The 1,058,244-nt window shown below is 41.0% G+C and overlaps 17 protein-coding genes, 4 long non-coding RNA genes and 1 pseudogene across 54 annotated transcripts; 9 read left to right on the top strand and 13 right to left on the bottom strand.

The window, feature by feature from the left end:
- Window positions 1-29,906: 29,906 nt before the first annotated feature.
- Window positions 29,907-57,829, bottom strand: LOC110074044 (uncharacterized). 2 transcript variants are annotated; one of them, XM_072994170.2, is made up of 9 exons: window positions 57,644-57,829; window positions 52,489-52,616; window positions 50,094-50,246; window positions 48,509-48,664; window positions 47,463-47,609; window positions 37,621-37,662; window positions 35,519-35,665; window positions 33,302-33,451; window positions 29,907-32,773 (listed from the first exon to the last, which is right to left on the bottom strand). In XM_072994170.2, the coding sequence occupies exons 2-9, from the start codon at window positions 52,568-52,570 to the stop codon at window positions 32,766-32,768; spliced, it is 885 nt and encodes a 294-aa protein (XP_072850271.2). In that variant the 5' UTR covers window positions 52,571-52,616; window positions 57,644-57,829; the 3' UTR covers window positions 29,907-32,765. The 2 variants fall into 2 exon arrangements, with proteins under 2 accessions (XP_072850271.2, XP_072850272.2); XM_072994171.2 differs by lacking the exons at window positions 29,907-32,773; window positions 33,302-33,451; window positions 35,519-35,665; window positions 37,621-37,662 and adding an exon at window positions 46,206-46,559 and having other exon boundaries at window positions 57,644-57,827.
- Window positions 57,830-75,069: 17,240 nt separating this feature from the next.
- On the bottom strand, window positions 75,070-102,502 carry TMPRSS3 (transmembrane serine protease 3). Its single transcript, XM_072993248.2, has 12 exons — window positions 102,485-102,502; window positions 100,264-100,420; window positions 98,976-99,083; window positions 96,136-96,252; window positions 93,708-93,831; window positions 92,396-92,521; window positions 90,567-90,610; window positions 89,530-89,695; window positions 87,552-87,721; window positions 85,172-85,267; window positions 83,777-83,919; window positions 75,070-76,618 (listed from the first exon to the last, which is right to left on the bottom strand). The coding sequence occupies exons 1-12, from the start codon at window positions 102,500-102,502 to the stop codon at window positions 76,364-76,366; spliced, it is 1,524 nt and encodes a 507-aa protein (XP_072849349.2). The 3' UTR covers window positions 75,070-76,363.
- A 2,167-nt stretch (window positions 102,503-104,669) lies between these two features.
- Window positions 104,670-127,071, top strand: UBASH3A (ubiquitin associated and SH3 domain containing A). The gene is made up of 14 exons (XM_020783968.3): window positions 104,670-106,163; window positions 109,944-109,997; window positions 112,397-112,583; window positions 113,313-113,511; window positions 114,793-114,962; window positions 115,160-115,368; window positions 116,539-116,656; window positions 119,487-119,592; window positions 120,277-120,399; window positions 121,341-121,433; window positions 122,859-123,003; window positions 124,577-124,683; window positions 124,868-124,974; window positions 126,450-127,071. Exons 1-14 carry the CDS (start codon window positions 106,051-106,053, stop codon window positions 126,585-126,587), a joined length of 1,869 nt encoding a protein of 622 aa, XP_020639627.3. The 5' UTR covers window positions 104,670-106,050; the 3' UTR covers window positions 126,588-127,071.
- A 4,679-nt stretch (window positions 127,072-131,750) lies between these two features.
- RSPH1 (radial spoke head component 1) lies at window positions 131,751-147,116 on the bottom strand. Its single transcript, XM_020783857.3, has 9 exons — window positions 147,012-147,116; window positions 143,567-143,680; window positions 142,912-143,017; window positions 142,420-142,510; window positions 139,402-139,537; window positions 138,369-138,434; window positions 135,500-135,680; window positions 134,038-134,163; window positions 131,751-132,235 (listed from the first exon to the last, which is right to left on the bottom strand). The coding sequence occupies exons 1-9, from the start codon at window positions 147,063-147,065 to the stop codon at window positions 132,177-132,179; spliced, it is 933 nt and encodes a 310-aa protein (XP_020639516.2). The 5' UTR covers window positions 147,066-147,116; the 3' UTR covers window positions 131,751-132,176.
- A 9,768-nt stretch (window positions 147,117-156,884) lies between these two features.
- SLC37A1 (solute carrier family 37 member 1) lies at window positions 156,885-195,383 on the top strand. Its single transcript, XM_078390526.1, has 21 exons — window positions 156,885-157,295; window positions 157,444-157,595; window positions 160,573-160,779; window positions 162,106-162,187; window positions 165,203-165,317; window positions 166,541-166,619; window positions 168,692-168,827; window positions 172,697-172,773; window positions 174,112-174,278; window positions 174,975-175,015; window positions 177,551-177,634; window positions 181,105-181,236; window positions 181,566-181,656; window positions 183,630-183,692; window positions 185,218-185,303; window positions 186,443-186,491; window positions 187,963-188,036; window positions 189,372-189,450; window positions 190,373-190,470; window positions 192,424-192,476; window positions 194,146-195,383. Exons 3-21 carry the CDS (start codon window positions 160,724-160,726, stop codon window positions 194,159-194,161), a joined length of 1,578 nt encoding a protein of 525 aa, XP_078246652.1. The 5' UTR covers window positions 156,885-157,295; window positions 157,444-157,595; window positions 160,573-160,723; the 3' UTR covers window positions 194,162-195,383.
- Window positions 195,384-209,638: 14,255 nt separating this feature from the next.
- On the top strand, window positions 209,639-308,881 carry PDE9A (phosphodiesterase 9A). 5 transcript variants are annotated; one of them, XM_020783937.3, is made up of 19 exons: window positions 209,639-210,254; window positions 229,944-230,014; window positions 234,999-235,076; window positions 235,689-235,732; window positions 263,896-263,950; window positions 264,789-264,859; window positions 273,071-273,155; window positions 282,079-282,160; window positions 283,668-283,742; window positions 285,318-285,404; window positions 287,591-287,695; window positions 289,577-289,659; window positions 292,328-292,484; window positions 292,742-292,855; window positions 294,264-294,368; window positions 298,884-299,012; window positions 299,954-300,052; window positions 303,452-303,526; window positions 304,967-308,881. In XM_020783937.3, exons 1-18 carry the CDS (start codon window positions 210,186-210,188, stop codon window positions 303,500-303,502), a joined length of 1,560 nt encoding a protein of 519 aa, XP_020639596.3. In that variant the 5' UTR covers window positions 209,639-210,185; the 3' UTR covers window positions 303,503-303,526; window positions 304,967-308,881. The 5 variants fall into 5 exon arrangements, with proteins under 5 accessions (XP_020639596.3, XP_020639597.3, XP_020639600.3 ...); XM_020783938.3 differs by having other exon boundaries at window positions 289,577-289,663; window positions 292,335-292,484; XM_020783940.3 differs by lacking the exons at window positions 209,639-210,254; window positions 229,944-230,014; window positions 234,999-235,076; window positions 235,689-235,732 and adding an exon at window positions 252,821-252,987.
- A 9,676-nt stretch (window positions 308,882-318,557) lies between these two features.
- On the bottom strand, window positions 318,558-327,315 carry LOC144588198 (uncharacterized). Its single transcript, XR_013543607.1, has 2 exons — window positions 327,221-327,315; window positions 318,558-319,074 (listed from the first exon to the last, which is right to left on the bottom strand). It is a non-coding gene; the product is annotated as an uncharacterized LOC144588198 (long non-coding RNA).
- A 1,405-nt stretch (window positions 327,316-328,720) lies between these two features.
- WDR4 (WDR4 tRNA N7-guanosine methyltransferase non-catalytic subunit) lies at window positions 328,721-348,752 on the bottom strand. Its single transcript, XM_072994177.2, has 11 exons — window positions 348,528-348,752; window positions 347,351-347,410; window positions 346,554-346,700; window positions 344,430-344,586; window positions 342,125-342,237; window positions 338,366-338,426; window positions 337,697-337,795; window positions 336,442-336,506; window positions 335,159-335,342; window positions 333,169-333,238; window positions 328,721-329,347 (listed from the first exon to the last, which is right to left on the bottom strand). The coding sequence occupies exons 1-11, from the start codon at window positions 348,686-348,688 to the stop codon at window positions 329,169-329,171; spliced, it is 1,296 nt and encodes a 431-aa protein (XP_072850278.2). The 5' UTR covers window positions 348,689-348,752; the 3' UTR covers window positions 328,721-329,168.
- Window positions 348,753-351,918: 3,166 nt separating this feature from the next.
- NDUFV3 (NADH:ubiquinone oxidoreductase subunit V3) lies at window positions 351,919-364,207 on the top strand. Its single transcript, XM_020783944.3, has 4 exons — window positions 351,919-352,092; window positions 354,530-354,623; window positions 359,829-360,674; window positions 363,963-364,207. Exons 1-4 carry the CDS (start codon window positions 352,045-352,047, stop codon window positions 364,127-364,129), a joined length of 1,155 nt encoding a protein of 384 aa, XP_020639603.3. The 5' UTR covers window positions 351,919-352,044; the 3' UTR covers window positions 364,130-364,207.
- Window positions 364,208-382,716: 18,509 nt separating this feature from the next.
- Window positions 382,717-428,172, top strand: PKNOX1 (PBX/knotted 1 homeobox 1). 16 transcript variants are annotated; one of them, XM_020783932.3, is made up of 13 exons: window positions 382,749-382,842; window positions 388,833-388,930; window positions 394,939-395,041; window positions 403,016-403,143; window positions 415,116-415,287; window positions 416,167-416,337; window positions 416,650-416,727; window positions 418,416-418,515; window positions 419,631-419,728; window positions 421,333-421,461; window positions 423,805-423,881; window positions 425,851-426,023; window positions 426,740-428,172. In XM_020783932.3, exons 3-13 carry the CDS (start codon window positions 394,991-394,993, stop codon window positions 426,949-426,951), a joined length of 1,389 nt encoding a protein of 462 aa, XP_020639591.2. In that variant the 5' UTR covers window positions 382,749-382,842; window positions 388,833-388,930; window positions 394,939-394,990; the 3' UTR covers window positions 426,952-428,172. The 16 variants fall into 16 exon arrangements, with proteins under 16 accessions (XP_072850282.1, XP_020639589.2, XP_078246647.1 ...); XM_020783933.3 differs by having other exon boundaries at window positions 403,013-403,143; window positions 426,746-428,172; XM_020783929.3 differs by having other exon boundaries at window positions 403,013-403,143.
- A 6,303-nt stretch (window positions 428,173-434,475) lies between these two features.
- LOC140705676 (uncharacterized) lies at window positions 434,476-438,991 on the bottom strand. Its single transcript, XR_012085138.2, has 2 exons — window positions 438,825-438,991; window positions 434,476-437,027 (listed from the first exon to the last, which is right to left on the bottom strand). It is a non-coding gene; the product is annotated as an uncharacterized LOC140705676 (long non-coding RNA).
- A 14,105-nt stretch (window positions 438,992-453,096) lies between these two features.
- On the bottom strand, window positions 453,097-485,517 carry LOC110074034 (cystathionine beta-synthase). Its single transcript, XM_072994182.2, has 16 exons — window positions 485,429-485,517; window positions 477,881-478,062; window positions 475,278-475,384; window positions 473,174-473,308; window positions 469,968-470,047; window positions 468,336-468,467; window positions 466,994-467,063; window positions 465,836-465,927; window positions 465,384-465,515; window positions 464,151-464,235; window positions 462,328-462,433; window positions 460,183-460,254; window positions 456,251-456,385; window positions 455,847-455,955; window positions 454,484-454,568; window positions 453,097-453,638 (listed from the first exon to the last, which is right to left on the bottom strand). Exons 2-16 carry the CDS (start codon window positions 478,054-478,056, stop codon window positions 453,466-453,468), a joined length of 1,689 nt encoding a protein of 562 aa, XP_072850283.2. The 5' UTR covers window positions 478,057-478,062; window positions 485,429-485,517; the 3' UTR covers window positions 453,097-453,465.
- Window positions 485,518-495,889: 10,372 nt separating this feature from the next.
- Window positions 495,890-537,025, bottom strand: LOC110074069 (cystathionine beta-synthase-like protein). 2 transcript variants are annotated; one of them, XM_020783926.3, is made up of 16 exons: window positions 536,917-537,025; window positions 517,781-518,008; window positions 517,498-517,604; window positions 516,276-516,410; window positions 515,501-515,580; window positions 514,483-514,617; window positions 513,788-513,857; window positions 509,754-509,845; window positions 508,919-509,044; window positions 508,013-508,097; window positions 505,913-506,018; window positions 504,841-504,918; window positions 502,334-502,468; window positions 499,694-499,802; window positions 499,067-499,151; window positions 495,890-497,800 (listed from the first exon to the last, which is right to left on the bottom strand). In XM_020783926.3, exons 2-16 carry the CDS (start codon window positions 518,005-518,007, stop codon window positions 497,691-497,693), a joined length of 1,680 nt encoding a protein of 559 aa, XP_020639585.2. In that variant the 5' UTR covers window position 518,008; window positions 536,917-537,025; the 3' UTR covers window positions 495,890-497,690. The 2 variants fall into 2 exon arrangements, with proteins under 2 accessions (XP_020639585.2, XP_020639584.2); XM_020783925.3 differs by having other exon boundaries at window positions 517,781-518,013; window positions 536,917-537,022.
- Window positions 537,026-541,010: 3,985 nt separating this feature from the next.
- U2AF1 (U2 small nuclear RNA auxiliary factor 1) lies at window positions 541,011-566,948 on the bottom strand. Of its 6 annotated transcripts, XM_078390513.1 has the most exons (10): window positions 566,751-566,948; window positions 561,595-561,682; window positions 555,792-555,822; window positions 555,156-555,222; window positions 554,353-554,419; window positions 551,799-551,848; window positions 550,185-550,283; window positions 543,564-543,697; window positions 543,354-543,446; window positions 541,011-541,659 (listed from the first exon to the last, which is right to left on the bottom strand). In XM_078390513.1, exons 6-10 carry the CDS (start codon window positions 551,826-551,828, stop codon window positions 541,506-541,508), a joined length of 510 nt encoding a protein of 169 aa, XP_078246639.1. In that variant the 5' UTR covers window positions 551,829-551,848; window positions 554,353-554,419; window positions 555,156-555,222; window positions 555,792-555,822; window positions 561,595-561,682; window positions 566,751-566,948; the 3' UTR covers window positions 541,011-541,505. The 6 variants fall into 6 exon arrangements, with proteins under 6 accessions (XP_078246639.1, XP_020639583.2, XP_078246640.1 ...); XM_020783924.3 differs by lacking the exon at window positions 554,353-554,419 and having other exon boundaries at window positions 566,751-566,890; XM_078390514.1 differs by lacking the exon at window positions 555,792-555,822 and having other exon boundaries at window positions 566,751-566,866.
- LOC144588196 (uncharacterized) lies at window positions 549,123-932,363 on the top strand. 2 transcript variants are annotated; one of them, XR_013543603.1, is made up of 2 exons: window positions 549,123-549,136; window positions 932,311-932,363. It is a non-coding gene; the product is annotated as an uncharacterized LOC144588196 (long non-coding RNA). The 2 variants fall into 2 exon arrangements; XR_013543604.1 differs by lacking the exon at window positions 549,123-549,136 and adding an exon at window positions 574,257-574,281.
- CRYAA (crystallin alpha A) lies at window positions 583,833-591,703 on the top strand. 2 transcript variants are annotated; one of them, XM_072994185.2, is made up of 4 exons: window positions 583,833-584,393; window positions 585,883-586,005; window positions 587,370-587,405; window positions 590,964-591,703. In XM_072994185.2, exons 1-4 carry the CDS (start codon window positions 584,205-584,207, stop codon window positions 591,171-591,173), a joined length of 558 nt encoding a protein of 185 aa, XP_072850286.1. In that variant the 5' UTR covers window positions 583,833-584,204; the 3' UTR covers window positions 591,174-591,703. The 2 variants fall into 2 exon arrangements, with proteins under 2 accessions (XP_072850286.1, XP_020639619.1); XM_020783960.3 differs by lacking the exon at window positions 587,370-587,405.
- Window positions 744,778-760,023, bottom strand: SIK1 (salt inducible kinase 1). Of its 2 annotated transcripts, XM_072994186.2 has the most exons (14): window positions 759,886-760,023; window positions 758,926-759,159; window positions 757,904-758,020; window positions 755,708-755,771; window positions 754,582-754,743; window positions 754,120-754,244; window positions 753,869-753,992; window positions 752,967-753,196; window positions 751,858-752,007; window positions 751,151-751,273; window positions 750,615-750,837; window positions 749,055-749,330; window positions 748,141-748,405; window positions 744,778-747,639 (listed from the first exon to the last, which is right to left on the bottom strand). In XM_072994186.2, the coding sequence occupies exons 2-14, from the start codon at window positions 759,076-759,078 to the stop codon at window positions 747,231-747,233; spliced, it is 2,421 nt and encodes an 806-aa protein (XP_072850287.2). In that variant the 5' UTR covers window positions 759,079-759,159; window positions 759,886-760,023; the 3' UTR covers window positions 744,778-747,230. The 2 variants fall into 2 exon arrangements, with proteins under 2 accessions (XP_072850287.2, XP_078246633.1); XM_078390507.1 differs by lacking the exon at window positions 751,151-751,273.
- On the bottom strand, window positions 799,822-802,712 carry LOC140705419 (uncharacterized). The gene is made up of 4 exons (XR_012084801.2): window positions 802,575-802,712; window positions 801,458-801,479; window positions 800,496-800,589; window positions 799,822-799,934 (listed from the first exon to the last, which is right to left on the bottom strand). It is a non-coding gene; the product is annotated as an uncharacterized LOC140705419 (long non-coding RNA).
- Window positions 872,084-896,704, bottom strand: HSF2BP (heat shock transcription factor 2 binding protein). 3 transcript variants are annotated; one of them, XM_072994188.2, is made up of 8 exons: window positions 896,596-896,704; window positions 892,276-892,426; window positions 891,716-891,819; window positions 890,411-890,560; window positions 889,667-889,805; window positions 886,425-886,542; window positions 875,703-875,806; window positions 872,084-872,784 (listed from the first exon to the last, which is right to left on the bottom strand). In XM_072994188.2, the coding sequence occupies exons 1-8, from the start codon at window positions 896,647-896,649 to the stop codon at window positions 872,576-872,578; spliced, it is 1,029 nt and encodes a 342-aa protein (XP_072850289.2). In that variant the 5' UTR covers window positions 896,650-896,704; the 3' UTR covers window positions 872,084-872,575. The 3 variants fall into 3 exon arrangements, with proteins under 3 accessions (XP_072850289.2, XP_078246635.1, XP_072850292.2); XM_078390509.1 differs by lacking the exon at window positions 896,596-896,704 and adding an exon at window positions 896,224-896,289; XM_072994191.2 differs by lacking the exon at window positions 896,596-896,704 and adding an exon at window positions 892,952-893,225.
- On the top strand, window positions 898,944-928,021 carry RRP1B (ribosomal RNA processing 1B). 2 transcript variants are annotated; one of them, XM_072994187.2, is made up of 16 exons: window positions 898,944-899,159; window positions 899,502-899,584; window positions 902,045-902,102; window positions 902,836-902,921; window positions 903,744-903,805; window positions 908,948-909,077; window positions 913,877-913,941; window positions 914,415-914,575; window positions 916,619-916,710; window positions 917,381-917,478; window positions 917,672-917,691; window positions 917,955-918,080; window positions 918,697-919,406; window positions 921,446-921,580; window positions 923,753-923,819; window positions 925,389-928,021. In XM_072994187.2, exons 1-16 carry the CDS (start codon window positions 899,021-899,023, stop codon window positions 925,568-925,570), a joined length of 2,214 nt encoding a protein of 737 aa, XP_072850288.2. In that variant the 5' UTR covers window positions 898,944-899,020; the 3' UTR covers window positions 925,571-928,021. The 2 variants fall into 2 exon arrangements, with proteins under 2 accessions (XP_072850288.2, XP_078246632.1); XM_078390506.1 differs by lacking the exon at window positions 902,836-902,921 and having other exon boundaries at window positions 899,056-899,159.
- A 12,176-nt stretch (window positions 932,364-944,539) lies between the features above and the next one.
- Window positions 944,540-1,016,927, top strand: PDXK (pyridoxal kinase). Its single transcript, XM_072994192.2, has 11 exons — window positions 944,540-944,772; window positions 983,178-983,232; window positions 993,221-993,325; window positions 998,503-998,586; window positions 1,003,794-1,003,840; window positions 1,004,724-1,004,809; window positions 1,005,839-1,005,884; window positions 1,007,077-1,007,188; window positions 1,010,027-1,010,163; window positions 1,011,251-1,011,317; window positions 1,014,236-1,016,927. Exons 1-11 carry the CDS (start codon window positions 944,680-944,682, stop codon window positions 1,014,346-1,014,348), a joined length of 945 nt encoding a protein of 314 aa, XP_072850293.1. The 5' UTR covers window positions 944,540-944,679; the 3' UTR covers window positions 1,014,349-1,016,927.
- A 4,858-nt stretch (window positions 1,016,928-1,021,785) lies between these two features.
- LOC144588128 (leucine-rich repeat and coiled-coil domain-containing protein 1 pseudogene) lies at window positions 1,021,786-1,028,600 on the bottom strand (annotated as a pseudogene). The gene is made up of 3 exons (XR_013543470.1): window positions 1,027,377-1,028,600; window positions 1,023,699-1,023,900; window positions 1,021,786-1,021,789 (listed from the first exon to the last, which is right to left on the bottom strand). The product of XR_013543470.1 is annotated as a leucine-rich repeat and coiled-coil domain-containing protein 1 pseudogene (transcript).
- Between the last annotated feature and the right edge of the window lie 29,644 nt (window positions 1,028,601-1,058,244).

Below are 1,058,244 nucleotides of genomic sequence, written 5' to 3'. Positions count from 1 at the left end.
AGTTCTTTCTTTCTTTCTTTCTTTCTTTCTTTCTTTCTTTCTTTCTTTCTTTCTTTCTTTCTTTCTTTCTTTCTTTCTTTCTTTCTTTCTTTCTTTCTTTCTTTCTTTCTTCCTTCCTTCCTTCCTTCCTTCCTTCCTTCCTTCCTTCCTTCCTTCCTTCCTTCCTTCCTTCCTTCCTTCCTTCCTTCCTTCCTTCCTTCCTTCCTTCCTTATTTTTCCCCTTTCCCCCTCTCTTCTTTCCCAATTAAAATTAATTTGCTGCTTAAGGTGATTGAAAAATTACGTGCAGCTCCAAACTTTCATTCATTGTCATAAGTGATTCCAGTAGACTGAATCCCCTGATGCATTTTCTATTTCAAATAGCAACCCTTTTCTTTTTGTTCATTTCCTCCCACAATTTCTTGGAACATAGCCAATGCCTCTTCACTAGAAGGTGCTGGGAGATTTTGTAGATTAAGTGATATGAAAATGAATTCTCTCTCAAATTATATTTGACTATCAAGGTTTCCTTTTATATATTCTATGCCCGCAGTTCTTTATGTTCTAGACCTGTTTATTTGTATGCACAACTATTAAGCCATGTTTTGTAACACTTTCTATCAATTTCTTTATATAACTCAGTTTAGTGTGGAGTCTGTTATTGTTATGTGCTTTCAAGTCATAAACAACTTATAGAGACCCCAATAGGGCTTTCTAGGTAAGTAAGATATTTAAGGAGTTCTTTTACCAGTTTCACACCCCCAATGAGTTTCCATGCCTGAGTGGGGATTCAAACCCAAGCTTCCTAAGTCCCAGTCTGTCACTCTGTCCACTACATCACATGGGTATCCAAGTGTGTTATGTTTGCCACCAAAGTGAAATACAGTGGTGCCTCACAAGACAAATGTCTTGCAGGACAAAAAACTCACAAGACAAATGGTTTTGGCAATGGGGTTGATGACTTGCAAGACAAATGTTCCTATGGCCGTGTTTCACAAGAAACACGGCCATAGGAACATTTGGCCGGGCAACTCCAGGCGCTGCTGGATGAAACGGATTTTCTGGATCCATTTCAATCGGGTTTCAGGCCGGGTTTTGGTATGGAGACTGCCTTGGTCGCCCTGTATGATGACCTTTGCTGGGAGAGAGACAGGGGGAGTGTGACCCTGTTGATACTCCCGGACCTCTCAGCGGCTTTCAACACCATCGACCATGGTGTCCTTCTGCATAGGCTGGCTGGGTTGGGAGTTGGGGGCACCGCTTTACGGTGGTTCCGCTCCTTCCTGGCTGATCGTGTCCAGAGGGTGGTGCTGGGGGACAGTTGCTCTGCCCCATGGCATTTATGTCATGGGGTTCCTCAGTGCTCAGTACTGTCCCCCATGCTGTTTAACATCTACATGAAACCGCTGGGAGAGGTCATCAGGAGGTTTGGGCTGAGGAGTCAGCAATATGCTGACGATACTCAGCTCTACCTCTCGTTTTCCACCAATCCAGGTGAGGCGGTTTCTGTGCTGAACTCGTGTCTGGACCTGATAATGGACTGGATGAGGGTTAATAAATTGAAACTCAATCCAGACAAGACGGAAGTGCTGTTAGTGGGTGCTTCACCGGACAGGCTGGAGGGCCATTTCTCTGCCCTGAATGGGGTTACACTCCCCCTAAGGAACAGGGTCCACAGCTTGGGGGTGCTCCTGGACCCCAGTCTAACACTGGAAGCCCAGGTGGACTCGGTGGCCAGGGGGGCCTTACTTCAGCTGCGGAAATTATACCAGCTACGGCCCTACCTGGACGAGCGGAGTCTCATGACAGTCACACATGCACTGGTAACATTCCGCATAGATTACTGCAATGCGCTTTATGTGGGGCTGCCTTTGAAGACGGTCCGGTGACTGCAACTGGTCCAGAATCGAGCTGCGCGGCTGGTGAGTGGTGCAGCCACCAGGGAACATATCAAGCTGATTCTGTATAAGTTACATTGGCTACCAGTTGCTGCCCAGGCCCAATTCAAAGTGCTTGCTTTGACATATAAAGCCCTAAACGGCTTGGGCCCTGGATACCTGAAGGACCGCCTCCTTCCATATGAACCTACCCGGCAGTTAAGATCTAGCCAGGGGGCCCTTTTGAAAGAGCTGCCCCTTAAGGAGGTAAGGGGGACGGCTTGTAGACAAAGGGCCTTTTCAGCAGCTGCCCCCAGACTATGAAATGCCCTCCCGACTGAGATTCGTCTGGCGCCGACGCTGATGACATTTCGGCACCAGGTCAAAACCTTCCTGTTCCAGAAGGCTTTTAATTGAAATAATATTAGCTGTGGGTCCGATGGCAATTTTAATTGTATTTTAATTGTATTTTAATTGTATTTTAATCATTTTATCTATTACTGTATTGAATTTTAATTGTTGTAAGCCGCCCAGAGACCTCTGGGTAGTGTAGGCGGCATATAAAATAAATAACTAAATAAATAACTAAATAATAATAATAATAATAATAATAATAATAATAATAATAATAATAATAATAATAATAATAATAATAATAATAATAATAATAATAATGTTTTCCATTTTTTTATTCCTGCCTCATGTTTGCTGATTTTTAAATGTTTTTCTATGATAGGTTTTTTGATTGAAATTTTTGAAATCATCTGCACAATATGTATGGCTTTAAAGAGCACTTAATAAACCCTTTATAAATCAAATTTGACTTGTTCGACTTTTTTTGCCCATAGGAACGCATTAATTAGATTTCAATGCATTCCTATGGGAAAACGCATTTTGCAAGATGAATTTTTCACAAGACAACATTCACCATGGAATGAATTAAATTTGTCTTGCGAGGCACCACTGTAGTGCTGGATTTTAGTGCCGACAATTACAAGTGCAGAAATAGCCAAGGCCTAACTGGGGATCTTGAGAAATAAGACCAGCGTACACATATAGGAAAGAGAAAAGGAATTCACCAGTGTAGTCAATCCAGCCACCCGGCCTTACAAATTTATAGACTGAAGGAAGCATAATAATATTTCTGTATGCTGTTTTTATTTTTTGGAGTGTTGTAGAATGTGCAAATCACATCTCGGTGAAAACCAAGTACATTTTTGCCAATAGAAGAGCATCTATGGGAGAACAGTTTTACAAACAGCTTTATTTTTGTTCTTGAAGCATCTTGGAGATATGGTGTCTGAATCATTTGTATTGGATAATGTATTCTGAAAATAAACACATCATTTATATTAGTAGCGTAACTTAAAAACACTTTGAGACTGCAATCATTCTTTATATGTGTTCCATGGCAACACCTATTGGTTTCACTGTGTTTTTTTTTTTTACTAAATAAATTTATATCATATTGTGTTGCTATTTGAAATCAGTTTATTCTACAGCAGCTAAAGTCTAGTCAATCACACTAGGATAGAACCCTTCAATCAGTGGTGACTTTGTGAGCCAATTCCACCATAATTCCCTTTGATTAAAATGAGTCTACATCACATTAAGTCACACGTACTACATTAAGCCCATATGATACTTCCAAGTACTTATTACGCTGTTTCTAAACTCAGATGTTATCTGAGTAAATTGAGGATTAAAACCTAAGACTGCATTCCCATAGCAAGTTGCCTAAGACGAAGCCCTTCATAACTGAAATAGGACACAATTCTAAGTAAACATGGATAGGAAGGAGTCTGATGTTAGCAACTGATATGAAATGATAGCTTCTCTTCATTGGGGCATTTGCTGAACAAGAGTATTCAGGTCTTTGTAAGAACCAGTGGTGTCATCATTACACACCCACTAATAAGGTAAAGGTAAAGGTTCCCCTTGACAATTTTTTGTCCAGTCGTGTTTGACTCTAGGGGGGTGGTGCTCGTCCCCGCTTCCAAACCATAGAGCCAGCGTTTTGTCCAAAGACAATCTTCCGTGTTCACATGGCCAGTGCGACTTAGACACGGAACGCTGTTACCTTCCCACCAAAGTGGTCCCTATTTATCTACTTGCATTTGCATGCTTTCGAACTGCTAGGTTGGCAGGAGCTGGGACAAGTGACGGGCGCTCACTCCATCGCGTGGATTCGATCTTACGACTGCTGGTCTTCTGACCTTGCAGCACAGAGGCTTCTGCGGTTTAGCCTGCAGCGCCACCACGTCCCACACACCCACTAATAGCTAATTGAATTGCCAGCACTTCTGAAGTCATAGAATTGTAGAGTTGGAAGGGGGCTATAAGGCCATTGAGTCCACCCCTTGCTCAATGCAGGAATCCAAGATAATCCAAATTAAAATGTATCTGACAGATAGCTTTCTTACTTTTTCTTGAATGCCACCAGTGTTGGAATGCTCACCACCTCCTGAGTTGGTACTTGGTTGCATTGTAATACTGCTCTAACAGTTTTTCCTGACATTCAGCTAAAATTTGGCTTCATGTAACTTGAGCCCAGTATTGCATGTCCTGCACCTGGGAATGAATGAGAACAGATCCTGCCCCTCCTCTGAATTACAACCTTTCAAGCATTTGAAGAGTGCTATCATATGTCCCCTCAGTCTTTTCTCAGGGCTAAACATGCTCAGATCTTTTGGTCATTCCTCACAGGGATCGGTTTTCAGTCCTTGTTACCCTCCTCAGAACCTCTTTCAATTTATCTGCATTCTTGAGTACACCTGGACACAGTACTCCAGATTAGTCCTAGCTACAGATGGGCGCAAATTGCAAAAACAGTGATTTATGATGGTTCATGATTTGTTGCTAATCACAATTCACAAACTTTGACCTTCCACAGACTTTTTAATTAATAATTCTATGGTTTGTGTGATTTGGGTACTTCCAGGAGCAGTAGAATGGCCCCTTTGTGAGTTAGAGACACCAAACTCTCACTGAGTCTTCACCTTCAAGTTTAGTGAAGATTGGATTTGGGATACCTGAGCTATAAACCCCCCAAAGCAGATCTCCCCAGGAAAGTGTTCTTTAGCAATACCAGTAGACTATAGTTCAGATTTTCCGAATCTAATCTTTGCCAAACATGGACTGGCTCTTCTCTCCACCTCCCAAAGTTGGTAAAGATTGGATTTGAGATGTCCATTCTGTTGTTTTCAGACCTGTTTTCAAACCTATCAAGAGATTTTTCAGTTCTGTTTCTGTGTCATCTACAAATTTGATAAGCATTCCCTGGTACTCTGCTTGTTACCTCTTCCTGGTCTGAGAGAGAGCCATTGATAAACAATGATCAGCTTCTCTCTGATTCTGAAACCAGCTGTGTAGATTAATAGTTGTCCTCCATTGCTCCCTGTCAGATTTCTTTCTTCGTCTCCTCTCCTCAGGCAGCCTCTACTTTTTTCTCTTCGGATTTTCCTTCCCCATCAAAACTATCCTCCCTTTGCATCTCATAGATTGATATCCCCCTCAAACTCACACTGCTTTCCTCTTTTTCCTCTTGTCTTGCATTGCACTCCATCCAAGGTAGCAGAAGCTGGTTTGTTCTGTCACTTGCCCATCTGCCTAATTAGAATGACTTGGATATGGCTTAGCTTTCCGCACCACAATCTTTGTCTGCATGTGCATGCAAGGTGCCACTTAAAACCCAAAAAAGGAGCCACCGTGCAACTTGCTCAACATGTTGCTTAGAAAACTTCGCTTCTCTCTTCCTCCACACCCAACTCTCTCTCTCTCTCTCTCTCTCTCTCTCTGTATGTGTGTGTGTGTGTGTGTGTGTGTGTGTGTGTGTGTGTGTGTGTGTGTGTGTGTGTGTGTGTGTGTGTGTGTGTGTGTGTGTGTGTGTGTGTGTGTGTTTGAATGACCTTTTGCTGAGCCTGAGAGAGGGAGGTAGGAAGTGTAGAAGTGTGGAGAGGGGGAGTTGCTGCCACCTTTCACAAGCTGTGCAAGAAGAAGAGGGTGCCAGTCTCTGGATAGCAGCTTCTCCCTTCCCTCCTGCTGGATTCATGCCTCTCCACTAATAGTAACTGCAGCTGAGTCAAAATCTGTCAGTGTCTGTGTGCACATGCTCAGGAAAGAGAAGGAGAAAGAGAAGGAGAGGGAGAAATGACACTACTGTTTTCCAGGGCGCAGGAATGTAGGCCCTCATCACCTCAATTTAGGTAACAGGATTTCCTGTTTATGTGTGCAGGTGGGTAGAAGGAGCATATATCAGGAATCTTTGGCAGATGCACATTTTGGAATATGTTTGTATTGTGACAGGTATTTTTTTAAAAAATACATTTTTTATTTTGTTTCCAATTCTGAAATTCTTAGCTGCAAAGAACCAAGAAAAGTGTTACATCTGTACCTGAAAGATCATGGAAGATACTGCTTTGTAATCCATGATAATGGTTTATGCACCATCTTCCTTGACCAGGCCTGTGAGTGAAAGGGGAAAAAAGTCAAAGCAACATGAAATAAACTTTGGAAGGCATACAGTCTCACTGTCTTTGTCCCACATGAGGCAGGCCCTGCCATTGGACAAAGTACAATGGCTATCTGAAATATCAGCAAATTACATCACTCTCTCTACTGGAAGGCTCTCTCATCACAATTTCTCTGCTAGTCCAGCTCCCAGCTTTAATGCCCACCCTTCCCTCCCTCCTGATACTACTCTTCCTTCCTTGCAGCAGCTTCTTCTCTTTATTATTGGTACAGTACTAGCAGAGGCAATAGCTTCTCCAAAAGGCTGACATCTTTTTTGAAATATTTTGAGGTTGGTGCTTCCCCTGATAACTCTACCTGAAAGCACACTAGCTGCTTTGACTGAGAGAACAGCTAGCAATAACAGCAGCGAAGAACAGCTGCAGAAGGCAAAAAAAGGAGAGCATGGTGACAGGGCCTATCAGGCACTCTCAAAAGATGGTATAGGTAGGTAGGTACAGTCATGGCCAAAAATATTGGCACCCTTGCAAGTCTGTCAGAAAATGCAACCCTTCTCTCAGAAAATATTTGCAGTTGCAAATGTTTTGGTACTCACATGTTCATTTTTTTGGTTTGTGTTTGAACAACACACACACACACACACACACAAAACCAGAGAAGAAACATCAAATCTGATACAATCCCACACAGAAACCCAAAAATGCACTGGCTAAAATTATTGGCACTCTTAACTTAATATTTGGTAGCACCCCCTTTGGAAAAAATAACTGAAATCAATCACTTCCTGTAACTGTGGATGAGTTTCTTACACCTCTCTATTGGAATTTTGGACCACTCTTCTTCGGCAAACTGCTCCAGGGCCTTCAGATTTGAAGGATGCCTTCTCCCAGCTGCTGTTTTGAGATCTCTCCACAGGTGTTCTATGGATTCAGATCTGGACTCACTGCTGGTCATTTCAGAACTCTCTAGCGCTGTGTTTGTAACTATTTCTGAGTGCTTTTTGAAGTGTGTTTCGGGTCATTGTCTTGCTGGAAGACCCATGACCTCTGACACTGGCCACTATGTTGTGCCCCAAAATTATTTGGTAATCATCAGATTTCATGATACCGGTCACACAGTCAAGGCATCCAGTGCCAGAAGCAACAAAGCAACCCCAAAACATCTTTGAACCTCCACCATGTTTGACCGTAGGGACTGTGTTCTTTTCTTTGAATGTCTCATTTCCCTCCCTATAAACAGTGTCATGATGTCCTTTACCAAAAAGCTCTACTTTTGTCTCATCTGTCCAGAGTATGTTCTCCCAGAAGGATTGTCATTTTGTCACCTAAATTTTGGCATACTCCAGTCTTGCTTTTTTATGCCTTTGTGTCAGCAGTGGTGTCCTCCTGGGTCTCCTTCCATAGCGTTCCTTTTCATTCAGACGGCGAAGGATAGTGTGAGCTGACACTGTTGTACCCTGTGTCTGCAGATCAGCTTGAATTTGTTCGGAAGTTAATCTGGGTTCTGTATCCACCATTCGAACAACCCTTTGTTGTAATTTTTCAGTAATTTTGCTCTTCAGTCCACATCCAGGGAGGTTAGCTACAGTGTCATGGGCTGTAAACCTCTTGATGATATTGTGCACAGTGGACACAGGAACATTAAGATCTCTGGAGATGGACTTGTATCCTTGAAATTGTCAATGTTTTTCCACAATTTTTTCTCTCAAATCCACAGACAACTCTTTACACTTCATTCTTTTCTCCATGCTCAGTGTCACACAGAACACAAAGGTTGAGTCAACCATCTTAACTAGCTGCAAGTGTGATTACTATATTGCCCACACCGCTTGCTTACGACAGGTGTGTCTAAATACAAATTAAAGTAGCATCACATGCTTGAAAAGCAATTATTTTTACAATTTAGACAGGGTGCCAATAATTTTGGCCAGTGCAGTTTTGGGTTTCTGTGTGGGATTGTATCAGACTTGACTTTTCTTCTCTGTTTTTTTTTTGGGGGGGGGGTTGTTCTAATGCAAACCAAAGAAATGAACATGTGAGTACCAAAACATTTGCAACTGCAACAATTTTCTGAGAGAAGAGTTGCATTTTCTGACAGAATTGCAAGGTGCCAATATTTTTGACTATGACTGTAGGTAGGCAGGCAGGCAAGCAGGTAGGTAGGTACCTTTTGTATCTTCAGGGAAGAAGCACCAGATGACTCCAGCAATAGATGAATTAAAGCAACATCCTCTATTAGCACATTCCTGAGCACTGATGTATGGGTACCCGCAATTCACTCTGGCTTTGGGCTCCACTGCACATTTTTTTGAAGCTGTTAAAGACAAAGTTCACGTTAATCTCCACTATTAACTTCCCTGTGCCATGATGTAGTCTTATTTTGAAATTCTGTGTTCAGTCTGGTATCTTGGAACACCACATAATGTAACAGGAAATACTATGTAATAGGGATATATAAAACTCGTGCCTCTGATGCATGTTAACAGCAAATGATTGTGGAAGACACTTTTATTATTACATAGGAACTGATTACAGCAGATTTTGCCACAATACATATTTATGTAGCATTGGGTATTTCTTATTTCAGTTCACAGACCATGACATCACACTGTACTGAATTATAGCCAGTTCAGGCATTATTAAATACACTTAGAAGGGATTGCCTAGACCACTGGTTCTTAACCTTGGGTTACTCAGGAGTTTTGGACTGCAACTCCCAGAAGCCTTCACCACCAACTGTGCTGGCTGGGGTTTCTGGGAGTTGCAGTTCAAAAACATCCGAGTAACAAAGGTTAAGAACCACTGGCCTAGACCTTTCTCCCTCATGGTGTACTCTTCACACTTTTAGCCCTCAGTCTGGAGAGAAGTTCCTGCTCATGTGTAAACTGTACGAGTCAGTAAGACCCCCAGAAAAATCTATGTTCTCTGTCAAGTGCAGCACCTCCACATGATGTGTCCCTGAAAATATAAAGAAGGTGACAAGGGAGGGTGGGTGGGCATGCCTCTCTAGACAAGTTTCACAAAAACAGTTTTCACAATGCATTGATAAGACAAATGCAGATCAGAATGGGCATTGTGCTTTAGTCATCTGGCCTGATTGTCAAGCAGTCATATTTCTAAGAACTACTTCAAGCAGGTTCACAACAGCAGAGTTCACATGCCATATGTGCTTTAGAGAGACAACCAAGATCCTCGATACACAGTCACACTTTAGTCACAAACCCTTTGGATTTCTGTTAGTCATGATTATTTTTTCCTGTTAATTTCTTTGGACTTGCCTCATGTGGAGTTATGTTTCTGTTTTATTCTTTAAGGGACAATTTAAAATTTGTGAATAATCTACACTGGAGTCTTTATTCGTATCGGCTTAAAATCATGGATGTAATTCATGGTTTAATTGTTTTATGAATAATTTTATTGTGAGCTACCCTGAATCAAATAAATAAATAAATAAATAAATAAATAAATAAATAAATAAATAAATAAATAAATAAATGCAGGTAAAATTAAAACAAATTAAAATATTAAGTTAATTAGACTGTTCTTGACTAGAAGTGGGTTACTTCAATAGCATTATCTTGACCACTTGCTAGATCTTCTTTTGTACATGTGATGAGGCATAGATTACATGAACATGAGTGCTACACTGACAGAATCTCTCCACAGTTATGGAAAATTTGAGCAGTATCCAAATAGCCCCATTTTACTTGATTATTCTTCGATCATCCTACTTCACTCCAAAGTAACTTCTAGATGGTCTAGCTAGAGTCTTGGGAGAGACTCTTTAGCATTAATCTATTCAGCAAGATGTGTTGTTTTTATTCTCTCTAGATTTAGCCTAGCCTCTTCTGGTTTAATTTTGAGAACTTGTGTTCAGAAAACACATGCTCAAGTGGGCAAGTGTGATTCATCAGATATTGTTTAGCTGCAATGGCCAACGTCTGTCACCACTGGCTATACTGACTACAGCTGGTGGGAACTGCTGTCCAACAATCTCTAGAGACATGCAATTTGCTCACTTTTCTGGCCTACATACATGAACCAATTCCCCTGCCATCAACCAATGTGCTGGTCTCACTTCTGAAGGCATATTTGTAAACTAGTGTGTCCATTTGGCTCATTGCTATAAAAAGAGAGCTTTCCTTCTTTAGATCTGGGATTCCACTTTAGCACCCTTACTTTGGAATAGCAGGACCTACTATAACTGAAATATGAGAGGGGCTTTACCCTTATATTCCTCTTTAAAAGACATAGCTGAGTGTTTAATTTAAGCTCAGGGTTTGATGCCTTCTTGGACTAGCAATGAATAAATGAATCTGTTATGTTGTAGCACACTGCAATTTGGACATGCTTTGATCACAGAGACATTTGCTAGAAAGCCCAGATGGGTGGTAAAGAGTTTGACCTAGTCAGCTAATCTTCCAACTCTCTGGCCTTCCCAATTACAGGAACATGCAAAATGATTGTAGCATGTAACTAGAGACCCAGGAAAGAGGCAAAGATACATATACATTCTACCCTATATTGCCACATGTCCTTGAGTGAACCCCTCTCTATGTATTTCTAATACTGTACAAAGGAATATTGATTCTAGCAGATAAATTCCTTGTAGAAGCCTGCCTCCATGCACAGATCTATCTTGATGGATGTGAGCTGTTTATACTCAGTTTATATCAAACCTATGCTTGGAAGTTATTGCAGTGATTCTATGCAACAGTGGGAGAAAGTGGCTGGCTAGAATTATACCAGCTATAATAATGCCATCATGTTAATTCTGTTTTTAATCAGGCAACTTATTGCTGGCCCAGTATATCTACTTTATAAATTATATTCACAGCTTCTTTAGTTGTTGAAAAGACTAAGTTATTTCAGTTGTATGTGCATTTTGTGCCATCAAATCGGAACTAACTAATGGTAAATCTAATAGACATTCAAGTTCAGTGAGATATTTTAGGAGGCGCTTTTAACACGTAGTTCCACTCCTCTAAAGAGTTTCCATGGCTGTGTAGGGATTCAAACCCTTTTCTCCTAGTCCATCACTTTATCCACTACAGCACACTGGGAATGTGTGCCGGCTTTTTAAAAAAAATCCTGCTATTTAATATAGTGTTATATCTGATAGCAGGAATTTTTTTAAAAAAAAATAGTGGATGGGGCATTCACATAACTGGAATTGATTCTAATGAATCAGTTCCACATCTGCTCCAAAATAAACAGACCTCTGGCAGAAGAGCAGAAAAATATGTTCCCCTGCTGCAGTGCTCCATATGTTCATGTACCCTGTGTGTACACTAAAATGTAAGTTTTCAAAGAGGAACCTGGTTCTATTGTTATTGTTCTATTGTCAGAGGGAACAAGCCTTAAGTTTTAATAACACACATAACTTCCACAGCTGGAAGCTTCCATTTATGCATTTATCACTAGGTGGAAAACTGTATATGCAAACACATGGTAATACCCTGCTTTATTCACCACCCTGAATTCTGACTGGTTTTGCAGAGATGTTAGAGATTAGGAAACTCTCAAGAGTTGGGGATGGGGGTGGTGGTTAAACATGGCAGCCCTGAGGCTGCACCACAATCATGCCTGAATACACAGGGATTCAAAGCTGAGGCTCATAAGAGCTAAGCACTCAGGGGTCGAAGCCTGTATGGACAAATCTGTTTCAATTTCTTCAACTTTCTTTGCCTCCTTTAATTCTGTTGGGAATACAAAGGAATGTGCAAATGTCCATATATTCCTGTCAAGAACACGGATGGGAAATTTTCATCCACCTCTGTTGACATCTGACCACTGTTACTCACAAGGCTCTAGACAAGTTAGCAACATCAGACCAAGGCCATAAAAATATCAAAAGCAGATGTGCATCCCCACACCCTCAGAAATGTGTATCAGACACTCTCATGAAAGCTGGGAGCTGGTTGTAGCTCCTCAACAAACATCCTCTGGCTGTTTAGAGATCTATACCTTCTCTTTATACATCAGGAAACAAAGGGGTAGCCTGGATGCATCAACAACTCTCATGAATTGCTGGATAGCTCAGTAGTTTAGGCCTCTGGCTGTGGAGCCAGAGGATTGTGAGTTTGATTCCCCACTGTGCCTCCTTGACAGGGGCTGGACTTGATGATCCATAGGGTCCCTTCCAGCTCTGCAGTTCTAAGGTTATAATTATCATTTAAGTTGCATTAACACCACCCATCAAAGACCAAACAGTTCCACTCACATGTTTTAAGGGCAAATCCATCCACCAAGCTGCTGAGTCCTAACAGAAGGATGATGGCCGTTAACAAGAATGTCTTGTGCTCCATGGCAGCTTGCAGTGCTTCCCTCTTTCTGGAAAGTTCAGGTCTTCCTAAAAACCAATGTAAAATTAAGGCAAAAGATTTGGACAAAATAATTTTTATACTAACCTGTTTGTTTAGCCTTAGCACATAATTGTTATCTTGGGAGGTATATTTCTAAACCATCATAACCCCGCCTGTGTTTCGATACTGATTGCAACTACATACACATAGATACACCAGATACATTATCAAGGAGGAGAAATGATGGCACGATGGTTAAACATAGTGGGAGGATTCTATGGCAAGGAACAGTCATTCTTGAATTCCTTCCTCATTAATCATTTCTAACATATTTAAATTAATCCATATTAATACAGATTATCTGTACAATAGCTATCAATTGATTAAGAAGGGAATGAGAAATGTCAGGTAGAGACAGGACGTAAACACTCTTCTATCGTGTTGTACTATCCATTTCTGCAATCTGGCAATACCTTTTAAAATGTTGACTTTGGACAAGTCTTATCTGCGCAGATATTTTGGACAAGGTTCAGAGAACTCCATTCTACTGACCAGGATGACTCCTCTTCCATCAGGGCTGGTCATACATACCACAAGGCTGAGTAACCACACCAGTAGGCAGATGTGGGAGGGAATGGAGCAAGGGAAAAGAGTTGGAGGAAGTGATCTGCCCTACATCTCCTAAACTAAACTGCTGCCCTCTTATGCAACAGGGGGCATTGGCCTTCCACCACTGTTGAAGTACGATACAGCAGCCAGCCTTGTTTGCTTCTGTATGTCAAACAGAGGACAGGTAGTAACATGCCTCAGCATGACTCTGTCTTCCATCATTTATGTGCCACATGCCCTTCAGTCATGATGATATGTTCATAAATGCATGTATACATACAGGTGTACATCTTAGGTATGGAGCAGGGAGTCATCATGGTCTCAGTTTCAGTTGAGATAGTCTGGAAGGCAGCCTTTCAAGAATTCTCCAGCCTGCTGCTAAAGTTCTCATCTTCAGTGTGACAGTGAGACAAGCTTCTCCCACCCCTTGCTTTTTGTCCATGATGCATGGAATGGCTCAGCATAAAACTAGCTCCTTTTCAGTAGGGATGTCCACTAGCACCAAAATTTGGAATTCAGATTCGGAATTGCAGCCCTTTGGACTTGGAATTTTGAAAATTTGTAATTTCCAGATATCTGGAAAATACTATATAGTATAGTTATTTTATACTATAGTTAGTATAGTATATTTTTCCCTCAAAAATAACATAAACAGGCAAACAAATTTTAAAGGATTTTGCTGTATCCTCTCACACCTTCCCAGTGACTGTGCTAAGCAAAAAGAGTCAGATGTGCCTAGGTTATTAGGAAATGACTGTAATGGGTATACTGATTGAACCCTGAACAGTGGCAGTAGTAGCAGGAAATGCCAGCATCATTATGGGAAACAGAGGTCAGGCTACACTCAGGAGTGGGCAAATACCCTGGGCAGCCCTGGCAGACCCAGTGAAGCAACTGATTGCCTGTGGGCACACTAGTTGGTGGGTGAGATAGCAATCCCACTGTCATCTTATCCAGACCTCTCCAGACAGACTCCTTCTCAGTTAAGTGGGGAAAGAGATGTGTCTTTTTTGGCTTGCAGTGCTCCTGCATATACACTTCTACCTTTGCCATGTTCTTCCTCTGGGGTGGTATCTTTGGAAGACATGCTTGTCAAGACACGGCCCCAGAAAGCTTGCCCTTTTGTTGCAGGGGTCAGGCACTTGGTCTCTAGAATACAGTTGCTGGAATTGCTGTTCAGGGCGACACGAACTTTGCTAGTTTCTTCCTGCTCTGTGTGACCCTTTAGTGCTAGCTGGACCTTTTTCACTAACTGCTGCTGCATGTGGTGGAAAGTTGTTGGGCATTTCCCCATCCTTTTGCTGCTGCTTAAAATGAGTTTGCCTTCAAGGGTCCAAATGGGTTGCTAGAATGTACTCCTCCTCCTTCCACAAGGAGGCAAACATGCAATGGAGAATGTTCTTTAGCTTGCTGGCCAGGGCCAACACTTCAGGCTAGAAAAAAAATGCTCTATGGAATCACCCATCCTCTTAGACTGTCCATTATGCCCTCCATCATACCTACAAAGCCCTGGAACATTGGGATCCCTTGGCTAAGGATGGCTGTTTCCCCACTAAGGACCTGTACGTATTTCAGTCTCAAAGCTTCGGAGGGCATAGACCACTTGACCCATAATGTCCCAGTCTTCTCTGCCCAGAAGAGCAGTCACACCAAAGAAAGTCTCCAGCACCAAATCATGGAGTGCCCTTTGATGCTCCAGCGCTCTTTCAAACATGCAGAAAATGGGGTTCCGTTGAGTTGCCACTTCCTGGATTAGGGGATGCAGTGCAATCCTCATTTTTTTTGCCTCTGCTGCAGCAGTTCACTGCCCCAGACTCTGTGGTGAAAATGTCCCTTTCTGGACTGCTCAATTATATTAAGTGCATATGTGTTCTCCATACCCTGCAAAGCATCACAAACTACTAGGCTTGTTGTGGTCTCTTATCTATATGCCCACAGAGTTCTACATTTTCTTTTTATGCTAATTTTCAGTTGCAGATGTTCTCTGTCAGTTATATTTTATTTTACCTTCATGATTACACAATCATCTCTATCAGGATCATGCCTATGTAGAAAATCTCTGGGTCTCTCCCATTTCACTTGTTATAGATGAAAACAAAAATGTGTACTCTGAGTAATACATTGACCAAAGGTGTAGCTGATGAAAACTGGTTACTATGATTAAGAGCACCAGCAGCACGCCACAAAGGCACTAACCTTCTGATAAGTCTGTGGAATCAGTTTCTATAGATAAGCAAGAACTGTGTTTCTTCAGCTGTACTGTGGGGATCCTCCATAATTTGACACTGAGACTCTCCAATAATGTCAAAAGCAGTGTATTTTGTGTACCACTCCTGTTCTTCTGAGAGCAGGTTACTGAGAGCATGCAGAATTTGGATCTGTGGGGGCTCTGACTTTCTGAACCACACCAAGGAAACACGCTGATGAAACTAAAAATGGAAATATGGTTGGGTATCATGATTCATCACAACCAAAGCAATACATTAAGTGAAGGCAAGGCAGTGGACGAAAAGACTACAAGTAAAACACAAGTAAAACTACGGAATAAAATAATCCCTTTACAATTTCCCTTTGATCAACCAGTCATTTAAAGGAAAGCCTGCCTGAAGAGAAAAGTCCTTTGTCTGCTTGTGGAAGGACAGCAAAGATGGGGCCAGCCTTTAGGATTTTAAAATAAGAAACTAAAAAAACAGTGTAGCCTAGTGGGTGGAGTGTCAGACTATGATTTAATAGACCAGTGTTCAAATCCGCAGACACAAAGGTCATGAGGGGAAGGAGTGACAACAGTAAGCCACTCCTTGAACATCCCACATAGTTTGCCGATCTGTATTAGGATTGCCATAATGTGGAAATGACTTGACAGCACAAAAGAACTGGATAAATAGCTAAATAATATTATGCGTTTATTTGAAGTGTACATCCTTTTTTCCCACTAGAGGGTGATCATGTTACATGCATAAGATTTTCTTTACATTAGCATCACTCCCCAGATTATTAAAATCAGAAAAAGAGTGAAAGCAAAGTTGCTGAGAAAGAAGAAAGTAGAATCCATATATTCAGAAGTTTGCAGAAATATTCCTCCCAAAACTGTACCCCCCCCATAAGAGCAAAAGAAGTTAAAAACAAATCCCAAAAGGTTCCAACTAGAAATGTGCTAGTTGTAGAGTGTTTATGCAAGGTACAAAACAGCGGGAGAAGGCTATTCTCCCTGTTTCGAGGGAACGGCTGCCTAAGAACTTGAACAGCAACCCTTCTTTTATGAGGCTGTAACATTTTGTTGCAGGTAACCAGATATATTGATGATGTGGCAAAGGTGTTCTGACCCTGCTCACATGCATGAAAATGACACTGGAGAGTGTGTTCTTCAGTTGAAACATGTCTAAGATTGCATCACTGGCCCAAATAATTGGCTGAATGAGGGTGAGCAAGCTGAGGAAAAATCCAGAGAAAAACAGGGGCTGCACAATGTATGATATGTAACATTTCCTTGCTTGAATTGTTCTGTTGGCACAAAAGTTCCTTGTGAAAACATCCCACTTCTAAACCTTCATTCTAACATTTACAATAGGAAAAAAGAAAAGAAGAGATTTTCATTCTTATTCTGGACATTAGAGCAGTGTAACATAACATGCTTCCAGAAAGAAAGTACAATGACAACAGTGTATTACTGAATTATTTGCATTCACCTTTGGTTTATTTTATTTGGTGCTGAGTGAAAATGGATGGTCTGTTTCTGCTATGCACATCCTCCACATGGTGTTAGAACAGCGGTACGAAAACTCCAATAGAGTACAGAGGTGTGGCATATAGGAATAAAACTTATATCCCAAACATACTACTAAAAAAAGATTGAGATTAGCTTGTTTTACATCAATTTAAATTTGGCTTTTTACACAAGATATGCGCAGACGTGGAATAATGTGATAGGGGAGTGAGTTTTTCTGCTCCTCTGCCAGAGGTCTGTTTATTTTGAGGTGGATGCTGACCAGCCCAATGCACACTCCTCTTTTGGGGAAAATTATTTCCCATTTCTGCGTTGCCATGCTAGTCCTCCATATGTGTGTGCTGGGTCTCTCCTCTGGAGAGGTGGGAGGAGAGGTGGGTAGGAGGAAGGTCCTTTGTCTGCCAGCTGCTGGGGCTTCAGCTTGGCAGAGATATTAGTCTGGGGTTGTGAGAGGGGAGGGGAGAAGGAAGAGGAGAAGGGGATGGGGGAAGGACAAGAAGAAAGGTGATTTCATGGTTTCATATGATTTTTATATGGGATCCTCACCAAACCACCATCAAATCATAGATCCTATCTACGCCCACATACTACCAATCCAAGGCACAACTGGGACCCATGTTTTTGTGGTTTGGGTTGATCCGACATATAAAAGTCATGGGGATCCATGGAGAGAGTTTCCCCTGGAATTGGAGCCCAAAAAGAAATGTTCTCCCTCTTCTGGCTCACTCTCTAGATGGAAGGTTTGGGTTTCCTGTTTCCCAGGGAGGGAAAAACCACCCTTGCATGTCCCTTTCTATAGCTCTAAATCTCTGTGTCCTCCTCTCCATGTGTCCATGTGTATGTATGTGTGTGCACATTTGTGTGTGCGCATACACATCTACTTGATCCTCGCCCCCCCGTGTATGTGTGCGTTTTTTTCCCCTCTCTGCTTAAAAAGCAACACAGAAAAAGTGCAATTCATTCCTGCAAGTGAAAGGAAACAGTGAATTAAATATCACATGATTGCAGATTGATTCAAGACCCATTTCAATCAAACTGTGACATAATCCAGTTCTTCTTGTCAGTAAGTCCAGACCCTTATATTGGCAGTGGTGGAACTCAAGATCCTGGTTGTCTTGAGTATTTTAGGAAGCATATCATTTAAAGCAAAGCATACTCAGACATTAGCTTTGTTTGTTATGGCACTATATACAGAAAACATATATGTCTGTAGTTTTTCTAAGCTGGTTGTACATCAGATATGTGCACCTACCCTGTGTGTACTGCATAATGCTGCAGATCTGTTGCACCTTAGAAGTATACCAGTGGTCATCTAGTTACTGAAACCTCCGCAAAAAACAAATCTGATTGTTGCTATGTTTGCCAGTATCACCATGCTGTCAGAGGTGATTCTTACGTATTTCTTGCTATTCCCGTATCACACATTTCCTGATTTCAAGAGTGTGTTGCACACATTGTCTTTCCCACATCCTGCAGTATTTGAGCTGCAGCTCTGTGATGGTGCAACCTGAAAATGAGGGGTTTGGGAAAACGGAACTGTGTCCCTTGAGTTCTTGAAAGTAGCCAGTGGTTTATTTCTGAAACAAACTCAACTGTAGGTTGCCTTTACATTTTTTTTCTTCTTCCTGTAAAGTTCTTGAACTGTCAGATTGAGAAAAGCTCCCACTTCTTCAACCTTCTGGTCCAATCTAAAATATGTTTACAGGGAAATGGTGCATCAATTGGAAGAAAATTAAAATGGAGTTATGACAGTCATTTCATATGGAATACCTAAAACAATGTGTCTTTCACTAGCATAAAGCCACGGGCCAGAAACAGGGGGTTGATAAAAGAAAGCTTTATGCCACAGATTTGTGCCTCATTCACACCATAAGCACAAACAACAAAGCAGAATATACAGAGTTGACTTGAAAAGGCATTTGCCTCCAGGCAATATATTGATGTGAGGTACTTGTGTTTAAGTCACATAAATCACAAAGAACAGGACTATAATACAGTAACTTCAATAGCATAGATGTTGTAGGACTGCAATGACTGTTACAACTGAAAGGAACATCATTAACTGGAAAACAAGTGGCAGCATGTGCTCTAGTACCAAAATGATGGACAGTGAGAAAATCTGCTTGTTCTACCATTTCCTCTTAGGTCATGAAAGGAGCATCATGGAGAACCATTGTCCTCAAAACAGTGATCTCTCCACTCATATTCTTTAGCAGAATGTCTGAATGTCTACAGTTTTCGCCAATGTTCACCCCTGTAGTTGAGATATGTAAAGAGTAGTTTTATCAGTTCCACCTCCAAGTGAGCTTCTGTGAGCAAGTAGGGATTCAAACATAAGTCTCCTGTGTCGTCCTTTTCTTTATCCACTGTGCCATTATAGATATTCTTGGTGTTAACATCGGTGAAATTTCCAAAGGAAGCAGCTATTTTCTGTGTTGCAAAAAAAATCTGTGAGATTTCTACTTCACAAGGAGCACCAACTATTTTTCTACTGTTTTGAAACATTTGGATCTGGTTCTTGGAAAACAGGAGGCTAGCTCAGGGTCTGTGACCAACTGGGGCACTGATAGACATGTCCCTTCTGTGATAGGGCATCCTCTTTGCATCAGTATTTATATTTATGGTTCTACAATAAGCAAGGGATCTGGAGTTTATTTGGAAGTCAGCAAATCGGATGCAGAATGAGAGATGCCTCGGTGGGAAAAGTGATGATAAGTAAAACACCTTTATTGGACTTCAGTTGACTGTAGCAGGAAAAATAATGCTTCTCTCAGTGTGACAGTCAGGCAGCTGTAATGTTTTTCAACTTCAGCTGCAAGTTCGTCGCTAGCATTCTAAATATTATCTGTGTGCCTGAAGAAGAAATATTGGTCTTCTGTTCAGTAATATCATACCATAGGGGTGCTGCATACAAGCTGCCCTACAGTATCATGATTTCCATGATGTTCCCCCTCTTTGATCAGTGCACTGCATCCTAAAACTGAAATGAGAGAGACTAGCTAGATCTCTTTCTTGAGCCATAGCTTACCTCATAGGTTAAAAAAGAATAACAATTTCAATCAAGAAAAATATTTCTTTTTATATCATAATTAATATTTGTATAAAATAGTCAGATAAGTTTCAAATTGTACTCCACCTCAGGTATCACTCTTCATTTGATTAGAAAATTTAACAATGTTTTCCCTACATGTGAGGTGGTGATATCTGGTTAATAAATGCAAAGAGAAGTGATAAACTTTGACCCATCACTATTTTTATTTTACTTGCATTAGGTCATTAGCCAGCATTTCAAACATTAGAGCTGCTTCATGTAGGCATTTTGGATAGCAAAAAAAGACTTGAACGATACATAAGGTTGGTCCAGACACCTACTGCTGCATCAGGATCACATCATTACAAATGCTGATGCTGTCAAGTCCTTAAAATACTTATCATCTCTGTGAGGAGTGGGAGCAAGCGTCAGCCTGCCAGCTCTACCTTCCCACCATTGTCACTCTCCATTTGTAGAAACCCACGGATTGCTGTAGAGCAGGGGTCCCCAACCTCAGGCCTCCACATGTTCTTGCACTACAACTCCCAGAAACTTTCACTACCACCTCTGCTGGCCAGGATTTCTGGGAGCTGAAGTCCAAAAATATCTGGAGGCCCAAGGTTGGAGACCCCTGCTGTAGAGGCTTTCTTCTCACTATGGAATCAAAATAGGCACAAAGCGAACCATGAACTAGGGGGAAAAAAAACCCAAATTTGGCTGGTTCGTGGTTTAGTTCACAACCCAATTTAAGGATTCTGTTTTGCCAAAATGTAGCAAAGCACTGAACATTTTCCCCTTTGGTGCTTCATTTTGCTTCTGCAAAAACAGATACCCACCCATCCCCTTCCCACTGCCTCCCTCAGTTCCCTGTCTGGGGCTGCCACCTCCATTGCCACTTCCACCTCTGCCACTGCCATCACCATCAGAGACAGTGGGCCAGCTTCTCTTCCAGGTACCCGCAGTGCAGCTGATCAGGACAATCAGCTGGGGGAGACAGTTGCTTACACATAGACAGTGCCTGGACTCATGGAAGAGAAGCCGGTTGCTGCCTCCTGCGCATGCCCACATCCCCCAGCTGAGCAGGGTGACCAGCTTGGGGTTGAGTGCCTGCAGAGAGGCAGTGCCCAGGCTCCTCATTGTCACGTCACTATGCAGTAGCAGCAACAATGTGTGGCGGGGTGTTCAACAGTGGCGGGGCAGTGGTGGCAGCTGCAGTGGCACAATAAGAGCAGGTAGCCCCCTCCCCAGCCAGGCATGAAGCAAAAAACAAACTGCGAACTGGTTTGGTTTTTCTGATTGGTTTGTGGTGGTTCATCATTCATGGCCAACCACACACCATTATGAACCACCGTTTTTCAAGTTTCTGCCCATTTCTGCTGTGGAGTCTCTCTGTGCATTCTGACAAAATCAGAATGAGGAGGGTGGGGTAAACATAGCAAAATCTTCCCTGGTCACCTTCCTTTTATGAAGAGGTTGGAGACATTTGAATGTTTGAAGGAGGCTGCCAAATGTATAAGTTACTTGAATATTTAGGTGGTGGCAGACAGCAGTGCCAGTTATATAAAGCAGCCAGTGCAACTTTTCACAGAGCTGGCTGAGCCCAGAGGCCTGGTTCTCAAAAACTCTTCCTCAGATCCAGACATCTTGGCCACAATGTTTGGCTTCTAGGACTACTCGGATTGGGGCCTGGCTGAAAGCAGCGTTTTGGCCATTTCATCCAGCGAATTCTCTGGAGCAGCCAGCAGAGAGGAATCTTGCTTCCCCCCCCTCCTCCAAATGTAGTCCCCGCCTCTGTTGTTCATCCAGAGTCACAGCATCACACATGACTTAATGAAGGAAGGAGCATTGAGACCTGTCCAGTCCTTAGAAATGGGACAGTGGATATATTAGAAAGGACCTGAGCATGAAAAGGCAAAAGGTAAACAAAGGAACTCGCATCCCAAGGAGTTTTTCAGGAAAAGTGGAAGCTGTCCTATATCAAGGTGCAGTCACACAGAGGTGAATGTATACTTAATTCTGCTGTGATCTACAGATTTTCAAAGCAATTCTCCACTGGTTTCCATGGGTGAAATTGCCATAGATTTAGTACCATTAGTATTAACTACAATACTAGTATTAACCTATTAATCTTACTGTATCAAGAAGTTAGAAGCAAGGTTCAGGCGGAAGCCTCTCCCAATCCCACTTGGAACCTGGAATACTGTACTTAGATATTCAAGACAAACCCCACCGCTGAGCTACAGCCCTTCACTACTTATGGACTGGGAAGTCCATCTGGATTTCAAAGAGCAGATATTGGGAGTTCAATTGCCTGTTGTCCCTCCTGTGCATAGAGCCAGCCTGGGAGGCCTTGCACAAGCTGTATAGTTTCAGAATGTCCCAGGAGAAGGGAACAGTAAATCACTTTTGAGTACTCTCTACCTAGAAAACTCTATAAAGGGTGACCATTAGTCAGAATGTGATAGGACATGATGATGATGATGATTAGAAACTGGATTACAGCTTAAAATGAGAAAAGTGTCAGGAGTATGAAAAACAGAAATAAAACACACAATGTTATTGTGATGCTTTGCCTTTAATGCAACTGTAATGCAAAAAGCATGGCCATAAATATAATACAGCCAAGGGGAGAGGAAGAAAATAAACTTCTGCTTTCCAAACAGCAGCAACAGCTAACCATGTACTATAGTTGCGAAGTTGAGATTCAGAGGTAGATTTAAAGCTTCTGTTTTTTAAGAATTCTACTGCAAGAGCTTCCAGGATGCTGTCACCATTTCATTTCAATCATCTGAAAGACAGAAAAAACAGACGTAATTTTAAAAGGTAAAGGTAAAGGTTCCCCTTGACAATTTTTGTCCAGTCGTGTCCGACCCTAGGGGCGGCGCTCATCCCGCTCTTCAAGCCATAGAGCCAGCGTTTGTCCGAAGACAATCTTTCCGTGGTCACATGGCCAGTGTGATTTAGACATGCAACGTCATTTTACTAGGTAGAATTTCTTGTACCAAGTTCAAAGGATTTCAGTGCAATTCCATTGGAAAAAAATGTGGGCAGAACAATGGCTTTAATTAATGATAGTTAATAATGATAGTTAATGATAGTTAATTAATGATAGCCTTCGCGAATACAATGATAGTTTTAGTTAATGCACAACTGATGCCATTCTTTGAGCATATTGACAATCTTGTAATTAACTCAAATAATGTCACACTGGAGGCAGACCAATATCCTGCAACTAACTAATGTTCTTCAGCCAAATATTTTGTTATGTCTCATTGTTAATGGGAAAAAGTCAAAGTCTCATGTTTCGTAGTGAATAGAACTTCCATACAAATACATTACTCACCCATGATAGTAACACCACTTGGCATTTTGGATCCTGCCGCTAAAGCAGCACCCTTTACTTTCACATGTTCGTTTACTGATCCCTGGATAACCACAGTCCCGTCTATTCCTTGGAGCCACGTTGCAACTTTTTCTTCCTACATTAGAATAAAAATACTGAATCCAGGTTCAAAAGAGAGTTAGCTTGCCATGGTAATTAGAACTCTTGTAAGAGGTTGGGTGGTTGTTTATCTGAGGATTTGATCCTGCTGACTATAAAACCCGCTGTTGTACTGGATCCTGCTAAAGAGAGATATATATTTATGTTATATATATACATAAATGTAAATATATATTTACATTTTAGTATACACATGAGGTATGTGCATGTGCAGAGTACTATGCCAGGGGAGCGACATTTTCTGTTTATTTGGGGGCAGATGTGGAATCGATTCCAATGAATTGATTCATTGGAATTGATTCTGCATATGTGAATGCCCCATCTGCTGTTTTTAAATAATTTCTGCTATCTGATATAGTGCTATACAAGATAACGGGGGGGGGGGGAGAATGAAAGCAATGTGTTTGCTGAAAAAGGCAGCACCCACCTGCTCGCTCACTCCTTCACCGACCCGGTCCCTCCCCTTGCTCACTTGCCTGCCCACCTCCATCTCTCCATGTAACTTTAGCACGAATCCCCAAACCCCCAATACCTCGGCCAGTTTATTCTGGCAGTGGAGACAGGCCATTAGCATTCTTTTCCAGGTCTGCAAGATGCTATTTGGGACCCTTGTGTGTGTATGTGATTGGTCTTCCAAAAGTAAGACCTCTTTCCATGCCAGCTTCTCTAGATTTTGAGATGTTGTCTGACCAGAGTTTTTGAGTTACCTGGGCAGCCTGCAAACTTTGAAATATACATAGGAACTTTCCTTGCCACAGAGATTAATGTGGGAGTGTGGATGGTCTGTCCAGGAGGGGCTGTACTGCCTGGGGTGGAACATGTTAGCAACATAACGGTGCAAATTAAGTGCAAATTAAGTTGAAAAAGGCTGCAAGTGTCATTATTCTTATTCGTTTTATTTATTTATTATTAAAATAAAATAAAACTAATAATAAATAAACAAAACGAATAAGAATGATGACACTTGCAGCCTTTTTCAACTTAATTTGCACTGTCACTGGAGCAGGGCAAGAAAGAAGCTGCAATTAACTTTAAATCTATAGTCAGCAACTAGGGTGAGCTAAACATTGAGGTGACAGGCATCTCCCTGTGCAAGGGTAGATCCCTCTCATGGATACAGTTGCCAGGTTTCAGGGTGGTGACTGGAATGTCAAAAAATGGCTGAACTTCCTTGGGTCTCCATGTGTTGAAAACAACCTCGGGGCAAGTGATGCTGAAGGAGGGGAAGGTTTTATTTTTGTATGTGAGTTTTCTTGTTGCGCAAGTCCTGGCAGAAGCAGTGGTGGTGGCAGCAGCACAAGGACTGGAAGACAACTAATGGTCAGCTGGCAGTGAACTTTCCAAAAGCCCCAAAACAGCACTGGGCCTGGAAAAACTCCCATGTGCTGTATGTATTGCACGTAAGACTGAGTGGGATGGGAGACCTAGTGGGAATGGTGACAGCTCTTGGCTGAATGTGAATTTTTGGTGAAAAATCTCTAGTTACACAGCAGATATTGCAGGGACCTACAAATCTTCCCAGAGGAGACCACCCCTTTTTGGTTGTCTCATCAACTGACACAGTCTCAACAACTCACTCTGAGACCTTGGTAAGAGAAAGAATAAAATGTTCCAATTACATATAGTTCTAAACAGATCAAAAAAGCATGCTGTACTGCCTTAAAATGAGGGATTTGTACAAACAGACTTTAACTAATAACCTGTTTTTAGCAGACTCCTGCAGAATACATTTTAAACTGCACAAACTGGATATCACTGACTACATAACTGCAGACTGACTACATAAGACAAATGGACAGTGAAAAGGAGAGGAAAAGATCCTTTAAACAGAGAGGTGTGGCTCTCTTCAAAATCAGAGGCTGGGAGGGAACAATTGGTTGCTGCTGCACTGACTGATGGACACCTCAGCTCAGGAAGGTCTCTCTGAATGCATACCTCTTGAATGCAGCATACAAACATTGCTAAAACTCCAACAACAGCTACTATGGTGGCTGCATACACTTTGGTGCTTGGGCAACAATTTTTTAAAAAAATGAGGTTTATTTATTTCTTTGTTTCCTAATTTATATCCCATCAAAGTGACTTACGAGAAATTTAAAACAAATCCAAGATTAGAACAATTAAAAGTATAATACATTGCAATATTAACAAATGTATTAATCATCAAAAGTACTCAATAAAATCACTTTAAAATGATTTTCAAACACATTTCCAAAAAGATAAAAAGAGAACTCTCCAATTCAAATACTTCCCTGATCAGCAATGTACTTTTAAAAGTTTCTCTGAAAAGAAAGGTTTTTGCTCCCTGGCAGAACTACATCATGAAGAAATCAAGACAGGTCTTCCATGACAAGGAGTTCTATAGCCTGGGAGCAGCCCCCTCTCGTGTCTGCACCAAGCATGCTTTTGAAGGCAACGGGACTGAGAGAAAGCTTTCCCTTGAAGATCACAAAACACAGGAAGGCTTATATGGGAAGATATGGACCCTCAGATAGCTGAGCCCAAGGTGTCTAGGACTTTCCCCCTGGCTCTTGCTTGCCATGTTATTTGGTTAGCCATTTTGTTTTTTTCTGAATTCTGGGCTTATTTCACCAATTTCTGTTGATGTAATTGATCTAATCATGTATGTAATCAGTTGGTCTGGAAAGAATTCTGGTCACTTTCTCATGTTTGCTTGCCCGGCCTCTGTGACATCACTGGACCTTCCCCCAGGCTGGGATTTCAGGCTTAATTTCTCACAAAGTGAGATGCTGCTGATCTGGCAACCCCACCCACAGAAGCTCAAGCTGTGATGCACAGCTGCAGAATGAATTTTTTTTTGATCAATTTACTTTTAAAAACAGCTATATAAATATTTCAAATCCATCTGCTTACTTGGTGGTCTACGTGGTGGTGGCCTTATCCTTCTAGCATCTGCCAGACTGCTGAATCCTAAAATTAGAACAATGGCCATGAGCCAAAGCCATTTACAGTTCATGTTTGATTAGGACCTTCAGCCGTCCAAGTCAATGAAAATTATGTAAAGATTTGATTAGTTTCCTGTGAAGGGAAGACAAAGAAATTACAACTTCTTGCAACATTGGAAGGAATGAAGGATCTTAGTGGCATCTTTTTAAATTAATATTATTTTTAAATTCTTAATTTCGAAATTTTAAATAATTTATTTATAAACCAAAATACATATAACACTAACACATGAAACTTACTTATTACATAAACACAAAATACTACTGCACCCCTCCCCAAAGGACCATTATACAGTGGTGCCTTGCTAGACAATGATAATCCGTTCCACTGAAATCATTGTTTAGCGAAATCATTGTCTAGTGAAAAACATTTCCCCATTGGAATGCATTGAAACCTGTTTAATGCGTTCCAATGGGGAAGAATCGTCATCGTCTAGCGAAGATCGGCCATAGGAAAGCCGCTTTGCGAACCGCCGATCAGCTGTTTAAATGGCTGTCTTGCAAAGCTTAGGTCCCGAAAACACCCGTTTTGCAAGCGCGGAAGAAGCTGTCAAAATCGTCATCTAGCAAAAATCGGTTTGCGAAGCAGGGACCAAACCTTGTCCCGCGAAATTCCCCCATAGGAATCACTGTTTTGCAAATCGCTATAGTGATCGCAAAAAGTCAATGTCTAGCGAAAAAACTGTCATGCGGGGTAACTGTCTAACGAGGCACCACTGTATCTTACAAGTTTTTGCTTGTAATCACCATCTTCCTTTTCCTTTATCCACCCCCAAAATCCTTCCAAAAATATAATCTTTGTGGCATCTTAAAGACTGATAACATTTCATTTAAAAATGAGTGAATTTGTATTAATAAATTGCATTTAAAATAAAGAAAAGTCTATTTAAAAGTTTGTGGATTGCAAGCCACTTTTTCTAATGCTTTTCATTCCTCCGTATTCTGGAGCATGAAGATTCCATTCATAGACAAGAATATACACACAGTGAATAGAGTGTGCTTGGGAAATTCACTGCTAGGATCTTTCCTCATCTGCATATTTCATCTGACTTCCCCATTCTTCCCATACCCACAGACTCTCCTCTTTTTGCACTTTTCATCTTTTTCCTCATTGCTCCCATCTCTAACACATGTTTTACATCCTGGAAGCTATGGCTCATTCCATTACCTATAACACTTAATCATGTAAATGTCTAAGGCATGGGAAGAACCAGAATCCATTCTGATCCAGGGATTCATATTACATGATAAACAGACATGTAATATGAAAATAAGAAGAGGCCTATCAAAAATAATGATTTTAAGAAAATACAGAGTGTATTCTTGGAATATGTATTTCGGAGAGGGAAGGGGTATACACCGAGGGAAGAAACAATGAAATTTGGGAGAGAAACTGGACTGAATGAAATTTAAAATGTTATTAATCCTAGCCCTGAAGGTAATGGTGGCACTTATTTATTGTGCCATCATTGTATAACAATTATAACAATTATTGTGTAATTGTTTTTTATTGTAGTGTTAGGTTTATGTTGTTTAGGTTGGATGTATGTTTAATAAAAAATTTAAAAAATAAAAATAAAAGGAATTAGATCCAGGGAATGGGAGGAATGTGTAGCTCTTTCTTAGATTGTTCTTAATTCCATAAATTTCTATCTATTCCTAGACTGACTCCATTTAAAGCTTATTCCTTCTTCTATGAGCCCTCTAGGACTGTGCAGCTTGCCGAAGGCTGCACAGGCTGGCTCTTTTCCTGGGAGACAGAGGGGGGGGGGAATTGAATTTTCAACCTCGGACTCTGTAACTCACTGAACTCAGCAGCCAGCATTGCAGCCTAGCATAAAAGAAACATGTTTCACAGCATTTCTAGGGCTAAAATATTTATTTAAGCACTGGCTTTCATGGTGTCAAATCCACTCCCTCTGAGGAAGTTGATTGTAATCTGTGAACACCAATGTTACCATAAATAGGTTACCCTTGAAGGTGCAACAAGATGTTTCTTTTTTAATGATGCTTTAAATTGCAGTGTTTTAAAGGAAGAATAAACCTATATACATATGATTAAAACAGAATAAGAAACAGGTGGAAGCATTTGGACAATAGTGTCTTTAGCACTATTATTGCACTATAATAAATAGTGTCTGCAAAAATCTCATTGCATGGCTAACATACGTATAATGCTGCTTTCTTACTCTAAGGAAGCTCCAATTTGGGTAAAAGATTATTCTCCTGCATTATGCCTCAGTCCCAATTCAGTTGAGAGCTAGCCTATGAAAATAAAAAGGCTTGAAAAATGTCCACTTAATTACTTATTGCTGGCTTATGGACTTAACATTATAGCAGAGCAGAAAGATGCAACTTACCCAACTGGGAGCAGCCACCTCTCAATTTACCGAATGAGCAGATCACCAGAAGTAAGAAGAACAGGACCACTTATAAGATACAAGAAGCCATCCTTCTTCCTGTCCCCCCCTCCCCAGTGTAGAAACTTCTGTCATTAATTGGTCAATAAGTAATCATTATTGGCAATAACTGGGTGCTGGTAGACTGGAGTAATAATGTATGTGTAAATAGATTACTGTGACAATCATGTTGCTGCTACTTTTGACTTCCTCGGGCTTACAAATAAAACCAACCAGGCAAAACACCCACATGTTCAGTGGTCAGAAGAGAAGAAACCGCTGAACTGTGGCTTTGTCTGTCCTTAAGCAAGTGAGCCTTACTACACATTAACGGACTCCCTTTATCTGAAATATCACTGTGCAGTGAAGAATCCAACATTTCCAGATGCATTGCCCAACTCCCTTCTTTCCCAACACACCATGTGATAACTGTAAAAGGCAATGATCTCACAAAATCAATATTTCAATCCCCACTTCTGATAATTTTGATAGCTTTAAGATAAATATATTTTTTAGACTTGACGTTATATCAGACAGAGATTTACTGTACCTATGGAATAAGTACTTTTGATTGAATACAATTAGAAAACAAGAAAAAAAAAACAGTGAGGTCGTTGTACACAGTCCAAAGGCAAAAGGGTATGATACCGTTATTAGACCAATAAAGAAAAAAAAAAGTCACAGAAGTTAGATCCACACAGTTCTTCATTGGTCTGGGCTGTTGCAGAGTTTTGAATTTCTGGTAAAATTCCCCTTTGCTACGCAGTAACAGTACTGAGACTCACAGAAGAGATTAGCTACAAAGTTCCCCAGAAACCACCCCTTTCTCATTAATTGGCACTTAAAATCTCAATAACTCACTCTGAGACATTTGTAGGAGAAAGAATTTTTTAAAAAACACATATTTATACATGCTTGAAAATACAGACTTTTGCATGCTGCTTTCTTTACTCCACATATACTTAGCAACCAACTGGACAGATTAACAGCAAACAAACAACTGCCACCAACAGATTTAAGAGAAGTGGGAAAGCACACAGCTGAGGGGCAGAGCTCTCTTTGAAATCCAAGGCTGGAAGAAATGATTGGATAGACATACAATCACCTCAGAAAAGTCCCTACAAGACACAATAAGCCATAGACAACATGCATGACTGCAAAAAAAAAAAAAAACTCTTAACATGGGCACCATAGAACTGGGAGTGATGCAGAATAAACAGAAATGTTCCAAAAAAATCATGGCTGGACGTGAAGGGCCAGGTTTCTCTGCTTTAAGTAGGTTTCAGAAAGGGGGCTGCTGACTCATGTTAGAGGTGCAGCATTTGGATTTAATCACTGGTGGTGTGGAGTGGAATGTCTCACCTAATGTTGTTGGAGAAAGGCTTGCTGGTCATTCTGCATCCCACTCACCCACCCAACACATTGTTTCTTTTTGCCTGGAATGGAGGCTTCTTTTCTTTTTTGTTGGATGATGGAAGATAGCCTGAATTGTCAACTAGAGCCAAAAAAAGGACACTTAACAACACCCAAACTTTAAGCAACATTTCCCTCTAACTAAAAGGTAATACTAAATTTCATCCCAGCTTCTCTGATATGGGGTTTGTTGTGTTTTTGTATGACTTTCAAAAACATGGAAAGACTGCCTCAGTTGTCTCCCTGCAACATTAACGTATTTTTGGCTATAGTTAAAGGCTATTTCTAACATCTGTTTCTAATCTAAGAGAACAGTGTAAAAGAGCTGATGGGATGAATTGGCCATTTATGCCCAAAAACCTAAATGGAGAGGTAACTCCCTGGAAAGGACACTCCCTGAACCCGCAATGGATTTTTTCATGATTATTTTTTGCTGCCACAGGGAGTCAAAGTCTGAACCCCAGGAATGTAAAATAGCTTGCATGCACGTACATGAATTGCAGGTTTCCACCCCAAAATAGAGTATCAATGTGAAGTTACTGGAGGAGAGGGTAGGGGAACTAATATCAGAGAAGTCCTCTTCAAGTGCATTTTGAACTGGGTAAGAGCTGTGGTTTCAACAAGCCATCTTCATAGACTATTGCCCTAATCTAGCATTACAGTTGTGAGGAGGGAGCCAAGAACATGCATGACAACCTGTCTCTTCCACTTCTAACCCCCGCCCCCAATTTTACCAGAAAAGGTCTGAAGAGAAGCTCTAATCATATTCACCTGAATGAGAACCTCCAGGCAATCCAAAGCCCTGTGAAGGAGGACCGCTTGAGCAAACATCCCTCTCTCCTTCTCCACAATTACAGACTATAACACTCAAATAGGGCTTATGGCAAGCTTGTCACTGCATTCATTCTTCCTCCCGCATGAGTACAATTCCTTGGGCAGCTCTTGCTCACCATCCTTTGCTCTCCTAGAGGGACTGACTGAATGACTGCCAAGAGGACAGATGATTTTTAAAAAAAGATCCAGCACTCTAGCTGGTAAACATCTGTGTTGTCTTTCCAACCCTGTGGTTCTTAGTTAGAGAACAAGGCTTCAGTTATAGGATTTGTAGAGCAGCGGCCAGGAGACTTCAAGCAGTTTTTAAGGGCTTTTCATTTATTATTATTTTTCTTGTTGAGAGTCTCTTTTGCTTACTGTGATTTGATTCCACTGATAACAGTTTAGTCATAGGCCATGTTTTTGCTGAATAACTACTAGAGGTGGATATAATAATACTGGTATCCAACCAATGGAATTTGCCATTCCAGTAAAATGAATAAGTAAAGTCTTATGCTGTATTATCCATTGGTAGAAGTCAATTCTGCCAGAAGAAATGTCCTCTGCCATCAGATCTCCCACAAGTCGTCAAGGAGAATTTCTCCTTCCATCTCCCCCCCCCCACCCCCCAGTCCTTTCCATTACGTGAAGCTGTGAACCCAAGTCTATGGCCTGTTCTGTCCCAACCTTCCTGGGCAAACATTGAGAGTTTGCATGAGCTTTACAAGGAGAGGAAAAACCTCTTCTCAAATCAGGGACAACACTGCTTCCATCAGCTGATAGACATGGTTGCATCCTGGCTCATCTGCACAATTGAAAGTGCTGGGCCTAAGCTTTGGGAGCCCAAAATTCTTAGGATCAGGAGAATTGGGGAAGCACCTTTTCCCACACCAAAGGGACAGTGCCTGGATCATCCTCAATGGTAATTGTTTGAATCCCACCAGTTTTGGAAGAGGCGTGCCTAGATAGTGGCCTAAGATGAAGTGACCTTTCCCTAGTACCTGTGCTATGTTGTTGTGCCTCAAGAGAGATGCAAAGGAGTTGTCCATGGAGTCAAGGATCACGATGGCCAAGTCAGCTGTCCCACAAGACATGCCAGCATGCACAACAGGATAAGGTGCTGATTCAGCACAGGCAAAGCCCTAACTGAGCTGCTTCAAGCTGACTCCAGTCTTCCACTTCTTCCCAATCTGTCAATATGGTCCTGATTCTGAGTGGCTGAAAAGCCAGGCTTCCCGTAATAGTCTGAGTTGCAACTAGTTAAGTTTCTTATCTCCAGCAACATCTTCAATGGATGCTAGAGTTGACTGCTGTATATGACTACCGCAGAATGACTACCGCATCGCAAATAGGATTATTAAAACAGAATAATAATTTTATTGTTTTTGAATAGTGAACAAGCAGTGAGTTAGTGGAAAGAACAAAACTGGTGTTTTACAAGGCAATCATATATGTAGCTACTCAAAAGGAAACATATTTGAGCTCAAGAGCATTTACTCTTACATAGCTGGGCGTAAGATTTTGGCCTGAGTCAGTGTAAGGAGGTATGAACGTAAAGCAAATAGACATGATAATCAAATCTGTTACAGCACAATGTATGGCATAATGCTTTGTTGCTTGAATGATTCTATTGACAGAGACATTCCTTGTGAAAATCTTCATCTTCCAAAGGTTCATTCTAGCACTCTGAAATGTAGAGAGAAACAAAAAGGCATATGAGAAACAAGGTCTTTCTCTCCTACTTCATTCACATAAAAAGGTTAACTAAAAACTACCCCAAAGGAAGACCAATTGCACACGTGTATTGTTAAATTCTTCAGCACAGCAGTCTCTTGCTTTGCATCCTCATGTTGGTTTGGGTCAATGTAGTTTAAGGTGGTGTATATTAGAGGCTCATTTCACACACTAGCAAGGTTATGCTCAAAATCCTCTTTACATTTTGGCAGATGAGCTACTGGTTGATAGCTAGTAGCCACGAGTCAGAAGCTTGAAACCAGTTTTTTAAAAAAAGCTTTTATATAATAGAGCAAATACCTGTACCTCACTTCCTAAGCCACTCAATAAACACGGAAGAGAAGCACACACAAACAGCATTTGACATCAACTAATATAAATGACATAATAAGAATAAGAAATGAATAATAGCATGTGTTCTAGTACCACAAGGGGGGGTTGTATTTATCCAACAGAAGAAAAATACGTTTGTTGGGTTACCTTCTTCTACATAGGTATGAAAGAAACACCATGGAACAGCAGGTGGTTTGGACTCAAAACAACATCCTCTCTTCTCACATTCATCAGCAGAGATTCCAGGGAAGCCACAGTTCTGTCTGACTTTGACTTCTGAAGGACATACCTTTTTATCTATTGCGGGGGGGGGGGAGGAAAGAGGGAATCTTAAGATGAATAGAACTAGTCACAATTTCAAAATTTGGTCACTGATTTGAAAAATGGCTGCTGATGAGAGAAGTCACATTCAGGCATTACAAGGTAAAGGCTGCAGCTATGGTGGGGACAAGAACATGCATGCATGGACATCCTACCACAACACCCCCTCTCTCCAATATCCATCAGGTTCTTGCATGTTCAACATAAAGTTCTGAAGCAGCCCTTGCAAATGCATTCAGCTGCATGTGCTCATCGCCCTTCTACAATCTGCAGCCCTGCCTTATCAGGACTGTTGATTGTGGAAATGCTATCAACCAATTCACTAGACATTGACATTGGGTGGGAAAGACCTTGGAGGATTATGTATACCCCACAACCCCACCATGATCAGAGCTATAATGGCTGAATAAATCTAGACAGGAAAGCAGGGGGAGAGGAGGGGTGAGAGGGAGAGAAGTGTTTGAATATGTACATATTTATATATTTCTGTTTCTGTGTATCTACACAAAGCAAATCCATAATCCCTGATTAATCTGTTTTATATAAATGATTCTCTCTCTTAGAAATATATGCCTTTTCAGACAACCATCTCAGCAATGAACTGTCCATGTAGATTATTAAATATAATTTGGGTTATATTCTGTGGATGTGACTATGCAGTAACAGAACCTCGGTGCTGCATTTGACATCCATATATGTCCTCTTTCCATGTCTGTCACTGATGGAGGAAAGAATATCTTACATGACCTCTGACAGCAATGTTCCAGAATTTCCTCAAGGGTCTTGAGGCCACCAATGTAGTTGTGTGTAAATGTGTTTGCAAAAGCCTAGCTGATCATCTTAATAACATCTATAGCCTGAGCTTGTAGATTTGTATCATTGATAAGGGACTGAAACAGCCATGGAGCCTTAGAACTAGATCAGTTCTGCGCGGACCATTTCAGTAATACTTCTGTTGCATCACTGAAATTGCTCATGCCTCAACCCACATTTCACACAACTGAAATACTATTTGTACTTTCTGGACTGGAGCAATAAACTGAAATTTCTGGGTTTCATATTGGACACCACATCCTGAAGCTGTGGTATGAAATGGCCATTTGACTTCTGCAAACGTAGACTTTGCATCCATTTGTTTTTGCTCGATAGTGCTTCATAGGTGTTTATTATGAACCAAAATGAATTCATTCTCTCAGGAACTGGCATAAATATAGACAAGTCATTAATTATATTGGGCATGAGTCCAGTGACTAAGAAACAGTCATCTGGTCTAAGTTGGAAAAAGTTACTTTTTGGAGTTTAGCTATATCACGCTAGAGTGTATATGATGTAATCCAAAAACTGGGTCTTCCCCTCAACCCAAGTTCTGGTTCTATCAGGCTTTGCTTTCTTGTGCAGTTATTTTTTTTACATTCATTGGGCAGCAATACCTACCATACCTGTGAGAAGCCTATTAATAAGGATTTTACCATTTGAGGTTGTTGGGTGTGTTTTTTTCCCCTTTGACTCCAACTGCCTGAATTCTCCAAGAATACTCGAAGCAGAATTTATAGGGGTTCTAACCCAAAGATCCACACCTAAAAACATCTACCTTTCACTCACCTGAAAAAGGGCCTAGTTCAGAGGTTGGATGGTCTAGTCCAGACTCCGTTCCTGTTGTGAATGTCCAAAAAAGGAAGCTGCTAGAGTGTTTCCTGGGAGTGGTGGATCTTCAGGAAGCACAATCCATAGCGCCTAAAAGGCAGCAAGACGAACAACAGGAAGGAAGGCCTGAGACAGCCATGGAATCTCAGAGGTGGGACCTTCTTCAGGAGAATGAAATATAGGTGTCTGTAGATTAGGACTGTGAGCTGGAACCCCCAGAATCCTGCCTGAGGAATTCTTGGGAAGTTCTGGGAATTAGAGAACAAAAACAAAACAGAACAAATGGCACATCCTTGCCTATTAAATAATTTATTTCTAGAAGGGGAATGTATTCATCTGTCTAACCTTCAGTTCCTCTGTTTTGGGGAAAAATTAGGGATGTTTCATAAAATACATTACATTGTGGAGGAGATGGAGTAAAACACCAGGGCACTCCTGGGACTTCTGAACTGAAGCAGCATCCGTTGTTTCTGCATTGCTCAGCATTGATTCCAGGAGGTCCACAGTTTGTCCTTGCTTTGGGATCTACATGGCATCTACACTCCGCTGTTGAGAACAGAAATCATGGTTAGCTCTTCTTACATTCTCTTAAAATACCATGTTGGCAAATCATTCTAAGGCTGATACATACCATGCTCTTTCCATCTATTTCTGTGCCACTTGAGGCTCTCCCCCCCCCCCCCAATACCTGTGCTGTGCTTAACAGTGGCTATCTCACCCAGCCCGAGATATTTTGTTTCCTGAGATAGTGGACAAAATAACCCCATTCCACAGAAACAAACTGAACTAGCAGCTGAAAGAACAGTGGCAAAGAGATAGTATCTTCTACTACCACCACCTACCAGAGAGAAGCAAGCTACTTTAGGAAGTGCACTGCAGATACTGCAGGATGGCCAGGAGATTCAGGAGGCATTGTTATGAGCCAGCTGTGGCAATTGCCTTCCTCTGCCTAATGGTAGAGCTGGCCGTGGTAGCTCTTCTCAGTGCATTACCACCCTCAAGCATATCTCATTAGATTAGCATTATTTTCTGACATTGCTATGTCCTCAGTCATCCATTCACCTTCATGCTGCACGGCTGAAGCAGTTCCTCAATGCCGAATTAGTTTAGCAGCCTTTGTCCCTCATACTTCACTGTTGGCACAGTAATCCACAGAGCAGGGATATTAAGAGCTTCACTGCTTTACCATAAGCCTCCTAGGGTTCAGCTATCCAGCATAATCTAAGGTCGCACAACCTCTAAGACAGGGGTCTCAAACTCAATTTACCTGGGGGCCACTGGAGGCAGAGTCTGGGTGAGATTTTCCGCCAAGTGGAGCAAGAGCCCGAGGAAGCTCCCCAGGAGTTTCCTTACCCCGGCTGGGCCTCTGAGGAGGAGGAGGAGAAAGAGGGGCGTGCAAGCCCTTGTCGCCAGCCACGACCCCCTCCAGCTCCTTCTTCACTACCAACACCAGCAGCAGGACGAAGAAGCGGAGAAGGGAGGCAGTGCTGGCAACCGCCTAGCGGGGTGGAGGCACGACATTTTTTTTAAAAGCCTCACAGAATCGCCTTGCCAAAGGAGAAAAGCCCCCATCGGTACCCGTGAAATTAAACAACAGGGTGGGCCCCCACAGACACACACAGAGACACACACACACACACAGAGAGAGAGATAGGTTCAGCAACCTTCCTCTTAGGGGCCCCTTCAAAAAAAAAGCACACTCGGGCAGGCAGGCGGGCAGGCTCCTGTTCCAGATGGAGGGTGCAAGAGGCGCTGTCTTGGGAGGCAGCTGGCGAGCGAGGAGAGGCTTTTTTTGACTCTTGACAGCAGAGGATGGTGGGCGCTTCGGGGGGGCAGGCAAGGTGGGGGCCACAAACTATCATCTGGCAGGCCGCAAATGGCCCCTGGGCCACATGTTTGAGACCCCTGCTCTAAGAGCACATAAGCTTCCAACCTGATCTAAGAGCACACGATGTGCCGTGTCTCACAGGCTGATCTTTGGAAGGTCTCTGCTGAGCCTGCACAATCAATGTTCAACTCCCAATATCAGTCCAGAGAAGACAGCTGATTCCTGTGCATCAGCACTGAGACTCAGGATTGATCGCATGATCACTACAGATGAAGCCATGACTTCATTTGGAGGATAAAACTCCTGGGCAGCAGGATGTATGCAGTCCTTGGAGTGCCAGATTGCTGATGGACCCCCTTGCCTTTTGCTAATGGTCCCTTAGCAACCATGATGTGAAATCTACAAGGAGTGGTACTTTCCAATTAAAACTGGGAAGAGCTAGGTATGGAACTTCTGGATTTTATTATGGGCTTCCCATCTTTCCTTACATTTCACAACAGCATGGTCCTCCTTCTGCAGACCCCTGCGTACAAGGTCTGCCTTCAAAACATAATGTTTTCACTTGAGCTGCAAATGTTCCTGCTTGTAATACTGTAGTACTGCAAATACCTAAAGCTTTTCCCTGAGATTATGCTGCTAGAAAGAACTGAAGGTCAAGGGTATCAGTACTTACGTGGTGCTGTCTTCGCTTCTATTATTGTGCTGAGTCCTAAAACTAAAATGAACGAGAGTAACCAGATCCCTTTCTGATCCATGGTTGCTTCCAATCCTTGGAAAGAAAGGCTCTAAATTGAGAATAGTATCACATACCAATTTATACCTTAATTATTGTTTGCCTACATCATTCAGGTATTGATTTAGAGATTCACTCCACCTTAAGTATCACTCTTAATTTGCATAGAAAATATTATAAAGTTTCCCCCATGTCTGGATTGGTGATATCTGGGAGGTAAGTGCAAAGAGGAAGTGATAAACAGTGTTTGTCCACCACTCTGATAACCTTGGTTGGGACATGAGCCAGCATTCTAGATCTCTAAGCGGCTTTGTGCAGTAGACATCTCAGAAAGCAAAAAGAACATAAGGGAATTTCCTTGGAAAATCTCTACTTCTCATTTGTATCACATCTCAACTCTACATTATACATGGCAACAGGGCAAATTCATCCAATTCACCTTTCAAGGCAACGTTTCCTAACTTTCCTAGCTTGTTATTTTAATATTCTATCTTGTGGTGTTTTTAATTGTAACTATTGTGTTGTTTTAAATGCCTGTGAGCCATCTTGAGTGCCCTATGGGGACAAATACAGCATGATAGATAGATAGATAGATAGATAGATAGATAGATAGATAGATAGATAGATAGATAGATAGATAGATAGATAGATAGATAGATAGATAGATTGATTGATTGATTGATTGATTGATTGATTGATTGATTGATTGATTGATTTTGGTGACACTCCAGCCCTGGGTCTTGCCTGGATCCCTGACAGAATTTATGTATTTCCAGATTTCCAGTAATGGAGAAATTCAAATCTTTAAATACTTGAGGGAAGGTGTAATTTAAGTTCTCCCCACATGTACCATTCTGGCAATGCTGCAAAGGCCAGCAGATAGTGAAGTTTGCACCAGTATACCAGCAAATAAAATGAAGAGGAATGAAGGGGGAGAGCAAGACAAGCGGAGGGGAAGACAGAGCCCACTACATTAATCCTGACTCAGCCATTCAAAGCTGGCACAAAAAGAATGCAAGCACGCGTCCACAATCACACTGTCACACATTCTAGCAGTGTAAAGTTTAGTAAACTAAGCTGGAGAAGAAAAGAAAAATAGAAAGTTCTAGAGCTGGAATCTGAGCTGTCAAATTCAAGTGTTTCACTATACCCTACACTTGCCTGGCATGGCTAGAGAAGCACCTGCCAGAGAATATTTATTTATTTTCTCTTTCTCTTTTTTTCTTCTGTTTTATCCCCTGTACATATAGAGATCTATTCAGCTGTAGTCACTTTTTATATATTTATTGAAAGCTAATAAAAATGTTTTTTTAGAAAATACCCTTGATTCAGTCCCTTATCATACACTTGTCTGAAGACCATGCATATCCTGGTAGGAGTTGTACTGTCATGTTTTTTCCTGTGGATTCTAGCCCTCTCCTTAACCTTCTACTTACATTCTGATTTCCTCTGCTTCAATTCCACCTTTTCTCTTATTTCTCAGAATTAACTTCTTCTCTCTTTCCACTACATACTTTTTATATGTTTCTGTATAGGTAAAATATAGAGAGGGGACAGTCCAAGCTAAATTGATCTGTGTAACCAACCTTTTCTTCTGTATCAAAGTTGTATATTTCACAGCCTTACATAGTTCATAATAAAGCAACACTTCTGCTATTCAAATCATAGGTAAAGGTAAAGGTTCCCCTTGACATTTAGTTCAGTCGTGTCTGACTCTAGGGTGCAGTGCTCATCCCCATTTCCAAGCCATAGAGCCAGCGTTTCTAGTTTCCGTGGTCACGTGGCCAGCATGACTAGACACAAAATGCCATTGCCTTCCCTCTGACATGGTACCTATTTATCTACTTGCATTTTTACATGCTTTCGAACTGCTAGGTTGACAGGAGCTGGGACAAGTAACGGGAGCTCACTCCATCATGGATTCTACCTTATGACTGCTGGTCTTCTGACCTTGCAGCATAGAGGCTTCTGCGGTTAACCCGCAGTGCCAACACGTCCCCTATGATTCAAATCATAGTCTTGTATTAAATGCTGTAAGCATAATGTGCGACCTCCCTATGGTGTACTTCATCTTGAGGTCCAGAATCGATATTCATATGGATCGAGTAAGTACTTGTATACACTGGATCATTGGGCATAAGTGTGATCAGGGACTCGGTCAACATAACAGCACAGTTCAAGGGGGGGGGGAAGGGGGAACCTTGGATAATCCCTATCACCAGTTCAAAAATGCGACCAGGCAACTCTGAATATGAAAATCCCAAAAGGAATTCTGAACCCAGAAGTCCAAGGAAGACCAAACCTATCACTGCATTTGCTTTACTCATACATTTTTTCTTGTGTTCCCCAATTAAGACCTTGAGCTTTTCTGAACTTAGTAATACAGTAACTTGTAATTAACCCTTTTAATAAAATGTCGCATTACCATTGTGATAACTTTGTTTGGTCTATGGTGTAACGTTTGGGTTACTTTTATTGTTAGAGGAGCAATTAATTAATTAATTAATTAATTAATTAATTAACAAGGTAAGTAAAAGGTAACTCATTTGGGGTTTAAAAACTAAAACTGTTAATTAATTGTTTTTTAAAAAAATAATTTCCCTATTAATATCAGTCTGTGTGATACAGGATCATGGCATACCAAAAGTGACAGGGAAAAAAAGCCATTAAAAACATGAATGAAAAAAATATATTAAAAATTGCATATATTTTTTTTAAATTGAAAAGTGAAATTCTTTGTTTTATGGATGGCAGCCAAGGGTGGAGAAGGTCTGTGATATGTGTCATAGCTTTACAGCTCATTCATAGAGATCATTTATCTAGACAATTGTAAAATACTTTATTCTTCTTATCAGTGAATTATCACTTTCTAGGTGTGTACATGTTCTTTACTATGTTGACATCTCTATGACTGAAGTCAATGGAATATGTAAATATAGGACGGTATCTCCAACATGCAGTTTAATCTGACTAGCCTGTTTACCTTTTGAAAACACAGAATAGCTAACCTTTTTCAATATTGATTAGCTTTGGTTTTAGTTTGTGAGGGTCAGCTTGTCTATATCATCTCAAGTTAAGGTTAGAGAACCTCATTACAAGGCTTAAATGTCACCCACAAGAGCAGGAGTTCATTCACTTACTTCTTTTCCAGACTGATACACAGTTTTCCGAAAGCAGCACCCTCCTGCCTTCCACATAGGGCAAACTGTACCGTTTTAGTGCAAAAGCTACTGTGTTTCCCCGAAAATAAGACAGTCTTATATTAATTTTTGTTCCAAAAAACTCATTAGGGCTTATTTTTAGGGCATCTTTCATTTATTACATGTACAACAATCTACATTTACTGTATTCAAATACAGTCATGTCATCATCTTCTGGTTGCTGCACAATGGTGGAGGGCGGGGTTTCCACTTATTTTTGGGGTAGGGCTTAAGAGGACCCTGAAAAATCATACTAGGGCTTATTTTCAGGTTAGGTCTTATTTTCAGGGAAACAGAGTAGTACAAACAAATGTGACGTCAAAATTAGCCATATAATTTTTTTAAAAAAAATTAAAGTGAAAGAACACACACTTTAGCCTCCCATCAGACCCCACAGGAGCTGTTGTGATGCTAGATAACAAAACCTTAAAAGGACACAAGGGACAGGAAAGGAGAGAGACGGATGCATTACAATTCATTAAGAAGTTCTAGATGTATCAGAAGCTGTTTGAAAAGGGACAATAGATTCTTATCTCATCGCTTACATAAACTGGCTTTGATAGTGTCAGGATGTTTGTTTTCTCAGCTGCAGTCTTGTAAATGGCCAGTGAGAATGATGTGGTTGAAGGTCTGAAGAAGTGGACTTGTCCATGAAAGCTCACATTAAAGTATAACAGTCTTTTTGGGTTTTTCTTCATTTTTGTTTTGTTTTTGCCTGACAATGTGAATGTACTGTCAGTATCTTAGGCATTTAATTTTCCTTTGACCTCTTATATATATCTCCAGCCCAGGGTGGTGTAGGAGACAGAGTGATGGACGCCTAGGTTTGAATGTATGCTCAACCACAGAGGCTCACTGGGGGCATGGAACTGAAAGACACTACTCCTTAAATACCCCACTTCTCTTGAGAGCACTATTAGAGTTGCTATAGGTTGGTTCTGACTTAATAGCACATAACAGCAGCAACTATACAACTCCAACCAAACTGTGTGCATCTTATGCACTGAAGTATATAACTGAAGTTCTGGCTAATAGAACATCATTGAGTTATAGGTGCGTGTGTGCGTTTGTGCCTGTATAGACAGATACACACAGACACAGACACCCCCCATAACTCACTGATGTATTTATATATTTATTGATTTATATATATACAGTGGTGCCTCGCATAACGTTTGCTTCGTTTAACGTTTTTTTCGCTTAACGTTTATTTTTTCAGAGTCAGATTGTGCTTCGTATAACGTTTTTCCCTATGGGCGATTTTCGCATAGCGTTTTTGGGACCATGCTTCGCTTAACGTTTTTTGTTTTAGGTCCCCTGCTTCACTTAACGATGTTTTTGTTTTCAATTTAAAAAGTGTCTTAGAAGGGTCCAAAACGGTTCTAAATGCTTGGATTCGTTAGAGGACCCCTTAAGTCATGTGCAAACCTGATTTGGCTTTGATCTGACGTTTCGTTAATTTTTTGTGAATTTTTGTTTTTTGGCCCATAGGAACCAATGGACCTGTCAAAATCTGACAGCTCCATGCTTTCCTATGGGGGAGAAAACAATTTACAAAAAATTAACGAAAGTTCAGATCAAAGCCAAATCAGGTTTGCACACAACTTAGGGGGTCCTCTAACAAACCCAAGAATTTAGAACAGTTGCTGAGTCTTCATTAATTTTTTGTGAATTTTTTCTTCCCCCATAGGAAATAATGGAGCTGTCAGATTTTGACAGCTGTCAAAAGTTGGGGGGAAAAAATTCACCATTAATTAACGAAAAGTCAGATCAAAGCCAAATTAACTTTTGCATCCGTTTTAGAGGGTGCAGAAGCTAATCCAAGCATTTAAAACCATTTTTGACCCTTTTATGACACACTTAATTTTGCAAAAATTGACTTCGCAAAGCCATTGAAACGTATTGAGTCAGCTACAATACATTCCAATGGAGGATACATTGTATCGTATAACGATGTTTCCTATGGGTTTTTTCGCTTAAGGACGGCAATCCGTGCCTATTGGAACGGATTAACCGGTTTCCAATGCATCTCTATGGGAAATGGTGTTTCGCATAACGATGTTTCGCATAACGTTTTTTTTTTGGAACCAATTAAAAACGTTATGCGAGGCACCACTGTATATATAAATTAATAAATATATAAAAATTTACATATATATATATATATATATATATATATATATATATATATATATATATATATATATATATATATATATATATATATATATATATATATATATGTATGTATGTATATGTATATGTATATGTATATGTATATGTATATGTATATGTATATGTATGTATATATGTATATGTATATGTATATGTATGTATATATGTATGTATATGTATATATAATTTATTAATTTAATTTATATAAATTTTCTATACATATACAAATAGATAAATAGATATAGATAGAGATATATAGAGAGAGATCGAGAGATATCGATATATAGATATAAATATATATATCTATATATATCTATATATATAGATATCTATATCTATCTATATATGTATATAAAATGTATATATAATGTATATAAATATATATAAATGTATATATTATATATATATTTGTATATGAAGATACTGACAGTATATACATTATATATATGTAATGTTTTTAAATGGATTGTTGTATGTATGTATGTATGTATGTATGTATGTATGTATGTATGTATGTATGTATGTATGTATGTATGTATGTATGTATGTATATGAACATACTGACAGTATACAGTGGTGCCTCGCATAGCGAGGTTAATCCATTCCGGATTAACCCTCGCTATGGGAAACATTGCTCAACGGAACGAAAAAACCCATTGAAACGCATTAAACTTGGTTTAATGCGTTCCAATGGGCCCCAAAACTCACAGTTGAGCGAAGCTCCTCCATAGGGGTGGCCATTTTCGCACCCTCAGTAAGTGAGGGCACGGCGCGAAAAGTTCCGGCGGCCATTTTGGAACCGCCAATCAGCTGTTCCACGCGGCTTCACTATGCGAAAATCGTTAAGTGAACCGCTTAACGATCATCGCACAGCGAAAAAACCCCATAGGGGCCATCGCTGAGCGAATGCTCCAGCAATGGCCCGGACCCCCTCGCTATGCGAATTCATCGCTCAACGGAGCAATCGCTAAGCAAGACACCACTGTATACATTATATATATATATATATATATGTAACGTTTTTAAATGGATTATTGCATCTTGTTGCATTGAATGTGTTTTGGTGTTGCTTATGTTCTTTGGTATTGTATTCAGTAATCCTTTTAGTATTGTATACTCATTGTTACTAATCTTAAATGCTGTCTTGTAATTGTTGTAAGCCATTTTGGGTCCATTTTAAGGAGAAAGCCAGGTTATAAATAAATAAATAAATAAATAAATAAATAAATAAATAAATAAATAAATAAATAAATAAATAAATAAATAATGGGAGGCTCAAATGTTAAGGGTCTCAAGATCTGCTTATCACAGGGCTTGCCCCTGACACTTCAGCTTCTTGCATCTGCAAAGCCTGAGTAAAATCCCCCCTTCCTTGAGCTAGTGCTGGCTTGAATGACATAATTCACTGACAATACAACTGCATGTTGTTTTGTTGGTACTACAGAATATATAAGTTATACTCTTTTTAAAACTCAGTTGTTATTAATTATGGGGCTAAAGCCTTATAAAACAAATGACACCACTGTTTCCCTTCTCTTCTTGCTTATTATTAAACAAACTGTTTAAAGTGACATTCATCCTTTTCTCCTTTTACACTATTCTGTAAAACCTTCTATTGCACAATAAATTATTAATCTCATTTAATGCAGGTTTCTACATCTTTTTATATCTCTTTGTTAATTAAAAATATAGGTGAAACACAACACAAGCAGCACTCCTTTTTTAAACTGTTCCTTCTGTTTTGCATAGTGTAAGGGTTTGGGTGTTTACAGTGTCTATTATTTATTTTTTCTCACAAAAACTGGCACAAAACTGAATGAGCTGCTTCTGCCTTGTTATCTTATCAGTTCTGTGTTCCGAAAACGTATAAGTATTTTAGTTTTGTAATATAAACTATCTTCACAGAGTACTTTTCCGATTGTACTTTCACTTTTAAGACATCTCTCTGAGCATCTTTTAAAAGAACTTTTCATTTTTAGGGCAACACCTCTACACTCGATTTTTTGAACTTTAATAAGGGTACAGAACTGAAATCTGGTTCCTGGACATTTGGCCTCATCCATTGTGCTTTCCTTTACCACTCCCAAGAAGATCATCATTCATTCTCTAAAGTCAGCTTGCTGCTTCATATTTGCATCCTACTAAACTTCAATCCACATTTTAACAATGTAAAATGTGCAGTATTAGTTATTGTATTTTTCCGAGTATAAAACAACACTTTTCCCTAAAATCATTAGAGGAAAAATTGAGGGTCGTTTTATACATGGAAGGAGGCGGAGGCAAAGGAGCAGCTACGCCCGGCTGCCCATTGACTGCTGCTGCCAGATCGCCTCCTCCAGTGCCACTCGCAGGCAGGGGACAAGGCGGTGATGTGATCTGGAGGTGAGCCCTGGCAGGAGGAGGAGGCGACTGGATGGTGGCGGCAGCAGTCAATGGGCAGCCACCAGAGGCGGCCGAGTGCAGCTGCTCCTTTGCCTCTGTCTCTGCCTCCTGCTGCTGCTGTTGCTGCCTCCGCCGCCAGATTGCCTCCTCCAGCGCCACTCGCGGGCTCCCTTCCAAGAGGGGACAAGGCAGCGACATGATCGGGCGATGGAGACAGCAGCAGCAGGAGACGGAGGCGGAGCTGCCTGCCCCTCATGGCTGCCCATTGACTGCTCCTCCAAGGGACAAAATTAGGTGGTCGTCGTATTCATTGGAGGCTTGTATATACAGAAAAATACGGTACTTTAATACTCCACCTTTTTTAGGTATGTTGAAGGCAGGATAAATGACTTTCTTTCTCCTCATCTTATTTGCACAACAACCCCGCGAGGCAGGTTATGTTAAGAGAAAGAGAATGGCCCAAAGTCATTGAAGGAATATGATAGTACAATGGAGAGTTGAATATAGATCTACATCTGGAGCTCCACACATGTCAATATAGTGATCAGGAAATTGGCTGAAACACACTAAATCCGTCATAGATTAACTTGCTCCACATTCTAACTGCACAGATGCAGGATCTCACCTTTAAGGCTAGTCACTGATGCTGGACTTATTTTAGCTGTGTGAAAATATGCTTCAAATGTCCAGCCAGTCTCTTGCTATGACTAGGTCTGAGGCAAAAGTTGTTCTTACAGAAGAAATGTGAAGTGAAGTCGGACAATTAAAGAATGTTAAAATGCCAGATAATTTAATTGAATACACAGTAGATGAGCATCAATCAATCATGCTGATTAAACATATGAGAATCAGAACACCTGGAGGAAAAGACATCAGGAGGAAAAAACGTCGCCCTTCATTCTGTGAAGCATCTTCCTCAGTTAGTCCAACAGTCTTCCTGATTGGTTTTTCACAGTGAAAAATTGCCTTTCTGTGCTGAAGGTTCAAAGCACCACGGAACATTTTTGGCATACTGGTAATGTTCATAGCAGCATCCTCTCCTCAAGCAATCATCAGTAGAGATGCCAGGATACCCACATGGCACTCTTTTTTTGGGAGCCATTCCACACATCTTGGCAAGTCCTTAAACATTAAGAGAGTTTATAAAGGGCTGTGATGTGTTGCAACTTAAAAAAAATATCAGTGGGTAACCAGTAAAACAGCATCTACCCCACTATGTAAGCAAAATGAGAGAGACTGACAACATTAAGGCAAAATAGTCAGAAAAGAGATCAGTCATACTTGTTATGTTATTCACTATTAGTTGGTTTATCACAGTAGTTCCTATCCCTGGGTAGCCCAGGTGTTCTTGGGCTGCAGTTCCCAGAAGCCTTCACCACCAGTTGTGCTGGCTGGGCTTTCTGGGAATTGCAGACTACTGGTTTATCATAAACTAACTAAAGCTGGGTGGAAAGACAGGGGAAGTAATCCCTCACCCTGCTGTCTTTACAAAGGCAGCAGGAGGGGGGAATCGCTTCAGTCAGGCTTGCCCAAAGGGAAGCCCTCCCCACTGGTCTTTGCAAAAGCTAGGCTACCATAACAGAAAACGTGGTTCCGGCAGTCTAGCTTCTGTTTCAGCAAAGGCAGGAGCAGAGCAGGAGGAGGCAGCAGGACAAGGTAAGCAGAAGTGAGAAGGGGTTGGGGGCAGGCTTTGGGGGCAGGGGGCTCAGCTTTTTTTAAAGTCAGCCCCACGGGCTGTCTTTAAAAAAAAAGACCCAACAAGGAAATTCATAGGTTGTGGGTCGTCAACACTAACAACCCACAAACCAAGATGGACTGCCATTTTGGTGGTTTGTCCCCATCTCTAATCACAACAGGCAAAGGATGTACTACAGCTCCTTGCAGTACCTTGTATTGTCATCCCTGTTGAGTGAAAATGTGACAGGAATAGGTGATCATGTCTTCATATTGCTCTCTCTGCACTTTGCCCCTGTTCTACTTAAGATACATCTTTTCTCACAAACAAATACTGTAATGTATTGTTACCTGGGTCAGAAAGAGGGTGAAAGCACCACCGAGTACTAACAACATATGAATTGAAACAACATCCTTTTGCTTGGCATTCTTCAGCAGTGATGCTTGGGTATCCACAGTCTTCCCTTGCACTCCTGTCCATTACACACTGTCGGGAAACTGTTCAGAAAAGTAAGCCATTATGAGTCCTATTTTTCCTTTATTTTCACTAAATCCATCTCTGTCTTTCTCTGTACCTCTCTCTCTCTTCCTTCCTTCCTTCCTTCCTTCCTTCCTTCCTTCCTTCCTTCCTTCCTTCCTTCCTTCCTTCCTTCCTTCCTTCCTTCCTTCCTTCCTTCCTTCCTTCCTTCCTTCCTTCCTTCCTTCCTTCCTTCCTTCCTTAGGGATAAGCATAGGATGTGTGTGTCCCTTTAGAAGAAATGTTATATAGAATTCTTTGTCTCTCCAAATGTTTTAGACATAATAATATAATAATATTAGAAGTGCAGTACTTGAAGGGACCCTATGGGTCATCAAGTCCAACACGCACAGAGGGATATAGAACTAACAAACTCTTCTACCTAAACCACTGAGCAGCATTTCACTTCAAGTCCTAGAAGCCCCAGCCAGCATGTGCCATGATAAGTATCAAATATCTAGAGAGCTAAAGGTTCCCCATTTAAGCTTGACTAGAAAGATATAACCATTCATCATGCAATTCTCATATATTCTTCTCATCAAGGTGATAGGAATCTTCATTTGGATTCACTAAAATACTGTACAGAAAAAGTAGGAATGATTCCTACCCAGAGGTAATCTGAAAAGTTAATAGTGCAGTCTAGGCTTCGTTTGCCATTAAGGGGATACAGGGAGGGGATAAGCCCCCTTCTCCATCAGCTTGGTCTTAGGCATAATGTCTGCATTTTTAATGATGATATTGATTTTCTGACAGTAGCTGCTTTTCTAATATTACCATACCGTTATGAAACTAATATGTGCATGAATTAAACCATGATTTATTTGTTTATGTATTTTTTGGTCCTTAGAAAAATCATAGAACATTTTTTAAAAGACATTACCGTTGTTTACTGGTGGATGGAAACATACTGGTGCACCAGAAGCTGTGGGATCAAAGCAGCATCCAATTCTTTGGCACCGTTTACGAGTAATCCCTTGGTAGCCGCAGTCCAGCCTTGCTTCTGGTTCGATCGTTTTCTTTGCATAATGAAGAGAAGCTATCAAAAACATTGCCCAGGTCACTTTGCGTATCTGCCTTTCAGTTTGTAATCAAAGCTAAGATCAAAATAGATTGAATTTTTGTCAGAGAGTAGACCATGGTCAGTAAACATCTCCAGATGTTATATTGCAACTCCCTGGTCAGCACAGCCAGCGAAGAAGCTGAAGTCTGACAATGCATTTTGCCCACCCTTTGATTAGCTCTGTTGAAAACAAAAGGGCTGAAGTATGACTAAATCTGGATCTTATTCAATGCTGCTTTCTAGCTAGGATGAGGAGTAATCCACTGGTCAAATTATATCAACTGTAAACCAGATATATCACAGACATTGGCTTGGGTCCAAGCTATCTCAAGGACTTTATAAGCCTGCTCCAGTTTTAAGATAATCAGGAAAGACCTTTCTCTCAGTTCCAGTACCTTCATAGATGTGTTTAGTGGTGACACAGGAAAGGGCCTTCTCTGTCACTGCTCCCAGACTCTGGAACTCTCTCCCACGGTAGGCCAGATTGGCCCCATCTTTGCTGTCCTTCCACAAGCAAAGACCTTTTTCTCTTCAGACAGCTTTTCCCTTACTGACTGACTGTCTGAGAGGATTTTTTTAAAAATAGATTGCTGTGCCTTGTTGCTTTTAAATATGTTGTTAGGATTGATTTTATTTACTGTTTTTAAAAAAATTCTAATTCTTTTAAAATATTTGTATACATACTGTTTTAGCTATTAAATATTCTCTTTTTAATGATGTAAGCCACCTTGGGTTCTTTTTTAAGGAGAAGGGTGGGGTAAAACAATTTAAGAAAAACAAAAAAGTAAATAAAAATAAAATATTTGAGGCTGATTTTAAAATAATACAGATGAACTGGCTCCCATTATGTGAATACCATGCTTCTTCCTGACAAGGGGTCCATGCAACTGTTGTAAAGCTCTTCCCATGGAACAGGTCAGCCATACTGAATGTCACTGCAGCAGTATCTTATTTTCTAGGTGTTGGAATGAAAACTGTCTGCAGAACAGAATATTGGACTATTAGCTTGCATTGATAAAACAAGTGAAAACCATGTCATGACCTCTTTATAGCAAAGTTACCCTTTTCTACACATTTCACCAATTGCTTAGCAATGAAATATATCATGTGGGGTTCGTATGAATATAGTGCTGGAAATTAAATGTTGTCTCTTAAAATCATCTGGAAAAGACCTTTGAATCCTTTTTATCTCAGTTGGAAAGGAACATTTGGCTGGGAAGATCTTCTTTACTTCCCTACAGCTGTGAATGTGGTGGAGTCAAATTTCTGCAGGAATGTTCAATTTTCCCCCCAAAAGATTTTTAAGCACCTTGAAAGCATAATTCATACTTGGCAGGCTTGGGCCATGTAGTCCACCTAGTAGTGATGGTACTTCCTATCTCTGCCCACCTCTCATTTTTATTACCTCTTTGTCCAGAAGGTACAAAACACCATGGGACATCAGGGACCGTTGCATCAAAGCAACATCCATTTGCCGTGCATTCCTCTGCAGTGATGCCTACAGAAGCATAATTACAGTTCCTTCGGTCTTTGGGATCCATGAGACATTGACATGCATCTGTTTGGAAGACAGAAAACGTGAGCTGTAGCCTGCAGCCTCTGCTGGGAATTACTTCTGTGAGCTCAGCTGCAATAATGTCTGTGTTGTGAAGCATTTTTCAGTTCTCTCTTGCTTTACAGTAATTTGTTCTATTTCGGGGTGGGATATACTAGCATGAAAAATAACAGTTGCCAGTGATTTCATACTTGGGGCAAGCAATATTTAACTTATTAATATCAAGGTTGCATTCACCATATTTTACTACAGCAGAAATTTCTGAGGGGTAGTCTGTTAATTATGCCATGGGCTGAGTATATGGTAAAATGTGGACGGGAAACCTCTCCAGATGTTGTTGCTCTTTAATACAAACACACCCCAAAAGCCCCAGTCATTGATAAGGGATGATGTACTTAGATCGGCAACACCATGAAAGTCAGATTTTCTGCTGCACTATAGTGAAAGCCAGAGAGTTCCAGGAAAACATCTGTTTCTGCTTCATTGACTGTGCTGGAGCACAGCAAACTATGGCAAATTCTTAAAGAAATGGGAGTGCCTGACCACCTAATCTATCTTCTGGGAAATCTATATGCGGGACAAGAAGCAACAGTTAGAACTGGATATGGAACAACTGATTGGTTCAAAATTTGGAAAGGAGTACAACACGGCTGTATATTGTCTCCCTGCTTATTTAACTTATATGCAGAATACACCATGTGAAATGCTGGACTGAATGAATCCCAAACCAGAATTAAGATTGCTGGAAGAAATATCAGCAACCTCCAATATTCAGATGATACCACTCTGATGGCAGAAAGTGAGGACGACTTAAAGAACCTCTTAATGAGGGTGAAAGAGGAGAGTGCAAAAAATGGTCTGAAGCTCAACATAAAAAAAAAACCAAGATCATAGCCACTGGGCCTAAGAGGAGGATATGGAGGCAGTGACAGATTTTACCTTCTTGGGCTCCATTATCACTGCAGATGGTGAGAGCAGTCACAAAATTAAAAGACAACTGCTTCTTGGGAGGAAAGCAATGATAAACCTAGACAACATCTTAAAAAGCAGCAACATCACCTTGCCAACAAAGGTCCACATAGTCAAAGCTATGGTTTTTCAGTAGCAATGTATGGAAGTGAGAGCTGGACCATAAAGAAGGCCAACTGCTGAAGAATTGATGCTTTTGAATTGTGGTGCTGGAGGAGGCTCTTGAGAGTCTCCTGGACTGCAAGGAGATCAAACCTATCCATTCTGAAGGAAATCAACCCCGAGTGCTCACTGGAAGGACAGATCCTGAAGCTGAGGCTCCAGTACTTTGGCCATCTCATGAGAAGAGAAGACTGTTGGGAAAGTGTGACGGCAAGAGGAGAAGGGGAGAACAGAGGATGAGGTGGCTGGACAGTGTCATCAAAGCTACCAACATGAATTTGACTCAACTCTGGGAGGTAGTGGAAGACAGGAGGGCCTGGCATGCTCTGGTCCATGGGGTCACAAAGAGTCAGACGCGACTTGACAACTAAACAACAACATAGTGAAACAATCAGTAATCACATAATTTCTTTGCTTAGTTTTAGAATCTAGTTCTGTGAATAGTCCTTTTATCCATTTCTAACTAGTTGAGCTTTATAATGAGAGTGAGAATAAGCAAATCCAGTCTGTAAATAACTGGAGCTTCACATCCTGCAAAGTAAGGCTAGATATTATGTACACCATCTGTGTTTCAAACAGACCAACAGAGACTCTTGGCCAAAATCCTGTTGTTTAGAATACTAAATTACACTCAAGTAGTCCAAGTGAATCAGTGGGGATTAAGTACTGTAAGTGATTTTCTGCAGACGTTCCTTTGATTCAAATGGGCCTGCACTCACTGTAACTTACTGTGCTAAAGTCAGTCACAGACAGAGCAGGCCAATTTGAATCTATGAAAAGTTGACTTGTCAAATCTTCAACAGATTCAATGGGCCTATTCTAGTGCAATTTACTATTCTAAGCAGCAGAATTTTGACCCTTGTCTTCCAACACTAAGGTTTTGCACATGTCAAATTCTGTCCAGAAGAACTGGGCTGTTCATCAACCGTGATAGTGATGGGAATTATCTACATGGACATACATAATATGCTGAAAAGGGAGAAAAATGAAGATTGCTTGCATTTTTATTTTTTAGTAACATTTTGACTGTTTCTTATATGAACAGTTAATGCATTCTTTCTTGTTGTTAATTTGCCTTGCTTTATTTATTAAATAATAAACTATATATACTTACAAGGTGGACGTCCTTCACTTTGGGGGCAGATATATCCTAAACACAGGGCAGTAGCCAACAACATGTATTTCTTGTATTCCATGCCTATATCCAGCTTGTGCACTTTAATTCTCTTCAAGAATACAACTCTGTAGGTAAATTAAACACATATATTAAATATGTCAAAATTTCACTCTGATTATAAGGTAAAAGGTAAAGGTTCCCCTTGACAATTTTTGTCCAGTCGTGTTCGACTCTAGGGGATGGTGCTCATCCCCGTTTCCAAGCCACAGAACCAGCGTTTTGTCCGAAGACAATCTTCCGTGGTCACATGGCCAGTGCGACTTAGACACGGAACGCTGTTACCTTCCAACCGGGGTGGTCCCTATTTATCTACTTGCATTTGCATGCTTTTGAACCGCTAGGTTGGTGGAAGCTGGGACAAGCAACCGGCACTCACTCCGTCGCGTGGATTCGATCTTACGACTGCTTGGTCTTCTGACCCTGCAGCACAGGCTTCTGCGGTTTAGCTCGCAGCACCACCACGTCCCTGATTATAAAGTTAATATTAAATCAACTAATTACTTTTATGATTTCTCTTATGACCTTGGCACTGAACTGAAAATGTAGCTCCTTTTGTCTCTACAGGACCAAACATTATCCTATGGTCGGGAGCCTAGCTACTTTCTTACATGATGCTGCAACAGGTACCATGCTGTAAAGATCAAGATTCTGAAAGTGGCCAGTGTATGTCCCAGAATAAACACATTCACCATATTTCAAAGCTTCCAAAGAGTGGAGTCATGGAGTCACACCCTGACACCCTTAGCCTATCTATTGAACCAGATAGGACCTTTTAGTGAATGGGCCATTTTGGACAGACAGTACAAACAGTCCCTTTCCTGCCCACATAACATAATTTCATTCCCTCTTTGCAATTTCATGAATCATGAAAGAAAAATATTTGCTTTACTTATAAAAATATTTTTTCAACATCTTCAAAACTGCAATATGGCCCACATTTGTCCTTTACTACCAACTCCCAAAAGATAGTTTTTTGCCATTTGAGGTTTGTGACCTGTGTAGGTTATACAAAGGCTTTAATGTTTAATTTTGTGTTTTTAACTGTTCAACTTTAAATTCCTTTAAGCATCTATTGTTTTAAAAAAATATACCGCTCTGTAATTCACCCTGAGATCCTGTGATATAAAGTGGGCTATAAACATTTTTAAATAAAATAAAATAATAAATATTTTTGTTTAATTTCCCAAAATCTTTCAACAATCGTCCATAAATGAAATGAAAAGGAAGTGAGATTTAACAGAGTTGAATTTGGAAGAAACAAAATCTAATGTTTTCCTCATAGGCTTGTGAATGCTTTGCTCTTAACATCTGGATTTGAATCTCTGTGAGGTCAACCGTCTTTATGGTATTAAAATAGTCTTTTTAAAATAGGACCCATCCTCATGTCTAACTGCTACACAGCAGAAGGTAGAACATAGTCCTCTGCGTACAGATAATAGCTTTATCTGTTGGATTTGGCCACTGCACATGGATAATAATTACAGGTATATCAATTCAATTCTGTAAGAACTCATTAACATTTGCAATGTTCCTCATATTGTTGACAGAAAGAGGTTGTGATTCTAAGAAAAAATGAGATGTGGGAGTGTCATGAGACCACTCTGAGCTTCAGCAGTGGATTCCACAGAGACCAGAGCATTCCCTGAAGACAGGGGAATTTCCTGAGAAGCAGCTACAATCTGAATCTCCACTAGGCTCCAGAGAAAGTTTACCATTTTCAAACAAAAAGCTGCCACCATCCCCTTCACAAAAAGGAGCAGAGCATTGAGTTTACACTTTACTAGAGCCCAAGGATCTCTTAACATGCTGTCAAAACTCATACAGTAGTTGTTGTCATTTGGCTAGTCATGAGATTTAGAAGCTGAGTTCCTATAATAGCAAGTTCCAGACCAAAGCTCTTTTTAAGGTTTATTTTAAAAGAAATAAAAGAATAAAAACAAATTAAAGATTATTCTTAGCTGAAAACCAGAAAGCAAGTCTTGCAAGCTTAGGGAAACAGTCACAAAATCAAAAGAACAGACTTGGAAAAAATAATCAACAGCCTTGAGCACTGCAAAGAAAGAACAGGCTTTGAACATTGGCAAAAGAAATTACACGCAAGAAAAACACAATCCTGCCTTGCGGCTAAGATCCTCCGTCTCTGCCCTCCACCTCTGCTTCTTCACAGTCCCAGGGCTGCTAATCTATCTTCAAGTTCCATCCTAAAATCCTTGAGTTCAAACAACAGACATGGCTGAAAGCCTTCCAGCTAAGCTGTTTCTTAGCCCATCTCTCTCTCTCCTTTCACTCTTCATCTCCCCCTCACTAAGGTTCCTCTCCACTAAATCCCTTTACTTTGTACTTCAAAGCTCAAGAGTGTAAAATCCTGCAGACACAAGTTCTGGAATGTATCTGTGAAGATTCTCAGTCATCCAGGCATGGTTATTTGGAAGTTAAGCCATGGCAACTGGACTTCTTTCTTGTTAGGCTGAAATGTTTCGCTACTTGGAGGAGCAGTGAAACGTTTCAACCTAACAAGAAAGAAGTCCAGTTGCCATGACTCTACTTCCAGTTAAAGTCCAGAATGGTAACTTTGATCTAATCCTTAAACCATTGTTTCTTTTCAGCTCTCAGTGGCTTTCTTGCCATTCAGGTGTGTTAATTATTCCTCAATTGTGTATATCAAGGCTTGCTCCCAGCCATCTGGCTTGCTTTAGAGATCAGAGGGACACACACATTTGCAGCCTGCTTGGTTTCTCTCTCTTGATATCGATGTCCCTACGATTGCCACTCTTCTTGTGAGAACTTCTGCTGAGGTAGGCCCTATCTATATATAGAAGTGAAGGGTAGCTGCATAGTCCACACAAAATAAAAAAAAATGCATTTGGACCTTTATATAGGGAATCAGAAATCATATCATTATACCAATGTGAGCGAGAGTCACGAAGTGTGCCGTCCTCCCAGAAGAATCAGCCAAAAGAGTACGAAGGATGTGCTGTGGGAGAACTTATTAAGATTGATGATGGAGAAATAGGGCGGAATAAAGCAGTTGAGGTGTTCTTAGCTGAGGGAAGACAGAAACAGAAGTAGGCGGAGCTGGATCTGATGAAATGGGATGAGATAAAAGAGGAGGAGGAGAAAGAGGAGGGACAGAAAGGGAAAGATGACAAGAGTGTGCAGACTGAAGGAACAGGAGAAACAAGGTACAGATTCATAAACTTAGTAAAAGAATTCCCCAATTTAAGAACAGGAGGGGGTCTGCTGCCAGACCCTCCCAGGGAGATAAAGAAAGACAGACGGAGGCAAGGAGCAGGATGGAATACAGGAGTGGTTTATCCTACAATGGATTTGGGGAAGAAGGAGATCCATTCTGGTGTCAGCAACTATCTCCCCCGGCTGGAAGGAAATTATGTGAAACATCCCTGTTGCGGGACAATGTGTGCGGTGTTGAGCGTCCCGGCACAGAGCAGAGTTTCTCCAAACATCCTTGGGATGAAGAGGGAATAAGGAAGCGAAGAAATACTGAGTTTGAGAAAGTTAAAAGTTATAAGAAGTTGCAGGAGGTGAACGAGTTGGATCCTTTTGGTTTAGGTGTTTTGGATGTTAAAATGAATAAAGAACTGTTGTTTGTACCGGATGCCTCTGCTCCTTCTGTTCTTCCCGCCGAAACCCCGGACCCACACTTACGAAAGAACCCAATCACAACCAATCTCTCTACAGGGATAAAGTACAATTAATATAGTCATGCACTTCCAAAAACTGGAATACATAACTGCAAAGCCCCTTGCAGCTTCCTGCATTTAGTGAGAAACTTAGACAAAATTTAAAAAAAAACACCCTTTTTTTCTCCTCAGAGCAAGATTTTTCTGTAGGAGATTTTCCTTTTCTCTCTCTTTGCTTCTTTTTCGACAAATTGCATGAGATTTCTTGGGTTCCATGTTATTCCCCCCCCCAAAAAAAAGAAACCTGCACAGAATTACCACTCCTGCACAAAATTCTCCAGAAAGGGCACTGATTTGCACAGAACGTTGCAATTTCCTGTGGAAAATAATATATGAAAATGAAGAAAGAAAGGGGGGGAATCCCTAAATAAACAAGAAAAATAAGACTGGAATAACATTTTTACAAGCAGCTAAGAAATCTTAGTGCAATGAAAAGTCCCAGTGAAAAATTTCAGCCTGAGGAGACTTGGAAAATTCCAGAGAATTAGATCCCACCCCAAAAATGTTCACAACCTTATTATTTACTATTAGTGAACTCATTCTTTTCATCCTGGTTCTTATATAGCCAAAACAGCAGCATTTGTGAATAACTGGAAGATTTGTAGAGTTACCCTCCTCCTCCCCAAATTCAAGGCTAAAAACCAAAAACAGACCCAGGAAGACTAACTAACCAAGCTTTCCTGGGCTTCTTTTTCTGGCTAAATGTTATATTACACTTCAGCCTGTTAGAAGTATCCCTGTTCTTTGGGACAATCTTTTACTCTCTGCTATCATGTGAATGCCTTTTGGATATTTAAGGTTGCTAGGCCTCGGAAGCCTTGCTGGATTTTCAAGGAATTTCTGTTTCCTCACTTTTTGCAGTAAAGAGACAAATATCAAGGAGAGCAGAGGTTGTGGAGGAGAGACTTTTATTTGATGTGCAAGGCAACTTTAAACCCTGAGTGGCCTTCTTTGTGCATTTCTATCTGGCCCAAGGATGTTCTGGCTGACTGTGTAGAAGTTTCTATGTAACAGTGCAGAGCAGTTACTCATCAAGTCGATGTACTGAATCCATCCTCTCTGCTATCCTTTATCATCTGATGTTTCGTGAATATATTTACAGAGTCTTTTGTTTATAGAAGCATGCAAGCCACACAGTTATGTGCAAGAATCCATGCAATGAACACTCATTATTATAACATTTTGATCTTGAGAGTCAATAACTGTAAAAAAATATACATGTTCAGGAAATTATTTTTCCTGTGGACATTTCAGAACAATGTAAAAAAATTATGAGACATATAATTTATAAAATGTGAGGCATATTTTAAGCATCATTTGAAATTGTATGGCATTTGACATAAAGACCACACAGAAAAAGTCAAAGAAACATGTAGAAGTTTTTCTCTTACTTGAATTGTTGAGATGTTAGAAATAAGTGGCTCAGTTCTGGTGCCTTCAGTCACAGATGATTAGGTAACACAGGACTTCCTGTTGTCTTCTATCCCAAAGATTATTTTATACATAATGGCTCTTCGTTTTCAGATCAGAATCTAATGGTTGGGATCTTACATCATGCTGGAGCTGAGCATACAAGCTTAATTTTTAACAGAACAAATGACAAAGGGCTTGTTTATACATGATAGTTCAGACCTTGGCAGAAGACCAAGCCTCCCAAATTATTTTTGAGCTGCTTAGCCAGTTCAGAATAAAGTCCTATAAACTGCTGAATTAACATATCAGTGACTTGGGTGGCACACAATGTCTCATATCTGGGTGCTGTGTGAACACCAGCATTCCACTGACATCGCGAGCTTGCTTTAGTCATTTTTCTGGCATAATGTCCAGGCAATAACCCTTCCCTATTAGATAGTAAAAATTAGGCATTGAGTTATTGCCTGCCAGCATATGACTTGGACAGGACATGATGGCTCATGTTCACAGCTTCCTGAAAGCCACTTCTAGCTGAACTATAGCAATTTTGCATTTTTTATAATAAGAACAAAACTTTTAAAATGGGATTGTAGCTGAAAGGCATTGTAGCTAGACAGACTGGACCTACTTGTTCACAATAGCCTGTTATAGTTATGATATGGGAGAACAGCATAAGTCACTCCATACATAGGAAGTACCTTTTAATTAAATGAGGATGATGTGCTTGGATTGCTTGGACTGATGCTGTACACTATCTTGTGCTATAAATGCTGACCTACACCGGATGAGCTCCATGAAGGAAGGAACAAACTAAGATCAAGTATGTATAAGAGAGAAGGAAACTTGTCCCTGAAGAATCAAAATCTATTAGCCAAGACTCTATTAGCTGCTAGGGAAAAAGGTTTGAATCTCAATGAAAGATACCCTTAACAGGTCATTGTCTCTCAGGTGCACTGAACTCCAGGTGCACTGAACTCTTTGAAAAAGGCAGGATACAAACTCATTCATAAGAGAAACTCCAAGGATTAGTAAGTATGAGCTAGGACATCAGAAGTAATAGTATCTGGTTCTCTTTTGCTGGAACAGATATTTGTTTCACATTTCACCTAGACACCACTCATGCCTTAGGTAGGCAGCCATAGGCTCCACAGAATTAATCCCAGCCTACATACATGAAGTGTGAATGCTAGTGACCTACCCTTACCAACCCTGTGTCTAAACATGCTCTCTTGTCCTGCAAGACCAGTACTAAGGGCTATGATTAGTAGTTGTGTTTGGATTTCCTCACTATCCCTAAGATGAGAGTCTAGCAGGTCATTAATCCATGGGCCATCCACCCCTTCACGTTCCTCCAAGATGAACCTTATGCGTTTATTGCAGACATTTACACTCAGCCTTTCCTCCAAGGAGATTCCCTATCTGCTTATCTTCATAACTACACTAGAAAGTGAGCTAAATTCACAGTTAGTGACTTTACCCCATTGGCTTTTTACCCCATATGCATTTAGCTGAACAGGATGTGAACTGGGGTCTTCCAAGTACTTGGGTGCTCGCAAGAGCAAATGTTATATGTATTAACTCCATAGTATGCAACAATCCTCCAGGGTTGTTGCTCGATGGCTTTGTTTTGTTCTTGATTTTTGTTTTACAGTATTCTGAATGAATTGTACTCTTATTTGGAATAACGATTTGTGAGATGGAAAGATTTAATCCCTTCCTTTATTGGAATCCTCAATTTCCCAGGTGCTTCTTTTCAGAGATGGGGGGGTATTACAAGCATTTTTATTATTGGTAATTGTATAAAGATCCACAGACGTTAGAAAAACGAAGCCTGCATACTGCATATATTTACCTCTCATCTTAGTTGCAATAATAACTCCTTGTTCCTCATTTAAAGTCTGACGGAATGTCTTGCTTTCTGGAGGGAAAGGGAAGAAGCAGCAGCAGAAGAGCAACGAGAGAAATTAAACACACCACCCATTTTGCTTTGCTTTATTGTTTCAGGAAGGTGTCCAAATGCTGAGCAATATAAAAGAGATTCAGGAGCAATAATCTGCATCCATAGTTTAAAGCATTTTAATTAGCTGCAGGATTTGCAGGATTTCAGCAGTGACAATATCAAACAAACATGGAATTATGATGGAATGACTCTGGAGCAGCTTCTTCATATGTGGAAAGTTGTTTCTTCCTAAGATTACTAAACAAATGCCTTCCTGTTACACGGGTGTCCACCTTCTGGAGAATATTTTACAACACACACTCTGTGTGAAGAAAAGGGAAATGAAGACAAGAACAATGTTAGTGCTAACCACAAATACATTACAATGTTGATTTCAAACATATTGATGCACCATCTTAAGATTTTCCAAATGACACCTGTGCATATATTTCTTATTTCTTTGCTATGTCTTAACCCCACATTCCCCCCATAAGCTGGAAATGGCTTACATTGGTGCCTCGCTAGACAGTTACCCTGCATGACAGTTTTTTAGCTAGACATTGGCTTTTTGCGATCGTTATAGCGATTCGCAAAACAGTGATTCCTATGGGGGAATTTTGCTGGACAATGTTTGGTCCCTGCTTCGCAAACTGATTTTTGCTAGACGATGATTTTGACAGCTCCCTCCGTGCTCGCAAACAGGTGTTTTCAGGACATAAGGTTCGCAAGACAGCGATTTAAACAGCTGATCGGCAGTTTGCAAAGTGGCTTTCCTGTGGCCGATCTTCGCTAGACAACGACGATTCTTCCCCATTGGAAAGCCTTAAACAGGTTTCAAAGCAATCCAATGGGGAAGTGCTTTTCGCTAGACAATGATTTTGCTAAACAGCGATTTCAGTCGAATGGATTATCATCGTCTAGCGAGGCACCACTGTACATGGCTCTCCTCCTTTCCCCCATTTTAGCTTATGAAGTAGATCAGGCTATATTCAGAAAGACTATATCTGTCCCAAGGACTCTCAGTAAGTTGCATATCTGAGTGAGGATTTGAACCCAAGTCTCCCAAAGCTTAGTCCAGCACTCTAACCGCTATGTCACACTGGCAGACAAAACAGCTGAAGATGCATTCTGCCTTTGCTGTTTCCATAATTTTTCAATTTGGGTAAAAGTAATGGTGGCAGTGGGCAGCTACACAGTAGGCAGAAGAGTAACATTTAGGACTCACTCTCCTTTTCCTAGCTTTTCATCTAGAGTTCGAGGGGTGAGGGAGTGTTGATTAGTTTGTCTTATTAACAACAAGCAGAGATTGAAGATTCCCTCAATCTCCTCTATAGCATTATTACAAGGGTGCAAGAGTGCTGCTTAAAGATTGGTTTGAGAGTGGAACAGGCTGAATTGGGAAGGAGGCCCCACTGTATAATATGATTTATCGCATTGGGGTCTGATGTGGTACTGAGCTGACAATTTCATCCCTGAAACCCTTCTTCTCTCTGTCTTGGCAAAGAGACTTTTGCCTTCCATGCAGCCTATATTGCACATGTTAAGCGAAGCGGTGTCCCTCGGATGTGATAGAGGCCACTGCTCCATTGACAATGCTGATGGTCAAAATTCATCTCCTAGTCTGTGGCAAATGGGAACTGGGTGGCAGTTTGCCTTGTGCCTTAGACATGCAGGAATAAGAGCAGGAGCGGTGCATATAACTCTGTAGCAAATGCAGTGCCGAGCATTTTGTTTGCAAGCAGAGAGATCCACAGACCCATGATAGCCTACAGAGGTTTTCTTTTAATATTCCAAGAGAATTGTGTAACACAGAAACCTGTGATTTCTAAAGCAGACTAATAAGGCACGTAGCTGTTTTGGAGCTCAAGCCCCACAAAGCTTCGAGGTTATATTTATGTACAGTTCGTAGATTCTTTTAATTTCTTGCAACAATCTCTTGAAAGTGGACCTCTACGTGTGTTGTGAAATGATGCAGCCCAGCAACGGGTTACAGGTGAGGATACTAACCAGTTATTGGAACAGGTTTGAAACACCAGGGGGCATTCATCACGTTGGAATCAAAGCAGCATTGCATTGCGCTGCACTCCATTTCACTGATGCCCGGCCAGCCACAATTTTCTCTCGATTGCGCCCGAACATTGCATTCTCCCATAGCTATTTGAAACAAAACACAAGACGATTTCTGTGTGAGAGAGCATAACCTATCTGTTGAATCAATGGATTTCGCTGCTACAGCTCATTCATCTTTTCATAATCATCCCACTAATTATAATCCTATTTGCAGAAAAAGGACACTAAAATAATTTTAGTTCATTGCTGAACTGATGTTGGCATTTTCATCTTATATTTATTTATTTATTTATTTATTTATTTTATTTCTATCCCGCCTATCTGGTCATACTAGACCACTCTAGGCGGCTTACAATTGTTTGAATAGGTATCGCAAGGTACCTTTAACATCCGTTACAATTAAATTGAGTGGCCCGTTACCAGAGCCATATAAGTCTAACTGAAGCCCAATATACAAAGACACTGAAATCAGCAGGTGTCAGTTTTCTGGCACACATTCACTGTGCCGTATATTTTCATTTCACCATTTCATGTCTGTTACAGGGAGTAGGTATATTTGTTGATGTTCCTGAAAATACGGTAATACCGCATTAAGCAGAAGATCCAGTAACTTCTACAAAATCCCAGCTTTCATTTCTTTAAGGGAGCTTCTTTATGCCCATACTGATCATGCTGAACACATGGTTCTGGAAGGAGCAGAAAAATATGCAGGCAATGTTGGTTAGAAGCTGAAAAGCCCAAGTCAGCATGCTAACATGACTGCAGACATGTCTGGAAAAATGTGCACCTTTACAAGCGTGCACTTAGAAAATGTGGCAATTTTTCAAAGTTGCACAAGACGCTGGATAAACAAGCTTTGGTCAATGGGTGACACACTCAAGGGAAATGGGCCATGTCGTTTAAAACAAAATCATGTGCATTTCTGCAAAACTAAGCAATGGGTTCTAAGGTACTGAAAAAAATGATGGAGACATGAATCAATAGGAAGTAGGAAATAGAGGAATCTGAAGATATGGATTTAACAGATGTTTACATCCATATATTTCTTTAAAAAGATGTTCACATCCTGAAGCCTCTCTTTACCATATCTACTTTCTTCTGCATATCTTTGATTTCTACTTAACCTTCCAATTCAATCTGGTTCCATATCCCATGTGTCACATCCTTTCTTTTCTTTTTCTATTAGAAACTGCACAAAGAAAGTACAGACATACAATCTTCAAATTTGAAAATCCTAGAAATGAAACAAACCATGTTGCCTCAGATCTACAGACAATTTCATTCATCGGGAGCATGCTTTCTGATACAGTATTAGAACACGAGGCACAGAATTCAAAATATTTTAAATTAAATATACGAACACTTTGTTTAGCAGAAACACATAAAAATATATTTTAGGCCTACATATGATTGCACTGTTATTTTATTTTTGTCTCATTCTGCTTGGTATTCAGAAAAAATTAAAGTCATTAAAAAGATATTGAAAGTGGGTTCACTTACGCAACAAGGCACTGCTGAGCCCTATGAATAGAGAAATGGTCAAAACCAAGAACAGCTTGTTTTCCATTGTAGCAGCTGTTTGTGACTTCTGTGGAAGGAAGATGGTGAATCTATGGATGAAAATGCCTCAAGAGGGATTTATGTTATATACAGTTCTAAAATCTCATTCTATTTGTTCAAATGGCTTCAGAGAATATTTGCCTAAGGTGTTCTGTTGGGGGGAGGGGGTTGGCAGCTCTTTGCCTTAATTACTTTCTGACTAAAATTAAGTCACTGCCCCTTTTACCAGTTTGAATGACTGGTCATTTTTGATAGCCTTTTAAAAAATAAAAGGGTTTGTGCAGAGATATTAAAATTTGCTAAAGGTTAGCTCAACAAAAGAGATTTTGTGTTCTGTTTGCACTAAGGCCAGATCTACACCTTGGTGTGGCATGGGAGTGAGCTGCTGGATCAGATACACACCTTGCTGCACACAGAATTCTCTGCGGTGAATCACAATCAACAAAGTGCACAAGAACAGCTTTTCAGCCACATAAGTAGTTTTGTTTGTGCCACAAAAAGGTGAGGGGCTAAGAGCAGATTAAGGGTAAAATCATATTTTACAGAGAGGATGTCATTAGAAGATGAAAGCAGCCCATTTACTTCCTCAAACCCAATCACAATTTGTGAAGTGTGAAAAGCTTATTCTGTGACAATCAATGACTTTCAGCATTTAAGGAATTTCCTTTACAGTGCCATGATATCTATAATGTATACTTTGACCCCAACAGTGAGGGGAGGAAAACAAGCAAGGGCTGCATGAGAGCAAAGGAGAAAGAACAAAGGGGTTTATGGATGACAAGTAGGTGGGGCAAGGAGATGGATTACTAGTTCTTTCTAATTAATTCTTTTCCCTAATAATTAGGACATAACTGTATTACATTTCAATTACCTGTATAAGCTAACATTTAAATCATTCGTTCAGTAATGTAACTGCAACTCCTTAATAATTCTATGATTACAGGGAATGGACTCTCTAAATGATAAAGAAGGAATATTTGTGCAAATTCTCACATCGAGAATATATAATTTACAATATGTTTCTGCTGCTTTGGTTGGACTGCAACTCAAAATCATTCTTCACTGTTGACTGTGCTGGCTAGGACTGAAAGAGTTTGCAGGCCGCAAGTTGCTCACCTACTCTAGTTAGATTATTTCTTTGTGCTGCTGTTTGAGCTTACTATATGTACAGTATTTGTGTTTAATTTGCAACCCCTTTGAAGTCATTTAGCTGTGAACGCTGCCTAAGAACTGAAACAAGTTAGAGCAGAATTAGCCATTATGAAAATGAACCATTGCTTTGTCAAACTATAGGGTTTTGTCTTGTTCTTCCCCTCTCTTCATGAAGCTACAGGATTTTAAATCAGTGTTTAAACCTTCATTCTGGGTGTGTCTTTTCAGCCAATGTCAAGTAGATAGTCACAATGTAGATACTGGGCCTGTTTTTTTTACCTTCCTGAAACCTTCCCTCAAGTTAAATAAAAGATTTGATAAGCAAGCTACCAGCAGAAGAAATTCCTTAGATTTCGGTCACAGGAAAGTGAGATAATTAGCTACTTGTTATCTGTTTGCTCATTGTTCCTTTGGAAAATCCTTTTGACTGCAAAGATACAGTATACCAAGAACAGAAGGTAGAGTTAACTGTTTTGGACTATGGGAAAAACCTGTCCCTCCTATGCCATATGCAGAAGCACGCAGAAAAAGTGGGATCGACTTACATTGTTGTGTGCACTAGCTCCCTGTAGACGGTCCAACAGTAAGTCTTATATTACCTGGAACATATTTGAAACAGGTGTCAAAGGGTGAAGTTGATTCAGAATGGGAGAAGAGGATTATGGGTGGGTGACATTGGGATTGATGCTTCATAAATATTGATTTAGAAAGTTTTTCATACCCAGGCTGTCCATAAGTATGGGAAGATGGAATATAAATCTGCCCAATAGCAACAAATGAACACAAACCATAATTAACTGATTGAATACCTCAACATAGCAAGCCCTTTTTCTAGAGCCAGGATGGGCAACCTGTGGCTCTTCAGATGCTCTTGGACTGTTACCCCTAGTAGTCATAGCCAGATTTCTTGTCAGTGGAGAGGGGAATCATAGAATCACAGACCTGTAGAGCTGGCTTACCACCTACTAACTCAGGCTCATTGGAGTTGCAGTCCAAAGATACAAGTTACCCATCCATCTCTGAGAGGATTTGGATGTTTTACAAGGAATAAATGGAGGGAAAGATGATAATATTGTACCACAATCTATCAGCAGATTAACACACAATATACATGTGTTTTGCTTTTTATGAGGTTCCAAAACAGCCTCCACTAGCCTGCTGTTTTCCAAATATGTTGCATGACAATTCCTGACAGCCTCAGTCTGCACAGTCATGTGCACTGTAGTTTACCATATAAAGAGAGTACAGTGCCCCGCTTGACGACGATAATCCATTCTGTTAAAATCGCTGTTAAGCGATATCATCGTTAAGCGAAAGAAAAACCCATTGAAATGCATTGAAAACCGGTTCAATGCATTCCAATGGTGAAATACCTCATCGTCTAGTGAAGATCCTCCGTAGGGGAAGCCATTTTCGGTCGCTGTCTTCCGGAAATAGGTCCAGAAAACAATGGGCAGCCATTTTGAAACCCGACGATCAGCTGTTTTTGATCGTTGTAATGCGAAGAATCAGTTCCCGAAGCAGGGAGCCGATTGTCTTAAGATGGATTTTCCCCTTTGAATCATCGTTTTGAGATTGCAATAGCGATTGCAAAAACCTCATCGTGAAGCGATTTAGTCGTGGAGCGGGGTAATCGTCAAGCAGGGCACCACTGTACCAGCTTGGGAAAGGCTGCTCTGAAATAAAGCAGTTTATTAGAATGTCTGCTAATTAACAGACTGCCTGCTCCTATTTTCAAGGCCTGATCATTTAGACTCACTTCACATCCAGTGTGATTGCTTTGTCATCATCTCCTAGAAGTCCACCCCCCAGTGAGCTTCTGACCTCTTTTCTAGCAGTCACAAGTATTCTTTTAAAAAAATTATTAGAACAGTTTTTATTATGGAATCTAAGAGAGGATTCATCAGTGAGGCAAAGGCAGCCCTTATCTAGATACTATCTCTGATTTATACCAGGGAGGGCAAGGTTGCATATAAACCCCCTATATTTACCTCAGTGCAACCTTTCCTTAAATCTGTGAAGATTCTCAGTCATCCAGGTGAGGTTATCTGGAAGTTTAGTCATGGCAACTGGACTTATTTCTTATTAGGTTGAAACGTTTCATTACTCATCCAAGTAGCTTCTTCAGTCTGAGGAGAGCTGGTAGGAGACCCCTGATATATCCTCCACATTGGTTTCTCTGTGATCTGAATAGGCTGGTTAGATGGACAAAGGACTGAGGGCGGGGGAGTGAAAATCTCACCTCTGCAGTCTTTCTCCACCCGTTATCATGGGTTGTTAACAGTCATAAACAGCGGACTTTCTAGTGGGTGTGGTCCTGATCTTTTTGGGGACGGATGAAAGAGCAGCATGATAAATAGGAGACAGATTGTATCTAAGACCCCCACCCCTGTTGAGTGAGGGATATTCTATATGCACATGTATGGCCTCCCTGACCCCTCTCTCAAACCACCTATCTTCTTGATCCAAAATGAGTACATCTTGGTCATCAAATCAGTGTCCTTTGTCCTTCAGATGAAGGAACACTGCTCATTGTGGTTCTGAGCTGTTGCCCCTCCTGTGCTGGGCCATTCTTCTGTTTAGTGGCTATTTGGTTTCTCCCTTATAGAGCTCCGAACACTCCTCTTTACATTGGACCACATATGCTATATTGCTCCTGTTGTCTTTTGGTGCCCAGTCTTTTGGGTGGACGAGTCTCTGCCTTAGTGTTTTTATGAGTTTGGAGTGCACAGATATGTGATGTTTACCAAAAATGCTTTTGAGCTTCCCAGACACACCCACCATGTGAGGAATTACCAGGTCTTCTGTTGGCTCTGGGTCTCAAACTCTTCGATTGTCCTGTCCTTGTTAAAGACTCATTTTGGATAGCCACAGGCATTAAAGGCTGTCTTCAGATGTCCGTCATCCTTCATCTTGGCTTCTGTGGGGGTGGTTTAGTGGTTTAGTCTCCTCTCCAGTTTGTGTTCCAATGAGTGATGAGAGTCAAATAGAAGACATTGATCAGTGTGTGCTGGTTCCAGATGACCTCCCCTTAAAATATGGCTAAAATATCTGTTTCTGCTCTCAGTGTGCAAATGAAAGTCTGAAATGGTTCTCAAGACACATCATGGACTGTTAGCATTTAAAAACCCACTACCGCCACCACCTATCACACCACTCCTTGTGAAATGTGGCCATCTAGCTGAGACACAGGCATTATCTCCTGTTTCTAAATGTTTCTGGTGGCAATACAGTTACTTCACACTGTGGTTTCAGCCGGCAGTTCTTAAGTTGTCACATAATCAGCTTGTTTAATAATAAAACAGAACTATACACCCTTATCCTAACCTTGAAATTTCTAATGGTTGCAAGACCTTTGATGCACATATTGCTCTTCTACCCACAAGAACTTGTTTTTTCCTCCTCTTCCACAGGAAAAAAACAGGTCTAATTTCCAGAGTCCCTGTACAGAAGGTTCCTCCTGAAAGTTACAGCTGAAAATTTGTACTTCATGATCCTTGTACTTCATGAAATACAGGAGTAACCTGGTACTAGCTGCTGAACAAGGATGTACAGATGTCTGAACAGTTGACTCTAAAGAGTTTGAGCCTCTCGAGGAAGGTGGGCAACTTTGATGGGTCCAGGGACCAATTCTCTTCCCTCAACTGCACTAAATTTGCTGGTTAACATTTGCTATATGGTAACAAGCCCAGCCCATGGAACTTTCACTATGCAAGTTTTCCCTTTTAAAACAAGATGCAACTCCCAGCAACCGCTGGGGGGGCAGCTTCTTTCCCTAACAGGGAACTAGGCTGGAGCTCTGCCTCACTTGGACCATGAGGCCTTCTAGCCCAGCTTTCCTCAAAGGGAGCACCATTTAGGTATCTGGCGGACAGGTGAAACTGACAGAATGGAGAATTCTGTGGTTTGGGGTCCAAACAAAAACAAAAACAAATGTGCACTGCTAACATCGTATTTTAAGAGAGAAAAACCTCACACATACTTAGGAGCCTCGTGGCGCAGTGGTTAAAACGCTGTACTGCAGCTAAAAACTGTGCTCACGACCTGGGGTTCAAATCCCAGGTAGCCGGCTCAAGGTTGACTCAGCCTTCCATCCTTCCGAAGTCGGTAAAATGAGTACCCAGCTTGCTGGGGGGGCAATGTGTAGCCTGTATAATTAAAAATTGTAAACCGCCCGGAGAGTGCTTGTAGCGCTATGGGCGGTATATAAGTCCAATAAATAAATAAATAAATAAATAAATAAATAAATAAATAAATAAATAAATAAATAAATAAATAAATAAATAAATAAATAAAACAAAAACAGTCCTGCCATCTTTGATGCACATTTTTCTTCAGAAGTGTGATTTTAATTTGAGGCTAATGGAAAAAGGAATTATAGACCTAGACCTGCGAACAGAGACTCAACGGAGGGGAAAAAAATCAAATAAATGACAGTGGTTGAGGGGGGAGAGGGGAGGGGTGGCAAACAGGGGAGGGAAGGAGTGTACAGACTACTAGCAGGAAAAAGGGGATGTCCCTGTACCACCCAATACTGTGCTGTATATGTAAAAACCAGAACAGAAATTAATTGGTCTGGGTGCCATTTTGAACCGCAGTGGAGCTTGACATTGCGTAATATGACAGGAGTCACTGTGGATTCTATCCGATTTTTCAGGTGTAATTTTGGCCCAGGACAGTGTGTGAAACTGGAGGTGGAGAGCAGAAGGAGAGAACATGGAAGTAGTGGCCGTGCCCCCATCATCACTACCTTTCTTTCATTACCAGAGGAATGAAAGATGCTGTGCTTGCCACAAAAGTCAGCAGGCAACCTGTGTAGAGCCAGAAGATAAGGAAGAGAGGCAATGGCAATCGGGTGTTGTTGCACATGCATAGTGCTGTTTTGATGAGGTAATCTACCGTACTCCATACAGAGATAAAACCTGAAGGTTTTTTTTTTTGCTTGTGTGTGCCTCTCCAGTACAGCAAGGGTGGTGGAAGAGTAGTGCCTAAACTGATGGCAGTAGGCCACCAGAAGTGGCGATTTCATTTTATGTCATAATAGGGCTTACCCTGATGAAGTGGCTAGAAGTGTAGTTCTAGTTATAAAAATTTTTGATGTATTAAAGAGTGTGACAGTGTGTGGCCTATTTAAATGGTGAAGCACCACTCCTGGTAGATTTCACAAGCTACAACTCACCCTTTTTTCTCCCTCTGGGGAAAATGCACACTGGAAGAGAACTGTAGGATGTAAAAACAGCCTTCGGAACTTTTCCTATAACAGGGATTGTGTTTGTTCACTCCTACTATAGACACTTGCCAAGGAATAAGACCCTCTGAACTCAAGGGGACTTGCTTCTCAATTGGTACTGTATGTACCACTTTGCAATCTGCATCATGGCAGAGGTTACTAAAACTTAATCAGACACATATCCACAGTAATGAATCTCTCTTTCTTCTAACCTGCTCTCTGCAGGTGTAGAACTAGTTTCCCTGGCTATTCTACTCAAGAGCAGTTAACAAATTCTTACAATAAAGCCTTCAAGATTCAATTGATTTTGTCACAAAGCAGCTGTAACTGCAAAGTTGCAATTTTTAGATAAGAGGATCAATGGCTATGGAATGTGGGGGTTAACAGGTGCTTTTATTCTGCAGGATGAGGCTGTCCTGCAGCTTCTTGGTGTGTTTCCCCCCCTATAATGATGTTCTACACATGAATGAATGAATGAATGAATGAATGAATGAATGAATGAATGAATGAATGAATGAATGAATGAATGAATGAATGAATGAATGAATGAATGAATGAATGTTCAGTAACATCTGCTGCTGCTGTTTCTTCTTCCCATCTTTGCCCAAGGCAGCATCAGCCTGAAGCTGCTTTTCATTTTAAACACACATGCACCTGTCATGGCTTCATTTCATGTGTTTTCATATGACAAAGAGTTTGCCCTAAGCAGATCTCTGATATTCGTATAACCTGCAAAGAATTTGGACACAACGCAGGAGAACCTACCCCTTGTGGTCTCTTGTCTGTGAAAATGGATGACAACTTTACCACAAAATACAATTATTACATAGCAGGAATGGGAATCATACCCCCACTTCTCACTCTTGTTTTTTGAAAGACAAATGTGTTAACTTCTTATAATTACACACAAAGAGTTGGAAACAATGAAGCACAAGGTCCTTTTGCAATCTTTGTGCAACCATCCACTAATTATTTATGTTTCAGAACATATTGAATTGTGGTGGTGGAAGAGACCTTTGAGAGTCCCCTGGACTGCAAAGAGAACAAACCTATCACCTATCACAGCCCTAACACTGTGCATTCTGAAGGAAATCAACCCTGAATGCTCACTGGAAGGACAGATCCTGAAGCTGAGGCTCCAATGCTTCTCATGAGAAGAGAGGACTCCCTGGAAAAGACCCTGATGTTAGGAAAGTGTGAAGGCAAGAGGAGAAGGGGACAACAGAGGATGAGATGGTTGGACTGTGTCATCGAAGCTACCAACATGAATTTCACCCAACTCCAGGAGGCAGTGGAAGACAGGAGGGCCTGGCGTGCTCTGGTGCGTGTGGTCATGAAGAGTCGGACACAACTAAATGACTAAACAGCCACAGAACAGCAACATTTTTCTCCTCATGATTGACTCCTAGAAGTATTCTCTAATTAGTGTCTGCATTTTGTAGCTTTAGAATGTATTTTCCTATTCCAGTTTTCCTGGAATATGAATGTATTTTCCTATTCCTTGAAGCCTCATGATAGGCCAGTTTAGTCAGCACCCTGCTCTTCAACATTTCCAGGTCTCCCACTTGTCCTCCTACCTCCCTGGACGTTTGCAGGCTGACCCCTTTTAAACACTCTCTTTTTTTTTTCTTTTGTCTAGTTTTGTTAGTAAAGCAGGGTTTTTTTTTAAAAAAATGAGTTGTACTTTCTAAACTATCTGTTTTTGATGGTTATTTTCTTCCTCTCTTCTTCCTTTGTCTCTCAGAGTAGTTTCCCCACTTTCTTTTAACTTATTTGTACAGAGTCATGTACATCAACAAATCTATAAAAACAAATGAAAGGAGCATTAATAATAATAGGCTTTCTATAATATTTCTGCAAAATGTATCCTACAGCTGTTCAGTAAACCTGAAACACTATCTGCCCCCCACAAGGGGAGGTAGAGTGAGATTGGGGGTGCGCGTGTGTGTGTCCCCCAATGCCCAGTTGCAGTCCTGGCTCAAGGACTTTGTTGGACCTCAGACACAGCACCCAAAGTGACCCCCCCCCTAACCTGGAAGAGGCAGGACATGCAAGCTGAGATCATCCTAAATATCTAATGCAAAGAGGGAATGGTGATCCAATGGCAGTCCCAGGAAAATGCCCAATATTTCCACCCTCTGGAGCCAAACCTGCCCAACTAAAGAAAAGATCTTCAATCATGATGTAAAGGCTCTTTTATCAGAGGGCTGAGGGCACAACCAGATGGGGGAAGTTGGAGTGATCCAGTTCATACTTAAAAGGTTCTTATCTTTGATGTGATCTATTTTATCTCGCACTTGAGCAACCCTTCCTTTCACAAGAGAGACATTTCTTCTTCCATGAGAAGAATCCAGACAGCTCTTCGGATCGTTACTGTTGGTTCTTCTTTTATGGATGCCCCCATCCCTGCCCTTGCCCCTGCCATTACATGAGTCATGGCAATGTCCCCCTTTTATGTTAAATAAAAGTGACAAAGTGCTATAGCAATGCATCAATCTAGCATGGCGTGCATGTTAAAAATATTGTACTGAAAAATGTATTAGAATTGTGCTGTGCTAGTTATGGAAATATTTAAAAGAAGAAGATGAAAACAGAGGAAGAGGTTTCTCCGTCCTCCCTTCTAATACTGCAACCCACTGAATATGTCACAGGGTTGTCACTTCAGATAACACTGCCCGCAGATGGGGGTGAATTAGCCAACCACACGGGCTACAGAATGGAATAATCTGGAGCACTCCAAATCACACCAAATACATTGCAGCCCTAACACTGTGCCAGAAAGGACAGCTTGTAAAAAGGGCAGGATGGATCGCTCTTATTGAAAACACATTTGGTCACTGGAAAATACGACAAACCAAACTGCACCAAACCCAAACCAAATAGCAAACTATATGCCCATCGGATTTCCCTCTGAGATTAAAAAATAAGTACTGTTAAACATTGTAAAAAATTTATTTACAGCATGCTCCGTGTCTATTAAGCACCATATATCACTTTGAAATCTTGGAAAAACTGTGCAAAAGGGCAAAACTGTTTATTCATGGATTTCCTTCAGCTGAATTTTGCATGAAAGGCCTCTTTAAAGCTCTGTAATCAATCAGCTCCTTCATTTCCACCCACTTGACTTAGAAGGAACCAATCTGCTTAAAGATATGTAGCAAGGGCGGGGGGGGGGACAAAAGGAGCCTTGTGTTTAATCAGTGTGGGAGGGAAATAACAGTGCAGTTGTGATCTCTGAGGCAGGAAATATGACAAAAATTAATCACAGAGCGCTAGCTGACAACGTGATTTGTATGTGTTCTCTGCTCTTGTTTGCAAGTGCCACCAAAGTCAAACTGTATTTAACAAACTCAGGCCCCAGCCAGCATCCAAAGGCATTTCTGCCAGTTTCACCAGTTGAAGCACAGAGGCTCTCTCTCTCTCTCTCTCTCTCTCTCTCTCTCCTCTTTTGTTCTGATATTTTCTGTTTTTCTGAGGAACCAAGTAATCTCCATATCTTCCACTTCTCTAGCCAGATCATGTTACGCCTTCTTTTTCTGCATCAATGAAGCAAGAATGGGTAAAGCTGAGAAGGATCCTTGATGTAAAGGCAGATGTGCATTTTAAGGCTGAGTGAAGTTATAGAAGGAAGAGAAATATTCTTCATTATGACACAGGGTACAATTTTTCAGGATGCATTAAGGTGCTTCTCTGTTAACAGATGCAAAAACCACGCACGATGAAATGCTGGCTCTTTATAAAACTTTTTGTAGGGCTTTTGGTAATGATGCTAGCCTCCTCTCTCCCATTCTTCTCTCTGCAAATAAAAACCAAGCATATATATTTTGAGATAACAGTGATGTTGCATCTCAGGAAGAAAATAGATTGATTAGCTGTGAAAATGATTTCGTATTCTGTTCTTTGGAATGAGTTATTTCCAGAGTTGAAAAATTGGTATTTAAATGTTCAGGTTTGTAGAGTTTGTAAAGTCTCCATTTGATGGATTCCCATTGTGGTGTAATGGACAGAGTGAATGACTAGGACTCTGGAGAACAGGTAAAACCACTCCTTAAATTTCTCACTTACCTGGAAAACCCTATTAGGGTTGCTATTAGAGATGGGGGTATTTGTATCCAAATATGAATTATCCCCATGCAGCTGGAGTTAATGAGGATCTGGCCCCTGGGGCCGGACCATCCACCCACACATCTTCCACCGGCTGCTGGCCTTTCTCATCCTTCCTGGCAGGCAAATCTTCCTGCAAGGCTGCTGAATGGCTAGCCGAGCAGCCCTCCGGAGCAATTGGAAGGAAGACAGAGGCCGCTGCCGTATGTGTGAGTGGACGGGCTGGCCCCAGGGGCTGGACCCTCATTAACTGCAGCTGTGCAGGGATATTTGTATTTGTGTATGAATAGGAATATCCCCATCTCCAGTTGTTATAAGTTAGTTCTAGCTTGACAGCACATCACAAACATATTTGAGAAAAGGTAGAAGAAATATGCATGTGATCTCCTATTAAGCTTCCTAACACCTGGAACTGCTTTGTGGACAACAGCTGGAACCAAGATCATATGGTGAGATTACATGTCACTTGCTGGTTCCATATAGTTCATCTATGAAGTGAACCTCCAATTCCTGCAATGGCCGCAGAACTCTTCTGAGTGCCCACCATTATGGAACTTCCAATACCTGGGATTGTGGTGATTCAGGAAGGAGTTGCATAGAAGTCAGAGTTCTCATATATAGATAAGTAACTGAGAGCTATTTGTTCACATTATCAGGACCTTGGAATGAGCCCAGGAGTTTTCCAAGGTGTTCATTTGACGGCCACTGCACACTGAACCTCCCTTGAGGTCTTCATTACAATTATTACATACTTGCAGGCAAACATTGGGAACAATGTAACTAATAATACGTCACAGTGACAAGACAGGAAATGGGATTATACGGGAGGAAAATAGGTATGGCTGCTGAGTAAGGAATCTTTAGAAACAGGTGATACAGTAGATGATTTTTCCTAGCTAACCAAAGTTCTTATTAATTTTCAGGTGGTGACAACAGGACAGTCCCGCAATATTTTGTTGGCAGAGGAAAGGGGTTGTTATCTATTCCCACCCCCCATTTCAGCTACAGAAGCTGACTAGAATAGCAGCTGACTAGTATTTCACTAGTGAAAGTGGGACAGAGTCCTCCATCACACATGAGGATGGAAGACTGGTTTAGGAAGTACAAGACAGGCTGTGTGACATACACAATCATGAGGGGCCAGACTTGTAACTGAAAAAGCACACTTAGACAGCTGCTACTGTTCTTCCCCAGTGTATGCCACTTCAGCTAGTTGCCTCACTGTACCTAATGGTAGGGCCAGCTTGGCAGACAGAAGTTAACAGGGTATAACACTATGCTCACACAATTTTTACATATTATTCTTCCTTTAGTATAATGGAAGATTCCTTTCAAATTGAAGATTTTCTTTTTCTTCTTCTTCTTCATATGAGCCCCTCACTACATAGTTTGGAAAGTGACAATGGGTGGCCTTGGCCCTATGAGGTAGGCATCAGGCATTTCTTCAGAATGGTTCTCCATAGAAGTTCTTTGTAGGCCTTAGAAATGTGAAATGCCCCAGGGAAGAGGGTGCGATCTTTGTAAATGTCCAAGGGAAGAGCTGCTGCCAGCTTTGCAATCTATGCTCTCTGTGCTCCAGAAGGCATCGCCCGTAGTCAGCTACGCAAAACCAAGCAGGAAATGCTTAAAATACAGCCCTGACAATCTTACCTCATGTTCTAACATCTTATCTATGGTTAAACAGAAGAACGTTGGGGTGTGGCCAGAGTATCACCCAGATTATACTTAGGTTTGGTGCTAACATAGAGTTTGCTATAATTGAGCCTCGCCTTCCTTTACTCCTACTGGAGATAATCACTCAGGAAATTCACTTTTCCCTTGCTTTAATTAAAAATATATTTAAACAGTTGATGCTAGGGCAAATGTAATGATCTACAAGACATGATTGTTGCTTAGAATCCCTCCACTTCATATATGTATGGAAAGGAGGGAAAGGAGGCGGTGAAACAAATGTGTATGAAGACTTCACTTTCTCCCACATTTTGATCTTTAAAAAAATCTCAACTTCTTCCGAAATATAAAAAGTCACTTGTGAATTTTAGTACTCTCTTTTAAAAATAAAAATTTAATGAAACTTTCTTCCATCTGCTGTGGCCAAGTTTTGTACAGCTGTTTCCAGACTGAATAAGGCTATGTGGTAGATCTGACTGAAAATGACTTTATTAAAGTTGTTGAGCATGTCAGGAATTTAGCAATAATGATAGCAATAATTATGTGTCATCAAGTCAATTCAGAGTTATGGAGACCTTTTCAGGCTTTTCTAATTGTGGCGACTCAAAAGTGGTTTATCAGGTCTGTCTTCTAGGGGCACTCTGGGATGTTACAGCTTGCCCAAGGATACACAGGCTGGTTCTTCTCATGGGAGGCACAGTGGGAATTGAACTTTCAACCTCTGGCTCTGTATCCAATTACCCAACTCATTGAGCTATCCAGCCATCAGTTCAACACTAACATGGCTGAATAAAAAGGGATTTAATTTCAGGTTTTAAAGAGCTAAGTTCTCAAAATGTTCAGACTAGATGGACATAGCTATCAATTTTATTTTTTTCAACATCTGAAATTTTCTTCATCTCAGATTATTTCTGTCCTTAATATGTAGAGTTCTTACCAAAAGTTAACTGAGACAAAAATGCTCACCCACCCCTAGTTACAACTTCCCCATTGGAGGAGGAGACACAACCATTTCCTTCTGTACTTTAAGCAACAAAAGTAGACAAGGAATAATAAAATTATAAGAAAATAGACCTCCATCTGTTCATGTATCCAATCCAAAAATGAAGTGATCCGACTGTAGACCCCTGGTTTATTTTCTTCGGCGCAGCCCACCCCAAAGCTGGTAGTTCCCACCAGCTTCCAAGTATTCAGGTCTTCACATACCAATGGTCCTCCACTATCTCCCTGAAAAAGGCAAAACAAAGCTTTATCTTTGTTAAAGGCTGTGACTGCCTAGTGAGAAAAATGTGAATTGGCCCACTGTGAAGTCACACGTGAAATATTGGGCTTCTCTAGATAAATTTGCATTAACTGATTGCATAGGGAGATAGAAGGAAATTGACAAACAGCCTTGTTTGCAGCTTGCAACTTTGCTGTCCTATAGCCCTCCTGATTTCCATAGGCTGCAAACAACAAGCAAATGGCAATTTCCTCCTCTCACTCTCTATTTCCCTTGTTCTATTTGGATTTTTGTAGTGTCTAGGTGTTCTAGCACAGCGGTCCCCAACCTTTTTGGGACCGCAGACTGGCTGAGCCTCTGAGGAAGGTGGGGTACCCCCTGGGCATGTGCGCTCTCTCGGGCACATGCGTGAAGCAGTGGGGGAGTGTGCACCCACCCACCAGCACCAGTGTGAGTGCTCCCCCACCGCTTCACACATGTGCAGGAGCACCTGCACGCTCACACACATGCACACCCACCCCTTCGTGTGGGTGCTCGGGCACATGCGTGAAGGGGTGGGGGAGCACTCAGGCCGGTGCTGGCACGCGTGCATGTGCACAAAGCAGCTGTGGAGAGTGGAGTGCATACAGGAGGATGGTGGGAGGTCTGTCTCCGCGGCCCAGTCTGACTCAGGCCATGGACTGGCACCAGGCCGCGGACCGGGAGTAGACTACCTCTGCTCTAGCACAACCACTTTTTAAAAAAGTCATTATTTGCAAAGATCTTGTTCTCCCAGTGTTTTAGTAGCCACCAGCCACTGCACCCTTGCCCCAACCATCAATACTCCTTCACACACTTTCCTGCATCAATTCAAATGACCACATCCCCTGATTCAATGCAAATGGATCTGCTGTCAAAAAAAGGAAAAGCTCCTGTGGTAGAGGGAAAACTATGGAATGCAGACTCATTCACCTTGCTTTTACATCATGTGGTCAATGGGAAAAATGTGAATCAGACTGTCCCAGTCCCATAGCTTTTCCCACATTGTATGTTAATACAGTCATACCATCAGAAAGAAACAATAGGAAATATTTGTATAACAAAAACAAAGTGTTGTGGCAACTTCAAGAATAACAGACATGAGCAATGCTTTCACTTTTGTGATACATGGTGGGACAGACTAAAATGGCTTCCATTTTGAAAACTGTTAGCAGAAAATTTTGTTCATAATATTTGATCAACATGTGTTAACACACAATTGTTTGGAAAACATATTGATACAGTAAAGGAAAACAAAAAGAGTACTCCATTTGACCAAATTGTGCTTTCAGAGGACCACCTAGCAACAATATAACCATTTATAAAAGAAGCACATTATTTAATTAGCATTACTTAGAAGCCATAAATGAACAATCATCCCCCTTTTTGTCAGGAGACGCAACAACACGATGCTGAGGCCAAAAGAATAAGGTTAAGAAGATGTCCTTTCAGCAAGTCAAGCCATTGGCCCATTTAGTATTGCTGTCATTTACTCTGACCACAAATTGTTCTGCAGGGACTCAGGTAAGAGCCTTTCCCAACATCTGCCATCTGATCTTTTTCATTGTAGATGCCCAGAATTCAGCTTGAGAATTTCTCCATTCACAGCATGTACTGTACCAATAAATTATAGCCCTTTTCCATTTGGCTGATCCCTTTGCTGCTTTTCTGTACATTCTGTTACATACAGCACTGATGGTACCTGTCTGTCATGGGTTTGGAGGGAAAGTTCCATCCTATGGGGAGTGGAAGGCGGGACATCAGGGGGGAGGTGCTGTACTGTATATATATTTGGAGCTTGTGTGGAGAGTGAGGAGTTGGAGTCTGTGTGTCAGACTGAGTACAACTGTGTGTCAGTTTGTACATACCTGATAGGTTCAGGTTTCTATCTGGGTAGCCAGAACTGATAGGTTCAGGGTCTGTGCTTTACTTTAAAGTGTTCTGTGTGAACCAAACTGTTATATGTATATGTTTGAGACTAAGCCACGTTACAGTATCTTATTTACTTGATCTTTTTATTTACCCTGTTTGTTATTTAAATAAACCTTGTTCTTTTGTTTGTTAAAAATCCATTCCTGGTCTGTGTGATTCCTTATAGGGAATGGTTGGTGGCAGCTTAGTTAAAGTGTGGCACACTCCAGTAGGTCTGGGGTTGTCACATTGATTGGTGTCCAGCGTGTGGGATACGACTGGTCCAGTTGTCCAGTGGTCCAGCAAAGCCTTGGCAAGTGTGCCCAGAGCAAGGGGGGTATAGTCAGGGACAATCTGAGGGCGCGTAGGTAATCTTCTAGGCTTACCTCACGGGGAGGTACGCTAGTGGAAGAACGTGCCACCTCAGATTGGGGACTAGATTAGGGAGCTCTGAGGCAACCCGTTTTGGCGGGAAAGGGCTGAGGCAAAGCTGTGTGAAGTAACAGTGATCTAGCCTGTCTGCTGAGAGGCCTAGCAGAGGGGGTGGATTCTGCCTGGCAACAGTTGCAAGTTAGTGCTGAAGGAACAGCAGCAATCTATAGAAGGCTGTTCCTGAGGCAAAAGGAAAAAAGTCATCGCTTTATTTTGAGGCTTGACTTTTGAAGGCAGCCTGTTCTGGGGGGGGATTATGCCCTTGACTCGAAGCCAAATGGCAGAAATGGGGGAAGTAAGAGATCCAGAGGTAGACCAAGGTTCTGAGGAGGAATTTGGCTCAGTGCAGGAGGAGAACACAGGAGAACAGACCTCAGAACTCAGAAAAATGCGCCTAGCCCAACAGCATGAACTGAGGGTGAGGGAAATGGAGGAAAGATTAGAGAGAGAAAGAATGGCGTTGGAGAGAGAGAGGATGGCGTATGAGTTAAGAAAATTGGAAATGATGAACCAGAACAATAATAACAATAGAGATTCTGAGGTGGGCCAATTGTCTAAAACTGACCTGAAGAAATTCCCTGTGTACCACAAGGGAGATTGCCCTGAGGTGTTCTTTTCCCTCGTGGAAAGAGCGTTTGTGGACTTCTCAGTAAGGGAAACTGAGAAGATGACCATTATGCGATCTTTAATCAGTGGCAGCCTGGCAGAAGTCTATGCAGAGATGCCAGTGGAACTGATGAAAGATTTCGCTGAGTTTAAAAAACTGGTGTTTGCCAGACATGGGATAAATGCGGAACAGCTGAGGCAAAGATTCAGGTCACTCACCAAGAAACCAGAGCAGACTTTTACCCAAGTGGGGGCCCAACTGGTGAGGCTGCTAGAGAAATGGCTGTCTCAGGAGGGGACAGAGACCTTCCAGCAGCTCAAAGACCTGATAGCACTGGAACAGTTTTATTCAGTCCTGCATGGGGAACTGAAGTTCCAGGTGAGGGAGAGGAAACCGAAATCTGTGACAGAGGCGGCAGAGATCGCAGATTTTATTTACCAAATAAGAAAGCCCTTAGGTGCTGAGGGGAAATCGATAGGTAAACCCAAAGAAACCTACAGCAAGTACTCTCAGGGACCAGGGAAAAACCAGCAAGGGGGAGGGGCCCATGTTGAAGGGAAGTCCTCAGACATGAAACAACAAAGACCTCAGATTTTGGAGGGAAAACCCAAACCAGATGAGAAAGACTCCAAGTACAGCAGAAAATGTTATTTCTGTCAAGGAAAGGGCCATCTAATCTCAGAGTGTGAGATATTCAAGCAACTAAAGGGAAATTTGCCTCATGATGTGAGTGGAACCAAGCCAAAAGCTGTGTTCTGTGTCCAGACAGAGCAAAGCTCCTTGCCATTGAGGGAGCCTGTTGCCATGGCTACTCAATCTGGAACAGTTACATCTGCTGATCAGGCTGGGGAAAATGGTCCCCTGGTAGAGGTCAAGCGCTGCTTGCTAGTGAGGACAGATTCACAATTGTTTGAGACCGCAGGGGTGGACGTAGGAATACTTGACCATCAGTATAGGGGGCTGAGGGATACTTGTTCCCAGGTGACCCTGTGCCATCCAGACATTATTCCTAGGGAGTATATAATCCCAAATGAGAGCCTAAAGGTGGCAGGGATTGAGGGGCAGGTGATCTCACTGCCAGTAGCTGAGGTACCTGTGAGCTTTCAAGGCTGGAGGGGAGTTTGGCGGCTAGCGATTTCATCGACTCTGCCAGCAGCCGTGCTCGTGGGAAATGACCTGGCTGAACATGTGAAACGGGTGCTAGTGATTACACGCTCACAAGCTACCACGGAGACAGTTCAGGGGGGTACTGACGAGCCCGAGGCGGAAGCAGATGAGGGTAGTTCCGAAGCTGTGGTGGAAACCTTAACCACAGACAGCAAATTTGGCCAAGAGCAAAAGGCAGACGCCACTCTCCGAAAGTGTTTTGAACAGGTGACAGACACCCAGCTAACACCTGAAACCACAGCGAGATTTCGTGAGAAAAAGGGAATTTTATATAGAGAGACCCTGATGAATATCTCAAAAGGGGGAGATGGGATCAGAAGTCAGCTAGTGGTACCTGAAAAGTATCGCCCCATGATCTTACAAAGGGGGCACTCTGACATGTTTGCCGCGCACTTAGGGGTGAACAAAACACAGCAGAGAATCACACAGAATTTTTACTGGCCTGAAATAGGGAAGCAGATCAAGGAGTTCTGTAAACAATGTGATGTGTGTCAGAGGCAGGGGAATAACCGTGACAGGACCAAAGCGAAGTTGTGCCCTTTGCCTGTGGTTGACACCCCGTTTAAATGTATAGGAGTGGATATTGTGGGACCTTTGCCCAAGGCCACAAAGAGGGGGAACCGGTTCATTCTCACCATTGTGGACCATGCCACGAGGTACCCCGAAGCCATTCCCTTGACTAACATTGAAACTAACACAGTGGCAGATGCCTTGGTGGGGTATATGTCCAGGATGGGATTTGCCTCAGAAATAATCACAGATTTGGGCACATTGTTTACATCAAAGCTCATGAAACGGTTATGGCAAATCTGTGGAATTAAACACAAGGAAACCACTGCCTATCACCCCGAAAGTAATGGGTTAACGGAGAAGTTCAATGGGACTCTGATGCGCATGATTAGGGCTTACTTGGCAGAGAATCCAAACAATTGGGACCAGAAGCTGCAATCCCTTTTGTTTGCTTATCGATCAGTGCCACAAGCCAGTACCGGGTTCAGTCCATTTGAACTTTTGTTTGGGAGAAGGGTGAAAGGGCCACTTGATTTAATCAAACAAAATTGGGAGCAGATCACCCAGGATGACCCACAAGATGTTGTGACATATATAGACTCTTTAATGAATGACCTAAAGAGAAACCTAGAGCTAGCAGCAGAGAACCTGCAAGCTCAGAAGGTTAGACAGAAAACCTGGTATGACCAGAAAGCCAGGGAGAGGCACTTTAACCCAGGGGAGGAAGTGCTTTGGCCTAGGCCCTGCAAAGAGAACAAACTGCAGCTGGGTAGCCCAGAAATAAAATACTTGGGTCACATAGTAGGGGGAGGAGTGATCAAACCCCTAGAGGCCAAGATAGAAGCTGTTCGTGATTGGCCCAGACCCAACACCAAGAAAAAGGTCAAGTCATTTCTTGGGTTGGTGGGCTACTACAGGAAGTTCATCCCGAGGTTTAGCGAGATTGCGGCTCCGCTGACCGATCTGACGCGGAAGAAGACTGATGACCGCATCCCGTGGACCAGCGACTGTGAGGAGGCGTTCCAGAGGTTGAAGGAGGCGCTCATCAATTATCCAGTGCTGCGTGCTCCAGACTTCGACCGGGAGTTCATCATCTACACCGATGCGTCTAACAGCGGGGTAGGAGCAGTTCTTTGCCAGGAGGATGAAAATGGTGACCAGCATCCAGTGTCCTACCTGAGTAGGAAACTCCAGAAAGGTGAGAGACACCTGGCAACCGTGGAAAAGGAGTGCCTGGCCATAGTATACGCGATCCAGAAGGCCAAACCTTACATCTGGGGAAGACATTTTGTTCTGTGCACTGACCACTCACCACTGCAGTGGTTAAAGACAATGAAAACCCACAATAGTAAACTTATGAGGTGGGCTTTAAACCTGCAAGAGTATGACTTTGAAGTGAAGGTGGTCAGAGGGTCAATGAACTGTGTTGCTGACGCATTGTCAAGAAGACCCGAAGAGTGAAGACGGCGAAAGAAACTATGGACTATGTATATTTTGGTGACTAAAAGTTAAATGTACTTGTTTTTATTAAACATGCTTGGTTTGTATTAATAAAGGTAACTTAATGTATTTTAAATATGAATGTTTAAATGCCTAAGTGATATGTTTAACCTAGAGTGTAAGTATGGGATTGTGTTATTGTATAACTGTTTTATGTGTTTTAATCCTGGTTGTTTTTTTGGAGAAAAGCACTTTAGCTTTTCCCCTGCAAAACAACTTATAAAGAGGGGAGGTGTTACATACAGCACTGATGGTACCTGTCTGTCATGGGTTTGGAGGGAAAGTTCCATCCTATGGGGAGTGGAAGGCGGGACATCAGGGGGGAGGTGCTGTACTGTATATATATTTGGAGCTTGTGTGGAGAGTGAGGAGTTGGAGTCTGTGTGTCAGACTGAGTACAACTGTGTGTCAGTTTGTACATACCTGATAGGTTCAGGTTTCTATCTGGGTAGCCAGAACTGATAGGTTCAGGGTCTGTGCTTTACTTTAAAGTGTTCTGTGTGAACCAAACTGTTATATGTATATGTTTGAGACTAAGCCACGTTACAGTATCTTATTTACTTGATCTTTTTATTTACCCTGTTTGTTATTTAAATAAACCTTGTTCTTTTGTTTGTTAAAAATCCATTCCTGGTCTGTGTGACTCCTTATAGGGAATGGTTGGTGGCAGCTTAGTTAAAGTGTGGCACACTCCAGTAGGTCTGGGGTTGTCACACATTCCTTCTTTCTCACAATGATTAAACTCCTTTCTTCATAATATTTCCAGTAGCGTCCCCCTACAAAGTATCTGTATCTCTGTGTCCCTATACAGTTGTCTCATACACCCAACAAATTGACAAACAAAAAATTGCTAAATTTTTTGTTGATTTGTATTCATCAGGGGCATTTTTTTTCCCATAGGTGACAAAACATGAGTTTCTATAGATTTTCAAAATAATGCTGTGTATATGTGTGTCTTCCGAATTTACCTTGAATGGATCATGCATTCCAGAGAGTCACTATTAAGAAATGTTCTTACCTGGCATGTATCTATGCCTCCCTTTAAATATCCTGCACAGAGCATTGATGAAGCTACAATTCCTCCATAGACCTCCCTGTGGTTGCAGACTTTGTTAGAAATCAAAGGAACACCAGCATAATTCATGGTCTCTGAAGTGTCACCTATTTTCAAAACAGAAGTTAAATTCTGTTCTCCAATGGAAACAAGGGTATAATTTTAGAAAAACACTATCAATGATTTTAAAGACTGTGTCCTAAGCAACATTCCACTTTAGTCCACTCTGAATAATTTTGCAGGTAAAATCACTCAAATCCACTCTGACTTAGATGCCATAGTTGACACAGGTCCTATGAATGTAACTATGCCCCCGCTTGACGGTGCAGACAGGAGCCTTGAAGAAGTGACGACTGTCACATGGCTGTTGAACCCTTGCTCTTCCTTGGTTATAAAAGCTCCCAGAGAGGAACTGGCTGATTCTGTAGGAGGTCATGAATGCCTCCTTGCAGCAGGGTATCATCCCAGCATGCTTAAAGGAGACAAAAGTAAGGCCATTGCTTTAAGAAAAAAGTGCTCTCCTTGGATTCCACAGTATTGTCCAGTCCCTAATGTTCCATTACTGGGCACGGTGTTGGAACAGATTGCAGGTTATCCACTCCTGGATGAGATGGTTTATCTAGATCCATTCCAATCTGGTTTCGGGCCTGGTTATGGGACAGAGACTGCTTTGATCGCCTTGCTGAATGACCTACTGTATGCTGGGAACTGGACAATGGGAATGTGTCAGCAGCCATCTATGCCATCGGCCATGGTATCCTGGGCCATCTCTCTTGGATTGGATTTTGAGGCACTGTTGTATGATGCTTCTAGTCTTTCCTAGGTGGAAATCCCTTTTTAGAGAGAGCTGAACCATTTGTTCCATCTTATGCACTGAAATCAATGTACCCATGCTTGTTATGGGACCCAAGTAGACACCCAGGACACCACCACCACCACCACCACTTGAGTGCTGTAAGGAGATATTCATGTAAAGGAGCTGGTAATACACATGCATCAGCAATTCCTTCTTACTTTCTTGTTAGCCTGGAACTGCAGTTTGGCAGTTCATGCTCGTTTGTTTACCAGACAAACAGGTGCTTGGCGCTTCCAAGCACCGCTACCTCTGGAGGGCACCCACTCAGAGGCAATGCCCAGAGGAAGTGCAGCAGGGAAGCCAGAGTGCTGCCTCTGAGTATATGCCTGCCAGAGGTGGCAGGACTTGAAAGCAGCAAACATCTGTTTGGCCAATAAACAAAGTGGTGGTTTGTGCCCATCTCTAGTCTGGAATGTTTAAATGTTTTATGGCTGTCTTTGCTGAGTTAAATGTTCATAACACAGCAAATAGGAAGTATTAATTTCACATGTTTAAATACTTACCTCCTTCTTCCATTGCTCCCCATCCTGATATCCAACACATTTTCCCTTCTGGAAAATGTTCTCCAAAATTAGGAAGACAAATTGGCTCTATGAGACCTGTGTGAAAAGAAACATCTGCTCTTCAAGTTGGTAGAATCATACAATTCATTGCTTTGATAATAATACAAGGGCAAATGTTAGTGTTTCATTTATTTGTTACGCATAAACATATTTCATCTCTCATAGACCCTCCCTGATCAGTTTAAATGACATGCCCATGTGATCTCCTAGACGTTCCTGCACATTTGGGAAAACATGAATGGAAATACCAGCGATTTTGATCTCTGCAGGCCTTTGACACAAGGCCTGTTGTGGTTTAAAATGATTCACATTTTTTAAAACCACACCTGTGCTTCTGTCACTGACTGATGCTCAGAATCTTCCCAGTTACTGAGAGTGCTGGGGTCGGGACAGCTGTCTTCACCCACTCCCCCCCCCCACAAGAACAGCATCATAACCAGTGCTGGAAGGTTTCCCTGCTGTCTCAACACTGGTTGACGAGTGATGTTTTTGTTACAGGTGCTGCTCCTCCAGTAGCTCCTTTTTCACTACATGTTGAGTGGTTGAGTTGCTGCACTGACCCTGCCACTGTCTGTAGCAGTGGCAAGTCTCCCAGCACTGGCTGGATGGCGGCTGCTTCATGTCCTGTTAATGTCAGGAATCACATTAAAACTGGATGTGTGAAATAAGTGGTTTTGTGTCTGTATCCAGAGAACCTGCAATAAAAAGCTTACTGTGGGTATATTCGCAAAGGCTTTCACAGCCGGGATCTAATGGTTGTTCTGGGTTTTTCGGGCTCTTTGGCCGTGTTCTGAAGGTTGTTCTTCCTAACGTTTCGCCAGTCTCTGTGGCCGGCATCTTCAGAGGACAGCACTCTTGAGAGAGCACAGAGTGTTGTCCTCTGAAGATGCCGGCCACAGAGACTGGCAAAACGTTAGGAAGAACAACCTTCAGAACATGGCCAAAGAGCCCGAAAAACCCACAACAACCATTACTGTGGGTAGTCCCTTTCCTAATTTAAATAACCTCATAAGTGCAGACAAATTTTAGCTGCATAATGTGCCTTGGCCTACATTATCTATATATTAATTAATCTGCGGCAGCAAAACATGTCATACTTCTTGCCTACAGTGGTATGGATGGCTAAGGAAATTCAGTTACTCAAGGAACACGAATGTGAGCAGTCAGGTTTCTGTGAGGGAAGGGAAAGTGTTAATTTGGCTTGGGTTAGATCACACGGGAGAAAGCTGAGAACTACAAAGATATTCCTGAAGTTTGGGAAGCTGAACAAGATAAGGAAAGGAGGCTTAAAGAATAGTGCTTGGTAGGCAATGGCTTCAGGTTATAAAAAATGAAAGAAAAGTGGAGAACTATGTTTGAAGAGAATGTCGAATAGCAGAGAACTGTGGGGGGAAAGTTATTAGCAGAGGGGTCTCTGAAGAAACTTCATGGCACAATCAACAGAGACAATATTTTTCTGGGGAAAGGTATAGTTGAGTTGCTTGACCAGCTAACCAAGCAAGAGATTGGCCAAAAAGAAGGCGAAGCAAAGCTGACCATATTCTAAGTAGGGCAGAATGGAGGAAACCATGAATAATGGAATTGTTTTGGTTGTAGGGGAAAGGGGAGAGAGCCAAAGAGAAAGAAGCGCTTAAGCTCTTCACTATTGGCAGGAAAGACGCAAGCAGAGAACTTCTTTTCATTACATGTAAAATGTTGGGTAAAAGTTTGAGCACACCTATAAATATTTCTGAGTGCATCTCTATGAATGTCATAATAGTTGATTTGAAAATTAGATACGGTTTGGAAACCATCAATTCAGCAACCATTTAGAGAATCTGGCACTTTTTTTGTTTACAACTAAAGTCCACCATCCACATGCAGAGCCTTTAGTGTGGTGATCCCACATCTGTATAGTGATGGCAAGTTGATTTCAAGATTAACACAGACCTTGCAGCCTTTATGATTTTGGTGATAAGAGGATCACCTTCAAGAAACAAGCACTCATTTTTCAAATGGCTGCTGATGTATCAGATCAAGAGAAAGGCAATTTCAATGTGAACTTGTGAATATTGTTGTATCGTGAATTGCTGCTATATACAACCCTGTGGTTTGGTATCTGGTTCAGATACTGAACATCATAGGTCTAGTTTCAAAATTGTAGCCATTTTAGTCTGTGCAAGGATATCCGCAACAATTTGCTTTTGTTTTGTTTTGTGTTTTGTGTGTATATCATAAATCTAGACCTATTATTATTAGTGACAGCAATCATTCCAAGTATCAACATAAAATAAATTCTCAAAAATAAATGAGAAATAAATTGTAAGAGATACAGAATTACCATTTAGAACAAGTGGATTGGCCAGCTTAATCAACGCGATGTCATTCTTCATTGTTTTAGGCTTATAATTTTTATGGTATATTATTTTGTCCACTACATATGAATTAAGAGAATTTTCTTCCAGCATTACAAAACCCACATGCACACTCCAAGCGGGAGGCAAATACAGACTGAAACAAAGATGTTAGAAAGAGAATATTAGCAACATTCAGCCTTTATGCCACAAGGCATTATTTCCAAGAATAATGAGGCTATACTAAAAGACGCATATTCTGGAAATAATGCAGAAATGTAATAGCGTCTTGTCAAGTGCTTAGCTATGATTCCTTTCACAATTAGAACTGATGTTTGATACTGTAGAATCAAATTAGTAATTAAAAAGTTCTGCTTTGAATTTCTAGCTTGTCTGTTAAAAGAACCAAGAAAAGATTGTATCCTGTAAATTTTACCTTTTTCTTATAGTCAAATTATCTCTTACTATATGATCTATTCCTCTGAATTGTTTCTGTTGCTGCTGCTCCTGCTCCTGTTAAGCATCCACTTCTTGTTCAAGGTATTGAACATTTCCCCTAGGTAAAGGTAAAGGTTCCCCTTGACAATTTTTGTCCAGTCGTGTTCGACTCTAGGGGGCGGTGCTCATCCCCGTTTCCAAGCCATAGAGCCAGCATTTTGTCCGAAGACAATCTTCCGTGGTCACATGGCCAGTGCGACTTAGACACGGAACGCTGTTACCTTCCCACCGAGGTGGTCCCTATTTATCTACTTACATTTGCATGCTTTCGAACCGCTAGGTTGGCGGGAGCTGGGACAAGCGACGGGCACTCACTCCATCGTGTGGATTCGATCTTACGACTGCTGGTCTTCTGACCCTGCAGCACAGGCTTCTGCGGTTTAGCCCGCAGCTCCAACATGTCCCATGAACATTTCCCCTAACCAGTGTCAATAGAAGGCTTAAACTGCTCCTTACACTCACCATTACACAACTTCTCCACCTTCATTAAATATATTTTTAAGAATGTTGATTTAAATCTATGTACAGCCTGTCCAGACTGACAGAGTTTCTTACAGAAGCTCTTATGAGAAACTCATAATCTCAGGGCTATGTGAAGAAAGTATAACCACTGGTGGATCATCGTCCATGAAGTTTTTCAATAAAATCATTCAGCTCCATTCTGTGTTTTGACACCCTACATAGCTCATAGCCCTGCCTGTCCTGTATAACTGATATGTTTCAATTTGTGCAGCTTCAGAATAGGAGTTGATCACAGGGTGTGATATATTTAAAAGAAACTGTACGAGAGTGAATGAAATGAATTCTAATAGAGACTTGACACACGTGCTCCTGGTCCATTAAAGGGATTTGACCTCAAGTTTGCAGTTTGAGTGCACTCGTGGATTCAGCTCTGGATCTGGATGCTCACATTTCAGTAATAGCCAAGAGTATGCTTGTTAAATCCAGCATACCAACTGCACCCATTTCTGGAAGTGTCAAATCCGACCACAATGACATATGCACGGCTACCCTGTGTTTAGATTCTTGGGACATGCCCTGTGATCTGCCAAAGAATTGACATGAATGGCTCTGTGGTGCAATGAGTTCATATGTTGCAGCAGCACCTTGGGAAGTGCTCACAAAAATGCACCTCCTGTACCACTGCTGTAACATGAAAGGCATTAAAAGTTTACAGGATGCCTACGATGCCTAGATGCTTCTGTGTCAAATTAAAGCATTGTTGAAGGTTGGGATTTTTTTAAAGTCTCAAGTATACAAGTTGCAGAGGGAGGCAAACACGTATATAGGCTAATCCCAGAAAGATCAGTGACAAGTTTGTGAGGGGCAAAAACAGAGATGTGGAAGGACAAGAGAGTTCTAGATGCACTCAGAACCTGTCTGTTCTTTGATTATGAGTACACTCTGAGTGAAAACCATGGGATCCGATATACGTAGGCAGGCGTGTTTAAAACATGGCAAACTTACTCATAGACACAGTGAGCTGCTGTCAGAATCCACCAGGAGGTGATGATGGATCCACCACATAAATGGTAGCCTTGAAACTGAAGGCTAGCTTGCCATGGCCATTGCTGGGGCAATGAGGCATTTCCTCCAACAATGCGCGAAGAATACCTGGACCGACTGCCACATGCTATTGGAACAGAAAAGGAGAACAATTAGGGTCAGGCTGTCACAATTTGTAAACTCTTAGATGAGTGAGGTACTCATGCCTTTCAAAGTAATATATAAGTCAGAGAGGTACAAAGATGTGAATTGCTGGACTGAACTCAGAGGAGCAGGTAATACCTTTATTAGACCACTACAAAAAATCAAGCAAACAACAGGCAGCTAGCTTTCAATGATAATTCATCTTATTCAGGCTGTGCACCAAGTTTTTGTGGGCAGTTCAGAAAATTACATATATACTTTTATTAAAGTCCCAAAGGTCATATAATGAAAGTCCATAATTTTCTGAACTGCCCACAAGAACTTGGTGCACAACCTGAATAAGATGAATCATCATCCAAAGCTGTCTGTCTGTTGTTTGCTTGACTTTTCAGTGGTCTAATAAAGGTATCGCTACCAACATGAATTTGACCCAACTCCAGGAAGCAGTGGAAGACAGGAGGGCCTGGTGTGCTCTGGTCCATGGAGTCACAAAGAGTTGGACACGACTAAACAACAACAAATAAAGGTATCAACTGCTCCTGCATTTGCATTGCTTGGAAACCACATGGCCCTCTTCTGATTTTTGCAGAAAATATTCTGTCCTTGAATCTATATGTATCCAGAAGATAAGAAAAGTTACCTGTTAAGACTACAGTTCTAGAAAATTCCAGCCAGCACAGTCAGTAGACATGTTTTCTGACATGGAGCACTGAAATACTTGCACAGCTCCTCTTTCTTTTTACACGGTCTTCTAAGTACACCACAGTATCTTCAGACTTTAGCTGTCATTATTCTGCCCCAACATTTAGGGCTGAATTGAGGTCAGAATCTGCTCTGTTCCCCAAAGCACTTACCCAAACATTTTAAGACTATTACATTCCCGGAGGCACACTCTTCTCTGAAATGAAAAAAAGTAATAGATTTTAAAGCATGTTTCTTCACATTCCCCACCATTCAACAACCTAAAAATGGTATTAACATTCAATCTACAGTATGCATCTAAACAACTGATTATTATGCTGTTAACAAAATCTGTAATCCCTGCTACCATAATTTTCATTACTATCAATATGAGACAGTGGTCAAATGGCTTACGTTTTAGTGAGTGTACTAATTCAGCACTAGCCATCACTTCTGAGGTACATGGGGACCCTGTTATGCCCATTCTTCCATTCTACCATCTTGTCTCTTCCCTTCCCTTCTTTTCAATTGGGCATGAATAGTTCTGAGAGCTGCAAAATATGCCTGGCCATTACTCCCACTAGAAAAACTTTCTCTACTAGGGATTAATGAATCTGTCAGTTTTGCTTTGAAGTGTGTGTAAGAGAAAGAGGAAGGAGAGAGAGGAGGAGGGAAGGAGAGAGAAATCTCAAGTTCTTTCTGTATAAATTTTAACAAGTTTTTTTTAAGTACTGAAGGAAAAATCGCGAACATCTGCACTGATCCTAATTCAGCAGCACAAACATGGCTAAATAAATATTAATTCATGCTCTGTTTCTGAAGATCTAAAGACTGCTCAATAATCATTACTAGTTTCTCTCATATTCAGTTCTTCAATTGTGGTCACGTGATATATATATATCAGTATGAATGCCCCAAGCACATTGAGTGGCAGCCATCTATTTCCTTCTATTTGAATGGATATGGCTGGCTACACAATGCTGCCAGTTTATTTTCTCTCTATCCTCAGTGGCCCATTTATCCCCTCAATTAAAATAAACAACAGAATTATTCTCTTTATCAATATATAGATATAAGTCAAAGGGGTCTTCTGTTTTGAGAAGTGTACTCCATTACTCTGGTTGATCCTGCAGAAACACAATGCACACAGTGGACACTGGACTACCATATGTCACTGTATATCCACTGGATATTGGAACAGAGAAGTCAAGCCACACAGGTATCATCTATCTAAAAACCTAGGCATAAGTTCACCCAGTTATCAATTACAGGGCCACGAATACAAAGAAGGCAGACTCTTGGCAGTGAGGACAGCAGGCTCCACCTACACATGTGAACACACAGGCAGTTAGGAAGGGGTGACTGTAAAGCTTTTTTCTTTCTTGCGGCCATAATGATGACCACCCTCGGCTCAATGTATCATTGATATGGGGTTTTTTTAATAAAAAATCTCAGCTGTAATGTACTTTTAGCAACATATTGATGTATCAGACAGGATGGGGGGAAAATAATAATATGCAAGTGACAGTAATGGCAGCAGTCTTTCAACCTTTGTCTCAGAAAAGAAACAGGGTGGGTCATGCGCACAGGCAAACCTGAGAAGGAATGCACTGATACAATAGAAGCACAAAATAACACAAGCCTCTCAGGGAGTGGAAAATAAACCACAGTTACATCATTGGCAGGGAAAATGTTTTGATTGTGACTGTGCATCATGTGACCAGAAAAAACAACAACAACATAACTGGTGGATAACTAAAGAACATTTCCCTCATGTGACCATGGCCTTAGATCAATTTTCTAATGTTCTTTCCAATGGAGGAACAGTAAGGATATAGTGAACAGCTTGAAATTATGTCTGGTGTGCATCCAGCTACATAATGTTAGATTCCACAGTTCCTCAAGAACATTCCACAAGAACATTTTCTTCTACTGGTTTCCATTTGGGTTTTCTGTCCAGTATATTTGTATATCTTTCTGTAATGAAACACTCAAACCATACCGTAGGTAGGTAGCATTCTGTGGAGATGTCAGCTGATCAGCTGATAACCATTGATTTGCTGTAACAAAATACTTCTGAAACTCATCTTCAACGGCAGCCACAGGAAAGTCAGCTGAACTCAAAAAACTGCAAATGATAAGCATTATTCAGCAAATCCCAATTATTCTCATAAAGGATTTTCCCTCAGTCATTTCCATCCTATATGATTTGGAGAAGTTAAATGGTTTACAATAAAATTATAAAGTGGTCATTAAAACATTACATATGTGTTTAAATAGACCAGATATTAGTAAAGCAGGCAATGAACAAAACAAAATATATCCTATAAAAACAGAAAGGCATTGTGGCTTCCACCTGAACATTCCTTTCTTAGGCAGACTGATCACTGGTTTGAATGAGCCCAAAATGACTCTAAACCAGAAGCCAGCTGGAAATCCATTCCTGTTTCTAAATGAAACAAAGAAATACCCTCCCCTACACCACAAAGCTTTGATTGAAAGTGCACATATGTGTGTGCCCAGTACATTTATAAGAACAACAACAAAAAGATACCCTAAGGGCTAAATACAACTTCAGTTCCAAGAGTGGGTAGAATTCAGTGAGTTGGAGAATTTGACTACAGAGCGAGGAATCAAGAGAGGGAAACCTATTGTGTTCTTTAAGGAGAGGATCTAGCCAGGATCACCCAGAGCATATGTAGCTGACAGATGTACCTATGTGCCCTGCCATGGGGTAGGGTGGGGCTTAGACAAGCTAAATGGTCCTAGAACACCATCAAACAGGGCAACTGATTAACTTCTTCTGAGTACTTTATGCCCAGAAAACTCAAGAAGGATTACCATAAGTAGAATCTGACTTCACTGTACATAATTACTACTTACACTATGGTAACCAAGGGAGCTTATATAAATGTTCATTAATAAATTCCTTAGTCTCCAGTGTAATACTATGTCAAAATAAACACACATCCACACACCTGTACTGATTACTACGACAATAACTGTCTTTTAATAATATAAGCCACCGTGAGTCCTTCTTAAGGAGAAAGGCAGGATAAAATATTTTGAATAAATAAATAAAAATAACAATCAAATCTGGTCACTTTGTTGTCAAAGTTATGTTAAGATCAGTAAGCACTTTACTAACTAACCATTCAGTAACTAGTTTTAAATTTTTTCATTGTGTTTCAGGAAGTCAGATCTAATAGGAGGGCCTTCCCTTTAAAACAAGATTCTGATTTTGCAAAGCCTTCTTTTAAAGTGTGGAGGCTTTTCAATTTCTCTTCTCAGTTAGTGATATTTCTAAGCAGTACCTGGAGAAGCCTAAGTACTTGCATGTAACACTGCCATAGCCAGCCTTCCAGTCATCTGAACACATAGTCCTCCAAGTTCCAAAACTGAACACCTGCAGCACAGCCTCCTTGCCACTCAGTCTGACTGCAGGAAAGAGAAAGTCAGCAGATGTAGGTCACTATGATGACTTCGATGAAATCTGACTGTTACAGCTAATAAACAGTATCCTGTTGCTCATTAACAGTATATAGCATCATTCTGCACACAGATCCTCTTTCACTGCTACTTGTACAAGGGGAAGTCCCCAAAGCTTTCAACCTGTGGATCTCCAGTTTGTGTACATAGTGTACTGGAGCTTACAAACATAGAGTGCTCCAGCTGAAAAGCCCCTACAGCTCATCTTGGCCAACAGGATTCTGGCATGTATCTTCCCCTTGATGTTTCCATTTAGGCATTGTCTTTCACATACTTGTTCCTGTTTTCATGTTAAAAACTGTTGAACTATATTCACAGAGCTATAATTAGCTATTTTGCTGTCCAGGCCAAACAATGCAAACTGTGCCCCCAAAACAACTTTGTAATTGATGATGTGAAAGTAATTACAGTGTAATTACATTGCTGAACACTATGCCAGCATCTCCCCTCCTCCACAAGGGATCAGCAGCACTGTCAGAGCTGCAAGAACAAAAACAAATCAGAAGTGTGTTTAATATAATATAATGTAATGTAATATAATGTAAAGCTGCCTTATCAGTGGCAGCTGGCCTTTTATGTCAAGGAGACAAGAGCAATTACTTTGTTACCTCCCATGGAAATGGACATCCCCTGTTGTTTGGAGAAGGACTGCCAAGGAGACCAGGTTCACAGAAGGACAGAAGGACAAGGCAAGAGAATTGGGGTGAGGTTGTTCTAGAAACAATGCCCATGGAAGGAGCTCATTCATAAGAGTGGAGTAAACCTCTCTTTTGGATTAATACACCTTTTGGGGAACTGCAGGATGGAAGACAAATTGGGCAAGCAAGTTCATTTGAAGTTGAACTACTGCTTACAATAATAAAAGTTATAATAAAAGTTCCTTTTGAATTGCACCTTGTTTGTGACCTCTGCCTCTGACCCAGTAGGACCCTTTCATGCTTGCCACCAATGGATGACCAGGGGGCTGTACAATATATATCTATATGTATACTATACAGCTTGCTGTGTGGTCCAGGCTACTGAACTCTAGGTAGAGCAGATCTCCATCCAACTGCCTTTGCCTCTTGTTCTTCCAGAGCTGGACCTGGGCCTGGTCTCCTGAGCCTCAGGTTGACCTGCCATCTGATGGGGAAAGCTTAATTTACAACAGCCATGTAGATGGGCCCTCTGCTTCCTCGGCACAGTTTTATACACTGACCATCTTTCCTCTGCAATCCTTAGCAGTCTGCCAAAACAATAGACCAGGCCACTAAGGCAGTCCCTGGTGTGGAATGCTTTCCCTGCAGGTGGCTGTGAAATTGGCATGCCCTCTGAACTTGGAGCTCTGGGACAAAGCCCACATTGCTCTGCTCTAGTTAGAGCCCTGTATATTTATAATTGCACATGGGTCTTTGGATAAGATCTGCCACAACTTATTAAGGTAAGTTTTGGATCTAGAGCTGTGGAAAAACAGGGATGTAATTTTAAAAAATCCATGAAACTAGCCCAGTTATGCCTCCTCCCTTACTTACTTACTTACTTACTTACTTACTTACTTACTTACTTACTTACTTACTTACTTACTTACTTACTTACTTACTTACTTACTTACTCCAAATTTTCTTCCTTACACTACACCTGTGGAGTGAATGCCCATTCTATAGCATGTGTACCTTTCTGTACACATTTAACAGCTTCCAGAACTAACATTTTTGCGAGGCAATGTTAAACAACTGCCTCTAGCAGTAGATACGATGAGGGGAAAAGAGCAATGAGGTAATTGCAGGCAGTTTTGTGCTTCCTGTGGTCAGTCCTGCAGTAAGCTTACTAGTCTGTTTTCCTCAAGTACAGCTGACAATGTTATCTTTCTGCCACTGCTAACATTAGGACTTAGCTTCCAGTCAGGTTGGTCTTCAATACATGGAGCATTGAAGGGAAAGCCTCATTTTCTCCTTCCTTTCAGGCAGCAGAATGTCTTGGACTGCTGCTATGCTTTCCACTGTTAGAGTACTTTCTATCATTTGTAAGATTCATAGGCACCTTCTGTAGCTCTGCTGGTAAACATTTCTAGACCAGGTGATTGGTCTTAATAGTCCACCATGTTGCCAAGTAATATTGTTAACTTATATACATGATCAAGCACTGTTTGTGTGCAGAGGTATTGAACAGAATTTCCAAATACTGTACCATTTGAGTATACTTTTAAGGAGAAAGGCCTACACTGAGTTTTGAGGTGGGATAGCATGTTTAATTCATAATAAAAATCCAGGTTACCACATCTGTATTCATCCTCTCCATCTTTACAGTTGAAGACGCCATCACACCTTGCAGTTTGAGCAATACATTTAAAAGATGATGTGCACCGAAATCTCCCACTGCAGTTGAAGTAAGCTGGCAGAATGGAAGAAACCACATCACATTAGCACAACAGAACTTAGCTTTGTACCATTGCAGCCATAATGAACAATATCTAGCCCATGGACCACACATAGCCTTTGAAGGTGTTTTTTTTAAATGACTCTTAGTTCCTCTTATTGCTGCTGAGCCTTTGAAGGTTTTTTAATGACTCTTAGTTCCTCTTATTGCTGCTGAGTCAGCCACTGTGGTTTGACTTGTTTCCAACCTATATTTTCCTGGAGAGGATCTACCAGACTTTTAGGTTATCTAATCATCTGATAAGCCTGCAAGATGCTCTGCTCTTGGTTCCATGGGACCCTATGGAGCAAAAAAATGTTCTAACACCCTCCTGCACAATACAACCATCACTGGCATTTAGTTGCAGCTGTGAGGATGGTGGTCATCACAATGGGGAGTATCCATCCCTCAAATGGGTCAAGGTGGCTAATGTGGCTGTTCATCCCTGTTAGTGAGACAAACTGTACATTTACCTCTGGCGAGGATTCAAATTTCCATTTGCCCACTCCCTGCTTTTAAGTGATGGAGGGAGAGACTGAAAACAATGCCCGGTGAATGAAGGAGTAAAATGGAATATTTGAAAGGCCTTCTCTGAATTGTCACACAATGCTGACAAACCTATTTACTAGAAATATGATTTATAATTATAAACTATAATTTAGAAATGTGCTTCAGATTCAGAATTTATACCACCACCAAAGTGAAGAGGGGGAATTTGTTTCCAAACCAATCCAAAGCAAAGCAAGGAAGTCTGAAGTGATGTTTGGATTGAATCAGGGCTCACTGAAGTATTGAATTTTGCTTTGACACATCAGAGGTTAAAATTCAGGGCACCTTTTGTTTCAGGCAACAGGGGCTAATTAATATAGGACAGATTAATGAAAAGGCAGGAGCTGGGCAAGGGGTAAATTACATAGTTGCCCACAGGAAGGAAGAAAATTGGTGGGTTCTTAACGTGCATGCTGGAGATTAAACAGTGTTTATTATCCCCATTTTCATGTATGTTTCCCAATACAGTATTTGGACAACTACAAATATGTACAGTACTTTAAAATATTTGCATACAAGTTGAATTGGACAGAGCACGTTGCAGACTGGCTCAAAGACTGGCTGTGATAAAGCAAATAATTTGGACCAAATCAAAGCAGATGGTATTTGCTCACTCCTAATCCAGTGATAGTTCAAGGTTTAGCTCCCCCTTAGAAGTGATAAAAGTTATGTTCTCCTGAAAAAGACCCTCCCACTTCCACTCCTTATTCCTAAGGATACTTAGTCCTTAGTCCTTCTGTCTTAAGAATAGAAGTACAGCCAGTGGACTAAACTAATAGGCCATCTAGTCCATCATTGTGTATAATAGTGGTCCCCAACCTTGGGCCTCCAGATGTTCTTGGATTTCAACTCCTAGGAATCCTGGCCAGTAGAGATGGTGGTGAAGGTTTCTGGGAGCTTTAGACCAAGAACATCTGGAGGCCCAAGGTTGGGGACCACTGGTGTATATAACACAGTAGTCAGTGTGTGTGCATTCCAGATTCCAAATTCCTCCCTATTGCAAGACTCATGTCAACTAGCAATCCTGTCTGTTCTTTCTATTCCCTGCTCAGTGCACTGCTTATAAGGATTAGTAAATGAAATGCTTACAGATACTACATTGTGATTGCTGTCATTACCACCAGAATCACCGGTATCTGGGACTCAAAGATATTTCCACTAACAAACAAGAATGTTAAGAGGTGGAATATGAGTGTGCGTAAATATCAGGCACAACAATCCCTTTACCATCCCCTATGATTCAGACTACACCCGTACATCCCATGCCATCTTAAAGTGACTGACACATGATCGAGAAATGGTATAATTAGTTGGATTTGAGTTGTGCCACATGCTATATTTAGCATAGATCTGTTGCTCAGTTCATGCTCTTAATGCACCACTTAGGCTCCTTCATTTTGGTTATCCCAGGAATACAAATCTGACAAGGAGCATCCTATAAAAACACGGTTTGCATTTCGCACCCTCAGGTACATGCTTTTGAAGGGTGGCTTTCTGCACATTTGGGGTGGAAAGGACCTGAATATAGAAGAAACCAAAAAAAGGGGGGGGCAGATTTCATTAACACAAGTCCAAGGTTTTTCAGTGTTGAATTATTAAAAGCCTGAGTTTGAAGCCCTATTTATTGAAGCATGTTGATGCTGAATTAGAGCTAACATTTTTGTGACCCATTTCTCTTATGGCAGGCAATTCTTGCCATGCAGCAGACAGCTGTACCTGTTGAACTAGGCCAGTGAAAATGGGGAGAATTTTGTTACAGTTCTTTTCTGAAAAATTTTCCAAACTTGGCAGGTTGCTTATGTAGGATGAAAAGAAATCAAAACATTTGGGTGAATGTGGGGAAAAAAAACAGATTGATTTTTCTTATCTGTACCTGAAACTCCATGTAAATACACTCAAAGTAGACATCAAGGCAGGGCCAAACAAAGGTGTTTGAATGGGGTTTATTCAAATGAAATGATCTGAGTAAATATCTGCTCTGGTGTAGAGATCTCATAATGAGAGTGACTTTTAAAAAACCAAGCAGCAACAAAAATTGAATATGCAACCTTTGGTAGCAAGTTAATCCTGTTCTCAGTAGGAGACTCATGAAAAATGCAGATTCTTCAATAGCTAATTGAGAACCTAATAAATAAGTTATTTCTACTCACCACCCAGGCCAATTGCAACTGCCATGATCGCTGTGACCAATAAGGCAAGGAGAAGGGGAAGCAGTCTTAGTGGGATGAAAACATGGCACTGAGGTGTTGGGATGTCCTCTGGAAGTCAAACAGAAAAGTGAGAAACAACAGCCTCTGGAAGATACATTCAGTGTTAGATACTGCATTACATATGTTTAATTTAAGTAGGACCAGCAGTGTTCATTCTTACCCCAGAGTCATATCAGGGATGTACATGGGGAACATGTACTCCCTGCAGATGTCTCTGAATTACAAATCCCATCATTCCTAGGTAGCAGTCTATGGTGAGAAATAATGGGCCTTGCAATCCAGCAGTATCTAGGTGTCTGAGATATACATCTATAAGGCATCTATTTCCTTAGTATATCGTCCCTGTGTTCCCCAATGCTTTTTTTCATGGGTCAAGTAGAACACATCTTTTCAGTTCTACTTTTAAAAGTGTTTGTAGAGTGCAAATTATGGGGCTTGAAGTGATGGCAACTGCACAATATATACACCAAGTGTCAAACAATGCCCGACAGATTTCTCAGATGTAGAACAATAGATTTAGTAATAACATGCTGCTCATATTTAAGTTTACAGTGTCCATAGGATTCTCCATATCGTAATTCTGACAGGATACTTTATTGAAGCATAGAGAGCAAAGAGGGCCAAACTCCTTAAAGTAGTGTTTCCCAACCTGGGGGAGGGGGGTCATGAACCACCCAAGGGGGGTCACAAAGTATTTTCTGGGGCGTTACAAGTCACCTTATATGTGTTGTAGCCCTTGTTGAATAATTTCTTCCTTGACCTTTTGGAGTGGAATATTAAGAGTGTGTATGTGTATGTATGAGAAACAGAAAGAAGCCTCTACTTTCTGAGAAGAGATGACTTTACCCCATTGCCTTTTTGTACAAACATGGTAGAAGGTTGCATGTTACTTAGCTATTATAAAAGGGGGTCACAATTCAAAAAAAGATTGGGAACCGCTGCCCAAAAAGGATTAAGGATAATTTTGGGGATATAGTTTTGAAACTCTCCTCAGGTTTCATATGAAACACTAGCATCATATTTTCCATTGTTTTTTCTCTCTCTCCATTTCTAAAGCAGAGCCAACCCAAAGCATATCAGAATCTCAGAACCTGGAAAGAACTTCTGGTGATAGAGCAGAGTAGGAAAAATGCATCACATTGCTGTGTATAAAGAATATTTAAGGTACAGAATATTTCCTTTGCAACAAAGTGGTCAAAGGGAGAATTTAGAAAAATAAAGACCATGCTGCCCATCTTACCATTTCCATTTTTACTAGGATCTACTTTTCCTTCCTGTATGCAGAAAATCCTTGTGAAGAATGAGCAGAGCTCAGAACTTGGCAGCTCATCTTCTCTTGCAGAAACAATTTCAATGGCTCCAGGACTGGAATCTGCTTCTTGGACCTGAACCAACAGAGAATATGGACGGACGGACGTACAGTCAGACAGACAGACAGACAGACAGACAGACAGACAGACAGACACACACACACACACACACACACACACACACACACAGATTGCAAGGCCAGTCCAAATGTGTGATTTCCTTCTTCAGAACTGTGCTTTGCAAAGTCTGCCTGCCACCTCAGTTAAATACAGAACATTGTGTGTCAGATGCTCAGTGACCTCTCAGACGTTGCTCCAGCTGAAATTAACGAAAGTGGTCTGCTGAGCACGAATTGAGTGGCTGTTATGCATTAGTTGCAGCATGCTGAGAGTCAAACAAGGTTTCTCCAAGCACAACCGAGGAATTAGTTTTCAGTGCCAATGCTAGAGCTTTTACACATATGAACACTTGCACCCACCCAGCCTTGCATAGTGCACTAGGAACCATCACTACAAGAAGAGCACATACATTGTAAATGCAGATTTTGTAGCTGAATCTGGGCCTGACCAGATGTCAGGGTCAATAGAGGGCTGATGTACAGTAGGTCACAGCACCCCAAATATGTGGGTGACAGGGACTGTGGCATAGATGAAGGGGCCTTGACTGTCCAGACGTTCTGGCTAATGATCTGAAGAAATCTTACTGAATTTATTATCTGTATAAATTCAGACAGGCAAAGAATTTGCTGTCCTCTGTGATATTTCTTAGCGCTAGCATGAGAACAAATAACTTGTTCTTTCTGGGGATTAGATTTGATGCATTTTTCTTTTCAAAATGTTTGCAAAAAATAATGTATTTTATCTTTGTGCAAGCAAGCACAGAAGGGCTGGCTGATTGATCCAAAAGACACAAGCAACCCATTCAATAACATTATTTTTAAAAAAAAAAACTCTGTGCAACCAAGCAGCTACTAAAGTTCAACTATGTAGTTTTCAGAATGTATACCCTTTATGCCCTTTATGCAATTTATGCAATTTGTATAAGATTATTCTCACAAATACAAGAACTGTCGACACACAGTATTCTGACAAATCTAGAGAAACTTTTTTTGTTCTTTCTTGTTTTCATGCAAATTCTTATTCTAATTTTCACCTTTAATTCACCTCAATTCCACCTATCTTGGCCAATGGTAAGGATTCATTTGAACTATGGACCAAACTATATGGAGGACCAAGAGTTTCCCAGGCCTGCAGGTTTTGAAGCTGCCAGGTAGAAGCAATTGTATAGCAGTGACTCCCCACCCCACATGCATTCTCAAATGCCATTGTAAATTGCCCATTTTAATTAGAATAGCATACAGTGTCCATCCATGTGACCCACAGTGCCAAAGAAAATGTTGCAAAAATAACGGGAAAACATTGCTTGAGTGAAATAGTATTTGGTTGATTCTGAAGTAGTGTTCTTCTTCCACTGGAAATATTTGGAATTATTTCAGAGAGATGTATATTTTTTAAAAAAAAATCCTTGTGACAAAATGGAAAGTTCTTTGACCCTTCAAGCATGTTTCATGAGCATGCTAGCATGGAATGCCCAGTGAACACAAGAGTCAGAGATCTAGATAAAACTTTGTTCAGAATCCTGCTGGGGGGAGAAGTGTGTGGCAGTTAATTGTGTCAATAGTTTGCGCTCTTTGTTGAGTGAGTGTTGTCTTGTTATGTCCAAAGTACAATAGGTAGAAACAGCTCAATGTAGTCATTTTAAACATAAAGCTTTCACACGGGTACCACAGAATTGGAAAGCATGAAGCACACTGGCTTTTGCATGTTGGAATTTTGCCTTTTGTCGATAAGCAACTCATGATCAGAGTTGGGAGGGCATCCCCACATCAAAATGGAGGAAGTGAGGCACCTTCTTTGCGCACTCCACAAGTCACACCTGCTTCTATACCTACTGAATTATTGTCCAGTTAAGATAAAGGAAAACATGACTCTCCTGTAGCAGCTATATCTCTGGGGAGGTACAGTATGCCTCCCTCCTCAAGAATCAACAAAGAAACAGCTTTCTAAAATGTGGCAGGGGATGCAGTATCAAAAGACCAATGTTTTGCCATCACCACCAATACCCCTTGGTCCACTTACCTCTTCCAGTGAAGCCATTCTCAGAAACCAAACAGCTTTCTCCTTGCATGATAAAATTAGTCAGCTAAAAACCGTGCCATCTGTTCTGCAAGTATTTTCATTGAGCCATCCGGAGTTGTCAGCTGAATCATTGTAGTGGATGACATTATGACCGGTGTCAGTGTAATTCAACCCGTCGAGAGAGCTATCGGGTGGCCTAGAAGAACATTCTTCCAATGATCGAGAAGGTAAAAAGGCAGCAATCCTTTTAATCAATTGTAATCAGAACAAGTTTTGTCGATGAATTTCAAACATATTCAAGAATATTTCTGGGAACTGCACTAGCTAGATCTCTGTTTTTTCCCTGTTATGCATAAACAATGAAAATAATGGTTTTTGACAAGCTGACTTCATTAAAAGGCCCTGGCAGGGATGTAGCAAACAGTATCAGCCACATTAGATAAAATAACATATCAGTGACACAGGTGTGCCTCCAGAGTATTGAAGGGATGGCAGCAGGTCATTATGTCATGTGTAATAAATGTGCAGGTTAAAAAACTTTTCACAAGAGGCTTCTTGACATTTGAGACAAAAAGGGGTGATTTCCAGGGAGGATGCCTCTCAGAGATGCAAAGCATTCATATTATTTATTCAGCTTATACAACAGAAACGTTTGGCCTTTCAGGTACTTTGCATAATGACTCCCACAATTCCTTAGTCATGAAGACTAGGACTTCTGGGAGATGAAGTCCAACCCTTGAAGGGCCAGATGTTCCCTATCCCTGTTATACCATCATATAAACCATCATATAAATTATTGCTACTTTTACAGCATTCATTATGTCATTTTTTCTGCAAACAGGTGTCCTTCTGCTATGGTGGATTATGTATTTTGAAGGTATGTGTGAGTCAGCCAAAGATCAGATGAACTGAGTTCTGTTAATACAGGAAAAATTGAAACATTGGAGATTTGCATGTGCACCATTCTAAGGGCTCCTGAAGTCAATCTACAGGGCAGTTCCTGCCATGAGGCAGAGTGCCTTGGACAACTGCCTCAGACAGATGATTTTGGATATAAAGAAATGGATGAAAATAGTAACCTTACTGTTGTGGATAAATGCCTCCACTTAAATGCCAAAAGAACTTGGCTAGAAATGGGTACTAACATTCATCGTTCCGGCTCAGGAAGCAAAATGATCAGCATCTGATGGGAGATAAGAGTTTTCTCCGATGAGAACAAGAAAAGAGTCAATTTCTTGGCAGAAGCTCTTATCTCCATTCAGCTGCTGATAACAAATGAGAGCTTTACCCTCCGAGGAAAAGGTGCAGGTCTTGAGGAAGAGTTTAGTCCTGCTTGAGTCTTGCCTTCTGAAGGCTCATCCTGCTTACTTCGACATGCAAAGGCTTTCCCTGCTTACTTGGCAAGTATATAAACATATAGAGGTTTGGTATTTGGAATATTATTTGAAAGTGCTTCTGAGTGTTTTGTGATCACTTCTAAGTAGGCAAACAGAAGTTTGTCCCACTTACTTCTAAGCAGTTTACAACCAATACACATCACCCTTCCCCTATGCCCCTGCCTATAGGAGGATCTCAGCCCAATAACTTTTCCAGATTGTAATTAGGCCTTTACATTGAAAAGGGTTCATGACACTTCATTTGTAGGTAGTCAAACTCTATCACATTAAAACATATACTCATCATCTGCAAAATCTTGGCCCACAACTCATCAACAGAGATGCAATAGTATTTCACTTTCTCTCATTCAGATCTGGGAAAGCAGGAGACAGCAGCATTCAGATGGATGACTGGTCTGTCTGGATCATGGGCTGTGCAGGACAGATGGACAGCGTATTAATACGTGGTAGACTATACATACAATATTTGAGTCTCCATTGTTTTTGTTGTTTGGCTGTGACAGAGCTGGTGATTCTCTGTCGAAGAAGAGATGGTGGCCAGGTGTTTAGTGCTGTGGTTACTTCATATATTAATTGTACATCATGAATCACAGAGCCAGTTTGGGGAAGCATTTGGTGATGCTTGCCCAGGAGCAAAAAATACTAGTTGTACCTCTGTCCAGTCAGCATGGTCATCACTCAGGGATGAGGAAGGTTGTGACCCAGAATATTTTGAGGCTGGCTGTTTGCAAACTATTCTGATACAGTATAGTATTTTATAAATGAACAACAAAAAGTTAGAGGGACTGTTTATAGTAGCATTTAGATTGATATATAGATCACTGTTGATAACCGTTTGGTTCAAACCAAAGACACACATGTTTCTATTTTAAAAAAATCCATCCTGCCCCTTCAGGAGTTGATGCACACTTTTCTGGTCCATGGCTAGGGTATGTATTATTAAAAAAAATTTTGTACAATTCAACGAGATCCTAATGAGTTTGTTGTGCAGCCTGTGTGGACAGTTACCTCACACCCAAACGGAGTTGTGGGCAGTGTTATCTGAGGGGATAACCCTATAATGTAATAGGTGTGTTCTGACATTAAATAGGAGGACAGAGAAACACCCTCCTCTATTTTCATCTCTTTTTTAATATTTCCCTAACAAACACCACATAATTCTAATACCATGGTAGGTGAATGCATTCCTGTGTCAACATACCACTTATTTTAATTGACAACAAATAGAAACAAAAGCCACTACAGCTCCCTAAGTGAGATCTTAGAGAAAAAAAAGATAGGGAAGGGGGCTATGGTGACTTGCTCTGTCCCCACAAGGCAGCACAGCTCCAGCAGAGCCCAGGCTGAGGAGATAGGTGGGGAAAATGACAGAGTTACACATCCCTTCTGTCTCCCCAACCTTCACCCCAGTATTCTCCGCTTCCAATAGTACTGCCGGGGCAAGCTTGCCCCAGCCTGCCTCAAACTCCTTAGTCATGAGTAAACCAAGTAAGCTTACTGGCAAACCAAAGACTTGTGTGGACCCTCCTCACCGGAGAATAGATATCTCAAGTGTGAATGGAAGAATTGCTCAAGTGAGCGTTAAAATAGATTACAGAGAAGAACCTTTTAATGGAAACCAGACTACTCCAAAATCCCCTATCTGGACAGGCCCTCATCTGGCACAAGCTTTCACAAGTTGCAGCTGATCAATGGAATATAGTGATTAGAAGTTTCTGTCAAATGAAACTTGGTAGTGTTTCAGGTACTACAACACTCTTTGTTATTGTTACTGTAACAGATTAATACAGTTGCACTGCCACCTTCTGAAAATGTCCTTCACACTAAGCAACACCGGTGCTAGGGAAATTAAGTTACAACTCAGGAAACACTGATATAATTAGCTGAAATGTGTAGCAATAAGGTACATGGGCAATTCATCTGCAATTTGTGCTGTATCTATTATATACATGAAACATTGTACACCTCTCCCTCCCACCCACAAGTTGCCCTTCCAGTCTGCATACAGTAATAATTCTAAGAATCATAACACACTGCAAAAACAGGATATCATCATTTGTCAAAAAAGATCGAAGGAGGTTTTGAGGTTTTGAGGGTTGTGTTTTCAGACTCTGCCTCCACACTCTTTCTCTTTCTGGCTACATATGTTCACAGACAAGAAGGGAAGAGATGGCAGTGGCTGACGTGCACCTCTACACAAAGGTCTTGAGCAAGTACAAAAACAGAAGTACCCAGTCCCTACTGGAGCCTCTCATGGCCACAGGGTTCCCTGTACATACAGCGTAAGTACCTCTGCTACCCCATTGTCCGACATAATTACTTTCTTCTCTGTTTTATAAAAAGCTCACAACCTAAAGACGATATGAGGCTCAGCATCTTTTTTGGTACAGCAAGTTCAGCTCTTGCACAACACAGAAAGCATGGGTATGCTATGTTTTCCTGTCATGCCTGTTTGGAGAAATTGCTTGGTGTTATTTGGAAGATATTGCTGATGGAAGCAGAAGTCCGAGATGAGATCAAAATTGCAATGGCATATCATCTCAGATTTCCCACAAATAAAAACCTGAAGAGACGAGAACCATGAGGGAGCACGTGCAGTGACAGCCTTAACGTCCCTCTCATTATCTGTTGATCTTGTTTTCTAAGCCAGCTCAGAAAGGGGTCTGTGCTATGCTGCTCAGTAGGAATGAACTGTAGCCACACACTGCTATGCCTCATGAGTTACAGATGGTACATCTGGGTACCCTGGGAACTCTTGATTAAAGGTTACAGGAAGGGAGAGACAAGAAGCCAATGGTCTGAACTAGTGTGATACCACATCTTGTCACCTGTGAAATGAGATGTCCTTGCCTGCTTGGACTACAGCTCAGCACTGACCAGGAGTAATTTCTTAAAAGTACATTTGAAAATGGAACTCATGAAGTTAGGAAATGGGTAGTCTCTACATGAAAGGCCTCAAGCAAAGATGTGCAGTATTTATTGGGGACGGTATAGCTCTGGATTTCCTGAATTGAGCAGGGCTGTAGAATGGACAGCCAGAACTCTCAAACTCTCTATGATTCTAAGGCAATTTGTTCTTTTATTTGTATTTTCACCATTTTTGAGTAAGGCTTTCTGGTTGCTTCCCAACGTGTGGTAAAAGTAAATTGTTTTTTTGCTATGGTTTTAAATTCAAAAGCTTTGGGAACTAGAACTGAAAAAAAAGAGATCACAGTTCAGCATGGCTAAAGAGGGCGGGAGGTGTATAATTTCTGGACATTGATGAGGCATTACTGAGAAAAAGTCGATGTTGGCCAGAAAGGGGCAATTACCACTGACATTTTGTGAGGAATATTAAAGACAATTGAACTCTTCTGATGATGGCACCCACTCATTAATGCCAAAATGAGATCTGTGTCAAATTAATCAGATAGTTTCCCTTAAATGCCAGGTTTGCCTGTTGACCTTTTTAGATGACCCCTGATCCTAGTGGATGAGCAACTCATCCCAGAATATTAGAATAGGGGTGACACCTTCTGAAATCACAGCCTGCTCTCACGTGCTTTCATAGTTCATTGTTTTAGGCAACTTCCTCTAATTTAAAAACACATATTTTTTTAAAAAAGAAAAAATTATGGGAGAAAGAGGAAAATAAATCAATTCAGTTAACAGTATTTCTGTATTTTATGAATTCAGTATTTCCTTTCATTGTCTCTCATATCTGTAACTGGTGCTTTGTCCAAAGGCTCAGTTAGCATTGTGTCTGATGACCTGCAGGCAAGCAAAGAGTTTTTTAAAGATAGGCCTTGAGTCTATGGATACCTAGTGTAGTGTAGTGGTAGTGGATAGGGTAATGGACGGACTCGGGAGGCCTGGGTTTGAATCCTCACTCGGCCATGGAAAGTCAATGGGAATGTGGAACTGATAAAACCATTCCTTAAATAACTCACTCCCTTTGAAAGCCCTGTTAGGGTCCCTCAAACTCAGTTCCTGCTTGAAGGCGTATCACAACAACTTTAGGCCTATAAGCTGACTGCAATATGCCATACTTGTGTTGAACTGGACATTATTACTGTTGTTGCTTCGGGTGCCTTTTTAATGCCTTATTGCTGTGTTACTGTATTGCGTTTCTACTGTTGCTATTAGCTACCTCAAATCTCATTTGAATACAAATTAAACAAATATTACTTATTATTTGTTTATTTATTATACTTGTGTACCACCCGATTAGTGCTGGGCAGTTTACGAATGTTAAAGTATTATGTAACATTTACTCGACAGTGCTGCAACATTTAGAGGATTTATAGTTGTTGAGTCTCAGGGAGTTGGATGCCATCATAGGGAATTGTTCTAGTAGGAGCAGACCAACTCCCAGGGTAAATGATGCTAGGGGAGGAGAAAGTTTGGTTTTAATGTGTATGGTAGTTTTACTACAAAGGGTGGGCTATTTCTTCCCTTCCTCAATTGGTGCCAAGGATCACTGGGGCTGACCAAAAACTTACTAGTATATCTGCTGGGCATATTAATCCTGTTTGGGAGGTAGTGCAGGAGATTCACCTTGTCTGTCTCATTCTCTTTCACACACATAAACATGAATACATACTATTTTGTAGTTGTTGTTACATAAAGGCCCATGCTCAGTGCCATCACAAGTGGATACCCCCTAAGACATCACAAGAACCCTAACCTTGGCCTCAGATGTTGGTTCTGAATCCTTGGAGAATGGGAGGCTGTTGTTCTGGATGAATCGGTTGGATTAATTGTCATGAATTAGGAGTCCTATAAGAGAATGGACAAACTTTCTGTAAAACCAAAGGGAGCGTGCCTCTTTCTTCAGAATTATTGTTGATTCATTGGCCAATATATGCATATTTAAATGGCTGCCATTTAAAAAGGCCTTCATCCTGAGTCTTCCAACTGCCAAGGTCTCATATTACATATAACTTGTATGGGTCCAACTACACCATGTGTTTATTGTGTTTGTAAAAGAGGCATTCCCTCACGTGGTGAAAGATATCCATTTGCAATAGCACATGTTTTTCCTTACCTGTGTATCATGCAGTTGGCCTGCTGTGTTTTGTGCTGGGCCATTTGGCAATACATATTGGTTTAATTTGCAAGTTTGATTGCTGAAATGGGATATTCTCAGGCATATCTGAGAATATCCCATTATAAGAGGGAACGTCATATAGTTAATCATGTTGTTTACCCTTTTGTCTCATTCAAAGTAGAACAGATCCACAGATAGTTTCTCTGTAGACAAAGGTCATGCAGACTTGACCTCATTGTTCATGTCATAAGTTTTTATTCATCATGGATGATTTCAGTGATTTATAGGAGTCATTGATTCTTCATGGCTGGACGAACACAATTGATTAACAAGACTGAAATGATCATCAGTCCAGGTGCAATTCTATGCACCTTAGTTCATAGACTATTGCAGACCTATTGCATGATGACAGAGGCAGTTTCACCCACTGAATAGCATTCCCAGGCTAGCAGCATCCCGTTCCCCAAGGCTTCAGGGTCTTGTGATATAATTGCATGGGGGTGGACCTAGATGGAGTCACAAGAGCAGGACCTCCAGCAACAACTGCAAAATGGTATGTGGGAGAGAAACATTGGGAATGTGGAGACTGCATTTCACCAGCAAGTGAAATTTAGTAGCAGCTCCAGAGCATGCGAGACCAATTAAAAAAAATAAGAGTGTATCTGCATAGTGTCTATGTGGCATGTTCTGAAACGATAAGAATAGACCTCAAAATGTAGGATTGCCAAATGGTAGCATTCCATTCCATGAAGTTTTAGGTGTAAAGCCTGAGACCTGGAGAATGGACTCCCAGAACCTGCATCTCAAGGTCAAAACCTGCAACCTGATAATTATATTCCTTGGTGGCAGGAATGGTCACTGTCAAGTGACCAACATCAGATCCATAGGATGCTAACCCTCCTTGTCCCCCTTAACGAAAACAGAACAAAACCAGGTGCAGTAAATTCATGCCTGTTTCAATGTGATTATCTCTTCTTTTATATGCGGTTGTAGCTTTTCTTTCTTGAAATTTACTTTACTGTACTTTCCTTAGGCTAAAAGCATTGGCAGCTACCGGACAAAAGTCAGTAGAAGATGCGACAAAATGGTGAGTGTGCCTAAGTGGTCGTTCTCATCAAAATGAATTAGAAGACATTGCCCTGGTTTATGTGTTTTCTGCTACTGAATCAACACACCTACTGCTGCAGGATCAGTAGTAAATCTGGATATATATTCAAACAATGAAAAAGATGCCACTTGATTATATATTAGATTGACTAATAAATGACAAGCCAGTTAATATTGCTTGCGTACAAAATGCTACAGTGTAGTTGTAGCTTTGGAAGTATATGTGCTCACCATGACTGTCCCCATAGTGACCACCTTCCAGAAGGATAGTCCATAAATGTAGTCAATTGGACCAGCCCATTAAAAAAAGGAGCAGAAATTCAGTACCAAACCATATTCAAATACTCTGCATTGTAAGCAGGATAATGTAGAGCTATATATAGCTTCTGGGAAATCTATTTGTTTCTCAGCTACTGTGAGGATTGCAATTAACCTTGAAGAAGCAGGGGAGCCTAACTGAGTGAGGGATGATGGTATAGTCCCTGATACCCAGATAATCCAGGGGCTTTGACCTTGTGAAACCTTGTGCCATGCACCACTGGTAGAATGATCAATTTCTGCAAGACTTCTTTATTACTGGAATTCCAGAAGAGAAACAGTTATAAACAAATGGAACCAAGGTGGTAGGCATGAGCCAAGAAAATGCTATTGATTGTTGCTCTCTATTACATGTTTAATTAATGCATTTATCTATTAAGCTGTAGCCTACATGGCATTGTGATAACTCAGCCACATTCAAACAGCATAATCTTTGGAAACAAATTGCTTTAAGTTAGGAAGTCAACATAGACATTATCTGTTGTGTACCGAGTCACATGACCAGGTATGTAACTGATAAATAACATCTGCACCAATTATATAACTTGAAGCAACTGACCTCCCCAAGTTATGCTATGGATGTAACTGACAGGATCTCAGGCAATGTCGCGTACTTTTGAAAAGTAATGAGCTTCTTCAGTGGTTTACTCACTTCTTTAAGAGCCTTTGCACATGATGGTTAAAAGGTACTTTAATTGGATACCTAGTCAATTTTTAAAATCTTTTCCATTTGTGTTGGAAAAACTCCATGTAAGTGGGTTGGGGTGGATGGGAAGAACCTCCCTACTGAAAGCAATGGAGGGTTTGTCATGACAACTACAAGTTAGTGCAGCTGAGAGGCCTGATCCAGGTCCCTTTTGAGGAAACAGGAGGACCTTCAAACCGGCAGATCTAAAGGAAGTGTGGCGCCAACTCAGAACACCCCATGTCAAGGGCTGGCTGGGATAGCTCAGTGGTTTAGGTATCTGACTGTCGAGCCAGAGGTTGGAGCTCAGTTCCCCAAGTGTGCCTCCTGTGAGTGGAGACAGCCTGTGTCCTGGGGCAGAGATGGATTTTTGTGTGTGTGTGAATTATAAGCCCTAAAATCAAGCAGATTTAAGAACTATCCCTCACAGAAGTAGCATCTTCTATCTTTGTCTAACCATACCCAAAGCACTGCCTGTTGGCCATCCAAGAGGGTCAGGATTGCTGTGCCATATCTACTGATGGCTTTGTTGTATTTATTGCTGATGGTTTTTAAATGCTGTTATTGTTTTTACTTATATTATCAGAGGGAGCAGATCCCAAAATACGCTAGCAAGAATAGGAGTTGTAGCCCAGAAAAGTATCTTGGTTGTGGGGTTATGTGCAGGCTTTGTCTGGCTTGCAAAAGCTCCCCCTTGGGTGAGTTCTGCAGATCTTCTGAAACTGTTCCAAAGAAGGAGAAGGAAAACCTATAAATCTCCACATTCTCCTCAGACAACTGGCGCAAACAAATAATTGCTGGTTTGTTAATACTTTCAGACTGGAAACAGTTAAGTGGTTATTAATAGACATGGGGGATTCATGTTCATATCTCATGGGATACAAATATGAAGCTCAGCACCAGAGGTGCCATGGTGGTCCATTCCCGCCTGCCGGAACCATTCTGGTCCGCTCACTGGGCTCCTTGCAGCACACTTATCCAGTGGCAGCGATATTGCGCCAATTGCAGATGTAGTCCTCCCGGCACTGCCACACCTCTCCCCTCAAGGTGACCACTCAGCAGCTGAGCATGGAGACTCATCTTCCCACCTCCTCGCTGGAGCAGTGTCTGTGGGGGGAGGTGAGGCAGTGCCAGTGAGACTAGGCCCATGATTGGTGCAAATGTCACTGCTGTGAGATGCACGCACTGCGAGGAGTATGGTGAATGGACTACGCTGGTTCTGGGGGGTGGGAAAGGACCTCCATGACAGAGTTTTGTATTCGGGATATGAATATGAAGGTCCCATGTCTATTTATGAAACAAGAGTTGCATCACAGAATGACAGGAGATCGCTGATAACATTTTATATCTTCATGTGCCCTCTCTATTGCTTGTAGGTTGCATTCCCACTGCAATGATCCTTCTTTGGAAGATCCAATACCTCAGGAATATGCCCTCTATCTGTGCCCAACAGGCCCCTTGAACAATGTGCTGATGGACTTTTGGAGAGAAAGCAAACTTCAGTGTGGGAAAAATAAAGCCCACAACATTTTCCCACATATCACACTTTCTGAATTCTTTACGGTGAGCCAAATATGTACTGTATTGTGTAACCATAACAAGGGATGCCATGGCTAGTTTTGCATCCTGGTCTCTTTGTGCTGCAGTTGGCTTACTTTGATGTATAAAACACACACTGTGCTCAATTTGAGCCAATAGTGTTCCAGGGTCTGTGTTTACTGTTTTTCATTTGGTTTTTGAAAGAATTCCTGTTGTGTCAAGACTGGACCTCTTTGCTCCTGAGTCTTCTGATACATTGGCCTGTATGTGGTTTTACTGTCCATTTATCATTAGGTGAAAAGAAAATTGATCCACTTCACTCTGAAACTCCTTCCAGACCATTCTGGAGAGTTTTAACTTTTAATAAATAAGGGAGGGCATAATATAAAAATTAAGCAGACAACTGTGATTTTTTTTTTTAATTTAGCCTGGAAAGCCAGGCCAAATATGATAGCAAAAAAATGTGCCTTTTGTTGTTATTATGTGACTATAACATCAGTGGCTTTATCGTTCATATGACTAAATATTAATTTGTAGCTCCTTTGCCTAGTTATTCCTTCTTCTGTAAATACTAAATGGTCTACAGACAAAATAAACACATGCCATACTATTTTTATTTTTGATCTAGCTGAGAGTTTATTTGTCCTGTTTGAGCAATTTTAAGAGTTAAAGTATGTAATTTGTACTGGCTACCAATTGACCTGGAGCTACAGAATTCTTGAAAAGAATAGCAGGTTGTGTGTTTTCTTCCAGTGTGAAGACCAAAAAGTTGAAGGTCTATATGAAGCCTTAAAGAGAGCAGGGGACCGGTTTTCCAGCTGCTTCCCAGCCATCATCTCTCTGTCACTACATTCCTCCAGCACGTACATTGGCTTATTTGTGAGTGATGGCCCTGCAAACATCATCAAATCATTTGCTGCAGCTTTTGCAACAGAGGCTATGGTCTTAGCAGGTAACAGCACTGAAAAACTGAAAGCCATTATCACTTTTCCCAGTTTCAAAGTTCAAAGAAATATGACAGTGAGCTGATTAAGATGCTTCTCCAGCCACTACATGTCACATTAAATGTACTGGGTGGAGTCAAAGGTTGTTATATTTTGTTTTTGTTTTTTTAAAAACTCTCTAGAAACTCTCTAGGGCCCTGATCCAGATTAGGTATATCATATTCTGATTGTGTTGTTACATGCCTTCAAGTTGCTTCTGACTTATGACAACTCTATGAATGAATTACTTCCAGTAGGTCCTGTCATTAACAGCCCTGTTCAGGTACTGCAAACTAAAGGCCATGTCTTCCTTTACTGAATGAAATTTTCATATGTTAAGACTTCCCCTTTTCCTAATACTTTCAATTTTTTCTCATGCTGTTAGCTTTTCCAGTGACTTTTCCTGAGAATCTTCTCATGACTATGCAGTGGTAGGAAAAGTATAAACTTTTAATGTCTCTCATGCATAATAGCAGTTATAGATCCCCCCTTCTTTTTTAGTCTCTGCATGGTGAGTAAGATGGCATGTTGATTTTGAGGGGGGAAGGGCCAGATCCACATAGTCTCCCCTACCTGCACATAGACTATTCTAGATTACCCTTCCAGGCTTTCTTGCAAGCAAAATGACATCTCTCCTGTTAGTATACACTTAATCTACCAAGTAGCCTAATACGCATCAATTTCAGGAAGTTGCCTGCATACATTTCTCCACTGCACAGACAAATCTCTTCTTGCATCAAACTTAAGATGTGGTTAGGACGTCACAAGATAATTACCTCTCTTAAGTGGTAAAAGATTCCATTGATCCTAGGCCAAGCTTTCCTCACTTCCACAATTTGCAACAGAGCTTGCTTTTGTTTTAGGATTGGTTATCAGAAGGTAAACATGGACTTCATTTGCACGTTTGCTCATTAAGCCACAGAGTTTTCAAAGAGACGTGTTTCTGACTGGAAAGCATGCAGTCCACTAATGGTAAAGTTGGTGTCACCTCTAGATTGAGCTGGAGTCAGAGACATGGTTCTAGTGTGCAGTTATTTAAGCACATTGAGACTGACGTGTGTGAACGAGAAGCACCGAAGTTGCAATCCTATGTAACAGTTTCTTCAGAGTTAGTCTGACTGAATATAGTAGTAATGGTGAATGACTATCATCAGTCGGTGCTGCCATACAAAATATTGCAGAATACAAGTTTCAGAAACAATCTAATTATCAATGCCATCTAACAATATTGTTTGCAATTTTATCTATAGATTGTCACATAAAACCCTCAACAAAACAACTCCACCTTACACTGGCGAACAAATTCTCCCCTCACCACCAAAGGACTCTGGAACAACTAGCCAAATCAATCAATGCAAAGCAAAGCTGCCAGTGGATGGCAGCTCTGTATTCCAGGGATATGCGCTTTGTGCACTACCCGGTATGTGTATTACCAGATAGCATTGATTTTTTTATGATAACGCTCTCTTTCTGGAATTAATTCTCTCTCCATGGCTTGAGCAATACTCAGATCAATGTACCAAACAAAGTGTGAACTGTTAATTTGGTGTTTCCATTCATTGCTAGTTTTGGCAAAACATTTCAATTCTCCTCTCATCTTTTCCTGGTTTTAATTAGGTTTTGAGGGCCTTGTTCCAGTATAAGCCTCAGAATATTGATGAGCTGATGCTGAATCCTGGGGATCTGCTATACCTCGATCGGGCAGAACCGGCAGACATTTGCAATGGATGGGTGATTGGAATCTCCCATCGAACTGGATGCCGGGGGTTTCTTCCAGAGAATTACACAGAAAAAGCCAATGAATCAGATACTTGGGTCAAACACAGGTTAGGATTACTTGGCTTGAAACCTAATTGCAGAAGAGATAAACAGTTTTAATTTAATGTTTCATGATTATTATTTCTTTTTAAATCAATTGGCCTGATAAGAGGAAAGGAGATCTTCACTTTTAATGAGGCAAGCAAGCCTTTGCTTAAACTTCCTTTGTATTCTCTGTCTGGAAAACCCTGAAAAGGGTCATCATAAATCAGGACTGACTTATCAACACATAACAATTATTATTACTAGATATCACATTATTTCAATGCTGACTTGTGTTGTTCCCTTGTGCTCTTTTGTGAATGTTGAGATGACAATGAGGTGCTCAGAAGTATGTGTTTGTCCCATAGATGCCTTGTAATAATTAGAATTTTAAAAAACATAACAAAAACTAAGATCAATACATTTGTCTATCTTCTTGTATTTTAAATGAAATTTTACAGTAATTAAAATAGCTTTAGTTACTTTAAAACTTTAGTTATTTTAAAAGTCTCAACTAAAATACAAGACAATTACATTTTAGAAAATGTAACATTAATGATGGCTAATTAATTCTTTTGGCCTCATACGTATAGCAGTAACTAATTTTTTTAAGTTACTTTCGAAGCTCCAATTATTCCACCATTCTGTGTAAGTTCAAAAAAGACACATCATTTGGAACTAGATGCAGAATTCACCATTCCAAGGATTTTAGTTTTATATTTTTTAAAAAGAAATATTTGTCTCTCTTATGCCAGAGAAGATAGGATTAAGCATGCTGGCATGATATATTGTTTGTGACTGAACAGTGACTAAGTCCATGGCTTCTGTATATGAAACAGCTATTCTCATGATCAGCAGAAACAAAATAAATGGGAAGAAAATCTAACTTGTTAAATGCATGAATTATGTTCAGATTTCATATCAAATGCAGAGCATAAGCAAAATATGCCCCCTAGTTCTATTTATATGGCCATGAGAGAAGGCTAGCTCATAATGGCTTCAGTCCACTTCAGTCTGTGCCATCTCAATCCTGGGTGTACATGTTGAACTTGTCATTGACCACTGTTAGCTCTGCCGAAAGGTGAGTTGGAAGAAATGTGCCACAAGTAGTCATATGACAGTACAAATGTTTGTTCTGATCTTTACATTTCCTCACCATTTTCTGTTCTTTTTCCACTCTGCCAATGTATCTGCAGAGAATATATTTTCACTCTAGGTTCAGGACAACCTTCCAAGAATCAACCTGAACTTGGCATGCAGCTGCGAAACCCAAATCCATTGCCTAGAAATGTAGCCAAAACACCTGCTCTCCAGGTAAAAGTATTTTAAATATCCTGTTCTATGATGTATGTATTAAAACATGTTGGAAGTGAAGTCATTGTCCAAAGCAAGCTTATGTATAACTACAGTTCTACATAGTGTAGACTAGAAGTGGGCACAAATTGAAAAACAAATTGCAAAATTCATCAAAAATCACAAATGTGTCTATTTGTATTTGTATGAATCAGTGCTCTGACAAATACAAGTCAATGCATTTTAGTGATTTTTTAATTCATTGCACTGTCAAATGCCCCCCCCCCAGGCACCTAGAGACACAAAAAATGCAGAGAGACTTGATGCTTATGTGCTATCCCTCCAAGCTTGGTGAAGATTGGGTTTTAGGTGTCCATGGTATACACTCACAAAGAGGACTCCCCCAGGAAAGTTCCCCCAGGCACCAAAATCATAGAAAAGCTTCCCATGATTCTCCTCTGCAATATCTCCCAGTTTGATGATGAGTGGGTTTTCCCAAGCCAGCTGTTAAAGGGCAATTTCTTGGGGGAACCACTTTGAGGGTGTATAACCTGGATGTCTGAAACCCAATCTTCACCAAATTTGGAAGAGGAGAGCCAGGAAAAGCTTCCCTGTGATTTGGCGTGTCTGGGGGGAGCTTTCCTGGGGATCCCTCTTTGAGGGTGTATAACTTGGTTGTCTGAAACCAACACTTTACCCAACTTGCAGGGCTTGTAGAGGAGAGTCAGCCGAAGCTGCTCTGTGATTTTGGTGGCTGTAGGATGCTTTCAGGAGGTGTTTTATGTAATGTTTTAAAGGCAAAAATGAATTCACAAATCATCAATTTGTCAGAAAACATAAGTTTGTTATTCGTGATTCATTGACCTTGATGAATCGCCAATTAAAATTAACCACCATTTTTCTGATTTGTGCCCATCTCTACTCATGCCTTGTAGATGGAAGGGTCACATTGTTAGAGAACTGCCAAAGGACAAGAAAGTTTAAGAAGTAAACCAGTTTTCAAAGCCTTTGGAGCTCTTTATATGATATCTTTGGATCTCCTCTGTACTTCTTGCAATCAAATCAAGAAAACTAGTTAATAGACTTTTTTTAGTCCTAGTCTTTGTCCTATGTTAGTGAATTATTATAAAAGTTAGCAAACCAAAGTCTAGAATGTGAGCAAGGAGGCAAGTTGGCGATGCTTCTCATCAGAGCAGCATCCATTCCAGCAGAGAAAAGGCAAAGGAACAGAGGAGCAGAGATGGCCGTACCAAGAGGGACAGCCTGTATAGGTTCCCATAAAGGGGTCATGAAAGAGGAAACCAACCAGGACCTAGGAGAAGTGGAAAGGCTGGGGGAACAGTTTTAAAAAGAGGAATAGAGGAGGGAAGTTAGACCATTCAGGAGAAGAGAAGGAGAAAGTTGGCAGGAAAGGAAATATAAGAAAGTGGGAAGTCACAACGTCTAGTTTAGTAGAGACAGGAGAAAATGAGAGCAAGAAGACAAGAGAGTATCCCTACCACCCAGATGGGAATGGATCTGGTTAGAGAATCCCCGGACACGCAAGTGGGAGAGATTGATGATACCTGGGGAAGAAGCTGAGTGAAGAAGGAGAGCAGTTGCTTCTCAGAAACCTTTTTACTGGGGAGAGAAGGAAGTGGGGAGGGTGTAGGCTGAGAGGAGAGAACAAGGGTAGAACAAGGAGAGAGAGAGCACAAGAAATGATGGAGAGGAGGGACCTGGGAATTCTTTAAATTAGGCAATCGATTGAGATGGGATGAGTACCTGGGAGAAACCTCCATGCTGCCATTATCATTAGGTGCAACATTTAGAGACTGGGGCCAGATAAACCAGAAGAGAAACCCTTTTCTGCCTCATTGGCAAGAGAGGAGATGGACAATGTTCAGCTTGATGTAAATAGTTTTCTTTAAGTTCCTACCATAAATGGTAATGCGTTAGAACTTGAACCTGCATCCACATCTGAAGAGGTTAATCCTGAAGTTGAAGGTACACTAAGTGATTTAAAACCTAAAGCCTCACAGCAAATGAAGGCATTTTGGTACATAACAAATATTACACATAATAAGTAAATGATCAATATTTAGATGACATGTATAATCAATTATTAGATGCTGGAACCAAATGATGATATAGGTGTGGGCAATTTGGCCCTTCAGATGTTGTTGGATTGCAGTTCCCATCAGCACTGGCCAGAATTGCCATGGTGAGGCATGATGTGTTAAACAGTTTTGAATTTCTAGTAAAATGTTCTTTCTGCTACATAACAGAACTACAGAGATCCACAGAGGAGAATAGTTTTCAGAGTTTTCCAGAGCCCACCTCTTTCTCATTAACTGGCACCTGAAGTCTCAGTAACTCCCTCTGAGACATTTGTACAGGAAAGAATAAAAAAAAAAGTTTCCTTACTTACAGTTGCTTGAAATTACAGACTTATATATACTGCTTTCTTTACTGCATGCATATTGGCAAGCAGCCAAACAGATCAAAAGCAACAAACAACCTACCAGCAACTGATGAATGTGAGATGGTGGTGCGGTTTCTCTTTGAGCTTCAAAAGCTGGAAGGAACAATTGGTTAGTACTAGTTAAATAGACAATCATCCCAGCCCAGAAAAGTTCCTTCCAGTCACTCAAACTACAGATAGCATGTGTGGTTGCAGATAAAACTCCAACATGATGGGAGCTGCAATGTAGCAATATGTGGAGGGCCGCCCATTTTACGATCATCATATTGCAACCTTCGGTGAGCACCTTAGAGAGGTGTAGCCAACTTCTGAAGTAGAATGGCCCTGTCTTAGTGTTACATTAACTAAAGTTGTAATTAACTATAGTTGTGCTGCAATTTATTCCAGCTTTCTTGGAGAACAGCACCAAGAGGCCTTTTGGTGATACGTCATGGGGAAAGTGTAGATCAAGTATTTGGGAAGTCTTGGCTTCAGCAGTGTTTCGGTGCGGATGGTAAGCAGAACTTCAGGGGTCTGACACAACGGGCTTGATTTAATGCAGTTTACCATGCCAGGATGTTGGCAAGTCTTTGGTACCGTGTCCCAAATCCAAGTCTTTGATATCAAGTTGCAAGTCCCAAGCCCCATGTCCAAGTCCCAATTAAAAACAAGCTTTTTTTCCCAGAAAGAAGGGAGGTGATGGGTGGATTCTGAGTTGTGAGTTGACTCTGAGTCATTGAAAAAGAAGCCACAGTCGAGTCTGAGTCAAGTCACTGATATGACTTAAGTCCAACTTGACAGTGGGTAACACAACTCGAGTCTCCTTCCCTGGTATTATGTGAACTGTATTCGCCAAAACAAAGAAGGCTGAGCCACTTGTTCCTTGCCAAATCCATTGACCATGGAAATGATCTCTCCATAAATTCTCAAGTTTGCTATAAATCTGCAATGGTATTATTATTAATGAATAAAGCATCAATTTGGGGGGCATATACATATCAGTCATGAATGGCACAGAAGCTAATGTGGAAGAAAATATGAATTTTGAAATGGATTTTGAAATGGATCGAGGCGTTTATAAAAGCAACAGCAGTAGCATTGTGGGCTAACCTAACTGAACTGTAATCAAAATTAAAAGAAATAGGATGAGACTGGCTATAAATATTTTGCCATATTAAAGCATTTTGTTTTGTTTCAGGAAAATATTATCGAGCAGATCTAAATTTCCCCTCCAGTCTACCAAATCGAAAAAACGGCATCAAGGACTTTGAATGTGATCCTCCTATATCATCCTGTGGTATCTTCCAAGCTAGGCTGATTGGTAAGCTATTTAGGATGCTAATCAAAGCTTGGAGAAACCAAATGAAGGGTTTGGAATTACTTGAGAATACCTCTTGTGCCCTTCCCTTTGTGATATACATACAGTGTTGGCACCTGTTTCTCGAGATCCAAGATGAAGGACAAAATTATCCCCCTGCATGAAAGCCACTCAGACTGGCAATTAAATTTTACTTCAACCCTCACATGGTATGGGATCTTACATCACACTTCAGGGCAACAAAGCAGTTTGGGGGAGCTGGGGTACACTTCCTGATACCTGCTCCTTAGCATCTGCTGCTGGAGGCAGCTGCCTCACTTTACTAAACAGTAGGACCAGCTCTGACTAAAATCTAAAGTTCTTCCCACATTGTGGCAGTTTGGTTAGAACACATTTCTCCACTTCTCAGTTATTCTCCAAATGCTACCTTGGTACTTTTTGTTTCCTAGTTTTCAGACAGGGTGATAGTCTAGGGATGATGGTGGAGTGTTGCATGTGGTAAAGCTAACAGCTCTTTGAGGAATTGTGAGTAAAATGGAAGGTTCTGAGCACTCGCACCTAATAGTAATGCTAACTGTGGGATTCTGTGAATCATAGTCTAAAAAATAGCTTTTCAATGTCCTGTTGCACTTTTTGGCCACATTTTCTCAGACATTTTCAGGCTTTATCGAGGCATTTGTTATTGAGATGAATATATTCCAACTGAGCTGCCATGAAAACTGGTAGCTACTCCTTGTTGTGCATTCCTTCTGAAAGCATTTCTTTTGAACCCACCTACCGAGGTTCTGTAATGTAACTGTTCTGACGGAAACAAATGTGCCCTCAAGCCAGTGCATGAAGAAATCTAAACTTGATATGTTTGAGAATATGTTTTGCACCCATCTCTTCTTTTTTGTGGAGTATCATCTCTGGACCATTCCCCCCTCCCCTGCTCTCACTACTAGGAGAAGCCTTGCTAGAACAGCAAGTGATGGTTAGCTGTGTTTACTCTTCTCCGGCATTGCGCTGTATCCAAACTGCACAGCATATATTGGAAGGTAAGTATGACACAGCTCCTTCTATCACAGCTGATCACTGACTGGTATTTGCCCTCTATAGATTTTTCTTTCTTTCTTTCTTTCTTTCTTTCTTTCTTTCTTTCTTTCTTTCTTTCTTTCTTTCTTTCTTTCTTTCTTTCTTTCTTTCTTTCTTTCTTTCTTTCTTTCTTTCTTTCTTTCTTTCTTTCTTTCTTTCTTTCTTTCTTTCTTTCTTTCTTTCTTTCTTTCTTTCTTTCTTTCTTTCTTTCTTTCTTTCTTTCTTTCTTTCTTTCTTTCTTTCTTTCTTTCTTTCTTTCTTTCTTTCTTTCTTTCTTTCTTTCTTTCTTTCTTTCTTTCTTCCTGCCTTCCTGCCTGCCTGCCTGCCTGCCTGCCTGCCTGCCATTTTATTTTATTTTATTTTATTTTATTTTATTTTATTTTATTTTATTTTATTTTATTTTATTTTATTTATCTGGCTGAATACCTTGGTGAGTCTGGTATCTGGTTATGCACCCAGAGGTTGGGAGTTCCCCACTGGGACTCCAGGAAGAACAGTCTTGAGCCAACTGAACAGTCGCAGGGCACCCCCAGAAGAAGGGAATGGTAAACTGCTCCTGAGTTCTGTTTACCTAGACAGTCCTGAAAAGGGTTGTCATAAGTCAGAACTGATTTGATGGCATGCAATTGTTATTATTAGATTTTTATTTAAACCAGGAGACGACAGTTTTAGGGTGCTAGTTGCTACTCTTTTGCTCATTATGTAAAGAGTGCCTTATGGCATTTAATGAATGGGATCTATGCAGAACTTGGTAGAAGATTTTTTTTTCTCTCTTCCTCTCTCTCTTTCTTGGATTTATTACTTTCAAAAATAAATGCATTTCAGCATCTTAAAAACTTGCAGATTTATTTCAGTGTGTGGTTTCATGGGCTACAATCCCTCTTTTCAAACAGTAAACATTGTTCCAGTTCTGGACCATTCACATATGTCTTGAAGTGGAGCGCTCCTGTTCAGGAACCTAAACATAGTCGTCTTTCCCAATTCCTCTAAACTATTTTACTCCCTGCCTGTCAGACACCATTCTATGCCCTATAAGCACATCTGCTCTCAATGTTCAGAAATGTTACTCTTCTGGATGACGACTTCCAGAGTCCGCCAGCCAGTATGGCTAAAAATATACCTTTATTTCATTTTTTTCAGATTCAGTGGTATTGGGATTCTGAGACTTATCATTTTTTAAAAAGTAATTGTTCTGAGCATTTCTAAGCCCTCTGGAATATTTCCCCACTGAAATGTGCATTCTGTTTCACTTTGGATTGCTTTCTTATGGTGAATTGAAGCTTTGAGATTTAAGATTTTTTAAGATGTTAATTGAATGTAAGAATCTGAGCTCAGTAAGGAGTACTGAATGGCTTCCTTTGTCAAAATATCTGCTTTGATTCTCACAGGGCTTCAGCTAGAGCAAAAAGCTAAGGTCTATATTGAACCAGGGCTCTTTGAATGGACTAAATGGGAGACAAGCACTGCAATTCCTCCTTTTATGACACGAAGAGAACTGTCTGACATCAGTTACAGTGTGGATACCACCTACAAGTAAGTGCTCCTATTACATTATTTTTAAAATAGTGCCTACAGTATATGCTATAGTGACAACCAAAGGCTCTATTGTGGTAGTCTCTAGTACTGGTATGCCCTCTGCATTTAGGGGCAGAGATCCTCTAGTAAAAGTACAAGATTCTCAAAAGAAACACTTGGAAGAAGCAACAGATTTGGGGGGAAATCAAGAATTCCATTGTGGGGTGAGAGAAATGAAAAGATCAGACCATACCTGCTCCAATGTTTCATGCACAATGCATTTTTAGAAGATTATTTATTTCCAATGTAACATGATACTCAGAGGCATAAAGTGTTTGTATGTTCTGCATAGAAGTGATTACTATTGCACTCAGTTACCCGTATTTAGGTTTGCTTCTTTGCTTCTTTCTTTTCCTTCCATGGCAATGCAGTCCTGTATTTCAATGCAGTTTCTAAATGTCTGCAAAACCACAAACGGAATAGGAAACAGTGACAGAAGCGAGCCTCGCTCTTGGAGTCCTTCCTGTTGTAGCCTATCTGCAGTGCATGCTCCAGCTCTGGCAATTTTTCAGTTGACTGAAGGGGTTTGAATTGAGCAGAGCTTACCAATATTATCGCTCTCTTTTTGCACTGCAGTTTTCATAGTGCCCCCAGCTGGATCTGTGGAATTACCCATATATGTTATGGGAGGTAAAATCCTTATAAATGTATGGTATTCCTTACTACAGGACAAAGTTTTCAGGCTATTTGAGTTCTAAAACAAGCCTGGCCAACAAAATAGCTTCTAAATCACCAAACATGCCCTTCTGGGGACATAACTAACTCTTTTAGGCTGTTCCTAGGTCCCCATATAGAGATCTCTGAGGGACACACAGACTGCACAATTTTCACTCCAGTACTAGTTGCAGGAAAGTGCTGAATACTTTCTATTGATCTTTTAAGCTTCGAAGTACTCTGAAGTGCTTTTCCCTCACAAATTGGTTCAATATCACAGTATACTGCTCTAGTTACACCTGCAGCATGGAAGAACAGATATTTCAAATCACCCAATTTTTTTGATAATTTGGGAGTGTTAGTGCCCAAATGAAGCTTCCTCACATTCAGAGGCCCAACAATCACTCATTTCAGTAGATGGAACTGTTGTACACAAACTAACATGTGTAAGAAATACTACCTCTTTCACTGAATCTCCCTGGAATAAGAGCTCCATGCATGTGCATCATGAACCATATGACACTCTAAATGAGTTCTATGGAACTGCAATTCTTTTTAAAAGGTTGCAACCTGCCTCATACTATTTAATGACAAACAAACAAAATACCCATTTTTCAAAACCCACTTACAGTTTTATTCTTTTCATTACTTTATTTCTTTATTTTGCCTGCTTGCTGGTCCACACAGCCCCAGAGGCTTCCACAGGCAGGTTAGCAACTCCTTCTCCAGCCACAGTTGCCCATCCTTGCTCTAAATTATGGGAAATAAGCTCACAAGTTACTGGAGAGTTTTAGTGATCAAGCAAGGATGGATGTTCAAACGATCATGTTTCCTGTAACCCAACCAGTATTAATGAAATGGATGGTTTCATTTACAGATGCAGTTTTCCTCTTTCTTCTTTGATGCCATCTGAAAGTTTTGAGGACTATGTTAATAGATGCTCTGAGACGATAAAACACATCATTGGCTCTTGTGCAACTAAAGGTAACATGAAACTGAGTCTTCATTTCATTGCCTTGTATCTTCAGTGACAAATTTCCAAACAAAAAAAATATGCCATATGGCTCTCTCTGACAAGCTTAGAGTACATGGTGGTCTGAATGAACTCAAATATCATGCACCCCATATGTTAATATGGCATTCTAAGGAATATGATTTCTTACAATAGGCACCATCCTGATCGTTGGCCATGGCTCATCTCTGGATTCCTTCACTCGGCCATTGTTGGGTCTCCCTGCTAGAGATGGCAATGACTTTGCCCAACTTGTTCGAAAGGTGAGAGACATTGTACATTTCCCCACCACCACCACCACAGTATGAATTAATTCCTCTATTCATACTGTCTATGTTTCACTCTTAGGAATACAGAAAGCCTAATTACACAAGATCAGACTGAGATTATTTCCATCACCTCTTATTTGACCCGATGCAATGGGAGATGCAAGGAATCAAACCTGACACTCGTTTCACCCAAACCATATATTCTGTAACTAAGCTCTGGTAATAGCCAGCGTCAAAGCCAATGGGAGGTGGATAGGATGGCAATGGTAAAACCACTCCTTATATACCTGGGAAACCCTGGTTTTGGCTGCTAGAGGTCAGATGTTACTTGACAGCATATAACAGACACCAGCTACAGTAGTGGTGGCTCAGGGGTGGGGGTTACTTTATCATTTTACTGTGGGACACATATACATACCTCAGTATGAACTACCTATGACTGTTCACCTTCTGTTCTGAAAGCATTTGAAACAGAAGAATATGGCTGGCAAGATTTTTAGCACTGTTGTTAAAGCTTCTGAAGCAAAGGACTGTCAGGCAACATTCAGATCGCATAGTCAAATTTATGCTGCTGACATAAGGCATAGTTTCCTCATCACAAGAAACTTATGGCTGAGCAGTGCATTGGTGCAAGCTTTATGTTGACTTTCACACTTCACTCCTCTTGCAAGCAAGAGTGACGTTACAAAAAGCATGGCCCTTGTGTTTGCGATTTGTTTATCATAAAGTCTGAATCAGAAACAATTATATGGCCCTCTCTGAAAAAGTCAGATTCATGAGCTTTGATGCATTTGCAGTGTCTGACTCTGGCTTTTTTGGGGACAGATTAGCATTCTTTCTTAGAACAAAACTTGACAAAAGCAAAGCAAAGTGTGCTGATTATATACTGCTTAAAGATCTCTCAGGGCAGTTTACAATTTAATTATTCAGGCTAAACATTGCCTGCCACCACCACCCCTAGCAAGCTGGGTACTCCGTTTACTGACTTAAGAAGGATGGAAGACTGAGTCAACCTTGAGCCAACTACCTGAGTCCAGGATCAAACTTAGATCATGGACATCATCTTTACTGTAGTACTGCAGTTCAACCTCTCTAATGGAGGGAAAGCCCCATGTTTCTTTAACTTGTGGGAAGAGGGAACTGGGAGTGATTGGGCAGTGTGCACTAATAGCTTGGACATAAATTCAGGATTCTCTGCACCTCTGACTTATTATGCCATTAAAATGCATCCATAGTCTTCTCTCATAAGCCTGTTTTTCAAACACTAGCAGTCCATGAGTTGTTTCCTTGTGAGGTCTCAGGGATCTTGTCTCTATCTTTGTTAGGTAATAAACCTTATTTGACTATATCATGGTGTTGGCCTATAAGAATGTGCCTGCTTTGCAATAAGAACATCTTTAGTAGGAAGATGAAGTGATATCTTGAATAGCATTAACAAAATGCTTTGTGAATTATCTTTGCTTCACTAGATACCTTCACTGGGCATGTGTTTCTGTGAAGAACTTGAAGAGGAGAAAAAATGGCAAATGATTAATCCACCAATCAAAATGTTAACCCATGGAGCAAATGCGGCATTTAATTGGAAACACATCCTTCTGGACAGCTAACCAGTAATCATAGACTAATTATGGATTTATATTGTTCTCATTCAACAAAATATTAGGCTAAACTCAACACCTGCCCTGCAATTGGTTTCTGGACTATAGCCAAATAATGGAATTCAAGAACTGTCCATGACATATATATATATATAGAGAGAGAGAAGAAAACTTCTTTCCATGAAATGTTTAAAGTTGTTGTTTTAATCTTCCAGGGCAAAGAAAGAAATATAGCTAAGTAGTATAATTTGTACCTTTCACTTTTAATTGCCCATACCAGCTTCCACTGAGTAACTGTAATAGTAAAACAAGATACAGACATTATTAAATGATCTGTGATGCATTCCAAGAAATAACAACAAATTCACTGTATTCCGGTTGCAAAAATAGTGTGTTGTGGTAAGATTAAGCTCACATTTTAGCTCTGTATCTGCTGGAGATTTCCCATAATGGCATTCAAATGATTAAACTACATGGAACAGTTACTTTACAATTTGTCTTCATGCAATTCTATGATAAAGACACCAGATAATAATACTTGCTTTCTCACAAACAGTATTTTGCACATACAGAGCAAGCTTCTTCTGGTCTTCTTTTCCTGTACTGTCACAACTGAAGATGGAAGGTGTTCAGGACAGCCTTCATGAATATATTGTTCAGGACAGCTTCAGCTAGTGGATTAGATGAAGTATATAGGCTCCCATAGAGGGAGCAAGGGCCCTATGCATTTGAAAGTGTCTAATAATAATAATAATAATAATAATAATAATAATAATAATAATAATAATAATAATAATAATAATAATAATAATAATAATAATAATAATAATAATAATAATAATAATAATAATAATAATAATAATAAATCAAATTGATTCTGACTTATGGTGGCCCTTTCTAGGTAGACAGTAGTCAGAGATAGTTTACCATTCCCTTCTTTTGGGATTGCAGCTTGCCCAAGGCCGCCATACAGGCTGGCTCTTCTCTCAGCAGGCACAGGGGAAATCGAACTCCCAACCTCTGGCTCTGCAGTCAGATACCTAAACCAACATATAATTACCATGAATGGACACACATTCCTTTCTTAAATTCTTCCTTCCTAAGAGGTTCACAGTGAAATGCCTTCACTATGAAAGAAGCATGCTAATGAAAACAAGCTTTCAGCCATAGTGATAAAACTGATGGACTAGCACCAGCGGGAAAATGAAGACAGTCAACCTGATCCATAGTCCTTGAGCTCACTGAAAGCTGGCAAGTGCTTTGGTTGGCTTTGAAATCCTTAAGCTAAGGGACTTTCCTGACGGAAAGTTCTTACAACTGTTAATCAAAAGGCATTAAGCAACTTTTTCTTCTTCTTCTATTTTTAATATGTCTTTATTGTAAGCAAGATATTTTAAAAATGGAAGAGGGAAAGAAAAATATAGCTACATAATAAATCACTTTTGTGTATTCTCCACCTAGAAAAACCTTAAAATGGTCACCATAAGTTAGAATTGACTTTATAGCAGGCAATTGTTGTTATTATGGTTGTAAACAGAAAGACAGAAAGGGATGTTGGCAAATATCAGAGAATTAGAAAAGAGAAGGGAATGTTGTCTGGATTCTCCTGTTTAAAAAAAAAAATCAATTTTTGAGGTAGAGGGATTGAACCATGAAAGCCTCCCTGAGGCATCCCCATGAGAACTATAGGTTTGAGAATCTGTCCCTAGTTTCCAATGTAAAAATGCTTGTACTGTACAACAATCTAGGGTGACATCTAGTGGTGTGAACTAAAAATGAACCACCAAGCCTCTATTTTGAAAATCTTATTTTGAACAAACATTTTGAACAAACAACATAAATACAGCCACAAAACATGAACCTCTCCATATTGTTGTTGCTGCAACAGCTAGAGGTACAGTTCCACAATACCATGCAATATGGTAATAAATTTGGAAATGGCAGTCTACACAGTCACTACTACCCCCTACGTAGAGTCGAAAAATGCAGGCAGCTGGATCAGTCCATATAAATAAACAAGGAGCAGGTCTTTATGAAATTGAATGGCTCTTCATTGCCCACTGAAGACCAGACCACCCTCAAATACTTGGAGCAATACCCTGTTTTATGGGAAATCCATTTCTCCTACAGTTTCTGTGAGAACTGTAGTTAAGCTCAGAAGGAACAGGGAAGTCTGGGAAGGAGATGGCAGGTGATGTCAAGGTCCCTACTACACAGAAAATCCCATGGCTTTGATTTGGTGAACCCTGGTTCTCATCTAATTTCAGAAGCTAAGCTGGGTTCATCCTGGTTGGTACTTGGATGGAGACTATCGGGGACTCTCCAAGCATGGCTAGGAAAGAACACTACCTGAAAGTCTGGAAAGCTGCAGCCAATGAAAGCTGACAACATGGATGGATCAACAGTGTGATTTAATATAAGGTAGCTTCCTTTGCTGCTATTAGGAACGCCTGCTATGTCCACTATATCCAAGAAGTTCTAAAATATATATTTAGCTATTTACTAATTGGATGTCTTCTAATAGAGGGCACAAAGACACAGTAGGAAAATACAAATAGAGTTGCTGTGGTGTCACATTTAAGAAGTCGGGTTTCCTTGTGGTAATTCACTTCAGCCAAGCACAGCAGAGAAAAGACAGGAAATCAGCCTTATTTGCAGCTTGTTAACCATTTGTATCCTGTCCTCCCGACATCTGGTGCCTGGGTCTGCTTTGTTCATTCATTCGTTAGTCCTAGGACAGGTACATGATGAAAGGGGCGGGAAGCAAGAAATGGGCAGAGAGAGAGAGGTTTTCACTTCTCATCTTATTATGGAAAAAAGTGAGGTTAGAGAGAAAGGGGGAAGTTTTAAGGCAGCTCTGCTCTGACTATCCAGATCTGCAGGAGGCACAGTTAGAATAGAGCTACCTTAAAGCTTCCTCCTCTATGCCAAGTGTTCGCTCCTTTTTTGGCCCCCTTTGGTTACCTAACTGCCCTCGTTCGAAGGAAGGGGAGACAAGAGGAGGGAAGGGCAGGGGCAAAATCACCCAGACACCATGTTGAGGAAGAGAGGATTCAAATGGCAGCTGGTTTCCCCGTAAAAGAGGCCCATTGTGAAACAGCCCCCCTGTGTATTGATTGTGTCACAGCTCTCCTCGAGATTAAGGTTTCAAAAATAATTTGTAACACAGAACAGGGAGTGTACAGACTTAGCCATGGCATTCTTTGGCACCTGGCTTTTATTTGTTAGGTTCCAAAGTCTGAACTAAAATAACAGACATGAGGTGTTTTAATCCAGATGGCTATGTGCCACCCTGCATTGAGAAGAGTCATACAAATATGTCAAAGCAATGTGGGCTGCTTATATACTGTCCCATAGTGCTTAAAACTCTCTCTGGGCAGTTTGCAATTTAATTATGCAGGCTACACATTACCCCTCCCCCAGTGAGCTGGCTACTTAATTTACCGACCTTGGAAGGTTGAGTCAATACTCAGCCAATTATCTGAGGTCGGGATTGAATTCAAGTCATGAACAGAGTCTTCACTACAGCACTTCAGTTTAACCAGTGTGCCACGAGTCAATTTATCCCACGTTTTTAGAACCTCAAGTTCTTTTCCTCACATTTATTGGTATACATTCATATAGAAAAACAAACCAAATGAAATTCTCATATATTCTGACGACTGGAGAGGTAGACAGTTCTGAGAGCACTGATAAGCAACAAAGTTAACATTCCTTTCCAAAAGAACAAAACAAAGCCAGAACAGATGCTTGTTTGTGTCAACACTGTCACATTTGTCAATGTCATTTATCTCTTTGTGTTTTAGCTGCACACTATCATTTGCCTCCAGCTCTGCAAGAGGTCTTTCTACTTTTAAGAGGGAAGACGGTAGATGTGCATACAATTTATTTTTGCTGGCTTGTAGAAATATTTGTACTGACTTTTAGAATTGGTAAAGGAAAAATACAGTTGAGAGACAACCGTGTAATGTGCAAAATAGGGGCATCTATGTGCCTTTGCCACAGCTAGAAAAAGTTAGTTTTTTTGAATAACTAGTCCCAAAACATCCTACTTGGCATATTCATTGACTATCCAGACTGGGAGATGATGGGACTTAGAATCCAAAAAAGTAACTTTGCCAAGAGTGACATTTATTTTCATCTTTATTGACTGTTTACATCTTAAGTGTATATGAGTGGACCTTTAGAGGGATAAATAATAGTCTTCTCAGCTTTAGAAATGTGGTCACAACCACCGCCAGATAGGTTTCCATATAGGCCATGTGCTCCCACCCCCAAAGGTTTTCTCTTGTTTTAGATCACTGCAACCAGCTTAAATGGTCAAAGAGCAAAAAATATTTTCAAAGGAATATCCTTTGAAAAGATCCTCCTGTCTTTTATTGATGACTGAGTTTAAGGAAAATATGTAGGCTACATACTCCTTCTCAACTTGAAACCTCAGATGAGCATAAACTTGTGAACAAGAGAATTTGTTTGTGTGCGTGTTTGTGTGTGTAAAAACAATATCAATGGGTTCTGGTTATAACAAAAGAAATTTACACTAAGCAGTAGGAGGAATGTCCTGACAGTAAAAGTTGTTTAACAGTGCAACGCATGACCTTCTAAAGCAGGCAGTGTCGTTCGCTGCAAGTTTTTAAACAGAAGTAGGATGAGTAGCTATTGGAGATGCTTTAAATAGATTTCCTGCATTGGCAGAGGACTGGCCTTGGTGCCACTTGTGGACCGAAGAAGCCTCCAGGTGGCGTCTGTGCCCTGCTATTGCCACATGTAGTAACATGAACAAGATTTTCTATTTGAATATATAAGACTTTGTTTTAGATTAACACATTTAGTCCAGATTTTTCTCTCTCTTTTAAATACTCTTAATTATCCTTGGATATTGTTGAAGAATGAACTAGGAAGTTTACATTCCCCTATGCTGCACAGGTAACAAAAAAATCTACTGTTTCTTCACCCATGTTGGGTAACAGGGACACCCCTAAAGCTTCTTTTGCATCATTCAGATGCAGTAAGCTTGCTTGCTTTCTTGGATTTCAAAATTCTTCTAAATGAGAAGTTAAATCTTTTATGAAGAATTCTCTGAAAGCTACCTAACTAGGGCTGGCTACATTATGTACGACTGAAAAGGGAACAAGAGAAAAATGCACAAAAAAGACAGACTGATAATCAGACTTAGAGTAGCAAAAAAAGTCTTTATTCAAAATAGCTTGACAGACATTTGAATTCAAAAGGAACATTCATATCCCATGCAGAACTAAATTTAGGTCCAACTCATTATGTTGGGCCATGTAAAGCACCAAAAGAGACAAGGAAGGAGTTATGACAGGTAGGGGCTGTCTTTGCCTCTAATCTCTGACAACCACGAGCTAAGGCTGATCCCATGGAATATGAATAAAGGAGTCCAGATAATATTCTTTTAAAAAAGGAAACAGGAGCATGAGACCTCCTCAAAGTCAACTACTTGTAATTTCTACTAAGTTCAGAGAGAGAGTTAAATATGTGCTTAACCGTTTAGTTAAAAATTAAAGGAACCTAAAAATATTTAACCATGATTGGCTTGTGCCTCTTGCCTTGTTATTGTTTTCATTTTTTTTCTCCCTAGTCTTGTGGCTCAGCATCTTTTGCTTCTTCCTCCTTTTCTTCTGTGATGGCTGGGGCTGCAAATAATTTTTGAAAAAAAGATTTTTTAAAAAATATATATATATTTTAAACAAATATTTTAAAAACCTTTGTCTCTTGCCTCAGATAACAGTGAGTGAAGGTGTCCTTCAAAATATGAAGGCAAGTGCTCCAGAAAGAGAAAGAGCACTCTCTGATTTTCAAACAGAAGCTGAGACCTAAGACGTTTCCATTTGTTCTGGCCCCGCACCTCATAGCAGCCATCCAACAGAAAGCAAGCAAGCAAGCATGTATGAGGGACTGAAGCACAACTTCCACAGGCCATGCAGCACACACAAGCACCCTTTGGAGTTATTTGGCCCAGAAGCATTTTAACTCCAGCAATGCACTGTGGTGATGCCAGACCCTGTGGGTTTGTACCTGAATTAATGAACCTATCTCATACTGGAAGGCTGCACGCAATCACATGGAAATTCTATATCCTTACACTCTTCCCCTTTTCAGAAGAGTGGCTAGCTCTAACTCTCAGTTCACTTCGGACTGCAGAGTTGAAAAGATCCGTACTCTGGCCCTGCTCACTGGCCAGGAGAGAAAGAGCTAGTAGATAATTCTGAATTTGTGGATTTACAGTGGTGCCTCGCACAACGGGTGCCTCACACAACGATGAATTCACACAACGATGCCTTTTTCTGTTAAATTTTCCGCCTCACACAGCGATGTTTCATATGGGGGATTTTCACACAATGATGTCTCTTTTTCGTTCCTGTAAAAGTGTCTTACAATGTTTGGAAGCCATTTTAAATGGTTGCAATGGTTAGCCCACCTCCTGAAACCTATGCAAACTGATTTTGGTGTTGTTCTGACACTTCGTTAATTTATGGTAATTTTTTGTTTTTCCCCCTCATTGAAATGCATGGAGTTCGATGAGGGGGGGAAAACAAAAAATTACCATAAATTAACGAAGTGTCAGAACAACACCAAAATCAGTTTGCATAGGTTTCAGGAGGTGGGCTAACCATTGCAACCATTTAAAACGGCTTCCAAACATTGTAAGACACTTTTACAGGAGCGGAAAGGGAGATCGGGAAGAGCTTTAAAAGGCAAATGGAGATCAAAGAGCCCTTTCCCGATCTCCCTTTTCGTTCCTGTAAAAGTGTCTTACAATGTTTGGAAGCTGTTTTAAATGGTTGCAATGGTTAGCCCACCTCCTGAAACCTATGCAAACTGATTTTGGTGTTGTTCTGACACTTCGTTAATTTATGGTAATTTTTTTGTTTTCCCCCCTCATTGAACTCCATGCATTTCAATGAGGGGGGAAAACAAAAAATTACCATAAATTAACGAAGTGTCAGGACAACACCAAAATCAGTTTGCATAGGTTTCAGGAGGTGGGCTAACCATTGCAACCATTTAAAACGGCTTCCAAACATTGTAAGACACTTTTACAGGAGCGAAAAAGGACTTCACAAAGCCATTGAAATGTATTGAGTCGGCTTCAATACATTCCAATGGAGGAAACATTGTTTCACACAGTGATGTTTCCTATGGGGATTTTCACTCAGCGATGGCAATCCGTTCCAATTGGAACGGATTAACCGGTTTTCAATGCATTCCTATGGGAAATGGTGTTTCACAGAACGATGTTTCACACAACGTTGATTTTTTTGGAACCAATTAACATCGTTGTGTGAGGCACCACTGTATATCATTACTATCTGATATCATTACCATCTGATCCAAAGGAGGGATAGGATATCTTAGTAAATTGCTTTCAAGGGATCACCTCAATCACCCATGGCATACTTCCTTTCCCTCTACCTCCCTCCCCCAGCCCCCTCACCTGGTTCTCCCTGGTCTTCTTTAGCTGCCTCTTCCTCTTCCTCCGTGTCTCTAGGTGAAGCTGTTATTTCAACGGGCTCAGGTGTCTCTGCGTGTGCCTCTGTACTTTCAGCAGCCTCACTACCAGCTGAAATGAGGATGAAGAATGAAAGCATTACTACCTTGCTTACATGCATGAAATGTATTTCCCTTAATAACCATCTTGGGTAAAATCCTAATCTTGTTTGTTATCAAACTGCTTTGCTATTCCTATCAAGCATTTTCAAATAAGTATGGTTACTAATAATCTTAGGCACATCTACTCAGAAGTATGTTCCAATGACTTTGATGCAGATAAGTACTGTATGTACATATTGCAGTCAAATTTTTCTTTTAGTAGTAATATGACTTAATTAAAATAGAGAATCATTTTAGGAAGAGGGACGAAGTAATTTATTCTCCACTATTTCTAAATTCCTGTCAACTTATGCCAGTCCATGAAGGAGCTGGAAGGCCGGATCTCCCTACTTTTTTTTCTTGCATTTTAAAAGACCTTCTTCCTCTGAAACCAATGAAGATCACACCAGTGATAGGTTAGTATAGCTGAGGGACCTCATCCAGCAAAGCCAAAGTTGACTCCAGTCTGCCTCAAAATATTGTATTTCAGGGCCTATCACTGGTAGAAATACTACTGGAAGCAAATTTGTGCTTAAAGAAGTTTCTGCGGCTATGAGACCTCTGTGGAAAAGATTCGACCTACCCCTTGGTGGAGCTCTGCTTTTCCAGAAGAGTGATATATTGCCCTCATCCTAAACCCTATGAATAAAAGAACTTGGATTGATCTGCCCAAAATTATTTTTAAAAAATCACAATTGTTTTCTTTTTTAAAAACTGTACTGTAATTAGTCTATGGACAAACGCTGGCTCTACAGCTTGGAAAGGGGGATGAGCATTGCCCTCTAGAGATGGACACGACTGGACTAAATGTCAAGGGGAACCTTTACCTTTACCTAAGCTTCAATGAACATAGTAGATTTTCTTGCTAGGAATTTTCCAGATAACCTTATAAAGAATACTGAGTCATAACTAGAACTGGACAGTCAGCGTTACTCTGAAGGCTCTGTTACAGTTCTCAGTTTTAATTCTATGTTTCTCAGTAGCTGGATGTCCTTAAAATGACAGAGGATATTAGTGACTATCTTTATGCCTGAAAATTCTAAGGACCTATGGGGGTCAAACAAGATTTCTCCCTCTATATGTACCATTCTGTAGTTTCCAGCTTGAATTATGACCATATTCCTCCATGCAACTGGGTTTAGATTCACTGAGAAAATCTTATATTGTGTCAGTGCAAAATGCATGGATACAATGGCAATATAATATAAAATCTTGGTCTCCCAAATAATGAATCCTTTTGAAATGAATTTAGATGTATTGCACTAGTCAGTGCTTGAACGTTGGCTCCCACATTCCAGAGTACAAACCTGTAGCTGCTAGTTCCTCGGCTTCAGATGGTGGAGCCTCTGTAGTTGCTGCAGGAGGTGCTTCTGGAACAGGAGGTGGTTCTTCGGGTGCCCAGAGTGTAAGACCAGTAATTTTCATTGCTTTCCATTTGGGGATCATGGGTGCCAAGAATTCCTCCTCTTCCTCTTCTTCTGCTTTTTCCTAAAGATGACATGCATGGAAGATGGAAGTTACCAGGCCCATTTGGTGATTACAGCCTTTCCCCGCTGCTTTGGTGTCAGTTACATGTATATGTATACCCTCACATTGTATCTCGGGATTTCCTGCAACTTTCAGCTATCCCAGAAAGATGCACCATATCCTTGCTAAGCACTTGTTTGAATCACTGCCACATACTTTATGAGGGGCTGCCTCTGAAGTTCCTTATTGGTCCCAAATATTGCAGCCAAATGATTGACCAATCACTGTCACAGCAAGCATATAACTACTAATCTACCTTGGGTTCAATGTCTGGCAAAAACTACTGCTAATGACATGTACATCCCTAAATAGGTCAACGCCAAGCTTCCTGAGGAAGCCCACAGGAGCCTGCTTGGGTAATGAAATCCTCTGGAAGGGCCCTTCACTTTATATCACCAATATCCAAAAATTGGGTTTTTTAAAACTTCTTTCACAATTTTCTTCTGGCAACAGGCAGACCTCTTTTTATTTAAGCAAGTATTTTGCTTATTGAGATACTTTGCTTTGAACTACTCTCCTATTTTGTATTTTAATTGTATTTCTGGCAGTTTGACTATAGAATATTCTGCCCAAAGACAGCGGCTGTTGGTGTAAGAGTGCTTGTTGGGTCTTTCTTATTTCTTCTGTCAGTCTGGGAAAAGTACGTTGGTACAATTAAATTTTATACAATAAAGGAGTAAATAGCACTGTAAGCTTCCACACATATGAAACCATGAGGATGATTTAACTTCTTCTAACAAAGTTAACAGAAATGTCAGCTCCTCAGTGAGGAATGTAACAAATAACTGTGACCAATTGAACAGCAAATATGCAGTTGTTCATCCTGCTTGTCTTTCCTCCCAGAAAATATACCCTTTGTCATGCTGTCCCTGGATTCCACTCTTCCCTAGGATCCCCGGCTATTATGTGGGAACTTTAACACCTGTATTGTAAAATAGTTGATTTTAATTTAAACTTGACACTAACATACTCCAACTGTTGTGGAGAATTACTCAACTACCATGTATCATTGTTCCAAAGGAATTCATTTCTCCCTAAATTTCCTTTCCCAACTTATGTTGCACACAAGAGAGAATGGTTTGGTTTTCTACAACATGCAGACAAATCATGCAGAAACACTCCACGTCAAAGCCAGAGAGCACCTCTGTTGTACTAGGTTCCGTGTAGATAAAAGCTTCAATGATGGGCTGCTTCTCATAGTTCTGGACAGAAGGCAGTTCTTTGCTGCCCCTTCTCTTGGTTTTAGTTTGCATGAGCTAAGTGAATTGTAAAAAGGAATCAAAGTGAACTATGAATTGCACCACACATATGGGGAGAAAAAAAAATGAAAAAAGATGAATTTGTTGGAAAGATGGAATGTGTTGAAAATGGAGAGTTGCAGTATAACATTCCCATTATGGCTGAAAGTATGCATTTCTGGAAAATTTTACAATGGTTTGTAATATGTTTTGGTGATGGCTGATTGCTGCCTGTAACTCCAAAGGAAAGGCATTTTTTTTGCTACCTCTTCTGGAGGGCAGGGAGATATTGAGATTATGGGGAAGATGTTTTCAACAAATTTGCAGGTTTGAATGGAAAACATTAAGGTTGTAGATTTGAAAGACATTCTTTTAAACTGCAACATCCTTTCCTTGACAGGAAAATCTGTGCCACCCACCAGAAAAAGACACTTTGCAGGTTTTATCAGCAGATTCTCATCTTGGAAAATCAGCATTCATAGTATGTACTGAACGACAGGCTCGGCCGTACAAGCATTTACCTCAGATCAGTCCTATGCTGTTACTAATCTGTTACTCATCTTAGAGTCCATCCATGCTCACCATGTTCAGTGTTCCTTGCTCCCATTATACCTGAATTGCATCCTGGTGCCCACACAATGGAGGACTGGAGCTAGAATCAGTAGAGTCAAAGCAGGACAGAAAACCAACCAACAAACAAACCCCAGGCTTTCCTGTTGTTTTCTGGCCGATCAGTGATGTATTTCTGTTCTGCTTTGCTCTGATTTGCTGCAGTCATGATCTGCTTGGATGACCTTTAGCACTGTGGTACTCTGTGCTGATCTGCACAATTTGTGGGTGGGTGTCATTTAATGAAATTTCATTATGGGCATTTTCTACTGGTCAATCATCCCTCCATACCCTATAGATGGCTAAAACAAGGACAGAAAGGAAGAACATGTGAATCAGGCAGGAGTGAATGGAAGAGGTAAGCAAATTGGGAGGGCCATCCATGTTGGGACAGGCAGTATAAGAATGACCCAGTGCACTGAGCAACAAATACCCTCCCCATATGTGGATGCAAATACCAAGATAATCTGTTCATATGTGCAATAAATAATACCCAAACAACTCTGCACAGCCCCAGAATGATCCGAGTTCAAAACTACTGTGTGAATGAGTCCTAAGACAGAACCCACAACAGTTCTTATGAATGGAAGATAAATGACAGAACCGTTATTACCATTGTTTGGAACTATAATGTTTCCTCTTGCACTTTAATGTAGAGGACGTTATATATTTCTTCAAAAAAATTATTTCTTCAAACTTATTTTAACCTCAAGGCACATACATAATGAACCAGGTGATTAATAATAATGGCTAAACTACTAAGCTTTCTGGTATTCACATTATTTTATGCTACTGTATTTACCTCATGAAAGTATTCACCATGTTGTTCACATCCAATATCAAATATATATTTCCCGGGGCCCATTGGCTATACGGGAAAAGAAATGAAAATGAATATTCTGACAACACTATATCCTAAAACAATATACCTATGAATTACAAAATACTGTAGTTCAACAGGAATGTGCTAGTAATGACCTTCTGTTTTTTTTCTGGGGGAAAAATCAGTCTCTATGAAGGGGCGGGGAAGGACACAAGTCTGTAATAGTAAAGAACAACATTCAGAAACCTATGGAAGAATATTTGTATTCCAAGATACACTTGCCACTTTAATGTTGTCACAGACTGTATTTGTATTGTTTACCGTTTACATTTTTCCTTCTATTTTCTTGACAAATGTAGGGAACAGAGGTCTAAAAATTTTTTGCCAAAGAGTTTATGCTTCTGGAACCCCAAGAATCCTAGGTCCCGCCACCTTTGCTAGGGGAAAATGAAGTGGGAGAGTAAGAAGAATGGTGCTGCTGGAATCTGCCAGAAACCTGATCCTGCTCTAAAGCAAAGTACGTAGCCTTAAAGACAAAAACTAGGAAGCAAACCTCAAGCCACTCACTTTTTTTTCCCAAAGGGGGAAAGTCATCTTTGTGATAGTAAACGTCCTAAATGATAAAAATTGGCTCTGGACTTGCCCAGTTTTCACAGCCTCATTTTAAGGTATTACAGGATTAATTGATCTTGCTGTACTAGTCACAACACTTATATTCCATTTACCAAAATACTTCAAAACATCTTTAAAAGCTCCATGTGGACAATGGAATTGCTGTTGCACTAAAGTAAGTGAAAAGCACTGTCTACCTGAGGCTATGATTGAATGTTAGAGATCCTCTATATACAAGGAACTACTGGATATTAAGACTATAACTTAGGGGTTAATGGGGAGATTTTGTATTTAAACTACAAAGTAAACTGAAGAGATAGTTCTGTATGCTCAAAGAAGAACATGCAGATTGAAACCTTGCAAAATGCTCCCAGCATACAACCACTTCTTATACACTTACATTTTTATTCACAAACTTCCCCTGATATCTATGGTTTAGATGAACAAGTTCAGCAGCTCCTTCTTGTTGTCCATTTGCCCAGGTGCCAATATATTTGGAACCAGTTAATGCATAGAAGTAAGTACCTTGTCCATGCCTATGAAGAGATAAAAAGCATCTTCACATGAAACCTTAATCTTGGGCATCAAAGCAATCTTTCTGACACAGCCAAAGGACGGAATTGTTTATATTAAGGCAACTTAAGACATTTTAGATTATTATTAAATCAATTTCACAAGGCCTAATCTAACATCGAGTCAACAGTCACAAAGGAATTCTCTTCTCATCCCCTTCTAGTCCTCCATGGCAGATTCTGCTGGAAGGCAGACACTGTTGTCCAATCGGAAATACAACAAAATCCTGGACTCTTCCTTTTATTATATATATGTGCAACTCTCACTTCTTCCTGGAGAACAAGTGGAAAAGATTTAAAGATACCAGGGGCTGAGCAGGCTGTGTAGCTCCATACATTAATCAATGAGCAAGAAGAGATGAGACTGCCAGAATGCGATGGTGAAATGTAACGGAGATGGGGAAATGGTCCATTCAGGTCCCTAAGCTTAGAATTATTACTGGGAGAAGGGTGGGTGGGAATTATGGTTCAATGTTTGCATGACAATGACAAATAGGTTTAAAAACATCCTTTCCTGTACTATACAGTGGACCCTTGACTTACAGAATTAATCCATATTGGAATGGTGGCTGCAGGTCAAAAAGTCTGTAGGTCAAGTCTCCATTGACCTACAGTGCATTGAAAACCGATTAATCCCGTAACAGGCCGTTTTTGTTCCATTTTGGTTTTTTTCTGGTCTGTAAGTCAATTCTCAGGCTGCAAGTCAAACCTAAATTTTGCCGCCAGAGAAGTCTGTAACTCAAAAAGTCTGTAAGTCAAGCCGTCTGTAAGTCAAGGGTCCACTGTACAGTCATGTGGGGGGGAGTCTCCCTGATTATTATTATTATTTCTGAATAAACAAATGTAGCACTGAGACATTGCACTGATACACTAGTTTAGCACTGGATCACCTCTGCATGGAGTGGGGAAGCATTTGTTATGAAATAGAAACAGCTCTGGAAAAATACAGAATACTACATACAGTAATGTGAAATAAAAAGTATACTCTTTGAATTTTTGTATTGAATGGTTTTACATATCAGGACATGATAAAAATCATCTGGTCCTTAGCAGGTCTGAAGATTAGGTAAATACAGATTAAACAATACTTAGATGAACAACAACACATAACATATTGCACCATGCCATGATTTATTTTACAAAAATAAAGCCAAAATGGAAAAGCCATGTGTGGAAAATTAAGTACTGTAGTGTACACCATTACTGCTTTCATAGGAATTCGGAAGCTAAGTAGCAGCCAAGTGCTGCTAACCAAATGCCCTTGAGTCACATATCATCTGCAAGTGTGACCACCTCTATAAAATCTGAAGTTTTTGCAGTCTGCTGGTTTGGAACATTCAGGTGTGTGTTAAGACAGTGCCATGGAAGAAACACATTAGCAATTATTGTGGAGAAGCAATTGTTGCTGCCCATCCATCTGGGAAGGGTTATAAGGCCATTTCCAAGCAATTTAAAGTCCATCTTCTACACTGACTAAGATTATTCAGAAGTGGAAAACATTGAAGACATTCTTCCCAGGCATCCATGTCCAAGCAAGTTCACCCCAAGGTCAGATTGTGCAATGATCAGAGAAATTATGAAAAGGCCACGAGTTACATCTCAGACCCTACAGGCCTCAGTTAGCATGTTAAATGTTAAAGTTCATGACAGTACAGTTAGAAAAAGACTGAACAAGTATGGTTTGGAAGTGTTGCCAGGAGACAACCTCTTCTCTCTAAAACATAGCAGCATGGCAAGTTGCATCTGGACAATCCACAAGACTTGTGGAACAACATCCTTTGGACAGATGAGACCAAAGTGGAGATAATGCACAGTGCCACATTTGGCGAAAACTGAACACAGCATATCAGCACAAACACCTCATACTGTCAAGCATGGTGGTGAAGGGGTGATGATTTGGGCTTCTTTTGCCGTTACAGGACCTGAGTACCTTGCAGTCATTGAGTCAACTATGAACTCCTGTGTATACCAAAGTACTCTAGAGTCAAATGTGAGGTCATCTATCTGACAGCTAGTTTGGCCAAAATTGGATCATGCAACAGGACAGTGATCACAAGTACACCAGCACATCTACAAAAGAATGGCTGAAAAAGAAAAGAATCAAAGTGCTGCAATAGCCCAGTCAAAGTCCAGACCTCAACATGATTGAAATGCTGTGGCAGGACTTTAAGAGAGCTGTGCATAAACAAATGCCTGCATAACTCAATGGACTGAAACAAAATTCCACCACAATGATGTGAGAGACTGATAAAGTCATACAGAAAATGATTACTTCAAGTTATTGATGCTAAAGGTGATTATACACACTATTGAATCAGAAGATCTACTTCGTTTTTCACATCTGGCTTCTCCACTTTGGCTTTAGTTTTATTAAATAAAACATGACATGGTGTTGTTCATCTGAGGTTGTATTTACCCAATTTTCAGACCTGCTAAGGACCAGATGATTTTATTATGTTGTGATATGTAAACCCATAGAATTCAAAGACAGTATACTTTCTATCTCACATGACTGTATGAGCACATTTCAAGAGGAAGCAAAGGGGAAAAGGTAAGTTTTCTCTTTCCCACTCTCAAGAACCACTACTGAAATTCAATAGCAGTAAAATGGTCAAAGTCAGAATTGAGCCAGCTCCTATATAGTACAGTATAGCATAGGACAGCCTCAGCATAGTGGAGAACAAAGTGCTTTCTTCTTCTGATACAAAGCAGCCTAAACAGCATTAGCAGGTTTTTATTCTATCGAGGAGGAGAGGGTAAGAGCACACTGCAAAGTTTTGTTGCAGGTATCATTTAAGATTCACCAATTATAAAAGAAGAGTTAAGCAAACTTCAGAAAAGCAAACCTGACATGATTGAACCATTCGCCTGTGTATGTATCTCCATTCACATAGTAGTAAACACCATGTCCGTGTCTTTGGTCCTCCACCCAGTCTCCTGCAATAAGCATTAATGAAAAGTGTACTGACCATAATGGCGAGATCAACAGCAAACTAAACTACAATGAATTCTGTGTAAATAGGAAAAAGGAGATGAAAATGGAGTTGCTGATAGTGTGAACACACTTTCTCTCTAACAGGAATATGGCAACAGAAATAGCAGATAAGGAGACATCTTTACAGATTATTTTGCTTTTCTTATAAAAGTGTAGCCTTAGTAACTGTTTCATTTGCTGAATTTGTAGCTCCACCCACTGCCCTCTACCACTGTATTCTTTCATTGGGTATAGACACAATTTCAGAACCCAACAGAATCCTCACAAATAAAGGGGAAATAATAAAATACCTTTTATTATTACCTTTGGATAGATTCACTATGAACAGGACAATAAAATTTACCTTCATATTTTGATCCGTCTGGATAAATAAAGACACCAGGGCCATGTTTTTTATTGTCAGAGTATTCTCCTATGTAACGTGCACCATTTCTAAATCTGTAGAATCCCTGAAAAATATACATCATAGAGAGGTCAATTTTCCAGTGTGGACAGCCACACTGCTGTTCTGGTTTCCAGTGTCTCCATTCTATTCTCCTCTCCTGGTTTCCTAATCCAGACATCCTTTCTACAGAGAGAGTCTGCCAGCAAGCATCTAATACGATCCCCCTTCCCCTGTCTACCTCAAGAGGTGTCTTCCTCCCATTTTTTTTGGTGCTTCCATAAATCATGAGATTTCTCCAGGCCTGTTGGTGCCTTTTATGGATACTATTTCAGCCACAAAGGAATTAGCCCTCAGAGAAATCTCAGTTACATTTATATCTCACATTTTCTCCAGTGAATTCAAGGTAGGATATATGATTCACTCCTTTCCCCTCTATCCATACACAAGTCTATGTCCTGGGCTGGCTGAGTGTCAGTCAGCAATTGGTCTAAGATCACCTAGTGCTTTCCATGGCCGAAAGAAGATTAGAGCCTTGATCTCCCAAGTCCTAAATCAATACCCTATGCTCTATTACTGTGCAGGATGAGCAAATTATTTACAAAATAAATCTTACCTGTCCATTTCTTTTACCATTTTCATATTGTCCTTCATAGGTATCACCATTTGGTAATCTGGCCTTCCCATGTCCATGCCTTTCACCAGCTTCATTGCGTTCACCTTCATATTCCTACTTAAATTTGAATTGAATAGTTATTGAATAGTTATCACATAGCTTCAGAACAAAGGTACATACCTTTAAGCAAGTCCGAGCACAAATTCATCTACTTCAACACAGATGGTACAATTTTGTGAAGAAGAAGAAAACACTGCATTCAAAATATCACCAGGAAGGCCACACACATAGAAATCCCTGCAGGTGGGTACTGAGAACAACTTGTAAGGAACCAAACAAATTATATTTTTGTTAATCAGAGATATCAAACCATTGTTCGGTCAGTGAAAATATACCATGGAGGTTACGAAAGTTCAAATCATTCTCCTGCCATTATTGTAGGTGCCTCAAATTAAAGGAAATATTAGAAAGTAAAAGCAAAATAAGCATGGCAGTCAGACAACTGAGTGGTCTAAACTGTTCACCCATAAAAACCGTTGTTAAAAGGAGATCCTTAAGGACATCACATATTCAGTTAACATCACATACTCAAATAGCTTAGATATAAGTGCTATTTGCATTAAGCTGACAAAGCTGCAAGAAGATGTGAGTACTAACAACCTCAGTAGTAGAAATATTAAGGGGAAATTGGTCAACAGAACAAGCATTAGACCTAAGGGAAACAGATGAACATTTTTAAAAATTTAAGATTTTTATCAAATATAATTGCAAAATTTTTTTTAGAAAAGACAAAAAAATAGCATTCCAAACAATGCAAAGAAATAGAAAAAGTAGTGAAAATTCACAACTCCTTTAATGTGCATAAAATATTAAAGAGAGAAAAATAACAATGCTCATCATTGATGGATTTGTATCATGAAGAACAAAATAAGCAACCAACAGGATCTATTGCACTAGGTGGTCCAGAAAACTTTGATCCAAAATGCAATATGGTTAATATAATAAGCAATGCCCCTGGACTCAGATGTTTTTTTTCCAAAATTAATTAAAAATGATAATTTAGATATTTCAGCAAACCTTTCCAGTCAAATCTGCAGAGTAGGAATCATTCCTGAAATTTGGCCAATAAGTATCTTTAATACATTGTTGAAAAAGAAAAATGGCAACATTTGTAGCACATACATATAGAGAAACAAGCTTAACGAACCATCTCTAAAGATAATACTTGCCAAATTTACAGAAAGTATGGAGAAGGGGCATGAGCCATGTAATTTGGATTCGGGGAGGATTTAGTACTAGGGGTAGATGCTATGCCATGAATGTGGATACATATCTTTACTTTATTGACTAGGAGAAAGTCTTTGACAAAGCCACCAGCAGCTCCAGGTCTTGTTTTTGGTGATTGTATAGAGGTTCTCCATCATTGGCTGCAGAGAATACAGTATCGTTTTCGTTTAGTCGTTCAGTCGTGCCCGACTCTTCGTGACCCCATGGACCAGAGCACGCCCGGCCCTTCTATCTTCCACTGCCTCCCGGAGTTGTGTCAGATTCATGTTGGTTGCCTCGATGACACTGTCCAACCATCTCGTCCTCGGTCATCCCCTTCTCCTCTTGCCTTCACATTTTCCCAACATCAAGGTCTTTTCCAGGGAGTCCTCTCTTCTCATGAGATGGCCAAAGTATTGGAGCCTCAGCTTCAGGATCTGTGAATACAGTATAATCAATCTGATTTTGGTATTGCCCATCTAGTGATGTCCATGTGTAGAGTCGCCTCTTGTGTTGCTGGAAAAGAGTGTTTGTGATGACCAGTTTGTTCTCTTGACAAAACTCTATCAGCCTTTGCCCTGCTTTGTTTTGAATTCCAAGGCCATACTTACCTGTTGTTCCTTTTCTCTCTTGACTCCCTACTTTAGCATTCCAGTCCCCTATAATGAAAAGAACATCTTTCTCTGGTGTCAGTTCTAGAAGGTGTTGTAAGGCTTCATAGAATTGGCTAATTTCAGACTTTTCAGTATGGGTGGTTGGTGCATAAACCTGGATTACTGTGATGTTGAAAGGTCTGCCTTGGATTCGTATTGAAATCATTCTATCATTTTTAAGATTATATCCCAGTACAGCTTTTCCCACTCTTTTGTTGACTAGGAGGGCTACTCCATTTCTTCTATGGGATTCTTGCCCACAATAGCAGATATGATAATCATTCCTCTGAATTAAATTTGCCCATTCCCATCCATTTTAGTTCACTGATGTCCAGATGTCAATGTTTTTTCTTGCCATCTCCTGTTTGACTCCCATCCAGCTTACCGTGGTTCATAGATCTTACATTCCAGGTTCCTATGCAGTATTTTTCTTTGCAGCATCAGACTTTTCTTTCCCTTCCAGGCACATCCGCAGCTGAGCGTTCTTTTGGCTTTGGCCCAACCACTTCTTTAGCTCTGGAGCTACTTGTACTTGTCCTCCGCTCTTCCTTAGTACCATGTTAGACACCTTCTGACCTGAGGGTTCCATCTTCCAGCGTCATATCTTTTAGCCTTTTGTTTCTGATCATGGGGTTTTCTTAGCAAAGATACTGGAGTGGCTTGCTAGTTGCTGCTCCAGGTGGATTGAGTTTACTCAGAACCCTCCACTATGACCTGTCCGTCTTGGGTGTCCCTGCATGGCATAGCCCATAGCTTCTCTGAATTACTGAAGCCCCTTCACCATGACAAGGCAGCAATCCATGAAGGGGTGTGAAGAATATAGTATGAAACAAAACTTAAAATTTGTTTTGACAGTATGTATTGTATAGTGCTGTATATTCTCAGCTCTACTGTAAAGTGCAAAATCATGGATTTTACAATAGACAACTATTTAAAAAAACCAGAAGCATCTGAAATGCAGATTTATTTTTTTATTTTCTTTTTTGAGGATGCTGAAAATTCCTTGGATCAAGAGGGTGACCAGTGAGAAAATACTAAGTGAATATAGGCTATGAAATCAGAGAACCCATACCAAGCACAAAGCTGGAATACCATGGCCACATTAGGAAAAAATGAAAAGGAAAGATCGTTACAGTTAGTCATTAAAGACATGACGGGGGGAAATGTGCAGGAGAATGTAAAACTTACTGACTGAGGCACAACAACATTGCTGTCAATGTCGAAACTGTCAGGACGATGCCCGGGTTCCAGCACAAGAGGACCAACAGGAAGCACTCCACCTGTTTCTTCTGCACAGTAGCTACTGTTTCCTCGCGAGGTGTTTATCTAGTCTATGCAATCACGCTTACTCAGAAGTAATCCCTAAAATCTTTTGGGCTTACTTAACAGCAAGTGATTTGGGGGTTTCTGATGGAGTTTGCGCCCTAAACCGATCCCGATCCCTTCCATTTCCTTGGCACCTTCCTCCTCCTCCTCCTCCTCCGTCACCGCCGCCCCTCATTGTGCAAAACCGAACCAACACTGACCCCCAAATCGTTCTCTGCCTCCTCTTCGATCTCTTCCGAGCCCAGGTCCGACATGACTCAAGCGGGGGCCGTCACCATGGAAACCGCGTCCTCCCAGAATCTCGCCCAGGAGGCGGTGCTCCAGGAGCGTCATTACGCCCGCGGCCGGATTTTGCGTGGCGGCATCCATCTTGTCCGGGAGACATATGTACCTTCCTTCTGCGGGTTGTTGCTGGCCGCGGCTGGTTCGCCAGCGACCATTTGGGCAGTGCGTGTGAGAAGCAGGGAAGGAAATCTTTACTGTGACCGGCGTTGGCTTTGTGTGTGTTTCCTTGTAAACAGTTTCCTTTGTGGCTAGGCTGCCTTATAAAACTGAATATATATTTAAGTGCAGCCCCACCCCCGCCTCGCATTTCTCAGTTGTATGCCATAGTTAAAGGACACTCGGGAGCCTTGCCTCGGAGGTGGTTTGGGAAACAGTAGAATTTTTGACATATTTTTTAACAACTGGAATATATAGGGGTAAACCACAGTAGTGCCCTGTAGGTCGGATGGGAGGGGAAAGAAGCCTCATTCTGACATCATTCTGTCATATCTGCAAGTGATGGCTTTGAAATATCAGAATGCAACCTGTTCATTTTGCATACATATACTTTGACAGGTTAAAGAGGATGTCATTAGTGCCCTGCCCCAGGCAGCAAAATGTGTTGTGTTGAATCAAAATAAATCCCACTAGATTTTTTTTAAAATTTACTCCTACCTAAGAAAGTGGGAGGATTGAAACCTTTGCCATTAATGCCTGAACAACTCGCTTCTTAGCTGTGTATGTCTACATATTCTATTTTCTTTTTCTTTTTTTCAAGGTAGAAAGTTAGGTGGGCTGTCTATAAATATGGTAGGGGTGAAGATAGAGAATGGATAAGCTAAATGCTGAAGTTTCGTGTATTCGTTTAATTTGAATTAAAAGTCTTTTTAGAGAGGAAGCAGGCAATTTTCCATGATGGATATAGGAAGGACCTTACATTGATGATGATCGGGGAACTGACAGTTTGGGCATGCAGTTAGGGATTTGGAATTATTTCCTTACTTTGATATCTCAAGTGTGTTATCAGTCAAACTTCCTTTATATTCCTGAGTGTAAAATTATTCAATTTTGTTCTCAAGTACTCAGTGTAATGTCTGAACTTTCAGAGAGGAACTCCCGTGTTTGGAACAATGTGACCTCATTACAGGATTTTAGTATAAAAGAAAATATCTAGTAGATGGGCATTTTGTATAGAACACACGCAGTTGGGAAATTGGATTATTAATGCAACCAATCTTTCCATTTCAGACTTGTTAGTGTTTGGGCATTTTATAGCCTTAAATATTTGTTGTTGTTTTTCTCAAATCCTGCTTCTTCCTGTTCATCTGCACTAGTGCAGAATTAAATGGGACTAAATGGGTATGTATATACATTGTTGGGAGTAAGGAAAGCTAAACATATATCAGGGAAATGAATAAAATATAACATGAGGATGTAATTTGTTGCAAGGTTGCTGGAGGAATTCACTTGCTTAATATGGAGCAACACTGAAACTACAGTATTTGAGTATATGAGGTTACACACACACACACACACACACACACACACACACGTATACACACATCTCTATATATATGTGTGTGTGTGTGTGTGTGTGTGTGTGTATACGTACATATGTATATATATAATGTATATATATAATGAAATAATGACTTGACATATAACCGGAGCTCAGATTTCCTTTAAGTCTTTCCATTGCATTGTTCTTACTTACTGTTCATTCTCACATCTAGAGGCTTGCAGGATTCCCCTGTTCTTGCTTTCACAGGAAGTGTATTTGTTGATACTACCGTTTCTGGTGAGATTTTGTCAGAAACTGCCACCCATTAACAACAAATACTTGAGGTTTTTTTTTTTTTTTTGCTGCTCATACTATTATGAATATAGTCAGTGCAATGTCATTTCACAGTGGATAATCATCATCTATTTTTGGAAACAGGTGTATACACCCTTTTCTTTGTGGAGACGTCAGTTCTGATATTGGAATGTATCATGGTCAAGGAAATATTCATTGCATGTAAAAATCAAGAGAACTCTGTACTGTATTTCCTGAATATGTGTTATGGTGTAAACCCCTTCAGACTATAACTCACAAAACTATATATTGTTTTTACTGCAACAAAATAGCATTGTTATCCTTCTCCAATTTGTCATTTTTTTAAAAGGGAAAGAAAATGAATTGACAGTAAAATAATAAGATTGAATTGTCTTGACTGCAGAAATCTTCCTGTACCACATTCAGAGAAGCTTAGATCAACGTGTTATCTATTTTTTGTTTTTAAGATTTGAGCGGCATCCCTCTGGAAACTTTTTTGTGTATGGCCATGTTTTTAAAAGATCAGTTTTCCATGAGAATTAACCTATTCAAATCCACAAGTACTTCAGAATTGTTTAAAAACTTATTTTTATGTCAAAATATGTTACAGTATATAGAATCCATGGGGATCAATTCTGAATTATCAGAAGCATGCCAGTATTTCACTTGGACCTATACATTTCTGGTCTTTTCTGAACGTGAGTTTCAAGCTTAAAACAAGTTATGAAATGGATGTGCATCTGAAAGTTTATGAGTGACACTGGCATAGACAGTAAAACTGGTGTCATGGTGATAAAAAGGAATCTCTAACTGGTAGAACTGTTCTTAAAACCATAGTAAGTACAGAGAGGAATCAATTATTTTAAAACAATATCTTGTAATGTTGGTATCTTCCCCTTTTTTCATCATTGTACTCATAACCCTATACAAGTTGCACTGTAGTCACAGGATAATACCAGTGTAGAAGTGATGTTAGAGAGGAATCTCACAGTATACGCCAGAAGCCAACAAAACTGTTTGCAAACATATTAATATGCTTTCATAGCTAGAAGTTTCATGGGATTGATGTAGAAGCAATCCATATTTTTAAACTCAAAGCAGTTTCCTTTCTATGTAGTACAGGAACAGTGTTGGTAGAAATGTCTGGTTGCATAAGAAGACTTTTGTTAGTTAATTTGTTTGTTTGTTTAGTCGTTTAGTCATGTCCGACTCTTCGTGACCCCATGGACCAGAGCACGCCAGGCCGTCCTGTCTTCCACTGCCTCCCGGAGCTGCCTCCCAGAGCTGTCCAACCATCTCGTTCTCTGTCATCCATTTCTCCTCTTGCCCTCACACTTTCCTAACATCAGGGTCTTTTCCAGGGAGTCCTCTCTTCTCATGAGATGGCCAAAGTATTGGAGCCTCAGCTTCAGGATCCGGCCTTCCAGTGAGCACTCAGGCTTGATTTCCTTTAGAATGGATTGGTTTGTTCTCCTTGCAGTCCAGGGGACTCTCAAGAGTCTCCTCCAGCACCACAATTCAAAAGCATCAATTCTTCGGCGGTCAGCTTTCTTTATGGTCCAGCTCTCACTTCCGTACATCACTACAGGAAAAACCATAGCTTTGACTATTCTGACTTTTGTTGGCAAGGTGATGTCTCTGCTTTTTAAGATGCTGTCAAGGTTTGTCATCGCTTTCCTCCCAAGAAGAAGGCATCTTTTAATTTCGGGGCTGCTGTCACCATCTGCAGTGATCATGGAGCCCAAGAAAGTAAAATCTGTCACTACCTCCATATCTTCCCCTTCTATTTGCCAGAAGGTGATGGGACCAGTGGCCATGATCTTGGTTTTTTTGATGTTGAGCTTAAGACCATTTTTTGCACTCTCCTCTTTCATCCTCATTACAAGGTTCCTTAATGCCTCCTCACTTTCTGCCATCAGAGTGGTATCATCTGCATATCTGAGGTTGTTGATATTTCTTCCGGCAATCTTAATTCCAGTTTGGGATTCCTACAGTCTGGCCTTTCGCATGATGTATTCTGCATATAAGTTAAATAAACAGGGAGACAATATACAGCCTTGTCGTACTCCTTTCCCAATTTTGAACCAATCAATGTTTCCGTATCCAGTTCTAACTGTTGCTTCCTGTCCCACGTATAGATTTCTCAGGAGATAGATAAGGTGGTCAGGCACTCCCATTTCTTTAAGGACTTGCCATAGTTTGCTGTGGTCCACACAGTCAAAGGCTTTTGCATAGTCAATGAAACAGAAGTAGATGTTTTTCTGGAATTCTCTGGCTTTCTCCATTATCCAGCGCATGTTAGCAATTTGGTCTCGAGTTCCTCTGCCCCTTCAATATCCGGCTTGCACTTCTGGGAGTTCTCGGTCCACATACTGCTGAAGCCTACCATGGAGGATTTTGAGCATAACCTTGCTAGCGTGGGAAATGAGTGCAATTGTTCAGTAATTGGAGCATTCTTTGGCACTGCTCTTCTTTGGGATTGGTATCTAGACTGATCTTTTCCAGTCCTCTGGCCACTGTTGAGTTAGTTAATACATATCCTTTATTAATTACTATCTGTAGGTGCAATTAATTTTTGGCAGCCACAGTTTAATAAAACCATACAAGCACCTATGTGAATGCGAGGACTCCTTGATATTTCTATAGTATATGGAACTATATGGAAGGCTTTATTATTTTAGAAATATACTTTTAGCTGCCAAGGGGATAAGGGGGAGACATTGGAAAGCTGGCCTTCCATTGGTTAGAACTTTTCTTAATTCTTACATTCTTAAATGTTGAAACATTTAAGCATGTGAGGTTTACTTGTGTGTAAAGATGCCTCCAGCTCCCGCCAACCTAGTGGTTCGAAAGCATGCAAATGCAAGTAGATAAATAGGGACCACCTCGGTGGGAAGGTAACAACGTTCCGTGTCTAAGTCGCACTGGCCATGTGACCACGGAAGATTGTCTTCGGACCAAACGCTGGCTCTATGGCTTGGAAACGGGGATGAGCACCGCCCCCTAGAGTCGAACACGACTGGACAAAAATTGTCAAGGGGAACCTTTACCTTCAAGATGCCTGGCCTCAGATTGCAAAGCTGCTTTGCTGCTTCTCTGCACCTTGAACTCTGCAGCTCTTGGAATAAGTTGCCCTGGAATTGAGAACCCATGGAGAATCTACAGAGAGTGGATGAACCTAAATGGAAACAATTGTTCTTGAGCAAAAGTAAAGTTGTATGTCTTGGAGAAAGGTTCCAAGAGAAACATATATGGACAATAACATACATTTGTGTGTCCACTGGCCAACACAGTCTAATCAGAATTATAGATATCAGATAAATGACTGGTGTTGAAAAGAAACTAGACCAGAAGAGGCAAGTAGGCATATTGCCAAATGAACATGTGATTGTTAGATCCTGACATAAACTTGGCTCCCCTCACTTTTCAGTGTAGTAGTTTCCAGAACACATTTATACTAACTACACGCTGTGCATTTAAAATTCATGTGTGTGGTTTGTGGGAACCTGTGACTCAGTGCTGGGAGGGCAACTGTTTTACTGAGAAGGAAAGTGGATGGTGCTTCTGTTCTATTGATTTATATGTCTTTATTTTATTTTTATTTATGATTGATTGATATACTGCTCACTTGGCAGCCAAAACCACTCTGGGTGGTTTACAACAAGTAACATAAAACAACAAAGTCGCAAAATAGCAAATAACATCAATGCATAGGGGCCCAAATCAAAAGTCATAAAGTGCAGTGGGGATAAAATTACAATACAATAAATACAAGTACAGTAAACATGTAGAAAAATGCCTCATATAATCAGTTGTGTATGTCAGAGTTTTTCCCACTTGTAAATCTTAAGCCCATTTATTATGTTTCTTCTTAGAATGTATGTAAGTTTGTCTTGGGTTGTGAGGAAAAATATCAAAAGCCTAACTTTTTCTGTATGAAGTCTCAATACTACCAGCCATAGGCAAACTATTCATAGTTTTTTTTAAATGAGGTTATATTTTCCTCTGTGGTTGTCCTGTAGCCACTGTGTGAAATGCAGAAAATATAAACCTCTAAGAATTTGCTAACCCATCTTTCCCCACCTTCAAACATAAGCAGATATCAGGTGGCTATTTATCTGGCCTGAGGAACATGTTTCCCTAACCTGCTTGTCAGCATACTTTAGTTGATCTGGAGAGGAAATACCGTGAACCAAATGAGATGAAGCAGCAGTTGCCACCCTGAAGCAAGGAAAATATTTCAGTTATGAGCCTCGTTGTCCTGCTTAGCCAAAACAGCACCATTCATACACAAGGGAAAAAACCATCTTAGGGAAACCCCAAGATTTGCAGGAATAGATACACATGCAGAGAGTGCTATCTATGAGGAAAACTGTGGGGGAACCCCAGACAGCTCATTTAAAAGTTGTTATAAAATGCTGGGCGGCTGTTTGTGAGAGATGAAAGCGTGGGGAAAAAAGTATCCTGGATAATGGAAGGGCTGGTTAGCCGCAACCCTCAACATAATTACTCCACAAGGTTTGACAAAAAATGTTTGTAGACATCAGTTATGGATACTCTGTGAACCCCAGTCTTACCTTTGTTAAAGCTAAAATTCTGCATGTACATTTAATTGTATGTTATCAAATACATTGCAACCTATTGCAATCATTTCCAGGGTTGTTTAGGTGTAAAGTACTCAGAAGTGGTTTGCCAGTTGCACCTTCTGGTGGTGCTTTAGCAACATGCAACTTACACAGAGTTGCACTCGTAGCAGGGTATGTAAGCCCATCAAGCCACATATGCTCCAGATGATCCTGGCTGCTGTTCTCCTAGGAGGTACAGTAGGGATTCAGTCTCCCAGTCTGTGCAGCAAGGTGCTCAATCCCTATATGTGCACTTTGTGTATACATTCTCCTGAATAAATATGCATGGGATTAGTCTGTATAAACTTTGGCTTAATGCTGGGTATATTTGTGCAATAGCAAATCCCCCAAACCAAGGTGCATAGAATTGCAGCCTTAAACAATCATGAGCCTCAGCTACTGTAGTATGTTTAGATCATTTGCTTGTCTGTGGGTTTATTCTTAAGAACATTATTCAAAAGCAAGTCCCACCATAACTAATGAGACTATCTTCTGATAAGTGTGTATAGGATTAGAGGCATGAATGCCATTTACTACATGCTAGGGAACAAGTTGCACACTAGGGAACAAGTCCCATGGAATGGAATAAAAATGCATAGAACAGTTCTCCCACAATATGCTGCTTAATTTTTTGTTATTCTTCCTTCTATTTTTACCTATGCATCTGATGACAGCACTATACAGTATAAGTAAAAACAACCAAAATTTTTAACACGTGATATAAATGGAGGCCTGGGAGAAGAACCCTCGGGGCTTCAATATTTATGCATTCAGTACTCAGTTTAGACAGTAAAGGAATTCCTTGAGAGATACATTTGGATTGACTGTTCTTAAGGGTGATTTTTTATTATTACACTCTCATTGCTTAGGAAAGCTATGCCTGTTGAATTTCCGCCTGCCAGCAACCGCTCTTCAGTGGAAATAGCTTCTAGTAGTTCTATGAACGTGCCAACTGATATCATTTATAATGAACTCTGTTCCAATCTACTGTAAAAAAAGAGGAGACAATAATGAAAAAGAGCTGCTGGATAGGTCTGGGGTTTAGGCATCTGGCTGTGGAGCCAGACGTTGGGCATTCAGTTCCCCACTGTGCCTCCCTGACAGGGGCTGTCGATAAATCAATTGGGTCCCTCTGCAGTTCTAAGATTATTATTATTATATGGCTCCTTTATTACGATCAACAGATCAGATAAGGTTATATAAATCTCCGGCCTTCGGCACACCCCGACTCTTGACGGAAATGTGGACATTTGCCGCCTCGAGCCATGCCTCGTCGCTCCCTTTTCGTTGTTGTTTCCTCATCAGAGCGAAAGCGGGGAGGCCCCGGCCGGCCGGAGCAGGTTCTCTCCGTACTGAAGGACCGGCAGGGCTTGAATGAAACGCCGCCGCGCTTCAAGCAGGAAGTGGCCGCTCAAGCTGGGCGGCCAGGAAACGGCGCCTCCTCCCAGCGCCGAGAAGTGAGGCGCTGCCGCCGGCGGACGGCCGCCGCTGTCGTCGTCCTTGATCGTCGGGAGCAGCGGCAGCAGCAGCAGCAGCAGCAGCATCATCCCTTCAGGTAGGACTCGATCCGGGCTTCTCCTCTGCTCCCGAGAGCTCGGCTTTTCCAAGCAGGAGCAGGCGGGCGAGGCCGGAGGCAGCGGCGGGAACTTCGGGAAGGCTTCCCGGCGATGGGCAGAGAGTTCGGTTCGGCGGGAGCGTCGTCCTCCTCCCCGGGCCAAGCCTGCGCTCTGCCTCTTCTCGCCTGCCTCCCGCCGCGCACCTGCTGCACCGCGGGGCAGCCTGGCAACAACGGTCTGAACCGATGGCGCCTGGGCAGAACGAGCGGGAGTCCCGCCGCTGCTGCTATTGCTGCTGCTTCGCATATAAAGCGAGGGATGGGGAAGGCTTGCATCCTTCCTGCGGGGGCGATTTGGATGCGTTCGTTTTGCTTCGTTTCTCTCTTACCGACCCAGATACATGGGCTCTGGATGCTCTGGATTTCGGCTCCCAGCATCCCGGCCCTTGGCCATCCTGGCTGGTGTTCCTGGGTGAGGGTGACACCCAGCTGCATCTGGGGACCCGAGGTTGACAACCACTCTTTTAGGGCACATCTTAACATATTTCATCTTCTAACCCTACAATCCTTAACCTGGGAACAAGCCCCTCTTGGCTGAACCTGGCTGGATTTTGAGTTAGGTCCCTATTATCAGATTGTTTTATAGACATGGTTGCTTGGTTTTGTCTGTTGGGTCATTCAAAAGAAAGCCTTTTTAAAACTCTGTGTGTTATTATGCAGGTATGTTAATTCCATCTTTGTGAAATTACACCTCAACAGGCGAACTCATCTGGTACCTTCACTGCTGCCATATTAGTGACAGGCGAAAGATTTTTATTTTCCCATGCCTTTAAAACTTTGTTTCCTTTTACATTACCCTAGTGAAGTCCTGGGTTGAATGAGGAAAGCTGTTTTTTTTTAGATATGTTTCACTGATGTTGATAGTCCAAATCAACACCTGGGCTAAGTAGTAATAAATGCGACAAGTTACGGTAAGCTGAAGGTAGAAGTTGAGAGGCTGTATACACACACATCCTGTTTGTAGATTACTAATCTGCCAGTTCACACAGCTGCTCTGTATGTACACTACCTTTAGGAAGAACTGTTATTTGTGCTTGAGATTTAGGGGTGTGCAGTTCTTTCTCTTTTTAAGGACTTGATAAAGAGGTGTTTGTGCCACTTTGCTTCCAAATCAATAAGAACTGTAGAGTACATTTTCATACAAGGTATGGAAAAGTTGGGGGCAGCGGTGGTGGTGGGGAAGGCCAACTATGAGATGGATTGGGTCAATGACTGAAATCCAGCAGTAAGTCACAACCAGAGTAGGCCAGTTGAATCAGTGGGGTTTTCGTGAATCAGTTCCTTGGTAAGTTCCATTGATTCAGTGGACTTACTCTAGTTGTGACTTACTACAAGATTTCAGCTAAGGCTGTATTATCCATAAGGCTAACTAGGCTGAAGCCTAAGGGCCCTGCAGGGACTGGGGGGGGGGGGAAATCATGTTTCTTTTTTACCTTGATTGCATGTGCTCAAATGCTCCTATGTTAATAGAGTTCTTCAAGATGCCCTCAAAATGGATATAGGGCTATGTACTGCAGTTCTGGTACCTATTGTACCATGGCCAGGCTATCAGCTGTAGTGGGGTAAAAGGCTGAAGTGGGCCTAGACGTGAGTTAATACATCTCTGATTTCAGCTACTACAGCAGTAGTTCCCAACTTTTGTTCTCCAGATGTTCTTGGACTACAAGTCCCAGAAATCCTGGCCAGGACAGTTAGTGGTGAAGGCTTCTGAGAGTTTTAGTCCAGGAACATCTGGGGACCCAAAGTTGGAACTGCTGAACTACAGGAAACCATGGCTTTGAGTTTACAAGACTTTTAAGAGCTTTTTGAGGTAACTTATTCATTGTGTTGCTATCAGCTGGAAGCAGTTTGGCAGCAAAGAACAACACAACATCTCTTTTTCAGGTGGTAGAGTGTATACTGATGTATTTATGCTAAAATTAAATGTTGGTTTTAACACTAGTTTTCCCCCTTAATTTCTCCTTCCTCTGATAAATGGATTTGGAGATCTCAGCATCAGCACAACTACTGTATTCTAGAATATGTTTCCCACATCCTACAGTCCCACTGCTTCATTTGTTATCTTTCTTCAGTTGCATGTTTTTATCATGTCAGGTTTTAACAAGAAAGGTGCAAGTTTTGAGACCAAACTTGAAATTACATCATAACTTAATCTTATTTAGAAGTGAGTCCATACTTTCTGTAGATTTATTTCCAATTCAGAAATAAATCATCACTAGTTAAGTCTCAAATATTGGAAATATTTGCAGGCGTCATTAGAATTATTAGATTTTTCTGATTCTGATTATTTTTCTGATTCTGATACTGTGTAGTTTCTGCACACTGAAAAGAATAGAAGAGTTTTCCAGAATTTCATCTAAACTTACACCCTAGCCTACAACAAAGTTCCTGTGCTGAAAACCAGAAAAAGAAATCAAACACAGTTACAAGAGGAGGGATATTTGGCTAAGCAATATTACAAACGGTAAGGATTTTGGAATTGTTGTAGATCACAAGCTGAATAAGAGAAATTTAGACAACCATCTGGCAGATAGCCTTTCATTTGTATCCTTGCATTGAGCAGGGGGTTGGACTTTCAGCCTCATTATTCTATGATCTGTGATTCTATGGATACCTTTTAATTTGTCTCTAAGAAACTCAATTTAGTTAACAACTACATATTGGTTTTTCAAAACTTTGGTCAGAGATCCAAGGGCAAAGTTGGTTCCTAATTTTTCTGCTGAACAACGATGTAAAGGAACCAGGAATCAACTTGCTTTGTACATGAAACATATGAAATTCATAGTATACTATCTTATCATGATCGCTGCTGATGGTGACAGCAGCCACGAAATTAAAAGACGCCTGCTTCTTGGGAGGAAAGCGATGAGAAACTTCAACAGCATCTTAAAAAGCAGAGACATTACCTTGCCGACAAAGGTCCGCATAGTCAAAGCTATGGTTTTTCCTGTAGTGATGTATGGAAATGAGAGGTGGACCATAAAGAAGGCTGACCGCCAAAGAATTGATGCTTTCGAATTGTGGTACTGGAAGAGACTCTTGAGAGTCCCCTGGACTGCAAGGAGAACAAACCTATCTATTCTAAAGGAAATCAACCCTGAGCACTCACTGGAAGGACAGATCCTGAAGCTGAGGCTCCAATACTTTGGCCATCTCATGAGAAGAGAAGACTCCCTAGAAAAGACTCTGAGGTTGGGAAAGTGTGAGGGCAAGAGGAGAAGGAGACAACAGAGGATGAGATGGTTGGATAGTGTCATCAAAGCTACCAGAATAAATTTGACCCAGCTCCAGGAGGCAGTGGAAGACAGGAGGGCCTGGTGTGCTCTGGTCCATGGGGTCACGAAGAGTCGGACACGACTAAACAACAACATCTTATCATAAAAGGTCAAAAATTGGTTGGGTGGAAGATGGATTTTCTGATAAATTGTAGCTTCTCTGTTACCTGCTCTTCTGATTATTGTAAAGGAAATTGTCCAGTCCTGTGGCCTGCTTCTGGGGAAGAATTAACTTTTAAAGTCAATCAAATTACTTGGTCTTTCACTGGCTTGTTCTTCCTGTGTTGTTCAGTTTTTCTATTATTGTTTTACAAGCTGCAAATAATGTTATTAAATGAAGAAAGAAGCACACAGTAGGCACTGAAGTGGATTTTTGTAGTAAAGCCATTTTGTTCTGGGGTCACCACCTCTTTTTTGGACAAGGTTCCCTTATCTGTACTGGCTACAGATGGGGAAACATGTAGCAGAGGAAACGTCTCTAATCACCCACTGCCTTGCTGGGAAATTTAAACTTGTTGAATTTCTGCCAGCTTCTCAGCTATTAGGGGCACAGGTCGAAGAGTGGCTGATCCACCGCGAGCCCCCATCTCTAGTTAGGACCCTGGAGAACAGGGTTTGAATCTCCAAACAATCATGGAAACTCACTGGGATAAGAGAACTGATAAAACCACTCCTTAAATATCTCACTTACCTTGAAACCCCTATTAGGGTCACTATAAGTCAGTCCTGACTTGATGCATATAACAACAGCAATATCATGCCAAGACAGGTGTTTTCTTTAATGGCATGCTGTCAAATTGCATCCATGTTATAGGGATCTTATTTATTTTATTATATTTTTATCCCTCCTTTCTCCTTACAAAAGGACCCAAGGCAATTCACAACATTAAAAGACAGTTTGTAAAGCTAACAACGGTGAGTATGCAGTACTGAAAGGATCATCAACACATACCACACTAAAAATGGTTTAAAAAAGCAACACCGAAACACATTCAAAGCAGTAAAGTAGAACACTCACTTAATAGGGTTTTCAAGATATGAGACATATTTAGGAGGTTGTTAAACCATTGCCACCCCTTGTGAAATTCAATGGCCAAACAGGGATTTGAACCTATGTTTGCTGTATCCTACTCTGTCTAGTATATCACAGAGTCTCAAGAAGTATAACAGAAACCTACTGTTGTGTCTTTTCCCCAATTACCATTTCCATGTTATGATGTACAGTCAATCAAGGGTTAATGTACTAGCTGAAAATGAACAAATAAAAAAAAAATACCAACTTGAAAAAAGCATGTCTTGGCATTTCTGCCACCAAATCAACACTGTGATATTTTGTTTTTAATTTAGAGTATTTTGGAACAATGTATATTTTGCAAATGTATATAGTTGACATTTCTGGAGAACAACAACAGGTTTATAGCCCACAGCTATTGCTTCAAAGGCAGTTTGGTGGACTCACTATTAAGCCTGAGGATGCTGTGTTTTGGTGGACTATATACTAAAGGAAAAACTGGAAATATCTTCATTACCTACAAACAACATTTCACTGTCTAGGAATTTGTATCTTTGTATTAAAATTATTGTGTCATATTTTATTTCTGTAGGACATGTTCTCACAAAGTTACTACAGCTGGCTGGATAGCTCAGTGGTTTAGGTATCTGGCTATGAAGCCAGAGGTTGAGAATTCAGTTCCTCTCTGTGACTCCTGGGAGAAGAGCCAGCCTATGTAGCCTGGAATAAGCTGGACAGTCCCAGAGTGCCAACAGAAGGAGGGAATGGTAACCACATCTGTGTATTCTTTGTCTAGAAAACCATGGAAAGGGTCACCATAAGTCAGAATTGACTTGACAACATGAAGTTATTGGTTGTCTGGATAGCTCAGTGGAGTAGGTATCAGGCTGTAGAGCCGGAGTTTGGGAGTTTGATTCCCCACTGTGCCTCCTGTAGGTAGAACTAGCCTGTGTGTCCTTTCCTTAGGCAAGCTGCACAGTCTCAGGGCGCACATGGAAGAAGGGAATGGTGAACCATTTCTGTTTTCTACCAGGAAAACCCTGAAAAAGTTCACCATCAGTCAGAATTGACTTGACAGCTTATGATTATTATAATTACTAGACAAATGTCTCTAAATGATGAGTAACTTTTACACACTCTTTCTGTGCACGCAGGAGAAGAATTAGCCACTCGAAGCAATGGTTGATAACATCAAGGAAGAAACATAAAGAACTGTGGTCAATGTGACACTTCGTTGTACTGAAAATTGGGAACAAGTGTCTGAAACCCCTGAATAACCAAACCGTCAACCTGGTAGTTGAGTAAATGGCTAACCTTCCACCTGGGATTCATCTCCTCACTTCATTTACTAGAGACCAGTGGTAAGTTACATTCTATCAACAGGTGAGAAATGCGTAGCCACCTCAGGATTGCAGCTAGGCTGCATAGCACAATGGGTATTGTAATCCAACAGCATTTGGTGGGCCACCCACACATTTGCCCCCCTTAGTCTTTTATGAATTTGATCTGATCTGATTTGGACTTCCTCTTAATCAAATATGCATTTAGATATGAACTAGGTTTCTGTTCAGAGTGGTGTCTGTCATACAGCTTTTGAGGTGGAACACAGTTATTCTTGAAGCTTGCAAGTGCTTAGTTGTTTTGTTTTAGGGATAGAATCAAGTTGGCAGGTTTGAACATTGGTCCCTACATAAGGGTAAATATCCTTCTTTATTGTATCTTTTAGACATGATAACAAAGTTACCCTGTTTCCCTGAAAATAAGACCTAACCTAAAAATACAGTGGTGTTCCGCATGACGATGATAATACATCCATCCCATTGAAATAGCTGTTTAGCGAAATCGTCATGCGAAAACCATTTCCCCATTGGAATACATTAAAACCCATTTAATGTGTTCCAATGGGGAAAATACATCATTGTCCTGTGAAGATTGCCCATAGGGAAGCCATTTTGTGAGTGCCGATCAGCTGTTAAAATGGCTGTCCTGCGAAGCATGGGTCCCAAAAACACAGGGAAGCCATTTTGTGAAGCTGCCGATCAGCTGTAAAAATCGTCGTCTTGTAAAAAATACGGTCCACGAAGTACGGACCAAATTGTCCAGCGAAAATCCCCCATTGGAATCACTGTTTTGCGAATCGCTATAGTGATCGCAAAACCTCATCGTCATGCAGATTCATCATTTTACGAGGTCATTGTCTAGTGAGGTACCACTGTAAGCCCTAATACGATTTTTCAGGATGCTTGTAATATAAGCCCTACCCCCCCAATAAGCCCGACTTAAGTGAAAGCCCGCCCTCAACCCTTGTGCAGCAACCAGAAGAAGATGACATGACTGTATTTGAGTAAACATAGATTGTTGTACATGAACAAAATAAAACATCCCCCTAATGCGTTTTTTGGAGTAAAACTTAATATAAGACCCTGTGGGATTTTTGGGGAAACGTGGTATTTCCATATAGCAATTAATTTCAATGGCCTTTTTATTGGCAGAACATTTGTAAAGGATTGTGCAATACAGGATCTAGTTTATTTAATCTTACACTCTTGTTTGAGTAGTCTTAACATCACGTAGAATGCAGATAAGTGAGAAAAGTGACGTAACAATTGAACAGATCTAAAATGATTGGAAAAATACTTCTGGCACATAAAAGAGCTGCAAAACATGGAATGTTTGTTCTGTTACAGGTACAGGGCTTTCACCTTTGTCTTGACTTTTACACTGTATGTTAGTTTCCACTTGTCACGGAAGCCCATCAGTATCGTTAAGGTAAGTAACAAGGAAATGACTTCCTGGCATCCTGTTGAGCTCAAACAAGGAAGTACATTTTTATGTTTTATAAAAGTTTTATTGTTATATACAATGGAATGTAATAACACCATACCTGCCGTGCAGTAATAAAAGTACAGAAGCCTACCCTGTTTTCCCCGAAAATAAGTCCTACCCTGAAAATAAGCCCTAAAATGATTTTCAGGATGCTTGTCAAAAAAGCCCCACCCCCAAAATATGCCCCACTTAAGTGAAACTCCACCCTCCATTATTGTGCAGCATTGTGCATCAACCAGAAGAAGATGACATGGTTGTTTTTGAATAAATGTAGATTGTTGTACATTAAAAAAATTAAAACATCCCCTGAAAATAAGCCCTAATGTGTTTTTGGAGCAAAGATTAATGTAAGACCCTGTCTTATTTTTGGGAAAACACAGTATATATTATGGACTGATATATGACTGAAGTTCTACTGGACCTTCAATTTGTATGAATGTCTACATGTTTCATTGCCAGTATATACACAATTATAAAAACGTCCATATAAAGACTTATGTATGCAAAGGCAAGGAAAAAGATGCAATGTTTTTGGTTCCAGTTAAGACACACTTCCAATTTTACTTACCAGTCTAATTATGTCCAGCTACCACTAAGACTGCAATGGTATGTTGTGGCTAGAATTTCAGCCAGGGGTGAACAACTCCACATCTCATGAAATCGAATTCCTGTCCTATCCCCTTTATCAGTCACTCACTTCCTCTGTTCTATTATTTATATAAACACCCCTCTCATCCTTTAAGGAGCTCAGCATGAGATTACATAGTTCATTCTTCCACCCTTTCCACAGTGTTTATGTAGAAGGCTGGTTTTAAGAAATCAGCTACTGTACATCTTCCTGGCTGGGTAAGGTCAAGGACTCCTTACTTCTAGTCCAACCTTCTAACCAGTTTTGCTCCCCATATTTGTTGGGACTATAATTCTTGTCGTTCCTGGCCACTTGTCATGCTGGTGATGATGGACGTTGTAGCACAATAACTTTTGAGGGCCCAAAAGTCTGTTTCTAATGACTGTACCAGGTAGTGTAGGTTTCTGCAGTTTTTCTTCATTCATTAAACAAAAGTAACAAAATGTTACCTGTTTACTACATATTAAAGGAAGAGATGAAAGAAAAGTCTATGGTTTTCTTCATTGTATTTTTAACTGTTTCAACTGTGTTTTTTTTTAAACATTATGATATGCTGGGTCCCTCTATTGGGAGAAAAGAAAGGTATTTAATAAATTAATGTCTCCTGAATTACCAGTTCTATGGAGTAGTTTTAGTACCAACAATCAATGCTACAGAGGAACAAACACACACCAAAATATCCAGTGTTAAGGTCCTGGACAATAATATACATCCATTTTACCAATGCAATACAGTGGTGCCTCGCTCAGCGATGTTAATCCGTGCAGGGAAAAACGTTGCTAAGCGATTTCATTGCTAAACGGAATTAAAAAGCCCATAGAAACGCATTGAAACACCTTTAATGTGTTCCTATGAGCTTCAAAACTAACCTTAAGCGAAAATCCTCCATACGGCGGCCATTTTCTCTGCCTCTTAAGCGAGGAATCTGCCATTTTGTTTACCCAGCGGCCATTTTGGAACCGCAGATCAGCTGGCCATAAATGGGGGCTTTGCGATGATCGCTTCCCTGCGATCATCACAAAGTGAATTTTCTCCATAGGGAACATCGCAAAGCGATCGCTTTTGTGATCACAAAAACAGCGTTGCAAAGCGATTTCTTCGTTAAACGGAGCGATCGCTATGTGAGGCACCACTGTACTGTATTTCTGTACCACTTGTCTTAAGCATATTGGTCACTCAATGCGTTCAGTTCAATGTCAGTCAGTCAACTTAGGAAACAGAAATATCAGGATTACTATGACCACGGTAAAAATAAGACTCGCTTGTGGAAACATAAAACACTATAAATGCTACCCAATACTCTAGCCCCAGTCCATCTTTAGAAAATGCACTTAGTTGCCATCAAAGTCAAATGCATAAGCTGATTGCAAATCATCTTGATTTCTGTGAGAGTTAACAATTACTCCTATTTGGATTACTGTGGAAGAGAAGGGAGTAATAATGGGTTCAGCCCACATTTCTTTCCTTTCGACAAGAAAAAAAAGTTTTTTTTTAAAAAAAGCCTAGTGTGCTGCTTATATACTGCTCCATAGCACTTAAAACACTCTTTGGAAGGTTTACAGTTTTTAATTATGCAGGTGACTCACTGCCCCACCCCCACAAGGATAAAAAGTTGGGTCAGCCTCAAATGGCTACCTGAACCCATCAGGACTGAGCGGCAGTCCTGAACTGCAGTTTAACCAACTGCACCACAACTGCTGATTTCCTATGAAACGGGGGTATCTTATTTGCTGTGGGCACAGGTATTACCTATAAGTGGATCACTCATATCTGACACTCCTCATTTGAAAATTCTTCTAGGAATAGGCAACGTAGGAAGGTCTGAGTTTTGCACACCTGGGTCCTCACTTGTTCTCTCACTGACAGTAGCAAAATTCAGTGGCATGATGGCAACCAGGAGTGGGAAAGCCTCACTCTTTGGTTCTCAGACAAGGCGGTCCCAGAACAAGGACCGATTTTAAGAGAAAACTGTGCTGCCAGAAAACTGTGGGTTATCCAGTTGACTTCTAAAAGAAGATGTCTTCTCTTAGCCTGCCTTTTATAAAGTACAAAAATGCACACCTTCTGTATCATACCACTGTAGTTTGCAGTCTGTTAAAAAAAGTATGTATTTGAGGTTTTTTTTAAGTACATGCCAGAGTGTCTTATATATTCAGACTGTTCAAAATGTTACATAGCTGTCAAAGAGGCACAGTGTGAAATCGAACTCCCAACCTCTGGCTCTGCAGCCAAAGACCTAAACCACTGAGCTATCCAGCAGTATTATTAAAATCAGTAAAAAAACCTGTACCAGTCATACAGTAATAATTAGATTTTGAAATCTAATTTAGGGAGAACTGCATAAACACTGTACTACCTCACACGTTATTGACAAAGAACATGCCATCCAGATTCAGCCTATTAAGAGGTTATCTAATGAGTCACACTGCGGCTGGGAGCCATTTGGTGAGTAGCAGATATTTTTTTTTCTCCTTGCAGTTTGGACGAGATGAAGTGAATTATGCTGTAGGAAAACGTTATTTGTTCTTGTTCTGCAGCTCCATTTGAAATGCCTGAAAATCGTACTTTGACTGGTTAATTATTGATAAGAGTAGGAAAATACATCCAGGAACAGGCATTAGGAATATTTAACAGAGGTTTTCAAATATGGGACTTAAATTATAATTTGTTGAAATTTCTTTGTGATGTGGCTGTGTAGCATACATTAGCCTCATTGTTCTTAATTGAATTGTGTTAGCTGCCTTGGACTCTTCTGAAGAAATGCATCTTATAAAGTTAATTCCACATTCTGTTTCTCTTTTCTATTTTACCTTATGTGAGTAACGTTAATCATGACACAAATAGTAACTTTCCCAGGACATACTCATGTTCAGTGCCTAAATGCATGGTGAAAGAATGTGATCATGCCCACTGATCACATCTACCTCTGTACATTCAGGTTTACACAGAGCTTACATGTGTATCTATACTCAAACTAGGCCCTGGATTTTTCAAAGCATCAGACTGTACAGACAGAATTTATGTATCTGGCTCCCTCACTGGGTTATGATAGTATTTAAAGAAGCCAAAATGGGATTCTTGCCCCCATTCTTCCCACGTCTGCACTTCCAGGCATGTACTGAAGCCAAACGCATCATATAGGTTAGTGTGAAGCTCAAGAGCATTGGTGAATATTACATGCAAATACAAATGTTACATATAGGCTTCATACATTTCTGTTCCAAAAGGTCTAGGATGTTGTAGTGTACCTTATGTCGATTCTTACTAATGACAAGGCACGTGAAATATCTAAGAGGTGTTTTACTAGTAACGCCTTTCAGTGAGTTTCCATGGCTGAACGGGGATTTTAACCCCGATCTCCTGAGTCCTAGTCCAGCATTATTACACTACCCTACACTACATTGATGACTTTGTAGTATTATTTTTATCCATTATGTCAGATTGTAAACTTTACCCATAAAAGTTACTAGTGTAGCATTCCAGTTTTCAGTACAGTTTTCTCAGGGAGCCAACTATTTTTGTTTTACTTGCCGAAAGTCCTTTTTGAAGTTATGCAAAGAAAGAATATGTCTCATATATCAAATAGTTAATTACTATTAATTATTGCTGTTTTCAAACATTATCTGAGATGCAAAGTCAATCTTATGAACCATTACATGTTTCTGTAGATAAGAGTAACTACAAGCAGTTACTGGGAGCCCTGGACTATTCATTCTTATGTGCTTATGCCGTTGGAATGTACCTGAGGTAAAATAAACCATTACTCTTTCTTTTTCCCCCTCTTTTTTAAAAAACAGCTGCATTGTAGTTTCAAATGGTTGGGAGTACTTAGGACTGCTTAACCTTTTCATTGCTATGCTTGCTTCCGGTGTGTCTTGAAAACACTGGAGAGACTAGTTTTAAAAACAGACAAAAGTTGAGAAATGTGTACGTGTTGCAACCTTGGATCAGGAATCTAAAGTATTCCATGTCATAATAACACAACAAAGCTAAAGTTGATCCAAGAGCTAAAATCCTGTCTTTATTGCTAACATGAACTGATTGATTTCATTTAAGTGCCACCTCGTTCGTGTGTGTGTGTGTGTGTGTGTGTGTGTGTGTGTGTGTGTGTGTTTGTTTGTTTGTTTGTTTGTTTGTTTGTTTGTTTGTTTGTTTAGCTTATATGCCGCCCACTCTACCCAAAGGTCTCTGGGCGGCTTACAACAATCAAAATTCAATAAAATACAATAAAAGATAAAATGATTAAAATACAATTAAAATTGCCATCAGGACCCACAGTTGATGTTATTTCAAATTAAAAGCCTTCTGGAACAGGAAGGTTTTGACCTGGCACCGAAATGTCATCAATGTATTTGCCCTTATTCTTCTTACCAAGCAACAAGTGAAAGGATTTGCTCTGAGATACAAACGAAGAGGGGAAGTTTTTAAGAAAACAGGAATTTGTGAACACCCCACTCTTAGTTTAGATATACTGTTAAGCCCAGTGCTAGCTGTCCCACCATCTTAATTTCTCTGGGACTGCGTGGGATGCTGTATGACCCCAGGTAAACCACTGCTTGTTAAAACACAGGCAGGAAGGACTATGGAGGATGATGGGAATGACACAAGGGACTGGGACCACAGGGAAAGAGGAAGAATAGCACAGAGTACGGCATGGGGGTTGGATATTACTGGAGAACTTGGAGATGCAGCAGAAGTTTGGAGAGCAATTGGGCAGGAAGGCAATTGGGAATAACAAGAGGGTTGGGGAAGGGTAGAAGAGAGAGTTGTAGATGTGCACGCACACACACTCACAGATGAGCATGTGCAGTAGGACATGAAAAAGGAAAGGAACATTGTGTGAGGATAAATAGTTCATTATTTGAGGTGGAGAAGAGATTGGAGGGCTGAGCTAACTAGGAGAGGGGGAAAGTTGTTGAAGAGTTAATTAGAAAAATTGGATTTAGGTATTGAACAGGGGAAAAATAATTTAATGGTCATCCTATAAATTTAAGGAGATTATCTGTATAGGGATTTGGTTTAGGAGGTCAAAGATGCAGTTTTATATACTTGCTTTTAACTCAGCCTCTATGGAGCCCCTCAGTTTTTTGTGTGCTGCTCAACCTCTTAACAACTCTTTTCTGACACTTTCTTAGATTGTGAAGAGATTGGGATTGATTATCCAATGGCAGGACATTTTCACCAGTTTGTATTAGAAACAACTGGATCCTATTTGTGCTCCTTAAGACACCCAGATCAGCTATTGGAAGAAATGAGATTAGATAGTGCAACAAAATATTTGCGTGTTCTTTTGTCCACTTGCTGCTCGAGCTTGACTTTCAGTGACAAATGCATCTGGCCAGGATGATGCTGCATTGCATTTCCACTGAGAGAACTGCCTCCATCAGCAGAAGTGAGCAGGGCATGATCCCGGTCTGCACATGAGACCTCCCATGTCCCTTCAAAACCTATTCCTGAAGTCTAGTTTTGGGAAGATACAGAGGGCTGGAGGGTGAAAAGGGAAACATCCATTTTGCTGTCAGACATCAATTAGTGCAGCATTAGATACAGTGATGTGTCTGTGCTCAGTGATGGAGGAACTTGCACTCTGGTGTCACTTAAAAAAAAAAACCAAAGAAATTTTTAAAAGCACCACTATTCTTGAAATGGAGTTTTGTAGCAATGCTACTGTTTTGTCAGTGACACCATTATACTGTGGATTTTGATTATAACTCATCAAATAAATTCTCATGTAAAACCTTAAAACTTATAGGATTCTATCAGAAAGAGTTTGTTTAATATGGATTAAAAATAAATCTCTCTCTTGCCTTATTCCAAAGTGGCGTAATAGGAGAGCGTTTGCCTATCCGATATTATCTCACAGGAGGAATGTTTGCCAGTGGACTCTTCACTGCAATGTTTGGGTTTGGCTATTTCTACAACATACACAGTCTATGGTTCTACATTGTGGCTCAGGTAGGCCCACCTGTGTTTATTTTTCTCTTATCTCCATTAAAATTCCCATTATAGCGCAAGGATATAAGAAACTGCCTTCCTTCAACTAAAGTCAATTTAATCGCACTTTCTGAAAATTAGAAGTGATTTACTGGATCACACCAAAGGCCCATCTAGTCCACCATTTTGTTCCCCTACTAGCCAACCAGATGCCTTTGTGAAGCCCATAAGCAAAACATAAATCCAGTACTATTGTTCAATTTGTATTCCACTTCCATAGAACAGCATTCTGTCTTTTGATAGAGGAGGTAGTACAGACGTCTTCAGCAATAATACCTCTCCATAAATTTGTCTAAGGCCTTTTACCAACTAACTAGCTTGGTGGCCACCCATAACAATCTCATGAGTTCTTTTCTGGCTAGATTAAGTCATTCAGCACATATATAAAATTTGAATCTCCACCACCCACAATATGCATTACTTTAAACTGCAGTTTCAAAATTTTAAGTAGACCATGACTTCTGGGTCATCCTATCTACATTGTTCTTGTTTTATTTTAGGAACTTGGAGAGGTTAGTGAGAGAGGACATAGCTTCTCACAACTTACATTGATTCATCTTCTGCAGGGCATGTCTTTGTTTGTATTTCTTGATTGTTTATTTTCAATAATACTGTCCACCTAGACAAGGCATAAAACTTTGGTTGGTTCTGCAAATACCTGTCTGTTTTTTTAATTAAAATCATATTGTCAACTTTACAATCACCCATTTCTATTAGAACACCAACAGTTTCACATCTGAGTTCCGTAAAAACTCTCATTTGGTTATATGTAGCAGGTGATTGTTTTCAGTTTGTCTAGAAGGTCTAGAACTTCAACTTTGACCACTGTTCAGTTCACTTTCTTGAACCCTCTTTTCTGAAAATGTTAATTCAAAGACAGATATTTGCCCCTACAGCTTATAAAATAAAGAGTTGAATTGTCTTCTCCTGTGATCTTTATTATCCTTGATGCTCTTGACTACTTCTTTTGATTTCCTTATTTTTAATAATGTTCTTCTGCTGAAGTCAAATGTGGCTCTGATGGACGGCCTTAACAAGTTTTAGTTTACATATACATCCCGATGGTACCGTTGTCATTGTTTTCAGCACAAAAAAACCTGGTGTACCTTGTGAGATCTAATGGTAGGTCTAAAAGAGATGCATGTTAAGAAGCGTTCCAGGGTTTCATGTGACTAGCCTATGTGTTTAATGAGATTAAACTTGAGGAAAACATGTGGTTCCGAAAGAATCTAGCATTAGTGAAGTTTCTGCATAGCAACAGCATTGCTTGCTCAGGTGTAAAGATCAATTCAGAAAATTTAATCTGTCAAGTTTATAAACACCTGGTCTGTATTGATTATTTGTTTGCAGCAAGTCAGAGCTGGGCAATGCTGACAGGACTGTCCGTGATATAATATTCTTTGCCTTTAGGTAATTTAGCATTTACAAGTGTACTTTTAAAGTTTCTCAGTTGTTTTCAAGTTGTACATTAGTGTTCTGAACTCAATAATTTTGTTGAACAACCAACGGAGCTGATTTATATTTGTAGTTACCTGGCATTGTTTAGGTCAGTCCCTGAAGGTTAAATTACATATTAGATCACTTATCAGTGGAAGCTGATATTATGTTTGCAGAGATGTGATTCCAGCAGACCTTTGTGTGTGAGCAAATAGTTGCAAATGAAGCCAAGTTTACTTCCTCATAAACACAGATTTATAAATCATCAAACAAAGCAAGCTAATTTGCAAACTGTAGGAGGTCTGAAGAGCCCAGGATGTGATCAAAAGTGTTTCGGCACTCTAGGGATCCCCTGTTTTAATGACATGCTATTAACTGTACGTAGGAGGACCTTTCATTTTCTACCTTCAGATAGATCCTTTTTATAGTTCAGAAATTATAAGCAGTTACAATGTATCTCTATCCCCACAACTGTTAATGGCAATTTCACATTAATGGCAAAACCACAAGGCTTTGTTGCCCTCTAAGCATTTGGGATTGTATCATTTGCTCCTGGGAAATATTTTAGTATTCTCCTGTTAAATTTGGTGTTTTGTTTTGTTTTGTTTTGTTTTTTGTTTTGTTTTTTACTGTGTAAGTAGATAAAAGGGTTCAGTTTCAGAGGCAAGTTAGAGTACAATAAATAGTGCTGTTTTTTCAGAAATAGTATTACTTGAAACTCGGATTGTAAAGGAAAATATTTTTAATCCAGATTAATGAAAAGGCAGCCTTCATCTTGTATTGGGATAAAATCCTCTCCTGTAAATCACATGGCATGAGGCTGATGAGTCTTATGCCATGATGATGAGTCATAAATGAGATTTCATCCATAGTGTGTGTATACTTTAATTACCTAGGATCTAGGAGCTAATTCCCAGAACTAGATACAGATTAAAGAGCTGAAGGGTGAAATCACATGTTTCTAGTCAGGGGTGCCTACAAGGCACATACCCCACTGCAGTAATGGGCTGGTTTGCTCCTAAAGCCAGTGATCAGGCGATGTCTTTGTTGGAGTGAACCAGCCTGCCCCCAAGAGTGTTCCTACCAGCACCTTCCCTATCAGCTGTCTTTACTTGTTTGGTGCAGGTAGAATTGCTCTGTTTTGGTTCATTTCTAGCATGTGCAATCACTGGAAATGAGGTGCCTGGCAAGATGATGATTCCCCCCCCCTTTAAAAAAAAAGCTTTTTCTGTCCCTGGCAAAGCAAGTTGGCTTCCTGAAGTATAAAAAAAGAAAAAGAAAAAGAAAAGAAACAAATTCCCTAGTTTGTCTCTTCTTGTTTCCTCCTGCTTTTAGGAGGAGGCCTTTTAAAAAAAAATCTCTAAAAGATACAATGGACCAAATTGGGTTGCTGTGCCATGAGAATGCGAAGATCTCACCACATGGGCTGTGGGATTGCCACCCAACTCTGAGTGACCCTGTTTAGCCTGCACTAGTTTGCTGCAGCCAAGCCACCAAGCCAAGCCCTTGGAAAAGAAAAGGATCAAATCCCCCTGACAGCTGATGATGTCTTACATAGACAGCCTCCTGGATAACGTCACTTGCACCCTTCAATAAGGAAAGGCCCTCAGGACTAGAGAAAGGATTGCCACCTTTTGTCCCTAATGATATGGACCAGTACAAGTCACAGAGAGTTTGAGGAGTAATCTGACTAATCAGGCAGATGTGTTCTTTGGTAATTGGGATATAGATCCTAAATCATAGATGCCTGATGACTGGGGCAGAGCAGGGCCCCTGACCCCATCTTGAGGCTGCCTTTACTGCAAATGTAAGGGTCACCTGAAAGATGGAACAAGTTACTGTGATTCCATCATCTGTTGGCTACAGCAATCATGTAAGTTCCTGCTTACCACTCCCAAATTTAATTTTTTAGCCATCAGTCTGACATAATTCTGCTCTGTTCAGTCCTAAATCATGCATAATGTGATGTCTTCCTTAATTTGCATTGCTCTGAACATTTTGCATTGCAACCTCTGCCAAGTCTTACTTCTTAGGGAGCCAGAAAATGAATGCAATGCAAGGTTGCAAGTAATCAGTCCTTTCTTTGAATGGGAAACATCTATGCCTCTGAGCCTTCCAAAAGGTTCAGGGGGATCTGAATCTGGCAAGGAAGAATAGTCTCTTGAGGAATACAGGGCTGAAACAGAGGGAGGCTAGGAAAATGATCAGCAAAGCTGAAGACTGCCTGCTATCGTGTACTTGTAAATAATGTAATAGAATCTTTGTTTTTAAAAGCCAAACCATGAATTTTGTTGTTAAGTTCAATCAATTTTGAAAGCTGTGCTTAGTGATGATTTGTTGGATTGTGAAGTGCTTGCTTCAGAATAATGATTACTCATTTTTTAATTTTTCAGATAGCTAACGGTTTTGTGCAAACCACTGGCTGGCCGAGTGTGGTTACCTGCATTGGCAACTGGTTTGGGAAAGGAAGGTAAGCCTTCTATAATCTGTTTGTTTGGGGCAGATGTGGGGCTATTTGGTCAGACATTACTCACTCTGAACAATCAAGTCTGACTTGCCAGTAACTCAAGTGCCCACCTGCCTGCAAGAGTAGTCGTAAATCATAAATGCTATGTTCTTCTGTAAAATAGTGCTATTAAATATTATTTCTTTGATAGGTAATAAAGAAAATGGTATTTAAGAGATTTAAAGTTTAAAGTGGGGAAACAGTAATGTAATATATTGTTGCAGGGAAGTTTACACATAGGCATAATGGCACATTCCAGGCATGCTCTCCTGAAACACATCCTGAGAAAAGAGCTCCTTTGATTTAGCCAACCATACATATTGCACTGTTCATTCAGATGACCTATCAGTTCCCATCTGCTGTTTCACTGTGTACAGAACCAATGCACATGGAGAGACCCTGTATTTCTGGACTGCAGGGACTAGTACCAGGGCTGGCCTCTGGTAGCTACTACTTCTTACACTTGCACAAACTGGTCACTATCCTGTTTGCGCCAATGTAACACAACGCTATGCCAGCATAAATGGGCCAGGCATTACACCCAGCAACAAGGAATCTTGCATGCCCCTCACAACACTGATTGTGCAGTTAATTGGTGGAAGTGCTTTGGGGTTTGCACTTCCACCTCAGCACTAGTGCATCTACTGCAGGTGCAACCTCAAGTTGCGTGTACACAGTTGCACAATAGGATTTTAGTCACTGTTTGGGTTGGTTCTGGCCTTATCACCAGTCTTTGTCCTCCTAAACTGACATGCCAGTAGTTCTTGGCAGTCTAGGTTGGCTGGCTGGATCACCTATTTGTCTCCCTGCAACATTTCACAAGCACACAGTGCTATTAGGAAAGACTTTCGACCAAGCACCAGGTCATGCCCTCCAGCAGGCATTATGTTGCTGCTACTGCATTACAGCAATTGTTGGAGCAGGTGCCAAATACAACAGTAGCCAAGTGGGCTGAGGTGCTGGAAGACCAAAGTGTGTTTGCTGTGCAGTCTTTCTCCTTCCCATAAACAAGCCTGCAGTATTGTCAGGTGCAGTGGATAATATTGTACCATCATCCATGTTGAGCCAAAATTCAGCCACTAGTCTGGTTGACTTTTGTAAATGAAGCAGGGGGAATAGGAATGTTATCTTTCATCTCAGGCGGCTGCTGAGAATTACATAGAACCCAGCACTGCATTTGCCTAGATGGTACCCCAAAGAAGAATTTGAAGGAATTGGGATTTAAATGCACTAATGATTCTGTGTTTTACCATTAGTGTTGATGAGGTTAACAAAGATTTTTTTCCCTTTTGTTTGATTTAGGAGAGGACTGATAATGGGATTGTGGAACTCTCATACTTCAGTAGGGAATATTTTGGGATCTTTAATAGCTGGCTACTGGGTGTCTACTTGCTGGGGTCTGTCATTCATTGTGCCTGGCATTATAATATCTCTAATGGGGATCGTCTGTTTCCTGTTTCTTATTGAACGTAAGTGCCTATATTGAAATTAATGTATGCAAAATATGTTCTCAGCTGGAATAATATGATTTATCAACTCTTTTTCTTCATAACACAGAACCCCCCCCTTCTGTCTGTAAAACAACAACTCCAGCATAAATTTCAGAATGTGCAAAAATAAAACAAAGGGGTTGAGGTGAAAAGTAAGTGAGGAAATGGGGCAAAAATGTGTATGTAATTCTCAAATTTCACTCTCATCAGTTGTGGTTGCAAGTCTAAATTAATTTTATGGATTACTTCTATTTCATATAGTCCAAATACTATAACACTGTATTACATGCAGACAGAAGCATATCCATTTAATAGTAATAAGCATTTTTCATTATTGGCTGAAATCCTATTCTTGCAGTAACATAAAATTACACTTGCAGAAATTCACAGTGTTACGCCTAGGCATCCACATGCCCGATTTTTCCATTAACTGCTCAACTGACCGTGTAACTCACCATACATTGGTTGTGCAACTGATCACACAATTGATTCTGGGAACTTCTTCCTTAATAGGACTTCCACCCTGATACAAATTTTGCAATATTGTAGTTTGCAGAACTTCTAGTTAAACAAATGTAGCGATGTAACAGGACTTCAACCAATGTGTCTCAGTGGCATTTTGGAGAATAATAATATGCACTTCCATAAATCATATTATCTTCTGCTTTATTTCAGATCCTAAGGATGTGAACTGTGCAAGTACATTGTCATCCAGTGTAAGTAAAGCATTCAAAGAATATAAGTGATTGCATTTTTCCATGTTCTGTTTCATAATAGTAGTTTACAACCAAGATGTTCAGGGACAGAGAAGAAATAACAATGATTCAAAGTGAAAGTAAGAACAGACAAAAGAAAATATTTCTTTACCCAGTGTGTTGTTAGTCTGTGGAATTCCTTGGCACAGGATGTGGGGATATGGTGATGGCATCTGGCCTAGATGCCTTTAAAAGGGGATTGGACATATTCCTGAAGGAAAAGTCCATCACAGGTTAGAAGCCATGATGGGCATGTATAATCTCCAGGCTTAAAAGGAAGGTACCTCAAAATGCCAGATGCAGGGGAAAGGTATCAGGAAATTGATATCTAATTGTCTCATCTGCTCCCGGAGGCCACTGTGAGATACAGAAAGCTAGACTAGATGGGCCCTTGGCCTGATCCAGCAGGGCTCTTTTTATATTGTTATGGGCTTTCCCAAGCACTAAATTGTGCGTTGGAGATTCAAAATCCAGAACAACAGCTTTGTTTCAGAGGATTCAGGGGTGACTGACCTCAGGGAGCAACAGTAGCCAGCTAACTCAGGATAGACTCAAAGAAGGACTGGAGGTTGGCAAGGGGTAAATTGCACAGCTCTTAGAGGTAAGAGGAAAGAAACTGGGGGAAGCTTTACCTGCACACTAGAAGCGGAGCACTAATTGATAGCACTGAGTTTCACTCACCACACCAGGCCAGAGCCCTTCCTCATCTCTTTTTCATGTGTTTCTACACTGTTCAGACAAATACAAATGTGGACTAATACATTTAAAACCACAGATTATCTTACCAGTTGGGTGTGATCTATAAGATGAATGATTCGGATGACAACAAAGCAGATTTTTTTTTTTTGCATGCCTCTGGCATAGTCCTTACTGTGGCGTTCACCCTCGTGCCCCTTGCTTGACCATCAAGACTCAGAGCACACAAAGTCAAACAATCCCCTCTTTTACACTGCTGCCACCAGGTGATCACTAAATCACCATTACTTCAGGAAGATGAAGATTCAGGTCCACACGTCAAAGTCTTTCAAATAGAACTTTTGTTTATTGATTACAGAAATTGATAGTGATTAATGAATATCTTCTTTAGATAACTTTATTATTAACAACAATCATATATTTGATAATACACTCCTAAATTTGATCACACCCCAGAATTTCCCAAACTCCACACTCTATCTACTTCTCTCTCTCTCAAACTCTCTTCCTCACACTCTCATACTTCCTCTCTCTCCGACTCAGGCTCCACCTCTTATAAGATCTTGCTCGGCTCCGCCTCTCAGCAACATGAATATATGTGACCAATTACATAATAAAACATGAACCATTGACATAATAAAGGGGAACGCTACACTTACTTTTCCTCATCCCTTGCTTTAAGAGGCTCACCTTGCTTCTCTGAAGGGATTGATTGATTGATTGTTTGTTTTTTGCCCCACCTGTATGAAGAATAGTGATTTATCTCCATCTGTTGAGAAGAGATGGAAATTTTTTATTTTATTTTATTTTATTTTAAATATTTTAGCCCATCTTTCTCCTTAAAAAGGATCCAAGGCAGCTTACATCATTAAAAGATAATATTTAAAACTAAAAATAGTAAGTATAAATGTACTAGAAAATGTTAAGCAAGCACCACAATAAAAAACAGTAAGCAAAAGCAGCACGAAAAAACACATTCAAAGGGGTAAGGAACAGCAATCCATTAAAAAATGTGTTCAGGCAGCCAGTCACTGTGGGAAACCTTGCCTGAAGAAAAAGGTCTTTGCCTGCTTACGGAAGGGCAACAAAGATGGAGCCTTCATGAGGGAGGAAGTTCCAGTCTAGGAACAGCAACAGAAAAAGCCCTCTCCCATGTCCCCACCAAATGCACTTCTGAAGGTCATAGGACTGAGAGAAAAGCCTCCCCTGATAATCTGAACACTCAGACAAGCTCATGAAAGGAAACACAGTCCTTAAGATAGCTTGGACCCAAACAGTTTAGGGCTTTAGAGGTTAGAATCAGCACTTTGACTTGTGCCCGGAAATGGATCGGAAGCCAATGGAGCTGCTGTAACAGAGGGATTATGTGATCCCTGTGACTAGCCCCAGTTACCAATGTGGCTCTACATATTCCAAGTTGGAAAACAAGTGGGCAGATAAGGTATTGTGGTATCTAAAGACCACCAGATTTCTTTCCATGTGAGCACCTACACAAGTGGAATCTGATCCAAGGAAAACTCACATGGAAGCAAATCTGTTAGCTGTAAAGGTGCCACAATATCTTATTCTCTTTTTCTCACTTTTTTGTCAATATGCTGAAACAGAATTAAGAGAGATGTGTCTTTAGAAATAGCATGTTTAATGACGTTTTCTGTTGGCACTGCAGAAAAAATTAAAAGGCCTTAAGTTTAACCTTTATAATGTTTATATTGGAACATCCAGTTAATATAAATGAAACTTGCTACTAGACAGGACTTGTCATTTCAGTGTTCTTAATAATGCTTCTAAAATATTTTTCAGGATTCAAAAAGTTATTTGAATGGGTCAAATAGATTCATCGTTCTGAAACCAAAATTAATAACTATGAAAACAAGCACATATGAGGTAAAAGAAAAATGCTTTCATAGTTAGTGTTTTGAGAGCTACAGTATAAAAATGGGGCTGTTTGGTATTCTTAATCACATTTGCTTAAACACAATTGTTCTAGCTGTCTTTGTTTGGAAAAGGCCATATCACAAGTTTATTTCTTGTGTTCCTGAGGAATCCTTGGCTGAAACAGTTACAGAAATGATATACCCTGTTTCTCCAAAAATAATACCTAACCTGAAAATAAGCCCTAGTATGATTTTTCAGGATGCTCATAATATAAGCCCAACCCCAAAAATAAGCCTCCACCATTGTGCAGGCACCAGAAGAAGAAGATGGCATGACCGTATTTGAATAAATGTAGATTGTTGTGCATCAGAAAATTAAATCACCTGAAAATAAGCCCGAATGCATTTTTGGAGCAAAAATTAATTTAAGACCCTGTCTTATTTTCGAGGAAGCATGGTAGTTATAGAGGTGAATTGTTGTAAGTTAAGAAATCTCTATAGACCTTATCTGGTGCATAGAAATGAAGATTTCTCAACTGACAGCGGTATGTTTCCAAAAGTTACCCCTTTTGTTTTCCACACAACAGGATTTCAGCCATTGCATATTTTGGCCTTTGTTTTGTTTTGCCTTTATAGAATGGGAGCCTCCTTTTTTTAAAAAAAACTTTCTTACTATATGTATATGAACAAAATCTTCTCTTACATCCCCTTGTATATGTTTATTATTAGGATAAAGAGGATAAATATGGCTCAACATGTCTGAGTACTGGTTATTAGAACTCTGTATTAAATATTCGTTCTGTTAAATGTTCTAAAGTTTTAACGCACTATATTGTTGCAGTTAGTTTGCTTATAGAGATGTTTCAGAAGCCTGTACATAGTGCAAAATAAATGAATGCAACAGAGAGCTTCTAACTACAGCTTACAACAATGTTCACTAGTGGAACATAAACTAGAAATGTTTGTATGAACAGAAGTGTCCCTGTTTTCCTTTGTGAGGTGTCAAAAGTCTTTAAATACATAATTATTTATTTGATGTTGAATGCAAATTGTGCTAATGCTACATTTTATTTTATTTTTTGCAAAGTTCACTGTACTCTATCTTATTCAATACTTTATTGGATGTAAAGTTAACCGTACTGTCATAACAAGCATAACAGTTCAAGGCCCTTGTATGCAGTGAACAAAATATGCTGGCTGCATGTACAAAACCCAGTTAAAAATATTTCTAACATGCAAACAAGGAGAAAATAGAGGGGGCCATGTTGTTCTTCACTCCGTATTTAATACTGATCTTCTGCGCATATTTATTACTGTTTCTACATGAAGATAACTTTGCATGCTCTCTTTACATTAAAAAAATTTCAAGCTACTTTACTTTTAAATGTTCAGAACTAATGAGACTTATTTGCTGACAGCAGAAAGTTTAATGCAGAGTTATATGGAACATTACAGTAGAGAATTCTGAAGTGTGCTCTGGTGTTTGGTATTTCATTATTTTGAAATGCAATCTGTATAGCACATGAATGGGAAAAGCATCATTGTCTGAAAAATGTTTCTCTAAAAATCTATTTCTCTAGCTGATATCCTTATTATTAGGCTCAGCCAGAGTATCATAGAATAATGGAATTGGAATCCAATAATGGAGGAAAAATGGAGGAATCTAAGTTGAAATATATCTGACAGACGGCTGTCTTAATTTTCTCTTGAATGCCTCCAGTGTCTGAGAGTTCAACACCTCCCAGAGTCATTGGTTCCATTGTTGTACTTCACCAACAGAAAGTTTTTCGTGATATTCAACCAAATCTGGCTTCTTGTATCTTGAGGCGATTATTACATGTCCTGCACACTGGTGTATGTGACAATCTTTCCAGTATTTCAAGACTGGTATTTTTAAATAAGTGCCAATGCAAGAAAACTTTAAGACAGAGCAGCTGATATCCCAAGAAAACTTAACAAAAGCTAACAGGTAGAAGTGCCGCTAGGTGTAGCTTGACCGGCAGAAACACACCAATAAGGATACATAATCTAATGATACAGACTCTCAAAAGTGCACAGATTAGCCCAAAACAATGCAGCACTAGGGTCCACATGAGTAGAGCATGCTCTGGAGCAAAGCGGGGGGCGGGGAATCACCACTGTCTAATGATGTTAAAAAACTGGAAAGAAAATGTTTTGTCCTGCTTTGACTCTGTTGACATCCGTTTCGGCTGTGTATCGTGTGGACACAGCTGGAAATGTACTGATATCATGGGTACAAGGAAAGCTGAAGAAATGCTTAGTGTCGATGAACTCTATATTACTTGTAATTTGTTACTTCCAAGCTCTGAGGCAGATTTTGGCCAGGGCAAGGGAGAGTCCCCAACATTTGAGACTGAAATGCTGCCCCCCACAGCCTAGTGCTTCAGCCACACCTCCTATTGATAGAGTATCTATACAAAAAGATCTGTTTTCTTCTGTATTGGTATTCTTACATAATTTGGGGAATTAATCTTCCCAATATGCAAAGGTTGTTGAATGAAGAAATTTGTTCAACAAGTTAGATTTAGTAGCTAGTTTACACATTTGAAGTAGTTATTAATAATTGCAAAGACAATTATTTTGAAATCTTGAGTGTGTTAATACATTTTCTTTGACAATACTGAGGCATTTAACTGTTTTTTCCTTTAACTCCAGAAGCAAATCTGCTTGTTCAGTTATAGTGTGGCTTGTTTCTGAAGAATATACTTTTTTTTTTGGATTAGGGATTATGCTGTCTGTCTCCTGAGCAAAGACCCAGAAGAAGGTGTCCTCACCTGGGTGGGCAAAGTTTCTTGTCAAGAGGTTTGTCCTCTTGGTACCAGCTAATAGTTGAAATCGTATTGCTCTGCTATGCAGGCAGAAAGTGTAAGATCCACTCATTTCTAGCCAGCAATTAAAGAGTCACTGCCACAGTTCTTCAGAATGCACACATATGCTAGTTTAGCGCCCACTCAAAATTCCCAACTATCTGAAGAAGTGGATTGTTCATGAAAGCTCACATTAAAATATAGCAAGTAGTGTTCAAGGTGCCACAATGTTTTTATCTTTATTTTTTCATTTTTGTTTTGTTTTTGCCTGACAACAGGGACTTGTTAACTGGCAACTGAAACTGAGTGAATGTCATGCCTTTTGCCTTCCACTTGCATAGCAAAGCAACAGGATTTCAGCCAATAAGATAATATTTCAATGTCTGAGTTGATTAATATGGCATGTAGCCAATCATTTTGCCAAACATCATTAGAAAATTGGTTCTCTCTACAGATACTGTATGGTTCTAAAACCAGATGCACATGGGCTCACTAATGTTTTGAAAACACAAATAGTATATGTTTTCCAATTAACATTTTAAAGATCCAACTTTTTTGCTATTTGTAATTCATTAAAGTTTTAAAATTATTTGGTTCATAAAGAAGATATGAGTCTCATTACCTTCACTGAGTTTGATTGGGTCTGTTGTAGGATCCAGAGATGCACTGCCTGCTACCTGACAATGAGAACTGCACAAAACCACTTCATCATAACAATGAAATATTGGAGGGACTTGAAAAAGGAAAGTCTGCTATAAGTTTCGGTGGAGCTTTGCGAATACCTGTAAGTCTGTCAACATTATCTAATTGAAATTATGACTTGCTCTTCTACCAGAGAAAGCACAAACATCAGAGACACTTGCTGTGTCCTGTACTAAAGCCGAATCTTAGTACAGTACTGAAATAAAGGAACAAAAGTTGTCCCTTTGCCTCCTTCTAGGCTTTTTGTACCAATCCTGTAAGTTGTAGTCTCCACATTAGATATTTCAGAAAGACGCTTCACTTGTATTGAAATGATCCTAATGTAAGCAAACTGCACAATATGCTTAATCTGCGTTTTTTCATTTTGTTTCATTTTTTAAAAAAATAACTTCTGTCTTTCATTCTCTGTAGGGAGTGGTAGAATTCTCTCTCTGCCTGCTATTTGCTAAACTGGTCAGCTATACATTTCTTTTTTGGCTTCCACTATACATCACAAACGTAGGTGAGTACTTGTGTAGGCTTGGTGGTCATAGAAGAAGCTTGTTCCTATGCTTAACAAAAGAGAGAGAAAGAGAGAGAGAGAGAGAGAGAGAGAGAGAAAACGATGCAGCAATCTCTGTTGAGAAATGAGATGTTGTATTTCATACACCGTTACTAAAATAGAAATGTAGCCACACAATGTTTAAATTATGCCTCAATCCAAGAAATATGTAAAAATAGGACAGCACTTGTTTCCCCTCTGGTGCTACATACCAATCTCCTCATTAAAACCTGAACTTAAACATAGGCTCTATTATAAAACCAACCCATCTGTTATGCAGGCCCATAAAATATTTCCAGTTTGCATCATATGACTAAGCCATTGCTGTAACTGGGATGGTAGAAGAATAAATATTGCTGAGCACTGTCAGCTGTGGACTGCACAGTAGAGCTGTGAGTCTTCTTTGTGGCTCATCAGTTTTGGAGTGTTCCTCTGCTCTTGCAAACCATAGGCAGAGGACTTTGCAAACACATTGCAGACAGAGACAGTCTTGTGGCACCACAAAGTCCCTTGCACGTTACAGCATAAAATTCCTGGTCTAGAGCCTATTTACAAACCCTAATTTTCCCTGTACCCATGTGTCTATGTAATGGAAGATTTCAATGGAAGATTTCATGTCTCTGATGAAATGGGCTGTAGTCACAAATGGGCTCATACGCCACATAATGTTTGTTAGTCTTTAAAAAGACATAAGGATTTGTTGTTTTTGTAGAGTGCTAGTATTGGCGTGTGCAGGAAACTGTCTCTTTCTTCCCTGTCCCATCCCACAGAGCTAATACAAATTTTGGAAGTGGGGCGGAATACCTTGGAAAAATTATATTTCCAGTAAACTAACTTATCCAGTCTCCAAAGAAATCCCATGGGTTTGCTAATCCTCAGAAGAAAAGCAGCAGGAGAACCCAATCATTTTCAGGAGATCCAAATAATCACACAATATATAGCTTGGTCCTGAATAGCCTGGAATTATTTCATTGTGAATGCATTTGTAATATGTACTCCTAAACCTTTGATGTGTCTACTTTGCTTGTTACGTATGTATTCTGCATTTTAAATACTTTGAAGCTTCAGTGCAGTGTATTTGAATTCCAAGACCATCTCTGTTCCAGGTGCTGACGACTAGCCACAGACCTGCTTAGCTTTAAAAGTATGGTTTTCTCCTGTATCTGCAGACCATCTTCTGTAATAGGAGTAGATTTAAGGATGAAACTCTTAGTGCGGTTACAGGAAGCTTTGTGTAGAAGAGAAAAGGTGCTGTGAGCTTTCTCATAATTTCATTAAGCCCTTAAGAAAGCTAATGTTTAATGTGCTATGTTAGGGTTCCCACTTTCTTTTCTCTGCCTAAGGGCAAATTAGGTTTCATTTATATTTTAGAAGAACTGTGTAGGAACTGTTTCACAAGAAGAGACAGTCCATTTCTGTTTTAATGAGGCACATGTGCAAAGCATTAAATGTATACTCTGTTCTTTTGTGTCTTTTATTCAGACCTGGCAGAACACTGCTCAGTTAGGAATGAGAAGCAAGAAATGTATTCAAATATCAAAAACTAAATAGGATCCAATGCAGAGTCTCTCTCTCTCTCTCTCTCTCTCTCTCTCTCTCTCTGTGTGTGTGTGTGTGTGTGTGTGTGTGTGTGTGTGTATTCGTAGATCAACCTTATTATGTTGAATTTTCTTTGGCCACCTCTCAGTTTTAATATTGGGTATGTGGTACAAAGACATTTGTACAAGAGTTTATTATAATTCCAAATTGATCACTGGCATACAGTAACTTAATTCCTTCTTATCTGAAGGAATAGGATTATGGGAAGGCAATTTGCACCATTGTTGAAATAGTTGTTCTCTTGGTCTTGTTCAATGCAATCTGAAAAATGAACACACTGTTTCATGAATGAATGAATGACTATTTCTAGATTATTTTTTTATTTTTCACCACAGAGCATCTTGATGCCAAGAAAGCAGGTGATCTTTCCACACTATTTGATGTTGGAGGAATCTTTGGTGAGTCTGCAACTATGTGTTTCTTTATTACTTTAAAATGTACAGAAAACATATATTTTTAAATGGATATTGTTAAACATTTGGGGCCAAACAAACTATACAAATTGCTTGGCTCACCATTTAGAAATGGAGTTCTTAAAGAGACCAAAAAAAAAGCCTGTCTCTTAGAACAATTTTTTTCCCCAGCAATTAATCTTGAAAAACACATTTCATGTTGTTATTTTTTTCAGTTACTGGGAGGTGCAAATTTGACTAGTCACTAGCAGGTGCAAATGGGCATGACTGCTCTTATGTGTGTGGTTCTCCCCTGTTTGTTTGTTTGTTTGTTTGTTTGATTGATTGATTGATTGATTGATTGATTGATTGATTGATTGATTGATTGATTGATTGATTGATTGATTGATTGATTGATTGATTGATTGATTTCTATCCCACCGATCTAGACCAAAGGTCTACCCTGGGCGGTTTACGAATAGGATTTTGCCCTTAATGTGCATTTCTGAAGTCTGGTGTGGCGTTCATGCTGATATCACTGAACCAGGAGACCTGTTATAAACTACATTGTCTGCCTGTAATAGAGTAACCATCAAACTTTATCCATCATTCAGAATTAAAAATAAACTGCAGTTTCAATTTTAAATTCTGTCTCAATGCCCATTTATACCAGTCATGGGGTAAGCAATTTAGAGGAACTCTACTAGATATTAAACGTTATCACCTCTGGTTTGAATATTGCACTTATGTGCCATCAAGTCACCTTCAACTTATGCCAGTCCTATGAATGAGTTACCTCCAAAATATTATACATTAACAGCCCTGCTCAGCTCTTGCTACCTCAGTGTCATGGCTTCCTTCATGGAATCAGTCCATCTCATATCTAGTCTTCCTCTTTTCCTGCTGGAGTCAAATTTTCCTAGCATTTTTGTCTTTACTCTTGATGAACCCAAAGCAAAACAGCCTCAGTGTGTTTTTGATTATTATTTCTAGGGAGAGTTCAGGCTTTAGTTGGTCTAGGATCCACTTATTGGTTTTTCTGGTAATGCTGGTCTTGATATTGCACTACTGACAATGTAAAATGCTGTTACTTAACACTTAAAACACAGAGAGTGTTTCAGTCATGTTCGCAATGCCCCATTTTCAGAGAGAAAATATCATGGAGACATGAGAGATACATTGGAATAAATAAATAAATAAATAAATAAATAAATAAATAAATAAATAAATAAATAAATAAATAAATAAATAAATAAATAAATAAATAAATAAATAAATAAAATATTTTCATCCTTCTCTGTCAAAGGTTGAGGTATAAAGATGGAAAAGGGTGGAAGTTTATTTGCATTATCTATCCCAGTCTAATCAGTTTTTAGTGAAGTAATTACCAGGAATAGCATTAAAATTAATTTTGTGGCTCTGCCATTTAAAGAGAACTAATTATTTTGTATTAAGGAAACTATTCCTTTTAAGGCGGCATTTAGGCAATTGTAAGTTTCTAAAGAATGCTATTACATCCTCTTTTTTGCAGGTGGAATTTTGGCAGGTATAATTTCAGATCGACTGAAAAAGAGGGCTACAACATGTGGCATGATGCTATTGATTGCTGCCCCCACAGTAAGACCATAATAATAAAACTGTAAATAGCTTTTTATGTTGTGCATGTATTGGTTAAGATATGTGATAGTACTTTTACATTCGATGTGACTGTTAAGATAAACTTTTCCCCTCCCCTTTCTACAACCTTGGGTAAGCAGAAGTGAAAGCAGCATTAGCTAATCTGATACACTTCTAGAAGCAGCTCTTCACAAAACTGGATTTCCAGAAGGCTGAGAGTAGCTTTTCCCACATTGGCAAAATATGGGGAATGCTATGGGATTGAGATGGACTGATTCACTCCCCACCCCTGACTGCATTATGTAAAAGCCAATGTGAATCAGCCCTGAGTTCCCAACACCAATCTGCAGTTTTTGCTGCTGTCGCTTTTTCCCCTTATTTTTATTTAAATAGATTAGTGCCAATGCTGTTATGCTAGGGCACGAAGGAAGGAAGGAAGGAAGGAAATTGCCACTCCCCCCATCTTTACAGCGTATTAAGTAGTTCCTCTGCAGCTGCAACTCCTGCTGGCCTACAGGAGAGCTACATTAACAAGCTACAAACAAGGCTTTTAATTCAATTTCTTCCACTCCCTGTGTAGCCAGGTAATTCAAACAGATCCAGGGAAACCCAAATTCCCAGTGCAACTTTGCAGTGAGTGAGTTTGCACTTCTCTTGCTGTGTAGTTGCATCCTAAGACTGCTGGTGGAAGAGGAAACATTCTTGTGCTCTCCAAGCAGAAAAGAAAGGGCACTAGTTTTCCTGTCTCTTCATCAAATGCTGCCCCCTGGCTGAGATATCCAGGAACTGATTGGTAAAGCCAAGGGAAATATCCCAGGAACCAGTTTCAGCTGCACTGCAGGGACATACCACATGACTGGAGCTCAGAGAAATTTTCTTTGTTTGACTCCCTGTCTCTGCTGGTCCGGGACCTATGCTTCTTAAAGCTGCACCGAAACAGAGCCCCTGCTATCTACACACCAGAGAAATGCAGCACGGATCTCATACATTCCTATCATCAGTACCTATAGATCCCCAAGTTGAAAATGTTTATAACACATTCATATCTTTCTAAGACAGGTTGTCTTTTTCTTTGAAATATACTGTATTAGCTTATTTATTGGTTTGAATTAATTATTTTATCATTTATGCCCACTTAGCTGTATGTGTTCTCTGCAATCAGTAAGATGGGCTTTGAAGCCACCATAGGTGAGTTCTCAGCTTTTTCGCACTTCAAAAATATCTTATTTGTCATTATTTAAATATAATGATAAGATTTGTTGTCTGGATGATCCCTTTGAGATACTCTGATTCTGGTTTCTAGCATTTCTGTAATTAGAGCATTTAGTGTAGGTTGCGCTATGATAAGACCGCTTTAGACCCAACAGAAGATGGGTCCATGCTCTTTTCATCAAAAGGCATTGGATAGTTATTATGTATTTTTTCTGCCTTAATGGATTTGGATGGAAAGCAAAAACAGATTAAAAAACGGCAAGAAATCACAACAGGATTACATACAGAAGGTAATGGCATTTCTGCCTTCCCCGTCCGAACATTTTCTATGAGGCAGGACAACTGCAGGATAAAAGCCTCACTTGGAAGCACCCGAGACACCCGTGGCAAGCCGTAGGTGGCCACTGATGATCAGGACTTGATGTACTTTGAGATGCAGAACAACAGCAGGCAGCTTGCATGAAGTGTTCTTTCGCTGGAATTTATATACACTTAGTCATTGAGCTCAGTGGGATTTGCTTCTAGGTAGACTATACGATCATACCATCTCCCTCTTACTCTTTTGCCATTAAAGGGCTGCTACTTCTATTAAGGGATTCCCAGCATGGAGTAGTAGGTAAAGTGATGGACTAGGACTCTGGAGAACCGGGTTCAAATCCCCGTTCAGCCATGGAAACTCACTAGGGGAGTGGGACTGGTCGAATCACTCCTTAAGTATCTCACTTACATTGTAAAATCCAAAGAAAGAACAAAAAAGACAGAAACGTGCAACACCTTAAACCCTATTCAGGTTGCTATAAGTCAGTTCCAACTTGACAGCACAGAGTGCAAATACACACCTCTGTTAAGATACTAAGTGAACAATGGTAGGAAGGTACTGGACCCTGCCCTGGACTCTTATTTTAAGGACGGCTGATTGCCATTACTTGCTTTCGACCTGGTAGTCTGTTTTAGACATCAGCAATCACTAAGGGTGACAGAAGGAAAGAAGGGGGTAAAGATCAGATCTGATGGCAGGATCGTGCAAAAGTGTCTGTCTCCGTGTTCACCCCCCAATTTGCTTGTCTATTTCAGTCATCACTGCTGAATTGTATTGAACCTGAGTCCCCTTAGTCTACATGGGCAAGACTGTAGTAAGCTAATTGTCTGTCCATATCAGTCTACTTCTTTGTAGGCCAAATGAGGCTAATAATGCCAGTCCTTTGCTGGATAACCTCTTCCATGCATATGTCTCAAATATAGGCCAGGAACAATCTACCAGAACAATCCAATGATTTTTTTTTACCTTATTAGGTATTTTAGTAAACAGCCTTTCAACTGTTTATAAATCTCATGGCTATTCTGTTTTTTATAACTATGTCTTGAATAAACAGTGTTACATACACTTTATTGTTGGAATCCTCATAAATTCTGAACATCTGAGATTCCCCCCCCATCTTTTTTCAAGTTATGCTGCTCATCTGTGGAGCTCTTGTAAATGGCCCTTATGCATTGATCACAACAGCTGTCTCGGCTGACTTGGTGAGTATTTTTCTGTTCTGTGTGTAGAGATTAATTCCTACAATACATTGATCACTTCCCTGTAAAAAGAATGTGGGCAGAAAGTTCTTGAGGGGGCATTCAGAAGGACCCAGTGGAAGAAATGTAGGTGGCTCCAATAACCCTGCCATCCGAACCTCATTTGGGAAAGCAGGGTTTTTTTTGGGGGGGGGGGAGTGCTGTTTTGTCCTAAGGATAGTTCCTGTGTGAGACTTACCTGTAAAGCAGGTTGCTGATGTGTGACTGGTTGAACTACCAGGATGGGTGCGCCTCACCCCTTTGTGGGAGGAAGAGGATGCATAGCCACTCTTTGCACGGCAGGCCTCTAGTCCCCCAAGGCACATCAGAAGTGATGTCTGTATTCAAAAGGTTTGAGAGAAACTATAGTAGTGTGTGATTGATTTATATAACTTAAACACCTACAGTCCATATATTAGGCAGAACTAGTTACTAGAGGTATGAGAAGAGAAGACTACTTAGAAAAGACCCTGATGTTGGGAAAGAGTGAAGGCAAGTGGAGAAGGGAACGACATAGGATGAGATGGTTGGACAGCGTCATCAAAGCTACCAACATGAATTTGACCCAGCTCCAGGAAGGCAGTGGAAGACAGGAGGGTCTGGTGTGCTCTGGTCCATGGGGTCATGAAGAATCGGACACAACTTAACGACTAAACAACAACAAGTTACTAGAGGTAATGCTTTAGGTCCATGGTTCCTAACCTTGGGTAACCCTGGTGTTCTTGGGCTACAATTCTCAGAGGTCTTAACCACCAGTTGTGCTAGCCGGGGGTTCTGAGAGCTGCAGTCCAAGAACGCCTGGGTTACCCAAAGTTGGGGAGCACTGCTTTAGGTGCATGTGATAGCACCTTTTTTTCTTAACATTTTCATAAAAATCAACCTGGAAATAATGTTAAAATCTAGTACATACAGACTTTCAGAATCCATAGAACTTTGGAAACCACATTTCACTGCAGATATTTTTATTTCACTGAGAATACTGTACTATAGATCACTGGTTCTTAACTTTGGGTTACTCAGGAGTTTTGGACTGCAACTCCCAGAAGCCTTCACCACCAGCTGTCCTGACTGGGGTTTCTGGGAGTTGCAGTTCAAAAGCATCCAAGTAACAAAGGTTAAGAACCACTGCTATAGATCACTTACCTGGAGGTATATAGCTAAATCTAGTTAGTGGTATTTTTTTTCTCTTATGTGCTTTCAAGCAGACAAAGAAAGAGGCACAGTATAGAGAATGATATATTGTTTATAGTCCCATTCTGTATCTTAAATGGTAAAAGACTGGATTATGTGTCTTTTAAGGGTACCCATAAAAGCCTTAAGGGAAATGCAAGAGCCCTATCTACTGTTACAGCCATCATAGATGGAACAGGTTCTGTTGGTAAGTTGTCACTTACATTATATGTACTGAGAAGATCAACAGAAGCTCTAGATTTTTTGAGCAGATAAAGAGCATTTGCCTTATCTTTCCTTAGCTACTTGTTAGCGGGTTGTAAGGGTCAACAAGAAGATGAAAGCCCACTGCACATGTCATAACCAGATGGTGTCTGAGACCAGAATCTTTTCTCAGGGACCTTCCATCAGCTACCCATGTGTGGTTATTTGGAGATGATCACCAGGGTTATATAACTATCCCCCTTCATAATCAATGTCATGCATATTCACCTATGAAGTCCTTGAAGAATTATTATAATTGTTATTCTTGTCTTTTTCCAACTCTTTGTACCCTCTGGCCAGCTAATGGTGTCTGTAAGATGCTTCTTCATAATGTAAGAGCCAGTGTGATACCCTGTGCATTTTGACCCCTTGGTCAGATCATCCTTAAATGGGTCACTATGAGGTGTGATACATCATTTGGAACAATCCTTGCATCCACATGCAAGGGTCATATGGTTTCTGGACAAAAAACTACATTGCACCTCAAGTTGCCCTATTTAGCCCATTCTTTTTTTAAAAGAGAAAAAAAAGATGTCCCTGCTTGTCTCCTCTTCCCTCTATGGGGAAGTGGGAGGAAGCTTTCAATTTAAAATATATATATTTCCAAGTGGAATAGTGCTGAACTGGCTTGCTGAGTGACCATTTCTGCACTGGATAACAAGGGCGGTTGTTGTTTTTTTTTTTAAAGCTTTTCATCTTCTTCAGCCTCTAGTGGGAGGAATCTTTCAATTTCATGAAGCATTGCTGACATACGTACTGACTTTTTTCAGAAATGTTATCTATACGTAGTGACATTTCAGTGGAGAATCAAATGTTGTGCTGTCTGTCAGATGAACTGATTGTTTTGCATGTTCATTATTTTTTAGGTGCTGCTCTGGGGCCTTTGTTGGCAGGTCTTCTCTCCCCCTCTGGGTGGAATAATGTCTTTTATATGCTGATGATAGCAGATGCCTGTGCCTTATTAGTAAGTTAAAGTATGCTGTATTACCATATTTCTGTGCCCCACTGGCTAATTCAACATTCAAAATGTTGGCTTCCATTTAACGAGTTGTCCATGTCAATTTGAAATCATAGCATTCCACAGTGTGGGCACTGCAGTCAAATGGAACATTCTGAAACAAGCCAAGGTAATTGCACTTTAACTTCTGCACAATGTGTGCTCCTTGGATGGATTTTTAACAAGCGTGCTGGATGGGGGGGGGAGCACATCTATCCAAACAGACTTCACTGTTAGCAACCGTAGAAGTTTTGCTGTGCCAGCCAGCAGTAACACTGAGAGAAGAGATCAGTAAGAAGAACCAAAAAATTTAATCATTTTGTACTCAAAAAATGTAATCATCTTCTTTGTCCACTCAACAGTGTCATGTATACTCTTACTGGGAAACTAAAGTCCTGCACCCTAATATTCTACAAGCTAATTTTCCAAATGGTCTTAAAAAATGCTTCAGCATGGGGTGCTATTTAGGGAGCGCACTCAGAACATGATATTACAGAAAAGGATTCATTACAGTGATTCATATCATGGTGATTGCATGTTCTGTGTTGTCAAATGCATTTCCTGATTGTGTTCATAATGATTTTACTGAAATAAGTGTGATCCTCCTGAGAGGACTTGTTCTACCTTTCCTTCTCTCTGGAGAGGGCGAGTGTTCTAATTTCTAAAATGCATTAAAAACAGGAGAATGAACCTCTTCAGTGTGAACGGAAGGATTGCTCCAGTGAGAAGGAAAATAAATCGCACTGGAGATAAGAATCTTTTAAATGCAAACTAGACCACTCTAAAAGTCCCCTGTCTGGAATCCCTCTGCTGAGGCTCTTCAGCAATCTGCAGCTATGGATTTCATCCTGTGTTTTATAATACTTGGCATCAGATTTATTACTATGTGTGCTTCATTACATGACATAAAACTTGGTTGGTGGATTCCTATGCTGGCTGGAGGTCAGGCATTTGATTCCCTCCTGGCATGAGAAGCAGACTGTGTAGCCTTGGGCCAGCTTCATAGTCCCAGATAGCCTCCAAAATACAGTGGTGCCTCGCTTAATGAGCGCACCGTTTAACGACGAATTCGCATAGCGACCTGTTTTTTGCAATCGCTAATGCAAAAATGCATTGCAATGTTTAGATAGGCGAAACATCGCATTGCGATGATCGGTAAGCATTTCGCTTACCGAACTTCGCATTGCGATGCTTAGAAAACAGCTGATTAGCGGTTCCAAAATGGCCGCCCGCAGCGTTTTCGCGCCCTGCCCTCGCTTACCGGGTAGCAAAAATGGCGGCCGGATGGGGGAATCTTTGCTTACTGGTGAGTTTTTCCCCAATAGGAATGCATTAAACAGAGTTTAATGCGTTCCTATGGGGTTCCCCCCCCGCATAGCGACAAATCCGGATAGCGACGTTAATCCTGGAACGTATTAACGTCGCTATGCGGGGCACCACTGTAATGGCAAAACCATTGCTAACTGCTCTGTATCTAGAACACCACGCAAAGGGTCAGCATAAGTTGGAATTGACCTCACATCATGTAATTAATTATTGTACAGATTTTAAAACCTGTTTAATTAAACCTATTTTAAACAACCTGCTGTCTAAAATTCAATATATGTCCAGTGTTCATAGTGCACAGTAATTTACTTATAGGCACACAAGTCTTTTCTTTGCCAAGTTCTACATGTAACCCATTAAGCCCAGTGTTAACCATGCCTGCCCGGCCCAGATGGTGACCTGGACTTTTCCTACATGATACTTCTTTCAGTTTCTTTACTTGAACTGTTTTGCCTAAATGTTGATTTTTGAAAGTTCATAGGTTCTCATGTTAGGTGTTCTAGTCCCTCACTTTCAGGTATCAAATAAAGAACTGATGTCAATGGATATGCTTGCTCTTAATATCTGGCTTACAACTAATTTTTCTTTTTTCAGTTTTTGCTTCGCCTTATACGAAAAGAACTTCAGTGCAGCCTGGATCAGACACTGTAAGTTGTTTTTTTTTTAAGCTCACTGTATGGTGAGTCAATTTTCACACTTGATCCTTCATTTTTAGTCAGCCATTGCTTGGCATTTCCCCCCTGGTCTTTGTCTAGATTTTTGCACTATTGGACAGTTTCTAAAGTAACGCGTGTTACAAAAATTCTTAGAAAAACTTAAGGGCTTGGATTCATTTGGTAGTTTCAGATAGAGTAGGCCAGTGGGTTTTACATAATTATTGACTCTGCATTCTCAGGTCATTAGCAGTTTGTCCTTTTTAAAAAAAAGTAAATTGGATTTTCACAGAAATCAAATACATTTTACCTTTTACTACTTTCACCTTTAGCCTTATTTATTCTGTACAATACATAACATCATCCTTCTAAATGCCACATTTTATTTCATTTGTTGCTTTTTAAGCAAAAGTAGCTACACTGTATATAATGGCACAGATCTACTAATTTTTAAATCTAGGTTTGTGTGCCTCTTTGGCAGCAGGAACTCCTTCAGCTAACAACACTTCCTTCCATGTGCCTATGCATAGCTTCCTTGAACCACTGCTTCAAGCTTATACACAACTTCGAGGTTGGAATAGTTGTAACTTGCAGGCACGTGAAATTAGAATTGAATTGGACCATGTCTGTGTCTGAGGCTGCAGTTAGTGCAAAGGCTGCTAGAGTGATTCCTGATGGGAGTGTGCCATTGGAGGTACATTAAACCAGCAGTCTATTGCCCTCAGTTCCTGTTGGCTTTCAACTTATTTTGAGGTGTTCCTTGTTATCAATTATACCTTTCAACAATTTTGGCCATAGATACTTTAGGATGTAAGGGACGTGGTGGCACTGCGTGTTAAACCGCAGAAGCCTCTGTGCTGTAAAGTCTGTAGATCTTCAGCTATAAGATCGAATCCACGCGACGGAGTGAGCTCCCGTCGCTTGTCCCAGCTCCCACCAACCTAGCGGTTTGAAAGCATGCAAATGCAAGTAGATAAATAGGGACCACCTCAGTGGGAAGGTAACAGTGTTCCGTGTCTAAGTCGCACTGGCCATGTGACCATGGAAGATTGTCTTCGAACAAAACGCTGGCTCTATGGCTTGGAAATGGGGATGAGCACCGCCCCCTAGAGTCGAACACGACTGGACAAAAATTGTCAAGGGGAACCTTTGCCTTTTTACTTTAGGATGTATAGAGATGCTCAGTTTTGAAGACCAATGGAAATGACTTCCCTCTTAGTGCTACTGTGGGCCCTATCCAGTGTGCTAGTGTGATAAGAAACAATTCCCAGAAGATATTATATATTGCTTTTTAGTTATCCAGCTTTTTAATGACCAGGGATGGGTATAAAATTGTACAAGCTATTTAAACTCTGTAATTTTTTTATATATGCATTTTAAAATATATAATTATAATTTAATTTAATGTGATTAATGAATAATTAATACATATGTATTTATATATTATTCATATTAATTATATATATTGTTCATATAACTAAATAATAATTTATTAAATTATGTGAAACTGAAAGAACTGTTTCCTTCTTGGAACTACTGTGGGGTTGTCAGCCTTCAAAACTCAAAAGCAAGTGGAGGTGTATTACTTTGAAATTAGTGAGTACTCTATTTTGCTATATGTCAACATGCTCCATGTTTGCTAAGATTCTCCAATCTTTTGTAGGTTTAAAGAACACTGAATATCTGGCAAGGAGTAAAGACTGTGGTTATGAGATCTGAAATAATTAAAGACGTCGCCTGTGGTCCAGAAAGCCTATTCCCTCCCATTGCTTAACAATAAAGTTAGCAGTGGGAGTGGGAGACTCATATTGCACATGTTTCTCTGGATCCTTGTCTTTGTGAAAATACCTGCCTGCGTTTGAATTAAAGTTCCTGAAATGCCTTGCCCAGTTATGCGAAGAAGGCTTAGAAATTCAACACTCTCTTAGCTCATTTTATTTTGCACATGAACTGTTATCTCAGGAAGGTGAATGTCCTCAAAGAAAGAAGCTGCTAGCTATTTTATGGCAGAAATTGAGCCAAAGATATTGTGCCTTTGTATTCAGATTTTCTTAAGCAAATTTATGCCACATAGTTCATTTTATTTTTTTAATAGAATGCAAACAGATCAGAAGCCAAAAGGAGGTAAGAAAAGTAATTTACTTTGGATCTTTGTTCATAGTAGGTTATGAAGAACTGATAAAATGCTGAGCAAAGTGTCTTTCACATTATGTCTACTTTTGCCAGAATCTACTGTGATAGAAGTATGTGCTACTGATTTTGTTAAAAGAAAGCACGTTGTCCCTGTTATTGCTGCTAGTAACTCAATTTTCACACTGTACAGCTGCGATGTCCTCTGCTAGTTCAAAAGCCATCAGTTGCACACTCACAAAGCCATCCTGTTGCTTTCTCTCTCTCTTTTTCCCACCTAAATATTTTTCCCATGCTGGCTATCTCTTTTTTCCTCCCCCCATACGGTGCTTTTCCTCCCCCCATACGGTGCAGTACACACCCCAGCACTTGGCCTAGAACTCATTAGATACTTAAATATTTTATTTAGATGAATAGTCCCAGAATCCTCCAGCAAACATGGCTGGTCCAAATACAACCGATCCAGTGATTTACATTGGGATAGAAATAGCAAGAGAAATTTAGACAGCCACCTGGCAGATCTGCTTTGCTTTGTATTCCTGCATTGAGCAGGGGGTTGGACTCGATGGCCTTATAGGCCCCTTCCAACTTCATGATTTTATGATAAGCATCCATGCAAAAATGATGTTTCTAGCTTGCACTGTTTTGATAAGAGGATGACAAAGATGTTCCATAAAACGTTTTTACGAGACATATTTTATGTGCAGAGGCTTTAGTAGCATTCAGTATGCATATTGCTAATGTGTATTTATTAAACGTAATTATCTTACATCTTCTGACTGTACGTTTGTTATTTAAAACAGTATACTGTACCACGAAGCAGATCTTTACATAACCGCACAACTCTAATTACCAGTTAGGGCAGCCAGAACTGGCAGATGTTCTTAAAGTCTTACATTTTTCTTTCTCATTGTGGGTACGTTCCAGTTTGGAATCACTAATTTGTATATTTGAATAACCAGAAAAATTCTTGGGCATTATGGATTCATTATTGGCATTCGTGCTGTTAATCTTCATTGCCTTTCTTTACCGGGTTAAATTAGTCGACCACTGGTCAAAGGTCAAACTGTACAGAAATGCATGCTGGCAACAGTTAAGGGGGAAAAGGCGGCGAGGGAGGAAAATATAGCCTTCAAAGGCTAACAGATCTATTTCAATGTGATCAAAATCATCTTTAGACGCTCAAAGAAGGGTTTTGATCCACTGAAGCCTCTACTGAAATTAAGGTTCATCTTTAAAGTCCTGAGCTTCTCCTGCCCGACACGCTTTTCCTTTTCCCCTTTCTTGTTACTGGCATGCTGAGATAGACTAATAGGGCCATTTCATTGGAAAGAAAATGCATGAGCAATCTTCTACCATGCTATTTTCATTTGCTGAAAAGCAGCAATGAAACGCTGCCACTTTGTCTGAAGGAATGCTGTGGAGAGGGACTGCTCTACTCTTTTCCATCCCGCTGTTTTATGTTTTCTAAAAATTTCACATTCAGAACTGCTGAAGAAAAGGCAGAGCAGCCCTATTTGCATGGGGGGAAAGTATCTGAATGGTGGTGGGTGATTTTAGCTGGGAAAATGACAAAACACCCTCCCATACACACATATATCATCCAGCACATCCCTCTTAGACTATCAGTACCTTCCTGTAATCCTTCTTTTCAGCTTTCTTGGTTTCTAAAAAAATCTACTTTGTCCCTGATGTTTTTAGTAATATTTTAAAGGAACACATAGATCCAAGTTTTTTTTTTTTTTGAAAGAGAAACAACCCAGATGAAATAATAGATGTTCCTGTGGTGTGTGGTATTTCTGTACATGTTAAGAACAACTATGGAACAATGCCACCTTTCCCGGAACACCAGACAACCCTTTCAAAACCAAACTGTTTGACAGCGAATGATAAAGGGATCAGCAGAGGCAGTATAAGAGGAAAGAAGGGGGAGGCTGTGGGCTGAACAGAGATGGAGCCAAACTGGAAAACCAGTGTTTCTTGATGGTTCAGGGCTTGTGACTAACCATGAACTACCACAAACCCCTGGAAAAACAAACCAGTTTGTGACTCCTTTTTCCAGTTCATGTCTTGGGGGAGGCTACAAGTTGTCACTTCTACTGGCGCAGGATCAGAGGCAGCCACAGGCTCCTTGCAGCAGGGAAGCTGGGCACGGCCTCTGAGGATGGCACCCATGCAGCTGCGGAGGCGACAGGAGCCAGATAGGCAGAACATACCCGGTTTCCCCCCAAAATAAGACCTAACCTGAAAATAAGCCCTAGTGTGATTTTTCAGATGCTCGTAATATGAGCCTTACCCCAAAAATAAGGCCCAGTGAAGTGAAACCCCGCCCTCCACCATTGTGCAGCAACCAGAAGAAGATAACATGACTTTATTTGAATAAATGTAGATTGTTATACATGAAAAAATAAAAGATCCCCTGAAAATAAGCCCTAATGCATTTTTTGGAGCAAAAATTAATTTAAGACCCTGTCTTATTTTCAGGGAAACATGGTAACACGGGCAGTAGGTAGGGGGCAGGCAGGCATCCCCTTGTGTTGAAGCAATCAAAATGCCAAGCGGGGGGCGGGGCGGGCGGTGAATGGTATTTCATTTTCCTTCAGCAATATGGGATCCCCAAACTGGATTGTGAAACAAACCACAAAATCAGACTGGTTTGTTGGGCTTTTTTGGTTTGTGGTTTGTTTCGTGCCCATTTCTACTCTTGAATCAATCCCGAGCTCCTGTGTGACCACTGACTGAATTCTACAGTAATACAGGCTGCGAATCAGAACGATTCGGCTTGCCAATGTAGTCACAGCTTTTAATTATGAAGCAAAGAGGAAGTTTCCGGAATTACCAGCTACAATTGAAAAGAAACCAATCATGCCATCAACATGTTTCATTTCTGAATACAACACATGCCTAATACACATGTCTAACTTGTGACACACATATCTAATATACTTTTAAAATTTCCCACTTCTTCAGGACGACCATGGAGCAAAGGGAGGATTTAATTTGCTGATATTAATTAAGCCACTTCACAGTGGCAAATTGACAGAGTGCTAGTGAGGTCCAAATATGGTCATGTGAGGTCTGTATGCCATTTGGATGCAAAGATCACACCAAATAGCATTCTGAACCTCCTAGTGACCCTGTTTAGCCTACTCCAACCCAGACATGTTGACAATCTCACATGCTCTTTCCCTGCAAATTTTGGTGGGCTTGTTTTGACAGTCACTATGTACTGAAGAAACGAGGCTGGAATCTCACAGATAGACGGGCTGTATATATTTTGCCTAAAAGTGCATTCCTGTGCTCTCTTCCTCTTTCTCCACTACAATGCATATTGCAGTGTAGCTTGTGTCCAGTTGTGTTTTTCCTGGTTTTTCCTCTGTGCCCGATTCCCATAACTGGCTGAGAGCAAAGATGATGAGAAATGCTTAGCTCTGTGATGTCAGTAGGACACAGGATACCTTGTACAAGGCATCTCTTGTTTTGTCCTAAAATAGATCCATAATATGGCTGTCCATAACATCTTGCTCTGACTTAAATTAGGGACGCTGAAAGGTCCGTACTGGGTGTGGGCCACACGTATCTGTGCGACCCCAGCCAACATGCAGCTTTTAGTGCAGATACATCTACACTCTTACTACACACATTCATTCCAGTGTTCCCATCTTCCCAAATAAATTATTGTTTACCCATCACTATTAGCAGTGATTAAATGGAAATCTTGGAGGACAGGGAATAGAAGGTATCCCCCCACACACACACATTCACATACACAAGTTCATCAGCTGGGCTGCAGGGAAACATGGCTGGGGGCCCATCTGCTTTAGGAGCTACACAGGGAGCAGCCAAGAGCTACTAGCTGTGTACTTTTGCCTTAAGGTAGTCCAGATTTTTTTTTTCCACCAAGGATAATTAAATTTTTATCCAATAATGTATTCTTCTCCTGGACCATATTCCATAGAAGTGAATTGACCATTTCAATCTTTAAAATGTTTAAACAATTTTCTAGATCTTTCCATTCAGCTGACTGTATCTGGGATAGAGTAATAATAAAAAATTATTGTAGTTCTATGTATCACTGAAGCTTAAATATAGGACTCCTGGACTCTATTTGATTATGAAAGCAGAAATTTCCTTTTTAAAGCATACGGGAATTTTAAAAGCAACTCACTGTCAGAAAGACTGGCAACCACTGGGAAAGAAAGAACACCATAATTCTGAAATGTTACTTTACATTTAGATATAAAAATGGCCCCATTGTCCTGAAGCAGAAAAGAAAATACATGATTCTGTTTCTTAAAAAACCATATGCTCAGCTTTTGCCTATTTTGAGGCATAAATTGTCACAATCAATTCTAGATTTTCTAACAAGCAGGATCAATCAACTTTGGTTAATGAAGGCAATTGTTTCTCCATTTCTTAACTGTCATCACTGAGTGATCCAACAGCATGGTTCACTTGGGAGTTTGCCTTTCAGCAGCCTGCAAATGATTCCAGTTGTCTGTTAAGCCATCCACTGCCTGCATATAAGAAGGCCAGACAATCTTTATAGTTGGGGTTTCCCAGAAATCCAAGACTAGCATGCCAAAATCTTGACCATGTTCAAGCTGTCATTTCTTCTTCTTTCTTTTTTTAAAAATACATCTGATACGTTTTGCAAAAAGAGCACACAGGAGCTATAACTGTATCCTGCTGATTCAACTGGTGTCTGCCCTCTCTCGGGTTTAGCCTATCACAATACTCACAGCACTCCAAAAGAGGGTACAAGCATGAAGGAGCTGTTAGAGAGCAAGGAAGACTAGGGAGTTGAGGGTGGGCTAAAGTTGAAGGGATCAGTCGGGAGAGTCCAGGAAAAGGTTGCAAGAGATGCAACTGTAGCAGAAACTGAATGTTTGACAACCAACCAATTGTGTTCAAAATTTGAAAATAAACTTCAGTGTTTTAATCACTATCTGAGTCTATTTGCTTGGGAGAACTGTTGAATTCCAGCCATACACCTATAGAGCATAGAAAACACAGTGTTGTCCTTGGGTGGATCTCCTTTATTTCCTTTAGAAGCCCCAGGGTTTGTTTTGGGAAAAGATAAGTAAATTGAAGGAGAGGAACTCCAGGAAAAAAAGAAGTGACTACCAAAGATACATGCAGGCACATCATATACTATTGATTCAATATAATGTCACAGCACATTGACATGGGACTGTGCACACTGCAATATTCAACTTTCCCACTATAGTTGCTCACTGGTCCAGCTAGTAATTTTTGAAGTGGGAATTCCCTAAATGCTGGAAGACATCGAATTGTTATAGGAAGACTATGTTGCCAACCTTTCATTTAGCCAGAGGGTGGGAATGAGAAACAATGGAAGTAATAGGCATGCTTATTCAAATAAAGCAAGGAGCGAAAACCAGATTGACAGGGAACCAAAAGAACCAATGAAGGCTGAAAAAGAAAAAGAAAACAGGGATGAAGCCAGGCTAGACCAGAAGACTTTATTCCTCAGCCCATCTACACTGCTGAAGGGAAAAGCAAGTGTGTGTGCCTTGGCTGCCTGCTCCACACATTACAGACCCATGAGAGGACATCAGGATATGGCATTTGATTCCTATGTGGGGACAAACAGAGCCACAAAGTTTTGGGCAACATGCTCTGGATTTGAGGTACAGAGATTGTGTCCAGAAGTCCCCTCTCTGCATGGAGGTGCGGACATAGGCCAAGCATGTCAGGTAGGCAGGAAATCCAGCATGTTCTCGCTCCAAGATCGGGGAAGAGGTGCTGTCCATTCTGCTCCACATACAACAGCTCCAGGAGTGATTACTGCATGGCGTTCTTCAGTGAAATATGAGGCACAGAATTATTAATAATAATTACTTCCCATCAAATTGATTCTGAGTTTCTGACTTATGGTGACCCTTCTCAGGCCTCCCTAGATACAGAATATTCAGAGGAACTCTGGGACTATGTGGGTTGCCCAAGGCCACACAGTCTGCTTATTCTCCTGCAAGGCTCAGTAAGGGGGCTTGAACTCTTGACCTGCTGTGAGGGGTTGCAGAGGCACATCTGTAGTGAGCTGTCTGGTCCCAACCCACTGGTAGCAAGCAGCAAGGGTGAGTTGCCTCAGGATCAGGTCAACTGGAGAGTGCTGCAGAAGAGAGAGTGCCGTGATGAGAGGTTGCTGGGGGAGGCAGGGTCAAAGGGGAATAAAAGTAGGACTGGGAAAGGGTGGCCCCCTATCTTAGAAGAAGAGGCTGTTTGGGAGGATGGCAGAGGTTGTTGTCCCTCTCCAGGTTTATTGGCTTGCAACAGGAGCCAGGAACCGGAGACTCCAGTCATGTGCTTGGACGAGACTATGTTAGCCTGGGTACTGCTGCAGCTCTGGAGAGGTAAGTAAGGGAAGGGACTGGGAGAGAGAAGTGGCAGAGACTGAGTTCTTGAGCTCATTTGTACAAGTCTTCTCTAAAAGGGCTGTGTCCCGGACCTAAGTTCTTTCCTCCTTTCTGCCTTCCAAAACATGGACTCTGGGGGAATTCCAGTGAAACTAGCCAAGCTCCAAGCTGAAAAGTCATCTAAAGACAGCAACTTGACCCTATGGGACTGGAGGGGAAAAGACAGAAGGAACGGCTGCTGTGACTCAAATAAAAACTGATATGAGTCCAGAAGCTGAGATGGAGCCCGTGGAGTTATTAACAGGGAACCCCGGCTCTGCTGGTGAGGGGACTGGCAGGGTGTGCACTTGCTCACTAAGCTATCCCATCAGCTACAGAATTATTGCAAAAAATCCAAAAGAGGATTAACTGTTCCACCAAAGATGGAGGCAACAGTCTGCCTGTGGCAGGCTTAATTACCAGCAGATGGTGTTATTGATCCAGGAGGGATACAGTATGTGTTAAAGAAATTCACCAAAGAAAAAAAATGAAATCAAATTTGATTAAGAAGTACCTGTACCTACATTTGTAAAAGATGGTTTCTGAAGACTAGGCTAAGCACTCAGTTATCTTTTTTTTTTAATGGAAAGAGCAAGCAAAAAGTATCTTAGTGGTCTCTTTCTACAGCCTCAGACAAAACTGTCAATAGTTTGTGTGTCTTCAATTTCAGCTGAAAGAGAAAGAAAAATGGAGGCAAACTGAAGCATTTATTAAGGAAAAGCTGAGGTAGCAGCAAACGCTAAACTAGTAAGAAAAAGGCTGGAGGGAAGATTGGTTAAAGAAACAAGAGAAAGCAGTAGAGCGTGGAAAGGAAACTGTGAGGGACAGAGGAAGTGGCATGAGAAACAAAGATGCCATTCAGGAAGTGGAGAAATTGATTTGATTTATACATAATTTAAGGTTTACTTTGACCAATGGGTGGATCTAAATTGTGACACATCCATGCTACCTAGAGGCTTTGACAAAAGGATGCAATGTCCTTCAGTTTTCTGAAGTTAAATATGTTCTGTCCTGTATTTGGCATTGTTGGAACCTGTAGCTCCTGTATAGACTTGAAAAACACAGTGAGCTTAACACTTCTTCATCTCTGCCAAGGACTCCAGTTGACTTCACTTAAAACACTCCAAAGACATGCTGCTTTGAGAAGGAAAATGCAATAAATCATAATCCAGAAGCCAAGAGTTCTTTAATGCATTTCACAGCTGATATGCAGCTGTTCAGTGGAGAAAAAGAGTATTGAACATCTCCGAGGCCTTCCAATACTCAAGAAGATGATAAAATTGGGGTCAGCCAACTGCAGAGACACATTTCCATTTGTAGAGAAAAATTATTCTGTTAACTGAAACTCTTTCTGGTTTGTCCGCTGGTTTAATTAGTAAAAGAAAAGAAAGGTTCCCTGAATCAGAACCGGGATGGCTCTCAGCAATATGTTGAACTATCTCCAACAAAGTAAAATACACATTAAAGAATCGCATTCCATGTATCCAACTCTATCTCCCAAACACAATTGCTACAAACCTCAAACTCCTAATCAACCAAACGTATGAGGGGATAAGAGGCAGGCAGGCAGAGATAAACAATACATTCTTCCCCACCTCAGATTTTAATCTGAGATAGAGATGAATTGGGGGTGACAGGAGTTTATAAACCTTCCACCTTTCCTGAGACAAAGCTTTATCAGCTCCTTAAACTCGGCAAGCTTCAGCAGCATCTTGATTTTTTTTCCAGATTGACCTTTTAGATTGCGCTGCTTGGAATTCTCCAAACAGCAGGGCTTCTTTCGATAGGTTTTATCCTCAAATAATCCAAAATATGTGATCCAGAAAGCTGCTAATATGTATGCATGAAAAAATAAAGCAGACTTCTTTATGTTTCTGCATCTGTGTATCAACAGATCCATCAATTAGGGATGTGCACAAGTTTAATCTTGCTTGTGTCTATTTCACGTGTTTATCACTAGATCCATTGTGCTCCCACATGGACTTTACACAGAATGGTCCTTTAAAATTTGCTGAAATTTAGTAATTAGAGAAAATATGTGTATATAAAGTACTTGCAAGATGGTGGGAAGACTCTCATGTTTTTCTTCTAAATACTTGCCACTAGCAGTGGTTAACACAGAGGGATGATGCTATGAGGGTAGCACAGCTAGTGCCCTCCTAACAAGGAGCTTACCTCCTCCACTTCATTCCCTATTTCTGTACTCCAGTTATTAATCAAAGGAAATGTATTTTTCACATATCAATAGCAAAATATGGTACAGTTTTAGAAGAGGTAAACATGTTAGTTGTGCAAGCATATGAGGCAAAAGAAAAAAGAAGAAAAAAGCATTGTGGCACTTTAAAGACTTATTATATTTTAATGTAAGCTTTTGTACACTTTCGTACCTCACTTCTTCATACATATGAAGTGGAAAACAGAGATTAACACCATAAAACATTCATGCTGGACTCTTAAAGAGTCAGTGGTGTCTGTTTGCATTTCATATGTGCCATAATTTATGACTTCTGTTTGGTATTTAGTTCTGTAAACATTCCAGCAAGAGACACAAAACCAGGCAAAAACAGAGAGAGAGAAAGAAAAGAAATTTAAAGGCCAACTGTAAGTAGTAACATGATTAAAGTAAACAACATGAACAATGTATATTGAGATGACAGAGTATACCTTTGAGTCTTGTTCTAAAATTTGGATCTGGTAGTTGCGAAGGAAAAAACAGTAGAAAACAGCATAATTTAGTAATGACTAAAGTAACTTTGACTGATATTCAATCTATTTATATGGGTATCCATCATGTGAATAAATTTTATCTCAGCTTTTCTCTCTGTTTTCTTGTTCTGTAGCGATTCTTTTCCAATATTGTAACTTCCATATCTTGAGAAGAGTGTTCTGGTAGACAGAAGTGGTTTGAGGCAGGTTTCTGTATATTGCAATTTCGTATGTCTGATTTATGTTGATTCATTCTTTTGCATAGCGATTGTCCTGTTTCTCCTATGTAGAGTGCAGAAGGGTGCAGCTGGCAAAAGATGGCATAGATCATATTAGCTAAGGAACAAGTAAAGGTGCCCTTGATTTTCTATGTGACAATGGTAGGCCTTGTAAATGTGTTGCCAGAATAAATTTGAGGGCAGAGTTGGCATCTCAGTTTGTAGCAGGGTTTTGTCCCCATGTCTGTGTCAGTGTTTGGACTGTTGTGTGTTAGTAGCTGCTTGAGATTCAGGGATTGTCTGTTAGCAATTCAGACAAAATTTGCTTAGGCTGACAATTTTAGCAAGAATTATTTTCTTTTTTTCCTTAACAAGCAGAACACAACTTGATTAATAATTACCCTTATATCAACTACAACTTACGTTAACCCTTTCCAGGGTTTTCTAGGTATAAAGTACTCAAAATTGGTCTACCACTTCCTTCTTCTGGGGACGCACCACCTGAAATTGAAGCAGAGACACTTTAATTAATGGCAGTCTGCCACTGCTGGTGGTGTTAATCCCCATTTTGCTGAAGGAGTGACAGAAACAGATACTGACAACTGAAATAATTTTTCTAGTCTTAAAGATGTCAAAGCGTTTTGATTTTTGATTTTCTTCTTTCTGCTGAAACAGACAAATGTGGCTACCCCTCTGAAAGCTGTCTGACGATAGTAACTCTTTCCTGGCTGCGTACCAAAATATAGCATCCAGGCCTAGTACCTTTTAGTCAATGGTGCCACATATTGTCAGAGCTAAATCCATTAGCCTCCAATTTTAACAGCCTACCAATATTTTTCTGGCAATGCCACTCCTAATGCATGTGGCTGTTACTGCAGGTATTGTGAATGCTGCTACAGCTTGACATCGGAGACATGACACTTACCCTTAGTCTCAGAAGATTATATGGGGACATTACATTCTTTCCCCTCAAACAATCCTCTCCACAACCATTGAGTACCACTGACCACTGAGTACTATGGCTGCCTCAGGTATAATCCCCAAAAGCAGTAAAGTGAAGATAGTGCAATAACTTCTCTTAGAATATATCTATGGTCCTCCACGAAGCACCAGGACTGAGTGTGACAATGCATTCCCTGGTTGGAAATTAAAAGAATCGTTAAGCATGCTTTCTCCACTGCCTCCCCTTACCTGCCATCATTTTTCCATTTAGAGAAAGCTTGGGAATGCTTGTGGAAAGTTCGGCATTAAATTTAAGCAGCTAGAAAACAAGGAACTAACAAAAATTCTTTTCTCCATTCTGAGACTGCTCCAAAGCCTCAGAACCAGCCAGTTTTGCCTCAAGCTGCTTCAGATTTACCATGTAACTAGAGGTGAACTGAAGTCTTCCACAACGTGGACATTTGCTTCTAGTCCCAAGACTTTTGTAAATTGTGTACATGTGCCTCTTGCACATACCTTTATATATTCACAATTCATGTAACATTGTTTTACTTATAAATGTCCTTTTTCTGTAAGATTAGAAGTACAACATTCAATTGTTCCAAATCAAATCCTTACGACAGGCTTCTGTCTATTGTGGCATAAAATCTCTGAAGACCTCCATTGATCTTTGTGATGCTACTGCAAAACTGGTATACTTTCAATGCTTTAGCACAGTGGTTCTTAACCTTTGTTACTCAGGTGTTTTTGAACTGCAACTCCCAGAAACCTCAGCCAGCAGAACTGATGGTGAAGGCTTCTGGGAGTTGCAGTCCAAAAACATTTGAGTCATTTCGTTTAGTCGTTTAGTCGTGTCCGACTCTTTGTGACCCCATCGACCAGAGCACGCCGGGCCCTCCTATCTTCCACTGCCTCCCGGAGTTGTGTCAAATTCATGTTGGTTGCTCCGCAGACACTGTCCAGCCATCTCATCCTCGGTCGTCCCCTTCTCCTCTTGCCATCACACTTTCCCAACATCAAGGTTTTTTTCCAAGGAGTCTTCTCTTCTCATGAGATGGCCAAAGTACTGGAGCCTCAGCTTCAGGATCTGTCCTTCCAGTGAGCACTCAGGGTTGATTTCCTTTAGAATTGATAAGTTTGTTCTCCTTGCAGTCCAGGGGATTCTCAAGAGCCTCCTCCAGCACCACAATTCAAAGGCATCAATTCTTCGGCGGTCTGCTTTCTTTATGATTCAGCTCTCACTTCCATACATCACAACAGGAAAAACCATAGCTTTGACTATTCGGACTTTCGTTGGCAATGTGATGTTTCTGCTTTTTAAGATCTGTCAAGATTTGTCATCACTTTCCTCCCAAGAAGCAGGCGTCTTTTAATTTCATGGCTGCTGTCTCCATCTGCAGTTATCATGGAGCCCAGGAAGATAAAATCTGCCACTGCCTCCATATCTTCCCCTTCTATTTCCCAGGAGGTGGTGGGACCAGTGGCCATGATCTTAGTTTTTTTGATGTTGAGTTTCAGACCGTTTTTTGCACTCTCCTCTTTCACCCTCATTACAAGGTTCTTTAATTTCTCCTCACTTTCTGCCATCAGAGTGGTATCATCTGCATATCAGAGGTTGTTGATATTTCCTCCGGCAATCTTAATTCTGGCTTGGGATTCCTCCAGTCCAGCCTTCCGCATGATGTATTCTGCATATAAGTTAAATAAGCAGGGAGACAATATACAGCCTTGTCGTACTCCTTTCCCAATTTTGAACCAATCAGTTGTTCCATATCCAGTTCTAACTGTTGCTTCCTGTCCCACATATAGGTTTCTCAGGAGATAAATAAGGTGGTCAGGCACTCCCATTTCTTTAAGAACTTGCCATAGTTTGCTGTGGTCGACACAGTCAAAGGCTTTTGCATAATCAATGAAGCAGAAGTAGATATATTTCTGGAACTCTCTGGCTTTCTCCATAATCCAGCGCAGGTTAGCAATTTGGTCTCTAGTTCCTCTGCCTCTTCGGAATCCAGCTTGTACTTCTGGGAGTTCTCGGTCCACATATTGCTGAAGCCTACCTTGTAGGATTTTGAGCATAACCTTGCTAGCATGTGAAATGAGTGCAATTGTACAATAGTTGGAGCATTCTTTGGCACTGCCATTCTTTGGGATTGGGATGTAGACTGATCTTTTCCAATCCTCTGGCTACTGTTGGGTTTTCCAAACTTGCTGGCATATTGAATGTAGCACCTTAATAGCATCATCTTTCAAGATTTTAAATAGTTCAACTGGAATGCCATCACCTCCACTGGCCTTGTTGTTAGCCAGGCTTTCTAAGGCCCACTTGACTTCACTCTCCAGGATGTCTGGCTCAAGGTCAGCAACTACATTGTAACTTTCCCTATCTCCCTTGCATTTTGCTTCCCTTCTCTCTGCTATTTCTAAGGCCTCATTGGCCAGCCACTTTGCTTTCTTACATTTCCTTTTCTTTGGGATGGTTTTTGTTGCTGCCTCCTGGACAATGTTACGAGCTTTTGTCCAAAGTTCTTCAGGCACTCTGTCCACCAAATCTAGTTCCTTAAATCTGTTCTTTACTTCCACTGTGTATTCATAAGGGATTTGGTTTAGGTTATACCTGAGTGGCCCAGTGGTTTTTCCTACTCTCTTCAGTCTAAGCTTGAATTTTGCTATGAGAAGCTGGTGATCAGAGCCGCAGTCAGCTCCAGGTCTTGTTTTTGCTGACTGCATAGAGCTTCTCCATCTTTGGCTGCAGAGAATTTAATCAATCTGATTTCGATATTGCCCATCTGGTGATTTCCATGTATAGAGTCGCCTCTTGTGTTGTTGGAAAAGAGTATTTGTGATCACCAGCTTATTCTCTTGACAAAACTCTATTAGCCTTTTTCCTGCTTCATTCTGAACTCCAAGGCCAAACTTCCCTGTTGTTCCTTTTATCTCTTGGCTCCCTACTTTAGCATTCCAGTCCCCTAGAATGAGCAGAACATCTTTCTTTGGTGTCAGTTCTAGAAGGTGTTGTAAATCTTCATAAAATTGTTCAATTTCAGTCTCCTCCGCAATGCTGGTTGGTGCATAAACTTGGATTATTGTGATGTTGAAAGGTCTGCCTTGGATTCGTATTGACATCATTCTATCATTTTAGAGATTGTATCCCATTACAGCTTTTCCCAGTCTTTTGTTGACTATGAGGGCCACTCCATTCCTTCTACGGGATTCTTGCCCACAATAGTAGATATGATAATAATCTGAGTTGAACTCACCCATTCCTGTCCATTTTAGTTCACTGATGCCCAGGATGTCGATGTTTATTCTTGCCATCTCCTGTTTGAACACCTCCACCTTCCCAAGGTTCATAGATCTTACATTCCAGGTTCCTATGCAGTATTTTTCTTTGCAGCATTGGACTTTCCTTTCACTTCTAGGCACATCCACAGCTGAGCGTCCTTTCGGCTTTGGCCCAACCACTTCATTAGCTCTGGAGTTACTTGTACTTGTCCTCTGCTCTTCCTCAGTAGCATGTTGGACGCCTTCCGACCTGAGGAGCCCATCTTCCAGCGTCGTATCTTTTAGCCTTTTGTTTCTGATCATGGGGCGTTCTTGGCAAAGATACTGGAGTGGCTTGCCATTTCCTACTCCAGGTGGATTGTTTTTAGTCGGAACCCTCCACTATGTCCTGTCCATCTTGGGTGTCCCTGCACGGCATAGCCCATAGCTTCTCTGAGTTACTCAAGCCCCTTCGCCACGACAAGGCAGCAATCCATGAAGGGGGAGTTGCAGTCCAAAAACATTTGAGTAACAAAGGTTAAGAACCAGTGCTTTAGCACTTTATTTTCTATCTCTCAAAGCTCTGAATTTTAAAGATTTGTGTTTCTTTCATTAATTAATTCATTCATTTGGTTTGAAGGCCAGTTTTGGGGGGACAGCACAACATAAAACTAAATTCTTATAAAGCAATATATGTTTTTTTACATTTCGACATTTCCAATTCGAAAGTAGCTTGTGTTCAATCACATATCCAAGGTTAAATAGTATTAAGGGATTGTGGTAGATGAGAATGGAAATAAGCTGCATAGGTCACAGAATTGGGCCCTCAGTGTAACTATGCACTTAGGGCCAGAGTATATGCTGAATTCTCACTGTTAACAGGCTAATTCCACTTACAGCAACAACAGAATTCCCTGCTGCTATTTAAGCCAGTAATATCCTGAAGTAAGTGGATGTATGAGGTCCTTCTCTCAAGCTGTCCTGTCCCTTTAGGAGTCAGGGAAGCCAGCCTGCATTTTGCCTTACAGCTACCTGAACATCTTACAGCCCAAAGCACTTTAATGTAGTGATGTTTTTGTCTGACATGACATTGAACAGAAGACATTAGGAATTCATATACAGTGTGTGTGAGGGAGGAAGTACTTGAAGCATGCCACCCAACTTCTCCCCTATGATGTTTTCCTTTCCTTTCTCGTTTCCCTTCAGTAAGCTATATGGTTTTAGGATCCAGAACTACAACAATAGAACACTACTGTGTTTTCTTAAAATACTTTTTTTTAAGACTGGGGGTGCATATTTTATTACCATAAACTTTTCTCCCCCTCTTTTTAAGGAAGGGGGGTTTAACCTTTGAAGTGAAAGTATGGATAAAAGAAACAGATTTCATTTTAGTGAAGACACTTCTTACTCTTGCTATGGTGTTCTTCCCCCCTTCCTCCCACCTCCGCCTTTTAATGTCACTTCAGCAGCTAGTGCAGCTGGATGTTCATCATGCATTTAAAACTGCACAGATCAAAAGATGGCTGTGAAGATTTCACAATAAAAATTACTGGTGCGAACTGTGGGATGAATGTAGATAATTTTCCCACAGTACTAAATGGCATTTTGTCTTCTCTGTCGAAAGCCGTTAATCAAAGCGTACTTTGCTGTACAGCAGTGCACATTGATTGCCCAGAGGCTTCTGGCTCTCAAGCGAAAGAGAGTTGCTATGGGAATCAAGAGGGCACTTGGAGACAGGATCCAGCACTTGGCGCTCTCCCTTCCGTGGCTGGTAGAGTCACAGGAATGAAAGTGTGTGTATGGGGGGGGGGGAGGAAGGAATGGAAAGGAGGTGGCAGAGAGGCAGGGAAATGCATGCATGCTAGAAGAGGAAGGGTTGTAGCAGCAAACTGTAGAATGGAGACAAGCAAAGACGTGGATGCACTAAGCAACAGTGGCTCTGCTGAGGTTGGCCGGGCTGCCTTCCTGCTGTAGAGTTAACCTAACAAAACTACTGCTAAGTTTGATCATAACAGATCTTCAGAAAGATGGGATCCAACTCATCAACGTATCGGCCCAAGTGTGTTTATTTGAATATTGATGGAAGAATTCAGAAGGTACTTTTAAAATATATATATTTTATTGTAGCTACTGTCTTTATTTCCTTACATTTCATTCACTGTTTAGCTTTTTCCTCCTATCTGGTATTGTGAGCTGTCATTGCATCCTCTCTGAACTACAACTGTTTCTGCTGTTTGCGAATGCAAAGTTCCTAAGGAGTTTGGTGATTCTATGCCAGTTCTTCTGTCAGCAGACCATAGTTTCACTGCAAATGTTACATATATAAACACACACACACACACACACACACACACACACACACACATACATACACACACACACACATATATATAATATATACACACACATATACATATACATATACATATATATACATATACATATACATACATATATATACACACACACACACACACACACACACACACACACACATATATATATACATATACATATACATATACATATACATATACATACATACATATGTGTATGTGTGTGGTGTGTGTGTGTATATGTGTGTGCCTTAGAAAGACAGATTTTTAAGTAGTCTGGGAACATAAAAGGAATTCCTAATTACAGTATGTTGCATTACTTTCTGATAATGTGTGTTATTACTATTTTCAAGGTGGTTTCTATATGTAAAGATGAGAGAGAGAGAGAGAGAATTCAACTTCTACTGTTAACTTTCATTATCATTTGTAGTAGAAGTATAGTCTTGGTACAGTATAAAAGTTATCAAACAGAAAAATTGAATCTGTCACCTAGGTAGGCAAAATTACAGGTATTCAATTTATGCACATATGAGCTCTCCAGCTTTTGATCTCCATCCATCTGCAATGGAGGATAATTCATGGAAATGTGGCTTGAATTTTCTAAATAAAAGCTGTATTTTCTAAGCCATGGTATCACCCATGCCCTTTTCGCTGCTACAGAAAGAAGAAACAGTTCATTCGCCTGATGTGTATCTTGTTCTCTTGATGTTTTGATAATCTAATGTTACAAACCTATACACCCCTAGCCATGAGTAAACACCACAGAACTCGTTAGGACTTACTTTCGAGGAGATATACATTGGGTTCTGCTGTAATAGGCTTCCCAGGTGCACTTTTTGTTTGTGAACACTCAAGATGTAATAGCATCACTGGTGTTATAATTATTCTGCTTTGTAAAGGAATATGTGAGTGATAGGCTTGCTTTCCAGAGATAACCTGGACTGGAATGTGGAAAACAGCAGGCACACAAAGTTGCATGCTATTGTTAGGGACTCACAACAACAGCAAAAATAACAAATTGAAAATAAATGCCTTGTCATTTAAAATACTGAGATGAGGGAGGAGGAACATTTAAAAATGTTGTCATACCTTGCAAAAAGAGAGGGTATGTGTTTATCCCAAATTACTATTGAAGGCTAATTTAGAGGTAAATGGAAAACATGCAATTCCCCTCTTCCCATATGGGACAAAAGAAAATGGGTGATATCATGGCTTGGAATATACAGATGAAAAAAAATCACACCACTTAAGTCAGAGTTCGATCAATGATCTTCCATTGCTTGTGGAGGCAATGATTAATAGTTCTCATGCAATTCATATCTAATTGGTTGCCATGATGTCATGCATTCCATATATATGGCAGTAGAACAACCATTACTATCCACAAAGCAAGCTGATTTACATCTTCCCTGGTAAAGAAGCTTCTGAAGTGGCACTGGGACTCTTTTATTAGTAAAAGATTTTCCCTCTCAAATCATGGTCTATCTTTAACTTCCCTTTTTGCTCTTTCCTTTTTGCTGATTTTCATTGGCTTCCAGTTTGTTTCCAAGAACAGCAAGTGTTGCCATCACTTTCAAAGCACTAAGCAATGTGGGACCGGAATATTTACAGGGCTGCTTTTCCCTGCATGATCATGCCTACTTACTGTAGTCATCAGCATAGGCTTCTGTTCCTTGTACCATCAAATATTCAGCTGGTGGCAAGGCAACTGCTATGGAGGCCAGATCCGGCCTTTCCATATCTGGCATCCATACTGTGGAACTTAATTTCTCATGGAACCCCTACTGGCCCACTTTTGCTTGGCACCTGGACATCTTGTTAGGCTATTTTCCATATTCTGACTTTGGTTTGGTTTCAAGGTTTTTTTCTCCCCACTTCTGCCCAGTTTCATGATGTTTGCAGATGTGATTTGTAGTTGTTGTTTACTGAATGTTGGTTGGTTTTATTCTTCCTGATTTTTTTAATTGTTCTTTTGCTTTGAAATTATGTTTTGTAAGCCTCGCTGAGAAGATGGCAAGGCCAAAAGGCAAGATAGAATTGTTTTCATTCACAAAAAGGAACATGAATTTTCCAAATAGTAGTAATTACAATTCAGGAAACTGTATTTTCCCAGAACTCAGCATCATTGTTGACAGGAAAGATTCAGCTTCTAAAGAATAGTGATGTTATCTTAAGGGGTAGTATTTTGAATTCTCGTATCGTATTTCCCTGAAAATAAGACAGGGTCTTATATTACTTTTTGCTCCAAAAAGGCATTAGGGCTTATTTTCAGGGGATGTTTTATTTTACAGTCATGTCATCTTCTTCTGGTTGCTGCACAATGCTGCACAATGGTGGAGGGCGGTGTTTCACTTAACTAGGGCTTGTTTTTGGGGTAGGGCTTATATTACGAGCATCCTGAAAAACCATACTAGGGCTTATTTTCAGGTTAGGTCTTATTTTCGGGAAAACAGGGTAGGATGTGTTGAGCATTGCATTTCTTAAACAAAGCTAAGAAGAAAGACTACCTTAATGTCCTTTGACCACATGGTCACATACTGTGAATGGTTAGTAGCTTATTCTTACTGCCAGAGTCTAGACACATGCTTAAAGCAATGATAACGTAATATAGTTATGTCTCCACTTTTTGTTAGTTTCTTGCTATGATTGCTTGAGACCTGCAGAAGTTATAAGATGAATCGCATTGGAAGCAGCCAAAGGTTCTCATTTAGGGTGTGATCACACCAGGCAAATGACATACGTTTATGTACATTTTGACATATTGAACATTCCCCCAATTTTTTTTTTAGGCAGCCACACAGCAATAATGGTGGCCACCTGCCCCAGTGACTTGGCTTTGGAAATGAAGCAATAGGGTCGTGCATACATGTCATACTGCTAAGGAATAAATCAATACATCATTGGAACAAAACAACAGAAGCCTCCCGGTGAGGGAAAATGTTCCGCAGTTACACAGCTGGCTGGGAAAATGATTCGTTAATATCCGTGCATCATGAGACCACAAATTTATGCAACGATCTAACAGGGTTATAACTAGGGAACACTAGCCTGGTGTGACTGTGGCCTTAGATGGGAAATAGCTGGCAGCCACACAGAGAACTTGGACTGCCTGGTGAGAGTAGGGATGGGTCTTTAGTATTTAAATGAAGACCTCAAACATGAAAGAGGCTATCTTAGATATAATTCATGTTCTTCTGGCAATTGCCAAAAGCAAGAGCCTCTAAACAAGAATGATTCATACTTATGAAAGAGAATTACACAAAGTTTCATGTTCCGTATTCTCTCTTTTGTGTTAACTTTTGGTGCCATGTTACGCTTTGTTTGCAATTTTTTGCCTCTATTTACTTGCTTGCTTTTCTCTGTTTTTGGAAGAGGGGGCTGTATGTATGTGTGGTGCTTTCCCTGTTTGATTATTTTTTGAAAGTTATTTGGTTACTCTACTGTGTTTTATTCTGTTTCAGGTGTAAATTTGGAGGAGATGGAAGGGATGTTTTGTTTGCTTCTGAGGGGGTATGTGAGCCAGGCTGGTGGGCTTTGTAACTGTGCTAGTGTGACATTAGGCACTGTGGGTGGTTGTTTTCATTGGTTAGGCACAGCTTGGGGCATTTCTCTCTTGCTGTCCTTGGTGCTGTGTTGTTTTTGACTGCTTTGGTGAGTTGGTACCTCTTTATGCCAGACACCCAGTGTTGCTCCTTTGCCTTTCATCCTATTGTTCTGCCCACGCCCAACACTCCTGTACTGAGTGTTGGTAATGAACTCATACTGTTTTCTCTTTCCTACATTTTCAGTGCTTTACCGCTTTTTAAATTGCTTGGTGAATGAGTGATATATTTTTATAGGTCTGGTGATAACAACTTTTCTTTCTCGAGCATTGTTGCCTGCTTTTGGAGTAAATTAATTCTGCGTTGCATTTTACCTCTCTGATCTTTTGGAGTAGTTCTTAAGGGTTCTGTAGGACTTAATTTGGACTAACAGCAGGGAACGGGGATGATGAGACCTGAAGCAAAAGAACATTAAAGAGGTTGTTCTCTTCGTGCAAAACAAAAGGAGCAGCACAATAACAATATGAAAACTAAACAGGCATACCCACCCCTGACACAACCCAAAATGACAAAAGTACAAACATTTTCACCATGCACATTGCTAGTTGATAGGGCAACGGCAAAGAGTAGAATTCAGATTAAAGACATTGCTGGGCATACTTTGTAGGACCATGGATAGTTCCAAAGCAGGCTAAAGACTCAGCAACAGCAGACCTGACTTAATATTTTACCCCAGTGGTTCTCAAACTTGGGTCCTGAGATGTCCTTGGACTGCAACTCCCAGAAATCCTGTCCAAGACAATAAATGGTGAAGGCTTCTGGAAATTGCAATCCAAGAATATCTGGGGAACCCAGTTTGAGAGCCACTGCCTCTACACCAAGGGTATAAAGGTCTTCCAGATATTTGGGAGGTTGTCTACAATATCCATCAACTGTAGCCTACATAGCCAATGATGAGAGAACATGGAATCTGCTATTCAGAAATAGTCCATCCCTGCCTTATACACTGCTAGAATCCTTGATATCTGAATGAAGTTCCACTGCTCCTTGGTGAAGAGTCCTTGGTGGCTCTTCTCTGACATAGAGCACATACTTCTCCAGTGTTCTACAGTTTCTTGGCAGGACCTCATATCACAGACAAGGAGAAATCACTGAATACGATGTTTTGAACAGTTGCTAAGAATGGAACTCCAGCCCCGTGACTGAGCTGTCTGGCCTGCTGCCCAGTTGGTGTATGTCTTAGAGACCTTCTTCTTTCCTTGTGGAGCAGTGCTTCAACTGTGGCACTACAGTCAAAGATTCTCCTCATGGCCTGTCTTCGATCCTGATGGGCTCAGGTAGCTGGCTCAGACTTCCATCCTTCTGAGGTTGGTAAGTTGAGTGCCCAGATTGCTGGGAGGGAGGGCAATGCGCAGCCTGCACAATTAAACTGTAAACTGCCCAGAAAGTGCTTTAGGTGTTATGGGATGGTATATAAGCAGCACACTTTGTTTTTTGCTTTGATTCCTCATCACATCCTGCTTAGACGGTTCATCTAGGGCCAGACCCATCAAGCGTTAACAACATTGCTTGTTCTGTCAACACCTGTATCAATAAATAATTTCTATTTGGTTCTTTTAAAATGAGAAAAAAAAGGTACTTTTAAATTATTTGTCATGCTGCCTGGGGACAGGGAAGCAGTAGATAATTTTCCAAGCTATTTCTACACTACAGAGGCACTCTGATACCGTATCTTCCAGGATGGCAAATGTGTCTTTGCTGGGGACTGAAGACAACATTGCTCCTTATTCTACACAGGTTTCTGACTCACTAATAAGCCACTTACCAATTTTACAAGTTCCTTGAATCAATTCAAAGTAGTTTAAAACAATGCAAACCTGCAACGTCTGCTCATGGAACACAAACACACTTGTTTCAAGACAGGTGTTGAAGTGGACAAGTACAAATAGTGGTCAGGTGATTTGGCCCTAGCTGCTCTTTGGTCATCCATGAACTTTAAGCATGCCCACAAACCTTCCTATGGGAGCCATTGAGCTGGTGCCAATGTAACATGGATGAGCAACACGATGTTGTCTGGCATGTGCAAGTCCTTGCCAATTCTAGAGGAAGACACAGGCATCCTTTCAGAATCACTTCAGTGAAAGTGACTTCTACATTTGCAGTCACATCATCCTCTATTTTTTGCTTGCATAAGATCTGCCAAGCCCAGGGTAAGGTACCAAGACATCTCTGCCTTCCTAAAAGGTGATCAGGAGGAGAAACTGAGGCAATATATTTGTGAAGACTTTCATGGCCGGGATCTAATGGTTGTTGTGGGTTTTTCGGGCTCTTTGGCCGTGTTCTGAAGGTTGTTCTTCCTGACGTTTCGCCAGTCTCTGTGGCCAGCATCTTCAGAGGACTGGAATAGGAACTCTGTCCATGCTCTGTGGAGATCCTACTCCAGTCCTCTGAAGATGCCAGCCACAGAGACTGGCGAAATGTCAGGAAGAACAACTTTCAGAACACGGCCAAATAGCCTGAAAAACCCACAATAACCAAACAGGCAATCCTGCCTGTATGTTGTCCTTCCCCTGTACTCTGGACCTGAAAAGGCACCAGAGGAGGGATGATATAGGTGGACCTTCCAACTGTTTTTAAACCTTCCAATAAGGCTGACCCTACCATAAGGTCATGAAATAAAGTTACCTTAGGCAGGAGATCTAGGAGGTCAAGAAACTGTTATTTAATTTATTATATTATTATTTTTACTTCCAAGCAAGTGAGTTGTTAGAGTTTCAACCTCAGATGACACAATAACCCAATTAACTTCATTGTACCTTGAACTGGAACAGTAAATGCTGTTTGCTGATGTGTGTCAAGCAATAAAATACCAAGTTAGCTTTGCTCCAGTTTTGGCACTTGCAATGCATTTAACTATCTTATTATATTTGAAGGGGCTTTCTAAAGAGTAACACATCAAAACCACTCTAGCTGCTGGTCCTTCGACTGATGAATAATTACAAATAATTTAAATAAAGAAATAAACGTTATAATATCCCTGTGCTTTTATCACCAGCGAAAGGAGTTGTCTGAATTCTGTTAAAAACAAACTATTCTGGATAACTAAATAGATATATAGAAAACCTTTCCAGAATCTTGACTCCATGATTCCTAACATGTAGGAAAGTATTTTGGAGAGTCTTCGCACAAGGCCTTCCAGAGTGACTCCTCCTAAATGTCTCTGAATCTGATAGGGTGAAAAGTAGACGTGGGGTTTTCAGTTTTTTTTTTCACTACTAATACCATAATTCTCAATTCTGTTTGTTTGTTTGTTTGTTTGTTTGTTTTAAACCTGCCTTTTTCCTTCCAAAATCTCCAAGGTGGCTTACAACAATTAAAATAAACTAATAGTGAGTAGAGATAGGCATTAATTAAAAGATGGTGATTTGTTTGGTCAAGGCTGATGAATCTAGAATATCAAATTCATGATTTTTCCCCCTGAGGAATCAATACATTGGTTTATTAATTTGATTTTGCCTTTAAGACCCCATACAATGCCCCCATAGAGAACCCAAAATCACAGAAAAGTGTCCCATGACACTCCTCTACAAGCCCTACAAGTTTGGTAAAGTTGCAATTTTGGATGTCCAAGTTACACCCCACAAATACCCCCCCCCCAGGAATTGTACCCCAGGCACTTAGTGTCACCAAAATTGAAGAGAAGATACACCCAAGAAAGCTCCCTTTAGCACCAAACCCTTCTTCACCAAACTGAAAAAGATTGTAGAAGAGAGTCATGGGAAGCTTCCCTGCAATTCTGGTGTCTCTGGGTGCCTGGGGGAACTCTACTGGGAGGGGGGCTGTGTGTGAGTATATAACTTGAATGTCTGAAACCCAATCTTCAACAAATATGGAGCAATTGTAGAGGAGAGCCAGAGGAAGCTTCTCTGCAATTTTAGTGATTCTAGCTGCTTTGGAGCCATTTTACAGCCAAATGAATTGACAAATCAAAAATTGTTAAAATTTATTGATTTATATTCTTCAGGGGCATTGATTCCTATGACTACAAATCAACAAATTAGCAGTTTTTGATTAACTTTGCTATTCATTTTTCAGTTTGTACCCATCTCTAACAATGAGTATATTCACATATAATAAGGAGTAAAGGATCAATAAATACACCAGAAAACATAAACAATACCAATACACGTTCAATGCAGTAATGTACAACAATCCATTTTTAAAAACCTCACTCAGCAGCCATTTACTCAGGGAAAGTTTGCGTGAAGAGAAAGGTCTTCACCTGCTTACAGAAGCACAGTAAAGATGGGACCAGTCTTGCCTCCTGTGGGAGGGAGTTCCAGAGTCTAGGAGCAGCAATTGAGAGCGCCCTCTCCCGTATCCCTACCAAAAACACCTGTGAAGGTGGCAGGACTGAAAGGAAGGTACCACCTCATCATCATAACACTCAAGGAGGCTCATAAAGGGGTATGCGGTCCTTGAGATAGCTTAGGCCCAAGGAGCATTCTTTTAGAGTAGGAGGCTTTCTTTCTTTCTTTCTTTCTTTCTTTCTTTCTTTCTTTCTTTCTTTCTTTCTTTCTTTCTTTCTTTCTTATTTATTTATTTATTTATTTATTTATTTATTTATTTATTTATTTATTTATTTGATTTATATCCCGCCCATCTCATATATTGTACCACTCTGGGTGGCTTGGGTGGAGCTCAGCCTAGCTAAGCCTCAGAGCTTTCTAATTTAAGCCTTTCTCTCAGATATAAACAATAAGTTGTTTGTTGGGTATCTCTAAGGTAGATAGAACTCATGATCGCTCTCTAAAGAGCATTTTGCATTGCTGAACCAAGGAGAAAACCCACTGCCAGAAAAGACACTATAACATCTAATACAGAGGCTTCCTGCACAGACATTATTCATTTCATTTGTCAGTAATGAAATTCTTTCTGTGTGGTGCTTGCAGGGCGGTAGGGAAAGTCTGGGAAATGGGGAATAGAAAATGGAATCAATATCATTTAATCAGAGTTGAGTTCAGGGTAATGCAGGAAATTATTTTCCCCTATACATATTACGTAAAGATATAATTAGAAGAACACGAGCCTTCATTTTCCAAAGAACACGGTTTCTGGAGAGATCTCATTAAGGGAATGTGAGGCTATCCCTCGACTCAACCCTGCAGTGAGGTAAAACCCTCATTATACCATTATCCTATGAATCTGAAAGGATTCTGTTTCAAACCACAAGCCCCACTAGCTTGATGCATCGCAACAGACTCAGACATACATTGGGACATGTGCACAGTTTACAAATGAATAATGAAGATAAAATGAGAGGACATTAATAGAGTATGAATCCAATTAGAAGACAGCTCACTGACCAGCTGCATTAGCTAGTCCAATTGACTCTTAAATGAAAATGGTTAAACGACAAGTTACTTGTTTAAAGATATGTTTAGAGCTAGCAAACAAGCCTTGTGGAGCAGATTTATAAAGGGATTGTGTCTTTCCAATGCTCTCTTCAGGAGCCCTAATGCAGTTCCCACACACACCTCCATGACACCTCCTTGCCATGCACCACCCCCAAACAAGTACTTTTCAATAATCTCTGTGGCTGAAGGTAGCAGTTGGGAGTTTGATTCCCCATTGTGCCTCCTTGAGAGGGACTGGACTTGATGATTCATAGGGTCCCTTCCAGCTCTGGAGTTCTAAGATTATTATTTTAAAAAAAATCACTCCAGAACTCTCTCACAACTCTAGGGAGCATAAGAAGAACTCATCAGTCCCCTTTCCCATGAGCTGTTCTAGTTCTGGGGAGCCTTTTTTGTTTGTTTTCAAATTTTATAGTGATTTCTGATTTTGAATCACTATATGATTTTGAATCACTGGTTTTGGTTTTGAAAAAAAATGCTTCTCCTTATAATATCTCAAAGATATGGGTGAAAGACTGGCAAAATTGTGCCTTACTAGCTCACTAGAAGGAGTGAGGGGTTTTCCTTTTTCAGTTTTGAAATTAAAATGGCAGTGGTGATGTGGGGATCTAAACTGGACCTTTGAACATCACCCATTCCTTCTTCAGTAGGAGCAAGGACTACTGTGTCATTTTCTCCCACCAGAATGGGCCATAAACCAGACCCTAAAAGTCTAATTCAGTATTTTAAACACCACACTTTGTAACAAAAACACAGTCAAGTGGGAAATTTGGGAACCATATTTAGCTAGCTGAAGAAATCAGTCTTTGGAAAGTGATCATTAAGAGTATTCAATTCTTAAAAAAAAAAAAAAACTCGGGTTTGTCAATGTGGGATATTGTGTTTATGTATCCATAATTGAAAATACTGTATCAGGAAATTGCTCAATATTGCTGCACAATATTGTGCCCATGCTGTCATCAGGAAAAAAAAGGATGCCAAGCTTTACGTAGCAAAGGGCAGCCTGAATGTTGACAGCACAAATGGCAGCAGCCAAGATGGTCTATAGGAGTGGTCCCCAACCTTGGGCTTCCAGATATTCTTGGACTTCAACTCCCAGAAATCCTGGCCAGCAGAGGTAGTGGTGAAGGGTTCTGGGAGTTGTAGTCCAAGAACATCTGGAGGCCCAAAGTTGGGGACCACTGGTGTATAGGATACCCTCTTGTGCTCACTACCATTTGCAAATGTTGAAAAACAGCTAAGACTATTTTTTTTATTTATTTATTTATTTATTTATTTATTTATTTATTTATTTATTTATTTATTTATTTATCGTATTTATACCCCACCTATCTAGTCATTTCGACCACTCTAGGCAGCTATTGCTTTGTGTTTGGATGAGTTGTTTTTTCAGTCAGCTTCTCGGATTTTCCTTTGCTTCGTGTCACTTTGTGAACGGTGTTGATCCAAAGTCCAGTTTCAAAGTTACAATTTTTTGTTTGAGGTGTCCCTATTTTTAGAATTCCCTTGTAGAATCTTGATTTGACTTGCCAGAACAAGCTCATTGCTGCACTCTCATGCAGCAATAATGCGGATGTTTGTGTGTTGGTTGACTGTTGAAGGATTTGATTTCTTCTTCTCAAGTGATGCATCTTTAAGAATTCCCCAGAATAACAGTGCCTGTCTCCTACTAATATATAGGCCCCAAATCCAGAGCAAGACAACTATTTTGGTTCTTCCCAATGCATGATGTTTATGGATCATGCAGTGGGGAGGAAAGGTTCCAAACATGTGTGGCTTCATTCTTGTGTATTACCACTCACCTGTGTCTCTCCACCCAGACACATGGAGAAGCACATCAGCATTAATGGTCTTCCAAAATACATACTCAGACATAAGCATGGCAATCTGAATCCTAAATTATTAAAAGACTATAGCCAAATGGTTAATAGGTACTCAAAAACTAGGGTTATTGGTTGGACAGTAAACAGTTCCCAATGACCACTTCTTGAAGTAAAATGTAGTTGATTTAAGTGAAATTTGAACTGCAGACATCTGCTCACTGAATGGTTTCCTAAAATAGTAGCTCAGGGGATTGATGTCTTCAAATCTGTGAGAAATGAGCTATGTTTCTAGAAGGTGAGCAACATGGTTTTTGAAGTCAGCCATTTAGGGATGATTGGTGGAATCAAAAGTAAGGCATTCAGTATTTATATGCAATAACGACAAGTAAATAATAGCATGGTAAGACTTTAGTGTAAAAATGTAGGGTAGTAGCATAGCCTGGGTTCACATGTGTAACATGTAGAATTACCAGGTCAATATCTTTCCATTCCCTGAGGCTCCAGAACTAAAATGTGTGGTGAAGGGTTCGGCCCTTCTGATGTCACAGGAGGTGGCGCCTTGTGTTGTGGCTACAACATAACATACTAGTACATGCATGCATAAAATGGATTCCCTGCACAACTTCCCTTCACCAATGCCACACATGCCAAAAACAAACAAGATCCTTCAAATTTAGCCAGGGAGCCCTGACACCAATTGTGGGAGAGATGAGTGCCTACCTATTAGAGCTACCCCACACAATAAAATGAAAATTTCTTCTTGTGAATTACTACTCACCTGTGTCTCTCCACCCAGACACATGGAGAAGCACAACAGGTCCTTGAGACATTGACTGAGATCTGCAGACACAGATAACATGTGAAGGGGGTTGCTATCTATGGGGCTTATAGTTCCCAAGGTTTATGGACCTGCATGTACATTCAAGGTGAAAGTTTGCTACGAACAAGGACTATTTAAGCATATCCCTTGCTGACTGCAGCTTTCAAGTTTGAATGAGTCATTGCAGGTGGAATGCTACTTGAAACACCAAGCTATTCAATGGAGTCAGTTCCCATACTAAGCTGTCATCATCAAGTGTACAATACAGTATAGTACAGATGCAGGTGTGTGAGACAACTGTTCCTTTGCATAATTTTTTCCATACTATTTTAAGTGGCATGGGAATAGTAGTTTCATGAAAGTGTGACAAAATCCAAACTTGGAAAGCTACATTTTGTGCTACAATTCCTTGAATCCAACAATCGGCATGAGAAGTGTAGTTCAAAAAAGTAACTTTTGTGAAGTACACCTTGTGGGGAAAAAAACACCTGTTAATGATCCTTAGGGACCTTTTCCTTGGAGAAATGAAATTCGTGTGACCCTTGGTGAATGGGAATTACCATTAAACCAATCCAAGTCTGAGTATTCTGCACTTGAATTTAATGAATATATGAGAGGGGAGACTGAAGATGAGCCTGTGAGTTTCACTTCACTTACATTGCTGGGTTTTTAAATCAGAATTCAGACATAACATGTTGCCAACTAACACTTCAGTGGCATTTGTTCCCTGCCAAAGAAATGGATAAAATGTCATTACTTTCCAGAAAGAACAAGGATGACATGTCATTTCTTGCTTGTTTAAAGAATAATAGTTTCTTGCCATTATCAGTGTCTTCTGGGGGTGGAAGGAAGGAATCTGCGATATAAAGATCACAGTGCAGGACAGAAAGAGGAAAGGTAATACATCGGTGTAGGGGGATGTCCTACGTGTAGGCGAGCTAGCTCCAGGGGCAACACCTGCACTGAGCAGGGCACCTATAGAAACACACAGAGACCTACTTTTTATTTTTATTTATTTATTAGATTTCTATCCCGCCCTTTTAGACAAAGTCTACTCCGGGCAGGTTCCATTAAACATTGTAAACTAATACAATTCAAAACAGTAGTGATTAGTAATGCTTAGTAATGCTCAAGATGGGAAAACCGAAAATTATAATAAAAATAAAGTCAGGTATTGACAGGAGGGAAGAGCCAAGTTTTTAATTGGCTCTTGAAAATGCTCAGCGAGGGAGCCAGGCGGATCACTGATGGGAGGCTATTCCAGAGCCGAGGGGCCACTGGGGAGAAGGCCCGGATTCTTGTTCTTTCTCTCTGGGCCTCTCTTGACATTAGGCCCCTCAACCGTCCCTCCGGCTATGGCGAGTGATTCAGGTAGATCTAGGTGGAAGAAGGCGATCGAGGCCTTTATATGTCATCATCAACACTTTGAAGTCAATGAGGAAGCGAATGGACAGCCAGTGCAAGACAGCCAGAGTGGGAGAGATATGCTGGTACTTTCTCACCCCACTAAGGAGTCTGGCCGGCGCATTCTGCACCATTTGAAGCTTCCGCATCAATTTCAAAGGTAGCCCCATGTAGAGCACATTACAGTGGTCTAATCTTGAGATGTCAAGTGCATGAACCAGAGTGGTGAGGGCCCCGCCATCAAGACAGGATTGCAGCTGGGCAATCCGCCACAGATGGAAATAGGCAGAGCGGGCCATTGATGCCACCTGGGTTTCCATGGTAAGCGCCAGGTCCAGATGTATCCCCAAGCTGCGCACCACACTCTTTGCAGTGAGAGTCATCCCCCCCCAAAGAGAGGGAGTTTCCCAAGCCACCAAATGGAGGGGCTGCCTACCCTCAAGACCTCCGTCTTGTCCGGGTTCAACCTCAATCCATTCAGCTGCATCCATTGCAGCACAGCCTCCAGACTGCGCTGAAGGGACAGAACGGCATCCACTGAGGTAGGTGAAAAGGAGATGTAGAGCTGGGTGTCATCAGCATACTGATGGCACCAAATACAGGCTCACCAATTAAGTAAGCCTAGTGGAAAGAGATAATCAAGCCAACAGTTCAAAACTCAAGCTAAGCCATTAGCATCAGAAACAAAATTGAGAGTTGAAGAAGGACCCAAAAATTTTCATTGAAAGTATTTTCCAGTATTATTGTTTTAATTACATAGGAGTCCCATTAACATGTTAAGAATGTGTAATGTGATAAGTTGTTTTGGTGGGCTGAGTAACGCTAACAACAGTGACCTAGCTAGTGTCTTAAACACTGACTGAAATCCTGCTAGTGTAAGTTCTGTGGTGTAAAGCTGGTGATGCCATCAGCCGAGGCAATTTTTTTGAAAATTAAACACTGCCTCTCACCAGCTGAAATTTTCTGTAATTAAAAACTCTCCTCTCCTGTCCTACAGCCCCCACGGGGTTCTTCGTAATGAAGGGGAATCAAGGGATTAGCAGGACTGGGGGGTGCCAGGAGATGGGAGAATCAATTTCCTCGGGTACAAAGAACCATGAAGACTATTTTCCAGGTGGAATTGAAAAGACTCATTAGAGCGTGTTGTTATTGACTTTCAAAAGCGAACTCTTCCATTCATATCCTGAGATGAATATCAAAATGCAGTGAGTGTTTTATGAATCACAGTGTTTACATAGGCTACTTGCAAAGCCCCAATTTTAGAGAAAACTAACAAACTGTTATTAAACCACAATACAGTATCAACATTTGTAGAATAATAAAGTTATATGTGGCTTGGTTTTACTTAGTTATCATCCCTTATTGCTTGGGAAAAAGGAAACATCTGCTAAATACATGATGTATCCCAGTTTTGGTCTTAATTAACTAGGCTAACTATCTGACTTCCATTTGTTCCCAATTAAATTGCCATATCGTACTTATCTTGCATTCATTTTGTTGGATGATAATTGATTTCAAGGCTCAATGGCCCAGCACATTTTAGAAGTTCAGTTGAAGTGCAACAGCAATAACATCAGATCCCCACTGATTGCATTCACCGGCATTAGCCAATTAGTAACATTCTGTCAGCCTGTCTTTTTGATTTGACAGTTCCTCGCACTACTGTTCACTGCAATTTGTTTGTTTGTTTGCTAAGATTTCAGGCAGGTCTGAACCTAGTTTATCTAGCCAACAATAAAATATGGTTCCTCATATTTTTATTGTAGTTGAATTCTATTTGCCTCTGTCATTAACAGAGGACAACCCCATATTTTTAAAATGGTCTTCATATTGAAAGGTTATATTGCAAAGCAAAGCATGCTGCTTATATACCGCCCCATAGTGCTTCAGCACTCTCTGGGCGCTTTACAAGTTAATTATGCAGGCTACACATTGCCTCCCCAGCAAGCTGGGTACTCATTTTACCGACCTCGGAAGGACAGAAGGCTGAGTTAACCTTGAGCAGGCTACCTGGGCTTGAACCCCAGGTCGTGAACACAGTTTTGGCTGCAGTACAGCGGTTTAACCACTGCGCCACAAGGCTTTCAGAAGATTCCAGAAAAGGACTCTTCTGAAAAGTGACAATACATTGATTAAAAATGGAGCTCAAGTCGAAAACTGTATTTGTATACCAGAAATTCTATAAAAATATGAACAAAATATCTGACAAGTATCATTCCATAGTTTAGACGGTAGGTTTGCAGGTGTTTCCTGTTGCTGTTTTGTTAAGTTAGGCCAAGATGTTTCTGCCTCACTTCCTGACTTCTATGTCCCAGCGAGAGCTCAGAGCAATGAGGCATTCACACCCCCAGAGGGACTGTGGGTTATCCATACTCTAACCTATAACCCTTCTGCAACCTGCAAGAAGACATTTAGTACCAGCAATCAAAAAGAAAGTAACCTAGAAGATGTAAGGTCACCAAAAAGGATGGCAGTCTTCACAAGAAAGGAGAACAAAACAGGGCACTGATTTGCATAAATGCATGTGCTTATTTATATGTAAGGATGCCAAATTGGAAATGAATTTTATAATTTAAACAGCATCTCATTCAAGTGGAGAAGACTATGGCCAGGTTGCCCTGTATATCTCCAGAGAATTCCACAGTTTACGGTAGATGCTAGCAGTGGGTTAGCAGTTTCAAGACTGCTGATCTCCCCCCTTGTGGCTCTATCTTTATATCTGATTTAGGGTGGTGAACCCTTCAAAAAGAGGAGTGTCCTCAGGGCACCCTTCAAGTGGAGGACTGTCTTCCCTAAAAAAAGATATATGGCCTCCTAAGGAGAGCAAAGGAAACACCATCAGAAAAAAAAAACATATGCTGAATTTAACTATGACAACAACCTCAGACTTTAGGTTTGAGTGTTTTCTCTTTCATTTCCTTTCCTATCTGCTATTCCATAATAAATAAACCAACCAACGGACCGTTTCCTCTTTCATTCCATTTTAACTCCAGCATGATTTCAGATAGATATATACTTCAAATGTGTTGGGAATGGCACTTGGAAAATGGCACAGTGTAGTGCCATGACTTCTGATGCTAATTTTCATGCAGTGGCCCTTTTGTTTTACACAAAAAGAAACACCAGTTTGGGGTCATTTCATTTCATTTTCCCCATTCGTATTTTCTGGCATTAATCCAAAAACAGCTCTAAGAACCTGCAATCACAATCTTAAAAAAGAAGGGCCAAGACAACATACTGTAGAATCAATCTTCTCCCAAACCAGACACAACTGTACCTGAGAAAGAAAAGAAAGAAGAAAATCATCTGAGCAACAAGAGAGATATGCTGCAAAGTGTGCCCAAACAATCAGAGCAACTGCCCAGTGGCACACTAGTACAGTCACAAATTCCACTCCCTGCCCCACACTCCCCAAAACACAACAACAACAACAAAACAGTCCCCCCAAAACACAAAATATAAGCTTTAACAGAATATATGCACAGTAGATTAACCAAATAACAATGTTAAAAAATAGCCAAACTGGGAAAGCAGCAAAACATACACACACAGGGAAAGAGCAAAATAAAAAGCACCAAAATAAGAAACACAAAAAAGTAAGCAAGCTTTTTTGTAGTATTTATTTAAGGACAGGGCAGGGTATACAAAAAGTAAGGGGGAATAGGGGAAAGGGAGAAAGGGTTAGGGGGATAGAAGAACACAGAGTATACAATCATCCGATCAATTCATATTACAATAACAAATCAAGTTTTTGCTTTTTCACAGTTTGATTACTCTCCTGCTTCCATCTTATAATTTAATTTAATTTTAGTTTAATTCTATGTTACTCCAACACTATCTGATAACTGCAGCCATTTATACAATACATCCCATTGTTCAGTTTCCTTTTGAATTGAACAGTCTTTCAGTCCATCTGACAGGATATCCATTTTTGTCACTTCCCATATTTTCACAGTAAGTTTCTCTTGTTTCAGTATCTCTGCTTTCTTAAGATTTTTAACATAATGCTTTTTAATTTTGGAAGCTGCATAGGTCACTGGATAACTCTTTATCCCATCTATGTTACCTGGTGTCATGCCCAATAAAGACATTTCTAAAGTTTGTGCAACTTCATTTAACTGTTGTTTGGCATCTAATGTCCCCTCTTTCATCACTTTCATCAGATCTTCTATTTTGCTAAGACCTTCATTCACTTGCTGAAACCCTGTTATTATTGTCTTTTGCATAGTAATCTGCCATTCCTTTTCTATTTCTTGTACAACTAGTCCAAAACTTTGAGATTGAACAGACCAAGTCTACATTTGATGTCATAAATTTTTGGAGGCCATCTCAGGCTTTCCAATGAGTGGGGTTTGTATACATGATACTGTGTCCTTAACCACAATGATCGCCCCTTAAATATCCTTCAACAGTTTCTACAATTTTATCAACAATCCAAACCCATAATCATAAACCTCCCCTTAGATCTCCCTCCAATCTTTATCCAAATATTATAATATAAAAATCAACTTTTAACCCAGCAAATTCAAATAGAACCATGGCACAATTATTATTTCTTCTTCTTCTGAGTCTAGCAAGCTACTATTATCAGACTCAGACGCAGTCTGACAAACCAAACAACAGTCACAGAGTCTCAGACTGTCCAGTAGTTGTCCTTGAAGCCCGTCTTATGATCTTTCCATTAACCTGTTGATACTCCTCAGTCCAGTCGACCATGTCAGCTCCTTTTTTCTTCTCCAGAAACCACCAGATTCTATTATCAAAAGTTCACAGAGTCCAGGAAAGGGAAAAGAAAAATACATCCAAGCCAAACTGCATTCACAAAACTCAAGTCTCTTGAAGCCTGGCCGGTGGTATTACCATCTGGGATTTTTTTCCAGAAACACAAGATTTATTTTTCCGTCTCTCTCTCTTGGCTTTGAAATCAGCCTGCTGTATTAAGAGTTAGTTTCGCTTTTTAAGCAGTCTGATAAGATAGGTTCGCCGCTGCTTTTCTTCTTTCAGCCAAATATTTTCATTCTTATTTTCAGCTTAATGGGGCTGTTTCATAAATCAAACGCTTCAGCTTACTTAGTTGTTATATATTTTAACATTATATTGGTTGTTCTCTTCTCTTCCGGTAAAGGGTTACTCACGGCTCAGTGCCAATATGGCTCCCCGCCTCCGATCCATGCTCAGTGATTTCTTCAGAGGGAAGAAGTCCGGGTTTGCATCCCTTTCTTCTTCTGCTGCTCACCAACTGCTTCAGAGAGAATTCTCCTAGACACTCCTTTGATCCTCATTTCAAAAAGGGGATCCCAGACTGGACGGTTCCAGTTTTTCCAGAGAGCTTTTCTCTGCAGCTACTGGCAGCGTCACAACAATGCCAAGCCTACTTCAAAAAGTAAGCAAGCTTATAACGGCAAAAGAAAAAAGAAAAAAACAAACAAACAAAACAACCAAAGCCCTCTCCACACAAACCAAATTCACTGGAATGTGTAGAAATTTCTCTACCCCATCACGTGATGACTTCTCTTCTCTTTGAGTCCAGCATGTAGGCAGGCAAAAATAATCCAGGAAAGGAAGGAATCAAAGGGCAAAGGGGAATCCTCAAAGAAATTGGGAGGAAAAAAACGGAAAATAATCCCAGGGAGACATGCTGGCACAGGCAGATTGGCCTGGCAATAGCAACAAAAATAATCTGAAGAAATGTGAAGGAAACCGCTCCATAAAAATCAAGAGAAAAAGGCAAAAAAAGAGAGAGAGAAAGGATCCAAGTTGGAAGCACTAAAACAAACAGCTAGGCAGGCAGCACGGTAAAAAATGGAGGATTTCAGGAGCGCTCTCTCTCTCTCTCTCTCATACACACAAGGAACAACTAAAGCAAAAAAAGAGCACTTCTCATGGGATTCTAAACCATGACATTCAATAAAATCAAAATTTCCACTCACCCCAGACATTCTGATTGGCTGCTGACAGCAGACCTTGCAATGGTATTAGAAGAAAAAATTTCTAAGCAGTTTTGTAGATAAAAGGTGAAAGGTTAAATGAAAACAGGGAAACACATAACTTTCCTGTATGTCTTTAATAATATGAACCATTTGTGTTTAAGCAGCTCTTTTGGTTTTGTGTTCTTTTTTCTTTTGTTAAAACCCAGAAGTCCCTGTTTATGAACATGTTATTACCTTTATTCTCCTCTGAATGTGATTTTTCTGAAATGTTTAGCTCAGATTCTTAAATCCCCCCTTTCTTATTTGTCCTTTTCCTAAGCAGAACATACAATAAAAGAATCAAAATGGTTTGAAGAGTACAGGAATATTGAGTATTATGAAAAATCAGGCATATTTATTAGCAAAAAAATGATCCTATAAATTAGTACCCTATTTGAAAGATATAATTAAAAACTGCCACTAGAAGATCTTTCTTCTTTGTTTTATGTTCATTGCTTCTATTTCCTTTGGAAGGTGGCCTTCAACAAGTACTGTAACTCAAGAGATATTATGGATTTGTTCTGCGTTGCAACTGGTTTACCAAGGTAAATATATTTGTTTTCTATGGAATCTGTTTTTAAAATATGTGCTATAGATATTGCATTTCCAAATGCTATGATCATAATTTTTGGACTACAATTCCTAAAATACTACAACAAAATAGAACTATTGCAATTGGGGTGAAAATGTTCTATAAGCATACCATGTTTGCTTTAATTTTTTTTTAAAAAAAACCCTCTGAGTGTCTCTTTTCCATCTCCAAGATGCAGGCACAAAGGCAAGTAGTTAGACAAGCAGCACAATCCAAGATGGAGGGTATAAGGAGTTCTCTCTCATATACACATAAGAAATAACTGAAGTGAAAAAAGGAGCACTCCTCACTATAGTAGTTTCCAAACAATCCATCTCAAAAATGGCCAAACAAAGCAGCTGAGTAAGAACCCACAGCAAAATAACATGAAAACCTATTAAACATGGCAACAGTATATACCCCAGTGATATTTTTTCATAAAAAATAAGACCCAAATTCCAGACAGTGTTTCACCAGCACTATTCTCTTCTAATCTTTAAGACAACCTATAAGACAAGTCAATACAGTGATACCTCAACTTACGAACTTAATCCATATTGGAATGGCGTTCATACGTCAAAAAGTTCATAAGTCAAGGCAAACTTTTCCATAGGAATGCATTGAAAACCATTTAATCCGTACCTGCTGTTTTTCATTTGTATGTCAAGGTGCTGTTCGTAGGTAGAGGCATTAGTTCCCATAGGAACTAATGCAAAGCTGGTAAATCTGTACTGTACCAGTGGGGGGGGGGATTTTTTTAAAAATATGATCTTCTTATGACCTAAGATGAACTTAGGCCAAAAAAAGGGCAGGAAAGGGTTTTTTCTTTTCTTTTCTTTTCTTTTCTTTTCTTTTCTTTTCTTTCTTTCTTTCTTTCTTTTTGGTTCATAAGTCGAGGCTCCATTTGCAAGTTGAAGCAACTTTTTGCAAACGGAGCCGTTTGTAACTTGAATCATTTGCAAGTGGAGACATTCATAAGTTGAGGTATCACTGTATTATTATCTCCCATTTTTCAGATATTGGGACTGAAGTTGAGAAGGATTGACTTGCTTCAGGCCACCCAATTAGTTCATTGCAGAGTTAAAATCTGCAAATCCTGGGGTTAAGAAATACTGAACTCAGTACTTCCTAACCCCAGATCAGTGTTTGAGCCATTATATTATACCTGTTTGCTAAAGATGGAACACAGAACTGATTATTTCTAGTGGGGAGCCAATTATTATGGGAACAGAGATAGGAAAAGTTATTTTTTTGAACTATAGGACCCAAGACACCTCAGTCAGCATAGCCATTGGCCATGACTGTTGCAAGATTCTGGGAAATGTAGTATAACATTAAAACAACACACACACACACAAACACACAAACACACAAACACACACACACACACACACACACACACACACACACATCTCTGATGGTTCTTCAGGGATCTGGGACGTAAGTTGTTTGGGACTTTAAAGAACATAACCAACAGTTTGTAATAGAAATTAAGTATGTACTTAATAAATATCTGTAGTATAATAACACTATGATACTGTGTTTTTGAAATCTTGTTGGAAACTACAAAATTATTATTTTTATCTTGTGGAATGAGAACACAGCCAGGTACAAGGAGCTGTTTGTCCGAGTATGGATATAATAGGCATGCCGCAAGTATGGGAAGTTTAGCATGGCATATATTGGGTCTCAGATATCTCAGAATCTTCCCAACAGTTGTGCACATAATTAAAACATAGTGCTGTAATCCATTCCTTTTAACACTGATGGCATTGGCTTCCTTCAAATGTGAAAGGCATCACCACTCATAAGTATGCACTGCATTGAAAGCTCATGGGAAAATGATGTGATTGGTGTAATTATCTCATTCCACAGACTGTATAGTTCCAGTCCAATCCCTGTATCACTGGAGTGGCAGAAGCTTTATTGACCTGAGCAGAACTTTCAGTGATGAAATAATCTGAAGATTGAATCACTGAGTCATACTTGATCTTAAAGATTGATTTATTGCCATTATATAAGACACTAATAAATTATTTGCTGTTTTATAACTGACTTGATAGCTTTGGGGCAGAATCTACTGAATGGCTGGATTAGTGTTGTTCTTCCAACGTCCTTTAAAAACAGTAAGCCATGTGCTGTTTACGTATATAAACCGGAAGTGATCTTATATTAACAGTTTTCAAAATTGCCCTCACACTAAAAGGCATGGCCCAGAAAACTCTGCCAGTAGGTAGTATGATCAAGTTGAGGCGCTTTCCTGTAGACACTGGCATTGGTCTGTTTCCCTTCCATTAATGTAGGTCAAATAGCCTCACTAGCCTGTTCTACTGAACCTTTCAACTCTGTTGCTGCAGACTTTTATTTAACAATCTGAGCCATTCACAAACCGCTGAAAGAAATCCACTTTTCTCACAAGGATCCAATGTGGATTCAGTCTGCTATTGTTTAATTGGTCAACTAATCAGAGGTGTCAGGCTTAACCTGCCTAAAAACTATGAATATTGACCCAGAAAATATTTCCTCTCAGCCTAGATATGTGTGTCTGTGTGCACTGGCTGCAATAGAGAAAGATGCCTAACATATGCTAAAGACATTCCTCTTCAGAGATCTTCTCTGTGTAAAGGGAAATAATTATAATGCCATTTATCTCCAGCAGAAAAACAGTACACAGTACAGTGGTAGCCCCATTGTTCTAGTTGAGACTTGGTTTATATATAATATAATATAATATATATGCATATATTTTGGAATATACTGGAAAGCATACTAGGAGGAAAACCTGGGAGAATTACTTTTTAAAGTGTATTGGTTACACAGGTCTTTTCTAATATAGTTATATATATTTTTACTGTCTGTTAAAAGTAGCGAAAACAGTTGCCTTCTGTTACTTTCAATAATAATATCTGAATGCTACATCCTGATGGCCCATAGCAGTGGTCTCCAACCTTGGGCCTCCAGATGTTCTTGGACTGCAACTCCCAGAAGCCTTCACCACCACCACCACTGTCCAGGATTTCTGGGAGTCGAAGTCCAAGAACATCTGGAGGCCCAAGGTTGGGGACCACTGGCCTATAGAATAAAGCACCTCCATCTACTATCCATCTTCTTATTCTGTACTCCAACAGCTGAGTGTGAAGCAGCCATGCAAGCCAGCTTTTGGATTATATGACATGCTTACTCCATCATGTATTGAAGCAACACCATCATGTAGAGTATGCAATAAAATGGGATAAAATTATTCCTTGCAAAATTAAAAATCTAATCCTTCAAAATTATGCAGTGAGATTCCTGTATCTGCCAGGGATTGGTCCCAATCCACTGTGGATGCCAGAAGCAGTGGATAATAATGAACCACATGCAGTACATAATATGGTCTCTCCCTCCCTCTAGTGGCCAGTTCTGGTAACTACATAGCAGAAATAAATATTTCTAGTTGGGGTTTGTTTTTTTTCAGATATGGGGGTCGTACTATAGTCAGGATTGGAAATTTGAATTATTTATGAATAATTGGTTATTTGTAATTAGTTGCATCCAAACTATATATAGAAGGGATCTGAAAATTAATCTCTTTTTTTCAATTAGGAAGAAGTAAAGCAAAAGAGCTGGTGTCAGCCTTGATGTTACGAATGCTTTGTTAGATGCACTAGCAATGTATTTTTCACTTCCTCCTCTGCAAGCAAGTTTAATGCAGAAGAATGGCTTTTTTGACAGGGCCACAGGAGATTCTGGGGGTTGTAGCACAAAGAAGCAGGTTTTCCAAGCTGTATTAAGACAAACACAAAGCAGAACAATAAGCGAAGGTCCTGGGCTTTCCTCAAGGCTACCTGGGAAGACCATGAGCCAGACCGAACCCTGGTATTGTTAGTTGCCCTTTGCTAAAACACAAGTGATCTCTCTTAGCTCTGAAAGTAAGACTACTGAGCAGTTTTATAAGAACAGCTTTAAACAATCCTTAGAGCATAAGGGCACAACCACACCGCGTGCAGCTTGGCAATTAGAATTTGCAATCGATAACATGTATTTCCTCCAAGTTGCACTACTTCAGAAATCTCATGCCTGAGCAATCCACCTGCAAATGAAGCTGGTATTTTTTTCCCTGATGATCGAGCACCAGAAGCAAACCAATAGACAACTAGTGCAGAGCTGAGAAAAGTCACTCTTCTATATATAATAATTGTGTGCCATCAAATCAGTTCTGACTCATGGTGGCCCTTTTCAGGGTTTTCTAGGTAAGAGAGTACTCAGAAGTGGTTTGCTATTCCCTCCTTCTGGGGGCATCTTGGGACTATGGAGCTGGCCCAAGGCCACACAGGTAGCCTGGTTTCCCATGAGGCATAGTGGGGAACTGATTTCCCAGTCTTTGGCTCCACAGCCAGATGCCCAATTCACTAAGCTATCCAAAGAGCTACTATACAGTACACACACATTTAATTTCTTAGGGGACTTCTGCTTCTAACAACATGCTGTGTATCAATTGATTTGACCCTCTGTGTCTGTGATGTATTAAACTGAACTGCTAAGGGACAGGAATGGTAGACTGGAATTGCACTCATGTCTTCCTTGTGAACCTCCCAGGGGTTTCTGGAAATTGAGCACTAGACTAGACAGGTTTTGGGTCTGATCCAAGAGGACTTTTCTTGTCCTCTTGTTTTCAAAGAAGCAATAAAACAAGAGGTGCAAGTTCACTTTAAATATTCCCATAACGTGCAGGAATTAGAAACATAACTGCATTCAATAATACACAATTCTTGTTTTGTATTATGTATTGAGTGTTGAAGAATCTGATTCAGATTTTTATACCACAAACATTCTACCAAAAAAACTTTCTAGACAGGCATAATCTGATTGATAGTAAGGTGATGTAGTTGTTAAGTGTCAGAACATAAATAGATTCTAAATTCTCAGAATGTGATGATCTGGTTAAATAAACAAAGCTTTAAACTCTTGTGTTCCAGGAATACAACCATTTCACTTTTCACTGCGGATGACTGCATGGTATCTATTGATCCAACCATGCCAGCAAACTCAGAAAGGCAAGTGTATTTTCTCATAACTGATTCAAATGCAGAAAAATTGTTATATTTAATAAGCAACCATTGTTGTAGCTGCTGCTGCTGTTCTCCATGCCTGGCATAAGAAGCTATGCAATGGAAGGCAGAAAAAGGCAGAGGTTGGGAATTTGATTCTTTTCCTCCTTGACAGGGGCTGGACTCCATGATCTTCTAGCTCTGCAATTTGATGGTGATGATGATGATGAAAACCCTTCTTAATTTTCCCAGGCTTCTTACTGATCTGGCCTGGTCTTGTATTTTTTTTCCCACCCACCACAGCTGTTTTTGATGCAATTCATATGCTTTCCTCCAATTTTTCTTCCTAGTCTAATCCTTAGGGTCCCAAAACTGGGAAAGAGACTCCCATCCTCAATTGAGGAGTGCAAGATTGCTGTATGTCTTCAGCCCTGTTTGAACATAGCCAAGAAGACTCACCGACTGTCAGCAGGAAGTATGTGTGCTGAAAATATGTGTTCTTTTCCCTGGATAACTTTTGAGCACAACAAGTTCAGCCCAGAAATCTGTCTTCCCATGTTTCATGATGTTTAACATCCTCTAAGAATATCATCCTTTTTTTTTTTTTGTCATTTGTAGGACTCCTTACAAAGTAATACCAGTGGCCACAGAACAACAAACAGGTAAATGCTGTTTTAGCCAGAACTGAGTTCAGCAAATTCTCACGTTTGTAAATTTGTAATTAAACAGGTGATTGAATGTCATTTTACCTTTAGGGAATTAATACCCAGGATAAGGTAGAAGACTTTAAATTAATGAGGTAGAAGATTTTTTTGTGTGTGCCCCAATTATTTTAGTGACATTGACATAACTTGTTAGATATTGTGTTTGCCTTGTGGGATCTACATTTCCACAAGGTTATTCTGCAAGGCACCACCAATGAACAGCTGTAATGTTTAAAGTGAAAGCTGTTCATTGGTGGTACAGTCAAGACTCCTACAGTTGGCTCCACCCACCTGTTTTCAAGATTGCAGCAGCAACAGCGTGGCATGAATCTCGAGTAAAACAGGTTCCACAACACTGATGCAGCTTCAAGACACTTCACACTCTTCCTAAACCTGAACAAAAAAAAATTATGCTCACAACTAATAGCAACTAACAGTTACCAGTAGAAATCAAGTGCTGAGTGTAGTGTAGTGAACAGAGTGACAGACTAGGAAAATCTCCCATGTTTGAAAACCCTGTTAGGGCCACTATAGTTTGGATGTGACTTGACAGCACATAACACAAACAGAGAAATCAAATGCAACCAATTTACTTTTGATTGTAGCCATTAATGTAGCTATTAATGGGTTGCATCCCATAGTGGAAGAGCATCCAACAGCAAAAGGGTAAGAAACATGCAGCCCTCAAGTCATGTTTGACTGCAACTCCCATCAGTCAGCATACCAATGGCGAGGAATGATTGGGAATTGCAGTTTGACAACATCTGGAACAGACCCTGGAAATACTAATTACTTGGACTGCAATTACCAGAATCTCCCAACCAAGCATGGCCAATGGCCATAATACCTGGAAGACGTCACCCAGGCAAATAATTTTACCAAGCCCTGATCTGGAGGGACACCCATTCCCCATTCCTGCACCAATGGGATGAGTTCCTCTTCTGTGCCTTCCACCCAATCTGTTCCAGAAAAGGGGGTTTTCAGGTTTTGCAGGATGGCAGCAAGAGAGAAGAGGGGAGGGGAGGTCTTGTCGCATGAGCACAGGTTCACTTAACATTAATTGTCTCCCTGTCTGTTGAAGTTAGGTGCAAAAATATGAAAGCTTCAGTGGCAAACAAGACATGCAAAACTGTAGATAACGGACACATATGTAAATGACTGGGTTTCCCACACAATAAACACAGTCATGTGACCTGATCTTTTTCTGGTAGCCAAATGTCTGCTTTATTGCATCAAAACCCACATGTTTTCATGGTCCTGGGACATTCTTGCTGGATAGCTCTAGGGTTTAGGCATCTGGTTGGGAGTTCAGTTCTTCATTGTGCCTTCTTGACAGGGATTGGACATGATCCATAGGGTCCCTTCCTGCTCTGCAGTTCTAAGATAATGATGATTCACAATACATGGCACCACAAACATATTTTGCTACTATAAATATGAATACTGTTTGTATGTGAGTTCAAGTCATTAGGCAGTCCTAGCTGACACATTTTAAGAAACTGAAGAACGGACTTCCATGGGTGTAAGAAAATATTCCCCCAAAGAGGAGAAAAGAGAGGGAGAAAGAAATATACACAATGCTTGCCAATGCAAAAGGTTATGGGAGGACATCTGGAAATCATGAAAGTAAATGAAATCATTCGAAAGACTGCTTGCTTAAGAAAAATCATGCTTTACATTACATTTTCCTGAATCTAAAAAATGTTGGTAGCACTGAAATTCAATTGAAATCAATGGGAGAAGGACAGCTAACTTTCTGTGGATCATAGTCACTCCTGAAGATTGTTTGTTGAATTTCAAGGAAAGTACAGTCATTGGAGAAATCAAAGGAATCGTCTCCTACAGCATATTATCCTGGCATCATTACTTTTTAACATTATTTCGGAACATTGTTGCACCCCAAAGTATTTGCATGTTACTCTGGATTGAGCCCTTACCTACAAAAATCATTTTCTAGACACCAAACAGAAATTTGCCACCAAAATTAAGATATTTAGGAAACTGGGTCAGACTGAGGTACACACCCACAAACCATAAGAATAACACCTTTGTCCCTGTTCTGCTCTACAGCAGAATAGGTTAGTGCCATGTGTTACAAGGCAGTACATGTCAGACAAGTAGATGTAGCTCATAATGAATCATGCAGGATTATTACTGGCTGGTTGAAACCTACCCACATTGGAAAAGAATCTTATTTGACTGGCATTGCCTCTCCAGAGGTATGTCAAGAAGTGCTAACAAATAATGAACAAAATAAAGTAATAAAACACCAAACGGATCCACTTCCCAAAAACAGCCATTCTCAGCGGGAGCTATACAGCCCTCTGGGGGGCCCTGGAACATTTGAAGGGGGCCACAGGCCAGAAACGAGTCTTCACACACCCCTTCTAAGGCTCATTATATGACTTAGACAATTCTGATTCGGCCTCTATTTCTTTCATATTGTATTTATGGCTGTGGCCAAAAAAGGTTGAGCATGGCTGACCTAGACAACAGCTAAAATTGAGGGGAAAGTTTTCTACACACATCTCAAGCTCTAAATATTAAACCAGGCTAGGTGAAACCGACGGAGAACAAAAACAACACACTTAGCCTAATGGGTGAATGTCAAAGAATGTCCCCCACCAAGGCAAGACTCTAGCTGGAGCATCTGGCAGTCACTTGATAGACTTTGAAGCAAAGTAGGAAAATCAAAGAATAATCAAGTAAAATGGGGCTACTTGGATACAGGGCAATGTTTCTGTGACTGTGAAGAAATTCAATCAATGCAGCACTCACTACATTTCATATATGCCCACAATTTTAAATTGTGCAATGCTCTGATACAAATAACAAAGACTTTTGCATCAGCTGAATATGTAGCACGGCCCCCTCATCCTTTCAAACTTAAGGGCTGAAAACATCATTTCAAGAGAAAGCTGGGAAGGAGAAAACGACTTATACTCCCAGGATTCATAACATAATCATGAAAGTTGGAAGGCATGAAATGAGCTAAGATAGAAAACAGATGGAAAAAGGAGAAGACAATAGAGGTGGTGTTGCACCGACACAACGGTCTCTTCAGAGAGGGTTAAGCTGCATACTTGTTTTCTGCAGAACTGAAAAAAAAAATCCAAGGGGAAAAGACTACGTGCTTAATTAAAATGTAGGGACAATGCTAAAGTGCTTGTGAGCTGCTTTGTTTAAAATGCCAAATAACAGCAATGCCATTTTCTATAGCAAGAACCTCCTGTCCTTTAGTTGTACTCCTAGTGCTATATGGCCTAAACCCCGGGTGGAAAATAAGTCTCTCTCCCTTTCTCTCTCTCTCTCACACACACACACATACACACACCTATTCCTATATTTATTTTAATTATGTTACACTACAAGCCACAATGATTGGTGGGGAGAAGGTTTCCCTGCTAGAATGGGATTTTCTGGGAGATGCATGCCTCTGCAATTAGACTTGCAAATTAAGACGGTATTTAACCTTCCAATAACCTGTCACAAAACAAAGCTTATGAAATGCAAACTAGGTAGCAGAGCAAAATCATGTGCTACAAGAGAAACAGATATCTTTTATCACTTGAGGGAGCACCTCCTCTAAAACTATGTTAAGAGTCTTGTCCAATTTGCTCTTCAGAGGAGGAGCTTTTGATCCATCTTGTTAAACATCCGTGTCCCCTCAGTTGTGAAATCTTACACTGCAAAAGACTGGAAGCAGTATCAGTCCAGGAGTAAAAGGCTGACATATTGTACATTTAGTACATTGGTTTGGAGGGGTGAGACTTGTATTTTGGAGAAGTGAGCTTCCATCACAGGTTGGTACAGCTCAACTTTGCCCCATCATGGGTGTTTGTTTTACCACATCTTCCCTCTTGGTCCAAATTCTCAGTTGAATTTTCTCTTATAGTTAAAACATTTGTCTTCTATGGTGGAATTGAGGCTAACAGATTTAAGCACTGGTCGTGGCTTTTCTGCAGAGCACAGGTTTCCTACAACCTTGCTAAGTCATTTTACAGCCCCTGTTGTCAAGAGATCAACAAAAAACAAACAGGACAGCAATTGATCTCCGGGGACATGATAGGGAATGTTCAATGAACAGATTTATGTCCCTGGGCTGGCAGGATGTGCTTCCTGATAGATGTACCAGTTCATTGTGTTGATGGTAAATGGGACTTCAAAGAAACCCCACAGAATTTGTTAATAATTAAATATATGTCCTGTCACTCCAGTGCCCGTTCTGCTATTTGCCACCAAGAAAAAAAAGACTCATGATGTCAAGGCTTGACACATTTGAATTAAGGAGTATTTTGCTGACAGAGCATCTCTTGGCAAGAACAGATTTCCATGTATCTCTCCCTGAAAGGCTTCTGCTTTCTCAGAGCTAGGCTAGAAAAATACAGACAAAAAGCATTTTCACTGGCCTTTTTCCTGATTGCACATTTGGTCTCAGCACAGTTAAGTGAACAAGCTGTAGACAGTAGTGAAAATGGAGAGCCAGAAGGTAATGGTGAGACATTAGCAGTATGAGATGTAGCCTTATTTGAAATTGCCTGCAACATTTAATCTGTTGTCTTTTTTATTTTAGAGTATTGTGTTCTTATCTAAAAGAAAGATGGTGTCTTGGTGATCTCACCAAGTAAATTTATAATAATCTTGCTCAGAAATTGAAATAGTCCAATGAGGAATGATAAGCCATACTGCAATTACAAATCAAGCAGTGTTTCCCCATAAAGTTATTCTCTGGCTTGAAATGCAAAATACAATTTACTCCATGCATGGGCTGACCAGCCAAGCTAAGTGCATGAGCTGCCATTCTTTAATTTTAGGTTCTTAATATTAGTGAACCTGGTCTGTTAATATTAAATGGACAATAGAAATGGACTATATATATTACTGATGTAACTTCAAAGTTATATATGGGATGATATAAGTCATTGTATTATATTTTGCTGTATTACAACTTAACTGGTTCTCAAAGGAATGTCAATAAAGAAAAAATAGTATTAATTACTGTAAAACATAGGCTCAAATTGGAGGCTTGTGTGAATCACATGGGAACATGTGTGTACTTGCTGCTATTATAATATTTCCCCTCCAGACACGCAATCTCTTCAAAGCTCCATGCCTGAGCAATGGGACATGCAAAAGAGCTTTTATCTCCCAAATATCAGTCAGCAAAAGTGTCAGCGAATGCAACCAAATTTGCCACAGATGGAATGAAGCAAGGTAGTGTTCAGATAAACAGGCCTTTTACTTTCCAAAGAAGCACTGTTTCCAGTGTTGTGCTAATTGTTTTGTCTAGTTTGACTTTTAGTGACTACAAATCCTACAGTTTTGTAATCAGGCACATAGTTATTTTTTTTAATGTGGACTCAAGCTTGAAAAAAAGTATTCACTGATTATTGCAAGGAGTGTGGGCAGTCCATCTTACCACATATGCTTTTGTTAAATTATTAATGTCGCTGTTTTGAATTGTTCTCCCAGTTGTTTCTTAAACATATTTTATACCATCCCTTCCTCCTTATCAAGATTCTTCCTCCCATGTGTTTTTGGTGAGAGGATGGATGGTTCATTCATGCATTTCCAAGTGTTTCTCTGCAATGGCTGGGGTTAGAATTTATAATCCCAAGAGGCTGTCTGCATATGTGTGTAATATGGATGTATGCAGCACTGTCAGAGTTGGCCCAACGTTATAAGCTGGAAAGAGCTCTTGGGAGACAAATGAGATTCTGCCGCCGCCATCCCCCCAAAGCATTCCCTGAAGAAGCACATAGATTCTGAGCTAATTCCAAATCAAGACAAAGGATTTCTCCCAGTATGGCTTCAGAGGGATTTTGACTCTTCTTATGCATAGTCTAGTTCTGTGAATAATGGGAGGTTTGGAGGGTTTCAGTGTCTGCCGAACTTGGATTCCTTTGGAATGAAGTTCTCAGAGGCCTGTAGCCAGTAGTAAAGTAAGGCCAGAAATGATGGAATCAGAGTTCTCTTTTCACCTACTCACGCCATGCTTCTCTGCTTCCTCTGAATTTAGCTGCAATCCTCATAATGTATTGTTTTGAACTATTCCCTGTTAGAGCACAAACTGCTGGGGTCTTGATGTGCCCTTGAGCAGACAATTAAATCCGATTAGCTTTACAAAAGACCTGCTCTTGCAGGACATGAAAATTGCTTGAAGGGATTTCAATATATCTGTCAGCAATTTGGGATTCTCCTTCAGGATGTGGTTTGGATGACTGTAGTAATGCGCACACATGCACAACAATATTTACCACTGTATTAATGTGTGTGACATTTTGTAATATTCATATTTCATTCAATATGTGCAGGGATGAAAATGGACAGAAGCACTCCACATCTTCTAGTATTTAAACTTCACTCTCTCATCTGCCTCTCCTTCCATGTCTCAGCTTTCAAAGCTACACACTGTTTTCATGTGCACCAACACAGCTGGATGATGTGATCTCAGAGAAGGGAGGGGAAAGAAGGAAGAGAAAGATAAATAAAGCTGTTAACTATTTCGCTGGCCTTTTGTTAAAGTTAATCTTTTAAAAGGGAGATCCAACAGAAAGTAGCTGGCTGACTAGATCACTAAGGGTGTGACTACACTGGCAATGCAAATCAGTTCGATTTGGCTTTGCTGCAGCTTAATTCACTGTCTCTTTATGGTTATATTTGATTTAGCAGATAACACAAAGACTGCAGATTGTTTCAGTGCCAGTGTCCAAATCCGACGCGATTTGATATGAGCTCACAGCCCATGGCCCCTTCCTTTAATACCATCCCAGCTCTCCTTATCTTTTTTTTCTGTGCAGAGGTAATCTAGTGCTAACAAATGCATCAAGGCAGTGACAAGGCGATCTATCGCTAGACTTGATAATCTGTCTTTTAAAAAAAAACCTTTGAGATGACTAGGGAGAAAGATCACAGGATGAGTGTTCCTGCTGCTCCAAAACATCATACCCCACCTTAATATCTCATGTTAACACCCAAATTCACACCCCCAATCTTTCTGCAGAATGATATGAACACTCACACAGGGAAAACACAGTTCAGATCATTCCAACTTGAGAAAGAAGTGTCCAGTGGCAAAAATGTTTGGTATGATTCACTTTGGCCTCTGCATTGTGTGATCATTGAAAAATAGTTTGAATTCACCCGTGCCAATTATGGAGCAAGTACTGTCAATGTAGACAGAGTCTACCCAGAATCACAGTGTGGATTTCGAGCTAATAGATCCACCACTGATAAGGTATTCTCCCTCAGACAGTTGCAGGGGAAATGTAGGGAACAACAACAGCCACTCTATGTGGCCTTCATAGATCTCACAAAGGCCTTTGATTTGGTTAGCAGGGACGGCCTTTTTAAATACTTCCCAAGACTGGATGTCCACCTCGACTCCTCAACATCATCAGGTCCTTTCATGAGGAAATGAAGGGCACTGTAGTTTTTGATGGCTCAACATCACATCCCTTTGACATCCAAAGCGGAGTGAAACAGGGCTGTGTCCTCATGCCAACTCTGTTTGGGATCTTTTTTGCTGTCATGCTGAAGCACACCTTTCGGACTGCAACAGAAGGTGTCTATCTCTGGACTAGATCAGATGGAAAGCTCTTTAATCTCTCTAGATTGAGAGCAAAGACCAAAGTCCAAATGAAATGCATGCGGGACTTCCTCTTCATTGATGATGCAGCTATTGTTGCCCACTCTGCTGAAGACCTCCAACAACTCATGAATCATTTCAGCAAGGCCTGCCAAGACTTTGGACTAACAATCAGCCTGAAGAAAACACAAGTCATGGGCCAGGGTGTGGACTCACCTCCCTCTATTACCATCTCCACACAAGAATTGGAGGTTGTTCATGAATTTGTGTATCTTGGCTCAACGATCTCTGACACTCTCTCCCTAGATGTCGAGCTGGATAAACGCATTGGCAAAGCAGCTACCATGTTCTCTAGACCAGTGGTTCTTAACGTGGGGGATAATGCCCCCCAGGGGGCGATTTCATTTTTCAGGGGGGCGGTAGAACGAAAAGGGGCGGCGTGGGGGTGCTGGAGCAGAAGGGGGCGGTAGGGGGGCTCTGGAGCAAGCCAAACCTGTGAAAATGGCTGCAGCCTTTTTACAATGTGCATGAATATATATTTTCCTCCAGTCTTAATTTAGTTTCAGAGTTTTCGTCTTGAAATTTTTAGTTCCTGCATTGCAGTTTGTTTTTATGCCCTTTTTATATTTCTTTTTGCGTCTTAAAATTCACTTGCAACTAAATCATTAAATGTTACTTTTGGGGGGGCATTTCATTTTCTTGGAATTGAATTTTGTTTTCAGGGGTCATTGGATTTAAGTGTCTTAAATAAATAAATAAATAAATAGATAAATAAATAAATAAATAAATAAATAAATAAATAAATAAATAAATAAATAAATAAATAAATAAATAAATAAATAAATAAATAATAAAAAGATATCATCACCGCGGGGAGGGGGGGCCGATGATAAATTCCTCAAAGGCTCAAGGGGGCGTTTCTTTCAAAAAGGTTAAGAACCACTGCTCTAGACTCACAAAGAGAGTATGGCTTAATAAGCTGACAGCATATACCAAGATCGAGGTCTATAGAGCCTGTGTCCTGAGTACACTCCTGTACTGCAGTGAGTCCTGGACCCTTCATGCATGGCAGGAGAGAAAGCTGAACACGTTCCATATGCGCTGCCTCCAACGCATTTTTGGTATCACCTGGCAGGACAAAGTTCCAAATAGAGTAGTCCTAGATCGAGCTGGAATTTTTAGCATGTATACATTACTGAAACAGCGGTGTCTACATTGGCTTGGGCATGTCATGAGAATGGTTGATGGTCGGATTCCAAAAGATCTCCTGTATGGGGAATTAGTGCAGGGAAATTGCCCCAGAGGGAGACCACAGCTGCAATACAAAGATATCTGCAATCAGGTCTGAAGGCCTTAGGAATGGACCTCAACAGATGGGAAGCCTTGACATCTGAGCATTCAGCCTGAAGGCAGGCGGTGCATCACAGCTTCTTCCATTTTGAAGAGACCCTTGTCCACCAGGCCAAGGCAAAGAGGAAGTCACAAAAGCAGCAAAATCAGGGAGCTGGACAGGGGACAGATTGGATTTGTCTTCAGTGTGGAAGGGATTGTCACTCTCGAATTGGCCTTCTCAGCCACACTAGATGCTGTTCCAAGTCCTCCATACAGAGCATGTTACCATAGTCTCTTGAGACTGAAGGATGCCTAATCTAACTGTCAATGTACTTGCACCCTAAGAGGGGTACCTGATTGCAGATTAAATTCCCAACTGTGCCTCCCAGGACAAGAGCTAGAACAGAACAGTAAACTACTTCTGAGCACTCTATAACAGAAAACCCTGGAAAGGTTGCTATGAGTCAGAATTGACTTGATAGCACATTACTACTACTACTACTACTACTACTAGTAGTAGTAGTAGTAGTAGTAGTAGTACTGCTACTGCTACTACTACTACTACTAGTAGCAGCAGCAGCAGCAGTAGTAGTAGTAGTAGTAGAGTGATGCTATTGCTACTACTACTGACATTGTTATTACATGAGAAAGTACCTGACCACACTTCCAGTTGCATTTAGATAATCTCTAGCAGCTGTAGTGATTCAGTGAGTTTGGTGTGAGTTTGGTGGATACTGCTTTTAAAAGCTAGGATCTCAGAGCTAGAAGGAAATGTAGCCCAGCTCTAATCCCATCACATTATTTTTCCTTTTCTGGCTGAGATCTTTTGAAGCCATTCCATAATGAGATCCTTATGGAAATACTTCATTTTAAAGCCATGGGTGTTAAGAAACTGCTCTGCTGGGAGGGAGGGATGGGGTGGATGAAAAGATAAATACATAGACAGGCAGACTGACAGATATGGACGTATCTTCCATTGTCTGTGGAACATGCTGAAACATGTTGTTTCTAACTGTGAAGATTCTCAGTCATCCAGGTGAGGTTATCTGGAAGTTGAGTCATGGCAACTGGACTTCTTTCTTATTAGGTTGAAGCATTTTGCTACTCATTCAACTATCTTCTTCAGTCTGAGGAGAGTTGGTAGGAGACCCCTGATATATCCTCCACCTTGGTTTCATTTCCTCCTGGTCTGAATAGGCTCATTAGATGGACAATGGATGGGGGTGTGAGTGAAAATCCCACTTCTGCAGTCCTTCTCCACCGATTGTCATGGTTCGTTATGGTGGTCTTTCTGGTGTGTGTGGTCCTGATCTTTTTGGAGAAGGATGAAAGACCACCATGGTAAATAGGAGACAATGGGCAGTGAAGGATTGCAGAAGTGGGATTTTCACTCTCCCACACCCTGTCCTTTGTCCATCTAACAAGCCTATTCAGACCAGGAGGAAGAGAAACCAACTCCTACCAACTCTCCTCAGACTGAAGAAGCTACTTGGATGAGCAGCGAAATGTTTCAACTCAACTTCCAGATACATGTGTTTCTAAAAGCAACAAAGGCTACTACAGTTTGGCTATGTGAGAAGAGGTCATCTAATCCGCTCTGTTCCCACACCGCAGGTGTTGCGTCTCCTAGCATGAGCCTCTGTTGAATCCCATGCACTTTTCTGGGAAGAGTTCCCATTGACGTCAGACTGAAGGCCTTGCTGAGAGCGCTACATACAAAATAAAGAGTGTCTGTGCAACAGGCAGCCACAGGGAAAAAACTGGGGTTTACACTGCAGCTGTAACCTATTAGTGGGCAGTCTTGTAAAGCATATGCATGTTTTTTTCAAGAAGATTGAAGGGTAAGGTTCTTCCCCTACCCGTCAAAACTTTCGATGCATTTTTTTAAAAAAGTCCTTGAAAATACCCTATATAAATATATATATTGAAAAACATTTGAAGGAACAAAACTGTACATTTGTGCCCCTCCCCTCCAAAGGGATTGAAGTAAAAATTTTAGGTGTACTGTCCAAGTGAGCAGATATAAGGATAAATTCTGGCTGCCAATCAAAGGTCTTTTGTCAGCGTTCTTCTCTTTTCAAGACAGCTCATGGGAGTGCCTGTCAGATCTCCATTTGGCACTGGGCCTCTCATTTTCTGTCCGTTGTCTATGTACAGGGCAGGGGATCACCCAATAATAACACACTACTTGCTCTTCAGAGCAATGCTTTATGCACAGTCTTTGTTGGTCATAAATCTTTACCAAAATCTAGGGCTACATAGACATCAATCTTCTGACTGACTGGGTTACAGATTGTGATGATACTGGCTGCTCAGACTAGTTTCTGGAAAATTACTGCTTGCTGTCAGTAGATTGTTCCACTGTGAACTATCACCTACTGTGGCAAAGGACAATTAATAAGTTTTCCAGAAATATTTCCGTTGTTATATAGGATATCTTTGGGGAATATGTGGCTCTTGAGCTACTATTCATCCTCTGCAGAGCTTCCTTTCACATCTAGAAATTTCCACGAGTTCACAATGCAGCAAGTGGTTTTCCAGGAGCTCATAACTCCTCTTTTGCAGGGGCCTTGCTGGCTTCTGGTTTATTTCCAGGCTGAGCAGGAACCCTATTTAGCCATTCAAACGGTATGTGAACACTAATTGGAGATGTTACTTTTTGGGCTCCAGATTCCAGAATCTCACATGGAGAGCCTCCACAAGTAGGAGAGCTTGTCTGAATCAAACATTTGCTCTTAAAATGGCAAGCATGATGAGAAGGGGAAAGAGCCAGTGCACTCATACTTGTCTCTTTCTTCAAATGTTGTTAGAAAATAGTACTGCCTCGATAGGGCTTGAAATGAGTGGTTATAACCTTTAAAAACCTGGATACTCACAGATCTACATCCTGTCTTTGATTGCGTGGATCCTAATTGTATATAGATTGCAGAGCAACCAAGGAAGATTCTTTTAGATATGTCACAGGTCAATTTGGTATGGATGGATGATGGGCAACAACCAGTGGCCCAAGGATTATATTTCCTCTTAGAGACCTCAGAGGATTGCTCTTCTCACCCCCTCATGACCAGCTTCAGGCAATTCCTAGATGTCTCTGACTTCAGTTGTTAATAGGTCAGGAGCAGAACTTTGAACGCAGCAGTTCCATAGCCAGTTGGTGACTTCCATTGAGAAATGTTTTACAGATGTATCCTATTCATGGTCTGCAGGACTTTTTGCATATTTTTGTGGTTTTCCATCATTGGGAAGAAACTACAAACAGGAAGGCATTGTTGTGAAGTTGCTGTTGTTTTGTCCTTTCAAATTGCATAGAAATTGTTATTATGTGCTGTCATGTCACCACTGACTTGGGTGGTGACATGACAGCACATGGTCATAAATGAGCAATCTCCAAAATGTCCTGTCTTCAGCAGCCTTGGTCAGTTCTTGGAAACTCAAGCTTCTGGCTTTAGGGAGTCAATCAATCTCAGATTTGGTCATCTTTGTTTCTGTTGCCTTCCAACCCAAGCAATTATTGTCTTTTCCAGAGAATCCTGCCTTCTCATTAGGTGCCCAAAGTTTGACAGCCTCAGTTTCATCATTGTTGCCTCTAGATATAGTTCAGGCTTGATTTGATCTACTTATTTGTCTTTCTGGTAGTCCAATGTATCCACAAAGTTCTCTTCCAGTAGTAGTCGTAGTAGTCGTAGTAGTCGTAGTAGTCGTAGTAGTTGTAGTAGTTCTAGTAGTGGAGGAGGAGGAGGAGGAGGAGGAGGAGGAGGAGGAGGTGGTGGTGGTGGTTCTTCAGGCTGCTTGGCCATGTTCTAGAGGGTTTTTTTCCTAACGTTTCACCAGTCTCTGTGACCAGCATCTTCAGAGGACAGGAGTTAGAATACAGACACAGTTCTAACTCCTGTCCTCTGAAGATGCTGGCCATAGAGACTGGTGAAACGTTAGGAAGAAAAACTCCAGAACATGGCCAAAAAGCCCAAAAAAACCTACAACAACCATCAGATCCTGGCCACAAAAGCCTTCGAGAAAACAAATCATTTTTTACCTGTCAGCTTTCATAACTGTACAGCTTTGACACCCATACGGGGTGATTAGAAATACAAGAGTGTGGATTATCTTGGTCTTAGTTTCTAGTGACACAACCTTGCAATTGATGATGTTTTCTAACTTCTTCCTTGCTGCCCTTCCAAGTCTTAGTCTTCTTCTAATTTCTTGGATGCACTTTTTATTTGGATTGATGATTGAACCAAGGCATACACAATCTATTTCAGTTTCTTCATTGTTAACATTAAAGTTGTGGAGTTCTTCTGTAGTGATGATTTTAGACTTCTTAATGTTTTACTGCAATCCTGATTTCACACTTTCTTCTTTCATTTTCAATAAAAGTCATTTCCAGTGATTTTTGCTTTCTGCCAGTCAGATGGTGTCATCTGCATATCTTAAACATTTCTTCCACCAATTTTCACTCCGCCTTCATCTGAATTTAGTCTGGCTTTTCATATGATATGTTCTGCATACAGATTGAACAGGTAAGGAGATAAAATGCACCCTTGTCTGACGCCTTTGCCCATGGAAAACTATTCTATCTTTCCATATTTTGTCCTATAGCTTCTTTTTCACAAGTTACACATCAGGACAATCAAGTGCTAAGACACACCAATTTCTTTCAGAACACTGCCCAGTTTCTCAGGGTCACCTAGTCAAAGGCTTGGCTGTAGTCTACTATAGACTGATCTTCTGAAATTCTTTGATTCCCTCCAGTAGCCAATGGATATTGATCTTGAGCGCCTCTTCCTTTTAGGAATCCAGCTTGAACATCAGGGAGTTCTCACTCCAGTGACACCTTGAGCTACTGCTGCTGCCCAGTAGTTGCCCTGAAGAGGGTGGATGTGTCTTAGTCTGGTGTCTCAGCTGGGACCATTCCACCTTGTGTGAACCTCTTAGAGGTCCAGTCTCATAATGGAATCTAATCTTCTGAAGCTCTCAGCTTCACTGACACACTCAAATCTCTTCATCATGTTAAGGAGTGCATCCAAGAAGAGATATATAGAAATGCATATGCATTAAACAAATATGTATCTTTGAAAAATATATATACTTTATATAGTGGTGCCTCGCTTGCCGATGTTAATTCATTCCAGCGAAATCGCTGTAGAGCGAAAACATCGTCAAACGAAACGTAATCCCATTGAAACACATTGAAAACCCATTCAGTGTGTTCCAATGAGCTGAAAAACTCACCGTCCAGCGAAGATCCTCCATATGGCAGCCATTTTCAGTGCCTGTAAAGTGAGGAATCTGTCCTAGAAAAGAGCGGGGGGCCCATTTTGAAAGCCAGTGGCCATTTTGAAACCCAACGATCAGCTGTTTGCTGATTGTCGTAAAGCGAAAAATCAGTTCCCGAAGCAGGGAACCGATCATCGCTAAGTAAAATTCCCCCATTTAAACCATTGTTTTGTGATCATTTTTGCAATCACAAAAACGTCAGTATAATGCAGATTTGTCATAGAGTGGGGTAATCATCCAGCAGGGCACTACTGTACACACGTTAGTCTGTTGGGAGAATGAATAAAAATGCATATGTTGGGAAAATGTTTTTAAAAACAGATTTCATAGAGAAAGTAGATACCAAAATACGCACATATAAAATTAATGTAATGTATTTCTGCTTGTAATCCACATAAAAAAATGTGTGCATGCACGCATTGTTAGGTTATCAGATGCCTCTGTGTGTTGGGCTGTTTTCTCTATTCAAGCTGTATCTTTGGCTTACAATATTGTGTGTGTCACTGAAGGCTTCCTTTCAAATGTGGCAGAGTTATACCTGCCTTGTGCAAACCAGACTTGCCTTTACTTGTTCCCTTTTAAGAGCCTCAACCTCTGGCACTTCTGTTAACCTTCCTCAGAGGTTGCTTAGTAGTGGTAACTGGATATTAAGGCAACTGGATCTTATCTGTATCTTTGAATCTTGTTGCAATCAGCCTTGAGTCTCAGTTTTGGAAGAAAATGTGTGATATAAATTAATTATCTATAAATAAAAATAAATAAATGCCAGCTGTCTCTTAAGCTGCTGCTATCATTGTGGTGCATTTACAGTGGTCCTTTTCATCATAATGTCAGAGTTGGATGTCCTTTTACAGTATATTTGTTCTTTTCATTGTAAATGTCATGGGTAATTAACATGAAGAAGGAAGAGACAGGAAAGACCACATCTGGTGCTTCCTGCTAGTAACGTCCGTCCACATTCACTAGAACTTTTGCAACAGTAACTCAGTAACACAACTGAGACGGTGGTCAGATGGGGATTTGCCCCGCTGGTTCGTCTGCTGTGGGGATGAGTTGGTTCATTCTTTTTTCCAGTGATCAAATGGGATAATTGCTGGAGTGAATCAAACCATCCCCAGAGCATCTCTTCCCACACCTTTCTGAGCCCCTGTCAAGGGCTACTACTTTTTTGGTGTCGGTAGGATTGGTCCGATTTGGTCTGTTTCCAGAACGTGTGATTGCTGGGAAAGGACCAAAAGTAAACTTTCCCATTGTCAAGGCTCTTTCCGTTTTCAGTTTCCGATATCAAAAAGTGGCTTAATAAGCGGGCAGTTTCTTGACCAGTCTTTTAAGACGTAGCAATTTTTTTTAAAAAAAATCTTTGTGACACAGTACATCAATGCATGATATATGAAAGTCAAAACTGAAGGACCTAGATGAAATAGGATCAACTGAGGTCCAATATGTCATCTGGATTGCACCAAATGGCATATAGCACCCCTACTCAACCCTAAGCAATCCTATTTAGCCTGCATTAGCTCGCTCCAGAATGAGCATCCATATATTGGACATATCCTATTACGATCAGGGCTTGTAAGTGACCTGCAGCAAAGCTTCTCAAACTTTTTTGACTTACTTCCCCTGACTTACTGGCCACTGTTCCCCCAATATGATACTTTGGGTAAGGGAGGGAGAAGGGAGGAGGGAAGTCCAGCCTGAGTAGTACTTCCACAGCTTTTGTGGAAGTACAGTCCTTCCAAGTATTCCATGGTGCCTCTGGTTGCCTCTTGTTGGGTTTGGCGGTGCCCCAGGGCACCATGGCTCACAATTTGGAAACCGCTGATATACAAGAAAAAGGCAAAATACAGTGGTACCTCAACTTAAGAACATAATCCGTATTGGGACTGCGTTCTTAAGTCAAAACATTCTTGAGTCGAAGCACCATTTCCCATAGGAATGCATTGAAAACAATTTAACCCCTATCTGCTGTTTTTTGTTCTTAAGTCGAGGTGCTGTTCTTAAGTCGAAGCATTAGTTCCCATAGGAACTAATGCAAAGCCGGTTAATCCGTATCTACCATGAGGGGGCAAAAATTTTTTTGTTTCTTCTTTTGACCTAAAGTGAACTTAGGTCAAACAAAGGGCAGGAAATGTGGTGGTTGTTGTTTTGGTTCTTAAGTCGAGGCTCTGTTCTCAAGTCGAAGCAACTTTTTGCAAACGAAGCCGTTCTTAACTTGAATCGTTCATATGTAGGGACGTTCTCAAGTCAAGGTACCACTGTATGTACAAAATGACTAATATTTCTGGATTCAAGTCTTTCTTCTGCCATTCTACATTTGTAGACAAGAGGCCTTCTCATAGACTGGAGCCTCTAACCAGTCTATGAGAAGAATCAATAGTTCAGCTGGCAAAGCTTTCCTTAATTTGTATACTATACAATAGTTGAAGGCCACACACGTTCCTTTCCAGGTTAAAGAAAAGGAAAACTAGCAATTGCTTTACCCTCTCAGACAGTATGTAAAAGAGATCCACCACAATTGTATAGCATTTTGTATAGCATTTTGTATGTTAAAGGGACAAGTAGCTGCATTACTTTTAAAAAACCTGTTCTCATTTAGCAGATCGTGGTAGGAGATCCTGGAATTCAGTAAACAGTTAAGATAAATTCAGGGGTAAAGGACCTTTGTCTCTTTAAGACAAGAGGAACTGCTAGTCATATATCTTTACTGTGCAGTGGGGTTATAAAAACATGTCCTCTGTTCTTTTATTACATCTATAAACATCAGACTGTAGTTGACTGTTCCCTGGATTAGAATGTCCTAGTACTTTAAGTGGGTTTTGACAGTGAGAGGGAGGGAAAGTAGAACATCTATGGGTGGTTCCCCCCCTCCTTCTTTACAGGGTTGCTTTTATAAGACCTTGTCCCTTTTGTAAGCTTCAGCCACTGCCAAAGTTCTGAGAGGCAATGAATCTGGGATATATGCAGGATTCAGAGTTTATTCTTACTCCAGCCTTGTGAAATATTCTGTGGCTTGTATAAGGTAAGCAGAAACACATCTTGCATGCTATTTTTAATTAGAAGGATGACTTGTTTGGGTTCAGCTTTCTGAGTTCCTGAAGTTGGGGGCTGCTGTTTTGTTTCGCTTTGAAGAAAAGCGAAAGCTGTTTTGCGTGACTAGACCTAATCTTTTTGCTTACTGTTTTACTTGCTGCAGTTCAGAGGCGCTTAACAATGAAACAAAGTGGGTAAACAGTGACCTTATATTAGATGGAGCTTTCTTTGTGTGCTTTCGAAGCCCTGGGCGATTGTTTCACACGTAGCTTCATAATAGTGAAAGGCAAACCTTTGCAAAAATAAAAAATAAAAAATAGAACCATAGTAATTCATCTTGTTTTATACATATCAGGAATACTAGGTTGGGTACAATGAAATGTATGCTGTGAACAGAGTCACATTCATCAAAAATGTATTTTAGATACAGTACTTGGAAGAGACTCATTCCTCAGACGTAATGGATATTGTGTATTAATCTTATCAATATCTGCTTAGTATTGTTCTTGTATTAAGACTAGACAGGATCAAGATATTTTAAAATATGAGTTGTTAAAAATATCAGCGCAGCACATATTTAAACTTTAGTTTATTACAGAAAAAGTATGATATTCATCATGTGGTGTGCATGTGAGCAAGAGAGAGTTACTGATTTATAATCCAGTTAAACTGAAGCTACCAGACAGGCTTTTGTGTGTGTGTGTGTGTGTGTGTGTGTGTGTGTGTGTGTGTGTGTGTGTGTGTGTGTGTGTGTGCTTTAAACAGTCAAATGTGCTGTTTAAAGAAATAGTCGCAATAATGTGTAGTCTGTTGACACCATTAAGAATCCATATACAGTACCTCTATCAGTTTATGGGGGATATGATTGTCTCTTTCTTGCTTTACCTGTGAGTTTTCGAGAGCCTTTGGTTGGCCACCATTGGAAACAGATTACATACATCTATGACGTGATTCACTGTGGGCATTTCCTGTTTTAATGTACTTGTCATCTATGTGTGCCTTGTCAAACATTAATGGTGGAGAGCCAGAAAAAAATATTTTAAAGTGTTTGCTGGGACATTTTTTCAAAGTATATCTAAAGTATAAATTCAACCTGCATTGCCTCCAATGCACTAAGAATAACGTAAATTAGTGCTGTGGTGGAAAGGCAGCTTAGTACACCTCTTTCTTAAACCCTGGAATTGTTCTTGAACCACTCGAGAATCTGGTGCCATTTTATTGAATTAATGCATTCTTTGGAAAGCACTGTATCACAACAAATGCTTTGCATATTTGTTTCCGAGAAGAAGTCCTTTGCGATCTCTGTCAAAATACTGACTCCACTCCAAAGTATTAATTCTGAGCAGGTTGCCTAGTTAAGGCATTCTGAGAAAACATGTGCACCTGTGTGCACCTGGAGGAGTGATTCCAAAAGCCATCCTATAGAAACACAAGGTTTAATGGAAGTAGGCTGTTCCTTGCAAACTGTAGCACTGTAAACTGTCAAAATGTTTGATGATAATGCATTGTCTGTGGATTATGGGACCTTTATTGAATGAGAAGACACTTCAGTGGGTTTGGATGCCAATTTCTACCTTGGAACCCCCGGGAGCCATATGGATTGTCCAAAATGCCAAAAAGCAAAAACAAGAAAGCCAGTAATCAGAGAAAAATCCTCTTTTGGTTTTGAAAAATTCGTATTTGATGTGTTAAATGATGCGGAGGAGAGAGCTTGCAACCAATTTTAAAAGTGAATTTATACTTCTGAAAACTAGACCCTTCCTCCTCCACCACCTGTTCTTCATCATCATCATCATCCTCATTTGGCAACAAGGAAGTTTTCTTTCTCTGAAAACTCAGAGAACATAGAGAATAATCTAGTTGGATGAAGAACTGGAAAGCTTGCATATAAATTTGTAATGTGAATTTATAGTTGATTCTAATAAAGGTTTGACTCAATAAAGGAAGCCACATCCTTGATGAGTTTGCAAGATCTGAGTTGGACTGTTAACTTTTATAGGTCAGTAATTTGTGAGGTCACTATAAATTGGAAACAGCTTAACAGCAGACAGCAACAGCAATAAAGGTCCATTGTTCATCTGTGAAATTTGGACTTTGTGTTTCTTTTCTAACGGATCACCATAGTTGCTTTCTTTCTCTTTTTAAAATTCTTTTTTTATATTTATTACTTTATCAAATAACATTGCAAACCAGAAAAATAAATTAATCCCTGTCCAAAGGAGATTATATTCAAGATATCGGCATGCAAAAAAAAAAAAAAGAAAAGAAAAAGCAAGGAACAGGGCAACTATAATAGAGATTATGAACAATATTTATTATGTATAAAAGATTTGGAAATCTGGAAAATCACTGAGTTAAAAAAGAACAAATTCTACATTCGGAACTTATATTAGTGAGCCCTGTGATGCAGTGGTTAAAGAGCAGTACTGCATCCGAAGACTCTGCTCACAACCTGAGTTCCATCCCAACAGGTTCAGGTAGCTGGCTCAAGATTGACTCAGCCTTCCATCCTTTCAAGGTTGGTGAAATGAGTGTCCAGCTTGGGGTGGAGGGAGAGAAAGTGATCTTTGTCTAATTATGTTGTAAACCTCTCAGATAGTGCTAGAGCATTATGAAGCAATATATAAGTTGAAACAACAAGTTGCAATTGAAAATTTAATGGACCAGCTCTTACATTATGGCTATTTAGAAGAGATCCATAGATATGAAAGGGATTTGTGACAATTAACTTCATTCACTTTAATTTCAGAGGGTCAACCCTAAGCAGCATGTGTTTCATGTTCTTTTGTTGATTCCTAAAATGAAGTCTCTAAAACATGAATTTTTATTAACAAAAGAGTTTAAACATGAAAGTTTAGTGTTCTTTTATGTTTTCCTCTTTCATTTAATCTTTCCGTCACCCTTTGACAGTCACATCACCCAATGCATTTTTCATCCAATACTGGCACAAGGGCTTCTGTCAGCTACCAATTAGAGTGTCCAAATATGGGGGAGTGAGAATTTTGAATCTGTATAAGGACCTGAATTGGTTGGAACCCAGTGAGGAGGTGTGCTAACATGGGACTCACTTTTACTATCTTTCTCATCTCTGTATGAGATTTATCCAAGTGGAAAACCAGTACAGTGTGGCATTATACACATCTCCAGGTTTTCCAAAGATAGTGATGAAATGGAGTGAGAATAAACTTTTGAAGTTTCAATGAAAAAAAATGCTTTAAATCAAAAGAACACAAGCCTCTTTATTTTAATTTTTTAAAAAATAGCACAGGAAAGGTTTTAATTACTAACAGACAATATGAAACAGACTCTGGAAAATGAATGCCTATACAATAGGTTCCCAGCAAAACTAGGAATGCACAAACTGGACACTTTGAGAAAGAATGAGGCTTTGTTTCCTACCCTCCCGTGGTAGACACAAAGAAATACTCCAGCTGAATGTTGTGATCAGAGGTGGGCACAAACCAGAAAAAATGGTGATTAATTTCAATTCGTGATTCATCAAGGTCAATGAATCACAAATAACGAATTTATGATTTTTTTGACAAATTGATGCATCAATTAATTGTTGCCTTTAAAACCCCATAAAGCAGGCCCTCAAGCACCTAGAGACACAAACATTACAGGGAAGCTTCCCCTGATCTCCCTCTGTAATCTCTCCAGGATTGATGAAGACTTGGTTTCAGACATCGGAGTTATACACCGACAAAGTGGGTCCGTCCAGGAAAGTGCCCTTTAGCAGTTTGTTTGCAGAAACCCAATCTTCACCTAACTTGGAGAGATTGTAGAGTAATGGGAAGCTTTTCTGTGATTTTGGTGTCTCTAAGTGCCTGGGAGGGAAACATTCCTGGGGGGCTTCTTTGTGGGTGTTTAACTTGGACACCCAAAACCCATTCTTCACCAAACCTGCAAGGCTTGTAGAGGGGAGTCACAGGAATCTTCTCTGAAATTTTGATGTATCTAGGTGCATGGGGAGCGGTTTTATAGCCCAATGAAATTAAGAATCAACAATCACTAAAAATTTATTGATTTCTATTCATCGAGGGCATTGATTTATACGAATACTAATTGATGACTTAGCAATTTTTCAATGACTTTAGTGGTTCATTTTTTAAAATTTGTGCCCATCCCTAGTTTTCATTACTCTAAGTTGTTGTGGTCAGGGTTATCTATAAGCCTAATGGCTTCCAACAGAAGACACAGACAGGGTGTTTTGCTTGACCCCACCCTAAAGCTTGGAGACATTACTTCATTTACTATCAGACTATACCATGGATCACTGCCTTGTTGTGGTGAAGGGGCTTGAGTAATTCAGAGAAGCTATGGGCTATGCCATGCACGGACTCCCAAGACGGACAGGTTATAGTGGAGAGTTCTGACTAAACGTAATCCACCTGGAGCAGTAACTGGCAAGCCACTCCAGTATTTTTGACAAGAAAACCACATGAACAGAAACAAAATGCTAAAAGTCATGACACTGGAAGATGAGCCCCTCAGGTCAGAAGGCATCCAACATGCTGCTAAGGAGGAGCAGAGGACTAGTACAAGTAGCTCCAGAGCTAATGAAGTGGTTGGGCCAAAGCCGAAAGGATGCTCAGCTGCGGATGCACCTGGAAGTGAAAGGAAACTCTGATGCTGCACAGAAAAATACTGCATAGGAACCTGGAATGTAAGATCTATGAACCTTGGGAAGCTGGAGGTGGTCAAACAAAAGATGGTAAGAACATTGACATCCTGGGCGTCAGTAAAGTAAAATGGACGGGAATGGGCAAATTCAATTCAGACGATTATCATAGCTACTATTATGGGTAGGAATCTCGTAAAAGAAATGGAGTAGCCCTCATAGTCAACAAAAGAGTGGGAAAAGCTGTACTGGGATATAATCTCAAAAATGATAGGATGATTTCAATACAAATCCAAGGCAGACCTTTCAATATCACAGTAATCCAAGTTAATGCAGCAACCTCTGATGCTGAAGAGGCTGAAATTGACCAATTCTATGAAGACTTACAACACCTTTTAGAACTGACACCAAAGAAAGATGTTCTTCTCATTTTAGGGGATTGGAATGCTAAAGTAGGGAGTCAAGAGATAAAAGGAACAACAGGGAAGTTTGGCCTTGGAGTTCAAAACGAAGAAGGGCAAAGGCTAATAGAGTTTTGTCAAGAGAACAAGCTGGTCATCACAAACACTCTTTTCCAAAAACACAAGAGGCGACTCTACACATGGAAATCACCAGATGGGCAATACCAAAATCAGATTGATTATATTTTCTGCAGCCAAAGATGGAGGAGCTCTATACAGTCAGCAATAACAAGATCTGGAGCTGATGGTGGCTCTGATCATCAGCTTCTCATAGCAAAATTCAAGCTTAAACTGAAGAAAGTAGGAAAAACCACTGGGCTAGTCAGGTATAGTCTAAAACAAATCCCTCTTCACAGTGGAAGTGAAGAACAGAAAAACTAGGCACCTGTGTAGTGTGCCACTGTAAAGAATGCAGTCCAGCTGCCACCATCAAGAAGTCCTTTTCTTGGCAATCACTTGCCAGCTGGCTCTTGGCTGTGGGCAGGTTCTCAACCTGACCTTTAAGACAAGTCAAAAGAAAAAAAAAATGCCCTCATTGCCCCCTCCTATCTTCTCTTGGTTCTGGGAAGAAGTTTTTCAATTAGTTTAGATTTTTTATAAGTGATGCAGAACATCTCTACTGCCCTAATATAGTCTTTAAAAACACTTTCTCTTCTTTCTTAGAAAATGATGAAATATTGATAACGAAGCAGTTCTCCAACAGGTTTCTCTTTATTTTAGGTTACAACTCAGAAAGGCACAAAGAACGTTGAGATTCAGAAAGTTCGTAATTGTAAAGATAAAAGGCATACAAGAACAGTCAGATTGTATAGTTTAATTCTTCTTAATCTATTACTGAACTTTTCCTTAAGTGGTTACACTCAGTGGTGTCTCTACTCTGATACTGTCCTTGCATCTATAACAGGTTCCTCTTTCTGTTCCTGACAAGGTTGAGGATCATCCTTGCTCAAGTGTAACTGACAAAACTTCAAAGGTCACAACCAAGCATAATTGTATTTAATATCAAGCACAATAAATTTGTTGGTCATCGATGAATATACGATTGATTATATATTTGTTCTCAAAGCCCCTCATCTTTGTAATACTGTACAATACTGTATATTGAAATTAGAGATGGGCACAAAAAGGAAAACCGGTGGTTTGTGATGAACCACCACACACACACACACACACACACACACACACACACACACACACACACACACACACACACACACACACACACACACACACACACACACACACACACACACACACACACACACACACACACACACACACACACACACACACAAATGAATTGGTTCACAGTTTGTTTTTCTGGTCCATGCCTAGAGGGGGGGCTATCTGCTCCCTGCTCCTTCCGCCGTGGATGCATGCTCAGAGGCAGTGGCAACCTCCCAGCAGGGAACCTGGATCCACTGCCTCTGAGAGTGGCATGCACAGTGGCAACAACAGCAGCAGAGGAGGTGGCAGTGGAGGCAGCAGGAACAGGTAGGCGGAGGCGATGGGGGCAGTGGGAAGGGGTGGGTCGGCATCCCCTTTTGCTGAAGCAAATGGAATGCCAAAGGGCATTCAGCAGAGTAGGATTTCCCTAACTGAGTTGTGAAACAAACCACAAAACAGCCCAGTTTGTTGCATATTTTGGTCCATCGTTCATTTTGTGCCCATCTCCAATTGCAATTATAAACCACAAATTCTGTTTGGAAACCTGTGAGTTCTGTCTTCACTTTACTACCCACAGATCCCAGCTCACAATTTAATACCTAAGCTAACCTGTCCTAAGTTAACTTGTGCTAATATATTAAACGATTCTCCATGCATGGTTAAGAAAAGCATACTACAGTACTTCATTTCAAAAAACTCTTCTTAACTTCAAGAAAGTCAAGAAAAGTTCAGTTACTTGAACTTATGCATCGTATAGTGGAATGTTATTAAACAAAATAATGTAGCAAACTGAATATATATTATGAAAAAGAGTGTAGATTACTTAAAGTAATTCTTATTCTTCTGTCTCTTCAGTTACAGTGTCCTGTGACTGAATCTTTCTTTTCTTGGGTTTGTTGTGTATTGGTTGGGGTTTATACAAAGGCTGTGATTTGCACAACTGTTTCTTTTTCAGTCTTTTCCTTGCTATATCAAAGGTTATTTCATGCACCTCTTGCTCTTTTTTCTGTATATGCTTTTATTAAGTAATACGCATTTAATGTTTGATCACTCCTATCCTTCCTCTTCAGATCTTCCATTTCTACATGTTGCATTGTAATGTTCTTTTATGTAACAGTATGTTACATAAAAGAAGGCATTTCAGAGTGACTATCATCATTCTCTGCAAATTGTACATCTAGCACAATCTTAGGCTTTTCTTTTAATGAATCAGGCGATTCTTCTGATTTTCTTAAAATCATTCAAATAACACACTGGCTAACTTTGAAAAATAAGAAAATACCCAATAAAATTAGAATGGTGCAAAATAGTTTCTCCTATATTGGTTAACCAAGAAGAGAGCTGACCACTTAGGTTTCCAAATGAAAGTATTAATTGGCTTTGTGCATTTGTATGCATCATATGACCATAATAAACTTTGTCATCATTATACTTTTCCAGATGACTCAGGATGATAGGCACAGTGTCATTTCTGCCAAATTTATAAGTTTTTACAAACCTCTTTGATCACTTGACCTATGAAATGTGAGTTTTTATCTGATCACAAAGAGACCTGTATTCTAAAGTACGGAACAAATTCCTTAAGGATTTTCTAGGCAACAGGCACTGAATCCACTTTGATACATGTATGGGCTCTGTCCATTCAGAATATGTGCAAAATAACACTAAAACATATTCAGAAGATCAAGACTTTGGCTTTTGAATGAAGTCCATTTGTATGTGAACAAAAGATTTTCACAAAGGATGACAAGATACCTGTTGGGTTGGCAACAATTTATGTTAAACCTCTGACATGTAGCACAAATTGAACACAAATGCTGGACCAAAGAATGAAGTCATGGATCAAACCATTCCTTATGAACCACTGATATGATTCCTTTCTGTCCAACATGGGAAACACCATGTAGGATGTAAACAAGATACAGCAAAAAGGAGCAAAGAGATACAATGCTGTTTGCTCCTCCAAACAGAGTCTCTATAAAATCCAGCCTTACGCCAGGTTTCTTCTTGCTCATAGGAGCTGAAGACTGGATCTGAATCAGGTCATCCACAGAATAAAACAAATGTTCAGTATAGCCCGGAGATGAGGAAAGGGCTACAGATTGGCAAAAGCATCTGCCAAGGCATTTCCTTTAGCAACATCATCATTTGTTGACTGGTGAGCGTAATATTTAATACAGTACATGCAAGACTTTTGGGGAGCCGGAATTCTTCTAAAAAGGCTACAGCAAAAGGATCATTTTTGATATGAGTTCCTTGAGCAATAAGGAATACAGTCATGGGCAACACTAAAAGCATGTTGACTATCAGTATACATTTTTACAGTGCGCCCTGTAGCTAAGTGACAGGCACTAATAAGTGCCACAAGCTCAGCAATTGGTACAGAGCAAATGCCTGGAAGGGCACCACTTTCAATAACTTTAAAATGCAAGCAGACAGCATACCTGGAACGAAATTTTCCTACAGAATTTTGAAGGCAAGAACCATCCTCATAAAATATCAAATCAGGATTTGGAGCAAGTATATCTGTGAGATCCACCCATAGCTTCAACAACATAGTGCAAAAGAGTTCACCATCATGTGGATCTCTGTTAAAGAGTGGAACAGGATTCAAAACTGGACAGAGCTTCAGAGTGACTTTGTGGGAGGAAAGAAAGATTGTGTCATGCTTGGTCAGCTGAGCACCAGTGCAGCAACTGCATGGGGGCACTGCTACAATCAAAGAAGTTGCCCAAGGTTCCACCAGATGGGCAGCCCCAACTACTGCCTTAAGGCAAGGTGGGAATCTGGCTGCAACAGGATCAAAGGCTATGGAGTAATAAGCTGCTGGTAATTGGGACTGAATCAAAACAATATTTCGCATGGCAAAACAAAGTGAAAGGTTTTGTGCAGTCAGGTAAACCAAGAGCTGGTTTATTTATTTAAAAAAGTTCTTACCTCGCCTTTCTCCATGAAAGGATTCAAGGCAGCTTACATCATTAAATGGACAATAACAAAAGCTAAAAACAGTAAGTGTGCAAATATTTAAAAAGAATTAAACAAGCATCATATTAAAATGGTAAATAAAATCAATGCTAAAAACACATTTAAAAGCAACAGAGCACAAAAGCCCTCTCAGTCACTGAGGAAAAGACCGTCTGAAGAGAAAGGTCTGTGCTTGCCTGTGGAAGGACAGGGAAGTGGAGCCAGCCTGGATAAGACTTGCTTCAAAGCAGCCTCATTTTGAATCGGGGGCATGGTACAAAAAAAATGAGAAAATTATGAAGTATAGATTAATAAAGAAGTTCTCCAACAGGTTTCTTTTTGTTTTAGGTTGCAACTCAGAAAGGCACAAAAAACGTTGAGATTCGGAAAGTTCTTCATTGTAAAGATAAAAGGCATACAAGAACAGACAGACTGTATAGTTTAATTTTTCTTAATGTATTACTGAACGTCTCCTTAAGTTTGCAGTGTCTCTACTCCGACACTGTCCTTGGACATCTGTAACAGATTCCTCTTTCTATTCCTGAGAAGATCGTCCTTGCTGAAGTGTGACTGACAAAACCACACTTTCGCAAGCTTAAAGGTCGCCACTAGAGATGGGCACATGTCGTCAGTTCAGCGGTTTGTGCAGATTTCTCCTTTGGATGAACAGGTGTTCAGTGCTTCCCAGCCCTGCCTTCTTTAGTGGGCACCCACTCAGAGATAACACCTAGAGGAGGCAGGGCAGGGAAGCCTGGCACTGCTTCTGCATGGGCGACTGCCAGAGGAGGCAAGGTTGGGAAGGATGAACTGGTGGTTTGTGCCCATCTCTAGTAACAACCAAGCAGATTAACATAATTGCATTTAATATCAAGCACACTATATTGATTAGTTATTGATGAATATATGATTGATGGTTACATATATTTTTCTTACAGCAAAGGAAGTGTTTAATTTGCAGATATCCTGAAGTTGTTGTATGGGAAATTCAAAGAGGAAGGAGACAGACCAACCCCCACCCCACCCCCCAATTATTTGCATTTCCTTATTCAAGGGTGTATAATGGGGTGGGGTGGGGAAATGCTGAGATATTAGCACAGACATGTATGGATCAGATTTGTACTCCCAAAATGGCACACATTAATTAATAAGGGTACAAATTGTGTTCACTTGTTTCAACACAGGTCAGATCAGGAGGCCCTGTTTCAAACGAATTGATTATGTTTGGGATGAAAAAAATGTGTAGTTGTTTTTTCTTTGAAAGAACATATTTTACGTTCAATAATGAAAGCAAAGTATTCCAAACATGCTATAATTTTGAGGTTAATAAGGTGACACCTGCAGAGTTTTACTTTAGACAACATCTTTAAAAAAAGAATATCAGCTTTTTTTATTTTTTAGAACATTCATCTCTGTGTATTTGCATGTGTATGTTGATTTCTGCAGCATGGTTTTAATTACAGTTAAACCATAGTTGAGAATGAAAGACTAGATTAAAAATTCTCAATGGAGCTATTGTATTTTCAAATATTGATTGAAGATGGTCAGTTTTATTGTCTTTCAAGTACGATGTTATTTTTCCAGACAGCTATTATTAGTGTGTAATTTGAATCTTGTGCTCTGTGGTCCCCATGCAATAATCGTTCTCTCTTGATTTCCCATTATGTTATTTTACATTTTTTAACAGAAAAAGAGGAATTGTTCCAGAATTTGCTGTTACAAGTAGTTGAGCAGTTCTCAAGGTAAAATCTTGATACAGTATTTTTCAGCATTCAAGGTGGCGGTGGTTTCTTTGTAGACATTTGTAGAGTAGTCCTCAAAACAAATTATCTGAAGTAATGTTTGTTGTAGGTTTTTTGGGCTGTTTGGCCATGTTCTGGAGGTTTTTCTTCCTAACATTTTGCCAGTCTCTGTGGCCGGCATCTTCAGAGGACAGGAGTTAGAACTCTGTCTGTGTTCTGATGTAGTGTGTGGGATAGTTGAGTATTTGTAGTTGTGGGATCAGCTTTTTGTCCTTTTTAGGAGATTGGGTGATTATGGTGATCAGGGTGTTTTTTGTTATGGGTGTATTGTTGTGATAAGGGGGGGAGATGATCTGTCACTGTGATTGATGGATGTCATTAGCTAGTCTTTTGTGTGCAGTGATCACTGGTCCTTGTGGCTGGATAGAATCTATTGACCATTTTGCAGGCTGTATTTTTCAGTGCTGGGAGCCAGGCTTTGTTGAGTTTTAGACTTCCTTCTTTTTTTTGTTGAAGCTGTGCTGATGTTTGTGGATTTCAATGGCTCCCCTGTATAGTCTAAGATTATGATTGCTGGTGTTGTCCAGTACTTCTGTATTTTGAAGAGGATTTCATGTCCAGCTTGTTTCAGGGCATGTTCATCCAGTTTATCTGCCAGGTGGTTGTCTAAGTTTCTCTTAATTGATTCCATTGCCATACTGCATGACATTTAGGAAGTTCATTTTGTACACTCAATTTTTTCCTCACTGATGGAAATCAGATTTCTCATAAAATTATGTAATTTGTACAGTTAAAAGTATGTACAAGTATTCTTGTCTAAATACTTTTCTCCTTGCAGGGTATTTAAAATTGATGAACTGAGAACTGAAGTAAGAAATCAGTTGGCAATGCTGGAGAAGAGAGTTGAATGTGAGTTACTTATGAAACTTGATTTTTTTTTGCATCTGCTTAAAAAGATCTGAGAGAGACATGACTCTCTCAGATCTTTTTAAATAGATATGTATATATATGTTTGTGTGTGTTTGTGAAAAGACATATATATACCATGTTTCCCTGAAAATAAGTCAGGGTCTTATATTAATTTTTGCTCCAAAAATGCATTAGGGCTTATTTTCAGGTGATGTTTTGTTTTACAGTCATGTCATCTTCTGGTTGCTGCACAATGCTACACAATGGTGGAGGGCGGGGTTGTACTTAACTAGGGCTTATTTTGGGGGTAGGGCTTATATTACTGGCATCATGAAAATTATACTAGAACTTATTTTCAGGTTAGGTCTTATTTTCGGGGAAACAGGGTACATGTATGACTTTTCATATACACACACAAACATACACACAGTTGGTCATTATTGTTACATATTATTTTTCCATTCCTCACCCCCCAATCCTTTGAAAAAGCAATGTGTAGGTGTGGAGCTTTCCCTCATTGCAACCCTGAAATACAGCCATATGTATTAAGATTTGGTAATTATATAAAGATAGCCAGTGTAATGTCCTCAAGGAATTGTGGGAAGACCACTATATACAGTCGTGCCCCGCATAGCGACGTTAATCCGTTCCAGATTAATTGTCGCTATCTGGAAACATTGCAATGAGGGGGGAAAACCCCACAGAAACGCATTAAACTTCATTTAATGCGTTCCTATGGGGCAAAAACTCACCGTTATGCAAAGATCCTCCATAGCGCCACCATTTTCACCACCTCGGTAAGTGAGGAAATCATGCGAAAATGGTTGCGGCAGCCATTTTGGGCACCCGGTGGCCATTTTGGAACCGCGGATCAGCTGTTCTGCAAACATCGCAATGCGAAGATCGGTAAGTGAAACGCTTACCAATAATCGCAATGCAATGTTTAGGCTATTAAAACATCGCAATGCGATCGCATTAGCGATCCCAAAAAATAGATTGCTATGCGGATTCGTCGTTAAACGGTGCGCTCGTTATGCGAGGCACTACTGTACTGAAAGTTCTCCACACAGGTCACATAATTACATATAACTTTCAAGTTCTGGTAAAAATCTGTAATAGATCTATATTTATGTTTATATAGATCTGTAGGAAGAGAACAAGATCTCTAAACATTATATGTCTATAAATCAAAGATTGGAAAAGTGAATGTGGTGACTGGAATAGTATGGAAGTCCTAGTCCAAAAGGTAATTTTTCCTGTTTCTGATTTAATTATTTTATTACAGATAAAATACAGTATCTATAATTATATATTGCCAAATAACAAATTGGCCAAAAACCTATAGCTTAGAGCCTCATGGCGCAGTGGTTAAACTGCTGTACTGCAGCTAAAACTGTGCTCACGACCTGGAGCTCAATCCCAGGTAGCCTGCTCAAGGTTGACTCAGCCTTCTGTCCTTCCAAGGTCGGTAAAATAAGTACCCAGCTCGCTGGGGGGGGCAATGTGTAGCCTGCATAATTAAATTGTAAACCACCCAGAGAGTGCTTGAAGCACTATGGGGCGATATATAAGCAGCACGTTTTGCTTTTTTGCTTTTAGCATAATAAATCACACTAAAGTAGGCCTACTACAATGGGCTGGTTGAATCAATGGGGATTTGGTGAGTCAATTCCTCTGTAAATTCTACTGATTCACATGGCTTACTCTAACTGAGGCATAATTTAGCATAGTAAGGGATTGAGCCCACTGACCATAAAATCCACTGTTGTATCAGATTTTGTTTTTAAAACATGAGTTAAATGTTAGCGTACACACAAGGTACATGCACACATGGAGTACTGTGCCAGGCGAGTGGGTTTTTCTGTTTTCCTCCCTGAAGTCCATTTATTTTGGTGCTGATGTGGAATTGAGTCATTGGAATCAGTTCTGCATATGTGAATGCCCCGTGTGTTTTTTAAAAATCCTGCTATCTGATACAGCAGTATACCAGATAGCAGGATTTTTTAAAAAAATAAAAGCACCACCGTTGGTAACAGACACATCAGACAGTATATAACAAACAGATGGATAACATTAAATGCTGCATTGAGATATTTCTCCATGTATAAACTAGCTGTTCCTAGATTTTTTGCACTTTTCAGTACAACCATTCAACCTACCTTTTTTGTTGTTTTGTGTTGGCATAGGGAAAGTTGCAAAAACTGTATGGGACCTATTTACACAAATGTCCTCAAGCAAAGGGGTGTGGTCTACATAAAATACATATGGTATGTGAGTTGGCATAACAAACTTGGATGAAACTCATGTTATAAACACTGGACACCCACCCACACTTCTGTTCTGTCTCCTCACAGTGGAATACAACTCTACACAGATGTTCCTGTTCTTCTTATAGGTTCAAAAGTAAAATGGCAGTAAAATGGTTGTTAATAATTACTGTTATAAATAGGACAGAGTTAAAAAATGTCTTGTTCAAATGGCATCAGAGCAGTCCTAGGGGGGTGAGGAAAGGCCTCCCAGTTTACACTACATAGGATGAAGGGAGGGTTGGAAGTTACAGGGCACATACACAACTGTTCTTTTTAAATATATATATTTCCCATCCGTTAATACTAATTGAAGCAGTGGAGAGGTGTTTCACTTAGAAGGATGAGGAATCTTTTTTCATAGTTGTCAGGAGCATGTTGGGGTTCTGGAGGGCTTTGGATCTTTTGAATCAAAGGCATCACCCACCTTTGACATCAATTGCACACCATTGTAGGACAAATTATATTTAAAAGGAAATATATGTTTCTTGCCATTATAGTGTTTTCTCTCCAGGTCCTTCCAAAATCAAACTATGACTACACAGTCAAATACCATGGGATTTACTCCACTTATGAAATGGGGGAATTCAAAGTATGGACTAGAATACAAATCACATTGCATCAACTATGAATGGTGAACTTCCAAATCAGTCTGCATCCCCCATGTGAGCACTGACTGCAATTTCTAATGTAATACAGGCTTCAAATCAAATCACAGCAAAGCCAAATTGCTCTGATTCAGCTTTCCAGTATAGTTGTACCCTCAGTCTGGCTTGAAAATGAAGTCTATGTCTTTTTCCCAAAGAGAAATAAAAAAACAAGCTAATCCGCAAAACATAGATAATCAGATTTTTTTAAATCAGTCTAGGAAGATCCACTTCTAAATACAGAGCTCACAATTACCTGGGCCCTCATCTCTGTGCTGAGACTTTCCAGGTTGTAGAAAGTTAGAGGGTCAGGTAAGATGGTGGCTGTAACAGGCTCAACAGGAGCTATTTGCCTATGCAGCCTTCAGCTGGGGATCTTTCCTAGATTCTTCACTGGCAGCCAGGCTGGTAGAGGCAGTTCCTGAAGCTTCCCTCTGGTCTGTCAGCTTAGCATGTAAACAGGCAAGACAGTGGCATTTCTCTTTGGACAGCCTTCCCTGCCTGCCCATCAACCCCAGGGTACCTGCGTGGGGAAGGTGCATATTGGTATTGTCGTAGGTGGTTCTGTTTGAATTTCTGTTCATTATTTCTAGTAACAACTTTACAGAGGAGGCAGTTGTGGGCCCTGGGATGGACCTAGGGTCCAGGTGTCTACCCAACTCTCCCAGGATTGATTAATCCTTCTAAGGGAGTCTGGGACATGACCACTAGACATGGGATATTTGTATTAATCTCCCAATGGAGACAAATACGTATATTGCCACCACAGGTTGCTGGTCTGATTGGACCCTCCCCCCGAGAACCTGGCAGTTGCAACGCATGCGGCCACTATTGTTTGTGCCACGCCAATCACAGAAGTATCTCAGCCAGGGCTTCCCCACCTTCCTGAGCTGCTGACCACTCAGCAGTTGAGCGGGGAGACTCATCATCCTGCCTTCTCACTGGATTGGTCAGCAGCACTGGGAGGCAGGGATTGGTGCATAATTCTGCAATTGGTGCATTGCAAACAATGACGGCTGCATGTGCCATGCCATAAGCAGTAAGTGGACAGCCAAGTTCTAGGGGGAGAGTCCAATCAGCCTGGCTATCTGTGGTGGTGATATTTGTATTTGTCTCCCACGGGAGACAAATATAAATATCCCATCTCTAATTATCACACTTAATTTGGGAGGCAGAGGCCCAGACTGACTTTTGGGTAATGAGCTATGTAGTGGCATACCCACTGTGATTGCATTGTTGTTCTAGATCACTGGTTCTTAACCTTGGGTCACTCAGGTGTTTTTGGACTGCAGCTCCCAGAAGCCTTCAGCACCAGATGTCCTGGCTGGGGTTTCTGGGAGTTGCAGTTCAAAAGCATCCGAGTAACAAAGGTTAAGAACCACTGTTCTAGATTAAGCAGTTCCTTCTTTTTAATCAGAGTTATCACAGGAGATGTGTTCATATTAACCAAATGTTTAATCTCTTTCCTCTCTTAACTTTTAGTCTCTCCTTTATGAGGAAAGGAGAACACATAGGGTTCTTCCTCTTCCTTTGACCGTAATCCTTCTTCCCCTCTAGCTCTGGATTCCTCCACTCCTCCGAGCCTCAGCTCTTCTTTCTTTCTCCTCCATCTTCCATGTCCCTTACTCTCCCCTCCTCGTCTGTCATTAAGAAGCCCTCAACTATTGGCTGTTCTTTTCCTGCCTTTTTCTTCCCATCTCCCTCTGCTATCTGACCTTGCCCTAGGTCCAGGTTCTGAACCGTAGAAGATAGTGCAGTTAAGATGGTGTTGACTCCTTCCACCCTAGACAATTGAGGGGACAGCTCACTTCTAGGTTTAACCATTCTGATTGGTTCCTCTTCACATACACACATCCCAACAAGTGTGCTGTCCTCTCTTCAATAGTTTCAGAGCATTGAGCAGATCTCCCAATGCTCTGAATCCAGCCTTAGTGCTGGCCAAGGATACTGCTGCTGTAACCATTAAAGTTGTGGCCTTATTGTATTTCTCCTCACAGTGTCTGTTCAGCCAGGGATTAGTTAAAATCTAGAAGCACAATGACATGCCAACTGTATTGTGTAGTTTGGGCACAAAGAGTCACACTTTCTCTCCTATCACCTTTAATGCTCGAATGATGCAGGACAGATGATGGCAGAGTTTTTCCCACTGTAGCAGAGAGGTTTCCAGTGGCTATTGTTCCCTACATGGAGGGACAGACTGGCAATATTATCAGAGTTCATAAATGTGACACAGTTATAACAGTACAATAACATTTTAATTTATCATTGCTCCATCCTGCAGAATATAGAGTAAGTGGATCATAGGACATATGTCTATAGAAAATTCTAAAGACCTCACCAAGCTACAGATCCTAGGTTTCCATAGGATTGGAGTCACAGCAGTTAAAATGGTATTGAACGGCTTCTTTATGCAGGGTTCAAACTTTGACTCCTAAGGACCATAGGATTTCAGCCTTAGCCTTTCAAAAATACTGTGTAACATAAAAATTTAAGTAATATAGATGTTGAATTTCATCTGAAAAGAAAGAATATATATGGTTCAGATATATGCTGTTTTCTGGAAGGACAAGTTATATAAAGAAAGATGACAAAATCATGTACGTTCATGTCTCACTTTGGCTACAAACCAAATGTACAGTATGTCACCACAATACAAAAATTATTAAAATTGTTGTGTATAGCAAGGACTGAAAGAGTCTAAACAAGTGGAAATAACTTATTAAATTCAGAGTTAAAAATTAAAATTAATTATGATTAATGAGTTTGTTTCACCTTTATAATCTACAGTATAATTCCTTTAAAAACTGTACCTGTACTTGGAAACACACACACACTCTCACTCTCTCTCTGTGCGTGTGCGTGTGTGTGCGTGCAGACAGAAGGGTGAGCTACTACCACATTAGAATTAATTTTTAAAAAAGGTTTCCAGGAAAGTAATTGAGGCGTCTCAGAGACACACTAGGATGTTGCCTCACTTTCTTTTAAAAGAAAAATAAAACATTTTATGAGAAACATCCATTTTGATCTAAAATAATGTGGGATTCAAGAAAGAGGGTGGAGTTTGGAGCTTATCAAATTTATCTTCCTAACTTGCCACAGACTATTAAGTTTCACCAATGTATAGTGATCCCAAATGCTACAAAATGTCTGCACTCTCTACTTCTTGGGTTTGTTTTTTCAACAATATACTTGTGAAGTTACTAGCAACCAATATTCCTCTTTTAAGCTCTTATGAAACAACTGCTTTAAAAAAAAACAGTTGCCAAAGCCATGCTGCTATTTCAAAGCATTTCACATACTGTAATTTCATGAGTACTCTGGAGAGATGCAACATCTTGGCTTTATGATACGTATGCCCAAGAAGCCAATGAAAAGGCAGGCTGCTCCATATGTAGACAGTGGCATCTAAAAAAATATTCAAAATATACAAAACCAACAGTTCAGCAATAACTTATTAAAACCAAGCAAAATGCCACAAAAGTGGAAAAACTGCCAAGTTCTCTACAATTCTCCTGGTCATGTTGGCTAGGAGGTTTTGGGAGTTGTCGTCCTAAAAGGAGATACTCAGTGTGGTGTAGTGCACTGGTTCTTAACCTTGGGTTACTCAGGAGTTTTGGACTACAACTCCCAGAAGCCTTCACCACTAGCTGTCCTGACTGGGGTTTCTGGGAGTTGCAGTTCAAAAGCATCCGAGTAACAAAGGTTAAGAACCACTGGTGTAGTGGATAGACTGACGAACTAGGACTCTGGAGACCAAGGCTGAAATTAGAGGCAGTGCTCAGAGTAGGCAGGGCAGGGCAGGGAAGCTGGGGCACTGCCCTTGGGTGGGTGCCCAACGGAGGAGGTGGGCCTGGGAAGCGCCAAACACCTGTTCAGCTGATAAACAAACTGGCCGTTTGTGCCCATCTCTAGTTGAAATCCCTGCCCAGCCATGGAAACTCCCTGGGGGTGGGGAACTGGGAAAACCACTCCTTAAATATCTCACTTACCTTGAAAGCCCAGTTAAGTCCATTATAAGTCAGTTCCGACCTGACAGCACATAACAACATTCCTAAAAGATCCTTTTTCAAGCTCCGTTCTTTAAGGAGGTAGTAACTCCAGAAAACAGAGTTTTATGAAAAATCCGTACTTAAATGCTGACAGCAAACTGGCCTTGATATCACTCTGTCTTTCAATCAAACGTGAGTCATGAAACACATATCTTCATTCCAAAACTGCTGCTTTTTCTTGAGTTCATTTACTTAGCCACAGAAACCCAGCATCTGCAGCTGTACCTCTTCTTTCCGTCCTCATATCAATGACTAATACAGCCTCAAGAGCAGTTCTCCTTCATTTGCATACTACATCATATGGGAGAAGGACGATATTGGCGAGTACATTAAAAACAGATGAATACTAATTAAACAATCACGAGTTCCCTTGAGTTTCCTTAGCATCAGCCTGTCCGTGCAAATAATGAGCACAGAAAAAAAAGAGTAAGCTGTGAAATTATTTTACTGAGAGTAGTATATAAGTAAAAAGTAGTTCTGTATTAAGTCCTCCAGAAATGTGAGAGAAAGGCACTCACATCTTTGAATTGCATGATGTTCCCAAGGCTTCGTGATTTGGTTGGGTTGGGTTTTGGGTGTGGTTTTGGATTTTGCACAATCTAAAAAACAGAGAGCAAATGAATGCTTGTTTCAAGTAGACATGTGTTTTGAGTACTTGACATACAAAGAACTATATCACATTTTAAAGGTATTAACAAGAGCTAGAATTGCTTCCTACCCCCTAGCTTGTGTTTTCTTTGCGTCTACAGGATGGTTCTTAAGCTTCCTGATCCCTATGAAGGTGCTTTCATGCCATCTTTTCATTTTAATAGGATATTTTAAGCCCAGCTGAGTAAACTTTGTCAGTGGACAACATAGAGTGCTTTGTAGTAACCTGTCATTGGAATGGATATGTCTGTTGCAGTCATCAATTTATGTCCCCGGGGATGGCCTCAAAAACAGCAGAGTGGCTAGCTATTGTGGAGTGCTGCCCACAGGGAGGCATTGCAATTGTTTTTGTGATCTCCTAAATTCTTGCTTCTTTTAGTGATTTATTATGTTGGCAGCACCTGTCTGGAAAGGAACAAGTTTCAGATATATTTAAATATTCTGCAGTTGCCACCAGCAAACTCCTTGGTTCCACATCTTTTGAAATTCTGCACAATTACTGAAACAAAATCTTTGTGGTTTTTCCATGGTAACTCCCCTGTTGTTTCACTTTGTTGATAGTGGAAGGGTTGAAAGTAGCAGAGATTGAAAAGTGCAAGAGTGACATTAAAAAGATGAGGGATGAAATGGCAGCAAGGAACAACAGGTAAGTTCTTCTTTTTTTATTGTCGTTAAGGAAAGTAGCCTTCTGAGAAAGATCTCTGCTTTACAGCAGAAATTATTTACTTGACAATAAATCCCATTGAATTCAGAAACTTACCTTACTCCCTAGATAGGTTCCACTCAATAAACTAATCATATGGGAGTTCTAACTGCAATATGGTAATAATATGACTGGTTACAGATTTCCAAGTTATTGCCTTCACAGAAGCTGTTGGTGGACACTGTGATTCCCCCACTCCCTGTTTTGGCAACCTTTTAATTGCAATTAATATTTATTGATGCTGTAGTTCTGTCCTTTAGTTCTGACACTGTTTGAAAACCTGGAATCTCTGTATGTGCCTTTTTACCCAAATTGATAATTTAGAATGGCAATTATGGAATGAATTTTTTTTTTCTAACCATCCCTCCCCTTTGGTAGGACTAATGTCTGATCCTGACATGTGTTACCTGAGGGGAAACTGAGCAAGAAACCAACTGTCTTCTTCTCTCCGTCTCTTTCTCTTTGGGGAATCTCCCTCTGTTAAAAATGCTATAAAATCTTTTATTGTTTCTGACCGAAGGCCTTTACAATATATAAAAAAGGGGAAAGAATGTTTTCCAATTTAAAAACTCAGCTTCTTGGCTGCCAGCGCAAATTGAGTTACAGCATATGTGATAAATAACTGATTATCAGTGAGCAGACATAATGCCCGTTCCTCAGAAGCGCAGTTGACAAATGACCGGATAATACTGTAGGTGACGGTTCTTTTTCTTCTAGGAGCCATATAAAGGGTACATGAGGACATGATGATACACAGTGAACTGTATCTTCAGTCTGATTAAAGCCAAAAACACATAATTATTCTGAAACTGGGGTTCCTCAGTGCCACCCTTCAAGATATGTGGAAGGCATCTGTTGGGATCTAAGTTCTGTAAAATCTCTACAGAGCTGTGGGGAGGATAATGTCTCAAAGGGATATGGCCTTGCATGATTAACTTGAAGTTGAGGATACCAGATAGTAAATTGTGACCCCACAATGGCAGTCCTATACTGTATTAGGGAAATCAAAGAGTGCACTTTACCTCTTTTAGTTATTTGGGGTAGATGTGAAGGGTGTATTAATATGCCTGTGTTTTTATTGAAAATGGGTGCTTATCTGTGGTATGAGTTTCCTTACTTTTGAGGTACAAATTGAGCCATAATATTTCCCTCGAAACTTAAGGTTTTTGTTTTGCTTTGTTTTGGTGTTCTTTTTATCTTTTGAGAAAGCATTTGTAGTTCATGACGGGTTTTGGTGTAATGCTAGCAAACTATAAAGCCAGACAATTTGCTAATGTTAGTCTCAAGACAAGATACACTAGTTTAGTATTTGGGAATCCTGTATGTGGCACTTTAATAGTTAAAACAACTTATTCCAGATGACTGAAAAAATAACTCCCAGAGAGATTAACATCTTGATTTTGCTGTGTTTACCCATCCGGTAATAAAGAATTCTGGCCCTATTTTATGCACAGAACAAAAAAAATCTTCTGCCAAGAAAAACATTTGTTTGGTAAAAGACTCTCTCATTTTAAATGGACCTGCTCAGATATGAAACGTAATCTGAGAAAATATCTCAGTATACACATAGCAACTCCTCCTGTTATGCCCTTATATTAACAGAGAATGTCCATGAGATATTCTAACAAAAAATGAGGTATTTCCTTTTTAGCTGAAGAAGCCAGTCTGCTAATCTGATATCTTACCAAGTTTGGAGCTGTTAATTAAAACAACAGTCAAAGGAATCATTGCTTGTTATGGTAAACTGCATCAGCTGGAACGTCATACTTTCCCTGTAGCTGAGATTCCTCATTAGGACATCAGCAGCTCAGGCGTGTTACTGAAAAAGAGGAGGAAGATAATTTGGGAGCTTGGTCTGGGCAAAGGTTGGTCTACAACCCCAACCTGAACTGGATTAAATTGCCATGACTTCCTTGTGGCATACTTGGAATTACAGGGCTGCAATTCAAGTTTTCGGACACTTGCATTTTAGCTTAATATTGTGACACCAGGGTATCCAATGTGGTGAAGTGGACAGAGTAATGGTATAGGACTCAGGAGACATGGGGTCAGTTCCCCAACTCTGTCATGGAAACTCACTGGGGGAATGGAACTGGTTTTAAAAAAAAACACTCCTTAAATACTTCACTTACCTTGAAAACCCTATCACAATTATTACCGTATAAATTCTGATTTAACAGCATATTAAAGCAACAACAATGTAACACCTTGGTCAGATGGGCAGTTGACAATAATCTCCCCCAAAAAAGCTTAAGAACAGTGGGGGTTTTTTGGGGGGGAGGGAGATGTAACTCCAGCAATCTCTTAGCCAGCATCATGGAAGGCTGTGTTTGCTGTGGGGTTTTAAGAGTTGGGCTCCAAGGCAGTATTGCTTCCAAGCTCTCCTCTCCAACATGTTCTCCTGACAAGACTTCTTCAACTCTATTCTTGTTTCCCTCAAACACTTTGAGCACTCCCTCAATCTGACTATTATTTCCATTTCGTACTAAGCCAAAGGTGTCCTAGTCTAGACTGAGAACAGATCTTTCCTTTCAGCTAGAGTGGCTCTAAGGTTGTAGAGCCTGTTTTACAGCAGTTTTCCCCACCTTTGATTTCTGTTTCGGATTTCAAGCCACTTCTCTTCTCCTTTTCCTCCAGTGGACTGAGGAGCCTATTTTCTACCCCATCCCCATTTTCCTCCACCTTCCTTTCCCTTCCCATATTTGGAAATATGTTCAAATTGTTAGCAGAGCCTGCAAGCAGCTGTTAACTTCTTGATTAGGTAGCCTATCCTGGATAACTTTGGCATCAGGTCCCATAAGATGAAAATGAGTGGTCAGTCAGTGGGAAAACAACAACCATCCAGGACTTGATCCTGGATGAATGTGCTGTCCTGTATTAGAGAGGCCCAGATGGACGCAGCTGGAGGAGTAATTTCCACAACAGCAACAAAGATCTCAGGGGTAAGGAGGTGAGATTACAGTGGCCTGTCCTGGTTCCTAGTGATGTATGGAAGTGAGAGCTGGACCATAAAGAAGGCTGACTGCTGAAGAATTGATGCTTTTGAATTGTGGTGCTGGAGAAGACTCTTGAGAGTCCCCTGGACTGCAAGGAGAACAAACCTATCAATTCTAAAGGAAATCAACCCTGAGTGCTCACTGGAAGGACAGATCCTGAAGCTGAGGCTCCAGTACTTTGGCCATCTCATGAGAAGAGAAGACTCCTTGGAAAAGACCTTGATGTTAGGAAAGTGTGAAGGCAAGAGGAGAAGGGGATGACAGAGGACAAGATGGTTGGACAATGTCACTGAAGCTACCAACATGAATTTGATCCACCTCTGGTAGGCAGTGGAGGACAGGATGGCCTGGCGTGCTCTGGTTTATGGGGTCACGAAGAGTCGGACACAACTTAATGACTAAACAACAACAAAATCCTGGTTCCATGCTCAGCATCAGATGCCCTTTCTCGCAATCTTCTGGGACTGACTGTGTGCAATTGAAGGTGGGTGCCCAAGATTCTATTAGTCTACCTCTGCCCTGTGGTTCTGGAGAGCTCAACATCCATACCAAAATGACTTGTCAGGAATGGTCTAGGGCTTCATGTTTTCCAGGACAACCAAACATCTGCCCTCACATGTGCTGCAGATACATTCTGGACTTCGTTTGTTTGTTTGTTTGTTTTGTTTTGTTTTTTGTTTTGGTAGGCAGGATAAGGGTGATCTGATTACTTAATAATTCTGAAAATGGATACTCCATGATTCTGTCTGTAAATTTATTTGTGCCCTCTACACCTCTTTCTTCAGTTCCTCAGGATTTTCAGAGGCTCAGGTTCATGCATGAAAATTTAACATTTATTGAAAACTTATATTGCAATTACTAACTATTAACATTAGTACCAGAAGAAGAGGGGGCACAAAATGAGATGTGGTAAGAACAAGATTGTGTCAGAATAAGGCAGACCTCAAATTCATGAGCTATACTGTGTTTTGCCTTTTTTACTAGAACTCTTAAATCTGTCAACCAGACTTAGGGCTTAACAAGATGGCTCATTCGAAGCAGGATGGTGCAGGCTAAACAGGGGCACGTAAGAATGGATAGAGGTCCTGTTTGCCATGTGGTGTGATCATTGCACCCACATGGCAAACACAGCTCCGTCAACCCTATTTGGCTTTCCTCTTTAAGAAAGGAAAAGAAGAGAAGCGAAAAGAAACTCCTCCCTTCTGTCTCTGCCTGCTTCCAGGAGGAAACTTAATTTTTTCCTAAAAGGTACAATGCATCAGTTCTGCCCCAATTGGCTTTAAAAAACACTTTGCTTCCTCCTTTGTTCTTTTATGCAGAAGCAGAGGAAGTTTTAATTTCTCAATTTCACAATTAAATGGCTAAGCTGTCTGATTAAGTCACTAATGATATTGGGAAATTGAAACAGCCTGTGAAATTAAAGCAGGAAGCTCTGCTTTGGTTTGATCCTAGTGATCACACATACTGGAAACAAACCAAAATGGAGTGATCCTACTTGCACCTAGAAAAAAAAAGTGTAGCCCCTGACAGGGACCCAGAAAGGTGTGGATAGTAATGCTCAAGTGTTGGGCTGATTCACTCTAGCAGTTATGTTTTCTGATTATTGGCAAAAGGAGGGTCCCAACCTGTTCCCACAACAGACCAAATGGCAGGTCAAATGCCCATGTAATCACCTGTTTAGTTGTATCAAAAATGTCTAAGCCCAAGAATTTGTTCCAAATAGTAGAAATTAATAGGGCTTCCAGCTATTTCACACAGAAATCCACTTTCACTCTTTCCTTCTACAATTCTGTTTCATCAGGATAGAGGAGGTGTTTAGTGATGTTAAACAATAGGAAGTAATATATTCTAGCCGATCTGCTTCATGTGGGGAGAAATGTGTGATCATATTTGTACAACTTACTGTGTGATTCCAGGGTGCAACAGAGGCAAGAGGTGGGTAGTTAGGGCTTGCTTGTGTGTTTCTTTCTCTTGTCTCCTTTGTTGCTTCCTCCTCTATAGACTGGTGCTGTAAAATCCTCCTCTGTGTCAACCTTCACATTTAAAGACAAAAACCAGAAAAACTATTCTTCTGTTTCTGCTCCTCAGAGTCATCTTTGTACTCCTGAGAATAGAATAAGAATTATTATTTTTTGAACAAATTAAGCACATTTGTGCAAAAATGTCTTTTATGGAAGATAAAGCTTTAACATAGCTTTTGCCAAATGCCAGCATTTGCTGCTTTGTTGCATGATCTTCTAAGGATTAGATAGCTCAGAAGAGTTGTTTGCAGTCGGCTGTTTTGCCGTTATGGTGTGTTTGTGTGCCAAAAGTCAAGACATTGTCCAGAGTTTTGTTAATCCAATCTGTGAAATGTTTCAAGATACGACATCAGAGTAGGCATTTGCTGTTGCGTAAAAGCCACATAACTTGGCATACAGCGGTAAATGTATACACTGTCTTAACTTGCAGCAGTTCAGAACTGTTATTTATACCCATCAATTGCATTCTGCCTGCCTGCTTTGTGCAGACACAGCATGCCCAGATTATAGAGATCAATGAGAGAGAGAAATTGTTTCGGTTATGCTAGCCCAGTGGTTCTTAACCTTTGTTACTCAGATGCTTTTGAACTGCAACTCCCAGAAACCCCAGCCAGCACAGCAGGTGGTGAAGGCTTCTGGGAGTTGCAGTCCAAAACTCCTGAGTAACCCAAGGTTAAGAACCACTGCGCTAGCCAATGAGGAATCAATTGGACTTGAAAATTTATTATTAACATGTTCTTCTCAAGCAAGGATGAGATGAGAACAATGCATTTCATCACTGTTCTTTACATGCCTATAAACTGATAGTCTGAGACTTGACTTCACATTTTCGCATATATCTCTTCTCTCTCTTTTGGAGCCCCATGATCAAATGTCATCATCTTTCTTATATCTCAAATAATTCCCAAGTAGTTCTCTAATAAATGTTCTTTTCAATAAAATGGACCTTTGTTGATTATTCCGAACACCAGCTTTCAAATAGCCTAACAGTTCAAACCATGTAGAGACCAACCTCTTAGTTCCAATATACCTTCTGACCACCTCAAACACTGTGCATTTACTGAGGCCATGACCCCAGTAAGGAGCTTTTTGCCAACCCCTAACTACCTGCTTTCTTTGACTTTGGAAATGATGAGATGAGAAAAAGAAGCACCAACCTCAATCTGGGTTGCTTCACCTTCTTTTGGGGCCATATATTGGTTGGCTTCAAAGAAAGAGGACAAAGGACGTGATCATCAGGGAGGAGACCACTAGGAGCATCTTACTCAAGGGCCACCCCACCATCCAAGATCTGGAGACCGAACCAAAAAAGAATGCTAGTATGCACTCATACGTTCCACACATATTTGAAGGAAAATATAGAGATTGCAAAAGTAAATGGGATCCAGACTGAGCATAAGGAATAATCATAGGAGAGGAGGAAACAGGTTGTACAGAAGGAACAAATAAGGAGGGGTTTTCCCCTTTGCATTGAACACTAACTCAAAAGGCAGATGCTTGGCATTTGGTCCCAGTGGCACTCATATTCAATGTAGCTGGTAAGAAGCTAGAAAAATCCTTTCCTTTCAAAGATATAGAAGCTGGAGCATATGTTCCTTCAGCCCTAATTATAACCTGCCAAGATGTTCATTGGAGTTTTATTTTGGTTCAGATCCTGCTGGTTTAATGTTCACCATCTTGAAAATCTATTATTACTCCTTAAAGGATGAATAAGCCTCTACACACAAAGATCCATGCTAGAGCATTTTCATTGTTTCAGTTTAAAAGACATATAAATATCTATATTTTTAGTGGGCAGATTCTCCATCTCCATTAAACTCCCAACAAAAGAATCCTGTGGTACCTTAAAAACTAACAAATGTATTAAAGCATAAATTATTTTTAGCATTCAAGGTATAATAGGACTCTGTGGGATTTTTCTGCCTATACTTACTATCAAGGACACCTGAGCCTCTGAAATTCATTCAAATGCTGTTGCAGCGACCAAAGTTATTTCTACTTTCACTGTCCATCATTTAAACTGGGCATTGTGGTATCCAGTTGGAAACTTCCCAGAGGTCCTTGTCTGATGATGTATAGAAGTGTCTCTACAGCCTTTGGTCCTCCAGATTTTGAGGACTTAACTTGCAGAAGCTCCAACTAGCATGACTAGTTGGGGTTTGGTTCTGGATGCCAAGGTCCAAAATCACAGGAAGACCAAATGCTGAAAACCAGTGACATCTAACACATAAGGTTTCCTCAAATTGTAGGCACCTTAAAATGCCTTTGTATGCACTAAGGTAAAGGTAAATGTTCCCCTTGACAATTTTTGTCCAGTCGTGTTCGACTCTAGGGGCTGGTGCTCATCCCTGTTTCCAAGCCATAGAGCCAGCGTTTTGTCCGAAGACAATCTTCCATGGTCACATGGCCAGTGCGACTTAGACACGGAATGCTGTTACCTTCCCACCAAAGTGGTCCCTATTTATCTACTTGCATTCACATGCTTTCGAACCGCTAGGTTGGCGGGAGCTGGAAAAAGTGATGGGCGCTCACTCCGTCGCGTGGATTCGATCTTATGACTGCTTGGTCTTCTGACCCTGCAGCACAGGCTTCTGCGGTTTATCCCACAGCACCACCACATCCCTTTAAAATGCACATGAATAATATTTTACATGACAATAGTTGTGCTATATTTGTTTTGTGATTGAAATATTGCTTTTGATTCGTTTCCTGGGAAACTGCTGAAACCTATTTTTCTCAACACAGTTGTCTTCACCAGCTTTACACTTGTACACAGTCCATTTCCCCCCCTCTATTCCACAAACATCAATGTAAAACATCAACTTTCTTCTTGCCCCTTGGTTCAAGGAAAGATCATTTATCTTATAAAACTTGTGTAATGTTCCAGCAACTGCCATCTCTGCCATAAACAGATGGCTTTTGCTTCAGCTCCTGAGCCTCAGACTTTCACAATGAACATTTTTGATTGCTATGAATCACCCATTTAGTCTCTAACATGAAAAGGAAATGAAATCAGTGTGCATCTGAATGTGTGTATAACACCTTTGTCTTAAAGAAAACCCTTCACAGAATCAACTTAGTAACATTATAGGTATCTCTGGGTTTCCCAGGCAACATGGATGGGCAGTTTGCTGCAATGGTATAAGCCAGTGTTGACTTGTTTAATCCTTTAGCCACTGAACAAACATCTACGAAGAGGTAGACTGAAAGACATCCAAGGCACTAGCTAGATCTTTGCTAGATTATCAGCTGTTTTGGGTTCCCTCTTTCCCAAATTCCTTCAACAAAGTCAGCAAACTCTTGTAGGCCACCCATTCCTTCCGGAGAAAACAGGTACTTTTACGTAGTAATTTAAGCTTAAGTGGAAGCAAATTGAATGCCATTTACCTAATTCTCATTATAACTTCCTGGTTGGTGGTCAACAGCTGAATGCTGGTGGTCAACATAATTCATTAGACTGGACAGATAAAAGCAGTTTTCTGTCAGAATCCAGAACTTCAGCATTCCACATGTCGGGATGGGCATTTTCAGCATCATATCTTTATAACAATGAAAGGTATTGTCATGTCTAAAAGTACCTGGCTTGACAGCAATTGCTGTCAAGTGCATCTTTATTTGCAAAAGCATGGGCCAGAATTCATTTGAGAAAAACCTTGTGTATAACGGGCAATCACACTGTAGTTTTTCTCCTGTGGTAAGCTTTCTTTTGCACAAGCAGTCACATGAAGAAGAGCCTGCCTGGAGGGTGGCAAGCTTGTGTGATTGCTGCACACATTCACATAGGTGAATAGGATTCTGGCTATAATGTTTTATATGGAGGCTGAGGACTGAATTTTACTTTTCATGCAGGAGCAATTGTCCCTGTAAATACAGCTTTCTGGATGAGAACAAGAAGCTGATGCCTCGAAGAGATGTGCCATCCTATCCCAAGGTACAGTGAGATGCATACAAGTTTAAAACATAATTTAATAACAGTGGTTCCCAACCTTGGGCAATTCCCAGAAATCTTCACTACTAGCTTTGCTGGCCAAGCCGTTGCAGTCCAAAAACACCTGAGCTACCCAGGTTATCACTGATTTAATAGAATAGATCAACATAGTGTGTATTATACCTTCTCCCTACTTTGTTATCATTGTGACAAGACATGCTGGATGTTACCAGAGTCTCACCAGTCCAGCATTCTGTTTCCACACTGGCCAACAAGAAGTTTATGGGAAACCCACTAGAAGACATGAAAGGAATGGACCTTATTCTTGGGTGTTCAAGCAACTGGTTTTCAGAGGCATTCTAGCTCTCCATTTTGGTGCCATCACTGCATCATAACTGTTCACTATGAAGTATTTCCTTTCACGTTTTTTGGATCTTCCACCATTCGGCTTCATCATATAAGCGTAAGCAATTTTTCCATATCATGCACACCTTCAGAGGTTGGGTATTTACACGTTATCAAAACAGAGGACAAAATGTGATGGTGATAAGCATAACATTGCATATGCTAATTCATATGCACAAATACAAAATTAGAGATGATTTGTTAATTTAAGCAAAATTTCCTAACAGTAGAGTGAATTGTTGACTTTCAAGCATTGTACATTGGATCTTTAGGTTATTTGGTTTTATTTATGTTACTTTATGCACTTTCTATTCTAGAAGATACATACCATAGTATAGATAATCTTTCATGGTCAATCGATGAGAGAGATTACTGGTGTGAACACAAGTGTAAAAGAGTATGGAGGTCTTTGCCTTATATTAAACAGTTGGTGGTTTCTTTTAAGCCCTGTGATGCAGTTATCATCAATGCACACTTAAGTATACTTAATTTGTCTCTGAGGAGAGTTTTCCTTGAGCTAAGACACATATGTACTACACTAAACCCTTTAAAACCTATTGTCAATTTAATTGTCATGGCCTTTACTTTAAAAAAATCTGAAAATGGGAGTTTTTGTATGGAGTTTCTGTAAATGCTACACAGAAACTACAGACCATAGAATTCCATAAACCAGTTTCAAACAGCTTTGCTCTTTTTATCATGTAAACACACCTTTAGAATTACCAGGGAACTTATGGTAGGCATGAGTATGAAGAATGATATAATTTTATTCAGTGCAATGTTTTATGTCATGAACTATTCACACTTACCACCTCCCAGCACATTGACACATATGGTTACACATTACTCTTTATCGTTACTATTTTACTCCCAGTCTTAAATCTTAAACCCATCAGCTCATCTGTCTCTTGCATAATCTCCTCCTCCTCTTCATCTGGGGTTAGTAACAGACATTTGCAAGTAAGAAGCATAGCTACACTCTTAGTTCTGACACCAATAAAGTCCTAGATAGAGGAGAACCTGAGTCATTGAAAGAGAAGGTCTAACTCGAAAGCTGAGCTTGCTAATGACAGTAATCCATAACAATGGCTTGTTTTCTCTGCAGTATATGCTTTCTCAGGAGACAATAGAAGCTCTTAGGAAGCCAACCTTTGATGTCTGGCTGTGGGAGCCAAATGAGGTAATGATACTATGTGGAAACAAATTCCTGACCTCCCATCCTGTTGATGATGTTGTTCTGTCAGGAACCTTGATATGGACGTCACAGGAGCTGTTTTGAAAATGCACAGATGAATTCAAGGTCTTTGTCAAAGAAAGAAAAAGCCATCCTGCTATAGAGAAATCAAAAGCAGAGGCTACAGGGAAAGGGGCTGGCTGAAACCTGAGACCTCATGCTGGGCAAACAGCATTGCCTCGCATTTGAACAAATGATTACACCCTTTGATTACTTTTAGAGCTTGTTAGGTGAACAGGAAGAACACCTTGGTAAGGAGAAAGCAACCAGTGAAATAGTACCAAGAAAAATGAATGAGGGCGAAGTTGTTGTAAGTTTCATAATTAGTTACATAAACTAGCATGAACACTGTGTCACACGGCAGTGCCTGAGGTTTATAGTAGTGTTTCAGTTATGTACTACTTGCTCAGTTTGTGTTGTAGGTTTTGATTGGGAGTGTGAATCACAGCCTTGTTTCATCATTTCAGTGCAAAGTAATCATGTAAAAGCATTTTTTCAAGTGTTTCAACAATTAGCATGTTTTGCTCCTTCTCCCTCCAACTCCCATAATATAGCATTCGAAATGGCAAAGTAATAATTAATAACGGTTGTTGTGGGTTTTTCAGGCTTTTTGGCCGTGTTCTGAAGGTTGTTCTTCCTGACGTTTCGCCAGTCTCTGTGTCCGGCATCTTCAGAGGACAGCACTCTGTGCTCTGGTGTAGTATGCTTGGGAGTTGAGTATTTATGGCTGTGAGATAGGCTTTCGTCCTTTTCAGGAGATGGGTGATTAGTGTGTCTTGAGGAGAGATTATCCGTCACTGTGATTGATGGGTGTCATTAGCTGGTCTTTTGTGTGTAGTGATCCCTGGTCCTTGTGGCTGGGTAGGGTTAGTTGACTTTTTGCACACTGTATTTTTCAGAGCTGGGAGCCAAGTTTAATAGCATAATTAATAGCATTACCCATCATGAGTCATAGCTATACTTTCAGCAGCTAAAATCTTCAGCATCTAGCATTGGGCAGGAGAAATATGTGGCCTATAGGTATTATGTTATTCTTCCACTGTGTTTCATCTGTTAAGAAGGGCTGTCCGTCCTTTGTTGTAAAGATAGAAATGGGAAGGAGAACCATACTGTGCCTCCTTGAACTCTCTGTAGGACAGAAAAGGCATGGTTTGGCATGTGCTGGCTTGCAGTGCTGTCCTTCTGCCTTACTTAGAACATAGTTCACAGGTTGGACAGAATTTGGGATTCTTAGCACAGGCAGTGCAGTGATTTCTTTATTTTGTTTTTAAATGAGAGCTTTACTTGGTGTGAGCAGAGTTTGTGGTAGAAGTCTGGACAGATGCTTCATCTCTGTTAAAAACCAAAGGACAAAATCATGAATGACAAAAGCAATTTAACTGCCATAGGAAACTTCAAATTGACCCACATCAACCTGGGAACAGCCACCCTGTCTAATCTAATATTAGACCGTACAATGTATTTTGAATTTGTAGAGTAGTGCGCATAATATAAAAATAACCTGATTTTTTCATATTGTAGATGCTGAGTTGCTTAGAACACATGTATCATGATTTAGGATTAGTGAAAGACTTCAACATCAACCCTATCACACTGAAAAGATGGCTGGTAAGATATAACAATGCATTTTATATGAAAGTTTATGATTTTTTTTAAAAAAATAAATGTATATATCTTCAACATATGTGTGCTTATAGTCATACACTAAATGTTAAGACAGATGAAATGTTGAATATAAACTGAATATAAACTATTCCCTAAAATAATTATAGTGGTGCCTCACAAGATGAATGCCTTGTGGGACGAAAAACCCGCAAGACAATTGGTTTCTTCTATGGCCGTGCTTCGCAAGATGGGTTGGGGGTTTTTTTTTCGAGACCAATGCCTCGCAAGACAAAAAAATTTCATTCATCTTGCGAGGTTCCCATAGGAATGCATTGCAATGCATTCCTATGGGAAACCGCTTTTCGCAAGCCGATTTTTTTGCAAGACAGTGCTTCTCGCAGAACGAAATACATTTGTCTTGCAAGGCACCACTGTATAATGCAAAGCATAAGACATACACCTTTCTTCCAATATAAAAACTACTATGCTGGCTTCATCTAGTATTAATATCATTTTGGTTTCATCTTTAAATCAAAAATCTAAATAAGCTACGTTTCAAAAAATCAAGGCTCTTTTACTTGAGTTGCCTTACAAGCCATCTCATGCCTTATCAATTTACATCATTTTTACTTTGAGGTGTTTCCATCTTCCACAGCATCATCCAAATGAGCTGAAAATCATGCCTCAGCAGTATTCAGTACTGAACTGTTTAAAATTTACATAATAAACATTTGTATCTTTCTTTCTTCTGAAACCTCTTTCTCCTGAAATCCTGTCTTTGAAAGATGGAATTCCTCATGTTCATTTTTCTGAGATGTTTTCGCAGCATGAGTTTTTCCTATTCATAATAATAATGATGTGCCATCAAGTTAATTCTGACTTATAATGACCCTTTATAGGATTTTCTAGGTAGGGAATACTCAGAATTGGTTTACTATTCCCTTCTTCTGGGGGCATCCTGGGACTGTGCACCTTGCCAAACGTCACACAGGCTGGCTCTACTTGCAAAAGGCACAGAGGGGAATCAAATTCCCAATGCTCAGCAGCTCGATACCTAAACTACTGAAGCTATCCAGCCAGCTTTTCTTATCTCATAATATTTGCAAATTAGTTTGTTTTTGTAAACAAAAACAGGCCATAAGCATGTTCCTTTGTTGATTTCTCAGATACAAAAGATTGCATAAGGACTTCCCCAATACCATTTTTGAACACTATAGCTAGATAGAGATTTGGTCTTGAACGTTAACACATACTCAGAGCTCCAAGTAGTTGCTCTTTGAACTTCAGCTTCTAGAGTCCCCATTAGCAGGAAATATCAAGAATTTCAAAAAGTAACTTTCCAGAGCTATACGTAGACTTTCATATTAAGTTCTTTAGAATTACGATTTTAAAAGTGTGCTGCATGTATACCAGCATTTGTCAGTGCTGAAAAAGGTGGTTTGCAATTTAATTATCCAGGCTACACATTGCCCCTCTCCCTCCAGTGAGCTGGGTACTCAATTTACTGACCCCAAAAAGATGGAAACTTGAGTCAGCCTTGAGCCAGCTACCTGAATCCAGGATCAAACTCAGATCATGAGAAGTCTTGAGTGCAGTACTGCAGTTTAACCACTGCACCAAGAGGCTGTATGTGTCCTATAAACAATTTTTTAAAGCAAAAGGGCAATTGCCCATCCTTGACATATGTAGAAAACAATACTGGTTCTAGGATATCTTCAGGGCAAACGTCCAAGCTGTCTTATCAGTTGTCACCTCAGCATCCCTCATTGCTGGTTGGTTGCTTTCTGGATGGCTTCATGTATTTAGAGACAGCCTGAAAAATGGCTTTATGGCTGACTTTTTGCACTTTCTGGTGCTATGCAAAGGTGACATTCACAAAGCAGGACATTAGCCTTTGCCCTTCTCACAATTGTGCCAACCATGTTTTGTGTCCTCTCAAAACTTGTAAAGCAGCTCTCAGCCCAATGCTCCTGGTCACACTGCCAATAAGCAATGCAAATAGGAAATGGTCACAGCTGGCAGCATAAATAAAAGGAAGCATAAATAATAGGCAAACACCTATGTGAGAAAAAGTTTGTCATCCATCTTTTCTCTGTGGTTCAGGCTGTAGGACCTCAAACTCATGGCTATTAGGATTTAGTGCCAAATCCTTGGTTTCCTTATCAATTTCTCCTTCTTTGTTTTTATAGCTGTGCATTCATGACAATTACAGAAACAATCCATTCCATAATTTTCGACATTGCTTCTGTGTTACCCAGATGATGTACAGCATGATCTCACTCTGCAGTCTTCAGGTGTGTCTTCCCTTGGCTACTTTAATAGCTCATTGCATATAGAGAAGGAGGGGGCCTGCATTCATAAGCATCATGAAATCCATGGCATCTGGTCCGCAGTAACATTCTTTCCAGCACAGTGGTAAATAAATTTAGTACCGAAAGACATAATGTGGAGCATGTCTTCCTTCATTAATGAAGTTACGCCAAGAAAAACTACTCCAGAAGTCAGTTTGCTTACATTTGAGAGGGAATCAAAGAGAACTAAAAGTTGAGCAACAACCTTGGCAGGTTCAGGAGCTACCGATCATGTCATCTAGAAATAAGCCATGAGAAGTAGCAGGCATGATTTTGTCTGGATGCTTTGACACCTTTAATGGTACTCTTGTCAGGTTTGAAACAGAGGGCCAAAAGTGATGATTCATTTCATACATAATCGCATCATTCCATATATGAAGTGTGCAGCTTTAAATGGGTTTTAAAAAGTAACTCTGAGGGGGCCCCCATCTGGATTGGAAGTATGGCATGGAAGAGGTGGAATTAACCTTCCTGGTGTCATTTTTCCCAATGAAAATACATCCCAGCCCCAAATGGCCAGTGTGCCCATTGCAGTGGCCCTTTCAAGAGAAAACCCATCATCAGCAAGGAGGAAAAGCTTAATTCTCCCAACCGCTGATACCAGGATCAGCAACAGCTGCCGTGTCCATGTGAATCAAGGGCCTCTTTGCAGATCTATTGAAAACAAAAACAAAAGTTACACAAAAGCGGGGATGTATTTTATATATATTTCTAGTTTGTCCCACAGAGGAGAGCATGTGGATGAAAATGTGCTGGCTTTTTCTTCCAGCCAGTTGTAATGGGGACACAACGTGCCACAACGTTCCTCTTGCACATTCTATCATATTGTGCAGTTAGATGTAGCGTAAGGGCAGAAGGGAAAGGAGGCACTTCGGCTATTGCCAAAGCTGATGGGGGAAAGGCAGGGCATTTGTCCTCTGCATCCTCCTTCCTTGTACAGCCAGACTGATGCCAGGCCAATGACGATCCAGTCCTGAACAGCTTGCTCAGAATGGTCTTCCTCCATAATTCTCCACTGCACATCATCCGAAGAAACTGGCCTTGCTTATGCAAGAAATAGCAGGGTTGTTTGCTCTGGTAGGTGGAGCTCATAGTTTGACCAGGAAATGCACCCTTTGGCCAAATGGACCACTGGGCTGGAATTCCTTGGTCAGGCCAGGATTGTTGCTTAAGAAAACAACAGACAGCCCTATTAAACCCCAAGTTGCACTTCTTCCCATTTGCCTTTTGGGTCCCGAAAGAAAATGAAACATAGCCTGTTCTACCATTAGACAAAGTGAGGGAGCTGTTTTGAGGCTTATGGCAGTCAGTAGGAAGTCCAGGAGTTGGAGAACAGCAATGTGTGTCCCCTTCCAACTACTCCCTTCAACTTTTTAATTTCATTGCCTGCCTTCTACCATCTGCTACTTTATGTTATTGTGGACGATGCTGCTACATTGTCAGTGCTGGAATGGGCTGAATTGCCAAGTGGAGTTGGTTTCTGCCTAGAGAATGGATATGGCTTAGGCAGCAGCATGCCATGGATTAACCAGGTCATGAAATGCTGGTCAAATGAATTAGTTTTCTTCCTTAATACAAAACCTAACTTAATGTCTTACAAGCTGAGAAGTCTTTGCCTTTAAATAAGGCCTATCTAGTGTCTTAGGATACCAAACCTCCCTTTTCCATCGCTGTTGTTAATTATACATCAGAGACAGAGCTGAATAATTTGCTACTGAAAAGGAATCTTCAGTCTTGCCTGCAATAAATGTAGCCATTAAACATCTGTATTACAAGAGTTATAATAAAATTATATGGCTGTTTTTTGTTTAATTTCCTGTTTAGGTAAAGCTTTCCCAAATGGATATTTTAGTGCTAATGACTGCATCAGTGTGTCATGATCTGGATCACCCAGGATATAACAACACGTATGTATCCTTTTTAGAGAAGATGGTTAGGAAATGCAGTGTTTATCTGGAAAGCTGCAAACCGTCATTGTGAACAGAATCCAAAATCCCTCACATTAATCACGTCGAAGAGTGCATGAGTATGCATGTTTACTCAAAAGTTGCCTCGGTTCCCTTTTAAGGAGAAGGGCAGGATAGAAATATTTCCCAGTCCTCATTAGGGCTTGCTCCCAAATAAACGTCCACTGGATTGCAAATTTAATTCTACTGAAATTGGTGGGTCTTGACAGCAGTTAAACATTTCTGGGGTGATCGCTTCATACTTAGTACAAATTACTTACATTGCCAAATGAACAAAATGTATCATCAAAATAGAAGAGAAAGATGTGCATAGATAGATGGAGAGATAGATGGAGAGATGAACATTTTAAATACAGTACTGCTGTAATTTAATACTGCTGCAACTTAAACAGAAATGCAGCGCTTCTCAACATAGTACAAAAGAGTGTGACCAGGTGTGATGTGTGCTTCTCTGTTTCTTCAGGTGTGGACTGCTGAAGGGCACTTTTAGGTCTCTGCCCTTTCTTCTTCGTATACTTTAAACTAGATGTGGACTGGGCAACCCTCCAAACAGATTCTGCCCTTCATGTAGATGGCTGTCTGTGAAGTCAGCCATATACTTCAACCCCAATGCAAATAAATTAAAGTAGATACATTCTACTTTTCATATTGTATGCACTGGGTTATGCAGATTTATTTCATTGTGTGTATGCTGCTGAGAAGTCATAATTACTTATTTGTGTGAACTTTGTGAGAAGTGACCCAAAACTACTTCCCTCAGGTAGTAAATAGCTGGTATTCTGGGATGAATGAAGTGTCTCTAAGATCGGAGAATAAGGACTAATGGTTGTTGTGGGTTTTTCAGGCTCTTTGGCCGTGTTCTGAAAGTTATTCCTCCTAACGTTTCGCCAGCACTCTGTGCTCTGGTGTAGTTGGCTTCGGAGTGCTATTTTGGCACTCCCAAGCCAACTACACCAGAGTGCTGTCCTCTGAAGATGCCGGCCACAGAGACTGGCGAAACGTTAGGAAGAACAACCTTCAGAACACGGCCAAAGAGCCTGAAAAACCCACAACAACCATTAGATCCCGGCCATGAAAGCCTTCGTGAATACACAGAATAAGGACTCTTGACAGATAGAAGCAAGCTCCTTATACAAGGGGAAGAGTTAGTTTGCAGTAGCAGACCAAAAGTGCAGGCAAGGATATATGGGGAAATGTTGTACATGGAAACAAATTGGTATTTAAACTGGTGTAGAGGAGTACTGAAATGCAAAGAGGTACTGAAGCTCTGAAAAAAAGAGAGTGCAGAAATGTTAACATAACCCAGAGGAAATGACTGAAAGTGTCTGAAAATGTGAGGTAAACTTTTTAGTTCTCCTGTCTGTTGGCTTAGCATCAGGGCTGAAATGGGGAAGATGGGGCAAGGTGCCATTTGCATAAGAATCCAGCCATCTGAGGCCACAAAGGAAGTATACCAGATGGTAAGAATTAGGAAGTGGAGAGCGCCCAACCTCTGTTTGCTATACATCCTTTTGACAGCCTTAGCTGGTGAAAAACATTGGCTGCTTAGGACATCCCTGCTATTCCTTGGAATTTTGCATAATTTACTTTAGAAAATAGCAGTCTTTTTTTTTTCATTTCTCTCTCTTCACTCACTCACTTTAAAAAATATGTTTCATTTTAAAAGAAAATATGGGTCAGACAGCTTTTGAGCAGAATGTCTGCTATAGCTGGCCAGCAGACTTGAGTTTCTTTCTTTTTTCTGTATTATCTCTAGAGCAACATACTGTAAATAATATATTATTTATATTTTATGGGAAGAAATTAACATGAAGAATGAGAAAACCTCTAAGAGATATACACCATGAGACCTGTAAACAATAAACAAGTAAATGAAATGGATCTGTGATTTTTGTCTCTCTTCTTCTTTTTTAAAGGAAATTTAACATGGAGTTGGGAGGGGAATTTCATACCAAGACATTTACTGCTCAGAGCTTAAAAAGTTACATTTTAAACTATTTTTTGAAATATATTACACCTCCAGCCCCATAACTTTTGACAGTGGGAATGACAACAGTAGTTGGTAAAGGTTAAGAGGGGAAATTTTTATAATTCATTGTGTTACTTGACACTCCTAATTTTTTTATGGGGGAAATAGTTACGAAAAGTAAAGAAATGGCTAAAAGTTTTAAACAATGCCCTACAACTGATTTCTTTTTTAAAAAAATAGTTCCCATAAAATAGTAAGTAAATGTTACTCATTACATGAAAATAAAAAATGATGTTACCAGTAGGTTGAAATGTTGTTTCTTAGCATAGTAAGTCATACTGGATTGAAACAATGTGGATTTGGTGAGTCAACTCCTCTATAAATTCCATTGATTCAAATGGAAGTCTAGTTGTGACTTCCTAAGCTAAGCGACAGGATTTCAGCCACTATGTATTGCAAAATATCATTATTATATTCTTGTTATTCCCCAAGTAATATGTTGGCAGGCAGCTTAGTTATTTGTGAAGTATAACAGCCAATCTCTGCCCCCTAGAAAATTGGATTGCCATCACAACAGAGATCAGCACAACCCTTTAGAACCACTGCTGCATTTCTTTTTATGTCTTTCCTTCACATTAGGTATCAGATCAATGCACGTACAGAGCTTGCTGTGCGCTACAATGACATTTCCCCGCTAGAGAACCATCATTGTGCAGTGGCTTTCCAGATCCTTGCCCAACCAGAGTGCAACATTTTCTCCAATGTTGATAAAGAACAATTCAAACGGATAAGGCAGGTATGTATTAGATGGCAGTCACAAAGTTCACTTCTGTGCACACTATGTGCCAACATAGAACTGTAACTGAATATAGATTTCTTGATTTTAGGAAGGAGAAGGTATATCTCCAGAGGTTTTGCATGGTCCCTTCTATCAATCCTAGCTAGTTGTGGGGGATTGTGAACATGTTGTAAGAGGAATGGATGGCGCTAGTGAAGTAGCAGTGTTTTTATTTTTAAAAAGAATTGGTGTCTTACAATGTTTATTTTGCATAGGGGATAATTACATTAATCCTGGCAACAGACATGGCAAGGCATGCTGAAATCTTGGACTCTTTCAAAGAAATATTGGACAGCTTTGACTATGCAAATGAGGAACATGTGACCCGGGTAAGAAAATGTCTTTGTTTTCCCAATTCAAACCTCATGCGAAGAAGCTGCAGGATAGGGGTGGTCTTCTTAAACCCTTTCATTCTCTTTAGCAGTCACTGGAAATTGTGGAATACATTCAAGTGTGAGGCCTGCCTCTTTTTGAAAGGTATTAAGTACAACTGAGTGCAAGCTTCATTCCACTGAGATCAATTGCAGAGATCTCACTTTATTTCATTTTAACTGATCCTGAAGTGAATCATTACTACATTTGTTGCTAACATCCTACAGTAAAACAGAGGAGACAATGCCTAGTACAAGATACAGATAAGCACTATAGATCTGATACTCCTCTCCCTCCCCCCTTCTTCTTAATCTGCCATCGAGTCAGTTCCAATTCCCAGCAACTCTTATAGGATTTTCTAATGACCAAATGCTCTGCATCGTTTACAAGTCCCACCTTCTGATGGCAGTCTGGGATTGTATGGCTTGATGAAGGATGCACAAGCAGCAATGATCCAGCCGCTGGAGGGTCCCTGGACCTTGAGCAGCGAAGCTGGCTTTGCCTTCCACCCGGGATATCGCGAGACGGGCCTCACATGATCCCCAGGTGGGAGGGGAAAGCCCAGGTATTTAAAGGGCCTTCCCCTCCGGAAACGCCCTCTTCTTTTCGGGCACCCACCCGCCCTCCCCAATTCTAGTGTGAGTTATTCTGGTTGCCGTTACGGGGCCGGATAGGAATTTTGGCCCTCATCCTGATTGGCTTGTGGATGGGGGAGGTTTTGCCTATCCCACACTAGAAGAGGTTTGTGGCAAGTCGGTGGAATTAGCTCCGGTCACACTGGCAGGTAGTGCGGAAAAAATAGGCATTTACGGTGGGTCCTGCAGTAATTTCAAGTAAGCCAACAGTACATCCTACCGCCTGGCACTGCGGATCGTGCGATTACAGTGCCTGTGGCGGGAAGATGCGCTGGGCCACTTCCAGACTGACAACCCTCAAATAAAGGGGGATCAAGGTCTGGGGGTGTTTGTTAGCGGCCAGCCAGGTTCCTGCTATCCTTAAGGTCGCTGGAGCCTGGGGCCAGGGACTCGCCCTTTCATTGGCCTAGGAGTATTTAGATACTCACACCATTGGACTGTTTCCGCACTACGGCAGGCCCCTCCTTGTGAATGAAAAGTTTGGAATATTGATATATATTAATAAAGTGTGGCCCATATTTTTAACCCATATCAGTGTCTCGCGTTTTATTCCGGGGTTGGGAGGGCAATGCACACAGCCTCATCAACTATGTATACTCCAGGATGTCTCCTAAGATTCCCTATGGGGGGGTGGGTTTAAACTCCTGTTTCAACCCCTAACCGCTATTTGTTATTTCCAACGAGTATAAGACATCTCTTACCATGTTGTCTAATGCTTCTCTCCATTCAGTTGAAGATGGTACTGATCAAATGCTGTGATATCTCCAATGAAGTTCGCCCACTGGAAGTGGCAGAGCCATGGGTAGATTGTTTACTAGAGGAATATTTTATGCAGGTAAGATTAAATCAAAATGTACTGCTGTCATAACTCATGTTTCAAAAGAACCACTAAAAGATGTCTAGAGATCATGCTTGGGATCCACCAAAATGAAATGACTTTCTCAGTGCGCCAAAAAAAAAAAATCTTCTGGACAATTGCTGGAAATAAAAATAATGCTGATTTATTGTTTATTTATATTTATAACCCACCTTTCCTCCTGTGAATTCAAGGCTGTCATAGCTCTTTTCCTCCCCAGCATGTCCTCACAACATTACCACGAGACAGGCTGAGATAGTGTTAACCAGACTGTGATCATCCAGTCAGTTTCATGGCTGAGTCCAGATCTGCAGCCAGTCTCCCCAGGTCAGCACTTCAACCATGACACAACACTGGCTATAAATTGTAACAAAAGCAAATTATAAACTAGGAATAAATTTGTTTATGAATTACTGCTTGCATTCTTCAAAAAGGCTGTTTTGCCAACACCAACAACAACTTAAGTACAGTATTACTACCAGACATAATAGTAATAGAATAAAGAAATGCCCAGATCATTGACATTGCAATTCCAAGGGATGCCAGAGTTTAAAATAAAGAACTGGAGGAACTAACAAAATAGTTGCCAAAATAATGGCAATCGAAACATCTTAGGTTTTTGGCTAAAGCCTGTATGTTATAAAACACCAGTCAATGTTTTTTTATAATTTTGATGAACTGTGCCTGGTGTTTTTAACAACAAAACAACAACAAACAACAGATCTGCAAAGCTGGAAGGGACCATATGGATTGTTACCGGCCAAACCTGGGTTCTAAATTTTCCAACAAGGAATCGGGCACAGACACAGCCAGCTGAACCAAAGGCCCAATTTTATTGAATAGCAAAGAGAAAAAGGTCAGCTGGGACTTCTCTTAAAAGCAGAGAAGACTCCGAAAATACAGTGTACATATGTTTTATAATGATACAAAGAACCATAAAGTACTAAAATTCTATTGGTCATTTGTACCCAAAGTTTGGATCCAGTCACCTATTGGGTAGTGATGCCAGTTATATTAATCTATTGGTTACCTATAATATGCATATTGTGTGCTCCATCTTCCCTTGACCCATGCCCAGGATGCACCTAAATTTTTTGGGGGGGAAAGAGTATCTGTTTCCCTTATCTTTTGGTATGTTTATGTGTTTCTTTCCTGGGCCCTGATATATGGCCTTCATTCTCCGGCTCCCATGCTGTGATTTTTCCAGCTATCATCATTGGTTTCCTCCTGCCTGCATTCCAATGTTGGGCCATCTGCCAGATTAAAGGTGGATGGGCAAAGCGTAAAAGTTACAATGAAATTCTATATTATCTGTGAACGTTCCTTGATTTCGCTAAACTTTGTGCAAATGTTCTGGGTCTAATCTCTCTAAAGCCTGTACTTCTCTTTTGATGGCTATACCTAAAACCTAGTTTGAGTAGGATCCAGTATCAAATTGTCAAGTCCAGCTCCTCTCAAGGAGGCGCTGCAGAGAATCGAACTCCCAGTCTCTGCCTAAACCACTGAGCTATCCATCCCACCATGCAAATCATTTGGGAGCCACCCTGGGTCCCTATGCTGGGAGAAACCAGCATGAAAATAGAAAAGAAGTCATTCATTAAATCAATAAGTTTTGAAAACCAAAAAGGGAGAAGTTTGTGATTGCAAAAAAAGTTGGCAAAACAATCAGCCTTAAGTGGGACAGTTTTGTCTGTGTGAACAGACTTTGCAATGTTCGTGTCTAAGCTCATCACCACTAGGAGAGAAACAGAGAGAAGGGGGGGGAAATAAAGGGGAGCTCCCCAGTCATTTCAAAAATAAAAAGGGGATAATATTGAAAAAGGCACCTTAGTATACTCTACTTTCATTTTTGACTGGATTTCCTTTGGAAATGGTTGTAGGAAGCAAGAAAAGGAATCAAAATTCACAGCCATCTGGCCAGCCCATATGCTAACAAAAGGATGTGTACAGAAGCTGTGACAGACAGTTGGGTCTTCACCAAGTAAAAGCCTGCTCGTGATAGGAAGCATCAAAACAAAAGTTATGTTGTTTCTTAATGAAATCTGTTCCCAGTATTGGAAAAAAATCACATTGACCAACAACAATATGCGCTTTTTCAAAAGTGTCAGCTAAATGCATTTGCAAACAAGTCAAAAGAAGCAGCCCGTGAGAAAGTGCTGGGGTGGCCTGTCATTCATTTATTTTCCACAGTCCTGTTTCTTGGGGCCAAACTATGTATGATATCATTCTCACTAGGGGTGCAGGGAGCTTGCTTTAATTGGCCAGTTTTCTTTAAACTAAGGCACTGATCTGGAACTGGTCCCTGAAATGAAGGAAAGTCAGCATCAATCTCCTGCTAAAAGCTTACACACTCACCCTCCACTGCCTATCAGCTGCTCTTTGCCCAGCAAGATACTTTTGCCAATAAATAGCACTATCTGGGACAAATAGCAGAGAGAGTGGGAAAGAGATTTCAAGTGGGGAAACAGCATGAGAGGAAAGAGTTAACAACCTTCTTCCCCCCACCCTCCGTCCCCCAATGCAATGGTTCTAGCCTAGGAAAGAGCCCCTCAAAAATGTTTTTGAGGAATAGAAGAAATAGGGGAAGATATGGAGGCAATAACAGATTTCACTTTCTTGGGCTCCATGATCACTGCAGATGGTGACAGCAGCCCCGAAATTAAAAGACACCTGCTTCTTGGGAGGAAAGGGATGACAAACCTCGATAGCATCTTAAAAAGCAGAGACATCACTTGCCAACAAAAGTCCGAATAGTCAAAGCTGTGGTTTTCCCTGTAGTGATGTACGGAAGTGAGAGCTGGACCATAAAGAAAGCTGACTGCCGAATAATTGATGCTTTTGAATTGTGGTGCTGGAGGAGGCTTTTGAGAGTCCCCTGGACTGCAAGGAGAACAAACCTATCCATTTTAAAGGAAATCAACCCTGAGTGCTCACTAGAAGGACAGATCCTGAAGCTGAGGCTCCAGTACTTTGGCCATCTCATGAGAAGAGAAGACTCCCTGGAAAAGATGCTGATGTTGGGAAAGTGTGAAAGCAAGAGGAGAAGGGGACGACAGAGGATGAGATGGTTGGACAGTGTCATTGAAGCAACCAACATGAATTTGACCCAACTCCAGGAGGCAGTGGAAGACAGGAGGGCCTGGCATGCTCTGGTCCATGGGGTCACGAAGAGTCGGACACGACTAAATGACTAAACAACAACAAAAATAGTGCAAGAAGCCAAGGGAGTTGGATTTGCTTGTAAATGGTCAAGGGCTAGAAAGGGGCTGCATGTGTTGGCAGCCATTTTTATTATTATTATTTATTTGTTAGCTGCAATTATATCTCCCCTCCCCTCCTAAGAGGAGTTCCCATTGGTGTCCCTGGCTCTTCCCTCCCATCTTTTATCTTGACAAACACCCCTGTGAGGTAGGTTAGGATGAGAAAATGTCACTAGGCCAGGGTCACCCTGTGAGTTTTGTGCTGCTGCAAGTCAGCTGCTAAAGAATAACACCTGTCCAGGAAATGTTTTCTTTTGACAATGCCACATTTTCCCAAAAGGAAGCTGGGGCTTTTTTTTTTTTTTTATGGAAAGTGGAAGAAATAGGAGGTGACCCAGGGCAGGGTAGATAGCCAGTGTGATGGACCTAGGACTCAGGAGGCCTGGGTTCATGAAAACCTGTGAAAGCTTGCCATGAAAACTCACTGGGGATGTGGAATATCTCACTTAACCTTGAAAACCCTGTTAGGATCCCTGTAAATCGGTTCCAACTAGATGGCAAATAACAACTGGAGAATGTGAGGATACTGTATGAAGGTAGATCATGAGGGGGTCAAGGTAATTTTTGGATTTAAGATTAATAAGCAGAAAGAGAAGGTGCAGCATTTAATTTCAGAAAAATGACAGTGAAGCTCAGGAAAAGGCAGGATCTAGAAATCATTCCGTTGTGATTCTGAAGCAGACAGGCATATTTTGGAAGAGAAAAACTGAGCTCTCCTGTTCTGTTGTTAGCTGAAGCAGATTGCATAAAACAGGCAAACTTGTACAATGTGGGCTACAAAATTTAGCGTTCCTTGTTATTGCTAGAGCAAAATTATGTTGCACTGCCAAAATCCTTGCCTGTACTTTGTGGTCTTTGGAGTATAACATGTGTTATGCCATCACTTTTAACTGTTTTTAATGTGGGATTCATTTTGAAGTTTTAGTGTTAGGTTAATGGGTTTCATTGTTTATAATTCCTTTATATATATTCTCTCTCTCTCTCTCTCTCTCTCTCTCTCTCTGTGTGTGTGTGTGTGTGTGTGTGTGTGTGTGTGTGTGTGTGTGTGTGAGAGAGAGAGAGAGAGAGAGAGAGAGAGCACCATCTTGTAGGCATTGTTTTAGGCCAAAGAGTAGTTTATAAAAATTATAATAAATACATTATGTATATTTGATAATAAATAGAACTATAGAACTCATGAATTAATTAACTAACTCATTTAAAATGTTGTGACACACCATTGTATCTTTCCTAGAGTGATCGGGAAAAGTCTGAAGGCCTTCCAGTGGCACCTTTTATGGACCGAGACAAAGTGACCAAACCTACAGCACAAATCGGCTTCCTGAAATTTGTTCTTATTCCCATGTTTCAGATTGTAACAAAGGTAATGTTAGATCAGTTACTTGGGCCCTGATATGATGACACCTTGATCACACCTTTTGATCAAACAGAAAGTTGCCTGCCACTGACTGGACAGCACATATTTTTTTAAAAAAATTAATTATTCTTAGCATAAGAAATTATAAAATGGAGATGGCACACACTACCCATCTTATTCTGCAAACAGGAGTGAATACCTGCTCTAAGATGGTCCATGCAATAATCAGTAAACACAGCTAGATCAACCTGTGAAATAAATAAGGCTTGGTAACCCAACACCGAAGCAACCAACATGAATCTGACCCAACTCCAGGAGGCAGTGGAAGATAGTAGGGCCTGGCGTGCTCTGGTCCATGGGGTCACGAAGAGTCGGACATGACTAAACGACTAAACGAACAAACGAACCCAACACTATTGTAAATCCTATTGATTTACCGAGCAGAATCTTATACCTTCCTTCTGCTTCTCCGACATTCAGTTGCACAAGTGATGGACAGTTTCTGAGCTTGGGCAAGGAGGCATCCAATAATACCACCATACGAAAGTTTGGAAACCATCCAGCTGCTCATTCAAGGGACCATTACTTGAGCAGAAGGAATGAAAAGGCTTTTGACCAATGGGTCTACTCTAGCTGGGGCTACCAGTTGGTTTTAGCCCCCAAAATGTTTTTTTTCTTCCAGAACCATGGCTGAACTTAACACAGGCATTGATATTGTTTAATTGACTGAATAAAATTCAAGCAGTTTTTTGGCACCTGAAAGCAGCAGCCTTAATAAGTTACTAGCATTCCAAAATGTCAGCTAGAATTTTGGGCACAAATACTCTTTCTTAGTTTAGTGAACACACCCCCATACACTCCAAAAAGCTCCCACCATAATGAATTTTCAAATTATTGACAGATAGCTTTTTGATGAAGTTCTATTGATCTTTCTTGCATTATTTTAGCTTTTTCCAGAAGTTGAAGAAGTCATGCTCCAACCGCTTTGGGAATCCAGGGACCGCTATGAGGAGCTGAAGCAAATAGAGGATGCTATGATAAAAGAGGTAAGATGGCTTCCTTTCTGCATCTCCTTGTCTGGTTTTCATGAAATCTGTCATGGTCTTCTGTGGGGCCTTCCAGGTTGCCTTGCACTTCACGAACTGAGCCAAAATTTCTCAGAATGTCAGGAAAAAGTTTTCTGAGAAATGTTTTGATTTAGATTTATCTTGTTACCTCTCCACACATGCACACACAAAAAAACACCCAAGAAAAAAGACACTGCAAAATTTCCCTCAAATTGTGCTATGGTAGCTACCATCCCACCCACTCCTCAAAATCCCCTGAAACAGTGCTGAATTTGGGGCATTGTGAGAAATTTGAAAATGGTGGCCAGGCTGTCACATTGTTGCTATTGTTGCTGCTGCCACTGCTACTTGTAGCAGCAGGAGCCACACACGCGTACATGCACACTGACCCCAGAGATGGAAAATGTTGCTTTTTTTAAATTATAGTTTGTATAAGCTGTAGTGTAAATGAGTTTTCTGTAAACAAGAAAACCCTGTTTTCCAGGCTCTGGATTGCTACTGAGAAAAATGTGGATGTCTGATATTTGGACATAAATGATGTAATTTAATCACACCAAGATATGCCAAAAGAATTATTTTTGTTGCTGTGTACTGACATGTGTGGGAAACCGTAGTTAATGTCAACAAGGTCTCTGGCCTTTTCACCCTTGGGGATATATTAAATGATAAATTATGGTTCCTGAGAACTGTGTTTCATGCTGTGAAATAAGAAAGAAGAGAAACCTTAGAGGAATATGCTCACCACCCCTCCCTGTAGATTAAAAACCATTATAAGTGGCTGTTGATGCTTCATTGTAAGTTTCAGGCTGAAGTAACATAAAGCCAAGAAAGCTTATTAAAAACCTGAGATTCTCTGATGACCAATGAGGCTGCAGGCATGTTTTTATTCAAATATAAGTTGTAGTGTGTTCTGTGGGATTTATTTCCAAATAGACATGCATAAAAATGCAGCCGTAAATTATAAGTGCAAAGAAGATTTTGGAACGATCATGCTGGGGAGACTTTGGCCTAAATTCCCATCATCCCCAGGCATTATTATCAGTGGTAAAGGGTCGTGGGAGTTGTAAGCTACATTTAGAGAGCCAAAGTCTCCACACGACTGATCTAGTGCAATGGCCTTGCTGCTAAGTAGAGTGTATAGCTAGTTTTGTTTTTGAATGCATTAGAAAAAAGGGGAGTGGATTTACATCTGAGTCATATAAAACTTAACCTTCTATTTTAACTACCCACCTGGTCACTGTACACAATAAGGCAGTCCATGCAAACAAGTGTAATGGCATTTCCATTTGGGTGAATACATGGGGTAGTAGAGAAAGAGAGTAGAGGAACAGCCTTGTGTTTCTGTGACGACGGAAGAGGAACAGCTCCCTTCCTCTGCAGCCAGCACAGAAACCAAGCAAATGGGTGGAGGAGAGAGAACAGGCCTTTCTTCCCTACAAGCCAGCTGCATTTCCTTATTAGCTACAGAGAAAGGCCAGTCTTTTCCTCCACATCCACTGCAGAAAGTGCGTGGGCGGGAAGATACAGAACACAATGGTCCAAACCTTCCCTGGCAGCACACTTAAAAGAAGGCAGAAATGTTTTTTATTAGCCTGCTGCAGACCAATGGAAATTGTTGCTGCTTTTACATACATACATACATACATACATACATACATACATACATACATACATACATACATACATACATACATACACGCACACACGCACACACGCACGAAGCTATGAGAATAGTGCATATAATCACAGCTGTGCTTGAGGAAACAGGCTTCATGATTTCTCTACTAGGAAAATGATTCTGAAGTCATGTTCATGTAACACTGCAATGCTTTTTGGAGGGATACAGGGAATGTGAAAAACACATAGATTCCATTTTGTTGCACAGTATTTCCTCAAATTCTACTTCATATTCATCCGGACCTTTGTTCACACCAGGTGGTGAAACGTTTACATTCCACATGAAAATTTGTGTCCTAAACATCACAACCAATGAAGGATCTATTGTTCTGTCTTCAGCTCTCTAAAATGTACAAGCATAGGTACATGCATGCACATATATAGGTAAAGGTAAAAGCCTCCCCTTGACATTTAGTCCAGTCATGTCCGACTCTAGGGTGCGGTGCTCATCCCTGTCTCCAAGCCATAGAGCCAGCGTTTGTCCGCAGACAGTTTCCGTGGTCACGTGGCCAGTGCAACTAGACACGGAATGCCGTTACCTTCCCACCATAGTGGTACCTATTTATCCACTAACATTTTTACATGCTTTTGAACTGCTAGGTTGGCAGGAGCTGGGACAAGTGATGGGAGCTCACTCCATCACGTGGATTCGATCTTATGACTGTTGGTCTTCTGACCTTGCAGCACAGAGGCTTCTGCGGTTTAACCTGCAGCGCCACCACGTCCTGATGACCAGCAGTTGTAAGATTGAATCCACGTGACGGAGTGAGGTCCTGTTGCTTGTCCCAGCTCACATATACTAGTTATCCAATAATATACCAGAGACACTGTAACAAATGCTTTTTTTCCATCCTGAATTGTGAGATCATTGGGTTATACAAAATAGTAGTAAAGGAACACTAAGCATCGGTATACTTGTTTGGTGTATTTTCTATCACCATCCCATAATTATGGATATTCTTACAGGAATAGCTGTTAGTCCGTAGTAGCAAACATAATGGAATTTGAAGAAATAACTAGAGATGGAGCCAAACAGTTGTTTCCCAGCCAAACAGTTGATTCAGTGTTCAGCACCTTGCCTCCTCCAGCAGGCGCTCACTTGGTGGCAGTCTCCTGCCCTGCCTCCTCTGGGTGCCCACTGGAGGAGGTGAGGCATCAAACTGTGGATCAGCTGTTTGGCCAGAAAATTAACCACTCTGAACCACCGATCCAGCAATTTGTGCCTATCTGTACAAATAAGCTACAATCCACAGAAGCTTTTGTCAGATAAAGCATGTTAGTTTTTACTTATGGAGAGAAATATACTGTAATGGCTGTAGTCTAGCAAGCACTGGGGCTACATACTCAATTGGAGTGAATGGATCTCATGAAATGTTCATTTTTAGTGGGTTGTGGCCAGTGGTGGGATTCAGCAGGTTCGCACCAGTTCTACAGAACCGGTAGCTAATGTATTATTGGTTCTGCAGAACCGTTTGTTGGCCTGCTGAATCCCACCACTGATGCTGGCCAGTGGTGGGATTCAGCAGGTTCGCACCAGTTCTACAGAACCGGTAGCTAATGTATTATTGATTCTGCAGAACCGTTTGTTGGCCTGCTGAATCCCACCACTGGTTGTGGCCCATGTTCAGTGGCTGCCATGTTGATAAATCAGATGGCACACATCTGTCAGGCAATCATTTGTTCCATTCCACTCTCAATTAGTTACAGAAGAAGAAGAATGAAAGTTTAACAAATGGAAATAAGGAGAAATGAACAGAAAATACAAGACACATCAAGGTAAGTTACATTTCATTTTTAAGGGATCACAGGACATTTCTGAAACCACGGGAAATTGTCTGAAGAAGAGATATTTTGCACTCAGATATTTAAAATATTAAAGATATAAATTTACTTTATTGCACATGATATGTTAAATATACCAAGTGTCACAGAAAAGATAACATCCAACTGATTTCATTGCAATGCATTCAGTAATATGTCAAAAATGCTACAGAACTATTTTTTTAGTATACCATCAATTATGAATACTTGTCTGAAATATTCTGTAATAAAAGCCACAATTCAGTGACATTCAGACATTCTGAAGTTTTATGGTAATCCGTGGGGCTGTAGTCAGAATCCAGTGGTGTGTACTTCAGGTGGATTCTGCTGCTTCTCCAGCATCAGAGATCCCCGTTTGCTCCTGTAGCCTCTGCACTGAAGGACTAGGAAACCCTCTGCAGTATATTCTGGGTGCTGCAAAACAGTAACAGCAGGAACAGGAAGCCCCTAACTCTGCTTACATTAAATACTGAGCTACACTGCTGAATTCTGGCCTGAGCATTTAGTGATTTATTTCAAAGGCTCTTGAGCATGACTCTCTTTGGCTTAAACTCAGTATTCCTCATGAGACATCCAGTAAAATAACTCTCTTTAAAAGTTCCAAATCTCAGCAAGCCCACTTCCAGAGGCAACATCTCCTGATCAGAAACTGGAGTTACTTTTTTAGTCATCTCCCAGAGTCCCTCGGGCAGCATAGGCAAAAATGTAACTTTTCCAAGCTTCGGTCCTCATGGTGAGTGGTATCCATTAAATTCAATCAGTGAGGCTTTTGCCAGTGAGCTCATGCAGAATTCAAAGCTCCACAGAATGCTTTTCATGAGATGGAAGGCAAGCCTAACCTCACCTGATAAAATGGTTCACCTTCCATCCTCTGCAGCGTTGTTGTGTACAGGAGGAATTTCCCTGCATAGTGCTTCATAGATACATCAGCAGCGCTTTGAACAGCATATGCAAAGACAAGGGACAACATGTTACACTATAATATGGAGTGCATTCAGCTGTGTTTGTACCTGCCCCAGTTTCACAGATTTTCTGGTTTGTTGTGTTGATTTATACAGGGATTAGCACATTTGCTGTCAGGGGAGGCGGCTTACAGGCCTGCTGAATTAGCACATTGAACCTTTGCCAAAAATCTCTGGGTGCATGAAACCTTATTCTCTGGGTCTAATGACCTGTTTCCTATGTTGCATTTCCCCCCCCCCTTTCTCTAAGTTTAATTGATTCATATACAGTATGTCTATTTTCATGTTCATATTATTGTGATGTTTATGTGTGTGTTATGTTGGCTTTAGTGCTTTATTTTGTTGTAGATCACCCAGAGTGGCCTTGGCAGCCAGATGGGCAGTATATAAATTAAATGAATGAATGAATGAATATTTTGCATTTTAATTCCAGCATTACAACAGACACAAAGATACTTTTGAGATTTGCCAAATCTGGTGGGATTGCACAGCACTGACAAAAGATGAGGCTGAACAGCTGACACCATGACAAGCGCTTTTCAGATTCCTTGTCTAAAGACTGGTGTTTACTTCTGGACTGAAATGACAAGGAACCACTACTGTTGTACTATATTTTATTTTTATTTTTAAAGTTATCTTCTAAATAATATATTCTTATACCAAAAAATGACTGCTGTAATTATTCTCTTTTGTAGATTTTTATATGTGGAGGTGTGTTTTTTTAACTGTTTCCTGTCACCCTATGGAGACCTCTGGGGGGAAATTTGTACTTTTTAAGCAAGTTGTTGTCGAAATATTTGTATGTAGTGTGAGTTACCATCAAAGTAACAACAATTGATTTTCATTAGTCCTATTCAGATTTTTTATGTCTGAAATGAATCTGTGTAGGTCTAAATAGGTAATATGGATGTGGCCCAACTCCATACCTCCCTACCCCACTTGGAAGTCAGCACAAACACCTCGTAAAGAATCTGCAAGCAAATTCCCCAAATGCACGTACAGTAATTCCATAACCACATGACCTAAGAAGGCAGGGCTTCCCATCACACGATCAGGATTATGGCCTCCTTTGCAGATTCATGTGCTAAAACCTGCAAAGGGGTGAGAGATTCCCAAACAGGGTAGGGATGTAAAGGCAAGGCTTACATGTGCATACCAATCCCCACATCGACTTCACCCTACACTAATTCAAGTATAATACATATACCTACATATTTAGGAGCCACATTGCGCTCTCATTTATGCCTTCTGTCATCTTACTGAGGCATTTGATAAAAGCTAGGAGCAGGCTATCTAACAAGGAAAGTAATTTTATGTTTTCCAGTCAGCAACTCTTTGCCAATGAAATACTGTTGAAAAAGCAGTAGGAAGTGACTGACCAAACCATCAAGTTCACCCCACACTGTCATCCTGCTGCCCGTCTCATCTCCATAGATGTTACTCTTCTACCCACTTATGTGGAGATAACAGATGTTTCTTCAAAGCCTTTGAAACTTCGGAGTTCCTAGACACCTTCCCCTTAAATGATGAGTGAATTTTCAAACCAAGTATAGTCTGAACAAACATGAAGGAATTTTGCTTTCACAATTAAGTCAGTCTAGACAGACATGCCACAGAAGCTAATAACATCTTTGGCCAGCCACAGCAGGCACTACTGAGCTGAATAAACTTAGTATGGAAGTGGTTTTCATAAGTTCAGTACGTTGTTCTGTATAGCTTTTTATGTTCACAGTGGTAACTTAGACAAAATCTATAACTGTCCTTTAGCATTTATGGTAATTGACAAGGACCGTATCAAGGAATGAACATTTGGAACAATGCAGCCAGTTGAAATCACATGTGCCTTTGTTCCTAAGATGCGGACAGAAAACTCAGGCATAGAGATATTGGTTGGGATTTGGGATTTACATGGCCAGGTTTTGGCCCATAGAGAGATTGTTGCACACAAAATAGATATGAAAATGCCCATTTCTTAATTTTCACCTTTGTACATACAGTAATTCTTAGTAGAATTTTTCTCCTTGTACATAATTCTTAAGGATAATATGTCACCACTCAAGGATAATTCAACAGCCATATGCACTGGTGCAACTGTTGGCCTTCTGCAACATCCAGTTAAATTTGCAGATGGATGTAGGATGACCTAGATGAGACCTGGGATGTGATATGGAGTTGGGGGAAGACAGAGGTGGTATCTAGTTGGCTTCAGGAGTGTGGGGGGAGATGGTTGCACAGGGCTTTTGTATGTACACAGAAGCTCTGTTGGCAGCAAGGTAATTGAATAGAGGGAAATAAAGTGTCTGAGGAAAAGAATGTTCTGGGAGATGCAGTTGTAAAACTGCAGCGAAGGGTGCTGTAATTAGACTCTGGCTATGGCTTAGCAGATGAGTCAGGGCAGGCTAAGAGAATGAAGGACGCATCCATGAAAAAAAAAAGCTGGTTGACAACGTAGAATTCCTGACAATTCCAAGATAATTGTGGACATTGGTCTTAGGTGTTTGTTAAGCATTTGTTAAAAGGTATTAATCCAGTTATCACCCAACTAGAGTAGATCGATTGAATGAATGGGACTTGATCTATCATAAGATATGTAAGGCTGTGGTCTCACTGACAATATGAACTGTATTTATCAATTTAGATTTTTATTGTTCACATGACACAAGGGAGACATTGATTTATATGGGCTGCAAAGTGATTTTTTTTCAACTGGCCAGCAGGGACTTTTACCTTGCTTCTAAAGTCCATTCAGTTCAATGCAGTTTTATGGATGTGAACACTTCTGTTGTTTTAATTTGTGCCTTAGTAGATTTGGGTGGCATGGACAGCACTGTTTTTTCTTTTTAAATATTTTAAAATTCTTTCTTAAAATATTTATTACTGCATCCCTTCAGCAATATTTTTGGCATTACAACCACATACCCTATTCTCTCCATTTGACCAATAATGGAGCCAGCGGAGCAGCAGAAAACCAGTGGGTGCAAAATGGGTGCACCTGGACATGGAGGACGCACCAGGAGCATGGCCCACAGAGGAAACCTTCCCCCCTTCTCATTTTTTTATTATTAATTGGCTGGGGTCACCTCTCCAGTGTTTCCCTTGTGGTTTCTAGTGCCTATTATGATACCAGGTAGCATCTCCTAGACACTAAATTTATCACTTATAATTAAAAAAAATCAAAACCTTTAAGAACAGCACGCTCCTAAAAAAAAAAGAAAGCAAATGTGTCAATTTCAGCAAATGGACACCAAAACCAGTATAAATAACCAGAAATAAATTGATTTCCACTCAGTGCATGTGAACATGGCCACTAATGTGACTCGGAGCTGCTTTAAAACAAGTTGGAATACAAATTGATTTCAATTGCCAGTGTGCTCACAGCCTAAGTCCCACGAATTAATGGACTATGGGCTCCGAAAAGGTATATAAAGTACAAGACGGAAGGAAATCTCTTTCAAATGTCATCAGCAGTTCTCAGGAACATGTGCATGATTTGTACAGTGCCTTGGATTTGAAGTGGTTGATCTGGAAGAAATAAATACCTCCTTCACCATATAGCCACTCTATGCGTCAATCACATATGTTTTAAATTGAAAATGCACTGCAATTCCTACGTGGGCTTTTCTTAGGTTATTCTTTAAGTGGTTTATAAATACAGAGCAGCACCCAAGGAAGACACTGTGCCGCAGAAAAGCTCATGTCTCTCTTTGAAGGGCACATGTACCCAAGCCATATGCTTGCAAGCTGTAGAACTGCTTGCTGTATCTTATCTCTCAGTTTCTAAAAAGAACACAAGGGTATGGATGCTCAGCCATTTCTGTCGTGGAGCACAGGAGATCTCTAGCTAAGCTCAGGCTTCCCTTACCACAGAACCTCAGTGGCTAACACTCAGCTCCCTAGCACTGAACAACAAACTCATCACTTAAACAGAACAAGAGATTGTTTGTTTATATATTTGCCTGCAGATGTTGACATGTATGCTTTCCTTGGAGACAGTTTTCCAATATGTACATTGGTAGACAATTTTAAAATCATTTTCTAGCCATCAGTTTCTGTTGATGAAAATACTGTTCAATATACTCTGATGTCCATATGTCAGACTATATTGTAGTCATAGTTCAGTATGACTTTTCCAAGCATTACTCCCGATTTGCACTTGTAAGGGAGCAGGCTGCAAACAATACATTTACTGTACTATATACTGTTCAAAAGCACTTGTTCATGAACTGAACCATTCTTGAACTGAACCATTCTTGAACTGAACCATTCATGAACTGAACTATTCTTCCAAATGGTTGTGATTTCTTTCTTTTTGAAAATGGAACTAGAATAAAGGAAATACTGCCTTTAACTTTACTGTATTCCTAGCATTTATGACATATCAGGGCCAGAACCCATCAATGTTGCCTCTGTAAACACCAGTGCAGTTAACACCTGCACATAGCTCCTTCAGGCATGGCCATTATATCAGATCAATTTCCATTTGATCTGGGGAAGAGTTGATGTTTTACAAGCAAACATCTCAGATTGAGCCCCTGGCATTTTTCAAGTAGGGTTGTTAAAGGGTCCTGTATGAAACCCAGAAGGACATTTATGGGTCCATACCAGTGCTTCCCAACCTTGGGTCCCCAGATGTTCTTGGAATATAACTCCCAAAATCCAGGCAAGCACAGCTAATGGTGTACTAAAACTTCTGAGAGTTTTAGTACAAGAACATCTGGGGGTCCAAGGTTGGGAACTGCTGATTATAGACAATATTGAGCTAGACGGACCAAGGATCTGACCCTGTGAAAGAAACTTCCCATCTTAACTAGAATAAGGGTGTCTATTCCTTGGCTTTTTCCTGGGAAAATCCTAAGAAATTTAAGAAAGTCCAATAGATCTTCAGCAGAATATGTTTTGCATAGTGTATGTATGTATGTATGTATGTATGTATGTATGTATGTATGTATGTATGTATGTATGTATGTATGTATGTATGTATGTATGTATACGTACGTACATACGTACGTACTTATTTGCCATCTTTCTCCTAAAGGATCTAAAGCAGCTTACAGTATTAAATGAACAAAGTTAAATGCCAAATAATATTACATCATTTAAAAAGCATTAAATAAATATATTAAAAGTATTCTCAAAGGCTTTCACAGCAGGGATCCGATAGTTGTTGTAAGGTTTTTGGGGCTGCTTGGCCATGTTCTTGAGGTTTTTCTTCCTAACATTTCACCAATCTCTTTGGCCAGCATCTTCAGAGGACAGGACTCAGAGCACAGAGTTCTAACTCGTGTCCTCTGAAGATGCCGGCCACAGAGACTGTCAAAATGTTAGGAAGAAAAATCTCAGGAACACGGCCAGGCAGCCCGAAAAACCTACAACAACCAAATATATTAAAAGTCATTATAAGAATAATATTAAAAACAGAAATAAAACACAGAATAAAATGTTCCCTTTATAAAATAGAAAATATGTTCATTATAGAAAGTATGTCTGCACACAGAACAATAACATTAAGATACTAAAAGAAATCCATGTTCTAAAATGCAAATCTTGATGTGGGAATTAAGAACTGCATCTACAGTGTCATAATGAAGATTCTGCTTTTTGTGGCTGTAAAATGTGGAAATAAAAAGTAAAGGAGAATATAAGTTTCAAAGGTAAACATAAATAAAATGGTTTTAGGAATGTCAGAATATTTGAGGACAGGTTTCTGGTCCAACAAGAGTGCAGGTATCCGGAGATGCAATAAAATAAAATTAAGACACCACCAAAAGGCATGATCCATAGCATTATAACCATAGCTCCACACAGTGTGTGTCTTGGCAACAAAAAGGAACAGCTTAGCCCCTTGACAGGCACAGGCATATCGAAGCCCCATTAAGATTGCTGCTGGTGATGCAGCATCCTCTTATTCTTTAGAAAAAACAAGTTATAGTCCAGGTGCCGCTGGATAGGCATATACACCGTTACAGATTCTCATTATGTTTGCTTCTCTACAGCACAATGCTTAGAAAATCTATCCTTTTAAACAAGATTAGCAAATTGTTGGGGGATGGGTGGGTTGTTAAGATATCAGAAATGTAGACGCCGCATGGGGGAGCAAGGGGCAAGCAGAGCTATAAGTTGCATCCTTCACCACTGACACCACCAGCTGTCTAAACTCACCCTTCCTCACACCTGGATAAGATAATCAAGTCCACAATCTAAGGTGAAATCATGTTTCCTGCAATTATAACATTTTCCCTCTAACCACACAGTTCCTTCAAAGCTTCATGGCTGAGCAAACTTGCAAATGAAGCCTGTGGTTACTTTCCAGTCATAAAACAAAAGCAAACTAATTTGCTATAGATAGGAGTGAGACAAGTAGACATATTTTGCTTAAGGTTGCTCTGTATCTAAGGATACGCCAACTGCACCATATTGTTACATCCCAGAAATATCTAGTAGCAACACTTCTCATCAGCAGGACATCAAGGTTACTGCATAATCACAACTAGCTTGAAACAACCTCATCGAAGACTTTTAATGCATGTACAGCAAAACACTATATTTTTCTGACCAAAGAGGAAATAAAATCAGAGGCTAAACTCTTGTTGTGCAGCATGTGCAGTGGTGATGATGTCGTCATCATCACAAATGACTGCTGATTAAAGAATTCTTTTGGTAGTTTTGGAGTACATGTAACTTTGTAAAATTTTTACAAGTTGTGTGCACCCTGAAATTGCCTTTAATTTGCAGCAATTTGCTACTGATGATGATATCAACTCTGTTGTGTTGTACAGCTGTACAATCAAAAGATATGTACTGTACAGGAGGGAACAACAGGAACCTGTTACAAGTGGCCTTGTCAACTGCAGGTCCCAGCCTTTAGCATGGCCCCCGGGATGCAACTGACCTTCTCCTTAATGGAGAAACATTAGAATGTGCCAAGTGAAGAGCGGTGACAACTGATGGCTGTATAAATGGCTTAATTGAAATCCCCCCATTAATCCTCTTTGACACAGAAATGTCAGCTAGTTATCATTTTAGAGTGTATGTAAAATACATTAAAATAATTCAAAATGCCACAGCATGAAGACTCCATTAACACTTTCTCCTTTCTGAACCCTCTACACTTCTTGCTGTTGTTGCTGTTGTTTAGGCATAATAATGAAGTTCTTGTACTATAAGAAGTACAATTTGCATCCCAAATGAGTGAGCTGATGATGTAAGGGTTCAACGTCTGGCTCCTCTCTTTGTTCAAATAAATCAGCCGATTTATATACCGGTAACTTTGAAACAGGTGTAACATTTATTGGTGTATTTAACAAATAACCAGTGTCTGCAAACGGAGTCCAAAGTTTATCTCCTTCCAACAATGGGTCAGCAAGGGGCTTCCTGTCTTCATTCATAAACGGGTTTCCTTCACGGTCCCGGAGAGTCCAAAGATAGGTGCGGGTTTAGCATCGATCCTGCCTCGCCCTCCAACAGGGGGACAGTGTTGTCATCCCGGTGGTCCACCCACAAGGGGTTCCGGATGGGTGTGAACGTCTGCCAGGGTCCCCCTGGTATCCCCTCATCCTCATTTCTCTCACCCTCCATTAGAGCCTTTCTCTTCTTTCTCTTTCTACTTTCTCCTTCTCCTCTCTCAACCTCCTTCTCCACTCCCGAGATGCAGCCTCTCCCCAATACGAGGGTTGTGGTGGTATTTCCCTCCTCCCCTGGTAGTCTGCCTCCTCCCTGGGGACCCTTAGTCTTTCCCACCCTCCGGTCCAGGGGTCCTCCATCCAGACTCACTCTCTCTTCCTTATATCTGCTGCTACCACCTCTATCTCCGCTCTATTCCCGCCATTTCTTCCCCGGTTTTTCTAACTGCCAACTTTTGTATTCCCCTCTCTACTTTTCCCGGGTCTGTCTCCGGCTGCTCCGTTTCCTTAGGAGAGACAGCCATGGTTTGAATCTCCTTTTCCACGGTGAGGGATGGCACTCCTGCAAGAGGCGTACTGCCCTCGCCTCCAGTCTCACAGATGAATCTTAAGCTGCATCCCAAGGTGGACTGAGAAAAGAATCTATCACCTTGTTATCAGTTGCTCCTAACCTTCACTGCTGAAAAGCTAAAGATCCCTGATAAGACCTACTTCAAAATGCCTCTCTGGTGAAATGCTTCAGGCTGCAAGGCTAGCGAAGCATGTGAAAAGTTAAAACAATGGGTAGCAATGATTGAAAGGTGTTTTCCCCATAAGTTAAGTCAGTTACAGACTGACAGGGGTGGTGAATTACTGGGTCAAGATTTTCAGCAGTGGCTGAAGAGAAGGGGCATAATTCACAGAAAGACCAACACTTATTCTCGAAGGCTTTCGTGGCCGGGATCTGATGGTTGTTGTGGGTTTTTCGAGCTCTTCTGAAGGAAACATTTCGCCAGTCTCTGTGGCCAGCATCTTCAGAGGACAGGAGTCAGTTCTGAGGGTGATATTTTCTTAAACCAGAGAAGGAAAATAGAACATTTGGTAACAAAATTTGGATTAACAGATGCAAAAATAACTAAGACACCTATGTCACGAGAATTCCTAAAAAACTGCATGTGGTGAATGTTTCAAAATGTGGAATTGTGTCAGTCTGGAATTGGAAATTTGTTATATTTCATGCTATGGACATGTCCAGACATTGCATTTGCAGTAGGTTATTTAAGCAGGAAAGTTGCTAAACCTACACAGAATGATTGCCAAGGTTTAAAAGGGGTTCTAAGAAGCTTAAAAGGATCTATGGACTATTTTTTAAAATTGCCAAAAAGATAGACCAGAAACATCTGTTATGTATGTAGATAGTTCATTTGCAGAAGAGACTGATAGAAAGTCTGTAAAAGAGTATGTGATCCAATATGCAAATGCAGTAATAGGCTAGAGAACCAGAAAACAAACAACAGTCGTGGTATCTACAACAGAAGCAGAATTTGTTGCATTATCTGAAGGATGTAATGAGGTAATATGGTTCAAGCAATTACTCAAAGATGTACAGATAAAATGTGAAATGTCAATTACTGTTTCTGAAGATTCACAGTCCTGTATTGCAATGGCTAATTCAGAAAGTGTAAAAGCCAGGACTAAATATGTGGATGTAAAATACCAAAACGTGAAAAATGTAATACAAACAGGAGTAATTGAATTAAGATTTGTGAAACAGAAAAAGCATGCTGCTTATATCTGCCCCATAGCGCTTCAAGCACTCTCTGGGTGGTTTACAAGTTAATTATGCAGGCTACACATTGCCCCCCCCCAGCGAGCTGGGTACTCATTTTACCGACCTCGGAAGGATAGAAGGCTGAGTCAACCTCGAGCCGGCTACCTGGGATTGAACCCCAGGTTGTGAGCACAGTTTCAGCTGCAGTACAGCGGTTTAACCACTGCGCCACAAGGCTCAGTGGCAGAAAAGAACCTGATATGTTTACAAAGCCTTTAAGTATACAAAAACATGAACATATGGTAAACAGGTTGGAAATGCAAAAATACACAGGGTAAAAAGTATATATGAACCAGTATGAATAGGTAAATATGTAAAACCTCTTGTAATAACTATCCACGAGACATGTCTGGGGGGGTGTTTCAGAGTATTGATCTAAATACTAGAGAATATTGTCTCTTTAAGAAAAGGTATTAGATGATAGACACGTGCAGTGGATCTCTGCTGAGTCACTGTACATCTGATGCAATCCAGGTAGCAAGACTGCATCAGCAAGATGGATATAAAAGTAACCAAGTTGGTACCATGCTTCTGTGGGTGGAGTTTGATGTTCTGCATGTAATGCTGTTGGTTTGCTGTCTGGAGTGCTGTAAATAGCTGCTGTAAATATTTTCCTGAAACTACAAGCCTTCACTGAGAAAGACAACAAACTGTGTTATATTGTTCTAATCTCTCAGAGCAAAACTTTCGCTGTATCTTATCTTTTACTGCTGTCCGGAGAAAAGAAAGCATATTTTTCCCCTGGGATTCTGCTAACCACTTAAAAGTGATTTATTTCACACACATCCTGACAAATTTGGCATGCATGATTGTTTTCAAATCAGTTTAATTCTCTATGTACGTAATTTGGTTGAGATCACTTAAATTGCTGGTTGATTTTGTTTGCCCTTTCTGTTGCGAATCACACAGAAGCCTTCTCTATGTGCAGTGCAAAGATATACCCTGAAAATATTCCTTCTATAATTCCCATCAAAGAGCAAAATGAGCTGGGACAAGTGATGCAACAAGCTGATATAAAATGATGGGGCATAGGGTTTCTTAAGTACCTCACTCTATAGTTGAGGGGGTCCACATCAGAGCTTGGGAACACAACTATTTTGGTCTCTAGCTCGCAGAATTGTCCAGCCCACATGACTGCTGTCCTCTAGATAAAATACTCTCTAGTGGTCTCTTTGCTCAATGGACCATGAAGGTTTTCTTGACCACAGCTGCACTTCTGGGCAGCCATAGCTATTTTGCTATGTGCTGTCACGTCTGGAGAGATTATGTGTGAGAGAAGAGCAAGCATATTGGGGGTTCCATGGAGGGGTGAGCAAAGTGTGCCCCTTGGGCTGCATGTGCACATGCACACACACACACACACTCACACACAGAAGCTTTTGCCGCTCCAAGCCCCATCAGATTTCCCCTGCAAGAAAAGACATTTCCTCTGTCATAGAAAGGTGAGATCACACTCCTTGAAACTTCCAGTAATTCACCTTTTAAAGGCAATGAAAATCCCCTTGCAGTGTTTAACACAAAAAATCCATTTTTTAAAGAACTGTGCCTCCCTGACAGGGGCTGGACTTGATGATCCAAAGGGTCCCTTCCAGCTCTGCTCTTCTGAGTCTATTATTAAATTGTGGGAGATGGGCAAGGGAAAGCTTCTCTGCCCCCTTCCTGGGCAATATTCACTTCCCTACCCCCATGGATCTGAATGACTACAGATAAAAGAAAGCTTGACACCTCTGTACAATATCTGATACAATAAAAGGAGACTAGACTTTGGATAATCAGAGTAATCGGCACACAAATCTGACCTAGCTGGTCATTTTTAATATTTCTGGTCTCATTGCTATTTTCTGTCCTGTATTACACCACAATCCCAAAGAAGGGCAGTGCCAAAGAATGCTCCAACTACCGTACAATTGTACTCATTTCACACGCTAGCAAGGTTATGCTCAAAATCCTACAAGGTAGGCTTCAGCGGTATGTGGACCGAGAACTCCCAGAAGTACAAACTGGATTTCGAAGAGGCAGAGGAAATAGAGACCAAATTGCTAACATGCACTGGATTATGGAGAAAGCTAGAGTTCCAGAAAAACATCTACTTCTGCTTCCTTGACTAGGCAAAAGCCTTTGACTATGTGGACCACAGCAAACTATGGCAGGTTCTTAAAGAAATGGGAGTGCCTGACCACCTTATCTACCTCCTGAGAAATCTATATGTGGGACAGGAAGCAACAGTTCGAACTGGATATGGAACAACTGATTGGTTAGGGTTAGGAAAAGGCTGTATATTGTCCCCCTGCTTATTTAACTTATATGCAGAATAATATCATGCAAAAGGCTGGACTGGATGAATCCGAAGCCGGAATTAAGATTGCCAGAAGAAATAATAACCTCAGATATGCAGACGATACCACTCTGATGACAGAAAGTGAGGAAGAATTAAAGAACCTCGTAATGAGGGTGAAAGAGGAGAGCGCCAAAAATGGTCTGAAGCTCAACATCAAAAAAGAAAAAAAAAAAACCTAAGACCATGGCCACAGCCCTATCACCTCCTGGCAAATAGAAGGGAAAGATATGGAGGTAGTGACAGATTTTACTTTCTTGGGCTCCATGATCACTGCAGATGGTGGCAGCAGCCACAAAATTAAGACGCCTGCTTCTTGGAAGGAAAGCAATGACAAACTTAGACAGCATTTTAAAAAGCAGAGAGATCACCTTGCCGACAAAGGTCTGCATAGTCAAAGCTATGGTTTTTCCAGCAGCAACGTATGGAAGTGAGAGCTAGACCATAAAGAAGGCTGACCACAGAAGAATTGAAGCTTTTGACCTGTGGTGCTGGAGGAGACTCTTGAGAGTCCCCTGGACTGCAAGGAGATCAAACCTATCCGTTCTGAAGGAAATTAACCCTGAGTGCTCACTGGAAGGACAGATCCTAAAGCTGAGGCTCCAATACGTTGGCCATCTCATGAGAAGACTCCCTGGAAAAGACCCTGATGTTGGGAAAGTATGACGGCAAGAAAGGGGACGACAGAGGACGAGATGGTTGGACAGTGTCATCGAAGCTACCAACATGAATTTGACCAACCTCTGGGAGGCAGTGGAAGACAGGAGGGCCTGGCATGCTCTGGTCCATGGGGTCACAAAGAATCGGACATGACTTTAAAACTAAACAACAAATTATCATGGGGGAAAAAACTTTGTCAGAGCTGGTTCTAACATCAGGCAGTGCGAGGCAGTGGCCCCAGGGGACAGATGCTGGGGACAGCAGTAACAGATTCCCAGGTATTAATCCCAAACCTCATAGCTGTTCTTCTTTGCTTCATAACTTGTAATGGGCTCCCAAATTCAGTCTGATACCTTAAATATCAGAGAAACCTCTCCAATCACTGGTGTAGAAGTTAAAACTAAACTGCCATTCTGAACCATTTTTGTGTGTGAAATATGCTGGAGTATCATCAGGTGGCAAAATGTTTTGATCTGCCTTGGGGCTTGTAATCTGAGGAAAAAAATCATAATTATAAGAAAACAATGTATTTAAATTAAAATATTTTAATAAATATGCTGGAAGGAAGAAACAACCTATGTTCATAGTCTAATCATGAAATTTCAGCTTCATAGCGCTCTTCCTTTAGCTAGTAAACTTCACCCTGTAATCACATCTTAACTCAGGGCGATTAAAAACCTGCTACGATCAAGAATTTCCTACAGTGTGGAATTTGTTCTCTCTAAAGGTCTTTCTCAAGATGCATTTTAAAAAATTTGTCTTGCCAACTTTTCTGGTGCTATTGCTATTATGGAAGCCATCTACTGATAAGAACCACCTTATTATACATGGATTTTTGCCTATCTGCTATTAATTTTTTTTTAATGGGGACACTTTATTTACATGTTATAGTACGACCCTCATATCCACAGGGGATCACTTCCAAACCCCTCTCCGCAGATGTTGAAAAACGTGGATTATATCTGACGCTATTATAATAGTGAATGCTACACATTGCATGGTGTTTGGCCCCCTCTACTCAACAGTTCTGGTAACATCATCATTAGAAATATATATTGAGGGATTTTTCTTTCGATATTTTCAGAGAGTGGATAAGTGAATCGGGATACTGATCCTGCATATAGAGGGGTTGCACTGTGTGTTTATTTGAAACATTCAAAAGTATCACTTATGTGAATAACTTACATGAATTTCCTCCTGGCTGCAATCATATGCACGCTTCTGGAGAATAAATCATACTGAACCCAATGATACTTACTTTTGAGTATGCATGTACACACAGCACCATCACTGTTTTGTGTGTGCCCTAATGAAAGTGTCCAACAATGCTTTTCATCTTACATCTGATTTTAGGTTTTCCCAAGGCTCTCAGAGTATAAGGTACACATCCAACTCTAAGGTCAGGGAAGCAACTGAAGCGACAGAAGGAGAATGAGCTAGCATCAATTAGTTCTGTGTAAAAAAACAAGAACTACTAGCTGCTGTTTGTTGTGATTGAAACTCTGCACCATTCAATTACTGTACAGTGTGCAGTTTTGCACCTGCTATTAATTGTAGATATTTATCTTTTTAGCTATGTGTTAAACTGCAGCTGCAGAACCGTGAATAGTACTGAAGTGTTTTTGAAAATCAGACTAATATATTTTTCCTCTGAATAAGTACACCAACGTTAATGCTGTGCTTCACAGGTTGTTAAAAAGCTATTATAATGCAATTAATATCAAATAAATATCAAATTTATTTCAACTGTCATTATGCATCAGAATAGTCCCAGGAGTTTTTCTGTCACATAAACAATCAGCAACAGCCATATCAGGAATTCTCTTTCAGATCAAACCAAACTTTTATTCAACACACACTCATGTATCTGAGAGATTAATAGCAGAAAGAATTTTTTAAAAAATATTTACTTACAGCAGTGAACAGATCAAGCAGCAAACTGACAAACATGACTGCCTTCAACAACAGACCTCAACAGACTCTAGAGAAGGAAAAAGCTCTTTGAAATCAGAGGCAGGGAAGAAACACTTGGTTAGTGCTGGATAGATTGACAGTCAACCCAGCCCAGAAAGATCCCTCCTGGCCAAACCTACTAAAGGCAGAATGCAGGGTTGCAAAAACTCCAAAAGTTTCAAGATGGAGCCTCATCCTCAGAAGGCATGTCTCCTCAATTTCACTTTTGTTACTTCAACACTCTGAAGTTTTGAAGTCTTCCCTAGGCTAGAGAAGTACATCAGTGACAGTGTCACCTGAACACCAGTGATTCGGTTGCATCAATGTCTTTTCTATTTCCAGTCCCTGATCTTCTGAGTGGGAACAAATTATAGCAGAGACACCTGCTGGGCACAAACAGAACAATACTGACAAACTGCCTTATTATCAGTGGGGAAAAAATATCTCTGTTTTTACTTGCTCAACAGGGAGCACAATAAATGAGCAGTTGCTACTCCATCAGCTTTTCCTTTCAAGGCACTGCTTTGAAAGGTAACTTGCATGATGGGCACTGTGCTGTTGTGAGGAAAAAGCTATCCTCCAAATCACCTGGTGGAAACTGCACTCTCTCTTAATGTTGATCAGATGACAATAAACACCATTTTCTGTATATCTAACACATACCAGTCAGAATTCAGTTGGTTGTTTATGTCAGCGTTACATGCACTGGTGTAAAATGCAGGGACAATTTGCCACTTGCTCAGGAGTTGCCACTTGTATTCCTCACTGCATGTCACTTTGACACCAATAGGATTCTGGCCATCTTTTCTGACACACTTAATTCCACAAGTGAGGAAGTAATTTGGGTTGGATGTTCCCCCTGCAGCTTCTGTTGGCTGGCATGTGGAGCCTAGTCCTGATTTCTGTGGTTCTAGCAGTTTACTCTTATGATAATGATACAAAACAGAAGGCTCAATTCTCTGGCCATACCTGTATTTTTATGCCTCTGCCAGCGCTGTCTAGAGCTTAGAAAGGTTTTTTTGGGGGTGTGTGTGGAGATTTTTATTTTTCTTTATAACTCTCACAATGCCCCAGCCAATACGGCAGCTTTCCCACCCACTGCCATCTTCATTCACAAACTGGGAGAAATATTTGTAAAGGGGAGCCTGCCTTGTAAAGTTTAGCCACGGCACAAAAGGGATCTGAAATCCCAAACAGAAATTACAGTGTTTTAGTGATATGCTAAGTATGTCAACAATACCAGCAGCTTCAGAGAGAGCCTAGCCAACTTGAAACCCCAGAGTCTGAAGTAGCACTTCTTCGCATATCAGGCTGCCATTGCCTCAAAATCTCCCGCCAAGGCATTCTTCCAAGTCCTCATTAGCTGTGCTGCTATGATGATGCGAAGATTACTTTTTGTAGCAATGGCTCTACAAAGGCTCACCAGCTCTAGAAGGCTCACCTCTAAGGAAGCAGGCTTGGCATATATGATACCAGGTTAGTTGTCCCAATGAAGAAATAAAAACATACATAATATATGTGATTTGGGATTGTATTGTAATCTTTTTTTTTCAATACTGGTATTTCTATTATATTGTATGTACATATTACAGTATATACCACTCTAGAGAACCACAGTAAAGAAAGGTTTTTAGCCTATGGATGAAATACCTTGCATGCTGTTACATACAGCACTGATGTTACCTGTCTGTCATGGGTTTGGATGGAAAGTTCCATCCTATGGGGAGTGGAAGGCGGGACATCAGGAGGAGGGGCTGTACTGTATATATATGTGATGCGTGTGTGGAGAAGAGGAGACGCTGGGATGTGAAGAAGCAGCAGCTGGGAAGAAGAAGCTGGTGTGGGAGTCTGTGTGTCAGACAGGGTACTACTGTGTGTCAGAGTACCAACCTGATAGGTTCAGGTGTCTGTTGGTTAGCCAGAACTGATAGGTTCAGGGTCTGTGCTTCAAGTTAAGGGTTCTGTGTGAACCAAACTGTATGCATGTATGAATGAGAATAAGCCACGTTACTTTATCTTATTCACCTGATTATTTTATTTTCCCTGTGTGTTGTATTTAAATAAACCTTATTCTTTTATTTGTTTAAAAATCCATCCCTGGTCTGTGTGACTTCTTATAGGGAATGGTTGGTGGCAGCTTAGTTAACGTGTGGCAGATCCCAGTAGGTCTGGGTTTGTCACATTGATTGGTGTCCAGCGTGTGGGATACGACTGGTCCAGTTGTCCAGCGGTCCAGCAAAGCCTTGGCAAGTGTGCCCAGAGCAAGGGGGGTCTAGTCAGGGACAATCTGAGGCGCGTAGGTAATCTTCTAGGTGTACCTCACGGGGAGGTGCGCTAGTGGAAGAACGTGCCAACTGGGGAAACTAGATTAGGGTGCTCTGAGGCAGCCTGTTTTGGCGGGAAAAAAGCTGAGGCAAAACTGTGTAGTAACAGTGATTTAGCCTGCCTGCTGAGAGGCCCAGCAGAGGGGGGTAGACTCAAACTCGCTACTGTTGCAAGTTAAGTGCTGAAGAACAGCAGCAATCTATAGAAAGCTGGTTCTGAGGCAAAAGAGGAAAAAAAAAAGTGGTCGTTTTATTTTGAGGCTTGACTTTTTAAAGCAGCCTGTTCTGAGGGGGGATTATGCCCTTGACTCGAAGCCAAGTGGCAGAAATGGGTGAAGTGAAAGACCCCCAGGTTGACCAAGGTTCTGAGGATGAATTTGGCTCAGTGCAGGGTGACAGCACAGGAGAGCAGAACCCAGAACTCAGAAAATTGCTCCTAGCCCAACAGCATGAACTGAGGGTGAGGGAAATGGAGGAAAGGTTAGAGAGAGAAAGAATGGAGGAAAGGGAGAAACAACGGCAATTTGAACTAGAGAGAGAGAGAGAGAAAATTGCTCTGGAAAAAGAAAGGATGGCGTTTGAATTAAGAAAACTGGAAATGATGAACCAGAACAATAATAACAATAGGGATTCTGAGGGAGGCCAATTGTCTAAAGCTGACCTGAAGAAATTCCCTGTGTACCACAAGGGAGATTGTCCTGAGGTGTTCTTTTCCTTAGTGGAAAGAGCGTTTGTGGACTTCTCAGTGAGGGAAACTGAGAAGATGACCATCATGCGATCTTTAATCAGTGGTAGCCTGGCTGAGGTCTATGCCAAGATGCCTGAGGAACTGATGAAAGATTTTGCAGAGTTTAAAAAACTGGTGTTTGCAAGACATGGGATAAATGCGGAACAGCTGAGGCAAAGATTTAGGTCAATCACCAAAAAGCCAGAGCAGACTTTTACCCAAGTGGGGGCCCAATTGGTGAGGCTGCTTGAGAAATGGCTATCTCAGGAGGGGACAGAGACCTTTCAACAGCTTAAAGATTTGATAGCGCTGGAACAGTTCTATTCAGTCCTGCATGGGGAATTGAAATTCCAGGTGAGGGAAAGGAAACCAAAATCTGTGGCAGAAGCCGCCGAGATTGCAGATTTTATTCACCAGATAAGAAAGCCCTTAGGTGAGGAGAAATCTGTAGGTAAACCCAAAGAAACCTACAGCAAGTACTCTCAGGGACCAGGGAAAAGCCAGCAAGGGGGAGGGGCCCATGGTGAAGGGAAGCCCTCAGACATGAAACCAAGACCTCAGATTTTGGAGGGAAAACCAAAACAGGATGAGAAAGACTCAAAATACGCCAGAAAATGTTATTTCTGTCAGGGAAAGGGCCATCTAATCTCAGAGTGTGAGAAATTAAAGCAGCTAAAAGGAATTGTGCCTCAGGATTCTAGTGGAACCAAGCCAAAAGCTGTGTTCTGTGTCCAGAAAGAGCAAGGCTCATTGTCACTGAGGGAGCCTGTTGCCATGGCGACTCAATCTGGAACAGCTACATCTGCTGATCAGGCTGAGGAAAATGGTCCTCTTGTAGAGGTCAGGCGCTGCCTGTTGGTGAGGACAGATTCCCAGTTGTTTGAAACAGCAGGGGTGGACGTAGGAATACTTGACCATCAGTATAGGGGGCTGCGGGACACTTGTTCTCAGGTGACCCTGTGCCATCCAGATATTATTCCTAGGGAGTATGTAATCCCAAATGAGAGCATGAAGGTGGCAGGGATTGAGGGGCAGATAATCTCACTGCCAGTCGCGGAGGTACCTGTCAACTTTCAAGGCTGGAGGGGAGTTTGGCGGCTAGCGATTTCATCGACTCTGCCAGCAGCCGTGCTCGTGGGAAATGACCTGGCTGAACATGTGAAACGGGTGCTAGTGATTACACGTTCACAAGCCACCACGGGGACAGTTCAGGGGGGTAATGATGAGCCAGAGACGGAAGCAGGTGGGGGGAGTTCAGAAGCTGTGGTGGAAACCTTAACCACAGACAGCAGATTTGGACAAGAGCAAAAGGCAGACGCCACTCTCCAAAAGTGTTTTGAACAGGTGACTGACGCCCAGCTAACACCTGAAACCCCAGTGAGATTTCTGGAGAAAAGGGGGATTTTGTATAGAGAGACCCTGAGGAATATCTCAAAAGGGGGAGAGGGAATCAGAAGTCAGCTAGTGGTACCTGAAAAGTATCGCCCCATGATCTTACAAAGGGGGCACTCTGACATGTTTGCTGCACACTTAGGGGTGAACAAAACACAGCAGAGAATCACACAGAATTTCTACTGGTCTGACATAGGGAAGCAGATCAGGGAGTTCTGTAAACAATGTGATGTGTGTCAAAGGCAGGGGAATAGCCGCGACAGGACCAAAGCAAAGTTGTGCCCTTTGCCTGTGATTGACACTCCGTTCAAATGCATAGGGGTGGATATTGTGGGACCTTTGCCCAAGGCCACAAAGAGGGGGAACAGGTTCATTCTCACAATTGTGGACCATGCCACGAGGTACCCTGAAGCCATACCCTTGACTAACATTGAAACTAACACAGTGGCAGATGCCTTGGTGGGGTATATGTCCAGGATGGGATTTGCCTCAGAAATAATCACAGATTTGGGCGCATCGTTCACATCAAGGCTCATGAAACGCTTATGGCAAATCTGTGGAATTAAGCACAAGGAAACCACTGCCTATCATCCTGAAAGTAATGGGTTAACTGAGAAGTTCAATGGGACTCTAATGCGCATGATTAGGGCTTACTTGGCAGAGAATCCAAACAATTGGGACCAGAAGCTGCAATCCCTTTTGTTTGCTTATCGATCAGTGCCACAAGCCAGTACCGGGTTCAGTCCATTTGAACTTTTATTTGGGAGAAGGGTGAAAGGGCCCCTTGATTTGATCAAACAAAATTGGGAGCAGATCACCCAGGATGACCCACAAAACGTTGTGACATACATAGACTCTTTAAGGAAAGACCTAAAGAGAAACCTAGAGCTAGCAACAGAGACCCTGCAAGCTCAAAAGGTCAGAAAGAAAGCTTGGGATGACCAGGAAGGCAGGGAGAGGCGCTTTGACCCAGGGGAGGAAGTGCTTTGGCCTAGGCTCTGCAAAGAAAACAAACTGCAGCTGGGTAGCCCAAAAATAAAATACTTGGGTCACATGGTAGGGGGAGGAGTGATAAAACCCCTGGAGGCCAAAATAGAAGCTGTTCGTGATTGGCCCAGACCCAACACCAAGAAAAAAGTCAAATCATTTCTTGGGTTGGTGGGCTACTACAGAAAGTTCATCCCGAGGTTTGGCGAGATTGCGGCTCCGCTGACCGATCTGACGAGGAAGAAGGCTGATGACCGCATCCCGTGGACCAGCGACTGTGAGGAGGCGTTCCAGAGGTTGAAGCAGGCGCTCATCAACTATCCAGTGCTGCGGGCTCCAGACTTCGACCAGGAGTTCATCATCTACACCGATGCGTCTAACAGCGGGGTAGGAGCAGTTCTGTGCCAGGAGGATGAGAATGGTGACCAGCATCCAGTGTCCTACCTGAGTAGGAAACTTCAAAAAGGTGAGAGACATTTGGCAACCGTGGAGAAGGAGTGTTTGGCCATAGTCTACGCGATCCAGAAGGCCAAGCCTTACATCTGGGGAAGACATTTTGTTCTGTGCACTGACCATTCACCACTGCAATGGTTAAAGACAATGAAAACCCACAATAGCAAACTTATGAGGTGGGCTTTAAACCTGCAGGACTATGACTTTGAAGTGAAGGTGGTCAGAGGGTCAGTGAACTGTGTTGCTGACGCCTTGTCAAGAAGACCTGAAGATTGAAGACGGCGAAAGAACATGGACTATGTATATATTTTGGTGAACAAAAAGTTAAATGTACCTGTTTTTTGAACTTGGTTTGTATGAATAAAGGTAAATTGATGTAATGTATATGGTAAATGTTTAAATGCCTAATTGCTATGGTTAACTTAGAATGTAAGTCTAAGTAAGTATGATATGGTATGTATAACTGTTGTTGTGTGTTTTATCCAGGTTGTTTTTTTGGGAAAAAGCACGTTAGCTTTCCCCCTACAAAACAACTTATAAAGAGGGGAGGTGTTACATACAGCACTGATGTTACCTGTCTGTCATGGGTTTGGAGGGAAAGTTCCATCCTATGGGGAGTGGAAGGCGGGACATCAGGAGGAGGGGCTGTACTGTATATATATGTGATGCGTGTGTGGAGAAGAGGAGACGCTGGGATGTGAAGAAGCAGCAGCTGGGAAGAAGAAGCTGGTGTGGGAGTCTGTGTGTCAGACAGGGTACTACTGTGTGTCAGAGTACCAACCTGATAGGTTCAGGTGTCTGTTGGTTAGCCAGAACTGATAGGTTCAGGGTCTGTGCTTCAAGTTAAGGGTTCTGTGTGAACCAAACTGTATGCATGTATGAATGAGAATAAGCCACGTTACTTTATCTTATTCACCTGATTATTTTATTTTCCCTGTGTGTTGTATTTAAATAAACCTTATTCTTTTATTTGTTTAAAAATCCATCCCTGGTCTGTGTGACTTCTTATAGGGAATGGTTGGTGGCAGCTTAGTTAACGTGTGGCAGATCCCAGTAGGTCTGGGTTTGTCACACATGCAAGTTGCTATTTGATACGGAATTTAATACATTTTTTTCTCCACAAAGGACAGTAACCATGCCCTTAGACTGAAATATCAGCTATTTCCAGTGTCAGGCCTGGAGCTTTCTTTCTTGACACCACTGTCACACTGGCATTGTAAAAACTGGATTTTATTATGTCCACAATAAGTCAGACATATACAATTTTATTATTGCTTATTTTCCCTTAAGGTCCACACTAAACAGGGACCTAACAACAAAAAAAGAGAGAACAAAATGTTGCTTCCTTTCTTCTTCCTAACAAAGAATCTGGTTATTTGCTACAAATGACGTGGGTGTGTAACTAAGCAAAGGGTACATCACTGGGAAGTGCCAGTACCAGCAACCATCAGAGTGAGAGTGAGAGCACAAGAGCCAGTGAACAGGGGCAATACCAAAACAAAATCAGAGTTTTTAAAATTTTAATTTGAAGGCTTGTTACAGCACAGCCTATAATCAAAATTCAATTCTTCAAAAAAAGCGGCTAGTTTATGAATGTGGTGTATTGTGCTTCTACAATTCAAAATACCAGGAAATGGTCCCATATTGCTGCACAATATCATACCCACGTTGGCAGCAGGAAAAAAGATGCCAAGCTTTATATAGCAAAGGGCAGCCTGAATGTTGACAACACCAATGGAAGCAGTCAAGGTGGTCTACAAGATAGCATCTTCTACTCACTACCATTCACACTTGTCGAAAAACAGCCTTGACAATCGCTTTGTGTTTGGGTAAGAAGGGGTGAACTGATCAAATTTTCCCTTGTTTAGTGTCATTTTGTGAATGGTAGTGAGCACAAAGCAGCCCCTGTATAATGATTTAACCTGTTTTTACCTCCAAGCAGCCAAGTGTCAACATTACACTGATGTTGTTTTATACAGTGGTGCCTTGACTTACGACCATCCTGGCATATGACCATTTCGAGTTGCGACCAGCTCTGGCCACAAAATTTTGCTTCGACTTGTGGCCAGAGCTTTGAGTTGCGATCAAAAGAGGCAGTGAAAAAAGGCGGGGAATTCAAGTTAGAGGATTAACCATTGGTCAGTGAAGAGCTTCTTTGTAGCTCTTTTGCCCCAACAGTTAGAGTGTGTGTGTCGGAGGAGGCTTCGGACTGCCTGGTGCTGCTCCTGAGTAAGTACGTTTACTTTGTTTTGCAGGGTGGGTTTGGGGGGTTTATGTTTCTGTGCTGTGGGGGGGGGGCGGTGTTTGTGTGTTTTTTCCATCCCCATCGCATTCCGATGGGGCTGACTGTGATGTGTCTGTTTTTTGCTTGCCTGCGTAGTGTGTGTGTGTATGTGTGTGTATTTGCTTTGTTTTTCAGCCCCACCGCATTCCAATGGGGCTGGCTGTGGAGTTTTTGTGTGTGTGTGTGATTTTTTTTCCTGCTAGAATGGGTTAATCCCATTCCAATGCATTCCTATGGGAAATGGTGCTTCAACTTACAACCATTTCGAGTTACATCGATCTTCTGGAATGGATTATGGTCGTTAGGTCGAGGCACCACTGTACTTTATTCTTTCTCAGTGTCACAAATGACAGATTACCCACCTGTAATTGTAGTTCTTTGAGTGGACCTCTGTGATTCACACCCTGGGTGATTCGCGCCTGTGCAGAGGCTCATCAGAAGATTCTAGAGCTTCTGTGGTAGCAATAAACACATTAGAATATGCTCTATTTGCTTTTTATCTCCAGCGTACCCAACCTTTTAGACAGTCATCTCGTCTCTCCATAAGCCATCAGCTACCTACAAAAGGCTGTCAGGTGACTTCCCAATCTATCCCCAGATCGGTCACTTCTACCATTCATTTGGCTTATCAACTTGCTCAACAACCAACCCCTAGAGTGGTTTGCCCTCACTCCACCAGGGCAGTGGCCTCTACAGCCTTTATCCACAGTGTACCTCTTCCAGACGTCTGCGGTTCTGCCACTTCGGCACAGCCGTCTACATTTATCTGTCATTATAGACTCAACCTCCGTCAGAAGTCTGATGCAGCATTTGGATGTGCTGTTCTAGCTTCTGCCTCCTTCTACCGGGTAAGACAGCTTATTAGTCACCCATGGTGTGATTCACAGAGGCCACGAAGAAGAACCCACCTGTAATTGTAGTTCTTCGAGTGGACCTCGCCCGTCCTCCCCTCTGTCACACCATTGTTTGCTATTAAGCAGCAGTTGGCACAACTGAAAGGGGACACTTGGTGCCAAGGTACTTATACGGGTGGGGAGGGACATATTCTAATGTGTTTCTTGCTACTGCAGAAGCTCTAGACTCTTCCGATGAGGCTCCGCGTAAGCGTGAATCACCCAAGGTGTGATTCACAGAGGCCACAAAGAAGAACTACTTTTACAGATTGAGGAAATACAAATTTTATGGAACTAGCTTCACTATTCTTTGGCTCTTGCTCCACATTTATTGCACTGTTTCAACGTATTATACTTTGATAGCCAAAAAAAGGAAAGAGATGTGTGGTTAAGGCGTAGCTGCAGGCTGCCTATAAGACTCTTATGGCTGTTTTGGCCCATCTGCCCCAAGCAGTGTTCAGGATTAGGGGACATGTCCTCCAAAACATCTGGAGGCATCAGGCTGCTTATCTATAATATTTTGAATACAGCCTCAGTAGTACCCCAATAACTAAATTCAAAAGCAGCAGGTTTGACTACTACCTGTAATCATCTGACCCTTAGTAAACAAAATCTTCAATACAGTGGACCCTCTACTTACAGAATTAATCCGCATTGGAATGGTGGCTGCAAGTCGAAAAGTCTGTAGGTCGAATCTCCATTAACCTACAATGCATTGAAAACCGATTAATCCCATAACTGGCAGTTTTTATTCTATTTGTGTTCCATTTTGGTTTTTTTCTGGTCTGTAAGTCGATTCTCCGGCTGCAAGTCGAATCTAAATTTTGCGGCCAGAAAAGTCTGTAACTCGAAAAGTCTGTAAGTCGAGCCGTCTGTAAGTCGAGGGTCCACTGTACAGCTGAGGTTTAGATATTCTACAAGACAGGCCAGTTGTGCTGCAGTTGCTTTCACATAAAAGCATGACACAACTTGGTTGACAAGTTTCCTTATTTATTGCCTTCTCATGGAGCAGATTCAAGTTGTAGAACAGAATTCATGCCATCAAATCCCTTAGTTTTGCACTGTAAATATTAAAATGTTCAAGCTAAGTGTTGCAGATGAAAGAATTTCAGAAGTAATTCTTATAACATGTCTTCTATTATACGAGTCAGCTTCATCTCTTCCAATCAGACCCTTTTTCTGAGAAAGTTGTCCCACCGTGAAGGCGCCACTCCAGAAATGAAACTGGTTGGCTTGTCCAATAGGCAATTTCATTTGAATAAATCATTGTTTGCCAAATGAACGTAATGCAGTTGTACCTGTTGAGATGCACCTCCACAATGTTCTCAGAAGAGGATTCACTTCTCTAGGCAATTTCTTTCAGTGCCTTACAAGCCACAATGCTTTTTTGTTGTTGTTGGTTTTGGTCTAATGAGCATCATAAGGATGGTGCTCCTTTTCGGATCTTCTTCATCTCTCCATTTGATTCAGGCTGCAAGTCCTTTCTCTTATTTTTCTGCTGCTCAAGTCTCTCTTCTTTCTTTTGAAGGTAAACAGCCATGTTATCAAAAGAAGCCTTGTAGAGATTTTGATAGCCGCTTTCTCTGCCAACACAGCCTATAAAATGGGACACAGGACAGGGTGCAGAGAGAATTGGAAGCGCAGGTAAGAGAGTTTTTCACTAATCCCCTGACATGCAAATTCTACTTTCTACTGAAGGAGAACCTTCCACACGGTATGAACTAAGGAAAGTTTAAGTCCTATAAATATATTTTTTAAAAAAACACCATCATTCTATCAGCCAACATGAGTATGAAGAAGGTATTGGAGGCTTTGGAAAGCAGAACACTTACCATTATGAAAAAGGTAAGAAGGTACAAATTGCCTTGCTATGTCAGATCAAGAGTCCAACATTCTGTCTACAACAGAGACCAATTAGATACCTCGAGAAGAGCACAGGTAAGACATGATGTAGTGTTTAGGTGCACTCCATCGCAAAACTCGGCTGAGAGATCAGCATTCTCAACCGATACAAACCAGAAGCCTCCTTATCAGGCTAACACAATCAGTTCCCATCTCAGCTTCCTGCTCTAAGGGCTGCTGCCTGAATTTGCTTTCTTCCACCCCCCTCCCCATTGCCTTTCTTTATGTGTTGTGTCTTTTATGCTGTTAGCATGAGGACAAAGGCTATTTTATTATTAAATGATCTCTTATCTACATGGGGAGCCCATCTTGAGGAAGAGTGAGAAAAGGCTTTGCAGGAAGAGAATAAATGCTTCTTTAATTAGGAACAGGAATACAGTTAATCACGCTGTTGGGTTTAATAAGCAAAATTATGACATTATTGCCTGAAAAATTGTTTCCAGGCAATATCAGCACATCTAATATAGGCATAGCAAAAAAAAAAAGGCAAAACAAAATTGGGGAAAAATGGAAAGGGGTGTGTGTGTGTGTGTGTGTGTGTGTGCACGCACGCAGACACACACACACACACACGGACCAATATTCACATGTTTGGCTTATTTCTGATATTTATAAGAACATCAAACAAAATGGACTTTCAAACAGCAAGGCAAAAAATTCTCTAAAAACTTGTTATGCAGCTTAGAAGGTATTTCTAAGTCAATCATTTACAACAAGCATCATTTCAGCTCAGGTACAGTAATGCAGATAGGCCTTCTGTTTACCGGTCGGCTGCCAAACTGTTTTACTCTTCCAGTGTCATCAAATGATATGCTCAAAGACCAAGAATGTGTGAATTAGTACAATTGCAATTAATCATTCTTCTTGCTTACAGTAGTAGTCCCCACTAAACAGCCATGCCATAGCATGTCTTTCTATTTGCTGCAATGTGCTCTCTCTACTGTGAATGCGACACCATGGAGATGGGTTCTTCAAGCTACTGCCTACACTGGCAGAAACCACTTTGTTAACAATCCAGGCTAGAAGCAGGGAGGAATGAAAAATTAAGAAAACAGGAAGTCTGATACAGAAAGGATATTAAAATTTTATTTCTAAGGATGGTTGGAATTCTATTAGAGTATGGACTATGTAACTTGCTAGTACTAATTGTGGCTGTCAATGTGGCAGGATATATCCCGGTTGCACAGGTCTGTGTGTAGTGCATGTACATCCAGGTGTATAACCAAACACATAACCAAGACACACAATGGCATCTCATCAGTTAGTCACACTTAGCATGGCAAGTTATGCAAACCTGTCACAAGCATGACTAGATTCTGGCTCTTGTTCTTCAAAAACAATGTCTGAAACACTGCTGGCATAAATTTATACCACACAATGTATTTATTTATTTATTTATTTATTTTGTGTTTTTTGTTTGTTTGTTTGTTTGTTTGTTTATTATGCCGCCCACTCTACTCAAAGGTCTCTGGGCGGCATATAAATTAAATAAATAAATAAATTAGATGTCCAGTGATGAATATCTTTAATTTAACTAAATTGAAATGGAAGTCTTAAATTAATTGATAATACTGATGATTTTGCAATATTAAAGGACTTCTTCCTGAGCCCCCCAAAGGCTTTTCAAGGGCAGAAGGGGACCCCCTAAGGAGCCTTGGAACCAGAAATGGGAGAACACAAAGCTTTTAATTTATTTATTTATTTAAATTAAAGAGATCCATCGCTGGGTGATGTCATGTCACCCAGCATAGGTGGTGTAAATTTATTTCAGCCAATGCATAATTTTTTAAAAAGTATAAGTTTATTTGAAAACCAAGCACTACAGGTGCTTTCTTTTTATCACAGGGAATTGAGACAAATAAGAATATTCAGAAGAGGAACACAAGAGCATTCTATAACCATTTTATAACTCGGTTCCCATCTTTCCTGCCTAGACTGCTCAATTAATTTTCAGTTTGCTTGGGGCTTTTTTCCCCTTGCAATTTTTTCACAAACAATGCACCTATCATTTTAACAGGCTCCTTGAACCATGAAAATAGATAAATTAGGACGTATAGTAGACATCACAATACAAACTTATCTCACAAGACTAATTTTGTTTTAAAAGTGTCATTAATTGGTACTTTGCTCAAATGCTGTCACTAGAAACAAGAAATGAACGTGCTTCTGTAAAGAAGATAGTGCCTATCTATTAGTCTTTCTCCTCAAATGGACAACATTAAAGATAGATTGGATGTTCTATACAGTGACAACTTAATCAAAAGAGTTAAACATTCATCGCCACCGCCACTCCCTCACATCTTCAACATGTCGTGATGGAAAATGTATTGTGATCATTTGATGAAGGACTATTAAAATTCGGTTGTGGGAAAGAAAGAAGAGCCATTTAAATTTGACAATAAAAAGATGTGGATAAGTACCTTTTCTGTAGGGGGAAAGACACTAATTAAGCATCTGGAATAGGACTCATCATCTAAGCTCCCCTGTGTTAATTAGCTGCAGTCATCACCATAATCTTAATAAGCCCACTTTCCCCAGCTGCTGATAACACTTAGAATCTGCACGCAGCATCCTAATGCATCATCTAGGAAAACCATTCCATTACGTTCTCAAGTTATTCAAGTGTTCTTGTATGAATTAGCTGGATGTTTAGCCACCTAAGCCAAATGTCTCAGGAAAGTTGGTAACTGAAGTAATCAAAAGGTCATATCCCCCACAATACAGCCTCATCTCAAGCAACAGTTACCAAACACTTGATCACCATAGAACAATAGCATCTGCTAAGCAATCTTAGCATTACCTGCAAATGATTCTGGGACGCAATCTAGAAGGGGAGGAGCAATCCAACAAACTCCCAAGGCTGTAAACTGCAAATGGCAGTATCATTAGACAATTTTGGAAGCTCGTTCACAGTAGCTGATTTTTTTTCTATTGGGGAAAGTCACGTTCCGGTTTTGAAAGATGGGTAACTCCTGGGGTTCAACCCTGTTTGGGAGATCTGAACTCCTTTTAGTGGCAAATTGCTGTTCAATTCACCTTTCTTTCTTGAGGAAAGCCCGCTTCTTCAGCAGCAGGCCTAATGGGGGCAGAAGGCCCCAAAAGCAACCTTGGGGGGCATATGTGGTTCCTGGAGTGTATTTTGCCCACGCAGCTGAACAAGGTGTATATATACTGAAACCTTGAACATTGCACTTTCTGGATTTGAGCAGTGATCCCCAACTTTTTCCCAACTGCAGACTGGTTTTGGGGGTTATGGCACGCTCACGCACGGGGCGTGGCACACTTGCAGGGGGAGCAGGAGATCTGTGCCCGCAGCCCAGTCCTGCCTATGCCATGGACCACTGCCGGGTCGCAGACTGGGGGTTGGGGATCCCTGGATTTGAGGAAGCATATTGTAATCAACAAAACTCAAGCTAAGATAAATGTATTCATGCTAAGGGTATCACAAATCACTATTTTCCCTCTTTGTTAAGATTAAAAGAGTGTTTTCTTGACCAATGAACCTACTTTCTTACCTTCAAAAATTGTCCAGTTGTCATATATATATTTCGACATTTTCCTCAAAGCTTTCTCCTCAGTATCAGGCTAAAAGGGGAAAAAAGGACATATCCTGAGGGGGGGGGGAGAAACCCTGAAAAGCATATGACACATAACCATCTTATTCTGAGAATAGTGCCCCCATTTTTTGTGCATTTGCCTTGAGCCGTTTGAGGCATTCTCTCTTTCTACAGAAGGAAGCAACAATGAAAAATTGAATAGGCATTCCATGCTTTCTTTCAAAGAGAAAGAAGCAAAGTTAGTCACACATGTCTGTTTTCTTCACCTGGACTGCTCCTATCACGTTAAGCTTCACCCATGCCAGGAAGAGACACACTGAAAGCTATAAATGCTGCTCTCACATTTAGTCGGGTGTGGAAGACAACTGTCTAAAGTGACTCTAATCTGGCATCATTTCTGCCTACCCAGACTTCCTGGAAGTTGCTGCTACCCAACTGACAATCAGCTGCTCCCTATTTGACAATGGGAATGGCTTACTGGAATGAATTTCAGTAGATGAACAGCAGCTCCATAGTGGGAAACCGACCGACCTTCATGATACAGTGGTCAGCACTAGCAGCCTGCCAATGTTACAAGCGCATATTGACCCACATAAGGAAAGAAAAAAAAGTGCTTTGTTTCCAAATGTTAAAGGAAGAGCCTTAGCAATCCAAAAAGAGGCACAGGTCACTATGTCGAAGCAGAAAGACAATACAGGACTGATTTAAGCTTGGTATCACGGACTATGGATACAAAACCTTGCTCATCTTAGCCTTGCATGCAAGGATAAGGAGCTGCGAGATCATTCACCTCGTCCCATGAGAAAGTGAAACATTTTGTGATGCTTTCAACAAGAAAACAAGAATGGTTTGTTTTGCACAAATTAAGCAAGGGTGGCAATGCCAATTGCACAATATGACCATGGCTAACATCCTGTTGCATTTGCCACCTATGTAACGCAAGCCGTGTAACTTTCTAAAAGTGAGCTACTGAAAGTTAGACGTCAGAGTAGGTACTTCCTACCACCCATGAGCTCATGTGACTGGTGGGTGACAGGAAACGCCTAAGCTGACCTCTCGGCAGTGGCCCCTCGCCTTTGAAACAACTTGCCAGTGGAGATCCGCCTGGCTCCCTCTCTGGGTGTTTTCAGGAATAAACTTAAAACCTGGCTACTTGGGCAGGCTCTCCCTCCTGCCGTATCTTAATTTCTTACACTTTCGCCACCTTGGATTTATAATATGTGCTTATTGGTTTTAAATTTGTAAACCACTCAGAGTAGACCTTTGGTCTTGATGGGCGGGATAGAAATCCAATAAATAAATAAATAACAAATAAATACATTAGTTTGAAACTATTTGCTACTGAAAATTACATTGTTGGCATTACTCTGGCGGGCATAACTAATAGGGTGTTGGAAAAGGCTGCTGCTTTGTTGCACAGACAACTGAGAATCAGAAGCATCTTTCTGGACAAGCAGCCAGTTGTGCTTGCTCTCCTTGTGTGCATGTACATGCTTGGCTTCCCCCAAAGGGAAAGGAGGGTGGTTTGGTGCCGGTTACAGCAACCTTGATGCAAGGAGTGCTCCTCGCCTTGTTCTTGCTTGCCTTTGCTCTTGTGTACAACAGCAGCTCATGACAAATTTGGCTGCAGTGTTCCTGAGGGGAAGAAGAGAAAATCTGAGCTGATATGCCCAATTCAAATAGTGATTTGCTGTATTAACGAGCAGCCTAGGAGTGCACCAAGATATTATACTCCAATGTGAGGGAAAAATTCTGCCCTACCCGTTACTAGGGATGCATCAAGGCTAGGAAAGGACTTCAGTGAATCGCCTGAATGTTAATGTAGACTCCTCACTGAATTCAAAAACAGAGCTGTGAATTACAGTATTCCATTACTATCTCAAAGATCTTTGCTAGGCACCACAGTGGAGGAAACATGCAGAAGCTGTACCTGATCAAGTCCTCTCACCTGCCACTGCCCATCTAAATGCTGGTAGAAGAGCAGAGGTGTTTGCATGCTCTCCTGCAGAACCCAGAGTCCACCTGTTTCTTCAAAGGCAACATCCCAGCCTTTGTGATTCAAGGAGATGTGTTGTTGGCATCTGAGGTTCTGAGCACCAGCATCCAGCTGGAAGATAGATACTGTGGGAATACTTTTGAGAAACAAGCATCATGATTAGGAGAGTCTGAGTAATAATGGCTCGTGCTTTCCACTTAAAATTACTTACAGACTGAAAACAGTGGTGCATCAAGCAAAATATCTAGTGCGCTCCTATACATATCCACTCAGAAGTAACCAGTGAGTTAAGTGGGATTTACTCCTAAAATAAGTAGGTATTGGACTGCAGCCTTAGACAGCCTGTAGAAGAAAATATCTGATTTTTCCTGAATTTTAAGCAGAAGTGCTCCATTATTAACTGCTGCATGTAATAGGAGCACTTGTTAGAGGCAGCTACAAAATAAGCCACCCACATCCTATCAGAGCATACAGAAAACTGTTCATGGTTCAAGAAGCAATTTCTATACCTGCCCTAGATATATTTTCAGTAGAGATGATATAACAATATAAGCATTAGCCAGAATCAACTGTAAGAATTTATTGCAATGTATTAACTCAATACAGTGGTGCCTCGCTTAACAACATTAATTCATTCCAGCGAAATTGCTGTAGAATGAAAACTTCGTAAAGCGAAAATAAAAAACCCATTGAAACGCATTAAAACCCAGTTAATGCGTTCCAATGGGCTAAAAACTCACTGTCCAGCGAAGATCCTCCATACGGCAGCCATTTTCAGTGCCTGTATAGCGAGGAATCCGTCCCTAAGCACAGCAGGGAGCCATTTTGAGCACTCGGTGGCCATTTTGAAAACCCGACGATCAGCTGTTTTGATCATCGTAATGCGAAGGATCGGTTCCTGAAACAGGGAACCGATCATCACGCAGCGAAATTCCCCCATTTAAAACATCGTTTTGCGATCGCAATTGTGATCACAAAAACATCATCGTGAAGCGGATTCGTTGTAATGCAGGGTAATCGTTAAGCGGGGCACGACTGTACTATATATTTCAGTTTCATGCTGTTCATGCAAAACACAATTACTATGCACTACAAAAGTTTTAAGGAATCATTACAGCAAAGTTTTCACATCATTATAGACTGGCAGAAAGTTGACATATCCAGTCATGAAATGACATTCACTCTCTGCTGCCTCTTCAGAAATTGCAAATAGCTCTCTTTTTTTTTCTCCTTACCAGTCATACAAAACAGCGATGTAGCTTCCTTCAGAGTAATAAGATATCTTTGAAACTGTGTACTTCTGAGGAAGGAAAAGGAAGATGCAATCAGAATTTAAAACAGCTAGAAATCTATGCAGAGCAGGGTGATGGTAGGGGGAAGAAAAAGGGGTAGCTAAGAGCAATTCTTTATCTGGGATTCAACGAGTGTGTTCAGACATCGCCATGCCTTGGGCAAAGCCAGCCTTGCTGGTGCTCATACTCCTGATTGCTGAAGGAGCAGTGGAACAAACTTTGGACCTTAGGTCCATGGTCTGAAGCTGGCACAAGTTGCCGCTCTGACTTGTTACTCCTGCAAGAAGCCTGAAGAATGCATGATTTGTTCTTGGGTTGTTTCCCTGTTTTATTGGAGAAACCAAAAAGAGCACACACTCCTGACACACTTGGACATGACACAAATCAAACCATGGATCTGCAGTTTACTTAGCTGCTCCAAAAGGAAATGAGAGCATGTACTGTGGTGCTGCTGGTGAACAAGAAGCCCCAGTCCCCTGGTTTGCATAACACAAGATCAAGGTCAAAGTCTTCCTCTATAGTACAAGTGAAGTCCAAGAACAACACACCCTTCCCTGACTCTCATTCTAAACGAAAGATAGGCAGATGAAACAGAGAACATTTAACATTGTAGACATTCTATGGATCCAAAGCATGCATGAATGTAAATAAACAAACACATGGCAGATGTCCCTGCTTCCTAGAATCAGCACATCAGAGTATGGGAACAATATGTATTATCTTCCCAGTTCCAGAGACTGGATATTTTGAGATATCATGAAAAATAGATAGAAAAAAAGTTAAATGTAAACACTACATAAAAATGCTTTCCAAATAACTTCATTGTGGTGAATCTAAGCACCATTCATACAACAATATTTAAGCACTCTTTACTGCATGTTAACCATACAATGAAGGAAAAAGATTCTGAAATGTGGTTTTAACAAGTGACAAAGTCTTAACATTGCACATTACAGGACAACTACTTTCTATAACAGGAAAATGGCTATGGACAAAAGTTTGCGCAAAAGATGATTGTAATCTTTGCTTTAGTTTTACACATCATTTTATAGAGCAGCTGAAAGTCCTATTGACTATACTAGAATTAGACTTAGAAGTAAATGAACCAACAAACAACCAGTTTGAAAGGAAGTTTCAGCTGAAAGGTACAGGCCTACAGTGGAGAAGAACTCTCATGTCCATATATGTATCATATTACCTTATCATTTTTTGTGGCTTCATGTGTGTACAAAGTACTCAGATTATAGCAATAAACTTCCTTCCCACTTTTATACTCCCAGAGCCTCAGTGTACAGTCCTAGGAAGTTAAGAAAAGAAGGGCAAATTAACTCTATTTCTGGTAAAGACAAAGTGGTGTTGTGCATAACTGAACCAACACACACTGGAAATTTTCTACGTAATACTTGCTGTCATTACTTCTTATACTCTTTTATTTTATGAGACAAAAACAAAAGAAAAATATCAAATAAAGGAGAGAAAAATTGTGACTTCTTAAAGATTAACTGCTATATTTTAATGTGAGCTTTCATGCACAAGACAACTTCCTCACACAGAAGAGTAGGACTGCATGGCAAATAGTGATATGTTTATATATGGCCCCGAAACAACGAGACTGTTTGTTTGCTGGGCACAAGTTGTTGTCTTTCGTTTTAAAACTCCTAAGGAGTAGCCAAATGTGGGCCAAAACACCTGGAAGAAGTGGCAACTTCCTTCTGCCCTCCTTAAATGGTGCTCCTACTTCAGACATTCCAAAAAAACAGGAAGCATGGGGAAATGGAATTTTCTACTTCCTGCAAAGGTTAAAATACATTTTCATAAGCAGCTCTGTAAAATTCCAGATCCAAACATCCTCAAAATAGACACATACCCCAGAAGCTGATAAGAGGAGATCCGGGTAGTTTGGTATTACAAATATTCTGCTGACAAATCTAAGAGGAAAGATGTATGACATTTGTAAAGTCAAGCAAAAGTGAGACATCACTTTACACATTACCGTAGCAACACAGGAGGCTCTGCACTGGGGTGGGCCTGTATCTTATCCTGTTTGTCAGGAAAAAATGAATAATTACTGTGCTAACACTTTTCTGGCTTCTGACTTGCCAAGGCACAGAAAGAGCCATTCAAGCATACAGTACATAATTATAGCTGGAATTGTCTTATCTACAGTTTCTATCATGCTTATTTTTTTCGCAAAACAAAAAACCCTAACAACTCTGATATGTAATCTAACATTCATTGGGACACTTGTCTCCGTTAAACAAATTACCTCAAATACCAGCATAATGGCCACATGAAAAAAAAAAAAAAGAGGCAGAACGGTAGACACAATCTCTATAGCATTGCTCCGGTTAACACAGAAACAGCATTATGAATGCTGTAAATGCAGCTCATTCTCCTTTCAGAGCCTTACCCAACCTCAGTGTTCAGAGGAAATTCTGGAAGCTAAGCCAGCAAGAATCTAAGGCAGGCTTGGAGGACATGTGGCTCTTTCCAGATGATTCTGAGCTGCTGGTCCCATGACCTCTCCTTGCTACCTATGTGGGCTACAGCTGATGAGAACTGGCATGCTAGAAATGGTCTAAGGCTGCAACACATGTTCAGGCTGCCATAGGAAGTCTGTCATCAAACTATGAGCCATTCTCTTGCAGACTGAGGATAGGGAAACTGTCTACTGCACATCTATCTTTTAAACAATGGTCATTTTTAATCAAAACAGTATAGTGATGTAAAATGTGTGCACACACACACGCACACACACACGTTTTAAAAGATGTTTGTATGAAAGAATAATCTAAGGATCCAATATTGCACGTATAGTGTATCACCAAAGTGTGTACACCACCTCACATTTCATAAATATTTTATGAGTGCATTCATGTGACAACACTGAAGAAATGACACTTGGCTACAATGTAAAGCAGTGAGTATACAGCTTGTATAACAATGCAAATGTGCTGTTCCCTCAAAATAATGCAACACACAGCCATTAATGTTTAAACCGCTGGCACCAAAAGTGAGTACACCCCTAATTGACAATGTCCAAGTTGGGCACAAAGTGTCAATATTTTGTGTGGCCACCATTATTTTCCAGCAATGCCTTAACCCTCTTGGGCATAGAGTTCACCAGAGCTTCGCAGGTTGCCACTGGAGTCCTCTTCCGCTCCTCCATGACAACATCACAGAGCTGGTGGATGTTAGAGACCTTGTGCACCTCCACATTCCACTTCAGGATGCCCCATAGATGCTCAATAGGGTTTTCGTCTGGATACTTGCTTGGCCAGTCCATCATCTTTACCCTCAGCTGCTTTAGCAAGGCAGTGGTCGTTTTGGAGGTGTGTTTGGGATCATTACCGTGTTGGAATACTGCCCTGCAGCCCAGTCTCCGAAGGGAGGGGATTATGCTCTGCTTCAGTATGTCACAGTACATGTTGGCATTCATGGTTCCCTCAATGAACTGTAGCACCCCAATGCCGGCAGCACTCATGCAGCTCCAGACCATGACACTCCCACCACGCTTGACTGTAGGCATGACACACTTGTCTTTGTTGCCGCCACACACACATTATACCATCTGAACCAAATAAGTTTTATCTTGGTCTCACTAGACCACAGGACACAGTTCCAAAAATCCATGTCCTTAGTCTTCTTGTCTCCAGCAAACCGCATGCAGACTTTCTTGTGCATCATCTTTAGAAGAGGCTTCCTTCTGAGACAGCCCCGGAGACCAATTTGATGCTGTGTGTGGCGTATGGTCTGTGCACTGACAGGCTGACCCCCCCCTCTTCGACCTCTGCAGCAATGCTGGCAGCACTCATATGTCTATTTCCCAAAGCCAACCTCTGGATATGACGCTGAGCACGGGCACTCAGCTTCTTTGGTTGATGATGGCAAGGTCTGTTCTGAGTGGAACCTGTCCTGTTAAACCGCTGTATGGCCTTGGCCACCATGCTGCAGCTCAGTTTCAGGGTTTTGACAATCTTCTTACAGCCTAGGCCATCTTTATATAGAGCAACAATTCATTTTTTCAGATCCTCAGATAGTTCATTACCATGAGGTGCCATGTGGAACTTCCAGTGACCAATCTGAGAGAGTGAGAGTGATAACACCTGCTCCCCCTTCAACACCTATACCAGGGAGGGAAAATGGCTACAATTTGGACATTGTCACTTACAGGTGTACTCACCCAGCAGTTTAGACATTAATGGCTGTGTGCTGCATTATTTTGAGGGGACAGCACATTTACATTGTTATACAGTCTGTATACTCACTGCTTTACATTGTAGCCAAGTGTCATTTATTCAGTGTTGTCACATGAAAAGATATACTAAAATATTTATGAAATGTTACGGGGCATACTCACTTCTGTGATATACTGTATACTGTTCAACCAAAGCCAGAGAGAGGAACATCATGTAACAGCAAACTGAATAGCAATCTCATTTTATTTCACAATTATATTTGAACACTGCACTTCAAGTATCATCTCAGTGTAGATCAGTGAATGCTTGGATGTAACAGCCAGTTACCACTTACTGAAGTGTTTCTTTTGAACACCACAAGTGCCTCTTAACAATCACTATCCTTTCTTACAAAACAGATTAGAAGGATCAGAATCCAAACAACGTAGTACTACCAAAATCTACTGGCGTCTCAAAGCAATGCATGAGATGTTTTAAAAAATAAAAATTAAAAGGCAAGAGTTAACACAAAACACCACCCCAGTAGAGAGAAGAAGGGGTTCACATCCTGTAATTCTATGTCTGAAGTCATTTATCCACAGATCAGTATACAGCAAAGAATAGATGTGTGTGAAACAGGGAGACTATAGACACACAAAGCAGAAAAGCCTAGAAGCTTTATTTGAAGAGCAGGATACAGACCAGAGGTGGGAATCTGTGGGCATCTTAAATGTTTTGGTTACAAAGCCTGCAATTCTTTACCATTGGCCATGTTAGATAAGGATAATGGGAGTTGTAGGCAAAAAAGATGAGGGAAGCGAGGAATTCCTCATCTCTGAAATGGGCACTGAACTGGATTCTTGCTCAGCTGGCTACTTTTTAGAGTTAACAGGTCTGAGTGATGCTCTCTTGGACCCAACTCTGGAGCTGGGGCACAAAGTTGGGGGTAGGGTGGGAAAAGAAGAAAACATAAGAAGCGTTTTATTTGCTCCCTGATATTTTGCACTTCTATGTGCAGAAGCTTTTTTTATGTTAGGGAATGTTCTAACACGGGATCCCACATCTCCATTCTGAAATAATCTAAGGGAGCATCACTCCAATTGTTAAAGTGTTGGGGAAAGGAGACGGCCACCAGACTTTCCTCTTTCACCAGTCTGATGTATCGCCACCAGACATTCCTCTTTCCTTTGGCCCTAAAGAGGAAATCCTGAAGAGCTTTAATAGATGCTCATCTACCTCAGCTGGGAATGGTTGGGGACCGGGCCGGGGGGTGGGGGGAGGAATTCCATTATCTTCTTATGCAGGTTGTCACAATGCAAATGTTGACTCAACAGGGTTGTAAGATAGCCTGTTATGAAGTACCAACCTTAAATATGCTTTACTACCTCTTCTCCCCTCACATCACCCACAATAAAAATATGTAGAAAATTTTCTAAAGCTTTACTTACTCTCGGTGTCCCAGGCAAAAGGAGACAATGTTATGTGGGGCTCTAGTCAAACTAACACGTATCTTCTCATCGCGGTCAGCAGTAAGGATATACTGATCATCAGGACTCAAAGCCTAATAATACAACATAGGTTACCATGAAATAGCCTATCATTCCAGCAGGCTAGTGAACTCAGACTTGTCATTATCCTACATAACAAAGATATAACTTACTGGTAATTTAACTTACAAGTTAAGTCAGTGACAACAAAGGGTGGAACTTCAGGAAAAAGCTAGCTCGTGATGATATTGTTGGTTACTATATATATCACACTGCCCACAGTCATGGGGTGGACCTTGAGAAGCCCTTTAGGTATCCAGCCTGTCTAGTCACATGAGAGACTTATCCTCCTTTTTCAAGTGCTCTTTGACTGACAACACCTTTTGTTCCTTGCATGTGGTTTCTATTGCTAAGTTAAAGTCCAGGGTGAGAGTTGCATTCAAATTATATATAGAATATGCTCTTGGAATTGTGATTTAACCTTTGGATTTTTATTTAATACATTTAACCACCTTTTGACAATCTTCTTTTAATGTTGGATCCAATTATTTTTGCAAGGCAGGGGTTTGGAAAGTTTCTGCTAGCTCCCCACCCCACCCACTTCAAAGATAAGAATCAGAAATGATTCATGAGATGAGACTTTGGGGCACAAACATATATACCGGATATAATATCTAACACACAATCTGTTGAAAAGTTTCTGTTCTTTGACACTGAAAATAACTTTAAAAATCACAAACTTACAATAAATTTGCAAGCATGTATATTCACACTGACTGCATTATAAATGTTTAACACAGTGATGAGCAAAAAAAAATCTTCCCAGGTACAGCTCCTCGACTCAGACAGGACAGCAAATAGCTGTTAATTATTCTTCCATACAAACATTAAAAAACAAAAGAGAAATTTGTAGTCCTTCAGACATGACCACACTGCAACTCCTATCATCCCTTACCACTGGTTATGCTGGCCAAGGCTGATGGGAGTTGCAGTCCAACAATTTCTGGCGGAACACACATTCCTTACCTCTAAAACATGGTGGAACTAACAACACAAACAGCAAAAGACCTAGTTATGGATTCTAAAATGGCTGTTGGTGGTATTACTGTTATATGCTGTCAAGTTGGAGCCAACGTATAGCAATCCTGTAACAGAGCTTTCAAGGTGAGCTATATAAGAAGTGGTTTTACCAATTCTAAGCCCCAGTGAGTTTCCTTCCATGGCTGAGCAAAGATTTCAACCTATGCCTTCTCGGTCCTAGTCCATCACTCTATCTACTACAGCACTCTGGGTATCTCTAAAATGTCAGTCAGGATTAACAGCAAAATTTGTAAAATAGCTTTTAAAAAGAAGTAACTGAAACCTAATGAAATAGGCTTACAGCCTGATCCAGTATTCACTTTGAAGTTTGTTCCACCGAGTTCAGAGTAGATACACAGGCCCAATGAATGCTTAGGAGTGCATCGTATCATGCTTAAGGAGGCAATTCAACAACATCTGGAAGGTTGCATGTTGCCCACCCCATCTCTGCAGTCCTCTGTAGGCATCACAAGTCTCATTTATTAGTGTGACTTAGACAGGATATGGATACAGCCAATAGCAGATGGAAGCAACTTAGAAAACTAACGTCTTATTTTTTTCCCCCAGCCACCAGCATCACCAGAATGGCTGCTCACTGCAAAGACACTGATTTATTTTCATATTCCTCTGTATGGTCAAGAAACAGCCAGGGACAACTGTGTGGATATATAGACTGGAGTGGGATACAACGGCTGGACTGCATGTGCAAACTGGTGCCTGGAGTGGGTTCAGATATCATGCGATGAGAAGCTCTCTACCTGTCCTTCAGGGGGAAAGCATAAAGGTTGAGCTGTTTTCTAGCACTACACAAATCAGACACTAAGAAAGTTTTCATTCAGCAGAATTGTGTTAACAGCCTCAACTTAAATGCCTTAGATGAAGATACTTCTCTATGATTTCAATAGGTCTTAGCACCACATACCATGTTTTGAATTAAAATTTTAGAGCAATAAGAGAGATCTATTTTAAAAAAATTAGAATTGCTGTGCCCGTTTACGTATTTATACAGAAGCAGAGAATCATCTGTTTTGATTGTTTCCTTATTTGCAACACCCAATTTGGTCGCTTAACAAGAAATGTGCTCTCTCTCATAAAAGACTGAGTTCTAGTACCACTGGCTAAAGACTCCTGATGACAAGTCTGAAAAGTAATAAAGATGACACAGAAACAGAAGCTGCATACGCACCACATCCAACAGAAGAGACAAGTGCCCAAGTTCAATGGTTCCTGACTTTTCTGGATCTGTGATTGAGTAAGAATAGACATCACCAGATTTGTCAGCAACCAGAATCTTATCTTCTGCTGCTGTTATAATGAGGGACGTACATCTTCTGAGAACAGACCTGGAAAGAATAATTGATACAAATAAGAGTCCCAAATTTCCTCTTTGGAAAGCTGAGCTTTAAAATTGGGACACCTTTGCACGTCTTAACTGGCTACTAAATTTGAAGTGGGGAAGGCATTATCTCAAGGACATTAAACTAGGCATGGCAAGATCTTCAGGAACAGAATTCAAACAAGCCATGTCCTCAACCTGAACCAAGAGACAAATATCGAAGTGGAACAGGATTGCACGACCTGGAATCCTCTAAATGTGTTTGAGTGACAATTTCCATCATGCTGGCTGAAATGATGGAAGTTGAAATCTGATATACCCAATGAGTCAGAATGGGGAAGGCCAGAGGGGAATAAATCTTCTGTCAGCAAGAAGAATTGTGATTCTTATGAGCAGGGGGGGAGCAGGGATCCTTTTGATCTACATCACTGGTTCTTAACCTTGGGTTACTCAGGAGTTTTGGACTGCAACTCCCAGAAACCTTCACCACCAACTGTGCTGGCTGGGGTTTCTGGGAGTTGCAGTTCAAAAACATCCGAGTAACAAAGGTTAAGAACCACTGATCTACATTACAGAATGCATATGATGTACAGTAACTAGGCCCCAGGATCACTGTCCTGAGGGCTCCCCAGCTGCAAGTAAAGTCTTGCATACACTGAGCTGAGAATTCTGTGATAATTCAGCAATTTTGAAGTCATCTGTATGTCAAAAGCACTTTGCAATGCAGTGCAAAGAACGTAACGACTTAAATTTCTAGGCAACTTCTTAGTCACTGCTCCCGTAGCAGCTCATAGGCAAAAACATGAAACATAATAATGTCAACAAACATAGAGCAAAGAGCTAAAATCAGTGTGGAAGGGAATCAGCCAGTCAGTTTTTTTCTTCATTTCATTATGCATCATGAAAAACAACACTCTTAAACACTTGCTTAATTTAAAGTCTTCTGAGTCTATACATTGAAATAGGAATTATGTGTGAGATAATGATAGATTTGATACATGAAGAGTGACATGGATAGTCATGGTTTTAACCTATCCTGCTTCACAGGATGGTTCAAAAACCCCAAACTCCCAGGGGCATGATGATCTTGAAAACAAAGTTGAGTACAGAAATATAATAGATTATATGCACATTTTATGCCCATCAGCAGCAAGACCTGCTTTCAACATCAAGAGCACTTTCAACCTTGGCTAAGCAGTTCAACACAGGATAAAAGATATAGGTACTAGAGTGAGAAAAGAGGTCTAATTTGCTTAATCACATTCTAGATCAGACTCCCTCAATGTGGTGCTCTCCAAATACTGAATTACAAGGGCCATCATCACCAGCCAGTGCCAAGGAAGACACAAGTTGTTGTTGTTCAGAATATCTGAACACTACAACTTACGGGAAAGCACTACTGATAACCAGTAAAAAGGTAAAGGTTCCCCTTAACAGTCGTGTCTGACCCTAGAGCGCAGTGCTCATCCCCATCTCCAAGTCATAGAGCCAGCATTTGTCCATAGACAGTTTCCATGGTCATGTGGCCAGCATGACTAGACATGGAATGCAGTTACCTCCTCACCATGGTGGTACCTATTTATCTCCTTGCATTTACATGCTTTCCAACTGCTAGGTTGGCAGGAGATAACCAGTACCAGAGACCAATAAAAAAAATAAATTTTAAAAAAGGAGAAAAGGGAACCAGAAGTTCTCCCCCTTCCCCCCCCCCCAGAAGTATATGGGGACAGTGAGACTGACAAATCTTTCTTTGGGCACAAATATGGTAATAAAGTGAACACAGAAACAAATAAATCACAACAAGCATCTCTGTTACATGTGCTCCCAACAAACAAAGAGACTGGATTGTCGTGTGTGTACTGGATCCTCAAACATGCCCAATCCAGTACAACAAATCACAACAAAACAAAAAAAAGCCTATTTTGATTACTTATTTAGTTCCCAGTATTTCTCCAAGTATTTTCCTCCCCGTACCTTATACTGAGACATTCCCAAGAAGGCTTTGTACGAAAAAGAATGAGTTGTTTGCTGTCATTAGTCAGAGCGAAGTATGTTCCAGATACAGAAAATGCACAAGCTAGAATATCGTGAGTTGTTTTACCCGGTGATTTTCCAATTTCTCTAAAAATAAACAGAAGAAGAGAATGAGAGAGAAGTAGCTGATTGAAGTCTTAATCATCTAATGCACAGTGGCTTCAACATGCCAACAGTACACTGATATTTAGTAGGCTTTATCAACACAGCACACTTTTTTTTTTTGGACTTATATACCGCCCCATAGCGCTTCAAGCACTCTCTGGGCGGTTTACAATTTAATTATGCAGGCTACACATTGCCCCCCCAGCAAGCTGGGTACTCATTTTACCGACCTCGGAAGGATGGAAGGCTGAGTCAGCCTTGAGCCGGCTACCTGGGATTTGAACCCCAGGTCGTGAGCAGTTTTAGCTGCAGTACAGCGTTTTAACCACTGCGCCACGAGGCTCTTTTAGTACAAAAGTTGCATCATTCGTTCGTCAATAAAGTTTGGATATTCTCTACCATTTTCAAGGACACTCCTTCCACTAAGACACAGAATTTTTAAAATATCTTTGCATGCCTCCTTTTTTTTACTTTATCAAAAGATAATAAAGAGAAAGGAACACAGAAACCTAGCAAAAATATTATCCACCACCAACCAAACATTCCTCTAGGAGAGAGATACATATCACTGAATTAATCAGATTGTTGGGGACTTCCTGTTGCACATAATGGAGAAAATGAGAACATCTCACCCTTGATTCTCTTGAGGCTTCTTGCTTGCTGTAGTGCAGTTATAGATGAAAAGGTCATCACTATTTTTAAAAATTAAAGATAAATAGATGTCACACCAATACTTTCTGAAGAGCAATCAATTCTGTTGTTTTGCACTTTGTTGTTGTTTTTTAGTCATTAAGTCATGTCTGATTCTTTATGTCCCCATGAATCAGAGCATGCCAGGCCCTCCTGGTGTTGCACCTTAGCACCTTTTATATCTCCATGCCTTTTTAACCAATAATATAAACTATGTGCTTCTGTCTTTTATTACATCAGAAAAAAAACAGAACTTGGAAAATACCAGCACAGAAAACACCCCCTAAGTGATTTTTTAAAAACCCTGTTTCATATATTTTTAAACTTTTTGCTATAGAACCACCACCATTAGAACCCTGAATCTAAACACTGCAGTAAACAAAAGTGTTTCTACATTCCATTCAGAGCTACAATAAGTAGGTAAAAAATCTGTGAAAACTGAAAACAATATTCTGACTGCATTAGTACCAAACATCTACATGGCTTGAGAGACACTCCCCACCCATGTCAATCTAACAAAGTAGTAAGTCACTTGTGCAGCTGGGCAGTCCCATTCCTCAACAAATGTTCTTCAGGCTAAACATAAATCAGCATTAGAGGTAAGTAAGAGTTGACAGGACTCAAGGGTGAGAACCTTTGGCCCCTCAGGTACTTTGATTTATAATTCCCACCAGATCCACCCAGCAAAAGCTACCATAAGGGGCTGTGACAGCTAGTTAAAAATTCATGTGAAGAACTAATGGTTTCACTGGACTGCCCTGCACGCTGATCATCCACAAAGCGATTCTGCATACTCCCATTTAAGCGACACACCACTAGGAACTACTCCTTGATCGCTAACCTGAGAATCGTAGTGAGAAGTGACTCTTCTTGAGCCTGACTGTGTAACCAGAAAACTTGTTAAAGTACTGTCACGGAATAACTGATCGTAATTTAAAGAGACACCTTTGCGTCCTTTCTACACCATCACTAGGAAGCACAGCTGCCGTCTTTGCTCAAACACAAACAGATGACCGGAGAATGCTTTAATAATCTCTACCTGGTTTTTCACAAATGAATTCTCGGATCTCTTCCCCAAACAGGAACCAAATCGGAGCCCTTCGAGGTCTTTTCACTCACCTCGCTTCTTTGGAACGCACCGCCAAGAGGTTAGTCCCGCCGGTAACGACCACAAGGTCTCCACGGACGGCCAGGGTCGGCGTGGGACTCGCACGTTTTGCAGCTGCCATGCCTGCAGCCGGACCCACGTGGGCGCCACCGTCGTCGCCGGGCGATGACATCCCCCGCACGGCCTGCCTGAGATGACGTCAGCAGTTACTCCCCTGCTCTGGAGAGGAGGCTGTCGCGAAATCGGAAACCTCCGGCACCAATCGAAATAGGTCTTCGGAAACAAAACACACGCCCAGTGGCATCGCAGATTGTTTCCAAAATAAATTGCGCCTTTCTGAGAAAGAACAACACACTCTGTCGCCGTCCTTACGGGGACTTCCGGCTTATGACGGCGCTCGTTGTCTTCTCCAATTTCCACAGCAAAGTATAGGGTGGGCCGCCCGTAGAAGGGCACAAGGCCGTCGAGAAGGGGGGGGGGGAAAGAGATGCAACTTCGGTTTTTCCGAATCTCACAAACTGGTTTCTCTATCTCTCACAAGAGATTTCTGAAGTAGAGGAGGAGTCTGTGATTGGAAGATACTTAAAACTGCTATCTTACATTTATGTACCTCGAAGTAAACCTCATTGGATACAATTGGACTTATTTCTCCATAGACTACTAGACATTTTCTAAATTATAGAAACAAAAGTCTGTTATGTACATTGTTGCAGTATGTTCTGGTATAACTCTCCTGACCTTGTCAAGTCCTCATAATTCATGAAAGTTACAAATGTATATGCACTTACCTTGGAGTGATCCTTGTGTTATTTATTTATTTATTTATTTATTTTATTTATATGCCACCCACTCTACCCAAAGGTCTAATTTACTGGAACATACTGTATTTCTGAGCAGACATGTGAAGGCTGTGCTCTAAGGCAGTGGTCCCCAACCTTGGGCCCCCAGATGTTCTTGGACTTCAACTCCCAGAAATCCTGGCCAGCAGAGGTGGTGGTGAAGTCTTCTGGGAGTCGTCCAAGAACATCTGGAGGCCCAAAGTTGAGGACCACTGCTCTAACAGACTGCAGTCCACACTTCATCCATAAGAATGCAATTCGAAAATTGAAAGACTTCACCACTACCACTTTTTAGTCACCTGGATATGAGCACAACAATTGCTAAAAACACATCTGTACATATCCCATCCTCAAACAGAAAAAAGGCAACATTTCTACAGAAAAAGAATCAAAATCTCCCAAGCCCTGCCTATGTTCACAGGCTATGGGATCAAACAGAAAATCTGAGAAAGAGAGGTGCTGCCCAGAGAGATCACAGAAATCATTGTGTGGTAATCAACAGCCTGAGAAAAAGTTCAAAAGGGGAATCTCAAAGCAGCTCAGAAGCACTTCTTTACCACCTTATCTTTCCAACATGGCCTGCACCCCTGAACAAAATGTCAAACCCCATAGGCCCAGTCTAGTGACATATTCTGAGTGATTTGTTTCACTTACTCAATGATTTCCTCTGTGTATCAATGGCAGGCCCAGAGCTAGAACATATGTGGCTTCCTCCTCTTTGCCAACTTTTTCTCTAGAAGGTAAATTGTTAAGAAAAGGGAAGGAGGATTAGGGAAGGGAGTCTATCCACAATCTTTACTTCTCACACTCTGCTTCCAACAGCAGCAGCATGAGATGGGTTGGACTGGACAGCCAGTGTACAATGCAGCAAGGGAAACTTTGCAACCATCGGTGCAGCTGCTCAGATTTTTCCTTTAATGTAATAAGATGATAAACCAATTTTAATTCCAGCTTAATCAATTTAAGTTCCAATGTTTCTCTAATAGTTAATGAGCAGTTTCAATTGAATATAACCTTATTCTCTTCTTGCCCTAAACACTAATGCAGCTGGCCAATTCTGTGTATTTCTAACGTAAAAGGAAAAAAAAACACCACATAGTCCCTGTAAACAATTGGATGGCAAAGGATGGGTGATAACTTTATTAGACCACTTAAAAAAAACACACCACAAACACAGGCTAGCTAGATGAAGATCTGCGTGCAAATCTCTCTTACTTTCATTATTTTTTTAGTTGTGTAATAAAGATATAACCTATGCTTCCCTTCCGATTATTTCTAACTGTTGCTGTTAATTTTTCTCACTTCTCTGCCAAGCCATCAAGGAAGTAACAACTATGATAAGTTAGATATGGTTGTCCACAATTCTGTCAGCACAATTGTGCTTATTCACATTTTGACTAGTGACTGCACTGCCACCAAGTCATTTCAACTAACTTATCTAGTCTGGAGATAGACAGAATGTAGTACGTAATGTGGGGATACTGTCCAGCACTACAAAATTCAAGCAAAAACCCAGAGCCATCGTTCCTCATCTTACCCCACCCGAACCAGAGGGCCAGCAACCCTTCCAGAGCAAATCTGAATCTATTTGCAGATCTCTGATAATCTAAAATAGAGTGGCAAAGATTTCCAAATCTGAACAAGAGTAAAATGACACTTGTTTCTTGTTTTATTACCCACCGTCTTGGGTCCTTTTAAAGAGAAAGATGAGGTAATTTTTAAAAATAAATTGGAAAGCTTACAATAATATCAGGTACCAGGCCAAAACAAATACTAAAAACTAAAGAAAAGAAAAATGTTGTGGCACTTTAAAAACTAATTGCTATATTTTAATGTGAGCTTTAGTGGACAAGTGCACTTCCTTAGACCATGTAGTCTTTTATGTCTGAAGAAATGGACTTGTCTACAAAAGTTCACATCAAAATATAGCTGTCAGTCTGTAAGGTGCCACAATGATTTTGACTTATTTATGTCTTATTTTTCTTTTGTTTTAGCCTGTTATTTCATATTTGTAGCTTTTAAAAATATTAGCCATGCTAGGCTGTGCAAGGGTATTAGATAAAAGCTCACATTAAAATATAGCATATCAGAGTACAGCATACAGAATACAGTCTTTAAGGCGCCACAGACTTTTTGGCTCTTTGTTTTTTTTCTTTTATATATGATTTCTTTACATTCTGCCTAACTTTGAACAACAGTTGCATAAAGTTCAAAAACTGACAGAAGTTTTGGAAACATTGAAGTTGTTCATTACCACATATTGGCTTTTAAAAAAACAATTACCAATACTTGTTTTGGAGAAACGCAGGAAGACAAGTGATACCTTTCACAGTCTGGAGATGCAGTTATCAAAGAGTAAAAAAAAAGAAAAAGACGATATAATAGAGGAAGAAGAGATATAATGGTATGGATTTGGATTTCCCCGTGAATTCCACATCTGTCCACTACAAACTGTAGAAATCGCGAAACTAACGTGGAGATGATTGAAAGAAAAGCTACTGTACTTCACCTCCCAGTAAACTTTTAAAGGCCACAGGAAATGTGGGCGGAATTTCTCTATTAAGACCCCGCGCATGTGCGCAGAATACTTGTTTCATTCAGAAGGGCATCAGATGCTGGAAGGGCGGGCGGAACCTTCGTTTTGGCGACAAAGGTTGTGGGGAGGGGACAGATTTTGGTGGACGCCAAGATGGCGGCCTCTATTTTAACCAGCTGTGGTCGTGTCGCAGCGTTCAAGGTAACCAAGAGAGATTGTGCTTTTTTTTCTCTCCAGTCCTGTGGAGCTTTATTTTGTTGTCAACGGTAGTGGGCCGTGCGTCTTCTCTCTATATCGTTTATGAGAATTACTGGGGGCTGGGGAAAGTCAGAATTTAACTTTAAGGTCCAGGGTTGCACATCATGATTCAGTGCATGTTTTATTAACAGTAAGTTTCACTGATTTTGACGGGGCTTACTGACGTCCACAGGATCGAACCCTCGCTCTCATTCTGCAGGTTTCCAAGCGAATTTTTACCGTAGAGGTCAGAATTAAGGGGCGGGATACCTTGTATTTTGCTTCAGGTATTCCAAAGAATAATCCTAATCTGTGTCTTCTACTTTCACTGTGATTGCTTGTTCTCTGGGCCTGTGCAAAATAGTTGGAGAAAAAAATACGTGGAAAATAATAAAGAACAAAATAGAACACCACAAAGTAAAATGGGGGGAATAGTCAAAATTATAATTAATTAAAATTACTGGAAGTTTTGAATTTTTGCTGTAGTATTTCCAAAAGATAAATATTGTTTTGCTTGCTGCCTGAATGATAATCATGATACCAGCCAACTCTCCCTCAGGCATTCAGAAAGCAAAATATTATCTCCATTCTTCTCAAGGATGTTAGCAGATCACTGTGTTTTAGATACTCCTTTAGGACTTGGATGTTGGACACCTGATAAACAAAATTCTTCACAGTAACAGTTAATATTGTGTTTAAATCTGAACCATGTTATGTCTTCAACTAACCATTAATAAATGTTATGGTAGCACAAGCTGCCTAGTGTTTATTGAAGGAAAAGTGGGATGGAAATGTAACTAATAAATAAAATGTAATGGCCAGAACCCTGCTGCGAAATAGCACACGTGCAAGGGAAATTACAGTGTTTTTTTCTGACCATGTGTCTCACATCCAGATGTGCAACTGTGTGCAAGGTGGGTATGTCTCAGCACATGAAAGACAGCTGGGATAATTGCTCACACTAGTTATACAGTTGTGGCCATGGGTTTACATTGTGGAAACCAGTAGGATTCTGGCTATTGTAGCTTGTGCACTTTTTGCTGTGAAAGTGATTGTTATAGTAGATGGTTGTGTAAAGGTTTTGATCCCTTTAGTAACAGTGATGATTTAACTGTTGTGGTATTCCTGCTGATTACTTGCTCTCTGTTAAAATAATAATTAATTTAACAGTCAAAATAAAAGATATATGGCTTTATTAGGTGTTACTCTACATTCACTTAAACTCCTACTACTGTATGAGGCAGTAGGGAGTTGTTCTGTTCTTTCCTAGTTCTACCTAATTTATACACTTCTCTTTCATAACCACAGGCATATATAGAAAAAACATATTTCTAAATTTGCTCACCAACTAGAGTTAGGTGGTGGCAGAGGCATAGGGAAAGCTAAGTGCTAATGTAATATTTTAGTGTCACATTTGGTGCCCTGACAACTGCAATTGAATTGAATTGATTACAGTCGGGTGACCAGTTCATAAAACATATTATATAGCTAAAATATACAAAATGCAATTTAAAAAGTGTACAACCAGTTTATAAAACATATTATATTGCTAAAATATACAAAATGCTATTTAAAAAGTGTACAACAGATAATTGTGTACTACTGTAGTTGTAATATATAGGGAGAATCGGTTACAGCATTTTTATAGCTATCCTTTGAACCAGTGGATCATCTAGGGCAAACTGGTTTGGACAGGGTCTTTGGGGTATAGGGAGTCCTTTGTACATATTTGTAAACATTTTTAAACATTTTGTCCCTTTGGTTGGGACCACAAAATTTCTCTATAGCTGCAGTTCTTTTCAACAGAGATAAAAGGATGGTGATAGTTAGAAATACATTTGTATCTGGTATTTAAGAGAAGAGTCAAGGAATCATAGAATAATGGAATTGGAAGGGGGCTTTAAGGCCATCAAAGTCCACTAGATTGCTTAATGCAAGGAATCCAAATCAAAGTATATCTAACAGTTTTCTCTTGAAAATTCATCCCTGTGTTAATTACCCTGGTTATTAAAACACAAACAGTGACTCCTAGCAACTATTGTGGGTTGTGTTTGAAATATAATAATAGAGACTTCAAAGAACAAAGACTCTCTGGTATAATCATAATACAAATACAGCTGGAGAATTGAGATTTTGTATTTTGCCTAGGCTCCCAAAAGGAAGTGGAGGATACAAATGAAATATACATAATCTATACAATTTTAATATAAGTGCAATCCAGTGACTCTCTTCGAGTTATTGTAACAGTGAAAATAGTACCTGTTTCATTTGTCCAGTGCTGTAGTGAAATGTAAGATCCACTCACTTGCACTAAATGTGATTGATTCCATTTAAGGGGAGCTGAAAAAGTTATAGTTAATCAGTTGTTTCATTAGTCATTTGTCTTTCCTAATTCTTACAGACTACTGTACTCCAAGTGTGGGGGCTTCGGAGTCTGCCTTCTGCTGTCTTTTTGTGCACCAAACCAGGCAACTCTAAAAAAGGCTCTAACAAAAGTAAGATACCTTTCCTTTTTGTTAATTGTTGCCTGCATCTAGCCCAGTGACCTTCACCCTTTCATGTCTGATATAACTTTGGTTGTTCTATGAAAGACCCTGAGTTCATCCATGATAGAATTTTTTTTTTCAAAAATTACATCTGTATGCAGGCTGTACATTTCTCATCTTTGGTAAGTTGATGGGCAGTTGTTGATTTGGCACTAAGTTGATTTGGTAAGTTGATAGACACGAGGAACAAAGACTTAGTTTTAAAAAAAAAGTTCCAAAGTTATTACCAATATGCTAGAAGATCACAGATAGATAATCCATGATAAGTAGAGTCACTGGGAGATGAAATGTCACACTTGCAGCAGGGCATCAGGACTGAGAGAGAGAGTGAGGTCCTAGCAATTGCTAGGAAAATCTTGATTCCCACAAATACACTTCGATATTCCAGTGGTGATGGTACAGGTACTACTTACTGAGAACCACTGGTGTCACAAACAAGTTGATGGTCCCTCACTCCGTCTATAAGACTTGAATGGCTAAAATCCTCTTGTGTAGCTCAGGGTGTACTGTCGGAATGACATCAGTAGCAGTGGCAAGTCTACATTGATTAAAAGCTTCACAATTTCATGGTGCATATGACTTTATTGGATTGTGACACTCCTGTATAAAAACAGGGATGCAAAATGTGTATGTATAAACCTTATGTATTCTGTTGGTGATTTTCTGCTTCGGGAGTCTCTGATATTTTTAACATGGTCCAGGTTGCACAGCATAGTAAGAAAGACCTTGGGTGAATCCTGGCTTGCACCTTTGATGCATGGTTTCTTTAGTATGATGTCCAACATGGCAGCATTGGCATTCTGACTTGTTTCCTCCCAGCAAGAATGAGAAACAAAAGTGGATTCTACCATCCTACCCCACTTTTTTTGAAGGAGAAATAATTCAGTGCAGTAGCTGCTAGGTTTGCCTATCATACTAAAGAACCTAAGGACTGAAGCTTTATTCACCTTTCTCTGACTTTACTGGGATTCTGAGTGGGCCTTATGTGAAACAGTGGAAACTTGATTTCTTGTACACTACAAACAGACTGCTCCATTATAAATGACAGAGTATCTACGCAACACTGGCCTTCAGTTGCTTTTTAAGTAGCTATGCATAACCACATTATGTTTGCTGTAAAAACATGAAGCTGCCTTGCTATTCATTCTAATAATGTCATTTTCTGTTTATAACTTTTCACATGACCTGTTCTAACAGCCTAAATGTCAGTTGGCAAGAGAAGAAAAATTACAACATTAGGATTTCAAAACTGTGTGATATACATAGGACAGATAGCCTTTCATGCTGAATCTAGTAGTTCTTGAAGGCTTTGAGAATTTATCATAACTATTAATTTGGCATTAGTGTTTATAATGACTTTATACACAAAATATAATATTTAGTGGCTGAAATTGTGATGTTTAGCATAGTAAATTGCAATTAGAGTAAATCCATTGAAACCATGGAATTTATGGAGATGGCTCACAAATCTCCACTGATTCAATGGCCCACTCAGTGAAGTGACTTACTTCACTGAGCAATATGATTTCAACCAATAGTTGGAAAATGTGCCAATAATCTAAAAAATGCATTTAAAAATTCCATAGTTTCAACCCATTCATTATTATTATTATTTTACACTTAGCATAACCTGGGTATAAAAATGTGCTCTGGACTCAGGTCTTGGCTACTTATTGTCTAAAGTTGGGGCAAGGTAATTAGAAAAAAAAAATAGAGCCTAATTCCAGTGTGGGAACGGGCTCTGGATGCAGGTTTAGCAGTCACCAAAACTAAGGGCACAGAGTGGGCTGGCTGTAGTAGAATTGTTGGCAGCAGATGTAATTCTTATTAATGTACCTGACACAGGCTGCAGACAAGAGCTCTTTAGAATGTAATATGTTTTTGTGTTGTTCATATCCTCTTATCTTCAGGATAGCCACAAAAGAAGATTGTTCCTACAGGGGGAATTCCCACAAACAAGAAATTTCCCATTCTTGCTGTAAAACATGGACGTGAAATGTATCGTCTTTTACATGGATATGAACTAATTCTCAGCATTTCTACACAAAATAGCCAATTATTTTTGTTGTTGATGACGGAATACATTTGCCATGAGGCTTGTTAATGGAAAATGAAAATGGAGTGCTTAGATGTTACTTTTCTAATGCTACTGGAACGGAAACAGATATTGCTGGTTCACCAGTTTATTCTACCAGAAGTCTAGTACCTTTGCTATTCTTATATACCAGTACAGTCAACTGTTGTAGCAGTTCTTCAACCAGAACTAATTTAGTAGCATTTACAGAAGTGGGAGGGAAGGTAAAGTGGAGAGAACTAATCAAGCCATTGACTTTCAACATACAGTTTCTGTTCTGTTCCTAATTAACTTTTGCAACTGTAACTTATTACTACTAATGAATAATTTTGCTAACATGCTTTTAAATATGGTTGTCCTTTTTCATCTTCTCTAACACTGACCTGCACTTATACTCCATGTTGACAGTTTCGACCTGTTTTTAGCTGTCTGAACTTCACACCATTCACACAGTGGTATCTTGGTTCCATGCCAACTTGTTCAGTTTGTCCTTTTAAGTCTTTCTGGTAAAAGTACTGCTAAGTGCCCTCAGAAGTTTATTAATCTCAACCACACCATTTTCCATCCTCTGTTTCAATTTTGTTTGCAGTTTTCATAGCTTTTAAGTGACACCAAAATGCAGACAGTCATGAATTGTTGGCACTAAAAACACAACAAATGAAACATATGTGTCCAGCATGTGGTTCTTAAGATGAATCAAAGGCAAGAAGAGATACTGATCAAGTCAAACCTAGAATAATTTGGGCATTAGGTTCTTAACCTGTGATTTGTGGACCCCCAGGGTGCAATGTCCTCATGGAGTCCACGAAGGCTTGAAGAAGTACAGTATTATAATCTTTTGCAATTAAAATAGAAAGAATGAATGAAAGAAAGCAAGAAAGAAAAGGAAACATAGAACAAAATCTTAATTTCCCTTGCTTGTTTGTATAAAACTTGCCGTTACTGCAAGAAATATTTGTTGATGAGACCCTACATGAGAATCTTTAAATAAATATTTGATGCACTTTAGGGTTTTAAATCTTGAGTTAAGTCTTGGTGGTCTGTGGCAACAAAATATATTTAAAGGGGGTCTGTGGTAAAGGTTAAAAACCACTAATTTAGTGGGACAAGGCATGAACTGGACAAAACAACTAATAGCCATAAGGCTGTCTTTAGCCAGAACAATTAAGCCTTGACTTTTCAATTATGCCACCTCTTCCAGCCAAAGTTGAGCAAGGGCCTAATTTTCACAAATGGCAGACATAAGCCTTGGCTGGATCACCACAAGGAAGCTTTATATATCAAGTGATAAGAGGTTCAGAAAACTAGCATACTGGAGGGAAAGCTACCCTGAAACATTTCTTTCTGAATCCAGAATTGTATATGCAAGGACTCTGTAAAATATAGGCCAGAGTAACAAGAATTAATCTGACTGAATGTGAGCAGCAGTTGGACATCTGACTTCAATTTAGTGCCAGCCCCTAATGGCTTTGTTGGAGTGAGCCCCACTTTTTGCAATGTTCTTTGCAAAAAGAAGCCACATCGATTAACAAATTATAAATAAAAACAATTTAATAGTTAATATGAGGAAAGCATTGTTCTGTCTTTTGAAACACATTTGTGGTGTCTGTTCCACTTTGCTGTTGAAATTCTCTTCTTAAAAACAAAAACACCTTGTCTCATTTTTTTAAAGTTCATGTACAGAAAACTAACATGGTTAGTCAAAGGGCAGAGAGACATTTGTAATAAAAATGCCTTTGCTACAGAACATGACTAGATTGAAGCTCCCTGTATGTGTTACAGGTGAAAATCCTTTTTTAGACTTTGCTGATGTGGCCCAACTGCACAAGCAACTCAGGTAGTGTGCATTATTGATGCAACATGTGTTGCTCTCCCAACATCCAAGGAATTCTCAAGGCACTATATTATGTAATCAACAAAAATGTCTTATACCCTTGCAGATGCCAATTAAGCAGAGCAAGGGTATAAACACAGTATATTTCTGTTGCTATATACATCTGAGTGCGTCTCATTAAAACCTAGTTGGATTTTTTTAAAAGAACTAGATAAATTCTTGGAGCATTAGTGGTTATTGGGAAAAAAAACGATATAAAAGTGGCATGCCATTCAATATGTAATGTGATAAATGGGAAATGAACTTTTATGCTTCATTTCTGTACCCTGCTTGTATGTATCTGGCATACTTTTACATAAAATTTCTGGATTAGATAGTCCATACAATAGAACATTTCCCAGATTCAGAGAAGGGCTAAGCTTTATGGCAGCCATACATCAAATATGTCTGTGTTTCAAAGGGTTAATTTGGTGTATGTAAGTAAAAGGAAGGCACTAAAATTTCCCTATAGCCTGAACTAGAAGAGCAAGGAACAGATTGAAGGCAACCAAATAGCAGTAGGAGGCAGCCATCAAAAGACAAATGACATGTTTTATGTAAGAGATGCATATGTACAGCTACATTTTGTCAAAAAGCAAATGATTTGTGATTTGTCGATATCACAAATGGCCATGCATTGGAAATATTGAAAGAGTTAGTTCAAAAAGTTACTTTGGCAAAGTCTGGTTGTTTTCCAATTCTTGAAAGCTATGACAAAGGTAAAGTACTTGGTTGAAATTAATTTCTCACAAAATATTTAATTTAGTTGAAGTACTTGGATACTACAGTGTCAAAGAGTCTTCAAAATGTATTTGAGAAGATAGTGTTTTCATCCTTAGGTCACAGGTTGAAACGGCATTTTAAGTTTCACATGTAACCTGACACAACAAGTGGGTAATATGTTATTAATGTTCCTTCAAATAGCATTTGTAACTAAAGGAAACAACTAACGGTGTTTATTTATTCATATGGAAAATGCTAAAATTGAGAAGTTAGTGAAAGCTAAATTTAAGGTGTTTTTTATACCAGCTCACTTCACAAATTTCAGCTAGAATTCCATATTAATGGGTGAATTTTAAAATGTTCAGAAATGTTTCCTCTCGGCCATTTCCTAGAGATAATTTGCTAGAGAATTTCACCAAGCTTCAAAACAGAAGTTGAATTTTCTTTATAAGCTGTCTCCTACCTTTTTCCCTACCATTTACAGATGAAGGTGAAATTATAAATAACACTAAAGCAGATGCAAATGTAAAGTTAGCAGATGAAGATCTGAGGAAATTTTTGGCAAGAAAAACATTGGTGACATTTCCTCAGAGAGCAAAGCTTTCTCCTCTTGAAGGAGAGCCTGCTTTCTCCTCAAAAGAAGGCTTGACTAAGAAGTTGGCAGAAGAAGAGTCATCCACCTCCTCAAGTTCTGATTCAGATTCCAGTTCTGATTCTGAAGAAGATGTTTTCAAAGAACCTATAAAAACCAAGGTGTCTTTTCCAAAGCAAGATCACATCTCTTCTAAGGACCAAATAACCAAGATAAATAAAGTAAGTCAAAAGGACTTCCCAAAAGAACAAGTCAAGGGCAAAAAATCTGAGAAGCTCCCTTACAGTCCCAGAATCACAGAGATGCCAATTAAACAAAAGCAGTTGCATAAGACAACTGCTGATGACAAGCTGTTAAAATCAAATCTGACAGATGACACAGACCAAAAATCAAGAGAAAGGCACTTAAAGAGTTCAGAATTTGGGACCAAAATTATCAAGAGCCAAAGGCCCAAAGAAGTTGCACGTAAGCAGCTGGAGGTATCTGTTGTGGAAACAGCTTCAAATACGTTTTCTAGAACTCAGACTGTGCCTCAGCAAGGTGTAGTACAAAATTTGACTTTGCTAAAAAAGAAAGAAGGCATGGCAAAAAAAGCACAAAAAACTGAAGAGCATGGAGGAGCTGCTGCTGTGCTACAGGAAGAGATTTTGAGCAGCAGAATGCCAGTGGCAGACCCTACTGTGAAAGAAGAGATGGTCCTGGATGTTGAAGTTCAGACTGAACAGAGCACTATACAGGGTATTGTTTTATCTTCTGCTTTGGTCCTGTGAGGGCTGAGGGGTTTACATAAGCAGATAGTTGTATTCTCATTATTTGAAAACATGCTGGACTCTCTTAAGCCTCTTTCCTCATGCATTTATTTCAGTGGGCCTCTTCACTTTGCTGCTGATGCTTCTTACATCTTACATTTATGAGTATTTGCACTTACAGTTTTCATTTCTTTTTCTTCTTTTCAATATAGCTCTTCAAGTTATTAGTGGGACATGGTGTTTCTTTTACAGCATTCTGCTCAGTTCTTCTACACTGATATTCATCCTTTTTGTAATATCAAATTGCTAATGGAAGTGAAAATGGGCTGTCTTAACAAAATCAACATTTTCTTTAAATCTTGCTGAAGGTATAATTGACTGACCCATTTTGTGGTGTTTTTTTGCTCCTGCTACTCAGGGCTTGCCTTTAGTGTAACTGTTGTTTTTCTTCTGGAACTGACAGTGCTCATCCAGGACTCTCCACTCTTTTTTACTTTTGCAGTGTTCTGAGAGCTGTAGAAGTTGGCTTCATTGCATGCACGGGCACATACGGAACAAAATTTACTTTGGCACCAGAGCAGGGACAAGGAAGGTGTCCCTTGAGGCTAACTAAGATGTTGTTTCATACCCCAACTTTAATAGTCAGGACAAAGTAGACATAGTAAATGTTTCCTAATGTTATTCACTAGTTAACTTATCTCTCTCACTCTTCTTTCATGTTGTAACACTTCTATGATGGAACAATTTTTTTGTTTCACAAAAACCATCCAAACCATGCTATTTATTGTAACCTGTTTTTTTTTTAAATGTGATGTCATTTTTTCTCAGAATCAGTCATTGCTAAGCTATTCTCCCCATACCAATTTTCTGTCTAGAAGACAGAGAAAATAATGTCAGCTGCAAGATGAAACTTGAAACTGAGAATGAAATCGACAGAGATATACAGTACCTTCAGGAAGTTTATTGTAAAATCAAAATAGAAGTGTTATCCAAATTGTTTGACTCTGTGTGTCCAGAGGAGGGTGCCAGTGACTTGCAAAATACTGTTAAAATCTTTCTTGCGGATTGAAAACAGTATTGACATTGGCTTATATTTCAGCCTGGTTGTGGCCTAAATAAATGTGAAATAACTATGTTTATCATCCTCATCTTAGAATTAATTGGTGGTTTCATCAGGAAGAAAGTGAAATATAAACATCTGGACAGTACTTATATGCTTGAGGTGTAATTCAAAAAAGGATAGTAGAACTGCCAGTGACAATGTATTTGAAAGCTGAATCCAAGATTTTACTTGCCTTTTTTTATTTTATTAGCCATTCTGCTTACCAAATAAAAATGTGACCCTCTAACTCAATTTTTTGTCCTATAGTGAAGCTCTGATTGCCAAAATGGAACCCTAGTAGCCATCTTCTGAAAATGCTACCTGCAAAGTAACCTTTACAAATCTAGCTTTCAGTTTTGCGAGGGCACAATCCAGTTCTGTTTATTTCTGTTGCAGAAGTATGAGCACTTGCTTAATTCTGCCCCTGAAATCACTGAGGTGCAAAAAGGTTGCATGCTGACCAACAACTCTTGCCCTCTGGAATAGCGTTTAAAATTTTTGGCTGACTGTGCTGGTCTCTCCCATCTTTCTGCATTTTCTGTATCTACTGCTGGACCACTTGTCAAGGCATCTGTAGAATATAGAGTTGGTTTAATAAGTCTTTCAAATCTTCATCCTTTTAATTTATTGAACCAGCAAGGAAGAACAAGGAAGAACAGGAATAAAATGCTGAGTGAAACCTTTGGCTGTACATAATTGGCTGGAAAAAAAATCTGTTGCTTCGTGTAGTAAGTCACAGTTAGAGTAGGCCCATTCAATCAGTGGGGTTTTGGTGAGTTAACACTTATATTGGTTCTACTGATTTAGTGGTCTACTCTATTTCAACTTATAATAATAATATGCTGTCACGTTAGTTCAGATTTATGGCGACTCTTTTCAGGGTTTTCTAGGTTTACCATTCCCTTCTTCTGCGGGCATCCTGAGACTGCATCTTGCCCAAGGCTAAATAAGCTGGCTCTATTCACAGGAGGCAGTAGGGAATCTGCAGCCAGACACCTAACTCACTGAGCTATCAAACCAGGTGGTTTCAACTTAATGATAGTAAATAAAATATTAATGTTTTCATGTTTCTCAAACAAGAGATGCTTTCATAGAAATTCATGTGGTACAAGGAAAAGAACACTAATCAACACTTTTTGTCATCCTTAGATTTCTCATCACATGGCTTCATTGTCTTATATTCTAACAGTCTAGTGAAGGATTGACTTTTTGTGGCTTTTGTGAAGTTAAAAAATTAAGGAGCTCTCCATGGGGTCATGAAGAGTCGGACACGACTAAACAACAACAACAAAAATGTTAGAAGGAGGCTCTCAAAGAGGACGTACCAAATATAGCTGTGGTCCATGGATCCAAAAGCAGTGTGGAGCAGACCTCTGTGCCTTGTTGAATCTGCGCTTTCTTATTTCCACAGCAGCCCTTCCTGCTGCAAGTAGAACAAGCTAGCATGTTTCAAAAAAAGAGAAGCCTCTTGTGTCTCTGGCCCTAATGTGATAACAAAAAGTAAATCTCCAGTTTCACATATGGAGATGTCTAAAAGAGCTTGGAAATGATATCCTAAAAAGTAGTGCACTCTTCATTTGCTAATAATTTCTTAAATTAGTAACAATTTACTTGTTATTCATGAGTAACAAATAACACAGTGCATTCTTTGTGTTTATTGGCAATATTATTATTTTTTAATTTTAAAAACAAAACAATTAAAATGGTGGCTCCATATGTTTTGCTGTAACAGGTGAACTTGTTATGCAAAATGAATAAATAAAATTTATGCTACAGTGCTACAAGGTTAGCAACACTGGCCCTTATTGCTCAGAAACAAATGTGTTATGAGTAACATTAGTAACATTATTTCCAAGCTCTGAGGTGTGTTGTGCACATGCTCCTTCCTCCTCTCACCCTGGCACAACAGTATTCCTTATTAGGAATCTTGAGGGTACAAGTACTTTAATTTATTTGCAATTTATTTCAACTTGATTTATATATTTACAGGTAACATGTTACAATTTTATATGTTCAAATTTAAATTCATTTACTATTTTGCTATCTTCTTGATTTCTTATAAGGTACTGGTAGTCAGCAACCATCTTTAGCAGAAAACTGAGTGAGAAACCTCTATTTTCATGAAATCTGACTGAGCCTAGAATGTTCACATACGTATGTATTTTTCTTTCATAGAGACCAAGCCACCAGTTGACACTGTACAAGAAACATATGACATTTCTACCTACAAGAACCTGCAGCATCACGAATATACACCATACACCTTTGTAGATTTTGATGTTTTGCTATCCAAAATGCGGCTCCCTCAGCCATCATCTGGGAGATTATCTTCTAGACACTAAATCGGAAGTGGAAACAGAAACAATTTAATTCTGTCAGTAACTTGATATCTGTGTTATAATTAAAGTAGTTTAAATGACGTTGTTGGTGTCTCATTTTAACAAATGGATTTTCTTGTTGATGATATGAACTCTCAAAAGATATCACAAAATGATTGTAGCTGTCAGTTGTTTAGTCAATGAGTTCTAAAATTTAATTATAAATATTGTATCCCCACTTTATTTATTTATTTATTTATTTATTTATTTATTTATTTATTTATTTATTTATTTATTTATTTAACTTATATGCCGCCCACACTACCCGAAGGTCTCTGGGTGGCTTACAGCATTTAAAATACAATAAAAAGGCAAAATAAAAGGGCAAAATAATTAAAATGCAATTAAAATATATATTCTAAAAATTGCCATCAGACCCACATTTGATATTTCAGTTAAAAGCCATTTGGAACAGGAAGGTTTTGACCTGGCGCCGAAATGTCATCAGCGTCGGCGCCAGACGAATCTCAGTCGGGAGGGCATTCCATAGTCTAGGGGCAGCTGCCGAAAAGGCCCTTTCTCTACAAGCCCTCCCTCTTATCTCCTTAAGGGATTACTCTTTCAAAAGGGCCCCCTGGCTAGATCTTAACTGCCGGGTAGGTTCATATGGAAGGAGGCAGTCCTTCAGGTATCCAGGGCCCAAGCCGTTTAGGGCTTTATATGTCAAAACAAGCACTTTGAATTGGGCCCAGGCAGCAACTGGTAACCAATGTAAATTAAACAGAATCGGCTTGATGTGATCTCTAGCAGCTCCACCACTCACCAGCTGCGCAGCTCGATTCTGGACCAGTTGCAGTCACCGGACTGTCTTCAAAGGCAGCCCCACGTAGAGCGCATTGCAATAATCAATACGAGATGTTACCAGTGCGTGTGTAACTGTCATGAGACTCCGCTCGTCCAGGTAGGGCCGCAGCTGGTATAATTTCTGCAGCTGGCGGAAGGCGCCTCTGGCCACCGAGTCCACCTGGGCTTCCAAAGTTAGACTGGGGTCCAGGAGCACCCCCAAGCTGCGGACCCTGTCCCTTAGGGGGAGTGTAACCCCATTCAGGGTAGGGAAATGGCCCTCTAACCTGTCTGGTGAAGCACCCACTAACAGCACTTCCGTCTTGTCTGGATTAAGTTTCAATTTATTAACCCTCATCCAGTCCATTATCAAGTCCAGACACGAGTTCAGCACAGAAACCGCCTCACCTGGATTGGTGGAAAACGAGAGGTAGAGCTGAGTATCGTCAGCATATTGCTGACTCCTCAGCCCAAACCTCCTGATGACCTCTCCCAGCAGTTTCATGTAGATGTTAAACAGCTTGGGTGACAGTATCGAGCCCTGAGGAACCCCATGACATAAATGCCATGGGGCAGAGCAACTGTCCCCCAGCACCACCCTCTGGACATGGTCAGTCAGGAAGGAGTGGAACCACCGTAAAACAGTGCCCCCAACCCAGCCAGCCTATCCAGAAGGACACCATGGTCGATGGTGTCGAAAGCCGCTGAGAGGTCCAGGAGTATCAACAGGGTCACCCTCCCCGTCTCTCTCCATGCAAAGGTCATCATACAGGGCGACCAAGGCAGTCTCTGTACCAAAACCAGGCCTGAAACCCGATTGAAATGGATCCAGAAAATCCGTTCCATCCAGCAGCGCCTGGAGTTAGTTGCCCAGCTCCAACCCGCTCCAACACTTTGCCCAAATAAGGGAGGTCCGCTACTGGTCGGTAGTTAACCACCAGCCTTGGGTCCAGGTTAGGCTTTTTAAGGAGTGGGTGAATTACCGCCTCTTTCAAGGTGGTAGGGACCACTCCTCTCAAAGAGGCGTTCATGGCCTCCTGGACCCAGGTGCGAACCCCCCTGGCAGATCTTTCAATTAGCCAGGATGGGCAAGGGTCAAGTGGAGTGGTAGTAGGACGGACAGATCCAAGCACCCTGTCCACATCCTCAGGTCTCAACAACTGAAACTCATCCATTAATACTTGACCTAAGCACGGTACACTGGACACATCCTCTGATTCTGCCGTAACTGTGGAGTCCAACCCACTACGAATCTGAGCGATTTTTCTCTCAAAATGGATGGCAAACTCATCACAGCGAGCTGATGAGCAGTCCGGGACCTCCACCGGATTTCCCGGTTGAAGAAGATCCCGGACCACCCGAAAGAGCTCTGCTGGATGACATTATGAGGAAGCGATACGGCTGGAAAAATATTGCCGTTTCGCCAGCCTTATTGCCACAAAATAGGCCCGATAATGGGCTCTAAGTCGTGCTCGATTGGACTCCCAGTGAGATTTCCTCCACCTGCGCTCCAGTCGTCTCCCCTCTCGCTTCATCGCCCGCAGTTCAGAAGTATACCAGGGAGCTGTCTGGGCTCTGCGTGCAGGGAGAGGGCACTTAGGCGCAATCATGTCAACTGCCCAGGTCATCTCCCTATTCCATAGGGAGACCTGAGCTTCGACAGGAGCGCCAACCATATCAGATGGATAATCCCCCAGAGCATTCAGGAATCCATCTGGATCCATTAGTCTCCAAGGGCGGATCATCTTAATGGATCCACCACCCTTGCAGAGGGGAGAAGAAGCCAATAGACTAAACGTGACCAGGAAGTGGTCTGACCATGACAATGGGGTCACAACCAGCCCCTCCACATCCAGACCACCATCTTCCAGTCCCGTTGAGAAAAGCAGGTCCAAGGTATGGCCCTTCTCATGTGTCGGGCCGATGACACATTGAGACAGTCCCATGGTTGTCATGGCAGCCATGAAGTCCTGAGTCGTCCCAGTCAAGGCAGACTCAGCATGAATGTTGAGGTCCCCCAGCACCAACAGCCTGGGAGTCCTCAACACCAGGTCCGAGACGACCTCTGTCAGCTCAGGCAGCGATACTGTTGGCACACAGCAAGGTGGGCGGTACACCAACAGAATCCCTAACCTGTCTCGCGAGCCCAACACACAATACAGGCCCTCAAGACCTCCTCTCAAAGGGATAGGAAGCCTGGTCAAGGAGATAGAACTCCTATAGACCATAGCAACTCCCCCTCCCCGACCCTCCGAGCGACATTGGTGCTGGACCGAGTACCCAGGCGGGCACAGCTGGAGAGGGGAACACCACCCTCCTCTCCTACCCAGGTCTCAGTAATGCACGCCAGGTCAGCACTATATGCTGCTGTATATTTTCAGTATCATTCACTTGCTCTTTAGTACCTTGTTTCCCTTAAAATAAGACTTAACCTGAAAATAAGCCCTAGCATGATTTTTCAGGATGCTCGTAATATGAGCCCTATCCCCCCAAAAAGCCTCAGTTAAGTGAAACCCTGTCCTCCACCATTGTGCAGCAACCAGAAGACGATGACATGACTGTAGTTGAATAAATGTAGATTGTTGTAGGTGAAAAAAAATAAGACATCCCCTGAAAATAAGCTGTAATGCGTGTTTTTTTGTTTTTTGTTTTTTTGGAGCAAAAAATAATATAAGACCCTTTCTTATTTTCAGGGAAACAGGGTACTAGCTTCAAAATTTCCAGAAACTTTCCAGTCTCCAGGTGAATTTTAACTGACAGGCAAGGTATTTTTGATCATATATTTTGTTTTCAGTATGACCTTTGGTATAGGTGTATTTCCAGGGTTTCAGAGCTGCGTGTTTAACATAAATAGGCTTTTAGCTTGAAGTTATGTGTATTTTCTGTCATAGGTATTAAAGCACAGACTAATGCCATAGTTAATATTAGGGATGTGGTTTAGGTTTGGAAATTATTCAGAATCTGGAGTAAATCAGTCTTCAAGCCAATCCGAAGTGAAATGAAAAAGCCCAAACAAAAGTTCATATCTAACCAAGTCTCCGAAGCTACACATATTAGCACTTCAAAGGTTTAAATGGTTGATTTTTTAAAAAAAGGTAAAGCTATTGTAATCCACCAGTTCTGGAGGGCACCAGGTTGGAGAAGACTCCTGTACAAGGTTCAGTCATGGCATTGCAGTACCTTGAATAACTATGAAACGAGACCGAAAATGCAGTCACATGAGATATAGTTGCATTCATGAATTACTTAAAAGACAGAGGTGAGCTATCAAATGATATTGATTTTGGGATTTGGTTGATCCCGCTTAACTAATAAACCAAAGGTGAGATTTTATGTATCAGAACTTGAAATAATGCAACCGTGCTATTTTTTGAGCAATGGACTGTTGTTTTTTTAATGTTCAAACAAGAATGATATAAATGTAAATTTTGCATTGCAAGTAACATTTATAGCGGGCAAGTACTTTTGTCTTACTTGTAGACATTTTTCTTTCAGATAACGTAGTAAAATGTGGATGTTTGCTTGATTAAATAATTTTATGGGTGTGTGAAGGAGAGATAGATCAAAAAGGGAAGGAATAGAGTGAGCCGTCCCCTCGAATAGAGACGTCGGAGCGTGCAAGAGAGAAATAAAAGAAAGGAAGATAATAGAGAGTGGGGAATTGACTATAGAAGAAGGGGAAGGAAAGGAATCAAAGGGGAGAGAAGAAAAGATTGAAATCTGTTTGGTAGAGGAGGGAGAAGGAAAAGAGAGGAGTTAATTATGCCAGTGTGAGAAGAGAATATAAAACATCAAAGTGGGAGGAGAGTTTTTAGTTCACAGAGGAGAAAGAAAAAGGATGAATGCGGATATGACAAAAGATTATTAGATTTCCCTAACCTGAAGGTAGGGGGATTACTGCCCGACCGGGAGCTGGAAAAGGAAAAGTCGGAGGAGACATTAGAATGGACAGTTGTGGTCTTTCCAGGAGGGCAAGGTCACTGGAGGAAGGTGATCTGACCAGATCAGTCCTTCAGCCAATTACCACCGGAGAGAGATTGTGCTTGCTGTGGAATGATATGCACGGTGCGGAGTGCTCCATTGAGGAAACCTACAGGACAGGAACGGTTTGGACCAGTCCCTCAATGAACCTTCCCAGTTTGCAAAGTCTCCCATTGAAATCAGCAAGAAGTAAAAATGAACAGGAATGATCAGAGAAGACTAATTTAAGTGTGAAACAATTGCCACGCTAATAAATGGAAAACAAAACTCAGGTGGGGCTGGTGGTTAGATGGGCCTCAAGAATGACAATACAGTGGTGCCCCGTATAGCGAGGTTAATCCGTTCCGGATTAACCCTCGCTATACGGAATCATCGCTAAACGGGTAGGGGAAAGGTATTGGAACGCATTAAACTTCGTTTAATGCGTTCCAATACCTTCGTTACTTACCCGTTCAGCGAGGATTCCAGGTGCTGGCAGCCATTTTCGCGCCTTCGCTAAGCGAGGGCAGGGCGCGAAAACGGCTGCCGGCAGCCATTTCCGGGCTTCCGGCGGCCATTTTGGAACCACCGATCAGCTGTTCGGCGGCTCCAAAATGGCCGCCGCAATACCCGATCTTCGCAATGCGGGTTTTCCCCATTGCGAAGATCGGGTATGTTTCCGTATAGCGATCCCGAAAAAGGGATCGCTATACGGAAACATCGCTATATGGTGCACTCGTTAAGCGAGGCACCACTGTAAATGCTTTTTCATGTACATTACTGACATGCACATTTTGTTAATGCTTGTATTTCTTGTAAAAGCACCTCTGCCAATGTTTAGTCCTTTTAAGTCAAACACCATCCTATTCGTTTATCATAAGAAATGTCTCTGCATCGTAACTTTGTTCATATGATCTTGACTATATTATATATGCTGACCTTTGTACTGAACCCATAGTACTTACTTTCAGTTTGTAAAAATTCCAAGCACTGAGCAGCAGTTACTCACATTTTGCAAGAGGCATTAGGCACCTAAAATGCGAATATAGAATACAGATGTTTCAAAAATTCAGTTTCTTTTCACAAAAAGGCAGTGCTATTGGAAGAAATTCAACACCAAGGTAGCAACATAACAATGACATTCAAAAAAGCAGTGTGATGCATCCAATTACAAGCAATCTGAAATATCTGTCCAACCCAATCCACAGTCCATTGCAAAACATTCTTGATAGCTGTACATCTTGATTATCTTAGTATCAGCATCACTGTGTTAATTGTGCAGGGGACTGGCCTTGGACATATCACTGCGAAAGCTTTGGCTTCTCAAGAAAATCCAAAACATTTATTCTTAAATTTTGTGCAGTTTGATTTTGATAGACTAGATTCTGATTTCACTGAGGAAACACTTCAGACTTGTTTTTTTCAGTTACGTAACACAGTTTCTAAATAGATGCATTCGTGTAAAGTCCTACATTGAGAGCTTTCTCTTTGCTGTAATAAGCCATTCATAAGGCTAATGTAATTTTTCTTTGTGTACATATACACTTTGTCATTATTTGGGGGATTATAAAAACAGACATACACTCTGGTTTTATACCACACTAAGGAAAACAAATTGCCAGGAAAGAATGGCACTAAATGCACACAGGAAGCTCAGTGTGAAGGAAAACAATTTCCCAGGCTGACTTTTCCAATTGCAAGCAGCTTTTAATTGCCTTCTGTAGAAGTAGACCTGAAAATATCTTGTAATATGGTAGTACCAGCTGATTGAATAACGTATGCAAATGCTCTTTTAAATGATTCACAAAACATTATTGAAATTCAATCATCCAAGATAAAATCTTAAGAACTTCCTATTTTCTAAATTTTAAAGTGCAGCTTAGAAACAATACTTAAAAGTTTGTCAAATAGAAGAATTTGGAGGTGATGATGCAGCTGTTAACATTACTGTCTGGTTTTCTACCCTGTTTTCTCTCCATCTGTTATCTCTTACCACACCGACTGAATAAAAGTTCTTTCATCTTTTGGTCCCAATGTGAGAAATCTTGGAAGATAAAATGAGGCTTGTACTTACACTATAGACTTAAGATGATTTAACAGCTACTGCTTAGAACCCTAGGAACCAGTGTTTAAGGACTTAATGTGCTATTGTGGAGGATTCTTTGCAATAAAGCTATAATAGTTACAAATGCAAGCACAGGTGCTTTTTTGTTTTTTGCTTTATTTTCATAATGGTCTAATAAAGTTCCTGCGTTTGTATTGTTTTATAAAGACCACGGTTAGGACCCCAGAAAGAGCTTTCTCTGTGATGCTGCTAGATTCTGGAGCTCTCTGATGAGGGTCTAGGCTGGCTCTTCTCAGTTTTCTTGCAGGCAACGAAAGGCATTTTTATTTCAACAGGACTTTGGTATCTAGAAGGATTAATTGAAGGGGACTATACCGCATTTCTGATCTGTGATTTTTTTTAACCTGTTTTGCATGTAAGTGGTCTTTATTTTTCATTTTAGTAATCACTTTGGCTGCCAGTTTTTATTTTATGGACAGAATACTGTATACATTTAGTAACAGAATAAAAGAGCAAGCCAAGCAATGTTTGTACAGTACTGAAACATCACATTTGCATTCATGCACTGACTGCTTTTTCAGGCAGGAAGGTAAAGTTTCTGGTGATCCATAAGTGAGATTAATATAAACTGGACATTACACCAGTATGGATGGCTAGATGTCACAGTTGGGGGTGGAAAACAACAAACCAGGCTGAACCTTTCTCCTTCTGCTTTTATTCCTCAGACCTTTCCCTGTCAGGTATTTGTTTGTTTTGGAAAGGGGCATTGGAACCCTGCTTGTAGAAAACTAGCACACAGCAAGAGGGAAAATATGAATTAAGAAATGTGTTTCTGTATAATTACTTGGCCTCCTTTTTTAAATGACTTCCAACACTACCAGTCTTTACCATAAACAGCCAAACTGCATTGTAACATTCAAGGCCAATTAAAAGGTTAGTGTATTGTCTAGACTAGAGAAAATAAAAGTAAAGGTAAAGGTTCCCCTTGACAATTTTTGTCCAGTCGTGTTTGACTCTAGGGGGTGGTGCTTATCCCCATTTCCAAGCCATAGAGCCAGCGTTTTGTCCAAAGACAATCTTCCGTGGTCACGTGGCCACATCTGATCTGTGATTTTTTTTAACCTGTTTTGCATATAAGTGGTCTATTTTTCATTTTAGTAATCACTTTGGCTGCCAGTTTTTATTTTATGGACAGAATACTGTATACATTTAGTAACAGAATAAAAGAGCAGGCCCTATTGATCTACTTGCATTTGCATGCTTTCGAACCGCTAGGTTGGCGGGAGCTGGGACAAGCGATGGGAGCTCACTCCGTCGTGTGGATTCGATCTTACGACTGCTGGTCTTCTGACCCAGCAGCGCAGGCTTCTGCGGTTTAGCCCACAGCGCCGCCACATCCCTTTTAGAGAAAATAAAAGGGCCAGTACTAAAGAATGGCAATGTTTGAGGGCCCACTACTCTACATTGCCACAAAGCATAGATGAAGGGTTCGTTACATGGAAGACTGCAGGAACCATGTACACGCATGGCTGTACAATGAATGCCAGAAGATTTGGCTTTCATTTGTTCATTTAGCCTTCTGTCAAACTCAGTTGAGTTAAATCTGCACTGTTTTATCATCTTTGGGAATCGAATGTGATACAAGGGGGACTAAAATGGGGAAGTGGTAAAAGCTTGTCATGGAATAGGATTCATGGATAATTCTCGCAGGAAAAGGCATTTATGTTGCTGAGGCTCTTTCTAGAAAATCTGTGAGCTGCTTTTATACTAATTAAACTTTAAATATTTCCCAAATGCCTGTGCAGCAGCTAAAATCTTATCCGTGGGCTATTGTGAACGGAAGCTATCTGAGGATGTGCTGACAGATGGCTGTGAAAGGTATTGCTCAATTGCATATAAATTAAATCAGAAAGTGAGAGGAGCCTATTTGTATGGTCATCTGAATACTACTAGCGGCAATATACTAATATATAAGGTAGAATTCTGTGTAATGGATAGTTTCTATCCTATTTCCAAATGACTTGCAGATGTATTACTGCTGCAGCTGTTGCAGATGTTGTAAAACTATTAGGCTTTGCCTCAGTTATTTGGTGCCAATGAATTCTGGCAGTGTAGCATGTTTTGATATTCCCAAAGAGGGAGGCACAGTCCAGGAGGAGGGAAGAAAGCAGAACAAGAAATAATAAGGAAACTTGAATCCAATTGTGAATGACAGTTAAATTTTAAAATGGGGATGCAGGACTTACTATGATTTTTTTTAAAAAAATTTTTTTTAAATGACCCATATATTTATTTTCAGCATTTATTTATGACTATATGAAAAATGATGCATTTATCACCTTAATAACCAGCTTCATATGTTTGCTGTATAACACTATAAAGCTGGCTGAATATGTTTACCATATGTTGTCTCAAATAAATGACAGTTTCTGATTATGAAGGTATCCTGGAACTGGACTCTTATCTATTTATTGTTATTAATTTTTTAAAAAAGAAACATCCCGAACTGTTGTTCACTGAGTTACTGACTTCTGAAGAAAAAACTTCCACGCCGATACACTGTAAATAGTACTGGGCTTTCTGACAGACTTTGGTGAAAAATCGCCAAAAGTACTACCTCAAGTATAGTATTTGTTCTTTCAAACAAAATAAAATGAAATAAAACCCTCAAAACTAAATAAAACCCTCAAAACTTAACATCCCATGCCTAAACAAAAAGACAGGGAAAGCTCATCAGTAAGAAATGTTGAACATTCAGCATTTGTGAATGGGCTTGTTTCAATCTTCTCATATATAAAGTGCATCAGGAAGCAGAAACACATTTACTTTTATGACCAGAGACATTCCAGTTACAAGGAGCAATGTACAAAAAAAGAGAGTTTAACTGTTTTCACTTACATTGCTCATAAAGTTGGATAATGTGAAATAAACCCTAGAGACAGAAGCAGTGTAACAGAACTCTGAATCCTCTACTGTGTGCCACATGAGGCAGCCCATGCAGACTGTGTATTTTATTACTGTAACTCCAGATATTTTGGAATATTTATGGAATGCATTGGTTACAGTTGACAAAATGAACCACATTTACAGCTGCTCAGATAATTTGTGCTATCTATGCAGCCATTACAAAATCCTATGAATAAGTAAGGCTTTCTGGCATTTCCCCCAGTATTCTTGCAGTAGCATTTTATCTGCATCTACGCCACATATAAGTGCTTAGTATGTTAATGTATTGATTTTTTTTTTTACAAAACAAAGATGTTTATATACCAGCTTTACGTATTCAAAGGGCTTTTTGTTGTCTCATAGGAATTCCCATGTTTTAAATTAAAGTTTTAAACGCTTGCCAAGCCAGCACCCGAAGGACTGTACTATTTCTGTTGTTGCTATTACATGGTGCCAAATTGCTTCCAAGTTCTGGTGACCCTAACATGGCTTTCAAAGTATGTGAGATGTTTAAGGCGTGATTTTCTCGTCACTGCCACCCTTCCACAGTAAGTTTTCACAGCAGACATGAACCCAGGTCTCCTCAGACCTATTCCAGCATTCTGTTCACTACACCACACTGTCCCATACCACCCACTTATTCTTTCAAATCTGTGTTTGACTTACTGATTTCAAATCCATTTTTGACATGAGCCCCAAAGCAACTCACAACATTCATATGACTGGATTCAGATTTCAGTGCGCAACCAGGCTGAAATCTTCCAGAAGCAAAACGACCTACCCCCTTAATAGCCCCTCCAGGTCCTAGAGAATGCTATGGAAGATACAGGATGTTCTAATAAACTGAACTGACTGGGGAGAGAGGGGTCCTTGAAAACAAGGCAAAACTGAACTCAAAAGTGTTTCTGCCTGGTTTGGGAAAAAGATGTTCCACCCTTGTCCCAAACATATGCACCATCCCCATTTAGTGTGGCTCCTAACTTTCTATACCATTTTCAGTGGGCTAGCAGAGCTGGTGTGGGAAGAGGATTTGATGCTAGCAAAGTCTGGTTCCTTCCATCAGGCCAGTTACACATGCTGAAATGGGAACTACTGATGGGCACAAAATACTTCATGCCCTTTATCATAAGTCTGCTGCTGCATGTTCCTTTCCCCCACGCCCTTCGCCTGTACCTTCACTCACCAGCCAACATGTGCTGCTCTATCCCTCTCCATTATCTCCTTTCTCCGCCTCCTCCAGCAGCTAGTCACTTGCATGACAAGGTGGGGCAGGGATTCCTGCAATGCTGCCTTTGACCCTTAAAAAGGGAATACTGTACTGTCCCTTTTTTAAAAAAGCAAGAACATACATGTTTTTGTCTGCCATCCTTTCTCTTTTGTTTCCGTCTCATATGGTAAATGGCAGGAAATGGTTCCATAAGATCAAGACCAAGTGCATGGTGGTCTCTTTGGCCAAAATTAAACTCTAGAAAAACTTAAATCCATAGCAACTCCTCTTGCCAAACCTAATCTGTTCTTTTCTGCTCAGGTTTATTTTCTTCTTTAGCTTCAGGCAGTGCATGACTACCCTTTTTCCCAACCAATGTGTCTGCTCACACACCCCCTTACTCCTCCCTCTAGTGCCCTATATGTCAGTTCCGGCCATTATATCCTTGCGTTTTTCTGCACCTTTGTGCTTCTGTTAAGAATTCTGGGTGTGTGATTCCTTTTTAAAAAACCACCTAAAATTAAAATCATCTGAAAATTCAGGACCATGTAAGAAGAGATCTCTTTCAGGGGCCATGATGCTTTGTGGCAGAGTTGGTGGATCTCTTGGAGATTTGCATGTTATAAGCAGGGGATCACATCTGTTTGCAGGTGAACTGCAGTAAATGCACTTTCCCCAATTTACTGCAATAGTGTGGTTGTCTGCTCTATTCACTTTCTTGCTTTTTCCATGAAACTGTAAGTCTTGCCCAGGTGCTATAGATGAGGGAATTCCTCCATTGTTTCAAGAACGAAGACATAACAGAACTCTGTCCTCATAAGATTTCTCACACCATATCTATACAACTGAAACCAGGCAGGAGAACCTAGGAGAATGTCTTGAAGTTGTCATACTATGGGCCCACAGCTAACCTCCAATACTGTACTGTATTGTCAACATTTGACTACCAACAGCTCTGACAACAAATTATGCATCCTATGTTAGAAGAGTCATGTTGCAACCGTGTCCTGTTTATAGACTTCCATAGGTAACTGCTTGGCAGATATATGAACAGTGGAGGCCTGTGATCTTACCCAGAAGGGTGTTTTGTATGTTCTGACACGCATGTTTCTTGGAATCTGCACAATTCCACATGAGATTATTGAGCCGTGCCCCCTCATCTGACATACCTGTGCTTAATGAACTCTCTCCCTTTTCAGACATTGTGTATTGTGTTGAGATGTTTTTCTAGTAAAACTTATGTTTCTGTGAATAACTCCTGTTTCATTATCAGAATTTAAAATGCAGTCTATGTATGCAGGTATCAGATATTTTGAAGATCCCTCCGTGCAAGATTTTTTTGTCCTATCCAGAAACTGTATTTAGCATTTGTACACCTTGTATGCTGATCAAAGGATATCTTGTGCATTATCTCAATGACCTTTACAACTATCATATAGGTGCCATCCCCTGGTTACATATGAGCAGCTGTGCTGAAAGAATGCCTTTCCTTAAGAAGATGCTGTAAAGCTAGAGCTAAAAATGTTAATTCTTCCAGCTTGAGCTTTTATCCATTAAAGTGCAAGCAACCAATTCTGCATGTAATTCTTTGGGTTCATTTATTAAGGCCCATCATAATTTCTGTTCAACCAAATAAGCAACATTTTTCATTGATACACAGGGAAGGTTAAGAATATTTATGCTAACAACATCTTTTACATGTAAAGGATTTAAAAGAAAACATCAAAAGTACTTTATATGTTATAAAGCATTCTCTTCCCATCAAAAGTAACAGAGCTTCTCATTGAATATTTCCATATATTCTCATGTAGAAAAGAGGAAATATTTAGAGTCCAAAGGCAGGACTCCCATCAGCATTATGTGGCTATTAAATTCTCAAGTAACCATTACATTCTACTTTCAAAATATTTTACTGTTTTATTACTATCATCTTATTACAGCCCATCCTTGTTAGTTTCTTGGACAGTGTCCTTGGGTGTGTCCATGGCAGAAACAAATCACTGAATTTGCATTTATTAGCCATGATAAATGTGAAGATAGTCATTTATATTTTGTCATCTACCGTACAGAAGATGACAAGTAGGTTGCAGCTTCTTTCACTCCAGGAAATGATATTCAAGCTTTTTTATTTATAATGTAGTTAAAACAAAGACCACTGTCCATCTGGAAGTACTCGCTGCCCTCTTGAAAATCAAAATAACAGGAATAAATGATCTTAGTATAGGAGAAAATTCCCTTGTAACCAAAAGCCTATAAAAAAGAGATTAACCCAGTGCCCCTCTATTTGAACATTTTAAAGATTAGAGCACAAGCAACCTGCACTGCCAGAATTAAAGAATTAGCCGTAAAATCGACTTCATTTTAACAAACATTTTTCAGTAGTATTTTGACTGGTGCAACTGTGGTAGCAGAAGCAGGAAGGAGCCAGGAACAAGAATAATGCTCCTTTATTTAGATTCAGTGCTCCATTATACTTTTTTACTGCAAAGAAAAGGGAAGAGGACATTCAGTTTATTTCTAACCCAGAACTTCTACCAGCCATTATTTGGCCCAATTTAAGAAGTGAATCTTGAACCCCCTTGCATTGTATTGATTCAATGGCAGCACAAAGCTTAAAAGACCAAACAGTAGTTTCCCCTTTCCCTGACAACTGGCAACATCTCTCATTGAACATTAGCTCTCAGTAATATAATCAGTCTGTTGCATGTAGAGACTCTAATAGGAAAGATCTGAATCCAAAGAAGTGGAAGGAAAACAGCCAGTACTACTGTTATACAGAAATGTTCTAACAGAGCCATAATGGGCAGGTTCCATAGGTATTCTTGTGCTTCTGCTTGTTCACAAGGTTACACAAAGCCTGGTGCAAATGAAAAATAAATTTTTATGTAGTTAAGTGCCTCTGTGAAACAATACTGCTGTAAACGAGTAAACACTCATTCTTCTACGACTGGTATCCTTCTGGAGCAGAAAGAGGCATCCGTGAATCCAGTCCTTCATCACTAGACATGAATGTTACAATCAAGATGGCACTGCCGAACTGCAGCTGGTAGCACCATCTATTACACAAAGCTATAAAACTTTACAAACATGGGGGTTCTAATTTTTGATTAAAACCAAACATGGGATTGCTTAAAAGACTGAAACAAAGCAGGACTGTGTAACTTAAGGCCATTTACTTGTTTATTTTTATACAAACTCTTCGTCTCACAGGTTCTGGGAGGACTGCATAAGTTTCGAACGCCACTTTACTACTTCGTCTAATCATGGGGAATTTTACAACTGCTAAGCTAAATGGAAACAATATTTATCTCTCTTATTTTCTCTGCTCTTCATTTTGACGATTAGAATTACTGAGGAACCGTATTGCAGTACCAGCTTTACAAAACCTATGAAGGTCAAGGGCTCCTGGAGAGTTAATCACAGCAACTGTCTCTGATCTCCTTTCCTCTGGAGATTTGCCAGAGCCCAAGCATTTTCCAGGGGCAATGCCAGCCCTTTTTTTTATTTGGACTGACATTTGATGTTTGGGAGTTCAGCCAATAATGAGTTATTTTAAAATGGGTTCTGCCTTTCTTTTATGTCCTTATTTTTAAATCTGCATTGTAAACATGCTACCTGATCCAATACTTTAGATAGGTAGAGACAGGTACAGGTGTCACATGCAGAAGAATTATGGAGTTGTTCTTTCCCTACATCATCACAATACTCAAAAAGAATTTAAAAAATATTGTGGACTGAAATGTCTACGTATTTAATTCAAAGGCCTGGCTACTAGCTGCAATACTGAATTTTCTCTACCGTGTCCAAAGAACCGTACTGTACAAAATATAACAGTAATTGAGTAACAGTTCTCCACGCATTCCTACCCATTTAAAGTAATTTTCAATCAAGACAAGCAAATACAAGCACCTTCTGGGGAAAAGGGGGCAGCAAAGGAGGGAGGGAACACCTTTTAAAAATCCAAAAATAAAAAATAAAAAAAGCCAAAAAATAAAAATACAGTCTGTACAGCACTGTACCAGGCAATACCAGGCAGTTGGAAGACTGTCTCCAAATCCACTCTCAAAATGCTGGGAAGAGAGGAATCAGACAGGCACCCTCTTCACTGCCCAACGGTTAACTGAAAGTTCAAATTTTGCACTTTCCCCACCTCCCTTCTGTTTTTTTCGGTTCATAACACAAATCTAAGTTTGCAAGTCAAGTCAATATTTTTCTATCAGAGCAGTTTGTAAGTCGAAATGTTTCTAACTAGGGCAGTTTGTAAGTCGAGGGTTGACTGTAGTCAAGGAATACCTTACCACCTTGAACGAGTTCAAATCTCCAGGGCCAGATGAACGGCATCCAAGAGTACTGAAGGAACTGGCTGAAGAACTCTCAGAACCACTATCCATGTTTTTCTTGAAATCATGGGAAACGGGTGAGGTGCCAGAGGATTGGAGGAGAGCTAATGTTGTCCCTATCTTCAAAAAGGGCAAAAAAGGAGGAACCTGGGAACTACATCAATTCCAGGCAAAATTCTGGAACAGATCATAAAGTGGTCATTGTGCAAGCACCTATAAAAAAACAATGCAGAAAACAATCAAGAACAAATCCTTCCAAACTAATTTGATCTTCTTCTTTTTTGATCCCCCTGAAAGACAGAGGGAATGCTGTAAATGTAGTATATCTTGACTTCAGCAAAGCTTTTGACAAAGTGCCCCATGATTCTCTGACTAGCAAGCTACTAGGTGTGGGCTGGATAGATCAAGTGTCAGGTGGATAAACAATTGGCTACAGAATTGTACTCAGATGATGATTAATAGCTCCTTCTCTAACTGGGAGGAGGTAACAAGTGGAGTACCCCAAGGCTCAGTCCTGGGCCCGGTGCTCTTCAATATTTTAATTAATTAGTTGGATGAGGGAGTGCAGGGAATGCTCATCAGATTTGTAGATGATACAAAATTGGGTGGAATAGATAATACCCTAGAAGACAAAAACAAAATTCAAAATGACCTTGATAAGCTTGAGCACTGGGCTGAAAGCAACAGAATGAAATTCAACAGGGATAAGTGCAAAGTACTGCACCTAGGAAAAAGAAACCAATTGCAGTGTTACAAGATGAGGGATACCTGGCTCAGCAAAACTACAAGCTAGAGAGATCTAGGAATTGTTGTACATCAAAAACTAAATATGAGTCAACAGTGTGATGTGGTTACAAAAAAGGCAAATGCTATTTTAGGCTGCATTAATAGAAGTATAGTTTCCAAATCCAACAAGGTGCTAGTCCCTCTCTATTCAGCACTGGTTAGGCCTCACCTTGAGTATTGTGTCCAGTTCTGGACACCACACTTCAGGAAGGATGTGAAGAAATTAGAACAAGTTCAGAGGAGGGCGACAAGGATGATCAGGGGGCTGGAAATCAAACCTTAGGTGGAAAGGCTGAAAGAAGTGGACGTGTTTAGCCTTGAAAAAAGAAGACTGAGGGGTGATATGATAGCACTTTTCAAATATTTGAAAGGCTGTCATACAGAGGAGGGGCAAGATCTGTTCTTGATTATCCCAGAGCGCAGGACACGCAACAATGGGCTCAAGTTAAAGGAAGCCAGATTTTGGTTGAATATCGAGAAAAACCTCCTGTTAGAGCAGTATGACAGTGGAACCAGCTACTTCAGGAGTTGGTGAGTGCTCCCAACACTGGAGGAATTCAAGAAAAACTGAGATAATCACCTGACAGATATGCTTTGATTGTATTCCTGCACTGAGCAGGGGGTTGGACTTGATAGCTTGTAGGCCCCTTCCAATTTCACTTTTCTGTGATTCTATGAAAATGTTTTTATAGGAAACAGCCTACTGATCTGATTCACCCAGATTAGGTAAGTAGACACTGGGTTCTAGTTTAAAGGAAAATAAAATTTTACCAAGAACTGAAAAGCACAAGATTACACAATTCAACACAACATTCTTCATTTTTTGTTCTTTTTTTTGGTCTCATCTTTTCCCATATTTCAGGGCCTGAGGAGAGGATTCTGAAAGCTGTTTCCAACATCATTTTCTTAAGGATAGATGCAAGTATATTAAATATTTACATAGGAATATTCCAATTAACTGTAGAATTCTCACTGTTCTGTCCAACTGTCCCAAACTGATCATAGTCTTAATGAGCCAGTCATTAAGTGCAAAAACATTAAGCTGATTGACAAGCGCTTGGTAGTTCTGAGTTATGTCAGACTATTCAATACCATCAAGTCACTTCAGATTTATGATACCCTTATGAATTAGTGACCTCCGAAATGTTGTATGGTCAACAGCCCTGCTCAGCTCTTGCAAACTCAAAGCCTTTATTGATTCAGTGGCTGGAATCTTGAGTCCCCTTATGGGGAGAAAGACAGCCTATAAATGAAACAAACAAATCTTGTTGCTTTGCCTCGCAAGCCCCAACTAGAGTAGGCTCATTGAATCAGTCAGGACTTGGTGAGCCAACTCCATTTCACTGATTCAGTAGGCCTACTCTAGTTGTAACGTACTACACAGGACTTCAGCCATTATATTATAGGCTAATAACCCATATTACTCTATTTTATATTTGGAGTTTCTCTTTTGAATATTCTGATAATCAGTATAGATTACAGAAGCGCCATTACAAGGTTTGTAGATTCTGTGTGAGTATATACCTATTTTTGTTCAGTTTGTGCATCATTCAAAAGACTTTCGAGTACGCTGTTTTGCCATTATTTATACATTCGTACACCTGAAAAAAAGTATCAATTTCCTTCCAATGATTAGAAGACGAAATAATGTTCATAAACAGGCACCAGAATTGAGTGGGTTGACTTTCCAACTAACATAAAAAAGATCGAAAAGAAGGGCAAAGGACACGACTGAGGTGATGCCACAGAAGCCCACGTTGCAGATGGTTACCGGAGAACGGCTTTCTTTCCATCACTTGAACCCAAAATTTAAAACTATTAAGGAAGAGGAAAATAATTCGAGATGTCTGTCTCTTTTCGCTTATCTTTTTTTTTACTCAAAGGAAAGGATGCGGGCATGTCTCATTCAGTGTTTACGGAGTCCAAGTGAGGAGATAAAAAGGGATAAGGCACTACTGGCAGCTAAGATTTTTTTTCCCAGTTATTAAACATTGAAATAATAACAACACTAAAGTGCTCGGTAACCGCTTCATCCGCGGTTAAAGGCTACGTTACAACCCCTGCCTTTCGGGAGCCACCCGGCCATCTCCTGTGGAACGAAAAAGCAGCTGCAAACCATCAGATAACTGCATGACGTCACAGGTGGGGGGTCGGCCGGGCTGAGGGACTCCGAGGGCCGCCGCGGCCGCCCCCGCGTGCCGCAGGCGAGCCGCTCTCCCACCTTCTCGTCCCTTCACACCTTGCTTAAGGCAGGTGGGAAAGGTCGCCTGACATAAGTGCGTGACGCTCCCCCGCCCACCTTATGCGTATTCATAAGCCTGGCACGGTCGCGCGCCCAGCCTCGAAGGGGCGGTGCCTGCCGCCGCTCCACCCCTCCACCAAGGCGTGCGTCGCGGTGGGCGTATCTACCACGACGACGCGCCCCGCTCCCTCGCTGAATATTGATGAGACGTCTCGCGGAGCGTGTTGTCGTGAAGCGTGGCGCGCCGCCGGATTGGACAAGGCTGTGTGTGCGTCGTGACGCGCGTCGCGGCGGTGCGGGTCCCGATTGCTGCAGCCGCTTGTCAGTGTGACGAAGATTGGCACCCAGGTAAGCGCTGTCACTCAAACCTGCTCCTAGCCAGCCAGCCATCCATCACGGCGCGCCCGCCGCCGCTGTCGGCCGTCTTGGCTCAGGCGCGGAAACAGACCCGGGGATGTGGGGCAGAGTTTGGGGGAGGCGAGCCCGCCACACGGAATAGCGGGGCGGGGGCGTCCACACCGTAACCTACCCGGAGGGGGGTTAGGGGCGTCGGCAGGCAGACGCGAGGAAGGAAGGGAGGGGGAGTGAGGAAATTTCTGGAACAGCCGCCGACTGGCCGTTGCTTTTGTGGGAGGGGGAGGAGGCGGCGGCGGCGGCGGCGCGCACCGTGGAAGGGGAGGTGTCGCGCGCCTCAGGGGGTGGAGAAGGGGAGGGAGGAGAGGAAAGGGCAACAGCTGTTTTTTTGGCGGGAGGCGAAGCGGGGGTCAGGAGAGCGACATTTAAAGGGGCCATTTTCAGGGACATTCCGACAGTCCTGAAGAAGGAGCGCAGGCGGAGTTTCCACTGCTGCTGCTTCTAGCGGATCCTCCGCCTTTGCTGGTTTCCTCGAGTGCGCCTTGGGCTTCGGTGCCTTTTGCCCTCGGCCAGCAGGGAAGCGAAGCTCGGGCCTGTTCTCTTCCCCTCGAAGCAGTTGCCTCTATTGTTGAAGATGATCAACCCTTTCGCAATGAAAGTGTCGCGGGGGAACCCCGACGTTGTGATTCCGAAGCTCCTGGTCGTTATGTAATGAGATTGTTGACAATAAACGTGGAGCGTTTCGCCTGTCTTTGGTTTCGTAGCCGAGTTGTTAGTCTGTTGCCTTGCCTTCCGTAATCCATAGAAAGGGCAGGACATTTGCCTGTGAAGGTGGAATCATAGAATGGGCTTGAACGTGAAGGAAGGAGAACATGGTCCACCAAAAATTATGGGCTCCCTGAATACTGTACTTTTTTTGGCTTGAGAGTGAATTACAGCATGTATATATTTGGCATACAAGCTGGTATCCTACAGTATAAGGTAGTGCCCCCGTCTGACAGAGGCGGGGAAGTATGTTGGCAAATATTCTGTGCAATCACTGTGCTCATCTAGTTTGTTGTGGGATGTAGATACTATCTTTTACTCTAGTCCAGTACTCGGATATGGTTAAGAAGCCTTGTAATAGAATGAAAAAAAATTTTAAAGCATAGTTTTAATCATTACACTAAATAGAACTTGTGTTTTACAATGTTCTTGTCCAATTCATTTTGAGAAATTGAGCAGCACCAGCACTATTTTAAATGCTGGCTTTTGGAAGGCATAAGGTTGAATTTACATTTATAATGTAAATATGCAATGCAGAAATGATGGTAAAGAACTGCTTGATAGTTCTAGGATTTAGGCATCTGGCTGAAGAGCAGAGGTTGGGAGGTCAGGTCCCCATTGTGACTCCCTGTCATGAGCTGAACTCAGTCCATTGCATCCCTTCCAGCTCTGCAATTCTAAAATTAAGATTACAAAACCTTCAGGAGAATATTGCTTGCTGAGTTGATACCTGCAGTTTATTGTAGGTATAGCCATAGCCTTCGTTTGCAGTTACGTTTGAAAATGTGTTACTGTAAGACCAAAATAGCCTGAGTTGGGTGTCTTAATTCTGGCAAAAAAATTTAAAAGGACGAACACTCAAAGAGATGACTTATACAGAAGTAGCCAATTTGCACAGACTTGCTAATTCTACATAATTCTGTTTTAGTTAAGCATAGTGGAGAATAGCCGCACAGGGTTTTGAAGTCAAAACCTGGCTCCAGAAATGTTGCTAACTTTTCCCCTATCGTTGTAGGTTTTTAGGGCTGTTTGGCTGTATTCTGGAACACAGCCAAACAGCCCGAAAAACCTACAATAACCATCGGATCCCAGCCGTGAAAGCCTTCACGAATACATTGTTCCCCTGTTGTTTATGAGACCTCAGAATTATTATCTAGACATGGGATTTTTGGAACTCAAGGATTCCTAGTCCCATAATTTAGCGGGAACCCACCAGGCAGAATTATGGGACTGGAATCCATCAAAGCAGCAGGAGGTGGAACGGCCTCTTCAGTTTCAGGCTGTTCCTCCATGGCTTCTTTGAAATATTAGAAAAGTGCCCTGATGTACAGTGGTAGTTGTAAAGATTCTTTGTTACTTGCAGAGGTGCATAGGGGGATGATTTCTAATGGAGGTTACCTCTGTATAGAGTTAGAGGATTCCTGATTGCATAATTCGGCATATGTGTAAGGTCCTGCTGAATTATGTGAGTCCTTGAATTCCAAAAATCCCATCCCTGTTAGCAACACACTATGAAGCCTGTCTGAATCCAGCAAATATAGTGACTAGATTCTTGGGTACTGAATTATTGAGGGGTTGTTTAGGTAAAAGTAAAGGTTCCCCTTGACATTTAGCCCAGTTGTGTCTGACTCTAGGAGGGCAGTGCGCATCCCTGTTTCCAAGCTGTAGAGCCATTGTTTGTCCATATACAGTTTCTGTGGTCACGTGGCCAGTGCGACTAGACACAGAACACCATTACCTTCCCACCATGGTGGTACCTATTTACTCACATTTTACATGCTTTCGAACTGCTGGGTTGGGAGGAGCTGGGACAAGTGATGGGAGCTCACTCTGACGCATGAATTCGATCTTATGACTGCTGGTCTTCCGACCTTGCAGCACAGAGGCTTCTGCAGTTTAAACTGCAGTGCCACCACATCCCTATGTAGACAACCCCTCTATGTAGAGGGGTTGTCTGTATAGGTTCATTTGGATTGGGCAATGTGCTCTGTAGCGTTGCTTGGGACTGAATAGAGGTCCAGTATGATACTTGGTGCAGTCTTTGTGTCAAAATGGCATATGCACCTCAAACAACCCTATTTGGTCTGGCTCCTTTAAGAAAGCTAAAAGTGGGGAATGGAGAGAGAATCTCCATCCTTAACTCCTGCTTCAGGGATGAACATTTTAACTTTTTTTCCTGAGGTTATATAGTACATTAGTTCCGTCATAGTACAGTTTTTTAAAAGTTTAGTTCCTCTGCCCCTCTATGGAGCAGAGGAAGAGTTAAATTTCCCAGTATCATGAAGTGAACAAAGCTGTCTTGTTAAGCTGCTAAACAGTACTGGCAAATTGACAGTGAAAGGGAACTTGACAGCCACAAGCTCACTTTGGTTTGCTTCCAGTGATCACACATGCTAGAAATGAACCAAAATTGAGTGATCCTACCCGCACCAAAAGAAAGTAGTGGCTCCTGACAGGAAATCAGAAAGATGCAGGTAGGAACTCTGTAGGGATAGGCTGTTTGGTCCATCAGTTATGTCAAGAGATTGCTGGAAAAAAGAATGAAGTAGACCATTATCACAGCAGACGAATGCCCATTTGATGGTGCCTTCAATTTTTTTCAAAGTGTAATTTATGGAATCATAACCAAAGGCTTATAAAGCAAGCATTTTAATTTGGTAACAAATAATGATAAATGGAGCCTTTATTTTCAGGGATTCTAGACAGAAGGATTGATGTGCAAATTAAACTGAAAGAGTTCATTGCCCTGATGTTCTTGTTCAAGGGAATGAGTCCTGTGGTGCTGTTGTAGATGTATGCATAGCCCTAACAAGCCAAGAGATATCACTGTATTATTTTGCCACAGGCCTAGAAATAGTGTCACAGAGTTGTTTTCAATGTAAGGCTAGCAGTGCAGCAACTGAATGGAAATGCCAGTGCTTGTCTGATTGCCCAGTAGAAATTATTTTTAGATTTTAGAGAGCAAGTAAAATGAGTGCATAATAATTCCTTTAATCTCAAATGCAGGTTTGGAAATTAAGTCCTAAAAAAAGAGACGGTGGGTTTTTAAAATTACTTTACACGCACGCGCGTGCGCACACACACACATTTGCTTTATTTGTTGCTATACTGTGGGTATTATACTTTCATTACAGGCCTGGAAGTGATGGTTTGCCAATCTCTCTGTTGGCATAGTACAGCCATTTTAGAGAGACCTATAAGATTAAGTTGCATTGTAACAGGAATAGGGTCAAATCAAGGGTAGACAACTCTCCAGAGGCTACATTAAACCTTCTGTATTCCCATCCCAAGTGTTGGAATCTCTCAGGCAACAACTCTAGGAACTTTGAATATCAATTTAAACGTGGTGAACAGAAGATTTCTCTAATGGAATTGCAACTATTATCATTCAATTTTATAGAAGACAAATTCCCTTTGAAAAGAATTTCAATGGAGGAGAAATTTTGGAGACATTTTCAAGGGCAATATGCAGGATTTTTCCTACCTTACTTATAAGGTAGCTGAGAAATGTGTCTCTGTCTTACTGTATAGTCATCTCTATGGCAACTGTTTCCCCGAAAATAAGACCTAACCTGAAAATAGCCCTAGTATGATTTTTCAGGATGCCCTATCCTGAAAATAAGCCCTAGTTAAGTGAAACCCCGCCCTCCACTAGCCACCAGAAGAAGGTGACATGACTATATTTGAATAAATGTAGATTGTTGTACATGGAAAAAATAAAACATCCCCTGAAAATAAACCCTACTACATTTTTGGAGCAAAAATTAATATAAGACCCTGTCTTACTTTCGGGGAAACATGGTAGCTGTCCCCTCCCAATTCCCTCACTTTGGTTAAACCCCACTGGAAGTTATCATAAGGTAACTCCTTTCACAGAGCTTTTTTTGTATGAGAAAATGCGAACAGACTAATGGTACAGAAAATAAAAACAAGCAGCACTGTCAATTTTATGGTAAGCTCAAAAATATAACCAAAGGACATTCTAAAAAAAACACACCTAAGAATGAAACAAAAACAACAAAAAAGGAAGGTGTTCTCATTTGAGGATTTTAAAAAAGTACTTGAGAAATTCGAGGAAAAATATTACAGTACTGCTGCAACCTTCTTCCTGAAGCTGGGCACAGCAGTGCCTACCTTTGTACATGCCAGAAGGATGATAAAAAAAAGATGTATCATAATAAGTATGTTTGCTGTGAAAATGAAAAATGTAAGAAGAACAAAGTTGGACTACAATTGCAAGGACACTTGACTTGTTCACAGCTATCATTCAAACTTAGTTTTTCATGTTTGTGTACATAAGTGTGTCGTTTTGTTTTCTTTCATTTATTGTGTCCTCTAGTGTATTTTTAATCATTTATTGTTAGAATCAGTAATGTCATAGTAAAAGTTTGTAAAACGGTTGACAATTTCACCTGTTTTATTCTAAACAAATTTACTGTTAACAGTGGCTTGTAAAATCTGTATTGACTTGGAGTATAGTAATTTTAAATTGTCTCCTGAAAATGCAGTTACTCTAAGTCATATTTGTCACACTCATTACTATAGGGCTGTACTTTCAAAATATTGTCACCAGAAAATTAATTGAAATTATTCACCACTTGAAACTATTGGAAAATCTTATGGAGCCACATAACAAAGCAAAGCAAAGTGTGCTGCTTATATACTGCCCCATAGCATTTCAAGCACTCTCTTGGCGGTTTACAAGTTAATTATGCAGGCTACACATTCCCCCCCCCCCCCCAGTGAGCTGGGTACTCATTTTACCGACGTCAGAAGGATAGAAGGTCGAGTCAACCTTGAGCCAGCTACCTGGGATTGAACCCCAGGTTGTGAGCACAGTTTTGGCTGCAGTACAGTGGTTTAACCACTGCACTACGAGCCTACTATACTATTGCTGTCATGTCTATCTGAATGGGCAAACTAGTATTCTAGTTTTCTTTCCGTTTCATTTTTTCCTATTTCTTGAATAGAATCACTAAATTTCTTTGAAACCTGTCATTTTTATTTTAATATAGTTTTTTCTCTGAAGTATAGACAAGCATTTGTATGATAAATATCTCCGGTATGATTCAAATATATCAATTATACAGCTTCCCTGTAGCAGACCTGTGCCTGAGAGACAGCTATGCGTGTATCTGCAAATGAGCTGATTGTTACATTGTGGAAGCAGGACCTTATTTTAATCATGTTTGCTTGGATGTAAGTTGTCTTCCTTTCAGTCTTAGAATTCCAGTCCATGAGACCAGCAAGACCTCTCAGACAATGCAAAGGAGTTGAAAAATCAGAAACCAGGGAGCACTCCAAAGAGCTGGAATAGGTGAATGAACATAATTGGCATAAATCCGAAGAACATATTTATTCTGTGAAGTTGATCTTTTGATACTATTTTTCATTTTATGCAGAGTTGTAATCACAAAAGTTGATGTAGAATTTGAATCTCAAAATCTACTATATTTTGCCATTAAGTCAGTAAAGGTTGAAAAATATAAAATTATAAATATTTTTTAAAAGTTATAAAGTGTACCCAGTGTTATGTAGTGTGTAGAGTGGCAGTAAACCTTGGTTTGAATTCGTGCTGAACCACTCCTTGGGTAGGGGAGTAGAAAGCACTCCTTAAATATCTCATTGCTCTTGAAAGCCCTGTAAGTGTCACTATAAGTCAATTCTGCACATAACACACATATTTCATATGCTTTCATTATTTTCTATGCTGTACAATACAGATTTAACAAATGAAATGGCTTCATGGAATCTATTCAGATAAAAGAAGAGAGAAGAGATAATTTACTGGTACATCTCTTTTCTCGTATCAAGTCTTATGCAGTGGGCTATGTTCCCCATTTAGGGAAAATATGTATGTTCTTTTTGGGAGCCATCAGATGGGAGGGAGGACACCATTACAGTGCTTTCTTCCATTGTAATTTTAAATTGTAATGATAATTTTGCACTTCTTCTCTTCCTGCCTTCAGAAGGAAATTTTAAAAGAACAGTATAACTATTAGTGGAAAAAGTTGTGGAGATACCTTGCCAAAGTGTGGACAAATTGAACCTTCAGAAGAAAGAAAAATAACTGGTTAGCAGCTGATATTTTGTGTCTGATGAGAGCCTTGACCAAAGATGTACTCAGGTCAAAACTTCCCTGACCAGCTTGTGTGAGCAAATTTAAAAAAAAAAAACCTCCATCAGTGAGGAAATTTTAGCTGGGACTAAGCAAGGCCTTCTGAGAACTCATGAGATCACAAAATTGTCTAAGCTAATTTGTGAAAAGGAATACTAAGAATTGCTATGAGGTTTTGAATATTCTTTTCCACTGGTATCTTTCAGAGGAGAACAATAAAAGTAGCTCCTAATGTAATTCCCTTTAGGAATTCTCATTGTTTTATATCTCAATTATACTTTAATCTGTAATGAGGTATGAAAAATGTTTTCTAGATTGAAAATTTGGGTGTACAGTGGTGCCTCGCAAGACGATTGCCTCAAGGGGCAAAAAACCCGCAAGATGATTGGTTTTCGTGATCCCTATAGTGCTTCGCAAGACGGTACACTTTTTTTTTCAAGACCCATGCTTCGCAAGACAAATAAATTTCATTCTTCTTGCGAGGTTCCCATAGGGAACCTCACAAGAGGTTTTTTTTCACAAGACGACGATTTTCGCGGAATGAATTAAAATCGTCTTGCGAGGCACCACTGTATTTCCCTTTAAACAATGTCTTGTACTTTCTACACAAGCTTGTCTGAAGTAACATTTCCACAACAAAAAGGATAGTGCATTAGGTTCATATAAACAATGTTTTGGGTGATGGGCTACAATAATAAAGACTTTAGATAGTTGGGTGTGCTCCATGATAGACAACTTGAGAATTTCCAAACCATGTTCAGTCATCAAATAGAAAACAATGTAACATAAAGCGACTGAGGAATGTTAGAGATCTTATTAATTTCAAAGGGATATGAGGGGGTGCTGATAAGTATTGAGCCTTTCCCAGAAGAAATTGACTTAGGAAGCTGTAACTGCCACACTATTCTACATATTCCCCCAGGAAGTCAATGCACTAGTGACATCTGTCCTGCAGCTTCTTAAGTCCCTGCAAATAAAATTCTTTCGGCTGCTGGTGTAACCGCTAATTTGAAGCATTAGTTGCCTCCAGAGCACTCCCAAATCGTCCCTTTAGGTGTTTTTTTTTTGAGTTTGGGGAACAGATAATAGAAGGAGCCAGATCGGGAGAATACGGTGGATGGGGCATCACTTGAAAGCCTAAGGACATCGGCTTTGCCTTTATTTCACCTGCAGGGTGTGACAAGGTGTTGTCATCAACAGGATGACACCTTTGGAGAGCTTTCCTTGACATTTTTCCTTGATGTTTTGCATCAACTTCGTCAATAAAGCACAGTAATAATTTGCATTGATGGTTGACCCCTGTTGGAGGTAGTCCACCAGCAGAACTCCCTTCTTATCCCAAAAAACTGTTGCCATTTGCTTCTGCACTGACCTTTGCACTTGGAACTTCTTTGGCCTGGAGGAACCACTGTGCCTCCATTCCTTAGACTGTTCCTTTGTGTCAGGATCATAACAGTAGATCCATGTCTCATCACCAGTTACCAGTTTGCCCAGGAAATCTGACTAATTTCTTGCAAAATGTTCCAAAACAGCCACCGATGACTCCACACGTTTCCTCTTTTGTTCGGTTGTCAAAAGTTTGGGGATGCACTTTGCTGCCAGCTTTCTCATTTCCAAGTCTTTGTGGATAATGGCACCAACTCTCTCATGTGATATTCTCAGATATATAGCAGTACTTTTGGCTGATATTCGACGGTCCTCCATGATCATGTCATGGATGGCTTTCACATTTGCAGGCACAGAAACAGGCCTTCCACTGGGTTTCTCACTTTCAACACTGAAATGGCCAGTTTTAAAATTGACAACCCAGCGTTTAACTGTTGCATATGAAGGGCCACTGTCATCCATAGTTTGTGACATTTCATCATGGATCTGCTTTGCACCTTTCCCTTGGAGAAACAGGAACTTGATTATGGTCCTATGCTCTTCCACATTGAACTTTTCTGGAGGTGTTCACTTGGTAGCTGAAAATGAAAGATAAGTTAAATCATAGTTGATTTTTGCACCGTTGAATACAGATAAATTGGCCAATACACCCTGCAATTTATAGCATCCTAGCTCAATTTTTTCTGGGAAAGGCTCAGTACTTATCAGCACCCCCTCGTACATAGGAAAGCCCCTGATGTTCCTGCCTGATAATTCAGTGTGGGGCTCTGACTAGATAAATGCTCAATTGTAAACATAGTTGTTTGTGACTAGAACTTTATGCAGATTTCCTTTACATTTTCATATAAACTAATCTATAGGTGCTTCTAATTTGACAACATTTGGTTTTTGTGTAGTCTTATTTTCATTGAGGCTGGCTGTACAGTGGTGCCTCGCAAGACGAAAATAATTCATTCCGCGAGACGTGTCATCTTTTGAGTTTTTCATCTTGCGAAGCGCAGTTTCCCATAGGAATGCATTGAAATTTAATTAATGTGTTCCTATGGGCGAAAAAAGTCAAAACACCAGGTAGGCTGAGCACTGCTCCTCATGGTGCCTTGGTAGCCTCGGAGACCAAGGAGTGTCTGTAACAACGGCCCGGAACTCCGGCAGCGGCAGTGTGGGGATGCGCACTAAGGAGGAGGAAGTCACCGCCATCTTGCAAGCACTGTCAAGCCAGTCCTGGCTGCACAGCAGCACCGGCGGCTGCAGGGAGGGAGCAGCAGGACAAGGGTCACCCGGAGACAGCTGCTGAGTGAGGGCTCCTGTTGCCCTTCCTAGCAGGAGGAGCCACCAGCTCGCCTGCTAGCTCACCTGTTTTTCCTTGGAGCTGCTCCAGGCGAGTGCCGCCGGGCTCCGCGGGGACCCGCCCAGGGGATTGTCATGTTAGGGGAGGAGGAGGAGGAGGGGTCCCCTGCGGTAGATCGGGCCCTTTGGCTTGGCCAAGCCACCACTGCCACAATGGTGGCTTGCAGGCTGTGCACCTCCTGCCTGCGGGGAGCCCTCAAGGAGGCGAAAGCCAGCCCGGACCATCCCCAGCCGGGAAAGGAGCAATGCCCCAGCGCAGAGGTGAGTCACTCGCTCTGCCGGCCGGACTCAAACATCTGGGGGAGAAGACCCGCCTGCACCAAAGAGGCAGAGGCAGATGAATGTGGTGGGTGGAGGGGGCTGTTCCGGACTCAAACATCCGTTGTTACAGACATTACCAAGGTACCGTGAGGAGCAGTGCTTGGCCTATCTGGTAAATGACTTTTTCTGACTTTTTTCACCCATAGGAATGCATTAATTAAATTTCAATGCATTCCTATGGGAAACTGCACTTCACAAGATGAAAAACCCGCAACAAGACATGTCTAGAGAGTCACTAAAAACATTGCAAAACACTTTCATCTTGTGAGTTTTTCATTGTGCGAGGCATTCGTCTTGCGAGGTACCACTGTATAGCTCAATACAGTGGGGTCTCTACTTAAGAACGTCCCTACTTAAGAACAATCCAACTTAAGAACAGCTCCATTTGCTAAATTTTGCTTCTACTTGAGAACAGAAATCCAAGATAAGAACAGGAAAAAAAAACCTTTCCTGCTCTTTTTTTAACCTTAGGTCATCTTAGGTTAAAAAAAAATTCTCCCCATAGTGGTAGAGTACGTATTAACCAGCTTTGGTTAATGTACGAACGCACCTCTACATAACAAAAAAACAGCCAGAACGGATTAATTGGTTTTCAGTCCATTCCTATGGGAAATTTTGCTTCAACTTAAGAACATTTCAACTTAAGAACACCATTCCAAAACGGATTAAGTTCTTAAGTAGAGGTTCCACTGTAGTTTCTATGGACGGAAAAGAGCAGATACGAATTAAATGGTTTTCAATGCATTCCTATGGGAAATGCAGATTCAACATAAGAACTTTTCAACTTGAGAACCACCTTCCAATACGGATTAAGTTCTTAAGTAGAGACCCCAGTGTAGTTTAGGTATCTTGCTGCAGAGCCAAAGGTTGGGAGTTCAATTCCCCACAGTGCCTCCAGGGAGAAGATCCAGCCTTTGTGGCCTTGGACAAACTGCACACTCCCAGAAGTAGGGAATAGTAAACCACTTCTGAATATTATGTACCTGGAGAAGCCTGAGAAAGGTCACCATAAGTCATAACAGATTTATGCACACAATTACTATTGCTATATGTATTGAATGTATTGAATTTTTAAAGGAGCACATTTAGTTTTCAGAGGAATGTCTCTTTATCTATGAACTTCTGCTTTTGTAAGGAAAAAATTCAGAGATGTATCTACTTACATTTTTAAAAAGTGCATGAGTGAGGACTGATAAACATTAGAACTCTTGCTTAACTGGGGCCGTGTGTGTGTGTTTGAACACGCACATATTTCCTTCATGTATGCTCACAGCTTGTGTATGTCTACATCTATGAACCAATTTGCACATATGAACTAGCATCCATGGAATCTTTCTGCATGAACCCGGAGGTACACAGACACAGGCTGTAGTAGGTGAAAGAGCACCTATGTGAAAGTCGGAATGGCTGCTGCCACGCTACATATGTGTACACACACCAGGTTGCACTGAGGGTGTTTGCGCCACATAGGCAGAAAATACGCAGGCTGCTTGCATGTTGATCAGTGCTTAAGAGGAGACAAAGGGAACATACATATGCTTCATATAAAAAGTGTGCAAGGCTAGATGTATATGTGGAAGGCAAGGAGAATGAAAGAACACATATGAACTTGAAGAGAAGACTTCTATGTGAAAGACACTGAATTTGTTAATTATTGTAACCAATGAACAATTTTTAAAATTAACTTTCTTAATATCTAAATGTAGAAAAGCATATCGTTCCAAGACACAGTCATGAGTGAACAATGTTAACTATTCTTCTGTAGATAATATTCTGAAAAACTGGCTTCTGGTCTGCAGAAAGATTTGTCTTAGCTTTGTATTTTATCCTGTGACTTGTAGTTTGAATGCCTTTTGGAGTCTTTATTTAGCAACTGATAATCAATTATGGTACACACTTTGTTATATGTTTTGTTGGCAATTTCTGCAGCTTTTTGTTAAGAGCGTAAATATGCTTAAAACAATTATCTTGTCTGCATTTGTTGAAAGCTTTCGTGAGAAGACTATTGCAATCATACAGGTTGATGAAAAAATACATATATGTGTGATTTTTTTATGAGAAAATAAATTGGTAAAATACACATAGCTTTCAGTCTCTTTTATTTCTGTAACATTCCTTTTAAAACACTAATGTTTTTTGGGTTTTTCCCCTAGAAATTTTGAACTAAGATATGATGGTTTGACTTTCTGAGAACTCTCAGTAACCATGATGGCAACGCAGACATTAAGTATAGACAACTATCAAGATGGACAACAAGTAAGAATGTTTTCCAAGTACAGAGCATTGTAGCAGGTTAAAATAACATTTCCAATAATTATGGTACACAACACCTTCAGTTTGACTTATACAATCTACTAATAGCCATTACTGTTGATGCAACGCACAGTCCATACCACTAGTATACATTGCCCATTTCATTTCTAATGGTCCTTGTATAAAGCTGCTGTGTAAGGAACTGAGTTTTAGGAGGCAAGCATCCCTTGAAAGACGATTGAGTTGCAACATAGGAGTTATGTCACTGAGCTATGCTTTCCTAAGCTTGCTGAATTAAATTTATGTGTCTGGTGTTTTTGTTCGTTCCTGTGCTGTTTTGAAGCAAAAGGATAGCTTTGATTTCAATATGTTTTAATGTCTTTCAATGATGCACTTTTCTTTACACCTGAGGTTAACTTTGGCCGTGTTCACAAACCCAGGATGTTTGCTAGGGAGCAACCTCGTTCTCCATTGCTATGAAGTTTTAATTTTACAATTTGTTGACTAGCCTAGTACCTCTTCAGTTGTATTTTATGCATATCATCTGTCTTTACAGTTAGGAGTTCTGTTCCATTATGGGTTTGAAAAACTTTTCCAGATTTAATTTTCATTTAAAAAGTACTATCCTTTTTATGTCTTTATCAAAATAGTTTCATGATCTTTTGTACAGTATCTGTTTAACTACTGAGCAAACAATGTGTTGTGCCTTTCTCATTGGCATTTTGTCCCAAATTCATTCTGAGATGTTACGTTGAACGAATCATGTTCCTTCTCATGGTCTCCATACATCTCCAACATAGGTTCAGTCCTGCAAAACCTTTGTTTGGTATTTTCGGAGCTAAAACACCTTTATTATACTCAAAATGATCCGTATGGCTATTCTAACAACCATCCTTCCCTGTCTTTAGAGTGACTAGTTCTTGATTGTCAATCTTAGAGGTGGCTGGAGGGATTTTGGGAGCTGTAGGCCCCAAAAAATAACATTTCCAAGTGGCTATTTTCTCAGGCCTCTGAGGATCCAGTTTTTTGTCCTGGCAACCTGTCTGTCCCAGTTCCACATGTCTTTATTGTGGCTAGGACAACCTCACATTTTTGCAAAATGTGTGGCTGTTCTGGTGATGCATCCTAGGCACAAAAGGCATAATTTTTTACTATATATCAGTGTTAGGCCTCTAGTGACCCTGTGTGATTTAACTTTAACAGTGCATCTCCAAAAAACCGTTGACGTTATGGATAGTCTTGTATCTGTATGAACTGGGAGAAATTACAATTGAAATGCACTCAGGTTATACAATACACAAGTGCATTCACTGTCACTATCTCAGCCATGGGCTTTGTTCATCTCAGCAAGTGTGGATGACTGCATACCATGCAGCTGTGCTAACACAATATTCACTGTGCAGGTTGGTCTCATTGCAACCTGTGTTGGAACTTAGTATCAACGAGATTGCTTAGAGCCTTAATTGATATCAGCGTTAAGACCCTGCCATTTTGATTTACTCGAGGCTCTTCTGATCAAGCCAACACATAGAGGCTATTCCTGGTTGGTAGATGAATCTTTGCAACTTCACTGGGGGGATGCTTTTCCTACTGCCTCAGTCATCATAGATGTTGAGTACATTCACATATGATTCAGAGAGCCCACTGTTCAACATTTGCTTTCTAACAGCACATGGTATGCTCATCAGTGTGCTCCAGTGCATGAGAATGTTAAGGTTTGCAGCCCGTCATCTCTTGCAGAGCAGGGCAAAAATAATCTCAGATGATGCTACTGTGAGATAACTTCGTCTTACTGCACAATATATAGTTTGAGCCTTGGCATTTTATGGGCGATCCCAGTTGCTATCTATTCTAGACAAAGTGATTGTTGAAACATGCGACAATAAGGTGACTGCATAGTATTTATACTCCAGTGGCCTTGGTAGTCATGGTTTCCAGTGCTGCTCAAGCTAGCTGGCTCCTCTCCCTACTGGACCTCTTCCAGTGCAAAGGGAAAGTATCACTCCTGTTTCTACTAGCTGAAATTGACAACACTGAGTATTTGATTCTTTAAGCATCTCTAATGAGATCCGATGGTTGTTGTAGGTTTTTCGGGCTGTTTGGCTGTGTTCCGAAGGTTTTTCTTCCTAATGTTTCGCCAGTCTCTGTGGCTGGCATCTTCAGAAGACATGAGTTAGAACTCTGTGTTCTGGTGTAGGATAATTGAGTATTTGTAGCTGTGGGATCAGCTTTTTGTTCTTTTCAGGAGATTGGGTGATTAGGGGTGATTAGGGTGATCAGGGTGTTTTTTGTTATGGGTATGCAGGCTGTATTTTTCAGTGCTGGGAGCCAGGATTTGTTGTATTTTTCACTACACACTTTCTTAGGAAGTGTTGCAGCCAAACATAAACAAAAGTACTGTAGCCAAACATAAACAAAGTACTTCTTTAATACAACTGGGTCCAAAAGTATCCCCAAGCTGTGAATCGGGTCATTCAGAGGGGGTGTAATCCCATCCAGAATTGGCTATATTGTGATAGCTGATTCTAAAACTGTTTGATCAGGTAGGAGTTTTTAATCTTTGACTTTGTTCCCCAATATGGCATTTGTGATAGCACTTATGGCACCCTACAGAGCTAATGAATTGTACCTTCATGGTGTATGATTCATACATGTCCATTGTTTGATCAGTTGCTCACCTTGTCTGGATGTTTTTGCTTTGAGATAGTTGCATTGCTCCACATCAAAAGCTTTAGACCCACTCTAATACTGATAAGCATCCCCTGCTCATCAGTCAAAATGCTTTTTTGAATTCCCATAGATTTCTTTGCAGATGGTACAGATGTTTTTAAAGCTTGCTCACTCTCATGTTGCTGCTGTCTACTTTTCTTACACAGTGGTTTTAAAAAGAAAACATCAGTGTGAATGATCTTTCTGTACAGCTTTGTGGTTGCTTCTGTTTAATTTGAAACATGCCATTAATTTGTGTTCTGGCATTTTACTGTAATAATCACAGAAGCCAGTTTTCGAGTAAATAGATGTCATGTCTAAACCCTTGATGGATTTTACTCCCTCTTTTCTTGTGTGCTAGATGTATTATTTGACTTCAGAAGAAAAATATTTAGAGATCTACCATATGAGATGTCAATACTATTGTCTTTTGTGCATTAAAAAAAAGAAGAGAATAGTGGTCTCCCAGATAAAGAAAGCAGTTTTTAAAATCTGGAAGCACAAATGTCTTTTCCTTGTATCTGAGATCTGTTGAAAACATGCTGATGTAATAGATCAAATATTTAGAACTGAATACTTAAGTTGATTTAAGGCACTCAACTTTCTAAGAATAGAAGTGACTTCATGTTATTTCTTGATATTTGAATCTTAGCTTCTTTTCCCTGCAGTGAATCCTGTTGTGTCCATCCCACATTATTAAGAGGGACTCTTACAAGAAAAAGAAAACCATGGAAATATTTCCTTCCATGAACTTCCTTACTTGAACGTGTAGGATTTAAGCTATAGTTACCATGTAAACTGCTATACCCCCAATTTAACACAAAGTAGATAATGGCCTTTGAAAATGCTCTTTGCAAATTGTGAGTGTAAACTGATCGTTCAGGCGGTGAAGGCAACAGTTGTTCAAGCTATCCAAGATCTTCAGTAGTAGCATAGAAAACTTGGTACAGATCCATCAGATCTACTGGTATACCCTCAGGCTGCACAAAGGAGATAAAATACCCACATGATAGCCTTACAGTTATGTTGTCATCATCCTGGCTTTGCTCAGATGTATCTTATCAAAAGCTCTTTATCATATGTAAGAAAGCCGCCCCGAGTAGACGTTCTCTAGAGGGGTGGGGTAAAAATCGAATAAATAAATAAATAAAATAAAATAAATAAAGTCATTCGTAGTAAGGAGCAAAATATGTGGAAAACTTTGGATATTTTTTTTTTAATGTGCTATATGCTATCTGTAGAAAAATTGCTTATCTATTACGTGTGCTATTTTTGAAGAGATGTGTATACTTTTTTCATCTCAGATACTAATTTTAACACTGTTACATAGAAGTAAGTCACACTGAGTTTTCCAAGTATGTTTGTGGTGTACAGAATTATGTGTAATGATCATTTGACTCTGTAAGATTTGTACAGTTTGAGTGTTTTAAACTGCTGCTTTAAAATGGTTAAGCAGTTTCAGAATACTAAATACAATCATGTGGCTTATAAAACTAAATATATTGAGAAAAATATATTTAATGTTTTAATGTTCACTCATACACAAATTTGGTATGTATGTATGTATGTATGTATGTATGTATGTATGTATGTATTTATGTATGTATGTATGTATGTATGTATGTATTTTATTTTATTTTATTTTATTTTATTTTATTTTATTTTATTTTATTTTTCCTACCCAACTAGTAGTAGAGCCACTACACTGGGCACCTAACAGAGGAGCATTCAAATAACACAATAATAGAAATAATAACAACAAAAAGAAATTCAAAAAAGTGAGACAAATCTGGAAAAGGGATCATGATGAATATGGCCCCTAAAAGTATAATAATATTATGATATTTGTTGGGTATTTTTTTAAAAATTGCTTTCTTTATCTGGGAGACCATTATCCCCTTCTTTTTTAATGTTAGCACAATCCCAATTCAGGAATAAATTCCTTTTGACCCAATTCACAAAACACAATGTACCAGGGAGCCATGAGAAGTCCGATTTGTTAGTTGCATGGAGTGTACATTGGTGCCTCGCAAGACGATTTTAATTCGTCCCGCAAAAACCGTCGTCTTGTGAAAAAATCGTCTTGCGAGGTTCCCTATGCATCGCTCACAAAAAAGTCTTGCAAAGCATCAGTCTTTTTTTAAAAAGTATTGCGAAGCATGGCCATAGAAAAAAAGTCTTGTGAGGCACCATATCGTCTTGCGGGTTTTTTGTCCCACGAGGCAATCGTCTAGCAAGGCACCACTGTACTGTTATATGCTACCATATTGCTGTCCTTTCCAGCAGGGACAACACATTGAAGCGTGGAACTTTGTTCTGGGGTTTGCTACTGTTTCAAGGATGCTGTTCCCCTTCATGTTTTTCTCCCAAAAGACCAGAAACAGAATCCACAAACAAGCAAGAAACAAACTATAGATTCTGTTTCTCATTGGTTGGGTGTGAAACTCTTTTTTTAAAAATCTGCTTATTGCAGATGTACCGATTGTGCATAGAGTAGCAGCATACTATGTATCCATGGGAAACCTGCAGAACCCTAGTTTAACACGTTGCATGACCTTGAGCCTACTGAATGTGTTTCAGACTGCATACTGTTTTGCAAATTGGATCTTAATACTTGATCACAGAATCTTAGAAATGTAGAGGAAATGATGAAAGGGACCCTAAGGGTAGTGGAGTCCAACCCCCTACCAAAGCAGACTGTCCAGAATTAAAACATCCTTGACAGGGCGCCATTTAACCTCTGTTTAAAAATCTCCAAGAAAGGAGATTCCAGCATCCTCTGAGGCCGTCCATTCCACTGTTGAGCAGCTCTTACTGTCAAAAAACTCTTCCTAATGTTTAGGTGAAATTTCCTTTCTCATATTTGACTCCATTACTTCGGGCCCCACTGTTTGCATCTGGAAAAAACCAAGTTTGCTCCATCTTCCATGTGACATTCCTTCAAATATTTGAAGATGCTCTCCAGGCTGAACATACCTAGATTCCTCAGCCATTCTTCATAGCCTTGGTTTCTAGACCTTCTACCATACTGGTCATCCTTCTCTAGACATGTTACAGCTTGTCAATATTCTTCTTTAGCTGTGTTGCCTAAGACAGCACACAGTATTCCAAGTGAGGTCTGACTAGATTGGTACTGTTATCTCCCTTGATCTGGGTACTATGCTTCCATTGATACAACTGAGTATTGGACTGGGGGGGGGGGGAATGCTGCATCTGCATCACACTGTTGAATTGTGTTAAGATAGTGGTCTCCCAGATCCCTTTCACACATGCTGTAAGGCCCCCATATCCATGAGGGATCAGTTCCAAGCCCCCCACCAGCAAATGCTTGGAAACCACAGGCAATGGGAAACTTATACATTAGTACCTTGGTTTATGAATGCTTCGGGTTACATAATTTTCGGTTGATGAATGGGAATCCATTGAAAATAATGGCTTGGTTTACGTTTTTTCCCCCAGTTCTTTTCGGTTTGCGAAGAAAGTTTCCCCAGGATGCATTGTGCCAGGAGGTTTGTAGCGCCGCCTCCATAGCAATCCACATTTCGGTGTACAAATTTTTCACATTATGTAACGTTCCGGAGAATGTATTAATTTTGTAAACTGAGGTATTACTGTAGACAGCATGGTCTCTGGCTCCCTCTAGTTGCCAGTTCTGGTAATTACTTTGTGAAAATACATATTCCTGGGTTTTTTCTTTTAATATTTTTAACATTTTCAGACTGCATAAGTGAAACCATGGATACCAATCCTGTAGATACAGGGTCCTCCTGTACAACCATCAGACCAGCTGTCACCCATATTATATTTGTGCATCTGTTTTCATACTACCTCTTTGTCAGCCTTGGACAGCAGCTCCCTCACTTTCTCCTTATCTGTATTCAGTTGAACACTGATTTCTTTTTTAGGAGAAGACGAGGCAAAGTAGTTGTTCCGCAGTTATGCCTTCTCTGTGTATTGTTTCTTTGCTTCCCTGTTGCTGTGGACCTACTATTTCCTTTTTCTCCCTCTTGTTTTTAGCATAATTCAAAAACCTCTTTTTGCTGTTTTTAACCTCTCATGCAAGACCATCCTCATTCTGTCTATAATTATTACACATTTGTACACTTCCTTCCATTCCTTATACATGCCTCCTGTAAATCTTAGCCTATCTGGAAGCGCCTTATGCAGCCATTGTGGTTTCTTTAATAATACCGTATTTTTTGCTCCATAAGACACACTTTTCCCCCAAAAAAGTGGGGGGGGGAGTCTGTGCGTCTTATGGAGTGAAGGCCGCAATTTTGCCCATACTGGCCCCATGGGAGGGAGCGTTGCAAGGGTCCGAGTGAGCCTTCCAGGACCCTTGTGATGCTCCCTCACCCCCCACGGGCCCAGCGGGGCAAAATCGTGGCCTTCCAGGACCTTTTGTGAGGCTAGGACCCTTTAAAGACTCACCCTGCCCCCCCGGGGGTCAGAGGGGGTGAAATCGCCACCTTCTGGGACTCTTCGGAAGCTTCCCAAGCCTCAAAAGAGTCCCAGAAGGTGGCAATTTCGCCTCCTCTGGCCCGGCGGGGGGGGCAGAGTGAGTCTCTAAAGGGTCCTGGAACAGCAAATACTATTGATATGTATTTTCCCCATATATGCATAGTACATCCTAAGTTTAAAGTCACTCTGCCACTCTAAAAGCAAAGTATGTGTTAGTCTAATTTGAGAGATGAGCTTGTGGAGTAGTGCCAGAAAATGGGGAAAGAGAAGTTGTATGAAAAGCGTTCAAAATTTTTTCTGAATTATATTTCTTTAACAGAGGTATTAGAATCTCAATCAGTGAATACTTCAGAGAGCTAATTTTATATCCACATGATTTTTAAAGCAATTATAGAAAATGATTTTTGGAGTGTTTTCTCTGGAGTCTCATAATACGAGTGAAGGAGAAAAGGCAGCAGATGTTTTCAAGGTTTGCTTTCTCTGACTGATTCTTGGAGCAATGTATGCATAGCCTTATCCAAAAATAGCTAGTTCCAAAATACAGCATTCTGTATTAGATAATTTACTAAAAGAATCTACTAATAAGAATCAGACTTGTAGTGATCTTTCCACTGTCTCCCTGCCTCCAAGCATTGCAAGAATTAAATGAGTTTTTTGTTAAATGCCTATACTTTTTTGTATCATTGCCAAGTCATACCAATTTTCTGGCAAGTCACTAGGCCTTTGCCTTTCTTTTTACTTAGAAAACAATCTTTTCGTAGTGAATCTATGCAGTTGGCAATATAAAGCATCCTTCTTTTCCAGCAGATGCAAGTAGTACCAGAGTTGAAAACTGAGCAGGATCCAAACTGCTTGGAAGCAGATGCGGGAGGATTGAGTCCTTCACCAGTAGAGACCCAAACACCGATGGATGCGGACAAGCAGGCCATTTACAGGTAGCACTGTTGACAACATGAACTGTTCAAGTACTTTAAACAATGTTATCTTTAGTAGGTATAGTGGCTGTTCTCAGAACACAAGGAACTACTAAAGGAGGCACACAGAACACTAGGAGAAGAGGGCATACCAGGTACTAGAAGGGATAAATTCTTTCACCCTTCACAAATCCTATCATGGTGAGATTAATGCCTTTGGAAATATTTTCCACGTTGCTTGTTCATTGTATTACCAGAACATGACTCGGGGAAAAGCCACTGCTTTGTTCTTATGATGCTTTCAGGATTGGGGAGTCAGGCATGTTAGTAACTAATTCACACACTGCATAGGTAGCAGCTGCTTCATGCACATTGCAGTGCATAAGGATTTCTATGCTTTCTGTTGTGGGATAGATGGTTGGTGCTTAGTTAGAGGCACTCAGAAAATAGAATACATTTAATAGAGGAACTTTACATTTGATAAATGCTGAGGTAGAGTAAAGCTAAACAATATATCTTGTAATTTACCTGGAAGCATACGTGTTTTGGGTTCTGCATCTCCCTTGAAGTAGATGGTACATATTTTCAACATTTTCATTTCATTTTTAAGACAGCAGTTCTTTACTGACTTGCAAGATAGTAAGCCATATTGAAGACAGTAGGACTTACCTGTGAATGAATATGTATAGGATTCTACCTTGGGTACTGTTAGTTTCAGCAGGCTAGGATGGTAAGTTGTAAATTCTGTCTGAGAACTAAGGCTTTTTAGAGACTTCATACTAAATTCCTTAAAGACATTAAAATTTCTTCGTGTTGAAACAGCATACCCTGTTTTCCCGAAAATAAGACCTAACCTGAAAATAAGCCCTAGTATGATTTCAGGATGCTTGTAATATAATTAGATTAGGCATCCTTCATTCATGAGAGACTATGGTAACATGCTCTGTATGGAGGACTTGGAACAAAGTCTAGTGTGGCTGAGGAGGCCAATTCGACAGTGACAGTCCCTTCCACACTGAAAACAAATCCAATCTGTCCCCTGTCCAGCTCCCTGATTTTGCTGGTTTCAGGTCTGCCTCTTTGTCTCGGCCTGCTGGACAAGGGTCTCTTCAAATTGGGAGAGGCTGTGATGCACCACCTGCCTTCAGGCTGAACGCTCAGATGTCAAGGTTTCCCATCTGTTTAGGTCCGTTCCTAAGGCCTTCAGATCCCGCTTGCAGATATCCTTGTATCGCAGCTGTGGTTTCCCTCTGGGGTGATTTCCCTCCACTAATTTTCCATACAGGAGATCTTTTGGAATCCAACCATCAGCCATTGTCACAACATGCCCAAGCCAACATAGACGTCGCTGTTTCAATAATGTATACATGCTAAAAATTCCAGCTCATTCTAGGACTACTCTGTTTGGAACTTTGTCCTGCCAGGTGATACCAAAAATGCATCGGAAACAATGCATGTGGAACATGTTCAGCTCCTCTCCTGCCATGCACAAAGGTTCCAGGATTCACTGCAGTACAGGAGTGTGGTCAGGACACAGGCTTTATAGATCTGGATCTTGGTATATGCCGTCAGCTTTTTATTAAGCCATACTCTCTTTGTGAGTCTAGAAAACACGGTAGCTGCTTTGCCAAAGCGTTTATCCAGCTCGAAATCTAGGGAGAGAGTGTCAGAGATGGTTGAGCCAAGGTACACAAAGTCATGAACAACCTCCAATTCTTGCGTGGAGATGGTAATAGAGGGAGGTGAGTCCATGCCCTGGCCCATGACTTGTATTTTTTTCAGGCTGATTGTTAGTCCAAAGTCTTGGCAGGCCTTGCTAAAATGATTCATGAGTTGTTGGATGTCTTCAGCAGAGTGGGCAACAATGGATTCATCATCGTCGAAGAGGAAGTCCCGCATGCATTTCAGTTGGACTTTGGTCTTTGCTCTCAGTCTCAAGAGATTAAAGAGCTTTCCATCTGATCTAGTCTGGAGATAGACACCTTCTGTTGCAGTTCCAAAGGCATGTTTCAGCATGACAGCAAAAAAGATCCCAAACAGGGTTTGCATGAGGACACAGCCAAAGGGATCTGATGTTGAGCTATGAAAAACTAGAGTGCCCTTCATTTCCTCATGAAAGGACCTGATGATGTTAAGGAGTCGGGGTGGACATCCAATCTTGGGAAGTATTTTAAAAAGGCCGTCACTGCTAACCAAATCAAAGGCCTTTGTGAGATCTATGAAGGCCACAAAGAGTGGCTGTTGTTGTTCCCTACATTTCTCCTGCAACTGTCTGAAGTAAAATACCATGTCAGTGGTGGATCTATTAGCTCGAAATCCACACTGTGATTCTGGATAGACTCTGTCTGCAAGCACCTGGAGTCTCTTCAGCACAACACGGGCAAGCAGCTTCCCTACGGCGCTGAGAAGAGAGATGCCACAGTAGTTATTGCAGTTCCCCTGTCTCCTTTGTTCTTATACAATGTGATGATGTTTGCATCCTTCATGTCCTGTGGTGCTCCACCTTCCCTCCAGCAAAGACAAAAGATTTCATACAGCTCGGTGGTGATGATCTCTTTATAGCACTTCAGCAGGGATGTTGTACTTCCCAGGTGCCTTGCCAGAGGTGAGGGAATCCAAGGCCACTTTTATTTCTGCTAAAGTTGGTTCACTGTCCAATTCTTCCAAGACAGGCACCTCACCAAATGAAATGTCCTCCCAAGCACAGCTCACCTCCTGCCTCAGCTTCCTCTTCAGGAAAAGGGCTTAGAGCTACTGCTCACACTCATTTAAAGCTAAACCCCCATCCCTTCAGACCATGTGGTCAGGGGGAAAAAGGTCAGCCTAGAAAAAAAACTTAACCAAATGACATGTCCTCCCAAGCGCAGCTCTCCTTCTGCCTCAGCATCCTCTTCATGAAAAGGGCTTAGAGCTACGCTACTACTCAAACTCACTTAAAGCTAAATCCCTGTCCCCTCATACCATGCTGTCAGGGAGAGCAAAGGTCAGCCTGGGGAAAGAAAAACCTCATCAAATGAAATGTCCTCCCAAGCACAGCTCACTTCTGCCTCAGCTTCCTCTTCAGGAAAAGCCCCCACAAATAAGCCCTAGTTAAGTGAAACCCCACCCGCCACTATTGTGCAGTAAGCAGAAGATGACATAACTGTATTTGAATAAATGCAGATTGTTGTCCATGAAAAAATACAACATCCCCTGAAAATAATCCCTAATGTGTTTTTTGGAGCAAAAATTAATATAAGACCCTGTCTTATATTCGGGGAAACACTGTAGTTCTTATTGAAGAAAACAGTCAACTCTAGTGGGATTGTTATCTCCCGCATCTGAACTGTGGGTGATGAAGCGAGAGGAGAGACGTCTGGAGCACAGGTGGAGGAAATCCTGTTGGGAGTCTGATCGAACACGACTGGCAGAATGCCCAATTCAAGCCTTTCTGTCATACAGAGCTGTAGAACTAGGAGCCTATGGCAGGACAGGGGGACCGAGCCAAGTGAACAATTGGAGACTGAGGAGAGTTAGAGAAGGGTTTTGAAGGGTTAAGACAGAGATTGGAAAGTTGGCATGTGTTAGAGAATAGATAAGAGATAAAGTAATAGAAAATAGGTAGACAGTCATAAGATATTGTTACAGTGGTTAATGTGAATGAATACAAACAAGCAACTGTGTAATGATATCCAAGTTTAATGTCTGAACAATCAAAGAACATCTATGATTTTACTTCTGTGATTTACCAATCAAACAATAAATAAACCTATTATATTTGGCAGCCCGGGTCTAAGAAACATATTTAGTACAGAGTGGATAAAGATCCACTGGTGGCAGTGTGTAAAGGGAGAAAAGAGTACATTGTGTCTGTAGGTGGACCTGTGTTTGAGGGAAAACAAACAGGGGACACTGGGGGAATGCTACAATGTGGTGGCAAAGCGGTGGGATGCGAAGAGAATAAATTCCAATGAGCCAAAAAAAGAGAGAATTTTTCTGAGTCTGAGGGACCTGTTAGTTGAGGGCTGAGGAGAAGGAGTGGAAACCCTAGAGCTTTAGTGAATAGCTTGGAAGGGACTCCTGATCGCAGACCTTGTGGAAAGACTAAGACAGGAAAAAGACTCTGAGGAGAATTATTCTGTGTTTAAAGTTCTGTGTTCATGCTTAGAGTGAAAGACCAAGGGGCTAACTTTAGAACTCAAGCTCTGAGAAAGGAGCACTGAAGGGACAAAGGTGGAAGCCAAGGTCAAAGATATAGCTGAGGTGACTAAAACTAACAGGATTGAAAAAAAATTATGAAAAAAAGGTTGATGTCTGGAGGTAGTAAGAAACAGTGTATCAGACCCAGGAACAGCGAGGGTGGGTGCCTGAAGAAATATAGTACCAATCTGTAGCTGCCAGCAGAGAGCTACAGAGTATCTCCCTCTCTCTAACACAGAAAAGGGAAAAAGTGTTTTTAAACTTAGGCTTGGCTGTCTGCCTCAGTAAAATCAGCTAGCTTGTCCAAAGAAACACAAATAAACATGCTTTCTAAGTGAGGGGAAAAGGTAGCAATGGTGGTAGCAGATGTTCAAAGTTTACCTAATGAAGAGGAGAGCCCTCTTGAAATAGCTGAGCAAGACAAGGCTCAGGAGGATGATGCCTCAAGGGGAGAAACTGGGTTAACCTTCCTAGAGTTGGAAAAGTGGAAATTGGAAAAGGAATTTCACTTGAAGGAATTAGAAGTTAAAGCTAGGGCGGAAGCAGAAGCCAGACAGCTGGAAATGAGAGCAAAAGAGATGGAGTATCAATTACAAATGAAACAATTAGAATTAACAGCCCAGAGCAATAACAATAATAATTCAAATAATGAGGGGAATTTATCAAAAGTGGGCTTAAAGAAATTTTCTCAATTTAGAAAGGGTGATTGCCCAGAAGCATTCCTTATTGCTTTCGAGCGTGTGTATTGGGATTTTAACATAAAAGCAGAAGGTATGGTTATGCTGAGGTCCCAGATAAGTGGAGAGTTAGCTGAGATTTATTCTCAGATGCCACTGGATCAGGCAAGAGACTATGAGGCATTCAGAAAATTGGTTTTTTTGAGGTTTGGGATCAATGCTGAGCACCTCAGACGGAAATTTAGAGCATTGACTAAAGAGCCTGAGGAGTCATATTCTCAATTGGGAGCAAATCTGGTCAGATACTTGGAGAAGTGGCTAGAACAGGCAAATGTAGAATCATTAGAAGATATGAAAAATATTATTGAGCTAGAACAATTCTATTCAGTTCTACTTGGAGAACTGAGGTATTTGGTCAGGGACAAAAAACCCAAAATTGTACAGCAGGCAAGTGAAGCTGCTGACTGTATATCAGAAATAAAGAGCACAAAACTTGGCGGTAAAAGCTGGGAAGAAAGAAAGAGCCCAGAGATTACCACAGAAACAATCAGGCTAATGGAGGCCATTTTAGAGGCAAGCCCTCAGAGCAGAATCAACAGAGGTATAAAAGCTTTGAGTCCCCATATTTTGAACAAAAAGCCCCTAAAACCTGCTAGGGATGTGGAGAAAAGGGGCATTTCATTTCTCAGTGTCAGACCTCAAAGAATAAAGAGGTTGATCAACAGAAAGGAGAGAGAAATCTGCCCAAGAAAGTGTACTGTGTACAACAACAGAGAAAGACCACTGAGGCAGTTAGAAATGGTGCAGTAGCTGCGAGAGCAGAGGGCCAGGAACAACAACAACAATCACTTCCTTTGACCAAAGTTCTCCGATGTTATTTTATTGAGAGTAACCAGGAGCTACTTCGTTGTTCTGGTGAAAACATAAATGATACTAAATATCTAGCTTTGAGATACTCAAGCTCTCAGGTAACTTTGTGTCATCCTGATATAATCCCTCAAGGAGATATCACGAGAAATGAATACATAACCATAAAAGGGACTGGAACTGACTTAATTACTTTACCCATGGCAAAAGTACAAATGAAATGTCAAGGGTGGAATGGAGTATGGAAACTAGCCATCACAAATCAGTTTCCTGCTCCATGCTTGATTGGGCTGGATCTATCTGAGCATGTTAAGAGTGTTTTGGTAACTACTCGCTCCCAGATAGAAAAAAAAGGAAACACCTGAGGAAAAATGTGAGATCCCTGATGAAATTATAGGAGGAAATGAAGGAATCCTCATGAAAACGCTTTTAGTCAGGAACAAAGACAGGATTCCATGTTACAACAATGCTTTAAGTTAGCCAGAGAAGGAAAGCTAACTCCTGAACACCATGAAAAATTCTGTGTGGAGAAAGACCTGTTATATAGAGAGGTCTTAATAAATCCTAAGAGGGGAGGGGAAAGCATTCACAAACAACTAGTAATCCCTTTTAAATACAGGGAAAAGATTATAGGAAAAGGTCATAAAGACACCCTTGCTGCTCATTTGGGAATCACATTCACTAAGCAGAGAATAGCTCAGAATTTTTACTGGTCTAGGATGGGGAAGCAAATAAAATCATACTGTCTAAGCTGTGACATACGTCAAAGGCAGGGTACTGGCAATGATAAAACTAAAGCTAAGTTGTGCCCTTTACCAGTAATTTCAACCCCATTTCAACGCATAGGCTTAGACATTGTGGGACCCTTACCTAAAGTAACCAGAAGGAGAAATCCATTCATTTTAACGATAATAGATTATGCCACCAGATAGCCAGAAGCCATTCCCTTGTGAAATATAGAGTCAGAAACTGTGGCAGATGCCTTATTGCTGTGGTCCCCAACCTTGGGCCTCCAGATGTTCTTGGACTTCAACTCCCAGAAATCCTAGCCAGCAGAGCTGGTGGTGAAGGCTTCTGGGAGTTGCAGTCCAAGAACATCTGGAGGCCCAAGGTTGAGGACCACTGCCTTATTGAATTATATGTGTTGCATGGGCTTCGGTTCTACTAATTTGGGAACATCATTCACATCCAGATTAATGAAAAGGCTGTGGCAACTTTGTGGCATAACTCATATTACATCATCCCCATATCATCCCCAGACTACTTGATTAGTGGAGAATGCAAATGATCAGAGCTTACATTGCAGAAAAACCCAATGACTGGGATCACAAATTACAACCCTTATTATATGTGTATAGGTCTGTGCCCTGGGAAAGCACTGGTTTCAGTCTTTTTGAACTGTTATTTGGGCGGAAAGTGTGGGGACCCCTTGATTTACTCTGACAAAATTGGGAGGAACAAAAGGGAGAAGATCCTGAGACAGTGATCTAGTATATAGATAACTTAATGAACTCCTTGCAGCAATCTCTGAAGTTAGCAGCAGAAAACTTGCAGAGTCAGCAAGAGAAACAAAAACTCTGGTATGATAAAAAGGTCAGAGAAAGATCATTAAGTCCGGGAGATAAAATCCTGATGCTGAAACCTATTAAAGGGAATAAACTGCAGTTAAATTGGGCAGGTCCTTTTAAAGTAATCTCCAAGATGAGTGAAGTAAATTACATAATTCAGGAGGAGGGAGACGCAGGTCAAAAAGTCGTCCATGTAAACACGATCAATCCTTACTATAGAAAGGAAGATCACCTGGGCCATATTGAGAAAGTGCTACAGAGGTGTAATGAGACCGGGTTAACAGTAAAGGCCAATAAATGTCAACTGGGTAACTCAGAATTAAAATACTTAGGCCATATGGTAGGGGGAGGCATAATTAAAACCCTAGAATCAAAGATTGAAGTAATCAGTAACTGGCCTAGACCGACAACAAAGAAAAAAGTCAGATCTTTCTTGGGGTTAGTTGGCTATTATAGACACTTTATCCAGAATTTCAGCGAAATAGCTGCCCCTTTATCTGACTTAACACATAAAAGAAAAACTGAAAAGAGTCTGTGGTCGAGAGAATGCGAGGAGGCCTTCGAAAAGTTGAAGACTGCATTGATGACCGGTCCTGTCCTAGGAGCGCCAGATTTCCAATGAGAGTTCACCATCTTCACAGATGTGTCTAACACCAGACTAGGAGCCATGCTGAGCCAGGTGGATGACAATGGAGACCTTCATCCGGTGATGTTTCTCAGTAAGAAACTGCAGACTGGCAAGAGACTAATGAGGTGGGCCCTACTCTTACAAGACTTTGATTTTGAGATCCGGAGTGTGAAGGGGAATCAAAATGTGTTGGCCGATGCCTTGTCAAGAAGACTGGAAGAATGACCAATGGAAACAACAAAATATGTAACTTTTAATGTTATAGAAAATGTTCTCAGTGTTTATATATATATAAAATAAATAAAAATGGAATTTATAGATGAATTAATGGTAAATAAGGATAAAAGGATTGTTTTGCAAGTAATAAAAATGTTGATTAATGTCATTTAACTGTAAAGTAATAAGATTAATATGCTTTAAACTGTAAAAGAGTGAGTATGTATTGCAAATATATAACTGAGAATTGCATTGGAAAAGATGTTGTAAATATTGTTGACTCATACATTGTTCATGAGGGTAAACTGCTGTAAGTTTTACCCCATGGAACAAACTTTCCAAGGGGGGAGGTATGTGGCGGAATGCCCAATTCACACCTGTCTGTCATATGGAGCTCTAGGGGACCGAGTCAAGTGAACAGTTGGAGACTGAGGAGAGTTAGAGAAGGGTTTTAAAGGGTTTATTTTGAACAATAAAAGAACATCTGTGACTTTACTTCTGTGATTTACCAATCAAACAATAAATAAATTTTACACACTGCCACCAGTGTGTAAAGATCCACTGGTGGCAGTGTGTAAAGGGAGGAAATAGTAAATTGTGTCCGAAGGTGGACCTGTGTTTGAGGGAAAACAAATGGGACATTGGGGGAATGCGACTTAGAGCCCATTATCAGGCCTATTTTGTGGCAATACGGCTGGCGAAACGGCAATATTTCTCCAGCCGTATTGCTTCATCAGAATGTCGCCCAGCAGAGTTGTTTCAGGTGGTCCAGGATCTTCTTCAACCGGGAAATCCGGTGGAGGTGCCGGACTGCTCATCAGCTTGCTGTGATGAGTTTGCCATTCATTTTGAGGGGGAAATCGCTCAGATTCACAGTGGGTTGGACTCCACCATTACTGCAGAATCAGAGGATGTGTCCAGTGTGCAGTGCTTAAGTCAAGTATTAATGGATGAGTTTCAGTTGTTGAGACCTGAGGATGTGGACAGAGTGCTTGGATCTGTCCATTCTATCACCACTCCACTCAATCCTTGCCCATCTTGGTTAACTGGAAGATCTGCTAGTGGGGTTTGCACCTGGGTCCAGGAGGCTGTGAATGCCTCTTTGAGAGAGGGAGTGGTCCCTACCACCTTGAAAGAGGTGGTAATTTGGCCACTCCTAAAAAAGTCTAACCTGCACCCAAGGCTGGTGGTTAATTTACCAACCAGTGGCGAACCTCTCTGAGTGGCTTGTGGCCGGGCAACTCCAGGCGCTGCTGGATGGAACAGATTTTCTGGATCCATTTCAATTGGGTTTCAGGCTGGGTTTTGGTACAGAGACTGCCTTGGTCGCCCTGTACAATGACCTTTGCCAGGATATAGACGGGGAGTGTGACCCTGTTGATACTCCTGAACCTCTCAGCAGCTTTCGACACCATCTACCATGGTGTCCTTCTGGATAGGCTGGCTGGGTTGGGAGTTGAGGGGTACCGCTTTACGGTGGTTCTGCTCCTTCCTGGCTGACCGTGTCCAGAAGGTGGTGCTGAGAGACAGTTGTTCTGTCCCATGGCATTTATGTCATGGAGTTCCTCAAGGCTCGATACTGTCACCCAAGCTGTTTAACATCTACATGGAACTGCTGAGAGAGGTCATCAGGAGGTTTGGGCTGAGGAGTCAGCAATATGCTGACAACACTCAGCTCTGCCTCTCGTTTTCCACCAATCCAGGTGATGCGGTTTCTGTGCTGAACTCGTGTCTGGACCTGATAATGGACTGGATGAGGGTTAATAAATTGAAACTCAATCTGGACAAGACGGAAGTGCTGTTAGTGGGTGCTTCACCAGACAGGCTGAAGGGCCATTTCCCTGCCCTGAATGGAGTTACACTCTCCCTAAGGGACAGGGTCCGCAGCCTGGGGGTGCTCCTGGACCTCAGTCTAACTCTGGAAGCCCAGGTGGACTCGGTGGCCGGGGGCGCCTTCCTTCAGCTGCGGAAATTTTACCCGCTACAGCCCTACCTGGACAAGCGGAGTCTCATGACAGTTACACACACACTGGTAACATCTTGTATAGATTACTGCAATGCAGTCTATGTGGAGCTGCCTTTTAAGACAGTCTGGCAACTACAACTGGTCCAGAATCAAGCTGCGTGGCTGGTGAGTGGTGGGCCCGCTATGGGACACATCAAGCCGATTCTGTTTAAATTAATGTATTCGTGAAGGCTTTCACGGCCAGGATCTAATGGTTGTTGTGGGTTTTTTGGGCTCTTTGGCCGTGTTCTGAAGGTTGTTCTTCCTGATGTTTCGCCAGTCTCTGTGGCCAGCATCTTCAGAGGACAGCGTGCTTGTTTTGACATATAAAGCCCTAAACGGCTTGGGCCCTGGATACCTGAAGGACCGCCTCCTTCCATATGAACCTACCCAGCAGTTAAGATCTAGCCAGGGGCTCTTTTGAAAGAGCCATCCCTCACGGAGGTAAGAGGGAGGGCTTGTAGACAAAGGGCCCTTTCGGCAGCTGCCCCCAGACTATGGAATGCCCTCCCAACTGAGATTCGTCTAGCACTGATGCTGATGACATTTCGGTGCCAGGTCAAAACCTTCCTTTTCCAGAAGGCTTAACTGTGGGTCCTGATTGCAATTTTTAGAGTATATATTTTAATTGCATTTTAATTGTTTTATTTTATTTTTTACTGTATTTTAATTATGGTAAGCCACCCAGAGACCTTTGGGTAGTGTGGGCAGCATACTGAATGAATGAATGAATGAATGAATGAATGAATGAATGAATGAATGAATGAATGAATGAATATTGTTTTTGAAACTATAATTGTTTTAGCCACTGTCATTAAATGTTAATAAAAACACACTTGAGATCATACAGTTCATACTATCAGTTCATTTTGTCAAAGTGGGGTGACCTTAATACTCAGATTAACCTATCAGTGTTTTAGCTTAGTTGTGTTTATAGCACACTAAACAGAACTGAAATAAAAGAAAGTTTATAGTATTTAGTCTTCCTAGTGTTCTTTTTCTTAATTCTCTTCTTAATTCATTTATTGGGTAAAATCGTGTTGACATAATTTTGCACCAGCGCAGTCCAGGTCAGGCACCGGAAACATTTGATTTATATGCATGAAAAGCTTCTTCTCCCTACATTCAAGATTCTGAGCCCCCCCTAAGGCTTTAATTTGCCCTGGGAAGCTTCTGCGAGCCTTGGGACAGCCAAGGGGTGGGAACCTTTAATATATATATATTTTTTAAATCACCATCAGATTACCAGCAGTGGTCCCAAACCTGGCTGAGACTTTTTAATTACAGTGGTGCCCCGCATAGTGACGTTAATCCGTTCCAGTATTAACGTCGCTATCCGGAAACATCGCTAAACGGAACGTAAAACCCCATAGGAATGCATTAAACTCCGTTTAATGCGTTCCTGTGGGGGCAAAACTCACTGGTAAGCGAAGATTCCCCATCTGGCCGCCATTTTCGCCGCCTCGGTAAGCAAGGGCAGGGTGCGAAAATGCTGCGGGCGGCCATTTTCTTGATGCGGTGGCCATTTTGGAACCGCCATTCAGCTGTTTCCCTAACATCGCAATGCGAAGATCGGTAAGCGAAACGCTTATTGATCATCGCAATGGGATGTTTAGCCTATCTAAACATCGCAATGCGATCGTAAAAATGATCACAAAATCCGCATCGCTATGCGGATTCGTCGTTAAACGGTGCGCTCGTTAAGCGAGGCACCACTGTATTAAAGGCTCAACCCTCTGCCAGATCTGGGTTAGGCTGGTGCAAAGTTACACAACAAGTTTTTGTGCATTGATTTGCATGTAGAAGTTCTCACAGTTTTTCATTTTATTCATCTTATCTGCTTTTTTTCCTAGACATCCACTGTTCCCCTTATTAGCACTGTTATTTGAAAAATGTGAACAATCTACGCAGGGTTCAGAAGGCACAACATCTGCAAGTTTTGATGTAGATATTGAAAACTTTGTTAGAAAACAGGAGAAGGAAGGAAAACCATTTTTTTGTGAAGATCCAGAAACTGATAATTTAGTAAGTAAAAATGTTTTAAGTTGGGAAGTGATGAATTAGATGTCAGCTTGTCTGAAGTGTTTATTATATTGTTCTGCTTAAGAAGAAATAATCGAGATGGAAAATCTAAATTGTGAAATTTCAGCTGAAAATATTGATAAAATTTACACTCATCACTAAATTTTAAATCTGACATCAATATGCATTATTTTAGCTTGAACTGAATAAGGTCTTCAGGACCTCCTTTTTGCTCAAAAAACTGGAGATTGTTTCAGCCACTAGGCATGTTGTCCAGTACCCAGCTAGTACATCAGCAGCTCTGATTCTCATCATTTATTCCAACGTGTCTTTTAAAACAGTCAAGAAGTTACTGAGGTTTTTCAGAAGTGGACCACTAAAAACAAAAGAGCTATCTTGAACATTAACAAAAAAGGTATGCCTAGTCTAGCATTGATCCCAGTGAGGTGTAGTGGATAAGGCGATGGCTTAGAGAACAGAAAACCTGAGTTTGAATCCCCAGTCAGCCATGACAACTCAACAGAGGTAGCTAGAACTGGTAAAAATATCTCAAAATATCTCGCTTACTTTGAAAGCCCTATTAGGGTGGCTATAAATCAATTCTGATTTGATGACAGATAGTACATAGTCTAGTATTATCTTCTGACAATGGTCAACCACATACCTATTAGAAGCCCACTGATATGGTGAGGAGGCAATAGTACTCTCTGTATATGTTGTTGTGCACCAGCTACTAAGAGGTATACTTTATCTGAATTCTTATGGCAATACAATTATTTATCTATGCATAATTAACATTCTGTAAATGACTTGTGCAAATATTTGTTCCCATTGGGGGTTTTCCCCCCTTGTGTGAGAATCTCTTCTCTTTCTTTCTTCCAGATGGTTAAGGCAATTCAGGTTCTAAGAATTCATCTGCTTGAGCTAGAAAAAGTCAATGAGCTCTGTAAGGATTTCTGTAGTCGCTATATTGCATGTCTGAAAACAAAAATGAACAGTGAAACTCTGCTAAGCGGAGAATCTGGAAGCCCTTATTCACCTATACAACCCCAGGTATTTTTCACTTTAATTGAAATATAGTTTCATTATTTGTTTCATAACCTATCCTGTCACAAAGGTTTAGGATAGATAAGGACAAGAATAAATGAAAATATATGTGTAACTGTATATGCCACTATGCTAATAATTTGGTTAAATTTATAAACCATGCAGTTTACAAATAGATAATCTGTAATAGGCAAACTAGCAGATTTTAAAGCTTTGTGATATAATTAAAGGTCTCCCTTGGATAGTTTCTTACTAGTCAGGCACATGGAAATGTAATTCTTGAAGAATGACCGTAATTTGTCAACTCTTTGTCTGCAGTCCAGCAACTTTAAACATGATAAAGATAGCTTGGATTTGCTGGAGCAGCTGTCTTCATGGAAAGAGTCACCTGAAAATGTGAGCAGTAGACCAAATTTGACACAATTATCATTGCACTTTGACACAATTTCCTTAGCCTAATTTGGGGGTGTCCTTGTTCATCTCATTGTAGATAATGGCCCCATCCATTGTAGATAATGACCCCTGTATATGGAAATAGATTCTGCAAATGATGTGTAACACATCCTCAAGGCATGGGGTGCTTAGCATCCAGTAGCCTGGATATAAGGACCCAGTTGAGAGATCCACATGGTGAGCAGTGAGCTATGCATTGATTGCTCCTTCATGGAATGCCAGTTTATTAAGAAGAGGGATTAAGAACTGGGTCTAATTCTGTTTTTCTGCTCTGCTAGGCAGTGACTGTTGACAGTTCCAGGCATTGCTACTTCAGATGCTTTAATGAGAGATGCTGCTAATAAAAGTTTGATCTGTATGAAGAATATGTGCTCTTTCAATAAGCTGTTGGCCCTTCTCTCATTTTGTCTGTAGTACTTGGAAAATGTGTCCTGCTTGGCTGTTGCATTAATAGTATTAAACTAGAGAATCAGGCGTTGGTTGATTTTTTTCCAGTTCTTTTTATTGTATTCTCCTTGAACAAAGCTAATAATGGTATCAATATGGCTGTAGTTTCAGAGCACATTCTTTCAGAACTTCAGATTATGGTTACATACACCACTTTGACTCCTGTGGGAGCTCTCATAAAAGTCAATTAGACAGCATGTGCCCACCAGTTCCATACCATAAATTAATTTAATCATGAAAAGTATGAAGATACAAGCATATGTTTTCAGAAATCTCAGAAAATTTGTTCACTGTATTTTGTTGCACTCTTCATGCAAGCTCTGCATCAGTGAACTAACTGTAAACCAATGTTTGATTATCTTAAGTGTTCAGATAAAGCTTCAATAATTCAAATAAACATCTTAAATTGAACGTTTGTTAGAGGCATAAAATCATCTTTAAACTTTAAATTAGGAATACTTTTGAAATCTAGACTGTGCTTAATCATGAATATTCATTATATTAACTTCATAATAGCTAATATTTCACCTGTACATCGTTATGTGCCTTATGAAAATATTAGTGGTTTCCTTATGATTTCCCTATACATGTCTACTCTCAAGTAGGTTTTATGGGACTAACTCCCAGGTATGTACTATGTATAGTTGTTCAACCTTAAACGTATCCCATTTTTTCAAAATAAAAACATAAAGAGGTCTAAAAAATTATCCTAGGTTAACCTTTCCTAAACAACTAATCCATCCATACGGATTACTAATGTTAAGTCCTTTGATTCTAAGAAAATGGGGCTAGTCCAACATTAAGTAGCATAGACACTGTTGTTTGGGTTCATTATGATCCTTTCACAAATCTGTTATGTGCTCTGTTGAAGTAGCATGAGGAAGAAAGTCAGCATTTGGGACACGACAAATAAATACAATGTATTGTGAAACTAAAATGTATTAAGTTATTTACTCCTTTTCATTGAGTTTCCTTCAGATAAGAGAGTCATTACTAGTTTTTTTTTTTAAATCAAAGTGGTTAGTATTGATGACCTCCATGCCACCTCCATCTTCATTATCATCATTGCTGTGGGATTTACTTTTCAAAACCTCTCTGTTCTCTTATTAAAAGTATTACAACTAAAATGACAGGATTATCTTGCGTTATGCAGCTGTAATTCTTTTTGTTGTTACTGTTTTTAGCCAATTCAAAGTGCCATCACAGGTACATTAAGTCCCCAGGGCATTGTGGTACCTGCATCAGCATTGCAGCAGGGAAATGTAACTATGGCAACTGTTGCAGGTAAGATGCACTGTATAAAATCACAGACATTGCATTTCATCATAGTTATGTTTTGTGGCTGATAAGTGCCTAAGAATAGGAATTCTAGAGATTAATTTATTTGATTGCTTTACTACATTTATGTATTGTCCTTCTGCCAAGACAGCTAAGGTGGTTTACAATTTTTAAAAAAGTAGCATACAAGCAAATATACAAGATGAAAAGTGGTAAAGGTGGATAGAAACATGAGTGAACACAGATGCAGATTGTTACATATTATTACAGAGTTGATATAATGATAATGTCCAATGGTCATTTGGACAGACGTTTCAAGGAGGAAATAGATACTCAATGGCAGTTTGTCCCAGCCAGAATACTGGGGCAGGCCTTGATTTCTTGCCTCTTCTTCAGATATGGAGAGATGGCAACTTTTGATGGACATTATTATTTTAGATTATTTTTTATGAAGACATTATTTTAGATTTTTTTTTTACAGAGACATTATTCTTTCAGATTGTTTTTAAAATAAATTATATTTTAGCTAGTTCTGCATGTTATGTAACCAGGTGTGTAACTTATCTATGTGATTCTAGTTAGATGATGTCTATAGTCTAATTCTAGAAAAAATAAAATATGCCATCTACTACTGAAATTTTCAGCGTCTTGACCATAATCCAGAGAATTGAAATATAGGCAGATGCTCTTATGAAAACATGTTTTGCCTTAAGGCAAAAGTATTCATTTTAAGAAAGAATGTTGTTCCTTACAGTCTTCATATGTTATGTAGAATTATGTGAGCTAGTGAAAATAAGGCAAATCAAATACAGTTGTGCAAACTTTCTTTAAAAAAAATAATAAAGCAAATTATATAATCTTTGTGATGCTACAGTGAATACGTAAATAAATACCGTAAAATATTCCGAGTTTCATTTTTATTTCTCAGAAACAGTGATGACATAATGTTGAACTTTTTATTTTTATGCCTTTTAATTTTTGAGATAGAAGTTCTAACTGTTCAATAAAAATAATTTAAAACATTTTGTTTAAGTAGTAGTTACATAAAAATGGATGCTGCCACACTGCCTTTGACCCTTTTTTGTTACTGTTCTATGGTAAAATAGTTATGTTCTTTTAAGGTGGGGCGGTATATCAGCCAGTGACGGTGGTCACACCTCAAGGTCAAGTAGTGACACAGGCATTGTCCCCTGGAACCATCAGGATCCAGAATTCACAGGTTTGTTCTGTGCTCCATATAGTAATCTGCGAATGTAAAGAAGTATGGAATGGGGCTTCCCCACCAACTTTTTCCCAGGATAGTTCCCTGCTCCAGTGTTACTCCTTGAAGACACTCCAAAAATGATGATGTGTATGTGAGAAGCTGCTGGGGAAGGGAGAAGGAAGCACACAGAAAAATCGTACAAGATGTCACCATCCAGTCTTGCCCAGTTTCTTTTCACCTGCCTTCATTCCAGACATTTGTCTAACCCTCAAGGGTAATTTCAAGCCAGCAGTGTGGAGAAGGTAGTGGGAAATCAGGGGGAAAACCAGTAAAAAAGCCGTGTCCTCAATCTATTTATTAATTTGTGATATTTTCATCACACAGTGACCAAGATACAGAACCTTTAATGTGCAGTAGGCTATAGTCAGGGATACAGATGAGATAGGCAAAATTAAAACTGTTGGCCCAGATATAAAGATCACTAGGGATTCACTTGGAAAAGTAAATAATGGCACTTCACTTCTACCCACAATCTCTCTCTCTCTCTCTCTTCTCTCTCTCTCTCTCTCTCTCTCTCTCTCTCTCTCTCTCTCTCTCTATCTATCTATCTATCTATCTATCTATCTATCTATCTATCTATCTATCTATCTATCTATCTATCTATCTATCTATCTATCTATCTATCGTAGGCCACCATTTTAATGGAAGCAGCGTCCTCTTTCTGTTTCTGATACTGGCTGGTCTTGTTACTTTGATAAGGCTTCTCATGTGCACAGCACCGTACCCCTGAGAGTACCTGTGGCTTACAAGCTTTCCCTCCAGATATACCCATTACATCTTAATGGTGGACAAATTGCTTCTTTTTCTTTGTAAAATAATGTCTATTTGTATGGGCAGGATATACATTTTCTAATATCCTGCCCTTCTTAGAATGACTTCTCAGTGGCTCCCATGAATTTTTGTTGAGCAAACCAAATGTGCTGCTTTCCAGGACACTGTTGAAAGAGCCCATCCATATATGTTGCATATTCCACACCCTGCAATCACCAGTGACAAGGGGCATCTTAGCCTCATTCCTTTCCTCTTTACCATACAAGTGAATGGCTATTATTCATTCCCGTGGATGCAAACCAAAGTGCTGAACTTCAGGACAACACTGCAGGGGGGGGGGCGAATCACCATCCCCTGTTACTCCATATGACCACTATCAAAAGGGACTATGTGAGGGTAAGGATTCCTCTCCTTGCTGTCCTGAACACAGCTCAGGGTTATGGAGAAGGTGAAGGCTCTGTGTCTCTGCCAAATCTACATGAACATTTCAGTTAGTGGTTTAGGGAATGGTTTGAAGGCTCCCCTGTGGAGAGAATTCCATGGAGAAGTTTTTTTTTTTTTTTTAACATTTAAACATGTCATGCTCTACTTACAGTCTGAAAGATTAACTGGGTAGGCCTATTTTGAATGGGATTGCTATTTATAATATACAGCTTATGTGTTGTCTTGCAGTTGCATAGATGTGCAAAATTATTTTTTGTTAAATGTTGGGAAAACTGGGCTGATACTTATGGGTGAAACTGGAATGACATTTACTAATTGTGTGCTCTTTGTCAATTGGGGTGCAGCTCCAGTTACAGTTAAATCAGGATTTAAGCATCTTGCATCAAGATGATGGCTCATCAAAAAATAAAAGAGGAGTTCTTCCAAAGCATGCCACCAATGTGATGAGGTCTTGGCTTTTCCAGCACATAGGGGTAAGGTGTGATTACAATGACTGGGAATTATTTCTTCTCTGAAAAAAAATGTTTTCATGTTTTTATTTGAAACATAAAAAAAGAAAATGCTTATCCAGAAATACATTTTTAAAATAGTTGGATCAGTCCAAAATCAATAGCTATCTGTTATGTAGCCTTGTGATCTTCCTAAGGGCCAGCAGTATTTTGGGTTATGTTTTCTTGTGCCAAGGATTTTTTTAAAATCATGTGCTCCCTTATCAGTAGCCTTTTGAGGGCTATATTTAAGCCTTTATCAAGCAAACACTTCCTGGGGGTGTGGTGTGTAAAAGTCATTCACTGTAATAAAGCACAATTAATCCATATGCAGAAGCAGGATTTTTGTGCAGATTAGTTTACATTCAGTTCCACACATTTCAAGTGGATCATGTATACAGTGGTCATGGCAGCTCAGAGCAATGATCCCCAAAACAAGTAGGTTCCCCAGTGTTGTTGTTCTATAAGAAGTTAAAGGTCACGAAACACTTAAACACCAATGAAGCTAGTGATAAGTACCGTATTTGCCGGTGTATAAGGTGACTGGGAGTATAAGACGGCCCCCCAACATTCCCACTCAGAATGTAAAGTTTGTTATATACTTGCTGTATAAGACTACCCCCTCTTCCGCATGCGTGATTCTGCTTTGGCTGCATCATGGGGAGAGTTCCTTTTGCCCCTTTTGGTTCCTTTTCGGAGGCAGCAGCCATTTTGGAGAGGCGGCAGCCATTCTGGAGATGCAACAGCAGTGTGGTCGCATCACAAAATGGCTGCCGCCTCTCTGCTGTTCCGACAGTCAGCTGTTTGGCGCTAGAGTCAGGCTGTTCCCAGGCTAGGAGCAGGGCTCTACTGGGTCTTATTACCAGGTAAGTGACTTCTCTGAGAGAGAGGGAGGGTTTGCTAGACATGCACCCGGCGTACAAGACGACCCCCCCAACTTGGAGGCATGTTTTTCAGGGCCAAAAAGTCATCTTGTACGCCGGCAAATACGATAGATTTTTAACTATAACTGTATTGTGGAAATGAAGTATGTCTCTATTTACATGTTCAACTGAGAAAAAGACATATTCTCACATCTGCCTGAAGATGTGATAAAGCTAGACTCATTACATTGCATTATATGAGAGAGATAAAAAATACCTTGTACCAGTACATCAAATTGTTAGGAGACTGAAACAAGTGGGGTGAGGATTTCTATGACATTTCACATTTTCTCTGCAACCTACATTTGAACCCATAAGTGAATTCAAACATATTTATAAGTATTCTGGCCTTTCTCATTACGTACATTATTCATAAACATGTTCAAACCCACCCATAAGCTCAAATGTAGGTTGTAGGGGAAAAATGACATGTCATAGACATCCTACTACTACTATGAGTCTCAGTACAAGAAATATCTGTCTAAAAGTACTGTGTTACAGAGGGTGAGGTGTACAAAATTGATTAAATAAATACAGATTAATAAATAAATAGATCACAGATTTGGAAGGGACCTGAAGGATCATCTAATACAACTGCATGCTAGTGCAGTCAACAGGATTGATCTTGATCTTGTTGACTGCAGCAAATTACCACTAATTACAGATTTCTTTTGTTTGGTTTTGAGGTGCTTATGACTTATGAGCCATGCTGTGAAGTCACGCACACCCCAAAATTGAAAAAGAAACCCACTGCCTAGGCTAGTGACATCACTCCTATTATGCAGATGGAGCTGTACAACAGGATACTGCTCGCCACTTAGATATCTTTATAGTAAGATTCTCATCTGCTGGCTATTATGCTGGAAAGACATGAGAAAGTAAAGATGTGGAAATTCTTGGCTATAGCCAATGTTGAGTTTTGCTGGCAGAATAGTAGGATCCAACAGAACCAAAAGAGGACAGTCCCCCAATACTTTAATACACACACACCAGCCACCACCCAAATGACTCCAGATACTGTGCTTGTTTATTTAAATTAGATTAGCACTGTTGATGAAAATGAGATGGCTTTTCATATCAATGAGAATACAATTGCATAGGGGCAAAAGAACTTTATCAGTAATTATCTTTCAGTCATCATTAGATTAATATCACAAAACTAATATTGTTTTTTATTCTGTACAGACAAGGGGACTTTCAAGCCACAGAAAGCATTCTGAGATTATCTGTGAGAAAAATCAGTTTAGCTAGGTAGAAATTGATTGAATTATTAGTGGGAGATAAACTGTATGCTAAGTTGTATTTTAATACAGTTGTAGCTACTTGAATTATGTTTATTGGTGTAATTTTATGTAAAAATTCAAAAAACTTAAAGTTTTTTATTTTTTTCCCTTGCTGTCTGTAGCATCCATATCCAACAGAGGATGAGAAAAAACAGATAGCAGCACAAACAAATCTTACTTTACTCCAAGTTAACAATTGGTAAGATAAAATTAATACACTCTTTTATTTGAATAGTGCAATATTGACCTACATTTTTAAAAAGTATATACAGATAAGCAGAAAATATTAGATTGCATGAGTTTGCTGTGGCCTTCAGTGCAAAGCTGGAAAGCTTTGCAACAGCCATTATATCTAATCATGCTTGCTAAGCTATCACACCATCCTGAGCATACCCAACGTCATCTGATTTTGGAAGCCAAGGATAGGAACATAGGAAGCTGCCTTGTAGTGAGTTGAAGATGATGGGTCCATGTCACTCAGTCACAAAGGACTTTTAACTAGCAGCAGCTCTCCAGAGTTTCAGACAGACCTTTTTTTAAAGCCTTACGTTGAGATCTTTTTTTATTAACAAGTGATTTTCCAGCCAAGTGCCAACCAGCTGACCTCTGCTCAACTTCCAAAATCAGGTGAGATTTGTTATGCTTGGAATAGTGTGCACGCGCGCACACACACACACACACACACACACACACACACACACACACAGACACACACACACACACACACACACACACACACACACACACACACACACACACACACACACACACACACACACACACACACACACCAAACATGTGCTTTTCTTCCTTCACTGCTAAGTCTTCTACTTTTTTAAAAAATGGATCTATTTGCATCAGTTCAGACATCTGGCCAATGGAACCAATTCAGGAAAGAGAGGACGAGCCCTGTGCGCACACACATAAAGCAGTGCTTTGCTACTTCAAGCATCTTCTCCCTTGCCTCTTGCCTCATGAAGGAGGACGAGCCATGCACAGAAGCATACAAAGCAGAAGAGCCACCAGGCCAGTACACACACTCTCCAGCAAAGCCTCTCTCTGCAGGCAGGTCCCTCTCTTTTTTAACAGCTTCTCTGCTCTTCATGGGCTCCTTCCTCCCTTTTTTTTACGATAACAGGATGAGGAAATGTAGGAAGGAGAGCCTTGTTTACCCTTACTTACAACTTATTAGATTGTTCCTTTGTAAAGGAGTCACCTGCAGAGTTATAAAGAGCACTGTAAATAAGGTGCAAACAAGGCTTTTCCTTCTCTTTCCCTATGTGGCCAATTAATAAGAAGAGATCCATATTCTCCAGTATGACCTCACATTTTCTTTGTTGTGCAGTCACACCTGTACATGCCGGTCACTTGACAAAATCTTCTGACTACAAAACAGGGAATCAAGCAAAACTTATGACTGCCAAGCACATAATCCATACAGTCTATTCAATTCACTGTTTCCAAAGCATAGGGAATCAAGAAATATTACAGTGGTTAGGTATACATTGACTGTGCATGCTTTCAAACACAAGCAGTTTCTGCCTTGAAGAACAAGCCACTGACATTTTCAGAAGTAAACTAGGCCAATTTTGCATTTAATTCTGAAAATGAATTTTAGGAGGAAGAAAAGAGAGAGAAAGAGTGAATATGTGTGCTAAAATATATGAAAAGATATATGAATTGTAATCAAGCTAGTCTTCTGAGTTCGTCTCAAGATTTTGATTGACTTGCTACACAATCTATTCAGAATTAAGTCTTATAGAGTTCAGTGGGTCTTACTTCCAGCTAAGTGGATATACATAGGTCTTCCTTAATTGTAATTTTTATTCATCAGTATAAAAAGGATGGAATGGGGGACTGGGAGGATTAGAAGAGTTCTGAGTGGAAAGAATTTGGAGACATGTTTAGGGCGCAGGCCAGGATCACATACTGAAGTGATTTATAGATTGCTTTGGCAAGAAAAGGTTAAATTGTAGTCCTGTAGTTATGTAGCTGAAGGAACAGAAAGAGAAGGAAAAGCCTGCTGAAAACTGATTACAAAAAAAAAGCAGTTTTAAAGAGTCAAGGAATCTCACTGTTGGCTCTGCCCCCGTTGTTAAGGTGAGGTAATATTTTCCTTTATCTAATTTGTGATTATGTTAATAAAATTTAATTTTGGCCACATTTAGGTTTATCAATGCTAGAAGGCGAATTCTCCAGCCAATGTTGGATTCCAGCTGTTCTGAAACTCCAAAAACAAAGAAGAAAACAGCTCAAAACCGACCAGTTCAAAGGTTCTGGCCAGACTCCATTGCATCAGGAGTAGCTCAGCACCAATCAAATGAACTGACCATGTCAGATGGTGAGCAGATTTATAATTGATGTCTTCTGGACATTTAGACAGTGCTTTCTTTGCTGATTCAAGGCACATCTTGAATCAGTCAAACTGTATTGGAAAGAATTATACAACCCTGCCCCAAAGCCTGTTGAAATTTATCAACAGCATAACAACCTTTCCTCATGGATTTTATACAAATGTAAGGGAGGATTGGATATGCTAAATGGTCCTGCTCCCAATCCATACCATACATGAACATGCTTACAAGAGGTTTGGTGGGTCTAAACGTCCCTATATCTGGTGCATATTTGCAACATGATCATAGGAGTTCATTCTGAAGTTTCACTTTGCTCAGTGAGACGTTCAGGTAAGTGGAATTCTTTTCATTGGAACCTTCATTTTCTTTTTAAAGGAAATCACGTTGCAATAGTGTTCCAAGATTTACAAAATTCATAATTTTTGTTTAGGCAAAAATAGAAAAAAAAAAAAAAAACAGAATGCACCTACTGACGTCTCTCTCTATTTTTAATTATCCTGTAAAGAAGCAAATAGTTCAAGAGGCATATGCAGCTTTAGTTCACTTTTAGTTTTTATACCCCTGGGCTTGCAGTCTAGAATGTTTTGCTTAATTAATTAAACATTAGATTACATATGTAGATCTTTTAAAAGCAAGAACAGTAGACTGGTGTGGGGAGGAGCTGTATTGTTCCAATTGAAATTGCATTCTTCTCTATTTCCAGGAGCAGTTGTAACAATTACAGCTCCAGTCAACATGAATGTAGACAGTTTGCAATCTCTTTCATCTGATGGTACTACTTTGGCTGTTCAACAAGTCATGATGGCAGGGCAGAGTGAGGATGAATCTGTGGACAGCACTGAAGACGATGGAGCAGACCTCTCAACTACAAACATCAGTGGGCTGGTCTTGGATAACAGTGATTCTCTGCAGTAGGAAGCAAGAGAATGTGACCTTAAATATTTAGGAAAATTAAAGGACTGACAGACTTTTTATAGTTTGCACAGCAAACAATTTTACACATGTTTTATTTCTAATATGTTTTATATGTAGATATAGAAGAGTGCACTTTTTGTATTTCATAGTAAGCTTAAAGAGTGTCTTTGCAGGTGCAGCAACTTCTTTCAAATGTGTTGTTTTCGGTTTTAATTTTGAAAATCTAGTAATTTAAGGGGGGAATCATCACCCCATTATTTTCTTAGGGTAACTTTCTCACTCACAAAATTGATCCCAGATTGACCTGATAAGGGAATGGGGATGATGGGATTGCAGTCGTGGGGAAATATGGTGGATGTCTGGTGGGGAAGTTCAACATGGGCTTAAACATACCACTGCCACAGAGTCACCATCTTATTCACTGTTTGCTGTTCTGTAGTGTTAAATCTGCTGCAGTTTTGTGACATGAAACTGCCCTTTGGGGAGAATTGAAGTATTTCTATCTCCTTGAGAGTTATGCAGTGTCATCTAGTCCTGTTGCTTTAAGATTAGTCTTGGTGGTTTAACAATATAAATGTGAAGCATGTCAAACTAGTATATGGAATTTGTTTATACAGTTAGCCATGTAGATTTGAAAGATGCTTCTGCACCTTAAAAAACCCAGCCAGTCTGAATTGAGCAATGAAACACACAAAACAAATTGAAGATGTGTGATTGAGAAATGAATGTATGACATTTTAAGGGAACTTAATTGCTCATAAAGTTTTTAGATGGGAACTGCCAGATTCCCCCTGTACCTGTTTAAATCTGCATTTGACACACTCACCATAGTTTCCTGTGATGTTTTTGCTCCTTATCATTTCAATCACCTGTCCAGTGCCATAGCTGGAATCTACTTGTGACAGACATGAGTAGAGTGGAGAGGTGAAAAAAACAAAAATGCGACAGTCTCTTCTCCTAGTTGAGTTGCAAATTTAAAGGTACAGGGAGCATTTCTGGATTGAAGCCTCACAGCCCTACTCCTAGCCAGTGATCTGTTCATCATTTACTATGAAACACTTATTTTTACCTTTATCAGGATTATTGGATTAAAAAATATTTTTATAAATTCTCTTAAGAATTGGGATGGTGACTGTATTGAGCATGAGAAAAAAATATTTAGTACTTCTATTTGGAAGGTTATGGAAACAGTCCAAATTGAATAAACATGCCTATGCTATATTCTTTGGTTCTCCACTATCCCGTAATGGTACCTCCAGTACTGGTATAAGAAAGACTTAATCCTGAAAGGGATATTGAATATTATTAATCATTGATTTTTTTTCCATGTAAACTAGCATTCAAGTTGCATTCTGGTTTGTATTGAGATTTTTTTTTAATGAATTTAAGGTAAGTAAAGAGCCCACAATCTTTTTTACAATTAAGAGTGTATCCTTAGCAGTTATAACCAACATCATCTTAGAACTCGATCATCAAGTCCAGCCCCTGTCAAGGAGGCACAGTGGGGAATTGAACTCCTAACTTCTGGCTCTGCAGCCAGATATGTAAACCACTGAGCTATCCAGCAGTTCACTCTTCTCATCACTTGACATTATAATATAAATACTAGTCTCTGAGCTGGGATCATTTATTATAATTGTTGCCATAATAAAAGAGAAAGGTAAGATTAAAAAAATTGCTGTCTGGAGCACAACAGTTCTCAGATAATTGCACCATGTTTCAATATATTAATTGTGTGTCATCCCATTCAAACACATCCAAAAACAATAATGATATATTAGCCTGGGCTTGTTTTATTCATTCCTTCATTTCATTTCTATCCTGCCTATCTAGTAACAGAGCACTACTCTGGCTAACAATAATAAAAATAAAAACACAACCACCACCACAAACACACAAGTAATGCAAAGTAGCAAAAGAAACTCCGGATGCAACGGCAAACAAACTCAAGCACTTGAATCTGTGAGAGTATCAAATGGAAAAGATGTTAGTAAAAGCCTTGTTCAAAAGCTCAGCTTTCACATGTTTCCTGAAGGTCAAAAGGAAAGTTCCTAGTGTATATCAACTAGCAACATGTTCCATAGCATTGAGGCCACCACCAAGAGAAACCAGTTTTTGGTGGCAGTTTTCTAAACATTTTTACGGGTAATCACTCGCAACCATGAAGCCTGGATAGACTGGATTACCCAGGTAAACCATCTTAGGGGGAGATGCTCTGAGAGGTAAGGGCTATGACTGGCTTACCCTTTTCCCCCTATTCCCATCTTCAGTTTGATTTTAGTTTTCTCTGCATATTGCTAAGCCATGAATAGTTTTTACCACAGCAAATTTAGCTATTGGAAGAGCTGACACAGTTCTCTACTCAGTGGTCCCTTATCTTAGATAACCCAGGTGTTCTTAGACTGCATCTCCCAGAAACCCTGGCCAGCACAGCTGGATGTAAAGGCTTCTGGGAATTTAAGTCCAAGAACACCTAGATTACGCAAGGTTGGGAACCACAACTCTACACTAATGAAATTAAGATTTAATTCCAACCGAATATGATAATTTAGTGTCAACATAAGTCCATATTTAACAAGGTATTCATATGCTCTTTAACAAAGCATTCATATGCCCTCTTTTCACTGCAACATATAGAAGGTTGCCATCTCTCAGCCAGTCCCCTATTTTCTCCTCTTCTTGGACTATATTAGGGGCCATACAAAATGTTATGGCAATGTTGTGGCTTTTCCTGAAAAATGTTGTTTCTGTGGCACAGGTTTCCTGTGGCTTCTTTTAAGATTGCAAATGAAATCTCCAACATGGATTGACTGAAAGAAAGAGAAGTCCCTACATTTGCATTGTTTGTTTCCAGGAGGTGCAAAAATATCACATGATTTAAGATGTTACAACAGGCACAGAAAGTGCTTACTGTAAAACTGTTCTTCAGTGTCAATGAAATTGTTGATATGCAAACAAATCTACCTTATTAAGAGACAGATATGAGTGCCATAATCTTTGTAACTCTACAGGAAAAGGAAAGCAACTTGTTCTGTTAAATTCAAAGCAAGGGGCCAGCTGTAGGGGGATCCTCTCAAATTCAAAATGTTCTGAAGAAGCGCTTCATTTTAAGCCTGAAACTCTTTTGGCACCGCACTGACTTGGAACAGCTCAGTAGAAGCTAAATTAAGCATATTTTTTCTCTTGCCTTTGGAAGTTTTCTAACAAACTTAACAAAAAGCTTTAACAAAGGACATTTAACCATGAAAATACATGTTCAAGAGCTTCGTCAGGAAACACATTCACACTAATTAGTACAGTGTGGGAGATTTAAAATAATAGGATTAATGTCAAGTTTAATAAAACAAGGCTACTGACAGTTGCTGAAAATGCAGGTGCCTGAATTTGAACAGCTTGATTAAAGTAATTTTTTTTGAGTGCAGCAAGATAGGTCTCAAAATTGTTTACTAAAAAGAGGAAAGCTCCCCCCCCCGTAACTCTAAGTAACAAAACAAAAATTGTGTTCTCTTATGGAGAGGAAAGTGGCTTATAAATAAAATAAATGAAAAATAAAAACTATATTGCCCTTTTTCTGTTATAATCATGCTTTTCTAATGCATCTTCAGAATCCCATCCTCTTGTACCCGGCGGAGCCAGACAGAAATAGAATGTTGGCTTATATTTCTGTAAGTTACATAGAGGGGACGTGGTGGCGCTGTGGGTTCAACCACAGAAGCCTCTGTGCTGCAAGGTCAGAAGACCAGCAGTCGTAAGATCGAATCCATGCGACAGAGTGAGCTCCCGTTGCTTGTCCCAGCTCCTGCCAACCTAGCAGTTCAAAAGCATGCAAATACGAGCAGATAAATACGTACCACCACGGTGGGAAGGTCTATTTGCGCTGGCCACGTGATCACGGAAACTGTCTACGGACAAACGCTGGCTCTATGGCTTGGAAACGGGGATGAGCACTGTCCCCTAGAGTCGGACATGACTGGACTAAATGTCAAGAGGAACCTTTACCTTAGTTTATATAAAAAAGGAGTGTTTCTCTGGCTTCCTAAAGCATGAGAGAGACACACAGTAGGGGTCTGATGTAACCAGTGGAGAGAAGAAGGCAAACAACCTGGTGGATTGAGGAGGATGAGAGGTAGAGGCAGTTTCATGCAAAGGCCATCCCCATACCAACAAATAGAGGAGAATGGTGAGGAGGAGGAGGGAAGACAGCAGTGAGGTGATTCATTGGATTTCAGAGACTGGTAGGAGGAAGAACGTTGGTTTCCTGGACACCTTAGAATGCAGACACCAGGAGGCGTAATACTGTTTTGTACCTGCTATAGCAAAAAAAAAAAAAAAAAAAAAGAGGAAAAAAGGAAAGAGATTGTTGCACCCAGTTCACTCAGGACCCATGCCAACAGCAATCCATCTGCATTCACATGCACACTCCTAATTCAAATGGTTTAATAAATTAAGCTTAGAAGAAAAATATGCATCATTCATGAACAGTGACTTTGATAGTTTGCCGTACAGCTATGCCCAATGGCTGGCAAAGTGATAGCAAGGGAAAATACCTCAAGTGTCCAAGAGAGATCTGCGGCTTTATGGGGAACAGTGGGGGTCAGCTGTCAATCTCATTCTCCTTTGGCACCAGACTCTGTGCTCTAAAAACAGCAGGTAGTTTTGTAATACTTTGAAGGTGAGCATGTTTGATTGGGCACGTGTGTTTGTGGACTGTAGCCCATGCCTTCCTGCCCTTAGATCTGAAGGAGGAGGCAGCAGTTCATATGAGCTAATGCCAAATGAAACTTGGTATTCCAACACTCCGTTTCTTTTTAAAAAAGCCCAGCTATTATCTGTCGCTTTAGCATGGTTGCTGGTAACATGAACTGTTGGGGATTCTGGTAACTGTAGTCCAAAAAAGTGAACATTTCCAAGCTAACATAAGATATAGTCATGGGGGTTGGCAGGCAGTTTACATTCAATTAATGTCCCCAGGGTGCTGTCCAATCAATTTTGACTTATAACAATCCTTTTCAGGGTTTTCTGAATAGAGCAGGGGTCAGGGAACTTTTTTACCTTCTACCCCCCAAAAAATTTATATAAGCCGACATTACCCCCTTGATTTTTCTCCATATATTTAAACAAACTTGATGAAGCCACCCTTTTTTCCCACCTTAATTCAAGCCTTGCCTGTTCCTTTTTTCATAGTTTTGAGTCTCTCTCTCTCTCACGCGCGCGCGCGCGCACACACACACACACACACACACACACACACACACACACACACACACCCTCTCTACCTCCCTCCATACATTTTCTACATACGTTTAAATAAGCTTGATGAAGCGCTCGGTCTCTCGCACCTTCCTTCCCTTCCTTCCCTCATTAAATGGATCCTTTCCCTCCTCCTGCTTGCTTGCAGTCATCTCCAGCAGAAGCAGTCATTTACAAGCCCCGGATTGGTTAACTGCCCGGGGGCTATTCCACAGCTGTAACCAATCAAGCAGGCTTATCTCTGATCTCTGAAATAATGGATTTACAAGTGCCCTCCTGCAACCAAGGAAGTAACAGGAAGAGGTGGCTTACAATTTGAGGTTTGGGGTAGGGGTAGGGGTGGGAGGGAGGGGTAGCGCTCTGCTCATTACCCCCAGGATTTTCACTTTTACCCCATTTAAGGTAATTTGCCCCTGTTCCCAGACCACTGGGATAGAGAGTACCCAGAAGTGATTTTACCATTCCCTTCCTCTACGGGCATCCTGGGACTCTGCAGCTGGAAGCCATGGGGTTGAATTTCTAAGAGTTGAATAGGGCAGTTGAGGACAGGACACTTTGAAGATTGCTCATTCATAGGGTTGCCATAAGTTGGAAGCAACCTGCTGTCACATACAGTAACAACAAACAAACAATGTCTGTGAGAAATCTGCAATGTGGATTCTGTCCTTCAGTGTGGATACTGCTATGTTAGCTCATGGGACTAGAGTTTTAAAAACGTTGCATTTGCATTGATGCCCAGGCAGAGATAGGATAGATACTTTTCTGAAATGTGCTGTGTGTAAGGGAAATGTTGAGAATCTCAAAGTGCCCAAAGCAATTAATGTGTAAACATGAGGGAGGGTTACATATGAATTAGAAGCATTCTGCCCAGTATTTGTGTTATACTCATCGACTACTTTTAGTGCCAATCAGCTCTGTTTCAGTATCTTAAAAGAGCAGAGTCTCTTTATGCTTTCAAAAGTTGCCCCAGCATAAGCCAATGAGCTCCTGTAGCATCGAAGTTTGACCTGCAAATATCTCTACACCACGGAAATCTTTGCCTAATGACTTCTGTAATTCTAATTTTAGCACAAAAGCAGGTTCAGCTAGGATTCCTTTGCTTGTCAGCAGCCTAACAGTGCAAGTTTAACCACATTCAGACGTCAGTCCCATTGGATTCCTTGGCCACTGTCTAGTCTGCAGTCATGAAGCATAACATCCTGCCAATGAAGCACTCCGCAGCGTCTCTAGCTAGCTGTTATGCATGCTGGAGATCATCCTACTGCAGCTAATAAGGCTTGATGGAAGGTACTGGGGACTTATTTGCATAAGATTAGAAAAAGCCTGATCCCCCCACCCCTGCTCTCACAACTAACAAGTTGTCTTCTCCTTATATAAAAAACAGCACACACTGTGAGTTTGTTTCTAGATGGAAGGCTCCTTGCAGGAATAGTCAAAATTGCTACCAATTATGAGGCACCTATTTCTTTTCCTCCTCAACAGGTTCCATATGAAAAATAGAGGTTGGAAAATCTTTATTCTGAAGGAACTTGTTGTATTAGTTTTCCTTTGGGGCACCAATTGGCTTGTGACAATTGTCTTGTTTGGGTTTTTTCCCTCCCACAAAAACATCCTGGTCTGTTGCATGTTATTATTCTGTTGTTTCACCGTTAGCCAGGATAAATACAAAGAACTGAATTCTGATTCCCTCTAGTGACCATTTTTTATATTGCTAACTCAAAATATAAAAATACATGAAGAGACAAAATAAAGACAATACAAAACAATAGTGCTCTTGCCATTTTGGATTGGTAAGAGAATGGAATAAAACTTGAAAATTTTCTATTACGATTTCATTTAAACATCACATGAAAATAAATTTTAAAATAACAAGAAAAATTAAACCCCAAAGCAACTTCATGACAATTTACTAATTTACATCCTCATTATACGAACAGTAATAAAAAAGGTGCTCCATAAGACGCACCTTTCCATAAGACGCACCAATTTTTTAGGAGAAGAAAGCAGGAAAATATAATCTGTTTTCTTCGCTCCATAAGACGCACAGACTTTCCACCCCCCATTTTGTGGGGGGGAAGTGCGTCTTATGGTGCGAAAAATACAGTAACTTCATTGCTTGTAACTAGTTACTTCCAAGCTCTGATGAGAAGGGAGAGCAGAAGTGACGGTGAGGGAGGGAGATGTTGTTTACATCCCTGTATAATTCTACCTTTAAGACAGGGGACATGCATGATAAAACACTCATCTGGCTGCCTGTAATTTGTATGTGGAGCTGCAGAACTGGGAGACAACACATACACATAGTGGCATGTTTGAAAACCCAATACTATGTTGGTCAGATTTCTCAGGAAGTGGAATGGGCAGACTAGGGTATCCTATTGGACTTTCAGATCACTAAACAAAGTTACAAATGGGTAGATTTCTCTAAATGGGTAGCTAGGATTACACATAAGAAGCTTGGAGTCACTGATATATGACTATAACACTCCTGTAGCTGACCAAAGGTTCATCTACTTGATCATTCTCCAACAGCATTCAGACAGATGGAAATCCACCTTTCATTAATCTGTCATATTCCACATTTAAGCTAGTGGTCATTTCCACATCTCATAGCAGCAAATCCTATAAATAAATCATGTGACGCATGGGAAAGTGTACCGTGATCTGATTCTTCCATCAACTTCATGGGATAACTCCACTCTTCTAGCAAAGAGAAAAAAAGTCCCTTTCATTCTCCACATCTAATTTATATGTCAAGCAAGGCATGAAAAAGCAGGACAACAAGCTTTTGAGACCTCATGTTGTTTGAGCCTTTTCTGCACCTTCTTACGGGCTCCAGGAGGGGTGCTACCTTCGCCACAGCTTTGTTTTCTGTGCATCAATCTCATATCTGCATTTCGCTCCTATGTTTAAATATCCTCTTGATTATTATTGACACGTTTCTATTTTTAAATTCCATATGCTAAGTAGTTTCTCATGTTTAACTCAATATTATTGGCAAGGAGTATTTAGCTTCACAGTGGAAATAAATCACTTACTTTCCACCTCTGTGTTGTTTCCCCCACCCTCCTTCCATATAGGTGTTTTTTCTTTATCTTTTCTTTTGCTTAACTCATTCTGTCATTGACCTGAGATCTTCATCTCCTGTCACTCACATACTTACCCCGGAATGCATTTCTTTCCCACAAAGTTAAGAACTCTTTCTCCACCCAACCAGACAATCGTTCTCTTCTCCTCACACACTCTCTCTTCTTTCCTGTTGGCGTTACACTCTCCACTCACCCAAGTGCCTTTCCAGCTTTCCTTGTGCTTCCTCTCCTCCCACCCTATCTGGCAATAAGACTGTCCCTTCTCTCTCAACTTTCTGAAGAGTTCTCATTGGCAAACTCTGCCATGTAGTGACTGAAGATGGTAGTGCAAGCGTACAAGAACTCTTGAAGATATTAAATTAAAATAATCTAATTTTAAAGCCAAATTAGTTCTGCCAATTGTAGTCATGAGTGTCCACAGGACTATTGGAGGGTGATAAAGCTGCATAGTTCACATGCATAGTACATGCATTACAACATAATCGCTGTGTCTGTGTACACTTTGCACATGTAAAGATAGGCAGTAGTAATTCCCCCCCCCAACTGACACCCACACACTTAGGTTCCTATGATAAGTTTCAGATGATCTGAGTTTCATGGATTTGAAATAATGGTAGTGACAGACATATATTTATTAATACAGATTTCCCAAAGGGCAAACATTTTTCAGTTGTATCTTTATTTTTAAAACAATATTTAGTTGTTTCTTTATTAAATTCTTTCTGAACTTGTCCTTGATTTATGCAGTTTCTTCATATTAATCAAAACATATCCAATTGTCAAGAATGTTCAGTAACAATTTTTTTAAAATTCTAAATTAAAATATGTAACAATGCTTTTGAAAGCATTAACTACAGAACAGTTTCTCTTTTCACATATTGAAGTAGCTGTCTTCAATTGCTAAAAAAAATACACAGAGGCCTTTAGAGAAGACTAAACATCTCAAGAAATTCACTGCACACTGCGTTAAGATCTATAGCAACAATATGGCATCCTGTATTTGCTAAGGTCTCTAACATGCCCCCTAGTTTTTCCTACCCTCCACCTAATATAGAAGTTGTTTTCCAAATATATTGAAAATGATCTAACAGGAAGGCTAGGATATCTTAACATGGATTAATCAGCAAGAATAGTCCTGATAGATTATAGTCCTTGCAACTCAAGGTATATTGAGTTGCTTCGTTATTCATGCAACCTGTATATCACTCCTTCCAATGATCTGATTGCAAGCAATTTCACATGAACTGCCTAGCAGACGTGCATGCACTGGAGAATTCTGGGGGGGGCAGTTACAAATCTGACATGGTTTCTTAAAAGATTGACCAGCACTTTAAAATTGTCATTTTCAGTTGGACAAGCACACAAGCGACAGCCATCAAGAGGTGTCGCTATATACAGTATTTGCAGCTTGGAAGGGTTTCAGGGCAAGTTTAACTACATATGATCTGGTTAACAGCAATGCATGTACACTTTTGGTTCGCGAAGTCAGTCATTACAGACTCTCCCAATAGAAGGTACCCAACCTCAGGACAATATTTCTTCAGACGGCGAGGACAGAAGCACTGAGGGATGCAACGAGGGCAGCATTCATTCTTCCGTGTCACAGCTAGGTGATTGTCAGGGCAAGCCATACAGAGGACTAGAGAGCAGTCTGGCTTTGGAGGCTTCTGGCAGTCAGTGTATCTCAGGAAGCAGCAGCTCAGCAGCACATAAAGGAAAAACTCAGGCTTCCTCATTCTATATCAAACGCAAAGAGATGCATCAGTAGCATGGCAATTTCTCCCACCAAAACCTTTTCATGTCATGCCTCACTTTGCATTCCCTTAAACTACAAAAACAATCAACTGCCTGAATGGAATTCCATTTATTTCTTCAACATTCCCACTTCCTCCTGACATAAACACTAATTACATGGCACACTGCAAGCCAGGCCCACTAACTTTGTGATGTTATACCCGTCTATGCTGAAGTAAGCCCCACTGATTTGAAGGGGACTTATGTTCAGATGTGTGTGTCTGGAACTGCAGCCTGAAATTAACCGCACTCTTCTGCTAGCTCAGAGGTGCAAATGGTGTTAGCTGGGTTGTGTGCATAAAACTGTTGTGCCGGTCATCGAGTTCCCAGGATGTTGTGGAAGATTTTCTTCAGAGTTAAGCAAGGAAAGTGATCTTATTGTGAACTAATGATGGTTATTTGAATTTGAGATACCTTGCTCTTTAAATATATCTAAATTTTATAAGTATTCACAATTTCTTTGGTAGAAATATAGTGTTAATTCATTTAAACGGAAGGGTATAAACACGCCTAATGCAAAAAAATGACTTTTACTCTTTGTACCTTTAACGTGTAGCACCAAGATTTACGTCTCAGCATATATGGCTTGTAACCAACGTAGGAGTTCCTTGAATCAGTGTTAAGCACAAGTCACATATGCCTCAGGCAACATACCACTCAGTCCACAATGTGTACAAATAAATAGGTGCTACAACTGAACTCTTTTGTTAGTGGGAAAATATTTATATTCATCAGAATTACCTTGTTGAGTCCATGCGTACAGATGAGGTGCCCACCCTCAGGAGCTCCCAGATGCACCCTTCAGGGCCAAAAATACTGTGTACCTGTGTGCTCAAACATGGATTCTTTTTCTGGGTGGAAATCATTGTTTTGTTATAAAAGAATGCACTGTTCTTTGCAGAGGTTTTTCTGAGGCTCAAACTGTACATGATATTTGATTCAATATCACATTAACCATAGTTTGTTTTTTAATTCTTGCTTCAGTTACTGTCTCACCTGCTGCAGAATTATGTGGAACTCGAGAACTCGAATAGAATTCGCTGATCTTTGATTTGGCCTGATAAAAGCATTGTCGTAATAAGGATTTTGGGATTTTTCTAGGATCAGCAAAGCTACCCTTGCTTTTTGCATCAGTTCATTAAACTAAACAGCAGCCAAGAAGTGAGATGGACTGCAAATCTGTCACATATTAAACTCTTTGTTTTTGTGCGAGGAATGCTTCTTGGATTTGTGTCACACCCGTGAACAGATGCACTTGAGGGACCTGAAGTGTATCCGTAGCCTTTCATTCTACTTGTCCCCCTAGATTTACACTCAGTTGGAAGGCCTTTCTTCACTTCTTTCCTCTTCTGCTTGCAGAGAATTGTCTCTCAGTCACTACTGTGTGGCAGAAGTGTCCTTCCCTCAGTAAAGTTTCCTAAAGTTTTAAAAGCACTAGTATCAGTAAAGATAATTAGTGCCAGCCCAAAACATTTCTCTACGACCATTCAGTGCAAATACTGGTGGTTATGCTGAAGCAAAGGGACATAACAGTCAGACAAATTATTTGGTTGCCTGTGTCATGTTCTATTTTGTAACTAACACACACACACACACACACAGAGAGAGAGAGAGAGAGAGAGAGAGAGAGAGGATTAGGTGTAAAATGTGGAGCAAGTATTCCTTATTTTTATAGCAATGGGAGGTTCACGTCTTCAACTCCTTGGTTATGCTATAAAAAGAGGAAAAGTAATAAATTACCTGGATAAGCTTCCAATACAGCTTCAGCAGATAGTTTGGTGACTCTTTCTAGGTAATCCTGCCAGTCCACCTGGAACATGGTCTATTTATAGTGACATGAATGGAGAGGAAAGTCCCTTAACTAAGAAGCTAGGAGGAAGTGAACTCTGAAAGGGTTCATGTTATCACTCATCTCCAACAGAAAGTATACTTCATTTGCATTTGGGTATTAGGAATTTCTGGTTATCCTGATTGTTTTAAAGATATTTTTAAATATCGTTTTCACAGCAGTATATAACCGAAGTTTTATCTAACATGCAAGCCATTCCTTCACATATTTCCATAAAGTACCGTGTTTCCCCGAAAATAAGACAGGGTCTTATATTAATTTTTGCTCCAAAAACACACTAGGGCTTATTTTCAGGGGATGTTTTATTTTACAGTCATGTCATCTTTTTCTGGTTGCTGCACAATGCTGCACAATGGTGGAAGCTGGGACTTCACTTAACTGGGGCTTATTTTGGGGGTAGGGCTTATATTAAACAACTAGGACAAATAAAATACTAACTTGGAATGGAAGCTGAAAGACTCAATGATGGAAGTTTTCTTTTAAGTCAGAAATGAAAATTCATTGATTTCATTGAATCAGTTGGCATGAAAAACTGTAAAATAGTGAGTACTCCACTAGAACCAGCCTACTTGAAAGTGAAAGATGGACAACCACTTAGAAACAACAGTGAATATCAAGAAGCTATAGGCAAGCTCCTTTATTTAAGGAAAACCACGAGGCCTAATATTACAGCAGCTGTTAATATTTTAAGCAGAAAAGTGAGCTCACCGAACCATCATGATTGGAGTGCCATAAAGAGAGTGGCAAGATATTTGAAAGGAACAGAAGATTTAAAATTAAAGATAGCACCTTGTAAAAAAACTACATTAATTGGGTATATGGATGCCAGTTGGAGAGAAGAGTCAACAGACTATAAATCAACCAGCGGACACTTATTTTATTATGGAAATAATCATTGATTGGACTAGTAGAAGGTAAACTATTGTGGCTCAATCTTCAGCAGAAGCAGAATGTATATTAGTAGCAAATGCATGTAATGAGTTGGAATGGATCCTGCATCTTTTAAAGGACTATGGGATTGATGAACCTATACCCACAGTGATGTTTGAGGACAATCAAGGCTGTATTACAATATGTAAATCAGAAAGTACAAAAGCTAGAAGCGGAGCAATAGAACTAAAATGTCAGCTTGTGAAGGAATTATACCAGAAGGGACGTATTGAGATCAAATATTGCTAATTAAATGGTGGCAGGTATTTTAACGAAACCACTGACAAGAAAGAAATTTGCATATCTTCATGAAATGTTAAATATGCTTGAGGTAAATGCCAAGAGAATTGATCATGACTGATGTTATTAATTATGTAGCTTAAATGTATTTATGTTAGATCTTGAGAAGGGGTGTTGGAATATGGCAAGATCCAACGTTCTACCCATTGCAGGTTAATGTGCTTAAAGACCTCACCTGTCCCTTTGTTCAGTGAGGCTCTATAAAAGGGGATTAATTGCTTTTTGTCTCTGACTTCACTGGTGCTGATTGACTGAGCGAGGCAGAGACCATGTGTGCTTGTCTAGGTTTGTGAGCATTGCCTGAGCTGCCACCATCCTACTTGCTTTTACTGTTTGGTATGTTTTGTTCTGTAGCTTTAGTAGCTTTATTGTTTTCTTAGGATGTCCTGCTTACCTTTTCCTAAGAGAATTAGTTAAAGATTATTACTTAAATTTTGTCTCAGTGTCTCAATTCCCCTCCCCAGAATGGACATTTTACAACATTCTTCAAAAAAAAAAAAAGCAGCTAAAATGACACACACACACCCTTTGTTGTTGTTGTTGTTGTGCCAGCCAAATTGCTCTACCAAAAGGTACAGCTATTCCTAGCATGGACAACATTATACCTCATTTCCTTGCAGGGGTTTAAGATGAGTAGCCCCTGCAGAAGGAGGGGGGGAAAGAGATGGCAACCCTAATTTTGCACAAATACGGTTGCAATTTTGCAAATTATTTATTTACAGTATTTGTATTTGCTCCCATTCGTGTCACAGCACTACTTTGGGTGGGTTACAACTCATAAAATCCCCATAATCTTAAACCTGATCTGGAATGCCATGGGCAGCTAGTGGAAGTGAGGCAGAACTGGAGTGTTACGGTCAAATTTACTTGCACCAACCACCAATCTGGCTGCCACATTTTGGATCTGCTGAAGTCTCCGAATCATGTTCAAGGGGAGCCCCATGTAGAGGGCATTGCAGTAGTCGATCCAGGAGATGACCAGGGCCTGCACCAAAGTTCTGGGAGTCCTTGTCTAGGTTTGGACAAAGTTGGGCAATGAGCCTAAGTTGGTTGAAGGCTGATCTGGACATGGCTGCAATCTGGGACTCCCAGGAAAGAGCCAGGTCCAGAGGAATGCCCAAATTATACACTTGGTCTCTAAACTGGAGGGAAGTACCATGCAGCCTAGGGACCATCCCCCCCATACCTATGGGAGGTCCCCCCGAAGCAAAATCTCTTTTTGTGTGGGTTCACTTTGAGCCTGTTAGCCCATTTCAGTACTTCAACCAGGCAATGCTCCAGGTCCAGACAGCATCCACTGCAGAGGTGGTAACAGACATATAGAGTTGTGTGTCATCAGCATACTGATGACACCTTACTCAAAAACTCCTGATGACCTCCCCAATGGCTTAATATAGATATTAAACAGCATTGGGGATAATGCAGATTTCTGAGGAACCGCACTCTGAAGGGTCCAAGGTGCCGACACCTCCTACCCTACCTGAACTCTCTGGACGCAGTCCTTGAGGAAGGATCGGAGCCAGCTCAATGCTAAGTTCCCAATCCCAACCTCAAAGAACCTGTCCAAGAGGATACTGTGGTCAATGGTATCAAAGATGCTGGGAGATCTTGGAGTACCAACAGGGTGTATCTGCCCCTGTCAGCTTCCCTTAAAAGATCATCCTATGATGCAACCAATGTTGCCCCAGTACCCTTTTGCTGCCTGAATCCAAACTGGAATGGGCCAAGGCAATCCTGCTCCTCCAGGTATGACTGCAGCTGATTGGCCACCACCCTTTCAATCATCTTGCCCAGGAATGGCATGTTAGCAATAAAGACATCTCTTGGTTTCTGTTTCTCCCACTTAACAGGTTTTAAGAGTTTTTCCCCTAGCTAAAATAGAAATAAATTTGGAATGCTGTCAAATTCTTCTGAAAAAAGTAGCTAGGCTCTCACCCCTCCCAGTTCTCTGGGTCATCATCCGGCTTGGGGAGAGGGTGGGCCTGGGTTGCCTTTGTGCCACTGTCTTGCTCAAGCTATGCCACCGAAATTGCCCCCACACTTCAAACTCTGGTGATAATTGATGGTAATTATAATTAAAGACCTACTTATGTTCTAGTCACAATCACAAACATGTCAACATCTCAGAACATAGATCAAAATCAGGAGGAAGTCAGAGAGGGCATGAAGGTCGTCACCAGAAGGCAGTAAAATCCAGATGACACCCGAGCAATGATTTCTTAATTTTATCACCACAGGAAAAGAAGGAAGAAAACCTGCTCAGCCTCCATTCCTGCCTGCTAAACGTGCTTAGATCCCAATCAATTTCAGCCCCCCCCCCAAGCTTTCAGTCTCCCCCTCTGAGCCTGTGAGGAGGTATGACAGAGAGTTGCACAAATGGGGAAATACAGACATTCAGTCACAAGGGAGGGCCAAAGCAGAGGCACTGTACGGATGGCAGGCCTCTGTTTGCTTCATCTGGGCTGGTCTCCTTTTTGCTAACAAGCAAACCAAGGATGGGAAAGCAAAGACTGTGGAGAAAACTGGGAATGCAACTCCCAGGGGCCGCCTGCCGACAATGGCAGTGTCTCTGCTGGCTGCAGGATGCCAATAGCAGTGGGTCCGAAAGGCAACTTTTCCTGTCTCTAGGTGGAGATGGACTGGGCTTCTGTTTTTGGGGAGTGGCCCTTTAATCCTTTTTCTGAACGACAGTCCAACTTGGAATCAGCCACCACCACATATGAAGCACTAGTCCCAAGGGGGGAGGGGAGAAACCCTTCCAATTTACTGCATCCCTAATGTGTCTCACACTGTGATCGCACAGGTCAATAAGTCACAATTTGGGCTGACTGTAGTGTGGTCCTTTCTGGGTGATCACACACCATACATGGAAATGTGTTCCAGGCTGAACCCAATGAGTGTCCAAGCAATCCTTTCTGGTGTCACCAGGCCCATACCTGTGCAGCTGTCAGGTTGCACCCTCATTGGGGACTGTGACCCTCTACCTGTTGTTGTTGGATTACACCTCCTGCAGTTCTACAGATTACCTGTTAAAGCACAGGTGAAGGCAAAGAACAGAGAATCCCAATGTGGGCAGGTCAGTAAAAATAGTACCAAGGCCTTCACTGGAATTATGGTAAAAGCCAGAAAATTTTAAACTAAGAAACAGAAATCCCACACAAAAATCCACAATAATAATTACATAATCCTATTTATTTGTGCATTTTGTTCTATCAGGTTTGAACTGATTTATAGTGACCCTAACAGGGCTTTCAAAGTAAGTGAGATATTTAAGAATTGGTTTTACCAATTCCACTCCTCAAGTTAGTTTCCATGTCTGAGTGGAGATTCAAACCCTGTTCTCCAGAGTCGTAGTCCGTCCGTATATCCACTACATCATATGGATGACATCTTATTGGTATGGATAAATCAGTCCCACCCCCCACCCCAAAATTGCACTGAAGGATTAACATCGTATTGGGGTTGAGGTGGCCCAATGGATTCCCATTCCCCCCCCACTTCATTGGGCTCCAGTGCTGGTTGGCCCACATGGAGCAGATGTTCAGTGCACCTCAACACGCTATCTCTTTTGAAAACTGACAGCCAGTATGGCCACTGTGTGTAGCTCCCTGAGTAAGTAAGTTCCTCAGCTATGCTCAGCCATCAGAAAATAGATCGTTTGATTTTATCATTGTCTTCTAAGAAGTGGCCATCACTGGCTCTACTCATGGGTAAAATTCTCAGCAAAAGGGAGAAGCCTAGTGTTTTATGATGGTAGTGCAAGCCAACCAGAACTCTTATAAGTTTAGACTCAATAAAAATAATTAATCAACTTTAAAACCAAATTAGCCCAGCCATGCCAAACTTAGTAATGAGTGTCCACAGAACTTTCGGGGTGGACTAAAGCTCCATTCTTGCCATGCATAGTGCATGTCACTACAAAGTAGTGTCTTTGTCTGTGTACAGTTAGAATGTGAAGAGACAGGAAGTGGTAAGTCACACACACCCCAACAGACACCCATGCCCTTAGGTTCCTGTCCTAAGTTTCATGGGTTTGAAGTACTGTAATGGTAATGACAGACAGACCTTTTTAAAATACAGTATAGATTTCCCAGAGGTCAAACATTTTTCAATTGTATCTTTATTATTGATACAACATTCAGTCGTATATCTTTATTAATTTTTTTCTAAACTTTTCATTGTGTTATGCAGCTATTTCATATTAATCAAAACGTATCTCATTATCAAGAATGTTCAGTAAAAATTTCTAATTATAAATGAAAACATGCAACAATGTTTTTAAAAGAATTAAGTGCATTTTCTCTTTTCACACTTGCATTTTTCTTAGTTCTTTCCAGCTACTTTCAGAGTTCTAAAGTTTAAATGTAAAATATATTTAAACATAAATTCTTCTAATTGATATTGAATTTTCAGTGAAAACAAAATTCTTTTGCATTTTAGCATAATTTCCCTTCACAGAAAAACTAACCAGTCAAATTTCCTGTCCTTCACCTTTTCCTAGATTAAAATAAAATGAGGTGGCTTTCCTAAACAGCTAAAAAAAATACACAGAGGTCTTTAGAGAAGACAAAATGTCTCACAAACATCACTGCACAATGTATTTAAATCTATAGAAACAATCTAGCATCCTGTATTTGCCAAGATTTCTAACACACTCCCTAGTTTTTCCCTGCCCTCCACTCATGTAGAAGTAGTTTTCCAAAAATATTAAAAAATTATCTAAAAGGAAGGCTAGAATAGTTTAACATGGATTAATCAGTAAGAAAGGTCCTGGTGGATTATAGTCTTTGCAACTCAAGTCGCTTCGTTATGCATGGAACCTGTGTGTCATTCGTTCAAATGTTGTTCTGATCACAAGCAATTTCACACGAACTGCCTAGCAGGTGCGAGTACACTGGAGAATTCCACCTTCTGGAGGACAGTTACAAATCTGACATCGTTTCTCAACAGATTGACCAGAATTTATGAAATTATCATTTTCAGTTGGACAAGCACACAAGCGACAGCCATCAAGTGGTGTCGCTATATATTTGCAGGTTGGAGGGATTTTAGGACAAATTGAAACACATTTGATCTTGTCAACAGCAATGCATTTACACTCTTGAGTCCCAAAGTCAATCACCACAGACTCTCCCAGTAGAAGGTACCCAACCTCAGGACAATATTCCTTCAGATAGGGAGGACAGAAACACTGAGGGATACAGCGAGGGCAGCATTCCTTCTTCGATCTCACTGCTAGGTGATTGTCAGGGCAACGTCCACAGCGGACCACAGTACAATCTGGCTTTATAGGCTTCTGGCAGTCAGTGTATCTCAGGAAGCAGCAGCTCAGCAGCACATAAAGGAAAAACTCAGGCTTCCTCATTCTATATCAAACGCAAAGAGATCCGTCAGTAGCATGGCAACTTAAATTACAAAAACAATCAACTGCCTGAATGGAATTCCATTTATTTCTTTGACATTCCCACTTCCTCCTGACATAAACACTAATTACATGGCACACTGCAAGCCAGTCCCACTAACTTTGTGATGTTATACCCGTCTATGCTGAAGTAAGCCCCACTGAATTGAAGGGGACTTAATGTTCAGATGTGTGTGTCTGGAACTGCAGCCTGACGTTAAGCGGACTCTTCTGCTAGGTCAGAGGTGCAGATGGTGTTAGCTGGGATGTGTGCATAAAACTGTTGTGCCAGTCATCGAGTTCCCAGGATGTTGTGGAAGATTTTCTTCAGAGTTAAGCAAGGAAAGTGATCTTATTGTGAACTAGTGGTGGTTATTTGAACTTGAAATATCTTGCTCTTTAAATATCTCCAAATATCTCTATGATTAGTGGGGCAATGTTATCTTGGTAAGTCCATACATGCAAGTGAGGTTACTGACCGCCATATACAACTTTCAGCACCAAAAATACTGTGTACCTGTGTGCTCTAACATGGGCTGTTTTCCTGAGTGGAAATCATTGTTTTACCTTAAAAGAATGCACTGTTCTTTGCAGAGGTTTTTCTGAGGCTCAAACTGATACTTGATTGAATATCACATTAACCATAGTTTGTTTTTTTAATTCTTGCTTTATTTACTGTCTCACCTACTGCAGAATTATGTGGAACTCAAGAACTTGTATAACATTAGCTGATCTTTGATTTGGCGTGATAAAAGCATTGTCCAGATGTGACACAAATCCAAGAAGCATTTCTCACATGAAAAACAAGGTGTTTGAAATGTGTGTCACATCTGTGAACAGATGTACTTGAGGGACCTGTAGTGTATTTGTAGCCTTTCATTCAACTTGTCCTCTTAGATTTATACTAATCGGAAGGGCTTTTTTCACCTGCTTGCGGAGAACTAGCCATCAGTCAATACTTAGTAGGGATGTGGTGGCATTGCGGGTTAAACTGCAGAAGCCTCTGTACTGCAAGGTCATAAGACCTGCAGTTGTAAGATTGAATCCACGCAACGGAGTGAGCTCCTGTTGCTTGTCCCAGCTCCCCCCAACCTAGTGGTTTGAAAGCATGCAAAATGTGAGTAGATAAATAGGTACCACCAAGGTGGGAAGGTAATGGTGTTCCGTGTCTAAGTCGCACTGGCCACATGATCATGGAAGATTGTCTTCGGACAAATGCTAGCTCTATGGCTTGGAGACAGAGATGAGCACCGCCCTCTAGAGTTGGGCACGACTGGACAAATTGTCAAGGGGAACCTTTACCTTTACCAATACTGTGTGGCTGAAGCTTCCTTCCCTCGGCAGTGTTCTAATGTTTGAGAAGCACCTATTACCAGTAATGATAATTGGTGCAAGCCCAAAACATTTATCTACAAATCAATAACGTAAACGCTGCCAGTTATGCTGCAGAAGAAGGACATAAGGGTCAGTCAGATTCTTTGTTTGCTCGTGTCATGTTCTATTTTTGTCAAAAACAGAAAATGAGGTGTAAAATGCAAAGGAAGCATTCTTTATTTGCAATGGGAGTCTGATTTCCTCAACCTCTTGGCTACATATACTATAAAAAAGCAGAATAACAATAAATTACCTGGATAGGCTTCCAATACAGCTGCCGCAAATGGTTTGACTCCTTCTAGGTAATCCTGCCAGTCCACCCAGCACATGGTCTATTTATAGTGACACAAATGGAGAGGAAGAGCCCTAAACTAGGCATCTCAGAGGGAGTGAACATTGGAACGGTTTACTGTATGTTATCAATCATCTCGAGCTGAAAACATGCTTCATTTGCATTTGGGTATAAGGAATTCTTTCTTATCTTGATTGTTTTAAAGATATTTGGAAAAGGTTATTTTTCACAGCAGAGTATAAACAACCAAAGCTTCTTCTAATGTACAAATCATTCCTTGGCATATTTCCATGAAAGAATGATTTACTGTGCTCATGTGTGGGGAGAGCACCACAAAAATATGGTCCAATCAGTCTAAGGTGATTTAGTTTTATTATGTCCTTCCGGTGACACAACATCACAACTAATCAATCTACTGTGACTGGGTAGCATATCATATCATAGAACAAGAACTACAGTAGTAGCCATGGCATACCATCCTGAAGTGTGCTAATCTGCGGTTCAAGGAATTTGTAACCCTGGCAAGCTTTAACCAAAGTATGGTTGAAACCTATGAGCAAGGGGGGAAATGAAGAGAACTCTATGTCTATAACCTTTTTATGTATGTATTTCCCTTAACCTTGCTTGCTGGTTGATTATTTAAGCTACATAAACTACATAAAGGTGGTTCTAGGCTGCTTCTGCAGCGCCTCTCAGAAACTTTGAGTATCATCAGCTAGTTTGTGCTGGTATTGAGGAGCACTATTCCATACCTACTAAAGGATAGATTCCAGGACTTGGTACTGAGAACATCATTAGTTATGTGCCATCACTTCAGAATTGACTAATACTAGCTCGAGTAGAGCTTTCAAAGTGAGTTATTTAAGGATTGGTTCTATCAGTTCCACCCCAATCTCATTGAGTCCCCATGGTTGATTGGGGAATCCAACTCAGGTTTCTTGAGTCCTAGGCCATCACTCTATCTCCTTCACCATATTAGATATACTGTTCTTTAGGTACATAATGATTATGAACCATCAAGTCAGTATGGTCACCCTTCCAGGGTTTTCTAAATATAAAGTCATGAGAAATGGTTTACCAGCACTCTCATGTGGGAGAGTGTCTAAAGGAGAGGAAGTTTCCCAAACTACTGATGTCTGGGACACCCACCCGAAGGACCTCCATCTTGCCCAGATTCAGCCTCAGTCCGTTCTCCTGCATCCATTGCTGAACAGCCTCCAGGCAGCGCTCAAGAAACGAAACAGCATCCACTGTCATTGGAAAAAAGATGTAGAGCTGAGTATCATCAGCGTACTGATGACACAAAGCCCCACATCCCTGATGACCCCGCCCAGCGGCCTCATATAGATGTTAAACAGCATTGGAGAGATAATCGAGCCCTGTGGAAACCCACAACTGAGGCTCCAAAGGGCCGAGAAACTCTCCAATCTGCACTCTCCTGGGATGGTCCTCCAAGAAGGAATGGAGCCAGGCAAAAGCCAGGCCACCAATTCCCAACTCGGAGAGCCTCCCCAGGAGGATACTGTGGTCGACAGTATCAAAGGTGGCTGAGATATCGAGGAGGGCCAGCAGAGACATTTTGCTCCTGTTGGCCTCCCTCAATAGGTCATCAGTTCCTCCAACATTCTGAGGAACACTGTTTGTCCATCTCACAATTCATTGTTCATAGCTGGAAAATATTGGTAAATAATAATGAAAAAAAAATACTTTTTAAAGATTTTTAACCAAGAACCCTCACAACTACAGCTTCTAGTTAGAATATAGACATCTATTCTTACGTTATTACTTATAAAAACGTTCACTTCAAAGCCTGTTGTATGACAATCTATCCCTCAACTGTGTTCCCTCTCCAATGTTACTCCATAGTCCAAGGTATGAACTATGTATTTTATATACTCTCCAATGTATGTTGCTTGCCTCACAATGAAAAATGACTTGCTGCACCCTTAGCCCTCGTAGCAGCCAAGGGAACCCCCACAGGCCCAAGCAGGTCCATTGACTTAACCCTTGATCGGTTCTCCTTTGCTCTCAGCCATTGCCACTCTCTTGCACTGGAAACTTTGGCTCATATCACGGTCTCATGTGTTCAGCATGTTTCAGTCTCAAGTTCCTTCTGCTGCCAATTAGGAAGAATGGACATTTTACAACTTTCTTCAAAAGACTGAGCTGAAATGACACACACTCTCTTTCTGTCCCTGCCAAATTCAAAAAGTACAGCAATTCCTAGCATAGACAATGTTACACCTCATTTCGGTGCAAGCCGGGGTTTAAGATCAGTAGCCCTGGGGCGGGGGAGATATGGCAACCCTAATTTTGCACAAATATGACTGAATATACTGGAAATCAAACCCATCCTTTACAGAGTTCAGCACTCAAAGTTTTGGCCTGTGGTCTGAATAAAGAAGTCTCTTGGTTTCTGTTTCTCCCACTTACTAGCTTTTAAGTTTTTTAACCTATCTAAAATAGAAATAAATTTGGAATGCTATCAAATTCTTCTGCAAAAAGGAGCTAGTCTCTCACACCTCCCTGTTCTCTGGGTCATCATCCGGCTTGGGGAGAGGGTGGGCCTGGGTTGCCTTGTGCCACTGTCTTGCTCAAGCTATGCCACCGAAATTTCCCCCACACTTCAAACTCTGGTGATAATTGGTGGTAATTATAATTAAAGACCTACTTATGTTCTAGTCGCAATCACAAACATGTTAACATCTCAGAACATAGATCAAAATCAGGAGGAAGTCAGAGAGGGCATGAAGGTCGTCACCGAAAGGCAGTAAAATCCAGATGACACCCGAGCAATGATTGCTTAACTTTGTCACCACAGGGAAAGAAGGAAAGAAAACCTGCTCAACGTCCATTCCTGCCTGCTAAACGTGCTTAGATCCCAATCAATTTCAGCCCCCCCCCCCGAGCTTTCAGTCTCCCCCTCTGAGCCTCACAGGGCCTGTGAGGAGGGATGACAGAGAGTTGCACAAATGGGAAAATACTGTACAGACATTCGGCCATGAGGGAGGGCCAAAGCAGAGGGACTGTACGGATGGCAGGCCTCTTTTTGCTTCGTCCGGCTGGTCTCCTTTTTGCTAACAAGCAAACCAAGAATGGGAAAGCAAAGACTTTGGAGAAAACTGGGAATGCAACTCCCAGGGGTCCACCTGCCGACGTCCCTGCTGGCTGCAGGATGCCAATAGTAGTGGGTCTGAAAGGCAACTTTTCCTGTCTCTAGGTGGAGATGGACTGGGCTTCTGTTTTTGGGGAGTGGCCCTTTAATCCTTTTTCTGAACGACAGTCCAACTTGGAATCAGCCACCACCACATATGAAGCACTAGTCCCAAGGGGGGAGGGGAGAAACCCTTCCAATTTACTGCATCCCTAATGTGTTTCACACCGTGAAACCACGAGAACAGAAATATGTGACAATAGAAAAAGAAGCTCTAGCAGCTAAGTGGGCAATACAAACATTAAGATATTATTTACTCAGTGCACCATTTACCTTGATCACGGATCACGCTCCATTGCAGTGGCTAAATAGGATGAAGGATACCAACCCTCAATTGACTCGGTGGTGCCTGAGTCTCCAACCATATACATTTACCGTACAGTATAAGAAAGGAAGTGCGTGTGCTAACGCCAATTATTTTTCCCGACAGGGAATCTGTGCAGTGAATCCCAAGGAGAGCATGGCCCACTCGGAAAGGGTGTGTGTGAAGGAGGAACCAGCAGTGTGCCGTCCTCAACGACGCAGACCATTGAGGAGGACCATGGCTGCGCAGAGGGAATTCTAGTGGAAATAGAGGAGGAGGAGGGAGAGGAAAGAAAAGCGTTAGAGGTCTGTCTGGCTGACGACAAGGGGGAGGAGCTGGATTTAATTGTCTGGGAGGAGGAGATAAAAGAGGGGGGGAAAGCCCGTGTAGTGTAATTTCACTGTGCTAATGGGCGAGTAACGAAAGGAGACAAGAGACCAAGTAGTACAGGCAAGAGGAGGAGTGAGATGAGGTGGCGAAACTAATAAGAAAGTTCTCCAACCTGAGAATAGGAGGAGGCTTACTCCCAAACCCTTCAGAGACAAGATCAGTGGTGAGCCACTCGAGCCTTTAGAATGGACAGTGGTGGTTTACCCACGCAATCAGCATGGGGGGAAGGAGGGTAATCCATCCCAATCCCTCTTTTCATCAGCAATCCCGCAAGGGGGACTGGGCGAGACACCCGTGCTATGGCATGGTTTGCGCAGTACGGTGCACTCCTTTGAGACCTATGACAGATTGGGAGCGTTTTGGACCAGCCCGGATGTAAGGAGTGACTTGGTGACACCTGATGTCAAGGTCCACAGTTACAAAGTTTTGTCAGAGTTAAGTTTAATGGACCCGTTTGAAACTGTTGAGGTTGAGATGTTGAAAAATAAAAAGGACTCTGTTAAAGTTTTAAATTCGCCTCCGACTCTCATTCCCGCCCAAAATGTGGGACCGCCTACAGCAAAGAACCTGATCACAGATGCCTTCCAACTCTAAAATCCTGTCATTTATTCAACACTTTAAAAACCAGTTGCACAATACATAAAAATCACATATTACACAACAATTACAAAGATAATGACCATGTTACCCAAGAGATCTTTGACAGCTATTGGGACAAGCCATATACAGAAAAAGTTTTCGGAAGACTGATTGACTACTGTTGTCCAATTCTGAGTGGCTTTTTCCAGTCAACACATACTAAAATTCACAGAGCAAGAACCTATCTGAAGACGTGTTCAAGTATACCATGGGCTACCTGCCCCATACAAGATAATTTAGAGTCCAGGTTCCCACTGTATTCAATGCAAATGAAAGATGAAAAACTTCTCTCAGAATTGGGGCCAACCTACTTTTAGCAAAATTCCTTTTTAAAAAATCCAGCTCCATGAATACTTTGTATGAGTTTCCTAGTCAGCCAAAAAAAAAAGTCTAAAGCAGGGCATCAACTGGCATGAGGTTTATTTCTCTAACATGTTCCACACCATTCTTGAGATAGGACCCATGCAGTACAGTGAAGAAGAATTGGAATCTCTAGCCCTCTCGTGTGTCTTAAGAAGGCAACCATTATATATGGAAGTTTGCTGTGATGAAGAGAGTGTTTTTTGTCCCATAGAATACAGTTGGTTGAGGCAACAGCAAGGGGGTGTACACAAGTGGCCAATATGTCAGTGTGATGTAGGACAGAATTCCTCAGAGTTGTCTTCATGTGCAATATCGGAATCAGAGCTTCTTAAAGCCTCACCTTAGAAAAGCTGCACCACTGCTAAGCATTACCTGTTAGAAGTGGAAGCCAATGAAGGATGGTGGCCTTCTTGAAACAGATCAGGCACTCCTCTGCCTTGGGTTTAGGCAACCCTGGTAAACTCACTTCTACCTGCCTCTTTATTGGAGGTGGTAGTGAGGGCCCCACCTGTGTTCCTCTTTGTGAGTTTTTATAGTGAGAAGGGAGAAGAAAGCAACAGCATATAAGTACACTTCTACTTAGGGAAGGAATGTGTATTCTACTCAGCAGAGTCATAAACAGGGTGTGACTGAGCAGTGTCTGGATGTCACTGCAGCTGCCTCTGTTTCTGTGGGACAGACAATACATTTGTCTGTCTCTGTGCAGTGGCCCCGTTTTTACCCACCATTTTGTGATAAGCTGTCTACCCCAACAACCACACTGGACACCAGCTGCTATTGGTAGGAACCAATAGGAAGTGGATATGTGTGTAGCTTCCTAGGTCTGGAAACCTTTCTTGCTCAACATTTTGAGAAGTTAGTGCAACATCCTACAGATAGTTGTGAGGGGGTGGTGGAAACAAGTCTGCCCAAGAACAAAAGCGGAATATTACCCCATTCCTCTGCCAACATTATCAGTTCAGACTTTCCTTCTATTACTGGTTCTGTGAGAAAGCCTTTGCAACTGCATTTTTCCTCTGCTAGCAGATGTTGATATGTATTTATCAGTCAATGTTAATGCAAACAAAGTGTCAGATATCAATTCAGCAAAACCTCATAGAATTCATTTGCTCCTAATCTTTTCATCCCGAGAATCTTACCACCACAACAGCTTATTTTAATTTTAACATTTCTTAACAAGTTCATTCTGATTCTAGATTATTTCCTCTGGTGGCATTTAGGATGGCATTAAATTTTGGCATGTCCAAAAACGGCTAGGTAAGTTAAAATAGAAAGCTTAGCTATATCGTAAAACAAACCAGAATATTGTACTTTAAAGTCTACAGTTATTTTTCTTCTGAGTGTGCTGTAGAGATGATTCTTTCAAAAGAAGGTATTTGGGGTGTTACATCTCTCAGCTCTTCGTTTTTCTCCTTTGGAGCAACAAAACTGAGAAGGTCAGCAGCTCTGGCCACAGCAAACACTATCTGTTTCTTGAAGGAGCTACCACCTGCATTGTCTGGAGTCACACAAAAATGAAGAAAGGTTACGTATTGGTGATGTACCCAAACTGAAATTAGGAATGTACTTTTTCTTTAAGATCTGCCTGCATACATCGAGGAGACTTAAAGTTAATCACGACAAAGTTGCCCTGTGAATTTTGACAGGAAATTTTGAAACACAGCTAAGGTAGTTTGCATCCTGATCAAGGTCCTCAGCGCCTACTGTCAATAAACCTTAAGCCAGTCTGGGACTTAAATATCTGAAAAATCAATCCGAAGGAGCCTCACCAAAAAGAGTGTAAACATTGTGATTACACTCAGGTGTGCAGCCGGCAAATCCTTCATTTCCCAAAGTGTTACACTGGAACACCACCAAACCCACATACTTCATGGACGCTAAGCCCCTGGATAACAGCTGAACTCTAGGAAAAGTTTCTGCATACATCTGCAGCTCTGACTACTTCTGGTCAAAAATAGTTCGATTGCCTTGACATTTTAATTTTTTTTTAAAAAATCATCTATATTTCATGTGCATCCATGATTCTGAATTGTGCAACACTGATATGTGGTGCTAGCAGCAGCCAAAGATAGATGGCTGGCCCTTGAATTCCAGTATGGGTGGATAGTCTACACATTTAAAGGTGCAAGTGGATGGCTTTTCAAGATCGCCACATCTAATGCATAGACAATGGTGACAGGATGAGTGGCCTTAAGTGACTTCAGGGGTAGGATCAGTAGCAGGGCAGCCCCCGAGCCCCATTTCTCTTCGGGTGATGTACAAAACATGTAAACTCTATCTTTGTGTTTTTTTTAATCAACAGCTTGTCATTATTTATTATTGTTATTAAAAAAAACTACTTACATTGCTCCACTTCATGTACAACAACAGCAAGGTGATCATTTTCCAGGATGGTTGAAAGCTTTCCAAGGGTATCATCCAGGCTAATCTGTACAGAAGTCCCAAACATGAAATGATGTAAGCTATCACTAACACTCCAGGGATCCAGATGACATGTGTAAAACCACCCTACGAAGTGCAGCCCTTTCTTGGAGCCACATAGAATTAGGAAGCATAAGCTTTCTCATCACCAACTGGTTGGCTGCTGTCTGACCAAAATACTGAACCATGGAGGCCTTCCATTTGATCCAACATGACTCATTTTATGCCTGTTGTTTGTAATAAATTAACTCCATGCTAAGGCTGTATTTTCCCAAACTCTTGTGGGAGAAGAACTGTGAAGTGAAGCCTCAACATGGAGGGTTCAGCTCATGTGCTGATCTTACAGCAGAAATGTAACACTAAAACAAACAAACAAACTACCCCCAACAAATCCAACAGATGCATCCTTCACCTTAATTAGAGCTGAAAGGACTTTAGGTGTACAGACGTGACTGAGGCAGTCTTTTGGGGGGAATTTCATAAGAATTGTGTAGTTACAGAAGATTAATTCACCGAACAAAGTCAGCTTATTTCTAAAATCCTAGGAATGAGAGAAATTCCTGCTGTGACACTAACACTTCCCTTATTTGAGAATTTTCTTCTAATCATAGGCTATTGCTAACTTCTGTAATTTACAATATTATCAAAAAAATCACTCACCCCAATTTAAACTTACAGGTTGAATGGTGTACACAGCTGTTGCATGTTCCTACATAGCAAGCTGCTGTGATTCTTATAATCAGTTACGATGACTTGCAATGAAACTATTCTTCGAATTTTTGGTGATCCCAGAGAAACATTATCATCACCAATCACCCTGCCTCCTTCACAGAATTTCAGGGGCAGGGGGTTTGACATAGTGCTCTATTTGTAGACCTTCTGTATCTTCCCATTGTTTCTTCTGACTCTTTTATCTTGCCACAAACAAATCATTAAGAAAGGAAAGACAGAATAGATTGTACAATGTCTTCTGGCTAGCAGCAAGAGGAACTATTAATCTGAAAGCACCCCATATTGTGTAGAAGCTTTCAGATTTAGAATAAAACCATCAGAGTTGTACTCCCACCAATTTATGCCAGAATTGTGCCTGCAAAAGGTAGCAGTATTTGAAGGTTAAACCAAATAATAACAGTTAACTGATCTCTCTTAGGAAGTAAAAGAGGACTGATTATCCTAATACAACACTTCCAAACTGTACTTGTTGCAAATTCACTGCTTTTGTTTTTGCAATTGGTAATATGAAGACAAACATGGACTTCAAGTAATATTAAGTAATGATAATTACCTTTGAAAACTGTCGGCAAATGACTTTCATGATGGAGTCTGAGAACTGAGCATTTCCTGCCAGGATTGAGGAGAGGATGTTGCTGAGAGTTACTATCCCCAAGATGTGCCTGCACAAAAGCACAAAGCTGTTTATGGTTTAAATACAGTACAAGGTGCACACTTTTCCACACACTAGGCTCTGAGGTGAGGCTGCTTTTCTGCTGCCACCACACCACTGAAATTCAGCTATTTTGTAGCGAATTGACTGGAAGAAGGTTCCAGCAAAAGCATAAGCCAAATTTTACTCACTCCTGGTCTCTGAGAGTCCTCCACATGCAGGCCCTGAGCATATTCATTTATTTCAGGATCTCAGTCATTATGCAGATCAGCACATTATGCTGAAATAGATAACAGGAACATTACCCTGATTCAGCCACAACAGGCGCCTGGTCATGTGACTTCTCACGGAGGATTTCAATTGCCTTCTGACAGTTCACATCTGGGAGCAGAGTCAGTGGGGCTGTGAGGTTCAGCTTCTGCACCTTGATATTCCACCACCTATCAGACATCAAGGACATCAAGTGTTTTTAAACCTCCATCAATCAGGGTCAAACTAGACATTAACACATAATTAGAAGTGGAGCTCCCTTAAGAGGTAAAAGATATGTGTTTACCCTAGCATGGGCTCTACTGATTTGAATTAGAACCTTTAAATCTTTTTATTTCAGAATATTGAAATAATTGGCCAGAATCCTCTTGTCCCATATGTGAAGCACAACTCGCCACCCACAGGGTGCCACAATCTCTGACTTCAACACTTCTGCAAGGAGGTACCAGACCTCTCCTTGTGCACTTCTGAAAAATGCCTACTGGAGTTGTGTGTAAGCGTTGTACCAACATTCAAAAGAAGTAATTTTAAAGTGGCCCCTTCACACATTTCCAGAAAGCAGTGAAAACAGAAATTGAACACAACTCCAAGATGAGTAGATTCTACTACTGCATTTGGGAACAGCACACAAGAAGGAGTCAACAAGGCCTCTTTCAGGAGTAGCCAAGCAGGGCAAGGTGTTCCCGCTCCTTCAGGTACATGTTGTCTATGGCCTCAGCAACCAATCAAGATACATACAACATTGTTGTTGTTTAATCATTTCCGGCTCTTCGTGACCCTATGGACCAGAGCATGCCAGGCCCTCTTGTCTTCCACTGCCTCCTGAAGTTGGGTCAAATTCATGTTGGTAGCTTCAATGACACTGTCCAACCATCTCATCCTCTGTCGTCCCCTTCTCTTGCTTTCACACTTTCTCAACATCAGGGTTTTTTCCAGGGAGTCTTTTCTTCTCGTGAGATGGCCAAAGTATTGGAGCTTCAGCTTCAGGATCTGTCTTTCCAGTGAGCACTCAGGGTTGATTTCCTTTAGAATGGATAGGTTTGTTCTCCTTGCAGTCCAGGGGACTCTCAAGAGCCTCCACCAACACCACAATTCAAAAGTATGAATTCTTCAGCAGTCAGCCTTCTTTATGGTCCAGCTCTCACTTCCAAACATCACTACTGGAAGAACCATAGCTTTGACTATGCAAACCTTTGTCGGCAAGGTGATGTGTCTGCTTTTTGAGATGCTGTCTAGGTTCGTCATCACTTTCCTCCCAAGAAGCAGGTGTCTTTTAATTTAGTGGCTGCTGTCACCATCTGCAGTGATCATGGAGCCCAAGAAGGTATAATCTGTCACTGCCTCCATATTTTCCCCTTCTATTTGCCAGGAGGTGATGGGACCAGTGGCCATAATCTTAGTTTTTTTGATGTTGAGCTTCAGACCATTTTTGGCGCTCTCCTCTTTCACCCTCATTAACAAGTTTTTAAAATACTCCTCACCTACTACCATCAGAGTGGTATCATATGCATATCAGTTAAATAAGCAGGGAGACAATTTGCGGCCTTGTCATACTCCTTTCCCAATTCTTAACCAATCAGTTGTTCCATATCCAGTTCTAACTATTGCTTCCTGTCTGTCCCACATACAGATTTCTCAGGAGATAGATAAGGTGGTCAGGCACTTCCATTTCTTTAAGGACTTGCCATAGTTTGCTGTTGTCCACACAGTCAAAGGCTTTTGCATAGTCAATGAAGCAGAAATAGATTTTTTCTGGAACTCTCTGTCTTTCTCCATAATCCAGCCCATGTTAGCTATTTGGTCTCCATTTTCTCTGCCCCTTCGAAATCCAGCTTGTACTTCTGGGAGGTCTCGGTCCACATACTGCTGAAGCCTACCTTGTAGGATTTTGAGTATAACCTTGTTAGCGTGTGAAATGAGTGCAATTGTATGGTAGTTGGAGCATTCTTTGGCACTGCCCTTCTTTGGGATTGGGATGCAGACTGATCTTTTCCAGTCCCCTGGCCACTGCTGAGTGTTCCAAACTTGCTAGCATATTAAGTGTATTACCTTAACAGCATCATTTTAAATAGTTCACCTCCACTGACTTGTTGTTAGCCATGCTGTCTAAGTCCTACTTGACTTCGCTTTCCATGATGTCTGGCTCAAGGTCAGCAGCCTACACTATCTGGGTTGTCTGGGACATCCAGATCTTTCTGGTATAATTCCTCTGTGTATTCTGGCCACCTCTTCTTGATGTCTTCTGCTTCTGTAAGGCCTCTACTATTTTTGTCCTTTATCATGTCCATCTTTGCACAAAATGTTCCTTTAACATCTCCAATTTTCTTGAACAGATCTCTGGTTTTTCCTTTTCTGTTATTTTCCTCTATATTTTTACACTGTTCATTTAAGAAGGCCCTCTTGTCTCTCCTTTCTATTCTTTGGAAATCTGCATTCAATTTTCTGTAGCTTTTCCTATCTCCCTTACATTTTGTTTCCCTTCTCTTCTCTGCTATTTGTAAGGCCTCGTTGGACAGCCACTTTGCTTTCTTGCATTTCCTCTTTTTTTTTGGAATGGTTTTTGTTGCTGCCTCCTGTACAATGTTACGAGCCTCTATCCATAGTTCTTCAGGCAATCTGTCCACCAAACCGAGTTCCTTAAATCTGTTCTTCACTTCCACTGTGTATTCATAAGGGATTTGGTTTAGATTATACCTGACTAGCCCAGTGGTTTTTCCTACTTTTTTCAGTTTAAGCTTGAGTTTTGCTATAATGATGATCAGAGCCACAATCAACTCCAGGTCTTGTTTTTGCTGACTGTATAGAGCTTCTCCATCTTTGGCTGCAGAAAACATAATCAATCTGATTTCGATATTGCCCATCTGGTGATGTCCATGTGTCGCCTCTTGTGTTGTTGGAAAAGAGTGTTTGTGATGACCAGGTTGTTCTCTTGACAAAACTCTATTAGCCTGTGCCCTGCTTTGTTTTGAACTCCAAGGCCAAACTTACCTGTTGTTCCTTTTATCTCTTGACTGCCTACTTTAGCATTCCAGTCCCGTATAATGAGAAGAACATCTTTCTTTGGAGTCAGTTCTAGAAGGTGTTGTAGGTCTTCATAGAACTGGTCAACTTCAGCCTCTTCAGCATGAGTGGTTGGTGCATAAACCTGGATTACTGTGATGTTGAAAGGTCTGCCTTGGATTTGTATTGAAATCATTCGATCATTTTTGAGATTGTTTCCCAGTACAGCTTTTCCCACTCTTTTGTTGACTGTGAGGGCTACTCCATTTCTTCTATGGGATTCTTGCCCACAATAGTAGATATGATAATCGTCTGAATTGAATTTGCCCATTCCCATCCATTTTAGTTCACTGACGCCCAGGATGTCAATGTTTATTCTTGCCATCTGCTGTTTGACCACATCCAACTTACCAAGGTTCATAGATTTTACATTCCAGGTTCCTATGCAGTATTTTTCTTTGCAGCATCGGACTTTCCTTTCACTTCCAGATGTGTTCACAGCTGAGCGTCCTTTCAGCTTTGGCCCAACTACTTCATTAGCTCTGGAGCTACTTGTACTTGTCCTCCGCTCTTCCTCAGTAGCATGTTGGATGCCTTCCGACCTGAGGGGCTCATCTTCCAGCGTCATATCTTTTATTCTTTTGTTTCTGTTCATGGGGTTTTCTTGGCAAAGATACTGGAATTGCTTGCCAGTTCCTGCTCCAGCATTTAGTCAGAACTCTCCACTATGACCTGTCCATCTTGGGTGTCCCTGCATGGCATAGCCCATAGCTTTTCTGAATTACTCAAGCCCCTTCATCACAACAAGGCAGCAGTCCGTGAAGGTGTACATGCAACATAGGGTCTCTCTAAACAAATGCATAAACCATCATGTGACTTCTCAGTGCTCCACCATCCTGATTATTCTGTTTGTATGTGTGTATGCATATTTGGAAAACATAACTGTTAAACTGATTCTGAGTCATACCAAGGATGATGTTCTTGAGCATCTTTTAAAAATCCATTCTGGACCATCCATTTGTCATTCAAAAACTTGGACCTGGAGATAATGAACAAATACACAGTGTTAGGCTTTGGTGCTTCATTCTGACAACCATCATAGGGCTAATCTATTTTATGACTTTCAGAGTAGCCATAACTTTTCAATCAGTTGCAGATAGGAAACTACATTAGACAAAAAAGGCTCACTGCACAGCTGAAATGGAGGAAATTAATTGTTTATGAAGAGGTTGGCAGTAAAGGTGAGAAGCGGGTTGTATGAAACAAAAAAAAAACCTGCCATATGCTGCATTAATAAGGAAAAAAGAGCTAAACAACCAGGAAAGAAGATGTGTACAAAAACACAATCCTAGTGTAATCAGTGGCACCCTATTAATTTGAATATATCTGGATTGCTAGAAAGTCAAAACATAAAGTTTTTGTTTATGTTAATGTTAAGTTAATGTTAAAGGATCAAATGAAAAGGATGTGCATGATACCACCCAGGGACAAGAAAATATTTTCCCCCAAGGCTTTTAGCATTTTAATTTTACTTTTAACATCATTCCATTATTAGTATTAGAACTTTAGGCTCTCCTTTTATGCGGCCTTTATTGAGCTCTGTGGAATCAGTTGATTTCTCTGTCTTGGTTTGAGTTCCTTTATTGTGCGTATGATTTTGATTGTGTAATTCAATTGTATTTTATGGATTCTGTGTTTTAAATTGATAAGTGATATGTTACCCAGAAGCCAGGTTACTGAATGACTAATAAATATATGTTATGAAAAAAAAATCTGCAGAAGAACTGGAATTGTGGAAGGCCAAAGAATTTCTAAAATGTAAGCTCCTTTAAATAACCTTAAGTTGGACACCAAAAATTAACACTGTAGTCCCATACACTGTCATTTTTCTCCCTCCAGATGTTTTGAATGACATGTTGCATTAATGACTATGATGGCTGGAACTTCTGGGAGTTCAAGTCAAAAACATCTGGAGGGCCAAATGTTTCTCACCCCAATCTATATGTTCAGAGGTTCTCCATGTTCATGGGGTTCATTTCCTTGTAAATGTAGTTCAGGATTAGACCCTATGACCCATTCTAGAAAATCTTAGCTTTATCAGTCTTTAGTGAACTCTGTGAGTTGTAACTATCATGAACTTCTGCTTCCACTGAAGGCGCAATAAAATATTTACAATACTTTCCACATAATTTAACCACAACAAAGCACTCTTTGTTTTAGGTATCATTTATCTAACTGCAACTAATTCTAATGCTGGGTTACCTCTATAGAATTACAGATATCTGATATCAATAGAAAGAGGTCACCATAAAACTAATTCATGGTAATGATGGAATGCCAAAAAAAATCCTGCTTCTCTAGAGATAATCTCTATGACAACTTCTCTGCTGTTACTAATCTGATGTGAGAGGATGGACATGAGAACCTTTTAGTCTCGAATGTATTGCATTTCTCTGTATCCTATTTTCATTTTCTTCTTCCTCTTGTTCTGCATGCAGTTGTTAGACTAGGGGAGGGGGAGCTGTCCCATGGAAAATCATGCATACTTTGGTGCACAACAATGATGACGTCAAGCAACAGCAACTGTTTCTTCCTTGGGGGATTTCAGGATGCACACAATTTTGTTTCATTATATCATGTGCACCCCAGAATTGTCTTTAATCAGCAGCAGTTCACCTTTAGTCGGTGGCAGTTTGCCACTAGTGATAACATCACCAGTGTTGCACATGTCAAATTGCAGAAAGTATGACAGCTCAACATATTTTTAAATATACATATTTTGGCTTTTTCATATTGTGAGTTGTTCATCTGTACTTGCATATAAATTGAAAATACAAAAAGAAGGGGGAAAAAGACCCTCCTACTCATTACTTTTTCCCAGTAATGGGAAACCAAAAGTTATGTGTGTGCTTTTAATAGTGTTGCAGACCAAGAATTGAATACATTTGTTATTAAAAGGACTTAGTACAAATTTCTTTTCTATCTCTACATGAATGTGGCAACTAAAATTCTTTAACCAACACAGATGCGTCCTCCTCCATATAGAATGAATGTTCTCAAGTGATGGGAAACCAGAGAGGAAAAGCACAAATCAAAGAAGGCTGTCTCTTACATGTAATTCCTCACAGAGTCAGGTAAGAGGACAACACAACGTTGACCCTCTTTTAGCTGCTTGGCTGCTTTCACCGCCACAGACATTGCAGTGCCCGCACTGCCCCCTGCCACACAGAAAGAAGAGCAGACATGTTATTCAACAATATGCTACAATTACTCAGGTGATAGCAGAAAAGATATGGGGAGAAGAATATAAACTTGGCCTTAAAGGTCTTCTGAAGGACTAGACTGTGTGTCGCCATGATTTTGATGTTCCCATCCTTACAAATGCTGCCGTGTAGATAGCAATAGTACTTCTTCGGAAGCCATGGAACCTCTTTAGGCCAATCTATATGTAACAGCAGTGGGATTTGGATCAGGCTCAGGGATTTAGGGAATTTTCGTCCAAAAACTCACTTGTCCAAGATTTGACCCCACCTATTTTAACAGTGTATTTTAACAGTGGGGAGGTGAAGGCACAATTTAAGAGTAAATGGAAGATGTGGATTGAGAATGTTTAACTCACCTCCCCAAAAGACTAATTTATATGTGGTTTAGGTATTGTGCTGGCAGGATGGCTCAGTGAGTTAATATCTGGCTGTAGAGCAAAAGGCTGAGAGTTTGATTCCTCACGGTGACGCCAGAAATAAGAACCAGCTTGTGTGGCCTCGGGCAAACTGCACAGTCCAAGGATGCCCCCCAGAACAAGAGAATGGTAAACCACTTCTGAGTATTCTCTACCTGGAAAACCCTGAAAAGGGTCTCCAAAAGTCAGAATTGACTTAATGGCAAACAACAACAACAAAAACAACAAGAAGTTATACACCCATAAATATATGTTGACCTTCTTTAGTCAGGTGCTTATTTTGCCTCTTAAAAGACAATGCAAACATTAACAGGGCCATAATATATACAACAAAGCCATTATATATATATATACATACACACACATAATATATACATATTCCACTGCCCTGGAAGGAACAGACTTTTCTTGTTGTGGCATATTTCTTCACAGACAATTAGAATCCAGTTATGCAGATTTGCTTATCTTGAGCAGAGTCCTCCTTCTGACCATATATTGTGGATGAGCAGAGAAATAGAATAATTGAGATTAAACACCTGGAGACTATGGGGTGCAATTACATACTCAGTGCAGACCCTACTGAATAACTTGGGCCAGATCCTTGTTGGGTTTTTATGGCTGCAGGATTAGCCTGTTATACTATCCCAGGCACAAGAGCTTTCTGAGCAAAAACATTGCTGGACGTCTCGCTGGACTGCTTAATAAAATTTTTACTGAGGCTCTGTAAGTCAAACCACACATGTAGCTCATGTGAAACCACTGTAAATATGCAGCTAGCAAACTGTAAACTTTTTGTGGTACAGGCTGGAGAAGTGTGGCGTGACTCAAAAGTAGAACCAGCACATGTCATATTCAAGAAAGACCTGTGAATCTCGTACAGCTACATTCCTTGCTGTACCCATTATAATAATGGACCTTAGTTTTAGGGCAGATAGTGGTTCTTGGGAACAATACCATTTTCTCCTGTTGAGGTCTAATTGCTTGGAAAATGCAACAACAAGTATCAACAGAAGTATTAGTTTGAGAAAAACCTTCTGACATTTATGTATAACAAATGCAGGATTTAAACGTGCATACTTGTTTCATAAAAATGAACAATCTGTGGTCACATCAGAGCAGAAACTGGTTACTTAGTTTGGCTATATATCCAGGATTCAACCAGTATTTTCCCAGAAAGCATCTGCCCTGGTAAAATAAATGTGTGAATAAAATCAACATATATTTATTGATGGGCAAAAATTGTCTTTAGTTCTTACCACAAAGCAAGCCTTCCTCTCTAATCAGTCTACGGGCCATAAGAAAGGATTCTGTATCATTGCTCTTGTACCATTCATCTATCACCTAAAAAAGGAAGCAAACAATGGAAGTTAGGGTCTGATTTACTGGTATTTTCAGTCCTGAAATTTCTGTTACAGTCAGAGACAGAGACAGAGCAGATGATGGATTCTTTAGTAGATTGAAGGAATATGGAAAAATAATAGTTTTATTTAAAGCAGTGTAACAATTCTGTGCTTGTTTTTGACTTGTCTTTTAAAAAGAAGGAGTATTAATGCTCCAGATTAAATTAACCAGTCTGTAATCTATGGTGAAAAGGATTTGCAAGAGTGGTTGTTGGAGGTTTTTCAGGCTGTTTGGCCGTGTTCTTGGGGTTTTTCTTCCTCATATTTTGCCAGTCTCTGTAGCCGGCATCTGCAAAGAGAGGCAGCTGCATCACCCTAAAATTTAAGGAGTGCCAATGCACACAACGAGCTGCTAAAGCACTATGAGAAGCCTTTCTCAGATCACTTTCAGCTAGGCTGCAATCCTTTCTGTACATGCTAGAGACTAAATCCCATTGCAGTCAGTGAGGATTACTTCTGAGTAAGCATGTATAGTATTGGGCTGTTGCTGTTGTTTTAAAACCTGTTTCCACTACAGACACAGATTGCAGAGATATTAACATGCTGCTATGATCACAGCTCAGAGAGTTAGGTATCTGGCTGTGGAGCCAGAGGTTGGGTTCAATCCCCCACTGGGCATCCCAGAAGAGTTCGCTTGATGTCACATCTACTATAGGCATTTCCCCCTTGAAATTTAGTTTTCTAAAAATGATTATTTAATAAGATGCTATTGCTGACTCCCAAATCTCTTCCAGAATTATGATTTTAAATCTACTGAATGAAGAGCTTGGAAAAGGTTGTTGTTGTTATTGTTGTATGGGACAATGACATTCAGAATCCCATAGATCACATGAGTGATTTGGGGAGGTACACTCAAAAAACATAACTTCCCATTCTGGTTGAGACGATATATGTAGCATTGTAGCCTTATGCTGTCACATCAGTGTATATTTTGCTAATATGAAACTGTGTACAAAGAATCAGCCATTCTCATTTTAAATGAAGGCTGTGCAGATCTTGAAGTTGACTCTTCATAACTTCAAATACAAATAATGATGAATATGTTCACAATTCCCCAACTCTCCTGCCATTGGTGACACTGCCACTTACAGATCTGTCAAGGACAGTTGGGATAAAGTCATGTCCAATCCCTTCTACTTCCATTGTCGTATCCTCTGGTGCCACTGTGTTGAGGGAACTGGGTAGAGCAACAATGGAGCCATCAGGATCTGCTCCAACAATCTGTGAAGAAAGAGGGACCACTTAATCAGAATTTATCATTTTTTTTTTAAAAAAAGAAAGAGTACATTTCTGAACAACATAAAAGTTAACCGCATCTTATGTTCTCCCTGTGACAAGTATTATAGGAGCTTTAGTAGGAAAACTTTCATTTGGAAGAGACAGAGCACTGGAAGTTAATACTGTCCTTATAATATTCTGCTCATTTATATATACTGTATGTTCATTTACAAATATGTACAAAGCAGAACAGAAATAGAAGTGAGCACCACCACAGAGGTGATGTCAACCCTAGGGCCACGGCCAAGAAGTCTTTCACATACTTTGCATCCAGGGCATTTCTCTTTCATCTTCCTGGCAATGCCAGTGATAGTCCCTCCAGTGCCAGCTCCAGCCACAAACATATCAACTTTGCCTGTAATTAAGGAAGTGGGGAAAGAGAGAGAGAGAGAAAAAGTGTTAGGACACATGCCTTCTCTGACACTTCAAAAAGCTTATACCGGCTCTTAGAAAATATTATTCCTGGCTTACTGATCATAAGAACAGAAGCACAAGCATTCGGCACGATGATGTCTGAATCAAGATCAGCCCTACTTTCATGATAGATCACAGTTTCTTGGTGAGTCTCTTTCCAAGCATGTTTAATATGTTGTTCTCCTTTCTCCTTCATATATTTGCTGTGATTACCAGGGCAATCTAGCTGATGCAAAAAAGTGTAAAGTGGATCTTACACTCTTTTTTTTCATGTTTGTGTTTTTCTTAGATACTGCCCTGGCAGGGCTGACCCGAGGCAATTTGCTTCCTGAGACAAAAGACAAGACGGTGTGTCACCCCAACTCCACATAAAGACACAAACTGCAATGGCAGTTGATTCTTCAACACAACCAACGGAACAGGGTCTTTCGCCATCTACTGAGAACAGAAGACCATAGTTTGGAGGGTATAAGAGAGGTCACATGACCTCCCACAGCTACGTCATCCAATACAGGGGTTGGTGGCCAAAGCACTCAGGTCAGGGAGCTGCTACGGCTTCTTCATAGCATCTGTACCTAAGGTGCTTATCTAACAGTAAAACCGGCCTTACTCAAAGGAATATGGACAGCTACAAATACCTCATTTGTTTCTATCGCTCCCTATTCCCAGCAGCAAGTGCCAAATTAATACTGAGACTGAGTTGGGCTACTAATAAACATACAAGTAATAGGGATAGAATGTTATAGTATGGTGCTAAATTGTACTTGTAACCAAATCCACCAATTTGACAATATGGTTCATTGAAAAGGGTAATAATTACAAGACCGTAATGTGTGTACCTCATGGTTTTCATGCTTCAGTTAAAATTATGAAAAAAGCACTTCAGTAGTGAACAATAACCATGATTTCTAAAGACATTCTAGGTAAACAAAACATAATAATTATCTTCTAACAGGATGTTTAATGATATTATATTGTGTGTGTGTGGGAAGGAATCTTAATTATACCATCACATTGCTCCAGAATCTCTTCTGCTGTCGTGTCATAGTGCGCCAATGGGTTGCTTGGGTTTCGATACTAAAATTATAAAGATACAGGGAGGAAAAGTCAAATTGGTTGGGTAAAACAAATGCCTTCAGAAAACATACAGGTGACTGATGCACTTCAGATGTGTTAGAATACTTACTACTCCCATTATCTACAACCAGCATAATAGAAGCACCAGTCCATTGCATCTGGAAGGGCCAAGGCAGAGACGGAAAGAATTTGTTTTTTTAGATTTCTGTTCCCAGAGCCCCACAGCCACCAGCATAAGACTATTTGTTTGTTGTAGTAAAAAAAAAATCCCATTGTCAGGGAACTCTGAAGATTTCAATCTTCATGTCAAAAGGAGATAAGAATGGTCTTGCTGGATCACAGCAATGGTTCATTTGGCCTTATCTCTTGACCGAGCCCACCCAGGTGCCTCTAGGGCTTCATGAAGCTGCACGAGGTGGGTTGTGTTCCTTGCACCTCGCCAGATATCCACAGTCATGACTTTTGCTCTGCATGTGATAAAACCGAACTGGATCGTGTCCCTGGATGGGGACATTTTGGTCACAGCTACCCATGCCAAATAACTTCTTGTTTGGGCTTTTGCAGGGTAATATAGATAACATTGCCTTTGAAAACAATCCAGAAACTTTTAACAGCCCAAAGTGAGACTTGAAATGAATAATTTGGAATGGACATTTCAGTGATATTATCAAAGTTGGCTCAATACATTTTGCTACTTAAATCAAAGGACAAGATGGCACCCCTTTCCTGCTCCAAATACAGAAGCAGGCTAAACTAGTAGTTGAATCTTTCTTCACCCAGCGGTAACATGGTTTTGTCCTCAGCGACAGCTAAGGGCAGCAGACAAGTCTGGAGGGTGCAGGATAGGTCACATGGCATGCACAGGTCCAATTTGGGTACAGTTGCACATCTTGCTCCCTGTACAAGATACTTATCTTGGAAGTCGCCTGAGATCTCAGAAGACACAATGTTGCCCCCACACAGCAGCTGCCTCTCCCTTTCCAATGAAAGAAGGACTTTACCAATCATGTGTCTCGGGCAAATGCTTTGTCAGTTATAATGGCTCCCACTCCATTTTAAGTCTCACTGAAGGTCACTGCTCAAATCCAGAATTCCAGGTGCACTTCTGTCCAATCCTAATCCCTGTAACAAGCTTCTGGACAGATAGGATTGCTCTGCCCATATCACATATTTCTACATCTCACATAAATACAAAAAACCCTGAAGGAACACAAGTAAAAAATGAACTAGCCCAGTCTAAAGAGTAAGAAAAGGTTACTAGAATCAACTTACCTGGTCCAAAATATGTGAATTTGGAATTTCTTTTTTTAGTTTCCAGGCAATGCGCACATTTGATTCTGGATCATCATACTTCACACATGGTGTTCTTACAATTTCAGCCCCAAGTGCTCTCAAGGTATCCACCTAGAAAAAGAAAAAGAGACTAAATTATCTTCATGCACTGTGCTGCTCCCAACCTTCAAATCTTCAAAGCAAGATCAATGAGCATTTCACACATGGTATGTTGCAACATAGAGTTCCTGTCCAGCTTAAAGACCAGACAAACATATTTAAAATGGTTAATTAAAAGCAGAAGCAACGTGATCTCAGCCAATACCTCTACTGGCTTCATGGCCACTATAAGAAAGAATGCATGGATTTATACTGCAGTCCATCAAAGTTTATGCCAACTAAAATGCATTGATCTTAAAGGTGTTTCCCCGCCCCCTGCAATGAACTAACATGGCTGCCTTCTTTGAAAAAGTAGATCTGCAGTGGCTACAGTGGAAAATGCACACAGGATTGCTCCCTTAGTCTCACTGAAGGTCACTGCTCAAATCCAGAATTCCAGGTGCATTTGATCAAGTTTCTTCTTTTTTTTTTTAAAAGGCTGCTCCATTAATTTCAGCCAAATCTGCACCCCAAAAAGGAAAGCTTTCTCATCTATTTCATTGCTGGTGCAGTTCTAGTGGCACCAGGGAGATGTGCAGATATGCATGTCCATATTTGCAGGAAGGGTCTGTAAATCCATCTGAGAGTGTGATCACATGGGAAACTAGATCACAACTTGGATCACTTGTGGAGTGATCTGGTACAATCTATTTCCTGTGATCACACAACGCACGGGAAAACACACCTGCCTACCCCCATTAAGTGATCAAATCGGACCAATATTTGATGTGCTTTGTTTCTCCAAAAATGCCATGTAAACCTTGAAAATATATGACTTCTCAAGGCATGGCACCATTTTATCTCACATCTAGTCTTGGGAGGAAGGAAAACACTATTTGCAAAACCAAACTATCCCAGTTTTACAGAGGACAAGTCTTCTGCTCTATTTATCTGGAAGATGGACATGTATTATCCAATATATTTGTGTCCTGAGAATCATTGCCTCTGTGGCTTGAAAACTAGTTTTTGAAACATGATCTCTGCCTGAAAGTACAGAAGAAGATTTTAACTAAAGTCCCAATACAGCCTCCGTATGAATGATTGGCTTCTTTCTTGTCAAAGGACTTATTTTCTCTTTTAATGCACAAAACAGCATCATCTCAGCACAAAGATATTTGACTGATCTTCTCCAGCAGTTGCTAAACTGGCAGCTGTTTCTCAATCTGTTGGAAGCCATCTTAGAATTCTTTTGAGTTACTGTTCAAATCCAGCAGATAACTATAGTCTGTAGTAATGATATTGAGAGTATGGTATCATTTCCTAAAACAAACACCACATATATTCTGGATTTAACTGTTAACGATTCCCCACAAAAAGAACTGTGAAATAACAAATAACCCCCAGCAGCCTCAGAAACACAACTGCCCAGATTTTTTGGTTTAGGTTTTACTGGGGGAAGACTGGGAAAGCTATGACAATAAAACAGACACTTGGTGCTTGTGCTATTTATATTGAAACACTCAAGACTCTCACCTTCTCCATGCTCATTTTCTCTGGCATGACTATGATGCAGCGATAACCCTTTATTGCTGCTGCCAGGGCAAGTCCAATCCCTGGAGGATTAAAGAGAAAGGAGCAAGATAAACAGGAGTTATAGTAGCAAGGTCTGCAGCTGTCCCTCTTTTCCATTTGTAAGATTACAAATCTTCACTTAAAATGTCAGCTCTGGAAGGAAGGAAGGAAGGAAGGAAGGAAGGAAGGAAGGAAGGAAGGAAGGAAGGAAAGGCCAAAGTATACACTGCAGATAATCCATCATTAAAAGGGTGTTGATGATGCGCTATAGCACAAACTTTTCTCACCACCTGTAATTTGCAAATTAGCTTGTTGGGTTTTGTGAATGGTCTTCCAGACATAATAGCCCAGTGTCCATTTACACAACTGGTTCCTCAGACATGAAATACTGCCTGAATTGTATCTTGAGCCTGAAACATTAATATGCTTTCACTTCTTGTAACTTGTAATGTATATCCTCAGCAGGAAACCTTTGGGTTTCTGTTGAGAATCTTGGACATTTATTGCCAAAATTACAATAAGACCTCAGGATGAAATACACTAGCAGCTGCGACACAATGTTATGTTGGGACTGCTCCACCCAAACTTAACTATGAAGAATGCAGGAGCCTTCTAGAAACAGTACATTCTGAAGCAAAGAGGACAAACAGCTCAGCTACCTTTTCTCTATCATCTTGCCCAAGTGCCTGGGATGAAGGAACATTGTGGCTTCTCCTAGAAAAGTGGGATGTCATTTGCTCTCTACCACTTTTCTTCCAGAGAGTGAAAAGATTCTGTTTTTGGATTACAACTGCCAGGATACTCTAGCAATCATCACCAGTAACCTTTCCAAGCTCTGCTGTCTTCCCCCATGAGAGAAGATGAGGTGGACAGAAAGAATATAAGACAGTATCAAAATCCTATAGAGGATCTTGGGTTTTTAGCTCTCACTGGGCCATTCCAAGAACTACCTATAGATGGGCAGGGCTTAGAGGACACGAAGAACACCCAGAAAAGTTTCACCTGGAAGCCTGGGAAATGGCGGTTTAGATTGTTCAGGCTCATAAAGAGTCCTTCCTACAACGCACAGAGACGTTTGTTATGCTCTGAATTAAGGGTCCCTGAGGCTTAGAATCACCATTGAAGTGTACACAACTACCCTATTTCCCCGAAAATAAGCCCTAGTATGATTTTTTAGGATGCTCTTAATGTAAGCCCCACCCCCAAAATAAGGCCCCGTTAAGTGAAACCCACCCTCCACCATTGTGCAGCAACCAGAAGAAGATGACATGACTATATTTGAATAAATGTAGATTGCTGTACATGAAAAAAAATCCCCTGAAAATAAGCCCTAATGAATTTTTGGTGCAAAAATTAATATAAGACCCTGTCTTATTTTCAGGAAAGCACGGTATATGCAGGCAGGACAATTGCTGAGACCATAATCAAGCAGGGGCAGGCAACTCCCAGAAGTGTTGGAGGTGCAGACACCCCCCCATAGACCTTGGAGGACCTTGCCCAATTCCCTCCCCTCCCCCCATAATAATTATCTTAAAACATTTTTTCCTCACTAGAAAAGGCCAATTTCTCCCTCCACTACCATTTTAAAAATGTTTTAAAATTGCTTGGGATGTGGGGACAGGAAAGCTGCTCCCCCCAAAGATGGCAGAATTCCCCTCCAAGGGGCAAACACGAGGGGCTTTATGAGGGATTTTTAAAAATTATATATTGGGGGAGGGCTAGGAGAGGGTTTTAGGCCCAGGAGGCATATTCTGCCCACCCTTGTAATAATGCCTTCCATTGTGCTAAATAGAAGAGTAACAGCCTCTTTCTAATGAACGAAGCAGAAACAAATAAAATCCTCGTGTTTCGTTATAGGACTGGAAAATAAATGGCACCTAATCTGTGTGTAATGTAGAGCAAAACTGCACAGATGTTAATCTCTTCCCATGACAAAGTCTGAAAAGTGTTTCTGAGTGCTCTTCTTTCCTCGGGAATAAATGACAGAGACAGCTGTCCTTCACTTATATGATAAGGCTACGCGGAGATTCAAGAATTAGGTGACAGTGCAAGGGAACCAAATAAACTCCTGACTTCCCTGCCTGTGGGGAATAATGACTATACTGCCCCCTGTTGGTTCTATATTCTATAACTCAAATAATCTTTCAAGTCATTGCTGCTCTACTTGATAACAATTGAAAAATTCGACAGGAACGCGAAGAAGAGAATGGGGCCACACTCAGTACAAGGTTCTTGAAATGTTGCCTTATTTTAACCTACAGCTTCCAGAAAGGCCTGATCAGCATACCTAGTGACCAATACAGCTGAAATCTTCTTGGAGTTTAAAAGCCAATTTTCTAAGATCTGCAATTGTGCATCACTAGGGTAAAAGTAAGCAGAGCTGGTCAAAGTTAGGCTGGAGGATTCTGAGAACTATACTTCAAAAAGTAACTTTTTCAAACTTTGCAGCTTCTGCCTCTGATATGAGAATCTGCAGAAATACACAGAGAATACTGGGTACTCTTTGGAAAGAATGGATGGTGGTCTTCTATATCTTGGTGGGCTGGAGGAGTGCCCACCTAGTTGGTTCCTCTCCCCCAGTTTAAATTTTTCCCCCACCTCTCCAGAGCAATCCTTTCCTGTACAATGAATTCAGCCCAATCTCTTCAATAGCTTTTTTGGTCATTTTGTGTCTATAATTTTACAGAATACAGTGATCTCTGGATAAAAAAAATAACTTTTTGTGAATACTCATTTTTCAAAAATAGCTGTTAAAAATGTCATTTTATTCTTTAGCACATGATTCTTTGCTGCTTCAGGAATCCTAAATATCTACACATGCACTCACATAGCTCTTTCACCGTTTTTCAGTTTCATTGGGGATCCTTGAGGCATTTTTAAAGGTCTTTTAATGTTCTTTTGTGTGTCCTCCTCTGCCAGCTATTAAGGATACACTTTTATTTAAAACAGCAATAAAGATGGGAAGGGAGCAAACACAGACACAACCATCATTATTCTTGTCATATAATGGAGTCTCCCTAGTTGGTTCCTTATGTAGGAATGAAGCCTCCTAATGTGGGCCTTGGCTTAGTGCCTCAGGTGCTGTCAGGAGTATTTTTTATCACAGGGAAAAACCAACTATTAACACCTCCATTGGGAAGCTTTTTGATTCATCTTGTATACAGTACCTGTGTTTCCAGATGTTGGTTCAATGATGGTATCCCCAGGTTTCAGAGTGCCAGCTCGTTCTGCATCTTCTATCATCCTTAGGGTGATTCGGTCCTTCACACTCCCACCGGCATTAAAATATTCACACTTGGCCACTAAAATTTCACATCAAATTAAAAGTGGAATGAAGATCTTTAGTATTGCTCTCAGCCTTCCAGGGAAAGATCTCATTATCACAGATTGGTTTGTAAAAGGAAAGATGCAAATTCGACTCTAACTGCAACCTAAATATTTCCTCGGACGGAAAGGAGGAACCTTGTGGCCTGTCAAATGTTATTGGACTGCAACTCCCATCAGCTCTAGCCAGTTTGAAGCATGATGGGAGTAGGAATCCAGTAATATCTGGAGAGCCATATGTTCCCATCCCTGGCCTGGGATATGCCCAATGCAGTGAAGGCTTCAGATGTTCCCAAGACATGTCAATCTAGGGAATGGAATCATAGCTATCTTTAAAGTATGTTCTGTAGTTTCAATAAAGTTGAAATGAGCCTATCTCAGAAGGGTGAAAAGTTTGATATGATTATATTGATAGCATACACCATAAAAAGAGCTCTGCTGGGTCAGAGACCAGCCGTCCAGTATCTTGTTTTCCATCATGTCCAGGCAGGTTCCTCTGAGAAGCCCACAATTAGGTCATGAGGGTAATTGATCCCTCTTGCCCTCATTCCCCAAGCACTGCATAGACATGCTGTCCACAAGTCAAATGTCTCCGAGCCTCTTAATCAAGATTGCAAAATATTTCCACATGTAAACAAATATCCATTCCAGTTTGCAGACTAGCAGGGCCATTTACCCTGCAATTTATATCATACTGGATTCAAATTAAAGCCCAGTGAGTAAATGACATAAAGCTCAGTGCAGGGGCAGCTGGTGTGGAATCGTCTTTTTTTGAGCAGGGAATCATAATTTTTTGTTTGTTTCTTCAGCTAGCAAGGCTGGTCTGATGCAATGCAGCATCCTTTGTCTCCAAACCATTTCATTAAAAAAAAAGTATGCTTCAACTCAGCACTGGGGGAAAAAAAATCACTGGGGCACTTAGGAGAACAATAAAAAAAAGACAGGGATTGTCTGCTAGATTGCCATTTAGCACTTGTTAGCACCTTAAGGCTGTTTCGGCTGTTGGAGTTCCATGCAAATCAAGCTCTCTGGCCTCTGCACCCATTGACTCCTGAAAACTGTCATCTGGATGGCTATAGCACTTTCACTCCTGGAAACCTAGTTTCCATGGATGTGAATCACAATGAATCAAAGCATATTTTCCCTGCTGGATGGCTGTACCCTCACATCCCAGTTTCAGAATTGGATTTATCTATTGTTTACTGAATTGTGTTTTTTTCTGAATGGTGTAAAGATACCACTACCTATATCCAAATAAAATATTGTGTGTTTTCTCAATTTTGATCAAGAAAATGATATCAGAGAAAGCCATCACTTTTCCTGAATTTCTTCTCTGACCCCATTTAGGAGCCCCAGATGAATAAAATTTAAACCATCACAAGATCCAAGCACCACTACATGTTTGCATACTGTATATTTGTTAAAGAATAGGGAGAGAGGTTGCTGCAAACTAATTATAAATAAAACCTACTGAATGTTTCTTAGGAGGGAAAAATTGGCAGATGGTGTTAGAGCAGCAACAGTGGGAGAAGAAAACAGTTTGCAGAACAGTTTGCGGAAATTCTCCTTTCTATTCCGCAACAGTTTGCAGAAATTCTCCTTTCTATTAAGTGATTGAAAGAGAATTCTTGTCTCCTCTCAAACTTGTCAGTCCTGCCTCATTTTCTTCTCATTTCTATTTATCAGTACCCTGTATGCCAGCTTCCCACAACCTTGTGCTTTCCAGATGGGTAGAACTACAACCCCTGTGGATCCTCATCTAGAATGCTGGCTGGGGATGATGGAAGCAGCAGCTCAACCTATCTGAAAGATAACAGGCTGGGGAAGCCTGCAGTGTGCTGTGTTAGTCATTAGTGGCTCAAACTTTTCCCTTTTCATTTCCATCTTAATTTCTGCAGTACAACACAGGAGGCCTGACAAGTGAGTAGTGACAAAAGAGGTACGCACAGAGCTCGCACTTAAGTCCGTAGGCTTTTCCAATGTTGTTAATACGGACCATTGGGGTATGTCCAATTTTCTCCAAAATACTTGACATAATCTTTGGTTCCTTCTTTCTGCGTGGGAAGAAATAAGAATATTGTAAAATAAGACACATTGGCAGCAGCATCATATATGTATTCCTCTCCCTGCTCCATGAAGGAGCTTTAAGTGGCTATCAACATACAAAACCAAGTGCAATAATATATACTGTACATCATGCAATAATATATGCCATAATATATTTAACCCCCAGTAACATGAACCTGACAGCTAAAATTCTACAGTAAATCTGTAATTAACTTTCAGTTAACAACTTAAAATATAGCAATACCAATATTAAGTAATAAAATATTCAAGTACACTATATCAAGGAAGAACAAAGGGATAATAAAAGGCAACTCACAGTTCAATAAGACCTGAACCCAACCCCCAAATAACCACACCATGCTTTCACTTCACATCAATAACTGGGCCATGTCCTAAAAGAAATCTATGCTATAACCCAGTGGTTCTTAACCTTGGGCTACTCAGGTGTTTTTGAACTGCAACTCCCAGAAATCCCAGCCAGCACAGCTGGTGGTGAAGGCTTCTGGGAGTTGCCGTTCAAAAACACCCGAGTAACCCAAGGTTAAGAACCACTGCTATAACCAGCAGACATGTCTGTTGTTTATGATGTGCCTAAGAAACTAGGTGCTGTACAAAACACTTGCACCCACAGCAATATACTGAAGGTAATCTTGACTGGCCATCTTGATTTGTTGAGAAAAGCAGATCAAACCAAATCTGAGTCTGATCCAGTCATTATGGCCACTGGGGGGAGTCCACAAGAAATACATTACTGCTTTTACTCAATAGGCACTGTGACATTCATGCAACTGCATTCCACAAAATGTTTCAGAATACACAGTATCTCTCATCGTGTAATAAAACTGCAGACAATATATAGTATTGCCAGTTTCTGAAACTACATAGGCAGTGGGTCTAAAGATGTATGAAATATTAGCATCAAAGACATATTGTGCTGAAATCACAGAATGTTTCTAAAAGACAGAGTTAACAATAAAATAACCAAGTCACCAGGATGTCCCATACAAGGCTGAAATCTTTCTGCTGATCATTAACTCATTTTTATTGCAGGAAGCATTAGGGAGGATTTTCTCCTTGGCCTTCTGCAAGATGGCACAATTCTTATGTTACGTAGAGATTTATACCATCTTGCACAAGGCCAAAGGAGAAAATCCTCCATACCATAGCAAAACATACATTCTTAGAACACCCTGTACATTTGATAAAGGAGGGTGGGCGGCTTAGTTCTCCTCCCTTCCTCTCACATAGTTTAATGGCCAGGAGGATTAACATGGCCCCTGGGAAACACTTCATTGTAGTTACTTCAAGTTGGATTAATACTGGTTTCTAGTTCTTGGTGAAGGCAAGGGGATTTCATACTTCCTAAATACATGTTCATTGTGAGCTGGACCCCAGCTTCTGCAAAACCTCTTTGCTGGAACATCTTGTCCACACTAGTTTTACTTATCTGGCAAAACCCATTGTGATCATTGATGTGATTGCTGGGAACTCATCAGTATGCAGACAAGCCCTCTCTTAAGTAGAGAGGTTATTTGTAAGACTTTCAAAGAATAGGCAATTTGTGCCAGCATAAGAGAGGTGAGCAGTGCTTTATTACACAAGGTTCATCACAACATTCAGAGATATAAGAACATCTCCATGCTACTTCTCCCATCCCCTGTTAACTAATTGTTCCCACTTCTAATTGGAAATCATGGCTGTTTTGGGGCAGAAACCCACCCTTTCAATGTTCTTTCCAGGGTGGCCTATGGTTCAAATAGGGAAGGCACCTTCCATTCAGACCATACTCTGTTGGTAGTTTTTAGGCAAATTCTTATGTCACATTTTGTTTTACCTCTGTGGTGGAAGGAAACCTGACAAGATTGTCAGCACAACCACACACCCAAAGCTGGCTCTGCTTGGCTAGATCTCCACAGATTAGCAATCTGAATCTCCACAGGATTCAGACTGACAAATTCTCCATAGTCCTTTTAACAGTAGCCTGTAAATGCAAAAGACCTGCCTGAATAGAAAGGCCTTTTGGTTGCCAGCAGTACAGCACAATCATCTACTACAGTCTCTCAATCCACACAATCAAAATGTCAAGGTGAAACTGTGACTGAATATATCTGAGCTATTTGTGAAGCAATCATCCTGAAGAACCTGCTGCTCAGTTCACTTCACTGAACTTCCACCGACCTGTTAATGCCACAGGAGGTTCAGCAAGGCTCCCTACCTGGAGAAAAAATACACATTGATGCATTTGCATGGATGACTGTGCATTTGGTTCACATAAATGTATAACCAGCCACATGGAAACCACACTGTTACATGGACATGACACTATGCTGCATTCTGAGCTCTAGCTTCCCTAGAATGTGTTTACTGCACCCTTGTTGTGCACGCTGTTTGTGAAGCTTGGATTCTTTCTCTAGGCTAAGGTGAGTAGAAGAAAGAAGAATAAAACACCCCAACACACTGCCAGCAATGGACTTGCTACTTACAAGGGCACACAGCCATGAGGGGACTCCCTGATGGATTTTCCTGGTTTCCACGTGCATCTGCTGGGTGTATTGGGAGCAATCCACATGTGGTTATTTTTAGTTTCCGAGTTCTCCACATCGCCATTGAGGAAAGGACAAACTCTGATTGTTTTGTTGGATGTGAAAACAGAAGCCATTGTGAACTGGAAAAGAGAATGTAGAAAAACAAGTGTTTCGATCTTCAACTTCGGTTTAGATTATCTGCAGGTTTAGTTAAATGAATTTTATTAATTACCGGTAATTATTTTAGCATTTTAACACTATAAAGTACCATAAGACAGCAATGGAACTACATTTGAAGGGGGAAAAAAGCATTTCTTTAAAAGAGACATGAGTAACGATGGCCCACTACACCCACCAGCCAAGCTTTGGCATAGACTGTAATGTTTCTCTGCAGAAAACAAAGGCTTGGTAGCCAAAGAGAATGGCATTCTTGTTAGGTGTCACGATAGCTTATATAAGAAGAGGGAACTTAAATGTGCACAACCTAAGACTTTGGCCACAATTTAATGAGTGATTACTTTAGGAAACCACATTGAAATACTCCAGATGTTACACATTCCATAGAGTTCAAAAATTATTTTGCAAATCCTCCCTTCCTTTCATGTCTTGAGTCCACTGTGAGCAGCACCCCACCTCTTCTGTTCTGGAGGCTGAAAAGCGGATACACTGAGCATCACTCAAGGTCTTTATGTGTTTGCTTGCTTGTTTGTTTAGCACCACTTGTACAGTTCTGTTTAAGATGAATGAATAAAATGACAGCTATAACTGAGTGGCAATAGGGTGTTGTTCATGGTGGAGAAGCATCATGCTATCACTGTTCAGTTCCTGACAGCTGCAGCATGTCAGTCCACTCATTCTTCTTTAAAGCATCTTTCCAAACACTAGTTTTTTGTTTGTTTGTTTGTTTGTTTGTTATTTAGAACCGTTTCTACAATGCCTGTTATCACTGCAATTATATTGCCATCCAGGATCTTTGCTGCTAGGTGGCACAAAAGCAAGAAGGTAGCAATCATCTCTAGGGCACTCGTTTCTCCATGCAGTCTCAGGATGGCCTCTTTAGCCCTGACAAATGAAACTAGAAGTCATAGGAAATCCACTTCAAGTTTCATAAAACCTCTTTGGGGTGGGCTAAGGACAAACCGAGGTTGTGCAGCAGGATGAACCTTATTTTAAAGGTGTTTCAGGAGCAGCAATTTTCGTTTTTATACAAGAACTGGAGGAAGCTGTATCCTCTCTTTCTCCTTCCCTCACTTCTGCACCAAGGAAGTCTTTGTTATCTTGTATTTTCTCTAATTCATGCTTTCCTGGGTTCAAAGGTTTAACTGAGAATTACCTAAAGGCTCAAACATTGATTACACACCAAGTACTTCATGGTTATTGACTTCAGTAGACAAAGATACAATGAAATGAAAAGAAGCAAGCCTGCCAACAATCTCCCCCACTAAAAACAGTGAAGAGATATGTTCTGAAGCTGCTGTGAAAGCTGCTTTTTGCTCCCAAAGTTTTTTTCTCCTCTGCCGCTGGGGAGTTTCTACTTTTTCAAATTGGAACAATTTGAACAGGATTTTCCCCATGTGGTTAGATGTGACATATTCTTGTAAAGACATGTGCATGTCCACTGATGGTGTTTCACTGACATAGGCAATTAGAGCACAATGTTCAGGACCCGGAGAATCACACCCCTGCATTTTTTCCTCCCTGCAAAAATTGTCCTCCCAATTAAAAAAAAAATAAAAATAAAACTTACATATATATGTAAGTTGGGTCGTTGTTATTAGTCTTTCCTATATTTATGCCCCTGTCAGTTCCTCAAACATGTAGAGGAGGGATCAGAGGATGGAAAATTGGCAGAGGTGGGACCAGAGGAAGAAAGGAAAGAAGGGGGGTTGTGGGCTGAAATGTAAGTTACATTTGCATACAGTATGGACTATACACTCCTGAATCAATCCACATCCCCTTGGGGAGCACTGACTGCTATTTCAAATGCAATAAAGACCATGAATTAAATTGCAGTGTATTTGCACACTTAGTCAAACAAGTAATTTTTCCAAACTCCACCACTTCTGCACCTAATAAAGCTATACGTCCAGTTTGCTGATTCTCTTTGCCTTTGAATATTACACATGTATCATCAGTTCCAGTCCAGCCCTATTTTGGCAAGTAACATACCAGGCAAGAAATGTTGGGGTGCAGGGAGGACACTAGGCTAGAGAATGATACAGCCAATCCTGCTTTTAACAGTTGAAAATGCACTTCACAAAATAATTTTGCTCCTGGAATTTTTGGATGGAAGGATGAATTTGTCACTCTTTTCCTCAGTTGTTCTATTGGGTGGAAGCAATTTAGTTAAGCTGCACTATGCTTCAGATTGGCCAACAATTTTGGGAATCTAACATTTGCTATTGTTTTTTTGTTTTTCCTTAAGGTACTCCTTTGGTACTTTCAAAGTCCCCCACCCCCCGACACACCCTTTCTTTCTTGTACTCCCATTGGGCAGCATTACTGAACTTTTGCCAAATTTGCTGTTGATAACACTGGCATAAGTCCACCTCTTCTAAGGCACAGAGTCCATTTGGAAACCAGAAATTCCCACATATGTAACAAAAGGCAGCTGATGCTTGATACACCTTCCATGAGCTCATTCGTGAAGTAATTACCCCTCTTTGCAGTTAAGCCCTGAGATTTACCATAAAAGCTGCCAAACACTTGCCAAGTGATAACTGCTTGGCAGGTTCCCAGGTGGGACTAATGTCGTCAGTTATAGTGGTGATGGCCAACTTTGATTTCTGGAAATCTGTCCTTGTGAAGGACTTTGTTAGCAGTGATGGATACAGGTATCTTTAGCTTGAATGTTCCTTGATGCATTCTGCATCACACCTCAGTTTAGGCCTTGGGTGTATTGACAGATGCAATACGTTCTGTCTTCCAGAAGCTTCTCTCTCTCTCTCTCCCTACAGCATCTGCCACCTGAAGCTGCTGCCTCACTCTGTCTAATGTTTTGGCCAGAGGCTGCGATTCCACAGCCAAGGAGCTCTTAATTCAAAAGGGGTGGGATGCTAACCAATTTACCTAACCTGGCACCAATGCCAGACACACTATTGGCATCATGAACTTTTGCATTTTAAAAGGCAACATGAAGTGATCAAAGATGACAATCACATCCATTATTCGAGGACGTTCCAACAATTTTCCAGATTTAATTATTATTGTTTTCTTCCATTTGTAGAAGCACATGGGAAATTATTAGGAATAAGAGGAGCATCTTCAGCAGGCCAGCAAATAATGCAGTGCTTGGAAGTAAGTCGCAATTTGCACTTTGTATGAGACTTTTAAACAGAGTCTGGAAATTGTTAAATCTTCCTGAACCTGTCAGCTTTTTTTTCTTTCCTTTTCGATGCATTTCTAAGCAAAGTGGTGCTGTCTGTCCTGCTAAATTAATCTAATGGACTGAGAGCAAAGTCACATACCTACAGGACAAAGATAAGCTCAAGTAGTATCAAGTGAAGGTGATAACAGACCCCAGCTGGAGACTTTTTAAACTATAAGGATCACCACCGACCACAAAACAGCACGTTTGCAAAGGAATGCTAGGGCGGCTAGGGACCAGAATGATTCCTCCTCTCGAGTAACTGATTTATTGGTGAACACCCTCCTTGAAGGAAAACTGATGTGTTCGCTGCACTAAAATATATACGTAGCAGGGACCAAATAAGTGAATCATTGCAGAAGGAGGCCGAGAGAACCTGATGAATAAGGAAATCTTGATCTGATGCCAAAATTATAGCAAGGGAATTACTAGAGGAAGATATTCCAGAGCTGAGGTGCCACCTGCCAAAAAGGCTCCAGCAGCTACTTGCAGCGCCTCACCTGGCATGGTCATTTAGAACAGGACCTCCAAAGTAGGGTGGCCACTTAGTACAGAAACAGACATAACAGACCTAACTGAGGTAGTCTTTCATGTTTGAGAGGGAAGGTTTAAAGTGTTTACGTGGTAAAGACCTACCAGAAGACAAAACAAGCTAATTTGCAAATTACATGAGATGAGAAAAGCACCTCATGTGACACTCGCATCCAACCAGCCTTCAAGGATTTTTCTTCTCCTAAATACACAATATCTGTAATGCCTGTTTCTGTCCTCTCACATTGCCTAAAGGGGCATCCTATCACCAGAAAAGGAGAAAATAAAATTTGCAGATACTTTCATGTGCAGATGTATATGTACAGTTGCAGAATTAAAAATAACATTTCTGTTTCAAACAGAATGAGAAGGCCTCTCCCTCAGGTGGTAAAGACTGACCGAGCGACCCATCCACATGCTTAGTCTGCTGTCTAGGTACTCACTGAAGATGCAGAAATTCAAAGTGCCCTACCTCCTTCTTTATGGTTCTTTATCTTTAAATCAGGCTTGAAACAGACAGACCTTCAAAGACAACACCTATGAAAATAGGATTATCCTTTGGCAGTCCTTACAATGGAGCACTGTTCTGCACAGAAGAGGACACATGGACACTCTGTACCAGTGGTTCCCAACCTTGGGTAACCCAGGTGTTCTTGGACTGCAATTCCCAGAAGCCTTCGCCACCAACTGCGATGGCTGGAGTTTCTGGGAGTTGCAGTTCAAGGACACCTAGGTTAGCCAAGGCTGGGAACCACTGTTCCACATCAAAGATGTTCAAGGTCAATATACATGAGGAGATATATGAGCATTCAGATATCATGATCCCTGGGTGGAAATTTTGGGCATGAGATAGCCCCTAGATGTCCCAGCCTAACCGGCAAATGCAATTAAAGAAAATATGAGGATTTTAAAATACTGTAAATATTGTGGCTTTCTTTTCAGTTTCGGATTCAATAAATACTTCCATAATTGGGGAAATTTCTGAAGCACTCAAGGCAGCAGTACTGAACCTGGATACCAGCATATGATTCATTAGAGGTATTGCCATTCTCCAGAGGCTGGCAAACCATTTCTAACCTTTACTCTAACAAAGGGAAGAAACTGTTGTTTCGGCTAGAGAGAGAATCAGGCAAACATCAAGAATATCAGGAGGGCCACCTCAATGGTGCTTTAAAGGGCTTTGAAGATACACCAGTTCTCTGAATTCATGTAAGATGTATTTTACTTCTCTTGTCTGGGCCTGTGATAAATTCATGTATTAGTAAAAAGTCTATGAAATTAAAAACTTTTTGAAGGTGGTGGAGAGGGAAGTGAACTGGGATCTAGTAAAGACAGCAGAGCACCAACATATCCTTGCCCTGCTCAGTCCTCCAGTTTGCAAATCTTGCAGGTGGGTGGGATATAAATCAAATGAATAAAATAAAATAAAATAAATAAACTAGCTGAGGCTTTCTGGACTACCTTCAAATGTAGTCTCACAACACCTTGCACTAAGGCAAACAGGAGGTTGCTGCTTACAAAAGCACAGATAATTGAAGCTAGGATGCCCTTTTACCGGCTTAGTTACCAGGCAACTAAGATGTCATGCTTTTATTGCTTCATAAAATCTATGAGCTTTGGCTCTACTGCTAGAACCAAACTCCAGCTCCACAGCCACTGAGCTATTCAACAAGCTGGGTTTTAAGAGAACAATATAAGTGGCCTGAGTAGGATTCTGAAGGAAGGATGATCAGCCTTCCTGATTATTTTCACCTAAAACTCCTATCATTCTCAGCTAGTGTACCCACTGGTGAGGATTAAATGGAGATGCAATTGAAAAATATCTGGAGGACCACCACTGTCCAATTTTGGTTTAAAGAGATGTTGGCCTTCAAGTTTAGAACATCTTCAACAGGCCTTGTATCCTTATCGAGATACTTATTAAACAGAAACTGCTGATCAACAGCAGTGGATGGCAGTGTTCCACTAATAAAGAGAACAGAGAAGGAATCCCAAATAACTAATGACTGAGCTCCTCCTCACATATTCAAATGTATTTAGTTTATTTTACATATGTATATACCGCATTTCTCCTAGAGAATCCAAGGCAGTTTATGATATTAAAATAAACAAAGTCAACAGCAAAATAATAAATTATTACAATATTAAAAATCATTAAATTATTAAAACTCACAAGAGGAAAATTACAAACACAAGCAAAACACAGCCAAAAATGATGGGGGGGGGGGGGACACCTTGGTCAACCAGTCATTTAAGGGAAAGCCTGCCTGAACAAAAAAGTTGTTGTCTCCTTGTGTTTGAACATATGCAAAATATATAATTCTATGCAGATAGAGTTCTATGCCAATGAAAAATTTCTACCTCCAGGAATTGGGTTTAAATACTGTACTATCAGCACTGGACTCGAGTTCATATTCCTCTCTTGAAACAGAAAGAATGATTTGTAACAAGCCTTCTAAGAAATACTCTATAATATTACATACAGAGGCAAATGAATGTAAGACTCTTTTAAAACAGGGACTGGCTCCTAATGTTTATAAGTGGTTTCTTGTAATAAGATGCGGCAGTATGTTCAAAACTAAGTCAAAGGTTAGGATCTTAAAAGAGGCAAGATTGTAAGACATAACGTACACTTTTCTAAGTTTTACCATCTTGTTAAGATAACATTTTGACATTCCAGGTTATATTCTTGAATTATCTGTCTGGAAATCATTTAACACTTTTTAACTTCAGAAGATTCCTTTCCTACTTAAGTTCCTGCTCATAATTTATGTACTTACACCCAGGAAAAACAATCAACCATCTTGTATAGTATGTATTCGACTACTCTTCATATACTCACCTTAGGAAAAGATTTAAAAAATAAAGTTTTAAAACATTTGATTTTTATTCATGCTGTCAGATATGCAATGTGGCTAAATATGAATATATGAAGTTAATAGTCAATATGTGTACAGCACACATCTCTTTTCTGTAGTATAACATAACAGTAATTGTTTCAAGTAAATATTAAAAAATCCTATCTTAAATATTTATCCATTGATTTCTGTGCTTAGACAGATAGCAATGTAAACACAATTCTATCTGCAAAGCTCAATGTGAAATGAATTTTGTACAGAATAATTATATTGTAAGAAATCACAAAGAAGGGATAAAATACTGTATCATCTAAACAGATATGAAAAGCAGAAGTTAAAAGATGGAGAAGCAGATTCAAGTTGTTTCACAGGAGACCTTAGTTAATGTTTACATAGAGAGATAACAGAAGACTGTGATAATTCAGTCTTTTCAACTGAAAGAGGCATTGATATAACCTAACAAATACTCCCATTTTGTTACAAAATCTGTTAAATTACACCAAGTTGAAAGAAAAAGGAATTTAAATACACTAACATTTCCTGTTCCCTCTTCTATTCCCACTATAAAATCTCAGAGCTTGTACTTTATTTTAAAATGCCCAATTTAGTATTTCGTACACCTCTTCAAGCTAGGAAATCCATAAACAGCATACAAGCTCAAAGAACCTGCAAGTAATATAACATCTACACCAAATGTTATCACACCTACTAAAGACAAACATAAGCAACAAGCTCTCAAAAGAAAATTACCTGTCTCCCAGGTAGTTCAGTGTTACTGCTTCAAAAGCTTTCCGCTGCTCGTTTATATCTGCATCTATGATTCAGGGAGCCAATAAGCTAGCACAGGGCATCATACAGAGGACAGTGATTGGCTCCTTTTGTCCCATTTGCTTGATCATATTTAAAATGCTCCCTTCCTGACAATAGCAGTGATTGGTGGGACATGGCAGGTGGGATACAAACTCCTCTACTTGATTACAGTAGTTGTTATCCGTTTTAAATTGTTTTTCAGGTGCATTAAACAAACAAAGCTTTGAATTGCTCAGGCTCTTAGGATCTTTAACCATGTTATATGACAAAGACAGGGATATGCTTTTTAAAAATCTCTCTCTCTCTCTCTCTCTCTCACACACACACACACACACACACACACACACACACACAAAAGGAAGAAAAAGGATAATTTAATACGTGTGTGTGTACCACAATTGAAAAAAGAAGATAAAAAAATTTCTCCCATGTGACATGGAACTGATTTTGTGCCTCTAACATAGAAGAAAGCTGAGTCATCATTGCATGCTATGTATTAACCAAATGTATAATTTGCAAGTTTAAAATATTTTCAAGTGGTGCTCTTTCTATTGTCTTGCTTCTGAGATCTTCTCAGAATGCATGTGATGACCATATGATAGGACAGGGATCAGGTTGTAGATGCAGATACAATTAATCCACAATTTTTGACAATATCCACACCTAGCACCTGACTAGGATTCACTTTTTGAAATACTGTGGAGTCAATGGCCATGTCATTACAAGGAATCAAACATATTCTGTTGTCCCTAACTAGGAAAATGCAAGACTATTTGACATTTGCCAAAGAGCCCGCTGAACAACAGAAATGTATTCCAGGTTTTGCCTCTGACTGGAAAATAAAAAGGGACAAGAGAAATGTTAGAGGCTCTTGCATTCAGTTGTGTTGCTACAAGGTGGCAGCCAAACTCACTTAGGGCCAAGCTGCATGTAACGTTATTTAATAGTGGCTGAAATCCCATTGCTTAGTGCAGTTAGTCATATACGTAAGAGTAGGCTCAATGAATCAGTGGACATTTGGTGAGTCAACTCCTTCTCAGGGTCCATTGATTCAAGTGGGTCTCCTCTAATGGTGACCTGCTTTAACATAGTAAGTTGCAACTAGAACAGGCCCAACTGAATCAACAGAATTGTTAGAGGAGCAGACTCATCAGATCCCCACTAATTGAATGGGCTGCAACATACTATACTAAGCAACAGGGTTTCAGTTAATGTTAAGTACAGTGGGGTCTTGACTTAAGAACGGCTTGAGTTAAGAACATTTTGACTTAAGAACCACTCTCATAGGAAAATATTGACTTGACTTACATACTTAGATTTGAGTTAAGAACTGAAAAAAAACCACGTGGGAGGCAGGGAAAGTGCAAAATTTGAACTTTCAGTTAACTGTTGGCCAGTGAAAAGGGTGCCTGTCTGCTTCCTCACTCCTCCCAGCGTTTAGAGAGTGGATTGGGAGACAGTCTTCGGACTGCCTGGTACTGCCTGGACTGTATTTTCCCTGCCTTCCCTGAACCTTTCTTGACCTAAGAAAAAAAAGAAACAAAATATCCCCCTCTAGTGGTCGAAGGCAGAATAGCAGCTTCCCATTAGTTTCTATGGACGGAAAAGAGCAGATACGGATCAAATGGTTTTCAATGCATTCCTATGGGAAATGCAGATTTGACCTGAGAACTTTTTGATTTGAGAACCACCTTCCAATACGGATTAAGTTCTCAAGTCAAGACCCCACTGTAACAAATGTGCTTAGCCAGACCACTTCTTTTTGTGAAGAAAAAGTTACCCTGCTGGCCCAATCCAGAATGTGCTGCATCTGATTGGGGGGGGGGCAATACCAATATTCTGCTTGAAACAACTCCTTTCTAGCTCCTGTTTACATTTGGAGGCTGAAAGCACCTAGATGTAGAACTGATTTCCTCATGAAAAATGATGTGGGGTCCCAATATGGGGGCCCTAGTCTATGTTGGTAGAGTATTATGAATTGCAGTCTACATCATGACTAAGCATGCGTGTTTGAATATGTCTTGTACTGAGCTCTTGGTTCTTCATTAGAACCTTTTTTATGGGATAGCATCATATGACCAAGAGCATGTAGTAGAACTGCAGGTCAGCAACATCCAAATCCTTGACCTTCATGGCAAAAAATTTAGAACACAATATAGTTCCCATATTGTCCTCGGACAGAATGGCCCTTGTGATGGTACAGTGGCAGGACTGTGCAGGACTGGGGAGCTGAGCTAAAACTCTAAGTCAACTGATTATGAAGGAAAATTTAGCTAACCAGATATCATGGGAGCCAGGGGTGGGTAAGAACCAGTCTACAACAAGGTGCTTCTGGGTTTCTGGTTTTTTGTTTGTTTTTTGTGAAAGTGAATGCATTCACATCCATTTGGATGGTGTGATCACTTGAGCCAATGTGGACAGGTTTGCAGCCATTGTATTTAAAACCAGTCCAGCCAGCTAAAAATTAACAATCTGCAAACAATGTTAATGTCCTCATCCTCCCCCCCCTCCAGACTTCTATGTAATTAGCTAAAGCAAATTCACCAAGGGAAATCTGACTTCCCAAGTGCTACTTCACAGCTGATCCCTTTGCATTCCCCCCCTCTCCGTGTAGCTGAACCCTCACTCTCAAAACAGACTGACTCTCATTTGCCTCACTGCCAAAACATTCCAATTGTACCAATCAGTCAACAGTCAGTTCTGCATTCAAGTTTCTATCATCCAGCTACCGGTCATAATAGTTCTCAGGCTATGCATGTATATAGTAATTCAGGCATTCACACTCATTAGCAGTACAATTTACAATATTTGTGCATGACTGTCTAGCATGGGCAGAATCACCACACCAAGTCAGCAGAAGCTGGTTTCCTGAGATTTCAGGGCCAAAAACCTAAGAGCAGTGATTGGGCCCTTATGGTGTCCAAGAGGCAAGAAGGGTTGGAAGAGAAGAGTTATTTTTAACAGGCTATGTGCTGCTATCAGGGCTAGTGCAACAAGAAGTATTAGGAATTGTGATGCAGGTGCTCCATTCCTTGCCCTGACCTGGATAGCGTAGTGGCCCTTATGATAACATGATAAAAAGCCTGGATAGAGAGAGGAGTCCTTTAGAGCAGTGGTCCCCAACCTTGGGCCTCCAGGTGTTCTTGGACTACAACTCCCAGAAGCCTTCACCACCACATCTGCTGGCCAGGATTTCTGGGAGTTGAAGTCCAAGAACATCTGGAGGCCCAAGGTTGGGGACCACTGCTTTAGAGCAACATACAAACAAACACTTTCACACTGAGCCAGGGAGTCCTGATGCCAGCTGGGAGTGAATGGAGATAGAAGCCATTTTACACACACAAACACACCAAAGGTTTTCCTCCTCTAGCCTTGCTCACTCTGAAGATTTGTCTTTTCATGTGGGCAATTGGAAGAAATATAGCAGTGGTCTGGAACCGCAGCTGGTGCCCTAAGCCCTGGCACTGCCATGTGTGAGGTGATAGCTAAAACAGAATTGAAACCACAGTCAACTTCATGAAAATTTTTGACCTTTGATGCAAGAAATATGTTCAAGCTACGTATGTCCGTTTGGTTATGGATCATTGCCCTGGACAATTACACTAGTTGGTAGGCACGAGTCATCAGTTACTGGAAGAAACTCTTTCTCACATTTTTCACAGAGTAGATTTTCTATATGCTTGTTTAACACTGTTTGTAAGTTATCTTTAATCATCCCTAATGAATTCATTGACCATATAAACCAATGTTTGATTCAGTCTGTAGTCTATGCCTTGACTTACTTAGCTGAGTTATCTGCTCCGTCTGTAGTCTATGTGATGCTGCAGTGTCTGCATGGAGCCTGATTTCACATGTGGATGACATTGCTTGATTGTAGGAAATTCGTAACTCCATGCAACAGCTGCATGCTGGAGGTCAGGAGTGGGGAAACTCTGGCCATGTGGCTGACTCCAGCCCTTTGGGGGTTCCTCAGGTGCATCTTTCCCCCATGAGATCATTGTTTGGGGGATTCCCAGCTTTTGTACAGTTTTCCCCCATTCCAAATGACTAAAGTATATCTCTGAAGGTTTGGCAAGAGCTTGAAGCTAAAATAGGCTGACATTTTTTGCCCCACCCAACCTCCTTATTATTAAGAACTAGTTGGTAGATAGATATAAAGTGATCCTCTGAAAAATGAGAAGAGCTGTACCTATTCAATGTTGTTTGGTGAAAATGCCTGAAAATGCTCTTTAGTTGATTCCTGAGAAGAACTTCTCAAAATTCAAAATCTAAGGATAACTTAGACATAATAGTTGAAATCCTGTTGCACAGCTAAACAAACCGTACAACTTTTGGAAGTGCATTACTGTAGGTCAAGAAGTGTCTGTACACACTATCTGTTGCATATCCAGTACTGTGACTGAGTAGTGTGACTCAGTGTCCAACAATTACATCTACAGCGATGTCTTAACTTGTAGCAATTTATGTCCAAAAGTTGTACTGTTTACATAACTATGCAACAGGATTTCAGCCAATGAATTTTAGATTACAATAATTTTGATATAGCAGAAGGCAGAACTACATTATCAACGTTACGGCCAAGTCAGAGCAGCCCATACTAACCATTTAGCCACACTGCCCTAATTTCCCTGATGTGGGTCAATTTCAGACCCACATATACTAATGGTTGGAGTAAATCTTCCTGCCTAATACCCTCTCACAGTATGCCAGGGAGTTACCAAAAATTCAAAGGTTTAAGCATTTAAGCCTGCACATCAAGACTGATAGGTAGAAATACCAAATTATGCACAAAATATAAGGAATCCAGTAGGTGGTCAAGGTAGGGCCTTGTTTGGCACCAGACAACTCTCTTTTCTCTAAATAACCAAACTGCTGTAAAATTTTATTATTTTATTGACAATGTTGTTAAAAGAAGTAAAAAAGAATTAAGTTCCAAAAATGGTTTCAAAAATCGAAAAGCAATAAAAAAGGTATGGAGCATATAAACATTCAAAAGATACTGAGGCAAAGGTAATTTCAGAACAGTCCTACAGAAAATTAACTATTCCGAGCTATTACAATCAGCAGAATTTCAGCATGGTTCCAGAATGTAAAGAGTACAAAGCAAGTAACAAAGCAGCAAGTGAGCATAGCATTCTCCTAAAAGAGATTAGGCTAAACTAGGCAAATTCTTGTTCCATTTTTATACCTATCATCCCACTTTCCAGACCTTTCAAGAGAATGCAGCAATCAGGCCTCGAATCACCCCAAACGTTCTCTAAAAAAGTAACTTCTCCAAAGTAACATCACTTTCTCCCCCTCCTTCTCTTCAGCTGAAACTACAGTAGTTCTGCTAATTAGCTCATACCAGTCCCGAGTTTGTAGCCTTGAAAATTCCTTCTCATGCAAACAAGAACATAGATGGCAGAACCTTACAATTAACTGGCAATTTGTCCCCACTCTTTTGGCCAGTTCATCCCAGGAACAAGCTAAAACTAGACTCTATTTCAAAGGGCAACTAAAGCCACCATCCCCCTATTTCCCTGTCTCTTGACAATGATAATGATAGCGAGGATGATAGTGATGATTATGACCATTTCAAATCTAAAATAAAGTGTGGAGATCATTGTCATGGGGATATACCAAATGGTACTATCAATCAAAGCTGTGGGATCTGAAGCAAAGTTACCAACTTGATCAACAAACAAAAAATGACCCAATCTGCTGCTCTTTTGTACTTTATAGCAGTTGATTTTTCAGGAAGCAATAGATGGAATTATTTCACAGCATGCGAGTAATAAAAAGATCCTTGCTTTCCTTCAAGATCTGCAACCCAAGATCTTGCCATGATGTCAGAAACTGGTTGAATTGCCTACAACTTAAATTGCAATACAAAGGGAGATCTTTCAATCCTTTCTGTCCAACATTGAAATATCACTGGCTTTTAATCAATGGTTGAAAATGTGTAAGGAGGTATGTGAGAGTGTGGAGACACACCTGTCACACCACAGAAGCACCACATGTTAATCTCAAGGTCTTGGCACAGCACAGACAACAGTACAATTAATTTTATAAGGTTGTATAACCCTTATCTGTCTGTTGCAGGCCAAGCCCACATTGTAAAATGAAAACAGAGCATGCTTTGTGCCATGGAATGTGGAAAATAAATCATGTGAAGAAAAGAAGCATGCATTGTATTTAACATTTTCTTGTCCCTGTTGTTTGGCAGAAAACTGGGTGGAGGCAAAACTGATACAACAACACCCAGAGCACTAAATTTTGTGGAATTTCACACCAGTTTCTAACTAGGCTTCTCTATTTATAAAGACTGAATGATAGGCAGAACTCAAATTAAAGCACCCCTCATCTCTTGCTGGAGTAGGAAAAGCTCCACATTCTGCATTTCTGCCTGCTTCAGTTTTTCGGGGAACGACCTGACTCCGAAAGCTTCACTGAGGCACAGCTCACATTGACAGAAAATGAAGACATAATTTTTCTAGACAAAGGTATTGAGGCTAGGGTGAATATATCTTATACATAGACATACTGGAAGAGTGTGTTTATGTTTACAGTCAACCCTCGACTTACGAATGTCCCTAGATATGAACTTTTCGATTTACGAATGGCTGTGTTGGCAAAATTTGGCATCGACTTGCGAACGGAGCTCAACCTACGAACGAGGTCGAGGCTCCGTTCGCAAGTCAATGCCATTTTTTGCAAATGGAGCCATTCGTAAATGGCTCCCTGCAAAAAGGCAGGGAGAAAGGGCTGGAAATTCTTTTCTTGCTGCCTTTTTGGGTTTGGAGGTCTCAAACGGCTTCCTCTGATGTCGGGGGGGGGGGAAGCCCTGCCGATCATGGCAGCAGGGACTCCCAGGGAGGTCTCCCATGGTGGCGGGCAGGCCCTGGGAGACCTCCTTTGGGGTCCCCACCACCGCTATCGGCACCTTTCCCCCTGCGTTTTTGCCTTTTGAAATGCTGGAATGGATTAATTCCGTTCCCATGCATTTCAATTGGAAATGGTACTTCGACTTACGAACTTTTCAACGTACGAACGTCGTTCCAAAACGGATTAAGTTCGTAAGTTGAGGTACCACTGTATATTTGCGATTACTGGCCCTGTAAAAAGGTGATGGAGTTCAGGATTTTAGCATGTCCAGATCTGGTCCTACATCTATCCTACGTGTGTTTGTCTAGTACCAACTGAATGTTAAAGTTATCTGTGTTCAACGCCATCAACACGTTTTGTGGCTGCAAATTTAAAGGCAGCAGCCCATCTTTTTCCATCTTCTGTTTCATGACATCTTTTGTCTGAAGTGTTCTCTGTACATGGACCACACCCCATGTATGTGATGTTCTCTGGCATGGCCACAGCCAGGGATGGGTTGGTGATTGGTTCCTGGATTCCACATGGAGTGAGTCCTGCTGGGCCCATACAAGGACTTTTTGCCTATCAGGAAACTGTTGTGTATACACGCCTTTGCAGCTTTCCCCATTGGACAAGAGGCACACACAAGTGAGTACCCCTGGTTGGCAATTTGATAATGTGAGTTTGCTACAGCTCAGACTGAGGTCACATTTTGATTGACTGGGAAGCACTGAAGTCTATGGCTGCTGTGGTTTCTTGGTGGTATTTGACTGTTCATGTGATACCAGCCTCCTTCTGCTGCAGTCAAGGTCTCTTTTCAGATGGTGGTTGCTGCAGAAACGTATGAGTGCAGAGGTGGCTCAAAGACCTCTTCCATGAGTGCACAAGGTCAAACAATATGCTTAGGAGGTGCACACAGTAAAAATTTGTCCTATATTTTCCTCTACTGTGAGTCTTACATTTGTTTTATAACTGGTCACTGGGAAGTAAACACAGGCTTAATTTGCAACTCTAGTTGCTGAGTTACACATTGAACAGCCTTGAACTCTCATGAATAAGGAATAAATATAAATCAGAGAAATCATCATCATAACCTCCCAAGGAAATCTTTTTTGAGCAGGAAAAACTAAGTTTAATCAGAAAAAAATACATGTCTACTTAATGTTTAGCTTGACCCCCAGCATGTTTAATTGTGCATTTCACTATTGATCTATTCTACTTCCTTTCCTGTAAATTTACAGGTAGGTGCCCTCCAGGTAAACATTCCTGCAAGTTTTGGTAATACTGCATTATGGTTCTGACACAAAACATTCCAACTTCTCATCATTAAACCTAGAGGAAAACTTTCCATTCTTCATCCCAAGTTTTCCAGGCAAACTGCCAATATTGATTAGCAGAATTTATATTTATTAGGCAGTTTATTGTTGAAAAATTATGCCAGTGAAATTAATAAATGGTGCAATAATCTATAAAATCTAACATTTATTTTTCAACTGTTCTAGTTAAAGTACTTCTGATGATTTTAGGAAATACGTGTAATTTTCCTCTTAATCTTTAATCTTCCCAGTCAACGCAGCAATTGAAAGGTAAAGAGACAGAATTATTTTCTAAGGGGATATTTATTACTTACTGTGTAAGCCAATAAGCTGTGGACTGAAGTCCTTTACTTATCTACAGAGTAAGTACAGCAGGGAACATGCTGTGCTCAGCTTGGTCACATTGTTTTATCTACACATGAGTAGGCTAGTCCAGTTTTTAATTAATCATATCTATCTCCATGTGTGCCCTAGAATAAAAAGGCATCTTCTGGGCTATTCACCATCCCACTAGGGTCGCCCTTTTGCAAAAGAAAAGAAAAGCAAAACAAACAAAACCAACCACATCATCTTACTGCACCTAGAAAATAAGCTCCTCCATATGACCTCTGTAGTGGAGATGTTCAAGAACTGTTCCCTACAATTAATGGCAGCAGGGGATTCCAATTTCAGAGGTACTGTGAACCCACTTCAGGTTTTAGTCTGCCCTCTACAGGAGCTATCCAACTTTATGAATCCTATAGGGATGTAAGTGCTCTTTCCCCCAGACAGAATCTTGGGAGATGCAGTCCCCAAATGGTAGTTTAAACAGGTGCTCTTCTCACCTTCATGTGGACTTCTAATGCCATTATATTGGCCTTGCAAAAAGGAAGAAACTGCTCCTGGTGGTACCTAGGAGTGGCAATACTGTAGTTCATGGAAGTCTCAGGCTATCATGCCTACTAGGCTCTATATAAGAAATCTCTCAAAGAACTATACATCTCACGATCCCTTAAGACTGCCATAAATCCTTGCCATTCTGAGACACCACCAGTAGATTCTTTCCTCTTGAAAGGCCAATCTAATGGCGACAGAGATTCCAAATAGGTTCAGCACCTTGGACAATTCTTGTAAAGTTTAGACTAAAACTTGGAGTGGATTCACAGCCCTTCTGAAACTGGAACTGTCAGATACTGCTGTCCATATCCTCAATAATTGGATGCACCAGCACAAAGTTTGTGAATTAGCTACTCAGGCTACAAGATGTTCCCACACTAGATGGAAATGTGGAAGGCAACATGACCCAAAAACATCCATGAGTGCAGAAACACCACAGTGCAGTCATTTAAAGAGGTACAAGGAGAAAAGGGCCAGTGGCTCACAACTTTTGGCTCTTCATGTGTTTTGGACTTCAGTGCTCATAATTCTTGCCCTTTAGCCAAGCTGACTGGGGCTTCTTGAAGTTGACATCCATAGCATCTGGGAGGCCAAAGTTTCAGGACCACTATTCTAGCCCACCCTCCAGGGGTATACAAAAATCTTTGGAAACTGATCCTAATCTGGTGAACATGCCTGGGCTGGATACTATTTCTCTCCATTTTAGGAGACACGTATTTGTATAACTAATTCCAAGTCTGGGTCTGTGCAGGAGAGAACCAATGTGCAACCCAGCCAGATTCACCAGATGAAGATGGCCAATTTCTAAAGATGCACGTCCATAGGTGGAAATAATTTAAATAAAAATTATGAAAACAATGAACCAGTTGGTTCTGAGAACCCAAATGGGGTTACTATCACTGTCATAGCCACAGAACCATGAATCAGCTTCCATTTCAGATTTCATGTTTTATGGCTGTTTGTGTGCTTCTGAGAAGAAAGTCTTTGGCTTTGAGACAGACAGCTGCTTAGCGCTAAACTTTCTAGCACAGTCCAGTGATGGACGCCCATTGATGGTTGCTCTATGCCAGAAGGGGGCAACTGGTGCCTCCCAGGCTCCTCCTGAGAAATATTTGATTTGGAGGGGGAGGGAAAGGCAGATAACTGTTACACATGCCTCAGGGGCAAGCAATTTGGTATTTAAAGCTTGCTTCAGGCATGAAATAGCCTTTTGTAGAAGCCAAAAGTAGCTCTAAAAAAGAAAATACTGTATTTCATACAGATATCTCTGTTTCGCTGTATCTCAACAAGTAACTGATGATACTTCTATGATCCTGCATTCAAAAGTGTTTTCAAGTAAGGTAAAGCAAAGCTGCTGATCTGGTCAGTTTGTCAGAAACAATTTTTAATTCAAGTCTTTACACTGGATTTGGAACACAAAAGATGCATGAACAGTTTTTCAAATTTCCTTTTCACAGTCCTGGAGAGCACAAAATGCTAATGCTCACAAGATTAGAATGCTGAATGCCAAGCAAGCACTTTGAGGCTACTTTTCTTCATTACAAACAGGACCAAACTCTTCATTACATAAACATGGGGCCCAGTGAGAAGTTTGGTATGCAAATCTGAGTTTTATATAAGTAAGCTTTCACACATGTAACTGTGTAATTATACTGTGGCAATGAGGGTTTTCTGACACTAAGACTGGAAATATTACAGTTATTTAACATGCTTCTTAAAAGCTTCCAATGGAAGTTACAGAAAGCCACCAAAGGAAAAAGAAGTTCAGTTTGGATAGACAAATTAATGTAAGTAAATGCAAAGTCAAATATTTGCCACTATCTCACATTACAGCTGAAGGTTTTAGAACCAAATATACTTTTAAATAACAAAATGCAATATTTTCCCTCATCCATGTGCAAAACAGAGACTATACTGTAACATAAAGCTAGACTATTTAAAGAATGTATGCATACAATTGCACTAAGACACACCAATAAACAATTTAAGATTAGAATTAATGTACAGAAAATTTGATTTGGTCTTTGCAAAATATAGACATTCTACTGTTTATAAAACCCAGAATCTTCACGTTATATCTGGCAGAATCACGCTCATAAAGCAAAAGAGAAATCACAGTATTATTTCATACTGCTGCAGATGCAATTCCCTTGCAAAAATTTTGTACAAAGTGATTCAGAATGCAAAGCATTAACACAAAGTAAGTGTACACTGGAGTGATTGGTAGAGCCAGCCTACCCATTTACTGGTGGAAAACCTTCCCCATTCTACTTGTTTGCTGTGTTAGCAAAATTTAACTCCCCCCAACCCCGACAGTCCACATCTCCTCAATTTGGCCAGGGTAAGTAGAGAGGACATTAAGGACATTAGCAAGTAGGAAAGAGGGAAGGACAGAATATTGGGTGTTTAATTCCAGTGTTTTGAGGCCTTTTAAGGTGATTCAGTTCAAACATGCATCTAGTGCACAGTTAAGACATTTGTGCTTGCCCCTGGCTCTAAGCAAAGGTCTCAACAGCTGGCAACTCACAGAAGACAGAATATGTATCCTGACCACCTGCCTACTGCATGGGTAGAATAACATTTTAATCCAGCTGCTGGACAAATACGAAAGCTGTCTTCCTGTGAAGTTTGTGGCAGGACACGGATATATTATCTTCCTGGACCTTTACTACAAAGACAAGCAGTAGGCTTGACATTTATCAAGCTGCAGCAGGAGTAGGATTGTCAAAAACCACCTCTGTATCACTCCCAGATTTAATTTCAGTGAAACAGTGATTGGAGGAAAAGGTTTCCAGGTATATTATTGGCCATATAAGCAGGGTAAGTGTGCCTTCAAGAGCTCCCCATATTGTCAACAGTCTGATCACACCAACCATCATGTGGCTCTTGATCCTTCAGTTTCACTGGTAGCAACAGATTAAAGCTTGCCTGTGCAGGACAGGCAACCTCTCACTGAAAACCAGCCAAACTCAGGACCACTGTGTGGATCTGTGCCATATACTGTGGTGTGATCCTCCAGTGAAATATGTTCAGTTTATTGAGAGCAAAACAATAACTTTGAAAATTTTTTCAACGATACAACAAGGGAAAAGACAAAACAGTTGAGGGAGGTTGTGGATGAGAAGAAACCACGAAAGCATCTTCTACCCATGTGCTTGATGAAGTTAGGTTGCCTTCCTTTGCTCTTCCCGAGTAGTCACAAAATTAAGCAAGTCAATTGCTGTGACAACTCCAAACACCATTTGTCTTTTGCTGGATTTGCCATCACTGTGATCTAAAAGAGAGAAGAACACAACAAAATTAATGTATGGATCCAAATCCAAACCTGATCCATCTTCAAAATATTACTATATTTGCGTGCTATTCCCTCACTCTTCCTCCAGTGACCATCTTACCATATGTCCCCAGCTTGGTCAAAGAAATATGCCTTCAACTTTTCCTCTCAGGGAAACACTGACCCCACAGTGTTTACAAGATCCTATCTTCGGTATCACCAAAGTACAAGGTGTACACGTGGCTTCTAGTCTCTCAGACCCTGCTCAACTATGCACTTTTTCAAAAGTAGCTTTTAAGATTGTTTTAAATCTGATTTTGAAGAATGTTTCTTTTCATCTAATGTACATCCCATTTGGAGCCTTGATATGTGGAAAAGCAGTAAACACCTACGATAAATATATACATAAATGATCTGAAAATCACATTTACAAGAGTTTTCCCTGGTACAACTGAGGTCTAGGACTCAAGTTATAGTTCTATAGTGAAGTTCTTGTTTGAAAGACAGAAGTCTTATTCAAGTGTTATGCCAGAAAACATAAAGGGCTAAATGGATGGAACTCTTGCACCTAATATCCTCATTCCACCTGAAAATAATTTTTGTTCAGTGCGAAGATCTGCAGAGCCATTTCAAAAGAGCATCTGACTGAAACACTTAAAGATAAGGTAGGGTCCCAGAAGCACTGTATACAGCTGAAGATGATTATAAGTGCAGACTGCACTTAAAACACAAAGGTTGGCCTCATTTCCAAGTAGGGTGGGGAGATGGGGGAGGGGTTGTACATGTGCTCCCCATACCCGTGTGGATTTCAGCTGTTTCAAGATAATATCTGAATATAGTTATAGAGCATGATGTGTTGCCCTATGAGACACAGCTCTTAGGAATTACCAGTCCCATGGTGTCTTGGCTCATTTGGGCATTTTCTGTGCACTTAGAGAAGTCAAGAATCTGGTTTCAGATATGACAAGCTCAAGCAAGAAGAGATGCTGACCTCATGAAGAGCAGGAGAGCTGCACTGCTAATAATATATTAATTACATTTCATATAGTGCTCTTTCCCATTCATACTATTATTAAGAAATAACCCTGAAATACAGAAGGTGGACATAATCAAGTATAGCACTGACCATGCTGCTATTTTACCACAAGTTGTCTTGAGTGGATTTGGTGGGAAAGCAGTTGACACATTAATAATGTGATCCACTCAAAACATGCTAGTGAAGAGGTGGGAAGTTGTCCAGGGTCCTCTGGATGTTCTGTTACTTACATTGAATCTGTTCATGTACCACCAGCGCAAAGTGATCTATTTCCAAAATATGAGATAGCTTCCCCAAGTTGTCTTGCAGGTGAATCTGCAGAGAGCAAATAATCCATGTTTTAAAAGATAAAAAAGCAAGCTAATTTTGCAGCTATCCTCCCTCCCCATTTTTGTTCTGCTAATACCTTCCCAACCCAAATCATGCTGTCCCTGACACACACATATACTTAAAACACTTCCCAGACTGCACAGTAAGATAAATACCTAACAGAGTACCCCTTCTCCATTGTTTCCTATTCTGTACAACTGGCATTGCCTGTGTTAGACAACACAGCCTTTGCTTTTCTTTTTTCTTTTTGCTGGTGAGCTGCGTCGCAAAATAACCTTTGTTTAAGGTTACTGCTCCCATAAATTTTTTAACGAAATGAATTTTTTAGAGTCAACATCCTGTTCAAATTGCAGCTTGTCCCAGAATGACCATCTGGACATGTTGAATTTCTCGAGTTGTTGTCAGACATTTTAGTGAAACAGAGTCCCCTGTCTTTATTGGTTTGGAAATTTCCAAGAAGCAATTTCTATCATACTGGGAAGGTGGAGGTGAGGAGGAACGAGACACACACTGGAAGACACAATTACCTTCTTGAATTGCTTGTAGATGATTTTGCTGACTTGGTCTGATGGCTGCACTTTGCCAGCAAGCACTGAAGAAAGCATGTTGCCAAGGGTTACCATTCCTAGAATCACCCTGAAAAGAATGCCAAACCACACTAGGTCAAACACAATTTTCTACTGAACAAGCTTTTATGTTCTTTCCAGCATGGTGCTTTAAAACAAGCATTTTAAGTAATTCCTTTCAGTTTCATATTTACAATAAAAAAAGAATCCTTAGGGGCAAACAACCTACCACATGCTGCATAGCATAGGGAGCTCATGAACTAAAAGCAGAAGCACAACACCCTATGTTGGCAACATTTGGACAACATAGTATGCCTCCCGCTCCAGGAATGAGCTGCCAATGCTGCATGTAATAGCCTGTTTGTTTGTTTGCTTGTTTAAGAAAAGCTTCTTTAGATGGGAAATGTGGCTGGGGAGGGATGGGGTCCTCCACCCTTTTCTTACTTGCCATATGCTTACTCCAATTCTCTCTCCTAAAAAAATAGCACGAGCAAAAGAGAGCAGTATTATTATCGCCATCATCATTATGAGCGCAAGTGATGAGTAAGTCTTCATTTATAACACTGATTCTATAACTTAACCAACCAAGAGTCTTGCAGCTAATAAATTTTGTTTGCTTAAACTTTCGTGGTTTGCCGCTCACTAGCAGCTGATCAAGGCGGCTGCGACTACTTGAAAAGCTTTTAGGACAAGAATTTGCCATTCACTACTGCCTGAGCTGCTTCTGCCACTGTGGGGGATCATAAGGTCTAAAAATATAAAGCCTTTGAAACTAGCTGAAAGTTCAAGGACCAAATGTCTTTCTGTGATCTCTCTTTCCCACTGTTTCCCATTCTCTACAATTCAGGTTGTGTCTGTAAATGATGCAGCCTACCCTTAAATCGGAAGTGCTGTTGCAACAAATGATCAGAGAAGCACAAAATGAACTCTGTTTAACAAACCAGGATGAATTCTGAGCATGAACATCCTACCTGGATTGCAACTTGTTATCCTGTTAATAGGCCCACAACACTGTCCATCCTATCAGCCATTTTTTCCCTACTTGGCTGACTTCACAGCTAAGGTACAAGCTGAGCCGAGTTAATTCTTTTATGGGTAATTTCAAGATGATGATCATAACCCTCACAAGGTAATAAACCATGTCATAAGTTTAAAGGCAGATTTTAAAAGCTGCCACTCCACCCGCACCTTTACCTTTAACCTCAAGGAAGTGACATTCAAAAATCTTTCTTGAGGTGCTATAACAGACGGATTGAAAAGGAAAAAAAGGGTGCTGGGGGGGGAAGAGGAGAACATTTCATAGCAAGCCTGACCCCAAGTGTACCTATACTATTCATTACAAACTTCTGTTTAACAGCAGCATTAACTGCCCTGGCTCCATTTTATGGAATCCGGGGTTTTGCTGTTTTGTCAGGTATTTAGAACTCTCTGTTTGTGCTCAGGGGAGTGCACTAGAGCTCTTTAGCCGAGAATTCAAAATATCTGGCCAAACTACAAGCCCCAGAGCTCCACAGGATTAGCCCATGGCAGGTAATAGTGACTTCGTGACATCATATTGCTAAAAACTGTGCAATGTAGACAAACTCTTTCATTAGCAGCCTGGTGACTCATGCAATCCATTTCAAAGGGAGTGTTGTACCAGGAACACAATCTAGTGAAGGCGGCACAAGTCAAGATTCAAGTGAAGGGTCAGAACCCAGAACACGGTCCACCATTGTTCAGTTATGGATACCATCGCCCTGTCATTGTATTCATTTCTCTTAAAAGTAGATTTCCAGGCTCCAATCTTTGATTCAACAAATTGCATCAAGTAGAATGTAATTTAAAGGTGCAAGCAAGCAAATCATGCAGCACTGTGAAATGCAGTGATTTCCATTTAAGGAAACTAAAGGGTCAATCCGATAAGGATATTGCTCACTATTTGCTTCACTTTTGGTGTGGGTTGGTTCATCCTGTTTTCCTGAAACCATGTGTTTCAACTAAGAGCAATCTATCCCACTGCTTTTGCAAGCTGTTCCAGTCCTTTTCGGCACAGCACTACGGCCTGATTTGTTCCCAAACAGAGCCGTGTTCTCTTCAGTGATAAACCTGTGTTGTATGAAGTGGGTTGTGACAGTAGAAAGGATTGTAGAGAAACCCACTCCTCTATTTTCCTCTTTTCACAATTGTTTTAAAACATTCTCCTAAGTGACATCACTATTCTAGATACAAGGGAGCATCCATGCTAAGCTGACACATTGCTATAGCACTGTGCCACTTACTAAATTAAAAAAAAGGAAGTTGCTGTGGAATAACAGCTGTAACAACAGGTAGGGAAAGGGGAAGGGAAGGGTGTCAATCATCAAAAGGGGAAGAGATTGGAGCAATCTGAGCTGTCTGGATCCTTCTCCATGTGAATGGAAGGATCATTCAAGTATGATAAAATAGATTGCCCCCCAAATAAGAGCCTTTTAAGTGAGACCTGATCACTCCAGATTCTCCCATCTAGTTGTGCCCTAAATTAGAGGAAAGATCAGTGAGCGGTGTCTAGACGCATAAGATAATCCTCTTAAAACTCTTTATGTTTGGAGGAGGAGAAAAAGCCTTTAAGGCTGCACATACCCAGATTCATCAACAACTGGCACCTGATCAAATCCCTTCTCTCTGAGTATTTCAATGGTCTTTTCACAGGTAACACATGGTAGAACTGTCAGAGGAGCAGAGAGGCTTAATTCTTGAACTTTCAAGTGCCACCACCTACAGGAAAGAAATACTGTAAAATCACTCCCCACACCAGAATTTATAGCAAGCAATTCAAACACTGGGGATCAAGTTGTGTCTTAGTAAACATAAGCTTTCCCTGTAAAAATATATGGGGTCAATTACTGCATCTAAATACAGCCACATACCTTTGCCTCAAATTTAGAAAAAGCCATTTTAGTGTAGTATTCAAGCATTCAGCTAGTTCTTAAATTGGATGTACATTTTGCACATTGGCTGTGTTTGGCAAAGCTCAGAAATAATTCATTAACATTTATTCATTACCCCAATTAGTAAAAAAAATAATCAGAAAGTTTTAAATTTGTTTTTTTAATTGTTGAACACCAATGACAGTACACTTTTTGGAACAACAATAATACTTTTCATGTTATCTTGATTTGTTACTTTGGGGAAGTAATGGGGGTCTGGCCATTGTTGGCCACTTATAAATTCCTTTTTTATTTCAAAGAGGCAATGATTAATGATATTTATTAACAATTAATATAACAAATTGATTTTAACCATTTCACCTACCACTCACCTCTTCACAATAACATGTATTCACATGACAGCACTCATCTCATTTAAAGGTAACACAAGATTACTTCAAATACATGTATGGATCTAATTACCTGTGCCCAATTAGGCATCAATAGGTCTTGGATAAAAAATAGAAATATAATACGTCACTCAAAACAAACACATTTCATAATAAATACAATACATTAAGTATTTTCTTGGGGAGTATATGTTAATAATACAGTCTAACAATGATCATTGCAACCTTTTATGGTGTGATGCGTCTTGAATGAAAAATAGGGATTTATATTGCAACAGTGCATACAAGCAACAGCTAGACACCTAGTAAAAAAGGCTGTATTCTAGAAGAGTTAACCATCAGCCTTTTAGGAAGTCTTGCAGTGGCTTAAACACTAATTTTATTCTGATGTAAAATTTCAGACCAGAGTCCACTTTATCAGACACATGAAATGATAACCTTGGTTGACAGGCACATATGATTATATAGAATAAAAACGGCAAAGGCTAGAATTAGTAGAGCCAATCATGAAAAGCAAAAATGTACATCCTATGACAACTCTGTATGATGACTTTAACACAACCAATGTAGCACAATCATCCAGACTAGATGAAGGTATTAATGCTACTCACTCTTAGAAGGAATGGCTTCTTTGTTCATGTTAAGCTGCACATATAAAATGGACACAGATGGACATCTCATGCCCTTTTAGTATCTCTCTTTATACTTATGACTACATACAGATGCATATGCCTCACACCCACAACAAATCTTCTAGTCTCTTAAAAGCCATGAGCCTCTTTGTTTCTTTTGCAGCAATACATGAATATGGCTAACCCTTCTAGAAATCAAAATCATGACTCCGAGTTTAGCAGAGCTGGAATTAAATCCTAAGGATGGAAAAAAAAAACCCTACACCTAGACCTTCACACACAGTACAGAGTGAGGACTGACAGAGACCAAAGAGTTATGAGCTTAGATAAAACTCTGCTAAGTCAGACCCCCTTTATTGCCATTCAGTTGCTAATCAACTGTTTCCTCTCCTCTCATAATCAACAGAGCAAAATGAAGGCTGGAGGAAAAATAGATTATTTACAAAGAGGGGGCAAAAATGTGCCTGTTTATTTCTTTATTTATTTTTCTTGATAGATAATGCCAAAATGTGTTATCAGATGCTGGTTGCTTCATTAGCAGCTTAAGCAAAATCAGGGAATTTAAAACAAACATAACATTAAAAGATGTGAAAAACTAGCTCAAGATGTTTTACTGTCTGAGGTGAAGGACAAGATGGTGCCCATTCTGCAACTCCCTGCATTTGATGTACAGAGTCAAATGAGATAGATGGTTGAATTTTACTTCCAACACTGAGAACAGGATATATTCCCCCGGCATACTCAAGAGAAGGAGACTAGTTCAGGGGATGCAGGATAGCCTATATGCTCCAGCATTGCCCTTTACTGCCAACGGAATAGCTACAGACGGTCAGGAGGAATAGCCAGGGGCAACCACTGCATTTCACCCATCATCTGCTTCCTATGAACCTGCGTTACTTTGCCTAAAGGCAGGACTAGTCCTGAAGTTGTCTCATGACTGAGTATTTATGAGCGAGAAAGGAGGTGATCTGGGGGAGAGGGGAAGGGAGCTGGGGGAGGCAAAAGGAGATTTGAGGAACAGCAAGATTAATTCCCAGCATGCTCTCGTGCATAAACATGGACCAACTAAATGTAACTGTAAATAGTGTAAAAATGCTTGTAAAATATGGAGGATTTTTGGATAAATAAGTTCTTCAGAAGTGGGTTTGACTGTACCACAATATTCATCGTGATCTTACCAAGGTTTGTTAATGCTGCTGTCTTCTTCCGTCATGAACCCCTTCTGGGTCATCCATTTGTCACTCAAAAATTTTGACCTGGAAACCACCAAGAAGTCACAAGCACCAATTTAGGTTATGCCTGCCCTAAAGGTAAATAAGCTATAAAATGAGCATGTGGCATGAAATTTCATGACTCACAAGTATGATAAAAAAAATATCATTTTAAGCATGTGGCTCTCAGACAAGTTTGAAACATTTATATGGAGATATCAATAAAGTGGCAATCTTCATTTTATTATGTTCATATATTTGTATTCAAATGTGTGTGGTACCCTTCGGTAACTTACCCGCCACTCAAGGCAGATAACAACATTTAGGACAAACCATTAAATATGCAAGAGTTCCAAAAGAGAATGGAAAAGTAATAAAAACAGACAGTCGAAGCAGATAAAACAGAGGCTGCCAAAGGAGTTCTTAGAACCCCACAACATAGGTATGGCCACAGAGAAGGCTCCGATTCTCATCCCCATCCCGCCACAGTTGGGATGCAGAGAAGGATCACTGCCGGATCTTATGGCACAGGCAGGATGGTAAGGGAAGCACACCTCTTCCTGACTGCAAGTCCCAGAAACCTCCAGCTGCAGTCCAAAAGCCTAATTATTCCAAGGTCTGGGAAGGTGGCAGTTCTTAAAATATCCAGAACCTTAGCAAGAATTATTTTCAAAAACAACAGTCAAGAACCTTCCTCATAACAGAGCTCTCACGTTTAATACTTTAAAAATCCAAACAATGTAACTTCATTTTTATTACTATAATTTTAAAAACCTGTACAACATAATGTTTCATGTACAACCATTTTAATGCTGTAGTATAGTTCCATAGATATAAAATGAAACACTCCCTGTATTCCAGTGGATAAAAATTACTTTGTCTGCCATACGTTACAGAAGTGGTCATAAACATCCCATGGGGCTGCTATCAGTTTTGGAGGCCCACCACCAAGTCAGAGACCTAACCATGAGAGCAGGGATTGTCACCTCAGCATTATATGACAGGTAGGAAAGATAGAAATGCGGGTGACATTACTTACATGTAGTTCCTAACAGAGTCTGGAAGGATAACAACACAGCGCTGGCCTTCCTTCAGCACTTTGGCCGCTTTCACAGCAATAGACATGGCGCTGCCCGAGCTGCCCCCTGTCCAAGAAGAGTCAACACTCAAGCAACGGAAGACCAATGCTTCTAAAATCTAGATCAATAAGCTACATAGTCTTTCTAAGACTGCACATCCTGGGGAAGGTTATTATCCCTGCAATTGATTCACAGAGGTATTCTGTAATGCCTTGCAAAGCTTCTTGAAAACTCGTATTGTTCAATGGCACTATGTACAAGTATAGACAAAAGCAAGGCTCTTAAAACAGTACCTTTTGGGAGTGTTAATCCCAGAATACTCCAGCTGGCACAGCCAATTGCCACACTGATTGAAAGATTCTGGGAGCTGTAGTTCAAAAGTAACATTTCAAACCTCTGGACAGAAAATAAATAACAAGTTCCTTTTAATATGCCACCAGGTCAATTACAACTCATGATGGCCCATTCTAGGGTTGTCTAGGTATAAAGTACTCAAAAGTGGTTTGCCATTCCCTTCTTCTGGGGGTGTTCTGGAGCTGTGCAGATTGCTCAAGGCTACACAGGCTGACTTTTGTCCCAGGAAGCCCAATGGGAATTGAGCTCCTGATTTCTGATTCCACAGCCAACTGCTCTAAGCCTTCCTCAATCGGATCCTTTCCTTCCCAGGAGCATCTGACTGCTACTGTTTTCTTACATTAAGAATAAATACTAATAGTACATAGTACATAGTAATAGGTACATAGTAATAGGAACTTAAAACAGAGGAGTGCCAAAGCAAATACAGTGGTGCCTCGTTTAACGAGCGCTTCGTTTAACGACAAATCCGCATAGCGACAATTTTTTGTGATTGTTTTTGCGATCGCATTGCGATGTTTTAAATGGTAAAATATCACTGCGATGATCGGTAAGCTGTTTCGCTTACTGATTTTCGCATAGCGATGTTTTAGAACAGCTGATCGGCGGTTCCAAAATGGCTGCCAGGTAAATAAAATGGCTGCCCGCTGTGTTTTTGCCCAGATTCCTCGCTTACCGGGCAGTGAAAACGGTGGTCGTATGGAGGATTTTCGCAGTAAGGTAAGTTTTTTGCCCATAGGAACGCATTAAACGGGTTTTAATGCATTCCTATGGGCTTTTTTTCGCATAGCGATGAATCCATATAGCAATGATTTTTGCTGCACGGATTATCATCGCTATGCGGGGCACCACTGTATATAAAACAGCTAGGACAGCCACTTGCTAATTTTTTCTTGATGATCTTTCAAGGACACATTAACAGAAACATGCTGCTTGCTTTGAGCATAGAGCATGCCCAGACTAAAAGCTGTAGTTACCTCCCTTGGGTGGCTGCTGAAAGAGGCTCTTGGGAGCAGGATGCTGGGCTTGATTGCACTTTCTTTTAGGTCATAGATGGGCACTAACATCTCAGGATAGTACAATGGCCCCTCAAACCACCAAAAGAAAAAAGAAAAGAAAAAAGAAGTGGCAAGAAGTCCAGGCCCAATTACGAAAAATGAGCATTTTGGGATGTTAAATGGTGCAAGTGGAGCTGTGGCATTCAAATGGCAAATCACCAATCCTGAAGACTCCCAAGAGCTACAATCTGCCTTTTTTTGGGGGGGGGGAGGGTGAGATGTCACTGCAGGGCTGAGAGGTGCAAAAACAGCTGGGGGTGGAGGGAGACAGGTGGCCCCAGGGCTACAGATTAGCCCCTTCTCCACCCTTTTCTAGATTATGAACTTATTCTAAATTAAGAACTGATTCTGAGGCAGGCCCAGATTTCACTTTTGGCAACGTCCTTCCCTCACCCAAGCACTCTTCTAGCAAAAGCCTGCAATATATATTTTATACATTTCAGCCACAGGAAAGGCTTCAACACATAATGTGTATGTTGGATGGGAGCACCATACAAGTAGTCCACCAGTATGGCAGCAGGAAGCTGGAACTGACCTCAGAAGTAAACATTTTGCCATAATTCTTTCTCCACCATCACCGTCAAAATGACTGATCAGTTCTCCACTTCAGAAGTTGTACTCCAAACATATCTTCTGGATGGCACTTACCACAAAGCAACCCTTCCTCTCTGATTAACATGCGTGCAAAGGTAAATGATTCCTCATCATTACATTTATACCATTCATCTACCAACTAAAAAAAGAGAGAAGGAAACAGAAACAATATAGTACATTATACCCGACTTTCTACTCTGGTATTATATTCATACTGACAATGCCAATAAGTGGTGAACAGGAGGCAGAATCTTGGTGCACTATCGCACATTTCAGGGAAGATGTTCAAAATCAACTTGGTAGCTGACTAATGGTCTTCAGAAATGGTTTGTTGGTAACCCTTCATTACTAGGGGTTGAGACCTGGCAGAATGAGACTTTTATCTGCCTCAGTGACAATGGCACTTTGGCCTCAGCGTTGCTGAGAGTGCCTTGATGAAGCACTTGATCTATAAAGCATGATCTTGGCTCTGGGGCCAGTTTGACTCCTGGCCCCCAGCACTTGCCCGTCTCTGGCCTATAACAAGTCAACACACCCTCTACTCTATCAGCTCTGACAGACACCAGCTGCTATTGATGTCTTGACAGTATTCAGGGGACAAAAGAAAATGATAGGTGATTATAGGGGGATTTATGGCACCAGCGCTGCTAAGCCAAGCCATGAATGAACCATTCACCAGCTTGGTTGCAACTGTAGGGCAATGCCTTCCTTAGCAATTTGATTTCAAGTATTCCAGTAGTCATAAAAAGGGACCACCCAGGCAGTGATGCTCAGGAACATGAATAAAGTTTGTAGAGCAACACTGCCCCCCCACAAATTATGGTTTCTTCCCAGCAACTATTTGAAAAGGTTTCTCACACCCCTGAGAACTAGGGGTCCTCCAGCATGATGTATTTAAAGGGGAGAAGAACATATGCAAGACACAAATATGGATGGAAAGTGGAAATGAACTAGACTTACTGATCTGTCCAGAACTGTAGGGATAAAATCGTATCCAATCCCTTCAACTTCGTAGGTGCTCTTGTTTGTTGCATTCAGTTCTTCGGGCTCTGCCAGGATAGATCCTTCAGGGTCAACACCTATAATCTACAGAACAATTTAAGATTGCCATTTCAATACTAAAATGACACCTCAATATTGCATAACAGTTGTAAACAGAAGGAACAGAAAGAACATTTCCCCTTCCTTTGGGTTTTTTTGGAAATGCTCAAGTTAAAAGTTTATCAATGCATTTAATGCCTGTGGAAAAACTCCACTGCTCCTATGCCAAGTTCACTTGCTTTAGGAAAAGGCTGGAGGTCAAGGCATTTGGCATGGGTTTCATTCAGATCCTATCTCTCATTACAGGGTATGTATTTTGTGCCAATGAGCAGGGACCCCTAAGTGACATGAGGCATAGTATTACAGTATGTTACATACCTCTTGATGTGAAAGCCTGTTATTGCTCAAATAATTATGTAAGGAATAGAGTTCAGAACATAGAGCACAAAGGGAAAGAAGCCCAGAAACATTTTTTTAAAAACATATACATTTAGAATTCTATTGCTTGTGAGGATTAAATCAATATATATCAGGCAAAAATTCAACTCTAGCAGTGCCATCTGCACTGATTTTTAGAAGGGACTTGTGGGCAAGGTTTACTAATGTAATCCTAGAATTGAGGCACTACCTCTAAATAACTAAGAGTTTCATGCACTATGTAATCTGAAATAGGGAGGACTCTACAGTTTTTTTAAAATGTTATGAAGTTCCATAGTGATAAGCAGTGACCAAGATGCTCTAATTTCAGACTTACTTTGCATCCAGGACATTTCTCCTTTAGTTTGCGGGCAATGCCACTAATGGTGCCTCCTGTACCAGCACCAGCTACAACCATGTCTACATTACCTATCAAGCAAGGAAAAATAAAGATACAGTTGAAGTTTACAAGCATGCAGTACCCAAAATTCAAAATAAATGATAAGCATTTATTTTCGTCTAACACATGTCCGACACTGCTTACTTATCCACTGTTGGACAGCTCAGTGGTTTAGGCACTTGGCTGCAAAGCCAGAGGTTGGGAGTTTGAGTCCCCACTGGGCCTCCTTGACAGGGTTGGATTCAATGATCTATAGCAGAGGTGTCCAACCTTTCACCTTCCCTGGGCCACATTAGAAGATGAAAATTTGGTTTGGGCCACACATAAATTTGGTTTGGGCCGCATGGGGGGGCAGCCCTAGCCGTCCTCCGCAGCCCTGCTCCAAGCGCGCTTACCGGCAGCTGCGATCTCAGACAGCAGAGGCTGCCAGCTTCGACTCCAGCGGCTTTATGGGGCCGGGAGGGGGTCCACCTATTGACGGGGACGGCGCAATGCAGTCATACAGCCCCCCTCTCCCTCCCCTCCCGCTCCTTCCTTCCTTCCCTCTCCCCCCCCCCCGCGTTGTGACGTGCCCCAGCTGCATTCCGGCCGCAAGTGCCAGCAGTGTAACTTGAAATTTTGGAATTTCTTTAAAAATAAAAAATTGCTCTGGGCCGCATTATGAGCCAACCTGGGCCGCATGTGGCCCTTGGGCCGCAGGTTGGACAAGCCTGATCTATAGGGCCCCTCCCGGCTCTGCAGTTCCAACTGCATTATTATTAACACAAAACTAATATCAACACAGAACTAATATGAGGTAAATACTGTATGGAATATTTTATGCCAGTCATGATCATTCATATGATAAGACTGAAGGCTGCCATAACAGAAATAAATACAGTACATGTGCACCCATTTTCTTACAGCATGCTACAAATCCCATTCATCATAGGCCTCTAAAGGTTGCAATCTTCCACATATCCATGTTTTATGGGCACGGGGGAAATACTCTGCTCTCGTTATGTCTGTCTCTCAACGCTGGTTACCTCAAGCGTAGCAATTAGTGGTGCCTCGCATAACAATCGCTCCGTTTAGCGATGAAATCGCTTTGCGATGGACTTTTTGCCATCGCAAGAGCGATCGTTTTGCGATGGACTTTTTGCCATCGCAAGAGCGATCGTTTTGCGATGGCCCCTATGGGGAAAATTCGCTTTGTGATGATCGCGGGGGAGCACTCCCCCACGATCATCGCAAAGGCCCCGCTGGTCAGCTGTTCCAAAAAACGGGTTTTGCGCTGCTCGCGGGGAGCAGCTGATGGGCGGGCCTTTGGGCTGCTGGCATGGAAGCGCTTCTCCGGGAGCAGCCCAAAAGCCTGCCCGTCAGCTGTTCCAAAAGGCGAGCCTTTGGGCTGCTCCCAGAGAAGTGATTCACCGCGAGCAGCCCAAAGGCTCGCCTTTTGGAACAGCTGAGGGGTGAGCCTTTGGGGGGGAGCGGGGGCGCTCCTGATTGGCGCCTGCCTCGGAAGGAGGGAGGGAAGGAGGGGTGAAGGGCCTGGCCCCAATCCCCAGCCGCACTCCTGGGGCGGGCGCTGAGCCAGAGCGCTGCAAAAGAGGAGGCGCCCGCCTGGACCAGGATCAGAGCGGCAGAGGCTTGGGGGGCGGCACGCCAGAGACCTCCTCCTCGCCCCGTCTGCGCCCCGCCAAGGAGACTGGGTGTCCGGGGCTGGCTGGCTGGCGGTCAGGGGCGCGCCCCTTCCCGGCTGCCTGCCTCTGATCCCTCGTTGGCTGGAGACAGCTGCGCTCCCTCCCCCTCGCTCTCTCCCGGCCATGGAGACCGGCCGTCTGAGGCTGGCTGGCTGGCTAGCGGTGGGTGGCGCGCCCCTTCCTGGCTGCCTGCCTTCGAGCCCTCGCTGGCTGGAGACAGCCGCGCTCCCTCCCCTCGCTCTCACCCGGCCATGGAGACCAGGCTTCCGGGGCTGGCTGGCGGCGTTAGGCTGGCACGCCCCTTCTCTCCCCTCCTCCCCACCCCGGGCGGCTGCCTTCTTCCAGCTCGCTGCTCACTGGCCTTGTCCGGGTGTCTCCCGGGCTAGCTGGCGAGCGGTGGGTGGCCGGCGCGTCCCTTCCCTCCCCTCCTCCCCACCCCGGGCGGCTGCCTCCCTCCAAGCCCTCGCTCGCCGGCTTTAGCCGGGTGTCTCCCGGGCTAGCTGACTGGCTGGCGAGAGGTGGGTGGCTGGTGCGTCCCTTCCCACCCCCCTTCCCACCTGGGCGGCTGCCTTCCTCCGAGCCCTCGCTCACCAGAGAAAGACCCTCCGGCCCACCCGTCTGTGCCCCGGGACAGCCCTGGGAAGGAGGCCGGGCGTTGCCCGGGGCTGGCTGGCAGTGGAATTTCGCTTTGCTATGATCGGTTCCGATCATAGCAATGCTTTTATAACAGCTGACTGGCGGTTTCAAAATGGCCACCCGCTGTTTCTGGGACAGACTGCTCCCTTACCGAACAGCGAAAATGGCCGTGCTATGGAGAATCTTCGCTGAACGGTGAGTTTGAAGCTCATAGGAACACATTAATCATGTTTTAATGCGTTTCTATGGGCTTTTTTGCCCCGTATAGCGACGAATCCGTATAGCGACGATTTTTCCGGAACGGATTATCGTCGCTATGCGGGGCACCACTGTATACCCATTAGATGAGCTTCCAGTACTTTTTACATAAGCAAATAAAACAACATGCCAGCACTTTCTCCATTTTTGCAACCCTAGAAGCTTCTCTGGCTAAAACTCTCCCTTCCATGCTACTGTCAGAAGCACAGGAGCCCAACTGCCACCCATACTGCCTTTTGTTCAAAGGCCTCCTGTGCAATGTTTTATTTGAACTACAATATCAGACAACATAAAGCACATTCAGATATCCGCCATGCAGCAATACTACAAATTTAAATTAGCATTCTAAAAACCAGTTGCAGTCATGCACTCAAACCGGGTATAAGGATCACTTCTTGGTACAGGATAGGTACAAAACACAAGCTTTCTTTCAATCAGCATATAATAATTGTTATGCAAGAGCTCCCTCTGCTGACTCCAAGGTGACAAATTTTAAAAAGGAACCCCTGCACAGAGGCTGATCACAGAATTATTATTTCTTCAGTACATGAATGAAGCCTAGATTAGTTGCACATTGCAAGAAATACATGGCTGGCCCTCACCCACATCTGGTCCTTTACCTTATGTGGCATCTGGCAAAAAAATTTTTTTGAAGAAGACAGATGATGCAACACTACTGGCTTTCAAAGTTTTCCTACCACCCACTTCATTGGCTGCAGTTTGCAGTGAACTCAGTGATGGCACCACATCACATTAATTACATGTAAACATGGCCAGGAGAACATGAAAGGAGATGCCTTGTTCTGAGACCTTCAGGCAAGTTAAATAAAACAGTAACGAACACTGCCTGTGCACATATGAACAGAGAATGAGAAAACAAAGATAAGAGACCTAAATCCATTTCAAAGCCACAAAATTCCCTCGGTGATTCTTGATAGAGGACTGTTTCTTTGGATACATTCCTACATTATGAATGTTTTAGATACACCATATTTGAGTTCCTGTCCTGTAACTTCTGTCATGCAAGGCTGATGACACACCATCAGTCCTAGTGCTTTTTGAGAAATTAAAAAAAAATCCAATTTCTCAAGGCCACTGGAGGTCATGAGACACAGGCGGAAAGTCTTTAATTTCTGAAAATTGCTCCTGATGGGCTAAACATCTTTAATTTCCCAAAAATGTATCATAGCATTTGGGTCTGAACAGTAACTTGTGAAGAGGAGGGCTAACGACCAGTCCAGTTATACTGGCACCATTCAGATGTCTAGCGGACAGAAGCCCCTTGAGTCCTGATTTATCAGCCTGTCCTCCCCTCTTTTCAGTATTTCTCAATTTCCCTGTTTCTCCAAGAACAATGTATGGTGAACAGAGGCAATGCCTGGTGGCTGAACATACCTTCACACTGTAGCAGAATCTCCTCAGCTGTTGTGTCATAGTGGGCCAAGGGATTACTGGCATTGCGGTACTGTATTAAAAAAGAAAAGATTTTGTGTGTGGTGGTGGGGAGACAGCAAAGCTTAATAACTTGATGGATAACTAAGCAGAGCCAGAAGGTTCAGCTTCTTCAAACACACACAGCTAGTGGGCATAAAAGCAGAAAATAAAAGCAGAGATAGTAGTTAGGCCCTGGCACCCCCAGACAGGAGGTTCAGGTGTCATATTTTTACTGCCAGGGAAGAAGAGAAGTCTATGTGGGTTTTTCTGCCTTGGGGTTCCGCATACTTTGAGATGAGTAGACACAGGGGGTGAGGACGGCTTTGCAGCTCCGCCTCAGGAAGTAAAGTATTTTGAGCCACCTCTATATCCAAGGACAGACAGACAAGGTCTGTTGTAGGTTCAGATGCAAATTCAACTAATGAGGCACCAGGTCAGCTCAGGTGAGTGACTTTCAGCCTCAGTTTCCCATCTGTTGAAAAAAGGGCTTCGCACTGTTTCACGTATGTTAAATGATGAATGTAAAAGACTACATACCCAGAAACCCCAGCCAGGATGGCCAGATTCCCAAAACTGTAACCCCAGAAAAGAAGATTTCTCTCATGCACCCTGCTAGAAACCCAGCCGTCTTTAATACTTTGCTGTCAGTGCTTTACCTGATCCAGTATGTGGGAGTTTGGGATTTCATTCTTCAGCCTCCAGGCCACCCCAACGTGAGATTCTGGGGAGTCAAATCTAGCTGTAGTTGGAGTCCTCACAATTTCAGCCCCAAGAGCCCTCAGTACATCCACCTGATTTACGAACAGAAAAACATTTTTAAAGCAAAATTTGCACAATACATCGTTTCAGTCACTCATATGACTCGACTCCACCTTTCATGTTTTATATCAGACCACCTACTTTAGTCACAGTTTGCAAACTGACAGCACAAATACAATCACTTGAGATGGCAGAGAAATGTCTGCCTAAATCATCCAACCTCATTTATCATTTTATTAATAAAGCAAGTAGCCCCCTGAATGGTTTAGGGCAGTGATGGTGAACCTTTTTGTGCCCAAACTGCAACATAAAATCAACGTATTTATTTCAAAGTGCCAACACTGCTGCTCCTGCACTGCAAGGGTTAAATGCTTGTCCTCTCCCTCCCCCCCACCCCAGGCGGTATTAACAAAGAAATACTTACTGGTCCTCCAATCCCCCATTGGGCAAGACCGGTAATGGTCAACATTGCACCCCTCCGCTGGACCACTGCACCAGCAGAGGGGAGTGCTGAAATCTGGGACTGGAGGACGGGTAAGTATTTTTCTATGGTGACTTATGGCTCGTGTGCCCACAGAGAGGGCTCTGTGTGCCAGCTGTGGCACATGTGCCATAGGTTCGCCATCACTGGTTTAGGGCCTCAATACTGGTTGGAATATTTCTCCTACAAAACAGATACCCATCCTGCCTGCTCTTTGCAGTCTCTGATTTCAAGAACAGTGACACTGAAGGAGGCCATAAGGCTGAACATAAGAAATCATGCTTTCTTCGTGGTGCCCCCATCTCTTTGAATGAATGAATGAATGAATCTTGCTATATCTCCACCCCATAAACAATCAACTGCTTTGATGGCCTTAGCAAAGCAATTATTCAATCAACTGTTGATCTTCAAGCATCTGTAACAAGTACTTCTACCTTTTCCATGCTCATTTTCTCTGGCATCACAATGATACAGCGGTAGCCTTTCACTGCAGCTGCCAGGGCCAGTCCAATTCCTGAAACCAAGAAAGAGGCATCACTATCAGAAACCACAGAGGCTTGAAATTTCAGCTTGTGCGAGAATACTGAAATCCCCACCTAACTGAGTACTGCCTCTATCATTTCTCCCATCAACCAGCTGCCTCTCAAATATGATGGATTACAAGTCCCATAATCCCCCAGCCAGTGACGAAGCAGGACAGATGACATTTGTTTTTCTTCTCCAAATCCAAGATGCCCACACCTGTAAGAATCGGGTGTGAAAAATTATCTGTGAAAGCTGCCAACTGAATTTGTGTGATTTTGTACCAGGGATCTCACATTCAGTATATCCGGGTATCACACCACTGCTGAAAGAAAGGGAAAGCTGTTGAAACTGCTTCCTACAACCAGCAATGTTCATCCTACAAATTAATTCGTTGGCAAAACTAGGCCTGACAGTGTTTCTTGCTCAGTTTGGTAAAAATGAAGAGCTGTATTGCTTTTGTTTACACTAAAATTATCACTTCATTATCCCACTTACATCCGCCAAGGAGAGGAAAACACAAGCTTAACCTTTTCATAATTGTCATGATGTGCTCATTTTGAGAAGAGTAAATATACACTGGTTAGCATTTTACATCCCATTCTTTTCACACACATCCAGCCCCAGCACAAATGGCTTCACTTCCACTCTAAATACTTTTGTTCTCCAAATCCAAGATGTCCATACCTGTGTTTCCTGATGTTGGTTCGATAATAGTATCCCCAGGCTTCAAAATCCCATCCCTTTCTGCATCTTCCACCATCCTTAAGCTGATCCGGTCTTTCACACTTCCTCCAGCATTGAAAAACTCACATTTTGCCACTGGAAACCACAGAGGGAAGGAAGAACACCGGCCTTCAATTAAATATTTGGTGAATATCATTTGCATTTAGCCATCTTGGTGCATCTGAACAATTTAACGCAGTTCAGCTGGACAGTAAAGTGTCAAAAGTAAGGCTGTTGTAGAGTTTTAAAGATTCACTTTTTTTTTGCACTACAATTCCCAGTTGTGGTCCAAAAATTATTTCCCCCTAAAGTCTAAAACTTTTGATTTACCCATTGTAAATTCAACCCTGAATCACTGCAGTACTGTCTTCCTCCCACTGGCAAGTAGCTTTATGATAAAGGACTAAATTGAGAGATAACTCTTGTGCTATGCTACCCATGCTTCACAGATTGTAAATCCTTTTCCTGCAGAAGGTTGAGCACCCACAGGATTTCCTGTACTTTTTCTTCCGTTTTAGGGAAGACTTTTAACCGTTGTAGTCAATATTCAGGAATTTGGAAATACTTTTTGTTTTAGGCGCGACTAGAATTCCAGCAGCTACAGTTCAAAAATGTAACTTTTCTGAGCTCTCCTAAGCTGTAACTCTTAACCTGCCAGTTTTTGACCACTGTACTTCAAACTGGCCAAGCGTACAATCAGCAAGCCCAGAGTGGCCACATTGCTCTGAAAATACGTAAAAGAGAAATGGGCTAACACAGCGGCAGCGAACCTTTTTGGGCCCGAGTGCCCAAACTGAAAACAAACAAACAAAAAAACAGTAGGCAGCAGGCTGCCGCGGCAGCGGAACCGGAAGTGGCAGTGAAAGGGGGAATCCTGTGCATGGAGGTGCCTCGAGACTCCACTCAGGATCCACCACCAGTGCCAGCTGCTCTGGATCCTGACCCTCCGCATGTCTAAGTGCACTGCAGCTGCAGCCGCCTCCTGAGATTTGGCTGCTGGGGGAGGGGGATAGTGATCTGGTGGCTTATGGCTCACGTGCCCGCAGAAAGGGCTCATAGGTTCGCCATCGCTGGGCTAACATGTAAACCATGAATGGATTTTTCTTCTTGATTTTGGCCTCTCTTATCAATAACATGGATGACAATTACATTTACAGTTCTTTCTACCCTCCCACATACTCACAAAGTTCACATTTAAGACCAAAGTGTTTCCCAATCTTGTTGATTCGCACCATGGGAGTGTTACCAATTTTCTTGAGGATGTCTGTCATAATATTTGGAACCTTCGCCCTAAAACACAAAAACACCGAAAGGGGTTTAAAGGATGAAAACTATAGAGTTGTCCACCAACATCTGAACACAATTTACAAAGATCAAATAGGATGACATGGATTTCGGTCATGTCATTGCCACTAAAACGCACACAGATCTGCCTCAGTTAACCATTCTACTGAATTGCTGCTTACAATGTAACATGATGGTGTGGTGATTCTTCGGGAGATTTCCCAAGCTGCCAGGTACATTTGCTTGGCGTGTCAGGCCTGATCCACTTCCTCTCCTTCTCTGTGGCATTACAAGGTTCCTTCTCTATAGTGTTTCCAGGCTCCTTCTCCAGCATTCCATTGGGTATGCTGGCTGAGAAGTGAGAGCAAGACAAGGCATCCATTTCAGCTTCTGCTGGAAGTGATGGCATTCTGACCTCAAGAGAGAGAAAAGATATTATTATTATTAATATGATTCAACATTTGCAAAAGACGGTGACTACGGATAAATGCCAAGTGGTACGTATATATTTTCAGTCTCAAATAAAGAACTACAGTACAGGAAACACTGCAGAGAATGTACTATTCTTAAACTTTAAAATTATTCAGCATTCTGAAAGGTATGCCAAAAACAGAACCACACTGTATATATGGGTATTAGGCTCAAGAAGTGCTTCTGAACAAATATTTCAGTACGGAATTATCTTTTCTCAAACATGAGCCCAGACTGTCTATAACCCTCCTACATCTCCTCATTGCTTCTTCTGTCTCTTCTTATGACATGACCAAACCAAACCAAAAGCTAGAAATGCTCATTGCCTATCTCTCATTTCCTCGGTTTATTGCATTTCTGCAGACTGAGGGGAGAAGGCCCAAAGCCCAAGGATTTCTGGTGCCTGCCTGTGCACTTTAACATTCTAAGAATGCACCACTCTGCCTTCTTTTGAAAAGGCAAAATAAGGCAAGATAGTCTTCTTCTTGTTTTTAACCAAGGACAGGATCCAGAAAAATAAAAACATAAACAAGGACTGGTGGAGTATACAGGCAACTTCAAAACTGTATCTCAGCAACCACAAAATAACCAGCCCACAACTGAAAATAATTTGGTGGGGAAAAATAATCTCCACCCTCGCTGTCAGGGACAGGAAAATGCATGCATTAGTTCTTCGGCGGTGAGTGATGATAAACTGCTTGTAGCAAGAATGCCTGTTTGGATGAGTCATCCTAGGAACAAAACACGTTTCCCGCCTAATCCTTGACTGAATGAAGCTTTCTTTCACTGAATCAGACCACCAGTTACTTTAGGCCAGTAGAGTCTTTCAGCAGCTCTCTGGGATTTCAGCAAAAGTTCTCCCTACAATCAGCCAACTGGTAACTGATCTTCAGGACATGCCCTGGCATTAGGTGAAGCAAGATCATCACATCAAGCAGTAGGTTTGGTAGGTGGGGGAATGGTACCAATACCATGCCCTTTCCTGTTCTTCCTGAACCCCCACTACACTAGTTTGCTATCTCAGGTGCAGTGGAAGATGCTATTCTGGCAGCAGTGCTGAAGATTCAATTGTCAGTGTGGTCAACCTCTATATGTAGGATCTTCTGTATCAAAGCATGTGCCTATCACCAAGCCATGGCTTGGAACAATCTTCTTTCACACACAGACAAATCACACCAGCTACATCTCACAATGTTAAGGAAAATTAAATTACACCCTCCTGGTTTTCTTTTTAATTATGAATTTATGCTTCTGGAATGTATATCCACACTTCAATTCTCAATCCTCATTACATCATAACCTTTTTAATATATCTGTTTTGCAGAAAAACAGTTATTTCTACCATTATATTGCTAACCATGTACAGTGGTGCCTCGACTTATAACCATAATCTGTTCCAGAAGATGGGCGTAACTTGAAATGGTCATAAGTCGAAGCACCATTTCCTATAGGAAATCACTGAAACCCCAATAATCCATTCCGGCCGGAAAAAAAACAAAACAAAAACAAAAAATTAAAATAAAAATAAAACACTGCAAGCCCCATAGGAATGCACTGGGACCAAAAAACAAACACACCAAAACAAAAAATAAACACAGCCAGCCCCAGTGGAACGCCATGGAGCTGGGGAAAAAAAAACACAATCCCCACACACAGCCAGCCCCAGCGGAACACTATGGGGCGGGGGAAAAACACTCAAAAACAACCCCCCCCAGCCAGTCCCAGCGAAATGCCATGGGGCTGGGGGAAAAAACACAAACACACACACACGGGACTGGAGGAAAAAACACACCAAAACACAAAATACATCACAGCACAAAAACATAACCCCCCCCCAAACCTAAACCCACTCTGCAAAACAAAGTAAATGTACTTACTCAGGAGCAGAAAGCAGCTCCAGGCACTTCCAAGCCTCCTCCTATCACACTCACTCTAACCGTTGGGGCGAAAGAGCTACAACGAAGCAGCCTCTTCACCTACCAACGGTCAGCAAATTTGAATTCCCTGCCTTTTTTCAGTTGCAACTCGAAGCTCCTGCCGCAAGTCAAAGAAAATTTTGCGGCCGGAGCTGGTCGCAACTCAAAATGGTCGTAAATCGGAATGTTCTTAAGTTGAGGCACCACTGTATTGTCTTTTCATCCAGTATGCCAAGGATGTGGAGGTCTAAAGATCCAGTCAGGGAAACTACTGAACACAAGCTCTTTGTGTAGATTTAACAAGCAGTCAGCAGCAAAGTTAAGCCTGTAAGACTGGAAAATCAAGGTACCAGCACAATCCAGCATAGTCGCAATACCAGGAAATACTGCACATAAGCAGATTGTATCATGTAGTGAATGTGATATTCCTTGAAGCAGGAAACAAACTGGAGTCTTCTGGTATTAGCATATTTACAGAGGCAGATACATCAAATTGACAACAGGGCATTTTCCTCCTTGATCCCTCAGTATCACCCATACAGTTTTAGAGGCAGCATGAGAAGCAGCATACCCAGGTTGCTATCCTTCTGCCAAAAGATCTTGGGAGCCAGGACAGACCCAGGTTTTGGAATGGGAAAAGCGACATCACTGCGTCCAACTTCAAGATGTACTAAAAAGAATCTGTACTGCCTGCCCCTCGTAAGGGGTTGGCAGAGTCATGTCACCAAAACCGTGGAGCCTGGACAATGAATTGCTATGACAAAATGGCATTCGTCCAGCTGCCCAAGACACCTCTGTTGCACCCCCATGTTCTAAGGCGTGTGTGGGAAACAAACTGCCCTGCAGATGTTGTTGGACTCCAGTTCCCACTGGTTTTGATCAGCGTACCTTCTGGTGAGGGATGGCAGAAGATGTGGTAAATCAGCATCTTAAAGTCCACATGGTCCCCCACCATCCCTGCTCGAATGGAATCTCTTTGTATAAGAGACAAATGTGGCAGTGCAAAAAGTTATTGAGGTTGAATTCTTGCATGGCACAGAATCTAAGTATATGGCGTGGGAAGATTATGACAATCTTAGTACACATTCATTGCAAATTGAAAAGGACCCAAGGCAGCTTACAACAATGAATGACAATATTTAAACCCTAACACCATTGAGTATGAAATGGTGGCTAACATCATTAAAAGACAATATAAAACTATAAACAATGAATATTAACAGGCAATATTAAGGCAAAGATCAGTAAGTATATAGATACCTAAACTGCAGCCCCTGAGCAAGCAGTGGCCAATGAATGTCAGCAGATTCCATGGATCACTCGGCTGTTTCAGATCCTGCCTGTTTGGTGTTAAGCAGAAAAGACTCTTGCTCCAAGCAAAAGCACCCAGATCAAAGCAGCAAGGAAAGTGTTGGAGCTCAGAAGTTAGACTTGCAGGTTAAGAGATGTGTTACCCTCAGGCAGTCTAACAACAAAGTTCCTGGAAAAGTCATGCAATGTAAGTGGAAATGACTACTGTTCTTTTTTAAAAATATATATCAATCCCTTATGAGCTGCAGGATGAACCTGGGACCTTCTGCATCCAAAGTAAATTCATTAGATCAAGGCACAGCTCTTCTATGAATTAAATTTATGAAAAGGAGTTTAACTGATTGGCTTGGGTTTTTTCCCCTTCCTTTTTCAGTGAAGAGAAGTGAGAGAAAACAGAGGGAATTTTTTGAAGCACAGAAGTTGAAATAATGGAGAAATTAGTACAGTATCAGTAAAATATGAAGCACACAACCACGTTTTTTTATTTATGTGTACAATACTGAATAACTTGGCAGCAAGTAAGTGAACTGCTAGGTAGCTCAGTGGTTTAAGGAGGTTGGGAGTTTGATTCCCAACTATGCCTCCTTGACAGGGGCTGGACCTGATGATCCCTTCTGACTCTACAGTTCTAAGATGATGATGATGATGATGTACAGTCAGCATTTGTAAAGGGCTACAGAAGCAGATAAAAGGTAATTCTACGTTGCAGATACATGCCAGCGTAATGGTCAGTTTTCTATCCTTTTATCAGTGGAAGAACTAATAATACAACAGTAAGAGAAAGCAAGACAAAAATGACAGCAACAGAATTATCTAAAATCTCAGAACCAGAGCCGTGATCCACAACCTAATTGCAAGAGGTAATAATCTACTGCATAAGGCAAAAGGCATTGTGTCTTCACAAGTCCAAATGTGGAAGGCAACTGGGCTGGCAGTTGAATCCAATTGTGCTGTCAGGGAAAGATTCTGGGCAAAAGTCCAAGACCACACTTACCTGAACATCAGGAAACATCAGGGCTGGCTTACCACATTTTGAAGTAATACATGCAAATTTCTGTCTGGGGGTGGGGTTGTTGAGTAATCCCACTGAGATTAACATTATTTTCCTGGACCAGAACCAACAAAAAAAATCTTATCCACACTGAAGGCTAACAAGTTTTCTTTGGCATGAGCTTTCATTGACTGCAACCCACTTCATCTGATTGTCACCTTTTTAAATATACTGTAAACTGCAGTAGACTCTCTTTCAGGCTCTTTACTGTCACAGACCACTTCTTTCATTGAAACAATTTAACACAGCTACCAACTGTGCCACTGGATGATGGTATACCCCCCCTTGCACATTTGCCCACTAATTGAGTGGTGGGCAAAAAAGGCCATGTGGCACACAGAAATCCATTCTCCAACATCACATCCTGCCCCCACCCCCAGCATTCAATGCTTGAGGGACTAGTACCTTCAGCCAACCTGTAAGTCATGTGTTGGTAACACATTTGTGTTACCCCGTTTCAAATGCATGCCCTAGGGGAAAGCTGGGGGGGGGGTTATTTCTCAAGAGGAATAGGTAGGGAGCCTGACCTCGCTCTTTAGCATCTGTCACTGAAAGCAGCTGCCTAATGTCAAGGCTGGTCCAGTACGCTGGTCTAGTACAAAAAGTGGGCTGACTTACAACAGTATGAAGAGGAGTAGGATAGTCAATCCTCTGGTTCACCCACTAACTCAATAGCTTTGAAAGATGCCTGACAAAGGAGGAATTGTTGCCACTTCCTCTGACTCCGGACTGCCATACCAGGTAGAAATGCATATCTCAGATCAATGGTTCCCAACTGTGGATCCCAGATCTTCTTGGACTATAACTCCCAGAAATCCTGGCCAGCACAGCTAGTGGTGATGGCTTCTGGGAGTGTTAGTCCAGGAAAATCTGGGGACCCAAGGTTGGGAACCACTGTGCTAGATGATTATTTTCCATCTGGCTTTGGCCAGATGGGCAATACAGAAGTCAAATAAATGAGCAGATAAATAAATAAATAATAAATCTCAGAAAACTGTCATGGGAGCAGCTGAAGAGCAAACACAGCTAACCAACAGAGGCACGTCTAGTTTTTTTCACTGGAAACTGTGGCTGTTGGCTTTGATTAAGCTGGGTTCCCACATGTTTTTCCATCGGAACTATCGCTGCGTTCTGTAGTTGGTACAAAAAACACACAGGGTCTGAAGTCACCCGCACCTAACCAATGGACTCTCCTACTCCCACATGCAAAACCCTGTATCAACCTTTTTTTGTTCTTGTTCCTGAGCAGCTGCCTACGAAGGTAAGACAGTTTTTCTAAACACTAGTTGCCCTGTAGGCAGAGGGACTCTGGGAACTGGAAGCCAGACTTCTCAAAACTTGTAACCAAGAAACACCACATGCTCCTGTGCCTGGGCTAATCACCACAGAACATAGGCAATTTAAAATACAATTTTAATCCTTTTATTTTCCCCAGCTTCTGTAGCTTTCTTTCTTTCCTTCTTTGACAAGAATTCTGGTTTGTGTTATTCAAAAATAAGTATTTTCCTCCTCCCATGCTTGCCTTTATTACCATGAACTCGAAAATAAACAACCTCACAGGAGTGAAACAAGGAGAATCTGAACAGCCAGGGTTGGCAAAGGAACAAGTACAAGAAGTCCATGCCAGGGCCCCACTTAGCTTTTGGTTTGTGTTCCAAGCTTCTCTTGGCTAAAGTTTGAAGAATAAGCACAAGTTCTCCTTTCATTTATGCTTAAAAATTGAGAACTGGATTGTGCCTAAACAAAATCAGATTGTCCTATCCACTAGAAAGCCCATTCCCATTGTAAGCAGTGGGCTGAGATATGTTTATGGGGCTGGCCCACCTCCTACCACCTGTGAATGAGCAGGCATATTCAGCAGTAATGCTGAGATGGCCAAGAAACTAAGCCGTGCTGCTTCCTATGAGATCTGCACATAGGAGCAAGCATGGAAGCCCATATGAGGACAATCATGAGGAGAGGCAACAGTGGAGTGGGATGTGTAGGGAGGTACAGTACAGGGCTGGGTGGAAGACCCCTGGAACAGCCTACTTCGCCCCAGACCTTTTGGCCATGGAGGGGGCTAGGGATGCAAGACCCCAACTGTGAGCTCCATAGCACCTCAACTTTAGAAAACTTGCCATCTGTCAGGAGCCACAGCACCCACTCTGACCCAATTCCAATGATGAAGGCGAAAGCATCAATGTGAGAAGAGGACTCCAGGAGGAGCAGCTTGGGGGGGGGGGGGCTGGGCCCCCTCATCTGACACTACTAGCCATTGCTGAATGGTCTGTGTCCCGGCCCAGGCTTCATCCTTCTTTCCTGCTTTTGGGTCTGGAATTTTCAGGGAGCCCAGTGAAGTCAACTAGGGCCCCATTTGGACACATAGCACCCAGGGGAGGGTAGTATCAGAAACTCAACCTCCTGGGGAGCCAGGCAAGGAAGAAGGAACAGTGGATGCAAGTTCTGTTCAGCCAATAAAAGTTTTAGTTCAAATCCCCATATTGGAGCCCTAAAAATTAGTGTTTGGAGACCTGCTAGGTTCCTGGAAGGGGTAGGGACACCAGCAGCACTCACAAATAGTCTAAGTGTCTTACCCACTGTCATCGCCCAATCGTGATAAAACTAAGTAGGTGAATTGTAAATGCATCTTTATCCCTCATATGTCTGGCAGACAGCCCTACTTGTCAGGCCTATATGATACATTAGGGTGAGGGATACAGAATATTAGCTTTGAACAAAAGAGATTTAGTTTCACAGAGCTGAGGAATTGTTTCCTGTGGTGGTAATAATGCACTAATGTACAGATGTCTTTTGTACAGTAAACAAATAATAAATCACCAATAATAATATCAGGCATGTTTACAATCATACAGTATATTCAAATTTCTGTGCAGCTGATATCAAAAAAGAAACAATTTTGAAAGCAAAAGTTGGGATCCTCTGAGCATTTTTGTAATGTGCACTACATCATACTGAGCTTGTGATTACAAGGGGAAATGGATCACAATTTGGAGCACTTGTAAAGCAGTCTAGTGCAATCTATATCTTGGCAATCCCACGACGTGTGGAGAAATGCACTCTAGTCTGTCCCTGATCCATGTCCCAGTTGAACCTTTTCATTGCAGTGTCTACTTCTTGGGACAGGCTGTAGCAATTCCCTGGCAAATGGCAGGGTCATTTTGAGGGAGATTGCTCCCATTAAGGCGGCCCTTTCTGGTGCCATCAGTTGTGCCCCTTTGCAACCATTTGATTCCACCCTATATGGAATACGGTCTATCCTGTTCTACTGTATTGCTAATAATCTGTAATTTAAAATGTACAAGCTTTTGTCCAATTGGCCTGAAATATCATAATGTTCTTTTTCTTAACCACTGCCGTTAACAGTCCCCAATTTTTCTCAGAGTATATTAGCAGAAGCTGAAACAAACTACAGTATTTCAGGACAGAGCACTTCTGGTAAATGTGCCCAAAGCTTTTCCCATGACACTTCTTTCCACCCAGTTCCCCTTGGCCCCGCAACGGAAGTAATAGGCAAGTACATTTCCACTGCACCTGCTAAATGTTGAAAATGTGCAAGTACATTTCCACTACACCTGCTAAATGTTGAAAAAACAAGAAAATGTGAGGGACAAGAGCAGGGGTGGATAAAGTGAAGCTGACATTTTTGTCCCATTTTGGGTTTTTTTTTTCCTGGTCTGTAGTTCGATTCTCCGACTGCAAGTCGAACCTAAATTTTGCGGCCAGAGGAGTCTGTAACTCAAAAAGTCTGTAAGTGGAGCCATCTGTAAGTTGAGGGTCCACTGTATTTGGCTCAAAAAGTCCCCTAGAAATTTTGGGAACACTTTTACCTCATTCTGTGCCCTCTCCCCGACACACACACTTGCATTCCTCATGTCCCCCAAAAGTTTGCATTTTTAAAATGGCCACTAAAAGGGTAGAAGGGACTTTTTCAGTTTAAAAAACTTTCTTTGGAGGTGGTGGTGGGGTGCAGAAAAGTATTTCCACAGGTGGCGGTCCAGAAGTGTACAGTGGGGTCTCTACTTAAGAACGTCCCTACTTAAGAACAATCCAACTTAAGAACAGCTCCATTTGCTAAATTTTGTTTCTACTTGAGAACAGAAATCCAAGATAAGAACAGGAAAAAAAACCTTTCCTGCTCTTTTTTTAACCTTAGGTCATCTTAGGTTAAAAAAAAAATTCTCCCCATAGTGGTAGAGTACGTATTAACCAGCTCTGGTTAATGTACGAACGCACCTCTACATAACAAAAAAACAGCCAGAACGGATTAATTGGTTTTCAGTCCATTCCTATGGGAAATTTTGCTTCAACTTAAGAACTTTTCAACTTGAGAATCACCTTCCAATACGGATTAAGTTCTTAAGTAGAGACCCCACTGTATGTGTACAGCCTGCAGAGCCCTGGAGGTTACCCTCCTGAACCAGACATAGATGGTCAAGAGTGCAGATCAGCTGCCGGTTAACAAATTTATAGATGACCCTCAGCTCTGCAGTGCCATGATTACATGTTAGAAATACACTGTGTGGCTACATGGGAGTAATAACAAAAGTTCTTGGTGTACCCTGAATCAAGCATGGGTGTGTTAGGCAGGACATTTCTTAAACCATCCAGTTATACAAACATGAACACAGTAGTAGATCAGAGACTGGTAAAATTTTTAATACAGTTACATTCTGGCTATTGGCTGAAGAATCTTGGAAGCCGTATTCAAAAACTGTAACTTTCCCATGCTCTGAAATTTACTCTTACTGGCAAATGCAAATACTACTGTGTATGTCTCAGTTACTTCACAACGTGCCATGATTATGTAACATCCACTTGTACAGAAGTAAATAAAAACGCTGACTCAGTGTCCCCAATCTGAAATGGAAGCAGCAGTCATCATGCTTGTTATGATAAATATAACCCTAATGCTGTGAACTCTCAGCACCAGCCTTACTGAGGATCATGCCAAGCAAAAACTGGAGTATCTGTTTCCTAAGTCTCATCAGTTACATTAACAAGACTAGGAGGCGTTGCAGAACATTGTGGGCTGGGATGTCAGCAAGTCTGATCCTTTTGTACCAAATCCAGAGTCCCAGTCTCCAAGTCCGAGTCCCTATTAAAAATAAGCTTTTTTCTCTAGAAAAAGAGACAGGGAGAGAGGGTAGGTGGGTGCCTTCTGAGTCGCAGGTCGAGTCTGAGTCATGGGCGGGAGGGGAAAAACTAGAGTTGAGACACTGGTGCAAAATTAAGTCCAACTTGACAGCAAGTCCCACAACTTGAGTCCACAACCCTGCTTGTGGGTATTTCCAAATTATTAAATGTTACTGCAACTTGGCTCCAATGCAGAAATATAGATGTCTGGCACAAATGGAAGAAAATAAAAACAAATAAAAACAAGAGCTAGATTTAGAATGTGTCATTCTTAGGGCAGAGTCATTGAAATCTATGGCCTTTATGCTATAAGAGGCAGTGTGGAAAGGTGATTAGAGTGCAGTCAACAATGCGTGATGTTCCAGATGTTGTGGATCTCCTCTCCTCAGTATTCCTGAGTATTGGCTATAAGGCTAGGGCTCAAAAGAGTTGCAAGCCCAGCTGTCTCGGATGATTGTGTGAGGCTGGGATTTAGGAAATCTCAAATCCCTCCATGCCCATGAAGTTCAAGTTCCCATTCAGCCAACAAGGGGCCTTCAGCCAGTCTTTCTCCTTCTACCTCGTAGGGTTGTTGTAAGGGTAAAACAGAGGAGGAAGAGAGACAAGTACACTACCTTGGGTTCATTGGAGAAAAAGTTGGGGTAATTATTAGAATTAAACCTTTAAAACGAGCAAATAAAAGTCTGAAATGAAATTGGAGGGGAGAAACCCCTTAGGAAATCTGCAGATTACACAAAACTAGAAGTGGTTGCTATAGTCTGAGAAAACAGGACTGAAAATCTGAATGACCTCAACAGAATGTAAAACCAGTCAAAAACTATTGCAACAAATTTCAACAGCAAAATGTACAAAGATTTTTAGGGGAAAACAGAGAATAACAACAAAGACAAAACACAGAGCTGTGGGGTAGTCAGATACTGTACCTCCCAAACCAAAAAAAAAGGTGCAAATGCAATGTCATGCCTGCAACCTCACTATATGGTAGGTTCAAAGGAATCCCGTACCACGAAAGACATTGCTCATGCGAGCAGGGTGCATTGGAAACTCCTGCCCATATGTTTCTGCACTGTCCACTCCACCAGAGTGATCGTTCCAAATTTGTGGCACCAGTCCTGTTAAAATTGGAGGGAAAATCTGATGTGGACAGTCTGTTTTATGTTATCTGTGGAGGTGCCTGACATTCTGGAAAGAATTGCAGATTTCATCAGCTCAACTGTGAGAAAGGGAAGCCTCACTCTCAATTAAATGTCTTTAAAGGGTTTGGTCTTCTGCTTTCCTACCTCCTGGATTTTGTATGCGTGGGGCACTCAATGAACCAGTTTGGTTATGTTTTATTCTCTTTATGCCAATAAAGGTTTTGTCTTGTCTACCTCCCATGACAGTAGTACATGTGAGAAGGCATTCAAAATTACAGCCGATGAGTATTTGTACAGAACAATGGCATGGGAAAGTGATAGCACTCTTGAAAAGGCTGTCACAATGATATGGGCAAAGATTGATTCTTTCCCACCCTAGAGGACAGAGCTAGTTCCAGTAGGCTTAGCTTACATGAAAGCAGATTTTAGCTGTAAATTGGGAGAATACTGATTTAGATAGGGCAGCTAAGTAGCTGAGGGAACAGGTAGAGGGTTTTCCCTCACTGGAAGCCTTCATGCTAAAGCTGAACAGTCCTCCAAGGGTGGGGTAGGGGGTGTACTAGTTTTGGCATTCCTGCACTGAGCAGGACGTTGCCCTAGTCTGGAGGCTTTAGCAGCGTGCTTCCCAAACACAAGTCCCAGCTGTTCTTTGACTAAAACTTCCTGGTGCCTTCACCACTAGCTGTGCTGGCCAGGATTTCTAGGAGTTGTAGTCCAAGTACAACGGGGGACCCAAGCTTGGGAACTACCACTCAAACATTTTAGTTGTTCAGTACTCTAATTCCCAACAATCCTTGCCACTGGTGATGCTGGAGGAGGCTCTGGGAACTGATACCCAAAATAGCTAAAGGGCCAAAGGTTGAAAACCACTGGACTAATCCAGAACCTATAAGCAACACTTCGATGCTTCTTCAAGCCACACTTCCAAGACATCAGTCGGGAAGGACTTTTCTCCTACCCACTACAAACAGCAACGAAGACTCTCTGCCAAAATGCTCACCTTATTAGGCATCTCAGCTGCTCATTTCACACATGAGCCAAAAACACAGGACAAGTAGCACTGAACAGCTGAGATACCTAATAGGGAAGGTCTCTATGAAAGCCTCCATGTTATTTACACCAAGAAGCCAGAGCACTGTCAAAACATGTCAATGTGTAGAGGCCTTGTTTTACTGACCTTTCTCTTTATACCACCCTAACAACAAAATACAACCAAACTGAGAGAAAAATTATAACCTAGGTCTCTCCTTGATATTCCAGTTTTCTATATGCAGGGATTTCTAAATGTTGGGAAGATTTCAAACGTGCTATGTACCCACTGGTAACTGAAATGGGACCACTTGAAGTGCAATTAGCATTCCTTTGAACTTTGGAGAAGGATGTTTTTTCATAAGAATGGTTACTATACCTAATATTGTATTTGCGAAGGCTTTCACGGCCAGGATCTAATGGTTGTTGTGGGTTTTTCGGGCTCTTTGGCCGTGTTCTGAAGGTTGTTCTTCCTAACGTTTCGCCAGTTTCTGTGGCCGGCATCTTCAGAGGACAGCACTCTGTGCTCTGAAGCAGAGTGCTGTCCTCTGAAGATGTCGGCCACAGAGACTGGCGAAACGTTAGGAAGAACAACCTTCAGAACACAGCCAAAGAGCCCGAAAAACCCACAACAACCATACCTAATATTCTCTCTTGAAAATGATTTTTCCCCAAGCCCATTGTATTTACTGAACTCAGCAATGTGTCATGAATGTGGTGCGTCATGGAAAAAATCAATGATGCTTTCCTATTTTTGCTGAGTCAGCCTGAGCCAAAGCTAGCGCAGTGTTGACTCATGGGTGTAGCTCTATCTGACTCTTTGATAAAGGAAAGCTTCAGATTCTGAAGACAATATTCAGCTTTGTTACATCAGCTCCATTGTGCTTACTGAAGGGAGTATGCTTAAGAAATGTTTCCCAAGTAACCTTGTTACCAGAAATAGCACTGTATGGGTTCTGTCATCTCTCACTGTCACTTCTGCATATTACTTTCATGGGTTTTGCCCTCTGCATAATTATTCTGCAACAACAGAGCTGGCCCTACCATTGGGTAGAGTCATGCAGCCCCTTCAACTTGCTTTTTTTGAATGCCATTGTATGATATCAAATTGTTACTTATCCTGTTTCCATGAAAATAAGCCCTAACCTGAAAATAAGCCCTAGTATGATTTTTCCGGATGCTTATAATTTATTTATTTATTTATTTAACTTATATGCCGCCCACACTACTCGAAGGTCTCTGGGCGGCTTACAACACTTAAAATACAATAAAAAGGCAAAATAAAAGGGTAAAATAATTAAAATGCAATATATATATATATATATATACTCTAAAAATTGCCATCAGACCCACAACTGATATTTCAATTAAAAGCCTTCTGGAACAGGAAGATTTTGACCTGGTGCCGAAATGTCATCAGCGTCTCCTTGAGGGATGGTTCTGGCTAGATCTTAACTGCCGGGTCGGTTCATAATTTAAGCCCTACTCCAAAAATACACCCCAGTTAAGTGAAACCCCACCCTGCACCATTGTGCAGCAACCAGAAGAAGATGACATGACTGTATCTGAATACATGTAGATTGTTGTACACGAAACAAATAAAACATCCCCTGAAAATAAGCCCTAATGCGTTTTTTGGAGCAAAAATTAATATAAGACCCTGTCTTATTTTCATGGAAACACGGTATTTACTTTGCTATTTTATTTTTACTACTGAGAAGAGCCTGTGGGACATTCTGCCTCATATATCAAAATAACGTAACTGCTTTTTGGTCCTATAACCTTGTCAAGGGGGGCTGATTTGGACAGTGAAAGGTCTTGAAACAGCCTTGCTTGTTTCATCTTACTTAGCAAGGGCTTTTTGACAGCACAGCAGCCTTCTCACACCAACCTCTGTTAAGGAAACACAGAAAAGGGGGAAAGGAGCCAAATACTGTACATTATCTTTGCACTTCCTTACATCACGCAGTCGTTATCATAATCATCATCGACATCTAGAAAGAAGAGCTTTAAAGGGGGATGCCATATTTCAAATGAAAGGAGGAATGGAAATGAAGTTGAGGTAATGAGGAAGAATATATAATAATCAGAACTCATTAGTAAGATTGACACTTGAAAACTTCTGTCTTTTCTAGTGCACTCTCTTTGTTCCACAAGCCCACTTCCTTAATCTAAATAGTAAATATAAAAAACCCTAATACAATTTAGTGTGGAAGCCCCATGTAATAGTACTTAAGTTGTAACAGTCAAAATGTCTAGCTGTTGGCAAGTGGGACTTGATTTGTCTAGAAGACAAGGCAAGTTAGAACTGATGGGCCATGCAATGTGATGCTTGCCAAAAGCCAGGTGCCAAGAACATTTGGGGTGGAGCAACCAATTACATAGTGCCAGAAAGATGGATATACAGTTACTCTTTCAATGTTATTTTTCCTTGTTCCTGCTCTACATGTTAGATGAGAAGGAGAAAATGGGGAATCATGTAAAAAATCTGGAGTCCCTAGGCAGTTCTGACACGGCAAATTAACAAGGCCCTTGGAAGAACGTACATATTTCAAAATGAGCTCCAACATTCAGCAATTCTTGAGGTGGGCAAAGGGAAAATATTTCAACCAATCCAATGATGCTCTAGGCTCTCCTCAAATTCCCCAACAACTATATGATGTTTATTTGGGGAGCCAAGAAACTCAAATTCCAGAATTAAGATTCAATTACATAGATTAAATCTGCAGCATTTTACTAATTTTGCTTCTTGCTATTAGGACTTGCAATCTGTTTGAAATGGAAACAATGAGCTGGTTTTGGAAAGCTGTTTTGCATGAATTTACTGCGAAGAACCTTGTCCATGGGGTATTGAGCAATGATTAGGCAATACCAGAATGCTTTCACTAGGCCCTAGTAGATGAAAATGTATGTCCAAATACACTCAGATGCCACTTCCTCCAGTGTCTGGGACCAAACAGAAAGTCCCCAATGTCCTCATGCTGAAGTCAGACAGATGTCCTTTTCAGTCCTGCCTCAACATGTCAGCCTAAACACACCACGACATCCTGTGCTATGAGAGGATTAGGATATAAAGCAACTTCTCTAAATTCATGTCCTCCAGATGTTTTGAACTACAACTCCCAGAAATACAGGTTGGGGAAAGTTGGTCTAACACAATGTTGCCTAACAATTTTCAAGTCATAACCCCCTTTTATAATATCCAAGTAACCTGCAACACACACATACAGCCATGTTTGAATTAAAAGGCATGTTTAATGGGGTAAAGCCATCCCTTCTCAGAAAGTAGAGGCTTCCTTTCTCCCCCAAAGGACCTGTTTCTCACACATCCACATTAACTTTAATATCCTGCTCTGAAAGGACAAGGAAGAAATTCTTCAACAAGGGCTACAACACATATAAGGTGACCTGTGACCCCCTCAGAAAACACTTTGTGAGCCCTCTCAGGTGGATCATGACCGCCCCCCCTCAGTTGGGAAACACCACTCTAAAGGAACCACAAAGGTGGAGATTCCCAATACAAAGGAAGTCACTTCTAAGCATTTGATAAATTCGGGTTCCCTTCTTCCATCTTCAAGAAATATCCAATGAATCCACACAAACCCAGGCACAGATATCCCACCTATAAAGGCCACATTTGATAGAATAAATAGCTCTGCATGGGCAAAGACATGAACAGTTCCCTTCTTTGTTGAAGTAAATTAGCCACCTGCTCACCTAAAAATGTACTGATCTATGGGTAGAAAGAGAAAGTTGGAAGATCAATACAGTCCCCTTTGGAACAGTTACTGAGTAATGAAAACGGCTTTTACAGTGTAACATTGGGAGGATGGCAAAACATCTGACCTCTGTAGGTACAATGATACTAGTCCTAAAGCAAAAAATACTCAAATTAAACACAAAGTAGTTTCTGTTTGCAAAGATCTATATACATAAACATGGCTACAAAAATGTCAAAGATGAAGAGGAAAGAAATTGATTTATTAAACAGTGATGCAACAACAACTAAGGCAGGGAAGCAGAATGTTGCTGAAATCTGACTGCTGGGTAAAATCAACAAAACTATGCAAACTGTGAAGTGGTCCTTAAAATCATACCATTTATCAAAAGACTCAGCTATCAAAAAGAAACATGCTGTTTCCATAACTTCATGTTAGAACCTTACACATAATTACACCAGTTATTATCATTTTACAGATCAAAATTATATTATTTTCTATATTAATGCTCATTGGCAGACTGACAGCACTTCCATACTTCTGCCAAAAAAAAAAAAGAGTTGCTTTTTCTGACAGAAAGAAAGAGATGGTGGAATAAATGCAGAACCTTTCAGCCTAAGATGTCTCTTCTATCATTGCCTCCATCGGTATGTGCAATTAAATCCCCACCTACTACATCTTTAGTAAATTATGCCCAGGACAGATTCCCTTAAACAGCTGTGCTAACCATATAAAACATGTTCCAGCAACCTCATGCAATTGCTTCATCCAATGTCTATTACTTTTTTCATTCATGCTAGGATTTGCTTTTTGCTTTTACAGTGTTAAAGACTAAGAAATCCTTTCACTTGACAAAGCAAAATACTGTAGGTGTCATTCTTTCCACATACCAGAGATGATAAGTTACTTTTCAGACTAGAACTCTCACAGAAAGCCTGGCAACAGTCAGAGCTGTAGTTTCAAAAAGTAATTTTTCCAATCCTGCTTCCCTCGGTTCTCTCCCTCTCTCCCCCACACACATACCTAGTGCAGATGTAGCAGTAACAGTACAGTACAGAACATTCTATCACACTTGGCTCCTTTATTCTTTGAAAATTAAGTATGCATAGATGATATACAAAGTTTCACCAGGATGTCCAAACCAATAATCCAATCAAATTAGTTTGCTTTCCGCCATGGTACCTCTACTTACATTTGCACCCAACTGCTCAATTCACTATATAAGCAAAGAAAGCAGAGGCTTGTTCTATCCATTCACTGTTTGCATAGAAAGGAAGTAGGATGATGCCAGTCCTCCAGCCTCCATGTAACAGACTCTGCATGCATTGCTACTGTATCATGCAGGATAGCAGGATTATGACATGTGAGTATAAATTCTATGAGCATAAAGTTCTATATGCTCATAGCAAATCATCATTTTCAGCTGAACTACCTTCTTGGACTGCAATTCCGGTGATCGTGGGGGCTGGGGGAGTTGTAATTTTTTAAAAAAACTTTTCCAAATTGGAAAACAGGAGGTGTAATCCTTCTCTTCCTTCAGGTTAGTGAAGGTATGACTATGCAAGTGAGAACTCACTGCTATTGCTTCAGTATATAGCAGATCTCTGAGGATGCAGTTTTGGAAGAGTGTGTTAAGGAACGTTCATTTTGCAGTTCCTTGCATCTTCAGAAATGCAGGAATTGGATACAACCTGGCTGTAAACCACAAGAGCACTTCAACAGCAAGAGTTGACGAAAGTGCCTATGTTGAAACCACAATGCTAAGAAAACTGATGACTCACACTAAAATATTCAGGTATAGAAAAAGAGCCAGTCATTGCTGATTGGTGAATCTGCAATGGCTTTCCCTCAAAAGTAGTGTGAAGTTTTAAAAATAGCTTCCCTTCCACATAAATATTTGCTTGTAGACCATATATGATAAGTTCATTCAAAGACCATGATGACTTATTTCTCAGAAAATATGCCCAGGATTACTGTCTAAATCAGCCACCTGAGAGTCACCAGCCCCAGGGATCTCTGCTTACCTGTTTTGTACCTTTTCTTTTAAAATTCTACAGCCGGCATACAAAATTGTGAAAAGAAATTGTGTGATAAACAATATCTACTATCACTTTTTCAGGATGGTGGGAGGAGATGGACAGCTGGCAGCAACAGAAGGCAATCATATCTGTTCATTCTCACATCATCATTCTCCTGTTGTAATGGGGGGGGGAGAAAAGTTGTGCAACTGGCTTACTTCAAGAAAAACCCCAAGAATTTCTGGAATCTTGCCAACTAGGAACTACATCCAACATCTTTGACCTCTGACCTGAACCCTCTTGGAAAAGGTCTCTGCTCTTCAGCTATCGGATCTGCACAAGCCATGCGTAATGTGAGCTTGTTCAAAATGCTAAGGCAGATCCTGTTTCTGATGACTACGCACCAAGGAAAGGTAAGCTTTCTACCAAGATGGGGACTAAAATGAGGCTCATTTGGCTAATTATCATCATGAATTACATGATTTCTCAATTCATCCTCTCCATTCCCATTCCCGCATGGGTAACTTGGATTTAAAAGTAGTTTGGCAAGAAGATACTCTGGTATCAAAAGCAAAAGCCAAAAAAAGTGCCATGAGGTCTCTTTTTGCTTTTGTTCTGTTCTGTATTTCTTGTTGAACTCTTACACACACTAACCGTTACAACTCCAAAAACTCTGATTTCAAAGTGCCTTTCCCCTGCCTTCATTTTCCACCTCATGTTAATGTAAACAAGATGTACAAGAATTCACACTAACAGTATTTCCACTTGCAATAGTTTATCTGGTTTCAGTTCACCTAGATCTGTAACATAAATATTAACCTTGGCCTTAAAAATGTTCTTGTCCACATTCAGTCTCAGTGTAAGACCATTCCCACACGACATAGTGCGCAGAAGTGGGAACAGGCTTCTAAGTAAACAGGTGTGGGATCATGCCCCGAGTTCTCTCATCTTCTGGAAAGGTCACAACAAGGCAGAAGAAAAGAGTCTGTGTGCTCACACAGAGGCACCCCCTAAGCGAAGCAAAAGAGCCCAACACCGACATGCAGCAGGAGGCTCCACTTCCTGGTCAGAATCCTGTTTCTAGTCCACCTGCTGCGCCACAGGATGATGCAATCAAGGAGAAGAGACAAAAGCACCCATCCCACGGCCGGAAAGGGGAGCATGCTTCCCACAAACCACCACCACCCCCGAAGCTCGTGGGCCAAGCGCACCTTGGGTCCCCTTTTCAGGGGGAAAGCACCCCCTGCGCGTACCCCGGAAGGCCCGGCCCCAAACACACACTAAGCTCGCACTAGGCACAACCCCACTTTTCCTCTTCCCCCCTCTTTTATCTCCAAGGCTATCAGGTCAATCACATAGAGCCCAACCCCGCCCCGAGATGCTGTTGGGACTCCCGTTCCTATCCGCCGGGTCAGGAGCGAACCACCGCAGCCGCATCTGGAGAGCCATAGATCTCTGCCCCCCCCCCTTTGGCTTAGCTTTTTCAGACCCACAAACCCTGCTTTCCCGCCCCTCCGTTCCTCGCTCTTACTCGGTCGCCGGACGAGAAGGAAAGGATGGCTCAGCCTCCCTCCCTCCTTCCCTGCGAAGAGACGCGAAGCGCAGCCTGGCGCCGCCACCGGGTCCTCGCGTGTGTACCGTTTGGGGAAAAGAGCCGGCGCTGATTGGCTGCGCCGGGGGCGTTGGGAGGGGGCAGGCGGCCAATGAGGAGGCAGCGTCTCAGTCTTGCCCCGCGGCCGCAGATTCGCTTCCCTGTCCTGCGTTTAAACTCGAGGAAGGGCGATAAGGAACGAGTTACTTTGTGCGCAGCCTCGGTTTCCTGCCTTCTCTTGGTGGCTTCTTGATGGCTGTGGTCGGAGTGGGAATAGCTGGAGCAGATCCTGCACAAATCCAGGGCTTTGTCGCTGAATCGATTCGAATATGAGTGAAGCAGCGGTTGTTCTGCTTCAGGCTGCAGGATGTCTTGGGCAGGCCACACATAGTCCTTCTGCATTGTTACCACTGCAGATTGTCAACACAAGAAGCCAGAGGCCAGGTCTTTCACTACTTGTTTCCCCTTTTCTCTTTGCATAGAAGGGAAAGGAGCCTCATGGTGCGGTAGTTAAACTGCAGTCCTGCAGCCGAAACTCTGCTCATGGCCAGGGTTCGATCCCAGGTAGCCAGCCTGAGGGTCACTCTGGCATCTAGCCTTCCAAGGTCGAATGATTCAGTACCCAGCTTGGGGGGGTGGGATGTGTATTCTGCATAATTAAGATGTAAAGTGCCCAGGGAGTGCTTTAAGTGCTATGGAGCAGTATATAAGCAGCACACTTTTTATATGGGGATGCTATACAGCAGGGGTCAGCGAACTTTTTTACCTTTTACCCCGCAAAAAAATTATATACGCCGACATTACCCCCTTGATTCGGAAAGAAATCATACATTATTTGAATTGAAAATATTATTGAATCTACACAGGCTGTGTACTGAACTAGCAGGTTGCACCAAATCTGATAAAGATGTGCACTATTTTTGCTGGAACACATTGCACTCCAGCCATGGTGTGGTATAGGGAGTAGTAAGGTGTCCAACGTGCTTAGCAATTTGCATTAAATTTTTGGTAGCTCGCAGAGGTGGCTGCCAGAGTGGTTGTAGCAATGACATGCTTGCTAGAACAGGCAACGCAGAATGGGGGGGGGGGGGGTTTCCCTACCACTTTAATCATTCTATGTGTGGTATGCAAAAAGGAACAAACCAGGCTAAAGGTCATTTCACCCACCTTGGTGCCACAGCCCAATATCAAAGGACCAGTGTGCTTTTTTATCATCAATGGAAAACTCAGCAGTGGCCAGAGGATTGGAAAATATCAGTCTACATACCAATCCCAAAGAAGGGAAGTACCAAAGAATGCTCCAACTACCGTACAATTGCACTCATTTCACATGCTAGCAAGGTTATGCTCAAAATCCTACAAGGTAGGCTTCAACAGTATGTGGAGTACAACAAAGGAGTACAACAAAGCTGTATTGAAGCCTCAGCTTCAGGATCTGTCCTTCCAGTGAGCACTCAAGGTTGATTTCCTGGGAAAGGGCTGCCTTAGATCAAATCAGTGACATCCAAAGATGGAGGTTAAAGTCTCCACTGAGCCATGGAAGTCCCTAGGGCAACTTTCTCCCAGCCTGACATACCTCACATGGCTGTTGTTAAGAATCAAGGGGAGGTTAGGAGAGCCGTGTTCATCACCTTGACTTTGTTTTAACCAGGATAAAAATGTCATTAATAAAACTGTACAGTTAAAAAGCATTTTGCACTTGCAGCCAATTATGTTCTCAACTGTAGGCTTCTTTACAAACCCATGCCTACCTTTGGGGCTTAAAATTTGAGACGGAATGGGATTTCAGTTTATTGGACCTGATGAATTTAACAAGTTATTTAATAATCTTCCACAAATGTCTTCCTGCTCTTAAAAATATTCCCTTCCTAGATGAAATCAAAAACTCAGCAACTATAAGGACCAATGCTTACCTATCACTTGACCAATTTATTAAACCAGGACCCTAGTGACAGATTTGAAAGATTCTGGGTTTTTTCCTAAACAGAAAAAGAGATAGAAACAAAGGAAGCCACTTTGCACCAGATCAGACCAGTCCATCTACTTGCGTAATGTCTCACCTACTGCTCTTACTCATTATGCTTCCAAATGGTTTCAATTGTTACCTTTATCAGCCATACCTAGAGGCCAGGAATAGAACCTCTGATTATTCCCAAGCATTTGATTTACTCAGGAGATAATACTCCTCTCCATTTCATTAAGGAGTTAAATTATTATGCTATAAAGATGTAAATTAAATTTTAGCTAGTTCTCAAGGGCGCAAAAATTGGCTATGCTTCTAGTTACTGAACTGCTCTGTGTACACTGTAGTAAGCTCTCAGGTCTAATGGGTATGAATTTGGAAAACTCAGCAGCTAGCAAAGAGCACTTACTAGCCATGTATATTTGCTGTCTAAAGTGTCAAGCTCTGCTATTAGGACATTAAAGCTCAACTTTTTAACTACTCTTTATTAAGATACTAAAACTTACAATTTTAAATTAGCTCAATGCACACATTCCCTGGCTGCTCTCTGCACACCCAGTGAGTGTCCTACCCATGTCTACCCATGGTCCTGTTTAGTTAACAGCTGTATAGCAACAGCAGGCTCTTGTGTCCTTGCTGCTAGTACTAAAGAAACAGCAATATTCATAAGAACTTACACAGGATGAACACAGAAGGCCCTTTAACCTTACCCATTCCTCCTGATTAGTTTTCCCAGCTGGTAATTATATATCAGAACATTCCATTGCTCTTCCAGAAATAAACAAAATCAATTAAAGCTAACTAAGGCATACGGCAGAGATAAATAAATATAATAGTTAACTGTAGAGATAAATATCAGCTAACTGCAATCTTTAAATCCATTACGTCTACAGCCTTTTGAAATCAGCTCTACTTAAAGCTATCAGAAGTTCAGTTTGTAACAGTTCACATTTTTGAGAACTGATATTATCAGCTAAGAATTTGGCACTAACTGGATGCAAGCAATTATTGAAATTGTTTCTCTAACATTAAACGACCCTAGTTCCACGAAAATGAATAGCAATTTCCTACAGAAAGTAGAGATGTCTCCCAAAAGGCTTGTAAGGAAGAAAAGTCATTTAATATGAAGTGCCTTAAGCCAGCTGGTTGGAATGAAAACTGATGAAGGAGGAAGTAATGACTCAATGGTCAAATCCTGTTGTGCAAGTTATGCTTGGTAGGGGAAGACTTTCAGTAATTAAACACACCTTCTGTTTGTCTAACATGCAAGTAATCATTTTTATTGGATGAAATCCAGTAGTAAATTACAAGTAGACCAGGATTACTGAACCAGTGAGGATTTGGTGAGTCAACTTCTTCATTAGTTCCACTAATTTAAGACCTATTCTAGTTGCAAGGTACTACTGGATTTCAGCTGTTGGGTGGAAGTTGCAGAACAGACAAAAGCCTTTAGTACTGCAAATCTCTTTCTGCTGTTAACCACATCTGGCAATAGAGATTTTTGGTAATTAAAAATATCCTCCTTCAATCCCAAGGCTCCTATAACTTCTATACAGTGAGATAGATTACTCCCAAACTGCAATTTACTTAAACTCCACCTGCTGGTAACATCATCACTCTTCTGGAAACTTACACAACAGGATTTTGGCCAACATAATTTCTGGAAAAGAGTTTGTGGTCGAGTTAAGGCAGGAATACAAGAAACCAGAAAATGTGGGAAGACCAATTAGAGTCACGGCTCTGGGCACTGTGGTTCTAGAATCCTGTCACAAACAAAATGACTAAACATTATCAACTCTCAGCATTGTTTCTAAGGCCTAAATATGAGGCCATGTTGCGTTCCTGCAGACTAAATTTGCTTCAGTAAAACTTTTTCCATCAGCATTTTTCAAACCAAACTGTGCCTTAAAATAGCTTTCTAATTTATTATGAATATACACCACCCCTCTTTAGTCTTCTGTGACACTTTCTTCAAAGCAAAGTAAAAGACTTCCACATGGGGAAAACACATCTGGCACAGATAGATGGTAGTACCAGCTACTCAGGAGTGCTTTAGAGAATAGGCTTTAAATTTTTAAGTCAAAAATTTGATTTATTGTAAATGCCACATTCACAGAGCACAATTTTTTTAGTTAACAAAGAAACATACAGAATTATGCAACTAAGTATTTTTGACTGAGTAAAGAGATGCTCCTTGCACAGCTTTCCTTTAAATGTGCCTAAGCTACCCTAATTAAGCAGACAAGATAACAGAAAAGGGAAATTTAAACATGTAACAGCTTAAGCACATTTTAATGTATATAATATTAAAATATTATATACACTTAGTTTCATTCACTTCTAAATATAAAAACCAGCTCATCCGCAGTACATTGCAACTGTAACCCCAGTCATTCCTTAAGGTCAGAGAAATGATATTTATCCATAAGAAATCAGTTACGCAAAGAAAACTGTATCACTACAAATTTTTATTCAGAAGCCCATCTTTAAAAAAAATTTTCATTATGAACTTGTTTGGTCAATCAACTACAACACTTTCTAATAGACAAGATAGAAATGACACGGCTCAGAATCGTCCAGATCTTTCACGATCTCTTGACCGCCTTCTGTCACGCTCTCGGCCTCCTCCTCCTCCACCACCACCACCACCACCTCCTCCTCCACGACCACGATCTCTTGATCTAGAGCGACGCTCACGGGATCTTGACCTGGATCTATGCCTAGAAGAAAACCAAAATAAATACACTGAAAACTGTTCCCAATAGCTAGACACATAAATGGTCAATGTCACTATTCTATCCCAGATTTAAAGCAACAAGTCCTCCCTTTAGAAGGTTGGTAATGTGAGATTCACCAGCTTTCAGAAACCATCCCCCGCATTCTCTATGAGAAGAAACTGTCCCCTGCAACTAATTTTCCAATCCTAAAACCCTCCAAGAATAGTGTTTTTTTTCTGTATCACCCTGTCTCCAAACTGGCTATCCAGCCACTTAAAACAGGATTTTTTTCCCCCTGAGAATGTTTTATATTGGGCCCTGGATCTCTGGATTTTGTCTACCCCTCTTTTTAAAAGGATGACTAATTCTTCACTGATGACATCTTTGTTCCAAATGGCTTAGGGCTGCAACAAGAAATGCGAGGTGTAAGATAAATACTTTAAGCCTTGTCATATTTTTGGAAGGAGGATATGTTGATTTCAAAGGAACGTCATTGTATAATTAAATACAAGAGACTGTAAAATTATTTTTGAAAGTAATCTGCTTCTACAATTTGTTATACTATTCAAACAACCATTATCATTATACTTACTGCAATGTTTGAAAAGTAACTAGCCCAAAAAACCCGTAACAACCAACTTATTACATTACTTGCTTTGATTTCCATTGCTTTTGTGGGGCCCTTAGGACTGATGAGAAGATAGCATAAACCTTAGACCTTGAAAATGCTGCAATCAAAAAGCCTCCAAAAATGGATAAAGTGCCCAGGAAAACTGATCACAAAGTACCAATGGTAAGACCATATTCAATATTGAGTTAGCAAAAATATTATAAACAATGTTCTATTCTGCTCATAGTCACACAAATGCTATAGGAGAACAACAGGCACCACTGGCCAAATGAAGTTCTAATTAGTTGTACTAGCACAGTCAAAATACTGGAGATCACCTCTGAGCAAGGATGGCAACAGGATTTCTGAAAGAGGCAAAAGGCTCCTGAGAAGAATTATACCCACCCATACTGATTAGGATTTCTCACCTGTCTAAAAACTAAAACAGGGAGAAAAAACATATTTCCCTCAAAACAGAATTGCTGAAAAATAACATTTGGGAAAAATCCATGATATTTTGCGGTTCAAAAGACTAGTGAGCTTGGTTCTAATGCTGATCACCAAATCCTAAGCTGAGACAGTGACCACCTGTGCTTCAATTCTTACCATATGTCTCCTTACCTAAGCCACTACTTTGCATTGGAGTCTGAACTTGGGAGTTCTAGTAAAATACAAGTGGATTCTGCAACCCTGAACGCTACCCAGCTCAAGCTATCCCTCCCTGTGAGTTCTCTCTTTGTGGAGAAATATAGAGAAGGGTTTTTTTTAAAAAGCTCCTACCATGTTTCCCCAAAAATAAGACAGGGTCTTATATTAATGTTTGTTCCAGGAAACGCATTAGGGCTTATTTTCAGGGGATGTTTTACTTTTTTCATGTACAACAATCTACATTTATTCAAATATAGTCATGTCATCTTCTTCTGGCTGCTGCACAATGGTGGAGGCCGGCGTTTCCCTTAACTGGGGCTTATTTTGGGGATAGGGCTTATATTATGAGCATCCTGAAAAATAATACTAGGGTTTATTTTCAGGTTATGTCTTATTTTGGGGGAAACAGGGTAAAGGTTTTCACATAACAGACACTTACTTCTTGCGGCGGCGACCGTACAACTCACGTCGCAATTCTCGAGATATAGGTTTCAAATGCATAAAGTTACAGAAACCTCCTCGTGTACACTCTCTGGAAAAATGGAATTAAGCAGGTTATGATTAAGAAGACTTGCTGCCACAAAGCATTTATTATCATATAAAAGTATTTCTAAGCCACCTCTAAAACTATTTGCATAGCAGACATTACCCCATTTCATATTGGCGGCAGCAAGCTTCTCTGAAATCTGTCACAGGGGAGAGCTCAGCATGGATTGGCTGCCCATTAAACCACCGGTTGTTCAGGTCCATCACAGCTTTTTCTGCATCTTCTTCACGTCGAAACTGGAAAAAATGTGTTCACCAAATGGAAAACCTTTACTTACTACGAGAACAAAATTCATGTTCGGTGTCAACAGGAAGGCTAAGACTCTGCTTTTGGTTTTTTCAAGTTACAAGCAGCACAGCAATTAATCACTAAAACATCTTCTGTGGAGAATCTAAAATATTTGTTTGGGCCTTCTCATAGTCATGAAGCATGTGATGATGAATTATTGTAAGCTGTCTATATAGTAAAAGTAACAGACTCGCTTGTGTGTTCGAAGTATGTGTCTGTGTGGGATGAGCAAATGCCCTTTCAGCAGTTGCATCTAGCTTCTAGAATCCTCTCCCTAAGGAAGCACACTTTCTATATCTGCACTTTCTATGACAGCCTTTTGCTGTCATGGGTGAATCAACAGGATGTCTGGCTTAACTGGAAGTTAGTGAACTTAATTTCCTAAGCAGAGATCAGGCTGCACTGTTGCATTTACCTATCCAAGAATCCCTGTAAGATTTGCTTCAAGTTAACATGTAGAGAATTATTACACTTTCCTTGATATTTTAATATTTATACCTATTTTCTTTACTTGTTTTGTTTGCTGGAGGTGCTAACTGTTCTGATTTTGACATTGAACAAGACCCAGTAAAAATTGTAACCCTCCACTGATAAAACAGTGATCCAGCAGGATAATGCATGTGGGGGAGGGAAATTAAGAGGCAATTTTTGCAAATCCCTCATTCAACCTCTAGATTCATCTCCACATCTAGTCCAGACTGCCAGAGTCCCTCAGGAGCAGCATGGGAGTTCATGCAGGATTCCTTACAAACTTCTCAATGGACCAAGAGTCTTTTATGAACGAAGGACAAAGTTGGATACAATTCATTTTGAACTTTAAAATTAGTTCCAAAATATCAAACTTTATACTGTTTTACAGTCAGCATCACTATTTACATTTCCAGTGGAAAACAAGGAAATAACAAATGAATTATGTGAAGTATTGTTTTCCATTTTTTTCAATGAAATTCTGAACGAAACAGAAGGGGGGGCAACCATCTTTCTTTCTTTCTTTCTTTCTTTCTTTCTTTCTTTCTTTCTTTCTTTCTTTCTTTCTTTCTTTCTTTCTTTCTTTCTTTTTCTTTCTTTATTTATTTATTTAATATGCTGGCCACTCTACCCAGAGGTCTCTGGGCAGCTTACAACAATTAAAATTCAATACAGTAAAAGATAAAATGATTAAAATACAATTAAAATACAATTAAAATTGCCATCAGGACCCACAGTTGATGTTATTTCAATTAAAAGCCTTCTGGAACAGGAAGGTTTTGACCTGGCGCCGAAATGTCATCAACGTTGGCGCCAGACGAATTTCAGTTGGGAGGGCATTCCATAGTCTGGGGGCAGCTGCCGAGAAGGCCCTTTGTCTACAAGCCATCCCTATTACCTCCTTGACGGATGGGTCTTTCAAAAGGGCCCCTGGCTAGATCTTAACTGCCGGGTAGGCTCATATGGAAGGAGGCGGTCCTTCAAGTATCCATGGCCCAAGCCGTTTAGGGCTTTATAGGTCAGAATTGGGCCCGGGCAGCAACTGGTAACCAATGTAACTTATACAGAATCAGCTTGATGTGCTCTCTAGCGGCCCCACCACTCACCAGCCGCGCAGCTCGATTCTGGACCAGTTGCAGTCGCCGGACCGTCTTCAAAGGCAGCCCCACGTAGAGTGCATTGCAATAATCTATACAAGATGTTACCAGTGTGTGTGTAACTGTCTTGAGATTCCGCTTGTCCAGGTAGGGCCGTAGCTGGTGTAATTTCCGCAGCTGAAGGAAGGCGCCTCTGGCCACGGAGTCCACCTGGGCTTCCAGAGTTAGACTAGGGTCCAGGAGCACCCCCAGGCTGCGGACACTGTCCCTTAGGGGCAGTGTAACCCCATTCAGGGCAGGGAAATGGCCCTCCAACCTGTCCGGCGAAGCACCCACTAACAGCACTTCCATCTTCTCTGGATTGAGTTTCAATTTATTAACCCTCATCCAGTCCATTATCAGGTCCAGACATGAGTTCAGCACAGAAACCGCCTCACCTGGATTGGTGGAAAACGAGAGGTAGAGCTGAGTGTTGTCAGCATATTGCTGACTCCTCAGCCCAAACCTCCTGATGACCTCTCCCAGCAGTTTCATGTAGATGTTAAACAGCATGGGGGGCAGTATCGAGCCCTGAGGAACCCCATGACATAAATGCCATGGGGCAGAGCAACTGTCCCCCAGAACCACCCTCTGGACTCGGTCAGCTAGGAAGGAATGGAACCACTATAAAACAGTGCCCCCAACTCCCAACCCAGCCAGCCTATGCAGAAGGACACCATGGTCGATGGTGTCGAAAGCCGCTGAGACGTCCAGGAGTATCAACAGGGTCACACTCCCCCTGTCTCTCTCCTGGCAAAGGTCATCGTACAGGGCGACCAAGGCAGTCTCTGTACCAAAACCCGGCCTGAAACCCGGTTGAAATGGATCCAGAAAATCCGTTTCATCCAGCAGCGCCTGGAGTTGCCCGGCCACAACCCGCTCCAATACTTTGCCCAAATAATGGAGGTTCGCCACTGGTCAGTAGTTAACCACCAGCCTTGGGTCCAGGTCAGGCTTTTTAAGGAGTGGTCAAATTACCACCTCTTTCAAGGCGGTAGGGACCACTCCCTCTCTCAAAGAGGCATTCACGGCCTCCTGGACCCAAGTGCGAACCCCCCTGGCAGATCATCCAATTAGCCAAGATGGGCAAGGGTCGAGCGGAGTGGTGATAGAACGGACAGATCCAAGCACCCTGTCCACATCCTTAGGCCTCAACAATTGAAACTCATCCATTAATGTTTGACCTAAGCATGGCACACTGGATACATCTTCCGATTTTGCAATAACAGTGGAGTCCAGCCCACTGCAAATCTGAGCGATTTTTTCCTCAAAATGAATACAGTGGACCCTTGACTTACAGACTTTTTGAGTTACAGACTTCTCTGGCCGCAAAATTTAGGTTTGACTTGCAAACTGAGATTTGACTTACAGACCAGAAAAAAACCAAAATGGAACAAAAATGACCTGTTACGGGATTAATCGGTTTTCAATGCACTGTAGGTCAATGGAGACTTGACTTACAGACTTTTTGACTTGAGAACCGCCTTCCAATATGGATTAAGTTCTCAAGTCAAGACCCCACTGTAGCAAACTCATCACAGCGAGCTGATGAGCAGTCCGGGACCTCCACCGGATTTCCCGGTTGAAGAAGATCCCGGACCACCCTAAACAGCTCTGCTAGACAACATTCTGAGGAAGCAATACGGCTGGAGAAATATTGCCATTTCGCCAGCCATATTGCCACGAAATAGGCCCGATAATGGGCTTTAAGTCGTGTCCGATCAGACTCCCAGCAGGACTTCCTCCACCTGCGCTCCAGCCGTCTCCCGTCTCGCTTCATCGCAGTTCAGAAGTATACCAAGGAGCTGTCTGGGCTCGGCGAGCAGGGAGAGGGCGCTTAGGCGCAATCGTGTCAACCGCCCGGGTCATCTCCCTATTCCATAGGGTGACCTGAGCTTCGACAGGAGCACCAACCATATCAGACGGATAATCCCCCAGAGCATTCAGGAAACCATCCGGATCCATTAGTCTCCGGGGGTGGATCATCTTTATAGATCCCACACCCTTGCAGATGGAAGAAGCAGCTAATAGACTAAACTTGACCAGGAAGTGGTCTGACCATGACAATGGGGTCACGACCAGCCCCTCCACATCCAAACCACCACCTTCCAGTCCCATTGTGAAAACCAGGTCCAAGGTGTGACACATTGAGACAGCCCCATGGTTGTCATGGCGGCCATGAAGTCCTGAGCCGCCCCAGTCAAGGCAGCCTCGGCATGAATGTTGAGGTCCTCCAGCACCAACAACCTGGGAGTCCTCAACACCAGGTCCGAGACTACCTCCGTCAGCTCAGGTAGGGCGACTGTTGGTATGCAGCAGGGTGGGTGGTACACCAACAGAATCCCTAATCTGTCTCGCAAGCCCAACACACAATACAGGCCCTCAAGACCTCCTCTCAAAGGGATAGGAAGCCTGGTCAAGAAGATAGAACTCCTATAGATTATAGCAACTCCCCCTCCCCGACCCTCCGAGCGACACTGGGGCTGGATCGAGTACCCAGGTGGATACAGCTGGGAGAGGGGAACACCACCCTCCTCTCCCACCCAGGTCTCAGTAATGCATGCCAGGTCAGCACCCTCATCCAGAATTACAGCATGGATGAGAGCAGTCTTATTTTGTACTGACCTGGCGTTCATCAACAACACCGTGTGGCTCGAAGGTTTGCTGACATGGTCACCTGATACCATCTGGTTGGGGGCAGAACTAGAAGAGGGGATAGATGTAAGGTATCTAACCTCTCTTCTCCTACGCGGGCATGTTCTACTTCCACCGCCATTCCTTCCCCCACCCAGCACCACCTCAATGGCTACCCCCTCCAATGCCCTCCCCCCCTTCCTGTTCCATCAGGTCCACTGTGGGTCACTATGCAATCCGATGGCAAATAATAGTGCCTGGGGACGGCAGGTATCACAGGCGACTCCCCCGACAGCAGGAACGCTGGTCTAGCAGGGCCCTGGCACAAGCTTCTGGCTTTTACAGCCTCCCTCCCCTCCCAGCCTGGTGGCTGGTGTTAAAAAAGGGGTGGGGTAGCCCAAAGCAGCAGCAGGGGCCCAGTCCTGCAGGCCAAGGGAGTCCAGGCCAGAAATTTCCCCAGACATATACTACATAACAAAAATGCAATTACTCTAAAGGTTATCTGAAGGTGCCTGATCCTCCATAGACTCTCCAGCCAGCCAGCTATATAATGATTGCAAATATTGCACTACAGTGGGAATTGTCTTGGACAAGTAAATGGAACATGACTGAGGTAAAATTGGTAGCAAAACATTGTGTATTTTTTGTCCATGAACAAAATTTGCAGAGCTAAATAACTGCCCATGCCTATTCTTAATCTTTCAGATGATATGCCAGAGCATGAAATTTTGTCAAATACACTCACACAATAATTTAAGTAGTGCCTATATTAACCAATACTTGTTAAGTACCGTATTTTTTGCTCCATAAGGCGCACCTGACCATAAGACACATGTAATTTTAGAGGGAGGAAAACAGGAGAAAAAAACTTCTGTCATGCCTGGCTGTCTGGGCGGCACTGCAGCATCTCCCCTGTGGCCCAGGTGGTGGCCGGTGCCATAGCCCAAGTAGTAATTGTGGGCTCCCCGCTCTCATTTATCGTTACCTGGTTCCCCCCACACACCTTTACTTTTGGGGGAGTGCAGAAGACACACCTCAGGCAGTCCCTGACAGGTGTCCTGAGAGACAGAAGAGAGAGAGAGGAGGAAGGTGGGAAGGGGAGAGGAAAGAAGGGGGAAGTGTGAAGAGGAGGAGGCCCCCCCCCCGTGTGTGCGAAGGAAGGGCTGGCAGAGCGAAAAGCAAGGCGAAGCCTAGAAGAAAGCTGAGACGAACAAGCAGAAGAGAGTAAAGTTACGGAGGGGAGGAGGAGAAGAAGGACCTTGTTGCACTACCCCATTTCGAGTCTCACCTCACATCGCATTCCGCTGGTGATGGTGGCGGCAGCATGGGGCTACAGCAGGCGCCCCTCTGACGTTCAGGTCCCAGCCTAGTGAGGGGGATGCTGAGAGACGAAAGAGACCCGGAGCGGGGGGGGGGCGATGGAAGAGGAGGAGTACGGCGGCATGGGCTCTGGGAGTCTGCACCATTTTCACAGTATTTGCTCCATAAGACGCAAATACTCTCCCCCCCCCTTTTTGGATGGGAGTGCGTTTTATGGAGCAAAAAATACGGTATATACTTTTAAGAATTACTAGTATTAAATATAAAACACTTATCAAAGGTATCCTGATATCAAGATAGTGAGAAACAATAAGATTTTTTTACATAGACTTCTATCACCAATATTTAGCAAACACCATCTCCTCAGTTATCTAATCCTAAATCATAAACTATTATAATATAGCAAAGAGGAGACTTGTATGGAACTAACTACTTGTGTTTAGATCACATATATTTCTTCTTTTATGTTTCTTATTGGGGTAATTTGGTTTTTAACTGAAGCACATCAGCCCAAATCCTGTATTGCAGCTATTTAGTGGAAGGGCAAAGACATAACTTGCTGTGAAAATTCCTACAAACTAATGTGTCCTTGGATCCCTCATTGTGTGCTAGCTGGATGGCTCAGCATATAACCAGGAATCCAAACATAGTTCATATCAGTTTGCTGGATAGTTCATATCAGTTTGCTGTTGCAAGTTCCATCACTGGCCTTCTGCCAGTATAACTACATAATAGGATTTTGGTTAGTGATGAATGTTTCACACCACACTGTAGTTTACACTTGCAAGTACCAGAGACCTTCTTCAAACATGCAAAGCAGTATATCTAAGAATACTGCATCCTGACCAGCGCATCTAAGCTTGTTTTTGCATCTTACCTTTACATATACATTTCCAACCAGATGATCTCCAAGATTATCACAAACATTCATCTCCTCTACTTCACCATATTTTTCTTCCATTTCTGTAAAGACTTCCTGAATGAGAAAAATCCAGTGTTAATCTGATCTAAGCTACATACATTAGCAAGTCTCAATACAGTATTGCTAACTCAGTCCCATTTTTCTGATCTAATTTCTTGGCTACATCTGTCTTGACAATGACTTTGTTAATTCAAATTGAAACTATACTTTTAAAATGAAATGATTAAATGACTTTTTTCATGTAAATTAACTTAATATGGATCTAACCCACTACATTTTTCATAATCTATTGTTTGTTCTTGGGAACGATGATTAAGATAAGAATAGTGGGGCAAACAAGACTACTCAACAGTGAGTCTTTGTAGAGAAAGTTTTGTTAAATAAAACCTCGTAGAACAAAGAATAAATATTTGAAAGGAGCCAGGAGCAACAATCACTGCACTAAGAGATACCAGGCAACACTCACCTGGCTGGTTGGCAGATTAATAGTCTAAAAGCACTGGGGTAATTAAAATAATAAAATGATTTTAAAAAGAGAAGGAAAAAAAAATTAAAACTGTAAATTAAGTAAAATAAATCATACCGACCGGCTGTATAAGACAACCCCCCCAACAGGAGGAGGAAGAGGGGAAACGAGGGGGGGTTGGCGGACGAGCGAGCGTGCGGCTGGCTCAGCGGCGCGGGGCAGTGGGCAGCCCGGCGGCAGCTCAGAAATGGCAGCGAGAGGGCCAGGAAGAGCAAGAGGCTGAGGAGGAGGAGGAAAAGGGAAATGGGCAGGTGGCGGGCGAGCGAGCGTGCTGGCTCAGCAGCGAGAGGGAGAGGAAGGAAGAAGGCAAGAGGCTGAGGAGGAGGAAAAGGGAAACGGGGTGGCGGGCGAGCGAGCGTCCTGGCTCAGCAGCAAGAGGGAGAGGAAGAAGGCAAGAGGCTAAGGAGGAGGAAGAGGGGAAACGGGGGGTGGCGGGCGAGCGAGCGCGCAGCTGGCTCAGCGGCGCGGGCCAGCGTGCTCTGTCCACTCAGGCATGGCAGGCTGTGCTTCCCTCCCTCCATACAGACCGGCTGCCTGCCTGCCTGCCTGCCTTCCTCCCCGGCCAGTGCGGCCCCGCATCATTCAGTACACCCGGCGTACAAGACGACCCCCCCACTTGGAGGCATGCTTTTTGGGCCCAAAAAGTCATCTTGTACATCAGCAAATATGATAGATAAATATTAAACATCTGAGAACAAGGAAAAAACTCTTCCTGTGAATCAGAGCCTCTGGAATCAGAAACTCTCTGCATACTCTCTTCTTATCATTAAGATGTTGCTACATAACTCAAAACCAGAGGGAAGGGATCAAGCCCATGTGAAAGGCTAACCAAAAAACTAGTTCTCAGAGGTACCAGTGCAATACATTTTCGCAGCTGGCACTTCTGAAAACTTCTGAAAGCATCTCTTTTTGTTTCTGTATCAGACTCTATGGTTGGCCTTTTTTTTGGTTCCATGATAAACCAGAGATGAACATTTCAACTAATGTATGCTTGTTACTCACAATGACATCAATTGTGCAAAGCATTATTAAGTTTAACATACCTCAAAGAATTCATCATAATGCTCCTGCATTTCAACATCACTCACAGCACCTGCAAATACCAAGTCATAGTTATTAGAATGTATCCTTTGGTAATGCAAAAGTTCTTTATCACATTAAAAAATATTTTAGAGAAATATGAATAGAAGCCATCTATTGGAGTAAAAAAAGTGAAACATTTAGCTAACAATTAGGAGTAGGCCATAAGCAGTTCTGCAAGTCCTTAAAGGAAAGAAATTACAGCAGTCTCTTAGACATTTTATTCAGTAACCTAACAGCGCACTTGGGTAGAGTAAGTGGCTTAATCAGAGGAAATTGATCTGATATAGAACACAATCTCTTTGCTCCAACTATTGTGAGTTTTTAACGCAGCATCTTTTCATAACAGCTTTTGAAGAATGATTGCCAAGACTCAAATAAAGGAAGAAATAAAATATTCTGTGAATGGATTTCATTTTAAAGATACACTAAAATTTGTTTGCTGGTACAATTTAAAACTGCTATTGAACACAATTATTAAGCCATTATATTTTTCATTCTTTCAATTATTAACTAAGTTTACTAATAGGTGGCAAGAGAATCATTTTTTTCTTCAAAAGCCAATTCAGTCTCTCACATTCTTCAGAGCAGTTAAAGCACGTCATGCTGTAGTATTTCCATGCCTTCAACTGGCCTTTGCAGTACTAGTCCACCTGTACTTATAAAGGCAGGTAATACATATATCTCAAACCAACAAGTATGGCAAAAACTGATATTCTATACATTTAGCACACATTAAATATTAAATGCGATCAATTTATATCCACCTGATTCTAAATGGTCTTATCAGAAGGAATAGCTTAAAACTATGTGAAACAGAGGACAAAATGTAATTTAATCTTTTAAACAAATATATTTTATAAGCAGGAATCTGAAATATTTGAAGATTGGGGAATATTTTTTTAAAAATCTGTTTCTCATACCCTTCACTGAAAAAAAAATAGCAGGATCTAACTGAGCTGCTCTTTAGTCTGTACTAAAGGACACACATCAAATAAAGCACCAAATGTTGACAGACAGGCAGTGGCCTAAATCCAGGAAGTATAAATCCAAAAGATGTTTCCACCAACAGAACTCTCTCTCCTCCCTGCACCCCTAAAAACTGCTTTGGAATGTGGAGACACCCTTCAGAGCCATTCTTCAGATGGCAACAAAAATGTGCAGGGGAAAAGGGAGGGAAAAAGCAGTGCCAGGACAGTATCGGATTTAGAGCAATACATCCAGAATAGGAAACTTCTGTAAAATGCATTTTAAAAATCATTGAACTTTCTCCAATAATCTGACAAATATATGACTTAATAGGCCCTAAAAGGAAGAAAGATTGTGCACTGCCAGTATTTTTAAATGCAATTTTAATTTTTAAAGTGTTATCAATTGTTGCCATATATTACTTGCCTAAACATAATAAAATCATTTCCCTGTAAAGGATAATATTAATGAAACCAGAATAAGGGATGATGCTTTGCTAGTCTGAATGAGTACACCACCAGAAAACTATTACTAAACACAACCAATGTATGACATCAATGGGGAGTAGAATAGTTAAACAATGAAAATTTTTGCTAGCCAAACCATGCAATACTTAGAACAGCAAAAAGCTGTTGATTTGTTAAGCAAAATTATCAAATTGATATCAGATATTAAACATTAAATTTGAACATTACTTTATAAGACTTACTGCTGTAATTAGGCTTGTTCAGTCAGTAATTCCGAACAAAAAAATTAACAAGTCCAAAGCAGACCATGCAACTTAATATGAATTAATTACCAAGTTGATGGAAAATTTAGCACATGCCCAGATTAAGAACACATCACTGCATATTATTTAGCAGTGAAAAGTGTAAACAGCGCTGTGAACAGCAGGCTGTGCTTAACAATAAATTCCCTAATCATTGCACTGTTTAACTGTTTCACGAGCAAATCACAGATTAGCTCATTTACCCTTGAAAGTCACTTACTTCTACTGATGTACAGTAGACATGTAGATTTTTCACATATCATAACTACACAAGTGTTAAGAATTAGTTCAAGACAATCTCCACACTTTTCCATAAACAACTATCCGTTCACAATTTCAGGTTTTAAAGCAAGGAAGCAATTTTAAGTGTACCTATGCAAAGAGATCAAATTAAAGTGATTTAAACATCTACAAATGGAAAGATGTTTCAGTTACATTAATATGATGATCTAATTTTTAGATTACAGTAATGTGTTGCATTAAACATATCAAGAACACATTGAAATGGTGGAGACCAGTGGTAAGGATGGGGCAGAGACAGCCGTCTCAAGGATGCTGTTAAAAGTGTTCCTTTTAAAAAACATAAAATGGGCAGGTAGCCAAAGTTTCAAAATTTCTTGGGGGCATGGGTTATGAAAAGGACAAAAAATTTTCAGGCACATTTCATAAAATGTGGTCTGTTTGCTCCATTAAACTAAAAATGGTAGACCAGCTTCAGTTGACACTGAGCTCTGACAATCAAGCCCAGGGAACCAGTGAAGGAACTTGTATGAACTTACAGCGCAAACCGTCAGCAGACTGGGAAGAGTTTTGAGGGTTACGATAAATGTTCAAGAGGGCAATGGTCTGAAATACAAAACGCAACAACTTTATATTATGGAAAATAAGTTTAACAAGAAACTGGTTTCCTTGTGGTGATCACTTTTAGTTGAGTCTCAGTGCTGAAAGAGAGAATGTTATATTTTCTCCCATGAGGGAAATATGTGCTATTTAGCTTCTCTGAACCATCTAAGGTTAAAAAATAGAGATCTCACAACACCTATTATTGCATTTATTTAAAATGCAGCAACTGTTGTTTGAGCATCACAGGCTTTGCATCTAAAACTATTAAAATCCTTACTATGTGGAAAGGTTAAAAATTGTCAGGAACTAGATTCTATTATAACACACAATAATAAGGCTGTCATGAAATCTCTATTGCCTAAGTTTGTTAAGTTCAAACAAAATCTAAGTTTCACTTACCGTATATAGTAAAAATGCCCATGTTTTCAGATAAAAAAAATCAAGGTATTTGATAAATGCCTAATGCATGTATCTGTAGCATAAAGCAGTGTTCCTGTACTCACATATAAGGTTCTAATTTATTTTAAAAAATCCAACAGCTTTTTCTTATTAAACCACTATTCTTTTAACACATAGGCATTTAGCAAATTCTTGATCATTATTATAAGAGATCCATCACTTGTCCTGTTTGCAACAGCTTTATGTCAGCAGCTCAGAAGCCAACATGATTTTCTCATATTTAGGAATGGCTTCTTAACACCATCCTAAAAAAAAAAATTTCTCCAACTGTGGGACTTACAGTGTGAGCCGTCAGCCGTCTGTGCACTGTTTTGGGGATTACGATAGATGTTTTGAATCAAGATGGTCTGCGGGGAAAAAAAAATAAAAAGGGGAATTCTACTGGCTGCTGTGCATATAATAGACAATTGCAAAGAGACAACTTTTTGCGAACAGTTTAATATAAAATCTATTCAAATCATATGTTTGGGTTTGTTTGGTTTTTTGTGTATTTGCAACATGCTTTTGAAACACAATTCAAACATTCATATTACCGAAACAGTTATTAATTTCACCATGGAGCTGCCGAATTCGCTTAGGTATCCTCAGCCCAGGTCCTAGAGTAGAATCAGTCATACAATTTCTTTGTAACTGGTTATATACATAGTAGATTTTCATCTAATTTTATCCCTATTCAGTACAGACAGCCATAAAAAAATCCTGCACAGTGCCCATGACATGAAGTGCACCTCTATCAAAAGGCTACTGTCACAAGAAGTCTCCACTTTCTCTTATCAAATGTTTTCTTGGTGGAACTTCTGTTTCAATAATATGAGTTTCTACATGTTCGCTTTTTGCAGATGTTTAAGAAAAGAATATCCTTTCAGGCTTTGTGCTTTCTACTTGAAGAATTGGCCAGGCAGACTTGAAACCTTACATTTGTATCGTTCTTCTTAATATCAAGTTGTCTGAAAAAACAAACCATGTTTAAGTTAGTAATCTAACATCTCAGAATCTTAATGTCCATATTAGTGTAAGCAGCTCAATGTTACTTAATTAAAAATGTTAGTTTGCATCAGCTTTCATTCAAACTGAATAACATTTACTGCATTTTTTAAAATGCTGTTTTCAGAACTTATCTTTATATATAGAAAACCAGCCAGTGCTAACCTCTGGTTCCTAGTCACAGTAAAGAAAACGAGAAGCACATCTGTATTTGTTTACCTAAATTATTTCAAATTCATAATGCAACAGAATCTTATGTTCATTGTGGGGTTTTTTGAAATTGGCAAGAGCCTGAAACCTTGTCTTTTAAACCACATAGTTTAGTAAAGCAATTTCCTAGGTGGGCATAAAAAGGTGGCAAATATCTCCAATCCTTCATCAGAAGTGGTGACTGCAGGAAGGGGGGACATCTGCCATTTATGCTGGGAATAAGTAGAAGCATACTATTTGATCTTATTCCTGATTGCTACTGATGTATTTTTTAATGTTCTTTCAGCACATGCATACAAATAAGTGTGTACAATATAATGGAAAGGTATGAATATCAGAATCTTGCTTAAACTGCAAGCTACAGAAGGTGTACACCCACATCTATCAAATTTCAGCAATCCTTACAAACAGCTGGAAAATGCAAGTTAAAGCGTGTCATGTATAATCCAAAGACATCCTGAATTCCCACCCATATAATCTTATTCAGTCTTCACTACCTATACTGAGGATCTTAGTAATACAGTGGTGCCTCGCTTAACGAGCGCCTCGCTGAGCGATGAAATCGCTTAACGAGGCGCTCTGGGCCATCGCTGGAGCATTCGCTCAGCGATGGCCCCTATGGGGATTTTTCGCTTTGCGATATTCGCTAAGCGATTCGCTTAGCGAATATCGCATAACGAAGCGGGGGAGAACAGCTGATCGGCGGTTCCAAAATGGCCGCCGGAAGGTCCGCGCCGCATTTTCGTGCCCTGCCCTCGCTTACCGAGGGCACGAAAATGGCGGCGCTATGGCAGAACCTTGCTTAACGGTGAGTTTTCAAGCCATAGGAAAAAAAGCTATGGCTTTTTTTATTCCGTTTAGCGATGTTTCGCTATAGCGAAGGTTAATCCATTCCGGATTAACCTCGCTATGCGAGGCACCACTGTACTACGAGGATCTTAATACTAAGATATTACCATAAACTACATGCAACAGCAAGTATATTCTTTAGAAAATTCTGTAGTCACAAACACTACAAAACCTTGCTGTACAAAATAATTTACTCCAGCATTCCTATCGAAATGCTCAATTAAATACAAATATGAAATATGTGAACTTAATATGAAACAAGTACCCAGGACAGGAGATGCTAGCACCATTAAATCAAAACTATAGTATTTTACTGATGGTTCATCAACATGAAAAATGTTGAGCAAATACACAAAAATGAAAATGTGATACATTAAAACTTTATTTATTTATTTGATTTATACCTCGCCTATCTGGGTGACTCGTCCACTCTAGGCGGCTAAACTTGCATAAACCACTGCCTCCCAGACTAACTGATGTGGTAAACCAGCAATTTTCTTCCAGCATGCCAGGGACCAGTGTAAGATTGCCAGTTTGGGAGGTATTAAAAAAACATGGATTGTAATTGGGAGAGCAAGATGTTAGAAGAAGAATTCAACTCCCATGGTGGCTGTCAGGTTAATTTTAAATTGCAAACAAGTAAGAAATACTTGGCATGTGACATGTAACCCAAGGAGGCAATGGGAGGGATATCGGCTGATCTGGTAGGTGTCCATGTCACTGGACAGTAAGTTGCTGCCACCCATGCAGATGACAGGATCACACCCAAATGCTCTCTCCACTGCTGAGTCCACTCAACGGTACACACGAGAGCTCTGGGCAATGAAACAATATAGAAGTCTAGAGAGCATTGGGAGGTGGGGCCCAATGGAAATTAGACTAACATCCAAACTGTGTTTAGGGCCTACCTAACAGCTGTAAAAGCAACCAGATCATATTACTCCTCATGGATAAATGAGGCCCAGAACCATCTGGTGTAACTATTGCATATATAGTATACGATTTATCTGTGACTGGTCAAAGTGACAAGCCTCCCAATGTCACCTGTGGCCAGTTTGCGGCATTCTTTAATAACAAAACTGAGGCTATCCAATGGGACCTGGACCACCACATTGCTGCAGTAGCTGTGACTGAGACATCCACTGCACCAGCTTGTCCAATTCTGTTAAATCAGTTTCAGTCTGTGTCTTCAGCTGAGGTTGACAGGATGCTTGGTCGCTGTAGGGCAACTGCAACCTTCCTAGATCCTGGCCCAGTCTGGCTTTTAAAAGCTACCAGACCAATAACTGAAGAATTAGCCATTGCAATTATTAATGCATCTCTCCAGGAGGGCCACATTCCTCAGACCCTTAAGCAGAGGCTTATTAGGCCCATTTGGTGAAAAACTAGTTTGGCGATGAACAATTGCAACAACTATAGCTCCATCACCAACATACCATTCTTGAGCAAGCTAATGGAGAGGGTTCTTGCCACTTCAGGCACTCTTGGATGACGTCAATGCCTTTGCCCCATCAGTCTTGGTTCAGGCCATAGTATTGGACACTGTATTGGTCACCCTAGATAATCTTCTGAGGGAGGCTGACCAGGGCAAGGTGTTCCTATTGGTCCGCCCTGATCTCTCAGCAGCCTTTGATACTGTTGACCACAGTATCTTACTGGAGAGGCTCTCTGGATTGGGGATCAAGGTCTGGTCTTGTGCTGACTCTGATCTTTTCTTGAGGACTATCCCCAGAAAGTACAGCTTGGGCAGATGCTCTTTGCCCCTTGGACCCTAAATTGTGGGGTCCCACAGGGATCAATCATCTCCCCTCTGCTATTTAATATCTACATGAGACCACTAGGGGAAGTAATCCAGAGATCTGAAGTTTCACATGATCAGTATGCAGATGACACCCAACTTATCTTTCATTCCAACCCTCTGCAGTAAATGCTATCCTATCTCTTAAGCACTGTCTGTCTGTGGTGCTGAAGTGGACGGGAACCAAAAGACTGAAACTAAACCCAGACAAGTCAGAGGTCCTCTGGGTGGGGCCTCCTGCTGTTTGCAGATTGGGAGACCCCTTAATTGGGGGTACACTCTCTCCACTAAAGATTAAGGTCACAGCTTGGTCGTTCTTCTGGACCCAGTGCTGCAGATAGATGCTCAGATAGTATCTGTGGTCCGGTCAGCCAACTTCTAATTTAGACATAGTACAGCTCCATTCCTACCTTGACAGCATGCCCCTACGGTGTTGGTCCATGCCTTGGTAGTACCAAGGACTGGCTACTGTAATGTCCGCTATGTGGGGCTGCCCTTGAGATTGATCCAGAAAATTCAACAGGTCCAGAATATGGGAGCCAGACTAGTCAGGGGAATTAATATATACCAACGTATTTCCTCAACACTGCCCACCTTGTACTGGTTACCAGTCTGTTTCTGTATCAGGTTCTTGATTCTGACCTATCAAGTCCTAAATGGTTTGAGACCTCAATACATGACAGAAAGCCTCCTACCAAGAGGGACTGCCTGTCCTACCCGTCTGTCCTACCCATGCATTTGAGTTGGGCAACTGAGGATGTTGACCTCAAGGGAGATCTGAAACGAAAAAAACAAGGAACCAGGCCTTCTCATCAGTTGCGCCTATGTTTTGGAATGAACTGGAGCCTGGGATTCACCTCCTTGAAGAGTTTTAAGAAGTCTCCAAAACTTTCTTATTCTCACAGGGTTACTAAATCATGCCACGCCTAACAGCTCCATTTGAATGTATGTTTAACATCTACAATCACTTGACCAATTTTAATTTTTAAATTCACTTCCATTTGTTGTTTAATTTAAACTGTGTATTCTACAGCTGTTTTAGTGTTGTCCACCACTGAAAGTGAACGCCAGTCAGATGGGCAGTTTAGAAGTAACCATCATCATCATTAAACTTGCATGTGAAATGATGGCTGAGATTGACATATTTCTGACCAGGGTATAAAAACCTGTGATTTTTGGTGGAGGGTGCTTTTAAGACTGATTATTTTAAAGAATTTTTTTTCTGACAGCACCAGTCTGTGGACCACCATTTCAAGAAACACTGCTTAACAGTACAGTATTCCAGCCTGCTCCTCTGTGCACCCTTAGAAGAAAACTTTCAATGCATGATACATGTAGCTACCTTTCAAAATGATCCAGAAACTTCAGCAGACAAAAAAATCTAGGCAGAAAGACTGTTATCAAGCGCTGGCTGATACATTCATGTTGTACAAGTCCTTTTGTATTTACTCTGGTTTCCAACCCCAATTCAAAGTCCTAGTATTAAACTATAAAACTCTAAACGGTTTGGAGACAAATTACTTGAAGGATCATTTCCTCCTCCAGACCAAAATACCATCTTCTGAGGCCCCTCTCTGTGTCACTGTGCCAAATGAGAGCTGGTGAATAGCTACCGTATTAGGGAGAAGGCCATTTTGTTCTGGCACCTTTGTTATAAAAACTATTTAAAGTCCTACCAGGTAAGAACCTCTTTATTGTCTTAGGCTTTGCAAACCTACTTTTTGTTTTTCAGTCCTGTACTCATACTTTCCTCCCATGTGGAAGGGGTTTTTAAAAGAAGGGGGGGTGGAAAAATCTATCCCCTTTATCTCTAAGTAGAGCTTAGATACTGGTGGCTCCCCCACTATTTTTTTCTGCTCCCACCCTGATAGCACTGCTCTGCCTGATGGTTTGGGTCTCCTGCACATAACACATAATTTGTGTTTTGACTACTTTAGTATTTAGGTATTTGTAAGCAGGTAAGTAGGTTGGTGAAAAAGCTTGTATGCTTTCAAAAGTGTTAATTTTTTATTTATTAAAATGATACAAAATATTCTATACCCTGTTTCCCCGAAAATAAGACCTAACCTGAAAATAAGCCCTAGTCTGATTTTTCAGGATGCTCGTACTATAAGCCCCAGTTAAATGAAATCCCGCCTCCACCAGAAGAAGACATTACTGCATTTGAATAAATGTAGATTGTTGTACGTGAAAAGAATTAATCATCCCCTGAAAATAAGTCCTTATGTGTTTTTTGGAGCAAAAATTAATAAAAGACTCTGTCTTACTTTTGGGGAAACACAGTAGCAAAATCTGGGCAGTATCAGAAACAAAATTAGCAACTGTCACAACCAGTTCGTATTTAAACAAACTAGCATACATGTATTACTTCCATTTTAATATCACTAGTATGATTAAATAATATCACTAATAAGTACAGTACAAGCACCCACTCAATAGGGTCAAGTAGTTATTCCACACAAGCCACATTTTAAGCAATGTAAAGTAGCTGAGACTACCCAATTTTAAATGCCAGTTTTTATTATAAGTGTAGAAATGTGATGTTGTCATTTACTAAAACTGCTTTACTCAGGCAAAAGATTAAAGGAGACTTCAGTCAAATTTGAAAGCTGATGTATTTGATCAATTTAAACATTTCAATATTTACTATGCCAAGCATTACCTTGAAGGTTACCACTGGCTGACCTCTAATTAGCAAATGCACAAAAACATTTTCTATAATCATTATAGATTAAAAGGAACCATTAAAACAACTTGTGGGAAAAATTAAAAGGCAAATGACATATCTAGAAATCAAACAAACAGGCAGAGCTCTGAAAGTCAGGGTCATCTGGGAAGATGTTTGCAAAATTCCTGCAACTAGAGAAATAACACAAACCTGGCTAAATGTTGGTTTATTGTGCAATCGAGAACACCGATCTCCATGACGACATGCTCCAATTTTGAAATAAAAAGAACAGTTGACTCTGGGGAGAAAATGACACAAAATCAAGAAAAATCTAAGCAAGAATGCAAAGCATTTGGCTACACAGTCAAAGCTAAACAAATTAATCAGTATTGTGGCTGTTGTAAGAAGGGAATGTATTCAAACTCACACACTTTCTGTAACTCATGCTATTATCTCATACTTCTCAAATACAAGGCTCCCATCCCAACCCCATTTCAGTCTAAATTATGTTCTGCTAATTTGTTGAAGTAATGTAGTTAGTGACAGTAGCCTCCAGTGAAACTAATCAACTGGAAAAAAGGGTATTTCAAGATCAACTTACTTTCCCTTTTAAAAAACCCAGAGGATTATACAAATGACTTTATGAACTAGAGCTGTGCACGTAATACACAAAATCTACTGGGTAAAATCCTGCTGCTTAGCATTGTAAGTTGTAATTCGGGCTCACTGAATCAATGTGGATTTGGCAAGTCAGTGGGCCTACTCTAGTTGCAATTGACTACATTAAGCAACAGGAGCTTAGCCATTATGTTTTAAGCTGGAATTTTAAATACAGTGGTGCCTCGCTTAACGGGCACTCCACTTAGCGACGAAACCGCATAGCGATTAACTTTTTGCGATCGCAAAAGCGATTGCATTGCGATGTTTCCTATGAGGTTTTATCGCTTTGCGATGATCGGTTCCCTGTTTCACTTACCGATCTTCGCAAAGCAATGATTTTTTAACAGCTGATCGGCGGTTCCAAAATGGCCGCCGGGTTAAAAAAAATGATCACCCGCTGTGTTTTTGCGCGGATTCCTCGCTTTAGAGGCAGCGAAAATGGCCACCATATGGAGGATCTTCGCTTTAAGGTGAGTTTTTTGCCCATAGGAATGCATTAAACAGGTTTTAATGCATTTCTATGGGCTTTTTAAAATCGCATAGCGATGAAATCGCTTAGCAGCGATTTTTGCTGCACGGATTAACGTCGCTATGCGAGGCACCACTGTACTGTAGTTTGATTCTAGGTACAGTGGAATCTCGACTTACGAATGGCTCCACTTACGTACTTCTCCATGTACGTACTTCTCAGGCCACAAAGTTTTATTTTGACTTGCAGCTGCAGAATCGGCCTACGGACCAGAAGAGGGAGGTGAGAAAAGCACCAAATTCAAATTTGGTGCTTTCCCCGCCTCCCCCTTCCAGTCTGTAGGCCGTGGATATGCCTCCAGATGCCTTCCAGGGCTTCTCCGCCGCCATGGGAGGCATCTCGGAGGTCCACCACCATTACCCGCCCTTTCTCCCTGCCTTTTTGCCTTCCGAGCTCTCAAAGGGCTTCCTCCGATGTCAGGGGGAAAGCCGTTTGAGACCTCTGAAGGCTCTCAGCAGCGGTGGCAGGGGGGATTTCGGATGCCTTCCAGGTGGAGTTCCCCCTCCCCCCGCCGCCACTGCTGGGAGCCAAGCCGCGCTGGGCGATCCCAGCCATGCTTGGACTCCTGGACTTGCCCTGCTGACGCAGGCTTTCCCAGGCAGTAGACCGGGCCTACCAGGGGAAGCTGTCCCCTGGTAGGCCCGGTCTACTGCCTGGGAAAGCCTGGGTCGGCAGGTGCGGAGGAGCTCCGAGAGGTCTCTGGCAGCGGCGCTAAAGCCCTTGGAGTCCTCCTGCAGTGGGGATGATGGCAGCGGGGGACCCTTGAAAAGGTATGTTTACATTTTTTTACATTTATTTTAATTTTGTGTGTGTGGGGGGGGGTGTTTCTTGGGGGGTTACAAATTAATTGGTTTTCAATGCATTCCTATGGGGAATGCATTTTCGAACTGCGGACTTTTCGACCTAAGGACCCCGTTCCAATATGGATTAATTCTGTAGGTCGAGACCCCACTGTATATTTGCTCAGATTCCCACTGTGTTACAGTGGACCCTCTATTTATGGAATTAATCCCTATTGAAACGGTGGCTGCAGGTCGAAAAGTCTGTAGGTCGAGTCTCCATTGACTTACAATGCATTGAAAACCAATTAATCCGTAACCGGCCATTTTTGTTCCATTTTGGTTTTTTTTCCTAGTCTGTAGGTTGATTCTCCAGCTGCAAGTTGAACCTAAGTTTTGCGGCCAGAGAAGTCTGTAAGTCGAGCCGTCTGTAAGTCGAGCCGTCTGTAAGTCGAGGGTCCACTGTATAGTTCCAAGTAACCACACATATTATAGAATTCCTTTTACCTGTGTTACAAACTGAAACGTTCAATAACAGTAGCCTTATTACAGAATGCCTACAAGGTACAAAACGAAGGCAGGCACCATCTTTTTGGAGTAATGGAATACTATGAAATGCATTGGCATCTACAACAGTATCTGTATTGTAAAATTGCAACTGAAAACTGTGCCATGCTAATTTTCTGAAGTCTATATAATCATCCCCTGCTGTTATTTGCTGTCAAGTTGCATCCAACTTCTGCAAACCCTGATAGGTGTTTCAAGGTAGGTAAGATATTTAAAGACTGATTTTACCAGTGCCATCTCCCTGAATTTCCATGGTTAAGCACAGAAATTTCAACCTAGGTTTCCTTAATCTTAGTCCATCACTCTAACCACTCCATCAGACTGGCTCTCATGTCAGCAAGGCCAATAGGCAAGTCAAATGAGGCAATATCAAAGGAATACAGATAGATAGCAGCAGCAATACATTGCAGTTGTTGTGATGTTTTGGGATACTAAAGAATAATCAACAATCATTCCTTGTCTTAAGGCTATTTTTATCAGAGTATATAAGATTGCTTTTCATAAACTCCAACAAACAAAAGTTGGGAGTTTGTCTGTTAATACTATTTGTTGCTTGGAAAACTTTGGCCTAAATCTATTAGTTAATCCCAACAATCAGATTCGCTGAATGAATGGGACTTTTTACATCAATACTAAGCTTAGGTCCAGTAACTGACTGGGTTTATAGGCTCATCTAATGAGGTAATTTTCAACAAAGAAATGATCTGTGTACTCATTGTGACACATGAAGCCTAAAGCATTCAAGAATGAGCCTTCTTCATTATTACAGTTACTGTATGCTATTTAATAACTACATAACTGAAATCTAATAGGTGGGTAACTGCTAGATGCGGATGTAACACTAGCAGCATGACATTGCTGTGACCAGACCATATACACAAGGCATATATAACATGACAACTTTGTAGTAAGCATAGTGTTTACTTTTGGAAGAGGTAGCTGTGTCAGTCTCTGCTGGCATATTAAGCAAAAATGAGATAAAAAACAGACATAAACGTTGTAGCATCTTAAAGACTAACTGTTGTATTTTAATATGAGCTTTCGTCAAACAGTCCATTTCCTCAAACACTTCCTGAGTTCACATTAAAATATAGCAGTTAGTCTTTCAGATGCCACAGCATTTTTGTTCTTTATTTTTCATTTGGTTTTGCCCGATATGTTTAATGCATATTCTAGTAAACCCTCAGTGTATTAGCATAGAAGGAACAAGAACCAAGAAAGAAATGTCTATTGTCCTTTTACACAACCACTCTTTGCCAACAGCAACTGTGTTTTATGTCCTTCTTTCTGAATTTAGCCACCACTGCTGGGGAAATGAAATGGAAAAAGATAGTGGCATTGGTTTCTTTGAAAGAGAACTGTGTGAAATAGACAGGTAGACAGGTAATAGGAGTAGGAAGGAGACCATGATGGAATAATTCCAGATGGCTACTGGGGTTCTAAATTGCTGCAAGTCACACAAAAAATCTTATACATGTGAGAAAAACCTCAGTACGAGACACAAGTTTTGTGCTTTTCTGCACAAGCATGCAGAAATTCATAGTCTCAGTGCTGCTTGAATGTGGACAATACTGCCAAAAATCTCAAGATTACTCAGAGGATGAGTGTGACGGATGGTTGAGGAAAAAGCTGGTTTTCAGTGCTTTAGTGTTCTTGTAAGTGGAGATGGGGGCCAAACGTTCCCATGCAAAAAAAAGGAAAACCCCTCAACAGGATTTTCATAATAGTTGCCATTCTACCAGTCATTTTTAAGGAAGTGTAGAGTATCTGGTTAATGTGCCTTACATGCCTTCAATGAGACAGAAAAACAGTATGTATGTTTGCTGAGTGAATAATATTTGTTTTACTTGTTAATTCTAAACCACCCCATAACTGAGGTTTTGGTGGCTATAAAGTTAAAATGACATGAAAGCAGCAAACATTTAAAAAGAAAATTTAAAACAATACAAATACAACCTAGAAATAAAAAACAGTTCTCAAAATGTTAAAAAGCTAAAACTGCAGAATTCACGAGAGACACTTGGGCCTGATTAAAGCGGGGGGAGGGGGGGAGAGAGACTTTGGATTCGAAAATAAAGCCTTCGCTGTGAATACCCAGCAGGCACCAAGGGAGCCTCTCGAATCCCACCTACACTACTTTTAAACGCTTCAGAGGTGACCAGAAGCAGATTCTAGATTTTGAACGCCTGAGACTAGGCCTGTAAATTAACAATTCTGCCACACGGATGCTTTATCGCCCCCTTTCCCCCTGGTTGCAGTTCTTCAGGAGGAGAACCGAGACACAGAAGGGGCGGCTAAACCCGTCGGGGGGGGGGGGTCGCCTCGCTTTCCCTCCGAAGGCTCCCCGGGTTGCGCGCGGGTTCCCAGGGCGGCAAAGCCGAGATGGGGAAACTCCACGCCGTCCCTCCAGCCCGCCATCTGCGCTTCGTCTTCTGAAAGGGAACTCCCGCGCTCGCCCTTTCCCCTCCCCTCCCCCGCCGCCGCCCGACTCGTGAAAGAAGATGGAGGAAGGGCGGGCGCGCGCTCCAGCAAACTTCTATCAGAAACGCCTCTCAGGCTTCCACGAGGCAGCGGCCCCCCGTCGGCAACGGAAGGAGACCCAGAGGCTTTCGCGCGCTTGAGCCTTCTACGGCCGGGAAAGCGCGCACGCGCAAAAGCGAGGGACAGAGGGGAAGAAAGAAGAACAGAGGCTCCTCGTGGGAAGCCATTGCTACGCATGGCCCCGCCAAAGTGTTGGCCCAAGCCCCCGCCCCCTCCCCGTCGCCAATAGACAGCAGGCGTTGACGCAGAGCCAAGCCGGCCCTCGAAGCCCGGAGAAAGAACCCACTCACTTGTCTTTTTCGGTACCGAAGATGGAGGCCAGATACTCCGCCATCTCTTACAACCTGCCCTGCCCGGCCGTCCGCCGGACACCTCGGCCCCTACCTAAGACGTCATTAGGCGGCGACGGAAATGCCCGCCGCCCTACTCCCACTCAAACGAGCGAAGGCGGGGACAGCGACCAATCAATGCCAAAAAGGCAGGGCTACGATAGAATGGCTCCGCGCATGCGCCTGGTGGAGCAGGTTGTGCCGTGTTTCCAGTCAGTCGCAATTCGCGCACACACCCCTTTCTTTCTGGCTACGCCCACTTAGTGACTAGGTGGGAAAGCGTTTGGTTATTTTTAATACTGTACAGTAGTTTTTAGGGCAAGATTTCCCCTGCTGAAATATCCTCTCTCATTCAACTGTTAGAAGTATAGGAGCCCCGCCCTGTGTTTCCTGTGATCATCCCTAATTCTACCTGTGTAAAGTACTTTTTTCAAATAAACGTCTGTTGGCTTTATTAAGACTTATACTTTTTTTTAGCATAACGTGTGTGTTACCATTTAGTTTTCCAGAATTGGATGTTTCTTATTTGAAAAAACCGCTTACCCCACCTTCGTTGCCTAATATTCATTCCTAACCTGTTAAGTGGTTCCCGTTACAAAATCCAAAGAAATGAAACAAGACAAAAACATGTGGGACCTTGAAGACTAGCATATTTTAATATGAGCTTTCGTAACATATATCCAAGAGATAATCAATAGTATGATACTGATATTTGGTTGTTGTGGGTTTTTCTGGCTCTTTGGCTGTGTTCTGAAGGTTGTTCTTCCTATCATTTCGCCAGTCTCTGTGGCCGGCATCTTCAGAGGACTGGAGTAGGAACTCTGTTCATGCTCTGAAGATGACAGCCACAGAGACTGGTGAAACGTTAGGAAGAACAACCTTCCGAATAGGGCCAAAGAGCCCGAAAAACCCACAACAACCATTAGACACCAGCCAAGAAAGCCTTTGCGAATACATTAAACTGATATTTTATTCAACATTTAATTCTGTTTCCATATGTATGACACAGTGGACATGTCCGCAAAAGTTGACATTAAAATATGTTAGTCTTTAAGGTGCCACATGTGTTTGTCTTTTTTAATTTGTTCCTTTGGATTTTGCCTGATATGCTTGCACAAATGGCTACCTCTTCCCAAATGACAATTCTGTTACAGAAGAAATAGATCCTTTCCCTGTTCTTGCAGCAGCAGCAGTCTTCCTTCTATTTGGATGCAGTTTCGGCATTCCTGTTCTAAAGACATGAAATAAATAATCACAGGATTCGTTGGGTTAGTGCATTTCAAGGTTCAGAGGATGGCAATGGCTTTCTCAGGATGAAGACAGGCCAGCGACCAGGTGTGTGTGTGTGTGTGTGTGTGTGTGTGTACTAGCAGAGGTGAGTTGTAGATGGATGGATGGGAGCTTGTAGTATGGAAGGCAATCTTGACGAGAAGTCTATAAGGCAAGTTGGTATAACTGTCTTCAGACTGAAATAAAAGGGAGCCGTGTGGTCAATATAAAATACAAATGCAAGAGCAGGTAATAACTTTGTAGGCCAAATCTGCTAGCTTTCATGGATCAGGACTATCCAAACCTGAGTAAGCGGATGATCATGATTCACAAAAGTTTGCCGATTGTATGATGATTTTTAGTGGTCTATAAAGGCACAGTGGTGCCTCGACCTACGAACTTAATCCATCCCAGAAGATGTTCGTAAGTTGAAAAGTTTGTAAGTTGAATCAGCATTTCCTATAGGAATGCATTGAAAACTGATTAATCTGTTCCGTCTGTTTTCTGTATGTGGAGGCACCGTTTGTAAGTTGAAGCATTAGTTCCCAAAGGAACTAATGCAAAACCAGTTAATCTGTCGTCTACCACTAGGGGGAGAAATTTTTTTTAACCTAAGATGACTTAGGTTTTAAAAAGGCAGGAAAGGAGTGAGGGAATGAACACCTTTTAAACAAAACATCTTTAAAACCAAGCAGCTTTAAACCAAAACCAAGCACCTTTTAAACCAATTTTTACATTTTAAAATTACAGTACCAGGCAGTCCAAAGTCCATTTCCTGCTTTCACCGTGTTTTTTGTTCGTAAGTCGAAGCTCCATTTGCAAGTTGAAGCAAAATTTTGCAAGCGGAGCTGTTTGTAAGTCAAAATGTTCATATGTAGGGGCTTTCGTAAGTCGAGACACCACTGTATTGCCTACTCTTCCATTTGTCTTTAGATTGAATACAGAAGGATGAGACCTAAATCAGAGAGTAGCTGAAAGGAAAATATAAAGACGGTAAGCTTGGGCCTGATATCCAGTATGGTATCATGGATGGAGTGGTGGACTATGACTCAAGAGGCCTGGAATTGAATCACTGCTCACTCAGTATGTCTGAGAAAGTGGACTTGTCTGCGAAAGACCAACTGTTCACATTAAAATATAGCATTTGGACTTTAAGGTGCCACAATGCTTTTGTCTTCTTTATTTTTTACTTCTTTTTGCCTGTTACATTCAGCCATGGAAACTCAAAGGAGGTGTGGAACTGGTGAAATCGCTCTCTAAATATTTTGCTTACCTTGATAGCCCTATTAGGTTTGCTATAAGTTAATTCTCAGTCTCATTTGTTAGTTTGTTATTACAGTAAGTGCAAGTTTTTAAGTATTTCAGTTCAATTCAAGAAGTTAATTTCAGATTTGAGAAGTGATCAGGAATCCACAGTTTGGCTTTTCATCTTGAAAATTTTGGGAAATTAAACTCTTAGGTTAATAGTATTTGCAAATTTCACATGAGAATAGTTGCTGGAGAGAATAGAAGTAAAACGAAATACTGTAATGAAAATAGCAGTTGCATTGTATGAAGAAAACAGGCAGTGGCTGAGGGGGAAGTGTTACAACACCAGAAGGACTGGTTCTTTGCAAAGAATGTGATTCTTTTCTTTCTTTTTTCTTTTTTCTAGAATTGGTGTTAGTGCTGTTCCACTGGGACATCTAGGCACCAAGACAAAGAGAGAGAAAGAGAATGAGAGGAGGAAATGGCCACTTGGCCCTTGTTTACAGCTTATTAAGGTCATTCTTCTGTAGCCGTGCCTCCTGCAAATCACATGGGCTACAAGAAAGCTATGTCAACAAGCTGCAAACAAGGTTGTTTGCCAGTTTCTTCCTCTATGTGTAGCCAGCTAACACAAATTTACTGTGGGAAACCAACGTCCTAGGTGCAACTCCACAGCAGGTCAGTTTCCATTTTTGTGTAGTCACATTCTTAGATCTAGGGCTCATGTTCTCGTTTTCTTTTGCTGCTCAGTCATAAAAAAAAACTTACTAAGAAAAGTAGGAAATCAGCTAAACAACTTCAGTGATAGCAAATAATCTCACAGACAAGTTAGTTTGCCAGTTTCTCAAGAGGATTCCAAAAGCCACTGCTGTTAAGGAAACTCTTTCCACTTCTGTTGTCCAATAACAGGCATGACTTTTAAAGGCATTCTTGACAGTTGTTATTTGCCACATGCTAGATGTTAATGTTAGTTACAGGCACTCTGCCTACTACCCTTTCCTCTGCTGTTCAAGAAGCATTTGACTCTGCTCTTATGCTGATTTGTAGTTTTTATCTTTTGGTGTTTTTCCTGCTGCTTTTAGTTTGTTACTGTGTTTCAGTAATTAGTCACTGTATTTTATATGATTATATTGAAAAACAAGGATTAAGAAATTAAATAATATTGTGCAAGAAAGAAGGAAAACTAAGATATTCAAAGCCACAGCTTTTCCTATGTACCAAAATTTAAAAGTTTGTATAAGTGAGGGAGGGAGTTATATGTAATTGAATATTTGGTGCACAATATTTTTCAGCCAATATCTCTTTTAGTAATTCATGGCATGTTAGACATGTATGTGCCTGATTTTAAAAAGTATAATTAAATTAAGTGGGAGTTGCTACCAATTAAGTGTATAAAATTTCTAAATATTCTAAGTAGGAAGCATGGCTAGTGGTGGTGGGGAACTACAATGTGCAAAGTACTGGTAAGATTTCGTTTGATGTTCCATTTGCTTGAATATTGCTCCCTCCAGTGGTAAAAACAAAAAAAAAAACATATTCTGAAGTCCATTTGGATAGAATGAGAAGTCAGGGAACAAAACAGGAAATTGTTTTGTTTGTATTTGAATCTGGATTTTTGATGCATGGAAACCCCTCACCTTTCCATCTCTGTGGATCCATGCCCAAACCAACAGATAGTAGCAAACCCTAAATAGAACATACAGGAGTCATTCAAGGGGATGGGACAAACGCCTGTGCCCTTGTATGACTCCTGTATGATTATTCCTGCTTATGAGACAAAAAAACTCTATCTGTCTCATATTAGAAGATGAAGTAGATAGTCTCCTTAAACATCTTAAATTTCCTGTAGTTGAACTTATGAAAACAGAATTAGCAGATATGGGTGTGTGTATGTGTGCTCCTATGGTGAACTGAGTAAAAAATGCAAACAAGAATTTTTGCTTTAAGACATTGACATGTATCCATCATGGAACGTGACTGAGAAAATTATAGGTGTGTTTTCCCATTGGGATACTTTCTTTCATGAACAAAAAGTTATCTAACATTTTTGTATTCTCTCTTTAAGATAGATAGTACAAAACCCAGGCAGTTAGTAATGTTTCCGTTGGGAAAAAAGAAATTCAAAAGTAACAGCATAATATCTAGTACTAACATCTAGTATCAAGGTGAGCAAGAGAGGAGCTGAGTTACGCTAGATCAGTGACAGCGAACCTTTTTGGGCCCAAGTGCCCAAATTGGAAAAAAAAAACCTCAGTGGGCGGCAGCAGCAGAAGTACACGGAGGTGCCTGGAGACCCCACTCTGGATGTGCTACCAGCACCAGCTGCCCCGGATCCTGGCCTGCCGCCTGTCAGAGCGCCAGCACCGTGGCTGCAGCCGCCTTCTCAGATTTGGCTGTGTGTGGGGGAGTAGTGATCTGGCAACTTACAGCTCATGTGCCCACAGAGAGGGCTCTGTATGCCAGTTGTGGCACACGTGCCATAGGTTCGCCATCACTGCCCTAGATCTTTCATTCAGTATTCTCATCCACTATATGGCACATAGTGGTCAGGGTAGTCCTAAGTAATACTACCATGCTTAAAATCACCTGCTTTAGTGTTAGGTTAGCTGTCTTGGCTAATTAGAATTGTGCCCTTAAATAGAACCAATTCCTTAAATTAATGAATATACAAGATCATTATATTTTTTAATTAACATGCTGTTTGGAGACAGAACGTAAGATTTATGATTGCACGGGACAGACCATTTGGCAGATTAAGAAACAGGTAACATTACAGAAATAATTTTAGGGATATTCTAAAAGTAACAAGTTGTTCTTGAACATCGAGCATTGTTTTTCAAATTTGTGTTATCTCGCAATTTTTGAACATATGAGATTAATAAAATATAGTTTATTGGCCTTTTTGTGTTTTATTTTGCATAATGGAAGAATAGTGATTACTCAATTAATTGGTATGATCCAGATAATATTATTTCTCAAAGCTATATTAAAAGGGTTCACATTTCTCCAATACTCAATTCCAGATAAAGGCATATCTTCCTCACAATGTAGTTGCACCCCAAGTGTGCTGTTAACACGCCTCTGTTCACATAGTTTTCTAAAACTATCCTCTAATATTGTTGTTTTTTTTCAGTTCACTTTTATAATGGTTTTGCTTTGGTGGTGATAATATATTTCATATAGACAGCTGTGTTGGTATGTTTCAACATGGATAACAATCAAAACAAGTCTGGTGGCCCCTTTTAGACCTGTTGTTTCCTACCTTGGGTTCCCAGATGTTCTTGGACTGCAGCTCCCAGAAGCCCTTGCTAACACAGCTAGTTTTGAAGGTTCCTGGGAATTGCAGTCCAAGAACATCTGGGGACCCCGGTTTGAGAACCAGTTTTAAACAGAAGTGTATCCATGAAAATTGATGCAGTAATATTTTAGTTCAGGACAACATTCCCTCTAATTTTCCGCCAGTACTGGGCAGGGTCCCGGCACTGAATACACGGAGTTCGATCTGTGACTGGAACCAAATGGGCAGCAATATTGGCTGCCGGTGTGCGGCACTAATGCAGTGCTGTACACCCACACAGCTTAGAGGTAATGTTGGTTCAGGATGACAGTTTCAAGGAGGTATTGAGTTATCTGTGCTCCTAAATATCAGCATCATAACTCTTACTAGTGGCAGCAGTTTCAAAGCTGTTGAATGTGTTTTGTAATTCGCTCACTTTTTCTCTTTCTCTCTTCCTTCTCCTTTGTGGCAGGAAGGGGGAGAAATATGCAAGCAGCAGATACATGATTGTCCTTCATGTCCTCTCTTTTGATGACTGATGTAGTTGGACAGCCAGTAATATCTTTACTACTGCAGTTCTTATTATTTAGAAGCTGAGTGGGTCCCTATTTATTTGAATAACCGTATAATCACTTTATTTGAAAACCTTCATTCCAGTATAGTTGTTTATGTTTATTGGTAATGTGACTTCCCACTTCTCCCACAATTTCAGCACACTCTGGTTTGTGGTGTATGCTCATTGTATAAATACAAATGATAAAGCATATTTTAAACTCCTACTGTTTCTCTTGCAGTAATCGGATGGGAAAATACTGGCATACAAGTATTTTGTTGTTGTTTAGTCATTAAGTCATGCCCGACTCTTCATGACCTCATGGACCAGAGCACGCCAGGCCCTCCTATCTTCCACTGCCTCCCAGAGTTGGGTCAAATTCATGTTGGTCGCTTCAGTGACACTGTCCAACCATCTTGTCCTCTGTCGTTCCCTTCTCCTCTTGCCTTCACACTTTCCCAACATCAGGGTCTTTTTCAGGTAGTCTTCTCTTCTCATGAGATGGCCAAAGTATTGGAGTCTCAGCTTCAGGATCTGTCCTTCCAAGTATTCCATAAATGCAAAGTGTGCATTGCAGGTTTAACATCTCTACTAGTTGCAGGGCACTCTTGAACCTGATGATGTTTAGAGGAAGGAAATGTATGTTCCTCCTGCAGCAAGGCTACCCAAGCCCTTTTATATTCCACTCTGCCATATAACCATTAAAGCTGCACTGGGTTACGCTCAGGATAAGTGAAATGTTTAGAAACAAAAACTTCATTCTGAGTAATAAGTGATCTCTGTCTTCCTGCCTTTGTTTTTTTTATTGAAAATCATTTATTTTCTCAAGTGAAGCAAGTTGACCTTGCTACCACAATAATTGTGGGCATTCCCATCCGTGTACAGTGGTACCTCGACTTAAGAACTTAATCCATATTGGAACTGCGTTCTTAAGTCAAAGCACCATTTCCCATAGGAATGCATTGAAAACCATTTAATCCGTATCTGCTGTTTTGCATTCTTACATCAAGGCGCTGTAACTAATGCAAAGCTGGTTGATCCGTATCTGCCACTAGGGGTCGATTTTTTTCTTGTTCTTTTGACCTAAGGTGAACTTAGGTCAAAAAAAAGGGCAGGAAAGGTTTTTTCTTTTTTTTTTCTTTTTTGTTTCTTAAGTCGAGGTTCTTTTCTCAAGTCGAAGCAACTTCTTGCGAACAGAACCGTTCTTAACTCAAATCGTTCTTCTGCAGGGACATTCTCAAGTCGAGGTACCACTGTATTGCAGTGTGGATTGCACTGGAAGATGCCCCAACTCACATGCATGCCACTGTTGTAATAAACATTGAAACATATCTTGAACCCACAAGATTCAGGTATAGAAGCCGAGTTCTGCATGAGGGATCTCTTGCTGAATTGGAATGCACAATCTCTTAGGAGGCAAAAGGTGAACTTCGACCAGTGTCTGGTGAAGAAAACATGCATGTGATACAACAGCCTCCCATGTCTTGGGTCATATTATTTGATGAGTAACATGGCTACTCATAGAGTGGTCATTCCATGTCATGGTTGGCTTTCTCACACCCATTGTCTCCCTCAAAGCTACAGCAGAAACAACAAATGCTTTGAGGCATGATATGTTGCTCTTGAATTGGTGCTCCAACAATGACAAGAGGCTTGCTTGTTTTTTTCTCCAAGCACATTGCTTTCCTAAGCAGCAAGTTTCACTTGAATGCCAGTGCTGGGAATTTGTCTGGGCTTTGTTAGGCAACTAGAAGTAGTATAAGGCTGGAGATGGTGGAAGGTTCTATAAAGGGGGCTAAGTTATTCAGCAGGTGTTTTGACACTGAGAAATTGAAAGCCAGTATTGACTTGACCATACTGCTTATTAGTTTTGCATTGAAGGCAGGCATGTTCAGCTATCATTACTCTTTAGCAAAGTAGCTTTTGCATTGCCAGAGATCAGCACTTGTGCAACGTAGCTGAAAGACAAAAGAAAATAGTTCAGGTCATTCATACTGATTCATACTAACAAGGCTATCAATCTGCTTCCTCATTTTATTTCTTTATTACATGTATCCCTTAATGGCAGTCATGCCCTGCAAGCAATCCCTCTGTGCAATCTGTTTCCATTGCTCCCAGGAGTCTGACAAAGTATTCTGTTTGGTGGTCTTTTTTAATGGCCTAGGTTCAGTGCAGTTACAAGTTCTAACATGCCTGTCCTCAGGTGCTTTAGTAAACCTGGTCAAGCACCACCGGCCTAGTAAACTCATAGAACAACTGTTAATGATTTGTCTCTGAACTGGCTTTTAAGGTGGGGGGACAAAATTAGGAATATTGACCATGGTTCCGGGTGTCCCTAAATTGTGGGACATGATCCAGATACTCTGTTGACAGGAAAAAGGCTTGGTTCTAGAGACAACATGGCACTCAAAGTAGATTTGGGACTTAAGTAAGTCTTGTTTATTTTGAGTATCTGGATAGGACTTGACTTGATTCCAATGTTGTTCCCCCCCCCTTTTCCCCCCTGGCTATCCTCATACATTTCCTAGTAGAGTGGGGAAAGTATATCCCATCAGATGTTCCCAGGCAATAGTTCCTTCCATCATATTGGGCACGACAGGAACTGATTCTAACAACTTCTTAAGGGCTTACAGGGAAACTTCTGTTACATTTTTTTTATGTTTATGAGCCTGTCAAAAGGAGCTACTATAGTATCATAAAAGATGTGTGAACAGTTCTTAAAACACCTCCGTAATGAATGATTCTGGCAATAACTATATGTACGAATACAAGAAATGTAAATGAATTACTGATTCTATATTTAAACATAGGGTCAGCAGTGGGAACTTGAGCATTTTCCTGTATGTTTTGTACAGTACTTGAACTAGGAGCAGATTGTTACTATGTTCCTACACTGGACATTCACGATAAGCTTCACTACCTGCCCATGTCATTTCTCTGCCTGAGGTAAAACACCAAATGGTGGTCTTTATCCATCTAGGTCAATCTGCATAGTAACCCAAATCTATGAAATTACTTTGGCACATAAGGCAGAAAATCCCACAGGTATGTCTCCCTATTTTTGATAAAAAGTAAAAACAAACAAACAAAAAACTACCAACTAAATGACTGTTTGCTGTCCTTTCATGAAACCCTAAATTTAAGACAGCATCCTCACTCTGCCTAATTGGAAATGGGGAATTTCCTAATGGGAAATTGTAGAACTGGCCCGATGCAAGGAGTGCAATCCGTGTTATGTTGTACACAACATTATTGTTTACTTCACCTTTAGTGAATATTAAAATCAAATATTATCAGGGTGACGCAAGGTTTGCTTAATAGAAATTCAGATTAGACAAAAGAAAGGTCCAGAATTTATGGATCTTCCCATCATGAGATAGGTCAGAATCTTTAGGTTTCACAGGAGAAAAAAGCCAGCCATTCCAGTTCATGGGAAAAGAGGCTAGAAGGATGTGGGGCATGTCATTATTTCAGCTGAAGACTGCACATTGCTTCTGCTGTGCTATGTACACACTGGAAAAATTGTCTGGCCTCCAGTTTGTGGAGATAATAAAAGAAAAAAACTTCACCATGTGACGTCTGCGATTTTGTGTTGAGAGGCGATTGTGTCAATCATCATGCAACAACTTTCACAGCAGATGATAGAGCTCTTTCCAAGGCAAAATATTTCTGAGATGAGGAGTGGGGGAAAAAGTATACCCTCCCGAAAGCCTTTCATTTTGTGCGTTGCTCCTGCCTGCCTGCTTCTTATTTTGGAATGTTCCCACTCTAAGAACCATGCTAGAAATAGAGGCTTCAACTTGACTGTGCTACACTTCTACCTTCTGATGACTATAACATGTATACACCTTGATGCACAAGTATACAGTGTATTGTAGCAATGGGAAAACTTAGCCCATATTGAGATAGCAGGATACATTTGGTTTAAGAGAAGTCTTGCTGAGTACAGGAAAACATAACATAGCATATGAAGTTATCCTGGCTGAAATGTGTAAAATCTACGTTCTAAATCTCTGTGGATTATCTTGCTCCATTATTTCTTTTCTGGTTCTCTATAGTTAGGCTGAATCAATGAAATAGTGCCTGATAGTACTTTTTCTTTTTCTTTTTGGCCCTATAATGATGTGAGGACAGCATTATATCTAGTATGCAACCTTACTGTAGGTCTTGCAACTTACAAATTTTGTGGGGACAAACCCAAAAGGGGAGGAATTCTAGAGATGGATTTACATCCGTAGTAGGCCGTATATTTAAGGTTGTCTGTGGATATACCAGTCAATTTGTATTGTTTCCCTGTCTGTCCATTGGTCAAAAAGGCTTACAAGATCAACCAAAAATAAAGCAGACTTGGTTTGCAATATCATGTGACACAAAAGGAAAAAAAGATGGTGAGAGAAAATGCAAACTTCATACCCAGGTCTAAAAGTTAAAATTTTTAGAATGGTTGGTGGGGAACACAGTCAATTTGTATTTCGGTCTATGTATTTTATGTTTATGTTGTCGTTTAAGAAAAAAAAAGAATGTGGTGAAACATTTGCTGAGAAACAGTAGGGGTAACTTGGTAGAATGGCAACTGATAACAGACAAATGAGGGAGAAAATATAGTATTGCTTACACAATCACATGGTTCTACAGTATCATGTCATCTCTTTGTTCTTCCTTTGCAACTATCTAACAGCTATCTTCACCATAATCCACTAAACCTCAGGTGCTGCTGAGCCCAGATTGGGTTTAGTTGCCAGGTTTTTAACAGGCCCTTGATAATGAACGCTGACTCATTATAAAATAACTGCTTTTTTTTCTTCAGCATGGCTCATCCAAAACGGAGCATGCTGTTATAGTCCCTTGTTTCCATGGTGGAATGAACTCAAGAGGAGGTTTACCTTTGGCCCTTTATGTCATCTTCTTTAAATAAACAGGAGAAGCCCCCAGCCACAACCCCTTCCACACAGATCTTGCTCTTACTGTACCTCACTTCCACTGTTGTGAAGGTCTGTGAACTAAGGGACTAAAATATTTTAAATAAATAAATAATACTGAGCAGCATATCATTCACCATAGCAATCCATTGATGAAGACATGGAGGGTATTGTGCTACTGAAACCTGCTGAGCTTGGTTGAATTTGTGCCAAGGATTAACACCACATACATTCACCATTGATTTGACAACAATGATATTATACGCCCCAAGCACTGAGGGGATTTGTGCAGTGTTTAGGACATGGGCTCTGAGGTGGAAAAATGGGATTGCTAGTAACTTTTTAAGCCCCTTTGGCTGCACCCAGGCAGACTGTTGACATTATATAAATTCTTTTGATTAAATAAAAATCTGCCTTTGTATAAAGAGAGCTGATATTTAGCTTTTCAACATACAGCTGGAATGAAAAAGCTGTTCCAAGCTGAGGTGCAAGCAGTGCAATAAAGTGACACCCACCCCTGGGCTGAATCAAACATGGAGGGAAAAGATATAGCACAGCGATACTAGGATGCTAAAGACTTGGAATCTGGACAGGGTTAGCATTAAACTGCTGTACTGCAGCTAAAACTGTGCTCACGACCTGGGGTTCAATCCCCAGGTAGCCGGCTCAAGGTTAACTCAGCCTTCTCTCCTTCCGAGGTTGGTAAAATGAGTACCCAGCTCACTGGGGGGGGGGGCAATGTGTAGCCTGCATAACTAACTTGTAAACCGCCCAGAGAGTGCTTGAAGCGCTATGGGGCAGTATATAAGCAGCACACTTTGCTTTTTGCTCTTTTGCATGTGAGCATTTTTCTCTTAAAAACAGCAAGTGATGTGATCTCTGTGTTGGAAGATGTCCACACTGTGGTAGAGGTAGGAAATGTGTGGTTCTCTAGACGTTCTCAGACTACATGGTTGTGATGACTATAGCTGAAGAGCCATACATTCTTTATCCTTGGATTATGATGGGTTTATGGTCCAGTGTTTTTTTCAGTTAACACTCTGCAGTTCATAATGGAATTGATCAACGTAAGATTAGGTTTCATTGTATTTTGTTATTGGGTTTAATTTCAGCTTGTATCTGCAAAATAAAGGAATCCAACTCAAGCAACCAGACAATTGTTATTTTGTGTTTGATCAATATATTATTATCAGAGTCTGCAGGGCTTGGCAAGAAAGCCAGGTTCCTGCACCATTTGAGAGCAGACAAAATATCTACCTTGGCTAGAAAGGACTTGTCCAAGGAGGGTGAAGAGAGAAATAAGACCATTGCCTTATTGGTCCAGCTAGCCTAGTATGTTTAACACTGACTAGCAGAAGCTCTCAAGAGTTTCAGCCACAATTTTTTTTCAACACCACCAGGAAACTAAACCTAATACTCTCTACATGCAAAACATTGAGCAGCTGCCCTTAAACTGATAAATAGAAGATTGTTATCTCTGTATTATAGAGCTATAGAGTTTTTGTCCTGCAAAAAACACAGCTTCTAAATATCACCTGGGGGTAATGTGGATTCTTAAAAAAACATTGAGGGGGACACAAATTACCCGTTGCTAGAGGAGGCAGGGGCAGAGAATTGCAAGGCAGAGAAGAGGAGAGGACCGGAAACAATTATTTCATAAATATCCTTACAGTGATTTTTCTTAGGACCCAAAGCTTATGGTAAGGTAGTCATTCTGCAAAGATACTACCATCTAAGAGAAAGCTTTGGAGTGTGTCAACACCAGTATGGACATATGAGTTCTGATTCTACCAACTTTGCCAGATACAGTGGACTACATACCCCATCATGGGTTGAATTTGGAGAAGATGAGAGCAGGGATTTTCTTTCTGACTTGCTTTGAAGAAGCAACTGACTTGGTTCTGAAGGTGTTCTGAAGTTTATTATATGGTTTTGATGAAATTAAAGTGGGGGGAGAGAGGAAAAACAGGACAAAATATTGTACTTTAAAGACTAGCAGATTTATTTCAGAGTGAGCTTTCATGGATCAAAACCCATTCTTCAGGCACCTTCAGGCAGTCTGAAGAAATTTATTTTGATCCATGAAAGTTAACACTGAAATAAATTAGTTAAAATTGAAACAATATTTTATCTTCTGTTTCTTTCCCTTTTCCCTTTAAAATTTGGCGACATGCTAAACCAGACTACAGCATTTCTCTAGAAATGTCATGATATTCTGTCATTGACAGGTTGTGATGCTTCTTGGATTTCCCTTCAAAGTCTCACACTTCTGAAATGGATCAAAGCAACAGGGCTGGGAGGGAGGAGACCTGCTTTTTAAAGGAATTCTTACTACTAATGCTAAAGCTGTCAGACAATCCCTGGGGGCATGTCTATACCAATGGCAACATTGCTTTGCTTTGCTGGTACTCTGATTTACATTAAATCTGGTTCATCTGATCTTCTCCTGTAGCCTCATAATAACGATGAGTTCCACTTTCCTCCGCTAGATTGTCTTTTGCTCTTCAGTCCCTCAGGAGAAATGTACACACACATTCTCAAATGTAACTGTAATTAATACAGGAGATTGCCTTGTACTGAATTAGACCATTGGCCCATTTAACCTACCACTGTTGACACTGGCAATGGCTCACCAAGGCTTCAGGAAGGAAGTTTTTCATCCCTACCTGAAGATGACTGGAACCTGGAGCCTGTTACATACAACCCATGTGTTTGCCATTGAACTCCAGCCTCAACCCAAATGACCAGGTTTTGTCCCTTCTTATCCTCACTCTATGTTGCCTTCTTTTTCACTATACATGCTGACAGAAGTGAAAGCCCAACAAGGACCAAAATAGACATTAAAGGAAGTCCAAAATCAGAAGCTGGAAATCTATCGGTATTCCAGAGAAGTGACTTCTAGCAGATCATTGCTCATGATTGAACAGTCATACTTAAAAACAAAGTCTGTGTTTAGGTCCAGAGAAGCAGTCACAAAACAAAGCAAGTCAGTTTGCAAACTATGGGAGATGGGGAAAGCTCCTGCTGTGACAATCAGATATTCTTGGCACATAAGGAGTTCCTTTTTCTAATCACAGACTATCTGTAGCCTATAGATTGGCCCTTGAATTCACAAAAGCCCTGTTCAGGCATTAACATTCATTTACAGTATGGTGGCAAGGAAGGCTTTCCTTTCCATTGTCATTTCTGTCATCCTCCTACACATGGAATACAGCAAGGCTGAATGGGGGAACTTCCACTATCCATGGAGGCTCAACCACATGAGTTTGAATCCTGAAAGCAAGGAAACAAAAGCAGAAATATAGGAGAATGAGGCTATAGTGCTCTCCTTGCTCAAACAATAAACATGCACAAATGCTTAGGACTGAATAAATATTATAGATGGGCTGTGACTGTGAATAGAGGAGCCAGGATATAATTCCATTAACACAAGGAGTTAGTGGTACCTCATAATGCATTTTTCTTTCTTTTTTTTGGTAGAGAAAGAACTCAAGATAACAGTGGAACAGCTGGGAGATGATGCAAGGTCAGAGCAGGGTTAATACAGATATTTTGTTCATGTATGCCTGCAGAATTTAGGAAGGTTTTGTTTTAAAAAAACATGATATAATTTGCTGCAGCTGCAGCAATAATTCATTGTCATTAACACAGCACATTATTTATAAAGTTGCTGATTCTGATACTGCACTTGTTGCTTTTTAGTTGCCTTCTTTATTCCCATCTAAAATGTAAGAAGGTTGCCTAAAACTCAGGGGGAACATACCCTTCCAAATGTCCCCCTAAACATCTTTGTCCCCCCCCTAACAAGACTAAAAGTGAATGTTACACACTATGAAAAAAATCTAATGATAAAACATAAACACTTATTTCATTATCTTTTAAAAGAATCATCTTCAGTATCTCAAAAAGTTAGACTGTATACGTAACATTGCTCATTATTGTAACGCTCTGCATAATTGTGTTACATAAAAGTACACTATTCTCCCTGATACCTTTCAGATCTTTTGGGATACAGTGTTTTGCAGTTAAACTGGAAACAGAAGAAATGGAAGAAAGGAAGGACTTCTGCCGTGCTAATATGGTCAACAATGCAGCTAGGTTATGACAGTCTTTTGGGAGTGGAGGAGCTTCAGCCCACAAAATGTTTTGGGGAGGGGAAGAAAAAAAAGAAGGCTGTTGCAGTGACTAGAGGCTGGAAAAGTCCATGCTAGCTGGAGGATTCTAGGAGATGTAATTTTCCCAAGCACTTTCAGAAGTGGCAGATCTCAAATGCCTGTGCCAGCCCAGAACCCATTTGCCTCTGTTTGCACCACCTTCCACTAGGCCAGCAATTCCCAAACTTGGGCCTCCAAATGTTCTTGGACTAAAACTCACCAAAACCTTCACCACTATCTGTGCTGGCCAGGATTTCTAGGAGTTGTAGTCCAAGAACATCTAGGGACCCAAAGTTAGGAACCACTGGTCTCGGTCAAGAATGGGCAACATGTAGCTCTGCAAATGTTGTACCCACCCACCATCCCCATCTATTGGCTAGACTAACCTGAGCTGACAGGGCTTGTAGTTGAAGAACATCTGGAAGGTCACTTGATTGCCACCTTTGTTCTCAGCAGTAATTTGAGGAGAGTGCTAGGCTTAGATCTTGAGGGCCAATCCCAGATGTGCAGTTAAACAGCAGGAATCCCACTGTGCTGGTTGCTTCCCTTGTGTTTGTTCCACAGTTGCCATTTATAGTACAAGATTGCAGAATACCTGGATTCTGAGTTTGGTACTCTTTCCCACACTATTGATAATTCTTTACTTGTCCATCTGTGCTATAAATGCTGCAGGGGAAAGGAGTCCTTCTATAAAATGGCACAGTGTCAAATGTGGGAACATAGGATCCTGCATTGCTTAGGTTGATTCTGCAGATATGCAGATATCAATGAAACATGAACTAGATGGGCACATCGGCTCAACACTGAGTGACAGTAAACCATCAGTAGGTAGAAAAGACCACCAGAGATCCCCACCCTATCCATAAAAGCTGGAGTGCAAGCAGATCCTGAACCAAGAGACATGGAGCTGTTCAGGGATGCCAAAGGAGCAGGGTGCCAGTATAAACAGAGCTTCAGAAGCATTGTGGGGAACATATGGCAGGGTAGACTACATGCACAAATGCTTAGGACTGAATAAATATTATAGATGGGTTGTGACTGTGAATAGAGGAGCCTGTCCAGATGTGCAAACTCCCCATAATCCTTCACCATTGGCTATACTGACTAGGCCTGTGAGAGATTTAGGCAAAAATAAAAATAAAAAAACAATCTAGGCAGCCATCGTGGGCCACACCTAATGTACAGATTGATTGGACAACACCAGTCTAGATTCCAGTTTTGGCCATAAAACAGTCTTTTTTGGTACCTACACCAGAATGAAACAGAATATATGAGGTTTGAGAATTTAGCAAAATTCTACATGTTTTTACTAACTTCGTTTTTAGAAAAATCAGTAGAGAGTTGGGTTCTTGATAACCTTCACACATAAAAGGAATTTGTTTTATTACTCGCCTCCTAGCAGCTGACCAAACCAACTCTCCCTAGGGCAACATGACTCCTTTCAGTTTTGTTTCAAATGTATTCAACCTGAAATAAATCCTCTGCAAGGCTCTAGAAAACATTTTCTTCAGAGTAACTGGTTTTGATCCCTTTTATTAAATCTGCAAATCAGGCAGATTTGCAGGTTGAAAAAAAAAAAGAAAGAAAGACTAAGAAGCATCCCTCTTTTTTTGGAGGGGGGGGTGAAAGTCGTGTCAGAAGGTTCTTTTAGAACTGTCCACCGCAGGTGAGGGCTGGTGCTCCTTACAGTTGGACCGGAGTACTAATAGCTGCAGAGTGCACCAGTGCTGCTGCTGGGAGGTATCTGGCACTGGTTCTCACCAGACTGTCACTCTCAGGCCAGCCCCTACAATTTCTGCTGACCAGATTGGCCTTTATCATGAGATCATGTCTTTCCAGAGAAATCCCACTAATGCCTTCATTCTGTGAAAGCAGTATATATAGAGGGAAACTGCCTGCAACGCCACTGTGCAGTCCAGCAAGGACCTCCCTGTCACCCGAGTGACTGTGCTCTCTCTCTCCTTTCCACCACCAAGCTCCACAGCAGCAAAGACCATGGATATTACCATTCAGCACCCCTGGTTCAAACGTGCTCTTGGACCTTTTATTCCAAGCCGTTTGTTTGACCAGTTTTTTGGAGAAGGCCTTTATGAATATGATCTCCTGCCTTGGTTTTCCTCTACCATCAGCCCATACTACAGGCAATCGTTCTTCCGCAGTTTTCTGGAGTCTGGCGTTTCTGAGGTAGGAGTCTGAATCCATTTAAACTTTTAAAACCCTCTTTGCAATGCACAAAAATAGAACCCTAGGTAGGCTCCATGATATGCTCTGTCTATATTCTGTCAGTCCTTAATTTAATATAGACAAGATGCCAAAAAAAAAAAGAAAAGAAAAGAAAAGAAAACCCTACCAAGAAAATCTAGGTATTAAAAAAAGTAAATTGGATTTCAAGCATCTTGCTATTGGAGTTTAAGAGACCGAAACAGTATACATATACTGTATTTCTAATGTACTTAAACATTTGATAAATATTTAAATGGATAGTGTATGCCATATGCTTAGGTAAACGTAGATTTCTTTGTGAGTTACATTTGCATTCAAATGGCAAAGTGTGTGCATTCATATATATTGTTTAAAATATATGTATACATTCACATTTAAACATCTGGCTCCTTTTAAACCACTAAAAAGAAAGCATCCTATGTGTCATTTGGTTGCTTTTTGGAAATAGCAATTTGCTAGTTAGCTATGAAGAGGCAGTGTTATGACTCAGACTATATGTTCAGTACAAGCAGATCTGAGATGTTAGCCTCTCAGTGGCATCTCAGGTCTGCTGTTCAATACGGTATTCTTAAAACATATTTTAGGAATTATTTAGAAATATGGTGTGGACACCACAAGTGAAAAGTGGTGGCAACTTTTAAAAGTCAGTCATAAACTTAAAAGTTACAGCAACATTCTGATGTGTATGTTTTTCAGATCATCATGGAAAAGCAGGGGCAGTTGATAACTCTTTCTGATTTCCCTTCATATTGCTGGACACAAAGAAATCTGTTAAAAATAGCTGATGAATGTGGAGGAGAAGCAGAATAGTGCAGGAAGCATGGTGTGAAATGAAGATTAGTCATAAAGCAAACAGCTTTTAAGCAAGGATTCTTATTGGATCCTTAATGTATATCAGCATCCATACATTTATCAATCTGTAGTACTTAGAATTAAACCAGTTCTCATCCTCAAATCACACTGCCTGAACTGATACAACTAGATCTGTTTTTTAAAAAGTAGTAGCCCCAACTGCAGGGGGGGCGGGTAAACTCCAGACTGATTTGCATTTCCTTTCGCATCATGTGGTCAACGGGGGCGGGGGAAATGCAATCAGCCCATCCCAATCGCAGAGCATTTTCTGTATTATTTTTTTTATCAGTGTGGTCACACCCTAAGTACAAGTAAAGTAGCTTCAACTGATGTACTTTAGGTGCTTCCAGACAGGCAGCTCCTGCGGTACCAATCAGAGACATTGAGCAGCTAATCTCCCTTTCCCTCTTAATGGAACTTTCGTTGAAAGAGAAAAGATAGAAAAAGGAGGAAAGATACAAGTGAAAAGCAATGCCTTCTGGATGCACTGTTCCTTGAATCAGGGCTATTGCACCACAAAAACTTGTCTGAAAAAAAAAATATGAATTTGAAATTTTAATTTTTTGGTGGTGGTGGGGTCTTATAATTTCATTTTCAGGTGAGATCTGACCGGGACAAGTTTACAATCTTTTTGGATGTAAAACACTTCTCCCCTGAAGATTTGAGTGTGAAGGTCATTGAAGACTTTGTGGAAATTCACGGCAAACATAATGAGAGACAGGTAAGAGGAAAGCGCAAATAAATGGCAAATTACTTGCGTGACATGCAAAATAATGTTTGTTCCCTTAACATTTGCTAGTGGACTGTCATCTAATTCAAGAGGGAAATCATTCCCTGACACATCAGGGCAAACAGTTCTCCTCATTGCTTAGCCTTGTAGTATTACTAGCTGTCATGTAAAAGATGTATATATCTGTTTAAGCCAAGATCAGATGACTCTTCATGTCAGGGCCAGTACTAATGGATAGAAATTAGAGAGAAATAGCTTGCAGTTAAACATTAGCATACACAGCTACAATAGTGGAAAAGATTTCTTCAAGAAGTATTGGGATTTCCTGTGTGGGATCCAGATGCACAGGATCCCTGTCTGGGATGCTATTAATTGCATCCTTTATTTCAGTATTCTGCATTGAATAGGGAGGTGGTTCAGATATTTCTAATTCTTTCAGTCCTTAGAATTTTGTGTGTGTGTGTGTGTGTGTGTGTGTGTGTTTGTTTTTCTTTTCAAAAAAGCTTTTATTGTAGTATGTACTCTGTGGGACTCAGATGACAGTGGGAATATCTGGACAATGATTTTTGAGCACATAAAAATGTAGTCTGAAGAAAAGGCAAGCTTTGTGCTTCCATGGATGCAAGAAAAGCTTTGTGTTTTCATAGATCTGAAAAAAGCATAATCTACTATATTGGTCCAAATGGAGCAAAATCCAAAATTTACAGTAGAGTAGAAGCTTTATTCACTGGCTGGACTCAGTGAGTTGGGTATCTGGCTGTGGAGCCAAAGGCTGGGAGTTCGATTCCCCACCGTGCATCCCAAAAGAGTCAGCCGCTGTGACCTTGGGCAAGATGCACAGTCCAAGGGTGCCCCCCAGAAGAAGGGAAGGGTAAACTACTTCTGGGTACTCCCCACCTAGAAAACCCTGTAAAGGTTTGCCGTGTCAGAATTGACTTGATGGCACGTGGTTTTTATTAGAGGCTTTATTATGACCAACTAAAATTTCATGAAACAAGGAGTAAAGGTTCAATCTTCATGAGGTTAAGTAAGGCTTGAACAAGGTTGGGGGTGACAGAGAGCAAAAGTGGCCTTAATGGGGAAGACTTGTCACCTTTCAGGGCTTAGCCTCTGCTAGGTGCTCATTGCATCGAGTCACACCAAAGGCTGTTAGAGAAAGAAACCATCAAAGAGAGAGGGAAAAATACATATATTGTATTATTTGAATTATGTTTTAAGCTCAGTGAGCAAAACACGACTTCCTTTGAGGCAGAAGAGAGAGAAGGAAAAAAGAGTAAGATTGTCTGATAGGCAAACCACACATGAACCCAAATGTATAATTCCTGAGTGCAGGTTTTCCCTTAATCTATTGTCAGTGTGTGCCCCAACATCCGGACTGGGAACCAAGCATGGTGAGTAGACAATTTTAATTATATTTTATATATTTTATTTATTTTATTTATTTAATTTATATGCCGCCCACACTATCCAAAGGTCTCTGGGCGGCTTACAACATTTAAAATACAGTAAAAATTCAGAACAATTAAAATGCAATTAAAATATATATAAAAATTGCCATCGGACCCACAGCTAATATTACTTCAATTAAAAGCCTTCTGGAACAGAAAGGTTTTGACCTGGTGCCGAAATGTCATCAGCGTCGGCGCCAGACGAATCTCAGTCAGGAGGGCATTCCATAGTCTGGGGGCAGCTGCCAAAAAGGCCCTTTGTCTACAAGCCATCCCTCTTACCTCCTCAAGGGACGGCTCTTTCAAAAGGGCCCCCTGGCTAGATCTTAACTGCCGGGTAGGTTCATATGGAAGGAGGCAGTCCTTCAAGTATCCCCCTTTTTGTCATCCTTCCTGTATTTTGCAGTGCATGATAGGTTCCTTTGGGGGGGAAAAATGGATCCCCTTCTCCTTTCTTTCATTTTTGCAATGCCTGGAAACATACACATTTCAGATATAGGATATTCTTGGCCTAAACTTTCTCACTGGATTCTTTTTTCCTTCAACCCTAACTGACTAGCCTTTGGCAAGTCACTCACCTCCTTCCTTCTAAAACAGAAAGAAGTACTACTACTTTCATAAGTCCCCCCCCCAAAAAAAATCAAAGAGAGCTGCATGTTATTTACACAGTATGATGCAGGAGTGGGTGATGCCTTTATTAAACCACTAGAAAAATAAAACTCAGTCTGAAAGCTTTCGTGGATCAAAGTCCCTGGTCTCTTGTTGATAGTGCAGGGAACTTAGAGTTCCAGAATTCATAGCAGATGGTTGTGCCACATGTGTTTCTTCGAGGTGAGTTAGAAAAAGCACAGGCTGCATTGGAGGTGTGGTTTTCAAACTACATCTCAGGTAGCTGTTCATTGGATATCATACCCTAGGGCTCCAAACAAAGAAACCCAGCTAACCCAAGCTGTAGGTTGAAAACCACACCACCAATTCAGCCTGCACTTTTTCTAACTCACCGCTAAGGAACAAGCCTAGCACAACCATCTACAATGAATTTTTTGGGTCTCTAATTTCTCTGCACTATTGACAAGACACAAGTTCATAGTAGACAATAATGGTATATATTGATTGTTATATCATGTCCTTATAAACCAGTGGTTCCCAACCTTGTGTCCCCAGATGCTTTTGAACTAAAATTCGCAGAAGCCTTCACCACTAGCTGTGCTGGTCAGGATTCTTGGGAGTTGTAGGGACCCAAGTTTGGGAACCACTGTTAGAAACCAAAACATCGCATTGCGACCACATTCTGTGATTTACGTGTGCTGGTACCCAGTGTGGCATAGTAGACAGAGCACAGGTTCCCAACCTACGTGTCATGACCCCCAAGGGAATTACAAAGTGCTTTCAGGTGTGTGTGTGCTGAAATTATTTTTAGTTGCAATTATCTTTGTAGGAAATTTCACCACAAAGGCTTTCAATACTTATTTCAAAATGGCTACAGTGCAATATCCAAAAGAGTTGGTTGGGAATTTTCATAGAGGGAGGTGAGGACCGATGACATACCTAAGGTCACTGGTGCGACTACTGATTGAAAAAAATCGATGTGCCTGTCCTGTCACAGAGTGGTAGGTTGCTGCAAATATGGTGGTGGTGGTGGTGGTGTAACAGGTTACTTGGATAGTATAAAAAGGGGTCATGACTCAAAAAGGTTGAGAAACACTGAGATAGAGTGATGGACTAGGACTCGGGAGACCTGGATTTGAATCCCTACTAGGGCCTGGAAACTCACCTCAAAAGCCCTTTAAGAGTTGCTGTAAGTCAGTTCCCAGTGTGACAACTCAATAACCAACAATATTTGGACTGTACCATGTCCAGATTATCAAAAAGAGACTTACAAAGAAAAAGTCTGAGTAGCTGTTTATTATTTATTTATAGAATTATTTACAAAATTACTTCTATGATACATCATTTTCTCCCCAAGCCATTTTTGCAGTCCCAAGACCTCCCGGGAAATATATTTAAAAAGCCACCAGAAATGACTTCCTTAGTAAGTTATTACCAGTGAGAACTTTATTGACTTTTCATTAAATGAATTTCAGCAATTTTTAAAAATATACTGACATATTGCCACACTTGTTACCATATTTTTTAAGGCTGAATAAAATAGGTTGTAGCACTTTTTTTGTTTTAAGGAGAATTTCACATTGCTGAGTAATCAGACCTATTTTAATCTTTATTGAAAACAAAGCAAAAAAACAACGTGTGCTGCTTATACACCACCCCATAGTGCTTAAAAATTCTCTTCCTATGTAGTTTTGTGCTTGCAACATTTCTTTTCAGGAAAGCATTAGACAACATGATCCAGCATTTGTGGTCTAAAACCATGCAGTGCCTTCCTATTTTATTTTATTTTGCTTTATTTTATTCTTTCTTTCTTACCTTGCAGGTCCCAAGCCAGCTTGCAACAGATGCAGCTGAAAAGCATAATAAATTGTATTATTAAAAATTGTTAAGTAGAATATCATATTAGAATCAAATTAATATAGTTTTTAAAAAACACATTGAAACAGCAACAAGGGTACCCATCATTAAAAGACCCTTCCTCCCCAATCAATCAGGGACCAATGGACTGTCTCAATAAGGGAAGGTGCCAACCTATACTCACCCAGAAGGAAGTTTCTTTGCCTGGGAGCAGCCATTAAGAAGGCCCTGTCTTGTGTTCTCACCAAACCTGCCTGCATAGATAGTGAGACAGAAGGAGGAGCTAGACAGGCTCATATGGAAAGATTTTTACTGCCTGTACTGACCAGGCTTACACTTGGACATTTTATTAGCCTACCTATATGGATCCATATAGTGTCGCATCTGTATAAGGATGGCCTTGCGATGTAACAAAATAAGTTCTCTGATTCAAATGGTGCTCTAAATGGAGAAGAACCGGATGAAACAGGAACTGGTATCTTGAAGATACAGCATCCTTTTCTAAATTATTTGCTGTGGCAAATGGGGAGTGCGCTTTGGGCTCCATGACAGGTAGCAAAAATGAATTGGGTGGGTACTGGATTTATATTTGAAAAGCATTATTTCTCGGATCAGAGAAAATTCAGATCAGAAAAAAAAATCCAGAAGACTGTAACTGCGAGCACCTGGTACACTTTTAAAAAGAGAAGGAAAGAACTTAAAAGCACCACAAGTCAGCTTTAGTTGCATGTCAGGAAGATCGTCAAACTGGAAGAGCAAGCCTGCCACAGAATAACCTGCATGGAGTCATTTGGTGTGTAGAATTTTTTGAGAGAGAAAAGTAGAGGCTTGGGCTGGGAAATACAAGGCTTCTAGATACACGGAAAGAGGTTGGATGTGTGTCGCTACACACACACACACCCCAATGCCCCCATTCTGTCAGTTCTATTATACAGATTTGCTAGTTGGACCTAAGCCTGTTCATTGCCTTCTGGATAGCAATGCAAATGTGCATCTCACACCTCAGTACTCTTTGTTTCTTTTGTCTTGTCTCAGGATGACCATGGATACATTTCCCGCGAGTTCCATCGTAGGTACCGCCTCCCTTCCAACGTGGACCAGTCAGCCATCACTTGCTCACTGTCTGCTGATGGCATGCTGACCTTCTCTGCTCCCAAGGTCCAGGCCAACGCGGACCCCAGCCACAGTGAGAGACCCATTCCTGTATCCCGTGAAGAGAAGCCAACTTCGGCTCCATCTTCCTAGGCCCATCCTCCTGTTGCTGATGCATCCAGGCTGTCACCACTTGCACGCCTCATTCACAGAGCCGTTACATAGATATCAGTGAATATCTAGAAGGATTTCTTCTTTTCTCCCCCTATCTTGTTCTGATTTTTCTCTCAGATGGGAAGGAGAGGCTGGGTAAGCAGCTGGAGGACTTTGAAGCTTAAACCTTTTAAAAAAAAAAACCAAAAAAACAAAACACAACCAGAATGACATGAAAGATTAAACATGCTGCAGAGACTGACGTACTTGCTGAAATGATCTGAACACTGTGCTAGATTGGAGGACATCTGCCAAGCCAAAACACAGTGGACAGCCAGGTAGAATTGGCTCTCAATGCATCAACTGTTAATGTTAAATTTGGTGCAGCAGAAGCAACATTATGGACTTGTTCTACCCTAAAATAATTAAGAGGCAGAAGCAAACGAGAGCTAAGCTGATTATCAGGGTAGAAGGAAAAACAGGTGGCACTTGTAAAGAACATGCCATGCACTCTTTAAACTACACACACATACACACAAAAGAATAATAATCACACAGAGCGTTTAGAGGTTGTAGCATTTTTGTCAGCAATGTTGAGGTTTTCTTTAAAAAATCCATTTACACCATGTCCAATAGTGCCATCTTTTCTTAGTGACAGCTGATGCGAGGACAGGTGCGCCTCTCCATGATTTTTGCAGACCCTTGGTGGTCAGTCCATCAGCAGTGGTGAGGCTTCAATCCCCTACCGAGCTCTTCCCAGGCCTGCGTGTATCACACCATCTTCCTTAATCTTGCTGTACTTCTAACATAGCTCCACCTGTTTTACTGATATCTGGCACACAATCTGAGAACTCAGTCAGTGGCAGTCAATAAAGAAAACGTGAAACAAGCAATTTGTGGCTTTTTTCAGAAAAAAAATCCAGTTCGACTCCCTTTTCATCCCAGATGTTTGCAGTTTGAACAATAGCGTGGAAACAAAGAAAATGTGACCCCATCACTCAAGAGCAACAATTTATCTTACAAATACCACCTCTTTTAACTTCCTTGTCTTCATATGAGTTTCTCCCTTTCTCTCGATTTTCCACAATGTAAGACTCAGAGAATCCAGCTCACAACACACATTAAAAGCAGATACATCTAAAATGACAGTAAATTATAAATTATATTAAATGACAATTGAATATGCAACCCACAGTTTTTGTCTGCAGCAGAACAACCATTTCTACATAACCAAAAAGAAGTCCAACAGAGGATACAGATTTACACAGCCTTTGCATATTCTTTTTTCTATGCATAAATTAAAATTTATAAATTACTATAATTTAAATAGAAGTGCAGTACGACTCAGGGTACCCAGTGTGGTGTAGTGGAGTGACAGACTAGGACTCTGGAGGCCTGGGTTTTGGTCCCCGTTCAGCCACGGAAACTCACTGGGGCTGTGGAACTGGTAAAAACCACTCCTTAAATACATCACTTAGTTGAAAGCCCTATTGGGTTACTATGTCCATTCTGACTTGATGGCACATAACAGCAACAAACAGCACATATCACTGTAATGGGGCATACTATGACCCAATGGCCACTGGTGTGTTGCTTAAGCTGCTGGCTCGGTGCTAAGTATAGGTGGGCAACTCCATTGGTCATCCTTCTTAGGATTCTTTACCTTTGAATTGGTCTTGGACTGGGTGCCTTTTCAAATAGAGCCTTGGCCTCTGTGAAGTGGGGCACAACACTTCTGTAGATTTTCAGACAAAATAGAAAACGTATTTATTTTGCAAAACAGCGGCAAACCATGGCATAGTTATTGGGAAACATAATAGCTGCAAAAGACGAAGAGGTCTTTAACCTTTTTTCTAGTCAATCTGATGGTGGGTGGAATGAAATGCACCAATTATTTCTAATGTCAACTTTAAAATATATTTTAAATTTGAGCAGCAGAGCTGAATAGGGAGTTGATTTCAGTGCTGAAAACAGTTTAAGATAAACACATCTGCTGAAACACTTGTTGCTTACAGTCAAAGATTCCCATGAAACAATAGCATGAGCAAAGAAAAACTTACCCTGGAAGCATCTAATTACATTGTCTAATTACAAGAGTCATTGTGAGCCACATTCTCGCTAGCTATGTATCTTAGCTGCAGTTTGCCTTGCACATCTTGTATTGGGGTTGTAGGGCAGAACTGTTGACATTAGTTCCCTATATGATCTTTTCAGTTCAGAAAGTTGAAATAACATTTTGACTTCTGGGGAAAATTACCCTTAGGTATTTATTCTTCAGTCTTAGCATGTCTAGGAACTGGACCCACATTTGGAATCAACAACAAAATTCAGAAAGAAAGATCCTGAACAAGAAATTATAATAACTATGACATGGAGGCACCTTTTACAGCTGAGTGAATAAAAAGAGATAACATTTTTAAAGCACTCTCTTCTTGATCATTCCTCAGTGCAGGACAATGGGCTCAAGTTAAAGGAAGTCAGATTTCAGCTGAAAATCATGAAAAACTTCCTAACTGTTAGAGCAGTACAACAGTGGAACCAGGTACCTCGAGAGTTGGTGAGTGCTCCGACACTGGAGGCATTCAAGAAAAGCTTAATCACCTGGCAGATATGCTTTGATTGTATTCCTGCACTCAGCAGGAGGTTGGACTTGATGGCCTTGTAGGCCCCTTCCAACTTCACTTTTCTATGATTCTATGATTCTAAATCCAGTTGTAAAAACTGCAGCAGGATTCTTAATAAAAAACTGTTGCATTCAAATCTTTTTTAAAAATATCTTGGCTTAAAATGAAATGTAAGTTAAATATAAACATTTTACATACTTGTAGTATAGTCACCAGAACTGCCACCTTCTATCAAGCACATTCAGTTGAATTCAGCTTTTCTGCATAAAAGTGTGAGTCTGAGTATACCTAGCTTACATTTGAGGAAAAGCATTGTAACTAAGGGCATGGCTAGATGGGGGATTTTGGACCAATCAGGTTTGCATTTAAAAGGCTCTCATATTTTGTGTGATCTATTTTATGTCATTTTGGTGATCCTTCCATTCACACAGGAGACATTTCTTCTTCCACAAGGAGGATTCAGAAAGCATTTTAGATCACTCCACTTTCTCCCCCTTTACAGTGGGGTCTCTACTTAAGAACGTCTCTACTTAAGAACAATCCAACTTAAGAACAGCTCCATTTGCTAAATTTTGCTTCTACTTGAGAACAGAAATCCAAGATAAGAACAGGAAAAAAAACTTTTCCTGCTCTTTTTTTAACCGTAGGTCATCTTAGGTTAAAAAAAATTCTCCCCCTAGTGGTAGAGTACGTATTAACCAGCTTTGCATTAGTTCCTATGGGAACTAATGCTTCAATGTACGAACGCATCTCTACATAACAAAAAAACAGCCAGAACGGATTAATTGGTTTTCAGTCCATTCCTATGGGAAATTTTGCTCCAATTTAAGAACGTTTCAACTTAAGAACACCATTCCAAAATGGATTAAGTTCTTAAGTAGAGGTTCCACTGTAGTTTCTATGGACGGAAAAGAGCAGATACAGATTAAATGGTTTTCAATGCATTCCTATGGGAAATGCAGATTCAACATAAGAACTTTTCAACTTGAGAACCACCTTCCAATACGGATTAAGTTCTTAAGTAGAGACCCCACTGTAGATTGTTGATGCCACTCCAACCCTTTCCCCACTTTTTGTTGTGGCTGTCACTCTGTGGGCTGCAGTGATTTCCCTTTTTTTGTTTGATTGAGTAAGCGGCATAGTGCTATAGCTAGCATGGATACTTACTTACGTCTGAAATAGTTCTGTGTTACTTAGGAGAATATTTTAAAAAGAACTATGAGAGAAGGAAAACAGAGGTGAAGGTTTCTCGCTGCTTTTTGTACTATCACCACCCACTGCATAAGTCACAGGATTGTTACCAAACGTCCAGTGATGACTTCCCAAGGGATGGCGTGGATGATAAGAGCTATTGTCCAATGCATATGGAGGGTGTTCAGTTGGGGAAGGCTCTCTACAGTTAACCTGTTTCCTGCCTTCAGGTGTAGCAGAAGATGCTGTCCCATCCCCAGTGTAGAAGGAAGTTATAGAAGAGAGAACAGTTGCTCCTGTGTGTGGATTGGTAGTTGGTGGCATCCTTGCCACAGGCAGCAAAACAGAGAAATAGGCAGATGAACTCCTTAACCTGACAGTTGCTCCATAACTAACACCATAATTGATACTGTAAAGCTGAAATGTGTACAGAAAAGGCTAACCAAGATGGTAAATGCCCAAAAACTTCTATTTTTTTCATTTTTAAAAAATTTACATACACAGAAAGACACAAAGATGATTATCCCCATCCCTCCTTGGTTTTAGGAGACAAGTTAAAACCTGGCTGTTTCCACAAGTCTTTTATGGCCTTACTCCAGAGTAATCTCAAATGATGGAGGGCAGACCACCAGGTTCTTAATGTGGGGGCAAGAAATCCCTGGAAGAAAGATCATTAGTGGTGTAGAAGGAGACATTGTAAAAATACCAGGGGAAAAGAAGAGGGCCAAGAACTTTTTTTAAAAAACTGTCTCTGTTTTGTGAAAGAATGCAGCTTGACTCAAGAATGCTGGGAAAGTTTAGCAAATAAGGTGGAGTGACCCTATTTAAAAGACCAAACAACTGAAACAGTATTGTCAGAGAAAGAGCCAGAAAATGGATGGAAGGGAGGACCAGCAAAGAGGAGTCAACAGAACCTGAGAGCCCTGACATCTCTGGTTAGAATCATTAACTTCATGGTTTTGAATGCCTTAGCTTTTCAGAGGGCCGAATAAACTAATGCTGGTGGAAGATCCAAAAAAGTGCTGTAGAAAGTATTGATGAAAATAAAAGTACAGTATATGCAAAATGGTTGAGGGTTGGGCACAGAGAACTGGAAAGGTGTGGTGGCAATGGTTGAATGAAAGGAATCCTGGAAAAACCTAGAAAGACAAATACTGTTATCGGGTACAAACACCATATAAGACCACAGCATTATGATCACAAAAATTGTAGACCGTGAAGATGGATTATACGTAATACTAATTTTGTATAAGGATTTTGTACTTAGGAGAGGATCATGCTAATTCTAACCTTTCCTAGACAAAAATAACTCTGTCATTGTTTCATTTTTCATTTTTCTTTAAGAATTTTTGCCTTAGCCCTATTTTAATTTCTCCATTTGCCACCTAGATTGGTGGTTTTTATCAGACTTGTAGAATGTTGTTATCAGTAAACCCCACCCAAAAAAATCTCCCAGAAACCCAGGGAAACAATTTAGATTGTTAACTATTTTAACTAAGGTTTTGGAGCATTGCAGTCTAATTTCATTTGTACTTCCAAGGCTAACTAGGTGGAAACAAAAGAAGCTCAGGAATGGAAGAACGATCCCTGGGGGAAGAAAGAGGGAGCTCAGAGATGAGGGATATAAAAGAAGAGTTAGAAGCAGCAGAAGGGGGACCAGAAGGAGAAGGGAAGAAGCTAGACAAGAATGAAGGGAAAGTGGGGACAACAACCCGGAGATCCTTAGAAAAAGGAGAATTAGAGGAAGAGGCAACGCAGTGGAGGAGCCAGGCAAGGAAGCCTACCTGAGAGAGCTAGTGGCTTCAGGGGAGATAGAACTCCAGAGGGAATGGGAGTACATTTTGAAGGAGGATCCGTGGAGATTGTTTCCTTAAGAGTGCCCAAAGAGAAGGCTGAGCACCATGGAAACCTCCAACCACCATAAAAGACTTCCTTTTGGAGGGAGAGAGAAAGAAGAGAGAGATGCTGGCATGTTCAAGACAGCACTTCAGAAGGATGCCCACATCACCCTAACCCATCCGGGTTGAATACATGGGAGAAAGCCTGTCAAAGTCCAAAGTATCTAGAGAAGGGGGAAAGGGGGAGATTCTCTAGCCTCTTCCCATCGAGGTCTTATAAACCATCCTTGCTGTGACACCCCTTGCCTGGTTTATTTAAATCAGATACAATGAAAGGCCATAGATGTGAATAAGAGGACTGCAGCTGAGGATTTAGGAAAAGGTAGAGGTACAAGCCAACCTGCATCAAAATCTGAAAAAAAGTTGTCTTCTGGTTCCTGTTTGTTTGAATACCATTATGCCCCATTTGATGGAGGAAGTATGGAAGATGGAAACCCTGTCAGCCTGATTGGAGCTGGTGGGACTCACAGAGGCATGACTGTGTGTTGTTCCTTTGGGGAAGCAGGAGTGTGAGTAATATATGTCTTTTGCAGAAAGTCTGTTGAACAAATTCTTAAATTAATATGTTGATAATAGCAATTTAATGAGCTTAATGTTTTGCATTTTAAATGGTACCAATAAGTTACATCCTAATTTCTAATGCTTAATTTTAACTGATTAATTTTTCAACCCAGTTCCAAATTCTGATATGGCCTCTTTCATTTAATGCAGTGTGCTGAAATTCTAAGAACTATCATGCAGCTTGTACAAAGTGCTTGCTGTAAATCCCACCATCCACAAGAGGTCACACTTTCTCATAGTTCCTGCAGGAGAGTTTTTCTTTTGTGAAATGGCTTCTCAACGTATTGAATATATCACCTCACTTACAATTGAGGCAATGCACTGTTCTATTTATGTAATTTGTGATGGATGCGATGAAGCAGTTTCAGCTCATGAAAGATTGTGTCAAGTAAAACTGGTTAGTCGGAAGGTGTTATAAGGCTTTTTGTAGGTGGTAAACTAACATGGCTACCCTTCCGTTTATGCATTTCAGAATTTGTCAACTGCGCTTTTACACACAATGGGTTCCATTTAAACCAAGACAATAATAAAAATTGAAACAATGAATAAACTGTGGAGTAAAGCTGTGAGGAAAACAACTATACACATCACTGACAATGAAAAACTTTTATATGCTCAGAAAATAAAAGGCCTTTAAAACTGGCAATGAAAGAATTACATTCAGCATTTGTATTCTGGAAAAGGATTCTAACATGTCTCGTCATGGAAAAACACTTTCTGTCTTTTAAATAAATACATATCTTCAAGTAGTTAAATCTTGCCTTTGCGCCAAATGGTTCAAGGCCCTGTTCACAGCTCTCTTTCTCAACACTTCATTATCACCATCACCCAAGGAGGTAGTTCAGACTGGCGGACGGTGACTGACTTTACCTGTCTCCCAAATCCCTGCCTTTGCACTCTGACCATTATCTCACACAGGCTCTCCCTTCCTTGTGAATGCCTTGATGCATGTCTACCAATGGAATGCAGAGAAGGGTCTTAAGCAAAGGTCCTGCCTACAAGAGTCAGCAAGGATAAAGCTTAAAGAAAAAGCCAATAAGGAACAGAGCTTTGAAACGACCAGTTCAAATGAGTTAATTTGCCGTCAGTTCCTATTATTGTACAGTAATTGTAATCTAACGAGGTATAGCTTCACTCCTTTCTCAGTGCTAACAAGAATTTTGTAGTCACTTTTAGAATTGTAGCCATCATACCTATAATATAGTCACTTGCACAGGCCAATATTCCACTGCTGTTCAGATGTGACTACACTGGAAAGCTGAACTGGAAAGATTTAGCTTTGCTGCAATTTGATTCACAACCCACATTACATTAGAAATTGCCATCCTTGCTCACAAGGGAGCTGTGGATTCATTGAATTGATTTGGGAGCTTACCTTTCACACTGAATGCAATGTGATTCACATTCCGCAGCTCCCCTTCTTTCCATACCTCTGGTCCTGCCTCTTTATGGTTTGCTGTGAAACTGCTTTCTCATTTAAGCCATCAGACTACTATATTTCTGGGGGGAAATTCTATTGAAAAATAACATGGGAAGATAACTTTACAGTTTCAGAATACAGGATATCAAAAGCCCAAACAGCAATTTTGCAAAATACATCATAATTTACAACTAGAGATGGGCACAGATCACTTCGTGCTGTGTCATCGCAAGCCATCAGTGCAACACCACAGGTACCATGCGCTCCCTTCCCCCACCCCCTGACCAGTTCCCCTACTCATCAGCTGGCCCACACTTCTCATCTCCTGCTCTTTGCACAACCACCCAGTCACAGCAGGAGCACAGACTTCCCTTCTCTGCCTCCTCCAGCAGTTGCCCACTCACATACAAGACTGCAGAAATCCCTGCCCTGCCTCCTCGTATGAATGGGCTGCTCCTGGAGAAGGCAGAGAAGGGAATTCCGTGCTCCTGCTGTGACTGGATGGTCATACAAATTGCTGGAGATGAGCAATGCATGCTGGCTGGTGAATGTGGGAGCCAGCCGGGTGGTGGTGGAAGGAAATGTGCAGCACCTGTGGCACCACACCAACAACTTGCAACAACATGGCATGAAGTAAGTTCTCCCCATCTCTATTCACAACTCAGAATGATTCCATGCAGGATTACCAGTTCCCATCACCCATCCGCTACTCCTTTCCCTTATTCTCACATGACGCATGGAATCACCTAATCTCTGGTGACATAAAGTAGTTTAAAGCCATATGTCACTAGAGGTTAGTGACATGATGTGATCACTGCAAATTTACGTCTGAGGACTACTGCACAATATCAGTAATTTCAAAAATGAAAAAACATAACAAAACAGCAAACATGCACAAAGCCAGACTTACAACAACAACAACAACAGCAGCAGCAGCAGCAGCAGCAATTCCACACCCCACCTGGATCCATTGACTGGCAAAGAACCCTCACTCCACACTATAATTGTCAGGTCTCATGATGCCTCCTGAACTCTTGGGGAATTGTTACACTTTTCTATGTCTCGTGGTTGATTTACTTTTAAAAGCAATTTACTTTTTAAAAAGTAACTTGCCAACAATTACTTTTTAAAAAGTAACTTCCCAAGCTCTGATTATATCTAAGTGTTACCAGGAATGTTTGCAATACTTGCTTTGCTCACTTGAGGGCAGAAATATCCAATACAATATTTCATGGTCTTCTACAGTTCCTTTTAAAATAGTACATTCCTTATTTTTGTGTGGCATTCTTGCCTTATAAATATAGTTTTGAAGATTATAATTATGGCTTTATCCAGCCTCTAAGTTGATTTGTTCTCTATTCAAATGAAGAAACAGGAATGTTTCAGAATTATGGCTATAGTGTTTTTGTTATTGTTTACATATTGATTGGCTGATTTTGGACAAGAGGATGCAATTTATTTCAGATTCTTAAGAATTTGGAAGACACACGTTCCCAAACCATCCCAAGAGATTATAAAAACATGAAAGTATTCTTCCTTGTTATGTTTTTTTTTAAATGAAGAGGACGATTTCTTGAAGATGACTGTTTTCTTCCTGAACAACAATGAAAACGAATTATCTACGTCATTTTGATAGCACCATATATGGTGGCCAAGCATTTTTCTTTCCTTTTACAGTAATACAGCATGGTCAAACAATAAACTCTCTCCCCATCCGTTCCAAATCACACCACTGAGCTCCCTGGCTTCGTTCCCCTTTCTGTTCTGCTTGTGCTCTGGATGTTTCCTGCCTTTGTTCACAGAAGAATGACAAATCAGTATTGTTTTTCTGCTGAGGAAAGAGCAGCACGTGGCATCTCGAGTGGAGCAGAGCTGCTGACACATTAATCAAACCAATCACATTACCTAAAACTCATGTGGATAAAGTGACCCCACCATGCAGTGAGGATTGTAAGTGGGAAACGTTACCATCACAAGCAAAAGGGCAGAGCTGTTACACAAATAAGACAACGTTCCTCCTTCAAAAATAAATAAATAAATAAAAAATCTGCAGTTCAAAATTAACCAGTTTTCCAGATGGGCGACCTGCAATACTGCCTCGTAGCTTGTTTCATGCAGTGGGGAGTGAGATTATTTGCTGGAGCACACTAGGAACCACACTTTCTTGTGTGAGTTGGGTCCAACTGGGCTCAAAGACTTTCAGTTTTTGCAGTTGTTGTTCAAGTAATAATTAGAGCTTAACAAGGCAGCTCCCACACTCCTCCACTACAATAGCCATAGTGGCTCCGGCAATCATTAAATACTGTACATTTGCAAAAGTTGTATGGGATCAATAGAGTCCTTCTGTTATGCTTCCAAAGACCAATCATACTTGCAACCAGACTGATCGGACAAATCATGGCCTCATCATGACCCAAGTTACATTCTAACTTTCCCGTGCATCCAGATTGTACCAGTTGTTTGGGCAGCTTTCAGCTTCATTGGCAAAATAGTCGCTTAACACTAGGACTGTGGCTGCTTTCAAAATTCAGATTTCTTGTTTAAGCATCAAAGCCTATAATAAGAAGATAGAAACACCAAGTTGTCTCAACTTTAATGCAGGGCCCATCCAGACATGCTGAGTGGCTTAGACAGATGTGATTTGGAATTGCGATCCCCCATCAGTCGGAATTTACTCATTCTAAGCTTCCATACCTGTACAGTAGTCAGTTTTTCTTCAATATAATCCAGATTGACCTTCGACACTATAACACATCCCCCCTCTCTCCTTCTTTCTCATGCCCTCCACCCTTCATGATTTATTTAACAAAAATAAAGCCAAAGTGGAGAAGTCATGTGTGAAAAATTAAGTGCACCTTATGATTGAATAGCTTGTAGAACCATCTTTAGCAGCAATAACTCGAAACAATCGTTTTCTTTATGACACTATTAGTCTCTCACATCATTGTGGAGGAATTTTGGCCCATTCTTCTTTACTTCAATGTTGTTTGAAGTTTACAATGTTGCTTCAGTTCATTGAAGTTTATGGGCATTTGTTTATGCATAGCTCTCTGAGGGTCCCACCACAGCATTTTAACCAGGTTGACAACTGGACTTTGGCTGAACTACAGTATTGCAATACAGTGGTGCCTCACTTAACGATTACCTCGTTAAATGACAAAACCACTTTACGATGAAGTTTTTGCAATCACTATTGTGATCGCAAAACAATGTTTCTATGGGGAAAAAAATCGTGAAAATTTTTTTCACTAGACGATGATTTTAAAACAGCTGATCAGCAGCTCTAAAATGGCCGCCCGCTGTACAAAATGGCTCCCCGCTGTGCTTTAGGGCAGATTCCTCGCTTTACAAGCACCAGAAAATGGCCACCCTATGGAGGATCTTCACAAAACGAGCAGGTATTTCACCCATTGGAACACATTAAACCGGTTTTCAATGCATTTCAATGGGTTTTTTAATTTTGCTTGGCGAGGATTTAGCTTAACAGCGATTTTAACGGAACGAATTATCCTCGTCAAGTGAGGCACCACTGTACCTTGATTCTTTTCTTTTTCAACCATTCTTTTGTAGATTTGCTGGTGTGCTTGGGGATCATTGTCCTATTGCATGACCCAGTTTCAGCCAAGCTTCAGCTGTCGGACAGATAGCCTCACATTTGACTCTAGAATACTTTGGAATACAGAGAACTTCATGGTTGAGTTAATGACTGCAAGGTGCCCAGGTCCTGTGACTGCAAAACAAGCCCAAATCATCACACACACCCCACTACTGTGCTTGACAGTTAGTATGAGGTATTTGTGCTGATATGCTGTGTTTGGTTTTTGCATTGTGGCCAAACATCTCCATGTTGGTCTCATCTGTCCAAAGGACATTGTTCCAAACGTTTTGTGGTTTTTCCAGATGCAACTTTGCAAACCTAAGCCGTGCTGCCATGTTCTTTTAGAAAGAAGAGGCTTTCTTCTGGCAACCCTTACAAACAAACCATACTTCTATCTATTTCTAATTGTACTGTCATGAACTTGAACATTTAACATGCTAATTGAGGCCTGTAGAGCCTGAGATGTAACTCTCAGTTTTTTTTAAATTTCTCTGAGCATTACACGGTCTGACCTTGGGGTAAATTTGCTTGGATATCCACTCCTGGGAAGATTGGCAACTGTCTTGAATGTTTTCCACTTGTGGATAATCTTCCTCACTGTAGAATGATGGACTTTAAATTGTTGGGAAATGTCTTTATAACCCTTCCCAGATAGATGGGCAGCAACAATTGCTTCTCTACGATTGTTGCTGATGTGTTTCCTCCTTGGCATTGTGTTAACACACACCTGAATGCTCCAGACCAGCAAACTGCTAAAACTTCATCTTTTATAGAGGTGGTAACAGTTGCTGATGATCAGTTTTCAAGGGTGCTTGATTAGCAGCATCTGGCTGCTACTAAGCTTCTGAATTCCTATAGAAGCAATAAGTGTGTACTTAGTTTTTCATACATGATTTCTCCATTTTGGGTTTATTTTTGTTAAGTAAATCATGACATGGTGTAATATGTCATATGTTGTTGTTCATCACAGTCCTTAGATCGTTATCTAAGGACCAGATGATTGTTATTATGTCCTTATATGTAAAACCGTAAAATTCAAAGAGGGTGTAATTTCTTTTTCACATGACTGTGCATGGTACTGCTTGGAACAGCATGCTAGACTGATACTGAGCAATATATGTGTACACTTTCAGAGAGATGTTGTGGTTTGTTTGCCTTAAATGTGAGAAAGGAAGATGCTCGTCTTGCATTATACTTCTTTGGGCAGATTAGTTCCCCTTCTAAAAAAAAAAAAATAAATTAGAAAGAAAAAAGCCTATAAAGGCAGAAATGTGCAAATGTACTACTCTCTGTACTGTATTTGAAGACTCTTGTCCCCATGTACCATATTATTTGTGTTCAAACTAGTAATGTAATGCTTGGTGGGGCCGAAGGATGAGCAGCATCTGGTGGATGGAGACTTAGGTGACAGGCAAAGCTGGGGCAAAAGTGGACATTCATACATACAAATGTTCACATCTACAGTATGCAAAGGAACACAGAAGCAGACAGTCACCAAAATTCTGATTCCACCCACTTGCCTCTGTTCCCCTTCATTCATTCACTCAGCTAAGGGGCCGACAAACATGCGCTGCCCCAAATGAGAAAAGTTCCTGTAATTCCTTTTGCTCTCTCATCACATTGCAACATCTCGTTAGCTGTGTTTTAAATATTTTATTACTATTATTTTTGATGTAAAGTGCTATTGGTTTTTTATAAACATGTAAGACTTTTCCATTTTGTCTGTTATTTCAACAAATTTTAAACTGACTGTATTTTGTTGTTATGCTGTGGCTTCATGGTCATTCTCCGTAAGTCTATTGGATCAAAATAAATGAAACTAAAAAACAAAAAACAAAACAAAAGCCCACGAAACCTTTTCAGTCTTTGTCCTTGCTTCTTCCCAGCTTGAGGCAAAAAAGTGAGAATGAAGAATGTCATTTCCTCTAAAACTGTAAAAAAATGTATTTGTGCTTGCTTCCTCCCTATGTTCTTCAAATATTTAAGTTATCACGCCTGAATACAGCCAAAGAGGCCTTTTAAAAACCAAAGGTCCATTCCAGCCACCATAGATTAGACATTTGAATTACAGATACAGGAAATACAAAGAATAATGTGTGTAAACACCTGAAGAGGCCTGACATATTCATGACAGCCTTTTCAAACCTTTAGGAGACTTGACTTTTTCACAAGAATTCTGAGTATCAAAGCTTGAAGGAGTTCATTGAAGTGGGTTGTTTTGATCTTTTTGATTGTTTAGTCCCCCTGCTTCCGACTTTCATAGAAACTGTAGTCAGGGGAATTTTCATAGTAGAGATAACTCTCTAGAGCACTTCTGCAGGTCATTCATGATAGCTTGGGCCAGGCTTTCAACAGTAAAATCATGAGTGAAGAAGCAGAGTTTGAACACAGCTCCACCGATACAAGACAAGATTTTAACCATCATGATTGAATCCCTGAATGCCTTCTTAGATTTAAGATAATGTCTCCTTGCTTTTAATTATTTCATTGTATTTTAATCACCATATAGTGTAATTGTTTTTTAATCTTTAACTTATTGTGTTTTTAATTCTATTTCTTTTAATATTGTGACTTGCCTTGATATGTTTGTTTGCTGTGCTCAGTTGTTATCTCTTCACAAAAGGGGATGTGGTAATAGACACTAGGTGACACTAGGCAAGAATGCTGGTGGTTGGATTGGAAGAATAAATATTAGTTTTGATTTAAACCCAGCAGAATGTCGGATCTCTGTCTTAAATCCAAAATAACCTCCTATTCCTGCCGCAGCCCTAGGAGACCATATAGCTCTCCCATCTGATTCCGTGTGACCCTCAGCCTGATTTCAAAAGCCCTTTGTAAAATTATCAGTTTTCTCCTTTCCAGAGAAGATTCTACACCTTCACCAAGAGCCACTAACCAGGCTGGAGGCATGGAGAGGAAGAGACAAAGATGCTGTAGAGGAAAAGAAATGGTAGTGTGTGGGGAGGTGGGGGAGAAGGATGAATGTCCTTGTCTACTTTTGTTTCTGGTCCAGCCTGCCACAGGCTTCAGCCTTTGCCCACCAGCAGCGTTTAGCCCCAGGGACATTATTACTCTTGTGGGTATGTCCTGAACATAACAAAGGATGCCCACTCCTTTTTCTGGATTTGTTTTGAATACGTCATAGCCGAGTCTTCCTTGGAATTTTGAATTTGCGTTACTTCAATTCAATATTTAGTTTTCATCCAACATGATATTTTTTATTTAGAAGATTTGCTTGGGAATAAATTTAAAACTTGCTTTCAGTTCCAAATGCAACACAGATCTTGTCATTAAATTTTGAACGATAAATGTTGTGTCCAAGTAAATATTCAACAGCAGAGTTGAGCAATGCCTTCATTTGGTCATCAAACTGCAATTTGAAAAGGACAAGCTTTCAAATACTTCAGAACTTCATTAGACTGGGCATTTATATTTACTGATCCAATTGAACATGAAAGTATATGGTTTCAGAATGTTTGACCTGGGTGTATTTTGGTTACCCAGAGTCTGACTAGACAGGGAAACTGCGCAGGTTGAATTGGGCTCAGTTGGGGTGATGAGGGCCATTCAAATAACATTTAAGTAGATATATCTGTTCACATGGAAATGCTCACTTATCCCAGGCAATTTCAAAGCAAAACGTCATACACACCTCAAATTGCTGTAATTTATATTTTCATTTGTATCATCCTCTTCCTTACCCTTTCTTTTATCCCTTAACAGATAATTCACCACAACAAACCTCAGTAGCACCTCAGGGTATCACCTGCACCCTCCTTTCCCTGCTGTTGTCTCTCTCTCACAAGAGGCGGTCTACATTGGCTACAAGCACACAAACATATATATGCATGTGTTTCCACCCATATGGAGGCACATATCCTTCAGGCTACTCCACCACTCCCTTGGAAGAGGCAGGCAAGGAAAGATCAAGGGAGGGACCAACCAGCTTGGGCACTGCCATGTTGAGAAAGGCAAAGAAACCAATTCCCAGTTAAAAGAAGGAAAGGCAAACCGAAGGAGAAAGAGGAGAGAGAGGACCTACGGCAGCACCTAGAAGTGGAAACAGCTCAGGGTTATCTGACACAGCACTGCATATGATAAAATAATTTTAAACACGTGTTCAGAGCAGAAACTGCAGAAGAGGAGGGGTGTTCCTTAATGAAAGGAGGTAGATAGCTACTGATCCCGGTTTGCAGACTGTGAAGAATAATTTGCCAAGACTCAAAACGTGAAAGTGCAAACAATTTGAGCTGTTGTGGGCTTACAGTGGAGTGCTTCTTAATAAGTGCTCCCAGCTCTCCACGGCTATTATATCTGAATGGATGAGTGGTGTGCCTGCAATTCTAAGATGATAATGATAATGATGCCACACCCCCACTGAGTACGTCACCATTGTCACCCTAGGATACACCCACAACCGCTGGGTTTCAAATGATTTAGGTGATCACAAACACCACAAAAAGGGAATAAAACAATGTGATCCCAATCACTCAGCATCCCCCCTGTAGCCTCTGTCTCTCAACCAAAAAGGTCCAAATGGCCCCTTCTCTGTGGGGGTGGACACAACAGCCTCTCATGGTTCACGAAGCAGCAACATTGAATTGGATCCAGATTTAGCCGTACATAAGAGTAGCCTAGTTAGTAGAAAACACAGAAAAGAAAGCCAAACCCTAGGGTGCAAATAAGAACTCTGGCTTTGATCTGGAAAGCATTCTTCTTGCCAAAGGTTACACGAAGACCTTTTTATAGAACTGTTCTGCACAGCATCGGTGTCAAATTTTCAACACGGTAAATCTGACAGGAAGCACACTTAAACATGTATCAGACACAAACCAGCATGGGAGACAGCAATGGCTAGCAGCTAAAGTGACAGCAAAAACAGAACAGGTTTTAATTGATCCTGATGGCTCTGACATTACTGCATGCTTGAAAGCCTGTGTTACTAATGGATTGAGTGGGAAGCATGAACCCTGGGGCTCTTCACTTGCAATAGCATAATATAACATAATAGCATGACATAGCCCTTCATGGGTAGAAAGGTATAGTTGAGGGAGACAGAATGGAGGGGGGGGGAGCTTAAATATACATGCACACATATGGAAACACAAATATTTAGGTATTTGCCCTTCCATTTACTATTTACATGCCGCCATATACACACTCTACCCGTCAGGGCCTCCAGAAGTCAAGGGAGGCTCAGGCTACTTCCACATTTCGAGGCTCCCTCAAAATGCCAAAAACTGTGGTATATCTGAGGGTCCAGGGCCTCTGTAAATGTGAGGACTAGGCCAAATTGCCCTCTTGCCGCTGCCACCCTGAGATGGGCCCTGCTCCCTGTGGCAAGGACAGCTTGCATTCTGCGATCATTGGTTGATTTCTAGCCACACTTGAAAATCCTTACCACCTGGTGTGAAGATTGTGAAAGCATTGAACAGAGGAAGTCTTGTTGGTTTCTAGCGTGCCTCATTTTGGACATAGTCTTAGTTTCCCTCTTACAAGACAATCTTATCTCAAAGGAATGAAAGGTGATCTCACCTACAGCCCCAAATACACCCACCACCCCTCAGTGTTTTTGCTTGCTCACTGTTGGGAGTGTTTCATTGCTTGCTCACTGTTGGGAGTGTTTCAAGTTTCAAAGAAATAAAATACGAATGCCCAGCTTTCAAACATTTCTGGCAACTAGGGTGTGCCGAATACCAGTTTTTTGTGCCCTATATGTGAAGAAATGTCATGGGCCTAGATTCAAGCTTAAACTGGGTCTGGAGCTACGGTACCCCCAGCCTGACCGCTGGGCTGGATTCCTGATACCAAATTGGACAAAGGTGAAAAACTGGAGCCGGAGACTTGTGGATGTCTTCCTCTGAGCCCAGTCCTCCCTAGGAGTCAGGCCCCTCCCACTCGGCCATGTCTGCCAAATAATGCAGACGAAGCACCAGCTGACACACTCTCCTTCAGACTAGGGAATTGGTCTTTATGACATCACACCTTGCAGGGCAAGGGGTTCACCCTTCCAAGAATTATGTTTACAAGTAGGTGGTGGGTAGAGAGGTTAGGAAGGGCAGATTATAGAGTAGGGCGCAAAAAAATCTTTACAGTCTCTGTTTTAGGGTTGAGGCAGGCAAGGATCACAGCAAGACAGTCTGTCAAGGATTCTCAGCCATTGCAAAGTTTCTTCTCTCCAGTGAGAGACACCAGTCACTTCCTCCCTGCTTGGTTCCTGCAGTTTACAATTCACACCTCATATATTTTGCAAATTAGCTTGCTTTGTTTTGCAATTGGTCACCGGGAAGTAAGCACAGGTTTTGTCTGCAAGTAGAGTTACCTGGATCATATATCTGAAATACCGACAGATTACGCTTTCCAGGGTCATGCTACCTGTTTGGCCTTCATTATTTCAACACCACCCGTTGCAGAAGCAAGTTGTTCACTTGGATCTTTATGTGTTGCTGTACCATTGCCATGCCTTTGGACCAAAGGGACCTGCTATAAAAGGATCAGAACTGGGGTTGTTAGGTCAGTGGAGCCTCATTCTTTGCTATTTTAAGGTCAAAAGCTAAAACTAAATGGTGGGTCCTTATGATGTTGCAGAGGCAGGTAAGACAAGAATTAAGGCTGAGGAGTGTCTTCTTCTCCTCCTCCTCCTCTTCCTCCTCCATCACAGGCCTTGCACTGCTGCCGCCAGGGCTTGCGACTCACCATTTATAATAAGGGGCCACTTCATTCCAGGCCGGAAATGTAGGTGGAAGAGGGGAAACCACAGTGATGATCTGAGCTTCTCAGCTGCCAAATAAGGAGCAAAAAGTACCTCTGATACATACATTAAAAAGCAGCCTTACACTGAAGTAATCCATTGGTCCATCAAGGCAAGTATTATAACTTCTGATCGTCAGCAGGTCTCCAGAGTTTCAGGTAGGCTTCTTTCCTAGACCTCTTTGAATCCTCAACAACTGCTAATCAGGACCAATTCTGCTTAGCTTCTGAAATCAGGTGAGATCAGGTGTGTTGAGAAAGATATGGAAGTGCGCCTTCTACCCTTTACAAGCAAGTAAAGCATTATATTTTGTACTAACCTACCATTCTGCAGCAATGTAGACTACACCAAGCTGGCCTGAAAACCATGGGAGACATCTCTATAACACCAAGAACAACACTGTTTTCTTGAAGGACTCCTATCCATAACTACCCAACCTGTACCTATCATGTAGTTCGCTTTCCTGTCCCTTCTTCATTCTCTCCAGAGTAAAATAACGAGTGAAAGGCAAACTCACAACTGAGAGACCACCAGCCATTTTTGTGGCTGATTACTCAAGTTGCCTTATTAGTGTTGCACCTGCTCTAAATGGTACTAATGCCAAATTAGATGGAAAAACATGCAAATACCTTGCTAGTTTTCTAGTAAATTAGCATGCAAATAGCACAAAGGTGATCACAGCTTTGAAAAGAGATGCTTTAACATCATTTGACTAATTACTGATGCAGGGAAATGAGAAGAAAAAAAGATGCAGGGAATGGAATTCCAGTAAACATCAATCTACTCATATGTTTTTGCTTCATCAGTTCATCGGGCAATGCAGACAATGCAGCAAACTACTTGTGATTTATTTGCTTTTTGATGGGTTGTTGCGGTGATCACCACCTGCTATTCAATGCCTCCCATCTAAATACATCAATCTGGGATTTGGTATTATTTTCTTTAAATATGGCACACTCGTCATCATAATGCTTTTTCCTACATACCTTTTTTGAGACCAATATATTGTTTGAAAATACTGAGGTTGTAAAAGCTGAGCAGGGCTATTAATGACAGGATCTTCTGAAAGTCACTGCATTGTCCCAATGTTTTCACTCGTCTATTCTACATATGCTAATGTCTGGCTTCAACCACATTGTCATTGCTCCTGTAGAATGGAAACATAGTATTCTTTGTTGTACAGTATATGGTGTGCTGTCTAGTAGCATCTGAATTATGGCGAATCCTAATAGGGGTTCCAAGGTATGTGAGATATTTTAGGAGCAGTTTTACCATTGCCAGTCTCCCCAATGGGTTTCCATGACTGAGCCGGGATGTAAATCCAGAGTCCTGGTCTGTTACTCTATCCACTTGTTCTTTATTTTAAAATGAACTAAATGCTGATACTTAGCAGACAAGTAAATTTCTCTTCCTCTCAAGTATACATTTCAATCAAGCATATAATCCAGACTACCCTTCATTCTTGTCTACACAAATGTGTGCAATTTGTACAAAAGTCCAGAGAGCTGGAAAGATATATTAGCCACATTAACTAGCTGTGTTCCAAATAAAAATGATGGAGTTGGCTGGTTTAATAAGCTCCACATGGCTTAGGCCTTTGATAAAGTTGTTTTCAGCCTAGTGCTCAAGCCTATCAAGGTCTTTTTTGAATTTTGTTCCCGTCTTCCAAGGTACTCACTATTTTACTTAATTCTGTGTCATCCTCAAATTTGATAAGCATGCCCCACACACCCTTATCTAAGTCATTAATAAAACTGTTGAAGAGCACTGGGCCCAGGACTGAGCCCTGTGGTAATCCACTTGTTACCTCTTTCCAGTTTAAGAAGGAGCCATTAATACACACTCTCTGAGTACAATTCTGTAGCCAACGGTGCATCCACTTAACAGTTGGTTGTTCTATCCAGCCCGCTCCTAGTTAGTTTACTAATCAGAATATTGTGGGGCACTTTGTCAAAGGCTTTGTTGAAATCAAGATATATTATGCCTTCAGCAGTCTCACCATCTACCAGGAAGATTACCAGATCAAAAAATGAGATAAGATCAGTGTGGCAGGATTTGTTATTGAAAAATCCATCTTGGCTTCTAGTTATTACTGCATTGTTTTCAAGGTGCATGCAGACTGCTTTATAATCTGCTCAGCCAAGACTCACCAGCTGCCCCCTAAGCCAGTGATTCTTAACCTAGGGTGACCCAGATGTTCTTGGACTGCAACTCCCAGAAAGCACATCTGGTGGTGAAGGCTTCTGTGAATTGCAGTCCAAGACCACCTGGGGTACTCAAGACTGGGAATTACTGTCCTAAATTAAAGGCCAACAGGACAGATGCAGTTCTGACACACAGCCATTGAATGGGAAGGTAGACCAGCCATTCTTGTCCCACAGCATCAAGTAAATCCACCTCTCTCTATCAAACAGGAGCCAATCAATGGAGAAAATAAAGTTGAAAAGAGATGGAATAAACTCGCCCCTTGAGGACTGCGGACGGTTGTGGATGTTTGTCTGGAGGCCGTTATACACATTTTGTCTGAATGCCAGTCCATAATGTATACCTCAGTTCCATCTCCCTCCGCTTCTCCAGGCTTTTTTCTGCCCCTATGCAATTTTTTTTTCATGTACCTCCACACATCCTGGTTCATACCCCACATATCCCAGGTTGGGATTTATACAACGTGTATAAATAAGAAACTTTTTAAAACCTTGCATCTTTTATACAGTCTGAGTAGCAGCTTCAAATTTTCCACCATCATCACTGTAGTGATCATCCCATCCCACTCATTTTACTGCTGTCTAGTAAGCCAGGAGTCCAGTTTGGCTCCCCACTGTGGAAGGGCAAACTTAGAAGCAATAATGTCCACTGCCTTAGTCATTTCTCTATTCCAGAAGTCAACCAGGGCTTCAAAAGTATCACCTGAAATTCACTAAGAAGCATCAAGAAATCGTTCGGGTCCATCAGCCTCCTAGGGCAAAAGATCTCACTTGGCCCCCAGAGGAGGCTCAGAGTTCCAGCAAATCTAAACTCCACCAAGGGATGGTCTGTCTATAACAACAAAATTACAGTTCCTCTGATTGAAGTTAAAGTCTCCAAAATCTGGAAGGCCAAAGGTTAAGAACTACTGTTGCAGAAGATGATTAATGTATCTTGGACAGACATTGCAACAAGAAATATGTCATGGTTCAGATCCTTCTGGACTATACCACTTCAGATACCAGATAAAAGGAATCAGAATACTGCCACAGAAGCACAGTCAGTCTGTGGAAAGCTAGTCAGCCATGTTGAGGGGAGCCAAGCCACACCTGACAGATCACTTTGTATATGAAAGTTTACTAGTGCTGCATTCCTTGCTCAGAAACGGGGCTGTACAAACAACACACAGAACAACACAGTGTTGTTTAGGGCGGTTGAAAAATCATGGTCGTGCGAGTAACTGATAGTGACAGCAAGTTTTAATTCCCTGCAGCAGAAATTTGCCTGCATTACATGCTGCTTAATTTACATATTCATTTACTCCACTTTGCTCTGAAAATATTCACACATTCCCACCCCCTGTCCCTGTGCTCATACTGCCTTCACTCCGTGTCTAATTCTTCACAGGATCTTTCACTCTACAGCCCTTGCCATTTTGTCCAGGTCAATATACTTCATTTCAAGGTAGATAATTGTGAATATATTCCCTACAGGATGTCAAAATTGAGAGATAACTTTGTCAGAATAACAACAGCCTGAAAGCTGAATTTAGAAAATCTTTCCTAAAGGGCTTTGCATAATTCATTTTATTCCCATTGATCGTATTTTAATATATACTCTCGTTAAAAAAATACCTGCCTTTCACTCAAAATGTTTCCTCTCTTCGTTTGATTTAGTATTTTAAAACCTAACTGAAATACTTCATCTCAAAATTTATACAATGATAAATGCATTATTTTGAGTGTTGCATTGCTCCCTCCCACTTTCATGTCTATTTTGCTTGACATTTTCAGTACAGACTCTTGTAATTTTATCCATGTAAAAGTCACTTTAATTCATTCTCACATGTGATGGAAATATTCAATCAGAATCACTCATCAGTCTCTCTCCCTTCATGGAGACAGACTGAAAGATGTAAGTGGAGCTAAGTAATCTAAAGAAATAGAATAAAGGAATAGAAGAGACAAATACTAGTGTACCTTTGAGGCTTTTCTAACAGGAGCACCAAAATCATTATATAATTATAAGAAAGATTAAGTATAATGCACATCCACCAAGATACCCTGATAAATGAAATAGTTTAAAAAATGTGATGCCTTCCCTTTTGGAAACGGGAGGCTGGGAGAAAGGCAATAAAAGAAATAATATGAATCTGCCTGGGTCCTGAGATTGTCAGACCTCTTTCTCTCTCCTACTACAGACATTGTTGAGGGAATGAGAGAGGGCCTTCTCAGAGGCTGCCTCCCAGCTGTGGAACATTCTGTTACCAGAAGATAGGTTGGTCTCTTTCTGTCTCCTTCAGCTTAGCAGGCCAAGAACTTTTCTCCTGAGACAGGCCTTTGGCAACCAACCGGCTGGTCTGGAAGGGTTTCTTAGCACTGGGTGCTGTACATTTCCTTTTTCTTTTTGCATGCTTTCAAGTAGCATAAATTTAATTTAATTTTGTTTTTGGAGCCTCTTGTGTCCTTTTTTTGGGACAAAAATGGAATATTAAGCCAATATATCTGAAATTATACATGAGGTAGAAGAAGCATGTGGGGGGTGTAGTTTACATCTCTGTCTGATACTACTAGAACCCTAGGTCATCCCCTGAAAGTAAATGGTGGGAGTTTCAGGACAAATAAAAGAAATGACTTCTTCACATAGCATATAGGGGAAACTATGGAATGGCTACAGCCAGAGGTCACGATGTACACCAACTGGGGCAATTTAAAAGTGAATTAGCATTGTCCTCCATTAATTTGTCTGTCAGTGACTACTAATTAATAGACCTCTATATAACATTTGCTGGGAAATATGGGTAAGAAGATTCTAATACATTCATCACAAGCTTGTGGACTTCACAGAGGTATCTGGTTAAAAAAGAATGCTGGATCAGGGGAAGCAGAATGCTGAACTAGACAGAACTTTGGTCTGATTCTATGGATTTCTTCTTTTACTCTTAATGTTTAGAACCTTTAATCTGTTCATTTCTGTTCTTCCGTCATTGCTTGCTTCTTCATGATGCTTCTGACTTTTGCCTGGCCGTAGGATGCAGCGCAGTAAGGCATTTCTGTATGCGCATGAGTGGTTGAATTTCATCTGCTCTAGGAAATCAGAGCTCAATCACAAGACGCTTATGACAAGTTGCTTTTTAAAAACTATTCTAAATTGGCAGCCCAGGCTCATGAGTGTTCATAGCTAAGCAGCTGAGCGAGTGATTTCTTACTAACACAAAACTGCCATTCGGTCCACTACCAATCAGCACAATGGCTCCCCAGGGATCCTTCCATATGCCACATTTTTCTGCTGTTCCTCATAGGAAAGAGTGGGCAAACCATCTGTACCTGTGACTATGACTCAAATATGGCAATATCTAAGACGTCTTTGACCTGCCATCTTCACCTTGTCCAGATATACTTCCACAGTCGCTTTAAAGAGCTAAGCAAACTCTTTGCCCCCCCCCACCTTGGAATGGCAGATAGGACTCCACTGCATAGTATGATTAGAAGCGATTGGGAAGCAAAGTCTGTAAGCTGACATAAGCACTGAAGAATGTGCTTCATGTCAGATGTCTGCTATTTCTTCCTACCAGCTTTCTCTTTTGCTGTCAAGGCCTTGAGATTCTCCTTTGGTTTGTTGAAAAATAAATCAGTAAATAGATAAAGGTGGAGAGAGGAGACAGCCAGAAGGTAAAATAAATTGAGTCTATTGACAGAAGAGTCATCTCAATGAAACTGCAGAGAGTAATTTCTTAAGAAGCATCCTAGGTGGAAAATAAAAGTCAATACCGCGCAGGGGAAAAGTCAAATGCTATGTGTATCTACCAATCAATAGCAAAACCTTCAACCCTAATATTTCACCCACTAAAATAGCTGTTATTCCCACAAGATGCTTTATTTTTTGATTCTTTATCTCCTTGCTTGTCTTATGAGTCACACCAGCTGATAACATTGCACATACCCTTTGAATAAAGTGGGGGATCCCATTATTCATTGTGTTGTGGAACATATGCAATTATACACAAGAAAGTGTGTGTGCTTTAAAAAAATAAAAGAAACAAAAGGTTATTGAGTAAGAAAGTTATACCTACTGTGAAAATGAGGTACACTTGAGAAGACAAAAAAATTATCTCAGCAAAAAACCCCACAAAACCCCAACTTCAAGAAAGAATGGAAGTTTTAAGTGGTGGAGAAAGTCATAGCTGAAGAAAGTGGAAAAACACTGTTCTTCATTGTTTCAGTGACTCAGAGCCAAAGTAAACAGCACATTGATACTTATTACTTAAAAGCTAGTGGTGTTATTGGCTTTATTAATGTACCAAATGAAACAAAAACAAACCACCAACCTGTTTTCTTGTCTGCAGCTCTCAAATCATTTTGTACTTTAACCACATTCCAACATTTGCTATGGCATACAGATCAGATTCGCAGTTCTTAACTTAACCCCTATCCAGCTGAAATTTAAAATATGTGGACTCCAGATAGCCTCTCCATGTGAGACAGATCCCTGTATGTGTGTGTGTGTGTGTGTGTGTGTGTGTGTGTGTGTGTGTGTGTGTGTGTGTGTGTGTGTGTGTGTGTGTGTGTGTGTGTGTGTGTGTGTGTGTGTGTGTGTGTGTGTGTGTGTGTGTGTGTGGAGAGAGAGAGAGAGGGATGGATTGATGGATGGATGGACAGGCTACCTAAATACAGTTGTCTCATCATCTTCTGATATTTGTGTTTCTGTGATTAAAGTTACAATGGAATTCTATGTACTTTAAAACGCAACTGAATGGGGATACAATCAATAAAACAAATAGTGAAACCCAGTTTGTCTGTGTGGGCCCATTCCATGTAAGTCAGTAGGCATATGGAAGTAGGTTTCAAATGTGCTACAGTTCCACTGTCAGTATGAAAGAGTGCTAAAGAACGAGGTGCCCTGTGCCCTTCCCATCTGGCACTTAAGCCAGTATGAGTGATGCTCTTGTATGGCTTGTGAATCTTCTGAAATAAGATCAGTGCTGTCAAAGAGGACAACACTAATCTTTTGATAGGTGAGCAGATGGAGCAACAGCTGTCTTTTTAATATAGAGGTTCATGTGTGCGTTTCAGTGGGTACATGATATTCCCAAATAGTGGGTGGGGAACCTGTGGCTTTCCAAATGGTGTTGGATGCCAGCTCCTGGAAGATTTAGGCAGCATATTAGCAATGCTGGGAACTGTAGTGCATCAATATCTGGAGGACCAGAGTTTCAAAAATAAATAAACAAAAATCACAGCACTTACTTTTGCTTTTACCTCAAATTAGCAACAGCAATGACATACAATTTAATGTTGTAGTGAGATATCCTAACCCACAAATTATATGTCTCATTTCCAATAGTATTTCATAATGCTCTGATATGTAGTTATTATGAGAGCACTTTCATGTAACAAGAATCATCTGCTCAAGAATGAGCATGCTTCAAATGTGATTTTATGTCATTTCATCCTATTCATGGATGCACCTGTGGTGAATTTTGACATTTTAGCCTTCAAAAGAAAACAACATTTTCTATGGGAAATGATACATGGTGCATATTTTTAAGGTTTGCAATGTGGTAAAAAGTGGCAGTGAGAAAGTGTAGCATTTAAGAGTTGACCAGCATGTGGCTTCAGTCTGGATTTGATGATCCATAGGGTCCCTTCCAGTAGGATTGTTTTGATTCATCACTTCTTTTGTGCAATTTTTGTTTCTTTGTCAAAGCACAGGTGCTTCCATTGTACTCTGATCCATCCCCACACCCTTTTGTATCTTTATATAGTTAATATCTTAGTCTCCAGATCTTTAGAAGGATGGAAGAAATTCAGAAAACAGTGGAAAAGAAAGCGACCATTGTCTGGGCAAGTTCCCATTGATATGAACGGTTGCTGTCTAAGACCATACTGCTGAATTACTTACCATTTTTTATTTATCAGATCTACCGTATTTATATCCACAGTCATCCTGAAAGGTTACAGATAAGTGTACTCAGCTTAAAAGTCATCTCATTTCCACAAACAACTATTTTTCTGTTAATGGTTTTAGTTCATACATTGGAAAGTAGGAAACTGTTTTACCATATTAAACCAGTAAGCTGTCTTTCAGGTCTGATATTATACATTCTTACTGACAGCTGCTCTCTCAGGTTTCCAGCAGGGAGCATCAAAACCACTCACCTTTAATCCATTGAACTGAAGAAGCTAAGCCTCAGACCTTCTGTACACAAAATGTTTGCTCTCCTGTTGAACTATGAGCCCTCTCTTAAAATGAGCAGTAATACAGTTTAGATCAGTGGTTCTTAACCTTGGGTTACTCAGGTGTTTTTGAACTGCAACTCCCAGAAATCCCAGCCAGCACAGCTGTTGGCGAAGGCTTCTGGGAGTTGCAGTCCAAAAACACCTGAGTAACCCAAGGTTAAGAACCACTGTTTTAGATTACCAAATCTTGCCACTTAACCTGGAGCACCAGGGTTTTACTCATAGTCTCCTCCTCTGAGTATCTAGGAGAAAGTATACATTCTTAAGGTAAAGAACCAAAACCAAGGCCCAGACTTTGGGTGCCATTTACATGTAATATTGCCTCGCCCCGGCCCCCCAAAAATGAAAAAAAAGAGAGGGAAGGCATGAATTTATATGCATGTACACATATGTAGTAGTAGTAGTAGTAGTGGTGGTGGTGGTGGTGGTGGTGGTGATGATAATGATGATGATGATGATGATGATGATGATGATGTGCTATCAACTTGATTCCAACCTATGGTGACCCCTTCCATGTTTTGTTATTAGGTACACAGTAATGTGTGCTGCTTATATACCATCCAGTAGCACTTAAAGCAGTCTCTGGATGGTTTACAATATAATTATGCAGACTACATACTGCCGCTCCACTCCTGAGCAAGACAGGTACTCAGTTTGCTAACTTTAGAAGGATGAAAGGTTGAGTCAACGTTGAGCTAGCTGCTTGAGTCCATCAGGATTGAACACAGGTTGCAAGAACAGTTTTGACGGCAGTACTGCAAGTTAACCACTGTGCCGCAAGACTCCTATCTATTTAGTACTCAGAAATGATTTATTAATCACTTCTTGGGGGGGGGGGTGTCCTGGGACTGTGCACAGGCTACCTCTTCTCCCAGGAGGTACAGTGCGGAATTGAACTCCCAATCCAGATGTCCAACTCATTGAGCTATCCAGCCAGCAGAAATATATACAGCTACAAAATTATAAATGATTTTTTATAGTTTAACTATTATGGCAATACATCTCACCCAAGTATGCCTGCTGAGTCTGCCCCAGGAGATAATTGTGAATAGATAACATCAAGGTCTAGAATTTCCCTTCTTATTGTTATTTATCTTTAAATCATCCTGGGTGGCCTTTCAAAGAGAGGATATCTTCGAAATAAGTCTTCTGGCAACCCTTCAATAAGAGGATTGCCTTCTCTACCAGAGGGCAAATGATCACCCTTTCTTGCTAATTTCTGTGAACATTTCTGCTATTAATTACACTTCCATGTTCATCAGGGCCCCTGACCCAGGAATCCAAGGCTTCAGTCAATAGGCTCCCCATCCCAAGCTTCACTTCAATTCTGTGTCCTACAGCTCTGATCATGTCAGTGTAAAACCCCATCAGGGATAAGCCACAGAAAAACTGTAATGTTTCTCTTGTATCTGGAAACTACAAAGGTGAGTTCGCTGTTCAGGAGTTGTAGTCTAAAAAAGTAGTGCTTGCCATTCCTGCTTATATCTCTACACCCAGATCAGAGATTGGAAAGTGTATTCTTCTAGACTACAGTTCCCAGAATACATGCCGGCTATAGGATTCTGTAGGAATTGTAGTCTGAAAGGTAACCATTTTTGAAGCTCTATCATCTTCTATAATCTCCTTAAAAATGTACAAATTGCAGTGTAACACTTGCTTGATTTGGGGCGGGGGCAGGCTCCAAAACATGCGCTGGACTAGAATCCAAAATCCAAAATTTGGACTTTTGTAGGTACTGGGAACTCTGTGACAGCTACACTGCAAGTGTCAATTCAATCTAAGAGTATTCAGTTAGGTGAAAAAGTAGTCTACTGAGAAATGAAGCTTGGGAACATTTTTAATGGTTTCACTCTCATTTACAATATCCCCAAATTAGAACAGAGTCAGAAAAGTATTTTAGATCTGAATCACCTCTCCAAACTCACAAGGGTCATGAGTTACAAACACCATACTTTAGGCTTCAACTAAATGGTAAAATACAGTATATCAGGATTTGCTGCAGTATAAAATTGATGAATTTGGTATTTTTTTCTAACTGATCACATGGCACAAAGGCCATTTCCAATCAGTCTGGCCTCACTGTGGAGTTTTTTCTCTGCTGCTGGGACTTCCACTTTTTTCAAGCTAGAATGACTAGATAAGCCTTTCCCCCATGTGATCTTGTTTTATTCTCCAAAATGTTGGGGGCCATGTCACTGGGTGGTTTGGGGATTCCATAGGCAACTGGAATGTTATGTTTAGAGACTGCAGGAACACCCACCCCAGTGATCTGTCGCGTGTGTGTCCCAGACTTTTTATTTATTTTTTGAAGAAACCAGTATAGTACTGAGTTATTGCATTAATATACTAGTTAGCACTAGAATATCTTGGCTCAGAAAAAAAAAAGAAATCATTCCACAGTTCCACATTGCCAATCTGCAGTTTTTCCTCCCACCAGAGGTCCTTCTACTTTTAAAAAGTTGGATCCTTTTACTTTCTGTAATACAGAAAGCAGAGACCAACAGAGCACGCACACCACAAAGGGATGCTTTGGCGAAGTACCTTCCCCCTCACCTCTGCTTCATGATGGAGGACCAGGAGAGTGCATACATGTACACGCATACAAGCAGTGTCAGCACTCATCTCTCTCTGTAAAGCATCTCTCTCAAGATACTTCCCTTTTTTCTCAGCTTCTTCTGGGCAGATCTCTTGTTTATTTATTTATTACAACTTAACAAGCTATCTAGTCACCAAGACAAGATGAAGAAATAGAGTCATTGAGGACAGAAAGTCTTCTTAAAACAGTTCCTTTGAATCATGCCATCTTTCAACAGTGCTTCAAATAGATCTGGCGTTAGAAAGATTTTGTTCTCCTCTGTGTTGGAAAAGGTTGTTGTTGTTGTTGTTGTTGTTGTTTTAAATTACATCTCTCCAAATCACCTAATTATTTCCTTGGGGAATTCTGGGAGTTGTAGTGTAAAAACATAGCATTCCCAAGCTCTAGCACTCAGTAGGCTTTTTCAGAAGGCTGCCAAGAGTAAAATAAGAATAATATAATTTTAAAAAAGATTGCAGTGACTTCTAAAGCACTGTCTGGATCACACCAATTTTCATAGGACAGGCTCTGATGGAAGAGTGGAAAGAGAGGAGAGCTCCTCCATTACCCTCCCAACATCCCAGCCTGGCTTTTAAATTGTGGTAAATAATTGCCATTTCCCCACTCTTGTCCTCTAGAGCCTTTCACAAACTGCAGAGATTTGTGCTTTCTGTCACCGCAGAGGATCTCATTTAGAATTTACAGTCACAGAAGTACAAAAGGTTTCCAACCCTCTCTTTGAGCTTGAATATCTGTCCCCTGCTGCCTGTCACTGTGATTAGTCAGCGGTGAGTGACAGTCCTTCCATAGTGATAGGTCTCCTGTCAGTCTCACACAGGGACCACATTGAATCTTTTGTTCATTCTTCTAATCCTTCCCTGTTGCATTCACCTCAGACACTGGGGGGCTGAAAGCATTCTTTCCCCCCTTTCCCTGCTCCCTGGGACAGCAGTTCAACCATGTGGTTCCCATTAATGTAAATGATGGTTGCGCTGTTTAAATCTGTATACATCTCACAGAAGATTGGCCCCATGGCATTGTCACTGGGCAATGATTTGTTCCCTTTGCTGCAATCACTACATGGAGGGAAAATTGGAGGAAGCTTCTCCCCCCTTCATCCCGCCCTCCACACACATCGCGAATAGCAGCTCATTTACCAAATCATCAACATTTTAGATAGAACTATTTAGCGCTGGGGTATGAGAGAAAGGAAGAGAGTGGGAGGTTTGGTGGAAATGAAGGAGATGCAAGCAATCCACATTTTGCTTTTATCCTTGCTGCGTGACCCCAGAAGGAACAGGGAGAGTCTTTCTCTCGCTGCCATAATAGGAGCAGAAAATGATTGTCAGCAGGTGCAGGAGGGACAGAGAGGAGGGAAGGTTTCAGCCCCACAGGAATCATTCTCACAGGGCCGGCCAAAGGTATTTTGCTGTCTGAGAGGAAGGATCAGATGGTGCCCTGCTCCACTTTACCTGCCTGTGCCATCCAAATGAGTTCAGCATTGGTTATGGGATGGTGTCCTCTGTCTCTCACCAGGAGAAGCAGGCATGCTTAAGCCAAGTTGCATCAAATACACAGCTCTGGCCTCCAACAGAGGGAAATGGCAAGAGGCTGCCCATTGCTTGCCCCTCCCAGTGTCTCTCCACCACCATTAGCTTCACATTTTCACGCTCCAAAATGAAAATCACAGAAATACAAGATTGATCATGATATACGAGCACGTTTCTTTTTTAAATACTGCAAACTACCTTGGTCCTTCTTAGGAAGAAGGCAGGATTTAAATAAATAAATAATTATAAGAAAGATAATTATTATTACATTAATTTAACTGAAAGTGTCATTAGACAAATTCTTGTCTTCACTGGAATTATCCAAGTCTTTCTCATTTTTGAAGATACGTTTTTAAAATCCTGTCCTGAGCTTCTTGTTCTAATGCTGAGAAGTCAGAAAAAAATAAAAATTAAAAAAAGAAGGGGAAGGGCAAAATATTGTAGAATGTTAAAGACATTAAAGACTAACAGATTTATTTCAATGTGAGCTTTCATGGGTCAAAATTCGGTCTTTCCTTTCCTTTTGCCAACATGATAGAACAAAATGTGCTGCTTATATACCAGCCCCATAGTGCTTAAAGCACTCTCTGGGTGGTTTACAATTTAATTATGCAGGCAACACATTGTCAGCACCCCCACCCCCATGAGCTAACTGGGTACCCAATTTACCAACCTTAGAAGAATGGAAGGCTGACTCAACCTTGAGCTGATGATCTGAGTCCATCAGGTTCAAACTCTGGTTGTGAATAGAGTGTTGACTGCTGTATAGCAGTTTAACCATTGTGCCAGGTTAGTCTCCTCTTGGCAGACTAACTCAGCTATGTCTTTGAAAACAGCTGCGAGTTGCAACTCTGGGCACAGTTGGCCTGTGTGGTGAACCTCTAAGGCAGTAGTCCCCCAAACTTGGGCCTCCAGGTGTTCTTGGACTTCAACTCCCAGAAATCCTGGCCAGAAGAGGTGGCGGTGTAGGCTTCTGAGAGTTGTAGTCCAAGAACATCTGGAGGCCCAAGGTTGAGGACCACTGCTCTAAGGAGTGCAGACTGTAAGATTCCTATAGTTGGTCAGGGTATCCCAGATCTCTCCTGCTGGCCAGAAGTTCTGCTGAACAAGAACGGCACTAAAAAGGCTTCTTGTTTAGGCAGTGACTTTGTAAGGGGAAAAATAATTAACAATCAAAACTTGGCAACATTGCTCTTTGGACTACAGCTCTCAGAATCCCCCAGTCGGCATGGATGCTAGTCATACTGGCTTGGGGATTCTGGAACGTGTAGTCCAACGCCTATCCCCTAAGCATGTCTCCCTGGTTCTGGTATGATCTCAGACTTCACAGCATTTTCTGGAACGAAAGGTAAGAAATGAATGGAGGCCAATGGTTCATTTCCCACCCACCACCCAGCAACCTGCGATGAAAGAGAGAATGAAGGGGTCTACTGCTGTGAGATGAGGGGACAACTCCCCCAAAGGAAGATGGGAGGGGCTGCATGCTGACAGAATGTTTGTATAGGAGATGATGCTGGAGGATAAAGCAGTGTATCTTTGGGTGATGTTTCTGGGCAAGAATGCTTATATGCATGTGCATAATTGATGAATCTGAAAAAGACAGGGAAAGAGGCCAGGGCCGGGGGGAGGGGGGAGTGCCCTCCTTGCTCAATTCGTAAGTTCTCCGTGACAGAGAAGTCATTTTTGGGGAGGGGGGAAGAAAAACTGGGAGAAGAACAGTGAAGAAACAGAGGGAATTGGTTACAAAACTGAACAAGCAGAACCTCTCTCTCATACTCTTTTTGTGGCTCTCTTTTTAAAAAATGCCCGCCTGAACCTTGGCTGGTTTTCTAGCTCACTCTTGCCTGCTGGATCGATTCTTTCATAACAGATTGTTCAGGAGAGGTTACTGCAGGCAGACAGGCTAGCAGGACACAGACAGCCACTTTTCTTCCCTTTCTATACAGTCAGTAAATAGCTGACATTTAGCAGGCTCCTCCTGGCGTCACGGGGAGAGCTCATTAAGGGGAGAACTGACGCAGGGACAATAAGAGCTATAACCTTCCGTTTTTAATGAACTCTTGACTCTACATGGCGTGTACTCTTATCTCCTCCCCCCCTCTTCCAATCATGACTGCCCTTTTTATCATTTCAAGCAAAGGAAAATCAAATCATTATTTTGAAACAACAACAACAATCCAGCCAGGCAATCTTGAGGTGCAGTCACCCAGAGGAGAAAGCCGAATGACTGGGAGAAAAGAGATGGGATGATAAATGTGTTATCAGAAGAACTACACAGTTTTGATGCTGACAAGGAAGAAACTAAAACAGTGAAAGATTTTCTATATCTTGGTTCAGTCATCAACCCAAAGGGAGATTGTAGCCAAGAAACCTGAAACAAGGAATGGCATGCAATAAAGGAATTAGAAGTGTAAGGATGTCACTGGAGACCAAGGCCAAGATCACTCCAACTACTGTATTCCTGATCACCATGTATGGTTGTGAAAGCTGGACAGTAAAGAAACCTGACAGGGAAAAATGAATCATTTAAATTGTGGTGTAGCGCAGTGGTCCCCAACCTTGGGCCTCCAGATGTTCTTGGACTACAACTCCCAGAAGCCTTCACCACCACCTTTGCTGGCCAGGATTTCTGGGAGTTGAAGACCAAGAACATCTGGAGGCCCAAGATTGGGGACACTGGTGTAGGGGAAGAGCTTTGTGGGTACTCAGGGCTGCCAGAAAGACAAGTATCTAGTTATCTCATGTGCTCTCAGAGGCATCTGGTGGGGCCACTGTGATACAGAAAGCTGGACTAGATGGGCCCTTGGCCTGTTCCAGCAGGACTCTTCTTATGTTCTTAAACAGGTCCTAGAGTAAATCAAGGCTGAACTATCTCTGGAGGCAAAAATGATGAAACTGAGGATATCCTACTTCGGGCACATCGTGAGAAGGCAGAATTCTCTGTAAAAGACAACGCTAGGAAAGGCAACAGGAAAAGAAGACTGAATGTGAGGTGGACTGCCTCTCTAGAGGAAGCCACAGGGTTGAGTTAACCAGAACTGATCTGCTGAAGACAGGGCATTTTGGAGAGATGGCTTATTCATAGGGTTGATTTAACTTGGAGATGACTTGATGGTTCAAACCAAACCACACCAATAACAATCCAAACAGCAATCAATATACCCACCTTGACAAGCCCATAGTATCATATAAAATAGCTCTGAGAAGCTGTCTCATAGCTGCTTTAAATTATTCCAGTGTTTTCTATTTTTAATCAGATGATATGCACAGCAGCTTACACCTGTTATTTTAAATACTCTATGTACAAAAATGTGATTCCCTCTTGTTTTATTCTCTCAAAGGGTCTTTGCCGTGAGGAACTTTAGGCAAAAGAGCTATTGGCCTACACAATGAATGGGTTGTAAGATTTACCAAAATTTGGACCTGATGTTCTTTGTTAAAGTCTAACATGGTGTCTGCAGGACACCCTACCGGCTCTGCTTCCCTACATAATTTCAAAGTGTTTCTCCATACCCTCTCTCACACTCTGTGTAGGAAAGGGTATTTCCAGATGGCTACTGACCCTGTTAATCAGTGGTTTTGTGTACTATTCCATCTTTCCCTCTTGGACAGAAACATAAGAGAAGCAATGGAAAAGCATGGAGAGTCACACAGAGAGGGAATAAAAGTCCATGAATGAGGCAGGTGAGCCCACTGAATCCAGTGCCCCTTCATTCTGGTGATCCCATAAAAAATCTGGAAGCATTAACAGGTTCCACTTTTATAGGTTCTGGTGGCTCTCAACCTGAGGTACACCAGATATTTTGGACTAGAGTCTGCCAACCCACCCAATCCCTGATCATTGGACATGCTGGCACATAACAACAACCGCCCACACATGCTTCTACTTAGATCGATCCACTCTGCCCCTTAAGATCTGTGGCACTCCTTTCTTGCACAGTACTCGGGGCTTCTGCTTTGTGGGTACAATTCAGCATGCTTCCAATTATCCTGTTTTATAGCCTGTGTGGATGGTTATTTCACATCCAAATGGAGCTATAGGTGGTATTATCTGAGGTGACAACTCTGTGATGTATTAGATGTTTTGGTACATTAAAAGGGAGAACAGAGAAACCGCCCCCTCTATTTTTGTCTTCTTTTAAAAAAATATTCCCCTAACTGATGCAGCAAAGTTCGAATACTGTGCTAGGCTGACGCATTGCTCTTTTGATATGCCACTTACTTTATTTAACTAAGAAACAAACAAAAAGGGGAAATAAATGCAGCCCACTGAACTACGAACACAAGGAAAGGTGGGGAAGGGGCCTAGCTGACTCTATGGGCTCTGCCCCACAAGGCAGTGCAGTGCCAAGAGAACTCCAGCTGGGGAGAAAGAGGGAAAAAAGAGGAATTTCCTGTCTTCCATTTCCCCACCTTCACCCCCATGTTTTCCCCTCCTGCTGCTAAAGTCTTCAGCTGCTGTTGCTGCTGCCTCCTCACTCATGAGTAAGCTGGGTAAACTTACATGTGAGTAAGCTGGGCAAATTTGCTCATGAGTAAACCAGTGATTCAAAGATCTGCACAAACCGTTTTCATGAGAGAACAAATATCTCTGGTGTGAATGGAAGGATTGTTTAAGTGAGAGATAAAAATAGATTGCATGGAAGATAAGAACCATTTAAGCACAAACTAGACTGCTCCAAATTCCCCTGTCTGGAGAAAACAAACAAGGAATTAATTTCTTTATATTATTTCCAGATCCAGTCAAGTAAGCAAATAACAGGAAGAAAGAATCTGAGTGTTGTGCCACCTGCAGATTGGAAGCAAACCTTAAATGAATTGCCTTTTGTAATTTAGGTGAATTCCTGATGACACAGCCATGTTAAACATTCATTGAGCTGCCCCTCCCCACCTTTTTGGTTACCCTGAACTTTAACCTATCATTGCTTTTGCTGGTCATTTTCCTGGCCTGGCTTAGTAGTGAGTGACAACACCAAAAAGACCAACAACAGAAGCAGGGGAGATTGGAAAGCCATAAAGATGCCCCTCCTTCCTCTCTCTTCACTTAGCCATTAGCTGGCTGGTAAAGTTAAAAAAAATATAGAATAGGAAGCTAGATTTAAAAGCAGCACTAACCATAGAAGTCAATCCTTCTATTATCACCATGCCATCTGGAAGTCCTGGTCTCAACTTGTTTTGGAAGCTAAGCACAGTTAGGTCAGGTTAGTTACTTAGATGGGAGACCATTTGTGAACAGCAGAGATTTCTAGAGGGCATGGGGAAAGAATACTTTCTAAAACTCTGCAGAGCTTCTCTCAGTCATGGTTTCACTCAGGATAAGGCAATGTCTTAATGTTCTGATGTTTCTGTCTTCCTCTGCTACAAATTTTCCATGCACAGGCATCTTCCCAGTTGCAACTGCTAGGCAAGGTTAAGGAAGTGAAGAAGTTATGGTGGGTGTGGAAGGCAGCTAAGGGAGAACTAAGGAGTTCTTCTCTGGCTTGGATTATGGCCTGACAGGAGACACAGAGATATTTTGAGATACAAGTGACTATTGTATGCTTATATAGAGGAATTATGGCAACTATAATCCAAAAGGAAAAGGGGGTGGGGGAAGGATCTTATCTAAATTGTGTTTCCACACCACAGACTGAAGTTCACTATATTCCCTACAATTTGAAAAACATGTCCAGGGAAATGATTTTAAATCGATTTTGTGAAACTCCAGGAAAGCACCCATTGAATCCCAGCCAGTAAGTGTTCCTAACTATATAATTCACCATGACTCAGAGCCAATCCATATCTTGCTCTTATCGACATGTATCTTCAGCATCCAGATAAACATTTTCAAAGGACCAGCCAATATATCTGTTTTATAATTCATGTTTCATTTTGCGTCATCGTAGCAGCCTTTTTAAGATGTTCTTTGTTTTCTTTGTCTGTCAAAAGGTTACGTGTTTTGTTTCTCTACCTCCGTTTCTTGAGTAAGAAAGAACAGAGGGTTGTTTTCATTTCAAGGCAGTAAGATGCTACAAAGGTTTTGTATTTGTTAACTAGTATCTGTCGAGGGCACTTTGTGAATAATAAATACAAAGATTACTGGTGAGAAACAGGCTGGGGGAAAAGTGGGAGACAGAAGTAGTTTCCCACCTCTGTTCAGATTTTTTTTTTCCGTGAGGAGGTACAGTACTCAGTTCTTCCTGACAGCTGTTAAGGACTTTCTTCTTTCTAAGAGTCTTTTCAGCTGATTCCTGCTAGATCCACTGAGCCTGGTGAGTGAGGGGACTCTGAAGAGAATGGTGCCACATCCCAGCAATCCTTAGGTCATGACTCTGTACTGCCTCCAAAACCTAACAGACCCACGGAATTACAGCCAGTCAGAGACTTGTGGAAGTCTGTGCGTTCTCTGAGGGGTTGTTATGAATAAGATATAACACTAAGCTTCTTTGGAGTCCCCTTTCTTTTAGGCCCATTGAGCTCAGTAGGTAAGGAAAACTTCGGAAGAAGGATGGCATGCCTTGAGCAAGCTTGAAATGCAAGGACACATCCTGCATGTCTAGTGGCTCCTGATGGAGAAGGGATGCACTTTCTATGTTTCAGCCAAGATATTCCTTCTTGCAGGAGCAATTCTACAGTTTTCCTATGCCCACTTTTATGTTCTGGAGGTACCTTGGTGGCATCCAATCTTCATATTTGAACCAAGCCAAGCACAGGTAGGCGGGCAGAGGCCATACTGAAAGCATAATCACAGTAACTGACTGGCCCTTACTTTTGTCAGAAATTGTTATTTATTTTGACAAGCTCCCTGTTTCCCACTGTCTGAATCAGCACATCATCATCATAGTCATCAGGGCTTTGGGAACAATATCAAGAAATTTCACGCAGTATTGTAAGCAGCTGCAGATCTCAGAAATAACACCATTACAGCTACAAAAAAAATGGCAATATTAGGAAAAGCATACATAATATGCTGATAATTAACAGATACTTAAGTTTTTGGTTAATACTTGTATCTTTTATATAATACCAGTCAATGTTTTTATAATTTTGGTTGACTGTGCTTAGTATGTTTGAGTAATAATAATAAATGTTCCATCAAGCCAATTCTGACCCAAGGCAACTCTTTTTTCAGGGTTTTCAATGTACAGTATATAGTACTCTGAAGTGGGTCATCATTCCCATCTTCTGGAAGAGTTTTGAGACCATGTCACTTGCCCAAGGCTAGACAGACTGACTATTCTCCTATAAGCACAGTGTAGAATCAAACTCCCAACCTCTGGCTCCAAAATCAGATACCTAACTCACTGAGCTATCCAGCCTAGTGTACATCCTCTTAGAAGGATACAAATTAATAACAGAAGGGGGTAGTGATTGCAAAGTAGAGATTTTGGGGGAATAGTTAGTGACTAAATGTATCTGAAAAATGATTTACGCACTGTCTCTGAACACCACACTTGTGGTGCCACCCATACTGATCCTATTTTTTGTTCAAACTACAGTATTGCTACATGGATTACAAGTATCAGAAACCCTGGTTCAGAGCTTGGAAACATTACTGTTTGGACTGTTGTTCCATAATCCAGTCTTCTGATATACTAGTACACTAAGGGTAGAGAGCTTCAGGCAATGATCCAAAGTATCTGGACCTTGGCAACATTCCCAAGCCATGTCCTTGCCTCCTCTAGCTGTCACGGAGGGATGGAATTATATAGGTGTGTGTGTGTGAACAGATGGCTACATGTGTGCCCTCCAGCTCTGGGTTCTTACCTTTGTCACTGCTTAAACCCGAAAAGGTTTCAGTGGGGTAGTGCAGGCTTTAATATGAAAAGTTTCCTTATTAGAGCTTGATTAGAATACATTGAGGCCGTAAATTATGTCAAATTTAAGAGCCCCATAACACTCCTCCCAAAATGCACTTTGTGTAAAACTTGAATTCTGTTTTAATTACATTTTTTTTTTAAATGGAGATCTTTCATAATCTGATACCCTAAGTAGTGGTGATCCTAGACTGTTCATAAATCTAACATACTGTTCTTTCCTTGCTCCTATACTAGAGGATTAGATTTCTGATTAATCCTATTTACCCATTCTCCTTGTTATTCTTGTTTTATTGGAAAATAATTGAAAATGTTTTTTAAGGGATAAAACATATGGCTTGGTGATACCAAATACGTAGTTTGTGTGGTGTGTGTGTGTGTGTGTGTGTGTGTGTGTGTGTGTGTGTAAGTATGGTGTGCTTAGAATCCTACTGCTTTTCTTAGCAAAGACTCAGAAAAGGAAAGAGCTAATGACAGACTGCTCCTGACGCATTCTTATTTCAACAAGAGGCACACAAAAAGATTCCGTGAATGGGCTGGCAGAAACGCCGTGGTGTTGCATATGTGCTATTTTCCTTTTTTAAGCAACCTGTCACGTTTGACGGAGGGGCACTCCAGCCCACTGCCTCAGAAGCTAGCGCTCTTCTGATGAGGGTTACTCATCTTCGTTGCTCAGCAGGTGTGTCATTTTCTCATGCTAGTTACGTCAGTAAAACCTAGCAAGTGCAACAAACCTGAATCATTCAGGCTTCATTTGAAGATAAGCCAGATGTATTTAGTTATTTATTTATTTAAGCTTCTACCCAGCATTGCCACAAGAACAGGGTGTGGGCTGGGTAGGGGATCCATGCTTGTCACATGCTATATGTACTGGACAATAGGATGGCTTGGCTACTGAGAAGAAGCCTGGACAGGAGGGAACCTGAGACAGGCAGAGTATGGAAAGAACAACATTGTAAAAATCAAATACTGAGTCCTGTTTGATGGTGATGATTTTCAAAATATCTGACATTTGTTGAATAATTAAAATGACATAGCTGCATAACTGATAATAAACAACAAAAAAGGTAGACACTGTCTGGGTTTCTTGCATAAATTTGTAATAAAAGATGTAAGGCTGGGAGGAACCTAGCACGTGCCTTGTTAGATCAGATTTCCAGAGCAATTCTACCTGGTGCTGGGCTGCCCCAGCACATTTCTGTTGTTTGAGGGCGCGAACGCGATGATGTCCCACCATTCTTCATACAGTGGCTGAACCGCCTGGCAGTTAAATTTTATTTCAGCATCGGCAATGGGACAGTATTGTCCAGTAAGGAAGCAGAATAATCTGAAGCAGTAGTTCCCAGCCTCAGGTCCTCAGATGTTGCTGGACTACAATTCCCATCATCCCTGTCCTCTGACTTTGTGGGCTGTGCTTGTGAGATAAAGCAATAGATGTGGACTCAAAGTTGAGAACCACTAGCTTATGAGATTCAGGGGAGTTCTGTCCACCAAGAGAAAGGAATGTCAGGGGATGACAGTGGCAGCTTTTCCTTCTGCCATCATGGGTTAAACACACAGGGGTGGAACCAAAGTTTGACAGAAATTACTGCCTGGGACTGCAAATCTCCGAACCCTCAGCAGCTCTGGAAGCTGAAGTCCCCTTCCCACCCACCCCCCAAACCTTTCACAAACTGTGGATAGAAAATCTTTCTCTCGCTGCTTAGTCTGGGAGGCAGTGGATTAGCTAAAGCAGACAGGAACATATTTATCTAAGAGGAGTTTACTACTGTTTACTATGTCCCAGTTGTTTCTTCTTGCAAAAATATTAAAATAAAATAAACACTAAACTGGAGTCCATTCCCTTTTAGTGCTATTTGGTAGCACATTGTTTCACTTTATAGTTGTGATGGTGAGTCACTGGATAAGTAATATACAGTGAAATGAAATTACCACGTTTTGCCCTGCCATTAATCTTCTGGTACCCTCAAGCTGGAGTAAAGTTTATTTAAGTACAAGCACTTAACAACAACAGATATGAATAACTCTCCTGGTTGCTAATCAACAATGAGATATAAACAGTTGATCGTACCAGTGCAGAGAGAGCACAGCCTAGAGGATTATGGATAAAAGACTCCAGTTGCACTTAAACAACAGGGTAAAATGCTACGCCCTATAATCCAACTAGTCCAGGAAAAATGCATTCCCTTCTATCTCTGCCAATAACTATGTGTCGTGCTCTTCACAGAGAGTTGGAGCTGACTGATTTTTCAAACACATCTCCTTGTTTATTTCTGCTAGTGGAAACAAAAACATTTTACAGACAATGGTTTTCCATCATTATGATAAGACTGTGACTGGGGAATGTTACTGTTTCCAACACAGTTCTTAGAAAAGCTGGCTATACTGACTGTGGATTCTGGGGAGCAGTAGTTGAAAAAAAAAAAACATTTCCAAACCCTGGATGAACACCAGAAAAACCTGCACAAGCTGACTTCCATTCAGTGCAAAGCGGGAATGGCAAAAATATGTCAACTTTATTTTCACACCTGAATCCTTAATATTTCAAGCTCTTTGTATGCTAAATATACATTTTGGGGTGCATTTTTCCAAAATGAATTGGAATGCAATTCTCCACCATTCAGACTCGCCATGTTTGAGTACGGATTACTGGCTGCCTGCAGTAAGAGCATAAAAGAGATGGCAACTCAAGGTGTCACTGGACAAGGCACCGACTCTATATCTAGGAGCAGGTGCACCCTTAAGAAGAAAAGACTGTTTTAATCTAATCTGTATTTGATAAATTAGTTTGCTTTTATTTTGTAATGGAGCAGAAACAAGGGAGGTTGGAGATCCAATTCTTCCTCCTCCCTAATATCAAAATCTTGGTTAAAATAGCTCCCCAGAAGCTGCTCTTTGCCCCAGAAGGAAGTTGTTATTGCCATTCACATATCTAACACAGTACTGTGTGTTGTTTGACCCTAAAAACCACAAGCCCTAGAAATGTGTTGTACTCCTCACTTCTTTCTACTCAGGCTGTGCTTTCACTGAGATAGTCAGCCTATGTCATAGATGTCCCAGCTGTCAGACCACACCTATATGCTCACACAATCATCTAGCCTGTGCACAACAAAAATAAATCTCAATGCAATTAGAAATAGTTCCTATGAGAAATAAATGCCATGACAATTGCCTTTTCCTTGCCACTTAATTTTCTGGGGTGGTTGTTGAAATATGGAGGCCCATTCAGTAATGTGAATGAGTATTTAGTATTAAGAACCTGCAGTTAAACATGAGAAGGGGACTCTCCCCAAACTTTACCCATCAGGTCTGTTTTTATTTTGTTTTATCAATCAAATCTGTGGCCATACTGGTTGGGGGACTCTGGAATGTGGTTCCAATATCGCCACTCCTTCTGAACTCCTTTTTTCATGCTGTGATTGGAATTTATAATTGAGAACAACTAAGTTTATTAAGCATAATTTGAGTATATATAAACTTCAGCAAACAGGGAAGCTGGCCTGTCCTAAATGAGAAGAAGGTAGCTGAGATGAGCAGCAGAATTCATAGAAACATAGAAAAGTGAAGTTGGAAGGGGCCTACAAGGCCATCAAGTCCAACCCATGCTCAGTGCAGGAATACAGTCAAAACATATCTGCCAGGTGATTATCTAAGCTTTTCTTGAATGCCTCCAGTGTTGGAGCACTCCACTTTCGTACTGCTCTAACGGTTAGGAGGTTTTTTCTGATATTCAACTGAAATCTGGGTTCCGTTAACTTGAGTCCATTGTTGTGTGGCCTGCACTCTGGGATGAGATCTTGCCCCTCCTCTGTATGACAGCCTTTCAGATACTGTATTTGAAAACTGCTATCATGTCTCCCTCAGTCTTCTTTTCTCAAGACTAACATGCCCAATTCTTTCAGCCTTTCCTCATAAGGCTTGTTTTCCAGCCCCTTGACCATCTTATTGCCCTCCTCTGAACTTGTTCCAGTTTGTCAGCATCCTTCTTGAAGTGTGGTGTCCAGAACTAGACACAATACTCAAGGTGAGGCCTAACCAGAGCTGAATAGAGGGGGACTAGCATCTTGCAGGATTTGGAAACTATACATCTGTTAATGCAGCCTAAAATAGCATTTGCCTTTTTTGTAGCCACATCACACTGTTTGCACAAGTACAAAGCTGGTAATGTTGGTATAAATATCATATGAAACATAGTTCCTGCCCTTGTCTAGTTGATGGAGCAAAGTCTTCTACATGTTATATTTCCTCTCATTGCTGGATTACAATTCCCATCATTCTCAGACAGCATGGCCAATGGTCGGCAATAATGAGAGTTGCAACCCAACAACACCTAGAGTTGAGAAAAGCTGCTTTATAGGTTGTTAAAATAGGGGGAAATATGGACAACCTCATAATCTGCCTCTTGGCCACCTTGCCAGTTACACACTCATTTCTTATTGATGCGCAAACACTTTGAGTTTCATTGTTCAAAGATCACCGTGGGAGAAAATTGTTTTCACAGAATTAAGGTTTTAGTGATTTGGTATTGATTAACTGTACTGGGCTGCTTCCCATCAAGAGGACTCCTTTTGAAGTGTAAAACGTCTCTTCTCCCCTCCTGCCAGCCTGAATAGAAAAATAAACTATTCACATATTGCATTGGAACAAAGAACAAGCTGCCACAGTTACTGCAGCCAGAAAGAAAGCTGTTGTTTATAAAGATTTCACAGTTGGTGGTTTATTACCTAGGGAAGAATTAATATTTCATGGGTAGTCATTCATTAAATAAAATCACAAGGAAACACTATTTTCAAAGTTCAGTTGTAATCTCATAAGGAGATCACTGAATAGATGCTATTTTGTTCATGGATTATGTTTTTGCTTTCAAGCATCAGGATCAAGCAGGATACAGTAGCATAAGAGGTCATTGGTTCATTGCCCTGGATGTGGGATCCCCACCTGTTCCTTCATCAGCTTTGCGTGCTCTGTTTTCCTCCTCAGTTCTCCTTCTCTACCACCCAATAATGCCATAACATCTTCCTCAATCTTCATTTCCATATCTTAAAAAACAGATTATGGATAGGCCAAGGACTTTACAGTAAAACTATGGGGACACATAGAGTATTTGTTTGTCTTAGGCAAACACCGAGAATATATACCTAGGCTGTCAGGTGTTCATTACCAGCACTTCACATGATGCATAAAGAGAATTTAGTGCAAATCCTCTTTGTTCTGGGGTTTTCTGCCGCAAACGTGCTGCTGATTTTCAAGACTCCTTTGACTTAGAGTTGATCCATGGGTGAAATGCACACCGATAGGTGGAAGCTGCCTCAGGTTGTTGAATTAATGGGAGTCAAGGTGGAGGCTCCAGTGTTTCCCTCAGGATTGCAATGCCCCACCCTTTCCTTCCTGTTCTTTTCTTATAATAACATTCCTTATTCCATTTTTGTCCATTTCCTTGTCTGTGGCCTCCTGTCTTCCACCTTCACTGCCTCTGCAATATATAAATACATTTGTCTTTCTTACTTTGCATATGCAGATACACAGATATAAAACATTTTTTTAAAAACACACCTCCAAGCATCCCCACATATATATCCAGAGAGGATGATGATATTAATAAGGGTGGTCATCCACCAAGCACTGCCAAAGCACTGCCCTCATGACCTGAATTCAGTGCAGTTTCAGTATAGATCTTTGATGTAGATCTGATCTGTTATCGTTTGTGTCATCTCCTTGGGAAAATGGGCGGTTTTACCCTGCAGCGTGTGCTCAGTGTTGTCACTGCAAAAGCAACATAGAAGGAATCATGTGTAGATTAATGTTAAGTGTAAATTAAAAGATATTCAAGATCAAAAGGAAGCAACCCTTTCCACTCAAAAGTTTTCCAGGTGTTTCTCTTGTTATAAGAAGGGGGAAGCCACAGGGAGCATGCAAGGAGATGTAATGCCATGCATTTACCAGAGCTAGGAAACTTCATTTTTTTTAACTACCATGTTGAGAATGTTATTGTGGTTGGGAGATTCTGGGAACTGTAGCCCCCCCCCCCGTTCCCCAAATAACTTTCTAAGCACTGAGGTTTCCTCATACACAGTTGCTCCTATCAGTTTGTGTTTTTCAAAAGATTCTTCTGTGGAAGGAAAACTGAACTGGCACCCTCCAGATGTTCAATTTCTTCTTCTGCCATTTATTAGGCAATACAGCACAAAATTTCAGAACCCAAGCTGGAAAAAGAATTTACCAAACCCATAACAAAGCTCTAACCAGTGGTGTTGTAGTGGTAAATCTGTGCAGGTATTCATCATGACAAGCCCCCCTAGACAATCCTCCTCTCAAGGAGAGTCCAAAAAAAATAAATAAATGCAGATGCCTGGTTCGATGTCAATGAATGAAAACCAGGCTGTTGTAAAGATAATGGCTCTTCATTGCCCATTCATGAAGCCAACACAGATATTTTGCTAAGTAACAGAAACAGCTTGCAACAATATTTTGTTACTGGCGAATACAGCTGCTGTCAGATGGAATAAAGAAGACTTGGGCTGGGAATAAGGATGGCAAATGACTTATACAGGTCTGGATACAGAGAGCATCCATGACTTCTTGTCCAAGCTGTTCTACCCTGGACATCCGTACAATACCACCCAGCCTCCAAGGCTATGCGGCATCTATACTAAACTACAGGGAGACGTGGGACGAGGGGGCCATCAGTGGGCAAGACTATTGGCCTCCCTGTTTCTCTTATATCTGAAGCCAGAGAAGGTTTAAACTGGTGCCTGGTGGTGATGGTGATGTGGGGCTGCAAGAGGACCAGTATTCTGTGACTGAACCTGGGTGAGGGGGATGGGGATAGGGGCTATGGCTCCCACGCTCCTTTTTATTGAGAAAGGTCGAGCCCTACATGATTTGGGGGGAATCTTACCTATGAGGCTTCTGGCCACAGGGACACATCCCATTTGGACTATTGCAACACACTCTATGTGGGGCTGTCTTTGAAGAGTGTTTGGAAACGTCAGCTATTTTCAAAATCCTGCAGCCAGACTGTTGACTGGCACTGGTTAAAGGGAGCATGTAACTCCCTTATTACAACAGCTTCATTGACTGCCCATCTGTTTCCGGGCCCAATTCAAAATGCTGGTTGTCACTTACAAAGCCCTATACGGCTAGGGTCCAAGCTATGTGAAGGATCATATCACCCCTTATGAGCCTTCTTGGCTCTTATGAACTGTCGCTTGGTGAGAACACAAGAGAAGGCCCTCTCTGTGGCTGCTCCCAGGTTTTGGAATACAATGCCCTGAGAAGCTAGTCAGGCCCTTCCCTCTCGTTCTGCTGTCATCAGGCAAAGACCTTCTTCTTCAGGCAGGCCTTTAAGCAATAAGTGTTTATTCGCTTGCAAGTTTTTAAATATTTTTTAAAAATGTTTTAAATTTGTTTTTAATCGTGGATTTAATATTGATATATGTTGAATTATTTTTACTATGATATTTATAGGGTGTTTTAAAACTGTTGATAATTTTATAGTTACTGTCTATGGGGAGAAAAGTGGCATATAAATAAAATAAAAATTGACTCTGTTGTACATACATGTAACAACAAAATAATTGCTCCCATGAACAACAACAACAAAAAAAGCCAATTAGCAAGTCAGGATTTGATTGGGGTTGTCCATTTTCATGGCCTATATCCAAATGAAAAACGGGGTTATCAAGAAGAACCTTTAGAAAAGTGAACGAGTCATGGATCTGGGTAGCAAGTAATCTCTTCTTTGTAATGCCTTTCTTCATTTGCATTAATATGGTTTTTTTCGTGGTTGCACAACTTGTACTGCATGTCTCCGCCTATCTGTGATGTGCTTTATATAGCTTTATGAGTGTAGTTGAAAATAAACCGCATTACACTGATGTCAACCAGCTTTCCCATCTTCAGATTCTGCAGTCTGGCTAAACCATGGAGTCGACAGCAGTTCTCCCCATACACTGTTTAAACAGATCGCTTTTGTTTGGGGGGGGGGGAGGCTGATAAGCCATACCACCATTTGTTCTGCAGAGTAGTGATAAAGGTGGCATTTCACAACATCACAGAATACCACTTAGGTTAACTCAGAACGGAAAGTGGAAGGAGGGGGGAGAAACCCTTGCGTGTGCCGACGTTAGCAGCAATGACGTCCAAAGTCAGATAAGCTCTCTTGAGCTATGTTTCAAGTGCAACTGAGTGACAAGGCTTGAGGGATTGTGTGTGTGTGTATTTGTGTGTGTGTGTTTAAATGCCCCCCGAGAAAGGCTGCTATCCTATTAATAGCTAGTCATTCGTCCTTATTTTCTGTAAGTCTCAACTGTTCCAAATGCCTCAAACCATAATGTTATCATCATCCGAGTTGCCCAGAACCTCGCGCCACTTCTAGGCACACATGGAAAAATAGCGATGGAAAGTGAACATTTGCTTCTAAAAAATGGCATTTTTGTTGTCTGAGATGTGTGTTCATGGTGTATTTTATTTTGCCCATCCCCTGTAACCACAGCTGCTTCCAGTGCAGGTACCATTTAAAAAGTGCTTCTTTCTCCCACTCCCATATGACCATTTCTCTACATTTTTCACTTTGTAGAGAGTGGAGTTGCCAGATTAAGTGAAAACTGAGTCCTACGCACAAGGAGCGAAACTAGAGAGGAACCTTCCTGTATGGGCAGGAGACCAGCCACGAAAGCTAAACGACCTCCCAAGCTGAGATCTTAGCAGGGCTGTTCAGTAATGCAGGTTGGGATTAACGGGGGGAAAAAGGTGGGAGGCTACTGCAAGTTAAGAGGGAAAGATGTGCTCTCTCTCTCTCTCTCTCTCTCTCTCTCCAGTGAATATCACATCTCCAAACACTGTATGTCTTACACAGCTGCGTTAAATACATATTTTCATTTAATGGAGGCATCTTTTAAAAAATGAAGATATGCCATGGACCATTATCAAATTGTCACAGACAGGGAAAAGGTCATTTAACCTTTTCTGTCCTTGCTGGGCTTCTGAGGAAAACCATGCTTCTGAAATATATTATTTGCATATAGAGGAAATCCTATAAAGGTGCGAATGAGGAGGGGGCAGGAAAGAAGATCTAGACAATTGTCAATGCGTCAGCTTAAGTTTGATACCAGAAAAGGTACTAGAACAGATAATGAAGCAGTCTGTGAGCACTTAGAAGATAATTCTTGGATTCCAATATCCAGCATGAGTTTCTCAAAAACAAGTTGTGCCAGTCTAATCTTATCTCTTTTTCTGAGAGAGTCACAAGATTACTAGGTAAGAGGGAATACTATGGATGCAATGTATCTTGATTTCAGCAAGGGTTTTGACAAGGTACCTACAGTTCCTGGAAAAGGTGTTGGGTTCCTGGCTATGACAATGTGCAGTAATGACAGTGATACCAAGCAATACACCGGCAACTCCAGGATGCCACCAAGGTGGCAGATAGAAGGGCAGAACACTGCAGAGATAAAGAAGGCATGGAGACTGGGTGGTGGGGGGAAGGAAGAAACAGAGAGGAGCTGAGTCAGGAGAAGAACAAGGGATTGCAAGGTTTGAGATTTTGTAGGTATGGAGTGTTAAAATAATTAAGGGGATGTCAAAATATTATGGTTTTAAAATGAGTTTGAACAGCAGTTTACTAAATGTGACTGTGAAAACCATAAGCCATTTCTCCAGCCAAGTCTGAAAGCAAGTGTTACATACAGCACTGATGTTACCTGTCTGTCATGGGTTTGGAGGGAAAGTTCCATCCTATGGGGAGTGGAAGGCGGGACATCAGGAGGAGGGGCTGTACTGTATAAATATGTGATGCCTGTGTGGTGAAGGGACACACACTAAGAGATGCTGAGAGACACTGGGTTGTGACGAAGCAGCAGCTGGGAAGAAGAAGCTGTTGTGGGAGTCTGTGTGTCAGTCAGGGTACTACTGTGTGTCAGAGTACCAACCTGATAGGTTCAGGTGTCTGTGGGTTAGCCAGAACTGATAGGTTCAGGGTCTGTGCTTCAAGTTAAGGGTTCTGGGTGAACCAAACTGTATGCATGTATGAGTGAAAGTAAGCCACGTTACTTTATCCTATTCACCTGATTGTTTATTTACCCTGTTTGTTATTTAAATAAACCTTATTCTTATTGTTTAAAAATCCATCCCTGGTCTGTGTGACTTCTTACAGGGAATGGTTGGTGGCAGCTTAGTGTAACTGTGTGACATATCCCAGTAGGTCTGGGTTTGTCACATTGATTGGTGGCAGCGGTGGGATACGACTGGTCCAGTTGTCCAGCGGTCCAGCAAAGCCTTGGCAAGTGTGCCCAGAGCAAGGGGGGTCTAGTCAGGGACAATCTGAGGCGCGTAGGTAATCTTCTAGGTGTACCTCACGGGGAGGTGCACTAGTAGAAGAACGTGCCAACTGGGGAGACTTAGATTAAGGTGCTCTGAGGCAGCCTAGTTTTGGCGGGAAAAAGCTGAGGCAAAACTGCGTAGCAACAGCGAGCTAGCTTGCCAGCTGAGAGGCCCAGCAGAGGGGGGTAGGCTCTGACTCGATACTGTTACAAGTTTAGTGCTGAAGAACAGCAGCAGTCTCTAGGGAGAGCTGGTTCTGAGGCAAGAAGGAAAAAAGTGGTCGTTTTATTTTGAGGCTTGACTTTTTAAAGCAGCCTGTTCTGAGGGGGGGTTATGCCCTTGACTCGAAGCCAGATGGCAGAAATGAGTGATGTGAAAGACCCCCAGATTGACCAAGGTTCTGAGGATGAATTTGGCTCAGTGCAAGGTGACAGCACAGGAGAGCAGAACCCAGAACTTAGAAAAATACTCATAGCCCAACAACATGAACTGAGGGTGAGGGAAATGGAGGAAAGGGAAAGAGAGAAACAGCGGCAATTTGAATTAGAGAGAGAGAGAGAGAGAATGGAGAGGGAAGAAAGAATGGAGAGAGAGAAAATGGCGTTTGAATTAAGAAAACTGGAACTGATGAACCAGAACAATAATAATAATAGGGATTCTGAGGGAGGCCAATTGTCTAAGGCTGACCTGAAGAAATTCCCTGTGTACCACAAGGGAGATTGTCCCGAGGTGTTCTTTTCCTTAGTGGAAAGAGCGTTTGTGGACTTCTCAGTGAGGGAAACTGAGAAGATGACCATCATGCGATCTTTAATCAGTGGTAGCCTGGCTGAGGTTTATGCCGAGATGCCTGAGGAACTGATGAAAGATTTTGCAGAGTTTAAAAAACTGGTGTTTGCCAGACATGGGATAAATGCAGAGCAGCTGAGACAAAGATTCAGGTCCCTCACAAAAAAACCAGAACAGACTTTTACCCAAGTGGGGGCCCAATTGGTGAGGCTGCTTGAGAAATGGCTATCGCAGGAGGGAACAGAGACCTATGAACAGCTTAAAGACTTGATAGCACTGGAACAGTTCTATTCAGTCCTGCAGGGGGAATTGAAATTCCAGGTGAGGGAAAGGAAACCGAAATCTGTGGCAGCAGCCGCAGAGATTGCAGATTTTATTTCCCAAATAAGAAAGCCCTTGGGTGAGGGGAAATCTGTAGGTAAACCCAAAGAAACCTACAGCAAGTACTCTCAGGGACCAGGGAAAAGCCAGCAAGGGGGAGGGGCCCATGGTGAAGGGAAGCCCTCAGACATGAAACTAAGACCTCAGATTTTGGAGGGAAAACCAAAACAAGATGAGAGAGAATCAAAATACACCAGAAAATGTTATTTCTGTCAGGGAAAGGGCCATCTAATCTCAGAGTGTGAGAAATTAAAGCAGCTAAAAGGAATGGTGCCTCAGAATTCTAGTGGGACCAAGCCAAAAGCTGTGTTCTGTGTCCAGAAAGAGCAAGGCTCAGTGTCACTGAGGGAGCCTGTTGCCATGGCTACTCAGTCTGGAACAGCTACCTCTGCTGATCAGGCTGAGGAAAATGGTCCTCTTGTGGAGGTAAAGCGCTGCTTGCTGATAAAAACAGATTCTCAGTTGTTTGAGACAGCTGGGGTGGACGTAGGAATACTTGACCGTCAGTATAGGGGGCTGCGGGACACTTGTTCCCAGGTAACCCTGTGCCATCCAGATATCATCCCTAGGGAGTTTATAATCCCAAATGAGAGCATAAAGGTGGCAGGGATTGAGGGGCAGGTAATCTCTCTGCCAGTAGCAGAGGTACCTGTCAACTTTCAAGGCTGGAGGGGAGTTTGGCGGCTAGCAATTTCATCGACTCTGCCAGCAGCCGTGCTCGTGGGAAATGACCTGGCTGAACATGTGAAACGGGTGCTAGTGATTACACGCTCACAAGCCACCACAGGGACAGTTCAGGGGGGTAATGATGAGCCAGAGACGGAAGCAGAGGGGAGTTCAGAAGCTGTGGTGGAAACCTTAACCACAGACAGCAGATTTGGACAGGAGCAAAAGGCAGACGCCACTCTCCAAAAGTGTTTTGAACAGGTGACTGACGCCCAGCTAACACCTGAAACCCCAGTGAGATTTCTGGAGAAAAAGGGGATTTTATATAGAGAAACCCTGAGGAATATCTCAAAAGGGGGAGATGGGATCAGGAGTCAGCTAGTGGTACCTGAAAAGTATCGCCCCATGATCTTACAAAGGGGTCACTCTGACATGTTTGCTGCACACTTAGGGGTGAAAGGGCCCCTTGATTTGATCAAACAAAATTGGGAGCAGATCACCCAGGATGACCCACAAGACGTTGTGACATACATAGACACCTTGATGAATGACCTAAAGAGAAATCTAGAGCTGGCAGCAGAAAACCTGCAAGCTCAGAAGGTCAGACAGAAAACATGGTATGACCACAAAGCTAGAGAGAGGCACTTTGACCCAGGGGAGGAAGTGCTGTGGCTTAAGCCCTGCAGAGAGAATAAACTGCAGCTCAAATGGGCAGGACCATATAGGGTCATTTCCAAGATGTCAGACTTGAACTACCTTATAGAGCAGGAGGAGAACCAAGCAAGGAGGGTGGTTCATGTGAATGCCCTAAAACCCTACTACCGAGGGGAACAGAGGGTTTTATTCGCGATAAAAGCAGCTGAGAGTGAGGAAGCGGAATTACCCTTCTGGGAGGGTAGAGGGGAAGTAAAATACAACCCGGAGGAGGTAAAGATCAGTCCTGCACTCACCCAAGACCAGCAGCAAGAACTAAAAATGCTGCTTAGTAAATATCAACAGGTGTTTTCCAACAAGCCGGGGATAGTGAAGGGAGTGATGCATCGGATCCACACAGGGGATGCACCCCCGCAGGCAGTATCCCCATACCGAGTAACGGGACCCTATAGGGACAAGGTGCGGAAGGAGCTGGACGAGATGCTGAGGGAGAACATAATCGTCCCCTCGTCTAGTCCTTGGTCCTCTCCGATAGTCCTTGTAGACAAGCCTGATGGGAGCATTAGGTTTTGTGTCGATTACAGGAAATTAAACCGTGTAACCACTCCTGATGCCTACCCAATGCCCAGGCTAGACAACCTGATTGAAACCATAGGGGGTTGTCGGTTCATCTCATCATTGGACCTGGTAAAGGGATATTGGCAATTAAGAATTGATCCCAGGGATCAAGAAAAGACTGCCTTTTGCAGCCCTTTTGGTCTCTATGAGTTTCGAGTCCTGAGCTTTGGTCTCAGAAATGCACCAGCCACCTTCCAAAGGCTGATGGACCAGACCTTGGCAGGGCTCAATGACTTTACAGTGGCCTACATTGACGACATAGGGATCTTCAGTAATACCTGGGAAGATCACCTGATACACCTGGAGGTAGTGCTGCAGAGGTTAAGTGCAGCAGGGCTAACAGTAAAGGCCAGCAAGTGTCAGCTGGGTAGCCCAGAAATAAAATACTTGGGTCACATGGTAGGGGGAGGAATGATAAAACCCCTGGAGGCCAAAATAGAAGCTGTTCGTGATTGGCCTAGACCCAACACCAAGAAAAAGGTCAAATCATTTCTTGGGTTGGTGGGCTACTACAGAAAGTTCATCCCGAGGTTTAGCGAGATTGCGGCTCCGCTGACCGATCTGACGAGGAAGACGGCTGATGACCGCATCCCGTGGACCAGCGACTGTGAGGCGGCGTTCCAGAGGTTGAAGGAGGCGTTAATCAACTATCCTGTGCTGCGGGCTCCAGACTTCGACCGGGAGTTCATCATCTACACCGATGCGTCTAACAGCGGGGTAGGAGCAGTTCTGTGCCAGGAGGATGAGAATGGTGACCAGCATCCAGTGTCCTACCTGAGTAGGAAACTTCAAAAAGGTGAGAGACATTTGGCAACCGTGGAGAAGGAGTGTTTGGCCATAGTCTACGCGATCCAGAAGGCCAAGCCTTACATCTGGGGAAGACATTTTATTCTGTGTACTGACCATTCACCATTGCAATGGTTAAAGACAATGAAAACCCACAATAGCAAACTTATGAGGTGGGCTTTAAACCTACAGGACTATGACTTTGAAGTGAAGGTGGTCAGAGGGTCAGTGAACTGTGTTGCTGACGCCTTATCAAGAAGACCTGAAGAATGAAGACGGCGAAAGAACATGGACTATGTGTATATATTGTGAACAAAAAGTAAAATGTACCTGGTTTTGAATTTGGTTTGTATGAATAAAGGTAAATTAATGTAATGTATAAGGTAAATGTTTAAATGCCTAATTGCTATGGTTAACTTAGAATGTAAGTGTAAGTATAATATGGTATGTATAACTGTTGTTGTGTATTTTATTCAGGTTGTTTTTTTGGTGAAAAGCACCTTAGCTTTCCCCCTACAAAACAACTTATAAAGAGGGGAGGTGTTACATACAGCACTGATGTTACCTGTCTGTCATGGGTTTGGAGGGAAAGTTCCATCCTATGGGGAGTGGAAGGCGGGACATCAGGAGGAGGGGCTGTACTGTATAAATATGTGATGCCTGTGTGGTGAAGGGACACACACTAAGAGATGCTGAGAGACACTGGGTTGTGACGAAGCAGCAGCTGGGAAGAAGAAGCTGTTGTGGGAGTCTGTGTGTCAGTCAGGGTACTACTGTGTGTCAGAGTACCAACCTGATAGGTTCAGGTGTCTGTGGGTTAGCCAGAACTGATAGGTTCAGGGTCTGTGCTTCAAGTTAAGGGTTCTGGGTGAACCAAACTGTATGCATGTATGAGTGAAAGTAAGCCACGTTACTTTATCCTATTCACCTGATTGTTTATTTACCCTGTTTGTTATTTAAATAAACCTTATTCTTATTGTTTAAAAATCCATCCCTGGTCTGTGTGACTTCTTACAGGGAATGGTTGGTGGCAGCTTAGTGTAACTGTGTGACATATCCCAGTAGGTCTGGGTTTGTCACAGCAAGGTCAATGTAAAATAACATTTCCTTGCAGAGAATCTCTTTCATCATCATCATCATCATCATCATCATCATCATCATCATCATCATCATCATCATCATCATAATTTATTGTCATTGTAAGTATATACATATGACCTAAAACCTGAGCATGGATGTAAACAAATTATAAGAAAAGCCAAAACATTGAGGGAAAAGCCTCCAACAGTCCTAAACTGTGGATAAAACAAACTGCTACCTGACCAAATTAGTTCACCAGCACTACACACTACTGGAATTTTGCCTACCCAGTAAAGCAGTACCCAAGTAGATTACTATGGGACCAGTCATATTACAGCCAGTGCAAGGGATTGGGTCAAAATATAAATAAAAGATTTGCTTCCTTACAAGTTTACTACCTTAGTAAAAGCAATAGTGTTTTGTATTGAAATTTTTCTGACTGTTTATAAGCATCAATATTTACTACACTGGCCACATCCAGTTGTTTACAGTTGAACAGAAATGTAAAAAATTGAGAAGAATGTAAATAGAGAGAGTCAAGATATACAGATGCAGCGCCATGCCACGTCACACATTCTGGATAATAATAACACAGGTACTCAGCACCAAACATCAAAGAGCAACAACAAGGGGCAGTAACAGCTTGCAGAGCACCTCAGAACAGATGAGAACAACATGGATTTTCCTCCATAAATGCAAACTGACCTAGATGGGTGAGCATTTTTTCTGTGTGTCCTTATAATATGCTTAAACCATTGGATAGTAGTTTAGGTATCTGGCTGCAGAGTGAGAGGTTGGGAGCCTGATTTCACTCTGTGCTTCCTTGACAGGGACTGGGAAACATATTGTCCATTCCAGCTCTGTGGTTTTAAGATGATGATGATGATCAAAGGCTAATAAATGCATTTTCTTTCAAATATTCCTACTTTTAAGAACTTTGAAATTTTAGAGATACATTGCTTCTTGATTGTGTGATTTTAGGTTATAAGCTTCTGCACTATTAGAATATGATTAAACATGTTTTTGATATTTTATTGTACCTTTTATGCTCCTGCATTTTGGATTGAAATTTGACTTAAATATTTGCCTGAAACTTGCGTTTTGTTTTCATATGTTTTAAAAAATTGTGCCTACAGTTTTTCATTGCTGTAAGAGTTCCAGATATCATTTCCAACTTCAAACTATTCTTATGCTTTTTGAACACAGAAGGTAGATAAATAAAGCTTATAGAGACAGGCAAGCTGATGTGCCCTGGAACCATTGCAGCAATAAAACCTATTTTACCTTGATACTCAGATGAATTTTGATATGATTGGAAACGATTATCTGTTTTTTTTTTCTGGAATTAACCCTTTTTCAGAGATAAATGACAGCTGCAGTGAACACGGGCTTCTGGTTCTTCCTAGAGGTTTAATAAAGGTCTACAGGGCCATTAGGAAGTCATTCAGGCATCAGACTTTCTGAGCCTTCCTCAGAGGAGGGGACACTCCACACCTCTCAGCCACCCCGCTGAAGCTCACTTGCTACCTCACCCAGTTGATTGGAAACCCTACTGCAGTTTTTAAAAATATGATCTGGTCACCATTTAAAACTACACTAGTGCCTGCACCATGTGAGGTGAAAGAAGTTGTTTTGAACTCAACAGTTTTTTATCTGGTGTGCTGTTTATGAGGAACAGTTGAGGGAGTTGGGTATGCCTAGACTGAGAGACCATATAACAATCATCTTGAAATATTTGAAGGGCTATAACTAGAAGACGGAGTAAGCTTGGTTTCTCTAGGTCCAAAAAAAATTCAGCTAATTTTGGAAAGCTATTTGACAATGGAATGGACAATCCTAGAAGGCAATGAAGATTTTAAAGTAAAGGCTGAATGACTCTGTAAGGAATTCGTTAGTTGTACACATCCTGCCTCACCAGGGGCTCAAACTCAATGACCCTTTGGGGGTCACTTCTAGCTCTAAAATTTCATTTAAAAAAATGTACTTGCTTTTGGCAAAAACGCCATATCAGTAAACCATTTTTAAATTTTGTTGTATAGTGAAATACAGTGTAACTAACAAACCAATCCTGGATGCATTTACTCAGGAGTAACTCCCATGAAAAGTATTTCTTTTAGAACACAATGAGATTTGTTTCTGAGCAGATATTCAAGATATGTTGTTGCTACTGCTTTATTTGAAGGGCAGTTCCTGTAAAGCAGTATTGTTTACAAACAGTATGGCTCAGCATTTCTGAATATTATTTTTTCTAGAAAAAGAAATAAAAAGACACATTTTATGAGGCCAGAATGTCCAGACCTCAATCCACACTCTGGTAAGTTCCACGTAACCAAACACATTTCCTGGAAATCTATAGCTGGCTATAGAAAGCAACATGGGTGCAAAATCTTAAACGTTGACATGCACACTTCAGTGATGTGTCACCCAGGGCACCCTGACCACAGCTTTGAAGTTAAATCTTTGGACTGAAACTCCCAGAACGCCCTCTGCCCCCAGCATGGCCAGCGGCCAAGATGCTGAGAGATTCTGGAAGCTGTCATACAAAAACATATTTTCACCAAGTGCTATCCTGCACACTCAGGCAAAGGCTGTCTTCTCTCTTTATAGTTTTTTCATTGTTGCCAGCTAGGAGAAGACTAGTTAGGAGGAGAGATTTTACAGTCCTACCAAGAAGGGCCTCAAAAACAGCAACATGTATTACTCTTGTTCTTGGCTATGGTTCACTGCTGCCATCAGGCTCATGATTACAGTACTAAGATCTGAAGGACTGAAAATTCATTTGTGACTTGAGAATAAGAACTAGTACACTCACCCTGTGGCTGAACCCTTCTTTAGATTGGCATTGTCAAGATTGGAAGAGAGTTGGGTTAATTAGTTTGTTTAAGAAAACACACTCTTCACTAGTTTTTTACTTCTTAGAAATAAACCAGGCATTTAATTCTTGGTGTTCGTCCTAAATTTTCTGTTAGGTTGATATTCACATAGTTAACCTTTACATGTAGTTGTAGTAGTAGTAGTAGTAGTAGTAGTAGTAGTAGTAGTAGCAGCAGCAGCAGCAGCAGCAGCAGCAGTAGTAGTAGTGGGCCATCAAGGTATCTCTGACTTAATTCTTATCCTCAAAATGTCCTATCCTCGACATCCCTGCTCAGCTCTTCTATACTCCTTTAGGGAGTTAGTCGCTAATATTCAGTCTTCCTCTTTTCTTGCTGCCTTCAACTTTTCTCAGCATTATTGTCTTTTCTATAGAATCCTCCCTTCTCATGATGTGCCCAAAATATGATAGCCCCAGTTTTATCATTTTTACTTTTTACTGTTCGATTATTCACTTTTTACTGTTCTATGACTCGCTTGTTTGTCTTTCTGGTAGTCCACAGTATCTTCAAACCTCTCCTCCAGCACCATATTTCAAACTAATCATTTTTTTCCTGTAAGCTTTCTTCACTGTCCAAATTTCACATCTACACATAGTGATCAGAAATGCGAAGGTGTGGATGATCTTGGTCTTGGTGTCCAGTTGCACATCCTTACACTTGCTGATCTTTTCTAATTCCTTCATTGCTGCCCTTCCAAGTCTCAGTCTTCTTCTGATTTCTTGGTTGGGGGACAAAGTGGGAGCAGGTAGGATGAACTACAAGCCCAGTAAAGTGGAAAGGAGAGTACTTCCCCTATCAGGCAGTAGATATCTGGTGGCAGTGTTATGTGCTATCAAACTGCTGCCAATTTTGGGAGGCCATATGAATTAATACATCCCTACCCCCAAATAAACTCACTCTTATAGTCAAACCCCTTGCTACAGTGTTGTAAAATAAAGGCTGTGATTTCTCTAGTGAGTCAATCTATCTCAAGTTCTGTCTTCCTCTTTTTCTAACATTGTCTTTTCCAGTGAAGTTTGTCTTCTGATTATTAAAATGCCTTTTTTTATATAAATATGGCAGGTGATCATAGGTTACTTAGCTATTATAATGGGGGTCATGACTTGAAAAGGTTTGGATACACTGATTTACATAGTATATTTCATTTCTGTATTGGCCATCTGGTGCTGTTGATGTATAGCATTCAATTAACAGATTGTTGACTTCACAGACTTCCACGAGTTATTCACCTACAGTACTTTGTTTCTGACTTCTTCATTTCTGACCTTCATTTTTCCCTATGATATTTGGTTCTGCTTTGTTTCCTACTTCTGCATTCTAGTCACCTATGATTATAATCATGTCTTGCTTTGGTATGTGATCAATTTCCTCTTGGATGCTTGTGTAAAAGCTTTCAATTTCATCTTATTCAGCATCTGTAGTGGGAGCATTGATTTGAATGATGCCTATGTTCGTATGTTTTCCCAGGAGTCTGACTAATATTATTTGGTCAGACCTCAAATCATAGCTTCTAACCGCCTGTGCTACATCTTGCCACAGTAGTAAAGCCAATCTATTTTTCTTTGACATTTCCAGAGTAAAAAAATTTGTAGTTGTCTGACTGAAAATGTGCCATTCCAGTCCATTTTAGTTCACTGACACCAATATTTAAATGTTCTTTTTCTTTTCCAGTTTACCATATTTCATACTTCTCAAGTTCCATGTTCTGATTGTATGTGTTGTGCAGCATTGGATTTTCCTTTCACCTCTGTGCATGTCAGTCACTAGATATCCTTTTAGCTTTAATCCAGTTGTGTCATTCGCAAGAGCAGTATTCATATTTGACCTTTGCTCATCCCCAATAGCTGAGTGCTTTCCAACCTTGGAGTCTCCTTTTTGGAAGTACACCTTAATGTGGAGAAGGGAGCAGAGTGTGTCTGAGAAACCAAAAGTAATGCCAGCAGGAGGCTAGACTCCGTTACAAACCTGGACTCATAGCAGGATCACCTAAGGTGGAATGTTCACAGATGAAGCACCAGACCAAAATGTATCTGTTCACACATTGTTGGATGGAACTTTTCTGTTAAGGAGACTCAAATTTTCCTGGGACTGTCTGCTTCAGCCAGCATTGCAGCTTTCTTTAATGAGTGGCATTCATATGTCTATAGAGACGGAGAGAGAGAGAGGTAGAAGTGATTCTGTATTCCTTCCTTCCTTCATAGGCCTAATCAATGTCTCCGACTAGTTGTTCCATGTCTCCCTCCTTCACATGCCTAGTCCATCTAGTTAAAAACAACAACAACAAAACCTTGTTTTTGGTCAGTTTCAGCCTTGTTTCTTTCTCTCCCCCCCCCTTTGTGTGTTTCCCTCCTTCAAAAGCCTAATCAATGTCTCTGGTTAGTTTCACTCCTGGCTCAGTTACTTCCTCTCCTTCTTCACCCCCCTCTGTCTGTCTGTCTGCCTGCCTGCCTGCCTGCCTGCCTGCCTGTGTACACCTGTGTTGGGCTGCAGGGAAACTTATTTTATTTTTATTTTTCTATCTGTCATTCTTTGCTACTGGTATGTCAGATTGTAAGAAATGAATAAAAACAACACTATGAATAAATGAATAAATGAATAAAAACAACACAGTGGCTTTGTGAGAGGCAGCCAGCACAAGGGCCAGGTGGGTGCAGGACAAAGCCTCAAATGTAAAAGTTCTAAAACTGCTTCACAGCTTTAAAAAGGATTAAATGTTTTCCCAAGTGGATGCACACACCAACCAAAACAAAAAACAAAAAAAAACCAACCCTCATGGCTTTAAATTTATTTCAAGCCCCCCCATCTATCACCATTTTTTTCCAACAGTGTAACTGTGCCCAATGATTAACAATGTACGATCTTCTCACAGTAAGTTTCCCACCTCTGCATAAATGTCCCACCTAGAAATGTGGCTGCTCTGCATAACAAGTAACGCCGGTAGCAGAGTTGTCTTAGGTCTGGAAAGGGCTAGCTGTGTTCTTTTTTCTTTGCAAATTCTGAGTTTCAACTAACAAAGATTGTGAGCTGAGAGAAGAACTATAGCTCCCTTGGCTCAATGTTTTGATCTGTCCAAGACGATCACCAGGCATGCAGTTCCTGAATCTGACTCCTTAACTCTCAAGCTATTTTGCATTCTGGGGAGGAAAAAAAGAGCAGAATAAGAGAAAAAGAATTGGCTTCCTAAATGTATGAGAAAAGAAGAAATACGTTAGACAACATCTAAAGTTAATAAAAAATGTTGAATTGGATGAATCCCATTAAAACCTGCACGTCAATGAAGAAAAGATTAGTCTTTGTTTGAATTCCTGAGTTCCTCTATTCAGTTTTAATTATTCTTGTCTTTCTAATCTCACTTTCCTATCTCTTTCTTCCACTCTGACACAGATTGCTCAAAATCGTTATAAAAACACTGTGAATATGCAAATGAAATATTTGCCTCATATTTCAGTAGCCTCAAATCAAGAAACAAGGTGAAATTGGATATTCAGAGCAGAAGACACACGTGGACACCATTTATACTTAACCATCCGTTTTGTCCTAATCAAACCCAGACCAAAACAGAAAGGGGTGCTGGGTTTGCACTGCAAATTTGCATCTGGGTTTCCCCTCCTCTTAATAATCTCACTGCTGCCTGGATAGCTCAGTAAGTTAGTGGGTTGGGAGTTCAGTTCCCTACTATGCATCCCAGAAGAGCCATCCTATGTGACTTGGGCAAGCTGCAGAGTCCGAGGGCGCCATCAGAAGAAGGGAATGGAAACAACTTCTGAATATTCTCTACCTAGAAAACGCAGAAAAGGGTTGCCATAAATCAGAATTGACTTGAAGGCACATTGTTACTATTAGTACTCTCACATTAGAATAAACTTAGATTTTCTTGAATCTTCCCTGATCCTAAAGCTCGTTAGGAGTGGTTTGGTTTCCCTTATCAGTTTGCAAAATGATGAGCCAAATTTTGGAAGACCCAAACCAAGGCAATTGTTATGACTGCTTTTAATCTTTCTACAGCTGATTTAAAATTAAGCAGAACAAGTCAGAGTCCAAATGGGATACACTCAATAACATTTTTTTAAAAATTTTAAAATGATATTGTTGGCCTCGATGATAAAGCAGGAAATTTATTTTTGCTCCTGGTAAATGAGTGAAAGGCTGATTTTAATAAAATATAGAAGAAAGAGCCTTGCTGAGGAAAAGTCAGCACGACACCCACAAAAGCAGGTTCTGCTCATCATCCATTTAGAATTCTCTGAGAATTGCAATATGCATATAGATAAAGGTGAACCAGTAGAAATTATATGCTTGGATTTCCAAAAGGCTTTCAATAAAATCCTTATCAACTTCCTGTAAGAAAATATGATGAAAAGCACATGAGTCCGGAGGCAGGCTAGATTCTTTCACATTGTGCTAAAACAAGAAGAAGCAATGGAGGCCTTCCAGATGGACCTACAACTCCCATCAGTCCTAGCCTGCAAAGACAATGGTGAGGAAGTTGTGATGCAACATAATCCAAAGGGCCATAGTTGTCCACCCCTGCAATAAACGAGTGTCATGTCCACCCAGTGTCCTTTGTTTATTTTCCTTAAACACAAGTCCACCCTCTGGATGCGTTTCCTCATTTCACGCTGCCACCAGGTATTATTCACTCAATACCAAATAGATATATCTTAGACACGTGCTGCCAATACAAGAGATTTATTGATATTATAGTTGTTATGCAAATCACAGATGTAAATCACAGATGTTTAGGATCATTTATTAAATAGCAGTTGATTCCATATTGGTTTGTATGTGTTTTTAATCACTTTTATAATACTCTTTGACTATCTATTTATTCTTCATACTTTTTTACTCTTTCCTATTCTCTCTAGCCTTCCAACTTTTAAATCACAGTCTTAACTTTCTCAATTCAATTTCCTAACTCTCTCTCTTCAATTCCCTATCTCACAACCTCTTTTCTCTAACTCTTCCTCTAACTGTCTAACATCAGTGGTTCTCAAACTGGGGTCCCCAGATGTTCTTGGACTGCAACTCCCAGAAATCCTGTCCAGCGCAGAAAGTGGTGAAGGCCTCTGGGAATTGCAGTCCAAGAACATCTGGGGTTCCCAGTTTGAGAACCACTAGTCTAACTAACTGTCTAACTGTTCTTTTTGTTTCAGCCCCCTCCTGTCCTCCCATAGGTTCCTGCCCTTGAGCTCCTCATGATGGACAGGCATGACATGGGGCATTCTGCCACAACTAGGATTTAATGTTTCATTTGGATGTTGCCAATATTGACACATAGCAGAAGGAGCAGAGAAGATCCTTGACTTCTAGGCATAGGATTTTTGGAATTTATTCCACAGCTACCAGAATTCAGCAGGAAACCGTCTAGCTAGAATTCTGGTAGCTTTCACCAAAACAATCCAAGTTCTCAAAGAAGTTTCATGATACACATCTGTTCTTTGCCAATGTTATCATTGAAGCAACAACCATTGAAGCATGGAGGACATGGGTGAAACATTCGGACATGGAAACTGTAAAGCATTTGAAGATGTTAGTGTCTCTGTTCATTAAGCTCTCAAAACACTACCATACCCATATGCTTTGCAGTCCCCATGGAGCTTTAAAATCCCATGCCCATTGATTACGTCTTCAAGTGTCTTTTCTTCTGTGAAAGTCTTGCTCCAATGAGGATCTGATCTGGATTGAGGCCACATGTGGGCAGGAGGGGTTCTAACTTGGAACCCTAACACTGTGGTATTGATCATAATTGCCCTGTGCCCATCTTATTCTCCAGAGCTGCTTTAGAGTGGAATACAGGCACCCTGAAAACATAGATCTTTCTATAGTGTTTATACGGAAGACACAGATGTGAAAATATACAGTTAGAATTTGTCAGGCCCTCAATTTGATTAGAAATGAGTCTGAGGAAGCAGCTCCCAGCCTGCCTCATAAAGATGCTTTTATCCAGTGGTTCTCAACTTTTATTCCTGAAATGTTCTTGCACAAAAACTCCCAGAAGCCTTCACCAGTAGCTGTGCTCGTCAGGATTTCTGGGAGTTACAGTCCAAGAATTCCTGTAGAATCAAGATGAGGAACCACTGCTCCTATCCTGTTTTGCTGATTGTTTTCTTTTGTGTGTTACAGCTAGTCCTATGAAATAAAAGGATGTCTTGCTCCTTTAAGGGATAGGAAAGATCAGGATCAAACTAAGCAAGAGATTGCAATTATTGATAGCATGTTCCCTCTTTCAAGCAACACAATTCTTTCAAAGCTGTGCTTGAGGAATCAGTCATACAGATGAAGCCCCAATCACTTCTTCATAGCAGATCACAAAACAGAAGTATTATGATTTGCTGTCATTAGCTGTAATGATTAGAGTTGTGGAGCTATCATTTCATTTCAGGTCTGGTCATATTCCTGGTTTCTGGTACAGAGGTGTCTGGTCCTCTTATGCCTGCCAAGAAATTTCCACACCATCTTTAATGTCTGTTCTGGAAATTCATTTTATGTTTATTTGGGACTGCACACAACATGTGGTAGATTTTTATGTACCATTACACATAGCAGGGCTGTTTGCTGTGTCCCTGGCAATGAGACAACTAAATTAAGCAGGTAAAAGTCTCTTGTCCACATTTTTCAACACAGGTCTGTGCATGTATTTTCCACAACTGCTGCTGAAGATTAATTAAACTCTGTTTATAGCCAGCAATTTTCTCAGAATTATGTTACTAAAAAGGCTTATGTAATCCAGATTTTCACATGCTTTTTAGGTGTTTTAATGCCCTAAAACTGCTCAGCTGCCACCATGCTTCAAATCCCATCTGCCTTAAAATTCCTATCTTCAGTAGGTCCTTCTGTGCTTATGGCCTAGTCTGGTACATGATAATTTGGGCAGAGAAATGAACAGTGCGTGCATCAAACTCAGAGATACACAGAAACTGGAAGGAACATAAATCTAAAATTCTAAATGAGGTCATATAAAATTCCTGTAGTACCATTTGCCCACCATTGATCTGGACAAAGAACTGAGTCATGCATTTTTCAAGATCAGAGATATCTGGAAGAGAAAAAAAAATGCTTCAGAGGGCAACCTAAAACTCTGAATAACATTGGTGAATTGATAAGACTTGATAGAATGAAATTAAACAACTTCATTTGTGTATGAGTGCCTAGGTGTACATGTTTGCGTGTGGCCCCAAACCCTCAACCCAACAGTGCAAATGGCTCTTACACTCAAAATGTTGCCTGTGCCTCTTTAAACAAAAGGTACCAGAATTACAGCAGATTTTCCAACAGAGTTCTTATCAAAAGGAGACTCAATTTCTTATCATACTAATGTCAGTATAAAACAGAATAGTCAGCAGGCTCATTTTCTCCAATTCTACAAAAACACGAATATTTACTATGGAGAATTTTTTAAAAAATCAGTTAGCAAAGCAGAAAGAGAGCTGTAAAGCAAGCAAGCAAACAAGCAGAAATGCTCTGCTGTGAACAGGATTAATGGCCAAAATCCAATTGCTAACCCCATCTAGAGTAGCCTCACCTGAAGGCATGAGAATTAACTTCAAATCTAGGATCTCCGAGTTGGCAGCATCACCTTCCCTGAGATTTCTGGTCCAAAGTTTGAAATTGTTAATTTCGTTTGTATTCTTACTATTTATGTGGTGAAATAGTTTGCCATTTAGATTGTGGGGATTTTAAAAAATGTACATTGATTGTTGAACTCTACTATATGTTATTCCAGATGTCTTTGGAGAGAAGAACAGCATGCAAATGAAAATAATAATAAAATATCAATAAATAAATCTGGCAACCCTATCTTTGAAACAGAATTTGATGGACTACCTAAGCTCACATTTCATAGTTGGGAGGGAGGGATTTATTGCAATAGTAAGACTGTGTTTATTTTCAAAGCCATGCATTAAATGAAGGACAACATATACTGATTCATACTGTCTAAACTACAACCTGTATTGATACTACACCCAGGTTTATGAACTGGGTGGCATTTCTCCAGTTTCTTGAAATCTGGGGACTACAGGAGGTATTAAGAGCTTTGCATGCATTAAAATACCGGTTTGAACATGCCAGACAAATGAACATGTTATGAGCTGGTACGTGTTGGACTCCACCATTTAAAAAAAGGGAAAAAAGAAAGCAATTTTTAAAAAGAACTCAGCAAGATGCAAAAAAAAAAAAAAAGGATTCAGTATTTTCTAATTAGTAAAAAGCTAGTTGGAAAGACCAAAAAATTTTTAATGATACAAAGCAAAAAAAAAAAAAAAAGATTTTTTACACAGACCAAGTCTTTTTATAATTAGAAAAAGACCAAATGTTTTCTAACTAGTAGAAAATATTTGCTCACAGTGATAAAGACATAAAAGAATAATAACAAGATTAAAGGGGGGCGAGCAAAGGGCAGGTGTGGTCCCAAAGATTACACAAATGCAAGAGTAGGTGATACGTTTATTGGACCACTAAGACAGTTTGTAGGGCGCAAGAGAGAGAAAGTTAGCATACAGTTGAACACAACATGGGGGAAATGTGTGCATTTGGAAAAAGTGGTAAATGTGACAGTGGGAAAAAAGGGGGGACCTTAAAACTAGAAGGTAAGAAGCTGTTTTAAACCTGGAATGCCTTTGTAGTGAAATGTACTCTGGTTTGCACTTTTCCATAGTTTTGCCTGGCACAGGAGCCCCCGTATGCCAGCTGGAAAGGCTTGGAAGCTCAGATGTAGAGACTGTCAAGAATTTGTGTACAACAAGAATTCTGGTGTACAAAATACTAATGGTTTCTTTTAAAAGCAATGATAAACACAATCAATCTTACAAATTTAAAATCTACTCAGTATTAGTAATGTATATAAATTAGATTTTTTTGCTTCACAAACAATTAATGAATTGAATCAAGGCTTTATTTTTTCTTTTCAGAAAAAAATGATGTTCTAAGCTATGCCTGAATTTCTGTCGCTCGATGTCTTCATGCAAGTCTTGTAGCAGGGAGACTGAATGTAGTACTTACTCTTCTGATGCCATCCTTTATGTAGTTCGCTGAAGCAAGCAAATGATTGATACTATACATAATTGCTGTGGCAGATCACCCAGTTCAAGGTGGATCCCGGATTTTCTGGGTGTGGACGAATGAAACTAATCCTTGGATGGCCCAGAAGTTATATAAACTTACTGTAAGCACCAAAAATGCTTAACAGAGAAGTATGTTTGGGTGTGGTGTCCTTAAGCAGAACATGTAGTCAAAGACGCAGATAGGTGATAATATGTACCATTGACCCTGCCTGAATTTAAGCGTACAAAAAACCCCCACAATTTCCCTGACCTCACGGAAGCCAAATCTATATATAATTAATAATGACATGTCATAAAGTACTAATACTTTAATTTGGTATTTTATGCGATTGTGAATAATGGGGGGTGGGTGGGTGTGTTTCAAAAGATTTATCCCTCAGATGAAAGCAGATGAGAGATCTATGACACTTATGTATGTTTGGAGAACAACAGTTCCAGCTGCCATATTCTCAAAGGTAAGTAGGAATGTGCTGCCATTGGTGGTCGTAGTGCTTGGCTGCAAGATAAGACAGCTCTTCTCCACTACTCAGTATATTGGCCCTTGCTATACAGCTACCTGTTCCCAGCCGTGTTCCCAGAATTCAGACTGCCTTGCAAGTGGATTTGTTTCCAGAGGCACTGGGCAGGCCTTCCATGAGCTAAGGTAAGGTCTAGGACATTTCACACTGTGAGACATCCCCCACCCCACTCTACCCCATTGTTTGGGAAGAGGGATAAAAAACATCTTAATGTAAAGAATGGCATGTTAAATTTTTCTTTGGATTCTTCGAATTCATGATGGTATAATTTTATTTAGTGTTTATCTTTAGGCCTTTGGCTGGAGTGCAGCCCCCTTGTGAGGTGAGACCCAGATCAGCCTTCTGCCCCCTCTCTCCTACAAAGTGGGGCTTGGGACCAAGCACAGACACTGTGTGCTGCCAGCCCAGAATTGGGGTCCAGACAGGGCCGGACTGGCCATCTGGCAATTCTGGCAAATGCCAGAAGGGCCGATGGTCAGAAGGGCCGGTTCTTGCCTCAGCGCAGGGCCAGGCTGAGCCCCCCTCCCCAAAAGAGAGCGAGCGAGCGAGAGAGCGAAAGGGAGCCTTCCCTCCCCGCCCCCTTGCCTTGCCTTGCCTTGCCTCCTCCTCTTCCTCCTCCTTCCTCCTCCTCCCGCCCCTCCAGCTGGGGCATCCCCCCCAACCTCCCCACTCGGCCCAAGAGCGCACCCGCGCCCGAGGGGGGGGCAACGCCGAGGCCCGGCTCCTAGCGCGGCGGCGAAGGCGGACTCCGGGCGGCGGAGGCGGCGGCCATGGGGACGCGGCCGCTCCGCTTCCCTCCCGTGCCCGCGGAGCCGGTGGCGGCTGCGCGCTTTGTTCGAAGCTAGCGCAGGCAGCCGAGATGCTGCGGCTTCCCAGCCCTGCCTGCCCGCCGGCTGCTCTCGGGCCGCGGCTGGTGCTGGTGGCCGGCCGGAGGGTCTGGCCAGCGCATCCCCCGCCCCGCTCGCTCGCTCGCTTCCTCGCCCTGGGTGGAGCGGGAGCAGCAGGAGGAGGAGGAGGAGGAGGCAGCCTCGCCTCAGATCCCCCCCACCGCCCACCCACCCCGGCCCGGCCTGGCCCGCGGCCAGGGTGCCCAGGTGGCCGAGAGGGCACGGTGCCCGGGCGCGTCGCCTTCGCCGGGCGCCCTTGGCCTCTCCAAAGGGAAGCGCACCGCTGGGGGAGCGGGCGCCTTGGCCAGCCTTCCCTGGGTGGGCGGGCGAGGAGGGAAAGCCGGGGGGGCGTAGAGGGGAGGAGGAGGAAGAAGGGGGCGAGGACGGGGAAAAGAGCAGAGGGGGGACTGGAAGAGGTGAGGAGGGCCGATCGGAAACTGGAAGCCGAGAAAGCCTCTCCTCCCGGGCAGGGGTGGCCATGCTGCCTCCCAGGAAAGCCCCTCTGACGAGGCTGGGCTGAAGTTTTGTCGGCAAGCCCAGCCTCGACCGGAGGGATCCTGACCTGGTCCCGGGAAGATCAACTTTCCTGGCCAGTTTTTTTTTTTTAAGTGAAAATTTCCTCATCAGAGCTGGGCTACGCTGTCTTTGTTTCACCGTCCCCTGAGAATGTCACAACCCCGCTTTAGATACGAGTTGCCTTCTTATCCTGCTCCTTAGGATGCGCTGTGGCAGAAAAGATACACTCCTTTTGCACAGGGAGGTTCTGTTTATTCATTTCGTTCATATCCTTGGTTCCCTCCCAAGTTTTATCCTCCTCCCTACAGCCCTGTGAGGTAGGCCAGGCTGATGGCGAGAGCACCTCGCTCAAAATCCCCCCGGTGCATTTCAGAGGTCCATAGGGCCAATCCTGGCCCAAAGCCAGGTGGGCCTGTGTGCTCTAAATGCCAGGGCTGATTTTTTGTCCCAGTCCGGCCCTGGGTCCAGATAATAAGCTTTAGGAGGGTTTATAACTTAGAAAACATCTTCCTTCTTGTCAGCTTTAAAATAAGCATCTGAGCACTGAACACAAGCTGATGACTGTTTGTAAGAAGCCGTCTTTTCTAAGGCTGGTGAAATAAGCATTTATTTGTGTTGATTTCAGTAATCTTTCCAATGGGAAATGGTTGAACAACAACAACAAAAAGATTTTTGTAAAAAGTTCTGTCTTTAGACTTTTGTGTTTCATAAGAAATGAAACATGCGGCATTCTACTTTGTAACTAGACTGCTGACCAATGCAGGGTCCATTTGTCTCCTCTTTCTATAGTGTTCATTTGCACCTTTCCCAAATTATTCCTGCTTTTTAAAGAGTCAATTCCTTGTCTCAGGCTTGACAAGTGCAAAATAGAGGTGCCTCGTGGCATAAATTACACAGAAAAAATTACACACAGCAAGGAATCAAGTTGACACCTTGTAATTATTATCTTGGAATTTGAATGTCACCAGTGCAAAAAGTTGGGAAGGGGAGAAATCCTCAAATGTGCAAGAAGAACAGAAGTAGAGAGGATGAGCTGGTTCCTACATGTGGGAAACATTATGGACAAATAAACTGACAATAACAACGGCAACTAAAAATTGACAATGAAAAAATCCTGGAAAATAAAACTAATACCACTGTGACAAAATGTCACCTGCATGGAAAATTACATAGGCAGAAGTTGTAATAAAACCCAAAAAGGCTGTATTATACTGTCTTCAAGTAAGGCTAAACATCCTTGAATATAACATCCAAATGTAAAAGGTCAACATGGAAAAGTAAGAGTTTGGTATACCAGATTTCACCAGTAAGTATCACAGCCTTCATCTGGCTCTCTCTAAGAGAGTAACAGACAGAAAGTGAGTCTAAGAGTAGCAATCTAAATGTAAACATCAAGAGAGATAAGAGAAGGAAACTATCCTGAAGCCCATTTGACCATCTGTCTTACACACTTACACATCCCAACACCATTCAGTTGTTATATACATTGGTGCTAGTTTTCTAAAAACTGCCTTAACTCATCAGCTGGACCTAAGGCAGGACTGGATGTGGGAATCCCCTGTCTCAGCTCTTCAAGGGCTGCTGCTAACCTGTGCCGTAAACAATGATTGCCATTGCACTGGATGGAAAATATGCAGCTGGGGAGAAAATGTACAGCTGGGAAGCTGTCAGAACAGAAGTAGAGATTTTAAAATGAAAAAAAAGGGCACATGCTATGCACTACAGAAAGAAAACTAGAATCACAATTTGTGACTATAAGGGCTTGCAGAAGCATTTGTAGAGTCTTTAAAAACATTAAAGAATTATTGTGAATCTGAAAAACCCTGCATTTGAGGTATTAGTTTTGCTGCAGGAAAGAAGATATTTCTGTTCCTGAATTAAGGCAGATGTGTCAATAAACAGTTGCTGTTTATTAGTTAAGAATTATTGATATTTGTGGAGAAACTGCCACTGGTTCAGGGTTTAAACAAAGGCCAAAGTGTGTGTCTTCAGAGTTGGTATGATTTTATTGTGGAGTGTGAAAGGACATCTGTGGGGTTCAAGAAGCACACACCCTTTTTAATCTCTGACAGCTACGACTGGCTTACATCAAATTTATTATGAACAAAATAGGAGCGCTGCTTTGTATTAATATATACTTCTGACATCCCAAGCACTGTCTGGATACAAATGCTGTTCATCAGAACACTATAGTGTTAGAAAAGATTTGGCTAGGAGAATATGAATCCATCTGTAACTCACTGATTGGAATATTCAGTGGAAGGCTGGGTAGCTTTTCATGGATCCATAACATAACATTGTATACATACAGTGGAAGGAACCACATATTTTCCCATGCTCTTTGGGAAACTGTTGACTTTTCCATATCCAGAACCTATCTTAGTTGATTTCTTAGGTATGTCAGTTATCTAAAAATGGTCTCTTCCTAAGCTGCTCTCTTGAGCCCCAGTTTATAAATCTATGCACATCTGACGCCAATGGAAAAATCTGCATCATGACTCCCTTAAGTGACTGAAGGGTGTGACAGTAACAAGACAGCTTTGCTATGCCACCAAAGTGGAAGAGATCGGGAAGATGGTGGCTTCTGTTTATGTCATGTCTGCGCAAGTTGGTCTCCTGTCTTCTTAAACCTGTAATGCTTTCTCTCACTAACAGCTAGTGAATCCCATCAGCAGTCATACACTTGTGATGCTCACATAATCTCTCCACACACATATTTTTGAGACACTGATTTATAGTTAGATGTTCTGCTGTGTGCTTTTGAGCTACAAATCCATCTGCTTTCAGTTGTGGCAACAGAGGGAAGCCTGGAAGCATGACCCCTGACTTTTAAAACTTACTAGCATTCTTATCCAGCTCTTAGAGAGTGGCTCAGGAAACACATCAAGAAAGTGGAATAATGGAACATGGCAGATTAAGTTAGGCATGATGATGCACTGCAGAGCCCCCATAGTCAAGAATAAATGGAGACAAAACTGTTTCCTATAACCTGCTTTTGAAACAAGGTCAGAGCAACCATTTCCAGTAAAAGAAGTTTCGTCTTCTTGAACCTTGCCCACAAACTGAGATCAAGCACAAAACACTTCAGCCATTAACAACAGCTGAGGGCGAGTGGTATTTGCTTCCTCTTTCGAATTTCCAAGCACCTGGATTTCTACAGTCTTACAAGTGTGTAGAGATATCATAAGTGAGGAGATGTAATTATTTCTGGCAATATCTTTATCCCATTTCCCCCCTTTTAACAAAATTGGGTCATCAGGATGAATAAACATTAAAAATAATCAAAGTTTGGGATTCCCAACCCACCTATACACAGTCTCTCTATCTTGCACATTGTCTTTTGGGGGATCTGTCCAATATGAAATACAAGATGAGGGTGAAGAAAAAGTACTGAACTGCTGATATAATCCTACTACCTCTCTTTGCCTTATAAAAGGTTGTTGCTGTTGTCACTCTTTTTATTTATTTAGTCATTATTGTCTGTTGAAATCTTTTCCCCCAAAAATAGCATGTACTATATCTATTCCTGAGAACATCACAAGCAAAATGTAAGCAAATTACTGTACTGAACTATTTTGTTAAATCTTGATAAATATACAAAAGTACAAATTTAGACTACACTTCACCTTTCAACAATGCTAGGGTTAGGGTCACTGGACTCCTATGTAGTTCAAAATCCTTGTACTGTATAACTCTTCTGCTCCCAGCTCCCAAAAACTTAAGTACAAACCATAAACAGTGGATTCACACACACATACACACACACACACACAGAGAGAGAATACTGTATTAACTGTATCCCAGCGGCATCCCCAGTCACCATCTGGAATCCTCATACTGGGTGAGGAGGCTAGCCAGGCTACTGGGGGCAACCTCACCACCACCCACAGAGGCCTTGGTAAGTCTGAGACCCATATTTCTCAGGCCACTTACTGGAGATGAATAACAGAAGTATTTATTGAATATTTCTTTATTGAAATATTTATTTATTCATTGGAATATTTATTTGTTGGGAAAAAAAATTCCATGTATAAACAAAACTGCGCTGCTCAAATCCATGCAATTCAAGGGAGAAGTGTACATAATAAATATGATTACAGAAATGATCCGTATACCCCCGGTATGTGTTGTGTGCTATCGAGTCAGAACTGACTAGTGACCCTAATAGGGCTTTCAAGGTAAATGAGATACAGTACAGTATTTAAGGAGTGGTTTTACCAGTTCCACCCACTCCATCCATGGGTTTCCATGACTAAGCAAGGATTCAAATCCAGGTCTCCTGAGCCTTAATCCATCATTCCATCCACTACACCACACTAGGTATCAATATTTAAACTGTACATATTTCCATGGCATCAATAAAAGATAAAGACAATATTGTTCAGTTTTTGCTAACCATTTTTTTTAGTGCAAGAAGTACAGGTACATTCTCGGAATTTCTTCACAATCAGAATGTTGGTAACCATGAAAAATTCCATATAACTTTTTAATTAAGGTATTTTATTTTCCCCTATAAGTTGTCCAGCAATCCCAGTAGCGGATCCAAAGGGGCAAGCCTAATATTTAATACAATTATATAGAGAACTCTTCTCCAAATTACATTTGGACATTTCGAATACTGTAATTCTAAAACTGGAGTCTGGATGAAAGTAAAATTGCTAAATCATTTGGTCATGTGTAGCCTATATATTCTATTTTTAGAGCAAACTGTAGATGTTGTTTTGCCATTGGAACTAAATATTTGGTTGATTGTGTCAAAAACTGGCCATTTAAATGGCCAGAAAATAGATTATAGATTGATGTTATTGTATTAAGTCAAGAACGGTATCATTTAATTTGGAACCAAAGAAGTACCATGCTCTGATCTGCATATTAATCCCTAAAAATACAGAACACACAACAATTCTCCCTTTTCCTCACCTAAGAAGCCATTTGTTTTTAAAACAACGTGGTAGCAACCCCTTTGGTAATTCAGAAGAACTGGCAAAGCCTGTTTCTCAACTTTAATGTGGGTGCCAAGAGCGGCGTCAGTAGTCTTTGGGAAACCTTATCTCAAAATATATTTATTTAGCCATCTAGCATTTACATGTTCAACAAAGACTCCTAGGGAAAATTATGCAAATGTATGCCACACCATTCCAAAATCTGGCTTGGGAACACTGAACAAATCTGTACGGGAAGAGCCCATGTATGGAGAGAGAAGGGATCGTAAAAGAACCCAGCCTCTGAGAGAACGAAATATTTATTAAAGAGCCATTACAGGTTATTGGTGGACACACAGAAATTAAAAATAAACAAGCACGATTGTTGTTTCGCAGTTCAATAACCATCTTGTGCCTGCATAGAAATGCTACACCATCTCCATCATAACAGTTTCCCAGAGTGCACATAATTACTCAGCATTGATCAGAGGCAGTAGTTTTTGGAGACATGCACGAAGGCCAGGAGTTACTATTTCCAGAGAAGAAAAATGGCCATTAACATTTCCTGCTATGGGGCATATGGAAGGCATGGGCTTTGGCATGAGATAAGAGTCCTTTGGAATTGCTTCTGCAAAAAGGCTATGTTCTTTGAATTGACAGAGGAGACTCCATGAGAAAGAGTTGGAGCCCACCAACTCACTCATGGGTGGCTTACTGGCAGTTACACCTTAACATTTATTTAATACATTATCTCTGAAATCCTGTTTGCACAGCTCTGCATGCACAGCAGTGATGATCTCATCATCAGAGGCAAGTCACTGCTGATTCAAGGCTTCCTTATGGGATTTTGGGGTACATGTATATTTTTGTGTAAAAGTCATATACATCTTGACATTGCCTTCAATCAGTGGCAATTTTCTTACAATCAGCAGTGATTTGCTGCTAATGATGACATCACCTTCATTGCACACACAGAGCTGTGCAACAGGATTTCAGCCAGTATGTGCTAAGATAGCACCAGATATGTTGCCAGAAAATTGAGGATTCATGCACATCTTCCTCAAAACAGGAGAAGTTAAATTGTTTAAAATAGTTGAAGTACTTCTAAACTGGAGCGGAGGAGCAACATTGTAAGATTGGGACCAACAGAGGCCACAAATCTAGTCTTGAGTTCCACATGTGGCTCCCTGGGCTACCTATTTGACACCAAAGTAGCCATGCTGTAGTTTAAGAAAGTTACTTCCTTAAGTTAGCCCTGTTCTACATCCCCACCTGCGCAAATAAATTGGGCAGATGTACAGCACAAGGAACTGAAAGTAGGTCAGTATTCTGACACTGAGTAAGCAGAAGCACAGATGGAATTGTGAAGCCTACTGAGATGTGAATTTGAGGGCAGGCAGGTATAACGTCAGGTGCGAACCAGAACCAGGGGGCAAAACATCTAAGCCAGTAGATGACAAAGCACTTTGTTGATGAAAGGAGTTTGAAGTGCCCTGTTGGAAGAAAGATCTTACAAAGTTTTACTGTTCTATGACAACTGATGATTTCCCATGATTAACAAAATAGCCTTTTTGGAAACAGATCCTTAAATCTAATTGTGATTATTTTCTCTTACTATTAAAGTTGCCTATTTGATTTCACTGATCAAAATCTTTCATGTGATCCCATGTGTTTATGCTTGAAATGAACAATTTCAGTAATATTCTGTATATAGCCCACATCTTCATCATTAAAGCTATGCTGTAATTGTAACTGCTCATCTTAAACTGACCAGCCCTTAAGATTACTTACCAAGGTGGCACTGAGTGTGGCACATGGGCACAAGAAGTGTTGCTTGTTCTGTGATGGCACCAAGGGAATAAAATATTCTGCCAAAGAAAGTCTGCCTCCCCCCCCCGTAATAACATATTTTCTCAGAGGGTTCTTTTCTTGGAAGTGGGTCTCAGGTGCTGGTGCTTGCTTGCTTGCTTGCTTGCTTGCTTGCTTGCTTGCTTGCTTGCTTCTTCTTCTTCTTCTTCTTCTTCTTCTTCTTCTTCTTCTTCTTCTTCTTCTTCTTCTTCTTCTTATTATTATTATTATTATTATTATTATTATTATTATTATTATTATTATTATTATTATTATTATTGTTACGAGACATCAGCAATCAAAAATATAAAAATATTATTAATCTTAGAACTGCAGAGCTGGGAGGGACCCTATGGATCATCAAGTCCAGCCCCTCTCAAGGAAGCACATTGGAGAATTGAATTCCTGGTCTCTGGTTCTGCAGCCAGAGATGTAACCACTGAGCTATCCAGCAATTCAATATTGATCTGTGAGAATGCTGATGTTTTAAAAAGTGGAGGCAACATTTTTTTTTACTGCTGTCTTTTTGCAGCCCTGGATGTATTTATAGAAGTGTGTAGGCCAGAACTGAAAACCAAACTAGAGCTTTGGCAGAATACAGAGGTGCCTCGCATAACGAGTGCACCGTTTAATGACGAATCCGCATAGCGATCTATTTTTTTAGATCGCTAATGCGATCGCATTGCAATGTTTTAATAGGCAAAACATTGCATTGCGATGATCGGTAAGCGTTTCGCTTACCGATCTTCACATTGCGATGTTTTTTAAACAGCTGATCGGCTGTTCCAAAATGGCCGCCAGGTGCCCAAAATGGCCACCACAACCATTTTCGCATGGTTTCCTCACTTACCAAGGGCGCGGAATTGGCGGCGCTATGGAGGATCTTTGCTGAACGGTGAGTTTGGGCCCCATAGGAATGTATTAAATGAAGTTTAATGCATTCCTATGGGTTTTTCCATTCCGCTTAGCGATGTTTCCACATAGTGACAATTAATCCGGAACAGATTAACGTCACTATGCGGGGCACCACTGTACATTCAGAGCCATTCGCAAGACCATATGACTAAAAACATCCCCAGTCTAATTCTGCCTTGAGCCACACAGTCTGGGCAAGGGCTTGCAGACTGTCTCTGCCTAATCTTTAGTATGCCTTGTCACTTTCTGAGGTTGTTTAGACCAGTGGTTCTTAACCTTTTTGAAAGAAACGCCCCCTAGAGCCATTGAAGAAGTTATCATCGACCCCCTCCCCGTGGTGATGATATCTTTTATTTATTTATTTATTTATTTATTTATTTATTTATTTATTTATTTATTTATTTATTTATTTATTTATTTATTTATTTATTTATTTATTTATTTATTTAAGACAATTAAATCCAATGACCCCTGAAAACAAAATTCAATTCCAAGAAAATGAAATGCAACTAAATCATTAAATGTTACTTTTTGGGGGGCAAGTGAATTTTAAGACGCAAGATGAAATATAAAAAGGGCATAAAAACAAATACAGGAACTAAAAATTTCAAGACAAAAAGTCTGAAACTAAATTAAAATTGTAGGAAAATATATATTCATGCACACTGTAAAAAGGCTGCAGCCATCTTCACAGGTTTGTCTTGCTCCAGCGCCCCCCTACCGCCCCCCTTCTGCTCCAGCGCCCCCACACCGCCCCTTTTCGTTCTACCGCCCCCCTGAAAAATGAAATTGCCCCCTGGGGGGCATTATCGCCCACGTTAAGAACCACTGGTTTAGACCAAGGGGCTTCACCAAGCTGCCACCCCTGGGTTTGCTCAGGGACTGTACAGTTCTCTAAAGCCAATATGTGCTGGGTATGTGTGCGTGCCTTTCTGTAATTAACGTCCAGCACTTGGATAAAAAACAAACGTCTCTGGGGTTTTGTGTCATTTGCTTGGTGGTTTGCAATACAAAGTTTCTCCCTCACGCAAATGCCTATACAAACATTTCTCACTCTGTTGTCCTTTTGTATTTCTTAAGCTGAATTTTTATTTTATTTCATTTTTTGGCTTGAAGGTTAACACATAGATCTCTCCTGCTTTTTCTCTCTTCTCTTTTTCTGAAAAACAAGGGTGTATCCTTGTATTTCAGGAACCATCAGATTAAGTCTAGAAAAGACTCAATAGGGTGGCAGCAGTATTTTCTGGCTGATGGGGAATGTATTTTTTATCTGACAGATAAAATGTTGTATTGCTAGTGCTTTGGTGACAAAAATAGTTTGTTTCTTTTGACCCTGTCACATTGCTTAATACCTTGCCTCTAAAGAAATGTGATAATCAAAATGAACAAAGTCGCTGTCACTTCTCATTCTTTTAAATTACCAGGATACAAAATTGTAGCATTACAAGACATATATTCCAGACAAAAAAGAAAAGAAAAGAGGGGGGAGTCCCTTTTCTGGTGTTAGGTCTGTCAGACCACAGATGTAATGTTCTCTTCCACAGGTAGGCATTTAAATAAGTTCCACAGTCTGGGGGTAAAACTACTCTAATTACTGGTTTAAGCTTAAGAAACTAAGGGGGCAATTACAGTGAAAAATAACATGGAAATTGCTCCAGGACTGGAATGATCAAACTCAAATCATTATCTCTTGTCTACATGACATACGGCAAGGCACCTGGGAAGGATAATATCCCTGTTGAAGTGTTGTAAAGAGATCACCACTGAGCTATATGAAATCTTTTGTCTTTGCTGGAGGGAAGGTGGAGTACCACAGGACATGAAGGATGCAAACATCGTCACATTGCATAAGAACAAAGGAGACAGGGGTGACTGCAATAACTACTCTGGTATCTCTCTTCTTAGCATTGTAGGGAAGCCGTGTTGTGCTGAAGAGGCTCCAGGTGCTTGCAGACAGTCTATCCAGAATCACAGTGTAGATTTCAAACTAATAGATCCACCACTGACATGGTATTCTCCCTCAGACAGTTGCAGGAGAAATGTAGGGAACAACGACAGCCGCTCTTTGTGGTCTTCATTAGCAGGGACAGCCTTTTTAAAATACCTGTACATCCCAAGATTGGATTTCCACCTCAACTCCTTAACATCATAAGGTCCTTTCAGAAGGAAATTGAGGGCACTGAAGTTTTTGATGGCTCAGCATCAGATCCCTTTGACATCCGAAGCAGATTGAAACAGGGCTGTGTCCTTGCACCAACTCTGTTTGGGATCTTCTTTGCTAATCACAATTAGATTTAAGGTCATACTGAAGCACGCCTTTGGAACTGCAACAGAAGGTGTCTATCTCCAGACTAGATCAGATGGAAAGCTCTTTAATCTCTCTAGATTGAGAGTGAAGACCAAAGTCCAGCTGAAATGCATGCACCTCTTTGCCAATGATGCAGCCATTGTTGCCCACTCTGCTGAATACCTCCAACAACTCATGAATCATTTTAGCAAGGCCCACCAATACTTTGGATTAACAATCAGCCTGAAGAAAACACAAGTCATGGGCCAGGGTGTGGACTCACCTCCCTCTATTACCATCTCCACGCAAGAACTGGAGGTTGTTCATGACTTTGTGTACCTTGGCTCTATGATCTCGGACACTCTGTCCCTAGATGTTGAGTTGAATAAATGTATTGGCAAAGCAGGCAGTGCCTCATAGCCTCTCCCATTCTGAAGAAACATTTGTCCAGCAGGCCAAGGCAAAGAGGCAGTCCTGAAACCAGCAAAATCAGGGAGCTGGACAGGGGACAGATTGGATTTGTCTCCAGTGTGGAAGGTATTGTCACTCTCAAATTGGCCTTCCCAGCCACACTAGATGCTGCTCCAAGTCCTCTGTTCAGAACACGTTACCATAGTCTCTAAAGATTGAAGGATTCCTTTTAAAAAAATACACAACATATATGTCATTGTAAATCTGCCCAGATTTCTCCTCCTTCCACACTCAGTCCATACCATTCCCTCTGTTTCTGGGGCTTCTTTTTTTCCTTTTTCTTTCCTTTTTGCAAGTAAATACATTCACATCAGTTCAGGCAGTTAATCACTTGCACGGACGCAGTAATATGCATGCAGGATTGCTAATGGCTGGCAGGATGTCAAAAGAGGAAGCAAAATTCCCCTCAACTAAGTTCCCCTTGTCTCAAAACTATTTATTTCCTTTTTTAAAAAAGGCTTGGTGCCAGTGCAGTAACAAAGTTATGCTACAGCACCTAGGAGACAAAAAAAGAGTAAGAGTTTGAAATGGCCATTCATCCCGTTTGCAGCTTGTTAAGGCAGCTTCTGATGTAGCTGTGTCTCCGCAAATCTGGATGGAAACAGCAGAAGCTGCCTTTAAAAGCTGCAAACAAGGGATGATTGTCAACTTACTCCTCTCTCTCTCTGCTGTCTGGACAGCCAAAGTAAATTCACCTGGGGAACCCAACTTCCAGGGTGTAAATTCACAGTGGATCAATGCACATTTTTCCTGCTGTGTAGTTGCATCCTAACTTTCTCATTCACTACAATTCATTTAGCTGGTTAAACCAGTCTCATTTCTTCTGCTTCCCAGCACAGGAGAACAAGCAGTTCTGAGAAGCAGAAGCATAATTTTTTTATAAATGAAGCTTTCCAGTGGCCCACGCGTTGGGTTCAAAAGTAATTAACTTAAAGTTTCAAGGTCCGCTTTAATTCACATTTCGTCTTTGAAATTTTATTTAAGAAATAATTGTGTTCAAATGGCCAAAAGCATGTACTGTCCTGTCAGATATGGACACTTATTGAAATAGGTTGGGTTAAGCCATCCTGCCAATTGAAATCAACAAATGTGGGGGAGGGAGTGCAACTTTAACCTACTAGATGTTTTGGGCTCAACGTCACACAATTCTTTTACCATTAGCAGTCCTAATGGGAACTTTAGGCAAGATTTCCATGGGGAGGCCAAAGTTTGGGAAAATTAAGGGAAACCGTCTGTCTTCATTTCTTTGCTTATGGAATGTTGGACAATTTGGCTATTTATATGTACTTGTGTGATGTGAAAATGATGGTATTGTACATGTATTTTCCTATATGCTTCTGGATATCTTTTGTTCTAAAAGTATGATGTACAATCAATTGCCAGCTATGAACCTCACTGGGGGAACCTCCTCATCCTTTCCCAACACACAAGATGGTTGGTAGACTAAAATCCTGCCCAAAGCTTTTTGAAACAACAGTGAGATACAAATGTTATTAACACATTAACACAAAATTAAATTACGGAAAGCTCAAGATATACATAGCCACAACGAGAGTTAATGAAGGAGCTTAAATGTAACCCTCCTAAACTGCTTTCCAGATAATTTCATCTGTTATAACTGCATAATATATAATTTGGTGTGTTAGAAATTCACTCTAAATTAGCATAGGTTCATAATGCTGTTGCCCTCATACAGATAGTGGATATCCGAGATAAAATGAATGAAGTTGCTGGTCCATATTCTGTGGTGGTGATAATTTCCGTGATGTGGGCAATTAGCATTCACAGTTGTCTTCTCTAAATAGTAGCTGAACAGAAAGGACAGTGAATAACTCTCTCTCATTTTTATAGCTGTTATTCTTTTCATTTAAATATATGGGTATGGCTGGCAAGGTTTGAAATTATGTATGCATCGAGTGTTAAAATAATTAAGAGGGGTGTAGAAAATGCAACCCTGAAAACATACTGTACATTGTGCTTTAACAATGAGGTTTAAACAGCAGTTTACTGAAAGTTGTTGTTGTTTAGTTGTCAAGTCATGTCCGACTCTTCATGACCCCATGGACCAGAGCACACCAGGCCCTCCTGTCTTCCACTGCCTCCTGGAGTTGGGTCAAATTCATGTTGTAGCTTCGATGACACTGTCCAACCATCTCGTCCTCTGTCATCCCCTTCTCCTCTTGCCTTCCCTCTTGCCCAACATCTGGGTCTTTTCCAGGGAGTCTTCTCTTCTCATGAGATGGCCAAAGTATTGGAGCCTCAGCTTCAGGATCTGTCCTTCCAGTGAGCACTCAGGGTTGATTTCCTTCAGAATGGATAGGTTTGATCTCCTTGCAGTCCAGGGGACTCTCAAGAGTCTCCTCCAGCATCACAATTCAAAAGCATCAATTATTGTGCGGTCAGCCTTCTTTATGGTCCAGCTCTCACTTCCATACATTTGAGTTACTGTGAGATAATCAGCCAGCTCTCCAGACAAATCTGGAAGCCAAGTCAACATAAAATAACATTGTCTTGCAAAAGAACCTTGTTCATGGCTGACAATCGAATGTGTAAACAAATGATAAGAAATACAAAGCAAGTGAGGGGGAAAACCCAGAGTCCTAAGGTATGGATAGAATAAATTGGCACCTGACCAACTTAGTTCACCAGCACCTCACACCCAGAGCATTTTGTTTATCCAGTAAAATAGTACCTAAGCAACTTACTATTCCTGCAGATGCAGGGATCCTTTAGTCAAAATAACAGCTATTATTCGACATAGTGGCGCCCTGCCAGCTTCATAAGTTATGAGAGCCATATTTTGCCACCCTGGTAAAAGTAACAGAGGTTTCCATTGAAAAAATTCTGACTGTTTATAGACATCAGTGCAAAATTCAGTTGTTTACAGTAGAAGGGAAATGTAAATAACTGAGAGAAATATAAATTTAGGGAGGTAAGGAACACATATACCATGCCACACCACACATACTGGATATCAACAACACAGAGATTGGTCACCAGACATCAAAGAGCAGCAACACATAGCAGCACACTTGTAACAGCTTCTAAGAATAGATAAGGACAACATGGATTCTTCTCCATAGATTCAAATTGGTTTGGCTGGGTGAGCACTTAAAATATTTTTCATGTGTGTCCAGTAATATACTTAAAGGCTAAAGATTGCTTAAAGCTATAGTGCTTTTTACTTTTTAATTATGTGTTCTCTGCTTTTTCATGTTGCCTTTTTAAGCTGCAAGTTCCTGCATTTTAAAAATGCAATTAAAACATTATTTTTAACGTTTTTTTAATTGTACCTTTTATGCACCTGTATTTTGGATTTAAATTTGAGGGTGCAGTTACATTAAGAACCACTGTTGAATTGGACTTAGCATAATTTAATCCATTTTTTTAAAAAAAGGTGGCTGCACAACATAAATCATGGGTTTGTTTGTCCAGGAATCAGATTATTATTTATTTATTTATTTTTGTGATTGGAAGCATAACATTTTACTGTGCCACCAGAATGCTGATCATTTTAGCATGGATTTAAAATCAATTTATTTCTGAACATTTTGGCATGTGGATGTCTCTGTGGATGTAAACTGCTTTGTGATGGTCAGCTGGAGAAGGCGGAGGCAGTGGCATCTCAGGGCTGGAATGCAGGAGGTAGAGAAGGAGGTGGCCCCTTGTGGTTCCTGCTGCTGCTTTGCCCAATGATGCCAGAAGTGGAGACCAGGAGGAGGATGTTGGGGTAGATGCAGGAGGCTATGTGGTGAAGGAGCAGCCGTGCCATGTGTTCAAGGAGCCAGACAAGAGGAGTGGCAGCAGTGAAGCCAGGTTGTGTCATTTCCTATTTCAGTCATAAGGATTAGTGGCAGGTGTCTCCTAGGGTGACCTTGACAGTGGGATGCCTCTCTCTTTTTGTTAAATGCCTTCTCCATGGATTGTTACTTGCACTATTTAAATGAAAATATACAAAGGAGAACCAAAGCGTCTGCCTTTCCATGCCTGTCTCTGCAGCACAACTGGAGCTGTCAGTTGGTGCTTTGAAGCTCATCTCTCTCTCGCTTCCAAAAAAGAATAAAAAGAGCCCTAAATTGTCTCCCTTCTCATCCCGCCTTTCCATCTACTTGTGAGATAGCTAACCTCATTGTGACATCATACACCTGCCAGTCACAGAGAGTTAAAAGTATCCTGAATGCAGTCCCGTCAGGCTCCACTGCAAACTGACGCAAATGAAACACTTCTAGCTCTCCTTGCAGCTGCCACTGACTGCTCTAACTGTAGCCCCTTAATTCCACTGGGAAGAATAGGAGGGGGTGACTCAGCCTCTTCCAGCATCGCCCAGGGTCTTAGATAATCAGCCTACTCTTTTAAACTGCAGCTCTTATGACATCGAAGAGCACTAGCCTAGGTCAAGGAGAAAGCACTCTCTCTCACAGGCAGTACTGCTGCACCACTGAATAGCTTGGCTGATTCTAAATCTACAACATAGCGTTTCCCCCAACACACACGCACACGCACACACACACACACACACACGTGCACACACACGCGTGCACACACATATGCACACACACACACACACACACAGAATCTGGAAGTCTTTTGAAACTGCGTGTCTCACCTCTCCTGTTGTATATTATTTTATGCAACTGGAAATGCAGGCATTCACATTTCTAGGTATTAGAAGAGATCCTACAAAAATGTAGTTATCACAAGCAATGAGATAACTAAATAAATTGATACTCCACTGCACAGTTATTCCAAGGTTGCTAGTCGTTTGGATTACAGTAATGGCATTGAGAGGGTGCAGTGAAACCTTTTCTACTTGACTATCTTTGGTTGCAATACTGTTTATTGTAGCACAGAAACAAAATGAAGAGCAACATTGTCTCTCATCCCAGCATCCGGTATCTCAAAGTGCCTATGGCTTCTGTGGAACAGATTCACTTTCTATATGTTATTTTACGAATGAAACAAGTGAATGAGAAGAGCTCCGACTATTTAGCTCCACAGCCTGCCTGCGGATTTGATTTTGCGGGTTGCATTTTGAACCTGCAGCAGAAAGATTTAGTGAGCCCAGCAAAGCCCTAATGGGAGGGGACAGAGCAAGAAAGCGAAGACAGAGAAGAGCTAAAACCATAGAGTGTCTCAAAATGCTTCCAAGGAAGAGGCTCTTGTCATCTCAGCCATGTTGTCTTCAAACCAGGGACAGCTGCAGGGCCAAGAGCAAGACTGACAACTTATTTGGGAGAGTCAAGCAAGATGTTCAGCCTGCCACACCTACAACAGCAGTTGCTGCTGGTAAGGTCAGGAAGGTATTTTCCACAATGCAATTCTATGTGAAAGTAAATTCTGTTGATTCCAATCGGGTTTACTTTCAGATAAGTGTGTGTAAAAGATTGCTGCTGCCTAAAAGACATAAATGGAAGAAACAAGCAAACAAGAGTCCTATCTATCGAGCAAACTGCACCAGAGCACAGACAGAGTTCTGACTCCTGTCCTCTGAAAATGCCGGCCACAGAGACTGGCGAAATGTTAGGAAGAAAAACCTTAAGAACATGGTCAAACAGCCCGGAAAACCCACAACAACCAACAAGAGTCCTTTTTGTCTGCTGGAATTGAGCAAAGTCAACGCCTTTGTGGCATTTGCAGTTTATTTTGCTTACTGCACATATAACAGAGATGGGGAAAGTGTGGCCCTCCTGATGTTCTTGAACTGTAACCTCTTAGCCAGCACAGCCAATTGTGAGGAATGCTGGGAACTGCAGTCTAGTGCCATTTCGTTGCCACCTTTGCCCACCCCTGGTGTACAGCAGTAAATTTTCTTAATCTGTACTTCGAAAATTTAGGGGTTTGGAGTACAACTTCAGCCTTCCCCAACCAACACAATCATTCTGGCTGGGAATTTCAGAGAACGGCAGTTCCCAAAACAACCTTTGCAAGCTCTGGTTTTATCACACCATGGTACTATAATTCTGGTTTTATGAGATTGTTACAGGGATGTTCAGACAAACGCCCCTCATATAGGGTTGCCACCTCAGCTGTTTCCAATTTCCTGAGTTTTCAGGGCAAAAACAGAAGCCTAAAAGGTAGGCCTTGTCAGGTGATAAAAGTAGGCCTCTCTGTAGCAGATGCAAAATAATAGCTGCATCTACATGTGTGAGGCAAACAAATATTGTGGGATGTCTGTACTACTTCCTAAACGAATATGTGCACAACACACACACAAACAGTTTCACAGTGAACCCTGGTAGGGAAGAGATGAGTGCAACTGGTTACTCCAATTTGAGGGGAACAGAACCACCTGTCTCTGATGGATGGCAGCCCAGGCACTGAAGCTACTGTGTCCAATAAACATCCTCCTCCTCCTCCTCCTCCGGCACTGCTTGCCCCAAGATTAGGTCCACTGCCCCAAGTCAGCTTAGCAATTTCAAGAGACTTCAGCTGGTGCTCTGTAAGCATGTGTTGATGATGGGAGCAGGAATTTTGCTCAGTTATCAAACTGCTCTTATTATCAAGAATGTATTCCTGATGTTTAGGCAAAATCTCCTTTCTGATAACCTGAACCCATTACTCTGGGTCCTACCTTCTGGAGCTAAACTTACTCCATCTTTCATATTCAAATATATCTATCATATCACCTCTCATCCTTGTCTCCCCCAAGCTAAACAATTATCCCTCAACCATCTCTCATAGGATTTGGTTTCCAGACCTTTTACCATCATCACCCTTCTTTGGACATGTTCCAGCTTACCTGTGTTCTTTTCAAACAATAGTGTCCAAGACTGGCTACAATATTCTAAGCAAGATCTGAACAAAACACAATACTTCATTAGGTCTGCTTACATAGTATTGTGCTCATATTTTTGCCACTGCATTTTAACTGTTGACTCATGTTAACCTTTTGGTCTAGTAAGCCTGCTAGATTCTTTTCACATGTACTACTGCCAAGTCAGTTGCCACCCACAGTATATAGTGCATCTGATTTTCTCATGCCTAAAGGTAGAGCTTCATATTTCCCACTATTGAAACTCATTTTGGGCCTGTTAAGGCTCCCCTAAATCCTGACTCTATCTCTTGAAGTATTATCTACTCCTCCCAGTTCAGTGGGATCTCTAAATTTGATGAAGTATCCTTCCATGCGATCATCCTAGACCCAGGACAGACCCTGTAGCACCCCATTTGTGCTTTCTCTCCAGAATGATAAGCAATCACTGATGAGCATCCTCTGGGTACAGTCTGTTCTACAGCTACAAATCTACCTAACATTAACATTGCCTACTCTTATTTCATGAGCCTGGAACATTATGGAAGACCTTGCGCTGGTGCATTCATTACATTTCAGTAAGTAAACTTAGGCTTGGTGACTGATCCCTCTTGAATTAAGGAGAAGGCTCTAAATGCACACTAGGTCACGACACAGCTCTGTTTGACCCATTATTTTGTATCAGTGGCTTAGATCAGTGGTTCTTAACCTTGGGTTACTCAGGTGTTTTTGGACTGCAACTCCCAGAAGCCTTCACCACCAGCTGTGCTGACTGGGTTTTCTGGGAGTTGCAGTTCAAAAACACCTGAGTAACCCAAGGTTAAGAACCACTGGCTTAGATAGTTATGATTGCTGTGGAAGTGCTCTGAAGGAAACCATTAAAAACAGGGCTAAGCTAGACTAGACATTAGGACTCAACTAGCTGAATAGTGATAAAGACCAGGATGCACAAGCGGGGAAGTTCGCACCTCCCTCCCTAGCTGATCAGCTTCTTAAATAAACCCCCCATCACATGTAAAGGTAAAAAGTGGAGGGAAGATTCTGTTGGCACCACTTCTTCTGTCTAAGAAGCAGGTTCCTGGGTACCTTCTGTTTCTATCTTGGATGCATCTTATAACCCATAATGGCATTTCCACAAATAGTTAAAAATGGCATTTCCATGAATAGCTTTAAAACAGCATAATGGAAAGTGACAGGATTTTACAAACATCAGATTGTCTAGCATTAACATTTGAATGAAGGTAGAAAGCAAACCTAGAATTCAAAATTTGCTACAACAGAAGGAGGAAAACGCTTTAAAAACATACATACACTCACACAAAGGTAATATTGCGATTTACAGATATTTTTCTTTTCAAATGGAAATGCTTAGCTTGTCATTTTATAAAAGGAACAACGCTGTGATTTTATAAAGGAACACTATAGGAGGATGGCTTTAACTTAGCCATAGCAGAGCACCATCTGCTGGAACTGTGAAACCTGCATTTATTGAAAAGCAATGCAATAAAAAGTATCAGAAAGTAGATCAAACTGCTAAAATTTCTCTTACAGGAGCCAGTACCCTTAACCAGTTTTATGACAGGTGGAACTTCAGCAAGTTTGAGCTGAAGACAAAAGTTTTACAGGTTGACATGCCCTTTCATTCATTTGCTAGAAATGCAGGAGTACTTCCAGGAAAAAGTTGGCAACCCTATCTGGAAGTTAATTGTTTATTTTTGGGAGATAGCTGGGATGCTAGTGGTGTATTTACTTTCTTATGCCTGATATATCACCTGTCTTCAATACAAGGAGAGATAATTATTTTGCATAATAGTGTGTGTGTGTGTGTGTGTGTGTGTGTGTGTGTGTGTGTGTGTGTGTGTGTGTGTGTGTGTGTGTGTTATAACTGTGTTGTTCAGGCCCTTCTGTCAGCGGCATAGGTGACTCCCTCTCCTTTGGAGGGACGACCCTTGCCGCAAAGAGTGAGGTCCGCAGCTTGGGAATACATCTGGACCCGGCGCTTACCATGGAAACCCAGGTGGCGTCCGTGGTCCGCTCTGCCTATTTTCACCTATGGCGGATTGCCCAGCTGCGACCATATCTTGATCGGGGGGCCCTCACTACTCTAGTCCATGCGCTCGTAATCTCGAGATTAGACCATTGTAATGCACTCTACGTGGGGCTGCCTTTGAGGCTGACACGGAAACTTCAGATGGTCCAGAATGCAGCAGCCAGGCTCCTTAGTGGGGTGAGAAAACACCAGCATATCTCCCCCACCCTGGCTGCTTTGCACTGGTTGCCCATCCGTTTCCGCGTTGACTTCAAAGTGCTAATGATCACTTATAAAGCCCTAAACGGTTTGGGACCTCAATATTTGGCAGACCGTCTTCTCCCACCCAGATCTACCCGGATCACCCGATATAGCCAGCAGGGGCGGCTGAGGGGTCTGACGCCGAGACAGGCCCGAAAGGAAAAAACAAGAAACTGGGCCTTCTCGGCGGTGGCCCCTCGGCTGTGGAATGCCCTCCCAACAGAAATTCGGCTGGCACCCTCGCTGGGTGTTTTTAAAAGCCAGTTAACAACTTGGTTATTCAAGAAGGCCTTCCCTCCAGTCAATTAAGTCTTTCTCTCTCTCTCTCTCTCTCTCTCTTTTTTTTTTTTTTGGCTCTTCCATCTTGGTAATTCTCTCTTTAAATTAATTGTTTTAAATTGAAATTTGTAATTTTATGATTTTATATATTTTTATACTGTTTTGTTTTATTTTGTAAGCCGCCCCGAGTAGACATGGTCTAGAGGGGCGGGGTAAAAATCAAATAAATAAATAAATAAATAAATAAATAAATAAATAAATACACTAGTTTATAATATTTAACATATATCACTTATTATTTGTTTTAGAAAAAAATTCTAGGGACAAGTAGTTATGCACACTACCTATGAACTAGAAGTCCTGAGTGCAATGCCAGCCACGCTTTCTAGATCAACTTATTCCAGGTGTAACAGCCTATGGCTCTACTCAGCTCCACCCAAAATAGCCAAAATTGAGGGATATAGGGAATTGGAATCTAGAATATTCTGGGAGGTAAGGGCATCTGGGAGTTGTAGATAACAGATTCTGGGAAGTGTAGTTCCTCACACCAGTTTAAGAGAACCACTGACTCTGCACCCTTATTTCTGTTGAAAAGTTGAGCTTTACCTTTCAGGATTGTGTAAAAGTTATTAAGATAATGGGTGCAAAGAACTCATAAGATAATGTAAATTCTAGCACATGACTATGTCTAGTTGCTAACAGGTAGGTCACCAACCTACTCCATATGTAAATACTCTGTTACTTTCATATTTTGGACCAAAACAGCCTTCAAAACCTCCAAGGGCGGGGGTTACTAAAACAGGAGAGAAGAGAAGCAGAACAGAGAGAGGATGGGAGTGTAATGTCCCATATGAACAATATGAACAAATGAATCTGCTGTTATATTTCTAAATTATATTGTTATTATGGATTAGTGCAACTTTGAAGTAGTAGTGGTTACTCTCATGTGGAAGGAATGTCAGATTCGGTTCTCTTAACATACTTCCCAGTGAAGTGGAGTGAAGAAGAAAAAAAGCTTTAGCTATTTAAACAAACAGAGGTCAGCAAAAGTTCAGCCCATTCTCATGCACACTGGGCACTGGAATCCCACGTACATGGGTCTTCATAACGCTGCTTCAATTTCTAACTCATCTCTTTGTCTGTCTTTTGCTCTTGCCCCCCTTCAACATTTTTTTCCTCAACTTTCCACCATGATTAACTCCTCCCATACTTTCCACTTGTCTTCTTATTATTTCCAGCAAAATGGCTGTCCACTTATTTAAATGACAAATGGAGACGTGGGGTTCTCCAAGCACTGTTACACTGCCGCCTCCATTAGCCCTGGGAAATTCAGCCAGTGGTGAAGTGTGATGAGAACTGCAATCAGGCAACACATGGATGGCTGTTCATTCCCCTTTTCAGTCATGTGGAGGTCCCTATACACATACAGTGGGGTCTTGACTTAAGAACGGCTCGGGTTAAGAGCATTTTGACTTAAGAACCACTCTCATAGGAAAATATTGACTTGACTTACATACTTAGATTTGAGTTAAGAACTGAAAAAAAACCACGTGGGAGGCAGGAAAAGTGCAAAATTTGAACTTTGAGTTAACTGTTGGCCAGTGAAAAGGGTGCCTGTCTGCTTCCTCACTCCTCCCAGCGTTTAGAGAGTGGATTGGGAGACAGTCTTCGGACTGCCTGGTACTGTACTGCCTGGACTGTATTTTCCCTGCCTTCCCTGAACCTTTCTTGACCTAAGAAAAAAAGAAACAAAATATCCCCCTCTAGTGGTCGAAGGCAGAATAGCAGCTTCCCATTAGTTTCTATGGACGGAAAAGAGCAGATACGGATCAAATGGTTTTCAATGCATTCCTATGGGAAATGCAGATTTGACCTGAGAACTTTTTGACTTGAGAACCGCCTTCCAATACGGATTAAGTTCTCAAGTCAAGACCCCACTGTACACTTCATGCACATGAGGGCTGTCTGCGTTTTCCAATGAGCACAGTTGAGCTACTGTTACAGCCTGTCGTTATGTCCCATTTTCCCATGTAGGAATTGTAGAAGTGTGTGTGCACATACTCAACCCTGAGTGCTCACTGGAAGGACAGATCCTGAAGCTGAGACTCCAAAACTTTGGCCATCTCATGAAAAGAGAAGACTCCCTGGAAAAGACTCAGATGTTGGGAAAGTGTGAAGGCAAGAGGAGAAGGGGACGACAGAGGATGAGATGGTTGGACAGTGTCATCGAAGCTACAACATGAATTTGACCCAACTCCGGGAAGGCAGTGGAAGACAGGAGGGCCTGGCATGCTCTGGTCCATGGGGTCACAAAGAGTCAGACATAACTTAACAACTAAACAACAACAGTGTGCACATACACGTGTGTGCAGATGTACATTGAGCTGAAGGACACCATTGCGTTGCTCAACTTTGTTATTATCTTTTTCCTTGCATCGGTGTCAGAAAATGCTATTGACAGATGTGTGTGTGTGTGTGTTTTCTGTGCTGTCAAGTTGGAACTGACTTATAGTGACCCTAATAGAGCTTTAAAAATAAGTGATATATTTAAGGAGTAGTTTTACCACTTCCATTCTCACTGGATGAGTGGCAGTGAATCTGCAAGCAGGGCCAGCCCTACAGTTAGGCAGAGTGAGGTGGCTGCCTCAGGCTACAGATTTTAGGTCTCACAAAAGGGTATCAAAGGCTTAGTTATTGCAAGGATTATTTTACTGCCAGCAAGGGAAAGGGACATTCGTGTGCCAGTGTGGGTGCTTCAGATACCAAAATAACTTGTCTGGCCTCGGATAGTCTGCACTTTGCCACAGGTGGGGGTCCTCAGTGCTTTGCTACAGACAACAGAAAATCATGGGCCAACCCACTTGCCAGGTCATGGTTTACATGCAAGTTGTGTCAAGTTCCAACTGTTCATTACAGCCATATTCTGTTGATTGCTGGCTGAGCTAATTTTGCTAGCTCTCCCACTGAGACTATACGGACTTCCCAAAATCCACAAAGACTCAATCCCACTCAAGCCCATTGTAAGTGCTGTTGGCTCCCCGACATATGAATTAGCTAAATATCTAGCGACCCTCCTACAGACCCACATTGGACAACCCTCGTCCTACATCAAAGACTCAGGACATTTCATAAGCAAGATCAGCACCCTGAAACTCAAGACTGGGGACAGACTGATTAGCTTTGACGTAGTATCTCTATTCACCAAGGTACCGATAAAAGACACTCTGACACCCCTCCAGCAGATCTTTCCAGAAGACACACACACAATGCCCTTTTCCAACACTGCCTAATGACCAGATACTTTCAGTGGGACAACGAGTTCTATGAACAGACAGATGGAGTGGCCATGGGGAAGCTCCCTCAGCCCACTTATAGCCAATTTCTCACACCCACAATCTGGTTCTGATACGTGGATAACACCTTCGCAATTTGGAACCACGGCAAAGAAAAACTGGAAGAATTTCTAAACCATCTTAACAGCATCTACCCAAATATTCAATTCACCATGGAAAAAGAAATAGAGGGCCAACTCCCGTTCTTAGATGTCATGGTCGTACGCAAAACTGACCTCCTATTGGGACATGAGAACGACAGAAAACCCACCCACACAGACAGGAGCCTACACAAAAACTCCAATCACCACCCACGACAGAAAAGAGGCGCAATCAAAACACTGGTAGACCGGGCAAATCGGAACTGTGAAGTTCAATTTCTCAGCACTGAACTCAACCATCTGAATTGGACCCTACGGGCGAATGGCTATTTCAAGAATGAAATCAAAAGAGCCATCAAGCCAAGAAAACAACACCAAACTGAAGAGGAAAAACAGCCACCCAGAAATAAAGTATTTCTGCCATAAATTGAAGGGGTCACGGACGCATGGGGAAACTTTTGAAAAAACACAACCTACAAACAGTATTCAGACCTACCACAAAAATACAACAAATGTTACGGTCAGCAAAGGAGAAAAGGGGCCCCCTCACCACTGCAGAAGTATTCCGGATACCTTGCAGTTGCGGACAGGTATATATTGGAACCACAAAATGCAGCATTCACACCAGAATCAAAGAACATGAGAGACACTGCAGACTAAAACAACCAGAAAAATCTGCAGTAGTTGAACATGCCCTAAAATAAGCTGGACATGAAATTCTATTTCAAAATACTGAAGTACTGGACAACACCAGTAATCAGAACAACAGAAAGGAAGAAGGCCAAAAACTAAATACGGCCTGGCTCTCAATATTGAAAAATACAGCCTGTAAAAGATCAATGATCTCTACCCAGCCACAAGGACCAGGGATCATTGCACAAAAAAGACCAGCTAACGACACCAATCAATCACAGTAACAGATAATTTCTCCCCTCTTATCAGAACAAAAAACACCCTGATCACCCTATCTGCAGAAAAAAGACAAAAAGTTGTTCCCACAGCTATAAATACTCAACTATCCAACAAACAGCAACAGAGCATGGACAGAGTTCCTACTCCAATCCTCTGAAGATGCCAGCCACAGAGACTGGCGAAACGTCAGGAAGAACAACCTTCAGAACATGGCCAAAGAAACCGAAAAACCCACAACAACCATTTGTCTGGACTATTGGGATAACAGAATCACATTGCAAAACTATGAGGTTGTTTTGCTTTTTAAAAAAAAAAAAAATTAACATGTTTCTAATCATCTTTTCCCAGTCCAACACTCTCTACACCAGTGGTTCCCAACTTTGCCACTTTCTCCCGTGCCCAACATCAGGCCTACCAAATTTCAGACACAAGAGAGACCAGCCCAATTCAGAAGAAGTAGACATAGGTTGTAACCAATATTGAATGAGATCTATTAGATGGAATCAATAGTCTTCTTTAGCCATTATCCCAGTGGTTTAGGCATCTGGCTTCAGAGTCAGAGTTTGAGAGTCTGATTCCCCACTGTACTTTCTGCAAGTAGAGCCAGCCTATGTGGCCTTGGCAAGTTGCACAATCCCAGAGTGCCCCCAGAAGAAAGGAATGGTAAGACACTTCTGCTTATTCTGTACCTGGAAAAACCTGAAAAGGGTAGCCGTACGTCAGGATTGATTTGATGGCCCATGACACATTCCCCTACATGTGTAGTAGAAGGACAACACTACAAAAGGAGGAGGCGGGACCAAGATTTCCCATGATGAGAGCACACTACTGCAAAACCCCTGAATAGGGCCATTGCTTTTATCCAACAGATGACATTCAATCTTTGTCAGGTACGGCCTATGTCTACTTTGAATACGGCTGACACATTTGTTGCCTCCCTATATAGAACTGTCCACAGCAGAGAATTCCAGCATTGCGTCATTTCCTCAGGAGTACTAATGTGAGAAAAGGCATTTTCTTTGAAGATGCAATTTGTGTGACTGTCAGTGGCAGTACTTATCAAGATATAGGTTGAGTCGTGCCCATTGTATAGAAAAATACAGCAACATCACATATACCAGATCTGCTACCATCAAACCCAAAACAGGGACAAAACTTCAGATTTATTTCTGCATTCTAGTACTTCAAGTGAACATACCATAACTTGTTTATCCCACAAGCTGCCTCACATATTTGTGTCTGTGTATGACACACAGATAGCTTTGTATTGCCAGTTTCTGTGCTGCTTAGTCACAAGGGAAGCCTAGACTAGCTTGTAGCCTCAGGTGAAATGATGCATACGTACTTTCAAAGATGAGAAATAGCAAAGAAGCTGCTTCCCCTTCCCATCCTTCCTCTGAAATATCATATTTTTTATTTGTAAACCTATTTTCAACCTTCAAGTTATTTGTACAGATGCAATCCACACATTGTACAAATAATATGTCACGCTTCCACGCATGGAGCTCTCCGTCTATTGGAAAAGTCTTTGGGGAAATAGTTCTTTATCTAATTCGTCTACTGCAGATGAGGCCTTGTGCCAGGTTTTTGATCCTTCTCATTTATACTAGCCCTAAACAAAAATAAAAAATTAGTTGAGAAATGACTGTGAGTGATACATAGTGTTCTGTCTGCCCTAGAAAAGAGGCAGGCACTCGTCATGAGGCTCCCCATGCCCATATTCTCTCCAAGGAGAGCCTCAAAGTGTTGGCAACTCTACAAGACACTCTTTCCCCAACAAAATGCTGTACAAGTCTCCATATAATCGTTTGGACTAGAATCTATCCCTCGTAAGCCACTGACTATTTCCCACCACCTCTAAACTTTAAATATAATCTGTGTTTTTGATTACAAAGAGTGTCCACTTACCTCTGACCTTACCTTACCCCTAACAAAAAGTGGTAGGGAGGATAGCAAAAGAAGAGGCAAGGAATGGTATGGTAAGAAACAAGATAATGCCACTGTGACGGTAGCAATGATGTCATCTGCCCGCCACTGCTGTAGCTAGAGTTTATCTGCCTATAGCAGGATGGGAGGTGGGACTTCAGAGGGTGGAGCTATGGTATTTAAGGGGGGAGCGAATGAGGTGTGAGTCAGATAGGGCTTAGATAGGGTCCAAGATAGGGACATGATATGAACTAGATAGGGTTTGGATAGGGACCTAGGGTGTTAGGGTCTGTACATGTTATGAAGTACTGTGCTATATAGAGAGTGAAGGTCTGAGAGAGAGTGTGTATGAGGGAATACTTTATTATTTCAGATTGCCTTTTATTTTAATTGATAAAGTGATTTACCATTCCTTTTGTTCTCACAAATAAACATACGTTTTTATTTTAAAAATCATTTATTTGTCTGAATAGATTTATGAGGGAATGGTTGGTGGCAGCGTGAATAAAGTGTGTGTATGTGAGAGTGACGTGACACCTCCTTTGTGACGTGTGAGGAGGCTGTCACAGCCACCATTACTCCCATTCTGCCCAGATTCCAGCACAGTAGTAAGCATGCTATCAAACACAAGGTATGGAACCTATGGTAGATACCGGTTTGCATAGCAAATGAATAATCAGCTCACAGCACGTTTCAGCTCGTATTTGTTTTCTATCAATTGGATTTGAGCCTATGATGATACACCTTTATGTGACTTCCAATTTTGAGAGTGAAGACACCTAAGCACCAGTTAATTCCAGCATGTATCAGTTGAATTCACAAGTCAGGCCCAGGCTGAGTGACTTACATGAGGAAGACTGTGCAGATGTTCTGTACACCTGAGTAAGTGACGCCTTTTCATGATGTTACTAATTCACCACCGTATAGTGGCAAATTCTGATGGGCAAGCACTCATCATGAGGCTACCCACGCCTATGCCTCCCCCAGGAGTGTCCCAAAGTGCTGGCAGCTGAGCTGATCCACATCAACACGCCATTGTCAACAAACTTGATCAGTGAATCTTAAGTCAAGTCGCTCTAAAATATCGTGTATTGCTGCAGTCGTCACTCACAACATTATTACTGCCACAAAAATCCAACAACTGCCTACTGTGAGAATTGCAGCAAAGCTCAGGTGGCTCAGGGGCAGCTGGAGGTGGCGGTAGTGGTGGCAGCAGCAGATGACATCACCATTGTCTGTGATCATCCTTAGGTTTTGACTCTGCCGCACCTGGCTACCACACCCCTGGTTTTGACAGACTTTGGTCTGTCAAAGGTTAAGGAAAAGTCATCACATATTCTTAGCAGAAATTGTTTAATTAGAATCTTTTGCTGGAGGTTGAAAAGGAGAGGAAGATTTAAACCCATCATGATGACAGCACTGATAAAACTCTTGCTGTATAAATTTTAGGACATGTTTGTCTTCAATTTATAGTAAGTAGTAGTTTCTAGGCAACCACAATATTGGAGCAGGTAAAAAGGGCCTTTGTGAAATGTTATTTCCTTCAATCTGTTGAAAGAGTTCCTTCAGTCACCTTTTTCTTTCCATCTCATCTTATTTTCAGGCCATGTAACCATTACAAAAACTCACAAAGCTCTTGAACTCTTCACTGGACTCTAGAATGATAACCCCAAAGAAGAAATTCAGTTTTGTTAAATGAGTTTAAAATATTTCAGCTTTGATCAACTCCGGCTAGAGTAACATAATAATTTTTAAATAGCTTACTCAGCATTTCATCAAAGAATTTTGAGACAGCCCTGTCTTTAGACTTAATCTACCTAGGAGATTATCCTGGCGTGGCTGCAAGATAATCTTGTGAAGCCATTACATGTGTTTACTGCGGCCTGCAAAACACCTAAGCTGTCCCTGGGAGTCTTCCATGCCACGTGAATAATTCATGAGGATTTAGGAGATCTCACACCTGGTGTGGCGGTGCCTGTGATCAAGTAATCCTGTGGTTTAAATCAGAGAACACATGGAAGGCAAGAACTGAACGGAGTAAGGACAACATTCTCTCTCTCTCTCACACACACACACACACACACACACACACACACACACACAGACACATGCTACACCACAACCATCTCAGTGACAGCTTGTTTTTCTTGAGTCCAAGGATTCAGAAGATAGCAGACAACAAACAACAAACAACAATAACTGCCACTGAAATTAACACAGCTGCCAGATCACCAGCATCCCATTCCCTGAGATCTGAGGGCCAAAATCTGGAGCGGATCCTTTCATGTGATAGAGGTAGGGTAGATACGGCTTGGGATGAAGGTCAAAACTGTTTCTGGGCCAGTAGGTGGAGGAAACAGGTGCGAGGGAACCACAATAAATGAGTCTGGAACACAATTACTGTATAACCTAACAAATATGGCTTTGCATCCTCCATGGTATTCTCCCATCCTTCAGGACACGTAGGGGGAGTTATTCTGGGCCCTGCTTCAAGTGTGGGAAATGTATGGTGCTTGTTTCATATGTTCATTCCCAGAGTATAAAGCCCCCTACCAGCCCTACCCAGTGAACTGAAGCCGCCTTATTTAGAGGAATCTTCACAAGGTCCAGACTAAAGTGGAATGGCAAAGTGAATTTACATATCAGTTTGTATCCAGAACACAAATAAAACAAGAAAGGGGTGGGGTGGGAGTCATTTCTGCCTTGGAAAAAAAAAAAAGCTAACCTTAAAGGGGCCCCTTATGCAAAACCCTCTAGCCACTTGTCTGAAATTTGGCAGGTTTTTCTCCCCCTTTAGAGGGGAATACCAAGCAGCAGCAACAAATGTCATGGAGCCAAATGCCATTTGCACAAGAACAAAAACAAAAAAGTTATAGGCATCTTGATTTTCTAGTGCAAATCAATGGGAGTCTTGTAAATGAACTCATATCTGGAGTACAAACGGAAGCTACTAAGGCATGAATCACTCCATACCAAATCAGAAAATGTTTCAAGACCTTGAATTGGCCTACAGATGGGATTGAGGACCCATTCATAGCCCTACATACATCATCTTCTGGCTGAGCCAGGGAACCCTGGCACCAGCTAGGAATGGATGGAGATCTTGGGTTCAAAAAATGTGATATTGCTGGTATGATGAGCCTAGGAAGGGATGGGCAGCGAAGACCTTGAAGCTGCTCATCAGTACCAATATCCAAAGAGCAGCCTGAACAGGCACTCAAGTAATTTAATCACAATTAGAGATGGGCACGAACTGAACTGCAAACCAGGAAAACCAATGAACTGGGCTGGTTCGTGGTTTGGTTCATGATATGGTTCAGGGATCCTGTTTTGCTGAAGCAAAATGAAATGTGAAACTTTTTTTCCCCTTTGGCATTTCGTTTACTTCAGCAAAAGGGGATGCCCACCCACTCCCTTCCCACCAACCCCATCTCAGCCCTACTTGATCCTGCCGCCACCACCACCACCACTGTGGCCATGGTGGCAGCAGCAGTAGAGGAGATGGAGGTGCAGGTGGCAGAAGCAGGTAGCCCCCCCCCCAGCACAAACTGGAAAAACAAAACGCAAACCAGTTTGTTTTTCCAGGGGTTCGTGGTGGTTCATGGTTAGCCATGAACCACAACCCATCATGAACCACCAATTTTCTGGTCCATGCCCATTTCTACTAGTCACAGTTTTCTATGGCGAGATGTATGATATTTGTATTTACAATATAATAGGCATAGCTAAATCTGATATATACATAAAATATGCATATGTAAACATCACACAAATCTGTGCCCCTTTTTTGTTTTCTTTTTGGAGATATGTAAGTTACAACTCCAATATGTATCTGATTGGATTGCAGTGGGGGGGGGCAATGAAAACTTCAATTCTTCATCACAGCTGCATAATAAGGCATCTGTGTTATTGTGCAGCAGCAGGGGGGGGAATCAAAATGCTACAAGGCAATTCCAAACATGAGACATGGTTTTTGTTGATGATGTTGTTACATGCTGCCAGGTCATAACTGATTTATAGCAACCCTAACAGAGCTTTGAGGTAAGAGAGATATTCAAGAAGTGGTTTACCAGCTCCTTCTTAAATATCTTTCTTACCTTCAAAGCTCTGTTAGGGTTGCTATAAATCCATTCGGACCTGACAGCATGTAACAACAACATCAACAAAAAAAACATGTCTCATGTTTGGAATTGGTTTACCAGAATGGCTTACCAGTTCCTGAGTGCTCACTGGAAGGATAGATCCTGAAGCTGAGGCTCCAATACTTTGACCATCTCATTAGAAGAAAAGACTTCCTGGAAAAGACCCTGATGTTGGGCAAGAGGGAAGGCAAGAGGAGAAGGGGATGACAGAGGATGAGATGGTTGGACAGTGTCATCGAAGTTACCAACATGAATTTGACTCAACTCCAGGAGGCAGTAGAAGACAAGAGGGCCTGGCGTGCTCTGGTCCATGGGGTCACGAAGAGTTGGACACAACAACTAAACAACAACATTACAAGTTCCATTGATAGTCCCATGCATCTTCAATTGTAAAAATGGGGAGTCATATTGAAAGTGTCTACCTACCTAAAACACACATACATATGTATATAAAACAGATGCGCACACACATGTGCACACAGAGCGTGCTGCCATTTCACATTAACACTTTTCTACATATTCATCTTTAATAGTATTTCATGCTTCCTTACTCTGGAGATAAGCATGCAATGCTGTGTAAGAAAACGGAAATTACCAACTTCTATTCCATCACAGGACTACATATAGACTATCAGAAGGATTAACTGCTCTAATTAATCAGATCAATATTTGGAGTGCTAGTTGATCCATTATGCGTTACTGAACAGTGGTCAGTACCAACAGGAGATACCAGTAACTGGGATACTGTATAAATTTATTTCCCAAAAATACTTTGTATTGATACTGTACTTGAAAGATACTACAGCAATCATTTACTAACATCCCCAAAATAAAGCAGATCTTTCTTTCTTTCTTTCTTTCTTTCTTTCTTTCTTTCTTTCTTTCTTTCTTTCTTTCTTTCTTTCTTTCTTTCTTTCTTTCTTTCTTTCTTTCTTTCTTTCTTTCTTTCTTTCTTTCTCCTCATAGCAGCTTACAAGAGCAAAACAAACAATATTTAAAACTTTTTTTAAAAAACAACAAATATTATTTGTGTTTAATGATTAGAGATCAACCTTCTGGCTAGGTTTTCTTTTTTTGTGCTTTGCTTGCCTTGCTTTGTTTTTTGCTTGGTATTATTTTCTCAACTACTGTTCAACATAATTTTGCATAACCAGCATATATCATACTGGTCAGTAGAAAGAAGAACAAATGATTCTAGACTATAGATTAGCATGAACCACAGGTGCCACATATTCCCCCCTCCGGCCACCTCCCCCACTCACCAGCCAGTGCATGTTGCTCTTCTCCTCCTCTTCCTGTGATTGTCCAGCCATAGCTGGAGCTTGTGCTTCCCTCCTCCACCTCCTACAGCTGCTGCCCACTCAGATGAGGAGGCAGGGTAAGGATTCCTGCAGTGCTGCCTTTGAGTGGGCAACTGCCTGAGGAGGCAGAGGAGGGAAGTACAAGCTCCTGCTGAGACTGGACAATCACATGTAAAGTAGGAGAAGAGCAGCATGCACTGGCTGGTGAATGGGGAAACTAGTCATGGGGAGGGGGAAGGGAATGTGCAGCACCTGTGGTGCTGCGCTGACAAACTGGCATGAACCTCTGAGCCAAGGTTCATGGCCATCTCTGTTCCAGACATTAGGGCATGGAAGCAGTGGGCAGACTTAATAAAAACATGTTCTTTTTTCTGCTAAATGTTGGTTTAGCACTAGCAGACAGACATGGTCTTCACTTGGGGAGTGAACAATCTACACACAATGGATGAGAAAGAAATAAGGAGCATTTAAAAAGTAGATGGATTAGCAGATTCATGGATCTGTTTCCAGTCTAAAACTATGATTCTGTGAGGGATAGTGATCAAGGGCAGTCCCAACAAGCTATGGAGAAACTTTGGGCCTGCAATGTAGTATGCTCCAAATGTGAACTACAGTTTCCATAAGCCCCAGTTATAATGTCCAATGGCAGCTGTAGCACAAAACGTCTGGAAGGTGCCATATTACCTTCCCTTGAATTGCTACAATGGTTTCAACTGGCAGACAGATGTGGATTAGAATCAAACATCATAATACTACAGAAAATTTGGAGTCAGTTTGGGGGAAACTATTTAACAAAGCTCTCATCATTAAAGCAGCAATGAAACTGGGTGGAATTTGCTGCAGCTCGGTCTTTTAATGCTATCTGCATGCCATTCGTTTGACACCCTTCAAACATATTCTCCAGTCTCTTAGTCTTCAACTGCTCTATATTGAGATGATTGTTTGCCCAACTTAAAGAGAAATGAAAAATATAGCGTCTTACAGCTGATCACTCCAGATGAAATAAATAGGGCAAGAACTGCAGGAACAATAAGAATGTATTGGCTAAAGAACCTGGGAGAGCAGCTTGGATGCATTATTGTTTCTTGTTGGGGAAGCCAGAAGAGAAAATTCCATGACCACATCCATCTTCTGCTAAAAGATGAACAAAAAGATGACAACACTCTGGATGCCATGAGAGGCATCGAGAAGTGTTTGAAGTAAAATTGCAGCTCTTGTTCTAGATTAAATACATCTTAGGCAGATAATGAGAAATAATAAATGCTCCTTCTTAGTCTTGTGGCATTAAAATGGCTATACTGAAAACAAACTAGAAATTGCAACTTATCTTGATTGACAATCGGAAGAATGTAGCAGACCGCAATGGAATAAGGATGAAAAGAAATGATTTTTAAAGAATTTATTGAATCCACAGGACTGCATAGAAGATCAATGCTAAAATGCGCCACCTAACTCAAAACATATGACTATAAAAGCCATCAAAGTTTCATCATCTCTACGTGAGCTGCTGATAACTATCAGTTTAATTTGATACTTCCTACGGCAACATGCTTGACGTCAGAACAGTTCTCTTCTCCTGTGTTTCTATTGAGACTCTGACATTGAAAGAAGCTGTTGTTGCCCACATGGCTTATGGCATTAACATATTGTATTTCAGACTCACAGAGAAGAACAAACCTTGAGGGAAAGTAATGGAGTGCATAGTTTGTTTTTTCTCAAAAGTCATATCTTCTTTATTTTATATAACAATTTCTATCCTGTCTTTCTTCATGCCTATGCTCCCCTCAGAGCAGCTTACAACAATTTGAAACTATAAAACAAGTATAATATGTGCTTTAACAAAACACATACAAACATGAAGAGAGAGAATAAAATGTGAAGCAGAAACAACCAGGAAAACATGGCTTTAAATAAAATATCAGCACTTAGAAGGCAAAAGCTTGCCTAGGTCCAGCCTCTAATCAGAACCATAGACTAGTTAAGGGATTTTATGTTTACTATTAAATTAGAAATATGTTTTGATGATGTTAAAAGTGTTCTGGCAATTAAAAGTTTGGTTAAAGTAGGAGACTGTCCTATTTGGCCACAGATTATACAAAGCTGCAACATGAATACGGGGAGTAGAAAAGCTTGTTGCCTCTTCTCTCCATTCTGGGGCTTAGTTTACACACATCCATGGATTGGTTTTATAGCAGCAATGTACACACAAAACCACACAGTCCTCATTACACTAAGGCAGGAAATGGGAGCTGACTGTAAGTGAATGATAAGTAGCCATGATGCTCCCTCTGAAGACTGGAAGGTATTAGAGGGTACTGAGGCACAGTTACACAATTATACTTCCTTAAACCGTCCTTGCAAGTGGGATTGGAACCATTGTAAACCATTGCCTCAGTTTACAGAGGTAGATGATCCAGAAGAGTGCCAGTGTATCAAAAGTCACTGAGGGATCAAACAGGATCAATACTGCAGTCATCCGGTGTGTGGCTCCCCATAGTTAGCCTGAGGGGAAGATTTAAGAGAGAGTGCATTGTAGGTCTAGGAACTACAAATAGTTTGTCCAGAAACCCTGAAACTGGTCCCACATACTGGTGACATGTTCTCACCAGTTCTTCTCTGCTGTCAAGTCACTTCCCATATATGGTCACCCAATGAATGAGTGATCTCCTGAGGATTCTGTCTTTCAGAACCCTGGATCAGCTTTTGGAACCTCAAGGCTATGGTTTCCTTTCTTGAGTCAATCTATTCCATAACTGAGCTTTCTCTTTTCCTGCTGCTTTTCCTGGCATTATTGTCTTTTCCAGTAAGCCTTGTCTTCATATAATATGTCCAAAGTACAATAGTCTCTGTGGAGTTATTTTTGATTTTAGGGAAAGTTCAGGTTTGGCTTTATTTAGCACCCACTCATTTATTTATTTTTCTCTGACAGAAACAGAGTCAGGATCCTAAATCCAACTTTTCAGCAACTGTCATGTACAGACTTCCCATCACGTAATGTACTAACAGCACCACTGAAGTCAGTATGGAGGCCTGCAATGTTGGGTGGTGCCTGCTGTGGTTAAGAGATGGCATCGCAGCCAAGGGTGGGCAGAGTCATGGGTGATAAGCACAGTCGGAATGTAAGTGTGGATTCATACATATAAGCATGCAGAGAAGGAGGCAGAGAAGAAAACATGTATACTCATGCAGAGGCAGGCAGGCACGCACTCCCTGACTACCCCTCTTTCTTTCAATCCACAACTCAGGTTGTAGAAGGCTGCTCTTCTGCATCCTGTCCCCACTTTAAAAATGTTCCTGCCTGTTGCTGCTTCTCTCTTCTTGCCTCATCTCTCACATATGCACACACCCACCCAGAATATGATTAAGGTGGCAGGTCATCAGGAGGGAACACAGGGTGCTGACTATCCACCTATGGTGAGGAAGCAGGAGTGGATTGCTGGAGGGGGCGGGGATAGCCTGAGGTGGGGCAGCAGTGCCCTGTTTGCCCTAATAGGCCAGCCTCTGCTGAAGGCATGTGATATTGTCCTCAACAGAGTGTCCTCTGTAGAACTCTGGTATTGTTTATCTGATCAGCTGTCTTGGAATGGAAAAAGTAACTAACCAAATGCCCTTGATTTTCCCATGGATTGATGGTTTCCCTCTTCCTCTGCAGTTCAGTCCTGAGTCACCCTGTAAAAGCCCATTTAAATCAGATGTTGATTTTAAAATGTTGAAAATACGAGGATTGTTATACTAAGATTATATAAACGCAGCCCTTGAATTTTACACAAACCATCTCTCTCATACGCACATACCTTATACAGAAACTGCAAGCAACTATTATTTTGTGTTTTTTCAAAAAATGGATTTTTAGACTTTGACAGTAAAAAAAGCAACATATATCATTCACTTTGATGAATGAGACACAATCCACAGAAGTGCTCAACAGACACTTCAATAGTAATTGTGTCTCTTGTTTTAGAAAGTGATATAAACAAAGCATGCTAAATAGTACCGAATAGAACTGCACAGTTTATTTGTTCCAGGGGGAAGTCAGCATGTTACTTCAGATTAGACATACAGGGGCACTTTGCAGGCAGTACTGCACAAGTTTACTCAGATGGAAGTCCCAGTGAGTTTAATGGGATTTAACTCTGAGTAAACAGGCACAGATTGGCATTCTTGATTCCACTCCACACAAGTCTCTATTGCATTCACTTTGGAGGAAACTCAAAACATGTATAGGTTTGCTTTAGCACAAGAAATATCAAACCCAGAATATGGAACCTTTCCCCACTTAGGGCAGCCTAATTATCAGAGAATAAATTTACATTTTAATTGAGATGAATGGGTTATGCATTATTCACAAGAGCATTATGCTTAAAAGGTAGCAGAGGAATGAGAAGATTTACAAATATGAAAAATATGCTATCCCATGATTTCAAAAGCAAATGCTTTACCAAGGAGGACTGTATAGTCACAGACTTTTCATTAAAATACCACTCTAGTACATGTGGGTGCAGAGTTCCATTTCCCCCCCTGCATGCTACAATACTCCTGGGCTTCTCTTGTTTAACCTTGAAGACTGCTGATTCTAAAGTGGGGCACAACAGAACAATAATACTCTTGTTATTTAGGCCATGCGTTCATGTGGTTCATGTACGTGCATTTCCCTTTCGTCTCACACTGCAAGCCAGAGTGACTCTTGGGGAGAGTGCTGTTTCAGCAGTCCCAGGTCTGGGACAATTATCCACCTTAGCCTGTTCTAGGTAACACTATTCCCTTTCCCCTCAGGGTGTTTAATGTATGTCAAGACCATTTCCCCCACATTTCCTGCTTCATTATAGAAAGTTCAGCACAGGATATAAATATAGCCTTTGGAGATGGTCCTGCTGTGTCCCTATGTTTAAAAGGACAGGCTTCTCTGTGCTTACAATAGAGGGAAGCCGCCATCACTCCTTCCCTTCTCCTGTTAACAACCTAATCAAAATCCAGGGGGTTTGAAGCTACTATGCTGTGCTGGGCTGCAGATTCTCTCTTGTATTCTCCCCAGCTTGACACCCTCTAGTTGTGTTGGGGCTGCAATTCGCATCACCCACAACTTGGCTGTTTGGGTATGGTGGCAGCTGTAGTCAAACATGTCTGGAGGGTGCAAGGTTGTGGGAGGCTGCTCTTTTTAATTCCTCATTTTACTTTAAGAAAAAGATCAGCTGCAATGGCTTCATCGTATTTTAGGATTTATATAAGCTTGGGGAATACTAGATGGTTTTATGGTATTTTTCAAAGCTGACAGGGCACTACATAAATATAATTATGCTATTAGACTGCTTTATGATTCTGTGTAGGCAGCATGCCAGCTGCATTATTCATGTCCTAATTAAGCCACAATGAAGATATAGTCCAATACATGCTTACTTGGGAGTAAGTTCCACTGAACCCAACAGGGCTTAGGTGTAAATAAAATTTGATTGGAAGCCACAATTTTTTTGTTGTTTGTTGGTTGTTAAGTCGTGTCCGACTCGTCATCACCCCATGGACCAGAGCACGCCAGTTCCTCCTGTATTCCACTGCCTCCTGGAGTTTGGTCAAATTCATGTTGGTAGTGTCCTTCCTTTAATGTCCAACCATCTCGTCCTCTGTTGTCCTCTTCTCCTCTTGCCTTCACACCTTCCCAACATCAACGTCTTTTCCAGGGAGTCTTCTCTTCTCATCAGATGGCCAAAGTACTGGAGCCTCAGCTTCAGGATCTGCCCTTCCAGTGAGCACTCAGGGTTGATTTCCTTCAGAATGGATACATTTGATCTCCTTGCAGTCCAGGGGGCTCTCAAGAGTCTCCTTCAGCAACACAATTCAAAAGCATCAATTCTTTGGCAGTCAGCCTTCTTTATGGTCCAGCTCTCACTTCCATACATAATTCCTGGAAAAAACATAGCTTTGACTATGCGGACCTTTGTCAGCAAGGTGATGTCTCTGCTTTTTAAGATGTTGTCTAGGTTTTCATCGCTTTCCTTACAAGAAGCAGGCGTCTTTTAATTTCATGGCTGCTGTCACCATCTGCAGTTATCATGGAGCCCAGGAAAGTAAAATCTGTCACTGCCTCCATATCTTCCCCTTCTACAGTGGTGCCTCGCTTAACGAGCGCACCGTTTAACGATGAATCCGCATAGCGACACGTTTTTTGCGATCGCTTTTGTGATCGCATTGCAATGTTTAAATAGGGTAAACATCACATTGTGATGATCGGTAAGCGTTTCGCTTACTGATCTTCGCATTGCGATGTTTTAGAACAGCTGATCGGTGGTTCCAAAATGGCCACCGGATCAAGAAAATGGCCGCCCGCAGCGTTTTCGTGCCGATTCCTCGCTTACCGAGGCAGTGAAAATGGCGGCCCTATGGAGTATTCCTGCTTAGCGGTGAGTTTATCCCCCATAGGAACGCATTAAACGGAGTTTAATGCGTTCCTATGGGTTTTTTTGCCCCATATAGCGACATTTCCAGATAGTGACGATTTATCTGGAACGGATTATCGTCGCTATGCGGGGCACCACTGTATTTGCCAGGAGGTGATGGGACCAATGGCCATGATCTTAGTTTTTTTATGTTGAGCTTCAGACCATTTTTGGCACTCTCCTCTTTTACTCTCATTATGAGGTTCTTTAATTCCTTCTCACTTTCTGCCATCACAGTGCTTATTGGAGGTTATTGATATTTCTTCCAGAAATCTTAATTCCGGTTTGGGATTCACCCAGTCCAGCCTTTCGCATGATATATTCTGCATATAAGTTAAATAAGCAGGAGAACAATATACAGTACAGCCTTGTCGTACTCCTTTCCCAATTTTGAACCAATCAGTTGTTCCATATCCAGTTCTAACTGTTGCTTCCTGTCCAACATATAGATTTCTCAAGAGACCACAATTTTTAGAGGGACACAAAGAACAAACTGGCTCCTCTCAACAAGAAGCCAAAACACTGTTACATTAATAGAAAATTGAAAATAGACATTGAGCAGCATCCTATTAATTACCTCCACTTTTGTAACACAAACGATACATTGTTGCATATTAAGAAGTCAGTATGAGCATTTCCTTTTACACACCAATTATATTGCTTGGTTTGCAATATAAAATACCTACCCTGACATCTTAAAATGCAGCAGTTAAATGTTGAAACTTACATTGCTGACTTTGACATAGGGTTTCCTATGTTAAGTCAGTTCTGACATAGCAATCCTTATCAGGGTTTCCTATGTGGAGAATACACAGAAGTGGTTTACCATTCCCTTATTTTGGATGTGCCCTGGGATTGTGCAACCTGCTCAAGGTCACACAGGCTGGTTCTACTCCCAGGAGACACAGTGGGAAATCAAACTCCCAACCTCTGGCTCTACAGCTAGATACTAAACCTTTGAGCAATCCAGCTTTGCTGACATTATGCCAGGGGAGATCTACATTAGGATTCTGGTTGTTAATTTAATCATTCACATTAACATGCCACAAGAGGACTACAATTAAGTTTTAGGACTTTTCCCTTAATAACTGCTACCTGAGCTTGCCTTTTTCCTCCTTCTTCCCCTCCTTCTTTTCCTTTTGTGTTATGTCTTTTAGGTTGTCAGCCTCGGGGCAAGGGCTGCTTTACTGATGATATTGGCAATCGGCAGTGCTAAAACAGCAAAATAAAGATGCTTTCAGTAAATATCATTTCTTGTGATAATACATTGTATCAACCCAAATAAACCTGTTTTATTTGTTTCACATCATCAATAAACACAGAAACATACACCCTTCCTTAGCAGAGCCATTGCAAGTCTCCAAGTGACAGGGATGGGGATTTGAGTTGCAGGACTCACCGTCAAGTCCAACGTAGGTTGCACCGGTGACTCAGCTCAGACTCAATTTGGGATTTTCTTCAATGACTCAGACTCATGACTCAGAACCCACCCACCACCTCCCTTTTTTGGGGGGGGGGAGCTTGTTTTTAATAGGGGCTTGGGGCTCAGGACTTGGTACCAAAGACTCAGACTTGGTACTCAGACCCAAAGGCTTGCTAACATCCCCCACAACCCAAGAGCCCATGGTGGTAGACGGGGGAAGAAGAGGAAGGTGCTGCGTTGTTGAGTAATGTTGTTTACTGTCCACACCAACCACGCTATTATTCACACTCAAACAGATGATCTAAAGAATAAAACGAATGGAAGAGGACGAAGAGGATGTGGGTGGTGGTGGTTCTTCATTCCTAGGAACAATCATTCTGGCTCAAAATTGTGTAAGGGAAAATGGCAAAGATACAACTAAGCTGGTAAAATACTGCCAAGTTATGTGCTGAGCACCCCACTTTCAGTCATTACGGTACTCTGCTGTTGGAATGTAAGACTATTTTAAATGGATGGAACTAAACGAGACAAAAATCAATGCTGATATATTCAATATACTTATGAGATTGACCTGATTTAACTGATAAATGATGAGTCAGACTTTGCCACCTGAGATGACAAGTTTTAAATAGAATGCAGGGACTCTGAAAAATTAAGTGCAAATCTTTCACAGAATACCTAAGCATTGCTTACTGAGTTGCCCATTTTGTTTCATTTATTGCCATAATCAGAACTTGTGCTCATTTCTCTCTCAGCATTAAAGGAAGGCACACTCCTAATGGACCAAGACGGTCCTACTCAATAAGGTGGCCAAAATCCTTTTGTGTAAAACATGCCAATTTAAAGGAATGCTGTCAGCTGCAGTGATTATATTTAAAGAGTCCCTCACTCCAGTTTCTCATTCCTTAAATTTAAGCTCATTGCTTTGCATGCTACCTGGAATCAAAGCAGGGACTCTTTAATCAGCAGTAGTGTAATTCATGCAAGACTCCAAAAGGAGTGCTGTCTTTTTGAGCCCTGGATTATTTAGAGTGCCACCAATTAAAGTGTCCTTCCTTTGATTCAAGGTTATGTGCGAAGCTACCCAGCTCATGCACAACAAGATTAAGAGTGTGACTACAGTGACAAATAATCTGGGAAATGCTCTGGGATAGGGGCAATCTGACTTGCATTATTTCCCATTAACTACTTAACATCAAAGTAAATCAGCCCAGAGTCCCTTTCGCCATATGTAACTTTCCCCTCCACTGCTGAAGCTTATACTTTTTAAGATTTGAATGCATTCAGATTGGTTCAGACAGTGTAGTTGTAGAGCGCTTTGTAGCTGTTGTATTTAAAATCATTTTAGCCAACTGCAGTAGCAATAAGCGAGCCTGGCAGAAGGGAAACTGGCTGTCTTTTGAATGTTTTCCTTCCCACACCTGGCCTGGGTCTGTTTTCATACTCACTCCCTTCATTTCTTTCCTTTCTTCTTTTAAAAGCTTGCTAACTTTTATATTTTTTTATTTCTTTCTTAAGTTTATTTACTGCCACCGTAGTGCAATGTGCTACTTTGGGTGATTTACAGTTGGCTAAAACACCATGAAGGTAAACCAAGTAAAAACAACATAGAACAAGACATACACAATAAAGTCAAGGGCAAAACTGCAGGACAAAAGGAGAACATTAAGCAGGGTTGCCAAAAAGGCCTCCTTATAAAGCAGTGTTTTCAGGTTGTCCTATATAATATTTTTAAAATTCAGATATGCCCTACTATGTACTATTCCAGAAATGTCTGTAGTTGTCAGCCAAAACTAAGTGTAACAGAATTTCCCAAGATGACTCTAGCAGATGACCATTATATCTTGCCACATATATAAGAAAAAAGGAGCCCAGTTTATCACTCAGTTCTGATCTGAAAAATATTGCATTTCTGTTGTTACATTAAAAAAAAGTATTTTGTTTTATGTTGGCTACTCATGTGATGGCAGACAACCTGTGTCTTCTGGATTTTTTAAAATATACACACATACGCCCCGTAATTCCTGCACATTGGGCAAGCTGATTGTGGGCCTATAGAAACTATCATCCAGAATTTTGTAATACAGATGTAAATCCTTGTTTCTTTTCCAGAGGCAAGCACAAGCAACTGTGAATTTTTTTCGCCTCCCCAGGGCAAGACATTTCTGGCTTTATCATCTTGATACTAGTTCACATATATCGTATAACTTGCACAAGCTGCACAGAATTGTGATCGCTGTTGCTTTTTTCCATGAAAATGTTGACATTTGAAGCATCAGATGATCTGGTAACATCTTTGTAAACAAGCAGTTCAGTCCACCTGTGCTTGTGCTCTCACTCCCTTTGTGTACGCTTTTGCTCTTTAAGGCAAAGGATACCAGGTTTCCATCAACTGCCACAAAGACATTGTTTTTCATGATGTGCTGGAACCATGATGAGGAAAACACTTCTTATTTTGCTCTCATGGTGAAGGCAAAGGATCTCATGGGGCTTGAAAATTCCTTGCCTGGATGTCTCATTGTGCTGAGACAGGCTATTCCCTCATCTGAAGAGCAGCAGGTTTCCCATCCATGGACAGGATAATCTTTTGCCTCATACAGTATAAAGTCGGTCATGAGCATCTATACTTGCTTATAATTTGCACATTACAGTTTTCACCTGTGGATGGTTTCCGTGCAAGTCACACACATAAGTGTCATCACACTGCAGGAAGAGTTCATAGCAGTGTTTCCCAACCCTGAGTCTCCAGTTGTTCTTGGAGTACAACTCCCAGAAATCTTGGCCAGCACAGTTAATGGCGAAGACTTTTCTGAGTTTTAGTCCAAGAATATCTGGGGACCTAAGGTTGGAAACTACTGGTTTATAGGCTCACAGTTCAGACATGGGTTACACACTCCAATTCCTAGATGTTCATCACGTCAGTATACTGTATGGCCCCTTGGACAGAACCATGGAGAAGTGTTCAGCTTACACACTCAAAAGTACACTGGCTGGAACCTTCCCATGAACAGAACAGCAATACTGTATAGAAAGCAGGTCACAGAGCCATCCTTTTGTCTTTGAATCCACCTGTTCCTTTTGTTGGAGAAATCTTATGCCCTGAGTTTTTTGTTAATGTTCCAAGCCTTGGTGCATTTGATGCCTCTGATTAAGTCAGCCACAGTCCATAAAAGCTGGCGCTAAAATTAAAGTTTTTAGTCTCTAAGATGCCACAAAACTCTTTGGCCTAAATCCAAGTGCTAGTCCCGACTAGAGGAGACCCATTAAATCATTTGCTCCATGATGAGTCAGTGCTGACACCAATTCCTATTGAGTCAGCCAACGTTTGTTTTTGTCTTTCCTGATTTCTTTCCTGAATTTTTAATCTAAAAAAGAAAAATGGCTATGCCCAGATTAACCAATGCTGGAATAATTTCTCTTTTATTTGACATGAGGTATTCTATTCTACAGCCAAGGACAGCTTCTGCCTTCTGGTTCCCCTGGATGCCTCATACCATCAGCTCAGATGAAAGGGACCCCTCCCTCTAGCACACAGCTGCCTGCTCCACTCTTCCCCATTACATTTCTATGAATCTAGTCATTCCTATGTACTGCCAGCTTGGTTCCCATTTGATCACAGCTCTTTTAATGCCTGTCACACAATTTCTCCAATTCATTATTTTGCTAGAATTCATTCTGCATGTTAACTGGATTCTCCCTCCCAGTGCATTATCCATCTCTTCCAGTTTCGCTTCACACTCTGATTAGGCTAATCTAATCTTCTCTCAACCCTACAGTTAATTATTGCTATTTGCATTACAGTAGTACCCAGGAGCACCAATCAGGATCACAGTTCCTGTTAAAGCATGGCATTGTAGCCTGGAAATGTTCCTTGCTAATATGGGCACAAAAAGATTTAAAAATCCATCTAGTAAAGATGGACACAGAAGTAAAAGCAAGGATGCTTCCAGCAAGATTTTAATTGGGCAATCACCCTGTCCCCTTCATGGAATCTTACGGACAGAACAGATGATGGTGATGTCTTCTCTTTATAATGCTTTTGTGTTTTCCCACACAATGGTGTAATGACACCATGACTTGCAGGGTAGAAGTCCCAGGACTTTCTGAGTGGCAAGAATTATATCAACGCCACCTCCCAAGTTTGTCACTAAACTCAAAGTAGCTGGGAGAACAATTACTTTTCTTGGGGAATAGTTTATTTTTGCAATATATTCTTTGTTGTAATGCAAAGCGCATGAGGGTGTTTTGATCTTGAACTGACAATTAAGAGCCATTAGCTTGAACAAAGATCTACTCCCTGTGTATTAATAAGAATTGTTCTAGCTGCATTTATTGACTCTTCTTATGTAGTGGTTGTAGCTATGGAAACTGTCATGATGAGTGCCTACTTCTTCAAATTTATCACTAGACCATTGTTTTCACCACTCTTTCCAAAAAAAAAAAAAAATTCTTTCAACAGAAAACTGGTAAACCAAGGAAAAACAGAAGAGCTGCACATTGGCTTTCAAGTACCTGGGTGGGGGCAGGGAGGCAGGAAAAAAATTAGAAATAGGCTATGCAACCTTAACATGAAAACCACCACGAAGAGTTACACTTGTAACTTCCATTCACCATGGCTGTCAAGGGAACATCTGCTGCTCCATTGCCAGATGGCACTAAATTCTCTTCCATGTAGAGAAGCTGAATGGAGGGCAGTTGAACATTTCTTCAGCATTGATGAATGGTGATGATGGTTCAGTCTCCTCAACTATGCCTAAAGATGGCAAACTAGCTTAGGGGAAACAGGGCAGCCCACAGGATACACAACTTTCTCGTCCAAGACTTTGAACTAAACTGAATTGTTTATCACAGCTAGAAATAAACCAGCCAAATGAAGGAGGCTGGTTAAGTCAAGCCTTATTTAAGTCCTATTCATCCTAGACACATTCATTTAACCCATCCACAGCAATTTCTGGCCTGCACACTACATTGACTCATTGAGGGCTCCTTTGCCATCTTACCAGTTTTCTTTCTCCTATGCCCTGATCTTCCCTTGCCTTTATTCTTTCGAAAAGCCTCCATGGAGGCTTTAAACCACCTAACACCTACGCTGAGAGGGAGGGCAATACTGCTGGAAGATGGAACTAATTCCCCTCAAATGCTATTAACACCCCCCCAATCACAAGGCTTTTCAAAAAAACCACTGTGGGAATCAGAGCTTAACTGCCATGGAGAAGGCATTTTTAGGAATTGTGTGTGTGTGTGTGTGTGTGTGTGTGTGTGTGTGTGTGTGTGTGTGTGTGTGTGTGTGTGTGTGTGTGTGTGTGTGTGTGTGTGTGTGTGTGTGTGTGTGTGTGTGTGTGTGTGAGAGAGAGAGAGAGAGAGAGAGAGAGAGAGAGAGAGAGAGAGAGAGAGAATGGGATTTGGCAATCACATTGTGGAGTACAGATGGCAACAATAGAGTGACCCTGTTTTACTTTGTATTGTGGCTCCACCTCCTTCTTGCATGCAACCCCCAACTTATTTGCCTGGAACCTAAACAACCCCAAAAAATACAACCCTGGTTTAAACTTTAGTAGCATCTGTAAAGGTATCCAGGGATAAGGCATGCCAAAGTTAACTGAAATGTGCCAAAATACCCAAATATTTTGTTGCTCTTTTCCCTCTTACCTAAGAAAAAAGATAAGCACTGAACCCCTGTAAGCAAATTCAGACAAGCTATATGTCGGGGTTATAAACAGTACACTGATTCGCGAAGGCTTTCACGGCCGGGATCTAATGGTTGTTCTGGGTTTTTCAGGCTCTTTGGCCGTGTTCTGAAGGTTGTTCTTCCTGACGTTGCTGTCCTCTGAAGATGCCGGCCACAGAGACTGGCGAAACGTCAGGAAGAACAACCTTCAGAACACGGCCAAAGAGCCTGAAAAACCCAGAACAACCAGTACACTGATTGCTTAGTATTATTACCTTCCCCAGCCAAAGCAGCAAAAGTGGCTATCTGACCATTTTGAAGTATGAAAACGTATAGTGTCTCTTTCCCTCTCTTGTTTTCTGGGCCTTGCTTTTTTTTTTTTTTTTTTTTTTTTTTTTTTTTTTTTGGTATCCTAATGCAACAGCCCTTTTTTGTTTCAGAAGGGATTCTGGAAAGGATATAGAACTGAAGGATCTTTAACCCTGCCTTGCTCCCACACTTGCCCCCCCCCCAATAGACAAATACAAACTGCATCTTTACTCTAGGCCATTCACTTCTAAAGTGGCCATCCAAGAGGAGAAAAAGCACCATCTGGCAAGATGTATATATTTGCATGTAACACTCTCTCCCCTCCTTCCTCTTCTTATTCCTCAGGCTAATTTGCTACGAGAGAGGGGAAGAACAGAGAATTAAGGGATTTCCCTTAAATTATATTGTAGACCTAGGTTTGAGAATTGCACACACATGCCTCCCTTGCCTCTTCCTTTGTACCGAGAGAAACAAACTGTTGCTAAGGCCTGCTCAGCTTCCACAGATTGTAAAGGAGACAACTTTGTATAGATTGACTTCAAACTGATTCATTTTCTTCATCAGTTTAGAACGGTTTAGATTTTCATCTCATATGCCTATTAAGCTCTCTCTTCCCCTCCACCCTATTAAGAAATGGTTTGAGCACAAGAAAACCTTTCACAAAGTCCAACATGGCATGCTGACAGAATTGTTGATAAACAAAGTCTTGATTGAAGAAACGTTCATATAATGTGCAGCCTGTATTAGCAACAAAAAGCTGCAATGAAAGCTGAAGATCAAGTGACAGAGAACACAGAAATAGGAAGCCTTCGAAATATTAAGAGGATTGCGACAAACATACATACTCACACCACTGTTTTTCTATCAGTATTGCAAGAAAATATTTAGAGAAGCACTTATTGATTCAAGTGATGGCACCATTGTCAACAAAAGTGTTATCAAGCCGTCCAAGATGGAGACAATAACAATAGCTGATAGTTGCAAAGGTTACTCAGTAAAATCAATGGAGTAATGAACATGGTCTAAAAATGAACATTGGTTCAGGATAATCAGCAAAAATAAGCAATGCAAAAAATTTGTTTGTGTGTGTGTGTGTGTGTGTGTGTGTGTGTGTGTGTGTGTGTGTGTGTGTGTGTGTGTGTGTGTGTGTGTGTGTGTGTGTGTGTGTGTGTGTGTGTGTGTGTGTGTGTGTGTGTGTGTGTGTGTTTATATACTGTCCATGTGGCCAACAGCCACTTTGGGCAGTTCACAACACAGAAAAAAATAACAAATCATAAAATTCACTCCACTAAAGAATAAAATATAACAATATCAAACAATATAAAATACATTCTAAAATGACTAAACATTTGAAGTGGTGGTAATCAATTATATTATCTGCTGTTGGCTTAAGTTTCAATGAGCTTCATAGATGACATAGTTTGAAAAGCCCGCCAGGATAACCAAGTTTTCAGTTGTTTTTTAAAAATCTCCAGTGAAGGGACCAGGTGGCAGATGGCAATTGTTTTCATAGCTGAGGAGAGACCACAGAGAAGGCCTGGTTTCTTGTTTCTCCTCTCTGGGCCTCTCCCAGGAACAGCATCTTCAGTAAAGTCGGTGTTCTCCCAGATATTGAGGTCCAAAACCATTCCAAGCTTTGTAGATTAAAATATCACCTTGAAACTGGGATGGAAACAGGCAGGTAACCAGTGTAAGGCACCCAGAATGAGAGAGATATGTCACTACAGTATTTATCAGCTCCGCTCAGGATAATAGCTGATAAATGTTCTGGATCTGCTGACGTTTCCATATCAGTCTCATGGGTAGCCCCATGTAGAGAGCATTGTTGTTGTTTAGTCGTTAAGTCGTGTCCGACTCTTCGTGATCCCATGGACCAGAGCATGCCAGGCCCTCCTGTCTTCCACTGCCTCCCAGAGTTTGGTCAAATTCATGTTGGCAGCTTCGATGACACTGCCTTACAGTATTACGGTAGTCTATTTTTGAGACTACCAGTGCATGGACCAAGATGGTGAGGGACCTGGTGTCAAGACAGGGGCATGACTAAGCAATCTGCCTGAGGTTAAACTAGGCGAACTGGACCACATACGCTATCTGAATGTCCATTGACAATGCAGGATTCAGTAGGACATCCAAACTGGGCACCTCATCCTTAGCAGAGAGAGTAGCCCCTCCAAAGGAAAGGAAGGCATTCAATCCACAAACAGCAGGAACACCCACCCAAAGGACCTCCATCTTGTCTGGGTTCAGCCTCAGTCAGAAATGCAGCTAAAGATTAAAAAAAGAAAGTGTGAAGCAAGTTGGCAAATACATTTTGGTTGAATGAGCAATGGCTATACAATAAAAATCAGCACAAATAAATGTGAAATTACATATAAAATAAATAAATAAATAAATAAATAAATAAATAAATAAATAAATAAATAAATAAATAAATAAATAAATAAATAAATAAATAAAATATCTCTATGCAATAAAAGTCAGCACCTAGATAGCCCCAAATAGCTTCCTTAAAATAAAGAATCTACTGTACAATGAAAACTTTAAAATGTCTGTCATTTTTGGTGGAAAATGTTCTAGCTGATACTGCAGCATATTTTGAGGTAATGGCAACGTGCAGATAGGGACTGGCAGTGAACAGAGTTTCCAACAATCTTCCCTGCCCACCACTGAAGGGTTTACAAAACTGAGCTCCCTCAGAGTGCCCCCCTGCCCGTATTCAGCTGTAGACAGCATCAACATTTCTCCTCAGCAGATGGACCATCTTCAGAATGATGTCCTTATTTTGGAAGAGTCCTTCCTTGAGCCTTTTCCCCTGGGAAGCTGGGCTGAGGGTGAAGGCCAGGTATGTTTGAATGGATGTTTTGCTGAGGGTTTTTTTTCTGGGCTTTCTTTTTGTCTCCTCACCACATGGCCTGGGGGTGGGGCCTAGGGGTGGGACTTTCTGCTTTAAAAGAGTGTGTCCCAAATTCTCAAATTCTCTAATTCCATCTCTGGCCTTAATATGGTAAATAGGAATGCCAATTAGATTTGCATAAGCCTGGGAGGCAGGAAGGTTTTAAGGGTCAGATCATACTTTTGCACTATTAAAGAGCAGGCCGGGTAGGTGGGGCTCATCAGCCATGGAAGGCAGCCCATCTAGGAGAAGGAAAACTCTGATTTCAAACCTCCACTGCCTTGTAGCTATATCCACTCATGGAAAAGGCTTCAGGAGTTAACCTAGAGGCAAAATCCGGAGCTGGAGTCCCGAACGCAGCTCGTGTTGTTGTGCCAACTCCTGCGACGTTGCTGGAACCAGTCGTATTGGCTCTTGCCTTTCCATTGGACCATTTCAGCAATGTGGAGAGGGGGGATCTGCTGCTTGGGTAACAGCTTATTCTCCATATTACTTTACCCGGGCTTCATGCTCTGGAGAGGACACTCCTCGATTCAGAGCATGTTACCATAGTCTCTCTAGAATGAAGGATGCCTATCTACCTTCCTTGAAAGTAGGTGCTCTGCTCGGAAAGTGCCAACCTAGCTTGTGTCTGTTTGTGACTGTATTCTTTTATGAGGCAAATCTTGTCTGCTCCTCTGACTTCAGAGCATGGCTCCCTCTGTTCCTTTTGTGGTGCATATCCTTCTGTCTTTACTGTGAATTCAAGGTCAACTGGAGTGTTTGCTTCTGGCTCTGAGTCTTGTGTTCATCTTTGAGAGTTCCTGCAGCAGAAATTTAACATTATTGAAGTACTTGTATTATGTGCTTTAAAGTATGGCACTGGCTGGAATCGGGGGGGGGGGGTTGCTTGAGTGTAGCAAGTCGCAACTAGAGTGGGGACATTGAATCAGTGCAGATTTGGAATTTACTGCTCTGTAAATTCCATTGGTTTAGTGGGTCTTCTCTGGTTATGACTCACTGTGCTAAGCAACAGGATTTCAGCCATTAAATTCTAAGAGCATGCTGATTTTACTTCTTTGTAATTCCTGGGCTGCAGAAAGTACAAATTTGTCTACTGAAGTTAGCATTGCTGGCTGGGGACATGGTCCTTGGCGAACCGCAAACTAATCTCCTTTGCTACTCTTCAGAAGTCCTGCCCTGGCCCTGGTTCCATTGCTGGCTGGACAGTTCTCTGCATTTCCCTTTGCCATCCCCTAACTTCAAGCCCACTTAGGCTCCTGTGTTTTCAAGAATGCGGCCAGAGGCATGCAAATTAAAGGAAAACAGAGAGGACAGGGCTAAAGGCAGGCCTTAATGAACAGCGAGAGCACCCAGAAGCCAATAGGAAAAGATAATATATTAGTGCCAAGAAACATGCTCAGCACAACTGTTATGACTGTTCTTCCCCAGGGGAAAGCTACTAAGTCACAAACATGACAAAAATGATAAATCAGTAATATAAATGCATATAATCACAGCATTTAAAATGAGACACAGCATTCTTATTAAAATTGTTGTCCCTAGGAAAAAAAACACCAGCACTTACGATAGAATGCCTGGCAGTGCTACTCGCTAGTGAGCATGTCTGTTCATTAAACACAGTCCCCAGCAATACATCTTTGATTAAAATGGACTAATAAACATGGAATCAAAAATACCAATTAACTGTTTTATCATGAAGGTTTAATTCAAACAAGTCTTGTTATTTCCCTCACCCCCATGGGTGGGGATCATGGGATTTGTAACCCAATACATTGGGGAGCACAAGGTTGGGGAAGGCTTTTGAATGATATCACTCTGGATTAGCCAGTGACCAGATTTTCCTTAGGCATGCTCCACAAACCCAAAGGATGCTCCTTTATCTCCAGATGTCTTTAATTTACCGAACTCCATAATTCAATCTCAGGGTGTGACTACACCTCGAGGGAAATGCTAATTAATTCACATTCACTCACTGTGAAGTTGGATTCGGTCCTCTTCAATATACTGTAAATCAACGGTCCCCAACCTTTTCTAAACTGCGAACCAGTTAGGGTGGGTAGGGTCTGTGCATGGGGGTGCAGGGCACCCCCACACGCAGGTGGACAGGGCACGTGCATATGCGCATATGCGGGTGGGTGGGATGTGCTTGCGGGTGGGTGCTCACATGCATGTGTAGATGGGTGGGGCACGCTTGTGCACATGCACAGATGGGTGGGCATGCTCACGAGTGGGCGGGACATGTTCACATGCATGCACAGATGGGCAGGGATGCACGGGGCACCAGTGCATGCAAGGGGGTGCATGCAGGGGAAAGATGTGCCTCCATGGCCCGGTCCTGCCAAGGCCACAGACTGGCACCAGGCTGCAAACCAGGGTTTGGGGACCCCTGCTGTAAATGGCCTCTCAGGCGGAAGGGGGAGGAATCACAGTTCTATCTGAAGTGCTTCTAAATGATGCAGTACAAAAGAAGTGTTTTAAGAAGTCTTTCTGTCCTCAATAACTATTTCTTCATCTTGCCTTGTCAGACCAGAAAGGTCAATAGCTTGTTAACTGTTAAAAAAATTAATAGGAGTAGCTGTTTAAAGAAAAGAAGCAGTTTTGGGATGGAGGCTTTAGGGAGGGAGATTAGTGCTGATGCCGCTTGTGTGTTAATGCACAATCTCACTCCTCATCCTATGGGGCAGAAAGTGAGGGGGGAAGGTGTTTTGTCAAAGCCCTACTCTGTATGTATAAAAGTGTGTTTGTTTGTGTGTGTGAGTGTGTGTGCGTGTGTGCTTGCTCAGTTGGTCTTTCCTTTCTGCATCAGAGAAGTTGAAAGGATTTGACAGTGGTGCCTCGATTTATGAACTTAATCCATTCCAGAAGATGGTCGTAACTCGAAATGGTTGTAAGTCGAAGTGCCATTTGCATTGAAACATGATTAATCCGTTCCAGCTGTTTTTTGGTTGTACAGTGGTACCTCGACGTACGAAATTAATCCGTATTGGAACAGTGTTCCCAAGTTGAAAAGTTCGTAGGTCGAAGCATCATTTCCCATAGGAATGCATTGAAAACCAATTAATGCATTCCGGGGGAAGAAAAAAATACCAATACCAATACCAATACCAATACCACTACTACTACTACTACTACTACTACTACTACTACTATTACTACTACTACTACTACTACTACTACTAATAATAATAATAATAATAATAATAATAATAATAATAATAATAATAATAATAATAATAATAATAATAATAATAATAAAAACACTGCAAGTCCCACACTGGGAGTGCAAAAAAACAAAAACGAACAAATCCAAAAATAAACATTTCCGCAAGTCTAGGGTTGCCAGATACACGGGTACTAAAAGAAGGACATAGAAAGACAAAAAGGAGGACAAAGGAGGACATATTGAATGTTTCATTTGAATCGTTCCAGATTAAACCCACAATCAATAAAATTTTATTACAATAGCTGCCAATAAATGTCTCTTAGTGAACCGACCAAAAAACAGTCATGTTAAAAAATAAAAATAAATTCAATGGAGGCTTTTTTTGAAAATACCGGAGTGGGCGGGCAGGTGGGGGTGAGGAAAGCCAGGGGGAAGGGGGTCCTTCCACCTCTTCCCCTCCCATCCAAAATTATAACATAAAATATACAAAAGCCTGACATTTTAAAGGTTTTTATCTTTGCCTGCCTGACGGAGGACATTAGGCTAAAAATGAGGACATGTCCTCCTTTTGCCTGACATCTGGCAACCCTACGCAAGTCCCACACTGGGACGGCAAAAAAAAAAAAATCACAAAAAAAAACACAACACAGAAACATACCCCCCCAGCCCAAACCTACCCTCCAAAACCCAAAACTCCAAAAACCAAAACCAGCACTTACTGGTCCAAAGCCTCCTGGGGGTCCCCCGCCGCTGCGATCACTGCCGCCATGACTGCTGCCACCGTGTGGCTTGAGCCTGGCTGGGATGCTTCAGCCGCTCACCCCCAGCCACGGCGGAGGCTGCAATCGCCCAGTGCCTGGAGACTTGAGTTGGTCAGGTTTGGGCTGCTTGCCTCCTGGCTCACCTCCCACTTGCTCCGTGTCACCGTCCGTGGGCCCATGGCGGCAAATTCAAATGGTGGAGGGTGGCGAGGAGCGAATGGGAGGCGAGCGAGGAGGGAAGCAGCTGGAGAAACCCGGCCAGCTCAAGCCTCCCGGCGCTGGGTGACCGCTGCCTCTGATCGTGGCAGCGGGGGACCCCTGGGAGGTCTCCCAGGGCTTCCCTGCCACCATCGGACACCTCCTGGGGGTTCCTCACCACCACGATCGGCTTTCCTGGGGGTTAGACCGGGACTACTAGGGGAAGCCCTCCTGGGGGTCCAATCGGGGAGCAATTTTAAATTTCCCACCCTTTTCCGCCGCTGTGATTGTGTTGGCTAATCAGCAATCCAAATGGTAATTTCAAGATGTGGGAGGAAGGGGCCTGTATCACAAACTAACTTGTTTTGCCTGTTTGTTTACATGCTAACAAATCAGAGGGATTTGTTGTTTCCTGGGTTAAATAAGCTCTGCCCCTTGTCACTCCCCTTTTTACCATGAGGTTTGAGAAACTCCATTTTGTAATCCAGATCCTTTTTCACCTTGCAAGATGCTAGACCTTCAGGCAGGATCTCTGAACCCCAGAGATCCTCCCAGCCACATGGGCTGAGAAAAGAAACCTTTGTTTATACAGTACTATTTTTCCTTCTGTATCAACCTGAAACCTACTGAGTGCCTATTCTTGTGAGTTAAATATACAGAACCTTTTTACACTTAAAGATCGCCTCCTGAGTGTTGTATTTCAAAAGTGCTAGGCTTTGGTGAGGGTGGATAAATAAGGGAACTTCCTTAGCCAACTCTAAGCAGAGTTAGCTGGGCTTCCACTGTGTTATTGGAACTTACACATAGATCATGGGGGAAGGTATTCCTACAGTCCCTAAGCACATCATGCCCCCACTGACTATGGCACCAAAACAGCACTCACAAACATGGCCCCTGTCAATTTGGAGAACAAAACAACTGTTGACACTGGAGTGGGTGAGGAGATGATCTTGTAAGATGTTATGATGTGGTTCTGAAATAACTTGGTCAACCATGAATTGTTGGGGGATTGGGAGAAGACCGTTTGCTCTTCCAGCTCAAACAATAAAATGTCTTGGGTCAATCTTCCTTCTTTGCAAAGCAAACATTTCTCTCTATTCATCCAGAACATTGCTCTTCCAAGGACTATCTTAGCATCAACAAACTGTTCAACACAAGGGTTACACACCAGTAAGTTCCAAAGAAGTTCTCTTCCCCTGAAATTCTTGCCATTCTTTGAGATTTTATGTGTCCTCCATGAGGGCCCCTTTTCACCGTGAGCCTCTTTAGTGCCTTGGTTCATTTTCCTCCAAAAACAATTGATTGTAGCCAATAAAAACATGTTGTTGTTGTTGTTATGCCACATTTCTCCCAACAAGGGACCCAAAGCAGCTGACAACATTAAAATTCACACAATTAAAAACAATAAATAATTAAAAACACAATAAATTAAATATTAAAGGACAAATTAAACAATATATGATTTAAAATTAAATTAAAAGATTAAAACATGGAAAACATGGAAAAGATTAAAATTATCTGCTAAAACATAATAAAAGAAATAAAATCTTATAACTCTGATATAAGAAATAATGACAGCACTGCACTCTAAACCTCCAGATGACTTCATGCAGTGATACCATACTGTATACACATCTAACGGCTTGGGGGATAATATAGAATTTTCTGGGACTTTAAAACATTTATGCCAAGGTGTTGAGCAGAAGCTCCAACAAGCACCTGCTGGAAGGGGCTGCCCATATATGAGCATCATCATTGCAAAGGAAAAAACCCATCCAACTGACTTCCCCGGAAGATGTCAGTATTGATGATATAGAAAGCCCATGAGAAACCAAGAAGAATCAAGAAGGCTGCACACACCCCATCTCTCTATCAGCACAGGTCATCACTCAGGGTGACGTGGCAGTTTCAGTACCAATGCCCGGCTGAAGTCCTCAGCTACGTTATAGCTTAAAAACTATTGAAATCCTTCAGTAATATGAACTGCAGAAAGTAACCTGGGCACCTCCAGAGACTGAACTGCATCAACTGTGGAATCCAAATTGCAAGAGATATTAACAGTTCTGTGCTCAGAATATTTATCAAATAATCATAGTGTGCTACCAAGGGTTCTTTCAGCTGTCCCACTGGGAGTAGTGCTGCTGGATGATGTAGAGAGAATGCAGGAGGAGCAGAAAGATATTCCTTCTTCACCTCTATCACTGTCTCAGAGGAGGTTTGGCAATGAGCTCTAACACATATCAAGTTGGATTCAAGGTGAAATATTCTCTACCTCCACTCAAGCAATCCCGTACCTTGTTGTTAACTGCCATTCACACTTGCATCTCCTACGTTTTAACTCAACACATGATTGTGCAGGGACAGGGGTACCAGACAAGCAGTAGCCTATCCTGCCCAAAATTGGGAGGAAACATGTTCCTTGAACACAATAGGTCAGTTATATTCCACCAAATACTGTACTAAAAAGGGCATATTCCTTAGAGACAGAGAAGTGGCTTGCTGATGTATGCAAAGGTGGGTGTCCTAAAGTAAGCATGGTGACAGTTGCCAACACATAGACCGCCTGTGTCTTGCCTATGCTCAAAGGCCCAAAGAATGAGTTCTGACAGAAATCTGAAACAAGGGGCTCAGCAGAAAAAAGATGCTCAAGATCCTCACAAAACACAAGGTTCAATGCTCTTGGCCTGAAAGAAGTGAGCAGACAAGGCTATGGAATTGCTGCCCACTCTTGACCAGTGATGCCGAGATGGGAATAGACAGGAGCTCACAAACATATTGGAACTAACTAGCTAGGTATTTGTAGACTGCAGGTTTCTATTCTTTCTAAAAACTAATCTTAAAAAAAAAGAGGGAGGAGGATATGGTCGGCCTGATCACAGCAATTCACAATATTGTTGTATTACTCACACAGCCTATTTCCACCCCACCCACTCAGCTACATTTTGAAAGACTCGCATGACACTCCTTGTGCTGAATACACTGTTTTAACATGCAAGAATCTTATATAAGCTTAAAAGAACAGCATGTCTAAGGGCAGATGATCAGATTCAGTTCCTTAGCAAAAACAAGATGTTTCCTCATACCAGTTCTGAGGGACTGGAAACTCGTTGTGAATGGAGCATGGGAAAGAATCAAGAAAGGAGCTTGCATAAGTGTACTTGGCTACAGTGCATCTAACATGGAAGTCTTCCTCCGGTAATCGATATAACTGAGTAACTACCAACATTTGCCCCATAGAATAATGGAGTGCCAGCATTTGCATGGGAGTTAGGAAATTCCTCTCTGGCTCTCCTGCTACAATCACCCCCAGGAAATTGCATTACCTCTTAAAATGCAGCTGTGCTTTGTGAAATAATCTTAGAAATTACAGAACACACCACAGCAGCACTTTACAGAAAGTAGGTAAATACATTATGCAGCAGAAACATAGATAAGAATTTGCTGGAATGCAACTGGGATGGCAAAGAGAGTGAGAATAAACAAGCTATGAATCAGAGCATCTTAAGGTTTCTCTTAATTGCCATCACATGGTACACTAGGTTAGACAATATATGTGGCAATCGTCTCCAACCTGTATTGTACTACAACTGGTGTGAGCCCTCCAACACCTATGGGGCCGTTCAGTACCCCTCCCCAGTGAAATAAGTTTTGCAAGACAGTTTTGGCTGGAAAACTGGTTCATAAAGACCTCTTGTGCCTTTAGATTACTTTTTCCCCATATTTGAAGGGCTCCCAGCATCTCTCTGGGCTCCAACATATGTGTGTGTGTGTGTGTGTGTGTGTGTGTGTGTGTGTGTGTGTGTGTGTGTGTGTGAGAGAGAGAGAGAGAGAGAGAGAGAGAGAGAGAGAGAGAGAGAGAGAGAGAGAGAGAGAGAGAGAGAAGAATATATTTCATATATTTTTTCATATGGACATTTAGCTTGGCATGTGGGTGCCCAAGACAGGCTGAAGAAGCTATTATAAGCTCTGTGGGACTCTAAAGGTAATGAAAGTTCTACATGTACAGAAAACAGAGCCCCCCTATCTCCCAAAAATAGATTCTCTGTGTATTATGCACATTTGGCATACAGTGCCCATGCATTACAAATCTATGGTCAACTGTACTTTCCCAGCCTATTTTCATTCAGAGAAAGACAGCTCTTTTGCCATTGTACCTCATTATTTTTGCACATGCTGTTGATTTTTCTACAGGCAAGTGTCCTATCTGACAGAGATTAGACACAACTTCAATATCACCTCCATAGAAGAACAGGCACCAGTACAGATGGTTTTGAGTTCTTTGAGAGTCTGATAGCTGCTGTGCTGCTAAATATTTCTCTAAAATGGAAACATCTACAGCTCTGAATTACTCTAAAGATGGAAACTACCTTCACACGTTATGTGCTCCTTTATGTGTACCAGAATCTTGCAAGCCGTTATAAAGGCTGATTCATCAAGAGCAGAGAAGGTCAGGTTGAGGGCATGCCTTCCACTCCGTCCGCCCCCCCACCCCCAGAGTGGCTAAAATGATGGGTAAGATGACTGTAACAAAATCTAGAGGGAATGGGTGTGCATAATCAGATTTTGTGCACACACACATTCTCTCTCTCTCTCTTTCTCTCTCTAATTAGCAAGGAACTAGCAATCATTACTTGCAAAATAAACTACTCCTTGTTCCTCTGCCACTGGAGACCCCACATCATTGTGGCTACTCTGACCTTGACCATGTTACACACAGTACACATACCAATATAAATGCAGCAACTGGGAAAAACAGAAGATAAAAAAGCTGTGGTGGAAAGCCATAGATTTCCCTAGTTAATTTTGGTGTTTCCCATTAGCATAATTGTTACCTGATGCAAATAGTTTATTCATATGATGGTATTTTTTTATGCTCGGTTTACAGTAAAAAAAGAAAATTTTGCTGATCACATATACTTGTGATGGAAAATAAGAGTGAGCATAGCAACCTTTTAATCTTTGAAATGATCATCTGGCTGTTTTCAAATATGGCAGTTTGAACTCAATGTATGGATATGTCAGATTCGCCAGAACTGCAGCTTGCAAAGAAGTATTACATGTACAGGATGCCTCCTTTGGATCTGGTTATGTTCAGGGGAGCAAACACGACCCAGCTGACTTGCCATATATTGAAGCAAGTGAAGTAATACAGAACTTCGACATGTTACTTTTTGAACTATGTACAGGTGCTAGAATCCCTCAGTCAGCATGGTTGTGGCTGAGTTGGCTGGGAATTGCAGTCCAAATAAGTCCATCAGCTGTATTTCTACTGTACTCTCATCTTCCACATTACCATCTGAAGAGGGGCCGGGTATGACATAAGTACAAGGTTTAAATTTAGTAATCTTATGGGTGGCTAGTCTAAAATGGTTGAACGGTGCCACACAAGAGGATCAAAGGAGCACAAGAGGATCAAAGGAGACATTTGCAGAGGTGCAGCATCCCCTCCCTCCCCCTTGAGTGCCATTGTGTTGCTGGAGGATTTGTACCATGATATTTTGCAAGAGTTGCTTTCAGCTAGATAAGAGGGTGGGAATTCTGCCTGTGATTTTGATGGCTGTGTGGTGGTGGACATGTCTGCACAGATGCCCAAGACAGCATTGCTGTGATGGGGAGGTGAGATTTCATTTTCTAGTACCTTTTTATTCTTCCAAGTAACAGTGATTAATATACATGGTTACTCTCAGAATAACCTTGTTTTAGTCCCTCAAGGTCTTACAGCGAAGTGTGTAGCTTGAATAAAGACTGGAACCCCAGTCTCCCTGATGATCATCCAACACGCTGACCACTAGAACACATCCAGGTAGGCAATTCTGGAACCCCGTCATATCACAATTATACTGGATAAATGAAAGGTTACAAGACTACTGTTGGAACACCCCAGCTAGGTTGTTCTAACAAAAGGTAACTTTCCCCATTCATACTGGTATTTTTAAAAATCAAGAATTTTGACTGGCAATAATACTTGACTGCAATTATTCATAAGTCCCACTGATAAACAAGACTGATTCTCAACACATGAAGCATTCAAGTTTAGAGACAGCAGTTATCTGCCATTTATCTGTTTTCAAACTATCATCCTTCCCTATGACAGAAACTCATTTAGGAATTTGAAATGAACAAAAGGTTGTGCAGGAGGTAACCACGTGGGAGCTTATTTTCAGAAATGTCATCATGGTAAGTAAACTGACTGGTGTTTGACAGAACAAGAAAGCATAAAGGGCTTCATTCAAGAATAAGCCTGTCAATTTTTTTAAAAAATGCTTTTTTTTTCTTGAGACGATGTTTTCCAAAGGATCAAAACCAAGATTGTTACTTCTGACATTTGCCTCTGGAATGTATCCAGAAATTGCTTAAGGTCACAAAGAAAAAAAAAGTTAATGTCTTGTTATTCAATATTTGCATATTTTGTAATATTTTCAGTACAGTAATAACAATATAACAACTATGTCAACTATGTCATTATTATTATCTCATGCTACAAAGAGAAGAAGGGGACATGGTTCAGACAGAGATGACAATACAGTGGTGCCCCGCATGATGACGATAATCTGTTCCATTGAAATCGCTGTTTAGTGAAATTTCATCATGCGAAAACCCTTTCCCCACTGGAAACCCGGTTTAATGTGTTCCAATGGGGAAAATACCTCGTCGTCCAGCGAAGATTGCCCATAGGGAAGCCATTTTGCGAGTGCCAAACAGCTGTAAAAATGGCTGCCCTGGAAAGCATGGGTCTGGAAAACACATGGCAGCCATTTTGCGAAGCCGACGATCATTGGAAAAAATCATTGTCTTGCGAACAAACGGTTCGTTAAGTGTGGACCTAATTGACGTTCAGCAAAAATCTCCCATTGGAATGACTGTTTTGTGATTCGCTATAGCAATCGCAAAAAGTTATTGTTATGCAGATTCGTCATTTAGCAGAGTCGTCATCTTGCGAGGTACCACTGTAATGGGTAATTAACTTAGGCCAATGTAACAGCCTATAGAGCAGTGGTTCCCAACTTTGGCACCCCAGTTGTTCTTGGACTAACTCCCAGAAGCTTTTACCACTAGCTGTGCTGGCCAGGATTTCTGGGAGTTGTAGTCCAAGAACATCTGGGGACCCAAGGTTGGGAACCACTGCTGTAGAAAACCCACAGCAACTCCTGGCATGTCAAGTCCTGCTGCAGTTCATAATAGTGCCCAATTTGATTTTTTCCTGCTCCAGCTTTTACAAATAAACCACAGTATTTGGTGATACAGGACCACCCCTTTTTCCCACCAGTTGTCTCCCCACCCCTTCCTCATCTCCTCCATCCACACCTCCTTTCTCCTCCCTTTGACCAGCATTGTGTCTTCATTTTTTTCTTCTTCTTTGTGCCTCTGTTCACACATGTAGATATATTATTCCTTTTTCCTGAACCTGAAATTGAAACTACACATCTAAAGACACCCATCAACCCCTTTCAAAAATATTTTTAAAAAGGGAGTGCTGGAGCAGAGCATGCCATTCCCATCATGTGACATTACACCCAGCCCACGACACACCCACAGCGAGAGCATCTACACCAGATTAAAAAGAGAGAAAGAAAGAGCACTGCAATTTGAAATTGTGTTGCAAGTGGGGTGACGCTTGCTGCTAACCCACAGCAAATATGCCTTATGCGGTTTAAAGCAAGCATGTGGCTCCCACCACAGAGGTGCTGTCATCTCCACCTCAAAAGAATGAGCAGGTGGATGCCAAATGGACTGGCCTACTACATTGTGGCATACATGAAAAATATACATTTCCACATAGGATGGGAGAGGGCTGAATTTCCATGTGAGCCATAATAATGGCCATACGCTGGTGTTTTTAATGGCTGCCTTACTACCTAAATTAAACAGGAGATATTTTTTGTATCATTTTATTGCTATTTCAATAGAAAACTGTTTTGTTACATGGAACTCCTTTATATTAACTCCACAATGGAGGGCAGCTGGATATGACAGAAGAGTCCCTTGAGACTACCTTCTCTGAGATAAATTACATATATGTGCCTTTTTTCCAATGGGCTCTAATAGCTGATTGCAATGGAAGACTTATTTCAACCCTAATGCACCACCAGATGGCAGTGGGGGTGGGGTGAGGGTTAAGAGGGATTCAGAACGGCAATGCTGATTTTCTGCAATATTGCCTTCTTACAGACAGCTGTACGCATGTGCCTCTCTTCAGTCAGACTGCTCTAAAAGTAAAGTTTGGGACCAGCATGTGAGGGGTTGTTTCAGAGGCATGGCTAATGGCTTCAGAATCAGGGCTTCAGAATCTTGTCAGTATTGCAATTCTTCTCCCTCAGTATTTTAAAGGGCAAAATGTAGAAACAATAGGCAAATATTATTATGTCTGTGAGTAACATTTTCCACATGACTATATTTGTACATTTGAAATCAAATATACAGGCATGCTGCAATGTCCAAGTCAATCAGATAAGCCTTGTTTTCTTTTAGTGCACACAGCGCATTTCTGCAGCAAATGGGTTTTTTTATTCTCTGGAGTCTGAACATTCAATTCAAGGCAATGGGCTGTAACCATTTAAAGTAATTAACATGTTTACTCTGTTCGTTTTTATAAATTGGCTATGCTTAAAATGGGAAGGGGGCAGTTGGATCAGAATTTTCTAAGTGCTTCCTGGTTACCCATGTACTATTGGTATTACTGAAGCAAGTTCTTTTTCTATCTAAATGCTCAAGTAACACTTTTATTTCAACATGAGACATTTTGCATCAAGCAAAGAAAGAGAAAATTGAGAATGAAGAGCTAATTATCATTTCCTTCCAGGTTTCTAAAAATAAAGTCTAGGGAGAGGTCTCTGAGAAATGTATTGCACAATACAGGCATATTGCTGAATTTGGAAAATTAAGAAATGCCTCTTTTCTCTCTCCCTCTCCCTCCCTCTCTCTTAGATGTTTCTACTTATCACTGGAATACCAGGCCCCCTATCCAAGAAACTTCAAATATATCAAGGTCCACATTTCATGGGGGGGGGCGGCTTCTCCTAGTGTCAGATTTTTATTCCAAGTTGTGACTGTGATCCTAGTTTCCCACAGCCTGAGAGTGCCTTAAGCATGTGTATATGGTATTGTAAGGGAAGCCCCACACGTCAACATGGTGCCTTGTCCAGTCTCAAGTGTTGGTTGCTGTTCTGAAGTAGACAGGAGATCCTATAGAATTGTGGGTAGGAATGGCTGTTGCAAAGCTGATTCTAATTTCAACTTCATGAGGCAATGTGGTGTGCTGGTTACACTGTGAGACCGGGAGTTGAGTGACCCAGGTTCTAATCCTAATACAGCCATGAAATCCACTGGGTGACCTTGGGCTAGTTATTCTTTCTCATCATGACCTATTTTTATTTTATTTAAATTTATTTTTCCGGCTTTTACCCAGCCCATCTAGATTCAATGAATCTACTCTGGGCAGCTTACATTCCGAATATAAAACAAAATTTAAAATACACAATATCAAACAACAAAGTGCAAGATAGTAAGACATAGGGAATTAAGAAATGAAAGGGGGGAAGGCCTGCCTGAAGAACCAAATCTTCAGCTTGTTCTTAAAAACTCCCAGCGAGGGTGCCAGACGAATCTCCAGGGGCAAGTTGTTCCAGAGGCAAGGGGCCACCACCGAGAAGGCCCAGTTTCTAGTTCTCATTTTCCGGGCCTCTCTCGGGCTGAAGCCCCTCAGCCATCCAGCCTGGCTAGATTGAGTGATACGAGTAGAGCTAGGTGGGAGCAGGCGCGCTGTCAGGTATCGAGGTCCTAAACCAGTGGTGGCGAACCTTTTTGGGCTTGCATACCCAAACTGGGGGGAAAATAGGAGTCTGTGTGCCGCTGCTGCGGCGGCGGCGGAACCAGAAGTGGCAGCAGCGGAACTGGAAGTGATGGCAGAAGGGGAAATCTCGGGCACAAAGGTAACTCGAGACCCCACTCCGGATCCACCGCCAGCACCAGCTGCTCCAGATCCTGACCCGCCGCCTGTCCAGGCACCAGCACTGTGGTTGCAGCTGCCTGCTCAGGTTTGGCTGTGGGGGGAAGGGGGAGTAGCGATCCAGTGACTTATGTCTCGCGTGCTGGCAGAAAGGGCTCCATGTGCAAGCTGTGGCATGTGTGCCATAGGTTCGTCATCGCTGTCCTAAATCATTTAGGGTTTTATATGTAAGCATTAACACCTTGAAATCAATGCGGAAATGAATGGGCCTTCTCTCTCCAAACTTTATTGCCACAAAGAAGGGAACTGCGGGAAGGAAGGTGAAGCATATAGGGTAGGGAGGCTACCATCTTCTAGCCCACGGTAGACCTGCCTTGAAACTGCAGAAGACTGTGATAACTGCTGATTTTCACACACCATCACAAGTGTAGGATAAAAGTCCCTACAGAAAATCCCCAAAGGATATTGGTATTTATATATGACTATTCGGCTTGATTGGGTATAAACAGAAGCATCTGATGGAAAGAGCTATAAAATGCTTCACAGAATACAGAGAAGAACCCATTGAAGTTCCGATTACTTAAATTGGCCAAGAACATATTAGGCCAGATCTTGAAAAGGATTAGGTAATGTTAAGGAAGTAAGTAACAGGTGATGGTAGCCTACGCAGGAATATTCCTGTAAATTCCTGTAAATGTGTAAAAGGAAATGTTTGACAACCCACTGACACATACCTTAAATATATTACCTCACTAACAGCTGTCACCCATTCAAGGAATAGCATACAAAGGCAAAATGACCACATTGTTAATTTATTATTGTTGTAATTAAGAGTAAAAACACTAATTTAGATTAAGAAGAAACTATCTAAACATCACTCCAGATGGGATCTATGTATCAGCTGATCTCTGGAGATTGCTAACCCTGGATGTATAGTTTTACATTTGTACACAAACAGCATTAGTGACAAAAATCCCCTTATGAACCAAACTGAATTTATCTTTGTTCTGTTTGAGCACTGTTTTCATTTTGAGAGAAGACAAAGTAGATGTTCAGTAGATTAGCCTTCTCTGTTTTGCCTGTTCATATTTCTCTATCCTCGCCATAAGGTGGACCTATCATTTCCTTGTTCTTTCTCTTACTGTAAATATAACTGAAAAAAACCATTTTGTTATTTTTAATCTCTTTCGCATGTCTAAATTGCTTCTGACCTTCCTAAATTTCTCCTCACAAATATTGGCTAGTTGCAACTCATTTATAGTCTTCCTTGGTAATATTTCTCTTTCCATTTCCTTCATATGGGCCTGTCCACAGTGGCACATAGATATGGTATATGAATGGCTGATGACACTGTTTGGATTTTTTTTAAAAAAAGAAAAAGATGCTTGTGTTTTTATTTAGAATTATCCAATCTTCCCCTTTAAGATCTGTCACACACCTTTTTCACCTAGCAGTAAGGCAGGCACTCTCATTATTTAGCCTGGAAATAAGACCTTTCATCAGTCTCAGCTTCAAAACCATAAGGGGGGAGAATGAGGAAAGGAAATGGGGGAGGAGCAAGAAAATGGAATGGCACCAAAAGAAGGAGAAGAGCAATGTAAAAAATAAATCACTTCCTCTGGCCCTCCTCAAACAATTGGGGAAGTGCTTAATTGACAGAGGGTCAGGCTACAAGAGGTCATTTGCTGTTTGGATGGGAGGAATACTGGCTTACTCAAAGGTCTGCTTTTTTCCTTTCTCATAGGGATCATTTGCAATTATACCTTCAGTATCTCACCTTTACTCCTATCTTGAGTGTGCTTCCTTCCCAGTTTCTCACCATGGTTGGTGCTTTACTTAGCATTTCTGGAAGCTCACTGGAATTCATTTTTGTAAAGCCCAGAGTTTGCATTATAATACTCACAGCTTTCCCTTTCCACCATATAACGAATCCTGAATATAATGTATGGTCACTCATTTCCATCCGAAGTTCCCATTCTCTTCCACCTCACTGACCATTCTTTCCCTGTTAGTAAGGACCACATTTAGAATAACGGATGTTGTTCATCTGGAAGATCAAGCTGGCAGCCAGGCCAATGAGGACTGTGTTGCTCCTCCTTCCTTTTTTTGGCTGAGCAGGACTTCCTACGGATATTAGGATACATGAAATATCCTATTACTGCTAAATTTTTCTTCTTTGACTGATTTAGAAGGACATCAGGCTGACTCAGAGGGCCGTGGCAGACACCACCATCACCCCAATGTTGCTGTTGCTTCTCCAATGCTCTCCGCCATTGTTCCATGTGCCACCTCATGGACTGACTAAGTTATATTGTGATTAGGTTCATTATAGGTATAAGCAGTTCCTCTCTTTTGGTGGGAAACAACAAGGGAGACTCTTTTCGAACATCAACAACTTTATTATTCTGAACACTTGGAGAATCATCAATCACCTCAACCGGTTCCAATAAACTGATATTGTTTAACTGTCCATAACAAGGTGTCAACAGTCCTGTCTTTGAGTTGATAGGATTTAAGAGGGGGCTTAAATCCTTGATGGTGGGAAAACTTGATGTTGGGAAAGTGTGAAGGCAAGAGGAGAAGGGGACGACAGAGGATGAGATGGTTGGACAGCGTCATCGAAGCTACGAACATGAATCTGACCAAATTTTGGGAGGCAGTGGAAGACAGGAGGGCCTGTCGTGCTAGAGTCCACAGGGTCATGAAGAGTCGGACATGACTAAACGACTAAACAACAACAACAACAGGGGACTGGTCCAAACCATTCACGATCTGTTGGCTTCCTCAGAGGGGTAATCCTCACGGCACAGATAGTCCCACAGCAGGGATGTCTGGCCCAGTCACCCTCCAGAGGTGGGTGGTGGAACACGGAGTCTGGCTGGACCACCTTCTTCCAACAACCCTGCCCTCTCGGATCTACCACCACTGTCCATTCCAACGAATCCAATGGAACCTCTTTCGACTTAGTAGTGTCTGGATTAGGCAGTAGCCCTCCCATTTTTAGATTAGGAAAGTCTTCCAACAATCCTGTCATTCTCTCATATTCCGTTTTCCTCTTTCTCTCTCCCCTCCTTTCCTTATCTTTCTCCTTCCCTGACCTCCCAATTCTTAATTGTCTCCTCCTCTCCTTATCTTGTATATCTTCCTCCCATACTGGTAAGATTAACTCCTCCCCTTTTTCTCCCTCTTTCTCTTCCACTAAACAAATCTCAAACTTTTGTTTTACCTCCTTCAGTTCTCTCTTTCCCACTTCTTCCACATTCACCCCTTTTTCCAATGTCTCTCCCACTTTCTCTACTTCATCCTGCACAGATCTCTTTTGTGGAGGGGACAATTCCTCCTTTCTCTCTCACACACACATATACCCGTCCATCACTACATTCCAGTCATGGGTCTTATCCCACCTTAATGCCTCTTGTATCAGCTTTGCTTTCCTGTTCCATGAGTTCAAGCTCATCGTGGTTTTTGGTCCTCTATGCTCTGTGTGTTGGCATGAAGACATATTCACCCAGCTGCTTCCTCATCATTTCCCCCTTCCATTAATAGATTCCTGCACCATCACTGGCCAATGGTTGGAGTTTGTTTTGTTTTGTTTTGGAGCACAACTCCATGAAATTCTGGTGTTGTAATCCAAATACCCTAGGATTTCCCAACTCTGTACATGCCCCAGCAGGTCCTTAAGAAAACTTGTCCCACATCTTGAGAATTATGAAACACGCTGTGCTATTTAAAGCATGTCAATTTAGAATGAGTTTAAGACAGTCAACAAAAGAACATATATAAATATCTTTTAAAAATCTTTATTAAGAGATGATTCACACATTACCCTCTCCTTTTTTTTAACTTTTTGCAGTTACAGATGCAGTTGTCAATCATACTAGGAAAATATACATAGTGAATCAGATCTGTCTGAAGAATCAATGGAAAAGCCAAGTCTGTAACTCATACACTCCTTGGTCAGCTACAAGACCTTTGGAGCTACATCCAACAATATGCAGTACATTTTACCTCCAGCACTACAGGTATTTTAATTGCAGAATTTCCATGAAAATCAATCTGCACCATAGTCTTTTTGAAATACTGTAATGTGCACTACCATAAAGCTGGCTGTATAGCTCAGTGGTTTAAGTATCTGGCTGAGCCAGATGTTGTGAGTTCAAATTCCCACTGTGCCTCTAGGGAGAAGAACCAGCTCGTGTGGCCTTGGGCAAGCTGCACAATCCTAGGGTGCCCCCAAAAGAACGGAATAGTGGACCACTTCTGTGTGTTCTCTACCTGGGGAACCCTGGAAAAGGCTGTCATAAGTCAAAAATGACTTGATGACACATGGTTATTATAAGGTGCCCAATAAAATATCCCAAGATTCCAGCTACCATTTATAGTAGAGGTGGGCTTCATGTGACCCTCATGGGTATTTTTGTGCCACCTCCAAAACCTCAGGGGCATCTTAGCATTCCACCCTAACCACTTTTACCCTTTAAAAAAAAATAATTCAACTCAAAAAGTCCCCCTTGTGCGCTCCAGCTAGTGTGGAGGCAATTTGGCCATGTTTTATGGGACTCTCAAGTAACCAAGGGGCTTCCAATCCCCCTCATTTGTTTGTTTATTTTAAATAGAGGTGAATGTTGTGTGCCCAGCACTTCACAAAGGGGTCTGTGTATCCCTCTGATCTCTGCAGACTGCCAATCCCTGATGTATAGTTTTCCATTTCTACACAAACAACAGGAGGGACAAAAATCCCTCTACATACCAAATTGAATTCTTAAATTGCCTCTCCTGCAATAATTGATTTAGAAGTTTGAAGTTTAAGTGCCCGGGCAGCATTTTATTTCTGAAAACTAAAGAGCGCCTCTGACAATCAATCAATCAATCAATCAATCAATCAATCAATCAATCAATCAATCAATCAATCAATCAATCAATCAATCAATCAATCAATCAATCAATCAATCAATCAATCAAATCACTTTTTGCCATGGGGGTGGGGTCTTATTTTTGTCTCAGCCAGTGGAAACTGTTCTTAAAAGTCGTAGTGACTTTTTAAAATGACGCCAAGATACAAGTAAGTGCTAAGCATTAAGAGCACTACTTCTATAACTGCAGAACCAGCAAGTGCAATCTCTATACATTTCTCCCAAATAAGGTGATATACGCTGCATTTTTGTTTAAAATGCACTAATTATTAGTACAGTACTTATTTCTAAATTCATGCCTGTTTGTTTGTTTGTTTGTTTGTTTGTTTGTTTGTTTGTTTGTTTGTTTGTTTGTTTGTTTGTTTGTTTGTTTGTTTGTTTGTTTGTTTGACTTCTATACCAATAGTTTAGTACAGTACATAGTACTATTCTGGGCAGTTTACATAAAACAGAAAAATGATTCAAATGCCTGAAAAATGCACAGAACACTGAAGGCACAATATCTAGCAGAGGAGCAGGGAGAAATATTCAAAAGAGGTTACTTTCGCCTCTACATATAAATTAGTAGATGTACCCATTGTGTAAATCAGTGCCTTTTTTTGTCCTTGTTTTCATAAGCAGTCGTCCTTCTTGCTCACGCTAGGATTCCATGCTCAGGGCTGGGGCACATTTGTTGTTGTTTTCTTAAGAGGGCAATTCAGCACATTGCCTTCACCCTCCTGCTTTATTAAGTATTTAGGAAGAGATGCCATTCCGAACAGACCATGATGCGCACTTGAGTGTTACCATTTGAAACTGCCAAAGCAGCTTTGATTTTTAAGTTTAATTAGTATTTCTTTTACATAGCGCACACACACACACATATATAGGTCTACTGCACACAAATAGCAGACCGCATGGGAAAACTGCTTGCACTTAGATTTTGGAGTGCAGGTATTGCACAGATAAGGATGGAAGAACCTGTGGTCCCCCTTGACCACTGGCCATATTTTTTTGACAATTAATAATTACTGACATTTCTAACATTTCATATAATTGTTTTGGAGCACAACTCCATGAAATTCTGGTGCTGTAATCCAAATAGATACCAGCCATCTTGGTTGTCCAATCTCTACAGAGTACATTGCACCCAGCTGTCACATCAAGCCACTTTCTGCAACCCATTAGTAAGCCTCTATTGTGGCTCCTTGTTGCCTCAAAGATCTGGTAATTGATTCTGTAAGTCATCAAACAGGGCTTCTAATGCATTTGCTTAAAGCACCCTAGAAATCCACTGGTATGTAGAGATGGAACATACACTACAATCTACATTTTTGGGGCACGTATGAAGTCTCAAGTGTAGGCAATCTCTTCATAAAATCTCTGTCTCCAATTCTTTGTAGCTTTTAATATTCTGTCTATGAAGCCATACTGTATCTGTCAGGATTTTTATTTCCCACACACCACTTTTAAAAAGCATAAAACCAGGGGCAGTTGCTATAAACAAATGACTGCCTGGCCCTCAAGCAGTCATTTTTAAAAATAATGTGGAATTAATTGTGGTTGAACACTTAAAAAGGCTAGATTATTTATTTATTTTGCACTGGGGTTTCATCTTATTGCTTATTTTCCCTCAAATTATGATTTATCATTCTACTCAGAGCAGGAACAGACTATACAGGCAGCCCATCATCAGGGCTGAAAGTAGATTACTGTCAGAGAGAACATGACTGAGGGACAAAGAAAAGTCTTGCATACTTCAGAAATCAGACCTCAAAGGAATTCCGTGCTTAAATCCCGAAGACCAATCATAAAACAAAGCAAAGCAATCAAATTTTGGTGGGTGAGAGAGGTTTCTGCTCATATTACAGCTACACACACTTAGCCCTTATGGATCTTCTTCTAATGAAAGACTATGTATAATATCTGCTTCTCCTGATAGGGGCAAAGCAGTTGCACCTGTCTGAACTTATAGCCTGAGCACTAGAAAAGTGATGAGGGTGTTACATACAGCACTGGTGTTACCTGTCTGTCATGGGTTTGGAGGGAAAGTTCCATCCTATGGGGAGTGGAAGGCGGGACATCAGGAGGAGGGGCTGTACTGTATAAATATGTGATGCCTGTGTGGTGAGAGTGAGAGATGCTGAGAGACACTGGGATGTGACGAAGCAGCAGCTGGGAAGAAGAAGCTGTTGTGGGAGTCTGTGTGTCAGACAGGGTACTACTGTGTGTCAGAGTACCAACCTGATAGGTTCAGGTGTCTGTTGGTTAGCCAGAACTGATAGGTTCAGGGTCTGTGCTTCAAGTAAGGGTTCTGTGTGAACCAACCTGTGTGTATGTATGAGTGAGAATAAGCCACGTTACTTTATCCTATTCACCTGATTGTTTATTTTTCCCTGTGTGTATTTAAAATAAACCTTATTCTTTTTATTGTTTAAAAATCCATCCCTGGTCTGTGTGACTTCTTATAGGGAATGGTTGGTGGCAGCTTAGTGTAACTGTGTGACATATCCCAGTAGGTCTGGGTTTGTCACATTGATTGGTGTCCAGCGTGTGGGATACGACTGGTCCAGTTGTCCAGTGGTCCAGCAAAGCCTTGGCAGGTGTGCCCAGAGCAAGGGGGGTCTAGTCAGGGACAGTCTGAGGCGCGTAGGTAATCTTCTAGGTGTACCTCACGGGGAGGTGCGCTAGTAGAAGAACGTGCCAACTGGGGAGACTTAGATTAAGGTGCTCTGAGGCAGCCTAGTTTTGGCGGGAAAAAGCTGAGGCAAATCTGCGTAGTAACAGTGAGCTAGCTTGCCAGCTGAGAGGCCCAGCAGAGGGGGGTAGGCTCTGACTCGATACTGTTGCAAGTTAGTGCTGAAGAACAGCAGCAATCTCTAGGGAGAGCTGGTTCTGAGGCAAAAAGGAAAAAAGTGGTCGTTTTATTTTGAGGCTTGACTTTTTAAAGCAGCCTGTTCTGAGGGGGGATTATGCCCTTGACCCGAAGCCAGATGGCCGAAATGAGTGAAGTGAAAGACCCCCAGATTGACCAAGGTCCTGAGGATGAATTTGGCTCAGTGCAAGGTGACAGCACAGGAGAGCAGGACCCAGAACTCAGAAAAATACTCATAGCCCAACAGCATGAACTGAGGGTGAGGGAAATGGAGGAAAGATTAGAGAGAGAGAGAATGGAAAAGGAAGAAAGATTAGAGAGACAGAGAATTGAATTGGAATTGCAGAGAGAGAAAATGGCGTTTGAATTAAAAAAATTGGAACTGATGAATCAGAACAATAATAACAATAGGGATTCTGAGGGAGGCCAACTGTCTAAAGCTGACCTGAAGAAATTCCCTGTGTACCACAAGGGAGATTGTCCTGAGGTGTTCTTTTCCCTAGTGGAAAGAGCGTTTGTGGACTTCTCAGTGAGGGAAACTGAGAAGATGACCATCATGCGGTCTTTAATCAGTGGTAGCCTGGCTGAGGTTTATGCCGAGATGCCTGAGGAACTGATGAAAGATTTTGCAGAGTTTAAAAAACTGGTGTTTGCCAGACATGGGATAAATGCGGAACAGCTGAGACAAAGATTCAGGTCCCTCACCAAAAAGCCAGAACAGACTTTTACCCAAGTGGGGGCCCAATTGGTGAGGCTGCTCGAGAAATGGCTATCGCAGGAAGGGACAGAGACCTATGAGCAGCTTAAAGATTTGATAGCGCTGGAACAGTTCTATTCAGTCCTGCATGGGGAATTGAAATTCCAGGTGAGGGAAAGGAAACCGAAATCTGTGGCAGCAGCCGCAGAGATCGCAGATTTTATTTCCCAAATAAGAAAGCCCTTGGGTGAGGGGAAATCTGTAGGTAAACCCAAAGAAACCTACAGCAAGTACTCTCAGGGACCAGGGAAAAGCCAGCAAGGGGGAGGGGCCCATGGTGAAGGGAAGCCCTCAGACATGAAACTAAGACCTCAGATTTTGGAGGGAAAACCAAAACAAGATGAGAGAGAATCAAAATATACCAGAAAATGTTATTTCTGTCAGGGAAAGGGTCATCTAATCTCAGATTGTGAGAAATTAAAGCAGCTAAAAGGAATGGTGCCTCAGGAGTCTAGTGGGACCAAGCCAAAAGCTGTGTTCTGTGTCCAGAAAGAGCAAGGCTCAGTGTCACTGAGGGAGCCGGTTGCCATGGCTACTCAGTCTGGAACAGCTACCTCTGCTGATCAGGCTGAGGAAAATGGTCCTCTTGTGGAGGTAAAGCGCTGCTTGCTGATAAAAACAGATTCTCAGTTGTTTGAGACAGCAGGGGTGGACGTAGGAATACTTGACCGTCAGTATAGGGGGCTGCGGGACACTTGTTCCCAGGTAACCCTGTGCCATCCAGATATCATCCCTAGGGAGTTTATAATCCCAAATGAGAGCATAAAGGTGGCAGGGATTGAGGGGCAGGTAATCTCTCTGCCAGTAGCAGAGGTACCTGTCAACTTCCAAGGCTGGAAGGGAGTGTGGCGGCTAGCGATTTCATCGACTCTGCCAGCAGCCGTGCTCGTGGGAAATGACCTGGCTGAACATGTGAAACGGGTGCTAGTGATTACACGCTCACAAGCCACCACAGGGACAGTTCAGGGGGGTAATGATGAGCCAGAGACGGAAGCAGAGGGGAGTTCAGAAGCTGTGGTGGAAACCTTAACCACAGACAGCAGATTTGGACAGGAGCAAAAGGCAGACGCCACTCTCCAGAAGTGTTTTGAACAGGTGACTGACGCCCAGCTAACACCTGAAACCCCAGTGAGATTTCTGGAGAAAAAGGGGATTTTATATAGAGAAACCCTGAGGAATATCTCAAAAGGGGGAGATGGGATCAGAAGTCAGCTGGTGGTACCTGAAAAGTATCGCCCCATGATCTTACAAAGGGGGCACTCTGACATGTTTGCTGCACACTTAGGGGTGCAAGGGCCCCTTGATTTGATCAAACAAAATTGGGAGCAGATCACCCAGGATGACCCACAAGACGTTGTGACATACATAGACACCTTGATGAATGACCTAAGGAGAAATCTAGAGCTGGCAGCAGAAAACCTGCAAGCTCAGAAGGTCAGACAGAAAACATGGTATGACCACAAAGCTAGAGAGAGACACTTTGACCCAGGGGAGGAAGTGCTTTGGCTTAGGCCCTGCAGAGAGAATAAACTGCAGCTCAAATGGGCAGGACCATATAGGGTCATTTCCAAGATGTCAGACCTGAACTACCTTATAGAGCAGGAGGAGAACCAGGCAAGGAGGGTGGTTCATGTGAATGCCCTAAAACCCTACTACAGAGGGGAACAGAGGGTTCTATTTGCGATAAAAGCAGCTGAGAGTGAGGAAGCTGAATTACCCTTCTGGGAGGGTAGAGGGGAAGTAAAATACAACCCAGAGGAGGTAAAGATCAGTCCTGCACTCACCCAAGACCAGCAGCAAGAACTAAAAATGCTGCTTAGTAAATATCAACAGGTGTTCTCCAACAAGCCGGGGATAGTGAAGGGAGTGATGCATCGGATCCACACAGGGGATGCACCCCCGCAGGCAGTATCCCCATACCGAGTAACGGGACCCTATAGGGACAAGGTGCGGAAGGAGCTGGACGAGATGCTTAGGGAGAACATAATCGTCCCCTCTTCTAGTCCTTGGTCCTCTCCGATAGTCCTTGTGGACAAGCCTGATGGGAGCATTAGGTTTTGTGTTGATTACAGGAAATTAAACCGTGTAACCACTCCTGATGCCTACCCAATGCCCAGGCTAGACAACCTGATTGAAACCATAGGGGGTTGTCGGTTCATCTCATCATTGGACCTGGTAAAGGGATATTGGCAATTAAGAATTGATCCCAGGGATCAAGAAAAGACTGCCTTTTGCAGCCCTTTTGGTCTCTATGAGTTTCGAGTCCTGAGCTTTGGTCTCAGAAATGCACCAGCCACATTCCAAAGGCTGATGGACCAGACCTTGGCAGGGCTCAGTGACTTTACAGTGGCCTACATTGACGACATAGGGATCTTCAGTAATACCTGGGAAGATCACCTGATACACCTGGAGTTAGTGCTGCAGAGGTTAAGTGCAGCAGGGCTAACAGTAAAGGCCAGCAAGTGTCAGCTGGGTAGCCCAGAAATAAAATACTTGGGTCACATGGTAGGGGGAGGAATGATAAAACCCCTGGAGGCCAAAATAGAAGCTGTTCGTGATTGGCCTAGACCCAACACCAAGAAAAAAGTCAAATCATTTCTTGGGTTGGTGGGCTACTACAGAAAGTTCATCCCGAGGTTTAGCGAGATTGCGGCTCCGCTGACCGATCTGACGAGGAAGAAGGCTGATGACCGCATCCCGTGGACCAGCGACTGTGAGGCGGCGTTCCAGAGGTTGAAGGAGGCGTTAATCAACTATCCTGTCCTGCGTGCTCCAGACTTCGACCGGGAGTTCATCATCTACACCGATGCGTCTAACAGCGGGGTAGGAGCAGTTCTGTGCCAGGAGGATGAGAATGGTGACCAACATCCAGTGTCCTACCTGAGTAGGAAACTTCAAAAAGGTGAGAGACATTTGGCAACCGTGGAGAAGGAGTGTTTGGCCATAGTCTACGCGATCCAGAAGGCCAAGCCTTACATCTGGGGAAGACATTTTGTTCTGTGTACTGACCATTCACCATTGCAATGGTTAAAGACAATGAAAACCCACAATAGCAAACTTATGAGGTGGGCTTTAAACCTACAGGACTATGACTTTGAAGTGAAGGTGGTCAGAGGGTCAGTGAACTGTGTTGCTGACGCCTTATCAAGAAGACCTGAAGATTGAAGACGGCGAAAGAACATGGACTATGTGTATATATGATGACAAAAGTTAAATGTACCTGGTTTTGAATTTGGTTTGTATGAATAAAGGTAAATTGATGTAATGTTAATGGTAAATGTTTAAATGCATAATTGCTATGGTTAACTTAGAGTGTAAGGATAAGTAAGTATTATATGGTATGTATAACTGTTTTTGTGTATTTTATTCAGGTTGTTTTTTGGTGAAAAGCACGTTAGCTTTCCCCCTACAAAACAACTTATAAAGAGGGGAGGTGTTACATACAGCACTGGTGTTACCTGTCTGTCATGGGTTTGGAGGGAAAGTTCCATCCTATGGGGAGTGGAAGGCGGGACATCAGGAGGAGGGGCTGTACTGTATAAATATGTGATGCCTGTGTGGTGAGAGTGAGAGATGCTGAGAGACACTGGGATGTGACGAAGCAGCAGCTGGGAAGAAGAAGCTGTTGTGGGAGTCTGTGTGTCAGACAGGGTACTACTGTGTGTCAGAGTACCAACCTGATAGGTTCAGGTGTCTGTTGGTTAGCCAGAACTGATAGGTTCAGGGTCTGTGCTTCAAGTAAGGGTTCTGTGTGAACCAACCTGTGTGTATGTATGAGTGAGAATAAGCCACGTTACTTTATCCTATTCACCTGATTGTTTATTTTTCCCTGTGTGTATTTAAAATAAACCTTATTCTTTTTATTGTTTAAAAATCCATCCCTGGTCTGTGTGACTTCTTATAGGGAATGGTTGGTGGCAGCTTAGTGTAACTGTGTGACATATCCCAGTAGGTCTGGGTTTGTCACAGAGGGAAACTAGGCAACTTCTGTATCAGCAATACTGAAGATATTTTAGATGGAATATAGATTTGAGTCACCAGAAGCAACATTGGATAGCTTTAGCTAGCAGGTGGAGAATAAAGATACAGACAGTAATGAAATGTCTTCAAGAAGCTTTAAATTGGAAGAAGAATTCACTGAAAATGAAGTGGCACCGGGAGCTCATGATCAGAGCAATGGGATTCTTGTCTCAACACAATTTGGGGGCAGGGGTCCCCCCATCAGAGCACAAGTCAGATCAGTCAATGAGGGCTTTCTACCATTACTGTTATTGTTGTAATAATGTATTATTACAATTGTGTATTGATAAGTATTTTTGTTTGTGAGCCACTTTGCACATTGTGTGAGAGAGTGGCATACAAATTGAAGTGGTAGTGATGGTGATGCATGTGGCAGTTTGTGGCCAACGGAGGCTCACTTTCTGCACAATGCCTGTTTACATTGTGGGAAACCTGAATGTCTCGGCAAACCAACCTCTTTGCAGGACAGGCTTGGAGGGAGTGATGAGAATGAGGCAGGCATCATACTTGGAGATACTGTACGTATAATCTCTCATGCTTACCTCCAACCCATTTTTCAAGGATTAGGCTGCCAGTTTGATAAGTTTTGGTCCTTGAATAATTATTCTGCCTTCCTTCTTTTTGTTCTTCATGACAGTCAAGGATGCATTGGCATTTGTTCCGCTTTTGTACAGGACACCATCTGATGAACATTTCCTTTACCTCATTCTTTTCAAATAATTACTTGTTTCCTTGATTATTATTTGTTTTATATTTCACTTTTCCACCAAGACAAAAACTAAGCACGGTTTACACCTAAACAGAACAACCACAGCTGAAAGAGAAAAATGAATAAAAGCTTTAAAGATAGAAAGCAAGATTTAAAGGAAAAGGACAGAGGAGCAACCAAACCCTCCTGCAGCAATAGAACATTTTCAGTGAGACCATTGCCCGGAAGTGACAAAGTCAATGGTGTGGTTCTAATACTGAAGCAAGATGTAGCACAGGTAGTTATAATGTAAATTCTGATCAAATAATACCAAAGTTCTTGGAAAACCTATCAATATAACTGATATTCAAGTTTATATTCCAGCTACAGTTGCTGGAGAAAAAGAAACTGAAAGCTTTTATACATGTGTCCAGGAGGAAATTGATCATCACAAACCAAAACAAAATATGTCGTAGATCACAAATGCAGAAAAGAAAGCACAACCTAATGTTATTGGTGAATTTTGCCATGGAGTGTGAAACAAAATAGGAGAATGACTGAAAGAATTCTGTGAAGCCAACAATATTGTGAACAGGAGCACAGAAGTGTGCCGTCCTCCACGAAAGAATCACAGAAAGAACATGAAGATTGTGCAGTGGGGGAGTTGATAGAGTTGGACAATGAAGGAACAGGAGTTACAAAGGCAGTGGAAGTGTTTCTGGCAGAAGAAAAAGAGAGAAAGGCAAGGGAGGAGTCGGGAGGGTGGAGATGGGAGGATATAAAGGAGGAGAGAGAGGGGAGAAATGGAACGTTGACAGAAAGAAGTGTACAGACAGATAAGATGGGAGAACAGAGAGATAGGATCGCCAAACTGGTAAAAGACTCCTAATCTGATGACGGGAGGAGGATTATTACCAACACCACCTGATCAAAGTCAAAAGGGGGTTGGTGAACAAAGAGGAAGATGGATATGGGAAACAACATCTCCTATACAGGGTTCAGGGAAGAAGGAGAACCTATGTGATACCAGTCCCTTTCTCTCCAGATTGGAGGGATCCCGAGTGGTACATCCTTGTTGCGGGATGGTTTGTGTAGTTCTAAGCGCTCCGATGCAGAATCAAGTAACCAGCTCTATCCCTGGAGTGAAGAGAATGTAAAAGAAACTAGAAATGTTGAAAATGTTAAAGTTAAGACTTATAAGCTGTTGCCAGAGGAGGAAATGTTGGATCCGTTTGGTTTAGGTGTTTCTGAAGTTAAGGACAATAAACAACTGTTGTTTGCACCTGTTGCTTCGTCTCCATCGTTTCTTCCCGCCGAAACCTCTGGCCCACCTACCCTTTCTAAAGAACCCAATCACAAATATGTATGTTGCAAATACTTGTATAAATACTCTTTTACTCCTGATTAATATTTACAGATGTGAAAGCTGGACAGTGAAGAAAGCTGGCAGGGAAAAATTAATGTATTTTAAATATTGTACTGGAGGACAGCTTTGTGGATACCCTGGATGGCTAGAGATGAACAAGTGGGCCCCAGATCAAATAAAGCCTGAACTTTCTCTAGCAGCAAAAAACGATGAAATTGAGGCTCTCATACTTCAGGTGCATCATGAGAAAACAAGACGTGATGGAAAATATAATAATGGTGGGTGAAGGAGAGATGTTGGTGACAGGTGAGAAAAAGGAATGCCAAATATGGCATGGTTTGAATCCCTAAAAGAAAGCCACAGGCTTGAGTCTGCAGGGGCTGATAAGATATCAGCTTAATGATGGGATATTTTGGAGATCACCCTTTCAAACAGCTGCAATAAACTGGAGGCAACTTAACAGCATGGAACATCCAAGCTTATCATTTGCACTACAAGTCTATGGCAGAACTCTGACCTAGGTCTTGAGGAGATATAAACTTGGAGGTTTGTATTCAACACCATTCCTTTTGCAGATGCTACTCATGCATAGAAGGGAGGCATAGAAAAGAGGGAGCAAGATTCCTCCCTTGAGTCCACCCCTAACACTGATCCACCAGTGGCCCTGCCTGCTTGGCATCCAAACTTTGAATATGATATTTGGAAAGGGACACACCTATAAACAACTGAGTGAAAATACGATTAGTATTGCTGAGCACAACTGTCTTATTCATGTGACAATCTATTCATGCTATCTAAACATTATCCTGTGAAGGCAAGAAGAGAAGGGGACAACAGAGGAGGAGATGGTTGGACAGTGTCATCGAAGCTACCAACATGAATTTGACCCAACTCTGGGAGGCAGTGGAAGACAGGAAGGCCTGGCGTGCTCTGGTCCATGGGGTCACGAAGAGTCGGACACGACTTAACGACTAAACAACAACAACAACAAAACATTATCCAGCTGTCAGGTACCACTGAAAGGCCGTGTTTCCAGAAATAACTCACCTGGATTGATAATTATCATAAATGACTCCTTTTTGGGATATACAGTAAAATCTGCACCGTGGGATTTGATGGAAAATTGGATTTGATTAGATTGGATGGACAAGCTGGATGGAGTTGCTGAGCAAATTCTGTCTGCCTGGCATGAAGGTGAAAAAATGTAGCAGTTATGTGAAAAGCTCATAAAGCTTCTTAGGTACGCACATTTAATTAAGACATAATGAAAGGCTGTTAATTTAGAGCAAAGAGATTTAGAAATTTGATTAAGGATTATGAGACTCATACAAAGTAAACATTTCTTTCCCTGTTTACGTGTATGTGTGTTCCCCTCCAGGAGATTTAAAAACAATGATAGCCTTCTATTTACTTTACTAGGTATATCGGTAACTATAGCAATATAATACTGTCATCTGATTCAGTCTTGTTTCTCATACTGTCAGTATTTCCTTATGATTTTATTCTGTTCCCATAGCCACATTAAAAGATACAACCCAAACAAATCGGGTAACTGCTGTCACTTCCTGATGTCATGTACGGTTTTCAGAATTAGAGGCCAAAATCCTGTTGCTTAGCACAATAACTTGTTCTGGAGTAGGTCCACTGAATCAATGATTGTTGTGTTAGACGAGGTAGCTGTGTTAGTCTGTGCAAGCATATCAGGCAAAATCCAAACAAACAAAACAAAACAAAAGACACAAACATGTGAGCCCTTCAAATTATTATATTTTAATGTGAGATTTTGTGGATGAAAGCTCACATTAAAGTATAATATTTGCAGAGCAAAGAGCCCAAATGCAGAAATGGGTCAGAGCAACAGGCCTGTGGATAGCCAGTGTTAAATATGAAATTTTTATATTGTGATTGCAAGTCGTGAAAGGTAAACAAGACAAAAAGAAAAGCCCAAGGAAATGAAGGAGACTATGTCCTGTCTTAGAAATTCAATTTCCTTGTTTTGACAGATGCAAAGTCACTGACTAAGGGGGCAATTAGATGACCATATAGCTGGCTATTAGGTTTGCTTTTGCTGCTGTCCAGTTTGCTCTATTTTCTGGTGACTACCTGTGTTTTAAGTAAGAGCGATTCATCCTGTCTCTTTTGAAAGCTGTTCTGCTCTTTTCTGGCACAGCACTAGGGCTGCAACTTATTTGGTGTGACTGGGAGCGTTCCTGCATTCTGTGTGGTTGCTTCATTCACTTGCAGATAGAGCTGGGGGTGGCAGTTCCTTCAGTGACAACCTTGTGATGTATGCAGTGGGTGGTGACAGTAGAAAGGATGGCAGAGAAACCTTTTCCTCCATTTTCCTCTTCTCACAATTTAAAAAATTGTCCTAGTGCTGTTTTAAATATAACAGAGTATCCATGCTAAGTTGATGCATTGCTGCAGAGCTACGCCACCTACGAAATTAGAGCAAAACGGGGGGGGGGGGGGGCGAGTTGCCATGGCCGGTGGAATGACAGCCATGACAAAAGGTGGGGAAACGGGCAGGGGAGGGTGTCATTATTCAAAAGGAGCAAAGCAGAAATTGGAGGGATCTGAAACGCTATCTGCATCCTTCTCACAGGAGAAGAAATGTCTCCCATGTGAATGGAAGGATCAATCAAGTGTGAGATAAAATAGATTGCACCAAAGTTAAGAGCCTTTTAAATACAGCCCAAATTCCCCCATCTATTTGTGTCCCAAATCATCAAAGTCTTGTGGTCTCAGCACCATTAATTTCAGAGGAAGAAGAAAAGTGGAATGAAAAGGAATGGACAGAAACAGTATGTATAGCAGAGAAGGCTCCTTACATTGCCCTTTTAAGAAAGACCCAAAGACATTCACGCCCATTGCCCCTCCTTCCCTTCCTGATGACTCCCTTAAGAAGCTGCTGTGGAATTTCTCTCCATAGTTGGGGAAAAGGAGGAGGGAGGTAAGAAAAGGGAGCAACTGCCACTGCCCTACCCTGAAGCCCTTCTGTCCTACCTGCATCATTCAGTCTATGAACTGTTTTTACCATTTACTTTCCCCCATGTTGTGCAGGAATGGGGTCTTCAGAGAATTAGGAATGCAAGCATTCTGCTATGGACATTACCAAGTAAGGATTGAGTTGGATGGTTTCCAAAAGAATCAACAAGTCCAGGACATGCTGATAAGATATCACAATCACTGCATATGCATTTCAGAGTGGAAGTGCATGTTTAAACTGGGATGGGACGTTTATAGCCTTCTAGAAGTTGTCTGGTGAGTCAACTCCTCCATAGGTTCCATCGATTCAACTATGCCTACTCTAGTTATGACTTACCCATCCTAAAGTAAGTGACAGCTGGAGTTTAAATTCCATTTGAATCAACAGATCTTTTTTTTTAAAGAAGTTGTCTTACCAAATCCTTGCTGATTCAATGGACCTACTCTAGTGTAACTTACTATGCTAAGAAATAGGATCTTGGCCATAGTACGTAGAGGGAACATAAACGTCTGATCATCTTACCTGTGTCCTTGTATGAGTATTTTTATATCTGGTTCAGCTGGATACAAATTTGAGGAGGATAATAGAAATAAACAAAGAAGAGGTCCTAGCCGCTACGGTCACACGGAAATCATTGAGATGATGGTGGTGGTAAGAAACTTTAATAAAATAATTCTCAATGTCTTTATAAGCCAATAGACATAAGTTTATCAACAGGTTAGTTGATTCTAAACTGGCATTTATGGAACAACTACTGGAAAATAAATACATGATATTTTTATGTCTCTTTACTCTCCTAACCATCCACAGTCAAATCTTTGGAAGAATGCAAAAACGGCAGCTTTCTCTGCTAGCTCCATAACTCAGTAAGAGCATCACAGATTAAAATAAAATTAGCTCAAGAAAACATCAGCGCTAGATGTATCACAATCCTCCTGCACAGTCATGGTAAATACATTTTATGTTCTAGTTATGTGACAAAGCTTTCTCCTTTTATGCTCTAATCCTATGAACAGAAATGTCACAGCAGGTCATAGGGCTAATGCTGAGGCACTGAAGAAGCATAAGTACTGTCTTGCCACCATTGCATAAACCCCAGCCACAACTGTACTTCAGGAGCCAGCGATCTCAGGGGCATTTTCAGGTTTGCCAGCAGCTCAACGGCTGCACTTCCCAAGGGGAAGGACTATTTTCCATACTTAATTTTTAATTATCTCTTAAAATTTATTTTAATGCAGTGTCTATATACTATAATAGGGATGTGGTGGCGCTGTGGGTTAAACCGCAGAAGCCTCTGTGCTGCAAAGTCAGAAGACCAGCAGTCGTAAGATCGAATCCACACAATGGAGTGAGCCCCCGTCACTTGTCGCAGCTCCTGCCAACTTAGCAGTTCGAAAGCATGTAAAAGTGCAAGTAAATAAATAGGTACCACCATGGTGGGAAGGTAACAGTGTTCTGTGTCTAGTCACGCTGGCCACGTGACTATGGAAACTGTCTTTGGACAAACGCTCGCTTTATGGCTTGGAAATGAGCACCACACTCTAGAGGCAGACACAACTGGACTAAATATCAAGGGTAACCTTTACCTTTATATACTATAATGGTTGCTATGATGGGTTTTTGTTACCTTAAAAATTAATTTTAAATTTTTTTAAAATTAAATGTATTATGTCTGTTTGTTTAAACATGCGATTAAAGTCTCCTAACCTCTCATAGCCAAATGTTCAGAAGTCTTTGCAAAAATGGTAACCTAGTTGAAAGAGCACCTTGCACCCTTTACTGGCTATTTTGTAAACAAAAAATGAGAGTATAGAGGACCCAGAGATGTTCACAGCTCTTCAAAATATGGCAAAATGTCCTCCAACATTGCCTAGAAGGCACAAAGGGACTTAATAATAATAAATTCTAACATGGCAACCCTGATCAAGGTCTCCTAGGTAGAGAATTGACAGAGTACACTTGTACCTCGATGGGTGGGGGTATAAATTTAATAAATAAAAATAGAAGTAGTTTATCATTCCCTTCTTTGGGGAATGCCCTGGGACTGTGCAGCTTACCCAGGGCCACACAGGCTGGCTTTTCTCCAAGAAGGCACAGTGGGGACACAGACTCCCAACCTCTGGCTCCACAACCAGATACCTAAACTGAGCAAAAATCAGTTTTAAAAAATATTAATTCTGAGGGTGAGGGGGTATGAAGCAGCAGAAATGGTGGGCTTCGCTTGCTGACCTCTGCTTAGCTAAGTGTAGATGTGCTGTTAGTGGCCCAAGAGGGCGTTCTTGGTGGAAGCTGAGAATAGCCTGTCCCAAATATTACCTGAGAGTGAAGTTGCATTTTACCCTAGTCACCCCGTCCCTACAAATCAGCCATGGCTGAGGTATAGTTGGAGGATATTTGTAGCAGTGAGAATCAGCGGTTGGGGAAAGGCACCTTCTCTTTCCTCTTCAGTAATGATCATTTCCACTCTTGAAGTCTTGGTGGAGGCAGGCGGTATTCAATACCCACCTCAGGTAACAAAAATATTTGGGCTAATATTGGACCTTCCAAATATTCAGGTGTAGAACCCTCCTAGCCACTATTTTCTACAGCCCTTGCTGCATCCTTGAACTACTTTGAACCTTAGTCCTCTTCAGTCATTTTTAAAGGGGATAGAATCTTCACAGGATGAGAAAGGTGCACTCACTCCATCTTTTTCTACTGTCATTTTTCTCCTGGAAAAGTGATTATCTGAAAAGGAAGAACCTGCTGTATCTATGCAAGCCAGAACACACAACAAAATCAATCAGCCAATCAGTCAATCAATCAGGTTCTGGTTTGCGTGGTGAGCCCACATGGATGGAAAATGTCATGATTCAGACTGTCACTTTTGTGTGAGGAAAGTGACAACAGAGGGAAAAGGCTAGCCCATATCTCTTATCACATGTGGAATACGCACCTTTTAGCAATGATTGAAAAGGGAAGTTATCAAATATCATGCTGCATTAGCTACGTAAGTGAGTACTATTCGAGAATAGAAAGGAGTAGAGAAATATTCAGAAATCAATAGAGCAATGATGACAAGTAAATCGTTGGGAGAGGCTTCAAGGACACCAACCAAGACATTTTTCTGTGGCTCTCCCAATAATTAGTGCAAAACTACAGTAGTCAAATGGCTCAGATTTGAAAGCAAAATTTACAGCTCTGCTTAGCATAGAGGCAAGCAAAGAGTTAGGCACACAGTGCATGTCAGTCCTGGTTTCTTCATGGCATCCAACCAATGGAATTATTCAGCCCAAAGCATGCATACACAGATAATTTATTTCTGCTTATGCAATGAGAGAGGCATGAGCTGGTGGAAAATCTAGTGCCTTCAGAAGACCTGGTCCAAATTCATACACAAAACCAGATGACGCAAATAAAGCCTGCCAAGATCTTCCACTGACAAATACATGTCTTTCCAGCCAACACCTATCAGCCAACCTGTGATTAGTCCTTTGTGAGAGACGGAAACTGTCATGCAGGGCACAAGAGTGTGGCATCTGCCCTACTACTGGCACTGCAGCCCTCTGTTTAGCAATGCCACCTGAAGGTACAATTATAATTGACGCTGAATTGTGAAAAATATTGTTTACTGGATTTCGTCACTGATGGAATGTTAGCGTCAGTCCTGAGAGGAAGCTGAAATTGTCCTACTTAACATCCCTCTACAGGGATGGTGATGCCATCTGTCCAGGTAAACCTTAGTCTTCCAACTAGCTATTACTTTCCTGGTCTGACATTGCATTCTGGGAAGCAACCAGTGGCCATGTTTTTTTGTTTTTGTCTTTTTGCCTGAAAAAGCAAGAAGCTTCAGAAATAGATCAGGAGATATTTTGTTTTCTAAAAAACAAAACAAAACCTGTTGATGCCCTCAGTCTGCCTGCCAGCTCTGTCTGTGACCAAGTGGATCTCATCAATCCCAACAAAGGGGGATGTTTTGAGTTGATAGGAACTCCGTAAGAAACTGAGCTGCTTTGGGACAGGAAATGTCTGAATGGAATCATGGCTCTTTTGAAGTGCTAAGTAAGTCTGGATCTCAGCACTCCTGAAATCTAACAAATTCGCCTGGGGAGAACATAAAGACACAAAGTTTAATGGAAGTTTTTTTTTCCCCCAAGCACTTCACATAAGGAAGGGAGGAGAATCATTTTGTGATACCTGGGAGGCTATACTATGGGGTACTTAGAAGCCAGGGTGGGCAATGTGGGCAGGCCTGGGAGTCTGCATCAGGTGAAAAAAATATCCCCTAAAGTGAAAAAATAATCAGCATTGGAAGTGATCCAACATTCATTTATGCCTTTATTTGGGGGGGGGGGGAGAGACAGACCTTGGGGCTTTGGACTGTGTTCTAGATGGTCTCTAGGAAGAGGAACCTTCCTTTTTTGTGGAAAAAATAATAATGAGGGTCATTGAGAGAAGCTCCCTTAGGGCCTGGAAGCTTCATGAATGGTTTGAGAGAGCACATGTTAGACCTGGACTGCCCTCTTAATCTCTAGGCTTAAAATAAAGGTACTGTACCTCCAAATGCCAGAAGCAGGGGAGGGGTATCAGGAGACAAGTATCTAGGTCTCCCCTATGCTCCCAGAGGCTTCTGGTGAGGCCACTGTGAGATACAGGAAGCTGGACAAGATGGGCCCTTGGCTTGATCCAGCAGGGCTCTTCTTATGTTCTTATTAATTCCCCAAATTCGCTCATTTAACTTGGCAAGTGGATTTCAAAAACCAGTCCTCTCCCTTCAACACCTCTTTTTGCACCCCTCTTAGTCTATGTGCCCTAATATTTGCCTCGCTGCTACATGTCCCAAGCCGCTGTAAAAAGTTGCTTCCAAGTTCTAGTGGTCCATAATTGCAGGGCTTTTTTTCCTTGACAGTACTTGGATCCCTTCCTTCCAGATCTAGACTGCATGTATACATACAAAGAATAGTTCACCCATTTTCATTCCACCATCAGATGTCATGTGTGGAAAGATACAACTGCACCCTAACAAAAAACAAAACAAAACAAAACCCTGGCAGTTTCCATTCAAAGTTACACAACTGGCTTGCAAAAGAAAGTTATGTGTCACACAATCCATCCAAGTTCTGATTTTTATCTTCACTTTCTTCTTCATCTCCCCCCCCCCCCAACACACATTTGACCAGGAAATGGCGATATACAAGGGGCAGGGGAGAACTGGAGAAGAGCTTTGTATGTTGACTGTTGCTCAGTGAAGATATTTAATCTCTGATGACTGAAAAATTACTCAGTTTAAAGAAAAAGAACTTGAGGATAGCCTTAGTGCAGGTCATCTAATCCAATGATTCTGAACTTTGGCTTTCAGTTTCCAGCACTCCGGCTGCTGACCATCAGCCACATTGACTTAGCTTCTAGTCTTTAGCCCAAGACATCTAGGAGACAAAAGATTGAGCCCCATTGATCTAATCCAGCACTCCTCCTGCGACAGCAGGCAGGCAGGCATTTCTGAAAAAGTCACAAGCTGCACACAAAGAAGCAGCCTTCCTATTTGTTAGGGCCTTGCAGTGTTTTTAATGAGCAAAACGGACCAACATTTTCACTTCAACCCTAAATACAGTCCCTTGCACTTTTTAAAAAAATTGCAACGTTATCAACTTCATATACTGCAATCTCTTGTTGAGTTGAGAGGATCTCTTAAGGCTGCCTGTAACATTCCATTAAAAATGAATGTTAGGGCTTACTATAGATTCTCAGAATTCAGATCAAGCTCCAAACATCCACTGCAAGGGAATGATTCCAGACTGTGTGCAGTGCTCCCTACATTTCCATGTACACACTGAACATGTGGTGGGGGAAATGGGTCCATCTCCAGCAAGGTTACACCAATCTCCACATACTGAGTGTGAAAAGGACCACTATGTGTGTTCAGCTGGATTCCAAAAAGATAGGCCTACATGTGAACTGTACTTGTGCTGATGTTCAACTGAATGCATACAACATGAACCTGACAGATGTGATCCTGCTGTCCTCTCCAAACATTTTAAGTTCACACATAAAGGTGAGAAATATCTAAAGAGCCCTCCTGTTTTCTATTATAGTATTAAAATTTTAAGTGCGCCCTGAGAAGTATTCTCATTTACTTGAAAGAACAAAAGAAAATGTATTTTCATTCTATGTCCCGAAACAAACTTATGTTCAGAAGCATTGTTTTAAACATGGAAACAACTACAAAGTAAGTCAGTTTATTTTAAAACAACTTTTTTATTTAAATATTAAATAAAACACAACTAATCATTTTGGTGTACATCTCTCATTTTAACATAAGAAATAAAATGATCTTCAGTCATGATAAAAAATAAAAACTATACATCTTAATTAAACCAGTCACATAGTGTCTTTAAATAATCTATTGCATTGCAGTCTGCAAAACAGTACTGTCAAGAATACTACAGGGGTGGAGGGGACAGACACAAACCCTGAAATGCTGAAAATGACCTTTTCCTACTTCAAAGCATTTTCTATAGCAAGGGGAAGGGTATTCTAGAAGTAAAGTGCTTGTCATTGCTTAGAACAAAAATATTGTTTTTTGTTGCTTCTTGATCTATGGCCAAAAAAAACAAACCCAGAAAGGGGGGGAAAATTCTTAAAAGAATATGTGCTACTCTTTTATGAAAATGAAGGCAACATTGCTGCTGGTGCGTTTTAGTCATTCCTATGAACCACATACCAGGTCACATGGGCAAGTTAGCATGAGACTGGTGTTTTCCTCTCTCTGCTGAAAAGGCACCAGTCAGAGAGAGAAAGGTCAGATGGAGTGATTTCCCTTCACCTTGAAGATCTTAGAACACCCAGCAGCAGTGGCAAGCAGAAGACACATCAATACAAATACTGCACATGGACAAAGAGGGCTGGAGAGTCACAGACAAAGCCATATAACATTAACTCCTCCCCACCCTCCCAAAGTAAGTCTTTGGCTTGTTTGTTAAAAAAAAAGTCTTTTTTCCCCAACATACATAACACTTCAGGTTGCACAAAGCAGTAGTAACTTGAAAGGCACCCGTGTTACATTGAAAGAGATGGGTCCTTGAAGTATTAGACAGAGTGAAGCTGAGAGCATCAGAATGGTAATTTTTGGCCACTACTTACTTACTTGCTTCCCTGCTCCTGACATTTTTTGTCTCCCTCTTTCCTACAGGCTAACTAAGAGGTCAAAGGAGGAAACACAACGGAACCCCCCCCCCCTTTCCTCATGATTGCTCAAGCCTCGTATCTGTCAATATCAAAAGAAACCATGTTCTGGTCAGAGGGCACAAGTGCTAGAAAACATAAGAGGGGGAAGGGGGGAAGCTTATTTTAAAACCTAATTAGTAGTGTCTTTTCTTTCAGCCCCTATATACGCGGGTGCACAAACACACACAGAGTATTCAAACCACACATTAAAATGCTTAGAAAAACCGCATTGTCTATTAGGATGCAAAACAACAAAGCCCACAAGTTGTGCTATTTGTCTCACCTCAAAGAGTTTGTTCAAAAAAAAAAAACTATTTTCTGAATAAAATTACTTTGTGCTATTCTATTCCTTTCAACTGTCAGTGTGGTTTTCAGAACTTTGTATATTGCACATTTCCCAATGAGTCAGTTAAGTTTGGACCCTGATAACAAAATGCATAAAACCTCATCAGCAGCAGCAATAAATGTGCACAGCACAGAGAAATACCATACCCTGTAGGCAACCTCAAAGCTGCTAGGGTTTTTATGGGGTTAGGGAGAAAAGAGAAAAACATTTTAAAAAAAATTCCAACACCAACATCTCTCACAATTCTACTCCCATCTCTTTTGCAGTGTTATATAAGCAACCCCATGCTGATATGCAAAATATTCGTGTTGTCTTTTCACCAGGAAAAAAAAGGCAAAAAGAATAGCAACTGCTAGCCTAGGAGCGAAATCTCCATGAAGTAAATGAATTGCTCCTAATAATTTACAAACTATTCTTAGCTGCTACAGCTGAGATACTAAGCAAGAAGTTCACAGTTTTCTGTTAAGGTATAAATGCTTGACTAGGGGCAAAATTAAGAGAGGTATTGTTCCTTTAACATGAATGGCCAAGACTAACTGCAGAACTTTGTCATTTGTTTCTCATCAATGCATAATATGAGCTTCTTTGTGTGTTTGTGTATGGTGGTTTTTTGTTTGTTTTTTTACAAAGAGGTAATCATAATCTTCACAAATCCAAATATAATTGTGAATAGGGTGGCTCTGGTCCCTTCTTAGAAAAAGCCTTTTGCTGCTATGTCACAACTGCTGATGGCCATTAAAGTCTTGCATAACAGCAGAGCTGTATTGGCCCAATGTTAATACAGTACCAGAAAAAGTGTTCTCCCTGACCCCTCCCCCCACCTCTATCAGTATTTTCTTCACAAAAAGTCTTTCCTTTCAGTTTCTGGCTATATTTGTTCAGTGCAAGAATAGTTGAAGCCAAAAGGTGTAAGTATTGCTTTTTTTCAGTTCTATAAAGTTAGGAGCTTCATTAAGCCAAATGGCCTCTTCACATATTTCAAACATGTTATTGCTTCTGAGAATTATCCATTGTTGCAAAATGAAGTAAAATAAAGCCACCACCCATCTGCAGGTTTCAGCAACAGCAGCACTTTTGCCCAAAGGAAATGCATGAATAGAGAGAACAGGGGAGCTTTCTTATTTGACTAGGACAAATTTCCCCATCTGTGTGGAAGTAAGGTCCTCCATTTCACAGTCCCCATGCTGCAACAAAGTGACTGCCTCAAAGCTTGGAGACTGCACCGTAAAGCCATTCTGCTGAGAAAACATGGGGGCAATGGGAGACCCATTGCTGCTGATGTGCAGGCGGGTGTCTAGAAGATGAGCAGCTGAATTGACTGGAGACACACCAACCCCAAAAAGATGAGGCTGAAGGAACTGGGTGTTACGGAAAGCCACCTCTAATGAGGTCTCACTCTGCAGGTCAGAGAGGAGTGGGGAATTGGCCACTTTGCTGCCGGTAGCGTCAGACAAGGGGACGGTGTGCGGCTGAGACACCTGAGAAGATTGGTGACAGGCTGGCTGGTGATGTTGTAACTGGAGCATTCTGAAGAAAACAAAGAAGAGAGCGAAGGCATTGTCAATTTTTAATAAGCTTCCTAATGGTTGTTCTCAGATAGCATGCCCCCTCCCTCACACCTCAGCATCTGTCTTTGCAAGTCTTGACAGTAGGTGTGACCAAATGCACACACTCCTGCACGGCTAAGCCATTAAGAGTGTCTCCCTTGACGACTGCAACTTTCCATGAAATTAAAATGAACTCCATCCTTGGAAAAACATCCAAAGTGGGAAGGACGGGGACCATGGTGGTCTAGCCCATTCTTTGCATTTCGCTAGCTTCACCCCAATTCAGCTACTCAGCTTCATAGCTTCACCAAGGACTACCACATGCAGAAACAAAGATGGATGTAGCCTGCCTGCACAACGTGTCCATCGCAAAATTCATGTGTAGAATCTGACATGGACTAAGATCACGCACATGACAGTCTATAAATGGAGATGCCTAGGATAGCGCTAAACATAACATCAGGGGTCTTCTGCCATTCACCTCTGTTGTTGAAGCACCTCTTCAAGCAAGTTCCTGCTCTCTCTGCTGCTTCCACCCGTGCTGCCGCAGCCACTGCTACCACTTCCTCCGCAGCTGTACATGCAGGCATTTTGCTGAGAATGCTGGAAAGGACCCATGCCATTCCGTGCGATCCTAGCAGAGGAGGACTGGCACACCTGGCGAGCAAACCCTTTGATTTTGTTCAGTCCCAGAAAACCTTTGGCTCTTGCATTCTTCCGGAGCTGCTGTCTAAACGCCTTCAAGCCTGTTGTAAAAAGAAGGGCAACAGTTATACATCTGCTTACATTATCTGTTAACTTTTTCCTTAGAAATATGTTCTCTATCCATTCAGAAATCTGCTCAGGACCAGGTCAAAAATTGGGCAACATGAAACAGCTGCCCCACATGCCAAATTGCAGATACCATGAAAATACAGCAAAGGCCTATTTATTTAATATTATTGCAGCATTTTATCTTCAGGCAAGGGATGTTTCTGGGACTTCCCACCTTATGTGCACAGTTTAGGTACTATATACTTTTAGCATTTGAGATGGGGTGCCATTTACGGCTCTGCTTCAAGCAGCAGAATGTCATGGGCTGACCTTGGAAATGGTATACCACCTCTATTCCCAGCATCAGCAGATCTGTATAAGTTTCACAATGTTTCTCCTTTTGTTGCTTGCGCGCGCGCACACGCACACAAAGCAGTCTGTGTGAATGCATATAGGCATGCACTCAACACAGAGAGATCTCACACCTGCTCTTGGATGTTACAGATCATTCTGTTAATGGATACGTACAATGATCTATGGTCTATAACGAAAGCAGTTGTCCAAGAATTACACAACTCATGCTTTAGGTGTCTATCTGTGCATAAATGGAATGGCACTGCTACATAAGAAGGGAAGACTAACCCTGTGTTAATGAGGTATCAGATGCTCTCCTTCCTTCTTGAAAGCTGACAGGCAACAGAGAAGCACCACCTATGCAGCCCTGAGCCTGCAATACCGGTGCATCTGAATGGGAAGTCAGGAATGATGATGTAACTCTGGCTGCAGCTGGATGACCAAGCATCATCTGATCTTCCAAACAGTTGCTCAGTGTCACAGAGCCATCATTTGCTGACGAAGTGAGACAGCTGTCAGAACTGGTTCCTTCTGTGTTGCTTGTGGAAGAGGAAATGACTATACCTACAAAAAAGCAGATGAGCGAGAAGAGAACATTTATGAAACCGATCTAGCAAGTAAAGAAACAAACAAAAATAAAAAATAAAAAAGGACAGAAAACCAGTCTCTCTGCCTAAAGAAAATCTGCTACTAAGAAAAGCCTTCAACATTACAATTAGTATCAAACAACATGAAAGCCCCAGGGTTCGCTGAAAGCCCCGTTTAAAAGCTCTAATAAGAACAGAGGTTATTATAGAGCAATACTATAAGGCAATAATAATACTGTTGCTCAGCAAGTAATAAACTAAATAGGGAATCTTGCTCTAAAAAGTTAAACAGACAGAATTTTGAAGGATTTAGAGTTTGCAGGGCTTATTCAGGTTACAGAGAGATGACACGGAAATGCTGCTGACTGACACCTTTGGGTAATCAGGCTAATTGCTTAAATGGTGAAAAACCTGCTCCTTTTAAGAATCTTCCTGACTGCCAAACTAGTATTATTTATATTAACATGCTGCTACATGGAATCTGGCATCAGCAACAAAGTATCCGGATCTCAAATGATGGGGTGGTTTCGACAAAGAAAAGATGTAGCTTTGCAGCTAGAAATAGCATATGTTTAATGGTAGCTTCCCTACCCTAAATGAAGCCACAGCCACCATCTTTGCAAAGGCCTGATGGAGACCTCGGCAGCGGCGGTGACGATTATAGTAAGGGGGTGTCGGCGGGGTGGGGTGGGGCTAAGGTAGGGAGAGGAAGGGGTGGCGGTAGGCTGCGGGGGTGGGTGGCTGTGGGAATGGGTGGCTGCCTATCGGCTTGCCAACCAGTTGGTCAGCCGGCCAGTAGGTAGAATGTTTTTTTTTTTTTTAATTATGAAGGGATGAATAAAATGGGGAAATATTCATCCCTTCGTATTTGTGGGGGATCTCTGGAACCCAGAAATATGAAGGGACGAATATTTAACGGATCAGCAATTTTCCACAAATATCACAATCTGGTTTTTTTATTCGTCCCCATCTCTAATAATCTTCCCCAGAGAGTGTAATACATGTGTCTAGCAGTAGAACAGGGAGTCACTTTTTGATGAAATACTGAAATTTAAGTAGTTAAATGCAGTTTTTCCTTAAAAGGTACAGCTGGGGCAAACGCTGTTTGGCTCCTCAACAACAATTCAAAGCACTCAAAGGAAAGGATCCTTTCAAATCTAACTGAAAACTTGCAATACCATCTATATGTGGCATAAAGCACAAATAGGAAAGGTTTCCCTGCCCCTATCCAGACCCTGGAGTCCATTCTTGCAGCACTTACATGGTGGGGAACACTGATAAAAATGTGTGGTGACTTCAGCCAGTGTGTGCCTTCGACTTGTATTGATAGAGGGACGCACTGGGTTGAAGGCTTTGATCTCCTCTTCCAGTTCCTTATCCTGCCTGACTTCCTCACTGATTGTAGTTTCGAGGAGGCTGTTTGGTGAGATCGAGCGATTCCTAAAAAGGCTATTGAAGTTTGGATCCACAGGAAAGAAGAGAGGCTGAAAGGTCAAAAGATACAGGAAGTGATAGAGTGCCCTCGTTTGTTTCCTCCCTGCATCCTTGCCAGAACCACCCACACAAACACACATTTTCACAGCGGCTTGGCAGCCTGCATCTTCGGCAGTGCCATCCCCAAGGCAGCTTATGCAATGAGGTATGAATTTACACCCGAGTGTGCACCAAATAAGGGATGGATGCATAAATACATTCCAGACTTCTCTGGCCTCACAATTACATGTGTCCCTGTTTCCTGCTTTCACCTCCCCACTTCTGCCAAATCAAATACAAGGTTAGGATGCTGGAAGCACTAACCTGTAGCGGGTTGTTTATATCACAATCCATCTCTGCCTGCAAGGGCAAATGAATCAGACTCTGAGGCTGCTGGTACAGCAGAGATGATCTCAAGGTCTCATTGGCAAGACCTTCCTGAGGCAGCTGAAGGCAAAAAACCCAAAAAGGATCCAATGAAAATTCATTAGCAACTGCTTTTACAATCTGAGATATTAGTCTGAAAATACTACATGGTGTGGACCAATAGGCAAGCACTATTTAATAGCTTTAAATACGATGACATGCGGGGATTCATTCTTATATCTGAAACATGGAGATGAGGACAAATTATGCACAATGCTGGGGTGCAGCTGAGTCTGCCAATTCATAACAGACTTAAGATGGCCCACAGTGAACAGTTGAATACTTCCATAATTTATTTTACATCCTCATGCGCGGTTGCAGAACTTTGATTAAAATCCACGACACGTTCCTTGCCAATATTGAAGTCCAGCACAACAGATCCATCTCCCACTCCCCATTCCCTTTTTGCCCTTCTAGACAAAATGCAATTTGGCCAAAGCACTACATGCAAATATGAGAAGGGTCCTTGCTTTTTAAGACAAACATATAAGCTAGCATACCAGCACTAGGAAAATACATTGTGTTACAAATGAAAAAATGCAGAGGAAAAAGAAAAAAAGAATATAGGTCACTATGACCTTATGAATGACTGCACATAAACTCACTTCGATGGTGCTAAAGTCAGAGCTTCTTGGCCTTTGCTGTCGGCCGCTTGTTGGGCGGTTTGACAACTGATTGTTTCGGTATTCCTTGAGCCGCTCCAGGAGAAGGTAATAGATTGCAGCAAAATGGTTGTAGCTGCTGTTTTGTAAAGACTGCAAGAAAGAAAGGAGAACAGACAGCTATAGTACACTCTTCGTCTGAATACTGCAACTGTAGAAACATCTGTTATAGAAGAGTCCCTGAAATCAGCAGGCATACTGCCATATAATGGATGAAATCCTGCTGCATTTTAAAGCATACGGAAGACAAACAGTGTAACATTCACTCAACTTCTGAAGGCAATTAATGAGTTACTACTGCGATTCTCAGGGACACCCATGCCTGCTGGCTTGGCATATGCTCAAGAATCCCAGCAGGGATTTGCTAACTAGAAACAAGTGCATGTTATGCCATTTGCTTTCCGTATGTATTTAAAAAGCAACAGGATTTCAGCCAAGGCTTTTAAGATGAAAGGACAGCGTTACCATAATGCGCAAATCACAATCATTGTCTTAAGGCCAAAAAACCCCCGAATTGTGTGAGTTGTCAAAATGTGGTAAATGCAATTCTTAGAGAAGTATAACAAGACTGTGTTGATCCATAAATATACAAGAAAATACAATGCAAGAAAATTCAAATTCACAGGTAGAAAATATCTTCATATAGGGATTAACTATCAATTCAAAAAAATAAGCAAGCTTTCAAGTTCTCCAGAACTACAATAACTCACAAATTTGTGTTTTGTGTGAATTTACAGCTGACCCTTATAAAGGTATCTCCTGTTCGCGGATTTAGTTTTTATCTTAGAACTGGGCTTCTCCTATAATCTCATGACTCAGTCATACGTAAGTAGTGGTACTAGAGAAGCCCTCTGCCTCTGGTTTCCAAATAATACAAAATCCTGTTTATTCACAGAAAATGTTTCATCACTGCTGCCATATGGTGCTCCCTTCTGTTAACTTTTGACCTAACTGTCAAATAGGTTATATTTTCCTAGATAGGGCAATAATCAATAACCTGGTTTAAGGGACAAGGGTGCACTTGGGTCCTAAACAAGCAATCAGAGGCTCACCTCAACGGTTCTCTGCCGGTCAATGCCAAGAGTATGCATGATCCCAAGGACTTGTTCATTGTAGTCTCCCAGGTTAGAGTTGTAGTTTTGCATGCAAAATGACAAAGGCTGCTGCTGCTGCTGCAGCAGAGAAAGGTCTGCTTGCATCCACTTGTGCTGCTTTATCTGGGCAATGGTGATTCGTTTTGTGGGATCCACAACCAGCATCCGTCGAATGAGAGTTTCACAGTCTGGTGTTTGATTAAAAGACACATAAAAACAGAACTTGAATACGGAGCTAAAGGCACAGCTTTGGAATATAAAGGAAGAGCCACTATTTCAAGTCTCCCTGACCGAATGGAGGTGTGGGGTGGGAGTACTGAACGACTATTTGACAATAGGCCCAGGCAAGATTGCACTTCACAGCTATTTTATCTCTGATCACACTGGCTCAAATCATTTCAACTAGTCTGGAGTCTGTGTCATCGGAGGAGTGACAAAATGACCTGATTCCTTTCTTACCCAGGATGAGGAAGAGGAAGCCATTTGAATGTTACAGTCAATTGATCATATTTCAATCCATGAAGGAAGATCTTAATTTTAATAACAGAAGGGGAGATTTCATATTAATTTTTAAAAACTTATGTTTTTATTATACTATGAGCACATGCTCTTAAAGTGAAATCTGATCACTTCAACAGCCAGAGTATTGTCATCTTCTGCACTGTTCTGCCTTTGCACACATGACAAAAAGATGCAGCCTGAGGACATTAAAAACTCAGTATCAGCACAGAACTAGATAGTTATTAGACAGTCATGAGCCACTGCCAGTAAAATGTAACCCAGAAATGACAAATCTAAACAAAAAAGTTATTAAGGAAAGAATTGCAGGCTACTAATATAGTAAGGATTCATCCACACACCTTGGGACATGAAGTAGGGAATACGGAATCGTCCTTCAAGCACTCTTTGTCTCAGAGATGGTAAATTGGGTCCATCAAACGGGAGAGAGCCACAGACAAGAACATACAGCACCACACCAAGACTCTGTCAATTATAAAAGACAAGAAGAGCATAACATTATTGACTGAAATACAAGCACAGAAATCTGTTAAGTAACATCACGTTGGAACACTCTTACACCAAAAGTAAAGTAACACGGAACCAAACGTACCCATATATCAAGGTGAGGACCTTCATATTCTTTTCCTTCAAAAACTTCTGGAGCCGCGTAAGGGGGACTTCCACACCATGTGGATAGGGGTTCACCAGATTTGTAGAAATTTCCAAATCCAAAATCTGTAAGAATGAAATATCACTATCATTAAAAAGAAACCACTTATAATTAAAACGAGCAGGTACACTGCAGGAGACATTCTATCAATGATGACTTTGAGGGTCATCTGAAGTGGCTTTTTTTAAACACAAAGATAAGGTACTAATTCAATTAATATCCTTTGTTTAAAATGGTTGCTCTGGAAAATACAAAGCCAATCGCTTCATTTAACTGCTTCACGGAACACAAATTTTGGATGTTTTTGTTTACCTGGGCATCACACACTAACGGCCAGTCAAAGGATTTCAGGAAAGACCCTTGTCTATTTTGCTCTGATAACAGCTGTGCCAGAAGTCTCACCTGCGAGCTTGATGTTCATGTTAGCATCTAACAGCAAGTTTTCTGTTTTAAGGTCTCTGTGCACTATGTGATGACCATGGCAATATTCTACAGCTGAAAGGATCTGCCAGAACTTCTTCCGAGCTTCACTTTCACTCAGGTGCCCATGAGAAGTCAAGTGCTCTAACAAGGGCAAAGACAAAACAAACTAAAATCAAATGCCTGGAACAAACTTCCCATTATCCTTTAACTCCTAAGAAACATTTACCATTTCAGTTTTCATGATCTGTTTATGCCCACTTTGAGATTAAGAACTATTTATTTATTTACCATTTAATTATTTGATTTATATACCGCCTATCTAACCAATGGTAACTTTGGGTGGCTTACAACAACTGCAGGCATAAAACAAGATTTTAAAAAAAAAACACAATAAATTAAACAAGGATATATAACTTCAGTCTCCTAATCCTCACAAACTTCAATACCTTATTAACATAACTTGAGGTAATTAAGCTATTCGCTTAGATCCAACCACTCAATTTATGACGGGAACAGGTTTGTATCTCATTGTGTCACCTCTGCTGATGGAAGAATCTTTGAACTTGTGGAAACTTCCATAAGGGGAATTGTATTTAGGGGAGAGAGGCAATTTCCATTGTTTCTCCCTTCCTCTTGCATCCCATTGTGAACACCCAAATATGCTTCATAGGTCTGGAGCACCTTTTTAAAGTGCTGGTATAGCTTAGCAGGTTGGCTCAGGAGTTGGGAGTGAGTATCTGCCCTGTACATCCAGGAAAGGGGCCAACCAATATCACCCAAAAGATAAGTGGCTCATAGGGGTAAAATGTCCCAATACCTGTGTGGCCTTAAGGAAGTGTCCAGTCCCAGACTACCACAAGAAAGAGGGACTGGCAAACCACTTCCAATTGCTTCATAGCACAGGAAACCTCACCATTAGTCAGAATCAATTTAACAAAAATGTTAATCCTAATTCTAAAATTTATTATTATATTAGTATTATTATTACAGTACAGAAGGGAGCAAAAACTCTTGATTTTCTCTAAAATACCAATTTTCTGAGTTTGATACATGTACCCCACTCTTTGGTCATATATACTGCTAAGTTATAATGATAATAACTTACCAAACATTTCTCCATTTTTTGCAAATTCTGTTACTATATAAAGCATATCTTTTGTTTCCATAACCTGGGGAGAAGAGAAAAGGGGGGGTGAGGGGAGAGAATATCAACGATGCACATCTCTAGAATATATAATTTAGTTTTGAATATGAAGTACACTTATGTTTCACATCGAAACAAAGCATTAGGTTTTTTTAACTCCATTACGTAATCCACACATTCACCTCCTTAAATTATACTGTTTCTTCTGATAATGTACACTAACTATAGAGGCATTATCACATTACAATGTATATTTAAGAACATATTAACATTATTTGTGATCTTAATGCTAAAATGTAGATGACCAGTACATTTCAAATGTATAATAAGCTAAAAAAACAGCTATCCAAACACAACAGTCACACTTAGCATTCTATAGATTTATTCATGCAATAAGATACTAGTTATGTCTCTTTATCCATAACGGCTTCCTGTCTATGCCAAGGTATTTCTCAAAACCAGTAGGAATAACCACCAAGTGTAATAGCCATCTGAATATCAGCTTCTAAAAGGTTCTACCATTTCCAAAACATTTAAGAAATAGCTTTAAAATGTAATTTCTGAGCAGAATAAATACTAAACAAATAAATATATTTGTCACTGGAAAGCCTATCCTATTTTGGAGCAAATGTGAGATGTCCACTAAAGAGAGCTCTCAAAAAGAACTGTATTCTCAGGTCTGGCAGACACGGGCTTACCCGGGGGTGGGGGGGATAGAGCTGAGGTAATGTCAGTGTTTTTCCTGAATCTATAATTTCTGACATTTTGTAAGGGGGTGTGAATGTCAAAGGAAAGGAAGGTGTATACATCCCACATAAATATAATGTGGAAAATATACATTTTAAAAAATACTGGAATATGGCATTTTAAATATTCTGGGAAAGATGACAATTGCATTAAATTTACACATTGCTGTTGACTAAGTCAACTCCAACCCTCTTGCTCCCAAATTGGCATCTCACTTAATTCCTGCTGGTCAGCTTCCATCTAAGGGAAGCATCAGGCACAAAATGAACAAGGATATAACATGGAAGTGAGAATACATCCATATACTTCCCAAAGAAGATTTGCCAGACACTCTGCTTATTCAGCCAACCAACCCAATTTAATCATAAGATAAATTAACCCATTTTCAAAGGCTCTAAACACTACTGTGACCTGCACTGTTGTTCAGCAATGAAGTCAGAAGAGTCTCCTGTACTCCCAGGAAGGTAGACCAATAACAAATGCATATAAACATGTTTTGGAACAGTAAACAAAACTAATAGAGGATCTTTGAAATAATGCCTCTAACACGTGCTTCACGTTTCTTAAGCTTCTGCTTATTCATTACAATTAAAAAATATTTTATGGCTGCAATCAATATTTTGCAGCCATGAAAAATAAATTTGCCATTTTTCTTAAGTCACATGTATATCCTTTTCCCCTTTTTGTTTAGCAAAATGTCACATATCACTTTACTGTCACACTCGACCTTCTTCTTAAATCCACAAGGTACTGTTTAAAACAATTAAAGGGAACTTCCACCAAGCACTAATTAGATAAGATATTGAATATTTGTAGAACCCACTCTGCTCATTAGATTACTTCAATCTTATTTTCTGCACAGTACACATAATCCTAATTTTAAGAAATATATGCACTAAAAATAAGACTGAACTATAAGTAATTTCAGAATCTTTCATTCTGGCTTTGGCAGCTTCTAAAACCAAAATATTACTTCCATGTGGCAGCCTATTCCTAACAACATTTACTTGGTAATTCAAATAGTTAACGTTCTAAATGAATATTTAAATCCAATCTTGAAGGTTCATCTTCAAAACTTTGCACAGCAAGCATTGAAGTATTTTTATAAATATGAAATAAAGGGGAAAATCATAAGGAACTGAAGTCATGTGTGCTCCAAACAGTAAATCCAGAGCAACTGAAAATTTACTACTCACATCTAAATGATTTGTAACTTATGTTTAAATCCAAAATAGTAAAATTACTAAATATTGAATAAGGAATGCATGCTTTATCTTTCTTTCTGCCTTTTAACTAACAGAAGAGCTAACTTCTCTTCTGAAGGAATCATGTGCATTTTAATATCATTAGCCGCCAAAGCCATAAGGATAAGCTGAAGAGGCAGACAAGTGGTCAGGCCGCCTCTCTTACCTGATAGAGTTTGATAATGTGGGGGTGATTCAAAAGCTTCATTATCTGAACCTCTCTATAGATTTTCTTCAGATTGCTTGGATCTAACCGTGTTTTGTCTATAATTTTTATTGCAACCTGTAGTTTCAAGAAAACAAACCAGGAATATCTGTAAAATATATTCTTATATCACTTCATAATATAGTAATGCAAATAAAATAAGGTTTGTGAAAACAAAGCACATTTATGGGAAGTTAAGACAAAATTATACTGTAAAAATCTCAGATAAGATGACCACAGGCAAGAGGGAGAGAGAGAAAGAAAGAATATAGACTAATTTACTGAATGTTCATTTCACTGGAATCAGTAGATATGCTTATAGATAAATGCCTGAACAGAACAATTATAAGCATATTTAGAGGTAGAAGGAAGTCTGACTGAGTTAAAGAGAACCTGTTCTTTATTAATCTATATGTTTAGGAATCAAAGTGCCAGACACTGAATTTAAGTGACAACTATTCACGACATACCATTTTTATAATCATTCCTTTAATCCAGCTTCATGAAAGACTGTACAAGCTAATTCAGAAAATTACCAAGTATGACAACTTCTAAATATATATTTAAAATAATAATTCTGACACTCTTAATCACCCACTCCATTTAAGTTGTCACAAGGATAATGTTAATTGAAGTCACTTCATATTGTTTACTTCAAAAAATCATATCCATCTAGGAAGATAAACTTAAAACAGCAGAACTGCCATTTGTTTTAATGTGTCAGCAAAAGTAGGAAAATCAGGACTAACAACAACAGGCTTTCTGATGGTTTCAAATCCATCTCAAAATGCAGTCAATTCAAAACTTCTGCTGTTGCTCCTCTCCTTATATATTGTGTTGCACTATGAGTCTACTCCAGGGAGTCCCTTTTATTACAATTAACGTATTCCAGTTTACAGAAGTTAGTAACCCCACAAAACAAACTTTCCTTACTCTTAATTTTCTATACTGTACAAATCAAGGCCACAGACCATCACACCCACCTGCGTTTTGGTTACTCTGTGCCTGGCCAGTTTCACCACGGCAAAATTGCCTTTTCCCAAGGTCTTCTCAATATCATAGAATCCGACCCGAAGAGGCCTTTGATGGCTCTGGCTTGAGGTGGGCACAGTTGTATAATCTGACATGATCACCATCCTTTGATTTTGGTGGGTGACAAACACTATTTAGAAGCCTCTACATAAGCATTTCTCTCTCTTCAAAGATCTGATTTGAACCTGGAAGAAAATGAAGAGAGGCTCACTAAGACATTCTCCCCTCCTGCCCTAGCAAGGCTTTTGCAAACTATCTCAAACTTCATAAGTTGGTCCTGAGGACTCGACACGGGAGAAAATTTATTTTAAAGCTTTCCCAATACAATCCCCAAGCACACACCCACAGTCCGTGGCCACAGCCACCTAGATCAATGATAAAATAAAAACACCAAGTACTTCATAATCAAAAAAAGTGAAAAATTCTTAATAATTAGATGCGCAGCAAGCAGTGATATGTAAAGTGCTGCTTAGCCCTCGGGAAGATAACCTGCCCGATTTTTTGCCTGTTATGTCTACGGAAAAAAGACCCCTCATTCCACTAGAAATGAATTGGGGGGGGGGTCTCTACGCGAGTCTTCTATTCGTGAGAACCTACCACGAGTCAATCAGCTGCTCGCACGGTGTAGATTTTTAAAAAAGGGCATCAGCGCATATCTAGAACTACACAACCAAAAATAGCAATCGTAATGGTAATGAATACGAGCGATGGCTTTCTTCGGTGCCGCGAATATCCTGAGGGATCCTCCCCCCAAAGGGAAAAGAGGGAACCCAGAGAGGATCGTCCCCGAGGAAGGAGCACGGAAAAGACAAGCCGCAGGCGCGGGGATCCCTCCCTAGAAAACTCGCCCCGTCCCAAGTCTGTGCAGCACCAGCCGCTCCAGCCTCGGGCAGCTTGCCCTCGAGCCGTACCTCGCGCTCTGATGCTGGCAGGCTTGCTGGCGGCTCCTGCCGCCGCCTCCGCGCCCGCCTGCCAGGCTCTCTCAAGGTGGTGGTGGTGCTGCTGCTGTTCTTGCTAGTAGCGCCGCCGCCGCCGCTGCTCTCCCTGCTGCCAGCCCGCGCGCTCTGTGTGTGCAGAGGGGGCAGAGGAACACGCGGGAAGCCCTGCCCCCGCCCACCCCGCCAACCGAGACAGACCCATTGACGTCACTTTGACGCCAGAGCGACGCGCGCCCAAGCGCGAGGCTGAATGAGAAAGGGAGAGAGAGAGACATCCAGCCGTTGCCAAGAGACGGGCGGCTCTGACGCGCGCCCAGATGGACCCGTCGCCCTGGAGACCGGGAAGGAGGGGTGACGTTCGCGCTGAGCGAGCGAAGGAAGGCGAGGAGGGAGCGGGGGGGGGGGAGGGAAGAGAGAAAACAGCCCGCCCCGCTGGACCCACCACGTGACCGTTTGTTATCATTGCAGGGGTCGCCCCCTGCTGGAGCCGCAGCCGCCCGGGGTTAACCCTCTGCGCGCCCGAGCCCAGGATGAGCTTTATTTAACCCGTTGCGTTCTAGAGCCCGGTTAGAATAAAAGTTGAGCTCTTAGAGCTGCAGGAAAGCGGGCCGGATTTGACCCACCTCCACGTGCAGTGCTTTATCCGAGTCCTCGACTAACCCCATAGACTCCAGAGCCCCGAGTAGGCTGGATTTAACCTTTTGGCGGGTGGCCACAGACGGGCCCCGGTGAGCCACGCCATGTGCTCCAAAATAGGATTACAAATCCTCAGGCACAAGACCCTGGGCGGCGATTACACCCTGCCACCACGGGGCATTCACTCAGACGAGCAACGTCCAGGTGTACATTTAACCCGGGTTGGCGTACCGGGACAGAAACCTGTTCTGTACCCAGCCTGGGTTGGGAGAAACCCGGAAAGAAAGGGGGTGGCGTTCACGAGTTCAGTCCACGGATGGGTTAATTGTGTTCGTATGTTATGTTTCTGCGTGTTTTAAATATTGTTTAGCTGCTCCTTTCTCCCTGGTTTAAGGCAGCCTTATCTGGCCCAATCCGGAGATGTAAAAACAGGCCCGTGTGCTGCGAATTAGCCAGATGGCAATGAATTCGTGGTGAAAACGCACTGCTCCCGATGTAATAAAGCGGGAGTCGCCCTCAATTTTTCTTTGTTCAAGAAAAACGTGCTTTGTAGATTGTATATGCCCTTTATGAGCTGCACGAATAATACCTGAGCTGAACCAAAACACCCGGCGTGACCTTGACAGTTTGTCCTGGGCCCCGTTTCTGGTCACCTTGCCCCGACTTTTTTGCACTGTAAAGGCCACTCGCATTTGCCAAGCGCCAGCTCAGAGGAGTGGCGAGGCTCTTGGGCGGCACGCCAGGAGGCCAAAGACCGACCCCGGGCAATTTGCTGAGAGCAGACGAGAACGCCGCAAAACCCCGCCAAATTAGCGTGGCGAATTACCCCGGCAGGCGAGAAGCCGCTCAGCCCGCAACAACGTCCGCTGGAGTGAGATGACGCCGCCTGCAGGAGCTGTGGGTTGGAAAGCGGCTTGTGTACACAGAGGTAATTTTCACTCAATTACATGGTTCACGACCTCCTTTCTACGTAACTCCAGGCCAGCTACACCCTTTTTGTTCCACTGGGTTTCCTCCCCTTCCTCCGAGTTATTAGCATAAATATGATAAAATCGAGATACGGGTGATGTATGCACAAATATGAAACATTTTGAGATGCATTTACATGCTTTATGAATAATATTTGATAAGCATGTCCCTCCGTACGTACCATTCCTTGCAGATAAAAAAGTATAATTTTCACAGAAATCTAGTATTTACACACTTAGGAATAAATACCACAGCAATCAAATGTAAGATGCACAAGAAGACATATGTAAGATCAGACCATACAGCTTGTACAGACTACATAATTCGTCTGCATCTACTACATAGTTCATAGTACACAACTGTCTCCCAGTAGTTTACAAGGATGGCATGGTTGTAGAAGAAGATGGACTTAACAGAAGTCTGAAGCTTTGTGTTTTCTAGGTTCTTATGAACAGATGTCCACAGTAACCTTGACGTATTTATGTGATGAATGATATGTACCTTCTGTGTTCGATGATCCATTAATGTTTGTAGGTCTCCCTAAGAACTTTACATGAAATACCAAGATAATACTGTTTATTACTAGGAAATGAAACTTGCTGTTCTTGCTAAAGCACTTAAAGTTTAACAAAAACAGCATGTCCCAGTATTAGCAGCTGCATATGAAGAATTCTGTACAATCTAATACAGAAAAGCTATATGTAGTGGGAGCCTGCACTTCTTCGTTTTGAAATATTAGTAAGTCACAGCCCTGAAAACCTGGGAGAACACAGTTTAAAGTAAAAGATATGTTTTACTCCAGAGTGGATATGTGTATTTCAGCATAATTGGTAAGGATAATTGGTAATGATTTAAAAGCACATTACAACAGTGAGAAACAATGTGATAATGGAAGAAGGACTGGCAAAAAAAGTCACAGCTTTTCTGTTAATAAGAATGATGGCATCCTCTATCGCCCCATTGCCTCAGATTTATCACTAGTAATGCAAAGAGGGGCAGCTTGGTTCTAAACGAACCAAGTCAGGCAGTTAAGAACCACTGGCTTTAAAAAAAAAACCTGCTCCTGGTGAAAGTGAACACTCTTGGTTTGTTGCTACAGATCAATAGAGTTGTCTGCATGTCTGTGGGACTGTTACAATGGGTGCCTGCATTTCAAAATTTATCCCTATAATACTGGTCTGTGTTCTGGGGTCACTTCATCTTATGTTCCCATGTCTGCTCACTAAACATCCCTCCTCTTCCCCCTCCCTTTTCCCATCTGCTTCTCAGATGATTTTAAAAGTATTCATCATCATGATCTGCTGACTGTTTTCTTGTGCTTATCTTGGTTTATGCTAGATGAGTGGAAGTGTTGTTGCTGTCAAGTTACATCTGACTTCTAGTAACCCTAATAGAGTTCGGGAGGTGGGTGAGATGTCCAAAGAGTGGCTGAACTTTGCCATCCCCTGCTAAGTTTTCATGCTGAGAATTTGGACCCAAGTCTTTTGAGACCAGGGCTGACACTGCTCACTACAATATGCTGGCTTTGGATTGGAGACAGCAACCATTTTAAGGTTGGATTTCAGACTGGTCAGGATTTTTGCTTTCTCTGTTGTTGTTTTGAAAAGTGCTGTTTAGATCTTACCACACTAAGATTCAGGTAGGAGCAAATCAGTCTGAATTTCCCCCCAACATTGCAGTGTTTTCTCAGCACATGCTTTATCACACCTTCACCATCTCAGTATAAAATCAGTCTACTCAGCCCAGTTATCCTAGAGTGCTTCCAGGTAGAGAGTTCCCAGCACTACCAATCAGCAGCCATTGTGGCACTGTTCCATCTTTCATTCTTCAACCGATTTTTTCCTTGTAAGAGAAAGGAGAAAAGAAGCTGAGAGAAGATGAGGCGGGGGTGGTGGTGGTTTTCAAACTGAAGGCAAGGGTCATCTGAGTCCCCTGTGAACACCGCAACTGGAAGCAGTCACAATTCAGACTCCTGCATGATGTGTATTATATCTAAGGTTCCTACATGAGCTGGCTTGCTCATTGACTTCAATGAAAGGAGCAGTTTTGTGGAGGACTTTGAAAAGTTGCCTTGTGGACGCGACTTTTTCTTGGAGATTTTGTCCCAAAAAAAAGGCATTTCCTATGCTCTGAATTAGTGTGGAAGTTATTACTTAGCTAGCACACGATGAAGTTCTTGATGTTGCTGTTGTTGTTGTGAGGAGAAAGTAAGATTCCAGTATTATGATACAGGAGATATGAAACCTTGAAGAAGAGCGTTGGCAGGCTCCAAACCAGTGTTGTGTTTCATATCCCCCTTGCTGGGGGCACTAATAACATTAAATAAATGCCAACCCATTCCATAATCACAAGATCCTGCAGCCAACTGACTGACTGGGTTGCTTGACAACAACTTGGGAAATACTGTCCAACTAACCCCCTTCCCCCTGAATGGCTTTCAGGTCACAATGCTGTGATGACAGCAGAAGCTGTAACTGGCAAGGTTCCCACCTCACAGTACAGTATCTAGACTTTAAACCTTGCAACTCTATACACTCTCGTCTTGCTTTCCAGGTTTGCCCACTTCTTTCCAGCTAGAAGAATATTGCTATTTTTTAAGGTTAATCCAGATATGCATCTTTGAATTACAATTCCTAGAAGCTCCCCAGCTTGCACATATGCATTCAGCATTGACTGGGGATGGGGAGGGGAGCAAGATTGCACTATTCCGTCCACTTCCCTCACTTCTACATCATGTCCTATGAAAATGCTAAATGGGCCTTTCTCACAAATCCAGGTTGAGTCTGGGGTGAGGAAGAGAAGAGGGAAGTGAATCCATCACCAGAGAAAAGAGAACACAGTATACAAATAATGCCCTTGGTCTGTGGAGAGATCGAGAACGGAAGACCCCACCAAGATGCTGAAAGAGCTGACCTTGAGCATCTGAAGTTCTAGACTTAAGCATGTTTTGGCAGAGGAAAGCAGCACCAGTGGTGGCTGGTGACCATTTTAGCTGGCAAAATAGGACAGATAGTACAGGTGCACAGAAGTAAAGGTGACAAGCGGAGTGCAGAGTAGTTATTCATAAGTGTACACAGATACAGACAAGCAGGCATGTACATAAGTACTGCAGGAAGTGGGGAGAGTTTTGATACTTCATCTGGTAAGAAGGCAAGCAAGAAGGCTGGGCATAACATGAGGTTGTTCATTTGCCCCAATGAAGGAGCCACCACTGAGAAATAAGTTTGTTGGAACAATCCCATAGACCTTAGGTGCCATTATATATGAGTAGGCATGTACAGATTCAGAAGCTAAACTCTAAGGCCCCACAATATCCATCAAGCACAGCAGAAGTGGGGAATGCATTCCCTTACAAGTTGTTGAAATGTATCTCTCATGATCTTTCACCATTGCAGATTCTGGATATCAATGTGAGCAACAATTTAGAGACATCTGGTAAGCCACATGTTCCCCAGTATTGATATATGTAAAAGACAGCATTTAATTTTTTTAATTTTACAAAACCATATCTTATCTAGGTCTCAACAGAAACATTTTTAACACAAAGATATGAATGTTATTTCTGTGCTTTTGAAATAAGAGCAACATTTTAAAATATAAAACATTAATTTAGGGATTCTATGCTCCTTGTTCTTTATACTTCTGAATGACAGTGTTCACAGTACACCTCCCAGAAGTCCTTTTCATCAGGGTTCTCCTTACACTGTTACAACTGCATAATTAAAACAATGTAATACAAATTATCATTTAAAGTGGTATCATTCATAGTTTGTTATGCATTTTTGGAAAATAGTTATTAAGGATTTTCTGGGGATCATGCCAGAAAGTTTCCAGTGATTTTAATTTATATACAGTACTATGATGCAACACATTGTGTTGCCAAAAAAATTATTGTTGTTATATGCTAACAATTTGCCTCCAACTTGTGGTAACCGTATGAATAAGTGATCTTCAAAATATCCTGTCCTCAACAACCCTGCTCAGCTCTTATAAACTCTTATAAACTCAAGCCTGTTAGTTCATTTAGGGAGTCAATCTACCTAATATTTTGCCTTCCTCTTTTTCTGCTGTCAACTTTTAACAGCATTATCATCTTTTCCAGAGAATCCTGCCTTCTTCTGATATGTCCAAAGTTTGAAAGCTTTATTTACTCTAGGACCCACTTTTTCATCTTTCTGGCAGCCCAGGGTGCCTGCAAAGGTCTCTTCCACGACTGCATTTCAAATGAATCATTTTTTCCATATAAGTTTTTTTATTGTACAGGTTTCATACCTCTACATAGTGGGCTGAGGCACCTCCGTTCTAAAGAAAGGCTACAACGTTTGGGGCTCTAGAGTAGAGAAAAGGCGCCTGAGGGGGGACATGAGTGAGATGTATAAAATTACAAAGGGGATGAATAAGGTGGATAGAGGGAAGCTCTTTCCCTTCTCACGTGATACCAGAACCAAGGGCCTGCCACTCAAATTGAGTGTTGGGAGAGTGAAAACAGACAAAAGAAAAGATTTCTTTACCCAGCGTGGTGTTAGTCTGTGGAACTCCTTGCCACAGAATGTGGTGATGGCATCTGGCCTAGATGCCTTTAAAAGGGGATTGGACAGATTCCTGGAAGAAAAGTCTATAACAGTTTGCAAACTATGACGGGGATGTATAATCTCCGGCTTTAAAAGGAAGGTACCTCCAAGTGCTAGATGCAGGAGAGGGGTATCAGGAGACAGGTATCTAGTGGCATCTGGCGGGGCCACTGTGAGATACAGGAAGCTGGATTAGATGGGCCCTTGGCCTGATCCAGCAGGGCTCTTCTTATGTTCTTATGATTGGATATGCAACAGGGTGGATGATCTTGGTTTTGGTCTCCAGTGACAAATCCTTACATCTGAAGATCTTTTCAAATCCCATGTAGTTCTAATCCCTTGTAGTTCTCCATAGTCACTGCATAGCAAGGGGCAGTCTGAATTTTGACAACACCAATGGCAGCAGTCAGGATGATGTACTCTTGTGCTCACTACTAGAGATGAGGTTATTTGTAGACGAATACGGATATTCCCCCCCCGCGCGCGCAGGTGGAAATAACAAGGGTTATTCCACTCACCATTCAGTTGCTGCCACGGGTGAAGCGGCGCCTTCCTATTGCAGTGTGCTCCCCAATGGATTAGCCACTCTGCGACCTGGCAGAGAGGGTTGTCATCCCACCTCCAACCAGGAGTGGCTAACTCATTGCAGAGCATGGCGTGATAGAAAGGTACTGCTGTGCCTGCAGCAGTGGCTGAGCAGTAAGTGGACGGTCCGGCTCTATGGGGCCGGACCCTCATTATTTCCACCTGCGGGGGGGATATTCGTATTCGTCTATGAATACTCCCATCTCTACTCACTACCATTCTACATGGTGTCCTGTTCTGCTCGTTGCCATTCACACTTCTTGAAAAACAGCTCTGACCATTGCTTTATGTTTCGGTGAGAGCTGGTTAACTGATGGGAAATGAAGTCAGCTTCTGGGATTTTCCCTTGCACTGCGTCACTTTGTGAGTAGTACTGAACAGAAGAAGATACAGTGGTGCCTCGCTTCACGTTGATAATCCGTTCCAGGAAAATCACCGTTAAGCGAAAACATTGTAAAACGAAATTAAAAACCCCACTGAAACGTATTGAAACCCATTTTGGCAGAGAGAATGCAACTTCCCCTTTCTACTTCCATTTATGTAATTTGTTTGATTTCTACATTGCTGATCTAGTGATGTCCATGTGTATGGCTGTTTGGTTGGTTGTGTGAAGCATATATTTGTAATAAACAGAGGGTAAATAAAGGACTTTTCAGAATGTTGTGAGTCGTTCTCTTGCTTTGTTCCTGTCCCCTAGATCAAATCTTCCAACAGTAAGTTATTACTGAACAATAGCTTTCATGTAACTTGACTATATTCTGGAAGTCCTTGCCCCTCTTTTTCAAATGTGTTTCTGTTTTGTTTCTTAAGGCAAGTTGATTGATACATTTAAATCAGAGGTTCCCAACTTTGGGTCCCCAGTTGTTTTTGGATTACAACTCCCCAGAAGTGGCAAGGGTCAGTTGGGTTGGTAGGCAGTCAGAAGGGGATGTGAGAAATTCTCCAGGCAAGGGTGTGATGGGGGGGGGCAAACACAGTACTTTAATCTTTTTAAATCCCTGCTATCTGCTATCAGATAGCAGGAAATTTTTTTTAAAGCCAAAGGGACATACACACATGTGGAATAGATTCCAATGATGTAATATTTATAATTTTGCATCTTTATATAATATGCAATTTAATGCAATGTAGTCGCACTGGCCATGTGACCACGGAAGATTGTCTTTGGAGAAAACGCTGGCTCTATGAAAGAGAGATTGGAAACGGGGATGAGCACCGCCCCCTAGAGTCGAACACGACTGGACAAAAATTGTCAAGGGGAACCTTTACCTTTACCTTAGTGTCTTCTTTTGACCTACTTTGTTTTTGGTGATATGAAACTGGACATCCAAAGCCATGCCATTTGGGAAAAAATAGACTTGACTAGTTAGGCTCAAGCGCTTGTATCCTTCCTGATGTTCCTCACATTCGCCCCATTACATGCCATTATGTGATCTTCCTACAACCCAAAAGCTATGAGCAATTTTAACAGATCCCATGCAATGGTGTGACAGTGTGCTCTGCTGTGTCAATTTCTGGGAAAGCAGACATAGAAAAGTTTCCTCCTTACTTAAGACTGTCGCCTATGTTTTGCAATCTGTGGTCATTCAGTGTTTGTCAGCTTGTCTGTATATTGGTGATGATATGCACAGATGATTTGCTATGGAGGATCAGGAGAACTTTGCAGACTACATTCACATCCTCTTCTCTTCCTTCACCTACTCCTCTCAAATGACCCTGAAATGACACTGTGTCATGATGTGAAGAGAAAACTGTGACTACCAAGAGAAATTCTACTACCACAAGAAAGTGGCAGCGAAAATGAAAGTAAAATACAGAATTTCTACTGCTGTTGCTGCTGCTGTGATGGGAGGTTCTCTGCCCTCCAAACCCTTTGAAAAATTTCACCTATATCATCATGAGAGGTTACTGAGATCTCATTCCCATTTTTTATGTCTGTTGATGGAATGGAAGGAATAGAGGGGTTCATTTTGCAGCAACCCCAGGATTGCCTATAGTGGGGAAATGTCAGCAATTTGCCTTGCCCGCCCCCAGCAAGGCTTCCATTCTTCAATGTACTGGTAACGTCTTCTCCAGCCCTTAATTTTTTTTCCCCCACCAGAACCTGCCACATACATGAATCTTTGTAAGGGAAATTGGCAGAAACCCATGCATCACATCTGTCCCAAACCTCATAAACTCTCTGGGCAACTGTGAGCAGTTCTGTTTCTTCTGCAAAACTGCCTCTTTTGGATCACACCAGTTGTATTTTCTGATACTAGCCCAAAAAAGTCCTAAATACCCATAGAAACTACTCCAAAAAAAGTAGAGCTCATGCAACAGAGGATCACTCTATACCAAAAGCAGGCAACAGTACATCAAACAACTATGTATCACCTCCAAAGGAAAAAAAAACCCACAACATTCTCAACCCTCCCAGCAAAACAGACACTTATAACAGAATATAGAGCAAATTAACCAAAAAATTTTTAAAGTCAGTCAAACAGGAGAAAAATAACAACATAAAAAATACGCACAGCCCCCCGCCCCTCCCCAAAACCAGGAAAAGCAAACATGCAAATGAAAACAAAAAATACAATCAAAGCCTCACCCTCCCACCAAAATTACTACAATATGGGGAGACTCCTCTTTCCCCGCCAGGAGTTTGCACACTCACAAGGAATGACAAAGAAAGAGCCCTCCTCACTGGGCTTCAACACCCTGGGCTCTTTTACATGTTCAAAATTCCCATTCACCAACCTTGGACTTTTTGATTCACTGCAGATAACAGCCCTCATGATGCTATTGGATGAAAAAGGGGTGGAAAATGAAATTTTCGTGTACCTTTCATTAACATGAATCATTCATGTTTAGGAGACTCTCTCAAGAATCAAATGAAAAACATGAAAATGAAGGAAGAGTTTTGTGCTTCTTTTCATTCTTTGAAACACAAACATCCCATCCTTAATTCTTACTTGCAGTATTGTAGTAATGACCCCATCTTTCAGGTGCTTACAATTTATTGTTTTTGTCACGGAAAGAAAATTATGGTGGCCACATAAAATATCCCAGTAAATGTATTTATTTTGTTATTGGGGTGTGATGGATTATTTTTATTTTTATGGTTAATTTACCAGCTTCTACAGAGCTGCAGGAGTGATTTCCATGTGAACAGAAGGAGCGATCTAATCAAGCCCTACCATTCCTAAGTGACCCAGACTAGATTGCTCTCTTTCATTTCTATAGCTGTACCCTGAGTTTATTTCTTTTCCTCTTCCCTTTCTTTTCAGTCTAATAGCCTAGATCCAACTGCTGGTCTGAGCGAGAATACAGAATTGATCCCTGAGTGATAAATCAATAATGGGTATTCCTCCCCACATCCTGACTGAATGATTCTGTAGGTCTGCTCTAGTTGAGACTAACAGTTGGGTTCATGCTGTATATTCTAAGTCTTTAAGTAGGAAACGTCATTGTTTTTCAATCTCTCTACATTGCTTAGTTAATTTTAAGTACTAGTAGATGGTGATTATGATGATGAACAGAAACATGCTTCATTCAGCATGGTTCCCAACCAGTTGTCAAATGATGACTTCTGAATTTAAAATCAGGGAAAAATAGATTTTAGTCCCAACCACATCACATTTCCTCCCTTTACAGAAACTGGACTGTAAACTCCCACCACACCCTGCCAACAACTGAAATTGCAAGTTATTTGCCCCACCTTAGCTTGTGATGTTATGGTGGTCTATTTTTTTGCATAATGTCACATGGCTGTGTAATTCTACAGATGCTCATATCTTTTTATTGTACATACCTAGGTAAAAATCTTCATTAAGTATTGTAATTGGAAATGGCCAGTTTTAAATGTTTGGTTAAATGTTTACCATCAGTTGTCATTGAAATAACTATAATACATTTTCTCTGTCCTGCAAAAAAGAAAAAATTTCTACACTGATACTCCATTTTCTGTATTTACAAGCAACATGGCTGATTATATCTTCACATTGACTGCTAGCATGCACTGCTCCATTTTCTTCTTAAAGAGCTTGTTTACAAAATAAAATTGCTGAACCACTTCCAGGGTTGAAGGATAGTGATGCTGATTTGCTAATTGGAAGAGTCAAAATGTGAAACTCAACCTTCAGCCTTTTGCAACAGGTTGGGGGGGAAGTTGTGGAGAAATGGTAGTTGACCTCTTCGCAGCTTGTATATTTCCCCACCTCCATCCCCGCGTAGATTCTGCCATTGCCAATTCTATGCAAACTAGAAAGCAGAGGGACTTGACTGGTAGTAGGGAAGTAATAGAAGAAATGAGAACGATGGGAGGAGACCTGGGTATCTTGGTGTTAATATGCAATATGGTGTTAAAGCTTGGCAACAACTAGTTGAGGAGGAAGAGACTTTTAATGGGAGTTGCTTCATTTTTTAGTTTCTTCTTATGTGCTTGCTTTAAATTGTTCTAAGTTGCTTAAAATCAGTAGTTGTTTTAACGTGGCAATGTTTAACAGAGCTTTAATACTATGAATTGTTTAGGTTTTACCTGTTTCTTGTTCTTTAAGCATTCTGTAAGCCACTCCCTGCATAGAGAGGAGGAAAGGATATAAATAAAAACAATAAAGAAATAATTAAACAGTACAGTAACTTCAGAGATTTCATTCAAGGCAAGATGTTTGTAAATGAATTGAATCAAAGCTATGGTGCAAAATTTCGCAGTATTACAGCAATACACATGCACTGACAACATGGTCTCTAATTACTGTATATCCAGGGATGGGGACTCGAGTCGTGGGACTTGCTGTCAAGTCATACTTAAGTCACACTGGTGACTCAGCTTGTTTCTGGTTTTTTGATGACTCAAGACTCAGCTGGCGACATACCCCTCCCTCCCTTTTTTCTGGGGGAAAAATCTTATTTTTAGTAGGAGCTCAGACTTGGGGCTTGGTACCAAAGACTCGGACTCAGACCCAAAGACGTATCAACTTCCCTGATTATACACATTCAGATGGGGAAAGTTGTTCTTTGGACTATAGTTTCTAGAATGTCCCAGCCAGCATAAGCCTCCCTGTAAATTTTAGAAAAAGGAACAAGAAATCTGTAGTCATTAGGTAACTATGCAGTCATATAAACTGATATGATTTATGTGTTAATACCACTGCATCTGATATCAATGTGTAGCTGTGAGTCCAGGAGTTGCATCCCAAGGTGGTAAACTGAAATAATTAGGAAAGGCCAAGCCAGACCAAGATGTGGTCCTCGTTATCTAATTTACACAAAGATCTTGGGTCAGGCCGAGAGTTTATTCCAATAGCGATGTCATCCCTTAATCTGAAGTGTGCTCAGAATGCTTCCAGAGGGGTGGTTTCCCCACTGCTTGGAAGGGTCCTTCAGAACTTTTTGAAGCAGATTTTCAGGGGGCAGAAGAACTCAAGAGAGAGGACAGAATCAGTCATGGTTGTTCTTCTGTTTTCTCTCAGTAAGGTTCCTTCACCGGATCAGAAACCTCCTATGTGCAAGGGGTAATGTTGGGGTCTAAGACAGAGCTTGGAAATTAGTAACTAATATCTGTAACATCATTACTGTACTTCATTTTTTGCACTGCTTCAGGCATAGCTATGTTGCACTCTGATTGTAACTTAACAAAAGGTAGCATAACACTTTTGTGGCACAACTGTAATGTCTTAGTTACTTTTATAGTTCTATATAACTTCAGTAAATGGGGGAGGAGGGCTCTCATGTGAGCCCACTGCTGGCTACTCAGTACACTAGTTGGTTACTTTCACTGTAACCAGTTATAATGATCAGAATTGTGACTGTAGCTGGTTTTTTAAAAGTAATTGCCCTAACTCTGATCCAGCCTGCTGTATAAACATTCTAGAAATGATGAAAGCAATCTGCTGTAAATATTGTTTTCTTTCATATCAAGGTTCAGCTTCTTGAGAATTATGACTGGTGCACATTTAAACTATTTAAAGGGCATTTAGTCACATGCATTCCTTATTGTGTAGCAGTTACTGGTGTTTTCTAGTCCTTTTTATTATTATCTTTTCAAGGCTAGTTTGCTATTTGCACTCCTAGCACATTAGTTTAAAAAAATACAAGTGGTTTAAGTAGGCACTATTGATAATATCTCTAGTTTCATCCAAGAAACAGATGAAGACCATGAATCCAAATACACTTATGTGGGAGAAACCACAAGCAAATATTTACAGAACAGTACTGTGAAACTTCTCCTGCATTCCAACACTGATGTCATACATTCTGTAGCTCTTGCATCATGCTGGCATGAGCTTTCTCTTTGATATTCTTTTTCATTTCTAAAGAAAAAGTGCTGCTGATTGCGTATGTCACGCCAATATGTGATCCACTGATTCACCAAGACATCTGACAATGGACCATCTGCTTGCTGAACTAAAATCCAACTCATCATCCATTTAGTCCCTTATACTACTTCCATTAACAGTTTTTATAGTGCTAATACTGAAATATTTTAAACACCTGATGGTATGGTGAGAAATCACTTTAGATTAGTTTAATGGTATATAATGCTAAGTGTGTTTGGTTGATTCTACTAGAGCTTCATACAGGCTAAGCATTAGCATCCTGGATCCACGTTTAGCTTATAGTTTTAAAGCAGGGGTGTACTAAAGATTCAGCGCCTACTTCCAATAAGGTCAGCCAATCCTATTGGACCATCCCTGGCAGGATGGCTGAGGATCCTGACCCCAAGAGAGGTCTGGAGAGAGAAAACAAGAAACCTGTCTTTTGGCAGTCACTCCTTGGCTATGGAATCAATTACCATCTGTCATCCACCTGGCCACCTCGCTGGGGAGTTTTAAGAAACAATTGAAAACCTGGTTGTTTCAGCAAACTGCTGGATAGTGCAGGGGTTTAGGCATCTGGCTGTGGAACCAGAGGTTGGAAGTTCAGTTCCCCACTGTGCCTCCTTGACAGGGGCTGGACTCGGTGACCCATAGCTCTGCAGTTCTAAGGTGATGATGATGACAGGCATTTCAAAGTATTCCATTTATGGACTCCACCGAAACAACTGCTTCTTATAAGGAGACTGACTACTGCCAATAAACATTTTTAAGTATTTTAGTATACACAGTATTTTAAAACTGTTTTGTTGTTGTTGTTGTTTGGCCGCACTTTATGATACCTAATTGTTGTTATTTTATGTTGTAAACCACCCAGAATAGCTGTTGGTCAGACGGTTGGTATATCAATTAAACAAACAAATACCACAAGAGTGAGGAAGAAAGAAGGAGAGAAGGAAACTGGAATGAGACTTGTCTGCTCACTAGAGTCTGAACAGTAGTTGATGGCACTGAGTTTCACCTCTGCTTCCAGATAAGAGATCTTTATTTCCCAGTTCTCATGCTTTTTCACTGCTCAGACAAACAAAAGCATAGAAAGAAATAAAATCGGATAGGCCAATGGTTTTTAACCTTGGGTTACTCAGGTGTTTTTGGACTGCAACTCCCAGAAGCCTTCACCACCAGCTGTGCTGGCTGGGGCTTCTGGGAGTTGCAGTTGAAAAACACCTGAGTAACCCAAGGTTAAGAACCACTGCGATAAGCTACAAAGCAAACCAGTTGCTATTTGTAGGACAAATAATTTGGACTGAATTGAAACAGATGGCATTCACTCACACCTCCTTTAAAGTAAGTTCTGAGACTTCATTTGCCAACACACAACAATAGCATGATTCCAGCAGTTTCCTTCTGTAATAATGTTATTTCTAGAAAGCTGAACAAGAATTACTGCTTCTTGGGTGCACACAGCTGCATAAGAGAATAGGAAGAGCCACGCTGAACACACCAAATGCCCTTTTTTGGGTAGCGTGCTGCTTCCCAAACAGAGGAAGGAAGGAAGGAAGGAAGGAAGGAAGGAAGGAAGGAAGGAAGGAAGGAAGGAAGGAAGGAAGGAAGGAAGGAAGGAAGGAAGGAAGGAAGGAAGGAAGGAAGGAAGGAAGGATTCATTCATTCATTCATTCATTCATTCATTCATTCATTCATTTAAAATATTTTTATCCCACCTTTCTCCTCAAAAGGATGACCTGCCCACAAGTGCAGCCCTCTCCCACTCTTGTTTTAAATGACTGGTTTACAGAGTTATGGTACTTCTGATCCTGCCTCTTGAATAGTAGCTTCTAGTACTTCTTTTCTATCAGTTTTCTAATCCCCCTTTAAAGCCATCTAAAGCAGCAGCTAAACACCTTGCATAGCAGGATTTCTGCCAAATCCTATATTTTCTCAACTGATATAATATTTATCATAAATCTGCTGTGCCTCTGCATTTTGCAAGGCCTGTTATGGCTTTTGCTTGCCCAAATTATACCAGGTCAGTGGTACAGTAGTCAGGGACATATGGAAATATGTGAGTGTCTTTCTACCTGAGGTTTTCTACTATGGTTTCAAAATCAATGCCTGCACAGGTTTTTTACTATGCATCTAAAAAGATGGGGCCCAGATTTGCCTGGGATGCTCAGTTACACCTGGAGTGATGGCCATGGCAGGGAAGGGAGCTGGGCGGCTGGCTTCCAGTGTCCTGGCAGATCCCACATGGTCCTCAGCAAGGTGCTTGGGATGCTATCAGGTCTGCTTCTACAAGGACCCCCCGCCATTTCCCTGTTGACCAGCCAGGCTGCTGAGAGGTGGGACTAAGGCAAGCAGTCTGTCTGCTCGGTATAAAAAGAGGTGTATTTCCCTTGCTCCAGCAGTTCTTTTACTAGCCAGTCTTCCTCACACTCTCCCTTGTCCTAGGAGCAATTTGGGCATAGCTATTTTCACAATGGAGAATAATATTTGTTCTATTTGTGTGTGCCTTTAATGTTTTGTGGGTGTTTTTTGCGTCACTATGTAAGAACGTAAGCAGTTTGGGATATTTGGGGTTTATTCTTGTTTCATGCCACAATGTTAGGGGACAGCGGATTGAGGCATTGGGATTTAACCAGGGGGCGAGGGCAGCAGAAGTAAGCCTGCTTGCCCAGGAACTAGGAGAATCCCCTTAAATGGACTGGGGCAAGGCCACAATCAAGCCTAGCTTGGGAACCATCCTGCCTCTGTGCCCAAGATGTCTCTGATGGTCTGCCACCCCTGGTTGAACCTCACTATCAACTGGGGAATTGTACGGATTAGAGATGATATATTCATATTTGTATACAAACACAAATATCCCAGACCTAGATGGCTGGGATCCCCAGTCCCTCCTTGCCAAACCAAACCATCCTCTTACAGGTCGCCACACAACTCACATGGTCAGCGTCCTGCTCAGACGAAGCCCCATGGGCACTTCTCTGCCTTACTTACTTTCTGGCCACTCAGCAGCTGAGTGGGGGGGGGGGATTCATCATCCCGCCCCCTGGCTGGAACGGCGGAAGAGCAGGAAGGCGGAGAAGCAGCAGCCAGGTTTTGGCCGAGATTGGCGTGACAAGCAGAATGCTGGCCATGCGCACTGTGTGGCAACCTGTAAAAGGATGGGTCGGTTCAGGGAAGTGGGACTAGGGATCCCAGCCACCTGCGTCTGGGTTATTCATATATAAATACAAATATCCCATCTCTAGTGTGGATAGCATTGGATGAAATTTGGGTTTCCAGATTCTTTGCATCCATTCCAAGTGCTGCACCGGAATGCTGCTGCTGTAACCGATGATGTTGTGATCTTCTTCCTCAAAGGATCATGGGTATTGTAGCCCTTTGTTCCAAAAAGCCTGGGACTTGCTCACTGTTGGGCACAAAGTCAAGTTCCCCTGTCCCACTTTCAGGCCCACTTTCAATGCTCATAAACAGTACTATTTAACAAGCCACAGTGATCTTTGTCATTACATTAAAATTACACTTCAGCAGCTGTCCTGAAAAAAGTGTGTATAGTTAGGAAATTGGAATAGAAGCAAGCAAACAAAGTGTACAGAGTTTACTCCATTGGGACTGGCACAAAACACCCCCTGTCGGTTGAACGACATCCATGATGTCACTGCAGCAAGCTTATGTGATTTTCCACCACATTGCCATGAGGTAAATGTAAAAAATTGAAGCTACTTTGTCCTGTAATTTGTTCTCTGTGGTCATTTAGCAGCCAGTTAGAGCTGGATTCTTCCATTTGACGTCAGTAACAAGTGGTTAGATTTGACTCTTAAAGCCCTCATGGTGGCAGTTTTGCTGATATAGTCTGCCTGTAGTCCAGAGGGAGCTGCTACACTCATTGTATATATTTAGGATTTGTATTTACCAGGAGAATACAAAGTTGGATATGAAACGGCTCATATCTTTCTATTCCTTCATGAACTTATTTATATCCCAAATTCTCTAATTTGTACAGATTCGTAATTGTCAATAAATTTGCCCTCAGTGTGTTTTTGTCATACAGTATCTAGTTTGCTGTTTGATTGTTAAATACTGATGATTAAAACAAAGTACAAGTAAATATACACTGAATGCTAAATCAATTCATGGCTTTAATGTCCCATCACCATCTTGCTCCCAAGAAGGAATAGAGGAATAAAAAACATAACTTACAGTTGCAAGACATCACATTTTGTAGGGAGAGCTTAGATATATCCACATATCATCAGACTGGGAAGGAAGAATCTTCAGGAAGTGGGTAAGTGAATTACAAAACCAGATTTCTTTCCACTGCAACTCACACAGTACATACATCTAGGTTTTTTTACTGTGGCAATGCATCAGGGCGGGCTCAGTTCTGTGAAGGAAATGGAACAATACGACATTACAGAACAAAGAAGGACTTACACAACACACATGACTGACTTTGCCCAGGGAGTATGTGTTCTATTCATTCCCCATCCTTCTTGGCTTCTCTATAATTGTTAGTCGCTCTGATGCATCATAAACTGTCTCTCCTACGTCAGATGCATTGTTGTAATCCCTGCCCACTCCTGCCTTTGCTGTCAGGAAAACTCTAATCCTCTTCTTACATTATAGTGGAACTGCATCACTTGCATTTTCAACTGTACTCATCAAATAAAAAAAAATATAAGAGAAAGAGAGAGAAAATGGGATTCTGTGAAATCTGCCGGAGAAACAGTTCAAGTGATTAGGATTAGGGGGGAAATGTTTTTGAAATAAATAAAAAGCATGTGATCCATACTGCTTAAAGGTCACAAGTATTTAACACAGTCTGAGTGGCTCTCCATTCACAAATTCCATGAGGCTTAACTATATCTGTGGAACATCAGGAACTCAGCAGAATTTCTGAATGACATTGGATCATCCCTCAGTCTGTACAGTATTATCAACATGCAATCTATGAATGCAGTAAGAGGATAATGTCCTTTGAACTGCACTGCACTTTGTGCTGCACTGGTTTGCAGATAGTGTTCAACCCCCAGCAACTAGTACACAGAAAAATTTGGGCAGTAGTCAGACTGCTCTATATACAATGGTGGGCAGTGCAGCAGCCAGACACTCTAACCCATTCATCAGAGGCAGAATCAGAGTCAGCAGGATAAAGCAATCTGCAGTGAATGGCACCAAGAGGAAAGCCAAGAGTATTGTTTCTGTTCTATTTGGAAAGTCTTGGGCTGGCATTGAACAAAACTCATGGGTCATTATCCTATTGCCTTGTTCCATTCACATAGCATGTTGGGGCTTTTACGGAGGCATCCTGTACCTGCATGTGAAAGCATAAACCCAAGAAGGTTTGCAATTCCACTTTGCAATTCAAAATGGAGATTGGAGGAGATCCACAGGTGAAGCGTTATGTTCTATCCATGGTGAATAAGACCTTGGCTCATGAATGTTGCTGCAGACATTTCAGATATTCTGAATGACAACTGATGTCACAAGGAGAAATGTAAAATAAACCTCTCAAAACATAACAGATTAATTGGCCTTTGAACCAATAGACTGACTTCCATCTTGCTGTTCTTTGGTTGGAGTCCAGGGGACAAAATTACCTACATCAAAATACATGGAACTGAGCTCCCATCAAATATTCTGGCAAGTTTCTCACTTCAAGTGGTTTCCTTATTGGTCTCTCAGCTGAATCCTCAAGCCTTTGCAGCTGCTGTGCCATTCATTAGGGCTGGAGCGGAGATAATTGCCACACTCCTGCTCCAGAAATAATTGTGGCCTGTCCAATTAAAACCCCACTTTTCCATTTGAAATAGCAGTGCCAGTTTGTCAGTCCTTTGCAGCTTTTAGACATGCGAACACGCAGTGCTGAGCCACCACATTTCAACAAGGAGCAGAATGTTGTCCCTAATGTGAAGTGCAGCTTGCATCAAAAACACTTGCTACTGAAGATTGCTTTAAAGGAAACTAGTTTGGTGTGCCATTAACTGCAAATTTTCTTCAAAACTGGCACAGACTCTAACCACCTGGGTAGCATCCTCATTCAGCTGTAAGCCCCGAACAAGTTGCTTACAATTTGACCTACTTCAATGAATGGAGGTGAATAGGTAAGACTTGTAAAGCACTTTTACTCTGTAAGGTTCTATAGAAATAAATTAATAATGCCAAGGGCAGCTGCGGTTAGCTTTGAGCTGTTTGTCCCATAAGCACTTTTCTGCACAACACCTGCTCCCTGTTTGTGTCCTATGTTGCTTAGATTGATCAAGGAGAGAAACTGGTGTCTGATTCTTGAATGGCCAGATATTTGCTTCAAATGCATACAGGTATAGAAGCACTATTAAGCAAGTAGATACTCATTTTCTATAGGCAGATAGAAAAAGGTATTAAAGAATCTGAGTGTTGCAATACATGTAAAGTGATATGTGTATTTCTTGCTCTTACAGTTTTTGCCCTCCAAACAAAGAATTCCTTCCAACCTCAATATGAATTGCAAATGAATCCTGTGTTTACCTCCCAGTGACCAATCACAAACCAAAAGAAAGATGAAGGATGAGGAAAGCAAATGATAGCACAGTAAGACATCATTTAACGCTTCTGAGAGCTCTGAGTCTAATAAAGTACTATATCATATAATTTAGGGTTCGGTGAAGGCAAGAACAAGTGTTGTGAATGTATGACTCTCCACATATTGTGGGATGTCATCTCCTATCAATCCCAGAGAGCATAGTTCATGGTGAGAGGTGATGGTCAGTGCATTCCAACAACCTCTGGAAAACCACAGATTTCCCATCTCTGGGACAGAAGGTGCTTTCTTGAACACAAGGATTTCTTTAAATATCTGATGCCTACTCTATTGCTAATGACCTTACCTACCCTGTACAGGCGCTAGAGTAAGAAAAAGACTCTGCCAGATGGAATACATCCAACAAAGGAGACATATATTTTCACTTTTTGACTTTGACTAGAGTATTTTAAGACTATGCTCTTTGGTTTGCAGGGGGTTATGTTACTTTAAATTAAAAACTAAAGCTTTCCTTGGGTGTCTGCTTGGCCTCCCATGCTTAACTAACTGTAATTAATGGATATTGCAAACCATCATATGCTTTCAGTACTTTCTCTTCAAAAAGGAAAATGACCCAGAAAGAGGGTCATAAACCAGAAACTAAACCTGAGTCAATGGTGAGCACTTACCATTAATGGCTTCAAGCATTTTGCCTTCCCTTGTGCCACACACAGAGTTCATAAAACACAAAAGCATACATTCTAGTAATCTGAAGAATCCTGTATGATGTCTTAAATACATTAAACTACAGTTACAATGGTTTTTTTTTTAAATCCTAGCTTTTATAATGGAAGAGAACAGGAACCAATGGCTAGAATTCTACTGGTGTCACATCACATAATCTGGAAATTGTGCAGTCTTGCTGGCTTCAAACTGATTGTATGCTGGGACACAGCTGGATTGCACAACTTGTTGTGCACTCTGTTGCATACCCAGGTAACAGATTATGGCCAGCAAAATGCAAAAACTGCTTGCCCAATTTTACTTATCCAAATGTGATTTCTCAATAGGATCCTGGCCAATGTTCAATTGGATAAGGGCATTCTTATCTTCCATTCTCCCTACAAATTTCTGTATTGTCATAGCTTCAAAGGTTGCACAGGAGTTTCTAAGGCACTTTAAATGTTTCATGTGGTATGAACTTTCATGGCTAACATGGCTCATCTACTCCAGAAAGCATATATGTGGGCAAACAATCATGAGACACCACCATGTTGCTGCATCCTTGCAACTGGCTTTTAGTAAAATGTGTGACACCTGTAAAATTAGTTGGCAGCGCCTTTGGCTGAAGGCCTTTTGCAAAGGTTGAGCTAGATAGTCTAGGTTTCCTTAATAGTGAATGTGGAGAAGTTGGCATGCCAGACTGCCCACCCACTGGGTAAGATTTTCTGCTCAGTGATTGATTTCATGCAAAGACAAAGTGCATTTATGCCATAGAGATGATTTTTCTCCCTATTTGCAATGAGACAAAACTTACCTTTTTAGCCATGGTCCAAAAACATATTATGGGGGGGGGAGAGAAATCTTGAATTGGCCAAGCATGATACAACAGAAAACTTCTTAGGTGCTTCAGCAAAAAAGTCACAACATACAAAAAACTCTATTGGGTCATTGGGAAATCCCATCATTGTAACACAGAAGGGGGAAAAGACAGATGTCCCCCTCTGTCTCTGCTCGGATAGAAGGAAGTAGGAAAAACTGGCAGAAAGCAGTACTTGAATTACAAGGGGAACAGCAAGTGTTCAGTTCCCTAAAATGCTGTACTGATCTTAGCTACTATTTTTCAGAGGTTACAAGGGGAAGACCACCTTTTGAATAACACCAGGGAGATTCACAGGGTAGAGTGTGAGGCTTATATGCACACACACGTACCCGTTCTTCATTTGTGGGTAAAGAGGGAGGGAGAATGCTAAAGCTCTTTCACAACGGTTAAAAATGTTTTTTAAAAACCACTGAGTATCCACTTTTCACTATCAATAAGTAAAAATAGCTGGTAGTCTTCCAATTACACCAGCATGAGTGGCATAGCAAGTACTGTAGTATGCAGGATGAGTGGTGCTGAAACTCAATCCTCTTCTAGGCCCTGCCTCTTTTTGGAGGTGATTACTCTTCTACTTCGAATAGTTGGTGCTGCTATTGAAGTAGATGGCTCCATGTGCTTGTAGCCTCAGATCAAATGCTTGCTGTTAAGTGTCCCCATTACCACAAAACCACACCATTAAGGAGGCTCAGGACTGGACTTGTAAAACCACACCCACCCCAACTCAGAATGTATCCAAGTTCATTCCAAAACCAGTTCAAAATCAAATCTCATCTTGTCCCAAAATACAGTATGTCTTTCAGAATGCAATGAATTTTGATCCTTCCACCAACTCTTTACCAGTAAGCCTCTCCCTCATTCCCAATTACCTACTTTCTTCCCTCTTCCTCCTCTGGCAGTTTAGATATTATGGTAGACATTTTGACTTGGGGTGCAGCAGCTCTAAACAAGGATATTGTGTTGCCTCAAAATCAGTCACCAGGTTTTTTAGCCAATTAGTTTGCTCTCTTCCCTCCCCTTCCCTTCCCTTCATGGCATGACTGCACTGTCTATGTCATCTGAACAGTCAGGGGGCAGGAATAGCAGGATATGTATATGGAACCCACACCTCTGTGTCCAACAGAATGGAACAGCCAGAGAGCTGCTGTCACTCCACATCAGTCATCCTACACTGCCTAGGACAACCATCTCTGGGTGTGACTACACTGGATTTGATTTGCAACCTGTATTACATTTGAAATCTCAGCCAGTGCTGACTCAGAGGCTATGAATTGATTCAGGAGTTCACCTTTCACACTGCATGCAATGTGATTCACATTCCAGCTCACAGCCCCTCTTCTTTCCTCCCTTCCTCTGGTCCCGCCTCTGCTGATCCTTTTATGGGGCATAAATACAGGAAATAATAATGATGATCCAGTGATAAGGTGAACTCTCACTAATCTTGTTTATGCAATCTTTAAAAAAACTGGAGACCAATCAAGGAGAAAAAAGAATGTGTTCCCCAGGTCCTGAACATCATGCCCCAAATGCCCATGTCACTAAAACATCACCTACAAAAACATACTCTGTCTTTACAAAAACATATCATAGCTAACCACATGGGAAAAAGCCAGTTCAAATCATTTCAGCTTGAAAATGTAGTAGTCCCCCAACAGCAGGGGAGGGAGCCTCTTTGGGAGAAAAAAAGAGCTAGACTGATTCGAATCATCCTTTCCATTATGTAGTCAATAAAAAATACTTCAAAGTCACTCATTTTATAAATGGAGATTACATTTGACCATGCAGTCACAGTCTTACTCAACCTAATGGCATTCTCCACTGCCATTTTTAGATAGCCAGAGAAGCAAGGGAATTTCATCTGGTTGTTGTTATTGTTTCTCTTGGTGGGTGGCATTGGCTGCAGGCATGTACTTAGCTGAGAGAAAGGGAGAGACAATTCACAATATGAGCTAAATAAAAGCTGCTGTGACTTTAATGCTCACCTCATATCTGAAGCAAGAATTAGGCGCATCCAAGATTCAAAAGACAAATAGAAAGATCAGTGAGATCTGTAATACCATTCTGACACTTTAGCTTTAAAACTCTAAATTTTAAGCACTTGCCTGGTCACCTGTGGCCAGCAAAAAAATAATAATAAAGAAATAAATAAAAAATAAAAAAAGTGACTCAGCAGTGGCCTGCTAAAGTATACTGCCTATGCTTTGTTTCCTCGACCAAAGCAATGCACTTGCATGCAATGGCTTACTTTGCACCTGCACTCTCTTTTTCTCATATTTGCTCTTTTGCGAAGGAGACAAAAATATAAACTACAGACTACCTGAAATGTGTAGCATTTGCCTGGAAGGTACTTTCTTTTCTACTTGGAAAGATATGTATGGGACCCAGTCTGGATCAGATGCACTAAGCATGGAAGACTATACACAATATTGTAATAATTTGTTATAATTTTTAAGCTTTTAATGCTGGTCTGTTTCAGTATTGCAATCTGCCTTTAGTCTTCTTGGGGGGAAAGACAAGGTACAAGTATTTATTTATTTATTTATTTATTTATTTATTTATTTATTTATTTATTTATTTATTTATTTATTTATTTATTTATTTATTTATTTATTTATTTAATATCCTGCCTATCTGGTCGGTTAAGACCACTCTAGGCGGCTTACAGCATAAAATACACAATAAGTCTATGTATATAAAAATGGTTTTTGCATAGTAGAACACATTTCAACAAGATGGGGGCAAGCAATGGGGGGGAGGAGGAAACATCAGGAATTGACTGGAGGGAAGGCCTGCCGAAACATCCATGTTTTTAATTGATTTTTAAAGATACCCAGCGAGGGAGCCACACTGGGTATAAACATGAATAAATATCTGATCTTCCAACGTGAGTAAGAAGACATGCAGCCACAGACTGACTGGTAATGGCCTGAAATGGAGGAGAGGCTGTGCCCCCACTTCCTCTAGGGGACCAGTCTCCACTGGTGTTTGTGTGCATAAATATGTGCGAGAGACACCAGTAAAGATACTGATTGTCAGAAGAGCTTTAAACCTCCTCCTTCCCATGTGCGGTGAGCTTGATCTGAATTTAGCCCACTCTGTGCTTGCCCAACAATCAACAGATCCACATTGGACATTGAATGCAACCTGCGTAGTTTAATCCAGGGTTTTAATCTGTGGTTTTTAACTGCACTCACTCTGTGTGTACTCACTCTCTTCTCTCCCCTACCCCGTCAAAGAATGACAGAGTATCTAGACTAGGGGCAGCCCAGGCCACCCCAGCCTTTTCCTGCCCTCTCACTGGGAGGCCTCGGTGAATTTAACACCTAGGTCGCCAAAGCTTCCGGACAAGTTCATTCATTACGGTCACCGTTAAGGGCGCTGCCTTTCTCCAGAGTTTCTGTCTCCCAGGCTGTTCAGTTCTTTTTGAGAATCTGAAATACAGTATAAATCAGAGACTATAAGCACAATCAAGCTAGCAGTCAATTAAAGTATGAATGAATTCCTGTTGAGACAGATATTCAGCTCACTAACTGTTTCCTGCTAACTCTCCTATCTAACTATAAATTGAGGACACTGTTGACTTTCCATGTATTTACCATCATGTCCAGATCATGAATAGAAAGAGGGAAGATCTGAGCAATGTTGACGGGCAACTGTCCTTATTTGACCCCATGTTATTATAGCACTGGTTGATCACACAATGCTCTCGATGACACAGATATAGCTGAATGACAGACTGTTTCAGAAATACGTAATCAGAGTATGCATGCGCCCAATAATTTCATGTGTGACAGCTGTGCTATTTATCATCATACACTGTGCAGAGTCCATGTCTAGTACCCTAGTGTATCTTTACTTCCTTCATGATTTGTGAATGAAAAGCAGAAAGCCTTGAATATACAGATTTATCTTTTATAATCTCTAACACTATGACCTAGTCTGAGTCCCTGAAAGAGGGCAGGCTACAAATCAGAACAAACAAGTGAAATCATGCCGTTTTCTGATTATTTTCTACATATCTGCGTATTTAACAACACCCACTTACAGAAGTCTCTTTCCAACGTATCATTCCCCTTTTAATTTAATTTAGGATGCTTTCTGTTTTCTCTCAATTCTTGCTTGCATTTAACTGTCAGAAATGGAATGTTTATGTGGCTATGTGTGGAAGAAGGATGTATATGCACTGCAAAAGTATGGACTTTGTACACCTACAAGTCTTGTGCTAAGCAGGCTCTCTGTGATCAATATTTCCTGCATTCACTTCGGATTCAGAAAAATATATTTAGGAAGGAAGAAGTAATGTGATATATCATTTGGTAAGTCACACTTCTTTTCTTTTAGAAATTTTCAAATGTTTGCCTTCACAGAAATTCAGATTATCCCTTGCCTGTCTGTCTGTCTGTCTGTCTGTCTGTCTGTCTGTCTGTCTGTCTCTCTCTCTCTCTCTCTCTCTCTCTCACACACACACACACACACACACACACACAATCACACACAAACACAGAGGCTACAATCCTAAAGTAATACTTAGATAGGGTTTACTTCTGGATCAACATGTATAGAATTGTGTGTTAATAATTTCTGCTCATATGACTCTGTATAAATGCCCCATTGTACATTCCTCAATGTAGTTAGTATTTCCCAGATATCCTATTTGTTCTGGATTTCAGCTTTGGTTTTATGCCACTAACAGTTGCCATCCCCCACTCATCTAGAGGAACAGAAAGGAACCTAAGGCATCGATCACAATCCTCAGGGTGGTTTCCAGATGCCACTTGTGACTCAACAAGGGGTGGGGGTGGGAGCTCACCATCCTCACTTACCCTAAAGACACAAAAACTTGTACAGACAAGTTTTCAAAATATATTGAGTAGAAGGGAGCAATATAAAATAGCTGTCTACAGAGAAATAGTAAAAGAAGCAGGTAAAAAGCAGACTTTTCCTGTAGCTTCACAGAATAGATCTTTGGCTTAGAGTGTCTATCTAGGAATGCCATGTCTATTTATGTACAATTCTTATTTCTAACACTGTACATGAACAATCATATGATGGGTAATGACACAATGAGTCAAAGTTAAGGACCCAAGCAGAGAGCTCAATGTTAGTTTATAGGAAGGAGAAAGACAGAGCAGAAGGAAACTTTGTTAAGATAGTTCCCAGTATCTTAAGGCAAACTGAGTTGTCTGCTTCAGGCTCTTTTTTAGGATTATCACAAAAAGGAGCAAATTGTTAGCAATTTATTTTGTTATTACTGTACTTTTACTGCAAAGATGTGTGGGCAGAAGTGCTTCTGAGATTTTCTTCCTTAGATGGCAAAACAATCTTAATATCTTTGAGTACTGTGCACCTCAAGTTGTGTGAACTGGGCTACTATTTGGTGCTCCATATCAGGCAACAATATGTCTTCAGGCTAGCATTTCCAGAGAACTGAATCTTCGGAGCAGGTTTATGACCAAGAGAACCCAAACAGTTTAAACTTGGAGGCTTAATCCTATAATTAATATTAATCCACATCAACTAGAGTGAAGTAGATAATTCAGCCACCTGATACACAGTGCCATGAAAGGTAGCAAATTACTATTTATTTCATTTTTAAAATGTACTGTTGTGTTTTTACTTCTCCAGTGAGGCACATGTGGGATTTTCAGGTGTTGAAATAACTTGGGTCGTGTAGCTACGGGGCTCAGATAGAATGCCTCACCCAAAATTTTAGAGTGAGACACTCTCACTGCTTACACCATTAGCTGAATCTAGGGATACTATGCGCCTTGGTTGTTCCCCATCAGGAGTAAAAATAGTTCAGGCCAAGTCTGCTGAAGTCTGGTGATTCTGCATTGGAACACAGGCAGAATTGTCAGAACAAATGTAACACAACTTGAAGGGAAGCTTAGAATCAATTCACACAATCCTGTTAAACATGGTGTGATGATTTCTGAGTGAAATCATTACCAGCTGACCTTGAAATATGTCTTGTTAACTAGTCTTGAATGCTCAGACAGAAAAACCACAGAAGGCCTGCAATAAAAGATCAAGCATAGCCTGATTGTTGAGGAATGAACATTGAGAACAAGACTGTGTGTCCTGATGATACTGGGCTAATGTGTCTTTAGCTGATGACATGATGCTCACATGGTCCATTGGACAGAAAGTTCCTGCTTATACCTAAAAGATCTGTCTTTAACTCCTACCTCTTGCCTAGAATAATAGTGTTTTCTCAGTTAACTCTCTGTAAAATGAGAATAATAGCATTTTGTCATAAGGTGGTAAAGATGCCCAAGATACATTATGAAGCATTTTAAAATGTTTAAAGAATAAGGATAGCACATGAAACTGACATGAGTAGGAACTAATGCAGTAGTGATCTGTGTGTGAATGAGCCACATACTGTACCTCCATTCCATAAAAACTCATTGCACCATTGGAGACACAATGGGAAACAAGCTTCTGATCATGACATTAAAGTAGATTATTGGGAAGGAGCTAAAGATCTTGAGTGAAAGCCTTTTTTAATTTTAGGCGTTGTGAAACATTTTACCTTGACATTCCAGATATCAAAATATTGTGTCAAATAATTTCTTTAGAGCTATTAAGACAACATGGAATCAAATGAATCAATCAAGAATATAACGTTCATGTGAAAGCACTAGTGGGAGGCTGTAATTACAGATCTTTCACCCCCTCCACGTTCTTTGCTTGACAAAATTCCATTCATTATCCAAATGTCAATCTCTTTCAAAGGGCACAATATAAGAGATAAGTACTTAATGTGCTGGTTGTTCCTTGGAACCAGGGAGCGACTTTATTCTTGAGACTCACCTCAGGGAATACAGAATTCAGCAGCAGGCCTTTTGTTTGTTTGTTTGTTTTTCTTTTATTCTGCCCATCTAGTGGCATTGTCACTATTCTAGACAGCTTACATACATAAAACATAATCATAAAAACATCAGCTCCCAACCAACCAGATCTCTCAAGAAAGAGAGAAAATTCCCAAAGGGAACCCTCCCCACAAGCGATGACAGCAGACAGAAAACAGATTAAATATAAGAACATATTAAGGTAATGTGGGGAGGATGTCTTGAAAAGCTTATCTGAAAAACAGTGTTTTGACAGATTTTCTAAATGTTAGGAGGGAAGAGACCTGGTGCAATTCTGCTGGCAGGGCATTCCATAATGTAGTAGCCACCACGGAGAAGGCCCAGTTCCTAATTGTCAATTTCCTGGCCTCCCTCGAGGTGGCAGCCCACAGTATCATAACTTGGGTGAAGCAGGTGGCATGGGTGGACAATCTCAGAGACAGGAGCTCCAACAAGAAATGAGGTCCCAAACTAGTAAAGGCCTTATACGTCAACATTAATACCTTGTGTTTGGCATGGAAGCATATAGGCAACCAATGCAGGAGGGCACTCACTCTCAATAAAGGCTTTGACATTGCCACAGAGGTACTTCCTTTGTTGGTAGGGCCTGATAGATAAGCATATGCATGCATGCACACAAACATCTGGCTTCTGATGGTCTCTGGATGGGGTTTTGAAAGCTGCAGCCAAGGTGTATACTGTACATCAGCAGGGTGTGAAGTAGGGTAGAGTTTGTGGAAGCAGTTTTTCTAGGCTCTGAGGCAGGCATATGAGGAGATAGACATGTATCAAGCTTTGTAGAGGAAGAAGTGTCTCCAGTTTTAATTCTTGGCTGCAGCCATTTGGAAACACAGCTGCAAGAAGGCAATGGATGTGGAAGTAGGTGGACAAACAAGCTACTTTTTTGGAGTCCAGTATATGTAAATAAATAATGTTTTCCTTCAGCAGTAACAACAACAGCCAACAGCAACAATAGGGGACAGGTATCTAGTTGTCTCGTGTTGTCCCAGAGGCATCTGGCGGGGCCACTGTGAGATACAGGAAGCTGGACTAGATGGGCCCTTGGCCTGATCCAGCAGGGCTCTTCTCATGTTCTTAGTTGTTTGATCATTTAAGGCCAGTTGATTTGCTAGGGCAACCACTCAGTGGTTACTTTATATATGTAGTTGTATTTATAGTATCCTTCAACATTTACCACCAATGGCCCTATGTTAAGGATTCCAGGAAAGAGAGCAGAGGAGTAACTGAAATGGATAACAGCTGCCTCCTCCAGGGGCACTGTCACTTTCCCAACCCCTCCGCTGAACCATCTACCAACTGCCCCGTGTGACAGATTCCAGGAGAGGTAGAGGAAAAGAGGCAGGTGCAACAAACACCCACAGCATTCTTCCGGTTTCAGCTGGAAAAGGGCCATCTGCTACCAGGTGCCCTATGAGAGGGAGTTGGAGGGCTTTTTATATGGTAATGTTGCTTCTTATGATTTTATTAATGTATTTTGATGTTTCCGTCTAAGCCACTTTGGAAGGATTTCTATTCTGAAAGGCAGGTTATAAATAATTGCAGCTGACTGGCTGACTAAATAAAGAAATGTTTCAGGGCCATCTTTCAGTACGAGAGAGCGATAGTGATGATAAATAATTATGGTTAAATAAACCAGGCTGCCCTTCTGCGTGTAATGTCCCAGCTAATATATTATTTAAAATGCCTGACTGCCATGCAGATAGTTTCAGCGACATATTCATTTATCCCAAACAACTGGTCTTGCTGGCAGAAGTGGCTGGGAACTGTAATTCAAATATGCTGAAAGCCGTCAAGCTGAGGGAGGTTATATCAAAAGAACAAGAAATACGATAAAAACTGCAGAAAAGTCAGCAAATTGGTAATCACAGAGGCAATATCTTCTGATGGTCTGAACAGGGTCTGAGTCAATCAAAAAGAACCATGTTTGGGGGCTGTCTCAGGTGGTAGTTGATGGTTCCTCGAATATCTAGGCCCCATCCTGATTAGAGGCATATAGATATTAACTAGATAAGTGCTGAAGGCCCTCATCCATTCTGTAGCTCAATGCTGGATGTACATATTGGGGAAGACCCATCTTGTGCCCTTTGAGACACATTCCACCCTCCTCTATCTTAAATCTGTGACATTATCTGTCCATTTCCAGCTCTACATTAAGAAAAAAATGCATTACCACAAATGGCATTCCATTTGGGGGAATGCGGTATTGAAACCATCACACCAAAAAGTGGAAAGAAGAAGAAGAAAATGGCAGGGAGAAAGATGCAGGTGAATGGCCTCACTGACCTATCTAATCAATACCAAAACAGTAGTTATCCTTCTGTTGAAACACTGAGTCCTAATAGAGTAATAGTATTTCAGTAAAGGTGAGTAAACTGTGCTGAGTGAGAAGAGAAGGGAAAAAGAAGACTGTTCCACAACACAGAAAGGCTACCTCAGCAGAGATGCAAGTCTTTCACTTTGCCCTAGAGCTTTATGAAATGGCTAGCATGGGGGCTGCAACAGAATATATGGTACCTGGTGATCTCATCTGGACTTTCCCTAGTACCTCTGTGGTTGCAGCATCCAGGGAAGCTCCTGAACTTCACTGAAGGGTTCAGATGTCACTCATTGTGAAGATATTGGAGGATCTGAGGCATATCACAGATTGGGATGCATGTGGACTCTTTCTGCAAAGTGGAAATGATGAACCAATTCCTGAAACATGTATCCACACTTCAATCTCCTCTAGCCTGTTACTACATCTTTGAAACCATTTGTTGGGCTATTGCTGTACCTCAGGGATAAACAGCAGCTCTTTACTCGCCCTGTAGATACCCCCAAATCAAATAAACACCACTGATTTGGTCCATTTCCCCACACTTATAGGAAATTGGGTCATGCAACAAAGGACAAGGATCCCAAGCACACCAGAAAATCTACAACAGAATGGCTCAAAACACAAGAATCTGGGTCTTTCAATGGCCCAGTTATAATCCAGAATTCAACCCAATTGAAATGTTGTGGCAGGACCTTCAGAGAGTTATACACGAACAAATGCCCACAAGCCGCCCAATGAACTGAAGCAATGTTGTAAAGAAGAGTGGGCTAAAATTCCTCCACAATGATGTGGGAGACCAATAAAGTTATACAGAAAAATGATTACTTCAAGTTATTGCTGCTAAAAGTGGTTCTACAAGCTACTGAATCATAAAGTATACTTTGTTTTTCACACATGGCTTCTCCATTTTGGTTTTATTTTTGTGAAATTAATAATGGCACGGTGTAATATGGCATTTGTTGTTGTTCATCTGAAGTTTTATTTACCTTATTTGCAGACCTGCTAAGAATGAAATTATTTTTATTATGTTCCGATACATAAAACCATAGAATTCAAAGAGGGTGTACTTTTTTTCACACGACTGAATGTGAACTGGATCACAAATGCAAATTAATAATAGTAGTCATAGCAATGACAACAACACAATATCGGTAGTAATACTTGCCGATTACATTGCTGAACTTGCTTCCAAAATACTAAAAGACTGAAAACATTCAATACAAACACAGAAGAGCTGTGGGATAGCAGTTCCCTCCCTAACTGAAATCAACTTTTTTTTCTTGCCTCCAGCCTGCATTTTGATTCATAATTGAACCAAGGTATCAAAAATCCTTTAAGAGTGTTGATTTCTTAATTGCCGACATCAACATTATGTACTGATAATTCTTCTGTAATTATTATTTTTGTCTTAATCTATTATTTCTGACACTTTTCCCAACTGGAAACCATCCTGTTTCTCCACAAGCTGTCCTCTACTCTGTTATGAATATTATATGAAATCAAAGTATGCAGCATGTCCTTTTCTTTATTTATTTACAGTATTTTTAGCCGCACCATTACCAGTGGCTTCTGGGCGGCGTACAACAATATTAAAACTTAAAAATATTAAAAACATTTAAAAGACAAAATAAAATATCCTATATTAAAACAATTCTTAAAACATTAATATTAATAAGTCCTGCTGCTCATGTGGCCAGCTAGAGAATACTGTTTAATTAAAATGCTGCCTAAACAGAAAGGTCTTTGCCTGGCGCCGAAAAGCCAAAAGTGTTGGAGCCAGGTGGATCTCTATAGGGAGGGCATTCCAAAGTTGGGGGGCAACAGCCGAGAAGGGCCTATTTCGACATGCCACCCCCCTCACTTCTTTCAGGGATAGCACCTTCAGAAGGGCCTCCTGGCCTGATCTTAGAGGACAGGCAGGCCCATATGGAAGAAGGCGGTCCTTTAGATATTCCTATGGAATCATCCATAGTTTTTCACCATCAAAAGTTTTACTGATCTATAAAGCATAAGCTGATTTTCTTCTTAAATTCTTTGGTATGCTCCAGCAACCAAAGTATATTTGCAACATGACTCCTAGTGCCTCTTCCTTTTCATCCTAGGCTAGGGCATCCCAAGGGCCACAGAATTTTGTAGATCTCCATCCCTCAGGAGAGAAAACAAGAGATCTGCTCTTGGGAGGTAGGATCTGGCCTCATTAGCTCATTGCCCATTATAAGTCAGAGAGGACAAAAAGGAGGAATGCTGGGTAGACATGCCAGGAGACACTGTTGATCCACCATTGGCTCATATCATCTTCTCTCAGATCTGCTCAGGAGAATAATAGCCACCTCACTAGTATGTTGGAAGGCCTAAACAATTACTGCTTGTACATAACTTTGATTCAAGAGTACTATATAATTCAAATGCCAACCAATAAACATCAGCACACATTTTACGCACATCCTTAAAGCTTCCTTGGAGCTCATGAAATCAATCTGGAGCTCATCCATTTGTCAGGTTAATCCAAAGATTTAAACAACAGTTACTCAAAGATATAATATGGTTTTTGTCAAATGAGTTTTTACAATCAGATTGAGACAGGCAAAATACAGTCTGGTGAAGGCAGAACAAGATCATCTAAGGTCAATGTAGGAAATGATGAAGATGAGTACATGCCACAGTCCAACCCAGTACAGGCCATGGACTACTCAAAGGGAAAAGGTCATGAGAACCTATTTTCATTTCTGGAAATTATCCACTGTGTCTGCGCTGACTTTGCTGAACTTATTCTAGGCAGAAAAATCCACATCAAGTCAAAACTTCTGCCGTGATGTGAAACTGATACATTTTTAAAAATTAAGAAAAGGGCAAATGGTCCTTAAATTTACACAAATGCAAGAGTAGGCAATACCCTTATTAGACCACTAAAAAAATCAAACAGACAGTGAGCTTTCAAGAATAAGATCCACTTCTTCAGGCTTGTGTACCAATATTTTATAGATGGTACAGAAAAATTGTAACTAAAAGTCCCAGAAATTCACAGCAGATGTCTGTGCCAGGTCTGCTTGACATGAATTCAAACAGACTGCAAACTGTCCCTGGGGGTTGCGGCCTCAAACCCTACTTTAGATCAAATTCTAACCCCAACCTTCTGATGGAGGCTGTTCTATTCTGTGTTGCCTTTCCTCAGCTCCACAGCCAGAAAGGAACTGTGCTTCAAAAGCAGGCAATAGGTGAGTGCAGGGGTAGTGGGGGGGTACTACTGGTGCATGAGCCTGAAGAAGTGGATTTTATCCTCAAAAGCTCACTGATTTCTTTTAGTGGTTTAATAAAGTAATTTTATATTCACTTGCAGTGTTCCCACACACTTCACATCAGACCCCTCTCCTGCATCTAAACTCACCCAGACTTCTTAAGCAGAGCCCTCACTTTCGCTTCCCCCAAACAGACTCACTGCCACTCCACATAAAATTCCTTCACATTTCAAACACAATGGACCAATCAGCATTGAGCTTTGGGTAAAACATCCCACCATCAATCTGCCACTCATTCCTGTACCTGGCCTACTCACACACATCTATTACACATCCACAAATCTATCATGAAAGCAGGGTGTATAAAAGTCAATGATTTTTTTAAAAAAATATGATTTAGATCATATTTTAATTTTTAATGGTTTTAAAAATTTAAATAATCAACAAATCTGATTTTTTAAAAAAATAAATAAATAAATTGTGATTTAAATTGATTTGATTTAAATCAAATCCACCCTGCACACAAGGCTGTTGTGGTTATTATTTACAAATATATATACCTACAGATGGGCAGAACAGGCAGAATCACTACACAGGGAATTGCAGTGGCAAAGCCCCATCAGCAGAACTGTTTGGCTAGAATGTTTGTTTGTTTGTTTGCTGCTGCTGCTTGATATTGCCAAGAGGAAGACAGAGAACACCACCTTGCTTGATGTTCTTAATCAAAAGTAACCTGAGCTCCATGTTTTTCCTCAGGGTGGGACCAGGATTTGTACTGTGGCGTTTTTTACCCTAACATTTCTGGCTGAGAAGGAGTTAACCCGCCGCTCCTTCTGCAGCAGTCCTCTGTTTAAATTATAAGTCTGCAAACACAGCTTTTGGTTTAAAAAACAAACACGTTAGGCCAAAGGCTCACATAACAATGTGTCTCCTGTAATGTTCATCCTCAGCTGTTGCCCTCTAAACTTAGCAAACTCTGCTGAACAGCTCAGCCGACCAGTCCAGTGAAAACAGAGACGTGACCACTGGTAATCCATTGCCAAAACTAAAGCCCAATTTTTCTGTCCTCCTAGCAAGCGTTAAGAAATATTATATATATAGTATGTATATATAATTTGAACTTTTTATGGTGGGGGTAAAGTGAAGAATAGATTGTCCTCTGCTGATCGTCCTTGTACGTGATAAACTCAAGGAAGGCAGCCATTTACCCTGTTTCCTTGAAAATAAGACCTAACCTGAAAATAAGCCCTAGTATGATTTTAGATGCTCGTAATATAAGCCCTACACCCAAAAAAAGCCCCAGTTAAGTGAAACCCTGCTTTCTACCATTGTGCAGCAACCAGAAGATGACATGACTGTATTTGAATAAATGTAGATGGTTGTACATGAAAAAAATTAAAACATCCCCTGAAAATAAGCCCTAATGCGTTTTTGGAGCAAAATTAATATAAGACCCTGTCTTATTTTCGGGGAAACATGGTAGCTCAAGTTTGCCAATCTGCAGCAGGAACTAAGGTGCCACGCAGTGTCCCTTCACTGAGCCATGCTCGGCCATCCCCACTGCAACCCCTCAGGTGCTGGAAAAAGAAAGAAAATGAAAGCTCTAATAGTGTGCATCAACAGAAGAAAAAGAAGCAGCCGTCCTGCTTCTTGATCACCTAGCCTTGAAGATGATGTAATCAAGTCACAGTTACTGCTGCAGTATTCATGTCTTCTGACCTGTTTCCAGAGCCATCAGCATGGCAATACAACAAGGGACCAAATTTAGAGGACTGAGCCACAGTGTCCGCTGTGGATCCTCGTCCATTTTGCTTCCCATTGCAGACAGGCGAGCTTGGGCTGCATGGCTGCCTGCCTTTAGCATTCCTTCTGATGGGGAGGAAGACAGGCCAGGCAATCACTGCATCTTCTAAATTTGACATCCTAGAGTTCTCTGCCTTGCTAACTGCCCTGAAAACTGTTGCAAAGTTTTGAAATTTTGGTTAATTTCCTTTAGCTGTGCAAGCATGTGCAGGGATTCTCAGAATATAATAGCTTCAAGTTCCCCAGTCACCAGTATTCCCCATCACCTTCTCATTAATTGGCACTTATTATAGCAGAAGGGACGTGGTGGCACTGTGGGCTAAACCGCAGAAGGCTGTGCTGCAGGATCAGAAGACCAAGCAGTCGTAAGATCGAATCCACACGACGGAGTGAGCGGCCGTCGCTTGTCCCAGCTCCCGCCAACCTAGCGGTTCGAAAGCATGCAAATGCAAGTAGATAAATAGGGACCACCTTGGTGGGAAGGTAACAGCGTTCCGTGTCTAAGTCGCACTGGCCATGTGACCACGGAAGATTGTCTTCGGACAAAACGCTGGCTCTATGGCTTGGAAACGGGGATGAGCACCGCCCCCTAGAGTCGAACACGACTGGACAAAAATTGTCAAGGGGAACCTTTACCTTTACTATTATAGTCTCACTGACTCACTCTGAGGCATTAATAGTAGAAAGAATTAAGATGCTGAATTTACTTACAGCAACTGACAAACATGACTGCTTTCAACACCAAACTTTAACAGAAGAAGCTCTAAAGCAGAAAGGCAGAGTTCTTTTTTAATTCAGAGGCAGGGAAAGGAATGATTGGTTAGTGCTGGATAGATTGACAGTTATCCCAGCCCAGAAAGGTCCCTCTGAATCAAACCTACTAAAGGCAGAATGGAGGAAAAAAATCCAACAGAAAACAAGACAGAAAGCTCAAGTGAGAACTCCAGTAGTAACAGTGGTGCTTGATCATAATCACCTTCAAGATCCTTCAGTGCAGTTGTCTAACCTTAGCCAGAAGTTAAGCATGAGCAGCACAACACATTTATCCATATTTTAAAGGTGGAAGATTTTACAATATTTTGCTTCTGCTGCCCTGCAGAATTTTTATCTGGGGATGAATTGAAATGGGCCCTTACATTTCACAACGATGTGTTCAAGCTACAAGAAGAGAGCACTGTAGTAATCAACGTACCCTCTAATTTTCAGCCCCGCCACTTCTCTCTCACACAGCTTCGCCCCCCCCATGTGCTGGGTTCCGTCGTGACCCATACCTCACGCAGCTGCGTGGAGGGAATTGGAGTTGTGCGTGTGCCCAGCTTAGAGGGAACCTTGGTAGTAATTATGGGAATAGTGGCTGAAATCCAATGTGCAACTCCATAGTTGTCAGGTGGAAAACGTCATCAACCACAGATGTTAATCTTTAATCTAAAGTTCCCTATTCCTCTCACCCAGGTTCTGAGGATTCTTGGGGATCCCTTTCAACCTGGGGAAATCTTTGAAAGCCTTGCAATATGGGGGGGGGGGGAGGTTTCTGTTTTCACCAGTAGATTTTAACAAAGATGGGAAAGAAAACAGACCGTTGTGACACCCTTCTAGACCTGACGCTATGTGTTGAATAATAATTTTCTGGCAACACTTTGTGGAAACAGCCAGCTTAGAAGAGTAGAAAGAGTCTTAAAATGGTGCCTCTTGGCCCTCTCCTGGCTAGGCAGCCCACAAGAATACTAGGGTCAATGTTCTGGGAAGTTGCTGGGACATCCAAGAGAAGGAACAGATTTTCATCCCTATTGCCTCCTGCTGTAGGTGCCCCACTGGTAGGATCAAGGTGTTTGCCAGGACTGAATCCAGACTGAAACTGAGCTTTTTAAATGTACTAGAGACATGCAAGACCTATTCAGGTATTAGAAAGTTCCAGTCTGTCAACAGAGAGGAGTGTCTGGCACCACCTCCCTCTGTTACTGTTCTCCACACATTCAGCAACAGGTCTGAAGAGAAGGCTTCTTGCTCACTTGGAGAGTCTTCCTGGTGAGCAAGAAGCCCAAGGAAAGAAAGATTCTTGCTTGCATGAGGTGTCTTTGCATCTGTGCAGGAGCAAGAAGCCTCTCCTGTTTGGACTCATTGCAGTAACTGTGTGGAAAGTGATTGCAGTGGGATGAGGCTAGGGGCTTCTTTCTGAGTGCATTGATAAGTAGGATTCATTAGTGCCTGAACAGTTTGCATGAAACAAAGGTAGTGGATGGAGAAAAGGATCATTTAACGTCAGGTAATTCTTAGAGGACTGATATATTTTATAAAGAATTCTTCATTAAATGTATTTAGTGCACATGTTGGCAGACCATAGCTCTGAATCAGGCAGGCAGGCAAGTAGACAGCAGCCCTTCCAGCTGTTCTTGGTTTATCTGCCCTCATGTTAAGAAACTTCTCAGAGTGCTAAAGCTAACTGAGGAGACTATAGAATTTGAATTCTTTGTGTCTGTGAAAAAAATATCAAAAGGAATTATACACACCCACATAAATACAAACACACAGACATCCCCTCCCCTTACAGTATTACAATATAGAAGCACAACATAGGAAAAGACTAACAAAGAAGTAAAAAAGAAAAAAATACCTAATACCTTTTAAAAATATATAAAATTAGTGCACCTATCACGTGGACCAGTAGTGATATATTTCCTCCAAAGTTTTGGTAATGGCATCCCACAACCCTTTCAAAATAACATTGTCTCTTGCTTGGGTAGATGGGTTTTACGTTTCAATAATACAAAGTTCAAAAAATCTTGCCACATTTCACAAACCTATTCTCTTTTAAGAATCCCTTTTAAAAATTTTATATCCCTTCTCAGCTTATAATTAACTGCTATTTTGTAGACTCCATTATACCATTCAGCTAATAGAAGGTAGATTCTGAGCTGGAAGTCGGTGGCCTGGTGCTTGCCTGACTCTGTTCCTTCTTGGAGGACCATCCCCAGAGAGTACAGCTTGGGGAGAGTGTATCGGCCCCGTGGAGTCTCAATTGTGAGGTTCCACAGGGGTCGATTATCTCCCCAATGCTGTTTAATATCTATATGAGGCCGCTGGGTGGGGGTCATCAGGGGGTGTGGGGCTTCGTGCCATCAGTATGCTGATGACACCCAGCTTTACATCTCCTTTTCACCTACTTCAGTGGATGCCGTTCTGTCCCTTCAGCGCTGCCTGGAGACCGTACTGCAATGGATGCAGCTGAATGGGTTGAGGCTGAACCCGGACAAGATGGAGGTCTTGAGGGTGGGTGGCCCCCCATTGGCGGTTTGGGAGACTCCCTCTCTTTTGGGGGGTGTCTCTCACCACATGGAGTGAGGTCCACAGCTTGGGAATACATCTGGACCCAGCGTTTACCATGGAAACGCAGATGGTGTCCGTGGCCCGCTCCACCTATCTTCATCTGTGGCGCATCACCCAGCTGAGACCTACCTTGATGGGGAGTCCCTCACTACTCTCGTCCACACATTTGGAATCTTGTGATTAGACCACTGCAATGCACTCTACGTGGGGCTACCTTTGAGATTGATGCGGAAGCTTCAGATGGTGCAGAATGCGGCAGCCAGACTTCTGAGTGGGGTGAGAAAACACCAGCATATCTCTCCCACTCTGGCTGCCCTATACTGGCTGCCGATTCGCTTCCGCATCAACTTCAAAGTGTTAATGATGACGTATAAAGCCCTAAACGCTTTGGGACCTCAGTATTTGGCAGATCGCCTTCTCCCACCCAGATGTACCCGAATTACTCGGTATAGCCAGGAGGGTCAGTTGAGGGGCCTAATGCCAAGAGAGGCCCGGAAAGAACAAGAAACCAACCGGGCCTTCTTGGCAGTGCCCCACTGACTATGGAATAGCCTTCCATCAAAGATCCGCCTGGCTCCCTGGCTGGGTGTTTTTAAGAGCCATTTAAAAACTTGGCTCTTCAGGCAGGCTTTCTCTCATGTCAATTCTTGAATTCTATCTTATCTGTTCTTTTATTCCCCATCTTGATCACGCTATATTAATGTTCAGATGTTTTCCGATTATGAATGTTGTTTATCTGATTGTGCGGTTTTTATTGTTATTTTACGATATTTTATGATTTTGTAAGCCGCCCCAAGTAGACGCTGTCTAGGGGGGCGGGGTATAAATAAATAAATAAATAAATAAATAAATAAATAAATAAATAAATAAATAAATAAATAAATAAATAAATAAATAAATAAATAAATAAATAAATAAATAAATAAATAAATAGAAACATATGCTTCAGTTTCCAGTTTCTCACAATCATTAATCTGGCTGTGCTACCATATTCATGATTAATTCTCCTCCCCCCCCCCCAACATTCTTCTTCCAAAATAAGCAATAATGCACTTTTGGAGAAACTTTTATTGTTATTTGTAAAGTTATCATCATTAACTACGTTTGCTTGGTTCGAAACAGCCCTAAAGGTGGGGTTGGGCATTCCTCTGCTCCTTCCTGGTCATCATCCACATGGCATGCGCATGGTGATCTTCGTGTGCCCTCTTGCTGACTATGGGATCTGCTGACGTCTCGCAAAAGGTGTGTCAGACGGTGCAGGTGTGTCAGATCTTTTCAGAGTGATGGATGAAAATGCTTTTTTTGTGATCCCTAGACAGTGCAAAAACACAGTGCCTGACAGTGTGTTTAGTCTTCTCGATAAATGCATGGCAGATAATTAGCACCAGATTGATTTAACGATAACATTACCTAACGATAACATTACCACATGCTGCACTCACATGGGAATTACGACTACTTCTGTTTTCCTCTCCTTTCTCATCCTGCCCCTTTACTTCCCCCCTTCCATCTCTTTGATACTTCCCCTCCCCCTCTGATTGTTATGATTCTGTTCTCCAGTTATACAGAATAACCTTTTCAAGAAGCCATTAATCCCATTCTCTTGATGGCTGTGTACAATGCAATTTCCCCTTTCTTTCAGCAGCTGCCTCCTTCCTTCCTTAGCTATCCACACATAGTTCTCTTATCTGGCACCAAGAAGGTTACGGAGTGACCAACCCTTCCCTTCTAGGAAGGCACTCTTCTGCCGACCTCTCGCACAAAAACTGAGCGTTCATAAGCACAGAGTTCCCCAATCCCACCCATCAGAGAGCCATGCCAGGGCCTTTCCCAGAAACTGAAAACAAAGAGGAGCTTATGTAACTAACTAACCGGTAGTGAGTTTGTGTAACTTCCCCTTTGATCAAATACATCAAATGCTGTATTGAACTTCTGCCCCATGAGGGTGCGGGATGAGACACTGTGCCTAGGACAGAAACAAGTTCCCATGAACAAAGCCAGTGGTTGTTGTAGATATGGAATCTGAAGCACCTTAATTTCTCATAATGACAGCTCAGCAGGGGTCAGATGTTCTCATTGCTCAAGGATGGTCATGCATGCTCATGTATTAGCCATTTGCACTCCACTGCTTTTTTCCTGCCCTTTGCCTAACATTTAATTTGTCATGTAAATGACTATTGATCTGGGGGGAAAACAAGCACAAACATTCGTGTGGCACCTAAAAGACTAACTATATAATAGCATAAACTTTTGTGGATTATAGCTTACTTCTTCAGATGCATGAGTGTTATCTAGAGTTTCAAATATACAGTATAAAATATATACATATAAAATTACAGAGAGAGAGTGCGCGCGGCACATAGCTGTGGGCAGCACTTCAGAAAGCAAAGTCAGAGGAAATTAAGGTCAGTGAAGTATCGATCTGGGTCGATCTCTCTTCATGGATGAAGATATTGGGGGATACAGAAGGAGCAGTTAGCTTTGATGATGTCAAATGGCCTTGGCTATTTGACAGCTACAGGGCCTTAGGCAGAAGTGTGGACGATGGAAACCCATAAGAATGTAGGGAGGAAAATTTTAAAAAATATATATTGTGAGATCACTCCGCTACAAAGAATAACTTAGTTTTCAAAGATGAACAAGTTTGGGAAATTTTGGTTATCTCTTTTAGCAAGCAGAGCATGAGGTACAAAAAAACACAGCATGGTGCAGGAAAATGTGAGAAAATAGCTCAAGTCTCAGCAATCACTCCTTTTTGCACAGTGACTAGCACTTTATATGTTAAGAACTATTCAAGAGCATTTCAAGTAGGAAAAAAAGATATCTTTACTTACAGTTGTGATCAGTAGTTACAATCTGAAGAATAAAAAGAAAAATGAATAGGCGAGGTCTCTGCAATGTGGGAGAGATTTCTGCGCCTGCCACATGAAGGTGGTTCAGGAGAGAGAGAAAAATGGAAGCAAGATGAAAAACAAGGTGGGATTTGCCTCAAAATCCAGAAGTGAGAATTAGAACTTTAGCTATAGACTAGTGGCAAGAGGACAATCACCTTCAGTTGTGAAGCCCCTTCCCAATGATACCAAGTGTTACTGCATTCAATATTGTTATTATTTCAATAGAAAATGTGTGTTTAAAAAGCCAGTGGCAGTTAATTCCACCCCACCCCAGTCTAACCTGTGAATCCCTCCCAACTCTGCGCAGTCACCATTTCCTCTGGCTCAGAGTAGATTTTGCAAGAGCATTAACATAGGATATGGTCACATTGAGAATTTTTTTTTTATTTTTTCCCCATCTTGAACTATATTATTATTGTTGCTTTTTATTTTATTATACTGTTTTTATTCTATTTTTATTGTTAGCCGCCCAGAGTAGACATGTGTCTAGATGGGTGGGGTATAAATTTAATAATAAATAAAATAAAATAAATATCATAGTTTGGATGGTTAGTAGAGCAATCTGGTCCGATCTGTATCCCGGCAATCACACACATGGGGAGATGCACTCCAGCCTGATCCCAATCTGTGCCCAACCTGGACCTTTTTGGTCCAGCTCCAGGACTTCTACTTTTTGTGTCTGAGCTGGCAGATGGTGTTGCAGAGGTTTCAGTTTCTGGTTCAATTCCTCTAGCTGCACAGAAGTGAAAAGATTCACAAAGCAGAATGACTTCAAGTTTCCTAGAGTAAACTATTAATGTTTTGTCATTAACTGGCACTTACAGTCCAGCTCTACCCAAATCAAGTTTGACAGGTAACTCCCACCACTAATGTGTGCACCCTCTTCTCAGGCTCTGATGTCAGCTTGAAGCTCTTTTGTTTCCTGTCATTTAGGCAGGGAACTAGTAGTCCTGGACCAGAGGTTGGGAAAATGTCTTTTTGGACAATAACTCCCATTCTGGAATGTGTAATCCCTCCAAATAACTTTTCCCATCTCTGCTTTTCTTTTCAGGCTCACCTTTTGCAGCTATAAATGTGCGCCACCATTGATTCTGTTCATATGACAACTAACGGTAGCAATGAGAAGAGGCCGTACATGTAAGCTCTGCTCACAATGTCTCTGTCGATGATCTTCTCATGTTGAGCGAGGAAGTCTGCAGGAGGCTGTTACTCTCATTGGCTTGAACACAGCAGAAATTTTCACATGATAAGGGGTGCCTGTTACAAGCAGACTTTGCCACTCACTGCACAGAGGCTTTGACCTGCGGCCAGGCAAACACAAGAAGAAGCCTCTTTCAGACCTCTCAGCTCAACACAGAAAAGTCAGTGACTGAGAGGACAGAGATGAGAAGAGACACTCATTTTCCACCCCCAGTTTTAGCCCCCAGTTGATCAGGCAGACTCTCCTTCTCTGGAGTGTTGTTGTTGTTGTTGTTGTTGTTGTTGTTGTTGTTGTTGTTGTTGTTGTTGTTGTTGTTGTTGTTGTTGTTTTAAAACAGATGGATGCTTCAGAGACAATTCAGCTGGGATTTCCTGTGTTGGCAGTGGATTTAGACCACAAGACTCTTGGGGTTCTTTCCCACAGTACAGTTCTGTTCTTCTGTCCCTGAAAAATCATCATAAGGCCATCAAGATGGCAATGAAACTGAGACTCCACAATGGCTTTGTCTCCTAGCAATAGTTGCAACTGGCATGGAAACCCTCTGCTGACCATCACAAGGCAGTTGCTCACAGTCCTTTCTCCACTATCTGATGATTGTGTGGAGTGTTCCTCTGTGGTGAAAAAAATTGCTAGGGAATAACTTTGAAGAAATCCTGAGAACACCTCACAGAAGCCAGGAAGGAAACCTCATACATTCACCATGGATGTTCCCTCATTCCTTAGTTTCCCAGATGTGCTCACAAACAACCCATATTCATTTCAATTAGCTGAAGATACCCTCTTTCTAGCGGGTGGGGGAGCGGGGAGAGAATACAGTACAGTATTCAATTTTGTAGCCTTGTCAGTATTCCCATGATCTTGCAATGGAACCTTTATTTCACCTGGCAGAGCTCCTAACAACACTCATTTGTTTGTTCTCTTTGCTTCAAAGCAGGAAGTAAACATTTAAGCAACAAAGTGCCTTCACATCTTGTTGAATGTTCTCATTCCCTCCAGAACAACCATTAAAAGAACCTTGAAAGTGAAATCACTTTGTAATGGTCACTTTTGGTAAGGCTTTCCTGTTAACAACTTGAACGTGAATGTTGGCCGGTTATGAAAGTTTTCTAGTAACTTAACCGATGGGGGAATATGTGTTGTTGTTTTTAAAGTCATTTGCAAAATGCATGACTTTTCACAGTCATACCAGAATCAATGGATTCCAGTAAAAGCTTTGATGCCAAAAGGAGCGAGTGAGATCACTGTGTTTTTTGTTGTTGTTGTTGTTCTTAATGCTTTCAGTGGTAACCTTCCCAGTGGACTAGAAGAGTGGAAGTGAAAGGCAAGGGAGAAAGATAAAACACAAACTACTGTATATACTGTATTGGCTTGGCTCTCTGACACCTTTCCCCACCCAGGAGTGGGGCTGCTCTTAAGAGCCATCATTTGGCTATGAATAGGTTTCTGTCAACACTTTAGATTAACACTAACTAAAGTGGCATTTATCTTTGAGGGTATTGATTAGATTCCTTTCTAATTTTGCTGCTTGCATATAAACTTGGTGTTTTTACCATACATGGTTAAATTGTGTCTCCCTTGTTCCTGAGCAGGTTGCTCAAAGGTCAGAACTTTCGCTCAGCTCAATCTTTATCCTCCTAAATACTGTACACCTAATCCAAAAAAGATATGCCACACAGAGAGTGAAAATGTCCCCCAGGGGATGTCTCTCTCTATTTTTTTTTAAGTGAGAGGTGGAAGTTATTTGACGTGCAAGGTGGGAACACACACATAGCTTCTGCAGAACATTTGGAGGGACAATAGGCCTACTTTATTTTCATTTTCTTGGAACAATCTGCAGCATTTCCTGCAAGGCTGGTGGGGAGGAACGGACCGTAGCATATGGCTGTTGGTGAAAAAAACTTGACATTTTGTTCTTTCTGACATTACTCATTCTAGGACAGGTGCTATGTGGTTGTTGGGTCTTTTGTATAGAATATTGACCTATCCATAAACCTATGATAAAATAAAAAAGTTAAAAAAAAAGTCATGTCAAATCCCCCAATCCCACCCAACAAATCCAACAGATGCAAAACACAAGCCCCAACCCCCTCTGTCCTATGTGGATTACAGAACAACTGGGGCAAAAGTTTTTCTCTACAACACTTTCCAAACTGATAAAGTATATCATAGCCAGTTGTCACCATCATTTAAAAAGCATTTTGTTATCTAAGAGGCTGTAAATTGGTTTACAAATTGTTAATTGTCCAGCTGTAATTTTTCCTCCTTGATGTTTTTTAAGAAAATATTTTTCATAATGTTCTAATATATTTTGGTGAATACTCTTTTGAGACAAAGTAACAAAAAGGGGGTTATACAAGTTTTAAATAAACAAGCAAACCTCACTGGATAACTGTGACAATAATTAAACCGTTAAAGCTGTGGCCCGAGAGCCTAGCAAACGGAAACTACTGTAACATAGTCCATCCCACAAACCAGTTGAGGAAAAGTTCTTGGATTTAAGCCAGTTCTCTCCTTTGCTGATTACGTTACAACAGGTGGCACAATGGTTAAAAATCCAGTAGTAAGACACAAGTAGAGTAGGTCTATTGAATCAATGAAATTTACATAGGTGTTGACTCACATAGTCCCTACCAATTCAATTGGTGTACTCTAGCTGTAACTTACTATTGATTTTCAACTAATGGGAAAGAGAGGGCTCAGGGCTACCCTGCCTGTTCTGGTTCCTTTTTTTTTTTCTTCTGCCAGTAGTGATCGCTTTTTCTTGTCACGGTAATCATGCAAATCATGCAGATTGGATGTCCAGAACAGTTCCTGACAGTATCAGAAATGGAATGCAAATTGGAGTTCACAAACTGTTCCTGAAAGTGTCAGAAAGGAGAAGCATAACAAATGTGACTGGAAAGAGGGAGCTTTCCAGTAAAAGGTCTTTTTTTGTGTGTTCAGCAAGACACCTCACAAGGGGCCTGCAGTTCAGAAGCACTCTGTGAATACAGTATATGCAAGGAAAATAAAGACTCAGATGCTGTGTGGAAAAGCAGCACCAGAGCTCCATGTCTTATATTCTTTTTAAAAAATTGTCTTCCTTGATCACTGCTATCATTATTGTCACTCACAAGGTACTATGCTACTAAAAATAACTTATTCAATAACATAATGACCCTGCATATATGTGGTATATACTCGAAATGTTATACAAAGTTACGATTCTTGCATCAAGGGATATGTGAAAATATAGGAAAAGTCGGCCGGAATTATCTAGGGGTATCTTAAACCTTTCATAGATATGAGCTCCTAGACAAAAAAGGCTAGTATCCTATTATGCTTTTGCTGCCCAGAAACTTCTACCGGTGTTGTTAGATAAGACTGTGACACTTGTGGAAGTGCTATTCTTCTGTGTGCAGAGGATGGGTTTTCCTCATGAGGCTTATTGAGTTGTTGAGATAGCATAGGAAGTCCACACATATTCAGTGGAAAAGAGAAACCTTGCCCCTTCCATCAAAACAACAAAAACAGAAATGTGAGAAATGTGACTGGACAGAGGAAGGCTGCTCTGTCCGGGTGGGCTCTCCATGTGACCCAGAACTTCAGAAGCTTAGGGGGTGGGGCAGGTCCTGGCGCATGTGGAATGACTACCAGGGTAGAGTCGCTTCCCTGTTTCAGACTGTCACATTTCCATGTTCAGTGTAAGTACAGAGCACCCTGGGGCTAGCATGCTCCTGATAACACCTGTGGGCTCCACATGCTTTCTTAATGAGTGGGTAGAACTGCGGGAGTCGTTACTTGCACAAAACAACAACACTTGCTTCAATAAAGGGCATCACCTTGCATTTACTCTATCAGTAGGAAGTTCTGCGTAGCGGAAGCTCTATAGATACTGGCCTAGAATTGCCCAGCTGAGAAAGATGCAGCTGATCACCTGCGTGAAGTTGTTTGTTCTTCACTTAGCAGAAAAATGAGATACCTGTTCCTACTGAACTGGATGCTTCCATATTCCTATAAATCATGGTGGTCTATATGCACAGAATATTTGCTTGAGGGGGGCTTGGTTTTGTACCTAGTGTACAAAATGGACATGTGTAAAGGCAAGGCTAGTACATGTTTTTCTGATATATAAGGTGTGGGTACTGTGGAGCAAGGCTCTACACCCACACAGTACCAATACTGTACTGTATGTCCTCCTCCTCCCATCCAATTCTATCACCACCATCATCTGCTTTCTGCAGCTGTCACCAGTAACCCAACTGAGAGGCAAGCTACTTTTTCTGCATGGGAGGTTTTCTGTTTCCATTTGCAGAATGTGGCCACCATCTTAGATTCTCCCCCCCCCCCCCGAATGTGTTGCTTGTTGCCATGCAAAAGCACTACCCACCATATAGCAAATCTGTGGCTCAATCACATGCAACCCCCCTACCAAAATCAGTGCAGGGTGGAGGTAGCGAGGAGATAGTCAGCAGCAGGACAGTGACAGTAGGAGAAGGGGCGGGGGGGAAGAGACTATGGTGGAGAGATGCTAGGAAACAGTAAGAAAATGAAGAGCAAGAACGAGCAAACGTGTATCTGCGGTCTCAGGCTATATCCTGGCCTCATCCTTTTCTATCAGAAAGAAAGGAGATGCTGCTCCAGGTGTGGTGAATTACCTTTTAAATAGGTCACAGAACCTTTTGAACAAACACAAGCACCGTTTTTTCTAGTTCCTTTCAGTTTCATTTTGCGGTCTGTGCTGCCCCTAGAGGGTCCTGTGAGTGGAAAACTGGCCACCAGACTCACCGAAGCTGACCATTCCTGAACTAGAGAATGGCAAACTCCATTTTTTTCTTCTTCTTTTGGACACAAAACAGAGGATTAATATGTTTTCTGAGAGTTAATTGAAGAAAAAGTGATTTAGGGTATGATCTTGCTTGGATAAGCATGGATTGTTTAGCTGCAGCTACAGTAGAGAATCAGATGTGTTGCCTGGTGAATTCCTTCTTACATTCACTTTATTGGGTAATTTATTAGTCCTCTATACAGAATCTGAAGCACTGAGCTAGGGACTAAATGTGCAGGAGTGGAGAGCATATCCCCTGCAAACAGGTGCAGAAAGTGGGTTAGCCCCAGGATCAAACCCAATTAATGTTATAGTTCATTTTTATTAAACAGGTGTTTTGTTGCAGTAGCAAATAGAAGCATGGATTTCTTTGCCTGCGAAGCGTGTTTTTCAGCTGGAAGGCAAGGCAAAATTCTCCTCCACCAGAGGGTCATTTATTTTAAATCACATGCCAAACCAAATTATTTCAATCTGTTTGGTGTATGCAAACCTCTCTGTTGGAGTAAATTGCCTCATACTGGAAACAGAGGAGAAACAGGAGTGGAGAAGAGGAGGAGCCTGGATCAGCTGGGCTGCATCCTAGATCAGCTGCCAGCCTCTGCCTTTATTGCTGTCCACCACCACCACCACCCCGCAACTCACTCGCTCACCTGCCTACTTGTTCAGGCTAGTGTCCATGGGACTTTAGCCCTCCCCCCATTTGTTTGTTTGTTTTTTGAGGGGGAAAACAACCCCTCTCCTGGTTTACAGCATGCAAAAGGTCAACGACCTCTACCCAGCCACAAGGACCAGGGATCACTGCACACAAAAGACCAGCTAATGACATCCATCAATCACAGTGACAGATAATCTCTCCTCCTTATCACAACAATACACCCACAACAAGACACACTAATCACCCATCCCATGAATAGAACAAAAGCCTATCTCACAGCCATAAATACTCCACTCCCGAGCAAAATACACCAGAGCACAGAGTGCTGTCCTCTGAAGATGCCGGCCACAGAGACTGGCAAAACGTTACGAAGAACAACCTTCAAAACACAGCCAAAGAGCCCGAAAAACCCACAACAACCAATTCCTCTCCTGGTTTATTTCAGCAGTGGGATCAGATCCTATCTCTAAAGATGATTTTCCAATGCATTTCGAGTTTTTGCTGGCATAGCTCTCCAATATTGGTCTGGTTGTCACCTGCTGGAGAAGGGTGAGTTTTGCCAGCCTCTCTTTTCCCAGACACATATTCTTGATGAATTACATCCTCTCTATCTCACTCACCTGGAAAGAAAGAAAAAAACCCTTCTCTCCTTTGTATTGAGAATGATAAACAACTTACATTGGCATCATGTGTACAGTGGTGCCTCGCATAGTGAGGTTAATCCGTTCCGGATTAACCTTCACTATAGCGAAACATCGCTGAACGGGACAGGGAAAGCCATTGGAACGCATTAAACATCGTTTAATGCGTTCCAAAAGGCTCCTTTACTCACCATTCAGCAAAGTTTCCTATGGCCGGCAGCCATTTTCGCGCCCTCGTTAAGCGAGGGGAGGGCGCGAAAACGCTGCGCGTGGCCATTTTGGGGCTTCCGGCGGCCATTTTGTCCGCCGAACAGCTGATCGTCGGAGCTTCGTTTTGCGAAGATCGGTAAGCGAAACGCTTACCGATCTTCGCAAAGCGAATTTCTCCCTATCTAAAGCTCGTTGAGCGATCGCATTAGCGATCCCAAAAAAGGGATCGCTATGCGATTTCGTCGTTGTACGGTGCGCTCGTTAAGCGAGGCACCACTGTACTATGCTAGGTAGATGCACTGATGTTTCACTATGTCATCTACTTTATTTAATAACAACAAAAAAGTCACCATGGCCCACTAAATCATGACTGCAGAAAAAGGTGAGGAAGAGGACAGGAAGGGGAGTGTCATTAATTGAAATGGAGATATATTGGAGTGATCTAAAGACATGTCTGGTCCCTTCTCATGGGAGAAAAAACGTTGATCAGTGTGAATGGAGGGATCACTGAAGTGAGAGATAAACTAGATTGTAGCAATGATAAGAACCTTTGAACTAGAGATGAGGGTATTCATATTTGTATACGGATATCCCTGCACAGGTGGCAATAACGAGGGTCCAGCCCCATGAGGCACCGGTATCTGCCACTGCCACAGACACTGCGATTCTTCCAATGGCTCTGCAGATCGTGATCTGCAAACCAACCTTGCAGTGAGGCTTGTCCTCTTGCCTCCTGCCAGGAGTGGCTAGCGGATCACGATCTGCGAAGCCATTGGAAGAATCACAGCATCCGCAGCAGCAGTGGTAGATTGGTGAGTGGACCGTCCGGCTCCACAGGGCTGGACCCTCGTTATCACCACCTGTGCGGGGATATTCGTATACAAATACTCCCATCTATACTTTAAACCACAGACCAGTCCCCTCCAACACACCCCCATCTGGACATCCCCTATGATTATAACAGTGAACTGGGCTCAACTCTATATATTGAAGAAGAGAAGTCACCAGTTATGGTTTGAATATCATGAATTCTGATTGGCATAAAACAGAATCACGTGTTTCATTTCACCACAGGGTCCTTTCTCTGTTTGTGGCATATGAATGGCTGTCTAGTCCAGTGCAGTGGAAAGGAATTTCAAAACTGAGACCTAGCCATGCTATCCTATTTCGAAATTGTTGATACCTAACCATCTCCATTTCTTTTTCTGCAGTTGCCAGTGCAGTAAAAGTTTCTCTTTCCATTCCCTTTACATTTTCAACACATACCATGTTTCCCTGAAAATAAGACAGGGTCTTATATTAATCTTTGCTACAAAAAACAGGTTAGGGCTCATTTACAGGGGATGTCTTATTTTTTTCACCTACAAAAATCTACATTTATTCAAATACAGTATATCATCTTCCGATTGCTGCACAATGGTGGAGGGTCGGGTTTCACTTAACTGGGGCTTATTGGGGCTTATATTATGAGCATCTTGAAAAATCATACCAGGGCTTATTTTCAGTTAGGTCTTATTTTCAGGGAAACAGGGTATAAGTACAGGCTCCATAGCCTTAATACTTATTAGCAGTTCCCAGAAGAACAGCTCTGTTAATCTTTAATGTTCCCCCTCCTTTTTTTATCCATGCTCATGATATTTGGAGCACAATAGGCCTTTAAAAAGTAGAGTAAAGCTACAAAATTTCTGTCAAGTAGCTTAAAGTTCCCCCTTCATGGATTGCTGCCTTGTTGTGGCGAAGGGGCTTGAGTAATTCAGAGAAGCTATGGGCTATGCCATGCAGGGATACCCAAGACAGACAGGTCATAGTGGAGAGTTCTGACTAAACGCGATCCACCAGGAGCAGGAACTGGCAAGTCATTCCAGTAACTTTGCCAAAAAAAAAAGACTCCATGGACAGAAACAACAGGCTAAAAGATATGACGCTGCAAGATGAGCCTCTCAAATTGGAAGGCATCCAACATGATACTGAGGAAGAGTGGAGGACAAGTACTAGTAGCCCCAGAGCTAATGAATTGGTTGGGCCAAAGCCAAAAGGACATTCAGCTGCGGACATGCCCGGAAGTGAAAGGGAAGTCTGATGCTGCAAAGAAAAATACTGCATATCTACTATTGTGGGCAAGAATACCGTAGAAGAAATGGAGTAGCCCTCATAATCAACAAAAGAGTGGGAAAAGCTGTACTGGGATACAATCTTAAAAATGATAGAATGATTTTAATACGAATCCAAGGCAGACCTTTCAACATCACAGTAATCCAAGTTTATGGACCAACCACCCATGCTGAAGAAGCTGAAATTGACCGAGGCTTTACAAATAGCAAAGAAGAGAAGGGAAAGAAAATACAAGGGAGATAGAGAAAGTTACAGAAAATTGAACGCAGACTTCCAAAGAATACCAAGGAGAGACAAGAGGGCCTTCTTAAAGTAACAGTGCAAAGAAATAGAGGAAAATAATAGAAAGGGAAAAATCAGAAATCTGTTCAAGAAAATTGGAGATATTAAAGGAATATTTTGTGCAAAGATGGACATGATAAAGAACAAAACTGGGAGGGACCTAACAGAAGCACAAGACATCAAGAAGTGGTGGCAAGAATACACAGAGGAACTATACCAGAAAGATCTGGATGTCCCGGACAACCCAGATAGTGTGGTTGCAGACGTTGAGCCAGACATCCTGGAGAGTGAAGTGAAGTGGGCCTTAGAAAGCATGGCTAACAACAAGGCCAGTGGAGGTGATGGCATTCCAGTGGAACTATTTAAAATCTTAAAAGATAACGCTGTTAAGGTGCTACATTCAATATGCCAGCAAGTTTAGAAAACTCAGCAATGGCCAGAGGACTGGAAAAGATCAATCTACAACCCAATCCCAAAGAAGGGCAGTGCCAAAGAATGCTCCAACTACCGTACAATTGTACTCATTTCACATGCTAACAAGGTTATGCTCAAAACCTACAAGGTAGGCTTCAGCAGTATGTGGACCGAGAACTCCCAGAAGTACAAGCTGGATTTCGAAGGGGTAGAGGAACTAGAAACCAAATTGCTAATATGCACTGGATTATGGAGAAAGCCAGAGAGTTCCAGAAAAACACCTACAGTGATGCCTCGACTTATGAATGTTCCTACTTACAACCATTTCAAGTTATGACAAGCTCTGGCTGCAAAATTTTGCTTCTACTTGTGACCAGAGCTTCCACTTACAAACAGAAAAAGGCAGGGGGAAAAAGGTGGGAAATTCAAATTTCTAACTGTAGGTGGTGATGAGGCTGCTTCTTTGTAGCTCTTTCTCCCCAGCAATTAGAGAGTGTGTGTCAGAGGAGGCTTGGGACTGCCTCGCTTCTGCCTCTAATTGAATGTGTGTGTGTATGTTTGCAGGGACGCTTCAGGCTGCCTTGTAAGGTAATGTGCTGTTTTCTGCTTTTGAAAACTGTTCTGGGTGGTTTTGCAGCGTGGTTTTGAGCTGGGGGGCTTATGTTTCTGTGCTGTGATGGGTCTTGGGGGTTTATTTGGTTTTTGTTTTTTTCCCCATTTCCGATGCGGCTTGGGGGGGTTGTTGCTTTTTGAAGTGTTTTTTTTCCCATTTTGGGTCTTGGGAGGTTTGTATGTTTTTTGATTCCCCCCATTTCCAATGGGTCTTGGGGAAATTGGTTGCATTTTAGGGGATTGTTCCCATTTCCAATGGGTCTTGGGGGGGGGGTTATTTCTTTTTTGGGATTTTTCCCCCATTTCCAATCTGTCTTGGGGGGGTTGGTTGATTTTGGGTTTTTTTTCCATTTCCGATGGGTCCTGCATACTTCCCTTGCTTTTTCCTTTGTTTTCTTTGCATTTCCTACCTGTCCCCTTTGTTTTCTGTGCATTTCCAATGGGTCGTGCACACTTGATTGCTTCCCCCCCTTCGGCCAGAGGGGATTAATCGTGTTTCCAATGAGTCTTGCAGTGATTAGGAGGGGGGTTGATTTTTTTTCCTTCGGCCAGAATGGATTAATTGCATTTCAGTGCTTTCCTATAGGAAATGGTGCTTCGACTTACTATCATTTTGAGTTATGTTCATTTTCTGGAACAGTTTATGGTCGTAAGTCGAGGCACCACTGTGCTTCTGCTTCATTGACTACGACTCCCTGGAAAAGCCCCTTATGTTGGGAAAGTGTGAGGGCAAGAGGAGAAGGGGACAACAGAGGACGAGATGATTGGACAGTGTCATCGAAGCAACCAACATGAATTTGACCCAACTCTGGGAGGCAGTGGAAGACAGGAAGACCTGGCATGCTCTGGTCCATGGGATCATGAAGAATTGGACACAACTAAATAATTAAACAACAACAACAAGCTTAAAGTTTGCTTCCCCTCCCCCCAAAAAGGATAAAAACAAAACGCTGCAGCAATTTATGCCGAATCTCTAAACTATTTGCAAATTCTTTTTCCCCTGAAGCCAATCTAGCCATTCCATTTTCATCTTGCAAATTGCTCTGAATCAAGTCCATTTAGTGAGTAATTTGGGCTTTGGTCAAATCCAGTGCACAGCCCTAGTTTCTAGTTACCAGGCAAACCTTCTATTATTGGGTCTTTGCAATAACTGTTACTGTAAATCTAAAATAACCCCAAGTAGTGGAAAAGAATCCCTCCACATTTAAATGGGTATAACATGTCAATGTTCGGCCTGTAATCTGAGCTGGATGTGACCCCTTGCACTGACACACCCTTTCTGCACCTGTTTGCAGAGGATAAACTCTGCATTCCGGCTGACTCAGTCCTCAGCTGAGTGCTTCAGATGCTGAGGAGGAAGAGTGCAAGAAGTCAGGAGGCTGGCTGTGGGGATAGAAGGTGCCTCCCGAAAAAGGGTCCCTCGTGCTGTCAATCAAAAGACACCAAACAGCTATGCCCTTCCTTAATGGATTTTCTGTGGTCTGGAAAAAGTAAGACAAAGCAGTAGGAAATTAAAGGATGTCAACGAATGGAAGAAAGCCCTGGACTCCCCTCTCCAAAACATTCCACGAATGAGGCAGGCCCACTGAACAATTAAGAATCCATCTAGAAAACACCCTATAGTACCTTCCAAGGAGCACGTGAGACAATGGTATCATCATATTCTCTCACATTATTTTCCATGTCAAGAGGAAGGGATTGCTTCTTCTCTTTGGAGTAAGATGCCAAAAAGAATCTTCTGTGCTCTTTGAGTGTCCTTTTGTGTATGTGCTGGCAGAGGAGCCTGGTGTCCCACAAGATATGTCTTTGCTAAAGATGCAATCATGTTAGGAAGTTACTGACATAAACAATGAATGGCTGTGAAGCCTTCCTTCCCGGCTATAGCATCCAAACCCTTTGCTTGTGAAGGACTTGGATGCCAAATATCAACAAAAGTCCGCCTGCCTAAATGGACAGTGTTTACTATAACCAAATTCAGACAACATCTCTGTTGCTGCTCCTGTCCTCCCTCCCTACCGGCACCTTGGTGCAGCATTCCCATGGGGAAAAAAACTATACGGTCCAAATTCAGAGCAAATCCCAATGAGCCTAGAAGGCCAAATGCATTCTGCCATCAGATGTTTGCTCTCTCTGGTTTTCACATGATGTGGTCAGTAGTTTGACCTCAGACGATTACTTGTGATTATATGTGATTCTGCTCTGAGCGTTTTGCCTGTCAGAAATAATCTGTTCTGCAATTTAGTGCAATTTCTCTTTACGTCTTTTGTTTTCTGGCACAAGAGTGTATATTTACACATATTTGCATCAACAGCAATGACAATTCTGAAGGGGGTTTGTCAAGGAGTGTGTCTGGCAGCTAGTGACGACTCACAAGAATCAGAGAACCTCTGCAATTATGTTTCCAGTTCTAGTGGGTTCAAGGTTCCACGTCTCCTCCATTTCCATCCGTTGTTCTTACTTTAATGCATTTGCATGGGCTTCCAGATTTACCGTAATTAGGTCATTGGTATGGGTTGAAGAAAGAGAGTATTTAACCCTTTCTGGCTGTGGATGTTAATTTTGGAGGTTCCAGCCTCCTGGGGTGTTTTTGTGGGTTTAGGCAACCCATGGCTGCCAGCTGAGCAAAAAGTAAGTTCTGTGGTGGGAGTTTGGAAATTAACAATCAGGGTACAAGTCCTTGCTTTAAAGCTCATTAGATAGTCTTGAGTAAACTGAAAAACTGCCTCAAAGGTCTGTTGCAAAATTTAGACACCCTGTGGAGTTTATAATAATAATCACCTGTTCATTTTGTTGAGCTTGTGTCTTAATAGACTAAACTGGAGAGCAACATCCTAGATGCTCAACTGCTGTTTCCACCTAGAAAAGAGGGCCTCCACCACATATGTAAATTGTCAGTTAAATTAAGAGAGAACTGGGAGAAAAGTTCCCTGAGTCTGTGGGAATAACCAACTCGACAGTGAAATTCAGACAGTGATCAGAGAAGAATGAAATGCAGCTGTCTGGAAACTCTGACCAGATGACTTCCTGATAAAGTTTATATAAATACAGCTTTGTAAAAGTGTGTATGTGCTTGCGTGTATGTATGCGCATGTGTGGAAGGCTGCTGGTGCCTACGTGCCACATATCCCGAATTGTGTATGTGTGTGTATGTTTAATTCCAGATGGCTACATCCTGAAAGAGCTGCTGACGAATGTTCGATTTCATCATCATATCCCTCTCATAGCAAACCCCTGTGGACATATCAAAACATTGTCTTCCCCACCCCTGGAGTGCTTAGTTTACAGTGCTTACACACAGAGACCCAGATACTCTCTGTCTCTCTCTGTCTCTCTCTGTCTCTCTCTCACACACAGACACGGACAAACACAGACACACACACACACACACAGACACACACACACACACACACACACACACACACACACACACCAGTCTGGGACGAGACCCGAAAGAGTTAACTGCCCTTGAAACCAGAAGCAGGCAAGTGTCATGCCCACAGTAGTCCTCAAGGTCATATGTTGAATCAAGAAGCATTTTAGATTAAAACGAGGCTGCATCAGAACCAGCCTATGTGACCCATTTTGGCATCTGAGGCTTCCCCGCTCTTTTTTCCCCGGTAAGCGGAATTTGTGTCAAAATACTTCAACAGCACTTCAAATGTCAAGAAGCTCAGCGCAACCTTCTGTTTATTTAGGCCTCATCATGTCTTAGGAAATGGGATGCTAGGCTGAAGCCTGTTTGGAAACAGCACCTCACATTTGAAAGGTGACCAGGCCAAACATGTACTGAGTGAATCATGACTACAGCCCTCGGAATCCATCCGCCAGCATGTCTTGGGGATTGCAGGAGTCATCGTTCAAAACAGTAACTTGTTCAGTTCTGAAGATAAAACTATCTGTGCCATGCTATGTATGGGAGAGAGGGTGGCAGAGAGGGGATGGAAGATATCCAGGTGTGAATCTCTGGGCAGACCCCTAGACCCAGATGTCTAAACATGAAATCAGGGAAATTCTACCAACTGTGTCTGATCACTATATAGGCTCAAGAGGATCTGCATGCATGCCAGCCTATTATTGCATATTTTTCTCTCTAGATTGAAGCCAGAAGCGACTTCAGCGTACCCTGAGCATTTTGTTCTGAATTGTTTCCCACATGCTCCATTTAAGCTGACATTCTGGAGACGACAGCTGTTCACCTCGAGTGCAGTCATCTTCGTACAGCCCAGAGTTCACATCTGTCTGCCATTAGCAGCTGCCCTTACCTGGTATATGATTTCAAAATTCCTAGAGGGTTTCACATATGAACAACATGTAGCTCAGATTCCTGGCTTGAATTATCGATTAATATACATTTCTACTGACATTGAGAAATAGGAAGATTCTTCCCTAGTTATTTCATAAAATTAGATTTTTCCAAGCATTGGCCAAGAATTTGGAAATTTTATAGCTCAGTGGCTGCAGAGCCAGAGGTTCGGAGACTGATTCCCCACTGTACCTCTAGAGAGAAGAGCTGGAATGTGTGCCCTTGGTTAAGCTGCACCGTCTATAAGAAGGGAATAGTAAATCATTGCTGTGCACTCTCTACCTGGAAAAGCTTGGAAAAGGGTTGCCATAAATCAGAATTGACTTGATGACATATTATTCAAAAATACCAGATACAGTCAATCAAAATTATAAAAACATTGACTGATATTATATAGCAGATACAAGTTTTAACCAAAAAAACCTAGGTATCTGTTAAATATACAGTAGGTGCGGTATGTATTCTCTTCCTAATATTGTTGTTTTTTGGTAGCTCTGATGGTATTATTTCTGAGATTTGAAACTGTAATACTGTGTGATGCATCTTGATATTGTTTCATGACATTTCAGTTTGTCAGTCATTAAGTGCAACACATTTTCCCATACAGTACTTGTACTTTTTCATTTCAGGATTGCAGAGCATGGTGATGTTGGTTTTATTTGAAATAAGTCCTAATTTGTGCTGCTGCTTTGGAGGGCGGGGCATGCATGCATCCACAAATACAGGCAGATTGTGTACGCCAAATTTACAGTGAGAAACGGAAGTAACTGGGACTGTAAAAGATCAAAAATTATGGCAGCACTTTCAAATAGACACATGACATGCAAATGAAATCAGCAGAATGAAAATAGCAGATTCGCTTTGGTCAGCAAGTATTTTTGCACAAAGTTGGTAGAGGTGGGTTTTTCTCTTTCTTAAAGGCAAAGATATGAACAAAAACAGCTGTGAATGTGGCAATAATTAGAAAAATTGTTTTCCACCCTGGCTAACATTATGTCCTCAGCTCTGATTCTCTCAAGCAATCAATGACAGGATAAGATGCAGACCATTCCACCTCCTTCTGCAATTACCTGCAACTAATCAGACTGGAAAAATGTCAAAGGCCACAAACCTGGGCATCTCCTAAGAGGTTTCTTTCAATTACACAGGCTTCCTTTAAGAAACATCTTAAGATTCTTCAACGGCTTGTTAAATGATGTAAATATAACGCATGGAGCTGTTGAATGTCCTGTGTGACAAAGCCGATGTGTTAAGCAATATAAAGAGTTGTTCACTCATTTCTTAGAAAAACACAGGAAATAGAAGCAGGAGGCACATCTCTGCCTATGCAGAAGCTACATGCTTAATTCCAGAACTTGGAAAAGTTACTTTTTTATATAATCAGCTCTCAAAATCCACTAGTCAGCTGACAGAATTCTCCTAGAATTTCTCAGTGTCATGTTAGAGAATTCAGGAAGTTGTCATCCATCTAAAAAAGTAACTTTTCCAACCTCTGCTGATGTGACTCAATTTCTTACAGTCTACTTTGCTAGAGGGAGTACAGTTACATCATTTTCATCACGAAGCAAATTGACTAAGTACCAAAAATCTTCCATATATACATAGGCAGCAGAAATACCTCTTGAATGTTTTAGAAGAAGTAGCCTTGTTAATCTCTCCTAGCATATCAGGCCAGAAACAAAAGAGAAATAAAAATTAAAGATGACAAAAATGTTGTGGCACCTTAAAGATGAATTGATATATTTTAATGTGAGCTTTTGTGTATCAAGTCCACTTCCTCAGTGAGATTACATGGCAATTTTTTATAAAAATGGAAAGAGACTGTTGGTTGGTTGGTTGGTTGGTTGGTTGGTTGGTTGGTTGGTTGGTTGGTTGGTTGGTTGGTTGGTTGGTTGGTTGGTTGGTTGGTTGGTTGGTTGGTTGGTTGGTTGGTTGGTTGGTTGGTTGGTTGGTTGGTTGGTTGACATAAGTTAGAGCGACGTGGTGGCGCTGCGGGTTAAACCGCAGAAGCCTCTGTGCTGCAAGATTGGAAGACCAGCAGTCATAAGATTGAATCCACGCAACGGAGTGAGCTCCCATCGCTTGTCCCAGCTCCTGCCAACCTAGCAGTTCAAAAGTATGCAAATGCAAGTAGATAAAGAGGTACCACCACGGTGGGAAGGTAACGGCGTTCTGTGTCTAGTTGCGCTGGCCACATGACCACGGAAACTGTCTATGGACAAATACTGGCTCTACAGCTTGGAAACGGGGATGAGCACCACGCCCTAGAGTTGGACACGACTGGACTAAATGTCAAGGGGAACCTTTACTTTTACCTAGATACAAGTTACAAATTGTGTGGGTCAATGTGGTATTTCAGACCTAGCAATGACTTCTGTTTGATATTCAAATATTTTCCATTGAAGCTTTGCACTGTAAAAAGTCATGTTTGTGGGTAAAGGAACCCCTCGCTAGATAACAACAACAGAGTCAAGGGTCTACCACCTCCTTGCTTGACCCTTGCACAGCTTGGCTGATAAAAGCCGTTAAGGGGGCTATGAATGAATGGGTTGTTTGTAACTGCATTTTTGAGGGACGGCATCGTCCCTCCACTCATTAAAGAAACCATAATCTGACCCATTACCCTATGCTCCTAGTTGGCTTTGGACAATCTTAATAAGTTCCATCCGATTGCCAATATACTATTCCTGGGCAAGGTGATCAAGGGCAGGGGGTGGCAAGCCAGCTACAGGTATACCTGGAGGAACAGGATTGTCTTGATTCATTCTAGTCCAGATTCAGGCTACAGCGGGGTACTGAGATGAAACTAGTCACATTGCAAGATTACCTTTTAAGGGAGGCCAGCAAGGGCAGGTGTACCCTGATGGTTCTCCTTGATCTCTGAGCAGTTGTTGATACTGTTGACCATGGTATTCTCCTGGACAGGCTCTCAGAGATTGAAATTGGAGACCTAGCATTGTGCTGGTTGCGATCCTTTCTTGAGGACTGGGTCCAGAGAGTGCAGCTTGGGGATGATCTATCGGCCTCTTGGACCCTCACCTGTGGGGTTTCTCAGGGGTCATCAGTATCCCTAATGCTCTTCAACATTTATATGAAGCCGCTGGGGTCATCAGGAGATCTGGAGTGACATGTCACCAGTGCAATGCAGCAAACAGACTGGTGGTTGGGGCAAGCAGATATGATTGTATCATCTCAATTCTGGCTTGCTTCCACTGGTTACCCAAGGAGTCCCGAATTAGGTTCAAGGTTTTCACTCTCACATACAAAGCTCTCCACAGTTTGGGCCCATGTTGCTTGTCATAGCATCTTGCCCCAATGTCAACTGTCCGACCCATCGGATCATTGCAGACAAAGCTCCTCCAGGTAGCCACCTCGAGGCCCATAAATCTTTTATGAGAGGTAGAGCCTTCTTCATGGTGACTCCATCTTTGTGGAATCAGCTCCTGGAGGAGCTTCTCCTGGCCTCCTCCCTGGCTAAATTTAAGAGGCAACTGAAGACATGACTCTTCAGGGAGGCGTTCCACTCCAGCGCTAATTGAGTTGAGGTACTTATATATCTTTGCTTAGTTATTTGCTATTTCTATTTTTGTTAATTTTCCCCTCTGTTTTAGGCAGTTTTATCAATGCTCTGGCACTCTCTGTTTTTATATGGTTAGATTGTTCATGATTTTATCATTTTAACTATTTGATTCTGTATTTTATGTGAACCATCCAGAGCAGTGCTGCAGCACTAATGGTTGCAGTATACTAAATTGAAATAATAAACAAAGAAATAATAAACATAATTGTTAATTATATATGGCCCAAAAGAATACTTTGGGGGGGGGGTATCAGAGGCCTCCATGGTCTCACCCTGCCCACACCAAAAGCACACCCCTCCTTCCACCACTCCCAAATAAAAAGTCCATATGATGTTTAGGAGGATGCATTTTTACGGACACCTCATCTGCCCAAATGTTTGAAATGTTTGGTGAGCATATATTAGTCAAGAGGGGGGAAAGAAGTGCAGTTTTTTTTTTTGATAGATGAGAATAGCATGTACATGTTAACTGAATGTGACAAGAGGTTTGTGGGACACTGTCCCTAAAAACCCTTGAACAGGGAAAGAAATGGTTTATGTTTTGATTTCCTCCACTCTTTGTTTGATGTCTTGGAACTATTCAAGTAACAGATGAAGACAGGAATTAGTCTTTGAATGACAAAGCTGGGCTGTGGACCCTGCAGCCATCCACATATTGACAAACCACTGCTCCCATTATCCCTCACCCCTGGTCTGGCTGGCAGTGGCTGATGGGAACTGGAGTCCAGCAACATCCAGAGGACCATCAATTCTCCATCTATGTTTTGAACTGAGGACTTTTGTGAGGTAGGAAAGATATCTGGGCCTTCCTTCAACTATAGAATTGCTTGGATTGGCAGCAGTTGTGCCCAAGATGAAGTCAGGAGTTTAATGAGCATCGAGGGATAGTTTAAAGCCAGGCTGGCCAAAATTCTGTTAGGGAAACCTACATACAGAAGGGCAATTGCCCTCTGGCTTGCTGTATATTGCACAGTCCTGCCACTACTGTATCACATTACATCAGAAAGTTAGCAGGGTACACTCACTGAGCTGAAGAACTACGAGGACCCTGGTTTAGATATCACTTCTGTAGGTGGCTTGCACAGGCAGGACATTCTCTCTTAGTGTTACTTACTGCAACTACACTGACGGAACAGCAGTATTACCCTGAAGGTCTGAAGGGGCTGGTGGATATGTATGTACTGTATATGAAATAACCGGGCAGGCCCAAGTCTATTCACACATGTAATGGCTGAGCAGGGATTCAAGCCCACAGATTGTTAGACCAAGTCCGATGTAGTCAAGGGATTCTTTGTGTCCTTGGGTGTTGAAATTGCCAGTTTAAAAGAAACAAAAGCACAATGACGGCTGAATAGCTCAGTCGTTAAGGCACCTGGCTGCGGAGCCAGAGGTTGGGAGTTCAGTTTACCACAGGGTCTCCTTAACAGGGGCTGGACTCAATGAGCGATAGGGTCCCTTCTAGCCCTGCAGTTCTAAGATATGACGGTGATGATTATAAAAAGAGTGTGGATGTTAAAGCAGCAAAGACTGTTTTCCTCTAACACTTATTATAGAAACTCTGCATTTTGCATAGCAGTATTTGGATTGGCGAAGAAGAAAGGACGTGTATTTTTCTCTTGTTTCAGTAATATGTCATCTGATCATTTCACAATTTTTAAGCAGGATATGTGTTACATTTTTGGCTCTTCCCGTTCAGTCCTTCTGTCAGCCGTAACTATGGCATGCCAAGTTTTGGGCCCTGCTGAGACACTTGGAATGGTATCTGTGAGGCTGTTGATCAGTCCGATGACGTATGGGCCAGATGGTGTCCCTGTCATGTAAGGCGGCTGTTGCCGTTTGCTGGCGTCATATAATTTTCTGCGGAAAAGTGATTTCCACTACCTCCCCTTCCTCTACCACCAAATTCTTTCCAAGCTAAACTGTCATTACCATTCAGAATCAAAGTGCTCAGCAGATGCAGGATATGGTTTGTATAAGTACAGTACTCAGCCCTATGGAGCAGGCAGAGACTTCAGGACAGGCAATAATCGAACGGGGAGTGGGTGTTCAAGCAGGCAAGCGCGCAGACATGGGACAATAGCTAGGGAGTCTGGGTGCAATATATTGCCTGGAGAAAGAAGACAGTGGGTTTTCCCTCCAAATCTATACTTAAGAATAACCCTTCACAACTTGCCACAATCAATTTGGAATCCACACATCATTAGAACCATAGTGAGCAGCAGTAGAAATGAAGAAGAAGAAAACTAGCCATTTATAAGGGCTGTCTCGTATTTCAAGACAAAACCACAATGTACCTCAGGGGTGGGCAGAGGGCTCAAATATGGTCCCAGCCTTGCCACTTTCCTACAACCAAAATGGCAAAAATTAAAATATGTCCCTCAGAAAGTCTCCTTGCTGCCTCTAGGAGGCATTGTCATGTTTTGAGCCTTGCAGCAGCCCTTTCCAGACCCCTATGCTACTCTAATTCTAAATATTTTTTTAAAAGTGCCATTAGAAGGCAGAAGAGTACTTTTTCATAGGAAAAAAATTAAGAAAACTATTTTAGAAATGGAAGGGCACAGAGCCCTCTGGAATCCTGGGGTGGGTGAGTGTCTGCTTGACCTGTGGAATTTCACCTTCCCCCACTCAATTGACATCAATAGCAGTCAGCTCAAATGTATGTTCCTTTTCAGAGCCAATTTGACCATACTGTATAAATGAATATGAATTCCTCTGTTAAACTGAATGCATAGTTGCAAAAGATCTTGTACCTTATTGTTCCAATACAAAATGAAAGGCTTTATATTTTAGTTTTCCTTCTCTGACTCTTGCTGTGAGTTTTGTCATGCTTCAGTCATATCTGCCATGCCCCATAGTGTCAATAGGAGAATGGTTTTAAACATCTATTTATTTTCCCATGCACATGGACACAGTTGTTAGCGAATGAACTTTTAATGGACAGAGGATGAGATTAGCTCTCTTGATTTGTCTGGCTAGATGAGGCCTAAGCACCTGGGGAGAAAAATAGTTACCAGAGAAGAAGAAGCCAGGTGAAGTTTGCAACATAAAGTTGCAAAGTATTCTCACTGCCTAATAGGCACAGCCCTGTTCAAGGTTCTGGCCAGCAATATGCTTCTCAGGGTACTGGACAACTGACCTCCACACCCTTGATTTTGCTCTCTCTTTTTTTCCCTCCCAGTTGATGATCAACATTGCATGGGTACTGAGCACAGTCAGTTTGAATTCGGCTATTTTTAAGAGGTAAAGTTATCCCCTGGAGTTTTAGATTAAAGACAAGGAGTTTCTGCAACCCCTGTGATTTCCCTGAAAATGCTGATCATTACCTCCTCACCCCCACCCCTTGGCTGCAGTCCTGTTGGCACTCACCACTGTAGTTAAAAGGAGCGGTTCCTGGTTTAGATGGATTATTGATCTAACAGTTCAAACAACTTCTTAGAAGATGAACATTTGCAAATGATCAATCAGCGATGCATTCTCCAACTGATTACTAGCAATTGCACAGTACACCCGCAGATCTTACATATATTATAACGATGGTCAGATGTGTCTGTCCTATTGAGGACCTCCCTTGCTAATTGGACACCATTCACATCTCTGCTTTTGGAAAGAGTGAACAGCAATACACTTGGATACAGGAGAAGGATTGTGCACAGCTGCTGGGAAAAACTGAGAGTATTTAGGGCAACCCTATAGAAGTCTGTCTGGAGGTAGATTGCATTACATTCAATAGGATTTGTGTTGTTGGTGTTTGATGCCATCAAGTTGCTTCTGACTTATATTGACCCTATGAATCATTGATTGCTAAAAGGTTTTGTCATTAACAGCCCTGCTGAGATCTTGTACACTCAAAGCCATTGCACAGAAATAGCTTTGTAATTCAGTCAGAATTTTAAAACAAATATCTCAGCATTAATCTCTTATCTCCTACTTGGTGTTGTTTGTAGGATTATTTTTGAAATCACAATTTGGAGATCAAGGACATTAATTCTGCCTAAATGGCAGAGCGTATTTCCTCCCGGCTGTTCTGAGGAACTAATTACACAGACTCCCAATTCAAGGAAACAGAAAACAGTCTGCAAATTATTGTAATGTTGATGTGTTGGCAGCCCAAAACATGGCATATGGCTCTTCATTATGGAACCATGCTGAATAGGTTGAATAATATCGTTCCTTGCACAAGGCTGTATGATGAATAATAGCCAGATGCTTCTTTTAGAAATACATTTTGTGTCCTTTCCTTGTAGATTGCATAAGAGATCAGAGTCTATACTGACTTTCCTAAAAACAAGGGTCGCTGTACTCTGGAAGTGAATTCATGAATTAACTAATCATGACTTTGCAGGGCCAAGCTGGGGGAACCTACAGACTGGGAGGCATCCACATGTACTACACTAGGGTCCATTACTTGTGGTTCTGGTATTGCTATATTGTACAGCTAACTGCAACTTAGCTTTTAAAGTGGAAGGGAATGTTATTGTTAACTGCAGGGTGAAGGCTAGGGGGAATCTAGGGCCAGGGACACCCACCAATGGACCTGCTCCTGTTGGTTACTGTTGTTGTTGCTTGTTTCTCGTACATCTGTGCACACCCATGATGGCCTCCATGTGCCACTAGGTCTGGAAATACACTTGCTTTGATCACACCCAGGAAACATTTCTGCATATATTAAGGAGTGAGTAAACTGTTTTGACAGAGAGGAAGCGCTGACATTTTCTCACCCACTCAGAACAACCTATTTCAAAAATTAACTGAGTACACAGAACACGCACCTAGTATTGGGTCACAGGCACCAAGAGATTGGAGGAGGGGGAAGAGTACAAGATGCTTTTCTGAAGCTATTCTCCCCTACTTTGCCTTGCCTTGCTTGGCTTCTAGTGTTTGTGATGCCATCTTTTCCTTCTCCCTGCTCTAAAGAAAAGGGTTCCAGCTAGGTAGGGCATGAAAGTGAAGACAGAGGCACCATTTAATTTTCTTTCTTTCTTTCTTTCTTTCTTTCTTTCTTTCTTTCTTTCTTTCTTTCTTTCTTTCTTTCTTTCTTTCTTTCTTTCTTTCTTTCTTTCTTTCTTTCTTTCTTTCTTTCTTTCTTTCTTTCTTTCTTTCTTTCTTTCTTTCTTTCGGAATACATATTGTGCTCCCTGTATGTAGTCCAGCTCTGACAAGTGTCACTTATAGGGGTTAAACTTAAGTTGGTTGTATAACCTCTTTACCTTCCATGGAGGAACTTCCCTGCCTGTTTGGCTGCTGCTTCTCAGAGACCATGATGCAATAACTCTTCTTCTAGTTAAAAGAGAATGGCTGAAGATAAGACATATTTAGTTTTCTGTGAGATTCACATAATTTGTGGAGTTACAGGACCTTGGAGAGTTCCAAGCAGCCCACTTGAAGGTCTAGAACACTGGTTCTTAACCTTGGGTTACTCAGGAGTTTTGGACTGCAACTCCCAGAAGCCTTCACCACCAACTGTGCTGGCTGGGGTTTCTGGGAGTTGCAGTTCAAAAGCATCCGAGTAACAAAGGTTAAGAACCACTGGTCTAGAACAGTGGTTCTTAACCTTTGTTACTCGGATGCTTTTGAACTGCAACTCCCAGAAACCCCAGTCAGGACAGCTGGTGGTGAAGGCTTCTGGGAGTTGCAGTCCAAAACTCCTGAGTAACCCAAGGTTAAGAACCAGTAGTCTAGAACTCAATGGAGACCTTTTTCCATCTTAGGTCAGATTCTCCTTACCAGTATCCTCCTGGTTCTGGAAGACTGGAAAAATCTTCTGGCCTACCGCCTAGTACTCTACCACCTTTTATTCAGGATTTTTTTTTTTTAAAGGCACTATCTATGGTTCATCATTAGAAGAGTTCCATAGTGAATGAAGGTCTCTTCAGTGTCACAGTAGGAAATTCTCTTCAGTGTCATCTCTAAATTAGCTTGCTTTGTTTCCTTGCTTGTACTCAGGAATTAAATCCAGATTCTGAATTTGCAAACCCAAAAGACAGCCTTAGTCACCTCTCTCTAACATTAATGTGCTTTCAGCTCTAATTACAGGCTACGTGTATCATCTGTTTATGCCTTCTGCTCCCACTTTGTTCATTGTTCATTGCCTGCATTGGCCCAGGGGAGTGTGTAGACCCCTCTGTTATGAAGACTGGCTGCTCAGGTGGATCTGACTTAGAGGCTTTGTCTTTTTGTGGTCCCAGTTCAAGGGGCTTTTGACTAACACACTTCAACTTGGTCTTGATATCTTGGCCTGGACCTCAGTTTCTAGCACCTCCATAACTAGCTTCAGTTATCTATCTGACTTCACCAAGCATGGAAACGTTACTTTTTTAGTTTGCAAGTTCATACTTGCTGGGGGATTTTGGGGTAGATGCATATTATTATGTTCTGGGGGAGAGAGGGGGGAGATGCATACTTCTAGAAATTGCCCAACTACCATTTAAATAGTGGCACTTAACACGAGGCTAACAACATGGTGCTCCTAAAGATAACTCTGATCTGGAGATGACTTGAGCTGGTGAGTGCAAATAAATCATTTAGAAGTTCACTTTGGGTTTGTGACTGTGGCTGGATCAGATCACTTCATGATGCAGGAGAAAGAAATATGGGCAACATCGTCAATGGGCTGGACGCAAATTTAGGCAGCTGGGGTGGTAGAAGTCGACATCTCTGCTGATGATGCCTTCTCCCTCCTGCTTCCATAGCAGTCCCTCTGATTCCTTGAAATGCTAAATAGAGGCTTAAGGGACGAGGGATGGCATGAGTTGTAATGTAGGGAGAAAATTAGTGGTGGCACCTTCGATGAGCTAAGCTATTTCTTCCATGGAAGGCAGACAATGGAATTCTATCTGGGACTTCCCTGTATTTTCCAAACTGGCTATTGCAAGTTCGTGAAGCAGAACATGCACCTTTATTTTATGGACTGTCAAACACTCTCCATTTGATTGCCAGAACCATGCATTTATTAAATGTAAGGGACATTCTTATTTTACAACTATTAGATATCAATATATTGCACAGCTCATATATTCTTAGTGCAATCTTTTTTAATTCCTACCTTCAAGCCTATTTTATATATAATTTCTAAACAGCCAGTATGATCATGCTTTCCAAATGTTCCTATTTATGTTCTGAATTTTGAAATTCTGCATATTTTAGTATTTGCAAAATGAGACACATGATGATAAATTATGGCTTGTACAGTACATGCAAAAAAAAGCTTTTCAGGTCATAAGGACATGTCTGTTTTGTGGTTAATATATAAAAACTTTGAAGGAGGATGTCACTAGACATATGGAAATTACATATGGCTTATTCACGAGAGCAGAGTGAGACTTGAATTTCCAATCAAGTCATCTGCGTTTTTCTGTTTGGATACAACAGCGTAGTGGAAGGGAGGCAGAAGGGTGGTCACACCTGGGTGCAACCTTGTTAGAGGCGCAGCCATTGCCCTTTCGTGGCCCCTCCACACACTCTGTCTTGCTGCTGGTCTGTTTTGGATGGCTCCATCCATCCATCCGTCTCTCTCTCTCTCTCTCCTTCCTGCCTCTGCCTCCTGCCTCCCTGCCTGCTGAGGCTCTTTGCTGAACAGGGCAAGCCGACCACCTCTGGCCCAGGACAACTGCTGCTCAGGGTGATGAAGGGGAGTAGGCCACCCCATCTAAGAAAGTGCACAGGTAGCTTCCCTCTGACCAGGGCTGGTGGAGGGGGTGTGACTGCAGTTGGGCAGCCAGATCCATGCAGGCCAGGCTGGGGCGCTGGGCATCCAGGTGCCACTATGTCTCTTCCTGGCTGCCATCAGGTTGCTGGTGGCACTGAGCCTGCCCGGCAGCCTCTTCCTGCTTCCTACTTCCATGGCAGGAGTAGAACACAGCTGTGTAGGCACTGCAAAAAGCAGCAGCAACAGAGTAGCAGCAGGTACTGGAGGTGCACCAGCACCCCCTCTGCACCCTAGCAGAGCCCAGCTTGAGGTAGGTGAGGAGCTGGGGGAAAGATGGCAGAAGGAGGGACGATGATGGAAGAAGAGGGTGCCTCGAGGGCATTTCTGTCAGGGACAGAGGGAGAAGGAGGGGGCATAGATCTATGGGCTAAGAGGTGCAATACTTGCCCCAGTGCTGACACACCATGCTACACCACTGCTTGGGTGTAACATGTCTGCCCTTCTTCTTTGCTCATGGCCTGCTGTGGTTCTCTGATGGTGTCAAAGCAAGGGTGGAGATGTGGTCTGAGTGATTAGGAGTTAATAGCATAATGGATCCTGCAACGGAAGGGCAAGAACAGCATGTCATCCTCAGTCCTTCGATGTATGGTGGTTGACAGATTGGATGGGAGGGAGGTAGGGTTTCTGAGACCTTGGGAAGTTTACTTTGTTATAGACTACAGCTTCCACATTTTCCCAGCTAACTCGAAGAGAGATTTTTATAATCCAAAGAAGTAACTTTTCTAAGTCTTGGGGCTTCCTAATGTCTTTCCCATCTCCTGCTCATAAGCAACAATCATTTCTTTGCAGGGTTTTCTTTAATGCCCAAGTTATCAGCAGCCAGTGTAGGCCAGATGACGGCATTGCAAGATTATATAACTCCTGGATAGAGGAAACAGTGCATAACTGATTCTCTTGCTCCTCCCCCCCTCCCCTCCTCTTGCACTGCTCAAAAGGTGACTGAGTGCATGGATGCAACCAAAAAAAGGTTGCCTGTTCTCCCTTCCCCCAGCTCCCAGTCCTTCGTATGCCCTTCATACTCCAGGATTGGTGCGGACTCTGAAATGTGCTGTTTGTGCAACTGCACCAATGGGACACGTGAGTGCTATGTTCCTTAGTGGGGAGGAGTGCACTAGGAGAAAGTGCAAACATGCTCTGCGTAAATATGCTCTGGAGCAACTCAAGCTGTACTAAGTACCCCTGCAGTTCATACCCTTTGTCATCTTATCCTTACATATTTCTGCAAGGTAGGAGGGGTGTTTTGTTGCTATCAAATGAAGGGAGGTGTGACTATGTGAGGCAAAGAAGCAACGTGATCTGAAAGGCAGAGCACTGCTTCTTGCTGCTTTGCCAGCTTTGACTGGCAGAGACCACAGAAAGGAAATATCCATCTGGAGTCATGTTTGTCTGTTGAAAATACTCTAAGGCCTAACAGTGGCTGACAAAATAACCCCACAGTGTGAATGAGTTTAGACACAATGGAATACTTCACAAGATTAGAGTAGACAAACTGGAGGGGGGTGGTGGATTTAGTCTGGGCTTAAAATACTTACCAAGTTTTCATTGCCAAGAGTTTCAAAACTGGTTTAGATGGGACCAGGTATTTTAAGATCTGTAACTACTGATTCCTCTAGACTTGCAGGTCAACGCAGTAGCCAGCCCAAGACATATAGAGGCATAGGACAGGATTCTGCTGTCCCCTTCACTCCACAGCAGAAGAACCTTCCTGCAGTGTTGGCAATCAAATCAAGTCCTCCATTTCATCAGAGAGCAGCAGAAGAGTGGTAGAGGTACACACCATTATTCCCTCCAAAAAAGGGGGAATATTTCAAGGGACTCAGGAGGAACAGCCAAGGAGCTGCCACCACTGCCCCTTAGCATTTGCTACCTCAGCCAGTTGCCTCACTCTGTCTAATCACAGGGACAGCCATGGGACATAGGGGACGCCCCCCCTACTGCAGATGCTCTGGATCGACCATTCTCAACTTTTGGGGGGGCATGGCCCTTTTAGGAGCTCATCTCAGATTCGAGGCCCACTGTCAAACAAGGATACAACAAGAACAGCTATCTTTCAGAAACTTCTCACATTTTTCAGTCTGTGGCCCCCTTCAAATGTGCCAGAGGCCCTGAGGGGACCATGTTGCCCCTGTTGAGAATGGCTGCTCTAGGAGATCAAGAAAGAATTAGGATGCTTTCTGTCAACACACCTTCTCAGAAGAGCTTCAATGCCAATATTGAGATACACACCCCATCAGCTGTGTAGGCACATCATTTAGCACTTTTTTTCTTTTAATCTTGCTCAGTGCCATTATTGCCAAAAATGTCCCGTTTAAGACAAATTTGGCTCAAGATTTTGGAAAGCTGCACCTAGCTTTAGAAATGCGCCAGTTTAGTCTTTTCCCAGCTCTTCTTATTTTTTTCTTCAATCGTTTTATTAGAATTTAAAACTTGAACATTGTTCCTGGTCCTAAACCAGATGCACAAAGTCGTTTGAACCGTGAAGCATCACAGGGACAACAGAACCACTACTGACAACATTTTTCCTTGGAATAAAGAAAGAGTTAATAACATATGTTATAAAACAGAGAAACCTAGAGGTACATTTAAAGACATATGACTAAAATAAAGGGGTATGAAATGTTTCAGATGTTTCATATTTCTGTTTTTATCTCCAAGCTTCCTTTAAAATTAAAATAATTCCTATCCTCCTCCACAAAAATCTGTCTTTCCTGAAAACTGAACTGATGATAAATGCTTCTCTGATAGGTGAAATACAGCATCAAGACATTAATGATAGAAACAAGAAATTCCTGTCCCTCCATATGGTCTCAAATCTTCTTTCCATTCCCAGTTGTCCTTATTTTTAACCCTGAGAGCATTTTCTTCCCACGGAAGAGAGTTCAGTGTTACACTTAATTCCTACTTTAATCCAAACCCCAGATTTGATAAGGTAAATATGAAAACAACAACATAAAATGCTGGTTCTTGAAAGATTTGTAATTGGGTCTTAGTTACTCCTTCCTCAAGCAGCCAAATGAAATCTACAAGCAGTTTTCATAAACAGACATGGAGCTCAGATTGCACAGGACAGGCCCTGCCATTAGGCGTAGTAAGGCAGCACGTTCAGGTATCAGAGACCTTTGGGCAGCAGCAGCAGTAGACTCCCGCTGTTTCTTCTCACTGCCTCCTCCTCACTGTACCTTTCTTTTTGAAGCATACAGCTGTGTGTGTCATGCAGCCTATCCTGCACCCCAGGGCTGACCTAAATAATTTTTTCCCCAAGGCAGCAGACAAGATGGCACCTCTCCCTATTTTGTGTACAGAAGCTGATCTGACTGACAGATGAACCTAAATTTGGCACAGATCAATGCACAGCCTGTTCTGCCACGCTCAACAGCCGCAGGTGGGCACAGGAAGGGCAGGGCAGTGTGCATTCCACGCACATAATCCTGTCCTCCCCTATCTTACTACCACTCCCCAGTCCTCAGGCACTACAGCTTGAACTGGCTACTCCATGTTAACTAATGGTAGGGCTGTGCCTTCTTCAACTCTTAAATAAGTGTAGTGCCCTCAGGTGTGATGCAAGATGCCATTCCCCTTGCCACTATTTAGAAGTCACTACACTCAGCATCTGTACTGAGAACGGAGGCCTTCATTTTATCATCCTTCATCTCAGCCGGGGAAATGTCTTTGGCCAGGTATCAATGTGCACAGAAGCCTATGGCATGTACACAGGAGGGAGGTTGTGTTTTACTCGCCAGTGAATGGCATGATGAGTGCTGTTCAAACGAATAATTACTGCCACACATACATCTATTATTTGCAGCTCATCTCAATGCAAGGCCAAAGTTCTCCAGGTATTAACTGAAATGCTGCAGAAGCCTAGGAAACAGGTGTCATTGGAACAAGAGCAATGACACTTTGGCTCTCCGTTTCTTTTGGACTTCTGTTCCCAGTAGCCCTAACTAGCCTGGCCAATGTAAGGGACTATAGGCATTGTAGACCAAAATATCTGGGCAGCCGGTTTGCTCAGCAGGGCTGCCAAGCTGACATCTCATGGAGTCATTGTGCTTCCCTGGATCTCCAGATGGGGAGACAAATCTCAGGGCAAGTGGCTCTGGAGGAGGAAATAAACACCAGCACCTATCTTCATGCTGAGCACTGAGTGCAGATTGTGTTTGGACATGCAATGCATTGACCAGCAACTGTGCAGAACCTGAAAAACCGTCCACATGTCATATTTGGTGTACATAAGGCCATATAAAGTGCAGACCTTAGCAGGAATGGTGGAAACCCCTGTAGCTACATAAGAATTTTGCTGCCTGCCCATCTACCAAAAAAAAGGGGGGGTCCTCCCTGGCTGGAGTTTGCCATACAGCTGGGTTTCATCCAAATCTAGAACCCATATACTCAGAGTCTGTTCACACTTGTTTCTAATCAGAAGCAGTTCCAGTCGTCCACCACGCCTGCTTGCCCAGCTTCTGTGATGCTATAAGGATCTATCTCTGTGACTTACCGCCAGATTTCAGGTTGTGGCCTAGAAATTTCAGATCATGTTACGCTGCTGACTTATCAAACCTATTCCTACTCCTGTACTAGCAGCTAAAGTGGTGCTGGTGGGGACATTGATATGTAGATGCCAAGAAAGCAACAATAGCTCTCCATGCCTCTCAAATGTTGAAACTGGCACTAAGCCTCAGTAATTAATTTCTCACATTATGGTATGCTCCCCACCCAATGTCAGCAATCCCAAACATTTCATGATCAGTCTCAGTGCTTTCTAGCATGTGTTTCACCTTCCTTAAATGAATAGGTATATTGACCTTCTATGGAGGTCAACCATAAAGTCTCCCCACACCATGATAGATCTCTACTTGAGATAGCTGCAATCAAATCACAAAGGCTGCAATGTACAGAACGAATGTTATCAAACTTGGCACAATATCTGATTGGCTAGCCTCTTAAACAATCCAATGTAGGGTTTCTGAAATTCTAGTGGACAATAAATGTTTACCTTCTGAAGTCATTACAGTTAAAGCTTCCAAAATTGAGTAAGAGCATTCGAAATCCCTTGCCAGAATAGGTATTCCTAAAAATTATCCATAGCATGAGGAAATACAGAAAGCATAAAGTCAGGGCATGACAAGAGCTTGAAGCTTCTTGTTTCTTTCCTTTCTGTAAAACCTCTGAAGTTACTTTATTACTGTTACTAAAAATCTAGATTTTGATCTCCTGCAGTGAACAGTCAGCAGAACTAAACATAGGCTGGGCTTAATTTATGCTAGGGCTCAACTAGGCTCAACACCAGCATCTTTTCTCAATGCCAGGATGCAATCCCAAGACATCAGACCAGTAAGATTTGCTTCCAAGTGTACATGGACAAGACTGGGCTCTACGCCATCTGGCTATGTTGATTGTAGAACAGTTTCCAGGAATGAAACATAAAAGTTTCCTTATATGTCAGATGCTACGTACTGTATGCTGGTGTGAGCCAGCCTCAAGCTTTTCTTTGGAAGTGTCTCTATTGTTGTTTCACTACTGTTTTTCCTGTTCCATCCACAGCATGCAATTTAAAAAAAAATACTACATCTCCCAGAATCCTCAACCCAGCTAGGGCAGAAGTTGTTTTCCCAACTCTGGTCCTCTACTACAAATAAAAAAATGCCCATCTTTATTTCCCACTATGGTAATTATTTGTTGGCTTCTCCCAGCTACTACAATCCTTAACACACACACACACACACACACACACACACACACACACACACACACACACACACACAGAGAGAGAGAGAGAGAGAGAGAGAGAGAGAGAGATTCTGCCTGCCTTTTCCCTCATTCCCCTTCCTGTCCCTTCTTCCTCCCTCTTCTTTCACAACAACCAATCTGCTATTCATCCTTCCTCTCCATCCTTCCCCCTCACCTGCACCCCCCCCCAGTCTTCTGTCATCTTGCTCATTATGCCTGGTACAGGCTTTTCCTCCTCCTCTTCAACCATTAAGCTGTTCCTCAACATTCAAGGAAGCTTCTTCGACTTCACTACAGGCAATGATCCATTACATTTAAAACTTTTCAAGCTGAATTAAAAGGCATATGATAGAAACAAGTAAAAACATGCTTGGTGTGGAGAAGCTGTACAGAGAGAAATGTTTTGTTTGTTCGTTCATTTGTTCGTTCATTCGTTTATTCATTGATTTTACTGTATATGCCATCTTTCTCCCAATAAGGGGATCCAAGGCAGATGACAATATTAAAAGAACTAGAGTTAGAAACGTAAGTTAAACATTTTAAAAAAATAAACTGTGAAGGAACTGTGGTGGAAAAAGAGGAAAAGCAGAATGAGCCATCCCCTCAACTAGAGACACCCGAGCAGAAGAGAGCTATGGGAACGAAAAGGGTAATGGAGAAGGGAGAACCGAATGTAGAAAAAGAGAAAGGTGTGGATTCAAAGGAGAAGAGGGACAGATCAAGATATGCCTGGTTGAGGAGGGAAATAGGAAAGGAGAGGAGGAGCTAATCTGGCCGGTATGGGAAGAGGATATAAGGGAATCAAGTGGGAGGAGAGAGGACAGTGTGCTGATGACGGGAGAAAGAGGGAAGAGGGAGAAAGAGAGTAAAGCGGAAGAAGAATTAGAATATGAAAGAACAAAGTACACCAATGAGGAAACCTACCAATCAAGAGCATTTCGGGCCAGCCCCTCAATGAATCCTGTCAGTTTTGGGACAGAGTTGTCCTCACGTTATGGACAATTATCTGACATTGGTTGTTTTGAACCTGTAGAAGTTGTTATAAATTTGCCTAATACTAAATCGAATAAATCTGTTGACGTTCAAAAAGAGACTCAGTTGTTATTTCCCGCCAAAAAGGAGGAACTACTTCAGATCTTTAATGAACACAATCACATAAAGCATACACCAATTAAAATACAATTGGATAATTACAAGCAAGTGAACATTAAAAACTATCTTAATTTTAGGAAAGCATTTGGGGATTCAACCATGACTTGAAAGCCTGCCTGAAGAGATGGGTCTTTAGCAGTCAGTGGAAGGATAAAAGGGAGGGGACCAGCCTGATCTCCTGAGCATTCATAACCTGGGAGCTGCCACAGAGAAGGCCCTCTCTATCAGCCACTGGCAATGGGACCAAAAGGAGGACCTCCCCTGATTATTTTAAATGCCAAGAAGGCTCATATGCAGAGATACGATCCTTTGGATAGCCTGTATCAAATCTGTATCTGGTTTTATAGGTAATGACCTGCACTTAGAATTAGGCCTGGAGACGGACTGGTAGCCGGTGCAGTTGTTGTAACAGGGCATTATATGCTCCCTATAACTGGCCCCAAACAGTAGTAGGGCTACTGAATTTTGCAGCAGCTGAAGTTTCCGAACCATCTTCAAAGGCAGCCCCACATAGAGGGCATTACAGTAATCCAAGTGGGATATAACTAAGGCATGTGTCACTGTAACCAAATCAGGCATCTCAATGCATGAGCTCAGCTGGCACACCAGTTTTAATTGTGCAAAAGCACTCTTGGCCACTGCCAAAACCTGGGCATCCAGGTTCAGGGATAGGGTCCAGGGGTATACCCAAGCTGCGAAGCTGCGTTTTCAGAGGAATTGTAACCCCCATCCAGCACAGATTGTATCACGATTCCCACATCTGCCTTCAGATTGACCAAGAGCACCTCTGTCTTGTCTGAATAAAGTATGAATTTGTTTGCCCTCGTCCAGCCCATTACTGATGCCAAGGACTGATATAGAGCCAAAATGGCTTCTTTAGATGGAAAGGAGAGTCGGGTGTCATCCACAAACTGGTTACAACGAACCGCAAAACTCTGGACAACCTCTCCCAGAGGTTTCATGTAGATGTTTTTAAAAAATGGGGGAACAATGCAGGACCACGAGGGATGCCACAGTCCAATGGCTAGGGTGTTAAGCAGGAGCCCCCCAGCACCACCTTCTGAGTTCTCCCTTCCAGGAAGGACTGAAGTCACTGTAAAAATGCCTCCAAGTCCCATGCCAGAGAGACAGCTCAGAAAGATATCATGGCTGATGGTACTGAAAGCCACCGAGAGGTCATGTTTATCTCACAATGGCATAGGTGTGAAGTTGCCTGCTCTTCTCTGCATTCACAAAGAACTGTGTTGGTACAAAACCTCCATTTCTTAGGTTCACCTTGGTTCTGCCAACTCCACTCCGTAGCCTGTTACGTCACTTTCATGTAACCCTGTTCTCTGTGTAACTGAGGGTCAGACTTTCTTGGGCTTCTATCTAGAGATCACCATGAATTGCCAGTTGTTTGCCACCCCCTCCAGCAGGCACCCACTCAGAGGCAATGGCTGGTGGGGAGCTGGGATGCTGCCCTCAATTGGGCACCCACCAAAGGGGTGCCAAACCACTGAACACCTATCGTGGTAGTGAATGAACTAGAATGAACTGCCAAACCAGTGGTTTGTGCCCCATGTCTAGTTCTATCCATTTTAAGAGAAAAGTAGGTCTTTGTTTCTACGTTAGAATGGCATTCTCTGCTCTTTTTTTCTGGATTCACATGCGAAAAAAATAATCCTTGATTTTAATTTGGGAAGGGGCAGAATGGCTGGCAAAAAGCAAATGTGCATTTGTTGTAAATGCTTTGAGACTTTTACTGTTAGCTGTTATCTCTCTGCGTGTATGTCACTGTGTGCAGTGCCTGCTAGGTAATTGATTTTATTGATGAGGGTTGGCTTTAGGCATGCTACAATGTTTCTACTACTTTCTTTCTTTCTTTGCTATGTCTTCTTGTTTTGCATGGAACTATGCCACACCATGCAGGCATATTTCTCTGCGGAGTAGCATAGGGCCATGACCGTAGTTCTTAGTGCTCGTGGTTGTCTGTCTCAACTGGTCCCCACTATCTGTAGAAGAATATTGTTCCTTGTGGAGTTCTTCTGTTTCATGTTTTGGCAGTGTTTCTTAAAGGTCTGTGTACAATCCAAAGTAACAGTAGGCATAGGGGGGCAAAACGATGATCTAGTTGGATGCCCTTCTAAATAACTTGATGTTTCTGAGACGCCTGCTTATTTCTCAGATGAAAGGCACATATTTTAGTCTTAGCAGGGTTGGCTTTAACTTGGTTTCCATCACAACATGCACCCAATTCTTCTAATACATTCATTAAGATGTTCTACCAAGCTATCTGACTGAGCAGCAATTGCAAGATCATCAGTATAAATAAAACCTCTGGTATGAACTCCAACAATACTTTTGAAAGTATGAATTTAATACAAAACTGGTAATAACTACTAGCAGGACTAAATCTGCTTCTCAAAAGTTGTGTTGTTTTACCAAATTGACCGGTTTTTCTTGTTTCGTGACCTTATATATTTCTTTCCTCTTAAACGTAAAATTATGTCATCCTTGTTTTGTTTTGTTTTTAAATTGATAAAGTAATTCTGCAAAGAATATGTGCCTAGTCTGCAGTGTCTTTATTCAAACCAGATGATGAACTTGGATAATTTTGCAAACTTATATAACTTGACTTTGACAGTATTGGAAAATTACAGAGTAACCTACTTTTAAAAACGTTGAGAATGATTAAACATAGCCACAGAAATTTAATTAATTTTCGTTCATTTGTTTTCTTTCAGAAGGCTTTTTTTTCCATGAAGAAACTCACAGTGGCATGTGGTACTAGACTCAAACCTGCTTCTCTTTTGTAACATTCCTGAGAAAAGATCCAAGTGAGTCTCTTCGTGCATTAAACACCGTACATGAGGGGATTGTGGCAGCCGGACGATGAGCCCAGACTCATGACAGTTCTGTGCCATGCCCTCCCTTTCCCTTGCCAGGCATTCCACAGCCAAACGCTCATCTGTGTATAGGCCCAGGTCTCCTAGGTGCAGCAAAAGTTCCAGAAATCTATATTGTTTAATAAAACATGCTGCTTATATACCATCCCGTAGTTCTAAAGCACTATCTGAGCAGTTTACGAGTTAATTATGTGGGCTATGTATTCCCACCACCACCAGCGAGCTGGGTACTCATTTTACCAACCTCAGAAGGAGAGAAGGCTGAGTAAACCTTGAGTCGGCTACCTGGGATTGAACCCCGGGTCGTGAGCACAGTTTTGGCTGCAGTACAGCCGTTTAACCATTGCACCAGTCAGAAAGGTGCAAAACTGCATGCAAGCTTTCTCAATCTTCAGGTCCCTTCAGCGGGCTGAATGTTGCCAAACAGCAGACAAAAAAAGGAGAGCCAGACTTACCAGGGACTGGCTGAAGAAATTTGAAATGGAACTACAGACAGGTGGAAATGTTATGTCCACTAGTTACGCTGATATATTTTTTTTCCTGATCACACAACACAGAGTCAAGACTGAGACATTTTCCTGGCTAGTGGTCTAACTGTGGAACATTTCCCCAATGGCCAGGAGGGTTCTGTTATTTTGTACCTTTGTTGTACCGATACATTCCTTACCGGGATTACCTCTGTGCACAAACTGCCCTGCTTCTTTTCAGAATTGGAACCAGGGAGGTGGTCACCATTACAGTGCACACATTATTTCATTTTTTTAAAAAAAAAAATTGTGCCCAGTACATCAATATGTTGGGAAGAGCCTCGTGGCGCAGTGGTTAAAACGCTGTACTGCAGCTAAAACTGTGCTCACGACCTGGGGTTCAAATCCCAGGTAGCCGGCTCAAGGTTGACTCAGCCTTCCATCCTTCCGAGGTCGGTAAAATGAGTACCCAGCTTGCTGGGGGGGGCAATGTGTAGCCTGTATAATTAAATTGTAAACCGCCCGGAGAGTGCTTGTAGCGCTATGGGGCGGTATATAAGTCCAATAAATAAATAAATAAATAAATAAATAAATAAATAAATAAATAAATAAATAAATAAATAAATAAATAAATAAAAGTATGTCACTAGGGAAGTGCTGCCATTACATTACCCGCGAGTATTATTTTTTTCTTTCCTTTGGGAAGATATATTAAAACGTTGGCATGCCAATGTCACCAGGATGTGGGTGTGTGATCGCCAGTACTGCTGCATGGATATCCCAAGTCCATTGTGTGCAATGTATTTCTGCAGGAACAGCCAATGCAACAGAGGGACACTTTACTAAAATCCTTTCCAATCAATGTTCCCCTTAATTTCCACCTCCCCGTATGAATCCACTTCCCCCACGTGGGGTTCTGTTGCAACAGGAATGAAAGGGGCTGGAAAGAGAGCTGTGGGAGCATGGGAGAGGAGGAAAGCTATGTGGAGGGGGGGTGGAGCCAAGCGCAAGCGGAAGACTTGTTTCTAATATATTGAGGTATTGATAAATATTATATAAATATTATATATATAAATCAAAGGGCTAAATTGCCCCTTAAAGCAAGAGAGAAAATAAACTGGTACCATGGTGTAGTTGGCCATAATGGTTCAGATAGGAGGAAATAAATCGGTACTGCTAAAAGTTATTGGGACATTCATCCCAGGATATAAACACAATTTAGTACAACAGAGGTATAGATTGTATTGGAACAACTAGAAAACATTTCCCTTGTGTGACTTTAGTGTGAATGCTAAGTTATATATCCAGCACTGCACAGACTGCGTTATAAAAGTGATCTTCAAGTATTAAGAGAGAGAAATCAGCACAATTTCTACCAGGAACCTTTTGAACTCATAAAGAACTGATGATATATTTGCATAAATCCAAAAGGAAATTGTTGGAAACATTTACACAGAAATGTCCAATTTGTACCAGTTTCTTCCATAAGTATTTCCAAGGGACAGATTTCAAAATGAACCATTGTCACGCACTTACATATATGAAAACTGTACCCAGTTCTAGCTGGAGCACTTTAAGAAAGATGCCTTCCCCCAACCTGATGCCTTCCAGTTATGTTGAACTACAGCTGCCGTCATCCCCAGCCATCGTAGGAAACAGTGATGGTAGAAACTCTGGATGCTGAAAAAAAGGGATACAGAATTGCAGGCTGGATGCAGTTAGAATAATATCCTTCTTAAGGACACATTTGCATTAATGATACCCAGATAACAAGGGGCATTTGTACATGGCAGGAAGTTGCTACCATGTTCCTTGTAGCTGTATGTCATTTGAAGAGATTGGTGTGGCGAACACCCTAAGATATGCATTGCAAGTTATGAATAATTCATGGTATATGTTAATGTGGTTAAGGGGCGGGGCCAAGAGAGATGTTAAAAGGTGGAGCCTGAGAGGAGGAGTTAGTCTAAGGGAGTCAGAGGTTGGAATCAGGGAGAAAGAGGATCGTTTGGGGTCTGAGGAGTGATTAGTCTGAGGAGTGATTAGTCTGAGGAGTGATTAGTCTGAGGAGTGATTAGTCTGAGGAGTGATTAGTAACCTGTGATATTTAATACAGAAGATTAATACTGTATTGATGCTTGGTAAAAGTGAAATAACATGCTTATGAATTATCCTCGAAACCATCTGTAATCAATAAACCTGTTTTATTGATCAGTCAGTACTGAATGGACCTTCATCTTTCCTAAGTAAAATACGTTGATAAGGAAATCAACTGGTGGCAGCGTGTCAAGAGATATTTTGGTTTGCCTTTGTGAGCTCTGTGTTTGGGGAGACAAGCAAGGGCCACGAGGGTGAACGTCACCATTGGAAATGCTGCTTCTTGGACCACGATTCCTGGAATTCTCCACTGCCAAGCTGGCTGAAGAATTCTAGAAGTTATGGTCCAAATATATTTTTTTTTCAATCTGTCATCACCATGTATTTTATTCCATCCTGAGTCAGCTGCACATGGGCTAAAGTAGGCAACATCATATGCCCAGATACTGGAAATAATCATTATTTCCTAAACTCCTTTCCAATCAATGTTCCCAATTAATTCTCATAGTGGTGTGATTTTGGTGATTTTGAGAAACAAGGCATACCGGTAATCAGTTAGCTATGTGGCTCTGTTGAAAGGGGCCGTGGGTAGCTGAAAATATATCTGGTTGAGAAGAAACCAGAGAATTCAGGGCCCCTCTCCCTTCCCCATAAACAGTGCTATTATTCCATCTCTGGTTTTATTAAGCACAGAAATCTTATAATCAATTGGCCATTCATTTACACGTAAAAGAGCACAATACATGAAGTGCCTCTGAATTACTCCAGAAGGAAGTATGTTTACAGAGTTCATATGGCCATGATAGGAGGTTCAGCCAACATTAACATTTAACAGAACCTGCACAGGGAGCAACCAAATTTCTGTAATGATTACTTCTTGACAGCAAGAAGCTAAGGATAATAAGTAGGAATCCAGTTCACACATAGCTGAGAGAACAAAAGACACATTAAGCTCTCACAGAAGGGAACTAGGCTTGTCTGATAGAAGCTGCAAGTAGGTGATTTACTGAAACGAAAAGAAACCCATATCAATCACATATATATGAAAATAATTATGTATTAATTATATAATTGTGCAACAATAACAATAATTGCACCCTACGAGACTATTAAGGGACGTGGTGGCGCTGCAGGATAAACCGCAGAAGCCTCTGTGCTGCAAAGTCAGAAGACCAGCAGTCGTAAGATCGAACCCACGCAACGGAGTGAGCTCCTGTTGCTTTGTCCCAGCTCCTGCCAAACTAGCAGTTCTAAAGCATGCAAATGTGAGTAGATAAATAGGGACCACCTCAGTGGGAACGTAATGGCGTTCCGTGTCTAGTCGTGCTAGCCGCATGGCCAGAGAAACTGTCTTTGGACAAACGCTGGCTGTACGGCTTGGAAACAGGGATCAGCACCATGCCCTAGAGTTGGACACAACTGGACTAAATGTCAAGGGGAATCTTTTTATGAGAATATTGAACACCAAATCATTTTATACCCTTTCACTACACATTCCTTCTCTTCCAGTCTGGATGAAATGAACACACATACCATGTTTAGTGTAGTTTATTGATTACCATACATAACCTCCAACAGGTCAGCAGACAGAAGCAGGGCCATTTTGAGGACTTGTCACCTCTCTAAAAGGGAAGAGTCACGTAACTCTGAAAGAATCCATGCAGTTTAAGAAGATGAAGGGGAATTCATAATCAGAAAACTCATTCAACATATCTTTGAATGATCTCAGTGAAGGGGTGCACTGCTGTGTAGTTGAATAGTTTAGGTTTTTTTTAAAATGTATATATTAAGCATTTTTAGTTCCTTTTTTGTATTATTAGATATTTTCTTTTGTTCTCTATAAAAAGGGGGGGGGGGAACCAAGGACATCTGCTCTTCAAATGGAGGACTCTTCTCCCTAAAAGAGGACACATGGCCACCCTACACCTTGTTCCTGCTCCCATTGTATGTGTGTGCATGTGTTGTGTGTGTCCCAGCACTTGGCAGTCTGTGCTCACTATACATACTCACTCCTCAGAAATTTGAGGTGAATGGTGCTTTGACTAACACTTGTGGAAATAAACCAGTAATTTAAAGAGAAATGGTATTGTGAAAGGATCCTGCTCCCTCACTTTGTTTCTCCAGACCATTGTCTTGATTCATCATCATGTTTAGCAGGAAGTGAATCCCATTGAAGTAATGGGATTGTCATAGATCACAAGCTAAATATGAGCCAACAATGTGATGTGGCTACCAAAAAGGCAAATGTTATTTTACACTGCATTAATAGAAGCATAGTTTCCAAATCCCGCAAGGTGCTAGTCTTCCTCTATTCAGCACTGGTTAGGCCTCACCTTGAGCATTGTGTCCAGTTCTGGACACCACACTTCAAGAAGGATGCTGACAAATTGGAACAATTTCAGAGGAGGGCGACAAGGATGATCAGAGGGCTGGAAACCAAGCCTTATGAGGAAAGGCTGAAAGAACTGGGCATGTTTAGCTTTGAAAGGCTGTCATACAGAGAAGGGGCAGGATTTGTTCTTGGTCATCCTAGAGTGCAGGACACAGAACAATGGGCTCAAGTTAAAGGAAGCCAGATTTTGGTTGAATGTAAGGAAAAACTTCCTATCTGTTAGAGCAGTACAACAGTGGAATCAGGTACCTTGGTGAGTGCTCCAGCACTGGAGGCATTCAAGAAAAACTTAGATAATCACCTGGCAGATAGGCTTTGACTGTATTTTGCATTCAGCAGGGGGTTGGACTTGATGACCTTGTAGGACCCTTCCAACTTCACTTTTCTATGATTCTATTATTCTAATAGGATTGATTCTATGATTTTAATAGAATTATACTATCAGTCTCAAATTTTAGATCCCACCCAGTCCCACAAAAAATCTACATGGGGCACTTTTTAATCCTTCATGCTTTATGATGCAGCATATTTCATTTTTTTGCAAAAAAAACTTACACAGAAAAGAAGGGAAGGTTAAAATATAATTTAAAGTGTGTTTTTCTAGTAGTCAGGGTTTTAAAATATGGTGAAATGCCACACTGACTACAGTTTTAAAAGTCTTCCTTCTACTCTTTCTTTGGTAGGTATTTAATATTGGGCCTCTTCAACCAAATGAGCTGCTGAAAAAAAATGATATGTAAATGTTCTTTTTCTGTAAACATTCCAGTTGGTACCTGCTACAGTGGCCACTTCTGTAAGTGGCAAAGGAGACAGTCATTTTAAATCCCCCAAATTAAGAAAGAAACAAAACAAACAAAAAACCTCCCCTGAAATAGATCTATTAAGGGAAAAACAAAACAGCAGCCATCTTGATCCTCGTCTCCAAAGGAATACCTTCCCACCAATATATATAAAACAGATGGTTTTGAAATGAGTGAAACGGCTGAGAAATGGTCCTTCGCAATTTTATTATTTTTTTATTTTTTTATTTATTGGACTTATATACCGCCCCATAGCGCTACAAGCACTCTCCGGGCGGTTTACAATTTTTTAATTATACAGGCTACACATTGCCCCCCCAGCAAGCTGGGTACTCATTTTACCGACCTTGGAAGAATGGAAGGCTGAGTCAACCTTGAGCCGGCTACCTGGGATTTGAACCCCAGGTCGTGAGCACAGTTTTAGCTGCAGTACAGCGTTTTAACCACTGCGCCACGAGGCTCTTATGCCTTTAGTCTTCACTTAGCTGTTTGAATTGCACAAGCATGGGTTTGTGAGGCAGTCAATGTGAATTCCATGATAAACTGAAAATGTTACATTAATTCTAGTAGCAGCAGCTGCAGCTGTAGCTTTAGTGTATGCAAAGTAGGAGATGAATAAAAACAAGAATGCTTCTGAGCATGTAGAAATGGCATATCCTGAAGCTAAGAGAATCAGCCCCACTCTCTGGGACTTTCCAATATCTCATTACCTGATATTTCAGGTCCAAAGCTTGAGACCTGAAGAATACATCCCAAAATCTCTGATGAAATAAGAGAGGACAGAAGAAAAGCCAGTACAGTCGTGTTTTGTGGCCATGTATACACATTCATATGCAGACCGTTATCACTCATTATCCCCTGAGAAATCTATATGTAGGACAAGAAGCAACAGTTAGAACTGGATATGGAACAACTGATTGGTTCAAAATCGGGAAAGGAGTACGACAAGGCTGTATATTGTCTCCCTGTTTATTTAACTTATATGCAGAATACATCATGCGGAAGTCCAGACTGGATGAATCCCAAGCCGGAATTAAGATTGCCGGAAGAAATATCAACAGATATGCAGATGATACCACTCTGATGGTAGAAAGTGAGGAGGAATTAAAGAACCTCTTAATGAGGGTGAAAGAGAAGAGCACAAAAAATGGTCTGAAGCTCAACATCAAAAAAACTAAGATCATGGCCACTGCTCCCATCACCTCCTGGCACTTTGAAGGGGAAGATATGAAGAGAGTGATAGATTTTACCTTCTTGGGCTCCATGATCACTGCAGATGGGGACAGCAGCCACGAAATTAAAAGACACATGCTTCTTGGGAGGAAAGCAATGACAAACCTAGACAACATCTTAAAAAGCAGCAACATCACCTTGCCAACAAAGGTCCGCATCGTCAAAGCTATGGTTTTTCCAGTAGCGATGTATGGAGGTGAGAGCTGGACCATAAAGAAGGCTGACTGCCAAAGAATTGATGCTTTTGAATTGTGGTGCTGGAGGAGGCTCTTGAGAGTCCCCTGGACTGCAAAGAGAACAAACCTATCCATTTTGAAAGAAATCAACCCTGAGTGCTCACTGGAAGGACAGATCCTGAAGCTGAGGAAGGACAGATCCTGAATACTTTGGCCATCTCATGAGAAGAGAAGACTCCCTGGAAAAGACCCTGATGTTGGGAAAGTGTGAAAGCAAGAGGAGAAGGGGACGACAGAGGAGGAGATGGTTGGACATTGTCATTGAAGCTACCAACATGAATTTGACCCAACTCGGGGAGGCAGTGGAAGACAGGAAGGCCTGGCGTGCTCTGGTCCATGGGGTCACAAAGAGTTGGACACGACTTACCGACTAAACAACAACAATCACTGATTATGAGAAGAAAATCACATTTCCTGTCAAATTGAACTTGAATTCTTTTCCTGATTACCATAGCCTCACTAGTCTAGAAGACATATATCTAGAAAAAGTTACATAATCTTGGTTGTCTGAGTGGACACTTAAAAGGGGTGTGCAACTATTTTTCTAGTGGCATATTATATACATATCAAAACTTTAAAAAAATGATTTTTTGGTCTGGAATTCTCTCTCCCCCAGGCTAACCCCACACGCTTCAGCTTGCTTGATTCATGGAAGTTTCTATGGAAAACACATGCATTTTTACACTGTGAAAGAAGTATTCTCTTGGGATCTTTTCCCTTTCTTACTTGGCAGGAAACAATGGCCTTTGATTTCCTGTAAGCTGTGGAAGCCTTATTCTTTGTATTCTCCGAATAGGAAGTACTGGGGTCCTTTTGCCAAGTATGTGGAAACTTAATTTCATCTTTCAGTGCAGGATTAATGATTCAGACGTTACAGGGCTGCTAGTGGAGAACTGCTCGGATGCCTTCTTGTTGTTTCCAACCAATTAACCTTAACGTTCTTGAACAAAAGCTGCACATCCAAGCCTCTTGAGTTGTCACTTGCTGACGCTTTCTCTTTCAGACCTCATTTTCTGGGTGAGAGTTTTCTTCTCTGAAAATGACAGGCTATAACATACTACTTTATAAGGCATGATAGACATGCCAGGAGACCTGGGAAAGCAGCAAGAATATCAATGGCTTTTATAGAGTCAGACTTGCAGCTTCTGGCAGAAAACGCTGGCTAACTCGATCCTGAATAAAAGTCTTCTAGTCCGTCTGCATTAAACAAAGCTTTGTTGTGGGTGAGTCGCCACCAGCACAATTTCTTTCAAAACAAAATTTAGCCAGGACAGCTCCTGAATTCAAGTGGACGAGGAGATGCTGCTTATGAATGTTTTCATCTCTGGAGGGTGAAAACATCCTCAGTATGGGGGCTCAATATCACCTGCTCTTCCGTGCTGGGTGGGAAGGGATGTGCAGGGTCCCCTTATCCACGTCACTCCACCACCACCCCATGCCTCTGATGAAAAAGCAGCGTGTAGTTCTGTGATTTAGGTTATCTGGTTTTGGAACCAGTGGTTGGGAGTTCAATTCCCCACTGTGCCTCCTGTGAGTAGTGCCCACCTGTTTGGCATTGCTCAAACTGTGCAGTCCCAGGTTCCTTCCCCAGAAGAAGGGAATGGTAAACTACTAAAATATTCTCTACCTGGAAAACCCTGAAAAGTGCCATCATGAATCAGAACTGACTTGATGGCACAGGATTATTGTTATTATTAAAGGTTGACCTCAAGCTGAGTTAAAAACCTGAAGGAAAAAATGCAAGGGAAAACAAACCCAGGAGAAAACACAACCGTGTTTGTCTGTTTCAGCATATAAAATCAAAAGGTTTGCTAAAAAAAATAACTTAAGCATTCACCATTCTATTTTAGGAGCCTCATTACAATTGACCCTAGCAATAACATCAAATCCACATTTGCTGGAGTTATCACTATGGACTATTTGATACCCCAATATGCTTCACAAAATTTTGCTTTTACCTCAGAAATTGAAATTAGTGTATGTTGCCACATGCGCTCTTTTTTTAGTATTGTAAAACATTCTCCTGTGATACTTGCTTTCTTGTATGCTCATAAAGCATTTACATATGTTTATTAGTGTTATTGAAATAAAGGATTTAAATGCATATATTCATTTACCAAAAAATTTTAATTCTATAAGAATTATAATAATACTTATTTAAATAACATGTTTGTGGCATTTTATCTCAGGATGTGATCACGCAGCAGGGAAAATTAGGATCGATCTGCTATGATTGTAAATTGGGTTTCCCTGGGTAAATTCACTGTAGATGTCCAGATTTGAAAAAGTCAGCATGGACAGAGACACAGATCTTGGTCTACATTGAGCTCCAAGAGTGGAAGATTCTTTAACAAGGTATCAACTACTGCTGATTGTCAACTTCCACCTCTCTCTCTCTTTCTTTTTTAAAATTTGTCTCCTAGGTGCTGTAATGAATGCCTGTTCCACCACTGAGGTAAAATCTTAGAAAAAGAAAAGAAAAAAGAAAAGAAAAGGAGTGTGGAGGCAAAGGGGCACTCAGTTGAGGGAAACTGACACCTCCTACATTTTGAATCAGGCAATCATACTAACAGAAAGTGGACAAAAGTAATGTTGAACTGACTGCAACACATTTAAACTACTCCTGCCAGCTGAACCAAAAAAAAAGGTTCCCTGCTTGAAAAAGATGATTCCACAACAGCTTCCCCACATTCACCTTTGCGTCATCTAGTCACTGGGCTTTGATTCAAATTAATCACAGCAGAATTCAACATACATTGTGGGATAAATGACAAAATAATTTTTCCTTCAGAAACATAAAACTCTGTGAGAGCCAGACTGGATATGACAGAAGAGATTAACATTTTACTGTGCAATCCCCCAATTTATTCACCAAATTCTGGGGAGGAGGGAGATGGATGTCAACTTCTTCCATTTGTAACACATCCATGTTTATCTATATCTTCAATCTTTAAATTTTTTTACACAAACGTCCATGTTTAAGGAGGGCAAGACGGCATAATGACTCAATGCTTTTTTTCACATGTGGTACTATGAGGCCTCTGTCTAAAACATGGGAGAGTAAGATGCAGGCACACAGCTATATGAGGCTCCCATCATTGATTTTGCAAACTTCTCCAAGGGATTGCCCCCAGCCCAGCTGCGACAAACACAGATACACACAGAGACACACACACAGAGACACAGACACAGACACACACACACACACACACACACACATTCTTTCCAAGGCGTCTCACAGAAGTACAATTAGCCTTTGAAAACAAAGTGCATGAACACCATTAAGTTTTGTTCTCATAAATTCTGGTGGATTCTGAACAGAAACGTGGCTAGCAGATCGAAGAAGCTTGCCCACTCCTGGCGTAGATGCTCTGTTTCTTTGTTCAGGGTGTCTGCCCCATTCACATATAAAGCACACAGAGACTGGCGGCCTCAGAGACTGGCGAAACGTTAGGAAGAACAACCTTCAGAACATGGCCAAAGAGCCCGAAAAACCACCAACAACCCATTATTCCTTTTTTATTTGAGTAGTGGGCACAAATGAAAGGTACAAAATCATCATGCCAAGCTGCTCTGCTTTGCATCCCTGTGCTCTGTCGCTTCAAACATATTTCCTCCTAGTCAAACTCATACTGTACATTGGGATGTGACCAGCCTGCGGTATTTGTTGCTCCCTCATTTTGCAGTGCTCCATTTCTTCAGTTTTGTTCTCCGTTTGTTCAGTTTTGATCGCATCCATGCCTGAACCCCAGTTCATGTTGTTTTTAAAATACCCATCCCTCACTTCTATGTACATTGAGCATCAGACTGGGATTCAGGCAATCATTTCCCTCAGCCCAGTGGCAAGGTCAGATCTGTGTGGTTGTTGCACTTGGCCTTCAGTGCCTCTACAGTAAAAGATCTCTGAAACAATTTTTCCTTTGACTTCTACGTTCAAGTTATGAAGTAATTTATGGCATTTTTCCTTTCTGCCTTGACAGTCACAGTCTTTGGCCTGGAAAAGGGCAGAACATTTGTCATAATTCTTCAGAGGGAAAACACTTCCTCTGAACAAATCTTGCTCTTTAAAAATCCTTTCTGCGTCTGAGTCCCCGCTCATAGTCCTGTTCCCCTTCCCCATTGCATCACCATTCTGCTTCATACCTAAAATAGGCATTCCCAATTCTGTCTAAGATTTTCTACAGGCAGGGGGAATTCTGCAAATTATGTACATCCTTCTGTCTTGAACATATCACAACCTCATATTTTTACTGCATATTACACTCTGAAGCCATCCTCCAGGACAAGAGGAACACCCTCTATGACCTCACAGTTGCACTTAAGCATTCTTAAATTAGGCCTTTCCTGTACATTAGTACCTTGGCTTCTGGCCACAGAGTTTTGTTCCAAGTATTCCCAGCCAAAAGCTCTTTCCACACACACCCAACCTACCATCTGTGATGGAATTCAAGGTGAGAAAACAATTCCTTCTTGCCCTTCATTCTCTGCCACCACCCTCTCCGACAATCCTGAAGAATGAATGTGATAACAATTAAACCAAGAAAATACAATTTTATAATACTTCTGTGATTAAGACTGCTAGCCAGTATCTTCTAATGAATGGGATAATTTGGTAAACACTAGGACATTATTTGGTTGGGCAGAAGGCAACAGAGGTGGGTGGGGCCAGGGGTGACAGCCAGAATCGAGGCAAAAGTGAGTATCCATGCTCTGACATACACATTAAGGGATGGGGAGAGAGGACCCTAGCTCTCCACCTCTAATAAAGAAGTGGGCTGCCAATGGGCATAGAAAGACTCTAAGGTGGCACAGTACTCCTTTTGCCCAAAATGTCAAGCCACACAAGCTACCATATGCACACCTTTCTTATCTCTTACAACAGAAGTGGCCCAAGGTAGGCTGGACATACAGGTAGCTGTCTAGCTGATTTTCAGTAGATTAGCAAGAAGTTCTGACTTGAAGGAGTTGAACAAATAGCAGCAACAATTTTTTCCCCTTATCCAAATTAGCGCCCAGTTACACTGGTGATTTGTTTCAATGTCATCTCTGCAGTATTTTAAATTGGTTACATGTCTCATGGTTTATATGTCAATGTGTACGTTCACTTTGAAAATATCAATTCCAATTTACATTACTGACTTTAAACAGTCTTTGCCACCAGATACCTAACTTATGATGTTTTCCATAGGAACAATGACCATTCTGTGCCTCCCATTCTGGGTGAATAGTAGTAAAGAGCCCTGTACTCACCTCTGTTACAAGTTGCTTCCAAATAAATAAATATACACTGGGATCAACTGAGATCTACTGCACAGCTGATCTTGGATCTGGTTGTGACATTGCACCTAACAGTTGACTGCAAAGGGAGGGGCAGCGAGGCCAGGGTTGTAAAACACGGTTGGCTCCTTGTAGCATTTACTATGACATAGGCAGTCACACATGCTAAAATAATTCACAATGAATCGATTTTTTAAGTGTTTTAAAACAAAAAGCCTCTGCCTGCCTCTCCCCAAAAACTCACTTTGTGACCAAACATCCCCGGGATTCCTTGTGTGTCATGTAGCTGGGATTTTAAAAATCAATTTTATTTAAGCAAAACCTTAAACAGTGGTTCTTATTGTCAGTATAACCATGCCCTTAGTCTGATGAATGAAATAAAGCTCAAATCCCAATGTGAATAGGAACCCTAAAAGGAAGGGAGAGTTCAATCAGAACTGTGCTAGTGGGAAAGGCTTAATGCCCCTTTCTTCCACACCATGGCCTAAACTGCCTCAGGTTTTTCCACCTTTGACTCGTTGTTGTTGTTGTTTTTTAAATTTTAAACAGTCACATGTGGCCAAGCGTTGGACAATGTAACATCTACTTTGGACCTTATTTACTGATCTGTATACAAAATCATAGAACAATAGATACAATATTATATTATGGAAACTTGCTAGGCATACCCATATTATTTGCCAGTATGCTATGGCTTTTCCACACCACATTATGGAAAAGCAGTCTATCAGGCTAGCCAATGTCTGCTAGGAATCTGAGAGAACCTTCTGTTTCATTATGCATCTTGTGAAAAACCCACTTTCCCAAGTCACTCTGACACCTCAAAGGAATGGAGACTGAACCAAAACAAAACTGAACCAGAAGCATACCTTCGTCAATCAAATTCATGCAGGACATTCAGGTTTTCCCTCAAAACATGTGGCAATTGGGAGTTGGTGGCAGGTTTAAGAGCAAAATGTGCTGCTTCTTGGTAAGTTGGGTCATGTATGATTGGGACCAGCAATGAAATTGGACACAGCAGTTTGTATGTCCAGGATGATCACAGCTTAAAACACATGCTGGTACTTCTCCCACAAAACATAGCGGGGAATCAAACGGCCAAACAATGGCTCCATACTTAACTCACTGAGCTGTCTAGCAATACCAAAAAAATAAAACAAAAATACCAGCTCAGTTACTTAAGACAAACATGTATTCCCACTCAATGGTAAATTGACCAGAAGAGATGGATAAACAAAACAACATCTCCAGCCATGATACAAATTGCAATACAGAGGCATTTAGGGTTTCCCATCTTACATGGACACACTCTACACTGAAAAGAAATACTCAAAACTCTTCCCCGGTGTACTTTTAGGGGCAGAGCTTTGAGTCTCACAATAAATAACTATTTGGCTGTTCTTACGGAAGAGCAGATCAAATAGCAAAATATTTTAATAAGGCAGTATTCCATGAGCCATGGAGGAGAGGAGGTTCTGTTGGCGAAAACATGTAGATCTTGTTCCATGTCAGGAGTGGGAACTTGGACAAACATGATTTATATCTAGCTGCCTTCTTTTGCAGCTCCCACACCCCTCCTCTCCTAGCCTCTCCTATTAGGACTTTAAAAAACCTCCAGAGAAACATTGATAATGTCTTCATTAAATAACCCATAATTCTAAACACTGGAAAGTCCAGCATTCATACATTTTTATGATTGTCAGCGACAATGCAGAGAAGCTCATATGAACAAACCCAAATGTGAATGAGTACTGGAAAAATGGGACTATTTCACTGTACACTTGGAAGCACATTGCAAAAAAAAATGCTCAGCATAATAAGCCAGGTGTTGCCTTAACATCTGCAGCATGATGGGGAGGGGGATTAAGCAATAGTAGGAAGTAAGTCTCTCCTATAATAATTCATGCAAAAGACAAAAGTATTAGTATGTGACTTTCAAGATGAACTTTCCAAATGGAAAGCAACATTTGCAGAAAAGAGAAAAACATCTAAAAATAAGCGCTCATTACTCTTGCAAGCGCAGAAATACCAAGGGGGCAAGATCTGACTTTCCACATTGTGAAATGACTCACTTCCCCACCCCTCCAAGTGGTAACTGGTGTGGAAGACAGGCATGTATTTAGCAAAATGATTCATTCCAAATGGCCATTGGGTTACTAGCTGGGCTGGAAGTAAGGGGATGAAAAGTGACGTAAAGGGCAAGGGACCTGGAGTGCACCAGTTATTTGAAGATCAACTATGGCAGACATTAGCACTCAGTTGTCACTTGTAAATCTTCAATTGCTTTGACAGGTGGCAGATTGGGAGATGCGAATATACCTATGCATTGCCTGGAAAGTGGGACAAGGCCAAAACAGCCTCTATATTTTATGCATAAATAGGTTCTGGAGGGAGAGACGGCAAGCAAGCCTGGCATATTTTGACAAGCAAGTTCTGTCGTTTGGAGTTACAGATATGTCAAACCACATGACTACGGGTGACAATTTTTGTTGTTCTTGTTTTCTCCTTTCCTAAAACTGTCTCCTGCCTGTGAAGAAAATTGCAGTTAGTAATCCAAGGTGCAGATTCAAAAGCAACTAATTTTGTTTTAATCTCACCAGGTTTCTCCCAAAAAGCTCAAAAAGGTGACAGCAATTTCAAAGATGTGAAGAGGAGTAATCCAAAGACAATGGGTACAGTAGAAGTATGTCCCAAAGGTTTCCTCTTCCAAGAGGTTTTCCTCTTCCATGGCCAGATAAAGGACTCTGATCAGGGGTGGTGAGTTTTGACATTGGATCTTTCCTTCCAGCCCAGAGAAAAGGATCCACTTTCCTTCTGCAATCTGCCATCTGAGCATGGAGGAGGAGGAGGAGGAGACTCAGGGCCATAATATAGGCAGTGTGGGTGAGGTTTTGGATTCAAAAGATCCAAAACATTTCCAGATACCAACCATGCCCTTACCTGGGGAAACTTTATACCATCCAGTGAATGGTGTCTAGTATTTTCACCAAAGAGAAATAGGTTTGTGGGTTTAAAAAAAATTAGATGAAGGATGGAAAACACTATTTGTTCCTCACTATCACCTACTGGTAGGAATCGTGCTCTGACTTTGAGGAGAGCATTATTTGCTCCAAACTCACTTGAGGGTTTGACCACATGGCCCATTCCAATTCTGATTTTTTTAAAATATATTGCTGTAAAGTCACATGCTATATAAATCAAGACACGTGTTCACTTTGACTTACATTACTTCAATTTGTTTCTGGTAATTAAAACTGCTTTGGGAGGCTACAATGAAATGGACTCATTACCTTTTGTTTTAGGAACACAGTTTTTAAATATTTTGATTTCCCCCCCCCAAAAAAAATACAAGTGATACAACGCTAGATCATCTCCTGGATGCTGTTTTTCCGTGCGTGCGTGCGTGCGTGCGTGCGTGCGTGCGTGCGTGCGTGCGTGTGTGTGTGTGTGTGTGTGTATGATGGCCTGCAAATGGAATTTGCACCCCCACTAGCCACTGTCACTTCCAGCAAGGGGAATCCCCATAGTTCTGGTCAGTTGGCTATTGGAACTCCCACACTTCTATCATACCAGCTGTCCACTTGCAAGCACACTGTTCAGCTGCTGTGCAGGCTGCAGTGGCTCCCTGAGTCAGTGGGTTGATCAGCAGCTTTGTGGGGTGATGCTCCTGGTGCACAGACCGTCCTCCGTGTCCTGGCACGCTCAGTCTGTGCCCACTGGTCTTCTTCTGGTCCAACAGCTCCTTCATCAGCTAAATGGAGAGAAAGGGGTAGATGGTTGTGATGCTATTGATGAAGTGATGCAGTGATAAAAATTTTAAGAAAGAATGTTAAAAAATTGTGGTGTTCCTGCCAAAATTCACATAAGCACAAATTAAATTAACAACAGCATTCACATCTACGAAACTGCATTGAAGTGAATCATTTTAGAAGCAAGGTATTAAAAATCCCCTGCTGCCAAGCTGAAAAAAACTCACTTTCTGGTACAAAGTTGATGTTCTTGGCTTGTCTTAATGATTGCAGTGGATTAGATCTCCACAGCAAAAGCTTCCTTGGTCTTTTCATATCTGTGTGTTCACACTTTCTGTTTTCCATGTGCAAACTGTCCAGCTTGTATATCATGCCTTTAAAGGGTATCTGGTAAATTCCATGAATTGGGGTGGTTTAGCTGAAGTTATGATCACACTAGCAATTAGAAAGCCTTTTAGCCACTGTGGCGATGGCCCATGGCACTCATGCCATTCATATTCATCAGCTGATTTGCATGAACCTATGAGAGGGCTGGAGAGGCAGAGGCAGCAGCTACATGAGGCTTGGCGGGAGAAGGAGGAGTCAGATAGGGCTGGTTAGTCAGAGAGAGAGGGAACAGATACTGAGAGAGATAGAGTTGGTTAGGAAAATAAAGAAGGTGGGAATGACATAGCAATGACATAGCAAGAGAAAAGAAGGACTGTATGTAGCAAGAGAAAAGAAGTATGTATAACGTGTACAGTACCTGATGAACTTCTGTTATTCAATCCGCTTCACTCCAATAAATAAGTTCTGTTTCTGTTCACAAGACAAGTGTTCTGACAAACGTCATTTATATTGTGGATTGAGGTAATCCACTGGTGGCAGCGAGAAGAAAATGCAATGTGAGCCTTTTGAGGGAAAGACAAGCAGGGGCCACGAGGGCAAACACCACAGTCACCAATTCTGTCTTTTTTCAAGCTAGAAAAGAGATGAAAGAAGTCATGGAAAAACAAGGGAAGTTTACAAATGAAGGTGACTTTCAAAGCATCCAGACAGAGGAATCATACCATCCATAATTAAAATACATTGTGTGGCTATACTTTCATCCTTCTTCCTCTAGCTGCAAAAAAAGCTAGAAGAAACATGAGAAAAACACATGGAAAGATTTCAAAATTGAGAACAACATTGTCTGGAATACCTATAAACCTCCATGAATGAGGCAATGTCATTGCACAGACGAAGCTATATCTAGAAGCATTCTTTGTGTAAAGTCCCTATAAAATGCAACAACAACAAAAGGAAAGGAAAGATTCTAGCAATTCAAATTTCCCAAATTTACCAATATTTCTCAGGGTTAGAAAGGATAGCAGGTTGAAACACAAAAATGTAAATAAATGAAAATATATACTCTTTCTTTAAAAATAAAAGAAATTGGCTTCAATTCTAACTACTGTACATTGTAAGGTTAGTATTCCATACAAAATTTCCTCGGAGTAATCCCATTGAACTCAAGGGGATTGTTTCCTAAGAAGACAAACATAGGATTGCACTGTGATAGTACACCACCACTAGCCTTGTACCAACACTGATAAATACTCAAAAAGGGGAAAAAAGATAAGTTGAGGGCTAGCACCAGAAGGAGAGCTTTTCAAAAAGATGAGAGCAGGCTGTCAAAATGATCTTCACATAATGTTCATTGCGCAAGGAAGTAGGTCTTGTACATTTGGAGGTGGTGTTTTCTTCAAAGGAATGGCTTCATGTTGAGACTTCTCCTCTCCTCACCTTTTATGCTCAAAGCAAGAGAGCATAAAAAGGACTTAATGGGCGCTTTCGAATTACTGACCCATGTCAGCTTTGAGACTTAAGTCAGTCCTGGAGAGAGGAGCATTTCTTCTGCTTCCACTGTCTTCTTTTGATTCATTTCTGCATGCAAGAGTAATAAAAATCAACAAAGAATGAAAAATCAACAAAGCCTCTTGGTTTGTCATCCAAAAAATATATAGGCAGGGCACTGTAAAGCATTCCAGCCTCTAACTCACCCATTGAACCCTAAGATAATCAGCTCAGCCCTCAAAGGGAAGGGGGGGGGAGCACAGAGACAGTTGCTCAGGTATGCCTAGTGTTGGGGCAATCCCTGGAGCCGCTGTGTTGGAGTCAATAATAATTCTTTTCATGGGGGGGGGGCTATATAAATAAAACTGACAAGCTGCCACTATAGCAAACGTTCAGGGAATTCTTAAACACGCTGCAGGAGGTGTACTCCTGCTATATTAAAAACATATTCCAAAATCCTTAGTGTTGCTGTGACCTCTACGTATTTACTAGGGAACTCTAAATTCTCATCAAGATTAAGAGCCTTCACAGCTGTTGCATTAATGCATATATTTCTTGGTGTTGATATTTTTGTTTTACTCACACTGAATGGTTAGCTGATCCTGCATTACTGTCAAGGTAAGAATAGAAATGGGTGTTTTCTGGCTGAACAGCTGTGGATATTCCATCTCCTTAGATTCCTTTATGGTGGACATGCAGGAGTCACCTCCCTCTTTCCGCAAATGTTCCTTTACCATTCATGGCTTTGTGGCGGGTAGAAACTAAACAGGTGTAGCTTTTCCAGTGCTGAAATCTGGAAAGCTTTACCTGCTAAAAACACGGGAGCTCTCCTTCAGGGGGAAAAAACAGGTTATGTCCTAAACTAGGGATAGGAAACATACCATCCGCCAGTTTTTTTAAAATATATATATAATTTCTACCATGTCCAGCTAATGTCAATGTTTTTGGAAAGTGATGGGAGTTGTAGTCCAAATCACCTGGAGAATATCAAGCTGAGGAAGTCAGTCTTAGACCAAATATGTACTACATAGCTATAGTTTGCAGAGAACTTTTTGCCATCAAGAACTTGTAGAATGATTCATGCCCCTTAAGACACAAAGCATTGACTCTAGATGAAAATGAACCACCTGCTCATTCCTGATCAAATTGCACACCAAGGATACTAGCAGTATTTAGGATTCTTCAGATGAGTGCAGTAAAGGGATGGATGAGAGAGCAGGCAATGTGAGGAATGTGCAGTTTGCCACAGAATACTAGTTAAACATTCCACAGTATACAGTGTTGCAGAAAATGTGACGCTAGGTCAACAAGTGCACATAGTCAGAAAAGCAAAGGAGACAAGCTGAGACATGATGAAGATAAATTAGCTTGAAAGGTCAAGTGGTCAAAGTACGTAAATACACTTTCCCAACCCTAGCCAGCCTCCCCTTTAATGTATGTAACATACTGGTATTTTTTAAAGTAAGGACCTCAGAGGACGTTACAAACATCATGACATTCACAGCAATGTACAGAATTGTTTCTTTAACAAGCAGACAGTAGGCTTTACAAAGGTTCACTTCTTTTATTTATTTTTCCCTCTCTGACAGTAGCAGTTACTATTCACCGACACAAGGCTCTTGTCGCCAGTCTTGAAGATTGCATCCAGAAACAAAGTATTTGTTTGGAGAGACAGCTCTGTGTGTGTGTGTGTGTGTGTGTGTGTGTGTGTGTGTGTGTGTGTGTGTGTGTGTGTGTGTGTGTGTGTGTGTGTGTACATATATACATATATTTATGCACACACACATACATACACACATATCCAGATAGATAGATAGATAGATAGATAGATAGATAGATAGATAGATAGATAGATAGATAGATAGATAGATAGATAGATAGATAGATAGATAGATAGATAGATAGATAGATAGATAGATAGATAGATAGATAGATAGATAGATAGATAGATAGATGATACAGCCAAATTTATTTTGTAGCCCTTGGAAATTCCTTTGCCACTTTGGCCAGTGCTTTCCCATGGAATTCTGGACACTGTAGTCCTAAGGGTAACTTTCCTGAGCTCTAGAAGAGGTAACCGTGTTAGTCTGTGACTAGTGACTAGTACAAATTAACAGAGCTTGTCTGTATGAGCTGATCAATAGAGTCCCCTATCCTGAGCACCTACCTATCTGTATAAAAAACATGAGAATGAGCCATCTGTATTATTAAAAACACCATATCATAGTAAAAAGGAAAGCCCAATGAGCATCCTTTCCTGATGAAGACTTCTGGTAGACCCAATGTATTTAGCTGCCTGAGATGAAGATGGCACATACTCCACCCCCCTCCATTATAAAGAAGTGTCTGAGGTGGCAGTTGAGTTCAGCACTAGAAATAAGATAGCGCCTCTCACCACACCTGAGGTAACAGGATAGTATAGGAACCTGAGACAGAAGAGAACAACTGGGAAGTTCATGAGGGACATCCAGGAGGATGCATCCACTGTTTCCCAGCATCTGTCCGAGGAAGTTACCTCACTCTACCTAATGGCAGGGCCATCCCTGCCTTACAGGAAACTCTCCAGCACAAACTCTTGCCTTCTCAGTACTGGCCTTTCTTTTGGTGATACTACCTAGTTAGTCACTGACCTAGAAATCATTTCTGGACTTTCAGAGTGTCCTTCCAGAAGTCATGGTTAGGCATTCTGGTATCATTTTTGCTTTCTCCTTTAGGGTACAGTACTTTGAATTGGCTCGCAGGGCTGCTCATGCTCAGCAGCTTCAGCATCCTTCCATCCCTCCATTCATCTCCAGGGATGACTCATAGACCAATGGCAGGGGGTGCTGTTCTTGGTCATCAGCTGCCTCCGAGTAGCTCTGTGCTCTTTCTTTGCTTTTTCAGTATTTGGTGGTTTAGAAAAGAAGTGTGTGTGGTAAGAGTTGTGGGGTGTATTTTTCATGCTAGGAAAGATCACAAGAGTAGATGCTTAGCAAAGAATGGAGTTTGGGGTGATGGACTGGGAGGCAGCTGTCTTGCTTGGAACAGCAGGACGACTCTCATCTACATGAGGTCACAGAAAGGGCAAGGGTATGAGAGGAAGTGAATTTAAAAACAATAGCAAGTGCCAGCAGGTGCAAGTACTGTATATGTATCAAACTCTGCCTTTCCTTTTTTATACAGTAGTTCACTCTTGGTTCTTCTGCAGTTAAGGTGAGTTATCTGGGATTAACACCACTTTAGAACATTTTTTTCACTCATCTTGAAACCTTAGGTGATAAACCGAGTGGTGCCATCAGACAGTTTTCCGACCCAGTATACCGTTTCCCTGAAAATAAGGCCTAGTATGAGTTTTCAGGATGCTCGTAATATAAACCCTACCCCAAAAATAAGCCCCAGTTAAGTGAAACTCCAGTCTCCACCATTGTGCAGCAACCAGAAGATGACATGATTGTATTTGAATAAATGTAGATTGTTGTACATGGGGAAAAAAACATTCCCTGAAAATAAGCACTAATGCATTTTTGGAGCAAAAATTAGTATAAGACCCTGTCTTATTTTCGGGGAAACATGGTATTGTCTTTCCAGTTCATTCTGTGAATGGACGGTTGGACATCTGCCCTCCCAAGGTCTACTCTGACAGCCCCACAGAACAAACTAAGACACAATTAAATACTTTAGTATTAACTTGGAGCCCAGCATAAAAGAATGTATGTAACAGAAAGGGTGAGAGAGATGGAGGGAGAACCTCCCATCAGTTTCATCACTCTCTGGGCTCATTAGAATTATACCCTAAGCATCTCAGAATTAACTACTAAAAAGCACATTAGGGCTTTTCCCAAGGGAATGGTAGGGCTTTGTGTGTGTGTGTGTGTGTGTGTGTGTGTGTGTGTGTGTGTGTGTGTGTGTGTGTGTGTGTGTGTGTGTGTGTGTGTGTGTGTGTGTGTGTGTGTGTGTGTGTGTGTGTGTGTGTGTGTAGCCCTGAACTGAACTGGGGGGGACTTCCCTGAGATAAGCAGATCTGCTGAGACAAATCCTGCACACTATTGCACTGATATAGTTGTGCTGGGCCTGGGGCTCCACGAGACAGCATGTAATAGTTCTGTTCTGTTCTTCCTTTGAAAAAAGAAGTGCTGTGCCTACATTTCCTTTTGCCTCTGAGCCTTGCACACCCACCAGATGACATCAGATGTTAAATCTTGTAACAGCCTAGCCCAGTAAAAGGGACAGGCTGTACTCCACTGGGGCACACCTTGTACTGTACTTCTCTCAAGGGCTCTCTTTTCCATCCTCCCCTTCCCCCTTCCCTTAGCTAAGCAATAATAGCTGGTGGGAGGTGATTATTTCTTGCTAATCCTCTGATGAAAATGTGGTATCTATCTTGGGCCTATATTTCACCCAGTCCTTAATGCCAGGAAGTGACCTTCCCATTGGCCTATTAATAATATGATGAGCCCAAAATTGTTTCACCGATTGGGAGTTCTGTAAACTTTATGTGGAGTACTTGAGGTTTATTTTCCTCCATTGACCCATTTTTAATTAGGCCATTTGGTATCACAGTGTAGTTCCCTTTATGACTGTGAATGAGTCCAGCACTGAGCAATGGATGAGTAGTCAGGGGTGTAACAAAATGAACATTAAGGTTCCTTAATGGCTGGAAATGTTTTGCTTAAAAGCCAGACTAGGCACCTGACAGCCTAAAGAATTCTGTGACTAGAGGGTGGAGAAGAAAAGCAGCTAGAAGCCACTTTCAATCTGAGAAGGGGTCTTTCAGAGATCCAGTGCTCCGGCCCCTTTTCTGACTGGAATTCAGATGGACTAGACTGGCCCTTTGCAGGCAGACGCCACGGCTTTGGAAAGTGGTGACTAGATCGAGCAATAGTTTGTGCACATGTGTTTCTTATCTACTTCCAGTGCTGTCTTATGACTTGCCAAAAAAGAAGACAAAAGGACATAGATTTGCGTAAGCTGTGCATACGCTTATGTATGTGTAGAGATGCAAACCTGGAAATGATTAAGGTAGGTTAAAAAGAACACACCGAATGACAGTTGTGGGAAAAGGCATGGAAGGGGCAGGAAGGGGAATCTCATTAATTGAAAGGGGGGCAAATTGGAGCGATCGAAAGTCTCTTTTCACAGAAGAAACTTCAAGCAGTGTGAAAGGACGCATGGCTCAAGGGATAAAACAAATTGCACTAAAGATAAGAACCTGTTAAGCAGAAACCAGACCACTCCAAACCCCCCCTTCCTGGACAGACCCTTAGTTGGTTGCAGCAAAAATAACAAAAAAAAGGATTGTGGCACATTAAAACAGACAGGTTACATTTGCATAAGAGGCCTATATTCCAGTTTTGTGGCACATCCACAAAGCCCTTTGATGCTTCCATTGCTTTTAATGGTCTTCAGTGTTTTCTCAGGTTTATCCAATGAAAAAGGGACCCTGTAGCCCTTCTTCACTATTCAGGATGAGAACATTACGCTGAATTCTGTATGAACACATAGTGCTCAGACAATTTACATCAAATGACAGCTCTGGTGTAAGTGGCTTCAATTCTAAGAGGCCTATCAGTTTAAGTGCAATTTTAGCAAGTGAGAGAAAACCTATAGTATCACTAAGCAAAAATTTTGGACTAAACCATCCTCTTCTATCATAGCTCTCTTTCTTCTTCTGAGCCATTCTTCATTTCTAGTTTCATTGGTGAACTATATTTCATTTGTGATGTTGCATAGACTCCCACTTCTCCTAGGTTCTCCCCCAAGGAGTTGGTGCTGATTTCCCATTTGTTGTAATGAGGAAATGCTTGTTTCCATGGTTCAATTGCAGGAGAATTCAAAACTATTTCAATTTTCTACTAACAATGTCACCATGCACTATTAAGTAAAGATCATTTAGGAATATATCAGACATACTCAATGCAGTATACTATAAAAATGTGAGAGCAGAGCAAAGAAACAAACAATTTCTTTCTTAAAATTTCCCAAATAGCTTTTAATTTTTTTTATACTCACTCTAAATAAGAAAGCCTTATTATGCTTAAAAATTCCAGGTTTATTTGTTTCTCATGTCTTAGACTAAAAACTAGGTTATACAGTTTCAATATGTACTGTCTGTCTGATAGCATTGATAAGCTAGAACCTATACGAAGCTCCAAGTTGCATTTTTTATGATCCCAGAAATAGAATCTTTTAGACTGAAGCCTTGTTCAGTCTTTTATTATTAATAGCTCTGCCCATTGTTGCTTGATCGCTACCATTTTTATTCTCTCACTTCACTTAGGCTTTATGGTTGGGTTAACAATGGGAAAGTATAGTTTTTGTATTGGAGGGGAGGTGTTGAGAGAGAGAGAGAGAGAGAGAGAGAGAGAGAGATGCCTTCTTGCAAATGAAAGACTAAAAGCCCGTCCAATCTGAGTATATGTTCAGTTTTCCTTGCGCCCAAGGTATCAGTGCTGCATTCTAGTGTCTACACAATGCCAGGCTGATGCTAGTGTCTACAAAGTCAAAATGGGACAGAATCCCTTGCCAGCTGGCGGTATATATTTGTTCTGCTTTGTTCTAGTTTGCTCCAGTGTGGTATCCGCTTGTGTGGATCCTAGTAATGTGTGGTTCAGTGCTGATCTGCACATTTTGTGGGTGGGTATCGTTTGCAGGTGTTTCCTTATGGGCATTTTTTTTCCTGCTGGTCAGTCCCCACCGTTCTGTATCAGTGAATAGGTAAAACAAGGAGGGAAGGCAGGAGAGAGCAAAATAAGCAAGGAGCAGGCAGAGAAGGTAGGCAAAAGGGGAAGGCAACCAGCACTAGGAGAGAAATATCAGGGACCAATTCTAGATATGTAAAGATAGGCAGTAGTGGAACAAACCAGTGTTTCCAAACCATCCAGCAACAAGTACCTTCCCATATGCAGACACAAATGCTGAGATATTTATTCAAAATGGGGGGGGGGGTATTAGAACCACTCATAACAATCCAAGAATGGCCAGAGACAGTAGTGCTGTGTAGAGAAGTCTTCCATTGAAGTAAGAGAGAATGGTGTGATGGGACAAAAGACAAACATTCTTTTCCACTGCAAGGGACCAAATGGGACCAGAATGCTTACCCCTGAAATAAGGATGCAAGAGCAATCTTAAAATATTCTGAGATCTACATTAGAGCTGGACTGCCCTGGGCTTTTCCAGGCTCCAAGGAACTGAAAGGTGTTGACTCCTGAATGGCCTTAGTTAGAAGTCTGTATAGATTTCTCTATAGAGGTGCACGCACATAAGCGCTTCTATGACACAATGAAGCCTGCTAGCTTCCGTCTTCAAAGCACAGATGTACCAACAGTTTGCTTTGTCTTTTGTTGCCTGCTTCAAATCTTTGTCTGGTGTCAGTGTGTTTTTTTACATTGTTGCATTTCTTTCTTAAAACTCCTCCAAGAAGATATGTCAGGCAGCTTCCGGATGCACTTGGTGGGGATCACGATGAACCCATGGCCCAGCTGATTAGTATTGTGCAAGTTTTGAAAAGCAATTTCCCCCAGATTTGATCCCAGGGACATAATATCAGAGCCCCCTAAATATTGTGCAAACATTAAGCTAGCAAGATTGCTTCTAACATGTACCTTAAGAACCTACTTACTCACTCATTTGATCTAAGTAGAAAAAACCTTCTAGAACACTTTTCCAGTCATTGATATGAACGCTGTGAGACAGGAGGCGAGAGTAGTAACCCTCTCGCTGGAGTGCCGTTCCTTCCCCACACTGTCAACAGAGAGGTGCAGACCCTACCTGCTTCGCCCGCTAAGAAAACAGAGCAGTGGAGGACAGATACTCAAGAATTAGAAAGAGAGATACGGGGGTTAACAGTCCAGGGAACTCAAGAGAAATTGGAGGGAATAGAATGGAAGAAGAGGGTGGAGATAGAGGTGGGGACAGCAGAGATAAAAAGGAAAGAGGGACAGTTACCGCCAGGTTGGGAGTGGGTCTGGGTGGGGGACCCTTGGACTGGCGCGTGGGAGAGACTAAGAGCCCAAAAGAAGAAGCAGACTATAGGTGAAGGAAGGAAGTTCCCCCAAGACCCTCTTACTGGGGAGAAGCTGCAGCCAGGGAGTGGTGGAGGAAACTAAGGGAAGAGAAAGAGAGAGTAGAAAGAGAAAAAAGAGAAAGAATAGAATGGAGGGTGAATGAAATGAGGAGGAAGGGATACAAGGGGGACCCTGGGGGACCCCTACGCCGGACAGACATGCCGGGTGGAGCGATGACCGGGATTATGACACCGTACCCCTACTGGTCGGAAAGACAAGACAGGCGATGAATCCAAATACCTCAACAGACTGGTTAGGACCATGGAATGCTGCTGAAGGAAACCCGTTCCTAGTTGAAGGATGGAAAACCCTGACTGACCCGTTGTCAGCAGGAGAAAAACAATGGGACAATTTTGTTGACACCATTTGGAGCATTTGTTAAATACTCCAATAAATCTCACCCCTGTTTCAAAGTTACGGAAATCTCCTGATTTATTTGACAAAAGGAAGGAGCCAAAACCCAAACCTTCACAAAGCATTATGCTTATATATAGTTAAGTTAAATGGCCTTAGGAAGGCATTTTTATGTATAATTAATTAATTTAATTAATTAATTAATTAAGTATTCCTTTCTTAACTGAGGTTTCCCTGCCCTTCCGTATAGACTATGGCTTACTTGACTTCTTTGAGTCTCCTAGTGGTATTTGTTCTGCAGGCAACTTTTGCAATGGGCCTTATCTCTGACAGTAGCAAGCAACATGAGTTTATCTCTGTTATTTTGAGGTACCCAGTGAGCCTCTGCTATTAAGTGACATAAAAACACTAGCTGGGTTTAATGGATTGATCTTAATAGAGCAGACTCAGGGGTTATTTAGGTGAGGGGAGAAGTTGGATTCACTGGCTTTGAACTTCCTGCTGCTGCTTCTTTGGAGAATGACATTGTGGCTCCAGTTGCGCTTACGAGGCAAATGAACTAACTCCACATGGACTAACACAAAGTCCCTTTTGACACAGGAGCACACCCAGTTAACAAAGTAGGGCCAAAGAAGACATTGCACTTTAGATGGTGATGAATTCAGAATGAATTCTAGTGAGCCTTCTAAAAGTATAAATAACCAAGGCCAGCCCAAGGAGGATCAGGAAATGGCACCACCCACCCAAGGCGCATAGTATCGTAAAGGCAGCTATGCTATTTTAGCAGATGAAGCCAGAGGTCCCACAAGCACCTCCCCTCAATCCAGCAACAAAAAACTAAAATAATAAATTAGCCAATGAGGAATTGCTGTCCTTTTGTGACACCCCCAGTTTCCTGCCTTAACTGATCACCCTGCCTTCTGGTAAAGCCAGTCCTGCCCACAACCCATTGATGCCCATGGAGCAGACTTCCTCAAACAGCTTCAGGAAGGGGTGGGGAGGTTTAGCCGCAATGCAAGGAACAACTGATTTGAGTTGCAGCAGTAATCCCCAATTCTGGTTGGTTTGCAATGTTTTGCAGAATTTGCTGACTGCGAAGTTTTGCTCAGCAGAGCAGACTGCTCCCAAGCACTTCAAAGCACCCATGGGATGAATCACCATGGCTACCAAAATCCCTCCTATAATAGGGTGTCTACTTTAAAACTTCAAGCTCACCAGTCTTTTGTTCGTATCTGACTGCCACTGAATGGATCTCCTGTACAAGCAGTTTCTTTGTTGCTCAAAGTAGCTCAAGTCAAACCAGTATATAGGCCAACATGATCGCTTACAGGAATGTAATATTTAAAGGGCGCACATTCATCCACACGTTATAATCTGAATAACATGTGGCCTACAGAACAGGGAATCCTACCTCATCTAATTGTTCCATTTTGTGTGATCACACCCAACTAAAACGCATACATAAAAGCAGGTATGAAATGGTCAGAAATATTGTTGCATTATTCCCAGTTTCCAGAAGCCAAAATGCAAGCTGGATACTCTGCAGAGGATGGTACCAAGTTCAGGGCATAATCCCAAACTGGATTCCTGTTGGAAGGAACACCAAAAAAGCAAGAAGGGATAAGCAAATCTTTCCACTGCAGTCTTGCATAAACAAAAAACTGCTGTGAAGATTTGATGGTGGGGGGTATTTTTGTTTGGGGGGGAGGAAGGTAGTTCCAAGGACTGCAGTGAGGAGGGGCAGAGAAAAGGTTCTGACATTCTGGAACTGCAACACAAGTGCCTCGTTAGCTTTGGACCAATGCTTCATTGTGGGATTGTGCTTGCTTGCTTGCTTTAATTTGTTTGTTTCTTTCACAGGCCAAACTTCTATTTGTTATGCTCACCACCAGCATAACATAATCAGAGTTAACCTTGATGGCAAATTGCTAGAAGTTGAGGAGTCAGCAAATAGTATGTCTTCGCAGTGGCATGCCAAATCATGTGACTCAGAGCACAAGAGCAAATGCCTGCACTGACTTCTTAACTTGCAACAATTTGCATGAATCGGATTTATGCTGATTGCATTATGTCCACATAAAAATGCAATAGGATTTCCAACAGAATTGAAAAGCAAAATAAATTACAGTACTGGAGTGAGTAATTGAATAAGTAATCATAAGAATTAACACAAATTTTAAAACCCTTTAAAAACACAATGAAAGTCACACTCACCTATCTCTGGTTTTAAAAGCCTTTTTTTATAAGCCCAAATCAACAAAAGTGCAGTGCTAGTTTTAAAAAAGAGTGAGAAGCAATAGAAACTAGGAACAAAATCAGCAAATTAAAAACAAGATGGGAGGATCTTAAATGGGCCCAGAAAACAACAAGGGTGGTGCCCAGGTGAACATTGGTGTTCAACAGTCTAGTTACCCCATCAGCAATGTTCTGCAGTTGGGGCAGCAACCAAAAATGCAGCCTAGCAAGCAGATACTCAACTAAAACAGAAATGGGCCTCCTCCTATTATTTTTAAATTCCCAGAAATCTGGTATTTCAGAGGAGAGCTGGACTGGCTGTCAGATAAAGGTAAAGGTTCCCCTTGACATTTAGTCCAGTTGTGTCCGACTCTAGGACATGGTGCTCATCTCTGTCTCCAAGCCACAGAGCTAGCATTTGCCCGAAGACAATCTTCCGTGGTCACATGGCCAGCGTGACTAGGCACGGAATGCCGTTACCTTCCCATCGAGGTGATACCTATTTATCTACTTGTATTTGCATGATTTAGAACTGCTAGGTTGGCAGGAGCTGGGACAAGCGACGGGAGCTCACTCCGTTGCATGGATTAGATCTTACGACTGCTGGTCCTCCGACCTTGCAGCACAGAGGCTTTTGCGGTTTAACCCGCAGCACCACCACGTCCCCTAGGCTGTCAGATAGTTCTTCTTTTTCATTGTTGAAGAAGGATGAGCAAATGTTCACCTTTATCAAACCCACCCAAACTAGTAATAAATAAAAAAAAGTGAGCAGGTTACATAACAATGTTTTGTCAAATTAGTTCCAAATCATGGTGACCTTTGCCAGAGATTTCTAGGTATACTTAGTAACAGTTGACCATTCCCTTTTTCTGGGGGCACCCTGGGGGTGCACAGCTTGCCCGAGGCTACCCAGGCTGGCTGTTCTTCCAAGAAGCACAGTGGAGAACTTAATTCCTGACCCCTGACGCTGCAGGTGTCTACTCCCACTTCTCTGTGCTCCAGAGCTGAGAAACCCTAGAAAGGGTTGCCGTAAATCAGAATTGATTTGCTAGAATGTGGCTATTTATTATTTGTGACTTCTTCGTGTAAGAACCATAAAATATATACAATTGCAATGAGTAGCATTCTGACCTTTGTGCACTTGCAACCAAATGTATGCAGAACTTGAAACCCTAGATGTCAGCCAAAGGTCAACCTTGTCAAAAAACGGTCAGCATTCCAGATGATATTTGCATATGAGGTTGCCAACACACTTGTCTCTTGAAGTGCTATTAGGACACCTGTTACTTCAAATGCCAATCTTCTTCTATGTAGAAAGATAGTAGATATCATTGTAACTTGGAACTTAATTTAAGAATGGAATGGCTCTTGGTATTGTCACCCATCTAAGAGCACTAGATGCTAAGTTGCTTACAGGCTGAATGTTTGCATCACCAGAAAGTTTTTTAAAAAGGGGTCTGAGTATGCTCAGTTAAATGCCCAGTCTACAACAGGCAAAAGACAGTTGGCATGTTGGGAAAACCCTTATCTTAAGACCCAAGAATTTGCCTGTGTCTCTTTGCATGTACAAAGGCCCCTGCAAGAGCAATTCCTTTGCTCTGAGGCAATCTAAGCAGGTGGTGGAGGGGGAACAAAAAGAAGGAAGGAAGGAAGGAAGGAAGGAAGGAAGGAAGGAAGGAAGGAAGGAAGGAAGGAAGGAGAAGAAAGAAAGAAAGAAAGAAAGAAAGAAAGAAAGAAAGAAAGAAAGAAAGAAAGAAAGAAAGAAAGAAAGAAAGAAAGAAAGAAAGAAAGAAAGAAAGAAAGAAAAAGATGTAGCCCTAATATGTTTTTGGAGGAAAAAATTAATATAAGATGGTATGCAGAGGGGGTTTGGGTTTGCCTCTGCCAGCCCCATATCAAGATTGCCATTCTTACTCTTTAGTATCATCCCTCCTGCATTAATTGATAGAATATATTAGAATATGCAGAACCCTTGTGATCAAATTTAGCTTCAACGTTAAAAATAAGTAAATGTCCCCTTAAATGGTTTCATCCACATCTGAATGCTGTATTGAGTAACTTAAAAATTTCCCAGTAAAGATATGTTCTATATAAGACTGATAACTAGATTGTTATCTTTACCATGCCTAAAGTAATTTTAGCACTGAATTTCACTGTGATTTTGTTCCAGACAGTATCCCATGGAGTTTGCCTTCTCTTGAGAGTACAGAGACATCATTTCAACAACTCTGCTTTTCCAGATGACCTTTTGATTGCAAATCTTTACATGTGATCTTGTAGACAGAAACAGTGAGGTGGCTGGGTGTTGCTTATGAAATATCTGCTCTTTTTGGTCTTCCACTACTGAAGAACTAGCTACCCTGTTGCCTTGAAAATAAGATCTACCCTGAAAATAAGCCTTAGTATGATTTCTCAGGATGCTTGTAATATAAGTCCTACCCCAAAAATAAGCCCCAGCTGAAGAGACAATACACACTGAAAAACAAGAGTCCTGAAAAAATAGTGGGCGACTTAGTGTTCAAGAAAGGGATGACCTAGGCAAAAATACCTTAAGAGTGGTCCTGCAAGAAGTTTTACGTGGCAAGATGAGGTGACCATGAGCAGATAAGTGTGTGACTGCATTGCTGTTTATCCCCCATTTTGGAGTGCTTTTGGGGTGGTGAAGTTCAATGTATTTTCTGACCACTCTACAACATAGTGAATCATGAACCAACCCAAATTTTTTCCATGGCCATTCTGACCTTTCCAGTTCACTGCCAGGGACTACTGTTGTTATGGAGTGATTGGGATTATAGTGATTCATTTTGGTTTCCATATGATCACCTACATTGTTCCACATCCGCAGCAGAGGATGTGCCCTAGAGTGACATAGACTGACATACTCAGCAAGGTGTAGTATTGCAGTATAAAACTCACTCCTTCAGATACGACAGCTGAGCAGAGCTGAGGTTCTTCTTAAGGAGTGCTATACTGCAAGTTTAGGATAATTCCAGTTGTTTACCTTTTCCAATCTGGGCAGATTAACCCTTGTTTAACACCAAAGGTGAAGATGGGGAGACTATGCAGAACTGGAGCCTCCTGGGTGGGTCTCTTTGCCTTTCTCAATATGCCATTGCCCAAGCTGGTCAGTTCCCCTTTGCTTCTCTTCCAAGGAAGCAGTATAATAGCTGAAAGGAATTGTTTCTGTATGGGTGGAGACAGGTAAGTATGTATTTATGTGTTTACATCAGGCCCTGAACTGCCACTTTGAGAGAGATAGCAGCAGGGAAGGGAAAGTGTGGGTGACAACATGGGGCACTCCTGAGAAGGATCATCGGGGTGAGTGATCTATTAAGATGATAAAAGAAAGAGGTGGGGAAGAAGGCAGTATAAATTAGACGAGGGTGCATAGTGCAGCAATTTGAGGTGGGTGTGGTCTCTTGCCTTGAAACTACCCAGAGTAAGTAATATTTATCTGTGAACAGAAATATCTACCTAAATGCTACTATCATAGCCCAATCACCCCAACTGAGCTCAACCCTACCCAGGACATCTTATCTATCCAGTCACATGCTAAATCTACTTGTTGGCAATCACTCAACGTGCTGTTTCAACTGGAATATGCATTTTTCAATTACTCTTCATCCTCATTACTCTTTTAACTGATTGTTGTACGTGTGTACCGAAAAACAGAGGGACGATGAAGACAAATAAAAATTAAACAGCAAGAAAAAATAATTGTTGCATTCTACAATCAATGACACAATTTCCAGAAACAAAGGGTTTAATAAATACTGCATTTAAATAATCTGAAGCATTCAAAGACAAATACTGTATACCTTGTTTGTAACTAGACAGTTTTATTCACTCTATTAATTATTCACTCCAGATGTATGATAGCACACTGTTTGTGGATGGGGTAGAGAGAAAGTATTAAAATATGTAGTAACAATATGCACAATACTAACAGTACATTTTTATAAATCAAGAGTTGTATGTTAACTCTTTCCATTAAAAACATGTAAAAGCACAAATAACTTAAGCACATCTGCACCAGATCTGCATCTTTCATAATTGTTGCTGAGTTTCAGATAACCCATCTCAGGAAAAAAACAGAACTTCAAATGTTTAACGCCAGAGGTGATCCCAAAAGTGAGTGAAACATTAGCAGAATCAAAATGAAACTATATGCATATCTTCTTGGACAGGGGTCCCCAACCTTTTTCACCCCATGGATCAGCTGGGGAAGGTGGGGCACCCCCGCACTTGTGCGCATGCATAAATATGCACAAACACCAGCACTTGTGCAGGCATGCATGTGTGCAAACGCTGGCATGGTGCTCGCAGGGGTGTGCAGGAGCATGCTCACATGCGCAAATCAGCTGTGCAGGGGTGAGTGCAGGGGGGCGGGAGGTCTGTCTCCGCAGTCCAGTCCAGCTCAGGCCACGGACCGGCAACAGGCCACGGACCAGGGGTTGGGGACCTCTGTTCTAGGATGAGCTACTATAGAGCACATTAGAAGTTCTCATCTTAGAAATGTTGCAGGATGGAAGAGCACAGGGCATATTCTGATACCTCGATTTTGTTCCCTGTTATAACTTGTCCTCTTCCCTCTACAGATGTACAGTATGTCTTCACTTTAAAAGACAAGTACATGAAGAGTGGCACTAGTTTAATGGTATAATTAATGCACGTTCCCATCAATGAATCTCTTTAACAGCCATCGTTTGTATCAGTAGAGTTGACATTTCTAAAGCTAAGAGGGCTATTATAAGGAGGTTGTTAGACTTCATGCAGCAAAGGGAAATAGGAGAGCAAACAGGGAAGCATATGAACGAAAAGATGCTAATTAAGAAGGCAGAAACTTTTCCCAGGAAAAAACTGAACTATAACTACACAAGGTATGATACTGGAAGATGGATTACAGCAGGTTTAGCGAGAGAGAAGGTTGGGAGACCTCTGCTCATTCAAGCAGCATAGACCATCATGTATACAGAGTCTCTCTCTTTAACCTGCTGATAACCAGTCCCAGGGAAATGCTAGGACCTACAAGAAATAATACAAGTCTCTTTTTGTTTATTTTATTTTCCTCATGTTGTACACAAACAGGGTGAGGCATTTTTTCCTTGATGTCTCTAGATGCTACCGCACCAATGTGTATGTTCGGGAGTTGTGTCAAAGACACTGAAGAGAATTAGGAGGAAGATGGTGTGATAGGATCACTGTACCTGACCAGGTCAGTAATAGAGAAGAAATGCTTACGCCTATGCTCCTTTGAGTGTACTAGATAATTCAGAGTGCTGCAGGTGAAGCTATTTCTCTGCTGTTGCTGCTTGCCCTAACTTGTGCTCAGAGTAATGCAGATAGCAGCCTGGAGGAGCCACTCCATAAGCTTCTTTGTAAATGCTGCAGCTGACAGCAGCAACCAAGGAGAAACACAACTGCAGTAACAGCGTAAGTTCTCTGGCTGGCCCCTTGAAAAAGACAATTCAACCCATTAATAATATGTGAGGAAAGCAAATGCTGCCTTGGCCAGGGCTAATTCAAACCCGGAGGCTGCCTCACTAATATTTTCTCAAGATAGGACAAAGAACATGTACAAAGTTGTCAGAGTCTTCCTTTATTAGATTTTTTTAAAGTTATGTTGTTGATGAAGATGGCAATGTCAAAAGAAAAAATATTGTGGCCATTCAATCTGATATCACTAGAGTAGAAAGAGGGTTGATGTGGCTAAGCTGTGAAGATGATTTCCACATAAAGATATATGACTTTGCTTCTAAAGAGCTATTGATATGCAGCAGAACAGAAACAGTTGTTATACACATCTTTGTTACAATCAGTTTTCTGTACATACCAATTTGTAATTTTTTTCAAAATGTATGCTTATTCTTAGAGAAGGTTTTGTACATGGCTAGCCTGAAGCTCATGAAGTGTGCTTTTTGTGGCTGTGATGGCATTAATTTGGCTTGCACAAGAAAATCAGAATAACCACACACATCTAATTACAAAACTTAGATTTTTCAGAATGTATGTATAGCATTCTGCAAATTACAACACTGAAAAAAGGCTTGAAAAGTTGACGTCATAAATATATCTTTACATTTCACGCTCTAAAACTCGGAGGTCATCAAGCAGTTCTTGGGCCAAAATTTGTAGATCTTTATTGCGGCTCCTTGACAGCATATGGATACGTGGAAACGGCAAGGAGTCACGCATTTCAGCAGCTGACTTGGTTAAAACCTCTGGCTCCAAAATCACAGACTGGAGAAGTCGCAGAACATGAAGACATACTTCTGGATCAGGATCTAAAAATAAAGGAGAAGAATGTACGGTAGTTAAGCTAACTGTTAGATTTTTTTTAAAAAAAGCAGATCACTCCAAGATTGAGGCTATTCACAAATACCCTGTACACATTAACTGAAGGCACTGAGTGAGGTCAAAGAAAGCTGAAGCCACTGGCTCCAGTGCTGCTGCTGTTTAATGCTGTCACCTTGCTTCTAGTTGGTGACAACACTGTGAATTAATGACCTCTCAAAGGTCCTATCATTAAAATCTTTACTTAGCTCTTGCAAACTCAAGGCAGTGGATATATTAAAGCAAAGCGTGGTGCTTATATACTGCCCCATAGTGCTTCAAGCACTCTCTGGGCGGTTTACAAGTTAATTATGCAGGCTACACATTGCCCCCCCCCCAGCAAGCTGAATACTCATTTTACCGAACTTGGAAGGACAGAAGGCTGAGTCAACCTTGAGCCGGCTACCTGGGATTGAACCCCAGGTCGTGAGCACAGTTTTGGCTGCAGTACAGCAGTTTAACCACTACGCCACGAGGCTACCTTTTTAAGCCAATTCATCTTACATTTGGTGTTCCTCCTTTCCTGTTGCTCTCTACTGCTCTGTAGAAAGGTACTCCGAATCACAGAGCTATCCAGACAGCTACAACTCCATGAAGCCTCTAATATGTTAGTGAACTTGGGGATTTATGGAGCATGAGAGAATATAACAGCCTCAGAGTCCTGTCTGAAGATGCATCTGAATATGCCACTTCTTCTGATGGACTTCTTACACCTGAAGAAGTGGGCTGCAGTCCATGAATGCTTATGCCAAATAAAACATGTTTGTCTTAAAGGTGCCACAGCTACTTTCTTAAAAATAAAAAACCCTTCCAAATGGATGAAAGACATTTTTTTAAAACCCGACTTCCCCCAACACTATTAACAATTCAGAACAAACAGCTGAGATACTTCTGTAAGTTCATGGTTCGGAACTGCTCATATGAGTAATTTAAGAATTTATTTTATCAGATTTAGAACATAAAGAGTTATAAAGTACTGATACAAGCATTTTTAACAATGCTTGTATTAGTACTTTCCCAAGAATTTTCTTCAGCAATAGTATTTCACTTCACATTCAGCCACTAACAACAATTGACAAGGCAGAGAGATACTGTAGCCACATGTGTCAGTAGTACTACACTCTCTAATGAATTATTTTCTAAAAGCAGGGCTTAAGTAATTATATTGCCTTAGCGCTAAACAGTTAATCTGTAATAGACTCTCCAAATATGGTGTAAATTCATCTGACATATGCTTGTAAGGTTCTTTGATCAGAGTAGGATTTGGCATGCTAACAAGTCATGGATACCAAATTCTAGCCCAACTAACCCACAAGCTTTTCATTTTTTTTCTTTACTGGCACAAGAACATTTTAATTTCACACCAGCAATAAGAGCTATTTTGTGGATAGGCCATGATGACATGTCTGCAGTATCATGTAAGACTTACCTGGCCAGACTTACTAAATTTAACATGATTGACTGTAACACAGCCATCAGGTTAGAATATCGCAGCAAAGACTGACATGGAAGGTTGATGGAAAATAAGTCTTGTTATTCTTATTAACATAAAAAAATAAAAGGAAACTATATGTTGAAAAAGACATCTTGGGAATGTTGCTAAGTAATTTGAACTGTTGTGTTAATTTTTCCATTAGGGCAATATGCTATATTCTATTTCTCCATATTCTATTTCTCCATTCCCTTTCAGGCTGTGGCAATTTCCAAACAACCTATATATGTAAACCTATATACTTAACCAATAGAGTACAGGGTGGGGGGACAGAAGCAGTGGGTTAGAGTCAGATAAGTTAGGGAAGAAGTGTCCTGAAAAAGCATGTAAAGGATGACAATGTATGGAAACTAGAGTGGCCATTCATCTTTTTTTAATATATTTTGATATATTTTCTGATTCTTTGTATTCCTTGTCTTCGTAGGCAAGATCAGTAATGTCAAAAATTGCTATGCACCCTTGACTCTGGAGAAAACTACTCAGATACAAATCAAACTAGCTGTAATCTTAACTTCATTTTACAAATTAGGACAAGTCAAATCTTGAAAATGTTAAAATTTTGAATTATGACTCTCAAAAGCCCTCAGCTAGAAGGGGGGCCTTTGGAGCAGTACTTTAAGGTGTACATTTTTCCACTTTTACTGCTGATATTTAAAACAGAAAATAAAATCCATGAATAATGAAGGTCTCTGTGAAGAGGCAGGTCTCATTCTTGTACATGGGATGAACCATTCTCATGTCCTTGATAAATACCACATACTGTGCCAGTCCAAGTGGGCAGGAAACTTTCCGTCTCTTTACTTATAACAGATAAACCATCAATGTCAGGCAATGAAACCCAGCTGCGCACTCACAATGTTCCGGACACAACTGGAACCAAATGAGTGGCAACACTAACTGTGGGTGTGCAGCACCAATACAGTGCTGCGCACCTGCGCTGCTTAGAGGGAGTGCTGATGTGAAGTAACTATAAAGGTATATCCTACACCATTGTCGCCTGTCACATTTCAATTCAGTCTGTGCCTTCCAGATGGAAAAGTCATGAATACAAATGTTTGCCCTATGCTGCAATATTTAGACTTGTTGTACACTAGTGACCAACAGCATTTATTTCTGTTGTTACTGGTACTGATGATGACAACAAATTTGTTACTAAAACTAAAGCAGAAATCTCAACTCCCCTTTCTATTACAGAAATAAAACTCATGCACATTTTTTACTTCTTAAGGGACCTCTGTTTGTAATGATGTGCTAACTGCATAATCTTAACCTCTAGAGCATAATGCCTTAATGAACTGTGATATCGTAGTTAAAAGTGACACATTAATAAGTTTAAGAACTAGTGATATGTCTTCAGTGTATATATAAATGCCTCACCATTCAGGAGCCAGCAAAGTAATGGGAAGAACCCTGTGCTTTCACTGATGTATTTCAAGCCTTTCACGTTGATGCTAACATTGTATAAGGACATCAGCATCAGCCTGTAATAAATGTTTCAAAAGAAAACAGAAATATGCAGATTTGATCACACTACAATAACATGCATACCTTGATTCAACAAGCCTGAAGAAATATGAGTATTTCCCCAATCAATTTTTTTTAAAAACATAATTTATATACATGATATATCTACAATCACATAACTATATATTTTCATGTTAAGCAATGGATGTGCATTATTTTCTTAATGTAGAGTTCAAACATCTAGCATTATTTAAATCCTACTGAACTAGCCAGAGATGTTCCTGTGAACACAGTCTTCAATGATTACACAGCACATTTTGTATAATCCTTCTAATAGCAACTCCACAGTGGACAGTCATTATTTTGAACAAGCTACTTGTTCTGATAAACAGAAGAGGGCAAAAATTAGCTCCATGAAGCTTAATATAAAATCGTACAAATATAAATCTTAACACAATTTTATCCCATGCTTTACTTCCTTCATTCTTTTCTTTATGCTCTGGCCAAAACCTTTATTAAAAATCAGCTTCTTTGAATGACATATGCCTTTACAAATTCATTCTACATCACATCACTGCTTGGATCTAGCTGTTCTTTTCATCACCAAAGCCACAGTTCTCTCTTAGCTACAGTAGTCAACAGTCATTCTGTATCACCAACTTAAACAGACCATCTCAGTAAAAGAATTGCTATATTACAAACTTTTCACTACAGACAATGCTTCCTGAGGTCCCCATCATCGCTCATCGGACTGAAGTAAATAGCAACAGAATGTGTGTTAAAAAAGAATGCCCACAACTACCTACTGTTTCTCACTTACTGTATTTTTCAGCCCTGGTCAGCTGCACTATACATTAACTACTATCTATTGTGAAGTTGTGCCAGCTTTCTCTGACTGCATCGGGGCTAATGTAAACAATACCAGCTTATTGTAAGAATCACATTTTATGTTTCCAATAAAATAAACTGAACAAAATTATCACAAAGACTGTGTTTAAAATTCAAAGGCATGGCTTTACAACAAATAATAGTTAATTCACAATGCAGCTGACTAGTACTAAAAAATACTTAGGAGGAAGTTATCTATCATAATTCTGTTTCCTGCAATAGCACATGGTGCAATTTCCCTATGTTTAGTCTATTTGGGAAAACAGACCCACTTCTATGGGAAGGATTTATCTATTTATATTCCAAAGAAAAACAAGACAGGTGCAGTCATCACATGACTCGCTTTACAGACTCAGATTCTTTCTATCTAAGAACTTGTTTGAATTTGAAATTAGCTTGGTGAACCAAAAACAAATAACCAAGGTCATACAGTTGCCTTCATATGCATTTCCTCCTCTCTTCTGTGATAGGAGGGGAGCCTCCCATATATCTGGTGATACTGTTACTAAACTAGTATAAACTGGAAGCAGACTTTACCGACAATAGAAAGCCATGAAGTGAATTATCACATAAAGATAATTAAAAATTGCATTAAAATAGAAGAAACAATTCAGTTTGTAAGATAACTTACAATGGAAATAACCTACTCTACCAAGAACAAAGGTAAACTTGGTGAATTTAGACAGTGAGAGAAATTACAATGCTCATGAAATTTAGAATGAACATAAAATCCAAGTAATTATTTATAGCAACATTCCATATAACACCAAGCCTGTGGTAGGCATATCTTCACTTCTTGCAGAAGCCAGGTTGCCCCACTCCCTCTTGTCCTTCTATCATTAGGGAAAGACCTTCATTTTCAGGCAGGCGTCTGAGCAATAGGTTGAGGGGGGCAATGGCTAGAGAACACTGCATTTATGAAATTTATTGTTAATGTTTTAAAAAGTTTTAAAATTGTTTATAATCTGATTAATGTTTAACTGTGTTTTAATATAGTTTTGTATAGTTTCTTAACCTGTTATCACTGTACAGTTTTAATTGTTTTTAGGTGCCTCGGGTCCCCTGTGAAGAGAAAAGAGAGCAGTAATCCCACAGAGAAGCAGCCAGGAGCATCCTGATCACTGTTGCAGATCATGGCATGGGACTGCATTGTACCCTACATGAAATGGGGCATGGGATAGATCCTGCACCTCTGGGAGTGCTACTGACAGAAAGACAAGGGAAGCTATGAAGGAACAAGCAACTGGAGCACTTATTTCCCAATCCTGGATGCAGAGAAAATATCTGTAATAGAATGAGACGGAAGAGGGAGTGGAGCCACCTGAATAACCAAGTCATGACTCTGAGCATATTTATATGTACTATCAAAAAAAACAGGGCTGGGTAACTTTTCATGGACAAATAAAATATCCTTTTAAAATGAATCCTTTTGAGTCCTACAGGCCGCCTCATTAGAGCAGGCACTGCAGAGCTTGGAAGTGGAGGATGAAATAGCAAAATCACCCAGATTTTCATAAGTTTCAGGATGGTTAACCAAAATTTTAGGTGTGTTGATATCAAGGGAAAAAACATTTTAAAAAGATGTATTGGTATCAACTTTCACCTCAGGGGATGTAAAATCAGTCTTTCTGCAAATCTATACATAAAGGATTACCAGTCCCTCCATGAATTCTTCATTACATTTTGTCAAAGCACGTGGCTCCTGTTTTGGTTACATGTACTACGACTGTTCTATTCCATGCAGCAGGGGTGTGATCCCACAAAGCAAAAGTGCTTATGGACAACCTCTATGGCTCGAATTCTAATCTGAGGTCTTTAGAGTGCATTCTGTTAGTAGATGTAACTAAGAGTGCAGGGCAGAGCCAGACAGGTGGGGCCAAATTCCACATCAGTTATCTTCACATCAAGCATTCAAAGCACAGCTGAGTTCTACACGTGTCTATTCAGAAATGCAACTAATTCTTCTTGACTGCAAAGCACAGTTCCATGCAACAGTTTTCCTGTCTCCAAAGTACAGCTCAGTTCCATGCAGGTTCTTAAATACCATTTTATCTCCAATCAATGTTTCAAAATGGCAGGATTACACTTGTAGTGATTTAGTGAACTCCAGGATGCTATATGTGCACTGAAGATGAGAGGTTCTTCTTTCCTGTACCTTCCTGCTGGTAGATCTCAGGTACAAGACTGTATTTTAAGCCTTCTTTTATTTACATTTCAAAGGGACCATAACTCATGTAGTCAAATTATGAAAGTCACCCAGCAAACCATTATTTTTGCATGGACACTAGTATTGTCAAACTACTTGTTACTGTTTACAAAGCACACCGAGAATATACACACAGAATAAGTGCTGTGCTCAGTCAGCTGTTTTCAAAAGCCTCCAGAACTATTTCATAATAAACCTTTGCTAATGGGTACACTTGCTAATGCTCTATTACATCAGGAAAAAAATCATTTACATTTTTTAAAAAATAACACTTTTTTCTATGCTAACATTTGACATACAAAATTCCCTTTTCCTCCTTCCAACATAACATTTCCCAAGAAAAATGACAGATTGAGAAGCAACATGAAATTTGAGAAAACAACTATATTTATAAAGTGAAAGGTCATTGTATTATCTTATTGTTGCTGAATAACATTGTCACTTATTGATCCACTTTCATTTTATTCCTTGCTACCATTTCTGACTGCTTTATTTTCAGAATGCTTTTGTGAGACACCTTAAACATACAAGAGATGGGTACAGAATTTATTTTAGATCCAATAATCAATGATGTACCAACCCTACTGTAATATAGCACCACAGTAACATTACTACTATAGTAAAAGTAGCAAATACAAAAATGCCACACTAAAAAAGAGCGGGTACAGTGTTTGTTGTTATGAATTCATAGTTATACTAAAATATACAGATTTATAATTCTTACGTAAAACTGCAAAGCTGGAAGGGATCCTATGGATCATTGAGTCCAGCCCGCCAAGGAGTCCCAAACTCCCAACTTCTGACTTTGGAGGCAGAGACCGAAACCACTGAGCTATCCAGCAGGTTTGATGCAAGTGTGTTATTCCTCTATCTATACTTGCCAGAAAAGAGTCAGTATCCATAAAACTTTTGCCATGGTCTATATGCTCCTTTCTGTCTCTGTGTGTGTTTGAGAGAGAGAAAGACAGAGAGATAGAGAGAGACAGACAGACAGACAGATAGATAGATGGAGAGAGAGAGAGAGAGAGAGAGAAAGAACATTCACTGATATCGAAAAGATACACACACACCAGCCATTGATAATCTTTCATATAACAATGCAAGAGGGTTTCAGTAGTAAATATCACTCTATGAAGCGAGAAGGGGGGGGAGAGACCAGCAGATCATGAAGAAATTGTTGAAAGCTGCTATTTTTTTAAAAAAAGGAGTAAATTCTGACAGACTGGAGTTTTTAAAATAACATTTTGTGGAGCCTTGAGAAATATTACTCTTTGCAAAGCAAGGTGAGTGAACAGTGGACATACCTGATACAAAACAGAGTGTCTTGGCTGAGGAAAATGGCCAAATATAATCTCTGTCCTGAAACTGTTCCACTACAGACAATCTGTAAATAGTGGCCATATCACCCTACTTCAATGGTTTCTGGCTGACTTCCAGAAACCCCAGCTGGCATAGCTGGTGGTGAAGTCCACAAACACCTGGGTTACACAAGGTTGGGAACTACTGCCCTATCTAATAGCAAAACCAAGTCGTAAGTCACACAAAGGACTCAGTATAACATGCTTGGGGAAATCCCAAGTCTGAAGAAGAAGAAAAAAATAGTTTTAGGAACACTAAAAAGACAAAAACGAAGAAACACTCCGTACAATGATTGAGTGTGCTCAGCAGACACAGAATGCAGAGTAGCAGTTGGAAACAAGAAGTGATGACAGAAGCCTCTGTGTGGAAGGAATGGCCAACTGGAACCCTGAAGCAAACATCCTCTTTAGGAGGGTGAATCAATTCCAAGATATTACTGCAGACCTCCCTGCATATGCTTAAAATGGATATAGAAAAGCACTATGTGGAAAACAGTGCCCTGAAACTAATACTGTCATGGCATGAACACGAGAGTCACTGTACCAACAGATATGCATTACCGGTGGTTGTGTAAGAGTGGTAACAGTACTCAAGGACTGCACGGCTGCAGCGCTATTTGAGCTACTGCTTGTGTAATGCAGGTAAACTAGGCCAGCAAGGCTTTCTATTCCACTGATGTGACACTGGATTTAGGCCAGTAGCCTACTGCTGTTTTTGTTACGTCATTAATGCCTGGTACATGTACAGACTAAAGTCCAGATTGCTGTCCTACCTCTCTTTTCTATGTGTCTTCTACACCTTCTCTAATGGGCACAGATCCTTTCTACAGAGGGGAAAACCCCTACTAATACCATCTGGCTATGGGATGGCAACTGATATATTTTACCTCAGAAGTCATTGTGCTGAAGAACAAAGACAAAGCATTCTCACTACAAATAGGCTTTGGCCTGCCAGTATATTACTCTCAGGCCCCACAAACATCTAAGTTGTACCATTTCCCCTCCTTGAGGCAAAAAGGAGGGGGGGAAAGTGGGGGAGAGGAGGAATTAACTCTTAGGATGTGGGGTGGGGAAAGAAATCTTGAGAACAAAAGGCAAGCATGAATAATCTCCTCCATGTTAAAAAGTTCAGAAACTGTCTGAACAGAAGTCCTTGCTACTAGGAAAAAAAATATTAAAATTCAATGTCCTTAGCAAAGCCTCTTCCAGAACTTCAAAATAGAGATCTAGACTGGGTTTGTAGCACTATAGCTGAATTTCAAATAGAAAAGAAGATGAAACTGGGGAAAACATGAAGGAAGGAAAAATAGCCCTCAACTTCAAAAAAGCTACCGAAATTTACAACAGAAAAACTGCTAGTTATGAAACAAGTTTCTCTTGCTAAGAAAGCTGACAGCCATAAAAGTAAGTCTACCATTTAGTACAACCTAGAATTGTTTGAGGGTCAAATGAATTACCTTGATTTCCAGAAAGTTGATACAAGGATACAAGACCAATGGGGAAGGCACGATACATGAACAAAAGATCTATGTACCCAAACCTCAGGACTTCTAAGATGGCCTTCCCCCATGCCAATAAGCAGGGAAGCCATAAAATACCCACCACGAGATGAATCAGAACGGAATGTATTCATTCTCAATTTGTCAGGACTTTTCTTACTCTTTTTATGCCTGACATTGCCCTCTCTCTTGCTCATTAAACAATAAATAATTCTCAAATACATCCTCCTTTCTGCCAGAATAGTCAAAAAATAATGTAAGGGAACATTTACCGTGAGTACTTGTGGATCAGTCATTTCATTCTTATGTAACCATTCTTGAAAATGAAATACAATATGCCTGGCCTTTTAGGAATACCTGTATAACCATTCCTTCTCCAAGAGAATAAAAGAAAATGGAAAAGGAATGACTTGGTCTCCAAAGGTGATTTTAAGAAATGTCTGCAAGTCTACTGCTCCTATCTAGATAGAAGAAACAATCTAAATGATCCACTACTTAAACAATGTGAATATTTTTTGGGAAAGCAGATGAAACGGGAAAGAGGGACATACAGTGTGGGACAATATTTGAATGTGTAAGTGACATACATTTCTCGTAAGCTTTGGCTGAAGTAAGTCCTCTGGCTGCAAGCTGCATGCCTTAAATGTGGGTTATTGAACCTATTCTTTTTCCTAGGCCACAAGTATTGGGTAGGGGAAAGGGGCAGGAATAAGAAGGTTTTTTGGCAGGGGAAGGCTCACTAATCATCTCCAGATTAGGAGCACAACCTTTTACCTCAGTAGGAGACAGGCTAGTCTGGCTCCTTTTTCTCTGCTCTGCAGTAGTACAGTTGTCCTCACAAGACAACCTGTTTAGCCAGAGAAAAAGGACTGCAAAAAACTTAGACTGTGGTCACACTGGCAATAAGAACCACATTTAACCATCATTTAAATCGATTTAGATGTTATCGTTCTAACACAAGGGTGAAATTGATTTATATGGGCTGCAAAGCGAGTTTTTTTACACTGGCCAGCAGGAGCTTTTTAAATGAGTCAATTTTAGCAGTGTAGATGTCAAAACCAATTTAAATCACAATGTAATGTGAACGCTAAAATAGTTCTGGGGGACAGCTCCTTTTGTAAATCAGGAGAGTTAGTGCAAAAAGACAGGAGACTCCCACTTTTGCCACATCATGAAGTTGGCTGCTATCTATCCAATTCCAGAACAAGGTCTAATCTTTATGTGAAATACTCTTGTGCCTCAGAAAGGACAATACAAATACCTATTGCTCAATATGCTCCACTAAGGTGAAATAAAATAATAAGAGTGCACTGTCCAGTCAATTCTGACTTATGGCAGCCCTTTTCAGGGTTTTCTAGGTAGAGAGTACTCAGGTTTATTATTCCCTTCTTCTGGGGCATCCTGGGACTGCACAGCTTGCCCAAGGCCATACAGGCTGGCTCTTCTGAAATGCACAGTAGGGAACTGAATGCCCTCTGGCTCCACAGCCAGAAATCTAATATTCAGTCAGCTTACATTACGAAACATTTACAACAGAAAGGATTAGCACTTCTCAGTATGGTCTTGCAGTCTGTTTACAAGTAGAAGTGGCAAAACAGATTAAGGGTGACATGACATACAAAAACAGGACTATGTTTTGTATTTTTCTTTCTGCCGTTTATTTTATGGCCAACAGTTTATAATAAAGCAATGCAGTTAGGAATGCTGAAAGAAGGAAGTTGAATGGTTAAACTTTTTCAAAGCCATTCGAAGGGCAATACTCATGGCTGAGATTGTTGTTGTTATATGCTGTCGGGTGAGATCTGACCTGCAGTGACTTTAATACAGTCTTTAAGGTAAGTGAGGTATTTAAGAATTGGTTTTGCCAGTTCCACACCTCCAGTGAATTTCCATGGTTGAGTGGGGATTCAAATCTGAGTCCTACTCTGTCACTCTGTCCACTACACCACACTGGTTACTGGCCCAGGTACAATCTCCAAACTGTCCCCTAGTTCTCTAGCACCTCCTACTGCCACCAAATGCTGTCACATTCTCTATCTCAGAACCCTATAATTATACTTAGAAGCCTGATCAAGTTCATTAGGTACCTTATTTCAATTCTATCTTTAAACAAATTCTCTAAGCCAAGTCAGAGATTTATGATCAGCCATTGTATAGTCAGTTTACTAATAAGTCTGTAGCACCCCCTGCTGACCATCCTTCGACACAACACATAAAGATGACCCAAATTATTTTCAACAAGAACCAAAACAAAGCAAGATTTAATAGGATACATTTGTAGCTACACACAAATGAGAATATTCTGCCTCCTCGCCTAGGAATTCCATATCAAACTTATGTAGTGCACTCATGATCCCAGGGGTGTCTTAATAAATGCAAAAGTGTATTCACACATATAATGCATTTCCCCCCTTTTTTGGCTTCTCATTGTCCCATCTCTATCTGTTAGACTATCTTTACACTAAGGTGGTGACTCAGTGGAATCTCCCTGCATTTTGGAGGAAGTTTGTTGGACTGCATACAGTGCTACCCAAAAGCTTGATTTCCTTTTAAGCTGAGCCATCCACCACTATCGTGTTTCCCCAAAAATAAGACAAGAGTTTTATATTAATTTTTGCTACAAAAATGCAGTAGGGCTTATTTTCAGGGGATTTCATTTTTTCATGTACAACAATCTACATTTATTCAAATACAGTCATGTCATCATCTCCTGGTGCTGCACAATGGTGGAGGGCAAGGTTTCACTTAACTGGGGCTTATGTTTGGTGTAGGGCTTATATTATGAGCATTCTGAAAAATCATACTAGGGCTTATTTTCAGGTTAGCTCTTATTTTTGGGGAAACAGAAGTAATAGTGATCAATGTCTACTGAATGTCAGGAGTAGACATGGGGATGAATATAAAAATGAATCAGGATATTTGTTTAAAAAAACTCTTATTCGTCAGATAATTGTTGCTTCATATTCTTGGGGTCGAGACTTTTAATATTCTTTTAATATAACTTTTAATATCCTTTAATATTCCTCCCTTCGTTCCCTATCCACCTATGCCCCTGCGGATCAGGGCATAAGCAGAAAGGAGTTTTCCCTTTGGGCGGCTTGCTAAAGCCCACCCCCGCATGCCATGAGGAGGGATCAAAGGGATCCCCCAGCCGCTGCGGGATCACATTGATCCCTGCTTTCCCTCCTCTTGTTCTACCCCGCAGTGCTCAGCAAGAGGAGGGGGAAAGGACTCAAAGTGCTGTGGGATTGCTTTGATCCCTGCTTTCCCTCCTCTTGCTGTGCCCCGAAGAAAGAGCCGAAGAATTACAAATTGATTTGTTATTCATCGGGTCATGGGGGGCAATTCATGAGTCATCAAGTTTGACGACCCATGAACCAAGACAAAGCACCATTTTGTCACTTCATCCCCATCTCTAGCCACGAGATGTTTGACTAGGCACAATGACCTTGAGTCAAACCCCCATTCATCCATAAAGCTCACTGGGTAGATGTTGGCCAGCAGTTTCTCTCAAGCCCCAAATGCCTAGCAGGTTAATATCTTTTTGAGCTCAACAACAGAAGGTAATTTACAGATCTTGATTGGCTTGTTGTTGTTTTGTGCTGTCAATTCCGGAACTGGGTTATAACTAAGGAGTGGTTTTACCAGTTCCATTCACCCAGTCAGTTTCCATGGCTGAACAGGAATGTGAACCATGCTCTCCAGAGTTCTAATCCATCACTCTATTCACTACACTAGGAACTCTGGATCTGGATATTTGAAGACGCACCCTTCCTTTTTAAGGGCATAAGCAGAAAGCGTATGCCTTATCTATCTATCTATCTATCTATCGATCTATCGATCGATCGATCAATCGTCTGTCTATTATTTCTCTCCATCTCTGAAGCTCAGAACTAAGATAGATAGATAGATAGATAGATAGATAGATAGATAGATAGATAGATAGATAGATAGATAGATAGATAGATAGATAGATAGATAGATAGATAGATAGATAGATAGATAGATAGATAGATAGACAGATAGATAGATACTGTACTTTCATTTCACAGGGTATGGCAGGAAAGTATTATTTTACATATTGTGCATTTCAGACAATGAGTGTAGGATCTGAGTTTCAACAATAGTGACTTCTTTAAACTGATTAGCCACCAGTTCCAGCTCATGCACTTACCTATTCTACTAAACTACAGCAGTGCTTCACTTGACGAGGATAATCTGTTCCAGCAAAATCGCTGTAGAACGAAATCATCGTCAAGCGAAAGTAAAAATCCCACTGAAATGCATTGAAAACCGATTCAATGCATTCCAATGGGTGAAATACCTCAGCGTCCAGTGAAGATCCTCCATAGGGTGGCCATTTCCCGGTGCCTGTAATGTGAGGAATCCGTCCTAAAACACAGCGGGGAGCGATTTTGCACAGCGGGCAGCCATTTTGAAGACCCTACGATCAGCTGTAAAGATCGTCATTAAGCGAAAAATCAGTTCCCGAAGAAGAGAACCAATCGTCATTAAGCGGTTTTTCCCTATTAAAACATTGTTTTGTGATCACAAAAACTTCATCGTAAAGCAATTTCCTCATCTAACGAGGTAATTGTCAAGCGAGGCACCACTGTACATAAGCTCTGATATATCAGATTGTAAACAACTAGCTTTATTTTATTAAAAAAATTAGTCACCATACACTTTCAGTTTGGGGCACCATCCTGGTTTCATGTCTCCTAGAAGCTGCATCATTGTGTCCAATAAAACCCGATTTGAATTAACCAGGAATTCACGGCCACATGCTAAAGCAGCTACATCTATGGGGAGAATACAAAATAAGAGCATAAACACCACACGGCAGAAGAGTTCTATACTGCAGAATTTTATGATCTAACAGGAGCACTGAAAATTCTGTAACTGTTGGAAATTAATATGGATTAGTATTATTGAAATTAATTCCTCACAAACTAACATTCAGTACTGTATGTACAATATGTTCACATCGTATTTAATTGTATCACCTCTCACTTCATCTTTAAAAACCAATTAAAAACATGGATGTTTATTCAGGCCTTCCCTCCAGTCAATACCTGATCTTTTTTCTTTCGTTATTTTTTCTTATTTATGTTTTACTCTATCTTCTGTCTTGTAATTGTTAGAAGATATTTTATGTAATAATTCTTGTGTTATTTTTTATTTGCTGTTATGTCGTATTGGAAGCCGCCTAGAGTGGTTGTAGGACCAGATGGGCGGGGTACAAATAAAATAAATAAATTAAATAAATAAATTATATAAAGGCTTCAAGCAGTTTGACCATTTGCTCAAAAAGTTTCATGTGACAAAGGCAGTGAATTGAACAAGCAGAGCTTCTATTTATTTACTAAACCGTTTTTCATATTAATTTCAATAATAAAAAGCCTTAAAGCATAAAAAATGCAATTTCATGATAAAATACAAAATAAAATTGGAAGAATGAAATCCACAGAAAGTTCAGGAAAGAAACCAGTTAGTTTTGAGGCTGTATTTTATATACTATAAGAGGACTGGTATAAAGAAGACTCACTTCTCTGGTGGGACCTAAAGTGTCTTAACGTAAGATGGAATTTGGAGTACAATAATAAAGTGCTGTGGCAGCTCATAATGGAGAGGATATTTCTTAAGACAGTCAAGAATCAAGGTGCCAAATCCAGAGACTGAAATCCAGTAGTAAACTGCAGACCCACTAACTCAGTGGGGATTTGTTGAGTCAACTCTCCCATATGTTCCACTGATTCAACTGGTTTATTCTGTGTGTTTTGTGCTATCCAGTAGGAAATCTTACAGCAACACTAATAGGGCTTTCAAAGTAAGTAAGATACTGTATTTAAAGGAATGGTTTTACTAGTTTAACTTCCCCAATAAGTTTCCATGGCCAAGTGGTGATTCAAACCCTGTTCTCCAGAGTCCAAGTCCTTCAATCTATCACCACAATGGGAATCCAGTGTCTATTCTAACCTAGTTGCACCTTACTGTATTCTGGATTTCAGCCAGAGATTTGCCGAGATTTACAACAAAACCAAGTTTTACTTTGCTATATAGGTGACTGGCAATAGTACATTGGTAGCTTTAAGTACTGCAATAAGAACATTGAAATAAGTTTTAAAGCATGTTCTTGTTTTAGTTCTGAAGGGACACTTGCAAATGTGAATCTATATTCCATGTAAAGAAGGAACAGGCAAAATGTGGCCCATGGGCACACATGCTTCCCAATGTTTTTTCTGCAGTCCTCAGGCCGCCACAGAACCCTCTCCCTGTAGTAGAAAAAGAATGTTGTAAGAAAAAATGCTTTTGCATTCCTGGGGACATCCAGGTATTGCTTTCTACATTAAAATACTGGGGAAATCTAGAAAACTCTTAGAAACCCCAAAACTGAAATGAGAAACTGAAATCCCAGTCCTTTTGGTTTTCTTTTTCCTTTTACTTTCTTAGCTATTTTGTGTTTTTACAGACATATGATCGGTGCTAGGGTCAAATTTTTGCCCCAGGACTCATCGAAGTTGCCTGGCTTTAATTTAAAAGTGTGCAGTATTATTCTATTCACAAGAAATTGGCTAAGGACTTGTTGTTTGGCATAAGATAATCATAACTTTCAGTACATGCCTCCCTGTTAAACAAAGCCTCTGACATTATTTTTCAGGGTGCACATGCATGCTGAGTTGATGCATGCGCATGAACATCTTGAGAACTGCAGCAGGAACATTCTGTTCACCAGGGAGGAACATACTGAAAGTTATGATTTGGCTTATGATAAACAACAGGATTTTGGCATTATTTAAATTCAAGTGAATATCAGAATCATTAGTAATATGCAATAGAGATGGACACAAATTGAAAAATGAATCACCAAATTCATTCAAAATTGCTAATTCGAGTCGTATCTGTATGAATCAATGCCCCCAACAATTACAAATCAATGAATATTTAGCAATTCTTTATTCACTGGGCTATAAAACAACTCCCAATGCACTTAGAGACACCAGAATTGCAGGGGCACTTCCTCTGCCTCTCCTTTACAAGCCCTCCAAATTTGGTGAAGATTGGGTTTTTGATGTTCAAGTTCCCCTCAGGCACCTAGAGACACCAAGACCACAGAGAAACTTCTACTGGCGCTCCTCTACAATCCCTCCATGTTTGGTGAATATGGGTTTCCCCAAGTCGGTTTGTAAAGGGCACTTTCCTGGGGGACCCACTTTGTGGCTGTATAACTTGGACGTCTGAAACCCAATCTTCACCAAACTTGGAGGGATTATAGAAGAGGGTCAGAAGAAGCTTCTCTGTGATTTTGGTGTCCCTGGGGGGATTTTCATGGGGGATTTTGGGGGGGGCTGTCCTTGTGAGTTTATAACTTGGACGTCTGAAACCCAAACTTTACCAAACTTGCAGGGTTTGTAGAGAAGAGTCAAGGGATGCTGACCCTAAACCTGTGAATTTGGTGTCTGTATGTGCTCAGGGAGAGGCCATTTTATAGGGTCTTAGAATATAAAACAAATTGACAAACTGATTTGCTGATTGATAAAAAAATTTAAATTTGTAGTTCGTCAACCTTGATGAATCACAAATCAAAACAAATCACCATTTTTCGGATTCGTGCTCATCTCTAGTATGCAATATATGTCAGTGGGTGAAACAAATTCAATTTACAACTTTGGAAAGCAGAACTATTTTACTTGTTACCTTATTCAACTATTCAAAGTCACAATGATCATGTGAGCACACATGTTCTCAAGTAGAGTCATTAATATGGTGAGGTCAGTTTTTGTAAGATTAAAAGTAAACTACAAAATCTACATTTTATGAAACTGAAAAATGTTTGAAAAACTATTACTTGTGTGTGTGTGTGTGTAGGATGGTTGGTTTATATTTGATACCTTTTATTCTTCATATGATGCTTAAGTTACTTACTTGTAACAATTCCTGCTAAACCTAACACAAACTGACTTTCATCAGAATCCATATCCTGTTGTTTGATATCATCACTTAATGATCTAACATAACTCTCCATTGTTTGTCCAGCGATATTAAAAAAAATTATGGCTTTATTCTGAAAGTTTATTAAGAAAAAACACTGTATTATTATTCCAAAGTTGCACACTTCTAAACAACAGTTAGCTTTCGTAATATTCAACACTTAACTAAACATGAGGAGATGCTCAGGTATAGAGAAGCAAGTGATCTTTTCAACTCATTATTCATTCAAGGCATCTCCATTAAGATAAAAGGTTTCCAATGACATTAAATCTCCAGCAACTCTAGCAAATATACAAACTATTTTATTAGGGAAATTATTTATATGAAGGAGTTCTAGAGGGGGTTGTATTCACCTTGCAACATTGTAGGGTCAAATTCATAGCCTGAAAATATTCCTTTACTCTTCACTGTCCTTTCCTACTGGCAGTGCAGGCAGAATATTGCAAAGCAATGTTGAGCCATTTCCAGGCATTTTGAATGGTAGATACAGAGCAATATCCCACATTTCATAAACAATCTTTTAAAAGGCTTGAATAGTAAATTTAGTCAAACAACTAGCTGTCCTCTATGGATTCTAAGTAGACTACAAAGTGAAGATACATGTTTTTAGAAGTTTCTAAGTTAAAAGCTATTTATCTAGAATACTTGATGAATAAAAATTGAAGTTATCCAACTTACACTTCCTAGAATATTTTTAACTGCTTCTTCATTGCTAGAAATGCTCCATAACAATGTGCATACTGCAGCACCCATTTCTGTACAATACTCTGCTTGCTGCAATAATTGTTGCTTTGCCTCATTCAAGTGCTGTCGGACAGTTAATTTTTCCTGAAATAATCAAAGTAAATATGAAGTGATGACTGATGCTGGAGAATACTGTTTAGACACACCTAATAAGACTTCTCAAGAAGTTCCAACTTCTTCCGACCAAATTCTCCCAAAAATCATGGCTCTGGAGGAACATATCTGCTAGTATATCAAGTCTCCTGTAGCACACATCACCATGTGATGAAAGGGCCCACTGGACATATATGTGGCAGCCAACTTTGGTGTGCACACCTCACAAGACACATATAGCGTTGAAAAGAGAATCTAATTCTAATTTCAAAAAAGGCCACACAAGTGAAGGGTGCTGATTGTTGTCCATTCTTACCTCTCTACGTCCTGTTGCCCAAAATCATGTTTCATGCAGTGGTTGACAGCACAAACAAGCTGGGCTAGCAGTGGAGGCAGGTACAGCAAAGCAAAGCGCGCCTCACTTGTGTGGAAAAATGGAAACATCTAAGAAATTACCCTACAAAATTGTTTCAGTCATAAGATCTACTAGTATTCCTTTCATATGTAGCCTGCATAATTAACTTGTAAACCACCTAGAAAGTGCTCTAAGCACTATGGAGCACTATATAAGCAGTATGCTTTTAGTATTTATTACTTTCAGTGTTATTTTGGGTTAGCCTGCATGAAAGCTTAGCAACAACCCAGAACTCATACTATAGGATGATACGTTAACAATGCAATTCCATATATCTGTCTTTGATACTAAGCCTGGATTCTGCAAGCTCTGGGGGTGGCAGGTTAAAGGGACTATGAGTCCCCAGTGCTGTGATGGTTCATGTAGCTGGCTGGACAGCCATATGGCATGCCAGAAATTAAGTCATTAGTGCTATTGGTATCATGGAGGTAGAGTACCTAAGTACAGACCTGTGGAAACAATTCCCTTCCAGTTCCACTACAAGGGTAGTTATCACGGGCACTTCTTGCCTCATTCTCTACTGGACAAAAGTGAGTATAAGACTGCAATCTAAATATTTAACAGAGAATATTACTCAACATAAATTTACCTGGTAGTAAGCCCTACTAAACTCAGTGAAGCCTTTGTCAACACAGACAAATTAAGATTGCAAATAATATCTCAAAGATGAATACCAGTAATTACAGCTGAATAGATTAATGGACTATGTTGCAAAGAAAAAGCTTATCCACCTTTCTTTCTTTTGTACAATCTGCTTGGGCTGCTTCTAAACGGGCTTTATAATGTTCACAATCTATTCTCATCTGCTCCAGTTCATGTTCTTTCCTTTCAACAACTAAAAAACACAGCATAAGTGAAAAAGTAAGACAAGGCAGAGAAAATATTCTACAATTTAATGTTAGTTAAGTAATCAGCAGTCAAGATCATGTGTCCAGAGATGATAACAAAAATAGATGGTCTGAACAACAAATCTTTGGAGGAAAGTCACATTCGGCCTAAAGGCAACAAGATATCATTTCCAAATATTTGAAAGGCTACTACATATAAAATGGAGTACATTTGTTCTCTGTTTCTCCACAGAGTAGCACTCAAACCAAAGGACTCAAATTACAAGAAACTGGATGGTGACTAAATATTAAGGGGAGCTTCCTGACAAGATGAACAGGACATGAGTCTAATAGTATTCTTCCACTCATGATCCCCAAGAAACTGCTGTTGAGAGAGAAACTCCACACTCAGTATGGTAATACTAAATAAAAAATAATGATGCTAGCTAATACTGCAGCCTCACTTGTTTCAACAGCATCCAGTTTCTGAAGACTGTCTAAGACATCATTATTCGCTATTTTGGGCAAAATATCATGCAACTGCATCACTTCAGTTGTCAGCCTCTCCAAAGCTCTCTTTCTGACTTTTACAAATTCCTCTTGTATTTCAATTTTCTGCAACAAAACAACAACAATTATTCATTTTATATTCTACCATTCCTCCCCAAGACCCCAGGGTGGCAAACAACTTTCATAAAATTTCAGTCTGATACATAAACGCTATTAAAATTATCTACAAGATAGGAGACAACCAAATAAATGGTAGTCATAAAATGACAAACAGTTACTTAACAATAAAAGTGTAGTACCTGCCTATCCCTGAAAGGCTTACACCAATAAACATTTTCAAATAGCATGCAAATGACTACAGGGAAGGGAGGACAACCAGAGTTTCACTTAGGTCCATAGCTGGGGTGACACCATCAAGAAAGCTGTTTCATGGTTGCCCTATCCATTACACTTACCAAAAGCATCAAAACTGACTTCCTTCACCCAATCTTAAATCTTGGGGAAGACAATCCTTCGAATACCTGAAACCTGAACCATTTATTGCTTTGTATATTAATACTAACCTCTTGAACTGAATTCAATCAACCAACAGCCAGTCCAGGATTTTCAGGACTGCTGTAATATACTCACCTGTTGCTGCTTCCATCAATACATGGACGGCAGCACTCTGTACCAGCTGCAAGCTCTGGACCATCTTTGAAGGCAGATCCATGTAAACAGCATTGTAATCAACCACCAGGCGCATATCAGGACATGGACTACTATCACCATTCTCTCCTGGTCCAGAAATGGCTGTAGCTGGTGAACAAGCAGTAGCTAACCATAAGTGCTCCTTACTGCTGACACCATTTGGGCCCCCAGTGATAGCTTTGAATCAAAAAATAGTGTATTGATTGTGAAACTGCTCCATCCAGGGGAGCACTATGTATCTAGAACAGGTTGTGTAACCAATTCCCAGACATATGTTGTCAACATATTGATGACGCTACTCCAAATCTCCAAATGTCCCCCTCACTCCCACAAATTTCATTCATGTTGAATTCCAATCTCTTCCTTCTGGTTGCATCAGAGGAGAGGAAAGAAGACAAAAATACGGTTTGTTCACATAAGCCCGACAATACAGTATATTTGAGTGCAGACTTTAAACCTCCAGTGGCATACTAATTCCTAAGTTCCTTCCATTAAAGAAATTTGTACCTCTGTGAAACAGACAGATGTGCCATATATAATGTATGCCAAGTTTGTTTAAACTGGTATTTTTCAAGATCTTTGAGTTATTACTAGTACAAACTGAAGCACCTTCCAGTGGCAAAACACATCATATCACTGTATCCAATATATTTTTACTTAAGACATTCTCTTCTTTATTACATGGAGCTTATTTCTAGAGAAACAAGCATAGGATTACATCTCAACCAGTGATTTCCAACCTTGGGTCCCTAGATGTTCTTAAAACTCCGAGAAATTCTGGCCAGCACAACTAGTGGTGAAGGCTTCTGGGAGCTTTAGTCCAAGAAACTCTGGAGACCCAAGGTTAAGAACCACTGGTCTAGACAATACTCTTTATTTTCAGGTGGTACAAAATTATTATTCATGCCTCAGTGGTCAACCATCTCACTTGAACCAGAAAACTATTTAATCCTGCATCTATTTTGCTTGACCTTCCTAAGTTTTCAGAAGTGGCTAAAATTTAAAACCACTGATCACTACAAAATTGTATTAAAGTGCTTTACATCACTCATTTTTAGTGAATAGGACTGTTCTGGGGCCACCAGCCAGTTAAAGAAGTGTTATTTGATTAAATTCTATTACTTTTAATCACTTCATACAGTGAATCTATAATCACTGGTAAAACCTAAAACAATTGCTTTGAAAAAATGCACTTTGGTTTTAGGTGCTCCATTCATGCATCACACAGTAAACACTAGTTTAGATGAGGCAGGCATTATTCTATGATAGGGAAGTGGAGCACTCCCTTGTAAATCCTTGTTGCACTGCTAATTGGGAGGCATAGTTTCAGTTCCACTTAATATTTTTAAAGTTGATTGATATAAGCAATTAACTAACATAGATTACAATCCCATACCCGTTTACAAGGCAAACTGAATAGAACTTACTCCTAAATTGTAGACATGTATAGGATTGTATAAGATCAGTCTACATCCCAATCCCAAAGAAGGACAATGCCAAAGAATGCTACAACTACCATCTAATTGGACTAATTTCACATGCTAGCAAGGTTATGCTCAAAATCCTACAAGACAGGCTTCAGCAGTATGGGGACTAAGAACTCCCAGAAGTACAAGCTGGATTTCAAAGGCGCAGAGGAACTAGAGACCAAATTGCTAACATGCGCTGGATTATGGAGAAAGCCAGAGTTCCAGAAAAATATCTACTTCTGCTTCATTGACTACGCAAAAGCTTTTGACTGTGTGGACCACAGCAAACTATGGCAAGTCCTTAAAGAAATGGAAGTGCCTGACTACCTTATCTACCTAATGATAATGTGGGAAAGGAAGCCACAGTTAGAACTGGCTATGGAACAACTGGTTGGTTCAAAATTGGGAAAGAGTTATGACAAGGCTGTATATTGTACCCTAGCTTATTTAATTTATATGCAGAATACATCATGCGAAAGGCCAGAGTGGAGGAATCTCAAGCCAGAATTAAGATTGCCAGAAGAAATATCATCAACCTCTGATATGCAAATGATATCACTCTGATGGCAGAAAGTGAGGAGGAATTAAAGAACCTCTTAATGAGGGTAAAATAGGAGAGTTCAAAAATTGTCTGAAGCTCAGCATCAAAAAAACTAAGATCATGGCCACTGGTCCCATCACATCCTGGGAAATAGAAGGGGAAGATATGGAGGCAGTGACAGATTTTACTTTCTTGGACTCCATGATCACTGCAGATGGTGACAGCAGCCATGAAATTAAAAGATGCCTACTTCTTGGGAGGAAAGACATGACAAACCTCGACAGCATCTTAAAAAGCAGAGACATCATCTTGTTGACAAAAGACCGATTAGTGAAAGCTACGTTTTTCCTGTAGTGATGTATGGAAGTGTGAGCTGGACCATAAAGAAAGCTGACTGCTGAAAAATTGATGCTTTTGAATTATAGTGCTGGAGGAGGCTCTTGAGAGTCCCTTGGACTGCAAGAAGATCAAATGTATCCATTCTGAAGAAAATCAGGCTCGAGTGCTCACTGGAAGGACAGATCCTGAAGCTGAGGCTCCAATACTTTGGCCATCTCATGGGAAGAGAAGAATCCTTGGAAAAGACCCTGATGTTGGGAAAGTATGAAGGCAAGAGGAGAATGGGACGACAGAGGATGAGACGGTTGGACAGTGTCATTGAAGGTACCAATATGAATGTGACCAAACTCCGGGAGGCAGTTGAAGACAGGAGGGTGTGGTGTGCTCTGGTCCATGGGGTCACAAGAGTCGGACACGACTAAACAACTAAACAACAACAGGATTGTACAGTTAACATTAAAACCTTAATTACTGTTTTCCTCATAAATTCTCTAAAATTAAGACTAAACTACTGGCCTGCCCAAAGCCAGTTCTCTCAGATTTGACCTAGGTATCTGGTTTATGCTCAGTTTAAAAGCAACTGCCGCCATTTTCAGGGAAATGGGGGAAGGAAGCCAGAAACCGCGAATTTCACCCCACATGCCCACTGTTTCCTTCCCCTGCCTGATGCCTCTCTGTGGCTTTTTAGTATTTCGTTTTTCCCTGCCTGATCTGTGATTCCGTCACGTCTTGCGGCAGCCGCCTTGGGTTATTTTTAAGAAAAGTGGGATAAAACTATATTAAATAAATAAATAAATCAATAAGGGGCGAGGAGAGCTTGCGTGTGGCCATACCGCCCTCGTCTCTGAGGCCAAGAAGGTTACCCTTTCCCTGCTTTATCTTGTTCCTATTCCAAGGCGGTCACCCTTCCAAACAGAAGCAGCACAGGTAAGGAAATCCCCGGATGTATTCTGTGGAAAACAGTAAAATAAGGGCGTGTGTGTTGTTATTGTTTTTAAAGAGATTTAAAGTATTGGCTCCTTGCCATCCGGTGACGGGTCTCCCGTCCTCTGCGGAGGGCGACGGAGCAAGGACGAAAGGAGCAAAACGCGCCTCACGAGGTGCCGGCAAGAAGAGCGAAGGAACCAAGGCGGCCACAGGCCAAGGCAGCCTCAATTTCAAGGCAACCCAACAAGAACGACTGAGGCTGGGCTGGAAGAAAGGAGCGTTAAGCTCCACGGCGTCCCGCTCGCTACCTGCACGGCCTTCTCCGAGCAGCAGGAGCCGCCGCCGCCGCCCGCCCGCTTCATGGCGAGGAGCGCCCGACCCTCCGGGGGACAGAACAATAGCCCCGCCCTCTCCCCGCCCCCCCAAATAACCAGCCCAGCCCACGTGATGCTCGTCGCCGAATGGGGCCAAAAGGCCGCTGCCTTGCCACGGCACTTCTTAGTAGTCCGTCGTTGGCCATTGTTCGCGATGTATGGCAGAAGAAAAGCCGTTACCTTTTATCCCTCGTAACGATGCTTTCGATTTCAATCCCTAATGTCCATTTACGGGATTATGGAAGTTGTAGTCATAAGACTTTGAATTTCCAGTTTCAGCGCCTCTGCTCGATGAATAGCAAAAGGTCTGCCGATCCCTTCTCAGTTTTTTTAAAATAGAGTTATTATTTTAGTGGTTTAACAAAGGCTGCATAGCTCGTTGAGTTAGGTATCTGGCTGCAGAGCCGGAGTTTGGGAGTTCGATTCCCCCCTGTGCACCCAGAAGAACCAGCCTTGAGACAGCCCCAATTTGTTTCCAGAAGAAGGGAATGGTAAACCACTTGTGAGTACTGTACTCTTTACCTAGAAAACCCTGAAAAGGGTAGCTATAATTCCGAATTGACTTGACTACACACAATTACAATTAATAAAAGTACCACCTACCCTTGCACATCTTCTCGTTTCTATTACTGTATTATGCTCCAACACTTTGCAATGGACATTAAGGTGGAAAAGCACAGAAATATGTGCCAAGCAATACAGTTGTCTTGGATATAGATGTTATTTAAGAAATCTGCCTATTACACAACTGAACTGTGGCCAATAGCTTGTAGTGTTGGTGTATAAATGAATGGAACACAGAATACTGTATGTTTGCATTCACTCAGTATTGATTCTGGATTTAAGGAAATTATCAAGAAGGCAATTTCCTTATTAGACTTATATTTGCTGAAATGCAAAATATTTTCTGTTTGTTGTAATGTTTATTTAGGGCTCAGAAAATTTGGGGGGGCTAACATCAAAAAAACTAAGATCCCTATCACCTCCTGGCAAATCAAAGGGGAAGATAGGAAGGCAGTGACAGATTTTACTTTCTTGGGCTCCATGATCACTGCAGATGGTGACAGCAGACACAAAATTAAAAGATGCCTGCTTCTTGGGAGGAAAGCGATGACAAACCTAAGCAGCATCTTAAAAAGCAGAGACATCACCTTGCCAACAAAGGTCCGCATAGTCAAAGCTATGGTTTTTCCAGTAGCAATGTATGGAAGTGAGAGCTGGACCATAAAGAAGGCTGACCGCTGAATAATTTATGCTTTTGAATTGTGGTGCAGGAGGAGACTCTTTGAGACTCCTCTGAACTGCAAGAAGAACAAACCTATCCATCTTGCAGGAAATCAACCCTGGGTGCTCACTGGAAGGACAGATCCTGAAGCTGAGGATCTAATACTTTGGCCATCTCATAAGGGAAGACTCCCTGGAAAAGCCCCTGATGTTGGGAAAGTGTGAATGCAAGAAAAGAGGACGACAGAGGGCAAGATGGATGGACTGTGTCACTGAAGCTACCAACATGAATTTGACCACACTCTGGGAGGCAGTGGAAGACAGGAGGGCCTGACATGCTCTGGTCCATGGGGTCACGAAGAGTCGGACGCAACTAAACAACTAAGCAAGTTTACAACAGCATTTTTCAGAATACTGTATACTGAGATTGTGCAGGTATCAGTAAGATAAACAGTTCATCTTGAGCATACATCAACAGAAGTGAACAAGACAAGAGTATGTGACATCCTGGGCAAGAACACGCACAGCTTCTTCCCACGCTAGTTGACAATTTTCAAACCAGCTAAATCTGCGTACACACATTCAAGCTAGTTTAATATCATTATGCTCAGGAAGATCTCGCGTGAGAGTAAACTCACCGAAAACAACCTGACATTTAAAAGAAACACGCAACAGCAAAACCAACAAGAGTTTTGTAACCTTTTTTGAAACTAAAAAATGTTAGTTGGCATCCACTTCCATAGACTGCATGCAGCTCACTTCTTCAAACGTACAGAAGGCAGCCTCGCTAGAGAGACATTGATACAGTGGTGGGGAGGGCGGAAGGCGAAACGCAATAGACGTGGGAAAAGCGCCATCTTCTACCCTCGCCACCCTTCTACAGATGCCTGCCGTCGAAGGCCAAGCTTCGGGAATTCGAAGCAGTAAGCACCGCCCACCCGACTTCGCTCGGACGCGCATCTCAGTCGCTGCCACGCGCCACGCAGCGCCGCTTCCTGCACGTGCTCCGGCCCGATTTGGTTACCTAGAATGCTTGCGACGGAGTAGTGGCTGCGACGTCATCGACAGGCGTTCGACCAAGCGGCCGGACTCAGCCCTGCCGGGGCGGCGCGTTCTGTGGGGCAAGGAGGGGAGCATGGCACCCGCCGCCGCCGCCGCGCTGCCTCCGGAGATTCAGTTCGCTCAGAGACTGGCCGCCAACGAGAAACGGATTCGAGATCGGGCGTTGAAAAAGCTGCGTAGCTATATCACTCTCAGGACCCAGAGTCCGGCGGGTAAGAGTTGAAGGGAACACGTGGAGCAAAGAGCCCTGCCGAGCATCCGGGTTGGGAGCCAAAGGAAAAAGCGTGGTTAGAGACACACACACAGTTGGGTAGTCTCTCTTTTGGGGCCATAGAGGCATCAGGACACGCGGGAGGGGAGCCTGCGCTTTGCAGAGCTCCATAACTTGTCGGGGATTAAATGGGAGAAGTGAAGGGCAGAATGGCATGACTGGATTTATTCATCCTTACATTGTTCTGGCAAACAGATCTGTGGCGCCCGGGTGGACAGAAGTATTGTAAAACAGCCTAATTTCTTCTTCTTTCTTTAATGCATAAATCTTTTTGACCCTTCAGGCAGTTTCAGCCCAGAAGAATTCTTAAAAATATGGAAGGGGCTCTTTTATTGTATGTGGATGCAGGACAAACCATTGCTGCAGGTATGTCAGATAGTATAAAGCTTTATTAGAAAGATGACAACAAAAAGTCCAGTGGCACCTTAAGGTTTTTGTAGACATACACTTTGGTGGATTGTAACCCACTTCTTCAGATGGTATCTTGGAAGAGGTGGGCTACAGATGGTTTGTGAACATTTATTCCAAACCAACTTGCTAATTTTCAAGTTGCTACAAAATATCTTGTTCTTGCTGCAACAAGGTAACACAGCTCCCCTTGGACATTATAAAGATGGTGTCTATGGCTTTTCACTTATATGCAGCCCTGTTTGTTTATCTGAACATTTATGACCTGTTAATTGTCACTGCAGCTGATAGCTCAGTGAATTGCATATGTGGCTGTGGAACCAGAGGTTGGTAGTTCAATTACCTGTTATGTTCCTGGGAAGTAGAGCATGCCTACTTCCCAGGAACTACACAGTCCCAGGGCAACCCCAGAAGAAGAAAATGGTAAATCACTTCTGAGTATTCTTTATCTGGAAAACCCTGTAAAGCACATTATTAATATAACTGTGATTTACCTTGTTGCTGATTTTTATTATACAGTATCTTGTTTTACTGTTTTAATATTGTTACCTCGCTACATGTCTTTATGGAAGGTGAGATGTAAATAGAATTAATAAATAATTACCTGCTTGAAATTAAGTTCCATTTCCCATTTTGTTTAATGAAATATTCATCTGAGAAGGCATGTGTCTTGGGGACATTTTTAAGTGGCCACAGGACTGCAACTTCATGTTCACAGATTTAGCAGTGAATGCTGGCTCAGATGGCTTTAAATTAAATTTATTTTATTTTTTAATGTATTAAGGGAGACTGAAGGAAGCAGATCTTCATGATAATCATGAATTATGATAATAAAGTTATCTGGTTCAATGAAGCCCTGCATGGGTCTAATCGTTTAGTGATCTAATAGAGGGTATAATTTACCCTTGCCTTTGGATTTAACACACAGGGTGTTTGATTACTGATACCATGTCCATGTTACTACAGTCTGGTCAGGCAACTGTTCTTTTACATTTGGAAAGTGAAAGTGAAGTGTTCCAAATACTTGGTCTACAGTGTTAATTCAGGTAGAACAAGTGATTTGTCCTTAGGTGATTCTGAGTTCAACAGTTTATGCTGGACATGAAGAATGTGATGCCTTCTAGATGTTGTTTGACTGCAGCTTCTGTCACCTCTACCTAATACAGCCAGAGATGAGGGGTGATTAAAGTTGCAACCCCCATTAGTATTGTTGTTGTTTACATGCCCTCTTTTTTCTCTGTGTTTTTTTTCTTCCCCCTCACTGTTTTCCTTGCCCTTCTTTTCAGTCCACTCTTTGTTTTGCCTCTGTGTGCTTGTGTACATGTGTATGTGCACATGCACACAGCTTTGCAAGTGAGAGGAAGAAAGAAAATGAGAGTGTGTGAGAGAAAAGATGGAAGTAGGGGCAATCTCCAGTCACTTAATGGGTATCTACTGCAGCCATTTGTAGCTGCACCCCATAATACTTTTTGAACAAGTCATATATGCCCATGCTCCCACAAATTGAGGACCCCAAAATGATATATAAAAGAGAAAATATATAATCTCTGCAATATAAATTACATGAAAATTTAACTACCTCTTATGTATTCTAATATGAAATTATTAAAGTTATAAAATGTACTAATATGCTTCTATATTATTAGAAAGAAAAGGTTCAAGAACAGATGCAATATTTCTGAGTGTTGAATCGTGCTTCATAATGTGTACATATACTGTAGAACAGTGTTACCAGAGTTTAGAAACATTTACAATTTCAGTCTCCTTTGAACACATAAACTGCTGTTGAGTCTAAAAAGCTTGTTTCGCTACAGTTTATGATAGATATTATTTAACTCAGTGGTCCCCAACCTTTTTGGAACTGCCGACCGGTTTGCAGGGCAGGGGCACCCCCTGCTTGCAGGTGGGCGTGATGTCCTCATGCGCATGTGAGGGTGAGTGGGGCGCGCTCGTGGATGGGCATGGGACGCGCTCGTGGATGGGTGTGGGGTGTTCGCAGATGGGCGCAGTGTGCTCGCATGTGTACGCGGATGGGCGTGGCGGACTAGTGAGGGCGTGGGTGCACCATGCCCATCCGCAAATGTGCCTGCACATGCGCACAAATGCACATGTGCGCGGGGGGGGAGAGATCTGTCTCCTCGGCCTGGTCCTGTGAAGCCCACGGACTGGCACCAGCTTGGGGACCCCTTGTTTAACTGACCATGGTGTCAGGATCCTTAAATTTCAGGTTGTGACAACCTCTGCTGTAATAGATGTAACCTTTTGAACTATATTGGTACTTAAATTGTGCCAAATTCCTAGATGATTTTTGATACTGAAGGGAATTATGGAGCTAATTCAACATTCTGGAGCAGGGGTTGCTCTTGAAAGGGAATTTACTTTTGAAACTCTGTATATGCATTTCTTCTTCCTTTTTAGGAGGAGTTATCAAACAATATATCACAACTTATGCATGTAATTGAGAATATGGATACTCGTAAGTCTCTTTATGTTTAATTCCTATATATTCATAGAGTTTTAGGCATATTGGCATTTTTTTGCGAAAAGTTGGGATTGTTGTACAAATTCTGGTGCTCTAGAGTCTGTCTTGGTTTTAAAAGAAAAACAAATTTCTTTAGCCCATATCATTCCAGAGCAGAATTTGGACAGCCAGTTTTTGCTGTAATTCTGCACATCAAACTGCTTGCAAAGTGCTTAGATTGTCACAAGGTAAAATCTTCTCTGTGTTTCTATCTCTTGGAAGGATAGTCAGTGTTGGCCATGTCTTCCAACATCAGCTGGTTCTTGATGGACCCTGGGTGCTTTTCTACCAGGTCCCTTGGTTGGGGACACAGTTTCACTCCTTTCCCATGTGGATGGCAGAGTAGTACTGGAGGAGCAAAACACTGTAAGCCAGCATTTCAGCACATGCAATGAGATGTACTGGGATTCCCCTTTGTAGTAGCTTTTGGAGTGCAGTCCGATGAGGCCCTTGTGTGCAGGCCCAGTGGGCAACATCAAGGTACCAGAGGTTCCTCTCCATCTGCCTTAAAGCATGCTATAGATTCACATGGCTTTGCTTTCTGTAGCATATCTGCTTGACAGGAAGCACAAACAATTCATTTTCCCCTTTGACTTATGGAAAAAACAGCAGAAACTTCAGCTGGCCACTTATAAAATGTAGCACAACTGTATAGGACTTTAAAATTAGCTTTACCATCTCATTACAGGGAACTTGTTCATTCAGACTTTCTGGCAAACAATGAATCGTGAATGGACTGGAATAGACAGACTACGCCTAGATAAATATTACATGGTAAGGACTATCATACCATTAAAAAGGACAAGGCAGTCCTTTAAGCAGTGGTAATGTTCACTGGAAAAAAGTTCCATTTCTAGAAAAGTGTTTCACAGAATTAATGAGTAAAGGAAGGAATGAACTCAGCCATTCATGTTTGGTGCCTCTATTTCTCAATGTTTCCAAGGTCCATATAAACAAGAGACGTATCTGCTGTTGAGTTAATATAAGTTGTCATATCATAATGTTCCAGTAATAGTTATTTTCAAGCAAAGCTTTGAATTTGTGTTGATAAAATTCGAAAGCAGCACACAATGAGCTTCATTGATTCTTTTCTTTCATTCCATCTTTCATTCCACCTGTGTTGGACGTATCAATTTGTAAAACCAGTATGCTTTTAAAAATGTTTCCTGTGCTAAATATAAGTCAAGCATGCTAAAGTAAATACATTCTGAAATAGTGCGATCTCAGCAATACTACATGATTCTTCTAACTGCAGATCAGCTAGCTTTCCACAGGTCATGTTTATGACTGCAGGTAACACGTTTGTTCTGTTCTGAAATGTGGCTCAACTTGCAATTAATGTGCAGTACAGTAAGCATAGTGATTCTGCTACAGCCATGTGTATACGATCTCTGTAGCAGGGAAGTACAAATATGTTTTGGGGCGACAACTTCCAGAATACCCCAGTGACCTCTACTCTAAATCCCATTGAACCCAGGGGCCTTACTTATCTCTAGTATTACACTGTTAGATAAGACGGCAGTGAGACAGATCAGTTTATTATTTTACATGTTATTTCTTGAAAAATTTATATCGGATGCACGTTTTCTAACATAGTTAATCCGGATGATGCTGAGACAGTCCTTTGAAGTCCTAAGAAGAAATGGATGGAATGAAAGGTATGTAGCACTGTAGGAGAGGGACTGTAAGCATGTTTAGAACTGGAAAGAACTTAGTACTTTTATAATGTATTTTTTATCATTTGAAGGTTGTCTTCTGCCATTTCTTTGAAAAGCTCAGGATGGTCTATCCCAGTGGTTCCCAATCTTGGGTCCTGTTACGGGAGTGTGCGTCTGTGACTTTATCTTGTCTCTCGCAGAGTAAAGCGCAGACAAACGAACACAACAGCTTCTTCTTTTCAGCAGTGTATTTACAAAATATATACAGGATATACATACATACAGCACTTCAGTATTCAAACCAGCAGCATGACATGCAGACATCAGTATACAGGAGAAGAGAGAGACTGTACAGTGTTCATTTCTTATATACAATTCTGGTATCAGTCTGGTCCAATCCCGTCTGAGGAGACCTCATGCACACAGGTGTGGCAATCTTCATATTGCAGTGGATTGCATCAACCAGGGATGAAGGAATGACGTCATCTTATTCTTGTTCTGCACACACACATATTATGTTCAGGCTATATAAAAATTATATACCTTAACACTCCTCCTAATTTTTAAATTGCCTGAACCCATTACACATTCCCAATACATCTATACACATTTCATGCTTTTGAGCACACAACGGTTTAGTCAATACGTCTGCAATATTTTCTTCAGTCTTGCAATATTCTAATCCAATTAGTTTTCCTTTTACAGCTTCCCTTACGTTATGATATTTAATATCAACATGTTTGCTCCTGTTTTTTTACTCTATCTGTTTTGGCCATTTGTATACAAGTGGTATTATCTTCCATTACTTTTATTGCATTATCTGTTTTACACTTTAAATCTTTTGTTGTGTAAAATCTTGTGCAACCAATCTCGCTTTATATCTGTAGTTTCCATCATTTTGCAATTTTCTTTTGAACACCCACTTACTACCTATTACCTTATGTTCTGCTGGTAGTTTGGTTTCAGTGAACACTTGATGTTCCTCCATGGACTTCATCTCCTCCTTCATGGCCTCTAACCACTTATTCTTCTCATAATCAGGAAGCTTCAAAACATCTTTATAGTTTCTGGGCTCAATATAAACATTACACACTGTAATACCACCCACTCCATATCTACTGGGTGGCACACCTTTATTTGCCCTCTGGGACCTTCTGGGACCATGTGTATTTGTGTGTGTTTCTATCTGACTACTTGTGTGTGCTTCCTCCTCTTCGTGTCCTTCCTCATCACTACCTTCTTTTTCTTCTTCTTCTTCATCATCATCTGTAGTAGCTCCTCCTTCTTCATCATCAGCACAGGACTTCACGCCTTGCTTATGTGTTCCTGTCTGTCTTAATTGACTTTTTCTTTCATGTAGAGGGATGTATAACTGTGAGTTTGCGTGTACTTGGTCCCAGTTTTCCCCTTCATTAAAACTGGCTGACCTAGAGATTATTACACTTCTATCCCCATCAAAAAACCGGTATGCCTTTGAATTGGGTTCATACCCCACAAATGTCATTTTTCTTGTTTTATTTTTACCTTTTCTTCTGAGTTGTTTCGGGATATGCACCCATGCCGTGCATCCAAACACCCTCAAATATTTTAAACATGGTTTCTTACTGTATAACATGAAATATGGTGTGTCATCTATCGAGGAAGAATAAATTCTGTTAACCAAAAAGTTAGAGGTTAGTATCGCTTCACTCCACAGACCGTGACGCAACCCAGAATCTGCCAACAATGCATTTTTCATCTCTTGTAACACTCTGTTCCGTCTCTCAGCAACACCATTCTGAAATGGGCTATATGGGCTCGTTTTTCTATGTCTAATTCCCAGACTTTCTAACCATCTTTGAAACCTAGTGTTTGTAAACTCCGTACCTTGATCCGTTTGCAACTGCGCCACCTTGTGGCCAAATCTCCTCTCTACTGAAAACAACCATTTTCTAAATGTTTCAAACACTTCTGTTTTAGATTTTAGTGTATAACAATAAGAAAACCTTGTAAAATCATCCACTAGAACCATTGCATATTTCGCTCCTCCTAATGATGGAGGAAATGGTCCCATTAAATCTGCATGAACTAATTCAAATGGCCTGGTTGTGACTCTGTCACTTTTCCTCCCTTTTGGGGCCACATTTGTCTTGCTTCTTTTACAGACATCACAGTCCAAGTAATTTTTGCATTCCTTTATGTTTATATCCCTGGCAAAATGTTCCATTTTCTGTAATGATCTAAAATTTACATGACCCAGCCTCCTATGCAATAAATGTATACAGTTATCATGTTGTGGTTTGTTTGTATGTATCATATGTGCACTTTCATGTGTCTGGCTCTTTAACATGTACAGATTGTTTTCTTGCTTCACTTTTGCAACTATTTTACCATTTTTCTTAATTATACACTCCTGTTTCTCAAAAGTGACAGTAAACCCTTGCTCAGCCAACGCTGATACACTTATTATATTAAACGACAATTCAGGAGCGTAAAATACCCCACTTATCTGAGTATTCAACGAAGGAATGTAAACAGTTCCTTGTCCTTCGACGGCCGTCTCTTGTGAATTTGCCATCATCACGCTTCTGAGGCTGGTTTCATCTAAAAGACAAAACAAATCTTTGTTATTAGTCAAGTGCCCTACAGCGCCAGAGTCGATCAGCCACTCCACTGCTTTTGTCTTGCCGGGAACCTTGTCCCTCGTTCCTCTGGTAACCAAGGAGACCGGCCTCATGTCGTCTCTTTGTTGAAACCGTTTGGAGACTTTCTTTCTACTGTCTCTGTTGCTTGGAAGACTTCCGCTTTTGTCACAGTTCCGTTGCAGGTGATTGGTGGATCCGCAGAGGAAACAGGCTTTCGTCATCATCACTCTTCCTCTTTGTTCTCCGTCCGTCCGCCTCCTGGGCACGCTGCCATCAGAGTATCTCTGTCTCTCGTGGTCAGCACGCACGTGGCTTGCTTTTTTGTTCAGCATTCTTTGTTTTAAATGCTGTTCCTCCTGCAGAATTCGGTTTGTCACATACTCTTCTGAAAGCTCCGTTTCTGGCATGCTTTCCAAACTTGTTACCAGCATGGAGTAATCATCATTCAGAGAACTTAGCAAAATATACACGCGCTGTTCCTGAGGGAAGACAACATTCATTAATTGCAGTTGATTAAACATGTCCTTCATATTCTTTAAGTGTTCCGAAGCACACTCATCCAGTTTCATCCTGCATTGGAACAACCTCCTGGTAAGAGAAATCTTTGTGCCTGTCGTCTCCCTCTGATAAATGCCTTTTAGTTTATCCCAAACTGCTTTTGCTGTTGTCAGTCCTTGAATATGGGTCAGAAGCGAATCTTCAATGGCCAAAATGATCGTGGCTAAAGCTCTCTCATGCTCTGCCTCTTCCTCCTCACTGGGCTGCGCTGGGGGGCTCTAACATAACGCCACAGAGATTCCTTCCGTAACAACATCTCAGCTTTGACTGCCCACGTTCTATAATTATTTTCATTCAGTCTATTTATGGCCAGGCCACCTATATTTCCTCCCGTGCTGTATGCCATCCTTGCAGCTCTCTGTATCCTTCCCTTCCCCGGGTTTACAGACGAACTGGTTTCTGTCTCACTATCACTGCTGCTTAGGCTCTCCTCCTCTTTCATTTACTCACCACCTCCCGTTTGCAGCGCAGCGGAACGTTGCTGGGCCCATAACCTCTGTTAAGGGAGTGTGCGTCTGTGACTTTATCTTGTCTCTCGCAGAGTAAAGCGCAGACAAACGAACACAACAGCTTCTTCTTTTCAGCAGTGTATTTACAAAATATATACAGGATATACATACATACAGCACTTCAGTATTCAAACCAGCAGCATGACATGCAGACATCAGTATACAGGAGAAGAGAGAGACTGTACAGTGTTCATTTCTTATATACAATTCTGGTATCAGTCTGGTCCAATCCCATCTGAGGAGACCTCATGCACACAGGTGTGGCAATCTTCATATTGCAGTGGATTGCATCAGCCAGGGATGAAGGAATGACGTCATCTTATTCTTGTTCTGCACACACACATATTATGTTCAGGCTATATAAAAATTATATACCTTAACAGGTCCCCAGGTATTCTTGGACTAATACTCCCAGAAGCATTCACCACTAGCTGTCCTAGCCAGGAATTCTGGGAGTAGTAGTCCAAGAACATCTGGAGACCCAAGATTGGGAACCACTGGCCTTATTCTGTTGTAGCCTCATTACCATCATTGTAAGGAGGAGGACTGGACCAGCCTAAGTCATTCAGTTAGCATTGTGAAGAAGTGAGTGTTTGCAGCTAGACTTCTCTAGTCCAAATATAACATGAAACTACTCTTCTCCATTAATTTTGAAATCCTGTACATGTCTACACAGTAGTAAATGCTATTGAATTAAATGGTACTTGTGTGGGAGTAAATGTATATATGGCATTGCAGCCTCCGAGATTATAAATGTAAGAGAGTTGTGACTAGAGACAGCAGACTGCATATCCAGAAACTGTGTAGATCCTGCTACGGTCTGAAACTAGGTTGTCATGAACCGTCTGGCTGTAACCTCATCAGATCAAATGGATAAATACTGTTTGTTGCATATGTTTTAATCGTAAAGATTCTCTTAAATGACTAATAAATTAATGTTAAATAGAATGGATGCAAACATTTTAGCCCTGCAGTTAAATCTGGTGACACCTACACCTGATACAGGGGTCTAAATACACTTAGTGAACCAACTGAATCACTAGAATTTACATAAGTGTTGTGTCACTATTTAATAATTGATTCCGTTTGTCTGCTCCTAGTGGGGATTATCCAGTGGGTTGGGGCCATTGGGTTACATGGGGCTAATCCATGTAAATGTAAAACTAACTGGTTCACTTCTCAAGTATGAATATATACCTCTCAAACAAGGACAGGTAATTGTGGCGTCATGAAAACAAACTGCTGTATGGTGCCTGTTATAGACTGGGTTGCTACACCATTGTTCAACTTTTGCTGCCCTGCTTATATTTTCAAGGAGGAACTGTTTCTGTCAGGCTGTGCTGGGTTTATTTAGGGGATCAGATTGTTTTCTACGTGAGAAGCAGCAAACTCATTTCTGAAACTGACAGAATGCCTTGTGATATATTTTTTCTCTCTCTCTCCTTTTCCAGTTTTACACAGCCATTTCTGAACATGTTAACAAAGGAGGTCATGCATCCAGACAGTAATGCTGCTGTTGGAGTAAAATTGCATTTTATTGACATCTATTTGGAAGAACTAGCAAAAGTTGGAGCTAAAGAGGTAAGCAAAACACCGCATGCAGTAGTTTAGTGTACAAGAGGTCTGCTCATAATGTATGGTTTGAACCATCATTATTAAATTTTTGTTACAGAAGAATTCTAAAATCCAGTTGTGACGATCGCCCACGTCACTCATGCCATTCATATTCATGAGCTGATTTGCATGAACCTTTGAGAGGCTTGAAGAGGTGGAGTCAGCAGCTACATGAGGCTTGACGGGAGAAGGAGTTGTCAGATATGGCTGGTTAGTCAGAGAGAAAAGGAACAGATACTGAGAGAGAGAGAGGTGATTAGGAAAATAGGGAGAGAAGGTGGTAATTATAAAGCAAGAGAAATGAAGTACATACTGAGAGGACTGTTGATTTGCTTATGTATAATGTGTATCTGAGAAACTTCTGTTATTATTCAATCTGCTTCACTTCAATAAATAAGTTCTGTTTCTGTTCACAAGACAAGTGTTCTGATATATATCATTTATATTGTGGATTGAAGTAATCCACTGGTGGCAGCGAGAAGATAAAGTGGTGTGAGCCTTTGTGAGGGAAAAACAAGCAGGGGCCACAAGGGCAAACACTACACCAATATGTTTAAATTAAGTAAGAATGTGTGTTCCTTTCTGCTTAGGTTGGATACTGTATACACTATATTATTGATTTCCATAGTAGCAGTACTGTACAATCATTAGAAATCATATTGTAGCCCAACACAAATAGTATAACCATGTATTCTCTTCACCTTGGATCAGGACTCCAAGGTAGTTTTCCTTCCCAACTAAGTGAGTATTTTTTTCATATTTTTTCCATTGCTTTCCTTTTGGACAGAGTATATTGAAAATGTTGGTGGTAATAACCTTTATAGTTCGTTCGTTCGTTTAGTCATTTAGTCGTGTCCGACTCTTCGTGACCCCATGGACCAGAGCACGCCAGGCCCTCCTATCTTCTACTGCCTCCTGGAGTTGTGTCAAATTCATGTTGGTTGCTTCGCAGACACTGTCCAGCCATCTCATCCTTGGTCGTCCCCTTCTCCTCTTGCCATCACACTTTCCCAACATCATGGTCTTGTCCAGGGAGTCTTTTCTTCTCATTAGATGGCCAAAGTCATGATGTATTATGCATATAAGTTGAATAAGCTGGGGGACAATATACAGCCTTGTCGTACTCCTTTCCCAATTTTGAACCAATCAGTTGTTCCATATCCAGTTCTAACTGTTGCTTCCTGTCCCACATATAGGTTTCTCAGTAGATAGATAAGGTGGTCAGGCACTCCCATTTCTTTAAGAACTTGCCATAGTTTGTTGTGGTCCACACACTCAAGGCTTTTGCATAGTCAATGAAGCAGAAGTAGATGTTTTTCTGGAACTCTCTGGCTTTCTCCATAATCCAGCGCAAGTTAGCAATTTGGTCTCGAGTGCCTCTGCCTCTTTGGAATCCAGCTTGTACTTCTGGGAGTTCTCGGTCCACATACTGCTGAAGCCTACCTTGGAGGATTTTGAGCATAACCTTGCTAGCGTGTGAAATGAGTGCAATTGTGCGGTAGTTGGAGCATTCTTTGGCACTGCCTTTCTTTGGGATTGGGATGTAGACTGATCTTTTCCAATCCTCTGGCCACTGTTGGGTTTTCCAAACTTGCTGGCATATTGAATGTAGCACCTTAACAGCATCATCTTTCAAGATTTTAAATAGTTCTGTTGTTAGCCAGGCTTTCTAAGGCCCACTTGACTTCAGTCTCCAGGATGTCTGGCTCAAGGTCAGCAATTACATTGTCTGGGTTGTCCGGGATATCCACATCTTTCTGATATAATTCCTCTGTGTATTCTTGCCACCTCTTCTTGATGTCTTCTGCTTCTGTTAGGTCCTTTCCATTTTTGTCCTTTATCATGTCCATCTTTGCACGAAAAGAGCCTCGTGGCGCAGTGGTTAAAATGCTGTATTGCAGCTAAAACTGTGCTCACGACCTGGGGTTCAAATCCCAGGTAGCCGGCTCAAGGTTGACTCAGCCTTCCATCCTTCCGAGGTCGGTAAAATGAGTACCCAGCTTGCTGGGGGGGCAATGTGTAGCCTGTGTAATTAAAATTGTAAACCGCCCGGAGAGTGCTTGTAGCGCTATGGGGCGGTATATAAGTCCAATAAATAAATAAATAAATAAATAAATGTTCCTCTAATGTCTCCAATTTTCCTGAACAGATCTCTGGTTTTTCCTTTTCTGGTATTTTCCTCTATTTCTTTGCATTGTTCATTTAAGAAGGCCCTCTTGTCTCTCCTTGCTATTCTTTGGAAGTCTGCATTCAACTTTCTGTAACTTTCCTTATCTCCCTTGCATTTTGCTTCCCTTCTCCTCTCTGCTATTTCTAAGGCCTCATTGGACAGCCATTTTGCTTTCTTGCATTTCCTTTTCTTTGGGATGGTTTTTGTTGCTGCCTCCTGGACAATGTTACGAGCCTCTATCCAAAGTTCTTCAGGCACTCTGTCCACCAAATCTAGTTCCTTAAATCTGTTCTTTACTTCCACTGTGTACTCATAGGGGATTTGGTTTAGATTATACCTGAGTGGCCCAGTGGTTTTTCCTACTCTCTTCAGTCTAAGCTTGAATTTTGCTATGAGAAGCTGATGATCAGAGCCGCAGTCAGCTCCAGGTCTTGTTTTTGCTGACTGTATAGAGCTTCTCCATCTTTGGCTGCAGAGAATATAATCAATCTGATTTCGATATTGCCCATCTGGTGATTTCCATGTATAGAGTCGCCTCTTGTGTTGTTGGAAAAGAGTGTTTGTGATGACCAGCTTATTCTCTTGACAAAACTCTATTAGCCTTTGTCCTGCTTCGTTCTGAACTCCAAGGCCAAACTTCCCTGTTGTTCCTTTTATCTCTTGGCTCTTATAGTAGTCTATATCAACTAATGCTGGAATATCTATCATATATTATTGTAAGTTGCCCGGAGACCTTTGGGTAGAGTGGGCGACATATAAGTTAAATAATAATTAAATTAAATAAATAAATATAAAACAAAGAACTTCAAAAATTTTGACAGGATATCAGTTAGTTATGTAATTATTCATAAATGCAGTCCATATTTCTCAAAGTTCGGTATCATATTCCCTGTCTTTGAATTTTATTATAGAGATATATTTATGGAACAGTTACAATTTCCCCACTCACCCTTTATATGGGAATGTTAGTCCATTATTCTCCTCAAGCTGCCATTAAGTCATGTACAGTCATGTGAAAAAGTACACACTCTTTGAATTCTGTGGTTTTATATATCAAGACATAATAACAATCATCTGCTCCTTGGCAGGTCTGAACATTAAGTAAATACAACCTCAGATGAACAACACACAACATAGTACACCATGTCATGATTTATTTAAAAAAAATAAAGCCAAAATGGAGAAGCCATGTGTGGATAACTAAGTACACCCTTACAGCTTCCATAGGAATTCAGAGCCTAAGTAGGAAGTAGGTGCTGCTAACCAAATGCTCTTGAGTAACTGATCATCAGTAAGTGTGATCACCTCTATAAAAGTCAAAGTTTTAGCAGTTTGCTGGTCTGGAGCATTCAGATGTGTGTTAATGCAGTGCCAACACATAAACAATGATTGTAGAAAAGCTATTTTTGCACCCCATCAATCTAGGAGGGTTATAAGGCCATTTCCAAACAATTTAAAGTACATCGTTCTACAATGAGTAAGATTATTCACAAGTAGAAAACATTCAAGTTAGTTGCCAGTCTTCCCATGCATGGACAAGCAAATTCACCCCAAGGTCAGACCATGCAGTGCTCAGAGAAATTGCCAAAAACCCAAGAATTACATCTCAGACTCTTCAAACCTCGGTTAGCATGTTAAATGTTAAAGTTCATGAGAGTACAATTAGAAAAAAGACTGAACAAGTACGGTTTGTTTGGAAGGGTTACCAAGAGAAAGCCTCTTCTCTGAAAAGAATATGACAGCACGGCTTAGGTTTACAAAGTTGCATCTGGACAAAACACAATACTTCCTTTGGACATACAAGACCAAAGTGGAGATGTTTGACCATGATGCAAAAATCAAACAGAACATATCAGCACGAACACCTCATACCTTCTGTCAAGCATGGTGGTGGAGGGGTGATGATTTGCAGCCACAGGACCTGGGCACCCTGCAGTCATTGAGTTGACCCTGCATTCCTCTGTACACCAAAGTATTCTAGAGTCAAATGTGAGGCCATCTGTCCCAAGCACACCAGCAAATTACAACAGAATGGCTGAAAAACAAAAGAATCAAGACGTTGCAATGGCCCAGTTAAAATCCAGACCTCAACCTGATTGAAATGCTCTGGTGGGACCTGAGCATAAACAAACGCCGAAAATCTCAATGAACTGAAGCAAAATTATAATGAAGAGTGGGCCAAAAATTTGTCCACAATGATATGAGGGACTGATACAGTCATACAGAACATAATTACTTCAAGTTATTGCTGCTAAAGGTGGTTGTACAAGCTATTGAATCATAAGGTGTACTTAGTTTTGCACACATGGCTTCTCCATTTTGGCTTTATTTTTGTTAAATAAATCATGACACAATGTAATATGTTGCGTGTTGTTGTTCATTTAAGGTTGTTGTGTTTACCTACTGTTCAGATCTGCTAAGGACCAGATGATTTTTATTATGTCCCGATATGTAAAACCATAGAATTCAAAGATTGTGTGCTTTCTTTTTCACATGACCGTAATCTATATACTGTAATTGAACATGACCGATGTTGAAGTAAACGTTCTGATGGAAAGACTCAAAAAAATGTTTAAAAGCGTTTTCTTTCTTACAGCTCACAGCAGACCAGAATCTCAAGTTCATTGAACCATTCTGCAAAATTGCTGCCAAGACTAAGGAGTATGTACTGCAGCTATGTTTACTAACTTTTTGTTTTGTTTTGGAAGTCAGGATGTGGTGTTTATAATAGCGAATTACGTCTGAACAGTTTTGTAATTAAACACAGGTCACTAAGAGACAGATAACAGCATGTTCATTTTTCTAATGCTTTCTTTTGTGTGCCTGAAAATGAAAGTGTGGTAGCTATGGGAACCACAGTCATGTCTTTCTACTGATAATAAAAAAGGTGCTACTACAGTAATATCAGAATATTAGAGAAAATAGCAGATAAGTCCAAAGCTGGCAGCTCTTGACTCAAAATCCATGCAAATGACTTAGTGGCTCCTTTAATTTTTTGCGAAATTCATCATTCAGTTATCTTAACGAGTTACATTTTTGATGCCCTTACTGGAGAGGGCGCATAAACTTGATTGTCTTTATCATTGCCTTATTGTTTTCTTCTCTTTTTGTTTGCTTCTCCCTTCATGATTTAGTCACCTTTTTTTGCAAGCTATAAGCCGTGGCATCTTTGAAACCATTGTGGATCAGTCCCCGTTTGCCATAGAAGATCTAATGAAAGAACTGGAAGCGGGCAGTGATGATGACATTTCAGAAGATGAATGCAATGATGAAGAGAATAAGCTAATAGCAAAAGGTAAGGCCTCGGTCATTGCACTGCTTGCGTTGGTAACCTTTAGACTGCCCTTTGGTTATGTGTTTTCCTTTGAGGGCTGTTTGTGGTTTCAGTGAGTTTCAGATGTAGTTGCTCACTCACAAGGAAAGTGAGCTTTGGTTTAAATGTCTGCCTTTTTGATATGAGTCCAGAAGTTAGTGTGCATCCCTAGTGAGTGTATCTAGTGATGAGGAATGCTGGAGGTTGCTGTTCAACAAATAAATGAACAAACCTGGAGGTCTGCCATCTATCCACACTTTGTGTAGACAATTGTAAGAAATTGAAGTCATCAATTAATGATATATACTAGAAATCTTCCAGTGGACCCATTTGCCATAACAGTTAGATGACGGTGTGGATTTGCTATACAGATTTTCTGTCCTCTACTATTGGTAGTTGCTTTTTAAAAAACCTTTCTACAGAAGAGATTTCCAGTGTTTTTTGCCATCACAACTTCCTCTTGATTTTTTAGAAAGAGTCACACCTTGCCACTTCTCCTTTACCATCCTCCAAACCTTTGAATAAAAGTTTCAGTTTGTAACTTTAAACAAACACAAACACATAATGAAAATGTTTGAAATGAGGAGAAACATGAATAGAGTTTCCTTGAGGAATTCTAAATTTGGGTAATGATATTTATCCCAAAAATGTGTAAGCTGATAATATCCATTTTCCTTATGAAAATCTCACAACCTCATCCACACTTTCAGGTGTCATGTCTTCTGGGTTGGCAAGCAATGTTTTACTGTGTTTTATTATCACCTCACTTAGATGTTGTTTCCTGCTTGATTACCCTAGGTTTGCAGCACTGGAACTTGGTACAGCAAAAAAAGTATCTTGTCCTCTAGCCATGTTTTTGCTGGTACTGCATTTAGAATTGGATTCCTGGAATCACTCAGGTGTAGTTAAATAAATAAATAATTCACTAGATGAAATCCTGTTGCTTAGCATAGTAAGTTGTATTAGAGTAAACCCATTAAATCAGTGGGGATTTGGTCAGTCAGTTTCTCCAAAAACTCTGTTGATTCATTGGGCCTACTCTTGCAAGCTACTATGCTAAGCAACAGGATTTCAGTCAAAAAAAATAAGAAAAGTTTCTGCTTAGACACTAGCTGCGATAGAGGACAATATAAAAAGGCAGGAAGTAGACTTATAGGAGTAAGCAACAGTAAAGAGATCAAGCTGCTGATGCTGTAACTTGGCCACTGTCAAATGTTTAGGTTATCCTGTTGTCCTGAGACCTATCCTTGAACCTTTTGAGTATTTGTATTTCTTGGTGCCATGTCTCCTTGGTGCCTGCCTCAGCTGGAGTTAGACTCACAGAATACAGTGGTGCCTCGCTTAGCGATCGCTCCGTTGAGCGATGAAATCGCTTAGCGATGGACTTTTTGCCATCGCAAAAGCGATTGCTTAGCGATGGTCCCTACAGGGAAAATTCACTTTGCGATGATCACAGGGAAGCGATCATCGCAAAGCCCCCATTTTCGGCCACCTGATTGACGGTTTCAAAATGGCTGCTGGAAAAAGAAAATGGCTGCCCGCTGTTTTGCCTCGCTTAAGAGGCAGCTATGGAGGGTTTTCGTTGAAAGGTAAGTTTTTAAGCCCATACGAACACATTAAACGCGTTTTAATGCGTTTCTATGGGCTTTTAAAAATCGCTTAGCGATGAAATCGCTTAGCTACGTTTTCCCTGGAACGGATTAACATCGCTAAGCGAGGCACCACTGTACACTTGTTGCTGAATGGTAGGACATTGCTTGGCTAAATTCCATTGGGATCGTGGAGATTAAATGGGACTTGTATTCAGATGCTGGCCATTGTGTGCCTTCCTCTTCACTCCTTTGAGGGTCAAAGGTAGTAAGCATGTATATTGTCATCAGAGCAGTGATGCGTATGAAACATTGTATGGAAACAGTGGCTGACTCAGTTATGAAGGGATTCAGTTAAGTGTCTTGTATATTTTGCTTTGGGGATTGTCATACTTAGATCTACAAAATGTTCATTAGATTTTTCTTTATTATGCAGACAGGGACTTGTCAAATAAGCTCTCACCATCTTCTGAGGCACAAGGTAGCCGTTTAGAAGGTGCAGATGATAACATTGGGCCTGTCCTTCAGGTAGGTATCATCTTCAGCAAGACACTAATTTATGTAAGAGTTGAACACTAATGTTAAATTGCAAAGATTATTTACTGATGAATTACATGGACTATTTTTCCCTAAGTTTCCTATAAATAATAAACTAGCCTGCAGGAATTGCATCTTTGGAAACAGGCAAAATAGCATATTAAAACAGATTAAATTACTGTTTCTCAGATTACAGTGCTTGAGATGCCTGTGTGTGTAGGGATAGGGTAGTCCTGGATGTCCTGGCCTATAAAGAGTCAAGCCTGTTCCTGAAATTTGCATCTTGACCTTATTGGGACTTCTGAAAAGGAAGCCTGGCAGCTCTGGGTTCAGTCAGTACAGTATTGGGCTGGAGGTGAAAGCACAAAGCAGGAATATGAGTGACCTTGGATTGCTGGAGAAAAAGTGTGTAGCAAGATAGCAGCTAGGCTAGTTTATCTGTTAAAAATGTCCAGTTGGGAGAGTTGTAGAACACTGAATAGGAGTTCTAGACAGAGTTTGGAAAAGTGACTTTGTAGACTACCATTCTCAGAAAACTGTAACAAGTATGGTCAAAGGAGTTGTGTACCAGAAAGTAACATTTCCAAACTTGATCTCTGAATTGAATAACTAAGCATTGCTGATTAGGTGTGACTGTAATCCATTTCTTTCTTTTTAACAGTTTGATTATAAAAACATTGCTGATACACTGTTTGAGCTGGCTAGCAGAAAAAACACCCCTGCTTCTAACCGAAAGCGCTTGTACAAAGTTGTTAAAAGGTAAGTTCCCTTTGAAATAAACCCTGATAGGTTTGTCTTGCACAGAAATCTCCTCTTACCTTCTTCATAATTAAGTCCAGAACTGTATACCTTCTCTCTCAGTGTTTCCCACAAAAAACACATCTTCTTCATAGTTCTATATTTCTGGTTAAATGTCATTAACATGAGGCTCTTTTTTCTATTTATTTTCCAGGTTCCAAGACCTTTCAGAAGGTGAGGCTTCAGCAGTATTTTGCTTCTGTGAAGTACGCTAGTGAGTGGAAGGAAAATCCAGTCCCTGTCATATTGGCCTGGAAACCCACAAGTGGCTTATTGCAGATTTACAGTTTGTGCTCTTGGTTTGCTTGACATAAAATGGTGGTGGAAGAGAGACGTGAGTGAAAGAGAGAGCACTGGTATTTGTAGCATAGGGGAAGGGTTTGCACAATATTGTTTGTTTTTGCTGTAGCTCTCATTCCATCATTGTTTCATGCCAGGGACCTTTCCACAAGACGATTTTCCAGAAGATGTCTCTACAGATGAAGATGATGATACACTCAGCAGGAAGAAATGGAAGAGAAAATCTGGCAAACCCTTAGATCAATCTAGGCTGGAAAAAGAAGGTAGCAGCTATTAACTGCTTATGCAATCTGCTAATTTACATGCACTTTCCTAGGAATAAGCCTCATTGGCCTCTAAAGTGCTTGTTTCTTATTTACAAGTTTTTTTTTAGCCGCGCCATTACCAGTGGTTCTCTGAGCAGCATATAACAATATTAAAACTTTAGAAAAACATTAAAACCATTAATACACAATATTATAATAATACCCTATATTAAAGCAGACATTTATAAGATTATACCATGTTCTCTTTTTTTCTTGGAATACGTTGTCAATTCTTACTGAATGCTGTCTGAGGTCTTTCATTGGAAAATTATAAGTGTCTCTTGTTATTGGATTGTGAGAGTGGACTGAGAACTGGGGCTTTGCAGGCATTATGCAAAAATATAAAGAGTTCAGATGTGAAAATCAGTCACAATAATAATGTTTTTCTCTTTTTTCATTATCAGTCAGTAGTTTGTAAGGATAAGGCAATTGTTGCCTTGTTGGAATCAGACCAGTACCTCCTTTATTTGAAACAAATATAGAACTGTGCTCCCAGTTTGCACAAACAGAGATATAGGGCGGCTACTAAACTGGATCATTTTTAATTCTAAAGCCATTCAATTTCTCTTGACAGAGAATGCCAGAAACAGAAAAAATGGCATGGAGGAGGAGGAGGAGGAAGAGCTGAATCCAAGGCCACAGAAAAAAAGGAAGAGGCGAAAAAGAAAAGCCAGTCAGATAGCTGACACTTGTGCAGTTGCCACAAGTACTGAGAATGGAGCAGTTAGTTTGAATGAATTCAAAGAGCCTGTCCAGGACCATGAAGCACCAAGTAGTAAGAAAAGAGGGAAGAAGTCTTTAATTCTGGAGGCCAGTCAAGTGCCAACTACCACAGGAGGGCTCACTGACACATCAACACCAAAGGGTGTGGTAATGAAACAACCAAAGAAGGAAAATGGTAGTCCAGAGAATGTTTGTATAGAAACTGTCCATCAAAATGGGCAGGCTAATATTAATACTGAAGACAATCCAGGTGACTGTGATACAGTATTTTGTGATAGTAAAGTTATTAAGAAGAAACGGAAATTGGAGGCCAGGGTTATCACTGGAAATGTGTTTTCTGAAGAGGAGGTTAAGAAGCCAAAGAAGGATAGATTTGCAGAGTCAAAATCAATAGTGTACCAAAGGGTGAAATTGAAGAAGAAAAAGTTGGGGACTTTAATGAAGATCAGATGTACCAAGCAGAAATTAATCAGCTTGAAAAAGAAAAGGAAAATTAAGGAAGTCCTAAATTCCACACTAGGAAATGAGCTTAAAGTTGAAAACAAAGAGAGCAAAACCAAGGTAAGTTGACCCATCTTGCCATTACATTTCTGTTTGTAGAAACAGAAGCTTTCAGGAATGCCGAACTTGGAGGGGGCAGTGGTGGAGCTCATTACAGCTGGGCAGACAGATGGTAAATTGGAGTTTGTGGGTCCATCTGTGGGGTGATTTATAGTACGCATGCAAGGAGCTCTGGATCCTAATTCTTCCATTGCTGAAATGAGGGGAGAATGTGATAGGCAGCAGTAACAGTTTTGAGTGGGAAACTACAGTGGTGCCTCGCTTAACGAGTGCACCGTATAGCGATGTTTCCGTATAGCGATCCCTTTTTCGGGATCGCTATACGGAAACATCCCCGATCGTCGCAATGGGGAAAACCCGCATTGCGAAGATCGGGTATTGCGGCGGCCATTTTGGAGCCGCCGAACAGCTGATCGGCGGTTCCAAAATGGGCGCCGGAAGCCCGGAAATGGCTGCCGGCAGCCATTTTCGCGCCCTGCCCTCGCTTAGCGAAGGCGCGAAAATGGCTGCCGGCACTTGGAATCCTCGCTGAACGGGTAAGTAACAAAGGTATTGGAACGCATTAAACAAAGTTTAATGCGTTTCAATACATTTCCCCTACCCGTTTAGCGACGATTTCGCATAGTGAGGGTTAATCCGGAACGGATTAACCTCGCTATGCGGGGCACCACTGTACTAGCCATGTTCATTTCTGGTACTTGTAACAAATTCAGGGACCTCATTGTTCTTGGCTCTTAAGATCTTCAGGAGAGGCCCTTGTTTCAGTCCCGCTACGTCCCTAGATGAAAGAGAATGAGAATGAAAGAGAGAGGTCCTCCTAAGTGGACGCTAGATGGGGCCACTCCCTCTTGTCCTTCAGCAGTAGGTGAAGACCATCCTTTTTAGACAGGCTTTTAATAACTTATTGGGCATTGCTGAGTTTTGATTTTGGGTGCTGCACATGAATATTACTTTATTTTTAATGAGTGTTTAATGGTTTTAACAAGTTGTTTTAATAGTATTATGTTTCTTGTTATGCAATAAGTTATTGTGTTATAAGTAGTTGTGTTTTTTTTTTTAATAATGCCTTGGGTCCCTTCACTGGGAGGAAGATGGCATAAAATGCATTCAAATAGATAGTTAAAGAAAATAAGCCAGGCTGAACACTATTCTTGCCAGGGTTAAAGTCTCTGGCTCCACCTCAGCAACTGGGGGGGGCAATGTGTAGCCTTTATAATTAAAATTGTAAACCGCCCGGAGAGTGCTTGTAGCGCTATGGGGCGGTATATAAATCCAATAAATAAATAAATAAACTACCCTGGTTAGTCCAAGAGCCTGAAGGGCCATGTGACATTTGGGACATTGTGTTGTGTGTTCTGGTTGCCTAATTTACTGATACTTGTACATTCAAGCAAATTCCTAGATTGGAGACAACTCAAGTCCTTTCAGCATAAGTTATGAAGCTGCCCAGTTTTACTGAAGGACTTGTGATATTTGGGGCCCTAATGTCTAAGGAAGAAAAGCAGGAATCATTGAGATCACACATGAATGGCAAAGATGTCACATCCATTTGAGAGTAAATGAGGTTTCTCCCAAAAGGGACTATTAAAAAACAGATACTGTACTGGTTCCCTGTGTCCCCCATCCCATTTCTTTGAAAGCCTTCCAGCTGTTGTATTGATCAGTTTCCTAGAACATAACTACCATAGAGGCTACATCCCAGGGGATGCATAGCACACGATCCAGCTTCACAAACATGGAAGAGCCATGTACCTCCTAAACATTATGCTTTTGTGCTCTGTGTTACATGCATGTTGAAGAGTAGTGTTCTGCCTCCATGCATTTCTGGATTTTAGATATGCAAGGCGGCCATGTGTCAGATGCTGTTTGTGTTACTAATAGTTCCTTACCCTTTCTTTTCCTCCTGTAACTGACACATTGAGATCCTAATTCAGCCCTCTTAGAGCTAAAGACAGTTCTGTTAATTATTGCATTATTGCACTCTGATTCTGCAAATGCTCTTCTGTTTACAATGACTCTTTTATTTATCTTCCTTGCAGGAAACAGGTGGCCCTGCCATCCAGCAAAAGAAAAAGAAGGCAAATGCAGGAAATGACTTTGTTAAATTTGAAAAGATAGCTTTGCCTAAACCAGTCTTCTTTCGAAAAGCTAAAGGAGGCATTACATCCATGCAGGTACTCGGGCGTTGATATGGTGTTGTTATGTGTCATCAATTTATGTTGACATTTATGTTGTAAGCCGCCTAGAGTGGTCATAACTGACCAGATAGGCGGGATATTAAATAAATAAATAAATAAATAAATAAATAAATAAATAAATAAATGAATGAATGAATGAATGAATGAATAAATAAATAAATAAATAAATAAATAAATAAATAAATAAATAAATAAAGTTGGTGTCAACTTACAGAGGCTCTATGAATTAGCAACTTCCAGACGTCCAGCCCTGCCCTGTTCTTGCATACGTAAAGCTGTGGTTTCCTTTGTTGAGTCAATCCATCACATATTTAGTCTTCCTCTTGTCCTAGCATTATTGTCTTCTACAGCTGTACACAATTAAAAGGACCTGTGGCTCAAGTTATTTGAGATGTGGTTTGATGACTTTTGAGATTAATAAACTTGCCAACATAGAGAAATAGCTCTCACATGCAATACAGTGTTACCTAGGAGAAGCCATATTCGTTCCTCACAAAACAGTAACCATGAATGATGGCTTAAGTGAGATCTTTCACACTAAAGTTGAGTAATTACTTCACTAACTGCTTTGCTAAAGCTACTATAGAATAGGGCCATAGTTGCTGCAGTTCTAGCACTTGTTTGATTTAATTTTAAGACGTGTGAGGGTTTTGGACATTTAGAAACCTTTTAAAAAAGATATAGTGGGTATTTTGGGGGGGAGTGTACCATCAGCGGAGTACAGTACCTTGCTGCAATGCAATTACTTGGGAGCAGTTTTGTGAGGAAAAGCTTGAACCCCCCCCCCCCCCTAGTGCTAGCAGTTGCTTTCTGTTTTTGCTGTGGTGAACGTTTTGGCAATCTCCCTATCAAGACAAGGTCAAGTTTACTATTTTCCTTGGCAAATTGCATATGTAGGGTTAGCAAGACCACTCACGTTTGTGAGCCAAACTTCATGTGACATTAAATGCCTCCTTGCTTATTAATGTATGTGTGTGGGGGGGGGGAATCGAACAGTCTCTGCAGTGGAGGTGTGGCAGTTACTAGAGTCACAGCACCCATAGAGAGAATTTAAGCATTTCCTTTTGCTCTAAACTTCGTATTTGCATTGGGAGGAAATCTCCTGTTTACACCAATAAAGAATTTCTTCACAAAGCAAATAACATCTCAGTCCTGATTTTTGGTTAAAAAAAACTCCTGGGGACTACTACCATTGCATTTACTCATAATGCCCCTGGATTTTACATTCTTTACATTGTTCTGAGGTGCTGTGTGTTTTGGGGGAGGGATGGCAGGTCTTGCTGCTCTCCATTTTTATTTTATTTTATTTGTGGAAACTATCATTTTGTGGACCCATAACGCTCCATGGTGCTGAAGGTAATAAAAGTGGAAGCTGCTATGAAGACTGCTTCTGAGGCAGCAAAGAATCTTCTCCCCATTCATGCTGCCCCACAGCATGAAGAGGCATGCTGAAAAATGTACTTATTCCTAGTCATTTACTTCTCAAGGAATATTTGCCAAATCAGCCAAATGTTCTCCATTCATTTCATTTTTTATTAATTCTCATACAAATACATATCCCTGTTCAAGATTGGAGCAAAACTCCATTATTAGACTGTTTGATCCCATTTCTGTCCTATGTATTCTGACAACAATCAGTTAGTTTTTGTCAAGTAAACTGAATAAGGAGGGATTGTTCCTATATAAAGCAGATTAAAACTATAAATATCTTTTTTTTTCAAAATACCTAAAGACTACTTGGTTTAGAAATTTTAGAGCCATGGAGAAAAGACAAGGAGGATGAGCTGTGTCAGAAGTTCACTTGGGAATGTGGTTTGTGCTGGTGATCCTTTGCTGTTGTTGCAGTTTGGCTGTAATAGTAACAGTTTGGGTCTAGGACCTGCAATCTGAATGGAAAATTTCTGTTCCTTGTAGGTGTCTCTGCCTAATCCTTAGGGATCCCCTTTCCATGGACTACATTTCTCCATTCGGATAGTGTATCCACAACTTTCTGTATAGCCTGTTATGGGCCAGTCCAATTGTACGTGCTATACAGTACAACAATTTCCAACTCAAATACTTACTTGGTGGAGCCAGCTGAATGGCTGGAGTCCTTGGTCCAAAAAAAAAAAAAAAACTTTCATCTGCAATTTTAATTTTGCTTTGCAGTTAAACAAGCTGCAATCTTCGGACTCCAAAAAGGTCACCTTCGGGCTGAGTAAGAACATGACCGCTGGTGAGTTCAAAGAGACCATATGCTTTTGTGACTGCATGAAAATGGCCAAGTTTAGCAGAAGAGGATGGGATGCTACTTGAAACAGCCATAGCTAAATTTTAAAACAGGTTTTGCATTCTCATATGGGAGGAAGTAAAGCATGCCATGGCACCACTCACATGAGAGCCCGGGTGGAATATGAGAATGAGGGTCTAGAACATCTGGGTTCGAATCATCTCCACGAAGTGCAATGGGTCACCCTGGGCCAACTATCACCTCTGGGCCCATTCCTACCTCTCAGGATTGTTGGGAGGATAAAGTTAGGAGAAGAAAAGCCTTGTATGCCAACTTGACCTCACTGGAAGAAAAAAAAAAGAATATAAATTTAACAAATAATTTTTTCTCCTTACCGTCTTCTGGGTTGAGGAACAGGATTCCATTATGAATCTTGTCCTCAAACTATGGACTCAGTCACATGTGCCAAAGGAATCCCAGTTATAGCGATTCTGCTGTTTTTTAAATCGTTTTATAAATTTCCGTTCATGTGGTGCAGAAGTAAGATCAGTTCAGTTCATTTGGCCAGCTAATCGGGTCCCCCCCCATACTGGGAGGGTTCTTTTCAAATGTACCAATCATGTATCACTTCATTTTTTATTGTTATAGCACATGTGAATGTTGCTGTTGATTTATTTACTTTGTGAACAGGTCGGGGTTTGTTTGTTTTTGTTTTTTTGGCACTGTGGCCACTTCATAGCCACTGTGCTTGTAATCTTTAAAAAAACTAAAGGGATATGAATAAATTGCTAGTAGCAGCCACCACTGCAACATGAATATATTGCTTAGAAGAAGACAGCCTCCCCTGCCTTGGGAGTGTAAGGAATTTAAGAGGAAAGAGGGGCTTGAGCAGAGAAAGAGACATTTCCTGCTTTGATTTATAAAGAAAGAGGCATTGCTTTAACATCTCCTCTCTCTTTTTAAACGTTGGTGTTCACAGTACTTTGCAAGTTTTTTTAAACCGCTTTCTCCTCCCAACGCAGTTCAAAAGTGAAAAGAAAAAATGAAAGCCAAGAACTCAGAGGGAGAGATATGCAGGGAAATAAGGAAAGGGGGATGAGTGAGTAAAGGAAGGAAGGGAAAGGGGGAGTAGGAGAGAAGGGAAAGTGGGGGAAGAAAAAGGAAAAGTGGAGAAAGGGATTGTGAAGTGAAAATTAAAAAGGGAAGGAAGGGGTGAAGGTGACATAGACCACCAGGTTGCACGTCGATGAACAGTTGGAAGTGACGGGGAAATAGTGACATAACACTTACAATTTTTTTAATAGACTCCTGACAATTTGAGAATTCCACATCAAAAATGCATAGAACCCGTTGGATTGACAGGCTTTGCCAATATATCTCCAGCACCCATTAACAGGGCCCCAGCATTCAGTTTTGTTTCTGCCTTTCTTTAGAATTAGAATCTTGATGGTTGCCAATTGGTCTGGATCCCTTTCCTGCATTAACTGCCTTAGCAACCACAGAAAACAGTTTTGTGTGCCTGGCAAAAGGAGGATGCAAGACTTATGCTCTTGCTTTCCCATCTTTTTCTGACAGAGTTTAAGAAGACAGACAAAAGTATCCTGGTCAGCCCAGAAGGACCCTCCCGGGTGGCTTTCAATCCGAAACAAAAACCATTGCATGGGGTACTGAAGTCCTCTTCTACAGACGCACCTCAAATGAAGAAACCTCTTTTAGTGCCAGTTAAGAAAAGACCAACTGCTGTGGACTTCTTCTGAGGAAAAAAGTTGGGAGTTTTGTACAGAAAATGTCACTAATCTGTTACTTCCAGAGCTGTTTTTGGAATCTTATTTTCACGGTTAAGGTGATAATATATTCAAGGCTCTGACTGTCTGACCTATTTGACGTTGCTTTAGTAAATGCCTCTTCAGCAGTGCATTGAAACAGTTTTGTGTACATTGTCAGCAAAGGAAAAAGTAATATAAATATGTTTGTTCGTGGCTTTCAGCCTCCATTGACGGAGGCCTAACTTTTTTTGTTGATTAAATAACCATACAGTCATATGGTGTATGAATGTGTACTGTTTTATTCTACAGCTGATTGTGCTCTTTTAATGACTTCCTTGTTGCTTTTCTTGGTGCCAGAGAGGTGGAGAGATTCCAACTTTAAGATAAAAAGCACACAGCTCCTTTCACCTCACTCCTTCACTGTGTTAATTCTTTTCTCTACAAGCTCTTTTCATCACTGTGTACCAAAGTGTCTGATTTAGAAACAGAATATCTGCTTAGGTGTACTAATGCTGTTGGAGAAATAACACCTGCCCCTCCGAGTGAGTTGTTGGTTGCCAATACATATCTCATCATGGACGGTAACAAAGTGCTTCAGTTACCACAAATTTCCTAAGCATTTGTAGTATTGTTGGCTCCTTCAGATTTGCCCTTCTGTTCTTGTAATGTGCACATGTTCTCCTTAACCAATAATTGTATAATGCTGTTCCTATCCAAAAATATACAGATCAAGGCTAGGTGATAGGAATTAGGAATTACTCTTCTTCCATTTAAAGGAATGAGATGAGAATAGTAATTTTTATCTCTTATCAAAGCCTTAATACCTTTTGACACAGGGTAAAGTTGCTTTTGAAAATGAGGCTGTGACTTTAATCTGCAGTATAAGATTTAGTTATATTCAGCATAGAATATGCTGATGGGACTATGCCTGTGTTCATTTTCCTTTTAATTTTACAACAGAATTATTTTTTTTCTACCCTACCATAAATTTACTCTCTTAAAATCCCCAGTCCCTCATTTTGGAAATGTAACAGAGCATGAAGACACAGCTAAGGAAGCTTTACAAACCCAGGAAGTATGATGATATGGCCATATAGCAATTTCCTTATTTTTTAATCCTATCAATGGATCTTGGTACAGTATTTTATTTCTCTGCATGTGTACTTTCAAGGATAAATGGTTCCTCAGTTCATTTAATACATCTGTCAGCAGTATGTACTGGGAATGCTTACTTTCGTTGTCCCATTTCAGTTTTAAATAATGTGAAACAGTTTAAGAGTGGAATATTTGTTTTCCGTGAACCTATAAGGCTGTTGTTTTGCTAATGGCATAACATTTATTTGCTATCAGCTCACAATTAATGAGTCTCTGCTGCAGTTCTTGGGAGTCCGTGCACCTGTTGGCTTGACTTGTATATCCTCAAGAATTGCAGAAGGGACTCTTAATTGCTGGCTAGAAGGAAGTGAATGTTACATTGCTTGCCTTTCACCTGCAGAACAAAAGAATTTCAGCAACTGTGTCAAATGTTACATTATTTTGTTAATTCTTTATATTAGCATACGATAAAGAAAAGAAGACGTCTTAATAGGAATGTTCATAATGGTTCATTTCATCTGATTTTAATAAACATAAGAAATCCAAGATGCTGTTTTGAAATACAGTACTGCTTGTGCGAAAATAATGGGGAACCAGAAACAACATGAGTCACTAATCTGTTTTTGGTCAAAAATATTCATCGCGGCAATTGTATGCACACCATGGTTTGGATGTTGTAATATTCTGTAGCTAGAACAACAGTGGAAAACACATTCCAAATGTTGTTAAATCAGAATTCTTGTTATCTGTGCCGGCTAGGGCTCATCGGAAAGTTGGAGTCTTAACAACATCTGGTGGGTTACATGTTCCCACTCCTAACTATATGGCATGTAGAAACCAGCTGTTCAGGCCTGGCCATAAACCACTGTTGGAGAAAGGATTCCACTAGAGGGCAGTAACAAAACTTAAGTCTACTCATCAGGACAATATGACAATATAGAAAGCAGGAATCTCAACTTTCAAGCCAGTTTATCAGTTCATAGATGTCTTCTAAAAATGTCTAGAATCGAAAAGGGTTTATATTTTTTGAAATGACCTCTTTAAAAAACTTTATTTTTTAAAAAGAAATTCTACAGTTTTATAATAATTCAGTTGAATATTTAGTGAAATAGAACACCTGTTTAAAATACCGTATTTAAAGCCCTGTATTTAAATAGTTGGGGTTTTTTAAAGCCCTTTATATTCAGCTTCTGTGAATAAAAAAGTACTTTATCTCTTGCTTATTCTGGTACCTTTTTATTATAGGGGCAATATTTTCTCCTAATTGTACAGCATTCCTCTTATTCCTATTTTCATTGATCAAAAGTTGAAATAACATTGGGTAATAAAGCATTCTTTTGCGAGGGATGTTGTATTTTCTTTATTTTGGATTTTAACCTTGCCATTCATAAGGTTTGCGGATAGGTAAAAAAATTGTTAAAACACAAGTATGTAATTTTCAGTAAAATTATGTTTAAAAAAGCAAAACAGGACTTCATAAATGTTTACATGAATGTAACCAAAGTAAGGAAGTGAATCTTGTGAGATAAAGAAACAGCAAATACCAACAATGCTTCACTGGATGCAGTTGCATTAAAAAGCAGCTGGAGAAATGATGAACAGAGGCCATTTCTTCAGTAACCAATCTATATGGATATATCTCACATTTTTCTGACAAGTATAAATACACAATTTGTAAAAAATTCTTTCTCTTGTGTGAATATTTGAAAGAAGTGGAGTTACAACACTAGTTCTACTCAAATATCGCTTTTCCTCTGTTAAACCTTTTGACTCGAAGAATTTCTGGTGTTCCTGCTTTTGAAGGATTGTAAAGCCAATCAGCCCTAGACAAGATAGCCAGTGGTGAGAGATGATGGGCACAATAATCCTAAAATATGTTCTATATCCCCTCTGTAAAAGAAAACAACTATTCTGAAAGAGACATACCCCAAGAAGCTAGCCAGTTTATAGCTTGGAAATGCTTTCCTTGCCCAGTGAAAATGAATGGGAATCACTGATATACCGTAACTATTCAATCAAATAGAAAATCCTTGATTTTTTAACTGTGATTTACTTATTTATTTATTTAACTTACAGTGGAGTCTCTACTTAAGAACTTAATCCGTATTGGAAGGTGGTTCTCAAGTTGAAAAGTTCTTATGTTGAATCTGCATTTCCCGTAGGAATGCATTGAAAACCATTTAATCCGTATCTGCTCTTTTCCGTCCATAGAAACTACAGTGGAACCTCTACTTAAGAACTTAATCCGTTTTGGAATGGTGTTCTTAAGTTGAAACGTTCTTAAATTGAAGCAAAATTTCCCATAGGAATGGAGTGAAAACCAATTAATCTGTTCTGGCTGTTTTTTTTTTTGTTATGTAGAGGTGCGTTCGTACATTGAAGCATTAGTTCCCATAGGAACTAATGCAAAGCTGGTTAATATGTACTCTACCACTAGGGGGAGAATTTTTTTTAACCTAAGATGACCTAAGGTTAAAAAAAGAGCAGGAAAGGTTTTTTTTTCCTGTTCTTATCTTGGATTTCTGTTCTCAAGTAGAAGCAAAATTTAGCAAATGGAGCTGTTCTTAAGTTGGATTGTTCTTAAGTAGGGACGTTCTTAAGTAGAGACCCCACTGTAAAATAGATAGCAAATAAATGGCAGAAAAAGATCACACAGACTTTGTCGCATCAGTATGTATGTATACCCCGTAAGCCTTCTGGTAGAAAAACTGTTCATCTGCTCAACAAATAATTTAAGCAAATGTTTTAGGATTCTGACATTTTATGGTCAACTATTGCAGAAAATTGGATGGGCATAAAAATGCAATGTTACCTGCAAATTAAAGACTCCTATCTTAGTAGACATGCTTTGGGATGGGCATGCCTAAAACTGCAAGGAACATATTTTCATTTCTTGTCTCATAATAAGTATATTGTAATCCTTCAACTGTTGTCTATGTAATCTGAAATTCCAAAGTGGTGTTTGTGCATATACTTTTATTACTTCCAAACAAAAGGCTCCAAAAGATTGCACATGGCTTCAGGTTCTCCGGAAATTGTCATCACATTGGATGGTACAAAAAAAGCAGGGGACGGAAAAGAAATTAGGGGAAAAAAACATATACTGTATGTATATATTCCTGGGTAAGCAGAGAGTTATTTGGTAAAATTCTCAACACATTCTTTTCCAACCTTTTTAAAAAATCCTCATTCCAAACTAGAAGCTTTTTCAATTTTCTTCCATTTTGTATGATCATACATTCTGGGTCTTAAAAACAGCACAGAAAAATAATATTAAGAGCACTTTCTTAAAAATAAAAGCTGAGCATCAGTGCAGGATATACTGCTGAGTTTTGGCCTGATGAAATTCGAAGTGAATATGTTTCAGTGTGTTGAACTTTTTTATTGTAAAGAAATAAGACGTCAATACAACCTACATACCACAAACAGTAGAAAATTAGAATGGAAAGGCAAGGTAGAGCTTTGGAATGGCCAGCCTATGTTTGCTTAAATTAAAGTTCTTGCTGCTCCCAACAAGAATGGTTTAAGTGGTCATGCAGTTTGAAAATGTCCATTGCCATTCATAACTTGGTTCAGCTATGCCATGCATGTACTGAATGGGTAATTTCTTTAACAGGTCACCACCTCCTACCCAAAGCTCTGCCGCATATTTGATTGATACAGGTGATCTTTGCCTGCAAATAGATTTTATAATTGTGAACATGTAGAACCATTCCAGTCTTGATCTCTTTAGTGAGTTGCTTCTCTTAAGGTCTGGTTCTTTATACAGACAGTACAGCCACTGATCTTGTATAGATCCTTTTTTTCCTGCAATAAATTAAAAAAATCAGGGACAGTCTGGATATCTGTTTCCTAAAATATGTATCCTCCATTATATTCTGTGAAGTAAATGGCAGTCCTTTAAAAGAAAATGATCTGCTTAACTATATGGTAATGAGTAATAGTGTTTATGAAAAAAGAAAACAGATTACCATATTTTTCCGTTTATAAGACGCTCCAATTTATAAAACGACCCCCACTTTTCTAATCCTAAATTAGAAAATTTGATTGCTGCTTTCCCCACCACTTCTTAAGCCACACGGGGCTTAGCAGAAGGAAGGGGAAAGCAGGGATTGAAGTGCGGCAGGATCACTTTGATCCCTTCCCCCCTCCACTTGTTTTTGTTCTCTCCTCAGCTTAGTCAGTATATAAGACGACCCTCAATTTTTAGTCTAAAGACTTTAGACAAAAGTATCATCTTATACACTGAAAAATATGGCAAATAAGAATTGATGCACAGCCTTGAAGAAGATGATTTATTGAAAACTTGTTTGTTTTGGGGAGGCTTGTTTGTTTGTTTTGTTTTATATTCTTAATGGTCCATTAAAGGTATCACTTGTTTCTGCATTTGTATCATTTCCACAACCATGCAGCCTTTCCCTGATTTTTCCTGAATTGTAAAATACCAAAGAATGGCAATCAGGGCATCAACTGAAAATCAACATGAGTTCTCAAACATCATGGACTCTCAAACAAGCAGTACTTCACGCTAAAGAAAGCATCCACAAGGTAAAACTATATATTTGGCTTTAATTGGCTTTAACTGCTACTGGTGGTTTAATTAAACTCCTAATCCCAGCTCTGTTAGAGGCAGGCCATGCTCCTGGGAATTCTTTCCTCCGTAGCCTAAAATAGATTTCCAAAAAGGTAAGGGGAAAGGGGGAGTGTGGGGGGGGGGAGTTCCAGATCACCTGACTGTCCTGTTTTAAGAGATGGACCATCAATTCCAAAATGCTACCTGAGGGGGTGCTTGAAACCAAATTGCATACTGCTCTATCTCCACCTAAGATGCAGACCTGGCCTCAACATCATCAGCCATATGAATCTGGGACATTAATAACATCATGTAAGTTTGGAACTACCCACAATAACTTGATGCACAGCCTTCAAGAAGATAATTTATCATTGAAAGCTTGCTGTGTGTTTTTTTTTGTTTTTGATTTATATTCATGATGCTCAATTAAAGGTACCCCCTGTTCCTGCATCAGATTAAATTTCTATCTATTGGGAAGATAGCGTTACTCAAATTACACCCATATAAGAGCTCTGTAATCTTTAGAACAGCTTCTTGCAGCCCTTGCTGTCACAAATCTGTCAAATGGTATTGCCCATCCCTCGACAGTGATTCCCACTCTAGAGTCAGCAAGCCAAAGACAATTGAGGCACATGACAAACCATCCCATAAACCACAGAATGCTGAACATATTTCCTAATTGAGAAAGAACCGTAAGACCAAAGCAAGGCACATTTTAGGAGATTAAAAATTTGAAATGTTTAGTCATTGATCTTTACAGTAAATGTATCTCTATAAAAAGTGGACTCATCAGAAGTTTTAAAACTGTGGGTCTACCCAAACGAAAACCCTACTACCTCACCTGCTGCATTCTTCTGTACAGTATTTCAGATTAGCCCCAAGCCACATGCAAACCATGATAAATTTCTAAAATGCTACAGTACTCTTTTTTTAGAACAAAGAGGAAATGTGATACTTCTAGCTAGTTCAAAGACAATGAAAACACGCTAGAAAAATGCTATTTTTTAAAATGTAACTATAATTAAACTTCTGATTCTATTTTCCAAAATTTTGTAGTTTGAAGATTTTTTTTTTTTTTTTTTTTTTTTTTTTTTTTTTTTTTTTTTTTTTTTTTACTTTGGGAGCATACATTCCAAAAACCCATATTGATTGCAACATACTTTGTGGTTGCCATGAGGGAACAGGCCGGATAAGTGGGACTCATCAGCCCCGGAAGGCAGCCCATCTAAGAGAAGGAAAACTCTGATTTCAAACTCCCACTGAGGCGCCGCCATCGTCCTCCATGCCGTGAGGGAACAGGCCGGGTAGGTGGGACTCGTTCAGCCCTGGAGGGCAGCCCATCTAAGAGAAGGAAAACTCTGATTTCAAGCCTCCACTGCCTTGTGGCTATATCCACTGATGGAAAAGGCGTCAGGAGTTAACCTCGAGGCAAAATCCGGAGCCGGAGTCCCGGAGGCAGTTTGTGTCATTCTCTCAACTCCTGCGACGTTGCTGAAACCAGTTGTATTGGCTCTTGCCTTTCCACTGGACTATTTCAGTGACGTGGAGAGGGAGGATTTGCTTGTTGGGTAACAGCCTATCTTCCATATTATTTTACCCAGGCTTCGTGCTCTGGAGAGGACACACCAGCTTTGCGTACAGCATCAAAACACTAGACACTGTTCCAAGTCCTCCATACAGAGCACGCTACCATAGTCCCTTGAGACTGAAGGATGCCTATGATCACTTTGTGGTGTCTAACTTATTCTAACTGTAAGCAAATCATATGAATAGGCAGTGAACTACTAGCTAATGTTCAGAAGCTCGGAAAAACACTTTGTTGGTTTGCATTAACCCCACTACCCCTAGTCTGGAAACCCCTTTAATCATTCAGCCACCTGGCCACTGGTGATGCTGGTCAGGGGATTCTGGGATGTGAAGTCCAAAAAAGTAACTTTTCCAAGTTCTGCTCCTATTATAGCTTTTCTAAATTATACTATTTGTTATCCTCTGCTTTTCACATATGCTGATAAATGGTGGATCCTAAGTTGCTTTCATTTATACAGAGACGAGCATAGTGAAGGAAGCTGACATAAAAGTAGGAGGAGGTGGAACACGAATATAAATACTTAATCATATATGAAATTCAATGTAAGAATGATCTGCTTACTTAGGTAGGTGAATAGAGTGGACATGTATAAATTACTCATGGCATATTTTAAAGTAGAATTATCTCAGATTCCAAAAGGACATCTTCATGTCCTTCATGACCACCACCCACAGCAAAAAAGAGGCATAATCAAAACACTGGTAGACCATGCAAATTGGAACTGTGAAGCTGAGTTTCTCAGCACTGTACTCAACCATCTGAATTGGGCCCTACAGGCAAATGGCTACTCCAAAAATGAAATCACAAGAGTCATCAAATCAAGAAAACAACACCAAACTGAAGAAGAAAAACAGCCACCCACAAATAAAGTATTTCTGCCATACATCAAAGGGGTCACGGACCGCATGGGGAAACTTTTGAAAAAACGCAACATACACACTGTATTCAAGCCCACCACAAAAATAAAACAAATGTTACGGTCAGCAAAGGACAGAGGGGACCCTCTCACCACTGCAGGAGTATACCGGATACCTTGCAGTTGTGGCTAGGTATATATCGGAACCACAAAACGATGCACCCACACCAGAATCAAAGAACATGAGAGACACTGCAGACTAAAACAACCGGAAAAGTCAGCAGTAGCCAAACATGCCCTAAAACAAGCTGGAATTCCAAAATACAGAAGTACTGGACAACACCAGCAATCATTATGTTAGACTGCACAGGGAAGTAATTGAAATCCACAAACACCAGCAGAGCTTCAACAAAAAAGAAGAAAGTCTAAAACTCAAAAAAAGCCTGGCTCCCAGCTCTGAAAAATACATCATGGAAAAGGTCAACGAACTCGACCCAGCCACTAGGACCGGGGATCACTACACACAAAAGACCAGCTAATGACACCCATCAATCACAGTGACAGATGATCTCTCCTCCTTATCACAACAATACACCCACAACAAAAGACACACTAATCACCCATTTCCTGAAAAGGACAAAAGCTGATCTCACAGCCATAAATACTCAACTCCCAAACAAACTGTACCAGAGCACAGAGTGCTGTCCTCTGAAGATGCCAGCCACAGAGACTGGCAAAATGTTAAGAAGAACAACCTTCAGAACACGGCCAAAGAGCCCGAAAAACCCACAACAACCATTAGATTCCAGCCATGAAAGCCTTCGCAAATACATGACATCTTCATTTGTGACAGTTATCCATAATTTCGAAATTTTCATTGTACATAATATTGATAATTATGAGCTGTCAAGTTAATTCTAACTTATTGTGACCTTTTCTAGAGTTTCTTAGGTATAGAATACTCAGAGCTGCTTTGCCATTCTCTTCTTTTGGGGGCATTTTTTTGGGACTGTGCAGCTGGCCCAAGGCTACACAGGCTACTGTAAAAACTCCATTCTTCCACAATGCTGTCCTGTGTTTCCACTACTGTGTTCTCTGTTCTCCTCCTTCTGTGTTTTACATGTGCCAAAACAGAACTTTCATGACCATTTTGGTAGCTGAAGTCATGTACAAGCTTTTACTTTCTTGTTTTTATGGCTATGTTTAACTCATTAAAATAGAGGGCATTTTTCTTCGCTGTCGAAAAGAACAACAAAACATATTTCTCATCACCCAGGTAACGCAACTAAAGATGAATACGGACAACATTAATCAGTTTAGCAGAAGACCCCCGCAGCTCTGTCTCAGACGCAAATCTGTTCATTTTGGATCACAGCAGCGGTCTGTGTTTCCACTGTTTTGTGTGCTTTCCCCACCCACCCACTCTGAGAACAAAAAATATGTAGAACCGTGACTCTTACCAACCAAATACCCCTTAGCAATGGGGGCTGAAAGAAGCAGCTCGTGACTTCCAGACGACAGCATGTGGTGACGCAAGCTGCAGCGAGAAAGCAGACTGCTGGGGGATGTGATGTGCTTGAAAGGTTGTTCTTTTTCCTTGCGCAGGCACAGGATCTTCTTTTTTTTTTCATTGACTCGGATTCTCCAATACCTAAGTTTGCTGCTTAGATTATTTCCAGTAGACATCTCATCCCAATCTTAATTTTTCAGAATACAACATTTTGCAAGGCAGATAAAAATCTGATAGCAGAAATTTAGAAATAAATTCCAGCAGTTAAATAAGCTGCTCACAAACAGTTGCAATGTATTTGGGTTTTTTAAAAATGGATTTGTTTTAAAGGCTGGTTACTACCCAGTGTAGTGTTGTGCACAACGGACCTAAGGGACGGTGCTGGAACTGCTACATGTTTGTACCTGGTGGTGTCAGATGTTAACAGTTAACATATTATTAAAAAGGTACAGGAAAGGGTCTTGTGTCTGAAGACTGATTGAACACTGATGTATTTAGTAATCTTTCATGTGCTGCACACAGCAGTCTATAAAAGAATAGCTTGGATTGTTGGTTACCAGCACTGTGCATTTATTACCAATATATGACAGATATTAAATCTACATTACAGTTATTATTACGCCTCAGTGGAATGCCCCCATTGATTGTTCTGGTAGTATGCAGTTTCAACATCAAGCTTTATCTCTTACTGCTGCTGATTATGTGTGATCCATGATAGCCAAACCTCTAACTTCCACACTATAAATTATTTGTCCATTTAGAAGTACGTGCATCTGCATGAAGAGATGATCCCAACTTGGTTGTACTCTATTATGTTATCTTTTTAACATCATTTTGGAGTTCAATTCCCCCACTGTGCTTCCTAGGAAAAGAGCCAGCCTTTGCAGCCATGGGCAAGCTGCAGAGACATCATTAAAAAATAAAAAGCATTATAGCTTTAAGCTTCAAGCAATCTTTAGCCTTTAAGCATATTACTGAACACAAATGAAAAATATTTACATGCTCACTCTGCCACATTAGTTTGTTTAATCCATGCTATCTTTATCTATTCTGAGGTACTGTTGTGTGCTGCTACACGTTGCTGCTCTTTGATGTCTGGCACCCAGTCTCTGTCTTGTTGGTAACCAGTGTGTCTATCATCATATAAGTGTATCTTATTTCCCTATATCTATATTTCTCTCTGTTAGTTTATATTTCCCTTAGTAAACAACTGAATTTTGCTGGTATAGTAAGTTACCACTCTCCAGAAAAGTCAATATTTTTAATAGAAAACTCTACTGCTTTTACTAGGGTGGCAAAGTACCAGCCTTGTAAAATAACTCCACCACCAGATACCTAACTCACTGAGCTATCCATCCAGCTGCCTTTTAGTATACAGCTGTTCAAATCTAATTTTTAACAAACAGAGTACACAGGGTCACTTTTTCTACACCCCACCTTAATTATTTTAGCACTTTATACATACAAGATATCAAACCTTGACATGTGTGCACATGTATCTACATGTGTGTACTGAATAATTAAATAATATGTATTATTATAACTTCATGTTGATTTCCAGTATAGCATATACATTTAACATTTAGTCTAACTTGTACTCAAGAAAAATCTGTCATGTAGGCTGAGATAAGAAATTATTTGGTCAAGGACACAGTCCTAGGTCTTTCAATCTAGCTCCTATACAGTACTGTATCCTATACAGCTACTATACATTTATCTCATCTCTCATTACAACCTCTGTACAGGCCAAATACCAAAGAAGTCTAATTAATCTCAGGACAGGTGATTTCTTCTTAGGCTTGATGTCTGAAAGTTAGAGCAGCTGATTATTTGTAGACCACAATGTCAACTGAAGCAGCTCAGTTGCAGTTGACGTATCTGCTTATTTAACTTATGTGCAGAATACGTCATGTGGAAGGCTGGACTGGATGAATTCTAAACCGGAATTAAGATTGCCGGGAGAAATATCAACAACCTCAGATATGCAGATGATACCACTCTGATGGCAGAAAGTAAGGAGGAATTAAAGAACCTCTTAATGAGGGTGAAAGAGGAGAGCGCAAAAAATGATCTGAAGCTCAACATCAAAAAAACTAAGATCATGGCCACTGGTCCCATCACCTCATGGCAAATAGAAGGGGAAGATATGGAGGCAGTGACAGATTTTTACCTTCTTGGGCTCCATGATCACTGCAGATGGTAACAGCAGAGAAGAAATTAAAAGATGCCTGCTTCTTGGAAGGAATGTGATGACAAACCTAGACAGCATTTCAAAAAGCAGAGACATCACCTTGCCAACAAAGGTCCACATTATCAAGCTATGGTTTTTCCTGTAGTGATATATGGAAGTGAGAGCTGGACCATAAAGAAAGCTGAATGCCGAATAATTGATGCTTTTGAATTGTGGTGCTGGAGGGTCCCCTGGACTTCAAGGAGATCAAACCTATCCATTCCAAAGGAAATCAACCTTCCTTTCGCCTTCTCATGAAAAGAGAAATCTCCATAGAAAAGACCCTCATGCTGGGAAAGAGTCAAGTCAAGAGGAAAAGGGGACAACAGAGGACGAGATGGCTGGACAGTGTCATAGAAGTGACCAACATGAATTTGTCCAAACTCTGGGAGGCAGTGGAAGACAGGAGGGCCTGGCGCGCTCTGGTCCATGGGGTCACGAAGAGTCGGACAGGACTTAAGGAATAAACAATAAAGTTAGATAGTAGCACAGACATCATAGCATGAATGAACTAATCAACACCTGTACTGTATTATGATGAAAGGCCAAATAAGACAAAGAAAGTTAAACTGCAATGCTTTATTTAATAAAATATTTAATTTGCATCTCTAAAGGACAGAGAAATCAGTAATGCATATGATAAGTTAACATAACATAAAGGAGAACCACAAAGCATCATCCAGAAAAAGCACTGAAATATACCAGGTTTATTGCTGAAGTTTTAATCCCACCCCATGACATTAAGTCTTGTCACAGTATGTAGAACAGAGACAAAATCCCTAGCTTCCTGTTGTTGTTGTTTCCCCCGCACACACTTCCCTCCTGAAGGCTTGGTGAATCCTGTGTTCTTCAGGAATCAAGGATCTGAATCTGGAGCCCCTTTTCCACATGTTTGCACATTATGAGGTGGAGGGAGAGCACAAGTCAAGGCAGCTGTTCCTAAAAACACCAGTTTGTCTCTACTCCTTTAAAAAAATCTGGTCTCCTTTTTTATCCTTTCTCAATGTTTGTCTTTGCTCTCTAAAATCCTTTGCTACTACATGGTTCACAGGTACTGTATAGTGAAAGTTGTGGAACAGTCACCTTGCATTACAGAACAAGATACGGACAAGCCAGTTTGAATCCTTTCACAACAAGAGTGTCTCCTTTTCTGGCCTCAAGAAACCATTCTATTCCCTTCGTTTGAGCTCTTATTCCTGTGGATATATCGGCTGCCCATTAAAACAACAAAATAATAAGAGATTGGAACTTTAAATCACAAACTCTCCAGAATGAAAATGCAGTGAAGTTTGTTGTCCTAAAATATCTATGCAAGTAAAGTCTCCTTAATATTATCCATATAATCCAGTTATCTGGATTTACAAAAATATATGCAGAAACTGTCAGTCTAATACCACTACTAATGTATATTTTAAATATAATTCCACGGTGTCTCCATTTTGGTCCTGAAATTAGTGGAAAGTTTATACTCAAGCAGTTCAGAGACTGATGACTCAGTCAGGATATTGCAGTATGTGGCTCTGAAAGTTACAATTATATTCAGTTTTCTTAAAATATTGGCTACTTGTTTTTCTTTTCCTCCTGCATAGGTCTGCGGACCTTAGCAAATCCATAAAGGCTTTTTCATTGTAGGATGATCACTATTGACACATGTTTCTATTTAAAACTATGAAAAATTATATTGATTTGAGCTCCTTTTCTGTGAAAATAACCAAACTAAAATTGCCTAGCAGATAATTCAAACTCAAGCATAATTATGTTCTTGATAACCAATTGTTCATTAACTAACAGAGTCTAACTCCAATGTTTTATACCATCTCAGCTGGGCTTCTTTTGTTTCAAAGAATCAAGGCATTATTACTTTAATAGTGCTTGTGTCTTGTGTGTTGCCTTGGGTTGGGTTGGGTGTGAAACTTTTGAATTCCCTGACTACCCTTTTGGACTCTCCCAGTTTGCTTCCTTTAGCCTTGGACTGCCTTGATTTGGACAATTTTGGATCTTCTGCACTTGGTTTACCTTACATTCTGGTAAGACTCTCTTTGCTGATCCTCAAACTAATCCCACTCTGGGAACAAGATAATTTGGTAAGATCTACCAGCGCTTGTGCCACAGGGCCCTGGGCCATTTCCTTGCCACAGTGAGGGATCAGTGTCGGACTTTGTGGAACACTAAGATGAACACACTAGAAAAAAATGCATGTCAGACAAGACTAACAACATTTTCCTCAGTGTCCAAAACTGGAGAATAAATGATATGGGATAATCTTGATGGGAAGCAGGGGAAAACAGGTATGAAGGATAGTTAGGGCACAATTTCAATTTAATATCCCTGAAAGAAAGCAGATCAATGGTGTGAGCATCGATTGTCACTTGATCTTGTTGTGCATTATACAAACCAAACGTGAAGGTTGGCTTACGAATAAGATAACATTCATTGGACAAATTTAAGATTAGGTGATGCCTTTTATGGAACCACTGAAAATCAAACTACTGTAATTGATGTTTTCTTGGAGAAGATTATCTGCCTAAGCACCACCACTTCATGGATAGTGGGGAAATTTGTAGTTAAAGAGTCCAAAACTTGATGGTAGATAACTCTGCCAAGTCTGTTTGAAGAGGTGATTTCAGACTCAGGTTTCAAACATTATGGGGGGGGGGTGTCTCAAGCCCCATCCTTTGCAGCATGGTTGGAAATTTACACCTGCTCTTAAGACGAAAAGGTTTGCCAATTACTCTGTGATCCCCCCCCCCGCACACACACGTTGCCTGCTTCTGAAACACAAAATTTATTTTGGGTTGTGGGGATGGGGAGAAAAAAGCAACGCAGAGATATAGCAGCTTCTAGCAAAAGGTTGTGGTTATAATTTAGTTTGTTCACCAGGTAGAAGAAGCAAACGAATACCAGATTAAAGTCAAATTAGTATTTTTACCTGGTAAGCATAAGAAGATCTTTCTTCAGGTTGTAGTGTCCTGGCTGATGTCTAGAATCCACATTGCCTTGTACGTTATGCTGTGTGCAGCCATTAACGGTATCTTAGTCCAGAAATTGGACAGAATCCTATCAGTGTTCTTGTAAGGTCTGTATAACTTGCTGTGACTAACTGGATTTAACTGATGCAGTTTCAGGGTACATTTCAGTTGTATGATGACTGCACATGACTGAGACATGCTCCAACACCTTGTCAATTAGCAACAACCAGTGTGCTTATACAAACAGCATCAGGATTCTGAGCATTAAAAATGTCTTACCCAGTCCAAATACTCATAACTACTTACATCCAATTACTTGAGTTTTAACCATTTTAGGGCTGCTTTATGTGTTACACTTGTCACCTGTACTGCATTGTATTCAAAGGTAACACATTATTTGAAAACCTCAACAGGGAGCAATTTTGCCTGCAAGGATTGCTGGAAAAGAAAGCTTCGGCTTCCTCCACCATTCCTGCAGCACTAACCAAAAACCACATTTGTATGATACATATTTCTAAATGTAAAAATTCTGTCCTGAGTGGCAATGAATCCAAATATGAAAAATAGATTAGGCATCCTTCAGTCTCGAGAGACTATGATAACGGGCTCTGTATGGAGGACTTAGGACAGTGTCTAGTGCGGCTGAGAAGGCCAATTCGAGAGTGACAATCTCTTACACACTGAAGACAAATACAATCTGTCCCCTGTCCAGCTCCCTGATTTTGCTGCTTTCTGGAATGCCTCTTTGTCTTGGCCTGCTGGACAAGGGTCTCTTCAAATTGGGAGAGGCCATGATGCACCATCTGCCTCCAGGCTGAATGCTCCGATGTCAGGGTTTCCCATCTGTTGAGGTCCATTCCTAAGGCCTCCAGATCCTGCTTGCAGATATCCTTCTATCGCAGCTGTGGTCTCCCTCTGGGGCGATTTCCCTGCACTAATTCTCCATACAGGAGCTTTTGGAATCCGACCACCAGCCATTCTCACGACATGCCCGAGCTAATGTTTCAGTAATGAATACATGCTAAAAATTCCAGCTCGATCTAGGACTACTCTATTTGGAACTTCGTCCTGTCAGGTGATACCAAAAATGCATCGGAAACAACGCATATGGAACATGTTCAGCTTCCTCTTCTGCCGTGCACAAAGGGTCCAGGACTCACTGCAGTACAGGAGTGTGCTCAGGACACAGGCTCTATAGACCTGGATCTTGGTGTATGCCGTCAACTTCTTATTGAGCCATACTCTTTGTGAGTCTTGAGAACATGGTAGCTGCTTTGCCAATATGTTTATCCAGCTCGACATCTAGGGAGAGGGTGTCAGAGATCATTGAGCCAAGGTACACAAATTCATGAACAACCTCTAATTCTTGCGTGGAGGACTAAAAATAAAACAAAACCCTACCAGTTCTGTATAGCTGCATAAAGGTTGTGTTGTAACCAGAAAAGATGGGCAAGTGGCAAAATGTATAAAAGTACGTTAAAAGCAAGGGAGCAAAATAATTTAGTTTACAAAAATAACAAGCTGCAAGAGCTATAATACAGCCCATTAGACATCTCCCAGCTTCACAGCTATAAATCTTGTAACATGCCTACTTCTAAGGAACAGGCCGCTGCTGAGTAGAACATAAACTGTTCCGCCTTCCAGATGACAGAAAGGAAAAAAACATCTGGTGCCATCAGATATATGTAGGATGGTCTCACAATTAGAGTTCTAATCCCAGCTCAGGGCTGCTTCGTGTATTTCATGTTTAGCTTTTGCCTATATTGTGCACTCACAAAATGTAACATGTAGTACTTACATGCTTTGTATTTGTACGGTTATATTTTATTTATATTTTATTTATAATTTATGTTGTTAGCCGCCTAGAGTGGTCCTAACCTGACCAGATAGGCGGGATATAAATAAAATAAATAATAATAATAAAATAATAAAGGTAAAGGTTCACCTTGACATTTGGTCCAGTTATGTCCGACTCTAGGGCATAGTGCTCATCCCCGTTTCCAAGCCATAGAGCCAGCATTTGTCCAAAGACAGTTTCCACGGTCACGTGGCCAGCGCAACTAGACACGGAATGCCATTGCCTTCCCACTGAGGTGGTACCTATTTATCTACTACATTTTACATGCTTTTGAACTGCTAGGTTGGCAGGAGCTGGGACAACCGATAGACGATCACTCCGTCGTGTGGATTTGATCTTACGACGGCTCGTTTTCTGACCTTGCAGCACAGAGGCTTCTGCAGTTTAACCCACAGCGCCACCACATCCCTTTTATTTATAATATTTATGTACAAATATGTTTATACTGCATGATCATACTATTTGATGGTTGTACACATCCTGCAGAGGTTATACATAACAGGTTATAAGGAAACCAATCAATCAAATAACATGGGTTTAAGAAAACTGGTAAGTGGTAGCCAGTGACATGGAACAGAGTTGAGGAGGGTCATAATCTGATTCCTTAGGCAGCGCACCATGAAACAAAAGAACCCACCACAGAGATATCACAATGGACAAAATGTGTAGCTTAGTTTTTGAGCTATACTTGTGAAATAATTGGGCATCCCCATTTCAGTGAAGGACAACATTCAATTTACTACTGAGCTGGAAAGCTCATTAGCTGACAGGAAGGTGTATAAGGAACTGTGTGACATTCACCGAATTTCCCCCTTTCCAAAAATACTAGGTGACTGCACAAGTTTTTAAGTGAAAAAAATTGTGAAGTGTCTGGAGGGAGACTGGTTAAGCTATATTTTTCCACTCCAATAATGAATCATTTGTAATCACAATCATGTTAATATTCAAGTGATGTGACTGAAGGCAGTTTTTCCCCTCTGAGAAATCAGACTTCTAAAAGAAGACCACTTCTTCTGACCTGAAGGCCAATCACTATCAGTGGTGTATTAGTGATACATTTGGAACTACAGTGCTTGTAATAAAAGTCCCCATAGCCACCACTCCCCGCAGGGATTCAAATGGGAGCAGTTTCTTGATTGATCCTAGAGAAACCAAAGAAAAGTGATTCAGTGCCTCAGCAATAGTCTACCAGAGCATATCTTTTTAAAATCAGTTCCCCTGTCCCTCTGCCAAGGAGCAGAGGAAGTGTTCAATTTGCCAGTATCCTGAAGTGGCTCTTTTATTAAGCCACTTCACAATAATGGAAGGAGCTGGCCCAAATAAGGTGGCTTGATCTCCAATATGCCATTAGGATCTGAGGACTGCACCAAATGGAATTATCATCCTGACCCTATTTAGCCCAAACCAGGCCACTTCAAAAGAGCCAGTGTAGACAAAGCTTTAGGCAGCTACTTTAGTGGTTTAAGCAGTTTTTCTTGTTTATCCCAATCCATTTTTAATTGAAACATGACTCCATTTTTGTTTATTCATATGGGACAAACATTCCTGAGAAGCATGTTTTTTATGATGCGCCTCTTAAGGTGTCTAGATGGGCACCTTTTGATATGTTAACGCCTTTAAAAAAAAAGACTTAAAAGCCATGGCACAAGCATTCTGAAGTGGGGCTCCAGCCGCCCACGTGCGAAGCTGTTTAGCATTTTTAAGGTGTCACGAAATCGCTTCCTGGTTTGACCCTGGTGTTTTGTTTTGTTTTTAAGCTGACGCCCTACAGATCCGGCCTGGAGGGGCCCAGGAAGATTGAGTGGGCTGGCAAGATCCGTACAGGGGCGCCGCGCTTTCTTTTCCTGCCGGCGGGAAGGGGCAATCGCCGGGGCGACTCCGCCGAAGGGGGAAAGATTAGAAAGCGCTGCACGTGGGTGGCTCGCCGGGCACGGCCAGGGGCGGCACCGAAGCCTGACGGGGGAGACCGGGAGGGAGTGGGCGGCTTAAGCCGCGGTCGCCCTCCTTCGTGCGGTGTCTCTCTCCTCCAGCTGCTGCTGCTGTTGCTGCTGGGTGGCGCCTTTAAATGCCTTCCGCGGGAGCGACTGCCAGTACAGCCTCATCTGTGATGTAAGAAGAGACTTTAGGTGTCTGCGCCGATCGCCTGACTTTTCCTGCTCGCTTCTGCTGGGGCTCCTTCTCGCCCCGCCGTCCTTGGACGCTTTGCTCTTGGGGGCATCGGGGTTGCTTCGTCTGCAGCCGCCGCCCGGGGTGGATGTGCTGCTGAAGCCCTCCGGTAGCTAGCTAGCTAGCCAGCCCGCCAGCTCGCCCTTCTTCGCGTCCGCTTCTCTGCTGCCCGGCTCGGGCGCGCCCGGAACTCCTCGCTCTCCCGGGCACAGCGCGCAACTCCTCTGCTCGCTCGGGCGGCCGCGGTGCGCAGGCATGGAGGAAGGAGAGGAGTGCCGGGTGCTCTCCATTCAGAGCCACGTCGTGCGCGGCTACGTGGGCAACCGGGCGGCTGCTTTTCCCCTCCAGGTAGGTGAGAGAAAGCTGACCCTGAGGGAAGGAGTGCGCGCTGCCCAGCCGAAAGAGAGAGGAACGGGGGGGGGGGGGAGAGAGGGGCGCCTTTCCCCGCGCTCTCGGCTGCGCGCAGCCCCGGGAAGCGCGCTGGAGCGGTTGCATTCTTGCCCGGCTGCGCGGAGAGCGACTCACGAGCGCGACGTGTGTGCAAGCTGTGACACTTCTCGAGCGGCCTGGCTGCCCGCTGAGGGGGGTGCCTTGCCTTGCCTTGCCTCGGCGCGGGTTTATTTGTGCAGAGATTTCAACACCGCTGCGCCCCCCCTCCGCCAGCTTGTGCTCTCTAGGCGAGGCTTTGCAAAGGCGGGCTCGTACCGGAGCTGGCGGCTGCAGCAAGCTGAGGAAGGAGAGAGCGACGAAGGCTTCCGTTTTGCCGTGGGGTGGAAGCGTTCTTGGCCGCAAATGCCTTCAGGCAGAAGGGAACCTTTCCACAGCAATGCCTGCCGTTCCGGCTGTGGGTCAAGGAAAGGAATAGTCTCTCTCTCTCTCTCTCTCTCTCTCTCTCTCTCACACACACACACACACACACACACACACACACACACACACACACACACACAGAGCTGTGGGTCAAGGAAAGGAATAGGCTGTCACACACACACACACCTTGCCACACACACACACACACACGCACACGGGGCTGTGGGTCAAGGAAAGGAATAGGCTCACACACACACACACACACACACACACACACACACACACACACACACACACACACACACACACACACACACACACACGGGCCCTTGCTGCATTTGAAGCTTTGGAGGGCGTCAGAAATTGTCCATAACCCAGTTGATTGGTTAGCTTGGTTGACCACATAGGTCCAGGTAGTGCAATAAATGAATGCCCCTTCTCTCCTTCTTCAAAGAGCTATTTTATTTAAAAATTGAAATCTGGCTGTTTTTCTTTTATTATTGGTTTATCTTGTCTTTGTTAATTGCACTGTAAAGGTACTGTATGTGGGTAGGTATGTTAATGTATTTTTAACAAGAGTCCAAAGTGAGTGTATTTTTCATGAGGTAACTGTTAACAGTTGAAGTTCAGGCAGTGTTCTAGTTCAAGGAAATTTAATTTGAAAGACACCTTTTGTTGCCTTAGGATGCTGGATGATGCCCAGCGTGTTTTAGCATGTGTCTCCAAATCATTTTTTGAATGCTGGATAAATGTGTTTCTTAAAAGAGATGAAGTAAAATCTTAACAATTTTGTGTGTCATGTCATTTCCAGGGAATTATAAAAGAATGGGCACTTGTAAGTTTTTTTTAAATCAACCAGTATATCCATTGACGTCTACGGAAGAAAAATAATAGGTAGCCTGCCTACCAACCATTCATTCCCAAACCTTTCTGAAAATCAGTATGATGAGAGGTTAGAATATTGGATTGGGCCAGGGAGAGCCAAGTTCTAAACCCCACTGAGCCATGAAACTCACTGGGTGACCTTGGACCAGTCTGTCAGGATTTGTACAAAGGGACCAATTGTCTGAGCAAGGGACAGGTGCTGAAAGAGAAATTTTGGGGTAAAGTGTCTTCTGCTTATAGTACAAGCTACTCCTGGCTTGACTTATCTCATAGGGTTATTGTAAGGATAAAGTGGAAAGAGGCAGAGCCATGTATGCCCTGCTGAGCTCACTGGAGAAAAGGTGAGACATAAACGTAAGGAACAACATAGGTTCTGCTCACTGCAGATTTGTGGGGGGGGGGTCAGGGTTGGTTCAAGGCTCTGGTGGGCTCCGGGGAAAAAAATAAAATACTGTGTGGTGGCTTCCTCCTCCCTTCCTCTCCCTTACCTCCCACCTAAACAGGTCACACAGCATGAACAATGTAATATAAATAAGAAGACTCTCTAAGGTAATCTTGGTTGCAATAAATAAATGAACAATGCTTAGGTAAACAAACATAGAAGATAACAATGAGCTTATGAGGGAGGGGGGAGGCAAGGGAAGCCTAAAGCTGAGCTTTGAGGTACTCTGCACATGCCCAGAGAAGAGGAGACACTGTGCACATTGTGCGCAGAACATGCAAAGACTGCAATCCAGAGCAGGCCCCACATGGAGGGGAGGGAGGGAAGCTGCCTGTTGTGTGGGGTCGGAGGATGCTGGGCTCAGGTGTGGGAGGAGGCAGAAGGCCGCAGGCGCTGTGAAAGAACCGCTGCTGCCATCCAACTGAGGGTGCTGGTGGAAAGAGTGCCTCTGAGCCTAAGCAGAGTGCCCTGAAAGTCCCGGCCAGTCTTACCCTCCCACCCCATTCCTCACCTGACCTCTTTGGTGAGAGGCTGAGGCACTTGAGCTCCAGCACGCCATCAGGGCGGCCGAGGGTGAAGATGTCCATGTGCACTTCCAGGGATGTGGCTCCCTTGGGACCCCAGAAGACGTCCCAGAGCAGGACCTCGAGGTGCATGAAGGTGCCCTTCTCCTTGTTCGGCGGCAGTGCCCAGCAGCACCTCCTGTAGGCACCACCCCCACACCCCGCTCACGCAGCAACACTGCCCGGCACTGGAAGATCAGCTGCCCCGATGGCTCTCATGGCAGCTGCAACACTGCCTCCAGGGGAGTGGAGACGAGGCAAAGGAGGGCGGTGCACCCACCAGAAGGTCTTGTGGCTCTTCCCTGGGTGCGGTGGCGGTGTGGGCTGCAGAGGGTCAGACATGGTGCGCAAAGGAGCTGAGTGCCATCAGCCTGCCCTCCAGCCGGCATGGCTGGCCGTCCAGGAGCATCACATGCGTGCACTGCACCATTGCCCCAGGCCAACCTCACCTTCCCAGTCCCAGCGGCTCCCAGCAGGTTGCTGTTGCTGCTTTGCCCGTTGCATGCCCCTCTTCATGGGGGCCCCTACAGACAGTGGGCCCTGGGTAAATGGTCATTTTGCCCTCTGAATAAAGCGGCCCTGGGTGTGGGCTGCCCCAGGCACATTCCACTTACAGAATAATATAAATATTTGCACAGCACAGGTCTGTGGTTCAATCACACATAGTGAAATCGAAGCAGAATACAGTACTTGGATCATAAGCTGCTATACCAGTTTTGTGCTATAGGGAAAGGATTAGCTTTTACTTAAGTAGCTACATTTTTTCAGTTGATGAAACCACCATTTTAAGGCACCATTTAATAACTTGGAATAATGTTTTGATCTTTACATTAGACATTAAAGCATTGCTGATGTAAAATGTTTGTTTGCCCTGGTTAAAGGTATTTGAAGTCCTATATCCTGTGTAATCAGTCCCTAACGTTCTAAATTTTCTTAGGAAAAGTATTGCTGGAGTTGGAATATAGTACAACAGAGAAGGAAGGAATCCTATTAGAAATTGCAGTCAGGAAAATGTATCAACTGATATATTACAAATCAGCAAGCTGTGTTTTGCTTTTACCCATATTTATATAATTGCCACCTTCTCAATACTGTATATCCTCTGAATTATGCTTATGTCTTCATCCACACTATGGTGTAGTGGATAGAATGGGACTCACTCAGGAAACTTGGGTTTAAATTCCCAGTCATGGGTATTCAGTGTGGCTACAGTTGCCACTGGTAAAGCTACTCCTTAAATATCACACTTATTGTTAAAACCCTGTTAGGGTTTTATAAGTCAGATGTAACAGGTGTCAGGAAAGATGCAAGTGGTGTCCAACACTTTCATTTTACTCCTGCAAACCACTGGAAAGATTCTTCTAAAATGAATCCAGATCTGGTGACCTCATGAAACAACCTCAGCAGGGAAATAACATGATTTAATTAGCCAGTGTAATTCTGAGAAAGAATTATTTCATATTTGGAAGTATCCTAAACATGCTATAATTGGCATAGTAATTTAGCTAACTGGTGTGTAAGTTTCGGGTTATATCTGGCTTAGTTGGAAAAAAGACATTCTAAATGCACAGACAACTTTCCATTTGTGCAAGTGGGAAAATGGCTCAGGCATGGAGGAGGCACATTATGCTAGGGACAGAATACCATAGCTCATTGGTGGTTCACACATGTTTCATGCAGAAGGTTCCAAGTCAAATTCCAAACATTTCCAGTTTAAAATTGATCAGGTATTAGGTACTGTGAAAATCTCTGTTGGGGGCTTTGGAGAGCTACTACTGGTCAAGACTAGAGAAAATAGTAGGCTAGCTGGACAAATCATTTGGCCTAGGTAGAGAAGCAATGCTTATTTGGAATCCAAAATGGTTGTGCTTGCTATGGGAGTCTGGAAGTTGAGTGTATAAAAGTAACTTTCTGCATCTCTGGACCTGCTGTAAATCAGTCTTTTGTCTCTTGTGTTGCAATAGTGATAGGACTACAAGGCAGTGGTTTGCACAGTTCTTGCAGGCCTAGGGCATATACTGTACGTATGCATTTCTAGAGGAAGTGCAAGGGCGAAGAGTGGGAATTGCATTTTTTAAACTCATAGTGAGTTATGGTTTGTGACAACTGGTAACTATACAATTATTCCTGACCTTCACTTTTCACTTATATTCTCATCCTGGGTTAGCAAGCAGTACATAATGTGACAGGTCGAAATATACACAGTATAATTTGGGGTGGTGGTAGTTCTATGCTGGTTGTTATGATATGCGTATGGAAGAGCAATATGCTTTCCTAGTCCTTGACAATACCTGGTGCATAGTAGTTCTGGGAGGCGTTGAAACACAGCCAAATGAAACAAATTCCATTAATATTCCAGTTTTGAACAGGCGTACAAAAGAAGTTCTACTGAGTACTGTAATTTTTTGTAACACTAAGAAACTGATATTTTGCATATTTGAACTATAGAAAATTGAGAAGTTATGTCATTCATATTTGCCTGCCACAGCTCACAGCCATATAGGGCTCATTCACACATTGGGAAGAATCACACTGTGCAGCTGTCCTATGACAGTACTCCTTCAAAGTGTAGGTGGACGACTGTGCGTCAAAAAATATGCCAAATGTTCTCTTTCAGTGAACAGTTGGCATAGCAGGAAATAAGGTCTCAATATTTTGCTGTTGTGGCTTCCTTATCTGTGATTTGATTGCTTCCACTCATACTCTGCCAAATTAACATCAGTATGTTGCTGATAATTTTATTGCAATTAGTATAAATTAAGTTTTTTTTTAAAAGCAGGAGTGTGCCATATATAATCCTTGGTTGTTCCCCATGTGAAGGCAACAGGGACCCGTCCTATTTATCTGGGGAGTATGTTGTTCCCTAGCATCTGAGATTGCTGTTTACTTGTTACTATTAAGTACACAACAGTAGAGACAGCAGTAGAGATTGTAGGGGAATGGGAACATACGGAGATGTGTTGATAAGGTAAATGACTATGTGTGTTCAGATGTGCATGTGTGGCCCCTACCCTCATCCCCCCCCCGCAGCTCACACATGGTTCTGAAAGGACTGTATTTTAAAGCAGTTCAGAAGCAGGACATTTGCCAAGAAATGTTGGGATTAATATAAGGTCAGAAAGTTAAAAGATGCGCTCTGAGGGAGAAAATCCATTTGAAGTCATGGCTTTGTTGCATTGATTTTTCACTACAGAGAATGATAAAGCACAGTTGAGCAGTTATTTCGGAAGATAAATGTGAAGGCCTATCACAAATTGTTCTGTCAACAGAAGCAGTGGTTGAGGGACTGTTGGGTGTACCAAGATAGTCAAGAAAAACGTTATATGAATCTAGGCATGCAGCAGCTCAACAAGAGAAATTCTGCAGATTGTCCTCCCCATAGCTTGTGGGGAATGGTGGATGGGAAAATAAGATGGAATTTGAAGATGTAGCTAGAAGCCTTTCCAGACATCTGTGTGGTTTGTTGTTGTTGTTGTTGTTTAGTCGTTAAATCGTGTTTGACTCTTCATGGCCCCATGGACCAGAGCATGGCAGGCCCTGCTGTCTTCCACTGCCTCCCAGAGTTTGGTCAAATTCCTGTTGGTAGCTTCAGTGACACTGTCCTGCAATCTCATCCTCTGTCATCCCCTTCTCCTCTTGCCCTCACACTTTCCCAACATCAGAAGCATTTCCAGGGAGTCTTCTCTTCTCATGAGATGGCGAAAGTATTGAAGCCTCAGCTTCAGGACCTGTCCTTCCAGTGAGCACTCAGGGTTGATTTCCTTCTAAACAGATAGGTTTGTTCTCCTTGCCGTCTAGGGGACTCTCAAGAGTCTCCTCCAGCACCACAATTCAAAAGTATCAATTCTTCAGCGGTCAGCCTTCTTTATGGTCCAGCTCTCACTTCCATACACCGCTACTGGAAAAACCATAGCTTTGACAATGCGGACCTTTGTCGGCCAGGTGATGTAGCTGCTTTTTAAGATGTTGTCTAGGTTTGTCATCACTTTCCTCCCAAGAAGGAGGTGTCTTTTAATTTTGTGGCTGCTGTCTCCATCTGCAGTGATCATGGAGCCCAAGAAAGTAAAATCTGTCACTGCCTCCATATCTTCCCCTTCTATTTGCCATGAGGTGATGGGACCAGTGGCCATGATCTTGGTTTTTTTGATGTTCAGCTTCAGACTAATTTTTGCGCTCTCCTATTTCACCCACATTAAAAGGTTCTTTAATTCCTCCTTACTTTCTGCCATCAGAGTGGCATATCTGAGGTTATTGATATTTCTCCTGGCAATCTTTATTCTGGTTTGGGATTCACCCAGTCCAGCTTTTCACATGATGTATTCTGCACATAAGTTAAATAAGCAAGGAGACAATGTACAGCCTTGTCGTACTCCTTTCCCAATTTTGAACCAATCAGTTGTTGCATATCGAGTTCTAACTGTTGCTTCCTGTCCCACATATAGATTTCTCAGGAGATAGATAAGGTGGTCAGGTACTTCCATTTCTTTAAGGACTTGCCATAGTTTGCTGTGGTCCACACAGTCAAAGGCTTTTGCATAGTTAATGAAGCAGAAGTAGATTTTTTCTGAAACTCTCTGGCTTTCTCCATAATCCAGTGCATGTTAGCAATTTGGTCTCTAGTTCCTCTACCCCTTCAAAATCCAGCTTGTACTTCTGGGAGTTCTCGGTCCACATACTGCTGAAGCCTACCTTGTAGGATTTTGAGCATAACCTTACTAACGTGTGAAATGAGTGCAATTGTATGGTTGTTGGAGCGTTTTTTGGCACTGCCCTTCTTTGGGATTGGGATGTAGACTGATCTTTTCAAATCCTCTGGCCTCTTCTGAATTTTCCCAACTTGCTGGCATATTGAGTGTAGCACCTTAACAGCATTATCTTTTAAAATTTTAAATACAGTGCCGTAGTTCAACTGGAATGCCATCACCTCCACTGGCCTTGTTATTAGCCATGCTTTCTAAGGCCCACTTGACTTCACTCTACAGGATGTTGTTGTCAGCAACCACACTATCTGGGTTGTTCGGGACATGCAAATCTTTCTGGTATAATTCTTCTGTGTATTCTTGCCACTTCTTCTTGATGTCTTCTGCTTCTATGAAGCCCCTACCATTTTTATCAGTGTGGTTTACCTTTCACCAAACACCGGCAATGTGGCTTCCCCCTCCTCCCCAGCATTCAGGGTGGGTTTAAATAAATTTGGAATTATTATTTAGCTTGATTATATTTTGGCTATGGCTCCAATTTGTGGGTTTGGTTTTTACTTCCTTTCCTTTTGCTTGTTTCCATTATTTATTTAACAAAGCTTGGGAAAGTATCTCTTTTTTGGACTGTGACTCCCAGAATCGCCTGCTTTTATGGTCCTTGTAGTGTACAGTCAAGGTTTTTAAAACATATATAAAGGGTTGTGTTTGTTTATTTCAAGTAACATTAATTTTTTAAAAAGGCAGCAACAACTAGAAATGCAGTAAGTCTTTGCCTGAAACTTGAAAGCCGTGATATTCAGGGGAAGGAAAGACTTCCTAGGAGGAGAGATTTCATAGGCTGGGATAAAGAATTTTGAAGTTCCCCTTTCCTGTTCTAAGTCTTAATGATCACCATGAGAAGCTATAGTTACAGTTTGTGCTCTCTTGTTGAATTTTTTCAGTCTCTGAAACATTTGCCCTAACTTTAATGCTTTACAGTTTTGTAACATCCACTGTAGTGAGCTCTGAGGTGTTTTCACATAGACGCTGCAGCACAAGGCATTTTGATTTCCCTCTGATTCATCCTTTAGGCAAAGGATCATAGTTTAGTAGTCGCGAGGCACATATTTTGCACACAAAAGGTCCTGGGTTCAATCTTTGACAGTTCCAGATGAAAATCAGGCAGCAGGTGAAGTAAATAAAAGCCCCTCTTAAGATATCGGAAAGCCGTTGCCAGTTTGAGCTGATAACCCTGACGTTCTCATCTTCCTGTGTTAGAGATGACATCCCCCTCTAGCATCACATGGCCTTGTATTTGCTAATTTGTAATTTAGTGGTCAAAAAAAGTATGTGTGAGATTATAGTTTGAAGTAAGAGTTATCAGATAAATTAATGATATGATTTACAATCCTTATTTACCACATTACTGGCATACAGAGTGCATCAGAACACATAACCTTGAGAATCCTTGAAACAGTCATGTATAAGTAGTAGAGCAAGCGTTGTTACCCTTCTATTAGACAGAGGAAGGAGATATGAGCAGGGGGGGAAGGAATCATTTTTTGGATAACAGGTCTCAGAATCCTCCACCTAGCAGTACCACTGACCATATTTGTGGAGTGCTGGGAGTTATAGTCCAGACAGCAACTTTTCCAAAATGTAGGCATGATGGTTGCCCATAACCAGCTTGTAAGTGTGTGGGTGAGATGACATTTCCACTAGAAACTTCCAGTTCAGGCCATCTTACATCATGTTTTTATACAGACCTGACCTTTCTCTTCAGTGCAGTACTTTGATCTGTTAATATAGATGTTACTGGTAGACAGCAGAGATGATGTGATTTATGGCCTACTTTCCCTTTTTATTCCTCTTTTGAGTCCTACCAAGACTCAGAAGAGGAATAAAAAAAGGGAAAGGAAAATACTCTGGCTGAATGACTGACTACAAAAGTGGTAGCAACATGGCGGATTTTGATCTTGGGACCATGGGCTATGCTTCCTAGAAGATGGGCTGCTGGCAAGTGATGGGTTGCACCTCACAAGGACTGGGAAGAATGTTGTGGAAACATTCTGGAATGTATAAGGAAAACTATAGGCCAAGGCCAGATGAGAAGGCCTAAAGAAACTTTGGTTCACAAAAAGCGGACACTGTCAGTAGAAACATCCAGAAAGACTGTTCTTGCTGAAGTTGACAAAGTTTTCCAAGAAAGAGGAAGGAAATTAGTAACTTCACAAGAAGTAAAAACATGGATTTTTAGGTGTTTGATGCTGATCTCATCTCAGCAAAAAAATGAGTAACTATGGAATTGTTGACGGTGCAGACAAGTCTGAACGTGTCTGTACAAGTTCAAACAAGTCGTAACAAGTCTGTACTAAGCCTGTAAATGAGTACCACTGCATTTGTTCTAGATGTCTTTGTTACAGGGTCCTGTTGGATCCCTGTTGCATTGTGCTACTCTTATTTGCAAAAAAATATTTTACAGTACTTTAAATAAAGTTATCTGCATTGAAAGAGTCTATTTGTTTGAGAGTCTTGAAATTCCTAAGAAATTTGGTGAAGCCATGAGAGAACTAAATTTTTCTAATAGATTTGGTGGAGAATGCGGACACACACAAAGCGACAGAGAACGAGGTGAGAGGTGCTTGGCGAGGTCCCTTGTGGGCAAAGCTGGGTCTAGAGCCTTTTCAGTGATTGGCCCTTTTCAAACACTGCCGCTTGCTCATTGGCTTCCTGCCTCTGTCTGTTATGCAGCTACTGGGTTCCGGTGAACTCCTATGTCTCTCTTAACACAGATTGGGGTAAGTTTTCTTTTATAAGATTGTACTATGACTTTTAAAGTTTCCGTTGTAAAATTTTCTGACAATGTTAGAAAAACAGAGAAAAATGGCCACAGCATGAAAAACATAATCGTTACCCTGATATCTTTTGGAAGGCAAATTCTGCCAAATATGACCCTTCCAAGAAATTCCTGGCTTCTGTTGCTGATAATTTTCTCCTACAAAAAGTATAACTTGAGATTGATAAACAAATAGTCAAGGAATAATACCTTATTACTTTATACCTTATAGAGCCTCGTGGCACAGTGGTTAAACTGCTGTACTGCAGCCAAAACTGTGCTCACGACCTGGGGTTCAATCCCAGGTAGTGGCTCAAGGTTGACTCAGCCTTCTATCCTTCTGAGGTCGGTAAAATGAGTACCCAGCTTGCTGGGGAGGCAATGTGTGGCCTGCATAATTAACTTGTAAACCGCCCAGAGAGTGCTTGAAGCACTATGGGGCAGTATATAAGCAGCACGCTTTGCTTTGCTTTTTATTACTTTGAATGAGTTCAAATATCCAGGGCCGGATGAATTGCATCCAAGAATATTGAAGGAACTGGCTGAAGAAATTTCAGAAGCACTGCCTATTATTTTCTGGAAATCATGGACGATGGGTGAAGAAGTGCTGGATGATTTGAGGAGAGTTAACGTTTTCCATAGTTTCAAAATGGGCAAAAAGGAGGAACCAGGAACTACAGACCAGTCAGTATGACATCATTTCCACGGAAAATTCTGTAGCAGATTATAAAGTGGTAACTCTGCAAGTACCTTGAAAACAATTTATTTATTTATTTATTTATTTATTTATTTATTTATTTATTTATTTATTTATTTATTTATTTATTTATTTGATTTTTACCCCGCCCCTCTAGACCACTACTACAATGCAGTGATAACAAGAAGGCAACATAGATTTGTCAAAAACAAATGCTATCTCCATTTTTGAACAGGTAATTCTTCCCCCCCCCCCAATCGATGATAGGAATGCTGCAGACATAACATACCTTGACTTCAGCAAAGCCTTTGACAAAGTGCCCCATTTTATTTTGATTAGCAAGTTAACTAGGTGTGGGCTGATTAGAACAACTGTCAAGTGGATACACAGTTGGTTACAGAATGGTATTCAGAGAGTGCTTATCAATGGCTCCTTCTCATACTGAAAGGAGGTGCAAGTCAGGCATCACAAGGCTCAGTCCTAGGCGTGGGGCTGTATGTACAACAGTTTTTTTTAATGGCTTGGATGAAGGGAACACTTATCAAATTTGTGGATGACAGAAAATTGGGTGGAATACCCTGGAAGACAGAAACAAAATTCAAAAAGTTCTTGATAGTCTTGGACTGAAAACAAGAAAATTAAATTTAACAGGGATCACTGCAAAGTTCCATACCAGGGTGGGGTGGGGGAACCAAACACACAGCTACAAAACAGCGGACACTTGGAATTGTTGTAGATCACAAGCCGAGCGTGAGAGTGATGTGACTGTAAAAAAGTCAAATGCTTTGTTAGACTGCATTAGCAGAAGCATAATCTCCAAATCCTATGAAGTACTAGTTCCCCTCTATTTGGTACTGGTTAGGCCTCGTATTGAGTACTGTGTCCATTTCCAGACACTGCACTTTAAGAAGGATGCCAGCAAAGTGGAACAAGTTCAGAGGAGGGTAACAAGGATGATCAGGAGACTGGAAATCAAGCCATATGAAGAAAGGCTGAAAGAACTGGGTGTGTTATCTTTGTGGGGAAAAAGACGGAGGGGAGATATGATAGCACTTTTCAAATATTCAAAGGATTGTCTAAAAGAAGAGTGGCATCTTTTTTTCAGGGTACGTAATAATGGGCGCAAGTTACAGGAAGCCATATTTCAGCTGAGTATCAGAAAAAACTTTTTATCTATTAGAGCAAACATGACAATGGAACCAATTATCTCAGTTGGTGGTGAATGATCCCAACACTGGAGGAATTCAAGAGAAAATTAGACAACCATATGTCACATATACTTTGATATGGATTTCTGCACTGAACAGGAAGTTGGACTCTACCTTATACTGTAGGCCCTTTCAACTCCATTATTCTATGATTCGATGAGAGTGATGGAGATATTTTCTGGTGGACAGAGTTTGCGATATTTCATTTTTAGCCTTGGAAGCCAATGGCGATACCCAGGCAACTTGCCAGCCTTTCCCCCTTGCCATCTGGAACAATTATGAATGAAAGGAAGGTTGAGTGAAATAAATATCCTGCCTTGCTCTGTGAAGCAAGATTCACAAGTGAAGTGGATTTCAAGGACAATTCTTAACTTTGATTAGTAACCAAATGGTTACTAATCTGCTCTAGATAGAGTGCCTCCATATTTGGAGGGAATAAGAAAAAATATAGGCCTCTTCCCCCCCCCCCCTTCCAACAGAGGAAAATCATCATGCCTGCCAGTGGTGGAACAGACGTCAGAGCATGCTAGTATATGCTCTGATGCAATGTAGAAGCTGGAAGGCTAATCTGTGCTCTGTAGTGACAGCTTGTTTGTGATGGTGGCGGTAAATGGTCATTCTCTACAGTGGAGCCTCTGTAGGATAAATTGCCCTGAATCAGAATTGAAAGATGCTTCAGCATTCTGACTCATGCTGACGTTTCATTCCTATTTATGGAAGAACATGAAAGCTACTTAAAACATCAAAATGAGCTGCAGTAAAAGAGTTTTAAAAACTCTCTAGTTAAGATGTGAGCAATCCTTGTTTGCAGCCAGCTAAGCTCAAAGAATGTAATAAAACTCACTTTGTTTCTTTTGCGGACTATTGCACAGTTCAGAAATCAGGGTTTGTCACTGTTATGAGCGAAATAAACTGCACAAGTGCATCATGACATTATTCAAGCAATATTGGGTTTGGTTTTGGGTTTGGTTTTTTGCATTTTTATCTATTTTGAGTAGTACAATCTACTGGTAAAGAATGTGTATAAAGTCGTATAGTACCAGTGGACTGAATATGGCATGCATTAAAAAAATGAGAGACGTATGTACTGTATTCTGACTGCTAATCTCCAAGCAGTATATAATCCAGTGGGGGAGGAGGCCTGAACCCAAGTGTTATGACATGAGGTACCTCTCCCTTTCTTTGACGGTGGATCTCCTTGACACCTTTCACTTACCTATGGGAATCCTGGCAAAGGCAGAATATAATGTGGGAAAGAAGACGTTTCTGTTGGCCTAACAAACACAAAATTGACTTATTATAAATGATTGCATTTGTTTATGGCCGTTTTGTAATACAAATCTAGCTGTTCTGGTAATTTGATGAATAATATGTCATAGTAAGTCCAAGAGTCTCAGCATCTTAAAAGACTAATGAGTTTTACTATCTCATATCTTTTTCTATTCTTCACATCATTTATTTTAGTTGTATGAAGCATTAGCTTCACCTTGCAGATTATGTACATATAGTGGTGAGTGCTGGGGCTTGTTAGCTATGAGATCTGAGGGAATTGAAAAGCAAAAAGTACAAATTTGGTGGTCATTACCTCCATAATGGCCATGTTGTCATGGCAATAATATATGTAGTTATCCGTGCAATGGATAAGTTAATAAACATATATGTTGATTTTAAAGAGCCACAAAAGATAGGGGTTGACCCTCTTGATGGAATTTGTCGTGCTCTATTATTTAGCATGCTTGACACTGTGAGATCAGTGACAAAATGCTTTGGGAGGCTGAATGATCTCTCTACTTGCTTTTTAAAAAATACTATTATCTCTGATGTTAAATTTGAATTCATTCTTCTACATAGAGAATAGACACTTTTTTCCTGTGTAGAATGCTATTACTTTTGAATTTCAGTTAGCCACAGTGGTGGTAGCTAGCTGGGTTGCTTAGTAAGTTAGGCATCTGGCTGTGGAGCCAGAGAGTCCGATTCCTTACTGTACTGTACCTCATGGGAGAAAATACAGCCTATACAGCCTTGGGCAAGCTGCAAAACCTCATATGGCTCACAGACAAAGGGAATGGTAAACCACTTCTGAGTACAGTACTCTGTATCTAGAAAGCCCTGGAGGGGATCACCATAATTCAGAAGTGACTTGAAGGCACACTATGGTAATGTGGTGCGGGTGGGATCAAAGGGGTAACCGTTTACTGTAATTCTGTTGCACCTAACAAAGAATCCTGTGGCAGTAACAGTTACTACCCTCTGCACTATACTTGCTTGTTCACTAGCTGAGTCTCTGGATAACTAAGCAAGTGGGAACAAGGGTGGTGGAGAAGAATCAGTGCCCTTAGTAGTGATCCACCTGCTCAGCCATGAGATCTCTCAGCCATGAGGTGATCAAAACCTTTTGTAAACAACAGACTGGGGTTGCCTTTTAGTCCAAAACAAATTCCAAAACCCTAACTGGGGTGATATTTTTATGAGGTGAACTAAAGAGATCCAGAAGTGGACAGGCTTTTGATGCCACAGATCTCTTTGTCAGGTGAGATATCACGAGGATAAGTGAATGGAAGCAGGAGTAGGGGAGAAGCTGATTTTAAGTCCCTGTAATCTGTGTGATATCTTATGATGTAATGTTTATACAGTACTTATTATATTGTAAAATGTAATTACAGTATCTTACTGTAATATGTAGTTATAGTATGTTCTGTACTTAAATGTCTCAGAAGATTGGAAGTTACTTGAAAGCTGTTTTCTTTTTCCTCCAGGAGCAAAGTTTGAGGCTAAAATCTTTGGACATAGTCCAACGGACATCAAGGACTTTGTTTTCGTTTGCAGTGAATGAAGCATATGCCTTTTTAGATAAATATTTAGACAAAGGTGATGTTCAGGTCATGCAGTTTGCAGCAAGGGGGTGACATGACAAGAATGAAAGCCTTTTCTTGTTCAGTGCCTACATTTAGCAATCAAAACATGAAATCTGTAACAAGGAAATACTCATTGGGAACTAGTTTATGAGCCTTGTCACTTCACCTAAGTAACTGCTGTGGCAGAATACGGTAAATCTGCAGCCTTTAAACTTGAAATGGAACAAATAAAACAAATAAATACCTGATAGTATGTACTATTGAACCCAGTATGTGTTACCTCAGAGTAGACACGTATAGGCTTGTGCTAGTAGTCTAGGGATTTGTAGGAATTTTTTTAGCAGAGTGCAGCAGGCTAGTGAAGTGAGATTATGACGCTAGTAGAAGAAAACAGCAGTATTCGTTTTTTTAGAATTCAGGCTTAAAGCAGAGTCATTCTTTATTAAGCAACAGGTAACATTTACAGGAAGACACAGCCAGTGTGTTCTGACCTGATTGCAGGAAGGAATGTATTTATACCCTCTAAAATGTAGCTTTTTTTCTATGTAGGGCATCCTGTGGTCAGCTTTATCAGCATTGCAATGACAGGTCTGTTATGTTAATCAGCATTCATAGCATTCTTAGTATCTCCATTTTCTAAATAATATTTAGTTGGTTACAGTCAGTACCAAGTTCCTGCCTAGATTGCTGTGGGAATGACTACACAGATATTTGCCTCAGTTTGGTTCACTGTAAAGACAGACTGGTTTGCTCCTTTTGCTGATGACCAGATGACATAAATGGCAGAGTGACCCATCCCCATAGTGTTCCTACCTGCGCCTTTCTGGCATCCTGATGGGGGCTACTGGTTTTTAGGTGTAAGTAGGATTGCTCAGTTTTGGTTCATTCCCAACAGGTGTAATTGCTGGAATCAAACCAAGATGGAGTTTGCTTCTTTAAATTTCCCATCCAGTTTCAGTTTCTTAATATCATTAAGCTTAGCCATTTAATGATATTGGGAAATCAAAAACTTCCTCAGTTTTCCCAGTTTCATTAAGCTTAACAGTATCGAGAAACTGAAACTATATGGGGCAGAGGGAGGAAGCAAAAATATGGTCTATTAGGGCAACACTGATGTGCTGTAACTTTCAAACTTTTTTTAAATCAAAGCCTTCTGAAAGAATGAGGAGACAGGAGGGGGAAAACAGGAGTTTTTGTTGTTGTTCTTGTTTGCTTTGGTTTCTTCTCTTTTCTTAAGAGAGGTGACCGAATCAGATTGCTTGTAGTGTACAGTATATGCCATTCAGATGTAAGGATCACACAAAATAGCATGCCAGACTTCTACTCATGCTTAAACGAATCTCTTTAGCCTGCTCCAGTCCACTCCATTTGATCCGTGTAGCCAAGCTTTGTCTCTTCCCCTTCTCCATCACGGCAACATTATTTACTAACTATCTTATACAGAGGTTGAGGTCCACGTAAAAGGAAGAAGATCTGAAGGCATACAATATGGAAGAACTTTTAATACATGAAACAGTTATAGAAGTTGGAAGCACATAATATATATTATAAAAGAAGTTTAAATGTATATAATATGTTTCTACGGCTTGAATAAGGAGTACTGTAATCACTCAGGATGCTCATGGAATGGTAAAAAGAAAAACTTGTATCTAAGGCATCCATTTGGGAGAAAACTGGATATAAGTTCAACTTGAGTACAGAAGCTTCTAGATCTGGCTTATGTGCAAGTGAAGTGCGAAAGGCACTCATGGTCTATCCCCCACTGCAGAAAAAGAACAAATTATTTCCTTGAGGATGGGGGAAGTACTGTCAGAGCAAATGATCAGAGGAATAATCTATAAGTGGACACTGGGGCGGCGGAGGGGAGAGGCCAGGATGCCCTATTCTACCTTGCTGTCTCTCCTACTGATTACATTAAGTGTAATGTTATTGCACTTATTCTAACAGTTAGGCTTCATACTTGGATAAACCTTACCAAACATATAGGAGCAGACTTCTGAACAAAACATATATAGGATTTCCTGAACAAGTTTGCCTTTGGAGCTGTTTGGAAAGCCATATATAACTGCTTGTCTATAACAGTTCATCTACCTGGAGGGAGGACTTAGGTTAAAATGTTGCAGGAGTCTCTCTTGAGTCTAGGAATCTTCAACATTTTAATCAGTTCTCTAAATGAAGAAGGGAAATTTTTGCATCTCAAGATTCTGTGGGATAAAAGACCTCTCAGAAGACAGGAATGACATCGATGGAGCGGAAAACAAGGCTGAAATTATCAAATTTAAATCAAACATGTACAAATGCAGACTTCAGAATTGGGTAGGAGAAATTAAATACACCTGGTATAGGATCAGGGATGCTTGAGTTGACATGGTATTTGGAAATCTGAAAAACATGTTTACGATTGTACTTGATCAACCATTTTATGTGACTTCAAAAAAAGTTAATGCAATTCTGTGTGTCATGTGCTATCAAGTCAGAACTGATTTAGACCCTAATAGAGCTTTCAAGGTAAGTGAGATATTTAAGGAGTGGTTTTACCTGTTCCATCTCCCCACCTCGTGAGTTTCTATGGCTGAGCAGGGATTCAAATCCAGGCCTCTTGAGTCCCAGTCTCTTGCTCTAGCCGCTGCACTGCACTGTGTATTGATGCAGTTTTAGGTTGTATTAATAGAACCATAGTTTCTAGCTCATAGGAAATAATAATTCAGCTTGCAGAGAAATCAGCCCAGGTTTCGATAGGACAGAAGAAGTGGTTAGGCATATGAAAAAAAAAACATGGAGGAACTGATTATATTCAGCACTGGGAGAAAACTAAAGGAAAAGATGATAATATTTTTCAAATACCTGAAAAGTAGAAGAGGGCAAAGACTTGTTTTCTACTCTTTTGGGTGGTAGAGCTCAATCAAACGGGTACAAGTTGACAGGAGCATAGATTTCAGCTGAACTTTAGGCGAAACTTGTTAAGAGTAAGAACAATTTGCACTTCTACCAATTAAATTAATTAACATTCTCTCTAAAAAGCTTGGAGGAGAAACTGGACAGTTGTTCTTTGGAAAAGCTCTGGCTCAGGATTTCCTGCACCAAGAAGGGGGTTGGCTTAGTTGACCTAAAAGTTTATCATGTTCTATGGCTCTGCTACATTCCTGTGATCTGTATATTCTGTAGCTATGCAGTGGGCAGGATCTAAATGTGGGAAGCCTCTGTTGAAGGCCTCTGTTCTGCAAAACTCTTTGGCTAAAAGCGTTTACAGTCAAATCAGTTTTGTAGGATTGAATGGTGAAGGTATAAATAAAGCTAAGCATGGAAAAATACGTGAAACAGCAAAGGCAAAACATTAGGCCAAATCCTGTTGCTTTGAGTAGTAAATTACACTAGAGTAGGCCCAATGAATCAATGAAGATTTGGTGAGTAAATTTTTTTCAGTAAGCTCCATTGATTCAAATAGGCCTGCTCTAACTGCACTGTGTTCCCAATGTGGTGTAGTGGATAGAATGATGGATTAGGAATTGAGGAAAAAGTTTCAAATCCGTGCTCAGCCATGGAAACTCACTGGGAGAGTGGAACTGGTTAAACCACCCCCGTAATTGTTGTTAGGATGTTGGAGTTGATCTCATGTAGCTTTGCTCCTCTATAAAGGTAAAGGTAAAGGTTCCCCTTGACAATTTTTGTCCAGTCGTGTTCGACTCTAGGGGGCGGTGCTCATCCCCGTTTCCAAGCCATAGAGCCAGCGTTTGTCCGAAGACAATCTTCCGTGGTCACATGGCCAGTGCGACTTAGACACAGAACGCTGTTACCTTCCCACCGAAGTGGTCCCTATTTATCTACTTGCATTTACATGCTTTCGAACCGCTAGGTTGGCGGGAGCTGGGACAAGCGACGGGAGCTCACTCCGTCACGTGGATTCGATCTTACGACTGCTTGGTCTTCTGGCCCTGCAGCACAGGCTTCTGCGGTTTAGCCCACAGCGCCACCACGTCCCACTGTTGCTCCTCTATAATTTTATGTAAATAAATAAGAAGTTGCACTCATCAAAACAGTATTCCTTTTTTCTTTTTCAAACCCAGGTCAAACTTGTGACTGGTGTGTGACATTTTTATTTGTTCACAGTTTGATGCCTGTAGTAATACATTTCTGATTGCAGATGGAGAAACATCTGCTATTTTCTTGCAGCATCTCTGATTTCAAATGTGGGGCTACCCAGTAGTTGGAATCCTATTGCATGTGCAAAAGTGATGACAGCAGCAAACTGCCTAAAGGCTTCTTTTGGTGCTTTCAGGGTTCATGCACCTAAAATTGCCTTTAATTAGCAGTGATTTATCTTTTATCAGTGGCAGTCTTCTGCTGCTGCTGAAATCATTCCCATTAAACACATGGAGCTGCTCAACAGGATTTCAGCCAGTGTCTGATCCAATCACTATCTGCTCTGTTTTTCCAAATTTATTTTGAGTTATAGTGGGTCAGGTTCCACACTTGTCCCCCAAGCTAGATTGCCAGAAGATCTTGTTGATGAAGATTTTGTTGACAAAACAGCTGCTCCTTGACACATCTCTGGTTTTCAAACTGGCAATGGGGCAGCTGATTATCATCAACAGGCTTGTTGATCTTACTTCTGATCACACATAAAGCAGATTTCCATTTTGAGGCTTGATGACTGAACTTTGAAGTTTTCCTGCTGAAGGTGGAGAAAAGGTAGTTCCAAAAATGGGAAATAAATACACACAATTTTCCCAAGAGTTTCACCAATGATCCTAGATTGTTGTAGTTAGCCATGTAGATGAATGCTGACATTTTGGGCTGTACTGCCAGAGGGCTTAATATTAGGCTTTTGAGGAGAGGGTGGGACAGTGTAGCAATGACACCAACGAGTCACCAAAACAAACAAACAAACAAACAAAAAACCCACACCTGGCCTTGTCTTAAAAGCAGTATGCCATGTATCTGAGTGGGAGACACTGCTCAAGACTCAGCTCTTCCCCCACCCCCCCACGCATATAGAGCTAGTGACATGATACTAGCCATTGATTGGCAGAACTAATACATATATTCCCTTGGTCTTTGTCCTAATGAACAATCAGATATGAGAAAAGTTATTTGTTTTTAGGCTACAACCCATAATACCCCAGTCAGCATTCCCACGACAAGTTACCTGTGAAAATTATGTATTGTCAAGACCCATTTGACTTACAGTGATCCTAATAGGGTCCTCAAAGTATGTGAGATGTTTAAGGAGTCATTTTATCAGTACCATCTCCCAGTGAGTTTCTAAGGCCAAGCGAGGATTCAAACCCAGGTCTCCTGAGTCTAGTCCATTACTCTATCCACTTCATCACGCGGGCTCTTGTGGGAATTATAGATGTGACCATTCTTCATCAGGTTTTGCTGATTCTTCTTAATTACATAAAGTTAAACAACCCCCTTAGAAAGTTAAATAGGGGATTCTGCTCTGGAAAACTGTAACCTTTTCAGAATCATAATGAACTGCATGAATCAGCATTGCTTCCAGGATTAAAGTCTGAACTGGCCAATTCAGTACTTCTTCCCAGTGTGATGCATTATTGCTGCTTTGTTTCTTATCTGTAAAACAATTGACTATCCACTGTAATGCATTATTACTCAGGCAATATATCTCCAAAATCTTAATGAGTTTTGGTGCCTTACTGTATTCTTTCAAATACAGTTCAACCATATAGGGACCATTGTATCAGGTTGATGTGCTCAACAATGGAATACAAGAGATAGTGAGATTGGCTTCTGATTGGCTGACCTCTGCTTTGCAGAGAAGGTTTATCTGAGGTGGACCTGGTCAAACAAGCAAATAAAATGTTGCTTGAGGGTCTTCTTTTCCCAAGGGTAAGGGTTTTCCTGTGCGAGTCATACTCACTGAATAGCCATGTCAAACTAGCAGTTTTCAAAGAGGCCATCATGCTAATCTTTTTCAGTAAGTCAAATTAAACCAATACAAAAATAGATACAGAAAGTAATGTGGCACTTTGGAGAGTAACAGACTTATTTCAGTGTGGCCCTTTACAGACTATAATCCACTTCCTTAGGCACCAGGAGCACAACAATTAGGCCAGACAGATTTATATTCACAGGGTACAAAACAGTGGAGGTAGAGACTGAGGGAGACTGGAAGGACGGGGTGAAAATTACATTAGTAACATAGGTAGTTACTTTTCAATGTGTCATCAGCTTTATTCACACCAGTAATAAATGCTTAGAACATTAGTTACTTAGGCATCTTTGTAATAGGTGGAGTCATCATTTTGTCCATCATTTGGTACCAGTGGCAGGCTGCTCCCTTTGAGATGATAGGGGACAAGCTTGCCTCCCAGAGCCTGCAAGAGCAAGCAAGTATTGTTGCCCAGAATGGGCTGTAAATCATTGACAGTGTGCGAATGGTCTTAGTTGTGTGCTCTGGTTGATTACCACAGGTGTTCTGTCCCACTGACCTCTGTCATTTTCTCATTTGTGTTTGTCTTTTAGTAGATTTTTTTTCTGTCTTGACCTGTCAATTTATTCATTCACCCCATTAAGTAGACCGTAACATTGCCTCTTCCCTCTGGGCCGTGGCTATAACCAGGGTGGGCTAACTGGGGCAGGGCTCCAAGGTATCAAAATTGGAAGGTGTGGGCTAAGAAAATCGCCCTGCCCTTTGCTGACCCTCCTCAGAAGCTACAAGCTAATTGCAGAGAGCTGTGCAGTCCAAGCTTGCCTGTCTGCAGCTGAAAGCAAAATGCCCCGTGGTGCCCTACTGTGGAATCATGCCCAGCCACACCCACTGCAACCACCCCCCTCCAGATGTCAGAAAAAGAAAACAAGCAAAGAAACTTTCAGCAGTGTGCACCACTGGAGAAAGAAGAAAAGGCGGCTGCTGCAGTTCCTGGCTCAGTCTTGACTGCTGGTTTCAAGGGGAAGTCCTGGGAACCAAAGTGTGATATGAAGGATGTTTTGTAAGCTCATCTGTTTCAGAGCACAGTGAGTCCAGAAACTATTCTTCCTATCATCCCTTGCTTCTCAGGGACCTATTCCCCCCCCCCTTTGAAATAATCAATCAAAAGAGAGCAAGGCACTCCAGAAGTTGAGCAGCTGCTTTGTCTTTTTTATTTATTTATTTATTTTTGATGTTGTGAGATAGTTTTTGTTTGTTTGTTTGTTTTTGTGGTTGCAGTGGAGTTAGCTAAGCATATCTCAAGAGGACACTGTGTGGTTCTTCCTACCACAGATTGATCAGCGTGGGTTGCATGGCTGCCTGCCTTTAGCTCATCTCTTCCAAAGAGGCTCAGCAGAGAATAGGGCCAATCGCCGCGGCCACACACTCTTAAGTTTGGCACATGCTGGAGTTTCTTTTTTTGGCCCCGAGGAACCAAAATTACTAGTTATGGCTCTGTACTAGGTGGCAGGCCCTTTAATGATTACAGGCAGACCCTCATCCTAGAAGAGCTGTAAGCACAGAGTAGGTCTGGTAACATGGAGACGGAGACGGGAACATACCCGTACTCATCTAGATGCCAACTCTGTCTCCACATCTCTGGCAACATCATTAGGGCCCCCAACAATGTTACCCACAACATCAGGACCTCACTTCATCTGCTAATGTGATCTATGCCATACTTTGCCAGTAATGACCCTCTGTATTCTGCATAGGGGAAATGCAATAATCCCTATGCCAAAGAATAAATGAATACAAATCTGACATAAAAAATGGCAAAGCAAAAAAGCCATACTTGGAACACTTTAGCCTCCCAGGACCATATGTTAAGAGATATGAACAAAATTGTTGTGATGAAAAGGAATTATAAAGGCAGATTTGAGAGCAAGAGTGAGACAACTGAAAAGGATTACATTCACAAATTCCAGTGTGCAAATAGGGCATTCTTAGAATATGTCAGGGATTCTTAGCACAAGATAGACATTAATAAGATGGTTTTATCTATACCCCTTAGTAGAGCTGTAGCCAAAAAGTTGTTTGCTTTGACATAACTTGAACTTCAGCATAACTTTCTGAAAACAAGTAATGTTTGTTTCTACTGCAAAGGCATCAGGCTGCTACTAGTACTAGCTGACAAGCGAACTAATAGCTGTAATCTATTAATCAATTACTTGAATGTTCCTTATCAGTGTTAACTATGCCATGTCATTTTGAAAGTCCAGGGCCGATGATAATAGCATATTTGTCCCCCTCTTTTTCCATCTCATTTGCTTCTCACCCCTCACTCAACCTGTGGCCTACCAATTTGCACTGGGAGAATCCCCAACATTTCAGACTGCCATAAATCTGTTAAAGTACCACCACATGTCTGATTATATTTTAAGTCTTTTTCATTTGTTTTTGTTATTTAACCCAAAGCAGAGATTCTCTGTGTTTCCTCTGTACCCATCATGTATTGCATCAGCAAGAGTGAGGGGCTCATAATTCTTTCTTCCATTATTCCACAGCAGTATCTCAAGGGGAAATAGGAGAGAAGAGGAAAGTTGAAATGTATATGTGATATATGCCCCTCCTCTAAGCATACTTCCCCTCAGATGATATAGCACAAGTCTCTGCTGGAATTCTTCCCTCTCATAAACTTTGCACAGCCTTCTTGGGTGTAATCCAAGTTCAAAGGAGGACAAGATGTTGGTTCTGTGCTTAAAAACACAAAATGATATCCACCACTGTGGATACTTTTAAAAATAAAACCAGGTTGGGAAGTGGATGTACTAATAAATGTATTAGAAGGTACTTTTCTTCAAATGCTAAAACTATGCTTTCTTCTTTGTTCAGAATGTAAGGTCTCTTGAAGATAATTCCCTCTTTTCATTCTTGCCTTCAGAAGTGTCAGAACTGTTTGATCTTTGTAACATAAACTTTTAACAGAGACTGAGAAGTACTTGTACCTAAGATAACTGTCTTAGATTAAAATAAAATCTATTAGTATTTAATTTTTGTGCAGTATCCCTGGTGGGTAAGAGAAATTCCAGCAATGGCAAACAACAAAATTACCCTAGCAACTTATTTGGATTAGGTTAAATTTGTTTTAGGGGTTTCATTTAATATATGTACAGTATTAGTGCTCTTTTTGTTTGGGGTTAAATTATAAGTGGCAACTATAATTTGTTTATTTCTTTAGAATGTACTATTCAAGTTTGATGCCGGTTCTTTTGAAAGTTGTTTCCTTGCTGCTAGTATATCATTGACATGTGGTAAAAAAAGCGTGAGTAGGTAGAAACCCCTCATGAATGGAAAACTCTCTTTGCTGCTTCAAGCCAACAGGAATACTGTATTCCTTTTCCTTTCCCCATGTATATGTCTGTGTGCTATCTTCAGGGCAGTGTCTAGTCAGAGCATCTCCATTGGGATTTGACATTGCCTCTTCACTTGTAAATTTCTATAGCCTTTGTTACATACAGCACTGATGTTACCTGTCTGTCATGGGTTTGGAGGGAAAGTTCCATCCTATGGGGAGTGGAAGGCGGGACATCAGGAGGAGGGGCTGTACTGTATAAATATGTGATGCCTGTGTGGAGATGCAGATGAGACGCTAAGAGACACTGGGATGTGACGAAGCAGCAGCTGGGAAGAAGAAGCTGTTGTGGGAGTCTGTGTGTCAGACAGGGTACTACTGTGTGTCAGAGTACCAACCTGATAGGTTCAGGTGTCTGTTGGTTAGCCAGAACTGATAGGTTCAGGGTCTGTGCTTTAAGTTAAGGGTTCTGGGTGAACCAAACTGTATGCTTGTATGAGTGAGAATAAGCCACGTTACTTTATCCTATTCACCTGATTGTTTATTTTTCCCTGTGTGTATTTAAAATAAACCTTATTCTTTTTATTGTTTGAAAATCCATCCCTGGTCTGTGTGACTTCTTAAAGGGAATGGTTGGTGGCAGCTTAGTGTAACTGTGTGACATATCCCAGTAGGTCTGGGTTTGTCACATTGATTGGTGTCCAGCGTGTGGGATACGTCTGGTCCAGTTGTCCAGTGGTCCAGCAAAGCCTTGGCAAGTGTGCCCAGAGCAAGGGGGGTCTAGTCAGGGACAGTCTGAGGCGCGTAGGTAATCTTCTAGGTGTACCTCACGGGGAGGTGCGCTAGTAGAAGAACGTGCCAACTGGGGAGACTTAGATTAAGGTGCTCTGAGGCAGCCTAGTTTTGGCGGGAAAAAGCTGAGGCAAAACTGCGTAGCAACAGCGAGCTAGCTTGCCAGCTGAGAGGCCCAGCAGAGGGGGGTAGGCTCTGACTCGATACTGTTGCAAGTTTAGTGCTGAAGAACAGCAGCAATCTCTGGGGAGAGCTGGTTCTGAGGCAAGAAGGAAAAAAGTGGTCGTTTTATTTTGAGGCTTGACTTTTAAAGCAGCCTGTTCTGAGGGGGGATTATGCCCTTGACTCGAAGCCAGATGGCCGAAATGAGTGAAGTGAAAGACCCCCAGATTGACCAAGGTTCTGAGGATGAATTTGGCTCAGTGCAGGGTGACAGCACAGGAGAGCAGAACCCAGAACTTAGAAAATTGCTCATAGCCCAACAGCATGAACTGAGGATGAGGCAATTTGAAATGGAGGAAAGGGAAAGAGAAGAAAGGGAAAGAGAGAAACAGCGGCAATTTGAAATAGAGAGAATGGAGAGAGAAGAAAGAATGGAGAGAGAGAAAATTGCTCTGGAAAAAGAGAGAATGGCGTTTGAATTAAGAAAACTGGAAATGATGAACCAGAACAATAATAACAATAGGGATTCTGAGGGAGGCCAATTGTCTAAGGCTGACCTGAAGAAATTCCCTGTGTACCACAAGGGAGATTGTCCTGAGGTGTTCTTTTCCTTAGTGGAAAGAGCGTTTGTGGACTTCTCAGTGAGGGAAACTGAGAAGATGACCATCATGCGATCTTTAATCAGTGGTAGCCTGGCTGAGGTTTATGCCGAGATGCCTGAGGAACTGATGAAAGATTTTGCAGAGTTTAAAAAACTGGTGTTTGCCAGACATGGGATAAATGCAGAGCAGCTGAGACAAAGATTCAGGTCCCTCACCAAGAAGCCAGAACAGACTTTTACCCAAGTGGGGGCCCAATTGGTGAGGCTGCTTGAGAAATGGCTATCGCAGGAAGGGACAGAGACCTATGAGCAGCTTAAAGACTTGATAGCACTGGAACAGTTCTATTCAGTCCTGCATGGGGAATTGAAATTCCAGGTGAGGGAAAGGAAACCGAAATCTGTGGCAGCAGCCGCAGAGATCGCAGATTTTATTTCCCAAATAAGAAAGCCCTTGGGTGAGGGGAAATCTGTAGGTAAACCCAAAGAAACCTACAGCAAGTACTCTCAGGGACCAGGGAAAAGCCAGCAAGGGGGAGGGGCCCATGGTGAAGGGAAGCCCTCAGACATGAAACTAAGACCTCAGATTTTGGAGGGAAAACCAAAACAAGATGAGAGAGAATCAAAATACACCAGAAAATGTTATTTCTGTCAGGGAAAGGGTCATCTAATCTCAGATTGTGAGAAATTAAAGCAGCTAAAAGGAATGGTGCCTCAGGAGTCAAGTGGGACCAAGCCAAAAGCTGTGTTCTGTGTCCAGAAAGAGCAAGGCTCAGTGTCACTGAGGGAGCCGGTTGCCATGACTACTCAGTCTGGAACAGCTACCTCTGCTGATCAGGCTGAGGAAAATGGTCCTCTTATAGAGGTAAAGCGCTGCTTGCTGGTGAAAACAGATTCTCAATTGTTTGAGACAGCCGGGGTGGACGTAGGAATACTTGACCGTCAGTATAGGGGGCTGCGGGACACTTGTTCCCAGGTAACCCTGTGCCATCCAGATATTATTCCTAGGGAGTTTATAATCCCAAATGAGAGCATAAAGGTGGCAGGGATTGAGGGGCAGGTAATCTCTCTGCCAGTAGCAGAGGTACCTGTCAACTTTCAAGGCTGGAGGGGAGATTGGCGGCTAGCGATTTCATCGACTCTGCCAGCAGCCGTGCTCGTGGGAAATGACCTGGCTGAACATGTGAAACGGGTGCTAGTGATTACACGCTCACAAGCCACCACAGGGACAGTTCAGGGGGGTAATGATGAGCCAGAGACGGAAGCAGAGGGGAGTTCAGAAGCTGTGGTGGAAACCTTAACCACAGACAGCAGATTTGGACAGGAGCAAAAGGCAGACGCCACTCTCCAAAAGTGTTTTGAACAGGTGACTGACGCCCAGCTAACACCTGAAACCCCAGTGAGATTTCTGGAGAAAAAGGGGATTTTATATAGAGAAACCCTGAGGAATATCTCAAGAGGGGGAGATGGGATCAGAAGTCAACTGGTGGTACCTGAAAAGTATCGCCCCATGATCTTACAAAGGGGTCACTCTGACATGTTTGCTGCACACTTAGGGGTGAAAGGGCCCCTTGATTTGATCAAACAAAATTGGGAGCAGATCACCCAGGATGACCCACAAGACGTTGTGACTTACATAGACACCTTGATGAATGACCTAAGGAGAAATCTAGAGCTGGCAGCAGAAAACCTGCAAGCTCAGAAGGTCAGACAGAAAACATGGTATGACCACAAAGCTAGAGAGAGGCACTTTGACCCAGGGGAGGAAGTGCTTTGGCTTAGGCCCTGCAGAGAGAATAAATTGCAGCTCAAATGGGCAGGACCATATAGGGTCATTTCCAAGATGTCAGACCTGAACTACCTAATAGAGCAGGAGGAGAACCAAGCAAGGAGGGTGGTTCATGTGAATGCCCTAAAACCCTACTACAGAGGGGAACAGAGGGTTTTATTCGCGATAAAAGCAGCTGAGAGTGAGGAAGCGGAATTACCCTTCTGGGAGGGTAGAGGGGAAGTAAAATACGACCCAGAGGAGGTAAAGATCAGTCCTGCACTCACCCAAGACCAGCAGCAAGAACTAAAAATGCTGCTTAGTAAATATCAACAGGTGTTTTCCAACAAGCCGGGGATAGTGAAGGGAGTGATGCATCGGATCCACACAGGGGATGCACCCCCGCAGGCAGTATCCCCATACCGAGTAACGGGACCCTATAGGGACAAGGTGCGGAAGGAGCTGGACGAGATGCTGAGGGAGAACATAATCGTCCCCTCTTCTAGTCCTTGGTCCTCTCCGATAGTCCTTGTGGACAAGCCTGATGGGAGCATTAGGTTTTGTGTCGATTACAGGAAATTAAACCGTGTAACCACTCCTGATGCCTACCCAATGCCCAGGCTAGACAACCTGATTGAAACCATAGGGGGTTGTCGGTTCATCTCATCATTGGACCTGGTAAAGGGATATTGGCAATTAAGAATTGATCCCAGGGATCAAGAAAAGACTGCCTTTTGCAGCCCTTTTGGTCTCTATGAGTTTCGAGTCCTGAGCTTTGGTCTCAGAAATGCACCAGCCACATTCCAAAGGCTGATGGACCAGACCTTGGCAGGGCTCAGTGACTTTACAGTGGCCTACATTGACGACATAGGGATCTTCAGTAATACCTGGGAAGATCACCTGATACACCTGGAGTTAGTGCTGCAGAGGTTAAGTGCAGCAGGGCTAACAGTAAAGGCCAGCAAGTGTCAGCTGGGTAGCCCAGAAATAAAATACTTGGGTCACATGGTAGGGGGAGGAATGATAAAACCCCTGGAGGCCAAAATAGAAGCAGTTCGTGATTGGCCTAGACCCAACACCAAGAAAAAAGTCAAATCATTTCTTGGGTTGGTGGGCTACTACAGAAAGTTCATCCCGAGGTTTAGCGAGATTGCGGCTCCGCTGACCGATCTGACGAGGAAGAAGGCTGATGACCGCATCCCGTGGACCAGCGACTGTGAGGCGGCGTTCCAGAGGTTGAAGGAGGCGTTAATCAACTATCCAGTCCTGCGTGCTCCAGACTTCGACCGGGAGTTCATCATCTACACCGATGCGTCTAACAGCGGGGTAGGAGCAGTTCTGTGCCAGGAGGATGAGAATGGTGACCAGCATCCAGTGTCCTACCTGAGTAGGAAACTTCAAAAAGGTGAGAGACATTTGGCAACCGTGGAGAAGGAGTGTTTGGCCATAGTCTACGCGATCCAGAAGGCCAAGCCTTACATCTGGGGAAGACATTTTATTCTGTGTACTGACCATTCACCATTGCAATGGTTAAAGACAATGAAAACCCACAATAGCAAACTTATGAGGTGGGCTTTAAACCTACAGGACTATGACTTTGAAGTGAAGGTGGTCAGAGGGTCAGTGAACTGTGTTGCTGACGCCTTATCAAGAAGACCTGAAGAATGAAGACGGCGAAAGAACATGGACTATGTGTATATAATGATGACAAAAAGTTAAATGTACCTGGTTTTGAATTTGGTTTGTATGAATAAAGGTAAATTGATGTAATGTATATGGTAAATGTTAAAATGCATAATTGCTATGGTTAACTTAGAATGTAAGTATAAGTAAGTATAATATGGTATGTATAACTGTTGTTGTGTATTTTATTCAGGTTGTTTTTTGGTGAAAAGCACGTTAGCTTTCCCCCTACAAAACAACTTATAAAGAGGGGAGGTGTTACATACAGCACTGATGTTACCTGTCTGTCATGGGTTTGGAGGGAAAGTTCCATCCTATGGGGAGTGGAAGGCGGGACATCAGGAGGAGGGGCTGTACTGTATAAATATGTGATGCCTGTGTGGAGATGCAGATGAGACGCTAAGAGACACTGGGATGTGACGAAGCAGCAGCTGGGAAGAAGAAGCTGTTGTGGGAGTCTGTGTGTCAGACAGGGTACTACTGTGTGTCAGAGTACCAACCTGATAGGTTCAGGTGTCTGTTGGTTAGCCAGAACTGATAGGTTCAGGGTCTGTGCTTTAAGTTAAGGGTTCTGGGTGAACCAAACTGTATGCTTGTATGAGTGAGAATAAGCCACGTTACTTTATCCTATTCACCTGATTGTTTATTTTTCCCTGTGTGTATTTAAAATAAACCTTATTCTTTTTATTGTTTGAAAATCCATCCCTGGTCTGTGTGACTTCTTAAAGGGAATGGTTGGTGGCAGCTTAGTGTAACTGTGTGACATATCCCAGTAGGTCTGGGTTTGTCACAGCCTTTTCCTCAGTTCTGAAGTATGAGGAATAGGCAGATGAACAATTATAGGTCCCTTCCCAAAACTGGCATCCATAGCTTAATCATAACTACAAGCACAGTATATAAAAGTTAAAATTATATCTGTATATTCAAGGCTCTGTAAGGAATCTCGCTATTTCATTAATCCTCCATGACAGCCACAGGAAATCTGAAAGAAAAAAGTAATCTCAGCTTTTGAGATATATAGCTTATTAGAAAAAAAAAGTGCCCTATCCCATATCTAAAACTTTTGTTGCTTCTAGCACCAAAAAATCCAAACCAGAACAAAAAAACACCTTTCAAATAGTCAGCTTCTTTTACTGTAAAATATTAATCTTTCGACCTGCTAGCCTGCAGGGTAACTTTGCCTATTTTTACAGTGATTTCTATAAAACAGGCTTGCAGAGAGGCTGAAAAGAGAGCTGTGTCTAATTGGATTCTGCAATTTTTGTCTGGAAAATGACAACTAATCTGCTATCCTCATACACAAAAAACAAGCATAGCTATTCAGATATGCTCTCTTAAATTTTGTTGTTAAAGTGTGTGTGCTTCCATAGTTTTCAAACCCTTATGATGTTCCAGTAGAGCAGCTGTGTCATGAGAAGCCTGCAATGCAGTTATGCAGCCAAGAAATGTCACTCAGTCTTACAACTTGCCATTACCATTAAGAGGCCATGCAGCAGAGTTTAAAGTGTTCAGTGGATTAAAACAGTCAAGAGTTATTAATTTGATTTGGCCTGCAGATTTTATTGTGTGAGGTTTTGTTATAATTTTTTTGCTCCATGACTTTTAGCTGACTTAATATACATCCATCACAGTAAGTACAGTCTATTAAAAAAGAAAAGTATACAAATATATTTGCCTTACTCTAGATTTTAATAGCGGCTTTCCAGAGGAAACTGATTTTGTATTTAAGAGATCCATCTTTTCCAAAGACAGAATAGTCCTCTTTGAATTTTCTAGTGGAGGAACTGAGATGCAGTAATAATTTGGTGATACTTGGGTCATAATGCAAATTTAGATAGCTTTCAGCACTGGAATATAAGACAAGGTGAACTTCTGTAAGGCTGACAACAGTATAAGCAGGGGATAGTGACCAGAATCCTATTGGCGTTTGCATAATTTTCTGTAACTACGGTAATTGAAGCTATTTGAGGAAGTTCCAGGGTATATTTTGGTTGTGCACTCGGGTGTACAACGAGGCACATGATTAAGAGATGCTTGGATACCCTGTCACTTAGCCACTATTAGCTACATCACTTTATGCAGACCTTACATGAATACCAACTGTATTCTGGCCATTATGAATTTGTTTGGTTCATTTGTGTCTGGGCAGTCTGTATTCTTCAGACAAGGAACTAAAATGAGAGAGGAGCTGCTTTGTTGCAAATTGGTTGAGTCCTGCTTATTCATTGGTGAAACAGACTATCACTTTTTAAGGTGAATAAATAGTTTGCAGAGCACAATGGTGGGTCCCCAGAAACACCTAAAGAGCAAAACATGATCTTTATAAACCCATGCCATGTGAGTCTGGCTACTGAAGAAAGCAAAAGCTTCAACCAGTGGGGAATAATTATCTTCGCCGTAGAATGGTCAAGATGGGGCCAAGACTTCTCAGATACATTGAGCATAACCAAAATGGCTCTCTGGGGAAGTTATTCCCCTATTGCACAGAATGGGTGCAAGAATGAGTACAGTAATTTGTAGAGTAAAGAATTCCTGACTGGATAGCTCAGTGAGTTATGTGATTGGGAATTCAATTCCCCACTATGCATCTCTGTAGACTTCAGCAAGCTGCACAGCAGGATGCCTGCAGAAGAAGGGAATGGCAAACCACCTCTGAGTAGCATTTACCTAGAACACCCTGAAAAGGACTGCCATAAGTCAAAACTGACTTGGTTGCACGTTATAAAGAATTCCTTCCTCCTTTCCATTCCCAACTCTCTCTTCCAAAGGCAGATACCTCAGTTTTCAGCTACTTTTGCTTCTTTTCCAACTCTGGGACTTCAAAGGAAGGATGTTAACCCAGGAGTTGAGCACATGGTCTGCAATCTAAATGCCCCAGGTTCAGTCCCTGGCACCTCCTGCAGGAGTTCAGAGTAGATAGTAACTGAGCTTTATCAATAGACTATACTGTACTATACTGCAGTGGTCCCCAACCTTGGGCCTCCAGATGTTCTTGGACTTCAACTCCCAGAAATCCTGGCCAGCAGAGGTGGTGGCGAAGGCTTCTGGGAGTTGTAGTCTAAGAACATCTGGAGGCCCAAGGTTGGGGACCACAGCTATACTGTACTGCCGATAGGTATGAAGCTGGTTCCCATGGCCTTGTGTTTCACTATACAGTACTGTACTGTACTAGAACTGGATAGAGAAGGAGACTAGGCCAAAAGTACAGTATAGTAGTGGTGCTGAAGTGTCAGACAACATTTTTTGGGCTGTCTTCCTCTGATGTTTCACAGAGGATATGCCCATATCGCTGCTTCCTCATTAACGTCTGTTGTTCTAATATGACAGACATGCTGTGTTGTGGGGCAAGGCACTGTATTGTATTTGGAAGACACGATAGCTTAGTCTTGTTGCATGCAACAGGTAGCCTTCCTGTGAAATCAATAGGAAAGTTACTTCTTAACAAACTTAAGTTTTATTTCATTGAATGGAACTTGAATATTACTAACTTCTCAAGGTTAGAACAGGTATCTGTTGTGGGAACTCTTGCTGTGATACACAAGTAATGACCCATACAGAGAATTATCTCTTAAAATCTGGGGTGTAAGTCTGATGTAAGATATAATGGTTAGAAATATAAATCATGCTGCGCTATGTGTACCAAAAAGTGATTTCTGGTCAAGCAGAGGTTTGGAGTAAGTGGTCTGGGTCCTTTTATACAGTACAGTACAGTACAGTATATGAAAATGGAATCAAGTTTAGACTTTTGTTTTAACTCCAGACATATTGGATTGTGTTCAGACATTGATGTATGAGTCAATTTAAACCTGCTGTTTTACAGTCAGTAAATGCTGTAGCTTAGTTGTTCAGCTATCTGTATCTATTAGAAATTGCAGTAATGCCTTTTTAAAAAATTCTAACGAATGTTTAATCAAAGTAATAATTCTGCACAAAGTAGACATTTTCTTCTTGTTGGTGATGTTACTTTTGCTTTAAGATGAAGATAGAGACGGCATTTAACTTACTACAATAGAAATGTTTTATTGTTTCGGATTCTTATCTGTTTGGGCCTTGTAATTATTTTCCCAACGTTTTCTGTATTTCTGTTTCTTAGATGATTTTAATGTGTAGACTGGCTGAATTCCAAATGGCCATTGAGGAAACACTGTTTACATACTGTACATTATATAAAGTACTCAGGTTGTGCAGTATTTCTTGGAGCACACTGAGTTCAAAAGTGCACAAAGGTGTGCATGTGTAGTGTGTGGAACAGAAAGAATTCACTGCTTGGTTGATGGACCTTTATTACATTACAATAATCTGCAAGGCAATCAGTGATGATTTTGATGTGGTGTTTTACTGCATTTGTCAAGCAATAACCATAGTTACTGCTTGCTTTGGTGAACTGTGACAAATGATTACCAGCTTGACTTCTTTCATCTTCAATTAAATGGTGCAAAATGACCATATGGATCTAGTTTCATAATTTGATCATTCCACTCAGGCTTTTAACTGACTTTACAGTACTGTGGTTGCTCACAATTAAGAGGTCAGAACAAAGGAGCTAATAGTGATGTCTTATGGAATTTTTCAAAATGATAAATACTGGTAGTCTTAACATAATTACAGTGGGGAAAAATCAATTCAGAAACCTAATTTAGAGACAGCTATTTGTACATATGCCACATGGCATACCTTCCCTAGATTGTTGACTTTGCGTATAATTCACTCTTTTTCTTTGTTGCACCTGTATTTGGATAGGCATCAATAGATGCATAAATTCCCACCATTTGGAGCCAGTATACTGATGAAATACTTCTTGGTAGATTCCCTGTGGATGAGATATGTAATCTTCCATAAAAATAAATTCAGGAGGCATTGAATGGCACAGTGTTAGCTGATTCAATCTTTCAAACTGGAGTTTTACATGAATATAATAGCAACAGTGCTAACAACTTATTTGTATTCTACTCCAGTAAGACTATGCAGAGTGGCAAACATAATAAGTAAAGCCTTAAACTTTATAATTTTTGAAACTGAGCAATTTTTGAGAACAATACAAAAATAGTCAACTTTTATACTATGCAAAGAACCAATCTGGCTGTAGCAAAAATGAATACATTTAAACCATCAACAATTAAAAACTAAGTATGTTACAAGTAAAATTCCAATCAAGAGCAAAGGATCTGTAGTTTCTGACAAAAGACACATAATAGGGTTGTGAATTCAGATGAAACAACCAAACCAGTCATCTTAATACAGTGGTGCCTCGCTTAACGATGATAATTGGTTCCCAAAAAATCCCTGTTAAGCGATTTCATCGCTAAGCAAAACACGGTTTCCCATAGAAATGCACTGAAAACCAGATAATCCGTTCCAATGGGAACGGATTGTCGTCCTTAAGCGAAAATCGCCATAGGAAACATCACTAAACGAAACACGGTTCCCCAACTGAAATGCATTGAAACCTATTCAATGCATCTCAGTGGGGGGAAAATTACAACAAATTTAAAAAGAGTCGGAACAAAGTCAAATTAGTTTAACAAAAGGTTTATTAAGTGCACTTATGATTTCAAGCATTCTAAACATTTTTAAACATTTTTAAACATTTAAAAAACAGCCAACACGAGGCTGTCAAAACCATTGTTAAGCGAAACAGGGGGACCCAAACTTTCATCGCTATGCGAAGCATGGTCCCAAACATCGCTATGCGAAAATCACCCATAAGAACCATCATTAAACAGAGCGCAAGATCGCTCCGAAAAAGTCATCGCTAAGCGATTTCGTCGTTAAACAAAGCAATCACTAAGCGAGGCACCACTGTATCTGTTACGACCTTTAGTCAAAGATCCGTCTCTATGGATGAGAGTGCATAATTCCTTTGAACAGAGATGTCGCTTCCTTTATTATTTACTTGCTGCATAAACTTTTTAAAAAATCTCAATTGTTGGGCAACAAAATGAATTGAAAAGGAAAATATATGAATCCTCCTTGGAAGAGCTGTGCAAGAGGGAGTAAGGATGTGTTGGTAGTGCCTGTCTCTTTGGGGGAGAAGAGCTCAGCTGTATCTGTGCCTGCTCAGAGACCTCCGGGCAATCTGTGTGGCTATAATCTACTCCCAGTAATGTTTCCACTTGACCGTGGGCCCCAAAACAGCCATTCTGAGGGACAGGATGGGTGAGAAATGGCTGGGGATATCATGTACCCAAAGCGCTTCAGCTCTCTGTTTCCTACCAAGATGGAATATCGAATCCCTCCCCCAACAATTGAATTTAATGACAGCGAAACACTGAATAATAATAATTTTTTTTTAAGACTACAATTAGCTACAATTGTGGTGAGACTGATCCACATCTCTCCTGACCAGGATGAGTTGTTTGGGCTTTGGAATTGGGAAACAATCTGCCATTCCTCCCTCAAGCACAGTTCAGACTGGTCTCTTAAAATGTAAAAACAAGTAAAATTTAATTCTGATAATACATACAATGCTTAAAAACAGCATCAGGAAGCGAGAGTGATAAATACGAGGAGTAAAGCAGGAGATCCAAACAGCCTGTGCCATCATATCAGTAGATAAATCACCATCACTATTCATTAACTCCATGTTGCGTTAATGATGTAATTACTGTAGCAGTCATGATGTTTAAAAAAAGAAATTGACTGCCAATGGAGGTGTTTTTGGTTTGTCCTCAAGAATGCAGTGCATAAGGAGTGCTGAAAATTATCAGTGAAAATCCCTTGGCTAAGGTGATTAGCAATAGAAGAAAAAACCCTTTTATGACAACAGGAGTTTGTTTCTAATGTTACTGAACTTGGAAAAGTTTGTGGGCTTTTATATCACAGTTCCCAGAATCCTCTGGCCGCTTAGGATTTCTGGGAGTTATAGTAACTTTCCAAGTTTTACCAGGCCTCAGCTCCTAAAGAAGCCATTATAACACTGGTGAAATATTCCTGCATCAAATACCAGTGTGTCACCTCATTTTTCACCAGCTGAAGTGTCTACATAGCCTGTAGATTTCTTCACACTGTAATAATCTTATGACTGTCTTGATCAGCAAGCTTTTCATTCATGGCTAGTGGCCCCAAGAGATTGAATGGATATGAATCTCCTTGCTGTGCCATCATTTAGGTTTGTGGTCTTTAGTTTGATTTTTATTTCTGTTAGTGAAGGGTGTTGATTGCATGGCATTTGCTTTGGGAGGGTTGATTTTCTTATTTACTGTTTGTGAGAATTTGTTTACACAGAGGGCTTCCTCTCATCATTTCAGTCACACCACCTTTTCTGTCTGGATGGGTTGTGGTCCAGAAGATCAGGGCATGATCTTCTGTGCCTTCCTTAGCACACTCTGAGTCCTTACCCCTGGATGGTCAGTGAAAACACACACAGGTCATCCAGATGAAGTTATCTGGAAATTGAGTCATGGGAACTGGACTTCTTCCTTATTAAGTTGAAACGTTTCGCTACTCATTCAAGTAAAAGGCTGTGTGTGTGTGTGTGTGTGTGTGTGTGTGTGTGTGTGTGTGTGTGTGTGTGTGTGTGAGAGAGAGAGAGAGAGAGAGAGAGAGAGAGAGAGAGAGAGAGAGAGAGAGAGAGAGAGAGAGAGAGAGTGAGTGAAAATCCCACTTCTGCAGTCCTTTCTCTACCCATTGTCATGGGTCATTAACAGTGGTCTTTCTGGTGGGTGTGGTGCTGATCTTTTGGGGGAGGGATGAAAGGGCAGCATGATAAGTAGGAGACAGATTGTGTCTGCCTCCACCCCTGTTGAGTGAGGGATTTTCTAAATGCACATGTATGGCCTCCCTGACCCCTCTCTCAAACCATCTTGTCTTCTCTGTCCAAAATGAGTACATCTTGGTCATCAAAGGGGTGTCCTTTGTTCTTCGGATGAAGGAACATTGCTGATTGTGGTCCTGAGTCATTGCTCCTATGCTAGGCCATTGTCCTGTTTAGTGGCTGTTTGGTTTCTCCAGTATAAAGCATAGTGTGAACATGCTAAGTCATGATGACCAGTCCATGATAATGAATCAAGATGGAGGGTGGCTTTGTTATTCCTAACTATCTCTCTTAAATCCCATCATCACACTGACCACAGTTGATTAGATCAGCTAATTAGTAGCTTCTTTTAATTGGCCCTAGCTCTATCAGCTAAGTTGTTTTAATTAGCTCCATGCCAGCTGCAAGGAATATTCAAGGTCAGGATGGTCTGAGTCCTCCCTTATCTCAAGACAGTGGTACTAAGCATTCCATATTCTCAAAACATAGGCGCCCAGCTGGCGAATTTTACAATGTTTTAAGACTTGATGTTCACTCCATAAACCATAATTCCTTCACATTGTTGACTGCATAGTGCTTGTCACTAAGTCATGTGTATTCAAAATAAGTAAATAAATAAAAAGCCAATTGTTTTACCAGTCACAATTGCAATCCTTATACTCCCTCCACACTCAGGCAAAGCAACAGGGATATTACAGACTAGATATTTTCTCCTACCTCTTCCTCTGTGTGTGTAGGAATCTAATTTGTTGCACAGTTTTGTCATGTGGGTTTAATATACATGAAGGGGTTATCCTCTCATATCCAGGAAGAGACAGTGTGACTGGAAAAAAACATCAATTAATCTGCCATCAAATTGCATGAAAATGGATCATACACAATTATTTCTGCCTTATTACTATTGTCTACTTATGATTCATTTTGCTATATATAGTAGACTTTCTTCTGAGTTTTTAAATTTCTACCAAAGGGGACTTGAGAGCAAATATAAATGTCAATTTTTAAAAATCATAGTTGCGGTGTTAATTTTTTTTACCAGTGGATGAAGATGTAGCAGTGCTTAAACACATGAACAGATAAAATCCGTTCACTGTTATCTGTGTTTTTGCTGTGTAAAGTCATGTTTATATAGTAATTACAGTATATTTTCCTCACTACAGTAGGCCCATTTGAATCAATGGCACTTATGAAAGAGTTGACTCCCCAGATTCCTACTGATTCAATGGGTCTACTCTAATATAACTTGCTACCCGAAGCAACAGGACCTCAGATGATTATAATCATCATCTTAGAACTGCAGAACTGGAAATACCCTATGGATCAAGTTCAGCATCTACCAAGGGGGCACAGCGGGGAATCAAACTCCCAGCCTTTGACTCTGCAGCCAGCTATCTCAGCCACTTAGCTGATGTTTCATAAATAGTTAAAACTTAACCTAATCAGTTCAAACCATCTTTCCATATTCTGTATTGGAATGTATCACAGGTGCTTTTGTTTAACTATGCATTTTTCTCCCTTTTAGTACAGTCAGTATACTAGCTGTATGGTGGGCCATGTAAACATATTCAATAGAAGGCTGGAGTCAACCTTTCGGGTCTTTTCTAGTTCTATAGTTTTATGGTTCAGTGTCGCACCTTTGAATAATAGTTGTTGAATTGCTTTTTCATCTGTAACTTATTATGTTTTTAACATTTTTTAACATTCTGGGCCACCTGGGTCCCCTCACCAGGAGAAAGGTGGTCTACAAATGGCAGTAAGTTACTAGGAAATTCTAATTATTGTTCTTTTGTTACAGGTTTTGGGCTTTGAAATAGACACAGTGAACTCTGTCCAGTTTTCAAATCATACAGGTAATACATGTGTGTGTGTGTGTGTGTGTGTGTGTGTGTGTGTGTGTGTGTGTGTGTGTGTGTGTGTGTGTGTGTGTGTGTGTGTGTGTGTGTGTGTGTGTGTGTGTGTGTGTGTGTGAGAGAGAGAGAGAGAGAGAGAGAGAGAGAGAGAGAGAGAGAGAGAGAGAGACAAGGAGAGACATTATAGGACTGGCAGACCAAAAACATATGGAGGTCCATAGTTGCCTGTTCCTAATGGATATGAGACATTGTCCCCACCTCCAAATTGCTATGAATGCCAAGCGGTCTTAAGAGGTGCAGGTGCACTTTAGTTATAAGAACGTAAGAATGTTGAAGTAGAATAGATGGAGGGGCGTGGAATGCTATCTAGCTGCAAACCTCAATGCAAAGTTGGCAGATGCAACTATAGTTGTCTGACAGATGGCTATCCAGCTTCTGCCTAGATTTCTCCAGTGAAGTAGAAAGTAACACCTCTTTAAGTAATCTGTATTGTTCTCAAATAACTCTTATTCCCAAGAGGCTCCTTCACAATTTCCACTCTTATTTTAGTTTCGTACTCTAGTAGAGCAACAGAAAACAAATGTGCTTCACCTTTTTCATGACAGCTCTTTGGATATTTGAAGACTTTTATCTATCTTGAATGAACAAATTCAATCATTCAGACTCTTTTCTATAAAGACTCTAGGAATGGTAACTACTCTGTGTCCTCCCAGAGGTTAGCAAAGTAGGTTGTGAAGACCATTAGACTGGTGTATGAGATGGCTGACAGACCTTTACCTGGAGGCATTAGGAGCCATTCTACCAGAGGTGCTGCAGCTTCTAATGGTTTCCATAGAGGCTAGACATTGCCCAACATTCCTAGAGCTGCCACATGGTCACAGCTGCTCGCCTTTGTGAAATATCGATTAGATGCTTGAGCCCAACAAGATGCTTCCTCCAGGTGGCCGTAGCTTTCTTCTCTTATGGCATGACATCCCACCACTGGTAAGTCAGATTGCTAGTCACCCATATGTACAATTCACAGAGACCACAATGAAGAAGGACAGATTGCTTATCAGTAACTGGTTCTTCAAGTGGTCATCTGTGAATTCACACAACTCTCTCTCCTCCCCTCTATCATACTCAACCTCTCTTGTGGCCGGCAGATGAAGGAGAATCATTAGGGTGTGGCTGGTCATGCACAGTAGGGGAGGGGAGTATTTATCTTGAAACTCTGGAAGGTTCCAAAGCTGGCTTCTGCATAGGTGCAAAACCCATATACAGTGGTGCCTCGCTTAACGAGTGCACCGTATAGCGATGTTTCCGTATAGCGATCCCTTTTTCGGGATCGCTATACGGAAACATACCCGATCTTCGCAATGGGGAAAACCCGCATTGCGAAGATCGGGTATTGCGGCGGCCATTTTGGAGCCGCCGAACAGCTGATCGGCGGTTCCAAAATGGCCGCCGGAAGCCCGGAAATGGCTGCCGGCAGCCGTTTTCGCGCCCTGCCCTCGCTTAGCGAAGGCGCGAAAATGGCTGCCGGCACCTGGAATCCTCGCTGAACGGGTAAGTAACTAAGGTATTGGAACGCATTAAACGAAGTTTAATGCGTTCCAATACCTTTCCCCTACCCGTTTAGTGATGATTCCGTATAGCGAGGGTTAATCCGGAACGGATTAACCTCGCTATACGGGGCACCACTGTAATTGGATCCACAAATAACCACTGAAAGAACTACAGTTACTAGTAAACACCCTGTCCCTTTTTGTGCATTAGCTGTTTGGAAACATGCCTAATTTTTTCTTGGTGTGTTGGGAAACAAACAAAACAAAACAAACTAGAGAAGTGCCCTTGTTCTGCCTGCACAATAAACAGCTACAGAATGAAACTCAGTTTGTTTATCCAGTTCCACTGTAAGCAGGAAAGATCAGGTAATGTGTAGCAAACAGTACACTGCAGATAACTGAGAAGCCAGAGTTCCCAAATTCCTGGCCTATCAAATCAGCCCAGTCTCTCCAATCCTCTCTGTCTCTCCCCTCTAGTGAGATCTGTGTTCTAATTATAAATTATGCTGACCTTAATGGAGTCATTTGTTGCTTTCAGAATACTCTGAATGTGCTTCACAGTCATTGAGAATAAACCAGGAGGGCTGCAGAATAGAAATGGCTCAGTCATATAATCAATTCAGACGGAGTGATAAATGAACAAGAGTCATAGTTTATTTACATATTTCTGTTTTCTTCCTAAACTACTTAGGTTGCACAGTTACTTTGAAGTTTGTATTTAGAAGGCACAGAGGTGACTTCAATAAAGTAACTTTTGGACTTCCAGTTGATCTGGATTTGGGCCTTGGACATTTTACTTTAGACTCAATAAAACAAGATAAGGAGCTGCTTTCTTAATGATTATTGCAATGCATAGCTTGACTCACAGAATTATCTATTCCAGGTCTCTTTTTAACTTCTTCCTTATCTTTTCACACATAACCTACGTAGTAAGTCTTGCTTCTCTGACCCAGTCTTGGACTCCCTGACGTCAGTCCTGGGATCTTGTTGCTTCCGATAACTCCTCCTCACTTAGAAAGAGCTGATCTTGCGCGCGCGTGCGCGCACACACACACACACACACACACACACACACACACACACACACACACACACACACAGAGAGAGAGAGAGAGAGAGAGAGAGAGAGAGAGAGAGAGAGAGAGAGAGAGAGAGAGAGAGAGAGAGAGAGTGTGTGATTTCAAAGAAGAACACAGATTCAGCTGTTCTGAACAGGACTGTGATCCAAGTTGGATGTATTTATATATGGTAATCTATATCAGTAATAAAACATCCATAAATGTAAAGGACAAATTTTGTGTTTGTGTATGAAGTTGTAGTTTTCAATGTAGTAGCCATGTTAGCTTGTACAAGCATACAAAACAAAGAAAGAAAAAAACCCAATGTGGCATCTTAGACTAACTACTGTAGTGAACTTCATCTACAAAAGCTCACATTAAAATATAGCACAGTCTTTAAGGTGCCACAATATTTTCAGCACTTGTTTTTTTGTTGTTGTTGTTGTTTGCTTCTTGTCTGATTTTGTATATCAAAATATTTTACTGATCCTACATTATAATACTTTCAGAGTCAAATAGTTGTTGTTCTGAGAATCTGTACTACCTGTTCAAAATACTGTTCTGCTTTTCATGGTTCCTTGGATTTTGTTGTCACAATACAGCTAACTCAGATGCCTACCTGATCCAGTCTGGGGTGTGAAAAAAGACCCTCTAGGAATACTGTAAAATTCACAAGTATCTTCCAGATTAATTTTCTCCATTGCAGTTCAGTGCTTCATTTACCAGGTCCTTTATTCAGAAATAAAAAGGTGCTAATCTTGAGAATAGTGATATTTGCCAGTCAGGGATCATGAACTGAATGTCATAACATCAAGGCACCATGTAACCAATAAAAGATGACTCCATTACAACATCATTGAGGAAAAATGAAGACAGATACACTAGTGAATAGAGTAGGAAGCTGTATCTGTATTGTCAAAACAACTTGGCTAATGTTCCTTGTTTTAGTCTCCTCCTGTGGCTTCAAGTGTGTGTGGTAGTAGTTAGTGTTCTTCTTCCAAGCAGTGGAAGAATCAGTATTGGAATGCCATCCCTTTTTGCACTGTCCCATAAACCTTGCTAAAAGGTTAAAACATGATTTATAGATGTTGAAAATTTTGGAAAAATCAGCTTCCCCCATAATGATGGTCAGTTTATCCAGATAGTTGTTCATTTACATTTATTCTTATCACATTTGCACCTTGTTCTTCTTCCAAAGCATTTAGGGTAATACATGTATTGCAATCAAGGTCATTAATAAAATGGAAGAATAGATGAAAATGCAGACGTCTTGAAAGTCTTGTTAATGAAAAACTGCTTGACCTCTGCTGACCTTTACTATGGCAGTACTTGAGAAATCCAGTGCGTTAGCATTGAAGGTTTGACCAATAACAACTCCTTTCTTGGATTCCCTGATGGACTAGTCACTATACTAGTTGTGCAGCCATCCAGATTGAATCTAGATATCTGCAGCCCAAAAACAGAAGCTCCAGGCTACTTTGGGAAGTCTTGTTGATTGTCAGTTGTTAGTTCTGCCTCCTCTCATCAATTCTGTAATCAAGAAGACCAAGGACTTGATGGCATGATGAACAGTGTGTCTCTTCCTGCATCCTCTGTTCCACTGTCTTATGCTATTTGCTGATATAATGGCTGTTACTATATGATGGAGAAGGAATGAACCTGAGGATGATGGTCCTGCTTTTCTTCTGCTGCATCCTGGTCTCTTAGAGCAGTGGTCCCCAAACTTGGGCCTCCAGATGTTCTTGGACTACAACTCCAGAAGCCTTCACCACCTCTGCTGGTCAGGATTTCTCGGAGTTGAAGTCCAAGAACATCTGGAGGGCCAAGGTTGAGGACCACTGTTTTAGAGGATTCTAATGAAAGTGCCTTCTTAATAGAGCTGCTTCTCCTTTTTCTCAGTGTGGGAAGATATCCTATTTATTCACACAAGAGCGCTCAGAGGTCGGCTAGGTTGACTTGCTCAATGCCACCTAGTGGCTGATTGACATTTATCATCTGTCGCTCAGAACAGTTGTCTGTATGTAAATTGCAAGATAAATTTAAAGAATGTGATTCACTCCAACTCACTTCTTTCCTTTACTTCTAAACTTAATATTGACTGCAAGAAAAAAAAGTTTCTTAAAATACCTTGTGATTGGCACTTTCAAAAAAACCCTGTTAAATTAATGAAAAAGAAACTGTTGACATGCTCTTTGTAAGGCTCAGGAAAGTGCTCCCTGTATTCGTGATATACAGGTAGCATTCCAAGCTGAAGCCTCCTCGGATCTGCATTTGATAAATTGCCTGGCAAAAGGTATTTACTGTATGATTAGAGTGAGTGACTCACCTCCAAACGACACTGTGTTTCACACGCACAAAGAAAAGGAGCTGTCACACAGCCTACGTAGATGTACTTTCTTTAAAAAAGAAAGGAAGAAAGAGAAGGCAAAGCAGTTTCAATTTGTCATGCTTCTGTATGTGCAAAAATATACATGTTGCTGGGGCTCTATCTGGTGGAGAAAATAAAGCCTCATAGGCTCCTCGCTTGCTCTGGAGACTAGTAGATTTCTTATTAAAATGTATGGTGTATACTTGGCCTATCCCTTTGCCTCTTGTACTTAAAAGTGTTCCAGATCTAAACTGTTGTGTGTTCTAAGATGAGAGACAGCGGTCAATATCACATTCTCAGATTTCATTGGACCAGGATCCAAAGAGAAGCTTGAAGTTATTGTTTTGTTTTGTTTTGATACTCTGTTTTATTATACATGTACTGTGTAAACTGCCCAGAGTGGCCTGGGTTGACAGAACGGCGGTATAGAAATTAAATTAAAAAATTAAAATAAATAATAATAAAGTTAAATTTGTTGTTTTTAAATTTTTGAAAGTAGTGATTACAGGTATATTCTGCAGCCAGACATTTCTCCTGTGGCATTTTAATGAATTAGAAGTAGCTGCAATGGAGGCTGCAGCTGGTTCAGAGCATTTGCCTTTCTTCTATCATGTGCTTCTGTATCCAAGCATCTTCTTGTTTCTGTCTTTGCTCATTTGTCATTGCTATCTTTGCTTCCTTTACTGACCTAGGAAACTGTTTTCGGGATATTTCAGGATACCTGCATTCATGTGCATTTTGGCTCAGATTTGAACAGCGCTGACAGTTTAATTGTATGAAATTCATGTGTAGAAGGGGTTTTGTTTAAAGTGTGTTTGAAATTCACATCTAAAATACAATTTAAATATTTTCTTTTTTAAAATACTAACAGAAATTTATTGGCACTTGGTGCTGAAATTACCCTTCCACCCATACTTCCTATTTTTATATTTTATGGAGGATGTGACACTTGTAAGAATTGACTGTTCTAAACAGCTAATCAATGAGGTAATGTTCTGACTTTCTCCTGGTGTAGAGACCCAAGATGTCAGACAGAACTGAAAACAGGTGCAACTGAAAACACATGCAAAAACACAGTTTGTTGTAATGTTAAAAAAAATATTGGTCCTAAAAGATTGCTAATTTAAAAATACTTTACAGAGACAAACATGAACACAGTAAAAAATGTATAGCATTCTGTAGAAAAATTGGATTGTTCAATTCAGTTGTTAAAAGCCTGAAAAAGTTCTTTGTTGGCCAGTGGAAAGAAAGCAGAAAGGGTACCAAACTGGCTTCCAAAATGTGGGAGCAGCCATGACAAAACTGTTTCTTGTATTTTCACCACATATGCTTGTGAGAGTAAGAGAATTGAGATAAAAGCCTCTGCTGAAGATCTTAAAAGCTGGGAAGCTTTATATGTGGAGAAACAGGCCTTCACATGGCCTGGACCCAAGTTGCAATCCATGTTGTAGAGGGCAGCTAGAAGTTTAAAAAAAAGGGCAACTATATTTGCACCAGTGTTTGTGCATATGGGAGATAAAACAAATTGAGATTAATAATTCCTTCTTGTGTTTCCTCTTTGAATACTGTGCTTTGTTTCATCCTTACTTGTAAACTCATACATGCAAGCTTGATTTCTGTTCCTCCTATATACCTTTTCTTCTCTCTGTTGGTCATGTAGCCTGTTGTAACAGACCACATCCCTTTCCTTCCCAAATACGTATGTAGTTCAGTTCTCCAGTGAAGCTTTCTTTTCATTTTATCGATGATTCCCATCATCAGCTTTCATACAGGCTGACAAAAAGCTTTCTTTTGTCCGTTAGTTGCCAAATAATATAATTTCCCCTTAATCACATTACAGAATATGGCCTATCCTTTCTGTCCTTTAGTCAGGAATCTCTTCTTTGTCACTTTGCCTATTGCTTCTCTATGGTCTTCCATTATCTCCCTGTGCTGCCAGAATTAGTCACCTCCCTTGTAGCTCTTTATTGGTTTCCTGTCTGCTTCTGGATTCTGCTCAGGCTTCTTGATCTCACCTTGAAAACCTCTACAGCTTCACTGCTCCTTACTTTTCTGTGCTTATAACCTGCTACATTTCATCTTGTAATCTTTATTTATTCAGCTTCACCTTCCTCAACAATTAGATGTCTTCTATTCCCTAACATATGTCCATTCTCCTTTATGCCCCTTATGCCTAGAAATACCTTCTGGAATACCTCCATGCAACTTCTTCACATAATTTTTAAGGCCCCTTCTCAAAAACATACCTATTGTGGTTAATTTTACAATCATTCGACTTAGTGAGTTTTTAATTACAGTGGTGCCTCGCTTGACGATGTTAATTCATTCCAGCGAAAGTGCTGTAGAGCGAAAGCATCGTCAAACGAAATAAAAAAACCATTGAAACGCATTGAAAACCATTCAGTGCGTTCCAGTGGGCTGAATACCTGCTCGTCCAGCGAAGATCCTCCTTACGGCGGCCATTTTTTGGTGCCTGTTAAGTGAAAAATCAGTCCTAAAAACAGCGGGAGGCCATTTTCTTCAGCCGGTGGCCATTTTGAAACCCGACGATCAGCTGTTTGCTGATCGTCGTAAAGCGAAAATCAGTTCCCAAAGCAGGGAACCGATCATCGTGAAACAAAAAACCCCCATTTAAACCATCATTTAGCGGTCGCAAAAACCAGCGTTAAGTGGATTCGTCGTTATAGGGGTAATCGTCCATCAGGGCACGACTGTATTATAACTTAGCCAAAATATGTGTAATTCAAACAACCATGAATTCACCCCTGAAATACCTAGTTTGCATTCCTTCTGCCTCCTCTGTTTTTTCCTTGTATCCCTGGTAAATTATAAGCTCTTTCGGACTTAGAAAGTTGCTTTAAAACTAGGCAGACCTTTGATCCATCTGTTCTAGTATTGTTAACATTGACGAGCATCAGCTCTCCATGGTTTCAGGCAGCTTTCCAATGTTCTGGTCTAAACCTGTTTAGTTTCTGATATCAACTGAGATCGGTGTTTGGTAACAAGGACATATCACACTTATTATCTCTAAGTCAGCTTGCATATAGTTGGTGCAATATGAAATTAAATAGTAAATCTAGGAATTGACTACCCACACAAGTACAGTAAAATTATTTACAGTACTTAATTATTATTTTGTATCATTTGTAGGCTGCCTTTCTTCCAGTGAGGGGAGCCAAGACAACTCATAAGGTTGAAACAACTAATACTAAAAGCACAATAAATTACAGATTAAAAACCAACTATTAGTTTTGTGCCATCAAGTCAGAGCCAATTTATAGTGACTCTAAAGGGACTTTCAAGATTAGTGAGATATTTAAGCAGCAATTTTACTAGTTCCACTCCCTGAGTGAGTTTCTATGGCCAGGTGGGGATTTGAACTTTGGTCTCCAGAATCCTAGTCCATCACTCTATATCCATTACACTGCACTGGTTGTAGCAATTAGATGTGCACTAATTAAAAATCCATTAATTAATTAAAAAACACTTAAAACTTTAGAAACAAACTTAGGAGAAAACAACCAGTTTAACTATTGAGTTACTGTGAATATGTTGGAGAAAGGAAAGCCAGGTGTCCCCACATTGGTGGTTGATACTGTACTAACATACTTTTGCTTCTAAAATTTTAAGAAAATAGTTCCGTTTGACATGTGTGATTCATTTCCAGACTTTGAATCAAGTACAGTTAATCTAGGGCTACTGCAAACATTCTTCAATGATTGCAAGTCCTCTTTAGACTTTACTAATTCGGGTATCTTGGTTTATGCATTTATCGAGGTATCTTAAGGGCTCCAAATTTCTTCTGTACCTGATGGTTAAAGTTACACAAACGTGTACTTATAGTGTATCCTGTTTAATTGAAAGTATGAATTTTGAATATGCATGAGTGGTAGCTAGTATTGTGTAATAAAACTATAGAGTCCAGGGAGTTAAAGGGATGTGTAAAACAGCAGCATCTGTGGTTTCAGAGTTGGTTTTCAATTGAGCAAGCCTGCTAATTAAGCAGAATTCTCTAACCACATTGAATTAAAGAAAATATGAAATGCAAATGCTAAACCCTTGTTTCCAAGGTGCAGGAGTGGAGATCTGAATCTCTTTTGCAAAAATAAAAGATTAGCATGTTGACCCAGTTACTGTTTGTCCAATACCTCCTGTCGTTCACAGTGTGAAATGATATCCTTAAATGCTCTTTGGCTGTTACTTGTTCCTTATTTTCCCTCTCCCACGTCTTATTCATAAGTGTTCTTGGCACTGGTTCTGTGCATCTTTGAACTTTTGTTCCATTGGAAAGCAAAATGAAAGTACCTTTACAGGAAGGAACTAGAAATAGGTTAATTTTCTTGCCAGAGGTAAAAAGGATAATTATCCTTCTGTGCTAGTAGAGTTTATTCATCATAAGTCTTGAAGAACCATTCTTCTGTGATGGCTATTCAGGGTCAATCTTCATGACATGTTGTCAGACGGCAATAATATTGAGCAGTAATTGAGAGGGTAATGTTATAAAAAATATTATTTGCTAGTTTCAACTGGAGTCAACCTGTTAAATCAGTTGCTACATGGTGAACCAACTCTTATATAAATTTCACTAATAGAATTGGTCTGAATTAGTCTATAGTATAAATGGTGGGGTCTAGGAGAGGGTGATTTGCTTAAGGTCACCTAGCAAATGGGGAAAAAAGGGTTTCCCAGCTGACTTAGTCATAATTCCAGCTCATGCTAGGAAATTGGCTTTTCAAAGGGAGATATTCCCGATTCTTTGGTTATATTGGTAATTATGCTACTTTTAGGTATCATACTTCTAATTCTATTACTTAAACATTTTCTTCATTATAGCTCTTGGACATTTGTACAACTGTCTCTAACATACTTGTGTTTCAGTAGCATGGTTGTAATGTCCACCTATTTTGCCTGTTAATATGATGCTCCTTCATCCGTACTGTAATGCTCTCTTTAAGTGAAGCCTGTGGACAATTATCAGATAAAGCTATATTATATCATTTCTGGGTTTTGTTCAGGTTATGATTACTGGAAGGGACAGGTGTTAAATTCAGATGAACTTCATGAACTGTATGAAGGACTGAAACTGAATAATGTGAACCACTATGATTATGTACTTACGGGTAAGTCTTTCTTTGTTTTTGCAAAAATCTGACTGTGATTCTGAAAGAACTCCCAATATTTATGATGGTATAAAGTTGCTCCAGCTTTATTTCATATTTTCAATTTTTACTGTGGCTAGGGTTGTTGTTGTTATGTGCTGTCAAGTTATGTGCTGTCAAGAAACTGAGTTGCAGCAACCCTAACAGGGTTTTCAAGGTAAGCAAGATTAAATATGAGTGGTTTTACCAGTTCCACTCCCCCCCCCCCCAAGTCAGTGTCCATGACTGATTGGGGATTTGAACCCTCTTCTCCAGGGCCTTAGTCCATCACTATCCACTACACTACACTGAGAATCTCTGGCTAAGCTAGGAAGAAGGAATTGGTATTGGAGAAGGATGGTGTGGTCTTGATTGACATTTTCCCAAATACTTAATGATGGTTAGAAAGAAAACCAATATTGCATATCTTTTTATTCTCCGTTTTAAAAGGAAACTTCAGCAGGAAGTTTATGATACAAATCCCTGTGTCTGGCAGATGCATATCCTCTCCTCTCATTCATTTTTGCAGATTATTAACATACAGTTCTTTCATCTCATTGCATAGTGCACCTATTTTAAATTTCATCTTTTAAATTGCTTACTGCAGTGAAATAAACTGTTTTTAATACTCAAAATTGATTGCCATATTGATGTATACAAGTTATGCCAGAAAAGTGTTTTCAGAGCCAGCGATAACAGGAAGGTTTGGTTATACGTGTCCAGAATTATAACCCATAAAGTCTACTCTGCCATGAAGGGTATTGCACATCCAACAAATTATTTTTTCCCATCTGATTTCCATGGAGTTCTTGGAGGTAAAGGAGATATTTTCATAATAATGTGAATGAGATTGTGGTGGTGTTGCAATGAATTTTCACCAAAAATAGGTTGCATTTGTTTTGAAAACATTTCTAAATTTTTCCCTGAGGAAAGCGTGGGTTTACAAAATGATAAAATAGCTTTACTGAAGCCTGAATGGCAGCAGTTATTTCTTTTCGCTTATCTTCATTAGCTAGGCACAGCAGGGACAAGGAACCTGCAGTCCTCCAGATGTTTTTGAACTATTGACTGTGCTGGTTGGAGCTGTTACTGTTTGGAGTCCAGCAGCATCTGGAGGACCAGTCCAACACCTGAGCTAAAAGCTTAATACGTGTGTTATTCTTTACTGTAATCAATTTTTCCCCAGTGTTTATCCTTCTTCTCTCTTAGGCTCAGTAATGCTTTGAAAAGTCTATATTATTGGCTAATGTTAAAATACTGCTCTGTGCTTGTCTTGTGTTCAGATCAGCATATATTTGAGCATATAGCTTTTTTTAAAAAAATATGTGCCAGAGAAGTAAGCAGACGTCAGATGAGCATTGACCATTATATTCTCTGTTTTGGGCAATTACACAGCAATGCCTTGATGAATGCTGTTTAGATTGTGGTACAGACATCTGGGAGCTTTTAATTTGAGACTGCAAAATAGCATTGATAATCAGCAGATACATATAGGTATAAAGCACCATTTGTCAGAAATTCTCAAACTATGCTTACCAAATTAAATATATTGATACAGTAAAATTATGTTCTTTTTAAAGCTCTTACAGGACTGCTAATTTCAATTTCCTATCAGAGGAGATACTCTCAGGATCATGTTCTTTGCTCTCACTGCTTAGAGTAATATCTGATCCTCAAATGAGAATAGATAGCGATTCCAAGTACTGTACAGCTGTACATTATTGTGCCAGGTTACCATTACTTTCTATCCAGAGAAACTGGGACAGAGTTAATGATCACTCCATGCATGATCCAAGTGCCTCCATTCTTCCTGGTGCTAGATGTGAATGTTAGAGAAGGGTCCTTTGTGATGCACATAGCCAATTGTTTTATTGCCTGCATAGTACAAAGTTGTCTATGACCTGAATTTTTCCCCAGTTCCATTACTTCAAAGGAGGGTCAGGTACCAACCCAATGAAATATTTAATTCTTTAGTTCAGTTGAGATGAAGAGGTGGTACTCAGATAAGAGTGACTGGCAGAGGAGGATCCCATGTTTCGATGGATGACCATCAAGATGCAGCCCTGAAGAGAAAAGAGGGCTAGGCTTGGTAAGCATGGTGCTGACAGGGCAGAAGCACTTTGCCTGGAGCGCTAACAGCAGGACACTGACAGCATCAGTAAGGCTGCCTAGTGCACTGTTGGCTTGCATGAGACTTCCTTACCTTCCCCTTGATTTTGAGACTGCCTCTTGCTGTCTGCTGATAACTTTAACAACACACCCTTTACGTGGGCTGCTGCTCATTCCATGAACAAATTAAAGACAAAATGTATGGCAGCTCTGTTAGAAACTCCTGACATCACAGCACCTTTTACATTTTTGTCAATCCTGCCAGGACTATCACAAGTAATAGATCAGCAGGACAGTAGATTAATATTTTCTTCGATCCTGAAGTCAATTTTCAGCTCAATTTTCCAGTTTATCATTATTATTATTGTTAGGTATTAATAAACTTGCCATCTTCTGAATACATACGAGAGATTTTTTTTATAACAAAGAATATTAATGAAGGCATAATGCAACTGTCTGAAGGGTTGGCAAGCTTGCTGCCTGGCCTTCCTCTCCCTTGCTCCTCTCCCACTTACCCCTGTGACAGTGGGTCTCTCAGTGGAGTTGAACAAGGTGATAAAAACTGTGGAACACACTCTTGAAAATCTTGTGGGGTGCAAAGGAGTCTGTGTGTCTCACCCAAAGCAATGGACAGATCTACAGTGATCCCACTTAGTATGTCTGCAGAGAAGAGGTTTTGAACAGATACCTTGACACATTTGTCTCCTGCTGCAAACTGCTAAGTCTTGCTTTGCTTAATCTGGTTTCGAAAATAGGGAGTACTATATCTGGCCTAATTTTGAGTTCAACTTCCTTAGCCCCAAACTCTTTTTGCCTGATGAAAATTTCTTTATGAGGTACATAGGCAAAAATCTTGTTTGTGACTTTTTAGTGGTCTAGTAAAGTATTACTCAAGTTTTTTTCTATTACAGAACAGATGTTAACACCATGCCTTCTTTTATGTGTGAAACTGTACCTATATGCAAGCATGGCAAATTTCTTAAGTGAAATATTTTGAGATCTTTCTGATTTTTACATTTCTTCACTGCTTCCCAATTTTTAAAATTTTTATTTTAGGATAGAGGTCTGGAAACAGGAGTAAAATATCAAAAAGTAGGAATAAAAATTTCAAAAACATGATTTTGAAGTTTTTATGCCTACTTTTTGATATTTTACTCCTGTTTCCTGACCTCTAGCCTAAATTTTTTTGGACTACAAGGAACAACCTGGCTACAGACTAGAGGCTGGGTGGTGAATTCACTTAGGAGAGCCAGACTGCAGAAAGTTCAATCTAGGTTAATACTAAGCTGGTGTTTCATGGGTATGTGTGAACTTGAGAACCTCCCTCCTAAGATTCTTCTACCTACATCATGATTCTAATAAGGAACATACATTCTTCTTTCCAAGGACTTCACAGTTGATACAGCTCATTTTCTTAGGCAGGCAATATGCATGGTGAGAAATTGTATAAATACAGCTGGGCAACCTTTTGATATGGGGAACTGCACTGACCCCTGCAGAAACCTTTCAGGCCATGTAAGTGACTGGAGCCAGTCCAGCTATTCAACTCCCACCCCAACCACAGGCATTTGTGTCTTCTCAGAGCGATGTATCTGTTCAGAACTATCCTGTAACTCCAAACTAATGCTACATTAATTCATTCACTTACTTATGGTTACTGGGTCATAGTGCCAACCATCACTGCCACCTCAAAACTTGCTCTTGAAATGTGGGCTCAGTCAGAATATGATAAATTTAGCAGGAAGGCTATAAAATATCTTAGTTCCTAGAATATTTGTGAATGTATCCATACAAATGAATTAATGTGAAATTAAAGAAGGCATAGCTTAGGTAGTTGTCCTAAGAGGTACAAGGGGGGGATGCTAATATCTTTATACTGCTGTGTGGATTTATTCTAATAAGTATTTGTAATAGGTAGAACTATAAACTAAAACAAACAGTAATCTTTAGTTTGCCCTGAAGACTACTTGGGAAATATTATGCCACAATTCTGGACTCTAAAGAATGATGACTAGACATGTAAATTATTCACAGGAGCTATCCCTCTTAAGCAATGAATAACTGGAAAAATGTATACAATGTTCAGTACAGGGCAAAGAAGTCATGCTAGATCAGAGCACAGTCTTGTTTAATCTACCGTTTTGTTCAAACAGTGGACAACTAGACACCTGTGAGAAGGTCCATAAGTAATACAGGAGTGCATTGCCAATTCCTTGGTCATGTTCCCTGTTAGCTAGTCTACAAAAGCTACCAGTAGAGTTGAGTACTAGAATTGGGATATGATCATTGTTAGTATTATTAGACGTTGATCTGATTTAAGTTGGTGACTCTTAATACATCTTACAGTAGCAAATTCTAGTTCAACTGTGTGGTGTGTGAAGAAGTAGTTCCTTTTATAGCACAATTTCTATCCTGTATCTTCTACACTGGGACAAAGCAAACTAAGAAAGAGAATGGTTTAAGTGCTGTCTGTTGTGCTTCATTTGTGAAGGCTGATGCACACATGGAAAGAAGTCAGAAAACTACGGTTGGTTTGCACATAGGGACTAGCTAAAGGCAAATCATGCAACTAACTTGGGGTAGAAGATTAAGCTGTCTTATCCACTAGAGAAAGGAGTGGTGGATAGAAAAGCACCTTAGCACTTAATATGAGAATTTGGCCTGTTCTTCTAGACTGTTGAAAAATAACATCACATCATTTGTAAGGCACAGAACCATAAGGTCAGTTTCCAAATAATGACTAGCATTGAAGGTAACCACTCCCCTCCCCCCAGTACAGCTCTGGAAAATTGTGGCTCACAATGCTCATTTAGCACAGGTATGGATAGTAGTTTGGGATACCATGCAAACTTGTTTAATATGAGTTGAAAGATTGCACGATGAAACACTGTGATAACAGCAGGTGCTTTGAGTTGACTTGTTTGCTTGCACAGAGTTGTATTTTGGCTTAAAATCTTTTTCAAAAAAGAGTTCACGGTGCTTGCAGAGTTTGTGGGGAAATACTCCCTGCTCACAGATAATCTTAATTTCCCTCTCTCATCCCTTCAAAGGTTACACAAGGGACAAATCATTCCTTGCAATGGTAGTTGATATTGTTCAAGAGTTAAAGCAGCAGAACTCCAAGTTGGTATATGGTAAGTATCTACATTAAAAAATAGGCTTTTCTAATGTCTTCTTTATGGTCTCTGTGGATTACACTTATGTGTTCTTCTGTAGCTGTTCCACTGCTATCTTGGAATACTTTTAAAACCACTTAGTGGCTTGATATGATAGGATTAGGTAGGAAGTAAAAATAAATACTGACGTCAACATAAATTATTAAATTAATTTTATAAAGAGATGTGCACTTGACGTTTGTGTATTTAAATATATCATAGCTGTTTGATGTTTAATTTGGAGGTCTGAAATTATGTAAACACAAATGTCCAAATACCTTTAAAAATCAGGTCACATTCTTTATACTTTTGTCTCAATTGTATTCACTCAGAAATAGGTTGAGTTACTGGATACAGATTTTTTTTCCTGACACCAAAGTTCCTTGTATTAGACTTTTGATTGCTTCAAACAGTTTAGATTATTTTGAGTGTACAGGCAAGACTGTACACAGAGCAGCCTCCCTTTGGATCTTTACCAGCAAAGCATCATCATTTTGTGAAGGACCAGCTTGAGATCTTCAGCTATCCATCTCCAATTTCTATGATCTGTACTGCACACTCTCATTCCCAACCAATTTATTCTGCAAACTTTTCCATATACAGTGGTGCCTCGCATAGTGAGGTTAATTGGTTCCAAAAAAAACCACATCGGTATGGGAAAACATCGTTCAGTGAAACGCGTTTTCCCATAGAGATGCATTGAAAACCGGATAATAGGAACGGATTATCCGGTTTTCTCCCCCACTATCGGGCTCAGCCCTTTGGGAGAAGCCTCGGGGGAGGGGGGAAGACGGCATCGGCTCCTGCCTTCTCCCCCACCACCCGGCTTCTCCCAAAGGGCTGCCCCGACTGTGCTTGTAGCAGCAGAGGAGGTGCCCGGTGGAGGAGAAGGCAGGAGCCGATCTGGCTTTTCTCCTCCACCGGGCACCTCCTCCGCTGCTGCAAGCACAGTCGGGGCAGCCCTTTGGGAGCAGCCGGGCTGCTCCGAAGAAAGGCAGAAGCCGATCCCATCTCCCACCCACCCACCGAGCGGCTTCTCCCGCTGCTCCCGATTGTGGGGGGGGGGGGAGATCGGCCATGGCTGGGAGTTGTTGCTGCAGGTCGGATCCGGGCATCCGGATCCCCCACCCTCCCCCCGGGGCTTAGATCTGACCCACGGCGGCTACCTCAGCCATGGCCGGGCTCCCTAGAGTCCGGCCATGGCTGGGTTAGCCGCCACGGCTCGGATCCACGCTGCGGGGGGAGGGTGGGGGGTCCGGATGCCTTTCAGGCATCCTGGGCTTGGATCCCACCCGCCGCCGGTTACCCATGGCTTGGGTAACCGGCGGCGGGTGGGATCCAAGCCTGGGATGCCTGAAAGGCATCCGGATCCCACCACCCTCCCCCCGCGTTCGGATCCAAGCCACGGGGGGAGGGTGGGAGGCATGGCTGGACTCTTCGGCAGCTGCCGCAGCTCGGATCCAAGCCGCGGGGAGGGAGGCATGGCCGGACTCTTCAACAGCCGCCGTGGCTCGGATCCGAGCCGCGGCGGCTGCCGAAGAGTCCCGCCATGCCTCCCACCCTCCTCAAGCCGCGGGGGGAGGGTGGTGGGATCCGACCCACAGCAGGCTACCCCAGGCATGGTTGGATTCCTGAGAGTCCGATCATGGCCGGGGAAGCCAGCTGTGGGGAAGGGGAATCCCGGCGGTGGCCTCGGAAGGACCCTTCGGAAGGGTCCTTCCGAGGCCACCACAGGCATTTTCCCCCAGCTGAGCTGCAGGAGCGTTCCTTCAGAGGCTCCCGCCGCTCAGCTGGGGGGAAAAGGTGCCTATGGGGAAAACATCGCAAAGCGATTTTTCCCCATAGGCAACATCGGTATGCGATTGCAAAAGCGATGGCAAAAATGCCATCGCTATGCGAATTCGTCGTTAAACGGGGCACTCGTTACACGAGGCACCACTGTACAAATGTTATACTGTATGCTGTTGTCTAGATTAAACATCAGTTAGTCTGCCCTCATGCAACCCATTACTGATACCAGGCACTCGTTTAGAACTGGGACAGCAGCCTTGGAATTAGATGGGAAAGAGAGATAGAGTTACATACTGGTGACACTGAACCCCCAAACTTGAAACTGCTTCACCCAGTGTTTTCATTTATAATGTTAAATAACATGGGGGATAAAACAGAACCCTGAGGGAAACCACAGGCCAACCAGCAGAGCATCAAACACAAGTCTCCTGGCATCAATATTTCTCCTCCAGGAAGGATCAGAGCCACTATAAAACAGTGCCTCCAAATTCCATCCAAGTGAGACAGCCCAGAAGGATTCCATTGTCAATTGTATTGAAATCCACCATGTGTGCCACTCCCATCCATGCATGCGCACGAGCACACCACACCCACCCGTGAGCGCGCCATGCCGTCCCGTCAATGAGGGGTGCCGCGCCTCCCACACACGGACCAGCCCCCCCCAACAATTCGGAAAAGATTGGGGACCACTGCCATAGCAGGAATCCTTGAAGGTGAGAAAGCACCACACACTTCAGTACCTTGACAGAAATGAAATATTTGAGACTAGCAACAGTTGTCCAGTAAAATGGGATTCAATTAGCACTTCTTCAGTTATGGTCTTATTACTGCCTCCTTTAAATATGCTGGGATCATATCATCCTGCAGGGAGACATTCATCATTCCGCTACCCATTCCCCCTCTTGCTGCTTTTATAATCAGAGAACAGCAAAGGTCCAACAGACATGTGGTTAGCCTTCACCTGTCCAGGAATCCTGGCCATGTCTTTCTGACTGAAGAGAAAGAAACATATCTATTAGAATTGGACAAGCAGGTTCCAAAGTTAGTGGCAGTCTGTTGCTGACATTGTGCAATCAAAGAATACTAGCCCAAGGGGTTTCCCCCCCCCAGCAACTGTTAGCTTTTGTCTAAACAGGGAGTGTGCAAAGGTCCTGATGAAGTTTGATGGACTACAACTGTCATCAACTCTAGCCAGCATAACAACTGCAGTCCTGAGATATCTGGAAGGTTGCACTTTATCTACATCTGCATTTAACTTATCTTTCCTTTTGGAACTTCCACCCAATCAAGACCCAATGTTTCCAGCTTAATTAAAGTGAATATATCTCAGACCTTATGTATGTACAGTGGTGCCTCACTTGACGACGTTAATTCGTTCCAACAAAATCGCTGTAGAGCAAAACCATCATCAATTAAATTAAAAAACCCATTGAAATGCATTAAAACCCGGTTAATGTGTTCCAGTGGGCTGAATACCTGCTCGTCCAGTGAAGATCCTCCATACGGCGGCCATTTTCGGTGCCTGTAAAGCGAGGAATCCGTCCTAGAAAACAGCCGGGGGCCATTTTCTTCAGCCGGTGGCCATTTTGAAACCCAACGATCAGCTGTTTGCTGATCGTTGTAAAGCGAAAATCAGTTCCCGAAGCAGGAATTGCGATCGCAAAAACCTCATCGTAAAGTGATCTCCTTGTTAAGCAAGGCAATCGTTAAGCGGGGCACGACTGTATACTAAAAACGAATAGTCTCTCTACACTTTGAGAAGTGTATCAAGCAGTTACAGGCTTCTAGCATAATTTTATTTATTTATTTATTTATTTATTTATTTATTTATTTATTTATTTATTTATTTATTTATTTATTTGATTTATACCCCGCCTATCTGGACCGATGGACCACTCTAGGCGGCCTCAAACAAAGCCTCAAACTTTTGCATTATGGGTCAGAGAAATATTTCCACAAACAAAAATTATTCCATAAATTGTTTACATATTATATACATTGTTACACTACAGATACGCTATATATTCTGTGAAGATTGTCAGTTGTCCAGTTGTCTGCAAGTTCAGTCGTGACAACTGGACTTCTTTCATGTTAGGTTGAAACATTTCGCTTCTCATCCAAGGAGCTTCTTCAGTCTCTAATCAGACCAGGGAGAAGTGAAACCAGTGTAGAGGATATATCAGAGGTCTCCTACCAACTCTCCTGAAGAAGCTATGTGGGTGATTAGTGAAACATTCAGCCTAACAAGAAAGAAGTCCAGTTGCCACGACTCAGCATCCAGATACAGATATGTTATGTACATAACTATGTTTTGTCTTTATGAAAAGATCTCTGTGAGTTGTGATAATGTCAGAGTGCAACTGTGTCAAGGTTTAGGGTTTGTGACAGGAAGGCTTTTCAGAACTGAATTTCAGTTCTAAAGTTCAAATTATTCGTGTTGTATTATATAGTTTGGGTGAGTTCCCCACATTTTGAGACTATTTAGAGGGGACGTTGCTGATAAGAAGTTGGTGTGAGCCAGTCTTGCCTGCTCCTCTTGGGGATCAAAAGTACCTGACACGTATCACCGAAAGGTAGATTCTGATTCACTAAACTGAAAAATAAAGAATGGCAGATTTCCTCAAAATTGTCTCAGAACTTGAAATCTCCCTGCTTTTTATAATACCCCCCCTCCCGGAAGGCTCAAGGAAGTCATATATGGATAGTACATAAAAGACAGCTCATTAATATCCTTGGAGTAAAGATATTAATAGCAATGGCTGGGACTTCAGAAAAATCTGTTAGAGCTCTAATGATAATGAAGGAGCCCAAGGCCTTTTGTTTAACAACAAGAAGCTGATTTCATGTTTTGCTGGGATATGAGAGTCAGTCTCTCACTGAATTGGCTTAACTGTTCTGGTGTGAGAAAGCCCAATGAGTGGGGGGGGGGGACCAAGGAGCACATGAATTGTAAGCCTGCTGAAGATCTTGTTGTATTTGATAGATAAATATTTTCTGCTGTCCTTGAGTATTTGAAGGATGTGTTGTTGGTTCAAATCAATGTAGCAGTTTTGAAGGTTTCCAGAAGACAAACCACCACCACCACCACTTTAAGCAAGGTTTTGGGGATCTGTTCAGGTTGCTGAAGCCCATTTGGCTGGTATGACTTCAAGATCTGTTCCTGTGATGTTACAAGGAAGATGCGCAGCCTGTAATTTTGCTTTCTTCTTCCATGTAGGTAACCATCTAAAAACAAAAGCGATGCTTCTATCTTTATATGGCACCACTACTTACAGAGATAACCTTCCTAGTATGGGGGGGGGGGAACTTATAACTAGTCAGTTATTAATGCTTAAAGTGTTTTTCTATGGCACTGTTTCCCCTGTTTTACAATTGCTTTTAATTTTCTCTTGCAGTGTGTGATCCTGTGATGGGGGATAAATGGAGTGGTGAAGGCCACATGGTTGGTAATCCATTACATGCTTGGCCCATTTTTATAAACTATGTTGTTACATCAAATCTAGCATAAATTTCCCGAATTTTACTTTAAACAAATACAAATTTAGATAAATTTTACTTTAATGTAGTATTTCTTTGAATTGCAATAGAGACTCAGTTGTGGAGTCTTTATTAGAAACTACTAGAAGACTGCAAAGAGAAATAATCCTTCCATGCTCCTCTCTGAAAAATCACATCCAGATTTCCAGGCAAACTATAGGCATGTCCCATTTCTTCCAAACACCACTAGGGATGATGCCGGTTTAATATAAGAAATTAAATTCCAGTTTGCGTGGAGGATTGGTTTAAGCACAGCTTTCTAGATATATTGAGGAAGTAGCTTATTAACAGGCCAGGGTGATTTTCTCCCTGCTATCATAACTTATTTTGCACTCAGCAGAGGAATAAGAAAACCTGATTGGACCATGGGATGTATCTTAGGGAATATGTTGCCACAGTCCAGCCCACGTGTGAATGCATGAAAAGTGAAGAAGGCAAATATATCTGTTGATCTGTCAACTAAGATCATAGACATAGACCTAGACATGAACATTGGGCCAGTCACACTATCTCATTGAGGAGTGACAGTATGTGTCTTTTAGTACACACACAAAAATACATTGCCTCATACAGTGGTCTCTCCAAATGCAATAAGTGTGGAGCTTTCCCTTCTGGTTTGTTTATGAATTTCCAGATTGAATTCAATAGGGGACACACACACACACCCATATATGGAGTTGTATGAGTATTTGAAAGTTTAGAACTGTAGGGAATGAACTAGCCTTCTGAATAACCAAGTACCTGCCTAAGCTTTCTAAAGCAAGTGCCATTTTTCTGGTTGTTTACAGTATGTTCCAGAAGATCTCCTTCCAGTTTATAAGAACAAAGTTGTCCCTGTAGCAGATATAATAACGCCAAATCAATTTGAAGCTGAGTAAGTACTTTTCCAGAAATCCTCATTAATAAGATTTAGAGGCAGTTCCCCCCCCCTCTTCAACAGGGTAAATTGATCTTCTGAATACTTTAACATTTAAACATTAATAAATACGGTAAAATATTATAACTGCATCCTTTTAAAAGTCACAGAAGTTGTTCCTGGTTTGATTTTGTAGCAGAGAGCATGTTAGCTGAGGGGATTTGTGAGCTGCATGTTCCATCCAAACCCCCACGTATCCATAAAGTTACATCAGAATATCTGTATAATGAAAAGCAGCTTGTTTTATGTTCTTAGCTGCAGTTATATATCTGAGAATATTTTCTGCCCTCAGAATGGCTAGTTTAGCAGCAAGGTTATTTTTAGACTGTAATTTCATGAAAATTAGACTTTAAGTCAAATAGAGATGTTGATCCTTTGTTTCAGACTGTTTAAGCACCTAAGAAGGGCTTTACTGAGTCAAACAAATGGCCTGTCTTGCTGATCATTCTGTTTCCACGAGGTCAACTGAATGATTTATGGGAAGCCCATGGACAGAATATGAGGTCAACAGCTCTCAAGCAATTGATACTGAAAGGCATATTACCTCCAGAACAGAGGGCAATATGTAATTATTATGACTAGAAGCCATTGATAATTAAATCCCCTGTGAAATGTACACCCTGCCCATATCTCATGTGTTGTGGGTGCCACTGAACCTCCCATGAGATGTCATGTCTACTCTTCCTCTTTATCCCTGTTCTTTCCTTTCTTGTCAGCTTCTGGCTTCTATGCTTGCCCTGCCTCTTTTAATATTGACCAGACTATTCATGCTACCGTAGAGCTAGGCAGGTATAAATGCCAACATTTTGCCTGCTGTCTGGAATCTGGTGCAATCCATTGTTTAGTACATTTAGCATCATATGACTTTGTGTCTTAGTAAAACATACAGTGAAAGACATTATGGATGTGAATAATAAAGTTCCAATGAGAAAAATAAATATATTGAAAACGGACTGTGTTTAAAAACTTTTCCTTCCTGATTTGTAGATTACTTACTGGCAGAAAGATACACTCTGAAAAAGAAGCTATAGAGGTATGTGTGCTCAAACCCAAATTTCTTGTTGAGTCAAGAGAACTTTATTCAACAAGAACAAAAATTTAGCAAATATTCTTCACAGCATGATGATATTTGACGTATGAACTGGTACTTTGTTGCCATATTTTCTCAGCAAAAAGTGAATTATGATTTGGCACTTTGCAATGAACCTAGAGGAATATTTTTTGATACTATAAATATTCATGCTAACAGTTATGCAGAGAGCTGTACACTAAAAATGGTTGTTTTGTCCATTAGAGAGAATTATTTCTCCTTTGAGAGGGAAAAAGAGACAAAATTGATTTTTAGTCATTGCGTTATTACTGTGTGAGGAGATGGTTGGACTGTGTCGTCAAAGCTACCAACATGAATTTGACCAAACTCCGGGAGGCAGTGGAAGACAGGAACGCCTGGCGTGCTCTGGTCCATGGGGTCACGAAGAGTCGGGCACAACTTAACGACTAAACAACAACTGCCCTCTGGTGGTTACCTGATGGCACTGTAGTAATATTGCTTGAGCGTCTTATATGAACACTTTTTACGTATTTCACTCTTGAGCTAATTGTATCGGTTAATAGTTGTAAAGCATTTCACTATGGACATTTATAGGTGCAATTAAATCTTTATTTGATGTCTCCTACCCTTAATTTGCTATCAAAACTCTTAGCTTCTGACACCATTTTATCTCTGAAGCAAATTCTTGGTACCCTACTATCCCACATAAAAGAATTCCATAATTTAACGCCTCCGTGTAAGAAGATATATATACAAGTTTTGTCACTATTATACAAGCTGTATACAAGTTTTGTCACTGTTTCATTTTCCTGTATTTGAAGTGACTTTCTGCAGTGTGCCATAGATGCATAGTAAGCTATTCCCTGAGGCTTTGATTCAGGCAGTATCTCTGAGCGTATGTCAAAGACTTCAACCAGATTTTACTGACAGGCACACAGACCAATTATGTTAAAATAAAGTAGCAATTGTAGAGTATCTCTGCACACTTAACAGCAACAACATTTGGTGGCTAAAGGAAACAAAAGTAGAAACAACTTGTTTGTGTATTTTTTGTTCTGTTTGTGTTTCTGGATTCTAGTCTTGAATAAATACTAGAATACTGTTGCCAAATAGTCGTACTCAATGACTTATACTCTGTCTGTCTTTCTGTCTTTTTTTTCCCTTTCATGTCAAGGTAATGGATATGCTTCACAATATGGGACCAGAAACAGTTGTAATAACCAGCTCAGACCTACAGGCACCTTCAGGAGATGACTACCTGATAGCATTAGGAAGCCATCGGAAAAGTAAGTCAGTGTATATATTTATTTAAACAAGAAGACCCTGTTTTTAATCTATTATAAGTGCATTTGTAAAAAAAACAACAGATCACATCAGAGAATGAGTTCCAGGAAACTTCTTCCATTTCCACCACTTTCTTTACATGTCATCTGTAAACCAAGCACTTACATGCTGGAATGATTTGTGTGGCAGATGATTTAGTCAGCCACGTGGAGTAAAATGTGAGTGTTTGGAACTTGCTCTGGCTTTTGCTGGGATTAACAATGACCAGCTGATCAGCACTGTGTGTTTAGTCGTTTAGTCGTGTCCGACTCTTCGTGACCCCATGGACCAGAGCACGCCAGGCCCTCCTGTCTTCTACTGCCTCCCGGAGTTGTGTCAGGTTCATGTTGGTTGCTTCGCAGAAACTGTCCAGCCATCTCATCCTCGGTCGTCCCCTTCTCCTCTTGCCGTCACACCTTCCTAACATCAGGGTTTTTTCCAAGGACTCTTTTCTTCTCATGAGATGGCCAAAGTACTGGAGCCTCAGCTTCAGGATCTGTCCTTCCAGTGAGCCCTCAGGGTTGATTTCCTTTAGAACTGATAGGTTTGTTCTCCTTGCAGTCCAGGGGATTCTCAAGAGCCTCCTCCAGCACCACAATTCAAAGGCATCAATTCTTCGGCGGTCTGCTTTCTTTATGGTCCAGCTCTCACTTCCATACATCACGACAGGAAAAACCATAGCTTTGACTATTCGGACTTTTGTTGGCAATGTGATGTCTCTGCTTTTCAAGATGCTGTCAAGATTTGTCATCGCTTTCCTCCCAAGAAGAAGGCGTCTTTTAATTTCAGGGCTGCTGTCTCCATCTGCAGTGATCATGGAGCCCAGGAAGATAAAATTTGACACTGCCTCCATATCTTCCCCTTCTATTTGCCAGGAGGTGATGGGACCAGTGGCCATGATCTTAGTTTTTTTGATGTTGAGTTTCAGACCGTTTTTTGCACTCTCCTCTTTCACTCTCATTACAAGGTTCTTTAATTCCTCCTCACTTTCTGCCATCAGAGTGGTATCATCTGCATATCGGAGGTTGTTGATATTTCTTCCGGCAATCTTAATTCCGGCTTGGGTTTCTTCCAGTCCAGCCTTCCGCATGATGTATTCTGCATATAAGTTAAATAAGCTGGGGGACAGTATACAGCCTTGCCGTACTCCTTTCCCAATTTTGAACCACTCAGTTGTTCCATGACCAGTTCTGACTGTTGCTTCCTGTCCCACATATAGGTTTCTTAGGAGATGGATAAGGTGGTGAGGCACTCCCATTTCTTTAAGGACTTGCCATAGTTTTCTGTGGTCCACACAGTCAAAGGCTTTGGCATAGTCAATGAAGCAGAAGTAGATATTTTTCTGGAACTCTCTGGCTTTCTCCATAATCCAGCGCAAGTTAGCAATTTGGTCTCGAGTTCCTCTGCCTCTTCGGAATCCAGCTTGTACTTCTGGGAGTTCTCGGTCCACATCAGCACTAGATCACCGCATTCACAGATCTCATTCTGTTTACTCTGCACTATTTAAAATTCTACTTCTAGAAATTCTTCACTAAGAAAAAGTCAAACTATAGTGTGTGTAAGTTATGCAATGTATAGATTTTTTTTCATTTTGCTTGTATATTATGCTTTGTGTTATTTTGCACAATTTGTTCTGATTTTGTCAGGAATGGTAAGGAGCAAAGACCTACTGTATACATGGATCTAAAACTTTGTTCCCAAAGACTGATGGGATTATTAAGTCACTGTACTGTTTTCAGAGATGAGAACACATGTTGCTCATATATCTTAAAGCATTTGTTCAAAGCCATTTACATTAGAAGCTCGCTTATGCTGAAACCTGAGAGTCCCAGGGAACTGAATACTATGCTCATTCCAAGACTTTGGTGTTTTTCATGTCCTCCCACCAAACTGCAGCAAGTGCATAGTGCTTCTCAGACCTGTTCATGGATGATTTTAGGACACCCAAAAGGATTTGCAGTAAGGGTGCTATATTTGTTAGGTGTGGGCTGTCTTGCTTAGCTGCAGCTTCCTAACTGATTACACATACTAGGGAGAATGTAAACATTGTTGTTTGTTGTTTAGTCATTAAGTCATGTCTGACTCTTCGTGACTCCATGGACCAGAGCACGCCAGGCCCTCCTGTCTTCCACTGCCTCCCAGAGTTGGGTCAAATTCATGTTGGTAGCTTTGATGACACTGTCCAACCATCTCGTCCTCTGTCGTCCCCTTCTCCTCTTGCCTTCATACTTTCCCAACATCAGGGTCTTTTCCAGGGAGTCTTCTCTTCTCATGAGATGTCCAAAGTACAGTGGTGCCTTGCTTAGCGATCGCTCCATTTTATGGTGAAATCGCTTAGCGACGCTGTTTTTGCGATCACAAAAGCGGTCGCTTCGCTTCGCGATGTTTCCTATGGGGAAAATTTGCTTTGCGATGATCGCGGGGAAGCGATCATCGCAAAGCCCCCATTTTCGGCCAGCTGATCGGCAGTTCCAAAATGGACATCGGGGGGAAAAATGGCCGCCCGCTGTTTTGCCTCGCTTTAGAGGCACCGAAAATGGCCGCCGCAATGGAGGATTTTCGCATAAGGTTAGTTTATAAGCCCATAGGAACACATTAAACGCGTTTTAATGCATTTCTATTGGCTTTTAAAAATCACTTAGCGATGTTATCACTTAGCAGCGATTTTTGTTGCACGGATTAACATCGCTAAGTGAGGCACCACTGTATTAGAGCCTCAGCTTCAGGATCTGTCCTTCCAGTGAGCACTTGGGGTTGATTTCCTTTAGAATGGAAATGTAAACATGGGTCTATCTTAACAGCTACAGCGGATGGAACGAAAGTGACACAGAGAATCCGAATGGAGTCTCCTAAAGTAGATGCTGTCTTTGTTGGAACAGGAGATCTGTTTGCTGCTATGCTCTTGGCCTGGACCCACAAACATCCAGACAACCTTAAGGTAGGATAGAAGGTTTCTTTCTGTTCTCCCACTTTCTCGATAATGACAGAAAGCTATTTCCCACTTTTACTGTGTTTTCTGGCAGTACAAAAATCTTTGAATTTAGAAGAAGAAACTAGATGTAGATCATGCCATATAAAATAAAAGTTGATTAACAATTTTGTTCAAAAGGAGCCTCAGGTTTCCCTTCCTCTGCCATGACCACGGAGAAGAGGAATCAAGAAGTATTTGCTTCCAATTTGGATTAACTGCTCTTTCTCTTTTCATTTGAGCACAGACTCAAAATTCTGGTTCATCTTTGCTATGTTTTACTGAACAAGCCAGCTTAAAATCATAGTGTATAAATCTAGATTATATTTTTTAAATGATGGTTAAAGATAAACTATGGTTTAAGGTTTTGATGACAGAGTAAATTGCTGTTAATCTGATGTGGAAGCTTCCAGTCTGCTCCTGGCACCTGTGCTAGAGGAGAGTAGAAGAGAGGGTGGACCATGTGCATCTGTGGCTCACTCTCCTAATGCAAAATTGATTTGGTGGTACTGTACATGTAACCACAGCTTTTCTTTAACACTAAGAAGACACCAAGACTAACACTTGGAGACTTTGGAGAGTTGCTTCCAGTCAGAACAGACAGCATGGGGGTCAAGGAACTGCTAAACTGTCTTGGTGTTACATGGCAGCATCCTATGTTCACATTGCATATGGCATGGGCAGCAGTAGCTTTGCAATATTGTCTGAAAAGGCTAGTTTTGTTACAGAGCTTAAGAAAGCAGAAAAGAATACTGGGAGAAAGACATGAGAACAATTGCATGTTAAAACTCAGCTTGACATTTGGCTTGTTATGTTCCTACCATTCTGGCTCCACGCTTTCCATTTGGTGTATAATACGAAAATAGATCCAAAGGTTTTACAGCTCACTTTTTCCCCACATATTCCTTTGGACATTATATTTAAAAGTAACATTTCTCTTAGAGACAACATAATTTGCATGACTTGCATTTCTCACTGAATCCCTGAATTGTCCTCAGCAGTAAGCGTGTGTCACTGCTCTCCGTAAAACTTGAATCTTTTTTTCTTTTATTTGAAGGTGGCATGCGAAAAGACAGTGTCAGCCATGCAGCATGTTTTGCAGAGAACCATCAGGAGTGCCAAGGGTAATCTATCCATCTTATGCTTTTGAGAGCGTTGGTTTACTCTTTGGGGGAGGCTTGTTTAGGAGGGGCCACAGTAGATCAGCAGAGCAGATGCCTTGCATTCCGAATGCTCCAGTTTTGGTCCTGGAGCTTTCTGGTTCATGATGTCTGAGAACCTTGAAGAGCTGCCATTAGTCAGAGTGTATGTGTGTGTGTCTGTGTGTGCGCGCGCATGCACGCACGTGCACACCCACCCACCCATAAGTTGCGATTAGTTACAGCAGACATCTCTTTCTTTCTTTCTTTCTTTCTTTCTTTCTTTCTTTCTTTCTTTCTTTCTTTCTTTCTTTCTTTCTTTCTTTCTTTCTTTCTTTCTACTTCTAAGCCATTGCATTAGTGTAACCACTCTCTGGGTAGTTCACAATATACAATGAAGCACAATATAGACTAAAACACTATATAATAAATACAAAAATACAATAAAAAACAATAAACACTGTCACTAGATAAAAACTATTTTTAAATAATAATGCACAAATTAAAAATCCATTTAAACATCTCATGACAATACACTACAGTACTGAAGTAGAAGGAAGGACTTCACTAGTAGATGGCTTTATCTTATTGAGGATTAACGAGCTCGCCAAAAATAGGGGGATAGTGCCTGGCAAACCTCTGTAGGGAGCCTGTTACAGAGGGAAGGCCAAGAAAGCTTGGTTCCTCATGTTGGCTTTTTTGGCCTCCTTATGTGTTACAACTTCTAATATCAAGAACTGCAAGGAACATGTGAGATGGGTAGCTATTTTGTGGGAGAGACATTCCACCAGATATCGAAGTTCTAAACCATTAAGGGCTTTATAGATTATGACCAGCACCTTATGTTCCGCACAGAAACTGACAGGGAAGCCAGTGAAGACATGCTGAGACTGGGGACATATGTTTATACCTATTGGTACCTGTAATCAGTCTGGCTGCCACATTTTGGACCTGCTGAACTTCCACACTGACTTCAAGAGCAGCCATACATAGAGAGTATTACAATATATTCTCGAAGGCTTTCACGGCTGGGATCTGGTGGTTGTAGGTTTTTCTGGCTTTCTGGCTGTGTTCTTGAGGTTTTTTCTTCCTCACATTTCACCAATCTCTGTGGCCAGCATCTTCAGAGGACAGGACTCAGAACTCTGTGCTGTGATGCAGTTTTGTGGGATAGTTGAGTATTTATAGCTGTAGGATCAGCTTTTTGTCCTTTTCAGGAGATTGGGTGATTATGGTGATCAGCGTGTTTTTTGTTTGGGGTGTATCCTTGTGATAAGGAGGAGAGATGATCTGTCATTGTGATTGATGGGTATCATTAGCTGGTCTTTTGTGTGCAATGATCACTGGTCCTTGTGGCTAGGTAGAGTTCATTGACCTTTTGCAGGCTGTGTTTTTCAGTACTGGGAGCCAGGCTTTTTTGAGTTTTAGACTTTCTTCTTTTTTGTTGAAGCTCTGCTGGTGTTTGTGGATTTCAATTACTTCCCTGTGCAGTCTAACATAATGATTGCTGGTGTTGTCCAGTACTTCTGTGTTTTGGAATTCCAGCTTGTTTTAGGGCATGTTTGGCTACTGCTGACTTTTCCGGTTGTTTTAGTCTACAGTGTCTCTCATGTTCTTTGATTCTGGTGTGGATGCTGTGTTTTGAGGTTCCAGTATATACCTGGCCACAACTGCAAGGTATCCTGTATACTCCTGCAGTGGAGACGGTCAGCAAAGAATAAAAGGTACCCCCTCACCACTGCAGGAGTATACCAGATACCTTGCAGTTGTGGCAAGTAGCTGAACATGCCCTGCACAGGGAGGCCACAAGGACCAGTGATCACTGCACACAAAAGACCAGCTAACGACATCCATCAGTCACAATGACAGATCATCTCTCCCCCTTATCACAAGAATACACCCACAACAAAAAACACGCTGATCACCATAATCACCCAATTTCCTGAAAAGGACAGAAAGCCAATCTCACAGCTATAAATACTCAACTATCCCACAAAACTGCACCAGAGCACAGACAGAGTTCTGACTCCTGTCCTCTAAAAATGCCGGCCACAGAGACTGGCAAAACGTTAGGAAGAAAAACCTCAAGAACACGGCCAGACAGCCCAAAAAACCTACAACAGCCAACAGTATTACAATAGTCTTTTAGAGATTAGAAATAGATGAGCCACTGTTGTAAGGCATTTCTTATCCAGTAGGAGCACAGCTGGGCAATCATCCAAAGCTCTTAAAAGGCACTCTTGGCCACAGCAGATATTTGTGCCTCCATAGAGAGTGCTGGGTCTAAGAGTATCCCCAGGCTGTGAACCTGATTCTTCAGGGGTGTGTGACCCCCATGGAGACTAGGTAAATATCCCTCTAACCAGTGTTATGATCTTCCCAACAGTAGAATCTCTGTCTTATCTGGATTCAGTTTCAGTTTGTTGGCCCTTGTCCAGTCCAAGAGGATGCCAGATCTATCTATCTATCTATCTATCTATCTATCTATCTATCTATCTATCTATCTATCTATCTATCTATCTATCTATCTATCTATCTATCTATCTATCTATCTATCTATCTATCTATCTATCTATCTATCTATCTATCTATCTATTGTCTGCCTGTCTGTCTGTCTGTCTGTCTATTATTTCTCTCCCTCTCTGAAGCTCAGAACTAAGCTGAGAACTCAGATTTTCTAAATGGCCTCTTTCAAATGTTAGGTACTTGCTAATCTCATAGTTGTCAGTGGTGGACAAGAAAGCAAGGTTTCTGAAGGTGATGCTAAATATGTAAGATATTTGAGAGCAAACTGTATTGATGGGGTGAGGAGTGTGGAGCTCAGCTGGATAACTTTTTCTTCTGCATTGCCAATGTTAAACATTCACAGCATTTATGTATTTTGTTGTTGTTTTGTTTTTAAGCCCAAGCTGGAGAAGGAAACAAACCTAATTCAGCCCAGCTGGAACTGAGAATGGTCCAAAGCAAAAAGGACATAGAAAACCCAGAGATAATAATAACAGCTACTGAGTTATAAAAGTTGTATATCTCCTGACAACGCACAATGTATTGATGTCCTCATTTTCTTTCCTGTAAATTGTAATGTTTGCCTTAGATCTGTGACAGAAACCTGACTTCCATGAAATAGTGCCCAGCATAAATGAGATCCACTACCAAGCACATGTGCTGGCCTTGCTTGACTTAAGAATAAAAAAGTTAGGTGTGTATTTCAGCTCCCTCCCAGGTATGAAAATGGCTGTCAGATTAATTTCAGTCTTGTTGCAAATCCTGGGCTTGGGAGCACAAGGTTTCCTGCCTTGCCAAAGACTTTCAGAATGCATTTGTTAGTGTAATGATTGTCTGGAGTACATATAAACTGTGGTTAAAGCATCTTGTGCCAATTGAGTAGGTTACCTTTTCCCTTAAATGGAGAGGCTTGGTAGCCTGCTGCAATATTCAGTACCTCAACCACTCTGGAATGAAAAGCAGAGGGCAATACAAAGTTTAGGGTAGGGGTCTGATGTTAGCCTTTAGGTACCCTGTGCATGCCACTGAGAACTGCTCCCATTTCTGGTCTGTGAATAAATGCAAGACTCCACCATCCAGAGGTGCTAATCCTTTAATATCAATCAACCAAATTTATCTCATGTCATTTTTCCACCCCTTCTCCCCATAAAGAAATACAGTTGAGATAAAAGGATGGTTCTACCTCTGGCAAAAGATGCTTGACTGAGTTTTATCAGAAAGCAGGTTTGTTGAATAAGCATTTATTGTGAAATCTGAATAGACCAGTTCATTGCCTTAATGGCTAGAAGAGGAGTAAGAAGTCTGTGTTACCTTTTGAGACCAGTTCACTGTTTGCGATGGCTGGTTAGTGTGCTGTTGTTTTATGGAATGAATGAAAAAAAAATCCATAGGGCCAGGCAGAATCATAACTTACACAAAGTACAAACCTTTTCATACACTGCTGTTGCACACTCTCCATACTTTTTAATTACCCTTGTGCAGGAATCTCATGCAAGCCTGGTGGAAATGAACAAGTATTTGCATTCATATTATATCCCTTGATATGAACATATTAATGTTACACCCTATTTTCATAAATTTTACATATAAATTTTATATATTAAAATCTTACTTTCTTAAATAAATGCTAGTTTGTGCACTCGAATGAAACTTAGACATCTGTCGAATACACTGGAAATCAGCACAAACTCCTGGATGATGTTATATGCAATAATGTATTTAAAGTTATTAAGTAACTTTAGTATTTCTTATTGATAATATTCATCCCAGAACTATGCAGATTTGGTTAATTTAGAAATGTACCCCTATTATCCTTGTAACCTTCCCCTTCTGATTGTGTATCTTTTTTTATATTATTTAAATTTTATTTTTCCCATAGGTCCTATGGAAAAGCTTTCTTTTCTTGAGCTAAAACAGGGTAACAAAACAATCCATGATCCATAGCACTTTGTAAAATAAATGTGCTAGTGGTGCTTCCTCATTCATTATAAACAACCAGGGTACTTTTAATTAGAATATCTCTTTCTTAACCCCTCTCTGAAAAAGTGCTCCCGTTAAGAAATGTGACTTTGGAACTCACTCTTCCCTGTTGAGGACTCCAGCTTTCAATCATTTAAAACACCCCATTTCTATTCCACAGGGTTATGTTTGCAACCTTGATGGCAAACTTTTCCTAGTGTGATTTTCTGTTTCAAATGTGTTTATCACTCTTGCTCCCTATCAGTGATCGGGCAACGTAGAAAGTTTTGCCCTCGCAAAAGGTATCTCCCAATAGCTTTGGACAGCAACATGGAAATATGTTTACTGCCCAACTCCTTTGTCCTGCATACATCTAATAGACTTGTCTGTCCCTTTTGCCTTGTCTCCAGGGTGAATTAAAGTGCAATCTAAAATAGTGTATAGGTTACATTGGTAAATTATCCCCTCCAAGTTCCAGCCACAGCCTCCCAATCAAGATTCATAGCCTCGGAAGTGTCTGAACTTGCCTCAGATATATTCTGAATCATTGCATCCCTTGAGTGCCTTCCTGAAATCTTTCTCGGAGCCATCTCGGCCCATTTTTGAAGCTGTAGCTATCTTAGTATAAGCTTTGAAAATGGTACATTTTATTCACCCACTAAATTGGGCATGGTATTGTACAGATGTAAGATGAGAGGGAGAGTGGCTGGCTTATCCCACCTTAGCCCTCCTTTTTTTCATTTTCAGAGTTTGCAGTTAGACTGAGAACTTAGTTCCAGATATTTTCCTCTGCCATTTTTAGGCAATCAGATTATTAACAAATCTTATAAGAACACATTCTGTTTAAATAGAAAATGAGAAACATTTGAAAGTCTTTTTTCCATTTAGGGAATTGGATCATGCTGCTGTACTCTTCAGTATAAAATGTGACTTCCCATTTACAAATGGAAGATTATAATTAATGATTGAATTTTGCTTCTATTACCTGTGGTCAACCTGCTGTGAAATAATCTTTTAGTAATTAGAAACTCCACTAGTATGATAGTCTCCCAATTGCATGAGATTCCTGCCCTTTTCATGCTGACATATACAAACTTTCTTATTGCCCATGGCAGAAGGAATTTTAACCCAGTAATTATTTTTTATTTTCATACAACCATGTAAACAGGCCTATATTAATAAACTACATTCAACCCAATGTTTACACTGGAGGAATGTAGTTGTTAGTAAATTATTTGAGCAGATAGACATGACATTTAGAGCACAAATATTTGCTGTTGACCCAATGTGATCATTTAATGGCAGCTCTGTACACAAAAAGGGTTAAATTTTCATTATACGTACTTGCAACATTCTATATTAGTATCTCTGGCAGTTCAAGGAAACATAGGCATGATCAGTCCTGGAATTCTTTGCAACTGCTTCTGTAGTATTAGAGTATTCAGGCAGTTCCTATCTTATACAAGAAAACTCTCTTCAAAACCACTGTTGTGATATGCATACACATAGTTTCTCAGGATGTGGTTAAACAAGCTTATATAAAATAGTTTCTTTCTCTGTCCCATTTCAGTAAAATATAGTATGTTCAATAAAACTGAATACATGGGGTTTATTTTCCATAAATATGTGCAAATATTAGTTTCATACTGATTCTCAGTGAGGTGTCATGGATAGAGTGACTCTGGAGAACGGGTTTGAATCCCTGCTCAGCCATGGAAATTCACTGGGGAAGTGGAACTGGTAAAACCACTCCTTAAATGTCTCACTTACCTTAAAAGCCCTGCTAGGGTCGCTATAAAGTCAGTTCCAATTTGCCAACATAGAAAACACACACACACACACACACACACACACACACACACACACACACACACACACACACACACACACACACACACACACACACACACACACACACACACACACACACACACACACACAGTTTCAATAGAGATCATTTTTCTAAAAAAAAAAACAAAATGAAATACCCTTTTAATTAACAAGGAATTGAGGGATAGAAAATCTTCTTAAATGCTTTCCCCCACAGAAAGTCAGTGTGGCTATAACTTTAACAAGTAGTCTAGCTAATCTGGAGAACAGCAGAAGGTGTCCCCGTGGCTTGGTTGTGAGCCACCCATCTGCGTAAAAACCTAGCCTAATTGTGCTATATCAGTTCTCTTAAATCCAAACAAGGGCTGTAATTCCTTTTTTTGTTGTTGTTGTTATTTGGCATGGAACACTTTAAAGGATGTTCTTACTTTCTCTATAGTTTAGCATATTTGTTTAAAGGAGTGAGCATTTCAGAGGGGTCCTGTCCCATTCTCAGATCTGTCCATGGGCAACTTTATCCTTCAAAAAGAGCTACAGAGTGTGAGCACATCAGGAGTGGTAGTCTTGCTGCATAAGCATTCCCTATTAGCATAGTTCCTGCAGTTCTAAGCTCCTGTCCTCTGCACCAATATATAAATAAATATCTCTGTATGGGATTGGAAGAGAAGAGGAAAAACTGGGAGTTAGAGCAGACCTCTCTGACCATGTGGAGGGGAGGGAGTCAAAGAGCACCAAGATGAATTAGACAGTGGGTGGATGTAAAGCTCATTCTCTTCACTATCAGCCTCATTAGCTGCTTTTCAAAAGGATGTGGAATATGTCCTTCTACCAATCCCATTGTATAGGCTAGAGCAGAGAACCAGGCTGAAAATAAACCCAAATTACTTTGTCTCAGTGGTAGCAGAAGCATAAACATCTTGCAGAACTCACTAGGTTAAGCAAATACTGCAATTTTTACAATTGTCTTATCATAATGGAAAGCCAGCGTTGTCATTTATTGTAGCTCATTTGTGTTTAATTCCACTTTTTGTAAAGATCTTTTCAGTGTACCAGTGCAGCTGTTTTTATTATTGTGCTTTCAATTCTTGTGGAATATAAGGAGTTAACTATGTGTTATATGCAAACAGGTAGCAGAGCTCTGATGTCATACATTTAAAAAAGAGTTTTAAGTGGGAATGATTTTGAGCTTATAAGTGGAGGGCAGGAGAAAAAGTTAAGCACTCTCTCCAGTACTTCACTCAAAATCACCCCTTTCCAAAGCTATTTGTCTTCTTTAAATTGTGCAACATTGAAGATCTGTACAGTATTTGCACATAACTATTAGTTAGCCTCTCAGCAGGACCAAAACTCATGTAAACTGAAGCAGCTTCTGAACTTAAATTCAGCTTTTATGTACCTATAATTCTTTCTGATATCCTTGCACATTATGACCTTTAGAAAAATAAATAGGAATTGTCAATTGTGAAATCTCACTCACTCTTGCTTTTAACATGCTTTTAAAATAAACACAGACTGACTAAATTTTGGATGTTTTATTTAACAAATTGCATTCAAAATGCAAGAAATCTGTAATCAGTGCAATACTTTAAAAAGATTTTAGAGGACCAAGATTTCTAGCTAAAGATACTGCCTTGTTTAAAGTAATCTTCTACGTATCTTGATTGGATGGTGTTGACTCATTGTCTGTCTGGTACTGTTGCAGTGATTGTACAAGTCTCTTGATTTACAGTATGTGGCAAGAAAGATTGTAATAAAATCTCTATGTTTAATAACACTCTGCGTAACTATTGTTAGGTTTTATTTTGTTGAGCTATTTCAGAATTAAACAAAACAAGCAAATTTAAATGTTGGATCAGTTGGCTTTTTCTTAAGACTTTGTAATTACTTGAGCACTTGTTGGTTGAAGGGTAGAGCCTATGCATCAAATATCTGAAGGTCATGAAGGAAGTATTCAGTAAATGTTCATGCAAAGGACCAAAACTATTGTGCAGTAAATACTTTCACTTCAAAGTCACTTGGTCATCTTCATGATATGATAAGGAGGATTTAAATACAATCAAAAAGCTAGCCTGTTGTCACCACAAGGGGAATACTTCATTCCACAATGGTGAAATGAGACACACAGCCCTACTCTATGTAGGTCATGGAATGTGAATGTCAGCCTTCTATCCTTCCGAGGTCGGTAAAATGAGTACCCAGCTTGCTGGGGGGGCAATGTGTAGCCTGTATAATTAAATTGTAAACCGCCCGGAGAGTGCTTGTAGCACTATGGGGCGGTATATAAGTCCAAAAAAAAAATGTGTGTGGAATTATTATTGGTGTTTATGTCAAGATTAATAACTTATACAGGAATGTTAATAAGCTGGTGTGGTGTTGAAGTTTACTGGCAAATCTGAGATAAGACTTCAATGTTTGTGAGATACCTAGGCAAAGCTATTACTTCTTCTTGTACTTGGGGGGAGTAACTAATTTTGCAGTTGGAATACAGTTTGGGGTCTCTGTAAAATCCTTGCCCTGACAGACTACAGCTGGACCTATAATGGATCTAACTTTGTTTCTAGGTGAAATGACTTCTACACTCCTATGTTCAGTAGTAGAATACATGCTGGACATTATAGATTTTCTGGTATAAATAATTTATTCTCTTCTCTTCACACCCATAAACGGAAAACTAACAACTTCCAAGGAGGTCAAAGTGATGGAGATAAAACAAACTGATAGCTGTCCTTTTCTTCTCTGTTGTGCTATGCCACGTTCCTCTTGGCCGACATACTAGCTGCTGCTCCATAAGTGAGGGCCTACATATTTTTCTTTTTTTCCAAAGAGAACCTAGTTGTATTCAGAGCTTGAGTAAACTACTTTGTTGGACTACAACTCCCAGAATCCTCTAGCCAGTCCAGCCAGTAATCATGCTAGCCAGAGGGTTCTGGAGCTGTAGTAAAAAAGGGGAAAAAAAAAAAGACTTTCCCAAGGTCTTGTTATATTTTGTTCCCTAGCTTATTGTCTCTTTTCATCACAGAGTTTGTTATAAGACATGCTGACTTTGAATGTTTATAGAACAAAGGTTGTAGTCAAAGAACATTTTGTCTTTTTCTGAAAGAAGCATATTTCTGAGTTAGATGCTGATCTCTCACTAAACAGACTGTGCAGGCAATTGATCAGTGATCTGAGAGCGACAGAATTCCAGACTAGAGAACGGCAGTTCTCCTGTTAAGACTTCTCTATATACGGATGTATTTGTGCCTCAGTACCTTCTCAGATGTTTAAGAAAAGCAAAATCAAGTCCTCTAATTAAAACATTTAAAAAGGTTGAAGATATTGCCTGCGGAAGGATTGGTAAAATACGAAAGAAAGAAGAAACATTAAGTTCAAAGGAAGCTGCCTGGAATGTTGAAAAATCTTCACTTCTTAGCTTCTTCTGATCAGCCCACTCTTTTTGTGCAGTTTTCTGCTCCTAGGCCACATGATACCACCCCAAAATGGCCAGTGTGCATATGCAATAGGTATCTGATGGCCCAAACATGTTGGTCCCAGGCAAGTCCTTTTCTCATCAAGGATGTATCATTAAATTGGAGACTTTTGTTAAAAGCCATATTTTGGGTGCAAAAATTGTTATTTAAAAAAACATGTAATAAAAGAAGCACACAGACAGTTTTGCTAACCATTTAAAGATAGTGCCATTATGTTAATAAGTAGAAATTATATGTATTATTTGTTACCTATTCATTACATTGCTATTTGGAATAATAATTATGTCTACAAGAATGTGGCATGTGTACTCTATGTATTTGTTCTGAAGTTTTAGCTACACAGTTGAATTTGAGGGCCAGTGATGCAGGGAAGTAAAAGCATATATTTTTATAAACAGCCATATGATTTTGGGTCACAGGAGTGTCCCATCAGCCTCTTTCAGGCATGTGAGGCTGGAAGACTGGACAGAAAAAGGTGGCTGTACAAATAAAAAAGATAATTCAATCAGTCCCAGTGGCCCTATGTGAATTTAATTAATGAATAAAGATGCCTTTGAAATATATTTTTAGCTGTAAATATCAAATGGAGAAATACTTGCGAGCAAACTTTACATGTATTTGACATTTGTGTAGTGCTTTGTAATGAGAAAACAACCTGTTACATGTTTATACCTCTTATTAATTGTTATTCACCTATAGGGACAAAAATAGATAAATGTTTTTTTATGCCAGGGTGAAGGGAAGCCCTCTGTGATGTGTAACTGGGCATAGTGTGAGTGATCACAGTACTCGTAAAATTGTTCTTTGTATAATTTTTGTTTTGGCACATGTGACTTTTATTCATTTTGTAGTAAAGTTTACATGCTAAAATATATGTGAAGATTATAATAAAGTTAATGAACTACGTAAGGAAATGCCAAGAACTAATTCCTGTTGAACCAGGAACTATGGTTTGTGGATTTATTATCTAAAGAAAAATTTATTGAGCTGCCCCACATATTGTATTCTGATAAAGGCGGATATGGTAAGGAATGCAGTGTTACTCTTCTGTGTCCTCTGCATTGCTCCCTGTACTCTGAAGGCTCTTTTAGAAACAGTGAAAATGGTGGAGGCATCTCACTGCTTATGGTTTCTACTCCCCTTCTTGGACTTCTTGTAACTCAGATCAGTGCAGTCATGGAAAAGTAGTATGAAGAAGGAAAAACCCACAATGGTTTCTCTGTCAAGGTATGATGAAAATGAGACAGCAGAGAGTAACAACATAGTAGGGAGTTACATTTTCTTCCTCCTCCTCAAGAGAGTCCATATTCTCCATGGATTCAATTTAGTATTCCTTTATTCAATTACCATTTAAAAAATGTTCATTCTGATTTTTTCTAGAATTCCGCCATACTGAAAAGGTTTTCCTGCACTGAGAAACAAGAGCCATTTATCACTCATCTAAACACTTTACTGTGAGTGCAGAGCCTACATGTGGGAGACATTGCCATCAGGCAGGAGCAGCACCCAAATGAAAGCCTGTTTTCCACTCCTTTGGTTAGGCAGGCAGCTTACTGGACCATTATTGGAAGTGGGAGGCCCACAGCTCTCTCTCTCTCTCTCTCTCTCTCTCTCTCTCTCTCTCGCTCTCTCTCTCTCTCTCTCTCTCTCACACACACACACACACACACACACACACACACACACACACACACACACACACACACACACACACACACACACACACACACACACACACACACACACACACACACACACACTATCTTTAACTAATTGCTTAGAGGAGAGTATGCCTGGGGGAGGTGGGGCCTCTCTTATGGTCTGTATTGTCATTGTAGCACCTGCACGAAGAGCAACAGCTGTGTATTCTAAAGCAAGTGAACCACATGCAGATGCTGAACCCACAGCAGATTTGGTCCAATGCCTTTGTAGTTTCAATTTCATGTTATTAAATAAAAATACAAGCTTTGACTTCTGTGCCATTATTGATTATTGCAGTGTCTCTTTACAGTTTTAAAATATAAAGTAGTATTAATTTTCATAACTTGAGTGAACCATCTTGTAAAAAGAGAGAGAAAGTCTCCATAGTTTTTTCCCCCTGGTTAAGGTGCTTCTGCCTGCTAGAAAAAACAGCACATTGAAAAAGTGTGTTTTTATGACCTGGCTTCCAAAGGAAATTATTTCTGTATCTGCCCAATTCTGCAGACAGGAAATGAACAGCGTTTTTGTTGTACATTGTTCATCATCCTTTATCCTTGGGGAAATGTGATGCATAGTTACTCATCAACTTCGTAATCTGATTTTGCAACATGCTTACCTGTCTATCTAAACTCTAGTATTGTTGAAAAATATGATGTCATTATTTAGTGTTTTGATCCAAACGAGACCTGTGTTTGACTAATTTGAGGCAAGCCATCCATGTAATAATACATCACAAAAGTGTGGCTGATGGCTTACAGTCAAATGTCAACTAGGAATGCCTGATTCATCTTTCTGCAATTTAAGTAGCAAACACTGGAGTGGAGAGATAGGAAGAGAATATAAACATTGTTTATCTTTGTTTTTTTTTAAACTCTAAGATAAGGTGCAGCCAACACCTTACCTTTGAGACAAAGTGTTGGCTGCATATTTGACTAAGTGCATGAGAAGTAGTCTGGGGTAATCCACAATATTGAGAATGCTGAAGTTTTCACTAAAGAAGTTTAGAAAGCCAGTGGTTGTCCCTTGGTTATAAATGTTGGTGTTATCAGTCTCAGTAGTCGATCGTCGTTCTTGCCCTTTCCATTTCCGAATTGTAGGAGAAACTACTTGCACAAGAGACACAACGATATGCAGATTCCCTTGGCCAGATGATCTACTGTGCCGCTCCCTCTACATCTGGTCCCCTTCACATATTTTAGATTTCAACTCCTCCAGCCAGTTTGACCAATGATCAGAAATGCGGGAAGCTGTACTCTGAAACATTGAGAAGGTACCAGGTTGGGAAATACTGGTCTATATGAAGCCTACTGAAATTAATGAGCATCTACTGTTCATTTTTGTTTATCTAGCGTAGAGTAAGGTTTCATGGGATTTGCCTAGGATCTGCCAATCATTTTATGTTGTGTGTGTTTAGTCGTTTAGTTGTGTCCGACTCTTCGTGACCCCATGGACCAGAGCACGCCAGGCCCTCCTGTCTTCTACTGCCTCCCGGAGTTGTGTCAGGTTCATGTTGGTTGCTTCGATGACACTGTCCAGCCATCTCATCCTCGGTCGTCCCCTTCTCCTCTTGCCATCACACCTTCCTAACATCAAGGTTTTTTCCAAGGACTCTTTTCTTCTCATGAGATGGCCAAAGTACTGGAGCCTCAGCTTCAGGATCTGTCCTTCAAGTGAGCATTCAGGGTTGATTTCCTTTAGAACTGATAGGTTTGTTCTCCTTGCAGTCCAGGGGATTCTCAAGAGCCTCCTCCAGCACCACAATTCAAAGGCATCAATTCTTCGGCGGTCTGCTTTCTTTATGGTCCAGCTCTCACTTCCATACATCACGACAGGAAAAACCATAGCTTTGACTATTCGGACTTTTGTTGGCAAGGTGATGTCACTGCTTTTCAAGATGCTGTCAAGATTTGTCATCGCTTTCCTCCCAAGAAGAAGGCGCCTTTTAATTTCAGGGCTGCTGTCTCCATCTGCAGTGATCATGGAGCCCAGGAAGATAAAATTTGACACTGCCTCCATATCTTCCCCTTCTATTTCCCAGGAGGTGATGGGACCAGTGGCCATGATCTTAGTTTTTTTGATGTTGAGTTTCAGACCGTTTTTTGCACTCTCCTCTTTCACTCTCATTACAAGGTTCTTTAATTCCTCCTCACTTTCTGCCATCAGAGTGGTATCATCTGCATATCGGAGGTTGTTGATATTTCTTCCGGCAATCTTAATTCCGGCTTGGGTTTCTTCCAGTCCAGCCTTCCGCATGATGTATTCTGCATATAAGTTAAATAAGCTGGGGGACAATATACAGCCTTGCCGTACTCCTTTCCCAATTTTGAACCACTCAGTTGTTCCATGACCAGTTCTAACTGTTGCTTCCTGTCCCACATATAGGTTTCTCAGGAGACAGATAAAGTGGTCAGGCACTCCCATTTCTTTAAGAACTTGCCATAGTTTGCTGTGGTCCACACAGTCAAAGGCTTTCGCATAGTCAATGAAGCAGAAGTAGATATTTTTCTGGAACTCTCTGGCTTTCTCCATAATCCAGCGCAGGTTAGCAATTTGGTCTCGAGTTCCTCTGCCTCTTCGGAATCCAGCTTGTACTTCTGGGAGTTCTCGGTCCACATACTGCTGAAGCCTACCTTGCAGGATTTTGAGCATAACCTTGCTAGCGTGCGAAATGAGTGCAATTGTACGGTAGTTGGAGCATTCTTTGGCACTGCCTTTCTTTGGGATTGGGATGTAGACTGATCTTTTCCAATCCTCTGGCCACTGTTGAGTTTTCCAAACTTGCTGGCATATTGAATGTAGCACCTTAACAGCATCATCTTTCAAGATTTTAAATAGTTCAACCTGAATGCCATCACCTCCACTGGCCTTGTTGTTAGCCAGGCTTTCTAAGGCCCACTTGACTTCGCTCTCCAGGATGTCTGGCTCAAGGTCAGCAACTACATTGTCTGGGTTGTCCGGGATATTCAAATCTTTCTGATATAATTCCTCTGTGTATTCTTGCCACCTCTTCTTGACGTCTTCTGCTTCTGTTAGGTCCCTCCCATTTTTGTCTTTTATCATGTTCATCTTTGCGCAAAATGTTCCTCTAATATGTCCAATTTTCCTGAACAGATCTCTGGTCTTTCCTTTTCTGTTATCTTCCTCTATTTCTTTGCATTGTTCATTTAAGAAGGCCCTCTTGTCTCTCCTTGCTATTCTTTGGAAGTCTGAATTCAAGTTTCTGTAACTTTCCCTATCTCCCTTGCATTTTGCTTCCCTTCTCCTCTCTGCTATTTCTAAGGCCTCGTTGGACAGCCACTTTGCTTTCTTGCATTTCCTTTTCTTTGGGATGGTTTTTGTTGCTGCCTCCTGGACAATGTTACGAGCCTCTATCCAAAGTTCTTCAGGCACTCTGTCCACCAAATCTAGTTCCTTAAATCTGTTCTTTACTTCCACTGTGTATTCATAAGGGATTTGGTTTAGATTATACCTGAGTGGCCCAGTGGTTTTTCCTAATCTCTTCAGTCTAAGCTTGAATTTTGCTATGAGAAGCTGATGATCAGAACTGCAGTCAGCTCCAGGTCTTGTTTTTGCTGACTGTATAGAGCTTCTCCATCTTTGGCTGCAGAGAATATAATCAATCTGATTTCGATATTGCCCATCTGGTGATTTCCATGTATAGAGTCGCCTCTTGTGTTGTTGGAAAAGAGTGTTTGTGATGACCAGCTTATTCTCTTGACAAAACTCTATTAGCCTTTGTCCTGCTTCGTTCTGAACTCCAAGGCCAAACTTCCCTGTTGTTCCTTTTATCTCTTGGCTCCCTACTTTAGCATTCCAGTCCCCTAGAATGAGAAGAACATCTTTCTTTGGTGTCAGTTCTAGAAGGTGTTGTAAATCTTCATAGAATTGTTCAATTTCAGTCTCCTCAGCAATGCTGGTTGGTGCATAAACTTGGATTATTGTCATGTTGAATGGTCTGCCTTGGATTCGTATTGACATCATTCTATCATTTTTGAGATTGTATCCCATTACAGCTTTTCCCACTCTTTTGTTGACTATGAGGGCTACTCCATTCCTTCTACGGGATTCTTGCCCACAATAGTAGATATGATAATCATCTGAGCTGAATTCGCCCATTCCTGTCCATTTTAGTTCACTGATGCCCAGGATGTCGATGTTTATTCTTGCCATCTCCTGTTTGACCACCTCCAGCTTCCCAATGTTCGTAGATCTTACATTCCAGGTTCCTATGCAGTATTTTTCTTTGCAGCATTGGATTTTCCTTTCACTTCCAGGCACGTCCACAGCTGAGCGTCCTTTCGGCTTTGGCCCAACCACTTCATTAGCTCTGGAGCTACTTGTACTTGTCTTCCGCTCTTCCTCAGTAGCATGTTGGACGCCTTCCGACCTGAGGGGCCCATCTTCCAGCGTCATATCTTTTAGCCTTTTGTTTCTGATCATGGGGCGTTCTTGGCAAAGATACTGGAGTGGCATTGCCATTTCCTACTCCAGGTGGATTGCGTTTAGTCGGAACTCTCCACTATGTCCTGTCCGTCTTGGGTGTCCCTGCACGGCATAGCCCATAGTTTCTCTGAGTTACTCAAGCCCCTCTGAGCCTGAAGACTTTTATCTCTTTCTTCAATCAGTTGCTTCTCTTTGACATCAAAATTTTCTTTCATTTGTTTCACCTGCACTTCCAGCTTGGTCAACAATCCCCCTTTATCTTGCCACTTCTTATTCAGTGCACTGTAAGACTTCTTGACAGCTTCAAGCTCTGCATTTTTCTCTTGAAACTGTTGTTTGAGTTCCTCTTTTCTCTCATTTTGCCTTCCTAAATTTTCCATCAGGTCATCTAGCTGTGCCTCTTTTTCCTCTAGCTGAACTTGAAGTCTCTTTTGGATTTCAGAACTTTCTTCGCGATGCCTTCTTATTTGCTCATCTCGTTCCTGTAAGGATTCTTTTAACTTTCTGATTGTTTCTGTTTGATCCTCTACTATCTTAGACTTGATCTTCAGTGCATCACTGCTGCGCTCATTTTGTTTTTTCATAGCTTCATTCTCACTGGTAAGAACTTCTATTCTGCCTTCCAATTTTCCTCGATCTTGAGCAAGAGAAGCTCCCTGTTGTGCTAGCTCCTGGCTCCACAGTTTCCTTTCTGCTCTTAATCCATCAATTAGAGACTCTTGGGCTGTCATCTGTAAAATAAGTTTTGATTTTTCTTGCTTAAGAAGCTCAAGTTGAATGGTCTTCTCTTTATCATCCTCCACCATATTTTCAAGCATTCGGATTTGACTTTTCAAATTGTAAGTTGTTTCTTGCTTTGTTTTAACTAATTCTGTGATCTTAGCTTTTTGTTCTTTCACCATAGATGTCAGCTCTTGGATCAGAGTAGCTGACTGCTTTTCTTTTTGCTGGGACTGAACAAGAACACGCTTATGTTCAATTAGCTCTGCTGAAACCTCATCAAAACCTTCTTTAACCTCTGTGAATCTTTTGGCTTCTATAGTTAAAGCAATACGAAACTCATCTTCTAGGTCCTTGTAACTTTGATTCAACTGTTCAATTTTCTCCTTCAGTTCTTTAATATGGTTCTCCTGCCTCTGTTGCTCCCTAGCAACTTCTTTTGACAGAGCTTCTTGGAATTCTGAGCCATTTAACGTAACACGAGTTTCGAGTTCTTTTCTGTGTTCTCGATCTCTCAGTGTAAGAAGTTCATGGACTTGTTCCATCTTCTGTTTCTGCTGCCGAAGAGATATTCGAAGTAACTGCACTTCCCTCTCAGCAGCTGAAGCTTTAAGTTCTGCAGCCTGAATCTGTTTCATCTCCGAGGAACATAAAAATCAAAATACATTTTTTTCTTTTATGGAAATCTTAGCCATTTCTTACTATGATTAAATGCAAATGTTTTCATTGTTTAAAATTCAAATGCTGCCTCTTCCATTAAACTATATTTTCTTCCCAAACATATGAGTTGGTCTTTCTTGCTAAAGTGACTTTGTAAAAGATTCCTTAAATTTGGAGCTTGTCCACAACAGGGAACTGCAAGATGGTTCAGTGGTTTAGGTCTCTGGCTATGAAGCCAGAGGTTGGGAGTTTGATTCCCTACCTTGCCTCCTTGACAAAGAGCTAGACTTGATGATTCATAGGGTCCCTTCCAGCTCTGCAGTTCTAAGATAAGTGTGAAGAGTGTTGTCATAACTTCAGTTTAGTAAGGACCTGTCCACATTTTGGGTGTGGGGTGGATCATGCTACAAAGGATCTGTTGAGGTCGGGGTGGGTGGGTGGAGAGGCAATGTGCCATTTGGCATGATCCTTCTGTCCAAGCATCAAACAACCTCTTGCAGCCCAATCAGCTGTTCATTGAACACTTCCCCTGATAATCTGTGGAGGGGAAGTGAAATTATTTTTTATGTTACTCCCTCTGTCTGTGCTATTCCATTTTCTCCTCCCTCCCTGCTTCCCTTCCCTCATTCTTCCACCGCTTTCTCTATCCTCCCTTGGAATCTGCAACGTCAATGGCAGAGGTTGCTGGAGGTGGCTGTCCCCCATCTAAACTACTGAATTGCCAAAAAGAATTCATGCCCTACCACTGGGCCAGAAAGGTGCATGACCATTCTTAAAGGGAAAATATTGGTTGTTCTAAGTGGAAACACTTGTGAACAAGGTATTTTTCCCCAAACCAAAATCTGCCCTCAAAGATCCATATATCTATATGCCAGTGTGGACATGCCCTAAGTGAAGGATTATCGTAGCTGAATGTATCCATGTTTGCCTGGAGGCATGCCTGGATAAAACACCGTTATATATAAAATTCATGACTGCCCATAAACTGAGTTTGACACTGCCACTGCAGGCATGCCATGAGATTTTTCAAAGCTGTTTGAATTGAAGGTCACGTAAGTGGCAACCATTTGAGGATGTCCAAAGTAGATACAGGAAACATTTCCCACATCCTAGGCAACTTTAGAATGCATTGACTGAAGGAGGGTCTCCATCAAGGTGTGAGATGCTCTTTAATGTGGCCAGAACTGGTGAGAATTCATCAAAGGCACACTTCAGTGGTGTGGTTTTCAAGAGAAATTACTGAACCCACATTTACAAACTCACTCTGAGACTAAGTGTGAAATGTTTTTATTTGGATCGTGGATACTATGAGACACAACAATGGGAAAGAAAACAATGGAAAGCTGCAGGGGAATTTGCCATGGAGCTCACAGAATAGCAGATAATTTCAAAAATATTAGTGATAGAATTTGCATTGTAAAAATTTATTTCAATTGACTAAAAGTCTCCCACCACCATCATGCCACTGTGTAAACATTCTGCCTTAATCGTAGTCTTGGCTTGAGTGGCTTCAAAAAGATTGTTTAAAAATCTGGGGGTAAAGTGCATGAAACATAGTGATCAGACTAGAGAGAATAAGATAAATTGTGTTGAGCTTGCTTTTGTTCCTAGAAATGCAATCTTCCCTGTTAGAAGAGTTTCCCTCCAAGCAAATACATCCATTGCAAAATATAATAAGCCATGCTTTTATATAACGAGGTCAGGCAGGTTTATTGTCTCTGAGACAATGAGAAAATCTACAGCAAAAAAATTAAATTCATTTGCAGTTCAGTGGAGTTTAACAAGTAATTAGGATGCCTCATCTACAGTAAAATACATGATTACACTGAAGTTCTAAGAGGATGGGACTTAGTCTCTAAAAAGGAGAGGGAAGGGATGTCCATCATTGCCTGTGATTGGGATTGCGAGGTCTTGGGACATGACCTGGAGCCTCAGTGAATTGCTCTGCTTCTCTGGATCTCCAGGGAGGGAGATGCTTTTCAGGATGAGCAGCGCTGGTGCAAGATACAGTTTTATTTTTGTGTATGAGGCAGGTTTTGAAGCCTGGGCACCCCTCTTCATCCATGCCCAGGTGGCATGAGGGTTCCTTGGCTTATCTTGAAGGTATTTGTGCTTGTGTTGCAACAAAAGACACTGTGGACCCTAGTTCTTGCATCTACTGTCTATCATTTCAGTCCCCCCCCCCCTTCCTTCTAGCTTTTTGATGCACTTTGGTTGATTCTACTGTGTCATCTGGAGCAAGGCAGAGGATGGAGCATCAGCACTGCAGGTTATGAGCTACATTGTTGTTTGAGTCTGAAAGCAGCAGTGCAAAGCCTGGAAGAAACATACCATCTTCCAGCTGTTGCCTGCCCCACTTCTGTGTCATTAGGGCCTGGGCCTATGACATTATGAAGGGCTATCCCCCCAGTCTCAAATTTTAGACCTGAAATCCTTGGAAATGGAATGCTGCTGATATGGAAACCCTATCTGCAATATTCTAGGATGGGAGACAAGCTTTAAATAGGAAGAATAGTGAGAAAACAGTCTGAGAAAGTAATGCCAGAAAAAGTAAGGGTAGAATATGACAGATATTATCTCTTCGGGGATATTTAATTTCTCAGTTTGCCCAAATATGGAAAGAGGATCTTCAGCCATCAGGAGGCAGGAGCCTGCAAGAAGAGGAGTGCAAAAATTTGAGATACGTCTGTCACAGAAGAAAGGGTGAGAGAGGAAAGCAGCCCTCGTCAGAAAGAGGTGGTTGTCATGTAAAAGTTGACTGTGCTGTTGTGTGACCTGCTGTGTGAGGCCCTGGCTTACCCAACAGAGAGATATAGGGGGGGAAAAATAGAAAGTAGAAAGGACTGTCCCCATCCCAACCTCTAGAATTCCTGAGGAGTACAGCAGCAAAGCAAACCGTATACCGTGTTTGACAAGGATGGGCAATGTATGGTCTCTGTATGGGCCTTATCTAGCCAAGGACAGTTTGGTAGACCTCAGACCTCCCAGAAGGCACCCAATGGCTCCCAGCACTGAGAATAAGGTGAACAAAAATGTGTTTTTCTACTCCTGAATGACTCAAAAAGCAGCACCTGATGTTTTAAAAGTAGTTATAATAATTTTTTAAAAAGTGAAAGGAAACAAACAAATGGAAGAGGATACTTTAAATCAGGCGCCTCGTGGCGCAGTGGTTAAACCGCTGTATTGCAGCTAAAACTGTTCACGACCTGGGGTTCAAATCCCAGGTAGCCGGCTCAAGGTTGACTCAGCCTTCTATTCTTCCGAGGTCAGTAAAATGAGTACCCAGCTCGCTGGGGGGGGGGCAATGTGTAGCCTGCATAATTAAATTGTAAACCACCCAGAGTGTGCTTGAAGCGCTATGGGGCGGTATATAAGCAGCACGCTTTGCTTTTTGCTTTTGATGTTATATCAATAATTATGTCACCTACATAGGAATCTATCTGGTCATTAGCTGAACAAGGAAGGGTTTAACCACTGCTGCCTCATGGCACAGTGGTTAAACTGCAGTACTGCAGTTAAGAGTCTGTTCACAACTTGAGTTCGATCTGGATGGGCTCCGATAGCCAGCCTAAGGTAGATTCAACCTTCCATCCGTACAAGGTCAGTAAACTGAGTACCCAGCTCATGGGGTGGGGGGATGTATAGCCTGCATAATTAAATATTTAATTTAAAATTTTAAATGTAATTTAAAAATTAAATAGCCTGCAAACTACCCAGAGAGTGGTTTAAGTTTTGCTTTGCTTTACATCCACACCAAATCAGAAATTGTGGAAGCAAGGAAGCAAGCTGGTTGCATATGCATCTTCCTTCCGGCGGCCATTCAGTAATTGGTTGTCGTCCATTCGGGAGACTTCCTGAGTTACGGAAGCAAATGGCTTTATTTTGGGAAAATGCTGCTAAGAATCTGACTATTGAATATGAGTGCCATGATTTCACATGGCCCCTGAGCTCATGCTACGTGCCCCTCAGCTGCCACCGGTTGATTTCATCAACAATACCTATTATTAATGATAGATGTCCAGGCCATATGTCATTTTAAAAGAACCAAATAGAAATTGTTTATTGATACAGGTGTTGACAGAACAAGCAATGTTGTTAACTCTTAAACAAACATTTTTCTTTATCCACCCTCAACTGCCATTCTCCCGCCCAAACTCCACCAAACTCTCTCACTAACACTCTAATTCTCAAACCCTATCTGAGTCCCTTTTATGCTGCAGATCTCAAAGTCTTGCAGGATCAGCGTCCATCCTGCAAGTTTGCTGTTACTGGAATTCACAGTTCGTAGACACACCAAAGGGGAATGGTCGGTGCAGAGGACAAATTTCCTTCACCAAATGTAGGGCTTCAGCTTTGGCAACATCCATACGATAGATAGGCACATCTTTCAATGGCAGACAATGTCTCTCACCAGGTTGGAGCCTCCTGCTGATAATAGTTACTGGGTGTAGACTCCCGCTGTCATCCACTTGGCACAGCATGGCTCTCAGTCCCACCTTCAACGCATCCATGCAGATGATGAATTCCCAGTCTAGGTTCGGTGCAACAAGGACAGGTCCTGAAGTCCATGCTCTCTTCTGACAATCGACAGTCACCTGGCACGCTGATGTCCACTGGATGTCCTTGGCTCACCTTTTCTGGGTGAAGCCTGTTTTCTTTTAAACTTGTGGCTTCACTTTCTCAACTGGGTAGGCATTTTCTTCCACTCCTCCGGAACAGCTATGAATGTGTTCTTCCTTGAAATCTTATTGCTTTTGCCTTTACCCTCACCAATAAAGTCACCCACAGGTACTTTAGTCACAAAGCTCTTCATATGTGGTTGACCACTATCATGGGAGCACCTCAGGATTCATAGGCAAGTTTCGTTGCTGAGTCTCTTATACCTTCTGACTCCGCCCCTCCAGCACTCCCATTGGTCTATGCAAATGGCACATGAATATTCATGGCCTGGGCAAACACCACAATGAGCTTTCAAGTAGATAAGCAATTTGTGGTCTACTAAACAGATGTAATATTTTTAGAAAGACACCTCATATGGGGCAGTTGTTCTCTTTATAAAGCAAATAAAGCAGTGGGGAGATTCACCAGGAGACAAATCTTGTCACAGGTGGAGGGTGCATTTTTAAACAGGCAACTTTGTTAAACCTGATCCTTGTCAGGTGTCTTCTCACAAGCACAGTAACCTTTTTTCAGCAGAAATGAGCTTCATTTATAAACAGCTTCAGGATGAACACTGGAAATCAATGTTCTTCTAAACTGAACGATGTTTGATTATGGCCACAGCTGCTGTAATATTTATTGCTCTGTGAGGGCCTGTCACTACGGCCAGCAATGCATCTTCTACAGGCAAATATGCTGGTAGCATGTCATAATACGGTGAGGCTTCCTGTCCTCCTGCTTCCACAATGCCATGCTGAGGAAGCTGTGAACAAACAGAAATGCCAATTTGTTCTCACTAACTTAGAGAACGTGGCAGTAGAACTGCACCTTGAAGCAGCCTGTCCTGCCACCTGGGTCACTGCATTTATAACAGGATCAGTTTGAAGACAGTCAGTGCCATAGAGGCAAAGAGTAGCAAGGGCATATTTGGATTTATTAACTTCATAATTCAACAGTGCCCAGCCATAAACCAGAACTTGCACAACTCAATTAAGCAGAGGTGGCAACGTGGCTGGCAACCATAATGGTCTTTTAATAAAAATGCAAACAGTAGCAGTAGCAAAATATCTTACTAGGACTAATTAAAAGCCGAGAAGTGATGAACTCAGTGTTTGGGTTTCCTGTAACTTTATGTCAGGCTAAAATGTTACACAAAAAGAAGGAAGTGAGCAAGGTTTTCCTGCTCCAGAGTGTCATGAAAGCCCTTCTGCGACTTAAGAACATAAGAGCCCTGTTAGCTCAGACCAAATCCCCTTCTAAACTGACAAGCTGTACACATAATGGCCAATCAATTGCCTATGGGAAGGCAGAATATAAGGGGCTACTGTACCAGCAGCTGATCTACTCAAGCACACTGCTTCTGCTACTGATGGTGAAATACAGCCCTCCTGACTAGGAGCCATACCTTGTATGAAATAACAAGCTTTGATACTGAAATTTACAGTTTAAAATGTCCTCTGTGTGCTAGATCTCCAGTGATTCAGCTTCAAAGAATGACCCTAATATGAGGGAATACATAACTTCCTCTATCATGTGTCCTTTACTAATTTTCTTCCTACACTACACAGTCTCCAGCACAGGAACCCTTCCTACAAGCCCTTGATCACTAGGGCTACCCTTTTCTGTACCCTTTTCAGCTCTATGACCTTCTTTTTACGATATGGGGACTGGAGCTAGATGCAATATTCCAGATGTAATGGCACTATTTATATAAAGGCAATATGGTATTGGCTATTTCATAATACCTTTCCTAATATGCCCCACATGGATTTTGTTTTTTTAAAAAAGAAACCCAGCAACTATACACAAGGTCATCATTTCCACTGACCTCTCTCCACACCTCAGGCTCCCTTTTGCAATCAGTCACTGGCAGCTGAGGTGCTGTCAGTGTGCATGTAAATCTGGGATGATGATGGATGATGATTTGTCCTAGTATGCATCAACACCCACTTGTTTATACTGAATCATTTGATATTTTACTGCCCATTCCTTTAGTCTGAAAAGATTTTTTTAAAGCTATTCAAAATTCACTTTAAATTTTCATAATCTTAAATAATTTGCTATTTTTAGCAAAAGCAATTTGAGTTGCCTCTAAGAATATATACAGCATTTTGGCTGTCCTGTAGCAGAATGTGTGGCAACTATTTATTTATTTTTTCTTCTTATAATTTTCATGTAATTCAAAACCCATTATCACATGCATGGGTTGTGGTTTCAAAGAAAGGCTATGAAAGTATGTACATAATGCCTGTACTTCTTTGTTGGAAGAACTGGGCTGTGAGATCAACTCTAATGCAGCCTGCAACTTTCCTGACTTACATCTAAGAAACTGGCCTGGCAACATTAATCTGTAATGAACTTTTGAGGCTCTTTTCTTTGCACTAACAACAAGACATTGGTGCAAGCCTAAGGAAGTGGGCCCTGATCCATGAAAGCTAGCAGAGTCTCTGATTTCTTTATTGGTCTATAAAGGTACAACCTACTCTTGGATTTGCATTACGTAAACACCACATAGCTCTCTTTTAGTTCAACTCTTTGGAAAAGGAGAATCTTCCATTTGGACACACAGTGGCAGCATTGCTACATTTCTGTATCCCAAAGGCATCTATCTTAGAGTAGAAAAGAGTTGATAGCTCCCAAATTCCTTAGTATGGTACCCTCTTGGTACCTATTGTATTGTAGATAACAATTCCCAGGGTCTTTGACCATGAGCTATGCTAGTAGCTGGTGGAAATTACAGTACAAACTATTCTATGTTGGGGAAGGTAGTTTTAATAGAAAACCTAACGTGCAAGGCCTGGAGCCCAAAGGGCAGAAAACTATGCGGCTTTATTTTTAAATATCTGACTGGAACAACTGCATTTTCCACATTTTTCAAATACTCATTTTGCATGCCTTTTCATAATTGGTGGGTGTAACTTGTAGTAACCTGTGCTCTATTTCTACCAAACTCTAGCAGAAAAAGAGAAGCTTAAATGTGGGATGGATTCAATTAGTCAATCCATCTCATATTTAATATCCCTTTTTTCTTGCTGCCTTCTACTTTTCTCAGCATTACTGTCTTCCCCAGCAAGTCTTGTTTTCTTGTGACATGCCCAAAGTACAACAGCTTCAGTTTAGTCTTTATGTCTGTTCATGATGTGCATTATAACAGGGCTTTAAGGTTAAGTGTAATATTTAAGGAGTGGTTTTTACCAGTACTACACCCACTCATCGAATTTACGTGACCAAGCAGGGATTTCAGCCCAGATCTCCTGCATCCCAGTCCACCACTCTAGTCACTACACCCTATTAGTTATGCTTGCTTATAGTGATGTTTATAGTGGTGTGATTTCCATCAGGAAATGTGTGTGAGAAAAGGGAGATTGTGAGAACCTGTGCAAGCATGCTTTTTGGCTTTTGATATATTGTGTGATACAGCTGAGGTGTTTTTTTTTCCTTGCCTTGTCTCTCAAGTAAGTCTCTGCAGTGGTGCAATGGAGCAAAGGCTTGGTGACTGAAATGCTGGCATGTTTTGATTAACAAGAATAATTGTGTAATCTGCACCTGCCTTGAGCTTAACTGCAATTCTCATCATTGTTAGAAGGGAAATACTATCTCCCCAATAAATCACAGGCCAGTAGCCAAGTTGGCTGGGGAAGTTTGGGGGATGTAGTCCCAAAAAGAAACATTTCCAAGCTTGGTGTACATTGCAACCAATCCAAGGTCCAAACTGTACACAGCCACAGAGAGATCCATCACAAGAAACATCATGTGCGACAGCACCTTCTGTGGCCATGGCTCCCCCTTGTTTTAATAACACCCTCAGTCTTTTAGACATCACACAGGGAAGGCCATGCAGAGAAAACAGCCATTTCTAATGACGTTGCTTAAAATATCTGTGGATAAAACATATTTTAAAAACTGCTATCTCAGATGTGTCTCTAAGACTATGTCCTTTCATTTGCTGGAATTCAAAGCCTGCCTGGAATGAAAACAACTTTCATTTCTTAACAGTCTCAAAATGAAATTTAAAAAAAAACAAAACACTGTCCTTTATGGAAAGTATGATGTGATTTCATAAGAACCACAAAGAAAATCAGACAATGGATAAAAGCTCATCTATATTGAAATACTCTTGCGGGCTGGAGGTCAGCATAGACAAAGTTCTTCAGCCACTTTCCCCACAGCTCTGACAATCAAGCAATCACAATAACTGAGGGTAATTGACTGATTGGTACCTCACCCTGAGAAATGAACTGGGGTGTTTCTAGACTTGCTTTCAGTTCACAGTCATTATGGAAGTAAGCATTCTTCCCTCTATTTTTTTCTAAGTTTGCTTCATTTCTACCCTGCCTTTTCACCGTGAAGCTGGCTAGATAGGTAGCTGGCTAGGTACTTGTCTAGAAAGCTAGAAGCAAGGAGTTAATTTCCCCTCTTTCCCTCCATACAAAATGAAAATTTCCAGCCCAAATGCCTGTAAAATATCTTGAAATGTATTTTAAAGATACAGTAACTCATGACAATAGCTACAGAATGTTACTCATCACACCAACAAAGTGATTTTGTTCATACTTATTATGTAATTTTGGAAATGTAATGTTGCTACAGCCTCAAAAACATAACTAGTTACATATCATTACATATCACTAGGTTTTTACTTCTAAGCTCTAGCTGAAATTGCATGCTCTTTGTGCTAAGAATTCCTTCTTTGAATGAAAGAAGAATATGTGAGAGTTGTAAAAGGGTGGCTCAAGACATTTTGCTGCCTGAGGTGGAAGGTAAGATTAGGTCTGTCCCCTTCTCACTGCAGATTATAAATGAGAGACAAGGTCTCAGGATGTAGAAAGTAGAAACAAGCTCTTTATTCTGTATTTCTACAAATGAGTTGTTAAAAAGCTCTGGCTTAACATGATTCGGCATTTCGAACACTTTCAATTAGCTTTGGAGCTGATATAGACCAAATAAAGTGCAGAGAGTACAAAGAAGCTTGCTCCTGAAGAAGGCTTTGCTGAAACATGTTGAGCCAGAGCTTTTTAACAACTCATTTAAAGAAATACAGACTAAAGAGCTTGTTTCTACTTCCTACATCCTGAGACTTCATCTCTCATTTATAATCTGGACTTCCGTGGATGTGCCAGTTCCCTTCTCTCCGCATACAGAACATCACCACATTAGCAATTCAATCTTCCTTTAAAACTGGTGAGAAGACAGCTTTCCTTCGCTGTACCTGAAACCTATAGGCTAACAAGGGGGCATAGGAGAGAATGCGAAGAACAAGACTCTTCCTCAGCCAAAGGCAGTGACCGGTGAGTGAGAGGACTGCAATTTCTGTTCACTACCTCACGAAGCGGTGAACACTCCAAAACTAGAGGCATTCAAGGGAGAATTGGACAGCCATCTGTCAGATCTGCTTTGATTTGGATTCCTGCGTTGAACAGGGAGTTGGACTTGATGGCCTTATCAGCTCCTTCCAATTCAATGATTATATGATTCTATTATGCGTTACTCCTGTGTAGAACACACAGACTGAAATGGAAACCAAGTGGTCTTGCTGGCCCTGCCTCTGACATCAAATACCTGGATTAGCTCCATCCTACTTCCCACTCATTGAGCAGCGACATTCTCCTTGATCACATCTTTCTAAGTTCAGAATAAGTAAACTTTGTCAAAAGAGTTATGGCTGCTTTAATTTAAGCCATCTGATATCAGCATGCCTGTGAGGTTGCTGAGGCAGGATGTAGCTGGGTGGGTTTTTTATTAAACAGGCTGACCACAAGACCTGCAGGACTTGATATCTCCTTCCTATTAGATAAGGGAATTCAGACTTCTGACAGAGGTAATAATCAAAGAACTACTTAAAGATCTTCTTTAAGGTTGTTAGATAGGCCTTAATCACAAAACCCACACTCCTTTCTGTTTTCCACACCCATGCTAACTTTCCAGTTGCATGTCGCAACTTGTGGTTAACAAATCTCCTGATTGGAGAAGACCTTTTCTAACATGGTGGTTGGGGAGGGTCATTCCCTCTTTTTTGCTTTTAACTCCCCCTTCTCCTTTCTGTAACCTTTCTTTAATCTTTGCTGCCTGCTTTTTTGTACATTTCTTAGACTCTGAACAAATTTTAGAAAGACCACTCAGTGTGTTGCTACTCTTCCTGGCCCCACTGAGTTAATGAACATAGTGGTTTTGCTTAACCACAACACTTGATACTCATCCTTTTATATCCTCTTGAGAGTATCCCCCTTCCCAAATCAGATTCTTCTCATTCTCATGCTCTTCCCCTGTAGGACCTCCTCCAAAAGTGCCTCATCCTTTGTGTTATATTTTCCCAGAAAGTCCATAGCCAGGTGGTCTCTCAGGGTGGTCTCTTAGACGTGTCTCCTCTCCACGGCTGGAGATGTACACCTCTATCAGGGAGGCTCTGGGACTCACTCTATCTTTACATCCCACAAGGCAGCCTCTATGGATAAGGAAGTTCTGGAAGATTAATCCAGGCATTGACAGGAGTACAAGGTGCAGTGGTTAACTTGAGAATCACTCCCACTGGATCAATCACACACAAACCCACCCAAATATTATATTCCACACTGAGAAAGAAAATGGGGTGGGATTGGAGCTGGGGAGTCTTGTAGGAAACTGAGATTCTCCTTGGTTCCTCAGAAAAAAATCACAGCCAATTAATTGCCAACAGACATCAGGGGAAAAAATAGCTATAATAATGAGCCGTCAGGTCAATTTTGATTTATAGCAATACTTTTCAGGTTTCCAAGTAGAGAACACACAAAAGTGGTTTACTACTTTCTTCTTCCGGGGGCGCCCTGGGACTTTGCAGCTTGCCCAAGGTCATTCAGCTTGACTCTACTTGCAGGATGCCCAGTAGGGAATCAAACTCCCAACCTGTGGCTCTGAGCTATCTAGCCAAGTAATAATTATGTGCTGTCAAGTCAGTTCCGACTTATGCCAACTCTTTTTTCACAGGGTTCCAGGTAGAGAGTACTCAGAAGTGGTTTACCACTCTCTTCTTCTAGAGGTGCCCTGGGACTTTGCCGCTTGCACAAGGTCACAGAGGTTGCCTCATGACACCATGTATCATTATTAAGTACAATAATTTTGCCTTCTTGAGACATTGCTGAAGCACAGAGGGCCCAGCCAACCAGCTGTATTTGGTGCACTCCTGAAAACAGTGGTGTTATAAATAATTCAACAATGTAGAAATTGAGAGAACCAGAACTGTTTCATAGAGCCACTCCAGCTTCAGAGAATATGAATTCGCTAGGGAGGATGTACGCATTAGAATTATTGAACCACTGCAACATGTTATCATCCCACATCCCAAGTGTTTCTCACAATAACATTGTGGTGGTTTTGGTCTTTCTGGGTTTACTGGCAAAGGATGAAATATCCTGATTCCTCTGTTTTCTTTCTAAAAATAATATTTTAATGAACTGAAGTGCACCTCTCAATTATCCTTTGTACAAGGTCCCTTATACCTTTTTTCTTTGATCAGACTGTGTGTGGAGCACAAGCAGCCAAGTCAATGAGAGGCTGTAAATAGAACTTCATTGATGGTTTTCCGTCTCATTCAGGAAATGTGTTCAATGGAACTTCTGCAGATCGTGAGCCATGATGAATTTCCTGGGAAACCTCACTTTAAATGTTGTGTAATGTTCTCTGGAAACCCTAGATGAACTTACTGCTTACCTTTCCCACATGCCAGCTACTGAAGATAATGCAACAGTGGGGAGGTGACTGGGTGCAACTCAACTTACATTCAAGAAGATGCATGTCTTTGTATGTGGAAGAGTAAAGACAAGACCCCATCAGGTTTCTTAGATTGTCCTTATCTGCTCTGACCTGTGCTGACCTACCAGCAACCTTCAATTATTATTCCTAGGGTTGCTGATGTCACTTTCTTCTTTCTCACACATTATATTGATGTCTTAGCACACTTTGCTAATAAACTTTTTAATTTTCTTTAAAAGAAGTGTGGACATGAGAAGAGTGCTCAGGTAACCATTCTGAGTTGTGGAGGGCTGAACCGACAAGTTAACATTGCTCCTATGCCACTGCTTGTTTACAGTCCAACAACACTTGTCATCTCTTGTCCACAGCCAATATTAAGGAATGATGGAAGGTCCACCCCTTTCTCATGCTTTAGCCTAAAGATGTCTGCAACAGAAGGGTAACTTTATGAATGGAATCAGGCTTCCTTTAATAATGAAAAGTTCTCAAAGTTCTACTCAAATTGTGGTATTTTGCTTCTTTAGGTAATATGAAGGAATCCATCCTACCGTATTCCTTACTCCCATTTAGTTTTTGGTGACAACACAGGGAAGTGAAAGCAGGTCATAGGGAGGGCTTGGAAAAGGTGATCATGCCTAAATCCTTCAGTCAGCAGCTGTGGCAGTGACTTGTTGGTAGATTTGGGAAGTGTCATTCAAAAGGTTATCCATGCTCTAGCCAACTTATCCATACTCTGATCAAGACTAAGAAAATATTGTGTCATGATGATCATTCACTGGCACTTTTTTTCATTTGTTACAGCTAATGTTTTCATTTTTAGAATTTTTAATGCTTTGCAATGTTTTTTCTTTTGCCAATGTAGCTGTCTGTCAAAAATTGATTTTGTTAGCACTGATGTCCAAGTAAAGGTCACATTTATGTTTTACTCCTGTGTAGGACACACAGAGTAGAATGGAAACCAAGCTGTGTTGCAGGGCCTGCCTCTGACATCAAATACCTTGATTAGCTCCACCCTACTTTCTACTCATTGAGCAGGGACATCCTCTTCAACCTTTAGTTTTATCCTTCTATGTTCAGAATAATGTTACTTTTTGGGCTACAATTCTCCAAATACTTTAACTACTACTGTGGAGTTACACAGACACAGACACAGACACAGACACAGACACAGACACAGACACAGACACACACACACACACACACACACACACACACACACACAAGGGGAAAGTGGGAGGAAGAAGGAGAATAAACAGTGGCTTTTTCACTGAAGGAAGGGAAAGAAAAGAGCAGAAAAGTAGACACGAACAGAGATGGACAAGTCGTGCCTCATCATATGAAGCTGTCAGAAAAGCACCACAGATGCCATGTGGACCCTCCACCCACCTACCCAGCCTGGCTGGCCCACTCACTATCCATTGTGCACCACTGGGGTCCTCCTCCTCCAGTGGTGGTCCAATCCAGTCAGGAGCCCAGGTTGCACTTCATCTCACAGCCAACCACTTATAGTCTATGTGGGGAGAATCCCCATCCTGCCTCCTCATCAGAGTAGTTGGTTGCCAGGGGAGATGGGGAAGGGCAGCTTGTGCTCCTACCTGGACTGCCACCAGAGAAGGGGGACCCCAGTGGGGCACAATGAATGGTGAGAGGACCAGCTGGCCTGGGAGGGGAATGTCCGCATGGCACCTGTAGTGCCATGTGGACAGCTTTGTACAACACATCACAACTTAAGTCTTGCCCATCTCTAGAGAAGAGCTATGAAGTAGACAGAAATGGCAATGTTCAAGTAGAGATGGGCATGAACCACTGGTTTGGTGATTTGGCCTGGTTAATTTACTGCCACAACAGGTATTCAGTGCTTCAGCACCCTGCCCCCTCTAGCGGGCACCCACTCAGATGCAGCACCTTGGCTTCCCTACCCCATCTCCTCCGAGCACTGCCTCTGAGTGGACACTCCCCAGAAGGGATGGGTGCCAAGCCACCAAACACCTGTTGCAGTGGTAAATGAACCAGAATGAATCACCAAACCATGCCCTGTTCCAGCCCATATCTACAAGAGCAATTGTAGGAGAAACATGATGTTGGGATTTTGGAATAATGTAAAAACTTGGATAGTGAGCATTCTAGTACCTACTATGGATATGCCAAGATTTAGCAGATGAGAGAAGCACACATTAGATGATTTGTTTGCAAAGGAATTTGTGACTGAAAAATGGTCTAATGTGTTTAATGTCCCATGTAACCATCAGTGATGGCTTGTGACTGGGAACAGGGAGTCACCCCCCCCAATCAATTTTAGAATGAGATTCCTACTATCTAGGCCCATGAGTTGCCTACAGAGAGCAAACTAGAAATAAAAGATTCCTAGTGTAGCTCATTGGGCTGGAGTATGCAGCTGCAGGACCAGGACCAGAGGCTGAAATCACACTGTGCCACTTGGAACAAGGCCAGCTGAAATCAGCCGGACGGTGTGTGGCTGACAGGTTTATGTGCCTTGCCACCTGTGCTGCTTTGGGCGAAACTGCACAATTCTGGAGTACCACCAAGAGGGACCATTTCTGAATACTTTAGAAAACCTTAGGAACAGTTGCCATAGCTCAGAATGGACTCAACAGGACATAATTATTTGAGTGATAGAATTTTGGTCATAACCCTAAAACCAGAACTGTTGTCATTCTAACCAAAATGATTTTAAAATAATTTTTAATTGTATCATTTCTTCCCCCCCTCTCCCCCCCCTCTCATTACTTCCTTGATTTTGTCAGGAAATTTCTTGTTCTGTAAAGCAGTGGTTCTTAACCTTTGTTACTCGGATGTTTTTCAACTGCAACTCCCAGAAACCCCAGCCAGCACAGTTGGTGGTGAAGGCTTCTGGGAGTTGCAGTCCAAAACTCCTGAGTAACCCAGGGTTAAGAACCAGTGCTGTAAAGCAAATATCTTCTTGGTCAGTGAAGTGATAGAAAGTAGATTGTACAGAATGTGACACAGAAAACCTTTCCAAGAAAATATGAAATATTAAAAATTATGCATTGTTTGTTCCTGATAAAAACTGAGTAAGTAAACTATAGATGCTTTATCCACTTCATGCTTCATACTTGCAAGAAATTCAGTTCAACAAGGGAGCAGAAAAGGGCTGGAGATGCCACTTGTGTTAAACGTGACAACTGTATAACTGAATTCAATCTGTTATTACTGGCTGGCAGACTTCCAAGGGCTTTCTTGTTAGATCAAGACTTTCCATGCCTGACACGGTGACAAACTGACAGTTCTTCACACTTCTTGTTTTGATTTGCTTTATAAAAAAGGAAAAAACGCTAGTACTTACTACCAGATTTGTACTCCCCATTCACACACACCCCTTGGCTAGCTCATTTCTATTTGTGCCTCACTGGTAATTTCAGTTTGGTGGTCTGGAACAATTCAGCATAGATTTTATCTTAAAACTGTGGCTCCATTTGCTTCTCTGTATGAGAAACCAGATGGAAATAGGCCAGGGCTTGTGAATGTCACAGCTAGATGGTGATAAGAATGTGAATCTTAACCACAATTCACCAAGGTATACATGAAGTTAAAGACATCACAATTCAATCCAGGCCTTGTCTTCCTTCAGCCCTTTGATTTCACCAGGTTTAAGGACATCTGACTTTGTGTCTGGAGGCTGACCTGTAATCCTAAAAACATTTTAAAATACTGGCAATTTTTTTTAACCCTGGATTGAGAGGTTGTCAGATAACCAAACATTGTGAAATTCAGAAAGACCTTGTGAACTCTACCTGTCAATAGGCTAACCTTCAAAGATCTTTGAATGTACACAAAAACGTATCTGAGTCTGGGGGGAGATAAAGGTGACCTTTGATCTGATTCTATTTCTGAATGCTTTGCATTCTTTCAATATTGACTGGCCAATATCATCTGCATCTTTTGATAGTCCAAAGGAATTTAGTGGGGTACTAAGAAAAACACTGCTCAAAACATGCACAGTTTCCAATATACGTATTCAGAAGGGAAAATAGCCACATTTCTTTATATGTCATTAGGTATCTGGTTGCAGAGCCAGAAGTTGGGAGTTCGATTTCCCACTGTGCCTTCAAGGTTTTGGGCAAGCTGCACAATCCCAGGATGTCCCCGGAAGAAGGGAATGGTAAACCACTTCTAACTAGGAAACCCTGAAAAAGGTCACCACGAGTCAAAATTGACTTGATGGCATATTATTATTATTATTATTATTATTATTATTATTATTATTATTATTATTATTATTATTATTATTATTATTATTATTATTATTATTATTATTATTATTATTATTATTATTATTATTATTATTATTATTATTATTATTATTATTATTATTATTATTATTATTAAAGGCTTGTTAACATGGTAGTAAGCCAATCAGGACCTTTTCATGGGGTCACATGGTAGATCATAACTATCTTTTTAATTGTTAAAAATACATTTTCATATAGGAAAAATAGCTTTCATAAACAATATTTCCAAAAACACACAAAAGAAAAAGAAAAAAAATACAAAATAAAGAACACAAAAACATTGTGGTACCTTAAAGACTAACTGCTATATTTAATGTGAGCATTTTGGACAAGTCTACTTCCTCAGACGTAAGAGTGGGACTGCATGGCAAATATTTATACATTTATACAAGACTCTCAAATAGAGACTGTATTTGAGGACCAGTTGTTGATCTGGCAATGGCTTTTAATGATCAAGACTGCCAGAACTTGGGCATTAGGTAGGTGCAAGAACTTCTCCAACAACTACTTGAGACAATTAAAGCAACATGTTTTCCAGATCTGCTAAACATCCTGCCAGCTTTATAATTCCTCTCACCCTTTGAGAAGTGATTACCACAGTCTGCCTTCACAGAGTTTGCTATAAAATTTTGCATGATGATGTCTTTTTATGTCCCTCTCACCCTCTTGGAAGTTTGTTTGCTTGTTTTTGGAAGACTAAAGATGTTATTGAAGTTTTATAAGTGCCATACTTGAAGATCTTCATTTAAGTTTTACAGTAAGCCTTAGGAGTAGTATTTGAAATTGACGTTAAATTAATTAATTAATTAATTAATTAATTGTATTTATACCCCGCCTATCTAGTCATTTCGACCACTCTAAGTCACAAATGAAGCAGTAATACTGGAGCAGGGATGCAAGCTCAGAATCCTTATTCTTACTCTCTGGAAGACCAGAGTCACAGGGCAACTACACAGTATGGAAAATATGAAATGATCTGCTGTGAGACCACAGCCTTGGGTTCCCCTGAGCTGAATTTGCTTTAGCTGGCCACACAAGAATAAGCAGATAGAGAGGAGAAAATTGTCAATAAACTCTTATTTGCAACTTGTTAAGCAGCTTCTGGTGTAGATGACTAGATCTGCAGGAGGCACAGCTATAGCAGATCTACTTTAACAAGCTGCAAATGAGGGCGGATGGCCAACTGTCTCCTCTCTCTCTCTCTCTCTCTCTCTCTCCTGTCTCCTAGATGCCATAGTATTCCAGCACTGACACTAAGAAACTTGAATGAATGAATGAATGAATGAATGAATGAATGAATGAAGGAAGGAAGGAAGGAAGGAAGGAAGGAAGGAAGGAAGGAAGGAAGGAAGGAAGGAAGGAAGGAAGGAAGGAAGGAAGGAAGGAAGAAAGGAAGGAAGGAAGGAAGGAAGGAAGGAAGGAAGGAAGGAAGGAAGGAACGAACGAACGAACGAACGAACGAACGAACGAACGAACGAACGAACGAACGTATGTTTTGGAGACAAGAGGTGCTCAGATGAGAGCAATGGACCTCTCCTTTGCTTTTTCTCTTCCCATCTTAAACTGGGAAGCTGGGAGAGCCAGCTTTTGGTTGCTCATTCAACCATGAAGCTGCAGTTAATAATAGTGAAGAAAGTCATCTTATTTATATTCTGCAAGTGATGCTGTTATTTATAATTGTTTTATATATTTCAGAGCAGAGACAAAGGTCAACTAAAGGAAGGTGACTGTTTCCAATAATCCTGCTTTTTGGCCTCACTTTATGAGGCCAAACAGACTGTACCATCATCTTTTGATTTCACTGGACTAATTTTTTGTATACTGCACTGAAGTCTTATTGGCACATGTCGAAAGTAGATGGCTGATCTCTTCCAAAATGCTTTATGCACCTTGATCCTTGCTATCTCTAGCTGATAACCTTTTCCTTACATACTGGCCTCACTGAGAGCATTTAGCAGATAGCACAAAATAAAAGCTTTTGGCTTTGTTTTTAGATTTTACTAAATTGAGCTGATCATGAAATTTGTATTAATTATGAATTTTTTGTCAACTTGTTTTTGCCTCTGCAGCAAGTTTCTGATATACAGGCATCTTATTAACTATTAGATAGAAAGGAAAAGAAAATAAGATGCTATTGTGGTGGTGTATAGGAACGGCACAAAGCCCTGGATAAAAGTTTGTATCTTAGAAGCTGGTTTTCCTGCAAGATTTTTTTTAAAAAAAATACTTACTTACTTTTGTACACGTTCTTTACCTTTCCTATCCCTTATATAGTTAACCGAAGTAAATAGGGGGGAAAAATCATAGTTTGTACAAGTAGTCATCTGGCTCATCATGGCTGTTGCTGTTGTATTTTTTACTTCCATGCTGACTGCCTGTGTTGAACAGGTTGCCAAATTATAAATGTGTGTACCAAAATAAAGCTTCCTTAATATGTCCAGAGAGCCAAATTGGAGAGAAAAAGTTATGCTCTCAGAAAAAGTTACTTTTTGGGGCCATTAAAGTCCAGAATCCTCCAGCCAACATAGGTATGATGGAACCCTAGCCAATTTTGCATGGTAACAGGAGAAACAAGGTGATTGGCTGGGCGAACCTGTCCAGGAGAGCCTGAAGAGCTAGAGAAAAGAAGTTAATTTGTAACTGAAGTGGGATTTTGTGTATTTTGGCAGTTGGGTTGTAACTCAAGAAAAGCTTATGTTGAATGCTGTTTTCCATACCAGTTGTTACTTTGTATTAAAGAACATATCTTTTTTTCATTCTTTAACTGCTTGGTCTGGTCTGTTTATGACTGAAGGGAAGCCATTTAAAAGTGGCAAGCCTGGGTGAGAGCTACTAACAATAGCCAATAGCCATTCAGGCTGAGTGATTCAGGGAGTTCCAGTCAAAAAAAGGTAATTGCCCCCAAGCTCTGCAAATGACCTGCCCAAGTGTCTCCTTGAAGTGGCTCCAATGCTAGGAGTGGAAGTTAAGGTTCTGCAGCATTTCATTCCTATCCTTTTCACAACAGCATCATCATCATCAGTTCATTATGCTGAATGAAGAGTAGACAATTTGCTCAGCTCCGCAGGATTGTGCACAAGGAAGTGGAACATTCTAATTCAGGCACAACCAGAGAACAGGATGGGAGGGGGGGTGGCTGTGGGGTGCTGATTCTCCCTAAATTTAGAAAACATACTGATAGTTCTGATTAGGTAAGACCGATGCCTAACTAGGTTCCAGGGATTAGCCACTTGCTGATTTCAATGCAGTCATTGATTCATATAAATTCTTTATAGTATGTTGGTGGAACTATGTGTTAAATGTCCCCTCTACATAAACATTGCAAAGGGCATAGTAAAGAACAGTAGTAAGCAAGAGATTGAAAAATCTCTTGAAAAGAGCTAAATGAATCACATGTGACATTGCAATGCAAGAATACAAATATTGCATTATCTCAGTGCAGAGGAGGAAATGGATTATCCTGGAAAGGTCAGTGTTCCACACAGTCTTAAGTTATCAGACACTGCACAGGTAAATAAATGTTAGGGAAAGGATGAAACCATTCTTTGATATTTTTGTTGGTTCAGTAGCATAGAGGAGCACTGATACACTTGCAGCAGTCATCAGCCTTGCACTGAGGCACTCTTTAACTGCACTAGAATCGTTCTACTGCCTTCTGAGTCATTTCAACGCAGTTAAGACTAATGAACCTCAAGCATTCTAAGACAAGTCTTAACACAGGCTAAGTGTAACAAAAGTCTAACTACACTGATCATGCTGTCTCAGTTAACACTGGATGGATTTAGAGCAGAGCTGGGAAAAGATAGTTTTTTAGATGATCCAGCATTCCCAGCCATCCTGACCGCCGAGGATTCTAGAACATGCATTCCAAAAAAGGAAATACTTTCAGCTCTTATTTTTTGACAGATGAATTAACCTGGTCTAAGAACTTGGTAAGACAAATATCCCAACACTTCAAAATAGGGTGTCTACTTGTTCTGTGTTGCAATTAGTGCCAGGATTAGCTCTCAAGCCTTTTTTTAAGGTGTGTGTGTGTGTGTGGGGACTGGGCAAGGTGCCCTCCATGCTTGCTCTCTGTTTGGCCTCCTTTTTTTCTGTAAAGAACTGCTTCCCACTAAATTGTGCTTCCCATCTGGGCCTGATCTGCAGCTAGTGGAAATGGGCCCCCCTTATAATTTTCAGGCTTTCACAAGTGCCCCCAAATGCCTACCAATGAGACTTCCTTTGAATAACAGTAATATAGCTATTGACTACACTCAAAATCACAGCAGATGCTCTCAGAGAATACTGTACTTTAAAAATAGTTTTATATGTATTGAAAGCCTGTGTCCCATGCCCACCCATTCCCTTAAGGGAATCTTCTTGCTGCAGAAATAGCATTCCTATAGATATACCGGTATTTCCGTCACACACAAGTCTCCATACAGGTGATGTGTGAGGCTGGGACTGCAGGGACAGGTTTCAAAGTCCTCCACCTTCACACTTGGGTTCTAATCTGCATTGTGGACTAATGTTGGCAATTCTGAAAAACAAACAAAATCCTACAGATTCAGTAAGGGTTGATGTGTAACTGGTTTGAGCTCTGGAAAATGGAGACATGAAGAGAAGCTGCCACTACACACTATACCATCATTCATTCTATTACAAACACTTTAAATTTCTCTACAATACCCTAGAACTGCCCAACATTCTCTGAGATCAACCATTTAACCTTTCTAGTCATTCACCAAGGTCCTGTGTTTTCAGAAAAGCTTAGAGGACAGAACTCTAACTGAAGAGTACTGAAATGACCTTTGTCAACCATTGGCTGAATTTCTGGGATGTTACAGACTGTTCATAAACATTCCCATTTCTCAGGATGTACGTTTTCAACACATGGGGGGCTTAACAGAAGAGACTGCATGGGTTTGCTTGAGAAGAATTTAGAACCATGTAGTGACAGGTTGAATAATTTTTTCTTTCTCACATGTATTTGGACAGTGTTTTCTCCTGGTAGCTAGTTTCACATGGGAAAATAAACAGTCTTAACTAAGAGAGCATTCCTTTTATTAATTTTATATCTTGCCTTTATATCTTGCCTTTCTTCCATGGAGATCTAGATAATTCATGTCAGGTTTCCAAGAAAGGTCCCATCTGGGAATTAAAATTATTCAGATAAAATCTGCCTTTTCTTTCTTTCTTTCTTTCTTTCTTTCTTTCTTTCTTTCTTTCTTTCTTTCTTTCTTTCTTTCTTTTTCTTTCTTTCTTTCTTTCTTTTTCTTTCTTACCTTTTGGCTCCAAAAGAACTCATAATGTGACTATCAATTTAAAAATTTTAAAAGAATATTTCAAAGAGATATTTTTAAAAATGTGATTGGGAAAAACATGTTCAAAAACAGAGAGTCAAACAGAATGACATTTTCCTTACTCCAAAGCAGTGCAGAATATGTTTTGAAACAAAACTCCTATGACTAAACAAAGAACTAAAAGTAATGGACAATCTAGTCAATTGCTATGTTATATACCTCCAGAACACATCCTGGCATCTAATGTCAGCATAAGTGCTGTTAGTGAAAAGAACAGAAAACCATGGTTAGTTGCATGATAAATGCAAGCATGCAAACCAGTTACCCTGTTTCCCCCAAAATAAGACCTAACCTGAAAATAAGCCCTAGTATGATTTTTCAGGATGCTTATAATATAAGCACTACCCCCAAAATAAGCCCCAGTTAAGTGAAACTACACTCTCCACCATTGTGCAGCAACCAGAAGATGACATGACTGAATTTGAATAAATGTAGATTATTATACAGTACATGAAAAAAATAAAGCATCCCCTGAAAATAAGCCCTGATGCATTTTTGAAGCAACAATTAATATAAGACCTTGTCTTATTTTCGGGGAAACGTGGTACATATAAAGCCAAAATATTCAACAGCATTATTGTGCACATAGTTACTCAGAAATAAAACCTTTTTCACTCATTAGTGCTTATTCTCAGGGAAATGGCATAGGACTACACCACAAATCTCAGCTTCACTACATTGTTGGTTATCCTGACAGCTACAGCATTCTTTTCAATTTACAGTAGATCGGGTTTAGTAAAAAGTAATAATAAAATGAGACAATACTTTTAAAATAATTTATGAGTTAATATGTGTTCTGTCTGGTGCACAAAAGCAAGAAAGATACAATGAGGCATTACAAACCTGTACTAATTCTGCAATTTTTTGTTGGTTGTGTATTGCATAACTTCCTCCTCCTTCATCTTTTGAACAATAGAAATCACCAACAGTGAACAGAGAGCTAGGCCAAGGAGTTAGGCAGCGGCACTTGAGGGGCCTTGGTGAACAAATGCATTGCTGTTGAAAATTAAAATGGAAAGCTTCATGTGCAGTTTAGTCTCCACATTTCAATGGAGCTTTGTTACACTCCATAAATTAGGATAAGCAATCATGTTCAGGTGGAAATGCTGGAGAGGAAAGCAATGCCATTTGTAGTATTTTCCCCATACTGGTTCGCACATGCTCAAAGTAATGCCATTGCTTCTAACCTTTTCTTCTCTTTGTCCCCCTACAGCCTCTGCAGAAAGTAGACACTGAGTAGAGACACCTTCAGGGCATCATGATTTAGATCTAAGCAATCTCTTTCTTCTGTTTTATGAGAACATAGCCACCCTATTGCCTAATATTCCAGCATACTTTGGCTGAAGGCAAGAAATCTTACTTTAAAGATTCAGGATTTTTGGCATCCACGTCAGTAATGCTCCAAGGATCATATGCAGATAAGACCACAATTTCCTGGGTTGTGTAATTTTATGGCACCCTAAAATAACCCCTATTACAAAGTATGTGCAATATTAATTTAAGGAGACAGATTAATGAGGCAGAATTTAGAAGCAGTGGAAACTGAGAAATATATGAGTTTTCCCCTCTAATTCCTCCTCATTGTTTCAAGATATAACTTGTCTTCTACTTTGCCTATAGAATAAAGTAATCTTATGGTTTTGCAGAAATATTAACATTTTCCCATGAATTCAGGACTTAGAACTGAAGCCTTACAAGAGTTACAGTACTGGCTTATGGGACCTGCTCAGTTCGTTGTGAATATACTCCTGTTCCTTGGCCTCTTCTCTCTATCCTGAGAACTCTGCCCTCTGCACAATTTCTTCCTAGTTGGAACGCTGAGCTCAGAGAGGCTACATCCAAGTTAAGTGATGGTCTGCTGTGAACTCTGCAACCTAGAGAAAATCCCTTATACAAACCTAGTTGTAGTTTTCAACTACAGTATTCTAAAGCATCAGGTTTGCAGTTCTCGATCATTCTTGGGCTAAGCATTGTTTACAGACCGCCCTGTGGCGAGGAGCACCTTTCCCCTGCTTTTCGTGTAAACAAGTACACTGGGGTCCTTGTTCGTATGGAGAAAAGCACATTTACAAGATCTTCGTCAGATGTGTTGTGATGTACACAATGAATGCAACAACAGAGGAGGGCAAAGCTAGTATGCTCCCCTCTTAGTGTGCTGGATCAACATACTAAATGATACCAGAAAATGTCTCTGGGCTTTCTCGCCACCATCCAGTTCTGCTTGAACATTATTTATGAAAAAAATGCTGTATGTGTCTCTAAACAGTAGGGAATGTGCTTTAACATTTGGGCTCTGTATTTGTGACTTGTTTATTAAAGAAGATCTACCCTGCCTTTCAATGCTCGTTTTAAAAAACTAATAACAATGCTACAATTAAAACTGCATAAAACAGCCACACAGAGCAGACTTGAAAAGCAGCAATAAAACCACAACAGTCATTCAACACTAAGAAGTTAATGGTGCTTTCACCTGGCCTTTAACATTTGCATGACTTGTTTTGTGGCAAACAGAGAAAGAGTTGCACGATTACCGTACTGTTACCCAGGCCCTACTTCAGGTAGGCACCCATCCTGTTGGTAGTATATTTTGTCCTCCTGCCTTGCTCTGCTTTTCAGCCTGCCTGAAGAGCCGTTGCTCTTACACTCCTAAATCTGTGCAATCTTTAACCAAAAATAATCTGCCCAGTGAAAAATTACATTTTACTTACTTGACTACACAAAACATTCTGGCAATTTTCAAAGGACTAGCTATGGAGTCTGTTACAGCAAAATAACAGCCGGGGTGAAGTAGCAAATGGCATCCTGCCCCTAAAGTTAAAGTCCATGGTACCAAAAGCCAGACTGGTAAATCTGGGCAAAAGAAGCCGAACCCCTCTCCATTGCTTCTCCCTATCTCCAGCTTTATACAGTAATAAGGATAAAATCTTAGAACTGCAGAGCTGGAAGGGACCCTATGGACTATTGAGTCCAGCCCCTGTTAAAGAGGCCCAGTGAGGAATCAAACTCCCAACCCCTGGCTCCATAGCCAGAGACCTAAACCACAGAACTATCCAGTGACCTCATTTATATACAGCAAATTGAATAATAGTACTAACAAATGTAGTAATATAAATATTAGTTTGCTGCCTTGACAGGATATTCAGATCCTTTCCCTGAAACACATTCCTTATTTTTCCCAATGGTAGGGCTGGTCAATGGGCATTTGTAATTGATTTACATGAGGTCAAAATGTTATTTTCTATTTTAGACACTATGCTGGACAAAATACTAGAATACTATGCATTATTGGGGTGAAAAGGAACAGCAAGATGTTATAAACATGTATTAAAATATTTATAAATCAAGTATCTTTTTTAGTTCTTTCACTGTTGTCCTTCTGAGTCCTAGTCGTCTGATTTCTTGGCTGCAGTCTCCATTTGGATTGATGATTGAACTGGTAATTAAGTCATTTGTGAGACTAGTCAAACCCCATAATGAAATGCCAGATGACAGCATTTCTTTGTTCAGCACAAGTAATAATATATACAAATGAGGATATATTTTCTCTTAAGAAACAAAGGGGAGGATGTAATAGCAATAATTCTTGGCATCATTGTACATTGAAGAGAAGATAATTGAATTATATTACAATAGATTATGAAGGGAAGTGAATAAAAATGATCTAAAGTTTCCAGAGTGAGATTCAAATACATCCAAAGAACTTCATTTCTAGAAGAAATCACATAGATTTTGGGCTACATGCATGATTAAATAGTACTGGTGGTGTGAAACAAATCATGCTGGTATCACAGCAGTAAGAGGGAATCCATCTTCTGCAGGAAAGATGGGAAGAAAGCCATTGTCTGTTGGCATCTTAACTTAATTCTGACAGCTTTCTCATACAAGAAATGGAATCTTTTTCACAATATGCTCCTCTTTTAAGACAACACACACTGTTCTTCAAACGTCTATACTGCCTCATGACACAAATCTGTCCTTCAAAAATGGCACTTCTATGCACACTTATTGAGGAATGAATCCAATTAAACATGGTGGGTAAACATACAGAGGAGGAGAGAACTATCATTCATGTGTACAAGTTCAAAACCAACACAGTCTGTTGAGGAGAAAACATTGGCCTCACTCCCTTTGGGAAACTGGCTTTAGAGCAGAGGAACTAAAATACATATCCACCTCAAAGTAAAACATATTCGTAAACATTCCTTTTCTATTATTGGTTGGCAATCCTACATGTTGGGCTAAAGCACTGACAGCTTGTGACCAGGGCAGATATTTTGGGGTGAGGCACCAGCTTGTCCTAATCAATAAGCCTTCAGTTAGAGTTGGGAGAGCGTATGCAGTGTAGCAGTTCAGATGCAGGAATGGGGACATAGGAGATCGAGGTTCTAGCTCCTTCTGGGCCAAGAAGCTTACTGTGCAAACTTGGCCTGTCACATTCTTTCAATTGATCCATGTTTTCTCACAGGACCATTGTGAGGCTAAAATGGGGAAGAGGAGAGCCATATATTTTCCCTTGAGCTCACTGAGAAAAGATGGGATAAACACACAACGAATGAAGGAATAAATGCACAATATGCTATCTGATTAAGCCAATCCACTTGGTTGGTTGGGAAAGTGTGCACATACTTGCATTCAAAAGTCCACGAAGGGATTTCCAGAACTGGCAGGCCATCCCCCCAATCAACCACTGTGACCAATTGCCCCATTGCTGCTGCAAGTATTGGAGAAACGCTTCCCCACCGTTTATGCATTCAGATGGCATTGGTAAAGGGTTACTCACCAAGTACTGTCGATGCATAGATTCCCCCCCCCCCCCCGTAATAGAAACAGTTATTGCTCCTTGCATGGGGAACCCCTGTGCCTGCCTTTCAGTAATGTGGAAAGCTCCTTCCCACATTGCCTGAACAGATGGATGTAGTGAGAAAACCTTTTGGTGACACAGGAGTGGGATGTGCAGCTGCAAGGTTAGGCCACAAGGACTTGCTCCTCTGTGTTCTTTCGAGAATGGAGGAGGTGTTTTTGTCCTGTATCCTTCTGTTTCTAGCCCTGACAGAGTCCAAAATAAATGAGGAAAGGGAAAGAAGAACTTCTGTAGAGGGATTGGACCCTAGGGTCCCCTCCTGCCCTTTCATGCAGCAGAGTGAATGAAGAAGTCTTAAGAGCCTGCCTGATCAGCATCCCTGGTTGCGCACAGAGATTGTGCACATATGACTTCTGTCACACTTTCCTCTGAATTTGTATGTGTACGAACTTTTAACTTGCAATAATTACTGCTAGTTTCTGCTGTTCTCTTAACAAGTCATGTTTTCTGCATGCCAAGAAATCAAAAGAAGACTGAGACTTCGAAGGGCAGTGGTGAAGGAATTAGAAAACATCAAGTGTGAGAATGTGTCACTGGAGACCAAGGCCAAGGTTATGCACACTATCGTATTCCTGATGACTGTTTCAGGTGTGAACGCTGGATAGTAAAGAAAAGCGGAAAGGAGAAAAACTGGTTTGATTGAAATGTGGTGCTGAAGGACAGCTTTGAAGACAGCCTGGACTGCCAGAAAAACTAAGAACTGGGTGCTAGATCAAATTAAGCCTGACATTTCTCTGGAAGCAAAAATGACAGAAATGAGGTCATCCCATTTTGAGCACATCATGAGAAAGCAAGACTATTTGGAAAAGAGAGTAACAACAGAACAAGCTGTAGGCAGCAGAAAAAAAAAGATCAAATATGGGATGAATTGACTTCATAAAGAAAGCCATAGCCTTAAGTTTGCAAGAGGTAAGTAGGGCTGTTTGGGACAGAATATTTTGGAGATCTCTCATTGACAGGGTTGTCACAAGTCAGAGGCAATGTGACAGTGTGTAAGAACAATGTGTTTTCTAATTGTATTCCTTTTTCTTGTATTCATTTGAATTATTGTGAGCTATCTTGAGATTATTTACATAGAAGAGCAACTCATAACATCATCATCATCTTAGAACTGTAGAGCTGGAAGGGACCTTGTGGATCACTGAGTCCAGACCCTTAAAGAAGGCACAGTGAAGAACTAAACTCCCAAACTCTGGCTCCACAGCCAGACACCTAAACCACTGAGCTATCCAGCAGTTCTACACATAGCTATTAAATAAAAACAGGCACGAACATAGGCAAGCTCTCTAGCAGGGCCCACCTAAAGCGTTTTTGCTGCCTGAAGTGGAGGTACTGAAGTCCAAGCAAATGATTTTGGCACCAGAGGCAGAAAATTACACAGGCATTTCCCCCCTCTTTGGAGATAAAAATACAAAAAGAAGATACCAAGAAGCATCTGCTGTCTTTTCAGGAAGCCACCCCCTCCCGGTGATTCCTGGGGCAACTACCCTGTTTCCCCAAAAATAAGCCCTAGTATGATTTTTCAGGATGCTCGTAATATAAGCCCTACCCCAAAAATTAGCCTTAGTTAAGTGAAACCCCACCCTCCACCATTGTGCAGCAACCAGAAGATGACATGACTGTAGATTGTTGTACATGAAAAAAATAAAACATCCCTTGAAAATAAGCCCTAATGCTTCTTTTGGAGCAAAAAATGATATAAGATCCTCTCTTATTTTCGGGGAAACACGGTACCTCACTATGCTTAACATAAAGGAGGCCAGTTTTGTTTCTCAATTCCACTCTGGAAGAACAGACGGTGCAGATGGCAGATACAGTAAAGTGGCCCCATGCCTTCTACCATACCGGGGGGGGGGGGGGGGCTCCTGCCTGAATGACAAAACGAACACGTGGGGGGGATGAGGGAATCTACAAATTCCGCTTGAATGACGTAACAGCCACAGGATGATAAAGGTGCCAACTTTTTTTTTTTTTTAAAGCTCCTTCTTATTCCGCCGGATCCTTCCTAATTCGCTCACAATGAAGTGGGTAGAAGAAGGGTGACTATCCCCCAGTCCCACGAAGGGATGCTAGTTTTACAAAACCCTTAAAGGGACTTTGTGGGGGTGGACATCAGCAGGAAGAACCAACGAGGAGGGGTCCGGTGCCGCGAGGCGCGGATCTTCCCCCACCTGCCCACCCCCGGTTGGCAAGACGACGTTGCCCTCCTCCCCCATCTTCCGAGCCTGCGAAGGAGCTCTCCGGGGCCGCGGGTTTGCCGCCTCCATCGCCCCGGGACTGGGGCTGCCGGCCTTGTCCGCGGGCGCCGCTCCTGCGGCTGCCGCTCCATCTCCTCCCACCTCCGCCCCGGGCGCTTGCTTGCTCGGGGCTCAACTGCAGAGGCCGCGGCCCGCCCCCCTGCCCCCCCCCCCGCGCTTTCTTTCTTTCCCGGACCCTGGAAACCCGGCCCGAGGCGCCCTCCCGCGAGGGGTCTTCTTCACTCGGGACGCGAAGGGGCGTCGGCCAGCCTGCCCACTGGGTCCTCCTCTCTTCTAGGCGGCCGGCCGGCATTGCTCCCAAGCGGGGGGGGGGGCGTCCTCGCCCTCCTTCCTTCCTCCTCTCCCGCCGCCTCCAGCCCAGCTTTCCTGCCCCCGGTGGTCCGGGAGGAACGGAACAGTCGTTGCACAGGAAGTCGTGGCGGCTGCTGCTGCTGAGCGCGCACACACGCACACACACACACACAAAGACACAACAGCCGGGCGGCTGCACGCTTCGTCGTCGCGC

This window comes from Pogona vitticeps, chromosome 3, assembly GCF_051106095.1.
Source record: "Pogona vitticeps strain Pit_001003342236 chromosome 3, PviZW2.1, whole genome shotgun sequence".
Taxonomy (NCBI): domain Eukaryota; kingdom Metazoa; phylum Chordata; class Lepidosauria; order Squamata; family Agamidae; genus Pogona; species Pogona vitticeps.
The sequence above is the reverse complement of the archived record's forward strand: the minus strand, read 5'-3'. Positions and strand labels throughout refer to the sequence as shown.

Excerpts from the sequence above, each read along its gene's own strand:
- LOC110074044 (XM_072994170.2), bottom strand. The coding sequence starts at position 52,570 with ATGGAATACAAGAAATACATGTTGTTGGCTACTGCCCTGTGTTTAGGA. Across the intron at positions 50,247-52,488 it reads AAGTGAAGGACGTCCACCTT|ATGCATGTCAATGTCTCATG; the intron begins GTAAGTATATAT and ends TCTTCCAAACAG. Across the intron at positions 47,610-48,508 it reads CCATCCACCAGTAAACAACG|TTTCCCGACAGTGTGTAATG; the intron begins GTAATGTCTTTT and ends TTTTCTGAACAG.
- TMPRSS3 (XM_072993248.2), bottom strand. Across the intron at positions 93,832-96,135 it reads AGAGGATGAATACAGATGTG|TCAGACTGAGTGGCAAGGAG; the intron begins GTAACCTGGATT and ends TCTTTCCTGCAG. Across the intron at positions 76,619-83,776 it reads GAGGCATAGATACATGCCAG|GGAGATAGTGGAGGACCATT; the intron begins GTAAGAACATTT and ends TGCCTTTTTCAG.
- UBASH3A (XM_020783968.3), top strand. The coding sequence starts at position 106,051 with ATGGCAGTGGCTGACGTGCACCTCTACACAAAGGTCTTGAGCAAGTAC. Across the intron at positions 115,369-116,538 it reads GATACTTGGGTCAAACACAG|AGAATATATTTTCACTCTAG; the intron begins GTTAGGATTACT and ends ATGTATCTGCAG. Across the intron at positions 120,400-121,340 it reads CTTCCAAGCTAGGCTGATTG|GAGAAGCCTTGCTAGAACAG; the intron begins GTAAGCTATTTA and ends TCTCACTACTAG.
- RSPH1 (XM_020783857.3), bottom strand. The coding sequence starts at position 147,065 with ATGTCGGACCTGGGCTCGGAAGAGATCGAAGAGGAGGCAGAGAACGAT. Across the intron at positions 143,018-143,566 it reads ATGGTAAAAGAAATGGACAG|GGATTCTACAGATTTAGAAA; the intron begins GTAAGATTTATT and ends TATATTTTTCAG. Across the intron at positions 142,511-142,911 it reads AGACGGATCAAAATATGAAG|GAGACTGGGTGGAGGACCAA; the intron begins GTAAATTTTATT and ends TGCTTATTGCAG.
- SLC37A1 (XM_078390526.1), top strand. The coding sequence starts at position 160,724 with ATGGCTAACCTTCCACCTGGGATTCATCTCCTCACTTCATTTACTAGA. Across the intron at positions 168,828-172,696 it reads GGTTCTACATTGTGGCTCAG|ATAGCTAACGGTTTTGTGCA; the intron begins GTAGGCCCACCT and ends TTAATTTTTCAG. Across the intron at positions 181,657-183,629 it reads ACTATACATCACAAACGTAG|AGCATCTTGATGCCAAGAAA; the intron begins GTGAGTACTTGT and ends TTTTCACCACAG.
- PDE9A (XM_020783937.3), top strand. The coding sequence starts at position 210,186 with ATGGGATCCAACTCATCAACGTATCGGCCCAAGTGTGTTTATTTGAAT. Across the intron at positions 264,860-273,070 it reads GCTGGAGAAGAGAGTTGAAT|TGGAAGGGTTGAAAGTAGCA; the intron begins GTGAGTTACTTA and ends CTTTGTTGATAG. Across the intron at positions 283,743-285,317 it reads GGCTGTGGGAGCCAAATGAG|ATGCTGAGTTGCTTAGAACA; the intron begins GTAATGATACTA and ends TTCATATTGTAG.
- WDR4 (XM_072994177.2), bottom strand. The coding sequence starts at position 348,688 with ATGTCATCGCCCGGCGACGACGGTGGCGCCCACGTGGGTCCGGCTGCA. Across the intron at positions 342,238-344,429 it reads TGTCTCTTCTGTTGGATGTG|GCTTTGAGTCCTGATGATCA; the intron begins GTGCGTATGCAG and ends TTGTATTATTAG. Across the intron at positions 337,796-338,365 it reads TCCTCTTATCAGCTTCTGGG|GACTGTACACTGAGGCTCTG; the intron begins GTATGTGTCTAT and ends TTAACTTCCTAG.
- NDUFV3 (XM_020783944.3), top strand. The coding sequence starts at position 352,045 with ATGGCGGCCTCTATTTTAACCAGCTGTGGTCGTGTCGCAGCGTTCAAG. Across the intron at positions 354,624-359,828 it reads TAAAAAAGGCTCTAACAAAA|ATGAAGGTGAAATTATAAAT; the intron begins GTAAGATACCTT and ends TACCATTTACAG. Across the intron at positions 360,675-363,962 it reads TGAACAGAGCACTATACAGG|AGACCAAGCCACCAGTTGAC; the intron begins GTATTGTTTTAT and ends TTTCTTTCATAG.
- PKNOX1 (XM_020783930.3), top strand. The coding sequence starts at position 394,991 with ATGATGGCAACGCAGACATTAAGTATAGACAACTATCAAGATGGACAA. Across the intron at positions 416,728-418,415 it reads GGAAAGAGTCACCTGAAAAT|CCAATTCAAAGTGCCATCAC; the intron begins GTGAGCAGTAGA and ends TACTGTTTTTAG. Across the intron at positions 426,024-426,739 it reads TGAACTGACCATGTCAGATG|GAGCAGTTGTAACAATTACA; the intron begins GTGAGCAGATTT and ends CTCTATTTCCAG.
- LOC110074034 (XM_072994182.2), bottom strand. The coding sequence starts at position 478,056 with ATGGCTTCTGTTTTCACATCCAACAAAACAATCAGAGTTTGTCCTTTC. Across the intron at positions 473,309-475,277 it reads CGGACTTAAGTGCGAGCTCT|TGGCCAAGTGTGAATATTTT; the intron begins GTGCGTACCTCT and ends GTGAAATTTTAG. Across the intron at positions 464,236-465,383 it reads CAACTGTCCTTGACAGATCT|GTGATAGATGAATGGTACAA; the intron begins GTAAGTGGCAGT and ends TTCCTTTTTTAG.
- LOC110074069 (XM_020783926.3), bottom strand. The coding sequence starts at position 518,007 with ATGCCATCACTTCCAGCAGAAGCTGAAATGGATGCCTTGTCTTGCTCT. Across the intron at positions 514,618-515,500 it reads AGAAAATGAGCATGGAAAAG|GTGGATGTACTGAGGGCTCT; the intron begins GTAGAAGTACTT and ends TTCGTAAATCAG. Across the intron at positions 504,919-505,912 it reads GACTCTGTTAGGAACTACAT|GTCAAAATTTTTGAGTGACA; the intron begins GTAAGTAATGTC and ends GGTGGTTTCCAG.
- U2AF1 (XM_020783923.3), bottom strand. The coding sequence starts at position 566,794 with ATGGCGGAGTATCTGGCCTCCATCTTCGGTACCGAAAAAGACAA. Across the intron at positions 555,223-561,594 it reads ATAAACCAACATTTAGCCAG|ACCATCTTGATTCAAAACAT; the intron begins GTTTGTGTTATT and ends TTTTCCCCGCAG. Across the intron at positions 541,660-543,353 it reads TACGGTCGCCGCCGCAAGAA|GCATAGATCCAGGTCAAGAT; the intron begins GTAAGTGTCTGT and ends GTTTTCTTCTAG.
- CRYAA (XM_072994185.2), top strand. The coding sequence starts at position 584,205 with ATGGATATTACCATTCAGCACCCCTGGTTCAAACGTGCTCTTGGACCT. Across the intron at positions 584,394-585,882 it reads TGGAGTCTGGCGTTTCTGAG|GTGAGATCTGACCGGGACAA; the intron begins GTAGGAGTCTGA and ends TTTCATTTTCAG. Across the intron at positions 587,406-590,963 it reads CGGACTGGGAACCAAGCATG|GATGACCATGGATACATTTC; the intron begins GTGAGTAGACAA and ends GTCTTGTCTCAG.
- SIK1 (XM_072994186.2), bottom strand. The coding sequence starts at position 759,078 with ATGGTGATCATGTCAGATTATACAACTGTGCCCACCTCAAGCCAGAGC. Across the intron at positions 748,406-749,054 it reads TGATACCTCATTAACACAGG|GCTTGAAGGCGTTTAGACAG; the intron begins GTTAGTCTTCCC and ends TTTTTACAACAG. Across the intron at positions 747,640-748,140 it reads GAGGTGCTTCAACAACAGAG|AATGCTCCAGTTACAACATC; the intron begins GTGAATGGCAGA and ends TGTTTTCTTCAG.
- HSF2BP (XM_072994188.2), bottom strand. The coding sequence starts at position 896,649 with ATGAAGCGGGCGGGCGGCGGCGGCGGCTCCTGCTGCTCGGAGAAGGCC. Across the intron at positions 892,427-896,595 it reads GCTCGGAGAAGGCCGTGCAG|AAAATTGAAATACAAGAGGA; the intron begins GTAGCGAGCGGG and ends GTTTTGTTGCAG. Across the intron at positions 872,785-875,702 it reads ACTTTGCTGGCTCCTGAATG|ATCCTGATCCAGAAGTATGT; the intron begins GTGAGGCATTTA and ends CTTTATTTTTAG.
- RRP1B (XM_072994187.2), top strand. The coding sequence starts at position 899,021 with ATGGCACCCGCCGCCGCCGCCGCGCTGCCTCCGGAGATTCAGTTCGCT. Across the intron at positions 902,922-903,743 it reads GCCTAGATAAATATTACATG|TTAATCCGGATGATGCTGAG; the intron begins GTAAGGACTATC and ends TTTCTAACATAG. Across the intron at positions 917,479-917,671 it reads TTGTACAAAGTTGTTAAAAG|GTTCCAAGACCTTTCAGAAG; the intron begins GTAAGTTCCCTT and ends TTTATTTTCCAG.
- PDXK (XM_072994192.2), top strand. The coding sequence starts at position 944,680 with ATGGAGGAAGGAGAGGAGTGCCGGGTGCTCTCCATTCAGAGCCACGTC. Across the intron at positions 998,587-1,003,793 it reads GAACTCCAAGTTGGTATATG|TGTGTGATCCTGTGATGGGG; the intron begins GTAAGTATCTAC and ends TTTCTCTTGCAG. Across the intron at positions 1,003,841-1,004,723 it reads GGAGTGGTGAAGGCCACATG|TATGTTCCAGAAGATCTCCT; the intron begins GTTGGTAATCCA and ends GGTTGTTTACAG.